At 43.0% G+C, this 989,395-nt stretch overlaps 3 protein-coding genes and 2 long non-coding RNA genes across 18 annotated transcripts; 1 reads left to right on the top strand and 4 right to left on the bottom strand.

Annotated features, from left to right (window-relative positions):
• Positions 1-93,721: 93,721 nt before the first annotated feature.
• MOB3B (MOB kinase activator 3B) lies at positions 93,722-187,620 on the bottom strand. Of its 6 annotated transcripts, XM_009679982.2 has the most exons (5): positions 154,931-155,145; positions 148,983-149,127; positions 148,049-148,657; positions 115,070-115,272; positions 109,726-113,559 (listed from the first exon to the last, which is right to left on the bottom strand). In XM_009679982.2, exons 3-5 carry the CDS (start codon positions 148,464-148,466, stop codon positions 113,545-113,547), a joined length of 636 nt encoding a protein of 211 aa, XP_009678277.1. In that variant the 5' UTR covers positions 148,467-148,657; positions 148,983-149,127; positions 154,931-155,145; the 3' UTR covers positions 109,726-113,544. The 6 variants fall into 6 exon arrangements, with proteins under 6 accessions (XP_068784464.1, XP_068784468.1, XP_068784465.1 ...); XM_068928363.1 differs by lacking the exons at positions 109,726-113,559; positions 148,983-149,127; positions 154,931-155,145 and adding exons at positions 93,722-99,254; positions 187,477-187,620; XM_068928367.1 differs by lacking the exons at positions 109,726-113,559; positions 148,983-149,127; positions 154,931-155,145 and adding exons at positions 93,722-99,250; positions 187,477-187,589.
• A 28,018-nt stretch (positions 187,621-215,638) lies between these two features.
• C9orf72 (C9orf72-SMCR8 complex subunit) lies at positions 215,639-236,679 on the bottom strand. Of its 2 annotated transcripts, none has more exons than XM_009680010.2 (11): positions 236,492-236,679; positions 234,066-234,551; positions 230,982-231,041; positions 229,985-230,080; positions 229,286-229,350; positions 226,821-226,893; positions 220,403-220,519; positions 219,432-219,667; positions 218,879-218,936; positions 218,174-218,283; positions 215,639-218,076 (listed from the first exon to the last, which is right to left on the bottom strand). In XM_009680010.2, exons 2-11 carry the CDS (start codon positions 234,507-234,509, stop codon positions 217,890-217,892), a joined length of 1,446 nt encoding a protein of 481 aa, XP_009678305.1. In that variant the 5' UTR covers positions 234,510-234,551; positions 236,492-236,679; the 3' UTR covers positions 215,639-217,889. The 2 variants fall into 2 exon arrangements, with proteins under 2 accessions (XP_009678305.1, XP_068783567.1); XM_068927466.1 differs by lacking the exon at positions 236,492-236,679 and adding an exon at positions 235,889-236,273.
• Positions 236,680-270,241: 33,562 nt separating this feature from the next.
• On the bottom strand, positions 270,242-270,945 carry LOC104147372 (uncharacterized). Its single transcript, XR_694890.2, has 3 exons — positions 270,833-270,945; positions 270,663-270,746; positions 270,242-270,576 (listed from the first exon to the last, which is right to left on the bottom strand). It is a non-coding gene; the product is annotated as an uncharacterized lncRNA (long non-coding RNA).
• A 28,094-nt stretch (positions 270,946-299,039) lies between these two features.
• On the top strand, positions 299,040-331,232 carry LOC104147379 (uncharacterized). 2 transcript variants are annotated; one of them, XR_694891.1, is made up of 5 exons: positions 299,040-299,106; positions 300,972-301,068; positions 315,511-315,590; positions 326,545-326,676; positions 331,178-331,232. It is a non-coding gene; the product is annotated as an uncharacterized lncRNA (long non-coding RNA). The 2 variants fall into 2 exon arrangements; XR_694892.1 differs by lacking the exons at positions 299,040-299,106; positions 300,972-301,068 and adding an exon at positions 311,540-311,618.
• A 33,991-nt stretch (positions 331,233-365,223) lies between these two features.
• Positions 365,224-854,680, bottom strand: LINGO2 (leucine rich repeat and Ig domain containing 2). Of its 7 annotated transcripts, XM_009680036.2 has the most exons (8): positions 676,600-676,686; positions 676,207-676,298; positions 671,725-671,804; positions 599,194-599,325; positions 596,928-597,042; positions 531,577-531,619; positions 525,545-525,691; positions 371,778-378,573 (listed from the first exon to the last, which is right to left on the bottom strand). In XM_009680036.2, exon 8 carries the CDS (start codon positions 378,535-378,537, stop codon positions 376,717-376,719), a length of 1,821 nt encoding a protein of 606 aa, XP_009678331.1. In that variant the 5' UTR covers positions 378,538-378,573; positions 525,545-525,691; positions 531,577-531,619; positions 596,928-597,042; positions 599,194-599,325; positions 671,725-671,804; positions 676,207-676,298; positions 676,600-676,686; the 3' UTR covers positions 371,778-376,716. The 7 variants fall into 7 exon arrangements, 6 of the variants coding, with proteins under 6 accessions (XP_009678331.1, XP_068784550.1, XP_068784553.1 ...); XR_011137928.1 differs by lacking the exons at positions 371,778-378,573; positions 676,207-676,298; positions 676,600-676,686 and adding exons at positions 365,224-369,390; positions 854,346-854,680; XM_068928449.1 differs by lacking the exons at positions 676,207-676,298; positions 676,600-676,686 and adding an exon at positions 854,346-854,680.
• Between the last annotated feature and the right edge of the window lie 134,715 nt (positions 854,681-989,395).

Genomic DNA, 989,395 nt, shown 5'->3' with positions numbered 1-989,395 from the left:
ACAGAGACGGGGCAAGGACAGTGTCTTGGCGACAGAGCCGTGCTGAGTGCCCTACCCTGTGTCCGTCCAGCTTGCCCCTGAGGGAGCCCGGACCTGGGAGACGGGCAAGGTGTGGCGGGGTAGGTGCCGGGGGCTTGCCTGCATCTTGCCTGAGGCTCCTTACCTGCAGCGAGGAAGAGCTGACGAGGGACTTGCTCAGCCGGGCAATGGCCCTCAACGCCCTCTCGCGCTCTGCTGCTCTCGGGGACTCTGTGAAGGGCAGCAGGACCTGGGAGAAGAAAAGCAGCGCTCTGCCCTGGGACCCGACAGCTGCTCCAGGAGCCGCAGCTCTGCTAAGGCTCTGGCAGCGTTGAGCTAGGATGCCCGCCAAGGCCTCCTGGCAAGGGGCGCACATCTCCTAAGGGCCTTCCTGCCCCTCGAGGCCCCCCCAGCCTCGCTCTCCAATCCCTCAGACGGAGCAGCTGTGGCTGCGGCTGGCTCCAGGCAGGGAGCCAGAGGCCACTGTCACTGCAGAATGCCCCAGGGGCCTTCAGACCCCTCTGCAGGAGCAGCGAGCGGACTTTGGGGCAGAAAGCTCGCTAGGGGCTTGCAGTGGCAAAGCTGTGCTACAGCCCATTGGGAAGGCAGAGGAAGAGAGTTTCAGGGCCGGGCTGCCCTTGCAGGCTGCGCAGGTCCCCGTTAGTGTGTGCCTTGCTGAGCGGTGGGGAGGAAAGCTGGAGCGAGGGGGAGGCCCGGAGAGGACAGTGCCGGGGCTAGGGGCCAGTTGGGGGGGGGGGGGGGCGCTTAGGAAGAAGGGTCAAAGTCCTCGCAGGGCTTTGGGGCAAGGAGAAGGTTTGGGGGCAGGAGAGGATGTTGCCCAGGAAGGGCAGGGGGCCCCTCCTGGGCTTTCCCCTTGTAAAAGGCAGACCTGCAAGATGCTCTGCAGCTCCAGGAGGCCGGAGGGGAGAGGATCAAGCACCAGCCTCTGCAGCAGGTCGTCCAGAGCACTCGGGGTCTGCAAGGAGAAGGGAGGGTTGTGGCAGTGCTGTTGGGGTGGCTCCCAGGCACAGGCCAGCGAGTGGAGTTTGTGCGGCCTGGGGAGGGCAGCCGTTGCAGTGCAGCGGCCGGGGGGAGGCCTGAGAGCTGCAGAGCTGCTGCATGTGGCGCAGGCCAAAGGAAGGGGAAGGGAGGCGGAGGGTGGGAAAGGCACGGGCGGTGATGCCAGGATGGGGTGGGGTGGCCGGAGGGGAGCAGCTCTGCTCGCACAGCAGCCCTGCGGGTGGCACGGGCGAGCACGGCAGGAGGCGAGAGGCGAGAGGCGAGAGGCGAGAGGTGGAGGCACGGAGCAGAGGGCAGTGCTGTCGGTACCTTCAGTGAGTGCGTGGTCTGCAGAGCTTCCTTCTGCTCTGCTGGCCGGTGCAGGTGGCGGCAGGCAGAAGAGCCTGGGTGGAGGAAAGGCAGAGAGGAGGCAGAGCTGTAGGTGGAGGCCGGCGAGAGGAGAGGAGAGGAGGCTGCGCGCGGGCAGAGGCCTGCTGCCAGGGGCGGCGGAGGCAGGCGGCCGGAGAGCCGGGGCCGTGGCAGAGGCGGCGGCGAGAGGCTCGGCGCCGCTCGGCCTGGCCAGCGCAGCCGGGCCGGCTCACTCACCTGGGTGCCGCGATGGGCCGAGCGGGCAGGGCTGTGGCGCAGAGCTGCTCGGCTGGGCAGCGCTGTGCTGCGCCTGCTGCTGCTGGCCGGCCAGCGAGGGGCTGCCCGGGCCGAGAGGCTGCTGCCAGAGCGCCGCGGGGCAGCCGGCGGCTGCGTCGGCCATGCTGCGGGAAGGAGGAGAGGCGCTGGGGGCTGGGCCCGGGGGGAAGGCGCGCTCAGGCCTGGGCCCTGGGCGTGCGCTGCCCGCAGGCCGAGGCTGCGAGGCCGAGGGAGCGGGCCCAGCAGCGCGGGGCAAGGCGGGGGCCTCCTGCCGGGCAGGGTCCCTGGCGGGTGCTGGCGCTGGGGCTGGCGGGCCGCCGGGCAGCGGCGGGGCCGGGCGCCGGCCCCAGCTGTGCCGGGCGGCAGCCCCTGGGCCAGCCCGCTGCGGCCGAGGGCCCGCCAGGGCCCCGCGGAGCTGCCGAGCCCCAGCCGCGTCTCTCTTGCCTGCCTGGCGGACGGGGAGCCTGCGCGCCAAGACGTGGGCCCCGCCGAGGGCCTGGCCGCCTCCGGGGACGCCGGGGCTGCGCTCCGGCTGCTTCTCCAGCAGCTGGGCCCGCTGCCAGCCGGGGCCGTCCCTGTCCTCCTGGAGACTGCGGGGCCGGGGCCCCGGCCGCCGCGGCGCCCCCAGGGCCGCGGCCGTGTCACAGAGGCGGGTGGGGCACCAAGGCCCCGCTGCGGCCCGGCCCGGCACTTTGCCCCGCAGCCCCCCTGCCAACATCTCCTCCCATCTTCGGGGAGCAAAGCAGAAGTCCAAGCCCCCCCCTCAGCCTCCTGGCCCTTTCCTGGCACACCTGTCTTGCAGAAGCAGTAAACCTCTGGGGGTGGGTCCGAGCCGGACAAAGCCACGGCCAAGCCTCCCTCTGCTCCGCACAGCAGTTCTTGAACCTCTGCCCGCACCGGAGGGAATGCAGGCTGCACTTGGCACCTTGGCAACGTGCGTGTGCTGTGTGGGAGCAGCTTGCTGCTGAGGAGATGGCAGCCTTGGAGGCTTGGGCAGCCTGCTGGTCCTTGCGAGGTCCCGGGCTGGTGCAGCTGCTCTTGTCTGCCCAGCACAACCCCTCCAGGACCTGCTGGTGGGCGCAGGTGTGGCTGCCAGTTGCTGCAAAGGCCTCGGACCCATGGCCCACGTGCAAGCGCCCAGAATCACAGAAATCACAGAACATAGAATCACACAAGGGTGGAGGTTGGAAGGGACCTCTGGAGATCATCTAGTCCAACCCCCCCTGCTCAAGCCGGCTCATCTACAGCACATTGCCCACAATCACGTCCAGGCGGGTTTTGAATCTCTCCAGCAAAGGAGACTCCACTACCTCTCTGGGCAACCTGTGCCACTGCTCTCTCACCCTCACGGTCAACACGTTTTCTCTCAGGTTCCGACGGAACTTCCTGTGTTTCAGTTTATGCCCGCTGCCTCTTGTCCTGTTGCTAGACCCAACGGACAAGAGTCTGGCCCCATCCTCTGCACAGCCTCCCTTCAGATACTTGGGCGCATTGATCAGATCACCTCTCAGTCTTCTCTTCTCCAGCATAAACAGGCCCAGCTCGCTCAGCCTTGCTTGGCAAGGTGCCAAGGGGACAGGAGACATGCTCCAGTCCCCTCGTCACCTTCGTAGCTCTCCGCTGGACTCTCTTCAGTAGGGCCACCTCTCTCTTGTCCTGGCGAGCCCACAATGGGGACACACTACTCCAGAGGAGGCCTGCCCAGGGCTGAGCGCAGGGGAGGAGCACCTCCCTCCACCTGCTGGCAACACTCTGCCTAATGCACCCCACGATCCCATGCGCCGCCTTGGCCACAAGGGCCCCTTGCTGCCTCCTGCTTCACTTGTTGTCCACCAGCACACCCAGGTGCTGCTCTGCAGAGCTGCTTTCCAGCAGGGCAACCCCCAGCCTCTCCTGCTCCATGGGCTTCTTCCTCCCTAGGTGCAGGACCCTGCCCTTGCCTTTGGTGAACTTCAGCAGGTTCCTCTCCACCCAACTCACCAGCCTCTCCACGCCCCTCTCAAGGCCAGCACAGCCTTCTGGTGTGTCAGCCACTCCTGCCCCCCCCCGCCCTCCACACACACACACACTTTACTATCAGTAGCAAACTTGCTGAGAGTGCACTCTGTGCCTTCACCCAGCTCATCGAGGACTACGTGGAACAAGACGGGAAAGCCAGCAAACCAGAAACCGAGATGGCAATGGGACTGCCTTGTTTCAGCAGCGAGAGAGACAAAGGGCCACGAGGCATGGCAAAAGGAGGCACCTGAGCTGCAGAGTCTGCCGCTTCCTGTGAGCGCCGTGGTGCTGCTCTACAGGGACAACCCCTGGCACTCTCAGCGTGCCGTTCTGGTTTGTGCACTGAGAGCCCAGGCTGGCCGAGGAGAGAGAGAGAGAGAGAGAGAGACCTGGAGTGGCAATTCAGAGAGTAGCCCCAACGCAGACTGCTTCCCTCGGGGCACGTGGCATCACAGGCCTGAAAACTCCGGGCCAGCTAGAGGTCTCGCTCACCCACCTGCCCCGAGAGGCCAGCAGGGGCCTGCTCCCTCCCTGGGTCAGCACTCCATGCTCCCAGGTGTGCACGTCTTCAGACTTGTGGTGCGTGCAGGGCTGCACTCGCCTTGCGTGGGAAGCTGCACCCAGGTCAGCTTGGTGCAGGGGAAAGGGGCAAAGAGGGGGACATTGCTCCTGCCTTGAAAGCAGCTCAGCACACTCCCCGCAGCAGCGGCAGCCCCGCGGCACAGCTGCAGAGCAGGCCACAGCCACCCAAGCCCCCAGGGGCATGGAGCCTGGAGCCAGCAGCCCAGCCCAGCGGGTGCAGGGCACGGTGGCACAGCTCTTCCCTTTCTCCACAGTGGCTCTTGTCCCCTGGCTCGCGGGCAAAGATGCCCAAGCCCCGCGTGTGCAGAAGGCGGCCACACCAGAACACCAGGACAAAGAGCGATGCCTGATGCGAGCTTAGCAGGCAGTGGGTGCCTTTTCCTGCCCTGGGGTGTCTTGGGAGAGGGCAGGTTTGGCACAAGCCTGGCTTTGGTGCTCCAGCGGGGCACCTGGTGCTTTGGGCCAAAGACACAGTGTGGCCGTACGTTCCAGGCTGCCGCGGGCTGCGGGAAGGAGCGAACGTCAGGCCACCCTCAGGGCCAGTGTGATTCCTTCAGGGCCTCAGCTTTCCCGCTTGGCCTCTGCCTGCCAAAGAAAAAGACATCCACGCGTGCTGCAGAAACACGGCTGCTTCTTTGCGGAAAGCTTCCCAGAGGGCTGCAGGTGTAAAAGAAGAGTGGGGCCAGGCTGTGCCTGAGGGCGGAACTGCAGCAGATGCCTGGAATGAGCCAGCCTGTTCCGCAGCCTCCTTGCTGGTGCCCATGCCAAGGGCAGCGTGGCAGTGGGACCGTCGTGCTCGGTCTGCTCAAGGCGAGCCTCTGCACAGAGGACGGCTCCACCTCTCCCGGGCTCTCCGGAGGCAGCAGCGCAGAGCTTGCAGCTTGAATCTGGAGGGTGCCTCTTTCCTTGGAGTTCTCAGGATGAGGATGGTCTGAGTGGCCAGGGAACGGATTGCGGGCTGCAGGTCGCTCTCCAAGGGCTGAAGGACTGCCACATAAAGCAACAGAGCACACATCAAACCCATCTGTCCGCGCAGACCCCCCAGGCATAGCCTGCAGAGCGCGCCACCCCGGCCCAGCTCTTCCCAGCAGGAGCAAGGAGCAGCTGGGGCAACCATATCAGCTGGACGTTGCTGCTCAGCAATGCCCCTAAATGCCCCTGACCTACTCCTCTGCCCTTGAAATGTTTCCCTGTGCCAGGGCACGGCCCTGGAGCACACTGCCCATGCTCTGGCCCCCTCCCCACCCGCCGCGGCCAGCGCAGCACTGCCCTTACTCACCGTTGCAGATCTCCCGCACCTTCTCCTCCCTTGGGCTCTTCAAGCGTCGCCCGGCCCGCCCTAGGCACACACCAGCCTTCACTGCTGAGCCTCCCCAGCACGGCACAGCTTCCCCTGGCCCTGCCACCTTCCCTATGCACCCTCCTCCCCTTTGGCAGGGCTGACCCCCCAGGAAGCACAGGGCCCGAGGTGGGGCTGCAGTGGGAATGAGCAAGGCTCCCCTCAACCCATCATTGGCTCCTGCAAGCCCACGCCCTGCACCATGCAGTCCAGACCCTGGCAGCCCCGGGGCTTGCTGCCAGGCCTAGGACCCAGCTGCTAAGAGAGGGAGCGCGGGGGGGAAGGGAGGTGTGCCTCACCTATGAACCTCACGGCCACCTCTCGCAAGGATGCCTGAGAGTCCTCCAAGTAGGGCACGCTCTGGCGCAGGTATTCTTCCACTTGCCTCCTGCCTCTCGCCAGCTGGACAGAGCACACGAGCCCGCGGCTTGGCACAGACCTTCCGCAAAGCACTGGGCCAAGCCCTCCTCCCACCACCCTCCTGCCCTTCCTTTCCACACCAGGACACTGGCACCTGCCAGGCAGCAGCCCTGGCCTGGGGCCGAGGTTTGGCGAGAGCTGCAGGCAGAGCGTGCCCTGGGAGTGCTGAGAGCCCTGTGTGCTGCCAAGGCCCAGCTGGGCCAGGCTCTCCTTCCGCAACCTCCTCCTGGCAGGAGGTCCGAGCGGGCAGCGGGGCCTGCAGAAGAGCCCACTGGTGCTTGAGGAAAGGCATCCAGGACACAGGTGTGGGTTGTGGGCCTGGGGCTGGAGCAGGGCAGGAGAGGCACAGCTGCCCACCCCACAGGCAGCTGCGCGAGTTGGGACAGGCCTTGTGGAGCCTGGGCCCCGGCGCTGTGGCGCTCTCCTTACCAAGCACTCGCCCGTCCTCCAGGTCTGCTTGGTCTGCGTGCAGTCGCGCAGCTCGTCCCACTTCAGGCACTCTGCAGCCACGCCGAGGGCTTCCCAAGAGGCCTGCACAGCAGCAGAGACAGGCAGATGACACAACGGCCTGGAGGAGGAGGTCTGCTGTGCCCCTCCGCTTGGCTCCGCTCTGCCCCTTGCCTAGCCCGTGGCGGGAAGATGCAGCAGCGGGGGCAGAGTCTCAGTTGGGCTCCATGCCCAGCACAGAGACATGCAGCAGCCACCAGCTCAGCTAGCTCCCGCTGTCGAGCAGCCCAGGAGACCGTCAGGCACGGAGTGACAGAGGCACCAGGCAGGCCAGTGCCAGAAGCATGGCCTGGGGCAATTGCCCAGCAGCATGCTGGCCTTCCTCTGCTGCTCTGTCACCGCTCCTTTCTGCCCAGGCTCCAGCTGGCCACAGCCTTGAGCCCCGCATGCCACGCCAGTCCCCTGCCCTGACGGCATCTCCCTTTCCACGACTCTTCCCGAGCCAGCCTGGGGGGCCTGGCCAGCAGGCTGCCTCTCTCAACGCCTTGCACGTGCTGCGCCCCTCTGCAGCCACCAAGTTCACTGGCCTAGTGCACGGTGAGCTGGGCGGAAGGACTTGTGCTCCCAGGCTGAGCATGCCCTTAGGCAGCGGGGGCGTGCCCTGGCCCCGACACTGGGGCCTCTCTTGACGGCAGCACTGCTCCACAGGGATTGCGCGTCCAAAGCCTGGCCTCGGACACCTGTGCGGACAGCTGGCGAGCCCCTAGGGAGTCCTGTGTCCAGGCCTCGCTGGCCGCACACTGTGGCTGAGCCCTCCTGGACCAGGTCGTTTCCTCTGGGAAACGTCCGTGCCCAGCTAGCTCTGGGTTACCAGGGACTCACGGACGTTCGTGGTCAGCGTGGAGGCAGGCTGAAAGCCGTGGGGCGGGCCTGCTGCAAGCAAGGACGGGAGCTCTTGCTGGTCCTCCCGGACTCCGACTGCTGGGGCCCCATGTGACACACCTTCAGGCAGCCCACTTGTCAGCAGCCCTTGGCCCTCAGGCGCAGGCCCACCCAGCTCATGCCAGCATGCCCTTCCCCACCTCCCTGCCGACCTTTCACATCTCTACCTTGGCCACACTCTGGTTCTCGTCGTGCACGTGGAAGAAGAGCGGGAGCAGGCACCGACGCACTTCCTTCTTCAGCTGCTTCTTGTCCTCGCCCTCCACAAGCTCCATCAGCTCTTTGAAGCGGCAGATGGAGAGCACGCGCACCTGGCAGCCCTCCTGGCAGGACGCAGGAGGGTGGCACCTCAGCAACACCTACTGCCTGCCCACCCGGAGCAACAGCAGTGCCGCGCCTCGTGTGAAGAGAGCTGCTGGGGACTGCACTTGTGCACCAAGGAGCTGGCGGCCACGTCTGCAGCCAGGGCAAAGTGGCCCTGCCACCCATGAAGGCAATGCCATCGGTTTGCACAAGAGGCTGCGGCCAGGCTCCGCACAGCTCTCGGAGGCCTTTGCGCCTCAACCTGCCTTCCCATCCCAGCCCCACCTCCACCCACCCAGCCGCGGCACGAGCTCCCCCAGGCCACGGCCTGAGCCCAGCCTCCCACACCAGCCTTACTTCCTCAAAGAGCGGCACGAGCTTCTGCGCCAGGTGCACAGCCATGGGGCCCACCGCCGCCCTGTCCGCCTGACGCAGCACCTTCCCGCAGACGACCAGGGCCTTCCTGCTGACGTCTGCGGCGGCCCCCTGCGCCACCTCCAGCACCTCTGGCAGCAGACCCTGCATCTTCCTGGCCTGTAGCAAACACAGCGTTTCCTTGCTGTAGGGGCAAGCAAGGAAAGCCCAGGCGGCCACACCTGCTCGGCTGCTTCAGCCCTGGCCTCCTCTCTTGCTTCCCTGCAGGGCGCACAGGAAGTGCTGCAGCAGCCTCCTGGCAGGCACTAGGAGTTGCTGGTGCACTGAGGAGGGTGGGCGAGAGCAGCGGCGGGCAAGCAGGCCAGGACAGCAAAGGCTCCTCCTCGCTGCCTGCGCTGCCCGCTCTTCTCCCACGGCCACACTGCCCTGAAGGCCGCGGGGGCTGACAAAGGGCTGCGCCAGGCACCTTGCAGCAACCAGCACTGCCCCTGACTCCCAGCAAAGGCCAAGCACTGCATTGCCCACGGCCTGCTGCCCAGCCACAGGCTGCCAGCATGCCTTCTCCTGACCCATGCCCATGCTCACCAGCTCCGCTCTCTCGGCAAGCATCAGGAGGCCTCTGAGCACCAGCGAGCGCATCACCATGCTTGGACGCCTCAGATACCTCTGGAGGAGGTACAGGACGCAACAGTCGCCGCCTTTGAGTTCCACGCAGCTCAGCAGCTGGAAGGCACACAGCAGGGAGAGAGTGGCAGAGCCTGCAGCACTGCGCGGCCCGGGCAGCTCCTGCTTGCCACCGGCAGCTGCTGGCCAGGGCACCAGGCGCAGAGCAAGGCTGTGCTGGAGGCGGCCGTGGTTGCGGAGGGCCCCCAGGGACGCCCTCATGCCCTGTGCCTCACGGCACCCAGCACACATTCCTTGCTTGCTCTTGCTGGCCTGGCCCCCTCGTGTTCCCTTGGGCCCTGCTCTCCTGCCTTGCAGGAGCGAGTGACTAGCCAGAGGTGGCCCCAACGGAGGCACGCATGTTGGCGGGTTGAGGGGGGTGACTAGCCTGGCCGCAGCAGCAAATGGGCCAAGGCCAGGTTGGCCAGGCTCCATTGGCCATTGGCCACCCCGCGGCCATGCCTCCAAGAGACTGCAGCGTTCAGAGGCATCGCAGAGCGCCACTACTTGCCACCACACCTACCTCAACAAAGAACGTCATGGCAGGCAGTTCCTGGAATTTCTCCCCTTGGTTGAGGAGTGTTTCCGCCTGGCAGAAGATCCAGGAACGCTCGTGAACTGCGTTTGTCCTCATCTGCCTGGCAGGGCAAAGAAAGCGCCGGTAAGGAGCTAGGCAGGCCGACCTCTTCTGGGATCGCACGGCCCACTCCAGCCATTATGGCCCAGGCCAGGACTGCGCGGCCGCTTCTGTAGCCTTTGCTCCTGGAGCGCGGGTCTTTTCCCAGCACACCAAGCCATTGGAAAGCCCGTGTGCAGCACCCCCGTGTGCGGGGTGCCGCATCCCCAGCAAAGCCAGGCGGAGGCAGTGCGGGGCAAAAGGGTCTCTCACCTGGCCAGCACACTGATTCCACTGGCAAAAGTCTCTGCTTGGAGAAGCAGGTGCCAGCCGCCCCTCTTCTCGATGCTGACGAGCTGCTCCTGGTAGCCAGCAGAGCGGAGCAGAGCTTTCAGCGCCTGCACTGCAGACCTGCATGCGGAGCAAAGGCCAGTCACGCTCAGAGGCCCGGCCCTGCTTGAGGGCCCTTGGGAAAGACAGGAGAAGGGCGAGGCAGCACCTGAGGGGGCTGGCTGGAGAAGGCTGCTCCCGCGGGCAGCCTTTCCTCCAGCAGGCACTCATGTCCTGGCTGATGGACGCTGCCGCAAAGGAAATCTGCACGAGCAGTGCCATGTAGAGCTGGGGGAAGAGCGCTGTTACCATCTGCTGGCAGGTGGGCTGCTGAAGGATCCCGTAGAGCGCCTTGGTTGCCTGCAGAAGACAGCCGGAGAGAGCTCTCACTGCCAAGGCATTGCTGGGGCAGTGCCAAAGCCCTTGGGACACCTGTGGGGTGAGGCTCAGGCGCTGGCCTGGTGTGCAGGAGACACAGCTGGAGACTGCAGCCTGGCTGCTAGGCCACGGCCACGTCAGCGGCAGCCCTCTGGGCTGCGCTCCCACTTCTAACATGGGCACGACGAGCCCTCCAGGGTCAGCGTGGCATGCCTTATGTGTCCTGCACAGCAGCCTGGGCTCCTGGTCTCAAGCAGCGCTTGGCAGCCCCGCGGGGCCGGCGCAGCGGAAGCCTGCTGCTGGCTCTCAAGGGCTGACTCCACATGCCCCAGGAGAGGTCAGCACTTGGGGGCAGGGGTGGGGAGGTGGGGGAAGAGGGGCCATGCCTTCTTCTCTGTAGAAGGAAGCCCAGGCCTGAGGGCCAGCGAGGTCTCGTGCGTGCAGTGGTAACTCACAGCCACGGGGAGGATGCAGGTGTCCTCTGTGAGAGCTCTGAGCCTGCTGAGCAGCAGTCGGTCCTCCAAGATGCTGAGCAGCTTCCTCAACACCTTGTCCGAAGTGCTGGGCAGGCACACCATCACCTCCCACATGGCGCTGGCGATGCTGCAGGCCCCGAGCGCCCAGTCAGCAGGGCTGCCTCGGCCACAGCTGCGTGGCCCGAGCAAGCCCCAGGGCACGCAGGCTGCAGGCTGCCGGCCTGCCCACTGCCCCCTCGCTTGGAGTGCCCGCTGGGCCCAGCCTGGGCAAGCAGCAGACAGCGGAGCGGAGGTTCCCGCTGGGGCAGCCGGGGGCCCGGCGCCTGGGCTCTGCGGCTGACTTGCTCAGCTCTGGCTGCTGCGCGCCTGGGGCAGATGGCCCCGGGCTGGAAAGGGCATGGGCAGCCCTGCCCTTTGGGGATAGCCTGCAGTTGTCCTTGGGTGCGGCAAGCAGAGTCTTTGGGCAGCCTGCCCACATGCTACCAGCCCTCAAGGCTCTTGGCGCCTGTACCTGTCACATGGCGGGCAGCAGTTCAGCAGGCTGACGACCACCTTGCTGGGGTACACGTGGGCGAGCAGGAGAAGCAGCAAGTCCACGCTGCGCCGGCCTGCCCCCGTGCTGATGCACGTCAGGTTTGCATAGATGCACCTGACGACCTCGGGCACCTGGAGGGCACACGGGTGAGAAGGAGGGCAGCCGTTTCCTGCACCGCCCCGAGAACTGCTCCTTCCCTTCCCATCACCCTTTGCTGGCTTCAAGGGGCGCTGGGTGCCCGCCACAGCTGCTTTGGCAGCAAGGGAGCTGGGAGGAAGGTGCAGGGCAGTCCAGCCGCGGGCTGCTTACGTTCTTCAGCCAGGAGGCAGGCTCCATGAAGAGCACATCCAGCACGCTGGTAGCCGCCTGCAAGTCGTGCGTGCTGCCATCTCTCAGGGCCTCAATGGCTGTGAGGATGATGTCTGTCCTCTCCGAGGGCTCGAGGTATGGCCCAAACACCTGTGGGAGGAAGGAGGGCAGGGAAGACGTGCCACACGGAGCGCCCTGGCAGCGCTGTGGAGCTCAGCAGTGAGAGCGGCTGTGGAGCAGGGCCAGTGCGGGCAGCTGGCTGCAAAGCTGGAAGCAGGGGTTGCAGTGAGTGTCCTGTGGAGGATGGGACGGAAGAGGGCTCTCAGGAGCAGGCAGCAGAGTTGGGAAGAGGGCCCCAGGGCAGTGGCGCTAGACAGAGCCCGAGCTGCCTGGTGTGCAGGCGGGCTGGAGCGGCTGCGCTGACCCTGGAGCGCAGCCTTCAGATCTTGCTGGCTCAGCGCCAGGGGGACAGTGGGAAGCCTCCCACCAGGCAGAGGGAGGCCACTGGAGCCCCGCTGAGTCCAAACCCGTTTGCTCCCCCCGCTCTGCTGCTGATGGCACGGACAAGAGTGGCGGCAAGGCAGGAGCTCCTTACCGTGGTCAGCTGGCTGGGGCTGGTGGTGAAAGCAAGCCAGAAGCCCGTGTGCTCAGCTTCCCTTTGCGTTGGGAGCTGGGCCTGCTCTGGCTTATCCTCTGGCACCTTCCTGCCTAGACAGGAGGGAACACACAGAGCAGTGAGTAGGCCAGAGCACCTTTGGCAGCAGGCTTGCCCAGCGGCTGCAAAAGGCTTGAAGGTGGGAGTGAGCGAGCAGCGAGAGGATGAGGCCCAGGGAGGTGAGGAAGGGCCTGGACAGCCTTGTGTGCCTGGAAGGAGGCAAGGCGCCGCGCTTTCTCTTACTCTTGCGCTGCCGGGCGAACGTGTAGAGGAGGTGGAGAGCGTCCGCAGCCCTCCAGCGGATGCCCTGCTCCTGGACAGCGTAGCACAGCAGGAGACGCCCCACCAGCTTGCCCAGGATGTGGAAGTCCTCCGTTGCCAAGAGGGCAGGGTCGTCACTGACTCCTTGGCAGGGGTCGCAGAGCTGGCGGAGGCAGGAAGTGGTGGCAGCAGGGCTAAGGTGGGGCAGCTGGGGCCAGACCCTGCTCGCAGCCCGCATGCAAAGGCTGTGGCAGGGGCTGTCCCAGGCCAGCCTGCTCTGCCTAGTGCAAGCTCTTCTGCCCCGCCAAGGGGCAACCTGGCCTCTGCCTGAGCAGCCCGTGACCGTGCACAGCAGCCACGGCAAGGGGAGGAGGAGGCTGCCTCCCTGCAAAGTGGGGGCTGCTGGGCTGGGGCCGTGGCAGTGCGTGGGGAGGGGGCAGCAGGCAAGGGGATGGGCCAGAGGGCCCTGCAGGCCCTGAGCCCCGCAGCGGCTGGGCAGCAGCCAAGGCAGCAAGGGCCGCCAGGCGTGGGCTCACATCATGCTGCCAGGGCAGGCCTGGCAGCTGTGGAGAGCAGGGGGCCTGAAGAGAGAAGCCTACAGAGACGGGGCAAGGACAGTGTCTTGGCGACAGAGCCGTGCTGAGTGCCCTACCCTGTGTCCGTCCAGGCTTGCCCCTGAGGGAGCCCGGACCTGGGAGACGGGCAAGGTGTGGCGGGGTAGGTGCCGGGGGCTTGCCTGCATCTTGCCTGAGGCTCCTTACCTGCAGCGAGGAAGAGCTGACGAGGGACTTGCTCAGCCGGGCAATGGCCCTCAACGCCCTCTCGCGCTCTGCTGCTCTCGGGGACTCTGTGAAGGGCAGCAGGACCTGGGAGAAGAAAAGCAGCGCTCTGCCCTGGGACCCGACAGCTGCTCCAGGAGCCGCAGCTCTGCTAAGGCTCTGGCAGCGTTGAGCTAGGATGCCCGCCAAGGCCTCCTGGCAAGGGGCGCACATCTCCTAAGGGCCTTCCTGCCCCTCGAGGCCCCCCCAGCCTCGCTCTCCAATCCCTCAGACGGAGCAGCTGTGGCTGCGGCTGGCTCCAGGCAGGGAGCCAGAGGCCACTGTCACTGCAGAATGCCCCAGGGGCCTTCAGACCCCTCTGCAGGAGCAGCGAGCGGACTTTGGGGCAGAAAGCTCGCTAGGGGCTTGCAGTGGCAAAGCTGTGCTACAGCCCATTGGGAAGGCAGAGGAAGAGAGTTTCAGGGCCGGGCTGCCCTTGCAGGCTGCGCAGGTCCCCGTTAGTGTGTGCCTTGCTGAGCGGTGGGGAGGAAAGCTGGAGCGAGGGGGAGGCCCGGAGAGGACAGTGCCGGGGCTAGGGGCCAGTTGGGGGGTGGGGGGGGCGCTTAGGAAGAAGGGTCAAAGTCCTCGCAGGGCTTTGGGGCAAGGAGAAGGTTTGGGGGCAGGAGAGGATGTTGCCCAGGAAGGGCAGGGGGCCCCTCCTGGGCTTTCCCCTTGTAAAAGGCAGACCTGCAAGATGCTCTGCAGCTCCAGGAGGCCGGAGGGGAGAGGATCAAGCACCAGCCTCTGCAGCAGGTCGTCCAGAGCACTCGGGGTCTGCAAGGAGAAGGGAGGGTTGTGGCAGTGCTGTTGGGGTGGCTCCCAGGCACAGGCCAGCGAGTGGAGTTTGTGCGGCCTGGGGAGGGCAGCCGTTGCAGTGCAGCGGCCGGGGGGAGGCCTGAGAGCTGCAGAGCTGCTGCATGTGGCGCAGGCCAAAGGAAGGGGAAGGGAGGCGGAGGGTGGGAAAGGCACGGGCGGTGATGCCAGGATGGGGTGGGGTGGCCGGAGGGGAGCAGCTCTGCTCGCACAGCAGCCCTGCGGGTGGCACGGGCGAGCACGGCAGGAGGCGAGAGGCGAGAGGCGAGAGGCGAGAGGTGGAGGCACGGAGCAGAGGGCAGTGCTGTCGGTACCTTCAGTGAGTGCGTGGTCTGCAGAGCTTCCTTCTGCTCTGCTGGCCGGTGCAGGTGGCGGCAGGCAGAAGAGCCTGGGTGGAGGAAAGGCAGAGAGGAGGCAGAGCTGTAGGTGGAGGCCGGCGAGAGGAGAGGAGAGGAGGCTGCGCGCGGGCAGAGGCCTGCTGCCAGGGGCGGCGGAGGCAGGCGGCCGGAGAGCCGGGGCCGTGGCAGAGGCGGCGGCGAGAGGCTCGGCGCCGCTCGGCCTGGCCAGCGCAGCCGGGCCGGCTCACTCACCTGGGTGCCGCGATGGGCCGAGCGGGCAGGGCTCTGGCGCAGAGCTGCTCGGCTGGGCAGCGCTGTGCTGCGCCTGCTGCTGCTGGCCGGCCAGCGAGGGGCTGCCCGGGCCGAGAGGCTGCTGCCAGAGCGCCGCGGGGCAGCCGGCGGCTGCGTCGGCCATGCTGCGGGAAGGAGGAGAGGCGCTGGGGGCTGGGCCCGGGGGGAAGGCGCGCTCAGGCCTGGGCCCTGGGCGTGCGCTGCCCGCAGGCCGAGGCTGCGAGGCCGAGGGAGCGGGCCCAGCAGCGCGGGGCAAGGCGGGGGCCTCCTGCCGGGCAGGGTCCCTGGCGGGTGCTGGCGCTGGGGCTGGCGGGCCGCTGGGCAGCGGCGGGGCCGGGCGCCGGCCCCAGCTGTGCCGGGCGGCAGCCCCTGGGCCAGCCCGCTGCGGCCGAGGGCCCGCCAGGGCCCCGCGGAGCTGCCGAGCCCCAGCCGCGTCTCTCTTGCCTGCCTGGCGGACGGGGAGCCTGCGCGCCAAGACGTGGGCCCCGCCGAGGGCCTGGCCGCCTCCGGGGACGCCGGGGCTGCGCTCCGGCTGCTTCTCCAGCAGCTGGGCCCGCTGCCAGCCGGGGCCGTCCCTGTCCTCCTGGAGACTGCGGGGCCGGGGCCCCGGCCGCCGCGGCGCCCCCAGGGCCGCGGCCGTGTCACAGAGGCGGGTGGGGCACCAAGGCCCCGCTGCGGCCCGGCCCGGCACTTTGCCCCGCAGCCCCCCTGCCAACATCTCCTCCCATCTTCGGGGAGCAAAGCAGAAGTCCAAGCCCCCCCCTCAGCCTCCTGGCCCTTTCCTGGCACACCTGTCTTGCAGAAGCAGTAAACCTCTGGGGGTGGGTCCGAGCCGGACAAAGCCACGGCCAAGCCTCCCTCTGCTCCGCACAGCAGTTCTTGAACCTCTGCCCGCACCGGAGGGAATGCAGGCTGCACTTGGCACCTTGGCAACGTGCGTGTGCTGTGTGGGAGCAGCTTGCTGCTGAGGAGATGGCAGCCTTGGAGGCTTGGGCAGCCTGCTGGTCCTTGCGAGGTCCCGGGCTGGTGCAGCTGCTCTTGTCTGCCCAGCACAACCCCTCCAGGACCTGCTGGTGGGCGCAGGTGTGGCTGCCAGTTGCTGCAAAGGCCTCGGACCCATGGCCCACGTGCAAGCGCCCAGAATCACAGAAATCACAGAACATAGAATCACACAAGGGTGGAGGTTGGAAGGGACCTCTGGAGATCATCTAGTCCAACCCCCCCTGCTCAAGCCGGCTCATCTACAGCACATTGCCCACAATCACGTCCAGGCGGGTTTTGAATCTCTCCAGCAAAGGAGACTCCACTACCTCTCTGGGCAACCTGTGCCACTGCTCTCTCACCCTCACGGTCAACACGTTTTCTCTCAGGTTCCGACGGAACTTCCTGTGTTTCAGTTTATGCCCGCTGCCTCTTGTCCTGTTGCTAGACCCAACGGACAAGAGTCTGGCCCCATCCTCTGCACAGCCTCCCTTCAGATACTTGGGCGCATTGATCAGATCACCTCTCAGTCTTCTCTTCTCCAGCATAAACAGGCCCAGCTCGCTCAGCCTTGCTTGGCAAGGTGCCAAGGGGACAGGAGACATGCTCCAGTCCCCTCGTCACCTTCGTAGCTCTCCGCTGGACTCTCTCCAGTAGGGCCACCTCTCTCTTGTCCTGGCGAGCCCACAATGGGGACACACTACTCCAGAGGAGGCCTGCCCAGGGCTGAGCGCAGGGGAGGAGCACCTCCCTCCACCTGCTGGCAACACTCTGCCTAATGCACCCCACGATCCCATGCGCCGCCTTGGCCACAAGGGCCCCTTGCTGCCTCCTGCTTCACTTGTTGTCCACCAGCACACCCAGGTGCTGCTCTGCAGAGCTGCTTTCCAGCAGGGCAACCCCCAGCCTCTCCTGCTCCATGGGCTTCTTCCTCCCTAGGTGCAGGACCCTGCCCTTGCCTTTGGTGAACTTCAGCAGGTTCCTCTCCACCCAACTCACCAGCCTCTCCACGCCCCTCTCAAGGCCAGCACAGCCTTCTGGTGTGTCAGCCACTCCTGCCCCCCCCCGCCCTCCACACACACACACACTTTACTATCAGTAGCAAACTTGCTGAGAGTGCACTCTGTGCCTTCACCCAGCTCATCGAGGACTACGTGGAACAAGACGGGAAAGCCAGCAAACCAGAAACCGAGATGGCAATGGGACTGCCTTGTTTCAGCAGCGAGAGAGACAAAGGGCCACGAGGCATGGCAAAAGGAGGCACCTGAGCTGCAGAGTCTGCCGCTTCCTGTGAGCGCCGTGGTGCTGCTCTACAGGGACAACCCCTGGCACTCTCAGCGTGCCGTTCTGGTTTGTGCACTGAGAGCCCAGGCTGGCCGAGGAGAGAGAGAGAGAGAGAGAGAGACCTGGAGTGGCAATTCAGAGAGTAGCCCCAACGCAGACTGCTTCCCTCGGGGCACGTGGCATCACAGGCCTGAAAACTCCGGGCCAGCTAGAGGTCTCGCTCACCCACCTGCCCCGAGAGGCCAGCAGGGGCCTGCTCCCTCCCTGGGTCAGCACTCCATGCTCCCAGGTGTGCACGTCTTCAGACTTGTGGTGCGTGCAGGGCTGCACTCGCCTTGCGTGGGAAGCTGCACCCAGGTCAGCTTGGTGCAGGGGAAAGGGGCAAAGAGGGGGACATTGCTCCTGCCTTGAAAGCAGCTCAGCACACTCCCCGCAGCAGCGGCAGCCCCGCGGCACAGCTGCAGAGCAGGCCACAGCCACCCAAGCCCCCAGGGGCATGGAGCCTGGAGCCAGCAGCCCAGCCCAGCGGGTGCAGGGCACGGTGGCACAGCTCTTCCCTTTCTCCACAGTGGCTCTTGTCCCCTGGCTCGCGGGCAAAGATGCCCAAGCCCCGCGTGTGCAGAAGGCGGCCACACCAGAACACCAGGACAAAGAGCGATGCCTGATGCGAGCTTAGCAGGCAGTGGGTGCCTTTTCCTGCCCTGGGGTGTCTTGGGAGAGGGCGGGTTTGGCACAAGCCTGGCCTTGGTGCTCCAGCGGGGCACCTGGTGCTTTGGGCCAAAGACACAGTGTGGCCGTACGTTCCAGGCTGCCGCGGGCTGCGGGAAGGAGCGAACGTCAGGCCACCCTCAGGGCCAGTGTGATTCCTTCAGGGCCTCAGCTTTCCCGCTTGGCCTCTGCCTGCCAAAGAAAAAGACATCCACGCGTGCTGCAGAAACACAGCTGCTTCTTTGTGGAAAGCTTCCCAGAGGGCTGCAGGTGTAAAAGAAGAGTGGGGCCAGGCTGTGCCTGAGGGCGGAACTGCAGCAGATGCCTGGAATGAGCCAGCCTGTTCCGCAGCCTCCTTGCTGGTGCCCATGCCAAGGGCAGCGTGGCAGTGGGACCGTCGTGCTCGGTCTGCTCAAGGCGAGCCTCTGCACAGAGGACGGCTCCACCTCTCCCGGGCTCTCCGGAGGCAGCAGCGCAGAGCTTGCAGCTTGAATCTGGAGGGTGCCTCTTTCCTTGGAGTTCTCAGGATGAGGATGGTCTGAGTGGCCAGGGAACGGATTGCGGGCTGCAGGTCGCTCTCCAAGGGCTGAAGGACTGCCACATAAAGCAACAGAGCACACATCAAACCCATCTGTCCGCGCAGACCCCCCAGGCATAGCCTGCAGAGCGCGCCACCCCGGCCCAGCTCTTCCTAGCAGGAGCAAGGAGCAGCTGGGGCAACCATATCAGCTGGACGTTGCTGCTCAGCAATGCCCCTAAATGCCCCTGACCTACTCCTCTGCCCTTGAAATGTTTCCCTGTGCCAGGGCACGGCCCTGGAGCACACTGCCCATGCTCTGGCCCCCTCCCCACCCGCCGCGGCCAGCGCAGCACTGCCCTTACTCACCGTTGCAGATCTCCCGCACCTTCTCCTCCCTTGGGCTCTTCAAGCGTCGCCCGGCCCGCCCTAGGCACACACCAGCCTTCACTGCTGAGCCTCCCCAGCACGGCACAGCTTCCCCTGGCCCTGCCACCTTCCCTATGCACCCTCCTCCCCTTTGGCAGGGCTGACCCCCCAGGAAGCACAGGGCCTGAGGTGGGGCTGCAGTGGGAATGAGCAAGGCTCCCCTCAACCCATCATTGGCTCCTGCAAGCCCACGCCCTGCACCATGCAGTCCAGACCCTGGCAGCCCCGGGGCTTGCTGCCAGGCCTAGGACCCAGCTGCTAAGAGAGGGAGCGCGGGGGGGAAGGGAGGTGTGCCTCACCTATGAACCTCACGGCCACCTCTCGCAAGGATGCCTGAGAGTCCTCCAAGTAGGGCACGCTCTGGCGCAGGTATTCTTCCACTTGCCTCCTGCCTCTCGCCAGCTGGACAGAGCACACGAGCCCGCGGCTTGGCACAGACCTTCCGCAAAGCGCTGGGCCAAGCCCTCCTCCCACCACCCTCCTGCCCTTCCTTTCCACACCAGGACACTGGCACCTGCCAGGCAGCAGCCCTGGCCTGGGGCCGAGGTTTGGCGAGAGCTGCAGGCAGAGCGTGCCCTGGGAGTGCTGAGAGCCCTGTGTGCTGCCAAGGCCCAGCTGGGCCAGGCTCTCCTTCCGCAACCTCCTCCTGGCAGGAGGTCCGAGCGGGCAGCGGGGCCTGCAGAAGAGCCCACTGGTGCTTGAGGAAAGGCATCCAGGACACAGGTGTGGGTTGTGGGCCTGGGGCTGGAGCAGGGCAGGAGAGGCACAGCTGCCCACCCCACAGGCAGCTGCGCGAGTTGGGACAGGCCTTGTGGAGCCTGGGCCCCGGCGCTGTGGCGCTCTCCTTACCAAGCACTCGCCCGTCCTCCAGGTCTGCTTGGTCTGCGTGCAGTCGCGCAGCTCGTCCCACTTCAGGCACTCTGCAGCCACGCCGAGGGCTTCCCAAGAGGCCTGCACAGCAGCAGAGACAGGCAGATGACACAACGGCCTGGAGGAGGAGGTCTGCTGTGCCCCTCCGCTTGGCTCCGCTCTGCCCCTTGCCTAGCCCGTGGCGGGAAGATGCAGCAGCGGGGGCAGAGTCTCAGTTGGGCTCCATGCCCAGCACAGACATGCAGCAGCCACCAGCTCAGCTAGCTCCCGCTGTCGAGCAGCCCAGGAGACCGTCAGGCACGGAGTGACAGAGGCACCAGGCAGGCCAGTGCCAGAAGCATGGCCTGGGGCAATTGCCCAGCAGCATGCTGGCCTTCCTCTGCTGCTCTGTCACCGCTCCTTTCTGCCCAGGCTCCAGCTGGCCACAGCCTTGAGCCCCGCATGCCACACCAGTCCCCTGCCCTGACGGCATCTCCCTTTCCACGACTCTTCCCGAGCCAGCCTGGGGGGCCTGGCCAGCAGGCTGCCTCTCTCAACGCCTTGCACGTGCTGCGCCCCTCTGCAGCCACCAAGTTCACTGGCCTAGTGCACGGTGAGCTGGGCGGAAGGACTTGTGCTCCCAGGCTGAGCATGCCCTTAGGCAGCGGGGGCGTGCCCTGGCCCCGACATCGGGGCCTCTCTTGACGGCAGCACTGCTCCACAGGGATTGCGCGTCCAAAGCCTGGCCTCGGACACCTGTGCGGACAGCTGGCGAGCCCCTAGGGAGTCCTGTGTCCAGGCCTCGCTGGCCGCACACTGTGGCTGAGCCCTCCTGGACCAGGTCGTTTCCTCTGGGAAACGTCCGTGCCCAGCTAGCTCTGGGTTACCAGGGACTCACGGACGTTCGTGGTCAGCGTGGAGGCAGGCTGAAAGCCGTGGGGCGGGCCTGCTGCAAGCAAGGACGGGAGCTCTTGCTGGTCCTCCCGGACTCCGACTGCTGGGGCCCCATGTGACACACCTTCAGGCAGCCCACTTGTCAGCAGCCCTTGGCCCTCAGGCGCAGGCCCACCCAGCTCATGCCAGCATGCCCTTCCCCACCTCCCTGCCGACCTTTCACATCTCTACCTTGGCCACACTCTGGTTCTCGTCGTGCACGTGGAAGAAGAGCGGGAGCAGGCACCGACGCACTTCCTTCTTCAGCTGCTTCTTGTCCTCGCCCTCCACAAGCTCCATCAGCTCTTTGAAGCGGCAGATGGAGAGCACGCGCACCTGGCAGCCCTCCTGGCAGGACGCAGGAGGGTGGCACCTCAGCAACACCTACTGCCTGCCCACCCGGAGCAACAGCAGTGCCGCGCCTCGTGTGAAGAGAGCTGCTGGGGACTGCACTTGTGCACCAAGGAGCTGGCGGCCACGTCTGCAGCCAGGGCAAAGTGGCCCTGCCACCCATGAAGGCAATGCCATCGGTTTGCACAAGAGGCTGCGGCCAGGCTCCGCACAGCTCTCGGAGGCCTTTGCGCCTCAACCTGCCTTCCCATCCCAGCCCCACCTCCACCCACCCAGCCGCGGCACGAGCTCCCCCAGGCCACGGCCTGAGCCCAGCCTCCCACACCAGCCTTACTTCCTCAAAGAGCGGCACGAGCTTCTGCGCCAGGTGCACAGCCATGGGGCCCACCGCCGCCCTGTCCGCCTACGCAGCACCTTCCCGCAGACGACCAGGGCCTTCCTGCTGACGTCTGCGGCGGCCCCCTGCGCCACCTCCAGCACCTCTGGCAGCAGACCCTGCATCTTCCTGGCCTGTAGCAAACACAGCGTTTCCTTGCTGTAGGGGCAAGCAAGGAAAGCCCAGGCGGCCACACCTGCTCGGCTGCTTCAGCCCTGGCCTCCTCTCTTGCTTCCCTGCAGGGCGCACAGGAAGTGCTGCAGCAGCCTCCTGGCAGGCACTAGGAGTTGCTGGTGCACTGAGGAGGGTGGGCGAGAGCAGCGGCGGGCAAGCAGGCCAGGACAGCAAAGGCTCCTCCTCGCTGCCTGCGCTGCCCGCTCTTCTCCCACGGCCACACTGCCCTGAAGGCCGCGGGGGCTGACAAAGGGCTGCGCCAGGCACCTTGCAGCAACCAGCACTGCCCCTGACTCCCAGCAAAGGCCAAGCACTGCATTGCCCACGGCCTGCTGCCCAGCCGCAGGCTGCCAGCATGCCTTCTCCTGACCCATGCCCATGCTCACCAGCTCCGCTCTCTCGGCAAGCATCAGGAGGCCTCTGAGCACCAGCGAGCGCATCACCATGCTTGGACGCCTCAGATACCTCTGGAGGAGGTACAGGACGCAACAGTCGCCGCCTTTGAGTTCCACGCAGCTCAGCAGCTGGAAGGCACACAGCAGGGAGAGAGTGGCAGAGCCTGCAGCACTGCGCGGCCCGGGCAGCTCCTGCTTGCCACCGGCAGCTGCCGGCCAGGGCACCAGGCGCAGAGCAAGGCTGTGCTGGAGGCGGCCGTGGTTGCGGAGGGCCCCCAGGGACGCCCTCATGCCCTGTGCCTCACGGCACCCAGCACACATTCCTTGCTTGCTCTTGCTGGCCTGGCCCCCTCGTGTTCCCTTGGGCCCTGCTCTCCTGCCTTGCAGGAGCGAGTGACTAGCCAGAGGTGGCCCCAACGGAGGCACGCATGTTGGCGGGTTGAGGGGGGTGACTAGCCTGGCCGCAGCAGCAAATGGGCCAAGGCCAGGTTGGCCAGGCTCCATTGGCCATTGGCCACCCCGCGGCCATGCCTCCAAGAGACTGCAGCGTTCAGAGGCATCGCAGAGCGCCACTACTTACCACCACACCTACCTCAACAAAGAACGTCATGGCAGGCAGTTCCTGGAATTTCTCCCCTTGGTTGAGGAGTGTTTCCGCCTGGCAGAAGATCCAGGAACGCTCGTGAACTGCGTTTGTCCTCATCTGCCTGGCAGGGCAAAGAAAGCGCCGGTAAGGAGCTAGGCAGGCCGACCTCTTCTGGGATCGCACGGCCCACTCCAGCCATTATGGCCCAGGCCAGGACTGCGCGGCCGCTTCTGTAGCCTTTGCTCCTGGAGCGCGGGTCTTTTCCCAGCACACCAAGCCATTGGAAAGCCCGTGTGCAGCACCCCCGTGTGCGGGGTGCCGCATCCCCAGCAAAGCCAGGCGGAGGCAGTGCGGGGCAAAAGGGTCTCTCACCTGGCCAGCACACTGATTCCACTGGCAAAAGTCTCTGCTTGGAGAAGCAGGTGCCAGCCGCCCCTCTTCTCGATGCTGACGAGCTGCTCCTGGTAGCCAGCAGAGCGGAGCAGAGCTTTCAGCGCCTGCACTGCAGACCTGCATGCGGAGCAAAGGCCAGTCACGCTCAGAGGCCCGGCCCTGCTTGAGGGCCCTTGGGAAAGACAGGAGAAGGGCGAGGCAGCACCTGAGGGGGCTGGCTGGAGAAGGCTGCTCCCGCGGGCAGCCTTTCCTCCAGCAGGCACTCATGTCCTGGCTGATGGACGCTGCCGCAAAGGAAATCTGCACGAGCAGTGCCATGTAGAGCTGGGGGAAGAGCGCTGTTACCATCTGCTGGCAGGTGGGCTGCTGAAGGATCCCGTAGAGCGCCTTGGTTGCCTGCAGAAGACAGCCGGAGAGAGCTCTCACTGCCAAGGCATTGCTGGGGCAGTGCCAAAGCCCTTGGGACACCTGTGGGGTGAGGCTCAGGCGCTGGCCTGGTGTGCAGGAGACACAGCTGGAGACTGCAGCCTGGCTGCTAGGCCACGGCCACGTCAGCGGCAGCCCTCTGGGCTGCGCTCCCACTTCTAACATGGGCACGACGAGCCCTCCAGGGTCAGCGTGGCATGCCTTATGTGTCCTGCACAGCAGCCTAGGCTCCTGGTCTCAAGCAGCGCTTGGCAGCCCCGCGGGGCCGGCGCAGCGGAAGCCTGCTGCTGGCTCTCAAGGGCTGACTCCACATGCCCCAGGAGAGGTCAGCACTTGGGGGCAGGGGTGGGGAGGCGGGGGAAGAGGGGCCATGCCTTCTTCTCTGTAGAAGGAAGCCCAGGCCTGAGGGCCAGCGAGGTCTCGTGCGTGCAGTGGTAACTCACAGCCACGGGGAGGATGCAGGTGTCCTCTGTGAGAGCTCTGAGCCTGCTGAGCAGCAGTCGGTCCTCCAAGATGCTGAGCAGCTTCCTCAACACCTTGTCCGAAGTGCTGGGCAGGCACACCATCACCTCCCACATGGCGCTGGCGATGCTGCAGGCCCCGAGCGCCCAGTCAGCAGGGCTGCCTCGGCCACAGCTGCGTGGCCCGAGCAAGCCCCAGGGCACGCAGGCTGCAGGCTGCCGGCCTGCCCACTGCCCCCTCGCTTGGAGTGCCCGCTGGGCCCAGCCTGGGCAAGCAGCAGACAGCGGAGCGGAGGTTCCCGCTGGGGCAGCCGGGGGCCCGGCGCCTGGGCTCTGCGGCTGACTTGCTCAGCTCTGGCTGCTGCGCGCCTGGGGCAGATGGCCCCGGGCTGGAAAGGGCATGGGCAGCCCTGCCCTTTGGGGATAGCCTGCAGTTGTCCTTGGGTGCGGCAAGCAGAGTCTTTGGGCAGCCTGCCCACATGCTACCAGCCCTCAAGGCTCTTGGCGCCTGTACCTGTCACATGGCGGGCAGCAGTTCAGCAGGCTGACGACCACCTTGCTGGGGTACACGTGGGCGAGCAGGAGAAGCAGCAAGTCCACGCTGCGCCGGCCTGCCCCCGTGCTGATGCACGTCAGGTTTGCATAGATGCACCTGACGACCTCGGGCACCTGGAGGGCACACGGGTGAGAAGGAGGGCAGCCGTTTCCTGCACCGCCCCGAGAACTGCTCCTTCCCTTCCCATCACCCTTTGCTGGCTTCAAGGGGCGCTGGGTGCCCGCCACAGCTGCTTTGGCAGCAAGGGAGCTGGGAGGAAGGTGCAGGGCAGTCCAGCCGCGGGCTGCTTACGTTCTTCAGCCAGGAGGCAGGCTCCATGAAGAGCACATCCGGCACGCTGGTAGCCGCCTGCAAGTCGTGCGTGCTGCCATCTCTCAGGGCCTCAATGGCTGTGAGGATGATGTCTGTCCTCTCCGAGGGCTCGAGGTATGGCCCAAACACCTGTGGGAGGAAGGAGGGCAGGGAAGACGTGCCACACGGAGCGCCCTGGCAGCGCTGTGGAGCTCAGCAGTGAGAGCGGCTGTGGAGCAGGGCCAGTGCGGGCAGCTGGCTGCAAAGCTGGAAGCAGGGGCTGCAGAGAGTGTCCTGTGGAGGATGGGACGGAAGAGGGCTCTCAGGAGCAGGCAGCAGAGTTGGGAAGAGGGCCCCAGGGCAGTGGCGCTAGACAGAGCCCGAGCTGCCTGGTGTGCAGGCGGGCTGGAGCGGCTGCGCTGACCCTGGAGCGCAGCCTTCAGATCTTGCTGGCTCAGCGCCAGGGGGACAGTGGGAAGCCTCCCACCAGGCAGAGGGAGGCCACTGGAGCCCCGCTGAGTCCAAACCCGTTTGCTCCCCCCGCTCTGCTGCTGATGGCACGGACAAGAGTGGCGGCAAGGCAGGAGCTCCTTACCGTGGTCAGCTGGCTGGGGCTGGTGGTGAAAGCAAGCCAGAAGCCCGTGTGCTCAGCTTCCCTTTGCGTTGGGAGCTGGGCCTGCTCTGGCTTATCCTCTGGCACCTTCCTGCCTAGACAGGAGGGAACACACAGAGCAGTGAGTAGGCCAGAGCACCTTTGGCAGCAGGCTTGCCCAGCGGCTGCAAAAGGCTTGAAGGTGGGAGTGAGCGAGCAGCGAGAGGATGAGGCCCAGGGAGGTGAGGAAGGGCCTGGACAGCCTTGTGTGCCTGGAAGGAGGCAAGGCGCCGCGCTTTCTCTTACTCTTGCGCTGCCGGGAGAACGTGTAGAGGAGGTGGAGAGCGTCCGCAGCCCTCCAGCGGATGCCCTGCTCCTGGACAGCGTAGCACAGCAGGAGACGCCCCACCAGCTTGCCCAGGATGTGGAAGTCCTCCGTTGCCAAGAGGGCAGGGTCGTCACTGACTCCTTGGCAGGGGTCGCAGAGCTGGCGGAGGCAGGAAGTGGTGGCAGCAGGGCTAAGGTGGGGCAGCTGGGGCCAGACCCTGCTCGCAGCCCGCATGCAAAGGCTGTGGCAGGGGCTGTCCCAGGCCAGCCTGCTCTGCCTAGTGCAAGCTCTTCTGCCCCGCCAAGGGGCAACCTGGCCTCTGCCTGAGCAGCCCGTGACCGTGCACAGCAGCCACGGCAAGGGGAGGAGGAGGCTGCCTCCCTGCAAAGTGGGGGCTGCTGGGCTGGGGCCGTGGCAGTGCGTGGGGAGGGGGCAGCAGGCAAGGGGACGGGCCAGAGGGCCCTGCAGGCCCTGAGCTCCACAGCAGCTGGGCAGCAGCCAAGGCAGCAAGGGCCGCCAGGCGCGGGCTCACATCATGCTGCCAGGGCAGGCCTGGCAGCTGTGGAGAGCAGGGGGCCTGAAGAGAGAAGCCTACAGAGACGGGGCAAGGACAGTGTCTTGGCGACAGAGCCGTGCTGAGTGCCCTACCCTGTGTCCGTCCAGGCTTGCCCCTGAGGGAGCCCGGACCTGGGAGACGGGCAAGGTGTGGCGGGGTAGGTGCCGGGGGCTTGCCTGCATCTTGCCTGAGGCTCCTTACCTGCAGCGAGGAAGAGCTGACGAGGGACTTGCTCAGCCGGGCAATGGCCCTCAATGCCCTCTCGCGCTCTGCTGCTCTCGGGGACTCTGTGAAGGGCAGCAGGACCTGGGAGAAGAAAAGCAGCGCTCTGCCCTGGGACCCGACAGCTGCTCCAGGAGCCGCAGCTCTGCTAAGGCTCTGGCAGCGTTGAGCTAGGATGCCCGCCAAGGCCTCCTGGCAAGGGGCGCACATCTCCTAAGGGCCTTCCTGCCCCTCGAGGCCCCCCCAGCCTCGCTCTCCAATCCCTCAGACGGAGCAGCTGTGGCTGCGGCTGGCTCCAGGCAGGGAGCCAGAGGCCACTGTCACTGCAGAATGCCCCAGGGGCCTTCAGACCCCTCTGCAGGAGCAGCGAGCGGACTTTGGGGCAGAAAGCTCGCTAGGGGCTTGCAGTGGCAAAGCTGTGCTACAGCCCATTGGGAAGGCAGAGGAAGAGAGTTTCAGGGCCGGGCTGCCCTTGCAGGCTGCGCAGGTCCCCGTTAGTGTGTGCCTTGCTGAGCGGTGGGGAGGAAAGCTGGAGCGAGGGGGAGGCCCGGAGAGGACAGTGCCGGGGCTAGGGGCCAGTTGGGGGGGGGGGGGCGCTTAGGAAGAAGGGTCAAAGTCCTCGCAGGGCTTTGGGGCAAGGAGAAGGTTTGGGGGCAGGAGAGGATGTTGCCCAGGAAGGGCAGGGGGCCCCTCCTGGGCTTTCCCCTTGTAAAAGGCAGACCTGCAAGATGCTCTGCAGCTCCAGGAGGCCGGAGGGGAGAGGATCAAGCACCAGCCTCTGCAGCAGGTCGTCCAGAGCACTCGGGGTCTGCAAGGAGAAGGGAGGGTTGTGGCAGTGCTGTTGGGGTGGCTCCCAGGCACAGGCCAGCGAGTGGAGTTTGTGCGGCCTGGGGAGGGCAGCCGTTGCAGTGCAGCGGCCGGGGGGAGGCCTGAGAGCTGCAGAGCTGCTGCATGTGGCGCAGGCCAAAGGAAGGGGAAGGGAGGCGGAGGGTGGGAAAGGCACGGGCGGTGATGCCAGGATGGGGTGGGGTGGCCGGAGGGGAGCAGCTCTGCTCGCACAGCAGCCCTGCGGGTGGCACGGGCGAGCACGGCAGGAGGCGAGAGGCGAGAGGCGAGAGGCGAGAGGTGGAGGCACGGAGCAGAGGGCAGTGCTGTCGGTACCTTCAGTGAGTGCGTGGTCTGCAGAGCTTCCTTCTGCTCTGCTGGCCGGTGCAGGTGGCGGCAGGCAGAAGAGCCTGGGTGGAGGAAAGGCAGAGAGGAGGCAGAGCTGTAGGTGGAGGCCGGCGAGAGGAGAGGAGAGGAGGCTGCGCGCGGGCAGAGGCCTGCTGCCAGGGGCGGCGGAGGCAGGCGGCCGGAGAGCCGGGGCCGTGGCAGAGGCGGCGGCGAGAGGCTCGGCGCCGCTCGGCCTGGCCAGCGCAGCCGGGCCGGCTCACTCACCTGGGTGCCGCGATGGGCCGAGCGGGCAGGGCTCTGGCGCAGAGCTGCTCGGCTGGGCAGCGCTGTGCTGCGCCTGCTGCTGCTGGCCGGCCAGCGAGGGGCTGCCCGGGCCGAGAGGCTGCTGCCAGAGCGCCGCGGGGCAGCCGGCGGCTGCGTCGGCCATGCTGCGGGAAGGAGGAGAGGCGCTGGGGGCTGGGCCCGGGGGGAAGGCGCGCTCAGGCCTGGGCCCTGGGCGTGCGCTGCCCGCAGGCCGAGGCTGCGAGGCCGAGGGAGCGGGCCCAGCAGCGCGGGGCAAGGCGGGGGCCTCCTGCCGGGCAGGGTCCCTGGCGGGTGCTGGCGCTGGGGCTGGCGGGCCGCCGGGCAGCGGCGGGGCCGGGCGCCGGCCCCAGCTGTGCCGGGCGGCAGCCCCTGGGCCAGCCCGCCGCGGCCGAGGGCCCGCCAGGGCCCCGCGGAGCTGCCGAGCCCCAGCCGCGTCTCTCTTGCCTGCCTGGCGGACGGGGAGCCTGCGCGCCAAGACGTGGGCCCCGCCGAGGGCCTGGCCGCCTCCGGGGACGCCGGGGCTGCGCTCCGGCTGCTTCTCCAGCAGCTGGGCCCGCTGCCAGCCGGGGCCGTCCCTGTCCTCCTGGAGACTGCGGGGCCGGGGCCCCGGCCGCCGCGGCGCCCCCAGGGCCGCGGCCGTGTCACAGAGGCGGGTGGGGCACCAAGGCCCCGCTGCGGCCCGGCCCGGCACTTTGCCCCGCAGCCCCCCTGCCAACATCTCCTCCCATCTTCGGGGAGCAAAGCAGAAGTCCAAGCCCCCCTCCTCAGCCTCCTGGCCCTTTCCTGGCACACCTGTCTTGCAGAAGCAGTAAACCTCTGGGGGTGGGTCCGAGCCGGACAAAGCCACGGCCAAGCCTCCCTCTGCTCCGCACAGCAGTTCTTGAACCTCTGCCCGCACCGGAGGGAATGCAGGCTGCACTTGGCACCTTGGCAACGTGCGTGTGCTGTGTGGGAGCAGCTTGCTGCTGAGGAGATGGCAGCCTTGGAGGCTTGGGCAGCCTGCTGGTCCTTGCGAGGTCCCGGGCTGGTGCAGCTGCTCTTGTCTGCCCAGCACAACCCCTCCAGGACCTGCTGGTGGGCGCAGGTGTGGCTGCCAGTTGCTGCAAAGGCCTCGGACCCATGGCCCACGTGCAAGCGCCCAGAATCACAGAAATCACAGAACATAGAATCACACAAGGGTGGAGGTTGGAAGGGACCTCTGGAGATCATCTAGTCCAACCCCCCCTGCTCAAGCCGGCTCATCTACAGCACATTGCCCACAATCACGTCCAGGCGGGTTTTGAATCTCTCCAGCAAAGGAGACTCCACTACCTCTCTGGGCAACCTGTGCCACTGCTCTCTCACCCTCACGGTCAACACGTTTTCTCTCAGGTTCCGACGGAACTTCCTGTGTTTCAGTTTATGCCCGCTGCCTCTTGTCCTGTTGCTAGACCCAACGGACAAGAGTCTGGCCCCATCCTCTGCACAGCCTCCCTTCAGATACTTGGGCGCATTGATCAGATCACCTCTCAGTCTTCTCTTCTCCAGCATAAACAGGCCCAGCTCGCTCAGCCTTGCTTGGCAAGGTGCCAAGGGGACAGGAGACATGCTCCAGTCCCCTCGTCACCTTCGTAGCTCTCCGCTGGACTCTCTTCAGTAGGGCCACCTCTCTCTTGTCCTGGCGAGCCCACAATGGGGACACACTACTCCAGAGGAGGCCTGCCCAGGGCTGAGCGCAGGGGAGGAGCACCTCCCTCCACCTGCTGGCAACACTCTGCCTAATGCACCCCACGATCCCATGCGCCGCCTTGGCCACAAGGGCCCCTTGCTGCCTCCTGCTTCACTTGTTGTCCACCAGCACACCCAGGTGCTGCTCTGCAGAGCTGCTTTCCAGCAGGGCAACCCCCAGCCTCTCCTGCTCCATGGGCTTCTTCCTCCCTAGGTGCAGGACCCTGCCCTTGCCTTTGGTGAACTTCAGCAGGTTCCTCTCCACCCAACTCACCAGCCTCTCCACGCCCCTCTCAAGGCCAGCACAGCCTTCTGGTGTGTCAGCCACTCCTGCCCCCCCCCGCCCTCCACACACACACACACTTTACTATCAGTAGCAAACTTGCTGAGAGTGCACTCTGTGCCTTCACCCAGCTCATCGAGGACTACGTGGAACAAGACGGGAAAGCCAGCAAACCAGAAACCGAGATGGCAATGGGACTGCCTTGTTTCAGCAGCGAGAGAGACAAAGGGCCACGAGGCATGGCAAAAGGAGGCACCTGAGCTGCAGAGTCTGCCGCTTCCTGTGAGCGCCGTGGTGCTGCTCTACAGGGACAACCCCTGGCACTCTCAGCGTGCCGTTCTGGTTTGTGCACTGAGAGCCCAGGCTGGCCGAGGAGAGAGAGAGAGAGAGAGAGAGACCTGGAGTGGCAATTCAGAGAGTAGCCCCAACGCAGACTGCTTCCCTCGGGGCACGTGGCATCACAGGCCTGAAAACTCCGGGCCAGCTAGAGGTCTCGCTCACCCACCTGCCCCGAGAGGCCAGCAGGGGCCTGCTCCCTCCCTGGGTCAGCACTCCATGCTCCCAGGTGTGCACGTCTTCAGACTTGTGGTGCGTGCAGGGCTGCACTCGCCTTGCGTGGGAAGCTGCACCCAGGTCAGCTTGGTGCAGGGGAAAGGGGCAAAGAGGGGGACATTGCTCCTGCCTTGAAAGCAGCTCAGCACACTCCCCGCAGCAGCGGCAGCCCCGCGGCACAGCTGCAGAGCAGGCCCCAGGGGCATGGAGCCTGGAGCCAGCAGCCCAGCCCAGCGGGTGCAGGGCACGGTGGCACAGCTCTTCCCTTTCTCCACAGTGGCTCTTGTCCCCTGGCTCGCGGGCAAAGATGCCCAAGCCCCGCGTGTGCAGAAGGCGGCCACACCAGAACACCAGGACAAAGAGCGATGCCTGATGCGAGCTTAGCAGGCAGTGGGTGCCTTTTCCTGCCCTGGGGTGTCTTGGGAGAGGGCGGGTTTGGCACAAGCCTGGCCTTGGTGCTCCAGCGGGGCACCTGGTGCTTTGGGCCAAAGACACAGTGTGGCTGTACGTTCCAGGCTGCCGCGGGCTGCGGGAAGGAGCGAACGTCAGGCCACCCTCAGGGCCAGTGTGATTCCTTCAGGGCCTCAGCTTTCCCGCTTGGCCTCTGCCTGCCAAAGAAAAAGACATCCACGCGTGCTGCAGAAACACGGCTGCTTCTTTGTGGAAAGCTTCCCAGAGGGCTGCAGGTGTAAAAGAAGAGTGGGGCCAGGCTGTGCCTGAGGGCGGAACTGCAGCAGATGCCTGGAATGAGCCAGCCTGTTCCGCAGCCTCCTTGCTGGTGCCCATGCCAAGGGCAGCGTGGCAGTGGGACCGTCGTGCTCGGTCTGCTCAAGGCGAGCCTCTGCACAGAGGACGGCTCCACCTCTCCCGGGCTCTCCGGAGGCAGCAGCGCAGAGCTTGCAGCTTGAATCTGGAGGGTGCCTCTTTCCTTGGAGTTCTCAGGATGAGGATGGTCTGAGTGGCCAGGGAACGGATTGCGGGCTGCAGGTCGCTCTCCAAGGGCTGAAGGACTGCCACATAAAGCAACAGAGCACACATCAAACCCATCTGTCCGCGCAGACCCCCCAGGCATAGCCTGCAGAGCGCGCCACCCCGGCCCAGCTCTTCCCAGCAGGAGCAAGGAGCAGCTGGGGCAACCATATCAGCTGGACGTTGCTGCTCAGCAATGCCCCTAAATGCCCCTGACCTACTCCTCTGCCCTTGAAATGTTTCCCTGTGCCAGGGCACGGCCCTGGAGCACACTGCCCATGCTCTGGCCCCCTCCCCACCCGCCGCGGCCAGCGCAGCACTGCCCTTACTCACCGTTGCAGATCTCCCGCACCTTCTCCTCCCTTGGGCTCTTCAAGCGTCGCCCGGCCCGCCCTAGGCACACACCAGCCTTCACTGCTGAGCCTCCCCAGCACGGCACAGCTTCCCCTGGCCCTGCCACCTTCCCTATGCACCCTCCTCCCCTTTGGCAGGGCTGACCCCCCAGGAAGCACAGGGCCCGAGGTGGGGCTGCAGTGGGAATGAGCAAGGCTCCCCTCAACCCATCATTGGCTCCTGCAAGCCCACGCCCTGCACCATGCAGTCCAGACCCTGGCAGCCCCGGGGCTTGCTGCCAGGCCTAGGACCCAGCTGCTAAGAGAGGGAGCGCGGGGGGGAAGGGAGGTGTGCCTCACCTATGAACCTCACGGCCACCTCTCGCAAGGATGCCTGAGAGTCCTCCAAGTAGGGCACGCTCTGGCGCAGGTATTCTTCCACTTGCCTCCTGCCTCTCGCCAGCTGGACAGAGCACACGAGCCCGCGGCTTGGCACAGACCTTCCGCAAAGCGCTGGGCCAAGCCCTCCTCCCACCACCCTCCTGCCCTTCCTTTCCACACCAGGACACTGGCACCTGCCAGGCAGCAGCCCTGGCCTGGGGCCGAGGTTTGGCGAGAGCTGCAGGCAGAGCGTGCCCTGGGAGTGCTGAGAGCCCTGTGTGCTGCCGAGGCCCAGCTGGGCCAGGCTCTCCTTCCGCAACCTCCTCCTGGCAGGAGGTCCGAGCGGGCAGCGGGGCCTGCAGAAGAGCCCACTGGTGCTTGAGGAAAGGCATCCAGGACACAGGTGTGGGTTGTGGGCCTGGGGCTGGAGCAGGGCAGGAGAGGCACAGCTGCCCACCCCACAGGCAGCTGCGCGAGTTGGGACAGGCCTTGTGGAGCCTGGGCCCCGGCGCTGTGGCGCTCTCCTTACCAAGCACTCGCCCGTCCTCCAGGTCTGCTTGGTCTGCGTGCAGTCGCGCAGCTCGTCCCACTTCAGGCACTCTGCAGCCACGCCGAGGGCTTCCCAAGAGGCCTGCACAGCAGCAGAGACAGGCAGATGACACAATGGCCTGGAGGAGGAGGTCTGCTGTGCCCCTCCGCTTGGCTCCGCTCTGCCCCTTGCCTAGCCCGTGGCGGGAAGATGCAGCAGCGGGGGCAGAGTCTCAGTTGGGCTCCATGCCCAGCACAGACATGCAGCAGCCACCAGCTCAGCTAGCTCCCGCTGTCGAGCAGCCCAGGAGACCGTCAGGCACGGAGTGACAGAGGCACCAGGCAGGCCAGTGCCAGAAGCATGGCCTGGGGCAATTGCCCAGCAGCATGCTGGCCTTCCTCTGCTGCTCTGTCACCGCTCCTTTCTGCCCAGGCTCCAGCTGGCCACAGCCTTGAGCCCCGCATGCCACGCCAGTCCCCTGCCCTGACGGCATCTCCCTTTCCACGACTCTTCCCGAGCCAGCCTGGGGGGCCTGGCCAGCAGGCTGCCTCTCTCAACGCCTTGCACGTGCTGCGCCCCTCTGCAGCCACCAAGTTCACTGGCCTAGTGCACGGTGAGCTGGGCGGAAGGACTTGTGCTCCCAGGCTGAGCATGCCCTTAGGCAGCGGGGGCGTGCCCTGGCCCCGACATCGGGGCCTCTCTTGACGGCAGCACTGCTCCACAGGGATTGCGCGTCCAAAGCCTGGCCTCGGACACCTGTGCGGACAGCTGGCGAGCCCCTAGGGAGTCCTGTGTCCAGGCCTCGCTGGCCGCACACTGTGGCTGAGCCCTCCTGGACCAGGTCGTTTCCTCTGGGAAACGTCCGTGCCCAGCTAGCTCTGGGTTACCAGGGACTCACGGACGTTCGTGGTCAGCGTGGAGGCAGGCTGAAAGCCGTGGGGCGGGCCTGCTGCAAGCAAGGACGGGAGCTCTTGCTGGTCCTCCCGGACTCCGACTGCTGGGGCCCCATGTGACACACCTTCAGGCAGCCCACTTGTCAGCAGCCCTTGGCCCTCAGGCGCAGGCCCACCCAGCTCATGCCAGCATGCCCTTCCCCACCTCCCTGCCGACCTTTCACATCTCTACCTTGGCCACACTCTGGTTCTCGTCGTGCACGTGGAAGAAGAGCGGGAGCAGGCACCGACGCACTTCCTTCTTCAGCTGCTTCTTGTCCTCGCCCTCCACAAGCTCCATCAGCTCTTTGAAGCGGCAGATGGAGAGTACGCGCACCTGGCAGCCCTCCTGGCAGGACGCAGGAGGGTGGCACCTCAGCAACACCTACTGCCTGCCCACCCGGAGCAACAGCAGTGGCGCGCCTCGTGTGAAGAGAGCTGCTGGGGACTGCACTTGTGCACCACGGAGCTGGCGGCCACGTCTGCAGCCAGGGCAAAGTGGCCCTGCCACCCATGAAGGCAATGCCATCGGTTTGCACAAGAGGCTGCGGCCAGGCTCCGCACAGCTCTCGGAGGCCTTTGCGCCTCAACCTGCCTTCCCATCCCAGCCCCACCTCCACCCACCCAGCCGCGGCACGAGCTCCCCCAGGCCACGGCCTGAGCCCAGCCTCCCACACCAGCCTTACTTCCTCAAAGAGCGGCACGAGCTTCTGCGCCAGGTGCACAGCCATGGGGCCCACCGCCGCCCTGTCCGCCTGACGCAGCACCTTCCCGCAGACGACCAGGGCCTTCCTGCTGACGTCTGCGGCGGCCCCCTGTGCCACCTCCAGCACCTCTGGCAGCAGACCCTGCATCTTCCTGGCCTGTAGCAAACACAGCGTTTCCTTGCTGTAGGGGCAAGCAAGGAAAGCCCAGGCGGCCACACCTGCTCGGCTGCTTCAGCCCTGGCCTCCTCTCTTGCTTCCCTGCAGGGCGCACAGGAAGTGCTGCAGCAGCCTCCTGGCAGGCACTAGGAGTTGCTGGTGCACTGAGGAGGGTGGGCGAGAGCAGCGGCGGGCAAGCAGGCCAGGACAGCAAAGGCTCCTCCTCGCTGCCTGCGCTGCCCGCTCTTCTCCCACGGCCACACTGCCCTGAAGGCCGCGGGGGCTGACAAAGGGCTGCGCCAGGCACCTTGCAGCAACCAGCACTGCCCCTGACTCCCAGCAAAGGCCAAGCACTGCATTGCCCACGGCCTGCTGCCCAGCCGCAGGCTGCCAGCATGCCTTCTCCTGACCCATGCCCATGCTCACCAGCTCCGCTCTCTCGGCAAGCATCAGGAGGCCTCTGAGCACCAGCGAGCGCATCACCATGCTTGGACGCCTCAGATACCTCTGGAGGAGGTACAGGACGCAACAGTCGCCGCCTTTGAGTTCCACGCAGCTCAGCAGCTGGAAGGCACACAGCAGGGAGAGAGTGGCAGAGCCTGCAGCACTGCGCGGCCCGGGCAGCTCCTGCTTGCCACCGGCAGCTGCCGGCCAGGGCACCAGGCGCAGAGCAAGGCTGTGCTGGAGGCGGCCGTGGTTGCGGAGGGCCCCCAGGGACGCCCTCATGCCCTGTGCCTCACGGCACCCAGCACACATTCCTTGCTTGCTCTTGCTGGCCTGGCCCCCTCGTGTTCCCTTGGGCCCTGCTCTCCTGCCTTGCAGGAGCGAGTGACTAGCCAGAGGTGGCCCCAACGGAGGCACGCATGTTGGCGGGTTGAGGGGGGTGACTAGCCTGGCCGCAGCAGCAAATGGGCCAAGGCCAGGTTGGCCAGGCTCCATTGGCCATTGGCCACCCCGCGGCCATGCCTCCAAGAGACTGCAGCGTTCAGAGGCATCGCAGAGCGCCACTACTTGCCACCACACCTACCTCAACAAAGAACGTCATGGCAGGCAGTTCCTGGAATTTCTCCCCTTGGTTGAGGAGTGTTTCCGCCTGGCAGAAGATCCAGGAACGCTCGTGAACTGCGTTTGTCCTCATCTGCCTGGCAGGGCAAAGAAAGCGCCGGTAAGGAGCTAGGCAGGCCGACCTCTTCTGGGATCGCACGGCCCACTCCAGCCATTATGGCCCAGGCCAGGACTGCGCGGCCGCTTCTGTAGCCTTTGCTCCTGGAGCGCGGGTCTTTTCCCAGCACACCAAGCCATTGGAAAGCCCGTGTGCAGCACCCCCGTGTGCGGGGTGCCGCATCCCCAGCAAAGCCAGGCGGAGGCAGTGCGGGGCAAAAGGGTCTCTCACCTGGCCAGCACACTGATTCCACTGGCAAAAGTCTCTGCTTGGAGAAGCAGGTGCCAGCCGCCCCTCTTCTCGATGCTGACGAGCTGCTCCTGGTAGCCAGCAGAGCGGAGCAGAGCTTTCAGCGCCTGCACTGCAGACCTGCATGCGGAGCAAAGGCCAGTCACGCTCAGAGGCCCGGCCCTGCTTGAGGGCCCTTGGGAAAGACAGGAGAAGGGCGAGGCAGCACCTGAGGGGGCTGGCTGGAGAAGGCTGCTCCCGCGGGCAGCCTTTCCTCCAGCAGGCACTCATGTCCTGGCTGATGGACGCTGCCGCAAAGGAAATCTGCACGAGCAGTGCCATGTAGAGCTGGGGGAAGAGCGCTGTTACCATCTGCTGGCAGGTGGGCTGCTGAAGGATCCCGTAGAGCGCCTTGGTTGCCTGCAGAAGACAGCCGGAGAGAGCTCTCACTGCCAAGGCATTGCTGGGGCAGTGCCAAAGCCCTTGGGACACCTGTGGGGTGAGGCTCAGGCGCTGGCCTGGTGTGCAGGAGACACAGCTGGAGACTGCAGCCTGGCTGCTAGGCCACGGCCACGTCAGCGGCAGCCCTCTGGGCTGCGCTCCCACTTCTAACATGGGCACGACGAGCCCTCCAGGGTCAGCGTGGCATGCCTTGTGTGTCCTGCACAGCAGCCTGGGCTCCTGGTCTCAAGCAGCGCTTGGCAGCCCCGCGGGGCCGGCGCAGCGGAAGCCTGCTGCTGGCTCTCAAGGGCTGACTCCACATGCCCCAGGAGAGGTCAGCACTTGGGGGCAGGGGTGGGGAGGCGGGGGAAGAGGGGCCATGCCTTCTTCTCTGTAGAAGGAAGCCCAGGCCTGAGGGCCAGCGAGGTCTCGTGCGTGCAGTGGTAACTCACAGCCACGGGGAGGATGCAGGTGTCCTCTGTGAGAGCTCTGAGCCTGCTGAGCAGCAGTCGGTCCTCCAAGATGCTGAGCAGCTTCCTCAACACCTTGTCCGAAGTGCTGGGCAGGCACACCATCACCTCCCACATGGCGCTGGCGATGCTGCAGGCCCCGAGCGCCCAGTCAGCAGGGCTGCCTCGGCCACAGCTGCGTGGCCCGAGCAAGCCCCAGGGCACGCAGGCTGCAGGCTGCCGGCCTGCCCACTGCCCCCTCGCTTGGAGTGCCCGCTGGGCCCAGCCTGGGCAAGCAGCAGACAGCGGAGCGGAGGTTCCCGCTGGGGCAGCCGGGGGCCCGGCGCCTGGGCTCTGCGGCTGACTTGGTCAGCTCTGGCTGCTGCGCGCCTGGGGCAGATGGCCCCGGGCTGGAAAGGGCATGGGCAGCCCTGCCCTTTGGGGATAGCCTGCAGTTGTCCTTGGGTGCGGCAAGCAGAGTCTTTGGGCAGCCTGCCCACATGCTACCAGCCCTCAAGGCTCTTGGCGCCTGTACCTGTCACATGGCGGGCAGCAGTTCAGCAGGCTGACGACCACCTTGCTGGGGTACACGTGGGCGAGCAGGAGAAGCAGCAAGTCCACGCTGCGCCGGCCTGCCCCCGTGCTGATGCACGTCAGGTTTGCATAGATGCACCTGACGACCTCGGGCACCTGGAGGGCACACGGGTGAGAAGGAGGGCAGCCGTTTCCTGCACCGCCCCGAGAACTGCTCCTTCCCTTCCCATCACCCTTTGCTGGCTTCAAGGGGCGCTGGGTGCCCGCCACAGCTGCTTTGGCAGCAAGGGAGCTGGGAGGAAGGTGCAGGGCAGTCCAGCCGCGGGCTGCTTACGTTCTTCAGCCAGGAGGCAGGCTCCATGAAGAGCACATCCAGCACGCTGGTAGCCGCCTGCAAGTCGTGCGTGCTGCCATCTCTCAGGGCCTCAATGGCTGTGAGGATGATGTCTGTCCTCTCCGAGGGCTCGAGGTATGGCCCAAACACCTGTGGGAGGAAGGAGGGCAGGGAAGACGTGCCACACGGAGCGCCCTGGCAGCGCTGTGGAGCTCAGCAGTGAGAGCGGCTGTGGAGCAGGGCCAGTGCGGGCAGCTGGCTGCAAAGCTGGAAGCAGGGGCTGCAGAGAGTGTCCTGTGGAGGATGGGACGGAAGAGGGCTCTCAGGAGCAGGCAGCAGAGTTGGGAAGAGGGCCCCAGGGCAGTGGCGCTAGACAGAGCCCGAGCTGCCTGGTGTGCAGGCGGGCTGGAGCGGCTGCGCTGACCCTGGAGCGCAGCCTTCAGATCTTGCTGGCTCAGCGCCAGGGGGACAGTGGGAAGCCTCCCACCAGGCAGAGGGAGGCCACTGGAGCCCCGCTGAGTCCAAACCCGTTTGCTCCCCCCGCTCTGCTGCTGATGGCACGGACAAGAGTGGCGGCAAGGCAGGAGCTCCTTACCGTGGTCAGCTGGCTGGGGCTGGTGGTGAAAGCAAGCCAGAAGCCCGTGTGCTCAGCTTCCCTTTGCGTTGGGAGCTGGGCCTGCTCTGGCTTATCCTCTGGCACCTTCCAGCCTAGACAGGAGGGAACACACAGAGCAGTGAGTAGGCCAGAGCACCTTTGGCAGCAGGCTTGCCCAGCGGCTGCAAAAGGCTTGAAGGTGGGAGTGAGCGAGCAGCGAGAGGATGAGGCCCAGGGAGGTGAGGAAGGGCCTGGACAGCCTTGTGTGCCTGGAAGGAGGCAAGGCGCCGCGCTTTCTCTTACTCTTGCGCTGCCGGGCGAACGTGTAGAGGAGGTGGAGAGCGTCCGCAGCCCTCCAGCGGATGCCCTGCTCCTGGACAGCGTAGCACAGCAGGAGACGCCCCACCAGCTTGCCCAGGATGTGGAAGTCCTCCGTTGCCAAGAGGGCAGGGTCGTCACTGACTCCTTGGCAGGGGTCGCAGAGCTGGCGGAGGCAGGAAGTGGTGGCAGCAGGGCTAAGGTGGGGCAGCTGGGGCCAGACCCTGCTCGCAGCCCGCATGCAAAGGCTGTGGCAGGGGCTGTCCCAGGCCAGCCTGCTCTGCCTAGTGCAAGCTCTTCTGCCCCGCCAAGGGGCAACCTGGCCTCTGCCTGAGCAGCCCGTGACCGTGCACAGCAGCCACGGCAAGGGGAGGAGGAGGCTGCCTCCCTGCAAAGTGGGGGCTGCTGGGCTGGGGCCGTGGCAGTGCGTGGGGAGGGGGCAGCAGGCAAGGGGATGGGCCAGAGGGCCCTGCAGGCCCTGAGCCCCGCAGCGGCTGGGCAGCAGCCAAGGCAGCAAGGGCCGCCAGGCGCGGGCTCACATCATGCTGCCAGGGCAGGCCTGGCAGCTGTGGAGAGCAGGGGGCCTGAAGAGAGAAGCCTACAGAGACGGGGCAAGGACAGTGTCTTGGCGACAGAGCCGTGCTGAGTGCCCTACCCTGTGTCCGTCCAGGCTTGCCCCTGAGGGAGCCCGGACCTGGGAGACGGGCAAGGTGTGGCGGGGTAGGTGCCGGGGGCTTGCCTGCATCTTGCCTGAGGCTCCTTACCTGCAGCGAGGAAGAGCTGACGAGGGACTTGCTCAGCCGGGCAATGGCCCTCAACGCCCTCTCGCGCTCTGCTGCTCTCGGGGACTCTGTGAAGGGCAGCAGGACCTGGGAGAAGAAAAGCAGCGCTCTGCCCTGGGACCCGACAGCTGCTCCAGGAGCCGCAGCTCTGCTAAGGCTCTGGCAGCGTTGAGCTAGGATGCCCGCCAAGGCCTCCTGGCAAGGGGCGCACATCTCCTAAGGGCCTTCCTGCCCCTCGAGGCCCCCCCAGCCTCGCTCTCCAATCCCTCAGACGGAGCAGCTGTGGCTGCGGCTGGCTCCAGGCAGGGAGCCAGAGGCCACTGTCACTGCAGAATGCCCCAGGGGCCTTCAGACCCCTCTGCAGGAGCAGCGAGCGGACTTTGGGGCAGAAAGCTCGCTAGGGGCTTGCAGTGGCAAAGCTGTGCTACAGCCCATTGGGAAGGCAGAGGAAGAGAGTTTCAGGGCCGGGCTGCCCTTGCAGGCTGCGCAGGTCCCCGTTAGTGTGTGCCTTGCTGAGCGGTGGGGAGGAAAGCTGGAGCGAGGGGGAGGCCCGGAGAGGACAGTGCCGGGGCTAGGGGCCAGTTGGGGGGGGGGGGGCGCTTAGGAAGAAGGGTCAAAGTCCTCGCAGGGCTTTGGGGCAAGGAGAAGGTTTGGGGGCAGGAGAGGATGTTGCCCAGGAAGGGCAGGGGGCCCCTCCTGGGCTTTCCCCTTGTAAAAGGCAGACCTGCAAGATGCTCTGCAGCTCCAGGAGGCCGGAGGGGAGAGGATCAAGCACCAGCCTCTGCAGCAGGTCGTCCAGAGCACTCGGGGTCTGCAAGGAGAAGGGAGGGTTGTGGCAGTGCTGTTGGGGTGGCTCCCAGGCACAGGCCAGCGAGTGGAGTTTGTGCGGCCTGGGGAGGGCAGCCGTTGCAGTGCAGCGGCCGGGGGGAGGCCTGAGAGCTGCAGAGCTGCTGCATGTGGCGCAGGCCAAAGGAAGGGGAAGGGAGGCGGAGGGTGGGAAAGGCACGGGCGGTGATGCCAGGATGGGGTGGGGTGGCCGGAGGGGAGCAGCTCTGCTCGCACAGCAGCCCTGCGGGTGGCACGGGCGAGCACGGCAGGAGGCGAGAGGCGAGAGGCGAGAGGCGAGAGGTGGAGGCACGGAGCAGAGGGCAGTGCTGTCGGTACCTTCAGTGAGTGCGTGGTCTGCAGAGCTTCCTTCTGCTCTGCTGGCCGGTGCAGGTGGCGGCAGGCAGAAGAGCCTGGGTGGAGGAAAGGCAGAGAGGAGGCAGAGCTGTAGGTGGAGGCCGGCGAGAGGAGAGGAGAGGAGGCTGCGCGCGGGCAGAGGCCTGCTGCCAGGGGCGGCGGAGGCAGGCGGCCGGAGAGCCGGGGCCGTGGCAGAGGCGGCGGCGAGAGGCTCGGCGCCGCTCGGCCTGGCCAGCGCAGCCGGGCCGGCTCACTCACCTGGGTGCCGCGATGGGCCGAGCGGGCAGGGCTCTGGCGCAGAGCTGCTCGGCTGGGCAGCGCTGTGCTGCGCCTGCTGCTGCTGGCCGGCCAGCGAGGGGCTGCCCGGGCCGAGAGGCTGCTGCCAGAGCGCCGCGGGGCAGCCGGCGGCTGCGTCGGCCATGCTGCGGGAAGGAGGAGAGGCGCTGGGGGCTGGGCCCGGGGGGAAGGCGCGCTCAGGCCTGGGCCCTGGGCGTGCGCTGCCCGCAGGCCGAGGCTGCGAGGCCGAGGGAGCGGGCCCAGCAGCGCGGGGCAAGGCGGGGGCCTCCTGCCGGGCAGGGTCCCTGGCGGGTGCTGGCGCTGGGGCTGGCGGGCCGCCGGGCAGCGGCGGGGCCGGGCGCCGGCCCCAGCTGTGCCGGGCGGCAGCCCCTGGGCCAGCCCGCCGCGGCCGAGGGCCCGCCAGGGCCCCGCGGAGCTGCCGAGCCCCAGCCGCGTCTCTCTTGCCTGCCTGGCGGACGGGGAGCCTGCGCGCCAAGACGTGGGCCCCGCCGAGGGCCTGGCCGCCTCCGGGGACGCCGGGGCTGCGCTCCGGCTGCTTCTCCAGCAGCTGGGCCCGCTGCCAGCCGGGGCCGTCCCTGTCCTCCTGGAGACTGCGGGGCCGGGGCCCCGGCCGCCGCGGCGCCCCCAGGGCCGCGGCCGTGTCACAGAGGCGGGTGGGGCACCAAGGCCCCGCTGCGGCCCGGCCCGGCACTTTGCCCCGCAGCCCCCCTGCCAACATCTCCTCCCATCTTCGGGGAGCAAAGCAGAAGTCCAAGCCCCCCTCCTCAGCCTCCTGGCCCTTTCCTGGCACACCTGTCTTGCAGAAGCAGTAAACCTCTGGGGGTGGGTCCGAGCCTGACCCCCATCAGCCATGGCCAAGCCTCCCTCTGCTCCGCACAGCAGTTCTTGAACCTCTGCCCGCACCGGAGGGAATGCAGGCTGCACTTGGCACCTTGGCAACGTGCGTGTGCTGTGTGGGAGCAGCTTGCTGCTGAGGAGATGGCAGCCTTGGAGGCTTGGGCAGCCTGCTGGTCCTTGCGAGGTCCCGGGCTGGTGCAGCTGCTCTTGTCTGCCCAGCACAACCCCTCCAGGACCTGCTGGTGGGCGCAGGTGTGGCTGCCAGTTGCTGCAAAGGCCTCGGACCCATGGCCCACGTGCAAGCGCCCAGAATCACAGAAATCACAGAACATAGAATCACACAAGGGTGGAGGTTGGAAGGGACCTCTGGAGATCATCTAGTCCAACCCCCCCTGCTCAAGCCGGCTCATCTACAGCACATTGCCCACAATCACGTCCAGGCGGGTTTTGAATCTCTCCAGCAAAGGAGACTCCACTACCTCTCTGGGCAACCTGTGCCACTGCTCTCTCACCCTCACGGTCAACACGTTTTCTCTCAGGTTCCGACGGAACTTCCTGTGTTTCAGTTTATGCCCGCTGCCTCTTGTCCTGTTGCTAGACCCAACGGACAAGAGTCTGGCCCCATCCTCTGCACAGCCTCCCTTCAGATACTTGGGCGCATTGATCAGATCACCTCTCAGTCTTCTCTTCTCCAGCATAAACAGGCCCAGCTCGCTCAGCCTTGCTTGGCAAGGTGCCAAGGGGACAGGAGACATGCTCCAGTCCCCTCGTCACCTTCGTAGCTCTCCGCTGGACTCTCTTCAGTAGGGCCACCTCTCTCTTGTCCTGGCGAGCCCACAATGGGGACACACTACTCCAGAGGAGGCCTGCCCAGGGCTGAGCGCAGGGGAGGAGCACCTCCCTCCACCTGCTGGCAACACTCTGCCTAATGCACCCCACGATCCCATGCGCCGCCTTGGCCACAAGGGCCCCTTGCTGCCTCCTGCTTCACTTGTTGTCCACCAGCACACCCAGGTGCTGCTCTGCAGAGCTGCTTTCCAGCAGGGCAACCCCCAGCCTCTCCTGCTCCATGGGCTTCTTCCTCCCTAGGTGCAGGACCCTGCCCTTGCCTTTGGTGAACTTCAGCAGGTTCCTCTCCACCCAACTCACCAGCCTCTCCACGCCCCTCTCAAGGCCAGCACAGCCTTCTGGTGTGTCAGCCACTCCTGCCCCCCCCCGCCCTCCACACACACACACACACACACTTTACTATCAGTAGCAAACTTGCTGAGAGTGCACTCTGTGCCTTCACCCAGCTCATCGAGGACTACGTGGAACAAGACGGGAAAGCCAGCAAACCAGAAACCGAGATGGCAATGGGACTGCCTTGTTTCAGCAGCGAGAGAGACAAAGGGCCACGAGGCATGGCAAAAGGAGGCACCTGAGCTGCAGAGTCTGCCGCTTCCTGTGAGCGCCGTGGTGCTGCTCTACAGGGACAACCCCTGGCACTCTCAGCGTGCCGTTCTGGTTTGTGCACTGAGAGCCCAGGCTGGCCGAGGAGAGAGAGAGAGAGAGAGAGAGAGAGACCTGGAGTGGCAATTCAGAGAGTAGCCCCAACGCAGACTGCTTCCCTCGGGGCACGTGGCATCACAGGCCTGAAAACTCCGGGCCAGCTAGAGGTCTCGCTCACCCACCTGCCCCGAGAGGCCAGCAGGGGCCTGCTCCCTCCCTGGGTCAGCACTCCATGCTCCCAGGTGTGCACGTCTTCAGACTTGTGGTGCGTGCAGGGCTGCACTCGCCTTGCGTGGGAAGCTGCACCCAGGTCAGCTTGGTGCAGGGGAAAGGGGCAAAGAGGGGGACATTGCTCCTGCCTTGAAAGCAGCTCAGCACACTCCCCGCAGCAGCGGCAGCCCCGCGGCACAGCTGCAGAGCAGGCCACAGCCACCCAAGCCCCCAGGGGCATGGACCCTGGAGCCAGCAGCCCAGCCCAGCGGGTGCAGGGCACGGTGGCACAGCTCTTCCCTTTCTCCACAGTGGCTCTTGTCCCCTGGCTCGCGGGCAAAGATGCCCAAGCCCCGCGTGTGCAGAAGGCGGCCACACCAGAACACCAGGACAAAGAGCGATGCCTGATGCGAGCTTAGCAGGCAGTGGGTGCCTTTTCCTGCCCTGGGGTGTCTTGGGAGAGGGCGGGTTTGGCACAAGCCTGGCCTTGGTGCTCCAGCGGGGCACCTGGTGCTTTGGGCCAAAGACACAGTGTGGCTGTACGTTCCAGGCTGCCGCGGGCTGCGGGAAGGAGCGAACGTCAGGCCACCCTCAGGGCCAGTGTGATTCCTTCAGGGCCTCAGCTTTCCCACTTGGCCTCTGCCTGCCAAAGAAAAAGACATCCACGCGTGCTGCAGAAACACGGCTGCTTCTTTGTGGAAAGCTTCCCAGAGGGCTGCAGGTGTAAAAGAAGAGTGGGGCCAGGCTGTGCCTGAGGGCGGAACTGCAGCAGATGCCTGGAATGAGCCAGCCTGTTCCGCAGCCTCCTTGCTGGTGCCCATGCCAAGGGCAGCGTGGCAGTGGGACCGTCGTGCTCGGTCTGCTCAAGGCGAGCCTCTGCACAGAGGACGGCTCCACCTCTCCCGGGCTCTCCGGAGGCAGCAGCGCAGAGCTTGCAGCTTGAATCTGGAGGGTGCCTCTTTCCTTGGAGTTCTCAGGATGAGGATGGTCTGAGTGGCCAGGGAACGGATTGCGGGCTGCAGGTCGCTCTCCAAGGGCTGAAGGACTGCCACATAAAGCAACAGAGCACACATCAAACCCATCTGTCCGCGCAGACCCCCCAGGCATAGCCTGCAGAGCGCGCCACCCCGGCCCAGCTCTTCCCAGCAGGAGCAAGGAGCAGCTGGGGCAACCATATCAGCTGGACGTTGCTGCTCAGCAATGCCCCTAAATGCCCCTGACCTACTCCTCTGCCCTTGAAATGTTTCCCTGTGCCAGGGCACGGCCCTGGAGCACACTGCCCATGCTCTGGCCCCCTCCCCACCCGCCGCGGCCAGCGCAGCACTGCCCTTACTCACCGTTGCAGATCTCCCGCACCTTCTCCTCCCTTGGGCTCTTCAAGCGTCGCCCGGCCCGCCCTAGGCACACACCAGCCTTCACTGCTGAGCCTCCCCAGCACGGCACAGCTTCCCCTGGCCCTGCCACCTTCCCTATGCACCCTCCTCCCCTTTGGCAGGGCTGACCCCCCAGGAAGCACAGGGCCCGAGGTGGGGCTGCAGTGGGAATGAGCAAGGCTCCCCTCAACCCATCATTGGCTCCTGCAAGCCCACGCCCTGCACCATGCAGTCCAGACCCTGGCAGCCCCGGGGCTTGCTGCCAGGCCTAGGACCCAGCTGCTAAGAGAGGGAGCGCGGGGGGGAAGGGAGGTGTGCCTCACCTATGAACCTCACGGCCACCTCTCGCAAGGATGCCTGAGAGTCCTCCAAGTAGGGCACGCTCTGGCGCAGGTATTCTTCCACTTGCCTCCTGCCTCTCGCCAGCTGGACAGAGCACACGAGCCCGCGGCTTGGCACAGACCTTCCGCAAAGCACTGGGCCAAGCCCTCCTCCCACCACCCTCCTGCCCTTCCTTTCCACACCAGGACACTGGCACCTGCCAGGCAGCAGCCCTGGCCTGGGGCCGAGGTTTGGCGAGAGCTGCAGGCAGAGCGTGCCCTGGGAGTGCTGAGAGCCCTGTGTGCTGCCGAGGCCCAGCTGGGCCAGGCTCTCCTTCCGCAACCTCCTCCTGGCAGGAGGTCCGAGCGGGCAGCGGGGCCTGCAGAAGAGCCCACTGGTGCTTGAGGAAAGGCATCCAGGACACAGGTGTGGGTTGTGGGCCTGGGGCTGGAGCAGGGCAGGAGAGGCACAGCTGCCCACCCCACAGGCAGCTGCGCGAGTTGGGACAGGCCTTGTGGAGCCTGGGCCCCGGCGCTGTGGCGCTCTCCTTACCAAGCACTCGCCCGTCCTCCAGGTCTGCTTGGTCTGCGTGCAGTCGCGCAGCTCGTCCCACTTCAGGCACTCTGCAGCCACGCCGAGGGCTTCCCAAGAGGCCTGCACAGCAGCAGAGACAGGCAGATGACACAACGGCCTGGAGGAGGAGGTCTGCTGTGCCCCTCCGCTTGGCTCCGCTCTGCCCCTTGCCTAGCCCGTGGCGGGAAGATGCAGCAGCGGGGGCAGAGTCTCAGTTGGGCTCCATGCCCAGCACAGACATGCAGCAGCCACCAGCTCAGCTAGCTCCCGCTGTCGAGCAGCCCAGGAGACCGTCAGGCACGGAGTGACAGAGGCACCAGGCAGGCCAGTGCCAGAAGCATGGCCTGGGGCAATTGCCCAGCAGCATGCTGGCCTTCCTCTGCTGCTCTGTCACCGCTCCTTTCTGCCCAGGCTCCAGCTGGCCACAGCCTTGAGCCCCGCATGCCACGCCAGTCCCCTGCCCTGACGGCATCTCCCTTTCCACGACTCTTCCCGAGCCAGCCTGGGGGGCCTGGCCAGCAGGCTGCCTCTCTCAACGCCTTGCACGTGCTGCGCCCCTCTGCAGCCACCAAGTTCACTGGCCTAGTGCACGGTGAGCTGGGCGGAAGGACTTGTGCTCCCAGGCTGAGCATGCCCTTAGGCAGCGGGGGCGTGCCCTGGCCCCGACATCGGGGCCTCTCTTGACGGCAGCACTGCTCCACAGGGATTGCGCGTCCAAAGCCTGGCCTCGGACACCTGTGCGGACAGCTGGCGAGCCCCTAGGGAGTCCTGTGTCCAGGCCTCGCTGGCCGCACACTGTGGCTGAGCCCTCCTGGACCAGGTCGTTTCCTCTGGGAAACGTCCGTGCCCAGCTAGCTCTGGGTTACCAGGGACTCACGGACGTTCGTGGTCAGCGTGGAGGCAGGCTGAAAGCCGTGGGGCGGGCCTGCTGCAAGCAAGGACGGGAGCTCTTGCTGGTCCTCCCGGACTCCGACTGCTGGGGCCCCATGTGACACACCTTCAGGCAGCCCACTTGTCAGCAGCCCTTGGCCCTCAGGCGCAGGCCCACCCAGCTCATGCCAGCATGCCCTTCCCCACCTCCCTGCCGACCTTTCACATCTCTACCTTGGCCACACTCTGGTTCTCGTCGTGCACGTGGAAGAAGAGCGGGAGCAGGCACCGACGCACTTCCTTCTTCAGCTGCTTCTTGTCCTCGCCCTCCACAAGCTCCATCAGCTCTTTGAAGCGGCAGATGGAGAGTACGCGCACCTGGCAGCCCTCCTGGCAGGACGCAGGAGGGTGGCACCTCAGCAACACCTACTGCCTGCCCACCCGGAGCAACAGCAGTGGCGCGCCTCGTGTGAAGAGAGCTGCTGGGGACTGCACTTGTGCACCACGGAGCTGGCGGCCACGTCTGCAGCCAGGGCAAAGTGGCCCTGCCACCCATGAAGGCAATGCCATCGGTTTGCACAAGAGGCTGCGGCCAGGCTCCGCACAGCTCTCGGAGGCCTTTGCGCCTCAACCTGCCTTCCCATCCCAGCCCCACCTCCACCCACCCAGCCGCGGCACGAGCTCCCCCAGGCCACGGCCTGAGCCCAGCCTCCCACACCAGCCTTACTTCCTCAAAGAGCGGCACGAGCTTCTGCGCCAGGTGCACAGCCATGGGGCCCACCGCCGCCCTGTCCGCCTGACGCAGCACCTTCCCGCAGACGACCAGGGCCTTCCTGCTGACGTCTGCGGCGGCCCCCTGTGCCACCTCCAGCACCTCTGGCAGCAGACCCTGCATCTTCCTGGCCTGTAGCAAACACAGCGTTTCCTTGCTGTAGGGGCAAGCAAGGAAAGCCCAGGCGGCCACACCTGCTCGGCTGCTTCAGCCCTGGCCTCCTCTCTTGCTTCCCTGCAGGGCGCACAGGAAGTGCTGCAGCAGCCTCCTGGCAGGCACTAGGAGTTGCTGGTGCACTGAGGAGGGTGGGCGAGAGCAGCGGCGGGCAAGCAGGCCAGGACAGCAAAGGCTCCTCCTCGCTGCCTGCGCTGCCCGCTCTTCTCCCACGGCCACACTGCCCTGAAGGCCGCGGGGGCTGACAAAGGGCTGCGCCAGGCACCTTGCAGCAACCAGCACTGCCCCTGACTCCCAGCAAAGGCCAAGCACTGCATTGCCCACGGCCTGCTGCCCAGCCGCAGGCTGCCAGCATGCCTTCTCCTGACCCATGCCCATGCTCACCAGCTCCGCTCTCTCGGCAAGCATCAGGAGGCCTCTGAGCACCAGCGAGCGCATCACCATGCTTGGACGCCTCAGATACCTCTGGAGGAGGTACAGGACGCAACAGTCGCCGCCTTTGAGTTCCACGCAGCTCAGCAGCTGGAAGGCACACAGCAGGGAGAGAGTGGCAGAGCCTGCAGCACTGCGCGGCCCGGGCAGCTCCTGCTTGCCACCGGCAGCTGCCGGCCAGGGCACCAGGCGCAGAGCAAGGCTGTGCTGGAGGCGGCCGTGGTTGCGGAGGGCCCCCAGGGACGCCCTCATGCCCTGTGCCTCACGGCACCCAGCACACATTCCTTGCTTGCTCTTGCTGGCCTGGCCCCCTCGTGTTCCCTTGGGCCCTGCTCTCCTGCCTTGCAGGAGCGAGTGACTAGCCAGAGGTGGCCCCAACGGAGGCACGCATGTTGGCGGGTTGAGGGGGGTGACTAGCCTGGCCGCAGCAGCAAATGGGCCAAGGCCAGGTTGGCCAGGCTCCATTGGCCATTGGCCACCCCGCGGCCATGCCTCCAAGAGACTGCAGCGTTCAGAGGCATCGCAGAGCACCACTACTTGCCACCACACCTACCTCAACAAAGAACGTCATGGCAGGCAGTTCCTGGAATTTCTCCCCTTGGTTGAGGAGTGTTTCCGCCTGGCAGAAGATCCAGGAACGCTCGTGAACTGCGTTTGTCCTCATCTGCCTGGCAGGGCAAAGAAAGCGCCGGTAAGGAGCTAGGCAGGCCGACCTCTTCTGGGATCGCACGGCCCACTCCAGCCATTATGGCCCAGGCCAGGACTGCGCGGCCGCTTCTGTAGCCTTTGCTCCTGGAGCGCGGGTCTTTTCCCAGCACACCAAGCCATTGGAAAGCCCGTGTGCAGCACCCCCGTGTGCGGGGTGCCGCATCCCCAGCAAAGCCAGGCGGAGGCAGTGCGGGGCAAAAGGGTCTCTCACCTGGCCAGCACACTGATTCCACTGGCAAAAGTCTCTGCTTGGAGAAGCAGGTGCCAGCCGCCCCTCTTCTCGATGCTGACGAGCTGCTCCTGGTAGCCAGCAGAGCGGAGCAGAGCTTTCAGCGCCTGCACTGCAGACCTGCATGCGGAGCAAAGGCCAGTCACGCTCAGAGGCCCGGCCCTGCTTGAGGGCCCTTGGGAAAGACAGGAGAAGGGCGAGGCAGCACCTGAGGGGGCTGGCTGGAGAAGGCTGCTCCCGCGGGCAGCCTTTCCTCCAGCAGGCACTCATGTCCTGGCTGATGGACGCTGCCGCAAAGGAAATCTGCACGAGCAGTGCCATGTAGAGCTGGGGGAAGAGCGCTGTTACCATCTGCTGGCAGGTGGGCTGCTGAAGGATCCCGTAGAGCGCCTTGGTTGCCTGCAGAAGACAGCCGGAGAGAGCTCTCACTGCCAAGGCATTGCTGGGGCAGTGCCAAAGCCCTTGGGACACCTGTGGGGTGAGGCTCAGGCGCTGGCCTGGTGTGCAGGAGACACAGCTGGAGACTGCAGCCTGGCTGCTAGGCCACGGCCACGTCAGCGGCAGCCCTCTGGGCTGCGCTCCCACTTCTAACATGGGCACGACGAGCCCTCCAGGGTCAGCGTGGCATGCCTTGTGTGTCCTGCACAGCAGCCTGGGCTCCTGGTCTCAAGCAGCGCTTGGCAGCCCCGCGGGGCCGGCGCAGCGGAAGCCTGCTGCTGGCTCTCAAGGGCTGACTCCACATGCCCCAGGAGAGGTCAGCACTTGGGGGCAGGGGTGGGGAGGCGGGGGAAGAGGGGCCATGCCTTCTTCTCTGTAGAAGGAAGCCCAGGCCTGAGGGCCAGCGAGGTCTCGTGCGTGCAGTGGTAACTCACAGCCACGGGGAGGATGCAGGTGTCCTCTGTGAGAGCTCTGAGCCTGCTGAGCAGCAGTCGGTCCTCCAAGATGCTGAGCAGCTTCCTCAACACCTTGTCCGAAGTGCTGGGCAGGCACACCATCACCTCCCACATGGCGCTGGCGATGCTGCAGGCCCCGAGCGCCCAGTCAGCAGGGCTGCCTCGGCCACAGCTGCGTGGCCCGAGCAAGCCCCAGGGCACGCAGGCTGCAGGCTGCCGGCCTGCCCACTGCCCCCTCGCTTGGAGTGCCCGCTGGGCCCAGCCTGGGCAAGCAGCAGACAGCGGAGCGGAGGTTCCCGCTGGGGCAGCCGGGGGCCCGGCGCCTGGGCTCTGCGGCTGACTTGGTCAGCTCTGGCTGCTGCGCGCCTGGGGCAGATGGCCCCGGGCTGGAAAGGGCATGGGCAGCCCTGCCCTTTGGGGATAGCCTGCAGTTGTCCTTGGGTGCGGCAAGCAGAGTCTTTGGGCAGCCTGCCCACATGCTACCAGCCCTCAAGGCTCTTGGCGCCTGTACCTGTCACATGGCGGGCAGCAGTTCAGCAGGCTGACGACCACCTTGCTGGGGTACACGTGGGCGAGCAGGAGAAGCAGCAAGTCCACGCTGCGCCGGCCTGCCCCCGTGCTGATGCACGTCAGGTTTGCATAGATGCACCTGACGACCTCGGGCACCTGGAGGGCACACGGGTGAGAAGGAGGGCAGCCGTTTCCTGCACCGCCCCGAGAACTGCTCCTTCCCTTCCCATCACCCTTTGCTGGCTTCAAGGGGCGCTGGGTGCCCGCCACAGCTGCTTTGGCAGCAAGGGAGCTGGGAGGAAGGTGCAGGGCAGTCCAGCCGCGGGCTGCTTACGTTCTTCAGCCAGGAGGCAGGCTCCATGAAGAGCACATCCAGCACGCTGGTAGCCGCCTGCAAGTCGTGCGTGCTGCCATCTCTCAGGGCCTCAATGGCTGTGAGGATGATGTCTGTCCTCTCCGAGGGCTCGAGGTATGGCCCAAACACCTGTGGGAGGAAGGAGGGCAGGGAAGACGTGCCACACGGAGCGCCCTGGCAGCGCTGTGGAGCTCAGCAGTGAGAGCGGCTGTGGAGCAGGGCCAGTGCGGGCAGCTGGCTGCAAAGCTGGAAGCAGGGGCTGCAGAGAGTGTCCTGTGGAGGATGGGACGGAAGAGGGCTCTCAGGAGCAGGCAGCAGAGTTGGGAAGAGGGCCCCAGGGCAGTGGCGCTAGACAGAGCCCGAGCTGCCTGGTGTGCAGGCGGGCTGGAGCGGCTGCGCTGACCCTGGAGCGCAGCCTTCAGATCTTGCTGGCTCAGCGCCAGGGGGACAGTGGGAAGCCTCCCACCAGGCAGAGGGAGGCCACTGGAGCCCCGCTGAGTCCAAACCCGTTTGCTCCCCCCGCTCTGCTGCTGATGGCACGGACAAGAGTGGCGGCAAGGCAGGAGCTCCTTACCGTGGTCAGCTGGCTGGGGCTGGTGGTGAAAGCAAGCCAGAAGCCCGTGTGCTCAGCTTCCCTTTGCGTTGGGAGCTGGGCCTGCTCTGGCTTATCCTCTGGCACCTTCCAGCCTAGACAGGAGGGAACACACAGAGCAGTGAGTAGGCCAGAGCACCTTTGGCAGCAGGCTTGCCCAGCGGCTGCAAAAGGCTTGAAGGTGGGAGTGAGCGAGCAGCGAGAGGATGAGGCCCAGGGAGGTGAGGAAGGGCCTGGACAGCCTTGTGTGCCTGGAAGGAGGCAAGGCGCCGCGCTTTCTCTTACTCTTGCGCTGCCGGGCGAACGTGTAGAGGAGGTGGAGAGCGTCCGCAGCCCTCCAGCGGATGCCCTGCTCCTGGACAGCGTAGCACAGCAGGAGACGCCCCACCAGCTTGCCCAGGATGTGGAAGTCCTCCGTTGCCAAGAGGGCAGGGTCGTCACTGACTCCTTGGCAGGGGTCGCAGAGCTGGCGGAGGCAGGAAGTGGTGGCAGCAGGGCTAAGGTGGGGCAGCTGGGGCCAGACCCTGCTCGCAGCCCGCATGCAAAGGCTGTGGCAGGGGCTGTCCCAGGCCAGCCTGCTCTGCCTAGTGCAAGCTCTTCTGCCCCGCCAAGGGGCAACCTGGCCTCTGCCTGAGCAGCCCGTGACCGTGCACAGCAGCCACGGCAAGGGGAGGAGGAGGCTGCCTCCCTGCAAAGTGGGGGCTGCTGGGCTGGGGCCGTGGCAGTGCGTGGGGAGGGGGCAGCAGGCAAGGGGATGGGCCAGAGGGCCCTGCAGGCCCTGAGCCCCGCAGCGGCTGGGCAGCAGCCAAGGCAGCAAGGGCCGCCAGGCGCGGGCTCACATCATGCTGCCAGGGCAGGCCTGGCAGCTGTGGAGAGCAGGGGGCCTGAAGAGAGAAGCCTACAGAGACGGGGCAAGGACAGTGTCTTGGCGACAGAGCCGTGCTGAGTGCCCTACCCTGTGTCCGTCCAGGCTTGCCCCTGAGGGAGCCCGGACCTGGGAGACGGGCAAGGTGTGGCGGGGTAGGTGCCGGGGGCTTGCCTGCATCTTGCCTGAGGCTCCTTACCTGCAGCGAGGAAGAGCTGACGAGGGACTTGCTCAGCCGGGCAATGGCCCTCAACGCCCTCTCGCGCTCTGCTGCTCTCGGGGACTCTGTGAAGGGCAGCAGGACCTGGGAGAAGAAAAGCAGCGCTCTGCCCTGGGACCCGACAGCTGCTCCAGGAGCCGCAGCTCTGCTAAGGCTCTGGCAGCGTTGAGCTAGGATGCCCGCCAAGGCCTCCTGGCAAGGGGCGCACATCTCCTAAGGGCCTTCCTGCCCCTCGAGGCCCCCCCAGCCTCGCTCTCCAATCCCTCAGACGGAGCAGCTGTGGCTGCGGCTGGCTCCAGGCAGGGAGCCAGAGGCCACTGTCACTGCAGAATGCCCCAGGGGCCTTCAGACCCCTCTGCAGGAGCAGCGAGCGGACTTTGGGGCAGAAAGCTCGCTAGGGGCTTGCAGTGGCAAAGCTGTGCTACAGCCCATTGGGAAGGCAGAGGAAGAGAGTTTCAGGGCCGGGCTGCCCTTGCAGGCTGCGCAGGTCCCCGTTAGTGTGTGCCTTGCTGAGCGGTGGGGAGGAAAGCTGGAGCGAGGGGGAGGCCCGGAGAGGACAGTGCCGGGGCTAGGGGCCAGTTGGGGGGGGGGGGCGCTTAGGAAGAAGGGTCAAAGTCCTCGCAGGGCTTTGGGGCAAGGAGAAGGTTTGGGGGCAGGAGAGGATGTTGCCCAGGAAGGGCAGGGGGCCCCTCCTGGGCTTTCCCCTTGTAAAAGGCAGACCTGCAAGATGCTCTGCAGCTCCAGGAGGCCGGAGGGGAGAGGATCAAGCACCAGCCTCTGCAGCAGGTCGTCCAGAGCACTCGGGGTCTGCAAGGAGAAGGGAGGGTTGTGGCAGTGCTGTTGGGGTGGCTCCCAGGCACAGGCCAGCGAGTGGAGTTTGTGCGGCCTGGGGAGGGCAGCCGTTGCAGTGCAGCGGCCGGGGGGAGGCCTGAGAGCTGCAGAGCTGCTGCATGTGGCGCAGGCCAAAGGAAGGGGAAGGGAGGCGGAGGGTGGGAAAGGCACGGGCGGTGATGCCAGGATGGGGTGGGGTGGCCGGAGGGGAGCAGCTCTGCTCGCACAGCAGCCCTGCGGGTGGCACGGGCGAGCACGGCAGGAGGCGAGAGGCGAGAGGCGAGAGGCGAGAGGTGGAGGCACGGAGCAGAGGGCAGTGCTGTCGGTACCTTCAGTGAGTGCGTGGTCTGCAGAGCTTCCTTCTGCTCTGCTGGCCGGTGCAGGTGGCGGCAGGCAGAAGAGCCTGGGTGGAGGAAAGGCAGAGAGGAGGCAGAGCTGTAGGTGGAGGCCGGCGAGAGGAGAGGAGAGGAGGCTGCGCGCGGGCAGAGGCCTGCTGCCAGGGGCGGCGGAGGCAGGCGGCCGGAGAGCCGGGGCCGTGGCAGAGGCGGCGGCGAGAGGCTCGGCGCCGCTCGGCCTGGCCAGCGCAGCCGGGCCGGCTCACTCACCTGGGTGCCGCGATGGGCCGAGCGGGCAGGGCTCTGGCGCAGAGCTGCTCGGCTGGGCAGCGCTGTGCTGCGCCTGCTGCTGCTGGCCGGCCAGCGAGGGGCTGCCCGGGCCGAGAGGCTGCTGCCAGAGCGCCGCGGGGCAGCCGGCGGCTGCGTCGGCCATGCTGCGGGAAGGAGGAGAGGCGCTGGGGGCTGGGCCCGGGGGGAAGGCGCGCTCAGGCCTGGGCCCTGGGCGTGCGCTGCCCGCAGGCCGAGGCTGCGAGGCCGAGGGAGCGGGCCCAGCAGCGCGGGGCAAGGCGGGGGCCTCCTGCCGGGCAGGGTCCCTGGCGGGTGCTGGCGCTGGGGCTGGCGGGCCGCCGGGCAGCGGCGGGGCCGGGCGCCGGCCCCAGCTGTGCCGGGCGGCAGCCCCTGGGCCAGCCCGCCGCGGCCGAGGGCCCGCCAGGGCCCCGCGGAGCTGCCGAGCCCCAGCCGCGTCTCTCTTGCCTGCCTGGCGGACGGGGAGCCTGCGCGCCAAGACGTGGGCCCCGCCGAGGGCCTGGCCGCCTCCGGGGACGCCGGGGCTGCGCTCCGGCTGCTTCTCCAGCAGCTGGGCCCGCTGCCAGCCGGGGCCGTCCCTGTCCTCCTGGAGACTGCGGGGCCGGGGCCCCGGCCGCCGCGGCGCCCCCAGGGCCGCGGCCGTGTCACAGAGGCGGGTGGGGCACCAAGGCCCCGCTGCGGCCCGGCCCGGCACTTTGCCCCGCAGCCCCCCTGCCAACATCTCCTCCCATCTTCGGGGAGCAAAGCAGAAGTCCAAGCCCCCCTCCTCAGCCTCCTGGCCCTTTCCTGGCACACCTGTCTTGCAGAAGCAGTAAACCTCTGGGGGTGGGTCCGAGCCTGACCCCCATCAGCCATGGCCAAGCCTCCCTCTGCTCCGCACAGCAGTTCTTGAACCTCTGCCCGCACCGGAGGGAATGCAGGCTGCACTTGGCACCTTGGCAACGTGCGTGTGCTGTGTGGGAGCAGCTTGCTGCTGAGGAGATGGCAGCCTTGGAGGCTTGGGCAGCCTGCTGGTCCTTGCGAGGTCCCGGGCTGGTGCAGCTGCTCTTGTCTGCCCAGCACAACCCCTCCAGGACCTGCTGGTGGGCGCAGCTGTGGCTGCCAGTTGTTGCAAAGGCCTCGGACACATGGCCCACGTGCAAGCGCCCAGAATCACAGAAATCACAGAACATAGAATCAGACAAGGGTGGAGGTTGGAAGGGACCTCTGGAGATCATCTAGTCCAACCCCCCCTGCTCAAGCCGGCTCATCTACAGCACATTGCCCACAATCACGTCCAGGCGGGTTTTGAATCTCTCCAGCAAAGGAGACTCCACTACCTCTCTGGGCAACCTGTGCCACTGCTCTCTCACCCTCACGGTCAACACGTTTTCTCTCAGGTTCCGACGGAACTTCCTGTGTTTCAGTTTATGCCCGCTGCCTCTTGTCCTGTTGCTAGACCCAACGGACAAGAGTCTGGCCCCATCCTCTGCACAGCCTCCCTTCAGATACTTGGGCGCATTGATCAGATCACCTCTCAGTCTTCTCTTCTCCAGCATAAACAGGCCCAGCTCGCTCAGCCTTGCTTGGCAAGGTGCCAAGGGGACAGGAGACATGCTCCAGTCCCCTCGTCACCTTCGTAGCTCTCCGCTGGACTCTCTTCAGTAGGGCCACCTCTCTCTTGTCCTGGCGAGCCCACAATGGGGACACACTACTCCAGAGGAGGCCTGCCCAGGGCTGAGCGCAGGGGAGGAGCACCTCCCTCCACCTGCTGGCAACACTCTGCCTAATGCACCCCACGATCCCATGCGCCGCCTTGGCCACAAGGGCCCCTTGCTGCCTCCTGCTTCACTTGTTGTCCACCAGCACACCCAGGTGCTGCTCTGCAGAGCTGCTTTCCAGCAGGGCAACCCCCAGCCTCTCCTGCTCCATGGGCTTCTTCCTCCCTAGGTGCAGGACCCTGCCCTTGCCTTTGGTGAACTTCAGCAGGTTCCTCTCCACCCAACTCACCAGCCTCTCCACGCCCCTCTCAAGGCCAGCACAGCCTTCTGGTGTGTCAGCCACTCCTGCCCCCCCCCGCCCTCCACACACACACACACACACACTTTACTATCAGTAGCAAACTTGCTGAGAGTGCACTCTGTGCCTTCACCCAGCTCATCGAGGACTACGTGGAACAAGACGGGAAAGCCAGCAAACCAGAAACCGAGATGGCAATGGGACTGCCTTGTTTCAGCAGCGAGAGAGACAAAGGGCCACGAGGCATGGCAAAAGGAGGCACCTGAGCTGCAGAGTCTGCCGCTTCCTGTGAGCGCCGTGGTGCTGCTCTACAGGGACAACCCCTGGCACTCTCAGCGTGCCGTTCTGGTTTGTGCACTGAGAGCCCAGGCTGGCCGAGGAGAGAGAGAGAGAGAGAGAGAGAGAGACCTGGAGTGGCAATTCAGAGAGTAGCCCCAACGCAGACTGCTTCCCTCGGGGCACGTGGCATCACAGGCCTGAAAACTCCGGGCCAGCTAGAGGTCTCGCTCACCCACCTGCCCCGAGAGGCCAGCAGGGGCCTGCTCCCTCCCTGGGTCAGCACTCCATGCTCCCAGGTGTGCACGTCTTCAGACTTGTGGTGCGTGCAGGGCTGCACTCGCCTTGCGTGGGAAGCTGCACCCAGGTCAGCTTGGTGCAGGGGAAAGGGGCAAAGAGGGGGACATTGCTCCTGCCTTGAAAGCAGCTCAGCACACTCCCCGCAGCAGCGGCAGCCCCGCGGCACAGCTGCAGAGCAGGCCACAGCCACCCAAGCCCCCAGGGGCATGGAGCCTGGAGCCAGCAGCCCAGCCCAGCGGGTGCAGGGCACGGTGGCACAGCTCTTCCCTTTCTCCACAGTGGCTCTTGTCCCCTGGCTCGCGGGCAAAGATGCCCAAGCCCCGCGTGTGCAGAAGGCGGCCACACCAGAACACCAGGACAAAGAGCGATGCCTGATGCGAGCTTAGCAGGCAGTGGGTGCCTTTTCCTGCCCTGGGGTGTCTTGGGAGAGGGCGGGTTTGGCACAAGCCTGGCCTTGGTGCTCCAGCGGGGCACCTGGTGCTTTGGGCCAAAGACACAGTGTGGCCGTACGTTCCAGGCTGCCGCGGGCTGCGGGAAGGAGCGAACGTCAGGCCACCCTCAGGGCCAGTGTGATTCCTTCAGGGCCTCAGCTTTCCCGCTTGGCCTCTGCCTGCCAAAGAAAAAGACATCCACGCGTGCTGCAGAAACACGGCTGCTTCTTTGCGGAAAGCTTCCCAGAGGGCTGCAGGTGTAAAAGAAGAGTGGGGCCAGGCTGTGCCTGAGGGCGGAACTGCAGCAGATGCCTGGAATGAGCCAGCCTGTTCCGCAGCCTCCTTGCTGGTGCCCATGCCAAGGGCAGCGTGGCAGTGGGACCGTCGTGCTCGGTCTGCTCAAGGCGAGCCTCTGCACAGAGGACGGCTCCACCTCTCCCGGGCTCTCCGGAGGCAGCAGCGCAGAGCTTGCAGCTTGAATCTGGAGGGTGCCTCTTTCCTTGGAGTTCTCAGGATGAGGATGGTCTGAGTGGCCAGGGAACGGATTGCGGGCTGCAGGTCGCTCTCCAAGGGCTGAAGGACTGCCACATAAAGCAACAGAGCACACATCAAACCCATCTGTCCGCGCAGACCCCCCAGGCATAGCCTGCAGAGCGCGCCACCCCGGCCCAGCTCTTCCCAGCAGGAGCAAGGAGCAGCTGGGGCAACCATATCAGCTGGACGTTGCTGCTCAGCAATGCCCCTAAATGCCCCTGACCTACTCCTCTGCCCTTGAAATGTTTCCCTGTGCCAGGGCACGGCCCTGGAGCACACTGCCCATGCTCTGGCCCCCTCCCCACCCGCCGCGGCCAACGCAGCACTGCCCTTACTCACCGTTGCAGATCTCCCGCACCTTCTCCTCCCTTGGGCTCTTCAAGCGTCGCCCGGCCCGCCCTAGGCACACACCAGCCTTCACTGCTGAGCCTCCCCAGCACGGCACAGCTTCCCCTGGCCCTGCCACCTTCCCTATGCACCCTCCTCCCCTTTGGCAGGGCTGACCCCCCAGGAAGCACAGGGCCCGAGGTGGGGCTGCAGTGGGAATGAGCAAGGCTCCCCTCAACCCATCATTGGCTCCTGCAAGCCCACGCCCTGCACCATGCAGTCCAGACCCTGGCAGCCCCGGGGCTTGCTGCCAGGCCTAGGACCCAGCTGCTAAGAGAGGGAGCGCGGGGGGGAAGGGAGGTGTGCCTCACCTATGAACCTCACGGCCACCTCTCGCAAGGATGCCTGAGAGTCCTCCAAGTAGGGCACGCTCTGGCGCAGGTATTCTTCCACTTGCCTCCTGCCTCTCGCCAGCTGGACAGAGCACACGAGCCCGCGGCTTGGCACAGACCTTCCGCAAAGCACTGGGCCAAGCCCTCCTCCCACCACCCTCCTGCCCTTCCTTTCCACACCAGGACACTGGCACCTGCCAGGCAGCAGCCCTGGCCTGGGGCCGAGGTTTGGCGAGAGCTGCAGGCAGAGCGTGCCCTGGGAGTGCTGAGAGCCCTGTGTGCTGCCAAGGCCCAGCTGGGCCAGGCTCTCCTTCCGCAACCTCCTCCTGGCAGGAGGTCCGAGCGGGCAGCGGGGCCTGCAGAAGAGCCCACTGGTGCTTGAGGAAAGGCATCCAGGACACAGGTGTGGGTTGTGGGCCTGGGGCTGGAGCAGGGCAGGAGAGGCACAGCTGCCCACCCCACAGGCAGCTGCGCGAGTTGGGACAGGCCTTGTGGAGCCTGGGCCCCGGCGCTGTGGCGCTCTCCTTACCAAGCACTCGCCCGTCCTCCAGGTCTGCTTGGTCTGCGTGCAGTCGCGCAGCTCGTCCCACTTCAGGCACTCTGCAGCCACGCCGAGGGCTTCCCAAGAGGCCTGCACAGCAGCAGAGACAGGCAGATGACACAACGGCCTGGAGGAGGAGGTCTGCTGTGCCCCTCCGCTTGGCTCCGCTCTGCCCCTTGCCTAGCCCGTGGCGGGAAGATGCAGCAGCGGGGGCAGAGTCTCAGTTGGGCTCCATGCCCAGCACAGAGACATGCAGCAGCCACCAGCTCAGCTAGCTCCCGCTGTCGAGCAGCCCAGGAGACCGTCAGGCACGGAGTGACAGAGGCACCAGGCAGGCCAGTGCCAGAAGCATGGCCTGGGGCAATTGCCCAGCAGCATGCTGGCCTTCCCCTGCTGCTCTGTCACCGCTCCTTTCTGCCCAGGCTCCAGCTGGCCACAGCCTTGAGCCCCGCATGCCACGCCAGTCCCCTGCCCTGACGGCATCTCCCTTTCCACGACTCTTCCCGAGCCAGCCTGGGGGGCCTGGCCAGCAGGCTGCCTCTCTCAACGCCTTGCACGTGCTGCGCCCCTCTGCAGCCACCAAGTTCACTGGCCTAGTGCACGGTGAGCTGGGCGGAAGGACTTGTGCTCCCAGGCTGAGCATGCCCTTAGGCAGCGGGGGCGTGCCCTGGCCCCGACATCGGGGCCTCTCTTGACGGCAGCACTGCTCCACAGGGATTGCGCGTCCAAAGCCTGGCCTCGGACACCTGTGCGGACAGCTGGCGAGCCCCTAGGGAGTCCTGTGTCCAGGCCTCGCTGGCCGCACACTGTGGCTGAGCCCTCCTGGACCAGGTCGTTTCCTCTGGGAAACGTCCGTGCCCAGCTAGCTCTGGGTTACCAGGGACTCACGGACGTTCGTGGTCAGCGTGGAGGCAGGCTGAAAGCCGTGGGGCGGGCCTGCTGCAAGCAAGGACGGGAGCTCTTGCTGGTCCTCCCGGACTCCGACTGCTGGGGCCCCATGTGACACACCTTCAGGCAGCCCACTTGTCAGCAGCCCTTGGCCCTCAGGCGCAGGCCCACCCAGCTCATGCCAGCATGCCCTTCCCCACCTCCCTGCCGACCTTTCACATCTCTACCTTGGCCACACTCTGGTTCTTGTCGTGCACGTGGAAGAAGAGCGGGAGCAGGCACCGACGCACTTCCTTCTTCAGCTGCTTCTTGTCCTCGCCCTCCACAAGCTCCATCAGCTCTTTGAAGCGGCAGATGGAGAGCACGCGCACCTGGCAGCCCTCCTGGCAGGACGCAGGAGGGTGGCACCTCAGCAACACCTACTGCCTGCCCACCCGGAGCAACAGCAGTGCCGCGCCTCGTGTGAAGAGAGCTGCTGGGGACTGCACTTGTGCACCAAGGAGCTGGCGGCCACGTCTGCAGCCAGGGCAAAGTGGCCCTGCCACCCATGAAGGCAATGCCATCGGTTTGCACAAGAGGCTGCGGCCAGGCTCCGCACAGCTCTCGGAGGCCTTTGCGCCTCAACCTGCCTTCCCATCCCAGCCCCACCTCCACCCACCCAGCCGCGGCACGAGCTCCCCCAGGCCACGGCCTGAGCCCAGCCTCCCACACCAGCCTTACTTCCTCAAAGAGCGGCACGAGCTTCTGCGCCAGGTGCACAGCCATGGGGCCCACCGCCGCCCTGTCCGCCTGACGCAGCACCTTCCCGCAGACGACCAGGGCCTTCCTGCTGACGTCTGCGGCGGCCCCCTGCGCCACCTCCAGCACCTCTGGCAGCAGACCCTGCATCTTCCTGGCCTGTAGCAAACACAGCGTTTCCTTGCTGTAGGGGCAAGCCAGGAAAGCCCAGGCGGCCACACCTGCTCGGCTGCTTCAGCCCTGGCCTCCTCTCTTGCTTCCCTGCAGGGCGCACAGGAAGTGCTGCAGCAGCCTCCTGGCAGGCACTAGGAGTTGCTGGTGCACTGAGGAGGGTGGGCGAGAGCAGCGGCGGGCAAGCAGGCCAGGACAGCAAAGGCTCCTCCTCGCTGCCTGCGCTGCCCGCTCTTCTCCCACGGCCACACTGCCCTGAAGGCCGCGGGGGCTGACAAAGGGCTGCGCCAGGCACCTTGCAGCAACCAGCACTGCCCCTGACTCCCAGCAAAGGCCAAGCACTGCATTGCCCACGGCCTGCTGCCCAGCCGCAGGCTGCCAGCATGCCTTCTCCTGACCCATGCCCATGCTCACCAGCTCCGCTCTCTCGGCAAGCATCAGGAGGCCTCTGAGCACCAGCGAGCGCATCACCATGCTTGGACGCCTCAGATACCTCTGGAGGAGGTACAGGACGCAACAGTCGCCGCCTTTGAGTTCCACGCAGCTCAGCAGCTGGAAGGCACACAGCAGGGAGAGAGTGGCAGAGCCTGCAGCACTGCGCGGCCCGGGCAGCTCCTGCTTGCCACCGGCAGCTGCCGGCCAGGGCACCAGGCGCAGAGCAAGGCTGTGCTGGAGGCGGCCGTGGTTGCGGAGGGCCCCCAGGGACGCCCTCATGCCCTGTGCCTCACGGCACCCAGCACACATTCCTTGCTTGCTCTTGCTGGCCTGGCCCCCTCGTGTTCCCTTGGGCCCTGCTCTCCTGCCTTGCAGGAGCGAGTGACTAGCCAGAGGTGGCCCCAACGGAGGCACGCATGTTGGCGGGTTGAGGGGGGTGACTAGCCTGGCCGCAGCAGCAAATGGGCCAAGGCCAGGTTGGCCAGGCTCCATTGGCCATTGGCCACCCCGCGGCCATGCCTCCAAGAGACTGCAGCGTTCAGAGGCATCGCAGAGCGCCACTACTTGCCACCACACCTACCTCAACAAAGAACGTCATGGCAGGCAGTTCCTGGAATTTCTCCCCTTGGTTGAGGAGTGTTTCCGCCTGGCAGAAGATCCAGGAACGCTCGTGAACTGCGTTTGTCCTCATCTGCCTGGCAGGGCAAAGAAAGCGCCGGTAAGGAGCTAGGCAGGCCGACCTCTTCTGGGATCGCACGGCCCACTCCAGCCATTATGGCCCAGGCCAGGACTGCGCGGCCGCTTCTGTAGCCTTTGCTCCTGGAGCGCGGGTCTTTTCCCAGCACACCAAGCCATTGGAAAGCCCGTGTGCAGCACCCCCGTGTGCGGGGTGCCGCATCCCCAGCAAAGCCAGGCGGAGGCAGTGCGGGCCAAAAGGGTCTCTCACCTGGCCAGCACACTGATTCCACTGGCAAAAGTCTCTGCTTGGAGAAGCAGGTGCCAGCCGCCCCTCTTCTCGATGCTGACGAGCTGCTCCTGGTAGCCAGCAGAGCGGAGCAGAGCTTTCAGCGCCTGCACTGCAGACCTGCATGCGGAGCAAAGGCCAGTCACGCTCAGAGGCCCGGCCCTGCTTGAGGGCCCTTGGGAAAGACAGGAGAAGGGCGAGGCAGCACCTGAGGGGGCTGGCTGGAGAAGGCTGCTCCCGCGGGCAGCCTTTCCTCCAGCAGGCACTCATGTCCTGGCTGATGGACGCTGCCGCAAAGGAAATCTGCACGAGCAGTGCCATGTAGAGCTGGGGGAAGAGCGCTGTTACCATCTGCTGGCAGGTGGGCTGCTGAAGGATCCTGTAGAGCGCCTTGGTTGCCTGCAGAAGACAGCCGGAGAGAGCTCTCACTGCCAAGGCATTGCTGGGGCAGTGCCAAAGCCCTTGGGACACCTGTGGGGTGAGGCTCAGGCGCTGGCCTGGTGTGCAGGAGACACAGCTGGAGACTGCAGCCTGGCTGCTAGGCCACGGCCACGTCAGCGGCAGCCCTCTGGGCTGCGCTCCCACTTCTAACATGGGCACGACGAGCCCTCCAGGGTCAGCGTGGCATGCCTTATGTGTCCTGCACAGCAGCCTGGGCTCCTGGTCTCAAGCAGCGCTTGGCAGCCCCGCGGGGCCGGCGCAGCGGAAGCCTGCTGCTGGCTCTCAAGGGCTGACTCCACATGCCCCAGGAGAGGTCAGCACTTGGGGGCAGGGGTGGGGAGGCGGGGGAAGAGGGGCCATGCCTTCTTCTCTGTAGAAGGAAGCCCAGGCCTGAGGGCCAGCGAGGTCTCGTGCGTGCAGTGGTAACTCACAGCCACGGGGAGGATGCAGGTGTCCTCTGTGAGAGCTCTGAGCCTGCTGAGCAGCAGTCGGTCCTCCAAGATGCTGAGCAGCTTCCTCAACACCTTGTCCGAAGTGCTGGGCAGGCACACCATCACCTCCCACATGGCGCTGGCGATGCTGCAGGCCCCGAGCGCCCAGTCAGCAGGGCTGCCTCGGCCACAGCTGCGTGGCCCGAGCAAGCCCCAGGGCACGCAGGCTGCAGGCTGCCGGCCTGCCCACTGCCCCCTCGCTTGGAGTGCCCGCTGGGCCCAGCCTGGGCAAGCAGCAGACAGCGGAGCGGAGGTTCCCGCTGGGGCAGCCGGGGGCCCGGCGCCTGGGCTCTGCGGCTGACTTGGTCAGCTCTGGCTGCTGCGCGCCTGGGGCAGATGGCCCCGGGCTGGAAAGGGCATGGGCAGCCCTGCCCTTTGGGGATAGCCTGCAGTTGTCCTTGGGTGCGGCAAGCAGAGTCTTTGGGCAGCCTGCCCACATGCTACCAGCCCTCAAGGCTCTTGGCGCCTGTACCTGTCACATGGCGGGCAGCAGTTCAGCAGGCTGACGACCACCTTGCTGGGGTACACGTGGGCGAGCAGGAGAAGCAGCAAGTCCACGCTGCGCCGGCCTGCCCCCGTGCTGATGCACGTCAGGTTTGCATAGATGCACCTGACGACCTCGGGCACCTGGAGGGCACACGGGTGAGAAGGAGGGCAGCCGTTTCCTGCACCGCCCCGAGAACTGCTCCTTCCCTTCCCATCACCCTTTGCTGGCTTCAAGGGGCGCTGGGTGCCCGCCACAGCTGCTTTGGCAGCAAGGGAGCTGGGAGGAAGGTGCAGGGCAGTCCAGCCGCGGGCTGCTTACGTTCTTCAGCCAGGAGGCAGGCTCCATGAAGAGCACATCCAGCACGCTGGTAGCCGCCTGCAAGTCGTGCGTGCTGCCATCTCTCAGGGCCTCAATGGCTGTGAGGATGATGTCTGTCCTCTCCAAGGGCTCGAGGTATGGCCCAAACACCTGTGGGAGGAAGGAGGGCAGGGAAGACGTGCCACACGGAGCGCCCTGGCAGCGCTGTGGAGCTCAGCAGTGAGAGCGGCTGTGGAGCAGGGCCAGTGCGGGCAGCTGGCTGCAAAGCTGGAAGCAGGGGCTGCAGAGAGTGTCCTGTGGAGGATGGGACGGAAGAGGGCTCTCAGGAGCAGGCAGCAGAGTTGGGAAGAGGGCCCCAGGGCAGTGGCGCTAGACAGAGCCCGAGCTGCCTGGTGTGCAGGCGGGCTGGAGCGGCTGCGCTGACCCTGGAGCGCAGCCTTCAGATCTTGCTGGCTCAGCGCCAGGGGGACAGTGGGAAGCCTCCCACCAGGCAGAGGGAGGCCACTGGAGCCCCGCTGAGTCCAAACCCGTTTGCTCCCCCCGCTCTGCTGCTGATGGCACGGACAAGAGTGGCGGCAAGGCAGGAGCTCCTTACCGTGGTCAGCTGGCTGGGGCTGGTGGTGAAAGCAAGCCAGAAGCCCGTGTGCTCAGCTTCCCTTTGCGTTGGGAGCTGGGCCTGCTCTGGCTTATCCTCTGGCACCTTCCTGCCTAGACAGGAGGGAACACACAGAGCAGTGAGTAGGCCAGAGCACCTTTGGCAGCAGGCTTGCCCAGCGGCTGCAAAAGGCTTGAAGGTGGGAGTGAGCGAGCAGCGAGAGGATGAGGCCCAGGGAGGTGAGGAAGGGCCTGGACAGCCTTGTGTGCCTGGAAGGAGGCAAGGCGCCGCGCTTTCTCTTACTCTTGCGCTGCCGGGCGAACGTGTAGAGGAGGTGGAGAGCGTCCGCAGCCCTCCAGCGGATGCCCTGCTCCTGGACAGCGTAGCACAGCAGGAGACGCCCCACCAGCTTGCCCAGGATGTGGAAGTCCTCCGTTGCCAAGAGGGCAGGGTCGTCACTGACTCCTTGGCAGGGGTCGCAGAGCTGGCGGAGGCAGGAAGTGGTGGCAGCAGGGCTAAGGTGGGGCAGCTGGGGCCAGACCCTGCTCGCAGCCCGCATGCAAAGGCTGTGGCAGGGGCTGTCCCAGGCCAGCCTGCTCTGCCTAGTGCAAGCTCTTCTGCCCCGCCAAGGGGCAACCTGGCCTCTGCCTGAGCAGCCCGTGACCGTGCACAGCAGCCACAGCAAGGGGAGGAGGAGGCTGCCTCCCTGCAAAGTGGGGGCTGCTGGGCTGGGGCCGTGGCAGTGCGTGGGGAGGGGGCAGCAGGCAAGGGGACGGGCCAGAGGGCCCTGCAGGCCCTGAGCTCCACAGCAGCTGGGCAGCAGCCAAGGCAGCAAGGGCCGCCAGGCGCGGGCTCACATCATGCTGCCAGGGCAGGCCTGGCAGCTGTGGAGAGCAGGGGGCCTGAAGAGAGAAGCCTACAGAGACGGGGCAAGGACAGTGTCTTGGCGACAGAGCCGTGCTGAGTGCCCTACCCTGTGTCCGTCCAGGCTTGCCCCTGAGGGAGCCCGGACCTGGGAGACGGGCAAGGTGTGGCGGGGTAGGTGCCGGGGGCTTGCCTGCATCTTGCCTGAGGCTCCTTACCTGCAGCGAGGAAGAGCTGACGAGGGACTTGCTCAGCCGGGCAATGGCCCTCAACGCCCTCTCGCGCTCTGCTGCTCTCGGGGACTCTGTGAAGGGCAGCAGGACCTGGGAGAAGAAAAGCAGCGCTCTGCCCTGGGACCCGACAGCTGCTCCAGGAGCCGCAGCTCTGCTAAGGCTCTGGCAGCGTTGAGCTAGGATGCCCGCCAAGGCCTCCTGGCAAGGGGCGCACATCTCCTAAGGGCCTTCCTGCCCCTCGAGGCCCCCCCAGCCTCGCTCTCCAATCCCTCAGACGGAGCAGCTGTGGCTGCGGCTGGCTCCAGGCAGGGAGCCAGAGGCCACTGTCACTGCAGAATGCCCCAGGGGCCTTCAGACCCCTCTGCAGGAGCAGCGAGCGGACTTTGGGGCAGAAAGCTCGCTAGGGGCTTGCAGTGGCAAAGCTGTGCTACAGCCCATGGGGAAGGCAGAGGAAGAGAGTTTCAGGGCCGGGCTGCCCTTGCAGGCTGCGCAGGTCCCCGTTAGTGTGTGCCTTGCTGAGCGGTGGGGAGGAAAGCTGGAGCGAGGGGGAGGCCCGGAGAGGACAGTGCCGGGGCTAGGGGCCAGTTGGGGGGGGGGGGGGGGCGCTTAGGAAGAAGGGTCAAAGTCCTCGCAGGGCTTTGGGGCAAGGAGAAGGTTTGGGGGCAGGAGAGGATGTTGCCCAGGAGGGGCAGGGGGCCCCTCCAGGGCTTTCCCCTTGTAAAAGGCAGACCTGCAAGATGCTCTGCAGCTCCAGGAGGCCGGAGGGGAGAGGATCAAGCACCAGCCTCTGCAGCAGGTCGTCCAGAGCACTCGGGGTCTGCAAGGAGAAGGGAGGGTTGTGGCAGTGCTGTTGGGGTGGCTCCCAGGCACAGGCCAGCGAGTGGAGTTTGTGCGGCCTGGGGAGGGCAGCCGTTGCAGTGCAGCGGCCGGGGGGAGGCCTGAGAGCTGCAGAGCTGCTGCATGTGGCGCAGGCCAAAGGAAGGGGAAGGGAGGCGGAGGGTGGGAAAGGCACGGGCGCTGATGCCAGGATGGGGTGGGGTGGCTGGAGGGGAGCAGCTCTGCTCGCACAGCAGCCCTGCGGGTGGCACGGGCGAGCACGGCAGGAGGCGAGAGGCGAGAGGCGAGAGGCGAGAGGTGGAGGCACGGAGCAGAGGGCAGTGCTGTCGGTACCTTCAGTGAGTGCGTGGTCTGCAGAGCTTCCTTCTGCTCTGCTGGCCGGTGCAGGTGGCGGCAGGCAGAAGAGCCTGGGTGGAGGAAAGGCAGAGAGGAGGCAGAGCTGTAGGTGGAGGCCGGCGAGAGGAGAGGAGAGGAGGCTGCGCGCGGGCAGAGGCCTGCTGCCAGGGGCGGCGGAGGCAGGCGGCCGGAGAGCCGGGGCCGTGGCAGAGGCGGCGGCGAGAGGCTCGGCGCCGCTCGGCCTGGCCAGCGCAGCCGGGCCGGCTCACTCACCTGGGTGCCGCGATGGGCCGAGCGGGCAGGGCTCTGGCGCAGAGCTGCTCGGCTGGGCAGCGCTGTGCTGCGCCTGCTGCTGCTGGCCGGCCAGCGAGGGGCTGCCCGGGCCGAGAGGCTGCTGCCAGAGCGCCGCGGGGCAGCCGGCGGCTGCGTCGGCCATGCTGCGGGAAGGAGGAGAGGCGCTGGGGGCTGGGCCCGGGGGGAAGGCGCGCTCAGGCCTGGGCCCTGGGCGTGCGCTGCCCGCAGGCTGAGGCTGCGAGGCCGAGGGAGCGGGCCCAGCAGCGCGGGGCAAGGCGGGGGCCTCCTGCCGGGCAGGGTCCCTGGCGGGTGCTGGCGCTGGGGCTGGCGGGCCGCCGGGCAGCGGCGGGGCCGGGCGCCGGCCCCAGCTGTGCCGGGCGGCAGCCCCTGGGCCAGCCCGCCGCGGCCGAGGGCCCGCCAGGGCCCCGCGGAGCTGCCGAGCCCCAGCCGCGTCTCTCTTGCCTGCCTGGCGGACGGGGAGCCTGCGCGCCAAGACGTGGGCCCCGCCGAGGGCCTGGCCGCCTCCGGGGACGCCGGGGCTGCGCTCCGGCTGCTTCTCCAGCAGCTGGGCCCGCTGCCAGCCGGGGCCGTCCCTGTCCTCCTGGAGACTGCGGGGCCGGGGCCCCGGCCGCCGCGGCGCCCCCAGGGCCGCGGCCGTGTCACAGAGGCGGGTGGGGCACCAAGGCCCCGCTGCGGCCCGGACGGTGCCCGCGGGCTGCGCAGGTGGGCTGGCGCGGGGCAGCCTGCGCGGGGCCGGGCCCCAGGGCCCCCGCGGGGCCGCCGGCAGCCCCGGGCCGTGCGCGCAGCCTGCCCGCCCAGCCTGCCCCGCAGCGCGGAGGCCGGCTGTCGCCGGACCTGCCGCCCCGCACTGCCCTGCGCCTTCCGGGCAGCAGCAGCCTCCCGGCGAGGGCTGCTCGTCCCACCGCCCAGCAGGAAGAAAGGGCCCCGCTGCGCCGCGGCCTAGAGCCCTCCCGGGCAGGCCCGCAAAGCTTCGCCAGCGAGCCGAGGCGCTTGCTGGCCAAAGCGGGGCCGTTGGGCGCCAGGCGCTCTTCCCCACAGCCCTCCGCACAAGCGTCCCTGCCGCCGCCTTGTCTGCCGGCCCTCTTCGCCTGGCCCTTCCCTGCAACGCCCCTCCCAAAGCCGCGGGCAGCGAGCAGCCCCAGCGCCTTGCCACCGCGCAGGCACGGGCACCTCGGGCTCCCTCGGCCCTGGCCCCAGCGCCCCGCACGGGCCCCCGCACCTCCCTGTGGCCACAACGCCAGCGCCAATCACAGGGCTCTTGGCCGCGCCCCCCCCCACCTTGCTCCCACAGCACAGCCCGCGCTGCCCACGCCTCGGCACCGCTTGGCACCGGGCCTTCCCCATCACAGCAGGCGCCCCACCAGCCCCAACCTTAGCACGCTTCCCCCGGCAAGGCTAAGCTGCTCCTTGACCAGCCCCAGGCCCACCCGTGCCACAAGGGCTGCAGCACCTTCGCCGCTCGGCAGGCAGCCTGGTGCCTGAGCAGCTGCAGCGGGGCACCAGGCAAGGCCACAGGAGCTGCGGGGAGGGCAAGGCCCCCACCTCTGCCCCCGTTTCCCCAGGCAGTGGCGGCAGCAGCTGAGCCATGGCCCTTCCCTCTGCATGCCCTCTGCCTTCCCAGGCAAGGCCGTGCTGCCTCAGCGCCACTGGCAGCTCACAAGCCCCTCCGCGGCTGCAGGCACTGCGTGCTGAGCGGCTGCGGAGAGGCTGGAGGGCCAAGCAGCGCTTTGCCCCGCAGCCCCCCTGCCAACATATCCTCCCATCTTCGGGAAGCAAAGCAGAAGTCCAAGCTCCCCTCCTCAGCCTCCTGACCCTTTTCTGGGAAACGTTTATTTCAGAAGCAGTAAATCTTTGGCAGCATAGAGGTCTGGCTCAGCCTCCTGTTCCAAGAGTCCAGCAGGGGCTTTCTCCCACTCTGTCAGGACTCTGTGTTCCCAGGTCCATGCCTGTTAAAGTGTTAGCATGACAGATTCATGGCCCAGTCTCTCTTTACTCCAGACAGCATTTCCTGAAACGAGACTGTAGCTGGATTGGCTACAAGGCAAGTGTCAGGTCAGGTTTGTTGTGTTGTTTCCTTTAAGATTCCCTTTGACAACCTCGGCCCTAACATACTCGTAATGTGAATTGTGGTGATGTTTTTGGAAGAGGGAATGTATGCTTGGACTATGTTAGCTATGATCGTTTGTGCGGATGTTAGGTTTTCCTTTTGGTGTAACGATGAGTTCTCTGGGTGTGGAATGGGCCAGTGTATGGGTTCTATGAAACTTTCAATTGGTCTCTTCCCCAAGTTCAATAGACTGCTTCTTGGGGTAGCAGCATGGCCCAGGATTGTAGAGGAGAGCTTGTTTTCCTAAGCGTGTTGAGCTCTGCCTTCAGCAATCCGTTCATATGCTCCAGCAGGCTGGTGGCCTGTGGGTTGTATGGGTGATGGAACACCCAGTTTACTTCTTCAGCTCAGGCCTGAACATCACAATTTTTGAAGTGTGACCCTTTATCTGATTCTGCTGTTATTTGTAATGGGAATACTGCAGGCAATGAGGTTAATTCCTGCAGCACCATTGCATTTCAGGAAGGTGGAGGTGGTAGCAGGTGATGAGATCCAGGACAAAGCTGATCACAGCCCCACAGTGGCAGCTGAGCCTGAGAAAGCTCTAGCTTAAACTCACAGCCTTAAACTCACATGGAACAGACACAGTAGCCCACTGGTTACATGTATGTCACGATCACCCTCATGCTAAAGGTTTGGTCAGGGTTACAGCTTGGCTCCATTGTTCCATAGCTGCACTGTATGCCTACAAAACTCATGCACATGTAGAGATCTTACAGGCTATTTGGGGATGGGCATAGGGCTACCTAACAGCGTTGATGCAGATGTCCTAGCTAATAAATGAGACAGAATGACTACCACACTGCGAAACCTTCACACCCCCTTACAGTCCTTATCTAAATTAGGAATGGGACAGTTAACAGTGGTTAAGCACCAACACCCTCCCTTTATAGGGACATCTGAATAATGACAATCACGTTCTATTACTAAATGCCTTAGGGACATCCCAAAGGAATGTCTCCTTAGCTTTGAGCTGCCACCAGGCCCACATATGGGTCCAAGAAGCTGTAGCTGGAATCTTAAGGGAAGCCAACAGCACGGTTCTACCCACTGAAACCCACATAAGAGTCTAGGGGATCATCATCTCAAACAGGATAGGAAAAAGACTGTGGAGTGAGGATAAAATGGTTGGAACTTAGAGGGCAAACTCAGTCAATGATGGCAGAGATACTGATGACCCAGCAATGGGTCAATGTTAGGGCAAGAAAAGTGGCAAGTGGCACTCCCATTCTCGGTGTGAGGCTTGTGCACTCTGCCACAAGCCACACTCTGCCACAAAAATGAATCGGCTTCGGGGTGGGAGCTTTAGGGCCTCTTTCCTGGAATAGCCCCCACCAGGCCCCACACTCACTGTGTTGGACGCTGAGCTCCTGTCTGCCGGTAGGAGTGAGGGGGCCTAAATACTGGTTCTGCTGGATGTTTCATAAGAGTAAGGTTAGAGCCTGCTAGTGGCTGCTCGTGCAGATCCAGGTGGAGCACTTACCCAGTAGGGAATACAAAGGACTGGCTAGTTCTGGCCATGCCAGAAATTTATAGCACTGAGGAGTCTCTGCGGGTCATGTTTGGAGGAGGGAGTAGGTAAATGTTTTACAGGAAGACTGTAAAATATTTTCAGGGATATGGCACGCAGGGAACCCCCTAAGAAGACTACATTCTGGGTGAGGCCCAGGCAATTGTCAGGGGAACAGAAAGATCCCAGTGTTCCTTAAGGATTCAAATCAAGAGAGCATTATCTTGTGTAACAATCTTGTGTGGTGGGCTACCCAATAGGAGGAGATCATCGATGTACTGGTGACCGGAGACAGCAGGAGTGGGAAGAATTTTGTCTAATGCTGCAGCTCAGAGGTTGTGAGTGATGGTAGGATTGTTGCAATAGCCTTGAGGCAACCGAGCAGAGGTTATTGAATGGCATCCTAAGTAAAAACAAAACGAGCTCAGTCCTCTGGGTGGACTAGGAATTGGAAAAACATCTGTTTAACATTGGACACTGCCATCCACAGAGAAGAAGTTGGGTGGATGGCATTGAGTACCTTGGCAGCTATGGGAACAGCCATATGGAGAGGAGGAGAGGTGGAGTTTACACTTGAGTAGTCAACAGTCAGGTGCCAAGGGCCTTTGGGTTTGCATACAGGCCATACAAAGCTATTAAAAGAGGAGTGGCTGTGGATGATTGATTACTCCCTGCTCCTCTGAGAGGAGAGAACTGATTGGTTTTGGGGCATGCAGGTTTACAGGGTGTTGCTGCAGATTAACAGCGTGAGTCAGAGAGGGTGGTGGAGGTGCTTCTCGGAGTACTTGGACTAATGGGAGGTTTAGTTCAGAGGCACTGGTCACCATGTGTTCCCATAAGCATCATGGAAAGCTTGGTCTCTAAGTAAGATCATGCCTAGGATGTCGGAGTCCCCCAAGACTGCAGTTCCTCCAACTGTACGTCCCTGAGGGAAGTCAGACTTGACTATAACTATGGAAAGAGTCAAGGGAGGTCCCATGACTGCCTGGACCAGAGTGGAGCTTGAAGGAAGTGGTCCCTGCCAGTATAACTTATTCATAACAGAAATTGGAGTGCTTGTATCAATGAGGCAATGTAGCTGTACCTAATCATGAAGGGTGACACCTTTTTCAAGATTGGCGGATCCCATGAGCTGCACCCTCCATGCCCTTTCAGAGGGATTGACCCCCCCCTATGCTGTTAATTGTACATCCAAAAGGTCAGGGTAACGCGGGTCAGGAGGATTCCTGGCCTGCAGATTCCCAGCTGGAGGAGCAGGGGGAGGAGCACTTGGGCTCTTACCTCCAGCCTAGGAATGTGTGGCGTGTTGGGGGTTTTGGGCAAGAGGCAATAACACTGATGCTGGTAGCTGGTGAATTGCCTGCCCAGGAATGCCCAAAGCTAAGCAGACTTTCCAAGCTTCAAAGTGTTTTGGGTCAAGGCCTTTGAATGTGAGTTTGGATGGATTTTTGACTAGGCAGGTACGGGGCAGTTTGCCACCACAATAGCATCCTCAGGGAGACAGGAAGATAAAAGAAAGGGCATGGCTGAGATTACCTTTTGCAGCAACTGAGACCCGTGGGACTAGGGGCTGCAGCAGTAAGGCTAGAGGCTATCAACATCAGATGAGCTCTGAGTGGACCAGGACCCTTCTTAACTAATGGACACCACTGGGCTTCAGTGGGAGGGTGTCCCCGTAAGTCTTCATCTGCTCCCAGGGCAGCAGCCAGAGCATAATTAAACACTAGCCTACCCATGCTCAATTCCAAATCTACAGGAGTTGTCCAGTGAAGAGCTAGGAGTCCCCAGTCATCTCAGAACATTTCTCCTCAGGCACATGCTAATGATGCCCAAAAGCTGGACTCTGTGTTTCCCCCTGGAACCTGACACCAGTGGGAAAGTCCCAGCCAAAGTCCTACAAAGCCCTACAAAGCCCTACAAAGTTTTGCTTCTGGGATCCCCTTTTCTGTAGCCTCTAACTGCTAGGCAAGTTTTTCTCAGATGGATACAATTAGCAGAGGGACCGTGCAACTGTGCTCCAATTGCTGCACGTTTGCCTGGAGGCTCTTAACACAAGCAGTGCCAGGACCTTCTCTCACAGCTTGAGTGTCCTACTGGATCTGAGCTAATTCTTGCTGTAGGGAGGCAAACTGGGTTTTGCCTGCATTCAGGCAGTGCTCATAGGATCAAGACAGTGAGCTGAGAAAAATAAACAAGGCAACTTCCCTTCCATGCTTTGGTCTTTCTGGTTTCTCTAATCAAGGTGGCTAAGGGAAGAGAAGAAGCAGTCCCTTCAGCCAAGGAATCTGATGCCCACGGGCGGGGTAGTCCAAGGCAGTGGTCACTGGGTCCGGGCTAGGCATGGTGCTCTATATCATGTCCCACTTCTGACAGAAAAAAAAAAGAAAAAAAAAGAAAAAAAAAGAAAGGACAGAAAGCTTTAGTTGCAAAATTGGTTTGGGTTATGGTGACCGACACCACGACTAGTAGCTTAAGGCTAACTAGTTTTCTGTGAAACCACTGAATAATAATAAAGGCAAGCAAATATGCTTGTGATTCCAGCCAAAAAAAAATCAAAGGCAGCCATCCAAAAACAGTGAGCTAGGGCTAATATGTAGGCGTGTGAGTACTTACAAAACCACAGCTACTAGGCAAGCTTGCAGGAAGCAGAGCATGGTTTCTTCAGGCAAGCAACTTGGCTGAGGCAACCGGCTTGGGAAATTCCACATTCCCCGGTGGGATCAATCCCTTTTTATTTACTGAGTCATCGAAGCGCTACCTGGACTCATCAGCTCCTTGCCACCTTGTTATGTCCTTGGAGGTGTTTTTCCCTCTTGGGGTTCTGAAACTCTTTGTGCGGAGGGTGCTTTTGTCACATTTTGTTACCAGGAGCATGCATGTTTTGGTTATTGGGGGTGGGGGGGGGGGGGGGCGATCCTAGCTGCGTGATGACGGCATGAGGCAGTATTAGCCTAGAGCTGCATTACACAGATCCAGATTGTATGCCCTGGCCCTTGATTCTGAAGCAGTTAATGTTTGCCTGCAAACATTTATTTGTAATGAAAAATTAATTTCACGTCCCTTTCCCTTCAAAATATAAAGCTCATTCTGTCCCTTCAAGAAATTTCAAGTTGCCTGTTTTCAGTGATTCACAGAGACTATTTTTAAAAACATAGCTGCACACATTTTATACCAGCAGCATCTGAGCTGGAGATCTCATCAGTCTTTGCCACTGTCATTGAGTTTATATTTAATTCTGGTCTGCGTTTAAGGCTTTGTATGAAGGAGTACTGCTGTGAGTCGATTCAGCAGAAATGGATGATACATCCTCTATGGAATCTGCGATGGGTAAAGTTTTTGATTTTGAGCTGTCAGATCGTGGGCAAGCTACTCTCTGTTGTTTGGGCGAGCATCTGAATGTATTAGAAGTGTTCCTAAAACACAGAACGAAAGTCATTATGTTATTCTGGCAAGGGGAATCCCACATAATCTTGATGGTTGTCACCGGAGATGAATAATAAATTACTAAATTTTCATTTTTCAAGCTCTGAACTGACAAACAGGACTATCTCATGTTATAAATTGTTCGTGCATAGACTCTTGGAAATAACAGTTTGTATGTTTTAATAATTTCTCTAGGGAAAGCAAGCAAATTAACTATGTGCATATGCAGCCTTTTCCAGCTTTTGTCACGTTTGTGCAAAGTTTTTATGCTATGTGTGGCGTAACAGCCTCACTTTATTACCCCCAAGTCTACAGTCCTCTTAACATTTACGGTCTGTAGGGAGTTCTTTTTACTGTCAGGAAACACACAGCATAGTAACTAATAGACATGTATAGTACGTGAGGCCTTGTGTCTGCCTTCAGCTCATGGAGAGCTCCAAGGTGCACTAGAGGGACCTGAATAGCATGGACATGGCACATGATCAGAAAACTTACCCTTTTTGTGTTCTGTACTTGTAGAAAGCCACGCCACAGCATACCATAAGTGTTAAGGAGAAGACGAGAGTTGTAGATAACATGGCAAGTGTTACATTTGCTTTAAGATCTTCTTGACTCGTTTCCTCTGGAGGGTTCCTTTGGAGCAAATCAGTCTTGCCTGACACTACAACAATAAAACATACCACATCACTTGTATGCAGATAGGTAATGTCTTACGGACATACCCAGAAAAGGATTATACTTATGCAATTTGCCAGTCCGAATTAGCACTCCTAGTAAAAGGACTAGTCCTGCCAAAACAGGAATTCATTTATTTGTCCATAAATTAACCCAAAGTGAGGCCTCTTCCAACCTTTCGGTACATGATTTGTATCTATCCTAAGGGTAATTTTGACAGAAGTTCAGCAGGCTTCGTGGACCGCAGAGGTCTGTTGCCATTTCCAGTTCTGTTAGAATGGATTTTTTTTCTCTCTGAGAGGATGCCGTGGTCTTAAGTATCCTTAGGAAAATCAGTTCTACATATTTGACAGTTTACTGCATGCAAAACCCATCAAGGCAGCTGTACTGTATTCTTACTTGGTGTTCCTCAGAAGAGTACATCACTTGGATGATAACTGGTGTGACGGAAACCAGGAACCTGTTCAAGTGCTCTTGTTGGGCGATAAGAATGTTTTTTATGCTGTTCCAAATGTTCCCCTCGTTCTCCACATGCTGCTTATAGCTCATTCTTTCCCTTGAGCAGAAAGGATTGGGACTAGAATTTGTAAACAGTGGGCTGTACTGGAGGGATTTAAAATAATTTGTCTGCAACTACTATAGCAGCTACACTTGATTGCATCGTTTTGTTGCTTCTAATGCCTGTAAAAAGGAATGAAACTCTGAGCTGTCTTCAGTGAGTGCATTATTTCTGTCTTTGAATTCTGTAGTGGTTTTTACTGCTTTTTACAGCTATCTATGTATCTTAGTTTTGGTGTGATGTGTCTAGATCTAAACCCCCCTCAGATTCTCCTGGTTTGTGTTCGTTTTCTTGAGTGCAGTTTGTCCTAAGAGGTAGTACCAACCAGACCAAGATTTTTTGCTAGCTGTTAGCTAACTCTTGCTTTCAGAAACATTCTGTAATGAACATTCATAAGTTTGGCTCTTGGACCTGGAAAAGGGTAGTAAGAAATAGTGGCATTCCAGTATTACAGAAGGAAGACCCTACCTCTAAGCAGTAACTTGGGTTTTTTCCTTTTATGATCCCATACACAGCTTCATAACAAACAAACAGGCAAACCAACCAACCATTGAGGATAATCTCTTTCCTTAGAGTTTGTTTTGTATAAGTATTTTTTTGTTTGCTGGCAAATTTTCTTGGTTAGAAAATGAAATGAGATTAGTATGTTTTCCTAACTTCTCAGAAAGAGAAGCAAGACAAATTACTTTGCCAGAGGTTCCAAAAGCATATACTGTTGTTCCATTCATGAATCAATACAGATCAAGAACATGCCAAATTCCACCTTATGGCTCATAAATGCCTGTCTCCCACTTAGGTCCGTGGAAACTTAACTTTGTCCATATGGTTGTGAGTGAATGTGACATTTTTCCCTGGGTGCAGTAGTAGTAGAATGTAACTGGAGGTGGAAGGATATCAGCTAAACAGGGTTTGGGGACAGAAGCATGTCTCCAGGCTTAAAAGTACAGGTTTTCCACTACTTTCCCATAGCATGCTATACGACCTGGGGTATGACTCATCCTCTTTGGGCTTCAGATTGTCAACCTGTTAATCAGCATATGCTTCAAAAGCAGGGCTTGCCTATTGATTTTTCCTTGTTCTATGATTCTTAGATGAAAATCTGACAAACTCTCTTGACTTCAAGTTTCCTTTCCATTTTTTGTTTGTGCCCACCAAATACAGAGCAGGTAATGGTCTGCTTATTTTCCAGCTTTAGCTGGAAAAATTAAAGTTATATTTAATCTTCTGCTGATTTCTCCATACCATACCATCCAGAGATTGTTCTTCACTGGGGCTTTCTGTGTGAATGCTAAGGTAATGGGGTCCAAATCTCGATTCTGGAAAAAAAAAGAAAAAAGTGAGAGAGAGAGAGAAGAGCTGCAAAGATTATTTCTCAGATAAAGCAGTGAAAGATAAATTATAAAGTTCAACATCTGAGATCAAAGGGAAGGACAAGAAGCACGCGTAGGAAATGTGCTTCATTGTGGTCCAAAGTCGAAGAGGCAAAACATTAGAAATCAGTGAAGTTTCCCAGAAGGCATGACTGGAAAATGCTATGACCACTTTCTGTAGAACAACCCCTCCCCCCATATTTTATTCTCTTGAATGCTGTCTCGAGCATTTCGACAGTGATTAAAAAACTGAGACCTTGAAAGAGCTATGTTATGAATTAGGAATAGCAAAAGAGTACCTTGTCTTGAGCTCAATGAAACTGGGAGAATCGTGTCAGATTAGCATTTCAAAACATGTTTTTATAGCACGACAATATAATACTAGAAACCCTGAATGAAAAAGTGTGTGTTAGCGCTTACCTACTGCCTGCTGTTCCTGAGACCTCTCCTCTTCAGCTCTCTGGATGGAGAGGAGTTTTGCTGTGAGCAGTGACAGACAAAGCAGTCGAAGTTAGGCAGGGGAATCTCTTCAGGACAGCAAGTAACTACTAGTGCAAATCCCAGCCTCTACAGATGGATTTCAGGCAGAAGTATTTTTGCAGAAATTCACCTTTGAATGTTGGTGGCCGCTTATAGAAGGCGATGTGTCATTTGCCTGCGGTGTACTGGTTGGACTCGTACAGTTTTCACGTGAGGCCACCTTTTATGCTTCTCAGCAGAGAAGCTGATGAGTGTAAGGGCCAGTGCAAATACATCACTTCCTATATGCAGTAGCTCACTACTACATAGCTATTTGAATCCGTTCTCACCATCCTCAGTTGTTAAGTCGAAATTGTAGCAAAGATCTCTAAAGGCGTGAGTGGGGCAGAACTGGAAACAATCTGTAACTGTGTGTAGGCAATGCCTAGCTTGCTGGCGGTTACCTGTATTGGCTTTACTTATTTTCCGCAATGAATCCAGGGGTGGGCTCCCTTTAAACAGGGCTTGTAAGCCATCCTGGTGATCGCAGTGGTCACCAGTGAGCGCTAGGTTCAATCTAGTTGGTGAAACAATGTGGGAGCCGGTGGGATCTGATTTCCCACGCAAGTCAAATGATCTCTATAAATGTATTTTGTTAGAAGGCAGGAGGGCAGCAGGACACTCATTGCCCTCTCTCATCTGTCATTCTGTTATTGTATTTATTAGTTTGGGACTAATTTAGGATTTCTTGGTCTAACCTCTTATCAATGTGTCTGGTTCTTACAACAGTTTTATCAGTAGCAAATGAAGATGACGCAGGCTAGAATCTGAGATGCACAAGACGACCTGATGCTTGTGCCCAGTCGGGCTCTTCCTTCTGGACTTTGCAGCTGCTTAAGCGGCTGCATATGGCTTCTTACTGTTTAGATGGTATATTCTGCTACTTACAATACTCCTGCAAATTCTGTGCGCTCTTCTTTAACAGCTCCTCTGTTTCGTAAAGTTCGGACACAGGTGGGCTTGCAGAAATGTCTGAATGAATACATATGAGGCTAAACTCTTATCTTTGGCATACGAGTCTGGTGTTTTCCAAGGACAGCACAATGCAAATTGTTAAAGAAAACATTCACACCCAAGTGAGAGCGCTGGTTTTCTGGCTACCTAGTTGTGCTGTAACTCATTTGTGGCTCATTGAATGCAGTCATTTTTACAGACAGCAACCATCCTCCTCTTTGAAATTTTGGATTGCACTATTCTCTAACTGCCTAAACTACAATCGAAATGCGTGCTCTGAAGGTCAGAGATAATGCGTTTCTTCCTCTATTTTTTAATTAAGGACTGCTTTGTTTCCGGTCTACAACCCACTTGTAAATGGATAGCACAAATTTTGTATATATTCTGTTCAAGGACTGTTAAGTACAGCACAATCCCTCTCTCTTCCTCCTTCCTCCCGCAGTACATGACAAGGAGAACCATTTAGCAGAAACCTGTTCCTTACAGGGGTATTTTATAATTCCATTCTTTACCTTTGCAATGCTCTCGTATAACAAATGTATGTATTCCCAGTGGTGCCAGAAGCAGAGCCAAGCTGACTCTGTCCTGGAGAGGTGGCCTATTGCCTTCTTGCCTGTGTCTTCTAGCAGGCAGACCTTTCACTCTTGTCCCATCTGTAAGCACTGCACATGTTATACCATGACAAAAGAACAGGGTTGTGTTTCAGGAAGATAACTAATAGGATCCTCTATGCGTTTATAAAGTCTTGTTCTTACAGACTCCTGGATTTATGTTGGTGTGTAAGCCATTCAAGGGCCTTATGTGGGGACAGCAGCTCTGTGAGAGAATATTAGGGGGATGAACTGTGAACATTAAGGAGAATTCCATTTCACAGAGCATTTTGCCTACTTGACTCTGCAATGACAGTATATGTATACTGTGGAACTTAATTTTACCCGTTTCTATAAGTATCTCCTTACCTGAACTTTGTTCAGCATTACTGTTTTCTTCAGCATCATCTTCTTCTTCTTCATCGTCCTCCAAGTGGCTTTCAGGTAAAACTGCTTTGGCATGATGCAGAGAATGGAACAGCTCTTTTGTAAAAAGCACCGGTTTTGAGAACTATATTTGCTGCTGACTGGACAAGCTGCAAAATGTGGTGGCTGCAACAAGCCCCTCTAGAAATAGTGTTATAAAAGTTAAACCTCTGCTGTTTACTTTTCGGAGGTGCTGTTACTCACTCTTTAAAGAAGACCTGCATCGTCACAGGAGATCATGTTTCTAAGTACTGCCTGCTTCCACCACCTGTGTCCATATATTGGCGTTCAGGAACTGTGTCCTGCATCAGGCTGCCACTTCACTCCTACCCTCCGCCTTCAGGGTGTAGCATGCCAGTTACAGTATTTCTCAGTCAGGCCAAGAAATTATACACGCTAAGAAAACCATGCCAGACTCAAGTTTGGGGCTTAATGACATAATGGCTGCAATGGCCAGAAAACCAACTTTCCTTTGTTTACCTTGCGAAACAAAATTCTTGTTGCCTTCCTTTTGTGAAACCGTGAACCTGAGCCAGCCAGCAAAACAATGCAGTGTATGTCAGTATTACTGCTTTGCAGTCCTTGTGGACTGAGCTCTCTCATGTAGCTGCAGGAGTGAAGAAGAATCACCACTAAAAAGGTTGGGGCAAACCTTATGCCAGTCTCAGTTCAACTCATTGCTTGGGTCCCCGAGCTCACGGTAGATGCTACTCTCTCTGGCTTGCTGAGCTCTAACAGTTTTGTTCTGACTGGATGTAGCGTGGTTGCTGGGGAGGCTGGAGAAGCCCTGTGCACTTTCACCTCCTGTTCAGTTTTGCACCTCCACCCAGGCAGAACAAGCAGGGTAGCATGTGTTTTCAAGCCAGCAATGCTACCAGCTGCACAGAAGGGAGAGGTCTTATTAAGCTTTCTGAGGAAAAAATAAGGATCATTTCCTTAGAAAAGTAATACGAGGAAAGAATGCCTTTGAGCTCCTCCTGTAGCTGAACATAAGCTCTGTAATTATTTTTGCCGGAAACAGGTTTTGATTAGGACGTACCTTCAGAAGGTGAAGCATACTGTCTGGGAGTCCCTGCAGAAGTCAACAGAGCTAAAAAGATAAGCCACACGGGATTCATAGCGGCAAGGGTGCTGCTGTTCGTAGTCGCTAGTGCCCCGGATCTACATTGCTGCTTTTGGTATACCAGTCACTAGGGTCACGTTCTGGAGTACTGTGACATCACCATCACCTTTTCACCTGCAGGGAGTGAGTCAGAGAAGAACATAAGCCTTGCTTTCTGCAAAGACACCACAAATAACCCTGGAGATACAGATGACATAGACTTAAGACAACACAGTTACTCTTTGATCTTACAAATGGAGCTGCCGAGGGCCATATGGATGTACAAGAAGGACTGAACATCTCCTTGTTCCTCCAATTTCCTCAGTGTTTCACCATGCTATGGGTTGTTTTGTTGGTGGAGGATTTTGTTGCTTATTCTTTAGTTTTTAATAGATCCTGTTAAAAAAAAAAAAAGAAGTCCTCCCCTGCTGAAAATTCTTCCTGCAGCATCCATCCTGCAGTGTCAAGCTACAGCCATGCGATTCAACACAGCCTCCAGTCCTCACCTATTATTTTTGTTTGACTATAAGCACTAGCACTCTAACCAGTTTGAACACATCTTTCTGACCGCAAGGTTTTTGTCCAAGCTTTCTCAAGATTTCATTACTTCTAAATGCAGCGTCTTGGTACAGAGAATACAGACTGCAGACTTAGAGGAACGTTTGGCGTGGCTATTTTTAAATGAAACCCCTAGCTACCTACTCCCAGACTGTAGCAGTTTGTCAAACTACCTATGTGATTGTCAGTGTGCCATCTCTCTGACCTGAGAGCTTGAACCCTTTCTCACGTAAGAGATGGCATGTTTCTTTTAGCACCAGAGACAAGATGCATTGCTCTCTGGAGACACAGGGAGTTTCAGCCTCAGTCTGGAGTATGTTCTCTTCAAGCGATAAGCAAATCCCTTACTAGAGGTGAGAAGAGTAGCACCGAAGAGGCTTTTATGCTCTCCTTGCCTACTCAGTCACTACAGGTAGTGCAGAAATATGTTTAAAAGCATTTAAACTTAAACAGAATGGGAGTCTTCTAAATAAGCAAGGCATGGTTGCAGTGTTAGGGTTCGCATACAAGGCAGCCTAGAAGAGAGTGACGGACCAGCTAATGAACAGGGGCATAAGGCAATACCAGGAGCTCCTATATGCTGCGAGAGATGAGGAAACGTACACGATTTTGAACTCAGGCGTTGAGGTAACAGACATGGACGTATGATAAGGCGGTGACTCTTGGGGGAAAAAAAAATCATCTAAATCAACATATTGGAAGATGTTAGAAGGAGGACATTAAGGTGAAGAGGTGCCAAGGACCTCAGGATGGTCATCAGTGAACTTTTACCCCAGGGATGAACAGTGCACTCTCATCAAACTGTAGGAGTATTGCTTATCCTCTTTGTATTCTAGCTGGGGAGGCTGAAAACTGAATACAAGATGAAGAAGATAACAGTGAACATGCAGGAGGAACATGCTTGCCATGTATGCGAGAGAGCAGTGGGAATGCATGGAGCTCTGCCTCGGGATGGGTGAGGAGCCAGCTGAGAACTCATAGGTCAGGACTAGAGGGCAGACCAACGTGGGTGACACTGGGGTGGATGTCTACTGCAGAGTAGCAGATCAGGAAGAAGTAGCAGATGAGGCCTTCTTCAGAGTGCTGGCAGAAGCTTTGCATTCATAGATCTTTGTCGTTACGGGGGCCTTGGTCCACGCTGATACACGCTGGAAGGGCAAGAGAGCAGGGCACAAGTACTGCAGGAGGTTTCTAGAGTGCAGTGACAGTGCAGGTGATCAAGGAACTGAGGAGGGGAGGTGCTCTGCCGAATCTCATCCTTACGAGCAAGGAAAACTGGTTAGTGATGGGAAGGTCAGGCGCAGCCTTGGTGCACCTTGGACCATGAGATGGTGGAGTTCAGGATTCTGGGAGGAGGGAACAAGCCAAAGAGCAGGATCACAAGGCTCGTTGTTAGGAGAGCAGACTTTGCCTTGTTCTTGGAGCTGCTGGGAAGAATCCCAAGGGATATGGCCCAGAGAAAAGAGGGTTCTAGGAGAGCCAGTTACTTTTCGAGGCTCACCTGCTCCAAGCTCAGGAACGATTCCTTCCCCTGCACACAAAATCAAGCAAAGGCAGCAGGAAGCTTGCCTGGATGAGCAAGGAGCTCCCGACTAAACTCAAGTTTAGCATACTTGAGGCATACAAGAGGTGGAAGCAGGGTCCGATCATGTAGCAGGAATATAGAAACACTGCCCGAGCATGCAAGGACAGCATTTGGAAAGCCAGACTCCACTTGGTGAGGGAAGTAAAGGGCAACAAGAAGGGCTTCTACAAGTGAAACAGCAGCACGACTGGCCCTCAGGAATCACAGGCCTGAGAGCAGTGGGGAAGTCAGGAGCAATTAAGGCTCACCCTCTGTAGAGAAGGATCAAGAGAGGAAACATTTCAACAAACACAAGTCCATTGGACCTGATGGGATGGATCCACGAGTAATGAGGGAGCTGGCTGATGTCACTGTGAGGCCACTTTGATTATCTTTGACAGGTTGTGGTGATTGGGAAAGGTTCCTGAGGACTGGAAGAAATCAGTCGTCACCTGTCTCTTTGAGAAAGAGGGTCCAGAGAACCTCAGGCTGGCCAGCCTCACCTTGATCCTTAGGAAAGTGGTGGAGCAGTTAATCCTGGATATTGTTTCCAGACATTGCTGAGCCACTAACTTCTCTCTCTCAGAGGCCCGCTGACTTTGGAGAGGCAATGCTGAGTAAGGAACTCAGCAGCTCTGGAAAATGAAGGAGCAAGAAGAAAAGTCAGTGGAAAAAAAAAAATAAATAAAGAGAGAGATCATTTAGTTACCCATGTAACAGCCACTGATTTTTCACAGCAGAAGACTATAGCTCCTCTTCCCCCCCTCTTTTTTTTTCTTTTGAAGTCAATACAGGAACTGAGGCAGGCCTCCTCTGATAGCAGCAAGTCACTGAGGTATATATTGGCTGAGTGCTTCTAGTGAAGACACATGTCCCAGTGCATAAAGGTGTTAATTCATATCACACACCTTTTGTCTGATATCTTGCTATAGCTAAACACATTCTGTGGGGTACCTTATTACTCTTTTGATTCTATGAGCCTGTACACCTCAGAAAATTGGCTTACTTCTAGGCGGTGTCTGGCAGTGACATTCCCATGACCTCGCGTTGGAATCTCTTATCAATTCTGACCTGACGTCATTTATCAGAGAAATATGCAGTAAAGTTACTATGCACCAACAATTCCTTCATGACTGCAGTGATGGGATTGACTTATGCTAGCAATAGAGCGTAATTTGGCTAATTAAGCGGCTGCTGCTGCAACAAACACTTCAGAAGGGCAAGGAGAGAAACTGCTGCACTGAGCAGGCTGCTTTTGACCTAGAAGGGTGTCCGCCAACACAAGAGGGACAATGATGAAATTGGTAACCACCAATATGAAGTCCTGTGGCGTTGTAAGGACAGGCAGAACTTACTTACAGCATATTTCCCCTATCTCACCCACCCCTGTCCTGGCCTGTTAGCAGTATTTTAAAAGACTACAGAGAAAAAACTACCCTTCCTGTATATTTGAATTCATCTAAATTTATGCTTCAGAGATGAGATCGTATCAGAGAAAGTTTATTTACAATTTGATTCTAAAGTATGTTAGAATGCCTTGGTCGTGAAATGATAACAACAGTTTGTAGCAATTCAAATACCACAAAAGATTTTTACTGAAAATATTTTTTATTTTTAACATAAAACATTTTAGCATACTGTGAGGATGACTGACAAAATTGATTTCCAGGTATTCTTTTATTTCCTTGTGGTTTCAAATGCAGCAAACAAATAATTTAGATCTGTGCTAAAAGTAGCACGGTAACAAATTGCCATTACTTAGAAATGTCCAAAATAGAAATCAGATCTTATTTTCAAGTACATTTGTTTATATACGTGGTCTAAACTGTCTTTCGGCTTTAACTATGCCTTATTGGAATTAAATGCAGGTTGGTTATTTAATCTTTATATTTTGCATCCCTAAACAGAAAATGAAGAGAAATATGAATATGAATATTCAGGAAATAATTATACTGCCTGCTATTTTAATGAATATGCATTGCTACAAGATGAAGGCTAATGAGATTGAGAATTTTCTGTCATGGCCTTTACAAATACATTACATTCCACACATAAATACAGGGTCTCTTTAGTATCAACGTGCCCGATCTGAACCCTAGCTGAGTGCCTGCATTCAGAAGGAGACCGCTTCAGCGTTCAACAGGGCTGAGGTCCCTCCTGCCTTTGGGAACTGTTCTTGGGCCAAATGATGTCATACACTATGATCTTCTCACTTGATTTTCCCCAAAAGAATTACTGTAGGACGAACTAACAAAAAAAAACAAGTAAAAAACCCAGAACGGAATATAATGTGAGGAATTCTATAATAACCTATGAAATAATTTATGCTCAGAACACCCCTTAGGTCTATTGCATTCTGCCCATCAAGCAGAGAATTAGGTAGACTTTAACTATTCAAGTATCATACATTGCATTTCACTTTGAAAGAAAATACAACTTTTTTCATATCAAAAGTAGTTTCACACAGCAGCCTCAAACACTGGCAACTCTGATGTATACTGATTTCCTGTCATATGTTTACTCTAATTGGGATTTTGGTAATTTGCCTTTTTAGGACCTTGGATTTGACAGTCAAGAAGGAGTGATGACTATAATAGAAAGAACAAGTTCAGGCACATATTCTTCATATTTTTCATATCACAAAGGGAACAGAACAGGAGGCTAGGGACAGTGCAGCACTGAAACTTAACTAAAACTAAAGTGCTTGATGTCATGACAGTCAAAACAGCTACGGGAGAAACATTCTGATTTAATTTTAGCTAAATGTAAAAGTGGGTAGGTGACACCTCAAAGTTGTTCATTTACACACAAATTAGAAGAAAGAAAAATACTTCAATGTCAGAGTTTGCACTTGAAAACAAAGAAGTGATATCACTGTAACCCTCTTCAGCTGTTTCACTAGGAGAAATTAAATATCATACCAAGCTTTCTTTAAGACTTTATTCTTGTATTAATTCAAACAGAAAGCTTTTTCCTTTACTCAAATTTGCCACTGGCTGCTATGCTCTCTGCTTCTCATTCCTTTTGAGCTAAGTGTAAGGTTCTCCAGCCTTCTGAAGGTGATACATAGCAATGAAGAATGAGCCTCTCTGGACAGCAGACCCTCAAGGAAGGGCCAATCTGTTGGAGCAATTAATTGCTTTGAATGAATGCAACAGATCCCCTTCGAATTCTGAAAGAACATCTCAAAACCGTGAAAATGGCAATGAAACAACTAAGGAAATGGCAATAAGGATTAGTCCCATTCCTTATTCCAGTCTGTTTGTGAGTGAGCTGCTGCAATAATACCTTTTGCTTTACACTTTTTGCTTTATAGAGAGAGGTCAGACTTTCAGACATTAACTTATATACACCTGTGAGTTCTAAGACAAATTATGTATCGTTGTATTCTCATGCAAGTGGTTTAATCACTTTTCAGAGAGCAGTTGCCTCAGAATGCATTTAAAGAATAGTTACACAGGTCATTAAAAAACAATTCCTTCGTTAGGTTAACTATAATAGTGGCTACTAGTCTTCCTCTACCGCAAGGCCCTATGCAGCGTGTCTTTCTGGAGTTACAGAGTCTTCCTGGGGACTGGTGAGCATCTCTGAGGAATGAAAGCCTCTAAGCTAGCCCACTAACAGAATGTCTTTGATCTATCATGTCTCATATAATTATGAACTACACTCTCAAAGCACTGCAATATTAGGGTTTTTTTCAATTGTTGTCATGGTCTGCAACAGGATCACTGCTGAGCTTTTACATGCACACAACTCTTAGACGTCTTTATTGAAATTTTTGCATTCAGGTTGCCAAGGTGATGCTAGATTTCTCTGCTAGAAACCAAGATTGCTTGCTCCACTTCTATCCTCAGGTTTCCCCAGGACTTGTCTGTCTTTAGTTTTCAGCCTTCTCTTACATTGTACAGTGAAAGAAAAGCTGAAATAGCTTTTTCTTGCCCATTCACTGTTTATGACTAACACATCTGAATAGGAACAAAACCTTACTGTTTATAGCAGCATTAACTCTTACCATTGCACAGTTCCAAACTGTGCTTTAGACCACAGACCGTTACGCTAGCACATTCTTTAGCAGAAGGGATGAGCTTTAAGTCCTAATAGAAAGATACTATCTCTTTGCCTAAACCATCCAGGATGCAATAGCCAAATCCATAGAGGGACTCACATACAAGGGTCAGAATATTTGGGCTAGCTGCAAGTCTCCAGCCAAAAACTAAAAGTGAATGCCATGTTTTGGTCTTGATATTGATCACTATTAGGCAGGGTGGTTTTGGCATGCAATCTACAAGAGCAACTACCTACAATATAAAGTCATCACAAATAGATTTATTACAGTTTGCAGTAGATCAGAGGTCTTAACACAGTGAAGCATTCACTGTGGCCTGCAGAGCATGAAACAGTCTGGTAGCACAAAACCTATATCTAAAGCCAAGTCAGTGGTGTGGTCAGGAAGCAAAAGCAGTCAAGATTAAAAAAAAAAAATAAAGACAGAAAAAGAACACAAAAAGAGCTGAACACTGTCTAGACACAGTCCTGGGCAACATGCTCTAGGTGACTCTGAGTCTGGTAAGGTTTGGACTAAATGATCTCCATAAGTCCTTTCCAACCTCAACCATTCTGTGCTTCTGTGGTTCTATGACTCAGGAGTGTGGGGGGAAAAAAAAATGCCATGGATGGACAATCTAGGGCTGACTATTTAGAAACTGATCCTAGAAAGAAGAAAAAGAATTTGGAAACAGAGATAACAAAGGGGAGGTAAATTCAGAGCCTGACACAAATGCAGCCAAGAGATACATGAGTGAACGGTAACACTGCCTCAGAACCCCATATGTTTCAGTTGAGCAGGGCAGGTTTTGCCTAGCTGGTCAAGCTTATCAGGTCTTTGACTGCCAACAGATCTGGTTGTTGCTGGCTTCAGAAACTGATGCTAATCAAGGAGCTGGCTGCTGCCCAGCACTCAATGCTTTGAGTTTAGTGAAGTTGTCCTATATGGGTCTGAGCAGGCCAGTTTGAGGTACATCAAGAACCCAGGGCAGGTGTGACTGCATAAGATGAAGTGCAGAAACACTGAGAAACTCCTAGGAGTAAAATTCTAGCTAGAAGTACTTTTATCATCTCTATTTTCTCCTAAAGTCACTCCAAAATTAATGCCATCTCTGATACCAAACACACTACAGGAACTGAAACTGCTCGGCTCGCTCCTGAGAAACAATACCTGTTGACTGGCTGGGTCATTGCTCATAGCAGCAGACTAAGGCAGTAGCTCTGCATGCTCATATTAAGCAAAGGAATGGTACTCGTTCTGTTGATATGCTATTATTGTGGCTTTGGGCAGCTGTAACCTTTATTTTTCTTCCCATATTTGACCATTTGAAAGAGGAAAGAAAATCTTAAAAACTCTTCCTGGGCAATGAAATGCAGTCTGTGGTACCCACAGCAATGTGGAAAAAAAAAGCTTGTTCTTCACTGTAAAAATGCTACCAAAGCCAATGTGCTTTATCTCTGTGCAGAACTGAAAAGGCTTACCAGTTATCTTTAGCCAACCAAGATTAAAATGGTTTAACACTGCTTCAAAAACTCTTCAAACTGCTTCAAAAACTCACTTATTCCCCATTAATGGTCAAACATCATTACTATTCCTTAATGCAGCCATTTTATCCTTGATTGAGAGTTACAGATAGAGTCTAAGAACCTATCAAGTGTGCCTGATTCTTCCAGTCCTTTTTAAAGGGTGTGCAGCAAGCAATTGTTCCCTAGTTGCTTGCTAACCAAGCGGTGGAAAAGACAGGATCCTTGTACTCAAGGATCAGGAGTCTTCCTTACTGGGTAATACTTATTATATGGAAAGAGTTTGTGGGTGAAGAGGTTTACCAGGAATACTAGTGCTCTCTTCCACTTGCTCTTCTGGGAGAGACAAATGAAATTCCAATACTGTCTCTCTGTAAGCCATTGAGATGCAGGCTTTGTAGATTTGGAAAGAGGCAAAAGCACCTAGTAAGATGCAGGATACCCCAAGAACGCACCAGCTGAAATGCCCAAAGGAGGCTACCTTCAAAATGCAGAAAAAGCCAACACAATCTGGACAGAAATTAAAGTATCTCTTCCCTTTACTTCCATGTGAATTCCCCAAAAAAACTTTTGAGTACATTTGGGATCCCTAAATGGGTATCACATCTCTCCTTCCTTGTGTCAGCCTTAAGCTGCAACATAGGTCATTGAAACAATAGGGCTGACTTTCTAGAAACATCTGAAGAGAAGGATGGGATGTGGCCAATTGCAGCATACATAGCATGCTACACACCTCAATACAGGTGCATGGCTAAGGAGAGTAAGATTGGATGGAACTGTAATCACCACCCACAGCTCTACTAATTTAATAATGAGGCACCAAATATGCATTTTATTTTAATCTAGTTCTAGTATCAGCAAAATATCTCTATGGCTCAGTATGTGAGAGAAGAAAAGAGGCAGATCCCAGAACTTTGGCATTATTTGTAGTTATGAGATGTGGCACCTGGTGTCCATCATTGCACGTTCAGTGAGGGGCTCTGCTTTCATACAGGCATTATGAAGTATCCTTTTACCTAGTCCTTGTCTCATGGCACAAAAACAGCAGCTTTATATCAGCTTAACTTTTGCCAGTTAGCACAACCTTTGATTACTGATTCAGGTATTGAGAAAAAAAGACAACCAGTAAAACACTTGGGGAAGAAACATCCTTCCTCCCCTTTTCTCAAGATCAGCTTCAGTCAAAAACCTCTCCTCCCCCCACCCTAGTCTTAGCTCTCCTTGTTTTTGCTACAGGTTACGCTCAGTCCGTCCCAATTCCTTTAGTGAGGCGATGGGCCATGCATGCGGTTGGGGACTTGTGCGTAGTGGTTTCTTTCTGCCACCGCTTGCTTCTTACACATTTTCCTCTGCTCTGGCATGGGTCATCCGTGGGCCACAGTCCCTCAGGGGTGTCTCTGCCCCAGCATGGAGCACCTCGAGCACATGTCCAGCCACAACTTCGTTTGTGTCTCCTTCTGCACATCCCCTCCTTCTAATAGCTGCCACTTTTATGTATGTTTGAGCAGAGGCATCATGTGCTTCTCTGACTGGTTGAAGTTCTGCTGTGTAGTGGGTTGTCTTCATCCATTTCAGGGCCATCTGCAAGTGGCTATGACTGGCACAGGGCAGCTCACGGCCTCCTCCCACACAGGGTACCCCTGCAGTCCCTTGCAACTGAAACCCTACCATTTATTCCCAGTACTTTGAACTATTTTCTCTTTAATTTGAGTCTTCTGCAGTCTAACCCTGACAGAACTAACCAAGGCAAACACTTGCTAGCTGTGTAACAGGAGGTAGTGCAAGTTTCCATATGATCTTGGCAATGCAATGTAATATCTTATTAAAAGTAAGCACTATTTCTGGTAGCTATTTGACTCAAGCTAGTAATTTGCAACCTGTTTTTTTTTATATATCTTATGTATGTACATTTGTTAAATTTCTCAGAGGAATCTGTGGAGCTACACAATGACATTCTTCTGAAAAGCTCAGCCTTTGTAATTGCTATAGAAGTTAAGGAGTTGCTTAGCTTACTGCTTCCCAAAATTCACTTATCTTAGAGAACAAATTTTGCCTACCCTCAATTGTTTATGGTAGGCAGGAACTCTTGCCCTACAAGCTTGTTGTTGGTGTTTAATGATAGGGAGTTGGGGACAGAGTAATTCACACACATATCAGAAGGTCTCCACTTGTTGGATTTTACTTCTTATAGCTATTCTTTTTTCAACTAAATTTATTGTCCTGCTCTTCCCATATGCACATGCTTGCCTTGACTCACTCAGGATACCTGAGAAGCAAAGCTATACAATTGCTAAAGTGTTTGCAGAAATTGAGCCTGTCCTTTTCCACGCTCTTGACTGAATTAGGCTTTGTTCCATTTGTCATTTACATGACAAAGGGAAATAGCATTTCATGGTAGGAGGAAATGGAGGCATGGGTTGATGCTGTGACTTGCCAAGATCATACAGCAGTGAAACACAAGTGCCACATATAAGCTGAGTCATTTGACTCAACTTTGTCCCCTTCCTTTAGCCTAGCTTTCCTCCCAGTTTTAAAACTGCATGTCATCTGCAAATAACTTAGAAGTAGAAACAGGCTGAACTGGTCTGATTTAGCCACCCTGGGTGATCAGCTTGGATGTATGTTACCAGCAGGTTGGCTGACTGACGGGCCCCAAACACCACCGCTAAGCCAGAACAACACTGTTTGTAGGGTTTGCTTTTTGTATACTGATTTTTTTGCTGCTAGAAAAATCTAATACAGGAACCATTAATGAAAGATGACTTGTCAGTGAAATGTATGAAATGAGGAAACCAGCTCTGCTTCTCAGGTTACATACATCAGCTTAGAAATGTATTGTATTGTCACCTAGTTTGAGAAGGATGAGTGCAATGCAATTGTTGATGAGGATTTAGGGTTTTTATCCTTGAAGAGTTTGTCAACAAATAAATAGTATTTCTCTCCTCACGTCTTATGCCAACTTAAAAATCAAGCAAGTAGGCAGATTAATTTGGCGTAATATTAATACGGTTATTATGGTGGAGGCTGGGCGGAGGAGCATGCCACTTAATTCCTGGGCTCAACTTTGCAGCCTTACTAATGTGTGTTACTGAAACTATTTGTACTCCTAAGAGCTACTAGACTGAATGGTTAGTGTATTTCTCCAATAATTTGCTAAGGGAAAGTCTGAACCCATGCAGAAAGTCAGGTAAAAATGACGTCTTTTTTCTTCCATCAGTAGAGTACAAAGTACGCACACATTCAGTTTACTCAGCACTCATCTGTTGATGTAAGCCAACATCTGCTCACTTTTACAACTTGAGCCCAGGAAGGCCAGAAAGACTAAAGGTCTGTGGATGAAATGCATTTCAGCGCAGCAGGCCAGCACAAAGCTTGTATAATTATTCACAGCTAACTCCAGACTCGTCTTCAGACTCATCTTCAGACATCTTTTCCTGCCTGGCCTGAATTCTGCTACTACCACTACATTGACTGACTTACTTTCTCTCATGAATATGACTGCTACTGGATAGAAAACAGTTTGTTCTATAATGTATCTAAAATAATAGCATCACTGAGCTAGACGCTATTAACCAAAAAAGATTTACTATGCAGCCATGTTCAGAGAGTGCCTAGCCGTTTTGCTGTATTATAGCACTATCCACATGAAGGTGGATTATGTTCAACAACCTACTTCCCCACTCAGCAGCTGGGAGCTATAGCATCTCTTAGTAGGCAGCCTCTTGCTGTGATCAGCAGTTATACCTGTAAGTGGTGCCCGCTGATAGAAACTACCTATTTTAAGGCAAAAAGTAACATAACACATGCTTAACATTGAACTGAAAAAAAGTGTCTTCTTTTGCAGAGCTGACTAGCCTGGCAAGATTTTGCAATGCTCTAGAAGGACTCCATGACATAACGTCTGCTGATACAATATAAATGGCAAATTTTGGAATGGCTCATTTTTTGTTTTTTAGTTCAGCTGCTCAAATGTGACATAATTTCACTTACAGCAGGAGATGGGCTTGATGTGCTCTTTATGCAATGGGATGCATTCCCTCCTTACTACTGCTAATCTTTGTACCATTAGAAATTGCATAGAATATGGCTTTTAGGGATATGAGTAGTGTGGCTTTTACTCTGCTACTAATGGTACTAGAATGGCTCTTCTTACAAAAGCACATGCATCAGGTATGAAATTTACCTTCGCCTTAAGAGTCAATTTACCTGAATTGCCCTAAATAGCTGTGATATCTTAAACACAGTCTAAGGGTTCAAATCACCAGATCCATCTGCTGTATGTTAGATTTTTTTCCCTTTTTTTTTTTTTTGTTAGTTAGGATGATTTAAAAAAATCCTCCTGTTGTGTTTGCCTCACTTTTCTTTTATGCTGGCTTCCACCACTGTGAAGAGCATTATGGAAGGGAAAAGGGAGGCTGAATCCTGCTCTGCCACCATGCTGTGCAGCAGCAGGTGATACCACATCATCCCAGTAACAGTGGAAATGACACAGCTGAGACACTTCCCCAGTGTAACAGGGAAGGGCTGATGTAATAGCCAATCTTACTTCTCCCCTGCTGCTTCACTCCTGAGTTCTGCCAGAAGATGCCTTCCATTAACTGCTCAGGGTTTATTTAAGGAGTCAGGCTGGGGAAAAAAAGGATGAGGCATGTGGCAAAGTTGGAGGGGGAAAGAAAGGAAGAATTTATTTTAGCTCTGACTTCACTGCCTCTCCTTTGCCATCATATATCTCATTTTGCCTAGAAAGGGAAATTGGCAATGGTAGACTAAAGAACTGTGTCACAGTTCTGTGTCACAGTTCACAGTTCTGTAGTCACAGAATCACTGGATCACAAAGGTTGGAAAGGATGTCTGGGACTGTCTAGTCCTACCACCCTACTCAGAGCAGGGTTTTCTAGAGAAGGTTGCTCAGGAACATATCAGTTGGGGTTTGGTTGTCATCAGGAATGAAGACTCCACAACCACTCTGGGGAACATGTCCAGTGTTCAACTCTCACAGTGAAAACAGGTTTTCTTATGTTTAAGTGGAATTTCCTGTGTTTCGGTTTTTGCCTATTGCTTCTTATCCCGTCACCACTGAGAAGAGTCTGGCTCCTTCTTTACTCCCTGCCATCAGGTTATTTATACACATTGATAAGATCCCCTTAAGCCCTCTCATTAATCCTAGCTCACAGCCTCTCCTCATGTGAGAGATGCTCCAGTCCCTTCATCATTTTGTGGCCCTTTGCTGGATTTGTTCCAGTATGTCTGTGTCTTTCTTGTACTGGAGAGTCTAGCACTGGACATAGCACTCCAGATGTGGCCTCATCAGTGGTAGCTAGAGGGGAAGGATCACCTCCATCAACATGCTGGTAATACTCTTTCTCATGCAGCATAAGATATCGTTAGCCTTCATTGCTGCAAGGGCACGTTGCTGGCTCATGTTCAGCTTGCTGCCCACCAGGACCCCAGCTCTTCTTCTGCAAAGCTACTTTCCAGCTGGTGAGCTGCCAGCTTGTACTGCTGCCTATGGTTATTCCTCCTCAGGTGGAATAATTCATGGAATTATTCCCAGGAATTCCTCCCAGGACTCTGCACTTCCCTTTGTTGAACTTCATGAGATTCCTCTGCCGATTTCTGCAGCCCGTTGAGGTCTGTCTGAATAGCAGCAGTCTCTGTGCTCTGACACAACCATCCGGTATGTCAGTATTCACATGGTACCCCTACACCCTTCCTGCTAGGCTTGTCATTGGGATTCCTTCACCCGGGACAAAGTTCTTGGCTTCCCTTAGCAGCAGTTTTCCAATTATTCCTTTGATCCTAGCCTCTCTTATCTTTAGCTACTCCCCACCATCTATTAAGACTGACACCCTAAGTCCAGCATCACACCGTCTCCTCCTGGGTGCTGCTTCTGCCTATCCTGAAGCCAATGTTAAGCCCTATTCCTTCTGCTGCAGACTCCTGCTTCTCTCAAGCTCCATAATTGTCTCATGTCCAGGCTCCTGGTTCCCGCACCTTCTTGCAGTGTCACATGTACCTTAACTCTCACTTCCCTCTCCAACTATGCTCCAGTGCCTTTTATTTAACCAAAAATTCCATCATCGAATCTGCTTCCTGTTTCCCTCTCTGTTCCTGTTGCCCCACTGTTTAGGAACCAGACAAAAGGACACAGGGAACAGTCTAATGAGCTGTAAGTCTATGTACTGAAGATGGTTTCCATCTTCCTATTAGATTTCCATCACCTTTCAGGGCAGATAAATTATAACCAAGGCTTTTTAGTTTTGTTTTTGAGATGAAACTTTGCTTGGAACTAGTTTGGCACTGCTTGTCCCTCATGGCTTGGAGTGTCCCATGAAGAACCAACTGACATATATGATGTAACCCATGAGTTACACAAGCTTGAAGAACAGGCATGCAAGAACCAGCAGGCCAACTTACCTGAAGAAAGGGTACTCGCACAGCTAGTCTGATCCCACTAATGACAATGAGAGGATGGCCAGTGTTCATTAGCACAACTTTTGGTCCATTATTGCTGGTGTCATAACAGCGTCAGGAGACCTGTTAGGCAGTTGGTTTGTTGGCACTGATTGATCTTACTCATTTGTAACTCCTGTGAGCTTGACAGAAAATTTTAACCAGCAGTATGAACACTATTTGCATATGTCTTGCTTAAAAGAGTTAGATTCAAAATGATTTCACGACATTTAACACAGTTACATATCTTTTAATTCAGGATATTTGAATTTAGCTACATCAACTAGGCTTGATTTGAAAAGTAATCTTCCACAGTGTTCTTTTCTTTTAATGACTTTAACAGTTAGTGTCAGTCTCTCTTCACAAACAGCTGAAATACCATTTAATTATACACAGATCTAATAGTCTAAGATACATCTGATATCACTAAAAAAAAAATACTGAACAGTGCTGATGGATGAAGAAAGAAAAGGAATTAACCGCTTAATTGTTAGAAATATATATCTATCTCAAAAATTACAAAAAGAAAAAAATGTGTTCTGTGGGAAAGAGCCAGAGATACACATATACATTCTACTTCCACATCCACCTGCACACCCATATGCACATGCACATGTACACATGAATTAGATCAGACAAGTGAGTATTTTTTTTTCCTCTGGGATAATATTGTGTTATAACTTTTTATTATAATATATCTGTGTTAAAAGAAGAAAACTTACTAAAACAGAAAAGAAACAACTGCTGCTTTAAAATCTTCAACTTCATTTGGCTAGACCATGGAAAATGCTGCCTCTCTTCAGCATGAAATACACAAAGAATCAGCCTTGATCATTTTGGATTTAAATGTATATCACTACTGCGTTCTTATTACTGATTTGATTTGCTTTGCCCTTGGACTTCTTTGCATAACTGCTGAAAATATCTTTAATTTCTTCCAATGTATAGGAAAAAAAGCTTTATTACTGACCACTTGTTTATATTGGGTGCTGTCCCCTTCTCAAAGCACCTGAAACACAGCATGTGATAGAAGCATATTCCTGTTTTATACATAGTACATCCTATTACACAGTGCTTGCAAGTATCTCCTGCCCTCCACTTCTACTCTTCTGAAGAGAGAATGAAAAACCAACTTGTGCTCACAGCTTTTCAGAGAGCCTAGGTGCAATGTTTTCCCTTCTAGAGGCATAAAAGAGGAGGAAAAGCTGCTCTTCTTAACAACATCTTCCTTGGGGGAAGTTAAAAGGCACATGGTGAGCTCTGAGACTTCTCTCCTAGAAAATAAAAGAAACCTGAAGAACAGATAGAAGAAGCAGGAAGTGAAAGGCTCCAGAACGTGTAGTTTATTCAACTTGGAGTACAAGGTGATAAAATATTCCTTTCCATGGTTTTGGAAAGGAAGCAGCTTGAGTCCTTGGATCTTTATCTATCTAGATCGCTCTGCCTGAAAGAAGGCTGGCCTTTGCTGGGAAGAAGATACAAGGAACTCTGACACATAAGAACAAAGACCTGAGAGGCTAATGTTAACAGAGACATAATACTACTGCTATAGGGTACCATTCCCCAAGGAACCTGTGTCCTATACACAGAGCTACAGGCATTTTCTTACACAATCACTATTGACAGTGTTACCCCTTGGGCTATTGCATGTGTTTACTAGTTGTCTGTACGTCCCTTTAGAGTTATGAATTAATTGTTTTCCTCATCTCTCCCTTTCATGATCTTAACGAGTGCATTGGCCAGAAGATTTGAATATCTTGTAGGGTACAATTTTTTGCTGCTTAGAGTTTGCGTTCTCAGAGAAAACTCAAGCCTTTAGAAGTACCCACCTTCTCTGAGAGCTGATGGAAACCACCAATTTCACTGCTGTGTGTTAGCAAATCAAAACTTGGTTTGGTAGTCCCTAGGACTCCCCTCCCAAGAGAAGCTCAGCGAGGTTATATTAATATCTGTTTCAGGTTATATATATCACTGAAGTGTACTGCTAATCCTACGTTCCCACAGAGCGAAAGTTCATTACAAAATCCCATATTACAGAGACAAAGCAATGAAAATTATTAAATCTTTAATTCCTGAAGGCAATTCTGGTATCCCAGCAGTCTTCCACGTTCTGAAGTAAGGCTGGCTATGGTCTCAATCAGCTAAAATGATTCCACCTGTATTACCCTGAACCTTAACACCAACAATATCTCTTAATAATTAAGTTAAGTACCAGACTCAAAAAACTTTTCTAAGACAAGAAAAACAAGACCTGACTGAAGGACTAGGAAGGTAAGAAAACAAAATAAAAAATGAAAAAAAACAGAATCCCAGAACCATATGAAACTGAGGTAAAACACAAGCTGGAGGATAACTAGAAGCATACATAATTGTTAGGATCAAGAAAGATTTCCTCAGCAGGATGAAATTGGGGCTTTTGCATACTATCACATTTAAACTACAGTTCTGATTACATATCCTGAGGAATCACATAAATCAGGACCTGTGATTAACAACCAAAATAAGATTCTGTCTACAGGTGGTCCTGAGGAAATTACTGCTGAAGCTGGGATTCTTCCGAACTAGCTCCAACAGGACACTGCCGCTTCCACCTCTGTGAGAGGAGGTAATATGACACTTCAATGTAGTGTTACCACATTCCAGACATTATTCTTGTTGGGGTATCAAATCTCAAGCATAGGAGAAGAAGAAATGGCCCATAGCATGAGATGGTTAGATGATGGCTGAATACATCTTTACTAAATACAGAAATACTTGTTGGGAGATTTTCTGCCAAAGGCCCAGTCCTGTCATTGGGAGGTACTGTATTTCATCATCACCTAGCACACTTAAGTTTGGCTTTTAGGCTCTATATGGTATTTTAAATAAATAACAAAGCCAGTTCCACAGATGTAAAATGCCCAGATGCCAGGCAGCTCTTAGCCTGGCATGTAGGTAAAAAGAAAAGGGTGCCCATAAAGCCAGTCACGTCTCTCTTACATAGGGTTTGGGCTTCATACCTGCCACCACATCAGCAAAGCTAACAAAAATAGCAAGAAAAAGTGCTCAAAGAGAAAATATAAGCTGGAGTACAACTCCACGTTTTTCTCACCAAAATAAGCAACCAAATGAGTACATTCTGCACTTCTCTGTGACTGGTTCAGCTCCTGGGTTGGAATGAGCTCTTCTGATTATGCTCTGGAATTTTGGCTGGTCAAACACAAATTCTCTAAGGTTCCACTCTGCATTACAGAGTCATATAATGCAGAGTATTATCTCCTTTGCTTCATAAAGTGTGCTGGACTTGAAAATGAAACATAAAACTTTATTAAATTGAAAGATAGTTTTAGAAAAAGGAAAATATCCCTCCACAGATAAGTTTTGCAAACACACTGAGATTCATGTAATTACAAAAAAGCTTATTCAAAAGTAATTCTAAATGACTGGGTACAAATTCTGGTTCATCTTTGGACTGTGCTCTAGTTAAGACTCAAAACAGTATATAGGAAGTAGCTTAACAAAATGGAGAATAAATGATTTTATACTTAAAATACTACTTTTTTTCATTTATCTAGTGCCACTTTGATCTTTCTGCACAAAATTCCATAGACTTCATCTTTACATTAATTTTTAAAATATAGCACTGCAGTGCTGCCCAGCTGTGAGAACGCTAGCTGGGAGTTTACAGCAGTAAAATTCAAGAGCACTGTATTGGCTACAGCTCCATCTCCAACAAAGCCAAGACCCAGGCACTTTAGAGAATGGTACAAGAAACCCTTTAATAAGTAACTGATGTTACTTATTAACTGATTCCAGGCAGTTAGGATCCACATCTATTTGTTTAGCTTTCTTCCAAAGATGTACACATTTCTCTTCTTCTTTAAAATGAGGCTACTAAGCTCAGCAGTATCTGTTGCAATGAATCCCACAAGTTAGTTATATTCTGCTTAAGTGCCAGCCTCCAAAAAAAAAGGCATCTCTGTGCCTTCGAATCCCCAAAGAGTTAACCTGATTGCAAAGAGCATTAAAGGAGGTAGGAACACCTCAATTCATTCCCTGAAAGCAAAGGATAAGGCTACTTGCATAATTCTAAGGATGCAGAAAAGTCTCCACCTTAGTTATATCCAATGTTCACAGATAAAAGCCCTTTGTCTCTGTAATCTCTACTATTTGCACTTCTGCAGCCAAGCCCTGTGTAAGCAAGCAGGCAAGCAAATCAGAATATACCACAACATGAGCTCAGAGAGGTTTGTTGTTACTGTTCAGTGACTGCGGCACTTCTATTTCACATGTTGCAATCACTGGATATTATACTAGATTTGCTTCTGATACAGTCCCAACAGTAAACATAGGTTATTCAGTTGGGTGGGAAGACAGCAGCAGGGTTCAGCACTTCCTAAGGAAAGAATGATCTTTCACACTAACAAAACTGTGCAAAATTCATTAGAAGGCAAAGAATATACAGGTATGTTCCACTTGATTCCCATTTATTCAACTATATCTCTCTTGTGAGCGTCTCGCTGTAAGTATTACGCTAGCACTTTTTTTTTTTTTTTTTTAAAGAAAGCCTCTTATCAGGGCATATTTAACATAGAAGACTGAACTTACTGCAGTCGACCCTTCCAGGCTGCCCACAGATGTGTTAGTTAAGTTGGACTGAGTACAGGAGAAAAAAATATGTATTATTCAGGTGTGAAAAGCAGGCTATACTGCTGAACACTGTTCAGATGCAATGGAGAGGAGCACTCAGGACTTCCAGTCCTAACCCTTAAACTGCTTATCTTCACCATATCTTCCTCCCAATTACCAAATTAAAACCTCTTTTTCCCAGAAAGAAAAAAACTTTAAGGTGAATGAGAGGGATCCCTTTTCTGAGAGTGGCAGGGCATATCAAATTACATGACAGAGCAGTGCACTTATAAGGTATTTCAGGAGAATGTTGACTATAGCTGCTTTTGTTTTTTATTTTTTGCTTTTTTTCTGTAGTGTAGAGATACTGAGTAGATTTTCTGTCAGTCATATAAGTATGAATTCAAAGAAAAGCCATCAGCATTGCAGAGCTAAATTTGGATTCCCACTAATGTAATTGATACCAGAATCTGTCCCATTGTCAACTAATTATGGGTCACAATGAAGTACAAACTGCCTAATCAGCTGGACGACACAACCACAACCGGGTGCCTGTAAATACAAGGCATTTGGGATTGCTGACAAGGCATTGGGTGGCCTGGTGAGAGGTTGGGGACATTAAAGTCTCAAAGTCTTCTGTGATTCCAGAGTGTCTTAATATTCCATTGTACTTGGAAACAATCCACATTACTGAGAAACAAAACAAAAAGAAAATAACACTGCAGCTAATACAGTTTCATTTCAGAATGATAAATCTGGAGGTCAGCTTAGGGACCTGAACTTCAGTGAAGCCTTAGCAGCAGGAACATGGTCTGTCATCATTCATGGCTAAAGAGGTTCTCATCCCTAATGGAGGAGCTAGAGCTAATATGAAGCCGACTCTTTTTTTCGTAGTAATCCGTGTCAGATGACATAGCAGCATATTCAGGGTTAAGAACATTGACAGTGCTGGGAGGCATCTGTGAAAATAACTGTGGTTCTCCACTTTCCTGTTTCTCAACTTCCTTCTCAACTTTTCCCTTCCTATGGCTGAACAAGCAGGTTCAGCTCACAAGGGCTGTCATGTCCTTAAGCTCTGCAGTAAGTAAGAAATTGAGTTTTGCTTCTCTTCAATGCGTAGCTTTTTAGTGACACATCCTGGTTGTCATCTCTTTCTGTAAAACAAGAAGAGGGAATTAAAAAGCAAAAGGCATTCATTATAAAATGTGCAAACATGTATTTACAATTACCATTTCTGCATCTCTGCACACTCATGCAGTTTCATATGCCACCGTGCTTCTGCTCCTCTCTGTCATTTTCAATGACAATGAACACAACTGGGAATCAGCATGCAGCATTTTGTCATTTTTGACAACTTTAATACCTTACTAATTCCCTAGCCATGTCGACAAATGGTGTGGCATCCCACATAAAAGAAATAAATCACCTGCAAAAACTCTGTGAGATTGGAAACCTTTTTACTTAATGTAAGAAAAGGCATTCCAAATGTTGCCATTGAAGTTGCAGCTAAGAGAAAACATGCAGATACATTCTTTACCTAGTTACTTCCACCTACAGTCCAACATCCATGGTAAAACTTCTCTAGGGCTTTATCAGAACTGCAGAGTTTGTCTCTTGGATAGGGTCTTGGACCATTCACAGACCCCACTAGTACCACTAACTAGAGTTTGTAATCCACTGCTGGATTTGATTTGGTTTGATTTGACTTGATTTACAGGTATTTCCATATAAACTGTCTGATATCTGCCTATCCCTTTTATAAAATTCTTCATCCTTGTCAGTGCAATTTCTGGAAAGTTTTATCAGGTGATCTGTTGCTTATCTAACTTTCTGTGAGAATTCAAATGTGAAAATCTGATTTGCTCAAACTAAGATCAGCTCTTCTGTGTAACTGAGCCTTTGGGGCAACAGACTCATATTAAGGTCTTACAGCTCTCATCACTTTCTCTGAACCATTCTACAAGTTATTTCCTATGGATTTCGGCTCAATATCAAGGCAAAACACATGTAAGTAAGCAAAGAAGTCCCAGATTCAGTTTATACTCCAACAACAATCCACATATATGGCACAAAAATGTGCCATTTGGGGTAAAAGTTGAAGGGCTGAAGTACTTGAGGGTGGTCAGAACTATGTAGGATATCTGCTTTCACAAACACACAACGAAGGAAATATAGTCCCTTTAGGCCTATTTCCCTAGTGTCTCCAGACCTCCAGACCTTGCATTTCCCCTGGCTAATATATTTACCAAGTTATTAGGAGTTTATGAAATTCTTTTTAGCTTGCTTGAATAATTTTTTATCATTTATAAGATGATTAATACCTCATGTAAAGGGTTTCCTGATTATCTTACATCTATGTATTACTCTGTATTTAATTGATCATTTCTTCATTTAAGATGTAGAATCGCAGGGATTTTTCCCTTCTGGTGCTTTAATTAGTTTTATTTCTGGTTGTTTCATAAACTTCTATAGCATCAGCTGTTATATGTTCATAATTTTGCTGTTACAAAGCAAAAGAATGGAGTGGTGTCATTTGCAGCCATTATAAAGGCAGTGGTAACTAGTACAGTAATCTGTACTCTCTACAGTGATCCATACAGCAATCTGAAACAGTAGTTGGTTCTTTCTCTGAATTGTTGAATACTCATGGAAAAAAATGTCCCTTTTTCCCTTAATTTTTTTTTTTTTTAAACAGGTGCAATTAGGATTATCCCTTCAGAGCAGCAAACACCAAATGCAGAACTTTGCACAATTCAATATACTGTTGGATGGCTTCTATTGCTTTTATGCACAATCAGATACAAAATGCTTACCCCAACAACTAGGCTAAGAAATACTAAGGAGTAACAAATAATTCACTAGTACATCAACTACCTGATAACTAGCTCCAAAATAGACACTGAGAAGATGTTAAAATCCACCAGCACCCAGTTTGGGCTGAAGCCCTCTGGAAGCTCTTCCCGGAGGGGGGAATCACAGGCCCTGACACCACCCTTTACTAACAAGGCCTAGCACCATTTCAAAAGTTGATTTTCCCAGACAAGGTTCTCCAGTGCAGTCGCTGGCCTTTCCTGACTGGCTTGCACTCTGAACCGTCTCCACAGGGTGGTGCCAGACTTTTTGCTATGGAGCGAGGAAGCACACACATTGCAGAAACTAGGATTGCCACTTGTTCAGCTTCTTCCCCAGAAAAATACACTACAGACAGGAAAAAACTAAAATATGCTCAGGAAGGGAGGACTCCTTGCCAAAATCTATGTTTCCTTCCCAGCTTTTGACTACTTCTTTTATTTCCCCTATTTGTAGTCAGCCACTAGCAGCTTATCTTGTTAGGAAACAGGATAATGCAGACAGTAGCAGAGTCACATTAAACTTGGCCATTCTCCTTCAGGAGCAGTGGGAGACAAACTCTGCCTCCCAGTAAAATAACAAAACATCAAAAATAAAAAATTCCTTATGCAAAATCTGTTTCATTTTTCAGTCAAAGAGAAAAATATAGGAGATTAGACAAAAGCATCCAGGCAAAGCGAAAGAATATGTGCCTAGGTTATCTACGCACAAGATGTAAATTAGAGGGCTTTAACACAATTGCCATCACCGTGTGTGTCTGAAATATTTGAGCATCGATAAAGTGCAGCTGTGAGTGTTTCACTGCCAAAGTGTCATGGAGCCTGAGCCTACAATGCCACCTCAGGTATTTTTTACTGAGACAGAAGGTATCTTTTATATCAGTACAAGTTGTCACCAAGTCTGTCTCTCCCTCCATATCTGCAGTTTTGTTTCATTTTCTTTCGTGTTCATGACCTCTTCCATCCACTGCCTTCCCCCTCACTCCTATGTCACTAAGCTCTACCTCTCTCCATGACAATATTGCTGGAAATGGCTCTGCAGTTTTCTCCCTGCTTCCACTTAAAAGAGCTTTCTGTTGCAATACCTGCTTGTCTTTGGTTTTGGAAATGACATAAGGGTAGAAAATGTTAAAATTTAACAACATCATCATCCTGATACATACAATTTTTCTGTATGTACCTACATTATTATCTGTAAATGAAGGACACAGAAACACACAAACATGGCCACACTGTACTACTACAGGTATGTGCATAAGCTTTTACTGATTTCAGTGACTGAAAATGAACCAGAAACTTTTTTTAAGACCATGATCCGTAGAACAGTGAATTGGTATGTGTTTTGTGAGACTGACCTTCTACTTTTTGTTGTTTCTAAAGGAATTTACAATATAGAAGAAAAATAAATAGTACATGATTTATCATAGAGACTGATATAATTAAGAAGCTGGCAAGGAAAAGGTTAGTTTCAGTCAAAATTCTGCTGAGAATGAGAGGAAACATTACATTTAAAGACTCCATTTGAAAACCTCTGCTGGGCAGCAGGACATTGCATTCTTTATGAAACAGCACCTGTTGTTTGGTATTTTATAGAACAAAGTGCATTTACTTGCCAGTCTCTCCCACTGAGATAATTAAAAATTAATCATCCACTCTACTCAAAGTCTGCTGGCAAGTCTCACACTGCTTCTCATAGGCACTAGGGAATGTTATTAGGCAAGGAGGCTGAACCTGGCCGCCTGATGGCACGAGCCTGCCACTGCTCCATGTCCCCAGGTCTAACCAGCAGCAAGGCAGAGAATGTATTCCTAGCATGCACACATATAAACACATGTATATAACACATATGTACATAGCTGGCCACACAGATCAACACAGACAGACACACGAAGTACTCACAAAAGCACAAACAGCACCAACAGCCTCATCCTGTTCCCCTCTCTGGCTGATCAGGAGGAAGGCCCATTAGTAGAACATAAATACACACATGTGCAATGTGAATCCCTCCAGCAGCTGGGCTTAGACAGCCTCAGTCCACTCCGTTGTTGTCCCTGGATCCTCAGCCTCCCAAGTTGCCAGCACCTGGACACGTGCCTTCCTCCGATGCCACAGTCCCTCTCCAGCTGGTAGTACAGACCCCATCACTCAAGTCTCTCTCTTTCTCTCTCATACACACACCCTGTGGATCTGTCCATCAGCTGGCCTTGACCATGTAGTCCATCAAGCAGCTGATCCTACATCCTTGCTCTTCCAGGTCCCTCACCCCTAGACACACACACACGCACACAAAGAGGTTTCAGTTGATCCTCAGTTCCCATGGCCTCTCCCTGTCAGTTGGCAGGGACCCCCAATCCCTCCAGTAGCCAGTTCCATTGGGGTCTCGCCCTTAGAGACACACACACACCCCAGGCTCCCAGGTCACTTCACCTATTCACTGGCTGATCCAGCCTGATGTTCACTAGCGATTGCACACTGACTTGCCTACCTGCGCTCGCTCCCATTGCTGCCACCACAGACACACAGGCACTCTGAGCCCTCATCTGACTCCAGTTGCTGGCACGCAGACCTCCACATACATGTGCACACAGAACAGAGAGTCCCTCCCCTAGGAAGATAGTTGGAAAGGAATTTTGGTAAGATACAGGGTAAACTGTGATGATTAAGCGCAGGGCACAACCAACAAGTGTACTCATCGGGTGCTGGTTCACGCTCAGCCAGCCCCTTATACCCCTAGTTTTCCATGTTTGTTACTCCCTAAATCACCTAAATACCTCCTTTTCTCTGCCTTTATAGTGTCTGTCCTAAACACCCCATGATAAGCTTTATGGAATCCTTAAACGCTCCCCCACTGCATCCCTCCGTGGTTTCCACCCCCCAGGCAGTGACCGCCTTGGTCCCACAGGTGCTCCTGCCATGGGAGGAGAATCCATCTTGCTGGGTTTCATACCTGGACCCATGGGGCTGGTGCCCTGCTGGGGCAGCCCTGGAAGAGCCAGACAGGGTGTCCATTCTCTAAGTAGGTCATCTGGGTTCCCCCACCTGCTGTTTTGCCTCCACTCTCCTCTGTGCTTGTGTAGATGAGCTTTATCCCCTAACCTAACAAATCTTAACACACAGTCTCACTCCATTTAAGTCAGTGGAGAACTCCCTCTCTAATCTCAAAAGAGATTTAGCTCATTATTTTTACAGTGGTGCACAGCAGTTACATAGGCACTGCCTTCAACAAGCTGAAAACTATGTCTTTCTTAGTCTTTCTTGAGACTTCCTAGTTTGTGCTTGTCTGGGACTTTATTGTTCATTTTAATTGGAGAAAAACACAGAGGTATGTTCTTGACTAATAATTATCTATTAAAAGCAAATGGAGGTATTTCCCAAACAGGAGAAATAGCAAGTAGTTATTAGTTGACTCTTCTGACAAGGCAAGAAGACTAGAATTGCTGATTCTTTGGCTTAAGGCACTACTATACCCAGCCCCAAGGGGGTATTAGAAGATAAAGTAGACAGAGTAGACAGACAAATTAGGAAATGAGACAGAGAGACACAGACAGGCACGTACAAATATATTTTTTAATGTTTAAAACTTTAAAAATCTTTCTGCACTGATGGAATGCCCCAAAACAGTTAACAGAAGCTATCAATACCAGAGCCTGGACTTAACTCCATTTTTCTTTTGGACTTGCACTTCCTCCTGAAAAGCAGTTAAAAAAAATCCACACTACTATTCTCTATTACTGCATTCAGACTTATTGCTACTCTAAAAGCTGGACTGCACGATTAACTCAAAACATAAAGGCACAAACAAGTGCTATTCTTCGAAGACAAAACGCCAAGGAGAAAACAGAATAGATCAAGACCCAGTTTGTGTGCTGAATATGCCCACAGACCACTGTGTCAAGGAGAACTTAACACAGAACTGACTTCTAAGGAACTTGAAGAGAAACCATTTGTTATTCTGTGCAAGCCCGTAAACCACTTTCTCATTTGCTGCAGTTACCTTAGCAGGCACTTAGTAAGCAACACTTTGTAAGCAAAGAAGGTCTGTCTATTTCCAAAGTATTTGTGGATGTCACAGAAGGATGCATTCCTGGATATTTTTAAGGAAGCACCACCATTATTTCCTAGAAGAGGGGAAAAAATGCAACATAATCTTAAACATAATCTTAAACCAGTTACTATTTTTCTGATGAATGTCTACTCCTTTCCACTCCCTGCTGCTTCAACATGCATGTCAGACACATTCAGCCCATAACTCTACAGCTAGCAATTTCAATTTCTGCTTCTCAGTCCCTTCTAAAGCAGGAAAAGAAAGCAAAAATATCAAACAGCTTACAGAGTTTGTGAGTAGCTGAAGAAATCCCTCTCTAACAGGACAAATACATCTCTGCAGAAGTCCTGATCAAGTCTGAACAGACTACCTGAAGAATGCATTCCCCAGTAAAGAACCATGTTATTCTAAGAAAATGGTGTTTCTATCCTTGTGTGAGTCAAATATGGAACAGATAAAACATAAGGCATAAAAAAATGAAGACATAGTCTTAGAACATGTATTTGATGGGATCCACTGTCTCTCAAAAGCTCATGGCAAAGTGGGTGAAGTAAGATTAATAATTATAACAATATGCTGTTAAGGACATTAAAAAAAAATGCAGTAATCACCTTCATAAAAACTAGGGCTACTCTGAAGATTCAAATCCTTACTCAATCCCTGTGCCCCTACTGTATTTCCAATTCCAATTCCAAACGCAGCATAACTGAGTTTTCCATTCTTCCCTCTTAGCTCCTGTTACTGACAGTACACAAACCTTGTGATGGCATGACAAAGATGTGTTTCAGTCCTTGACAACTGTTTTAAACCCTACAAGGGTTTAAGACACGGACAAAATTGCCTCAGCAGAGAAGTGAGTAGGGGAAATGCATTACCTCCTGATGAGCACGGAGACCCTGCCCAGAGGTATCCAGCAACTTGGAAGACACAATCATTTACCAGACAAAAAGGGGATGCCAGCAACAGATGCCATACACATCTGGCTTGTCCTAACTTACTGACTCAGAAAACAGCCTTCAGTGACAGTCTGTCACCCACTCAAAATACCTCCAGCCATTGCAACCCAAGAAACCCAAACTGCTGTGATGCCCTGACTTAATCATATTGCAGGAACTTAGTATCCATATAATAATCTTATGAATAAACACACTATGTTGAACATGAAGGCAACATATAATCACTTCTAATTTGTGGTTCCTAATCACAAGGTTCTTCTGGAGCAGACACAAGCATCTTTGGATCATATTTTTCCTGTGTACTCTCATACAATGAAAGGAAAGCCACAACCAAGGGGAATTCCATATAGACACAGAGATGACAAGACTCCGGAGGCTCTCTGATGTACCTATTAAGCTAATTCACAGTCTTTCAGTTGTTCAAATGAGAACCACAAAATAAGCCAACGTACAAGCATAAGTTGTTAAAGAATATTCACAATCTGTTTGAAAGCACGAATTATGACCTTTTCAGTGTTGTTCTTTCCAAGAAGATTTCAACAAATGACAAATAATCATCACATGAACAAAATTCTTAGTATCTTGGTCACTAAAGAGACTGTTTACTATGGAACAACACAGATAAAGCAGTCCAAGAACCAGTGTTGCAGAACTAATCTATCTATAATGCTGAAGCCACACTGGTAACAGTAAAATATTTGCAGATTTCTTTTCTTTTTGGGGCTTTTTTAATTGAGAGCCATGCCTTGAATCTCATATATGAAATATATGAATTATTTTTTCTTAAGTTATTAATTTTTTTTTTAGTTGTCTCTGTCTCTGTATACTCACAGAAGAAATGACAGACTGTGAATTACTTTCCAATAGGTAAATTGATCATTTGATTATTTCCTTTGTTAGATTTTGGAACGTCTTTTACGGGAATGATGCTTAATTACCTCGATGAAGAGGACTAACTGAATCCCTCCAACAATCTGTTTGGCTTCAGGGTAGTTATTCTGAAGTTAAACATGGCCTGATGTTCAGAGAACTATAATAATCCTAGCTGATTACTCCTGAATTTGTATGGCAACATTTGCAGGATGCAGATAATACTCCTGTCTGCACATGTAATCCCTTATCACTGATGACAAACAGAGTTTATTAACCGGCTCAAGTGGCAGCAGGATCAGGAAATTATGCTGTGAAATGCACATGTCAGCAAGATTAGATTCAGGTAGATACACAGAACATGCTTTTGCCTGACTGATTTGCTTAAATATCATAAGATGTTCTTACTTTGTTCTCCTTCACCTTCTGTGTGTTTTTGTCTGCAACTAACTGAACAGAAGTCCTTCTGCAGTGGGGTTTGGCGCAACTTACCCTATTCAATGGACTTAAAATTTGCTGGTCTTGGCACTGAGGTCATACAGAAAGAAAAAGCAAACAGTAACACTATCTTTGGTATGCAATTTTGCATCTCCTTTTCAGAAGATGTTATGTTTCCTACTATGAACTACAATGTGGTTATATAGAGCAGATATTTTACACAGATCATTTAATATACTACTGGTTCTATTTAAAAGGAACAATAATTACAGTTTTCCCTATTTTTTCCAAGTCTGCAGATTTTGCTAGTTGGTACTAGACTTTTCTTTCGGCAATTAGAAAAATGGGGATTGCTCTTTCTCAGCCTTCTGGCTGGACTGAGATTAGAGAGGATAGCAAGAGCCTAATCCAAAACTCAGCAAGACTAATGGGAAGAGTTAGTCAATAGGTAATAATCTCTTCGAAGTACAAATGGGTTGTTTGTTATTAAAAAATGAAATGTGGACTAATTTGGAGAATTAGTTTCGTTCAACAGCCTGTAATTCACACTCATTAGCTACACTTTACAACAGGATTTATTTAGAGTATTGTCCACCAGTAAGAGAAACCTGTATTTACATACCCACAAAAGAGAGAAAATTGCATCAGAGCACAAGACACATAGCAGCTAATCCGAAACACCAAACAGAACCACCCAAAAACCTCTGACGAATCAAGGACATACAGAAAATTGCCAGCTAGCATATCTTTCAACCTTCCTGTTCTTCACATTTTATGTTTGGATACAGTGCAAGTAAAGCAGCTGATGTGATAAAAATAGTCATTAAAAGCATGCATGCCACAAATGATATATTCACAAAATATGCCACTGCAGTGTACTTGTAACTTGGATTTCTTGGAGCATCAAAGTTAAGAATCTTCTTTTTTGGAATGTCAAGTTTAATATAAGAGCTCTCATTTTTCCTTGATTTCTTGCAGGAAGAGGAGGAAATGAGAAAGATATCATTTCTTCAGATATCACTGCTTTTTTGTTCTATTAGCAATCAGATCTGTTTGTACAGACATTCTGGTCATTTGTACAATGTAAAAAAAATATTGTTGGAGATTATCACCGTATCTTGTTGAAGTCAAAACACTGGAGGGGGGAGGTTGCTTTATTTCTTTATTTCTAGGGGTTTTTTTAAGAAGAAAAATAAATACTGCTAGCTACTGTTGACAAGCCTTGCCTGAACAGAGACTCCTTTACGAAAGCAAACAATTGAAAAAAAAAAAAAAAAAGATAATGACACCTACTTAAAAGCTGGCTTAGCTAATTTTTATCTACTTTTAGATAATTTACAGACAAATAGCCATTTTGCCACTTTGAAATGAGTAGCAGACCAATTTTCAGCTATGGGCAACAACTTCTTAGGAAAACTCTTGTGAATTTGTGTAATAAAAGTAACATACAACTTCCTGAAGTTTGTACATTTTTAGAATAGCTGCACGCCTATGTTACGTGCCCACAGATAGTCACTGAGCACACATGCACTCCCACACACTGGTCAGCAACTTCTACCTCAACTATCTGTACGTACAGGCATATTAGGTATCTGTTGTGTATCTGTCTGGTGCATATAAATGTTGAACACATTTTTTTACAGTGCCCATGGTTAATATTTAGCAAGTTAATTTGGTATGAAGAGAGGTTGATGATAACTTCTACCTGTCAAAGGACAGGGTGTACAATTTTGTGGGAGGGTAGAAAAAAGCACAGCAGAGAAGGATGGGAAAGCTAGATGTCAAATCCTCCAGAAGCAGCTAGTTGGGTTTGGTTTGCATGCTCTTATTTGAGTGATACTGGCTTTACAACTCCTCCTCTGAATGTCCAAATTTCAGTGTGTGAGGAAAGGGAATAGAAGAGTTTTCCATGCGGAGCCTTCACTAGTAGATTTTAGAGTCAGACTCTGTTAATGATAGATTAATTACAGAATGATCAGTTATTATTCTGGAGTACCAGTAACATCGATCACTTTGTACAAAATTAAACCTTAGGCTTTCTTTGCTTAAGGTTTAAGCCAGATAGATAGGCAGCACACTGGGAAGTCTAGAGGGATAAAAGCCAAATATATCTTTACAAGAATGTGTTAATATTATTGGTGACTTGCTTCTTGTAAGCACTGTAAGACAGGAGGGCACTTCAGAGGGAAGACAGGAGGGCACTTCAGAGGGATCTGAAGGGATATACTTCAGTGGTGCTGAGCAGCAGTATAAAAAATAGAGTTGGGTAGCTATAAAGGACAGAGATGATAACAAGAACACAGTGACTTTAGCGAAGTAAGTTATCTTCCACCTTCTAGCTCAAACTGTCCTTTGCTGGACTGGCAAATCATTGATATTAATAAGTTTGATATGGCTTATTTTACAGTGTATCATCAATTTATGACTACCACCACTGCTTTCATGAAAGCTGTAGACGCACATACAGAGAAAATGGACTGAAACAGTTTAAATTCTAATTTTAGCACACACATAAGAAATATCTTGGTAGACAAAACAATAATTTGAAAAAATCAAATGAGTTGAGAAAAGTATATTTTTATTTTAAAAGCTATTGCTGATATTTCCAGTTTGTGTTCCAGATAGGAGTAATGCCAGATGGGCTACATTTATGGTATTTCTACTATGTTTATGGCATTCCTGTCAATAAACTGCCTGATTAATAAATATTCTTTGTGGCATAAACAAATATACAGTAAAACTGGCAATTATTTTGTGAAGATATACTGTTTGTTGTAAATTGGATCTGTAACAGCAGCTACTTGGGCCTCATGCACAGAAATGACAGTGCTGGGGGACTGACATTAATGCCTTACTGTAGTCTTGGCAAAGCAAGGAGCAGAGAAAAGACATTTTTTCCTCTCTTTCTCTCTCAAATGTTCACCTGAGCACCACTTGCCTAGAATATGTCCAATAAGCTTATCCTGAAACAGACAGGGTGCTTGGAGAAACTCAGAAATGGAGATTTCCTGATTTGGTATCCTGACTCCTATGTGACTCTCTCAATACATGACCGGATTCGCACAGGCTCCTGCTGCAAGCCCAAGCTCCCATGTACAGGTTCATTCACTCTTCCAGTGCCTAGGGGAAGGGCTCCTTTAATGCATAGGAAAAAAAAATGTCACTTTAATCCACAGAAATACAGGCCTCCAGGAAAGGGACAGGCTTCTCTCTCTGAGAGGCACCTTCCTGCCAGGGGAAAAAACCCTCTGTGTTTTAATGGCCCTCTGGCATTAATTTTTTTGCTTTTCAGAAGTGATTTATTTTTTTCCTTTCAGGAGACGTTGCTCCAGCTGCACTGATCCTCAGGTTTCATGACAGTATCTGTGCCTACTGCAGCTCAGCTCAGAGTGCAACAGTAAACAGACTTTGTAGTTACCATGTCAAGCTGGGCACCTGAAAGCACTCACCAGCTGCTGCTACAAAGACCCCCAGCATTCAGCGATGGCAAAGAGGAACTATGATTCTTGCAAGAAAGTTCTTTACCTCTGGGGATTTGCTTCTGCATATAGCCAGAGGACGTTTTCAGAAACTGAATTCCTTTAAGGGGGAGACTGCTGTACCTGTAGCAGCACTTTACTCCTGCTCATTAGTCTTTCTTTAATGGGATGAGAGTAATGAAATCAAAAACTTGGAAAGGATTATATTGTCTTGCATGCAGTAGCTTGCATTCCATAAAAATAACAAGGCTGAGGGATGATCCGTCCCAGTAAAATGTATTAAAAACAGGTGTCAAATTGTATCTTAACCACAAACAGGTATAGCTCTCACAACTGGGGATCATGTTAATGAGTACAAATATTGAGACTATTTTAACAGAGAAGAGCTGCCCTATAAAGCAGTTCTGAAGACATCCAATCTACTCTGGGGGAGAAAGGGAGTAAGAGCCAAGCTCTGAAGATTAAGGTTGAGCTGAACAGACTGCTAGTTTAATGTGAACTTTTTGTCTGTTCTATAGAGCTGCCAAGTGTAATGGTGAGATGCTTGTACATTTCCAGGTCTCAGCAGTGGAATTCCTGAAACAATAACAGAACAAGTCAAAAAAGATCTTATTAAACTATGCAGGAAGCTTTAGTCCTCCCATTTCTTTTGTACATACCAGTAACAAGGATCCAGCTTGCTACTGTAGGTCATTCCTAAGCACAAGATGCCAATTTTGCGGTCACCTTACAATCATATAATACTACCACTAGTAAGTCCTACTTTTATTACCACTTTTATTTAGTGGCATCAGAGTACTACACAATATCAAATTCAGCATCGTAATACTTTTGTCAAAGGCTAAGTATTATCACATTCAACACAGGAAAACTCATGAATGGAGCTATTAATTTACACAGTGCTGGGCAGGAAACCCACACGAAAACTGGAAACAGAGTGCAAGGTCTAAACCAATAGATTGCATATAACTTAACTAAAGCTTATAACCCTTACTTTGCAGAAGAAGCTTCATATTGGGCATAAATTGCTTGGGGAAGGAGGTGCTCCATGCTGGGGCAGGGACAGCCCCGAGGGACTGTGGCTGGGGATGAACCACGCTAGGCCAGAGGGACTGCAACCCACGGATGACCCATGCCAGAGCAGAGGAAAATGTGTAAGAAGCAAGCGGTGGCAGAAAGAAACCACTACGCACAAGTCCCCAACCGCATGCATGGCCCATCGCCTCACTAAAGGAATTGGGACGGACTGAGCGTAACCTGTAGCAAAAACAAGGAGAGCTAAGACTAGGGTGGGGGGAGGAGAGGTTTTTGACTGAAGCTGATCTTGAGAAAAGGGGAGGAAGGATGTTTCTTCCCCAAGTGTTTTACTGGTTGTCTTTTTTTCTCAATACCTGAATCAGTAATCAAAGGTTGTGCTAACTGGCATAAATTAAGTAAAATTCCCTAAATCGAGACCATTTCACCCACGACATGCATATGATGTGCTTTTGCATGTTTTCTAGGGCCTACATTTTACGAATGTCTGTTGTTAGAAAAAAGGGATCAAGAGAATAAAGTAGTACAGTATTATTCCCCATAGCTGGGCTGCCATTTGAACAGCTGGGCTGCCATTTGAACAGGATATTACTGTACTTCTGCAACTATATTAAGAAATTAACTAAATATTATGATATTAGATATTAACTAAAACCAAGTTCAGATTTTTAAGTGTTTAAAGTACCATGTATAAGAGGTCATCCACATGGGGTGAAGGTGTGATGGAGGTAACGGACATCATGCAGCTAGACAGTTTTTGCCCTCTAAAAGGTGCTCAGGAGTGAAGTAAGGTGAACTGCTGCTAGTGGAGAATAAAATCAGTTGCACAGGGAGCCAGTATAAAAGAGATGCCATATCTTAAATTCACATCTTTCTTAGTTTATTTCCTAATAGCCTCCCCAAGGAGGCAAGCATTACAGGTCTTCTGAGAGATCTCATGGTGCAGACTGTCTTGGCTGCCTGGTAACTGTTGGGAAGGGCAGGTATGTTTTCACATTTCCTCTTTTTCCCCACATTACCTAACTGGCCATTAATTTTTCTTTCCTTGGGACCATCTGCAGAGTCGGTAAGTGTGCCAACTTTTTTTCCCCACACAAAATAGCTCTGCAAAAACTCATGGTACTGTTAATTTAATGCAGCCTTGGGGATGGGGCAAAGATAAGCAGTGTTTTAAACTATAGCCTCCACTTTAATTGATCAAAGGCAAGTTAAGTAACTCCCTAGGGAGATGGGGGAAAAAAATCCAGTTTGACTCATTTGATTCATTTGATTTTATAACTGCTGCATTGGTTGCAGAAGGCTGATAAAATCTATTCTTAACAAAAAGCCTAAGTCCTGCTAGAGGGATAATAGTACTCATCCAGGGCCTGCTTCCCCAGTTATTCTCCCTTCTTGAAGATACATTGATAAATCAGTTGCCTTCCTGCTTATTAAAGCATATACCAGTCTGTTTATGTAATCAGCTCTTGGCCCATTTTCTAATTAAGGGAGATAACATGGGCTCATTTCCTTCCATGGTGAACCTGGCAGGGCACAAGTTGTCCTCAACTATTGTAGTAACATTCAAGATCATTTGTCATGTCTGCTTTTTTTTGGCAGCTCCGTCTCTCCTCCCTGCCTAGCTGAAGGTAAAAATCCAGCCATATGTTTTTCTGCATCTCTGCACTGCTGACACATGCCCATTTTGAGGACAGGAAGATGGAGGAACCTTGCTGAGCTGGAACTTCCCCAGTGTAGGTAGAAGAGTTTTCTGGAAGCCTCTGAATCCCAGTTCATAATGCCATGTCCTGTGATGATATCATAAAAATAATTATATGAAGGAAGAGAACACTGGAATGCAAGGGGAGTGCCCAAACCAGTTGGAGTGCATTCCTAACTTGCTCTGCGGCTAGACCTCGGCTAACTCCTGTGCTGTTCTGGCCCCAATCCTTAGTCTCTCTGCTTAGTGCAGGAGTGTACTACTAACCGTGGCATTAAGTCATATTTAGACTCTGCCTTCCAAGGCAGGCGAGAATATTTTATCTGCTGTAAATTTCCTCTCTTCCTATCTTTGAGCTATCCTCCCCTGTATCTTGTTTGTGAATATATCCACAGCATTCAATAGCTAGAGCTAAGCTCAAAGCACTGCTATGGTAGGGGAGTTCTCTTTAGTAAGGCCTCATTCTCTCCCTTAGAACACGTTTAGATGGCATATTAAGTTCTCCTATCCAGAAAGAATTGTGGATACACTGAGTTATCAATGCATGCCAAATGCAGGGTCTTTCAGCAGGCCGTACTGTGAACTGCTGCAAATAAGACCATCTATTTTGTCTTACTTTACAGGCATCCTCTGCAATTGCATCCTCTGTAATAGCAACCAATTCCTGTGCAAGTGCAGGCAAACATTACTTTGCCACACTTTCAGAAACATCTCATACCAACTGTGCTATACATCTCCTTGCAATGTGCTTTTATTTGGAATAACTTCAAAAATCTTGATGGTTGTAGCACTTCATCAATATGTTTCAGGACACAGTATTTTCCAGACTATGATCTGTGCAGAAAAATAAATCCCTTCTAAAATTGGCTAAATGGCCACAGTGAGAGTTCATAAACTACTTTTTGAATTGTCACTTACTTCTTCTATACTTTTATTTTATTAGCATTTGCAAGAAATAACAAATGTGTTTCCATTTCTGAAGCCTTATTTTTGGAAACAAGAAATTTAGTTTTGATCTATCCCAGAACAAGGGGAAGAGTCTAGTTTTGTTATGCTGCTAATTGTCTGAACCTTTGTCTTACCTAATCTGTCTCTCTAGAGTGTGCTCTAGATCTAACACACTCAATACTTTGTCACAAATGCCCACTTTAAGACTAAAAAAATAAAATTCCAGTGCACCTTTATACAGATCACTGTCCCTTTCACATGCATTCAAGTCTTACATACATTCAAGTCATTGCTGTGAGTACCACCCTGTTACTAACTGAAAAAAGACTAGTGAAAAATTATGCATGCAGTACAGGAAGCAGCAGAAGAAAAGTGAACTTCTATTTTCAAATGTCAGTATTTCCCACCCTGTACTTTCCATACAAAACACATTGTACTCTTCTCTTTCTGTGGAACCTGCCGAATTTCTCATGGATGCTGCCACAAATGGGACAGGTCTATGGACAGAGGCAAGAATTCCTCCTTTTGATTTGCCTAAATTCAGTCATGGACCATCTTTCCAGTAGAAACCCACTGCAACAAATGTGGGAAAGGCTCAGTGAAGGAAGGAGGAAAATTTCCTAGAGCTTTCCCTCAGACCTCACACTTACCAAAGGCTCTAGTTCTTTGCGGTCTATGAGGTTGAGCTCCGTCACAAAGTAATAAAAGTGCTTGTAACAGGTATTGACATGGGCCTCAGCCCCCATAAGGATGATGCGGTCAAAGTGATGAATGTAGACATGAACAAACACCCGAAAAAGCCGGCAGAGTATCTTCTTGCAGATCTGAAGGAAATTCTTTGGAAAGGGAACACCTGTAAACAGAGAAGGCAGGGTTGTCATAACTATACTGTCACCCTCCTTCCCCCCAAGGCAATGACGATGCAGCAAAGCATCGCTTTGTAATTACAAAGTATGTTATGAGTTCCTTGGCCTCCTTTGCAATCCAGAAGATAACTTAATGCACACTTTTATCTTACTGCTGGCACCATTAAAGGTAATCAAATTTGTAAGCACTTTAGTATATAAAGACCAATAGGTGCCGGTCCTTTCAGTCCTTGAGTAATGTAATGGAGGAACAGCTAGTGTTGCAATGCTCAGAAATGTGATTTTTCACTGCAGTGCACACTATCTCATTAAAATAAATGGCGCTTCATCCTGAGATGGCTGTTCCCCATGCAGTTTCAGACAGAGCCCTTGCTAGAAGTGATGGATTGTCTGCTGCCCATCTTATTCACAGTGGCACTTTCATGATGTCAAATTTAAGAAAGAAGACAGATTCAAAGACATATCCATTTACTTTTATATTCTTACCAATTATGCGTACCTCTGTGATTGCTGTTTTAAAAGAAAAGCTCTCATATAGCCACAGGTACAGATATTCCAGTGTAACTTAGAAGATAAATCACTTTGCATTTGGAGACTCCAAAGCAGCAGCAAAAGGAACACGTGCAAGGAAGCAGCCAGGCATCCACAATGTAGCATCAATAATGCCTTCAAAATCCCAATTTATTAAAGAGTGATCTTGCATGGCATTGTATACATTTTTGCACCACTGAGCTTCCACAAAAAACTGAAGGTTTCATCTCCTTCTGTGATTGTGCCCTAGACATGATGAATTCAAGGCCATCCTTGAAACTCTATTGGTACTTTGCTTTGTTGCTCATCCTCCTGATCTTCTGGTTGTATTTCATATTTTAGGCAGATTCGAGCCTACCATTTTACAGAGATGAGAGCCACTAGTCATAGCTTTACCTGAACTTAACTTGTCCTACCTCCCTGCTAAAGAATCCCATAACATGACACCAGTTGGCTCTGTAGCAAAACTCAATACTAGATGAATGTTCAGAACAGTGACACTTTGTGACATCACAAAAAAACCTGCTCAGCCTCAATGAGAAACTCAAAGGTTCCCTCACAGGTCCTTGTTCCAGCTATAGGTCTGCATCCTTATGAAACATTTTACACATGCTCCAGTATCTGTGAAACACAGTGGCAGGCTCACAGGGCAGCAGCTGTTTCCATTCCACCTGTTCGTAAAAGGGGAGAAATACTGACTACCAGTTGATTTGTGACAGCAGAAATAAATAACGGCATTTGAAAAAGAAAATACACCATTTAAAATATCTGCTGAAGTAAGACAGGCCTCTCTTACAGCAGCTCCAGGAAGAAACTAAAAATACCCTAACTGAGAAAACTATCCCATCTGTCTTCCCATCAAGCATAGTCTTAACTCTTCCCCTCTGTCACAGATGGAGAGGCCCACCAAATCTCCCTAGCTGTGATCCAATGGACATTCACACAAAAGTCAAAAAAACAGAGTCTGGTGTTGCAGAATGCAAGGAAAGTAGCTTTGTGTTACATTTTTAGCATTGCCAACACACTCTAGTTCTTCATCAATTTCAAAATGCTTGGTACTTTCTTAAAGGGCCAGCTCCTTTGTCAGATGTAAACAGGAAGATCTTAACTTGCCTTTAATAAAATTCCTAGCCATAATAATTAATTGCAGGGGAAAAAAGCTTGAAACTGCAACTCAGAGGCTCAGAAAGCTAATAAATCCCCAACTGTAGGTATTGCTTCTATAAAAATGAATTTCACTGTTAACCAGTGCCATGATCCCCAGAAGCCTGGATCACGCTTCCAGCAAGAAAAATATTTATTATTTGCAGGAAGAAAATGGAGATAATAAATTAGCATCCTCACCAGCATTCTAATTTTTAAATTTTAATCTTCTCTTAAGAATTGCTAAATACTCATAAAAGACTGGCAAATAAAAGGGCAAATTTGGGTACAACTGGGTACAATTTCGCTGAGGGGGATCTGAGGTCATATAGTTAAGAATGTCCACACTGAAATTAGAGTTTTGACTACAGAATATCTAAGATATCCACTGTGGCTGTGTCAGTTCAGGTCCCATCAGCAAAAACATCAGCATAAACATGCCCCTGCATTTGGACAAGTAATTACCAAGGTGCAGCCACTGCTGATGTGAATTCCACTATGTCTGCTAACATTGAAGTTACAAACATACAAGCAGGGAAACATAGCATGTGCTCACACGTGTCCTGATGGGACACCGGTCAGATCATTATGAAGTACCTCATTCTATCTGTGCCTACGAGTGCGCCTAACAAAAAACAGGCCCAGTTAAATCCAAATTTTTGTCAGTGATCTGGAAGAATTGAACATTTCCTCAAAGTTAAATGAAACAACTTTTTAAATTACGGATATAATAGCATACACACAGTACAAAACTCATAAACACAGAACGCTTGCAGATTGCAGGCTGCAGTAAACCTAGGATTAAAGGTCTGAGTGCATTAAATGAAGCCACCAAGAAAGTCTGGTGCTCTTTCTCTCACACACCTACCGAGCAGCCATGAAGCCAATGGGCAAAGGCAGTACTATTATATATGCATAGAGCGAATGCTTGAAATTCAGCTAACCACATAGGATGTACAAGGTGTCGAAACTCAGAAGGATGGATAAGAGTGGAGGGCAGAATTCTCTCCTACTGATTAGCTAACTGAAGAGTGCTGCTCATTGTAACCCTGAACCGCATCTACATTTACCATCTCTGAGGTGAGAACAGAGTGGGAAAGTAGCTACACATCTTGTTTTTATTGGTCTGCACTGGCTTCATTGGCAGCAAATTCTTCTGATGCAATATCAAAGCAGCTTTAAAGATGCCTTAAAATTCTGCAGTGCAGCCTTTCTTCCTCCCGATGCACAAATTAGGGATCTAACAAACGACAGTTTCTCCATCTGCTTAAAAATTGTTTGCTTTTGATTGTCAACATCCTTTCTTACAAGTCCATTGATCTCAGCGTAACAGGTGATAATCTAAGGTCACAGAGGAGGAGGTCTAGATGCTGAAGCTTTGAATTGAGGCATCTCTAAGCAAAGGAAGTAATAAGAGGTGCAGCTCTCTTGGCAATCTATGAATCAAAACCCCGTGCAATTAGTCAACCCCCTGGATTACTGCAAATTATTGTTATTTCCAAGGGTGAAATAAATACAATATGTCAAAAAATATAGCAGAAACCCCCTATAGTTGCCTGTTAGCCAGGAGGATCTGGCTGCCTGTTTCAGCCAGCAGTTTGTGACTAAACTCAGGAAAGATTACAGCAGCAGCCTGCTTTACATTTTTGTAAAAGCCATCCAAAACCTTAAGTTTAAAAATACAGTGAATACATTTTTTAAGCCTTAACAGTGGGCAGAGGCAAGGAGAGGAATAATCTGATACAGACTTGTTACTGCATGCTGGTTCACAGAACTAAGAAATAAACTCTCAAGGGCACTATATTTTCTGATCCAGATCAGGCACATCCCAAAATGGAGAATAATGAGTTCCACCTTCTCTGAGTTCACTGACTTGTGATTGTAAACGCACTCTGCAAATAAATGAAGAACTCGTACTCTGGTACGAATAAGCTGCATAAATCATACTGACAAAGAGAGACTAAACCTTTACTTCTTTGGAGCCCATTTTCCCACATAATGGTTATGGGAATTAAAAGTGTAAAGGGTATAGAACGCTGTTCCTGCTGTGTGCAAAGACTTCTGTCCGAAAGCTTTTTAGATGTGTTGTGCACTCAATTGGAGGATATGTAAATGACTCATGGAAAAATAAAAGCCGATGCAAAAGAGACTAGAGCACATAAAGTTACAGTGTCCCCACTGCTCCTTATGTGCGCTTAATTTTCACATGGGCTGTGTAGTTTTGTTTGTCATTGTGGAAATTCCCCAACTTTGCAAAGCTATCTCTATTTCATTTTGTCTGGCTATTAAATGAACAGTGAAACAATATCGCTTTCACAGATTTATCATGTCGGCATCCCAAAATCCACTTCCATATCAAATGACTCCCTAATTACTCTCTCCTTCCTGCAAAATTGTTTACAAACCGACACAGAGTCTTAAATAGCTAAAAATGTGTCTCCTTCTGCCAAAGAAAATAACTGAAAAGTTGTGCAGTGAATTAGTGATCTGAATTAGAATTCTTCAAAGCTAGAGAGTGTGCCAGATAATCTATCAATGGAGTATGGAAATGCTCAAAATCTGGTCAACCTCAATGTACAGATGAAGCATACAGAGCATACACATTACAGCTGCAGCATTAATTTAAACATATACCTCTGCTGCTTTTTGTATCCAAAATTAGACAGGAAGGATGGTAGAAACACTGGTCTCAAGTGCCTTCATTTTTAAAATTCCACTGTCACAGTGGAATGAATCCAAGGTGATGTCATCAGAATTTAAAAAAATTAAGAGTAAATTTGCTTGAGACTTATATTCTGAGATCAGAATTTGGCCTAATGTTTTGTTCCCACTGCAACTACTGTTGTTATGAGTAAATCAAGCAGAGAATGTAATCATTACCAGTGACTCCTGCGAACTGACTAGCTTAGAAGTAGGTCCTTGACCTGTTAAAGAGTCTTTTCTCATTTATTCAGTTCAGCATCTATTATCTTTGCTTTCAACCTTTCAAAATCCTTGTTTGACATGGAGCCCAAATTTGATACTTCCTTTCTTGGAACACAGTAGTTAAAAAACAGGTGGAAGAGGAAAAAAAATTCCAAACATTTATTTACATTTTGGATTCTTTTTTATAATGGAACAAATTTCCAAGAACTGACTGTCTAAATATCAGCAGAGTGACACTATAGCAAAAAGAAACGTAAAAGCATCAACTTAGATTGCTGAGTTATGGTTATTAAAAGGCAAAGAAATACAAAGATGACAGTAAAATTTTTGAGCTAGCTGCCAGTTGTTGAAAAAAATATTTGTAGATGAGTGAACCGGCCCTAATTCATCTGCAGGCTGTCTCTCAGTGCTGCTGTATGACAAGGGAGTGACAGAAGGATCCTTTCTGTTAACCTGGAGCTCAAAAGAGTTCCTGATTATGTCCTAAGCACATCCCAAGTTATGCAAACCACTCTCAAACATTCCAAGCACACAATGCAAGCTCCTCTAGCTCAGGGTTGTATGTGCAACTCAGAAACAATTCAGTGGGGGACAGACGGGCATAGTGGCAGACACAGCAAATGTGGAAGAGAACAGAACAGTTGCACGGCACGTGACTATAACCATGCCACTCTGGGGTATATGCTGTACTTGTCAGTGTTAACAAAAGGCTGAAAGGAGAAGGCTCCCTCCCCTCCGCCTGCAGAAAACCTGCACCTGTGTATGCTGGTAACAGATGCACTATAAAAACATGTAAGAACAATCACTTCGCTTCATATTCTCTTTCACCTCCCCACACTCCTTAGGACTTCTTGCTTCTATTTACTTTTTAGAAAAGGCCACTTCTAGCATGAACAGGGCTCTACAGCTTTCAAAACTAAACTTATCTGATGCATGGGGCAAAAGCTTTATTTTAAGACTTTTTCTTCCATGTTAAGGGAAAGCAGAGGGATTTTCCCCTTCTTTTCAAAAACAGCCTTATTTCCACAGCTCTCTACAGGCTATAGACTTAATGTGCTAACAGCTATTCTCCTCCTGCACCTCAGTGACAAATCTCATCCATCCAAATCTAATTGATTCATCATCAAACAGGCACATAACACAGTGCTAACAAAGTCAGCGGCTCTGTGGATCATTTGGGTTATGTCTTTGAATTCTCCACGTACGTGACAACAGGAGACAAGGCTCTCCTCTCGTCTTTTCATCAAAACTTGAAAGACTGGCAAACCACTCTAGGAAAGCAGTGTTATCATTACTACCTGCTAACAAAGCTGGTTTAAATCATACCCCAGATCACAGTGTAATGGGAAAGTATGCTGATCAGCTTATGTAGTGATTATGAGTAAGCTAATGGTCTACTAGTTTAAACCACAGAGATATTGTAAAGCTATGATGAAAGAGGTCCTGGTTTAAACCCTGTTGAAACAAGAACTGCTCTTTGTAGGATGAGAAAAAATAGTGTGATAAAAGAGAGATTGAGAGATTAAAGATGCTAAAATAGGTGGGATAAAAGGGGATGATGAAAGGTCCGGGATGAGTAAGGCAAGTGAAAGGTGGTCCCATTTAAAGAACAACCATCTTGAGTCTCCTCTCATCAACACATACAACAACCTCCCCCTCAAGGAGCTCAGTTCCACAGCTTTGGGAGGAAAAAAAAGTAAAGTCATGATACTGTTTCCTCTTAGTTGCCTCATTCACCATCTCTAGGCAAAAAAGTCAAAAAGAATATGGTCCCAGAAAGTGGATTATGCTCAATCAAAGAGGAAAGTAAAAAACCTGAATTATTCCCCTGATTCCTCCTAACAGATCCTCATATCTACATACGGTTCTCGACTGGCTTAGATGCCTGCCTGTAACACGCAACGAAAATGAAGCCCCAGTTAAATCTTCTGTGATGTCAGATACATGAACATTTTTCACTTTCTGAGAATGCTTCTGCATTTTTATGGTCCAAAGATTTTCTCTACCCAAGGGAGGCTGGTAAGCCCCTTGGCAGTTGTGCACAGAAATAGCACTGCACACATGAAAAACACTTTAACAGGTCACAGACATCATTCATACTTTTTAAAAGATACCTGTATGGGAAAAGAAGAAAGAAACTCTCTTTTCGCTTGGGACAAAATGACTGAGAATATATCATTGCAATGGAGCTTAAAAGAAACAAACAAACAAAAAACAAATAAAAACTAGGAAACTTTTCAATTTTATCATAAGGAATAAGAAAACAGAAACAGTCGGAAACTGACAGCGTGGAGAATACACCTGAACCAAACCCTTCAGTCCATCTTCCCCTCCTCGCCTTATGTACTCATTCTTCTCCTACCCCTGCCCCAAGTACAAAATATGGAAAAGATGCCCTCAGTTGTAATCTTTGCTGCAAATATACTGTGACGGTGCGCTCCTCCCTGCCATGTGCTCTTCCTCCCCCTCAGCCTGAGCTCTTTGTATCTTACCTCAATACAACATATTACTGCTTCTCTTAAAAGTGAAGTGCATCACTCCTCACTCATCCACAACATATACCTATCCTGCTCCAACCATTATCTCAATGCGCTACTCAGGGAGGTGTCTGTCTGAAATGCCATAAAAACAATCTCAGTTTTGTGGGACTTAATCAGAAGAGGTGGCTTAGACACATGCAAATACTGGGCAACAGCTAAGAATGCTAAGTACCTGACTTGACTCTCCCTGAAATCAAAGGACATAGGACCTAAATCCTTCTAGTTGCATAAGCCAGGTCCCTTGAATTTTAAGGATACTTACAAGGGCTGTCCCTGACTATAGTCTGACCTCCTCCATGTTACTTACTAATTTTGAGTCTGTTGCTGCAGAGGAACAGAAAAGAACAGCACTCTTTTGCTCCCTGTACCTAGTAGCACTAGTTTTGCCCCGTACAATAATCAGGCAGATAAACCCACTAGGACAGAGCTGTGGGCCTTTGAGGCAATAAGGAAACCAGGTGCCATAAAAAGCAGCAGAGTCATGTTTGTCTCATATTGCAATTCATAATACATATCTGTCTGCCCTGGAAGGTTCATCTTCACTATAGCAACAAAATGCAATTTGGTGGTGGTCTGCACTGGGACATCCCTATATGGCACTAATATATACGTAATCTAAAATAGGCTTGGGAATCCATTAAAATAATTCACACCTCTCTCTGTCTTAGTAGAGGCTACATACTCCAGGCAAGCGTAATGCAGTCATTTCTGGGGTAAGTATACAGCAGCCATCTGGCGGTATACCAGGTGACACTTTAGGGAAGGAAAAGAGTTTATTAACCTGCAGAGTAAACATAAGAAAGCAGAATATAACACGGAAGCCTGGCAAAGATATTAAGGGAAAATTTTTTCTCCTCACCTGCCACAGATTCGCTCACAGCTATGTGGCTGCAATGCTTATCATGGCATAACAACCTGTGGGTAATGCTGTGGCTTCAGCCTCTCATTCTGAGTGCATCACCATTTTTTTGTTATTTGCTTTTGACATTTTCAGGAGCGGTTCCCCATTAATTTCACAGGCACACGGGAAAAAAAGGCTGTTCCTAGAGCCTCTCCTGGACTGACCTGAGGCAGATGGGAGAAGCAGCAATATTTCTTGATAAAAATGGACTAACATCAGAAGTGACTTGTTCCAAAAGACATTGCCCCAGTGACCTTAACAGCAGCTGAACGGCTCCTTGTTTTGGGGGAAGCAGAGGAGAGTTCTTATTTCACCTCACATGTACTTGCTATGCCACTTATCTTTTAGTAATTTCAGAATGTTTATAAATGCCCAGCTATTTTGGTAAGATAGCAATCAAAACTGCTTAGCAGGGGAAAAGTTGTACTTTTGTTTTACCTGGATGAAAATTCAAATGACAGCTACCTGCTTTCTGTACAAATGAATAAAATCTTTCTTTTGTTTTTGTATGCCACAAAACCGGCATTAACCTCTTCTCCACTCCTAAGACACGCAAGGCATACATCCTACACTGTTAACCTTCCCTTTTCCTGATACTTGAAATGGAAATAATAGTCAGATCCCCACACTGTTTTTATTATGCAGCGGCAATTTAACTGAAAGTGTCGTTACAGCTCTTTTTTTCTTTTTAATACAACTTGAGACATCTACAGTGAGAATAAGGGCAATTACCATGTTAGTAAGGATGATTACTCTAATTCATCAAGATAGTTAAAAAATCTTCTTTTAAGTTTGTTACTGAACAGAGATTGATTTATCTATATGTTTATAGTTAGCCATAAGTTTACCTGATCTCTGCCACTGTCTCATGGGGTATAACGGCACATTGTTCTCTAGATTTATGGGAATGTATATGGTCACATGGTAACTAACACAGACTAGAAGGAAGGTAAGATCTCAAAGGACAAATGAAACAGTGCAAAACAAGTGAGAGCTGTCAGCTGTATAGGTACTGGGACACTTAGAATATTCCTGCTGTAAAGCAAGATGAAGGGTGAATCTGGTCTTGGCTCAGTATATATCCTTAAACATCCCTCAGGAGGCACGCAGTTGTGCAGGTTTTGGTCACCAACTCTTTTGTGTTTGCAGGCATTAAGTCTGTGTATTTAGGATCTGGGTACCAATGTACTGCGTAAGATGCAAAGCATCTGTATCTCAGGCACTGCTGCATTTCAGAGGAAAGATGAGCTGCTAGACCTGGAGTGACATCACCTGTATATTTTTGGAAAAAAAAGAAAGTCTAAGAACTGGATGATGGGAAGCTTTAAACTAATGAAGATTCTTTTCTCTGATAAACACTTAGCCCCAGAGTTCTGACAAGTCAGGGCACAGGATTTAATTTTGAAGAGTACCTGTAGGTGCTGGGCTCAAGTCTAGCCCTTTCTTCCACAGAATAGAAAGCATGAATAAATCACAAAGAAAACTGAGCTGTTATTTTCCTTCTGCTTACTCATATTAGAGCTGTTTATATTTTTGATTTCCAAAAACTACTTCACAAGTAACGTTAAAACAACTGCACTCGTTCAATCGTAAGGTCCATCTAGTCCAGTACTCTATATATGACACTTCCTCCTAATTCTCTTCTTGCCTCTGACCATTTCCTGTTCAGGCAGGGAAATAAATCCTTAAATCCACGTGAAGTTCTTCCATTTGCAGCTCCTTTTGCCAAGGCATTCTACAGTCTGCCAGCCACTGTGCAAAGGGCCATTTCACACTCTTTCTTTTAAACACGGCTCTCTCTGGCTAGTTCTTGTACTGGAAAAGGCAGTAACTGTCACACCCTGTCAACACCACTCATATCATATGCTCTCCTCATCAACTCACCTCTCCTCTGGGGAGAAATGTCTAAGCCAACTGCTCTGTTCCTAATCTGGAGGCATTTCCATACCTTCCTTCATCCGTGTTGCCACCTGTGAAACTTTTCCAGTTCTAAAATTAATTCTGTGGTATGAGAGGACCTTAACAGCACTGAAGATGTGGGAGAAACAGGGATTTATGCAATGGCACAGTTATGTTTTCCTCCCTATTTATTTCCTAGTAATTCTTAACATTTGTTTGGCATTAAATTATCTTAACCTCAGGGGTCTTGCTCCTGGATGGTAAGTCACTTCAACGCTCATCACTTTACACAGAAAAGTGCTGTGTAAAGCACTTCTTCCTGAATGCTTCACTTCATACTTTGCCACACTGAACTACACGTGCCTTTTATTGCTCAGTTGCTGTTCAACAGGACTGCCTTCTGCAATCCCTCAAAGTCAGTCCTTGTCCTACTACCTTGAATAACTTCATAACATTAGCAAACTTTATCATCTCATTGCTCACCCTTTTTCCAGCTTAATTCTGAATAGGCTAAACAGTCCCAGCACGGACAACTGCAGGAGCTCTACTGCTGAGCTTCTTCTATTGCATATGGCAAGAATTTGACCATTTACTCCTCCCCTTCACTTCCTATTTCTAGCAAATTATTTATGCATTTATCGCCTGCACCCTCAGCATTGCAAAAGTAGCTTTTAGTATATAAACATCACAACTCTGTAATCTATAATCAAAATGGACTGAGAGCAATGACCAGATGGGCAAAATTCTTTGTATATTATGTTCTTCTTCTGTATGGGTTCCTAAAAGAAACAACAAAAAATTCCCTACAAAGCAGAAAGTTAACTAGTTGAGACAGTATAAGTGACATCACCACGCAAGTGAGTCAAAGAAAATCAAGACACTCTGAAATAAGTTTTTCAGAGAAAGAGATACTAACGTACAGAAGAAAATGACTCCATGATGATGGGTCTGCTGAAAATAGGCACAGTTTTTTGAAAACCTTGCTGTTGGCCACCATCATTCCCACGTTATTACGACAAATTATCCTGAGGGCTGCAGTAAAATAGCTCAAGAGGGAGCACATGAAAAAATATAGTGCGAGTTTGCTGAATACAGACACAAAAGGAAATGACACAGATTTCACTAATAAAAATGAGGACTCTGAATTTTCTGAAACAGCAGTGCTTTTAATTAGACAACTAACTGCCTGTGTGGCTGTGCATCTCCACAATGCTGATAGGCAGGTACAGTTCATTAGCTGCTGCTATTTCAGGTAAGATTTTGTGGTGCTGATTGTAAGATAAGGCAAGAGATGAAGTAATTTTCAAAGGCTGCTCTAATTTATTGCAGAACTCCACAGCTGCCTGTGGAGCAGAAAACAGTAAAGTCCAGTTTTGCTGTATCACACATCTTTAACACATTTAACACATCTTTGGCTAAGTAGCAGATACAGACTGCAACTGGAGAAGAGAACTGGGTTTTTTTGTTGTCATTTTGTGCATTTTGGTTTTCACACTCTGAGCTACTCCCAGTGACTGAAATCATTAGCTTCATGCTCCCCAAGTTATGTAATAGAGAATCATTTTGCTTTAGAAAGGCTTTTTAAAAGATTCATATTCTACATTCAGAAATCCCACTGAAAGTCACAGATAGTTGTCAGGGCCGTGATTTTTAACTTCCATATTTATGCATATACATTACAATACTCAGCCTGTTGATAAAAAGCAGCAGAGAAAAATTTTAATCCTCGCAAAGTTAACAAGATCCCAATAAAACAAATACATCTTTTATAAATAATCCCCATATAGAACTCCCAATGTAAAGAAAAGCCTGCTAGGAAAAATTAAGAAAGGTATCATTCTCACCAGTACTAACTCTGATTATGGAAAAAAATATTTAAAGAGGAATTTTTAAGGCACGAAAAGTTCTGTATGTGTTAACAGCTGAGCTCTCATAATAGGATACATGCTAGGAGCAGGTCTGGCAGATGACAAGTAAAATAACAAGCAGTTCCTTCATTCCAGCTGAAGGCTACATTCCACAAGGCAAATTTTCAGCTTAAATATTTTTATCATCGCTCATTTTACTGTAAAACTTCTCAGCTCATGTGCAGGCAGCTAGCGCTTCAAAGGCAAGTCCTCAGTTCCCTGCAACTCAACTGTTTGCACAAGGCATGGCATATGCAAAATGAAAACTTTATTATAATACTGGTGATAAATTTCCATATGGGTGAATAACTCTAATTACTTTGTGTCAATAAGTTTCAGGGTTTTTTTTTCTCTTTTGCTGCTGTTGTTGATTTCTCAGAAAGCAAATTACTGCACCATTCTCTTTAACGTCTTCAGGGTTTCCCGTTGCTGTGACTCAGGCCAGAGACAAATACTCACCATCATGGGCAGTAAAAATGCAAACTGTTATTAACTGTTAGTTAATCAATTTGCTCAAATTACAACACAATCTGAACACTGTAATGGGCACTGATCTTTATTCCAAAGCTTCTGTGTCTGGATGGGACAGCTATTGTGACCCAAAGAGTTTTTAAACTTTTTTGTCTGTCCAAAGAAAATCTATAAAGTATTAAAAGGAACTGCAGATGTGAATGAGAGATGAAACAGACACAACGTTTTAGAACCTTTGCTTTCAGTTCAAAGGGGAAGGATGTGTTTTTAGCTATAACCCAAACCTTACAACAGCTCTTCTCTTCACCAGCATAATTTAATCTCTTGGCAGAAATTCTCTACTGCAAAAAGGCAATACCAGTAGAAAACCTGAAATGAGCAGAACATGGAGTCAGCATGAACATGAAAGGTTGAGACTGCAGTTTGTGAGACCCTCCTTCTGTTCAGAATTCCTGAGATTGTAGGGTGTTTTGAAACCTCTGAGAGATCCTCTGAGATGTGCATTGCTGGAAGCTGGGAAATATTACCTTGCCCTTCTCTCATATTCTTCTCTTACAGACATTCTCTACTGGGCTGGGTAGACCTTTGCTTTCAACAGCCATCGTTATGCGCACCATCTGCTCACAGCCCATGGATCTGGAACCAAACATTCAAAAGGATGCAATATTGTAGGCCTTGAGTAAACAAACAACTAGACAAAAACCCTGTTTGATTTGCAATTTTAATACTTCCAGAAACTCTGTCAAGCTTTCTCCTGTAACTGAACGGCTAAAAATGTATGTGATTGGTTTTTTTTAGTCTTACATTTTTCTTCTCTTTTGCTCCAAATGAATGGTTTGGAAGCGTCTCAGCTACTGAGTATTATAGTTTCAAACTTTAGGGATTTGTCTCTTACTGAGCTGAGTTCTTTGTACTTAAGCTGATTAGAGTTGACACTTTATGAACAATTCCCATTACTCCACCATAATAATGTTGAAAGTACTTACTGGTAAAGTTTCTCAGTTCAGCTGATCATCTGACTCTAAAGAGAAAACGTATTTTTTTCCATTGCCAGATAAGGTTCTGGCTTTTAGACAGTCTGTTCATTGTCCTCCCTTTCCCCATCCAAATACTAACAAACTTTTGATTATTCCCTCCTTGAGCATCTCTGATTCCAGATGTCAAGGTGACCTTCCCTGTCTTTGTCATGAATCAGTGTGCCACTGATTTACACTATGAGAAGAAAATTCAAGTTTCCATTTTATATTTTTAAGCTTATGACAGATGCTTCTCAGACACATGACTCATTGTGAGATGGAAAGGGAAAAAAATGCTGTGTATCAACATTATGGGTAAAGCCTGTCTCACTCTCTACTGTCACTGAAATGCTTTGAACATGTTAGGTCTTTTTTCACCTTTGACGTTGCAGAAAGTGGGTTTTTCCTCTCAGTCATACAAAATAGTCATTCATTAGTAACCACGGCTTGTGCTGACCCATTGTTCAAGGGATTCTAAGCATGGCTCAGAGAATTTGCCAAGTAAAACAAAATCTTTTAAAAGCAAAAAAGGGAAACACACAAAACATTACAGACACCTCTGTTTTAGGAAATTCCTAGAGCCATTTACACACAGAGGCACCCACTCCTGCCGTGCGTCCTCTCTTGGAGAGCATCTTCTGTAAGTCTTTGGGGAAAATGAAAGGATTTAGATCTTGGCTTAACCATTTATTCAACCTGAAAAGAATACTCTGAGGTTAAATGTGTAATCACAAGACTGTGGGTCTCACATCAACACCGTCAAACACTGACAATGAACTGATATTTCCAGAGTCCTGCTGCATGTGTAAGTTTTGTGGTGGCACACAAATCCCACTATAACTAAATAACCTGTACTGTAGGAGTTGTTCTTCTCTGTGACACCGATCTGACAGCCCAGCACAAGAATAACTCTGCAGGCTGCAAAGCCTTTGTCTGGGGAGCCTGCCATTAACGTGAGTTATAGCTTAACAACAGCTGACTGTCATCTCACAATGCACTACTTAGGCACATGGAAGCAGCACTAACCAGCTATGGAGGACGAGGGAATTTTGTTCCTCTAATTAAGACAGCCTAAGTAGCTCTGCTCACAAAGCTGGTGGATGGGAAAAGTGAAGGTATTTGAAATGGAGGGTGAAAAACCTTGTTGCTGCTTAAGAAATGGCAAAAGTATTATTTCATCTTGACGAAGCAACAGATAAGCATTACTTCTAGGACTCATCAGGTCTCTTCTTTGCAAGACAGGAGCTTGTCTTGCCACGGCTACTTTGGTAAGATTGGGCTTCATTTTGTCTCCTGTTTCACTGTAGGAAGTTCTTTGATGGCATTGGCTGATGGATTCCCATCAAAACCATCTAAGTTAGAAAACTATGGTAAGTCTGTGCAATTTCACAGTAGTCAAACAGTAAGCAGATTTTTTTTTTTGTGGGGACAACAGAGCTGCATAGAGGTACCTTGAGGGCAGATGGAGGCACCTGACAGAGCTCTACAGTGCTCTTAAAATCGTGAACATAGGAGGTTGTACAAACCACATGCACAACCACAGGCCAATTGTGTTAAGAACAAGGCTCAAGTTATGTAGAAAGACATGAAAAGTTTGCATGTACCAGTAGACTGAAAAATGCAGCTCACAGTTATCAAGAAAAGAAACCTTATCAGTTACCACTCACAGAATGCATGTACACACATGCCTCATGCACTGGACATAGTCATATATGTAAGTATTTGCATTGCAGATATAGAAGGTCAGCAGATAGTACTTAATTACTTCTGCTCGGATTGCTATAAGACACTAACAAAGGTAGATGAGATCTTAAATTGTTCATGCAATTCAGCAGAAGGTTCTGCCTAGCAATAGCTTAATTATGAAAGTAGGAATGGCATCATGCAGCAAAGGAAGGAAATTGACGGGAGGTGAAACTCCACACACAGCACTAATAATATTCTCCCTTAGAGCTCTGTACTGTTATAGCTGCGTATCACTGCGGTATAAATAATACATTTAAAATAAACAGCAATAGAATTGAGAAAGACCAAGTACGGAGACCAGCTCCCACAATTTATCAAGAGTAAGAGACTGGAACCACTGTTTGGAGAGTCTGATAGTAAGAGGCACCAGGCTGATTTTCCCTTCTGAAATGGGTTTTAAGTCAGTTTAACTTTTATACTTTGTTCCATCATAGTACTACTCTCCTGTTGAGAAGGAAAGGCTTATTTTCTTGATACGTTATCTTTTTCAACAATTATGTTGCATCTCCTAACCATATTTCAAACACAGGTCAGCTGTCACAAGGTCACAACTTTCCTCACAAATGGTAACGGTAGCGATACATTCCCTTACAAAGGTAGACGGGACAATGTGTCCCTGTCTTTGAAGAGCTCTGAAGGGGAGCAGTTAATTTTATTCACAATAGACATGCTATACATCCACATATCTGTGAAAAGCATAGAAGTCTGAACCACCTCATCCTTCCTCAGAGCACCTCTCTAAAAGAAAATCAACTCTTTTCACAACGAAGCAGCGTAAGATTGCTAACCTGAGAAAACAGCTAAATAAAAATGAGTAAGTCTTCTCCGTATCTAGCAAGGCAGCTTGCCTTCTAACTCTATATTTCTATCACTGTGATTAGTATCAAGTTGTAAATCTGAGATACACTAGTCTCCCTGAGCAGTGGGTATGGCAGCTGAGTGCATATAAAGCTACCATGGCAAAAGACAGAAATTCCTGTTACTGATTCTCCTCTCCAGCGTTTGCTCCAGAGAGAGAAGTAGAAGCTGATCTTTTCCTCATCACCATTGCATTTTTTTAACCATAACTACAAATATTTTCAATAAAGAATTGCCTCCCAGAAGAGGTCAAAAAAGTCAAGAATTTTCCACTAAACCATGCAAAACAACAACCATGGAAACCCAGAAAATATGGATATAGCAGAGATTAAAAAAAAGGAACAATTAAAAACCCCAGCAACTTATCAGATGGTCCAGGTCTGTCTGTATTACACTATCAGTCTTGCATATAAGCTATCATAGCATCAGGAAGTACAACAAATTAAACAGAACAGAAAAGCATTGCAAAGAATAGAGGTGCTTCTTTCATATGTAATGGATTTATCTTTGCAAAAATAAACAACACTCAAACACAGTTACCATAATGCAAAGAAAACATTATCATTAGCATTTGATTCCTGAATTTCTACAAATTTCCTATGGTGAGTCATTTCATCTCTCTGAACATCTCTGGCTGTCCACCTATTAAATGCAAATCATTTTTGTTTCTCATACGCTTTATCTATTTTGAAAAGGCCATCAAAATAGTCCATCTGTCCTGGCTCCTTGAAGCAGGGACATTTCCAAGTCCATAGGCTACATCTTCCACTGCACTTAGGCATCTATTAAGCACTAGCATACAATGCTAAGAATAGCTACGCAGTTAACTACACATTTTAAGAAAGTAACAAATAAAACAATTCAAAATCAAAACTGCTGCAGAACTGCCAGACAGTTTTACATTATTATTGTCCACTGACTTCTCAAAAGGATATGAGGCTCTCTTATCAGCACTAATATACCACAGATAAAATAAACACTTGCATTTGCAAAAGTCAGAGATGGAGTAAGACCTACTGGATCAAGTTAAGATAACAAACATCAGAATTATCATCAAGATAGCTTTTACTGTGCTTTTTGGCCCAGTTTAATACAGTACAGGGGCTATGGACTTGTTAGCAGAAGGTCATCCATCTTAGGTTGTCATGCAGACAAACACAGCGTGCAAATCAGAAACATCAAATTCAGGTGGATTTCTATCGATAAATAAAATTTCCCTCAGGCAATCATTGATTTTTGTACTTGTAAACTGAAACTGACTGACCACAAGGCTGGAAAGAGCTGATCTTCTTTACTCATTATATTTATAGGAACTCTGCTGGCAGTTCTGATGGACATAGCTTCAGAAGGGCTGGAAGCATCAGAAAGCTTCTCAGCTATCCAAAGGACTGTTTCCACAGAAGAAAGAAAACTGTGATGGTATAGAAAGTCAGGATGGTTCAGGAGTCAACTCTCTTTGAAATTTTTACTATAACTACTGAAAGAGACCCAAGTTTAACATCTGCCTTTTGTTTCACACAGAATGCTGAGATTTTTAAATTTTATCCTGATAAAACTTAAGAGAAAAAAAAAAATTAGTCCAGTCTTCTAAACAGCTACATAGCTCACTAAAAACACTCAAAATCAAAATATTTCCCTTTCCATAGTATTTTAGAATTCCACTAAGAACATATTTTGAAAATGCAGGTTTCATTTTGTGTAAGAGAACCTTCAACCAATAAATCAGCAGATCTACAGAAAGCAGATAAGTTGTCTAAGAATTCTATGTGGATCTGAAAATCTTTTTTTTTTTTTCTTTCCAAACAATTTAAGGAAACTCTTATTCTCTAAAGCTTCTATGTGACATCACTGAAGCAACATATTTGCATCCATATGTTTCTGATCTGTCTGCTGAATTACTTAGTTACTTTGAAACCTATTATATTAATCCTGCTGGTGAGGTGAGATCATTATGTGAAAATCTCAGCCTTGATTTTTAGAATAAAGTTTGTATATTTCAAGACTGCATCTGAAGGCTTGAGGGAAAAATAAATAAATAAATAAATAAAGCTCTTAAAGCTTTGACAGAGAGTAAACTAAAAGTATATCTATCTCCACAGAAAGCAAGGGTTATAAGAGATGCATAAAGAACTTTTTCAGGCCTAGAACAGAACAGGGACAGAGGCAGAGATCCAGATGGGACTATGATGAAAAAGAAACAGCTAAAATTGACTTGATTTCCAGTAAACCGAGACATAGCTATTCACCATGAGAGATGTCAGGGTTAAGCTTTCATTGGCCAGTTGGTTTGCATATTCTCTAGTGCAATGACTGACACTGAGTATCAAAAAAGTCTCTTATCTGTAAGAGAACCTTGTTAAATCAGTATCTACCAAATATCTCTGTTCCTTACCTCCCTGCTGTACACTCACAAAAGGTGAGGTACCTATGCAAGCAGGTAAACTCATACTTAACATAAAAAATATATATATTTGACAAGTTGAGAGTCCAACCAGTAGCATGATATAAGATTCCTAAGTTATGCTGCAAATTTTTCATTGCTATTGGCTTAGTCAGAAAGCACAGTCAACATTTCCAGAAATCAAGATAATGAAGCCAAGTTCACACCACAAATGTTCAATCAGGGCTACATTATCTTGTTTGCATCAAATGATTTATTTTAATGAATTCCTTGAAGAAAGAACTAAAATATCTCAAAAGTATACAAACTGATATTTGAAGTCAGTGGACCTGTGAGAGAGAAGTCATATGTTTTTAAAATTCCTCTTATTGCCAAAATGGGATTCTTTACCACACTTTCTACAAAGCACACAAGAGCACCATTCAGAGTATACCAATGAACCAGCTGCTTGCTAGGTAAAAAAATAATCTTTATTTTCTATCTTCCTGTCTATTTAGCTTTGCATATTAGGAAGCAATCCAGTGAAGCATAGTCATTGTTCTGCTGCTCACTGAAGAACATGAGGCTAGCAAATGGGCTCAAATTTTATCAGGCTGGCAATCTCACTGACCTATCTGGGAAGTATGGGGAATGAGAAAGCTAGGTCTCACTACCGTGACATGTTAAAACTTAACAGGACAGGAAGTAGAAGACAGTATCTGCGTTGCACAAGTATTAAAATGGGTAGAAGATCCAAATTCCTATTTTGTGGGGTTTTCTTCGGTTTTGTTTGTCTTTTTTTTTGCATGCCAGCAGATGTTTTCTGTTGTTTGAGTTAATCCGGGAACATTCTGCTTTTATTCAGAGACATGGCGCATGCCAGGGGAAAAACAGACATTACATCTATCAAATATCCAGCACCGTGTAATTCTTAATCATTTCTGAGTCACCTTATAAATATTCCACTGATATATTGGAAAAAATAAGCTAAAAATACCTCAGTATAATTGTAGTACTAAAAAGCATTCTTAGAAATCCTAAAATATCACTAAACAGTATCACAGTTTTTCTCACTAAATATAAACTGCAAATTTTCTCTGAGTTTTGGTCACAATTTTTCATCTCAAATACCTACTTGGATATACCTATAGAGGCACATAGAGGTACATTCTACTGAAGGTTTGACCATGCCTCAGATTATTACCATCTGCTGCTCTTCCATGTGGGTACTAATGACACCAAGGGCAAATTGGATACCATCATTCAGAGCTCCGGGAATGGTGGTCAATGGTCTAGGAGCCCAGGTCCTTTTCTCCTCAGTCCTGCCTGTGAGGAGGAAGGATGGGAGGAGGAGGAGATGGATTTTCCAAGTTAACAACTGGCTGCGCTGCTGGGGGTTAGCAACAGGGTTTTGTTGCTGATGGGGAGAGATGGGATCCACCCCACAGAATCACAGAATCATTTAGGTTGGAAGGGACCTCTGGAGATCATCTAGTCCAACCTCCCTGCTCAAGCAGGGTCACCTAGAGCATATTGCCCAGGATCACATCCAGAAGGCTTTTGAATATCTCCAGCGAAGGAGACTCCACCACCTCTCTGGGCAACCTCTTCCAACGCTCTGTCACCCTCACAGTGAAGAAGTTTTTTCTCAGGTTCAGATGGAACTTCCTGTGGTTCAGTTTCTGCCCATTGCCTCTTGTCCTGCCGCTGGGCACCACGGAGAAGAGCCTGGCCTCATCCTCTTGACACTCCCCCTTCAGATACTTGTACACGTTGATGAGATCCCCTCTCAATCTTCTCTTCTCCAGCATAAACAGGCCCAGCTCTTGCAGTCTTTCTTCAGAGGAGAGGTGCTCCAGCCCTCTAATCATCTTTGTAGCCCTCCGCTGGACTCTCTCCAGTAGGGCCACCTCTCTCTTGTCCTGGCGAGCCCAGAATTGGACACAGGACTCCAGGTGAGGCCTCACCAGGGCTGAGGAGAGGGGGAGGAGCACCTCCCTCCACCTGCTGGCAACACTCTGCCTAATGCACCCCACGATCCCATGCGCCGCCTTGGCCACAAGGGCCCCTTGCTGCCTCCTGCTTCACTTGTTGTCCACCAGCACACCCAGGTGCTGCTCTGCAGAGCTGCTTTCCAGCAGGGCAACCCCCAGCCTCTCCTGCTCCATGGGCTTCTTCCTCCCTAGGTGCAGGACCCTGCCCTTGCCTTTGGTGAACTTCAGCAGGTTCCTCTCCACCCAACTCACCAGCCTCTCCACGTCCCTCTGAATGGCAGCACAGTCTTCTGGTGTGTTAGCCTTTCTCCCCAGTTTAGTATCATCAGCAAACTTGCTGAGGGTGCACTCTGTCCCTTCCTCCAGGTCATTGATGAATATATTGAACAAGACGGGAAAGCCAGGACTGACCCCTGGGGGACACCACTAGCCACAGGCCTCCAGCTTGACTCTGCACCATTCACTACAACCCTCTGAGCTCGGCCATCCAGCCAGTTCTCCATCCACCTCACTGTCCACTCGTCTAGCCCACACTTCCTGAGCTTACCTAGGAGGATGTGATGGGAGACAGTGTCCAAAGCCTTGCTGAAGTCCACGTAGACAACATCCCCCGCTCTCCCCTCCTCTACCCAGCCAGTCATTCCGTCCTAGAAGGCTATCAGATTGGTCAAGCATGATTTCCCTTGGGTGAATCCATGCTGACTACTCCTGATCACCTTCTTGTCCTCCACATGCTTAGAGAGGACCTCCAGGAGGAGCTGTTCCCTCACCTTTCCAGGGATGGAGGGGAGGCTGACAGGCCTGCAGTTTCCTGGCTACTCCTTCTGGCCCTTTTGGAAGACTGGCGTGACATTGCCTTTCTTCCAGTCCTCAGGCACCTCTCCTGATCTCCAGGACTTTTCCAAGATGATGGAGAGTGGCCTAGCGATAACAGCCACCAGCTCCCTCAGCACTCGTGGGTGCATCCCATCAGGGCCCAAAGCAGGGCACGCGTGTCTTTGCCAACAGGTTGACCAGTCTGCTAAGGAGGGCTTTAAACTGGGAAAGATGGGGGAAGGGAAGTGTTATAGAGACAGAGTAGTCCGTAAAACACCGCTCAAGTCAGGATGCCTGCAGAAGGTGCATGCAGTCAGCGGAGTGTGTATGGGACACGGCTATGGAGGATCCTCTTGCACCTCTCCTGGGAAGCTTGCGTGCTCGGTTGCCTCTCTGAAATGCCTGTGCACCAAGGCACACAGCATGGGGAATAAACAGGAAGAGTTAGAGATCTGTGTGCGGTCGCAGGGCCACGATCTCATTGCAGTGACAGAGACATGGTGGGATAGCTCGCCTGACTGGAATGCTGTCATGGAAGGCTATGTGCTGTTTAGGAAAGGCAGGCCAGGCAGGTGAGGTGGTGGAGTTGCCCTTTATGTGAGGGAGCAACTAGAATGTGTGGAGCTCTGCCTAGGGGTGGATGAAGAGCAAGTTGAGAGCTTCTGGGTAAGGATTAAAGGGCAGGGTAACATGGGTGACACGGCTGTGGGGGTTTACTACAGGCCACCTGATCAGGAGGAAGTCATCAATGAGGCCTTCTACCGACAGCTGGAAGTAGCCTCACGATCACAGGCCCTGGCTCTCATGGCGGACTTCAACCACCCTGACATCTGTTGGCAAGACAGCACAGCTAGGCACAAACAGTCAAAGAGGTTCCTGCAGAGCACTGATGACAATTTCTTGACCCAGGTGGTGGAGAAGGCAACGAGGAGAGGTGCGCTGCTGGACCTTGTCCTAACAAACAAAGAAGGTGTGGTTGGCAATATGAAGGTTGGGGGCAGCCTTGGATGAGTGACCATAAGATGGTGGAGTTCAGGATCCTACGAGGAGGGAGCAGGGCAATAAGTAGGATTGCAACGCTGGACTTCAGGAGAGCTAACTTTGGCTTCTTCAGGGACCTGCTGGGAGGAATCTCCCAGGGTAGGGCCCTAGAAGGAAGCGGGGTCCAAGAAAGCTGGTTAATATTCAAGCATCACTTCCTCCAGGCTCAAGATCGGTGCATCCCTCTGAGTAAGAAGTCCAGTAAAGTGGGTAGGAGACCTGCATGGATGAGCAAGGAACTCCTGGCAAAACTCCAACAGAAGAAGGAAGTACACAGAATGTGGAAAAGGGGACAGGCCACTTGGGAGGAATACAGGGACGTTGTCAGAGCGTGCAGGGATGCGACAAGGAAGGCTAAGGCCCAGTTGGAATTAAATCTGGCAAAGGATGTCAAAGACAACAAGAGGGGTGCTTCAAATACATCAATAGCAAAAGGAAGACTAGGGAAAACGTGGGCCCGCTGCTGAATGGGGTGGGTGCCCTGGTGACGAAGGATATAGAGAAGGCAGAGTCACTGGATGCCACCTTTGCTTCAGTCTTCACTGCTAAGGCCAGTCCTCAGGAATTCCAGACCCTGGGGACAAGAGAAAGCCTGGAGAAAGGAAGACTCTCCCTTGGTCGAGGAGGATCGGGTTCGAGATCTTTTGTCCAAACTTGACATCCACAAATCCATGGGCCCTGACGGGATGTACCCACGAGTGCTGAGGGAGCTGGTGGCTGTTATCGCTAGGCCACTCTCCATCATCTTGGAAAAGTCCTGGAGATCAGGAGAGGTGCCTGAGGACTGGAAGAAAGGCAATGTCACGCCAGTCTTCCAAAAGGGCCAGAAGGAGTAGCCAGGAAACTGCAGGCCTGTCAGCCTCCCCTCCATCCCTGGAAAGGTGAGGGAACAGCTCCTCCTGGAGGTCCTCTCTAAGCATGTGGAGGACAAGAAGGTGATCAGGAGTAGTCAGCATGGATTCACCCAAGGGAAATCATGCTTGACCAATCTGATAGCCTTCTAGGATGGAATGACTGGCTGGGTAGAGGAGGGGAGAGCGGGGGATGTTGTCTACGTGGACTTCAGCAAGGCTTTGGACACTGTCTCCCATCACATCCTCCTAGGTAAGCTCAGGAAGTGTGGGCTAGACGAGTGGACAGTGAGGTGGATGGAGAACTGGCTGGATGGCCGAGCTCAGAGGGTTGTAGTGAATGGTGCAGAGTCAAGCTGGAGGCCTGTGGCTAGTGGTGTCCCCCAGGGGTCAGTCCTGGCTTTCCCGTCTTGTTCAATATATTCATCAATGACCTGGAGGAAGGGACAGAGTGCACCCTCAGCAAGTTTGCTGATGATACTAAACTGGGGAGAAAGGCTAACACACCAGAAGACTGTGCTGCCATTCAGAGGGACGTGGAGAGGCTGGTGAGTTGGGTGGAGAGGAACCTGCTGAAGTTCACCAAAGGCAAGGGCAGGGTCCTGCACCTAGGGAGGAAGAAGCCCATGGAGCAGGAGAGGCTGGGGGTTGCCCTGCTGCAAAGCAGCTCTGCAGAGCAGCACCTGGGTGTGCTGGTGGACAACAAGTGAAGCAGGAGGCAGCAAGGGGCCCTTGTGGCCAAGGCGGCGCATGGGATCGTGGGGTGCATTAGGCAGAGTGTTGCCAGCAGGTGGAGGGAGGTGCTCCTCCCCTGCGCTCAGCCCGGGGCAGGCCTCCTCTGGAGTAGTGTGTCCCCATTGTGGGCTCGCCAGGACAAGAGAGAGGTGGCCCTACTGGAGAGAGTCCAGCGGAGAGCTACGAAGGTGACGAGGGGACTGGAGCATGTCTCCTGTCCCCTTGGCACCTTGCCAAGCAAGGCTGAGCGAGCTGGGCCTGTTTATGCTGGAGAAGAGAAGACTGAGAGGGGATCTGATCAATGTGCCCAAGTATCTGAAGGGAGGCTGTGCAGAGGATGGGGCCAGACTCTTGTCCGTGGGGTCTAGCAACAGGACAAGAGGCAGCGGGCATAAACTGAAACACAGGAAGTTCCGTCGGAACCTGAGAGAAAACGTGTTGACCGTGAGGGTGAGAGAGCACTGTCACAGGTTGCCCAGAGAGGTAGTGGAGTCTCCTTTGCTGGAGAGATTCAAAACGTGCCTGGACGTGATTGTGGGCAATGTGCTGTAGATGAGCCGGCTTGAGCAGGGAGGTTGGACTAGATGATCTCCAGAGGGCCCTTCCAACCTCAAACCATGCTGTGACTCTGTGAAAAGTTACTCCTACATATATTTGATTTTTCAGCATCTCAGATAAGGTCTGCTTTTGTAAGGTTTTAGATAAGGAGTTATTTATTCCTGTTGCTTGTAACAGAGTGGAATGCACACAATGCTAATGGAATGCAGCCAACTCAGCTGTGGCAAACTCATGGACGCAGAAGCAAATTACGCTAAGGAATTTACATGTCTTTTCTATTTCAGACTAGCATGAGCATAAGACTGAAGAAAAGGTTAGTCTGAGCTGAAAGCAGACCTCAAATGTTCCTGAAATGGCACAAATGACAACAGATCAAGAGGGTACACTAGGGAGGATAAACTTTGGGAGCACAGTTGCCTGTCAGTCAGGCATTAGCACTTTTAAAAGGTTGTTTACAGGTCCATGATCAAATTTACACACTGTTGCAGGCAATATGCTTATTTACGGGTTAATGCAGATTCACGTGGTGAGAGGAATTTTAGAGCTGCTTCACCTTCTAAGTGAGGAATAGATGGTATTTTTCCAGTATGCTTTGAGTGCTGGGTAGCATGAATCTGGTACCATCCCAGAAAACAAATCATGCCTCTCCTCCTTCTGGCCTTGTTCCAAGACAAACTAATCTGCTACTGGCTGTTATTAGCAGCAGATTACTAAACATATGGCCTGCTAGCTCAGCTGGGTTGGTGACACGGAGTGGTGAAACCATATTATTAGTGGTCAGAATTTAAGAGATGGAGTGAAGAGCCTAATTTCAAGATTTCAGGTTGAGCTGGCTGTTCAAAAACACTATCAGAAATGAAGTGTAGGAGATAGCAAAAATCACTGGTAAAGACCACATCTGGAACACTTTGAAATGAATTCTACTAATCACTTAAAATGGCATAACGTTCTGAGTCCCAGCATTTCCTTTCACATGAAACACTTAGTAAACAGTGACAAAAATCAAACTAGCCTGTGCCTTTAATGCTCACCAATTTTAGTTGAACTAAAAAACAGTACAAGACTTCTTGATTAAAACTGCACAGCAGACTGGGGAATCACTGACTGATCCACATGACTCCTTACTATTTACCCTAAGCTCAGTGACTGGGTTTGAGGACTGTCTAGACTCCTTCTAAGCTCCAGTACCTAATTCTTGTATAAGCAGAGACCCTGGAACAACCAAGCCACGTTACATACCAGACAGAAACAGGGAACCAAACTGCTCTGAGGTATAATCAGTCAGCAAGAAAGTTATGCACTGTTAAAAAGGCTAGGTATCTATCTATCCAGTAAATGGCATCATTTGCTATACATATGGAGCTAACACAATGCTTCTCAACCTTCGTTAAGCATAGAGCATATCCAGGTTTTTCTAAAATGTACTAGGTTTGTGGACTGGTTAACCTGCCAGCTTGGTTTACAGAGAAACATCTGCTAGCTCCCAAACAAGAGGAACAGAAGAAAAGGGGAGATGAGGAGGTGGCTATACATTATTTAGTTGCAAAATATCTGCCTAGTATTTCCAGCCTGGGGAAAGAGACACAAAACTTTCTTGAAATGATAGCTCTGAGCCAGTGCTCTAACTTGCCATACCCAACTCTAACATACCCATATGCATGGAATTGACCTAGTTTAATGACTGGAGAGACGCTGCAGCCATACAGTAGTCTTCTATGTCTTGGCGATTGCTCTTCATTTATATAACAGATGAAATGAAAGTTCTCATGAGCATGTGGACGTGTGGAAGACAGGACCAAGCAAAGGCAGCAATAGTGAAAAGAAGAGAAGCTTTATAAAACAAAATTATTCTTTAGCCCAAATCCAGCATAGTTTTAACAGGTGCAAAGATCAAGCAAAAGGATTGTAATGTATATGAGTCTTCAGCAGGCAGTCCACAGCTATAACCATCCATCATCAGATGATCAGTTAACAGTCAGTGGTCTGACCCCCTCTCTTCAGCCCCAGGCAAATGATCCTCTTAAAATAAAAGCAGCAAAACAGCTGCACAGATTTTATGATTTTTATTGCAGGATGTGTGTGTAGGAATAAATGGTGGTTCCTAGATGTTGATGCTATTGCAATGGCTGCAAAAGGAATGGAGATAAAGTATATGGAACCGGCCACTTTGTCCACACCTGGGGCACCTCTCCATTCATTGGGAGAGCAATAGGACAGATGTAGGAGTGATGTAGGACAAAGTTAATGACATCAGACACTCTCCTCATGTTCCTACACGCTGTAAGCCCTTTACCGAGTAAAAATAGGTGAGGAGTCCCCATTTACACCCTCCAGTCAGGGTGCTCCCCTGCTTCTGCAGAAGAATGCCCAAGTGGTAACTAGTCTGGAGGCTTCTGAAACCATCTATTACTGGCTAAAGAAGCAGAAAAATTCTACCAGAAGGTTATTAAGAAACTATTACAGAATCACAGAATCACAGAATCGTTTAGGTTGGAAGGGACCTCTGGAGATCATCTAGTCCAACCTCCCTGCTCAAGCAGGGTCACCTAGAGCATATTGCCCAGGATCACATCCAGAAGGCTTTTGAATATCTCCAGCGAAGGAGACTCCACCACCTCTCTGGGCAACCTCTTCCAATGCTCTGTCACCCTCACAGTGAAGAAGTTTTTTCTCAGGTTCAGATGGAACTTCCTGTGGTTCAGTTTCTGCCCATTGCCTCTTGTCCTGCCGCTGGGCACCACGGAGAAGAGCCTGGCCTCATCCTCTTGACACTCCCCCTGCAGATACTTGTACACATTGATGAGATCCCCTCTCAATCTTCTCTTCTCCAGCATAAACAGGCCCAGCTCTTGCAGTCTTTCTTCAGAGGAGAGGTGCTCCAGCCCTCTAATCATCTTGGTAGCCCTCCGCTGGACTCTCTCCAGTAGGGCCATGTCTCTCTTGTACTGGGGAGCCCAGAACTGGACCCAGTACTCCAGGTGAGGCCTCACCAGGGCTGAATAGAGGGGCAGGATCACCTCCCTCGACCTTCAAAGGATTGAGTTCTTAATTTAGTGATCGTTTTGAGTCTCATCCACAAGGGCCCTGCAGACACTTGGTCTGCTATGTAGATGCATCTTTGGCAATGTACTGGCTTTCTCTTTGGCAGTGACATCACCCATATGCTTTGTGCAAAAAATCTGAAACTGTCAGCTACCAAAATTTAGCAGCCCAGCATGGACAGGGTAGCATATTTCTAAAGATACGTTGTCAGCTGAAGTCCTAACTCTAAATGCATTAAGAGTATGTTGCCATTTGCATCAGCCTTAACTAGGTTATTTGATTACAGAAACTGAATACCCTTGAAATCCTACTCTATGCAAACTTTTACAGCTTGAAAGTGATCTTGTACTTCCATCAAATGCCAAATTGCAACTGGTTAATCAGTTTCTAATCAATTAGCTCTTGTCCCTTAAGCAGCCTGTCAGTGGTGAAATTAGAACTAAGAACCACAGGACAATTCAAGCTCACAGGGACCTTAAAAGGTCTTTAGTCCAATCTCCTGCTTGAAGTAGTCAAGAGAGATCAGACCAGGTTGTCCAGGGATTTATGCAGCCGGGTCTTGACAATCTCCAAGGATGGAGATGGCACAACCTTTCTGAGCCTCAGCTTCACTGCCTGACTGACCTCATGGAGACAGAGTTTTCCTTTATGTCAAGTCAGAAAAGAAGTTCATGTTCTTGTCTATTTCAGGAGAACACTCTGTCTTCTGTACTATTTTCTTGCTTCAAGCTACAGACCTAACTAAAAAATCATGTGGCGAAACACTCTGACCTGTGTTAGGCATGAGGTCAGACTAGAATAGATGAAAGATAATAATCCCCTGTGGCCTTAACTATCTAGATATTTTTTCCAGCGATTCTTAAGAGGGAAGAAAAAAAAAAAAAAACTATTTCCTTCCCTCAAAATCTAAACAAGACAGAATTACTCTCAATTTAAGGCTGTACCAGGGAGGGAAAACAAAATAACAGCAACCTCCCCCTCAAAAAAACCCAAACAACAACACATGAGGGAAGTGAATTTGTCTTGTTTAGGAATCAAGGCCTGAAGAGAGCACAGCAGTAGATTGCCCAGATCCTCCTTTGGCACTGCCCAAGAAGACATAGTTTAAGCTGCCAATTACATTTCACCAAAACCAGCAGCTGTCTCAAGGATCTACCGCTTCCTGCTTCAAGAGATTCCTTCAGGCTTTTTACCAAAGAGTACAGAAATAAAAGAGTAGGAAAAAAAAGTACTGTTGAGCCTGCAGAGTATTTAAATTGTCCATATAAGCCTGGGGAATATACCGCTTCAAAGATGTCTGAATACCTGTTAGGTACCTGGAAGAGCAGTTAGTAGGTACTGAAGAAGAAGAATTTACCACCAAACTAAATAAACTACCAATACACTACCAAAATTCATGCTGGGGACTAATACTGATAGCTTCACTGGTGTGGCTTGAGTCGACATACCAGTAAGCATACTCCTCCATCCTGTTCTTACATTCCCATTCAGTGAGGGCTGAGACACAGGTCAGGATTATATATAGAACTTCAGTCTTGAGAGCTGTCAGCTCGTTACATGCTTTAAAGCCACTTAAAAACGGAGCAAAGAAATTGAGAATAATGGAAAGGAAATCAGGAAATAATCGGTAAAACTCTCTACAGGCTGTGAGGCCATCTTCCAAGAGAGTCCTTAAAGCTCTACTTTATCTAAAGAGAAGTGCTGCTAATACTCAGCACTTGTTTTTGTCAGCTACTCATGACTGTTATCAGCTCTTCAGTTCCCATACCAGCTCCTCTCCCCCCTGTCAGCCCACTTAGTATTAAGGCTGGATGAAAAGGCAATCAGCAAATGAACGGACTAGAATAACTGGAGAAAGAAGAGATGAGATAGCTCCAGACCACGGGAATCACATAGACTGGTAAGTGATCAGAGGTTATAGTGCACATATAAATACTGAGAGGCATTTCTGTTATGAATAATATTGGTAACAATTTATAACTGAACTGCATTCATTTCTTTTTAAAACACAGAAGGAGGGGAAAAAAAAAAAGAAGTCCAAACCACTAAGCCTGGCTCTCTCTATCCTGAAATTATTTTCCTTTAAAGTAGCTCCTCAGTGAAAGCAGTCCTTAATCACAATTCTAGAAAGTCATTTTTTCTAGAAATCTAGTTTGCATGAGGTATGTCAAATGAAAGAGAACAAGTTTAACAGGATTAAGCTGAGAAGAATATGTGCAAGTTTCTGTAGTCAGCTCCTAGAAATCCTGCTCTAGTTTTCTTAACACTCATTTGGTCATAGAAAGGTTAGGCAAAATCCCATACCAAATACACACTTTTTCCAGAGGCGTACACTGACAATCACATGCTACAAAGATCCAAAGCAATTAACGAATCTCTTTAATAGCCAGATACTTGGCTGAGGAGTTCTTTTGCAGAACTTTTTGCAAAAACTCTTTTCACGTTTACAATCATAGGGACAGCATAACATAAGGTGAAGTTACACTGTGCTTTAAAACCACTGTACTAGTAACAAGGGCATATCTAATCCTGTTTAATTTTGACATCCAAGTATATCATCTTCCAAGGTCTATTTCAATAACTTTGAAGAACGAGCAACCAAAACTTTCACCATCATTAATTTCTCAGAACGAGCATAAAGAGAGGTTTGCTTTGACGCTAAAGGTAACAGAGAGCCCATGGTACACTTCCTAATCAAAGGCTGCTGCACAACAGGCAGTAACAAACAGTACCCAGCACAATAACAAAGCTTCTCTCTCTCTGATCAATTGTGAAAAGCAAAACATTTAACAATACACATACTGAACTAGTGTATTTCTTTCAAAAGCTTTACAAGCTGTACTCATGCAGGCTGGTATTACCATCTCCGTTTTTACAAATAGGAGACTGACGTGTAAAGGAACTAGAGTGATTCCCTTGAAGGACAACTGATTTAGCCAGGAACAGAACCTAGAGTGCCTGACAACTGTTCCTAGCTACAGAGGCTACAGAAACATTGCCTCTGTTGGACACATTCTGACCAGACGTCCCTTTGACTAGTTTTGGGTGACTAATTCGGGACTTGATGAGAGAAAAGGTCCTGAGAACTCCAAATTCAGGTCAGTGGGCTTCTATTTTTGAACCACAAGATCTAGGGACACCCAAGCAATTTTACTGAATCAGTTAATCAAAAAGATAATGAGGAAGGTACAGGTGGTCACTAAAGTATCTGCAACAGACACTAAATACAGGCGGAGAGGGGTGGATAGAAGAAAATGCTGCCTGATGCAGTAATGCTTCAAAGGTAATCTATAAAATCTCTTCATGGGACTGTCATTCATCTTGGTCTACTATACAACCATGGCACCCAAACAGGCTCAAGCAGACCTTCCCCTCTCCCTTTGGCTCAGTTTAGAGGGATTTCACAGATACCAAGCATTCATGTTCTGACTTATATCAGTTCAGCTCCATTCTGGAGACCACAGGTTTTTTCTCTTACTCATTTTCTATGGATTTGATACAATATATAACAGTAGGAGCTGCTGGGAGGAGAAAAATGGTAGAGGGTATTTACTGGTTTCATTCCTAGGTTGAATATTGTCCTGAAATGTGCAGAAAGTGATGGATTTTTCTTTTAGCACAGAGAAATGTGCCCCAGACAGGCTGCAACCATTACTTAGTAGGAAGAATCTTTGGACACTTAACAATAAAACAGACATAGATGATAACAAGGAGTCTCGCATTAGACTAACAGTTTACAACAGATATGTGCCTTCTGCATAAAAGTTCCTCCAGACATATCTTCCTAAAAACATCAGTGAGGGGAGCTATTAGAGGTGCAAGCTTGTGTGTCATAGATTATTTGCTTGTTCAGAAAAGCCTATGAGCATGTCAGTGTGTTTGTTTCCTGCTCCTCATGCCTGCAGACAGGTCACAAACATTTTCTGCATGTACAAACTGCAATAGCACAGCAAAATAGTGGAATGCTGCAAGACAGAAACGTGGTATAACCAAAGCCTAAAAAAAACACCAGTGGAAGCACTAACACCAACATACTACCCACACTTCACAGCACTCCCAATCCAACCTAAATTCCTAAATAAAATCATTTATTCACAAGAAATAAAAACCAACAACACATACTTGAAGAAACCAAACCCATTCTTCACTATCCAAAAAATAACGCGCTACTTCTTTGGAAACCCTCCTTATTCCTGCTATGCAACAGACTGACAAAGTTTAGGTTATGGGGTATAGTTAGTGCCTTGTTCTTTTTACCTATCGGTGTTGAAAAGGGACAAGGACTGGGAAACAAACTGTATTTTTATCCAGCCGAATAACTCTCAAGGCCAAGAAGCAGATATTTCAAAGTTCAAGATAGCTTACTGATACATGCAGCCTTTTTACATATCATTTGCTACCATTTAACCTCAGACTCTAAATGAATAAAAACTGCATAATATTCTGCTGAACTCATTTTAATAATTGAACATTCTTCTTATCTGTTACCTGTCCATAGTATTTATACATACTATTCTCACATCTCCTAAACGAAGCTCTGAGCGAAAGCTCATTCACTGCAAGAAGGTAATCAGGATTTGTTAAATAAAACTGTTACAAGTTTACATAAGTACACTGAAGTCTCTAAGGTATAACATCTCATCCTTTTTATTAATAGCAGCCACAACTAAAGATGTAGGCAATGTCTACAAAAGACAATGCACTTTTCTGCTAAAGTCCTCCTTATCCACAGGGAACTATCCCAGCAAAGATATTTCCACCCACTTGCCCACCCTTGAGCAAAACTAATCTTAGTATACAAAGGAAAATTGTGCTGCCTTTATTGTTCTTTGCTCTGGGCTGTCTGCTAACATGGGTATGTTGGTTAAATCACAGCCAAGTGATAAGTTAGTTGTATACAATCTTGGAAAGACAATTTGGAGAATAATTCACTTCCCCATTCATCAGTTTGGGTAGGAAGTCAAGAGAGGGTGGGAGGGCAGAGTTCACTGCATTCCTGACTCTCCAGTTCTTGTATTGTGCACAGCTTTACACACTTCGAAGGGAAGGTGCCATTCTAATTAAGCTTTGCTTTCCATCTGCTCTGTATCTGCACAAAAAGCCAGGTAAAGTGCAAAACTGTTCAAATGTGATTAGCTTCAACAGCTAATAATGCATTGCTGCTAACTTTTAAGGTTTAACCTGAGAATCTTACCAGGAACAAAGGTTTGGGATAAAAAACCCACTATATCTAGCAGGCATGGGTAAGGTTTCATACATTTCACACTATTCCTGTAGGACAATTTCCTCTTCGCCCTCTGTACTTTAAGGGCTTGAGTTCCACAATCCCGAAAACAAGGGTCAAGAAGGAAGCATGCTTCGTATACAGAACGAAAGGCAGTTTACACTTCAGGCCTTCCTTGCGCTTACCTACGCTTGTAGGAAATATATCCTCATTGTTGATTTGCACCTCGATCCAGTCCATGAGAAGGTTCATATACTGAGGTGCTGGCAATGCTGTGGGCTTCTTGTACTTCATGTCATCCTGCCACCGGTACTCATACTTAGGGCCTCCAGACATCACTGGGCAGGTCCTCTCTGTGCAGAACTCACAGACAGTTCCATAAATGAGGTTGATCCTGTTGAAGAAGTCAACAACATGGACGGCCACCCAGTCATTTTGATCTTCTCCACTTGGCAACTGCACCGCTGCTTTCAAGTCCACACCTGAGTTCAGAGAGGCCTGCGCTCGTTTATGAAGCTCAAATCTCTGGGTCCCAGGTTCAAACTTGCGCTTTGGACGGAAGGTCTTATCCTTATTAAAGACTTGCTTGAGTGCTATAGACATGTCTGGTAATTTCTTACCTTGCAGCAACCAGCAGAGAAGCACTGCGGAGATTTAATATAGGTATTTAAAAACAGTTGCTCCCTGCCACAGGTCCTCCAGGCCCTGTTCTTTTTGTCCCAAAAGCGCTTGTTGACTTTAGACCAGTCTACCGGCTATTCCTCTTGAAAGCCTTCCTGAAAGGTTTCATGTTCCTAAGGACATGCAGAAAATAGAAATTAGCAGTAAGCTCAAATCTGGTCCTATCAATTTGTTACCATTTACCAACATCTTCTAGTAACAGTGAACTGAAAAGCAAATTTGAAATATATAACAAACCTTAAAAACTGACTAAACCTTAACCTGATGTACGCTTAAAAAAAAAAGCCTTTTTTTTAAAGTATTAAGGAATTAATCACTCTGCCTTTTTAAAATATCTACCCAAATGATACTTTCAAGTCATCATAAAGATGAAAATTAAATATATCTTGTATAAAATTCCTATCCTTACATAATTTTGAAGCCATCCTTTTCATTTACCTGTGTTTTACAGTGAGTGCTCATCGTACATAATATACATATAATTTTAGCAGAGAGAATACTGCATGACAATTTAGAAGTTCCTACAATGGCAGATGCTGCTGCTAAGCCTTCACCATAGCGTCATTCTGCTTCTTTTCTGTGTCTATGCAAAAAAAAAAAAAAAAAAATCCATGAAAAATCCATGAACAGTAGTGGTTTTAACTTTCTGTCAAACTATGTAGAATAATTAAAAAGCAATGGTGACGCTATCACTTTCTTTAAAGCTCCATTCAGTTTTTCTGTTGGGAATACTTGGCACAGTGGCTGTCAGAACAACACAAAATTCATGCTCTTCTTTTTTTTAATCTAACCTAGTCTGACTGACAGCAAAAAATGGTTTTAACAACCAGTCTGATTAGAAAAAAGAAATCAATTATTGTATTAGGGCCTTTTTTGTTCTTTTATATATATATGCGCAGGAGAGTATTATCATCAGTAAACGTAAGCAATTTTAGCTGATGGAGTAGCTAGTGGTTAATTAAATGAGACTTCTGTTTTAGTAACAAAGGTTTTCAATTAAAGCCCTACAGAGCAACCATTTCATGCTGTGTATTATATAAAATAAATGATAAGTCTTAAATATGCACAGAACAACAAAAATCCTAGGTATTAACGTCTAATGAATTCTCTTTACGGGATTATGCTCCCATGACGCATGCTCCCATGATCCCATTTTCCCATAAAAGAAATCATTCCCATGCAAATTTTGCTGGACTGTGTGTACCAGACACTACATTTTTCGGAAGGCAGTTGCCCAAGGCTTTGCTGAGGGGCAGAAAGGGGAAAAAAAAAAAAAAAAAGTGCTGCTTTCCCTCAAGCACCACAACAAAGCAAAACATACCTAAGCAAACAGAAATCTGATATCCTAGACAAGGTCTCCACACAACAGAACTTAACTGCCATTAAAAAAAAAAAGTTCTTCCAAACAGCTGAAAGGTTAGAACCCAGCCAGTTTTCCAGCAAGCAGTAATTACACAAAACTGCCATGGAAGTTCCTGTTTTTATCATTCCTGATGGCACATCTTCACATTGCCTTGCAGGGATATTCCAATCTGTTTATAAATGTTTATAAACAGCCATTCTTGCAGCGCCAGCAAAGTGTGAGAAGTTCAGGGATGAAAAAAATCCTCCAGCAAGACTATTGTCTTCTCTGACATGCCCCTTGAAGTTATGGTCAAGCACAGTTCAGATAGGCTGACACCTGAGGCAGGTTGGGGAAAGAAGTTTCAAAATATAACTAGCTTCGGAATTCTTTAGTTAAGTGTCACTGGCAGGAAATGAAGGAATTTGAGAGAGACGGCTCTGCCCTACAGTTTGTTATGCTGAACCCCGTAATTTCCATTCCAGCTCTCACATGCTTTGCAGCAGTTGGCTGTTTTTTTAAAAGTCCTCCAAAGAATAAGCAAGTACTGCTGCTTACAGTGAGCTTGTGACTGACACATTTAGAGATGGCATACAGCCAATGTCCCAGTTTGCAAGAGCAGAGAGTCTAGCTCCAGAGTTTTACAGCTCAGGTAACTACATTTTTTCTCCTACTTTAATACATCCAAAAGTCTTATGTGGCTATTTCAATTCCCTCATCTTCAAAAACATATTTTGAAGCACACTATTAACTGCTGCTAAAATTTTTCAAGAACAAAAGATATAGGATTTTTATAAGTTATTTCCTACTTAATATACAAAGACAAATAACCAAGCATACTGAATATGTACTCCTCCCCACTTCTCTCCAGGCACTCAGTAAATCTAAGTTTGTATACTACAAATTAAGAGAGAGACCAAAACATTCAGTAAACAATTAATTATCTCTTTTCACATCGTCAGTGTGACAAGTGTCAGTATTAAAATTGGCCTTGGAAACACACATACATCACCCTCTAGGCTAAATTCTGCACAAAGACTAATCCAGAACATTAGTCTGCTATGCATCCAGAAGAAAATCTCCTTTAACATTCCAAGGGCATATATGAACAAACAAGAAGTTCCTATATATTTCCTACCTGGAGAGTCTTCTGACCAGCATCTTGCAATAAAAACTAAGGCTCTTCCTCTTTCATCTCTCTTCCATTTTACCAGATACAAAATTAGATACTGTTCCTGCAAAGCTGGACTTTACAAGTCAGAATGATTGCTTGGGGACCAGTATGCTTAGTTGCTCATACATTTTCATGCTCAAGAACACATGACAGATAAGTATATGGTCTGAATTTCACAAAAAGACCGCAGTGTTTTGAAATCAAAATCATTTTGCGTATCCTGCTTCCTGAGGGTCTTGTCCATTTCATTAACCCTGTTCTCCACTCAAAGGCTAAAAGAAATGAACAAAGAAATAAACAAGAATTTTGAAAGCAGGCACCTCACTCCCAAAACACAAAGTTTTCCTGCTGGTTATGCCAGTGTCCTCATTCTCACCATAGTAACCAGCTCCGCTAGACTTTTCTAAACACTTAAGACCATCACCATCACTTCCCTGGAAGAAAAAAGCTTTCACTTTACTCACAGAAGAGGAAAGAAGAAGCTGAGCTTCGTCACATGGCTCAGTAGAGCACTTAATTTTCATCTGAGATTCACAGAGACACCTTAGGTTTGGATCCTTCAGAGGTTTAAGCTAATGGGAAAGCTCTGGCCACAGCCTGCAGGCTCTAAAAACAGCTGCTTTACTATTCAGACAATGAAGTCTTGGTAGTTAACGTTAGGATGGCCACTGCTCTGCTTTGAAACTGGAATGAATCACTAAGGCATTGCGGAAACTCAGTCCACCATTAGACTTCAACACATTGCAGACTGACTGTGTTTGAATTAACAAGCGATGGGAGGTTTGTCATTCCATCCTTACTCACATACCGTTAATTAAAACGTTGTAGTATTACTCTCATGAAATTAAGCTAGTCAAAATCCTATAGCATTAGCAAAAGGAAAACTCATCAGTTAACTTCAACAGCAAATGCTGAGCAAAACCTCTTGCTTTTTAAAGTCATACGCTCAGAGAATACATCTGGGCTTGCCTGCCCCTATTCTCAGTTCCATGACAATCCCATCTGAACTTGACCCTTAATTTGTGGCTGTTTTGATATGGGCAGCTCAAATTAATAACTCATTAGCTTCTCTTATTTCTTTTCAGAGCAATCCATCTCTGAAGAGGTGTGACAGTCACCAACTGATTTTCCTGAAGGGCTCTTCCATGACACAAATAATTCAGTTTGGTGAGTTCTCTTGCTGGCAGACCTATCACTGGGGATGGTAACCCCAGATGTGGAGATGATTTCAGGATGAAAAAGTCAACCTGCACAAGCTTCACCCATGGCAACAGCACCACACTAATAAATGCTGTTCTTAGCCTTATGTAGAAACACGTATATATGGAATTTTAGATCAACTTCATAGCAACTTAGTTTAAGTATCAGGTACAAAAAGACAACACATGGAAACAATAAACCAGTCCTACTTAACGCGGATACCACAAAAAAACAAAGCAAAACATCATCACCACCACTTCTGAGTCACTGTTGAGCTAAAAACATAATTTCTTCAGATACTTTTTATTAAATCACAGGCAATAAGAGTGTTACATGACATGCTTGGTTTATAAATACAAACCTTTCATCAGAACACTGTACCGAACATTAAGCAAGGTTTAGAGAGCTACTGGAAAGGTAACTGGTATGATTTCCATTTTATTAATCAAAGAAGCGGGAGCTGGACAGATGACCTATCCAGCATCAGACACACAGTAAGCCCTTCTGTTCAGCAAGATATTTTCTAAAAGTCACCTCCTCATCCACTTCTTTTTTTTTCTTTTTAATGCAAGTCTCCAATGGGAGTACTCACCTGCTCTGTTTCAAAGTCCAGGTGACGCCTGTAGAAAAACACACATTTGATCTAAATCCCATTAAGGTCAACTATTTTATAGACTTCTCATGTTTAGCTCCATACTTCACGACTATACAATGGGCCATGTTACCCCCTACAGCTACTTGAGACAACAGGGCAGCAAGTACATTACATGGAGGCATATATATATATATATATATGCTATGCCCCTTTCTTAATAAGCAAATGTACATTTTGTCCATTTCCAGGTTCCTGTTTGACAACCATTATTTCACTAGGTAATGCACAGGTTCTAAATTTAACAAACACAAGTACAAAAGAATTATTCAATAAGTAAAAGTCTGTCTTGGAATCTGAAAACACCTTTCCCATTTACACAGTGAGGAACAGCCAAGCGAGTAGGAACAGTGATGTTCCATGTGACTTGTGCTTTAAATTTGTGCAGTTCAACTAAGTTTCAACTGAAATCATGGGAAAAAATGTTGCAATCATGCATACCCACAGTAAAAACCTCACGATATAAAAAGAGTTTCTTCATGGGTGAGGGAAAACAAACAAACATACAAACAAAAAACAAAAAATCCCACCCTTACTAGCCTATAATGTAGACAAGGCAATGAAAATTTGCCTTATCGTCACGCCAGAGTTGAAAGGTAAAGGAAAAAGGATCAAAGCAAATATAGGTTACTGGGAAAATGTCTCTAAGAAACAGCATACACAAATGTAGGAACCAGGTTCTGTGAATCAGCATATCCTTTCCTAAATCCCATACTATCCTCAACAATCTTCTAAGGTCCATAAAGACTGAGATACTAGAAAGAGTGATCAAAGGTGTCTCATTATTACTGAGAGACCTGCAAGCACACACAGAAATGTGTGAACAATGGCTATGACTTCCAGGTGCTGGCATGGCTAGTGTCACCATGGCTTCTATGGTGAAAGTTTTGAGGAACAGCCCAAACTATTAAGGAAAAAAATGTATTGCTGCAGCCCTTGTGCATGGCTTCTGTGTTATTTATTTGAAATCTAGAGTATGCCAATTAATACACAAAATAAAAGCAATAGTAAATGGTAACTTCCAGTGAAAGGAGATTTACTGATGCTTCAGCTCAAGAATTTTCTATTGTCTATGGTGGCAGAAGTCCTAGCATCTTTAGAAAAAAATTAGAACTTGACTTGAAGTCCTTCTCATGAAAGCATTCCTGCTCCCCATCCTCCTGCCCCCAAGTTCTTCCCTGTACTCTGAAACTACTAGGATTATCTTGAATTAATCCTTATGTGATAATCACAATAACAGAATGGCAGCATTAAGGTACTCAGGTGGGAAGGGCTGACTGGAAAGAAGTCTTCCCAAAGTCAGAAACCCTTTCTGCATATATCAACATCTATTTGACATGCAGTAACTAGCTTTTATTTGTCTGTGCATGGGGAACAAAAGGACAACGTGATTTCATGGGACTAATGCATGGATCATGTTTAAGAAGTAACAGATCAAAGCCACAATTTTAACCACAGAAAACAGTAAAAAGAGCATTTTCATAATCAAGGTGTCAAGGCATAAGAGAGTAAAACGTAAGTGACTTCTGACTTGATTCTTATCTTATTTAGATCATTAATCACTTTCCCCCTCCATTTCTAAATTAAAAAAAATGGAAAGGGAAAGCAGAAGACAATGGATAACTGGATGCTTTAAAAATGAAAACAATCATGTAACATGACAAACAGTAATTAAATTGGTTCAGCTTCTGCCTGAAAATCTCTCAGATACGTTAGTATTATAGACACATTTGACAAAGCAGATTTCAGACCAAAAAAATGAAAAGTTAGGTAGAAGTATTATATGGTAGAATCTCAATGCCTTGTTTACAACTATTAATTCCACTTCCTTCAACAAACTCTTATTCTATACAAACTATATAGTCCCTCCTCTTTCTTTTCTGCAAATTGTAAGAAAAAATAGAACTTCACTTAAACAGAAGTCATTTCTAATATGAAGTGTTTGGCTTCATTATCCTAAATTGATTACATAAATGAAGCGTGGTTTTCAGCATGGGATAAATGTAGGGAAGACTCACCTCTCAACCAGTACCAACCTAGTGCCTTTTACAAGTATTAAATGTAATTACACCTCATTTGCAGTTCTGGAAAGGTATATTGATCGCCATCAGGAAATCTGGTACTTGCTCAGTCCAATTTACATTGTAACAGCATCCATAGGCATCCACCAAGGAATATGGCCTTACAATAGCACATCCTTTAAGGTGAACCGAATTAGGTTTCTCTCACATGCCTATGGTAAAGAAATCACAGAAAATTCATGGTTTAGATTAGATTGATGTTCAGCCCCTGTTCCTCTGTCATCCAGGAATTTAAGGTTTTGACCCTTTATAGATTCATACTCATCCAAGTGTATGTGAGGCTGTAATTTCTTGATGACTGAAAAGAGCAGTCCTGCCTCACCTTCTCCTGCTTCATGTTCCTGCTTTTTACCATGCCCTCTGTAATGCCTGGCCGAGGTGTTTATACACATTTGCAGCCGTATAAGAACTAAACTGTAAAGATAAAAAAAAACAAAAAAAAACAAAAAAAAACCCGATTTTTCAGTCCCATCAATTTCCTTGATCTCTTGCTTGAGAGCACAGGGAAGAGGATAGCATAAGGAAAAGTCTACATGGAAGGGGGAAAGATGGGAGAGATGGTGCAAGGAACATGTGGGACAACTTTTTCAGTCATGGACCATTCAGTGAATCACCATGTCTGCCATTATCATTTCAGATCTCCCAAACTATTAAAGCATGTGCAGAACTCCCTTTAACTCAGGCAAGTTTGGACACTGTGATTTGACACAGCAACAGACCACGTGATGAGACCTGCAATTCTGGCAGTCCCTTTAAATGCTGTTTTTCGTCTACACACCCAGTAAGGTCCACAAGCCTTTACTGGTCTCAGCTGTGGTTAGCACGCTGGCTAGCACAGTTATTAAACCACACTCTCTCTAAGTACACAGTCTCTTCTTTCAGTTATTAAAGCCTTGTGACCTAGTACCTCCTTCCACCACTAATAAAACACAGCTATTATGAGTGCATGTGCATGATTTTGCCAGCTGTTTTACAATCATTGCTCTTGTAGGTTGTTAATATATTTATAGCGCATCAGATGCCTAGGCTTACTTACTGTGGCACAAGTACCAATAGAACCAACTCACTAACCATGCTTCTGCCAACAAAACTCTTCTGTCTCTACAGATGCAGTCCTCACCACAATACTATACAGTTCTTACACTTTTGCAGTACGCTTATTCCAGAATTTGCTGCAAAAGAGGACTGTTATCTTTCATTCTTTAAAAAATATAGAGAGAGCAGATGAAAGGGGTAAGGCAATTCTAACAGCTTTGACAGGAAAAGATAACTATTAACCACATGATGATTTTCTATGGTAACAAGCATTTATCTCCTCCAGTTTGTTTTTTTTCAGACTCCAGCCTTTTTCTGGAGATGAAATTCTGGCTACGCTGCAGTCAGTGGGAGCTCTGATACTGACTTCAAGAGAGCTAAAATTTTACTTCTACCCTCCGAGTACTCCTGTGACAGGAGAATAAGAACGAGATGTGCTTGAACTATGAGGCACCCCACAAATGTATTTTTTCTCTTCGGCTTAATTTGCTCCTAAAACTATATTCTGGCTTTTAAAAGCACTGACACATTTGACTAGGCAGAGAAATTAAAATGTGATTTCTTACTCACCCCTGCCCTCTCAGAACATCCACACAATTCCCTGGCAAACGCCGAAAGCTGGGCCTTAACCAAAATCCACTGAAGTCCATTGAAAAAATGCTCCATAAACTCAGTCCAGGTCACAGGAGTAGTAGGAAACAGCAAACATGCACACACAAAAATGTGCCAGTGGCCTCAGATCTTTAACCAGCGCCTTGCTCTTCTCCTTTGTATACAGATTAACCTAAGGGCACGTCTTTCTGTGCTACGCAATACAACAATTAATCTGCTGGAAGTCAGCAGTTTGTCCCCTGGAACTTCAAGCACCTGCTTTGCACCCAGCAGCCAAGCTCAGTTGTATATTTGGTCTAAATCTCAGCTTTGGGAAGCCACATATGTGGTCTACTTTAAGGAAAAAAAAAAGTTTAAATCAGTATGTTCCATCTCATAATGTTATTTCAATTAAAATCATTCATTTTCTTTTTCAGGCAAAGGATGTAAAGAAACAGAGGCATAAGGTCATTATGTTTACACTGTGTTGGCAAAGACAAATAAATAACACACACTCCTCTGAGAAAACGGGGCTTCCTGAAAGCACGTATACCAAAAGCCTGATGTAGGAAAGCCTACATAACTTCACGGTACTTCTACTTGTGTCTTTTGAAGAATATAAAAATTTCCACAGATACGAAAAAGATGACGACTTAGTAGGTCAAGGGTCTGTCATACTGGTAAGACTGCAAGCTGGCAAACTATATATGGTCACAACGCACAGCCTTTGTATTGTGTCTTTGGGGTCAGAAAGATCTGGTTGCATGATCTGTACCTTCAAAATTCAAAGAAAAAAAAAATCAGCCACAGTGTTGCTTCATACCTGTCCTAAGTTGTAGTACTAAACAGTCTGATTCAAAGGCTGAAGAGATTTTTCTCTAAAGAAACGCTCTGATCACCACCCTGCAATTTCAGCATGTTCAACCTTATTATTTGGTCAAAATGACCTATTATTACGTACAGGGGGAAGAGCAGAGAATCAGCTAAATATATTCAACCCCATAAACCAGCCTAGAAACAGAATACTTAGTATTAAGGTAGTCATCTACACTCCAATGCTCTAAATCATTCAGTCAATCAATCTAGTCTGTAACTAGCAGGATTCACTGCAGGAAAAAAAAAAAAAAAAACACTCCACTCACTGTGATACCTAAAATATAATGAAAGCAACTGAAAGCAACTAGATGAAGTCAGAGTCACGGTAAATCAAACACTTAGCATGGGCAAGAATACAGAGGATAATGACTATACCCTCTGAGGAGGGCCTACCTCCTCTTCACTGCAATACAATTGTTCTAACAAGGATTGTTCACATGGAGGGAAAAAAGATCAGAAAAAAGTGTGGGTTCAGCGATCTTATAATACAGTATAGCAGACAGTAGGTAGCCAGCACCATAGCCAGCACCATATGGCTGCCCAGTTCTGCATGGACCATCAGCCACAAGCATCAGGCGCCAATGCTGGAGCGGCTGCGTACTAGCAAATATATAGAGAACTGTGGAATTACATTCTTCCCCCTACCTACCCAAGAAGAACTTTACAGTTTATGATTCTACTTTATCTTTCTAGTGAATTAAACTACTTAAGCTTCCAAAGCCTTTTCTCTACCTTTGTGCACTGCTCGATTCCATATTGTGCTCCACAAACCATTTAAAACAGCAACCAAAACTTCTCTTCACAAAATGATCTGGAAGGAGGGTTTAGGTGTTTTTATCTTAGCCCCTGTGGTAAGTAGCTTATATGCAGAAGCAGAACATGTTATTACTCTTTACAGTCTGGTTCTGTGGTTACAGCAACCATCATCTTGCCCAAGCTCTGAGACCAGGTTTTCCCTTTCCCCATAAACCGTTTTGCACTATCCAGAACACTGCTTCTTACTGTGCACATAGATTTACTGTGACTGAAGTACAGGACCAGGTTCTCAACACATATAAAGAGGAAAACCTTGCTCACTTCAGGCTGAGGATATGGTCTTTCAAAAAAAAGTTACCAATAGCTATTGCCAATAAATGCTTCAAACTACAGAAAAAAGGGAACAAAAAACCTTACTTACACAGCCTGGAAAAACAATCAGCAGGGATGGTTAAGATGGCTTCTTTCTTGGCTATTACAATAATCAGTTTACTCTAAAGAAAAATAATTGATTACTTCTTGTGTTCTTTGTGATCACGGCAGTCACTCTGCAGGGAAAGCAAACCTGACTAAATCTCTGGAAGGTGCCATATAGTCAAAGTTAGAACTAAAGTCCTTCCCCACCACCTGCAACAGCTTGCTTTAGCTTTAGCTAAAAACTAATTACATTTATTTTTAATTCAAATCAGCAAAGTTGGTAGTTAGAAAGAGAGAGTTGTCCAGGTGGCTAAGCTTCCTCCTTCAGAACTAGTTCATGCAGTGTATTTTCCACACTGTAATTTCAGTAGCTCCTTGACCAAGAAAAAAGAAAAATTCATAGATTCCTATTTACACTTGCACATGCTCTGACTCAAAAGGCCGGTCTCCATCTGTCTCGGATCGCAACCAGAATATCACCATTACAACCATATATTTACTGGTATAACTCTACAACTACAAGGGTTCATTAAGAAACATCAGCACAGATTGTCCATACCAAAATCTTAAGGTCCCTTTCTAACATACCTCATCCCGTAGCCTCAAATCTCATAGTCTCAAATCTCCACCATCTCCTGTGGTGGACGGGAGAGCCTAGAAAGGACTGATATAAGCTGTTTAATTCCTAGCATGTTACGATCCCCTAGATGCCAGGGTCCTATGTGGCAGGAGAGACTGTCTTATCAAAGAGCAAACAAAGGGTGGTTATGGCAGTGGTGGCTATTAAGCAACTCACAGCATGCCTAATGCATTAATAAATACATGCTTGTATGATATACACCTGTAGAAGTTTTATTTCCACAGAATAAGCTGTAGTAACAACCACACTCATATAACCCATAGGACATCAGAGACAGAGATTAATGCAGAGTAATTATAGCAAAAAACACAGAAGGTCACTCATGAGAAAGAAAAGGATCTGTCAGATCAGAGGCAGGAAAGCTCCCAAAATGTGCGGAGGCGGCGGCAGTGGGTTAAAAAGCCATGTACTACTCGCACAGCTACTCAGACATTGGGTTTTCTAACGTTTAACAGCTCATTCCCAGAATTTGATTCTGAAAATGTAGTACTTCATTATTCACTGATCTTCCACAGCTGGAAAATTGATTTTCCAGTATTCCCTACCAACATCCCAGGAGGGCTGCAATATACAAGTTTTGTACATAATTTTGAGAACCTTACATGAAACATAACTTGTACATTCAAGGTAGTTTTATTTAGAAGAAAAATAACAACAAAAATATCCTCCCAAAACATCATTTCTGGCTTGGTTTTAGGAGGTGATTAGTGCCTGAGTTTTCTCCCCACCTCTACCCCTCATTCTGGCATAGCCTTCCAAAGAGAAAGTATTTGACTCAGTAACGTGCATGAAAAATCCACCGTTTCCCAGGAATGACCTAGTTATCACTGTGTCCTGGTTGACACAGTGTCAATGAGAGAATCTGTTTTATTGTGAATGTTTCCATGCCCAGGTTCTGAATCTCTTCCTCCTCTCCCATTTCCATCTATTTCACACATACATTCTGCAACACCCAGAAGATACTGATGTTGAGTGTTTTTTTACTGTATGTTTGGCACTACTAATACATGGCCTTGATGTGTTTTTTAACATTTTAATTTATTGATTATAATTTTAAAAGTATTTAATAATATTGGGAACACTGCTTATGTTCTCATAAACTTTAGCACCGCAAGTTAATTTCTCAAACGGCATTAAACCAAAACAACCTTACCCCTACTGCCCTGTAGGTTGTTTTTGTCATTCCAAGCACCACATGCATAAATGGTTAGGAGATTGCACTACTACATTCCTATTCTTTATCCCATTTTGATCACATCTTTTGCCATCCATGCATTTCACATATTAACGGATTTGACCTAGTCCCAAATAATTTGAGTAAATGCGGTTGTATCATATACAGCATGTACTACTAGAAGGGAGATGTCATTGTTTGGAAGGCAGCAGTCATTACAGAACCAAAGAGAACTCTCTGTTCCACAGATATATTATTATATTATAAAGCATACCGCATAGGTGACTGAGAAGAGTGAATTTCTATCCTGCCACAGCTGAGACCAAAGTACAAATTTCCTTTGGAAAAACACATGAGAATCTGGGGCGGCAAGTCACACAATTGAAAATTTCTGAATAACTGTACTTTTTTTGAGGGAGTCAGGGTATTGCAGACCACTATTATGGCTCCAGACAGACTTGAAAGTTAGGCTACATATCCTTCTTTAGCAACCACTGGTAATGTCCAATGAGTATTAAGGGCAAATCTCTGCCAGTATATCTGCAGATGGCATGACTGCAGGAGATCAGATGGTGGTTAATCAACAGCTACTCCTATGCCACCTCACACACTGACAACACACATCTCAGCAATGCTATAACAGCAGATGAAGATTTGGAAATGCTTTCCCCTATTTTTTTTTCCCCTCTGTAAGGAGTTTCTTCCCTTTCTAGTCCTCTCTTTGTTCCAAATTCTTCTCTTACTTTTCCTTTTACTTTTTTTTTTTCTTCCCTTCCTGCCCTTCTCCAGTCCTCTGCTTAGTGTTCCTTGCAGTCATGTCCAGGAACTGCAGCAAACTTTGGTTTCCAAATACCAGCTAAACAGCAATTTAGAAAGCAGAGAGGAGGTACCAATGCAAAGGTTGCTGGCTACATCCTGTTTTGTCTCTACTGAGTTTCTAATCCTAGGTTCAACTCAGGAAAACAACCAGGTAAATACACAAAGAAAGTGTAAACCTCCTACATTCATTTCTTTTTTTATCATCATGTGCAGACAGGTCCAATTATTAAATTATTGCAGGTACATGGGAATACACACAATTAGAGAAGTATTCTTCTTGCACACTTCCTGTTTTAAGAAAAGGACAATATATTACAAGTTATATTGCCTGTAAGGCCAGAAACTACCACACAATTCTTCACTTGCTTGCTCTAAAATAAAACAAGATGAGGTAACTCCAGGTAAGGCAGAGCCAAACTTATTCAGCACTCCTGGGAATTCAGGGTAAAATCCAGTACTCTGATTCCTTCTTTAACAGATATGCCTAGGTCAACATGAGAAAACGTGGCATATGTACTATATGAATTTGGAGAACATGATGACTATAAGGGAAAACAGAAAACTTAAAGTACTGACTACATCAGTTACAACAGAATAATCCAGTACTGCCAGGAAAACAGGATTTTTCAAACTCTGGCAAGTATCATAACATCCTGCTTCTTTCAGCTCCAACTTTTTCTTTTAAAATGAAGTAGGAATACCAATACTAGCTTTCCACTACTTACTAAAAGAGAGAAAACCAGTCAAAACAGCAGGCAGAAATGAAAGGTATCAGTGAAATGTCTGTTTTGAAAGTGAAAAAAATAAGCAGCTTACTGCAAAGTGAGCATACATCGATATATATTCAGGTTTAATGTATATTCCAGTCACCGGATTTCACATAGAAGGAGTTAAATCCAGCAGTAAAAAGTTCATTTTGACCTATTTCAGCATAAAAAGATAAACATTTTCAGAGGCACATCCAGATGTCTCTAAACGCTTAATCCAGAATTACTTCAATATAAACATATCGATACGTTTTGAAAGTCTTGAGACTATAATAAATATGTAAGAGATTTCAACTTAAGGTTGCTAAAGAATAAGGGATAAACTTACCTACTTGTTTCTGATCTGTCACATTCCTTTGTCATTAAGGATGTGAGATTAATTGCACGGTGGACTCAATTAGTCCAGTAGTATAGGCTGAGGTTACGAAATGGATTCACCAAAAAAAAAAAAAAAACCAGTATGCCAAGCATTATACTTTTTGTTTGCTTAAGACTTCATATTGTTTTGGCTTCTAAAACATTATCAGAGGAAGGCAATGAGTCTAGAGTGCAGACGATGCTCTGCCATACTACTGTTTACAGCAACAGTCAAAGACAAGACTTTGCTGGAACAGATTCCAAGAGAATGCAGTGCCCAGGACAGCAACCTGAACTGCTGCATTAGTTCAGCTGCACTTCATTTTTTGTGAAGATGTAACAGACTGGACTGAGAAAAGGGGACACTGATGAGGAATACAATGAGCCAATTCCTTGTTTCAGGCCTCCACAGCTCTGAAAACCAAAGCCACTGTTACTGTTAGCCTACCCTTCGAGCTCACAGAAAGATTAGGAGAACAAACTTTCAGTATAAGGACATTTTCTCACTTAAACTATAGCTGTTCTACACAGAGCGTAAGAACTGAGTCATGCTTTTCTTCCACTGCCATCATCTGAAACGGTCTAAATTCTGACCGGGCTTAGAAATGAACAAACGCTGACTGTACAGTTTACAGGGACAACAACATAGCTCCAGTCTGAGAGAAAATTTCATACAGAGTATAGCCTGGGCCCCTAAGCCCCTAGGACCCTAGGGCCTGGGCAGCTCTGATGATTCATCATCTGGGACAAGGGGGCATGTTAACTCTGTTGTTACCAGCCACTCCAGCCCTCAAATTACCCTGTGGTCCCCAGAGCTCAAACCCTGTGAGGCCTTCTGACCTTCTGCACAGGCTGAACCAGCAACATACTCTGCTGGTTAATTAATGTTCCCTCTTAAGGCAGAACACTGGTGACCACAGCATAGAAAAACACACTGGCTTAGTATGGAGCAAATGCAGCCATCCCCTGTGACGACTGACAGCACAGCAAAAGTTTCTGCTTTCGGATATGTCATGTGGGCTACTGCCATAGCAAAGCGCATAAACCCATGAATTCTATTTTCCAGAACGAGGTGTAGGATAGCGGTGAGATACAGAGGGGATGCAGTCAGGATCCTTGGAATGGGATTCAGCTGTTCAAAAGTAGATGCCTCTGGTGTAGACATCTACATATTTGGTACTTGTCTAGACTCTCATTACAGTTAATGGATAGAGGCAGAGATTTCTAGGACTTGACTTATCTCATCCCAGACATTCAAAATACATCAGGTGCATCGAACTTAAAAATGGTCATCTACATCCCCTGACAATGAAGGCAGCCTAAGATAATCAGCTCAGACACAGTAGTCTTACAGTGTAAGCTGGAAGCGTTAGATCTCATCTAAGGGATACCTCTCCTTCACGCCCTTATCCCTAGCACATTGCCAGATTATGGGCATGTTCCTTTGCCACTTTTCCCTCTACTGCCTACCTTTAACTAAAGCATAATAATGCTTATCTATAGGTAATACCGGGTTACATTAATATTTCGATGGGAAATATTTTGTAATCGTTTGATGCAAGATTTTTTTTAGGAATAATTATTATGTAAAGATTGCATTTGGTATTTAGGAAAAAGAATGAATAATACTCCTCTACTGAATTTTAATACATTTCTGCAGAAGTTCCTCTGGAGACAAATGATAAAGCATAAAGCACAGGATAGTCAAAAAGCCTATGCAAAAAGCCCTCAAATCCCTACAACTTTCTGTCAGATACCATCACAAAGGCTTAAAAGCAGCCACAGAGGCATCACACATACTGTACTGAAATGCTGATGTTACTCTTTTCTCTAGATTTATCCCCGCTTAAATATACAGAAATTCAACTGATTCAACGCATCCAGATACAAAACATAACAAAAGTTTAGTAACGTAGACAAATTAACCACAGAGATAGCAGAGAAAGCCATTTTGGCCTTAATTAAAGTAACTTGCCCTGCAAAGGTGTGGAACACCTTCAACTCCATTCAGTGTGTATTTGCTGGTGAGAACTCACAGCTTTTTAAGCAACATTTTTAGAAATCTGTCTTTGGGTATCAAGACTTGAACAGTTTGGCACCGCTGCAAAACACCAGAAACTAACGTACCTTCTTTGTTCCTCCTCGCTAGCTCCCAAGAAGCTGCTTTTGACCTTACCTATCCATGGCCAATGACACTAAATTCAAATAGACTTACATGGTCGCCATCCATGCCACTACACATACAATTTCTTTCCAGTTACCTTATATTATCTTCATTGCACTGAATGAGTTGCCATGAGGAAGCAAGCATGACATTAAGAAGCTATGACGAGTTCAATTCAGAGTCTCAAATCCTGGATCCAATATATCATATGCATTACCTAGTAGTGTGTGAACTCGTCTACTAGGGCATAAATTAATCCCTTTTACCAACTTTACTCCCTCTTATAAGACCTCAAGCTATGACCATCTTTTAACCCTTACAGCTTCCTAGATGAGAACAGCATTATGCCTGACAAAGGAAAAAAGAAGCTCTGTGGGTGATAAGTGGCACAGCTCTCTCTCTAGGCCTTTATTTATGCGGCAAATTGAGTTTTATTGCTAGGTCAATTGACAATATGATGTAGAAGAGAGTCCTGTTATGATGACCTCATTAACAGATACCCCTTTTCCAGATAATCCCCTCCATCATCCCACATCAATTCTGCAGCCTGATTTGATGGAAAGCTTTGGAGATTGGCTGAGAACTCTGGATACTGGATCTACAGCAAACCTATCAGGGTTTGAGCAGGGAAGAGCACTACCAAGGTTGCACTACCAAGGTTACACAAGCTTCTCCTGCTCATACTCCAATTTTTTCTGGTAAGGGCTGTATTATTAACAACATTCTTAGCAATTCTGTCTAAAAAAGTGACCTAGCACTTGTAACTGGGTGATAATAATTTGTAGAGCAGTGCAAACCAGCACTCAAGACTGTCTGAGGCCAAAAACAGAAGCAAAGTTCTGCTTCCTCCTAAACCCTCATAAAAGAGGGAGAAGCTGCCTAGATATCAAGCCAGGAAGAAAAACAGAATTCCCAAAGATTTTGGATGTAAAGCTTTATTTTTGCAAACTCCTCTGCTCTCAGGACACTGAGGGACTTAAATCATGAATCCCTTGAGTGGGGAAAGACATCTATAGAGATTATAGGCAATAGAGATAAACCGCATTTTTTTTTAGCAGCGCCTTCTATTAACTCTTTTCCTCCATCATCAGGCATCAAATGCCTCAGCAGAAGCCTTTTCAGCCTGAGTGCTTTTTATTATGATTCAAGCCAAGGTTCTTTAAAAGTAGCATCAAATCAAGTTGTTAGTCAGTGATTACAGTGGAATGCTAGACTTGTCCTATACGCATTAGATAACAATTTAGGACTCTTGTTAGCCCTTTCTTACCAATGGAAGCACACTGGCCCTGCAACAGTTCCTTTCGGCAACTAAGGAAGCCAGTATATTAGTAGCACAAAGCACAAAAACTAGGAGGGCGGAGGACTACATCTGCAGGCAGTGAACTCTATGACCCAGAGGAATTTTCTTTCTCTGTAATTCTACAAAAGCCGTTAATGTAATTGAGCTTTTTTTGATATAATTTATCATCACACTAAACCAAAAAGGAATTACATTATAACAGCTATATTAAAATGATCACAAAAGACTTGGTTGTCAAATGGCCTCTCATGTTGCACCTGTAGTAACTGCACCTCCAATAATCTCTGCATTCAGATCCTCATGCACATGCAGAGCACTGGTGTTCCAAGGACTGCTACACAGTCACAAATGTATAACATAAACATAGACTTGTGCATACACATCATTTTACAAAGCATCTGACGACATATGCCTGAAAGAATGTCAATTACATTAACAAGTAGTAATCAGTTATTTGTATTAGGTAAGCTCTACTGTAAGATATAACCACAAAATTCTTATCAAAACCAATTTTGCTGTCCTTTGTGTAATACAGTTGTTTCCTCGAGAGTTTTGAAAACAGCAGAAGAATGCAAGAACCACAAGAAAAGGTCACACAGCAGGCCAAAAGTAGGCCAAAGAATAAAACCAAAGTTGTCTTATCCACAGAGTTGCTCTCTGTTCATAAGGCTATTCTTCAAACAAATTTTTGAAACAGACTTTGGCACCTCTGTTTGCATTTGCTCAACCAAGCTAAGGCTCAATTTAACTCCACTGGATCTAATATAGATTCACACTGGGGATGAAATAAATCTGGATTTGCCAAAACAGTGGGTAAAATAAAACTGTCATCTTAACTCATAAAATTTTATCTCTGACCTGCCAATAAATTACACTTATTTTAAAGTCTCAATGCTAGTAAATGAGGATACATATGGTCATAGTTAATAAACCAGCACAGTCAACCTGCTGGCACAGCAGAAACCAGTAGAAGTGGGAGATGCTAGATCAAGTTATTGGAAAGATTATGGACAAGACTGATGCAGATTTGTGTCCTGACACATGAGAGAGTAAAGGATGAATATGATTCACTTTGAGCTTGTTTTTATCTCCTGCATGTACTCCACTGCATCTTACCGCTTGATAGTCACCTCTGCTTTCACTGTCACCTTAGCTCTGGAAACTGCACCATTTTACAAGGAAATACCAAAATTTTAGCCTGAACAGATTTATAAGGCATCCTCTAAGATCACTGTTCAAGCACTCTCCCCTCCTCTACCCAGCCAGTCATTCCGTCATAGAAGGCTATCAGATTGGTTAAGCTTGTGAATCCATGCTGTCTACTCCTGATCACCTTCTTGTCCTCCACATGCTTAGAGAGGACCTCCAGGAGGAGCTGTTCCCTCACCTTTCCAGGGATGGAGGGGAGGCTGACAGGCCTGTAGTTTCCTGGCTCCTCCTCCTGGCCCTTTTGGAAGGCTGGGGTGACATGGGCTTTCTCCCAGTCCTCAGGCCCCTCTCCTGTTCTCCAGGACCTTTCCAAGATGATGGAGAGTGGCCTAGCAATGACATTGGCCACCTCCCTCAGCACTCATGGGTGTATCCCATCATGGTTCGTGGACTTACATATGTTCAGTTTGCTTAAGTGATCCCTAACCTGATCTTCCTCGAGCAAGGGAAAGTCTTCCTTTCTCCAAATTTTCTCCTTGGTCTCCAGGGTCTGGGATTCCTGAGGGCCAGCCTCACCAGGGAAGACTGAGGAGAAGGTGGCATTCAGTACCTCAGCCTTTTCTGTGTCCTTTGTCACTGGGGCTCCTGTCCCATTCAGCAGCAGGGCCACATTTCCCTACATGTTGTCCTTGACATGCCTCGCCAGATCAAACTCCAGATGGGTCTTGGCCTTCCTTGGCTCCATCCCTGCATGCTCAGACAACATCCCTATATTCCTCCCATGTTACCTCTCCCTGCTTCCGCCTTCCTTCTGATGTTTGAGTTTTGCCAGGAGCTCCTTGTTCACCCATGCAGGCCTCCTGCTCCTTTGCTCAACTGCTTGCTCATTGGGATGCACCATTTTTGAGCTTGGAGGAGATGTATCTTGAATATTGACCAGCTTTCTTGGACCCCTTTTCTCTCTAGGGCCAGTATCTCTCTCAGTATCCTTCTACTCCTCCTCACACCCTTCCCTTTCACTGGCAGGATGAAGGAGAAAACCATCTGGGCCCCCATACAGAGCTCTGTAGTCATGTTGGATACTTTCCAAGTTGCCCTTTGCAGTATCACTGGGGCTGCCATGGAAGAGCAGCAGGGAGGGACAAGCTTTGGCTTGTCCACAACATCCCGGATCCGAACCTCCAGCAAACAGCAAACCTCTCTAGACAGAAGGTCAGATCGGCAGGTAGGCGTCTCTGTTCCCCACAGCAGGGGGTCACCCACTACTATTACTTGCCACTTTCTCCAGGTGCTCTGGCATGGCTTACAGTCCAACAGCCCAGATACTTCACTCAAAAGTGCACCGAGCTCCCCCTCAGCTTTGAGGGCAGTGAACCTGTTCAGTAGCTGCCATTCTTCAGGAGCAGGAGCTTTCCTCTGGGTACAAGAAGTCACCAGTTTCCAGTCTTTGCCCTTCTTGGAGTTACCACTTATTGCCCTGCAAGGCGTTGACTCCACCTGTGTCTCCACTGTGGTTGGGGGATAAGACTCTTGAAGAGTCTTGAAGACTCTTAGGTCTCTGAGACTATCTAGGTCTATCTCTCGCTCATCCCCTCTGATGTTACAGAGCCTGCTGACTTCCTCCCATAACTTCTTTATCTGGCGACAAAGCTCTTCAACAACAGCCACCTTCTGCAGAAACGAAGACTGCCAGCCCCAGCGTCACAGATGGGCACCAGGCACTCCCTGCAGCCTGAGACCTGCTGTGCTGCACCCTCTGGCAGAAGGTCTGCCTGGGTCAAAGCCTCTGATATGCAGGGACAGCAACTCCAACAGCTACCAGGGAACATGTCCTGTGGCATGTCACAACCAGACCTGAGGATGCGTATGCTGCTCTGAATAGAGACAAGGACCCTTCTTCGCACCCTTCTGCACAAACTGCTCCCCCTCTTGGCTGTGCTCTAGGCCTGGCTCTTATATAGGCCTCTGCCTAGCACCGTCTAAAAGGGTGCTTGACCACCCTTAATCAAGAGTCAGCTGGAACTAAGACCCCAACTCTCTCTGATCACAGGCAACCAACAGAGTTTATTAGCAGCAGATGGACCTTGCTAGAGCTTCCCAGGAGAAATTAAGGCCTCCTGTAGCTGTCCTTACCTAGCTTTCCTTACCTGTCAGCAGCAAGCATCCTCTAGTCTCTTAGAAGGACCCTAGAAAGCCCCCACAACCTCCAATAAGGTTCTCGGAAGATCTAAGCAGAGCCCAGAAACAGCTAAGCAAACTGCTAAGTCTGTTGGCTGCCCTCTCACTGTTAGCTGCGCTCTCCCCTGTCCACAGTGCAAACCAAAACTCCGCTCTCTGAACAGCAGGGGCAGTACAGTCTAAATGAGATCTTGCTCTGTTCTTGTTATGAAAACATGCCAGTAGGCTTGAAGAGAACTACATACAGTACTAGGCTAAACTGAAGTCTGCCCTGAGCTCAGACAGGTATTCAAAGAATTAAAATTTCCCTTTCATAAAACAAATGTATCCCATTTCACCCCTTCTACTGTTTAAATTACAACAAAATGATGGATGCAATTTTCTACTGTGCAGATGGGATAAGACTCTTATTTCAAACAGAGGCTTTCAAGACACAGAAGCACCTGCTTCAGTTCACAAATGCAGGACAGCTAGAATTGTTATTACATTTGAAGGAACAACGTAACAGATACTCCTGCTTTTCTGTAACAGAAACCCTGTCTGTTCTCTTCTCAGCTCTATCTGGTAGACCAAAGTAATACCCTTCCCTTATCCTTAGATTGCTGCAGCGCTAACACTGATACTACTGCTGTATGAGTTTTTCTTCCAAACTATAAGTGTTCACTTATAGTTTATTATTTTAACATGACATGGCATCAGAGGCAATCAATGCTGACATACACTTGTCCAAAGGGCGTCTCATGGACCACCTTGTGGTTTGGGACCTGCAAGAGGAATTTCAATTGCTTAATCTGTTCAATAGAAAGGCATTGCACAGTGGATAAACCTTGTTGCATAAACACCAGCCCAAGACAATACTCAAAATAAGAAACCTTTTAGCCCCTGCAATATATTATTACTTGGTAGGTGTCTGTTTTAAGTCTGTCAGTAAAAAGTTGTGATCAGTTTGAATTCCCCTCTCCCATCATTAGCACTAAGATTCTGCTGTAAATCTCTACAAGAACAACAGTGGCATTTAACAGTTTGTTAAGAAAGAAGCTTTAGAAAGGAATTTAACTTTCAGGGTCTCCAGGTCAGGTTATTTTTCTGCCAATAGTACAGAAAGGACTCATTCTGTGAGTTCACTGTGATTCAGCCCAGTTCACTGGGGCTAGTCTCCATAAACCTGCTAACCATGGTGTTAGAAATAATCGGACTTTAGGACCAAACGAATCTGTGCTTGCAGCGCTCAGCATGCACTCCAGCATGCAGTGCTGATATACATTCATTCAACACTGAATAATTCTTTGCTAAAGGTAACTGCCAGGTCATTAGCAAAGCACACTTCCCTTCCACGATTATATCCTTCTATGTGTCATAGGGGCATATTTTCAGGTCTCCTAGGAGTGGTATTGTCTTATCTCTTCTTCACTGCCAATAATCTGTGCAGACTATCAGTACTCCAAGCAGTTCTGCAGGCATATTTCCTCAGGAAGGGTTGCAAAAGCCTTCTACTGAACGACTGCAGAAGAATTTCCTAATTTCTATAATGCTTCACACTCATTTTCAAGAGGATCTGTGGAGAGATGTATTAGATTCTAGAGCATGACTTTTTCTGGCCCTGATCCACTCTGAACCTATGTTCAGAAAGACTAGAACGAAAGCAAGGCCTCTGCAGTGAGAGGTATTTTTTTGGTCAGTATCAATCACTGCGCAACTAGGAGAAGCTTATAGCACTGCAGCCTCTTGTGGCAGTTTGCCAATGACACACAGTGGCTCTTTTTGCTTAACACTGCAGGTGTCCAGATACAAACCTGGCAACCTATACTCCCTATTCTATCAAAGGTTTTAAAGTTGGCACTTCTAGAGACTTTGCAATAAGCTTTATGATGAATGGGTTCACATTTTTGGCATATCAACAATTTCTGGTTTTAGTTGCTGTCCAAAACACTGCTGTCGCGCTAACCTGCTCTGCTGCCTGTTGCGCATGCTGAGCAATTTCAAAATAAAGCATTGGCTGCCAAAAGCCCAGATCATTCGCTAACTGTACTGCCTGAAACGGCATGTGCCCCATTCACTGATTCTAGCAGCAGCCTCCTCCCACGTGCTCCAGACAACCTGTTAATGAGGAAAGGCTGATAAAAGGCTTAGGAAACAATCCTAGATGTTTCATAGGTAGACTTCCGCAGATACAAAATCCCAATTAGCAAAACGTGCAGTGTATACATTTCTTTACTCTGGAGTCACAAACTACACAGAAAATGAACCGGATGTCACTGGATTCATAGGGGAACTTCAAGCAAGAAGTCTGAATTATTTCAGACACAAAGTGTGAGAATGGACTGTACCCCCAAACAGTCCTACAGACAGAGTAAGCAGGGGACCCATACAAATATATTTGTACGGAGCTAAATGACTTGCTCCCAGCTTGGAATCTGCTCCTCTGCAGAAACTTATGTGATCCCATATTCCTTTCAAGGCTAATCAGAGCCTTCAAATCACAGTATCTTTCCCATCTGATAATCCACCACCACCAGCCACGTCTCTGTGACCATTTAACATTGAATCCTTTAGCCAAGATCACTAGCAGGACGGCCTGCTAGAAATGCTGGTGATGACCATCTTCATGAGGTGACCATCTTCTCAGAGAAAATGAAGCTAACTTGAAACACTAACATATACCTCAAAAAACAAAACAGAACAAAAAATCAAGCAGAAGCTGGCCTCGTTATTACTTCTGCTGTCAAATCAAGTGAACATCAATACTCTCTATCTTCACCTTATTTCAGAAGGGCCCACACAAAGCTCATTGCAGCTATCCTTGACAACAGCACTTAATCCCAAAAACATACTATATATGTGTGCTATTAACTTTTGAGGTAAAATATGGAATTCTCTCTCTACAACACTTCTCATTTCCTAAAAAGGAGAGGCTAAACAATCCAGCTGTCTGTGTTGCTCCCCACAATAACCTTTCAAACCATCATCCAGTTTCAGTAAGATTTGGCAGAGCAGTACAAATCTCAAAATAATTACTAACCTCCAAAGTTTACAATAATTAGTATGTGGACAGAGATGGGACCCAGCCCACTGATCTCTCTGAGGGAACAGCTGATGACTCAGCACACATGCAGCTGAAAATTAGTTGCAGCATGTCCTCTGTCTTACCTCCTAAAAGTATTGACAAAACATGACGAGGAGGAATTGGGGTAACCAAATGAAAGGAGGTCAGAAACCAGGCTTCATTAGCTCATGAACTAAACTTTTAAAAGTTATAAACATACCTGGCCCATATAGTTAGTTTTCAACCCACCATGCCTGGGCAAAACTACATCATTAAACCGTTAATACTCTTCATGCTGTGTTGTTCAAGATATTTCTCACAGGCAAATTGCCATATTCAAATAAAGAGGATTTGTCAGCAGAACGGAATTTTCACTAGATCAGAAGACCCTGATAGGCAGCTGCCCTCTATCCAGAGGGAAATAAGCAGAAGTACTTTAACTCTATTATTTGCAATTATTGATGATGTCATAGGATAGCCTAAAAGAATTACTATAATATAAACTGGTTGCATATACTGTCAAGTGGAATATGAATGCATACGTGTAGCCTCTAATATTACACAGCCTTACATACAATACAGACCGTTTTGTATCTGGCATCAAGAGAGACTGTGGCACACATTCCATAAGCAGAAATCTCAATTTGCTAAGAATTGTACATTTCAATTTTCTAAGAAGGTTCTTAGCTTTTTATCTGATTGGTTTTAAATGGTTTTGCTGTCCTACGTTCTGCAGCCAGACTTTGCCTCAAGTACTGGAAATAAGGAGCTGAGCTGTTTAGCAATACAGTCAATGCTTGCTCTCCCACAAAATGGCATTTGCGAACATTATGATGAGAGAAAATAATGTGATTATTTCAGCCAGCATTCTGCACAGCACAGGCCCCTAAACTCAAGGGTAACAGGTTTCCAAGCTCTTAATGTCACATTTCCTTTTAAAAACATCTGAAGGCAAAGAGACCTCATCTAAATTGCCAGTCACTCTAAAAGCTAAGAAAATACAGTGTTTTCGTTATGGGCCCTACTATCGGGTATCAACAAGATCTGATCTCTAAGCCCAAATGTATCATTTCAGGTGATCTGAAGGCTGCCTGTGATGAAACGGGAGGTCCTGCTCTCATGCCAGTAGCCGTGCTCTTCTGGCCTTCCCTCTGTGCCACTATCAGTACTACTATGATTAGCCAGGTCAGGAAACAAAAACAGATAGAAAACTGTTCATTTATTTTTCAGAGAGAGAAAGGGGGATTAGCTTTTCAGTCTGATCAGCTTCCTGCGCTGCAAGACCAATGCCTGGGGCCAGAAGAGCAGACAAACAGGACCTCTTCGGGGAGAAGCTAACCATCAGATCAGTTTGGCAGTGCAATAAAACCTCACACTAACCTCTAGATCATCTGTGTCCTATTAGAAGTTTATTCCCACAAACTTCGTTGACAAAGATCTAAAAACACATGCAAGACAAAACATTTCCTCTGCTGTTGGGAGCAGACAAGTTGGCTAGGTGCAGCTTTTCCTGTCATGTTTATCGGATTCTGTGATTCAGACCCAAAGGCTTTTCACATCTGAGAGAAGATACACAGTCAGATGTTTGCCTTCTTCTCAGTGTTAATAAGTGCAAGTGAGAAAGCATCAGGAACTTTTTATCTTCTATCACTATGGAGAAGCTTCAAGAAGTGCCGCCAAGATGACCCATTACAGATGGAAGAACAATAATGTTAGTCTAACTATTTATTACAATTGTTTGGACGTAGATAAGAACAGTAAAGTCACAAAAATCTGACACAAAGAGGTTAATAGAGCAGCCAGATGGAAATTCCCTTGAGAATCCAAAAAAGTCTCTGTAGGATACTCTGTCTCTGTTTTATTCCACCAGGCTATATGGCCTCTTCATTTTCGCCGTGGCAGGCACTCTACTAAAAATTAAATCTTTCCTTTTTATCCCCGCAAGTGTTCCTTCATTTGCACAGATGTCACAGTAATAGGAATCTGCAGAAGGATAAGGACTTCATAGACACTTAGATGAGACTGGATTTCCTACTGTAACTACATGCCACTGGCTGAGAAAAAATGACCACAATTTTGTAGTTTATCACCACTACTTTTTAAGCAAACATATAAGTCAATATTGAACTGAATAAGAGAATCCAGAAATTAATATAGCCTCTCCGTCTCAGAAAATGCTGTCATCTGGATTCAAAACTCATAAGCCCTCAGCCATTTTTTTTTCCTGACAATGGTTTCAGCTCTTTGATAAACATACGCTTCTCACAATACGAGACAACCTTGACACAAAGCCTGGGTAAAGCTTTGTAACATTCCAAGGAATGTGGTAGTTATCGATGTCTACTTTGTAAAGGCGCAGTTAAAACATAGGAAAACTAAATGGCACTTTGTCCATAGGCATCATCCAGGTGAATTCAGGCTTGAGATCAAAATTCAGTTCATCTGACTCCTAGTCCTTTAAATAAGACCTGCTGTTTCAGTTTTATTCTCTGAATTTTGTTTCCAGCTCCCATTTGAGCCATAAAACTTTCACATCTTTGGTTGCTATGCCACAAAACAGTGTGGGCAGTCCACAGGAAATTCTCCTTTGGCCTTCACTGAAGCATGAGTGAGTCTATCTGAGTAATGCCACTAGACATTTCAATGCTTACAATTTTTACAAGAAATATAAAATCTGTACTGGAGTGATTTTTTTTTTTTTTTTGGGAAAACAACACATGCATTCTTTCTTAGTAGTGAAAAGAAAGCTCCTCCAGGGAGTTTGGGCCCTTGACCAAGTCCAGAGAGCTGTTTAAGAGGAAAGAATTTAATGAGAAGCTTAAAAAAAACTGCAGCACTAAAACAAAAGCACAGATTCATAGGTATTGATTTGCTCATTCAAGCTATTCTTCTCATTCCCACAGGGAAAGCATTTACATATTTGCAGTAACAGCCAACAATGGGTTAAGAAAGGGCTGGTATGAGCAGATAGGTCTCAGAGTGGATGCTTTGCAATACAAGCTAGAACTGTTAATAACTTAAGTGGTGCACCTCTTCCCCTCTGTCCTTTCAGGGAAGAAGGGTTTCAATTTAGAAGATGATAATCTTCTTGTGGGTAAAGCAGATGTTGTCAAACCAGGAGAGTTAAAAACAATATTGTATACCGATAACACAATTTCCATAGGAAGCAACCATTTTACCTTGTGTCTAGATAAGCAGCATCTAGTCCAACAGGTCTCTGTTGGCCCTAATCAGGGCCAAAAGGTTCTTCCACAATGAATACATCTCTCTCCTTCAACACCTACTAGTAGGTCACTTAGAAGTGATTGTGAATGGGTTTTTCCTTGTACAAAAATGCTTCAGTTTCTCCAATAATAGCTCCAGGACTCTTAAGTACTGCTAAACCTCCCCTTCAGATTTTAACGTTTTTCACAACTTATGGATCACCTATGAAATCACAGTGGAAGGTGGAGAAGTAAATCAGATCCAACTTTGCAACACGAAACTGTTTCTGTATTGCTTTTGTAAGTAAAAGGTCAGATCCTCATCTAATTGAAATTGATGTTGTTCCATGTGATGCAACAGAGCCATGGACATTTACATGAAATTGAAATTTTGTCCCGAGATTTCTACAGCAAAGAGTAAGCCAAATGGAAAGTGAGATGAATTAGTATGCAACTCTCAACTGAACTATCAAACTTAACACTTAAACTGTGTTCCTGCAGTGTTTTGATGGTGAAGCTTTTGGATCAGACTCTGATCTCTCTAGCACTATAGCGTATCGATCCTTAATGTGGTTGCTCTAGTCATAATCTAGACCCGGCTCCGATGCGTTTTATTCTAAGAATATGCCTTGAATGAACCCCTTTCAGCTACACATTCTTAACTGATATCTCTCATCATACACTTCCAGCCATGCATTAAGACCTCATTCAGCTGTTACTTATTTTTGCTCTGGTCAGTCATGTCAACTGAAGCCAGAATTTTCTGACAATGTAATCTCCTCAGTTAAACAAGAAACGCTATGTTGTTTTTTTAACACTCACTTTGTGTCAACAAAAAAAGTCAGAGAAGAATACTCATGCTGCTGATTTAGACCGTATTGAATGGCTTGTACATGCATTCTGGATCCTGGGATCTTTTGTGATGGGTTTAATTTTAGGAAAATTCACAGTGGTCCCTGTAGTTCAACATTCAGTAACCTTTCATTACACTAAATCACAAGTAGATGCTCCGATCTTCTCAACACTACATGCTAACACTGCATGCTAATTACAGATTAGCTTAAATCATTTTGATATGTGCACAGACTTCAAGAAAATTGAAAGAGGTATATAAAAAGTCAATGTCTCTAAGTTTAAAATCCCTTACACACTAGAAGTTGTACCTGTCTTATCTGTGTCCAGCAATACAAACAGATACACCAAACAAAGAGCAGGAGAAATATATTAATCCTTTCTTAAAACAACAAAGAACTGAAGGAGAAAGTATGAGCCAGCAGTGTGCCCTTGTGGCCAAGAAGGCCAATGGGATCCTGGGGTGCATGAGGCAGAGTGTTGCCAGCAGGTGGAGGGAGGTGATCCTGCCCCTCTCCTCAGCCCTGGTGAGACCTCACCTGGAGTACTGTGTCCAGTTCTGGGCTCCCCAGGACAAGAGAGACATGGCACTCCTGGAGAGAGTCCAGCGGAGGGCTACCAAGATGATTAGAGGGCTGGAGCACCTCTCCTATGAAGAAAGACTGCGAGAGCTGGGCCTGTTCAGCCTGGAGAAGAGAAGATTGAGAGGGGATCTCATCAACGTGTACAAGTATCTGCAGGGGGAGTGTCAAGAGGATGAGGCCAGGCTCTTCTCCTTGGTGCCCAGCGGCAGGACAAGAGGCAATGGGCAGAAACTGAACCACAGGAAGTTCCATCTGAACCTGAGAAAAAACTTCTTCACTGTGAGGGTGACAGAGCATTGGAAGAGGTTGCCCAGAGAGGTGGTGGAGTCTCCTTCGCTGGAGATATTCAAAAGCCTTCTGGATGTGATCCTGGGCAATCTGCTCTAGGTGACCCTGCTTGAGCAGGGCGGTTGGACTAGATGATCTCCAGAGGTCCCTTCCAACCTAAACGATTCTGTGATTCTGTGAAAGTAATTCGGTGTCTCAACAAAGGGAATCCGTGGCAAATCCATGCAAGTAAGACTACTATAACCCTCTTCATTTCCCTCCAGGCTTTCAAACACAAAACCCACAATTCATCCCACAATTTCATTCACAAATTAGCCTCTCTGAAGATCTCTAGGTGTAAATAACTTATGGTAATGGTACCATATCACTACAGCACTACCATCAGCAGTAGTAAAACAAGAGGAATCACTACAAGAATTTTACCATATTAGCAGGGTCCCACTGTATATATGTCATCCTGTGGCTTGCTAAATAAATTGTTTATCCACAGCAATCTTTCAATCTGTGAGATTACAAAAGGTCCTCCCAAGTGCCAACACGATCTTTTTAATAATGTTATTTTTTAAATCTCAAGAGCATCCAGAAATTCCTCTGCTGCTTGTATCAAACCTTCCTGGACTTCAACATTTTTCAAATTCTCTTTGAAATATCCCTGCAGTTATGCCAGCTGAATTACACATGGGCATGTCCCCCAGCTTTCTAAACTCTGTACAATTCAGTGACAATTCATTTTAGCTCACACATACATTTAGCAGTCCTTAAAGATTACCAGCAAATCTGCCTGCCAAATGCCTTGTAACTTCTATTCATCTCAATAGTAAAGTCTTCTTACTGAATCAAAAGCTAGTTATCATATTACAATTACAGAAACCAGTTAAAAGGGCTGGTATTGGACTAGAGAACGCCAGCAGTACCCAAATGCATGGGACTTTGCTAGTGGAAATTCAGGAACTACCATACCAAACACTAATTTCAGCCCACAATACTTTCGTAGCACTTATGTATCTCAGAACTGGTTAAGTATCTGTGAGATACTTATGTATCTCAGAACTGCCATCACAGCAGGTTGACACTATTTTGCAAACTTTAACATGCTAGTGGCTACCTGTAGCCCTACCACAAGCTGGCCCAAAAACTTAACATTCACAGAAGTACGAGAAGCAAGAGACTGGGAGATACATTCCAGTGTTACAGTGGCTGGGGTGGTTCTGGAGAGGACATTTTATTACCAAAACAAGTAACTTTGGTCTCTTTGAGAGCTCGTCTTCACAAAAGGGTGCTTCAGAACAAAAGCTCTCTCACTCTCAAATTGGAAGGAAGGTTTCTTCCTTTCCTTATGTAAGAGCATGCTTTCCTTTACAGCTCTCAAAATCTTGGCAGATTCATCCAGTGACCAAGTAAAAGAAAGCGTCTCTGAGCAGAAAACTACCAAGAGACCACGGGAAAAAAGACGTCTGTCTTAAAAGCTGTATGTATATATAGATATAGATAGAGACGTGGTTTTTGGTTTGTTTATTTTGTTTTTGTTTTTTTTTTTTGCCAACATAGCAATAGCTACAAATTACCTAGTAGAGTCAATGCCTGTGTCAGCAACGGGTTCTTTTGCAGCAAAGGGTTCTTCTGCTAATAAAAGTTCAGTAAGTTCCCAAAAAACGATCTGTCTAAGAAAAAAAACATTTGTTTTTAAATTGGTAAAACAACATCTTGCTTAGGGTACACAACTGCACATCTGTTAGCTAGGGATGTGATCCTTTTTTTCACACTCTTTTCCAACTTCAGTATAACAGGAAAAGTTCTCAGCGTAAAGCAAGACTGCCTGTTCTAGTGAGCAAGTGAGAAGATGAAATGTACTTATGATTAGATTCTAATCTGCTAATCTGTCAGTGTCCAGACCAGATTGTCTCATTTACTCTTTTTTAAATTAAACACAGCCATGGTAAAAATGAGCAAACCTTTCCAATTCTTAGAAAATGAAAGCAACATGAAAGCTTTGGCAGTATCACAGTTGATAAAAACACAGTTTCTACAAAATAAATAATAGTCAAGTGTCTCATAGAGGGGAAATAAATTCAGAGTCATGAAAGAGCAGCACATGAAACACAGAAAAGACACTCAAGAAACTACAAGCTTACAGATCTACCCAAAGACAAGGCAAATAGGACTGACTGTGTCATCAGCATGCCCATCCTGGTTCAGAGACATTTACTGCAAGTTTGCATTACACTGGCACTGTATACCAAAATCTCACATCCAGTTTGCCTTTTCCAAGGAAGCAAAGTGAACTATCAGAACATGAACTTTCTCTGCAAAATGGGTGCAAGTTTTCCTCAGCAATGTCTCAGAGAGAGAACTGATTTCAAATTCCCCATGGAGATTACCAAAGTCAGACAGAGGAACGCCATAGTAATGATCCATGAGCTCCTCCGACAGATTTTCCATCTATTTAGCAAAAATCTTCCTGAAAGTGTTTGGAATGCAAGCTGTATTGAGAAATTCCAAAATGGAATTCATCAGCAAATTGAAGAACTAGAGACATGTTTGGTAGAAGAGCTATCTAAAGCAAGAAACAGCTCACAAACAGGGGTCCTAAACAGCACTACTCTCAGAGTGAAAAAGTACTTCAGAAGAATCACCAGCTTCCTAGAAAATAAACAATATAGCCACTGTTCCTGGGAAGCAGTCCGAATGGAAGTGAGAACATGCTTTATATTCATTGACTGCCTCATGAGAAAACATATGGCGTGAAGAGGTGATATCTTTTACATTTGGTGTCTTTGCAAGGCTCTGGCAACTCTTCCTCTTCTTGGTAAGTCTCAAATTTTCAAACTTTCACCATTTGCAAATTCACAACTGGGGCTTGTTTTCAAAAAAACACTCAGTGCTCTAAGTGAAATATGTGGAATACTTAATTGGTATCCTTAAGATCTCACCATTTTCAGTAGAAGAGAAGATCTTTAAAAAGGGGGTGGAGACTGTTCCTATGTATTCTCGCCTTGCACTGCAAAATATTCGGTAGTCTTTCCACAGAATATGCCAATAGTTTAAGAACTTGAAACTGTTGTATTTGGATACTTCATTGATTTTACTTTTGCATTACTTCGCTAAATGCAGAAGTCAGTTCAAGATGCAGACATACACGAGGAAGGCAGACCTTTCTCGAGTCTGTGCGCCACAAAGATCTTAATTTACAAAGCACAGCAGAATTTTACATGACATGAACCTCTTTAAACTGCCTGATAACATATACAAACATGTAACACACAACTCAAAAATACTGGTGGGTAGTGCTTCTAAGTTTAAAAAGTCACTTTCTAGCATTATTTTGCAAATAGACTCCTCCCTATGAGATACAAACCCCACCTTTCTATATGGCATATTCAATAACTATAGTAAGGATTTTTCAGATAAGCTGGTTCACATCAATATATAAAATAGTTTTACCTACTTTGAGTTCATAAACAGACAAGAATAATCTGAAAATATTTATCATATGGACACAGCTGCAACCAAATTTCTTCTATTCCTCCCCTGCCTTCTTTTCTCTCATACAGGCAGAGCCAAGCAGTGCTTCAAGTCATCATTTTTCTGCATCAGTTTTATCTGCTACTCAAGGGAACTCTGGGCCTACTACAAATCCCAAAGACTGCATGCATTTTGACATGGATTTTTCCCTACCTCAGATCTCTACGTATCTCTGATTCCTAGAGCGTATTTATCACAAACGGAACTTGTTCGATTTGAATGTAAGATCTCAGGAAGGAATTAAAATACTTCTGTGACTATACTAATTGTAGGGAGTGGACAGGGAAAAGAAGAAATATGTTGAGGACAAAAAGTTCAACATGGGGTGACTACTACTTGCCCGAGTAGAAAACCTCGATATTTTGCCTGAGGTATGGACACCACAATAGTCACATGTCTTTCTCTTAATTAAATGGAAGACATGTATCCCTCCCCACGCCAAAAAAAATGAAGGACCGCTTCTGGATGGAGCAGTCTTAATGGAAGAGTGTTACTACTCCTGATCCCAGGAATGCAACAACACAGTATTTACAACTGCTTAATTTTAGACATCCAAATTAGACCCATCCCATTCACTCTCACACAATCCTACTTTACAGAAACAAAGGAGGGGTAAGAAAGAATAAGTTTCCATGTACGACTGCTCTCAATCACCCACATAAGAGCTCATTTCTTTCACTGATTCTGCAGAGAGGATAAAAAGATCAACCCTCCAAATTTGGCATGTAGTTAATGTCAAATTTGCAACAATCTCATTAATGAAGCTCTACGTTGCCAATTTAAACACTTTGCTACTAAGTCAAGATCACAGATATGCTTGAGGGCAGCACAGTTTAGCAGACATGTTCAAGTCTCATACAGCATTTTAGTTGGAAAGGTATTCTCATCTGCAACATATTTCATTCTGAAATTTTCTCATAACGTTGCTGCTTTTAATATGTGATCACCGTAGGTATTTCACATTGCCTCAGTTTTGGATACCCAGCTTAAGTACTTTGATGAATAGCAGCCCATGAACTTGAGATTTCCCTACACATAAGGAATTACATAGGATGATGTCAGATTTAATCTATGTACCTACATCTATGCTAGACATATTTCTCTTTACAACATGCAAATGTGCAGTTGGATTCCTGTCTCAGAGAACTCAAGAGTCACCACAGAGTTTAGCAGACATGACAGGACACAACCTTGCACATCCTAGACTGCACTAATTCTTCCTGGGATCAAAGCGTATTTTGGTTAGGCAATGACTGCACCACGTGGAACAGACCACATCCCTGGGCAGCGTCGGGAACATCATCTTCCTTCATCTGCCTCTTTGGGGAGGTGCCTCCATGAACATAAAGCTGATATGCCTATCTGCTTATGCATGCTTTATTATCAACTGAGACTTATATTTCAAATGTAGTTTTATTTTGAAAGGAGGAAAAAGGGGAAAACGGGGAAAAAAGCTATAAACTCATTGAGTGATAATTTGGGGCTCCCAGGTGAGCTACTGACTGGTGGCAGCCAAACATTTACAGGGAAAAGGTGTTTAAGAAAATTCTTCCCTAGTTTTTTGCAAACATATTTGATTTTTGAAGTTCAAATAATAGAAGACAGAGTCTCAGGCCACGAAATTCTTTCTACAAGAATGGAAAGTTTCCTGCGCGTCCCTCACCGAGGGCAAGCTCTGAATTCCAGACAGGAAATATGAACGTAGTGTTGTCTAAAATGGCTTGTTTTTCTCTTTCATAAGATAGAATTAATTTTAACTTCAAGTAGCATGACTCTAAATCTTAAACTTCTCATTTAAAGGAGCATTTTCAAATGAAACATTGCATTTTTCTAGGAAAAAAATAACTAAGGACACAAAGAAACAAAAATACGTCTATTTGTTCAAGTTTTTTACGTTGCTGCTTTTGATATCACTGTGGATGTAGACCATTTCAAGGTCTTCCCATCAAGCACTCTCTACTACTATGCAAGTAGGTATTTTGACTCAAGAATAGGAGAAAAGGCACTAAAATGACAAAGGGAAAATGGTATTGTAAAGATCTGGGAAATAGTACAGATATTCAGATGTACTTAAACATTCCTTTTAAATAAAACACTTGGCTACATGTCAACACTTTTTAATTGGATAATTTCTCAACTATTTTCCTGAGTGAAAGAAGAAAAAAGAGGAAGCCCATATTTTTCAGGGAAGCTGAACCCTTGAAATGCTCACTGCTGGCATTTGTACCATGCTGCACTTGTCAAGGAATGGTTGGATCACTTTGAAACATACAGTTGTTAGAGATGAAACAGACAAACTGCAGTTCTCCCAAGATTTAGAGATGGAATAAGGAATATAAGACCAATAGATGAGAAGTAAAAAGCAACTTCATTTCATATAGCCCTCAGCCACTTTTCTTTGGTTTCAGCACGCTGAGAGTGCTATTCAGGCAAGTGCTGGTGTGAATCCTGTTTAAGTTTCTTTAAATATCTATTCAACACTCCCATCCATTCTCCAGTTTAGAGACTGCACTATTCTATCGGCTTCCATTTGCTCTAATACTTCAAAGCCGCATAATTATGATAGACAGATTTTCATTTACTGTATTCCCAAATGGTTCTAAAGGTAAAATTACAAAACAAAACAAAACAAAAAAACCCACCCCTCACTACAGTGAGGAAAGACTCAACTGTTTTTTAAAACTGGAGAGGTCCTTTATCACCAAGTAGGTGGATACTGCATATTACCTAGCCATAGAATTTGTTTCAGCCTTTCTGCATTAAACCCCCTGTCTTTTGGTAGCAGCAGTATATGTTCAATCCTTACACAAAGACAGAAAATCCACTATTTTTCTGGTTATATTGGTGTAGTAAGGAAGTGCCCTCAACAGCGGAGATACACGTATTTTAATTAAATCTGAACACCGATGTCCAAGATCAGACAAATCTTTAATGTTTAGATTGAAGAGCTTCCTGCTTTTAAAAAGTGTGTTCCCATGAATATAACTGACCAACCCAATTCCCACTTTACCTTTTTTTTTTTTTTGGTAAACAAGATGAAAGTTATGGTTCATAAGATATGATGACCCAGTTCAACATCACCCCTTCTTCCCTCCCCCAGCTCGATCATCCCACACTCTTGCACTGCTCTAGCACTCATCCAAGCCTTCCCTGAGCCAATACAACTCAACAGACCAGCAGGAAGCTATCTGAACAAAACAAACAAAATCTATAGTTTTGTTCCAGGGTAATGATTAAAAGTAAAGGTGGGAAGAACACCCAAGGCACAGTAGACCCAGCACAAAAGGGAAAGGGGAGGGCAGCAGCAAGACTGTGTCAACAACCACTGGGAACAGTGAGCAAAACCTCCCCGCCTCCTACTTCTGCTCCAAATTCCTTTAAAAGGCAGCCTCTCAGTCACTGTCTGTAAGACTGATCCTTTGACCTCCAGTCATTCCTGCAGTTTCTTTGTGAGTCTTTTTCCTCTTACCTATTAATATGCTAATTATCCATGATCAAAGATGTTTACTGCAGTAGTATGCTATTAATTCCATTGGAAACAACGCTAATTGTACATTAGCATTAACATTATAGTTATTTCTTATTCATTCCAGCTTCCTGTCCCCACCTTACTAGCACAGGTCTAAGTCTCAGGCTCAGAAGAGGCTGGTAACACTCCAGTTCATGAAAGGTATCACTCAAACATCTAATCTTGAGATAATATTCCAAAATAGAAGAATGGAAATAACACTTTCTCTATGAACGATTCCATCTGAGATCTCAGTTTACCTGCCTCGTGATAAAGATACTGGAATATTGAACAAGCAACGGTACTAAACGTTTTAAAATAATTATATTCCAAAATACTCTGTGATCCATGTTTCCAGGGCATTCAGTAGTCTGTGATTCTCTCTTAATTTCCACCCCAGAACACAATTACATTCCTCTGACATCCTGCATGATGCTGAGTACTTTGCTAGTACTCGATAAGAAAACATCTTTTGCTAGAGAAATATTGGCAAAGGAGCTGAAGTAGTCTGGTACAGTCCCAAGCTATCACCTCCTACTGTGTTCTAAGCAGTACTGACTACTGCACCGTTATTCTGGTTAACAGCCATTAAATCATGATTCCAATGCATCTGATGCCCAGCAACATCATATTGTTCTGCACCTATCCCCATTTACTCTTCAGCACTTTCTGGGACTCAGTATGACTCGACCGTACCCTGTATACCTTGTGCTCTTTTCTCTATCCTATCCCCTCCTTTGGGAGGTAGCACAGAGATGTGTCCAGAGATGGACAGTTCTGTACCCTAAAAGAAGAGCTTCCTCCCCTGTTGTGCTAAGAACGCTCTTTTTTCTCCTCTACAGAGTGGAGGTGCAAAACTGTCACAAATGTTGGTCAACTCAAAAGGGTCTGCAGATCTTAAAATAAGGTGCTTTGTTGTGGTGGGAGAAGAGGAACCAGCTCCCCATCACAGCAGAGCATCTGCACGATAAAACTCACTGATCTGAGAAGAATCCTGCCCAGAAAGTTTCCTCCCATTCCTCCCTCTACAAGGAGTTACAGTATCCTTCATTAAACATAAATTCTACCTGTGTGTAAAGGCCCAAAGAAGTGGTCTGGGAAAATATAAACAATCCTGCAACGAGCAATCATTGCAATTTGAGCAGGGGCAGGAAGAATCCTCATCCACCCTTTATCACCCTGATAATCATGGGATAAGGGACCTGTTCTTGCTGTGACTGTGCTCAGGACACACCTCAGCATCATTCAAAACATTCTGTTCAGGAGAGCTGCCCAGACCTGAGAAACAGACTGATATGACCACCATATGTTGGAGCAAGAAGGCATTTACATCTTCAAATGCCAGCTGGGAGTCCTGCCAGAAAAAAAAAAAAGAGAAATGGCCTGCAGGGTCAGGAGCCCTGCCAGCTAGGACTCTTCCACATTCGCATTGCAGCTATCCTCTTTTAAAAAAGTCAGCAGTGGACACCTGTAGGGTCTGCTGGTCCTTGCACCAGCAAGCCTTTCCCTTGCACTAGCTCTGGCATGAGCACCACCTTGATACTATTAAAAACAGGAAAACGCATGGATATTAAAACATAAACAATTATCAGGAATAACAGCATCACTGTTAAAGGGGGAGTGATGAAAATAATTTTAACTTTTAACTTTAGATTAATCTGCTGGTTAGGACTGGGAAAGAAATAATCAAGTGAATTGATGCCTATACAGCTTGCTTAGCTTAAAAGCTCTGGTCTGGAAGAGAGTGCTGAACCCTACTCTTATGCAAATATCTGATTAGGGAAGTTCTTCCTCTCTAGTCCAGCAACTGCCTCTTTTCAAGTAAAACTGAGGAGTGAACTGTTCTAGTATCAGGCCCTAAAACACAGGGTCAAGACTCAGCAACTACTCATTTCTCTGTAACCAATCCTGGGTCAGCCTCTGAGACTTCAGCTGCCAGGTTGTTGCAGCATGAGGATGCAAAGACTTGGAAATATTTCAAATTCTGTGTTCCATTAGTGAGCAGAAAAGTTTAATATAAATTATGTCTCAGGAAACAGGCTTCTTTGCAAACTAAAAGCAAAATCTAGCACACTGAAGCCTGTCTCTCCCCATGACTAAAAGAACTGGCAGGTCAGCTGCACGGCAGATTGTCTGAGGCACTAACTTCAGCCCTAACCTTATAAGCACTTCCGTGCAATAGCCATCTTTTAATGAGCTGTGCCTCAGGGTTGCCTGGCCAGATGACAAACAGGTCACAAACTCCCAGGCTGCGGTGCTGAGGCTTCCTTCCCTTTGGTCACTGCGGGTGGAAAAGGACCAGCAACAGGGCTCTGGATCACACCTCACTCTTTCAGAGCAAGGTGCAGAAAGGCAGCAGAACAGGCCTGCTTGGGAGGGGGACGCCAAACCGGGGGCAAACGGAAGGGGGAGGTGGGGAAGGGGGGAGGAAGAAAAAGACAACTTAGTCCCGGATCTGACTATTATCTGCCTTCTCCTGTCTCCCTTTAACCTGCTGGTGCCCTTCCCCACCTGCTGCCCCACAGCGAGAGCCCCCTGCACCCTGCACAGGGCTGACAGGGCGGCATCCAAGGCTCGACCCCGCCGGCTTCCAGGCATCCACCGTGCAGCAGCAGGTCCGCAGAGCCAGCAGCTCCCTTAATAAGGCCAAGCAACTCCCCCTTCCCCCCGAGGAAACTCTGGAGGAAAACACGGAGTGACCTAAGTTGTGCAGTAGAGGGTGAGGGTGGAGGGGGTGGGGGGGAATTAAAAAAGAAAAAAAAGACAAAAAAAAAAAAAGATAAAAAAGAAAAGGCCCCTAGGAAAACGCACCTTTCCACAGGCTGTCTGTCCCAGGTGGCTGCGGCAGGCGCGCAGCGCCAGCGAGCGGGCGGGCAGCCGGCCGCAGACAGCCCCCCCGGCGCTGCCGGCCGCGGCCGGGCCGGCCCCGCCGCCTGCCGAGGACCGGGCCGGCGGCCTCCCCGCACGGCCGGCGGCAACCAAGCTCGCCCGCGGCGGGCAGCGGCCCGGCGGCGGGGAGCGGGGGCGGCGCCTCCACAGGTGCCCCACGCCGCCCCGCCCCGCGCAGGCGGTGGCATATCCGTTTGGGCCGAGCAGGAGCGGAGCGGGGCCCGGGAGAGCGCCGCTGTCCCGGCGGCAAGTTTTGTGCTGCGCCAGGTGGCGAAGGGGAGAGGCGGCGCGACGGCGGCGACGCGCCCACCTCCCCTCCCCTCCACGGGCCGACCGGCCCCCGCCCCGCCGCCGCCGCCCCGCCGCCTTACCTGCCGCCCGCCTCGCCGGGCAGCCAGAACAAGCCACAGCGAAACGCGGTCGCCGCCCGGCGCAAGGAACTCGCGGCGGCGGCGCGGAGCAGCTGCCAAGCCCCGCGCCCGGCCCGGCCCGGCTCTGCCTCGCCCGCCGCCGCCGCCCCACGGCCTCGGCGCCACCCGCGGAGCCGCCGCGGCCGAGCCCGCCCCCTGGCGGGCGCCGGGCAGCGGCCGAAATGGCGGCGGGCGGGGAGCGGGCGGGAGCGCGGCGCCGGGCGGCTCAGGGCCTCGGCCGCAGGCCTTCGGGCTGCGGCCGCCCCGCGCCCCGAGGCGCCCGGGGACAAGAGGTCGGGCATAAACCCCACGCGGCTGGTTGGTCCCACAGCGGGTGACCAAGGCGCCTGGGCGGGGGGAGGTCGCGCCGGCACACGGTACCCGGCAGCCAGGAGGCAACGCGGCGGGTGCGCGTGTAGGTGTGAGGGCCGGTGGCGCGAGGCTGTACGCTTGGGACGCTTGTGTCTGGCGGGGTTGGGTTGGGAGCCCGTGCGGCACCGTGTGGCCCAAGCGGGCCGCGCGTGCCGATTTTCCCTCAGCTTTGGGCATGCAGCAGCCTGCTGGGTTAGAGCAGTTCACTCCGAATGTCTTTTGTTCGTTCTCAGCAGAAGAAAACTCTCTTGGACAACACCTTTTCTTGAAGGCTTTAAAACAAAGTACGTTAAACTTTTCTTCCTTCTCGTCCAGAGGACACGTAGGCATGACAAAGTGAAACAAAATTTTTGTTTCTGAATTTCACAAATTCTGCCGGTCACACACCCTCATCTCCAAAACATCAAGCAGTGCTGTTGGGCTGTCAGGACTGAAGAGGGAGAGTCTAACGTTTGCAGTCCTTAGCAAAGCTGAGTGAAAAACCTATCTCAGTTTAGACAATGAATATAGAACTTTGGTCAGTTATCAGACTTACAAAAATCTCGGACCCCAGAACCTTCTTACAGGGCTCTTTATAAACAACATTTTTTGGATTAGTTTGCACTCCAGAGTAGTTATCATTTTACCCACGCCAGTATAGACTGAAGGCCAGTCTCCTTCCTCAAGGTACTAGGTTACAATAAACAATTGTGTTCACATTGTTTTTTTATATGAGATAAAGGGATTTGGGGTTTATTTTTTCCCTAGGCTGTCTGACATACAGCATTCATATAGCTAAATCCACTTTTGCAGTTACATGGATTTCATTGTCTTGGTAGGAAAAAAAAAAAAAAAAACAACCAACACATTCTCCCAGCTGAATATGTACAGCTTTGCTTCTCCTGCCGACAAAGACTTCAGGGTTTTATTCCTTACATCTGCCCATTTTTTTTCAATGGAAAATACTAGATGGGATTGGCAAAAAGAAGGGGGAAAACAGAGGCACGTACAGCAGAGATCTGTTTCGGTGCCACGTAACTTAATTTAAAACGGTTGCATGTCAAACTTAAAATGGGAAAATGTTAAACCCTACAGAAATGTTTGCTGAGTTTTAGAAATCCTGACAAGAAATTCACCAAGATTGGATGAACAAACCCCAAATCCCCCTATTTTCAAGCAGCGGAAACTCACTAGGGACTGTACAGTTTTTATGAAGAGGCCAGAAAAAAGAATCTGCAAAACTGGAAGTTTTGTTTATCCATGAGAACAGAAACATGTGCTTGTGCAACAGGGCAGGCCATGCTCCAGAAGAATCATTGCTAAGAAGGGGTGGGAAGAGAGCAACCCACCCCACAGATTTGCATGAGATGGTAACAAATCAACAACATTTGTTAAGACTAGTGTTGCATCCTTCCCAGCCTTGAATGACAAAGGAAAACAGCTTCTCTCTTCTTCTTCTCCTTGTACCTTTTCCTCTTCCTTTTCCTCCTCATCTGTAGCTTGGCAAAAGGGCCCAAGTCCTGCTTCTGGCCCTCCATTGGTGGGTGATGCTCCCTTACGGCAGAGGCAAAGCAGAATCTGAATTCAACAGACCTAAGGGAAAGGCTGAATCTGTGGCCTCTTAAGTTAGAGCTGGGCTTAGGAACTAGATGCTACCAAACCAGAAGAAAACATTTGAATGGGGAACCGGGAAGCTACCAGCAGTTTATGACTGAGGGGAGGTACCACGTTGCTGCGGATTATCTGTTCTTTCCAAGGTCATGCTAATAAAGATATTGGAAGCAACCCTTATGCCTTCACAAACACAGCAAGAATAGCCTGAGTGAGAAGTGACCCTTTTTCAAGTTATCCAAGTTTTAGCATAGCAGCCATCAGGTGTTGCTCATAGACCTATCTGAACAAGTAATAATAGGAATACCTTCATAAGATGCGTAAGCAGGTTTCAATCACTAGTAGAACCACTTTTTAGTCCCTGATCAGTTCCCTGCATTCAGCCAGAGATTCAGTCTTTCTTCTTCCCAAGCTTCAGCCTGGTTTGATGTCGGCATTACTTTCTCTATCAATCATCCCATGTCCCTGTGTGGGAATTTGAACACAGTAGAATAAGTTTACAGCAAGTAAAGACCCCTAAAAAGGACCAGGAAAAGAAAGAGGAACTGCTGCACTCAAAAATTATTTTTCTAAAGAGAGATAATTATTTCCTAAGGTATTGGGAAAGACCCATATTAAACATAATATTGGGACAATCCCAGGTCAGAACTCAGCAACTTTGACTCATCTAAAAGACACAGTAAAATAATCTTCAGGCACGTTTTCTGTTAAAAAAAACAGAACTACTTACACAAACTGTAGCCTTCCCCTTGTGCTGATATCCCAAACAGTTTAAAATTTGCATCCTTCTAAACCCTGTGCTGAGTGATATGCTAGAAATGGAGGTTAGGTTGGCAAGATCAGTTTTACTATATACATTCAAGCAGGATAAACAGTGTCTTCGAGCACAGCATCCTCTCTTCTGTGCTCCAGAATTCTGAAAGCATATCCTGTGAGCCTTATCTACAAACTGCCAGCTTTACCTAAAAAGAATTTGGTTTTGGTGACAAACTAGAGCCCAGAAAGGATATAATTCAGTTACAGTTCTTCTCCTGAACTTCAACCTATAACCACTTTGTTCTTTGCTAATCATCACAAATTACTAGAGCTGTTAGCGTACTCCAGCAAGGATGAAAGGTGAAAGGGACAAAAAAAGCGCTCCAAGGGAGAGCTGACCTTCCAAATGGGAAGTGTGTGTGCACTTTCCTTCTATTCAGCTATAGGGTATACTGGAACACGGCCTGACGGCCAGATTTACTACTGCTCTCCAAGGAAATTGTCCCTTTCACCCCTGGGAGAGAAGCCAGAGACCAGGTTTGTGAACCCAATTAATCCATTTACTTCAGCAGAATTTAACCGGGAATTGATTTAGTCGTGTATGCCATATTATTGTTGGCACATACAGCAAAGATGCTGGAGTCAAGGGTCTTTCCTCTCTCTACTACATACCCAAGTAATAAATGAACAGGACTTAAAATTAATTTTTGTCACTACAAGCAAAGTGGAATGCAGTTTAATTCAACCTCAAATTGCTGACGTCTGCTGTTTAGCTTCCAGTGCTGAGAATCCAGAACGAAGAAAGACACAGATGGGGCAGATCACAGTAGTGCTGTGATAATTCTTTTCCAGGTTAACTTCTGACTTCTTTTTTCCTCATTTTCTACCTAAGGGACATATCTGTTGAAGAAGGAGTGCTTAATCTGTAAAGAAAGAACTCCCTGAGAAGGACTGATGTTCTTCCAGATTCTACTCCTGTCAAAAACAGAAGACTTCTGTCTCTCACATAGCAGTGAAGTTGCCCCACAACAAAAGGTCAGTTGTACCTAACAGTTAGGATGGATAACAGTGGACTTACAAGCACTTTTTTTCTTCCTGCCTCACTATGATAGGAGATGATCATGGATATTTGACAAGATTCAGTCAGATTAGATATGACTGGTATCTCTTGACCAAACGATGAATTCTCTTCTACGTGCAAACACAAAAACTGTCCTACGACATTGTGAAATGTGAGAAGGGTGAGATCTCTGACAGATCTCCATGGTGGGCCTTTCAACAGATGATCACATTGTAAGGCCCAAAGTCAGCAGAAGTGTTCCCATAACTCCAGTAGGCTTTGGAACAGCTCCAGCCATGGCTTTCTTCATTGGTGTACTTTGCAGTAAAAGAAAGAAACAGAGCAGTTTCTATGGATATATAAAAATATTGAGAGAGTGAAACTCATGTGTGGGTAAAGCCTAGTCAGAGATTAGCAAAAATGAAACTTGTTTACATCTAATAATAGAGCTTAGTTCAACTCACACTGTGTGAGGTGAAAGGGCATTTTTGTTACAATTTCAACCTGGGTATTGTGTACAGTATTTTCAAGTTTATTTACGTTCCATTAATCGTGATTACTGTCAGCAGCCGGCCAATAAGTACGTGCAGTCAGTGCAACATCCTAAGCCAACCTACAGACCTGTTGGTAATCGGAAGAAAGAACGAAGCATTGCAGTTCCCAGTTTGATTTCACACGTACGAAACTGGAAAGCCACATTAACACCACCCAGATAGCTATTTAAAAATCATGCACAAGCATGCCTAGGGCCTAGCTGTGTTAAAGTAGCTAGTGTAGGCAAAGGAGAAAAGGGCAGTGCTCTTTTGCTCTCCTCGGCAAGCAAATCTGCCTTAGTTGCGAATAGTTTAAACAAGTCAGAGTAACCTGTCATATTGTTGTTCTGTTTGGTGTTAGATGTGCTTGGATGCTCTTAAAAACAAAATCTGCAAGTGGAAGAGCAAACAAGAGTTGATTTCCTGTGGTTCCTTCCCATCTGGATTTTTTGTGTCTAATATGACTAAATTCACACTCCCTCAGTGGATCACTAAGTTTTTGTACATTGTTTAGTCTGCCCTGCCATCTATTTGCACATAATGTGTTGGAACTTAGTACCTTTGAGACTTCTACCCCTTAATCAACCTTACGAAACTAGCCAACAAAATTAGAAGTGACTTGGGGATGCGGAGAAGAGTATAAAGAAGGTTGTAGCCCAGATGCTGTCATAAACCCCGTTTTCTTGGGAAACCAGGATAAAATTAGAGCCTGCCTCTTGCCCCTTCCTTTTTTTTAAGTGGCCAGCTACAGTTCTGAGTTAAATCTAAAAGAAATTGTGGTGCCTTTGTGACACTCAGTTTCAACTGGGAGATGATTTTTATTCCATTCTAAATTTAACCTATTGATTTAGTTTTAAGTTTTCCAGAATGTTGTTTACACAAAGGCAGCTGAGGCCATTGGTAGATCCTTACCGACAGGACCAGTCCAGCTTAAGAAGTTACTGTCTTGAGCTCCCATTTATTGTCTCCCATTTGGTGAACATTAATATCCCCCCAAAAGCTTTGTTTGCTTTCCTGAAAAATAAACTGTCACTTTAGCTCAATCACCTTCTGTGGCAGTTCAGACCGGCTGACTTACTCTGAAGTGCAAAGCACAGGGCATAGCAGGCTCTCACATAACATTTCAGGGGCACTAGACATGTGAAGCTTCAAAAGAGCAAGTTTAGAAGACCTTTGGAATTGTGTCTTAAATAACTCCAGCAGTTTTTGAAGTGAACATGCCTTTGTGTTTACCAGCACGCAATTCTGAATATATTAGGACTCGCCTTAGTACCAACTATAAATAACAGCGTTTTACTGAAACCACAGAACTATGCCATCCTACACCCACTGAGCATATGGCCTCACACAAGTGACAACAAGTGACAATTACAAATGTATTGTATTTGAAAGTAAAACCTTTGTTTTCAAATAGTAGAGCTAATCGTACCATGGTACAAAAAGTGCCTTTACATGTGTGAATATAAATGCCTACCTTTTTAGTGTTTTTCAGCTCACTAATTTGGATGCCTTTATGGATCGGAGTTTCTTAGAAAAAGGAAGGGAACACTTTTATCCTTCACATCTACAAAGGATTTCTTTTGAAATGGTTACCTTTAAAAGAGTGTTCCTCCTTTTAAACACTAGAATGACTTTTGCTCCCCAACCCTAAATCTATAAAAATGACATGGCAAAAAAATTGAAAAGAAGAAAACAAAAAAACAACAAATAGAGAGTCAATGTGACAGAATCAATGAAATTCTGAGTAGGTTAAAGCCACTGAATAGGTTAAAGCCACAATTCAGATGAAATTGAACAGACTTTCTGATAGAATTATATTTCCCTGCACTCCTTTACTTGAACATCAGATAGTAGCCCATAGGATTCTTCACATTAATATCCATCACAGCTGGGTCATTACTTTAACAGGTTTTCGCTATTCACAAGCGTCACTGTACTCCATACAATAACTAAGCATGAATTTCAGACTTCACCCCAAATTACTGCACAATAAAGGCAGGATGCTGTAAAGATGAAGTCAGCATAGTAATCTTTCACTCCAAACTATCCGCCTGAATTCTTATACATAGCACAGTCCTAGTGTTACTTCTTAAGCAGTTATGGCAACATAGAGAGCATTCAATAAGCTAGGCATGGTCAAAACAGGCAGTAGCCTGGGCCTGTGGTGTCTCTGACTGCAAACAGCCAAAAGGCTTCACTGCAGATTGGTCTGTATCTGTGTTCAAGGCAAGCTCTGCTGGCGTTGCTGAAGGAGAGGCTGAGGTGCAGTGCGGCAGATCTGTTGCTGCACAGATAGCCTCTCTCTCAGCAGCGTGTACCACCATGCTATGTCTTGTACCTGCAGCTATAAACAAATGCCTCTCTTCCAGGCATTCATTCCGAGCTTCTACTTCCTTGCTGCCCACTTTCCATGGCAAGAATAACTCAGCTACTGGAAATGTGGTCACAGAATTTAATTTTGTCTATACCCCTGGGAGCTTTGACCTGGCTCTACTGCTAGGCACGCTCTCTGCATGTTCTGACAGGTAGTCCTCAGGGTGAAGTTGCCATCTGTGTGAAAAAAGAGAGGGCCCACAGAGAAGTGTGAAGAGAAAGAGAGAGACAAAGAGACAAATATCAGAGAAATTAACTCAGTTTTCTTTGTTTCAGCTAGGTTTTGAACCCTGCTGTCTGGTATACTATTAAGTGGCTTCAACAAACATCTTCCCATCTCCTACGTAGGACAGACAATTAATTAACCCCCCCCAGCACACACCCATGCACCCGTGATTACAAATAGAATGTTTCTTTCCCACAAGAATCGGACGTAAAATTTCTATTTTCTTGATGTGGAAATGCATTGAATATGCTTCTGGATGCTGTAAATATTATTAATAGAAAGCATAAATACCTTACACCAAAGTCCCAGGGTTCACTGTTTTGTTTTGGTTTTTTTTTTTTTTTTTTATATAGTGAACATATATAGAAACTGTTAGCATTAAACAGAAATATTACAGTAATAAATCCTGTGTTATATTCAGGAATTCTGTCACCAGCCCTGATTGGTCACTTATGCCAGAGCGTCACAACCTGGAAATCTCTCACTGATATGCCTGGGAAAAGAACATGGTTAGGCAGGGCTGATTTCAAACAGGCCTCTATTGTTAACAATCACTGGATACAGAATCGGTCTGTTCATATATAGGCTTATTTTCAATATATATTTTTTTTAATTTAAGAAGGCATTCTAATATTTGGAGACATTCCAGCAGCATATGCAGTCTGGTGTCAGCCAGCAGCAGTGAATATGGTCAAGTAAAAGCAGTCTGTAAGACTAGCTTTGCCATTCTTATTGGTGGCTGATATCTGTGGAGCTGTGGTGGAGCTGAAAAGGGGTGGAGCATCTACCACTGTGTCATGACTACCACTTCCAGTCAGAGCTCAATGTCCCCAAATTTAGTGAGAGGCAGGACAGATGAAAGGAAGATAAAAGAATTACAAATAAAGCAATTGCACTGCCCTACTACAGCTTCACTAGGGTTGTAATCCTTTTTTGTTGTCATTGGCCAGACATTATGATGATCCCCTCAGAAGCTTATTTTCTGGTTCAGCGATTCAAAAAATACAGCTATTCCCTCTGCTCATTCTCCTAATTATTTTAATTGCCTATAGAACAATTCGTTTCCACCAGCTGAATGGCATCAGCAAGAACATTTGGTGGCCTGGAAGCCATGCATGCGGCCTGAGTACACCTCAGTGCGTACGTGTTTTTTGTTGCCTGCCTTTACTCCAGGACTGTCCTAACTGCCTCCAGAAGATGGCTTCCAGGCTGTAAATTTGATGAGAGGGGAAAAGAAAATAACCCATGTTTAACTGAGTTCTTATTCTAGTGGTAACCTGCAGATAGGCTACTCAGATACAACTATTGTTGTCAAAACCTGCACGCTGTTTCACAGAAGGAATACTGGTTTATTTGGAAAGCAGCTGAACACCAGCATGCTACCTTTGCTAGTTGTTTTTAGGCATAAAAGAGCAGCACTGTTAAAGTCAAGGGACCTGCATGGATCTTCTTGCTTATCTCCGCTGCCTGGCTGGTTCTACTCACCTGCAGGATATTCTCACAGTTTTGTTGCTGCTAGCAGTTGGTGGGCAGAGGCAGGAATTTCTGCTGTAGCACAAGCTCTTTGCCGTTCTCTAAGCAGTATGAGTGACAATAACATCTCACATTTGGTAAAGTTAAGAAAGAAACACAGTCCCTGAAGGGAAAAGGTAGCATGTAACCAAATTATTAGTTTCCTAAACTTGCTTCTGCATTAAGAAAAGCTTTCTAGAACTTCCCACTGCAAAATACAATCAGTGTACTGGCATTAAGTAATGCCTTCAGAGAATGCTTCCAGGTCCTATCCTGAGGTACACGGAAACAAATTTTGCCCAGTCTTAGCGGTGTAAACCAATAAAATATTCCAGTCCTAGAAAAGGAGACATTCTAGGTTCATTTGAAGATGACCAAGAGCAGAACTTAGTGCCCTTTGTCTCTTTAAGATTAGAGTATTGTTTGCCATTCCTAGTCAGCAAGAAACAAACAGCAAAGTCCAGTGATCATTTCCTCTAAGTCAAACTGTACTCAAGGGTTCTCTCAGGATAGTGGTTGCATTCAAGCTGCTCTCTGAACTTATTTCTCCTCTTGTGATCGCTAAGTCAAGAGTTATTTTCCAACAACATGCAGGCCAAAAAGTGCCATAATCTTGCTGCATTTGAACAAAACAAAAGTCCTCTCCTTTTATTTTTCTGGAATCTTTGTTTCTTCTCGCCTTCCTCTCCAAGCAAGCAGATTTCACTTGAGCTCAGGATTAAAACAGCAAGCGCTCTTTGTAACAAAAGCTCGTGAAAGACAAAATTTAGCCTTCAAATGCCAAGGTTTTTCAACCACGTGACCACTTAAATGGGTAAGATTGCTTGAGGATAAACAGCAGGAACAGTTCAGTGCTTTCCTGGAAGAAGTGGCAAAATTAACCCTCCTGCTGGGATTGTTATAACATTAATGTAACAAGAAGGAGCTTTGGCAGGTCTACAAAGTATACATTGGTTCAATTTGCTGCTCCATTAAGAGCTACTCGTTTGAAGATTTTGCTTTCAACCACTCAAGGCACGTTATAGACAATGATGTAGCCAAATCCAGCCTTAATGCTGTGATCCCATATAGGTAAGTACAGAATCGTCATCTCTCCAACAGGTGACAACTATTACAGCATTTTGAGCATGAAACAAGGCTGGCTGAATGCTAGTTTACCTGAGGATATCAGCTGAACTAACAACCCAAGTCCAGGGAAGTTGAGTCCTCCCTTTTAGCTTTTGTTTGCTGTATTTTGTGCAAGAACACCTCGCACAACCACCCTTTCAGGGAAGGAGGCAAGGAGATATCCAGATAAACATCAACCATTAGGCATAAGCTGGTATTCTCGCCTAGACCCTGCTACACACCAGCATCTACTGTAGTGGGAAATGTCCTGCTTAGCATAGGGCACATGGTGAAGAATCACTCACACTCAGAATCCACCCTAACTCCTTCCTGGTGTATGACAACTGTATAAAATACTCTCTGTAAGTGCAGCTGTCACTGTGTAAGTAAGGGATCTGTCTCAGGGTATTCTTCTGACCTCTTTGCCTCTGCTCTCAGAGGTTCCCCCAAGAAATTCTCAGATCCTACTCAAGGCTACCGTGATCCCTACTCCCACTCAGCTTAGAGCAGATCATCAGACCTTGTGCAAAGTCTGAAAAACTGCCATCTTTGCCCTCCTTTTAATTGCAGCTGGTCTTTACTTAATGGAGAAGTTATGCCCCTTTCTGGATACACTCTGAAAGGTATTTCATCCAAAATCCAGCAACTCCTAGCTGTATTATCCTGGCATCCTATTCTGGAAAAACAACTTTAGAAAAGAAAAAAAAGAGGGGAGTTATACAAATCTTCGCTACTCTTTAAATATTTAAACCACACTTTGAAGGGAGACCCACAATGAACCAATGTGAACCATGCTTTCTAACCAGACAATGGACAACGGTTTGCGCATATATGAGGTATAAAAAAGCACAATATTTCTTGGATGTGTAATTGACACATCAGAACAGTGGTATGAACATACATTTGAAAGACCCATATACACACAGCAATAAATATTTTTGCTTACTTAATCTGACTTGTTAAGTATGCATACAACACTATTCAGAAATGTGTAGAAGTAACCCCAAAAGATGTGAATTCATGTTGTTTTAGATTCAGGCCTACCTGCTCCCTTTCTGACCCTAATCCCTCCTTCTATTTAATGACACCTTTCAGAAGCCAAAGCTGATTTCAGATCTGGCAGCCCACTTATTAAGTAGGACTTTATGACGGGAGAACATTACGCTGCTGTTCGGACAGCTGCACTGGTTGCCTGGAAGTCTCTGGGGAAAATTCAAAGCGTTTAGTGCTCTAATTGTTTTAGACCTGGGTTATTTTATCAGCAAAAGAGGCACTCAACTTTGAGAAGCCTTGATATAAAAGAGAAATGTGTGGTAAGGGTACTGGGATATTCAGGTCTCTTTCTTGCCATACCCCTTGATGTGTTATTAAAGCCATGTCCCCGTGTGACAGCTGGGAGAGGGGTGGCTAGGAGAAGCTCTTTGCCTCATATGATTAGTCTGTATGCTGAGTGCAGCAGCATCAGCTGATAGCTTATTTAGTTGATGAAATTCTGTTATTCTGAACATTATTATAAATCAGAAAGAATATTAAAACCTTGGAAAGACACTTCTACTCTTTGTATCTTCTGAAACATGCCTAAATAAAAGGCACTCTTGGAAATCTTTCTCTGGGGGCTCAACAAATCCAGAACACTAAATAGTTTAAATTTTAATTCATACCATTATGATAAGGTAGAACACAGAGCTCATAGTCTTTCAGAAAAAGAGGACTGTTTTTCCTGTTAAAAACATTAAGTTAATGTACCCTTAATTCACTCTCTGATCTAAAGATAGCACTACCATCTTCCATGCAAGGAAGGTTGCCTTACAGTCCAAAGCACGGGCAAAGAGAGAGGGTGAGGTACTTGCTTGAACAACAGACACCAGGAAGAGAGGGCCGGTACTCTAAAGGAAGATTCAGAACCCTGAACACTAATTGCTCCCACTTACTTAAGCAGGAGCAGAAGACACTCAAATTCATTTTGGATGTGCTGCCTGATTCTCAGTTTCAGACATTACACCGCTGAACAGAGCCTGAAGGCTGCAGCCATAATGTACTGCAGCTTTCAACAAGACCATGTTGACCATCTGTGAGCTGGCTAGCAGGGTAGGCGTGCTTCTTCTGTCTGCACTCTCCATTTCACTGAGTGCATCTATAGGAACATCTAGAAGAACACAGTTATTCTTTATTGCATACCAAGTAATATCACCTGGGTCTTAGAAGTTGTGCAAAGTTATTTCTACTACAGAAGTTGAAGGCAGGGCCTCAGTACTACCTTCAGAAGTTCACGGATTACTCCCACTGACACTACAGGAGTCAAGTAAATACAGCTCCATAATACAATTAGGCCACAAGGCTTACTTTTGCAAGGTGACTCCTTCAGACAACATCAGGGACTCACTTGATAAGAGATGAAGTAGTCTTAGTCTAAAATTTCATCTTAAAGCAGGGGACTTCCTTTTTTAATTATGTTACCAGCTTAATAATATCTTGTCTCTCAGAGCACCAGTTTCATGAGTACAGATAAAATACAATGCAGTTACTCATTAAAGAGCCGGTAGCAGTACACCCCTTCAGCTTTGTGAAATGTGGGAAACGTGGGCTGCTCCATCACAAGATAAACCTCTGCATTCCAGCTGGTGAAAAGAGCAAATGCAAGGGATTAGGGACTGCATGTCAATATACATAGACATAAGGATGTCTAGACATGCTTATGGGTCATCAGTTTACCTAGGAAATATAATTTGTTAAGGAAAAATAGAAGAATTTTAATTGATAAATATAAAAAAGGCATAAGTGAGCCCTGTCTACACGCAGAAGTCTTTCTGGTGTAACTCCAGCAGGATTCTACAGACCTGAGTCTGGAGCCCAGTTCAAACATTAGAATTTGGTTTCAGAGTGACTAAATTATCAATGTTTAAGTAAATCTATTCCTAGTCTACATAAATGAATCACTGGTTATCCTTATCCATATGGCCAAACAGCCTTTTACATCAGTCTAACGGGAAGGACTTTGAATCACACTGAACATGAAAGGAAAGTGAAAAACAAAATTCGTGTTGCAGCTCCTAGTGGCTCTTCGCACCTTATCTATAAAAGGTGCATCCTTTCCTCATCTACATCCACACTACTCCATCATTGTTGACTGTGCAGTATATACGCAGTAGGATAGGGAATGTGATAATGCTTTAAGCACCTCCAGCCATGTGCACATGACACAAAAAAGGCAGTCCTATCTGGTACTGGAAACTCCTGCTGGCATCTGATTAAGAGAACTTATTTTCTGGAAGAAAGAGGTAAAACTGAAGAGAAAGTAACATTAGTATCAGCCCCAAAGTGTCCTTACGTATAAATTCCATATGCGTTTTTAAGTCCAAACATACATACTTGTATCATCATTTTTGATATTCCCGTATTATATTGCATACCTACAGACTGATGCTGCATATTTGTATGTATGTAATCACAGACTGCGATTTCACAGCTTTAAACTCTAGGATTACATTTTATGGGACACAGGTTTTGGCCCACCAAGTTCCATTTTGATTTCCTGATTCACATATGGCCCCTTAAACCTCCCTGAATCTGCTGGGTACCAGAGAGATGTGTCTCTTAAATCTGTTCAAACTATAAATCCAGCAGTGTCTCCACTGTCTCATGAAGACTTTGAGGTGAGTCAGCCCATGACAAAACATTCTTTACTGACACCTCCAAAGGAAGGCGACAGAATGCAGTATCTAAAGCACCTTAGAAGTTATTTCAATCACTTCTGGAGTCTGTGGAGGTCTGAGATGATGTGAGGCAAAACAGAAACCAGCCTGAGAAATCCCAGCTCTACCTCCCAAGCAGAAAGCAAAGGAAGGCCTGAACCATGTCTGAAAATACTGCTATTCACTTTTCTTTTACGCCAGAGACGATGTTTTCTTGATATATTTTTCCAGGTATTTGTCATTTCGGGGTGTTTCTGCTTTTATATGTATTAAATAACTGTCATGAGTTACATGAAGTGGAAATGTTTTCAGTACAACTGCTGTGGTTCAACTAGTTCTGCAATCATTCTATCTTAATGGAGTCCAAAAGTACAGCAAACTGCAGGCAGAAACGTGCAAGCATTCAGAATACCTGAGATTAAAGAAGAGAGAAATTTCTGCTGGCCATTTTGGTTCTCCAGCAAGTCATCTTGCCACTTCCGAAGACGATAACACTTCTTGTCTAAAAGCAGATAAAACAAAGAGACAGAAATGTCATTGCAAACTTTGAGATCAAAGAGAAACAAATCTCAAGAGAAGATACTTCCATTCCAACTTTTATGATTCAGCACTTCCTGTATAAAAAATATAGGACAAATACATTAATTTCAATTAAAATGACCTTTGCAAAGATTTGTTTACCTATTTTTGTTTGATGTTATTTCCATGCAGCCAAAATACTCTAAAAATCTAAATTCCGCTGTATGTGTTTTCTTGTTTTTCACACACTGCTCTTTTGACTTGTAATTGTTGTACAAATACTGTTACATTGATTCACATTCTCATTTCATTGCTAAGTGCCTACATGAAAACTAGTGATAAATATTCCCCTTCCCTTCCCCTGCAAATCATTATGGCCACAAAAGGGAATAGAGAAGCTGGATATTTGAAATTGATTTGGTTTTGATAGACTTAAATAGATTTTAAAGTGACCTTACAGCAGAAGGATTTGAATGGGACTGTGTGAGTTCTTTTGCTACGCAGTCAGCAAAGCTCTGCGCTTATCAGAAGGAAATGCTGCAGTCCTGGGGAGAGGGCCCGGGAAAGACTCAGCTTTGTCTTCTGCCCCCTACTAACTGAATAAGGATCGGTGTTATGAAACCGTTGAAGGTTTGCATGGTTGGTGTTGGGGATCCAAACCTCAAATACTATCATTAACTGGTCATTAATTAGTGACATGTTTGCATCATCTAGGCTATGAAATACTGTGCTGTAAATACACCTTCCAGAGCAGAACCTGGGTTCATACTGACAAGTCATGGCTTGGCCTAAACTGGCTTTCGGACGTTTCTGTGCTTGGGACAAAAAGGCAGTATTTTACTAAATAAAATACTTTTACTTTCAAGAGTTTTTTCTGCCACCCTTTAACCCAGAACACTATTAGGAACAGTTACCACTTACACACTCCCAGGAAAATTACAGAAAGCAAAATATCTCCTTCAGAGAAATCACTTATTAAAGCAAACCAGTATTAAAACATGGCAGATTTTGAATAATGCCTGTTCTTTATCTGGCTTCAAGCAACTGGACACAAGCACTTAACACTGATTACTGAGGGTGACCTTTTATCTCTGGACCTGCCTGCCTGTAGAATCATTTGTACCCAGTAAAGCAATCTTTTAACAGGAAAGGAAAAGCTAACAATCCGGAACATCAAAAAGCTGTCTAAAACCCACACTATCCGGAAGACCCTGAAGTCCCAAGAATTGTTTTTCTAGGATATGCTGAGTACACCAAGCCAGAGAAGCTGCCATGATCTGGAAGGACACCAAGTCCTTCCAGCTTGTGGTGGATGGCGTTTAGCTCACTCCTGACTCAGAAATCTTGAAAACACATAGGTCTTTCTCTTTTTTTCTCTTTCTTCCCTTCACCTATGCCCCACCCCATCCTAAAGCCAAACAGATTTCAAACATGAAACACTAAAAATATCATGATGCTGAAGTCTGTGTCCCTATGTCAGCAAATAAAAATATATAATCTACCTTCTGCTTTGCTCAACTTTACAAAAATGGTCTCAGTATAGAAACCAGATGGGTCTTGCTGAAGAAAAAAAAAAGCTATTTTTAATAACGGCTTTATTTGTCTCCATAGGAGAGAGTTAAAATGCAGAATAGTCAGCATTCAACAGTTTCTGCCCACAAGCAAGTGTGAGAAGATTGCAAGACATCTTGCTTCATTTATACTGTAATAGTTTTCTAATAAGAAGCCAAACTTCTGAAAACTCGAGACACTGCAGCACGCAAAGCCCTTAAAGAAGAGCCTTGTAAAACCACATGGAAGTAGAAACAGAATTAAAAAAGGCTGCACTGGAAAGTGTCAGAAACCTACAGTGATGAACAGAGTAGTGAGTCCTTCTCTGTAAACTCTTTCGAATAAATTATGAAAAAACATTTGGCTCTCATAGGTAATCCCTTATGAGATACATTTCATTTTTTCTTCCAGGATTTCATCCTGCATTTACTGATATCAAAGATGTTTTCAGTCCTTTTCAATAGGCTCTGACCAAGCCATATGTCTTTATAAACATTTGGACACATTAGAATAGTCTTAAAAATCTTTCCTGATAAAGCATGTACAGAAATACTTGCTGAGGCATGTCTCTGCCTGCCTTTTTGATGCACACTGCAGCAGTTTTCTGCTAGGTATGAAAAAGCTGCTTAAATTCTATAATTAGCTGGGAAAGAGAAGAAGGGAAAAGGAATCAGATAGATAGATGCTTTTCAACAATCTTCTACCACTAGAGAGGAAAGTATGCTAATCCTAAACAGATGTAGAGGAAAAAACCATGTCGCACATAAAATACAATTACTCTGATAATCATTTGGTTCCTGGCATTCAGATTTTCTTTTTTTTTTTTTTTAATGCTGAGAAGTCAAGCACATTCGCAATAAAAACAGACCATTTTTCTATCCAGAAGCACAGATCTCTAAACGCTTTTATTTCCACCCCACTTCATGCTATCTTTTAATGTAAATTTCTTCTCTTCTTTGGGAACTTCTAGAGGATTCATTCTTTCCTTTATCCCTTCTTCTTTCCCCATTTTTTTCCTTTCTGTTATCTTCCTCCCTTTTTATTTGTGTTTCCACTCATGCCCATTACTTACTGTCAGCTGTCTGGTCAGAAGGTAGTTCACAAACACAAACATTTTCTGTAAAACAAATATTAAATTATCTGAACATCTGAAACACATCTGCAGTAGTGTGCCAGTTCAGATCAGGAGTGCTGACCTATAATCTTTGTCCTGGTCTTTGCTGCTTCCTGTGTTTTAGTTCATCTCATGGAGCAGTCTTAGACTGAGAAAAGTGGATTGCTTCCCAAAAAACTGAACAGGAAGATGCACTCCTATTGCTAGTGAGCAGTCACTGTATGGAACGAGACTAGAGCTTACCTGAAGTAAAACTTCTAAAACACATGCAGTGTGGATGTTAGGTCCTCACCACAAATTGTTTTGCTTTATAAATGCAATCCTACAGCGTTTCACTAAGTGCTAACATGACAACAACAACAACAACAAGGCATGCATTTGACTATTCACACATCTGCTAAGACGGTTCTGTGTCCTGTGAATGCATCCTCTGGTTTGCGTCTTGGTGCTATGTTTGTCATACAGAGTTTTCACTTTCTTAGCACCCCTTCGGACCACCCATTTATTGGGCTTCTCAGCACACCGCTGACAGTGTCTCTCTCCCTCCTCCTCCTCTGCCTTCTCCAGCATCCTGCCATTGTCAGTCCTCCCTTTTCCAGAAAGCTTTGGCTTTGTTTCCCTGAACTCCATAATTAGGACTTTTTTATCTTCTTCCTTGGGAAGAATTTCATGTCTAACCACTCAAAGTCCTCCTTCTTTCACCCAAATCCTTTGTCTGCACTAAAGTGAACCCTGGCCTTTCAGCACAGCCGTAACCACAAAATTTGTTTTTGCTGTGTCATTGTGCTGTTCTTTCCAGCTGCTTCTTCAAAATATTCTATGAATTCTCTGTGCAAACAAAGAATATTTGAAATCCCACAAGCTATTCCTCGATTGGTTCCATCACAGACTCCACCAACTCCAGCAAGGCTGTTCCCAGTAGCTGTCTACAGAGAGACAGGAGGTCTCTGTGAACCACGCAAAGAAGCCCACAGAATTGCACTGTAACCTCTGGCATGTCAGGCTATCTAAAAGCCTCCTTTCCACAGTCCAAAGGACTGCTCTTTCATTGTACAGTAGAACAACACTGGCATGTGGTTCACGAAAGAAATAGTCCTGACTGGGTTTAAAAACAGAAGTATTTTTAGTTTCTGCACAATCAGGCTGCCTGTGTTTCAGGAAAATGGCCTCAAGTGAGAAACATTCAATTCTTGCCCATTTAAACTGTTAAATAAGTGTGCAGGGTGATTTTTCCCTCTCCGTATGAAACTTTGTCAGCCCTTCACAAAGCTGTGGAGGCTAAAGGCAGAATCCAAACAAAAAGGTCTGGGGGGATGTATCTGCGTTCCAGTCCCACTCCGCTATGTTAGGTAAGCCAACTTTAAGTTCAGACTTGGGGCCCAAAACTATTGCTTCTTAAATTCTTTCTTCAGCCTTCTGAAAAATGACTTATTTTCTCTCCTTCTGTGCTAGACTCCACTGCCTTTTTTTAAGTGCTTTTCACCGTCTTGCACAGAACCAAAAGCCGGTGACAGAAGTTCAGTGAACAGCTGAGGCTGTGGGGAGCACCTTCCCCCTTGCACAGGCAGGATCATGCCTGCAGCTTTCAGAAATGGGGATTAAGTTCTGTTTCAAAACTGCATTATCAGACTCCTCACTGATTCAAGCCTGTGCAGTATTATGCTAATGTGGCTTCAACTTTGGTAGTTCTTGGCAGTTCAAGCCTAGCCTCAAAATTGCTGTAACTTTTTTCTTTTATAAACACGTTACTAAGCTGGCATTTCTCTGGAACTAGTACAAAAGATGTTATCACATCTAGAAGACCAGTCAGACAACCAAACATTTATTTTCACGTGTGACAGGTTGTCATGTTTTGCACAAGGATGGCAGACCCACCAGTTAAAAGGCATTTTTGATTTAATTGAGTTAGTGAAATTGAACACAGGTGCGCTGGTGCTCCTGGATTCGCTGGATCTGGATGCAGCTGTCCTGAGCTGGCGGGAATCAGGGGTGAAGCTTTCGTATTCTCCATACAATTTATTAAGGTTTGGACATGGTGGACAGGCACCTGATGCAATGTTTCTTTTGGTAGCCCACAGGCTACCACAGGCATGTCTCCAGATTCTGTCCCTACTCAGATTAAAAACTGGCATTCCCCCACTCCCGGGTTCTGATGGTTTTGTTTTAATGAAACCTCCCAAGGCCTGACTAACTGCATAGCTCCCTCATTTGTGGTTTGTCATACCTGCTTGTTATTGTAGGAGAGCTTGCACTGAGTGTTTGTTTCCAACCATCCCATTTCTCTACCATGTATTACTATATTATGCAGGAGAGCTGCCCAGGTTGGTATGGGCAGAGGTGGATTCATGGGATTTTGAAGGTTATGATTCAGATCAAAAATAGTTGGGGTACGAATGTTGTCAGCAAATATCTTAACTCCATCTGGCAGTCCCTTAATTAAAGGTTTCAAAGGAATAGGGTTAATTGGTGCCATGATGGGGATATTATGAATTCCCTTGTCATACATAGATGGGATACATGCCATCTTTTGAATGGCCTCAGAAAGATTCAATAAATGTTTTACCCTTACCATGCTGGGCTCGCCTCTTTCCTTTGAATCAACGCCACTAGCCCAGAGGGCGACTCCGGCTGTGAGGGATTTGTTACCAGGTGGCCCCTGGGTAAGGATGACCTCTGGCCCCCCCCTCCTCATCATTTAACACGATGCGGTCACCCCACTAAGGAAAACCTGCCACAAATACTCTGTTTCAGTCTCGCCAGGCCGGCACATGAATTTTTGTTGCAAACCGCTCAACTCATTTCCAATATACGGAGTGGTGCTTACTGTAACCCTGTCGCGACTTTGGGGCCCCTGCGAGGTTTCAATTAGAGTTACTGAATTAATGGCGATTGAGGTTTCAGGAGTCGCATCAGAAGAATGGGCTGGACTTGGTTGGTCGCGGTCTTGCTTGTCATCAACAGATTCAGACTCACCCCAGAAGTTTCCAGCCCAATCGTCTAGCTCATCAGTGGTAATTCTGTAGTTGTACTGTTGATGGGGGGTGTGGCGCTTACACTAGGATTGTTTCTACTCGCTGCTCCAAAGTGCACACTTGCAGCTGCTCAGACTGTAGCTGCTTTTGTAGGTGTTGAATATCATAGGCTCTTAATTGGTGTTCCCCTAATAGCTCCCGTCTTTTTGCTCATTCCATTTCTAATTCTTGTTGCAAGGAGGTATATACCGCTTGGCCTTTTATTAAACCGGTTCCCAATATGGCACATAATACTCCTTTACCCTTAGCAAGTCTATACCCTTTATGGCACTCCATAATTTGGTTTACTACCGATTCTTGATCCATCCAATTATATAGCACCCATTCTTCCTCAGCCAAGGAAGGGCTACACTCATTCATATTAAGTCAGTCCTTTAATGTAACTCTGCTCGCTGCGCCAGAAATGTTATGGCTTGCACGAGGATGGCAGATACACCAGCTAAAAAGCATCTTTGATTCAATCGGTTTATTCAAATGGAACGCATGATCTATGATTTCAGTTTTTTTGGGTCACGGTAAAGGTTCTCCACTTATACGAGTGGGTTTACAGTAACACCCTTAACGCTGCCAACTAATTGACAATAATTAATAATGCACATAGTATAACACCAGAACTTATTTACAGATATTCACAAGAAGCTTCTGTGGGTGTATGGATGAAACAGGCGACGTAACCTGACGTCGGTATAGCTGTCGTGGAATAATGAATGATGTCAACGCGTCGCACACAGACGAAGGGGCAGGGGTTGGAATACCCTTACTGGATACCTGGATGGACGTATCCCCCGGCCTCACCACGTTACGCCAATGGGCGTACTGGTGCTGCACACCAGAGGGGTGTGCCGGCTTAGTTACACACGGACACGTGTGTAACTCACGTGTCCGTGAGCTAAACGCCATGGGGAATGACGACTGACAGGATCCCAGCTGCGCCAGGACTCAGTGTCCTGAGCCTAGGGGTGAGGCAGGTCTTCAGCAGGTGCCGCTCCTCCGCTTCAGCGCTGGCCAGCGGCTTCGGTGTCAGATGATCTGGCAGGGTCTTCGACCCGAGGCAGAGCCGCGATCAAGGCTGCTGAACTTCCAGCCTTGAGAAAGGCTGCTCAGCTTCTCTGCTTCCTGGCACATCGATTTTTCCTCTGTCTTCATGATTTCAGCTCTTCTTCTAGCGCCGAACTGCTAAAGCGCTAAACTCGGCCACTTTTATGCCCAAGACCCCTTGTGTACGCAGGCTTAAACCATGTCTCCGATTGGTTCGGATTTGAATCCTGGCTCCAGTTGGTCCAATCTCAATCCTTCGTTTAAATATTCTGGAACCTGTTCGTACTTGACAGTGGCTACTGCCACCCGAACGTGGTGGTTTTCGACCAGTGGTTTTGAATCAGTGTGGCGGGAAGCTTGGCTAGCTGAACTGGGGTTACGTAAAGGTGCCCCGTATGTTTCCATACAGCATTCAAAAACCTTAACATCCCAAACCATAACACAGGGTGGTAGGTTTGTTCACATATGGACAAAGAAATCTAATGAAATATGAGAAGAGAATATAAAATCTTTTTTTTATTTGTAGTTCCCTAAGGTGGGGGATGATTAGTTTGTAAAGAAACATTCTGAAAGCGAGTGAAGCTTTTATTAGCTACAAAATTATTTAGAAGGCCATTTTTTTTCCTTAAATGCCTTATCACAAAGGTGACTGGAGGGCTTTATTATATTCTTTTCATATCCTCAAAGTTCTCTTTCCTCATCCTGCAGGTCCTGGTCCCGAGAGGTGCCTCACAGCTTCACTGAGTCAGCATTTGGCATGTTCGGGAGCTCACAACCCTCTCGGTGTGTCTGTTGGGCACAAGAGATCCCACCAGAGCATGTGGTCCGAGGACAGCCAAGGCCCTGCAGGGAACGATGGAACCCCACAGCAGAAATGTGAAAAAACAAGTTACTCTGCTGTCTGGGTAATGTAAACTATCAGCACATCTGATAAGAACCTACTCGGGCTTAATATGAGCTAGTAAGAGGAACTGAGGCTAAAGTAAAATAATTATATCTAGGAATTGAATAAGGTAAAATCAGTCCAACTAGTCTGAACTGAACGATGACAGAGGGGCTTTCGGGCGCAAAGCCACTCATACTGAAGAACTCCTGTCAATATGGCCACATAATGGTACATACAGGTAATGGTATCAGAAATATCAACATCAGGCAAAGACAAAGCTAAACTGGAAACAAGATGGAAAAAAGAAGTGGGTTGCTGGGAGGAGCTTAGAGGAGAAAGGAGAATGCAAGGAAGGCAAAAGAGTGAGCTCAAATTAAGAAAAATAGGGGCTAAGCTATAAAATCAGATACAGGAAAAAAGAGGATGGATCCTCCAATAGCAGGAATACAAACAGCTACTGACAGCGGTGATGCAGACCTGCATGCTCCAGCCCACTGGGATGCCAGAGGGACCACCTTAGACAACCTGCATTTAGGTCTGTGTCCGTAGCACTTGGTGTGAGGGGAAGTAGATTTGAACCTCCATACTTATACAATAGTGATCATTTATGTAATTAATTGAACTTAATACCTATAACTAACAGTCAAGACTAATCATAGAAATCACAGAATCATAGACTGGTTTAGGTTGGAAGGGACCTCTGGTGGGGGTCATCTAGTCCAACCCTGCTGTGCTCTAACAGGGTCCTCTAGAGCATATTGCCCAGGATCACATCCAGACGGGTTTTGAATATCTCCAGGGAAGGAGACTCCACTACCTCTCTGGGCAACCTGTTCCAATGCTCTGTCACCCTCACAGTAAAGAAGTTTTTCCTCAGCTTTAGGTGGAACTTCCTGTGGTTCAGTTTCTGCCCATTACCTCTTCTCCTGTTGCTGCGCACCACTGAGAAGAGGCTGGCCCCAGGCTCTTGACACCCTCCCTTCAAATATCTAAATATATGGATAAGATCTGCCCCCAGTTTTCTCTTCTCCAGGCTGAACAGGCCCAGCTCTCTCAGCCTTTCCTCATATAAGAGATGCTCCAGTCCCCTCGTCATCTTTGTAGCCCTCTGCTGGACTCTCTCCAGTAGGGCCATGTCCCTCTTGTACTGGGTAGCCCAGAACTGGACACAGCGCTGCCGATGCAGCCTCCCCAGCGCTGAGAACAGAGAGGGAGGATCACCTCCCTCCACCTGCTGGCAACACTCTGCCTAATGCACCCCACGATCCCATGCGCCCCCATTGCTGCCTCCTGCTTAACTTGTTGTCCATCAGCACACCCAGGTGCTGCTCTGCAGAGCTGCTTTCCAGCAGGGCAACCCCCAGCCTCTCCTGCTCCATGGGCTTCTTCCTCCCTAGGTGCAGGACCCTGCCCTTGCCTTTGGTGAACTTCAGCAGGTTTCTCTCCACCCAACTCACCAGCCTCTCCACGCCCCTCTCAAGGCCAGCACAGCCTTCTGGTGTGTCAGCCTTTCCCCCCAGTTTAGTAGCATCAGCAAACTTGCTGAGGGTGCACTCTGTCCCTTCCTCCAGGTCATTGATGAATATATTGAACAAGACGGGAAAGCCAGGACTGACCCCTGGGGGACACCACTAGCCACAGGCCTCTAACTGGACTCTGCGCCACTGACCACAGCCCTCTGAGCTCTGCCATCCAGCCAGTTCTCCATCCACCTCACTGTCCACTCATGTAGCCCACACTTCCCGAGCTCACCTAGGAGGATGTGATGGGAGACAGTGTCCAAAGCCTTGCTGAAGTCCACGTAGACAACATCCCCTGCTCTCCCCTCCTCTACCCAGCCAGTCATTCCATCCTAGAAGGCTATCAGATTGGTCAAGCACGATTTCCCTTGGGTGAAGCCATGCTGACTACTCCTGATCACCTTCTTGTCCTCCACGTGCTTAGTGATGACCTCCAGGAGGAGCTGTTCCATCACCTTATTATATAAAAGCAAATCTGCCTAGTTCACTGCTAATTTTGCTGTTCTACCAATACCTTTGTAGTATGTTCATTCGTCAACAAACTTCTTAACTAGTTTGCATCAGTTATATCTCAAGTCTCCAGTCTAAAGGGGGATCTAAAAATGCTCTGTCTTATCATAATGGGACAATTTTATAAATGGAAGGGAAACTGGCATTGAATATAAAATTTCATAAATGAGCTTTTGGCTGTTGCACATTCTTGGATATTTTGACTAATTATCAGATACATATTAGGGATGAAGTTTCAGACATTTGAGATATCACAGCTTCAGAGCATTAAGCTTTTTCTTTGACAAATGTAGTCAAAAATCTCTTTAGTAATTTTATCTAGTTAGTTACCCTTGCTTCTCACATATATATTTACATTCATTTATTAAAAATCTTTACTTCTTTGCTACAGAAAGCTGTTTCAAACAAAGTCCTGATTAGCCCTCATGTTTTAATTAAAGGATATACTTCGATTAATCATTACACGTATACTGACACCTGTAAATACCATATTTCTGTTACCTACCTTTTTTCCTAGGATTCATATATTAGACCACCACATTTTCAGTGGTGAATCCAACACCACCTATAAGCTTCTGCATATCTCTGCTCTTACAATAGAAGTCCTACAGCTCCTTCTTTTATTTACACCCTTGGAGATACTGAAAACTAATTGGACGATGCCATGAACAGCTTGGATTGAAGTTGGCCCTGATTTGAGCAGGGGGGTTTGAATCTGTTTGCCTCCGGAGATCCCATCCCAGCTAAACTATTCTGTGATTCTAAGCAACAGTGACTGTAGCTAGTCTGTAGGATCATAGCACCATAGGATAATTCTGGCCTGCAGGGGCCTTGGAAGGTCTCTATTTCAACCCTGCCCAAAGCAGGATCAGCCAGAGGGTTGCATGAGGCTGCACTAGGATTCATCCCTTTGGAGCTTTAAAGCCTCCAAGGACAGAGATAGCAGCAGAACATCACTGGGCCCTAGCTCCCATTTGACTTGTCCTTGTAGGAAAAAAGTTTTTCTTTATCTCCAGCCTGAACCTCTCTATTTTCAGCTTATGCCTGCCATCTCTTGCCCTCCTGCCAGGCACTGCTGTGAGGATCCTGGCCCTGTCTGCTCAATTCCCCCTCCCCTATAAGGTCCTTGAGAGCTGCTGCAAGGTGCCCTGAAGCCATCTGTGTTCCAGGCTGGCCCAGCCCGACCCCGCAGCCTCTCCTCACAGGGCAAGGGCTCCAGCTCCAATGTCTCCGAGACCTCCCCTGAACCCACTCCAATTTGTGGACATCTTTCCTGCATTGGGCGCCCCAACTGGAGGCAGTGTCCAGCTGGAGTGTGATGAGCGCTGAGCAGAGGGGCCCTCGCTCTTGTGCTGTGCCCCTACTCACACCACCTGGGATGCTGCTGTCCTCAGGGCGGCCCGGTGCATGGCTGGCCCCTGCTCAGCTCACTGCTGCCAGGCCTGGGGCTTCTCCATAGAGCTGCTTCTGGTCCAAGGCAGTATCACTATCAGCCCTTTCTTCCTATCTGCCCAGACCTTCCGCATGGCAGCCCTGCCTTCATGCATACCAACTCATTTCCACCCTTACCTCACCACCATTTGGTATCCTCTGCAAATGTGACAAGAGTGCACTTCATCACCTTCTCCAGGCTGCTGATAGACGTGTTAAGCAGCCTGGTTAACAGCCTGGTTAGGACAGGTGCCCCAACAGACCCTGTGAGACCGCAGCTGGCACCAGCTTCTAGGCAGATATGATCCATTAACAACCACCTTCTGAGCATGACCACCAATCCAGGATTACCCATCAGGTTGTCCAACCATCAAGACTGTAATATCTCAGCTTGGACATCCCAGCAAGGACATTGTGGGAGATGGTCTCAGAAGCTTCCTAAAGTCAAAGTAAATGGCATTTAGTGTTCTCCTCTCTTCTACAAATCTAGTCATTTTACCACAGAAGGCACCCAGCTGGGAAACACACAATTCACCCTTCGTCAAACCAGGTGACTGTTACCCTCCACCTTCTTCATGTGCTCAGAGATGTACTCCAAGAGGACTTGCTCCATGAACTTCCCAGGCATCAAAGTGAGACTGACCTGTAATTCCTCAGATTATCCTTTCGGCTCTTTTTGAAGATGTGTGAGATACTTGCCTTTCTTCAGTTGTCAGGGCCCTCCCGCAGTCTTCATGGTCTTTCAAAGGTGATAGTGACATTGGCTGGCTTTCTCAGCATCCGCAGGTGCAGTCCATTGGATCCTATGGGCATGTATGTGGGTCAAGTTCATGCAAGCAATACCTGACTTGACCTTTATCCACTGAAGGTTCTTCTCTCTTCCTTGAGCCCTGTCCCTAAGCACAGAGAACTGAAAGACCTTGTTGGTGAGAACTGAGACAGGCATAGGACATTTCAGCTTTACTTGCATCTACTGCCACTAAATCACCTATCCCATTCAGCAGTGGTCCCATGTTTTCACTGTTTAGACTTCTACTACTAATATAGTAATAGAAGTTCCTTTTGTTGCCTGTGACTTCTCTCACCAGTTTCAGCTCCATTTGAAGTTTGGCTTTCCTGACACCATCCCTGCATGCCTGGGGAATGTTCCTAAATTCCTCTCTTATATCCTGCCCCTGCTTCCACCTCCTGCTGCCTTTTGGCACTGGAGCTGTGTCATGAGTTCCCTGCTTAGCCATGCTAGTCTCCTGAGAAATCTGCTTGCCTACTTGAGCATTGGGATGGTCTACTCTTGTGCTTGGAGGATGCTTGTCCTAAAGCCCTGCCAGCTCCCCTAAGTAGCTTGGCCCTTCAGAGCAACCTCTCACAGCATCCCACCTATCTGCTCCCTGAAGTCCCAGGTAGGTGCTCTGTTCTTTGCCTTCCTCAATCCCTGGAGGATCTTGAGTTCTCTATTTCATGGTCACTACAGCCCAGGCTGCCAGTGATTATTATCTCCCCAGCCAGTTCCTCCTTGTTGGCGAAAAGCAGATCCAGCTTTTCAGCTGTGCATCACCCCTGGTTGGCCCATCCAGTACTCATACCAGCAACCACCTGGACTGCTTGCATCCTGCCATGGTACCCTGCTCAGGGATGTGAAGGAAGGTGAAGTCCCCTGGTAAGAATCAGGGTTGGTGGTCCAGTGACTTCCTCAAGTTTTTAAAGAGAGCTTCTTTCATTTCACCCTGATTAGGTGGTCTCTACCATCAGTGTTTTCTAACTACTAAAGACTGACTACTCTTTACACATGTGCCTCACATGGAATATCAAAATCTTCTGAGTCTAGTAAATTAGTACCATCTTCCAATACACTGCCATTTTCCATTCATTCCATCGTTATTCCCAGTTACTGTACACCATTTGTCCATTGAAGTGTGTGAAACATTTAAGTAGTTGGCAGTGCAGCATAGCTTTGATTTTAGTTAATTCAATTTATTAACCTGCAGGAGTGAGGTGGTTAAAAAACAAGGCTAAAAAAATGGGAATGGGTAATTATCAGTTGTCATTCCATCCTGTTTTTCGTTTCAAAGGAAACTGAACAGAAATTTCTCTTCCTACAGATCTTTTGCTTAGAGAAGTAGCCCTGCATGCTAATCAAATGCTGAAAGTGCCTTGCATAGTTACTGTTTTTTTAGTTAGAACTGAAGTGAGACTTGTTCACTGGTCATTGTCAGGACTGTGTCCTATTTTTGACATTCATTTCTAAACTTTACTTAATTCTAGTTTTGGAGGCACAACACAGTTTTAGCATACCTATATGCCAAGGCAAAGGTAATAAACTACCCAACACTGTTCTGTTCATGTACAGAAAAGTTCTCTACATACCACTGCATAATTGTTTGCATCTTTATTGCTGAAGAGAGGACAAAGTAATCCTGATGAACAGGCTCTGATTAGGCATCAGAGGTAGTAACATGCCTATGAAATACAGTCTTCAAATATTAGAGATGTTTCCTTTGTATTTGCAAATCCGAGAAGAAGAGTAATTAAAACACCTTTTCCTAGTAGAGAATGGTGTGTAGAATTCCTGGCAAACTATGTTGGCATATCATACTGGTGGCTCAGGGATAATGAAATTACCAAAATACCCCTTTTGCTCTGAAAGAAAATTGACATTGCTACATAGTGTATATACAGGATTGGGAGAACCACTCTTACGTCTTAACAAAAAAGTCATTCTAGATAAGCAGTATCAAAACAGTGGATGCTTTTCTGTGCTACCTTTATAGGTATACAAAGATTAGGAAAAATGTGCTGCTAAAAATGCTCTAAACCACTACTCTCAGATCCACATGGAAGGAATAAATTTGTCCTGTTCTTTAAACTACAAGGAACCCTGGAACCCTGAAGAAAGGTATGCACTGACTGCTGGATGTAAGTGCACTCCTTAAAATGTTTCTATATTGTCACATACGGGATTAAGACTTTTCAAAAGTAGGGCCAAATTCCTTTTTTAAGCATTCAAGAGGACTGATTTTTCAATGAATAAGTCACTTTGGTCTTAGCTGAAAATGAACCCATTACTAACAGACCCAGAGAAACGAAACTTGGAGACTTTTCAAAAATTGCCATTTTTAAACAGCACACGCAGTATCAGTGTTGGTAATATATGACTGTCCATGAGTACAGTCTAAGATTTACTATCTCAGAATAAACTTTTTTTTTTTTTATTTTAATGAGAAGTTTCTTCTTTGCTTCAATGGTTAAAGGCTTACATGATTCAAATATTGAACAATAGTTCTTTGAAAATTTTCAGCAGAAATTCAAGGCCAAAATTCTGTATGAATTTTATTAAATCCTTTCCTGAGCAAGATTTACAACACAACATGCAGATGCATTTAGTAACTTACTTCACAATACATTCCGCACTGACAGCAGTGTAACAAAAGTAGTAATTGAAGTTTCCAGCATTTAGTCAAAAAGTGACAGCACGTTCAATAAACAATTAGAGCTTTATTAGTAGTGTCAGTGTTAAGTTTCCAATGTTTATCAAGCTAAAGTGATTGATTCCAGCACCACATTTAAAGCTATTTATAATTCAACCACTTCTCTGTAAGTTTCAGAAGTGTTTATTACTTTCCCCCTGACCCAGTCTTAGACATGAGAGTAAAAACTTACCAATCACCCTCTTTTCTAATGGATATATTAAGTAAAGTGCAGAAGGAAAGAAAACTGGTAGCAAGACAAAACAGGATCTCAGCACAGGTGACTTACATCAGCATAATTCTGACAAGTTCTCCTGATGAAAAGCTGTGCTCATCTTGCCAGTTTTGTACCATAAGTGTATTAAAGACAGGGAGAGACAGACAGACAGACAGACAGGGAGAGAGAAGACTGAGCAAGATGTAACTACTTGTAACTACTTACTGAATCAGGTAAGGCTGATTTTTCATTCATAAAAACGGTATGCAGCTCCCCTTCTTTAGAAGCTGTCACTTTTTAATGGTAAATCTTTCCTTTTCATGAAGTGTAAAAGAATTCTGGATGTGTTAAAAACTACAGTATTCTATTTAAGATCAGAATATTTGAAATTTCAGAAAACATTATGAGTCTGAATTGTTAATTTTATGTCTCATTTCATAGAAGAGACACTAAAATCTATCTTGAAATCAGGAATCTTTCCTCCAAGGACTGCTATAAACAATTTCAGCAATAAAGCAATAGCAGCTTTTCAAATCACAAGAGCTGTTCTTTTATGATTAATAACTAGTTATGCGGTTACAGTAAAACATGACATATATTCCTGCCTTTGTCCGAAAGCAATAGAAATATACCATCAAGCGATACAGATGCACATCACCAGTTTCAGTACAGCACACAATAAACAAGTGCCAAAGTGTCAAAAAAACTGAGTCTACGTAACCTGACACACTATACTACTTTTCATGTTACTGAAGAAGAAAGCTTAAGGCATACAAATAGAAGACTTTCTGGACTTCCTTTTATTTATTTTCAAGCAAAGCAAAGTTGGAAACGATGGAGTTTCACTAAAACTCACTTGGTAAAATGCTACTCTCTTAAGGTCATAGTTGTACTGACTCCTGAATTAAGGATGACTATTATTAAAGGCAAAAAACCACACTGTTTTATCTTCTTGTTTGGCTATCACCTTGGTGCTCTGTGGGACGGTCTAATGTTTTAATCTCACCCTTGTATAAACTTAACAACGGAGAAAACAGCAGCACTTACCAGCCAAAGACTGACAACAGCAGCTGAATGACACAAACAAATTTTGTTTCATGTTTTGAAAGAGCTCAGTTATGCTGGATTATTGAACACTTAACTGCCCAGCAACCTGTGGCAGAATATCCTGATTGGTACTTAAACCAACAAAAGAGTTTAAATAAAGACCCAGTTCCCATGTGCAGAGTGCTGCTATTTATGCTAACAGTCAACAGTTTGTCCACAAGGACAGCACCGTGCTGTACTTTAGAAAAAATAAATCCCTTTAAATGCTCTAAGTGAAGGAGCCACTAGTGTTAGAAAGGGAGACCAAGGAAAGCATATTTCAGATTTGCGCCACCTATATATAAGAACACTTTTAAAAACTTCTTGATACTTTTGGAAAGACCCCATCCTCCAGCCCCTATGATTAGAGAGGACAGATACATTGCTTTTTGTGGAAACACTAGAAATAAGGACAGCAGAACAGGGGAAAACCAGCAGGCACCTGAAGGAATTCAATGGGGAAGGAAAATAAAAACACCACCCTCAAAGCAAAACATGTTCTAATTTTTCTATTGAGCCCATATCACAAAAGAACTTATAGTAGTATTTATTTTTACTGTTAAAAAAGCAGACAGAAGAAATGAGTTCATTAAAATCATGCTTTTCTAGTTAAGTCGATATTTCCTCTGATAACGTTTCCTCCTGCTTCTGACATCCTGTAGTGTTACTTTGTAACTATTGCTCCGTTATAAATCAGATCAGTGATTGTCAGAAATGTGGCATTCACACTGATTTCTTTTACTGGCATGCAAGACTCCAATATTACACATCAACAGCGGAGAACTTTAAAACGTCATCAGCATATCACGTTCTTGTACACTAGTGTAGAATGGTCTCCCAAAGATGAAGGAATGCAGACCTGGCTTAATCTTCTCAGCTAAGGCCATTATTATGTTAAGATCGCCCTCTGCTGTTAGGTCAAGGTCTATCTTTAAGCTACGAAGAGACTTAAAAGGTTTTTTTCCTTTTTGCCTGCAAGAAAGAAAAAAATGATTTTTGAAGCCTGGATAAGGTAAAAGAGAAAAAAGGAAGTTTATAAGAGTCTGTTTTCTATTATCTGTTGACTTACGTGTCATCCTCTATGTATTTTATTAAAGTCAAGGCTTTTCTGTGAAGGACTAGCAGAAATTGTGCAAGGAAAGTACTCCTTAGAGATAAGCCAGGTTTCAGGTGAAAGATCTGTTAAAAATTATCCCAGAAAATTAGCTGGACATAGAAATTCAAGAATCATTTTAAGCATGTGGAATATAAAGAAACACTGCATACACATGTAACAAACAGGTCCCTAATATAGCAAAACAAACATATTAACAGCAGATTCATAGACACACTCGAGATACAGTCTTAGTTGTCTAGGTGCTCAGATGCAGTAAATTAAGCTATTTCACAGTTCTATTAGGACTGAGTTATATTTTCCTTTTTTACATTATTTGAAAAGAATCTCAGACAGCTTCTCCAATGTTGTAATTCCAGACATTGTTGCACAGTAATAGAAAATTTGCATTAGTTTTTATCCATAATAAGTAGGACTTTCATTATTATCCTAATATACAAATTAAGTTTAAATGTTTTCAGAGATCATCTGTGTTACCAGCTAGATATTTTAAATGGTCACTGTCAGACGCCTTCTCCTGGCTAGGCAGAGAAGAATCACAGCACCAACATGAAAAGGAGCTACCTGACAACAACACACCTATTTGCGTTAAATTACTTGTTCCTAGAGCCCAAAGTACTGATTTTTAACTCTTGTTCTTTCTGAAAAAACAACCATTACCTGATCCAGGAAGGCTTTTACCAATGTATCTCGATGCAGGATATCTTGAAAGACATTTCTATAGAAATGAAAACAAACAAACCTGAGGTAACGCCATGAAGAGATGCTACATGAAGAGACGTACTTCTTTACAGGAACAGTATTACTGCTTACAGTCTGGCAGAAATTAGGTGAACTCAAAATTTTATTGAATTATAATCCTGCTATTTTTAAAGGTAATACAGAATTCCTATGCCAAACTTTTTCATGTGAAACGAACCAAAACCAGGAAAGCGGTTGGGCCCTGTCAAATAGACTTAGCTGTCATGTATTCCCATTTAAAACCAGGCAACATAACGAACAAAACACTGTCAGAAGTGTCACTGAAAATGAATTTCAGTAACATTTAACCACTGACAGAACCAGTAAATTCCAAAAGAGGAACAGCAACTACCACAGTTGAAGTAGCTTCTTACAAGCAAAAAGCCCCCATCCTGTACTTTATTGGAAAGCTTTACACCACTATTCGCTCAACCCAAATATCTCTGATGAGTTGTGAAAGAAGAGTACATACAAATCAGGTGTGAAACTCTCATCTGTGTGGATAATAGGATCCTGAGACATCTCTTCATCTGAATTAGCTCTCCAAAAGGCTGTCAGCTCAGACCTCATATATCGTCGTTGGTTATAGATGTGTTCATGACAAGGAGGCATCTGCTTCACTGTATTGACATCTACATCTATATGTGTAGTAGGATACGGAGCATACATTACTTGACGGAAGGGCAACACAAAGCTTCCTGTTGCATCCTGTTACAGTGAAAAAAAATTAGTTTCCTAGGTATTTTTTGGAGAAGCAAAGCTATACTGGAAACAAACAATATTAAAACATCATGCCTACAGTTTAAATCCCATTTGTTTAGATATACTTTGTTGGAGAAAAATGGTGGCAGTAAGCCCAGGAGAATGTCCTAAAATAATGGATGATTCCCTTAAGGTAACAGTGAGAAAAGGAGTATTGAGTTAACCTGCCTATTACATTACATCATTACACAATCTGCTTCTTGATCCCATTAAGAATTCCACATATTTATCTGACAAATGATCATTAGAGCAAGGAGCATTATTTTTCTATATATTCTCACTATATATTGCTACAGTCCTTTTAAAACACATGGAAACCCTATGACTGATGGATTGTTCTTTCTTGGTTATGCTATAACGCAAAAATGCAATGCTTTTTGGGATCCATCCTAGCCCCAAGTAAGCAAAAGAGTATTGTTGTACTCTGGATTGTAGGAACAACTGGGAAAAATACTGTACAGAAGAAATAGATGCCTCAGAAAAAAAGAACAGCTTGGAATTTTAACAAGAACCGAGTTATGGGCATACCTATAGCGCTAGGAAGGAATGAAAGAAAGACAACATATTTCCTTAAGCATGAATGTTTGTATGTGTATGCCTATCACATATACACACACATACACATACACTGAAGAATGCTCTTAAGCTACTGGAGAATAAAAATTGCCTTAACTGACTTACTTTGAGTAATCCTTGAACAAAAAGTCCCGACTCATACTTGAAAGAAGACTCATTTCTACAGAGTCTGGAACACTTCCGTTCTGATGGCGTAAGAAACAGACACAATGTTCTCACAATCTGCATTATAAAAACAGTTTTGTAAAGACAGGAAAACTTAAAGACTAAGTTGATCCTGAAAAACAATTTTCGACACAAATGCACTAAGTATTTCAAATGCTAAATGAAAAAGTTCATCACACTTATTAGAAGACCCAGAAATAGGGTAACGTGAGAGAACAGCGACATACTTAAATTACAAAGACATAAACTGTATTATTCCAACTTCCTGTTAAATGAGTAAAATCCCACACCTTTTGCCAGAGCTCACTTCTTAGCCAACTACATAGGACAAATCACTTTTGCCTTCTGTTAGCTCTTCTTATTACTTAAAAATGAGTTACAGGAAAGTAAAATCATTACTTTCCTCGCCCAGTAGGCCTGTTATTTTATTTGCTGCATATAAAACACTGGCTATTGTTCAAAAAAGGCAAAGTTAAATTTTTTTTAAAATAAGCATCCTGCTTATTATGTTTCTTCAATATTATTTCCTCAAGCTCTCCATTAAAAGCAAAAAAGGTATCTCATTATCCTGTTTCATACTCCTATGCTGCAACAGTTACAAATAACGTTCTTCAAATACTAACGTATATTCCACTGTACTAATCTGACAGTCTTAACTTCTAGTTTCTTAACTCTCTGTAAGGTGTTTGGGAAGGATCCATCCTTGCTCAATATCTTTATACACCGCCTAACACAATGGTATCCCAGTTTCTGACTTTTGCACTTTGCCACTTCAGCATGAGGCAGCAGGGTTTTTTTTATTATAAAGAAAGCTCAAGTATGCCATGAAGAAAGTACTTTCTTTAGAACAGTTACACCATGACACAAGGAGCACAGTACTGATAAGGACTTGTGTAGTATTTATGAAATTTTGCACTGGCTATATCTGGAGACTCACATTCTTCTAGACTCTTTTTTTCCCCCCCAAACATCTAGCTTATCAATACGTTTTTTTAAACACTCATAACTACTTAAGCCTTTAGCACTGCTTAAGGCTTTGGTTAGCTCTGTAAGTGGTATTTAGAGGGTCTGTCTGCTGGTCTTTCTGTCCATCAAACCAAAGATGTAGATATTGCTGAACCTACAAACATGTAGGTATTGCGAAAATCCAAAAGTTATACTGGAGGACTTAATTCTTCTTGCAGAATCACGGTAATGGCTAGAGTTGAAAAGTCTGGTTAAACTGTCATGATAACTCTACAAAGTGTACATCTTACATCCCTGAAACAATACTTGTTAAGTCCAGTTAGCAGATTTCAGCTAAGAGTCGAGAATTTTCTTTTCTCCAGTTCCTACTGCTCATGATTAGATTATCAACTGTTTTTTTCATTTAATCAGAGGTGCTTTACCCTCACTCTCAATACATACAGAACGATTCCTTTCTTTCTCATCTTTTAAAAACATCATGAAGTGCTTACTTCAAAACACGAAGAAGCCTTGCTTTTTTCTGAACCTTTTAAAAAAAGAATATATTGAATATATTGAATATATTGTGGTGTAGCTAATATACAAATATATAGTTGCATAATAATCTATAATATATTCAACAGGCCTAGTATTCTTAATTGTTATTTTATTTTGAAGCAATATACACAGAGATAAGACACACTTATACATACATCAAAAAAGGGGATCAGTTCCAAGGATTAAAATGAGAGGTCTTTCCAAAAGGAAGGTTTCAATCTTACAAAATAAATTACAACTCAATTATCAGTACATCATAACTAAAAACATGATCAGACAGAAAATCCCAGTGTAGAAAAAGATTTCCCATCAGTAAATGAAGTTATCTGACTATGCTGCTTATCCCCATGTATACTCAGGAGCCTTGTCACGGTCTCAGAACATGAAACTACTGTTACTACACTGTCCAGAGCAACACTCAGAGCACTACCAGTGTACTTATTAAATGCAGTGGCCTCTTAAATGCAACACTCGAAGGCTCTAGGACCATATGTTTTTATGAAGCCCTTCTTTCCATTCCCAGTTGCAGTGATATTCTGAATCAAAGAGGCTCACTGGAGGACTAAACTGTGAGTGAAGAGAGGCAATTTATCTAGTGAATTCCATTTGCTCTTGAAAAAATATTTTCTCCACGATTTGTCTCTACATATTTTGACTGAAGACTAACTTTAGTGTTTTTATCAGAAGGGACAGAATAACAGTCTAATTAAATGCAAGCCAAAGGGAAATCTTTCCGAATGAAAGACTGATATATCGCAGTATGCCATAAATAAATAGGCTTTAAGAAATAATTTAGGGAACACTAAACACAGGTATATCTCTTCCAGGAATTGCTTTCAATTTATTTGAAACTTATTTGAATTTATTTGAATTTGATTATTTTATAATCCAAAAACTGTGTATAAAAATGTATTTGGAAACTTCTGAATAAGAAAAATATCCTCCCTTCAATTATTCCTTCAAACACTGTGTAAGCTTAAAATAAGCATCACAGAATTCTCTGTATTTGCACAAAAATATTACAGGGAAAACAGAGCAGATAATATCATATTGCTTCAAATTAAGTATTTCATAACAGATTTAGAAAAAAGTTTAAAAACTATGAACAACATGGGGAAAAGGAAGTCTACCTCAAAAATGTAATAATTGGATTAGAGCCTCAAAATATGACTTTCAGACCATAATGATGTATGCAAATTTTACTTTTCTCTGTTAAGAGGTGCAGCTAATGCTGCCTATTGTTTCTAGACCTGGAAGCTCCTTAGCATTACGCCTACTGATAAGTGAGTTTTACACATGCTCCAGTCATTATGCTGAAATATTTTGTTACTACAGGGCTCAGTTTTAGGGGTTTATATCTGTGCTTTGCATCCGTCTGGCTCTTCAGAAAAGCTGAGTCAAACTTAATTTAAGGATCTATCAAGTCTATCAATTAAACTGTATAGTCACTTACAAATTCGGTTTAAACAGGCTGAAGACAAAGAGTCAACACAAACACAGCTATGCAGACAAAATTCTTGTAACTGATGGTAATATTATAATATCCTAGTAAGTATAATATCCCAGCAAGCTTGAACATTTTGAGGTGTGACTACAGATGCATAATCTGAAATGCCTGTATACCAATGCACACAGCATGGGGAATAAACAGGAAGAGTTAGAGATCTGTGTGCGGTCGCAGGGCCACGATCTCGTTGCAGTTACAGAGACATGGTGGGATAGTTCACATGACTGGGATGCTGTCATGGCTGGCTATGAGCTTTTTAGGAAAGGCAGGCCAGGAAGGTGAGGTGGTGGAGTTGCCCTTTATGTGAGGGAGCAACTAGAATGTGTGGAGCTCTGCCTAGAGGGGTGGATGAAGAGCAAGTTGAGAGCTTCTGGGTAAGGATTAAAGGGCAGGGTAACATGGGTGACACGGCTGTGGGGGTTTACTACAGGCCACCTGATCAGGAGGAAGTCATCAATGAGGCCTTCTACCGACAGCTGGAAGTAGCCTCACGATCACAGGCCCTGGCTCTCATGGCGGACTTCAACCACCCTGACATCTGTTGGCAAGACAGCACAGCTAGGCACAAACAGTCAAAGAGGTTCCTGCAGAGCACTGATGACAATTTCTTGACCCAGGTGGTGGAGAAGGCAACGAGGAGAGGTGCGCTGCTGGACCTTGTCCTAACAAACAAAGAAGGTGTGGTTGGCAATATGAAGGTTGGGGGCAGCCTTGGATGAGTGACCATAAGATGGTGGAGTTCAGGATCCTACGAGGAGGGAGCAGGGCAATAAGTAGGATTGCAACGCTGGACTTCAGGAGAGCTGACTTTGGCTTCTTCAGGGACCTGCTGGGAGGAATCTCCCGGGGTAGGGCCCTAGAAGGAAGCGGGGTCCAAGAAAGCTGGTTAATATTCAAGCATCACTTCCTCCAGGCTCAAGATCGGTGCATCCCTCTGAGTAAGAAGTCCAGCAAAGCGGGCAGGAGACCTGCCTGGATGAGCAAGGAACTCCTGGCAAAACTCCAACAGAAGAAGGAAGTACACAGAATGTGGAAAAGGGGACAGGCCACTTGGGAGGAATACAGGGACGTTGTCAGAGCGTGCAGGGATGCGACAAGGAAGGCTAAGGCCCAGTTGGAATTAAATCTGGCAAGGGATGTCAAAGACAACAAGAGGGGTGCTTCAAATACATCAATAGCAAAAGGAAGACTAGGCAGAGTCACTGGATGCCACCTTTGCTTCAGTCTTCACTGCTAAGGCCAGTCCTCAGGAATTCCAGACCCTGGGGACAAGAGAAAGCCTGGAGAAAGGAAGACTCTCCCTTGGTCGAGGAGGATCGGGTTCGAGATCTTTTGTCCAAACTTGACATCCACAAATCCATGGGCCCTGACGGGATGCACCCACGAGTGCTGAGGGAGCTGGTGGCTGTTATTGCTAGGCCACTCTCCATCACCTTTGAAAGGTCCTGGAGATCAGGAGAGGTGCCTGAGGACTGGAAGAAAGCCCATGTCACCCCCGCCTTCCAAAAGGGCCAGAAGGAGGAGCCAGGAAACTGCAGGCCTGTCAGCCTGGCCTCCATCCCTGGAAAGGTGAGGGAACAGCTCCTCCTGGAGGTCCTCTCTAAGCATGTGGAGGACAAGAAGGTGATCAGGAGTAGTCAGCATGGATTCACCCAAGGGAAATCATGCTTGACCAATCTGATAGCCTTCTAGGATGGAATGACTGGCTGGGTAGAGGAGGGGAGAGCAGGGGATGTTGTCTACGTGGACTTCAGCAAGGCTTTGGACACTGTCTCCCATCACATCCTCCTAGGTAAGCTCAGGAAGTGTGGGCTAGACGAGTGGACAGTGAGGTGGATGGAGAACTGGCTGGATGGCAGAGCTCAGAGGGTTGTAGTGAATGGTGCAGAGTCAAGCTGGAGGCCTGTGGCTAGTGGTGTCCCCCAGGGGTCAGTCCTGGCTTTCCCGTCTTGTTCAATATATTCATCAATGACCTGGAGGAAGGCACAGAGTGCACCCTCAGCAAATTTGCTGATGATACTAAACTGGGGGGAGAGGCTGACACACCAGAGGACTGTGCTGCCATTCAGAGGGACGTGGAGAGGCTGGAGAAGTGGGTGGAGAGGAACCTGCTGAAGTTCACCAAAGGCAAGGGCAGGGTCCTGCACCTAGGGAGGAAGAAGCCCCTGCACCAGTACAGGCTGGGGGTTGCCCTGCTGGAAAGCAGCTCTGCAGAGCAGCACCTGGGTGTGCTGGTGGACAACAAGTGAAGCAGGAGGCAGCAAGGGGCCCTTGTGGCCAAGGCGGCGCATGGGATCGTGGGGTGCATTAGGCAGAGTGTTGCCAGCAGGTGGAGGGAGGTGCTCCTCCCCTGCACTCAGCCCTGGGCAGGCCTCCTCTGGAGTAGTGTGTCCCCATTGTGGGCTCGCCAGGACAAGAGAGAGGTGGCCCTACTGGAGAGAGTCCAGCGGAGGGCTACAAAGATGACGAGGGGGCTGGAGCATCTCTCCTATAAAGAAAGACTGCGAGAGCTGGGCTTGTTTATGCTGGAGAAGAGAAGACTGAGAGGTGATCTGATTGTGCACAAGTATCTGAAAGGGGGGGTGTCAAGAGGATGAGGCCAGCCTCTTCTCCGTGGTGCCCAGCGACAGGACAAGAGGCAATGGGCACAAACTGGAACACGGGAAGTTCCGTCTGAACCTGAGGGAAAACTTGTTGACCGTGAGGGTGACAGAGCACTGGCACAGGTTGCCCAGAGAGGTTGTGGCATCTCCTTCGCTGGAGATGTTCACAACTCTCCTGGACGTGATCCTGGGCAATGTGCTCTAGATGAGCCTGCTTGAGCAGGGAGGTTGGACTAGATGATCTCCAGAGGTCCCTTCCAACCTCAACCATTCTGTGATTCTGTGATTCTGTAATAGCTTTGAGGTTTCATGATACATAAGCCATTCATGATGCAGATGTATATTTATTCCTCAGCACAGCAAAATTATGCAGATACTCATTTCTTAAAGTATGCACACAACACCTATTAACATAGCTGAACTGCGCAAGTCACTTCAGAACCGTTCAGTTTATATTTAGAGCTAACAAATATGATTTTAAAATCTCCAAATCATTTACTATTCATTTATATACAGTATGAAAAAAATTAAATATATTGGTTTGCTTACAGTTGCCAGAATAAAACTGATAAGCAACTTTTCAAGCAGAATTATGAATTGCTAGAGCAATCAAGTAAGATTATCAGACAATGATATTCCCTCTTTCTTCAACCTCAGGTATGTTTATAGGCAACCCTTGCTGCAAGTGACACACTAACACTCTTAATAATCAGCATTCAGTTTGGTTTACTACCAAGTGTCTTACCTTATTAACTTTTTCTGCGCTGCTTCCTACAACTACAGAACAACCACAGGTCTGCAGATGTGAACTAATTGCACTGCAAATAAAAAGAAGAATAGGTTAATACATTTAACCAGACTTTTCAACTCTAGCCATTACCGTGATTCTGCAAGAAGAATTAAGTCCTCCAGTATAACTTTTGGATTTTCGCAATACCTACATGTTTGTAGGTTCAGCAATATCTACATCTTTGGTTTGATGGACAGAAAGACCAGCAGACAGACCCTCTAAATACCACTTACAGAGCTAACCAAAACTGTCTATGTCTATTGATGTATTATAGCATCAGCATAAAATAATTCATCTAAAATAAGAGAAAATGTATTAATAATGAAGGGTTTGAAAACATCTTGAAAGATGACCTATTCCATGGTTGTCCTCATTTTCTAAAACCATGGATGAGACACCAGTTTTGGGACACCTGGTAGGTGAACTGCCCTACTTTTGCTAACTACATGGCAAGAGCACTTCACGGGCTTGAGCCCCTTGATATACAATGGCACATGGGAATTGAACGGTCTTGTCTTGTGAGCTATCAGCAGCAACGAGTTACTCCTGAGTTTGGAGGCTTCAACAGCTACACCTGGACTAACCTTGACAACTCTTAGCCTGCTCTTAAGAAAATTCCGTTGAGGTTTCATCATCACTCCTTCCCAACTTTCTCAAACCAACACCTGCCCAACAGCTTCAAAAGTATACCCATTTTTGTAATCAGAAAGCTTTTTTCCAACATCTGTGAATACACAGAAGTAAAGATAGGCTATCCGAACTGAAGGACTGATTGTATTGTGTTTAATCAGCTCTAACAAACACCTCTAACTGGTTAGGACCATAATAGCTATACTGAGATGCTCAAGTCCTACAGGTGGAGTTTACAGTGGACCTATTACTATTTATCTTACCAAATACTTTAAAAATAGTTAGATTCAAGGCTATCTGTGTACAGACGAATTCCTCACTTGGGGCAATCCAATTTTTACTCAATGAAGTATAGAAATCCATACCAACACGATATTAGACTTGAGCTCTGAACTCAGAGGAGTTGATAAGCTCTGCTATCCTCTAAAAAGCAGTTTTAAATAGAGCAGCACGGGAAGCTTAACTGAACCTTTGTCCTTGAAGAGAGAGTCATCTAATCTGATGCATCAGATAGTTACATCACTTCTGTTCAAGAATCCTGCCATTGCTTGTCCAATAGCTGTATAATAGCTTGCTACTATGAGCTTGTCCAATGTTTGTCCAATAGCTTGCTACTATGAGCAGTAATTTTAAGAAAGCTACAAAAGGAGGAAAGGTGGGTATGTAGAATGGAAAATCACCTAACAAGGAAGTAGTGCAAAACACCACCCCAGATAACTGCAGAGATAAACAACTAAAACATATGCAATGAGCCTGGATTTGTTGGGATTACTGTGCAGCACTGCCCATCTGCAGTGCTGTTCATTTGGATGTTACCAGCAGCACATCAGAACAACAGGTATGTTCCAACTAGGGTCCCTGATACTTGGACCCTTCATACAAACAGCCAAGTTATTCTTCTCTTGCCTGAACAAAATTTTCAGGGGGAAGTAGCACAAGAAGAGAGAACTGACACCCTCTCTTACTCCTACAGTCCATTACCTGCCCGATAAATCTACTTTTGATAAAAGACTAGCTTATCATCATAGGATCAATGGCTCTAACTGCTTACAGTAATCCATCCAACAATATTCACTGCATTATTTCTAAAAGATTGCTAGCCTTACAGGACTACAGGACTACAAACACAGAGAACCCAAGTTCTCTACAAAACTAAACACTACGTAATTGTGAAGAACTAGTAAATTTAACACATGAATTGGTGCAGTACTGAAAGAATATGTGATACTGTATAAACAGACTACAGAATTCTTTGGAGCTAAGCACTACAGAAATTAATGCAGTTATAGGGAAGATATTCTAAAAGGTAACAGATGATCAGTTAAAATCCGTGAAATATGCTTCCCACAGGAGATTAAGTTGCTATGAGGTACAACTATTTCTAGTTATAGTTTAGAAATATGGGAATAAAACAAAAATACATAGTATAATAATAAACGTCCTATTGGCCATACTTTCAGTGACTTTTATTCATGACAACACAACTCAATATATGGTATTTCATGAAGATGCAAGACTTTGATTTGTATCAAAGAAAAATGGTATTTGGTATCTAAGGAAATAACTGTGACAATAAACAGCTGCAGCCATTAGCTCAGGGCCATTCTTTTAAAAGAAAGAATTTTTACAGCATTTTACATACAAAACTCTCAAAAAGCCAAACACGTCATTTTTCCCCTCCTATAAAAAAAACTAATCTAACACATACTCACGTGCACACATATTTATAGATACACAGACGCAAGTTTAAGTAATTTTACTACACCATAAATTAAAACTGAATTTCATACTTGAGGAGAAAGCCTTCATGGCAACTATCCCCAATGTCATCATCATTTAGCACCGTATCACTTATCTGAAATGCAAGTAAACATAAACAAAGGTTAGACAAGGATGTGCAACACCTTTTAAATAACTCATTTTTGCTTTTAATCATAGGTGTTGACTGTTTAGAATCTGCTTAAAATAAATTATGACACTGTCAGAAAACCAAAATCTTAAAAAGGTCTGACTTCAGCCAAAGGATAGTGAGAGAATGAAAAGAGTCACTGGATCATTAAACTTGTTTATGCATCATGACAGTCAGATTGAGTTCAATATAATTAAATACTTAAAAACTAGTTCAAGTCAGATCACTTCCACTTCTTTCAGAAGAACACTAAACCACACTGAAGCAGGTATCAACATTAAACCTAGTTATCTCTTCATTTATTTTGTTTTGTATGAAACATCCTTCCCCTTCTCTTTTTAAAACGATATCATTGGAAGTGCCTGAGCAAAAATCCACTGCTAGTAGTGTTATATTTACCAAACTAAAACTGTTATGTTAAACCACACCATACACTATTAAGTAGAGCTGGATGTCAAACACCTAAACTGTACAAGAATTTATGACAGCTGTGTCTTTGGGTTTTTTTTCTGTCAAAGAGCACCAAATGAGAACGGCACAGTCATTTTCTTATTAGAATGCAATAAACACAAGGACTTACATCTATTTCTTCTGAAACACTGTGTGATTTCATAGAGGAAAGGAGTTCCATTACGGGAATAACTTCTCCTGTTAGCATTGGAATGATGCTCTGGCCCTGAGGAATAAATAACATGCTTGAAGTAAAAGCACCTCATTCAGTACAGGAAGTTACCAGGGACAAACTTGCAATATTACAGGCAAAATGTTTTTGTTTGGAAGTGTGCTATGGGAGTTAATTGATACGTAGACTCCTTCGACTTTGCTCATCAGCAATCGGAATGGAAACATGCAGTTCACTTTTTAATAAAGACACCTAAAATGTATTTCCAGGGCCCGATGCTAATTCGCCAGATTAGTTTGATTGGCCTAGACAGGACATATTTGCAATGATACAATTTGCGCATACCATATTACATGCAATTACCACTAATTGTTACGGATCCAAACTATGATGTTTTAACAGTGACAGGAAAACAGTATCAGGCTTATTAGTTATCAACATAGGAAATTATTTCTCTTGTTCTATCTTTCACACAAAACTATAGTCACACTTTCACATGTACAGTTTCACAGACCAAACTTTCTTCACGGTCTCTTCCATCAAGTCTACAACCACATTTCAACACGACAGACTCTGTACATCTCTGTAACTTGAAGAGGTAACGACCTAGTGAAAAACTACCCTTGACAGGAGGCGAGCATAAATCTGTGGAAGCTACTACCTCTAGGGAACGTGAAGTTCAAATAAAAAACTTTCCTCTTCTGAAAGGTAATATTCTTCATAGATTTCCCTTTTACACATAAAGTGATGGAATATATTTTCCTTCAATTTGTTCACAGCTTCCATCATCCTATCTTCGGTAAGTTTGCCTCATGTGCACGGCAGGTCATCAGCCCGTCCAAAGTATCTTCCTGGATCCCAGAAATAAGAAGGAGCACCAACTTCTACAGTCACTAGATCCAGTCAAACAGTTTTGTGATGGTGTGCAATATATGCATCAACCAGATCGTCTTACCTGATCCTCCATTCTCTCCGTGCCTTCCAGGACAATCTTCTGGAAATGTTCTTGCCTCTCCTGAGCAAGAGAAGCAGTTAAATATAAAAGCTCTGGTATTTGTCTATACACGTATGCACACAACAGTCAAATGGCAAAATCTCTTCCCTGTAGAGTCATGCTTCTTAGATTCAAATTTTGATGTTCAAGTCTTTTTCTTTTAGAGAGTTGACATTAGTTAGAAGTGATGTCACTTTAAACAGATCAACGCTCCCTGCTCTGCTCCCCACCAATCCTCTTACATGCTTGAGCAGGAGTAGCAAGAAAGGGAGAGTGGGATGACAGTGACAACGGATTAATAGTCCCTTTGTTACAGACCAAGAAAATGAGAGATGATCAGGAGATTAAGGTGCAGAATTCCCCTTTATGGACTTTTATTTTCAGATGGATACAGACTGATGGTTCCTGATCAAACAAGAGAAAATGATCTCAGCAGGATAAGGAAAACTACTGGTTTGGGGAGGGGAGGAAAGACAGGATTATTTCCACATCTTGAAACACTGGCAAGTCATCAAAACACGCTGTTTTAAAACCAAGTACAGGGGACACGAAACCTCAAAGTACATAAAACACGCACAGTGTAAGAGGTTGGATTAGCCTCTCAAAACAGACTCAGCGGCAGCTCAGTAGCAAACAGCATTTGAAACAGCATTCGAAATATAACTTACAACAGAATCTAGTTATTATTCACAATGAAAGCCGTATTCACTTATCAGTCAATACAAGGTGCAAAAATAAAAGATGCTGCAACAACGAATGATATCTTTTGCTAGATGCTGAGAAGGTACTGCATTTTTAGTGGTTAGTCTCCTCTGACCGAATTACTCAAAGTTCATCAAACTCAACTGGGTAAAGAGTTTACCTAACCTATTTAGAGAAGATGAATAAGATGCAAGCTGCAGTAAATTGCCCTCAAACGCTGTGTAGACTTGTCTAACAATCTGAAAGAAGTGGGTATGAAAAGTAACAGAGATATGATGCAAATTCTTTCAGGGCACCTTCATCGTGACTTTCGTATCAGTGTCATAAGGCTTCCTTGACAATGAAGATCCTTTGCTTTAAAAGAAGTCCAGCTTTCATGAAGACGAGGCTGAATACCATAAGCCATTTCTTTTTAGAAATACAGCCGCTACGAATTATTAGACAAACAACTGGAACGTGAAATGTTAGTGAATAAAAGGGATTTCTAGTCCCCTGTAGAAGACTTGTTTGGAGTTGCTTGTCTTTGCCAGTCTGAACATTGCTGCACGTTTCTCCTAGTCCTGAGTTCAGAAGGTTTCTTCTCGTCTAAAATCTGTTGGGAACTGTTGACCATCCCTAAATAGAACTCCCCAGAACTCATAACCACAACCACCATTACAAATGCCAGAGCAGATACACAGATCCTTTGAGATAGGCCTTCAACATCATTTGTTCTGGTGTAGCCATGCTTGCTGAACTGTCAGAAACTGGAAACTGTAATATTTGGGCCTACCTTAATACCCTACTCATACCTAAATTTTAATCTAAATTTTTAATATAATTTTTTCTCTTCTGGGTACAGCTGAGGATCTGCAGATGAAGGTAGAAACACTTCTGACCTTCCTCAAAAACCCAGTAATAAATAACTTTCTTACAGAATGTCACTCTCTTGACTGACCAAGCTGGACTACCTACTTCAAAAATTGCTGGAAAAAAATGAAGAACTCCACGATTAATTTCAGAGAATACCACCAGAAAACATTTTCCATCATTGTCAGCGCATCTCAAAGGCTATTTCTACTGCAGAAACAGATGGATACGGATCAAGATTCAAAAAGAGAAAAGACAAGCTGTAGTTAACAATGATGTGCAATGCTTTATGTGACCATTCGACATTAAAAGTCTGTATAGCGAGCCCTAAATGACAGAAAAGCTATGTAATAAAGAGCATGAGCGTTCCTTTAAGTCCAAAGCACTAATGTCTAGGGAACAATCGACTTTTAGAAGACTAGCTTAGGAATAAAACATTTATATTTGCACTCTACTGAAAATGAATGTTTAAGTCCTATCTTTCCTTTGAAAAACAAACCCCAGAATTATCAAGAGTGGATTTGAAAGAAGATACAGCCATCACTAAGCACACAGCAAAAAACATCAATGTTAGTGTAACAAAAAAGAAATCACAACATAAAACTTAACATAAATTATTATTTTTGGAATCTTATTCAGATCAGAATACTTAAAAATGAAGTTTAAATTATGCTGACTAAAGGTCTCAAAACAGAAGAGGAACAAAAACTTCATCAGGCAATCACGCATCACCACCGACATTACATCTGACACGCAGTGTACTTGTTTTAGACGATCTGAACTACAGTGATTTTTTAATTTTATTATTAGAATGTTATTTATTTTTAACAAGATACGTAATAATTTTCATTTAATCATGAAAAATCCAAAATGAACCCAAAGATGTAATTCTTCAAAAAATAATTTAATACAGTTTCCATTTCCAGATTTCAAAAGCTATAACATTCGGACTAAAGGACATATTTTTTCTTGATTCTCTTGATAGCTTTACACAACTTAACACTCTGGCAAGTTGTCTTGCTAAACTGTCAATATCTTTTTTTGAGAACTAATACTGTGACTACTGTATACAGAACAGCAACTTGAAAGCATTCCAACAGTCTCCTTTTTTGGACATCAACAATGAAAATAATGATCTGAAAAACAGTAATTTTACAATCTCACCTAATATAAATACTTTATTTAGCACAGTTTAGCAATAATTTTCATCAAACTTAGGGAGAAGAAAAAACACCACACAGGACACCTGTGTTAACTATATGAAACTGGCATATGCTCATATAATCGTATATATAACAATAAATCACATGGCTAAAAATCCAGCTTTGAATATGGACAACGCTTTACCTTCAAAATCCAATACTTGTAGATAGACCAGTTTCCTCTAGCTTTTTGTGTTTGGGTTGCTACATAATTGGTGTCACAAATTTTAATCTTTTACTATTGCTCCAGACAACTCAAACCACTGTTTTTAGTAATGAACAACAAACCTACCTTATGCATCCATATTCTTCCTTTCCTTATAATATGTGTTAACCTATCCACACACACTCTGTGAAGAGGCAGGTAGAAGCCAAGTTCACTTTGTGGAAGTATAATTGACAGTCCGTACGTGCTTCTGTCTCCATTCCAGTTTCCATCGAAGATTAATGACACAATGATTACTCTTTTCTCTGCCAAGACGAAAAACTTCACATCTATTGCACCGCTTTCTGCATTCCGAAGTATCTCCCCATTCAGGGTGTGGTTAGCAAGAAACGTTATTTCACCATCGCTGAGAAGTACCTGCTCGGTCTTTGGGGCCCAGATGTGTCGCACTCTGGGGCCAAGAATATTGTCCCAGTAAGCAAAAGTGGCAGCTAATAAAGGTGACTCGCCATTCAAAGAGATCTCTGTTTTTGCAACTGCAGGAGATGGTGGTGGACAAAGAGCTGACATACCTGTTTCCTCTTTATCATATCACTAAAATGCTTATGTTGCCTAAAAGATAAAGTTTTAGAAGAAAAAATAGAATTAGAGCAGCATTCATTATTATCGCATTTTCTTTTGTTTCCATATGAGACTTCAAGACATCCACAGCTCTGACTTCTACTCTTAGGATTTCATTCTAGCCCTCATGCAAGAAGGAAGTTTGTATGCATGCGTTCCACATAGCAAAATGGTATGCTTTAGAAATGCCGGTCAATCAAACCTCAAATATCCTTTACTCACTCTACCAATATGATTATGATGAGCCTGCACAACACTCAACTAGTGTAAGAAAACTGACACATGATAAGCATCTCCTTTACTTTCAAGTGGCATACATGCCCTGGCCATTTCCAACAACCCTCCACCTCCACCTTCCCAGTTCTGAGGGGGCTGCAGAACACAACAAGAAGTTACACCTTCCCCAAAAGGCATGTTACAGTCACAGCAACTGTTACAGAACCCAGATACATTAAATCAAAGTTGTATAAAAAAATATCAACCCAGAACAGAAAAAGAGAAACACTAAAACGCATTTATCTTGGCTTAATTTCGAAAGTCCAAACCTAACATTCATGTATCGTTATGTGTGCCCCCAGACTGCTCTTACACTGGCAGTAGAGAGGGAAAAGGGGCAAAATCAAAGGAGCAGTAATACTCCTCCTATTGACATAGATGTTTCTGGTCAGACCTCTGGTGTAGTTTTTTCTGTTTCATATATCTATGTGCTTTAAGTTCCTCAGTAAAACAGTCCTACTGCTTTTCCTTAGAGCAGAGCAGCAAAGCATCTCCCTCTCTCTGTTTACTCTCCAGGCCCGATTTAACAATATTAGGCCACTTTCCTATAGCATGTGACAGCCTGGGCTGGCAGAAGGGAAGCCACGCACGAGGCTTAAAATGCAACTTCACGGTTTTAGGAGAAGAGGAAACAGAAACATCCCCGGGTCTTTACGGACGCGGGCAGACGAGCAATCTTCTCTCACCGCAGCCCTTCCAGAAAAACAAGCTGCTCAGAGCTAAGGCTGCTGCGGCACAAGTCGCCTGCCTGGCGGTTAAACAACCCCTGCCCAAGTCTGGAACAGGCTTTTTATTTAGGCAGGGTCCAGATCTGATTTTCACCTCAGAAATTTTCACCGTCTCTCGGCAAGCGGGTGGGAGGCGAGCTATAGCACCTGGCCCCTTCGCTTGCTGTCCCTCAGCAAGCCAAGTGGGACCCCGACACCTCCCGGGACCGCAAACGAAACCCCTCCACCCCCGCCCCTCACACAGCTGGGGGAGCCGCTCGCTCTCTCTCTCCCTCTCCCCCCGCCCCCGCCCGGCCCGCGCGCCTCCCGCGCCCCGCGCCTCACCTGCGCAACGGCGCCAACGGCCTCCCTTGCCCCTGGCCGCTGGCGCTACGCCGCGGCGCGCCGCGCATGCAGCCGCCCCTCCCCCGCTTGCCCACACAACGGTTGGCCTCAGCTCCGCTCCTGCGCATGCGTTTCCCCCTGCCCCGCCGCCGCCGCCCTGGGCCGGAACCACCCAGCGCCACAGGACGGTTGGGGGGGGGGGGGGGGGATGTTTGGTTGCTGTTGCCCCAGCGGGCAGCGCGTCCGGCAGGGACCTCGGCAGGGCAATTGAGCTGTACAGGGTGGCTACCAGCAAGCCGGGCGGGAGGGCTGCTGGGGCTGATCCAGCCTCCAGGGCGGCAGAGGGAAGGCAGCCTTTTCCTGCCTGCTTTCTGGCGACGGAGGAAAATGGCGGCTGGAGCTGCGGCCGGGGCGGGTGCTGCCCGGCCCCCCCGCGTCCGCCGGGCCCAGAGCGTGATTGCGGCAGGGGTGAAGGGCGGCAGGCAGACTGCTTAAAAGGGAGGCCTTGCCTCCTTTCCCTACGCTGAAGGACTCTACCCAAGCCATAGTGAAGAAAGAATCCTGCCCACCCCTATTCTTCCTTGCTTTTTAATGTAGCCTTACCTGCTGCCATGCTCTGCGAAAAGTAATATATAATAAGCAAGTTCACTCTGTGGGAACGTACTGCTTGAATTTGTCTTGTCCCGCTGTGATTCAGCACTATTGCCTGTTCTGGAAAAAAATCCGTGGCTGACGTGGTAATCGAGGAAGAAAGTGGGCTTGAGAAGGAAGCCAGAGGAAGCCCTAGCTGTATGTCGCAGGGGGAGCAGTAGCTCTCTGTGAGTTGCATCACTTTTCTAGGACTTTTTGGTTATTTTCACCAAAAAAGAAGGTTTCTAATATTAGAACTACTTCAGTGTCCAAACAAACTGTATCCAAAACAGGATCCACTTTACAAACTGCTTTCTGGTTTTATAGGTATATGGTAAATGCCTTTCCATCTTGTCACTTCAGTGGCCCAGTCTGGAAAAACCTACCATAATCACTTAAAGGCCTTTGTTTTATTTGCAGTCTAAACAGGATAAAGAAGCTTATGATATGAAGGCATACCGTATTCCTTCAAACTCTCCCACCTCTGCTATACTCTCAGGAGTCCTGTCTTGACAAGGCTCATGCAGAAGTCTAGCAGAGCATGATAGACCTGAATTGTGATTCTTGAGTTTTACCCTATCAGTTCAACCACAAAAATCACCCCTCTCAAAAAGTGTTTAATGCCAGGCAATTAAGCAGAGTTGCAACGTGTTGGGGTGAACAGTCTCTTCCTATGTCATGCAAAGGAGAAAATCAAAACATGTATTTTTTGGCTGCATAAGATTTGGCTTTCATATTACTTTTATTAATGCTGTTTGAAACATGCAAGGGACTTTTGGTAAACCTCTTGTATCTGTGTATTGAATTATACTTTTAGCCTCTAAGAAGCTCCGATAAAAACAAATGACCATACAAAATTTATGCAAGAATTATACAAGAACTTGAAGAAACAGCAGAGTTAACCTCTAGTTTTAAAAGTTGCTGCCATTTGGCTTGCTGAAGTCAAAATAAAGATTAGATGTCAAGCTCGGGGAAATTTCACTTCTTATGTCTAAATGTAGACCTTTGAAGATTTTACAGTTCTTTATGCTTCCTGCTAAAAACAGACTTATTAAAATGAAAAAAATGAATTTCATTTAGTTTACACTTAAATAGTGAAGATAAGTGAGAGTAAACCTCTACCTTTCATGTAGCAGTAGATGCTAAGCCCTGTGTTATGAAAGGTGTGTTGACATTTGATAAATAATGGTGCAGCAAAAGTGGGCTTCAGGGACTGGGAAGCGTTGTTTCTCTTCACTCTGTCATTGAACTGTCTTGCGTGCCTGTAAGTCTTGCATTAGATGTTTGATGTTCCCTCATCTCAGTTTTCCCATTAGAAACTGCTTTGAGAACTCTGGATGTAAAAGCAAATCAACATACTATATGCAAAGAAATATTAGCATAAATTACAAACTACTTTTAGGTGGATTGCTCTAATTATTAGAGTGACACTATCATCATAGTGAATTTTTTGCCTGTTCTAGCAACATTTACCTTTGTCTTTTGTATTTTTTCTCTTCACCTTCTGATACTTTCTTCAGACAAGGGAGAGAATAAAAATCTCATTTCCTATGATCTGAAGAGACTGATAATATTCCTGCAGGTGCATTTTGCAGAGACATCAGAGCACTGGTTACAGGCTGCAGTGTAAGGGATTTTCTTCGTAGACAGGAAATACATCTGGTTACAAAGCTTGATGCTGCATATCTACACAGAAATTAATTAGAAAGAGTATGGAACGCAGAAGAGAAAAATGAGCTCACAGCCTGAGCTCAAGGAAAGATACATTTCAATGTTATTTATTTACGTTTGCAGTTTCTCCTCTCCTGATTGATGACATGTTTTAAAATAAAAGGGTAGGTAAGCAAAACGGAAAGGAATGAAACAACACGTAGTGGAATTTACTTTCTCAGACTAGTGGAGAAAGACCACAGAAACACAGGGACAGAAGGAACCCAAGGTGTTACCTAGCTTCCCTGCTGCACTGGAACCATGTGTGTGTTTTTAGAGTGCTCTTAGGCCAACACAAATTTGCACCACTGCAGAAACTTGGAAAGACTAATTTCACAGTGATAAAATCAGTGTTTTCTGGCCAGATCAGAGTGCCAAAAAACTACTACACAAGGTAAAAAAGAGGGAATGGGAATGTTTGTTTGGGGGTAAGGAGCAGGAACTCCCCTTTCCATGGTAGAGCAGACTTTTCAAATCACTTGTGAAATGACACTTGTTTTATGCACACACAAGCTAAATAAAGCCAGACTTAGCTCTAAAGAAAACTCATCTTGCCTTCCTCTATCATCAGCTTTTTATTTGTACAACAGGATGAAGCTGAGACTTACCAGGGTAGCTCTGGTTTATGCAGCACAAGGCTACAGTTTCACATCAATGGTAAGAGCAGTGAAGTATGCTTTGAACTCTTGCTGTCGTGTTTATGAAATCTCCTTTGTTACTAGTATTAGCTTGTTCTTAGAAAAACTGCCCTAGCTACCTAGATAGGTGCTAGGGCCCATGCAAATCTGAGCTTCACCTGCTCAATTAATAAATTAATTTCACACAGAACTCCTAATATTGCTTCTGGCTGCATCCTACCAGTTACTTGTGTTTGAGTAGGGCTATCCCAGTCTGCTGTCGTTATTGTGTTAATGCTTTTTAGATTGCTAAATGCATAGATATGACCATGTTAGGACCCATTAATTACTGTGACAGCAGCCTGCTATTTTAGAATCTCTCAGTGCAAGTTAATAACAATATGCATATGGAAATGAAAGGTCCAGAACTTTGAAGAGCTGCTATATTTTATTCCTAGAGGGCTCCCATGAATTTTCCATCTTTTTTCCCCTCCTTTTAGACACGGAAAGGTTGATTTGATCCTTTAAACAAAAAGAAAAGTTCCTATCCGTTCAAGTCTCAGTGACAATGACAACTTCACCTGCAGAAGACAGCGCAAATGGATGCTGGGAGGCAGAATGTACATAGCTAAACAGCTTCCAGGCCACAGCTGATTTGGAGCTTGGGCAGCATTGGTCCTCTTGTGCTTTACACAACAGCAATTAAACTTCCTGCAGGTTCTGTGCCCAGACTGTGGACTTACGCAGTAAGGACAATTAACTCTTGCTTGGCTGCTCAAATGACATTATCAGTTTCTGTTAAGCTGCTACAAATTTTGAAAGGAAAACAAATCTGAGTGTCTTTAAAATGCTTGGCATTGATCCAAAATATTTATAATAAAAGATTCTAAGGGTGATTCTATATTATTTATGACATATTTATATTCTTTATCACTGGTTGTGAGTGTGTTTTCAAAAAATGTTTTCCAAACATAGCAAGACAATATCTGCCATGGTAAGCGCCAGAGTTGTTTTAACATTGGACTTGGCAAACTGAAATAGCAGGAATGTGAAATTCCTGTGCTACTGCTGGAGTTAGAAATATAAAAGTTACAAAACTGAAGAAATAGGGAACCTACCACTGGGATATACCCAGCTCTGTTGTTCTATTCAACAGCCACTTAAGGGCCTACTCTCTCAATAAGATGTTAAATGATGTTAAAGCAAGCATACAATAATGAATCCATGTGGAGTTTAGCCAGAGGGTGGAGATAAGGTATGTCACTTTGAATAAATAGAAATAGATAGTACCCTGTAATTTGTACATCTCTCAGATGTGCTTTGTAAAACCAGGATTCTCACATCAGTAAGAGCTTGGTTTGAGCAGGCTGTGACTCACTGGATGTGGAGATCAGTTTACTCTCTTTTTCAGTGCGGTCATCTGTTACATCTGGCGTGGAGAATATTAGGAGAAGAGCACTGGCTCTTGACTGAACACGAAATAAGAAAGTAAGTGCAGGCTTGAATTTATTGCTTTAGCCCCCAAATATTGCTAAAAGTAGCATAGGATCCTTCAGATTTATATTTCTCTTGAAAGGTAGTTCCCCGGACAACTGTGATCTCACCTTACATCACTGATAATGCCTAGAGAACATGGTGGATACAGCTGCATATACGCAACATACAACAGGTGCCACAGATGCATGTCCAACCTTAACATGATAGTATCTAGTTTCCATGATTCATGTTACTGTGCTAGATACAGTTACCTGACTTCTTTCTTAGGCTCAAAGGCATTGCCTGGGGTGCAGTTATACAACTGACCGGAGACAAATCTAAAGTGGTGTGGCTGCTGAGAACAGCTGTGCTGTTTTGGTATCTCTTCTTTCCCCAACCCATATTTGAATATTCCCACCTTCCCCTTTTGTTAACATTTGTGTGATAATGCAGCCTATCCCTATATGAGATAAAAAAGCTGAAAACCATTCTTTTTTTGCACAGACAGATTCCAGGCAAAAATGTTCTCTAACTTGACTCACCCCACAGCTGCGGGGTCAGGCATGCTAGCATAAAGGAATGGGCAGGAACATGTGGCTAAGAGTAAACCATTCATTGTGGTTGCTGTGTAGACATGGATTAGCCTAAGCCAATCGCAAAACTTAACTTTTGCAGTGATGATGTACAGAAGCAAGCATATCTCGTTTTATCACATTAATCTTTAATAAATAAAGCTAAACAAAAATAGTCATAATCCAAACAGAATTTTGGAACAAGTGATATATACAGTGGGACATTTTCAGGTCTAAAGGATGTTGAAAATACAACTTCAGCAGAAAGTTAAACTTCACTACGTATTACAAATGAAAAAAAAAAAAAGGCAGGAAAATCTCTAAAAGCGTTTCTTGTTAGTAGCTTTATATAAGCCGCTTCTTCCTTAGAGTCACTTCTTTTGAGCTTTACTTCTCTTTAATTGGGGAAGACTCTTCACTGAGCTGCCCAGCAGCAGGAGAAGAGGCAATGGGCAGAAACTGAACCACAGGCAGTTCCATCTAAACCTGAGGAAAAACTTCTTCACTGTGAGGGTGACAGAGCATTGGAACAGATTGCCCGGAGAGGTCGTGGAGTCTGCTTCGCTGGAGAGATTCAAAACCCATCTGGATGTGATCCTGGGCAATATGCTCTAGAGGACCCTGCTTGAGCAGGGAGGTTGGACTAGATGATCTCCAGAGGTCCCTTCCAACCTAGAGCATTCTGTGATTTTGTGACTGAAAGACATATTGGTGAAAATCTACAGCAACATTCTGGTTTTATAAGCTGTATATAATTCAGGCAGTTTTGCCAAGACAGTGCTTGCTACTGATAATCAAGACAGCTTAAAAGTAGTTCTAAATTGAGAAAATGTGTCCTTTCCTGCAAGGCTTATGACAATGGTACAGTACCACTCTCTTAGGGCAGACTGTTAGGGATATTACGGGAAATCTTTTCAAAGCTTCTGTATGAGTGCATTAGCTTTTATCTACTAAAGGGCAGAAAAGTGTAAAGCTGTCTCGTGGACCTTATAGCTGCCATATAAGGCTCACTTGAACTTTGGAGAACAAAGCAGATGAAGTGCTGGCCATCACTGAGCAGATCTCTGTGCTGAGGACTTGCATTCACTTCACAATAAGGTGAGGTTAAACAGGATTAGTCACAGGAAAACTGCTCATTTCATGTAGTTTAAATCAATCAGGTTTTATATTTTGTGATTTATTAATGACATGAAATTCACTGGCGATCAGTAACTATGCGTTCAAGATCAATATCAACAGTAGCAGATAAAGCACAATACTAAGCACTTATAAAGCATTAATGCACACTTGCAAATTTTTATACTTTCCTGTAACCAATCCCAAATGTTAAAATCACACGCACACACACACACACACACACACACACACACACACACACACACACACACACACGGATATGGATGTGTGGGTGTGTGTATTATGAGAACAGACTCCTCTCCTGAATCCCCCTGATTGCTCACCATGCTGTGGGCAATGGGGGGGCTCAGGTATGCATACCCCCCACTGCCACTGCAGCCTGCTACCCCCATGTTGGTGAGGAAGGTCCCACGAGATCCCATGGGCACTCCCTGGGAGTTCCTCCCCTCCCCCCCCCAGTGAAAAATACTTACATGCATACTTAGAGTATCATTCTTCCTTTTAAGGTGCATGACATGATGTTTTATATTAACAATGCAACTAGTAAACTGGGGTAGCTTCACTGTTGCCTGTGCTGCATGGCCAGGACAGGTTCTGTATCTCTCACTGGTTTAAATGCTTATAATTCTAGAGAAAGACAAACTCTAATCACAGCTTCCTGCTCAAGAGGGCAGGAGGGCAATTCCCACAATCTAGATAGATAATGTTTTTTTGGTGCTCTGATAGTATTTTCAGCGTGTAATTCATCAGTTAGGATACTTGACACTAGTGCATTGAGTGCCTGAAATAGTACTGGCTGAAGAGTGATCGCAAGATTTTGGAGCTGTGAATGCTGAGCTAGTGAACTAAGCTGTTTAGTTGGCTGCCTTGTCTCACTCCCATTTTAAGATCTATGGGAGAATTCTTTTGCTTTTATTAAGACATTTACAGATGTTGAAGAATCTGATTTATTTCCTATGACGAAAGTTTTGTGATACTCCAAACTCGTATGTTGTCAGAGCAGCATGGTCATATCTCTGTTGCTTACATCCCTGTGTGACAGAAGACGTCTCAGCTGGATTTTATGGAGAGCTTTTTTATGAATTTGTAGGAATCCTTGCAGGACTCTTAGGTGCATAAACTTCTTTTGTTCCTCCCCTGAAGTCAAACAAAGTTACTACAGCCAAAACGGCTCTAACTCTAAATATATTTCACTGCGCTTAGCCATGTACCCAGATCTTCCCAGAGCCTCAGGACATAAGCACCTACCTCCAAGTGCTAAGGAGAGTGGAGGCCCTGGGAGTAATTTGCAAGCAGAAAATAATAGTAGTTCTTCATAGAAGGATAGGGTATTCAGCTCAGTATTGAACTAGGCACCAAGGAAGTGAAAGATTGGCACCTTTGGCATTCGCTGCTGGCATGCTTAATCTTATAGTATGAGAGCTGATTAACTACTGACCTCGTACTGCCTTGTTGTTGCCATTGGGTGTAGCTCCAGCTACTGCACTTAGAAGTTCAAGGCTTCTAGGAGCCCTGTGTGACTCAAGAGCTACTCCCGCAAACAATTACACTGGGCAGCCAAGAAAAGTGATGATTTACCAGGGTCACAAGAGTTACCAAGTTTTGTCATATCCTTTCCATTTGAGAAAGCACTTGAAATCTGGATACAGCTCTGTGCTATTGTCATCAGCAGGAAGGAGCCCCATGCGAGTGTGTGCCTTTCAGTATGGTTGAGTGCGTGCCGAGTATGTAACCACATGATGAAGTGTCTGCTGGCTGCATAGGTCTTAGACCTATGGAAAATTACAAGGTCTTTTCAGATAGCCATACAGCTGGCTAGCAACCACGTCAAACACACTCAGCAAGCCCTCTGAGCTACATGTCAAGTATTCTGATCAGTATATGTCAGTTTAAAAATACAGCCAGGACGTCATTGTCTTTAAAATTTGTACAAATACTCATAAGATATCTCTTACAGTTAAGCCAAATACTTCCATGTTACGCAAGCAAATCTTGTACTATCTCTACTAAGATTCCTGTACCAGTAAGGACTACAGGAATGAATCTGTGTTGAAGATGTTCTTGTCGTTTTACTGGACATTTTTGCTGTGTTGATATTTTGCTCTACTTCCACTAGAATCAGTGACAAAAGGTCCCTTACAGGAGAGGAGGACTAAGCCTTGAGCCACAGCCTTACACTAAGCCTTTCACTGTGGCAGTGAAAAACAACTTCATCTTAGATCAATAGTTCAACACCATCTCATTACACGTGTGATTATTTCTACTGGAGAAAAAATTTGGTGGCAATCTGTGCCTGCTTCCTTTGATCTTACTCTGAAGTGTTGCATAGAAAGCTTGGTATCAAAGAATCGTCCTTCACATCTGTGGTATTTTGTCATGACTTCCGTATTTATTTCCTCTGTCTGTATTTTTCCAGGACTGATTATATTGTTTGGTATGTTCAAATATTAGAGAGGATCTTTGTTAGAGATATTCAAAAAAAGGGTAGTAATTCGTCAAGTGTTGGATTTAGTGGTAATTTGACCAGCTAAACTTGCAGATGGATTATAAATGGTAGGTTTATGTCTGACGGAAGCTTCTGTCGACATAACCTATTAATGCATTTTTATTAGATGTTTTGTTTCTACCTTATTTTCACATCTTACTTTCATGAGCGAGACAGTAAACATAGCGTATCCACATATTGGGGTTTATTTAAGAACTGGTGATGTTGGCCCTGTTACCCTACTTCATTTGCTTCACTTGCTCTTTCACTCACTTCCCAAAGTCATGTGCACTCAGTCTCACTTTCCATCCCACCGGGGAGATTGCTGTTGGCCTAGAACAGTTGGGCGGAAAGTTGTTTTGGTTTTGTGCTTTCTATCTGCTTGTAGTCTTGTGCATCACAGCCAGGTCCCCAAGTGCCCCCAAGCTTTTATAGATGCGTTTCTAAGAGTTTTCCCTAATTTCCAGGAACTCTTCAGATTTTACAGACCTGTTTTTCTTCACCTAAAAAGTCTATGTGTGGAAACACAATGTGTGGTCAGCCTCCTGATTGCCACTTCTGCCTCATGTATGGCATGTGTCTTTATTCATTGGAGGATTTAGTACTTATCACTTCTGTTTTATCCAAATGTTACTACATTTTACAGCTGAGCCAGACAGGTTATAGCTAGCAAGTAGCAGGCTTGTGCTTGAGAGTTCAGAAGGTTAGTTTTTGAACAGTCACCCCTTCCTCCGCAGCAATCTGCTTCCTGCTGGTGTTAGTCTAAGTTATTTCTTGTCTACCACACTTAATTATACCAACCTTAAAAGATCTGAAGAATGCCAAATATTCTATAACCTGCTTTTGGAATTTCTTGTTTTATCACTGAAGAATCTTATCCTTAGTCAATATTTCTTGTCCAATGCTAATCCTTTCCCACTGAAGTCTTTAATTGCTATCAGGCATTTTAAAACTAAAAGTTACTCCTCTGTATGGCTTGTTGCCAGTCTGATAGCATAATATTGCCTCAAATCTCACTGCAAAGAACAGTCACATTTTTAGATAATGCAGAGAATATTCAGTCTCAGGTGAAGTTCTAAATTTCTAAAGGCTGGTTATTGCAAGTAAGTACCATATTTTTAGTGAAAAAGACACATCCAGTGTAAGTAATGCATATATATGGGAGAGAAGGCTTTAAAGTAGCTACAGAGGCTCAAGAAAATATTCAGCTATTCAGAGATATGGAAGAGAATATAATATTCTGTTTCCTGTTCGCAAGCGAGATGAATTAACACTGAAAAGCAGAGTCTCCCTTTATTTTTTTTTAGCTTTGACCAAGCTGTGGAACTTCAAGAGGGAATTTTAACTGAATAAGTAGCATGAATTAATACCCAAAAGTAGCAGTGCAGTCAGGGAACAATAAAAGTGGTGAATTAGAAACAGGGATATAAGAGCAGTCTTTTTCCCCCTTTGTGACAGGAATTGATCACTTCCCTTCCTACACTTAATGTCAGGGAAAGCTGTCCAATATGTATCTGAAAATTTCAAGCAAATTATAATCTCTGTGCACCCTCATTGGTGGGGTTAATAATTGTGTTCTTTTCCAAGATGCAAGGCAATGTAGCTACTGAGAATTAGAAACAGGTGATATTATGGCACAAAAAGTTATAGTTCAGACACTCATAAAGAAACTCATTCCAGAGAAGTAATGAGCGCACCTGGAGCCATAGTTATTGTCATAATGATGCCTAGAAATGCTAAAAGAAGCTTTGAGCTTCAGCTCAAGTGATAAGGAAAAGACAACACTTTTTTTCCTACCATTGTATCATTTTTGTTAGGATCGGTTAATACATGGTATAGACAGCAGACTCGCGTTGGAAGCAGGAATTAAAAAGACAGCATTTCCATCTGTTATTCTAAATTCAGACATTATGCAAGGTGAGAAATTTTGGGGTTTTTTTTTGTTTTGATTTTTACAGAACTTGAAAGCTGTTTACCTATTCAAAGACAGTCGATATGTATAATCCATCAGTCATCATGGCTACTGAAGCAAGATGAGAAGGGAATTGTCCTTTGTGTCTTGCCCTGTTCAACAATGCACTTTTCAGGAAACTTACTCAGCACAAGGCTAAATCTGCAGTTCTTACTCTAGTCAAACTCTTGAGAAAGTCACCTTTTCATATATTTGCAATGATGCATAGGCAGATGGCAAGGAATAAGCTTATCTATATTAAAATAAATATTTGGGATCACAATCGGTAACAGGAGTTAACAAACTTTGCAAGTAACATGTCTTGCACTAAAGAGTTTGAAAAAGTTCTGTTGCTAAGCAGTATTTAATAGAGATGGGTAAGTGCCTGCTTGTTTCAGGGCCTGGGTAATTTCAGTGCATTTTCTGTTATGCTGCAGTGCAGCTAGAGAAGCAAGGAATAATTTGTTTTAACCTATTGGTTGCAGCATACTTTTCACATAGGGGAAAAAAAGGAAAAAAAGTGATGGGTTCTTTTTGCTAGCAAGCACCAGAGCATTTCCGAGAACTCACATCTTTCTGAGCTGCTCAAAGACCCTTAGAATAAATACACTTTTAAATTCTAGTGTGCTTTTTGAATACACAGAAATCAAGGCACTTACCTAGTCAAAGGCTATATTCAGTTACGTGGCAACTCTCAGTTGTTTAAATCTGTGTTTGTAAGTACAACGCAGATGTCTTGTGAGTTTCTATGCAGCAGAACAGAATGCAGCAAAGAAGTAGCATCTCTGCCGCAGCAGTTCACATACGAGCCAAATCCTTGGCACACACTGATGTCATTATGTTATGTGCACTTGGATTTTAGCAGGTCTTAAATGCTTGGAATCTGTGTAGCAGGAAGATTGTTTTAGAAGAAATGTAGCAGTTTCATTTAATGCACTCTTTAGGGTGTGGGAGACAGGTGCCAGGCGCTCTAGACAAGGGGCGCTGTAATGTTATGTGAAGAAAAGATTTCCAGTCTGTGGTGGAGTAGGTAGGGTCCTACTGACACTTTGATTTAAAAAATCTTCAAGCCTATCAGCAAAAAGGCAGAGGTGTTCCTTTTTCTATCGCCAGCTCCTTTGGAGTTGTGTTTAAGGTGATTTTGGAGGGCTACCGTCCTTTCCAAGGGCTAGATGTCAAACGCCAGCAGCCACTCCCTCTGGAATATTGTCCACAGCCTAAAGATGCGTGCTAGTGATCAAGTTACATGCTTTCACAGAGATGAAAATTCATTCAGTGCTGAGACATGCTTATTGCTGAACCTCTTCTGAAGATAAAAGTCCAGTTTCCAGAGCTATCAATCTACCACCTTTCAGAATTTATGTTCAAAATAAAGACCAAAACCAACCTCATTATATTAGTGGATTTCAGCATATTTGACAGGAAAGACACAAACAGAATTTATATTAGTTCATCAAAAATCCAATAATTTCTGCAGCACAGGAAAGTCTGGGAAGCCAGGCAGGTCCCTTTTGGCCTATTTTCCAGGCAGGCCAGGACAAGCTAGTAATATTATTGGTCCAGACACCTTTACCTATCACTTAAAAGACTTTAGTTTTATCTTTGGTGCTTCTATTATGCTGTTCAGAAAAAGCCAACTGTTACAGCGACTTTAGGAGATGGGTGCTTATTGTCAGACCTCACGAGTTCTTTGATACAGCTGCTTACCAACTTCAGCTGTAATTGCATTTTGGGTCTTATTGTGAAGACTACTGTATTTGACCTCTCATAGTGGGGGATAGTATATCCTGCAATTAGTATTGACCTTGACCATTTGGAATCTGAAGACCCTCTTTCCATAAATACTATAGACATAGTGTGAGTATGCTGACCAAATATTTTAATATAAAGCATGAATGCAATCTTAATATGTTTATCTGTAAAAATTATGTATGCCAACAAAGTTATTTTATTAATAGAAGAAACACTAAGAAATCAGAAAGGATACCAAAGGTTCAAAACACAAATGAATAGGAGAAGAAAGTGCACCATATTTTTTCTATACTTTTAAAGTGTTATGCTCTCTCAGAGATTGTGGAGGAGGTCAGTCACACTAAGCTTACTATCATTCTGCAGTGATTAGTTTCAGTCATGACTGATCGGAGTCAAGAGGTGGTAATAAGCCACTTCTATTTTCCCATTCAAATATTTCTGGTGAGTACTTTGTCAGTGTGCAAATGATACTAAATATTGTCCTCAACAGATGAAGACCCTTCACTGTACAAAAGCAGCGACCTTCCCCCGTGTGAAAGGAGGAAGTTTTATGTTCCGTGAAAGAGTCAAGAAATTGAATAAACAGAGTGGAGAACTTGTGGTCCAATCACAGAACATTTCCATGTCCAGAGGAATTTACAGGTTTAGCTGTAAACAGTGAACTGTTTGTCAGCAAGTTTTCCCTAATGAATGCAGCCTGAAACATAAGGAATCTGTTTGATTTGATGAAAACACATTCAGTATTCACTCTATAGTCCCCTTGCAACTCCATTTGCTTGCTCTATTAAAAACATTGGTAATGGTGCAGTGTTAGAAAATAAGATGTTACTTTGTCTTTTACTTCAAGCTTGCTTGTTTTAAGGGTGATTTTAAATTCGCTACAAAACAAGCGTGGCATTTCTTATGTAGTGGAGGGGTGTGGTAATCTGTGGATCGAAGAAGTGTGATACCTTAGCAATGTCTTATTTGCCCCAGAATATGTAGCAGGTAACAGGACTGACTGGTTTGAGACCTACTATGCCTAGGACTGGGGAAAGAAGCAGCACCTCTCAGGGACTGGGAATAGCATTTTGGGTGCTTTGCTGTGCAATGAGATGTGCAAGATCCCCAGGGATCCAAATGAGCTATAGTTACTGCCTAGGTTGTAAATCATGTGCGTTATGTTATACAGGGTTGTAGGAAAGAACAAAGGAAATTTTAACAAGTCAGTAGGGAGGAATCCTGGTCAGCCTCTAACTCCCACTGGTTCTTAGTACCACACAAAATGTGATGTGTCTCACAAGATCATAAGCTTTAGTTTCACAAGCACCCACCAACTCTCAGAGAAATGAAGATTAATAAATGCCCAGAGAAGCTAAGAGTATTCATAATGGCGTTACATCTACTAATATGTATTTTAGGAATAGAGAAGTATCTGCAGTATCAAAGGAGTCTGAACTGGGGACAACTGACGTAACTTTAGTCAGAGTGAAGCAGCAGTGTAATCAGCTTATAAATTAAAGTGAACTCTCTTTTACCTAGTTTTGCATAACTGGTTCTAAGCTCTGCTCCACATAAACCTCACCTGGGGATCTTTTGTAACACTGTTCTATTACAGTCTGCAAAATCATAGGGGTACTTTTCATTGAATTTTTAGCACATTATTGAATAGCTTCAGATATTACCAGACTCCTAATACTGAGAGAAGTATCTTTTGTTTTGATGAAAAGCACCAACAAAATCAATCATGTACAGAATTATAGGTATTCTTAAACACTGTTTCAGGTAAACACATTTATCAAAGGTGTAAGCACAGCGTTCAGACAGAGAAGACTTTCAGTTACAGCATCAGCTGCAGAAATATTATACAATGGCAACTGATACGGAGTAGCAAGGTTATATCCTCCTAACATCAAATTATGATGTGGCATCAGACTGAAGAATATGCAGATCAAATACTGCAGGCAGATGAACAGCGCTGCTGATTAAATACAAGGCTGCTGCAATTTAGTCACTACTGTTTCCATTGGATATTTATGAGCAGAAGTTAAAAGGAAAAAAAAAGTCTTCAGAGAAGTCCTCCAGTGAAATGGGAAGAGGAAGTGAAATTCTAGTTATAGTTGTATCTATGTCCATGAAGTGAAGGACAACAAGATGCACTCATCTCCTGTGGAACTACAGAACTCCTAAAGAATAACCTAATGTAAAATTATATAGATGATTAAAAAGGAGCATGTTCTGATATCAGCAGGAGATTCCATATTAGTTACATAAGCAGTGACATCTTAAAAATGAGACAGATGGACAGACAGGAGCTTAGTTGTTGAACTTTTTGGCAAGTCAGTAAGTCTTGTCAGCAAGTATTTGAGAGGTGATCACATTGCAAAACAATAGCATTCATAGGTGGGAATGATATCTCAGCTGTTTCAGGTAAACTGGTGTGGAGACTGTCGAACTTAAATCAAATAAAGACATACCCTGCAGACGACATTTCAGCAGTCAGATTATACTGGAAAGTTGCATGCTCGTTTATCTGCAGTAGCCACAGCACAAGCTTCAGCCAGCTTGACGCTCTCCAGTTAGTAAGATGCTTCCACTGCTATTTGAGTAGCCTCTATTTAGCTATTTTCACTGAGAAAGAGGCACACATCCTGATGACCGTTCGGCTATGGGATTCAGATGCAGTTACCTCAGAGCAAGGAGGAGTTACAAGATTATTATTCACTATTTTACTTTGTGGTCATTAAACTAAAAAGAAGGTAATGCTGCAGCTAAATGTATGTTTATATATATTAGGGAATCAGAGATCAGTGTGATGATAGTTTTTAGCAGATTGATAAAACAGGCCAATTTTCATCTCAAAAAAAATCTTTATTTGACTTACTCATGAACAACTCACTTGATGCTACTGGGTTGTTCATACAATGTATTAATCATCATCACTACATATAGAAAACTATTTGTCCTTAACACTTAGATCCTAGAATAGCTGCGAGAATGCAGTACCACAGAGCTATTGCTGCATAGTCAGGGCTGGTGGCTGGGGTCCTTGGTGGTCTCTGTCATGGATGTCAAAGCAGTTGAGACAAGGGAAGTCTGAACAGAATCATGTTTTTCTGCTTTCTTCCCTGCCTTCTTTCAGCTTCCTGTCTGATGTTTTTATGCTCTTGGCCCCTCCGCCAGAAGGGGGCTCTGCTCTGCTCCTCTTAATGCTTACTGAAGTTTTGGTTTTGCCAGTTGTTGTTCTTTTGTATGTGGCAGGATGTCCTGCCTATTTACAGTCCCTTGTGTTCATCTTGTCCTTTATCTGGCAACTTTTTGTTCATTGGATGCTTCCAGGATACAACTATCCACATCTTTGCCCCTGTGGTGGTCACATTGCTCAGACACATATATAAAATACTTACACATTGTGTCTGGCTATGGTACTACAGTGGTGCAAAATACTTCTATGCTCCCATTGGTTACACTGCTTTAGTGCACTTAGATCCAGGTTCAAGTCAAGCTAATGTGAGTTATACCCTGACTGTGTTTGATTTTGATTGTGACACTCCTGATTTCTAGGTATCACAAGCCTCTAATCTTCCTATAAGTTAGCCCAACAAGTACATCTATATTGGCATAAGGAAAACTAATTTGGAAAAAAGGAAATACGGGTAACATTCTGTATTTTTAAAAAGTTCATGGGATTTAGTGCAATTCACTCATCCTTAGATATTGTTTGAAAATCCTATTTTAGCTGGACAAATGGCCAGCTGAGATCACCTAATTATTATATGATTGCATCGGCTATGTGCTTAATTTAGGCAGGAAGTACATGCATGGCTTATTTATTTATTGATTTATATTTTGACTAAGAGCATGGCAATGAATAATGGTAGCATTTAGTGCCGTTACTCTACTGGATGTATATTTCTAATACTAACATATACAACTATGAAAAAGAAATCACTTCTTTTCTGAAAAGAAAGGAATCTAAAGAGAACTCAGTAGCTGTACATCTGGCAACTTCCTGTCATGGAATCTGTGATTCACTGTTAAAATGGCTTACAATGACTTAAGTTTTAATTTTAGGTAGTTGTAAAACATTAACTTTACTTGTCTAAAGCCAGTGGAAAGAACTTAAAACGCGGAGCTCTCCTGAGCATTTAATTAGGCAAAAACACTCTGTAACATATGAAACTAAACATCACCTTGATTGACATATATAACTAATCTTTTTGCATCTTAGTATGACAGGGAACAAATGCATGGATGCTTTCCAGAGTGATGTGACTCAAGGCAGTATTACAGTGTGATGCAGAGAAATAAACAGCCACTCAGGATGGCAGTAAGAAAAGTATATTTTGTTTCTCCAAAGACTGAACAAAGGTATTAATAGACCTGACTACAAATATAAAAAGAATACAGAAGCTGCTAGTATTATGCCATCTCTCAAGTATTATATATGTTCTGTATGAAACTCCCTAGAGACAATGGTAATAAAGAAAAACAAAATCTTCACTGGTATATCAGCAGCCAAAACTGAAACAGATGCCAAAACATATCTTTAAGAGCCACCATTATTGAAGTGCAGTGATGCAGTGCCCAAGCTGCACTGAAAGTCTCCCTTCTAAAGGCCTTCATAGCTCATGTAATAACTGTCTTCCTCCTCTCAATCAAAGGAGAGAAAAATGTCTGTGAGACAAATCCTGTAGTAACTGCATTGCTAAACAGACAGTAAGAAGGCAAAACACAGCTAAATCAAAACTTTTTAAAAATGGAGATTTTATGTCATAAAATTCATGAAAAAAAAAGTCACGTAATCCGTTGAAGGACAAGCTGCAGGGACACTAACTTGTCAAAATGTCATGGCATTGTCTGACCTGCCAAATACTCATCATCAGCATAAGTGATCAAGTTTCTTCTTTTACTCCCATCTTGCAGCAGTTCAGGTGAATTCAAAGCTTTCTTTGTTGAGCAGAATTACTGTTCTTCAGTATGTTATAATCTTTATTTCTTAGCTGCTTGCCCATAGAGGCTGTGAGTTAGAAACTCCTTCTACTATTTATTTGCTAACCTATTTGACCTTTTTTTCTTAAATTTGATAAGTTTGTGCCTAGCTCTAAACTGCAACAACCCATTCATGGGATGCAAAGGAAAAAACAACAACTCAAGATTTATTTCTATATTTTTCATCCTACCGGGCACACAGTAGCCGTACTACTTCCCCCAAAAGTCCACCTACAGTTTTTTCTGCAAGCCATTTAAACAGCAAATTTCCTTCTGGTTAAGACCATTATTTATTGGTTATATAAGACAACCTATATGCCAAATGGTTAATTACAGTAGAACCCCGAATAGACTGTCAGGTTCCCATCAAAGCACTGCACCTAGTACTCTACTGATATCAGGATGAAGCAGTGATATGAGTGCACTAGGGAGGCACCGAGATACATGCATACATACATATGCACACTGAAACACATTTTTCAGACATACACACTTTCCTCCAATGAAAGTTTTTCCTTTAAGGCATGGGATGAGTGTGGCTATGGTCTTATCATTTAGGAATAAAACTGATGCTTGCAGTGAAAAATATAGACCCTGGAATGGTGGCCTCACTAAAAGGAGGAGTTTTGCCAGAACAAAAATTGTAGTAGGATCAAACTAATATTCACGACTGCACTGCGGTTATCGAGTTAGAAAAAAGAAATACACTAACTGTCAAGTGAATGTCTAAGGTAATCATAAATTCTTGAAAACAGAGTTACCTCAGGAAAGCAAAGATTTTGAAAGAATGATGAAGAAGCATATTGCAACTTCAACATTTGTTAGTTTCTTTAAGAAAAAAGTCTAAATCAAGATAACTGTCTCCATATTTGGGCATTTTTCTTTTGGTTTCTTTTACTCTCATACTGTCCTCCTGTACCCACAACGTCCAGCCAATTGTGCAAGAAAATGAAAGAATAAAAGAGGATATAATGAAACAGTGCAATCACTGAAAAGAGAAGTTTAGAAAAAATTAAAGCTGGTGACATTTCTTCCCAAATTTAAGAGATCTGAGAATTGAGAAAAATTACTGCAACAAAAAATGACTGTTTCAACAAAGAATCTATCCCTACGTCCCTAACAGCGAATTATTGATGAACAGTTTAAAAAAAATAAATTATATATGTCAAAATGAAAACAGGTTTGAGGCGGTACAGTTATATTCATTTTCAAAAAGGCTATTCTGTGGGAGGATTTTAGTGAAACTACTAATTTGGCCTTGTACTTAACCTTTTTATGTAAGTTAGAGTTTCAGTGCTGTGTTGAAGGGGTAGGATGCAATTCTGTATTACACCTTCCAATTACAGAGAAAAAGAGAAAGGGTATGGGGTATAACTGATCCCAACCTTTTGCATAACCCATCTCTTGTGTTAGATTCTTACCCCTTTTATTCCTTAGCATGTTTATGATCTATAACAACAAATAGCAGCAATCTTTTTTTAGGAAAGCCATGTAATACCTTTCCATTACTCTGCGCTGTGGTGACTCTGATGCCTTAGTAGCTAACATCATGCTGTACTTGGGAAGGCTAGGAAGGCTGTAGAGGAAGAGGACTTTTGTTCTGTCAGCCAGGAAACAGGAGGTTATTGCTGGTTCAGAAGTGGGAAGAAAGTGCTCATGAGAGCTGTTCTGTGTATGTATATCTTCAGAGTGGAGAAGAGATAAGGTTATGCTGCCATTATTTCTGCCTCCTGGAAAGGTGATCCTACTTCAAGCACTCTATTAATACCAACTGAGCTCTATGTGCTGCCACTCGGGGAGCTTGGAGAGCCTTCTACAGTGTCATTTCATGATGGTGATGTGCCTTTTCATTAATACGTGTTCTGTCTCTAACGTAGCCCGCTGATTTCAAACTACTCAGTTGTAGATGGACTGCTCCCAATGAGAGTTAGTGCAAGGGCTGCAAGCTTTCAGACTTAGCTGATGACTTGGGACTTAAGGATGCCCTAAACCTACTTTTACTTATTAGACATACTACCTATCATTTACCTCCCTTAAAAGGCATTCTTGTCAAGGAACACGACAGAGTAGCTTTAAAGCTACTTTTCCCTGAAGTCTTAGATACAATCTCTTTTTAATGCAACACTGAACACTTTTAGTTTGGCAATACTTCTTTCTGATCACCCAATGTACTACGCTTGATCTAACTGGGAAAGAGGTAGCATTTCATTAAAAAAAAAAGGAAACGCTGGATGAAGCATTAAACTATAGGTGCTCAACCAGGTAGTATGATCAGACAGGCTAAAGTCTGTGTTTTTTGTTTTTGTTTGTGTGAAGGTTATGTGTATCTTTCTTTCACTTCAAAGTTATTGCAGACGTGCGGTTACAGAAGAGTGAAAACGGCAGCAAGTCCCCTGACATTCAACTTGCGCCTCTGTACTAAAATAGAACAAAACCTAGGGCCTTAATGTAACAACATACCAGTCAATAAGCCATATTATCTCAAGGCCTTGCATGTGCCAAGAGGCTACGGAGTCTATTCCTTGTTCCTAGAGGTTTGGCTGCCTGGGCTCAAGGCCAGCTGTGACACAACACAGCTGTGGGACCTGCGATCAAATGGCCAGGAAAGAGCTGTATGAGAAAAGGCATTGATAGGGGCGTCTCCATTTGCTCAGGAGCTAAATTTAAGCTCAGGCCCTCATTCCAGGCCTTACGTGAACTATGGTGCAGGGATGCTTGTGACCTGCGTGGGCCCCATGGGACCCCATGGATCCGCATCCTGCCTCTTTCCTGTAGACTGATGTCCAGACTTGTCCTTGGACTTGCCTTGTAACTATGGACTCATCTGGCGACTGCTGGATGCTGGGATGGCCCTGGCCACTGTCACCCTGCTTCTGTGCTCGAGGACAGCAGGCTGGCCCTAGTCAGGAGGTAGTTGCTGCTGCATGCCTTGTGGTGACTCTGGGCCTCAGGTCTGCTTGCTGACAGAGCAGCCACCTGGCAGCTCCCTGACAGTCTTTTAAATATCTGAAATATATTTACAAAGATTAAATTAATGCTCCACTATTCAGAAAGGGATCCCCTTTTAAGAAAGGACAGAAAAAGGATCAGTGAAGACATATTTCAGCTGACTATGAAATTGGAATAATACTTAGAGAGTAAAGAAAATTAGTAAGTTTAAGGACGCTGTAAGGACACCTGTTTCAGTCTCAGCAATTGGTCCCTTTATTGTTACACTGAGAATAAGCAGTCCAAGAAGATAAAATATATGTAATATTTTGTAATAATGAAGCTTAATAAATGGTAGATGGTTCTGAAGACCTCAGTAAATTACAATAGAAAAGTTTAATAATTCCCTATGTGGAATAAGGAAAAAGAGGAATTTTTTCATTTACATAACTGCATGCTATTTTTTGTGTTTTTCTCTAGTTCTTGTTCACTATTTGGAGAGGCATTGCTAAAGACATTGTGATCGTTGGGTGTTCACCTCCATACGTCTGGAAAAAAAAGTATTTCTCATCATTACCAAGTTACACTGGGTTTCAGTCTTACCCATGCCTCAAGTGAAATCCACAGTCAGCTTCAAGGAATGCTTATTGTTCCATCAGTACATACTGCAACCCATACCAAGTTGCAGAAGGCTATGGAAGCAGAGCTGGCAAGGTTCAGAGATTCAGTATCAGGGTACGGACACCATGCTGAATGGACTGATATCTTTGTGTACCTTGGAGCGCTAATATTGGACAGGTAGAGAGAGATTTTTTGGATGGAGAACATTAGAGGAGACTGCCTGCATAAGGGCTATAAGTAACAGATAATTGATGGACACAGCACTCCAGGTGAGGCCTCACCAGGGCTGAGTACAGGGGGAGCATCACCTCCTGCAACCTCTTGGCAATGCTCCAGCTAATGCAGCCCAAGATACCATTCGCTTTCTTTGCTGCAAGGGCACATTGCTACAGCAGTAACAACTATGGCATTAAGGGAGGGTTAAAAAAAGGGTGAAAATAGGCAGACGTATTGCGTGCCATGTTCTTCTCAGTCTTTCCCGGTAAGACTGGCCTTTAGAAGATCAAGGCCCCTGAGGGGAAGTATGGAGCACTGAAGATTTACCCTCTGCGTGGGAGGATCAGGTTAGGGAACTCTTAAACAAACTGGACATACATGAGTCCATGGGCCCTGGTGGGAGACACCTACAAGTCCTAAGGGAGCTGACCAATGTCATTGCAGAGCCATTATCAATCATCTTTGAAAGGTCATGACAGTGAGGAGAGATTCCTGAGGACTGGAAGAAAGCAAATGTCACCCCTGCTTTTAAAAAGGGTAAGAAAGAGGAGCTAGGGAACTACAGGCTGGTCAGCCTCACCTCAGTCTCAGGGATGGTGATGGAGCCTCTACTCTTGGATGCTGTTCCAGACATCTGAAGGATTGGTCTGTGATCAGGAGAAGTCATTATGGATTTATGAAGGAGAAATGATGCTTAATCAGTATGAAATCTTCCACTGGCTTGGTGGATCAGGGAAGAGCACTGGCTATTGTGTACCTTGAGTTTAGATAGGCTTTTGACAATATCTCTTGTAACATGCTCCTAGACAAGCTGATAAAGTACGGCCTAGAGAAGAGTTGGTCAACGAGTTGGACTGAAAACTGCCTGAACTGCCACGCTCAGAGGATTGTAAACGGTGGCATGAAAACTGGCTGAAGGCAAGTCATGAGTGGTATCCTCCAGGTGTCAGTACTGTTTAACATCTTCGTTAATGACCTGGATGATGGGACTGAATGCAACTTCAGCAGGCTCACAGATGATACAAAATGGGGAGGAGTGTCTGATACATCAGATGATTATGCTTCTACTCCGAGGGACCTCAACATCCAGGAGGAATAGGCAGAGAGGAACCTCATGAATTTCAACAAAGGGAAATGCCAAGTGCTAAACCTGAGGAAGAACAACCCCACATACCCATGCATACTAGGGACCAAACAGCTTTGCAGAGAAAGATCTGGGGGGTCCTGGCAGACAAGTTGAACATGAGCCAGCAATGCACCCTTGCGGCAAAGAAGGCGAGTGGTATCCTGGGCCGCATTAGGCGGAGCATTAGCAAGAGGCTGCAGGAGGTGATGCTCCCCCTGTACTCAGCCCTGGTGAGGCCTCACCTGGAGTGTTGCATCCCGTGCTGGGCTCCTAGTACAAGAGAGACACGGACCTGCTGAAGCAAGCCCAGCAAAGGGCCACAATCGTTCAGCTTGGAGAAGAGAAGGCTCAGGGAGGATCTTATCCATGTGCGGCCGCAGCTGATGGGAGGATCATCAGGAGGACAGGGTCAGACTCTTGGTGGTGGTGTGCAGCTGAGAGGGCTAGAGGCAACGGGCACAAGCTGAAATGCAGGAAATTCCCCTTGAACATAAGAAAGCACTTCTTTCCTGAGAGAGCGGGAACATAAGAAAGCACTTCTTTCCTGAGAGAGCGGTTGAAGAGTGGAACAGATTGTCCAGAGAGGTTGTGGAGTCTCCCTCCTTGGGGATATTCCAGACCTGAGAGGACATGGTCCTTGGCAACCTGCTCGAACTGACCATGCCTGGGCCAGGTGATCTGGAGGTCCCTACCAACCCCAGCTATTCTGTGATTCTGTAAAGAAAGAAGAAAATCTACCAGAGGTGTTTGATTTTAAAACAAGCCTTTAAACTTCTATGAATGATATATATGTTCATGGAACATGGCAGCTTGCAGATCAAGGTCTAATGCACCAAATCAGCACTAAATCAGCAGATGACCCTTTTTCAGGATATTAATTAAGAAAATGATAAACTTTGAGCAGACTTCCATGCTGCCCAGGCTTAAGCTGATGCACTGTTCATACTGTGTCAGGATGCATATTTAGATCCTAACTTAGTCACTGAAGTGACTTACATCATGTACCCTATATTCCCTTCTTAACCTGAGTTACTCAGCTCCTACAAAGCAAAGTAATAGCATTAGAAGCTGTCGCAAGTCTGTCTCCTGTTGCTGCAAAGCTCCTTAAATATTGTCATTTTTAAAAACTTGATTAAATGGATTCGTTTGTAGAATTGCTGGCTGCCAGTGACCAATTAGTTAGCTAGAAGGATTTTTGGCAAGCTCACTGTGTTCTACCACAGACTGATAGAGGAAAAAAAATCTAAAGTAAGAAGTATAATACATCTGCTAACAATCAGAGCAAAAACTCAAAAAAGGGTGGAAGGATCGTAACTTGTAGTACTTTAAAGCTAAGTCTCCTTTGGGGAGGTTCTTTCAAGTGGAAACTCCTGTAGAGCTGTTTACTGCAGAACAAGTTCAATGCTCATTTTGCACAGAGAAAAATGAGAGTGCTGGTAAAATGTAATTACATTTCTTCTGTATTTCACCTCTCATTTGTCTGGCTGAGTATTCATGGAGCTGAGCATGTGCAGTATTGGTGTTAACACTTATAAGAAGCATTTTTTCATACTTGCAGTTCACCTTAAATTGCAGTTCTCTAAAGGGATGCTCACAGGATAATACCTAGAGAACAATCATCACTTATTTATCATGATTTTGTGGCTACAGTGTATGTTGCAGTAGGATCAAGACATTGAAATGCAGCATTGAAAAAAAATCTATACAGTATTTAGGCTTTTTTTTTTTCTTTAGATAGTGTTTTTTGTTTGTTTACTTTTGATAGAAAACTGTTCACTGTCAGGTTCAAAGAGCCTTAAGGCAGAGATTTTTGAAAACTAACTCTGGATTCAAATTCCCATGATGAGGCTTCACCCTTTTTGCCTTTTACTCAAGCAAATATACCAGTACAAAATTCTGTGGCAGTAGTTATTCTCCAGAGATTTTTCCTTAAAAGTTTTTATGCTCCAAAATCTAATGCCATGACTTTGAGATGGAAACAGAAGAAGGATATCTTAATACGGTTAGCAATAAAATCCAGAAAAATATTACGATATCCAGTTTGTGAGTTTTGACTGTTTCAAACTCATTCTAACTTTTATAAGAATTTTCTATTTGTCACACCCTATCTGACTTCTGGTTGTTTTTCTTCTTCTTCTTCTTCTTCTTCTTCTTTTTTTTTTTTTTTTTTTACTAAAACATTCTACTACTCTTTTAAAGGAAAGCAGAGAAAAACCCAAGATCCTAAACCTTGAAGCCTTCAAGAACAAACAAGTGCACTTTAAAATAGAATCATAAGGCCGTTCAGTAACACTCTGAGGACAATGCATGCCCTTTTCAAAACTTAGCATACTTTTACCTTTTGGGAAAGATTTAGCACATGGACAATGTATACTAAAATATGTATCAGCAGGATTTTCCAGTATTTGAAACAATCCCACATGCCTTTCATCATGAAATAAGCTTCAACAGCTGGCAAACAGTCCATGATGTTTACCATCATGGCATCATGGATATGAGTTATGCAGTAACCTTTGGCAGCAGTAGGATGTTCTTAAAAGAATCTTCAGGAGATCCTGTTCTTTGTATTTTCCAGCAGAGGAAACAAGTTCTGAAAGAGGATAAGGAGAAGCCAACTCTGCAGTAACTGATAAATGAGGAACAAGTCATTTCCATATTCTTAATCTGTATATTGTAATGCATGCAATGTATGAGCACCCATCTCTATACCAGGAAAAGCCCAAGAAAACAGGAAAGTGCGTTTCCCACTAGCTTCAGACAGGTTGCTCTTAATGAGGTTCTGAATAGGCAGGTTACATAGCCTACCTATCTATTTGGCTTACTACTATCAGGATTTCTTTGCTTCCTATCCCATCCTGTCCACCCCATCCTATCTTCTTTCATCCCTCATCTTGATGAGAGCATCATTTAGGTCTATTCTGGCCAGTCATTGGTGTCCCATATTTCCTCTTCCATCCCTGCTAGCAGCTTCTGTCGAGGCTGTTATACAATGTTACTCATTAATCTCTTCCCCCCCAGCCCCAGTTAAAAGATCCACCCATCAGGGATGTGCTCACTACTTCCCTAATACAGTGGCTTCCCACAAAGGTATGATGCCTTTCTGATCCTGCTGAACACATTTGACTGTGATTGTGGCCTTTGGTTGTAGCTGTCACAGAAGAATGTCTGTCTGGACCCAGGAGACAGGGTAACCACAAGAGGAAGAGAGGAAAGAGAGTAAGCAGGAAAACCTTCAGTATCTTCCTGGCTTGCTACAACTACTCAGGAGGGGAAAAGACAAAAGCAGTAAAGGAACTGAGTTCAGGGACATTAACAAACATTAATCCTTTGTGCAGGACAATTATCATTGCTCTTTCTGTATTTACCAACCTACCTACTTGCAAGAAGGCAATGAACTCTCACCTTCCAACCGAAAGGGTGCTTGTTATGTTTGTGAGGCACTCTGTGGACTGGCTTCCTCATCTCCCAACTGTGTGGTTATACTAACCACTATATGAAGTTTGGAGTACTGTGGCAGCTTGTATAGCAGGCAAGTGAGCACAGTTGAGTCTGAGACTCAGTGGTGACTACGTGAAGACTATAGTAACCTTGAGGTCAGTGTACTGATGTCACTAAAATGTACATATTATCATGGAAAGATCTGTTCTCTGCATCCAGGAAGAACAAATCAACAAGGTGATAGCATTAAAGAGCAGTAACTGAAAACCTGCTTAGACAAAAGGAAATAATTTCCAACATTACTGAAGCACTGGAATGGACTGCCTAGGGAGGCTGGGAATCTGCCACTGGAGGTCTGCAAGAACAGGTTAGATAAACACCTGTCAGAAATGACTCTAGTGTTATTGCTTCAGCTTTGGAGCAAGGGAGTAAGTTCCAGGTCCCGTTAAGCTTTGTGAGTTTACAAGCGGGTTCCAGTGAGTAAAAGAAAAAGAGGCTCCACAATAGTATAAGCTATAAAGTGTTCCCATTGGAACTACATCTAATTAGATCCGCTCCCCTTCCCCCCACCCCCGAACAAAAATTGAGACCAAATGCTGGAAAAGGCCTAGGGAAGCAAAGCTGTCCTAGTGGAGAAATTTTGTCTCTTTCCAAAGGCATGTGAGAGAATGTCTCATACAAATCCAGAAGAACACAACAAAATTTTCATCTAATAAGGCAGAAATTTTAAACACTTATTAGGTGAAATGATATGGCAGCATACCTAGAAGACAACTTAACAATCTGCAGAAAAATGAAGGCTACAGCAATGATGAATCTACCCAGGATTTTAATTTCTGACTATGTTGTTTATTATGCTCATTTGAAAACTCCATTGCAATAGTGGAAATAGAAGCCATCTGCTTTAAAATATGGTTCTTGCCTGTTAAATTAATGGAGAATATCTCAGGGCAGGAGTAGAGAATGAAATCTCTGCAACACAGATATCACAATCAAAGGCACTTGAAAGGAACCCAGAAAGTTTTTAATGACATTAAAGTTCATAATTCAGAAAGAAAGAAAGAGGTGGGGATGGGAGGAGTGAATCTACAAGAAAAGAAATTTTAGTATTTTGTCTTAAGAAAGAAAAGTATGAATTGCTTGGCAAGTATTATTGCCAAAGACTGCTACATATAATCTCTTCTAAATTTGGCATAGATATGAGCATTGATTCGTATTCTTTGAGTAATGCACCTCTGCTAAAAAAGAATTGATCTTTGTTAAGCAACATTTGGTTTTTAAAAGGCTCAGGAGTTCTCAGAGATGCCTTAATAAAGCAAATCGAAGGAAGGTCATGAAGGAAGCTGAGCCTTCATGGCAGACTCCTTTCTCCACTCACAGCCCTCAGATCATGACTGAAAAGTAATAATTTTTAGAAGCAAAGTATTTAATATTAGAAATTGCAGCTTCAGTACCGTCTGTTCGGTATGGAGAGATACCTATGTTTACCAGAAGGGGTCACTGTTGAAAGCGAAATCATCTTCGCAAAAACTGCATCTAGCAAGCACAAGTATCTGAGCTTATACCTACACGATAATAAAAATACAAGTCACTGCTTTTCTCCGTCTTGCTAATGTATAACATCAAGTCCTGAAATAATTCTAACATGCCAAATCTTAAGTAAAACCTATGCTACTGATCTTAACAGGCATAGGTATCTGTTAAAAGAAAGATTCGATGAGGAAGAAATAAACCCTGCTCAAATATGGAATGATTGTTTAGTGATTAGATAGTGCTTGTACAGTGCTTATAAACCATAAAGCTATAGAAATGCTAAGTGGTAAGACATCCAACACACACAGACAACAATCATCCAGCTTTTCGTATACACATATAATAAAAAATGCTACGCTGCAAAATAATTGGATGGCTTTAGGAGATTGTTCTCGTATGCCTTATGAACAGAGGCACACATACAGAACTTTCACTCTGCTGTAGAAAAGCCTTTTGAATCTGTGCCGCAAGTATTTCTGAAAGAGTTTATAAGGTAGTGAAGATGAAGATTTTTCAAGTGATGTACCATATTAAGAGCAGGTTTTTTTGGAAAGATTGGTTTGCACATTTAAGTTTCCTTCAAGTGACCATAGGTATTTGTTGTCATTGACTTTGACAGTAACCCAGCTCTGGACAACCAGCTCTTCAAAAATCAATGGTCAAACAAAACTCCATTAAAAAATTCAAGAATTTCTTCAGAACGTGTGTTCAGACCCCTGAATTATCTTTTGACTAAGCAGAGCATACCTTCAGGGAAAAGCCCGTTGGCTTCATTTAAGACTTAAATCATTTAAGGCTTGATGACTGAAGAGAGGTAGGTTATCCATCTATAGGTACTTAACAAAACGTGGCTGATTTTATCACATTTCAGTCTAACAGAATGAGCCCCAAGTCAGCATTAGGCTGACAAAGGCCCGTGGCACTTCAATGCCTTTGCTGTGGGCTCTTCCCACCTAAGGGGGAAGAATTTATGAAACATAGCAAGGAAAGTCTGTGATGGGCCAGAGCTGGAGGAGGAGTGCATTCAGTAGAGATACTTCTTGGTTAGAGGTGGGAAAATGGGATATTTGGACTGAAAGAGTCCCCGTTTGAGAAAACAGAGTGGCAGAAGTAGGAAAAAAGAGACTTTGGAAAGACAAATGATTTTGAAGGAAAAGAGGAACATAAGCATGAGCTCTTGGAGGGAGAACGGGTGGTAATGAAGTTTTCCTCATTGTATTTGTCTTTTTGACCAGATAAGTTCAAGTTTAGGATACAAGCTGTCTGTTCTTCCAAATTAAAAAATACAGCTATATTTGTTGCTGTTTATCACTCTTAGAAATTGCTGGTGGAACAGGGGCATTATTATTCACGTCATCTGACATGAATACATCTCTAAAATATAGAACAAGAAAGTTTGCCAAGCATATCTGTTTTTACTGTTATTATTATTAATAATTTTGCCAATTCTACCTGCAAATGCAACAAAATCTGTGACAAGAATTGCTTTGTTCTGAATGTGATACAATGTTATAGTGATCCTTTTATACAGACCCTACATTTTAGATTTACTTCTGCCTTCAGTGTTCATTATTACTGAGGTAATCTGTGTCCATAAAGTAGCAAATGTTAGCAAGTGTTGATAGTAAACCAAAACCAGAGGTTATTATTATTATTAAATAAAAAAGATTCATATTTAGGTTTCCAGCAGGTATTTTCTGGTAATCTTTGATGTGACTAGTTTTGTGCTTGTGCATTGGTACTGATCCCTTCATCCTGGCACATTTCAGGTTTCTACAGCACCGTGTGCTGCTTGTGTCATTACACAGGAGTGGTCTATGACAAACACCTGTGTTTATATACACAAACATATCTAGGACCGTGGAACTGCCAGCAAATAAATCATCTTGTGGACAGTCTGTTTCTCCAGTTCTCATGTGCTAGCTTGATCAGTCCAGTTGTTTCAGATACAAACAACTGGACAAGGAAAAAGTCATTCTGGTACAGCATATTTTAGTTGCTGGCTTCTTCTGATCTTAGGAAATTTTTGCCACTGGGTTTCCAAGAATTGAAATAATCCAATGCAAATAGATTTCTGGTTGTTTGCCTCAGTCTTCTTCCTGGGAGTGGTTGAGAGCACAAGAAACAGCCTTCCGTGTATCTCCATATGTGTTAAATTGATCTGACCATACATCAGCTTGGCAAGAGGTGTATTTATTCTTTCCTTCTCATTTCTGCTATGCCACTGCAGGATATGGTGCCAAGCAGGCACCCCCAAGAACCGATGAGTTCTCATATTCTGGCATACATAAATAGCGGGCTGTGACTGTGGCCTGTTATGTGCCTGGCTGACATCACAAAGAGATTATAATAAAAGACAAAGCTCCTGTCATGGAGATACAGCAAATCCTAGGATTCCTTGCCTTTGAAGGACTGCTCTGAATCAAACGGATCTGTAAAGGAATACAGCTCCCACTCTGCAAAGCCATTAAAATGATTATGGTGTAAGAAAATAAGAAAAGTTTCTTTCTTTCCGTGAATTCTATGTCAATATCACATGTTTCAACAGAGCTACAGCCCAGCACGTCTTCCTACTCCAACCCAAATAAAACTGCAACATTCCCCTGGTACAGATGGAAGGCACTGAATTTGTCTGCCTTCTTGGGCAGGCGTCTAGTGGGAAAAGCTTTTAGCAGGTCTCTGCTGGAAAGTACTCCTGCCATTTCTCCAAGTGAAACCAACTGCACTCACAAAAGTGGATTTAATAGTTTAACGGCTTATACTTAGGAACTTTTCAAGTACAAAAAAAAAAAAAGCTGAAAAAGGTTTTGTCTCTAGCCAACATAAATTAAGACATTTTATCCATCTAAGTTTATAATATAGATTTTAACATGTCTGTTAAAACATGGCCACTCTAAAGCTCTAAAGCATAAGTTTGCACCATGCTATTCCGTTGGCCGTCAGATTTGATCAAATTTGTGCTAACTGCTATCAGGCTACAAATACATCAGCATTACATGTAGAAATGTGTGGGAAAAATTTAATTGTTGTGATCTGGCACACCTTCCTGACAGCTTAAAGGAAAATAGGATTGTTTTTTTCATTAGACTATTTAGGATTTTTTTTCAAAATGAACTTTTTGCCTAGTTTTTGTTGTCTTAGGGATTCTATCAGTAAATTTTTTGAGGATCTCTAAACTGTTAGTGCATTTATATCTACTTTACCAGGAATGTTATAGGTGAAATGTCACCTTATTCCACAAATGGGAGTAAAGAGATAGAGATATTAAGTGGGTTACTGGAGATCACCCAGTAAAACTGTAGGAAAACAAGGTGTGGAGATAAGAGGTCTTCAGACCCACTCCAGTTCCTGGACTTTCCATCCTTTTTTCTAATGATGCAAATAGACACTTCGGCACCTGTGCAAAAGTAACGTCGTATGTCCACGTGAGTACATAGTTCATTAATAAACCCTGAATCTTTTCTCAGGAGATAGAATTTCATGTATATTTAAAATGAAGCTTTGCTACTTTCTTTGCTGCAGAAAAAATTCACTCCATCAGAAAATAATCAGCATCACTGAAAGAGATATGCACAAATACTGTAACTATTCTTGCCTGTGGGTAGAAAGAGGTTTACTTTTCACTTTCTCTGAAGATTTTATGTCAGTGAAGACATGGCAATACATTTTTTCTTCACCACCAAAGATTTGCTCTGTGAAATTACTCTGCTGTTATTTTAATGCTTTCTATCCATTCTCTGAAGTGAGTCACTGTTTTAACAAGTTTAATTAATTTCCTGTGTATATTACTGAATAAGAGTGTATCAGGAGTCACCATTTGAAAGGCAATCCTTCACTGCATCCTTCACTGCAAATGCAGCACTGGCTTTGAGCTTTCTGGAGACGGCTGCGGAGAGGGACTCTCTCAAAATGACAAAAAGTGGAATATTAAGAATGTCTTTTAACACAGTTAGGTAAGCGGTGTGCTTCTAGTTGGATTTTCAAGTTTATTACAAAGGTAGCAACATGAGAAATTCCCAATAGCAAAAAAATTTTTTTTGCTCATAGTCCTGTCATACCTGTAGCTTGTACGTTCAAAGAGGACCAAATACATTTCAGTGGTTATTAAAGAGCTGAGCGTCAGCCAGGTGTATACTTAAACTATCAAGATCTCCTTGTCACAGAACAGCCAAACATCTGCTCACCTAAGGTACACAGAGAACTCTTTTCTGTTCTAGGTAATAACTAGCTGAGGAATTCTATGATAAAGAATTAGTGCTTGTTCTTCCAGAATACCCTATAATTGCCTATGTAAGCCATCAGATGTGCATGGGCAATTTTAGGCAGTGCTTAATGTCTGTGGTTGTTATAGTTAGGTCAAGACTGTAATTTTTGCTTTTTTGCTTCACAGTGCTCTACTATTTCAACAAAGAAGCACTTCAATAAAGCACGGAAGACTTTCATGAATGAGTCTTGATCATGCAAAATTCTTCTTAATGCATCCCATACAAAATTCAAGATGAAAAATTCTACACAAGATTATGAGGTGCTTAAGTGACCATCCACACTCATGACTTTGACTCATGCATATATAAGACGTATATATATATATAAGCATATATAAGCTTACTTTGGACTAGGGAGCTCACCATGCTAACAGACACCATAAACTAGTTTACTCTTCTCAGGAAGCTCACCTGTTTGTAAAGAGAGCGTCCTGAGAAAGAAGAGGGAGGTATAAATATCCCTGATTTTCTTTGTTCTGTATGACTGTGAAAGGGAGCACAGGCCATAAAACCTGTGATGTGCTATGTTCAGTTACAATTTAGTCCTTTTGAGTCACACTCATGTAGTGCATACTGGTGTTGTAAGAGCAGGGAGGAAGAACAGAGGAAAAAAGTGTAAGCATGTGAAAATGAAAATAAATTTGCTGCTTTGTTCTTTCACCAAAGGTAAGGCAAAATAGGTTGGGGCAGATGAATGAAGGTACCAACCTCATATTTCATAACAGTGGCTTTACCTGCCTCATCTGCCAGTTTGATAAAAGGCAGGGAAGTAGAGATGTTAAGCCATACCACGTGAAATCGAGGGTATCCACCTCCACATCCATCTAAAAAGGATAACAGAACATGATTTATTTGTGAGCAGAAGAGTTAAGGACAAATCATAACTGATCATAGACCTGACAAGACAAGGATGGAAAAACGAGACATCAGAAATTGGCTGGGGAAAGGGTAGTAGGACATTTAGTACAGAGTTACATGGTGTAGGTTCAGTGCTTATGTTCAATTCTAAAAGGTATTTGGGGAGTTATCATGCACTGAATGAAGTGAAGATCCCAATGCTTTAGAGGAAGCAGAACTCAGATAACACAACAGTAGTACAGAAAGAGCTAGAAAGGGCTGCATGGCAGAAAAGGAGCAAACCTTCTATTTTTAAGTGAAGATCTGACAAATATCCATCATGGGATAGAGTCCAAACAGTCATCATATCAACATGAAGTATTTATGGCTTTAATCTGGTTGTGTGCCAAGCCATTTTCCACTAACAGTCCCATCTCGCTTTGTGGTACGGAAATTGTATCTTACTGTCAAAAGGGCAGGTCTAGCTCTCTGCATGTTTGCCTATCATCTCCGTTGTGTTGAGTCTAGAGAATACATAGCCATATGTTCAACTTCAGCAGACCTGACCTGATGGAAGGCAAACCCACCAAAAACAGCTAGCTTATATAATTACAAAGTGAAATGTTTTCCAGTCAGCTCACTGAGCCAGCTCACTTTGCAATTGCAAGATTAGAAGGAACAATGAAAGGAAGGGAGAAAAAACATGTGGCTGGAGGAGCTGGGCTGCATCTGGTTTCAGCAGCCGCTTACAGTTATCCTGGATTGCATATAAAATCAAACTGAACATACACCGGTGACGGATTGCCGCAGCAGGTTAAAGACAGTGGACCATCAGCCTTTACCAGAAACTTTATTCCTACACAAACTCTAGTTCTGCACTGGGTTTTCCTGAACTATTCTGACTACCTAAGAAAGAGGTGTTTCACGGTTTCATATTCTTCATGGCATCATTGTTATCAGATAAGGTTTTTATTTTATTAGCCAGTATCAAGGTTTCTGCTGTTGCTACTAAATAAAACATATGTTCACATGCACATTTGGACATTATTTTCTTGCCTACCTCATTAGTTAACAGTGGTAAGAGCAAATTAGAGTTCCCAGCGTTGTTATTTCATCCATCTCAGAGTCACAGCACTGTTTCGAAACTGGGAAAAGCAGGATAGTTATTTTTTCATTTGCTAAAAGAGCTATGCTTGTTATGTTGTAAATAGCTCAACACAACTGCATATCTTAACTGCAGCTTTTCCCAAGGAGCTGTGAAAGGAATAAATAAGTACATTATTTCAGTTGCCCAAAGCAGGTTTTATGCTTCATACCCATGTTCTGTTCAGACAGTAACGGCCTTTTCCTCTGACTGTGCACACTGTAATAATGCAGAGAAATTAAGGTTGGAAGGGAGCCCTGGAAGTCTCTAGTCCAACCTATCAGTCAAAGCAAGACTAGCTTCAAAATTAGATTAGGTTGCTCACAAATATTGCTGGAACATTTCAGGATAGCAAGCATCCTAAATGACAGAGATAGCAAGTTAGGTCTGAAGAAGTGTGGCGCCCTGCTACGGGGATTTGATGGGCATATCCGGCAGCTGGTCTGTGCGTCCAGCTACTGGATAGCATAGGGAGTGCTCAGACACAATTTTCTGACTTACGGAAAAAGATGAAACTGTGGATATAATTAAAAAAAATACTGGAAGGACATAAATATATAAATGACAAAAAGAAAAGAGAAATTAATATGAGATATGACAATATAAAATGAGGAGAATTTTTAAGAACGAAATAGACAAAAGATTATCCAGAAGCAATAGCTACTAAGGCTAATGAAATTGTAAGGTTGTACTCTAGGGCGCTCTCATGACAAGGGCAATTGCAAAAACAAATTTGTCTATAGAGACAGACCAACTGTCACTATCACTGTTATTGCTGTTGTTGCCATGCAGATGTCAGCAGCATCACCATGAAGGACAAAGAAAAACAGTAGCGTGCTGAAGTGTCAAAGCTTTTCTTGTGGTTATACTGGGAAAGCGTCACACAGGGTGAGATAATTCTGTATGTTCAGAAGGATGAACCAGGTGAGCTCAAGTCCCTTTGTTATCTTCCATGATTTCATCATAGTGACACGAAAAGGAAGAAAATGAAGAACAAAAAGGGAAAGAATATGTAAAACACAAAAACAAACAATTTCTGGCAGGGTGAGATTTTTGCATGCCTGTGGCAATGCCAGATTGCTTCTTTTGTGTCATATAGCAGAACTACACTTCAAGGACAGGTTTCAGTTTTCATCTTGATACTGGACTGCAGCAAGTTATGAAATTGCATCTACTTCAGGTGTTCTGAGATCAGCTGGCATGTAGAAGGAGCTGAAAGGAGGAAATGGGGTAGAAGTATCTCATAAAATGTCCTTCTTGGTTTATAGTCTACTCAAACCTGAAAAATAATAAAAGTTTTGCAGTATTAGTATGGACTTTTATTTAGCTGCTAAAATGAAACAATTACATGAAACTGTTATTTACCTGAAGTGTTGCACCAAAAGATTCTACTGGAAGTGTTTTTGTGCTTGTTCAAAGATGAACAGATCTCAGCTGATCACCTTTAGGCTATGTTAGAAATGTAATAACGTCAATACATGTCATATAGGAGAGTCACCAAATGAGACAGACATTTAGGCAAGCTGGCAACTTACTGCAGCAGGTGTTGGAAGCCAATTGAAGGTGTTGAAGGTATTGAAGCTAACGTTAGAAGATATTGAAGACGGTGCTAACTGATAACAGGTGCAAGATTTGTGGAATCACAGTACACCTTGAAGAAAAAAAGTTAAGAAGAAAAATAGCTACAGAGACAAAAAAAAAAAAAGCTAAAAAAATAGCTACAAGACAAAAAACAGGTTCTTACATTGTTTAACTTCAAGCTGGTGTCCTTCTAGATCCCTCCTGCAAGTCTAACATACTGGTCAAGCATAACAAAAACTGCAAAAATATTTAAATGAATGGACTGTAGTTTTGGAACACGCTTTGAATTAGGAATCTGTTCACCTATCTTTTACTCACCTTGTCATTCCCTTAAGCGCCTATTTGAAGAAAGTTATGCCAGACCTGAGAGACAGTATGAAACAGACTTGAAAGTAGCGCTGCCACTTAAGTATCTGATTCCTGAGCAATAAGTTCAGGAAGTGGTTGCAAACAAGGTTCTCATAGGCCTGACTGATACAGGCTATTGCAAAAGTAATTCAGTGACAGTTCACTGAAATAATAAAGCACACTACATTGTTCAAAGTTTGTCCCTAATCAAACTTCATTGGTTTCAGCAGCATCAAAAGGTATTATATGTTCTCAGAAAATAAAACCCATGCTGCGTATTACCCAAGTAAATGGAAACAAATGTTACATGTTTAGGCAAATGAAGAAAAAGATTTTGCATATGGCAGAGTAATTGTAATAAAATGGGTCAGGTTTGTCTTTGAGATGGAAAAGGAAAAAGTCGCCCAGGTTTACCGAGTGTAAAAATATCATAAGCTCGTTAGGAGGCTATAGTTTCAGAAGAGCAGTTTTAATTTTTCTTGTACAATTCATCTTAGTTTTGTATAACATACATTTCCACAGCCCAGCCAAAAAGCCTTCTCAAAGTAGCACTTCCCAGTAAGTCTCAATCACACAGCATCCAGCCAGGAATCCGCAGCTGTCCATTTATACTCATGCTAGCCACCGGAAACAGTATGCTGAAGGGTTATCAAAGCTCACTCTCCTTTAAGCTTCTCAGTTCAGGAGTGAAATTCCTGTTGTGAAAACATGTGAGAGGATTTTAGGTCAGGAAGATTCGGAGACATAGACCCTGGTGCTAGAAAGACAGGAGCAGCTGTGCATCCCGCTCACATGCTGCCGCGACGTTGCTGGGCAGGCAGCGGCCGGCGTTGCAGTCTGTGTGCGCACCTAACACCCGCTCTAGGGCCATGACCGGAGGCGGCGCGCTGCCCTGGACCAGGGGTGAAACACTCTCCATGCGCCTGGGAGAGCTGCCCAGACGGACTGCTGACATAACGGCGTATGCAGTGTGACCCTTCCCCAACACAAGGCAGGCGGGGCAGTTAGGGGATAGCTTTGAATTTCTCCTGCCTATTCACTTTGTGGCCTAATAAAATGTAATCCTGACCCTGCCTACCTCCAGAAGAAAAAGCAGCAGCAAGGCAGGAGCTGTTCGGCAAAAAGCCTCTTTCCGTAGCACACTGCTCAGTCTATCGCAGCTCCTGGATTAGTGTGGTTACCCTAGCGTACCTTGCGAATAACTGCAAACCCAGTTTACCATTGCTTACTCCTGCTGCTTTCCTGGCAGCTTGTATTCACCTGGAATCCATGGACATGAAACATAATCACTGCAAAGAGAAAAGATCTGTTTAGTCTCCTGGCTTTTTCTCATTTGTCATTCTGCTAAAATGTCAGTTTAAAACTTTACACTGACAGATAAATGACCCACTTCAGCCAGGCTTGCTATACACTTTTTAGTTTTCTTTTTTGAACATCTAATTTTTAAAACTCTATAGGACTTCAGAGGCCTAAATATAGGATAAAGAAGGCAATATATGAGGAAACTGCTCATGTGTAGAGCATGACTGTGTTCATAAGCACAATGTAGTTGTGTGTAGTATCTGTCTATGCTACACTTGGTGGCTGCAAAGGACAGTTCTACTGACTACACAAGAGTGTCCCATTGCGTGAGGGATGCTTGACTGCCATCCTGTATCTAAAAGCACTCCTCTGCTTTGTTCTCTAAAAGTACTTTCACGCTTACCATTTAGTACTTGCCCAGAGCTTAAACATTACAGGACAATACTTCTGATGGGTTTTTCGATAAAGGCATACTTAGCAGAAGAGCTCTTTGATTTGAATAATCATCTCAAAGACTCTTTTCCTGATTAAAATGTGGAGTCTTGTTTTATACCAGCCTTTTCAGTTTAGGCTTTTTTTTAGTTACTTTCACAAATTCACCTTCTTGTTGTACAACACCTTCAGGTCCCATCCATTTTATTCTATACTGCTGGGCTCCTTATTTCAGCATCCCTCTTCAGAAATGTAATTGTCTTTAAGGACTACTTTAAGTACTTCAGGTCACTGAGTTGTGGCAAATCGAGCTCTTCTGAAGGTGACAGCTCTGCAAATTCAAAGAGCTCTGATAAGTCCACGTAAATTGCTTTTAAATGCAACTTCCACAGACATTACAAAATCTTCTGTTAAAACTTTTCCATCATTTTGTTTCCGAACATAGATTTCCTTCCTTTGTGTTCCAGTGACAATATCCAACTTTCAAATTCTTTTCCACGCTGCCTCTTCTTGCAAGCGGCTCCACTGTATTTCTGATCGTTATAAGCAGACTTCTGTTTCTTCCTCCCTGGTTCAACCCTGCTAAATGGTATGGCCTTTTATAATTCCTCTTCAAAAGCTACTGCCACTATGTGGAAACATGCAACGTACTATTCTCTCCAGATCCTTTGCTCTAAATCCACTTTGCTAACTCAGACCAGCACTGACTGGAATGAAATATCATCACTCCTGTCATCCAGCAGAACTTTACGTGAGGGAAAGCTAAGTATGTCGCATCCAAAATTATGACAAAAATCAGCTGACAGAGAACTTGAGGAACACAACCCAGCATGGCACAACGCCTGAGCAGTGTAAAGCAGCAACTGAGAGGCAATCCAGCACGGAGACTGCTGGGGCACACGGACACCTTCAGTCTTGCCCTCTGGCCATTGAGGTAGTGAGATGTCACTGTTCGTGAAGAAGGGTAGCACTGCTGCCAACCACAGCTCTCAGCTGCAACATGTTAGGTGCTTTGCTGTGCCTCATGCCTGGCTGGCTGGTTCCACCTGTTCAGGCAGAGCAGAGGCAAAGAGGCAAGGCCACACTGGTCCTGAAGACCGTGCAGCAACCTTCTGCTGAAAGGGGATCATCATAGTCACGTGATCTCCCCCTCTTTTCTTCTCTTGCTTCAAAGAGAAGGGTCCTACAGGCCAGCAGATGATTCAGGAATGACAGGTAAACAGCAAAATAGCTGCTATTTCAAATACGGAGGGGGAGAACTAAAAAAATGATTTTTTTTTTTAAATTTGGAAAAATAGTATTAAGTTTTCCTTCTTCCTTTTTTGTTCCTCCCTTAGTGCAGTTTGTGGGCTGCAGTTTGTGGGCTGCAGATTTCCTTCTCCCTCAAGCTCCTTTTTTCTAAATTCAGAAGAAGTAATGTAGAAAACAAGTGCAAGTCCAGAGCTGTGGCAAAAGCTGGATGCCAGAAGAGCAGCAACTAACATCACGACAGGCTTGGGTATATGAGGTAAAGTAGCAACAGCAATAACAGGGTAGCAAGATAAACAATTTCTGTTCGCCTACAATATTTCTCCCATCCCTTTCTATACTATTTCAAATCTAGATATTTAAATTTACTCTGAGATTTTTATTCTTTCCAATATTTAGTTGCACACTTATAGGCATGATTCTTTTTTTTTTTCCTGGTGCTTGCAGTTGGATGGGTAATAGCAAGAGAGATGTACTTATGTAAATGTCATAATCAGCAAGCAGGCTGCATGAAAACAAACATATTCTTATCCTTGTGCATGAAAGATCTCATTCATACATCAGGAGGCCCTTGGGGAATTGTCACCAAGGGACTATGCATTCAAAAGCTTTGCAGAGAAAGACCTGGGGATCCTGGTGGACAACAAGTTGAATATGAGCCAGCAATGCACCCTTGCGGCAAAGAAAGCGAGTGGTATCCTGGGCTGCATTAGGCGGAGCATTAGCAAGAGGCTGCAGGAGGTGATGCTCCCCCTGTACTCAGCCCTGGTGAGGCCTCACCTGGAGTGTTGCATCCGGTGCTGGGCTCCTAGTACAAGAGAGACACGGACCTGCTGAAGCAAGCCCAGCAAAGGGCCACAATCGTTCAGCTTGGAGAAGAGAAGGCTCAGGGAGGATCTTATCCATGTGCGGCCGCAGCTGATGGGAGGATCATCAGGAGGACAGGGTCAGACTCTTGGTGGTGGTGTGCAGCTGAGAGGGCTAGAGGCAACGGGCACAAGCTGAAATGCAGGAAATTCCCCTTGAACATAAGAAAGCACTTCTTTCCTGAGAGAGCGGGAACATAAGAAAGCACTTCTTTCCTGAGAGAGCGGTTGAAGAGTGGAACAGATTGTCCAGAGAGGTTGTGGAGTCTCCCTCCTTGGGGATATTCCAGACCTGAGAGGACATGGTCCTTGGCAACCTGCTCGAACTGACCATGCCTGGGCCAGGTGATCTGGAGGTCCCTACCAACCCCAGCTATTCTGTGATTCTGTGGAAATGCTGCTGCCATAGGAGAAATGCAATTACATTAGAACACTTTCCAGTAAAGTTTTGGAGCCCAAATTGCAATCGCTTTCTTAAAAGAAAGTTATCTTTGTTTTTCCTTTTCCAAATCACACTGAAGACTGTTTTCCACCCCACCTCACTGTTTTCCACCCCACCTCAGCCTTCCCTCTTGTATAACTTTGACCCTTCAACTCTTAGAGTTTGAAACCTAAGTCTGAATCTCCTCTTTTAGTCCACCAGAAATAATATACATTTTGCTTTATACCAGCAAATAAGGGCTGCAAATTTCTCTTGCAACTGAGAACATATAATGGGATTGTTAACTGTTAATGATAACCCCTAAAAGGGTTACTAGAGCTAATGTGTTTCAAAAGCCCTGGCAAAATAATAAATAAATTAAAGCACAGTACCATTGAGCAATTAGCAAATGTGCTAAGTCAACTTGCTAAATAATCTTCAGTATCAGATACAACTGATACGGGAAGAAGTGGAAAGGAATGCTAATTAGTGGTTAAGTAGGGCTGCTGGGATAAAAGGCTTGAGGGGGCATCTGCAGCAGAGTAGGAGACAACTAATCTTTTCATTACAGAACCTGGTGTTTACTCAGGCAACTCAATCCAAGCGATAGAGGAACAAAATAAAAGAACTGAGGAACAGTGAAGGCTGCTCTCTGCTACATTCTGTGTATTTTTAAATTTTGAGGTGAATAATACACGATAACATTCTATAAAAATACTCACAAAGCAGCAGAGTGTACCAGGACACTAACCAGGTAAGTAACTGTAGCTCCAGCTTCTTCGGCTGATTATCAGAGGTGCTGAGCACAGCCAGCTCTTGTTGATGCCTCATGCATTTGCATGTGTTGGCAGAAGTTGAAGAGGGGAAAAAAGTAGAATAATTTATATTGTCTTATTTAATCACAGCGTGTGAAGTGATGATCTCTACAAAACACGTAATTTTACAAAACAAAATAAAATAAAAGTCAAACTAACAGAATACAGTAATCTTTGTTCCCCTTTTGTTAGAAACTATGTGCGAGAGTACTCAAGAGGTTTGGCAGGCATGCAAGTGGGACTGTGCAAAGACAAAGCAGAATTTCAGTGGGGGAAATTGGACAGGATTGTCCCTGTTTGTTCATTTCCACTTGCATGCGTCATATTTAAAAATATGGTATACATATATGTGTTGAATTCAGCGGAAAATGGGGGCCGTAGCTTTTCTAAATTGCAATCCAACAACAGTAGAGATAATCCCACGAACGCGGTCTCCAGCTCCTTCAGAATATTGTGAGCATAAGTTCATTCATTTCAGTGGAAATAAGCCTGATGTAGTTTATGGTAGCCAAATACGGGGAGCAACCAGGCCATTTCATAATGATATCTAGCATATGAACCAACAGGCTTCTCTCCTTTGTCATATTTTGCACAGTACATCTAACCTGACATGTGAACTATGCTATTGTTTAAAACAACATCTAAAGGAAAACTGCCTAAGTAATAGTTACCACAAAAACACCTACTCTCTGAAATGTGTGTACTTGTGAAATGAAAGATGTTTTGTAGAAGGGGTTACTGTAAAGCAATATTATTTGTGTTTTGTAGTCGAACCTGATGCTCTAACGCTAGACAACAGCTCCATCCACAAGGGAATAAGAGCTTGTGCGCGTATGAATGGAAAGTGCTGTACAATTACAGAAACACCTGTGCTAAAAGTCCTTATGCTGTTCCCCTAGGAAAATCTGCATGCTCAAGAGCTCTGAAACTTCTCATGTGTGTATTAAGCGGCAGTATAAAAGCATATTGTAATAATGTAGGCTTAAAAAAAATTTAATCAATGGCATAAATATAAAAGCTTGGCTTTTACTTCAGTTTTGTGATTTTTTTTTTAACACAGCCTGCAGTGTTAAGACGTGTTTTATTTCTCAGAACATAAAGAGACCTCCCTCCACATAAAGAGACATTTTCTTTCATCGTAACAATCACAGCATCATGCCATGGTGAAGGGAAGGTGATTCTTAACACTGGCAAGGGCCTGATGTTCTCTTGACGTAAGCTAGTATATCTGGATTAGTGAGCTGAAACTAGACGATTTTCAGCAGCTGAGGGTCTAGCTTTCTTGTAGGGGGTATTTGTGATTTAATGCCAGTTCAAAGCATGTTAGAACAATGGGGATCCTGACCTTGCTTCTTTGGATAAAAGGGGTAATTGTGAGCTTCTGGAAAACCACCTGCCAGAATGAGTAGTACTGAAGAGCAGTTACCAGCAGCTCCCCAAGGCAAAAGACTTTTGATTAGGGGGTCTGACATTTTCCAGGCACTCACGCATCATCATAGAAACACAGACATTTTGGTCTCAAGCGATGCTTAGCGCTAGCAATTAGTTCAGCACATGCTAGCTGACAAGCAAAGACTAGACTGCAGATTCCTCCTTAACTGTACAGACACAGCCTGGCTGGATGCAAAATCAGTGCAATGCAGAATGTCCTTTATGGATCACTGTCTGGCCTAGACTATATTATAAATCTCCCACTGGCTACAAGTGTGGTTCCATTTAGCATGGGAGATTGCTACAGGTATAGTCATTTTTAAGGGTAGGGCTTCAGTTCCTAAAAACTGCTGACATGTGTCTGTCCTGTTTCTATCAAAGAAGGACCCTCCCTGAAATGTACAGAAAGTGCAGAAACAGATTTGCTGTCATAACCGTACTACAAATCAGTTTAACAGACCACAGGCATCTGCATTCCCTCCTGCTTTCTTCTCCCTTCTCCTCCAAGATGGTACACCTTGAATGTTTTTCTTGCATTTAATATACAGTAGAGAGTCCAAGAAGACCTTATTTTTTGATTTAATGAAAGCACACAATATGAGAGAGCATTAACTCTATAGTCCTAACCACAAGGTCAAACTAGAGAGCAAAAAGATCAGATCATTAAGGCTGTCCCACAGGCAGAGCAGAGAATTATCTCTTATGATGGATATAGGGGTCTCCGAATGGGTATTGTGTAGGATTTTATGAAGGGAAAAGGCAGGAAAGTACAGTTTTCCGGCTGATCCATACACGTCTGCATGGTGTGGATATCCACTCTGGAGTGAGCGGTGGTGCAGTTCTGGATCAGGTGGGGGCTCAGTCGATACTAATGACAACTCCCGTACCTAGTCAAGAGGGAGAGTCTCTTGTTTGCTCTGGAGATTGAGAGAAAGACAAAGGTTATGAAGCTGCCCTTACTAAGCTGTCCTGTGGTCGTGAAGTTTTCCCTGTTTATGAGTTGAGGCAGGTTACTTGCTCTTTATGTATGTACCTCAATTTCTCAAGTCTTAGTGTCACTGCCATACCCCCTAGGAGATACTACGAAGATATAAGTCAAATATCAAAAGCTGCACAGATGTTCTATAGTCATACTGCGGATCGTGGACATCGCCAGTTCTACCATGCTAACTCTGAAAATTTTTCACTGGACTCTCACGGTGACCACTGGAGCAATACTTCCATTCATTTTAGAAAAGGTATTATGACACAAACAGTCCGAGTTCACCGCATCCTCCCTTCAGTAGCCCATGCTAACCACTGCTATTTTTCAGGGCTATGGACAAAAAGGCAGTAAAAGGATGAACAGACTTTAAATAGCCATCTAGATCAATAATACATGCTGTTAGAATGTATTCTGAAAATAATTAGCATCCCTGAAACAAACAAGTAAAAAAGCCGATAATGGGTCGTCACATTAAACAATTTGACCAGCAAGCCAAATCTTTATTTCACGTGAACTTTACAAATTTTCATGCCATCCAAAGCCAATTCTTCCAGAAAGATATCACCTTCCTGGGGGATTCAGCACAGAGCTGCAATTTAGATTTTCACTGTGCAACTGGGAGAGACCAAGGAAACACTTGATTGGCTCATCTGCTATCACAACAGTCTGGCCTGCCCTTACAGAAAATATATCCTATAAAAGCACCTCTTTTTCTTCCTTGTCTCCCAAAGTGTAAGTTAAATACACAGCTAGAGATACAACACAAGAGACAGAGAGGCAACATATTGCTGAAATAACAGAAAAACTATAATGGCTTTCCACTTAGAGTAAATTATGGTGAGGACAACACAGTTTATTTGACAGTTTTTCCACCTTCACATCTATTAGAAGAAAACTGTGGGAGGTGGAATGTGAACTGTAGGCACAAATAACCAATCCATATTCTGTTCAGGAAGTAAAGGCAGACAAGCTTTTTTTGTGGAAGATTTAAAAGAGAAGAAACTGCATCTCATATTGTTCTATGACTTCTTTACTTTGGTGCATTGGACAGCAGACTCAGAAGAGTGCTTGCAGAAAAGGCAGAGACGAGAAAACCTGTCATCGCATCGTTTGTGCAATTTTTGACCTTGTTTTAACTTCCAAGTCAGAGTCAGTGCCATAAGTTTATTTTACACATGCCTGGGCTCACATGTATATTTACACTCTAGGTTTCTAAGGCTCCAAAAAACTTACCTTCCCCAACTTTTCCATGCCCTGTGCCCAGGTGGATTCTGTTATCACTTTATTTTCTGTATTTGCTGTATGGAGTAGTTACCTTCTGCTTAGATGCACATCACTGATGAGAATTAAAAAATACACAGTCCTATTTCCCTCTTTCCTACTTTCTGAATTTTAAGTGTAATTTTTTTGGAATTTGTTTATAAGGATGTGGCCACATAACATTTAAATCCTGGCCTGTAATATAGGTGTGTTTCTGAGGAATTTATTGCCATCCACCCATTAAGGAAGGCTTTTCTAAATGCAATTTCCAAGTTTTGAAGAAAAGCCTCCTAATAAATTCTACAAGCAAAATCTAACATCTCACTTATTGTTAGAAGGGAGTTCCTAGCCAGAGCAACAACTTCGCAGCCTCCCCTGGAACAGCTCTCCTCTCTGTACTAGTGACTCACACGACAGCTCTTTTAAAGATATACTCTATAGGACAGACCTACATAAGTCTATACATTGCTTACTGACGAATCCACTTGTATTTGGCTCAGATATTATTCCTTTTCTCTCACTTCTCAAAGGCAGAGGGATGACACTGAGAAATTCTCATATCTTTACTTGATGAATGCAGTGGCCTTACAGTAAAATTAGGAATGACTGAGAAGTCATTCTGGGTCTGAAAGATCAGTGTTTTTTCCAACTATGTCTGTCAGAAAGCAACAGATATTATCTCTCAGGCAAATCTTACCTTTTGCAAACATATGCAGCTCTGGCACATGGCAATATATGATGGAGACTAAATTTATTATACGTTCTTTAATTCTAACTAAAACGTTAAGTTATTTTGCATACGTACATCCAAAAACCAGTATCTTTTCAGAACACCAGGAAGAAATACATGTGATAGGGTTGTTGAGAAAAAAGAGGAAAAAACGTATTGGAAAGATAAATTTTTTCATTTTTTTAATGGCCGTTGTCAGGGATGATCATGTTGCTGATGTGTTTGATAGGAAAAAAAAATTATTTCTGTTCACTTCCAAGATTCTGTAGATGTAGTAATAAACACCTTTAACCTTGTAAGGAATTTTGGGTTTTGAAAAGAAAGAGATAACTGAAATTTTCCAAAGAAAATATCTAAATTTTATTGAGAGAGAATGAAAACTAGTTATAGAATTATTTTCCAAAATAGCCTTACTTATTGAAAATTAATTTTTGTAAACCAAAGCAGTGAAGTAAAACTATGAAACTAAGGCTGTGAGGAGTCCAGGAAGCATAATGTTTCTAGCTTCCATGGTGCAGGCTGGATCATGTTTTGACCTGGGGTGAAAAAGGGTTGGGTTTGCACTTGAGACATCCATTTTCAAAACTTTCAGCAACCTCGTTTAATCACCAGATAATAAAATGTTCCAGATGCTAGTTTCTGAACTTTCACTGAGGTTATCTATTATCTGCTTTTTAAGTGTGTGGCATTTTTTGAAAGAGCTGAAAGGATCTCATTACTTTGTCAAATTAAAGTCCTTCTTATTCTGTGAGCCACGAAGAGTGTATGATAGGTATGTATACAGAACTGCTCCCGCCCCTACACATCCCAAGAAATGACCTAACATGGTAGGTTTCTCTCGAGTCCCTGTTACACTTACAGCGTGGGACATCAGCTCCAGAGCAGCTTTCCAGCATTGCTATCATGCAGCCCTTAGAGGTAACGGAGGAAACAGTCCCTTATTCCCTGAGTAGCTGTCGCACTACGGTGTGTTATCTCACATAGAACTTCAGAAGGTATAAGAAAATAAAACTTGGCAGCTTCTGAAGACAGGATATAACCTCACTGAAGCTTTTCTTTTTTGCAGGGGAAGGAGCTGAAAAAATACTCCTTTACTGAGGCTGTGTGGTCAAGCTTACAGAAAACTGTGTTTACAGAGAAATGCTGATTCATTTCCATTATCTGCCAGGGTTGTTGTTTCCAAGGAGTGCTTTATGACACAGCAGGCACCAATGCTCACAACCATATACAACACATCAGTACAATGGCTCTATCATTTTGACTGGCCTTTCTTCGAATTATAGTAATGTCTGCTGGCATTGTCTTGTTACAGGTGGCTTGTGTCAGCAGTTCTACTTCTGCATAAACCCACTTGGTTAGGTGATTATAATAACTCAGCCATAAACATTTTCTAGGGTTGAGTTATTGTTATTAGCAGAAGTAATAATAAAAAGACCTTGCATTTATATTGTGCCCTTCAGCCACAAGAATCCCCAGGTACCTTAGTGAATGCACAGAGAATATAGTAACTTTATCAATTTCCCAACATAAGTACTCCTCAAGGAAAAACAAAACTGTCACTCTGAACTAGCAATGAAGAGATTTTTTTTCAAAAGAAATAGAGATATGTTTAACACTTTCTTATGAGCAAGCAGCCAAGCACATTTATCTGTCTGCGCTCCCCTCCATGATTATGCATAAATATACGACGAGACCCAGACTGCATACAATAAATTCCTGATCATGAAAACTTCTTAATTTCAACCTTTCATGTTACTATTTAAATATTGCAGTTTGTGATTCATAAAGGTGTATATGTTTAGGAAGACCTGTAGTCCTGACAGTTACCATGCTACACGAGTGAAAACAAATTGCTTTGAGATTAAACAGGAAATATTAATCTGCCTGCCCGGATGGATATTCAGCAGAGAAACCTGCAAAAGCGGGTTTAACCTAGTCTGTCTGAGGAAGCAGAAGAACTTCAGGACCAACCAACTTTTACTCTTCTGCTGTAGACTCTCTTAAAGAAGTCAGGAGTAGAGTTTTGCCCCAGTGCGGCTGCTATGCACATTATTGGACTTCTGCCATTAATATAAATTCAGCTACTTTTGCACAAGCCCAAAGGACTGAAAGGCTCAAACGAAAAGCTGACTGTCTGGGAAAGCTGTCATCCTTTGAAGATAAGGGAAAATGTTTGGGAATCATAAGCACTTCACCACCAATAAGCATGACATGAGAAGACAAGACTGGCAGAGGAGAAGGTTTTGTCAGGGCGGGTTTGCCTAGCAGTAAAGGATCTGACTGTGTAGTGATCTGCAGGGACCTACTATAATTCCACTTTTGGAAATGGCAACCTATTAAACCGCGCAAGAGTTTCAGGAAACGTTCATTTCAATGTATTCGAGAATAAAATCTGAGCACTTAAGGACACACTTTTCTAACACACAAATGTGCAATAGAGATTTGAATTTTAAGTGCCTAAAGAAAGCAGATTGACTTTGAAAACATGCTGTCGTTGCAGCTGCAGCACATTGAATTCCTACCTGAGATGAAGATACAGCTTTGCACACCAAACTTTTGACACAGATTTGGTCCTAATTAGACCTCAGAATGATCCAAGGTTTCCCCTTGAGAACTTAGGAGCTGTATCCCCTTTCTGCTGGAGTGGCAGACTCAGCCAAATCTGACAGAGAAAGTGCTTCATCCTAAGGTCCTCCTTTGAGAGCCAAGACAGGCATCCCATCTATAAAGAATCCTTATGGCAGATATCCTGGCGAGGAACACACTCACAATGAGGAAAATATAGACCCAAATTTAAAATGTTCATACTCATCTCAAATAATAGATCTTCTGGAGAAGGAAACCAAATAATAGAATTATTTTAAGTTTAGCCCTAAGAGAAGGTCACAGGCCTAATGTTCTCGTTTTCATTATTAAAAAGTAATGAGAGAAGAATTAGGAGATAGAACTAATAGCCCAGCTACAGTTTCACCTGACTTTTTGAGGCTAAAAACCTCTCAGCAAAATTTTGTGATGGACAACAGACAAGAGATTAAACAAGATAACCGTAATGAACCCTTCTATTTTTCAGCCGTATTATCTTATTTTGAAAATATATACAATACCGTTGTCTTCAGCAGCCAGTGCACAAATATGATGCGCATGCAAAAATTCTTTGCTGCATTATAGTCTACATTCAAACACACTGTTAGAGACAGGTTCAGTCACTTCCTACTCCAAAATCCGACGTGGTTCCTAATTCAAACTAAAATCTTTCGTAGCAGAATAATCAGATGAAAGGTGAAGCAAAGACATTTAACAGTGCAGCTGTCACATACCCATATGATAGTCATTGATATTGGCTTGCTAGACCTTTCTGAACACATGGCAATTAGAAAAAAAAAAAGCAACATCTTCATAAACCCTCAGGAGAAGTGCCAAAGTTATGATATTTTACAGGAAGAACAGAAACATGTTGCTAAAGGAGAAATACTGTTCTGCAGCTGTTTGGTTATAGGCAGCATCTCTGCCTGTACTGACATTTCTTGTCCCTGGATTTTTTTTCAAGTGACAGTCGGAGTAACTTCAGCTTACAAACACGGTGTGTGTTATAATAATGAATACTGCGGTCATGCTGAGGATGACATTTTATTGCAGCCGATATTCTGTTGCTGTTAGGAACAGCCTGCAGTTCTTACATCTTGTCTAACTCTCCAGACTTGTAGAAATCCCCAAGCAGCTAACTCACACAGCTTAATACAATCTCTGTAAGGAATGATTGTCTTCCCCATTCTTTATTACCCCAGTTATCCCCTGTTTCTCTGTTACCCACCTGTCCATTTTCAGATATAACTTTTAAACCCATTCACACTTCCGCAAATGAGGGCAGGAAGCAGTGGAAATCTCATAAAGGACACTGCTGCCCTCAGCATATCAGATCACACATATTATTGACAACCCCCACCCTGTCAGGAGCCAATATTCTCCTTTACAGTATAACATTTTTGAAACAGTACACCATACAAATGCACAACTTTATTTCATATTCTTATATCAATTATTATTAAAGTCCAGAGGTTCTCAAAATAAGATAAAATGAGGAAGTCTAGTCCTTAGGAAGGCATACTCTTTCAGAGCAAATCTCTTTCTGACCTCATTATTGTAAGATTAGAGTTTAAAGAGCAGACTGCTAGGACACGTGATTTAAAGGTACTTAGGCAAACGAGCAGTGCAGAAGGACACCTAATTTCTACTGAAAGTCCATGGGCCTAGTTTTATTACTCATTGAATATGCAGGAATACTTAAATTCCTTTATGTTTTGCCAAAGAGAACAAGAAGAAGATAGAGCAAACATTGGCAACAGAGCTGTGTTCTGTTTATTTATTTATTTATTTATTTATTAAGACTCCTAAGAAAGATATGTAATTTTTGGCCATTTCTTTTGCGTTAGTGTATTTTCCCAGGTTCACAGCAACAGCCCCTAACTTCTAAGGAAAGCTATTTTCTTTAGGATCCAAAATACATTAGGTCTCTTTAGAGTGGAAACATTTCTGAAATCTGTTACAGAATTTTGACAAATACGAACTGAATTTTGGGTGTATTTTCTAAACAGATTTTATCTAACATTCTAAAATTATACCATTGGCCTGAGTTCCACATTGGGCTCACTTAGCACATCTATTTCAGTGAAATTATTAGCTGCCTATTTGAAAGTAATGCCCAGAGACTCTTACCAATAGAAAGCAAGAAAGCTTATTATATACTCTCTTCCAGCCTAAGACATAGCTGTTTCTTCAAGGCATATGTCGGTATCCAAAGGCCACTCGCAACTTTCACTTGGTTCATTGGTTCAGTCATTCAGACTAATGAACTTGTCTTGCTGAGTATTATGATGCTTCTGCCATCCTATCACCAGCATATGGTTGGTGGCAAATAGTCTAGTTAGTTATTATTTGCACATCTGCTGACTAATACTATGTTAAAACATTACATGCATGATTATGTTCAATTATATTAAATGAATCTATTTCACGTAATGCTGATCCTCCAGGGCTTGTGCATCTTTAGTTACAGAAAGTTTAGTGCAGGGTAGCAGATGTTACTGTTTTTCTTTTTTTTTAATCAAATCATAAATTTAAAATGGCAGGCACACAACATTGATTTTGTAACAGACATTCATTCAGGGAAATAAATAAAAGCCAGAAAAAATAAAAGTCAAATTTTTTGCTTTATAAAGGCATCATTTGAGCTGTATCGAACTTAGCATGCCAGCATGCTAATCTTTGGATACATGTATGCTAGCAGGTCATTTTTTCGGACTGTGGAAAAGGAAGAAAGGTTTCTAGTTTTGTTTATGAGTCATTCCCAAGGTTATTCACAACAGGCCATGTACTTCCTTCCTTCCTCCTCCCTCTCCAATGTTATCTTACATGTTTCTCCTCCTTCCTTTGCGTGGAGCTTTCTCATATCACAGTTTGCACACAGGCATCTTCTTTTGCCCCAGATCTAACTACTCATTTACACCGTCTATGGGACTGGGTCAACAGAGCACCTTCCTTGTAAGGTGACAAGTACTTTCTTCTCCATCTCCCTCACAGCCCTTACCCCCAACATGTATATATAATCCTGGCTATTAACACTGTGTTGACAGCAAGCCAACACAATATACAGCATTAAGGCCAGAAGAGTTTCCATCCAGGAGGGAAGAGGCTTGGCTGTGATGCATGAAAAATAGTGTGCTAGTGCTTACAGCCTAATTGAATGGATCTGTTATTCCTTTGGGACTTAATCCTACAAGATATTTACACATCTGCCTCAGCAGAGGCACTATAGACCCACAGCAACATATTTCATATGATTAAACTTTGTTATAGAATCTAAAAGAAACCGTTATCACTACCCAGTTCGATGTACTTATAATCCTTGTTACAGCGGTGGGGTATTTACTCCTTGGTGTTCCCTACAAATCACAGATAGGAAGACGTGGTAATACTGAAGCTTGAATACAAGTCCAGAAAAAGGAAAGCTTGGAATTGGCCTGTTTATATCCGTACATGCACCTGATGCTGCAAAAACGTATTTGTGAATAGTATGCCTGTATGGAAGTAGGAATTTTTTTTCTGGAAAATATTGGCTCTTCTGAGTAAGTGTACGTTATACCCACTACACAGCGTGGTTAAGATCTGTAGCCTTCCCCTGCCTACATAACTCTATATAAGCTCAATTTGAAGGAGACAGTGTTTTTAATGCTTTTAATGTCTACTCCTGCCTCTGGAGACTTGTGATCCAGCTGCTTGTGATCTGAGCTCTCTTTTGTATTGATGCTATAAGTATAGTGACGCTAATGATGTATATTATTTTGCCTGTGGTGCGGTTTCTCAAAAAAATCATGACCCTCATCTGCTAGCTGATGGCTAAAAATTTCAGCATTAAGTAATGGACTATATATGACTGACCAATAAACTACTACAAGAGAAGAAGCATCAAAGGAGATGGGCAAGGTCCGTGTGCCCATGAAGCTCAGGGAATGATATAGGTTGTGACTGACCACTGCTGTTGCAAAGAAAGCTGAATTTATCTCAACACAAAGGGGACCAGAGGGTAAACTTTGTTTTAGATAAACAGATATGTCAATCGAGTGGATCAGCTGGTGACGTAAATGTTTCTGCCTGTGTTCATCGAAAGAGTGTGAACATCTCTCTAAGTTAGCCAGACCACCACAGTGGAGGAGTATATATGTGGCTCAAGCCAATCAAGAGCATAAAAACTGAAGAACCCTCAAAAGGGTTTTGAGGAGAGCAAGGGGCTTGAGCTAGCTTGGACGCACCTGTTTCTTCCTGGAAACTGGGGACACCCAGTGTCGTGACTGTGAGCATATTCCTGAGACCGCTGATGGGGATCCTATTTGTATTGTGATTGAACTTTATACTGCAATTGCTATGTTTTCCTGAGTGTAACTTACCCTTGTATTGTGATTTCGGTATATTGTTGTATCACTCTGCTAAATCAAAAATTGTAATGTAAAATATCTTCAAATAATTAAATTTTGATATTACACATTGCGCTTGCCATCTGTAGAATATCTAAAAGAACCTGATCAGAAAATATTGGACTCTGACAGCGTATGAGGCTAAGATGCTGCTCAAAAGAAGCCACTCCTCTGTTCCAACAGCAAAGTCTTTTCTTTCCACCACTAATTCTGTCTCAAGTAGCTTTCTGCTTCCTGAGAGAAGTGTCTTCCTGCGATAACATAGCAACACTCTGCTGTTTCATCTTTGGATCATTCGTGTCTTTGCAGGGCAGAAGTCTGCATTAAGATAAAATTTCCCATTATGCTCCACTTGGCCAAGGGTGCTAGCACCTCTGGGGCTCAAGGACACCCAGGCAGAAACCCGGTATTCTCCATAAGACTGGGGCATCATTGGAACAGAAAAGAGAGCCAAGTAAGATTCCTTTTAGTCCATGAAGGGTCAAAAGCAGATGAGGAAATAAAAAATACAGACCTCCCTCCCTCTCCCCATTAAAAGTTAAGTATCAACCTAGTGTTTAATAAAGGCCTAAGTCACAGGAGGTGAAAAATGGACTGCTCTTACTGTTCTGAAGGAAATTATCCATTTCACAATTCAAATACTGCAAACAGAGAAGATGGCAATAGTAGATTTGGAATTCAGCAGTTACCAAGGGTAGATTGATCTTTTTTCCATAAACGGCAGAGAAAAAAAGGCTTTTATGACAGCACTGGTGTTTGCTAGGGAATTATAAACTATGATATGCCCTTACCAGATACTTTTGGTCACATACCTCTTCCCCATACCTCACTAAAAAAAGTGAGGTGATAAAGTATTAGGAAATTTAATGCGTGAGCATCCTGGCCACTGAGACTAAACTTATGGGGAATAGCTAGAACTCCCAGGACTTTTTTCCCCCCATTTTCTAACAGCTTTATTTCAGTTTGCCCCAACCGTATCATATAACCGGGAAATGTTTTTCAGAGAAAAGAGATCAGTTTGTGTTTACCTTAATTAACAGCATACAAGAGGGTGAACTGGCTAAAATAATATCAAAATTAGCCTTAGGAGAAGGGCAAATGAGGATGTTGGGACTGAAGACTGATTGGGGAAATCTCTTCATAATAGGAAAAGGTCCTATATCCTCATTCTGCTCAGCCATCCCAGGTCCGGAGTCCACCAGTCAACAGCAACTTCAGAGCTCTTTTGTGTTCCTGTATGGTAAATAATAGTAACCAGTCCCAGGTCTGGGACATGCCATGATAAAACATACTGCCTTTATTTTCCCTCATAATTTATACTTAATACATGTCAATTGGTTCAGAGGGGCTAGACAATGAATTATAAAAGGCAGGAGAAAGAACACGCATCCTTCTCATAAATCTCAGTGGTATGGAGTGTCTGTATTTCTTTCTGAGGATCTGGTGTCCAGGGGGGATGAACCAGTGCAACAGCTCGCTCCAGTGCCCAGCTTTGTACTGTGGATCTGTTTGAGACACATCTCCTTACCTGTAAGTCCATGAACCACTTCTTTGGTGAAGAGATTTCCAGCGGCAAAGCAAATAGGTACTCTCCCCTGTAAAGCTCTTTGTCCTTTTAATCATGCTAGGTCCTGCTGTCCACAAACCCATCTTCCTCCCTAACTGCCTGCAACCCCTTAGAAAATAGACATTCCTCCCTTTCTATACTTAACACAAACTAAGCGGTCTTTTACAGAACTCTTTCCACACCCCTGAATATCAAGATAAAAAGCCAATAGCTTACAGCAGGAGGCCAAGCCTCTCACCTCCTGTACTGTAAATTAATACATTTATCTTTCTCATTCAGGAAAGAAGCAAACAGAAATACACATTTGAAAAAGACTAGCTTGCTTTGTGCCTTAGGAACATTAGCTAGGGACAAGGAAGACAGCTACTGGAGGAGACCACTAACCTAGGTTAGTTATAATGATAAATGGGCAGTATCTTCTTTTCCTCCCAAAACTTTACAAGCACCAACCTGAGCTCAAAGCTCACTTGCTAGGCTATTAAAAATAGCAAAGGCCAGTAACCTTAGGACCTCCATTGATGCACGGTTAAGGAATTTTGATGAGAAGGGATTGTGCTCCTAAGCAATAGCATTCTTGAACTATGAGTAGCCACCTAAGTTATCAGAAGCAAGATTTTTATGTAAGATTTTCATGAGGGTAAACAAATATTTGGAGCATTGGACTGCTCTTGTTAAATTAATAATTAGCCCCAGGATTCATTTAAGAGAGGAAAAGAAAGATAATTAAGTTGTCACCAGCCCTATTTTTACAGTGTAGGAGGACACTGTACTCCTGATGTAGTTCTTTTATCTGAAAAGGCAGTTTTCAGTAATTTAGCTGCTCACTGGCGTACCTGCATTTATCTCAGAGACCTCTCCAGCAGCCACAGAGAAAAATCAGGTGAGCAATCAGGAGCAGTGGGGGAACTGAGCTGGACCTCCTGAGGCAGCAAAGTAGAGCAAGGGGGTACCTTGGTGGGGGGTGAGGAAGGAACATAGATCCTAAGAGAAGATACATCATTTCAGGTGGTGATTTGAGGGCAGACATTTCATGTCGTAGAGTTGTTATAAATCCGATATGGAGGTTAGGAACGCAGTTTGCCTAGGCTGGAATTCATGCAAATGCTGTAGGTACAGAATTTCAAGGTGAATGCAGAACTTTCTTTTTCTCTTTTAATTTCCTTAAACTTAGTATAACTGAAGAGAAGCATGAAAGACACAGAGAGAGCGAATTAATTTACAATCTGGGTAGAGTTCTGCCAGTTTGCATCAGATTGTAACAGTTCATGCTGGGTGGAACAAATTCTTTTTGTATACGAGCCAGCATAGATTTCCTTATCCAAAGGAACAATTCTTTTTTAAAATGAATCATTGCTGAAAAGAAAAATCAAGAAAACTGTACTCAAACAACTCAATACACAGCAACAACCATCCCTCACTTGAAACCATTACGGACACAATTTACCTCATGAAAATACACAAAAGCCTTGAGAATCATCCTGCTCATACGAGAAATTGTACCAGGTTTACTGACCTCAATACAGCCTTTGGCATTGTCATAATAAAGGAGGACCTGAATAGATTTATGCTTTGTGGAACAACTCAGAAAATAGCAAAAATAAAAACACATACCCTGAACTTCTCTGCTGAAGCACAATGCCAATATTGCTTTAACTAAATTCTACCTACTGCACATGCGCATTTAGCAAGGACAACCTCTATGAAGTTTAATTATTTTCCTCTGAGATCACTCATTAATAAGTACTCATTGGTAGGCCAGTTGAAGCCCAAATATTTCTTTCAGCTTTGTGACCTCTTTACAGATGTGCAGGTGTCCACGATATTCTTTTCCTCTGGTGCTTTTCCGAAACGAATCACTCTTCTGCAAGCAGGAAAATTATCCACATGTTGGAAGAATTTTGTGTGCAACACAGTGCAAACAGAAGCCAGCCATATGTCTCTCTGCCCATGGATGATTCCCTGGTGTGCAAATAAGGCCGTTTTTGCTGAGAAATCACACATTAGGATTAACCATGAAGATGCACTAGGCCTGTGAAAATACTTAGACTTCACAAAGTGCAGTCGTGCTTCCATACCTCTGCGTTCCTTAGGCAAGGTTCCAGGCAACTAATGCTTCCAAATTCAACTTTTCCTTCCTGTCTCTAGCTGTGGACTTGTGCAGTGCAATGCATAACCCACTTAATCAGTGTGAAGTTCAGAGGAATCTCAATACAGAAAGCAGGAGTGAATTGCAGATCTGGCCCCCCACTTTGTGTTTGAAGCTTTCAAGAAAAGTAAAAGAGAAAAAATGAGTGTGATGGGACACAGCTACAAGGGAAAGTATGAAAGAAATGAGTGCCTAAAAAGGAAAACAGAACAAAACAGAAAACCCTAACAGTGCAAAGGGGAAGGACAGGAAAAAGAAAAGCCTGCAGTGAGAAGAAACAGCAAGAGAAAGAGACCCCGCTGTTCTGAAGAGATGCTGATGGCAGACAAACACTAATAGGGGAAGGGAAATAAGGCTTCATGCATTTTCCTGAAATCCTACTAACCCTGCTGTGCAGGCAACTAATACATGCCTTCCCCTAAGTGCTTTAGCTTTTCCTTCAGGCTTGTGAACCTCAGGCTGCTGCGTAGTGGCCGCATTGCTCACGACTAAGGGTGGGCAGTGTATGCCCTGAAATTGAGGGTGGAGGTGAAAGCTATGCGGCAAATCCTGTTTCCTGGCTGAGAGAACTACTGCCCTGGGCTGAGGTGCTGCAGCTGTGGGATGTTCTGCCCTGGCACGGATGGTGGTGCCACTCTGCCATCCTGTGATAGCCACCACCTACCTGTTTGTGCAGCACAGAGGTGAGACAGTTACATTTCAAATGCACAGTGAGAAGACTTGTGGATGGCTGAGTGAAGATCTGCAAGAGAGAAGAGCAAGGTACCGTGCAGTCAGAAACCCATGCTACATAGCAAGACCTTAGCTTAGGTGACCTTGGGATCCAAGAAATACATGACAAGAACAAAAATTAGAAGGGAGAGGATGGAAGAATCACATCTATGAGTGCATATGTAGTGATATAACTTTATAAAATGCAGGAGTAGAAGGTGCAGAATAAGGAATAGTACAGACACATACCTTAGACTACGAAAGCAATCGGTTTAATATGCTCTAAAGATTCCACGAAATCACTCCTAACATTAATTCATTTTATGATCCTCTTTTTGTACCCATGAGAGAAAACATTCACCCTTCCACACACACTGACTCACTCCCCCTTCTCCAAGTGATTTAAAATTTCACAGGGCAGCACAGGGTAGTGTACCGAGCAATTAACTAGCAAAGGAAATGATAGCAGCACATCCCTACCGTTAGAATTAATATGGTGTCGGCATTTCTATTATAAACTCCTATTTTCAAAAAGTTTATAGGGTTGATAGAGCCATACAAATTCGCCGTAACTTGACCTACACAGCTTTGCCCTGAGAGTAAGAGGTCCCTGTTTTTCATTGTCTCTCTTCCCAGTCACTACTGAGAGCCTTTTTGGGCCATTAAAAAAAACCAGACAAACATAGAAAGAAATATAATTCATGTGTCCCCATTTTGCCAAAAAAAATGACTGAAATACTAGTGATTTAAAAGGTTCATGCACTGAGCACAAATTCAGTATCTCTTTCAAAATTAAAAGGTCATAAAGCTTTGGAGTTAAACAACTATTGAATTAATAGATTATAATAATAGCTTGTAATGAATCCTGAGTGTCTATTTCACACTAAAAGGAAGCTCCATGGTAGAAGATACTGTCTATAAAGACTTATTAAGTTCCCTTTAGCAGACCTACTTCCTGTTGGCCGAGGGACAGAGAAACAGTTTACCTCACTTCTATATCTCTCTTCATCTACATACGCAAAAAAGTGGAATGAACAACAACATGAGACTATAGTGGGAGGAAGGACAACTTTTTGCAGGGTGTCTGAAAGACATGAGGACCATATACTGCACACTACAGACTCCTCCTGATCCTGGGACCCCCAGCAGCCAGATTAGAGGGTAAAGGAAATTTTATCCTAGGAATCTGGAGATAGAGAGAAATCAGGATGTATGATGCCACTGCCTCATACAGTGAGTTATGTGAAGTATGGCAACTGACAGATCAAATCCCAAGAAAATCCTCAGACAAAGGCTGTTAGCTGGATCCTCAGCTGTTGTCTGCTGGTGCAGTTTTGCTGATTTGTACGCCCACGAAAGCCCAGTGAGGGAGTTTTTACTGAAGTGCTTGTCCACCTTGTTGAGGTGGACAACCCTTGATAGAAGGGTTCTGTATGCCTGTGTGATATTTTAAAAACAAACCTGCACTAAGCTGCCTCTGCTTACGCTGAAGGCAGCCAGCAGCATGTTTTTCCCATTGACATTTCTACTAATTCCAGGTCACTTCTGGGACAATTTTTTTGCTCTAATGAAACTAACATACAGCCCCAAAGTAGAGCTTCTTTAGCAGGTGCCCAAGAAGCTCCAGGGACTGATCTTGATCCCTTGCCCCAAGTTCTGCCGTGGGAATCTGTCTTCTCCTGAATCACGTTTACAGCTTCCTTCACAAGGAATGTCTGGCCAGCTCCCAGGTGGGGCAGATAGTTTCATACAGTTGCCCAGCACCAAACAACTGGGCCATAAAGAAACAGTCTACCAGAGGCAGATAATTCTTTCCAGTCCAAGGGGAACAAGGCTCCAAGCAATATCTCTCTATTTCTTGTTTTAATTTTAAGCAAACATGCATACGCCTGAGCACCCCACTGACTTCTGCTTAAAATTAGGGATATACATATCTAATGTATAGCCTATTTTGGCTGTAAACCATCCAGCACAGGAGACTAGTGAGACATCATTCACTTAAATTGCTTCACAAGTACCATATGACCACCCTTCTATCTAAGGATACACATTTTCAAGATTTGTTAGCATAATTAAGTGAATTTTCCTGTGACTAGGCACTGACAAACAGTTTGCTGGGTAAACACCAAATACAGAGTCTAAATCCTAGTACAGAAAGTAAGCTTACACAGTATGCTATATGGTCAACTGATCTTATACATCAAAATTGACTGACAATGTGTTGTCTTGAAATTGAGACATTTAGAAAAGACAGGAAAGGAAACATTATTTCCCGGTACAGATATCTTTTAAAAGTACTGAGTTCTTGTTCTTACTGTGTGAAATGGTTCCTGCTGAAGTCCAAGATGACATGAAGAACGAGAAATCCAAGTCTGGAAGCTGGGGTCCTAAAGCTGTGCTCTAGCCTCTTTCTCTCAGTTCAGCTAGGTATCTAAAAATATTGCTTAAGACATCACCTCCAAAAAACTTCTGAAATTATCTAATACAGCTAACCAGTGTAATTTTCCAATGGAAAACTGTACACAGGTAAGAAGGCTACGGTGGTGCAGAAGGAAAGGCCATTGGCAAATATTGCTGACTTTCAGTTGTCCCCATATTTTTATTGCACCAAATGATAAAAGGCTGTTAGTGCCTTACATGAAAGAAAAGAGAGGGAGAAATGCTATCCCCAGTAAAAATCTCTATTTATTTCAAAAGAGTTAAAATATATTGTGTTACCCAGAAAGACTCCAGAGTACATCTCAGTTCTCCTCACAGATCTGTCGCTGGGTTGGCTCTGCAGATTTCTGGGAACCAAAGGAAAATCAGTGCGGTCCACTGAGTCCTCTCTTAATTAACTGCTCTGCTGCATGCTTCTGTTCATCAGAACAAGATCCTCCTGCTATATACTGCATGCACTTATATATACGAGCAAGGAGCATTACTTGCTGAAGGGTTGTTATCATACCAATTTATGAAGCTTATTCTACCTCTGATATTTAAGTTAACAAGCTAAAACCATCTATCCAAGTGGAACTCTGTACAGATTACCTTTTTGCTGTTAAAACAAATCCCATTTATTTAAGTTCTTACATCTTTTATGACCTCATTAAATGTAGCATTTCTGTCATTTAAGAACAGTTGACCATCAGCCAGAAGGTTAATCTCTTCTCGCCATATCAAGCATACTGATTACTAGAACTTCACACTCTGTAAATACTTTCAGTCCTAAAAAATGTCAGTGCCAGCAGGGCATTTACAGTACATCTCACTGCAGTACAGTTGCATAGCAACACGTAAGAGCTTTCCACATGCCCAAGGAACTGTGTGGTAACCTTGGATACACTGAGTTTCCAGGCATCCACCGAGCATGCACTCAGGCAATTACCACAGCTGCTAAATTGCCAAGAAATAAAGACCTCTCGAAATAAAGACCTGGGCTTCATTCAGTCTGTGCTGTTTTTCTTCGTGTTTGACAAGGACTGAAAGCAAAGAGATGATCAGTTACCTCAGTTCAACTAAAGCTTGATAGTTCGAACAGAGCTGTAAGAGGTTGTGTGCCTGTGTCATTAGACTAAACGCCCATAAACAAGCTGGATCTTGGAGACATGATGGCATAGCCATGTGGGCATATTAGAGCTAGCAATAAGCTGGTCAAAAAAGTGACACTAGTAGCAATGGCAGGGCAGGAAGCACTTCAGCATGAGCTGCTGACAAAAAAGCCCTTGAGCCACCCCGCACAGTTAGGCAGCTATCCTGTGTCACTGTGCCTTCACTCCTGCTGTCACTTGCTCTCATTTTCAGCAAAAAAGTGTTCCTATCAGAGTTGTGAATCAAAGAGACACATTGCACTTTCAATAACTTTAATACGTCCAGTCTTATTTAACAGGCCCATGCTTAGGCACGCTGAAAGTCTAGGATGTTTCCACCCTCATGGGGTGTCCAATATGATAGAGACTCCTGCCTCTAACAAAGCTGTGAAACAGAGGTTGAGGTGATTGGGCTTTTTTACTTTAAGGATTTCATATAAAGATTCTATTTATGTTTAATATCACAGTTATTGTGGATTTAAATTAACACTGTTTGTATTGCTTAAACAGAACATTGCCTTCCTCCACTATGCTAGGTTCACAGTTTCATTTCTTATTACACATGCATAGCCTTTGTTATTTAAAAGATAATACACGATTGTGCCTCAGTATTTTTTGGAAAGAAGAAAATGCAACTACAGTTGCTACGCTCCTCATTAACTTTTTTGTACAGCAGAATATGTCACCTCTTAGCTGTGACTCCATAATAGTTTTCCCCATGAACTGAAGAGAGAGATAAATCCTTGGGAGAGGCAGAGAGAGAGAAAGGGAGAGAGAAACTTGCACACAGCTCCAATTTCAGTCTGAGCTTCAGGAAGGGATTAGCCTTTAATCCCTGAAGACAAAGATACAGTATCAGACCTGCTGTTAGTTTCCCAGTTCCCTGGCCTTCGGACATTTGCTTTCTGGTGTGCCTGGAAACCTCCAAGCTGTGATAGTTTCAGAAGCCTTTTCTCCTCTCCCCTCAGCTCACAGCGGGAGGGAGCAGTGCTTTAACAGAGGTTAGCTAAAGCTCCCGCTTTACGTGAATTTTGCTGCTTCAGATATGTCTTATATTGCGGTGTTGATCAGTCACTCCTGCGAATGCTTTAATCCACCTACCTCACCAGCGGGGACACGTAGCACAGCAAAGCTGCAAAATCTGCCTGGCAAGAAACGCAAATTACGACCCCCCCTGAGCCTTTGACTCCAGGATTTTTGGGGCAGCAGGACAATAGAGGATTTCCCTTTCTTCTGCTAAAGATGACTGTGACAAGCAAATACAGCTGTTTTTTCACTACTTTTTGATTGTCTTTCCACTGCTAATGCAGATAAGATCGTGAGAGTAGAGTGGAGCAGTTTTACTGGCAACTGCATGAACTTTCCCAGCTACGAAACAATCTCAATGACAAAAGAAGCAGAATAGTTTGCAATGTTAATGGCTTTCCTGGTTTTGCAGTGAATATTCAAGTATCTGCTGTGAGTCTCAGCTAGACAGAGGCAGAAGAATATTCAGCATGGAATTTTCTGTACTTTATATCAAGTCCTTAGGTCCTTAACACGTGGACTGTGCCAAAGATGGGCAGCTTGGAGTACTCTTATGACTCTGAGACAACGAGGATATCAAACAAGTAAATAAGCACTTTCACTCCTAGGGACCTTAGGAAATGAATAACTCATCCCTAAACCATTGTTTTTCTAGGAGCAATGCACAGGCCAAACATGCTTACATCCTACGGATGCAGAAACCTATCCAGGAAGACTTTTGAAGATGCTAAGTGGCTTGAATGCAGGAGGTTAGGTATCGTAAATGAGGTTTTACCTGGAATCTGTTTAAAAAGAAAAATTCCCTTTCTGAGTTGTGACTTTGTAACTTAAGTAGCAGCTCAAGTAGTTTAAGTTAATATATACTGTATATACTAATGGGGAAAAGTTTAGCTTGAAGAAGCTTTTAAGTCAGTGCCAAAAGTTTTCTTTGACATGTAACTCTGTGTTAGACTTGCCTACATTTTACATAACATGGCTCAAGCTCACATGTGAATTCCGGATGTTCAAAGTGAACAGGAAAGGAGCACTCTAGCTCCAAATCTGGTAATTATAATGGAAAACAGAGAGAATCAGTCAGGTGGAACATTTACTCAGATCCACAAAGTTAAGGAGTTATGTTCACTTGTGTTTATCTGTGAAAAACTTAAGAAGACTTAAGAAGGTGTTCCACTAACTTTAACAAGCACTTTAAAAGCCAAAGAAGAACAATAACAGTTGTCTTAAGCCTGAAAATTCATTTTGCTTGGCTGAATCTAGCCTTATATGTACCTTCAATAACCTATTTTCAAGTACTTAAATTTAGGATAGCCTCACTGAAGTTAGGGGGAATAGGCCAATTAGCTTAAGTGAAAAAGTCTGAGCTAACAACAGCAGTAAGTGACCTTCAAAGCTGTAAGGTGAGGGTGAAAAATGAAACTTTTTTGTGTGAAGGAGATTAAATGTGGATTTAGCAGCTTAACTTTAAGTAGCTGGGTTTTAGAGTTTTGGCCTTAGGCTACAACAGCATAAGATGAGCACTTTCTCCTTGGAAACCTGAAAGTACATGGTTATTGCAAAGCCAATGGGTCTGCGTTAGCTTTTTTTCTTTTCTCTGTTGCTTCAGAGTCTCAAAAACACTCCTTATTGTTATGGTAACAGATACGCAAATTCACTTATGGCAGTCACACCGCGGTATGAATTCTTCAAGAAATCTATTTTATCAAAGAAAACAATCTAAGCAATCCAAAAAGGCAGTAACCAGAAGGCTTTCCTACAGAATTACCAACTACCTTAGGCATATTTTTGAAAGATTTATAATCCTCTTACTGAAAGGCCAAAATAGGCAATAGCCTGAATGGCTGGTAGCAAATATTTTTAAGGAAAGCCAACTATTGCTGCATTATCTTCTTAATTCAAGGTTCTTTGGGGCAGTGTTTTAATCGTACTAGCCTATGCTTGTTAGCTAGTTTAAATGTGTATGTTGTTTTGTGAACTGGATAACTTTTGCATGTCCCGTGGTCCTTTTATGTCTAAGTTTTGTGAAAGATTTCAGCATGTGAACTTGCAAACTACCTCTGATGAACCAATTGCTGTTACAAGTTAAAATATTTAATTATTACCAGTCAAAATATTTAATTATGCTGAAAGGAAATCCCTTCTGTTATAAAGAGTATAATATGGAGAGCATCTTCTCTTGGCTTCGGGTTTTCGTTGAGTAACCAAAGAAGGATGACCTATTGATGGCAGTATGGCATCATAGTGAGACAGAGGGCAGTAGTGTTTACTATCTGTGAAGGTACTCTTTATCCACAATCTCACATTTGCAGCCCCTGTGTTTCTGTGGCTTGTGCAAGCTGTAGCCTGTGAAGAAACTTACGTCAATTTGGCTTCTTGCCCTCCATCTGGAGTACTATTGCTGAAAAGGTAAAAGAGAGAAATTCAGTCTGTTTGTTTCTACTGTCTTGTCCTTGAGCCTTTATGTATAGCAGTTACACATATCTGCAAAGCTGATCTTGACTAGAACAATAATTTCAGGCAGGAACCTATGTGTGGTCAGAGACGAGTCCTGTCTCTCCTTATCTCAAGGTTGCTGTGTATAAGTTTTTTCTCTTGTTCCACTTAAACTATTCTTTCTAAGAGCTGATTTATTGAGTATCTAATTTGTGCCTCCATTGTAGGAGAAGCTGAGGTGCCGGTCTCAATATTGAGGATATTTAAGGGTTAAAGTCATTGCTAAGTTCCTCTGAGAAACTTGTTCTGTAGTGTTTATGTTCCAAATGAGACAAATCTGAAAAACAGAGGATGAATAAGGAAGCCTTGTGAGGAGTGCTGCTAGAAAATGCTTTGCCTTTCCTGATATAAACTACATAGTCCTTTCTATTTTATTAATGCTATTTTATTTTCCTGAATATGTAACAGAAAAAGGAGATGGACTGCTTTCAGGATACGCTGAACTATTATTGACAGTTTTAGTTAGTGCTGAATTGTGTATAGCTTATTTTCCATCTGCAACCTATGGACATGTATCTTCTTATTAAAGACACAAAACTCTTTGCATTACACCGAGAAGACGTTATCTGTTCTGGTGATAGAGGAAATGCAGACTTTTTATTTAAAATTATTAATATTGAAATGCTGAAGAATCCCCAGATTCCTTATAGTTAGTCTTAATAAAAGAGGTATTTTATTTCTGTATGGCTTTTACATTAATAATTAAGATAAATGCAGTTCTAAATCCTCCTGGAAGGAACACTTGCCAAATAGTTTAATATGATCTATTCTGAAGCTTTCTGTTCAATCCAATTAATGTTGCTATGTGAGAGTGGAGGAGCTTCAGCTGACACTTTTGAAATCCATCAAAAAGTATAATAAATACCTGTATCCATTTTATGTTTAAAGCAAGTCCATCTTTCTGAAATTAAGGAGGATAGGAAGTTTGCCAGTCATAGAAAGCAAGTTCTTATACTTAGGTTGGCAATCCTGGCTATCATTCATTGCACGTAATTGGTTTCTTAATTGGATCTCCACAAAAATCTGATCAATACAAAGTTCAGCCACCTCTTGCTAGTGACACCAGTACAGTACAATCTCCATTTCAATGTGTTTGTCTTTTCCAGGTGCTATCACAATTCCAATAATGAACTCCTTGAGACACTTCCATCAAATGATAACAAAGAAAAGAACGGGATGGCTCATTTTGTGCAGCACTTTTTATGCTTAAAGCACACCAGTTCCACTTTATTTTCATTGCAGTGAAATTTTATTAATTTAGCTTAGAGGTTTTCAAAGTTTTTTTCAGTTTGTCAGTGGAGATTGTACTTCCCCCGTTAGCAAATACAGGCTGACAGGCAGCAGGCTGGATTTCCTTAGTTACTGTTTGAGAGTCCCTCAGTGTGCTGTCCTGTTTATGTAAGAGGTATGCAGGTTGAAATCCATTAATCTGGCACATAGATGAGGAAGGTCATCTGATTAGAAATGCTGGAAGGAAGGAGGATGGTCTAAAGGCTAATGCATTTCCTTCAGATTCATTTTCTGCTGTACGACCATACCTGAGTGAGTAAGACCCAAATTTTTGAAAATATGTGCATTTATTGCTACAAAGCAATTAGGAAGCCTTGATGCCTTGAAAAACTCTCCATCTATGTAGTTGCATTTTCTGCATGGAATAACTTATCCCTTTTCAAAGAAAGAAGGAAAAAGATCAACCTAATATGAATATAAATATATAAAAGTTCGTGGAAGTTACAATGATAGGTTTCAGTTAATGTCTGTGGTTTAAACTCACTTAGGTACCTTGCTTGCCATCAAGTGAGATCTGCCAGTGGAAAGGACTGACTCTTGTGTCTGGCCATTATTCATTCACACAGTCACTTGAGTGACATCTTGGTAAGCTTTTCTACTTCCCTCATAAGTCGGTTATCTTAGTTAATATTAAAATACACGTAAACTCCATGGAATTGTGTAAAATAACACTAAAATATATTGTGTTTAAAATAGCACATTAGACTTCATATGTTTTCAGTTTTCTGTATGTTTGTTAAACAAATGACAATTCCAATTCAAGTAATTATGGAACCTATTTGGATATTTTGTGACTACACAGTGCTTTTATGCTTCAGAAAGCAGCCCTGAGTGGCAATTGTTGTTATACCGTGAACATATAGATGCTTCTAAATGTGTAGATGTGCTTGTAGATTGCCATAATTTTGAAACGTTATCATGATGGACCCTCAGTGCATCATCTGGCCGCTCAGTTGTCTGGACACAAACAAAGGTACTGAAAGATGACAATAAAATTGATGTTATTCTGGAGGATGGATGGGGATAGAGGGAAAAGAATATCTGAGGAAGATCAGTGCAGAATAAAAAGTTTTATATGGCATCCTGGCTGCAAGGTAAACAAAATAGCCTCGATAAATGAGCATCATTTTCCTCATCGGAATGAGCCTTCATTATGGGTAGTATTTGTGTATATTCATTGTTATGATTTCTCTTTCCTCCTGCACTCCGATGTCAGCAGGAAATTGCTCATGTGCTGACCTCTTATTTTATCTCCATCCTTTAGCAGAGGGAAAAGGTGGCATCATGCAGAATCAGTGAGTGAAGGTTTTGAGGAAAGTCTCTCAGATAAGCTAAGAAATAGGCACTAAAATGGACTTGCAACCCAATTTGGGGTATGACAATATCTTGGAAAATGTGCTCTTAGATCACAGAAGGAGCACTAGGTGAAAGCCGAAATTTGAAAAGCTGCATAAATGACCTCTCTGTCAAATGAGCAGTGTAGTGAAATCTTGCTGACACTGAAATGGGAACACTTTGCCAAACTCAGGGCAAAGCTGAAATGCACCTCTCCCAGCTCTGAGGCATGGGCGCATCTCTGAAAGCCAGAAGTGCTGCTGAAAGTACCCACAGTATTTGTACAAATGAGATCTGGGAAACCACAGCCCATCAGTCTCTGGAATCTGACAAGATCACTGGATATCTTACCTTTTTCTTCTTCTCTGGAGGGATAAAAAGAAGTGTTCTCAGCCCTGTTTTCCTCGCCTCCCCCCAAAATCCCAGCTAGACCTCAACTTTTGCTATTCATCTTCCTGTGTTGGAGTAATAGGAGCTCCCTCTGCCAGGTACACAATCCATACACTTTTGACAGAACCTCAAAATGCATTATAAAAATATTCAAACATATCCATCTATTTTAATCTTATTTCAATAAAGAATTACGATTCTATAAACTGTGCCTAGGTATGTCTTTTACCACTCTTTTTATGCTTCTGTTGACTAACAGTGAGATTGAGTGTATATATTTGAACAGATTATGTTTCTGAAAAAATCATTCCACCCCTCTTTCTGTCACTCCTTCCCCTAGTAAGCATGAAATATCTCTTTGGATCGCTCCAAAGAAGGATTGTGATGGCTGAATGCAGAATTACACTGTTGAATTTAATGGTTTGATTTTCTCGCACCATGATTTCATGGTTTTCTGTAAGCACCACTCTGCAAAACGATGTCAGCAAAAGTATAGTACAAGTTGTGCAAGTGTAGAAACTACTTACTTTTTTGCGGTCTATTCACAGAAAGCAAAAGTAAGCAGATCTACAATATTTAAAAAAAATACTGAAAGCGAATGAAAGGTATTTGTGAAAGTAATAGAACTTGGACCAGAACAGGTCCAAGCTCTTGTAGAAGCTCTTGTGTATGAGGAGGCTGTTTGAGAGGTTTGAGATTCTTTATTGTACTTCAGGGAACAGCAAGACATATCAGTATTAAGCAAAGTAGTAACTTAAGAACAAGTTTTCCACTAGATCCTGAGGTTAAAAAAGAATTTTGTGCTTGGGCAGGAAACTAAGCTTATGCTGGTCATACATGGATGTTCTTAGCCAAAGTTACTGTGTAGATAATTACTTATGTATTCTCACTATATTTGCACGTTGTCAATATCCTTCCTCCTCTGTCCCAAAAGGTTTTAATCTACTGGCCAATTTCAGTCAGTCTTGACGAGCATGGAGAACAGAACTAGTTGGAAGAATGCAACAAGAATGTGGCTTCATTGTTTCACTCACTTACAGAATTATCTGTTAATTACTGACAATCACAGAATCACAGAATCGTTTAGGTTGGAAGGGACCTCTGGAGATCATCTAGTCCAACCTCCCTGCTCAAGCAGGGTCACCTAGAGCATATTGCCCAGGATCACGTCCAGACGGCTTTTGAATCTCTCCAGCGAAGGAGACTCCACCACCTCTCTGGGCAACCTCTTCCAATGCTCTGTCACCCTCACAGTGAAGAAGTTTTTTCTCAGGTTCAGATGGAACTTCCTGTGGTTCAGTTTCTGCCCGTTGCCTCTTGTCCTGTTGCTGGGCACCACGGAGAAGAGGCTGGCCTCATCCTCTTGACACTCCCCCTTCAGATACTTGTACACGTTGATGAGATCCCCTCTCAATCTTCTCTTCTCCAGGCTGAACAGGCCCAGCTCTTGCAGTCTTTCTTCATAGGAGAGATGCTCCAGCCCTCTAATCATCTTGGTAGCCCTCCGCTGGACTCTCTCCAGTAGTGCCATGTCTCTCTTGTACTGGGGAGCCCAGATTTGGACACAGTACTCCAGGGGAGGCCTCACCAGGGCTGAATAGAGGGGCAGGATCACCTCCCTCGACCTGCTGGCAACACTCTGCCTAATGCACCCCAGGAGACCATTGGCCTTCTTGGCCACAAGGGCACACTGCTGGCTCATGTTTAACTTGTTGTCCACCAGCACACCCAGGTGCTGCTCTGCAGAGCTGCTTTCCAGCAGGTCAACCCCCAGCCTCTCCTGCTCCATGGGCTTCTTCCTCCCTAGGTGCAGGACCCTGCCCTTGCCTTTGGTGAACTTCAGCAAGTTCCTCTCCACCCAACTCACCAGCCTCTCCACGTCCCTCTGAATGGCAGCACAGTCTTCTGGTGTGTTAGCCTTTCTCCCCAGTTTAGTATCATCAGCAAACTTGCTGAGGGTGCACTCTGTCCCTTCCTCCAGGTCATTGATGAATATATTGAACAAGACGGGAAAGCCAGGACTGACCCCTGGGGGACACCACTAGCCACAGGCCTCCAGCTTGACTCTGCACCATTCACTACAACCCTCTGAGCTCTGCCATCCAGCCAGTTCTCCATCCACCTCACTGTCCACTCGTCTAGCCCACACTTCCTGAGCTTACCTAGGAGGATGTGATGGGAGACAGTGTCAAAAGCCTTGCTGAAGTCCAGAAAGACAACATCCACTGCTCTGCCCTCATCTACCCAGCCAGTCATTCCGTCATAGAAGGCTATCAGATTGGTCAAGCATGATTTCCCTTGGGTGAAGCCATGCTGACTACTCCTGATCACCTTCTTGTCCTCCAGATGCTTAGTGATGACCTTCAAGAGGAGCTGTTCCCTCACCTTTCCAGGGATGGAGGCCAGGCTGACAGGCCTGTAGTTTCCTGGCTCCTCCTTCTTGCCCTTTTTGAAGACTGGGGTGACATTGGCTTTCTTCCAGTCCTCAGGCACCTCTCCTGATCTCCAGGACCTTTCAAAGATGATGGAGAGTGGCCTAGCGATAACATCTGCCAGCTCCCTCAGCACTCGTGGATGCATCCCATCGGGGCCCATGGATTTGTGGATGTCAAGTTTGGACAAAAGATCTCTAACCTGATCCTCCTCCACCAAGGGAGAGTCTTCCTTTCTCCAGCCTTCCTCTCTTGTCTCCAAGGTCTGGAATTCCTCAGGACTGGCCTTAGCAGTGAAGACGGAAGCAAAGAAGGCATTCAATAACTCTGCCTTCTCTGTATCCTTTGTCACCAGGGCACCCGCCCCATTCAGCAGCGGACCCACGTTTTCCCTAGTCTTCCTTTTGCTATTGATGTATTTGAAGAAGGCCTTCTTGTTGTCCTTGACATCCCTTGCCAGATTTAATTCCAACTGGGCCTTAGCCTTCCTTGTCGCATCCCTGCACACTCTGACAACATCCCTGTATTCCTCCCAAGTGGCCTGTCCCCTTTTCCACATTCTGTACACTTCCTTCTTCTGCTGGAGTTTTGCCAGCAGTTCCTTGCTCATCCATGCAGGTCTCCTGCCCGCTTTGCTGGACTTCTTCCTCAGAGGGATGCACTGATCCTGAGCCTGGAGGAAGTGACGCTTGAATATTAACCAGCTCTCTTGGACCCCTCTTCCTTCTAGGGCCCTACCCCAGGAGATTCCCCTAAGTAGGTCCCTGAAGAGGCCAAAGTCAGCTCTCCTGAAGTCCAGCGTTGCAACCCTACTCATTGCCCTGCTCCCTCCTCGCAGGATCCTGAACTCCACCATCTCATGGTCACTGCAGCCAAGGCTGCCCCCAACCTTCACATCTCCAACTAGACCTTCTTTGTTTGTTAGTACAAGGTCTAGCATTGCACCTCTCCTCGTTGGCGTCTCCACCACCTGAGTCAAGAAATTATCATCAATCCTCTGCAGGAACCTCTTTGACTGTTTGTGCCTAGCTGTGCTGTCTTGCCAACAGATGTCAGGGTGGTTGAAGTCTCCCATGAGAACCAGGGCCTGTGAGCGTGAGGCTTCTTCCAGCTGTCTGTAGAAGGCCTCATCGATGACTTCCTCCTGATCAGGTGGCCTGTAGTAGACCCCCACAACAGTGTCACCCATGTTAGCCTGCCCTTTAATCCTTACCCATAGGCTCTCAACTTGCTCTTCATCCACCCCGAGGCAGAGCTCCATACATTCTAGTTGCTCCCTCACATAAAGGGCAACTCCACCACCTCGCCTTCCTGGCCTGTCTTTCCTAAAAAGCACATAGCCATCCATGACAGCATCCCAGACAAGCAAATTAGCAATCTCCTTTTCACTCCAACCAAGCTGACCAGAGCTTCCTCTCACTTGCTCTATCTGACGTCAGCCTTTGTTACTAATACAACATAGTAAGTTCCACTTTTACTGAGTTTAGTATCTTTAGCTGCTTAGACATCCAAAGTGATATCCTATCAAATAGTTTCTTTACACCTTTTTTGTACAGGTGTGAATGACTATCCAGGATGCAAAAGAGCAGAAGGCAAAATGATAACATATCAAAGATGCACAGCATAGCATAAAAATATCACTCACGCAACAGGCAGCCATTTAAATTTGTAATGTGCAAATGCATGCAAGATATTTCCATTTCACTGGAGTGTGGCAAAAATTCAGGCTTTGAAGAAGAAATAAGGTGCAGTTTTCAATGCTTTCTGCATCGTTTTTCTTTTGCTTCTCTGAAACCACAGTAAAGATTTCTGTCAAGTTCAATTACTTTAGCAGAGGACATTGAAATGTTGACCACTCCATACAGAATCTATCAGTATAGGAAGGACTGCTAAGATGTGTACCACAACGGTTCTGTATGCTCTGAGAGATTTCAGTTGGCAATGAATCATGTCCTGTCAGTTCTCTGGAGAAGAACAGAATTGCACATCGTTCCAAAACTAAAATTTTCAAGCGAGAAGTTTAACAATTAATTTTATTAAAATAATACTAATTAACTTAATTTTGAAAATGTTCACATCTGTGTAAATCAACTGTATAAAAATAGAATACTGTAGCATTTAAAATCAAGAGTCAATGGCTGAAGTTTTGAAAAAAGGACCTGAAATTCTTCTGAAACATCAACTAGGAATCTTCATCTTTAACATTAGGGTACTTGGTCTACAGGATAGAATTGCTTGTTTTTCCAAGTTTTACTTCCGAGCTAGAAGAACTAAAAAATTGAAAATAATAAAAATAGAGCTTCTCCTTCAATTCTCAAACCAACAAATGAGTCAAAAAGTAAGCAAACAAACAAATGAACAGACCTGCAAAATGCTGAACGTTGTGAGTCTTGTGGAAATCATTTTAGCTGGTAATATTGAAGAAGTCCTTTGGTGACCTTGTTAGTGTTTACTAAGCAAATGGTTTTGTTTTGTTCTGTTTTTTTGAAGAAAAATAGATCTGTAACAGGCCATTTCTGATAAGCCTCTCAAACAGCTCTGTGCACGTGCAGCCTCAGGGAGCAGTGTGCTGCAGCTGCTATTTTTTCATAATGGAGGACTGGTGGTGAGGCAGATCTTTTAGTCTTGGAAAGCTTCATGAAGACAGCAAGAAAAGTTTCATTGAGTCATTTGGAACTTGGTAGATTCTTCTTCTTCTTTTTTTTTTTTAATAAAAACTTGTATAAATATAGTATGGAAGAATTTAGGAACTCCATAGGCAGCACTGTTCCAAAGGCAGGAATGTCAGATCACATACAGATGCCTTGCAAGGCTCAGGGTTAATATGTTGACCTCTGTGTTACCTTCTCATCTAAATTGCCTGGATGCGTCTCTTTGCTCCAGCTGAGGAGGCTGGACCCTGCCTAAATCTTGCTGAGAGGAGTCAGACATCTGCTATGAGCCTTGTGCTTGAGGAGGAAGAAGGGAAAAGAGGAGACCCGTACGGAGGATGGTTAAATATGAAAGCAGTCAGGATAATCAGGTTCTATCCTTTTAAGTATAAAATACGGGTTAGTCTGATAGAAGCCATCACCTCCACTGCTCCTTTGAAATCCCAAGCTCAAGATCGGTCTTTGATGGGTAAACTATGCAAAATTGTTTCCAGGTACAGCACCACATCTTCACTCATGCTGGTGAACACCCCTCTTTCCTCACAGCCTGATGTTCACAGTGTGCCCTGGGGAGCTTTGGCCACTGTGGCATAGAGGGAACAACCTAGTACCAGATGTTCCTCCCCTCTTGTTTCTGATTGCTTTTTTTGTAGATGAAAAAGCTCCATTTCCCTACTCCAGCGGGAAGAGTTAGCCACTACTGCACCTTGGAAATAAGCTTTTACAGTCTAACATATAGCATTGAGACACATCTTAACATGCTAGGATTCATTGGAACACCTTGAAGAATATTGGTCCTGGATTTTGAGGGATAACTTATCTACTCGCAGCGGTTTTGATTTTACATGAATTCTGGCTTCAGATAGGGTATCAACTCTCAGGAACAGATGAGTTTCCGAGACAAAAATGTAGTTCTTTTCATGGAAACACTTTCAGAGGTGAAGCAATAAAAGTGCTAACACTGATATCTGGTTGCTTTGTGAGTATTCTTGGGAGAGAAACCGGCAGCTTAAAACACAGCTTAGAGACAGAACTTTTCATTAGTAAGAGATCAATGAATCAGTATTTAGAAAGTACTTTAGGAGTTTCATTCTTATTTTAAACAGCAAAGAATCTCTGGTATTCTCCTTCCTTTGGCCATATCTAATTTCCTGACTGCTTGTTCATGTAGTTTTGGTTCAATTGATTTCCATGACCACTTCTCATTGCCACTGTATGTTGATCTTTCACCAACTGACGGCTACCTAAATACAGAAGGATTTTCTCATGCATGCAATGGAGTAGTCATTCACTTATACTAATTTTTCACGATCTATCTTTTCAATATCAAAAGTTTAGTAAAAAAAAAAAAAAGGGAAAAAAAAGCTTAGTGCAGCCTCCTGCCAGCAAAACTGCACCTGTTTTTGCTTTGCTTTCTTGCGCTTTGATGAAGAAGGAAAGAACAGAATTATTATGCTCTCCTCCTCTGGTTAAACAGATGATGAAGGCTTAAAATAGTCTGCCAGTCAGAGAAGTGGCCTCCAGACCAAAGCTGTAGGAACAGATTATGGATGTGGTTCAGCTGGAGGAATAACCATGACATCAAAATTGTTTCTTATCGGTTGTTAGGATCGAGACTTCCTCAAGGGTTGAGTGATTCTGCACGTTAGGTCACCAGTGCCTGAACCTCAGGAACTAAATTTCATCACATCTCTAAGAAACTCAGGTCCTTCAACTTGTATCTCAAGTCAGTTACTCTAAACCTTGTCTCTGTAACTGTGGTTTAAATACTACTTTAATTTGCTTTCAAAAATAATTTAAGATTTTTGTATGCATACTTTGGTACTTCAATTTTCACTGGAAGATTCATGTGAAAGTAATTACCTAAGATCACCTTCCACGTTTTTTCTTAAATATTGTAACACGTAATTAGACTTGCATAAAGAATAAGTTAAGTCTGTCAAATCAAAAAAAATCAAAAGATACCTCTTGAGAGAAATTATATAACCGATCAACCTTACTTCCGTGGTGATTGGTGACTGTTTTTTTAGGAAGCATCATGCAAACTGAGAAATTATTTTGTGAACGTCTTCATGACGACTAAATTTAACCGCACAAATGTTCCTGCAAAAAATAGTATAAATTAATTATAATTAATTCATAAGTGTTCAGGAGTTCCACTATATAAATCTTACAGTATACGCAGTGTAATCCTTGCAATCCTTATGGTTCTTAGTTTTTCTTAAGCTCTGGCTACTAAGACAGACTGTACTTTTTGACCTCACCAACGTACATGGTAAAAGCCTAGGATATCAACAGCAGAGACAGGTCACCCTTCAGCACAGATCGGTACCTAGGTACAGATTTTATGTAAGTCAGAAAGACATACAATAGCATACCCGAGGACTATGTTAACAGCAAGTCACAGAAATCTGTCTGAAGTGTGCCTGTGGCAAATTCGCGCTTCATTAGGTTTATTAGGCAACTGTTGAAGAGATCATCCCGGGTCAAAGTTTGTCCATTTGTTACTAAAAAAGATCAGAGGAATCTTCAGAAAGAGTTTTTAACGGAATCATAGTTACAAGCTGCGCTTTCTGGCTCAAGTAACTCGTTAATGGTGTGAAAAGGAAGAGTGAGCCAGCTCTTCTTTGAGGAAATTATGTGGTAATGACAAGCTGCCTAATCCTTCCGTCCATTTTGCAGAGCAGATAATTTCCAGGCAGTTGAAAGAACAGCATGAAAGCGCCTTGAAAATTGGCAGCTGACTGCCGTGTAGAGAGAGGGTTTTGTTCCTGTTTTTCCCAACTAGTCTTGGCTATCAGCCTAATAACTCTCTTAGTGCCTTATAAGAGCTCTACATAGACTGATTCAGAGCTCTTGATCATACCAGAAAGAGGATAAAGAGTCCTCCATGCTCATGCAAGGAGAAGAGAAACCAAAGTATCTACTTGTATAAAAGCAAATCTATACAGCTTCTAACACGCTTTGCAGAAACATCAGTGATGACATCAATGCTGATGACATCAAAATGCAAGTTTGAGTAATGCTTCTCATCTTAATGCTTTTTTTCACTAGTCAGCAATGGAATAGCTTCATGTCAACTGCAGCCATTTCAAAGGGAGGAGGAGACAGAGCTGTCAAAATGCTGAAATACAGGATGGGCCAAAAAGCTCAGAAAAATGTGGCATTTGCTTAAAGCTTTAGGGGAAACTAGGATTGTTGGAATCCAGCCACACAACTAGACTTATGGTTCTGTTGTGAAAGGAGCAAATATTAAAGTAATGATAATGAGGATCATTCAAAACTGGGATTTTCCTTCCAGGAAAGGCAGAGCTGAGTAGTAAAAGAGAAGAAGTACCTATGTGAATGGTGGAGAGGAAAAAGGAAGCTGTAACATAACTGTCCGTGACTTCATACAGGAATACGCCCAACCAACTTGTAGCAGCCAAGCTTGTGCACTAGGAGCACGGCTTAAGGTCTTCAAGACTATAGGGCATCTGGATTAGCCCCCTCCATATAAGGACTTGGAACCAAATAAGTTAGGAAATCCTGGACAAACCTATGAGTGCAGACCAGTACTACAAGAAAGAAAGGGTATTGACTCCTAAGTTGTATATCTTTCTGCAATCTCACATTATTTGATCAACTTGGTAAAGGTAAATATGATTTAAAGCTATTGTAAGTGCTGCAGACGTATGCCAGATCACGGGTTTCTGATGTGTGTCATAAGCAGCAGATTATGGACTACTGTATGTTCATGAGTCTCTGGAAAGCATATTTAATGACCAAATTTCCCATTTGAGTGTGCAGATATCTGCTAACAGCAGTAGATGTGGCTGCCACAGAGGATAAGGTTTACTTCCCTACCTGTTTAACTATGAGAGACTGTGTGTCTCACAATATGCACACAATAGCGTCTGAAGTTCTTTCCTAGGCTCTCATGCGATTTACCTAGGAAGAAAATATGATATATGCAACCATGACTGAACCCATGTCAAGCAGAGCTCTGAGGTGGAGCAACTTTCTCTGATCTTCTTGCGGACTTGTGCAGTTGCACTCAGGGAAAGCACAGTCTTCTACCCCTCCACAAAGCTTTCACCTGCCCAGAGCACTCTGTCAGGCAAGAAACACGTAGCTTTCCTCCCTGGCCCAGTCACACTTTCAGGACAGGAAAGATCCCCTTCTATTTCCAGTAAGGGAGGTTTGGACAGCTATTTTCCAGACACTTTGTATCTTTTTAACTTACCTGATTTACTTGTTTATTCCCCAGTTTCTCATCATGTCTGAGATGCTGTAAGGAAATACTGATGTTCACAGGCATCACAGTGAGCAGAAGTGTGCAAAAGTGGTGAGTATGCTTAATTTCTTGTTACAGCCAGTAACTTTTTCTGTACCACGGTTTTATTATCCTTGTGGCAAAAAAAGACTGTGCTGAAGCCATGCAAAGACTACAAACCACTCTTCCTTTCCATTTCCAGGAGCTTATTCCATAAGCTGAATGGTTATCAGGCCATTTTACAGCATGACACCACAAATAGTCCATGAGCTGAGTTCTAAGTGATGATGTATATACATTCATATAGACAAATGAGTGATGTGTACATCGGTATATCAGCATTTGCACCAACAATTCCATTGTACAAGGTGAGCAAATAGAGAGAGACAAAAGAACTATTGTTTATCTGACCCAACTGACGACTCCAGTTGTGGCAAATACACTAATGCAGGTATGAGCATTGCTGTAGGAGGACATACGCTTGCTGATAAGACTTTGAAATTAATTGTAAAAGAATTTGTAATACACAATAGTTGCATTTCAGGGCACAGACAATAGCTTCTTCTTCACTGCCCAGGTCGGACTACTGGGAATAATGTATTTGCAAGAACTCCAGAGAGCAGAAACCTGATTTTGTGCTAAAAAACTTCATACTAGATAATGCAATAGACTACACAATCTCACAAAGGGTGAGAGTGAGGAAAGCTTAGTATGTGCTTTCCTGCCTCCAATCTAAGAATCAATATCATAAAACAATGGGAAAACAGCTGATGTTGTTTGCCGCTGAGTGAATGGTTTCATGGTGGGTTTTGCTCTTGCTGTGAAGATTGTTCTGTTTTCTTTTCTTACAATCAATACAGCATTTTGTGAACAAACTTCCAAAAATAAGACGTGGATCACACCTTAGCAATTTCTATTACATCCTTATCTATCATGTGCCCTACTTCTTGAGTGGTGAAACCAATATAGTTTCCTGTAAATGCTGTGTAAGAGGTGTAACTCTATGTACAGCATCTCAGGGGTCCGTGAGAGACTACTCATATCGCCTCAGTACAGGGATAGAGTCCTGAGTGAGGGTGGTTTGGGAAAAGGTTTAAAAAGTCTCTGTGGTGAAGGAAAGTCCTTGTGCATGAAGAACTGGAGAAGGGGAGCCAGAGAAGTCCCCTGGTGCCCACTGCTTTTATCTGGAAGTTGTTTCTGTCAGTACAGCACCTCCAGCAAAGCCAGTGTTTTCACTGGCTACGGGGAATGAGGTCATTATGTTGTTTTTGAAGAAAATGGATGTTGTGCACTACGTCTCTTCCCAATGCAGGAGTGTGATGCCTGTGATGCCGTTTGGTCACAAAAGGACTTCTAGCCATGACACTTAGCCCATAAGACCCTAGTCAAGACACCCCTTTAGGCTTTGGCCTCAGTGCATTTTCTAATGAACTAACAAGTATTGCCTTTTTTTTTTTTTTAATCCCTCTTCACTGTGAAGAGCTCTTGCATCTTTACTGTTTCTAAAAAGCAAAAATGATGTGGACTGTTGTTTAGGTTAGGAGGCCTATCATACAAGTCCCAAAGCCAGTCTTCTGAATTTGGAGAGCATCCGTAACGGAATTAAACAGCAAAAGGATATTTAAGCAGCAACAAAAATGCAAGAGAGAAAATATCCTTGATGAATATTTTCCAAATGCTTCCCTAGGAGTTTCATACTGGTGTCGCAAATTCTCTATGAATTTACCATTTGCTAAACAACCAATTTTTTCCATGACACAGAAAATTAACAGCATTGCTGCAGAATGTAACTAAATCGTTCTGATGCATAGGCTCCATCTGCATACATGATGTGCATAGTAGCAGGGTTTAAATGTAATGTACTACATTATAATCCAGTACTTACAAACCTCAATGTATTTTACTGCATATAAGTTGCTCTCCATGGTTTACATTTGACAGGATGCTAATTATAATTTTATCTCATATTATACCTGTTTTTACTCATAATTGAGAAGAAAAATAGTTTAATGTGACCACAGTCAAAGGACACTATTGTGGCATCAAAGAGAGAGATCGTGAAAACAACATTAATTTGGCTGGATTATCTGCAAGGTGTAATGCAGTATAAGAGTAAACTCCGTTAGAGCTAAAGCGTGACCCTAAGGCACATTTAACAGAATGCTGATCGGTTTTGTAGCAGCACATCATGACAGTTATATTCTGAGAAAGATGGAACAGCTTTGCACTTAAAAGAACAGGCGTTTTGGTAGGTTTTTTAAAGTGGCTATGTGTTCTCAATAGCTCTTCTGCTTCTACACAGCATAGGTCTTTTGGAAGAGCTGGTTGCTAAACACTATTCTTAAAATGTTTTACTGAATAAGGATGATTTTGTCTGACCAGAAGTACTTAGACCAACCAGAACAGCAATACAGGACTCACTTCCCAAGTGCTGGGGTGAGTCCTGTTTCAGCCCCCTTGGAGAAAAAATTTATCAGTCTCCAAACCTGTTTCAAGAAGCAAACAAAAAAAGCAGCAATTGGATCAAGGAACTGTGACAGAGACAAAACAAGTGGGGAAAAAGTGTGCCTTTTTGTACAAAGAGAAAAAGTAACAACCTATTGAAATGATGAAGGTGAATTGCAAGGAAAGAATGAGTAAGAGACTTTAAGTAAACATATGATTAAGAGTAGCTTTTATTCAAGATCAAGGTAATAAATTGAAATTTTCTCTCTGTCACCTCTGAAAAGTCAAATCTAAGGAAAAAACTAGTTGACTGACCAGAATTTTTGGACTAATACCATAGAGGAGGTGAAAAACTGCTAGTAGGAATTTTAGCCCAAGGAATAATTCTAAATGGAATAAAAATCAAGAAGATGCCAATGCACTCATCATATAACTTCTCTGCAAGAAGTAATGCAAGTTAAAATGACAGCTATAAGTGATCCAGATCTAAGAATGAGGATCAAGTTTGAGGAATAACTTTTCAGTATCCATATGCTAATGAAACTTAAGAATTATCTGTTAGACTATTCCAGAAAAAAAAAAAAAAGCCTAGTCTAAGGGGGAAATGTCTGCAAGTTCACTGTAGCACCAGTAAGCAATAAAACTGCGTCCAGGAGACTAAATGAAAGACCTGTTATATGTAATACCTTTTGGTTCCAAAGTACCCTGTAAATCTGCAATGGTTAATTTGGCAATCAACAATACTTTTCTTTAATTAGTACAGCAGCATGGAATAATTGCCAGCTATTACTTCTGAAGAAACATTCAAATCTATCAGCAACAATTAAAGGAGAAGTGAAACAAGCAAACAATGCAAAAAATCTGCCATTTATTATGTACGTGGGCGTTCAGGGAACACCCACTATTAGTAATTGCATGTTTTGTCTTTCCAATTACTTTCTGAAATATGTTTTGTATTAGGGGAAGTCAGAGACAGAATTGAAAATGAAATAAATCTGCTAAAGAATGTTACTGAACTAGAAATGAAGGTTTTTTAGGAAGAATTTCTTCTATAAAATCCAAAGCCTTAGCTGGAGACATAAATAGAAAAGGAGACAAAACTCAAGAGTAGAGTGGCCACGCTGTAAAATTATAGACCCAGTGCTCCAATACCTTTAATATGAAACCACTGAGCAAATATTGAAGGCCTACAATATTAAATATGTGAGAGTTTGTGTGAATTTTTAATGTGGAATGTTAAAAATACTCAATAGCTCATGTAATGCATCCCAGTGAAAAACACCAATTTCTCCATTTTGCAATGAGATCAGCAATGGGTTGTATATGAAGGCTTCCACAGAGAGCACTGGAAAAAAAAAAAAGAGTGAATATGAGGCAATGCATGCAGAGCAAAGAGATTCAGCAAAATTTGGTTAGTGAACGGTTGAATTTGTGCCTAGGGGATTGTTTCAGTTTGCAGAGCTATTTGTTTGTTACATTATTTTGCTTTCTGTGCACATTTTTTACCCTTGATTTTCAGAACTCTTAACGGCATTCAGCCGACACAAGCAACTTCTGCCTTCATGAGGACCCACAGAAATCCTCCTCCTCTGAGTCCTGGTAAGTTCTGAGACTTCCACAAAGCTCAAGAAAGTCAGTGGTGCAAGAAGGAAACAGACTTGAAAATATCATCTCATTTCATTCCAGGCCCACTTACCACTCTGTCCTAGTTCCAAAGTTTCATGAAACATTTTCTTTCTTGGCAATTTGAAAACAAATTAAAGCAGACTCCTGCTGTGTGGTAGGGCATTAGTATTGTTAGGGCAATTTCTCTTGCTGGAACTGTACACAAGTACAAAACAAAAACCGCAGGCACCACTCATAGCAATTGCCATAGTGAGGTGGATCCGGTGGACTCCTACAGGAGCTTTCATCAGAGAACCAGGCAGAAAGCCCTGGCATGGACATATGTAGGAGAATTGGCTTTTGATGAAGACATATACTTGGAAAAACATCCCCAAGGAAGGCCATATAAAGAAAAAAGAATGCAGAGATTTTTTGCTGTGCCTAGTGTGAGTGTTTGACTGTGTCATGTCCCCGATTCCTAAACTTGAAGCCGAAAGTTTATCTGAAGTATACTTCAGACAGAGAAATTTGGATTTTCTCTTGTAATCAACAGATCTTTAGGAGCTTAAGTGCTAATTGCACAGTCATTTTATTACCTTTACAACGATCATTTTGATTAGTAAAGGTAATGACGCTGATATCGAAAAAGACACATTTTTTACGAATACCTCACACTATTAATAAATTTTAGGAAGATAAGCATACCAGGTTGAATGGGGTATTCCCTTTTCCACATAGAGGATTAGCAAGAGAGAGAAGGAACACGGTTTAATTTTTAAATTAAATTACCAAGATTTGTGGGTGAAAAAATATGCATCACAGAGGAAAATGCAGTCTTGTGTCCCAGCTTTATTTTGCAAATTTATCTATGGGAGCAGTGTTACCAAAAGTAAGCCTTAAGGAAATATGAGCTAAGCTGCAGGAGCTGTGTTCTTTGAAGGCAATCTTACGTCAGTCCTGAAAGGTGGTTGCTGCTCATTGTGTGACTATTTTAATACCTGTACACTGATCCTACATAGCCACAGGACCAAACTAGCAAACTCCATCAAGGTTATGACTGGGGCCTAATATGGACTCTTCTCTCTCACAAACGTTCATCTGTTTCTTATTCCCATATTGTTTCTTTGTTTGATTTGGACAAATCTAGCAGCCTCAAAACTCCAGTGCTATCTCATTACCTAAACAGAGCTGCGAGAAGTAGGCTCATGTCAGCTCATCCTACGAGGGCCACTTGCAGCCGTAACACCTTCCCCTGTTGGCATTAGGATCTTAGTACCAATTCCTAAAGCATGGAACCTACCTCATAGGAGGAGAAATGAGGAGAGTTTTTGCTCTAGGAAAAGAGTGAAAGGAGGGTACAGGAGGAGAACAAAGTATAGCAAATAATGAATAGGGAAAGATGGTTTAGTTAAGAGCTGATGCTCCCCCTTCCTTCTCACACAAGGAAAGGGAACACTTGGCTGTGGCAAATTGCAAAATGATCTGAAAAGAGTTATGTTTCATTTACTATGACATTTTCATTTACTGTGGCTGTGGAACTCACTTCCCAAATAGTTATTAAGCATTAGAGCGTAGGTTAAAAAAAAAGTTAAAAAATCCTAAAACCTTAAGGCTTGATCTGTTGTGGCAAAGCTAATGTAATACACACTAAATAATGCACCTCTCTGCTCAACCTTTCATTTGGGTAGCCCTAAAAGGGCTGGAAACAGGGCCTTCTTATGAGCACTTGGTAGCAGATTTTGTTTTGTCTCCTGAGACCTCTATGAACTTTTTATCTCTGGGGAAGAATTATTTCCTTGCTGCAGGCTGAAGCTAGCTTTTCCTTGTCCCTGAAGCATCCTGGAAAATTTGAAAAATCTTGTAGGTTTCCTGTGGGTCTTCATATATTTGATGCTTTCCATTCCACAGCATTTGTTGCAGACGGATATGCATTTTTAACTAACGGTCCATTTTGAACTCACTGGCAAACATTTCCTTTCTCTGTCATGGACTTAAAATAAAGCTTGCTTGGCTAAAGGATTAAATAGCATTTTAATCTCATAATGCAAGCCAGCTGTGTTTGCTCTGAGTACATGCAGAGAAGCAGTAATGTAGTAATAGAATCTGAAATTCAGTTCAGAATTTCACTACATTCCTTTTGAGAGTCTTTAAATAAACGTTTTGGATAGAGAATAACAGACACAGGGGAGGATTTGCTGGCAGAATTGTGTGAAGCTGGAGAAAAAATGAAATCTCAAGGGAAAATTGTAATTGAAGGGTAATTTCTCCACCAAATATTTGGAAACTATAAATCTGAAAGACTAGTAGTGATATAATCTTCTTCCTCAAACCTTCAACAAAGGGAGAAGATGTCTTTAGGGCGGAAGAAGAAATGAGTCCTCTTTTCCCATGAATTTGCATTTACTATCACTACGCATCTTCCATTTCCCTAGATCCCCATCCTGTATTCCCTGAGATCTAGGCAGATCTTCCAGTACTTTCTAGTCCCACTCCTGATCTGCTCCTTTCCACTGCTTAATAATATCCCGAGCTCTGTTTCATCTCATGTCCCTTAAACTGCCAGCTGTGAAGGCGAAGAATGCCTCAGTGCTAGTTTGGAGCTATGTGCGTGCCAGAAGATCACTGTAGTAAGCAGAAACTGCAGCTTGTGTTGTAGACAAGGCACTTTTATTTTCTTTCTCCACATAGCTACCCATTTTCTCAATATCTGTGGGGACTCTCTCTCTGAGACGCTTTCACCCCTTAGCTAATTACGATCCACATGATAGTGGTTCGTAAATTTGCAAGGAACTGACAGAATAATTGGCTTTGTTTCTATAGGAAAGTTGGCTGAATTATGGAAAATGGCAGTTGAAGGATCAGAGATTACCAGGAGTAAAATGGCCAAAAACGAAATTTTGAGGGACCCAAGGCTATACCTTTACGCTTTTTGTTATGTAATGGTTTTCTTAACTCCACCTATTTTCACCTTCAGATCTCTGATTATCTTAATCATTATCTTCTGCAACTCTTCTGATTTGAATAGGTCTTTTCTGAATGCAAGTAATCTGAATTTGATGCAGTATACCAGGTGCGATTTGGTAGAACGCCTTGAATATTGCACTCCATCTACCGGAATTACCTTATCTCCTTTCATTACTTGTTAAAAGCATATTCACCACTGACTGTGATCTAGATTACAAGAGATTAAACAATATGAATGCTTAACAGTGGAATGATCCCTTATCTTGATGACAGAGCCATCACTGATATAGTCTTGGGTACATTAAGGCCAACATTAAGCTGTACATATTCAGAAATCCAGCATTTGCTTAAATTAGGCAAAGACAAGGGACAAGGGTAATCTCACACAATATATCAAATCCACCAAAATCATAAATCTAAATGCAGCCCAAGAGCATTTGGGAGCTTACTATTTCCTCCTACAATGTACATGCTGTACGCAAGGTGAGGAAAAATTTCTATCTCGTTTTTAGGTAAAAGAAAGACGTGCAGAGACATAAAAAGGCTGACCTAACCTTAGTCATCAAGTTCAAGTGCGTAGGAGGGAGCTGTTCTGTTCCAGTCTTCTGCATAATCATATGGGTCTCCCTTTCCATTTTAATGTTTACACAAATTCAAAATAGAGACTACACTTGAAAAATTTTGACCACTGATGACGCTGAACAGTACACTATTTGTAATGTTCTCCTCTTTATGGAAAAATTGCATTTGCAGTTAGCTATTTCCTCAACAAAAACTACAGGTTAAGGATGAATGCTATGGGAAACCAATATTTATTAAATCGATCTGTTTCTCAGTCAGTACATTTTAATTAATATTTTCATGAGTTCTTTTGAAAAAGCAGCTTCTTCTTTTGCATCTCATTCAGTTCAAGTCAAAGTTAAGTTTTACCATGCGAGACTGGCTGACCCTTTTGCAATTTTATTCAGAGCGGACAAACAGTGATTTATAACAGCCTTTTTGTGTAAATGAGCAAATTCCATTTGTAAAAGGAAAAAAAAAAGGTAAGATAGCCAAACAAGATAGATGACTAGACATTTGTTGCACGAAATATTAATGATATAAATTTAATTTGTCAACTGCTTGAAAAGCCACTGGATCAGATCCATGCTATAGTAAATGATCAGTGACTAGAGTTTTGGATATGAGTAGGGCAGATCAGCCCTCACTGTTAGCTAGAACAGAGTCTGAACTTCCTTGAGAAGCACTGATGACTTGCCTGGTAAATTTTGACTTTACTGTTTATCATAGTGCTCAAGACTGAAAAAAATAGTGGGAGAGATCAGTCAAGGCCAGAACTGCTGAACATTAGCTTGCAAGCTTGTGTTTCACTCTTCAGAAATACTGCTCATGTAGCTGTCATTATTTTTGTTTAGACACGGTGAGGGATGAAACAAGGACTACGTAGCAGAGCTGCAACAAACCAGCTGTTAACAATCCAGAGGCAGCCCACAATCTGCACTACTTCTGCATGTGGTGAAAATCACAGTATAACCTTTAAATTTTTGCCAGCACTTTCCCCCCGCCCCCCCACACCTATCAGCCTCCCTCAGTCTTTACTCTATGTGAGAATAATCTGCAGAGGAAAAAAACAGATCTTTTTTTTCTTCCCTTGGTTGTTTTGGATTTTAATCAATGGTCAGTCACGAAAGTGTGAACAGGAAGTTCCCTTTATACTTCTGTATGTGAACGTCTCAAAGGATTCAGTGATCAGCTAAGCCTTACAACATCCATCTGTTTGCTTTGAAGAGAACACTCTCGAGTCCCCATGAGTTAAAGTTACCTGCATTGGGGCACTAACATTCAGAAGAGAAGAGAAGAAGGAAAAAAAAGACACTTTTGTGGGTAGGAAAGTATATATACTAGAGTTTTTCTTAGGATAAGAGGCTTGTTGGGGAAGCGAAAGAAATATCATACCCATAATGAGTAGCACTGCTGAAGCAGTCAATGAAGTGTAGCATAGGTAACGCTTCAGCTAAGTCAGCTCAAGAGTGCAAAAATAGACTTCACTATTCTGATGCTCTTTCTAGATGCTTTTAAAAGTTAACTCAGGGAAGAAATAATCCTCTCTTTGAACTGTTGGTAAAGGACATACTCTGATTTCTTTCTTTCTTAGAAATTTCCTGAGGACTCTCTACTTCATTTAATGTTTGAGACACTCAGTTTCATTACATCAGTGAAAGCCTAGGGTTTAATACTCTCTCTGTCCAGACTTGGGCAGCCCGGCTGAGTATATACCACTTTTCTCACTGCTGGGCAGCTTCACTGTTCATCTTCTGGAGGAGTGCAAAAAAAAGTTTTTAACTGCACACCTCCCAAAACCCCCAAAACAATGACATTCCTGGTATTTGAGGTCCTGGGACTATCTTTCAGTAATCTTAAAAGAAATAGGACTCTGTTTATCAGTTTAGCGTTGTAAACTCTCTTTATCTCGTTTACCACTATAAAATATTTCAAAGTTATAGGGCAATATCAGTCACGACAGCTGGCTTAGGGACACAGTTTATGTTTCATGATTTTCACTTAAATTCAACTGGTGATCTTCCCATTTTCATCTTATTGTCAGTGGAGCTTCTGACTGCCCCCCACAATCTTTCTCTTGTGTCTAGAGGGAAAGGCTGTTTCTTCCTAGTTAACAAGGCCAAAGTTCAAGCAGTGCAGCCTGTTGAAGCACACTTTTTTTTCTGGGATGCATCAACACCACGCTTCTACTACCCACCCAAAGGCACTTTTGCTGACTTCTATATCCTCTGCACAACACTACTCATCGTTTCATCCTCAGAAACTGTATTAACCTGTCCAAGCACAGATTCTCCTTGTAAATAATACTTACACTCCACCATTGCATTGTTTTATAGTTCATTATCCTCATTGTCAAGTTTCTAAAAAGCAGAAACTTGAGACATCAGTCTCTGTTCAAGCTTCCTGGTAAAGATATTCTACAAACCCCAAAGGGCAAATCCAGAAACTGAGTTTGTTTTGTGGCTAACAGGTTTTCCTACTTCAACATGTTAGAGCAGAAAGTCACTAGGAGAGAGATATTCATGGATCCAGAACTACAGTTGGGTATATGTTAGATTTTGGATTAAAGCTCATCTCCACAAGCACAGAGGAGAGTGGAGGCAAAACAGCAGGTGGGGGAACCCAAATGACCTACTTAGAGAATGGACACCCTGTCTGGCTCTTCCAGGGCTGCCCCAGCAGGGCACCAGCCCCATGGGTCCAGGTATGAAACCCAGCAAGATGGATTCTCCTCCCATGGCAGGAGCACCTGTGGGACCAAGGCGGTCACTGCCTGGGGGGTGGGAACCACGGAGGGATGCAGTGGGGGAGCGTTTAAGGATTCCATAAGGCTTATCATGGGGTGTTTAGGACAGACACTATAAAGGCAGAGAAAAGGAGGTATTTAGGTGATTCAGGGAGTAACAAACATGGAAAACTAGGGGTATAAGGGGCTGGCTGAGCGTGAACCAGCACCCGATGAGTACACTTGTTGGTTGTGCCCTGCGCTTAATCATCACAGTTTACCCTGTATCTTACCAAAATTCCTTTCCAACTATCTTCCTAGGGGAGGGACTCTCTGTTCTGTGTGCACATGTATGTGGAGGTCTGCGTGCCAGCAACTGGAGTCAGATGAGGGCTCAGAGTGCCTGTGTGTCTGTGGTGGCAGCAATGGGAGCGAGCGCAGGTAGGCAAGTCAGTGTGCAATCGCTAGTGAACATCAGGCTGGATCAGCCAGTGAATAGGTGAAGTGACCTGGGAGCCTGGGGTGTGTGTGTGTCTCTAAGGCCGAGACCCCACAAAGGAACTGGCTACTGGAGGGACCAGGGAGTTCCTCTTTATTATTATTGTTGTTGGTATTGTTCCCAGGCAACTGCATGCTCAGCATTGCTACTGACTGGACTCGGTGGCAACGGACTTGGAGCTGTGGCAGCCTTGCTATAATGGGTGACTGGGTTCAACCTCCTTACCTAACAACATTCATTTTAGAGGATAATGGTAGATATACTACAGAAAAAAAGGGAAGGAGGTAATCAAATTGCAAATGGTATAAATAGGAGAGATAATGTTAGCTACACTTGACCTCAGATAATCTACGCCCAGGCAGCCTCAAAATATTATTAGTCAATCCAGCTGTGCAAAAGGAAGACCTTCATCTCTGTCAGATAGTTGTCCCTGGACAGTTTGCAAATGCCTTGCAGTTACCAGGCAATCACTCACAATCTAGCCCTGATCATTACCTCAAATACTTGATAAATTAAAGAGTGATTAAAACGGTGAAAAAATCCTATCACTCATTGTATTGGCTCCCATACGGCTAATTCTTGTACCCGCCTCTGACCTTTAAGCCTCTCTATTAAATATCACTTGCTCTGGTTAGCATTTATCATATTGAGTTTTCTCACGGCTTTCTTTTTTCACGATTTTTCTTAGGCTACTAACATATTTTCCAAAATCACAAGAAAAAAGTTCTTCTGTGTAGGTAGCCACCATTCATTCTGCTGTTGTCTAATATACCTGAGGTTTTTTGGATGACCAGTACTTCAGTCTATTTTCTAGTAGTTAAGTGGGTGATGCTATATTCCCAATCATAAAAACTTTTTCATCTGGGAAAGGAAGAACAAGATACATGCTGCTAAGCATCTCAGTTTAACCTAGAATTAAAAATCAGTTAATAGAAATGCCCATTCACACAGTTGCTCTGCTTCCAGGGGCAGAATAAAACTGCCACTTCATGCCATTCTACCATTGGACTGTCTGCTGTATTTTGCATTTTTTCTGCAATTTGTCACACTTACGTAAAAAAGGGATATTCTCCTGAACACAGCTGCAATTTCTTCACAGGGTGCTTGCGTTTGCATTTGTGCAGACAGTTCCTTTCTAGCCCCAAAGAAACAGGAGTTGCACCTTAGGTTGCTGCCCTTTCAGTTCTTCTCTAGGGCCATTGTTGTATCAGTTAATAAATCTGGGATTAGATACCTAATATTGGAGCAAAAATGCTGTGGCACAGGACTTGAAATGTTGAACCTGAACAAATATATATTGTGAGTTCAGACATCTTGCAAAAATGTGCTTTTGGGGAGAGGGAAAAGGTAAGTTTGTCCTTGCAGGCTTTATGTGAGATCTGGTATTCTCAGTCTGAAATACTCTATAATTGAAACTAGCCTAAGTACTGCATGCTGATTTGACCGCAATGATCTCATTGGCTTGATGTTACCCATCAAATGCTTGTACCACCAGCCAAGTCAACACCACACCAGCTCCAGCCTTAAGATTATCTAACTCGTACTCCTCCTTAGAGCAGATTGGCAGCACAAGGCTGTTTTATACACACTTATACCAAAAAAGCAAATCAATACAGATCAAGAACAACACATCCGGCAGCATAATAATCATCTTTTTCCAGTATAGAACCAAACCATCATCTGCAGGGGATTACGGCCATTCTTTCTTGTTCAGGATAGCAGCTTAGTGGGAAACAGGCAAGCTGCAATGTGAGACAAATCCTCGAATCTAGAGGTCAGCAGAGTCCTTACTCTTACCATCTCTACCAAAATGAGCTTACTAGCTAGGATCTGGAAGCAAACACCCCAGACTATTAATAATGACATGGTGGGGGCAATAAAAAGAACAAATGAGTGGAACAGATTAACAGGAATTCAGTTTATCCCTTTGTTACTGAGCTGCTTATTCACTCACAAAGAGTTCTGTACTAGAAAGGGGAGCAGGATACCGCACTTGGGTTTCTCCAGCTACTCTGATTAGGTGAGTCATCTGTTCTGCAGCATCTGCTCTGTTGGAAGTGGAATAAAATACCGAGTACTGATATAATCAATGAAACTTACTGTTTTATTAACGTAATTCCTTAATATATATGATGTATTTAACGATGCTAACATTTATGCTTTTACACAATTATATTGTGGTTGATTTTGTTATTATATCTCTGGAACAGCAGTTATATATACATATACATATCTAAAATTAATAGCTATGGACACTAGTGATTCATATAATAAATATTTTAATGTATTGTGCAACACAGACCTGTTCGAAGCTTGATCTTTACCCTTGTTGTTTTTGTAGACTGAGCTTACATTACAGTAATCAATTACTGGGTCCTTTACAGATTACAGTATGAAATTCTTCTGAACGTGCAGTGAATATGTGTTCTAGCACTGATGTCACCTAACTTGCAAAACACTTATCTTTAAAGATGAAGATCTAAACTACATTTTTGCACTTAAAGGGGCTGAAATTACGTACTCAAATAACAGTAGGTGAAAAATAAGACATTAAAGAGTCTTTTAAAAATACAATGTTTACCACAATATACTCAAATAACAGTAGGTGAAAAATAAGGCATTAAAGAGTCTTTTAAAAATACAATGTTTACCACAAAAACTATAGGAGAAGTTGTAATGGAAAAAAAAATTACCACAACAAAAGAGACAGATTTTATATAGTAATTATTTCAGAGTATGAAAAGTCTTATAATTAGTTTGTAACTTTTAGCACTGAAAAATTTTGTAAAGACAAGTGAAATACGATTATCGGAAAAACAGCAGCTGAGATCTGAACATGGAAAGTAGCAAAATTTCAGCTGAAAATCTAATTTATTTGGAGTAAAAGCTGCTTACAAAATTATTAATGTTTCGCAATGGAGTATTTTCAAATTTCATTGTGTATGTTTTCATATTAGTCTGTACAGACGTACAGCACCAATTTAAACTGCACAGAAAGACCAGTCACATGAAGTAATTTGTCAGACTGGGGTGTGCACACTCCAAAGTCATCAATCTGCATTACTCTTGGAACCGTGCCTGAGCGCTGTAGGACAAATCTCATTTGGTTCCCACTCAGCACTGGGCACGAATAGCTCTATCCACGAATAGAGCTTGTGATTGCAGAATAGGAATGGAAGTGGTTATGTGAAGAACCATGTCCCAATCCCTTCCAATTTAAAACACCAGAATTGCTGGGGTTTGCTAGATGATATAATGCAAATGAGTTATAATCTCAATAATCTTATTTTGGGGTCTGAGAAATCTCAATTAGGTTGCCTCAGAAAATGACAGGTTCATGCTTCATAACTCTTTTAAGTAATTTACATATCAATATCAGCTGGAGACAGCATTCCACAATTAAATGAATGTTCTTTCAGAACAGAACAGTTAGAATTGAATGTTCATTGTTTCTACCAGACTAATGCATACATAGAAGCTTAGTGGACATGTGTTGGAAAGCTTGGCTTTTTTCCAGTGGTATCAGTTGTTCTAACAAAACATTTTGTCTTCCATGGAAAACATCCTCACAGAGAATCACAGATTATTCACATACTAATGTAAACTGAACCATAGCAGTGTGCTTTAAAGAAATAATTCAGAATACCCCAAATTAACCTGCTGTTTTGTGGGTGTCTTTCAAGAACAGGTCGCGCCATTTTTAAAGTAAATATTCATGTATTTTACCAAAATTTGAATGGAATTCTTGAACAAAAAGAACAAAGCACCAAATATTACGTAGGTTATTTTTGTTTTCAAACCTTGTTCCATACATGTTTGCTAGTATCAAAGATTACACTAGGAGATTTTTTTCCCTGAAGAAAAGCAGATGCTGTTTACTCTGGAAGTTTAGGACCACATCTTCAGCAATGTAAATCAGATAGTTCTACTGGAGATAATTGAACTGGGCTTGGAATACATTCTAAAATCTCTGTTATGCATTACTGCAACTTTAAAGTTTTCTTTTCTTTGTTGTGCTAAAGCATTACATTTTTAATGATTCCTTTATTTGTAACAGCAATCAATAAAGTAGTATGTCCAAGAAAAATGCCTTACAAACACCCTTTGGGTTAGAGTAATTTGAGTTTTTTGTGTGCCCTTACTTCATACCTGCTGTGCGCTTTGTAAACTGTTGCCACTACTTCTCTCTCTGAGGTAAGGTGGACCATGAGTTCCTGATTAGCCATTTTCTATACCTGCATGGAACAACACAATGCCAGCAGCGAGATGGAACGTGTATCGTCCTCTGAATGTATAACCGTTGGTGATGAAGCTCTCATCAACAGCAGTAGGTAAGAATTCATGGTGCATTTCACTCTTGGATTTCTGCCCCTGTAGTAATGATTAAGCTTGGAAGAATGGGTTAATCAAATAATTTGCAAGAGCAATAAATGAAAAAAATATGTGTATAAATGAGGTTTCAGTTGATATTCAATCAACGATGTACTTCAATTTAGGAAGTGCCTCACTTACTAAAATAAAAAAAAAAAAGGGGTTCTCAGTATAAATTCCTGTTCTTGCCATGTTATGGCTACTTTCTATTGTAAGGCATTACTTGGACTCTGAATTTTAGGGAAACAATAGGACAGAAACCCTGCCATATGATGAAATCTCAGTAATTAATTTTATTTTCCTTTTAGTTAAAACTGAATTAGTGCTTTTCTACCCTGCAATAAGGAAGTGGCATGCTTAAAGAGCTTTAGAGACCCAGGCCTTAAAATTTTAAAACAAACTGAAAGCTTTAGAAAGACGTTACAGGATTATAACCACTTGCATGTATATTGTAAGTTATATGTATTGCTTCCTAGCACTGATTTGATCACCCCATGGCTGAAATAGTCAGAGCGTGCCTTCAAAGCTTGGGATAGACATAAATTGTAACAGCATGCTATTCAAGCTTAAGAACTTATGTAGTCCTTTTTGGGTACTTAAGTACTTCCATAGACAGGTTAACCAGACTAGTAAATAATTTCTAAGTGAAATGAAAGGGTGGATTAGTTGTTTTAGCAGGGCTTATACTTTCCTATATATAGCTAGAAGAGAGTATTATGCCATTTCTAAAAGCGCCTCCTTCAAATTATGCCCACTGACTGTACTTGTTCTGTGAACTTCTGGAAAATATATGATATATATCTTTCTCAAGGATTTGGCTAAGGTATCTGCCAAAGACAAATTTGCTAATTTACAAATGAGATAATACATTTAATACTTCGACAGTTGCACCTCTGAGGTGGTATGCAGGGATTTTTTTGCAAAACCAGTCCTCATCACTATGAAAAAGCTGTACTTTGTATGCCACTCTGCAGCAAATACAAGTGATTTGGCAACTCACTCACTTCCTGACTCCTCTGTAAGCCTTACCTTGACCTTAAGATTTCCCAGTTCTTCTCTGAAACTGAATATATTTAATCCTTAGAAGCCCAGTGTTCTTAGTTCTCTGCAGTGAGACAATTCGGTGCCTCTGGGGCCAGAGGAGTTATAGTCAAAAAACCCAATCTTTCGGTGAGGAACAGAGAGCTAAGAAGATGACAATTTGGCCAGGACGTCTTAGATTATAATTTTTCTTGGTATATCCCTGAAAGAGATTACTGCAAGAAAAGTACACGTTTGACTGATAAAAAGAAAATGAATGGATGCTTCTGAATTAAAAGACAAAAAAAGAAGGAAAGGACAAATGTACACCTGTATCCCAACAGCATCTTTTCAAAATGCTTAGAACTCCTCTCTATTTTTATCTCAGACAGCTACCAGTATTCTCCATCCAGACTGAGTTTTGCTTTCTGGTGTAACTCACTGGTGCTCAGAACTAAACTAGAAGCCTGAATAAATGTCTCTAGCTTCCTCCCTCATAGAAATTGTACCAGCTTGAAGATACATGCCCAAGCCTACATTATTTTCACAATGACTCATCTCCAATAGTAGCATATTACTTGAGAATGAAGTTTACTGAGATGCTTAAGCATTATTTTTTATGTACAATTTAAATTTCCTCCAGAAGTATATTCAAAAGCTGTAATTTTGCAAAGCATTAAACACTACTCATCAAGATACCTTTGAGAGGGTCTAATTAATATTTCATATGATTTCCTGCACCTTGCAAATCCCTCTTCAAAACTGAATACTTTCACGGGTTGCTAAACCATCATTTTGCCTTTGCCTATAGTAGACCAAAAATGATGGGGCTAATGCTCATACTGGTGCAAATCAACAGTAATCATGCAGGTGTGACTGCTACAGTAGGCATACCTGTCACAACTATTTTTTCCCTCTGCGTACAGGTAAGATTTTCTTCCTGGGAAGATGTACTGGCTTGGACCTATAACAAACCTGCAGCATGTACAGAAGCAGTGCTGGGAAAGAGGAAAGGAAATATGGAAAAGAAAATTAGTTTGCTTGCTTTGGATTCTGTTTATAAAAATAAATCTCGAGTCATCAGAGGATCTTGAACGATGACACTGCTTTGCCATATGCATCATTTCAAGACTAAGCAGCCAGTACTCATATACCCAGATACTGGGTATGTACTCACATACTGGCTAAGCAGTACTCATATATCCAGAATCCATCTTGCAGTTTCCTCAGCCACATTCACGTCAGAAAGAGAGGCAATATTTTAGAAAAGAAGATCACAGCAATAAATTTGACTTTCCTATTAGAGTAGCATAAGTTCATGGGCTTCTCTGTAAGTCAGAGCTCACTGGAAGAAAAGCATGTCACAAGAAGTTCTTTTCATATTTTAATTTTTTACATCTTGAATAAATACATCTGAGTTGTACATACCTAAGGAAAATGTCTCTGTAAAGATAAGTATTTATTAATATTCAATTTTGATGTCTCTCTAACATATTGCTGTGTTACTGAAATGTGATTTGTTTACAGCATAGAGTAACACAGCATTAAAATGTCATATTTAGTTTGGACGATGATAACAGTTTAGATAGCAGCCCCAAAAAAGTAGTTTGGGCATGGGCATATTTCTGGATATATAAGCAGCGACCTTAACAAGGACTTGCACACTTGTCAAAGTATAGAAAATAATTATTTTTCATAGAAGTTAATGCCTTGTGCTGTGCAGTTAGTCACTGTATTAACATCACCTCTCAAGCAAGTAGAATCCTGTTGAGTCTTCTTTAATTGAGTTGGTTAGAAACTGAGCCACCTCCTTGCCATATAAGGAAGAGATTAATTTTTTTATTGGATTGTAAGAGCCTGCTGAAAATGTTATGGTCTGTATTACTCAGAAGGTCAGAGAAATTGCTCAGAGAAGCTTTCTCTGGCCTTTAAATGCATATATTACCTCATCAGCTACCATGTAAAGAAATCATGGTGTTAATTTACACCAGATGATCATCTGACCCTACTGGTATAGGGGCTAGGAGGATAACACATATATTTAATATGTGAGTAAGTCATTAAGGAAGATCTAAAAGGAAGGAATTGTTGGCTATATTATCTAGAGGAAAATTGGATGGCATGATTAGGGCATATCATTCGACTTTTTACGTGGCCTTTTCTCAAGAGAAAAACATTCATGTCACTCAGAGGATTGAAATGACTATTCTTAATGAGAAGTTAAATGTTTATGGTGAAGCTCAGCATTCCAGAAATGCCTGCAAGGTCAATTGTCATTGCACTTGCAGAAGTTAAATCAGGCTAGAAAGTCTTTTCCCGGAAAGCTGTGCTGAATTGGTGTAGATTTTTAAAAATTTTGTGTTATTTTCAACTCAATGATTCTTCTAATTTTTGAGAAACATATTATTAACAAGCTTAGTCCTGCACGGGAGGCTTGAATGGTGCTTTTGAGGTGAGGAGGGTTTGTAATTCTATTCAGAAAATCAATTTTCAGAGTCATTTCACAAAGAATGGCTAAGGGTGTAAAGGAAACATTTAACACCTTCTAAGTTCCCCTAACAAGATTTTGACAGAAATGTTTTAAAAGAAACTTTTAACCTTTCCATATGGAGCTGCTCACCATTTTACAGGTCTGATTCTCAGGGAGACCTGACCACCACACTGTATGACAGCATGCACGCAGAATTCTGCATGTTTGTCAAGCTCAGCAGGGTTCACAGAGAGACCACGGCAAAGCAAGAGGTTGAATTATTTTTTCCAGCTCTCCTTTGAGAGTTCAGAACCATCTACCCTAACATCTTTAGTTGTTGCTACTGTCACTGATTTTAGAGGTGTTATAGAGAATGTGTTTATCCCCATTTACAAAGCATAGGGTAGAAGGACTATATTTGCATACTTATGCTAACTTATGCTAACTTTTGGTGACTACTGGAGAGGAGATTTTCCCCATACAGGAATTTCCTCACACAGACATTTTGTCTTGGATCCTCTTAGGAACATAGGACTTGCACAAAAATCCACCAATAGTAATTCTTTATCTACCCAGCTTACCCAATTTTGGCAATGAGTTCCACGTGACATAGTTTGTATCTTTATAGTGTAGCACGAAACTACACCAGGAAAGCACAAGCAGCTTTCGGAACAACTTCTTTTTCTTTTTCATTCGTAAAGGTTCCTTGTTCAATATAGAAAGCAGAAGTTCTTTTCAGAAAGAAAAAGAAAAGATAAAAGACCTGAAAGCTGTGGGGCAGTGTGTCATGCACAATAATTGCTTGGAAAAGTCCCATGGATTTACACTGTGGTTTCACTGAATCATCACTATGCCTTTCCCTACCCAAAAACTGATGAATGACTTTTTTTCTTTTTATGGAAAAGAATGATCCAAGAAAGATTGAAACATAGTCCTAAAGTCTTAATAACCTTAATAACCTTCCTCCTCAGAGCAGGAAGAAAAAATGCAGGCTCTCTAGGAGACAAGAAATTAAGAAACGGTTACCAAGGATCCTCACAATAGTAGTAAGTATACAAATACATCTCACAATTAACAGCCTAAGGCCACTTCTGCAGGACAGTTGGACCCTTTGACCACTGACAAATTTAATAATATACTTTCTTTTTGTTTAGTACATCTAGGCCAGGGTTTCCAAGGACATTCACATGCCATGGCTTCACTGTTGTCTTCCCTAATGACAACAATGTGGCTAGGCTTAATCTTTCCCCTGGCAAAGTGCTTTCTCCGGTCATCATTAAGAGTGCTATATCCCAGAGTCTCCACAAATGAGGGTTAGTGAGGGTGCTACAAAATCTTTTTCTGCCCAGAATCCAAAGGTCTTGCCAACAAAAGTATTTTATTCAGCCTTGGGGATGCTCTGGTCAAATCCCTATCTTTTGGGATAGCAGGGGAAGAAGGTGCAAGTTACCCTAATCTGAGCAAGAAGGAAGTTTTCCCCACACAGGACGTGGTAGATGAGAAAAAAGGGAGGGTGGTTCAATAATCCCAAATGTGAGAAACTATTAAACTCTTGGTGCCTTCTAAATTACTATGTTTATAGAAAGACCACTTTGCTTACCAGAAAAGAAAAGGAAAACAGGGATGGAGTGAACTTCTCTGTGGAGGATCCCACCAGCCACCCACCATGCTCAATCAGACCACACTATGGCTGATAAATATGTATAAAAAATGGTTGTAAGACCTGGCTCAGCTCCCCTGAGACAGGTAGTCACCATGGTGTTGGACTCTAACCTTCTGACTCCAGGTCAGCATCCACTTGGGCTGCCCAGACTCTTCTTCCTGCAGTCATGGCCTGGTTTTTACAAGATAGACTCCCTTATACTGACACTTCCACTTACATTCAACCCTTCTCCATCTTTTTGTCACTGTGGATCAAGTCTCTGAGGTGTTTGTGCCTAAACTTTCTCCTGTAAGGAGCTGCCCCATGGAAACCAAAGGGCTTTTAATGAAAATAATCAGATATTTTTAGAATATAAGCTAGAATTCTCAGCTTGTTAAACTGAGAAAAGTCTAGGTGACTAGGTCAACAGATTAGAACTAAAAAGGGTGCACATGCACTTTTCTTTGTGCTGACTGTGTCCCCTTAGAAAGAAATTCTTGCATTTAGTGAGGCAACTCAGTGGCTTTCTGAGTGGCAGAAAACTGTGGCCAGCACCTTCTAAAGCCTAGAAAGCTGCTGTTCCTTCAGCTCTGAGACTTGCCTACCTCCTCCAGTGCTCAGTAGTTTCTCAGGATGCACCACAAATCCCCAACAACCTGCTGCAGCCCTTCTCTCTGTGTATTACCCTTCATTGACCTTTCCCCCAGGCAGTTTATTTCGTCTCCAGTGGACACCCCAACGCTTCCCTGGTGTCTGAAAGAAATGTAGCAGAACTGAAAACAAACCAAAAATCCAACAGAAGAATCATGTCTGTCATACCCTTATTCATCCTGGGTACTCAGCTATGAGTTTCTGGATTTAGATGTTTCTTTTCTAAAACCAGACTTTGTTCTACTGTTTCTGCAGCCCTCTATCTGCTTATGGGAAAAAAACAACCCAAATGTCTTTGCTCCATTAAGCCCCTGTCCAACAATATTTCTGCAGGTGGCCCATAAGTTTTAACAATTCACCTTTTTGATTTGCAGGGAAAGGAGATTTTCATCCAGCTTCATTTAAAGAGTAAGATAAATACTTTCATGCAAGCATTCAGAAATACCATATTCTCATAAAACCCCCTCATGTTAAACAGAATTCACAGTCAGTAAATAGCGTCCCTGCCTTGTCATGTTGCTGACATTTTAGCTGACCTTTACATCTGCCATGCTGTGTACTCCTCTGTCTCACTGTAATGCTTATGTCAATGTTAAATTGAATGATCAGCTAATTAGATGTATACTACTTTTTTAGAGATTCATTATTTCTCCATAGAGGCAGGAGGCAGTCACAGTTCTGAGTCTCTACACCACTACAGTTGTATGAGATACCCACAAAGCACCCGTTGTTTGGCTCAAGAATATTTTTTCCTTGATGAAGGACTCTGGCTCTTTGCTCAGCCAAAATACTTATAAATTGCTAAGAGCAAATTGTTTTTCCTTGCCTCTAACGAGGACAGCCTGTAGCCTTGAACTAATGTGTTCAATACAATACTCAACAACGCAAAGAAATTCAGATTGAAATTTGGGAGTCTGCATTTTGACAAGGAATGACTCTGCCCATTTTCAAAATAAATGAGAATAACCGAGTAAGTTTAGTGATAAGAAGACCGTGAAGAGCCAGGAGTTTTCCTTTCCCTGGGAAATCGAGATGTCTGCCAGGGGCCATAGAGCAACGTGAACAGACAACAGCTTCTACTGACTATACCTGGGAAGGGCTGATCAAAATTGCTGGAATCAAGCACTGCAAGGCTTATGCCGAAAATAATATGTTCACTGACAGAAAAATAAAAAAATATTACAAGTATAATGAGTAGTTTAGGCACACAAGACCCCAGTGTTTGTAAAACAAACAAAACCCAAGAACATCTGGCTTGTTTTCTAGCCCTCAGGCTGCCGTCAATTTCTCTGTAAACTCTATACATTTCTGAATATCCTTAAAAAAAAAAAAAAAGGAAGAAGTTAGGGCTGAGGAAAAGTGCTCTGGAGACAGAGGCCTTATTGATCCTGTCACGGGCAAGGAGAACACAGATGGCTGCAGGGCTTGTAGCTATCAACATATCCTATATAATGAGATGTCCAGTCTCAGACTGACAGAGTCCAATTGGGCCAGGCCTGTCATTGCTATTTCACATCAGTTTACAGGCCCCTGAGCACTATACCTGTATTTTAAAGTTTTACTTTTCCTAAAGATGGGAAAGCAATACAACTGGGGACAGAATATCTAACTAGTTTTATTCTGGGAAGGCAGCTTTGATACATGACGATCTAGGTATATAGTTTTAGTACTTCTATGGCGTATTGAATCCCAATGGCTATGGTTTATGGTTTACAGCAAAAAGAAAAAAAAATCATTTACAGTTCTAGAAGTGGGTCAAGCAAACACTAATTACAGGGAAAATGAAAAGCAACATTTTCTGTGCTCTGCAGGGCATGTCAATACTGTTTGCTGTTGCTTTCTCTGAGGAAGAGCAAGCTCAGATTACAGAGCTGTCACCAGCCACCCCCTTTCACAGCTATGATTTTAGTGTGTTTAAATATTACTTTGAAATGGTACCTTCTTTACTTAATCATGAAATGAATAGTAGATTAAATCCAACATAACCATTGGTTGGTTGGTTTGGTCTGTGCTGTTGTCCCTCCACAGTTTGTAAACGTAGCCTTTGGAGATTTTACTTAGATTTGTCATAATACCTGCTCACTTGTCAGGATATAAGAATTATTTGTGACAGATGCTATACAAACCCATGAGAAAGAGTGAGCTCAAAGATAGTACTTTAGCTAAATGAATGAGAGTGCAGAAACTCCTTATTTACCTTTCAAGGGTCAGGTGCATCCCAATATATAAGCACATTGGTTGTTTTTGGTCAGGTTTCGAACTGAAGCCTAAGCAACATACTTTTGAGAGCTTTGGTGAGCAGGTATGAATTTAATTTGTTTTTGAAGCTAGGCATGCTTACAAGCACTTTGCTATATAGCAGTGAGCTATGTCTCTTGTAGTTTTTCTACTGTCCTGCAAGTCTTTTCAGCTAGCGTCATGCCTTATGGTGCCAGATAAAATGCAGACTTGGCTGCCGGGTTGCAGACAGAGTACAGCTACCTGTGCTTCTGCAACCCTCTTACTGCAGTCTAGACAGTTACAAGTCTTCTCAGAATGTGCATCCCGCGCATTAGCTATTGCAAAGTTTTCAGGGATATATTTCTTGCCTGATACTATCCTTTTAGAGTGGAGATGTGTCATTTCTGATGTGAAAAATCTCTAAAGTTATTACAAGTTCTGTTCCTCCTCCATAATGATCAAGGGAAGCTCCTCACCACTGGAAGGCTTTCAGCATGAAAGCCTGATTAAATACTGAGTGCTTTGCTTTCTCTTTTTCATTTGGTCTCTTCCATCTGTGCTCACCTTAAATACCAAGAAATGTCAAAGCAATCTCCTGTTCCGGATAAATTTTGAAATTTTATGCAAAGAGTGATGATCTCTTCAACTCTGTGCAGAAAACAAACTACTTCTCCAAATATGTAGAAAAGCACATTTTAGGTGTTTAAACACCAAAATCTCATGCTTCATCTAGAGGCCTTCACTCTAGCAGCCTGCTCCTTTTTTTTGAATGAAAAATTTCCATGAACTTTCTCCTTAGAATGCTTTGTAAAGTCCTGTTTTCATATTCTACCCCTTTTCTGGTGTGATTTTTGAACACCAGTTCTCCTACCTGTTTCTTCACGGGTGACCTCGCTGCTATCTGATACATGGTTTTGGTGGCAAGGTGTTTGAGCAGGTTTTTACAATTAACTTTTCTGAATAAACAGACATTGTCCGAATAAATAGACCTTGCTGTTTGAAGGAATTTCTCCTACTCTTCCTGCTCCATGTTCCACGCTATTCTGAACCACTGACGTGATAAAAAGCTGACTAACCCAGGCTGAAATGGGCCAAAGCTGAAATGTTGGCTCCAGGCATTCTTGGATGCTGACAGCTGGTTTCCATTGACAAGTCTGTCTGTAAAGCCTGAAGAAAAGGGTTAGTTTCTGTCCTCCTCCAGAGCTGTGACTGCGCACTGGGTGAGAGCGACTTTTCTGACCCTTGGAAAGATAGAATTGGAGACATCATGGCTTAGGATAGCGCAATCTATGGGTTAATTTCTCCACTTGGGTTTACAATATGTTATATGCGAGAGAACAGAGAAAGATGAGGCTCAATAAAGTGTTTTTAAAAGAAGGTTTGGACCACTGTTTGAACTGCTTCTGCCCAGCTGGCCAGTAGATGTTTGTGCTTGCAATTCATTCTCTCTGAGACTCAGAAATTCTGAAGACGTTGCATACGCAGACTCAGAGCAGGATGTAACTATGTAGAAGAATACACTGAACATATAAATGAGTGATAGAAAAGCTGCAGCACTCATTCATTTCCCCAGATTATGTCTTTTTGTCTAACTGATGCCATTATTTCCATCTCTAGGAAAAATTAGTTTTGCTGAATTGCTGCCAATTACAGGTAAAAACCAGATAATATTCTAATCACTGCAACACTATTCATGCTACCCAGAGCATCTCACTCAATATTTGCCCAGACTATTATGGTGACTTAGTACCCAACAAACACTTTTAATTTATGAAAGGCTTTTCTTCTCCCTCACCCAGACTGTAATTCTTCTTTTCTCTTATTTATGTTGGCTATTAAAATGTATTTTCAATTGAAAAACCTTTTTTATTGTGCTTTTTGGTTTTGCAACCAAATACACAATCATGCTATCACTTATAAATATCTTGAAACAAAACTTTCACTAGACTACATTGCAGCAATTATGCAAATAAGTGAACTGAACAATTTTAGCATTACAAAATTAGCATACTGTTTTAAAGAATAAATAAAAAGTTATAATGGTTTTTAAATATTTACAATAAGTTTTTTATCACAGAAAATCAACACAGCACCAATTTGTTGTGTTATTTCCTCTACTAATTTTTTCTTGGTATACAGCATGCTGTTATGACAAAGAGAGTTGAGACATGATCCTCAGCTCGTTTAAATTACAAGAACCCTACTGATTTTGATGAAGTTCTGTGGTTTTACATCAGCTGCAAATCTGCACCTCTTCTACAGAGACTTACCACTTGCTGTGAGAAGGCCTGCTAGCGATCTGGAATTCAGGGAATAGGTTGTGCATTTTCCCGAAATCCATATTTTGACTTACATTTTGTCAGGATTAGCATTCCACATTTTTTTGCACTCTGAAGCTATATAAATAACACTTCTCAGGCACTCAGTGAAGTCTGAGCCCCATTCTGAGCGGGCTTGCTTTAACATGTTCCCTGGCTCTTCCTCAGGCCTCCTCCGTCACACCTAGAGAAGATTCGCCTTCTTACTTCCAACATGCCAGCTTACTTCAGCTGCTGCATAAAGAAATCACACACCTGGGATTTTATAAAAATACTAACTTTCAATGATTAGCCTCCATTTTCTGACTTTTGGACTGGGCCCTCCAAATGTCACTCAAACAGGTTCATCTGGAAGATAGGCAGAAATTCAACACTTACCTGGAAAATATTTTCAGATTCTAAATCCTAGAGGTCATCATATGATCTTTGCTGGCCACTCCAGCCACTGTGTAGAAGAAACAAATAAGGTTAGTAATTGCTGTAAGTCACTGCTATAACATGGGCTAGGCATGAGAACATAATCTGTTCCATCCAGCATGTGGAAACTCATGTGTTCTCTGATCAGCTTTAAAAGTTAACAACTGGCTAGAGGAGAACAATAGGGACACTGCATATTACTGGCTAAGTTTGCATTTTCCACCCTGAGTGATGTGGTCAGAGAGGAAAGTAAGTGATATATTCATAACTAGAAATGATATCAAAGCTGGGTGTCTTGCAGACTTAGCTATTGAGACAGTATAGACCATTTCTCCCATACAGAAGCAGGTACGATTTTTTTCCTCCCTGCATTTGTCAATCTTTCTGCATTTCAGGACAATTCCACAGGAGCTCCTTTGCGCTCCTTTTCTCTGATGTCTTTGCTTGGAGTGGCTATTCTGTTTCCCCTCAACAGATTTTTCTGTTCAATAGTATTTCTGCATGCCCCATTAGTGCTTAAATACTCTATGAAGTCAGAGCATGATGGATGCATAGAGGCAAGACTTTATTCTTCATGCTCCAGTTATGCAATAGGGAACATGGTATCACTCATTTTCGTAAATCACTTTAAGAACTGCTGATCGAACATGGTAGATAAGAACAAGGTATTATTGCTGTTACAACCATGAATGTCATGCATTTCCACTGGATCATGCCTTTCTGATTGTTCTGATTCAAGAGGTACAGGGAATTGTTTTCCATAAGTTTCCCATAAAGCTTTGTGTCAGGTCTTTTCTCTTTTTTAGGCAGCCTTCCGGAAAATATCATGTGATAATTATTATCCTTCTCTCCTTCACCAGTGTTTATGTCGGATATTTTAACTCTTTGGCTTTGAATCTTGTTTCTAGCCAATTAGCTGATTTTACAGTTTTCACTTCAGAGTATTTTTTACCAATGACCCTGCTTGCTGCTTCTTTGGAGTCCAGATAACTTAATTTTGAGCAAGAGCTGAGCAAGAGCTTGGCTGTGTGAGAGTTTGGTTTGGATCCCAAAGAAGAGCGGTGAGGCCCCAGACTGCTGCTCAAATGGGGAGCAAGCCACAGCACCGAGCCCTGTGAGGGGAGCTCTTTCGGTCCTGTGAAGAGAGCAAAGGAGGCAACAGGACACAAAGAGATTGTTCAACAAATTCATCTCCTTGGATCAGCAATAGCAATGTCTTATGACATGAAGCACCTTTCCTTTTTGCTGAGGAAGTTGCTGGAGCTCCGGAGTACTATCTGTGTTGGTCCTGACTGGACCAACAGTGAGAGGGAGCTGGTGGGTTGAATAATCATTGAGAGAGCAATTGAGTTACAAAGGGATGGAGAAAGCTGTTCATATAATTCCCCATTACTGCATATTTTGATAATCATGGAGCTAATTTATAATAAACAGTTCTGAACACTAGACTGACGGATCCACCTCTAGGCAGATTAAGAGATTTGGTATTTATTACATATCTGTTTATTTTAAGAGCGACTCCTGGAGGTGGGGCCTTAAAGGAAATAATTAATATTTCTATTATATTTTTATATCTATAAAATTATAGATTTTAACATTTTGTAGGGGTATGCAAAGCTGTATTTAATTTTTTACTCTTTCGTGATGGTGCAATTAGTTTAGCAGTGGCCAGAAGCATGCCTTACACATAAACCTATAGGCCTGGACTTTGATCCCAAGCAGATAGATTTCTGTTTGAAAGCACTGGGTATTTGTTTCCTGTCACCTCCAGGAGCTTAACATGAGCTTCTCGGCTAATAATGCTTTCATTATTTGTTTATAGCCGAAAATATTATTTAATGAAAGACACATAAGTCATAATTGGATTGCTGAAAAGGAAAAAGGGCTACATCATTTAAAATAAGGAATATATCCTAGCAATTTTCGGATGATTTGCTGTCAATACATGCTGATTGTGCCTTTCTTTGTACACTTACAGCTTGTAGATACTACAGTAGAGCTAAAGTTTCAATTACCAGTTCAACCCCCCTTTTCAGTTACTCATGACAACCTCAGATAAAATTTTCAACTTAGACACTCGCCTCACCTAAAGAGAAATTCTTTTTTTCTTCTTTCTTTTCTTTTTTGAAGTTTGAGCAAAAATGATACCTGACCTGCCATCTGGAGAGGTTTGCTGCTTGGTGGGGGCTCAATTTGTGATGCTGTGGAGAGACTACCCAGGCTTGTCCGTCCCTCTATTACCCTCTGTTGCTCTTCCATGGCACCCGCAGTGATACTGCAGAGGGCAACTTGGAAAGTATCCAACATGACTGCAGAGCTCTGAGGGTGATGGTCAGCATTATGGGGACCAGATGGTTTTCTCCTTCATCCTGCCAGTGAAGGGGAAGGGTGTGAGGAGGAGTAGAAGGTTACTGAGAGTCAATAGCTGACTGGGAAGCTGGTGTAGGTTTCGGTTTCTATGACCATGGGAGCCTCTTTGAAGATCGACACCTGCTTGGTAGAGATGGGATCCACCTCATTAGCTGGAGAACAAGTGTCTTTGCCAACAGGCTGGCCAGCCTGGTAAGGAGGGCTTTAAACTAGGAAAGATGGAAGAAAAGGGAGAGTTACATGGACCTTGCAAACAACAAATCAGCAAGGAAATACCTACAAGACAACACTATGGGGAAGGGAAATCTCTTGCATGCCTTCTGGGAAATTAGCACACTCAGGTGCTTCTCTGAAGTGCCTGTACACAAATGCATGCAGCATGGGGAATAAATAGGAGGATTTTGAGGTCTGTGTGCAGTTGGAGACCTACAATCTCATTGTGATTACAGAGATGTGGTGGGATAGCTTGCATAACTGGAATGCTGCAATGGATGGATACAGGCTCTGCAGGAAGGACAGGCTAGGAAGGTGAGGAAGGAGAGTGAGAGAACAGTTGGAATGCATGGACCTCTGCCTAGGTATTGGTGATGGACTGACTGAGAGCTTATGGGCAAAGATTAAGGGGCACACTCACACGGATGACGCTGTTGTGGGTGTTTGCTACAGGCCAGCTGATGAGGAAAAAGTAGGCTTTCTCCAGGCAGCTGGAAGTAGCCTCACCTTCACAGGCCCACAAGTCCTCATGGGGGTCTTTAACCATCCCAATATCTGCTGAAGGAACAACGAAGCAGGGCATGAACGGTGCAGGATGTTGCTGGAGAGCATTGATGGCTGCTTCCTGGTACAGGAGAGCGAGGGGCCAACAAGGAGAGGTGCTCTACCTGGCCTTGTACTTACAAACGAGGAAGGGCTGGTTGGGGATGTGAACATCGGGCTGTCTTGGCTGCAGTGAGCAAGAGTTGGTAAAGTTCAGGACACTGAGAGGAGGGAGCAAGGCGAAAAGCAAGATCACAACCCTGGACTGCGTAAAGGCAGACTTGGGCCTCTTCAGGGATCTGTTTGGCAGAATCCCATGAGACAGGGCCCTAGAGAGAAAAGGAGTCCAAGAAAGCTGGTCAATATTCAAGATACATCTCCTCCGAGCTCAAAAGTGGTGCATCCCAATGAACAAGAAATTGAGCAAAGGAGCAGGAGACCTGCATGGATGAACAAGGAGCTCCTGGCAAAACTCAGACATCAGAAGGGAGTATACAGAAGGTGGAAGCAGGGAGAGGTAACACGGGAGGAATATAGGGATGTTGTCTGAGTGTGCAGGGATGGAGCCAAGGAAGGCCAAGACCCATTTGGAGTTTAATCTGGTGAGGCATGTCACGGATAAATAGGGCTTTTGTAAATACGCCGGTAGTACAAGGGAGGTCAGGGGTGATGTGGCCCTGTTGCTGAATGAGACAGGTCTCTGGTGACAAAGGACATAGAAAAGGCTGAGGTACTTGAATACCACCTTCTCAGTCTTCCCTGGTGAGGCTGGCCCTCAGGAATCCAAGGCTCTGGAGACCAGGGAGAAAGGTTGGAGAAAGGAAGACTTTCCCTTGGTCAAGAAGGAGGATTGGATTAGGGATCACTTAAGCAAACCGAACATATGTAAGTCCAAGGACCCTGATGGGATACACCCACGAGTGCTAAGGGAGCTGGCTGATATCATTGCAGAGCCACTCTCAATCCTCTTTGAAAGGTTATGGCAATGAAGAGAGGTGCCTGAGGACTAGAAGAAAGCAAATATCACTCCAGCCTTCAAAAAGGGCAAGAAGGAGAACCCAGAGAACTACAAGCCAGTCAGCCTCACCTCAGTCCTTGGAAAGGTGATGGAGCAGCTCATCCCGGATGCCATCTCTAAGCATATGATGGATAAAAAGATGATCAAGAGTAGCTAGAATGGATTCACAAGAGAAATCATGCTTAGCCCACCTGATAGCCTTCTATAACTTTTGATGCTGTCTCCAACACCATCATAGACAAGCAGAGAAAGTATGGCCTAGATGAGCAGACAGTGAGGTGGATTGACAGCTGGCTGAATGGCAGAGGATTGTGAGTAGTGGCACAAAGTCTAGTTGGAGGCCTGCAGCTAGCAGCATCCTCCAGGGCTCAACACTGGGTCCAATTCTGTTCAACTTACTCGTCCATGACCTGGACGATGGGACAGAGTGCAGCCTCATAAAGTCTGCTGATGGTACAAAGTGGGAGGAAAGGCTGACATGCCTTATATTGCCATTCAGAAGGACCTTGACAGTCTGGAGAGGTGGGTAGAGAGGAATTTCATGAAGTTCAGTGAAGCAAAGTGCGGAGTCCTGCATCTAGAGTGGAAAAACCCCATATACCAGTACAGGATGGGAGCTGGCCTTCTGGAAAGAAGCTGTGCAGAGAAGAAACCGAGAGTCCTGGTGGACAAGTTAAGCATGAGCCAGCAATGTGCCTTTGTGGCCCTGAAGGCCAATGGCACTCTCGGTTGCATGAGGAAGAGTGTTACCAGCAGGTCGAGGGAGGTGATCTCCTCCACTCAGCCCTGGTGAGGACGCATCTGGAGTTCTGGGCTCCCCAATAAAAGAGAGATGTGGAGCTACTGGAGCAAGCCCAGTGGAGGGCTATGAAGATGGTTAAGGAGCTAGAGCATCTCTCCTCTGAAGAAAGGCTGAGAGAGCTGGGCCTGTGCAGCCTGGAGAAGAGAAGACTGAGGGGGGAATCTTATTAATGTGTATAAGTATCTGAAGGGAGGGTGTCAAGAGGATGGGGCCAGACTCTTCTCCGTGGTGCCCAGCGACAGGACAAGAGGCAATGGCCACAAACTGAAACACAGGAAGTTGCATCTGAACATGAGGACAAAATTCTTCCCTGTGAGCATGACAGAACACTGGCACAGGTTGCCCAGAGAGGTAGTGGAGTCTCCATCCTTGGAGATATTCAGGAGTGGTCTGGACTGGGTCCTGAGCAATGTGCTCTAGGTGACCCTGCTTGAGCAGGGCGGTTGGACTAGATGATCTCCAGAGGTCCCTTCCAACCTCAACAGTTCTGAGATTCTGTGGTTCGGCCATTTTTGGACTATGGAAGTAGGAAAAAATTGTACTTTTCTCACAGGTCCTATTTAAAAATCTAAAGCTTGCTTAACTGAGAAGTGGCTGAAACTAGAAACTTGGCTTGTGAGGAAGAAGGTCATGGTTCTGGTTGTAGAAAACGAATGCAAATTTCCATAGAATCAGGGTGTCTGGAATCCAGATGTTCTAACACGCATTCTAGGAAACGTTTTATTTCAGTGGAAAAACTGTTGGGCCCACTGCAAAGAACGTATCTTCGAGCTAGCTATTTTACCTCAGCTTTGGACCATGTACTGACTACTTAGGCTTGGAAAGGATGTGAGACTAAATCTCATGTGAAATGTATTGATGTGACTGTGCATTACGAAATGCTAAGATAGCAACTTAAGCCCTACTTAGAGAAATAATAAGCCTCACAGTACTGTTATACAGACTACTCAAAACATGGAGAAAATTCCTCCGCTCAGAGTAGACTGGTAGATGGGGTTCTGAGGAAGCAGCCTAAGATTATTTACTTCAGTTTTATATAACTATAACTTCAAATAAAAGTCAATGGAATCCTCTCACTTCTACTGACGTATCATTCTTTCTAATGTATTGTCCAACATAAAACCTGTGTATTAATATAAAGTCCTGTGCAAAAAATTATCACACAGGGATGTAATTAGATGTTCCATTAGATGATCCATTCACACGAGACAGCAGCAACAGGAATATACAGCAAAATTTATTTTGGCACATTTGAATTGTACTGTTTTTCAACCTAACCATCCCAACAGCACTGGTGAAAATGGCCATCAGCCTAAAAATGTAACATGCAGAAAGTGCTCCTTATGATTTGCACTCAGTGTAAAATCTGTAACCACCATGCTAACCCCATTCTGCACTCTGAGTTTGTTGAAAGGAAACCGTAAGCATCGGAGAGATGTAATTAAGAGCTGGTATGTCTCTAAAATTCTAGCCCAGCATGCTGTGGGCAGGGACATCCTACTACCCTTCTACCTTCCACTACTGCTGTGTATTCAACTACCTCTCAAATTTCCACACAATGAGTTACAGTAACCATAGCTTAATTCAGCCAAGTTTCTACAGCAAATCCCTGTCTTTATGGCCTTTTTGGGTCTATGCAGCTATGATGAGGTAGAAGAACACATACCAAGGAGAGGATTAGGATACTCTTGTTAAAATCTCAAGGTTTGGCCATGTACCCCAATATCTTATTGCACACCAGAGAGGCTTCAGGGTCACCAAAAGTCATGGCAGCCACCACTGCAGCTCCTCATGGTGTTTTTTTTTTTTGCCATGCAGCTCAACTCTTTTATCTGCTGATGAATGCTGAAGGATGTGCTGAGAAACTGATGCACTTGCTAAGCTATTCCAGGGTTATAGTCTTGGGTGAGGAAGTTGGGCAGATATCCTCTAATCTTAGATCACATTTGGGTTATGGTAAAATTACACATTCAAGTATTGACTCATGATATCCAAAACCCAGCACAGTTACAGATACTTACAAGATACATACGGTAAGAAATGAAAGGAAAATGGCTTGATCTACCTACAGGAAAGCTACACCAGAAAAGGTTTCTCTTTTCTTCTAATTGTTTTTCTCTCATAACAAGCTGGTAGTCCAGATTTCAGCCCTCTCTCTGATAAGAATACTTCAAATTTTTAACTCAGAGCCCTTTGACATGATCTAGAGCAATTTAGTCTTCTACCACAGAATTCACCAGATTCTCTCCTGAGGTAGGAAGTTGTGCACCATTTTGGTGAGAATACAAGGTACTTTTCTTCAAGGGTATGCAAAGTATCTTTGTTAAGCCAGGAGTTACATGCTGCACTCTTTCTATAAACAACTCTCATTCACAGAGAAGAAACTGTCCCCCTTCGTTTGGTACAGGTATTCTTCAATGAGAATAACTTATTTCGCTGGTACATTTTGTATCCCTCCTGAAAATTATACTTGATAGAAAAATCTATGCAGGCTAATTGCTTGTAGTTTATTGCCAGTTCCTGACAGATCAAACACGGCAGTAGCTAACTGATTTGGTCTGGTCGGTTAGTCTTTGGACCGCAGGTGACTCATCCCCAGCCTTTTACTCTAAGATTTGCCTTTACAGGGCAAGAGCAGCAGAGCACTGGAAGACTGCAGGACCGTGGCTCAAGTCTTCACCCATCAGCTACCAAACGCTAGATCTGGGAATGAATAACATTCATTCATTCGCCCCATCAGAGACAGGGCAAGTGCTCACAGTACTAATATTAGCTGAGTATGAAAATGAGATGAACCAGCTTAGCTGGGAAAGAACACAGTAACTATCAGATAATCATAATAATGTAGTTATGTATTATGGTAATAAAAATCATCTATAGTGAAAGAAATTGCCTTCATACTTGTTTAAGCACTTGGGACTCTTTTCTATAGATATTGCAATTAAGAACCTGCCCGACCAGGTAGATATTATATAGCTAAAGATGAATAGATATAAGATTAGATTTAAGCTGCTGAACTAAAATCAAAAGTCTGTTCAAATCCTTTTTCCTGTCTTGTAGCTAACACAGCTGCAGCTGTCATAAACAGATAACATGCTGCCCTACAGTGTGATCTACTAGGGATATAGGACTCCAGGAGAGGATTTTGTTGCTTTTTTTTTCCTTTCTGGAACTCATTTTAGTTCTTAGTCAGCTCTGGTAAAATCTGATCGTGTATTCCACAAGCTACCATACTTATGTAGTTGATATCTGTAATATTTTCTCTGTCCCTGTCTTCTGTCCACACGTTTTTGGGAAAATAGAGGGCATAAAGAAAAAAAAAAAAAAAACAGCAGGAGGTCTCAAAGCCCTTGCACATAGAAAACCAAAACCAGAGCTCAAGTAGTAATTTCTATACCAGAAAAGTTGTACCAAAATAACATGATATAGACTCTCAAATGCATATTAGTAAAGCCTCGCACTAACTGCATCTGACACTGGAGAAAAGAGGGCATGAAAATCAAGGCTGATGTTTTCATATTTTCAGTGGCATAGCTTGAGGGGTAAATTCTTTGGCAACCTGCATTGCCTCCCCCTTTACTAACCTCCACTACAAATTTATGCTAAAGGAGGTGCTGTCCATGATCTTAACTTCTTAATTTCTCTTGTCATCAAAGCAACCTTTGCTAGTCATCCAGGAAAACCAAATAAACCACCCCATCAGTCCTCTAAATACAATGTAGGATTATATTACTATTAGTCTGATCCATATTACATTATGACATTCATGATCTTAGTGCCCATGAGGCCATGTCATAGACTTCAGGCAAAGCACTGATACCACTAAGTACTTTGAGGAATGCCTCTGTCTTAGTCACACAAGCAGGGGCTTCAGGAACTGGTGGATAGTACAGATGTGCAGAGAGATGAAGGTTACAGCTGTTCTGGAGGCTTGCAACCTCTAGGTGCTGGCTTGGATGTGTTGATTGTTTCAAAATCCAGAGGAACAGAAACTGCTCTGAAGCTTTGGCTTAACAAGTCAAACATTGAAGGCAAAATAAGTGCCAATCTGCCTGCAGTGCAGTGTCTGTATTTTTATTGATTTCAAGGGAACAATGGAACAGCAGTAGATCTTTCAGCAATGGAAGTAAAATAAATATTTTTTTGTTTGTTTAAAAATATCCTAATTTAAAAGCAGGTTCAAGTGTACCTATTCGATCAGGCAATGCTGTTCTAACTACACAAGATAGATAATGAGAAAGAGGTGAGAGGCTGGTGGAGAAAAGTGAGAAAGTGGGGTGCATTTCAGCCACACAACTGGAAACACTGAACTTTAAGACACACATTCACGACATTAAAGACCAAGGTATTATCCTAAACAGATAAAGATGCAAAGTGCCACTTATGGCTCCAGTTCTGTGGACTGAAATTGAATAGTGCTGGACAATGGTGAGAGGACAAATCAGTAACAAGTAAATCTCATAGGGTATCTTCAGGTAAATAAAGAATATCTGTCATTGTGCCTAAAAATTTCAATCACTGCACTGTGAAAACAGCCCTTTCTGGATTTTTTTTTTTTTTTTTGATGTTGCTATCTGGCTAAACATGGCAATATAACAGGATAATTTGAGGATTTTTTTAAACTCCATATATATCCTTTCTAAAATCTATGTGAAATCCATTCCAAATAATTATAGTGTACAGCAACCCAATCATTCTGGTACTAGGAATGAGTCCAGACTATAACTTCTAGACCAGCTGCTGCATATAGTCAAACTTTATCAAGTATTAGAATTGAAATTTCCATCCAGCCAATTTGATGAGAGGGACCACGAATGCAAGTGTAGCTTCCAGATTCAATTTATAGCACCCATAGTATTTAAAAGTATTTGAATTTCATCTCAGAATTTAATATTGCCTGTTAACACTTAAATTGCCATGCACAAACATTAGTTTGAGGTAATCACTAAATCTTACAGCTTATAGTCAAGCCTTGCATGCTATATAGGGTCCTTACTTGTGTTTGACATTCACAGAATTGAGTTTCTTGCTGACTGGAGACCTAATCTATACCAGAGAGCTTTTTCTTATAGTCGGTGGTATCATAAAGTCCCAAAGACAGACTTGCAGAATTACTGATCTGCATTCCCTACGCTAATTATGCATTCATGGCACAACTTGTAGAGGCTTCAAAGGAATACGTGAAGAATATGTAACAAGAATTTTATTAGATTTACTAATGCTTGCCATGACCAGCCCTTATTAATGCAAGTGAGTGAGTGGGAGTTCTGCATGCAGTATGGTCATTATTAAATAAAAGACATTGTACACTACACAGGGTACGAGTATTAATTTCTAAATATAAAGGTTACATACTTTTGAAACACAACATACAGTCACAGTAATGCCAATGTTAAAAATGCAAACAACTGCAGAGAAGGATCAGCATGACATGAAGTGAAAACTAGTGATTCAAAAGGTGATTTGGTTTGGGTGAGGAGAGTATACTACAGTACCAGCAGAAAACAGAAAGTGAGAGTTTGACAGCGAGAAATGATTATTGTAGGAAGAAGAGTTTGAGATGGAAAAAGGATAGCAGTGGAAGCTGTGACAATGACATAGGTCAACATTACAAACGAAACTCATCTAAAGCAGAGGACTGGTCCATGGCTGCTTCACTCCTAAAATTCTACAACAAGGGTCAGTGAGATGCAGTCATTGTACTTGTATATGGTACAGAAATTAATTTCCTTGCCGTTCAATATAACATGCTGAGAAGGAATAAAACAATTCTTTTTTTTTTGCATCAGCTAAGCAAGTACATTCTGGGTGTAATAGTACACTGTGTAATAATACTAGGCAATGCTCCATCAAAAAACAAGAGAAAGACTAGTGTTCTTTCTAAAGGAAACCCAGTTTCCTCATCCCACACTCAGATATACCACAGGTATTTCCTTTAATGCAAAGAAGTGTAAAAATTAAAAGACTTATATAAAAGCAATAGTGATATGTTTGGGTGGTTTTGGTAGGCAGAGGAAGAGGAAGAGCGAGAATCCCATTGCCTGTCACGAGGAAAGTCATCCATGTATCTAGCAGAGAAGAAAATTCTGGAAAAGACTAAAAAGGGATCATGGAGATAAACACTGTTAGTACGTTCATTTGATATGGATTTACATTTATACCTGCAAATGAGCAAACAACAGGAGGATTTACTCATAATTTTTATGTCAGTTCACTCAGGAGGGAGATGAGAGCAATGAAACTTGCAAAACATACGAAAAGATGTCAAGTATAAAACAAAACACTAACAGACAAGAACCTCTTCAAGAACTATGCTTCAGTTCTGAATAAGAGTCTTGACTGAGTTTTAAGATGTCCCCATAAGGACGCAAGCTGTCACTAAAAGTGGCAGAAAAGAGAGAATTTTTGCAGTATTGCAGGAGCACTCAGGACTCCCTCTGGCATATACATGTTATCCCAAAGTCCTTGCTTTCTTAAAGAACAAATTTTCTTCTCTTTTCTGGAAGGCTTTCTGAGCAAGCAGGACAAGTCACCAAAGGCAGAACTGTGTGGGAAACTTCTATTTCATTTCCCCCAAAAGTTTTGATTTTGCCTTTAGATATTATGTGAATTTCAAGTATGAAATGCTTCAGGCCAGTCTGAACAATATGTTTCAACAACCTTTTGTTCTCTCAGCTTGACATTTTTACATCAGCAAAATTAGACCAAGGTGTCAAGATAAGTGAAAATTCACTTTGAAATGAAGTTTAAAGCTTTCAACAATGACAAAACTTAGAATTCCTTTCCTCCTCAGTTTTGCTTTCAAAGCAGTCTATTCTAATGAATATTTTGCTGTCTGTAAATCACAGCAGTTCAGTCTAACAGTTAAGACCCAGGCTTAGAACAGCACCAGTTGGGAATAACCCATAACCCCTCAGCACACACCAAGAGGCAGAGGCAGGAGCTGAAATCAGGCAAGCGGCTGGGAATCACAGGTTCTGCATGCGTTTATGGGCTGTGAAATTGCTGCAGGTGTCTCTGGAAGCTGAGCAAACATACCTGAACTAGTTGTATCTAACAGCTCCCACCTGAAAGCAATTTGAATCTAAAGCCAACTGCTGTGACAAAGCCAGCTGTTTGTTAGACATCCTCTCTTCTGAACTGTGCTTAGCTTTGTGTTTTGCATTTTGGCTGGTGCACCTTTGCTATTATTTCCCCAGCTATCATGGAATGAGAATCTGCTATTACTTTAGATATTCTAATAGTTTAAAGCTTCACCTTCCCGGTCGGTATTAACCAGACATTCTGATGGCTTTGCTGTCTTCATATCAGCCTCATTTCCATGAGGGTACAACTGATTTGCTTTTGAAAGAGCTAAGTATTAATTCCACAATAGTAAGATTTGGACAGAGAAGAAGTAAAAAACATGGTAATTGAAATCTCAAAAAGTACAGCTACTTCTTTGCCTTTGCTTCACCATGGACTAGAGTTACAAAAGAAAATGGTGGAAAGGGTCTAATGACAGTTATCTGTAAAGTTAACAGCATCTTCAGGAAAAAAACCATTAAGTATTTCTGTTAATCATTACACTTCCCATTTAAATTAGTTTGTGCAGTCCATGAGTACGACCTGTGCTTCTCGTATATCTCATCATTAAGCTGCACTGAACAAGATACATCCTGAACTTAGTAATATACATCATTTCCATGTATGTCATTATACTACTGATATTTTGCTGAATGAGGCAGGGAGGCCTCATCTGTCTAACTGGAGTTCTGGTTAACTTGTATGCCTAACTGTCAGGTTGTACAGATGCACAGTAACAAGTGCTTGGGTTTGCTCACTGTCCTAACAGCTCTTTCCCATGTCCTCTAGTTCCACTTCAAAGCTACAGAAAGAAAAAGGACAAAATGAATGATATTGTCCCTCAGGTCACCTAGATCCTCCTGCTCTGAATAGAATAGTCAAGAAATAAAACTTTGACTTAGAAATATCTCCCTGGTTGAGCTCGTTTCAGAAATAATTCTACAAAGTATTGTAACCAAGACTGACAGAGGGCTTTTTTGAGCAGACATCTGATATCCCCAAAAGTATATTAACTGGTGGAAAGTCCTAACATGAAAGAAAACTTGGTTTAATCTAATTTTGATTAAGTGTGCACTGTGAAATTTCTGTCCGCAACTAAACAGTAAGGATTATCTCTGTTGTACTAAAACCTTCAAGAATTGTCTATCAATAAATAAGGGACACCTATTGGCCTTGAATAGAAATCAAAATAAAAACAAAACTAGTGCAACCAAATGATGAGAACCAATCGTATAGCACAGCTGCTTCACTAAGAATGAGCCTGTCCTGTTCTAAGGGCTTAATGAACATTTTTCAAATTTAATTCCTGTTTTCAACCCTAACTCCTATTCCCTTATAGTGACAAAAAAATCTGTATAATTTTGGCACTAATCCTAAAATTGAAATCTCTCCCTTTCCATTGATTAGTTTGGTCCATTCTGTTCTTATTTCTATGGAAAAGAAATCTCATCAAATAGTTACAAATGCAAACTATACAAGTCAAAGTTCTGGGTAAAATTGTCAAAATACTGATGATTCTTGACTCAAGCAATTAATCTCTATATACTGAGTATTTGATCATGTTTACCACACAATTAGTCAGTGCTGGCACTGCCATGGTTTGTATCTGTGACAAGTAATATTCTCCTGAATGATATCAGACCTCTCAAGATTGACAACAAGCTAAGGAACAGTCCTAGCAGGACAGTTTAGCTGGCGTTGCCCTTGTGGGGACATAAAAGGGTTTAGCTACATAGGTGTTAGCCATGTCATACCAGCTGGCCTCAGGTACACAGCATGATCCTTGCCCATTTAATTTACCGGTACAAAAGTAGCTCTAAATTTAAGGGGAGTCAAGGTGCAACATAAATCCAACAGATGTTTAGATTGTTTTGCCCATTTTTGCACATCTAAGGCCAACTGGATTGCAAAGAGGGCAGAAGTGGCCCTGGAAAATCTTAGCATTTGATATTGATGCTGACACATCTACTTTGCAAACTATATTTCTGTGCTCTGACTTGTCTATGTCCCTTGCCTGAGGAATCTCATGGCCTGGAATATAGAAAGGAGTAAAGTTTCTAGTCAGTGGGAACTAATACCTTTGAGGATTGACGTCCACTACTTCTTTCTTTTCCCTTCATCTTATTGTAAACTCTTCTAACAAACGTAATTCTCTCCTTCTACTTGGACCTCTTGTTACTGTGCAAGCAAGCTTTATCCAGCATCTCCTCTTTTTCTTCTGAAGACTCAGAAATAACTTTCAGAGTTCGTTATCAACCCCATGTTCTTTTCTTGTCTCTTCTTTTCCTCTTACTCTTCCCAAGTTCACTCCTCCCTGGGCCTTTTGTCCTTTCATTTTATCCTTTATTGGCATCTCTTTCAGACAGCCAGTTTCTTACTACTCTTATCAGACTTTCAGGTGGGAACACTCGGGTTTGCACAACAGGTGTTACACAATAGCTATGCTCAGTCTTTCCTCTAAAGAGAGTACAGTCTTACATTGATGACTGCAACAGTGCTGTACAGGCAAATGTTATCAATTAGAGCTGCAGAACTAATTAAAAGGCATGTATCATATACCTTCTAAACACATTCTTCACTCCTGAATAATCTTGTCTTTACAAATCATATCACAGATGATTAGAACAGGAAAACTTGAAATAGAAGCACACATGCTGAGGGATGTGTGAAGTGACAAGGAGGAACATACCCCTTGAGACCAGGTTTCATTGTACTGTCTTTCCTGCAAGTGAGTTCACCTGCACTCTTGGCAAAATGAACTAGCAGTTAAGACACTTAAACCATCCTCTGAAAAGCGACAGGACAGCACAGTATCTCGAGGTTCAGGTATGAAGTAACAACAGTTCAGACACGTGAAATTAAGGGTCAGGAGAGTAAGGGTCCCAGGGAACTCAAGGACTGGAGAAACATAAAAGTGACTGAAAGCTTTCTCTGCTTTCATTCAAATATACAAGAAGCCCAGACTTACTATCATTCTGAATGTGATTCACTGCAGGATATTTTTTTAATGGTCAGATAAGCATTTTTGCTCATCCTTGTCTGCTTTAGCTATTGTGTGATATCATCAGATGTCAAATAACCAGAATAGGTCAGCATGTATTGGGGTATTATATTTCCTCCCCCCAACCATATGTGCCAGCTCTCACTTGGAAGTTCCTGTCCTCCCCATAGATGCAACATAACTGCTCTCTGATTCACAGTAGGTGACAGCCTGGTTTACAAAAGCAGCTCAAAATCTCTGGGAAAAATGTAGGAACTGTTGCAGTGCTCAGCCACATGGGTAAAGCAAAGAAATGGTGTAAAGATAGAAGTGGATCATTGGAAATTAGGATATTATAGGCATAAAATGTAGTCATGAAGAAAAATAGGAAAAAAAAAGACTTAAAACTGCAGAGAGTAGACCCCGTGAGCTTTTCTGTGATATACCATCTTCTTCTTTAAATGCCTTACTATCACGTATGATAGCTAAGAAGCCAAAGCAGTATCTTAGATTTAATTCTCAGCCTTCTTTCTATTATTCTTAAATGAGCAGACTTCCTGTTATTCGCTGGAGACTGTTCTACATACATTTTCCTTGCTAAGTAGGATTATTGTCACAATAGACAATGCCTCGCTGATGGTTGAATTTTCCACATTTGTACTGAAAATAATTCACTCCTTGTAATTCAAGAGTGGTATTTGGACTGTATAAGGTTTTTAAAACTGTCCACAGGACACTCCCCCTTCTCTTGGGTCTCTGTAGTACATGCTTTATGTCTCTGGCATATGAAGACTTTTGTACGTGTTTTGTGAGGTTAGGGTTGCCCTAGGTTTGAAACTGGCTTTTCCAGTATTAGAAAGAATCTTTTGACTCTTATATGAATTGCAGTTAAGTTTCTGCAGAGTCCTTCATTCTGCCCTTCCTGTTAGCAGGAGAATTTGCACACAATATTGTTCTTGTACTAAGGAAAACAATTAATTTCAATGTTTATAGGCTGGAGTTACTGACACTGGGTTATAATTGTCCTAATTTGGAAGAAAGAGACTATACCAAACAATACCACTTCAATTTGCCATCTCTGTTACTCACTCCAGTGAGCATTTATTCAAGTGAACAGGCTCATAAATGAATATACAAGTGAATATACACTCCAATTATTCAAGAATTCCACAGTACAGACTCACATTTTTCTGTATTACACATTATAACATTGTCATCACAGAACCAAACACCTCCTTAAAAAAGAAAAAGAAAATTGGGTATCCTGCTTGGAGCCAAGCACCTTTGATTTCCTTGCGAGGATACAATTTTTCAGAAATCCATTTCCCCTAGAAAAATATTTAAAATTTCATAGCAGGTTTCTCACTATGGAGTCCCCAAACTTCCTATGTAGAATGAGTAAGCTGTTAAAAGGACAGCTCTCATCAGTAATACATGCTGTACTGGAAAGCTTACAAAAGCACAGAGGGAATGCCATCCATTTCACTATTCACTATGCAGATCACAGAATCACAGAATCGTTTAGGTTGGAAGGGACCTCTGGAGATCATCTAGTCCAACCGCCCTGCTCAAGCAGGGTCCTCTAGAGCATATTGCCCAGGATCACATCCAGACGGCTTTTGAATCTCTCCAGCGAAGGAGACTCCACCACCTCTCTGGGCAACCTCTTCCAATGCTCTGTCACCCTCACAGTGAAGAAGTTTTTTCTCAGGTTCAGACGGAACTTCCTGTGGTTCAGTTTCTGCCCGTTGCCTCTCGTCCTGTTGCTGGGCACCACGGAGAAGAGGCTGGCCTCATCCTCTTGACACTCCCCCTTCAGATACTTGTACACGTTTATGAGATCGCCTCCCAATCTTCTCTTCTCCAGGCTGAACAGGCCCAGCTCTTGCAGTCTTTCTTCATAGGAGAGATGCTCCAGTCCCCTCATCATCTTTGTAGCCCTCTGCTGGACTCTCTCCAGTAGTGCCACGTCTTTCTTGTACTGGGGAGCCCAGATTTGGACACAGTACTCCAGGGGAGGTCTCCCCAGGGCTGAGTAGAGGGGGAGGAGCACCTCCCTCCACCTGCTGGCAACACTCTGCCTAATGCACCCCAGGATCCCATGCACCACCTTGGCCACAAGGGCCCGTTGCTGCCTCCTGCTTAACTTGTTGTCCACCAGCACACCCAGGTGCTGCTCTGCAGAGCCGCTTTCCAGCAGGGCAACCCCCAGCCTGTACTGGTGCAGGGGCTTCTTCCTCCCTAGGTGCAGGACCCTGCCCTCGCCTATGTTGAACTTCAGGAGGTTCCTCTCCGCCCACCTCTCCAGCCTGTCCAGGTCCCTCTGAATGGCAGCACAGCCTTCTGGTGTGTTAGCCTCTCCCCCCAGTTTAGTATCATCAGCAAACTTGCTGAGGGTGCACTCTGTGCCTTCCTCCAGGTCACTGATGAATACATTGAACAAGACTGGAGCCAGGACTGACCCCTGGGGGACACCACTAGCCACAGGCCTCCAACTTGACTCTGCGCCACTGACCACAGCCCTCTGAGCTCTGCCATCCAGCCAGTTCTCCATCCACCTCACTGTCCACTCGTCTAGCCCACACTTCCCGAGCTTACCTATGAGGATGTGATGGGAGACAGTGTCCAAAGCCTTGCTGAAGTCCACGTAGACAACATCCACTGCTCTGCCCTCATCTACCCAGCCAGTCATTCCATCCTAGAAGGCTATCAGATTGGTCAAGCACGATTTCCCTTGGGTGAATCCATGCTGACTACTCCTGATCACCTTCTTGTCCTCCAGATGCTTAGTGATGACCTCCAGGAGGAGCTGTTCCATCACCTTTCCAGGGATGGAGGCCAGGCTGACAGGCCTGCAGTTTCCTGGCTCCTCCTTCTGGCCCTTTTGGAAGACGGGGGTGACACTGGTTTTCTCCCAGTCCTCAGGCACCTCTCCTGATCTCTGGGACCTTTCCAAGATGATGGAGAGTGGCCTAGCGATAACATCCGCCAGCTCCCTCTGCACTCGTGGGTGCATCCTATCAGGACCCAGGGATTTGTGGGTGTCACGTTTGCCCAAAAGATTTCGAACCTGATCCTCCTCCACCAAGGGAGAGTCTTCCTTTCTCCAGCCTTCCTCTCTTGTCTCCAGGGTCTGGAATTCCTAAGGGCTGGCCTTAGCAGAAAAGATTGAAGCAAAGAAGGCATTCAGCAACTCTGCCTTCTCTGGATCCTTTGTCACCAGGGCACTCGCCCCGTTCAGCAGCGGGCCCACGTTTTCCCTAGTCTTCTTTTTGCTACTGATGTATTTGAAGAAGGCCTTCTTGTTGTCCTTGACATCCCTTGCCAGATTTAATTCCAACTGGGCCTTAGCCTTCCTTGTCGCATCCCTGCACGCTCTGACAATGTCCCTGTAGTCCTCCCAAGTGGCCTGTGCCCTTTCCCACATTCTGTAGACGTCCTTCTTCTGCTGGAGTTTTGCCAGGAGTTCCTTGCTCATCCATGCAGGTCTCCTGCCTGCTCTGCTGGACTTCTTACTCAGAGGGATGCACCCGTCTTGAGCCTGGAGGAAGTGATGCTTGAATATTAACCAGCTTTCTTGGACCCCTCTTCCTTCTAGGGCCCTACCCCAGGAGATTCCTCCCAGCAGGTCCCTGACGAGGCCAAAGTTTGCTCTTCTGAAGTCCAGCGTTGCAATCCTATTCATTGCAATTGGAATTCTAAATAACATATAAAGTTCTCAGTGTTGGGCAGCCCCCCAGACCCTCCCTGAGGATGGGGAAGGGCTGGACTGGACTGAGAAGCTGGCATGAGGGTCAGGAGTCAGCAAGGCCCTTGGCTGGGCAGGTGCAGGGCTGTGGATCACCACTGCGGCGGCATTGCAGGGCAGGGACTGACAGCCCTGGGCTGTGCTGAAACAGGGTCCTGGCCCATGGGCTCTGGGGAGCTGGACAGGGTCAGTAAGGCCTATTAGTGCCTTCAGAGACCTGACATTATGCTTCTATTACATAAGCCACTTTGGAAAGATATCTAATAGAAAAAAATTATTACTATGAGGTCATATGGACATGAAGAAGGTGAGAGAAGATGATCCATTTTTACTCTGGTGGCTGCAGCTGCAATCATCTCGTGCTATGCTCGTAGAGAAGTTGCCCCTTCATCCTTTCATGCTGTTGTTTGCTTTACAGCAGGAACTATAAAAACAGTCGTATTCTCCTTGCTATAATATAAAATACAGTAAAGTTTTCATGAAATTATTTGTTATTTGCATATTACCAGTGGAAGAATTGTCTCAGTATCTTGTTATTGCAGGCAGCCTACAGAAATATAACAATGCTCTTCCATTATATGGGGGAGTAAATACAGAGAGGAGAACATTTGCTAATGGAGAATGATTACTTCTAAAGTGTGGTTGGTTAGGAAGGTAATAACTACTCATAGCAAGCTGCAAAACATTGTCAGATCACTTTGAATTTACAGGTTTGCAACAAAAATTACATGAGGACAAATTTTCTGTTTGTGGACTATCTGGGAAAAATCCAACAGCAAGTTGTGTGCCTCTTATTTCTTAAATGATGAGAAGAGAACTTCCCCACCCCAAATCCATCTTTCTCTCTCAAATACACTTCAGCGTTTTGTTCCAGAATATGGGCATAGCTGTAATATTTTCTGAACCAATCAACTCACCTCCAATTGGTCATTCACCTTCAGCTTGGTATCAGGGCTCATTTGAAAAAAAGAAGAAGATTCACAAACAATACAACACAGCCATCACTGTACTTTCTCTCACAATAACTGCTGCTAGGACTTAGCTTTTAGGCTCTCTCTGAAAAAGCCATAGTACTTTTGATCTTACGATAACTGTGTGATCTTAGGAGAACATGAGTGCATAGGATATATCCAGAAAGGTAACATTTGAGCAAATGTGTCTTTTCAACATCTACACCTTTCCAAGCTTGTGCTCCCTATCTCTTTTCCTCCAGTTATTCTTCTAATTTCTTCTCTCACTTCATTTTTGTCCTGCAGTAGTCCTAGTAGTAGTAGTTTGTCCATGCTGTACAAACTATACGCAATACCTGTGATCCAGGCACCACGATGAAAATAAAATGTTTTGCTTCCCTATTCAATATCCTTGTATGTCTTTTGTAAGACTTATTAATCAGTTTAGCCAAGATTAGAAGCCAGGAGCTTTCCAAATTTGAGTCTCAGCTCCAGTAAGGAGGGGTTTTTTCCTATTTAGAATGACTCCGACTTTCTACATCAGTTTTTTGTTGAACAAATGACAGGTGAAATGCCAGCCTGTCTTATATGAAGGTTAGAAGACTTGTCAATAAAGGATTTTGCTGTAGAAAATACTCTGTAATTGGTAGATATTCTCATCCCAACTTTTCTAGAAAAATAAATATAAACTCTCCTCTATTCATATTTTTCTGCCACATTTATCATCTTGCATCCCCTCTCTGTGACAATTTCAAAATCAGTTGTTCTAACTTCTCTGTGATTTCATTTTCTCATACTCCATTTTCTCCTCAAGTCCTATTTCACACCCATTATATTTGTGATTCTCTCATCTCAGGAAAGCCTTTTTTTCCTGCATACCCTCCAAATCATCAGGCAATTCTCATCAGAAACCCACCTCTGTCTCCTACCAAATCCTCTGTCATCATTAGATATAATTTGTTCACTCCTTGTATTTTACCTTGGCCACTTCCCTGCAATCTCTTAGCCCTTCTGTGTGGATGTTGTCCTTTTCACCCACTTAACAAGCTTTTTCTGGGGCATTCCTGACCCCCTCCATTCCTGAAAGGTGGATGGACATGTATGAAGAGTTAGAAAGTTATAGCAAAGGTATAGCTGCTCTGGCTATGTTGGATGCTAACATTGCTTTGCACAGATTCTCCTCTGCAGCTTATTTTTGCCTACACAAAGCTTATTGTTTCTTATCTCTTCCTCTCAAGGAAGACAGAGGAGTAGGGGGTATGAAGGAACAGGGAAAATATAATCATATATTTTATTTATTTTTGTTTTGTATCAGATTTCATTTTCACAAGGGTCATGTCAGCCCTAAGGCTTTTTAGGTGGTAAGAACTGCAGTTGGAATTTTTGTTAAAGACTTTACGTGTGCATGCATGTTTGAGTATAATGCAATGGAAGTTGAAGTGAACAATGTCATTCAAAACAACATCAGTGGAGGTTAATCATTATCTGGGCAACACTAATAAGATGAGAATTTCTATGTGGGAAAATAGAAGCAATAGTCATTACATTGTAAAGGCCTGTGTGCCTGTGGTGCCAGCAATTGGAGAGACTGGATTGTATGCGTATTGTGTCCATGTATACGTCAGTGTGTAATCACTAATGAACATCAAGCTGGACTAACTGGCAGGTAGGTATTATAGCAGCTATATTCCTGGACGACGTACTGAAGAGTTCAGTGGGGTCTGAGATTTGGCTACTGGTGGGACAAGTGGGTCCAAGCTAACTATTGGAGGAACTGTAGATTCTGAGAGTTGGCTATTGATAAGGTTGTAGAACTGAAGCATCTATTGGAGAGGCTTGTTCTCTGTGTTTGTATGTACATGTGTGTGTGTGCGCGTGTATGTGTATGTACGTGGCAACCTGGGAGACCAGGGAATCCAGTGGCCAGCTACTGGGCAGTCTGAGTATCTAAGGCTACCCTTTGGAGGGACATATATGGTATATATGTATATAATTGTACATATTTTCCATTAAAGAGCTTTCATCCTGATTAGCCTGGGAAGGAAACAGTGAGACTATTGTTACTGGCTGTATTCGCATAAGTGCTGTGTTTTCTATCTGTGTAAAAAAATGTATAAACAAACATGTGTGTATGTGTGTATGTGTGATTGTGACCCTATTAGGAACACATGCTCAGCCTCGCCACCAGCTGGACCTGGAAATATTGAGCTGCATCACCATCACCTCTGTTGGGCTACCAGCTTCAGCAACTCCTAGTGAATTATAGCCCTCAAAAGTGGGGGTATATTCCACCAGCGGAAATGCAGAGGAACAGATCATAATTTGTATGACGGGAACAATTTCCGACAAACTAAATATTTCTTGGACATATACAAGATCAGCTTACATGCTGGGACACAACAGTTCTTATCACTGATGTTCCTATCCCAGTTACCAGAGTGGGGATTTAGCTTATTGTCTGATAATTTTCTTCTGAATTCTGCCATTCTCAGAGCAAGTGACTTTGCCTGCTGTGACCCCACCAGTGGCTGATGAAGACACATGGCAATGACAGAGAAGCAGTGGTGAGGAAGGAGTGGGGATGAGATACCTGACTGCAGAAAGCACTTGCCCAGTAGCAGCTGCTAGCCTTGGGCTACACGTGTATGCTGTTTTTAATGTTAGACCCAAACAGAGGAACAAACATGCTTCTACATCAGAGTTGCCTTGGTAGTTTTCTTCAGTGGTAGTAATTCTGGACTTGGCTTTACCTACTATTGTAGTAATTACAGTTTTATGCAATTTATGAACTCTGTTAGATGGGGGCACTCAGTAGACCAGGTAATGGCTACACACTGTAACAAAGAAATGTAGGCTGCTGTCAGACTAACACTGGTCACGATGAACAAAGATCAGACTGAAAAGAGTGAACGCCACCAAGATCCTGTGCTCACTCCTGATCAGCAGCTGCGAGTCGTAGAAGTATTTACAAAATCTTTGAGGGATTCATGAGTGGCAGCCCACAAATTGCAGACTATTACTGAGGCGGAATTATAGACCTGTAACCGAGCAATACTGTACTTTTATTGCTGGCAGCAGGGCAGAGGGTTTGTATGGAGCTTGCAAGGCTTCAGAGCTGAGGCTGACCAGGCTGGCCCTGCCCAGGCTTGATTTGGCCTGGCAGGAGTGCTTTTGTTTCATTTATATACAACAGTAATTCTCCGCTGACCAGGCAGCCGTGGTTCATTTTAATCTTGCTTCTCTTGGTATTCAAAAACCAAACTTTTATACACATACTAGCAACAAGTCATTATTATGTGCAGGAGATATTTAGGAGGGCACCATGATGACATTTTATAGAACAATGAAGGCAATATAGAGCAATGTTTTTTTGCTGCTTCTGTCCTCACTAGACGTGGGCTACTACTGACCCGTGGCTCAGAGGGCAATTGTACTCACACTGAGGAGCCACACTCATGAACAGCTTAGCAGCTGACAATCACAACAGGAAGCGATGGGTAGCAGTTAGTTCAGAGCCCAAAGAAGAGTTGGAGCGTGCCCCTTGCGTGCCGGGCTCTGGGCACTGTCAGCTCCAGGCGAGCGATGTTCTACGGATAAGGACAACCTGAAATTTGCTTCCACGTGGAATGGTGTCCAATATGCATTCAAGCCTTTGCCTCAAGGTTATCAACATTCGCCAGACATTGCCCACAACACGCTAGCCAAATCGTTAACCGCCGTGAAAGGGCCCTCAAACGGATCTGTCTGCCAGTAGATAGATGCTGTTCTAGTAGGTGGAGAAAGCAGCGAAGACGTGCGGGAAGCAGCTCAGGCTATTTGGACTCTACTAACAAGGAAAGGTCTAGAAATACCACCATCCAAGCGGTATTACTCGGTATACCACCGCGCAGGAGGCAAAGTTTTGAGGGGCACAGGGCAGAGCAGGGGCAATGTCCACAGCAGATGATACATTGGCGGAAATCGAGAGGGGAGACATACCGCAAAGGAGAAGAGAGTTACAACAGATAATGAGTACAGTAGGATACTGGAGGAAACACATTCCCGGATTTTCTGTACTAGCTAGGCCGCTACATAGCCTTTGGAGGAAAAACAAAGTGTGGGAGTGGACACTGACGCATGCGGAGGCGTTAAAAGCTCTGAAGGACGCATTAGTCCTTAGGCAGCAAGGAGGCCCACTACAGCCCCCGGGCCCACTTCAGGCCAAAGGGCAGTTCTCAGAACATGCATCATCCTGTGGCATCTTCCCAAAAGGCTCCACTGCTCCCGGTAGCCCAGCATTGTTTTCATCGGCCTCACTCCAAGAGGCCCAGCCAAAATCTTCAGCCTGGGATAAAGGTCTTCTCTCCGGAACCAGGGCGGTAAAAGAGGCACAAAAGGCACGAAGCACCCAGCACGTGGTGGTACGCGGGCCTTGCCTGTCATTAAAGTCTGCCCTTAATGGGACAGCGCCCCCCCGAAGGGAGAGCGCAGACAAGCACTGTCTGAAAGTGGGATGCCTACTTGGAAGGGGTCAGCCACAGTCTATCCTTGACTGAAGGAGCAATCAAGGTATCTATGTTGCAACAACCCCTAAACAGCAATCAGTAACTCCACAGCTTCCTTATAAACCACCCCCAATATTGGTAGCACCGGCATTTACTGCGAGCTCTGCAAAGGGACAGGTTGGGTTTACCAATGCCTCTGCCGGCAAAGCGGGCCCGGGGTGCAAGTGTGAAGCGGTAGCTTTAGAAAGAGATGCCGGGCAAACCATAAGAGAAGCAGGAGACGGCAGTGCCCAGGTGGGAGAATGACGAGCCGTGTTCCTAAACCTGTGTACTGAGGTGTCTCCAGAGGGTATCGCTGTTCCACTGTTATTTTGTTTCCTAGGAGGAAATTGTGACTGAGGTCACGGGGTGGAGAGGGTGGTGGTTTCCCCCCGCTGCCCAGAGGCAATAAGGGTTAGACCTGATAGCCCTTAGGTTAACTTCTGGTTGACCTTGTGAGGGTGGACCTGGTGGCTTAAGGGGTTCTGGCTAGCAAGCGGGAAGTGCTTGGAGGAGGCCGCTAAGCACCAGCCACCACGTGGGCAACGTCCGTCCCATTTGTCCATTGTGGAGCCTTTGGGAACCTGCCGGAAGCATCTCGGTTCTGTTGGAGCAGGCAGGTGGTGAGGTATGAGCCTAGGCACACTTTGAGCAGAGGTCTACAAACAGAGCCGAAAGTGCTTGTGTCTTGGCGCAGACGGCCCCTTTGGAAACAGCTGCTTCTGTGGAGCAGAGGAACTCCCTTGGCACCGGGACGCCGCCCACCGATGGATAGGCCTGAAGCAGTGTGGAGGCGGCTCGCTGGGCCTGGGCAAGGGAGTGGCAGCAGCCAGGGCAGAGGGGCTCGTTACAGGCCACATGCGCGTGGTCCGGTTTCTCTCCGGTGCGGGATTCAACGCAGGCTAGCTGGGCGCTCCTTTTCCCTCGGTTAGCCGCTGATAGGCACAATGGGGGATGATAACCTGAGCTGCTATGAAGGTGAATGAAAAAGACTGCCAAGGCTGGGCCATGCCTCGGACTATTACCCTCTGCTGCTCTTCTGTGTGGGCACTAACAACACCAGGGGCAAACTGGATACCATCAAATAGGATTTCAGAGCTCTGGGGATGGTGGTCAAGCATCTGGGAGGCCAGGTCCTTTTCTCCTCAGTTCTGCCTGTGAGGGGGAAGGATGGGAGGAGGAGGAGATGGATTTTCCAAGTTAACAACTGGCTGTGCCACTGGGGTTGGCAACAGGGTTTTCGTTTCTGTGACCATGGGAACCTGTTAAGCAGGAGGCAGCAACGGGCCCTTGTGGCCAAGGTGGCCAATGGGATTCTAGGGTGCATGAGGATTAGTGTTGCCAGCAGGTGGAGGAAGGTGCTCCTCCCACTCTCCTCAGCCCTGGGGAGGCCACATCTGGAATAGTGTGTCCAATTGTGGGCTCGCCAGGACAAGAGAGACGTGGCCCTACTGGAGAGAGTCCAGCGGAGAGCTACAAAGATGACGAGGGGACTGGAGCATCTCTCCTGTGAAGCAAGGCTGAGCCTGTTTATGCTGGAGAAGAGAAGATTGAGAGGTGATCTGATCAGTGTGTCCAAGTATCTGAAGGGAGGGTGTCAGGATCATGGGGCCAGACTCTTGTCTGTGATGCCCAGCTACAGGACCAAATTATGAAGCAGACTTACTGGCTGCTTTCTTATATGATTGAACTAAGATACCTTTCTTTGCACCATTTCATACTCCAGTTACACTTAGAATAACATTCCATGAACTAGACAGCTTTCTCAGACAAAACACCAAAACTTGAACTACTACTTATCCGTGTGTCAGAGGGCAATTCTACTAACACTAAGGAGCAAAACACATTAACAGCTTAGCAGTTATGCTAACAGTAAATGACAAATGTCAGTTAGTTAACAGCTGAAGGAAGAGTTGGAGTACGCCCTTCCCACACTGGGCTCTAAGCACTGTTAGTTCCAGGCACACGATGCCTGCGCCTGCTTCCGTGCCGGCAGCTCTTGCCAGGGCCATGGCTGCAGCCTCACCTGAGACCTTAAAGGCGTGGAGTGCCTCCTGACCTCCTTTGGGGCTGTGGGGCTGGTTTGTGCCCCAGCGATGACTGGCTTTTCCCTGCTTTGGCCAGCTCCTCAGGCATCCTCTGAGCGCTGTGATCATGTCAGCAAACGATTACAAACATGGCCAGGATGCCTGAAAGCAGCAGCGGCAGTGCAGACTAATGAATAGACTACCCATGGCCGTAGACAGGCTTATATGCACAGCTGAAGCTGTGTACGCTGAGGTGGAAGAGGCACTCTTGACCATGTGACAGGGTTGGGGGGCTTGTCTTTTTTTTTGGCTTGTTGGTGCTGATGGTACAGGAGCAGCTCTTTGGGGAAGCTCTAGGCCCTTGGGTATCATGTTTAGCAATGGCCAGCTCTGCCGTTTGCTGCCCGTGGGCTGCAGCGTCCTTGACGTTGAGAATGGGACACAGCGCCATGAATGAGGGCAGTGCAGTTATGGTCAACTCTGCTCAGCACTCATCGCACTCCAACTGAACACTGTCTCTGATTTGGGCCCCCGGTGCTGGAAAGATGCTCACAAACTGGAGTAGTTTTAGTATAGGTCATCAAGACGTTGTGGCTGGAGTCCTTGGCCTGTGGGGAGAGGCTGTGAGCCCCGGCTGAGTCTGCCTGGAGCAGAGACTGCTTCAGGGCATCTCACAGCAGTCCCCAGGATGTACAGAGAGGGTATCTAGGAGATGAGGCCAGGCTCTTCTCGGCAGTGCTTGGGAGTAGGGCAAGAGACAGAGGGCGTAAGTTGAAACTGGAGAGGTTCAGGCTGGAGATAAGGAAAAGAGAACTCTTCCCCAAGAGAGCAAAATTGTCACACAGGGAAGCCAAGGCCCAGCAAGGTTGTGCCATCTTTCTCTGTGGAAGTTTTTAAGTCTCGATGGGATAAAGCTCTGAGGAAGCTGGTCAGACCCTCTGACTGAGCTTGCCTTGTGCAGGGGTTGGACTAGAGACCATTTGAGGACCCTGTCTGCCTGAACTGTGTTATCTTATCAGGCTATATCTTAGGCAGTCTAGTGGAAATTTGACTAAAAGGAACTTTCCTGCTTCCTTCTGATTTCTCCCTCTGTTGAAGGAAAGTCTGACAGATGCAAGTCTCATCCACTACGAGGAAATTATCCAGCTGAATAGTCAGCCTGTGCCTTCTTCCAAATCAGACGCTCCATATGCAGACTTATCAATCAAATATTGGACGGAAACTGTGTGGAAAGGGCAGGACAGGAAATGACAGCACAAATGCTATTCCAGTTAGGGGTCACTAGATTTATATATGCAGGAAACATGGCTTCATTATAATATTAAAGAAAAACTTTTTTTTCCTCTCTAACTAGTATTCTCACTGGAATATTAACTATGTGTCCAAAATCATAATAGAGCACTAAATTGACAGCCTCACACTGTTAATCCCAAAAGAAAAAAACCACAAGTGAAATAGAGGAGAATGGATTTGTATCTTTCTTTTTTCTTTTTTTTTTTAAGGAAAGTATTTTATTTTTGTTTTGCGACAGATGAAATTCATAACTTTGTTTCTGATAGGACAACTGAACACAGAAATCAATTACAACAATGTGCTTTCCAGCTTTTATTTCTTCAATTAAGTAACAGACAATTCTGAAATACATAGGCGCTAGCTTAACAATGTTACAATTAAAATTGGTTTCTAGAAAAAAAAAATGCAATAGTTGTGGAATTCCAAGCAAGGGCTGATCTTTTGATAGGAACAGACTACAATTGAAGAAATTATATGTAATGAAATGAAGTGGTTTGTAGCTTTTTTTATTGAACAAGAGAGAGAAGAATTCTTGTAATGAAATATAGTTTGTGACTTTTCTTATTGAACAAGGAGAGAGAAGAATTATTGTATTAAGATAGGATCTAGAGGGAGCATTTTATCGAAATTAAAAAAATAATTTTCTCATCACTAAATACATCTCTCATCCATTGTTCTGACTTTTCATTCTCACACCATAAAACAACTAGAGCAAGTGCTTGTTTTGTTTTTTTTGTTTTTTTGTGTACCCTCCTTTTGTTTGTGCATGTTTGAGTTTTCTGCTCAAGTTAAGACTTTTTTTATTTTTGACTTAATGAACCAAAGGTCAAATTAATCTTGGATATGTGTCTTTTTGTTTACAGTTTCTAAGATGGCATGCACATTCAATAAATACATCAATTCTCATTAACTTGAACACCCACCTTCCAATGCCTTGACTTCACGGCACTCTTGCATGGCAAAATGAGTCTATGCTGGTTGATCTAATTCCCAAGGACAAGTTGATATTTTTACTCATGTCAGACAGCCCCATGCTGCAAAAATGACTGTTAACGTGTGAAGTAGAACTCACAAGACAGATAATGTTGAAGTGTGAAGTCATTCTAGCTGACCACTATCGGATGTGCTTCACTGACGTTCACAACAATTTTTTCTGGCTTTAATTTAAAAGCAGAAGCTGGGAATAGGGTAGTTCCAAGTGTTTGGCTCATATATCAAAACAATCTTCCCTAACAGATGAAGTATGGGTTGGCCTCATTTTAGTGTTGTGGCAAGCAGAGCAGATAGATAGACTATCGGATCATATTCCCTAAGATCAACATTGGTAGTGTAAATTTGAAAAGCGGATTCCTGTTCTTTATCTGTTACAGCTTTGGAGAAATAGTGGAAATGTTAAATAGATTTCTTTCAATAAAATGTAATGAGAGAGTAGAAAATCTATGGGTCTTATGTTTGACAGTCTCATAGAAGGACATGTGCCAAACAGAAATGTTTTTTTCCTAGCAGTATTCTGAGCGCTCAGCATTTGGTGTGAGGCCTGACAACCTGACAACGGATGTGTTGTTTTCATTCATTCTGGCATCTCTTATCCATAATCAAAGACACAGAGAGAGATCTTCATAGACTGTTTAGAAGATGAAACATATTTATCAAGCCTTGCAAAAACACTAATTAAATGAGACATTAAGAGGCCTTTTCATGCATTAAAACACTGAACTGCAGAAAAAGACAGTATGTGGTTGATGTGCACCTTTCATGACAATCTCCTTTCATATACTACCATTTTTCTGGATAAATCATCTATTCTACAACTGTTGGAAGTGCTGATTACAGGGCAGACTACTGCTGTCACTACATCATCATCATCATCTGGAACACGTTGTGCAAAAAGTGTCAAATTTCTTTAAAAAAGTCTTTCTTTAAAAACAAGGTCTATTTTTTTATACCAAACTACATACAAAATTATCATTCCTAGTGCAGGGATGGCTGAACCATAACTGCATGGTTTTATAATCCTTAAGGAAAATGGCAGAATATTCCTTATAAAAGGCAAATATTTTTATTGTATTTTCCAGAGAGTTTGAGGCCCAGGGAGGAGGATTTTGATTATACCTCCAAAATATCGAGTTCCAGCCTTCTGCTAGCATTAAAAGCTGAAAACTGCACCTTCTCCAAGTAAAGCATTGCTCATCATATATCCTTTAGCCAAATGTGACAGCCTACCAAATTCACTAAAGCCAAGACAATGAGATTTCATAATACCCATTAAAATGCAAGCTTGTATATACGTCAAAGGGCAGTATTGTCTCAGTAACCTCTTTGTATGGCATGCCTGTGTCTGAACAAGAAAAGTATTTTCTGCAGTGTGTTAGAACTGGTGCATTGCACAGATATCATCACAGGTTGGTAGCTTTTTAAGAGGAAGTGTTTAATTTCAGTGATAGCAATACTTTACATAATGGATGTAATCTGTTGGTCTTTGTACATACAGTAAATAGCTCATAGCGAAAGTAATAATTCAAATTTATTATTACTGTCTCCCTATAATAAAATAAGTGTGCTCCCCATCACTTGTGCTTTTGAGTTGTATAAATAGCAAAGTTACAGGAAAATAGCTCAGAAAAATGTAACTTCCACTTTAGGAAGTGATGAGGTGAATAAGATCTTCCAGTTGGTGATTATATCTTTAACTAGCTAAATGAATGGCCTGGATATTAATAAATCAGATCATGCAAATCCAAATAATACCACGGGTAGTCCACAGGTAGTTAGATAAGGTGTAACGTACCAGGGTCACATCATCTTTTGCACAAATTTTAATTTGTTTGCCTCCTTCCATCAAAATTTATACTTCACTGACTTATTACTGTATTAAGTTTCTCCTTAATTACTGAAGTTCAAATTTATCCCTCAAACTATGGAAGCAAAATAAGACTTTCCATAAGAAATTTGCTCAATTTAGGGAACAAGGCAGTTAGATCAAATCTTCCAGCCTACTGCCGTGTCTGTGGGCAGCAGGATCATGTCTTTGTGGTAACTCTTGTGTTTCTTAATCCTGTAGTTTCAGATTTATTCATGCTTTCCCAGAATAAAAAAGCAGCATTTCCCCCAGTCCAGAGAGTACAGGAGACATATTCCTTTACATCTGCATATGGGAAGCTACATGACGTAGAAAATTACCTGAGAGCCCTTCCTTGCCTATGCGAGAATAACTTAATCTTGGTGAGTGGAGATTGTTAACCGGTAAACAATGTAGCAGTGTAACACTTTCCTTTCCTCCTCCCCTTTTCAAGCATGAAATTTGTAAGAGTTAGGCCTTTCTTAAAATAAACTTTGGATGTTAAAACTTACTTAGTTAAAGGTTATCTTAGCATCCAGTAGAGGGTTACTAAATGTGGGACAAGTCTTTTATTCTGTATTAGAGAGTTTTGTTTTGTTTTGTTTTGTTTTGTTTTTTCAAAAGTAGATCTGTAAAAGTATAAATATTCTCAAAAATTATAAAAATGACTGTGCTTTTGAACATTTTGGATGCTTTTGAAAATCTCTTACTGAAGTGATGTTGATCTAATATGACTTATCTACAGGTGTTGTAATTTTTTTTTTTCTGAAAAGAGCAGTTCTGGAGATGACCAATTTTTCTGTTCAGACCCTGGCTTTAACATGGATGGTTTTAATGAATTTGTCGGTAATTGCCTACTGCAATGTTGTTTTTCTCTGGTTACCATGGAGAAAACTAATAATTTTCTTTTACTGTGAGACCTGGGAACAGTACATCAGAGCCCGTGGTAAAAGAACTAGTTCTACCTCTTGAGAATATATTAGATAGTCTAAAAAAGTAACTTCAATTGCAAGAAAGAAGCCTAAAGCTTAAACCAGAAGAACCTTTCCAGGAAGCATTCTCTGTCCATTACGAACTCAGTGTTCTCAATGCAGTGGTAGGTGCAATGGCTCTTTTTTCAGTAGCACTGAGGAAAACATTGCAGACTGTCAATCATATTATCAGTTTAAAGGAAAATAAAATAAATAAATAAATAAAAGAAATGAAAGAACATGAAAATAGCAGATTCTTATTATCACTTATAGCTAAGTTTCTTCCACAGATTCACTGCATTAGACAGTCTGCGGCAGAGGTGGATACAGTGGTGCAAGCTAGACAAAACCTTTTGGTTATTTCAAATGCTAGTGCAGAAGGATAAATTAAATTTCAGAAGTCTCAGAATACCTCAGATTCAGCGTTCCCTCACTTCCCTTGTCTCTGCTCCCAGCAATCCAGCAGGACTTCAACCTGCTCCTTCCTTGTTTGAGGTAGCAATAACACTCTTGTTTCCTGCTCCCAGTTCAGGAAAAGGGCCCTGGTTCAGTGGATAATAGGTTCATAGCTGAGAAATCTTATTTCAGATGATCCTGCAAAGCATAGGTAAAATACTCAGTTGGTTAAAGCACCTAGTCCTGGGAGAATGAGAGCAGCAATAGCTTAGGTTATGGTCTGTATCCTTATCCAAATCTGACCATAAGCTGGAGAGCTTGGGCAGAGGTCACACTGCTGTAGATTTGGGGGTCGTGATGGGATAGGAACAGTTTTCAAACTCTGCAGAATCTGCCTTATACCACTTAATTTTTTCTAGTGCAGTTTCAGGCAAGTTTGTTTACTAGTGTTCTTCTTACAAGCCCTGTTTCAGGAGCAGATGATCAGTATTAGCTGCCTCATTGAAACAGTGATAAACAGCCAGTAAAATCTATTACCTTCTGACTGCACTCTCCATGTTGGTACGTGGTAGGCTTTTTTTCCTCTGAAGTTAGCCTGATCATTACTTCTCTTACGCATATATTCTCTGATCAGGGGAAGTAGTGGGAACAAACTGAACTGACAACTTGCAAAAAGCATCTGGATTTGACTGGTGTTTTCCCTTGAGGCTGAGGGTTACATGCTATGAGGGAAGAGTAAAAGGGACAAAATGAAAAATATCTAGTAGAGTCTTCTATTTCAGACTGTGATGGCTTGTATTGTCAGTTCAAGGGGTGGTGGATCTGAGCTGATAACCTGTTGTTGAGACTTGGCACTAAGGACCTCAGGACTAGTGCTAAGAAAGCCATATTTTTCTTAGGTTAGTTTCCTTCATTACCCCTGGCAAAAATGTGAACAACTACAATGGGGGAGCAGTGTAAATTTACTTCACTTTTTCCCAGTAAATCTTACCACTCCATGGAATTATTTATTTGGGTTTCATTTTGGTTAAGTATGATGCACATCATGACATAAGCACTAAAGTAAATTTTAAATTAACATTCAGGACAACTATCTTGACAAACAAGACTTTTTTTTCATTAATATTAACATGTTTTGCCCAAATGTAAAGCAAACTCATGGACGTTTTTCATATGCTTTATGGATCATAAGAGTAGGGTTATTTCAATTCCCATCCATAATCATTATCATATATATTAAAATAAATTACAACACTTTTTTCTTGTTAACCTTGTCATCTTTTAAAACAATACACATTTAATACTTGAAAAAAATTAAAAGAAATGTAACTCTTTCTTTTTTTGCACACACAAACATATACATATAAAGGACATCTGCTTGCAAATAGGTTTCAGTGTGATGATATTTTAATATTTATGCACTACGGCAGTCCTTCCCCAAGCAATGAGAGACATGTCATCATATGTACTTGCCTATAGTTCAGCTGCGTCCCATAAGCTTCTTAGTCACCAGATCAGGAATTGTCATTTACTAACTATTCATATAATGCCCGGTATAATGAGACTAAAGCATTATGTGTTTTTAGGGATTAGAATAGCATAAATGAATTATTTAAGAAATATTTCCTTTTCTGAAAAAACAAAATTATTAACATGGTTATAACTTGTCCATCATCCTAACAGCTGCCTTGAAATTTCTACTCATTATTCTTGGTTAATATGTGAGTACATAATGTTGTTGACTTGCAAATACGACACATGAAATATGCAGACTTCTTTGAAGTTACAGGATTTTTTGTCTTCTACCTTTTTTCTTTTTCTCCTAGAAACTACATTGTCATATTCTTCAGCTAACTAAGCAATGGCAAATATTAAAATAATCTAGAACAGAATGTATGCCAAAAAGTGAGAAGGAACATAAATTCCTCTTGTGTTCCCCTATAGCCCTCTTAGTATAAAAAAAAAAAAACAAAACTGAATTTCTTTATCAACTTTCTGGTATAACTGAGGAATAACAGCACTGGTGTCAAGGGTATGTCTACTGATTTATATCTGCCTCACCAGAGCAGAAAAACTGTTTTCCGTCTCTTGCTCTGACACCTTTGTTTGATGCAAATTTTGATTCAAGTTTGACTAAATACAATATGAGATGAAAGTTTTCTCTTTTGTACTCTTCTATGAACTATTTAAATACAAAGGATAAAGTATCCTTAAATTTAAATTGAAAATGTGAAATGTTATTTTGCCTGTGCTAGCTATTTTCTCATTTTCTTATTGAGGCTATAAATAGATATTTCTGTTTCTGCTTGGCCTAACCACCTATCGCTAGTAAAATAGGGGAAAAAAACAAAACAAAATAAAAACAAATAAAAAAACTAAGAATCATTCAACCTGCAGATTGCTGTTGGCATCTAATTATCTGAGTAGCAAAAAATACAAAGAAGTTGATTGGTTTGTTTTGCAGGAGGTTTATTCAAGCTTCTTCTTCCCCCTTTTTAATTATTTTTTTGGCTTGAAGAGGGTTTGGCTTGAATGTCCTGCTTTGAGATACAGATTCCAAAAAACACACAAACATGCAATGAAACTAAACCAAATCAAAAGATCTTTATTTGAGATCAAAGTCTTGTGAAACAGACAAGGGAAGAGGGTAGAGCTAGAAGACAGATAAATGGAGCATGCACCACCAAACAAACTGCCGATATTCTTCTAAGCTGCCAAGAGAAATTAGGTTTGTAATTGTCATTACAGACTATAGGAACAGGGCACCCAAATTGCTTAGCTAACTTCAAAAAAAAAAAAAAAAGAATACATTATTTCAGTGATTCTCCAGGATCTAGGTCAATGACTGGTTGCTCTGGTCGATTTTTTGCCTTTTCCAGAGATATTCTTTTAACTCATATAGGAACAGTTACCATTTAAATTACAGGATGAAATAGGGTTTTTTTGTTTAGTTCTTCTTTCTTTAGCTCTATTTTTTTTTCTATTTTGCACAAACAGCAGTCACCTGGGACCTTGGAACCAGGTCTGACAGAGAGTTTCCAGTGCTTGTCCACTGTGGTATTATGGCAAAACTGCAGGAGACTGCAACTTGTAAGATACTTTTGTTACCCTAATTCTTGTATTTGAGAAGACTGGAGGTAAAGTTTAGGGAGGAGAGACAGCTTGACTATGTGTTCCTTTCCGTAAAATTTCATGTTAAACCGCATTTTGAGCCAAGAGGATGGCAACAGACAGAGCAGTCACCATGCTAGCTGACAGATAGACTAGGATCATTCAGAAAAAAAAAAAAAAAAAGAATTATGTAATCTGGACAGAATAGGCTTAACCTTCCTCACTTCTTGGCATGTACATGGGGATGAGGCTGGAGGTAGAACAGACTGTGGCTTATTTACACAAACACTGCTCTCTGAAAGAAATACAAGAAGCATTGTCCAGTTGCTTACTGACTAACGGTCCCTTTCTTCACAGGATGTGCTGGCAGATTTTGTTAATAGGGGAAATGTGATGATGACATCAATTTCGAGTTCTCAATTTAAAAAATTTATTTATTTTTAAAAATGCCTAGGAACATCAGATTGTACTAACAGTTCCCTAGAGGCTCAGAATCTCTTGGTTGATTTCAGTTGTTTCTAGACCTGTTGCTTGTGTTGCCACTGAGAACATCTGTGAATGGTGAAGAAGGGGAAAACAAAAAGTCTAGTTGATCTGATAGTTTGGAGGAGGCCTATCAGAAGAGAAAGCTGCCAAATTGATGAGAAAGGAAGAATAAAGAAGAAAATGTTGAGAACAAGGTGAAAATCTGAAAATATGCTAGTTACTCTTAATCTGTCCTTAGATCATTGCAAACTCTTTACTTAAGACGTTTCTGCAATGTTCTCTTTAATACATTTTTGGGTAGTCTCAACACTTATGCATTCATTTGTTGTGAAAGAGCAAGAGAATGGAGTCTTAATCTGTGGAAGCAGACTTTATATACGTGGGAGGTTCAGCACTGCTATTACAGAAATTATTGTCAGAATAATGGGGTTCCTGCCTTCTCAAATTGCTGTGCTGGTTTCAGCGTTATCTATTTTTTCCTTCTCTGCAGAATTGTTGTTGCACCTTGCAGTCCTGTTGCGCCTTGACTGCCAGGATGGGCCTTGTGCCATTGTTCTGCCTGTACAGCCTTTGGTTGTGCATGATTGGGCAGCCAATATGCAAGTAAAAGGTGAACGTTTTCATTGTTCATTCATTCTCTTTTGGTAGCAGGCATGCACAGTCAGCCTGAATCTGAATAAATCAGCAGTGGACTCATGTGATGAAAGTCTCATCTCAGCTAGATTCCTTTCTTCTGACATGATGTTCCCTTGCAGTAAGAGAAATTGCAGCATTCCTTGATTTTTAGGACAGGCAGAGAAGTGACAAGGAATATGTAAGAGGCAGAGGAAATATTCATTTGTTCTTAAAAAAAAAAAAGCTGCCAAAAATAAAGTGCTTATCTAGAACTGACCCTGACACTGCATTCCTTATTCACCCCAAAAAACCCCACAGTGACAGCCTGTCCCAAGAAGACAAATAAAGAAAACTATGTGGAGCAAGATAAAGGTTTTTGAGCCTTGCTATCCTGACTTCAGTTAAGAGAAACCATATGCCTTGCCAAGTCTACAAAGAAATACGTAGACTGCAAAAGTAGAGCGTAGCTAGAGACAGAGAGCAAATACTGATTCTTAAAACTGAATACTGATTGACATCAGTGCAATACAGGCAATGCTGATAGTCTGCAAGGTGGTGCTCTGCATGAGCAGGTGTTGGTTGCATCACCAGAACATAGTCCACTTAGTTAGGTAAGGACACTACTGCTTAAAAAACATTGCAGCACACTAACAGTGCAATCACTTTTTAGTGTTATTCTGAGAGAAGAGGGAAATCAGTAGTTCATAACTAATCCTAAAAGCAAATTTTTTCCAGGTTAGTTTTGCCAGGTTAGTTTTTGAAAACTATTATTTTGTACTGTGTTATATAGTATAAGCAGAAACAATCCACTGCATCTCTCAAGATTTTAGGAGAATTTTTGCTTCTAACATTGATAACATTTAACATGAAATCACTGGCGGGGAAGTAAATTACTAACTGAAAAATGACAATTAAAAGGGAAAGGCACATGCAAATTTCCTCAGCAGTATCCATACACCTTTCCTTCTCGTCATGGGTTTCTTAACTCTCCACATTAAGGCAAAGTAATTAGGGCTTCAGTAGGATAGTTATTACTACAACAAAAATAAATTCTATGGTGTTAGTCAAGGGTATTCTATTTCATTCTATAAACTCTTAAAGAATAAAAATGATTAGTATCAAGCCTCTCCATGACTCTCTAAAATATCTAGTTCAGACCGTCAAAAAAAGAAAATAAGAAAAAGTAACAGACCTTACATCTTTGTCTGTCTGATGGCCTAAAATGGAGCAATAAGACAAAGATTAGTCACTAAGAGCAATAGAGCGAGATTCTCAAAACTGCCTAGACCTTGGGTCCTACAGCTATATTAGGTATATACTTGAGGAGCATATATGGATCCTACAGCTTTTGGCATATTCCTCTTGGTAGTAGTGGGACATTTTTAGTTTTAGCTTAGAAGATCTCTGGCAAAAGTATGGATAATATTTTTAGAATCACCTAAGTCCCACTACAAGTCAGTCTGACTTCAGGTTCAAAGTTCTGAAATTTAATTTTAAGCTTGACACAGGCTCTTACATCACATAAATCTGAACCTTTGATCTTGCAACATTCTCATATTATTTCTGGCTAATCGCACATATGGTCATTATTATTCTTTCTCCAGGCTATTCCAATTATTTGTAAACTGCATTTGCTACCAAACACCCACCATACATCTACGGCTCATAATTACTAGGAAATTGAAAGATGGATAAACAACTTCTTATCTTCCCATTGCTAAGAGTTTCAAAATACAAATATTCTAAAATATCCCTTAATGCCAAAAGTACAGTGGGTGAAAAGCAAAGTTTCAGCTGAGTCTTTCATGGGTTTGTTTAGAAGCATAACACAAAAACCAATTATTCATACTGAACTAATGTTACACTTCTGTATTTTTTCCATTATAAAAACAAAAAAAACAAAAACAAAAACAAACAAACATAAAAACATCCATCCTCCTAAAACCTGGAAAGAATTATCCCTCTTCCTCTCAGATGCTGCCCCTGAAAAAAAACATAACCATATAGTTATTAAAATGGCACCAGAAATAGCTGAAGTGATTTCTCTTGGAAATTTGCTTTGTGTTTGTATGTTATTTATAAAAATATAGGATGAGAATGACAGTGACTAGAAGTTCACTACAGCAGGCAGTATGTCAGCCTTTTTTAGGATCTCATATTTTAAAAATTACTTTGATATCATAATCCTCATATTATGCATGGAAAACCCTAGTTTATTAGCATTGGAGAAGAGTTCATTTCTATTAGCAGAGCTTCTGTATGTTTTAATCCACTCCTATAATTAGTAATGTGACCATGTTTCCTAAGGAGTATGCAGAATGCATTACCTTGTTTCTTTTTGCCCTGTACGCATTACATTTTTAACAATGACTTTGCAGTTAAAATTGGGCATTAAAAACAGATCTCCCTCAAGGTAGAACTTGACCCCTCTATGCCAGCAACGTCTAGCAGATTGACTTCCCTTGGTGACGCTCAGGGCTTTGTTACAGTAAACTGGTCCAGTGTGATATCACAGATATAAAAACTATTCCATTCTGTATCAAAACTAGGCACATGCCTTATATTTATATGAAGAGAAGATCAACATAACTGAGCATTTTTGCTCTCAACTATTCATCTCTGGACTTTTACATGAGGATAAAAATATGTTATTTCTAATTGGTAACTATAGGCGTGTAATTTGAGTTAGATGGTGTTTAAAAGGAGGATGACATCACACTTGGGTCAGTATTGGTGGAATATCTAAAAGCACAACCTGTCATTTGTATTGCTTTAAATGTACACAGTATAGATGTATATTAAAAAAACATAAAACAAAAAATTATCTTTTTTTCTGGTGTTGAACCAACTAGAAGGTGTGATGCAAGGCTTCACCAAATGAGATCTATAGATACAAATTTCACTGTAGAGTATGCTGTAGACAAATGTGTCTTTTTCTTTAAATATGTAAATCCTACACTGTAGGCTTTTTTTCTTTGTCTTTTTGTAGTGGTAGAAAATGTTGAACAGTTGTCCATGAGCATGAGCCAACAGCTCATTACTAATATCCCCAGATCATTACTAATATCCCCAGAATGCAAATATTTGCAATGCAAACAATTAGTACAATTTATCAGTTCTGTGAAAGGCCCTGACATATCTGCCTCAAGGTTTGGAGGCTCTGCTTTACAGCCACAAGTAGTCTTTCAATTTTCACATAATCATTTGAAACAGTGACAGCTGCATTAAGCTGCCTCTGCCCAGCAATTCTGCATGCCAGGCTGGTTTAATTGGTTATAATGCCACAGAAAAAGCACTGCTAGCAGAAGACCATCAGATCATTTTCATATTGAACCTTCGTGGTCCAGCAACCTCCCCTTCAACTACAGCACCATTGTTTTTGCGGGGAACATATTCAAGGTCAATGCTGGTTTTGTGCTTGCCTTTCCCTCGGCTCCACACAAAAAGAAGTAGGAAACAAAATAAAACCACTCCAAGGAACGTGAAACAGCCCATAGCTGTGGACACCAATATTGTCTTAAGGTCCAGAGAGAAGGTGTTCACATTAGTTCCATTGGAACTGGTGTCATTGGAGTCTGTCATATACATAGGGGTCCTGTTGGCATAAAGGAAACGGTCTGATGCAAACCCTTTCACCGTAAGGGAGGCTGAATAGGTGTCATTCCCAGCTGCATTACTTGCAATACAAACATAGATCCCTGTGTCTTGGTCTTGAGCAAATCTGATTTCCAGTGTTCCATCTCCCAGCACTGTGGCTCTTCCATTTGATTTAGTTGTGATCAGCCTCCGACGTGGGGTAACCCAGGATATGGTAGGCTGAGGATCCCCATCAGCATTGCAAATCAACTGCACTGTCTGTCCTTCTTCTACTACCAGGTATTGCAACTTCTTGTCTTGTATCTTGGGCTTCTTGCAGGTGAAGTAAAAGGAAAGAGCTGTGCTGTGAAAGTCTTTGAATGATCTCTCTTTGACACTGTCTGGGCCAGCACACATTGGTGGCTGGCCTCCAAACTGCAAAGTAGGCTGCCTTTGTAAAATCCAAAGGAGGCGGCAATCACAAGCCAAAGGGTTGTTGTTAATGCAGAGGATCTCAAGGGTCTTGGGGGAATGGAATACATTCTCTTCTATGGTTTCTAGCAGGTTTTGGGAAACATTAAGCACACGGAGGAATTGGAGCCCTTGGAAAGCATGTGGTTCAATGGTACGTAACTGGGCCCCCACCATGTGGAGTTCCTGCAGACGCACTAAATCTGAAAACATGCCTGTCTCGATGGTGCTAATAGGGTTGTAGGAGAGGTTTAGGTGTGTCAGGTAAACCAAATGTTTAAAAGCAGAGTAAGGTACTGCAGATAGATTGGTGTTGGTGATGGAGAGAGAAGTAAGATTGAGACCATACAGGCTGTTGGCAGGCAGCATGTCCAGGAGGGGCCAGGAGTCTATCTCCAGGTCTTTCAGGCGAAACAATCTTTTAAAGGCATATGCAGGCAAAGCATTAATGTTGAGCTGTCTCAGATGCAGACTGATGAGGCCGTGAAGGTGAGAAAGAGCTTCTGTTGGTACAGCCGTGAGGTTGCATCTCTCCAGGGTGAGCTGCTCCAGGCTAAGCAGTCCGCTAAAGGCTCTGTGGGATATATAAACCAAATCATTGTCCCCAACCTCCAGAGATTTTAGGTTATGCAGATCTTGGAACATGTAGTCCAGCAAAATGACAATCTTGTTTTCACTTATATCAAGCTTTGTTAAGTTTGACAACCCCGTGAACACCCCTAGGGGGACCAGCTTTAGTCGGTTTCCTTTCAGTTTCAGGGACCGCAAGTTGAAGAGATTGTTAAAGGCTCCGGGCTCTACATTGGCGACTATATTGTCACTGAGGTCGATCTCCTCCAGCAAAGGGTATGATGTGAATTCCTCAGGGTTGACACCCTTCAGTCGGTTCTTGCTGAGGTCCAGGATTTTGGTCTCAATGGGAATGCCCTCTGGGATAGACATGAGGCGCCTTCGGTGACAGCTGACGGACTTGTTCTGTGCTGAGCATTCACAGCGGGCCGGACAGCCTATGGTCGGGCCCATAAAAACTAGTAGCACAGCCAGACCCAGGAATGGCTGCCAGCATGATGTAGCCATGTGAAGCATGACTCCACTGATGTGGTCTAACTGTCGGTCACGTGCCTGTAAGGGTGAAGACGGGAAAGGGGAGAAGTTAAATCTGCAGCAGAAGAAAGTCTCTGTCAAATTTTAAGTACCATTTCAAAGTAGGTGCTTGTTTTTTCATTTGAAACAAAACAACACAACCTGTTTCAAATGGCAACAACAACAAAAAAGTGGATTTTCTTTTTGTGTCATTGGGCATGTCAAAGGATCTGTTTTTCCAGCATTTCCCCTCCAGATGTCTCATTTCATACTCCAAACAGTAATGGAGGTTAGTATTTTTTACTCACGCTTTATGGGTCTCTACATGACAGTCCAACAGCTAAAGTGGAGATAAACACTCTGCAATCTGCAAATGGGGCTAATCATGCTTATATTTTTACGGCATTGGGCCTCTGTGAGATGACATGAACCTAAACTTGTCTTTGCTGTTCACTTCAGTATTTTAAGATAAACCTTAACAACTGATACCTTCAGGAAAAAAGAGCTCCTTGACAATGAAAAGATTATTTTTAACATTTATTGCAGACATTAAAGCTATAAATAGGTGATGCTTGTTCACATATGCACACACACAATGGTTTAGATGAGGAAAGAGGAACCGGTGAACATCTAATTAGAATTTGTACTAAGCACAAGCTGATTCTTTGCTTTTAATATACAGAAGAGATTTTATGTGATTTGGGAATGAGTGACCTGACAAGGGTTTATAGAATAGATCTTTCTACTTTCAAGGCATATAAGTTGGCTCTGATGACCAAAAAAAAAAAAAATCACCAGATGAGTTGATTTTGTTTAAGGAGCACACAGTCCAAAGGAGTACACAGATCGTTTGGAAGTCATTGTTAATACAAGATTTCTTTATTCCTACCTTTGTTTTTAAACTGAGGATAGTATAAAACAGGATAGCCTCTACTGAACTCAATTACCATGAACCCAGACAATACTTTACAAGTTTAGTCACCAAAGGTGAGATGCTTTTGTAAGGGTGCCTACTAAACAGAGATGCTCAATAACTCACCAAAAGAAAAAAAAAATTGTAGATGCTCATCAAAGTGCTAGTCTTAGGATTCAGGATTCATGATATAAGTAATATATATAAGATACCTCAGGCCTTCTGAGGCCTTTTCTAGATTTGGCTAATCTGTGCTTGGCGAATTTGGGCTTGATTTTAGCTGTATCTGCAAAATTGTTTACATAACTTCTGCCTGCAACTTCCTCTAAGGTCAGATCATTATTACGCAGCTGGTCCTACTCATAATGACAAAAATACCAAATCAGCTGACCAGCCAGTTTTACCTATTTTCACTAAATCATCTGACTACTGCTTAAGATTTTAACCTAGATTTCAGTCAAGTTTGTTTTTTTTTTTTTTTGTAAGCATGGGGATTATATCCTGAAAGAAAGCCTCCTATACACAGAAAACAATTCATAGATTTAAGCAATTCTTGTATAACAAAATTTATAAGCAATGAGAAAGCAGTGTCAGTAAATAAATGATTTGAAATACGTATAGAAAAAATATCCTGAATGAATCCCAGACTTAGAAGAAGATATTCCCACCACTGACTGTGTTGTAACAACACTGTACTCCAGCAAATAGCTTGGAATTTGACAACTTACCTCCCTGCCTAAGGGAGGATGGTTCTACATCTCAGACTGTGGATGATGAGAACTGTGAGAACTGAACAACACGAAGAAGAGAAGATATTTGCATCTACTGATTTTATTGTAACGTTAATGATCCTTAATAGAAACTGGGTGATTTAGATTGCAAGTGTTAGCATTTTTGTAACTGAACAAAACAATAAATAGGTCTTGTGTTTTGATTATACTATTATAAACTTAACTTAGCTAACAATGAATTCCCCCAGAGCTGCATAGAAGATGTGTTGTTGAATGAATAAATGGTGCACCTAACACTCCTTTCATAACTCTAAGAAAGAGTCTCACTCTAGACCTATGTGGCCTTTTCATTCCATTCGGATGCTTTTACGAAGAAACTGATAATACGAGTTAAATTGCATGCTGGTTTTGTGATGTAGCTTGGAGACTTGGATATAGGCTATTCTTTATTATGCTGCCTGTAAGAGCACATTTGTTCTAGAAGGGAAAACTGCTGAGATTCATTTAGTTGCTCCCTTAAATTGAAGTCTTGCAAGTAGTAACGTTCAAGTTTTGCTAGTTATGCCCAGCTGTGACAAAGATTTTCAGGGATAAACCTCACTTTACCAGGCACTAAGTTAAAACTAGAAATCTATAGGGGCCTATGATTAGATGTTTGCACTAAATTTTGATCAAAGGGGCTTTCAGGTGCTCTGACCATGATTTTTAGAACTCAGTCTGTGAGGTTAGCATTTTCCTACTGATACTTCTGGCATGCAGGGAATTCATTCCCCATCTTATTCACTTAATGTGCAAAACATAAAGTAGACACGTTCAGTGGAAGACAAGCACAGCTGGAATGTTCATTTTAGATGGCAAAAGTATGAAACGCTTTTTTGCAGCTATCCAAGCCACTTGGTAAGTAAAACTAAAAGTAGACGGTGTACACCCTCTTTATTATACCTTATATTATTTAAATAATATAAAATAATTTTTTTCATTGTGGCTGGAATAAAGAAAGATTGGGCTAATAAAATATTCTCATGGGCAGCTTAAAGATACTGACTGTTTGGAGGACAAGGTGAATGTTGGGAGAAGCCTATAGTGAACTTTGACCAGCTACTGCTTAGGCTCCTACTTGAATCTAATGACTTTTAAGCTGTACTTTCAGAACAGGCTTGTAACATCACTAACGGGGACTTCCATGGGCCCTCAGTGGTAGAACATTTTAAAGGCATGCATCTTTGTCCTTGAGGTAGATTGTGTGCCAGTGTGAACACCATTGAATACTATTATTTATCTACTAAACATCAATACTACTATTTAAAAATAGTTTGAAATTTTGCCATTAAATGATAGCTTTCCCTGAAAGAGTTTTTTTCTTTTATTTTCTTTTTTTTTTAAGCTGCCTATACATTTAAAAGTAGTTCACAGTTGTTTAGATTTCTAGGATCCTTATTTATTGGCAACTTTCAACACAGTTAATAACTAGCAACAAACAGTTGTTACAGTTGAACTGTCAGTGTGGCTGTCCGAAACAGCATCTTTCATCCCAGTTTAAACAACTAGTACTTACATACTTTACCCTTTGCCAGTCTAGCAATTTCCTTTAAATGTCTGCAGGATTATCTTATTATCTTTCTTTATATCCATCTCTAAATTTTTTCTTCATTGTAATACGTACAACAAAGTAATCAGCTTTGATACACTTCAAGTAATGAAATATGTCAATGAATTCTTCATTAAATAAGCAAAATTAATTAATTTTCTCCTTTTTCTTGTGTTTCTCTGGCTCTTTTCATAAGTCCATTGTCAAAAGTCAAGTTACTGCTGGTGGCTATCCTCTTGCAACACAAGACCTCACTCAGAGTTCAGCCATCCCATTAAGAATTAAGAAAGATTATTAAGCTCATTATTAGTTAACAGTTCTGTGTAATCTCACTCAAAACAGTCATCCTTACTGCTTTGAAATGTAAATCATTTTGCAAAAAATTCTGCAGCTTTGTATCTATTCTCTATTTGCAAGTGCTTTACAAGAACATGCACATATACTCCATAGTTTTTAAAATGAAAAAAAATTAAATTAAAAAAAAAAGTACCACAGTGCTCACTCAAAATACTGTGCAGTTCTGATATCATACAGAGGAATGTGTCAAGCCATACATATAAGCTATATATTGTATAATTTTTCCTTCTCTCTTAGTCTAATTTTGAAGCCTTTATACTGAAGAGCTCAAGTGTGTCTAACCGGGCTCCCCTCTTTGTCTGATACAGTACTGTGGAGTAGCAGGCTTTAGCCAGAAAAGTTGAAAGCCAGAAGACTTGTTCTACTTTTAACCACATATATTTGATGCTCTGAATTAGTAGCTTTGACACACACACACATACACACACACACTCCTTCCCTTCCCTTCCTAACAGCCTTTTGGACAGTAGAAAATCTACCTGATAATGTTAGAAATGATAATTCTGCCTAAAGTTAAGGTCATCTATGCTTCCTCTTTTAATGCTCCCTTTTCAGAAACTTGTAACTCTATTGAATACAACTTCTGGGAGTATGCAAGTAAATTATGGTCTATTAATTCGCCTGCCTCTTCCATTGAATCGGTTTTGTTTCTGCAGAGATTTTGTTCTCCCTTCTTTCATTGATGTCCTAAATACCTCAGTTTTTGAATAAATAAGCTGCAAAACATTAAGTAGCTCTCTGTATCTATTCCAATAATTAATACATTGGAAGAAACCTCACAGCAACAACAACAACAAATAAAAACAGTTTTTTGATTCACTCATATTTGAAACACAATATTAATTCAATCATTCTGAAGTCCTGGGATCATTCTCCACCACTAACTTGTCAGGAAAAACTTTATAGGCTAACATAAACTCACAGGCCATAGTCATCTTACATTTGTTGTCATAGGAATTATTAACTTGTTACTAGTAGTACTCTGGTAATGCGCCTAAGACATATCCCAGTATCCCATTATAGCAGACATTATATAGAGTGGAAAAAAACCAAAACTTAACATTCAGAGGAACATTTTGAACTACTTATCCATTAGTATTATTGTAAGACTGCTTAATATTAAGATCTCTTTGTACTGGGCACTATAAAACTAGACAAGTGAGTAAAGTATAGAGAGTGAGAGTGGTGTATATATACGTAGATTATTGTTTGACTCAAAGTGAAAGAAGGAAGTGTGCCAAAAACTAGAAGGTAAGAAAACAGCAATGATAAATTCACATGATTATACAAATTGCCTGTACAAGACTTAGAGTTCTAAATCATCTGAAATTAAGTAAAGAAATAAAGTCATTGGAATATCTTCTGTTTTAAACTCAAAGTTTCTAAAATTGGTTCACTAATTTCTGGTAGCTGTCACAGAGAAAGTGAATCTTGAGAACAGATTTGAAGGAAAAAATAATAAACCTTACAGAGAATCTTATAGGAGACATTTCATACCTAAAGAATAAGAAAAATTAGTGGAGATATTTTTGCAAGGATAGTAGGAAAAATGACATTCCATCTGATACTGTTGGTGAGTTGAAGAGGACAAGGTTTACGAAAAATAGTACATGAAGAATACTGTGAAGATTTGTAAAGGAGCCTTGAAGATGAAGTAAAATTCAGAATTTTTAAGTCAACCAAAGTAACATAACCATCAAACACACATATTTAACTAGCTCATAAAAACTGCCAATATTTGCACAGAAACAGTTCTGACAAAGAATTACTTGTTGAAGAAATTCGTGAACTGCTGTGAACAACATATCTGTTTTGCAAGCTATTCCTACCCAATTCACAAGTAATTTTTTGAAAGGTGAAATTCTTCAAAATTAGTTTTGCCAAGTTATCCAATCATACCTAGTAAGCAATTTTCCTATTTTACTGGTGGAAAGTGATGTTACTCAGGCATCCTGGGCTGCATGAGGAAGACTTGCCAGCAGGTGGAGGGAGGTGCTCCTCCCACTCTCCTCAGCCCTGGGGAGGCCACATCTGGAATAGTGTGTCCCCATTGTGGGCTCGCCAGGACAAGAGAGACGTGGCCCTACTGGAGAGAGTCCAGCGGAGAGCTACAAAGATGACGAGGGGACTGGAGCATCTCTCCTCTGAAGAAAGGCTGAGGGAGCTGGGCCTGTTTATGCTGGAGAAGAGAAGACTCAGAGGCGGTCTGATCAATGCATATAGATATCTCAAGGGAGGCTGTCAAGTGGATGGGGCCAGACTTCTTTCAGCAGTGCCCAGCGACAGGACAAGAGGCAACAGACACAAAGTGGAACACGGGAAGTTCCGTCTGAACCTGAGGGAAAACTTGTTGACCGTGAGGGTGACAGAGCAGTGGCACAGGTTGCCCAGAGAGGTTGTGGCATCTCCTTCGCTGGAGATGTTCACAACTCTCCTGGACGTGATCCTGGGCAATGTGCTCTAGGTGAGCCTGCTTGAGCAGGGAGGTTGGACTAGATGATCTCCAGAGGTCCCTTCCAACCTTGGCCATTCATGATTCTGTGATTCTGTATTAGAAAGTGCTGCTGCAATGAATAGGACGCTGAGCAAGATGATGTGAAAGTGTTAAATGTTATACGTACTTTTCATATCTGGACTAATTAATGATATCTGAATAAATTAATTTAAAATTGAATCAATAGGAAGGCTGAATGCGTTGATTAAAGAGAAGGAAGGGAGGCTTTTGTCAACAGCAGTTCTACATTAAAAGATTCATTTTCTTTACCTTGAAAGAAATGATATTTCTTCAAAACTGTATCAGTGTACGGCCATTGCAATAAAGCTCATACCCCTGTTGCCTAGACTATATCTCTTCTGTTGAAAAAAGACAATAGAATTCTCTTAGAAATGTTAATTCTGATATCCAGTGGCTTCTCAGCTAGAGTGAGTGAAGCCTTTGTGATGGAAAGCTACTGGAAAACTGAAAAGGAAGGTGCTTTAAATCTGGACCAGCTGCAGACTTTCCAAGGCTAGTACTTTCAAGTGTAATTTGAACTTCACTTCAGTAACCTAGACATCCATGAACACCTGCAATGGGATCTACAACATAAAAAGAAAGGGTCTTGATAGATGTTTCCTTCAAATACCTGCACGTCAAAGCTCAGAGATCTTTACAGAAGTTCAAAGCAATGGATTGTTCTTGTAATATGTTGACATGCACCTTTTGCAATCAGTGACAATTCAGTGGTAACTTTATCAGCATGTTTTTCAAGCTTCTGCCCAGTAGCATAATTCCATTTAACAGATCTTCTTTGTTTTAGTTATGGTAGTATCCACATACAGTAAGATAGATGAGTGACAGTGATCTTACTGGCAATTAGGAGAGGCAAGGAGATTAAAGTGCTATCTGTATAATGTTGGTAGCTAAGAACATTTTCCCTATATGTAAATACTCAACAGAACAAAAGGGAGACCAAAACTGCGTGGTCCTGCACAGGGTATGCGTCTGGTAGAGTCAGTTTTAAATGTCAGCCACATTCCTGTCACTGCAACCACCAAGGAAGGATTCAGAAAAATTTCATTCTACTATCAAGGTTTCCTGCAGTTTTCTTCTGGCAGCAGAACAGAGCCTGGTGACAAATCATGACATGTAAAGAGGTTAAAGCATGTGCAAAGAGAGCGTTTTCCTTGAATCACGAAAGCTAAGAGATCACTCAATGAATGTTGTGAGTGCTGTTGTTATTTCATAACACAACTCAAAGTCTGTTCAGCCAAATTGTTCTGAACAGTTGAAATCTGGTATTTTTAAAACCTTTCCAGTCAAGTGCACCTGAAAAAAAAAAAAAGTGTATTATGAGGGTAACATTAATCTAATTAGTGAAGTTTGGGCTGCAGGTAGACAGAATTTTAAGTTTAGAGCTCTAGATTTTTGAAACTAACCAAAAACTGAATTAAACAAAAAATCTGAGGAAACTGAAACCAGTAAGTTTTCTTCTATGCTATGGCAAGAATCTTGAAAGTATGTAGGTATTGCACACTTAGTGGAGGTGGGCAAGTGTAACACATGTAATTACAGTGGAATTTATCTGAATCATAAAAGAAAAAATGAAACCCATCATCTGTGTGCTTTTTTCCACCTGGAAAAAAATGTGCACCTTCCCTTGAACCCATAATCACAGAATCATAGAATAGCTGGGGTTGAAAAGGGCCTCTGGACATCATCTGGTCCAACAACTCTGCTCAAGCAGGATCAGCTAGATCAGGTTGCCCAGGAATGTGTCCACAAGGGTCTGGAATATCTCCAAAATTAGAGACTCCACAGCCTCTCTGGGCAACCTGTTCCTGTGCTCAGTCACCCTGAGTGTTTTCTTATGCTCTAAGATAATTTCCTGCATTACAGTTTGTGCCCATTTCACTTTTTCCTGTCACTGGGCACCACTAAGAAGAGTCTAACCCTGCTCTCTTAACACCCTTTCATCAGTTACTTACATGCATTGATAAGATTCCTCCCAAGTCTTCTCTTCTCCAGGATGAACAGTCCCAGCTTTCTTAGCCTCTCCTCGTATGAGAGAGGTTCCAGTTCCTTAACTATCTTTGTGACCCTTTAGTAGACTCACTGCAGCAGCTCTACGTTTCTCTTGTACTGGGGAGCCCAGCACTGGGCACAGTACTCCAGATACGGCCTCACTAGGGCAGAGCAGAGAGGAAGGATCAGCTCCCTTGACCTGCTGGCAATGCTCCGCCTAACGCAGCCCAGGATACTGCTGACTTCGTTTGTCACAAGAGCACATTGCTGGCTTATGGTCAACTTTTTGTCCGACAGGACCCCCTAAGTCCTTCTCTGCAAAGCTGCTCTCCATCAGGTCAGCCCATAGTACGTACTAGTGTACAGGGTTATTCCTCCCCAGGTGCAGGACTTTGCATTTCATTTGGTAGACTTCTCGATGTTCCTCTCTGCCCACTTCTCCAGCGTTGTCAAATTCCCATTATGATCTCATCCAGTGAATTATTGTCTCTTGGTACACCAAGAACAGTCCTTCATAGCACTGTTACGTTACAAGTCTATAAGTTCAACTACTAAGCTAAACTACAGCTACACTAGACTTGCAGGAATAGTTCTCTTCCTAGTGTAGATCTATTGACTTCAAATGGGAGATGAAGATTTCGTTACAGTAGTTTCTATCTCACTCTTACATGTGAGTACAATACATGTCTCCAAAAATTAAAACTATCGTCTCTTGAGAAATGTTTTAACTTTTGTTGAAAAACTAATTTCCAATAAAATTTTTTTTCTTAAAACAATTGCTGCAACAGTTTTATTTCATTAAAAAGGAATTATTCAATCAAGAAAAGGTTTCAATGGATAATTTTCAATCAGTCCTATGTTCATGCATACAAGCACGCACAAAAGTACACACATGCTAAAAAGTGGAGGACTGCTTATTCTATCTGTAATAATATTTTTCTAGCACAACACACTTGTCCTCATCTTAAATGAAATTAATGATAAAATATCTTTCAGCTGCCAGAGTGCTTTCATAGGGCCTATCTAAAAAAAGGGGGGGGGGGGGGGGAGAAAAAAGAGTCTACCTGGATACATCTATTCACAATGATGTTTCAGTTTTATTCCTAATTAAAAACTGATTAATATCAAAGACTACTATGAGAAGCCTAAATGATGCCATATCATTAGCCTCTTAAAAGTGAAAGCAGCACCCCTGCTAACAATTGCAAATCACTTATTCAACAGCTCAGTGTAGGCACTGTATAAATTGCTCTTTTGTTTAATTTCAGACTCCGAAATGTCACTTTGGTCAAACAGTAGCCAAAGAAATTGAAGAAAAGATAAGAACTGAAAGACAACAACAGTCCATTTTCAGATTTTCAATATTACTGGATGTGAACAAAGGGTGTAAGAACAAGAAGGAAATCAAAATCAAAATGGTGCCCTGGGGATCTTCCTGCATTTCTGGCAGTGGAAGATAACTTGCACATTTGAGTCATTTTTGAGGAGATGCTATCTATTGTAAATGCAAAATCTGTATAATGATTGAGGGAAAATAAGAGCCTATGATGGACCATTTCATTCATTTTACTTGTATCCTGACAAGAAGTCTATGCTGTCTGACTTTGGAAATTAAAGACATCCATGAAATTATGGATACCGACTATCCATTTACCTGAATTCTGAAATATGTGACACAACATTCTCCAAGCACATTGTTAATAAATTATAATTCATTTCATTTGGAAAATTCACTCCATCCTTAAGCTTTATTACCCATCTCAATGACAAATATTGCTAGGATGATCTAGAATGCTAAAATGAACATAGGAGCAAATGTTTATTTATGTATGCATAAGCATTATGATATCAGGTATTATTATGATTATCCTTCTAGTTATTCAAGGTCACTAAGACGTGGTTCAGTAAATCTGGCATAGAGATTTGAAATTAATTGGCTTCATTTTGAGAAAAAAAAGAGTGGATATACTGGAAAAATCTAAACAGCCCAGTTGTTCCTTTTGCATATCATTGTTTAGAGAAACAATTAACTGGGAGAAGGCTAAAGGCCAGAGTGACACAAATAAGAAGTACCTGTCTTGTGCCCATTTATGGTACTATTGAGAGGTTTAAGTAGCTAAAATACTGTTAGATATCTAAAAGTATCTTTGGGTTACTTTAGATATTCGTATCACCTGTGTGAATTTTGTCTTATCTGATCAATATCAATCTCAAAAACATTGTAAAAGCCACTTACATAACATTTTATTCTTGAAACATGAACTGTAAGAAGCAAAATTCCACTAACTAAACATAGTGAATTATACTGATCACTAGTCTAGAGAAACTTTGTGACGCATTGGTGTAAATCTCACTAGAATTACCATAAGTTAACTTTCCATATGGTATGAAATTGTCAAATATGCAACTATTCATGGCTCATGAGTTGGTAAATGGGATGAAAAACCAATAGCGACAATAAAACCCTAAAGAATAACAAATCCAGTCATACTGATCTACTGCAAAATGAGCATCTATGCCACTTTTAAAATATTTTTACCCCCCTACATAATGAAGTCAGTCAGTGTAGTGTATGAAAACAAGTGATTCTTTGCACATGGTATGTTACCATTAATCCCCTCTAACTATCCTCATGTACTATGTAAGGAGAAATGTTAAATCTCAGAAGAATATTTTGAAAGTGCCCAAATCCAGAGTTCTCAAAAAGCTCTCTAGATTGATCTATTACTTGGCTTTGGTACTTAGGTGCTTGCATAACATAATCATTAGAAATATCACACTCAATCTGTTTCACACAGTTGCAACTCAGCCAAGTTTAGCTTTTATGTTTAAGAATGTAGAAGAACGATATTCAAAAGGAACAACTGGGCTGTTTAGATTTCTCCCATATATCCACTTTTTGCTGGGTGGCCAGAGTTTAAACCGACACTTTCTAGCCCAGCAAATCCTCTGTAAAACAACAATCTTTGTTATTGTGTATGACTGAAATTCAGAACCAGGTTCCACTCTTCCCAGTGAAGATTTTTTTCAAAATCTTCTATGTTTTTTCCTTCTGATTTCCTGATTCCACTTCCAACTATACCAAACAATTGCAGTAAAGTGGCTCAGATATTTCACTAGCATTTTAACTGAAAGCAGGGGAGAAAAAATGTAGCAATGACCTCCTCTGCTTGTTACTGAAGCAGCCAGTGTGGGAATAAGAAGAGTCAGAAATAAACAGCTGACAGACTCTCAGGACACCATCTCTCTCTAATTATTCTACTCTGGGAAGGAGAAAGACCAGGTGCTGTGCAAAATTCAGCAGATTCATACTTTCATTTTTTTAAGAGAAGGAACAATAAGTATTTCTTGCCTTCTTGCATGTAATTATATGTGCACAACACTGAATTATAAAATAAAATGAAATCTTTCCTAAATCAAAATAGCACTGTTTTTACCTTTCCAATTCAATACCTCACCCCTTCAAGTGATATAAAACCGTGAAAGGTACTCAGTGTTTCCACAATGTGGTCTTTACTGGCTACATAAAAATTAAAGTGTCTTGCTGTTTTCTGCCTTTCCTCGGCTATCATAATTCCTTATTATAAGAAGTTTTATGCAAAACTGAATAAAGCAATGTCCAAAATCTCCATTATCTGGAAATAAATACAGAACAGAAATAGTAGACTGGCTGCAGTTAGTATGATAACACTTTGTCACTAAAATATCAAAAAGTTCAACCAGTTCAGTCCTGTCACAATAAAGTCTGTATATTCTTATTTCATGTATATCTGCCTGACCCTTGCAAAATATTTTATGAAAAGCAACTGATGTAAAAAATATAGGAACGTTCATGGCTTCCTCATTTTCCTGTATATTTAGTCTGTCAGGATATAAATGAGCACTATGTCAACATACCCAGGTCTCTCTCAAAGTGGTGACATTAGACTCTATGTTCAAACACTTATTTTCTGTGGCTTTATGCTTAATTCATCCCATGACAGAGGAACTGGATACATAGCTGAAAACTGGGCACACAGAGGATTTTCTGAAGGAACATCCCCAGCTTCCTATGGACAAACTTACTCAAAGCGCTAATTCATGGAAAGCACCTCTGTTCCTCCTAAGGATTTTTAGTTTCTGACAGTTTTAAGCCCTATGCCCCAATGCAAAGGCTTGGAATTGAATTTTTGGGAGCGTGTGTGTATGTGTAATTAGATTGTACTATGATTGCCTCGAGTGCTGAATGCAGATTCCCAGCACATTCAAATTAAGCTTCCATGGATAATACGAGTAAATATCCATTTACCAAACCATGCTCTGTAAAGATGTGATGCTTACCTCTCTAAAAAGAGCTGGAAAGAAGCCTCACGCTTCTAAAGACCTTGTTTTGGCAGAACTGCAGGAACTCTTTTCTTTCTCAGTGCAAACACATGTACTCTCTGTGCCTTTGCCTTTTCCGAAGGGCTCAAAATGCAAGATTTTGGGCTGAAACACTAGAAAGCTAAAATAACATTTCAGTTTTTGAAGATGCCTGACTCTGAAACCCCCAGGAGTATTTGGTCTTACAGAGCAGCTTCCCCGCCAGCCAAATCTCTTGTCACCGGTTTTACTGAAAGCAGAAATAAATTCCAATTCATTTCCTCAAGTAAGTAATATTAAAAATAGCTGCATGCTTGTGTAACCAGAGTACGGCCAGGTAGATGCTAAATAATGTTAAAATTTTACTCATTGCTAGGCTTTCCCTAGGCTTGCATGCTTTTCTGCAGCTTTACTGCATCTGGTATAGCCTCCTAGAGATGGATGGGATTTCTTCAGATGATTAAGGGAGATACAGAAATATCCTTTTTTTTTTTCCTTTACCATCAACGAGTATCTCAGAGCAGAATATCTTATTCTTTTTTTATTACATAAACTTAGTTCAAATAAAAAGCCCTTTCATTCCCACACTGGTTCCAGTGCCCTCAAAGACAGCAACATAAGAGCGTACTTAAAAGCCAGATAAAATCTGAAGTTGACAAGATGACTCACAAGATAAGGAAATAGCCATAGTAGATTAAAGGGGCCCTTGGGATAGACAGAGTGAGTGCGGCCCGGGCATACAACCCATGTGCCCAGCAGGTTCCCATCAGCGCCCCTCCATGCGATTTCCAGGGCTGCCTGCACAGTTTGGAGCGTAAGTCCTTTACTAACTCTAATCTGCTCGACTCCTCACATGCCTTGAGTGTCTCTCTGTGCTGTATCGACCCCTCTCTTTCCTGACTTGCAGTCAGAAATGTTTACAGACATCATTTCAAAACCTCAAGTTTGAGAAAGTGTGAGTTCTAAAATATAATAGTCAAGACATACCACAAGAGGAAAAAAAGTTAAAAAAAAAGAGACAGAGAGAGTGTAACCTTATATTTGTAAAATTTTAGAATGGTTTCATGCTAAATTTCTTATTTAGGGGAGAGCTGGATTACTGATATCTGAAAGGCTGCTGCTGTTTATGCTGTGGCACTGTGGGACTAGTTGGTAACAGATAATGGTGTATGTGGCAGAGAGTAAACAGCAGAGAATTATTGCGCTTTCTGTGCTTGTATAAAATGAAAGTGCCTTTTGCAGACAAATGATAGATGAGAATGACATAGACTAAATCATCTGCTGTGAATCAGAACTCTCTCTCACCCAAGCTTCATCTTCTGTGTTTGAGAGCTCTGACAATCACTTAGGTAAGGAAAACATCTTCCAGTGTTTGACAGAGAAGAACATACAATTAATATGAGTGTTATAGCTGGGTTTTTTTTCTTTCTTTTCTTCCTTTTTAAATCAGGGATTCAGAATGCCTTATTCTGCATCCTACTTTCAGATTTTACTGAACTGAGTGTTCCCAAAAAGGACCTAGGCAAACTATTCTTAATAAGATAAAAACAAGGGTTGGTAACAGAAGACTGAGTAAGCCACATTGTTGGATGTTTAATTAAAAGTAAAATTAAATAAAAAACATATAGTTATTGGGGAAGGTTAATCTAAGTCCAATGTGCAGGTTATACAGAATATGCAGAACTAAAAATCACAGAAAAGTATATATTTTTACCACGAAGTCTCTAGATGTGTTGTGTTGGTTAGAGTCTGCTGTTGTGCTCCAGGCATGAATAGTTCCAGGTTTCTGGAAAATTCATAGATGAATTAAGATATGTTCTGTAATGGATTCAGAGTCAAAGCCCTGAACTGGGATGTTGACTAGTGATGATCTAGCTCTTTTTCAGTTCCTGTGTGACTTAAATTCCAGGAATTCTGCATTTATTTCATTAACATCAGCATATTTAAGGAAAACGGGGTCTGAGCTATTATTGGAGGAGTGGATTTTCACCTAATATTTTTCAGCTAGGTCCTGGGCTGAGTGCTTTCACTGTGAAGACAAATGCTCAGTTTTTGGGACAGCTTAGCTGTTAAAACAGTGAGAAAATTCAAAACTAAGCATTTGTTTTGACCTTTTTTGATATTTTGAAAACACTACAGCATCATGAACAATTCTTGACATAAGAGGGTCTTCAATATGGCAGTTGCTGCTTTCCATGTTTCCTCTAGCTCCTAGACTACACACTCGGATCTGTAACATCCCATTGATAGTATCTAGACAGACCCTCGCACAGTGATGTAGGATATGCGCTAAGACCAACTGTAGGACTATATCCCTGGTGACTCTTCCTTAGTATTGACCTGCACAAAGAAGCAGGGAAAGGAACACTACATTAAATAACTGATAGCTTTAAATATCCACCTCCTCAGCTGGGTAGAATGTATTTTTCCCCTTTGGGATCCTTAAAGTTAGTATTCCTTAGTAAGCCTTCACAAGGCCTAAGCCTTTCTAAAGGAGGATGAATCCTGGATTGCTTTAATGGTCAAGGGAGGTGATCCTGCCCCTCTCCTCAACCCTGGTGAGGCCTCCCCTGGAGTACTGTGTCCAAATCTAGGCTCCCCAGTACAAGAAAGACGTGGCACTACTGGAGAGAGTCCAGCGGAGGGCTACAAAGATGATGAGGGGACTGGAGCATCTCTCCTATGAAGAAAGACTGCGAGAGCTGGGCCTGTTCAGCCTGGAGAAGAGAAGATTGAGAGGGGATCTCATAAACGTGTACAAGTATCTGAAGGGGGAGTGTCAAGAGGATGAGGCCAGCCTCTTCTCCGTGGTGCCCAGCGGCAGGACAAGAGGCAACGGGCACAAACTGAACCACAGGAAGTTCCGTCTGAACCTGAGAAAAAACTTCTTCACTGTGAGGGTGACAGAGCATTGGAACAGGTTGCCCAGAGAGGTGGTGGAGTCTCCTTCGCTGGAGATATTCAAAACCCGTCTGGATGTGATCCTGGGCAATCTGCTCTAGGTGACCCTGCTTGAGCAGGGCGGTTGGACTAGATGATCTCCAGAGGTCCCTTCCAACCTAAACGATTCTGTGATTCTGTAATGCATACATGTTTGTATCTTTGAAGTAACCTATGAAAAAATTGGAAACTAAAAGAATTCATTCGTTAAACATACCCTCAGTTTACATCTAAGCAAGGTAATTATATATATACCTAAGAATTAATTAATTATTATTAGAGAGTGTGACACTTGCCTGGCTTTAAAGCCTAGTTTTTCATGCAAAAGTAACATAGACATTTAAGAATCTAGACGTGACGGTGTATTATCAAAGGAAACTGACCTATGCAACAGACTGTTTGTATGTTTCCACACTGCATCATTTCTGAAATGTAACACATCAACTTAAGCAGCCTTCAAGATTTCTAGGCCGTTATAGTTTCAAAATGCCCTATACAAAATCAGCCAGAAGGGGAACATATCTTTAATCTTTCATGAAATGGGGATTTTCAGATAACTCTGGGCCACAGGAGATGGAACGATAAGAATATCATAAAGACATGAGAACTGGGAATAGTATGGTTGCTTCTACTATGAAGTTTTGTCTCAAAGTCTTGAGGGTTAAATCAGATCATTGAAGAGAAGAATATTGTATATTTATCTACCCCCCCTTGAGCAGAGTTTGCTCTTTCATACAAGTATTTCTGTTTTATTTTTTAACATAAATATATACATTTTAAACAAGAGTCACTTGTCTCTTTGTTCCCTCCATAATGAAGAATTTAATGCCTGAAAAGATGAACCACAAGTCAATTAAGACATCTGGCTGATATCTGCATTGGTATTTAGTGAAAGGAAGTTACGGTGGTAGATTTTCTTTGATTCGATTGAATACTACTCCACCGAACTTTAATTAAACTGATTTCTTATTGTTCCATAACATAACAAAGTGTGCTCCTTCCAAGAAGTGCTCAGATTTATCTCATTTCCTGGATGGTAACAGTATCCAAATAAGGATGTGTAGTCACTGACTCTAAAGACCTCATGAAAAAAAGAATTTGTGAACTCAAGCAGTTGTTCAGAAAGTTCAACTTGCTATTTGATCAACATTTTACTGAATTTGCTGTATCAACAGCACGAAAGAAGATTTAGGGTAGTGGCAAAGAGTGCTGCTATATCTGCTTAACTCTCCAATAAGTAACACCACCGAGAGTGAGTGACCAGCCCTTGTCGCTGGCAGGGAAGAGAGATAGTCCAAACCTTCTGTGCTATGTACAAATATAAAGGAGGAAATAAGTTGCAGTTCTGTTTATTCCCATCTATCTCCTGTGGGACTAAAACAATATATTCTGGTTGAGCATTTCTCCATCTTTCCTAATGTATCCTGCCATATGGAGGAAGTCAAACAAATAAAAAATAAATAAATGAATAAATAAACTGAATCACTTACTTCTCAAGTGGTAGGATAAGGAAGGAAAAAACACAGATGAGACAGGAACGGCAATCTGAATTCTGACCTGAAATCCCCCCAAACTGTTCTGAACAATAATTTGACTAACTACTGTATTTGGGAACTGTTACTGCTGCACATCCTTAAAAAAGCACATGGAGAGGTGGGTGGGGAGCACATTAAACAAATCCATCTCTGACCCGCTTTCCACTGCCTGGCTATCATGGGTGTTCTCTGCATCCCTGCATACGATCTGGCGGTGCGGCTGGGAGGACCTTCTGGTTGAGAAATTCTGCCATGCGCAGCAGCTTTCCTGAATCTCTCCTCTTCACTGAGTCACCATTTCCATCTAAATCTCAGTACTTTTCCTCCCTTTTAATGACTCTGTATTATTAACTTTTTAATAGTGTAAATGTTTTGTTCAGCTATGGACAGCAACCACAATACCATCTGATTAAAATAATCTACGTAGCAACCTTGCCTTGTTCAGATGCTTTTCAGATATGCTCAAGCTCTAGTTGATTGAACGCCTTTTAGCACTCACAATACTGTGAAAAGACCTGTTGATGCCTTTTAAAGGAACAAACCCAGCATGGCATGACAGCACGTACACAACAGGATCTGATATGGCTTACTTACATAGCCTCTATCACCCTCAAAAAGATAACCGAAAAAGTCCCCTGAAGCCTTCCTAAAGGCCTTGAGGAAGACAAATTCTTCTCCTCTCACTTATTCTACCTAAGAAAGCCCTTCACAAACTAAAAATATTACGACTAACTTAAACATGAAATGCCTTGTTTCTGAATAATAGCAAGCCTTATATAAATCCTATAACATAAATAAACTAAGATTATACAGTGACTCTAAAAACTGGAAACCAATGACATCTCTTATGGCATTTCCAGTTCAAACACAGAGATTCTCAAAACTGGGCATGTGGGCTCTGACTGAGATTATTATTGCAATAACGCACAGACTTAAGCACCAAAGGGCAAACAGGTGCAAACTGCAGTTTGAAAAAGCCTGCTACTGCTGAGGAGCACCTTGCACTTTAGGTGCTAATCTGAATTTACCCTAGGAGTTTTTAGGTATATCCTTCTTTTCAGAAAAGCAAATCTATGCAATTTTAGTTCACACAAGTTTAAGATGGTGTCCTGCTATGCCATCTGAGGCCAGTTAGTTCCTTAGGTAGAGCATTTGTCGTGTTCTTGGGAAGGGTTTTTAGGCAGATATCAGTATGCAAACTTCAGTAGTCTGAAGTTTGATCAACGCCATTGAACAAGAGTCTATAACAAAGAACCACAAAGCCAAGTTGCCACTTCAATACACTGAGGTGATATATTGGTTTTTGTGCTTGTGTGTGATCTATATCTTTACCTGTAAAAGTGATGACTGTTCCCACTTCTCTAGAATTTTAAGTTAAACTTGTACAATATGAAGTGCAAAGTGTTTACGGCAGTCTGTTCCTGGAAGCCCAAGGATTTTAATTAAGAAAATTTTGATTAAGATAGCATTAGAGGTCAGCATTTCAAACTTTCTTTTCATAAGCATTTTCAGCATTCCGCTTCCCTGGGCATAATATTGGCACATAATTCATAAACTTTTCTCTCTAGTATATACCATCAGGAATACCTGCTCCCTGACATGAAAGTGAAGATGATAAATTCCAAAAGCAATGCAAGAAAATCTCAAATATATTTGGGTAACTCAGTTATATAACAAATTCTCTAGGAATACAGAATATATCTGCATGCAATTACACATGACATTTGAGGAAATACTGAATATATCATTCTCAGCTCTATTTAGACCCTATTTCTCAAAACAGCTGCAAATAGTACTTGAAATATCTTTATCATTAACTTATCAAAACACTGACAAACAAGTTTTTGCATACATATATTCATCATGGTTCTCATGTGAATTCAAAACCCCTTTACATCACTGGTGAGACTGAAAGGATTTTAAAGCAAGTGAAAATGAATGAGTGTAAAGCAATCAAGTAAATGAGTCCTTCAGGCTGAGCAGAATAATGAAATCTGAAACAATCATGGTATTGGACTTCTGTTTTCACTAGTTCTAGTTTACTAAATGAAATTTTTAATTCAAAAATCCCATTCATTATTTGGCTTTCATATCAAGAACCACTTATGATTTTCATACAGCACAGTAGAATGAGAATCAAGACACGTAAGCAATGATAATTGCCTCAAAAGTTAACATGTGACGCTTTGTATGAACAAGGTATATTGCTGAGCTTCTTTTAAAACTTGACAACTGCAATTTTTTATTGTCTTAATAAATATATAATCTCCTAAAACAAAATTCAGACACAAAAATCTAGAATTTTATGAATCAGACATTATTGTATAGTAGTTATGCATTAGCCTACTAAACCTTCTCAATCATAATAATAATAATCCAAGTAAGAACAAAATACTACTAACCGAATGGTATGCAATGAAATAAGTATATTCTTTGCAATTTGAAAAATATAGCATTTAAAACTGTCCTGTATGGAGGCGCAGCAACAAATGAGACAACAAAACGTGTAGTAGATAATCCCTTTCCCAGGTACCTACTCTGGGATCACGTTTTCAAAGAACTTCAAGAGAGGGGGGAAAAAAAGCCTTTGCCATTGTTCAGGAGATAGGATAGTGTCTTTATATAATTTTACAATGCTTGTGTTTTGTGCTATTACTGCGGAGTAGCATTTCTTACACTCTAGGCATTGATTCACTGATGATCCATGGAGCCATTCATCATCCTACACACAGTAAAACTGAGCTGAGAACCAAGAAAGGCAGGAAAAGCTGAAGTTTAATCAAAAGATCATTAATGTCAGTGGCAAATTTTCAACTGACTTGGGTAAGCTTTAGATCAAAGCTGGGAGAAAAATCTCTCTCCTTCACGTGGAAGAGTGTACAGATTTTTAACGAGCTGTATAACAAGACTCTGTGACCCTGAAAGGGTATAAAAGGAAATGATATGCTTGTGACAACCAGTAAAAGTTAACAGGTTTCAAATAGGTTTTGAAAGCTTTCCAGATAGGTGCATTCAGAGTTCAACTGCTTGACAGCAGCGGACATTTATAATGCATACAATCTAGTATTAACATAAATATACAGAAAGAAGGGGATACAGCAAGTCCGTATTACGTTATTTAGACAATTCAGAGGGGAAACAACAATTAATCAATCTCTCCTCATTTATGAAGATGTAACAAGACTTGCCATCAAATGTGGTCTATGTGATCTCCAGCTTTCTTAGTCAATGAAATTTCCTGAGGAAAACTTCTGTAGACTTTTGTTCTGTTTTGAGAAAAAGTGCTTTGTGTGGGAAAGGATTGCTCTTAGACTTCTCTAATAATGTGTGAATCACTGTATATCGTTACTGAATGACACATAGGAACAAACACTCCCCACCTCCCCACCTCCCCCCCCCCCCAGAATATCAGAATAGAGCACTATCTTCTGAGAAAGAGACTATTTCTTTGAAAGTCGTTTTTCCACAGAAGATCTGACAAGACTGATGACTCGTACAGGTCTTAGTTAAGTCCTACTCCAACCATATGTGATTAGCTGCTATTTCTACTTTTGGCATTAAAAGATCATGAACTGCATTTTTCTTTACTATGTAACATCATTCACTGTAATGCTCTTGCCTGCAAGTGCCAACTGTCCTGCAATTGTATCCAGAATCTATCACTGAATTTGTGCCATCTATCTGTTTTTTTCTCTACCATTTTGACACCTTCCTGGCAACTCTCAAGGAGCTTTTGCTGACATGGACAGATAATGCTGCATTGTGCTAACAGTCTCTACAGCTTTTGGTATGTGTCCAGTGCCAGTGCCACCTTGGCAGTGAAGGTGGTAAGCACTAGATGTAGCTCTAGTCTACACTGGCTCTTTCCAGCCTCTGTCATAGCAAGCCAGATTTTCATGCTTGCTGAACTGTACTAACCTTCTGACACTTTCACTTTTTCCAGTTTATTGAGAAGGAAGCCAGGACCCGGACAAACTCCAGCTCACTGATGTTTATCACTGGGACACATCTAGTCACTGCCACCAAAGGAGATATAATACTGGGCTGGATGGATCCCTGTCTAAACTGGTACTACTTGCTCTTTCTTCCATTACACAAGATGATCTTGGCTTGTGCTGGTATAAATTGCACCTAGAAGCTCAATTACTGTTTTATAGGACAAGGTTTTTATATGTAAAAGTCTCTCAGGAGTCACTTAAGTGTCTCACTTTTACGAGCATTATTGTTTATTCCAGGAGTCACTTAAGTGTCTCACTTTTACGAGCATTATTGTTTATTCCAGGAAAACAGCAAGAATTTGGTCATGCATAATACCCATATGACAAAAGGGAACAACTATTTGCATTATATTTTAAAAGGTGAACTTTAAACAATCACAACTCCATGCAGAAATAAACAACATTCCTCTGCTCCAATAGTGATAAAATAATAAAGTTGACACGTGAAGTTAGTGATCTCAAATGACCTCTCGCCTGACTGTTTCTGCAAATCCCAGTTATAGCAGCCACAGAAGCAGCCAACAAACCTTCTTTCTCGTGCTGAAAGTCAATCACATTTGTAGCATATGTTTTTTTTTTTTCCTGCTTCATAGAAAAGAGAAGAATGTGCAGAGAAGGATTGTGCTGGAAAAATGTTTGCAACACGACATGGAACCACAGGCACTGAGAGCCTTTCCCTAAAAAGCTAGCAAGTTTATCAGCAAGCAGCGTAAGTGATCCCAGTTTAATTTGCAAAAGCCACTAGGTGTCTCTGTTAACCTATGACACTGACAGTGCTTGAAGGGCTTGTGTGAAGGATGCAAATACACTTCATAAAACTATCCATAGAAAATAAGAAAATATAGCGCTACCAGATCAGACAACTGTACTTCACACCATCATCTGCCCACATTCGTGTAACTTTATCTTACCGCGCATTACTTTTTCCTCACAGCCTTTCAAGGAAATGGTACCTGCAGCCAAGTCAGTACGACTCATCTATGCCATCTCCTGTTCATTAAATAAACCACTAATGTCCTTAGTGAAAACTTTTTTGAGACCACAGGCTTTCTGAGACTAGACAGTTCTCAATAAATAACTAGGAAGTTTTCTGTAGTGTCCATTGCCCTGGATGCCTAAAACTGAATTAATGCAGTATTTACTGCAAAGGGCACACTCATGTCACTTTTCAGTACTACAGGAGTAAGAAGGTTATACATCTTTCATGCATGTGTTTTTGTCGTTATTTTTTTTTCTTCCATTCTCCTGTTGAATCAACTATGATTTGATATAAAAGCTCAGTTTTGGGATAGGAATGACATTTGGAACATTTCAGATGACAACTGAAGGAAGTTTTAAGCAACTGCAAATATATTGCAGAATGAAACTTTAAAAGAGCTCATTTTCACAAATAAAAAGTAGGATTTTTATTGTCAGCGTTACTGGGAGCAGAACTTATCCGATGTTGCTTTCTTTCTCCATTCTAGGGACCTTTCTGTGCAACTCCCACTGTTGAGGCTTTTACTATTTATCTGATAATGAAAGAAAAAAATAATGAACATTATTTTCTGAATGTGGTGACTGCCATTCTCATACAACAGCAGATACCTCTATCGTACTTCGTAGAAACGGCAGCTTCACAAAAAATAGCATTTCATTCACCAAGACATTTTTTCCCTAAGAAAGAAATATTTTTATCTAGCAAAATTGCAAAAAAAAAAAAAAAACAAACCTTCAAAACAAAGTCCGTAAACCCACAGCATTTTGATTGATGTCCAAAATGTTCTGACACAGTTTGGCTATATACTACATCTGTGAGTTGAAATCTCTGGAAGCTGGACTGCTTCCCTCTGTAATGATCGTTATCTCTATCCTGGTGAGAAGAAAGGGTATATTTTACATGAATACTAAAATTATGTTATATTATACCAGAAATAGTCTTGCCAGAAAGATGAAGCCACCGAAGAGCATAGCAATATAACGCAACAGAACTGTAACTCTCCCACAAAGAGAAGAAAGATAGCAACATTTTGAATTTTTGCTGGAAAGTTTCTTCTTATAAGATATTTGAAAATGTAGGTGACAAAAGCTTGCTAGTTACAAAACGAACTATGCTTTAAGATTTTTTTTTCAAAAATATTTCAACAGAAGGGTTTTTACTTCTTTCCAGCCTTATATGGTCATTTAGTTTTACAGTTTCAATACAGGTTTTTCATACCAGGCATGAAAAGATGCCTCAGTTCATTTTCAGTAAAAGACCATTTTCTCATTAGTGATGATTCTCACTTATACGCCACACCATCCACTGGGAAAAACCTCCTATTTTCACTAGTGAACTGTCATTTTTCACACTGAGTTTTCTGTGGAAGTTCTGAAGAAATTGTTTAAATTTTCTGAGATTCTGTGATCAGTCCTTTCTGAAATATTATAATCCTTTAATTAGGGATTAATGCTTTAATTTAAGCATAGTTTAATGCCATGGCTGTAAAGATGAAAACCTAACTAGATTTTTACCCACTGTGCTTGGCTGCCCCCTTGCTGCTCTTTAATACATGCACAGCAGTGAAATAGATTGGAGATAAGTACTTAATGAATGTTATTTGCTTTTTAATGCTGATTTTATGCCACAGACTGCTTCCAGGGAAAACAAGAATACTGAACTATTTAAGAAATCACCATTCTTTTAGAAAATTTCCCATAACTGTCAGAGAAAAGAAAGGAACAAAGGAGAACACATTCTTTCAGGCTCATTATGACCATGAATTCTTTAAGTTGCCAGAACAAAGGCACAGAGAGAATGCAATACCCATACACACTGATCACCTTCTTTCTGTGACAGTAGAAAGAAAAGTGCTGTCAATCAATCTTGATCAAGGTAAACTTTTGGTTGTTATTACAAATTAAAAAAATAAACAAACAAACAAGCAAAAAACCAACTTAACTAATATCCAAAAATTATTATCATTCTTTTAACAATAAATTTTGAAAGTCAAAATGCCACAGATTCTACTTTATAATATAACGTGTTGTGATGGAGTTGTCCTTTCTTTAAACCACTGTGTCTAACATATGATACAGGAAAAGGATGTGAGACAGCCACCCCTACTCTGGCCGCAGCTGTCCTTTCAGTTAGTTGTAGAAATTCACCCATTGCTAATATTGCGACTTTTAGAAAGAATATCTTAACTATAACTCTACTTAATGCAAGTAAAATTCAAGTAATGAAGTTCAATAAAAATATTAGATAATAAAGAATAAGATGAAATATCAACACATAGGTTAGCCCAGGGCCTCACGTACTATTAATGTACCATCTAGGCTGAAATCAACACACTAACAAGGAGATTTTCCAGGAGCCAGCTCTAATTTTGGAAAGAAAATTGTTAGATCTGCTGCAGAGGAATGGGTTTACAAACATCAATTTCAGAAGCATAGGGTTTTTTTGTTGTTTGTTTGTTTGTTTGTTTTTTTACTTTACATTGCTGCTGCAGTCAACATGCACACAGTAAGGTGTGATTGACAATATCTGAGTGGTGCTGTGTTTCAAGGATTTAACTCTCCCTTGAATGCAGCAGAGCAGTGGGGAGGAACTGAGATATAGAGAAGGACAAGTCACTACCAACAGGAGTCAATCTAAGAACGAAGTTGTATGCTAAGACGCAACAAAATGTAACAGGAGAACAAAATCAGAAAGGGAAGAAAAAGGCAGGGAAAGGCGAGGATGAAATGGATGAAATGAAAGCAAAATTATTGTAACACAGGAAAGAGTATGACCAAAAAATAGAACTAGAAAAAAATCTAATCTAATCTTAAAAGTCTCTTTCTAAAATGAGAAAAAGTCAGAAGAGAAGGAAAGAGATGAGAGATACAAGATACTGCATTTTTACAGGCTCATCACTGAAGATATTACTTTGTTGGACAAATTATTCCTGTCATATGTAGCTCAATAGGAACCCATGCATTAAATAGGACTTACTGCCTCTACTAAGTTTAAAAAAAAAAAAGGTAGCTTAATGGTAGAGTGTTTATGGCAAAATCTATAATTCAGACAAGAGGAAATATATGTTAACCTTCTTCATTAAACTAGCAAAAGCTTGCTAGTTGGAAAAAAGATGGAGACTCATAGTAAGGCCATTAGCAGGTGCAGAAAGGGTTTAAGGCTCAAACTGGGACCCAGGAAATACGGGTGTATATCTGGCCCCTTTCATTGATTTTCCACTTGGTTTTCAGTCAGATCTATTCTCAGTTCTCCAACTGCAAAAGTGCTTCTCTCATGGTTTTCTTGCTTTTTGTAATTGACTTGCAAACATTCTGGGAAGGGATTGCCTTTTGCCATGGGAGCATGAACCGCTAAGAGCCACAGGTCTTTTGATGTCAGCTGCCAACTCTCTGCAAACCCATAACTCACATAACTAGTCTTGACATTTTTCCTACCACATGTTGTGTCATACAACTAGCAATGGACTGTACACTGATACCATGGTTATGAGATACCTACTGGCACCGGTGTCACTAAGTGCACATATCAGCATGTCGTATTCCCTGTTTATATCCTATGTGCTGACCTCCTCCATCCAGGGTCTTCTCCCCAGCATGACACTAGCAGAGCTGACTCTCCTTCAGAAGGGCTATACTCCCCCTTCCTCATGACCCAGTGGGACCCAGAGCTTCTGCAGGTCATCCAGGACCTCCTGAGACAGGGCAGAGACTCCACTGCACAAAGAGATGTAGGACAAGGAGGGTGATGTAGCTCCCTTTGGTACTGCAAGCTTCTGCATGGCTTGAGACACCCTGTGACAGTTGTAGGCTACTGGTTCGGGCTGGCTGGCATGGTAGTGGGCAGTTAGTTAAGAACAGGAAAAGAAAAAATTCTTCCCATCCACAGCCACTCTAATTTCCAGTAACCTTTCCGTTTTCCTTGCTTACGCAACAGCAATTTCTTCAACAGTAGTATAGTGAAATATAAAGTGTTGCTGCCATTTACAAACATAACTTAAATCTCATGATTATCTCTGAACTGGAAGACTATTGTTTTGTTCCATCAGTCAGTTAAAAATCCTGTACAGCTCTTGTTGGTTTACATACTGCTTTAAGGGCTTTTTTAGTTACGTGAACTGCATGCACTTGGATGTTTCTTATCTTTGTGCCTTTGATCTTGTGAAGGCTGAAAGCCATACTGTAGCTAGAAGCATTCTTACAGGAAAAAAAAAAAAGAATGCAATACACATATATTTTTTTGTTTTCATCGAAAACATTTCTCATTGTTTCTCCTTATGTTGTCATAATGGCACCAAAGTTAGAATTCAAAGGGGCTCGGAGGAGTGAGAAACAAATCCATGGAAGATGCTCCTCAGACACCATAGTCAACCATATACAATATTTATCACCATTCTTATTAAAAACATTAAGATTGATTCACCGACACCAGCTCCTTGTATGTCATTGCTGGGGACCACAAACCTTAGTGGCTTCAGAGTCACACAGAAAAATCTGCTTGTGCTGAAAAGCAGTTATCAGTGGTAAAAGGAGAAGAGATAAAGCCTCAGCCCATCAGACAGCAAAGACAGTACCACTAACTTCCAGTATTATCAGTATTTCACAGTAGTTACTTCTGAGGAGTAAACACATGAGAAATTAAATTGCTTGAACATATTTATCTAACAGAAAAAAGAGTTTGAATGAAAAGTAAAGTACATTCACAAAGAAAGGAATCCTTTATTACATTTTCATGAGCTTCAATAACAAAATTCCTCTGAATTTTTCTGAAAGCAGAGTCAAGCTCTGGATTTTAGGATGGAGCTATAGCTAAAACCCTCCAAACACATGGAAGAGAAGGTTTATAATAGTAAGGGATAGAGGAAAAGATGAGAAAAAAATCCACGTGCATGAAGAAAAGTGCTCATATGAAATATTTGCATTGAAGTATTTTTCACTTGCTGCCATTATTCAGGCAACAACAGAATTCTAGGAAGTTTAGAAAATTACATTCATAGATTTGGATTGCATCAAAGCCGTATTGAATAGTATAAAGGCTCAACTTGGAAAACTCAGCAAGACTGTCATGAGGAAATTTAAATCTGGTAAATCTGTGTTTAACAGAGAAGAGGCTAATGTGCCAGTAATGGTGGACTTTCATTCTCTTCCTGTTTAAACTACTTCCCTTTCCTGTGTATATCTCAGTAATTCCTCCTCTGAGAAGTCACAGTCGTTCTACTGGCTATATATGACTATATTGTATCTCTCGTCTCTGCTTTCTCCAGAATGCAAATGACAAAGCCTAATTAGAAACACTAATCTCTGCCACTAAAAAATAAATGGGGAAAAAAAAGAGAGAGAGAGAACAAAATGTTTTACTACAGGCAGTTTAAGAGATGTAGAAGTGCTGGAAAGTTGTTCTACTATATGCCACACCCCCTCTCCTGACTGCAGTTTAGGCACCAACAGGCAGCTCTAGCTATCCCCTGTGATAGATAAACCCAGTGTTCTGCTAAAAGGACTGGTCAAGATATACAGTGCCAGTATCTGCCAGTTTACCTTTACAGCTCCGGTACAGAAGAGTAGGACTGAGCAAATGCTCTCACTTTAGTCATCTTCTTCCTTGAGAGAGCCCTTCTAGTAAGAATATTATGCTTAGTTTAGAGAATTCATCATACCTTTGATTGCAGTTAATGATTTGGTATAATCTATCTATCTAAATACTTCTCTTCAAGATGTACTGTCAGAAAAGCTGCATCTCAAACAGTAGTTTCTTCTAAGCAAGGTCAGCAGAACCCAACTACAGATGTGTGAAATGATTCAGGAGTCTGCTAAGCAGGTAAACCATCACCTAACTTCACCATGGCGGCCATATATGATGGGCTTATATTTACCGATGTGCCTTCTCATACAATCTGTTTCTGTGTTACGTTCATTATTTTGGTTTATTTAGTTTGGTCAGTGTCACGAATCATAAAAATAAGCCCACAGAAGGTGCTATATCTATTTTATAGAGAAATACCTTATTCATAAGCTGGAAGCTTTCATCTGTTTCAATATGTCTACAAATGCCTATTTTGAGCTTTGCAAAATTTAGTATTGTCAGTCTGTTTAAGTATCCTGAGTCCCATTTTAGATGACCACAAGACCAGCTTTCTTTTGTTCTAGCAGAAGCAGTAATCTCTACCATGCCACATTAGATGAGAGAAAACCACCCAGCTGTAATTACCTAGGAAGTAATTACGACATTATGAAAATATCTTTTCTCTGAATCTCTACTTGCTTAATGAACTCAAGTCCCAAATGAAAAAAAAAAAAAAAAAAAAGGAATGCATTTCTCTGCAATGATTGAAATCCCAGATGCATCCAATCAACCTGGGAAAAAAGCTACCTCAATTTAGCCATGCTAACATCACACACAGCAAAGACGAGAGCGCCAGACTGAAAATGGGTCTTTCCAGAAGATGGAAAAAAGATGTAGCAGTCGTGGTTCTCCGCAAACACCTGATATACAGTTGTCTCTTAGCAGATTCAATGCACAATCCTGCCTACTCAAAGTTTCAGTTATAATTTCTCCTACCATGTATTATTTTTACTAGGTCTGGCAAGAACTTACTAGAATAAGAATTTAATACCTCCCTCCCATCTCTTCACATCTGCTATCAGATGCCCTTTATGCCAGCTTGCAAAGAAGAGAAACTGCTGCTATTCGGTTCAGAGCCCAAGGCTCAGATGTTACACTGGACCTCATCTCCATATACCGATTGTGGACACAAGGGACCATACGCTCAGCTCATGTGACCTGATGGAACCCTCTTGAACCTCACAGAGCTGTGCTGTTTGCATCATTTGGGAAATCTGCTCCTCTGACATATAAAATAACAAAACAAAATACACTAAACCAGTATGTTCCAGTTCTATTTTCTAAAAGAAATAATTTTACCTTGCAGGGCTTCCTAAGTCCAGAGAAAATAGCATCCTATTACCATGTTTTGTCTTCACACAGTGAAATCTCATTCTACTTACAACTCGTATCTCGGGGTCTGTAACCAATATATTCATGTCAGCAATTAGATCTATGAATACTTTTGTGTTTAATAGGCATAATTTCCATGAATCACTAATAGAATCAGTAGGAGGACATAATATGAACACAAAAAAATGAGGTGGTGCCCTTCAGAATTCTGGAGGGATTGCATCAGCACAAAACAGCATGTTTCTTTACTCAACAAAGCCAGGAGCTTTCTACCAATTAAAAATTTTATGGTAATCTGTAGTGCAGCTCTAAAGGCCACACTGGATTTTTATTTCATGTTTCATGCTTTGTGAGCATTATTGAAAGAAAGTAAAAGACTGTTTTAGCAAAGTTGGAATTTAGATGTGTGAAAATAAACGTATTTCTTAGCCCAAGGAGCGTTAGTCAGCTTGGTCATCTGCTAACAAAGCCAATTTTCCCCCAGCTTAGGGCTAGATAACTGCATGAGAATGCTCAGTATATTTCTTGATGTTCTCTACACGTGCTAGAGGACTAAATTTGAGAGAGAGCTGCTTTATTAATGTTCTCAAAATTTAACAGTACCTAATGATAAAGAGAAGGGAATAAGAATAACTGAGTCACCACATACCTTTGGTTAGGTGAACTATGGGCAATTAGCTATTAGAAAGCATAATTTTAGTCATGAACTGTAAATAAGATTTAATACTTGGGTTTTACTCAAAGTCCATATTAACTTTTAATTGGCTTTGGATCAGGTACTACAACAGGCTTCTTCACATCCAAGTTTGTAGTCCAAATTCTGGCTGTGAGGAATAACCATATGCACCTAAAAGGACAGTGATCTGTTGCACCTGAAGACCCACTTTAGTGACAACTGAAGGCAGTGGGCAACCTTTTCTCTTCTACTAATACTCTCAAGGCAAGAACCAGGAGTAAACTGTTCCCTCTAAGCTTGCATGTATTTCTATTCTGTTTCCTGTCACCCATAAAAACTTCCTCCCTCTAACATGTGGCACTTCCAAAGAGCAGTTGAAGAAAATCCTGCTATGTATGATATTTCCAAATCTTCAGCAGTTTATTTGAGAAAGTCTTTATGGATACGTATTTATCTTGGTTAGTAGCACCTCTGCTAAGAGAAGGACTTTGATCAATCTGTAAAAGTTCCCTGTGATGCTTGGAACAGATGGAAAAGGGCAAGATATTAGCATTGTATTCACAATGAACATGCAAAACTGTACAAAATTCACCAAGAAACTGCAATATGGCAAATACAGTGGATCAGCACACCCAACACAAATAGCTTTCATATCAGCTATGTCTAGACACATGGCCAGTAAGTGTCTTGCCATCAGCAGGCTTACAAGAGAAACTCATTGCTTGCTTTTCAATCTGTGCATTTTACAGACAATTGCAAGATAATAAGATGTAAAAGCAAACAAGAGAGTTTTTCCCATAACATGAAGCAGAAGAACCTGCTCGTCAGAAATTTCATGTCTTTCACTTTGTGCTTATTTGTGTTAAGCATGCAGCTGTTAGTCAAAATGTTTGGTGTTACTTGTCAAACCTACACCCTTTTCAGTGAAACAGGGGATGGGTAGTAATTGTTGTTCAGGTAGGTAGGTTCAGTATTCTAGGAAGCCAGCCTGTTCACTATAGTTGAAAAATGGCTGTTTACTAGCCACTTGCAAACACATTTGTATCTGTGCGCTGGTAACACTTAAATTATTTCACTGATATCCCAGTTAGTCTTGCATGGTTTGTTCTTTCCATGATACCAGAAGAGAAGAAAAACAAGATGTTCAAAGTAATTACAACTGCGTTATCATGTTAGAGCTCATTCCACCACAGCTTTTTCAATGTGCTCTCCCATTTTCTAAGATAGACTTAAGCTACAAGTCTGAACAGGAATTTTTAACGCTCTCCAGGCCCGTCCCTCTGTGAAATCTGTAGAGTTATGCCAAAAATCACCCCTTAATCCGGTCACACATGTAAGATTTATTAAATTTATTAAATAATATGTTTAAAAACACCACTTTCAAAAGATCTTCATATTGATAGGTTACCTGAAAGGTTCATGCAAATATGTGTTCCTACATTGCAGCTATCTTAAAGATGAGTCACTAAATTAGCAATTCAGTTCAAGCAGAGATGTCAGGAAACATTTAACGAATGAGACGGGAATAAGAGGGGAGAAAATGGGGCATCAGGAAGACTTTAATTCTGAACAAATAGAATTTCAAATCATGACAGATAGTAGAGAAGGGGATACATCATGTGATTTACCCAAGAGAACTTATATGTGTCTTTGTTACAAGGAAAATTAACTTACATAACATAAATACAATTTTCATTTTCTTGTGTACCATATGAACACAACAAAAGAGCACAGCTGAAAGCCTCTACTAATGGCTGTCCACAGCCGAAAAGCTCATGAGTCTTCTGCTCCAACCCTTGCAGACTAGTTTTCCAAGAAAAGCTGAAATATCATTAAAAAAAAAGAAAAGACTATGATAAGGAATTCCCGGGTCATTGAATTATTGTCAAATGTGGCAACTAGCAGACAAAAAGAGATAAGTCTTCAGCTGCTCAGTCTTTTAGTAATTTTATTTTGCTGATTTTAGAAGAAACATTGCTGACTTCTAACAGCTGGTTTTTTTCTTCCAAATACGATTTTTTTCAAATCATATATGCAAGCTAGAACAGTCCAATGGATGCAGAAAAATGCATGAAAGAACATAAAAAGAAAGAAAAGAGGATGAATAGCTAAGTGAAGAATATATGACTGGTATAGGATTAGGCCAGGTTAACAACAATTTGGACCTAATTAGAATAACCTGCAATTTTCATTCAAATATATTTAGACCTGAACCTTTGAAAATAAAATAGTTCTAGCAGTAGTTTATAATTATATTATACTTTTAATTGTAAAGATTTATAAAATATCTTGCAAGGTTTTTCTGCCAAGCTGGTGTCACAGAAGGGTGTCACATGTAAAATGGATGGCTGAAGGTAACTAGTCCACTGAGTACCGCAAAGAAGAAAGAGACAAGGGCAGAGATTCTGGATGTAACTATGTTACAGGAAGAAAACCTTTGCTCTCACTGAGAAGAAATATATAACAAAGTGTCACTGGATCAATCTGGGCCAGATCCTGAGATGCAGAACATGATATGCATAAGGAGTAGAGCTAAGAGGGATTTCCTTCATTTAACAAGCAGACCTTAGAAACCCAATCAGAAAACACTTGCTAAAGCTTACACAAGAAAGCAGAAAATACTAATACATGAAGCTAGAACTATCATTGTAAAGGTCTTGCAACTTTTTTTTTTTCTTTTCCACACTTAGTCCTCAGATAGCTGCTTTACTGCATAAGGTTTAAGCAGGTGCATATGCATTTGGAGGAGAAACTTCATTATAAGCAATATAAAGTATAAACTTTATTTATTTTTTTTTTAGTATGAAAGAGTTTATTTAGCAAAACATGACTTTTTACTGCTTCTCCTGAGAGAAGCAGTTCTTTTAGAGAGGTATATGGGTGACCACACAGACTCAGACTCTTTAATTTTTCTTTTTCATTTTTGCTATTGTGCTCTTCTGTGATAGCTGCAGCAGGAGGTGAGAAGAAATAAAAAATCAAGTGAATCCTCACTGATCCTTTTAAGATACTTTCTATCAAGACTTATTGTCCCAGCCATTGTTAAAATAATTACTGAGCAATTGCAGTCTAATTAGGAAGTGTAGTGAGATCTGCTCAAAATGAGGGAATGAGAGAAAGTAGTATTCCTTGGGACTGACCGTCACTCATATGCACCTCAGTATCCTACAAAGCTAACAGAGAATCTAATATATCTGGCATCTAAAAACAATAGCCAGTGCCAAATATTTTCCAGGCAATGCGAGACAGATATTCCCTGCCTCAAAGGTCTTTTAGTCTTAAAAAAGTAAAAAAACATTGATGCAGAGACTCTGCCATACAGCTAAGAAATGTTATTTTCTTTTCCATCTTCCTAGTGCATACAATTTAAATCCACAAAGTAGGCAGAGTAATATGACTTTCAAAGGTATCTCAAAAACTTTATGATTTCAGGACTTTTATTTAAAAAGATGGGTTTGGCACTTAGGAACTGAGTATTTCCCTTTGATTAGCAAGGGAAAAGTTAAACAAGAAGTGTTGTCTGACTTTCAGGAAGTCTTTGGCTCCTGAACGCTGAACATTCTTTTGAAAATGGGATTAAGATTCATAAGCCGCTTGGTATACGTGCATGCTGCCAGTTACTATGTAGTACTGAGACACTTGATGTGGCTCTGGTAGTAGTAGCAGCATAGTAAAGACTAAGTATAGACTCACTATTACATTGCAGCTTCTTGTGCAAATTTACCTTTTGTCAGGTAATAATTTTTGCTGATTTTCAGTGCTCATTTTTCAGTGTATTTCCAGTGGAAGATCTGGCCCATCACAGATTCAAGCCGACGTCTTGTGATTAAACAAATAAGTCATTGTCACCCACCGACTTTGAGTTAAGGAAGATTCTGATGGAATATACAGCAAAACTTGCTTCTGGAGGGATTCTCTAAGATATTTTATAGTTATTTCATTCTCTGGTTAGCGTTTAGTTACACTTCTAAACATACCAATCACATGATTAGACCTATGAATTCCTATGTGAAGCCCAGACTGTACGAACGGTAAAGAAATAAACCTCCTGAGGTTTTGGTAATGCTGCTGTGGAGTGCTGCACGTCTGAAACTTAGTCTTCCATCCTATTCACTCCCTCCTGCTCTAGTGATGTTTTTACAGTTATACTTCAGCTCATCATTATCAACCCCTTGGACACAAATTGCCATCACGTTCTTTCCCGCTTGCATTCTCTGGAATGCATCCACTTCCTGGATGTCCAGCAGAGTGGGAACAAAGCACCAAGCACAAGGATCTATGGCTATAGATTTCTACACCACTTAGTGTCAAAGGTGACTGTGGTGTGTTCTCAGCATACCTTTTTATTCTTTTTAAAAATGGGCCATGCAGACACCTCAATAATTACATCATTTAGTTACTGAGGGTTACAGCAAATGGTAGTAATCTTTACAAGATCAGCAGGCTGCACTCATTTGTTCTGCATCTCAGCATCACAACTGTGAAAACATCACTATTTATTACAGCTCAAAGGCAGCAATCATTTTAGGTGAGAATTTTTTTTTCACTCAGTTGCTTTCATGCTTTAGGCTGATGAGAATAATCATCACGCAACAATTACTTGCACCTCTATAGATGATGCTCAACAATTCAGGTCACTGCTTTTTACATGCATATAAATTTCTGTGGGGGTACAGGTTGTCTTTTTATACCTCTTAGGAGACTGGAATAAAAAAACTAGACCATGTTCTTTTCCCTTATGCAGAGAAACTTCATCGAAAACTGAAGGCTAAAAACGTCCTAAAGCATGTTCAAAAATTCATAAAGTTTTCTGATATCATGCAAAAGAATTCAGAGGCTAAAGGTGTGGATGAAAGATTAGATAAATAGCTATGACCTGCCAACATGGACACATACGAAATAGCTAAATTCCCTGGGCACAGACTCATTTTGAAGATTTACTTCTGAATAATTCAAGCACTATCCATTTTAAGTATTGGCAGCTGAAAATAGTCCAATAACTTTTCAGGAAATAGACACAAAGAATCCTATATTCTTCAATGCACACACCTTTTGATCTGTTAATAGTAGCTAAACACAAATGCAGACCTCTAATCTCAAAGATTTGCACTTAATTTCCAATTCAGCATTAAAAATAACGTCAAGTGAGCTTGCAATTGACGTCATGAGCAATTTTTTCTTAACCAAAGTAGGCAAAGCATGTCTAAGGTTAAAAATTATTTAAGTGAAACCATGATAGTTTAAGAGAGCGGAATCACATGCAGAACTTCAGCACCAATTTCTTCCTAAAGAAACAAACTTACACAGAAAGACTTTCATACTGGAGAAGAAGACTTCGGACTGGGTTCTCTGCTACACAACTGGGTCAGCTCAGAATAAGAATTCAAAATGGTAAAATAGGTGAGAAGAATGGAGATGTCTAGGAGAAGGCAGCAAAGGATGTCACTTAGTACTCAAAAGCACTTCAGAATTTGAAAGTATATTTTATTGATTTTGTTCCTTTTCCTCCTTTTCTTCTCGTAGTTGTCATGAAAGAAGAGGGTGTTGTTATCTGTAGAAATTTCATTAAGGCATATAAGATTGCGAGGCCAAATTGCTAGCCCATGGCACATCACAGAAGAAGGCACAGAGAGAAATAACATTGAAAAGATGAGAAGTCAAGACCGAGTTTATTACTAAACAGGATTAGGTGAAAAGAACACAAAATGTAGCCAAGCCATAAGCATACATGGTCTTGAAAGTATGATCAAGAGCTACACAAAACGAAAAAGTGAAGAAGCATAATGCAGGAGACTCTATTCTGCAGTGCTAATTCTAAATTAATTCTTAATTAATTGCTAAATTCTGCAGTAGTAGTATTCAGTACTTACTGGAGACAAATGTCAGAGACACTCAGCAGAGGACTACAGTAATGAAGAGTAGTGGTTACTTTTTGAATAGAGAAAAGCACTTTAGACAGGAGAACAGAAGATGGACATGATGGTACTTGACGGGGAAGGCGGCAGGGGAAAGGACTGGGCAGAGCCCAGACTTACCTGGATGTAGAAAAAGCTGATGACAGAGATTACAGAGTAAGCTACAAAATATGCTGGTCAAAGCTGGGGCGGCATATGGGAGCAAGTTGCCCAGTGATGAGTAGATCTTTTTTAAAGGTATGATATCAAGATATTGATGCCTTAGACAACTCACTCACAGAGGAATTCACAGTGACAAGAAATTCTAAAGAAATTGCAATGAAGCTGCAACAGTGCAATACGAATTATTTGATCAGACTCTAACAAGGCACTGGTATACCGTAAAACTGCTTATTTAAGGCTGGATGTATGGGCAAGAACAAATGACTTAACAGTCACATTATTCTCCACATGTTGCTGTGTGAGAAAAGGGGTATTCTGTACGCAAAAGCTTCTGCATGTGCTCAAATAGTGACTGACTTCCTTGTTGCTGCTCAAGACGGTCTGTGTTTCTGTGATACTTCCTGCTGTCTTCTGCTGCCACAGCTGTCATGGCTAGGTCCTGTGCAGTTTCCCATACCCCAGTTAATTAAAAAAGGGGGATATTACAGAAGGTTGAAAACCCAATTTGCAACTGCTTCTTCATGTCTGGGTCCAGTTTTTCCTAAATCTCAAAGCTGAATACATCCAGGCAAATCCTTCTAGTTTAATTTTCTCTCTAGGGAAAAGAAACACTCTACTTCATTTTGTTCAGAGAACAGCACTTGCAACTTCAAATACGTTGCTGAGTAGGCAGTATCTGTCAGAGAAAAGTGTGATCATGACAAAAAAGGAATACTCCATGATCAGTGAAATGGTGTAAAGGGAAAATCTGCCAATTCTATTCAAATTGAAGAGCAGAGGGCTTATGAGGCATAAACTTAATACTTCTCTCAGTGAAGCTGAATCTAATATTGACAACTTTCATGACTGATGATTGATTGATTGATGACATCATACTTGTTCATACTTCAGGTAGCTCTGCTATTCTGCGCAGGCAGCTAGCTTTTCCTCCCTTTTCTACCATAACTCATTAGGCTTGTTGAATGAGAAAAATAATCCAGTCTTCTGCATCACTAGGCTATTGTCAGCATCATAGGAAAGATAATCATCCATCACAAAAAATCCAAAGAAAGATAATACTAGGGGTTCCATTCTTAAGCCATTAAGGAAATCCATACCTTTTTTTGTAATGCACCTGCCCCCAGAGGGCTACTTAACCAGGGTTTTCGCTAAAGAACAGCGGCAGAAGTGTTCATGTGTTCAGCGTTTTACACAGATATAACCCATGATAAAAAAATAAACTCTCCTGAAAATACTATACTGTAAGGTGTGTCTGACTGAGGCTGCTTTGACAGTACAGTAATTCCAGTCCGCGCTTCACTAAATGAGGCACAGCGATGCCTCATTTAGTGCTCTTTTCTCTACAGCTCTTCAGTGTACAGATAGCTAAAAATTAAATGCCAGAACGCAAAGAAGGCCGAGGAGTAATGAAAGGTATTGGTAAACTGGATTTTGTTCGTAATTTAACTAGTAATAGTGCAAAGTCATATGTCGAACGTAACTATGCTGCCAAGGAAATGATAGCACAGGTTTCTATTTTAAAATTGTGTCATGTAATTTTGCAGAATTTAACTTTTTCATTACCAAAAAAAAAAAGTCTTTAGTTCTTCTAATAGCAAAAACTTGATTTTACAAGGAATTAGTGTCTTTTACTAAGTGAAAAAAAAATAAAAGAACACTCCCAAAAAAGGGCAATTCATCTCATTCATCTCAGTGAAATTTAAAACTATAACTATTTGAGTATAAATACCTTAGATAATATGCCACAGATGACTTAAAAAACCAAAGAAAAACCCCTCAAAAGTCAAGCTTCTCAGTAGGAAACTTAATTTTACCATACAAAGTCAATGCATTGGAACAACAATAAGGACAATTTCTACCTTTATTAATCAGTGTACAGTAAATGCTTTCTCATTTTAAACTTTTGATCTTTTATACAGATCTTTTATAACTAATCAAAGCCTCTTCAGCAATTTTTTTTTAACCCAATTGCAAAAGCCGTATTAACTCAATTTTGGTATATCCAATGGAGTTTAAATTTTAAGGATGGTAGGAACCATTATGATCTTATTTAATGAGACACATGTTCTATCTATTCTAGCCAAAACAAATTTTTTAACAGGATTCATGTCCCAGCAGTGGAACGGAGGCTTTGCCTTTGCCTTTCCTGAACTAGTCTGACCGACATAGCCTAAGGTACAGTTATCATAGACCTGGATAGGGAGTTAGCAGTAGAACATTTACTGAATTTTCAGGGTCAGTTTCTCTCAGATAACTATAAAATCTTGTTAACCCTTGAATTTTAGTACAGGCCATTTAAAAACTCTGCCAAGATTTAGTTTTATTACGTACTAAATGCTACACTAAAACTGGTATTCTACTTATAGTTTAATATGTAATGAGCAGGTGTTGCATAGATTTTGAGACCTTGTGCCCAGTGCTGTGAGGGTCTCAGTATAGTTATTTCCAATTGAAATCATCTTTTCACTTATCTTTTCTGCTCCTCAGACTACACACTGTCCTTTCTCAAGCCAAAACAAATGATGAGTAGAATACAGTTCTTTTATCTTAATTTTACAGGTCTTAGAATTGACATGAAAATCAGGTTCCTTCACGATCCTGGAGGACACCTGCCTTAGAGCCAACAAATACGTGTTTTTGAAGTTTCAGCACAGTTCAGCACAGTTTGTCTACCACAGAGGAGTTCTTTCTTCATTAGTCAGATGCTTTTCTGCTCTTACAAGTAATACTTCTTAGATTTTCTAGAGAAAAGACATGTTAAAGAGTATGAATCATTAAAAAATGACGTCATTCATAAACCTACAACTCTTCTTTAGCATTACCCTAATTTAAAAAAAAACAAAGCACATGGTCATTGAAATGTGATCACTGAACCTGTCCTGAGTGACTTGACTTTCCTCTCCTGGTTTGCTGTTCAGAGAAATTTGTGTACCTGGACTGAAGGACCTTTACATGAGCTGGCAAGACTTCTTTATAATACAGACCTTGAAATGGTGAATTTTATTGCAAAAATCAATGTGCTTCTTAAAAATTGATCCTAGAAATACTCCAAAAGGTTATAAACTCAATTAGTTGTTATGCAAGTGGCTTTTTAGCTCATAAGTAAGCCAAGTGGGAAAACAAAAAGTGCTTATTTATTTATTTATTTATTTATATTCCAGCAACTTGCAAACCTTTTAGGACTCTTCAGTTTAAGTCTTGAAGCATACAGCATTTATTCATAAAAGGATTGCAATGGAGGAGGCAATAAGACTTTTGACCACTGATGAACACAATCTAAATATTCACTTCATATTGATTGGCTACTACAGTCAGGTCACTTCCTGCTGAACAGCTTAGACTAGGGCAATGTTTTCTAGTTAGATGTTCTGAATATATACCATGGCATGCTTGTCCGTTGAAAATGAATAGCTTTAAAAAAACACACAACTTTTTCAGTGACTTTTGGTTACATCTGTTCACCAGGGCTTTTTATTATCATGAAGAATCATTCACATTACTTGGAAATCTGGTGAAAATGTATTCAAGTTTCTTCTCCAACAGGCCTTTGTATGCTCTGAACGGCAAAACTGGGACTTGGTTCAAATGCCGCATAGTTATACGTCTCTGAACCACAACTGCAAAAGACATTTTAAAATGTCCTATGATTATGATATTTGCTTTTTGTAATATACTCTGTAAATCTTCCAAGCACAGACAAGCAGCAACAAAAATATATCTTAAACAGAGCAGAGGAGCCTGCACTAAGTTTCCTTCCGGCAGTGCAAAAAAATCATGGTCAGAGGGGGTTCAGACCTGACCTGATTTTGATCTGTCATTCTACTGATCAAAGTAATTCATTCACCTTTTTCCAGTTGTAACAGACCCAAAACAGCATCGAGCTATAAACAAGGACAACCTATTCACAGGGGAACTGAGAGCTATTCAGACACTAACTGCTCTTACCGTTTGTCAAGTCAAATTTTTGCAGAGTTTCATTGTCTACCTTCTGTTAAAATGTTCTGTTAAATGTCAGAACCCATTACTTCTAGTAATAAATTCTTAATGAATACTTACCTATGCTAACAAGGTGCTGCCAGGGAAATCAGAAGGCGCACTTAGTACTCTTCTTTGAAGTCTTTAATAATGAGTAAGTGAATGAAAGAAAGGATAACTTAATGTTCAGCATGAAACTTAAATCATAGTCTTACCAAGTAACTCGTGGGAAATATTTTTAGAATTCCAGATTACCTATAAACAGCATAGTACTCCGTATTTAGTTTTAAACATCTCTTAAGCCTATTTTTCTCTTACTAAAACTTCCAGGCTTGCTGTACTCAGCTGCTATTTATAAAAAGAACAGGGGAAAACTATACCTCTAGTAATAAAATATTACTTTTAAGAATAGAGTTTGCGTTAAAAAGGTTGACTTTTTTGTGTTATCAAGTACATGATAGTATGCACCATTATAATTGTATCTTAAGAAGTTTTAAGATTCATTTTTTGCCCTTCATTTCAATCATTTTAAGAAACAGTAACCTTCTTGGAACCTTACTATACTGATTTCTCATTTACTGCATTTCATTATTAAGGTAGATTGATTCATTAAAAGTTAGTAGAATTCCTTGAATTCTCTAGCTGAATTGTTTATACCTTTAATTACTAAAATTAATAATGTGTACAGAAGATTGAAGGTATTGATTTATAACAGTGAGTCTGAAATGGCAAAGACAAAAAAGTCTTCCTAGGGAAACACCTCCTTCTTATTGCTTTAAGAATTTTTAGTAGCTTAGTCTTGTGACAAGATTAATAACGTAGTCAGTAGCAGATTCATCTTTTTTCCGGGCAATATTTGATGCACTTAATAAAACAACACAATGATTCTCTCTGGCAAGAAAAAAAAAGGAAAAGTATCATATGATGGACATTTTGTAATTGTTATAGGAAGATTTTAGGCAACCGCTTCAGTAAAATTCACTTCTTTCTCACAGTGAAGTCAATGAGTACATACAAGCTATGCTCTAGAATTAACAAGTTTGAGAAAAGTGAGGTTTTTGTGGTCTTGTGGACATATGCTTCCTTATGTCCTTCTCATCTTATCAACTCCTGAGAAAAATAAAGTCAAACAGCATTTTATAATGGAACAAATATCTACATTTCTATCCAAATTGTGCTTATTTTCAGAGGACAATACTTCATTAAATACTAGAGCTTGATTTTAACACAGTCCAAACATGAATTCAACCGTAACCCAAACCGTAACTTTAAAAAGCTCAAAAAGTTTCTCCAGATTTTTCTTTGAAAAATGTTTAATATCTGCTTTTTGACTCCATTTGAAAGATTGAAGTGATTATCTGGAAATTCCTTAGCGGCTATGACAAAGCACAGTATACCCCCAGGAGAAGACGTGTGCTTTCATACAATGGCACGGACAAAATTTCAGAAGGTCATGGCAGCGAATAAAGAGTGGTTGTGATTTGTAACTCATATAGCATTTTTTAAGTACCTTTCTGTACAGTACAAGGCACTTCTTTCCTTTACTCTTATGATGTATTCCAACTTAAATCCTGATTTAACAAACTCTTTTGTTTTTATGGGGTTTGTGTACAAGTTTCACTTAATAGTTTATGTTAGCAGTTATGTTAGCAAAATAAATTATGTTAGCAGTTTTATATTCACTCTTGCACTCTTCTTTCACAAGAGGAGCATAATATTTCTGATGATCTGCTATGGGGAAAAAAACAGCATATGTTTAAAATCTACAAATGTGATACGTAAGGTATTAAAATTGTATTCTTTATTTTTTTCAGTTACTTCTTTAAAACGTAACTTTAAGCTTTCATGTAAAACAAAACTATCTGGACCTGAGAACTGCTTAAGCAAGAGGTTAAAAAGACCTGGGAGTGCTGATGGACAAGAAGTTGAGCATGAGCCAGCAATGTGCTCTTGTGGCCAAGAAGGCTGATAGTATCCTGATTTGCTTAGGATAAGCATTGCCAGCAGGTCGAGGGAGGCAATCCTACCCCTCTCCTCAGCCCTGGGGAGGCCTCAGCTTCTCCCCAGTAGGAGAGAGACATGGCACTACTGGAGAAAGTCCAGTGAAGGGCTATGAGGATGACGAGGGGACTGGAGCATCTCTCCTCTGAAGAAAGGCTGAGGGAGCTGGGCCTGTTTATGCTGGAGAAGAGAAGACTCAGAGGCGGTCTGATCAATGCATATAGATATCTCAAGGGAGGCTGTCAAGTGGATGGGGCCAGACTTCTTTCAGCAGTGCCCAGCGACAGGACAAGAGGCAACAGACACAAAGTGGAACACGGGAAGTTCCGTCTGAACCTGAGGGAAAACTTGTTGACCGTGAGGGTGAGAGAGCAGTGGCACAGGTTGCCCAGAGAGGTTGTGGCATCTCCTTCGCTGGAGATGTTCACAACTCTCCTGGACGTGATCCTGGGCAATGTGCTCTAGGTGAGCCTGCTTGAGCAGGGGAGTTGGACTAGATGATCTCCAGAGGTCCCTTCCAACCTCCATCCTTCTCTGATTCTGTGTGATTCTGTAAAAGTTATTGAGAGTGTGTGAGGGTAAATTTCACTGTTATATTCAGGATGAGTGGATATGAGTAAGATAATTACAAATAGAATGTGGAAAAAGTGCTGGGTTTTCCAAACTCTGTGAATCACAGAATATCCTTTATTACTATTTTTTTTACTTTTCCTTCATCCCTTATTTTCACTGGCCATTATTCAGCATCTAATCAAATTGAATAATGAAGAGTAAAGCATCTTAGAAAGAATTGTGGAAAGCCAAAAAGCAAAGGCTATATAGATGTCTTGTCTGACCAGTCAGAGATATGATTTCTTACTGCTTTCAAATTCATCAGATTTCTGATTATGCCTGATACAAGAGTAATTCACTTTGTCAGAAGAGTACTGGTTTGCAGGTATATGCTCAAAAAGCATCAGAGTGAATATATGTGCTTTCTTGCAGAAGTGAAATAAAACTTAGCACAAAGTTATGCTTTCTTTTTTGTTCTACTTCTTTCCTGTAACATGCATGATCTGCCTTTCCACCTCCAGGAAAAATCAGCCATAGTGTTTTGTAAACTGAAGAGATGAGTTAGTTATAGAGTGGTTCACTCTGAGGTGATCTCTGATTCCATGGAGAGTGAATTACACAAATACATTTACTAGTGAATTCTGTTAGTCTGTCTAGCTGATAGGAAAGGCACAGATGAAAGCTAAGGCCTCCAGAAGAAATACACATTTCATTACTTTTTACTCTCTTGCTCTTTCTTCTGGTATCACACTCACCTTCAGTATGTGTATTCCTCATAAATTATTATTACATTTATATGGATCTCCTCCAACGCTCTACCTCCAACACCTATCACAATCTCTATTGCTGTAGTTTAGGACTGTTATACCACAAGATGCTATCTGCATTTACCTTCTCTGCAGGAAACAACAGCTCACCCTTTCCTTCTTCCTTCTAACAAGTATCAGTAATTACATGTTGAACTATTTTGAATAAAACCATGAAGATGAGTTGAATTACAGAAACACCATCTGTCTTTTTAATATAGCTATGTCATGAGTCAGTGGCACACAGCAAAAAAGAAAGTGTGTGTTTGTGTATTTGTGTGTGTATGGGCGTGAGCATGTGCATGTGTGTGCGTCTGCATGTGTCTTCCTGGCCTGGAAATTTCTGCAAAAACATGTGCTTTTTCTCTCTCCTCAATGAGGTTTCAGAGTACATATGGGCAACTCTGCGACTACTATACCAATGCGCAGGCTTTAGTATGCTACCTCTTTGCAGACTCCCATGATTTTTCATAGAGTGAGTAGGTTGTCCCAGACTATTCTGTTTTATCCATTAAATGTATAGCTTACATGCATGGTATGGAAGGCTTGTATTTGGATATTTAGTATTGGTCATATGGAGTATAAATTCTTGAATTCTGAATGTCTTGTAAGGGTAATGAGTGAAATTAGATATAAACTGCAGGGGTACATGCATGCATAACAGCTTTTGCATTTAGTAAAAATATTTATTGAACTTGACAAGATAGCTTGATAGAAAAATGCACGGTTTCTCAGTATCTGGCATAATCTAAGAGGAAGGAGCTTGCAAAACAGATCAGAGAACACAAAAGGGGAGGATAAATTCAGATTTTTGCTCAATAGTGTCAGCTGGAAAAAAAAAGTTGTGTTAGAAAAATTCTCTGTGGAATCAGTGCTGGTTACTATTTCATTTCCTTCTGAAATCCTCTTCTTGAGCTAAGCTTCAGAAATCTGCACTACTAGTAAAAAACACCTTCCAAAATCTCATTTTTATATGTGAAAATAAACATATTTTAACTTCTAGCAAGACACAGCTTTTGGGCTTGCAGTTTTCAGAACTTATTTTTCTTGGATTTCTCTACCAAGATGAAGAGGGAGGCAATAGATTTTTTTATTTGTTTTCATTTTTTGGCACCTTCTGATTATTTATTTTTAATTTACTTATGAAATATGAAAGAAAAGGAGTATCAAGGAGATAAACTCTGTTTAAGTGATGCTAAAGGAGTTCAGGAACAATCTACTGGTCAGCGATTTCTGTAAAAGACAAGTGACAACACTGGAAATCCAAAGGGCAGGCATGGAATACTAGTATTGAACTATGAGCTAAGCAGTTAACTTTACCAAATTAATAAAACTCCAGCAGATGGGATCTCATCTCACCAAAAACAATCTACCTTCCCGTTTTGCAGTCTGCAAAATCCCCTTGAGGAGCCATATGCTGCTGCCTCTTTTCCCAAAGATTACTTCTAGTGGCTGTAAGCAGCTCTAGGTCCAAATCTTAATCTCCACGTACCAGTCTCCATTCTTCATGTAGTCGCTCCCACTACAAAATGGAGTTTATAATCTGGCCTCTCTTTATGACTATTATTTGATCATAGAGTAAAGGCAAAACTGCTTTCCCATTAGAACTATTATTATTACCAAATAATAACAGGGTCAATGCTTATGGACCCTATTAGGCCAATTTTTTTATTTGCCAGTGCTCCATTTTTCTGGGAATTCATTCTGAGATGAAAATACTGCTACAATAGAGTGAAACCCACTATGTATCAACTGTGATGGATAGCTGGAGCCAGTTAGGTCTTAGGTGCCTACAAGCAGGACTAACTTTTGATAAATATGTTTCTCGAATGAAGTGAAATGTGAAGAAATATCCCTACAGATGAGGCTGGATAGTTCATAGGACAGCAATGCTAACAGGTAATACTGGTTATGTGGTAACCCGAGGGCAATTCAGAACATATCCAACTCTTCCCAGTCATGCTCTGCAGCAGCTCACAAAACACCCTCACATGTCATAAGCATGGAAATGAGTGTTGGCAGCCAAATAAAAGGTGATTTTGCTCTCACTTACTTGTCGGAACAGAACCTCATTTTGTATGATTGAATTAAATGTAATTGAAAGGAGCAGAGACTAGTGTGAGTTACACTGGGAGAAGAGCCCTCAGGAAGGTGCTGTATATTCCATAATTATACAACAACTGCAGCTCTGCCTGGTAGGTGGAGACGATTAGCAGGCAGCCAAACTTCTTGCTTGTTTTGTTTGTTTGCTTTGGCTCCCTCGTTGTTTTCCTTCCATTAAAGTCTACTTTCACATAGCCTTCTCCTCAATCATGGGGTCAGGTATTGCAGTTTTCCTTTAACAGGTTTAAATTTTTACATCCATCACAACTGTTAAGCTGTAGTCCTAGTCTGACTTCTGAGTGTTTGTACTGAGCAGTCTGACTTCTCTTCTTTTGTAAGACAGGAGCAGTATAGCATTTTCAAATTCTCTGATCCTTGGCCATCTCATTACTGGATATGCAGACATCCTTCTGTCTGAAGGAGAAATTCTTCCATTTATAAATATATCAATGTGATAAGATATGAGGAGTTTTTCATTCAGAAAACTGATTTTCTGAATTTAAATATCATAGACATTGTAGGAAAACAGAAAACACAGTTAGCAACCAACCCGCATGCATATTTTTCAGTAGTTCCTTATATCTAAACAAGAACATACCGAGTTAAAACCTTGCCTCACACCGTTCCTACTGCAATATGATAGTAATAGATCATCTCCTAATTAACTCTGAAAGTACCTCTTCTGCATAATAGAAGAACCAAACCATTTCTAGAAACCTCTATAGCTGTTCAATCTTTTAGGCAATTTAGACACACTGCTGCTCCTTTATTTCTCTTATAAAAATCAGCCACGTTCTTAAGCTGCAATTCCTCCTGTCATCTTTCTCTCCAAGGCATTGTGACTTATATACCAGAAACAGTGAAATGCATTTTACCTACTTGAAAATTTCAAGAATCTGATCATTAAAATCAAGCATCTCTGAGCACTAATGTTTTGGTTAATTGAACCTCCCTGACATGTAGTCCCTCAGATCTCAGGTGCTGAAAATTCAGAAAAATTCACTATGCAGTGAATAAATTATTCCTTAAAAATTCCAGGACAAAAGCAAAAACACTCTTGTTCTGAGCCTGCTGTCACGTTTCATCTAGTAACACTTTTCCCATTTGTCCTTTTGTGATGCCATGCTTCTTTGTTTGTTTCAAACTCTAAGATGTTTGTGAGGGACATTTCTTGGTAGGGTAAATGAATTTCTTTATAATTCTTTAAAGTTCATTTGAATTGAAGCTACTAAAAAATCATAAACACACACATATACATATACAAACTTACTTCCCACTCAGTTTTGCATAAAAAGGAAACCTAGCATACAGCATTTTGGAGGAGAAATATTTACAGTCATTTTTACACTCAAAACCCTATTTCAGTTATAGAAATTAAGATTGAAAAAATAAACATTAAAAAGTTAGGAAGCATCAGATTTATGATTGCCAGTGTACGTCCTCCCCTTTTTGTGTATGTGTTCTGACAGCTTTTAAATACGTTAATACTTTTTCCACAAAGAAATCTGACCATTCAGTAAGCAAGTCAGAAAATGCTTCCTTTACGTGTTCAACGTTTTGCTTTGATTTTGACTCTTTACCGAATGTCCCTGTAGACTCTGCCTGCCAACCAAGCTTTACTTACAACGCAGGTACGTTTTTTCCACATAGACTTTTTCATGGGTCTCATTAATACAGGTTCAATAGGTTTAATGCATATTTAATTCATGAACTCTTGCTCCTGTTCCGCCAGTCTGTGTGTCCATCTCTCATGCATCCCTGATTAGATTTAACACTTGAGTTCTAGTTACACCTCTAGACCAGTTTTTGTTGCCAGCTTCCACCCATTCCTTTATTCTTGCATACAGTCAGTCCCAGACTCTCTGAGCCTCATACTTCTCCGTACTTCTACCATCCTGTCCTATGTTACGCTCTTGGTTCGGCATTCCTTTTCCTTGTCTCAGAAGGGTCTTTTCCAGGAAAGAAAACGAATATCTGCAGAGAGAGGCCACTGGGATAGTGTTGGGACACATTGCACGACAAATGAAGCCAAACTTCCCTGTGTTAGTTAAGACAGGGAGCCAATTCACAGTATCAGTGGTCCAGTGAGCCAGTTTGCTTGCCTGAGCATATTTTATCTAATAATATAGACAGAGAACGTCACATAGGCCTAAAAATATGCAGTTGCCAGCTCTGCCCATCAGAGAGTATTATTTCCATTAAATCCCCGCAAATGTTGGAACTTACTTCTGATATGAATTCTACCTTTTACTTTTTCACTCTTCTCTCTCAACTTCTCTGAAAACGTAGGACACTTATTTTATCATTAGCACATTCTTGTAGATTTCCTTCTGTTATAGACTGACTATGGAAGGAGATAGCATGAATAATTAGAACTCCTGCTTCCCAGTGCTATGCCACGTATGAGACCTCAAAGGTAGGAGCTTTGAATGGCAAACCAATACCCAGGCCTCACCGCAATACTTATTTGAGGACTTTGGGAGGACAACTGAGGATTATTTCCAAGAATTTTAACATGGCAGATCTTCTCTCTTTATCATCACATTTCTTTAAACTAGCAAAAAGTCAGGACTGTACCAGTAATTCTTCTACCCATTTCTATGAATAAATTGAAGTCAATTGCTATTCGTTCTTCTCAAAGAGAGCTCAGAAAAAAGGAGGAAGCAAGTGCTTCCAGGTCTTAGGGGCACTTGATTATTGGACTTGGACTTTTACTGTGGACTGTAGTTTTCTACAGTGCTTTGTTTTCTTTTTCTTCATGGATCCCATACAGCCTTGAATAGCAATAACTGCAAGAGTCAAGACAGTCTTTTTTTGTTTTCTCTCACTCTCTAAGGCTACTGAAACAGCACTAACATAAAGGTTTGGAATTAAAATTTCACATCACACTTAAGCAATTATTCTAGGGAGAAAGGAGGTTACATTAGAATAACCAAGAACAGGAAGTGGTCCACATTCCCCTGGAGATAGGCAGGTACCAAGGACAGTAAATGGCAGAAATTTTTTTAGGGCGATAGGAGGGCATCCATCTGGGACTGAGCAATGATCATAAAAATAAGTAGACTGTGTCTAGTTCTTTTGCAGTGTTATACACTGTCCAGAGCAGGTTAATGAAAATCAGTGCAGGAAATGCATCAGTTTTCTAAACTAGATCAAGAGGCACAAGAAGCAATTAGAAAATGGGTGATCCTCTCTCCCAAAGCCTGCTTCTCTACCTACTTCTCAGGCGGGCAGAGAAGTCCAGAACAACACCATGTGAAAATGGCAACCAGCTAACACACTTTCAACTCCTTAAGCTCAGCTGGCTGGCTGCTTTACCTGTTTTCTATAGCATGCAGGACACATTTCCTAAATTGGATCAAAACCCCAGTAAATGAAGAGAGACTCTGGAACATGCTTTGAAATTAGAAATTTCCGAGGTCCACGTACCTTTCAGGCAAGTTGTAACAGGCAAATAAAATTTTGAAAAAAGGGAAAAGGTGATAAATTTAATCATTAATTTTTAAAAAGTGTAAAAGAACAGAGCATTTTGAATGATAAGTGCACTTTGCAATTGCAGGCAAGAATTACATGAATAGTGCTTTTCCCTTTGAGTTTATGAACAGGACCAATAAAGGGCTGGCTCATTTGTCAGGAAACAGCAGCAGATCGATTGCATGAGATCACTCAAACAGCTGCTCCTCTGTTATGCATAGGGCCTATAAAAAGGAGCAGAAAGCCTACAGTCCATGGCTAAATGCCACTTGCTAAAACAATTTATAAGGCTCTTTTCCCACTGCCTAGGAAGCCCCATCCCCTATCTTAACCTAGAATGTAGCTTCTCCGCTTCCTGCCTCATAAGATTCTTCTCACTAGACAGGCTGAACTCAGTTTATGCTATGAGAGAAGGAAAAGGCTATGCAAATTGTGGGTTTTCACAAAAGGCTACATAGGTGACCTTGACTGGCAGATCCCTTATGCCCACTCTCAAAGGGAGCAAATGACCATTACAATTCACAGTTAGCTTTTGCAAGAAGGCAGTCAGTACAATGTGATAATAAAATAGAACCCACCGAGATGACTGTAAACAGAAGTGGCTGTTATGCTCTGAAGAATCTGCGTCCTTGAGATAACACAATGGGATATCCTTTGAGATAACACAACGGGACGGTGAGAAATCGTGCTAATCCAGCTTTGAAATAAAACAAGTGCATTCATTGCCAGGTCTAAATCTATTCTGCTGAGCCTGAGAATGCCGCATAGACAATAATGTCATGCTTGAGTCATCGATTCAAGTAGCATCCATTCACAAATTTGGGGAAAAAAAAGAAAACAAAACAAAACAAAAAACCCCACAGAAACTAAGCTTGTCAGGCAGGAGATTTCTTTCAAACAAAATCCTCTGTCTGTGTGTGTGAGTGTGCTTGCCTGCAACACTTCAACAGCTCATTTACTACCCACTTTCCATTCCCATTCAGACTGATATAGTTCAACAGCTTTGTGGTAAGCAACTGAGCAAAACAAAATCCGATATTTCTACAATATAGAAATAGGGTATATGGAAATGGCTTATACGGTACGGCAAATATTGAGGTCACATAGCTTGTGGCTCAAGAGATGAACAGCGATTAAAGTATCACTGCATTTTTTAACTGAGCATTTTCTGCTAGATCTGTAAGGATGTCTCTGCCCTCTCTCTATCCTTCAATATGCCAGCAGTTTTCATCTACCACCCTTTATTTACCCTACATATTCAGAGTGCAAGTTCTTTGAAAAGATTACCTGTTGTTATGAGTATGACACACTGTGCGATAAAGGGAACACTAAATTTTCATCGGGACTAACCCTGACGCTAGATTACAACTCATAATAATTTCATCAATAAATCATTGTAAATCATTGAAAGACTAACACTATATCCTATGTGGGAAATTGTACCCTGGGATATCCAGACTCTTGTACTGATGATCTTTTTATTATAGGGGGAAATATTTCATGGCTTTCTAGTTTTCACAAATGAATACTAGGGGTTTCCAAGCACATTTTTTCCCCCTGTAATTCAAACACGGGGTATTATTCCAAAGGTGTGGTCTTTATGAACAGGCTATTTTTTTCCAGATGAAAGAGAATTACTTACCACGCATAAAATCAATGCCTAAAATGGTAGAGCTGATCAACGTTTACAGTGCTATTTATAAAATATTTTGCAAGTGTCTATTACTATGGCTTTGCACATCCTTCTTCTTTCTCCATTTAACATTTTCTAGGCTTTCAGAATTAGTTCAAGCTTAGGAAATTTAGGGTATCACATGAAACTTGTCTTCCATAAATATAGCATTGTAACACTTGTCCAGGAGTATTACTCCTAAGCATTCTATTATAAATAAGTAATTATTTTTACAAGCACTATATTAAGCACTAAACTGAAAGGATTTTAGAATATCCCACAAGTGTCCCCTGAAACATGACTAAACCAATAGCATGATATCCCAACTCAGAGTGAATCTAGGTGATAGTGAACTTACAGGTAGTTTCAATCCTGTAACCAGTGCAGTCTTATAAGCACAGAGCTCCATATAAGTAACCTTCCTTGGGTTTGGCTATACTGCACTGCAAGACATAGTGGGGATGTAATCTTGGGTTTTCCTTGGCATTTTTGGGGTTGATACAAAAATCATACAGAAAGACAAATAGGGATGCGAGTAAGAACATGAATTTCATAAACTCACAAACTGATCTTAGTGCTGCAGGCCTTGACTCAGCAAATCTAGCTGTGCTTAGCATCGATCAGTTGTCACACTAGACTTGTTATCCAACTTAAGTATGAGTGAAGACTTCATTTAGTGCTTTGCTGAAGAGGGGTGGTCATATAAAAAATAATAATATGCCTAAATGTTAGGTTAGACTAGGACTTCACACACACTTCTTCATGCACCTGCAGCAAAAAAAAAGATCCAATGCCCCTCAAAAGCAAATATATTTCTAATCTAGACTACTTTAAAAGCAGGCAGAGGTCTCAGAGAAAGACATTTCTATGCATACTGCAAATAGAAATTTATCAGTTAAACGTTGTAACAATTTCAAATACAGATTGCAAGTACATATCTTCTCAGGGAGAATCCACACAGTGCAAATATTCATCAGCCTCTTCTCATAAATACATTAAAAGCTACAGAGCAACCCTTAACTTGTTCCTTTCTCATCCTTATTTTCCTGAGACTTCTGTGAGTTTCTCCAAGCAAAGTTTCAAACAGCCCTCTTTCCCCATCCCTCCCTTTCTCCTCTGCATTTGCAGCACTTACATGACAAAACTTGCTCTGATGATCCTGTTGCAGAAACACTCAGCATTAAAAGAAGAAGAAGAAAAAAAATTGATAATATAAGGCCAGATCACTGAGGTGACAGCAGCTGCAGCAGTAAGGAAAAGAAACCATAAAAGATGCAGTCACCTTACCATTCATTTTGGCTTCCTGCTGCACTTGGTGCATTGTGAAACGGACAGCAATTAAGTGACAGCTTTCCTATCTTTTAAGTGCCTTTAGCTGCAGGAACAGGAATTTTCACAAGTGCTTGTGAAAATTCATTTAGCCTTGTTCATAAAACGATGTTTGTAGAAAATAAGCCTAACTGAAAGGTGGTTGATGTTTCCAGAACCTTATGAGATCCCCTGTGGGTAAGCGCAAGGCCGAGTCTTTATGAGGAACAAAGAAGCATCACTCTGGATTGTCTTCCTACACTAACCTAATAACTGAGAGGTAGGAGATCCCACTGCTTTTGAACAATACACATGCTCAAAGTAATACTTCTGGCAGAGACAGTGAAAAATTCAAGTGGTCTTCCTTGCTAGCAATATTTGGGCACTACCTCATCAGTTTAATTAACCACTGGGGAATATGATACAATGCTGCTCTGATTATAAAGTAATGGGTCCATCAGGCACAATTAGTGTCCACTTGAAACACTGTAGTTTGCCTGAAAAGTATTGAGGTAAACAACTGTGAATCCTGAACGGGGGTCCTTTCCTAATTAATCCATAGAGAATTGAACTATTAGCTTTTTCTCAACAAGGCATTTCCTAATAGGTGGTACTGTTTTGTTTATACTTCAGTGCTTGTTGATAATTAAGAACAGATTTTCACTGAGGTATCCATTCCTTGACCGTAGCTGTGGGCAGTTGCTTAGAAATATTCTTCCTTGTAGCATGCCAAACTGCCATTGCAACATTTCTAATCGTACCATATGTGACAGGATGTAATAGCACCAGGGAAAAAGGAGTTCTCAGAGTGACATAATGTTCCAGAAAGCTTGTCTTGGGTGATAAAAAGAAGAGAAGAGAGAAGCATCTAAGAAGAGAGGAGTATCAATGCATTTGGAAATTGAGCATCACTAAAAGATACATAAATATCTTTAACATAATATGAACAATTAGACTTCTAATTTCGTCCTTTGAATATTAAAAAAGAAATACTAAGTGTGCTAATGGTATTTGACTCAAGAGAGGGAGACAAGCGAATCAGAATATGGACAGAATATTTGTTGGAACAACTGCATGCAACACACAACAGATGAACCTCACCAGAATTAGCTTTTGATGCTTTTATGAGAATATGCAAACGATGTTCTTTTTATCTTTCTTCAGTTTTGCACGACAACCCCAACATTTACTGAAAAGGTGGGCAAATTTTAACTCCTGTTTTTCACACAAGCAAATTGACGCTACAGGGCCTTGTTGAAGCAAAAGCCAGAGCAAGTTAGGTCAGAAAGAAGATCTAAAATAACTTGATTAATTGTACCTCCTTTGGTTGGAAACTAGAAAGAAATGCTGTGGCTATCTTGATGTACTTGTAGACATAACGCATATTTCTGTAATGATATGTTCATGCATTAGAGTAAAACTTCTGAGACAATTCAGAAGAGTTTGAGGCCTAACATGAGCTGTGAAACCTCAATACATGGAGGGGATAATAAGCAAAGTTTTTGCCTCGGATCAAGGTCCATTTCAAAGCATCACATTCTTGAAATGAAGAGCTCGTTGACTCAAATTAGTTGTCATAGTTTAGAGAATAACTCAAAGATTTCTTAAGGTTTCTACTCAAAGAAGGCACTGTTTGTAGGAAGCATCTCATCATATAACCAAACCACAGCTCTGACAGCTGTATGACTTGTCCTCATAGCCTGACTCCATCATCTGCTAGCTGAATAGGACTCAGGATAGAGTGTTGAAAAGGAAAAAAAAAAGAAGCTAATTCATTGGGATCTTGGTATAATGTAACACTTGCATGGGGAATGAAATGTACTTAAAAAGATGGCCACTCACTGTCTGGTGGTGAGAGAATTCTCCTTTGCAGGGATCCTTGAAGTGTCTTCCCCTGGATCAGGAGATACTCCCCAAATCACTTGAAACCCAGCCATGATCCTACATGACTACTCCAGCACGAGCATGTTACATTGCCATTGGTATCTATCACTATGGGTTATCTTAACTACATACCAAAGACTGTCTTATAGAACCACTTCTGCAAAAAGAGTTTCTGTTGACTCTGACTCTGTTGACATAGATAAGCAAATGGCTTATCTACGTACAATCTCAGAACTTCTTCAGCAGGAACAGCCTAAGGAAATCTTTAATTCACTCCACTCAGGTTGTTAATTAACACATTTAACCATACAGATAGGTTTGACAAAGAAGGAACTGTCTTGCGGGAAATATCTAGAACTATCCGAAATTCCCACCCGCAAGGCTCCTGCAATAATCGGTTAAAGACTCCATTGTGAAGTTTCAGTCAATCACCACGTTCCATGTTGGTCCATTGTCTCAGCACTGTGCATTGTCTCCTCCTGCAGATACATGACTGAGGAGATCTCAGGCTACCCAGGGAGCTAACAACTCAAGAGCACTGGATGTGCACAAAGGCACAGCCATGCTGCTGAGCTACACCACAGCTACAATTAAAGGGCAGACTTGTTTTTCATACCTGTAACTTACTTATAACTTACATTCCATAGCTCTTGCTAAGCTAAATCAAAACATGTCATTGTTCTGTTCGATCTAGTGCTATACCTGTTTCTAAGTATTGTTAGTTCTAATTTTTTGTTTGTTTGTTTGTTGCTGTTTTTTTTTCCAGGGGGGTTGCTTTTCATTGATTTGTATTAAACCTTTCCCAACATTGAGAGTGATCCGAGGCTAGCCTGGGAAACACTGGCTATTTCATTGCCAAGGAATAAAGAACAAGAGGTGGTACTAGAGGAGGGTTTCTTTCAAGTTGACACCCTGACAGGCCAAGAGGTCTTCCAGCCATTGCAGAATCTTCTTTCACTCAGTTATAAAAACATTATTCTAGACTGGTAAAGGTGACAAATTTTCAGACATCTTCCTCTTCTTTGGCAACAAACCCTTTGCGAAAAAACATCAAAACAGTGAAATGGGGACTTGAAAATTAATGTTAACTTATAGACTGTTACCTCAATGACAGGAATAATAAAATCTTCAATTCTGTCTTGTCATGACAAGACCCCACGTGCAGGATGCCCCATCTTCTCACACAGTCCTATTTTTTAAGGATACTGTGGCTCTGCTTTCTGAAGCTGCAGCAGTACTGTGCCTTTCTTCAGAAATCGTAGTTCAAACTATAGAAGCAATTATTTTTTCAACAAAATAGAGCTACTAACTCTAATACATTATTTTCCCTATGATATTGCACTAACACTCAGTTGAATAGGCTTTTTATAATTCTGGAAATTCTCAAATTGCAGTCAGATTAATAACTACACTCAATCTCTCATTTCTGCCTATGAAAATCAAAGTTATGAACTTACAGCCTCCTGTAATGGCTCCCTTAAATCATTTGACTCTGTCAATGTAGTAGAGTATAATCTCTGGCCACTTTTCTTCATTGGTACCTTAGTTTGACATGTGCAGTGTAGGTTTCGACAATGATCAAATGGAACCTGATCTGAATTTGCTACAGTTGTGTTAGACTTGATCATAATCAATGGCAAATTGTAGCACACAGCATGCTAAGCCATTGAGGTACATATTTAGTTCATTAATTTTGCAAGTTCCTCTTTAATCAAATAAAAAGTTATGGATGATGGGCTGAACTTAACAAGATGGCATTAATATAGCTATTTTATAAACTGCATGATTTAAGCTCATGCTCTGAGTCCAGCTACCCACAATTGCTGAATCCTGCAATTTCAAAAAACACCCAAACAAACAAAAAAAACAAAACTTTAACTCGACAAATAGGGCTAAGCTCTGCTGACCCAAAGGCCTTTCATTCAAGAAAAGAAGCAGACTGCTTGTTCTCTTTAAGATGACTTTTGCAGTAAGGGCTGTTAATTCCACACACTGCACCAAATGCAGACAAAAACAATCCTTTTCATGCACTCTTATCTTTCTCATTAAAGAACGTATTTATTCACTGTTTTGTGTCTGGAATTCTATGCAATGGCATTGGTTATATTGTACCGTGATATCTTGTCAATAAGGACATCCAGGGAACATTTTTCAATAGCATTTCACCCTTGCTCCCCTGAAGCTCTCTCATGCACTATATTCTGCTGAGTTGTAAGCCAGAGATTATCTTGAAAGAGCAATAAACCTGAGATATAATCAACTGTGATATCAACCTGAGATATAATCATAAGTGTCCCAATATTGAGTCTTCCGTGTGTAAAAATAAAAATCACATCTCTTGCTTAACCCTCCTCCCTTTCCTTCATCCAGTTTTTATGTGGAACCTAATGACACCTGAGAGACAAAAACTTTTCCCTTTTTATTGGTAAGATTTCTTCTTACCCTCTGAAGCTCAATCATCTTCCCTAGAGCCCTGAGAATTGGTCTTGAAAAACTCACATCTCTAGATCTGCTTTTGTAGACTCACTCACAGTCCCTCATATTCTTGAGATGCATGTCCTGCGTGCCAGTCAGCATGCTATTGATACATCCTGAGCATTTACGTGTTACTCACATTTGTCTGAGTTCATCAGTGTCTCAGCTTGTCATTTTCACTGTTCCCCAGAATAATAGAGTTTAGTGAGGCAATTTATCCTCAGCTTCTGCAGCGTGTGAGTAACATATTCTGTTCAAAAATATTACTGAAAAAAATAGCAGCTACATCTAATCACTTTCTTTCCTCCAGAGACTTCAAGCACAAAGCCGTTCTCTCTAACTGTACCCACTTAACTATTTTTTAAATAATACTTTTTAGTGCAGAATTGCTCAGATGCTCCCTTCAATGGAGCTCTTTCCTCTCCTTACTTTGGCTTTAGCTCCTGATGATGACTCAACTGTGATCATGTCATACCAGTGTAAATAGGGAATAATGCCTCTAATGCCAGCACAGTCACAATGGAGTCAGAAAGAGGAAAGTCAAGTCCTTAGTAGCAAGCAATATACAAAGTCACTTTTAGCTACACCTTGCCTACATTATAGCGACACCTGCTAGTATGCTGGCATGGTTTTGCACTGGATTCGCTTTTCACAGAGAAAGGGGATACTTTCTGTGCCAACATAATCTTCAATACAAATTTAATCATATCTTGAGAGTTAGATCCAAAATAATAAAAGATTATAATGAAATACTTCCTAGGGCAGACTGCCACGGAACAACCCAAACCAAACTCTCCTATTTTGTCAGTCTTTGGTGAATAGGAGGAAAAGAATTTTCTCCTGCTATATTGTCTATTGAGCACAGTGTATAGACCTGTGTTCGTCCTCTCACATATGCAAGAAATCAAGTATCATGAGGCATGAGCAGAATAACAAATCAGATATTGTAAACTCTTCACTCTCCGTCTTTTGCTAGGTAGCATTTCAAGTATCAACATATATACATGGAAATATATTATTTAGACATATTTTAGACTTAAACTTGATGTAGCAGGAAATGAGCAAGTGCTTAAGACCGTATGATCCACCCACATCTGCCTGCATTGTCATGTTACGTAAACCTTGTAGACTCTTCTAGGTAGAGACTGGAATACATGGAATTGAGAGGAAACATCTAATCAAATTAGCATTTATATTCAAAGAATTTAAGAAAGTATCTGATTACCTAAAGGACTAAAAGCACACTATACTTAGGTTTTATCACCTAGGAAATGCAATCTTCTCTCTGTTTATATTGCTTTAATATGAAGAATAGAACGGATTTACGCGTTAACTTCCCTCAAATTTTCAAAACCTGTACACACTATAGCAGCAGAGAGGAACTGCATACAGTATGCAAGCTTTGCCTCTCAGACTTTGTAGCTACTGTTGCTTGACAAAATACATAGTCCAAGTGATGCTTTATAGTATGGTATTTTTCTTGAGCAGTAATGTAAGGTTTGATTTTTATGGTCTAAGGTAACAATTGAGCATCTTTCTATGTCTGGCCCGATATAACTCAAGGGACTACAAGGTCTAATAAGTATGTTTGTTACAGAGGCATATGACTGATACTCTTTCTTGCACGCTCATATTTTATAGTCCTATAAGTTGCTTGGGATTTCTGTGAGATCAACTCCACACAGAAACCCTGTAGTATATTCCAGACCCTGAAAAGACTAATATACTTTGCATCAATAGGCCTTTTTGTACTTTAAACGGCTTTTCAGGTCAAATCTACTAATTCCTCTGTACCTCACCTGTTTTAATCAAAATTTCAATAAAATGACCATCACTGTGCATTCTTCACATTTCTAATCTTAGCTAGCCTTTAAAATATATACATGAGAAATGAATTTACTACTAGAGAGGAGAAGCATCAATGTTTGAAAGTTAACCGGAAGAGGAAAATCAGTTTTGAGTTCTTGCAGTCTAGCTATGAGAAATGTTTACACTGAGATTTTTGAGGACCTGATTATCCCTGACCTGCTGGCTAGTTTCACGTTGGTGGGGCAGAAGAAGCATGCTCAGAATGAAGACCTCACAACTCCTCTCTGACATCTGATTTGCTGATGGAATCTTATGGAAAAAGAGCAGTAGAGAGCCAAGCCTGCAGGTTTTCTTACACTTAGAGGTTCCTTTCCTTTCTCCACTGTACCCTCTTATTTTCAGGGGCTGACAACTTAGCTTTACATGGACGTCCAGGATGAAACATTGTAAACAAGATGTAAGGACAGATTTAAATCACCAGTAGCAGCGAATTTCCAAAGAAGATTCTTTAGATCCATCATTTCTCATTTGCAGACTCAAGAAGGTTTTTCCGTTTGAAACCTGTTGCCTAAAAAGATGTCTGTGACTCTTTCAAAGGCTTTAAGAATGAGAATAAAATTAATACGGTGCTGTTGCTGTTGCTGTGATGGGACAGAGGCCATACTCCAGAAGTAAGTTTGCGAAAGCAAATCACCAATAGTTCAATAGAAAAGGTGAATCCCTAGAAAAGGTGAACTTGTGTGATTTAATAAATGGACAGAGATGTAAATACAGACTTTCATGCAAAATATAGAATATGAATATAAATGAAATATGAATTCATATATAAAATTCAGTTTGTAGCTTCCATAATTTACGCAGCATCTTTGAAGAATTTGAACTAGGCCCATCCACAGCATGCTTTTTACTACTTTACATTGTATTATTATGTCAACATAAACAGGATTTTGTGGAAATGAAACAATTTTCTTGTGCACTGAGTAAAAACCAGCAGAGATGCCAACTCACAGAAGGATAACCCTTTATCAAGAGACTTTAAAAATAAGTAAAACTTTGCATTGAAGCAATTTTCTCTTTTCTTGCTAAACCACAGAGAACCACACGATATTGAAAAGAATAAAAGAAGTTATTTGAACAAAAAAGTGAGATCTTTTTTGTTGTGTCAGTATACTTTCTATTGCCCTCAACTTTATATTTTAATTGTCAATAACATAATTTCTTCTTTTATCTAATTTTACTTCAGTTGATGACACGAAAGGCAAATTGGAAACCATTAACCAGGACTTCAGAGCTCTGGGAATGGTGGTCAAGGGTCTGGGAGCCCAGGTTGTTTTCTCCTCAATCTTGCCTGTGAGGGGAAAGGACAGGAGGAGGAGTAGACGAATTTTCCAAGTTAACAGCTGGCTGCGCCACTGGTGTTGGCAACAGGGCTTTGGTTTCTATGACCATGGGACCCTGTTTGAAGATCAACAGCTGATGGGGAGCGATGGGATCCACCTTAGCAAGTGGGGCATGCACGTCTTTGCCAACAGATTGGCCAGCCTGGTAAGGAGGGCTTTAAACTAGGCAAGATGGGGGAAGGGGAGTGGTATAGTGGCAGGAGAGTCAGTAAAACACCGCTCAAGTCAGGATGCCTCCAGCGGGTGCATACAGCCAGGGGAGACAGCATGGGACATGGCTATGGAGGATCCTCTTGCACCTCTCCTGGGAAGCTTGCATGCTTGACTGGCTCTCTGGAATGCCTGTATAGCAATGCGCGCAGCATGGGGAATAAACAGGAAGAGTTAGAGGTCTGTGTGCGGTTGCAGGGCCATGATCTCATTGCAGTTACAGAGACACGGTGGGATAGTTCACATGACTGGAATGCTGTCATGGATGGCTATGTGCTTTTTAGGAAAGACAGGCCAGGAAGGCGAGGTGGTGGAGTTGCTCTTTATGTGAGGGAGCAGCTAGAATGTCTGGAGCTCTGCCTAGAGGGGTGGATGAAGAGCAAGTTGAGAGCCTATGGGTAAGGATTAAAGGGCAGGGCAACATGGGTGACACTGTTGTGGGGGTTTACTAGAGGCCACCTGACCAGGAAGAGGAACTCAATGAGGCCTTCTACCGACAGCTGGAAGTAGCCTCACGATCACATGCTCTGGCTCTCATCGCGGACTTCAACCACCCCGACATCTGCTGGGGAGAGAGCACAGCAAGGCACAAACAGTCGAGGAGGTTCCTGCAGAGCACTGAGGATGACTTTTGGACACAGGTGGTGGAGAAGCCAACGAGGAGAGGTGTGCTGCTGGACCTTGTCCTAACAAACAAGGAAGGTGTGGTTGGCAATATGAAGGTTGGGGGCAGCCTTGGCTGCAGTGACCATGAGAGGGTAGAGTTCAGGATCCTACGAGGAGGGAGCAGGGCAATGAGTAGGATTGCAACGCTGGACTTCAGGAGAGCAAACTTTGGCCTCTTCAGGGACCTGCTGGGAAGAATCTCATGGGCCAGGGCTCTAGAAGGAAGAGGGGTCCAGGAGAGCTGGTTAATATTCAAGCATCACCTCCTCCAGGCTCAAGACGGGTGCATCCCTCTGAGTAAGAAGTCCAGCAGAGCAGGCAGGAGACCTGCATGGATGAGCAAGGAACTCCTGACAAAACTCCAGCAGAAGAAGGACGTCTACAGAATGTGGGAAAGGGGACAGGCCACTTGGGAGGAATACAGGGACGTTGTCAGAGCGTGCAGGGATGCAGCAAGGAAGGCTAAGGCCCAGTTGGAATTAAATCTGGCAAGGGATGTCAAGGACAACAAGAACGGCTTCTTCAAATACATCAATAGCAAAAGGAAGACTAGGGAAAACGTGGGCCCGCTGCTGAACGGGGCGGGTGCCCTGGTGACAAAGGATACAGAGAAGGCAGAGTTGCTGAATGCCTTCTTTGCTTCAATCTCTTCTGCTAAGGCCAGCCCTTAGGAATTCCAGACCCTGGAGACAAGAGAGGAAGGCTGGAGAAAGGAAGACTCTCCCTTGGTGGAGGAGGATCAGGTTCGAGATCTTTTGGGCAAACGTGACACCCACAAATCCCTGGGTCCTGATAGGATGCAGCCCCGAGTGCAGAGGGAGCTGGCAGATGTTATCGCTAGGCCACTCTCCATCATCTTGGAAAGGTCCCAGAGATCAGGAGAGGTGCCAGAGGACTGGAAGAAAGCCAGCCAGTCTGTCACCCCCGTCTTCCAAAAGGGCCAGAAGGAGGAGCCAGGAAACTGCAGGCCTGTCAGCCTCCCCTCCATCCCGGGAAAGGTGAGGGAACAGCTCCTCCTGGAGGTCATCACTAAGCATCTGGAGGACAAGAAGGTGATCAGGAGTAGTCAGCATGGATTCACCCAAGGGAAATCATGCTTGACCAATCTGATAGCCTTCTATGACGGAATGACTGGCTGGGTAGATGAGGGCAGAGCAGTGGATGTTGTCTTTCTGGACTTCAGCAAGGCTTTGGACACTGTCTCCCATCACATCCTCCTAGGTAAGCTCAGGAAGTGTGGGCTAGATGAGTGGACAGTGAGGTGGCTTGAGAACTGGCTGGATGGCAGAGCTCAGAGGGCTGTGGTCAGTGGCGCAGAGTCCAGTTGGAGGCCTGTGGCTAGTGGTGTCCCCCAGGGGTCAGTCCTGGGTCCAGTCTTGTTCAATATATTCATCAATGACCTGGAGGAAGGCACAGAGTGCACCCTCAGCAAGTTTGCTGATGATACTAAACTGGGAGGAGAGGCTAACACACCAGAAGGCTGTGCTGCCATTCAGAGGGACCTGGACAGGCTGGAGAGGTGGGCGGAGAGGAACCTCCTGAAGTTCAACAAAGGCAAGTGCAAGGTCCTGCACCTAGGCAGGAAAAACCCCATGCACCAGTATAGGTTCGGGGTTGACCTGCTGGAAAGTAGCTCTGCAGAGAAGGACCTGGGAGTGCTGGTGGACATCAAGTTAAGCATGAGCCAGCAGTATGCCCTTGTGGCCAAGAAGGCCAATGGTCTCCTGGGGTGCATGAGGCAGAGTGTTGCCAGCAGGTGGAGGGAGGTGATCCTCCCCCTCTCCTCAGCCCTGGTGAGGCCTCCCCTGGAGTACTGTGTCCAGTTCTGGGCTCCCCAGAACAGGAGAGACATGGCACTCCTGGAGAGAGTCCAGTGGAGGGCTACAAAGATGATTAGAGGGCTGGAGCATCTCTCCTATGAAGAAAGACTGCAAGAGCTGGGCCTAGTTCAGCCTGGAGAAGAGAAGATTGAGAGGGGATCTCATCAACGTGTACAAGTATCTGAAGGGGGAGTGTCAAGAGGATGAGGCCAGCCTCTTCTCCGTGGTGCCCAGCAACAGGACAAGAGGCAACGGGCACAAACTGAACCACAGGAAATTCCATCTGAACCTGAGAAAAAACTTCTTCACTGTGAGGGTGACAGAGCATTGGAAGAGGTTGCCCAGAGAGGTGGTGGAGTCTCCTTCGCTGGAGATATTCAAAACCCGTCTGGATGTGATCCTGGGCAATCTGCTCTAGGTGACCCTGCTTGAGCAGGGCGGTTGGACTAGATGATCTCCAGAGGTCCCATCCAACCTAAACGATTCTGTGATTCTGTGATTCAGTTACTTTTGTCTATCACTTCCTCATGAAGATAAATAAAAATTTACAAAACATGCGTCCAGATGCTAACCAGTCACTGAAAAAGGAAAGAGAGATTTAAAAACAAAACAAAAAATAGAGAGTAATGGGCAGTACTGTTTCACTTGTAATTTGCACTGAAATAAAACTGTACATTCCAGGTGGTGCAGAATTTAAGTGCAGTTCCCATACTGAAAAACTGAAATCCGACTAGTGAATGACCTCTGTTAGAGTTGGAGTTGATAAGTAAGCTGAACTCTGTCTTTTTGAGCAAACTGGTCAGCCAGATCTCTATGAAATATAGATGCATTAGGTGCAGATGAACCAGCTTGTGCCTCTAAATGCGAGCATCACTGTTATCTCTCATCTTACAACCACTGCTAGAGGCTCCTTTGCTTGGTTTTCTGTTACACGTGTCCCATCGGTTTCTGTCTGAAGGTTTTTGGTAATTAGCTTGCTAAGTTGGGAAGCACAGTTTCCCAAAACTAGACCACAGTAATGTTCTTATCTGGAAAGATAAGATGATACCTGTGAATTTTAACATTAGTTTGGAAGAGAGAAAAAAAGAATCCAAGGCATAGGGTTATTTCCATTATAATGCTCCCTAATGGGTTACAGTTTTCACAGCACAATGTAAGATTTGAAGACGATATACTATGCTTTTCCTTGTTCATGCTTAATAAAAAAGATTTTCTCTTTGTTTTTATTCTGGGGAAAAAGGGGGCGGGGGGGGAATATTGTTTTATGCCAGTCATTGTGCTTGTCAGTATGAAATTTATTATATAAAAGAAAATAAAGATTGTACTGCTATAATCGTAGATGTCTAAAAATTTCAGTCAGAAGGTAATTATAATAATAAAAGTTCTTTTAGATTCAGTAAGTTACAAGTGGTAGAGTAATCTTTGTTTCTGGAAAAATAAACCCCCCCATGCCCCTGCAGATGAGTAATATAGTTCATAGAGGTTATACTCTATATCTTTAGTCAGGTTACAGGATGAGAACGAATTGCATTTAACATAATTGACAGGCATCCTAATGAAAGTAAAAAGAGTAATGAGATATGTATGTTCTTGGATAACCTGAGCCGCTTAAATTTACTAGGATTGTGAATAAGTTTGATCTGTGGTCTCTTTTTATGCAACAAGTTATTTCCAGTACTCTTACCCTAGCTTGTAGCTCAGTTCTGCTGTGGTAAAGAATAGAACTTTGTTTTGGCTAAAATTTCATGAAAAATCAAAATTTTTATTATTTTTCAACTTTTAGTAAAATATGAAAAGAGCACTGTGAAATTTTGATAGTATCCAAACTCAGTGTGTAATATTCTACAAGCTATTTAAATGAGATTAATTTCTCTCTGTAAAAAGAGTCCAACAGATGCTAAAATAGTGCCACGTATCTGGAGTGCCATCTCCAGAAAAGATATCTGGAGCAAAACTTTATTGGACAGGGCCAAGAACAGGCACAAAGAAGAGATAATTGGGCTCTGTAATAATCTTAGGAGTTTCCATATTAACATATTAAAAAAAGAAAAAAGCTTTCCATTACCCAACATCGCACTCTTTCTGCTACAGCAATATCAGATTGGACAAATGTCTTTCTTTCTCTATGCTTTGTCACACCTATGCAGTGTAATAGGAAACATCTGTAAAATCAAATTATATACCTCAAGCACTTTTCATTTTTAGTTCTTCTCTCATACATCTCACAGCAGATACTGAAATATCTCCTAAATGTTATTATTCTTAGTTTTTTAGCACATATGCATGCAGTGATGAATCTGGATCGTGTTGTGTTATGCACTGTTCAAACACAGAACAAGCAACTCCTGGAGCAGCAGAATTAATGAAGTCTTGTGTCTCATAGCACTTTGTTTCATGTTTGAGTTCCCACATGCGCTCTTGGATGACTAGGAAAAAAAAAAACTTAGACTGCAGACTCTCGTTTATGGAGGGCTTTATTAGGATCCTTCTCTTCTACTTACATGCTTGTTTGCACAGAATTGATAGTAAATTATTCACTTTTGAGGTTTCACCCTCTCTGACAAAACTGCCTGAAATTGAGAAGCTTACTCAGACTTTCCTGGACGGACATCAACACAGAGAGCGGGAGGATAACCACCACACTCTCCTTCTTTGAGGAAGCCAGGCTATCAGACCTTCCTGTTTCAGGGAGTGTCTGGAATGTCTCTCCAGGGAGAGTCTGAAAAAAGGACAGAAGAGAGCAAATGCTTTCGGCACAGGAGGGTACAAAAAGGACTGTCCAGACGATGAGGAAATTGCTACAAGCACTTCAACCATGTCTGCACTGTCATTAGAACTGCAGAGGAATTCGAAGGACAATAAGGAGATAATTTTGTTGGTGTTCACAGAAAGCTTCTAGTTTGTATTGAGGCACAAAAGTAATTAAGCAGATAATATTGATGACTTAATATGACTTGTCATACAAAAGATAAGTCAGCTTTAGATTTCAACCGACAGATGCTAAATCTGGGCTATTTTGGATGAATTTTTCCATTCATATTGTCTGAGAAATAGGTACCGCTGCTACAAACGCTGTATTTGCTACATACATGCTACAAATGCTGCATGTATGGTACCGCATGCTACAAACACTGTCTCCCATAACATCCTCATAGGCAAGCTCAGGAAGTGCGGACTGGATGAGCAGACAGTGAGGTGGATTGAGAAATGACTGAAATATAGAGCTCAGAGGGCCATGATCAGGGGCGCAAAGTCTAGTTGAAGGCTTGCAGCTAGCAGTGACCACCAGGAGTTAATACCAATCTTGTTCAACTTACTCATCAATGACCTGGATGATGGGGTAAGTTTGCTGATGATACGAAATGGGGAGGAGTGGCTTATACACTGGAGGGCTGTGCTGCCATCCAGAGGGACCATGACAGGCTGGAGAGATGGGCAGAGAGGAACCTCCTGAAGTTCAACAAAGGCAAGTGCAAGAGTCCTGCACTTGAGAAGGAGTACCCCCATGCACCAGGACAGGCTGGGGGCTGACGTGCTGGAGAGCAGCTCTGCAGAGAAGAACCTGGTGGATATCAAATTGACCACGAGGCTGTAACATGTCCTTGAGGCCAAGAAGGTCATTGGTATCCCCCGGGCTGCGTAAGGAAAACCATGGCCAGCAGGTTGAGGGAGATGATCTTCTCTCTCTACTCCACCCTGGTGAGGCCACATCTGGAGTTCAGTGACTAAGCAATAACCTCTACAATGGGAGAAGGCTCAGAAGGTGAGGTGCCCCATGAAGTTCAGAGATAGTGTAGAATGCCATTCATTAACCACAGCTTGTGCACAGCAAGACAAAGGGGACCAGAGGGTGACCTTTGTTTTAGATAAGCAGCCACATCCATTAATTGGACCAGGCATAAATGTTTCTCCCTGAAGACAGCCACACCAGAGTGGGGGAGGTGTATATGTGGCTCAGCCCAGCATAGAGTATAAAACTTGAACAACTGCCAAAGGAATTTCAAAGAGAGCAAGGAGCTACAGCTGGATTCAACCCACATCTTCCTTCCCAGTGACTGGGGATGCTCAGAGTCATGACAGTGAGCATATTATAGAGACTGGTGATGGGAATCACATTGATATTTGATTGAACTGCATATTGCAATTGCTATATTTTGCTAAGTGTGTACACTTGTATAGTGATTTCAGTATACTGCTGTATCACCTCACCAAATCAAAATCCTATGTAACATCAAACTCCCTCAAAGTAGACTTTTATATTAAACATTACACTCTCTGTGTGTGGAATATCTCGAAGAACCTAGTCAGCAAGTACTGGTCTCTGACAAGTGCTGTATCTTGCAGTGGGCTCCCTAGTACAAGAGAGACATGGACCTGCTAAAGCAAGTCCAGTGGAGGGCTACTAAAGATGATGAAAGGACTGGAGCGCCTCTCATACAAGGAGAGACTAAGAGAGCTGTTCAGCCTGGAGAAGAGAAGGCTCGGTGGTGGTCTTATCGGTGTGTAGTAATGCTTGATAGGAGGATGCCGGGGGGACAGGATCAGACTCTTCTTGGTGGTGTGCAGTGACACGGTGAGAGTCAATGGGCACAAACTGGAACAAAGAAAATTCCACTTGAACCAAAGAAAACACTTCTTTACTGTAAGAGTGACTGATCACTGGAAGAGGTTGCCCTAACAGGTTGTGCAGTGTCAATTCTTGGAAATATTCAAAACCGTGGTGTAGATGGCTAGATGATCTTTAAAGGCGCCTTCCAACCTCAGCCTTCTGTGATTCTGTGAAATTAACTTGCTACAATCTTTAATTCAATTGCGGCTACTGTTTTTAGATTAATCAATTAGACTTTCTAAAAGGCCTTACTAGAAAGGAAACATTTGAAAAATTCCAATGTGATATACATAAAAAATACAAAAGTTTTATAAACAAATACTTTGCATTCAACCTTTATGCATCTGCAACAGATAAGTAAAGATCCTTTTACTTTTTATCTGGCAAAATGCTCCAACACTAGTACAAATATCTTAAAGCACTGGCAGCACTTTCTGCATTGTATAGCCTTTACCCTTAATTTATAAGATGCTTTCACGACCTGATTCTGCAGTATTTATGGTCTCTAGCACAATCCAAAGACTGCAGTGGATGCTCAGAGTCTCATAGCGGAGCAGAGAGATGGGAAGAAAAAGAATGTAGAAAGAAAAAGAATAAGAAAAAAATAAGAATAAAAATAACAAGAAGAATAATAACAAGAATAAGAAAAAGAACTATAATAAATAGGAACAAGAACTATAATAAATATGGAGAAAACATTTTTTTTTTCAGTTTCTTTGGCTTTTGTAGCTGAATGAATGAATCAGAGGACATATTTAGGTTTAAGATATGAGGAAAGTGTTTGGTTAGGGCAGGGAAATTAAAGGAATGAGGACCTGTGGATAAATTAGAAATATTATTTTATCTAGCTCAGTAGAAGACTATTGCCAGAGAAAGGCAAAACTAAACTCTTATGTAAAGTAATGGGTGTTTAAATATAGCATATAGCAATAGATAATTTAGTTCTAATCACAATACTTTTTCTTTATTCCTTCCTAATTTTACCTTGATGTTTTCAAATCTTCCAATACCCACTAGCAGATTAAACGGATTCCATACACATTGGATAGATGAAACTATACACTGCTATGCTATTCCTTTCACAGGCCACAGTAGTCTGAGCATTCATTGTAATTGGAAAAGGACCAGTTCCTTTATGCTAGAACCACTTTACTTTTAAGAATACCTTTAAAATAAAATAACAAAAAACCTGCGTCAAATCATACACATCGCTAGACTTTGCTTACTGCTAACCAGCGGGATGAGGGAGAAATCATTTCAGTTGTTTGCTAAAATGCATAAACTCAGAAAAAGACAGCCCTGAAAACTCACTTATATTTTCCAATGAATAAAATATTTTGACCTTCTTGTGGTTCAAATGAGAGCTGCTGAGGGCTATTCACAGGCAGTTCAAACCCTAGTGGAAAAGTCGCTGTAGGCTGGCATGAATTCGTACGAGTATCTTCCCCAGTCAACTGCCCTATCAGGCCAACCTCAAGTTCACTCTGTGGGCATGGAGCTCAGAAGAGTGGCATGGCACAGTCATACACTCAGCTTGCCTTCGTATGCCCTGCTCATGGCTCTGGCCAGCTCTGTCTATTCAAGAGGAATAGGAACCTGGGTGCAAAGGGCACTTACAACCTGGGTTGGTTCAAGACTTCTGTAATCTCTATGCTGTGCTCTACCGAGCACTGCTGAGGTGTCCAGAGTAGCTGGCTCCTTCATCTTGTTGTGAGAACCTTGAGATCAACCTTTTCTACTGCTTCCACATTTATGTTAGGCAGAAAGATGGGAAAAAGGTGGTGGGGGGCAATGTACAGAGGTACTATAGAGGCAATAAAATAAGAAAGATTTAGAGAGGTTTTGTAAAAAATCAGGAGGGAAGAGAAATGGCAGAGCTTGCAGAAAATGGGGCATAAAAGAAAAAACATTTAGAAGAAAGAGTGGAACTAGCAAAGGATAGTGGACAAGATGAAAAATACTGTGTTGCTCTGGTGCTGAGGCATGGTACTGAGAAAGAAAAGATGGGAAAGAAAAATGAAGAGTGTAGGAAAAATACAGAGAGAAGAGAAACAGACAAATGGAAAATGAGGTAGGCAGATTTGTCAGAGTAAGAAAAGAAGGGAAAATGGAACAGAATGTTGGATGAAAGGATACCAGGCCCAGAAAAGAGGCAGAATGGGGCAAAAAAAATCAGGAGAAAGGGGAGAGAATGAAATGGGAGACAGGGAAAGGATGAAAAGGAAGGGAGGAGCAAACAACTTTGGTAGTCTATATGTCTATTTTATTTACTTGGACTGCAGATTTGATGTATTATTTGGCATTATTTATAAAAAGTCCCTGGCTAAATGTTACATTACAGACATGTAACAAGATAGATTTCATCTGTCTTGTTAAGGGATAGAAGAAACACAGCACAGGAAAAGGGATGTTGAAACAAACAAAATCAGTTCTGAGAGGTCAGAGATTTTTCTAAGATGGTAATATATTATTGTTACTTCATGGGAAGTAAATTAAAGGGTTAACAGGTGAATTAATAGCAGTAGTACGCTGTTTTTAGAAAATAGGACTTTTCAGAAGGATTTTAGACAGAAGAGGAATGGTTGTTTGATAGAATGGCGAGGGAAGCTGTTCTTGAAGGAGGAAGAAAAGTATGAAGGTAAAAACACCACCTGATGGAGTAGTATAATACATCAAATCTGTGGAAGGTGCATTTCAGTGAAGAAAAATACAAAAAAGGCTTTTCTGTGCAGAGACTTGAAAGGTGAGGCAGCCGCCAAATGAAAGGGTGAAATTGGTAATTTGCTGAATGGACTGGAATGAGGTGATGTAGGATAGCTAATGCCATATATTTCATAACCCATGGGAGGTCATTTGACACCTCCTCTTCCCACATACACATCTCATTCGTTGACAAGTGCCTCATCCTTAAAATGAACTCAAGCTCATTTATTTCCATTTAAACTACGTAATGTTTCATCTGAGCTTTGGAAAACCCTTTAGCCAGTCCAGACAAAATGAAACCCTAGTAGGACTCTGCAGCAAAGAGTATTTGAATTACAGCAGAAATGAATTTGGGCTCATGAATGTTACTGGTATTATTTCTGGAAAAAGTGTTGAATAGGAATCTACAGCCAAGATAAAGATAAAAATTCGCATATATTTGTATTTTTTCATCGCATCAGGATCAGCGACAATAAAGTAGCAATTGCCTGGGTAGGAAAAAGACACAGACATAGTCAATGTTAAGAGAGAAGCATTCCTCTTGTTTTAAAAGAGAAAATAACAGGAGAGAAAGAAAAAGCTCTGTCATTTTGATTAAAATATTTGCAAATAGGAATCAGAAATGAAATCCTTAAGCTTAAAAGGCAAATGTATAAGAACATTTCTTTGAATTGTTTTTTTTCAAAGCATGTTCACTTGGATGCAACGTCAGAGCAAGAGTCTCTTAAAACAACATCAAGGCAGATAAAAAACATATTTCAAGAGAACAAGATATTTCAGCCTGAAAAGGTTAATGATGGCTAATCCACCAAAATCTAACACAAAACCGATGTCTTAACTAACGTCTTAACACAAAACTGTCCTCTTAACTGATGACTCGCTAAAGACTTAGCTAAGTAAGGATTTTTACAGAAGTTAAAGAATAAAACAAAAAAAATTATCTATGGCTCACAGATTCAGTTACTCTTTCAGTACTGAAGGGAAAACAAAACAGTTTAAAGGGAGGTAACTTAAACCTCCACAGCTGTTTCAGAATTGAACATGTGTCCCTTGAGATTAAAGTGGTTTAGAAACCGAAGCCCCAACTTCCAGCATGACAGATGCTTACCTACCTTAGAACTCTAGATTTTCTACTTAAATTCTTAAACGCTGATTGAAAAACTGACATTATAGACTGCACACACAGAAGAAATCCTGAAACTAGCCCTGTGTAAGAAGCAGGACGGATTGGTAAAGGTAATCAGCTCTTTTCAGTTTCTGGGCCATCCCTATTGTAGCTATGTCAGTCTGCTGTAGGCAAGTCAACTTTTTGAAATAGATCATTATACTATTTTTTTAAAAAGCCCATTCTTTATTGTTAGTGACGTACATTTTAAAAGTCAGAGGAGGAACAACAAGTGTCTACACTACAAGTTAAAATTCTCCCTCTTTTGTCACTGTGCTGACACAAGGTAAAGATCGCTTAGTTATGTTTAAAGGTGGAAAAGCCCCTATCTCTACAAATTAAGCATATGATTACATTAATCTTTAATAAATAAGGTCGGACTCAATATAATATGTATAGATACAAACAGATAGACAGATATAATTGGTGTCCCAAAATTGGTGCCACACTTTTATATGTGAAATGAAGGTCAGAATCAGAGAGACAGTTTTATTGCTAAGGAGAGAGCAGACTCATTGTTGATATACTGCCCAGGATATTGCTGTGATAATTCCATAGCTAAGGCTGCTGGAAGAGTTGACTAAAAATGTAAAAGATTGCCTTTCTTGCTTGGGGAGACTAACACACTATACATACTTTTAAGATCACCTTTAAACAACACAGAAAAGGTACTGCCTACTGAGTCAATCTATACTCTACGTACACAGAGCCAGTTCCTCCTTTTTGGGACAGACATATTAGTGTTAAGATATACATGGCTAAAAAAAAGGTAAAATGAAGAAAAAACAGTAAAGGGGAATAGATTTCCTTTTCCTTTCAGTCTTCAGTATAGTTTCTTTAAAAAATAAGTTGTTTGCCTGTAGAGGGATGGATGAAGACAAAGGCCCCAGAGTCAAATATTACCTACGTCCATGAGCAATGACTGGAATGCTGTCATGGAAGGCTATGTGCTTTTTAGGAAAGGCAGGCCAGGAAGGCGAGGTGGTGGAGTTGCTGTTTATGTGAGGGAGCAACCAGAATGCAGGGAGCTCTGCCTCGGGGTGGCTGAAGAGCAAGCTGAGAGCTTCTGGGTAAGGATTAGAGGGTAGGCTAACATGGGTGACATGGCTGTGGGGGTTTACTACAGGCCACCTGACCAGGAAGAGGAACTCAATGAGGCCTTCTACCGACAGCTGGAAGTAGCCTCACGATCACATGCTCTGGCTCTCATCGCGGACTTCAACCACCCCGACATCTGCTGGGGAGAGAGCACAGCAAGGCACAAACAGTCGAGGAGGTTCCTGCAGAGCACTGAGGATGACTTTTGGACACAGGTGGTGGAGAAGCCAACGAGGAGAGGTGTGCTGCTGGACCTTGTCCTAACAAACAAGGAAGGTGTGGTTGGCAATATGAAGGTTGGGGGCAGCCTTGGCTGCAGTGACCATGAGAGGGTAGAGTTCAGGATCCTACGAGGAGGGAGCAGGGCAATGAGTAGGATTGCAACGCTGGACTTCAGGAGAGCAAACTTTGGCCTCTTCAGGGACCTGCTGGGAAGAATCTCATGGGCCAGGGCTCTAGAAGGAAGAGGGGTCCAGGAGAGCTGGTTAATATTCAAGCATCACCTCCTCCAGGCTCAAGACGGGTGCATCCCTCTGAGTAAGAAGTCCAGCAGAGCAGGCAGGAGACCTGCATGGATGAGCAAGGAACTCCTGACAAAACTCCAGCAGAAGAAGGACGTCTACAGAATGTGGGAAAGGGGACAGGCCACTTGGGAGGAATACAGGGACGTTGTCAGAGCGTGCAGGGATGCAGCAAGGAAGGCTAAGGCCCAGTTGGAATTAAATCTGGCAAGGGATGTCAAGGACAACAAGAACGGCTTCTTCAAATACATCAATAGCAAAAGGAAGACTAGGGAAAACGTGGGCCCGCTGCTGAACGGGGCGGGTGCCCTGGTGACAAAGGATACAGAGAAGGCAGAGTTGCTGAATGCCTTCTTTGCTTCAATCTCTTCTGCTAAGGCCAGCCCTTAGGAATTCCAGACCCTGGAGACAAGAGAGGAAGGCTGGAGAAAGGAAGACTCTCCCTTGGTGGAGGAGGATCAGGTTCGAGATCTTTTGGGCAAACGTGACACCCACAAATCCCTGGGTCCTGATAGGATGCAGCCCCGAGTGCAGAGGGAGCTGGCAGATGTTATCGCTAGGCCACTCTCCATCATCTTGGAAAGGTCCCAGAGATCAGGAGAGGTGCCAGAGGACTGGAAGAAAGCCAGCCAGTCTGTCACCCCCCGTCTTCCAAAAGGGCCAGAAGGAGGAGCCAGGAAACTGCAGGCCTGTCAGCCTCCCCTCCATCCCTGGAAAGGTGAGGGAACAGCTCCTCCTGGAGGTCAACTCTAAGCATCTGGAGGACAAGAAGGTGATCAGGAGTAGTCAGCATGGATTCACCCAAGGGAAATCATGCTTTACCATAATCTTCTATGACGGAATGACTGGCTGGGTAGATGAGGGCAGAGCAGTGGATGTTGTCTCGCTGGACTTCAGCAAGGCTTTGGACACAACATCCTCCTAGGCAAGCTCAGGAAGTGCAGGCTAGAGGAGCAGAGAGCACGGTGGATTGAGAACTGGCTGGATGGCAGAGCTCAGAGGGTTGTGGTCAGTGGCACAGAGTCCAGTTGGAGGTCCGTAGCTAGTGGTGTCCCCCAGGGGTCAGTCCTGGCTCCAGTTTGTTCAGCATATTCATCCACGACCTGGATGAAGGCACAGAGTGCACCCTCAGCTGATGATACTAAACTGGGAGGAGTGACTGACACACCAGAAAGCTGTGCTTCCCTTGAAAGGGACGTGGAGAGGCTGGAGAGGTGGGCAGAGAGGAACCTCCTGAAGTTCAACAAAGGCAAGGGCAGGGTCCTGCACTTGGGGAGGAAAAACCCCATGCACCAGTATAGGTTCGGGGCTGACCTGCTGGAAAGTGGCTCTGCAGAGAAGGACCTGGGAGTGCTGGTGGACAACAAGTTAAGCAAGAGGCAGCAGTGTGCCCTGGTGGACAAGAAGGCCAATGATATCCTGGGCTGCATGAGGAAGACTGTTGCCAGCAGGTGGAAGGAGGTGCTCCTCCTCCTCTCCTCAGCCCTGAGGAGGTCTCATCTGCAGTAGTGTGTCCAATTCTGGGCTCCCCAGTACAAGAGAGATGTGGCCCTGCTGCAGAGAGTCCAGCTACAAAGATGATGAGGGGACTGTAGCATCTCTTCTCTGAAGAAAGGCTGCGAGAGCTGGGCCTGTTCAGCCTGGAGAAGAAAAGACTGAGCGGTGATCTGATCAATGTGTTCAAGAATCTGAAGGGAGGGGTCAAGAGGATGGCCAGACTCTTGTCTGTGGTGCCCAGCAACAGGACAAGAGGCAATGGGCACAAACTGAACCACAGGAAGTTCCGTCTGAACATGAGGAAAAAGGTGTTGACTGTGAGGGTGACAGAGCACTGGCACAGGTTGCCCAGAGAGGATATTCACAACGCGCTTGGACACAATCCTGCGCAATGTGCTCTAGATGACCGTAATTGAGCAGTGATTGCACTAGCTGATCTCCAGAGGTCCCTTCCAACCTCAGCAGTTCTGAGATTCTGTAATGCTTTATAAATACCTCCACTGAACTGAGCTAAAACTAGCCTTTTGTTTTCAGGTATTGCTTTGAGCGGGAGTTTCAATGTATACTGCCACTAACAAAAGCTATAATTAGCCACACCTTTCCCTAATTCACTGAGTTTAGTCGCAAAGGTGCTGTGGCCTTGTTTACACTGTGGACTTCCAAGAAGAACTAGGCATCTCTGCTAGTGTGATTGACAAAACTGTAAAAATATTACAAAGGTTTTGAAGAGATAAGTTGTAAGACATTTCATTCAAAAGTTTTACAATTTTCATATGGATTCCATCATTCTAAATGATGTTCAAAGAACTGAAGTGATTTTTATGAACTGTTCTTCCATTGGTGATATTATCAGTGTAAAGGAAAGAAGAAATAATCTTCTTAATAAAGGATAGCAAGACCCTAACAAGATCCAAAAAGAAGTTTTTTGGGAGTTATAGTGATGATTCAGCAGAGAATGATATTGAAATCACCCCTTTCCCCTCTCTCAATAAAATTCATAAAAATTAAACTTTTCAATGAAAATATGCTTTATTTTGTATTAGTTTGAAATGTATACTTCAGAGAAGTTTGGCATAACCAAGCAGAACATTTACAATCACTGCAAGACATTAACAATCCTTTTATCTACTTAAAGTCTAATATTTTTGCTTTTTTTTTTTTTTTTTTTAGAAAAAATCTATAAACACCAGTAAGCTCTGCTTTGGCTTTCTTATACCTATAAGAGCTTCATGAATTGCTGAAGTGTGTTGCGGCCACCCAGAAAATCCTCTGATCTAAATACTTTTGAAAGTATTCCATACTTTGGAGAAGATTTCTGCAGTTCCAAAATGAAGTACTGCATCACAGTGTATATTGAAAACTTTCTGTGAGAATGAATCCATTTATACTTTCTGTTCAAGCACAACATCAGGGTAGAGAAAGCAATATAATACTTCCAAATCAAAAGGGTACAATATGATTACTTTCTAGTAGAATAAATCAACTCACTAGTCATCTATTCTGTTAAATTTTTGACCTCATCTCATCTCATCTCATCTCCCTATTTCAATTTCCTTCATGACATTTTAGCCTTCTGTTCTTCGGGTTTTCCCCTTTGTTTGTGTGTTTCATTTTGAAATAGAGAATTTCCTGTTGGCCCCTTTACAACAAACTGAAATGAAGCTACTCAAGACAATACCTTTGAGGAGAAGTGTACCAGAATTAAAACATTTGCTGTCATCAAAATCTAGGGCAATTTACAAATTCAACTTCAGCAACTCAGAAGAATGATGCAATTCTGTAATAGCATTATTTAGTTTTCATAGCAAGAACTTCTTTTACCAAGAGGTACCATAATGATGACAAGGCCAAACTACTTTGAATATAAATTTCTACGGCAGATATATATGGGGTACTTATATATGTGTGCATATTTGTATATACATATATATGTACATATGGGTGCAGTAGACACTGCCTTTCAAGTACAGCAGATGCATTCAAGTACCACTGACTTTTAGAAGAATCACAGAATCACAGAATGACCAAGCTTGGAAGGGACCTCTGGAGATCATCTAGTTCAACCCCCCTGCTCAAGTAGGGTCACCTTGAGCACAGTGCATCCAGTCGGGTTGTGAATATCTTCAGCAAAGGGGACTCCACTACCTCTCTGGGCAACCTGTGACAGTGCTCTCTCATCCTCACAGTCAACAAGTTTTTCCTCAGGTTCAGATGGAACTTCCTGTGTTTCAGTTTATGCCCGTTGCCTCTCGTCCTGTCGCTGGGCACCATGGACAAGAGTCTGGCCCCATCCGCTTGAAAACCTTCCTTCAGATACTTATATGCATTGATCAGGCCCCCGCTCAGTCTTTTCTTCTCCAGACTGCACAGGCTCAGCTCCTTCAGCCTTTCTTCTTAGCAGAGACTAAGTCTCCAGTCCCCTAATCATCTTCACAGAAGAAGGACAACTGGTTTTCCCTGATGTCCACTTTTTTACAACAAATTGTTTTTGTCTCAACAAATGACATCTTGTTTTTGCATTCTTCTTATGTAAGAGGAAACAAACGACTGTGGATAGCCTATTTCTATTTCAGACACCAAAGTCTGAACTAAGAATCTGTATCTGAAGTACCTTCCTTAAGTTTCACTACAGCGCACACTGATGTGAGAGTAATGGCAAAAAGATTTCATTGTCATTGGTGTACAGAGACAACTGAAGAGCAAGGGCCATATTCAGAATCTGTCTGAGCTGAGCCTAAATAATTCACACCTGAGTCTTACATAGTCTGTATAATCTTTGTCTATATAGTTCATCCAATGGATTAAGCTATTCTTCTACTTCTTCCCTTGCTTTAGGAAAGAACATTGAAGAGAGCTAATTTTCAAACTGGCTGCTTGAGTTGGCAGGTTTGGTACCAAACCCCTCTGTCTCCAAGTGAAAGGAGCACATCTAATGTAGGGTAAGGAGTGTGTGAGAGAGAATTTTCACCTCTACTGTCACGCATCTCTGTTCAAAATCATTCTCAGTGTTGCCTTTTGATAATCTGCCCTTCTCCATGCTGTGAAAAAGGTAAAGATCTTTCTATACTCTTGATTCTGTCTTCTCAAAGCTTTACTTTAATGAATGTGAACCTGGAACAATCGTCATGCTGCTATGGACCCTCAGTGCAGTCCTTGGGATAATAAAGTATAATATAATTCCTTAGCTTCAGAGCCCTTGCAGAGCCCCCATCAAGCCCCTGGATGTTTTATTACTAGTGGAATCAAGTCCATTCTCTACAGATTCTAAGTTTATCTTTTCGGGGTGACAGAAGCTATCCAACAGCATGAAATAGATTCTCATATTTACAATTCTGAATATTCTGACTTCTTCTGTTTGCTTAGGGGGTTCATTATGGTGGAAGTGCAGAAACATTTGACTTCTAAGAGGCATGAAGAGAAGGAAGGAACAAACAGGCATCCAACAAGGATAGAACTAAATTTTCATTCCTGATAGGGTATCAGATACAATTTTGCAATTGTCTGTAAGACAAAGCCAGAATATACTGTCATTCCCATACTTTGTTGAAAGAAGTGGCAATCTAGCAGTTTTTATGCAGTCAAAATGAAACCAAAGCAGTGACAGGCTGGTGAAAAGCACAGGAGTCCAGCTAGCTGAAAGTGTTTCATATTACCAAGTAATGTGTTCTGCTGTACAAGCCTGCATGTCCTAGAGTTGTATTAGCACCTGCTACAATGATTGCATAACCAGCTTTTATTTAGCAGTTTAGAAAGAACAGAAGGTAACCTCTTCAGAAGAAAAAAGAACATCTGAAAGCTTTCGTATGTTTATCGTTGCCAAGGAAACTAATACTTAGTTTCCACATCATGGCCCAGTACCACAGAAATCAGGGATAAAGAAACAGAAAGAAATCAGTAACACTGAACACAGATTACTGTGATGAAAACCCACCTGCTCCATAACATATTAATTTGTAAGAGTGTCTTTACCGCAGAAGAGCAGTGTGCAGCGTAGAAGATGAAAGTAAGTAAGTCATTTACAGTGAAAAAGGACTTGACCTGAAAAGATGCTGAGCATCCATAATTCCATTGATATCAGTGTAAATAAAATATCAGATGTGAGACATTCAAAGTTGATTCAAAGTTCAGCATTTCTTATTAAACTGGCTTAAGGGGGTAAAAAAACAACCTATGGTAGAAAAATTCAGGCCATTAGTATTAATACCGATTGCACACTAGTCTAGTTGCAATCTATTAAATTCTCTAGTCAAGGGAATCCTGCTGCTCAGCAATGCGCTTACAAGCTAGAATTGGGGAACACTGCCAAAAGCCATCTGTCCCAACTCAAGGGAGCTGAAATTCTACTCACAAAAAAATGTACTTTGACTTCAGCATTGATCATGTTTTCTCTCTGTGCCAAGACTGCCTTCAAGTATCAGTGTGGAAACTACCATGACTTCTTTCCTAAGCCTGATAGTTTTACCTCAGTATTTTGTCTTGTCCATACTAAGCACAAAAGTCTGATAATCTTTAAATACCCTTTGCGGATAAATAACACTCTATGGCAATTGCTTAAAGGCAGACAACTTTTTCTTTATATTTTTATTCTATACAGACTTGGAAGCAGAACATTTCAGGCATTGAGGACCTTTACAGAAAAATAAACAAACCTATGTGCAGCTAAAAGGCTCACAGCTTCCTGGAGCTTGAACAGCACACCTTTTAATCCCAGTTATAGTTTGTTGAATTAGCTCAGAAATATTTGTGGAACTGGAAATCAAAATGCTACTTTCACTCCTGTGAGAATTTGTTGAATTTGGGGAAAACTATCAACGTCCTTGGACTCAAATAGCTAGATGTCATCTGCTAAACCATTTGTATTAGGAGGAAATGGCTGGCCTTACAGTGTCAGCAAAGGAAGCAGAAACATTGACTAGCAGGGCCTCTTAAAAGACTTCAGCAGATCCTTCTTTCTCACAGAAAAATGCTACAGAATATAACCAAGGAAAAACACTTGATGCTTTAGAAGAGACTCTCAAATGCAAAATCATTAGAAAATTGCACGTGTTAATTGCTTTTAAAAATATATTAAAATTATATTGTGCATGCAGAAATGATAAAACTGTCAAGTTAAAAACCAGAGTGGCCAAAGTACATAGCGTGGAGGGCTTATTATCTTAACTACTGTAATTAATTATAAATATAATTTAAAACATATTTTATATATGATATAGTTATAGTACATAATACAATATATTAATTAATTATATACTATACAAAGAATTCTATAGATATTTATTACACATTATTAATTACTATAGCCATATAGTCTTTCCTCTTCAACTAACAGCACTAATTTCTCCTCTACAAGAACCAGTGAAAGTATATAGTTCCTATCCAAAAGAGCAGACAACTACTTTGTCCCTCACTATGCATTTCCACAAACATACACATAGAAGGTATATCACTCAAATGGGAAGCAAATGTACACCTAGTATCCTAGACGTTTATTGGAGAAACTTAGCTAACATACACTGAGAGGCAGTGTGGCCACGTGTGCAGGTCACATATTTGAAGCTTGATAAACCTACTTTTTATTCTCCTTTCCACTGATTAATTATGCACTGTGTTACTCTGAATCTTAGTTTCCATTCTAAAGACAAGAATAATGATACTGACCACTCTTAACAAAGTGATTTTAAGTCTATAATTAAAAAAAGCTACCTAGGTGATAGTATTATTGTTGTTGTTCTCCTTTTTAAACAGCCAGTAGGGAAACATAGATTTACATTCATTTACATCTGTAAATGAAGAGCCCAGCATGAGTTAAATGAGGCCTTGCCTTGAGAGAGAGTGTGTTGTCTGAAGCAGTAGCCATATGGATACCTCTAACATTTTATGTTCCTCTGAATTCTGGCTGTAAGTGTTAAGGATTCTCAGGTTTCACTATTTAAAGAAAAGAGCTCACCACATCAAAAGGAAGAGTTACTTCTGTTTTATATCTGTGCAGTACAGTTCTAAATCAAAAATGTACTAATTTTTTCTGGAAGAAGTATAAACAACTTCCTAAAAGATGGAAACATGTCACTGCTCTGTTGAAATGAAAAGCAACTTCTTTTTGAGGAACTGAGGCCAGAGTAGATATTTTGCAGAACAGATTTTTCAACACACTTCATGTGGTCACCTCCTAAAGCTATTATTATATATGGGAATTATCAGAGACACACCAGAGACGTGCTAAATATATCCTATCCCAGTTTGCACAGCTGTTGACACTCTGCAGCATTTGGTAAAAACCCTTGAGAAATAATTTCACTTGCTCTGAGTGCTAGTAGAAGGTAATTCTTCAGTCCTGTGTTCCTTAGCATCCACAACAGCCAAAATGTAGTTTACATAAGTGAAGAAGCCTATACAGAAATCTCAGCTGAATGGCCTTTTGACTTATTTTCATTATATTTTGTTCATCTAGCAATTAGCACGTTAAAATACTGGCAATGCCATGATTTATTTATAGATGAAGCCATATTTCTTTGAATAATTTCCCCCTCATTAATATATATATTTTTTTAAACTGTGAGTCTGGCAGATTAAAATCATGCTCTATAATTATTTTCTTCCTCAATATCTATTACTCAAGTGGAACATTCTACAATAATTTGGTAATGAATTGAATTTGATGGAATGAAATTCTGTTCTATATTGTAACTAGCCTTCAGACAGCACCCTGGGGCAGAACTGAGAACAAAGATAATCCTGTCCTCCTACCCCCTGCTGGAGTCCTGTGGACCCCAGTATGAGCTTTTTTAATATAAAATCTTCCACAGAAGATGACACGAGAACAGCTACTGCTAACGATATATGTTTAGCCATGCTATGTAAGCATAACATCACCCATTCCCTAAGCATATTTATGTATATATGCAGATACACTTTCATGGCCATAGTGACTAATATATCTTTTTTAATACAGAAAAAAGTAACACATCCAGACTAATCATTGATTTGGCTCCTATCTAAGACATTTTCACAAAGCCCCTTCCCCTACAGTACATTTCCTCAGAACTGGGGAAGGCCATGGAATTGTTGATCCCAAAAAATCCAGCAAAGATTTAGTGTGCCACAATCCTTATGTTGTATACAGATATCTAGTATAAGTAAAATACCTACAAATGGTGTTGCATGGCACAGCAGAGGTGTACACTGGCAAATTCGTCTAATCAAGAATGAATGAATTTGTGCTGAGTGTTATTCCAGTATTTCTATCTGGTGGTTCATCAAAATAGTTTAAAGCCAACTCAGTAGCCTGGTATTCTTTGTAGTATTTATAGCCTCTGATAATGTACAGACAGGCAGCAATGACAGTCTCTACACAGAGGAAATATTTCTCTCTCATTTCTTGAAAAAATGAAATGGCCACGTCAAAACTAATGTGAGTATTCGTATGATATATTGTGTGGTTAGGAAAATCTAGTTTCCAACTTTTTTTTTCCTGAGACAAACTCCATACAACTCAGTAAATAATATAGATCACAAATGGAAAGCAAGAGGAAAGTTCTAGTCTGAAAAACATAATATGTGTCTGAACAATTCTTTACTTGATCATAATCATTTCTTGATTCAATACTACAGAAAAAATAAGATATTTTATTCTATAGTTTTTCCTAACAAATTGATGAAGATATTGCTTTGTTTCAGTATTTCTGTTTCCTCACTCTCATGGGAAGGGCATATTATGTCATATTCGAACTAAGATGTTAAATTCTTTATAATATCTTTTTTGGTGGGGGGTGGGGGGAAGAGGCAAGTCCTAAATTCCAAATAAAAGGGAAAAAAAAGCAGTAAAAGCAAATGCAGCAGAAGTTGGTGTGATGCATTCTACTGAACAACAAAATTAAAGAACAGATGAAATTCCTTGAGGATTTAAAGCGCTCTAACAAAATGGGCTAATGGTATGAACGAAGGTTAATGGCATTTCCTCAAGTTTATGTTTTTTGTAGATAATATGCACTGCCAAAAAGAAGCACAAGAACCATTTATTGTTTCATTTGCTGAAAATACAGTTAAGTCCTGATGTGATTCAATGTAAACCCAATAAACTGCATAACTTGCAACACTGCAGCACATGCATACACTGTGCAACTATCACAATTCAAGGACTGCTTAGAACTATGCATTTACTCCCTTCTGCCTGATGCCTGCTGGACTCCTGGAAGCCCTTCCCACAGCTCAGCTCTTGACCCTCATATCTTAGCAAAAAGCTTTGGATGCTATATCCCTTAAATTCACATTGGGCTGCAGATTCCTTTCGGAAGAGCACTCTACTCTCATCTAAAGGGATGCTATTTTTGCCTTTAGTCCTTGAAGGTGAATCATCTGATCTACTATCCTTTAATACTGAATTCAAAATAGCTAAATCAGTTTCCATTTTTGATCTTACGTCATTTTTAATTTATCAGTTAGACAGCATATATCTTGAGTGCCCAAGTGAAAATTCGTGAGTGAAGCCTGAGGATTTCCAAGCCCAAGGGATGACACATTGCTGTTCTGCTAAATCACCAAGGCAAGCCAGCTGAAACTGCAGACCTCATTACCTGAGTTTACTTAAAGATTTGTATTGTTTCCTTGAGCTAATTCACTAAAATTATTTGGAAATCATCTAAATAAAATGTCAACCATGAAAGTAAGAGCAAAAAGAAATTGCTTCATGCATAGGCAGTTGTGTGTGCTCTGCCTTCTAATATACCCTTAATCTATCCGTCTACAATTTGCAACCTTTATACAAGTGCATATTTAACCATCTGCTCATTTACTAAAGCAAGGAGCAAAAAAGAAGGTCTGACAAGCTTGTGTGCGTGTGTTTATAAATGAAATAATAAACCATTCAGCTGATAATAAGAGCATTTATATGCATTTGAAAGAGATAGATATATGCACCAATAAAATCATGAATGGTTATGTGGTAAATATATGTTAGGGATATCTGTCTGTACAGCCATGTTAAGGGGCTAAGGGGTTCAGAAGGAGAAATAGTATCCCACAGGATGACAGGACTAATGAAGGTGATAGTTTTTTTTTTTTTTTTTTTACAAAATAAGTAGCAATGACAAATAGCAAAACAAATAACACATATAAGCAGGGCTTTTTCAGAATATGCTCATTGATACAGAAAACGTTTCAGTTCATGGTGTTTAATGCACATTTTGATTGCTGAGCCTTGAACTCCAGGGAAATAAGTAACTGAGGATGGAAGAATTTGAATGGGCTTCTCTCTGGTGAAGTGGCAGAGCCCATGATCTATGGCATTAATGAAAAGCTGAACCATGCAGAAGCCTTATCAGTCACACAAAATAGAACAGTCACATCTAAATCCAATTCCATGGGCTGGTCTTTTACATTCCCCTGAAGTCCCTAATTGCCAGCATACTTATTCCTTCATTTACAGTAAATGCTCCCCAGTGAAAATCCCTCTGCTTATCAACTGGCCCCTGGATGTGCTCTCAGACTAGCAGAATAGTGATGAATTGAGGTCTTCATAAATTGTAGCTGCTCTAGCTAATATCAGAACTCTTATTTGATACCTTTTGTCTACCAAATCTTACAAATGGTCTTAGAAATGCTATTTAAGTTTGGACCTGGTGAGGAATAAAAGGAATACTTGACTATCATCCTTTGGCAGATGAAGATGGCTGGAGATTGCAAAAACAGTGGTGGGAAAAGATGGAATTATTTCTTAAGAGTAGCTGCCTTAGAACACAAGGAGGAACTAAATTATTCCATGCTAAATTCAAGGAGGACAAAAGAGATAACTTGTTACATCCCCTTAGGTTTCTAAGAGATTAAGGTTGAAGTAAGCGCACCAGCAATTTGACATTATTCATTCAATGCCTTTATCTGATCCTGTGACAGAACAGCAGTCAGCTGCCAAACAATTTACTGTAGAGACATCATTACAGCTCTGATTCTTAAACAGGGAATCCTGACAGTAACAGAAATTCAAACAGAGGCATGAGATTCATAGCTGGATGGATGACTGCAAGCTTTCAAGTGGGACATCTGGAATGAAATTTAGGTTGGCTTCTCTTACTTGGGAGTGCAATCTCAAGATTCACCACTGCAGAGGAACACAGCGTAACTGCCTCAGAAAGCAGGGTAAAGTGAGTGGTAGTGGAAGGTTTTCATTAATATCTGTTCTAACGCGAAGCTAATTTTGATTTGAATGTGTTTGCAGTGCCTTTGTGTTTGCTTTCTGCAGACTTTAGAGCTCTCATACCATTTTAGCATGAATGAAGCATAAGTGAACGGTAAGCTTCAGCGCTCAAATATTTGAAATATGTATTTGATTTTAAGAGCTATTTTTCAATTCTTGCTGAGTATTGCTAAAGTAATTTGAACCACAGGAAGTTCCATCTGAACCTGAGAAAAAACTTCTTCACTGTGAGGGTGACAGAGCATTGGAAGAGGTTGCCCAGAGAGGTGGTGGAGTCTCCTTCTCTGGAGATATTCAAAACCCGTCTGGATGTGATCCTGGGCAATATGCTCTAGGTGACCCTGCTTGAACAGGGAGGTTGGACGAGATGATCTCCAGAGGTCCCATCCAACCTAAACGATTCTGTGATTCTGTGATTCTGTAATTTAATCAGGGGTGGGTGGGTGGGAAGGGGACAGTATCACGTGACTTCTGTTTCTAAGAATTAGCTATGCCAAAACAATACTAAAAAGAATTTGTACAAGAAAAATCATTCACTAGAAACATAATCAAAAATTTGAGGAAAAATGAGAAAGCCATAATTTATTTGTGGGCAATTAAGAAACTAACAGAAAGCTAGGATTGTTAAACAAAGATTTAATTTAGCTCCTTTAAAATTATTGTGAAGGAAAACAAGAATCACTTCAATTTGGCAAAGGAAAAGAGAGAGGAGATATTAGTGAGTTCTATGTCTTTTGATGCACGTCACTTTCTTGCCCCTTTCCTAAGTTTTGTTTAGCAGCATCATTTAGATTTTAAGAAGATACAGGGCTCGGATTTCAAATACTGGCTTCAGAGCTGTGACTGGCATCAGAGCTTTTTCTTCTGGTATCTGCTACATCAAACTACAAAAACCAATGCCCTTCTTTGCGAGGAAGATGGCCAGGTGTAAGTAGTCCTAGACTCCTAGGCTTTCAAAACATCCATATTCAGAAATATTACAAATCTTAGATTTCTGTTGAAATCTTTGTTTATTTGCATAAATGCAAAAGCAATGGCATTAAAAAGAATCATAAAATTCAGTAGAACTTTCTATAACTTTACAAGAGTTGGCAATGCTGTGTTGGCAAACCCTGTGCACACTACTGTAAAATAGGGTATAAACAACAGTGAAACATTGAAGAGAAGCATTTTATTTACAAAGTTTACAAGCACACAATTAATAACAAATAAAGAACTAATATGACTAATGTGATCTGAATATTAGTTTACTGTCTTGAACTATACATTCTACACGCATTTGCCATCCCATAGAGCACAAGTGTTCGCTCAGCTCACTGTTACCGATAAATATTATTGGAAGTGCATAACCCCGCTCAGCTTTATTATCAGGAGTATACTTGTATTCAGAACAAGATTAGCTGCTGCTGCCATGTAAAAAAACAGTCCCATTCCTTCTACAAACTCCAAAACCAAACCGCATACATACACAGTGTATCCGAACCTGCGAAAAGAACTTTTTTCAGAGAAGACTGAAGATATATTTCACGAAAGCTGGTTTCAGAAGCCACCAACAGGAGAAACATTGGAAAAAAAAGCCTATAAAAAAAGTAATTTAAACTTACTCTTCACAATTTACTAATCACTGGGTTCTACATCATGATATCATTATAGTGCAATTTTCATATTCGATCTTTTTTTTAATATAATCATGAAGCAATTGTTTTTAGCTTTCAACTCTGTCATGCCATGGCATGTTGAATGTGTAAGAGGAAAATGTTCTACAAGTAGACATGATTGCTAAGCACCCTTTTACACTATCATACAAAAAAAAGGAAGATCTACAATAGCATGCACTCTGCTTTAGCAGGGCTCTGAGAAAAATCAGAAATAGGAGCCTTTTCTGCCTTTTCTAGTTTTTGTCAGAGCCAAGCGAAGCGACAACCCCAGAAAGCCAATCTAATTTAAAAAGGCTAGACTTTCACACCCCCGATTAACAATGTGGCCATTTGGAGCAGACTTGACAGATACATGACTGGAGATATCCTTTCAGAGAAACAAATAGCTCATTTGCAAATTACACTTAATTAGTTGGGAGAGGAGTAATCCAGCTGCAGATGGCAAAATGTAATTAATGCTGCATAATTTTGGTAGAAGTACCAGTAAAACTTATTTTTCCCTAAAATTACATGTTTAGAGATGAATGCTTCCCTCCACCCATCACACTGCAAGGAGGAAGTAGCTTATTACCGTCTAGAGTTTGAAGACAAGTTTAATGGGACGGGGAGGCAAAGCAAAGATGTTTCAGTAACAAATTTCTTCAGCTGCATTATTCTTATCTTCATCTCTAGGCCTATGTACATGAGTGAACATTATGGCTAATGTTAATGTCTTCTAGCATCAGAGTAAAGCTATCTAGATCCATCACTAAAAATTTAGGGGTGCAGAGATACTCTTACATAAAGAGCCAGGTATTTTTTACCAAAAAATTTCTTGTCAGGAAACATCGGCTCATGAAATAAGAAGCTCTTGATAGGACAGTTCAGAAAACAGCTTTTAAGAAATGATTTCTCATGGGCTCATTAAGCAGGCAAGAAGTCTAATGGATAAGGAATAAGTTATTAGTGTGTTTCAAGAGCTTTACTTTAACAATTCCTATCTAGCAACTGTTCAATTATTAATACAAAGCTCAATAAAGGACAAATACTTTCCTACAAAACAGAAGTACTTATCTGGTTTGTGAAAGAATGACAAATAGGGCTTTGAAATTAAGCCTTTAGATTAATAATAACAAAAAAAAAAAAGATAACAAAGGTAGGCTATTCTAGATTATTTCCTTTACATTTTTCATGAAAGGCTCTGAAAGGCTGTCTTGAAAGACTGGTTTCATCTCAACATCAAGATGGATTTTTTTTTCTCCTACAGCCTGCTATTCTTCTAAATGGAAGCCTTAGTCAAAAACTTTCCTTTGTACCTGTGTGTCTATCTTTTATCTTCACAATTACAAAGACCTAATTTTCTCTTGAAGATTTCTCTAACTAATTAGCCTTTCTATATTTCCTGTACAAAATCAATTCCATCTCAGTTTTCATATTAACCTTCCTGGGTCCGTTCGCTTTAGGAAAAGCTAAAACATGCAGAAATTGGGGTCTTAGGACACTGATGATATACGACACCCTAGCAGTTGGTGACATAGCAAATTATAAATATTGATTTCCATCTCTGAAAATATAATAATGCAAAGTAATAATAATACCTCAGCAACATAAGAATAATTTTCTTCTCTTTTTCTATCTTCTGTAAAGATGTAGCTCTGGACCTTTTATCAAAGTTATTGATGGGTTTCTTGTCTTTAGTCAAATCATTTGAAACTTTTCATTTGTTGATTTGTTGCAAACCTTCCATGTGAAGCAGATGAAAAAGAAGCAAAAGGCACTGTGCAGTAAGTACAGAGAGGCCTGACTATAATCACTATGCAAGTTCATTTTCATTCTTGTTGACATTTCTGTCGGTCTAGTGGTAACCTCAAGAGTTTCTGAAGTGAACTAATACTGCCATGTGCATGTTTGCTGCACATATCCCATTCATTTTTAAAAGCATTGCCAGGGAAAAAGAGAAAAGTAGGCAGACGCTTAGCGTTTAGAAGGACAAAACAGTAATCTCCACTAGAGAGGGCTGATTCATTATGCCAATTTCTCAGGGGTCAATACAATACATTTGACAGGGCAGTGACTTTCTGATACTACTGAGGTTGTTTAATGAGTGATTTGTGTTGTCAGGTTTCTACAGGTCAATTCTAGAAAACTAAATTATTTCTGTTCAGCAAAAAATGGCAAAATTAGGTCTGTCAGAAAACAGAGCAGACAGGAAGATCATGAGGGGAACTAGTGAACAAGCGATAGACAGTTCTAATTTATGGTCCAGCGATGCTTCCCTTACAAAAGCTGAGCAATATCTTTTCAAGAAGCTTGACTCAGCTATGCTTATTCTTAGTTACTACACACACTAATAAACGTGAAAGAATTGGTTTCTAAATGAAGAATAAATAAGATTATGTCAGGACTAATGACTTTGTTTTGTCTCAAGACCAGCACACAGGATTACAGGAGCCCGGAGTACAGCATTCAATTAGAATTAGTCTGGTATACACTAAAAATTAGTATATTGAAATGTTTGTAGGCTAGAAGAAAAAGTCTAACCTAATCTGTATATGATGGAATAACTGTGAGCACAATTTGATTCAGAGGGTAATCTTTAATTTATCTATAGTCTACTCAGCATCTATGGAACTGTGTGCGCCAAATTCATTAACAATGTAAATACTGGTAGTTGAATTCTCAGTCAGCTCGGCAGCTCCTTTCCAAGGGAGAAATTATTCCTTACCGTAGATGAATCCCTGACTGGAGTATCCTGAAGCTGAGTATAAGCGGCTCACATTTTCAGCTGTTATAAATTAAGCAGCCCAAAGATTATTGTAAATGTGCAGCAATGTACACCAATGCCTCAACCACTTAAAACTAAAAATAAAAACCACAATCTAGTTAAACAATACAATGGTAAAGAAGAACCTGGATTGGTTTGGCTATATGGCTGAAAAACTGAACGAAAGCGTATGTAAAAATGTAACATGATCTCCTTCTATGTCTAGCATGTAGAAAATGGGGACAATTTACATGCCAAAGGAAGGAAAGGCAGGCAGAGCAATTCAGCAGGAAAGGTACTCATGGGAACTAGTGGGAGGATGTATAATAAAATAACAGATCTCATATATACTTAACTATTCCACTTATTAGAATCTCCTTCTGTTCCCCCTCAAAAATCAGTTCAGTGCTTTGCTCTGTTTCATCCCACATTCTGAGTAATTTAGACTTAATATACAGATCATTTAGCTGTTTATGCTATTACTAAATTCGCCACATAACGAGAAAACTGTTATCTAAAGCTCGCTCAGACATCCCTAAGTACTTGGGTTCAAATGTCTACAGTTTAGGTGAATTTACAACCAGCAATTGAGCAATTAGGAGACATCTAGTTTCAAGAAAGAAATAATAGACATTATACTTACGTTTAACAGAATTACTACACATTTTCAGTGTATGCTATTGACAGTGTAGGTATAGTTAAAAATGTGAACCAAATAAAGTCAAAGAAAATCTGGAAGGTTCTGGCAGTAGGTAAAGAAGATAGTGCAAAGGTACTGTGATCTACAATAAAAAGTAATGTGTTATTAGAGTTACAAATGCTTTCCATTTAAGGATTTTCAAAGAAAGCCTAAATGCACAAAATAAGAAAATATGGCTCATGTCAGCTCAACTAAAGCAGCATAGTGTGACTACCTTGTCCAAAATGGTAACTCATGCATGAGGAAAGTACCCTTGAATGAAATTCTGGAAATACTAAAGTAAAATAACCTCAGAAAAGGCACAGCCTTATCTACCTCATAATTCAGCTCAGGATCTTGAATACAGGAACCTCTAACATCCACAGCACTGTTTAGCACTTAAACAGCTACTGTATATTATATAGATAAAATAATAAATTCCACATATTTAATTCTCTCTTACACACTGTTTAGTTTGTATAACTGTGTGCTGGGCAAGTGAACTTTACTCAGAATGGTGCACCTGCTAAGTGGCATAAGTTTTGATGGTATATTTTATCACAGTTGATTTTCATTTTCAAATGATATTTCTATACTTTTGAAAGACACATATAAAAAGACATATATGTCTGAGAAACTGTCACTTACTTCTAGATTACATCCCCTGGAAAAGAAGGTCCAAAACGAAGGTTCAAAGGTCCATACACCCACGCAGAGTTCTATCCAAAATAATCTATTGACTGAGTGGCACAGCCACTAAAACTGGCAAAGGATCACAGGTGAAAATGGGAAGCATTAGCTCTGATTCACCTATTGATCTGTTGTGGCAAAGGATTACCTGTCAGTAGCAGATGTGGACCCGTACCCTTCACTCAGGAAGGTAATCTTTTCCCACTCTGTGTGGGAGGGAATGGACTTTTTCTAATAGCAGTGAATGATCACATTCATTTTACTCCTAGAAGTACTGAAATGCTTGAAGTGATAAAATCTTCCTGCCTCATATATTACAAAACATTCAGGGATTGCATTTGCTTCCAAGAATCATATTTCATAGCTGAAATACAGTAGAGGTGATATTTTCCCTGTAGAGTAGTCCTTCATACTTCATAGAGGACTTGACTTTCAGAGGTTTTGCTGATGTTATCAGCAATATTGTGATGAGTACTGGCATCCCATGGTAGTAGATTAGTCCTTTATAAAAACTGAAACTGAAGCTAAATGGAAGTTAAAAAATTTAAAGCGTGAAGCTTGCATATGCTGTATTTAAAAAGGAATCATAATAAAAATAAATGTTATTTTGCAACTTCACAGGTTTTTTCTGCCTGAAGCAGTTCAATATAAATCAAAATGAAAGTCTGATTCACAGACAGTGTAGTCCTCTGAAAGCAGGAGGAATCCACTAACTTAGATTAATCTCTTAGTATCTATCCCTTTTTACGCTGAAGGCAGATCTTCAAGTACAATGCACTATATGCTTCTGTAAGTTGATTTTTGGGTAATAGGAAGCAAGCCGCTGGGCCACAGAATAAAGAAACTTGTGTCAGAGGAAAAAGTTGTATTTCTTTTCAAATACTATGTTTGCAGAACAATTCAAATAACAACATATCAAGGCATCATTTTACTCTCTTACTCCAAAATCCTTTTGTGTAATGCACTGATGATGGTGGATTAGAACTAGCTAAGAATGCGAACGGCTGCAATAACACAAGCTGGTTCACATTCCCTTCTAAACTTGCCATTCTATGGCATGATATGGGCACTCTGGTCCAACATGGTGACTTGAGTTCAGCACTGCATTTTGTGCATGTTTAGCACAGGAAAGAGATCAGCATTTCTTAGATATGGCAGTCAAAACTCTACAATACACTCTCTGTCATAAGGAATTAGAAAAATATCCTGTTTGATTTAGCTGGGATTGGCTGTCATGTTCTCTCTCAATTTTCTGCCTTCTTACAACAATTTTCTGCCTTCAACAAATCTTTTATAGCATAAAAAATTCCTGACATGTAATAAATGGCAAAAAAGAAGGGCAGCTGCTTTCTGTTCCTGCTGAAAGTACTAGACAATAGAAAGTTGTTAATAATTACAGCACTCTAAAGTTTTTATTCATTATACACTCAGTACATAACTGAAGAAGAAAATTCATACGTCTAGGTCATAGGATTAGTAGTAAAAGGAAATCGATCCATCTTCTAGCTTTGATAGAGACTGTGTGATCAGGAGTAAGTTATCTGAGCTATTTGTGTTTCCATCTGATCTCTTTGGAAAGCTTCATCTATGCCATTTGGATAATATGTAGGGGTTTTTTTTTTTCACATTTGTCAAGTCTAGAGAAATTTCTTAAATGGAAAGTTTAAGGAAATGCACCATCATGAATTGTTTCTCAGCCATGTTGAGAGCCAATAGTATAGCCCTTCCAGCAAATACATTGGCTACACAAGAGAGAGAGATTTTTGTGGAACAACTGCCTGCAGAGCTCACTCGCCTAGATGTAGAATGGGTTGATTAAAGGAATTTATGCTATTTCTTCACATGACAGAAACAAAGACAACAGATGGTCTTTTCTGGATGCATGCTATACATACACTGGGATTCTCAGCATAATTATGGCAACCAACACATATCAGTTCTCCACACCCCAAGCCAGCACAGCTTGGTTGGCTGAGCTTTGTGATGTAGGCACCCTGCACTTCTGCTCAGGGTGATGAAGTGCCATGGAGAGAACCATAGGACCATAACACCATGGCACAACTCAGGCTGGCAGAGACCTCAGGAAGTCTCTAGTCCAAACCCCTCTCCTCAAGTAGGCTCAGCCAGGGGATCCAACCATATTGCCCAGGGCTTGAAAACTTCCACAGAGAGAGATGGCACAACCTCTCTGGACCCTGGCTCCTTGGATTGTCTTGTCATCATGGGTGAAAAAGCTTTTCCTTATCTCCAGCCTGAACTTCTCCACTTTCAGTTTATGCCCACTATCTCCAACCTTCCTGCCAAGCACTGTTGTAAGGAGCCAGCCCTATCTCCTCGATCACCTCCCTACAGGCCCAGGGAGGCTGCTGTGAGGTGTCCTGAAGCTATCCTCAGCCAGCCCAGCCCTGCGGCCTTTCCCACAGGGCAAGGTCTCCAGCCCCAGCACCTCAGTGGCTTACCCTGAACCTGTTCCAATTTGTCGACACCTTTCCTGCATTGAGGTAAATGGAAGCAGTATCCAGCTGCAGTGATTAAGGCTGACCAGAGGGGATCATCCTTGCCTGGTCCTTGCTCTTGGGGCATGCCCGTGCTTACAGCACCCAGGATGCTGCTGCCCTCAGTATTGCCTGGTATACGACTGGCCCCTGCTCCACCTGCTGCCCCCAGGGCCTGGAGCTTCTCTGCAGAGCTGCTCCCAGTCCTGCTGGCCCTGGCTGGTACCACTATTGGGGCTCTGCCTTCCCGGGGCAGGGTGGGGGTTTGTCTGCGCTGAATGTCAGGAGGGGGGTCCTGTCGACCCTATCCTCCCATCTGGCAGGGCCCTCAGGACCGCTGCCGTCCCCTCACACATATCTGCTGGTCCTCCCCATTTGGTGTCATCTGCAAACTTGACAAAAGTGTGCTTCATCACTTCATCCAGGTCGCTGATTGAGATGTTAAACAGGATAGGTCCCAGGTGAGACCCTGCAGGCACTACCCTCCAGGCAGTTGTGCCCCATTAACCACCACCCTCTGATCCTCAGCACCCAACCAGGTATTTACTCACCTTGTTGTCCACCTACCGAGATCGTAACACCCCAGTTGGGATACAAGAATATCGTGGAAGACAATTTTGAAGTATTGCTAAAAACAGTTAAATGACACCTATTGCTCTCCCCTCCTCAATAAATTCAGTCATTCCACCACAGAAGACAACCAGCAGGTTCAGGCAAGAACTCCTTGGTCAGTCCATGTTTACTGTTCTCTATCACTTTCTTCCTCTTGTGCACAGAATTTTCCCAAGGACCAAAGTAAGGCTGAAGCCTGTAGTTCTCTGTATTGTTCCCTAATCTTTGGCATCCACAGTAGCCCTGAAAGGGCTAGCACGTTTAAATGACACAACTAATATAATTAGAAAAAATAGATAAGTCTGTTCATTAGAACTGACAAAGCAACAGCAAGCTTCAGGCTAAGAAAAGCTGAAAAACAATGGGCCTAAGTTGAATTTAATTATGTTCGTTAGTTGAACAAACAGAAAAAAAACGTAATTAGCACCACTCTGCTAGTAACATGTCTGACATAGGATAATTAACCTTTTGGAGAATTATCATGGAACACTGCAATGATACAACCATGCATGTTTTGGGACTAATTTGAACAGTTCTGCACAATGGAGTCTACAGTGTAGACATAATTGTAATGATTTCTTGGAGAATGTGTAGGCGGGATGCAATGAGTGATTTTAGTGAAAGCAGAAAGATAAATTTGTTTTCAATGATGCTTCTAACAAAGATGCTTATACAGCATAACAGAGACTAAGGGCCAAACACTGCTTTTGAACATATTTGGAATCTGACTATCTAACCTGTTTTAGCACACTGGCATTTTGTTGATTTGTTGCAGCAAATAAGAAACTTTTTTTTTTCCAGAAGAAAACATCACAGTGCTTTTGAACACATCATTAATGCATTATGTGACTTCTATAAAATTAAGATAGCATTAATACTGTCAAATTCCTCTCAGGTCAACTTTCAATTAAAAAAAGCCTTAAAAAAATCGAGTGCAGGTCAGGCAACGGAGAAGGGAAATGGCAGCCTGTAAATACTGCATTACTGTTTCTCAGTTGTTTGGAGCATTGTCTGGCATTGGGGCTTATTTTAGCATAAAGCTTGAAACAGAATACATATTAGTTCACTGCTATGGAGGAATGTTGCTCTGCTTATAATTTATTACGCCCTTGAGTGTCATAATGATTTTGTATCTGTATTAAATCCTTGTTTCTTTTTTTTTTTTTTTTGGTAAGGAAACGCATGTTCTTGCAGCATAATAAGCACTCACAAATAATTTATAATCAAACATTATGAATCTGCAATAGTTGCCTTCTCTATTGCCACATATTATCACTTCCAATAGACAACCCAGGTTTATTTCTGGTGGATCAGTCACTCTCACCTACTGGCCAAATCTTCCGCTAAAAAATTTTAATAAACCCCTTTCCACTTGGAAACAGAGATGGATCGAAATCAGCCCTTTCAGCTGTGGAAGTCCTAGGGGCTCCCTTTCAGTGTGATATTCACTTACGTTAGGGATCAGGGATTGTGCTTGAAAGGAACAGGTAATCTGTTTTGGCAGTTCCTTTGGTGACATGCTACTGCTAATGCACAAGTTAGTGTGGTTCTTCTTTGAGCAGTCCCACTGAAATAAATATCACTTCTTGGTTGGAATAAACACAGCAGAAGCTAGGCCTTTAGTTGCAGTCAGATATTGCTTGGTATCATGAAAAAAAGAGGAGGAGGTACCCGACAGCTGAAGTACATGTGACTAGTTGGCTCATCTTCCCTAGAGGCCAGGAGAAAGGTGGGCGTTTGTTTTTAAATAAGATCCTTATATTTTAATATAGTAGAATTAAAAAAAAAACTAAAAAAATGAGGCTGAATGTTGTCACGAGATAAAGAAGAGAAGGAAAGGAATAATGATTTCATGATGATCCCAGTGCCCTCTGCAACAATTACCGGCTCTAAGAGATTTTGTCTATAAAAATATTTTTCTGGCATATAGGTATTCTTTCATTACTTGGCATCTACAGCAAGTGAGAGCTTCTCACTGATTTCACAGAATCACAGAATTACAGAATACTTAAGGCTGAAAGGGATTGTTAAAGATCTTCTAGTCCAAACTCCCTGCTCATACAGGGAGACCTAGAGCACATTGAGCAAGATTGTGTCCAGATGACTTCTGATTTTCTCCAGGGAAGGAGACTCTACAACCTCTATGGGCAACCCGTTTCAGTGCTCTGTCACCCTCACAGTCAACAAGTTTTTCTTCATGTTCAGACGGAACTTCCCATGTTTCCGTTTGTGTCCGTTGCCTCCCGTCCTATTGCTGGACACTACCGAGAAGACTTTGGCTCCTTCCTCTTGACACCCTTCCTTCAGATACTTATACACATTGATCAGATCCCTCTCCAGCCTTCTCTTCTCTTCTTTGGAAGAGGCCCACCTCTCTCAGCCTCTCCTCAGGCTCCAGTCCCTCAGTCAGTTCAGCAGCCCTTTGCTGGACTTGCTCCAGGAGCTCCATGTCTCTCCTCTACTGGGGAGCCCAGAAGTGCACTCGGTACTCCAGGTGTGGCCTCCCCAGGGCTGAGCAGAGGGGGCAGGATCACCTCCCTCCACCTGCTGCCGACACTCTTCCTCATGCAGCCCAAGGTACCATTGGCTGCCTTGGCCACAAGGGCACCTTGCTGGCTCATGGTCAACTTGACCAGGACTCCCAGGACTGCCAGGTTCTTCCCTGCAGAGCTGCTTTCCAGCAGGTCAGGCCCGAACCTGTACTGGTGCATGGGGTTTTTCCTCCCCAGGTGCAGGACCCTGCACTTGCCTTTGCTGAACTTCAGGAAGTTCCTCTCCGCCCAGCTCTCCGGCCTATCCAGGTCCCTCTCAATGGCAGCACAGCCCTTTAGGGTATCCAACACCCCTCCCAGTCTAGTATCATCAGCAGACTTGCTGAGGCTGCACTCTGCCCCATCATCCAAGTCACTGATGAATAAATTGAACAAGATTGGTACTGGCCCCTGGGCGACGCCACTAGCTACGGGCCTCCAACTAGACTCTGTGCCACTGACCACAACCCTCTGAGCTCTGCCATCCAGCCAGTTCTCAATCCACCGTGCTCTCTGCTCCTCTAGCCTGCGCTTCCTGAGCTCGCCTATGAGGATGTTGTGAGAGACAGTGTCCAAAGCCTTGCTGAAGTCCAGCGAGACAACATCCACTGCTCTGCCCTCATCCATCCATCCCAGAAGACTATCAGGTTGGTCAAGCATGATTCCCCTTGGGTGAATCCATGCTGACTACCGCTGATCACCTTCTTGCCCTTTGTGTCCAGGCTGGGCTGCTCCATCACCATTCCAGCGCTGGAGGGGAGGCTGACAGGCCTGGAGTTTCCTGGCTCCTCCTTCTTGCCTTTTTTGAAGACTAGAGTGACACTGGCTTTCTTCCAGTCCTCCAGCACCTCTCCTGATCACCATGACCTTTCCAAGATGGTTGAGAGTGACCTAGCAATGATATCAGCCAGCTCCCTCAGCACTCGTGGGTGCATCCCATCTGGGCCCATGAACTTATTTCAACATAACCATGATTGTTCTAACACATCATCGGCACATCCACACTGGGCAAATTGTTTATATCTATAGTTTCTCTGTCTGTCACAATATAAATGCTTTCTAGTGGAACTTTAAATGGAACAGCTGCTTAACTAAACTGACTTAGGTTACAAAACTTGGCTATCAAGGATAATCTAATATCTCTTTACTGAAGATCACTATTCCTTGCCATATGGACTCATACTACACATTGTGCTTACACAAAACTTTGGTTTCTTAATGGGTTTAAGATCTCTAATAACTTTTTTAGATGAAAGCTTCACCATTCAAAATCTTTGCCGATGCTGATGGATCTCACTATATATTTTTCCAGAATATCAGACATTCCCTTGAAAGTGTTTTATTCTAAGCTATACTGCTTTATATCATATATTAAAATATCTTATTACCTCCACTGATAGAAAGCAAAAATTCCTGAATACTTAAAATGTTCTTATCTGTGAATTAATTTAGCTGGAAATATTTTATGTCCACTTCATTATAATAATGAAAATACAGTTAACAAATTTATGCTCTTATAGACTACAAGTGTTAGAGAAGGTTGACCAATTTCTTATCTTATTTTAAATATGGGCCAATGATATGAGATTGTGCAGTATAAGTGGACTCATCTTATATCTTTATTAGTGTCTGTCTTGCTGTCTCCTTTTTTCCGGTTTAGTTAGCAATATATATTAGTAATATATACCAAATATGCATTTTAAAATATAATCAGTGGATATAAATACTTCTAACAGCCACAGGGACATATTTCTTCTCACAAGTGAATTCAAAATGACACAGCTAATGAGTATATCTTTGAAAGGCTTAGGATGGATTTATGCATATTTAATATACTTACAACAGATTCATTAAGAAAAGTCTGAGATGTCCATATTACCTGAAGTCTATTTACAGAGAATATCTGTTTTGCTAAGTGGAGAGGCTACCTGAACTGAGAATGAGCAAGAGATCTTCTCTTTGTACATGCAAAGAATAGAAGGAGGAAGGACTTCAGTAAAAAACAGTGAAGTGCTAACATCTGCTACATAGTCTCTTGTAAGTAAATAACCAGAGACAAATGCATTTTTTCTGAGTCGCCTAGACCAAACCATGTATTCACATGAAACTTATTTAAAGCACCCAAATAAATATGCACTTCCTCTTATTAGATAATTTTCTTCCCTGTCCAGCAATTCTGAATACATACTGTAAACAGGCAACAGCGTTTTGATGATGGCAAGTTCACCTCATTACTCGTTGCTAAATTCAATTACAGACCACAAAATCTACTCATTTTGAACACTACTTAAAGTTTAGCTTCATTAAAGTTTGGAGTTTAAAATGAAAAAAGCATTATATACAGAAATGTTGTGATGGTGAACAGCATCTGTGAATGTGAGCTGTGATATACTCCAGTTGATTCGGTATTTTGTTTCTCCTCTTTGTTCCAAACTCTGTCTTTAACTCTCAAAATTCTACTATGGAAAACAATAAGAAATGAGATATAGTTTGCATTCTCCTTAATTATAGGTTGTGGAAAAAAAATGAATCTTGTAATTTTAGATTTAGGCAGTCACGTGTTGTGCGATCCTATGTGAGTTTTCTTACTGAAGAATTGAGACACATCTGCTCTATTTTTTTAAAGCCGAGGGAAGTTTCCCTTCAACTAGTTGGCTGCAATGATTGAAATTGGCTTCCTCCTCCAACCTTCTACTTATTTAATTTTGGAGCTTCTTTTTATATATGACAAGAAAATTGGTTAGAGAATTTCAGACCAATGTCATTTAGTTTCTTCTTACAGTCAAAACACATACTTCCTCCTGTTATTAGCATTATTGCAATGATAAAAAAAAAAATGAAAATTCTCATTAAATAAGAAACTTCTATTTCATGGACTGGAAGTCATCACAGACTTCTGGTTAAAGACACTCTGTGAAAGGCACAGAAATGCCTTTCACATTTCTCTCAGGCACCTGGAAGTGGCTGCCTCAGGCTTTTTCTAAGCAGTCAATAAAGAATCCCTCATTTAGGAAACTAGGAAACTCTCTCTATATTCTCAGCTCAAATTCTCATCAATCTGCAGTCACCCTCTCAAAAGCCCATTTTTGCATTTTTGCCTGCTCCCTGCTTCATACTCTTCTGAAGTCATTTTGTGACTGGCACCTTAAGCCTCCAATATCAATCCTACATCAAAGAGCCCTTAAACTTATCCTAGCCAATTGCCATGCTCTTACCCTGTTTTTCTGGAAAAAGCAGAGTTCGTTCCCTGCCCCCCATCTTCCCTCTAGGAACTGCTTTTCTCTCTTTGCCTGCATTAGTAGTGCACAAAGGAGTTTTTAATAAGATGTAAGTTAATGAAAACAAGTGCACATAAAACTTGGCAAGAGAGGAAAAAGCAACTCCTTGCTTTCTGTGAACCTTAAGGCAAATATTACAGTATTAATTCTGCAATTTCTGAAATGTTTTCCTTTTCCAGAAACAGTAGAGCGGAGGAGGGTGAAATGGAAATTACGTGGAATACAATTTTTTCAGAGGCTTTGCATGGGAGGAAACTGTGGTTGCAGAGAGAAGAGTCATTTGGCTCTTCTGCCAAATACTGTAGGAGAGCACAGGTTTGCATGAAAGTCCACTTTGAACTTCTAAAATAAGGCAGAGAAAAGGAAGATTTGTCTTAAATTTCCTTATAAAGCAACAGGCAAAATATAATTCTTTATTACATCTCATTTGGAGTCTGAGAAAACTATAAAAACAATTTTGTAAAATTTCATACAATATTTTTAAAATTGAAGGAAATCTTTTACAAGATTCTTCATGACGTGAACCATATCTTCATATATTCAATATGGGAACCAAAATTTATTTGCTTTGGAAATTTAGAAGAAGGAACTTTAGAAATGTGTTCACTATTATTTGGCCTGTGCATTCTTGCAGTTAGACTATTTTTAGCCTCATTTCCATTCAATTCATTCCTGATAAACATTGTCAACACTGCTTAAAATTTTCTATACAGACAAAACTCAGTAGTGCTACATAAACATAGACTTTTCTACTGTGATAAATAAGCTCACTGCTGCCTATTCTAAATGTTATATATTTTCTGTACAAAACATAAATCTAAACAGAATAAAAGTATTTAGAGTGATGAAAAAGAAATTTTCAGTAAATCTTAGCTGAATTTTTATATTTTTATATTGATAAGGCAAAATAAGTTAACTGAAATTTGGAGAACTGCACAGGAAAACATCTCTATATAGTTATTAAAAGCACTAAATCTGAATAGTGCTTACTTAGCAGAAAACGATGCAGCTTGAGACTAGAATTTTGACAAACAAGCAGAAACAGTGTATTGACAAACAGCTATATACTGTGCATGTCATGAAGAGTTTTTAATTAATTAGACTACAAAATTTATAGAACCAATGATAATTTTACTGGACTTCATTTTTGAACCAATGGAGACTTTAATATATTTCTGAAGGAAACTTATCACGGCATTTCACAAACTCATGATTTCAAAAAGAATTTTCTCTCTCTCTCTCTCTCTCTCTCTCTCTATTTTTTTTTTCTTTAATTGACCATTGAAAGGCTAGAAAACAATCTGTTCTTGGAAAAAAATGGCATTTTGTCAAGGACTCATTCTACCAAAAGTTGTCTGACTGGGTCGCCATTGCATGTCAGAAACACCTGAACATTACTTCAACTTTGATGAAGCATATTACTGTGCGCTATGTTCCAACAAATTTTAAATATTTTCTAACTTTTCTAACTCTCTGACAACCTTACACTAGATCTTGTAAATTACTGTATTATTTAGTTCTGTTAACTTGCTAAATCTTCTAAATAAATCCTTTTCACAGTACGGTGCTACTTCACATTAATTTGGGACAGTGTGACTGGAAACACAACACTTACTTTGCTCTGTACTTTTTTTTAAAAAAAGAGAGTGATACATTTTTTGTACCATCAGACTGTGAAAGCCAAAGATAAGTAGTAAGGAGATGAGCCTTAAATCTCAGGCAAGAACGAGAACAGCACAGAGATGGTGTCTGGAAATTTACTATTTTATGGACTGCTTAAATTAGTCACCGTACTATGTGTGCTCCCCCCATTAATGGGAGGTCATTCTTCTTGCCACTTACTCATCTTCTGAAATATTTTTAATCATTCTGAATGATCAGTTAAAATATAGCTTGCCAATGTCTCATTCAAGCACTGACTGTGGCATGCATTTCCTATATTTTTGTCTGACTTAATGTCATTACATGCTGTAATCAAGCCAGTTGCTCTTGGCCCTCATCTCACTTTTGAAAGAAAGAATAGATGGAAAATGTTGGAATGGTTTTCAAAGACCATATGGATAATGGCAGAGATTTTCAGAAGCCGTTCATGACTTGGGTATCTGAAATGTTTTAATGCCTAAAATGAGGGAACCATATAAAGGTGTAATCTTCTAAAAGCTCATCTACCAAAAATACTGGCCTACCTTTATGCTGTATAGTTCCCCATAACTAGGAAACAACATATAAAATTTGCAAATAGCAGGGGAAAAGTAAATGGAAGGAAATGGCTATTTCCAGAATGCGTCTAAGCTATGAAAAGCCTTCCCACTAGATCTGTTGGTAATAAACATTTATTGTGTTTCAAAGCAAGACTGAAGGTAACAAATTCATTGAAGTTTAGTAAACATGTAAGGACCTCTAACTCAGGACCTCTCCAAACTTCAGCTGGTTGGAGGCTGGGCAAATACTCAGGGGTAGTATTTTATACAGTTGTTCTAGTTTTATATTCTTCTTTAGACACTGACTTTTGGCCACTGATGATGGGATACTGGGATAGGAAGATATTGAACCTAACCTGCTATATATGATCTTATGTCCTTATGTGTGTTCTTATGAAATTTTATTCTTTTAGAAGTGTGAGCTCAGGTTGGTGGTCTGTCTCATAATATGCCACTGCCATTGTCCTTTATTTAATATGAAGTACAGACGACTCATAAAAGGCTATTCACATAACTTAGAGACAGTCCTGTGCTAGATGACACATAATGCAGAATATGGCTCTTACCTTGTTCCATGTAAGAGATCTCATTGTTGTCTGAAAATGAAGAGGGTATCCATGCTTTTACAGTGTAATACAACAATAGCTGCTATTTCAGCCTATGAGCTCAACTAGAAATCAGGCACACATTTTGTAGATTACAAAAATGCACTGTGTACGCTATTTTATTTCTTGAGCTATTAGGCTGCACAGAGTGAAATGTCCTCTTATCCAATAGCCCATGATAGATCCATACACAAGTGTGAAATATTGCACTCACTGTGCCGCACAGAGTTCTCTGTACTCTTCAGACATATGTATTTGTGAATCAGAAATTTAATCTTCTAACCCAAGTATGTACACTTACAATGCTCCACTCATGCATTTTGATTTGCAGAGTAATTCTTCAAATTATAGATGTGTTCTGTTGAAAGATAATTAATAATAATTTAAATTGACTCATGGGGTATGCAGAGAGCAACAAAGACTTTTTTTGATAATAAGGATAAAGTTTTTTTTATTATTGATTTTGAGAAAAATAACCCAAAGGGAAAGAAAAAGAATGTTTTCATTTGCTCCCACAATAGCAATTCTTAAAAACATGGCTACAGATATGACTAATAAAATGCATAATTGCAGTTTCAAATTTTTTAGAGAAAATTTTTCCTCCATCTTCCTCTGGTGAACAGATAAAATTCTAAATTTTGGCTTAAAGCAGGGTTTGTTCTGGTGTCTTTATTCCAATGTAATATAAGAAAATCAAATTGATCTTGACCTGGTAGGAAAAATAGAAGTTACTACACATGAAAGCTAGTCATAAGAGAGATAGAATAAGAAATAATTGTCCCTTGAAATTTTTCAAATAGGGGAACTGTTTATAGATAAAAGAAATAATTACTTGAAGGATAGCTACTCAGAAAGCATTTTAACAGTGAAAGGATGTGTCATTAATTCCTAACTACTGTTAGAATAGATGTTCTTTTGAAAAATGGATATATTTAAAGGGAATACATGTTTTTGATATTTCCAGCCGTAGACATCAAGTGAGAGGAAAATAAAGGGTAGATTCTGAAGACTGAGGAGCCTGAGGAGAAGCCAAAAAATTATTTCAAGATCTAGGTAGCTTAGGTTATTGTAAGACTCCACTAAATCAAAACACTGGATAATTTCTTCGGAACTGATGCCGTACTTAGTCTCCAGTCAAGAAAGACAATTGTTAGGATTGACCTAGCTGATCTGTGGCTTACTGCGTAGTGAAAAGAGGTAGCGTGTTTCCCCTAGCCTAAACAGCATTTTCCATCAGGAATTCTTTCTACCTAGATACATGTGGGTGGAATGCTACAGTAGATTCAGCCTATATTCCTACATCCCTTTGGCCCATTTATCCTCCTCTTTTCTCTAAACAGAGTATTTACCATCTTAGAAACAGGCAACTCCAGTTTGACTTCACTAACTACACAAATGCAGCACAGCTATGAACAGCACGACACCTGACAGAGGGAGTGAGACCAGCAGAGCTATTTCGGTAGAGAGGGTGGCTTAGGAATGGTTTGTAGTGCCTGAGGTCAGCACTAGGCTCACTCAGGTAGCACAATAATGCTCTCAGAAACAGGGAAAATGTTCAGGTAGCCTAAGAGATAAGGTAGTTGTAGGTTTGTTTTATGTAAATAGGAGCCGGACATCAAGAGTGGCATTAGGAGTCATCCCTTTATCTTAGAAAGGGTAAGGTCTTTTTCACTGCTGTACAGCGCAGCCTGTGCCTGTCAGTTTATTCAACAAGAGGTAATAAGACTACTTTCATTAGCTTACCACGTGATTCACTAATCACTTTCTTTAGAAATATTTTAAAACTTTCAAATCCTGTCTGAAAGAACATTGCCTGAACAATTGTATAAAATGTTAAAAGACTGCATCCTTTCAGGATCTACTGTAGGATCCTCTCTGGGTGTACAAAGCAAATGCAGATGATGAGCAATCTTGGAAAACCAGTTATATATAAATATATCTTACGTTTCTGAGAATGTCCAATGGCTTAGAGTAAATGTACAGCTTATAGAAAATATCTACACGTAAAATTGTTTCTGTTTCCCCTACAGTGCACTCTGCATAGGTCCAGCTTGCAATCACCAGGGTTATTCTCATGAGGTAATTCAAAAAACAGTTAATGCTAGCTTGCCATTAGTGGAGTCTTATAGTGGCAAAAAGGAAATGTTAAATGGTTCTCTCTTCCCATAGGAGTCAGACTTCCCTGCGCCTCAGTATAAACAATGTATTCAGTTAGATGACATACTAGAGCTAGTATTTATTTTGATAATGTAAACACAACAATAGGGCGCTTTAAAAAGTGCATAAACCTCAAGTTACGTGGAAAGTGACAATAGCCTTAGACAACATACCCAGAGCTGAACTATTTGCTACGCTATAACTTTTAAGTGGTTTAACGTTTTCAGATTAAATATTGTTTTTTAAAAGTTTGACCAATCATTTTGAGGCCACATAGTTAGTTCTCACAAGACAGACTGCAAGCAAAGATGCTGGACTAAAAACAAAATATCGACAAGAATTTTCTGCACTTTGAGGACTGGTTGAATGAAGGGAGACTTCAATGAATAGAGATAAAACTCAACCAATAAAAGGCAGCTAAAGCAGTTCATCCCTTTCTTCCTTGCAAGCAATTTTGCCACATCCTTTTAAGAAACTTGAGAGCTGTGAATTTTCATCTTTACTGCTTTCACATGTTTAAAAATGCAAATTACAAAATAAAAAAGAAAATTCAGTGGATAGAGATAAAAGAGAGGAAAAGCTTAGACAATGAAACATGGTTTCCAATTACCTTATGCCTTAAACCTATTTCTTTCCTATATTAACTTCAGCCCTCTCTTATAATTTCATTCATGCTTCTATAGTACTTCCAGAATTTGTCCCTTTCCAATCCCCTATTTCCAGTGTTTCCTCTGATAGCTCCAAAGACTACAGATTGAATAACGCTCATGTTGTATAGCTCACCAAACCTGCACTGTGCAGATATCCACAAAAGCTCACATTTCTTCCTTTCGCACCATGGGATGTTAGCTAGGGAAACATCCCTCTATCTGACTTCTACCTTACCTGTTAAAATTTGGCACCTTTAAGGTCTCTAGCCTCTTGAATTTGACACAAACTGTTGACTCCAAATTACTAGAGGAAAGAGTGACAGGAAAAGAGACAATTCTATAAGGACTGTTGCCTTAAATGCACATAGCATTAGGAACACTGACAAATAGTATAAACATCACAGTGAAACATGAAACAGCACCTCATGATCTCTTTTAACCTGCTCTGACATTTGCTAAATATCTATTGCTATGTAACACAGAGACCCAACTGTGTAGATACTGAATGTGCTGACTGCATTTTTTGCTGAAAATAAAGTGATATTATATGACATTTTTATGACAAACCGTAGATCACTGCAAATAAAAATCTGTGCATGTGCTGCTCAACCTGTCTAACATTGGTCATCAGCGTTTCCCCTCATTTCATTTTATTTTGGGCCCATATATTAAAGAATATACTAAAATTTGACTTTTCCCTTCCCCAGATCTAGATTTATATATATACTTCTTGGTTTGAGGTTAAGCCTAAACACAAGAAAGTCCCTGCTTTGTAGATCCAACATGGATCTGTTGTTTTCTTTTGAGAACAGCAGATTTGGTGACATATGATCACTTAAGTCATCTATTAAACATATTTTAGGAAGACGGTTACTGCTGATGCAATGCTAACTTGGCAAGAGATTCCTCGATAAGAGAAACAGATTGGTCTATTACAATCAAATCTCATTTTCTCCATCTCTCATACCAGCACAGGACAAGAATAATTGTGACAAATGCTAATTTTTCCTAACTTCTGCAGTAGAGTACAATTTTGATATCATGCCTGTAAAACATTTTTCTGTTCTCAGGGCTATGTTTAAAGTCTATGTGCTCTAGAGCACACAAGGAAGAGAACACAAAGTCATATAATATTTTTAACTAAGAGAGTGAATTTGCATTTTCATTTTATAAGATCAGGAAAATACTAAAAACCGCTGAAGATCACAGAAGACTCTTACATAGACACCACCTGCAAGAGTGATGGAAGAAAAGCTCTATAGTCCCCTGCAGTAGAATCATTGCCTATTTGCATCTTTGCTAACAATCTCAGGGCCTACCAAAAGATCAAGATACCTTGGACCCTTTTTGAGTGTCTGTATTTGACTTACATTTTGATGAAACAATTTTTACTTACATATTCGTTTGCTTAGCTATCTGTCAAACTTATCTGTAAAGATGACATACACAACATATTCAGTTTCCTTTGGGGGCAGTGAACCACAGTGCACTATAGTTCATACAGTGATCTATATTAGATAGATGATTTACTTTTAAGATGACTATCAATCCAACATGAAAATAGGAGTTCCCTAGAGTTTAAGCAAACAGCTCAAATTCCCCTGGCAAATAATGTCAGTGAAGTGAAATAGGTTATGATGCTTAGAAGGACTCTCCTCTTGACACAGCAGTGAGGAGTTTCACTGGTACTAGGAGCAGTACAGTGATCTTCCAAGCACAGCTCATCAAGCTCAGTTTGACTTCCAACAGGTGTCTTGCTCAGAGGAACACCCTGCTTTGCTTTCCAAAATTGATTTGAAATACTATGAGATTAGCATAGAAAATTTCAGTTAACTGAAATTACTAAACAAAATTCAGAACCTGCTCCAGTTTGTTCTCAGATTGCTACTCTTATTAGCAGAGATCAGAGATAATATTAAAACTGTTTGAAGGACACTGTCAGTATTGAAGGCTACTGTCACTTTCCAAGCAACTTGAGGTTTGTGTACTTTTTAAAGCATCTAGTTGTCATGTTTACCATATCAGTACAGCGCCATCATGCTCACAGTTCATCCCAGTCATCACGCGCACACAATCTGCTACATAATAATCCTTGGGCTACTTCAATACTCATTTTCTTCATTGTTTAAAATATCCTGTAGAGTTTATTCCTCCAGGGAAAGTACAATGTGGGAAAGAGAAGGAAGGAAATATTTTAGAATCTATACATATTTTGCTGGCTGAAATTAACGAGATGTGAGATGTGAAACATAGTGTGCAAATATATATCCACAGGAGCAGTTTCTACAATGAAATGAAATTGAATTGAGAAGCCATAATAGTCAAACAATTGCTAGACAGACATGATAATAATGTATCTCAGCATCTTTCAGACCTCCTGATTCCTTAAATACAATTTAAGGTACCAAATAGGGTCTCTAAAGTCTCCAATAAGAGCTGGAAAACCATTACAACAATATCCATTTCATTTTTCATTTTTCAGATTTCCCACCCTTACATTGAAATTGGCCTCCTGGGCACACAAAATAAGGGGATTTTGGCATAAAAAGTTGTAAGCATGCAAATATTTCAGAATAAAAATTGTAATTCCCTTAATTCTGAAGTGGATTTGCATATCATTGCTGTGTTTCATAGTTCAGATATATGGATATTTCTGTAATATAATGTCATCTTCCAGCATGTTTCTTTGATTCTTTGTAAGGATGACAGAATCATTTTCCAAATAATTGAAAAGTATTCCTTCCTCCTTCCAGCCCTTCCTCCCTGACCCAACAGTAGAACTATTTACCTTGATGGACTGTTCTTGCTCAGTTTTAAGACATTTCCATTATATCTAAACATATCTGATCTATGCACAGAATAAGAAAATTAAAATTTGGTTATCTTAGGATCCGAAGATCAAACCTTTCAGTTTTGAGAGAATATGTCCTCTCTTTTCGCTAGCCTGGGCTATTGCATACTTTTTCCAGAGAAATAGTGTCTGAGGTGGCAGCAGCCTTACAATAGGAATTCTGAGAAAAATATTTGCAGATCCTTTTCAGGCTTTTCCTGCAACTCTGAAGTACCGAAAGACCTGGCACTTTTAAAAAATAAGAACTACTATATGTCCTCTAGTGGCTTGGACTTTTATTTTATTTTATTTTATTTTTTTTTAGGGGAGATTATCACCCATTCAGTCCATAACAAGCTGACTCCCTTAAGATTTATATGTATCCAAAATTAAATTTTCTTAATCTATAGATGAAATTTTTTCTTTCTTTTCAGCCTTAGACAGAAGCAGAATAAATACGCTCCTAATAGGCTGTCAGAAGTTGGAATTAAAATAAATGGGATCTCACAGCTTCCAAAAACCTGAGGCAGAAGATCAGACTCTTCTGGAATAGCAGCAATGGCTACCAGTATCTCTGGCAGAAGAATTGAAATGCTATTCTACTCCTTTTGATGAAAACGAACACTGGACATAGAATAGAAACATATAGTATCCATTAATTTCTCGAAACACAGGGTTCATTCTTTTCTTTTCTACAGCATATATGCTTGGGGAAAGCCTGCTATTGACTACTAATTAGAGGCAGGAGTGTTATGTTCAAGGAAATCAGTTCAAAAGATTGTAGCAGAAGGCTAAATATCCCAAAATAAACATTTTCAGTTTACTTACTGATTAGGTTAATGCAATTGTTGTTTTTTTTTTATATGTTTTTTTTTTTGTTAAACTGTAACTTTGGTAAATACCCTTCTCTTAACCTTTCCAATAATTTCCCTCCACTAGAAGCACAGTTCTGCAGTCCTTGCTTTTAGTAGTAGAACTGCTTATGAATCAACACTGTGGGTAGGGCCCCTACTTCTGGCTTGACATTTTCCTCTTGTCTCAGATGTTCAAAACAGTAAAGTAAGTCTGCTTCTAATCTATCTCTAGTTTTACACAAAGTGACACCAAAAGTAGTGTTTTCCATTGATGTAATTGATGGAAAACAAGAATCAAGCCCCCAGCATTGCATTTAGATACCAAATTGAATTTGCCATCATGATAGCTAGAAAGGTTTTGGTTTTGGATGTGCAGTGAGCAGATTCAGTATAGAAATCACTGAAAGAGAATCATACCTCAAGGAGAGATTATTCTTAACTTTTAAAATGACAGCCTAGTTTTAACACTAAGAAGATGCAGTGCAGACAGGAAAGGTGAGAAGCAGATCTACCAACATTTTTCTATAGCTGATAAACTGCAGACCTCATGCACTGTGTCTCTATACATATTTGGGTGACTGAAACCAATGGAAAGTGAATTGAAGAAAAAAGGAAAAGCTGATGGACTGCGACATTTCTTCTGTTTGTGTGGCTACTTCACTGACAGTTGACAGTTATTAAAGTTGTCCTTGTGTTTGAGGGAGTCATTTCCAATTGCTTGTACATGTAAAAGCTTTCAAAATAAATACAGTGTATCACTCCAAGAGTTCCAATTTAAAGTTTTTCTTACTTAAACCTCTACTTTACACAAATTTGCCAGGCAGAGAGAGAGAACAAGAGCTGAGTTGTTCTGACACTTTCTCTCTTATGCCCCAGATACTACATCTTTACATAATGACAGTGAAAAACTAGCATACCATGGATTTTACATTTCAAATTAGATGATATATTTAGTTTTTTCTTCTAAAACTTGTGCCTTATTTCAGGACATCTGTTGTCAATGCGAAGAGAAAGGCACTTATGCAAAGTTACTTGAGACAACATAGAAATAAAGGATAAGGACAGACCTCAACTAACAAATTACTAATATAATTCCAGAAAATTCAGAGAAACAGCACTCAAAAGTCAGATGACACTTCAGGCAAATCAGAAAAATTGCCTTGCGTTAAAGAAAGATCATTCTAGAAACACGCTAGGCAGCTGCCTTCAAGAACAGAAAGCAGCCTGCCTTCTCCTCCCAACCCATGCTCTCACATATAAGGTATTACAATTAGGGTCCAAATTAAAGACATGACATTTAGATGCCACGGTGAACTTGCTAGAGCATGGAGAATCTGCTGATACTTCCAACAAGTTGGGTCTCTCCGACAGGTTCCTAGACAGATCATGCTGACTCATGAAATGTAGCTGCAGTTTCTGTTTTTCAAACTTGCATCAACTTAGTCTAAAAATTAACGTGTTGCTGGCTGCTTATGTCTCTTGAAAATGAATGTTAATAGACTCTGTATAAAATTACTCTTCTTTTCTACCAAACAATGAAATAGAGTGATTTTAACACATAACAGCAGCAACAACAACAACAACAAAACCAAAACAAATTAACAAACCCAAACGCAAATGCTCAAACCTCCCTCTTTTCAGGCAACAGTGACTTGACTTTTCTCAGGGAGCCACTCTGTGCTCATTTCTTTTGGAACAGCCTTACCTGTCAGACACATTTTTAAATTTGCTACCTAAGCCTCATTCTCATGAGTAGGATCAAGTGTTCTTTAGCTCTTCAGGGCTATAAATCTGTTTGTTACTTTTTAATTTAGCTAGACCTCTGTGTAGAGAACAGCACGCTGAAACAAACTCTGAAGAGCACACTGGCAGATCTGTTAATTAAATGTCAATCCTAAAACCTTCTCAGCTAGATTATCAGGCCAGACAGATCTTCTAGTGTTGAAAACTAGTTATTGTAGTGAATAACTATTTATAGACAGTATATCAAGGGACAATAAAGAAGTAAACAATGAAATTTCCACAGTATTTTTCAGAAAGAATCTCTTTTTTGGAAGGAATTTATCTTTCCATTTTACTCAGCATAGGTGATACTGAGATCAGTGGATGATTTTTCTGAACAAGTCTAAGGAGGAAGCAAAGCACTATTCTCAGCAAATTCTTTCATCTTCCTCCTTATCAGTATTTTGATATGCAGTATCTGATGACAAAAAGCCAGGAAGAATGTCTGTGTAGAAGATACAGGGCTTAATGTGAGGCAGAGAACAGTGATTCAGGAATGATTAACCCATAAAACAAAAAGGCAGTAAAAAAGAGAGTTGCTCAGATTTACATATCCATAGGAAATCTGTCCATGATAGCGCATACTTTGAATGTTAGCAGGAGCTATTAGAGAACAAATCTATGATGTAATGTCTTCAAACACATACGGACTGCTGATGAGATGTAATTAGGAAATAAATCTGAAGATGTCATCAGCTTTCTGGGATGAAATCATCCTGTGAGACTTGGAAGAAAACAAATTGAGGAAATCTAAAACAAGATTTCCAGACTCTTCTCGGTGTTGCCCAGTGATAGGATGAGAGCAATGGGCACAAAATGAAACTCGAGAAATTCCACTTGAACACAGAAAAACAATTCTGCAGCCTGAGGGTAGATTAACACTGGAACAGGTTGCCTAGCAAGTATGTGGCGTCTTCACCCTTGGAGACAGCTGGGCATGGTCCTGGACTTAGCCTCACACTTTAGCCTCACTGAGCAGAGGGGTGAACCAGATGATCTCCACAAGTCCCTTCCAAGACCAACTGTCCTGTGATTCTGTGATTCTGTGATGTCAGTAAGTTTAGCAGTAAGAAGGAGAGAACAAAGTAGATGCTTGTATATAAAGAAAGGCAAAATACTAGAGAAAAAAACAAATATCAGTGTGGTTCCAAGCTCTTTGAATTCTAAAGATAATAAGGCTGAGACACGAACTTCAGAGTTCACATCACACGGGAATGTGAAAGACATTCCAATTTCCAAATTTTGATCTGGATATAAACTTTGCCTCAGGCTTATCCCTCTAACACCTAGAGAGTAAGAAAGGTCCTATTTCCTTTCACAAACAGCATTTATGCAATTAATGCAAAGTGTTAAGTTGTCAGTAGAAGGTAAAGGAAAAAAAAGCTTATACTAATCATTAGATTCATCATTACACATGACAAGCACAAAACGGCATTGGACCACACTTCACTGTGGTGTAAAGCAAAGAGTTTTGCTGGAGCTTGAAAAGGAAAAGAGATGTGTACACTGTCCTGGAAATAGCATTCTAAGTTTGCATAAATCTGTCATCTATGATCTTCCTTACCACACTTCTACTTTGATGTCAGAGCTTATATTAGCAGGGAAGCATTAGGACAAAGGCAGGATGCGGTAAGGGTGACATGTTACATATTCAAATAATCTGTGGATTAATTGAGCAGTAAAATCTAGCTTTAAAACAAGAGCACTACCAGACAGGAGCAATCATTCAGTTAAGCATGTTTCAGGACAAATCTTAAGCCTTCATTATCAGTATCTAGATCAGAGAATAACGTGCAATATCAGTATTCAGGGAATCCAGATGCTTAAAGGAAACTGCCTTTAAATATAAACAATCCAAATCAAAGAGTGAAAAAACAATTCATATCATCTTATACTTATGGTTCTTTTCATAACAACTACCTTTTAAAATTCAAATTAATAACTTAGTTCTATGCAGCTCTTCAATGTAGATCCAAAAGGAGCTCCAACAAAGCTACAGTCAGATGACTGTACACCATCACAGCCACAAATTTAGCAAAAAAGAGAGAACCTGGCTTTCATAAAGTGATCATCACTTAATTCTCTACCATTCCTTGGCAGTCGATATCTAGAATTCCTGTTTCTACTGGGAAAGAAAATGTAGACTGTACCTAAATGACTTGATTCAGCTCCCCGTCTGAAATGTGGCAAGTCAAACAACCTTGAATCACTTTTTAAATCGAAAAAGCTTCCTGATATCTTTTCAGTGGTTTCCACTAACCAAATTCTTTGCCAGATTTTCACACAAATGATGCAACCCCCTGCTAGACTTCTTCCTAAAAGTTATACAAGTGTATTTAGTTGTCTGTACATCTCATTCAAGGCCTAGGACAAGCTCATCCTGTGTCTTTCTGAAACAATAAAAAATCTCATAACGATTGGTTTGAATTTTCTATCAACTTACAGAGAGATATACACATTATTACTGTCATATATATCTGTTTGGTATAGCTTTGACACGATTTGCATGCAGTGATATTTTAATCAAGGACATGGTCTTCTTGGTATAGATGCAGCTGCTAATACAGTCAGTTACTTTCAGTTACAGCCTGCTGTAGCATTTTATAAAACGGCTAACTCCATTTGCTGTTCCTTCTAAATACCACATAAAAAATCAAAAAATCATTTTGGATGAATATATATGTATATATATTTTTTACCTTGTGAATCCAAGAAGCATGGTAACTGACCAATAATATGTACCAAACTCATACATTAAGGAGGCCTGCAATGTTTTGTAACCTGAAAACAGCCAAATTCAAACATAAAATTATTACAATAATATCATAGCAATTAAACGGGTGGTAATAGTAAGTATCTAGAAGGAGGAAGTGCGTGTATATGTATATGTCTTTCCCATTGTTATGTAACTAACATTTTCAGGGACATTGAAGAATACAGGAATCCTAAACTATGTGTGACAAGAATGTGTTCTGGCTCTATTGAACCACATCTGGGAAAAAATATTAAGATGCCATGTCTAAAAAGAATGTTTGTCAGTATCTGAGGAAAATATGGCTATACTAATAAAAAAATACACCTGAGTAGCATCAGTTATCGTGATGGGTGATCCATGAATAAACACAGTATCAAGATAAAGAAAATATAAAATTAATGGGAAAACAAATTGATCACACTAGTAGCAAGAAGGCTTCTCTAGATTGTATATATAAGACAGTAACAAAAACTACTGAGCTCTGTTCCTCCTCATCAGAAGTAATCACTAATACTATATATTGTTCTGCTACAAATGCAAATATGCCTTTATCATCATTAAAGGAAAATGTATTTTGTTTTTTATGTTGCCTCATGTTCTGCTGTTTGTGTTTGATTTTTCTGGTTAACTGTTCTTGAGGAATATTTGTAAAGTCTGGGTGCAACAGAAGAGCTAAAAATACTGCATAACAAAGTTTCTAGTTTTTCCTTAATATGGTGTTCAATACAAACTACCAGAGGGAAGTTCTGTACATAGAAAAGCAAAACCACAACTTAGAAGACATTATATAGAGCAGGATGTTAAATTGTTATGTAGGCTGAATACCTAAATGCCAACATTATTTCAGAATGATTTATTACCTCCTAAATTACCTCAAGGAGGTGATTACCTCCTTGCTAGTTAAAATAAATAACTAGTGTTTTATGGACTAAAACTTGTGGATTACTTTTCTAACTTATAGAACGAATCTTAACCTTGAATCTTATTACATATTTTTTATGTTTTGAGGTACCTCAAAAATGATTAAGTAGCTTAGAAATAAAGCGATATTCTTCTGTTTAAGATAAGAAAGTTTACATTGGAAAATGAGGAAAAAAACAAACAAGCAAACAAATGACTAACCCCCAAAACTCTATTCATTGATAAGTGCCTTAGTCTAAATACCCAGTAGTTACCAGTAGACATAAGCCTATCCCAGTATTAAGTGAACTTTTTTCTCTTCCTTGCAACTTTATAACCAAGAGAACAGCAGAGATGGACACTGGATAAGTAAATCCAGTGCATATATGTAGACTCACATTCTGTAATTTACATTTCCAAGATCAACTGGTTTCCTGTATTGTCTAAATCTAAGCTGAAATCCTAGCTTGTACAGCTCGTACCTTAAAATGGCCAAAAAAAAAGGGGGATAAGCCAAAGAAGCTGCTGACCTGAAATCAGTGCAAGCCCAGAGTGATCCCAGACACTTTAATGAATGTAATTATGTTTAATATAACTCTCTTCTGAAATCACTGGGGATTGACATGAATGAAGTCTACATCAAGCTGAGGAATTCGTTGCAGACATTTGTTTTCTCCAGCTGTACAGAGAGTCTTTCAAAAATTTAGTTTAAAAGTACTACTTAGAATTTGGCTAAAAAACATACCTAACAGAGTATAACTAATATGCTAGATTTAGATATTATCTAGCATCTCAGATAAGAGGGAACTTACACAGCTTCAGAATTCATCAAGGCAATTGTTCCTACTGCTGTCCAGCTTAATTTTAAACTATAAATGCAATGCTAGACATAGGAAAAACTAGAAGTTATTAACATTAAAGCACTATACAGTCAACTTCTAGCAACTATTATTTGTTTAAAGCCAATTGATTCAATCTTTTCATAGCCTTTTCAAATCAAGGTGTTTCATAAACAGTACTTTATAAACTCAGAATATATTTCTGTACCTATTTTTTGAGCTACACAATGCATTTAAAATTCTTTCACCTTTCCTTCTCCTTTTGAAGTTACCTTATTCCTTCTGAAAAAAATGTTAGTATGGCCACTTTGGAGACTGGAATACTGCTAAACACTTTTTCTTACGTGTTGTAAAAGAGAGAGGGATCAAAGTGTCTCAGCTTTGATTAGATTTTAAAAGCATTTCTGTTTTGATGGAGACTGTTACAGGCTCTCTGATCATTGGAAGAGTCTTGGGCCAAGTGAACCAAGCGATAATAAAAGCTGCTCAGTAGAAGAAGAGCTACAGAAAGCAAGTGAACTTCTGTGGCAGCCATTGGGTGGGAGTGAAGGTCTGTGGACCTTCCTTCACCTCTGTCAGTTAACTGTACATTATCCAGGGTAAGAATCCATGAAAACTGAAGAGAAACTTTAAGCTAGTAGAGTCAGACCTACGTAAATAAGCCTAAAAATTGTAAAGATCTAATGGCAGCTGTGACGGGCGCGAAAAATAGAAGGAATATGTGTAAAGCACACTGACCAGAGCTGTTCTGCCTATTTGAAAACTCATGGTGAGAGGGAAAAAAAAAAAAAAAAAGAAAAAAGAAAAGGGAATAAGTTGGTGAAACCTTAAATACTTGAAGACATAAATAATACATATACGCTCACACATATACACACACGCACACGTTCACTCACACACACAAGAATACATATATTTTGTATTCAGCCTTTCTTTTCCTTCATTAGGAATTATTTTGGCATTCAATGATTTATTTTAGTGGGTATTTATGAGGCATTTATGATTCTTATCCTGTACTACACTCAGTCATACTTCTGCATCTGGGTTGTTTGTTACAGCCAAACAATTGTAGTGCCCTCCCTCTCTCATCTTGTCTTAGCCTTCTCCTTTTCCTCAAGCTCCATTATGGATGGGCCATCAAAGAGGAATGCTCTTAAATCAAGTGCATGAGTAGCAGGGCTCCATTTGCTGGCACTATAAGGACTGAAGGAGGTCAGGTGGAGCCTGCTACAATGTTTCATGCAAACAACTTTGTTCCAGCTGAAGTGCTAGGGTTGTCTGGAAAGTTAGAAATACAGCTAAAGTGAAAATAAACAAGTGATAAAATAGTATTTTAGCCCTGGTGTATAAATCTGCTGTGGACTGTGATAAGATGCCCTGTCTTTATGGCCTTGTCCTGCATGCAGCCAGAAAGTACTGAGTGTGTATGCTTGGACCTTGAACACGAGAAGTGCTCTGCCATGGAGCTGAGACAGAGCTATAGCATCTGGTGCTTGTTCTCCATAATTAGACTTCAAGAGCAAAAATCAGATGAAAATACAGTGCATAGTTTGCAGCATCAGCTAATAAAAACAAGGAAAATAAAGAGAACTCTCTCTTGAATTTATTTTGTCTTGAATTGACATTTATTTTCCTATTGTAAAATACTTCACGGCCTCTTATGGCTCTCACTGATACCCACTGCACTCAGTGGGGGAAAAAATTGATTTCAGTGGGCTTTTAATTATGTCTTGCAAAAAAAAAGCCTATTCTATTTACTATTATGTCTCCTCACCCTAAAGTTTCTCAAAATATAGTGCTTTGTTTAGTAAGATGCTGCAGCGTACAGCTTACAAGCATATGGGTAAAAGTACAACATAATGGCAAAACTACAATATTTTTATGGACTCTGAGCTTTTATATCCTCAGAGTTGCTCATTTAAAATAGTTACATTGAGATGTGTTTCAAATGTTATCATTATTTAACCGGAGAAAAAAGAAAGAAAGGCTAACAGCAAGAGCTGCTAGTATCTGGAACTGCTGATTATTTTATAGATGTTAAATGTGTTACTTTGTTTAATATCCCTATCAAGAAGAGGGAGTCCGGAAAACGCTTTAACTTTTCTTCAAATACTACAGATAGACAGTACCATTAAAAATTCCAGTAAGATTAAATCTAAAATGAAATGCCATGCCTAGCCCTCCTATTTTTAGCTCCTTTGAAGGTTAATGGTCCAGTTTATGTCTTATGTACTGGATCATTACCCTATGTGGATGGTAATGTTATAGGCTTCTCAGTGGAAAAAGTAAATTACATTCTAAGAGAGCACTTCATTTTTTTCTAGTAGATATCTGGCACCTATTTACATAGCCTTCATAATATTACCCAAGAGCAGCAGAAAGTTATTTAGGATTAGAACAGAAAACAGCTGTAACTGATAGAGAACTGCTAAACTATGATGTATATGCATAAAATATGACGCATAGGCAACCGAGCTTGGGCCCAGCAAGGTTGTATTGTCTCTGTTCCTGGAGGTTTTCAAGCCTCAATGGGAAAAAGCCCAACGCAGCCTGGTTTAACCCCCTGGCTAAGCCTGCTTCAGGTGGCAGTTGGAATAGGCACCTCCTGAGACCTCTGCAGGCCTGAATTACCCTACGGTGCTACAGTTTTAAGCCACAATGCTATGCCTCCATTTCAGGTAAGAGAATATGCTTAAATTAACATGTCTACTGCTTTGACTGAGGCATCTTTGAGCTTTGAGTCGCAGTCTGTCAAGACACTTACCACTATAAAATTTTACACAGAATCAGATAATTTACTATGCCTGTGTTTAATTATTATAATTTCAGATGACCTCTTCGAAGGCTTAAAAAGAAATATAGTCAAAGTTAAAATATCTACCTTTAAATATGTACACTTAAGCAGAACTCACTGAATATTTTTAGTGAAAACTTTTTCATTAAGCAATATAAATCCCACCAAACTAGAAACAACCACGTAATACAGTTTATTTCACACTCTATGTAAATATATTTTTGTAATGCAATCTTTTGGAGGTTTTATTTACCGAAATTTGAATCAAGAATTCTTGACCTCAAATGTCTTAGCTGGTGAATTTTTAAAGAATATTCTATTTTTAATGAATATCTATTGCAGCAGCCACTGTAATTTTTGAAACAGGTGAGGTTACAAGAATTTCTTAATCAAATAAATGTTGAGTTTTTTAATTGCTAATATGTCAGGATACTTTCTAAGTAAATGAATCCATTTTCATTCCATTCGTTTATTTTTAAACGATCAAAGTCGAGTGTTTCAACTTTTACAGAGGAATCACTCTGAGGTAGTTCCAGTTGGCAGGTATTTAAAGCTTTCAGTTTTTCAGCCTCGGATATCAGTAAAAAGTCTTTAACCATACTGAGGAAGTGCAACTTTAGTGCTGATGTTGTCTATGTACCTGAAGCTTCTTTTTATCTTATATTTAAATTTAATTTTTGGAAAAAATTGTTTGTATAATATTTCAGACAGAAAACTGAACCAGAATGGCCAATCTGGTAATGCTTTTGCACTTAGTTCTAAGAATAAGCACAAGCAAAATATGAAGACAGCATAACTTTGAAAATGTTAGATCCTCACTTTCATGACTTTATAGCGTACATGTTGGATTTCATTTTTTTCCTCAGAGTGCACTGATGCAAGTGAAAATATATGTTCAATAAATAAATTAAAGCATAATAATGAAGTAGACTTAGCAGTATAAATATGGGTTGCATGGTTCAAGAACAAGAAGAAAAGAATATTATAGAAATACTTTATATGAAGTTACTGTGAAATGTTGCTAGATAATATTAGTGCATATCTTTTAAAATGTAAATACTAAACACCAATATTAATTAATTATTGTATTTTTGGATTCTTACCTCAGTGCCATGCTGAAATTGCTGTTGCACTGGCACTTAAACATTACTGCATACTAGAAACAGACACTATATAGCAATGATAAAAGTGAAAACTTGAACTAGAGTTTATTTGTGTGTGATACTTTCCATCCTGAATTTAAAAATACTATAGTTTGGAATCTAGGCAGCCTATTCTCTCTAAGCAACAAATTTACACATTTACATTTGTATGTGTGCACAGGGGAAGTGCACTTGCACATGTGTTTTCTCAATAAAAGAAAAAAAAATCACATCAAATTATGGAAAAATAGTTTTGTCTATTTTAAAAGATAAACACTTTGATAATTCAAAAATATTAACATCACTACTTTCTGTCTAAAATAAATTGTATATATATATATTTTCTATATCAATATTTCTGAAAATCAAGGTTTATGTCAAGGATCAAGAATTTATCAAATCAAATATCTTAAATAAATTGATGAATGTTTATTTGATGTGATTGTTGTTAGGAATTATGTAATACATTTCTGAAAGTGAGGTCTCCAAAGCTGAAGTCTGAAGGCCAGAGAGCCAACTCATACCAGAAAACAAACTGAGAAGCTTAATTTTTTAGGAGAAGAAATGCAAAGTCACTTGGCAGAAGAGAAGACAAACAAACAAACATATAAACAAATGAGGCAACTCTGCTGGAAACAGCAGAGCTGAATTAGGCTATGGTTATTTTCAGAAATGCTCAATGAGATCAGCAGTGCTTTTATTCTCTGACTATTATTTGAGATGGACTACACACAATGCACAGTGGATGCTGATTTAACATCAGAAACTATGAAGTGTGGGGAATCCCGTCTGCACAGAGCTATGCCATAAGGCCCTGTATGAGATGTGAAAGGCACACAAGGATTTGCTTTTTTCCTATTTGAGCAGGGAATTCACCCAGTATTCTCTTCATATGTAATGACAGAAAATATACTTTTTAAATTTGAGTACCACATAGAGAGGTATTTAAAAAAATTCAATAAAATAAATAAAATCACAGCACATTTTATCGAGTGCATTGTTTTAACATGAATTCTACAAAAAACATTTCATATTTAATAAGAACAGGCTAATATAAGTCCTTCCTTTTTCTGCTGAACTCTCTAGACTGTTTGAAGTAACGTTTCTCAGAATCACAGAATCACGGCATAGGTGATATATCACTTTTTGTGACATATTTTTGGTAGTTAGTAATTGGGACCCCAGCGATACATGATCGGGTCACCAGAGGTGCCAAGTACCTTTCCAGTTTTGCCCTGAAGTTTGTAAAGCTGCTGATAGCCAGCTTGCAGTCCTTCTGGTTACACCAGCTTCGCTTTCGAGCAATACTGACAATGTATTTGCTAGGGCTTCAATATCAAATGAATTCAATATTCCTGTGGCTGTACCATTCCACCTAACACAGCAGGAATCCTCATTCTTTCAGTTCTATGTCCTATTGGTCTATGATTTCCACAGAATCACAGAATGACCAAGGTCGGAAGGGACTTCTGGAGATCAGCTAGTCCAACCCCCCTGCTCAAGGAGGGTCATCTAGAACACATTGCCCAGGATTGCGTCCAGGCGGGCTGTGAATCTCTCCAGCGAAGGGGACTCCACAACCTCTCTGCGCAACCTCTTCCAATGCTCTTTCACCCTCACAGGAAAGTCGTTTTTCCGCACGTTCAGACGGAACTTCCTGCGTTTCAGTCTGTGCCCGCTGCCTCTCGTCCTACTGCTGGGAACCACTGAGAAGAGTCTGGCCCCAGTGTTTGTTTCACTAAGCATCAAATTTATATAGTTCATTTTCCTTACTATTGATTATTTTTTTCTTTTCCTCTTGCATCAGATGATCTTTCTGCTGTCACCCTAAGTTGCCTTGTAAATATAAATGCATGAAGATTCAGCTTTCCTGGAGGAGGTTAAACACTTACATGTTACTTCTTCAGGGTGTAGCATTTTCAGGAAAAAGAAAAGCAATTTTCACAAGTGTTTCTGTCACATAAAGAAAATCTTTTCATTGCGAGAAGACTCTCCAAGGGAAATCTCCATTCCACACATTTCTAATAAGCCTATCATTGGTTATTAAGGTATCTCTACCTCAATTCTCATTTGAAAATGGAGCAAGAAGGACATGTAAGAATATAAAGGCCATTACACTATCTAACAACAAATGATAAGCTTTTTATAAAAGCTAAGGTGCTTTTCCAAGTTCATATAGGAAGGTCATATGAGACAGTAGAGCATTTTAAGAGAAAGACATACATTCTTATCAGATCAGATTCATTGTTCATCTTCCTCTGATTTCTTAGATAAAAATTGTCTAGTTCTGAGAATTTGTTGCTCTTATCTACATTGTTCGATTAGACAACTCCCGAGTTCCATCAGCCAAGTTATTTAACTTCTCTACCATGTCTTCACCCCTTCTTTGTTACGGCTGTTGCTCCCTGCTGGCTCAGCAGGCTTCGCTAATATTTTACATGTGATATGAGACAATAATTTCTTGTTATTTTTTCTCTTCCAGTGTTCAGTGATCTAGACCACATATAATGCCAAGGAATGCAGCAAATATTGGAATCTTAATCTTTTTCTTTTATTTTAATTCAATTTCTACTATAATTCAGTTCCTTTATATACAAAAATTAATTATGTCATACTGTATCTCCTAGCTATCACTGAAGTAAATACAGCAAAGAATTCTATTTTAATAAGCATAGCTATAGCCATTATAACACAAAACAAATTTAATCCAAGTAATTTACCAAACAAAACTGCTCTAAAACAGCAAGCACTGCCTGTATTTTTGCTCTCTGTTCCTTTCTTGGGTTTTAGGCTGCTTTTTTATTATTATTTTATTTTCATAGACAGAAAAGCGCCATACTTTTTCCTAAAGGATTAAAAAAAACCACTATGCTCGTATGACACTTAGATGGACTCTTTGCTATCTGTAGCTGTGATATAGTTACTAGCATTCCTTTCTGATATGCATAACTGCAGAAAAAGTTGTATAATTAACTTCAGCAATAGCTAATAAACAACTGATGCCATTCTAATGTTAAATCTGTCTTTGATTCCTGGATTGGGTAACAGAATGACCACCACTATTCTCTACTTAATTATTATGTTATCTGATGCTAATTACTGTTAACTAGCACTAATGTTAAAAGTAGCTTCCATTCTAAATGTGTTTAACTTCCCTTTTCACTATTTTTGCTGTTAAGAGCCATCTATTACAAATCACTCTACCAGATATGTTCATGTCGGCAAATGTAAGTTCAGTTCTTATGAAACATTTGGAGGCTAAAAATAAGATAAACTCTTACCTCTACCACTTATTCATGTAGCCTTTTTCCAAATTTTTAGCAACCTTTCTGAACCATGAACAACAATAATGCTATCTATAGACAGAATATTAGCTCTCTGTTCCTACTTGATGTTTTATGGATTATATACACAATTTATCAATTTCACTCTTCACAATAGTTTCAGCAGTAATAGCATTTTGATCCCATGCATTCCTGTTAGGCAGCCTACCATTTTTAGGCTTATGATGAATATTTAGGCCCCATTTTCACAATCCTTATACATACTGGGATGTACATACACTCTCCAAAACTCATAGTAAAATCTCATTAATCAGACTTTGAAAGTTGTGTTGTTTTGGTGAAACCAGTCACATACTTTCTCACCAAAGCCGGTGGCAAAATTCCCACTGACTTCAGTGAATCAAGAATTTCACCTGTAAAACACACGTGGTAGCACACTGATAGAACATTCAGACAAAGAAGTAATAATTAACAAATGCAAATGAGGATCTTAGGTTTTCCAAGCCACACAATTGAAGAAGCAGTCTCAGCCTCTTAGGATTTTTGCTGAAACAAGAAATTTGACATTGAAACATTGTATAATTGATACATCTAGTTTTATGTATGTAGTCCATTGAAATGTTGTTTCAGAACAACAATTTCTTTGTGGTTTTCCCCAGTGTATCCCCCAATCCAACTAATAACTGCTAGTTTACTGCATATAAAAATACGTAATGTTCACTACAGTATAGGATAGAATGGGTTCTCTCATTCTATCATAGTCTAGGTGTTTGCATTTTATATGAATGGATATGTATCAAAAACACGTTTAGAAGTTAGACCAAATTTTTGAAAATACTAAACATTAGCACTTCCCACTGAAAACAGGAACAGTAACTCCAAAGAAAAAGGTTGCTGAATCAAGATCCTGCACAAAAAAAAAGGAAAATACAAGACCTAGGTTAATTTATGTACCAAGGCACAAATTGATGCTTTCCTGGAATGATACCCTATTAGAAAAGTCAACCTTACAAGTATAGAAATGTATCATCAATTTATTTTCATGCACTCTTAGCATGTTCTCTTTTGTCTGATGCCTGGTAGAGAAAGGTATTGATCGTTAAAATGTGCTCTAGCTATTTACCAGTAACAAAGAAGCAGTTTGGGACATTTTTAGCTTACAAGACATAAACGACCTAGAAAAAGTTTAGAATCTTAACATTGCAAGTGGGAATGGTTAAATAAAGCACCATCATTTCTGAAGCATGTCTACTCTTTTTACTGCCCACTGAAATCAGAAATGAAGACAGATACTGACTTCTGAGATTCTCACAGTGCAAAGACAATTCTTAGACTTTCCCCAAAAATTGACATCAAAAGGTTGTTAGTTTTTCAAGTTATTCACATTTATTAATCTGCCTAAAAAGCAACAACAGGTACAACATTGCTAACTTGTAGATGAATCCCTCATGTTGTTCCAGGGAGTGTATGATTTTTAAATAAGCATTGTTCCCATGAAGTATGCACTACATATGGCTTAATTTTAAAAGACTGAAGATACCTATACTCTTCTCATGTACTGCTTCACAGACAGATCAAAGCACTCCAATCATTGCTGTTACAAGAGTATTTCTTGCTGTTACAAGAGTATTTCACCTTGCTCTGCACACAGCTACCAGGTCTTGTAGAAATAAGAAAAAATCCTCTTGCCAGGTATCTAAGCCAACCGAAAACCAACAACCTAGTTCACACAAGGGAGATATGATTACTGAATAGGAAACAGGCTGTTGAGCTGCATTTAAAATCCTCAGAGCATTAGCTGAATCCAACCTGAGCATGCAAATAAAAAATAGATTCTTTGTTCATTATTAACAGAAGTGATCACAGAAGGAATGGTCACTTGCAGTCCTATCACATCACTTTGTTAAAGTCCTACCTTTGATTCATACAATCATATTCCTTGATGCACTTTTGAAAGAATGTCCACAGCTATTCACCTCTGAGGTTTCATAAAATCTATTCTCTTTTTTCTGGAGTTTTGCAAAGAAGCTGAAATGAAAGCAGTTTCAGTCTGACTCTACTCTCTAATATTCTAATAGTGGCTCCAAATCATGCTTGGAGGAATACCTTTAAACAGTAACTTCCTTGTCAGCATGATACTGATAGAGTAACAGGCAGTACTGTAACTTCAATATAAAAAGCTGTAAAATGTGGAGCAGGTAAGATCCGGTAATTTTCTAATGATAAAAGATCATAATCTTTTGAAGAACCATGAGGGGGGTAGATTACTGCTACTTAGAGCCAAATAAATTCACTAGGATCCCTTGGAAGAAGCATTATACCAGCTTTTGCTCTGATATGAAGCCCCAACATTTCATGACACCTTCAGAACTAAGCAGCAGCAGCAGCAGCAGCAGCACCATCCTGCTGCTACCTTCGGAAAATTTTGAATGAGAAGAAATATAAGAACCCCGCAGAAGCAGAGGAGAGAGGACATCCAGGAGGCTGGTGAATGCTCAGCAAAATACACACTATTTTGATCTGGATCGGAGCCTACCATCTGAATAGCTCTGGGTATGAATTTTTCCATTGTATGCTCATGCTAGGCAAGGTTAAGAGCTACGTTAAGAGCTACCCAATTGCCTACAAAATTGTCGTGACTGAAACGCACAAAGAATGACTAAGATTGGTGCCGATGCCAATAAACTATGATGCTTTTTAAAAAATATATTTGATACAGGATACTAAGAAGGTTAGACTTCTATCCAGTAAAACCCAATGAAGATTAAATAAAAACTCCCGGCTGCTGCTTTAGACATAGTCTTAATGAGAAATTCTTGTCATTCTTATAAGCGATTTGATAACATTGTGGCTAAGACATGTTGCCTAAACAAAATAGAGACACCTTCAGACTTGCTGCTTTTGTCAATCTTGATTCACTGACCAGAAAACACTTCAGCTGTGACCATAAGAAGTCATCAACATGAAGGACGTGCAAGCCAATCAGTAATTTATTTTGTTTAAACCCATTAGCTCTCAGGAAAACCCAGTATGATAACAACAGCACAAAGATCAAAATGTCTTGGCAGCAGTGAGTCTGTGGTTTATTTCATTCTATACAGACAGTTTTCTCATGGTAGACAGTAAACAACACTTTGACCTATATATCCACATGAATGGACAGGAAGATATTTGCTAAATAATCAGTATTTCACTTAATAATAGATAAAATCCCTGTGCTGTAGTTTACTTCATTTTTTTAGTCTTATACCAACAAAAAAGGGAAGTGAGGAGGATTAAAAAAATCAAAATAGCTTTTCTTTTTTCAACTAAAATCATTCTTATGTGTTCATTGGTATAGCATGGTATTTCTTTACAGAGCTTCAGGAAGGTTAGTAAGATCCATTTTGATAAAGATCAGCTCCAAATCTAGTGATGAAATCTGAAACTCTTTCAATGCTATGACAGAAGTAGAAATTTGATTCAGGTCAGCACTGATTGAAATCTCTATCTCCTGAACATCAAAGCTTGAAGAGAAAACCATGATAGCCTCTGTTGTAGTTGCGGTGCTGCCATCATGCTATCAAGTCCTCTAGGAAGATATTTATGGTAGGAAAGCAAACTCTGATTCAGAATGTAAAAGGATGAACTGATGGAGGTTATTTAAAAAACAGTGGTCATGATCAATCAAGGCACTGAAGCAAACGTCAAACTTCAAAACAACAGAATTTCTCTCATTTTTAAACATACGTCAAAATTAAGTGAGGTTGTATCAGCGACAGGATTGGTGAAACACATGAAAAGACCAAGTCAGGCTCTGTAAGAAGCTTGCAGAGTTCAAGTTGGCTGCATGAGGCTCAAGACTCCTATAAGAAAGTGCATTTAACTCTTTCAAAAATTATAACTTTTTATTTCATTCAGGTTCCTGTTTAGATTAAGGTTAGAAATGAAGCAAAAATGTTAAGAAAGCAAATATCACAAGCATCTTTGATAAGAGCAAGAGAAGGATCTGTGACTACAGGCTGTTCAGCCTCATTTCAGTCCCTGGCAAGGTGGTGGAGAAAATTTCCATGGAAGCTTCCAAACACATGATGGGCAAGAAGGTGACTGGGAGCAGCCACCATGGGTTTACCAAGGGTAAACCCTGCATCCTGTCTGCCTTCTACAGTGAGCTGATTGGCACTTTGGTTGAGGGGACAGCACTGGGTGTTGTGTATCCAGACCTTAACAAGGCCTCTGACATGATATCACACAGTTTCCTTGTCCCTAAATTGGTGAGATCTGATTTGGACAGGGGAATGAATAAAAAGTGGGTGGAAAGCTGGTTGAACTCTTGGGCTTGAGGGATGGTGATCAATAGTGCACAATGGTGAGATGATACCAGAATGAGGGGAACACTCAGTGAGCCAGAGGGCAGTGCTGCTATTCAGAGACTCCTGGAGAGACTGGAGAAATGGGCTGATGGGACCCTCTTAGGGTTCACAAAAGGCAGATACAAAGCCCAGCCCTTGGGATGCCCCCATCCCCTGCAGCAGGACAGGCTGGGGCCAACTAGACAGGCAGCAGTGGTGAAGAAGGCCCTGCAAAGCCTGGACTGCATTAGCACAGGGTTAGCCAGCCGGCCTGGGGAAGAGACAGTGCCCTGCTGCTTGGCTCTGCTGAGATCACACCTGGAATGCAGAGTGCAGGTTTGGTCTCCCCAGCATGGGACAGGCACAGACGTACTGGAGAACCCTTGGATGCATCCTGTTTAGTCCCATGGACTTGCGTGTGTCTCAATGGCTGAAGGCACCCTAACTCAATTCCTCTTTCCTATAGGTACTGCCTTACTCCCATAGACTCTGCTAGGAGGCTCACAGACCTGGGTGGCCTAAGGTAGACCTTACTATTGAAAATAGAGGCAAGAAGGTATTGCAAAAATGATACTGGAAACTATTTCGCTTGCCCCATGGAGCAATGGGTCCATGTTTTCCTTTTTATCAAGAAGCCCCTGCTCTTGCCCTCACTCGTTTCAATATCAGCTGAGCTTTTTCTTTCCTAACTCCATCCCAATATGCATGAGCCATGCTTGAGCAAAAGCTTTCCTTTCGGATAGCCTGTCCCCAATTCTACCTACTTTATACTGCCTTTTCCATATTTGACCTCAGGCAGGAGCTCCACATTTTTCCCCTCTAGCCTTCTGCCACTCTTGTTTGACTTTCTGCACATTGAGACAGACCATTCGTTTGTTTTAAGGAGGCTGCCCTTGGACATTAAAAACTTCTGCTCTTTAGGCCAGTTTCCCATGCGATACTGCCAAGCAGGTCCTTGAATAAGCCAAAATCCATGAAACTAAATTTGGGCATGTTCTTAATCACAGAATCCAGAACTAAATGCTAATTCAGCTAATGTGAGACACTCAATGCTGTGTACTTTAAAGTGTCAACCATTAACACACGGGCTTTGTCTTATAAGATAGTTAATTTAGCAGTCTAGCACTGCAAAAAATCATAGCTGAACTCTTTCCAGGATTAGTATCTTATTTTTCACTTGTTTATGAGTCACATGAGAGCTTGTATATTCTTCAACATTTGATTCTAGACCACTGAAAGCATTCAGGGAGTCTTTAGTGCAAGCAGAACTAAATTCTTTCGAAAGAGCTCTGGAATGTATATTATGCAAGTAGAGCCTGACCACAAGGTTCATTTACCACAGTTCCTCACCCCATTTCTATCCCAGCTATTAGGGAACCAGTAAAAGCTACTAGTAACCTCCATTTGTTTCTTTGTTTTGGCAGAAGGGTTTAGCTTTATCTCAAGAAATGCTAGGGTTTGGCATGCTAGGGTTGCCTCTCAAATCTCCTGTTGTAGTCCTAAGGAGGTAATTTAGAAATCTCTGGTACCCTTTGTGTTGTCAGCTTCCCTAGGAATAAATTTACAGCATTCAGTGACCATAAATGCCATCTATAAATGCATATTTCAAGTTTTGCTGGTAATATACAACAATAGCTTATTGAGGTAAGCCTATGATTCATGATTCTTCATATTCTCTTTGAAATAGATCTATAAGATTATTTAGGCACTGAAGTCTCATTTATTTTGACAGGAATTAGCTATCTAAAGGACCTTTGAAGAACCAAGTCTTAAGCAATTAGGATAGTGGCTGAACCATGTATCTCAGCTAGGCAACACGACACTGAGCACAGCTAACAGAGGCAGTGAACAGATGCAGCAGTTTGTGCAGAAGGGTGCAAGAAGGCCCCTTCATCTCCAGTCTTAGTAGCATATGCTCCATCAGATATGGTTTTGACACGCCACAGAGCTCATTCCCCAGTAGCTGTTGGAGTTGCTGCATCAGCTGTGTCAGAGGCTTCCACCCAGACGGTTCTTCTTCTGACAGTGGATGTAGCTCTGCAAGTCTCAGGTTGCAGGGAGTGCCTGGGACCCCTCCATGAAGCTGAGGATGTCAGTCATTTCTTCTGCAGAAAGGTGTGCTGCTGTTGATGAGCTGTGTTGCCAGGTCAAGGAGTTACAGGAGGAAGTAAGCAGTCTGAATAGCATCCCTGAAGATGAGCAAGAGATGGATAGGATATTCTCAAAGACCCTACAGCTTCAGAAGTCTCAACCTCCATTGCAGTGGAGATGTAGGTGGGCTCTGTGCCATGTGAAACAGTAAGTCATAAGTCTGTAGAAGATGAAGGTTGGAAACTGATCACTTCTCATAGAAGGAGAAAGGCTCTTGCACCTCCTGAAGACCTGCAGTTGAACAGGTTTAGTGCCCTTCAAGCTGAGGAGGAGCTGGGCATGGCTTCAAATGAAGCAACTGAGCTGATGGACCCTGTGTCATGCAGGATCACCTGAAAGAAGCAGCAAGTGATTGTTGTGGGTGACTCCCTGCTGCAGGGGACAGAGGCACCCATATGCCAACCTGACCACTTATCTAGAGATGTTTGTTGCCTGCCAGGGGCTCGAATCAGAGATGTCATGGAAAGACTGCCAAGGCTTGTCCACACGTCAGACTATTACCTGCTGCTACTCTTTCACATGGGCACCAATGATACTGAGGGGAACTTGGAAACTATCAAAGGGGATTTCAGAGCTCTGGGGATGGTAGTCAAGGGTCCAGGAGCCCAGGTCCTTTTCTCCTCAGTTCTGCCTGTGAGGGGGAAGGATGGGAGGAGGAGGAGACGAATTCTCCAAGTTGTTTATTGAGCCACTGGTGTTGGCACAGGGTTTTGGTTTCTATGATCATGGGGGCCTATTTGAAGACTGGAAACTGGCTAGGAGAGATGAGATCCACCTCAATAAGCAGGGCACATGCATCTTTTGCCAACAGACTGGCCAGCCTGGTAAGGAGAGCTTTAAGCTAGGAAAGATGGGGGAAAGGGAGAGTTATAGAGACCGTGCAGTCAGTGCAGTCAGTGCAGTCAGCAAAACAGGGCTCAAGTGGCTATACCTTCAACAAGTTCATGCAGCCAAGGAAGGGCCTACAAGACAGGACTATGGGGTATCCTCTTGCACCTCTCCTGGGAAGCTTGCATGCTCAAATACTTCTCTGAAGAGCCTGTGCACCAATGCATGCAGCATGGGGAATAAACAGGAAAAATTAGAGATATTTGTGCAGTCACAGGGCTTTGATCTTGTTGCAATCACAGAGATAACGATAGCATGGCTCGCATGACTGGAATGCTGTCATGAATGGTTACATGCTTTTTAGGAAAGACAGGCCAGGAAGGTGAGGTGGTGGAGTGGCCCTTTATATGAGGGAGCACCTGAAATGCAGGGAGCTCTGCCTAGGGGTGAATGATGAGCTGGTTCAGAGCTTATGGGTAAGGATTAGACTAACAAGGGTGACGCGGCTGTGGGGGTTTACTACAGGCCACCTGATCAGGAAGATGAAGTCGATGAGGCCTTCTACAGACAGCTGGAAATAGCCTCACGATCACAGGCCCTGGCTCTCATCACGGACTTCAACCACCCCAGCATCTGCTGGAGGAACAACAAAGCTAGGTGCAAACAGTCGAGGAGGTTCCTGCAGAGCACTTTTGGACCCAGGTGGTGGAGAAGCCAACGAGGAGAGGTGTGCTGCTGGACCTTGTCCTAACAAACAAAGAAGGTGTGGTTGGCGATGTGAAGGTTGGGGGCAGCCTTGGCTGCAGTGACCATGAGAGGGTGCAGTTCAGGATCCTGTGAGGAAGAAATAGGGCAATAAGTAAGATCACAACCCTGGCCCTCAGGAGAGCCCCTGGAGGGCTTTCCAGGGGTCCCCTTGGAAGAATCCCATGGGCTAGGGTCCTAGAGAAAACAGAAGTCCAAGAAGGCTGGTCAATATTCAAGGATCACCTCCTCCACGCTCTAGAATGGTGCAGCCCAACAAGCAAAAAGTGCAGCAGAGTGGGCAGAAGACCTGCATGGATGAGCATGGAACTCTTGACAAAACTCAAACGTAAGCAGAAAGTATACAGGGGGTGGAAGAAGGGACAGGCCACTTGGGAGGGATGTTGTCAGAAGTATGCAGAAATTTGATGAGGAAGGCTAAGGCCCACTTTGAATTAAATCTGGCAAGGGATGCCACGGAGAACAAGAAGGGCTTCTTCAAATACATCAATAACTAAAGGAAAACTAGGTAAAATGTGGACCTGCTGTTGAATGCAGCAGAGACCCTGGCAACAGAGGACACAGAAGGCAGAGACATTGAATTCCTTCTTTAATTCAGTTTTCACAGCTAAGACCAGCCCTCAGGAATCTCTGACCCAGGAGACCTGAGAGAAAGTCTAGAGAAAGGCAGACTCTCCCTTGTCAGGGACAGAATGCCTCCTGGACAAGTTTGCTGATGATGCTAGTATAAGTATAAGTATCTGAAGGAAGGGTGTCAAGAGGAAGGAGCCAAACTCTTCTCGGTAGTGTCCAGCAATAGGACGGGAGGCAACGGGCACAAACGGAAACATGGGAAGTTCCGTCTGAACATGAAGAAAAACTTGTTGACTGTGAGGGTGACAGAGCACTGGAACAGGTTGCCCATAGAGGTTGTAGAGTCTCCTTCCCTGGAGAAAATCTTCGCTGGAGAAAATCATCCAGATACAATCCTGAGCAACATGCTCCAGGTCACCCTGTTTGAGCAGGAGGGCTGGACTAGATGATCTCTAGAGGTCCCTTCCAACCTCATCTATTCTGAGCTTATATAAAGTAAAGCTCATGTTTATAAAGGAAGGCTCATACTTCCTGATCATTAAAGGTTTGCAACTAGGTAGGTCAGACCTTTCCTAATATTCCTATAGACCCTTTCCATGCTCTCGGTTAAGCACACTGCAGAGAATCCAGTTTCCCAGGTAGCTCTTCTAGAGCATAGAATTACTAAACTATTCTTCAGCTAGTTTTAATAAGGTATCTGAAGACACAGAAAGGAAAGAACAACTAATTTTCCCTTGACCAGCTTAACATTCGTTCAAGGAGAAACCCCAGTTTGTACTGACTCCTCTGTCATGCTTCTTTTAGGATTCTCCCTGCCCCGGCATGTGAAGTTTCCCGTAAGAGTGATACAAGCCAGAGAAGAAAGTGCAGCTGGAAGGAACTAACAATCCTTTGTTGCTGCTGGGTTTTTTTTATTGGAACACTTTTCTTCTTTAAACCATCATGACACAAACCAAAAAGCATCACTAAATTACTGGACCATAAGAGACTTCCTGAATTGAAGTAGGTTGATTGAATAATCAAATTCTAAAGCCTAGTGGAAATAAACCTGATTCTTCAGTCCACCCTTGCAAAAAGAAAAAAAAAATCTACTTAGAATTTTTATTGGAGAGACTTTTACATCAAATGCCTAATGAGATGGCAAGGATGCATAAATTATTTTTACTTACTCTTCCTCACAAAGAAAGGATAAACTATAATCCTTTCAGTCAGAAATAAAAATTCTTCTCTGATTATTAATGTTAAATTGACTTTTTTGTTTTATTCAAAAACAGATGCACATTTAAATTGAGCTTCAAATAGGCAGAATAAGTGTCTTTAATAAAAATAATGTTTTTCCCTCTCTGCTCATTACAATCTTTTTAATTACTTTTAAAGAGTTTTATGGATATAATAGATAAATTCTCACTTTAGCCTATGACACCTAAGAACAAAAAAAGCTCTCAAAAACATAACTTATTTTTTTTCCATCATCAACAGAAATACAGTTTTAATTTTTCTGTGATAACAGTGCTATTACCAGCAAACCCAAAATTTAACGCTGAAGTTTTAGAAGTCTCAGTAAAGTTCTTGATGCTTTTCCAGGTGAAAAAACTGCACTGATGTTGTATAAGCTGGTAGCTAAATTTCAGTATGGAGTAAATATTAGTGGAAATGTATATGAATTTTAACATTAAGTGACACAGATATCTTATTGTGTTGACTCTGATGGCTTTAAAGTTGCACCATAGAAATGGTGCTCTTTTTTCTATCACATCTATCCTTTAACTCCTGTGGAAGGGGCTCAAGAAATTTCACCATGTGTGGTGATAATTTTTTGGCCTAAGAAACTGGATTTCCAGAAGACTATATCTCAGACACAACTGCAAAGCATATGAAGCAGTAAGAAAGAAAGAGGAAAATGAAGAAGAAGAAAACATATACATTTCCTAAAATGTAGTGTTTTACTGAGGAAAAAAAATATATATATATCATCTTCTTTTCCTCTTTATATAAAATTAACATATCTTTTTAGAGGGAGAGAGAGATGAAGAGGTGGAGATGGAGATGGAGATGGAGAGAGAGAGCGTGTGAGCCTACATGCTTCTTCCCCTCTTTGTTAAAACAGGTAGAAAATATAGTGATGATATTTTCAGCTACCTAAATAGTTCTTTCTCCTTTCTCTTCCTTGTCCTGCCCTTGCCCTGCCTGCCTTCTTTCCTTTCTTCCTGTAACCCAAAAGCATACCCAGATGCTTTCTCTTGTATTTTTTCTTTTAAGCAAATAGCTGAGCTTTCTCATCACTTCCTGTCACTACAATTATTTTTTTAGAATGAGAGATCTGCCCCTTTGGCTGAAAATTCTCCCATGAACATTTCTCCCAATTTTTGTTTATGCAGACGAAAAATGACTCATGTTGATGCCCCTTCCTTAAAATTCCAGAAGCAAGAATATTTGTCTTAAGCAAAATAGCTTGCAGAGCCTCTTGGATGTTCTGCAGCTGACAGAGCTTTCCATGAAAAAGGTCAGCTGAGATGAACCTCCCCCATAACCTTTGATACTCTATAAAACTTTGAAAGCTTAACAAATTATTATGCCAAGGCCCTCTATGGTTAACCCTTGCCAAAGAACATCTGAGTTTGGATTGCCTGTTGCATCACAATGGCAGTACATTAAAGTTGTCTCAATGCAATGTAATTGTCATCTCCACACTCACAGATTTTAACCTGCATAAAAGATATACATCTGGGGGACAACATGAAAGACACCCCCCCTAAAAAAATATAGACCACCAGAAAGCATATTCATTAACCATATGATTTACAGTAACCAGGCCTACATCAGCTTATGTCATATGTCACTGAAGTGAGTGACTGATGCAAGAACCATGTGGTTTTATATCACCAGACTGTGATGCAATGCTGATCTTAAGGAGACCATATCACCTTTATCATTTGAAATTGAATTCTTTTTAACTAGGACCAAAGGCATAGATTTGAACAATGAAAAGGTTAAACTCAGAAAGCAAATAGATTGATAAAGAAGTCTGAAGGATGATAAATAGTAAATAATGCAAAAAAAACAAAAAAACAAATTAGGTGTAATATTCCAGCAGTCGGGGCATAAGATGTTGCTCAAAGGAGAAGATTAAAGGCACTATCATAAGTGCCACACAAAGTCATTTGGATTTTTTTCACTAGCTTTGATGAGTTTTTCCTGCAGAAAGTTGGTAGAGCACGATATGAGAGAGAATCAACAAAGCTAAAATTTACAAAATCTTGAACCTCATCTGTAGAAGTGACTGGCTTTACAAATTTAACAGTCCTTATTTTCACAGCACGGAAGGTTAACTGAGCAGCAGGGAAAAAGTATTACTAAAGAAATTATGAAAGATCTGGAGTTCTTGCAAGACTATGTTTTAGTTTGTATATAAGTGGGTAACTAGGACTGAGCAACAGGTAAAGGTACCACTGCTTCAGTCACTGGGTCATTCTGAGACCAACAACAACAACAACAACAAAAATGAAGGCAGGAAGAGAGCCAGGAGGAAAATTTTGGAATTATGAATTATTATAATCTATAAGAATATTTCTACAAACACTCTTTATTTTTGATTGCTTTTTTCTCTTTAACATCTGCAGTCAAATAGTCTTAAGAAGCTGGCTGCCTTTTTTTAATATGAGGCAGAGATAAGGATATGATGCTCTATAGAGCTTATTAAAAATATCTTCTGGCAATATGTTTTTTTCCTTTTCCCCAGGGGAAGAACAGTCTGTAGAGATTAACATCTATCTCACCAGAGATTGTTGTTAGTGAAGTATGAAAATAAATCAGATTTCTGAAGCATGATAAGAGCTGTGAACTACAACACAGAACATGTCTTTCAAACCATTTTTCCTCCTCATTTTTATTCTCACTGACTTACTAATCACACTGAAGCTTATACAATGAATATAAATCATATTCAGGATGAATTTCTCTCTCTTCTAAAGGCTGTAAGCAGACATATACATGTTGTTTTATTCTTCAAGCAAAAGGATGAATATTTTATGAGCTATGAAGCTCAGCTCAGCTCTCATGAAAGAGAAAGAGAAGGAAGGCTGAGATTCTGCCCTCTGCTTACCTCTTTGCTAGTTTGTCTCCCACTCTTCAAGGTTAGCGTTTGCACACGTCAGCAGTAGAGCTGACCGTGGTCAGTCAAACTCCCAAGAAATATGTGAGCTGTCTGGCAACAACTTGCACAACGTGTCTCCTGCATTTATGTTGTGTTATATGATAGAGCATAGGGAGAAGCTTTTCAGTAGCACGCACAAGTGGTCCTAACCTGTTTGGTTCACAGAGTGCCTAAGGGAGGTGATGGCTGATGTTGACCCAGTATAGAAGGTATTGAAGTAGGGAGATTCAGCAAACTGAGAATGTATGAGGGTGAAATTTCAGATCACCACTGACAAAGCTCGTGTGATATTTTTACACAAAAGCGTGTTACAAATTTTAACAAATAAGTGTTCAATTCCAAGTATTTTTCTCCAATGTACAGATATAACATTTTTTTCCTCCTAGTTCAGCTTTGATTCACAGAAACCTCCTGTAGTTCATAAAACATAGATATATTTCAGAACTGATTCTTTGCTTCTAAGCAACTCGTGAATAATTTATATCAGTACAAAGCTGATGTAAAAGACAAGACTGAGCTGACTGCATTTTACACCTACTTTTATCTGGGTATAAAGGACGGTATAAATGCCACAGCGCGAAGCATTACGCCCATTTTCTTAAATGAGTAGCAGAAGAACATCATCTTCTGATGCTCAGCCCGAAACTCTGCTGTTCAAACTCTGTCACAATTGCACTGCAAAGACAGAAGTCCTTGTTTCACCCAAGTTTGCTTGAAATTTTATGTTTGTGGCAGGTAAAACAAAGATAAGGGAGGCAATGACTACCTTCCATTTCAGTCCTGGCAAGGAAACTAGTACCTTCCCAATAAAAAATATGGTGCCTGGTTCAGACGTCCTTCCACATACTGATATTGTTTTGCTACAGAGCCTTGGTAAATTAATGCTGAATTTATGGGTAAGAGTCTTTCAGCTTGGGAGTGATAGAGGTTGGCTGTATGCATGAAAATCAGGGATGTTGATTAAGGCTCTCAGGCTCAAAGTCTGGGACACTTCCACCCCCAGAGTATCTTTAGTAATAAATGATGCAGTACACAGGGTAGCAGGGCAGAAAAGAGACAGGAGAGAAAATTTCAATGAGCAAGACTGAGGCCAGCACTGCAAATCACACTCCATTTTCTGTTTTGGTAATTAGCAAAACTACATTCGCAGCTAGGTGACATAGTAAAGATAGTGCCTCTAGATATCCCCACTCGCTTCTTTTAGTCTTTCTTTTTTTATAATCATAAATAAAGATACTCTCCATTCAATCCTTTTCAGCTTTTGCTTGCTAAACCAGCACGAGTTTTCTAAGCCAGCATTCAGTTCCACTCCAGAAATGTGTTTGAAAAGTACTATTCAGGTCACAAGCAAAGAAAAAAAAAAAACTTTCACAAAAAAAGCTTTAGGAGGAAAATGAACATTTCTTATGTTTGTGTTGTGCTGTTATATTGCAGACTTCTGAATCTCTTGCTGAGAAAATCCATTGGAGTTCTTTTCATTTTCTTTAAAAGGATAGAGAACCTAAATTCACAGATTCCTCTACTCCTTACTCTTCAGTGACTCAAAATACAGTGTTACTTCAAGTTGCTTACATTTCTTAAAAAATCTTCTTAAAAAAAAAAAAAAAAAAAAAACACACCCAGCCTTGAAATTCCATACATCTGACAGAGATCAAAGCAGAGGGGAAGTAAGAGGAGGAAAAGCAAGAGTCAAAGGAGAATGGCTTGGGTCATAAAAAATACTATTTCTTCTGACTTGTGACTACTCATTCATTTCTGCCAATCAGATGTCATTCAGTACTTTAGAAGATTAAGCAGAAATTTGTTGGAGTTGCTGTTTTTCCATTTAAAGTTATTAAAAATCCATTCTGGGATGAGATAAAGAAGGCAAAAAAAAAGACAAAGAAACTCTGAAATGAAAGACAATAAATAACATAAGGACCCAGCATTCTCCATGGAGCGGAGAAAAGGTAAAGTAATGTACAGAAGTAAAATATTTTGCCTTAATAAAACAAATGAAAATAAGTCCAGTAAATCTGTACTACAATTTTAGAAGCTAATGATGAGAAGTCTTCAAAAGATAGTTTCCTGTACTCCAAAAATACCCAACTGGGTCACAAGCCACAATCACTGGACTGGTACTACCTTGTCCAGTCCCTTAATTACCTGTTTGTGTACCTGTTGTTTATGAATTTGTTTAATATTTTTTCTTCTTGAAACTGCTTATACTGTCTGCCTCCTCAATCCCTGCTAGTAATGAGATGCAGACATTTACTGCATATTGAGTAAAAGGACACATTATTTATCTGTTTTAAGTCTATTTCCTCATGCTTTCATCAAGTGCCCTATGGTTCTTTTATTGCGGGATTTGGCAGTCAACAGTTCTACATGTCTACCAGTTTAATCATTTTCATGACCTCAGTCATATCCCCTCTCAGCTTTCTTCTCTACAAATAAGAAAATTTTCTCTTCTCTGTCCATTTTCTAATTCCACAATGCCCAAAAGGGGAAAGGAAAAAGAGGGAGAGAGAGAGAGAGAAAAAAAGTATTTCTAATCTTATTTGAACATATAGGAAAACCCATAAATTACAGTCGCCTTGAGGCCAAGTTAAAGAAGGATAAACAGTAAAACTGACTCCTTTCTAACAGTGTAGATTCTGGCTATTTTCTAAATATTACGAAACTCAAATTCTATAGGGGCCTATGTTCTATATAATGAGCTGTTGCTTCAGTTTGCTTTTCAGGATGATATATTGTGTCTACCTCTTCAGGAATTGATTCAGACTATTGATAGGTGCTGAATAAGTCAACCACAAAAAGTGCTTATTTTGAAAACTCAAAAACCTTAAAAGAGGAATAAATTTATTTTAAAATTTCTATCACTAAATATCACAGAACTGAATTTATAGACACACAGCTTTAAAACTTACTACACCAGAAAAATATTTCACTGTTGCATACAAGAACATACTAAAGAATCAGATACATGTTGAGTTACTATCATACACAGTCAAGCAAAAAAGGGAAAATTCACTAATAAAATTATGGAAAAGAACCATTTTTATCAGATCTGTTTTTTATAGTAACCTAAAACTTAAAAGAAGCAATTACATCCACGAGATATAGAATTCCTGAGTGATTCTGGATAAAGTACTTTACCAGTGTGCGCTTCATTTTTCTACCAGTAAAGAGGAGAAAGTATAATTTTTCCTGACTTTTCCTGAAGTTCCAGATTTATAATGTTATTTTCAAATACGACTGTCTACATGATCAGATACAAATAAATACACAAGAGCCTGCGTGCTGAATCCCATTTTGCACTTAGCATTACTGACACCTAGTGAGAGTGCATTCCAATTACTGAAACACTGAAACAAAGGTAGGTTAGCTCTTTCAAAGAATATTTCAGTATGTTTGGTGTGACAAACCAGAGACTTTGACCTAAGACTATTTTCTTGGGTCTTCTTTTGTTCTCACATTGATGGAAATTATTTTTTCTGTCCTCTTTTTGGTACATCATGTAAAAAAAAAAAGTAGGTAGAAGAACAACATGATGCTATGTTTAATACTCTAGAGTATTATAATAATTTCCTTCGACTTGTTAAATTTACATATATAGTTTTCATAGGAGGTCCTGTACTCTATTTTACTGTTATCTTTATTACTCATAAGAGGGACAAAAATCTTCATATCTAAAATAATGATAGATTTTCCATTATAGTGCTTCCTGGTAAAACCTCAATACTAAGAGTGCAATGTTGATGATGGACAATGATTCACTGGTCCTAAAAAAGTTCTGATATTCATAATTATAATTTACACAGCGTTATTAGAAAAATCATGCAACAGAATAGTTCCTTGAGAGTAGAAATGTCAATAATTGCTGGTAACGTCCAAAAAACTTCAGAAACTATATACTTTGGCTTTCAAATACATAGATAACTTACAGAACATATTGATATATTACAGACTGCTACAGTTAGTTTCATAGGCTATTATATAATTCTTATATAAAGGCCCTAACTCAAAACAGTTTATGACTGTGATTCAGATGTTGCATTCAGCTGAATACCTCAGTCAAAACCATGAAACTCCTGCGTGACAGTTCATGGGACCTGATTAGCAGTTTTATGCCCAAAATAAGGTTCAAAAATTTGCTTCCATAATGTATTCTACAGATAAATTATGTTCCTAAAGGTAAATAATTATATGATGTTTAGTTACAAAGATGCTGGGATACTAATGACAATGGGGAATAGATTTGGTCCTGGACAGGAATTCCTAAATTTTAATTAGCAGTGTTTCTATTGCTATACAGAAAAATAGTAATGAACAAAAGGCATAGAACAGAGGGAGTAAGATCTTAGTTTCTTGCTTTCTTTACTAATCAGACATAAAGCAAGCTGCTAGAATCCTCATGTAAAGAACCATTGATATAAAAATTCTCCTGCTATCTCATTTAAAGAGCATACATAATTAATAGTATAAATAAAATCTCAGATAGCTGTCTGCAGCATTTTTAAAAAAGATAATACCATAAAGAGTGAACTTCAGCTAAAAATTGGTTTTGTTTTTCCCCAGCAGGGTCTTAAGTAGACATTAGCATACCTAGATTTAAAAAGAAGAAATGCTGTTTGTTTAGACTAGTTACAAATTGCTTGCATACATTTAGGGCTTCAGTACCAGCTAACTTCAAATTAAGACCCTTACTAAATTTGGGCCTTACTGATCATACCTTGCTGTTTAAATCGCTGCCTTAAGCACATGAGAAACTGTAGGAATATCAAAGCTCCTTTTAGAAGTGAGAATTCAAAGGCATAGACAGCTTTACTGCCAGGTGATGACATATGGAGCTTTTTACCACTAGATAACTGTAGGAAATTGTGTGAGGTCAGCAATGACCGAAAATTGTGACAATTATTAGATGGCTGTTTTGAGGCTTACTGGAAATGAATTGGTGGCCTTATTCCAGTCCTCTGTCATAAAACAATTACATCTAATGCTCATTGACACCTTTGATTGCAGTCATGGCTCAAAGGTCAAGGCTGAATGAGCCTTAAAAATGAACTGCCCTTCAACCCACAATAGTCAGCCCTCCTAGTAAGAGGTGAGGCACATGTTAGATTGTGAGAAAAATGCCTCTCTCTTTGCTCCTTCAATGGATAGAATGCAATCTGTCTCTCCTACTAACTTTTGATTCCTTCCCTGCCTCCACTTAAAATGAAATAGAAAACGTAAGCCCTGTTGGAGGGTTTAGGTAAGATCTAATGCATATTACTCTTTATTGCTTGCATTTCAGAAGCATGCAAGATTTCCAAAAGTCTTGCTGTGCTAACTGCAGCACACGCCTGGAGAGCCAGCCAGCCCCATCTCTGAATTGCTTGCTATTAAAACATATAGGATAGATGTGGGAGACAAGAATCATTATTACGAGCATTTGACAGGAGGAGAGGTTCAGTGAAAGAGTGTAAGAAGTTTGAGATCACATATGCAATGTGTGGCAGAGCAAGGAGCTGAAACATCAGAGGAGTAGGTCAGGCCTGTAAGTGTGAACTAAAGCTCACCAAAGTAGGACAATTCTAGGTCACAGAGGCATTTCATTATAAAATTTCCTAACTTTCTATAGTGTGAAAAAAAAAAAAAAAAAAGAAACTGTGGCCCCACAGAAGTGAAATAGTGTAAGCATGTCCATGTATTTGATGTGGTTCTAGTATCAGTGATACACAATGGAAATAAGAAAGCTCTTGAGATTAAACTCCGATGTGACAAACAAAACTTCTGCTTGTCACCTATGGTACTTGTGAGTGGCTAAATCCTACCAAAGACCTACCTAAATTAGAAGAGGTACCTTAAGCAGCTGATCTTGAGCCAGATAAAAAATTTCACACGAGGAAGAAACCAGAAGTCTCCCATTCCCTGTTGTTTATGTCATAGCAGATAGGACAGTTTACATTGGTAATATAAAATATGAGTAGCAGTAAATATGTACTTTGATTATCATTTGAAAATGTCATGCTAATAAAACAATAGGACCAAAAAGCAGAATTACAGATATCCTACATGATCCATGGTTAAACTGTGCTTATTTTGAGGCAGTGGTAATTCAGAAAGAACAGAGAGCTAGTGTGTGTAGAGGACATGACTCTGTGCCGGCAGACAGGCTTGACAGGAAATCCAAGGTTTCAGCTTTCCCATACTTTCGTGACGCTAGTTACAGTATGCAGGTAATGGTACTACTCATCTTAATCCCTGCAATGCAGCCTCAACTCCGAAAAAAAAGGTATGCAGCTGCAATATTTCACGACACAGTTTCTCCAGACAATGGACTTTACTGAAGTATTTCAAATATAAGTCTTGAGGTAAATGAAAACTGTCATTGTCTTTTGGCTAAAAAGATGAGCGATGCCTGGAGGAAAGCATGCTGATGCTTAGATGAAGCACAAGCAACATCAGCCTAGACCCTATGTAATCCATCTGCCTTTTCTTCACAGGACAAGTATCTTCTTTGGCCTTACATTTTGGAATTTCCTGAGGTACAGTCATATAATTATGGACAATTTATTTAGCTCAACTTCAGATGTTACTACTCATCAGCTATGATGTAATAACTCAGCATGGGAATGTTCTTAGCCCATTTCAGTTGCCCATTTTCAGTAAAATAGCTTAGCTTAAAATACCTTCATATTCATACAATCTATAGCCTTAGAAAAGCTCTTATTATGTAACTAAATTTAAAAAAAAAAAATGGAGAGGACCCTAGAAATCTTGCCAGGCTATGAGGATTATAAATAACCAGTGCTAACTCTTTCTGACGTTGTTGAGGTGAAAGAGTTAACATTCCTGTCCTTTTCTTGCTATGACTCTTGCTGGCATTCCACATACTATTTTACCAGAGGATCAAGTTCAGGATCTCTTTTCTATGATTCTTTCTGGAGTGTATGCACTAACTGGAGGGACCTTCAGTTCCTTTGATTCTTAGTCACTGACAAAACAGAGAAATATGAAATCCAGCTGGTTAGTACACAAATCCAAACAGAATGAAAGTATGTAATGCATCATATGCACATCACAAAGCAGAGAATGAACATTTAAGTTATCATTTTAAAGTGTTATTCTAATAAAATAACAAGACCAAAAAAAAAAATAATTAGACATTATCATATATGATAGTTTGGTTAAAAGATAACATAGAAGAGGGTTTGACAGGAGAGAATATGACTGTCTTTAGATGATAACTCACATATCTCAATAGGCATAAAAATATACTCACACGGACGTAGGACAAGACAACTAACCACTGAAGACATATGTTTGAGTACAAAGGATTTTGAATGCAGATGGTAAATGTTCCTTAGTCTTTTGAAAATTTATAACTAAGCAATCTAGACTTCAGCATTTCTCTTCTCTCTAACTGATTATGCCCTTCTGGAGCGGATATTTCTACAATTTATTTCCATTTTAGGAGTTAGCAGCTTCATTACATTGTATTATTAAGATACCTGAAAGCTTCTAAACCTATTATTCACAGCTTAAACTAAGCTATCTTACCATTTCAAAATGTAGGTCAACTGGCATTTTGCATAAAATTAGATGAATTATAAGGAATGAAGATTCTTTCATTTTCCTGTTAAGATCTCATCTGGCCCTAGATTACATGAATCTTTTAAATTGGCAAGCTCTGAGGGTTATTCAAAAAAAAAAAAAACTGTATAAAAAATCCACATGCAAAGCAAATCCTTTTTCCTGTTAATTATAGGAAATTGAAGGAAACAGTGAGAGACTTTGTAGATGAAAAAAATGTATCAGAACACTGAGAAATCCCTTCCTTCAGTCAAATCTTAATCAAAGGTCATAAAAAGAAATAATTTTAAACAGATGTAGCTTATATACATTAAAAGGGAGGGAAAAAAGTACAGGTAGAGGAGTTACAATATGGTCACTGACTTTCAAGATATACCTTGTAATAGATTATAAATGTCATCTTCCTTCTCCACGAAAAACTTACTGGGAAATCATTCCAACGCTAATATTGTGGCAGTTTATACCATTGTGTGACTTAAAAGGTGCAAAAGTTGCATATCAATGAACACCAAATCAAATTAAAAAATTGCTGAAAGAATTAATAGGGCCATTTCTCTGCATGACTTTGAAGATACTGAACTATTAACGGAGCTTAATATAAATAAGTACTGTAAAATACTTACACTGTGATTAGTTCTCTGCAAGTCACAGAGTAATTAATACAACTACCTTCTGTTTAATTACGGAAAATGACTTGAAACAACAAATGGAGTTCTGAAATGCAGACCTGTTACAGAATGTCTCCTATTGATTGGAATGAGTTATGGATTTATATCTTGAATGTGAAAGCTTCATACTTCAAAAGCCTGCATCAGTAAACTATGTGGAGATTGCAGCACAAACCATAACTCATTGCCAGCCTCGGCATCTTTTTGTGGTTTTAGGACAAAGCTTTTTATCTTATTGAAAAGTCTCACTCATTGAAAGAAAGAATTTCGAACAATCTGCCTTTGTGTTACAGACACACTTGATAAACTGCAGAAATAAAATAACATTCTGATAAGACATCAGAAGTCATGATAGACCAGGCTTCCTTTCTGTGTGAATTTCCATCTACATAAGGATTTGCAAAACTTTGTTATACAGGTTTAAAAAACTTGACACAGCCTTAGGCAGAAACAGATCATGAGATCCTGTTTATTGGGTAAGCCATATCCAACAAACAAAGCATAGGTATATCAAGCACGTTTGTTACTATGAGAAAAATGACATACCCAATAACAACGGATGACATGTTATGGCTCTGTTTACTGATTTAGATGAATATCAGTCATAACTTTACTGAATTTCTTCAGTTCTGATATCAAAAATTGTCTTCCGACTAGTTGTTTTGGGATTTCACAGAATGCAAGTTTCAGAAATTGGATTTCAGAAAACTTTTGTGACTTACAAATATTGGACTGGTTCTCTTACTAATACATTAGGTTTTGACAGGGTTTAAGATTGAAGAAGTCTTACGATCTTCTGTTTTGAACAAACAATACATGAACTAAGAAGTTTAGCCATGAGCTTGTAGATACCTAAACAAAACTTATAATGAGAACTCAAATGAGATATCATTAGAGAAGCAACAGGTAAATTCTTACCAAATGAAATCATTGTTGTTCACACATGCTAATCGGATGAACTGTGGGGAAAATAGCTTCTCTCCTTATTTTTCAGAGCCATACACTATTAGGTGTATTCAATTAGCTTAAACGTTCACACGTGGCCAATTTTCTGTGCAAATTTACTACTGAAGGATGCATGCATAAGATATTTGTGTGAGTAAATAATCAGATAGTTTTCTACTAGGTTGCATGCATAAATAAATACCTGATTTGTATATGCACAAGGGTTTTTTGTGGGCACATTAAATGCACGCAAATGTAGGAGTCCAATTCTCCTGAAGTTAGTTCAACTCTAACTTTGAAATTAATGCTCAAATTGGCAATAATTTTAATCATATTTTTCACCAACATGAACAGTTTTAGCAGCGTAATCTACATAGGAATCCAGCTTCTTGTACCCTACCTTCAGAATTATGGTCCTCCTTACTTTCCAACCCTCATAACTCTTAAAAAAAAAAAAAAAAAAGTCATCTATACTGTTTTCTTCTTTGCTCTTACAGTTTCTAATACTCAAGGACAGCTAGGATCTGTCTTACTTTACAACTTTGCAAATACTTTAGGCTGAATTTAACTACTGTTTCCCATCTTTAAATGTAGTAAAAAATTATTACGTTGTATTATCTGAGAGAGGAGCACACGCCACTTCCAGAACAACTGCACAGGTGTATAGCTCCACTTTGTGAAGCAGCAGTGGAACAAACAGAGTCACAATGGCAGAAAAATTTCCAAAATACAAAGAGAAATACAACATATCCAACTCCTTCGCTAGCAGACAACTACAATAGAAAAATAATAGTAGGATCAATGTTCTAATTTTATAGAATTAGTAAGAATGAGTCACTATTTTTTCTTCCAACTGCAAATGTGATTTTTTACAGTGGTAGAGTTGCAATACAAAACAGATGACAGAGAAAGTCCACAGTTCACATTATGGTTCCTCTAAAAGCATAACAAAATGTGTCTTCACAATGTCTGCAGCCAGCATTTCTAAACTGACATGTATATATTTAAGAGAATGTTTTGTGGATATTGGAATTTTGCACAAAGATGCCCTTTTATGTATAGAGTTTATATATAAACCATATAAACTATACTTACAGTTCCAGTTATGGAACTGCATTCTGGAATTTGCTCTGCAGTGAGGGAGAAGTGAAGCATTCTCAAAATACTTCTTTGACCTTGTATTCCTTGAACAGATATTATTGAAGAAAGGACCCTAAAATACTGTACTGTATTTATACTAAAAATATGCTATTCTTCAAGATGCATGGCTGTTTGACATGAGCACTAACACTATCATATGTTATAAGCAGCCTTGCTGATTTCACTGCAACTGTCCCTGAAAAAGTAATCAAGGTCACCAAGAGTGGCCTGAGACATCTGTAAAACATCATAGCAATCTCATCTGAATGACTGATATAAAGACAGTTAAATAAAATAATGTTATCCAATGTGCATCATACATAATGTCTTAGAGCCTCAATCTCTGTATTCATAATTAAGAAGGATGCTTAATAATGTCCATAGCATATATGACAAACATGAAGTCAAAGTAAAATCAAAGTAAAGAAACAGTCCCTTAAATTATCAAAACTTTAAAATGTGAAAATTCTATTTGAAATCCCGTATCCAAGGTTCTTCAGGATTCTGTACATATTGATTACCTGTAACTACGCTCTAAACAATCTTTTTTTGTATGTGTGTAAAGCATGCTGGCACTGGGAAGAGAAATATGATTCTGACATTACAATATACCATCAGGTTAATAATGGATTTAACTCACAAAGTTCACCCAAACCCTTTAGATATAGGGCAGCATGAAGTCATGAGAAGCTTAACATCTTAAGCTTAGCTCACTCATTTTGCACCTTCTACATTCAAAGTGAGACTCTGTGAGTGCTTATCTCTTGCTTGTGTTTCAGGTCAGGTCGGGGCATTCATCATTCATACTCACAGAGGTTGCTCACCACAAGGAGGACACAAGGCCCGCTGTTGTTTACTCCCTTCAATGGTCTTCAGAGACTTCTGTGCACATTTTCGGTGAAAACAGTTTTATTTCCTATGAACAGTTCCCATTAACTATTAAGACCAAAATTTGGCCAGTAGCTTTAAAAGCAATTTTAATCAGTTGGGAAATGGTAGCCAGTGACATAGGCTTCAAAGTTCCCCAATTGCAATTCACAGAAAGGCTACATTGAGCACTATATGCATGCTTCTGAATTCTTTTTGTTCAAGCCAAGAATGTGCATTGCAAGGAAATTTTTATTAGCACTGTTTCTGCTTTTTGTTGAGACAGAAAGTTAATTTCAACCATAAAACCTCCAGAAGACAGAGGCTGGTACGAGATATATGATATTTCACTTATCATACTACAGAGGTTCCAAAGGCTACTTTAAAGGAGATTTTATCGTAAAACCATATATTAGAACTCTTTTTTCTTTCTCCCTCCTTTCTAGAGGAAAAAAGGACAGATAATATTTGAATGACAGGGACAGCTCAGCTGAAGTTGCTGAAGTATATAATTTCAAATGTTTACTTAGAGACTTCTTAAAACACATATTCTTTGTCTGACAGACCATGAGAAGTTGTGCTCATCTAGATTAGGAGCTTTATATGAAGCTGATGTTTAGCCTGATGTACCCCGACTGCCAAACATACTTTCATTTCCAAGTTGTAAAGATCTATCCCTAGCTAGAGTAGCTTCATCAGACTATATCAGCTAAGAATAATAGCCTGTTAGTCGTTAACTTAGATCTCATCACAGGAGGAAGGGAGGGATCAAGACGACAGGGCACAGTGTCACCTGAACATTGGCTTACTGTTTCCAGACATAAACTGTATTTTTGTACCATTGAGATAATGCTGACATTAGCTTGGAATTTGTGTACTTGTGTCTACAGACACATCCCAAAAAAGTTTTAAGCATAATTCCATTTAAAAAAAAAACCACTCTTTACCATGCCAAAAAGCAAAATTTGAATGTGGTTACCCTTAATTAGAGTCATAAGTATGAGGGCTACATACCAGGGGAATGACAGAATTTATTAAGCAGTTTAATTCTTTGCTAAGCTGGCATATTACTCCACAGTTTCTAAGATCTTGAAACAAAAAGGTAAAAGCTAGAGGAGCAGATAGAAAACAGAAAAGCAAAACAAAATAAAATCATTCACCCTCTCCTCCACTTCTTTTGAAACATCTGCTGAAATCAGACAAGATGGAATTAATTTTGGTGATGTCTGAAAGTGTCCATACCTCATCACTTTATATTAGACTGATTGATTTCTACAGCTTGTTCTAAGCAATGAAATAAATTATTTAGACAGCAAAACAACAGTCTTAGCTAAAGATAAAAAGGAATTCTCAGGATCTAATAACAAAATAAAATATTACACAAAAATAACTTTGAATTAAACATGCACCCAGGCTAATACTCCATACAGGTCATAGTCAGTCTGTTAATATAAGAACAAACATTGTGAGTATTAAATTTATCTGTCCTTCAACTGTTTTCATACTGGTGTAAAGTCATCAAGTGTAGTAGAAATCCTTCTTGTTAATACAGTGTAAGGAAAAGCAGTGTTAGTCTTCTTAGTTTTGTCAAAAAGATGTTTTTGTAAAGAAAGCAGCTTATTTCACAATGTAAAGGGCTATTCAGAGTGGAAATTGCAATGGTTCTTTGCATTTATGCTTGTGGAATACAGATTTTGGGACAGTTAGATATGACTGTGCAAAATCTCTAGACTAGTAATAACTCTAATAAGGTGAAAAAAATACATGCGTTAACACAGTTCTCTGTATTGATCTTTGTGTCTCCCTTCTGCTTGGAGGTACATGATCAAGTTTTTACTTTAACCTGTTCTTTGTTGCAATACACTTAGGTGACAACGAATTTCTGTTTCAAGTCACAGCCACTACTCTGAGATGATAATTAAGAGGAAATCCTGTTAGTAAGAAACAGATATATGACTCTGTAAACAGCGACAGTTGAACTAAATCTGGAAGCTGTCAATGAACAAATTGAGTTCAATAGACTTACCTGTTACACTGCTTTTAAAAGTCCAGCCCTTCCTCTTTAGCACGTAAAGGTCTTAGCCACTGGGTGAAATCAAAATAGGGTATTTGATCATGATAATCCCAACCTGTCATGGACAACAGCATCTGTCTCAAAATGCTTCAAATGAACCTGCAAGACACAGATATTCTTTCATTTAAATTGCAAAATAGTCAACCATGTCCTAGGACAAGGAGGCATAGGCACTTAATCAATGAACGTGTTATAAGAGAGTGTACAAACCTATAAATATCTCATGCTAAACCTCAAGATCAGAGACTGTAAAGCTCATGCTCTGGAGAAACTGTTTTTGCTGAGTACATGCAGCTCTGTAATGTACTTATTGATCCATTAAATCTGTCAGGATTAATAAACAGTATTTAATCTAAAAAAATGCACAGCTTTTCACTCATGAACCTTTTTCATATCAATTCCAAAAGGAAGACCATACTTTGAACCAAAGAGAATCTTATCAGAGAAAAGTTACAGAAAATATCTCAGAGAAATCATATTTAGTTGCTCCATGGGTGTTTTGCCGGGTGTCATTTCTTAGAGTATCTTTAATAGAAAATACAACTCACCTGCAAGCAGACCCAATGCAAACACAAACCAGTCATGAGCTCTTCTTCTGACTAAGAAAATGCATGCAGAGAAGTAAAGTATTCATTTGGCATATATCAATCCAGCCTTGTTGAGTCATGACTCCACTGCAGCCAATGAAATTTACAGTTTCATCTAGCATTCTGACTCTGTTTAGTTTTAAGTTTCCATGAGAAATCTTCCTGCAGCTTAGAAGTACTCTTTGTAATTCCAGTAACTAAATACTTACCGCTGTTAAAATCTCTATACATACTATTTCAGACTTTTAACAATAGTATATCTATAGACTTCACTAAAAAGATGATGCATTTAGGTCAGCTGAATCTATGTACTGAAGATATTTTTTCTCATCTTCGTTTTCTATCACTGAAAGCTCCAGGCCAATGTACAGATTTCATGGGGAATTCCAGATGGCATCCAGACCATGGAGGATTCATAAGAAGATGCACTAATCTGGGCTTTTCTCAAGAGTTCCAACTTAGTATTTCAGACTCTGCTGAAATTTAAAGAGTGATCGAGCACTATTTAGTGAAAATCTACAAAATTCTGGATAAAATGCATTTCCTGCCCTTTCCATTGAAAAGAACGTCCCCCTCAACTTCTGCTTATTTTTCTGAAACAAAGATCAAGAAAAGGTGTGTCGAGGTGAAAGTGGGTACATACACGTATGTAAGAGGAAAATAAAATATTCTTCATTAATTCAGAAATATCCTCGATCAAAGTTCAGTGGATTTCTCCTCTAATTTTGCAAAGTATTTCACTGCTAGATTGACAGGGAATATGAGTATTCAGCAAACCAAATTTGTTAGACTGTAACAATGGAGCAATAATCACAGGTTTTAGGTCAAAAGAGAAACTGCTACTCAAGCTTCACCAGTTGTTGGTGGGTATTTCTAAAAGGTAAGAAAACAGAAGGTATTTCTAAACAGAACAAGACTGCACTTATCTTTATCTTTTAAAAAGATAATTTAGTGCATCTGAAAAATATGAAAAAGAATGCTTCCAAGTGTACAAAAATAATCAGATTTTCCATGATTCCAAACGAGAATGCAAGCACAATGAAAAGTTTTAGCAACGTACCCAACTAAATGATCAGAAATCACAGTTCTGATCTGCCACATACCAGATCAGATGAATACAGGAAACGTGAAGGCTTAATAATACTTTGAGAACTGGCTGAATGTCTTGCATCAATATATTAATAGAACTTTGCCATCCAATTCAGTGTACACCGATACACTGATTGATGTATCGTTCTTCATGGCCAGATGCAGAGAGGAAGGGACACACTGATAGGTCTCAGAATAAACCTACTATCAAACTACAAAAGTGCAAGAGGGAAGGACGATTTTTTTGTTTGTTTGTATTTTTTAGCGGTCATCTCCAAAGTGACATCTGTGATGAGGTAGCAAGAAAGCTTCCCTAAAAATGTAACCTTATAGACATGTAAAGGAGACTGAACAAAAAAGCAGCACTCTTAGGAATATCTTGCAGGAAGACAATAGGAAATCGTTTCACTCTATTGTTGCTTTAAAGTTCTCAGAGTATGACAGAGTCTGCATGTGCAAAGTAAAACATTCCAAATATTCCTCCAAATTTACATGATATTTTTGCATTTTACAATGTTAACACTTGTGACTTTAAAAACCTGATGGTTGTGTTGCCATTCAAACGGGCCTCAACAGTCTGGAGAGACAGGCAAAGAAGAATCACATGAAGTTCAACAAAGGGAATTACGACGTCCTGTACCTAGGGAGGAATAACACTATGCATCAGCATACACTGGGGACCAACTGGATAGAAATCCGCTTTGCAGAAAAGGATCTGGGGTCCTGGTGGACAACAAGTTGACCACGAGTCAGTAACGTGCTTTGGGACAAAGAAGGTCAATGGCATCCTGCGCTGCATTAGGAAGAGCACTGCCAGTTCGTTGAGGGACGTGATCCTTTCCCTCTCCTCAGCCCCGTTGAGGTCACATCTGGAATGCTGTGACAAGTGCTGGGCTCCTCACTAGAAAAACAGACACAGACTTGCTGGAGCAAGTCCAGTAAAGTAACACAAAGATGACTAAAGGAGTGGAGCACTTCTCCTACAAGGAGAGGCTGAGAGAGCTGGAACTGTTCAGCCTGGAGAAGAGAAGGCTCAGGGGGATTCTTAGCAATGTGCATAAACACCTGATGGGCGCAGTAAATTAGATGGAGCCAGACCTTCCTCAGTGTGTACAGTGACAGGATGAGAAACAATAGGCATAAAATGAAATATACGAACAGAAAATATTTAAACAAAAAACAAACAAACAAAAACTCTGTGAAGGTAGTGATGAAGTACTGGAACAGGCTACCCAGAAAGCTGTGGAGTCTCTGTTCTTGGAGGTATTCAAAAGCCAACTGATTCTGAAAAACTTTTTGTAATTCATACTGCTTTGAGCATGAGGGTTAGATCTTTTGAGGCACCTTCAAACTTCAACTATTCTGTGATTCTGTGAAATCTTACAAAAATCATCTAGTGAATGGAAAACCTCAGAATCTTTTGCTTACTTCATATCAGCTTGAAATAAATCAATGCAATCTGTTTTGTAATAGCATGTTGTTTAACAGCAATAAAGACAAGTTTGTTTCATCTCTGTACTCTACCAACACAATGTTTTCAGTGCAATTATATTAACTGTAACTTCTGAAGTCATGGACATTCAGCAAAACTGGCATGTTAAAAACCAATCTGCACAAGAATAATATGTCACTATATATAACCCTCCCCCTGACAAACACTAGTTTAGTAGGTAGGTACAATATTATCATCAATTTAATTGTCTGCTTTTCATTTTTACCATTACCACAGTCCAATTTTTTAAAGCAGACTGAAGTAATAACACTAGTGGGACAGTAAAGCTAGAGACTGGAGGATATTTTCCAAAGCACAGTCCCACAGAACAAATGCCAACTCTGCCTAATGGGAGTCAGTAAACTCAGACAAGCAAGGCACACACAACAGGCCTGCACCTTCAGTAGTGTTTCTACTACTGTGAAAGCAAAACCAAAAAAACCAGTAGGTGATGTTTTTGCACTCACTTCGTCCAGATGTACACGGCCAAAATGGATAGGTACAGAAACCAATTCCACTATATTCAGAGGCTTTGTGACATTGCCAGTTACAGCAGTCCATCCTGGCTCTGATCCTCTGGAGTTTGAGGAGTATGCTGCTAATTGCAGTGTTGGCATTTTGCCAGTCTTATTTTGCAAAGCCATGAATATGCCTAGGTCTCAACAAAGAAACAAGAGAGGGATATTCTTTGTTCGGTTCCGATATAAACCCATTAGCAATACTGACTATCTGTAACTCAGAAGCAAACAACACAGCCTCTTTTTCACTTGCTTACAGATCATCCAAGGAGAGACATTAATTGCTTCGTTATTTTTCATATTATTTCAGTAATGCTAGCAGAGGAGAAGGACCGCTTAAGAAGAGTTGCTTCCCATGCCACACAACGTAATCATGCGAGACAGTAACTGACCCTCAGGTTTACAATTTAAATCAAGAGGGCAGGCAAAGGATGGAAAAACGTATAGTGGAATAGAAAAGAACACAGACTCAGCAAATGTAATACCAAATATAATTGTTCTGATTTTTTTAATTAAATGTTGGTGCTGGATTTTCAGTCCTTTCAGTAGGTTTGTGATAGAGGTATTGCTGAAAAAAGCAAAGGAAAAAATGAAGAGGTGCTGGAACAAAGAGGGGGAAGTTTCAGAACGGAAAGAGTCTGCAACACCATACAAACTTATAACCATAGATTTAGGTGACTTTTTGAAGCTACAGCATAGGGTCAAACAAAATCTAACCCTGTTCTGATACAGATTTAGCGCTGCTTATGGTATATGTAGAGTCAGCTTCTAAAATCAGTTGCAAAGGCTACAGGCTGCAAGTACCAAGTGTTTTAGGTTACTGTGTTGGAAGTCCCATACCAGCAAATTTCCCTATGGAAGATTATGCACCCATAGGAGTCACATGATCATGCTTTCTTCAGGAACTGTCTGACTTAGATCCTCCTTGACCTGCCAATAAAAATTACTGTTCAAATCCAAAATTAGTGGTATGATCTCTGCAACAACCACCTACTGAGAACTGGCCTGAAATCATCAAAATCACACATCAAACAGTAATTAGACGCTAACCTCCAGGTAAGAGCACCTTACCAAGTACTTGGAATTACTCAGACAGCAACACTGGAGAACTTTTTTTTTCTGTTTAGCACTGGTATATGGACAGTGTTACTAGTAAATGGCTTGGCTAGTTTTCCTGCTGGTTGATTCATTGCCTGATGATGAAATGGAGCCTTCCAGTTTTACAGTGGCTGACATGGGGTACATCACAGGGGCTGTCAATTGCTTTGAAGATGAGCAGGAATTCCAGTGGGCCTTGAATGAAGCATTTTACCTGCATTTGCACAGATCCCAGCTCATATGCAATAGCTCTGATCTGTCTCGGTCCCATCACAGCTAGTGCATGAACAGTAATTCTGAACATAGAAACATCATCATAAGAAATAATGAATGGCTATCAGAAGCCATCTGGCAACATATATATCAGAAAGGGTGGGAGACCTTTGCCAGTTGTGGGTCAGGGAGTACAGGAACTTCTTAAAAGTCTTTGAAGACCTTGAAGAGTGAAAGTATGTAAGCAATGATGCATGCAGAACAACAGGTAAAACATAATAACACCAAATAATTTCACTGAATATTTCTCCAGCTATATTCATGCTGCTTTTTAACCTCTAACCTCTCACTAATGTGCACGTAAAGCACAAGCAACCTCAAAATCAAGCCCATTTTAAAATGAAGAGGATCATTTTGATTTTAAAAATTGCTGTATTTTTTTTTTCTATCTACTATTTGGGAGTTTAGAGTTCCTTTCTTCCTTTTCTCCACCACAGTTTTGAGACTAAAGCCCCATTTTATGTTAAAAAAAAAAACAAAAAAGAAGACTGAAATTCTAAAACAATGATCCTGTTCCAGGAACTGGAACTTTAATGCACATTCCATTAAAACTTAAAGTTCAATACATAAAGGCTAAATGAAATCATGAAGAGATTGCATTGCATTGCATCTTTCTTCTTTTTTTTCTGTCTTCTTGATTGACAAGTTGCAAGTTACAAAACAGAACAAAACGTATACGCAATAAATCAGTTAAACCTGTTCCATCCAATTAGAGTGGTGAGATATATGACCTGTGATCAGCGTTCCATGGTTAACCAAAGAACATGACATATATTCTAGCGCTTCCATTCTGAAAGAGTTTTTAAATTTATAAGCCTAAGACTAAAAACATTCAAATTTTTAAATTTTCTTGCAATATAACTATGAACAGTAGACAAGATATATTCAGACCAAGTTATATCATTACTGAAAATATAAATAACATACCTTAACACTTAATGGATGAAAGTCTTGGAGATGATCAGTGCACCTTTGGAAATAAAATACACCTATTAAAATTTTTACAACTAATTTAATTTAGGAGAAAGAGTTCCATAATCTGAAACTCTTTATATAACATAGACTACACTATCACAAGCTTCTTTATTACCCAGCAGCCCAATCCTTTCTGACTTAGAGCTACCTTCAACAGGTGAGTGCAATTTGTAGGCTCTCAGCTCCTCTGTTGAGGTTTTCAAGAAGGAGATCTGTAACATTCAGTCCTGTCCATTACAGCCTCCTGACCTAGACTTCAGATCATTTTGTATTACAAAGGCTAGCAAGAACTCTTTTTAAAGCAACTATTTATGAAGCAAGCATCAACAATATTCTGTACTCTCTCTGCAGCATTGTTTACTGAGGCAGCAGTTAACCAATACTATTCACAAATAATTACAGATACCATAGGTGACAGAAAACAACATGAAAATAACAACTGAATTTATCCTAGTTTACCAAGCTGGTGTAAGAACATTGGACAAAGCATTATCAAGAAAAGCACTAGGAACAGCTTGTTCAGGGAAGGAATGACACGATAAGTCTTTTCCCATTCTGACATCCAATTATTACATCCAGTTTTCTGGAAGTATAAAATTACCTATCGCCCCTGAAATAAGAGAGAGCTATAGTCCAACTGCTATGCTGCCATTCTATTATGGAGTTTGCTTAATTACAATATAAATAGTACAATAATGTTATTCATCTTATTTTACAGGTTTAACTGCTTTACAACTAATTACATTGTTTACAGTGATCATCCAAGATATTTCTTCTATATTCATTTCATTAAATGATCTCTGTAGGAACCATCACAATGATATAAGAAATAGTTAAAGTAATCTTGCCACAATAGCTGATGCTTTATTGGCTGTGACAAAGAAAAGAGCATTTGCTCACCTTCAACAACCTGGCTTCAAACTACCTTTCTGGGAACAAGAGACAATCCAAAATTCCTGTATTCTGAACTTGGACACATACAGGATGTTTGCTGATTTGCCCCATAAATGATTCAAAATTAACCTTCCCTGAAATTCCATATCATACTAAGCCCCATTCTCAAATCTCCTGAAATGATAACTCCTGTAATTTACAGAGCTGATCTCAAAGAGAGTGCTTTTCATAGGTAGCTGATTCAACAATAAATTTCAGTCATGTATTTATGTCTTAGCAAAATACTTATTAGAGATGAATTTGATTTTTCAATATAGAAAAATGACATTTTTTTCCTGATATATGCACTTGTGCATACACATCCACACACCAATATTTATTTAATTTTAGAGACATTGGAACTTCCGACACATAATTTGAACTGTATTAAACTCCATTTAAGAAAGCAAATTGTATAATGATTTCTCCAGAAGCTACTTTCGAATCTCAGAAAGGTGATAGTTAGCAGAAATCAAACTACAATTTGCTAATTCCAATTAATCAGATTAAAGTACACCTGAAACAACTGCAGGAATGTGAGCAAAGTGTACCTTCTGGGACAATCAGATCCAGAGGAATGATTGGGAAAACATACAGGGCATTCTTGCTCAATAATAAGAAAAATGCCTTCCTTAAAGTAAAGGCAGCTCTGAAAGGCAGAAAGTGTTTGTGGGATATCATTTTTACTAGGTGCTATTCATAAATAATAGAACATCTATGTTTCTAAGCACTCCCTCTGTAAACAGAGATCTTAGTATTTCATACTAGCTTTCTTCCAGTACTGCCGTGTGTTACAGACTTCTATTCTAATTCTGTATGCTGAAGTAGAACTTTGTTATCTCTTTTGTCAGAGAGCTTTAACAGTCCCAACTCTTAGTTCATGATATTATGGAAAAATTTTCTTTAAGCATTCAGGACTGGCACTGTAAGGATGGTTTAGACTTTTCAACTAAGCTAGTGCCTGATACTGAAAAGATGCTACCTCTCTCTGCATCCAGTTAAGCTAGTGGTATAATGATTACTAGTGGTCTCGCAGCTGGTGGCCCTGAAACTCATATTGTCTTATTTTTGACAATAATGGATGCCTGTTTGATACACCATCACTGATGTTTGTGTCATCATCTCCAATAATCACTGATGTAAAAGTAGCCAATGATCTTCAGTGCTGACTGCGCTACATTTTCACCAGGACACATCACTGATTAAAATTCATGTTTTTTCCAAGTTATCCATTTGGTTCCAAAAAAGACTTCTATATACTTGAAATAAAATATTCTAACAACAGACCAACATATTTCATGTACCTAGTCAACTTCTTTCGTCTCAAGAATTAATTGTAATTTTTCATATTTGCTTTCTGACACAGTTTATTAAAAGGCAAAAATAAAAATCCTGATTTGTAAAACCAACAGAAAGATAGGCATGTCAACATGTGTACATCTCAGATGGTGGAATTAAGTCACCCTGAGGAGCTCTGTTCCTAATCACTAGATTTTCCTCTGGCTGTTAACACTGACCAAATACCTCCTCAAAGCACAGCAGTGGCTATGATGGAGCTGAGATAGTCTTGTCTTAGTGACAGAACAAGAGGCATAAAAGTTGCTTTGCTAATCAAAAAATCTTCCAAGTTTTAGTGTCCAGTTGTTTAAAGGTTTTCCATATCTCATCTATCTGAATTGAGGTGTAATATGGCAGAGGTATGTCTGGTTCTGGCTCATGGTTTTTGAAAGTTTTAGTTCAAATGATTCAATGACTTCAGATAATCAGGATGTGGAAAACCAAAATTAAAATCAAAAATCATGTTATCTGAGCTTTGTTAGAAAGCTCTGTCAAGTTTTTTCTTATAGTTCTAGTGTGCCCATCCTTTGGAGAAGTCACTTCATATTTGATGAAAGAGTAGCTTTTTTGCCACAGATTTGCCATTTTTCTGATCCTCTGAAAACCGAGAAAATGTTGTCAAGTCAGGAGTGTTTACTATTTCAGCGTGAACACGCCCAGTAGAGACCCAGAATATACAAATTCTGTCTTCAAAAGTTTACTGCCCTAATATTTTTCAGAGGTGACTGGATAGCACACATCATTCCCATGGAGGGATATATTTTTCCCACCCACAGTTACAACATAAAACTAATTTTTCTCTGATGTTGCAGCTCTTGGCAGTTCCAGGCAAGCTGCGGGTTTCTTCTGGGCTATTCTATGAATAGTTATAAAACACTTTGCATTGAAATTCCTCATAGAAGAATCAAGTATTAATGTGTACCCAGGTATAGTAGAAGAGATCTGTTTTATGTATCATAAGGATAACATGAATTTCATTTTTTTTATCCTAATTTATATGCCTTATTTCCTACCCTGAAAATGACAGGGAATCAGCCAGTCAGAAATAGTCAGCTGAATGGTCAACAAATAAAAGTTTCCTTAAGTTAACACAATGAGCAATGTAATAATGAAGGCACAGTCCTTAAAATAACTAAAAGATAATTACTTAGCTTCTTTTGTGACTGATGAAGAAAGATTTTGAATGGAAATTTAACAACTGATTTCTTATCATGTCGTTTGATGCCAAATGGGATCACATAATTACCACTGAACGAATTAATATATTCAGATGACATATAATCATGCCTAGTGTACTGATTACAAAAGCAAGAAAACAGGATCTCAGGTGCTTATTTCAAGAAATAATGATAGGAATACATTTTTAGCATGAAAGTGTAAGTACAGTGTTGCAACTGTAGGAAGATGAAAATCATTCTGGCCCAGTGAATTTATCTCTTTCCCTTGAAAACTTTGCAGGAAGAGAAAGCATGCATTTCCAGGACTCTAACAGCACTCTACTTCAACACAGCCACAGCATGCAAACTGGAATGCATCACTAGTAGGACGTGCTATACCATGGTGCAGAACGAGCAGATACAAATCTTGGCCATGTCTTATCCCTTTCCGTATTGTCTAGATTTAAATAGCATTAGTTCCTTACTTTTCTCTGCCCATACAACAACCTTCATTGCTTCCTGATTCTTAGTGGCCTACACTCATTCTTGACTGACTGCCACTTTATATGTCTTTTGTGATCTTTGAAGCAATATTGCTGTTATCTGCATACATCCAGTTGAGATTGAGAAGGCTATTAACATGCCACTGTTAAAACAGAGCAAGAAAAATACCGTGGTGGTTTATCTCCACTCCACCCAGAACATGGATTCATACTGAGTTATTAACAGCATTAATACTGAAAAGCAAAGACTTGCCTTAACACATATATCTTGCTGTTTAAATCAACCAAAAGTAAGTGCATCTTATGTAACACTGAACAAAGATCAGTAATATTAGCAAACAAAACAGTTTAAGAAAATGGAGTCCATGATCTCCTAGAGAAATAAAATATACATTTTGAAATTCAGTCCCCCAAACAAAACATGATATGTTCTTATGAACAATTGTGGGAAAAAAATGTTTTTTTAGAAAACTGAGACTGACGAATCAGAGGTTCCAAGTGAAAGTACCTGTTTGTTTGTTCCTTTGTTTGCTTTTTTCCCTCAATCAGAGCCATGGAAGACTAACGTACCAAAAAAGGAACACCCTAATTTCTCTTGTGCTGCCCAGATTCTACACCTGACAGTGTGCAACTGTCCTGTTTTAGCAAAGCCACCCACCCTGCTCACCAGTGCTCACTTAACAGTGTGTTTCAGGAAGGGGTGGAACTTGATAACAACAGGTTTAGGGAAAGAAAGGGCCACATGGCCTGGGTAAAGGTGCCCTTTTTAAGCTAGAATCGTATATCTTCATAAAAACATACCCAGGAGATTGTTCTCAGGAGCTCAGGCAAAGCCTGAGAGAGGAAGATGTGTGTGTATGTACAGGAGTTGCCTTAGGCACCAAGTGATTTTCTGCAGTTCTGTACTCAGTGTCACAGATGTATTTGCTAGAATCAGCTTTGTAGTACACCCTGCAAGAGAAACATCTTTTTCTGATGACACCTGCTTTCTTCTTACTTTTTGTCTTTTAAATAAAACAAAATCCAAACCAAGTTATAGAACATTTTCCTCACATGGTACTGCAGAAAACACTAGATGGTTATGAATGACATCAGTTGCAAAGTTTTCTTTTCATATTGCTTCTCAGTTAACTGAGTTTTGAGAATGCTTTTAGCAGGGTAATGTAACTGTAGTTGAAACAACCTCCTTGAACCAGAAATTTGAAACTGGGCAGCAAAATACATGTCCATAATCTATAGCATCCTACTCATCCTAAGCAGGTAGAAGTCAAGATGAGAAATCTGAAAACACGTTTGTAGACAGAGATGCAATTAATGGAAGGCTATTAGAAGCTACAAGCTGTAACAGTTCCCTACTGAACTTTAGCACACCTTCCACTAATATCTCACAGTAGCCCAGTTTAAACTGTTCAAAAGAAACATGTTGTATCTCTCTTACTTCTCATAATACGTCCCCAGAATTCACTCCATCTGGATTACATGCATTGGCTAGGCAGTCATGAGCTTGTGTGTGACTGGGAGGAAGAGTAAGAGCTGCCACTTGTGTTGCATTCAAAAAGAATGCCATAGCCATCCTAATGGAGATATTCCTGTTATTTCATTCTTTGCATATTCATCCTAGTGAATTTCATCCTTTAAAGGTTAAATTTGTCATCAAACTCCTCAAAGCAATAGATAACTCTGTGATTTTGTCTCTAGAAATACTGTCAGAAACACATCCTGCTCACTTATACCGAGATGCAAAGCCTGACAGGCAATGAAACATATTTTGAAATTGTAGCAACCACTGAATTTACCTGTTATCACTCTATCTGATAGATAGGGTGCACCTGGATTGAAAGTTATTAAAACAGGAGAAAGAAAATGCCCTTCAGCAGTGAGTTATGAGAATAACTGTTTCAGCAGTGTATATCTGTACAAGGCAGGACCAGTATTCTAGTTCTCCTTCCCAAAGTACACACAAAGCAGCTATGCTAACAATAACCCTGCCCCTCTCATGCTTTCTGGATACCTTACAAAGCAGCTCTTACCTTAGGAAGAGCTACATTTCAAATTCTTTTCACTGCAAACAGCTTTACTAGCAAATGAATGGTGTACCAGCGTTATACCTATGCTGTTCATTCAGTGCTGGTTCATATGAGTACTACTGGCAAAGTCATTAGCAAAGACTACTAGGGAATAACAACTCTGTTCTACAATAATTTTTAAGTTTCCATAGTTTGCTTTTCATTCTACATTAGAATGAAAACTAAAGCTGTTTGAATTTTTTTTTCTTTTTTTGGAAAGTATAGATGAAGTCTGAATCCTGCACAAGCTGGGATTTTGCTCAGCTGGAGTGGCATTTGTGCGTCACTCAACAGACTGATAGCTGGAATGACAGTCTAAGTGCAAGTAGTTTAAGGCAGCCTGACCCTAAATAGTTTTGCTGCCTGGAGAGATCAGTCTCTCCACCTCTTATCTTTCTAAATCTAGCAGAAAAGGAATATGAATACGGATTACTCACATCTCAGCAATTTTATTCTACTTTTCTTGGACCGGCTCAGTACACTTGGTTTCATTCTAACCACACAGGTAATGAAAGAACAGGAATAACAGTCCTAATAGCATTGTGCCTCAGAGGATACCAAGGACTGTACCTTGACTGAAATCAATTTAGATTAACTGAAAATGTGCAGAAGAAAAAGGAATAAATATTTGCTGCTCCAAAACATATCCAGTTTCATGCAAAATAATAAACGCATACCTATGCCCTTGTTTTTCATGTTTCATACTTGCAAATACTCTATTAATTCATGAAAAATATACACATATGTTTTGTCCTCGGAGGAGAAAGTTAATATGAAGTTTCATGACTTTAGGAAAGACTGCTGCAGGCTAACTGAGCTAAAATCAGGCATCAAGTTAGGAAACAGAGTTACTTTTAATTTTACTTACTGCCCACATTCAATGCTAGTGTTACAGTATCCTTGCAAGAAACAAGCTATTTTACGTCAATGTGTTATATTGAGCATGGAGCAAAGAACTGGGAATGGCTGCTTATGAATCTCAATTCTATTTCTTACATAACTTTGACCAAACCACATTTTCCCTTTCTGTGAAATTATATTAACAACATAGCCTGCCTTACAGAGCTCTTGAGAGTCTGTCTGTCTGTGACAGAGCATCAGCTCATAACCTGGTACCCATGGTGGGAAGAAAGCTTGCTTAATTCCTAGGTCTTTTTCTACTTGGTAAGACGTGAGGGAGAGGCACTTAAAAATGAATAAGGTTGGTAGAGTTCTTTGAAAATAGATACATTTTAGGTATGGTTGTTCAGAAAAAGAAGCTGGTAAGATAATCATCTCAATTGGTTGTTTCTTTGAACAGATGATAAGCGCCTAAGATGCACCTGTAAGAGAGACTGGTCTAGTGTTTTGTCCTGCATGAAGGCTTATCAACAGCCCTGCCATTACTGTGAATCGAAAGGAACTTAAATCTAGTCATACCTCTCCGACCTACCTATTCCAAATCAAGTAAAACATATCCAGATGCCAGAACTCAGTTCTATATTTTTACAGTGCATTAAATTCATACTATGCTATGCAAATGAAAAGTGTTTTCTGCAAAAAAAAAAAAAAAAACCTTCTATTTTTAATAATAACGAATCTGTACTTTCAGAAGAATTCACAAAAATAAACAGCCTTTCATCCTTATATTCACAGAAGGAACCACAGCAACAAATAAATATATATATAAAATAAAATAAAAAACTTATACATACGAGCTAGTAATAGTAACATATGGACAATAAACCTATCTAATCAGATGAAAGTTATCTAGCATCTGTCATTACGTAGCTTCAGATGAAGAACAGAGTTTATCATGAACACTTTATGCTAAACTTCAGTTTGCAGTTAGGACAACTGCAAAACACATAAAACCGTGTTTAAACATGCCCACACAGAGCCATATTGACTTTATGAGATTCAAAACAAAAAGCTGAATATGCAAGAGCATTCAGTACTCCTGAAGTAGCTTTATTTGGACCTGCAAAATGAATTGCTTGCTAATTAGAAATGAATTTTCAATGCTAATCAACATAAGTGCGAGATTGGCTGGAAATGGCATCAGAACTACAGGAACATTTGTAAGCAGCCCCACTAAGTATCTGCCACTTTAACAAAACAAGCAAATAATGGACAGAAGTACAAGAACATAAAGAAGGAAGACAAACAAAAAAGGCAAATAAAATTAAAGCGGTCTGGAAACAGAAACAATCACATTGTGAAAAACTCAAGAATTCAATTTCGAACAAATGAGCTGTCAGAGAGCAAGGTGGGTGATAATACATACAAAGCAATAACCGATCACACTTCACTGCTATTTGCATCTGAAAAATCTAACTTCTCGAACATCCACTAGAAAAACTACGAGCGATCATATTGTCATAGCAGAACCCTTAATAGATTGAAAGTTGTGTTTTGGATCTGTTAAAAAGGTTTTATTTGTGGTCTGTCTGTCCTGTCAGTCACGCTGTCCTTTGTGTGACCCTTAGTGAGCCGGGCCTTGTGTCCCACCCCGACCTTACTGAATCACTGGCCGGGAGGGGCATGGGGGGGGGCTGTCAGTCACGGGGAACCTTCTGGAAGGGGAGCAGGCCCAGGTGCTGGTCGGTGGGCGGGGCCACATGCCGCTGACGGGTCCAAAACACACCAATCAGAACGCAGATCCAGACAGAGTGCGACCAATGGCAGCATTGGAACGCCTGCAGGCACAACGTGGTCTAGCTATAAAAAGCCATGAGCCGCGATGGGCTGTTATGGTGGAGGGAGGGCTGACTGGCTGGCTGTTTTCCTTGTTTGTGACTGGGGAAAGATGAAACCAAGGGTGTGTTTCCTGCGGGGCAGCCAGCGAAGGAGGTCTGAGAATGTCAAAGAAGATGACTGTGAGCTACATTAAACAGTGACCAGGCAACTCAGAGAGACTTTTCCAGCAAAGGAAGAGTCAGCATGAAAACACCACCGGCAGAGGCCCCTGGGCATCCCGAGCACTGCCAGGGCAGATGAAGCAGCCTCACCATGGGCTGCGTGCACGCTGTTGTCGCTTTCAGCATGGGGGGCAATGAGGGGCCCCAGGGTGCACCCCTGAGACCTCTCTGGGCCTTCCTTATATAGCTTGAAATGGTTCAAAATCTGGCATAAGAGAATACATACTATATTGACACAATGCCTCCATCATAGCATGGAAGGCAGGGTTCCTTACCACACGCACTCTTACAGTGTGTTTTCAGAGACAGTCACATCACCCTTTTGAAATTAAGCTTAACGATCCTTTCTTATTTTATGTGGTTGAAGGTCAGGTATGCAATCCATCAATGCTCAGATTTTACACTGATGAAAGCCTTTAAAGGAATATAGCTAAATAGGAGGTATCTCCCAATTGTTTTTAGATCCTTTATTCTATGTTTACAGATGATGTCTGTATATAGCCAGGAAAATATACACAAATATATACATATCAATAAATAAAATGAACTAACAATGCAGATAGTTATTAATAGAACAGTAATTAATTTATTCAATTAAATAAAATGCTCTGGAGTGTTACAGAGAGAGGCTTCTGTTTTTTTTTTATTTTTGGAAAGATTTGCAATTCTCTTAAAAGATCTTTCAAAACAATAATTCAAATCAGCAACTCTACTTAGTAGGAAAGAATCCTTCAGTGCTGTTCTCCATTAACTGTGTCTATGACACTTTTTTAATGGGTCGATACTGGCTTGAAAGTGTAAGCCTATGATCTGTCAGCTACCTATGTTATTTTTATTTCTTTAGGAACTATAAAGTAAGGAATGACTACAATCTGATAAGCAACAACAAGCAATGAAATTTGCAAAAAAATGACTTGGGAGTCCAGTCTGAGAAAAGATTGTATCATAAGCGTGACATAAGTAAAAGTACAGGAGAAGGGTTGATATCTCATTTATACAGCACACAGCTCTCGGGAAAAATTATGAAGGTGCTGAGATCTTAGATATCTACTTTTAAAGTGGAAAACAAAAGAAAAATTTTGGAATATAATGCCTGGGGAAGAATGTTTCATGAAAATCAATGGAAAATGGAAAAAAGTGCACATTATATCAATCTCCTTTCTGCAGATGTTACAAAAGAGGTTGACATTTATTAATAAAGCATAGGGGCTATGATTTTCTGAGTGGCATTTTTTAATGCTGAAAAATTTTGATCTGTACTGGAGATGAAGTATGTCAGAGACATACTTTCACCTTGACATACTAGCTGCCATTCTTTGTAAAAAGAAAATAGTTCTTGTTTCCTGACACCAAAACAAGTTTATGAAATTCTTTTGTAACAGATAAAGGAGGAAAATGTCAATGAATTATTTTGTTTGCTAATCAGTGAGATTACTTCCCTTTTGTAATTTCAAACACAAAACGTATAAAATATTACAAGTCCTGTGTAAACATAGGACATACTCTCAAGCAGATGTTACTCTGAAATCTACCAGCACTCAGAGCCTACCTCCTTTGCAAGAAGCATTGAAGAGCCCACTTACAGTCTGTGATTATTGAGGATTTCTCAACATACAACCAAAAAAAAAAAAATTCAGCCCCCACAGAAGGTAGTGCCATCTGTGGTACAGAAAGGCTTGTTTGATTGTGATTAATATAGGTTAGCCCAAATAGAATTAGTCCAAATAAATTATACCAGCATCAGTACTAGTGTAAATTGGTAAGTAAGTCCACACTAGGCATTGAATGGGCTTAACTAGATTAATTTGTAATCCAACAGCTTTGAAGGCACAATTTACTATATAGGCAGAAAACTGAATGATCATATTACCAATTGATTCTTGGTTTACTGGCCATCATGGACCACACTGAAGGAAGGGAATTAAGGTCATAGTCATTATTTCCAATTTAAAGGAAAGGAAATGTATAGTCGGGGGCAATATTTAATATGTACTGAGTTATTTACTGAAATGTTCAACACAAAAATGATATGGGAGAGAGGTTACCCTAAGGGCCATCATTGTTGCTCTTTATTAATAACTTAAACAGCACATGAAAGCAATTCTTATGGTGACTTCTATACACTGGGAATGTCTCAAGTACAGTATTTCTGCAAGGGTTGAGAAAGAGAAAGCTACTAACAGCTAATCTTCTGAATGACAGCCATTATATCTGGATATCTGTATTTGATCTGTAGGGAAACAGGAAAAAAAGTATCCATAACTGTATTTATTGAAGAAGATAGATGGAAGACAAGGAACGTAACCTGAAATTTTTTCACTTTTACTCTGCATATACAAAATCCCTCCTTTGGTAATCACCCTTGCCTTTTCACTCCTACTATCTCTAGCTTTTCTCTTCAATTCCTGATGTTTGCCCGTAGCCCCTATATCTATCTCCTACATTATTAAACTTGTTAGAACTTGAGAAACACTAGCTTCAATGGGTAGACATTGGTGTCTACCCAACGGCAAGCTTAGATATATCACAGAAGAAATGAAACAGAAATAAAGAATGTTATATGTTAATATGGCTCCTGAGACATGAGGTGAGGATAGAAATATTTTTAAAAAGAACTATGAAAGCACAAAGAGAACATTTTTTGTCTCTTCAAATACTCTGTCTCAAATATAAGCTCTTCTGGCATTTGTCATCAAATGCTCCATTTGAAATACCTAGGCTATTGAATCTTTATTTCTCAAAGCTGAGGCACTTACACTGGATGCAGAGACACTGATAATCACACAGGCTAAAACTGAGCTGTTGTAATCCTTTTCTTCAGCTCAGAGAAGAGGATATCAATTGTAAGGATAATTGAAAGTCTCATTTCAGAGTAAGCACTCAAGCATTTGCTTAGCTCCAGCTGACTTTGATTGCTATTAAGTGTGCTCATACATGTGCTTAAATAGGAGTGATTCACTAAAGTGGGTTTCCAGAAGCAGCACAGTATTGACAGTAATAATGTATATAAAAACAAAATAAGTTTTCTTGATCATTTCTGGAAAACCATTTGTAGGTCACTAGCAGAGCAGTTTCTACATCTTGGGCCGTGAGATACGGTCTCTTAACTACTTTGTTCCCCTATGCAGCTATTACATGAGTGATAGTCAGGCAGCTAATATATCATGAAGAACATGGGTTCTGAAGCTTCAATCCCTGTTCCAACATAAACGGCCTTTCTGGTTGTATGGAAGTAAGTTAGTGGGTTTTTTTTCCCCTTGGTTAAAATAACAGAGGTAATAATAACATGACATGACTGCAGTTAGGAGGATAAATACATTAAAGATGAGGAGGAACTTGGATACTATGGCAACAGAGGCCTGATAACTATCCAGAATAAGAAAACAGTAAAGAAATATTGTCTGGAAGAAATAAGAACAGCAACATCATACAATCCAGTATGATTCTGAAAGAATATAAAGATCATCCAGTGCCAAACAGGTACTTGAAGTGTGCTACGTAGATAATGGGGTTAGTATTACATTTTGCATCAACATAAATCACCAAATCGGCTCTTATTTATCATTATTATTCATTGTTTGGGCCAAAGGCACACAAATATTAAGACACTGCTATTCCAAGCATTGGATAAACAAAGCATTACTTTTGAAAGAGATGTGACAGCAGAACAGCAAGAAAGAACCAAGGCGTAGAAATGCAAGCACATTTAATCTATGGTCAGTGAGACAGCTGGGGGGAAAAAAGGAGGTGGGTTTTCCATTAGAAACACTGATTTTACTAATTTTACTAATTTAACAACTCTCTTTGCCTTTTCACTTGCTTTTCCTGTAAGCTCTTGAGGACAGAGGTTAATTCATTCAGGTTTACAAGCAAAATATTAGTCTTATTCTGGAAGTACCATACCCTACTTTCTTCCAGAAAGCATTAGAGAAAAGCACAGGAGTTGTGAAGAATCACTACTTCATTATGCATATTTCATTATGCATATTTGGCTGCTCCCTAGGAATGAACAGTATTTAATTATAATTCACATTATTTTTTTCCAGTATGTGTCCTTGAATATTGGAAAATCTCCTTAACTCCTCTCCTGTCCTTGAAACAGATCATAACACTTTTCTTAAGACTGGTAGGGAAGAAGGATCTTTTTGTACAATCTGATTTGGCTGGGAAACTCTATGTCGTGCAAATAAAGAAGCTGAGATGAATCATGCCTAAGGCTCTTTTGAAGCAGGGACTCAAACTCTGCTTGCCAACATTAAGGTACAGGGTTATTTTCCACCCTGTGCTGCACAGCTGCATGAGGAGTAGGCTGAAATGAGTTCACAGAGAACTCGTGTATAATCCTGTTACAGTTATTCATGTTGGATGTCTTCATGCTTTGTTCCTCTGGGCATTAGCTGACATCAAAACTGAAACAGGAAGGATAGCCTTAAGCATCCTTACAGTGTTGCAGACATGGATGACAAAATGACAGAAATTTTAAGGAAAAGGAAGTTAATAATTCTCAATAATATAAAAGGCAGAGTTCATTGCTGCAGTTCATGGAAAATCAGCTCTATGATTTTCTATTCAAGAGTAGAAATGATATTTTCTAGGTCAATCAATGCTCTGGGGCACTCTAGCAATTTAAACTTTTTTATTTATTTTTGGAAAGAACACCATTTTCTTCTGTATAGCAGAGTTAATAATCAAAAAATTATTGGTTCATTTTGGTTACATTTCAGAACCTGATAGCTAAGGTAATAATGGACAGATATTTCAGTCTGGAATATAAAGACAGCTTACTTGGGCTCCATTCTTGATATGCTACCTAGTAGCTCCAGGAAAGTCAAATCATTTAATTATGACAATAACACATTTTAAATAATAGATGTTTTCATCTAAATTATTTCACCTTGACACTCTTAACAGCAACTGATATCAACAGAAACTGATACATGGAGGAGATGTGGAGATGCAGCTTAAGTACAGTTTAAGGGGAAAAAAAAAAATCAGTTCTTACTTTCAGGGAGTTAAAGAAGAAATGAATTTTAGCACAGATGATTAATGCCACAGCACAAGAGATGGTTAGAAGCATTTGCTAATTATCATCCAAAGAGATAAAGAGGATAGGAAAAGTCATAAAAAGAGCTCTATAATTATTTGTTATGATTTACAATGGTAAATAACTCACTATTGGAAACACTTAACTCTCCACTAGAGTGGAGCTGCCAGGAATAAAGAAATTGTTTTCCCGTTAACTATACTTCCGAAGCACAAAAACATCAAATATGAAAACTGACAATGGGCAAACTGTTGAAGGATGAAATATTTACTTTGAACCAGTACCAAAGGCTGGTGTATTTTAAGTTCACTTATCTTCATCCAAATTTACTGTAGCTGCAAAACCAGGAATGAAATTTCATACGACATTTCTTTTGATTCTTAAACAGTTCCTCGTTCTGATCAAGTCATATTACAAGAAGCATGCACCTGGTTGCTCCTGGACATAACAGCTTTCAAAGTCAGGCAGGAATCGCTGAAGACTGGTAACTTCATGGAAAAAAAATGCAGCAAGGCCCATGATATGATATTGCACATAGTGTAATACCGTAAATCAGCTTGATTCAAACGTAATTCAAATGAACAAAAAAAAAAAAGGGGGGGGGCATTATATGTTTTCTCAGAATAGATTGAATAGATGTTTGTGGATTAAATTTTATTTTCCATGTTTGTATTTAGTTTTCATCTCCTTCCTGACTGAAGGAAACATCCCATTTATGTTCAGGAAAGATGCTGAAATCCAAATTTAGGTATAAATCAGAAAGTTCCCCAAACAGAAATTTAACTCTGAGTGGAGCACACACATAAATAAGCAAGGATTTGCAGGCCTGGGCTCATTAACAAGGCAAAAAGAAGCCAAAATTTTCAGTCAAGGCTGAGTCCAAATGCTAGATTAGATCCTCTATTGTATGCCACACAATATAGGAAGAAGGAAACAAAACAAAGCAAAACAAACAAAAAAACCCCAACATCTTATCTTGAACTAATTGTAAAAAGCAGGCCCAGGAATATTAAATTGGGAAGGCCCTCTACAAAAATCCAGGCAGGAAATAAGAGGTAACACAGCGTATGCTGCAGGAATGGACTTAAGCCAGGCGATGGCAAGACATAAGCTGAACTTGTGTTAAGTTTTCCTCCAGAGGAACTGTCACTTTCCGATTGACATCACTGTGCTGGCCAGCTCATTGAACTGCGTTTACTGACATCCTTGAAGTACAGGAAATCTTTTTCATTTCTTCATAAAAGCAAGCTGCACTGAAAGCACTAGAAATCAAATATGCAGCTTGCCAGGACAGACTGAGAGGACTCTCATAGAGTGCTCTCATAGAATCCCAGAATCACAGAACACTTGAGGTTGGAAGGGACCTTCAGAGATCATCAGCCTGACCTTACTTGCAGGTTTTAAGGCAGGGGGTTGGAGTAAATACATCCAGAGGTCTTCACCTAAGCGTCTCTCTAAAAATATTGCTGCCTTTTCTCTTCCTCTCCTTATCCCCGCAAGAGGTCTACTACACACTGCTAACTTCTGCCATATTTAAAAATAGGTTAGCTAACATAATTTTATTTTGATATACAGAAGATGTTATTGATTGGATATCAGGCAGTATGATTCTGAAGCTAATGGAGTATAATTAGAAGAAGAGGCAGAAATTCAGAAACACTCTCTAGGTTTACATAAAGGCCGAAACTCACACGGAATCAAAATCCCAGATTAGAACAGATCAGAGTCTTTCAGCTGAAATAGTGAACCCACATTGATTTAAGATTTGGGCCAGACAAATAAAGTGAAAGAAAAAAAAAAAAGGTGCTCGTGTCTCTTGATCTGCTACCATGACAGCAACAATGTAATAGGAGAAAAATAGTGTTACCTACTCCATTGATGTATTCCACGTATGGGAAAAGAGTACAGCTCCATAGAATAACAGAACTGCTGAGACTGGCAAGTACCTCAGGAAGCCCCTAGTCAAAGCTGGGTCAATCACAGCAGGTTGCCCATGAGCATGTCCAGCCGGGTTTTGAATATCTCCAAAGACAGAGACTCCACAGCCTCTTTGGGCAGCCTTACAGTTAAAAAAAAAAAAAAAAAAAAAAGCTTTTTTTCTTCACAGAAACTCAGAATCACAGAATGGTTGAGGTTGGAAGGGACTTTCAGAGCTCATCCAGTCCAGTCCCCCTGCTCAGGCAGGGTCACCTGCAGCACATTGCCCAGGACCATGTCCAGATGGCTGCTGGATATCTCCAAGGATGGAGATTCCCCAGCTTCTCTGGGCAACCTGTTTCCATGCTCAGTAACCCTCACAGTAAAAAAGTTTTTCCTCAGACTCAGATGGAACTGCCTGGGTTTCAGTTGTTGCCCCACTGCTTCTCGTCCTATCGCTAGGCACCACTGAAAAGAGTTTGGTCCCACCCACTTTACACCCTCCCCTCAGATATTTATGCCCAGACTGATAAGATCCCCCCTCAGCCTTCTCTTCTCCAGGCTGAACAGGCCCAGCTCGCTCAGCCTCTCCTCAGAGCAGAGATGCTCCAGTCCCTCAGTCAGCTCAGTAGCCCTTTGCTGGACTCGCTCCAGGAGCTCCATATCTCTCTTGTACTGGGGAGCCCAGAAGTGCACTCGGTACTCCAGGTGTGGCCTCAGCCAGGCTGAGCAGAGGGGGAGGATCACCTCCCTCGACTTGCTGGCAACACTCTTCCTCACGCAGCTCAGGGGACGCCACAAGGGCACATTGCTGGCTCACAGTCAACCTCTCCAGCGGTCAGCCCCAAGCCTGCACTGGTGCATGGAGTTTTTCCTCCCCAGGTGCAGGACCCTGCACTTGCCTTTGCTGAACTTCAGGAAGTTCCTCTCCGCCCAGCTCTCCGGCCTATCCAGGTCCCTCTCAATGGCAGCACAGCCCTTTAGGGTATCCAACACCCCTCCCAGTCTAGTATCATCAGCAGACTTGCTGAGGCTGCACTCTGCCCCATCATCCAAGTCACTGATGAATAAATTGAACAAGATTGGTACTGGCCCCTGGGCGACGCCACTAGCTACGGGCCTCCAACTAGACTCTGTGCCACTGACCACAACCCTCTGAGCTCTGCCATCCAGCCAGTTCTCAATCCACCGTGCTCTCTGCTCCTCTAGCCTGCGCTTCCTGAGCTCGCCTATGAGGATGTTGTGAGAGACAGTGTCCAAAGCCTTGCTGAAGTCCAGCGAGACAACATCCACTGCTCTGCCCTCATCCATCCATCCCAGAAGACTATCAGGTTGGTCAAGCATGATTCCCCTTGGGTGAATCCGTGCTGACTACCGCTGATCACCTTCTTGCCCTTTGTGTCCAGGCTGGGCTGCTCCATCACCATTCCAGCGCTGGAGGGGAGGCTGACAGGCCTGGAGTTTCCTGGCTCCTCCTTCTTGCCTTTTTTGAAGACTAGAGTGACACTGGCTTTCTTCCAGTCCTCCAGCACCTCTCCTGATCACCATGACCTTTCCAAGATGGTTGAGAGTGACCTAGCAATGATATCAGCCAGCTCCCTCAGCACTCGTGGGTGCATCCCATCCGGGCCCATGGACCTGTGTATATCCAATTTGCTTAAGTGATCCCTCACCCAATCCTCCTCCAACAAGGAAAAGTCTTCCTTTCCCCAGACTTCCTCCCTGGTCTCCAGGGCCTGGGATTCCTGAGGGCCGGTCTCACCAGTAAAGGTGGAGGAGAAGAAGCCACTCAGTATCTCTGCTTTTCCTGAATCCTTTCACAGAATCACAGAATCGTTTAGGTTGGAAGGGACCTCTGGAGTTCATCTAGTCCAACCTCCCTGCTCAAGCAGGGTCACCTAGAGCAGATTGCCCAGGATCACGTCCAGACGGGTTTTGAATATCTCCAGCGAAGGAGACTCCACCACCTCTCTGGGCAACCTCTTCCAATGCTCTGTCACCCTCACAGGGAAGAAGTTTTTTCTCAGGTTCAGGTGGAACTGCCTGTGGTTCAGTTTGTGCCCATTGCCTCTTGTCCTGTTGCTGGGCACCACGGAGAAGAGGCTGGCCTCATCCTCTTGACACTCCCCCTTCAGATACTTGTACACGTTTATGAGATCGCCTCCCAATCTTCTCTTCTCCAGGCTGAACAGGCCCAGCTCTCACAGTCTTTCTTCATAGGAGAGGTGCTCCAGCCCTCTTTGTAGCCCTCCGCTGGACTCTCTCCAGGAGTGCCATGTCTCTCTTGTACTGGGGAGCCCAGAACTGCACAGAGTACTCCAGGGCTGAGGAGAGGGGGAGGATCACCTCCCTCGACCTGCTGGCAACACTCTGCCTCATGCACCCCAGGAGACCATTGGCCTTCTTGGCCACAAGGGCACACTGCTGGCTCATGCTTAACTTGTTGTCCACCAGCACTCCCAGGTCCTTCTCTGCAGAGCTACTTTCCAGCAGGTCAACCCCCAGCCTGTACTGGTGCATGGGATTATTCCTGCCTAGGTGCAGGACCTTGCACTTGCCTTTGGTGAACTTCATGAGGTTAGAATCCTTTGTCACCAGGACGCCTACCATTCAGCAGCAGGCCCACATTTCCCCATGTCTTTCTTTTGTTGCCAGCGTATTTAAAGAAGCCCTTCCTGTTGTCCTTGACACGCCTTGCCAGATTCAGCTCAACATGGGCCTTGGCCTTCCTCATCCCATTTCTGCATACTCTGACAATGTCCCTGTATTCCTCCCATGGCCTGTCTCTGCTTCCGCCTTCTGTAGGCTTCCTTTTTCTCTCTGAGTTTTGCCAGCAGCTCCTTGTTCATCCATGCAGATCTCCTGCTCCCTTTGCTGGACTTCTTGCTTGTTGGGATGCACCGATCGTGGGCTTGGAGGAGATGATCCTTGAATATCCACCAGATGATCCTTGAATATCTTTATGTCATGAGAGCATTAAAAATGTTAATGTAAATCTTTTCAAAAGACTAAGAGACTGAGGTAGGAAAAGTAGGAGAGTGATATGGTAGGAAAGAGATGGGGGAGTAAGGTTAAGCGTATTTGTGAAATGGTGAGATGTTAGTGGTTTGCTTTTGCTCAATAAATATAATAATCTATCATTTGACTTGTATGGAGTATGGAGCAGAAGAACAAAGGCATTTCAGTGTATGTATTTATGCTAATCAATAAGAAAATATACTTTCTTGCTCTGCACAGATCCATGAAACCAAAAGAAGCATAATTACGTAAACTATGTAAACTATGTAGGCCCACCATCTCTTCTTTTCCCTGACAGGCCTAGAGTGACATTAATAAAGGTCACAAATAGTTAATAGCATTAACAGTAATAATCTCCCAAATAATGTCTACTGCACCAGGGCCTGCAGGTATATGCAGCTGGAATAAGTCAAAGTCCTTGTATCACCTTTGTAAGCATTTAGTAGCAGCTTGTGTCAAGCTGCTACTTTTGGGCATGAGTAGCAGTTTGTTTTTTTTCCTTTGAGAAAACACTCAGTATTAAATGCCTATTAAATTAATTTTATATCATGCCACTAAATTGCTGGGGTGCACTCCGTCCCATCATGCAGGTTGTTAATGATGGCATTAAACTGTATTGGATGCAGTATCAGCCCATGAAAGACGTGACTAGCCAGCCACCAGTTGAACTTGCACCAATGATCTCTGCCCTTGCAACAGAGCTGTCAAGAGAGTTTTCCACCCATCTTATCACCTGTATACCTGGACAAGACTACCCCGTAGCTACAGTAAATCTACAGGAGATTGGCAAGCACATTACTAAAGTGAAAGTATACCCACTTCTATCTGCTCACTGATCTGGCCAGTCATCTCATCACAGAAGGCAATCAAGTTGGTCAGGCATGATTTACCCTTTGTAGATTTCCAGGAACATGAGGGCATTCTGGCTAGTGTGTCTTATCTTCTAGAATGAAGGTCTGCTTGCAGTATGTGTGAGTAAAACAGTGCCAGCTTAATGTGCATAAAAGAGATAGCTAGCTATTTCAGAATCTGTAGCATATGCTCAGATCATTGACCAATTTTGTGCTTAAGCAGGTTACCTGTTTTTTCTGTTTTCTTTTACTTTGTGTAAGTAAAAATTTATTTTTATAAGCTTATACATACATTTCTCTAGGTACTGAAGTAGGAAATAAGTTAAACTAGAACAAATTCTGAACTCTCAACTTAAGCTCCTGAAAATAAGAGTCTGTAGTAGAAAAGTTCGTTTCCTCACAAGGTGCTGTTAGGTCAGTTGAGACTGACAGGTCCTTGATTGCTTTGTCCCAAAGCCTATTAAGTTGTCTTCTCTTTGTGTTGGTTTTAGAAAGAATGGCAGTTTTGAGTCAGCTTGAGCATGGGATTTTCGTTCCTTTCTGTAAATAGGAGGTAAATGATGTAAAAGAAAGGTATGCATTGTGTACTGAGTTTGTCCCCTGAGTACATCTTTCTTTTTTATTACTTTGTTTACCCATTAAAGGACAATCCAGTTCCCCTCACTTTGGATTGTATTATTAGGATTTTATACTTCTATGTTCATGAACAAATCAAAGCACAGAGGTTCAGCAGGATAAGATTCAGAAACCATGATCTTTATCTGTGGATTTTGTTTTTCAGCTAAGTGTATAGATAATAGAAGGATAAGAAAGATATACAAAATACATGATAATATCTTGGTAAGAGGTGATTAGTAGGTGTCAGAAAAAATAGGTAAACAATGCCCCTACTTTGCTCAGTCCTTGTTCTGGTATGGCCTAACACATTTAGTTGGAAGCAAAGGTGCTGCAGCCTCTCTAAGGGTGTTTGTGCTGCTCTCAAAGGCAATTAACTACTGCTGTCAGACTGGTGTTCCCAGAAGAACCCAGCACAGTGGTATTTTATTAATGATTCTCTGCAGTGAAATGTGTAATAAACTGTGCTGTTTCATTAAACATAAAACCTTCTTGCTTGCTAAAGGAGTATATTTATTAAGTAAGCTGATACTGACAGTAACTGCTGCCACTGGAAGTTCTTTTAGCTTTTGTGTATCAGATGTGAATATATAAAAATGTGTGTGTGTATGTATTTACACACACATACACACACACACACACACTCCTTGTTTTTCTAAATTGCCTATAAATATTGTATTAGTAAAAATAAATTCTGTTGTTTATATTCCATGTGGCATTGTCAGGAAGTCTATAGCACTCTACTTTACTTTGCGCAAATATGTATGCATTAAGTTTCATTAGTAAATTGATTCTTTTTTGCTTGTTTCTTTCCTGAAGGGATGTGCATGTTCCTGGACCCCTTTCATCTTGCTTCTTATTATACCATATCCAGCACTTCCTATGTGGAATTTTCTCACTTTTCTGGAAACAAGTGGTAGCTTACCTTTTACTTCTCTGCACTATTTGGATACAATAGAAAATATCAAATGAACAAGATAGAGTGGTTAATATTCTACTGGCAAAGACTCTGAAGGCTAAGGTAGTTACCAAGTTATTATTTTTCATTTAGTACCAGGTAATATTTATTCAGATAAGAGATTTAAATATAGAAAAAATACCAAGGAATTGCCCTGTAAATTTGGAGCAAACACTGGGTGTGATATCTATACCTTTGGGCGTGATATCTATACCTTGATGTGTTTCATTATAAGAACATACAATTCTGGATTAAAATGCTTCAAATGATCTAGACAGTGAATAAACTCCTATGCCTTCCACGGGGTAACTGTGGGTCCCAGGTGCTCTGACTCCATTGAAAAGCCACTGCCAGTATGGGAGAAGACGAGATTTGAGAAAACTGAGGCTTAAACTTCTGACCATATTGAACTGCCCAGTTGCATGAGATGTCCCTCCATGTGCAGAGTGTGCAGATGGAAGTTAGGAGAAGCCAAGAATGAAGCAGAGAGTTGAGGCACATGTAGAATACCTGCACAGGCAGACAAACGACGCAGGTTCATCCAACAGGTCCCTTCACCTCTAATACTTAGTAGGAAAATTTGAGTGAAGTTCAGGGTGTACAGACTACCTAGAAAAATCACATTGGAATACCATACGAAGAACATCACCTAATAGTATGAGAGTTATAGAAGAGGGATGAGAAAGTTTTTTGTCACAAAATTCATTCTTTTACCTCTTTTGTGGAGAGTGATGGCTTATAATGATTTTCCCTTAAGAACTGGAGAGAGTTCAACATATTCATGCTATCTCTATAAAGTCACTAGGTGATAATCATATGCATACAGTTTAAGCTGCAGTCAGCAATGCTGTATTTGTCTGGCAGCGAAGACACTGCTACTTTTTATTACTTTTTCTTCTGAGAAAGCAGTTAAGTAATCTCATTGTCTTTATAAACATTTTTTGTTTACTTACCATTTTTGTTGGATCAGAATCAAAAAGTTTCATACTTTGTAGGATCAAGTTTGTTGTTTCTGAGATATGCCTTTTGTGAACAAACTATACACAGAAAATGTTCTGCAACGGAGAATGGGCATAGTCCACAGTCACTGAGGATGAATTCAACAGCCTTTCAATACTATTTAGTCATCAGTGGTGTTATTTAGTTTGTATTTCCAAATTTTATTATAAAATTCAAATAATTTAATATGTTTTCTATCCACATATCACCATTAAATCGGAATGGCTGAATATGGTAAAACATAGACAAACCGCAGCTCTAATGTTATGACTGTGTTTCAGAGTTGCTTATGCTAATATTTTCTGTTGACAGAGTTTCAAATATTTTGCCTTGAGTCCGTAGGAATTAGTATAATTCGTAAATGTAATGCTGAAACCTCTTTCTCATTGTTAAAAGCTCAATCTGGTTTTTCTTCATTATTAATCAAGCCAAAAGGCTACCTATCTGTCTGTTACAATAGCAGACAATCTTCTGAATTTCTTAGAGACAATAGCTTTTACTATATAGGTTAAGAGGGACTGGAGTGTCAAGGGATGGTGGAATGCACTATATTAAAGACATCAGGAGGAAAAGACAATAATAATATGAGAAATGCACTGATATGCCAGCACATTTAGGAACAGTTTAATTATCAAACTGAAGAGGTTGCAGTGCTAACTGTATACTCAGCATGTTCTCCTTGCTTCAGAGATATTACATCAGCAGTGTAATCAGAGAATTAAATTCTCCTGTGTACTGGCTAGGTGACCTGCAAATTTCAGGTTGAGTCTGCTTTTTTTTTTTTTTTTGGTAAGCATGCTGAATTGCGAGTTTCATGATCTTTCAAATGAATACATGAGAATAAAAGCTAACTATATTTGTTTATAAAAGCTAGCGGTAACAGGATAGAGTCATCAAAATCAATAGCCAGCATATTAGAACTGCTTATCATATGAATTGGGACAGCTTCTCTGTAAAACCACAGAACTATCCTAATGTTTTTTTTTCTATTAATTGTTATAATTTTCTTTAATCTCTTAAAACCTTTTCTTTTTACTTTAAATACTGACAGAAGGTAGGATGTGATTACGTATCAATAATGTTATTATATGTAAATATAATACGACAAATTTGTCCTTGTCAGTTGCAATCCATTGTTTGTGACAAATTATTCTGGGGATGAATTTGGCTCAACACATCATGTTTATACAGAACCCACTTAGCACTGTACACAAAAACACTATGATAACAAGGCCTTCCACAAGAAAAATGAGTCACCATCATAATAGCAGCTTTTCTAATGGAGTCGTGATTTTAAGGGTAGTTTGTAGTAAGTATTTTATTGAGGGTCAGGACCCATCTACATTGTATTATTGGGACCTAGATGCTATACAGACTGTAAATTCCTTAGAAAGAGCAAAACTCTACAAATTATGTCACCTAGGAAACTAATTACTTTATTTGCTTTAATTTGGTAGTTCTTTAATCACTAAGTCATCCTGCTTCTCTTTATTAAAGGCTGTTAGTGTTCAGTGGCATTAAGATTCTGGTGCTTCCAGAGGCTCTCTGCATAGTCAATGATCAAATTCTTGAGGATTGTCTGTAGAGCAAAACTTGATGGTTAACCTGATGGTTAAAGCAATCTGAATTCCCTTTTGCAACTATGGTGATTGCTGCTATTGAGATGAGAATTCTTTACTCCAAATCGCCATCTGCTATTGAGTACTAAAAAACTTTCATAGCTGTTCTTCAAAATTTTCAGATTTTGTCCCATTCCTGCAAGTGTGGTGATTTGGCTGTGGGAAGGTTGTCTCCCATTGTACCAGTGCCCATTGTTAGAACAAATTTTTGTTAATTTTCACATATAATTTCTTAAAAACAGTTCTACTATGTTGTCTATGCATTTCTGCATTTCTTCAGCTTGCAGATGGAGATATTCCTTCAAAAATATGTAATAGTATAAGTATTACTACTATTTACTTCAAAAAAAAATTAGAAAATTTTACAATTTTGGAGGAAGGCAAGTTAAAGATACTAGCAGTGTCAATGAAATACATTATTTGAAATGCAAATAAATATAGTCCCATAATCAGGAAACCTTATCCTTAAGAAGTTTGCTGAGCAAAGGATATGCTAGTCTGGTTTCTCTGTATTTGTCAGTATTTGTAATTTCCTTTTGCTCAGAGTAAAATTTAACCATGTACACCTGTAGAACTTCTGCTTGCATCTGTAAAGTAAATGGAGTGGCTATAAAAGTCCTGGGATAAATTGATTTTCTAGTGCAATTTTTGTATAGCAGCTACAGATTTTAGCAGCAGAACAGAAGTTTGCTTCTAAATGGATCCTGACCTCTGAAACAGATTGAAAGTAAGATTGAAAGATCTGAGCAAAGATGCTTTCCTTCTGGTACTGGAAATGTTGTCAGAGATAAGCCAGAGTCCTGATCCCCACCAAGCTCTGTAGTAATGGTTCTCTGCTGGTAATAGTCTTCTATTTGAAAAGGATATTAATATATTGCTCTTTTTCCTTTCACTGGAGAAATTGGTAGGAAGTTGTTCTTCCAAGAAATATGTAGGAAGAGCATTCTATTCACATCACTGTGCAAAAGCAGTCAATAGTAAAGTAACTTGAGAATTATACACTGTTCAGCTGCATCCAAAACTTCCAAGTGTGAAAAGAGTAAGGATGAGAGCAGTGGCAGTAGTACATGGTCAGGAATACACTATTGTGTTCTGTTCAGGCTTGTTTTAAATTACTGGAGAGAGAAGTGACATTTGAGACTAATAGTTGAGAGTTCGTTGAAGCAAGGTATAATAGACATTCCACCAGTATTCATCTAACACTAATCTTTGTAAATAAAAATACATTCACAGTGATAAGGCTAGATGAGACACAGACAGTTTTTATTTTTAGGTGAAAATTCAACTGGATAGTAACAGTCCGAGTAGCTGAAAGCAATGTGGTTAATTTTAAAATCATGCGAATTATGAAAATAAAGGTCACTTGATAATTTGAATTGCTTGAATGATTGTTCCTGTTGGAACTAGTTCTAAAAATAAGAAGTAGCAATTTTAATAGATAGGTAAATATCAAAGAAAGGAGGTCACAAAAGCAGTGAAAGGTTTTTTTTTTTTTTAACTCATGACAGTTCATGTGAGTAGCTCCTATGTGCAATATTTATTTAAAGAGAAATGAAAATTAAAATAAAGATAAAAGTACTGCAAATTCTAAATCACAAAGGGACCAGCCTATTAACAGTTCCTTTAGAGCACATCTGTGTCACAACGGTCTTGAGATCAGTCTATGGTAATTCTATACTGAGCTCTTAAACTATGAATTTTGAGAATGTACTATAACTTGAAAAATTGAATATATTAACTTCCATTAATATATACAAATTATTTGAGATATAAAAATATTTATATTTAAATATATGAAGGTTAAAGGTGAACTTTTAATTAATAACAATTTTTAAATAGAAATTTTCAGAGAAAATATGGAACAATATTTCCTCTAGAAAGACATGAATTATATCTCTGCTTACTTTAATACCACTTGATGCTGCTAGTCTGGTGGTAAAAGTGACTTCAAGTTAAATACAAATTAATTAAAATTCTTCAAAATTTTTGAACAATAAGTGTCCCCCTGTATCTATACCATCCTTTATATAATACTTTAGCAGCAGCATAGTTGCTATAAAGCCCACTTTTTGTTTCCTGTTCATCTTTCAGTAGAATATAAGTTTGTGATATATGACGAATGTTTCTTCAAAGGTACATTCCCATGACTTATCAGCATATGTCAGCTTTTCGGCTGTGTCAGAGCTAATACTCACTGGCCAGCCAGGCTTAATCCTGTCATTGCACCTTCTCTTGCAACTGGCTACCTGAGATTTCCTGGGTAGTGTTTTTTATCTAAAGCTTTCTTAGCCTTGTTGGAACAAGCAGTTAGTAGCAACACCCCTGTGAGGTAGGTATTATTGTACCATTTTGCAGATCAATGAACTGAGCCACAGAAAAGTGACATAATATGCTAAAGGTCACAGTCAATGTCAGTGACAGAGCTGAAAACAGAATCCTGGGTTCTAGTGCTAAAAACTAAGATACTTTAAGAAATATTTTCTCCAATAGGGACAGAAGGGCATGCTGAATGAATACATTATCTATGAAGAATGTAGAAAACAAGCTTGGCTGTCTTAAATAATTCATTCTTCAGATCTACTCTGTGAAGCAAAGCTGAACTCATTTCTGCCATTTTTTAAAATTGAATTAAATATATATATAATTTCCCCCATGAGGCAACAGTATTTATTATCCTTCTTTTCATCACGGATATATGGTTTGGAAATGTGTAAGACTAGAAGAAGTGACTGATAACTGCTGTATCATAAATACTCCACAGAGATGCAGTTATTTTCCAGAATGCCGCAGTCTCATGGTAATCAGAGGAAAGAACTGACTTACAATAGCTCAGTGGGTTTTTTTTTTGGTTGGTTTATTTGTTTTTTTACTTTGATGAATAACAACTGCAAATAAAATTGACAGAAATAGCTAAAACCTGGGTGTTTCTTTTTAGTAATTAACAAATTCACTGTGAATTGGAAATAAAAATAGTCTATGAAAGTACTTAGCACATCTTGGAATCACCATCTGTGCTGTCTAAAGTTTTATGCTTGTCTCTTATTTTCTCTTTTTTTTTTGAGCCATTTGTTAGCAGTGCGTTGTACTGAAAGAGTTTTTCTCAATGGAAGATATTCTGGGATTCAAAGCTAAATCATGATTGTTACAGTGAATTGTTACTAACTTTTATGAAATGCTGAAAGGTCTCTGTGTACATTGGGTCATAGTCCTCCTGTACGTTTCCTCACAGATCCTGTGTCTGCAGAAACTTACAGTGCAAAGAGAGTTTGTGATTTGATTTCACATGTAAGCAGCCACATCTTCTGCCTTTTAATCTTTTGTTCTGTACTAGCTTTGTTCAAGCCCTTTTTTTTAATTTTTCTTTAACTGAGACTTTTCTCTGAATTTCTCCCTTCCTTACCATTTGAATAGAGAAGGTATGTTAATTGCTGTACCTGAATGGCAGTGTTTTTTATGACAGAAGTTTTAGCAGAAGTGGAACGTATCTAAGAAAGTATCCAGTCTAGATATACCAGGTCACAAAAGCAGGGCAAAAATGGTAGTGAGGTCAATATTTATTTTTGCACTGATGGCGTTATAAGATGTAGAAAGAGTGGCAGGCACAGTGATCTGAAGAGCGTTATAGGCAGGTTTTGCCTTAGAAATAGATTATCTGCCCTCACTTTAAAGTCCTAATATTTATGGATGCAATACTCTTGTTTTATTTAATTCATTTCATGTACTTAAGCAAGTAGGTGAGGGTATTAATTTTTCACATTGTCCTTGTATTTTATTGGTGCTTATTTTAATGCACTTCTAGAAAGTAATACACTATAAATTCTCACAGTGGTTAAAAAGTCCACAAACGAGATATATGTTAGCTTTTTTTTCCTTCAATTATCAGAGGAACAGTAGTTTGATAACTGCCTGAAACTACTTTAGCGCTATCCTCAGAACATTGTAGAGCAAATCTTTGTGGGCTAATATACTTCCTGTTGTTACATTTTCCAAAGCACATACAGATAGGTATTTAATATCTACTTATGTGTGCTTGTACAGGCTGTGCGGCTAGCTGGACAGCCGTTTTGAGTTATTTTGCAGATTTTAAACTTATCTGTAGCAGAAGTTGCCATACTCTTTTGCCATGTGAGTCTTAAGAGAGATTTTTCACACTGCAATCTTCCTGATTACGGCCCTATTCATCTTCCCATGGGAATTGTCACAGTTGGGCATGGGAAAAATACTACATTAGATTTTACCAGGATTAGAATTTACTTTGAATTAAACTACTGAAATTGGTTTTTACCTTCTGGGAGAGAAAATAATGGTCAGGATGTTCATTCTGTCATTTTCTGCTGTCAGTTGTTCTGTTCCTCTGTTCTCAGCATGCCTCCTTATATTTCAATATTTCTGTGTCTCAGTCTCCACCAAGCCCCAGATACATATATGGTCCACTCACTTTAGGCCTCTTGACACTCTTTTTACCAAAGATATTGCTCATCCATTCAAGGAGAGATGTTCTCTCCTTGCTTTCTTCCCATCATATATGAGTTTCTCCTTCATTTGTGGCTCCTGTCCTCCTACCCTCTATTCCTCTTTATTAATTGTACTTTGTGGCTCCAATTCCATGTGCAACCTCTTTTTTCCTGCAGTGTGTGGTTGACAGACAACCATGATTAGGCTCTGCTTCCTCCAGTTACTTGTTTCTGTCTTCCTAATTCGTTACTAATTAGCTCTCCCAGATAGGAGAGCTCAGAAGGCTCTCTTCACCCTTTGTATACACTCAGCTTTACATGTTCTCAGCTTTTCCAAGGCTGCTGTGAAGTTATTGGCTAAAAAGAAAAGAGTCACTACCACATAACTGGGCCAAATTTCTATGCACAGTTCACTATTTAAAAATTCCTTTCATATGTGTAAGATTTATCTCAAGTATCTTAATTATTAAATGATTAAGCAGCTCCTATTTGGAAATAACTAACAGCACTCTGTTTTATGAAGTCTGTTTCATTAAAGGTTTTTGCCATTCACTTTTCTCAGACACTCAGGGCTATACACCCTTCTCAGAGCTGTACTAGTAAAATAGTTTGCCAGGGTATAGTACTGGACTGAAAGTCTCATTTAATAACGAGGTAATATTTTTGATATTCATTACGCTAGCGCTATTCCTCAGGTTATTTTTGGGAAAGTCTTTCTGATTTCAGTAATGTCTTATTAAAAACTACAAGTTTGAATATATCTTTTGTCTGTATGTCCGCTGTCCTTATAGACAGACAAGAACGATTATTCTGTTCATTCCGAGAATTTTCTGCAACATTTCAGTACGGCTATCTAGCTTACAACTTGAATTCAGTTTTAAACAAAAGAGAGAGAAAGAACTCCATAGTTTAACAGTAAATAAATATATTTCCAATACATTACATTATATACTAACTATAAATAAATGGATTGATGGTGATCTATACTAGGCAAGATTCTGGCTTATATAAGATGGACTAAAAGCCAGCTCCTTTGGCAGAATCTGTTGCTCTGTCAGTGTTCATTTTTCCAGATAGTTCTCACTTTTCAGAGTCAGTTCTGATTCCTTGAAGTCCCTGAAGTCAAGCTAATATACATCCTGAGTAGATTTGGAAAGGACGACATTAGCTGATAAGAATTTTAGAGAGCAGCTGGGCTGCTGGATTTTGGGTAGATCTTGCTATGGTTATCAGCAGTTTGCTAGTCCATTGCAGAATCAGTATCTCTTCAAAAGCACTGAAAATGACTTAATGCCTAATGAAAGGCTGTAAGTGGCTCTATAATTTCCTTGGATCTTGCTCAGTATTCACACAGTAACTGCCAAGTTACTTTTTATCACTTTCTGCCAAACCTTATTTTCTAAGACTACAGAGAGTCATTGTTACTAGTATATCCTATATACAAGTCCTTGTGCACACTGTAATGAAAAAAATTACTCTTCCTGAATGCCATGCTCAGTTTACGTGAATAAAGTCTCTACAAGTGCAAGTATCTTTTGCATGGTATTGTCTTCAAGCAACATATTTCCAAATCTGGTGTTTTTTGCTATTCTTCTATCTGTAGCTACATGAAAAGAAAAAAAAAAAGGTCACATTTTCTTTTATGTTTCATGAAGATAAATTGTCACTTTGTGGTACTCTTCTTTGTAACTTCACCGCTATAACTTGGGAAAAATAACAGAAGAATTTGGCCAGTTAATCTATGCCTAAACATCTTTTTTCAAGAACTCATCTGCAAAAGGCCTTTCTCACATCACCGAGGAGTTAATTGTGCAAGTTTGCTGCTGAAATATCTTTGGCTAACTGCTCAGTGATGTGACTAAAGGACCAATGATCTAGCCCAAGCAAAATCATTTAGACCAACATCTGCTTGGCAGAGATGGAATCTACCTCACTAACTAAATAGGACTGATACAGGCTGACAGTGTTGTGGGTATTGGCTAAAGGCCACCTGATCAAGAAGAAGGAGATGAAGCCTCCTACAACATCTGGAAAGCAGCCTCATGTTTGCAGGCCCTGTTCCTCACGGGAGACTTTAACCACCTCGATATCTGCTGGAGGACAAAACAGCGAGGCACAAGCAATCCTGGAGGTTACTCAAGAGCTTCAATAACAGCTTTTTGGTGCAGGTAATAAAGGAGCCAATGAGGAGATCTCTTTACTTACAAACAAGGAAGAACTGTTTTGGGGATGCGAAGGTTGGAGGCAGCCTTGGCTGCAGTGACCATGAGATCAGGATCATGACAGGAGGAAGTAGGATCAAAACCCTAGATTTCAGGAGAGCAGACTTTGGCCTCCTCAGGGACCTGCTTGGAAGAATTCCGTGGGATAGGGTCCTAGAAAGAAGAGGGGTCCAAGAAAGCTGGTGGAGGCACATCTTGAATATGCCTTCTAAGAATCATCATAGAACTGTCAGTAAAGGCTCAAAAATGTAGATTCTGTTTTGAAGAGAGGAAGCATTTTTTAATTCTTTCTGTGAATATGAGCGTACTGTGAATATGACTGACTATGTGTTTTATGAAATTCAGGGAAAAAGCAAACAGAACAAATGTTTAACACATAGCTTACACATTATGTAGCTCAGCATTGTAGGGGGGGCAAATACAATTGGTTGCTTCTCAGGGATAAAAGTTGCTTAGAAGACTGAGCAAAAATGGTAAACTACAGAAAGCTGCTGACTTATCAGCTCTTCTTTTTTTACCGCTGTTCAAGTCTAACTCAAGTTAAGATCATCAGTCACAGGAGTGTCACCCAAGCATATTCTACAGTGAACAGGGAATAATAGAAGGAGAAGCAAGTCAGCAGGTAATGTATTTAAGCAACAGAACAGATGACTGGAAAAGGAGAAAAAAGGAGAAAAAAACCTGTGCCATATGTCTGTCATTGTCAGACAATGATATAAAGAGACAGACAATGATATAAGAGACAGATATGGATATAAATAACTAGCATGTGAGAGATTTCACCTCTTTTTCCCTGAAAAAACAAGCAAAACAAACAAACAAACAAAACCACTAAAATGTGAAGAATTAAGACTGAATTTTCAAAAAAAATCTGAAAAAACTGGAGTCTTAGCCCACCTATTTTAATCCTCTTGAATTCAGAAGAGTCTTGGTAATATTTTACAGGAGCAAATTCTGCTCCCTCATATGACTTAGAAATACAGTTCAGCTTTTTCCATGGAAAGGATGAGAGCTGCAACTTTTGGTACACTGATCTGAGTCCAGTCTCTAAATTTTACTCTACATTTGCTTTGTATTATTCAAAAAATGACAATGCTCACTGAAGCCAGAAACTGGATGTAACTGATATACAAAAGACATAAAACAGTACAAAATGTCTCTGCTTCTTAAAATGTTGTATACATGTTTTTCAACAGTAGAACAGGAGCAGAGTCTGACTTCCAAGCTAGTTTACCAATCCCAGGTTTCTTTTTCAACTCTGTTTCAGAGCTGGCTAAAAGGAATCTAGGATCAGGGAAACTACGTTTCTCTGTTCATAGGTGCATAGGTACTGATCTTACCTATCCAGACACTGTATTCTAAGAAGTAAATGCCACAGCTGTCCTACTGAGCTAAAGAAAGGTAACAAATACAAAATTTTGCACTTTAACTATTGTCATGACTTTTCTCCCTTTTTATCTTGCTCTGAAAACCTAAAATAACTCAAAGCATCACAGTTTAATCATTTACTTTTGTCATGGTACTTCACAACCAGCAGGCTGTCAAATTCAGTCCACAAAGAGGAAGGTGGAATGTCAAAACTACATCGGTTACAGAATATTTTAGCAACTCATCAATTTTAAAATGACTTAAAAGGGTTTTCATGGGTTATGCATGTGCAGCACCTGAAGTATACTGAAATAACAACTACTACTAATTGCAACTTTTCAGACATAAATAATATCTATTGGACTCTGATGTATGAAAATGTTCACCATTTATTTAAGTCTATGACCAGTGCAGTCGATGTTATTGGGAATATTTACATACTTAAACCTGACCTCATGCTGAATTATCTGATTAAATCAGTGTTTAGTGCCGAAATTCCATGAAGATTCACAGGCTGTAAGCAATGTACAGCTTATTGCATATAATCAGGCTAGGTAAGGTATGGTTTCTAGACGCTTCTTTAAAAAAATGATCAGAAGAATTCCTAGCTCAAGTATTTACTGGCAGTTCTTGTAACACTTCAAGAAACATCAGCACTCAAGGTGACTGAAAGATGTCAACATAAGGTCAGCTGGTGTGTGGGAAACATCTGCTCTCCTCTGAGGATCTGTCAGCATCTTGGAACAAACTGCCTACCCCACATCTGGAAGAAAATTTGAGTAATGAATGTATTTGCTATTACAGATTCATCTGCAGAACATACTTTATGTATGTGCCCTGGAAAGAATTCTGGAAGTCCGAATAGGTAGTGAAAATACATCACTCAAAATTTATTTTCCTCTGTAATTTAGGCAAAGGGACTGCATGAAAGCCTCTGCCCATCCCAGGCAGTACCCTTCGGGATTCAAACATGCAAAGGAAATTCTGCAGTTCAGATCAGCTATTGTGAGCTCCCTTTAGAGAATCAGACTGGGCTTACTGCTTGAAGCTTTAGCCCAGCTGAATTATGAAGTTAGGAAGACAGAGGATGTTACAGCAGTGAAATCTTTAAAATCTTATTTTTTTTCAATTTAAGTGAAGGTGACCATTTAACAGTCAATATTAAATCACTGATTTTAAGGAGGAAGAGTAGGAAAATGTATAGGCAGTGTACGTGTGCTATTTTTAGTTTGTCTAGCTCTTTTGCAAACATTCACATTATTCCCAATATAGAGGTATTTTTTCCTTTTTCTCCAGTTAGTGAGAAATCAGTGAGATCATGTTGCTCCTACCAACTCTTTCCTCAATCCTTCACTTTTTCTTTTATCATGACTATGATGAAAACATTTTCTGTGATAATGGTTTCTCATTCTGTCCTCTTCTGCTCCCTTCATTCTCCTCTTTTGCCATAAAATTGAGCTCCTCCAACACATCAGGTTTAGTGTTATATATTTCCTTCAATACCCAAAGAGAGTGAGAAGCCAAAATCAGAAAAAAAAAAAAGTTCTCATGAGACTTGTTCCTCTAGGACTATTAATAACTAGCCAAGTCCTTATATTAGGTTTATTTCACAGGACATAATTATTTCTGGGAATTGTGAGGGCAGGGAGCTGCCAGATTTCCAGTGCTCTTCCAGCAGAGCTTTCTCCTGTGACGAGGGGAAGAAAACTCTGCACACTACAGCTCCACAGCTTTTCTGCCACTATGGGTGCCAGAAAACACTGACAGTGCTGTTGAGACGCTGACTACAGTTACAACCGGTTTCTTTAGGTTGCAACATTTATGGATGGCTTACCAAATGTTCTGTCAATGCTGGTGACTTTCATTTACACCTCTGTGAGATATAATTTGAACTTCTAAATTGGATTTGGTTCTATAGCTCATTACTCATCCCTATAAGTCAATTGGTTGCCCTCTTAATTACACACATGGCCAAGCAAATCTGCCTTACAAAGCCAAACAGAACTCAGGTTTCTCTCTGTGAATCAGACATGATGAAAATCAAAGCTACCAGCATTAATTCCAGCTCCTGGGAATCTGAGAAGAAAAATATCACTGCCTACAAACCTCAGCTCTCTGTTAATGCAAAATGTATTAACTGCAATATATTTTCAAGCTTAAAAAAAGACATCTCTTTTGACTGAAACAATAAATTGCTTGCTTTCTCCTGTCCCATCAGGAATGAATATTGCATGGGAGGTAAGCCTTAGTGTTGCTTTATGACAAAACACACATATTACGTTAGGAATCCTTTCTTTGACTGTTGCATATGTTCACAACATTGTCTGCTGAAACATTTTCAGCAGGCTTCTCAAAGGAATTTGTTTTCTGCTAATATGAGTGGGAGATTGCCATCACCTACCAGTTTACTAGCAACTGCCTATTTTGCATCCTGTAGCACAGAGTGTGAAAGTCATGAAATGAAATTGTTGTTAGTGTAGGAGGGAGACAAGGGGTAGGAAAACATTTCTATTTTAGGAAGATTGTAATTTCAAGGTTAAAAACAAATCACTAATTTTCACTAATCACTCTGTATATCAAAGTGTACTTTTACTATTAGTCTGTAATTGTCTTTCTGTGCATTAAAAGCTTTAAGTTTAAATTTAAATAGGAAGAGTTTTCTCAAAATTTTCATAAACATGCTCTCAGTAGCATTCAAGAGTTCAGCCTTTACCAAGTTCACCTTTCTGTATATCATGCATAAGGTCTAGTCACACCTTTAGTCCTGAACACAAGACATTCATCCCAACATAAATTTTTTGCTTAAGCCTAATATAACAACAGATTTCCAGATAAACAATTCACTTTTTTCTATAAAAAAGTGATAGACCAGGAAACAAAATCAGCTTGTGAAAGACACTTTTCTATTTCACAATAGATTAAAAATGAACCTTTTTCAAAGATGCACACTATTGAATCAAGGCTGAAAAATGCCAGTAATGTTTGCCCTTAAATATTTCATCAGTATCATCTGAGTCAAACACAAATGTAAAAGATGATAATGTTAAATATTTGTGTGGTAAGGCTATGTTATAATTTTTTTAAAAAGTCTAAAAGCTTCTCAGAAACCTTTGTGATCTAGCTTCAGCCTCAATATGCAATTCAATTTTTATGAACAAAGTACCAGTAAGCCGAAAAACTTTTATTTGTATTCTAGTAAAGTTAAGATTTTATAATTTTTTTCAAATAGAACCTTCTCTGTTTTCATGAGATTCTGTTAGACGGATACAGACATTCTATTAATAATATAAACATAGAACAAAATGAATTTTTTTTATTTAACAGATTCTCGATCCTACAAATTATTCTACAGCTGTGTAAATCTCTTTAGGGAGATCTCAACCGGCAACATAAAGAAAATTACTGACCAACTAAGATTAAATATTAAGATACTATTGATGAACTACTAAATAAAAACACAAGAAAACTACCAGAAGTGGGTAAAGACTGTGCTTAAAATCCTGGTCTCTTTTAAGCTTCCAGTGGGGAAATAGATACTCTTCACTGTTGTGGATGATACTTGAAATAAGGTATTACAGTCTATGGGAAGAATACCTATACTGAAAGGTAGAAGCTGAAAGGGAAGTAGGGAAGTTTCCATACTTAAAGGGAATTACTTCAATTTTTATTTCAGTTAAAGGTTTGAAGTGTCTTTTTTGCTAAGAACTTCTTATGTCGTGCATATTTCAATCTTTTTTCTCTTAATTTCACATGAGATTTTTTGCAGTTCTAGAAATAATAGGTATTTTTCTCACATACATTTCTAGCAGTTTTTAAAATACTAGGAATTTTTCCCCAGTTCAGAATCAGAAGTATATAATGCTCTTCATTCTAACTGATCAAGTGACTTTTACTTTCCCAAAAAATACTGTTGCAGATTTTTCAGAACTTCAGAAATTAGTCTTATCTATTTAAAAAAACAGGAAATGCTCTGAGAAAAAATAACACAAGAGAAACATCTAGTACTAAATTCAATTTTTTATTTTATATAGGATTTTCACAATCATATTTTCAGTGTTAACTATTGTCATGTGTTCAGTATGTGAAATATTAGAGGATGTGAAGTAAAAAACAAAATAAAATAAATAAAAACACACTTCAAGTTTTCAGTTAAGTTCCATCTATTTGCAAAAACATCTTTCCACCTATCAAGGCATTCACTACTTTGGGACAATTAAAGTAAGCGTTGTCAAATGTACAAGTTTCCAAATAACTAACAAACTCAAAGCTTCTATTCAATAATGTATAAAACAGCAGACCAGAAGTAAAATTACTCAGTGAAGTCGGACTTACCTAATATAAATATGCAGTATTATTGCCCTAACAAACAGACCTTTATTTCTCTTTGAAAAGAAGTACATGAAAATGCAATTATATCATCATTTTTAACGTAATAAGCTTTAATTATCATTCCTATTGTTGTTTGGTAGCAGAGAGCAAGAAGGACTGGATCCATACTGGGACAAATACAGCCTATTTACATATAATCACAAATCTGAATCATTCTCTATCTAAGTTATTGGTTGGAGTAAGAATATCACTTGCTTGTAGTTGCAATCAACCTGTAGGGTTTGGAAGTTGTTGCTGTCCAATAGCTCTGAATAGGTTATCTGAAACAGCTTATTGTCTGTATGGTTATCTATCTTGCAAAACAAGAAAAGAAAATCAGCATCATTATTTATAAGGCATTCTCAGAGGGCATAACAAAGTATTTTTTTGTTATGATATAGACAAACATTAATTTATACCCTAGATAGATATATTCCTTCAGATCTTGGATATCTAACCACCACTTTACACATAACCACCACTTTACACCTCCTCCACAGAAAAGTAGACTTGAATTTTCAGGGCTACTAGACAGTATTTTTCAGAAACATTAAACAGAAAACAATCCTGACTCACCACACTATATGGTTTCAATAAACCATTAGGTATTGTCATCAGTGCTACCAGCACCAGTCACCTTCTCATTATCTTTAAATTAACCAGATATCTTTTTAGTGCAAGGTGTCCTAAGCAATGAACAAAATCACACATTCTTCTCTGTTTTTTTTTTTTTTGGTTTAAGACATTTTATGATTCAGAGAAGAAAATATGGCAGAGGTGTTGAATATTTCTCACTGGTAGTTCTGAAATCTGTAATTGCAACAGGAACACTCAAATGCAAGAGATCTACAAGTCCACATTCAAAAACAGACAACAGCCTTTAGAACTACCAGACCAGTCAATCTGCAAATCATTGATTTAGGGAGAAAAGTTGCAGAGATCTTGCTCAAGTTTTGCAAATAGCTACTGTTATTTTTCTGAACTCCTTAAAGATTTACCCCCTTCCTCAGTTTGGCATGTATCTTATTTACCTTTGCAAGATCTGAAACAACTTATTTCAGAAATTATGGCCTGTTTCCAAGGAGCACAAATTCCTTGAATAAGAATAGTACTTGAACATCTAACATTATAGTATTTGAAAGAAGAGCCAAAGATTAATATAAAGGTCAGTGAAATTAAAGAAAAGTTTCATTTCATAAAGCAATAGGCAGAGCAAAAGCAAGAGCAATTCTAGCATATAAATTAATGTGTTTGTCTATATCATAACAAAGAAATACTTTGTTATGCCCTCTGAGAATGCCTTATAAATAATGATGCTGATTTTCTGGAATTAAAAAAGAACTTGACTGCAAATCTTTTGATCATAAGTTTTGCTCTATTGATGGTAATTAAAAAATAGGAAAATACTTTCACTTTTATATTGTCACTGTTCGTTACAATGATACTGTCTGAAGCTTTAGGATGCTTGAGGATCATGGGTGATCATCAAAATGAAGACCCTATACAGAATCCATGTTGTGAATGTTTTAGTTAAGTTTGCCAAACAAGCTTTCGTACAGCGGTCCATTAAAAGTGAGAACTAAAACATCTATGCTCCATAATATAACCCTATTGGTTAAATGCATGATGTTACACAAAAGGAAGAAACTATTTAGAAATGCAGGACAAATTAAGCAGTCCCATTAAGCTGTAGTGCAGAGTAAATCATATGCAGAAATTAAACTAAGACTGCATAAAGTAATGGAATAAATAGAGAAAAGAGAGAGATTTTAAATCCTCCTGCTTTCAACCTCAGGAATTTGGTGACACAAAATAAGGAATCACTTTAGATATTTATACATTGAATGGTAAATATTTCCTGATCCTTGTAGTTCAGCTTTCTTCATACAATGGCACAAGCAAAAGGAACAATTATTCTTCAGTTTCTTTAATTTTCTAAATTCAGCCAGGTTCATCACAGCTTTAGAACAGCCTAGAATAGATGCTTTAAATGAAATATTTTATAAATACTATCCCTTATGGAAATTTTTATTTTCCCTAAGGACAGTAAATCTCAGAATATGGCTCTGTGATTCCATTGTATCAAAACAGGCTCAATCAGCTGAGCAACAGGAACAAAGCCTGTGTGGAAAAAAAATTTGTGGGAATCTGGAGCCAGAACAAGCTTAGACGACAGAAATGTGCAGCGAGTATAGCAGTGGACTGTTTTCTATAAAGCTTTTAATGTCTTAGGCATCGTATTACTTATGACTAAGGTATATATAAAAATTTAAATTAGATATAAAAGTTCCTAGATACCAAGAAATGATAATCACAAAATAAACATATGCATATATGTTAGAATTTCAGTTGATGTAAATCACTGTAGTTGAAGCTTAGGTAGAGTTGCACTATTGTCTATATCCATGTGAAAGAGCACAGAAGGAAATGGAGGAACTAGATGATACATGAAGACAAAGACAATGACTTCCCTCTCAGTCTACATTCTGCAAATTTAACGGACAAAAATGAACCCAATTGGACAATACATTGAATTTTTCATCATACACTAACATATGCATTATATTAACAGTTTCCTGCATGAATGTGGTGAGATTTCCAGGAATGTTCTCAATTACAGTTCTGCCAACTTAGACAAACTTCTCTAAATTCACTAGAAAGATAATGAACAAAAACGAGCCTCTGTGGTGCAGGAGGTAGGCTGCTTCCAGTGTTAAATTTTGAACTGACCTATAGCAGGTTAGGAACCCTTGAAAATTTTATCCAAAATTTTGCTGTTTATATTTTTCAATTTTCTATCAAAACCATGCTAGTATGACCCACTGCTGAAGGTAAGTGAAGTCTCCCTTTTGGTCTGATCTGCAGAAAACATGAACCTGCTGCAATTTCAGGAACATACCTGGACTTACAGAACATAACCCAGCTAACACTGAAGTCAGCACCAGTTTTTTAAAGATGGTAACAGTAGTGAATGAGATCTTCCAGAGCAAGGAGGATCAGATTGTATTTGTAAATCCACCATTCCAGCCACAGTGGAATGGAAACGCCCTGAATGGAAAGAACTGAGTTAAAACCTTGTCTTTCCTCTGCGTCTGCATTTTGCTCATTCAAAAGAGGCAAGAGATTTTTCTCAGTTCAGTGGTGGCCAAGGGCAGGAATGGACAGAGGTGCAGCCAGGACAGCAAAGCCTGGCTCTTGCATGGCCCAGGTACTTGCCTGGGCTCCATTTCCAGAATCACTCATGAAATATGGGGCTGTTGTACGGCCACCAAAGCAGGAAGTTTTTTTTTAATGCCTGTTTATTCACTTTGGGGAAAAAGACAAAGTTTCCTTAGATGGGTGGGAATCTGTGAATCGGCTCTTGCTAGTTTCCTAGGCTGCTTGAGGAGTATGTGTAAAGGCCAGAGTTTCAAGCATTAACTCCTTGTTTACCAGTCTGTGATTTCCCCTTGTACATGATTCAATGGTATATAAATAAGAAAGAGGTTAAAACAAGAAGAAACAGATCAAAAAGTAAAAAGCTAGATTTAAATCCACAGTTGTTCACGTACTACAAAGGGAAACTTTTTCTGAACCCTTATCTCTACATGTGTCTCATTGCACTTCATATCAGAAAATCAAGAAGTGGACTTTCTGCACTAATTACATTTATGCAGTCCATCATTTAAATTACCAGGAAAAAAAAAAGACATCAGGTCTAATCAACAAAGGCTCAAAAGTAAGATGAATCTATTTTTTAATTTTACCTCTTCTATGCCAGCTTCACTGGGAACTTATGTTCTCAGCCATGAAATGGTGCACCTATCACTCCATCTACTTTTAGATGCATTTTTCAATTACTAAAAGGGCAGGTTCTGTAACTTGTTTCTGCATTTACTTTGAGGACACTCCAACTCCCATACAACACCATAGTTAAAAGATGTTCATCTAGATGCTCTGTTTACTCATCCAGACTTGGTCTTCTTGGTCTGTCTCAACTCCCTCACTTCACTAACAAAGTTAGACATAGTTTTTTAATTTGTTAATTAATTCTGTAATTTTAGTGTCTTCTAAAAGGCTAACAATATGGACTGTTTACAAGGCAGTGCACTAAACTTGGCTGACTACCTGTTGTCATATTGCTACAGAATCACAGAATCACAGAATCGTTTAGGTTGGAAGGGACCTCTGGAGATCATCTAGTCCAACCTCCCTGCTCAAGCAGGGTCACCTAGAGCAGATTGCCCAGGATCACATCCAGACTGGTTTTGAATATCTCCAGCGAAGGAGACTCCACCACCTCTCTGGGCAACCTCTTCCAATGCTCTGTCACCCTCACAGTGAAGAAGTTTTTTCTCAGGTTCAGGTGGAACTGCCTGTGGTTCAGTTTGTGCCCATTGCCTCTTGTCCTGTTGCTGGGCACCACGGAGAAGAGGCTGGCCTCATCCTCTTGACACTCCCCCTTCAGATACTTGTACACGTTTATGAGATCCCCTCTCAATCTTCTCTTCTCCAGGCTGAACTAGACCCAGCTCTTGCAGTCTTTCTTCATAGGAGAGATGCTCCAGCCCTCTAATCATCTTGGTAGCCCTCCGCTGGACTCTCTCCAGGAGTGCCATGTCTCTCTTGGACTGGGGAGCCCAGAACTGGACCCAGGACTCCAGGTGCGGCCTCCCCAGGGCTGAGGAGAGGGGGAGGATCACCTCCCTCCACCTGCTGGCAACACTCTGCCTAATGCACCCCAGGAGACCATTGGCCTTCTTGGCCACAAGGGCACACTGCTGGCTCATGCTTAACTTGTTGTCCACCAGCACTCCCAGGTCCTTCTCTGCAGAGCTACTTTCCAGCAGGTCAACCCCCAACCTGTACTGCTGCATGGGATTATTCCTGCCTAGGTGCAGGACCTTGCACTTGCCTTTGTTGAAGTTCAGGAGGTTCCTCTCCGCTCAGCTCTCCAGCCTGTCCAGGTCCCTCTCCATGGCAGCACAGCCTTCTGCTGTGTCAGCCTCTCCCCCCAGTTTAGTATCATCAGCAAACTTGATGAGGGTGCACTCTGTCCCTTCCTCCAGGTCATGGATGAATATATTGAACAAGACTGGAGCCAGTGCTGACCCCTGCGGGACACCACTAGCCACAGGCCTCCAACTAGACTTTGCGCCACTGACCACAACCCTCTGAGCTCTGCCATCCAGCCAGTTCTCAATCCACCTTGCTCTCTGCTCCTCTAGCCTGCACTTCCTATGAGGTAGGAAGTGAGAGACAGTGTCCAAAGCCTTGCTGAAATCCAGCGAGACAACATCCACTGCCCTGCCCTCATCTACCCAGCCAGTCATTCCGTCATAGAAGATTATGGTAAAGCATGATTTCCCTTGGGTGAATCCATGCTGACTACTCCTGATCACCACCTTGTCCTCCAAATGCTTAGAGAGGACCTCCAGGAGGAGCTGTTCCCTCACCTTTCCAGGGATGGAGGCCAGGCTGACAGGCCTGCAGTTTCCTGGCTCCTCCTTCTGGCCCTTTTGGAAGACGGGGGTGACACTGGCTTTCTTCCAGTCCTCTGGCACCTCTCCTGATCTCTGGGACCTTTCCAAGATGATGGAGAGTGGCCTAGCAATAACATCCGCCAGCTCCCTCTGCACTTGTGGGTGCATCCTATCAGGGCCCAGGGATTTGTGCATGTCAAGTTTGCCCAAATAACCTCCAACCCAACCCTCCTCCACCAAGGGAGAGTCTTCTTTTCTCCAGACTGTCTTGTCTCCAGGGTCTGGAATTCCCGAGGGCTGGCCTTAGCAGAAACGACTGAAGCAGAGGAGCAGGCATTCAATAACTCTGCCTTCTCTGTATCCTTTGTCACCAGGGCACCCGCCCCGTTCAGCAGCGGGCTCACGTTTTCCCTAGTCTTCCTTTTGCTACTGATGTATTTGAAGAACCCCTTCTTGTTGTCCTTGGCATCCCTTGCCAGATTGAATTCCAACTGGGCCTTAGCCTTCTTCATTGCATCCCTGCACGCTCTGACAACGTCCCTGTATTCCTCCTAAGTGGCCTGTCCCCTTTTCCACAATCGTACACTTCCTTCTTCTGTTGGAGTTTTGCCAGTTGTTCCTTGCTCATCCAGGCAGGTCTCCTGCCCGCTTTGCTGGACTTCTTCCTCAGAGGGATGCACCCGTCTTGAGCCTGGAGGAAGTGATGCTTGAATATTAACCAGCTTTCTTGGACCCCTCTTCCTTCTAGGGCCCTACCCCAGGAGATTCCCCTAAGTAGGTCCCTGAAGAGGCCAAAGTCAGCTCTCCTGAAGTCCAGGGTTGCAATCCTACTCATTGCCCTGCTCCCTCCTCATAGGATCCTGAACTCCACCATCTCATGGTCACTGCAGCCAAGGCTGCCTCCAACCTTCACATCTCCAACTAGACCTTCTTTGTTCGTTAGTACAAGGTCTAGCATTGCACCTCTCCTCGTTGGCGTCTCCACCACCTGAGTCAAGAAATTATCATCAATGCTTTGCAGGAACCTCTTTGACTGTTTGTGCCTAGCTGTGCTGTCTTGCCAACAGATGTCAGGGTGGTTGAAGTCTCCCATGAGAACCAGGGCCTGTGATCGTGAGGCTACTTCCAGCTGTCTGTAGAAGGCCTCATCGATGACTTCCTCCTGGTCAGGTGGCCTCTAGTAAACCCCCACAACAGTGTCACCCATGTTAGCCTGCCCTTTAATCCTTACCCATAGGCTCTCCACTTGCTCTTCATCCACCCCTCTAGGCAGAGCTCCATACATTCTAGTTGCTCCCTCACATAAAGAGCAACTCCACCACCTCGCCTTCCTGGCCTGTCTTGCCTAAAAAGCACATAGCCATCCATGACAGCATCCCAGTCATGTGAACTATCCCACCATGTCTCTGTCACTGCAATGAGATCATGGCCCTGCGACCTCACACAGATCTCTAACTCTTCCTGCTTATTCCCCATGCTGCGTGCATTGGTATACAGGCATTTCAGAGAGCCAGTCAAGCATGCAAGCTTCCCAGAAGAGGTGCAAGAGGATCCTCCATAGCCATGTCCCATGCTGTCTCCCCTGGTTGTATGCACTCGCTGGAGGCATCCTGACTTGAGCGGTGTTTTACTGACTCTCCTGCCACTATACCACTCCCCTTCCCCCATCTTGCCTAGTTTAAAGCCCTCCTTACCAGGCTGGCCAATCTGTTGGCAAAGACGTGCATGCCCCACTTGCTAAGGTGGATCCCATCGCTCTCCATCAGCTGTTGATCTTCAAACAGGGTCCCATGGTCAAGTAGTACTGTACCAGTACTACAAACTGGTATTCTCTGACACCAGAAGGGGAGGCAGGTTTCCAGGACAGTTCTAACTGTTTTAGTCTGACTCATAATAGTCAGAAGGCAATAAGCAAGCTATAGGAAACACAGGCTAAAAACAGCCTAATAGAAGCACAGTCAGAACAGAGCCAGCAAGATAATTATCATCTTCCTGTTTAGTAACAAGATCTTTTGCATTTGCCTCTTTGTTGTCATTTCAGTTGACAATTCTTGTCATGTTCAGTGCTTGCTCACTGTCTTAGGACTGTGTCAGTCTTACTACTTCATCCAAATCTAGCTATCTACAGGTGGGAAAATGCTGATCTCTTAAATTATTTCCTTTCTGAATTAATTAGGGTTAATTTTTGCCATGTAGATTTTAAGGTTGCTCTTTTTTTACAAGTGTCTCTCTGTAGCATTGTCGCATTTCTTTGTTCTCAGTGATATTTGAAGTTTTATCTCAGACAGGTAACATCACATAAAGGTCATGAAATTAAATTAAACTTTTGCTTGATGGTTCCTAAGGCCATTCATCCATTTCCTCCATTAATTAAATAGAACCATTTAAGGCAAAAATTATACATAAGAGAGGAAAAGTGTAAAGGAAGGTGTTATGAGAGGATAGAAGATCCCTTTATTTTGCTTGCACATAAGTTACAACCACTAGGTCTAATACAAACGTGCAACTTTAAGGAAGATCACACTTCCATAAAACCCAATTTTCTGTAGTCTTCTCAGTCTCTGTAACAGATATAGTTCATGCAGTTACCTGGCACTAACACAGAGTAATGATGCAGACTCAAGGTTAAGTTCATGTATTTTTGGAATTTGAAAAAAAATGCTTGCACAATTCATCCAACGAGAAAAACTGCCCAATTCTGTAAAGTGCTAGACTTACTTACACTGTTCAGGATAACTTGAATTTGTTCTATCCATAAAATTATATTCACCTTGTATCCACTTCAGAAATCAGCAAAAAATTCATAGGTTTAATGGTACCTATACCAGCAACCCAGCATGCAAGCCCCACAGGGAAATGTAGTGTATTATTATGCAGACTTTCACAGAGTAGAGAGGTAGTGGGTGATGACACAGCTTAATATGCTAAAATATATTCTTTGAGAAATTCATTCAGCTGCAAAAGTCTGACTGTGGCCTAATCTGCACATCATTCTTTTTTATTTGACTTTGAAAAAATAAATATTCTGTATTAAAGTTTGTTTGATGGCCCTCTGACACAGTCCAAGGGGACTTACAAATCCCAAGCAAGCTAGTGTAGCAGAAAAAGCTGAACAGTTCTACCTATTCACCATGAAGTCCAATACAGAAATATGCCAATACTCAGTAAAATGCAATTCTAAATACGAACCAAATGTCATGGAAGTTTGGAAAGACAGGTAAACCAAAGATGAGCTATGCAGTTACTTACTGGCATTTTTAGTACAACAAATAATTCTTCTAAAATTTATGAAATACTACTGAAAGATTGTTTTTTTGTGAATAATAATTGGAAATTTTAGTTGTATATAGCAACAGTCAGCAGAAAAAAAAGCAAAACAAAACAAAAAAGAATTCATTGCAAGTTTCAAAACCACATTTTCTTCATTTTCTTGGTAATTTTTCTTCTGAAAGAATAAACAGTGTTGTCATATATAGTATTTTAAATAACAGTAGAAATTACTGTGTTTTTATTTGTTACAGAACCGGAGACTTTCACTAGCATGCATTTGGACCTCTGTAAAAGAGTTCCTATAATTATATAGCTATCAATTTATTAAACAGGAAAGAGAGACTCCCAGGCATTTACTGATGAAACCGATACTTCAAGGCAGTCATACTTGGATCCTAGTCCAGAAACCCATTAAAAACACTCCCTCCAACTTCAGCAATTTCCTGTGTATATGGATTTTAATGGCTTGAAATTAGGACTTGATGTCTACCTGAATATTACAAAAGTATTGATCTCAAACCTTTGGTGAAGATGCACAAGCAAAAGCCCTTCTTATTTCAAACGACAGAACATGACCTAAAGAAGATATATTCAAAAAATTAATTTTATTCTGAGGAGAACTGCAGTCACCCAAGAGAAATGGAGTATGAGAGATACTGTGAGGGGAATACAAGCAGAGTCAGTGCAAAGGAGAGCTAGGGAACCTTATGTAAACAGACTGTGGCACCCTATCTTGCCACATACTAGTCCTGCGCAGAACATAGTGGGAAAAAACAGAAGCTAGGCCCAAGTAAACACATGTAATCCAGGCGTGGAAAGAAGAAAGCTCCTACAAGCCCTCAGTCTAGGTCTGGAGAGAGCATATCTGCAATTAGAAAAATCGTATCCTTGCTTTTGGGTTACGTCTCTAGACACACACAGGAACAGATGAGGTCGACCTTCAAATGTAAGAATATCTGAAGTCCGTAGGGGATTTGCAACTTCTCTTGTTAAGCTTGACCTTATGAGGGGGAGAAAGAAAAAAAAAAAAGAAACCAAAACCACCATATCTCTTCATCTCAGTCATTTTTCTGAAAGACAATTGTATACCTAGTGGAGCTAGCATACATAAATTCCTAAAGCCAAATTTCTTCAACAGTTAGTTCTGCATTTTGGTAAATCTGTCACACCCAGGTATGAAGTGTAACAAACACAGTATTGCAATTCATTTTGCAATGGGTTTTTGAAAAGAGTTTGAAACCAAAGCTGTTGCATGTAAGTAAATTACATTTTATTAAGTATTGCAGAAAACTCAGCTTTTATGTTAATTTCATATGTGCAATGAATTAAGGACAACATTTTTCATGGCAAACCTCACAAAGAACTCTCCAAATTCAGGACTTTAAAACTGACTTCTGCAGCTTTGGAATGAGACCAAAGAAGACATAGAGCTATTCCTCCTGAAAATAAAGCCCAGTCAACCACATTCTCAACATGAGTGTTGTGTTAACTCTTGATGAGATAGGTTAAAAAATTATTATTTATTGGAGTATATATAGTCCTAGAATATCCTCTGAAAACTAAGAGGCTGAAATATTTACCAGTAATTTGAATTATTTTTTGTCAGCTCTGACAAGTAGCCTGACTATTCTAGGAAGGAGATCTTGTAAATTCAGAAACCTATATAGTGCACCTTACACTGCGCAGCATTGCTCAACAGTGGGACCTACAGTCTTTTCCCGTTCAGGTTAACTATGATTGATATTGTGACAGTCCAAAAGCATACACAATAAATGAACTCACAAACCATAACGTGATTGCAGCTTTAGAACTAATGAAAAAGAGTTCAAATGCTTTCAGCAGTTGAGTCTATCTTTATTTTTATCACTTTTAGAGTCACATAAATCCTGGGACATAATAGAAAAATGCCATTATGTGATACTTTTTAAGTATATTAATTGCACTTTCAAGACACAGGATTCTGATGCTTGAATTTAATTCAGATTAATTCTATTTCCATAATAGAACACTCCAGATAAAAGGGATTAACTTTAGCTTGACTATGTCTACTGTTTATAAGCTGAGTATATGTGAGATCCATCACATGTTCACAGATGAAAACTTGAAGTTCTAGTTTATATTTTCTTCTCTGTTTTAAAAAACTGCATTTCTGACTGAGTTTAGTGCAGTAGAAACACAGGTTTAACTTAATCAAACTAATTAATTCAGGGTTAGAAAGGCCACTCAAAAAACCACAGCTAACTATACATCCTTACATTCAATAGATTGTTTTATTTTGTATTTTTATTTTTATATTTTTTAAGAAGAGATCTTAAAAAAATTAAAGACATTTCCAACTAAGAGCTCATAGACCACTTAGATATGCATACAAAAAAAGTCATAGTCATGAAAAAACTTGCAAAGAGACTTTTTACTAGTCATGTAACTCAAATAGTCATTTCCTACAGAAATGTTAGTGTAGCAGATGGCAAAAGTATTAACTAAGCACCAAAAAGCTCTATAAAAATAACTGAAAGAATTTGTAAGAAAAATAGCTTCATCAACAAACGCTATATACATCCTAAAGGAACCACAACCATAAAGATATAATGCGGGAGCATGCAGGGCACTGACAGAAGGTTTTGCTTCTCACATAGCATTTTAAACTCCACTGCCCAGCTGTCTCTGGCAGTTACAGAATTTGCACCTGCAATCTGTCATAATAAAGGAGGAATGCATGGGTATAGCCTTGATAAGGCAAGAAGATTCATCCAGAACACACTTTTCACAGGAGAGAAGAGAAAGTATAACTGAGAAGAAAGCTTAAGACCCTGAGATTTATTAATAGCATTAGCAGCAGCAAGGGAAATCCAGGCATTAAAGTTTGGAGGAAGATTTTTTAACTTAGAGGTCCAATTTTAGAGTCTGGGACTCTTAAGTGGCCCTGTTTGCACAGTTAATTGTAATTTGTCGACACTTCATGAAGTCTGGAAAAAAAAAAAAAAAGAAAAAAAAAACAGCCAGAATGCCAATTCGGAGCTCTGATTAGTAGAAACATCAAACCCTGTAGTCTAACACTTCAAATAACATATGGAAATGACAAAATGTTTCTATACTGTAGCATGAAAATCTGAGAAAATTCTTGATTCCTGTGAAGCACTTTGAGAATGTGGAATTAGCACTTGTGGTCAGTAAACTGTTTTGACAAAACATTTTCCGCAAGTTTTGTCAAAAGTTGTCATGAATGCCGGAATCATTCTGCCTGGTTTTCATTTTCCATTTTGTTTCATTTGGAATGTGAGACTTACAGGTCAAAATACTTCCTGCAGTCACAGAAGAGGACTCAGATTCAATAGTTTATGGATGTTATCTTGACAGAAGGAAAAGACAAGAATGTATAACTTCTGTCTCCTCACTTCAGCTGATATTTCTCCTGTTCCTCACTGGGGATGCAGGAGAGAAAATCTTCTCCCTTATCTGACTAGAACTAGAAGTGACTAAAGTATCAATCTCTAAATATAACAATTTTTAACCAGTGCCAGGAATAAAACCAGACATCACAATGCTCCATCTTAGATACTCAAAGAAGTCTCTTGATTTCCTTAAGAAAAAATATGATGACATTATTTTAAAATAAATTATTTTTAAAAATTCATAATGCCAATTATTTAGGAACCTAGGGAGCGGTTTATTTTCTACACGTAAGCTATCCTATCTGTAGACACTAGTGACTCAAAAAATTCTGCGCTTGAATTTCATCCAGACAGGTAGCTCACATTTGTGAACCATGGCTATGTCAGACATGATGTGAACTTTCCACTCCAATAAGTTAAAAGACTTGATAATCACTGTTAACATTATGACTCAGATAGCTGTAGTTTCCAGGGAAATTATAACGTAGTACCAAAGCCTGCAGCAAAAAATAATGGTGAGATAACTCAGAACTATTTAAAATCTCAGGGTTCTCAGGTCATACCAGCTCCTGAAGATACTGAAGTTTTGCAGTTCCATGTTAAAACTTTAGCTTACCAAGATCCAGAGTAGAACCTAATTTTGAGAGTGCAGCAAATATTTAACATGTGCCAATCCTTCACTGTTTTATGGCCACACAAATACATCTATTTAAATAGAAATAAAACACGCTCAGTAGAGCTGCAGAGATGAGAGGCATAACTAAGTTTGCATCTTCTCAGAGGTTAAGAATATTTTCATTGAAATTTTAGATATAACTCTTATTGCCTAACTGAAAGGGCAATGGAAACCATTATAAAGGAGAAGGTAGAAAAAATACAAAAAAAAATTTATAGTATTTAATTTAAAGGAGAAAGAAAAACAAGCTAAAAGGAACAACCCTCCCTCGGGTTGCCTGCTTTTTCTCAATAATGATGCAGTGATGTGATGGATTCTAATGAAATTATGTGTTGGTGAGAAATTCTCAAAGGATTTCACCCATTTACTTCAGATAAGATTCTGACTTTTGATTTGAAATTCATAATAATGAAAAATTAGAAGCAAAATCCCCCTCTTTTTTTTTTTTTACATTTTCCTGCTATCAGTGGGCAGAGAAGTAAATGGACTCTGATTAGCTTCCCAAGGACACACCATCACAGCAGAGAGCAGCTGGGACTTCACAAAAGCAAATATGTAATCATGAATGTAGGTACATATATATGTGCTTTACATACCTGTAGACAAATAACAGAGTAGTAAATTATTTACAATGAATATTCTAATTTTATTAATTTTATTTGTTTCCTCTCTGTTAAATTTACTGCTGGAAAATTCTGTTGTATCTTTGTAGGCTGCAGATAAATTTTTAATCTGACAACAGCTGCATAGTGCTAAAAGGATAAATTTACACACTGGAGCAAACTAGAAGAGATACAACGAATATTAAATGGCTTTCATGTACTGAATGTATCTGCTGTACATCTTACCATTTATATTTGTTGCCTTTTATGTCACATTAGCCATAATTATTACACATTATCTGCCTAGTTCTGCATTAGCTGGATGAATTTCTTTGCTTTTAGATGAAAAAGATTTGTAGTTTTATTACAGTATGGTCTAACAAAAAGGAAGGAATGTTGGCAAGACAGTGAACAAAGACTAGATTAAAAACGTTATGCAAAAAGAAAAAAATAACAAAGTTTATATGGAGCATCCCTACAGATGAAGCCTGAATAAGCAAGCAAAGAAGCAGTGTCCTCATTCTGAAGGTCCTCTACGTGTATAACATTTTGGGGCACACAAATAGCCCCAAAATAGCAATCTTCCAAAGAGCTCAATCAGCAGGGTATCTGCCTGACAAGTAGAAGGCTGCCTGTTAGAAATGCAGTTCTAAGAAATTCATCAAGCATTTCAGGGTCACAGTTCAATGTTTTGAGCCAAGATTCACAGAGACAGAGTAAGAAAATCAAGGTAGAGTATGAAGTGAGAACAGAAGCAAGGGAAGAGCTCATGAGTTTGAATACCACTTTGGGAACTGTGCCAAAAATTACTTAGCTAGCCTGCCAAAAGCCTATCTACTACCTATCAGAGGCACAGTGATGGACAGCAGAGAAAAAGGACTTCAGGAATCCAGCATTTAGTGAGAACAGTCCTCACATCCACAGTCCACAAATATACAGGTTCTGATTTATCCAGAACTATGCTGTGGTCTAAGCCCTGACCCCAAACAGGTAAGGTGAACTTCCGGGAATGTATTCTCCTTTCCTTCTTCTGGGATGCTGAACGCACAGCTGTCTGGACTCTCCCGCTTCCTGAGATGGCTCCCTCTCCTTTTTATTCTCTTCTACAGCAACATAGCTGTAGTAATCAACATTGAAGCAACATAGCTTCAATGGATTTCACTCTGTTCATTCACATGGAACACCAGTTCATGTTACTTTTTCTTGCTCCGATGTTAGCTCTCCCTTAACCCTTACAGTCAAATGTCTTACAGACAATTCAATATAAATGAAGCACTCATGGGGTTTTTTTTTTGTTTGTTTCTTTGTTTGTTTGTTTTTTGAAGGGAAGAACAAGAATCAGAAGACTATATATCTATTTGTGCTGTTTAAAAGCATTTTGGAGGCTGTTACAGTATTTTTTATCATTAAAAAAAACCCTGCTACTTCTTGGAGCCTATAAAAGCCAAAGAGAACCTTGCAGAAATTCCTCTTGAAATAGGAAGAATATCAATACCTAAGTTACCTTTCAGTGCACTCCATCCAAGCCACCTCTACTTTGTGCCCTAGAGCAGATATTGCCAGATTTCTTTATTTTCTTGATTACATTTAGCAGCCGCTAAATAACATTTTATGATGCCAGAGTTACTACTTTTTCCATACAATATCATCTGAAAATATGGACGTATGAAAGTCATCCTTCAGCCAGTAACAGCAAAATAGACTTGTTTATCATCAATACAGAAAAACATTCCTTTTCTCTCTGCAAATATATTATGAAGTAAGAAGTGCTTCATCCCTTTTCCACAAAGAGCAAATCAGCACTAGCACAAATTCATGAGGCAGCAAACTAAAGTTACTTTAATTAAAATGTGTATTAAAATATAGGAATATTGAATAATAATCTCAACCTATTGATAAACTAAACATGTTAAATTATGAAGTGCAAACTTAAATCTTCAGTATTGTCAGCAATCGCCTCCAATATTGCCATTTTGTTATCTAGAGAGCCAGTTTATGCATTAGTACTGGCAATAAAGCTTTTCTCTTTTTTTTCTTGACAGGTAGAATGAAGAGAATTCAGCACTGTGTACAATTCTCATATTACAGCTTCATTTTATTTTGTATCCGTTTTACATTTGATTTTATTTTCTTGTAGGGATGGTTGCTGGAGGCATAGATTTTGATTAATAGCATAACTCAGCCAACTCTTTAAAAGAATTAGGTATTTTGGCAGGCTATGACAAAGCACATTTCAACAAGAACCTTTTGCAAATTACACAGAGGAGTATAATTACTGATTTTGAGCTATATTTTCAGAATTTCCTCTAGGTAGGGAAAGCTCTTTTGGAAAAGTTATTCTGGCATAAATTTATGAATCTATAAGCCTCCTCCTTTGAAAGAACACGGAATCACCCTTAATTTCAGCTCATAACCCATGCAGCATACGTTTGAGGTCTCAACGGAAAAAATACTTTACAATAAAAAGGGATCCCAGAACTTTGTTTTTCTTCCTACCTTCAACTGATTAATACTACTCTGAGCAAGGCACTGTCTCAGAATTACATAACATCCATACCGTATTTTCTTTTGTATTAGTATTTCAGAAGTCATTGAAGATTAATGCAACAATGACTCTGTGTTCAGTAGCAGAAACTGTAAAATAAAACTCAGGCTACAATAAACAACAGGTTACAGAAGAGGAACATTTATACATTCAGGAAGTCCAGACACAATATAGTCTTGTGTAACTTATTACTGCATAGGTCAAGATATGCTTCTTTTCCATGTTTTGAACAGCCGGCATGGTGAATCTTATTTACTGTGCTGCTGTTATCATTATAAACTTACTGTTAGAGATAAAGATATCAGAATAGATAGCAAAAAGATTTTGCAATTCCACAAAATAGGAAGTTTTGAATTCAGAAAAACAGCATTAGGAAACATAAAGAGTACAGCCAAACCTGGGATGTTCTGTTCCCTTAATGGGACATTCTGCTCTTTCTGCATCACAGGGAAAAGCTCATCCCAATTTAACTAATGGATTACAACTTGTTCCCCAAGACAATAGAATACTGAGGGCAGTTCAATGAAATGTTGCAGCACAGGAACAATGTAGTAAGAAGGTTTAAACCCTGCAGAATGTGGAGAAATTCTTAAAAGTAAAACAGGCATTTTCCTGAGTCAGATCTGATTCTACAGAGATTAGAAACTTAGAGATTAGAGATTTAGAGATTAAAAGAGTTTAATGAAGCCTTATTTGGAGGAAAGGAAGAGCCCAACAAGAAGGGTTCGGTAAATTTACTGACTTCTACTACCTAGATATGGAACTGGAAGAATGGTAATAGAGACTAAGAACAACACTGACTGAACTGGAAAGCTCAGTGACTTTCAACATAAAGACTGTGACCTCTATGTTTCTTGACCATTACTTACTTGAAATTACCTGCTCTGAATGACTATCTTGTGTTCTGATGAAAGTCCCAGGAGATGAAGATCATTGTGCTATGATTTGCCCATCACAAAATCCCCTTGTGAAAGGGGTGTCAGTTGAACACAGAGGACAGGAGTTGACATGGATTATACTTTAAAACAACACATCTACATGATGTCCTCAAATTACAGGAGATTGTTTACAGTGGGAAGAGAATCATCCATTTCTTATGAGGACGGGGGAAGCCAAAGCTAATGTACTTTTTGGTAAAATATGGCTTCAGCACAAATTGGGCAGTGGACAATCTGGTTTGGAATTTCTTTGAGCAGAGGAGAAGAGAGAAATGCTGCTAAATAGTTTAAGCATAATTTTTAGTTTGCTTCCTTCCAAAGTTTTAACACTTAAGATGTTATGATGTGGCTGATACATAGCTATATATCTGGTTATATGCAGGAGTAACCAGATCCTCAAGGTATCTAAATGTAAATGATACACTGTCTAATTTTTGACTTCCCTCTTTCTCCATCCTTTGTCACTACCTTTGCATCATTTCTTTACCGATCTTGTCTTTATTTCCTCTCACCCACATTCTTTTTTTTTACTTCCTCCTCTACAACCGTTACGATTCTTTCTGAGCTCCTGTATCTTTCCTGCCTCCTCTACCCACCCATATCTACTATATGCAAAGCATCTTGAAAGTATCTTTTCATCCCTGTGCTAAATAGCAGATCAAAGAGCAATCTGTCCTCCACTGATTTTGTAATTCATTCTCTGCCAAAGAGCTGACTCAAAGACAGCTAGAGACAGCTGAAATGAGGAAAGAGGCCTGAAATAATGAAGAATCTGAGAAATCATGGAATTCCTCGATTTTAATTTTAAAAATAAATATGAGGAAGTCCTAGAAATGTCCTACATTAAAACACAGGGTCAGGGAACAGCTAGCATATACTGGCTTAGCTTCTCTGAAGACAATAAAACTAATAACTTATACCTGCTGGGAAACCAAACACTTGTAGATGTATCACCTTAATTTAAAATTTAAGAGAAACTCAGCATGCGCTATGGGAAAAGTGTCTTGTAAGATGCCTCCTTGATAAAAAAAAACATTGCCATGAGCAGGACACACATCTTTACTCCAGAGTAAGATCAACATCAGTTCAGTTTATTGCTCTGCGAACTAAGAGGACTTGAACATGAAGGGCATTATCAGCATGGAATAAACGTGAAACTGATTTTGAAGACATACCTTCATATAGCTAGTACAGTAAGAATAAAGTGGACCTATCTGCTCTTTTGCGCTATGGAAGGTAGACACAATGACATGTGTAACCTTTACTCTTATTAAATACTATTTACTCCTTGCCAAAACTGAATGCATGAGTACAATTCTATATTACTTAAAAGAATCTCTGTACCATTTGGTCCTAGGAAAAGCCTTTACACTAACAGAGCCTTTTCACAGTCAGGAAAACACAAGACAGTCTAAGTACAAATAAAAACCTGTCTCCACCTAGGGCATTTGCTAAGGCAGGATCCTTCCCTATGCAAAAGCTGTTCTATGCCTCTAACTGTGGGAATACAGCTAGCTTCACTACTTCCATTTGCAGAGTACAGAAGTGTGGAAGTAACAGATAAGAAGAATCTTGATGACATTACCAGCCAGAATAATGTCAGATAACTTTGTATTAAAAAAAAAAAAGAAATTCAAATGTACATAGAGTTACATTTTAAGACAAAACATTGCATTTTCTTCCAGGAATGTTTAATATTACAATATAACTGAAATGTTGGCCAGCAAACTGGTAGTATAAATTTATATCATGAAAATAAATAATACCCTATAGTTAATTATAGTATTTGTTGATTTACTCTCCTCAGCTCACATTTCCTTTCTTATTCCAATTAGCATGCTTAAATACACAATGACAGCAAAAAAGCTGAAGATTATAAATCATTTTTACAGTTGCAAATGAATTCCTTATTACGTGATAGCTATTTCCTGAATACCAACAGGAGTCCAAGGTCAGGACAAAATTTAAGACTTATTCGTATAGACAAGAACAGAAAAGATAAGTGATGGAAACTAGAGAGTATACTGAAGGAGCTAAAAATAAGGGCTTAAGTGGTCATTAGTAAGACTTTTTACCTATTGCCAGCAGTGCCTTTACGATGAGTACTTTTTTCAGTGATTAATCATTTCTGGGGCAAGAGATAATTATTTAATTGAATTATACCACTGAACAGTAACGGACCAAATTTATCTCTAATGCAGCTTCTTTGACTTCTGGTAAGTTATACCAGAGATGAGTTATTGCTTTGGTCCTTCTACCTATGATACTAAGACAGCACACTGCTGTTCTGCTCTTGCAAATAAAGAAATTATATCCACTGGAGCATTCATGGTTTTCTTTAAGTAAAACAATAACAAGAACAGCAGTAAACTAAAATAATTATACTGGCAATTTTAAAGTTATACATCTGTTATAAACTGTCTTTAGGAAGGATGATACTAAGAAGCACACTAAAAACAGAAACTAGAGTAAGTCTCAACAGATGAGAGTTCAATTTTCATCTCAGCTTCAGGCTTCCCAAAGAATTATGGCCAGTGCAGAGAAGTAGATATTCAAATATCAATATCCTAACAACTGTTTACAGTTGTAAGTTTCAGCAGTTGATTAGCTGCTCTCAAATTGACAGCTACCACATGTAAAATCTTAGCACCTAGGAGCAAATGGTCTCTCAAAAGTTGAATAACTTTTCTCAGCAACAGTTTAAATCCTTTGACAATGTCCCAAGACTAAATGGGTTAGTTATTTTTTTGCTCTTTTCCAAACAATAAGTCTTCAGTTATGTTATATTTCTTCCACTTAGCCCTTTCTTTCTACCATTTTCTACCTTTTTATTATTATTTTGGTTTTAAATGCAAAATTTTTATAGAAAAAGAGCTAAATTTTTCCTTTTACCTTTTTCCTGTGTGTGCTGTTAGCAACCATAGTCTGTTCTAGAAGATACTTCAAAGATATGCAAATAACTTCCTTTCCCTGTAAAGGAAATCTCAGCTTTCTATGAGGGTTTCTGTCTCAATAAAATAAACATATTGAACAGACAGGTTTCTTGATTTTCAAGTCCCTACTTTGACATTTTTCCCTAATATTTTTTGACTTATGCCCACATGGTGGGCTCTATTTGGAAACGAACACTTCAAACCTTCTGCTTTAAAAGGATAAACCTAACTTTTAGATCATTTAGCATCATCTGGACTTCAGGAGAGCTAACCTGGCCTCTTCAGGGACCTGCTTGGAGGGATCTCATGCGCTAGGGGCCTAGAAGGAAGCGGGATCCAGGAGAATTGGTTAATATTCAAGCATCACCTCCTCCAGGCTCAAGATGGGTGCATCCCTCTGAGTAAGAAGTCCAGCAGAGCAGGCAGGAGACCTGCATGGATGAGCAAGGAACTCCTGACAAAACTCCAGCAGAAGAAGGAAGTACGCAGAATGTGGGAAAGGGCACAGGACACTTGAGAGGAATAGAGGGACGTTGTCCGAGTAGGCAGGGATGCAGCAAGGAAGGCTAAGCCCCATTTGGAATTAAATCTGGCAAGGGATGTCAAGGACAACAAGAAGGCCTTCTTCAAGTACATCCAGAGCCAAAGGCAGACAAGGGAAAATGTGGGCTTGCTACTGAACGGGGCGGGTGTCCTGGTGATGAACAATACAGAGAAGGCAGAGGTGCTGAATGCCTTCTCTGCTTCAGTCTTCATTGCTAAGGCCAGTCCTCAGGAATTCCAGACCTTGGAGGCAAGAGAGAAAGCCTGAAGAAAGGAAGACTCTCCCTTGGTGGAGGAGGATTAGGTTGGAGATCTTTTGTCCAAACTTGACATCCATAAATCCATGGGCCCTGATGGGATGCAGCCCCGAGTGCTAAGAGAGCTGGCAGCTGTTATTGCTAGGCCACTCTCCATCATCTTGGAAAGGTCCCAGAGATCAGGAGAGGTGCCAGAGGACTGGGAGAAAGGCAATGTTATTCTAGTCTTCCAAAAGGGCCAGAAGGAGGAGCCAGGAAACTGCAGGCCTGTCAGCCTGGCCTCCATCCCTGGAAAGGTGAGGGAACAGCTCCTCCTGGAGGTCCTCTCTAAGCATGTGGAGGACAAGGTGGTGATCAGGAGTAGTCAGCATGGATTCACCCAAGGGAAATCATGCTTGACCAATTTGATAGCCTTCTATGACGGAATGACTGGCTGGGTAGATGAGGGGAGAGCATTGGATGTTGTCTCCCTGGACTTCAGCAAGGCTTTGGACACTGTCTCTCACAACATCCTCATAGGTAAGCTCAGGAAGTGTGGGCTAGATGAGTGGACAGTCACACTGGATTGAGAACTGGCTGGATGGCCGAGCTCAGAGGGCTGTGGTCAGTGGCGCAGAGTCAAGCTGGAGGCCTGTAGCTAGTGGTGTTCCCCAGGGGTCAGTCCTGGCTTTCCCATCTTGTTCAATGTATTCATCCATGACCTGGAGGAAGGGACAGAGTGCACCCTCAGCAAGTTTGCTGATGATACTAAACTGGGGGGAGTGGCTGATACACCAGAGGACTGTGCTGCCATGGAGAGGGACCTGGACAGGCTGGAGAGTTGGGTGGAGAGGAACCTCATGAACTTCAACAAAGGCAAGTGCAGGGTCCTGCACTTGGAGAGGAAAAACTCCAGGCAGCAGGACAGGCTGGGGGCTGACCACTGGAGAGCAGCTCTGCAGAGAAGGACCTGGGGGGAGTGCTGGTGGACATCAAGTTAAGCATGAGGCTGCAATGTGCCCTTGTGGCCAGGAGGGCCAATGGTATCCTCAGTGTTGCCAGCAGGTGGAGGGAGGTGATCCTGCCCCTCTCCTCAGCCCTGGGGAGGCCTCACCTGGAGTCCTGTGTCCAGTTCTGGGCTGCCCAGTACAAGAGAGACGTGGCCCTGCTGCAGAGAGTCCAGCAGAGGGCTACAAAGATGATGAGGGGACTGGAGCACCTCTCCTCTGAAGAAAGGCTGCGAGAGCTGGGCCTGTTCAGCCTGGAGAAGAGAAGACTGAGAGGTGATTTGATCAATGTGTTCAAGTACCTGAAGGGAGGGTGTCCAGAGGATGGGGCCAGACTCTTGTCTGTGGTGCCCAGCAACAGGACAAGAGGCAATGGGCACAACCTGAAACGCAGTAAGTTCTGTCTGAACCTGAGGAAAAACTTCTTTCCTGTGAGGGTGACAGAGCAGTGGCACAGGTTGCCCAGAGAGGTAGTGGAGTCTCCTTCTCTGGAAATATTTAAAACCTGCCTGGATGTGATCCTGGGCAATGTGCTCTAGGTGACCCTGCTTGAGCAGGGGAGTTAGACTAGATGATCTCCAGAGGTCCCTTCCCGCCTCCACCATTCTGTGATTTTGCGAACAAAATAAAACCAACAAAGTTTTGGACATGGTGACAAAATTCGAACAGCCATCAGTGCCATATTATTATTCCTGGATTCTTGCAGCAAATTACAACAGCTTCAGGCTCTATTCTGCCAGCAAGGGCAAATAGAGACTAGAAACATTAATTGTACATTACAAAAGGAATAAAGAAAGATGTCTACTTTTATTCTAAATTGGCTCAAATCCTGTTTGCAATGTGTTAAAAGCCACTAGCCTCTCCAGCTGTTTCCATATGAGAGTAATCTCCTGCTCTTCACTTTTTTTTTCAATTGAAGAGAGCCACATATTAATTCTGAATTTACATATAAGATCATGGCATGCCTCTTTATTGTCTGCTCTTCTCAAAGAGGCACTGAACAACATCCATCTGTGGAGATTTCTCTTATCCTAGTATTTGAAAAACCTAGCACCAAAAGGATTTACGCAGATTAGTTGGGATCACACACAAATTCCTAATATTCGCCTACTGATTTCAGGTGCCTCTACAAGAATTCCTTTCCTAATACCTGTCATACCTAATATCTGTCATAATCACCTTCATGTACCTTAAACATTAGCCTATCTTAAGAAGAACACAAGTTTCAACCTAATGAGTTAAAAATTCCCTTTCTTATTAACAAAATTGGAAACAGTTCTGAAAGAAACAAGCCCACTAATAAGGATGATCTAGATTTGTGTTTTAGCAAAAGCTTTTTTTTTTTTTCTTAGCTGCTCCATGACTTCACAGAGTTTGTGTTATAACTTATGTTTCCTACCCCTTGGTAGTTGCAATTCACTATCTCCCCATCACATTTTAATAAAATGAAACATTTTAAGTCATTTAGGTTTGTCACTACTAAAGTGCAAATAAAGCTTTACTGCTTACATTGTTGCATGAGATCACTTCACATCTATTTTAAGAAAATCTGCAATAACTAGTTCTCCAAAAGGAGACCATACATAACAATGTTAATAAACACAGATGACAGACATAGCTTTAATCCTTTTGTTATAGATGTTGCTGCCATCACAGAAAACCCGATGCGAGCACATTCAACAGCACTGCTGACTGAGAAAGAGGACACTTAAACAGACTGACAAAGGATTTAAGTATGTATTGCCTCACCTGTTTCACATCATGGTTAAACTGCAGGCATCGTCACCCTCAATGACAAAGAACAATAACCCAGTAAGTATGCTTAGTAATGTAAGTATGCTTAGTTTACACTACAGTATGTGGACTGAAATAATTCAGTACTTTTTCACTCAGACAGATTGAGGGAGGAAAGTATAATATATTTCACAAGATGAAATGAAGAGGTTATAATGTCATAGTGAAGGCAATAACTTCCTGAAGCATCCTGGAGGTTTGCAAAACTATGTAGTATTCTTACACACTCCCACATGCAGCTCCCCAAAACTGTGGTAAATATTATAATGACCAGGATACTCTGAATACTTTTTCCCATGTCCTGTAAAAAAATGAAGATTTCTAGGTATGGTTTACATTCAGATCCCCAAAAGTACTGTAGCATGACTTACTTCTACATTCAAAAGTCTCTAGCTCACTGACCTCTAGCCACCTGACCTCTGGGAATACTAGATCTATTATGCTAGGTAGAAGAAAAGAATAATTAGGACTCAGGTCATGTTATGTTCACAAGAAAATCAAACCCCCAAACCAGCTTCACGTTGATAACCTCTTTACTAATAGAGTTCTCCACCTTTGTAAGTGATATCAAATGCCATCTCCGCTCCAAACATTTTACAAGTCTCTGCTAATTCTTTTCTGCCTTATTTTCTGCTCCCAGCTTTACACCTGTCAATGCAATATCCTCATCCTACTCTCCAAATTGAAACTTAAAAAAAAGTTGTACATTTTCATAATCTTTTTTCCTCAATTATGTCCAACTAGCCCCTAATGGTAAACAGGAAATTCTTTTCATTAATGAGGGCTTTTTAAAGAAACTAGTTGCCTTTAGAATTTCTAAAATGTCTACTGGAAACACATTTGTATATACAGTATCTGCACCTTGTCAAGCATCTCCAAGAACTCAATATTCTTATGTGCGTAACAAGAAACAGGAAGAAAAGAAACATTATTTATATAAGTTTAGTCAAAATTTTCATGACTAGTTGCTTGAAGTGGCCAATATAATTATGAAGTATAATAGCTGAGAAGACTTTCCTCCTGCTTTTTGGGAGCAATACTAACTACAGGATCACAAACCCACAGAATAGTGTAGATGGGAAAGGACCTCTAGAGGTCATTTAGTCCAACTCGTTTCTTAAAGCGGGTCTAATCAGATTAAGCTGCTCAGGACCAGGTCCAGTTGAGTCTTTAACAGCTCTAAGGATGCAGTTCTCTCAGTTTATCTGGGAAATCTGCTCCAGTATCTGACCATCCTCTGTTTTTTCCTTATAGTTAAATGGCAATTTCTTATGATCCAGTTTGTGCCACATCCTACTGTTATACATCTCTGAGAAGAGTCTGGGGCTGTCTTCTCTGAAAATACCTTCCCTGTATTTTCAGATATTTACAGACAACAAGGTTCCCTTCACCCTCTCTTCCTCAGCTTCTCCTTGTATTCCCTGCACCCTGGCTCTACCATGTCAGTGACACCACACTGGGGCCACAGTACATCCATGACTGCCCTATATCAAGAAGCCCAATCCTGGGCACTGCATTTCAGGTGTGACATCATCAGTGCCAAATAGCAGGGAAGCACTGAACTCACTACCGTGGCATTGCCTTAGATACAAAAATAAAAATAATAAGAATTAAAATATCCCTGTTCTGAAGATGGTGTTCATACCTGATATTCTGTTGTATGTGGATAAAAGACTAGTAAGCTCAGTAGCAGTGAAAAATCAAGAACTGTGTGATATGACTGTAAGCAATGGTGGGAAAGGGCTAAATCGCCTCCTGCAGGCTGAGCCAAGAGCATATAATCTAATGGAAGAGGAGGACTGAAATTGCCCATCCTCATGTGTGAATTGTATCCATTTGCACGTAGACTCAACTCAGAAATAATGCTGTTAGTTTCACAAGTCTTTGACAAAATAAACACAGTAAAAAGAAAATAATACCTAAGTGGCAAAATTCCAGTAAACAGAGAGGATAGCTGACAATATATGCATATATGCCCTCAATGGGAAAAGAAGTCATCAATTATGTAAGAATCACTGACTGTTTTTCAAGCAAGTTTAAAACAAAACAAAACTTTTTTTTTCTGAAATTCTAGTGAAGAACTTCCAGCGATACATCTTTTCCACTTTGCTGCTGGGTCCATTAAAAAAATAAAGTAGGCTTACTGATAGTAGAAGAAAGAATACTTATCTGAAAAACTCATGACTTACCTTTTTGCCAGAACCAGAACACTGACACAAATGCAACATATAGCTATGGTGTAAAGTGGCTTAAAAATAAAGGGTTGTTACTTCAAATATGTAAGTTTTTGACGGAATAATTGGCCTACAATATACTCAAATTGTTTTCCTTAATATTGACCAGGTTGGAAGAATGGAGGATTAAAAGATATATGGAGTGAAGCTGTAACTGTGTCATCTAACAAAAGATGCATCTCAAACAGCTTTGAAAAACTATTCCTAAGTCAATCTAAAGCTTACCCACAGGCAGAGTTGTACCTTGCTAAATTGATTGATAAGACAGTGAGAAAACTCTTACCTTGATCAAAGCTGGGAGCTGTTTAAACTAATCAGCCACCAGCTTTAAAAAAAAAAAGATTTAGGAAATATAATTTAAAAGCTGAAATAAGTATTTCCCCATGGGAGTTTTTACAAGTTACATTAAACCAGTACTAATTTCTGCACAGGGAGAGAAAAAAAAAGCAGTTGCTGTCATGCAATAACATAATAACATAAAGGGAAAAATAAGTTTGGTATCTTAGTTCCATCTCGTTCTTGTGTAGCCACAGGCACCATACCATGAACTGTGTGGCCCTACGTATAGGGTGAACTCCAAAAAAAAACGAGAGGAAGGGAATTAAAATGAAAACATGAAATGGAAGGAACATATTCACCTTTACCGAAAGGAATATAGATTTTAACATCAAAATATAAATGACCACTGATAATTCAGAATTAGTCTGATTTAAGAAGGCAGGTAGAGGTTGTGGTAGCATTCAAGTCACACAGTATGTGTACCTCCATCAGTTTTTTTCTAAAGAAAGAAACTTTCTAAACACAGCAACACAATCACTTGCTTTAAAGACAAGATATGATGGTGTAAAGCCATTTTGTGCCATTATAAGGACACACTGCACATCCGTTGTTAAAGAGACCTTAAGAGCATTTTGGAATCAAAAGAGCCACTTGCAGAAAGCCAATGAAGCAGAAACTGCTGTAATACTATCAACTTCTTATTCCCCAGACCAAATTGCATTGCAATGTTATTTTTATTCTCTATCACTTCTAAGATGAATTATAGTATGAAAGAGATTGTTTATTTGTTCTTTTTTATCTTGTTTTCTAAAGAAGACACCTATTCAGAGTTTTCACGTCTAGCATTCAGCTCCACGAAACAAGACTGACAGAATTCTCCTAGTTCTTTAACTTCCTACTGTGAAAGCAAAAGTAGCTACTGGGCCAGTTTTGCCAAGCATAAATGCTGCCCATCGAATGCTGCACTCATTTGCTCTAACTGCACATGATCCAAAGTTTTCAGAAGGCTAACACAATTGAAGATGAAAATATTTAAAACTGTCTTCCAAATAATGCTGAAAGATACCTTCCTGAGGCTTCTGGAAGTACCCTGCATTGACGTAGGCACATAAATAAGAATCATGCTGAATGGTTTCTTCTGAGTAACAGGTTTACTAGTATTTCCTCCTTCTCTAAGGATAACATCTGAGCTGTATTTTCATTTCTGGACAGTAAGACGCTTGAGGGAGGACTGGACAGGTAACAATAGCGAAGACAGTTCAAACACAGTGAAGAGGAAACACCCTGCTTTCACCATGTCTGAAATATGACTGAGAAGTGGTGATGTTAGGCAAGAGCTTGCATTAAATCGCAGGGCAAGTCTAGGCTCTGGAGCAAAAAGCAGTCTTTTTGCATTTCTAAACCTCCAAAAACATAGCAAGGGAAATGCATCCAAGCAAGTAAAGATTTTGTAGTAGCCCATGGTACTTTCCCAAAACATGTTAAAGGACTGAATATGTGCTAATTATTAGAATGAATTATAAGGAAATAAAATGTACATACCTGTTAGCAGTGCAGGGGGGATTTTGGGGACCCAGATGAAAAATATTCAAGCTGCTTTGAAAATGTAGTGACAGTGACTGGCTTTATGAGGACAGGAGGTAAGTCTGAGTGAGAACAACTGATATAATCTCTAACCTGGCAACTCAGTGGACTTACCAAATGAGCTTGGAGAGCTCAAATAGTCCAAGTAAGTTCATATTAGACGAAAAGAAATCTCCTCCTGGAGAGATAAAGCCATATTTTTTGTGTTTCTCTACTGTTAACATAATATTTTTGATCACTCTGTTCCAGTAAGCAGTGATCACAGAGCAGAGATGACTAATTTTACCACTTTTTGAGGGTTTTTTTTCTCTCTTCATCATTATTATCTGATATACTTTTAAAGTCAATGCAATGGTGAAGCACTACAGAGGGGACACCAGAATAGTCAAACCCAGAAAACTATCTCATTTCCTTTAAATGCAGGACACAGATCATCCATTTATCAGCAGAAGTTAAGTATACATATGTACATATGTATATGCACACATGCATACAAAACAGAAGATCAAGTCTTGAAGGAAATCTACAGCACTTTACTATGTATTTCTTTGCTGATATATTCCCTTCTTAGGCCATAAGGAATCCTTTACATTGTGCCAGGCTTCTGATATCGATTTTGTCAAATCTGTATAAATTTGAAACTGTTACTTCAGTAAATTCTGAGGCTATCTGAATTCTTCTTGAACTTCCAGTACGATCTTACAGCTTCCTAGTGCTGCACTTTACCAGCTGAAGTTTGTGTGTGTCTCTGATATGCTAGCATGTAAACAGTAGTAGCAGAGCTAGTTCCACTTCCTGCTGGGGCTTAAGAGACTATCATCCATCGCTGCTTCTAACTAGTTTTCCTCCAAAGAGAGATAGCACTGCTTCAAATGCACCATCCTTTTTTTTAGAGGGGCGGAAAAAAAAAAAAAAAACCACAGCTAGGTCTTTCACAAAATAAAAGCTCACCTGAAGCAAACATTTTTCAGAATGAGGCTGGGTTAAGTAAATGCTTCTACACTTTAAAAATACATATTTTGAACATTTAGAATAGTATTTTTAAAATTCAAAACATGTTTTTTAGAGTTAAAAAAAATCATTGCAATAAAACAGCAAATTATATTTTTTTTCTGCAGAACCTTCAGCTAATAAAATTTCCGACATTTCAACTTCCAGCCCTGACAAGAATGGCGAGCATTTGAGTGTACTATGAATATATTTGAAGGAGTAGAAAAACATTTCATACGATAACTGCATTGACTGGGAACTAAAAATACTTTGATTCATGACAAAACTGCGTCTCAAACATCTCATGTGACAAAAGCTCAGAAAGAACATTTGCCTTTTGTTAACATAGAAGGCAGTTTTTTAGGAAGATTAACACAAAAATACAACATCAAAAATAGAAAACAACAGCAGCTGAGATGTTATTGTAAATTTAAATGAGACCAGAAATGGAAAAACTGTTATCAGTTAAAATATTAATTGAAACTTACCAGGCTGAAACTGCTCATAGCTCGCATTGCAATGTAGTGGTAGGTGGCAGTGGTAGTAGTCCACCTCTAGACAAGGAGGTAGTCTTCCTCTACTTCACTGCTCCAGACTGTGCATCTGATTTAAAAAAAAAAAGTAAATAAATAAAAAGTGACATTCAAATCTTTAAATAAAATAGCTTAAGTAACTGGGTTAGGAATATTTTAGTAGATTAAAATGACAGCTCATGTTATCTTTTCATTATTTTTACTTTTGTGAGATGGAGTGCATTGCACATTATAGACTGTCCTTAGGCACCCATTTAAAAAAAAAAAAAAAAGGAGTAATCTATTAAAATTACATAATATGTCTCCTTAGTTTCCCTCTGTCTCTACATTTTAGTAAATAATAACGATGACTTTAGAACTGTTGTAGTCATGGGCAGCAAGAGGTAAGCTCTGACATGTACAGACGGGGATTGTAAGAACAGATAGTTTTGATTTTATCAGTTACCTTCCAAAGTCTATTTGCTATTATTGCAGATTTGCATTACCTAGGGAAAAAGCACTGTTACACACCTGCAGTAATAAAAACATACATATATTTAAAATGTGAGTTTTCTTTACTTAAGACTAAACAGACAACACTGGAGAGCTAAATTCCATCAGCTAGTGAATATTCACCAAAAATACCCTTCCTTCTCATTATATAATCACCTGTAGTATCATTCTTAAAGGTAGTAAAAAGAAGATTGAAAAAGAGCTTAACTAAAGTTTTAGATATTTAGTTTAGGAAATTAAATTAAGCTTTCACATTTTTTCACCTGGGCTAGGATTTGTCCTGAAAATAATGACTTATTATCAAGATTTTTTTTTTTTTTTTTTTTGGGGGGGGGGGGGGGGGGGATTCCAGACCTGAAATGGATTTGGATTGATTAATGGTTTGATTTTGAAAAAGTATTAGGATAAGAAAATCACCTTTAGAATAGGTCACCAAAAACTAGCATGTCCAGCTTACAGCTAGCGTGTCCAGACTTAGGATCTCAGCCAATGTTTCTTTCCTGAAACAATCTGAGATGCTACTCATCACATTAAATGGACAGGCTTACATTAATCATGCTTAATTTAAGTTAGAGATGTTAGAAAAATCTGTGAAAAAGGTTTCCTTGTTTTTTAGAAGTCTTCTTGCATAATTCTTGAGAAATCCTACCACCTGAAACTGGCACATGGGGTAAAGTGTACAAACATAGGATAAGTAACACTAAATTTTGATCCAGTTCTACCTCTGACTTATGCACCCCTAAGCTGCAGACTAGCTACAAGGTATAGTTTCAGAGAGTTGACTTAGGTGTCACAAAACTCAGCCACACAGTTCTGAAGTTTCCTTCTACAATTAATCCTAAATCTAGCTCTCAACTTTCTGTGCTTAGGTCCTCAGTCAAGGACAACTGATTATATCAGAGGATGCTCTCTTCTTTACACTCCACTGCACTGCAGCTCTTTAAAGCCATAGCATTGTGATGGACCTTGAGAACCGGGCCAACGATACAGAGTTTTATGAAATTTTTGCCTGTAGAACAATACAAATTCACAGAATAACTCTAGTTGGGAAGGGTTTCAGCACGTTTGTATCACTTAGTTTTGAATTTCTCCTCAGTGAAATTATTATTTTTTTTCTTTTGCCTTACTGCTATCTCTTACGTAATGAAAATTCAAATATGAAGGAGAAAACATGCAGCAATCTCAATCTTGCAATTCAATAGATGAAATGTTTTGGATATCTGTCCATTTTTAGATATTGCTGCTTCTATATCTGAATAGAATGACTCAGTTGAAATTTGCCCTAGTCCAAATTTTTCTGAAGTGAGGAAAAGTTTTTCCTACCCAACTATTTTTAAAGCTAGGAAAAAAGCTATTTCATTCTTATTATAATGATTGATATTTATTAGGTCAAAGAATAATTTATAAGAGTTTCTATTTTTAATAAAAAACTACTTAGGAGGTATCAAGGCTGAGAAAATGATTTCCACGCTATTTCATGACTGTTTCTGGAGAATACTGCATCAATGGCATAAAGAAGGGATACTAGACAATTTCCACACTGTTCACAAGCTGTTTTGGTTTAGAATTTCTAAGTGTACTGTTCTAAGTAATGTTACAGGGTATATATTATAATGGATTATGCTGTATGATGTGAATTGCTTTGTAGTAGTCTAATATTAACTTTTATTACGTTCACGCAGCATATTCCACACTGAGGAGGTTTATAAAAAACATTTGCTCCACTAACCATAGATGTGTCTTGTAAAACTTCATAGAATTCTTGACAAAAGCAAAGGAGTGGTGTCTAAATTCAGCTATTAAGGAAGATGAAGAGACAGTCAAGGTGACTCCAAGAGGTAATTATTAACTATTTATATACCTGAAAAAAAGAAAACATACATTCACCTAAATTTTTCTATATCTCAACATATCTCAGCAACAAATTAGTGAATATGCCCCAAAAACATTATATCTGATGAGCTCACCTTGACTACAGTAACAAATACTCCCTTAAAAGGCATCTCTTTTAACTAAGATCCCTCAATGGAGAGAGAACCACTGGGACAGGATGAAAAAGGTTCAGTCGGAATGGACACAATAATGCCTCCAGTCTGAATTGTTACTGAGGAGATGGTAATGAACTTGCTCCTTCAATTTAAAGGAATGTAACTCACCTATTAGAGAGGAGCTAAAAGAAAAAGATGGAGCAAGAAAGACATCCATCTATGCTATATCACTTTTTTATTACTTATTTAGAACCATCTGGGACTTTGATGGCATGCACTTTGCTGGTTTTTTAGATATTTCAGATTTGCTTTGTAAATATGAGAATAAATCAAAAAAGTGTCCAAGTTCCTCAGGGAAAACACTAAACATTTCAGTCCTTCTTTGTGAAATATGCAACCTATTTTCTGAGCCATTCTAGTTTTTCAGCCTAAATGTCTGTAGTGAAATCACATTTTCTGACTGGGCTGAAACTGACTGCTCTTAAACATCTGGCTACTTGCATTTCATTTGCAAGGTGTCACTTTTCCAGTAAGATGGGTGGGACATTTCTGTGGATAAATTGCTTTCCTAGATCTCCCCTTGCCCAAAAGTTTATTTTTCAATATACTGAAGCTATTTTCTTCTCTTTTGTAAATAAATGCTTTTCTCAATTGTCTTTGTGGATTTGAGTTCAGATTAAATGAAAGCCTTGGAGGCTTGGGGCAGTTCTTGTCAGATCATGACAATGTCTGTTCATGTTTCCTCTTCTTGTGCCTGGCCCAGTTACTTCTGCATAAATCCTCCCTGTCAGCCTCTTCTTGCTAACAGATAAGCGCTCAAAATAGCTCTAGTCATAAAAGTGCCAAAACTGCACTCAGCTGTCTGACTTCAGACCTGCATGTTTCTGCTTTCAGGATGCATGAGTTTATACACAAAAGTGCCAGTCCTTCTATATACTCATTTTGATTATCCAGCTCCACACTTCTTTTTTTTTTTTTAATAAATATTTTATTTTCAGCCATTATAGTGAAATTTTCACATTTTAGAAAGAGTTCTATTTAATTTTTAACCATAATATTTTATTATTTTGCTCATCAGGATGTGATAGTTTTACACAGTAGGTACACAAAATCAGTCATTTATTAGTTGATTGGGTGCATCTGGCCCAAACTAAGAGTATTGCTTTTCTTCTCCTAAGTCAGCTGGGTATTCTGGTAGGCACTTCATTTTAATGAAGAAACACTAACCTCTGCCTGGCTTTTATCTCATGAATACAATTTTAATACAGGAATATGACATAGAAAGTGAAAAAACTCATGTGAATCATTCTAGGGAAGACCCATGGCAACTGTTACTATCAGTTTTCAGTCTGTCTAATAAATAAATAAGCAAATATTTAGCACAATTTCTTTGTCCTTTTTCTGCTGAACAAATTTGTGTTACTCAGCTTGAAAAGAATCTTCCTGTGTTTCCACCCACAGTGTCATATTTTTAACAGGAGACTCTGTGCTTCCATTATTTAAAACAACTCATTGCACTGACCAAAAAAATGTAATTTCTATGAAATAATTAAATAATCCCAAGCTTCAGTTTCCTTCAGCATGTCAACAATGATGGCCTTATGTACAAACTAATGACATTAGCTAGTTTTAGTTCTGAAACTCATCAGGAATTTTCATCTAAGAAAAATATCTTGTTTATTTATGAATGAAGATAATTATATTTTAAAGTTTTGGAGGAAGGGGAAAAAGATGAATTTAGCTACCCTAGAGTAAGAATACAAACGAACACAGACTGGATGGATTCTAATTCTTGTATTTATTTTTAAGGAATGGGGAGGGAGGCAGATAAGATTTCTGATATTTCTTCCTAAAATATTTATGTACCTCAAAGATTCATCACTTGAACTTCTGGACTATTCATCCGGGCCTACTCACAAAATAAACTTTTCAACTTGATCTGATGAGCGTATCATTCAGCACCTCTGTCTTATCGTTCCCTCTTGTCTGAAATCTACCTTCAAATTTACATTTCCTGATAGCTGAGGTACTCTTCTCAGCCTGCCAGTTGAAAACACATAACCTAATTCTGCCAGCCCTACTTAACTTTGTTTTGCAAGAAGTCCCAATGATTTCCGAGGAACAGGCTGGTATATATTCTTATACAATAAAATCAGGGAAACAGGCAGTAAAAGTATATATAGGATACACTCAAATTAAGACTGAACAGTACTCCTCAAATGTCTACTTAACATCCATCTTTCTCCCATACCAAAAAATCAGGAATGAATCCAGAACTCTACTAATTTCTTCATTCCATAGTTCTTCTCATTGAAGTAGGTAGGATCAATCGCATATTATTATCTGATTGGGCAAGGGAGACAAGAGAAAATGGAGACCCTGAGTTACAGTTCTTTACTGAGGATAATCAGACATTAGGATAACTTCTTCTATGTCCCTTGGCCTTGGGCCAGTATCTAACCCAAAAGTCTATTCAAAAACTAAAGCACATTTCAAAAAAAAATAGAGGAAATATGTGGTGGAAATGTAGTACAGCAAGAATGCATAAGAGTCAGTAGTTCAGTTTGTTCAATCTGTATTTCATGTTTTGAGTGCATAATCTCCACTAAAATGAAAAGAGAAACTCCCTCCTCACCTGATCCCAAAGATTTTCACAAAAGTAATTTTTTACTAAAGATAGATATTTCATACTATTGACTAAGTATTTCACTATTAAAAATGTAATGTACAGTCAAGCCTCAGAAGTGAGGCAGTCCAACTGTGGTAAAAACAATGGAAAAAAATTAGAAGGAAACTAGTAAAGTAAACACATTGACTGCTAGCAATCAGAGCTAACATGAGAGAACTTTGCTTTGAGTAATGTCTAGCTTAGAAACCATAACTCTGCTAATGCGTAAGATGAGTCATCTCTCCAAATAAATTTTGCTTATCTTTACTTTAAATATGTGTATAGTTTTGACTATGTGAGTTCTAGATTGGATATTCCAGTGCTAAGGAGGACTTATTTGGTATACCTGAGCTAGTTTACTGCTGTGGTAGGTAGCTCAGCAACTTCATATTTATATAACTTTATAAATCTTGGTGACTGTCCTTTGTTCTATATTATTTGTTATTACCTACTTTTCTAGAATCTCTTTCACAGACACTTGAATTTGGTACATTTGCTCAAAATCAGTTCTCCATAAAGAAAAGTTTCAGTGTAGAAGCCTCTCAGCATTTTCACAGTAATGTTTGCCATCATATCTTCCTAACACTTAGTGTACTAACACTTTGGAGCAGACATAATACTGCAATCTTCTGCAGTCACCATGTTAGAGCAGCCATGTGACCCAGTCGTCTGTCTAAATATTAGGTGTCTCCAAATCAAAACTGGACTCAGAGCCGAGAAGGGTGACAGTAGTAATGATGGCAATTACTTAAAAAAGCATTCTAGAAAATATGTAGCAATATGGCAGGTTTTACTCATGACACTGAATAGAGCTTTTAGTATCTCTAATTGAAAGAGTATGAACTGGAACTGCAAGACCAGAAGAACTTTTCAAGTTCCCTTCCCTTCTTTCCTCCATTTTTTTCCTTTTTTCTTTTCTTTTGAACAAAACATACCAGCAGAGATCCATACTAGGGAATGATATTTCACATTTTTCTACAAAGACATAAAGGCATCACTGGTTAAGAACTAGGACAACTTCTTATGAACAAGGACAAAGTACAGACACCTTATTTTTTCACTTTGAAAAAACTATTAAACACTTAGTCTATTAAATATATTGCTAACTTTCAGCTGAAGTTTTTAAACAGATACTCCTGGAAGCCTGGAGGTTTTATCAAAAGGAGATTCACTTCCTGCTTCCTATCTTTCCCTTAGTAATGCTGGAAATAGATTGCTGCTGAGATGAATATCTGGTGTGAGCAAATAAATAAATTCTCATGGTGAAAATCTCATTTTTATACTGTGGCTAAGTGATTTAGGCACCTTCCAAGCTGAGACATTAGCAATATTTTATCATTTAGAAACATGTGAAAACTACAGAGGACATAACAAGCATTTGAACTAGAAGAAAAAAAATTTGAAATTTTGATTATTTCATTGTTTAAGATGTGATATATATAATATGCAATCACAATCAGAAATGTTTAAAGTAAATCTGTTATCTTATTCATCAGACAGAATCTATTCATTTCAAAGGGATTATACACAAATGTACTTTCTCAGTGTAATTAAATAATTTTATGGCTTGATTTTAATTGTTTACAACAGAAAAAAGGAGATGGTGCCTGCAGAAAGAGCAGCTATCACCAGTAAATCTGCTATTAAGCTATTAACTGGTGAACAGATCTGCATGTATCTGCTGCCTGACATCCCCAGGAGTCTTTCCATTTACCAACAGCTGAAAATAAATAAGTTTTCATTGATTTGTCAAAAAATATGCATTAAATGGAGCAAGCTTCTACCTAACACACAAAAAAATCACTTAGATTACATTAAATATGGATGATATGGTTTTTAACAGGACAGTATGTACATGTATATGTGTCAGCTGAAAGAATAAGAGGCTGTCTCAAGCTGTAACTGAAACGCAGAACAAATTTACAACTTGAACAAGACACAATAGAGAACTTAAGGGTAGAGGGCTTGAAAAATGACTATTTTCTTAAATTGGCCATGTTTTGGCACGCACACAATTTCTAATAGAAGAATCAGCTGGCTGGTAAGCACTAGGTACCGTAAACTGCAATTTGCTTGAGTGTAGGTGAAGGATCCAACCTCCAGTTTGCAAGCAGGATTCTTTATAAGGAGGAAACGAAGTTTTTGCTCATTATCAGCAACTGTATGTTTATTATTTCTCGATCCAGAAATATTGTGACTTTTTACATCTGATTTCTTACTCTAAGAAATCAGTTGCTATTTGATATGGTAATGAGGTTGTTAGAAACAAGAAAGTTTAAAGAAAATTGTTTACAGAATTGTGATTCCATGAACAGAGAAATATGATAAGTTAATCACACTTAATTAAAAAAGCTAAACATAGTCTCAAATAGAGTTGTAGTCTTGTTCTCCTCTTCCAGTTATCATAATTCTAGCATTGAAACTATTACTTTCATCTTCCATATAAGGTACTACAGTAACTATAAATTGCCTCTCAAGCATGGAATATCATAATTTAGCCATCCTGTGTTACTACCCTGAACTGTGCTCAAGTCTGTCCTAAACTCCAGCAGTGCATTTGTTCTTCACCATTTGTTTCTTTCTTGATTCTAACACCTTGTCCTCTCCTATCATCTGAGTCAAAGCTCAAAACTCAGCTTGCTCTCACTTTGGAGTGCACAGCATTATGCTTCTTATCCTCCTGTATCACCCTTATCTTCTTCCATGTCCGATTTCATCCTCAGGGCTCTATCAAAGATGCCAGCCTCAACACTAACACTTTCTCTCCTTCACAGAAAACACCTTCACTCTTCTCCCAGTGTTGGCTCTCTCTCATTATGTCAAACAGCAGCATAACTGGAAGGAAAAGCAAAACCGTCTCCGGCTGCTAAATATCAGGATCCTGTTATACTGAAGTTACATGGTAACTAATGGGTAGGGAACCTAAAATTTTGAGATTTTTGCCTCTCTCCTATCAGAACATAAGCAGAAGTATAATTTTTAAGTAAGCAGTTATCTTAATAACCTTTGAGATTAATGTTTCTAGTTAACCACAAGATAACTTTAATGGAAAACTTCACCCTTTTATATACATGCCTTCACATTCATGCCTTGACTATGGCATATCAATGTAGCTATTCAATTACAAATGAAAAATCATATCAATCCCTTGAACAAACGACATTTCAGGTCCCTCAGTGTTAGTGCTTCTGGTCTCCGACTGTAGCCAAATCCCAGAACCTGTGGCACAGATAAATTAAAATTGCTCTGCTCAGAATGTAATTAATACTAGCTTGTTCACTGGCATAAACTAGTATTCTAGTATACACTAAAATACTGTAACACAAAAAAAGTTTAAGTATTTTGTAACACTGTGATGGTATAGTCAGCTACAACGTACAAGCAGTTTATATAAGTGCGTGAGCCGGAGGACCATTAAAGGGGCAAAAAAGATATGTGCTGTCACACATAGTCACACATAGGAGGCAGTTAAGGTAACAAAACATTGTAAATAGACAGGACATCCTTCTGAATACACAAGATGACTGGCAAAATCAAAACCACTCTAAGCAGTAAGAACAGCAGATCAGAGCCCTCTTTCAGGAGGGAGGAAAGGAGCATTAAAACATCAGGCAGGAAAAGGAAAGAAGGCAGAGAAGAAAACAAAAAGCCTGACTGTGTTCAGAGTTCCCTTGTTGAAGACCTCTTGAACCTGACTGCCCGGACCTCCGTGACTGAGACCACCAAGGGCTCCAGCCACCAGCCTTAACTACACGGCATCAGCTCTGTGGCACTGCATTCTCACAACTAATTTAGGATATAACTGTTAAGGATTAAGAGTTTTTTTATACGTAGTGGTAATGTTTAATAATGTGTAGAATGAATCATTGCCACAGCTAATAAATGAATTCCATAAAGTGTTTCTCCTAAAGGTAAGCACTGGTCTGATTTATCAGTCTTCTAAATCCCTATGTCACAGTGATCTCTAATTTCATAAAATATATATAAATATGCACACACATACACACTCATATTCAGTTGTAACACAGACCAGTTCAACATTAACGTTCAGATGACCCAGAGGTACCACACAGAGATGTAGTACGATTTGCCTAGTCTATGGAATCTCATCATGCTCACCATGAACTGAAGAATAAAACCATATATATTACTAAATCTAAGCCTTGACACCTCCTCATCACAAACAGTTCAACAGATTGACTGCGTAAAACCTACAGGTTTTTCTTTCTTTTCCTCCCCTACAAGTTTTTTAATTGCAAAGTGGTACTGTAACTAGGCTCTTCCTTGTTCTCACATTTTAGGTTGTTGAAAGTCAGTGTTTCCATTTTAAACTATTATTTTTAAGATGAAGCCTAATCATCTCACTCCATCGTTTTAAACTTTCTTTTTACTAGAATTTTTTGAAGGAATTTACTGATATTAATAAAACTTTTAACCTTTGATATTTGTCTTATTAAAGACGAAATTTTTAGCCAGTCACCTTAACAGCAAGTAGCCTAGTTGTTATTCACTTGTTTGTTATGTAGGGGCCCTTACTGTCAAGAGTGCAACCAATTGGTAAATACCAGCGTACAGGCTACTCCACTCTTTTACAGCTGTAACGTGCTTCAACTTGTTGCCTATTAAATATTCATTCACCCAGACTTTGTTTTTACCATAGGTTTCTCTTGCATTAAACCTTTTTGCACAGTTTGATTTCCAGCTTAGTTTCATTCTGTTCCTCATTTGCCTTAATCTCCTATAATATGCAAAGCTACAACTGTAGTAAAATAGCTTTCCCCATCAAGAGCTGGTATTAATTAAGAGATGCTAAACGTTCAAGGAAAATACAGACAAACTAGGGAGAATTCAAGAGAGAAACAAGAATGATTTCTGTTTGACAAAATATGATCTACAGATAAGGGCTGAGGAAAGTAAGTTTGTTGTATGAAAGACAAGACTAGTAGGACATAACATTCTCCAAATACCTAAAAGCTTGACCTGAAGAGGATAATGATTGTTTTCAAGTTACACTGAAACCAGACAAGAAATGTTGATGTAACTCACACCGAAAAAGAAAAAAACTGTTTGGGCAATGAACAGATTGAATTGGAATGTGCAGGACTTCTATCTTGAGCAAATTTTAAGAGCAACTTGGACACAAATCTGTCAGGAAATACCTGGATATGATGACATATGTCTCAGGATGAATTTAAAGATTAGGTGGATCTCTCTTGGACCCTTTCATCCACTTATTTCATATTTCTTAGTGATAAAAATCTATCACAGAAATAAAACAGAACTTTAGCAACAATGGAACATGGGCACACAGCCGAAGATTCTAGATTGCATTAAGCCTGAATATACCTAAAGCTGACTCTTTGAAAAAGCAGAGTTTTAAAGCTTTTTTTGTCGCAACAAGCACTTTGAATTTATTCTCCAAAAATTTGGCTGTCATGCATACATGTGTATACATTAGACAGACCTTGGAAAACCCAGCATTGGGGATCTAGAATGTAAAGGGAAGCATTACTCAAAAAGTCTACAGCATTGCAAGCGAAATAGGAAACGATTAGAAAGAAAATCTAGGAAAACAAATGGGTGCCAAGAAGAACATTGCTTTAGTTCAGGAAGTTTGAACTGTACAAAAAAAATATCGATGCTACTATTGCTTTAGTGGTTCGTGTACTGTTCTTTTTACCCCCACCACGCTTGAGACCTACTCAGTTTAAGGACTTGGATAACTACTTAACTTGAATTTCTGACAGCCTGATTTATGCTCAGAGTTCAACATCCTAAAATCTGCATGCCTAAGGAACTAGCTTTATCCGGGCCAGATCACACTGCTCCAGATAAAGCTCAAAAGTATTGAAAATGTGCTACTCACCCTCTCAGGAAGGTGCACAGGTAGGGCTTTTATAATTTTCACAAGAGGTAAGTGCCAGAAAAGCCTAAGGCTCAGGTTCAGGTATAAGGCTTGGCTGAGCTGCCTAGAGATTCTCGAATTTCAAGAAAGTAGTGCCTAATTCATATGTCACTAATGCAGGAGGAGCTTTTCAGTTCCACTAAATTGTGTCTGGAAACTTTAACAGTCACTAGAAAGGCATAGAAAGGGAAAATGTTCCACAGTTTTACAGTACTGATGGACAGTCTTAAGTGTGACAAGTTGTTGCTGACAACTTACTTTTCTGGAGTCAAGAATGTAGTTTGCATTAGTTAATTAATTAAACAAATAACTCCAGCACTACAAAGTTACTTTATTCTATACAATACAAGGCAATAAACACCACAATAAAAAGTCCATAATGCAAAACTATAGCTTTTTAGTGCCATAAAAATGTACTTTCAAGAGTAGCACATTATAGTTAAAGTGAAGCTCTTCATTAGATAGTATGAGAAAATGAGGCATGAAAGGAAGAGAGAGAATTCTTCTTTATAGTTCCTGTGCAGATAACGTAGGCCAAAGAGAATCAATAACCATGCCTCATTTATTTTATGTTTTTGAGCACTTAAAAGGCAAATATTAGTATTTGCTGTACTGATTGCCATCTCATATATGCATCAGCAAAGACAAAACAGATTTGCATATTATGATGTAACTGACTTAAATGCATATTCAAAAGGCAGGTTGTTATTGCTAGCTAATATTAAAGGTAACATCTACTCCATTAATCTAGATTCACTAAAAATCACATTGGCTTACTAATTTGCTAAGTCACCAAAATGACCCAAACAGTCAATCCAAAGATTCATAAACATATTATAAAATCACATAAAATATATGCAAATAAAGTCATAGAAAACATCCCAATAAATCAGACTAACCTTTTATAGTCTGTGCAGCTACACAGACAAATCTTTGTTAAGCTAACAAAGAAAAGCTGCTACCTCTCAGGAAGACAAATCGTACTTACGGAATATAACAGGTGCAACAAGTACACCACACATAGAACTGAATAAAGAGACCATCTCTAACAAACACCACTAAGTGTATATTCAGGGAAACATAAACAACATGGCGAGTGGGTTATAAGGACTTTGGACAAACAAAATTCCAGGGCAGGTACAGTTTTATTCACAAAATTTAAAAGCAGAAGTTTTTACTATTTACCTTGCAGAACACAGATACAAATCCCAGAGAAAATACCTACATTTCAGAACTACTTTCTCATACTACTTTCTACCCAAGTGTAAACGTGCTAACTTTTAGAATTACTCCTGATGTACTTCCGCATCCAGAAGGCAGGTGAATCAGGCTGTTCCGCTTCAGTACACCAGACACAAAATGTTGAAGTCCTTTTTGAACCTGCTTTTAATGAATCCAGTTGTAGCAAAACTCTAGTGGTATGGATAAGATGTGGGTGGAGTTGTTTCCACAGATGTTTTAATTTAAGGTTCAGGGAGGCACAAAATTTTATTTGAGAAGTTAAAAATACCTTTTCAGTGACACTTTGTTAAAAACCTTGCAATCCCATCAGTGGAATACCCTATAGCACTTACCATTAAAAAAGTGCTGTGGCTCACAGGTTTACAAAAGAACAGTGATTTTTTTTTTTTTTTTTAAATACAGCACCTGAGAATTGCAGCTTTTGCTACAGCTAAATAGAATTTTTGTTTACACCTAACTTGGCAATCCTTGATTCTCAGGGCCCCAAGAGAGAGAAATGGATGCTACAGAGCGCACTTTTTTTATTTCATATAAGCTGCTTAAGAACTTGCATGCTTAAACTGAAAGAACGTTCACAACTCAAGATAATGATTGTGTGGGTTGAAGCAAGGCTTGGGAAACGCATGCAGTGGTTACTACAGTCTAATGCTGAAATGGAAGAATGGCAGCACCTTACAAGCTTCCAGACACACAAGTGAATCTGGCATAGCTTCCTTAAAAAAATCTGCTAGACATACTCAAAGTCCAAAGAAAAATCCTTTACACACTGTTGCCTGTCCATTCCTAAATTATGGCTATGAAAGTAATGGAATGAACGTTAATATACCTCCTGTGACAGGACACAAATATCAGAAAGACAGAAAGAAAGAGATTGAAAGCAAGAGAGATGGAGAGAGTGAGAATACAGTAGTAGTACCTGACAGTTGCACGCTGCTGGTAAAAACCAAGGGACATTACTGATTTCCCTGAAAACACTTTTGTAATGCCAGATAATATTTAGCAGTACAATCACTCAGTAGGGTGAGTGAAAGTAAAATAGGCGCAACAAAAGATACTAACCATCAACTTTAAATCCAGCATTCTCTTTCTTATGCAATTGCAATGAATTTATAGCCCCTATAACTAATTTACTTTAATCATAAAATTCTCAGAAACTTATTCGTTAGAAGCAAAAGAGCACCACAGAAGTTTAAACTGCTGAGTCCTTTCTCATTTAGTTCTGTAGAATCAAGATTTGCATGAGACAAAAAAAAGGGGAGTGGTTCAGTTTTACAACCATCACAGTGACGACAGGAGGTAAAAAAAGCAGAAGCAAATGATATCACGCAGATTTTAAAAACAGTAATGTAACAGTGATGATCACAGCATTAGTTTTGATTCTTAAGCCCCTCACAATTTTACAAATAACAGTTGCCTTAACATTTGTAACGAAATAACACTTTATAAACTTCATGTTTATAAGCAAATTTCAGAGAAATTAGAAGAGATGTCAATTGCAATGCTAATATCTGCATGGCATTTGAGATCATATCTACATCTCTGGGATATTTACACGGACTCCATCTCACCCTTTTTCACTGTTTTTGCACTAAGTGGTGAAATGGGATCTCTGCTATTCTCCAAACATATTGCTCCTTTCATTATGCAGACTAATTCCCTGTCACACACTGGTCTGTGAGTGCAGAATACATTCAGATCACATAGCAGGCTTGTAATATACGCCTCTGTGACAGAAGGCGGAAGAACAGAGAACAGTCTATTTTTTTTTAGAAATTGCCAATTGAATGTCTGATATTCCTTTTTCAATTTTCTTTAAATTTTCAGCTTTGAGTTTTCATGTTGGTAAATGCCAGCATGCATAATCATTACAGCCTGAAACTTAGAAATGAGGGAATGACAAAATAATTATTTTACTGGCCAATATATGAATTCCTAATAAGACTTTTTTTAACCCATTTGATCTCCCGGGAATGATGCTTAATGGAGCAGGAAAGAGGTATAATCTATTGTGAATATAGGAAATAAGAGGATGAGAAAATAGATGAGAATGAAACTTGCTTAACCAGGTTATTTTTATGCCTGTTCACCCAGATCAATAACAAAGTTAAGATGTATACCAGTTCCACATGGTGTTTTAAGACCTATTTGACAGAGAGATTCCTTATGTATGTTATTGCCATTCATTTCCACTACCATACCCAAGTATAAAGAACAAGAATTAAACGAATTGAATATATTTTTGTCCTTGGATAAGAATCCTGATGTTACATGGTACTATTCTACTAAGAGGGGTGAGAGAGAAAGGGATGACAGATATTCATGTTCATTCAATGACAGAATGATCATCAGTTTCTGCAGCACCATTAACATAGAATAATTCTTTGCCACAAGCCATTATCTCTAGTGAAAACAATGTCTTGAGGTAACATCGGCCATCAAAGAGAATATCAAAAAATCATGCAAGGGCATGTCATTAACCTCACCATCTGTCTGTCTGTCTCAGAATCTTTAACAACTTAATTTTCTGTCTATTATCTAAAATCTATCTTTCAAACATATTTTGCAATCTTTCACAGCAAGTGCTTATCAGAGCCTGAAATTTGATGGAACACTTTAATGCACTGCCTGGATTTTAACAGTCAATGGGAAGCTCAGGTAAGAAGTTTAAAGCATTTACCATTAGTTTCACTGTTCACACAGAAAAGAATGAAAGTTCCTCTGTTGAAATTAATGGAAATTGAATGAAACAAATTTTTAAGTTTTTTAAAACAATCATACTCTAAATGTAAAGTGTGATAAATAGACTTTAGTTCAGAGGTATTCGTCTATGAAGTGATAGAGATATTAACAGGGGAGACATCGCCAACACTGTATTTCTGTGACTTTTAAGAGAGTTAACTCACTGCAGTGTGAACAGTGCTAGAACTTCAGATCAGTAATCCTGAGATCAGGACCCTCACCAACAGAAAATATCAAGAGGGCACATTCTTTTCGCAGACGAGATAGTTAAGACTGCTATGTGAGGACAGTGCTTCTTAAAGAAGCACTTCTATCCCTTTCTTCAAGAAATTCCTGATCAGGAGATCCTGACCAACACTATAATCACTAACTTATTTTATGTAGAAAAAAGTAGTTTAAAAATTATGGTGAGACACCGCATAAAACCTGAGGTACTAGAAATTCTCTTATGCTTAGTCCTTGGTTCGGCATTTGTTGGCTCCTTTGGAAAAGGAGCAAATGCCTGCACCAATTCTCTTTAGCTCTTTCAGTTACCTTTGATTTTACTTGCAACAAAACAGGAATCAACAGGAGACAGCTATAACTACACATAAATACATTATTTTCACTTTCTGGTGGCACAGTTTGTGGTACTGCCCAATTGCTCACCCGTGACAAGTCCTTTTTTTATGCCAGATACTATAGCATTCTGGCTAAACTATACCTTTTATTTTTTCACACATTTTATTAAATCTCTGCCTTCACAGTTTCTAGGTTTGTCTTTCTCTTTTTGTCTTCTAACGCCCTTTTGTTCTCTCTCAGGTGATACCCTGTATTTGATGACTGTGCATCACTCCCACAGAATGCAGGACGTCAAAGCGTAAGCTCACCCTCTTCATCTGCGCAGCCAGGAACTGAACATCTTTTCCTCCGCAGGACTGCCCTACGCACGGAGTTACTGACAATATTAAAGGTAACTTCTCCCGATCTTCCATAAGAGCAAACACAAACGAAAACATCATTTCTATATCTTCTAGTTTAGTAGGAGAGATGCATTTCTGTGGTTATAGAGGATGGCAGTATTACAGGACTGGACGCTCCTCTACTGAAATTTCAGCGTATCAAACTATTCAGCTACCTGAGATCATACCAGTAACTCAGAAACTAACAGCCAATGTTTGTCAGCACAGCTGGAACTGTCACGAAGTATGTAGTTTGGAGTGGTTGACTCAGGTAGGCGTCTTGGGAAAATACACACCATCTGCTTTGCTTATATGTGCTGTATAAATACATTCTTTCTTCACATCCATAATTCTAACCAATTATATTATTGATTAGTATCTTATATTATACTATTTCCTAAAAAAAAGTTCCCTTTGTCTATACTAAATAATCTACTGTCTTATGTTAGACTGGTCACTTTTGTTTCATTTCTGTCATTAGCATTTTCTTTTAATATCCTTAATAATGTCATACTGTAGCCAATAACATTTTACTCTAAATAAGATGTTTTAATTCTCTGCTCTCAAGCACTTTTAACAAATGCTTTACCATCCCCAAGTCATAAAGCCTATTTACCACTGTCATTTAAAACAATATTTTAATTCCTTTAGCTCAACTCCAGCTTCATTCAAGAGTTAGCATCTAAAAAAATGGCTAAAATCATCATTTGATTATGCAGACTTCTCCCTATTCCCCCACATAACTGACTGGAAAAATCTTCATGATTAAAATATTTCAATCTTCTTTTATGCTAACCTTATCTTCTCTAGTTTAGTATAATATGAGTAGTTTAAAGAAATAAATGAAATCCTTCACTTTGACCCTACTCAGTACTTAAAAAAAATTATCAATAACCAGATCTTCAGTGAAAAAAAAAAACAGCAGAGCTAAAGGGAGGAATCTAAAGAATTCACTGATATTAAAAATAGTCAGCTAAAAAAGGAACTAAAACTGCCTTTAACTGTCAATGCTTGCTTGCTACTTTGCACTGCTACTTAAATTGTTCGGCCTAAGACTGGGAAAAAAGCTGAAGTGCGTTGTGGTTTTGCTGCATTAACTGTCATCTGAAAACATGCACATGTGTTCTGATACACAAGAGGAGAACTGTTGTAGTCATTCTAAAGTGTGATGCATAAGTTCTCAATTTGTTATTAAAAAACTTGAAGAAAAAAATCAAATAAGAGCCTAGCATCATTGAACATTCTTAAAGTGCTTTAGAAGGACAGATGCTTCACTTTTCTAGTGCCATTCGGTAACACTCAAGAAAATTGCAATAAAAACATTAAGATCCAAGCACAGAAAATAATTTTGTCAAAAAGCACAATCCATATTTCTGAAGAACAAAAAGTTTCAAGTAGTACTATTGCTCCAAAAGTTAGTTGAAGGTGGCTTCACAATCAGGTGGAGAGCTTATATTATTACTTGCTTAGTTTAAATACTAAGAATGAGCTGGAAAGCAAAAAAGAGCAAGTGCTTATTCAGAAAAATCAAAGGTTTTTTTTGTGGTTTGGCTAGTATGATATGTCCTAATTACAAAGTCTCATTTTAACAAGGGTTGAGATGCTGTCAGTGGAACAGCTTCCACCTGCAGTTATAAGAAGCAGAACATTCAGAAAGGAGCTAAAGAGAAATGTCAAATGCAGTTACAATGAATTGCACCAAAATGGAGTAAAGTTTCAGTCAGTGAACAGATTTCATAATTTCATAATCTGTTCATAATGAACAGATTTGAATATTTTGTTCTATTTTTACATTAATTAATGTAAAATTAATTAAATCTCTGTTAAATCCCAGTTAAATCTATGTCTTTGTCAGCAATTTAGCATTACTTAAGATTATTCTATGTTTACCTTAACTAATTTAAAATGTAAGTTATATACCGAATATCTAAACTGATAAAAAATATATGCTATTATTAAAGTATAGTAGATGGCAGCTCTAACCTGATCTACAAATAGTTTTTTCGGTTTCGCATTTAACTTTAAGAAAATGTAAGCTTTTTACTACAGATAATGGGTTCTCTCTTACAGTTGGAGGGAAAATATTCTTTTGAAGGGAGTTGTATGTCTAAATCTCTACACTTTTACCTCATCTAGCATCCAAGATGCAAGCAAGCAACTTCAGCAGAAGCTGACATCAGTTTTTTACAGAATAAGACACTACTAAAAAGAAGTAAGGATGCTGGGAGTTGCTAACTGCACAGATTTTGCATTGTGTTTACATGAGATTGGCAAGTTTTTGCTTCTCTGCCACTTTGTTTTTTTGTCCTAAGGTTACAAACATATCCAAGAAAACAATGAAAATATGAATCAGACCCTTCAAACAGAATATACTACTTCAGCCAAAGTAGCGTACTATATAAGTAATGGAATCAAGAATGTGACCTTGGAAATTCCGGACCAAACTCACTGTACTGAAATACAGCTCATACAATGCCATTACTGCCTCTGCTACCAATATTTTAACATATAGAATTGTATTGCTGTATACCTTTCTGAATATTTTCCCTAAATGCAATATCTTCCTAGGCACACAAAATACTGGTGATGCGATTTAGCCTGCCCAAGGAGGTCTCAGTATGTAACTTGAGTTGTGAGAGAATTACATGGGCTTCCTGTCCAACACTGAATTGATTTTAAAATTGCTATATGATGACTTACAGTATAAAGCATTGCATAGTTTGGAATCTCTGTTTTTATCTGTCTTGTTATGCAGCTGTTGAGACCGTGAAGTTGGCCACTTCAAAACAGTGTAAATACTTTTAGCCATTACTCTTCTCAATTTGAAATCCATTTCCAACTGGGGTCTAGAACACAGCTTCAGATTCATTTAAACGATAACTTTTATGTTTTTAGCCTGATATCTTCACAAAGGACATACTTGTGCTTTATATTTCATGTAGCCAGAAGCAGAAAGATAAACAGAGAGAACAAACTTAGAAAATTACTTATCTGAAAATTTCTTAGCAGAACAATGTTTTTGTACAAAAAGAGATCCACAAATTTGTCTTTGTGCTAGAAATAAACCTGTAGCTGTTGCTGAACACTTGAGATTACTTTCTAATAAATCTCAGCATTTGGATTATATACAGTAAAATGTGTCCATTGGTTGCTCTTTCACTACATTATTCTGATAGATTCAGATTTGCAGTATTAATTCATATTAAGAACAGAGAAAATCATTAATTACCTTTGCCTCAGCAAACACAGGAATAGTTCAATGTGATCAGAGCAAGGATTCACCTGACTAGGGCCAAAGGCAGGCAGTTAGGCAAGAATTTAAAGAAAGACGTGCAAGCATATTAGTGTGATTATACTGTGCCATAATGTCTCCCAGTTTCCAGCAATTCACAGTTCAGGGATATCCTACGCAGAGGTAGTACCTTCAACTTTAATAGTCCTGAATGCCTTTTTCTTTCATGGATTTGGCTCTGTGTTTTTTGAGCATATCTAGGTCTGGCAGTCATGCCGTTCTACAGCAACATTTGCAAAGTTTAACTACGTATTTTGTGAAATAAACATATTTCAATGATCATAAAGTGACTTTAGAAAAATATTGTAAAATATTATCTTACTCGGCTATAAGCACGGTTATTTTGCTCCCCAGTAAAAGGGACAGAATGCCATCATGCTCAAAATGTAATATCAAAGATAAAACTTCACTGGATATTTTTCCACATATGCCAGGTGTATCTAGATCTCCATATTCTCCAGTAACAGTGCCCTTTCAGGCATTACTAATTAACTATTCTCCTTACCCTTAGGATGAAAACTTTGAGAGTTCGAGTAAAGTTTTCAAAAGCAACTAAGAATTAGACAGAAATTCCAATGATGTCAATAAATTTTTAGAAAATAAAAACTTTCCCAACTAACCTCTAGTTATTAATCGAATTTATTTAAGCTTTGTACAAACTTCCTGAAGGGAAAAATATTGCTCATGATTCTGAAGATCTTTCCTGAACAGGAGTATCCCATTACATCAAGATTCACCTAGCTTGTGCTACCTTAAGGTGGCAGCAGCAAACACACCTTTCTTTTGGTGAAATCCTATGTAATAGGTGTCTATTTTCTGCGTGCTTTAACTCACATGCTCACAATTAATACAAATTAATTGCTCTTTTAGAAAGAGCACTAGCAACATATTTAAAATTACAGTTTTTTTTTCATTCTGTCACTTTTTTTTGTGAATACCCTCACTGAAAGATAAATATTCCCCAAGAGTACAAGGTCAGTAAACCTCACGTACTGTAGTTGATATAATCTTTCTATGTAACTAAGGTTTTGGGTGACAAACTTAAAAGCTAATATTTTTGAAGTAAGCTTGAAAATAACCCATTGTTTATAGCTGGGCTTTAATAGTTGATTGTCTCTAACTGTGACAGAATATTAATACAAGTACTCCTTTGCTTCCTTTCCAAACAATATCTGCTATATAAAATTGCCATCAAAGCTCTGTAATTTGAATATAAAGAATAACAGATTGATTCATTATGGTGTTAGTTTTGTGTGTTTCCATCTCTTATGTTCAATGACCAGTGGGTTAAAAAAACTCCCAAACCCAAAAATCAAATACTGGATTCTGTAAATTTGTACTAAGATTGTAAGATCAAAGATAACGTAGGAAGCTTATACAACACTGCTAGAATTTATATTACCTAGAAAATTGTTTGCAGACTCATCTTTGATTTAGACAGCGGGAAAAAATCTGCATAGCATATGCAGGAAAAATATACATCTATTACAGGCAAGGAGAAGATTAGAAATGTTGATTGGGACTTAGAAAAAATCTGTTCCTGAGGTAGTCCTTGCAGTGGGGAAGAAGTGAAGGAATGCAAGGAGAAGAAAATTCTTCAACATAACAGTGGTTCAGAACTGGGTTAGGTTATGCAGAAAGGCTGTGGAAAAAGGCCATGAGAAATGTGGTCTACTGCTTTGAGAAAGAGGCTGGACTACAGAGATCCCTCATAACACAATCTGAAATCAATATGAGGAACAATAAGGAGGATTTTGATAATTTATACCAAAAATCTGATCAGCTCTCAGATTGGTTTGAATTTGATTACTAATAATTATCAAAGGACAAAAAAGGGCCTGCTTATCATATTTTTGAGATGATATCAGGATTGGCTTTTTTAAACTGTACACTAGGACAAGTAGGAAGATGACAGTATTAGCTCTACATAGCCTTTTCACAATGTTCCCACCACCACTATTTCTGGAGCTAGTCTACTTTACAGAAGGGAACAGTTCCTTCAATCCTGTGCTATGCAGCTCCCGTTAAGTCTCTTTTAGACTATGTAGAAGCCCCTGCTCACTAGCTCAGTGCTTTCAAGCGTACCCATCCAAGAGCATTAACATACAGCCTTAGATTGAAGAATCCATCAAAACAAACAAAACATGCATTAAATACAAAACCCGTCAATGATTTACTTCCAGTATATTCACTTTAGTAGCAGTGTCTAGCTTTTCACATTTCTTTGTGAAGGTTTCCCCCTTCCAAACTGCAAGCTTTTCAAGCATAGCCAAACCCGTCTTACAAGGAGCAATCAAGTTCACAGATCAGCTTCTGAGGGAAAAATATAGTTGACAGGCCCATTTATGCAAACCAGGCCACTTCAAAGCAGTCCTTGCTGATACCTCAGCTACTACGCACTGGCATGAGGCTGGACAGGTGGGGCCTATTAACCACATATTTAAAATGCAGAGCAGCATGTAATGCTGCTTGGGGGAAGCAGGGTCCAGCTTAGGTTGTCTAAGCTGGTTGGTGCTTATTGAAATAAAATTCATCTTAATCACCAGAGTAACTGGACAGCAATCTGAAGAGTTTCAGCAGAGCAGAACACACTAAGTTAGGTTTCTAGAATTAACTTTCAGATTGGAAATAAAATGGCTGTGGAAATCGCGCAAGCCTCTCCTCATCTTAGCCTTGAGGCATATATCCACCTAAAGCAAATTTTCACTGTTCAGTAAAGAATCTTTGAAAATTAGTGTTTGTAATTTGAATATTAGAACAGCTATCACAATGGCATAACTCTGTGTAGGGGATATTAAGGCAAAATCTGGTGCAAAAATACATGCAGGATCTCAAAAAGAAAGGAAGGGTAAGAACAACATACCTTGATAGGACTGCTGGAAATTTTTCTTTAATTTCTCTCCTTTCAACATTTTTAATATCCCAAACCAAACACATCATGGTACCACCATACTCAGCCCCAGGAGACTGCTCCTGGGAACAGTAGCTTTCATAGAGCTTCCTGGTCCCACAGAGATGCTGCTTCTAGGACCAAAGCTAACTGCAGCATTTGTATCTGAAAGTGGCTAAAAAAGAGAACAGGAACAGGGGTACATCACCCTTCAGAAGCAGATCAGCCAGCAGAAGGGAAAACTGTGATATGGTGGTCTGAAGCTTGACTTTTTAAATCATGCTATTCCTAAATTCCCTCCTCTTTGTTCCAAAGTGGGCTTTTGTTTGGTTGTTTTGTTGGGTCTTTTTAACAACAAGAACTAAAGTAAATATAAGTTTTGTAAAATATACTTTCTCCTCTGGATACTGCAATTCCTGTGGTCTGCTTAGCAACTGTAAGGTTGTGCCTCTGTTTTTCTGTTGAGAATCTGCCCTCTTCCCAAAAGTACATAGCATGTTCTTCTGGTTGCAGGTCTCTTCTCTTTGAATCATTAGTCATCGTCATGTACCTCAATAACTGTCCTTATTTCAAGTGCTGAGTCTCTGGCAACTCCCTTTAAAGTAAGTAAAAGGTGCCAGTAGCTCAGCATTTCAGATACCAGAGCATTTAAATTAGTGTCTCTCTATGAATTTACAAATTGGATTTGATTTTTTTCATTGTTCTATTATATATTATTTTTAATTTTGCTCTGTAAGCCAGCTTCAAGGGAAAGACAATGAAAACAGAATGGGCCACAAGAAAGAAAGGTACCACCTTTAGAATCCCTTTTCTTATAATTTGGGGTTAGTTAAAAGAGACAGCCTCAGATACATCACATACTATTTTCTATTCAGTTATAACTACAAATAACATTTCAGATTATGGAGGTCAGAATGGTTTCTTGTTTTTTCCAGCCTGTTAAGTTTCCGGTTTTACAGGACTGCTTGTAAGTCTAATATTTGCTCAGACTTAGCCAGGTTTACGTGAAATATTTCTGAACAATACCAACAGTCTGAATGATATCAAGCCTGCCAGGTCTAATATGAGCATGAAACTGCTTTGTTAATAGGCTGCAAACCAAACAGAGACCCCTTCTTACAGTTGCAATATTGCAGAAGACTATTACAGAGCACAGATACTAGTGAAGCAAGGTTCGTCTCATGAAACATGTACTTCAAAGCGATTGATATAGCTGGGAAACAAGCAAAATAAGAATTAGCCTTCTTATTTACAAATTGACATTGTCTTTTCTTCTGATTATTAATGTCCTGTAATTCAGATCTCTACTCTGGAAATAAGAACTGTTCTGGACTGTTTTTGGCTTTGGCCTGTGGCACTTGGATCTGAACAAATAGGTTGATGCTGAATCAGATGCGCTTTTTGGGCTACAGTTTAGGGGGAGTCTACCAGTTATTACAGGCAATGTCCAAGCCAGTCCCTTTTTTTGAAAAGAGACAAATGTGCATCTCTAAAGGTACAATAATTTTTTTTTCATTAAAATATTTCCAGCAGTGTCATACTTTTTACCCCAGCATTTCAACAAGGTCATTTTCCACTCAGTTGAAGACAAAGGGTTTGTGTGCAGTATGAGCTGACGAAGTAGCTACTGAATCCCCAAGAGGTCATAATAAATAAAACAAGATGAGATTACTTTTATCAGAATAATACATAATAAATATCTACGCAAGTAGAATGTAAACCAGACACAACTCATTTGGATGCTTATCTAGACTACAGTGATAAAAGCAAAGAGACAAAAAAAAAAGAAAAGAAAAAGAAATGTCAGGAAGGGTTATAAAAAGTCAGAAAAGATGGAAAAGTCAGATTTATCTTCTACACTCTGAAGGCTTGATTAAGCAGGTTACTTGAAAGGAAGATGCATAGCAGCAATGATAACAGGTGCAGGGTAGTTGAGGATTATAAGCTCTGTGCTATGTAGCATGTTAATTAACTCATCTTGAAAATATTCCTGAAGTACTCAGCTGCTGAGAAATGGGGGATTTGTGCTAGCCTCAGCATCATACATCTAATCTCCTCCCGGAATCTGCTGTCCTACATTTATGAAGGATGATGTTTCCTTCCGATGAAGGATCGGTACAATGTAAATTAATCAACTAGAGATATGAGTTTAGAAATATTCATTGGGCTTCTAATTTACCAACTCATTTTTCACATTTTGCAAATAGATGAGTGAAATTTCAGGTAATGAGATAATTGCCCTGTCTTCCTGTATTAGAAGCACAAAGTAGGCCCTGAAGATAAAAGGGCTTGTTTTTCAGTAGGAAAACATACAGAAGATTTCACAATTCCCTTCTAGGACAATCACCAAAGAGATAAAATTACAAGACCCTAAAAGTCATGATCATTCTTCCACCATGTTTATGAAGATAAATACTATTGTAAAAGTACTGTCTTGCAGCTACATTATTCACTGCAGGCAGACATTTTCCCCTCTTTTCACTTCCATGACCCTTTTTTTGCTTTTGGTGTTTTTATTGCAAACTTAAATGCATTTTTATAACTAAGAAAAAAGTCATTAGAGGATTACGGATTTGCGACACGTTACTGACGTATAGGAATCTGCTTTCTCTTTACCATCATATGTGGAAATTCAGTTGATTTCATTGAGAATTGTACTTGACAACTTGATAAGCTCTGTGCTAAGCAGCATGCTAATTAACTCATTTTGAAAATATTCCTGAAGTACATGGCTGCTAGTAAATCCATTTTGAAACATTCCTGCCCCTCTATTTACGAAAAGAGCCCCAGTGGCCATTCTAGAGAAGAAGTAATGTATATTTCATACTATATGGATCTGTTAAATCACAGTTCAGTTTTCTCTAGCAATCACAGTTACATCCTTAAAAGACACGATGAACACCAAGAGGTGTGATACTGACTGTGGCGTGTGTTCTTCAAAATGCTATGCAGACTTGGATGAAAATATTTATACCTAAACAAAAAATACCGGTATGGTTAGTTTTATTTCATCAGTTCTTTCACCAGACAGATGTTTCTTCTAGTTCACTGAACAGGTTTAACAGAGTTTATAGTTGGATGGAAAAAACACGTAGCTTAATAAAAAATTTTCTTGGCAATATGCTCCCCACGGCGAACATGAAATGAGCCCAGATACGTGAAAATCCCTGACAACAATCATAGAAACACTATACAAATATCGTTTATATCAGTCCTGACTTTCATATAATCTAATAACCCAATCATAATTACCTTGTACAGAATTAGCAACTGGCATTGCACAATAAAGGTCCAAAATAAGAGAAGGATTGTGGTAGAACCGAAGCTAAAACCAAGACAGAAGTGCTGCAAAACACATCTGATATACTCAAGTTTTCTCTAGTTCCCAAAATTCTTCCCTGACCACCCTCAGAATATCTGTTTTCTCCCAAGAATACCTCTTTAGTTATCTTGTGTTCAGGCTTATTTGCAATCCACAGCTAAGTATCTTCACACTTAAATCATCAGGCAACCTAGGTGCACGTTTAATTAGCAAGGATCCTGCACAATACACAAGCTTGGCTACTTTGATTCAAAAAATGCAAGTCATGGTAGGCATCTTTTTAATTGCTTTTCTATAGGTTCTAGGAGGACTTTCTCAGTAGTACCTTCATCCTGATGGGATGTATCTCCATTTTTCTGTTCTCTTGACAAAAATATTCTAATAATCAGATAGGCTATGACTTAGAGAGCTGGGATGGATCGATGGACGATTTAGATAGCTGGGTATCTAACTGTTTCTGTTTAACTGCTTCACTGTATAATGCTTCCCTGTATAGCTTTAAAAAAATGCGTAACTGTAGTAGAAAAAAAAAAAAGAATGAACATGACTCTATTCCAATCAGAAACTGATCTTCAAATGATCTTGCAACTGATGCAAGACCATCCAAGACTTTGTATGATTCAATCTTGCTCTCTGCATCATTCCCTGTTCTATATTGAACAGGAATGAGAAAAACAGTATGGAATGACTGGGACAGTGGCTTCTTTAAAATAGATTTACTAGCTTGCAAAAAGGCTTACATCATTTTGCAGGGAAAAATAATATCTTCATCTTCTGCAGAGCACTTATCTGATGGACTCAGGAAATACATGGAAATAAACTGTATAATTTGCAAATAATTGAGTCTGGCATTGTGAAAATTGCACCTTTAGTGGACAAGCAGAACCACCTGTCAGAATTACACAGTTTTTTCGCTCAGCTATGGGAAATGTGACTCATATCAACAAAACTGTTGTGCAGTATTATGTCTATACTCTCAACTTCACTTATTTAATAATGACTTGGGGTGAATGAATGCATCATTTCTCTTGTTTAGCTTAGTCTTTAATGCTGGAGGGACAAGGTGATCTTCAAATGTTATTTTCAGCTTGACCACGTTACTGTTTTATTCACATTTGTAAATAGCATCTGGTGAGCGTGCACCAGAACTGGGAATTCATCCCTTAGCTCTAAAATTAGTCCAGGTTCAGGAATGAGTAGGACAGCAGTGGCTAAAACAGTGCATTTGACTCGTTTGATCAGCTGAATATACCTTGCAGCAATTCCTGGCTCAGAACTATTTGTGTTGCTTGCTACTACTAATTTTGGGGCTAAATCTGAAATATTGAAGTCTAAAGTGAAGAAACTTTCACCTTCTTAAGAAATAACAGGCAAGGTAAATATGAAGCTAAAATGACAATTCAGTTTTAAATTCAAATCAAATTCAGACTTCAGAAAGTCCAGATAAAACAGGGAGCAAACTATTTTTGTTAATTATTGAAACTCTTCACTCACCAAACCCAAGGGAAAGCCCCAGAAAAACCCAGACTTGCCTAAATCAGATTGTTCGCCCCCTGTATCTCCTTCCGCTAACAGCTAGCAGTGAGTGAATGGAAAGAGTTCATTAACCAGGAAAAGACTAAAGCTGATGTCTTCGCTTCCTTATCTTCCCAGCTTCTGGTAATCAGAAGCAGCTACAGACTGAATCTATTCCACTGTGTTTAAGAATTACCTGTAGACCTAGTCTGCAGGATTTTCTCTTTCTTTTATGGAGGTGCCTATTGCACTTCTGGAATTGTGTTCTACAGTTTAGCAACGTCCTGCATCATGAAAAGAAAGCATATATTTTCCTCTATTTTAGATCTGTTGTAGGTGCAGCAGTTATCAAATGATGGGAGCTTGGTAGCATCATAAATGTATGCCACACAATACATTTTGAGGTGTTGCTGACTCCCATTACTGAAATGGTCAGCCCATGCTTGTTTAGGCCAGCAGCAGACACATTCAAATAGGCCAGGACAGTACTGGAGAGAAAGAGAAAAAGTACTGTACCAAAACAATTTATGAGTGGGGAAAGGGTAAACGAAAGCACCGGACATAGGAACCAAAGTTCCTGGTACAAAAATACCATCAGTAAAACTTGCTTTCAGTTTTGCTTTTTCTAACTGGTCTGAGACTATAGAGACTTGTTTGATCGAGTGTTACATAAGACTTGGATACCATTTGGCTTAACCTTTAAAAAGTTGTTTTTATAGTCTATAGAGCTTATAGCCTGTAAATGACATTGTTCTTTCATTCTCTATTGCTTAAAACACTGAAAAAGCTCACATTATTGTTTTTATACAGAACCAAAAATGTTTCAAGCGCTTGCAACTTGTCACAGTTTAAATACAATTTTTAATAGGATCATGTTAGAGCTATCAGGAATAGATTATATAATACATTAGCAGTATCCCTGACAACTGAAAACAATTAAGCATTTCAGTAAAACAAGAAAAAGGCAAATAAAAAGGAAGCCTTCAAGGCCAAAGTTATCATGGATTCAATTGTGAAAGATAGTTACATATCTAGGTGAAAATAGGTATATAACTGGAAGTATCATCACTTTGGAATAAAATATATTTGGACATTACTGTTCATTTCCTACAAGCTACACCTAGGTAAAGTCTGTTTCTGTGATTATCTACCAGGAAAGCAGCAATGGGGAAAAGAATCAACTTTCAGTACATACTGATTTTCATACAATTCCTGTATGGCAAAGTAAGATCAAGAAGGGTGGCAAAACTGCTTAGCGCCCAAGGGGAGACCCGGGTATAGTTTTCCTAGTAGGTCCTAAGGACAGAATACTTAAGGACACTTTTTACCCCCCCAGAAAACTTGGAAAATCCAGCTGTGATAATTTGGGGTACTTAATGTCTAAATATCTCATCTGAGCTCCTTTGAACATAACAGTTTTAATCAGCTCAATTATCTCTGTTTTTACAAGTAGTGTTGGGTAAAACCACTCTAAAGATATAAGAAAAATTAATTACAAGGAATGATAAACCTTTTACTGCAAAATTGACTTTTGACATATTTCACAAATCAAAGGTAATGAAATAGTCACTCCTGAGTACCTTAAGACCAGAGAGAAAATGTAAGAGAATATAATCCAGGAAAAAAGTATGCCAATAAAGTTACTTTGATTAGCATAATTCCTACTCCTAAGCAAAGATGACACATCCACCACCCATCAGTCCTTCCACTGGTTTTAGTGAATTACTTAGCAGTAATATTTCAGTACCCAAAAGGGAAGGTGTAAGGAAAGCGCTGCATTAAAAAGCAGTTTACACCAAATTAAATACTACTATTTCACTTTTATGTCTAGCTTTACCTAGATTTTTTTATAGCAATAAAGCACCTAAAAAGGTGCTTTATTGATATATTACCATGGGAATAATTCAGGGAATGAACCATATCTGAGAGAGACATTTCACTCCAAGTCTCTCAAGGTGAAAAACTGAAAAAACACTCCTGTGACTTCTTTTTTTTCTTCCCATTGTATCCTCTCATCTGGTTCAGTGGGGCTGAATGACTCAAGGCATCACTGTTGCTTCTCTCTGCTCATTCACACAAGAGAGAAATCAAGTTCCCTCACTCTGGTTACCCTTTTCCACCTGCAATCCATTCTCAGTGAAGTCACCATCTCTCTCATATTGGACAGAACTATATGGAGTAGATATATACATTTTTACAGAGTTCATTTTGTGACAATAGTCCTTAATGGTATTTCAAAAATTATATATTTCTAAGGCAACTTTATGATAGTAAAAAAATTACTTTTTGAGGAGCTCAAGAAAATATTCTGAAACACATAATTTCTTTAAAATGATTTGTTTGCAAAATTCAAATTGTATAAAGAGAATGAATCCTTCCTTGAGGCATTAAGATATCTCTCACTAAATATATACTCACTTGTTGGTGTATACAGGACAAGCTAAATAAATACAATATTTAATCTTTTACTGTATCAGATTCAGATACTTTTTTCCTGTTAAGATTTTCCATTATTAATATTTTCTCTCCTACCTATCAAAGTGACTTGGAGTGTGCAAATCCTAAGACTTCCTGCCTCTGCTATCAAAGGACAATGGGAAGCACATTAAAACTTTGCTGCTATCAGAGCCCTGAGAGCATCCCCCACCAGAGGTTTGGCTGCCGGGGCTCAAAGCATCTCAGAGCCACCATAGCCAAGGGCTGCTCCATCCTTTGGTGGCCAGAGGAGAGGCTCCCACATTCTGCAGGGAGGCCACAGCTCGCGGTCTGGTCTGCTCTGCTCCCTCACTGGTGCACTGGGTTAGGCTCTGGCTGGTGAGGTCCTACCCCACGGCTACTGGCCCAAAGGGAGCTCCCAGCCCCCACGACTCCCTGACAAGTTTTTTGGAAAATTCCATCTAGAAGAGCCTGTCTGGGGCAGAGTCTGAACTAGCATGGTGCCCTGAAAGAGTGATTTATAGGTTAGAGAGTGCATTTTATTTTCAACCTCTTTAAAAACCAGTAACACACACAGTGGAATGGTATCTTCTATATGAAGTACTACTCCCTATTTCCTAAGTCTGGATCTTGAATCCTACATGTACACTCACATAGGCAGAAGCATCTCTGGCAAAGGCTGCTGCCGCTGCAGCCAGTTGCAGTGGAGGGATCTCCAGCAGGAGGAACAGCACTGCACAGACCGTTCTCTGGCAAGAAAGGCTTTCTGTGCTGAGGGTACTCTGATGAACAAAAGACCCCTCAAATAACCGGGAATCTTCTAGAAGAACATGTCCTATTCAGTGGTCTAATCTGGAAATGTCTTTGGTTACACATTACTAACCCCAAACTCGGGTAATGATTCACTGTTTCTGCAGTGTTATGCTTGGGAGAAGATAGGGATTTCAGTGGATATATTTCTATCACTTTTCTTTAAAGTATTTTAAATATAGCATTACCTGAGGACATTTAAGTCTAAATAAATAGAGAATTAAAATAGATGATATTTTTTAAGAGATATATAGCAAGCACAGCCTTCAGAAGGAGCCCCCTTGAAACAGAGCTGAGCATCCTAGCAGCTCTCCCCAAATTCCATTACAAAAAGCACCTTTATTAGGAATTGACTAACTTACTGGAGTCTTTAGCAATGCTTGCTCAAGAAAAGTTATTTTTTGTTTTAGCTGGAAGTCTGGAAAGACTTTTTATTTCCACAAAGTAACTCATAAATCTGAAGGCTGGAGTCCTATATTAGGCATATTGCCCTTCCTAACCTTAAACCTGAACATTAGTTTAGAGGATCTAAAGGGACTGCAGCATGTTCCTTCTTAGAGAGAAATTCATTTCATACACTCAATGACTAGAAAGCAAGTAAGCATTGACACTTATAATTATGCTCTATTTCCATGAAGGGCTTAAAACAGGAATACAGAAATGCCCATATCTCACTTAACCCTAAATTTGTTTAAAAAAAAATGAAGCCAGTAGCATTTGAGAAAAACTTCTACAATGGAATTAAAATGAAGATATTCATACAGAAGATGTTTGTACAACATTCTGTCAAATTGGCTGTTGATACACATCAAAGTGTATTTTGCCAGAGAGGAATAGTCCCTTGCTTGCTAACACTGAACAGAGAATAGCACTCAGAGAGAGAAGAAGGGAAATAAGCGTTTCAAGTGCTGTTGCTGTACTTCAGTGGCATCTTTTCCCCTATATGAGAAGAGCTGAGGAGGACAGCAATGCATGTGCCTGTTCTTTAAGTCTCTTTACGTATACCGGGAACTTATGCAGAGAGACAGCGAGGTTTTCCCTGAAGTAGGGGCTCACTCTTTCCTTCCCGCTCCTTTACTGAGGAGTTCAGGTCAGCTACCAGAAATTTTATGGTAAAAGCAACAAATCATGCTATTGACCAGCTGATTGACTCTTTAGTTTGATGGGATACTAACTGCAATCCCTGGAAGTCCTAAACTAGTCTTGAATTTTAGGTACCCACAGTGTTCGTCTGTAGTGGTCCCTTGTTTAGATTCATTGCTTCCATCAAACATAAGGAGGGGAATGGCTGAAAGGGCACGTTTTCCCAGCTTTCTCAATGGTAATGGAAAGGTATGTCAAGTCTGGGATGTTGTAAATCACTTCCTAAGCTATCATATGTAGAGTCTTGTGTCCTACAGCTTTCTGAAAATCTCTGCGGACACTGGCAGATATTTAACACAAAATGCATAGGATAAGGACCTTCTAAAACACAGGTCAAGAGAGTCATTAGTTGCTTCCATTTCCTTATTCCATGTGCAGTGTTTTTGGAGTCTCTTTTACGGGAAAAATATTTGGACCACTCAGTTCGTGCTGGAAAGCACTGACAGTAAAAAGTTCTATTTAGTTCAGAACGTCTCTAGAACTTCATCATGCTGAGCAGCCGACTGATTTTCTTGTGGACCATGCCAGCATGTGCTAGCAGAATGCCAGGTTGAATTTCCCAATTCTCTGCTCCCCACCTTCCAGGCCAGCAGCCAGGTTGTGGGCATATACAGCAGCCACAGCTCTACTTACGGAACGGGTAAGAGGCGGAAAAGGGCAATCAAGGCACCCAAAGCATGAACAAATTCTGTGTCTGTCTGCATCAAAGCTACCTAGCAATGTTCTCTGGTGATTGTAATTGAGTTCTTCCATCCTTATCAAAGTTCCCAATACAAGCTTCTGAAAAGAAGTTCCTTTTAGCGGCCAAGTTGTTGCTAATATAAGATGTGATTTCCACCTCCTTGCACTAGCTGTATAACAATGGATTAACGTTGAACAGTTCTGAAAAAAATCTCAGAGAAAATCAGCAGACTGCCAGAATGATTTAAAATTGCATTTTACATTCATAGCACAAAGAAAACTGCTTATGTGTCTTTTTCACAAAGATCTCTCCAGTTAATAAACTGGATGTATGGAAAAGAAGCTTTCTTTGAAGACTCACTGTTCCTTTTCTGTTTTGCAACAGTTTGCATCAATCTTTCCACAGGAAAATAATAATAGTAATAATAACAACAATGATGTACACATCCCGTGATTCAAATACATGCCTTCACATCTCCAGATTAAACTATTAATAAAGGTTATCTATTTAGAGTTTCAGGTAGACAAAGTCATTTCTAGCTTTTTTGCTGGTTTGCATTGATCTTTAGAAGTTTCTAATGACAGTAATGTGCAAATACAATAAACACCAACATCTTTACAAACCTTAAAGATGAGTTTATAAACCTAGAATATATTTTCCTTTGTCCTATGCAAAGCTCCACAGACCTTAATAGACCCCATATCAGACAAGAACATAGCATCAGGACCAGATAAGGATTCCATATAATTAAAATCTTTGATTTAGGGACATTCAGAGTTGCCCTCATTTACACCAGAAAGGAGTGAGCATGAACTGTATAGTATATGAATAATGTACATGTAGGAGTTGTACATAGGGTGAACATGCAGAATATATTGGATTTACTGTTCATGCATCAGTTGGCTATAGATGGATGTGCCATAAAATCAGAGCTTCTGAAATACCAAAGGTAATATAAAACTGATATATGCCAGTATATACTGGCACAGTGAGTTAGATTAATGTTTCTTGAAAATTTCAGAAACATTGCACAAACACATTAACTACACTACTTTCAAAAAAGAGTGAGAGGCACTGAGTGTAGCTTTTGTACATGTTCAGTAGACCTCACCAGAACAATTTCTGAAAATTATTTTTTTAAAAAATTATATTTTAATTGGAAAAAAAAATAAAAAAAGATGTTTTCAGTAGCAAAGACTTCAGTAGTCCCGTAGAAGACAACATGTAATGACTTTTGTAATGAAGTACTTTTCACAACACTCAACTGTACTGTCCACTGGCTTAGACTGAACCGTAAGGTAAAAAATAATTTTCCATTAATAATTAATATTATTAGAAAAGTCATTTAAAAGCTGTGATATGATCTAGAAGTGTCCACAACTCTTACTCCCACTCAGACATTAAAAGATACAACTAAGCAGCATTTTCACAATTTGTCTCACTCACAAGAAGCATTAAAAAACCCATATAATTCTCTTCAGGTAACATAAATGTACATTTCAGTTTGCATTCCAAATATAAAGAGGGAAATTAAAAAGGAGTAGCTTAAACGAATATGCATTTCACACAATGCTATGCTAATGAGTTCTTCATGCTGTCCTGCCTTCAGATTTTTATAGAAATAGAACCCTTTGAAGTCTAAAATGAAAATGCTATACAGTTGATGATCTATTTGTTCTCATTCTTTCTTTACTCTCTCTGCACTAGGTTTGTTCCAAAATGTGTATTTGGCTACCTTTTTAGCTGAGAAGTTTTAAAATTTCTGTGTTATGCTAGGATCATATTTGAAGTTGTTTATATCACTATATAAGCACACTGGGACAAATGAAACATTCATAAATTCTTCAGGCAATGGCTGCTCATAAGTACTGTGAATTGTAAAATAAGAGTAGTATCCATTCACGCTGTAAAACCATTAAAAATTGCCTTTTTGAAAACTTACACCTTTCTGAATCTTGGTGGAGGGGAGAAATTAATTATTTCCAAAATATACTCTTAAAAACTTTAACTGAATCAAAACTAAGCAATTATTCTGGTCTTTTTAGTCCACTTGTGCTGACTGTTAAAGATATCTCAAGGAGATTTACTGGGAGTAGCAATTAGACATGAAGACTGCTCGGTGATAAACTGTGCAGTGAAACTGTTTCTTGCTAAACTATCATCTGGACTGTCTTTCTCCCACAATGTCAAAACACACAGGGAAAATGTGTTGCTCCATGAGGACATACCTGTCCTGATGTGAGCAGAATTTATTCGTTTTTGTTGTCAATACATTTGAACTTCAAGCTGACCTATCCATTGGCTTTGGCCTATTTCTTATTTGCAGAGATTAAAACTGACTTTTTTTTTATGATTGCTCTGATCAGTCATTTTAAAATGAAAATACATGGCTCACGTCTGTGTCTCTGTTTCAAAGGAGTTAAAAAGTCTTGACTGGGATTTATTCCACCAGCTATTTTAGATTTTTTTGTGCTTTCATGTATATGTGTGTACATCAACACAATCATTTGTGTGACTTGCCAGCAAACAATACCATAGTGTATTTATGTCAGAGAAGCATGTTCAGTTGCAGATAATTTCTCATTTCTTACACATACATAGACACACACAGAAATATGCTTTAATGTTAATATGAGCATTACTGAATTTCCAGTAGCTGGGTTTATCAAACATCTTTCTGTAATATCCCTAGTTCCAATCTAGATATTGGCATGAACCAGTCATAAAAATGAAATGCAGTCTCTCAAAACTACAGTATTTAGAATTTGCAGGGAATGCTTTTCTTAGTTTTGTGATAAAACTTTTCCTTATGCTTGGTTGTTCTGCTAATCAGATATCAAATCATTACTTACGATGCCTAAAATTTTATCCTGATGGTAATCTTTCAAGAGAAAGACACATATCATAGTATATAAAAGTATTTTCTATTTACAATTAAAAAAACCTCAAAGCTAATTGCTGAAAGATATAAGAAACCACATATAAGTCATATGAATAATAAAACTTTCTTTTACTTGTTGCTTCGTTGACTCCAGAAATAAATATGAGTAACCTTCCAAGGCTTTTAACAAGCTTAAGCTATAAGACTTAAACAAACAAATAAAAAACTCTGAGAACAGAAGCCATAAATCTTCTTCCGTCCCTCCATCTCTCCCTCTCCTCCTTCTCCCTATATTGAAGGCACAGCACCGTTCAGTGTCATGGCAATTGTTCCTGATCCAGTATACCAGAAAAGGAGTCAGATACCTAGCTTATCGTGAGCTCTGCAGCTTTTACTATCCAGTTCAGAGAAGTGCCAAAAACATCTGAAAACAATCTCCAAATCCTACCAGCCTTGGCCAGCCAATTCTTCTAATTGTGGCAGAAAACTTGGAAAAAAGAATGATAAGCATGAGACATCCTACACCTATGTCTAGGATACCTGCGTTCCGGCCAAATAAATGTTGTATCTGTATCGCATATTTCAGATACACACACTTTATACATATATGCACATTTATATACATATTTACTATACATGTACTTAGATGTAGGTCAGACTTTCAAGGAGATATTGGGTATATCTTCATCACCCTGAAAGCAATATGCATAGTTCCTTGAGACACCTGTGAACAGAATACGCTGTTCACCACTGCCTGCTGTATGCACCCCGTAGATACAGTAACCAGTTCCTCAGGGCAGGCAGTGTCCAGCATAACACACTTTTTCTGATACCTCTGTTAACTGTTTTAGATTTCAAAATTAGCTCAACTGTACCTAGTTAAGAGATGTCTGCATCCGCTTCATTTCAAGGTATAAATGTACCAACCAATTGAATTATGATAGAAATCCCAACACATTACCATTTGAATAAAGCTAAATAAGTCTTTTTCCATAGTCTTTGTCAGGCCTTCTAAAGAGTTTCTAATTTTATACTGAATTTTACCACCTTTCCCATCACTACATCAATAATAATAAGCAGCAAACAAACAAACAAAGCAGATACACAAGGTATTTAGTCATAAAAGTGTATGGTGTGTATTCACATAAGAAACAATACCAAGTACAATCTATTTGCTTTTCTTAAGAATGAAGCAATGATTAAGAATTTAGAAGGAAATTCAACCTTTGTTTCAGAATCTGTCTCATTTATCTCATATGTTTAATATAGAATTTTAGGCTGTTAACTATCCTTTAAGACGATAGCTTCCAAAACAAAAGCCTTGCCCATACTCTTAAATGACCATGTCTTTATTCTTTAATTTCTTTCACTGTTGTGGGTTTAAATGCTCTATTGTGGATAGAGTACTAAAATGTCAAACAATTTAAATGCTCTTTCTCTACAAAAGTAGTTAAATGATGTCATGGTGGACATTCAGATTCACATATGAAAGTGAGAACATTCGATCTGCATAGTTTTTTTTTTTTTTTGCTTCTTTTTATGTTAAATGACAAAAAAAAGCTTTGACACTAATTTTGGCAGTTTTTTTCCACACAGTGTTTCACACACATTTTACTGGCATGTTTAATATTTTACATATGTAAAGTGGACGTCAATGCTTAGCAGCTGAACTATTTCTGAAGGGCACAGACCTGGCATAAAACAGAAGATAAATACAGTCATAGAAAAGCTGTACTTAGAACTCAGTACTCACTTCTTCTGCTCTTTCTTTTTCTAGTCACAGTCTAATTGCAAGAGCTAGGAAGGCATTCCTTCAACGATGTTTTTAAACAATTAGTCTGTACTGCTCTTTCACTTTCTTGCAAAACAGCATACTTGACTTGGGTCTATGTTTCTTAAGGAACCTTAAGCAGAAAGTTATTGTGAGAAGGCACCTCAGCAGGAAGTTATGGGGAAGGTATCCTGGTTGCAGCCAAGATTCCCATGCTTGCCTATTGAATCATGCTGCCTAGTGTCTATACCTTTCCTTTTCTCCCACTGCTTTCTGTATTTCAAATTTTGCCTGTAAGATCCTCCTTTCTGATGGATGACAATTTAACAAAGAGGCTCATGGATCAAAAATTAGGAGAGGTAAAATCTTCCAGAATGAAGATCACATGCCATACGATGCATATAGCCAGAAGAGAAAAAAAAAATTAGGATAGTTATTCCACTCTCACTGACATGATCAAGATAAATAATACAAAAGAAAAAATGAGGAAGGTAACATTTTTCAGAGATTAAGCCATACAGGATAGCCAGGCCCATAGGAGCTCTTACGGAAAATCTATGGGAGGAGGAGATACTTGGGCAGCAATTCTTGCCTGTCCATCCACTACTTGGACATTTTACTCTCTTTTTTATCCTCATTAGGGCACAAATGTTAGTACTATGCAGAATGCAATTTCTAGAACTGTAGCTTCTTCAAAGATCCTTTTTTTTTTTTAAAGTAATTGATGAATCAAGAAAGTCTTCAATTCATAGCACTAAAATTTTATTTTGCATTGTATTACCTTCTAGGATTCCCTTTCCAAAAATTAAACTTCACCAAAAGCATGTCACATACTGCTTATAAAAGCAAATGAGCAGAAAACATCATATTACTGCCTGAACACCTGTAGCGTGAACAGATAAAATGGTCATTTTCCTGTCAATTAAAGTTCCTCGTAATTTGTTGTAAAATCCTACCTCTCCACACTTCTCATCAAAGAAAAATTGGCATTCATACAAACATAGCAGTATTAGCAGTAAGACTCTAATGAGACGTTATTTTTAAATACTTAAATTGAAAATTGTCCATGACTTCTGATTAATGACTCTAATGCTCACAAACATCCCTACACTTACAAAATCAAGGTGCCCACTTATATATATTTGATTTTTGGTATCTCCTCTACTGAAGATGAACAGTACTCAGTTTCCCGAGTATGTGCTATATCTAGTTTCTATTGATTCTTCTTCCCTTGCCTTGAGGTCATTCTGCAGCAAGCATAATATACATACTGGTTATTATTATCAAAACCAACTAGAGTTCAATGGCATTCAGTGGTCATTTACAAGTAGCATGTAGATTTTTTTCAGTATTTTCTAGTATATACACATTCTAGAGATTATTATGTTCTACCATTTTACTTTAGTATAGCCATTATGAAGAATATCATGTACATGACTTTATGAATCATATTTATATTTTCCTTAGATAAAACTGTTGAAAGGGTACAAGATTGGTATGTTTTGAAATTGCAGCTGTCACAGGACAAATGACTACCTTACAGTCCCAGACTGTCCAGGTTTTGTGTGGCACAACAAAGGGGAGGAGGGGGAGAAGGAGATTTACTGCATGACTTCACAACTTATTTTAAAGATGAAAATTTACTGCCTAAGTTACAATGGTACAAAGCAACAATTCTTATTAACAGAAACTTAGCTCAACTGGGATACTTATTTTCTAGTTACACTGAAAGCTACACTAACAGTAACTATTCAGTGAACAGACAAAGCTAGCTAGTTTATATTAAATGTAATTACCCAAACAGATGAACTAGGCAAACTAATTCTCGTTGATTTTACCCATTGTTACCTCAGTGGCCAACCTTAATCCTAGGGAGATAACTTGGGAGGGTCTCCCCATCCCGAGGGTTTCCACAAGTTGGAAGACCTGCTGCCACCTGCAAAGAGCCAAAGATGACCTCTGGGGCCAACCTATTTATTCTTTTTAGGGGAAGGTGGTGGTGGAGCTGCGAATGATTGCTTTACTCTTGCAGTGGTGAAGAAGGAGTTAATCCCAGCCCGCAATGATTAGCAGTGCCCCAGCAATGAAAGCAAGTGTTGTCTCTCAAGATCCTGACAAGCAAGAGATAATTCTGGACCATAATAATTAGCACTGCCCCAGCAGTGAGCAGAGGCTTTTTTTCTCAAGGTCCTGGTGCCCGAGCAGGCCTTATCTCAAAGTCTTGACATCCTCCCCTTTGGAGTATGAGGCACAGTAGGCAGACTGCTTGTAAGTGGTGCCAGATGGGGGAGGGGGGAGAAAGCTAGGAGCATCCCCCCACAACAATAAATGAGAAAACTGTTACTATTTCATGGGATAGGGTCCTAGAGAGAAGAGGGATCCAAGAAAGTTGGTCAGTATTCACGGATTGCCTCCTCCAAGCTCAAAAAAAGAGTATCCCAATGAGCAAGAAGTCGGGCAAAGTGCGCAGACCTGCACGGATGAACGAGGAGCTCCTGGCAAAACTCAAAGAGAGGAAGGAAGCATATAGAACAACAATTGACCATTAGCCAGAAATGTGTCCTTGTGGCCAAGAAGGTCAATGGTACCCTGGGCTGCATGAGTGTTGCCATTAGGTCAAAGTGCAGGTGATCCTTGCCCTCTCCTCAGCCCTGCTGAGGCCACACCTGGAGTACTGTGTCCAGTTCTGGGCTCCCCAATACAAGGGAGACATGGAGCTCCTGGAGTTCAACAAAGGCAAGTGCAGGGTCCTGCCCTTGGGGAGAAATAACCTCAGGCTGGGGGCTGACCTACTGGAGAGCAGCTCTGCAGAAAAGGACCGGGGTGTCCTAGTAGACATCAAGTTGACCATGAGGCAGCAATGTGCCCTTGCGGCCCTGAAGGCCACCGGTACCCTGGTCTGCATGAGGAAGAGTGTTGCCAGCAGGTTAAGGGAGGTGATCCTTCCCTTCTAAGTGGATATACAGTTTCTGGGTTCTTTTGGTAGGAACAACAACAACAACAGCTTAAAAGTCTATTCACTGGCACTTTTCAGGCAGGGAGGATTTGAGGGGAGTGCTAGCAACACTGCACAAAAAGGAGCCATACTGAGTCACACACATCACCGGACCGCTGACTTCAGCAGTGTGAATTGTGCGAGAAATAATGACCCTTTACTGAGGATTATCTGCCCCCAGAAAACTGTGGCAGTTGTTTTTAAAGTAAATGGCATATCCAATTGAAGTCCTTCTGAGGGAACAGTAAGAAGGAAATAGATTAGGATCTTTTTTCCTAATCTAATTCTTTTGGGGAAATGCCTTGTTTTCCTAATAATAATAACCACTCCACTGCTCAGCTTTATGACATACAATTTTGGATCACCTTTAGTGGCATTAGGGAAAAAAAAAGTTGCCTCTGGTACGTCTGCAGATTCATCACAACGTATACATGAAACCTGGCCCCACGCAAGGTTAGAAAAAACTCAGCTGGAGACAGTTTCAGTAGGATAGCTTGATAACCTTTATAATTTATTTGAGTTATGTTTGTGAGAACAACTGTGCGTGAAGCTATATGCAGGAGTCAGACCTTGAATACCTTCCTACACCACAACCTAATGACATGACTGAATATGTTTACTGGCCGACAGTAAATATAAAATAAGTTTCACTGGCGCATAAATGGCATTTTCAGATAGCACAATAGTGATCAACAATAAAAAGTCAAAAACTATAACATTACTAGAATAGTATCTGAGATTTCAATTTTCCCCAACATATTCAAATTGGGAAGTAAACATAGTGACTGTGCATGTCAATCCCACCCCCCATCTTCCAAAACTAGTGTTTTATGCAAATAAAATATGTTTTTTGCATTTTTAATTAAAGAGCAGTGTTTTGTTTACAGCACTGACAGCAGCTATCCCATTTGCTGGAACTCAGGACAACCAGGGCACTACCTGGAGCATGCTATGTGAATGGCAGATTTGCCACACTCCTAACTGAGAGACATGCCATTTGTTTGGCATTCATGCATCTGGCAGCTCTTGGTCGGCTGAGTGAAGGATACGGACTGAGTTACTAAGCTCTGGTGTCAGCTGTTGTTTTCCCAGGGTGGAGAAGGTAACGTAGAAATTCCAAGCCAGAAGCATAGGGGTACTTTGACTGGAATACTCATCTCTAGCTTGGACGTGTATTTCTGTCGGCTCTTGTCAACATCATAGGGAAGTTGGAGGGGAGGAAGAGTAAGAGGAGACAGCATAGAGTGTCTGATTGCTTCTGCTCATTTATTTATATTTGCCAACACAAGGTAGTCAGAACACTGCCCAAACATTACCGTAAATGTCCCTCTGAATAATTACACAGAGTTCCTTTTCCTAGGAAACCTGTGGTATCCCTTCACATCCTGTGATTGACCCCTGTGAATGTCCTATTTGGGAGGGTCAAGCTATAGTGATATGCCTTAGTGCTCTCATAGAAAATCAAAGGCCTGCTTTTCAAGACACTGTCCTGAATGCGGAATTTTCAATATTAAATTATTTACTTTTACTGTTATGTGTACAATTACCACGACACACTGTAAAGGCTCTCAATCTTTTTCTAAATGGTAATGAAATGGAGATTTGAAATCAAAACATGGTCACAAAGCAGAATTGTTTTCTGGACAGTTGTAATGATCGTCCAGTTTAGTTGTTACTTTATGTTCAATCTCAATGATCCCTCCTAAGCATTCAAATCATAACCATGCCCTGAGTGCACCGGTAAAGAAGTCAGATAAAAATTTTGTCTACCTAAAGTGTATATGTTTTTTTGAATGTTCAGATCTGAGCAGGCTGATATTTGTCCTTGTTTAGCCAACCACTCCAAGCTTTACAACTCTAAAACACACAAAGGAGGTCAGAAACTCTCTTTTATACTGGCTCTTCTAGGCAAGAAAGAGAGAAATATTATGGTAATACCTTTCAAAGCTGAATTGCAACACTACCTCAGTCACACATATAAAAGAACCTCAGAAGTTATACCAGCTGCAAAAGGAATATGGATGCATGAATAAGCAAAGTCTCCTGCAGACTTCTAAAAATTTCTGCTGCTTGTGAAAAGCCATGTGGATTTAATAGCTGGACATGCTGTTAAGCTTGATTATGCTGTGTTCAAGAAGGTAAGTATTAAATAGAGTGATAAAAAATTTACACTATGACACAACTTATGTAGAAAAATAATCACCCTTCAGCTGTGAAAATCACCTTTGTTTTTCATCAAGGAAAGTAAGAAGACTGACCAAAAAAAAAAAAAAAAGTCTTTAATTTTTTCTCAAAGGCATAAAAATAGATTTTTTTAAAGTAATTCCTTATTTTTCTAAATATGAATGAATCTGGAACTGAGAGCTTTATCTGAAATAAGATTCTTAATGCTTTACAAGAAGCACCTTACTTAATGGGCTGTATCTTCATCTTACAGATGCCTAGGATCATAGACTCAAAGGATCTGGCTGCCTGCAGTGCAGCTGCTTCTCAGTTTCCTTCAAGTCCTCCCTTTGACCCTGCATGCACAAGAGCAGGTAGAGTCTCAACATTTTTTGGCTCAGAGAGGTCCAAACATCGTGTCACACTAGCCACCTGAAAACTTTCAAGACAGAACCCCCCCCCCCCGACCTGTAGTCCTGGCTAAAAGAAAAAAGCAGCTCTTTTTCTCCAGCAGTAGTAGATATGATGTGGAAATTGCTGATGCAAAGGCTACCTCTTCGGCGCTGCAAGCTTGGGCTCAGCATCCCATAAACTCAGTGCAGTGGAGAGCTGCTCCCCAGGTGCCGCTTGTAATCTGTGGCCTCTGCCAGAAGGAGTCACTACTGCGTGCTCTCAAATGCCCCTGCAAAATCTCTCACTCTTCTCTGCTCCAGGTGAAGGAGTGGGGGACAATGTCCTTGAAATGGCATTTGCATTTTTTTCAAAACCAGAAAACACCTTTCCAATCTGTTCCCACTTAACAATGGAGGATCAGTGACACTGTCCTTTCTGTCCGGGCTAAAACAGTATCCCTGACCTTTTTTTATTAAAAGACTGTACACTTTAAGGTAAAGAGATTGGGACAATTGCAACAAACAGATAGATATAAATGAAATTTCCTTCATCTGTTACATCCAGTTGTATATAAAAAGACTAATAACGATATTGCCCTCCACTGTGGAGAGCAATATTCACTTGGAATGACTAGGAAACATCATTCTTGTCATCTCTGTTTTCTTTTGAGGGTGTTCTCATGAATGAAGCTTGAACTTACAAACTGTAAATTTATATCAAATGAGATCAATTATGAAGCATAGATGCGCCACGGTTATCACATATCAACTGTGTGATCAAGACAATCTGCTCCATACCACTTCTGAGTTTGATAGAACGGTATTTTTTTTAATAACACTAATATCTTCTTGGTCTGACATTCTGCACATTTGTATTAACCCAAAAGAGAGCAGAATTTCATTCTCTCTCTATTTTCAATCCAATATCATTTCAATACAAACCAAACCTTGTTTAACTACCATCAAGGTGATTTTGAGTAGTCCAAGGGATGAAGTACTACTGAATATATGCTTTTACCAGGAAATGCATATTAAAAAAAATACATTACACATTTTGGCTCAAATTAGGATATTTTAAGTGAGTTTTCTTGGAAGGAAGTCAAGGAAAGGAGAAAGTATAAACTGTCAGCTTTGTGATACTGATACTATTTCTCTGAAGAATACCGTTCTGGACATCACATGTAGCCTGAAAACTACCTTCTTGCCAAGAGAAGTGATAGATGTAGAGAAGAATTCTCTACATCAGTAAACAGTTCTTACTCTCTATTCATTGCTATGTATCTACTAACAAAGAGATGAAAACAAACTACAAGATGCTAACATTCATATGTGTTTGCCCATTTTTCCTCAGTGCCCATTTCCTCTTTTAAGGAACTCAGTGCTGAACCCTAAATTGGGTTTATTACAGCCTATTACAGCCACGTGATTTGAGGACAGACACATTTTATTTAAGAACAAACATTCCCACTGGAAAATCTAAAACACAAAGCAGTACAGATTATAGACTTCAGTGCTTATTTAGGTAGTGACACTCCTAGTCTGCACCACAGGTATTCTCCTCACATTATATCGAAGTTATTATGAAATATATTAACTATTAATTGAAATGCCAAAAAAAGCTTATATGTGGTCCAGAGTTTTCTTGTAAGCTTTAGAAACAGCCAAAAAACTCCTAAAATCCAAAATTAGCTTAAGAAATTCACACCACTGGCAAATATTTAAGCTAAGAACAGCTCCCCTTTTTTAAGCTCAAAGAACTAGCTGCATTTTGAAAACTAAATGACAGTGTCACTAGACACTGTCTGACACCAGAGTCACTCAGATGTAATATAGGGTCCAACCCTCATTTTGGAGACTCTATTAAGAAGAGCTGGGAGCTTAGTATGCCTGCAGTCAAGTGGAAGGTAACACATGTAACCAGTCGCAGACTGAGACATTTTAAATAACAACCTGTAACTTATGGTTACTCTCAAGAAGAATGGTTACTCTCTCTCTCTCTTTATTGTTTTAAAGAGCATAGAAAAAAAGGTAAGCCTTTCCTGAAACAGTTTTAATTTTGAAATATTTAACAAGAGAGCTTTTATACGAAAAGCAAGTGCATAACTATGCAGATAGCTTGTAAGCTCATTAATCTGGCAAAATACTTAGAAAATGTGTTTTCTACACCTACATTGCTCGTGCTAAACTTCCTTCTGCTTTGCTTGCCTGATCGGTATTTTAAGAACTATGCTATATGAGGCCACGGAAATTGAAACAGATGAACTAGGGTAAATGGCAAAATAAGAAAAGGAGAAAAACATTAACCATGGATCATGGAGAACCAAAGCTCTGCTGCTTACCACAGCAATTTTAGTCCAAGACCCCAGAGTCCTGTGACACTTCCAATCTGTGCCAGAGTCCTTTGCTATTTAAAAGATACTCTAAAGGCTACACACATTTGCCAATAATGTAAGGGTACATTATTATCACTCTTCAGGATATCATGAATTAAATCCTTTTCTCTTTTTTTTCCTTTTCTATCCTCTTTTGCACTGCTGTCAACAAAAAATGCGTTGGGTGGGATTGGGTATTATTTTGTTTTTTGTTCTTTTTTTCAGCTTTGCAGTAGACAGTCAGTGTTCTGACATGGCTTGGACACAGTTAGGACTCTTGCTTACTTTAGTCTTTCTGCTACCTGCCTCCTCTTCCCCAAACAATTCAAAGGAGATTTACAAAAAATAACTGATGGAGAATCAGGAGAGATCACTCTTCATGTTATTTAGCCCTTTCATGTATGATGTCCCAGATGTCAGTTTCTGTGTTTTCAGCACAGCATCACAGCACACCACTGCTGATTTAAAGGATGCTCCCATTCCCAGGGAATAAGAGACATTTCTTCCTCACAAATATGTCTAAGCGAAAGTCTCACAGAGTAATATCTATGTTTCTGATCTTCCTTCTCTTTCATTGACTTAAAATATAGATGGAAGCAGCAGCAGAGAGCGACACCAGTCACTACTCTCATGGTAACATCAGTTTTTATTCATAATGGAGAACCAAAATTATGAAAGGATCAATTCAGTTTGAGAATCAGCCTCAAAACCATGGATAATTATACCTAATAGTTTTTTTATGAGGAGTTAATATAAACCCTGAAGACACTTTGTGCATCTTTCCAGGCTGACACTAATACTCTGTCATACAGCAGAAACTTTCATTGACATTTAACTTGTCATCTCTGCAGCATTTATAAAAGTTTATAGCTTTACAATAAGTAAAATTAATGGTATTGCAGAAGCGTGTATATCTTGGGACGAACAAATTTTAAGTGTTACAGTAAACTGAAATTAATGGGATAGAAGCTGGGTACACTAAATAGGTATAGTTATATTAGATGACTACCTATTCAAATATCAGGCCAAATAACCCTCTTACTGGAGTTTTACTTCTTCCCTGGCATGATAATATACCAGGTCTGTATAAATATATAAAATCTTTCCTTCTCTGAAAATGAATGGCTTACCTGAGCTAGGTGAGTTGAATTCACTAGGTTTAAAATTTTCAGGTTGGAATGTGAAGAAAGATAAAAGACTTACCTTTCATAACTGCAGAGGGGATTAAGGTTTTTATCTCTATATGGTTTTCTGAGAAAGGATCTCCTAATTCCTTTATGTCCTCAGAGACAGAAAAATATTCCTTTTTTCCATTCTCCTTTTCTATTTGATCAAATTCTGTTTTATAATCTACTTGAGTTTAAATCCCCTTACAAAAGTGAGTAGCCAGACTTGTCTGAGACCATGCAAACCTTGCTTTCTTTCTTTACTGCAATCAATGAATGGTCAGTGTACTCTGTTATACTCCTTCTCCTCCTCTACAAGGGGGACATATTCTACTAACCTCCAATGAAGTGAACTTTTGTTGAGAAAAGGTGCTGCTAGTTAGCGGTCAAATGCAGAACTGAGAACACTGAGGTTAAGATGAAATAAAAGGGGAGACTATATAAATAGGGACTTGTTTTTCATAGTAAAAGCCTTGTCCTTAACAATATGGCCTGAGGGACTGACTCCAAAGAATTTGAACATTCAAATAACTCCCTCACTGAACATGACTTCCAGAGAGATTGACACAGTGAAGAGCCTGTGGCATTATCTTTACACTTAGCTGAAAAAAAACGTTCTATACAGTATAAAGGTTTTTTTTCTTATCCACCTCGTTTGAAAAATGTCATTGAACTTATGAGACCAGAGTTAAACATGGGGTTTCAGTAAGTAGGAGGAAAACAAACACTGAAAAATAACACAAAGCAGTAAATCCATTAGCCTGAAGCCATATGAACTGTGATATATACTTACCCTACAGGAAAACAGAATGTCAGAGATCTTCCTCCTCCTCAAGGACCTTTCCTGGAATCTTGTAACTTTACAAAGCAAGAAGAAAAGCAAATATCTCAAGAAAATAACAAATGATCCATCCAAAAGATGGATGAACTTTGAGACTCGAAACTGCTCTCTAGACCCCCTTCTCTATTTTTTGCTTATTCTGTGTATGTAATGACCCCCTCGTCGTGGTTTTGGTTCCTATTGCCAGGATCCTGAGAACCTAAGAATTCCCCAAAGTTCGCACGTAAGAGAAGAATCCAGGGGACAGGAGGTGCATCAACACCTTGTCAGCTCTCACAAACTCACTTAGGCCTGATCAGATAATGTGTAGAACACTTTCCAGACATCATGGTAAAAGGCAGTGATTAATCCACACCAATATAGAGATGTGAGGGCGGGTGGCCATGAAAATCTTCCAGAGGTGCTGACCAAATAAATGGTTCATTTATTTATCCTTTATCACTATTACTCTACTATTACTTTATTACTCATATTCTTCTCTGATCCACATATACTTAAAGAACATAAGTGGAGAAAATGCCGTAATTTGGATATCATATATCTCTCTCAGTTGAAATAGGTCACAAGTTGTGTCCTAAAAGCATCTTCTTTCCTGCAGATTACTTCTGCAGAGGTATCCCTTATGTTTTCATTATGAAAAGAGTATTACTAGAGGAATTTGCACTAGGAAAGGTTAAATAAAGAAAGCAGAGCTGAGAAAGCATCTTCCCTCCAAATTTTTGACTTTTCTCATTGATTCCTTATTCTTAAAAATACTTTCCTTTCATATGTTTGGATTCTAAATTGATCTCACTCAACACTGCCACTGCTTTCCCTTTTTCTCCATAGCTCAGTCTCTTGATTAAAAAAATGCTGTTACTTTTCCTATGAGCTGCAGCATCTCTTGACACTTTACAGGCAATGGTACCTTTTTAATAAAATGTTCAAAGTAGCCTATCTTTAAAAAGCAGGGGACTCCATCTGGAAGAAAAACTGAGATCTTTCATTTGAAATTCTGCTGGCTAAGAAGTTCTAGTGGCCTTGCTTAAAAGAAGTAACATGTTTGTCACGGTCTCCTATGTACCTAATTTGTAGAAGCACAGAATTCCTCCACTGTTAGTTTTGTGAGAGTCTGGGTAGTGCCGCTCTATATAATAATCACAACGAACACAAAAACACTATTAATCACTGCAAAAAAGATGGAAAAATATAATTGCCATAATTGGGCTTCTAATTTTTAGACTATAACATAGAGCTGCTCAAAAATTGCTAACAAAGGAGGTTAACTGGAATTCAGTGCAAAAATTCTCATTTCATTCTGCACATTTAGTTTCTCAATTTTATATTAACCAAACATTTCATTGAAGGTATTTGGACATTTTCAGTTTTACTCACATAACACATAAGTTTTGTATTAGAAACTTACTCAAAAATTATACTTTGAAATGTTCGAACTGCTAGGAGTACAGAAGGTCCATTTGTTAACTATCATTCACTAATCATTCAGATTTCCACTCCTTTTTGGCAAAGGGAAGGAAAGATCTCTCTCTTTGGTTGCAGACATAAAGGAGACAACACCACAACTGCTACGTACACTATACCTCTCCTTTTGACCATCTGATAGATTCTTAAGAGGAGGACAAGAAGAAAAGCACTGAAATGGAAATGCTTGAATAATGGATATTTCATTTTGTGCTCTAAACTTAAAAAAAAAAAAAAAACTAAAAACAAGATATGGAATCAATGCCATGCTAGGTTAGTGTTTGTGAAGAAAAATGAAAAAAATACAAAAATGCATTTTAGAACCAATGACCTCTTCGTAGGACTGCATAACCTTTTCATTGTAGGTCTATTTTGAAAAAGATCATTTTGAAACAAAAAATCAAAATGTTTTCTGACTTACAGAATTTTCTCCATCTTATTTGGACAAAAGTTATCAGACAGTTTCAAAGAGCAGTAAAATGGAATATGATAATTCAAAAGAACTTTATGCTGATCTGCAAATAATATTAAATACAAATATTAGATTTTCATATTAAATAGAAACATGAAAGATAAGATTGAATGTAAAAAAAAAGGAACCAAATCTGAGCAAACTCCAAGGCAAGAGAGCAAATGAACTATTAAAAACTTACTAAAAATTGTGTGAAGTGTTATACCCTATAATGTCTATAACAGAATGGTTACAAAATTCCATGTTCCCAATTAGATTTCACTACAAAAACTATTTTAGCAACAAGCAAAAAATCCTAGCCCACACAATAATCTGACCAGGTTTGGGTCAGATTTTACCTTATTTACCTAGGTAAAATACAAATAAATAATAAACCATAATTACAGTAATTTACAGTTAGGGACATGGTGTAACATTTCAAAATCTCTGTGAGCCTGGAAAAACAAGGCTTCTAATAAATTAGATACCTTCATGAATATTATTAAATCTCCTTTTTTTCCAGTCGCTATTCAATTGCAAAACCTCTGTAAGCTTCAGTGAGAATAGGATCTGACCGTGAAAAATGAAACTGAGGGTGTCTGCATCTTGTAACATACATGCAGTGTGAAACAAGCTCCATCACTCATTTGTGATTCTACCTGGCCAATCTGGATTTCTGAAAGAAGAGAATAAATGTGGGAAGTGTAAACCTTCCCTGATGACTTGACTAATCAGACAGTATTAGACAGTATATGATGAAAAACAAAAACAAAAGCAAAAGCAAAAACAAAAACAGTGAATGCTATACACTGCTGTACTGCAGGAACTAAGACTGAAGTCTCCTGCAGTGAGAAGTATACTTGCAGGGGCCAAGTTGAAAATTATCTCCCCAAAATGATATCTAGATATGATTGCCAATTCCACAGAGGATGCTGTTAATGAAGCAGAAATCAGAACCCAAAGGGGACTCAAGGGGAAACGTAGAATAAATTAAGAGCTTTACACAAGTGTAAAATAAGCAAAAGATGAACAGCTTGCAGACAATGAACAACTGGCTGACAGAGCTCTTATCAAGATAGTTTTGAGGGAAATTATTTACCAAGCATTTGTTGTAAGTAGTAACATATAATTTTGTTGTCCGAGAAACAGAATGAACATTTCATTTACAACATTTCAGACTAAAATAGATTTGGAAGGGGGAATTCAGAGCAGTTGGCCCATTAAAAACCTGATGAAAACATGCGAGCTGTGCTTCTGTGATGAAGGTGGACTGGAACTTCACTGGTCTCCAAAAAATTTAGCTATCATATTATTTATTTTGCTAACATAAAGCAAAATTTAGATATATTTGCTTCTGTATGAATATCATCACATAGACTGAACTTTCTAGCACTGAATACAAGAAAAGAGGTTGTTTGTATCAGGGAAAATTAGGAATTTTCGTACAGGTAAGTAACTGATTGACAGGTACTATGACAGCTGACAGTTTGTCCTGTTTCATTCTTTCCAAGTGGGAGCTACACTGGAAGTACCATTTTTCTCTTCACCACTAGGCTGTCAAAGACAAACACATGAACATAAATGTCTGTAATCAATTTTTCACTTATGCTTATCCAATGAGCAACGACAAGTAAAGTCTCATAAAATTAGAGAATAATCTTATTCACTCTAATTTTTATTGCTATACCATCTCTTACGGTAATACAGTATAATATCTTCAGATTCTACAAAATAACAGAGGTTTCTAGGAGCAAAATAAACTAACATCACTCCCAGAATTTATATCTCTGCCCAGTATCTATCTTTATCTTCACTTTGTAGTTCTCCAAATTTTCAGCATAATCATTTCAAATAATGTTTGCAATTATGTAAAAAATAATTTCAATAGTGGTATGCTAACCCACAGTATTTACCACTGCTATACCCAATTACATATAAAAATGTTAAAGAAAGGTGATGAAATTCTGATTTTTGTTCTGAAGACAAAGCTATCATTTTATTAATATATGTTCTCGATATTTCTTCAAGTAATAGACATATAATTAAGACTAGAGGAATAATAGAAACATTATGCTAGAGTAATAGAAAATCCATGTTCTATTTATGTGTACACAATTTTCTGACTACAAAACAGATAAATAAATTATTTTTAAAATTCAATCACTAGATTCCCAAACAATCCAATAAAGAAGACTTTATATCTCAGCTTGTTCCTATTATAAAAATACATTTATTATTCTGGTAACAGAGCAGAATACATTCTTACGTTACATTATTATTTTGCTTACAGAGATCATCTGCAAGCAGGTTTTTTTTTTTTTTTTGAGGCTTTATACCTTGTTACTCTCTTATTTACATTTAGATACATGTCCTGATATCTTTTTCATGCATTCCTCTTCATATTTTTCCTCTCTTATGTTTCAGTTATGTTTAAGGAAAGCAGGTCAAATTATGAACATGCTACTCTTACAATTTAATTTTGTTATTCTATTTCTACTTCAAAATAACTATAACCACATGAATGTTGTCTGCATGTTGCCTCTTATTACATATATTTTGGAGCATACAATAAGTCTAGGCAATTTCTGTTCTATTTCTAACACACATTTAGATGTGCAATAACGTTTGATTATAATACAGTTTTGTACATACTCAGTAAAAGCTGTTGTGCTTGTGAAAATGTATGCAGCGTCAAAAACAGGTCTGATGAGGTCAGTCAGAGAAAGTATTTGTAAAATTTCTATTGACTACAGAAAAGCCAGTTACAGAATCTTCCCATGCCCAATAGCAAGAATGCCAGGGCAGGGATGATCAAGGTCCTGCATGTACCCATGGACCTGAACTGCCCTCACAGTCTCCCACGTCTTGCCCGAGCTACACCTTTAGCACACCTATGGCTGTTTCCAGGCCTATTTCTTGCTTTTTCTGGCTGAGCTTCCTTAGCACCCAGCTTTGCAGAGCTGCCCCACTTTCAGTGTTCACTGACACGAATGGAGGTGTTCAGCCAGTCCCAGGAGCAAGAAGAAAGTGGTTTGGTCTGCCTGTGGGCATCTCACATGAGTCAATGGGAAGTGGTTTCTATTGCATGCAAAAGTGATATTAAACAATGCTGAATAACTAGAATACATTTATTGTAATTAAGCAGACTACCTTCAACTCTCTTGGGCCTGAGATGTTTCTGAACAAAATTCGTCACATTTCCTTTTACATATAAGATTAGTTATTTTGAGTAGTCCCTGCAGAGACTCAGGCATACAGTGCAATGGAGGATACTCACAAACACTTTTAATTGAAGTTATATATTTCTTTAAAACCTCAAATCTATTACTGGGACTAGATTCACTTTCAGGTAATCTTTTTCACCTTGTGGACAAAATTAGAGAATTTAGTTGTCCAAATACAATTTGGGTAATATGATATAACTGACCTTTTATTCTGATGATTTACTCAAAAATAAAACAAATGGAAATGTTCAGTGTAGATACTCTGGGATGTTCACACTCATGCTTCCTCTTCTGCTCTGGGCAAACAGAGCTAGGGAAAATTTCACCACCCTCCTTTCCATCTCCTCTGTTGCAAGTTAAAATGCCAGCATGGTTACAATGGAATTCACGTTTGGAGGATAACACGTATGATTCTAACCACGTGTATCATCATCCTATCACACCTCGTATCCCATGTACTAAGTAGTAACGGAGGCCTTCACTCAGATCTGGTTGGCTCAACAAGTGCCAGGCTCTTCTGAGAGACGCCACTAGTAACATTCTACCGGCCTGCGTAATTTATTTCTTGATGCCACCTCCAAATTTCCACCAGTCCGATAAATCCTTTCTTTCATCATTTCATGTTGCTATTCTGCCATTTTTGAATGGTACTTTCACACTCACCTCAGGGAGATAAACTTTACCCTATTCTTGCTGCAGCCTGTTAGGCCTCACAGTACTCTAAAGCATGGTCTATGAAAGATTTACATTTCTTTTTTGCGTCACTACTGTTGATAAAAAATTTGAATTTGTTTTGTTTATGTTATGTTCTTTGAACTGTACTGGATTGGTCCTCTATACTGCCCAGGTATCTTGTTTCTTTCTAGCTCTTCTAAGAGAGGCCAACAGGTGATCAAAATTTTCAAAGCTGCTGAAGCTGTCTGGCTACACAGGCAATGTGGTAATATACTTCCTTCTCTAAATTAGTTTTACTAATCCAGATGGCTACAGAATGTATTCTACTGTTCAGCACAGTTTAAAATGGTATTTTTTGCTACAGCATTGCATGGTTTTCAGATAGCAAGCTGAAACTTACCTATTATCATGACTTCAAAGCTTCTGCTCCTCTATTGTAAACAACTTGCCACACTGACTTGTCATTCTTAAATTTCCTATTTTTTCATTCTAGCTATCATGTATCTCCCTGTAGATAATCCCAACAGAAAACAGATTCTAAGTTTTCTGGTCTATTCTCTTTTCTAAGCTCCTATCAATTCATTAGGACTACTGAAACACTTTGTGACACATAGGGTATCCCTTCCAGCTACATTGTTTTCATCTGTCATCCCATAGCTTTTTGGGTTATATGGCGTTTCTCGTGAGAACACTGCATATACTGTACCTTGGTGAAAGTTTAACTCTTGCTAGGGAGAGTCATCCATGTTTTAAACTAGTAAATAATCTTGGTCAGCGTATATTATGACTCTCCTGGTGATTTCTGGGGCAATGCTCCATCCTTATCGGTTTGGAAAGTGAATCACATGCATCATACTCACCTGGTTGCTTTCAACGGTGCTTTTTTCATAATGTTTTCTGAAGTTTATGGTCAAACTTAACCCGAGGTGCAGAGTATATTTAAAAGATGGGATGATTTCATTCCATAGAGCACAGCTAGTAGCTGCTTTTATAGAGAATATGCGCACATTCCTTTTCTGTATTTTCAAGGATTTTCTACCAAAAGTCACAGATTCAATGCAAGTTATTAGAGCAGCCAGAAGTCGGATTCAGAAAAAGCTCTAAAACTTAAGCATTTCTTCATCCAACACTAAAGACACAGCAAAGTTGATTGTTTCTGGTTTTTTTTTTTTAGTGAATAAGTAAGGAAATATGGCAGCCCAAGAATAACCAACATGCCAACATGCCAAAAATTAGGATATTAGTATAAGATTGAGAAGAATTTTCTAGCAAACGCATCATAGAATGAATCTTTCAAATTTTCCTGTTAGGACACTTCCTTTTCAACAATGGAATATCCACTTTATCAGGAAAATGCTCAGTTTATAGCCATATAGGTAGAGCACTAACAGGAGTGCTGAAGATTCTTTTTTTTCTTTTTATTTTTTTAGTAAAAGAAGAAATTCGTCTAATAGGTACCTTTCTGTTAAGAAGATGTGACTCTTCAACAAGACAGTTTCTGTAATTGTTTTCTTGCTATAAACTGCTATTTTCAATAATTGTAATGGATTTTCTTTGCATTCTTATTAGTGATTTCTTCAGTAGCTGCAGTAGGGCTGACATGAATGCATTTCAGCAGTCTCAAATTGCATATAGGAGTCTATTTCTAATCTCAGATTGCTCTCTAGATGTCCAATTCACCAACCCAAGTCTTCGTATCGCATCGCTATTAGCTGGCTAAAGTCCATAATAACTATTCTTACCCTTACTGACGATATTCTAGCATTTTACTGCACTATTTTAAAATGTTTTGTTATCTGGTAATTCTACATAAGTACACCTATATGCTAGCTTCAACAAATTCCAAGGCATTTTTCTCAAGTTCATCTTTGTTCATAAGCCCTGCCAGTACTGCATTATGATAATTCCTAATTCCACAGGATTTAATTGTTGTTGATTTCACAACACAATGGCAAATGTGGCTACTGAATAGCTGACAGCCTTCTTTTCTTTACAAGGCCTTAGCCCTCAGTCATGCTCCTATTACGTTTTTCTTCTTGGAGGAACTGGCTAATCGGAATATAAAATAAGTTATGTTTCCTGGCCTCCACTGACCATAAGTTTGTCACTCGTCTTTGTGCTTTTCCTGTTCCTCAAGTGTGAAGGCGAAAAGATTATATGGTGAGAAAAAAGGCACAGGATAGTTATCTCAGGTATATCAGATTTCTCACATATTTAGAGAATGTGCAATCACCTTCAACAACTCTATTAACATAGCCTACAAGATTGGCATCCTAGTATCAAATAAACTTATTTCAGAAGACTTATTTTCTCCTATCCTGCATAGAAGCATCTATAAGATTTTCTTCATACATAGTCCTGGGATCAATATGCTTTGTAGTCTGTAATATCAAACGTTTCCCTGATGCTTCTATTTAGGGCACATTGTCCTGCAGTGGTCTGCAGCAGAAGGAATGCTAGAAATAAAAAAAAACTATAAATGTTGTTAGGCTACTGTTATCTCTATTGAGTCCAGACTTCAGCGTCTACAAGTTGCTTAGGAAATAAAAATAATGACAGACAGCGATGCTATAATGTTTCTTTTAGAGAAAGTAAGGAACCCTTCTCTTTGTGCATTGCAGAAGTAATAATAAAAAAGTGGTTCTGCATTTTTATTCACAGCTCCATACCCTCTTCAGCCAGCATTTGATTGAAAACTTACTCTATCTACACTTTTGTGTATGTTCAAAACCTCAGGGCATATTTAGGCCCTGCTTGGTGCTTTTCTCTTTTATTCCTAGGGTCTAAAAAAAAAATCACATCACCTATAGCTTCTTGCGCCTTTGCTTTGAACTGAGTCATTCTTACAGGAATCTATTTTTCTGACTCAGATAGAGTAAGAATATTGGGTTAGGTAGACCTGTGGTCACAGTGGAGCCACTGTGCTCATCAGCTGTCTGCAAGAACAGGACTGTCATGGCTTCTCTTAGCAGTTAAAAAGGAAGGATGAATTGATTTTGACGATATTATATCCTGAACACATCTTCTGAGAATACAACACTTTTACAAGTCCTTTATTTTTAGATAGAGAAATTCTTGTTTCTCATCTCCAGAGTATGACTTTGACTCAATAGAAAAGGCATAAGTAGGAAAATTAAACTATCACAAGTGCAAAGAAAAAGGAGCGTTTTCAAAAGTAGTGTAAGGGATTCAGTACTGTCAGGCTGAGTAACATCAACCTGTCTCAGATAACAGGTGATAGCATTTCAATAGACCCTTCCTTTGAATAATCTAAGCAATTTTTACACATTTTACTACATCATCATCCAATATATTATCATCTGCTTTCTACAGATTGTGCACCCAGATGCAGCGTATTCCTCCAAGTGATATACTAAGCAGTCTGCTGAGGACAATGTTTACTTCCTGGACTGGTTGCCCATAACAGTGTTTGCCTTTGGGATCTTCCATTCAAAAGCTCAAGTCTACTGCCACAGGATTTAAGTCTAAGGCTGCCATAGTCTCTGCTGTACTCCCTGTAGCTCAGCTACATTCCTGGAGGTAAGAGAAGGAAAGGGATTAGCACAGTGAGGCACTAATCCTTCAGGTCCCTTTCAAACTGAGCTAAATTTTAGGGTATTCATCAGAAAACATATCCTGCACAGCCTCCCCAAAGTCACACCGATTTTTTTTTCAAAAAAAAAGGAATACAACAAATCAAGTTTGAGGGGTTTCTTCTCCCCCACCCTGGCTTTCTTAAACTGGTTTTGGCAAACCAGATTTTCTTTTTTTGTTGTGGCTTTTCTTTTTCAGTATAATTTTTAATTTTCAGAGGGATAAACTTGGTCCTGACCTTGCAGAGCCAGATTGTTGCTAGACAATGAAATGTTTCTTTTATATCCCGTCTTCCATTTAAGATGGAAAAAAATATATGGTGACACATTATACATATAAATGTAGTGACAGAAGGTCAGCTTTTAGTATGAATTGTGATTCTGCCTATAGCTTCCTACTGTGAGCTTCCTACTGTCTCACTTCCTAAAGTCAGACATTCCCTGTTGAGCTGGTATTTCCTTCCTCCTTCCTCAATAAGTTTCCTGTGATACTTTTCTACTAGGAGAATTCAGTGGAATCATGGTGGTTAGAAAGCTCCTCTGCAGGTTTCTAGTCCAACTCCCCAATCAAAGCAGGGTTATCTGGACTGTCATATCAGCTATTCCTTTCACTGTAACATTATGCAAATGGATAGCTGGTTGACAGAGATCCTCAGAGCTCTTTTCTCTGCGCTCCTCACACACCATTATGCTGCAACATGAGCAAGCTCTTCCATATCAGCAGGAAACTGAGTCAAGGCTACACCCCCTCCACTTGTCTTCCTGGTATAGGAGCAGGGGACAGGAGGAGTTTGGAAGAGGGATCACTGTAAATGGTGAAGGTTACACAAAAAGTAAAGATTTTAGTGACTGAAAACTGAAAGAAGACAAAAAAAGTAAACAAGAAGAAAAATATATCTGCTATCTATCTCTACATCACTTCAATATGTGCATCTGGACATGTGCATTTCATATATGATGCAGATTTTCAATGCCAACCAACCTGAAACTGAAGTTGGACACTTAACTTTACACATTCTTTTGGAATAAAGATAGCAAGAACCAAGCAAAGAGGATAGATCTCCAGTCATACCCCTGGTTTAAGCTGACAGAATACACCTCTGATCTCAAATGTATTTCTTGTAAACTGAAAGAGCCACAAGTGCCTTTTTTAGCCTATGCTGTCATCAGTCTGAATGATCAAGAAAGTCATAGGGAGAAATACCAGAGATTCTGGGCTTAAAAAAATGATTTTTTTTTCTAATTATGTTGTATTTTGTGATAACTAAATTATTTGCAATAAGCTAAAGTAAAAATAGACAAATAAAAAATAATCCCACTCCCCAGAAAAACCCTTTGGATAAAATATTTCAAAATTAAATTTTATTCTCATGTTTATTGATTGATGTAGCATCTATGTTTATTGCAACTTTTAACTAAAGCAATTTTCCACGAGCTACTTAAAAATTCATTAGGTAAACAAGGAAAACCACCAACAAGATGCTTTTTTATTGTAAACATCCAATATATTCGTTGGAGATAAAAGATAAACCAATGCTGCTTTCTTTTTTATTTCTTTCAGAGGTACTACAGCTCCATATTTATAGCTACTTAGTTTATAATTGATCTCAAGAGGTAATAGTGCATTGCATCTCTGGATGGAATGGTGACAGCCTAAAAGCTACACAAATAAAAGCCTGTCCCCTAAAGAATATGGGACTGTATAATAAAGCTACTGAATAATTCAATATGCTTAACAGGCTTTACATTAAAAAGTTCTGAAATCTGAAAACTCCCCATTAGCTATTTCTTCCTTTTCCATTTCAAACCAAAGATAGCTCAGTCATTGAGCTGAGTATGTTTCTAGAGGGAGCTTGGAAAATTGTATTAGCAAGAATGGGAAACAGTGATCACACTGCACCAGCCAGAATGCTGAACAGGGAGGGGGTTTACTGATGCCAGGATGGCAGAAAAAAATACTTCCCTTTGTTTAGCAGTAACTTTGATAATTCTGTTCTCTTCGCAGTTTCCATTTGTGTACAACCAACAGTAGTCACCAATCCTGAAACACGACCTTGGGTTCAGTAACCTTGGACGAGACTGAGTCAACTTGGAGATGAACCCTAGCCAAACCTTAAGAAACTCATGCAGACACTGATGGCTCCAGATCAAAGTCATGAGGAAACAGAGTTGTTTCTGGGTTTATTTAAATCTAAAACTTAAGAGGATGAAACTTATGTGAAATGAAATAGACCAAATATTTTAATTAACCCCTTTGGGAATTGCAGCAGAACTTCATACAGCTCTGCAAGTAGAGACACAGAATATCAATTAGGGATGGCTCTAAATTCCATAGTTCAGAAAACTATGTTAATTGCCCATTACTTTCAAGGATATTCAGGTTAGATAGTTCAAATTATTTATATTATGCATGAGAAGCTGCAGATACTTGCATATACATACATGATTGTGATGCTGTTCTTTGCACACCCTGTAAGTACCCTTACTGAACATAACTGATGTGACTGAGTTTAGAATAACCCAGTTGTCTACGTGGTAGGTACAGTTGCATAAAACAGAGAACATTACAAATTTTGCTTTGCTTTGCTTTGTTTTACTTTTAACTAAGGCAATTCAGGTTCATAAAACTATATTAAGTGATAAGAGATCTTGGATATTTGCTGTAACAATTTACATCAAGCTCCTAAATGAAGATTTTACTATTTGATGGATATCAAGAAGTGTTGATCGCATCAAGTTGATCAGCGATTCCAGATCACATTGGCAGGGAGTTTGGCTAATAGCATGATATGACCTTCCTTAACTTAATCAGCCACGTACTCTTTCTCAGTTCGTATGTAAATAGTACCTTTTATTCATGCAATGATTGCTGATGATGAATTATGAGATCATTGTATCTGCTCCCTTTTAGAATACTGTAGAAAGGCAACAAATTTCACTTTGCTTTAAATGAGAATTTATTCCTGGTGTGCAAAATCTAATTAAAGATATTTATGTAGCAGGAGTACTAACAAAAGTAAAGAAGAGAAAGGAAGCCAATTTCTCATCAGTTTTATCTAAATGTCAATGAATTTTACTGTCTTGTTCATTTCTCCTGCTTAAAGACTCAGTAGAAGATAGGCACGTACGATTTTCATTGGCAATGGAGTTATAAGGGAAAGATAAACTTTTAGCTACTGTTTAGGCTTAGTCTTTCCTACTGCACAGGTAGTTCTTGATGTACAGACCAGTCATGTGTTCCCCCCTGGTGTTAACAGGTGCAGTCATTGCAGATTTGCACTTTCACTTGAAGTAGAATATTGGATGCAACAGCCTCTCATCAACCATAACCAATGTGCTTGACTTAACACAAATTTATTTCCTAGGGAAATTTACACAGCTTTCTCTTTTTATTAATATTATTTTTTTCTGTAGGAATTTGGTGGTGCATTAAAGGAAAGTAGTCCGTAAAATTTTTCTCTAGGCTGAAGGCGTGTTCGACTCTTCTTCACCAGGCTTGATCACAAAAGAATAACTTACAAAGTGATACTGAGTGAGAAAATGAAAAATCTCTGAAAATGTTCCAGGTTACATAGAACCTATCTGTTTTTTATAATTTGCACCCTGCTTCTACAAAAACAGTGTTTTGTACACCTTTGCTAGCAACAGTGTAGAGCATTTAAATCTGAGTGGATCATTTGCACCAAGTTTCGAGTATACCATTTATTACTAGTAATTTTTAATAGTAAGGTCTGTAAGTGGAATTAAGAGAGAAAAAAGTCAAATTAAAAGATTTAAATTAAAGCCTGGAGTTTTAGTGTGTGGGGGCAGTTTGATAAGTAATGCAGTTTGTCATTTTGATATACTCTTTTTGTATCGATATTTTAAAATCTTTTAAGTTTAAAGCTGATGTGTTCTTACTGGGTTATTAAAGGTTTTGAATTTGATTTACGTATCATTACTTTGATCAAGGAATTCAAAAAAATCTTAAAGGAGTAAGTAAATTACTTCTTTACTGAGTCAAAATTTGACTGGATATGATAGTGTTTTGGAGTGGAAAGAGGGATTTTCTTGTGCTAGTCTAGGTAATTTTTTACCCCTACCAGAGTTTAGGCAAAAATGCTCAGTGATCTCACTTAGATGAGAAATTGTCTTATTTCACACAGGCATTCAGTGCTTCATTTAATGAAACAGCTCCCACTACACTACATATGGTTTTATATCCAGATCACAATTCCATACTCTTAAGAGCAGAGAAAATATAGCATCCTTACCATTTATCACTCCAGAGGCATATACACACGGTAATACACAGGTCCCTTAGCCTCTCTCAAGGTTAGTTGCATCAGATCACAGAAAATAAGGTACAAGCTCATCCTGAAGTTATTTCAGGATCATTTCAGATGTGCTATAGCATTTCCTACTCCGTGGTTACGCAAATCATATTTACATTTCTAAAACACCCAGACTGACTGCCTAAAGTTCTGAATAAATAAAGAATGAAAAATACCCTATAAAAGAGAGTAAAATAAGTTAAATTAAAATCCATTTTGACAATTCAGCTTCCCACACAGAAGGTATCTTTCCAGATGAGTCTGTTGTTCAGCTATCCAAACAGAGCACTGGACTGGGATATTGGAGTTGTGAGCGTCTGCCTCAGCAGCTTGCTAGGTAATTTTAGACAACTTGTTTCTTTTCCTTTTCTTTCACCCCACTTTAACAGCAGTGTATCCTGACTATTATAGTGAAAAAATTTTCTTATTAAAAACCAAAAATCAATGGAATGGAAAAGTGAATTTTACCTAACTCACCAAATTACTTATTTATTTTTAGTAACAACCATAATTATTTCATGGCTCAACACCACTAAATACAAATAAACATGTCACAAACCTGAATACATTAATAAAACCAGGGATGGTTATGCCCAAATTCTGTCTGCCTTGAGCTACATCTGACCGATTTCATTTTTAGCAAGACAGTCTGAAGTGATGCCTTTCAAGATTACAAGAGATGGCTAAGATCGCCAGTTCTCTAAGACCCTGAAGCAATCAGCCACCAAGCTGCCATAAAGTGTTACCGGAATTGCACAGCAGCACTGCAACACAGTCACTTGCACTTCCATACACAGACATAAATTCCCCAGGCCACAACACCCCTCTACGCATCCATATACTGGTGGCTAAAGCAATGATGAGTAAGTTATTTAAAAACACAATGACATTCACTTCCATCTGTTAATTTCCAATCCGGACATTTCCAGTTTTGGAGAGAAAAATCTTTTCTGCTATGCTGTCTGTGGCTACCTCTCATCATGCATTTTAGAACAAAGTGTCAAAATTTACACTTTCAACAACATAAATAATAAAAATATGTGCCAATCTGGTGCCAATCTGGTGCTAACCCTATATGTGTAATATCCCACAGTATCCAAACTCTGTAGCTGTGGGAAACAGAACTCAGATTTGGGAAGCCATCCGGAATCAGCCCCTACTCCGTAGTCTGAACATACCCTTCCTAGGCGTGCTGCAGAAAAAGAAGCAAAGAAATAATGAGAAAGGTAGTACTGAGGGACCGCACTCTCTGGTTTCTCTTTCATAGCTTCTTTGCAGAGGGTGCCACTGCCAGCGGAAGGCAAGAGAATGACTTGGGCTTTTTCAGTAGCTTCTTCTGTCTCCTTAAAGTGAAAGGCAGTCAACAGTCATCAGTCAGACCACGCTGCATAGCTTCAACTTGAAATTTGGCTCAGTTAATGTGAACACGTAGTAAACCCCAATTTATGTAGGAAATCATGCTGGAATAGATCTTCAGTACAGCTATGTGAAATCTAGGAACATTTTAAGCCATGTATTCTCTGTCAGTGACTCCTATTTGGAGCCCAGAGCAAGCCAAAATATATACATTCATTGACCATCTTGTCACTTTATCTTTCATGCAGCTTTACATGACCATGATTACAGAATCCACTTCTGCATTCTATTCTTGACTTGAATTTGTTTACCACTTCATGCCTGAAAAGTCTATCAGTGCTATTTGAGCTGCAAGATGAATTTATGAAGTAAATCATTTTAAAAATTCTGTAACATTTATAAACAAAAGTGAGTAAGAGCACAATCTGGCAAAGGAGGAATCTGATCCATGGGAGTAGAAACCAGTTCTAGACTAAGGTGATTAGTTGTCTAAAAGTGTGGATTTTTGGACACTTCGGAAATTATGTCCCTAGGGGAAATATAAGCCATTGTTAAAGTCACACTTCCAAGTATTATTTGCGTTAACTCACTTATATCAGACAAAAGGTGGATGAAAGAAATCTATCTAAAATTACTGTAATTCCTTATTCTCATTCACCTTCTATTTTCAGCACTATCCTGAAATGACAAGTTATTAATATCCTCTTCATTTAAAAATTTTACTGCATCTGTAAGTACAAACTTTCCTACTTTTTCAAAGAGTCAGGGAAACAATTGCTCATATGAGAAAAACACGTATTTTATATTTAAATAGTAATTTAAACCTGAAAAAAAATTGTTTTTCTAACCTATATATTTTACCTACATTTCCACAGCACTTTTTCCATGAACATGATTCTTGAGAGGAGCCTTCCATTTATTCCATTTATGTAATATGGTTGGAACTTTATTTTACAGAAGATATTGCTAATGGTATACCTGAAAATCAAGCAAACAAAGAAAATACAATATTTCCTACTGTTAAAATAGTATCACTGTCTGGTAAAACCAAGTGACCATTGAGATGTTCAGTCTCTGTCAGTGACCAGTAGCAAAAGCCCATGAGTATAGGGAAAAAACTATGTTCCCCTACAAACACTTTCAGCAATCAGAAATTAATGGGTTTTCCTGGTCAGATGTTATGCCATTCTGATAGACATTAAGGAATTTCCACTCCTTTCTATTGTCTTGATCCTTTCTTCAACCTATTTATAAATTGTCACTCACAACTTCCAGAAGAAATCAGTTCCATAAATTTTCCGTTATATGAAAAAAAATCATTTTGGACTTTTAAACTTGCTACTGAATATTTCTTTGGTTGTCCGTGTACTTCTAAGCAAAAGTGATTATATATTCCTATTGGCACTCTGTATATAACATACTGACTTCTCCCACATTTCCATCAAATATCTGTTTTCAAGTGAAAGAAATATAAAGAAGCCTAGTATTTCCTTCTTAGCATGTGGTAACCAGAACTTCATGTAATACATACATTCTGAAAGCATCATAATGATTTTTTTGCCTTTTTTCATAAACATTCATAAAAGTAATGAAAAATTAAGAAACATAACTCACAGAAACTTTCCTATTGCAAAATTCTGAGTGGATGCAAGACACATTTTTACCTTAAGCCAACTAATATATTCCAGTTACCCCAAATAAAAACACATACACACACAAAAGCTGATTTATTTTGTCCATGAGGAAAACTTGGCCAAGTTCAGTCACAAAAATGAAGGAAATTTAGTTTTTTGGTTACATTTTTTAAATTAAAACCCTTTTTCAATTATACTGATGTTTTATGAATTCATTTTTGCTTTGTCAAATCCATTTATCAGATAGAATGATGAAGTACAGGCTAGATGAGTGGCAAGTGAGGTGGTTTGAAAATGCCTGGATGGCAGAGCTCAGAGGGCTGTGGAGAGTGGTGCAGTCTAGTTGGAGGCCTGTAGCTAGGGGTCTCCGCCAGGGGTCAGTCCTGGCTTTCCCGTCTTGTTCAATGTATTCATCAGTGACCTGGAGGAAGGCACAGAGTGCACCCTCAGCTAGTTCACATATGATACTAAACTGGGGGGAGAGGCTGACACAGCAGAAGGCTGTGCTGCCATTCAGAGGGACCTGGACAGGCTGGAGAGCTGGGCGGAGAGGAACCTCCTGAAGTTCAACAAAGGCAAGTGCAGGGTCCTGCCCCTAGGGAGGAATAACCCCAGGTAGCAGGACAGGCTGGGGGCTGACCTGCTGGAGAGCAGTGCTGCAGAGATGGAGCTGGGAGTCCTGGTGGGCATCAAGTTAAGCATGAGCCAGCACTGTGTCCTTGCAGCTAAGAAGGCCAGTAACAATCTGGCAGTGTAAGGGAGAGTATCGGCAGAAGGTTAAGGGAGGTGATCATTGCCATGGTGGATTCAGCCATGGTGAAGCCACACCTGGAGTGTTATGTCCAGTTCTGGGATCCACAGCACAGGATGATTAAGGAATTGGAGTATCTCTTATAAAAGGAAAGGCTGAGAGGGCTGGGACTTTTTATCCTGGAGATGATAGACTGAGGAGGGATCTTATCAATATGTAAAAATATCTAACATGAGGCTGTAAAGAGGATGGCGCCAGACTCTTTTCAATGGTGCCCAATGTCAGGATGAGAGGCAATGGGCACAAACTGAAGCATGGGAAGTTCTGCCTGCACATAAGGAAAAACTGTTTTATTGTGAGGGTGACTGAACACTGGAAGAGGTTGCTCACAGAGGTTTTGGACTCTACATCCTCGGAGATGTTCAAAAGCTGTCTGGAGAAGATCTTGTGCAACATGCTCTATGTGATTCTGCTTGAGCAGGGGGGTTGGACTACATGATCCACAGAGGTTCCTTCCAACCTCAGCTGTTCTGTAACTCTGTAATTGTGTGATAAAGAAAATAGTTGGCAAGAACTGCAATTTGAGAGGTATTTTGACTTTATATTTTCATTTGTGCTTGGAGTCTCTCACAGGTTTACTTTTAGAAGAAAAAGTGCTGAGTCTTGAAATGAAGGATTTTGCCTAGGGTTCACATTTTAACTATGATATATTTGCTTTGGCTATTGGAACACTTTTTTTCTGGTAAAGTTAGAAATTATAAACATCAATTATTTGGACAGTTCTGTTTCTGACTTTGTTCACTGTTATGCCATCATTAAAAAAAAAAAAAAGTCCCCCCCTCCACTATGCTTTTACATTAGGATAATTAATGCATAATTAACTTATTAAATACTAGTCACAAAACAGAAATGCTTGTCAGAGAAGACAGAGAGATGTATGACCAGCTTCAAAGTCTTCTTTTCTTCTTCAGAGAGAATAATTTTAAGGTGGTCATCCATCTCTCCTGCTCTATCTGTCCACAGAGCAGTTATTAAAAAAAAAAAAAAGGAAAAGAAAAAAAAACATATAACAAGGTCCAAAGATTAAACATATAATCAATGTCCTACCAGCAGATCATCATATCGTGAATGTTCCTTAAGCATAAGAAAGGACATCTAGGAAAGACCCACTGTTTTATCTACAAAAGCTTCACGTTCTTTATGGCTGCAACATGATCCAATCTACAGTTATATGGCAGTTTCATTACGGAACTTCTGAGGTAGAAAAAGAAACAAAAAAAAATCCCAAATAATCAAAAAATTCTTAAAAATTTTATGAAGTCATGAATCAGATTTCCTGATTATGATCTCAGGGTCATGACTTCATATTTGAACAATGGCCTGAGCTTTGATTATCTGTATCTGACTTTTAAAACATATGCAACAGTTCCCTAATTTGCAAACGATTCTTAAAATGACCCTTCGAGGTACAATACCTCATTACAGAAAGGCTTGATTTATTCTGCTGCTGTCAAAGAATGTTAATGGTTATCTTTTACTTATTAATGAAAATACAAAAAAAAACCCCTGAAAACGTGCCCTTTCCCTATGCCCTTACATTACAACAGAGTGAAATGAGGTTGAAAATTGAAACAACGAATAAAGTTGCAGCAACTAAGTTTAAAGTTGTCTGTTTAATATAACTCTGCCCCTGCAGGTGTCCTAGCTATGGCCTGAAAGAGAACAGAGCACAGTACAAAGTCATCTGTGATCACATAATAAAATGGGCCATAAAATGTTTACTATCTAGCAGTATTGTTAATGTTTGCCCTAAAAAATTGAAGAAAACATGTAACTGTGTATGGAAGAAAGACATATTTCCCAATTATTTTAAGGTGAAGGTCAGTGTAATTGTGGCAACTCTGTCACTGGTGGAGTTTGAACAGTGTGCACAGCAGCACTGACCTTCTCTGCTGCTGAGAAGAGCAAGGAAATTTCGATGCTAAACATGATGGCTGGTTTTCCAGAAGATGATAAAAATCACAAAGCTTTGCCAATTTGGCCACAACAAAGATCTTTCTGACCTTCTGTCATTCTCTGGGGGAAAAAGGGAACCAAAGCACTACAAATAGAGAAGATCTCCTTTTGCACCTCTTCCAGAACTGTTCATCTTCTGCAGTGCAACACAGGCACCCTTGTTGGCCAGAAATAGTCAGTTTTTGATAAAAATTTGAAAGGACTCTTTTAAATGCTTTTACTTACTATTTAGAAAAAGAAATGTAGGAAGGTGCCATTGCAGTAAAATGCCTTTAAAAAATGGGGCAGGGATGGGGAAAGTGGAGGGAAAATGCAATGGAGACACAACTTCATGGAACCCAACAATAAAAGCCCTCTACCTGCATAGTCTGTCCTTTAAAGAAGAGCTACGGTTGATGCTGGAAAGCCTTTATGATCACTAATCTCAATTTCAGCTGGAAATAAAGCCAGATGAACTTTTCTAATGAAAAACCATTAATTTTTTTTGTGTTTGTGTTTTCAACAACTATTGCTGCATAGACTTAAGATCTGAGGACCTGGGAGTGCTGGTGGACAACAAGTTAAACATGAGCCAGCAGTGTGCCCTTGTGGCCAAGAAGGCCAATGGTCTCCTGGGGTGCATTAGGCAGAGTGTTGCCAGCAGGTGGAGGGAGGTGATCCTGCCCCTCTCCTCAGCCCTGGGGAGGCCTCACCTGGAGTCCTGTGTCCAGTTCTGGGCTCCCCAGGACAAGAGAGACATGGCACTCCTGGAGAGAGTCCAGCGGAGGGCTACCAAGATGATGAGGGGACTGGAGCAGCTCTCCTATGAAGAAAGACTGCAAGAGCTGGGCCTAGTTCAGCCTGGAGAAGAGAAGATTGAGAGGCGATCTCATCATGTGTACAAGTATCTGAAGGGGGAGTGTCAAGAGGATGAGGCCAGCCTCTTCTCCGTGGTGCCCAGCAACAGGACAAGAGGCAACGGGCACAAACTGAACCACAGAAAGTTCCGTCTGAACCTGAGAAAAAACTTCTTCACTGTGAGGGTGACAGAGCATTGGAAGAGGTTGCCCAGAGAGGTAGTGGAGTCTCCTTCGCTGGAGAGATTCAAAAGCCGTCTGGATGTGATCCTGGGCAATATGCTCTAGGTGACCCTGCTTGAGCAGGGAGGTTGGACTAGATGATCTCCAGAGGTCCCTTCCAACCTAGACCATTCTGTGATTCTGTGAAAGAATTATTTCAAAAGCAGGATAAACTAAATGTAAAATAAAATGCACTCAGAAGTACAATGTGCTTATTTTAAAAAGTGCTCAGTAAAAACATTATCTTCTAAGTACTATTTTTCTGTCATGAATTCAATCAAACCTCAGTGCTGTGCTAAATCCTTTAATTCAAGAAGTCATAGAAATTTCCTTCTGATTCCAATTTCTTTTTTTCTCATCAGAGTAAAAGTTCCATTTTGAAAATACAATTCTAATTAGAGAGTGATGATAAAATTCCCAGCATTTTAATCTGAAATACACTATTAGAAGATTGCATAAGGTAACCATGCCGCTCTATATGAATTAGGACACCACAGAGTGTTCTGAACTGAGAATGTACAGTAACTTAAATGTAACTGAACGTATATGGGCTTTCCTTTGAAGTATCCAGTCGATTACTGCAGCAACCTGCAGAGAAAGACAGCATTTGAAAATGAAAACCTCATCTGACTGAAAGGGAAGAATCTTTACTCTGATTGGCGAGTTAGCATTTTAACTAGTTTGATTTCCTTTTCAACCCTTACAACAAGTCTTTACAACAAGGCTAAAAGCAATCCATAGGTATAGAATTATTTTTGGAATTGGCATTTACATTGACATGCTAATTATTTGCTTACAGGTACAGTACTAATCTTCCATTTCTGACTCTGAGGTTAATCTAAAATGAACACAAGTGAAAAGGTAATGTTATTCTCTCCGTCAAATTGCAGATGACAGAAGAGGACAGATCTCCCAGCATCCCTCTGCCTCTCCTTACCCCTCAACACACACACACAGGCTACTGTCCAAGACTGTTTGCTCACTGAAGGAAACTAACTCAAGATAAAAGCTGGAATTCAGACAGTGGGTGAACTCTTGCAGTGTTGAACATCCTAGGGTTTAGTCAGTTCATAACAGAAGAAAAAAGCTTTCCTGATTACTGAAAACTGTGGTTAGAGGAAAGAACTCCGTTGTTTTTTATTTTTTTGAACTAGTATCTCCAATCTATTGTCACTGAAGTCTTCTAACATGCAATTACTACTGTACTTGAACTGAGAGAGCTAAGTATTTCCTGACCTAGAAAATGTGTCATTCTCTGTAGGATGTATTTCTGCTAACCATTATCCATTTACCTGCTGCTACTCAGGTTGACTACAGCAAGAATAACTATTTTACTCTTTATTTCTGCACATGGAATTCCTGTAATTAAGACGCTCAGCAGAGCTGAGGGGCTCTGTAATGTGGTTGAATGAAGCTGGAATATTATCAATTACATAATTTACAGCTCACAGAAAGTAAGCACCTTATATCCAGAATCACAGCCACAAAGTCTGAAAAAATTGAAGAAACACTTTTAGAACGTGGGTCCTTACCTTCCTTCAATGCATCCAGTTTTAAGAACATAAGGGTTCTTTCATGGGGATGAAGACGTTTAGCACACTTTCCTTATGGTTGATGGGTTTTGTTTGTTTGTTTGTTTTCTGGAGGCTTTTTGTGATTTAAGAAGCTGTTATTTTATTTTTGTGTAATTGTTTCTAAGTCATTTTGCCAGTTGGAAGGACATATTCTGGAATGATTCCCAAAAGATTCCAAATCTATGCTCAGAGTTAAACAAGCAAAAACAGTCATGTGTAAGGAAGAGGTGAATTTTGCACAGATTTACTCTACATACAGACTTCATTAAGAGACTTCAAATAATGGCCTTCAAAGCTGTACTAGCATTCTTCAGAGAAAGAACAGCAGGCTCAGCACGGGAGCTTTCTTGCAAAAAAGTAAAGAGTTCCAGAGTAATCTCAGTGACACTCGGGCAAATTTAGAAGACTATTCCTTTTTCAGCTTGCTATTTAGGAGCCTGCTGCTTCTATATCCCCAAATTTACAACTAAAATATTTATAGTCTACTGAGGGCAGATATTTTTAATTGTTGTGTATGCAATCCTAATCCTTTATGCTTGTGCCATTAAGAATGTGATGACAATAGAATTTCTTCTCGTGTTATTGACTTAAACTGTTAATAAAATTTGCACTGACAACAGCTCCTTCTGAAGAACTACTTGCAGAAAAATATCTCTTTCTACCTTTGGGCTACCAATAGCTCCTTTTCAGAATTTCAGGACAGTACGCACACTGTACTGCATGCCTCTTTACTTTAGTGCTTTCTTCAACCATATCAAATTTTATTACTTCAAGGTTCTATTGACCTAGAGTTGTTTTATTCCTTGCTTTGCAGCTGGTGAACTTTCAAAGTATATCTGAGGACTACCAAGAAACCTTTTTTAATAGTCAATGCCAAGTGCATCAATCTTCTTCTTAGTCACATTCATCAAATCCCAAGTACAACACAGTAGAGATAACAGCACTGCTTTTCAACACACTTGCAGGCAGCCTAGGGCTTCAAAAATAGCTACTAGAGCAATGCAGAGATTAACTTTTAAACATAAAGAGAGTATTTCAAAACAGCACAGAGAAATCTGTATTCCCAAGACAGGTGAGCATGCCTCCACCAGCACTCCTATAGCACTGTGACGTGAGACTGTTTCCCTCCCATTACCAAGCAGAGACTGGTTCTGGTTTTCTCATTCACATGTCTGTGTGACCTGTTCTTGTTTGGTCACTCAAGGGCTTTTTTATGGATTTGAGATAGGGCTCTTGCAGGGAACCGGCGAGACTCTTCATCATTATCACTTGAATGGTATGCTTTTAAACATCCAGTACTTCCAAGCCTGGAATCTAACTTGCATTGACAGTCCCTGGCTAGCAGAAAATTATTCTGTCCATAAGAGTAACATGTGGCAGAAAGCAGACTCCTGCATGATCAAGATTATATCTATACCAAGTAGGCAAAGATCTTCTAATCTAACTGATTTAATTCATAGTGAGGCAGTAAAAATGCTTGGAATAGAGCTCAGAAATTTGTTATTAAAGAACGAGATGTGAAGTCTGTGTCAAAAACATCTATATGATTTCTACTGATATGGACATATTTTACTAGGAATAATAGCTGTATAAAAAAACAGATTATTTACAAAAATTCAAAGTGTTAAACTGCTAAGGCCTAGAAAAAAATTTATATATTTATTAAAAATTTTTGTATCAGCAGGCAGCTATTATGTAATGGATTTCTAATGTTCTGGTTTGTGCCAGACAGGAACTGAAATCCCTTTAGTCATGTAAATTCTTGCAACATCACAATAAACAAACCCACTCTATTCACTTTTGGACAGTACAATCATTATCTTGATAAAGTCTCCTTTTACCTTTTATTACTACTGTAGTTCAAGTGTTGCCCTTGTACCGACAGTAATTGTATACAAAGTTATTCCTTTTTTCTGCTCATATATTTTCTGATTAATGAAATGCAGCACAGCATGTTACCATAATGAATTCTCATTGTAAAATTCTGTTCCAAAGACAGGACTGCAATGCTGAAAATGCACAAATAAAAGATTTCATAATGCATAGTATCCTGTATATTAGGGTTGTGAGCAAGGCTTGAAGAAAAGTCAAGCAAGGACTGATTCCATTATTTTAAGGAAGATGTACAATCTGGAACATTGCATTGTTTGTGACAGGAAATGGACACATCTTGGCATTGATACCAAAAGGAGACAACAGATCTTGTAGGTTTATGTCAGGTGCATTTATCTTCTGTAAAATGCATGAAGTGGTTTCAGAGTAGCTGTAAAAAAAGTCTTTTTATTATTTCCACACAAAATGAAAACCTTCCTTAATTTGTGAACCACAGCTTCACTTTTTTTTACCAAATTATTTGTCTAAAAGTATTCTTCAGCTCTCACAAGCAATATAGTTTTCAAAATCAAGGATATTAAGGTAAATTTTAGCACTTCCAAAAAATAAGCCTAGTATTTTTAAATGTAAACACTACTTTATACTGGAGGGAGGCCATGGAGTAAAGTGGAGTTGCTTCACCGAATGAACTAAACATCTCTCCAAATGAAATTTTTGCTCTGAATCAGTTTTAAACATTCTTGCATTATACTGAAGTGTGGATCTACTGTTACTGCTCTGAACTACATTTCTGAACATTATCTAGAAAATAAAGCTTGATATTCACAAAGTTAAAGAGAACTCTTACATGTTAAGTAATGCTTACTTAAAGTCCAGTTGTAATTCAAAATATGTAGACCTTTTCCATTACAAAAGAGCTCAAGATAACCCCCCAAAAGACTGGAATGGATTATTTTTCTTTCTTCTGGAAGCTTTAAATATCAGCAGCCCTTGAAGCTCTGGTATGACTAAAGATTTCTGTAAGTGAATTAGACAACTGCTATTGCATCAAATTCAATGAAATTACTCAAGAAATATAGAGATATAAACAAAAATGGAATTAGGCTCAATATAGAAAAAAGAGAAAGAAAGAGTAGTTAGTTCTAGATATGCACTGCACAGCTATGAGGTTTTGAAACAAAAGCAGAGTGCAATCCCAGTATTGTTCTATTCAGGATGCCTATTCATTGAAGAAAAAGGGGAGAACAGTTCATTAATCAGAGACTCAAGACACAGAAAGAGAGGAAGCAGGCTTTCATTTTCTGGTCCAAGTAACATTTGCTTAACAGTAAAGAAACTATATGAAATACAGAGAAAGAAAATTCCCTCCCATCACTTGCCAGGACTGAAGGAGAAAAATAATTTTAAATCAAGCCTCTGGCATGTAATAACACCTGAACTATTAGACTAGAGGACGTTGCTATCAACATATATTTCTAATTCAGATCTGCTTATTATTATTTTCTTGATTCTTATTTTGAATGTTCCAAGCATAAATATTTAATTTCAGCTCATGCGGAACATTTCACCTTACATAGCAGTGGGATCATTTCTCTTTAGAAAAGAAACAGATTTATGTACATAAATGGTGACACTCTGAAATAATATCTTATTTTTTATTTTTATTTCTGAAGTTACAATTTTCTTTCTTTTTTTTTTTTTTATCCTGAAACAAAAATAGACATTGCACTCTCAGCCTCTTACAGTATCTTACGTTAGCACTTAATACTTGCTCAATTAGTAAGGACAGACATATTCCTGAGACTCTTACAAACTATCGGGGTTTTTGTTGCTGTTGTTAGTACTCTAATACCACATCAAAATTATAGAGAAAATTTTCTCAATATCAGTTTATGCAAATCAACACATTATGTAGTCCACATTCACAACAAGAACATTAGGAAAACAAGTTGAATGGGTGGTTCACCCATAAATCTTTTCAAAAGCAGAAAGACAAAAAGATAGAATGAAAGGCAATTTCGTTCACTGTAACGCCCCAAAACCGTTTAAATATTGATCAAATCACAACTCTAAAGTGTGCCTTTCAGCTAATTGATTGAAAATATCTCATTACCCCCAGATCATCATAAGACATATTAGTCTATTCTCATTGACAGAGATAGATGTTCTCCTATTGAAATGTCATTGACAAAAAATACACATAACTTACTAGAATCAATGGTAACTTCAGATTTAACTATACCTGCAACCAAAGGAAGCTCAGTGAGTTTAAAATGGTTATTTTGGCTAAAAGGTCATTACATTAGCTTTTATATTAGCTATTTATGCTAACACTTTTGTTAATTCTGTTTTAAAATATCACAGTATTTTCGAAGTAGTTATCCTGCATAAGAAACTAACCTAGCATACATAATGGTGAAAGAGCAGCATTTGCCTTCTGCAGATGCATCACGTAGATGCTTTCGAAGTTTTACTCATTGTCATTCCTGTCACTCCTTTAGCTATCACTAAGTCAAATATATCCTAATTCCACAAATGTTTAAGTATATATTTACATCTTCATTAAACACAGTGAAATTAATCATGAAAAATACGTTTAAGCTTTTGCAAAATCATGGCTTTAGCTACCAGACTGTTGATTTCTAGTACTTTCCTAGTTTCTCCTGGTTTGCCATTCTTATTCTTAAGACAGAGGAGGCCTGTGTAACACAACACGAAGTTCTGAGGAGCAGCACCAGCATCTCCTTGAAACACAACATTACCCACACGTTTCTAAGAATCCCTATTGTTCGATGCCTAACAATATATATGCAAAACCACTGAGTCCGGACTTTTCCTCACAATAGAAATTTTTCTACTGTTTCTGGAAGGTGGAAGAGAGTTGGTAAAAATGAAAGCCTTTTTTAGTATTTACAAATGGCTTCCATTGTTAGAAGGTGCCTGAAACAAAATGCTGCTACTTTTCTTTTTACAGTCCCCACCCACATCTTGTAGCAGGGTTTCACTCACAGCACAGCTGCTGCACCTTTTTCCTCTCCCTGCTAAAGAAATACAATACATTAAAATGCACAGCCATGGGGTTCGGCTTGTTAAATAAATGCTGAAGAGCAGAATATTCACTCTGCCGTCTTAGGTGCTGGAAGGCTGCTGATTTTCTTTTTCAAAAGGGCCAATTTTCCACCTTGAACTTGTGGAGGCCCTTCTGTCAAGAGGGGGTAATTCTTCAGCTCAGCACTACATTTAAAAGCATGAATTTGGAGAAGCTTTTGTATAGCTTCTGGTTCAATTCTTTTTAATATACAACAACAAAAAAAAGCTTTTGAAAATCTTTTTTCACCATGTGTAAAAGGGCTAGTTTCAGTAGCAGAAAAATTCAGAGAGGAATGTTCTCTCCTATAACTAGAACAACTTCAAAGATGAAATTCAGGAGTGGAACAATGTCTATAAGGAAAGCGAGTAACATTAAGTCTAGACGCTTGTACAAAGCTGAGGAAGATATTAAGGGAGATATTTTTCTTCGCAGAACCAGCATTGTCTTCCACGGGAACAAAAATAATCATTAAAGCAAGCTAGTTTCCCCTAGACATTCTGAAACTCTAGATAACTAAATTTTCCAAATATTTAACATGATTACCTTTCGAACATTACTATTAAGAAACAAGCTTAAGAACAGGCATCAAAATCTTTCATTTTAAAAGCTGTGCACCAATAAGGATTGCCAAGCACAGCCAGACACATCTGAAGGAGTACTTTTAGCCCCCCTACTAATAAAATCTCCAATAAACACATAAAACATATACACAGAGAAGAGATCCTTAAATAATAAATGCATTCACATTCAAATTTAAATATTAAGGTTCACCTTAACTCTTCTTCCACTCAGACTGATGGAAATATAAGAAGGATAGCTCAGAAACTCACCGATATTCTAGATCTTGGCAACATTTTCCTTTCTTTCTGAGAGTGAGTATGCTTGTTAATGCATCCAAAGCAACATATAACACTTATTTTAAAGTACAGGAATATTTAATAGAATGCAATGCTGAACCACTAAGGTGAACCACTAAGTAAGGGTATTTCTTCAACAAGGGGTATTAAAAGGTCATTTTAGGCATTGAAAATTATATAACAATATAAAATTACAGTTAATTAAAATAGAACATTTACCTTGTAAGATCCAGGTTCCATGGATACAAGCAGGAAAGATAGAGTTCACTGCCAAGTTTTCCAGCTCTATTGCTTGCTTACTAGGAAACAAGAAGAGGAAAACCCATTTAGAATACTCAGTTGTATTAAGGTCTTTGAAATGGTGATGGTTTTAGTGAAATTCCTTAGTATGGCTTAGGATCATATTTAGCTCTCTCCTACAGAAAGAAAAAGAGCAAAAAGGTTTGTCAGAGCTATAAACATCCCTACTGATGTAAAGAGGCAAGTGAAAATTCCAAATACCAAATAATAATGTGTACTCGCTGGTACTCTTGAGGAGGCAGAGAACTATGTTGCCTACAGCAGCTTAGAAAACAGTTTACTAAGGCTCGAAAGCTGAAACTGACAAAGTATTAAACATAAGACAGAGACAAAAAGAAAAAAAAAAGTCATTTCAACAGGAGGTTTAGCTTGTTCTCTCCACTTGCAATGGCATTCGGCATTTCCACAGCCAAGTGTGTTCTATCCCTGTCTCCTACTCCACAGCAAGCAATGAGCATTTCAGAACTGTCACCCCCGTCTTGCCATATGGAATTAAAATCAGAACTTTCCACTTATTTTACTGAAACACAGGACAAAAATGTGCTGAAGAGGTATGGCAGAGAGAGAAAGGAAATTTCTGACTAGTAGGTTTCTCTGGACCAGAGTAACCCCTGCTAGAGCAAAAGATTACACAATAATCAAGAATTACACTGATACCAAATTCAAGTTAATTTCCTTGTGTTATTTCAAAATTAATCTAAAAAATATGGCACAGACTCTTTCGATCAACATATCTCCCATAGTCTTTCAGAAAGATAATCCCAGATAATAAAATTCTTTCTTTGGCTGTTATACAGAAATAACTTTTCCAAGAACTTTCAGACTGCCTGGAAAAGAAGAGTCTACACCTCCCCATAAAACAGGCTATGGTCTGACAGAAACTGTTTTGAAAATTCACAGCAGCATATGAAAAAGAAAGAAACAAATATTGCTTCAAATATATTTGTAGTAAAAATTTAAACAAAATATTTTTTAGGGTATTATATAAAAATAGTATTGCAATTTTGTGAAAGACCAGACAAATTTCATGGTCAAATGGTTTTATGCAACTCTCATTCAGCTAACCTGCTATGCATTTACCAAAACACTGTTATAAATATATAAGTTAATTCAAACATTTTGTATCATATGCTTGATCATAGATAAGACAAACTGAGCAACAGCTGAACTGTAGTTCTGAGCTGTTCTGCAGAATGCACATAGTGGGATGAATGTTCCTCTTGTAAGAAGGGTGATCATAAAGATGATGTTTAGACATAAAGTACTGATATTTAATAATCGAAAGTAGTTAGAAGAGTATTCCGGTTTTCAATACCTTTCCTGAATCTGGTCTATTTGACAACTTCAATTTTGATAATTATCTATCATTAAAAAAAAAAAAAAAAGAATTTCCAAGTAATACTGTTCTTACTGTTGGAAGGGGTTTTAATGCTAAACTTCAGATAAGCAATTGTCACAAATTATATGTGACTGTTTATCAAGTACCACATAATCTTTCTCACTTAAAATACAGACATATCATTGCATTCTTGGCAAATATATATTGTCCTGAAACATTGTCCTAAACTGTTTTCATACTGTCACCTAGAGAAAACACCATCAGAAAACACCCTGGAGCATCTGTGAAGGGAATGAAGCTGGTTTACCGTTTCAGTATTCACTTCCAGATATTTTAGTCTTTGCTGTTTCACGTAGGTGCAGTAATATAGGTAAAACAGATCATGACAAAAAGTTTTATGCATGCCTCTGTACAACTGTACTTTCACATATTCGTCCATCTCAGAAACTAACATAGAAGTCATTACTAAATCACATTTAGTTATAGACAGATAACTAGTTATTGTGTTTTTCAACAGTAGATCTCCATTTTGCAACGATGACAATTATCATCATCCCAATTACACAGAAGTCAATCTGAAGCATCAGGAAATGATGCAAGCTGCAAAAGGGCACTTGGAAGCCAGTAAACAGCTGCAAGCACCCAGGGCAGCACTCTCTTCACCAGATAATGCTGTTGCTACCTTGAGAGAAGAATTCAGCTCATTTAGGAAACAGATGAGATTCGAATCAACAAATGCTGACTTCTTGTTTACAGTCAGCTTGCTACACAAACACATTTGTCAAATTATGTGAAAATAAACCTTAGTACAGAATTACCTTTTTTTTGTTGTTTTTTAAATGCACTACCACAATGGAACCTAGCTGAAAATATTCTCCTCTAGTTCCCTAGAAACAATTATTTTGAAGGAGTGGAATGATTCAGCACATAGACTAGTCCATCTCTTGGGCATCTGAGGCCCCTTTATGCAATTTGCTTGGTACTTTGTAGTTCTGAATGATACACTTCCCCTCTCCTGCTCCCTCTCCTCCATCCCCTCAAAAAACAAAAGAACTCAGTAGCTCATGTGAGGAATTCTGAATCCTGTGAATTTAAAAGGTGTGGGTAGAAAGTTTGCCACTGAATTTTTTTAACAATTGTTATGGAATAAAAGCTTAACTTTTCCAACATTTTGTTGAAACTTGAACATATTCTCTTCCAACACTCAGAAAATTAAACTCCTGTTCTTGCCTAAATCTGGTTGTACTGCTGCTACCTTTGTATCATCTACCAGAGAGAGCCACTGAGTAAAATAATTTCAAAGTCAAATCCTTTTATTAACAAAGAGGTCAAATTATTATCTGAAGAAATGGAAATATCCAGAGATACAAGAAAGCAGGAAAAGAAACACGAGAAAATAGTATTGTCTTGTGCGAATGAGAAAGCAGAATAAAAAAGATGCTCTATTAACAGATAGAGCTTATTTCTACACAGTTTATTTAAATTTTAGCTTATGTTCTTTATTCCTTCTCTCTAAGTAGACAAAAAATATCTTTTCTAGCTCAAATCATAAGAAGTATTAAAACATACAGACACTATAAAATACATTTTTTCTATGTTTTCTCTCTCTCTTAATAATTTTATTTATATTAGCACAGTGCAGATAATTTTATCTCCAAGAATTTCAGAGTAGAAGCAATAAGAAGGACTATGTTTCTCTACATGCTCCTGCCAACTCTTGTTAAGAAAGCCAGACAGAGGTGTCTACTTCTGCATGCTGCCATGGGGTTTACACCATTATTATAAGTCAAAAGAGCAACAGTTTATTGGCAGCGTTTCGTAGCAAAGAGAATGTCAGGATGCATTTGCTTTTATACTGAGCAGGACATCCTTGCTAGAGGATGGGCAATTTCTTTGCTGCAGTTTCTTACCTCACTGTTCTTTATTTGTTTCAATGAAAAGGTATTTCCCTCCAAAAGAAACAGTGCTACTGCAAAAATGTTAATCTCTCCACAATACTTTCCCACAGGGATCAGAAGTTCTTTCCCATGCTGGAAGAGTGTCTTGGGAAAGATTTCTGCACTATACTGAATTCCTAAATGTATTATGTAGCATTAAGCTAAATGAAGAACACTCTGCTTTAGCTGCCGTGTAGTTCAAGGTTACAGGTTTAAAGCTAACTTATTTGGCGATTTCTACTGAGAAGGGAGGAGCTTTATTTGGAACTGACTTATGGTAATAAAGGCTTCGTCAGGTTTCCATTTCTTGGGAACTGCAACTGTTTTTGAATTCTGGATTCTTTTCAGATTGAATGCTGCACAAAATCAGAAATAAAAAAAAATACAGATAAGCAAACCCACCATGCCTCTAAAAGTTTGTTTCATTTCTTTCTTGCTGAAAAAATAAGGAAGAGTTTTAAACATTTTAGCCAGTCTCCTTCACCTTTGTCTGCACACATAGCAGATTTAAAATACAGATGGGACTGAGCAAGGGAGAATTTGACTCTGAACTCTGCTTTAGATTCCCTCCCACCTTCAAAGGATATTTGAACAATCACACTTTCCCCCTCCCAAAATATAGTAGTACAATGGAATATCAACTTCAAAGTCATCTCCACGGCAGAGACTCAAAAAATAAACTCCCTATTGGTGATAACGTCTCTAATTCATTACTTCATTATTTCTGAGGGCAAAACCAAGGTGGTAGAAGGGGGGTTGTTACGAGAAATTCCAAAGGGTGTTCCACAAAGTCCATTGCAAAAGGCCAAAAGTTTTCCGGGACACGAGAAGAGGTTCGTGTATAGATAAGTGGCTGCCTCAAAGGTAAGAAGCAGAGGAATTAATCAACTTTGCCAGTAGCAGGGTGTCACTATTGGCAGTCTCACAACAATCTGCCCCTGGCCCTGAGCTGCTTAGCACACTGAGTTGCTCTTTAGCTGGCATGGAGCTGACACTGAAGAACTGCAGAAACTTAGTTGTTGCAATAGCAGATGAAATCCAGCGTTGCTAGATGTAAAGTTATGCATATGTAGAAAAAAGTCTAGCATTATATTAAAAAATGGTGGATTCTGATCTGATTATTACCTCTCAGAAGTAAGATCTGGGAGTCCTGGGAAGCAGTTCTGTGACGATATCAGCTTTGTAGTAAAGAAAGCAGACCTGAACGTTAAAAATTGCTGTGAATGGAAAAGAGAAAAAAATGGAAAACACTAAGACATATGAGAGGGGAGGGAAAAACAATGTTCTGTAAAATCATGAGTGGCGTAAGTAGGGGCCAATATAAGAATAAGAATAATAATATAAGAATTAGTGGGATTTACAAGAGACTCAGCAGAAGAAAAGTCCAAAACAAACAAAAAGATGTTTCATTCACAGATAATGTGGAGAAACCATAGAACTTTTTGCCCCAAATTCATCAAAATTTATGGAGGAAAATCGTAGGGCGGAAACACCCTTTGGTAACCCAGAATACTTTACCTAAACTCGTTTATTCCAACTGGATAAGTGTAAACTCAATCATGCTGTAGCTTTAAGGAAGAGGAACAGCTGCGAGTGTCATAGCATTGAAACAGTCTCCAAACACACAACACAGGAACAGCCTGTGGAGCCTTGGGAGATGTCAGTCAGATTTTTTGACCTGCATGCCAGACATATGTGAAATGATTGAAGAGAGTTTTGTCATAAAGCACACAAGAAACACGAGTGGCATGAAAGTAAGTTATGTGGCCAATATATCCTAAAATATAGCAAACATTTAAGGTCACAGAGCTAAAACTGAGATGCAGTAACAGCGAAAAAGCTGACTACTTGTCAGCTTAATAGTCAGACCATATATATCTCAGATTTTAAAGAAAATTTCAAAATTCTATTAATAATGATGAGTCTCATCCAGACCTATACCTGAACACCATAATTCACCATAATAATTATACCTGATGTATAATTTATGGAATGATTTAAGCTTAAAAATCATGCAATTTTTTGACCATACAATTTTGTAAGTGGTAACTGGTCTTTTCCCCCTCAGATTAAATCATTACTTTTTTTAAAGATGTTGCAAGATGCATTGAGGAGAGTGGTAGTTTGTTTCATAAGTCTGACATAGTTCAAACCACAAAATGTTTCTTGTCAAACTTTAAAGAATTGAACAAATAAAACTTTTTCATGTAAGCCTAATGCTTTTTTTAGCAGATTAGTTAGAATGCTTGCAATATATAAGCTCAAAGCCTGTTTTCTAAAAATCTAATTCTGATATAAAGCTAATACAGAGCTAATATAAAAGTAGATCTTGCAGGACAGAGATAGCACATTTTCCCTGGAAGCGTATCTTACATGCTTGGTATTTAGGATCTTGGTATTCAAAATTCTGAGTTGAACAACATTCTGTAAGCATTGACTTTCAGAGTCAGCTTCAGGACTATATGGTAACGCTTCCAAAACTCTTCCACTCCTGGTAGAGTTGCTACACTGTGGACCACTGTAACTGACATGCATCTTGTCCTCACTTCATTCCACTATCCCCAGCTAAGGAGAATTTTACAGTGAGACAGTGAAACTGTAGCTTCACAAGAGGAGGCATAGCACTAAAATGTCCAATGAATTCTCTTATGAAGACATGTTGCATTCAGTATATGTATAGCATTTCAGATCCTGCATAAGAAAAGAGTGAAATTAAAAAAACAGACATTAAAAGTAGGTGCAGCTGAAAGTACTCAGTTTAAATTGCAGAAAAAATAGATTAAACTTTATCGGGGGAAAAAAATGCCTAATCTAAGGATAGTCTAGCACTGAAATGAACTACCTATGGCAGTAGTAGAAGCGCCAATATTTCCGTTACCAAGAAAATTCAGAGAAACTTTTTTTTTTTATAAATGACATATATACAGATAGATTCAACACTGTTTAGGGGAATGGACCATGACCTCTTGAGGACCTGTTAGATCCATCTTCTAAGATCCTATAAATCATTTCTAATATTTTAACAACAGAACTGAATATAGGCTTGGATTTATATTTTATCATTTCCTCTATAATGTATATCTCTCATTAGCTTATTCCAGTTACCATAAATAATCAAAACTGAACTGAAGTAATATTATCATATTTGAAAAGCTGAAACAATCTGCTCAGATTTCCCTTTTTGAATGTCTTCAGAGTTATATGTTCTTCAGTAACTGCAATTTCTGTTTTAAACAGGAAGTCATTCTGTATGAATTTTTTTAAATTAATGAAGTTCAGATTTCAAAAGCCAGCCCTTCCACGCAACCCTCTTATATCTCACACGCTTTGCACAATGTGCGTGCACATTCATTGATGCCTTTGGTGCAGGTAAAAAGAACAGATATCAAGTCATTTTACAATAACAGAATTAAATTGCCTCTGCCATTTCATCATTTTTCATCATCATGTAACCTTCAGATAGAATGCATACTTACTGTGTTTAATATTTCACTCACAGAACTACTGTGGACAAAAGTCATGTTAAGAAGCTTATGGCCTTCACCAAATAACTCCAAAAGTCCTTTCTACACGTTTATTTGGTATGACTCTTGAGAATTCACTCATTTTTCAATAAAAGTCATTCTCTGTGATAGTATAAATATGCAAAGAATTTGCAAAATTAAAATTACCAAGAAATGAAAGCAAACAGCCATAAAGAGACAAAACCTAATGGAATTGAAGATAAATGGAAAAGTATCAGCTGGTCCCATCGTAACTACCTGTCTTTCTCTTTTCTGTATTTTTGTCATCAACAGGATTCTTCTATAAAGGCTATATAACTATCACTTCCACTTCTCTAAATACTGCTGAAATGCTACCCAGAGTCAGAACCAAAATTAATGAGTTTTAACATCTTGACTATAACCATGTATCTCCCATAGGCATTGATTTAAATCTGTGCTACTCCAAACACAAAGGTAACTAATATTCATGTATGTCTCAACCTCAAAGGTCTCAGTCACCCAACCCGTCTTCTCATATGGTACGTGACGTTATTTGGTGTTTCCACATCAGCAGAGCTAAAGCTATAAGAAATTGCTTAATAACAGACAAACATCTGAACATTTCTTGCAAGGAACCACTTGATCAACTCACTTTCAGTAATCTGTGATGGCAACATATGGCTCAGATAGATACTCTTAGAGCTGTGAAATACCTCACAGGGGAAACATTTTCTGGGAACCACTCCGTATTTAACTTTAAATTTTAGAGACATTCAGGGATGAGTGGTTAATATAGATCAAAAACTGTTATATGAACTCTCCCTTTTTACAGTTTCTCATGCTGTCATGGGCATCAGGAAGACATGCAGTCTCTTATGAACCGAAGACCTGACAAAACTGCATTTCACCTCCCCCACTTATTCTTCCCATTCAGTGTAAAAAGAGTTAGGGACATGGATTAAATTTATCACACTGATCTGCAAAACCTCTATATGAATATCTAGACTTTCCATTAGTTGCTTATACCACTTGACATTTACTCATTACTATTAATTATAGTTTTCATTAATACGGAGTCTGACAGCCAGCTTTATTTTGCTGCATGATAATTAGTTCAAAAAGAAATTATATACTATAATATCAAAGGTTTGTAACAGTGCATTTTATAATCTTTTCTCACTAGCTTAGCAAATAAGATTTGTCGTAAGAAAAACTGAAGGTATAAGACTTTTAATCAGGAAGGTTTCCCATCTTAGTGAGATGCGTGCTGAGGCAAGAGATGTTACCAGAATGGGGATTAAGAAGACATGCATCTGCTTGAGCCCAGTAGTACTCTTGTGTTTTCTGTACTTGGTTATAATCATTGTGTTTCAGGTGGCTTCCACCCGTGTGGTCTGCAGGCCTCTATTATCTATACTATCGTGACAAAAATGAATGGTATGTATAATTTCAGGAACATCTAAAGGTAGACCTGGTATCTAACTTTAACAGTGCAATGTAAGCCTGAGCAAATCCAATAGCAAAGCTGCTATTTCTTAGCTTGTGTATGTAAGCATGTTTAATCTTTTATTTGTTACTCAGATAGGGCCTGATCTCTTCTAGGTCAGAGAAGTAAAAATGTCTGTCATGCTTTCATGGATGCTATTAATTCTAACCATCGATACATAGACACAGATTTCAGTGTCAAGGGTATGGCTTAATGACACCACAAAGTGTTGTTTAAATCCATGGGAATTACCAATCAAGCAATTACCATGCTTACTGCTTGTATGATATACTCTGAAAAAAACAAAATTTGAGCTGCATCTGAAGTTTCCTTTTTCTTTTCTGCCCTCAGGATTTCTCCTTATTCATAGTCAGACACACAAACCAGTGGCTGAATTAAAAAAGACGTGTAAACACCTGTAAAATAAGACAACTCTTCAGCACGCATATATAAGATATAACTGATCTTACAGCTGCAATCTACTTGTAACATAATTGATTCCTTTTAGCAATATAACAGAGAATGAAGGATTGTCACTAATAACTTGATCAACTTTATACAAATATTGGTATACTAAAGCAAAATATTATTTGACCTTGCACTTGTGATAGACAATAGATGATTTAAGCACAGACCTGATTCATTATACAGGGCTGTGTTTATAAAACACATGGCATTTGTCTTCAGATGGGGAAATAGAGCTCTTGCCCCAAGGATTTGTAGTAATCTTAGTAAAACTGTAGCCTGGAAGTCAGTATCAACACATTTATGCTTTCCTTACCTTTCGGCAACATAACTTTCAGGGCAAGAGCTCTAGCAGCAAATATTTTCAGTTACGTAATCTGAACTTGGTGCAGCTAGTGAAGCAAATCAAAATACTCTAAACTCCAGATGCTTCATTTCATGAATTCACCCCAAAGCAAATAGATTACCATCTGGGCATATGAAACAGAAAGATAAAAGACACACTTAAACTAGTCTGTGTTTGTGTTTGTGAGTACACTGAGTATAGTTTGTGAGAACAGCCTATCAGTATACGAATTATACTATTTTAAGAGCTAACATACTGTGAATTAGCAATGTTTTCTGCCTGAATGGTATTGGAGATACTGCTGAGACTTTGAGCTGACATTTTGGTCGAACCCGCAATATACTTTCCTTCAGTTGTAAATGCTCCAAGAACATCAAAATGTTTGACCCAACACCATCAATAACTTCTGGACTAGCGATTTATTTTTCCAATTACTGTTCTTCAATTCAGATACTCAGAAAACACACTGAGGCTATTTAAAGCGTATTATTTCAGAGAATGAACTATAAATGCCCAAAGACGTTGAACTCATTTCCCTGGGTGGCTTTTGCAACCTGTTTTCTTACCTTCATACACAAATTAAAAGCTCGCACCATAAATACATGCCAAGCCAAGACAATAAACTCTTTTTCCATGACTTCTACACATAAATACTTCAACCTTTTAAAAACCTGATGTATTTTCACATGGTTTTGAATGCCTGCTATGACATTTTGGACACACTAAAGCTCATAGAGAGCAACTCCCACTGATTCTAACCGGTATTATGGTTCACCTTTTAATTTCTTTTGCCACATAAAGGTATTTTATTGCAGTTAGTACAATGAAATATGTGCAATCATGTAGGTTGAAACCGTTCATGACATTTATCACCATGGATATATTTATTGTCTGCAGCATGGCATTAGGCAAATAGAGCAGCAAATTACTGTCCGAGGGGTCAGCTCAGGAAAAAGATCTCTTTTTCCTCTTTCTCTTTTTTTTTCAGGAAAAGTCTCTTTCTTTCTGGAGTCAGTAGTGTCTAGCAAAGCCAATCTGGATGCAGGGGTTTCTGCACTGTCTTGCCAGATAACGAAGACCTGGGAAGCACGATTGGTGGAAATGGTTTCAGCTAGAGCTACCATGGCATTGACTGACTTAGCTCTGGGTCAGCTGGGCTAATCTCTACCACTTACCACAGTGTTATATAAAGAGAAGTACTTTGCATCTGGAGCGTGTACAGAGCCAGCTCATACCCCTACTTCATTTAAACTAAAAAGGTTCATGCAAAACTAATAAGGTTCAGGCAAATCCACTGATGATTATAGTGTGAGCACCTCTCATATTTCTACAAGACACTGTCACAGCTTTAGGTGATTTCAGCTCAGCTCTGCAGCGCATTCTACTCACACTGAGCTTACATGCATTTATTATAAGTAAATATATATTAACGTGGGCCAGGATATGTGGAATTATCCTGGATAAACTATCTTTGCTTACTTAAGAGCCCAACAACTATACTGAGAACTAACTTTAAACATCCATCTTCGAAAATTAGGGACAAGATATTTTATCTAGTATCTAGTCCTGTAGACACATAAAACTGAAATACTATTAGAAAGTTGCATTTCTTTTATTGAATAAATTGTCACAGATCGACCAATGGAGTTTTTTTCAACAGTGTTTGAAGAATTTAGGGGAAAACAGGCTGAATGCAACATGAAGTAAAGACAAAAGCAATTAACTAAGAAGACTGCAGACTAAACAAATGGATACGGATGACAAAAGAGAGAGGGAGAAAAAAAGACAAAATTCAAGCACTTTCAGTAATAGCAAAATTACTATGGCAACTTGAAATTATCAGAGCAGGCTTCTGCATTAGCAGATTTTTGTTTTTCATATCATCTTTAGAATCAGGAATATTTGAGTCCAGGAATAAACATCAATAGCAATTTGAATAGAGACACCTCAACTACATAGTTTATTCAAATGTTTAAAAAAAGAAAAAAGGAAAAAAAAAATCCTGACATCTAATTGAGGTTGTGAAGAAACAGTTATATTTTTCTCATATTTGATTTAGGTACACACCCTAGCTCTGATGTCAGAAGATGCTTAAATATATGCACACAACTAATTCTACTGGGCTCAGGTACTAAAATTGGTGCTGACGTTTCTTTACCTACTAATCTGAAACCTCTCCATCCAATCTTTTTTAATACTAACAGCACTTTTATTAGGGATTACCTACTTGAGAATTTTTTCTTCTCTACTTTTCAGCAAGTTCTTAGCAACAATAGCTTATTTCCCTTTGAACTTATAAATGGAATTGACTCACCGAACAGATTTGGAAAATGCTATGGTTTTCAAGCTCAGAGGAAAGAGAATTACTACGCCAAATCCAGAATTATCCTCTTTGACCTTAGAAATTAGAATATATTGGAAGTTAATGAAATTGAGCTCACAATCTGTTTAAATAATACGAACTGGTAAAGCAAAAGCCTTGCATTTTACAGATTTTGTGATATTTATTGTGAAGATGACATCCTCATATTCCCCCAACTTTTGTTTTTGAGCTAACTGTTATAATACAAAAGTTGATAGGCTGCAATTGTATAGCTAATCTATCTGTTCCCTTCCAACCATAAGAAAGATAGCAAAGCAGAAAAGGTTTTGGAGGCAGCTATTGAAAAAGGGTTTGGAGGCAGATGAGAGTTTTATCCAAATCTTTCAACTGTATAGTGGCTTGGAGCCACTATATGGAGCTGAGCAAAACTCTGATTTTCTCATACAGCAGCTTTTTTTTTTTTCTTCCTCTCTGAATTGCAGTGTTTGAAAACTTTCTTGAGAACAGATATGCCAAAAAGTTTATCAGGAAGTGTGATGAATCTTTGCTGTTTCAACATTTCTATACAAAATAAAAAGAATAGAACTTTTATTACACCAAAGTGTTTCATTGATATCACCCGAATGAACTCAATTAAAAAAATAACTCGTTTCTGTAAATGCTGCACTGTGTTCTTAGTGATGATAGATGTCCCTCTTCTAAAATCTTTACAAATACAACTTTGTAAACATCACAGTTTTGCTTACTGCATTTAATGCTGTGATTTTCAAAGCAAACACTCTCTATGAGAATGTGAGGAGGCTGGGCCTCTACTCTAAATAACATCACAATTGGGAAAAAAAAAAGTCTCCATAGATTTCATTGAAAAAAAGTAGAATCTATAAAAATTTCTTGTATATATTTGCAAGCAAGAAGATATCAGTTGGAATAGTGGATTTATTTTTCTTTCTACTAGTAGCTTGTATTTTACAAAGCATCTCTATCTCCTGGAAAATTTTATTGAGTGAAAAGGAGAGAAAATCCTCAGTGAAATAAACAAAGATGACTTGTCAATAAATGCACCGAGGCAACTTTTGATCTCTCTCCTTTTTTATGTAAAAGGAGACAATATTCTCCAGATTTTTGCAAAGTTTGACATTTTTAAAATTAGTAGTATCATCTAAGAGATATAATAAAAACAACACTTTCTTAAGAGGGAGAAAAAGTGTAAAGATCCATATTTATTGAGATGCAAAAGTTAATACGGTCCTGAGAGAATAAAAGTCAATAACTGTGAACCTCAGATTTGACAACCAGAATACATAACCTCTGAAATATGTCTTCAATCCACCTATACTTTATAGCTTCAAACTATTTTCCTTCTATTTAACATAGAAGCTTCAAAAGAAAGTTTTAGATGTACTAAAAGAGACAAGAGAAAAAACCCAGAAATAGACATGACATTAATGCAGTTGCTGTAAGAAGAGTAGTAGCTACTAGGATTAATATTTTTGATGTAAAACAGCTATACACCACACCCACTTTTGTCTAAGTTTATTTGCAAAGGCATGTTCAGTAGAGCATGTCAACCACTTTGTTATGCAACTCTATTTGTTCAGTGACAGTTTTCAAAAGCTCAAGTTAGGCCTGCAGATTTATTATAGTATAATTTTAAGGGCAATATATGTGAAAAGAGTTGAAAGAGAACTATTCCAATTCACCAAATAAATGTTAATTAGGAACAGAAAAATATATTAATCATTTGATGTCATTACATAATTACACGAAAGTCCAAAATTGCCAACAGCCGCAGTCTGAATTTAGTGCTTCATAACATCCTAAGGGAATAGTTACAGACTACTGCATAACCACAAATTAAGAACTCTTTCCCCTCAGGTGATATTATTTGCTTGATTTGTCGATATGAGTTTCTTCATGCCACTTAGCTTTGCTATGGTTACTTCTAGAAAAAATGTTTTTATACTCAGAAGTGTATAACAATTTGTTTCCATTGTCTTGAATATATGTCTCAATATTCTTTTTCTCATTTTTTTTTCCTTTTTTTCGGGAATGAAGTCAGCAGTTTAAAGAGTTTGCACAATTAAGCTCAAAAGAAGGCACTTTAATGTAAGATATAGCAGATGGTATTCCAAATTACATTCACTTTGAATTTAGCCATTTGACTTCTTTCTTGTAAAAGCAAGTAACTAAAATAGGTGATAGTTAAGATGGAACATGCCTCAGAACAGCAACCGCTGGAGATAGATAGAAATAACTGTATAAACAAGCTTGTCATGTTGAGTTAGAAACTATTGAAGCAGCATATTTGGACATGACAATTATATAAGAACTGGCTGAAAAAGATAAAAAGGGGCATTGTCTAAAAAAAGGCTTGGTGGTACATCAAGGTACAGGAAAGTAGCAATTTCCAAGTGCATGCTAAAAATAGTTACGCTTATTAGTTGCATTGTTGTAACAAAACTATAATGTGCAGCTGTAATGCTGGAAGAGGTGATCTATTAAAGCTATTTTCTTATCCCAGAAACGTTGTAAAACTACCATACCTTCTGCCTCTTCTGCTTGCAGAGAGCCAATGGCTCTTCTTCAATACTTAAACTGTTTTGGGAAGAAGAGGGCCATTACTGCCCACATTTTTCATATCTGAAACTTTAGAGACAAAATTTGAACTCATGCAAGATCACACAAAAGGCTGGCCACTTCTAATGATCATCTTGATTTACAAGCAAAATTAAAAGTATAAGTAAAGAAGTATGAATTGATATTCTTTTATTCAGCAAATTATGTAGTTTTTAGTAATTTGCTATGAAAACAGTATTTGTGCTTGATTCTGTCCTAAAAAAAAAGATATAGGATACTTTTTAAAATGCAGCTACATCTATGAAACTAAAGACCAACGCATAACTCAGAAGAGTATTTTACTAAGAACAGCATCTACTAGTGTCTCCTTTTTGTGTAAGGTCTGAAAGATGAACAGGGTATGAGAATGCAGTGAGGAACACCTAAGCACTGTACATGATCATTCTTCACTACTCCACTATAGCAAAAACAGTGAGCACAGGTTTGTGGCAGAGAAGAAGCTAAGCTGTCTGCTTAGCATTTATATATGCAACGATAAGTGGTTACATGTTGCTGCTCTTTTAGCTATCACTATGTATGACAAGCTAATGCTATTATCAGTGTACTTCAGACGTCTTAGTGGGTTTTAAAAAGAACCTAAGCATTACTTTTCCAAACTATCATTAACACCTTTTCTCTCCCATGACAAATAAATGTGACTTTATCAATTTCTCATTTAAATAAACCACAGGCATCCTCCTTGTGGCATATTTTTATTGTGCAACACAGGCTATAAATTGAGATTGGCTTTATCACATGATCTGACAAAATCAGAAATGAACTGAAGTTCAGCGGTGGATGCAATTCGCAGTTAAGAGCATCTTTCCACTGTTAAGAGAGAAAAACAAGCAATTCTATTGCTATTCTATTTCTTACTTGTATCAATGGTGATATGAAGCAGAACACTTAGGTAAAGCATGATTAACTTTTCAGTTAGGATTGTATTTCTTAGATTTACAGTCTAACTAGATATTTCAGCAGCTTAGCTAGCAATACATGAATGATTCATTTCTAGGCACATGAAAAAAACAATACTTCTGCCTTCCCCTCCCCCTCCCCTGTTTAGTAATATTCACTTAATATAGAAAAGGTTAAAAATATTATAGAACAGATACTCATTGACTTATGCCAAGTCTTAATTATGACATTCCACTATTTTCCATAATTAATTTACAGTTGAATAGTGTCTCTAACAGGACATGCAAATCAGAACTATGATGCTGTGCAGAAGTCCAGTCATGCTTGAAAGCCTACAATATGCCAAAATAAAGAAACTCTGCTGCAAATATTTTAATGTGAAGTAAAAAATATTTTAAAAATACAATCCAAATTCTATATGCTTATAAAAGAACTCAATTTCCATTTCTTTTCTTTAATTTTTAAAACAAGCTATTTCTACATCACACTTTAAACAATGGAACAACTAAAATATTATTCCCCACAAAATATGTTCGTCTACATAAAATGACTCCTATTTGCAGAACTGTTTTTAGATCAGAGCTGTAATATTTATTGCAGTGACTGAAAGAAATGTATTCAACACATGCTGAAGTTTAGAGAGTGCTGTGCTTGTCCTTGGGTATGTTAAAATGCATCAAAAATATTAAGTGTTTCTTTGTATATATGGCATGGTGAGATTCAGAGTGACCAAGTTTTTGTTCAAAATTCCTTTTCAGGAATTAGTGCCAGTGGCACCCTGCAGGTGCCTGTTTTTCTACTGTAGATTTAAGAATAAAATGCTGAAAAAAAACTGAAACAAGCTTTATACCAGTTATAGAGGCCAAAAGAGAAAGCAACACTCAGTTTCCTTCCCAGTCATCAATGTGACCAAGTATCTGAAGGGAGGGTGTCAGGACGATGGGGCCAGACTCTTCTCCGTGGTGCCCAGCTACAGGACAAGAGGCAACGGGCACAAACTGAACCACAGGAAGGTCCGTCTGGACATGAGGAAGAACTTCTTTCCTGTGAGGGTGACAGAGCACTAGAAGAGGTTGCCCAAGGAGGTAGTGGAGTCTCCTTCGCTGGAGAAATTCAAAACCCATCTGGACAGGGCCCTTGGCAACATGCTGTAAGTTACCCTGCTGGAGCAGGCGGGTTGGACTAGATGACCTCCAGAGGTCCCTTCCAGCCTCCATCGTTCTGTGAGTCTACGGTTCTGTGAAACACTGGTACTAGATCCTGTCACAACACAAACTAAAATAATGATTTTTATTTTGCAGTGTAAATTCTGGCTTGCTTTTTAATGACCTTTTAGCTAGAACAGCCAGTGTGCTGATATGAAAGGTTATCTGCATGGATGTATCAGCTGATCACAGCGCCACAAGTTGCAAAACTGATCAGAGGCTGGCAAGCAGCTCGCAACTACTTACAAGAGGAAGGTTCTGCTTCCTCCCCTTTCTTCTTCTCTCCTGCTTTCCACACTCCTGCCTGAGTGCTCCCGCAACTGACCTTGCTCCAGCTGCAGAGCTGGTTAAACTCCTTGGTAAACGAATCAGAAATCCAGCTGGATTATTTTTCAGCTCAGCTAGCAAATTGTATCAGCTTATGGAGGTGTCTGATGAATACTAGAGTCAGACAAAAGTATGCAATAAGATGCACAAGGTAAGGATTCACAGCATGTAGCTATGTTAGAGTAAGACTGGGAAAGGGGATTGCCGCTTTCTGCAGCTTCGTGTTATTAAACTGGTTTACGCCACTTCGTGGAACTGCACCGTTATGCTGTAACATACCATCATGTTATATACTTGGCATATAAGGATTCTGGAGCGCCTGGATATTCCTAGGGCAAAATAATAAAAGGGGACAGAGAAAGGAAGACTGTGTCACTACTTACAACAGCTTATTCAAATTAAGAGCTAATTTTTTTCCCAAGAATTCGGCTAACCCAGCTAGCACAATAATGATAAATATTACCATTAGTAGTTACAGCACTAGCAGATATCAGATAAATCAATCCTCTGTTCTTCTGAGCTTAAAAAAAAAATCCTTCATACTGCAGAGAATCACAGAGAGCCACGACTGAAAATTATTCGATTATTATTATTCAGTTCTTTTAAAACAAGGGCCCTGTTTTTCCCACTGATTTGTACTCTCTTTCTGCAGATGTTCTACCAGCACACAGGGACAACTATTAACAGGAATGATTGCCCTTTTCACCAAATACTGCAGAGAAGGTACGTTTTCAATTCATAATTCACATGGGGAGTATGATTCAGGGAGCTGCCGTATTCAGCCAGCCAAGGAACAGAAATATATCATATAGTCTCTGAGGTCATAAAAGCACTTTAGAGTACTGCATACCTGGAGGAACACTTATAGGAAAGAGCGTGGGAGCAATTTTATTGCCTCATAGCAATTTTTATTATTTTAGGTAAATATAAATATGTTTACCTACTGCATTCAAGAATCAATTGACAGCAAAAAACACAGTATTATAAATGGATAGAGATTTTCTTTTCCGGTTGTTAAGAACTGCTTTGCAGATCTTTTTGACCTCAAAAGACAGAAAAAAATCCACAACACTGCAAGAAACTTCAATATGCTTTCATCTATTCAAAGTCTTTACAGGTCGGTCATTTATCCTCTTCCTATAGGCAAGTAATATCATTTTCTTATTTCTATATTGTTAATCTTTTTCAGGTCATGAATGGTTCATAAGCAAATATTATCTATGACTGCGAATATGCATGAACATAGGTGAAAGTTCCTGCTAGTCAGCAAGACTCTGTGTGGAAGCAGAACCCAAATGCATGAATTCACAATAGTTCACTCTCTCCTGAAAAACTATGACACCGTATAAGCAATTTCAGCTTTTCCGGTTGAAGTCAGTGAAGATGATTTCAGAACCTGAGTAGAAGCTACAATTTCAAGGATCAAACACTAATGAACTTTCCTCAATTCACTAAAGAAATTGCAGGTAAAATAAGAAAGGGAGGCTAAAAGTGTTTCTTCCCACTCGTTTAGCGCAACAGTAATTTTAAACACCAAATTCTCAACAAAAATGATAAATTTGGGCTGTTTGTTAAACAACCGGAGCTTTCAGATAAACTAACAGATATTTCATACTCCATTAGTGCCAAAACAAGTGAGATGATTGCCAAGAGTTTGATATAGTCATTTTGATAGAACTGTTACCTAGCTAGCTAGAATATCGATCTCACGAAAACGTTCAAGATTTTCTGAAATGACCAATCTAAAACAAAAGAATACAAAATCTGTCAATTGCATGGGGAATTACAATTTTTTTTAGTGATATTCTCTGACTAAAGCAGGGGATTTAGCTAATAAATTGCCTAACATTCCAGGAAATAAGAAATTTTTGGAGACAAACTGGTACTTCTGTAAATGTCACTGGAAAATTAAATCCCTAAAATTCACACTTGTCAAAGGCTCCAGGATTAAAGATTAAGTCATAAAACTTTAGTCCCCAGCTTAGTTTTAAATTGAGAATTAACTCTATATAGGGAAGCTCCGCAGGTAGCCTTGTATGTGGAAAAAATCAACAGTGCTATGGCAATGACAAGAAGTTAAACTATATAACCCTGCAGATAATATATACGAGCTTAAATTCATTCATATTATTTCCTAGTAAGAACATAAAAACATTCAATTCCGATAAAAAACAGTTTAAACTATGAAAACCAGCTTCCAGACAGGAAATCATACATATAACCAATTACAGAACCTGTTACAAATTCTGATACAGGAATTGAGTTATACAGGTTGAGAGTTTCAAGATTATTATTACACAACTTCAACAGAATCCAAGGTTTATAAAGATCTAATTGTCAGGCTTTATCAGCTGTAAACAGCTATTCAGCATCCTTCATTCTCTATTAAAGTTTAGGACTTCTCTAAATAGCAACTAATCCATGCCGCTGTACACAGTCTCCTTCTCAAAGTGATGGCAGTGCTGTGACTTAAGAAGCCACAAGGAACAACACTGTAGATGGAGATAACAGCTCCAGGACACTACATAAAAGCCAAAGCTTAGTTTTACTACTGTGGAAACTATAATCTTTGTGGAAAGATAAGTAAAACTGAGAAAAGCTTTAAACTGGAAAGGATAAGGAAGGCACATGACAACCAGTGGAAGGAAGTGGTGGATAGGGTAGAAATCAAAAGATATAGGAGTGAAAGAGACCTCAGAAATGATATCACAGGGTGGAAAGGCTCCCACTCCTAGTGTATGCGCACAAGTGCACTTGCATGGGGCAATATGCAGGAGGGACTAGAGCTCCACGTGCAGCACGGCATTGCTGCAATGACTGAGACATGGTGGGAGAGCCTGTATGACTGGGGTGAGCAATGAGTGGGTACAAGCCCTTCAGAGGAGGCAGGCAGTGAAGACAAGGAGGAGGTAGCCTCCGTGTGAAAGAAGAAGCTCAGATGTGTGGGGTTCCTCTACCGGATGGGCAACTTGTGGGGTGAGAGCAGGGGAGTGAGGGCCAGAGGAGACGCCCTGACACAGGCGAAACCACAGGAGGAGTGTGTTACCCACCTCTCCAGTCAGGGTGAGGAAGTGTACAAAGCTGCCTTTCAATTTCTTCAGAAAGGCCCTGGGTCACTCACCCTTGCTTTCATGGGGGCAACACAGGGGGATGCAAGGTGTCAAGGAGATTTCCTGGTATACAGGTACTAAATGAGCCAGGGCTGTTAGCTGTGAATCACGTCTGCACCAGCTAGATGCGTTATGTGATAAAACCGGATTTGTGGACAAGGAGAAAACATTAGGTGCTATTTATCTTGACTTTAGCAAGGCTTTCAACACCCTTTCCCACAAAGACTTTTTCCCGTCTGGTTGGGTAGTCAGGCTCCAAGGGTGGTGATTAATGGGGTACATATACTTAGTGGCCAACTGGGGTCCTGCAGGGTCTGTCTTGGGACCTGTCCTGTTTAACAGGAAGTGATGAAGCGCACTCTTGTTTGCAGATGACACCAAATGGGGAGGACCAGTTGATACGTGTGAGCGGAGGGCAGCTGTTCTGAGGGCCGTGCCAGGTGAGAGGATGAGGCCGACAGGACCCCCATGACATTCAGCGCAGACAAACCCCCACCCTGCCCTGGGAAGGCAGAGCCCTGATAGTGGTACCAGCCAGGGCCAGCAGGACTGGGAGCAGCTTGCAGAGGAGCCCCAGGCCCTGGGGGCAGCAGGTGGAGCAGAGGCCAGTTGTGCACCAGGCAGCACTGAGGGTGAGAGACAGCAGGCATAAACTGAAACCAGAGATGTTCAAGCTAGAGATAAGGAAAAGGTTTCTTCCCACGAGGACAAGTCAAGCAAAGGAGCCAGCACTCTGTGAGGTTGTGTCATCTCTCTCTGTGGACATTTGCAAGCCTCAATGGGATAATGCCCTGAGCAACCTGGTTTGACCCCCTGGTTGAACCCGCTTTGGGTGAGGGGTGGACTAGAGACCTTCCGAGGCCCCTGCCAGCCTGAACTGTCCTGTCGTGCTATAATCTGTAAAGTATAGTAGCACTTTTGAATGCGTACTATCCATGCCTGCTAACTTACTCTGCATCAGTGCTGAGCTGCAAAACAAATATTTCCTTTAACTTTAAAAGTTTAAAAAAAAAAAAAAAAGCTATCTCTCTGGGGTATAAAGGATGAAGGGTAGCATAGCAACTGCATAAAAGAACCAGAAAGCAAGTTTTCAAAAAAGAGACACTGAAATCAGTTCAAAGTAAAAGAGAAACACTGAAGGGTCAAAGGTAGCAGTTCAAGACAGTACTGCAAGTGGAGGGCAGTAAAAGTTGCCAGTTCTAATTTGGCCCTAAACTAACTTAGGTTGGTGGAACCTAAGTCAGAAGGTGAGTTGCTGCTTGAGGATTTTTGTTACCTTTGACTATTCCAGACAAAATGCATTTTGAGGATCTACAAGAAAGACAGTTAAGTGTTACAAGCATTTTCTCACCTGACATTTCCTTTCTAAATTTTTATAATTCAGCAACTTAAAGTTTTGCTTCACAAGAATAAATTAATATTCTTTGTACCTTTCACCTTGTCTAGTATTAAAACAGAAGATGAAGCTGACAGTCTTGGGACATCTATGTCTTCAAAAGTAATGAGCTAGGTGAGGCGGAGGGAGCAGGTTAACTGCAGCTCAAGAGGTGTTCGGGAGCTCATGCACAGAAGTGTGCCTGTGCTTCAGTGTTCACATGATCTCACAGCAGGATCACCCCACTGAAGGAGCAGACTATAATCTTTCTGGCATGAAGAATGAACACCAGAAATAGAGCTGATAACTCCAGGCAGAATCCCCAACTGTCACAGCACCATACACACTAATTCCTGACTCAAATATCTTTCCCTGAAGCGAAACCCGAAACACATTTAACAATGTAAAAATAAAATGAAAAAAGTATTAATGGCTTCCTTTCTCAGTGTGTTCTGCTGTATTTTGTTAGTACAATGCTTAATGTACATCAAGCACTTGCTTATCAACCCCAAGTCAGGAATTATTGCAGTATACAATATATATCCCCACATATACAGTAGTTTGTTTTGAACTCTAAGATAAAACTTCTTCTCCGAAGGAAGTGAAATCTTCAAGTCTTAAAATATACAAGACTTGTCTGTTTCGTTTGAATTTACACGTTATAATTTCTAGCAGGAAGTTAGAAAACAATTTTCTTTTTTCAGGGGTGATTTGAAATGGGTTCTTTTACGTTCAGCCTTATAACTGATCAGGAACTGATTAATGTGTACTCTACATGCTATAAACGGAATCTCAGTTAACTATTCCAAAAACTTGTAATATTGGCAATCCAACTATTATTATTCAAAGTGTTAGCCATTATAAAAAAAATATTTTCAATATAAAAGCATCATTAAAATGCTGTCTGAAGGTTTTGTTTTCATAGCAGCCCCACAAATTTGAATATTTACTTCTAATACTTGCTCTAATACAATATTTAATGGCAGCTTAGAAAACAAAGAGACTGAGTGTGACGATAGGGTTTTCCCCACGGCAGTGGCCTCTGGAAATTGTTGGGCTTTTTAAAGAGAGAATTTTAAACTATGACTATTTCTTGTAAATGAGTAAAGTTGTGAGTTACTTAGCCAAATGGGAGTCCAAAGGAAACAGATGAACTTGAAAACACTCAGGGAACTGTTCTCCAGAACTGATGTTACAGACTGAAATATTTACAGTAATCTAGCTTGGGATTCCATGCTTCTATTAAGATACATGATATAGCCCAAGCTACATGATTAGGCCCATGCAATTATCAAAACACAAAGGATGATCTATTCAGCTGTAAAGAAAATTTATCAAGGAGAAGGAGGAGGAAGACCGATAAACAAACACAATTCCACAATAAAAAAGAGCACTGTCCTAAAAATTGTAAAGGTCTTTTTGTAAGATGGACACATGTCTTTTATCTGAAATGTTTAGTTTCAGTTTAGAAATACAAGATGACATTGATTCAGACTCAAAGAAAAATACAATTCTAAGTGTGCCTTACATAAGATTTACCATTTAAAATCCTCAGAACAGTCTGATCAGCCTCTTAAATGGAAGATACTTATAACTTAGCAGTTAGAATAAGATTGGAGGGGGGGAAAACCCCAAACCACCAGCTGAAGAACAAGTAGCATTCAATAAGTTAACAGGGTGTACCTACCTGCCAATTATAGCATACAAGTTCCATTTCCCATAAAAATATAATCTAAGACATTACTTATCTGGCTTATTTTTACCATTTTAAGGTTATATCTTTCATCCTTTTGAGTAAATGAAGTTGCAATTAGTTGTTAACTACAAAGAACAATGACAATTTCAGTTCTGGACATCATTATATGTGAAACAATTAGAACTCTTTGGAAAGTAACCAAAATTTGGAAGATCCTAGTCTTCCAAATACAGTAAATTTATTAAGCATGTGCTTAGCTGTAAGCATGTTAGAAGTCCATAAGCATGTGCTTTATTGGACCAAAGTATTAGCTTTACAGGAAAACAACGTGAGAATTAAAAGAAGCAACCTGTGGTAAAAGAGAAAAGAACCCAAAAGGAAGAATGAATAAAAGAACTTGGCAATGTCATAACATCTCAATCCCAATATGGAAAAGGTATTAATGAATGTGATTGAGCTAACCCTGCCATTTAGGGCATCAGCAGACTAAGTCATGGTGACAATCAGAAGGCGGCACTTTGTAGTTCTGTAGGAGAGAAACAGAAAGAATGAGCCCAGGGAGAAAAGGATAGGCACGTTGTTCATACACAGCATGGTAGAGAATCAAAGGAGAGATGGACCAAGGGAGGTGAGAGGGTGTGTCTGAAGATTAGGAAAGACTGCAATGGTTAAGAGATGAGTGTTAAAACCTACATCAAAGCTAGTAATAACCAAGAACAGTTTTTTTGGCAGAAAGTGCTCATTACTAAACAAATTGAGAGAGAGAGATTTAAAAAAGGGAAGAATAAATGTAGGCTCAGGAAATCAGGACACTTGAATAGCCTTAAACAGAAAAGAAATCTAGAAGCAGAGGAAGTCCATGATAAAGAAAATCCTAAGCTGAAACCCAAATGCAGACGTCTAAATAATGATCTTTCAGAAATATTCTAACACTGGATTTACGACACTTCTCAGCAACAACACAGCAGCAGTTTGTCATTTTGTTCTCTCCAGTCTTCTCTAGTTCAATGCTTAATTTTTTCTTCTTCTTTCAGCTGGCTTTACTCTAATGAAATATCCTTAATATAATAAATGAGGTCTATAGATTCTTTGAAATGCTATGGAAATTCACGAACACATTGAGCAACTAAAATTCTGTAAAGAACTTTGTTCAAGGTGCTTAACTGTATAACTAAGAAGTAGAAAAACACCTTTGCCTTCATCTATTTGTCCATTAAGTGACAAAAAAAAAACCCAGTTCTCTGACAATCTATAGGCAGTCAATGCAAGAGAGTTTGGGCTGACAGATTGAACACAGGATGGTCATCTGAAATATTCTTCAGACATTTCCAGAAGGAAGTGAAAGACTGACAGAAGGGCAGCCAATTTTCAAGATTACAGTGCTCCATTCAGTGGACTGTCTGGTAAGACCATACTGCTAGAAGACAAAATATCACTAGATAATAACAAAGAACCTCTGGACATTTTCCAGCTTAAAATGGAAAAAGCTTTTCTATAACACTGAAAATATCTTTCCCCAAACATTGAAAATACGATAGAACACTATAATATCTAGTAGAAACTGAGTCAAAACTTTTAATTTTTTCCTGGCCAAGTACCTGATTCACTGGAGAAAAAACAATAAATCATTAAACTATACATGCGTCTTCATGTTTTCCACTCTAAGCTGGTAAAATAAGATAATAACGCTGTATTTGTCTAACTCACAGAGGTATGTGAAGATTGATCGATGTCTGAAAATTACATGGAATCTCCAAACAAAAGCACTAAGAAAGCAAAACTGAGTCTAATTCTTGGTGACACTCAGCTTGCACTGAGTTCTGCCAAAGTTCTGCTTTACAAATATTTTCATCTATCACTGCACTTTGTCACTTATTTACACTGTGATCCAAAGTGAGAGTGAAATATTCAAATCACTGTGGATATAAAGCTAGGAATAAAGTAAGGATTTAGAACATATATATATGTATATGTATGTGTGCATGTATGCATATATATTCACGGAGCATCAGTAATATATACTGCAACAGTAACAATGCAGGCCTTTTATGTAAACAGGCCACATGCTTGTCTGTGCTTCCTTTTGACTTCCCTCTCCTGCAAAACTATTGCAAATAAGGAGCTTTAGCTTTCATCAGTGTTTGTGATGCTTTTAGGACTTCTAAGCTAGAACAGTAGCTAGCTACATTATGAAACCAATGCTGAAAAAGAACCAACCAATAAGCAAAGAAGGCTAATCAACACTAAAACGATACCAGAGTTGAAAGTAAAGTACACCCACAGCAAATATTGTACTGCCAGCTGAAATATGGGCAGTGCATGTTTGAAATCCAAAAAACTCTCCTAGACTAAAAGCTGGGAGTTTCTTCTGACTTTCTGGTGCATATGAGTGAAAATGTGAAACCAGACTTGACCAAAAAAGATAAAAGATTCAGATAGAAGTAAATTTTTGAGAAAGGTCATCATCAAGTTATAAACCTTAAAGTGCTGAAATTAATGAGTTTAGTGTAGCACCAAGGAAAGCTGAAATGCTGATGAAAACAGTGGAACATCTATACTTAAATATTTTGCAATGAATTTATAAAAGTAAAACAATACTTGCTAAAATGCAAAGTAATTGCTGCAGATACCTGCTGAAGAAAAAAGACAGTGTTCAATAGGCGAAGAAGTAGAATTCAACATAATGTGGTGGTAAACATGCCTTACGCTATAGACTGATGTGCATATGCTTATTGGCAAATACCAAGTATTCATGTTCAAAAAACAAACAAACTAACTAACAAACAAAAACTTTAGCATTGTGAAACAAACATAAATGCAGTGGAAGCAAAGAGCTTTCAAATGATTACTGCTAACACAGTTTAATCATGTATAAAATTAATGTGATCAAAGAAAATTCATCTCTTTAAAATGCAACAGTAATTCAATATTAAGTCATAGTTTGTGGAGAGCATTCCATTAATGCACTTACAATCACAAACAGGGACATGAAAAGCTGCTTCTTGACAATAAAACTGAAAGTATGCATTAATTTTCAGTGAAGGCAATGAAAAAAATAGTTTAGAATTCCAACGCAAATGTCATCTTTTGAAAAATTAATTCCATACCAATGGAAAGTTTTAGAATTAAAAATAATTCCAGTATGGTTTTCATTTAAAAATGGTATATCTGCTTCTATCCCTTTTTTTTTTTTGACATTTACATTAAATGTAAACATCACAGACATATAATTTCAAGAAAAACAATCTGTGCAAATCTTGTGGAAAAAAAAAGAGATACAAAAGATGGTGTTTGCCATGATTATCATCACACAAAGACATATGTAAATCAGTGTAAATTTAAATGTCAAACGTATCACTGCACTCTTACTATTTGATTCTTCTGCCATGTTATCATTTTTATAGCTTATATAAACTATGTGTAAACCTGTATAAAGCTTATGCAAACTATGCTTGAATTAAAAAGGGACAGATGCAAATTAGACAGATTCAGGTTTGAGGAAGGTGTTAAATTCAGCTGCAAATTGTATGCTATTTTAAGATTCTGGCAGCACATGAGCCACAAAATAGATTTATATGGACCATTATGATCATCTATGCTAATCCAACGTAATCTAATCCAATTCTTCCCTAACAGAAGTTTCACCTAGTAATTCCTACGGTAAACCCAATAGCTCTGGTTGAAGTTCTCAGGAAAGATTTTCAGCCACCCCTTTCTTGTCATTTCTAATCATGTAGAGCTGAAACAGTTCTGCAGCAGTTGTAAAATTATGAATGAAACTGCAGGGACTCTGTTCGCCAGCGTTCTTGGTATTTCATAGTAGTTTTGTTCATTAACAGCAAGTTTTTTCAAGGAAACGTAATTCATGGCAAGAAGGGAAGCAGAAATAGGTTACAAATTCATCTGTACTGTGGTGTCCATACAGTAGCTACCTTTCAATAGGATCATCAAGTGCTTCACAAACAGGATAGTTATTATACAAATTACTGCCCTTTTTTTTTGGTAGCTATCAACTTGAGTTTGCATAGGATAGTTAAAGCGCCAGTTTCATCATACTAATGCAGGTAGTGCTAAGGAGACTTGCAATTTACACAGGAACGTCACCAACACCTTTGCTGTGAGTAAACACTCAGCACAAAAAAAGGGCATGAAGATTAAAATATCTGACCTTTGGGAAAAATGATGGGGCTTAAAATGACTTCAGAACACTGTTTTTGGCCACCTGCCCTGAATGTGCTAAGACAGATTATTTTTTAAACACAAAGCTTATGCCTATGCTACCAAGCAACGTACTGCAATATGAACAAATTTGTGGGGCAAAATAGTTGGTTCTAAAGGCCTCTGGCTTCATTTTGGTGTAGCTCTAGTTAGCTTACAAGGATGGAGTGCCAACCAAGCGTGTGCCAAAACACATAGTTTAGTTCCATTTCATTTCAAATGAATCCATTTTCTGTGTTCTAAGATTTCTACATAATTGCAAATCAAAGCTCACTCCTTATAAGGAAATTGACTTCAAAGAGGACTCCCTAAAATGCTAACAAAAGAGCTGGTAACTGGTGGCATGTAGATCCTATAATACACAGTATTCATATATTTATACATTTACTGCAGAAATGGGTATATACCTAGAACCCAAAGGGAACTCATAAAAACAAACAAGAAATTTGCATATTTCCTTTAAATATTTATTTCCCTAGTACCTAATTTTGAGTAGTTTTTGCAGATAAGATAGTTAGTCCTTAAAAATGTACGTAAATTCAAGGGTCTGACTCCTTTCCCCTCTCCAATTTCCCTTTTACTTGACAGCATGTCCCCAGATTGCTGCTGGCATCTTGATAATGTTAAACCTATTATGAATGTCAAGTCCTGATAGGTACCATGAGGGCCCTTCTCTTAGTCTACAGTCAAGGCTGGCAGGTCTGACATGATTGACTCTGGCACAGAAGCACCCTCTGTGTGAAGTTTAATTGCTTCAGTTCCTGCATATTGCAAGGTGTTTGAATGTGACTGTTCATTTGACCTCTAACATATAATAAGTACAAAGCACCATGGCTATCTGATGTTCTTTCTCTTTTGGATTTTCCTTCTAACACATCCAAATAAAATTCTTACATCTGTTCAAAGGGAACATGAAGAAGAAGCCAGGAAGAAAAATGATATGACTACACATGTCTAAAAACCATTACAACAAGCAAATAAATGTATAGTAAAAGGAAAGCAGGTATTTAAGGCGTGTTAGCAAAAGCACTTTAAATAAAATTCCTATTAAAATTTACTACTTTCGGTTTACAAGAAATATGAGAGAACTAAAGAGAATCCATAGCATTGTACAAATCCTGGTTTTCTTTATTTAAAAAAAAAAAAAAAGGCCTACTTGCAGCATGACTCCTGGGGCTCTGAAATGACCATTTATTAGGTCAGGTGCAGTAATAATTCCAGCTATGCTCATGGCTTCTTTTAGAGTAATAACGCCCTGCAAATTGGGATGCTTCGGAACAAGTGAATAGATAACGACTTGAAAATAAAGAAACTTGGGTCAAAGAAAGCCATATTTAACATGTACAGCTGAATCTGAATGACTTCATGCACAGCCACTTGGCATTGACTTCCCATTTCTGAAGGGAACACAATGAACACACATAAAGCACAGAATCAGAGGCAATTTATTATCTTCAGATCTTTCTAATTGAAAATGGCTCAAATGGCTGGAAACAGTACAGTTACACTCATAAAAAGATAAGCCTCTCAGTGATGCAATGACAGTCACCTATCTCCTGCACCAGTTCACTGACTAGAGCAGATATCATCCTCTATCAAATTCTAAGACACTTCCACACAACTTAAGCGGTTTCACTTTCGCTAAGAAGTCTGCAAATTGTAAGCAATCGGAATTTAAAGAAAATCTTCTGCTGATTAAAAACAACAGCACAACTCTGGAACTCCAGCTTCTGTATCTCCAGGTATGTTGCTTCTCTCATTTCCTACTTATAAAAAGAGGAAAACAGTTCTATCATGCCCCAGCAGAGCATTAGGAGGTTTATCAGTAAAAAAACTGCTCTGCAGGTGAGAGAGAGAAGGTTGCATGCTATCTTCTCTTGACTTGAACTGTTGCATACAGCATGCAAATAACAACTATTAAGAAAATTCAATCTGTATTGAATTTTGCAAGAAATAACAGTAACAATCTGAAATCTCCAAACCTGCATAAATATTATTTTAACATATTGTTTATGTTCTGCTCTACAGACAATATGCTCTAGTGCATTGCACAAGAAAAGGATTAGTGTTAAATAAATAGTGTGAGTGACTAGCTCTCTTGTTATTATTACCAATCTTGTTTTTCAGAGGATAATTATTTTATATTTATTTCTGTTATGCCTTCTCTCCTCGTTTTTGAACTTAATAATAATACTACAGGGGTTTTCAGAAATGGATGCTTAATTTGCATAGGAACTCCAAGCAATAGAAAAAACTGAGACAATCCAAAGACTGCTGACTAGGTTTGAAAGGTTTACCCATTAATTTACTTGTGATGTTTTTGTACATACAAGCACTTACTTTGATTACACTTAATACCTAAGGACTACTGTAACTCTCACATTCATCTTATGAGAGAAGTACAGCAAATCAGTTTTTCTAATTAAAAGATATTTTTCTTCCATTTCCTGGGTTGTTCCAGAATTTCCATCAAAGATTGAGAATCTCCTCTTGGCAGGGATAAAAATGTTTTCTCTTGGAACTACTTAGAGAAAAATACAGCTCAAAGGAACCTCCAATAGTCGTTCAGTTAATCCCACTAGCTTTATGCAAATCAAGTGCTTCCCTGTTCCCAGCTAGAATTTCTTTTGTTAATAACTTGTTATAATACTCTTATTGTAATTTAAGTTCATTACTTATTTTCTCATTGGCCATGACTATAGAAAATAAACTACTCTCTTACTCCTTGCAACAGGTTTTTCATGCTCTCAAAGCATGCTGCGTAGATTTGAAACAGACAGTTATAATATTGTGAGTTAAAAATAAATAAATACTACTTTTTTCCTATTTTAACTTGGTCACTGGAAAGCAAAATTAGGGCTGCCAATGCCGTATTAAGGCTTATCCTTGTTTCATAGGTGCAGAGGATGCTTTGTCGCATTTTTGGACATTTGATTCCTTTCACTGGTACAGTGCCCAGATAACTCTGGTGAATGAATAGTCTTGCAAGAAAGGGATCAGCACCACTCAAACTAAAAGGTAGAAACTGTACATGAATCAAAAGCTTGATCAAGGTGAGTGGGAAACTGATCAGTCTTTATCAACAAAGTACGCTAATTTTGGATAGCCTTTTTGGATAGCCTCTACTAGACAAAATCAAAAGATAGGACTCCTGTTTTGCTGTTTTTTTCTTTCATCTTTCAGTATATAGTTTTTCGTCCTGGGAATCTTTTGAAGAAAAGTACACTGCTGAATTTTGAAGACTTGAAGAAATGTTCTTTCTTCTTTTTCTTGAAATGCAGCATTTGGATTAGAGTTTTTGATCCTCATCATAACTATGCAGTCCTTCTCTCTATCTCTGTGCTGTATTTTTTTTTCTTGTCTTTAGTTTATATTCAGCAATAGCATTTTGGAAATATTGAGCTTTATTTCCATTATTATATTTCTGTATATTAAAATTTCCAGTCTTCAAATTCATTTCAGAAACTTCTAGAATTCTGCTCAAATGGAACTCCTCTTCCTGATAACTTACTTGGCTTACTACCCTTTAAAAGAGTATTGAATTTAAAATGAGTTATATTTCTCTTCTGTACGGGAATAAGTTGACTCAGACTGTGGCTAGGGGTCAGAAGACGCTTTGTCACATTTTTGGACATTTAATTCCTTTTGCTGGACATGATGTGCTGTTTTGGCTGGGGAAATTTGGCAAGCAGTTTTTAAGCAATTATTAAACTGTGTCTCAAACACTGGAAGTCTGTTTATGGCTCGATGAAGAATTTTAGTAAGGTCACTGGAGGCAGTCTATTAACTAGCTAATCACATTCTGCAGTTCTTCCAGTACCATTACAATTACCAGAAAGCAGTAACTATGAAATAGCCTTTTTTTACAGAGGATTCTTTTGTTTCTGTGCCTACCTCTGACTTTAATCGCATTTCTTTCTAAATCACTTTTTCACTATATGACCTCCTTCCTGAAATGAACTGCAGCAGGATTCAATAACATAAAGGTGTGTGGCATAGCATTTAAAAAAATAAACTATGGTTGTCAACCACAAGGTTTAGACTTTCATACATCAATGTTTTGTTTAGGTTTTCTCACACAGCTTATGAACAGAGAGTCAATCTAAGAATAATGTGTTGAATGAAGCAAACAACTAACACTGTGGTAAAGAAATAATATGGTTACCGTGCAAACACCGTTGAAAGCAAATGCTCTGTGTGCATCTGCGGCAAAAAAATAAGATACTGGGTTGCATTACCACAAAAATTGAATATAAAAGATAGAAGTGATAATGTTACTCCATAAGACATTTTCCTATCGTAAGAAAGGTACTATTTATGAAAAGGATTTTGAATAAAGAAACAGGGGTTTATGCCAGGCCTAAAGAATATAAATTAGAGGAAAGGTGAAGACGATTGAGAGGTTTTTTTATTGAAGAGAAATCTTGGGTGGCCTATAAAAAGTATAAGAGGACATGTTATTTTTAATGCAATAGAGAGTAAAACAACTAAGTAGTGAATCTAAAAATGCGAAAATCCTTCTGTCCATGTAAGCCCCACAACTCTTCAGAATAACTTATTTTGTTTTCCAGAGTACATAAGGAAACAGAAAAGCCCCAAACCCTCAGAATTTTATGTGAAATATTACCAACAGTAGACATAAACTTGTGTAGCTCTATGAAAAAGTCACTTTATTTTTCATCTCAGTTTGTTTCTTCTTTTATAAACAATGAAAATGCAGATGTAAAAATTTCTGCATCAAACTGGGTCTCTAGGTCTCTCCCTATATTTAAAAAAACTCATCAGTAGCGTACTTCATGAAATAATGATAATATGTCTATGCCAGTATTTTTTCTTTCCATTGAATCTACTTACCTAGTGCTATCAATGCATCTGTGAAGTAAGTTTTAAAAAAAAGCCTAAATCAAACGGAACTTTTCCTCTTTTCAACTTAATGCAAAATTTTGCTTTCAACTATGTGTTCAATTAGTGTTAGTAATTGTCATTGGCTTGATCACGGAATCATGCAAAAGATTAATGAAAGCAAAAAAATTAAGTGAAATGAGTTGGAAAGCTGGGAGGACAAACCAAGCATTCTCAGTAAATATGAACTGCCAGAATTAACAGTCTGTAATGCATTCCTCATTAATCTATGACAGTAAGCATTTAACAAACGAAGAGAAGAATAAGTCAGCAGTAAGATGATCTCTCCTTCATAAATTCTAGGAGTCCAACTAGTCTATTGTAATTGACTGCTAATAACAATGGAGAGCAATACTATTCACAGTAGTTATACTCTAGCTAACGCTGTAAAATGAAGACATCCTTCAAATGTTTAGATAAACAGACAATACATGAATGAACAGATGGACAACCAATAAATCTCAGTGAAAGTTTACAAACTGCTCCAAATATTAATCCTTCAGTTTCCTCACAAAAGAAGCAATAAATCTGATCCACACTGAAGACTATGAAGACAGTAAAATTCATTTCCGATCTCCTTAGCAGGTAAAGAATTATCTCACTTGAAAAGATCAGCCTTAATGTTGCAGCATGCATTGTTGAAATATAATATTCTATATCTTAGAACCTTAGGCCATATCAATGCTACCAATTACCACTTGCAAAGGTTTACTATAAAGGGGTATTCGGGAATCATTAAAGCTGCTACAGTGAATTCTTAACTAGACTCACAGATGTTGTTATGGATAAGCAATTGCTTTTAATATGGGATGAAAACATCCTAAATGGCAATTAGGAGGAACCAGACCTTGAGTGCAGAATCTGATTCATCACTGTGGTACTCATGTTATATTGTTGTCAATCTAGTAGTTATGCTAATTTTATGGCACTATATATCCACAGATTCCATTTGCAACACTGACCGTAACAAAACTGGAACATATACCCTGCCTAAACATGGAAGATGATATAAAATAAAAAAGTTCTACGTTAATGAGAATATACAAGGCAAATATTTTTCCCATTTTACTTGTTTCTTTCCCTCTGTCCTTGTAACATCTTACTGTCCGTCTGTCTGTCTGTCTGTCTTTCTATCTATCTATCTATCTATCACATTACCACACCACATAAGTGATAATCAACATGATTACCACATGATTACATGATTAAAACATGATTGGAACATGAGAATATGATTCAGTCTTCCCCGTGTTGAAATCGCTTTTTGCAACTTAGCTGTTAGAAGACAAGGTAGAAAAAGGGAGTCAGATAATAGGTCAGGACTGGAGTCCATTACTGAACATAATTCCATTCTTTCACAATAACTGATAGGCACCAGATACATTACTCTACAGCTCTTCTGGCACTCAGGTTGTTGATCATAACAGCGAAAAACGAAATCAGCAAAGAAATCTTAGCTACTGTATCACACAGGAATGAGGCAAAGATTTTCCTTTACTAGACAAACACTTTCATTATGATTACCCAGAAAAGAAATGTATTTCTTCGGGTGCAGTCTGATGTAATACCTAAGCCAGTGCAACCATGGGCTAAGAGGTATCTCATCTCCCATCTTGTAACAACCTCTTATGTGTTGTTATAACAAGTTTATATCTCTCTCTCTATATATATTCTTTACACTAATGCTTAAACACATTATAAAGTTCTTACTTTAATTCTTAAAGTTCATGTGCTTGCACTGTATCTCTCAGTGGAGATTTCACTAGGTATTCCCAAGCTCCCAGATAACGAGTATGAGAAAAAAAAGGAAGTGCAAAAAGGAAAGATGTAAGATTATGGCCATTTTTTCTATTTCCCAACATGTAAGAATGAAACATTTTATTTCCTTTTTGCTTTCTTGACAAATATATATGTAATAACATATACTATATTAGTTTACTGCATTAAGTCACTCTGCAGATGCACACATCAGATGCTCTGCACAGGCATTCTGCAGTTGTTGGACCCAATGCAGAGGTGAGGAAGGGATGAGTACCTTGAGCTTTTACTCTGTTCATTGTCAAGCTGCAGTTGCTCTATGCCAGGTGAATGTCAAACTGCATCTTCCAAGACCCTTCTTGAGGAGCCTAGCTCACAGTGTTAAAAATCCTCAAATCCAGGTATCTTGCTGCATGTGCTTAAAAACTCCTTCCATTCAAGGAATCAATAAACAGGAATCTGTATCTCTGCTAAGTATTTAGCCACCAGTCCTATCACTGTAGCTCCACTGAAGCATAGTATTTATTATTTAGCATCCAGAGTTCTGGTGACGTTTCAGCTGTAAAAAATTACTATATAGTTTAAACAAAGAAAGCAAAGAAAAAGAAAGAATCTCTGTCCAAACACCTTAAAGTGGTGCAGCAAGCCTAAAATTCTGTAATGCATTTCAATCCCCTGTCAAAAACTAGCAAATCTAGTAGGAAGAGGAGGAGAGGGGAGAAAAGACTGATGTTATTGCTGCACTTGTTATGTATACTGCTACATCCTGGTAGCAGTAAAATGTGATGGTCCTTCTAGAGCCAAAAATTAAAAAAAAAAAAAGACTTAAAATTCATCTTGTTGATAATTTAATAATTTTCAATCTAATGTTCTGTTTCTTTGAATATAATTCATTCCTAGCTAAAATAGAAATAAAGGCAATCATGTTATCACGACCAGTAAAACTGTATGCCCATAAAAGTTACTGGAAATTTTACCAAACTATTCCTAAATATACTGTTGAGTTTGTCATGTGAAGAAAAATTAATCTTTTTCCACTTTACTGAAAATGAGCTACATGGAAAATATTTTCTTAACATTTAATTTTCTTCACAGCAGTAAAGGAGCGTGACAGATATTATAATGTGTTGATTCATTATCATATTAAAGTATCTTCAGTTCTTTCCATGGGATACAGTTGAGGCAAAGAGCAAAAATTTAGAAAGGATTATAATAGAAGAATCCAGCAGATTGAAAATACAATATTAATTTACCTGCAGCTGCAAGTTAAAGATGACTGGGAACTGATTGGCAGAAGAAATACAGCAGCCCATGCTTTGTGATGCTTCCTTCAAGGACAAGAATATCAGCTCTATCAGCTGCAAAGTGGACTACTCATGCATCTTGGCCATCTTAACTTCATCTCTGAGCCTGTGGGCCAGGATGTGAACAGGGGCTGATGCATTCTGTCTGTTCCCCTGTACTCCCTTCGTCTTTCTTTTTCTTAATATATAATCTATACTACTGTATTCTTTATACACGACCTGCAATTAGGGAAGCTGTGAGATGTACCAACTCATTTACTTTGTCCTCATGATCACTATGAGATGTGGATATGTTTGTGTGTGACCCAACTCAATTCAATCATAACAACATGGGTGTAATTAGATTTATATCAACGTCTCCATCTGGATGGGCAGAACTCACTCTTATAGACATAAATGTAGAAAAACAAAAACTTTACAAAAACAGTAACAGTTAAAAAAAAAACCTACAGCCACATAATATTATACCAGTATACAAGCATTTCTTATTTGACAGTGTTCTAAGGTACAGGGTCTACCTAATATCTATTGCAAATATTATGAAAATTTAAGCAATAAATTGCATTGTTATCTTGGTCTAATGATTCACAAAAATAAATACAATTATTTTGCAAAACGCTGGATTCTTCCTAGTGGCTATCGCTTTTGTCCCTAACATATTTCATTCTATTTCAGTGTCCCTTTGTCCCTTGGACACTGAGAGACAAAAGATTTTTTATTTTCTTTTCAAAATCTTCAATATTAGAAGTAGAAATCTGAGTAAGTAAATGCTAGCAGGTGAGAATATCTTTCTTCTGACAGTTGCTAGTGAAGAAAGATACAGCAGTTTTCTTGCTTTTCTGCTAAAAATCATATTATTTAGGTAGCTGTCAGAGCAGGGCAACTGCTTTTCAGTTCAGCTGCAATGCTGGAATGAACTATTTACAGACTTGTAAGACTGCTGCAAGAGAAAAGGCGTATCAACATGTCTCCAAAATGTACAGCACAAAATTAGAGTAATCTAATGCGAGGAAAAACCTGCTCTGATCAGCAGAGGTATTATGTCCAGTATTAGTTTAGTGAGAACTTGATTTGATTCTCAAGTTTGGGGCAAACACCTAAGGACTCATTAAAAGCAGCAGGTGGATTTGAATATTCCTTCTCTGTAGAACTAACAACATGTCAACTTTGGTAGGCAACGGCTGAGTTGTTTATGAATTTTTGATATTTAAATTTCTTCTCACTCCTTTCCAGCACAATGCGTTATAAAACATTCAGCTCTTAGGAAGTTCCAAACCTGCAGTCTTCTTTTCAAATGAAAAATTAAGCACCGTATTATAGTAAATAATGTCTCAAATTTCTGCTTTGCTAGTACAGGTAATAGAACTCTTAGCACTCTATTTTGGGAAACCTGCTGTTTAGCTACCATTTGGGCTTTTGGTTTTTTTTTTTTTTTTTCTCTCTCCCTCCCACTGTCCCTCCCTCTTTCCTTCTTTTTGTCTTCTGAACACCCATAGACCCAGAGAGTCAGCTGCTATTTATACAACTAGAACAATCTTAGCACACACAGAACTGAATAATAGGAAAAAGATGTCAAAACAGAAAGTCCTTGCACTGGAAATCTGTCAATACAACAGCACAGGAGAGTGTAGACCCATAGTAAATAACTACTGACTAGAAAATGATCATTGTAGACAAATTGCTTTATTCTGGGAATAAAGCTACCACATACAAAATCTTAATACACAATTAATACATCAGTATGATTAAGTGGACCTGCCACTGCCTTACAATATATTATATAAGCATGTGAGAGAAAATCTTCATTTTTCTTCTTCTACATATCTAGAAGCTAACATTTATTCTTTCTTACTTGATGTTAGTCTTACTGTACAGACTATTTTTCCGTTTTACTGATTCAATTAGGAGTCTTTCCAAGCATTTAATACGTGTTGCTATTTTTGTAGTACTTTTCTATCTATTTTGCTAAACAGAAATCAACCAACAGGTAGTTAGGAATACAGTATGTGATTTACTGGACAGAAAATTTTGTCTTTTAGGAAAACTTTATCTTTTCTGCAAAAAGCTAAAATTGTGAGGTGCTTCTATGAGAATAGAAGAAACCCAGGAAAAATAGGCAAGTTAAGCTTTCCTGAGATAACTGCACTGTTCTATCAGCTCAGTGACAGTGAAAGGGGCATTCAGAAACCTCCTATTTCCACATGCACCAGCACTGGCACTGCTCTAACTTCTTGGGTGAGCCAAATCAACTCACTAACAGAAGGCGATCTGCCTCTTTTGTCAGATTAGCTTCCTGCTAGTTTAGCAGGAATCCACTGAGCAGTTAAATGAACACAAAATTGCTGCAAGGGAAAGTAAAACTACTGTCCAACTTGGCGCCAGAAGGCAGTTGATGGGAGAAATAAAAGAGAACTGAGAAGCCTTTTGACAGCAATGGTTTGTTAGATCTCCTCTGCCATCTTGTGAAGCCTCACCATTAATTAAACACATACATGCACACACACAAAAAAGCATTAAATATAGAGGCCTGCCCTTTCATCTTTCCATAGGTCTTCTCATAATTGTAGGGTCTGTAACTAGCCCTGACAGAGACAACATTACATTCCTGGAGGATAAATGTCTCCCACTGTGTCCCGTTCTCCTCTTTAAAGAAAATTAAAAGTTGTTTCCACAGGTATTCTCCAGGTTAACACACTGATAAAACCTGAAACATATATGGGTGGGGGAAAGAAATTTTGTTGGGTGGGGGGGAAGAATAGCATCCCTCCCTGCCTCTGTTTGTTTCCACTGTCTCCTATTGATATATGAAAGTGTGGTAGCTGATATGTGTGATACATTGTGATAGACAGATAGATACACACATACATATATGCATAAAACCTTTCATAAATTCACTATGTCACCTTGCTGTCCAAAACAGAAGACATGAGGAGCTGAGCATTTCTGACAATTGCAATTTTTTCCCTGCTTGTATTCTTTGTTTGAAAAGAGAAAGCAAACCATTTACTGATAAGATTCTTAAAGAGAATGCTAATTGTTTTATTAAATTAGGATACAATTTTTATCTCTGTGTTCCATTTGCAAATATAGACACAAGCTACTTGCTAGCTGGAAAAGTCTGAGAACACTTGCTTTTCATTCTTTTCATTTTTTTGGCCTCATAGATTTGGTCTATTAACAGTAACATACTTGCTAATATACTGTGCCCTCTAAATATCACACTCAACACACTTTATAAAATATACCAGGACTAAATTCAAGACATAAAATTGCTGCCTTATTCAGGACTAACATTTTGCGTCAAAAGGCCTGATTCCAAATCAAGCTGAATTTTGCTTAAAACTCCCAGTTTCTCTTGCATGTCAGTAAGGCATGGTGACTTGCTGACAAAGTCCTTGCACAACTGCAGCTTCCTTCATTCCTTTCCTTTGACTTTCTTCTGCCACTTTCTCATTATGTTTTTTGTGAGGGGAAATTTTCCTCTTCCTTTCTAGCTTTTCTGTCGCCCTCCCCCCCCCCCCAAAAAAAAAGTCAAGGAAATATAAACATTTAGTTCCTCTTTTTTTAAATTAACAATAAAAATTAATATTTTCATGATACTCAAAGCTATGCTGCTAGCATTAAGGTCCTCCGGCATTCTGTCAGAGACGCCATGTATTTAATTTCTTAACCTTCTGGAAGGTTAACTGGAAGCTTTTTATCCCATGTTACCCATTTAGTATACACATATTACTATCTTGCAAGTTGCATCCCAAGTTCAGAATCTTCCCTGGAACATGAATTTTCTTGTACAGACTTATTATTTTCTGAAAATCCCAAAAGCTCCTCACAAACCTCCTTTAATTCACATGGTATTACGCAACTCCTTTTCATCTAGTCTAGATCTGCAATCAGCTACTGCTTCTTCTCCAAGCAGTTCAACCAGTCTCAACCACATGCCCCAGAAAAACCCAAACCTGGTGGCCGTTGTTAATCTCTACTTGCTGCTGTGGCTCTCTAAGGCTCCTGCTGCAGAGCCTTTTATCACAGCTGCCTGTGGAGAGTTTAGCCTGATGCCTCCTACCTCTGGTCTTTTTACACTGAAGGTGTACATTCACCTGCTGTCCTGATAAAAGTATCTTCCACACCTCCATAATTTCCGGAGCGGTGCATTGCAGCAGAACGTAGGCTTTCTCTACATTGCTTTTGACATATTATCTCTCCCTACATAGTTACACAGCTGCAAAGCTTTTTCTTTCAGGTAATTCTAAACAGAAAAAAAAAAAAAAAGACATAAGTAGGAAAACATTTCCTTTAACTATGAAGAACATTAGGTGATAGAATAAAAAAAAACCACACCAAATCAGAAAAAAAGAGAAAACAAAAAGAAGAAAGAAGATTTGTACCTCTTGTACTTATACCACTAGTGATACATAATACATACAAAAAGTTTTGTACACTTAGAAAAGTTGTCATTGCAATCCAAAAATAATCATAAGGATAGCAGTCACCTTTTTAAGAGAATCTGTAATAAAGGCAGAAATGAGATGCTTAAGATAAGTGTTTGTCCAGAGGTCACTTGTGAAAGAAATACTAATGCATGTGGTACAGAATATCTTTCAAAGCAGAACAGTTTCAAATCTATACAACCTTGACAATGCCTCTCTTTATTGGAAATTAAATTAAGTATATCTTCATGCTCTTTCTCAAAAAAAACGGTGAGCAGTGGAATGATTGATACTATTTTATCTATTTAACAGCAAAAGCTCTGCCACTGCAAGTGAATACAAACAACAACAACAAATTGACCTTATCACATGGGCTAAGCTATCTATTTCAACATCAAAGCCAACTGTATTACTCCTAATTCAGATATGTTTTAAGGTACACAGGAAAAACAGCTGCAGAAATCAAATGCACAGCAAACTCATAAAATAAAAGTGTTCACACTATGGAAATAGAAAGAGGTAAATGATACTGCTGGGAGAAGTAAAGATATTAATTATGCCTTTCAGATTTGTATGTATTTTAAAGGAATTAGAAGTTGAATTTGTTGTAGAGCTATACTTAGAAATTGATAGAAAACACTTCTGCCAAGGTCATGAGTACCTGATCCATGCAGCTAACATATGCCCTTTTCTGTAGCTAGCAGCAGGCACATAGAGGTGTATCTAGCATCCAGATAAACCCCTCTTGCATCTACCACTAGTAGATGCAGGTGCATGTGTATCTCTGTGGATAAGAGTTTCATAGGATGGTTTCAAAGGGATCAACCACCGCTGAAAATGGGAAAGTCCACTCACTCTCTCAACTCTGTTCTTCCCCCTTCCTCTGAAAGGCAGTTTTGGAGTATTATTATCCAACACAAAGTCAATTCCACTCACTGTAACAGCAGAATATTAGCCTAATAACAAAGAATAACAGGAAACTTTTTATCAGAAACTTGTTTACTATACAATCAGACAAGCACAAGGGCTGGGACCATGAGTACCGCATGGCGAGGAGCAGGGAAGGTGGGAAGAATACTAGCCCCTTCCTTACAAGCAGCATGGAGCTTAGCCAAGCTCTGAGGATCTTCAGGTGAAGTAAGAAACCAATCACTAGCAGCTCTGTTGAAGCCTCCATAGACAAGAACAGAGTTAATCTTGACTTAAAAATCACAGCACATAGTACTAGGCTTTAACCAATTTGTCCTTAGCTATTTCCAGACCATCTATTAGAGACTAAATTCCTATCTTCTGTTATCAGAGGAAAACATGTAGCAAAATTCAATTTTCTGTAAAACTGGAAAGGTTACTTCTTCATTTCACAAGCATTCTTTTCAGCATGAAAGGAGCTAACCTTATTTTTGCTGGGCCTTACGGCTCCCTTTATAATGCTCCCACATTCTTCCTTTTCTAGTTCTTCTCTTGTTTCCTTCTCAGTGACAAACACCCCTCAAAATTAACTTTCCTTTCCCATTCCTCCTCGCCTGCACTTACCATTAGGGACCCAGATTTCTCATCCCTTCCGCCTATATTCTACAAGTTGGGGCATCTTCTTTTCTCCAGTTCGCTTCTATGTGGGATGTCTAGTCCAAACCAGTCTCATACTTACTTTGCCTTGGAGTCTTCATTTGTCACCAAAACTTAGTAGCACAGCAAGCCCAAATGCATCTTTCTATGTATAGCCAAATTTCACACCTACCTCATTTACTTTATGGCCCAGTTCCATGGTTCTTTCTCAAAAAAACTGGATGGGCTGACTTTCCATGTTATTACCAGAGTTCAACACAAAGTTCCTCAAGGCCATCAGGACTTCCTGTATTTCTGGATAAATCATAGGAACTGATATTCAGGTAGAATTTTAGGTAGGACTATTTGCTTGGACTGGCTGGGTGTGTAATTGTTTCAATGGGCTACTGACTGAAGGCCCACATTTTAGAATATTTATAGTAACCTGTATCATTACCATGAACTAAGAGTTCATATATGGTATATGAATACAGATCCCCTTTGTGAACTTGAATGGACTTCTGGTGCACAGTAAACTGGCACAGTCAGTTTCAAGCCTGTGTAAGTATATTTAAACAGTTAACTAATAAATCATATTTTAAAATTGATTTAAATTAAATTGGTGAGGTTGGTCACCTGGAGTCAGTGACTTTTTTTAGTACAAAAAAAAAAATCTAGCAATTATTTAGCTTTTGAAAATTATTTTTCTTCTATTAACATACCAAAATTCTCCTAGCGTTTTCCTAATATTTTTTATTCTCTTAAGTATATATTCTCAAAATCAAAGGGTTTTTTTTGTAAATGGGAATTTTTTTTGTGAATATCTGATAAATATAAAGCTCTCAAAATGGTGGCTGTCCCTCTTACTTATTTACTACATTTTTATCTCTTTACATACTTGAAAGAACCTATTAAAAACAAATTTTGTTGGCTTAATAAGGAGGCACTATGCTTCTAAACCTATAAATATACAATAATTTAGCTTCATTTCCTGTAATTGTATTACAAGTGTTTTTCCCCATGGTAGGCACTACAAGCAAGGAGTTAATCACATTTCTATAAGCAATCATCATATTTCTTGAAAAGTTAATTTTTATTTAATTGAATGCGGTTTTCTAGATTTAATAATGTAATCCATCCTGTTTACCTAGTGTCCACATCTTTTTGCCTCATGCCACAATTTTACATAAGTTATGCTTAATTCACAAATTTGCCATGCTGTAAGCAACAATGATCAAAATTTATTATTTCAGAATGTACCTCATTAGTCAGGCCTAAAAGCAAGAAAACAAGACATAGCTAACATGCTTCTAACAGAACAGCTTCCTCCCACCCTTCATGCCCCTGCTCCTTGTTTTGGTACAGTATATGATTCATTTAAACCCAAGATATCATTTGCAGTTAGATGATATGTCTAAGAAGTATTAAGCATTTGTTCGTGTGTTCTTTGATAACAGAATCTAATTGCATATAAGAAAGCTAGTTTATACTATGAAACTTCTCAGGAAAAAGCAATCCAAATTTAAAAGTCAGCCAGTAAAAAAAAAGTATGTTAGCCTGTCTGAAATCATGGACTGAAACAGGTTGTGATGAAGGCTTAACGACTGGTTAATGATTTTCTGTATTTGTAGCCATTCATCTTCCAGCCATTCAAACCGGTTGTGCCCTGGGGTTGGATTGAATGCATTTACTTCACAAGAACATCCAGCAAAATGAATGGGAAGCTGGAATTTGACAGCACCTGCTGTTTTCTAGAAGTCACTGTCCCTCAAAACCCAGAAGTGTGCTATAAGCTGTAGGTGAACGCCTCAGAGCGGTGGCTATCCCTCTTGCCTATTTACTGCTTCTTGGCTTTATCTCATATCTAATAGCATGCTTACTTACTGTGAACTATTCACACTGCAATATGTGAATAAAAATCTCTTCTGAGATTTTTTAACTGAACAAAAAATCTCTTTAGATTAATGGGAATATATACATATGGAATGGCCATTTCACCGCTCCTCCTCCCAGGAATATGCTAAACTTCACTTCCTTGGAGGAATTTTTTTTCTTCTTAAAAATATTCAGTTTTCTAACAGATTCTTATTGAATATAGTAAGAACTGACCTATTAAGATCTTAGTTTGCTTGAACTGAGTGAATCATCACGGCAAAAACACTAAATATTTACTGAAGCCTCCATCTCTATCCCCTTAAGTTATTGAATCAACATAAAAAAGAGGCTATATTAAAAAAATATATAGCTACAGTTAATGCTACAGTTACTTGGCTTTACAATGTATTTCTGAAATCAACAATGGCTAGAAATCACAGTGTTTACCAACCAGCTATTCCAAACGGATCTTGATACATGCATGAATGCTTCAGAAGGACACATTGAGATTCTTCTTTATATATCTCTTATATACCTCTTTATACACTACCTTCTGCGTGCTCTTTTCTACAATCATTTTTCCACTAAGTTTTCAGGATCTACCAACAACAAAGCATGTTCCAAGCTAGGCATGGACGGGAATTTTTATTTGGAGCTACGGATTAAAGCAGCAACATTTTCTGTTCTTCATGTGAGCAATGCAGTGCTGATTGCTTGTATTCTGTTAAAATAACAAAATAATAAAATAATAAAATTATGTTTAAGAATGGCAAAAAAATTCTGTTGAGTGCCTGTATAATTCTATACTGAATTTGAAATTAATGAGAATCAGGAGGAGTTTTATACTAAAGTGGACAAAACCTGTCTGTTCTTCCATACCCTGTTACAGCAATGCAACTGTATTTTTGCACACTTATTTGTCTGTGGCGCATCCGGACATGAAGTCCACATGACAGCAGCATAGGCGAAATACTTCGCAATACCTGTATGAGTACTAGAAAGGCAGTGTCACAAGATCGCAGCTCAGGTCCAGTGACATGAATTCTGCTCATATGCACACTTTATTAAAAAGCACTTTAAAACTCCAGTTTTAGCTGCACAACTGAAACATGGAAGCTTGTAGCAGGAGTGGACTACTGCCCATCAGCAGAGAGACGACAGACAGTAATGTGGGTAAGATCAATCAATTATATGCACATATGCCTGTCAGAAAGTCCATTAGTTTGCCTCCTTTTTTTTGCTTTCTTTCTATTTATTAAATCTAATAAATCATTATTTCATCCATCATATTATTTCTTTTTCAGGAAGTAACTGTACTGGCATCTTTCTATACACCAATTTGCTGAAAATGTATTTCTAAGTTTCTGTAAGAAATACCTAGCAGCTTTGTAAAAAAGAAAGGATGATACAGTATAACACCACACAATCCCAAAGCATGTATGTACCAGGCATCTATTTTCCTCTAGAAATGAGTAAGATGATCCAAAAGCATGTCTTGACATATAGAGGAGACAAATAGTTTTGTTACTTGTTTAGCTGACAAAGGAGGAAAAAAAAGGGTATGGGAACTGCTGGCTTAGTAAGGATAACCAATGAAGTGTTGAAACAAATTCTGGGTTTTCTCAGGGTGATTTGTAAAGCTATTAACCACTCACTGTGGTCATGAATTCATTATATTCACAGGCAACATTCTCCAGTAATTAATCTTTTGATGTATTTAGGAAAAATAAGGAAATCTCAAATTATCTAGTGCATTATAGGTAGGTAACAGAGAGTAAACAAGCAGTTGAAAAGGTTCAGAATAACTCTAGTCTGGATAATTTCAAAACATTGGATTTATGAAAACTTTTTGCTTTAAAATAAGTTTCAGTGAATTCAAACCACGTTACAGTTGAAGAACCACTAAAAAAAGTTTAAAAGCATCTTCTCTAGCAGTTACCACACAGACTAAAATGAAAGAAAAATTGCTGCTCAACATTCCAAATTACAGATCATTCTGGTAGTGCTACACTCTGATAGCACTACAAACTTAGAAGAATGTTACTGTAACCCTCTCTCCGTATACAGGCTTGTATCAATTCCAAGTGTGGAAGCCCATGTAACTGAGTGGTAAGGACCTGATTCTGGTTATAAATATATGACTCATTTTTCCATAGCTTCTTCTCCCACTCACACAATAACTTAAATCTCTAAATTTAAGTTATGAATCTAAATTCATAATTTTGTAATTTATATAACATGATCACAGAATCACAGAATCACAGAATGGTCGAGTTGGAAGGGACCTCTGGAGATCAGCTAGTCCAGCCTCCCTGCTCAAGCAGGGTCACCTAGAGCAGATTGCCCAGGATCACATCCAGACGGGTTTTGAATCTCTCCAGCGAAGGAGACTCCACCACCTCTCTGGGCAACCTCTTCCAATGCTCTGTCACCCTCACAGTGAAGAAGTTTTTTCTCAGGTTCAGATGGAACTGCCTGTGGTTCAGTTTGTGCCCGTTGCCTCTTGTCCTGTTGCTGGGCACCACGGAGAAGAGGCTGGCCTCATCCTCTTGACATTCCTCCTTCAGATACTTGTACACATTGATGAGATCCCCTCTCAATCTTCTCTTCTCCAGGCTGAACAGGCCCAGCTCTTGCAGCCTTTCTTCATAGGAGAGATGCTCCAGCCCTCTAATCATCTTGGTAGCCCTCCACTGGACTCTCTCCAGGAGTGCCATGTCTCTCTTGTCCTGGGCAGCCCAGAATTGGACACAGGACTCCAGGTGAGGCCTCCCCAGGGCTGAGGAGAGGGGCAGGATCACCTCCCTCCACCTGCTGGCAACACTCTGCCTAATGCACCCCAGCACACCCTTGGCCTTCTTGGCCACAAGGGCACACTGCTGGCTCATGTTTAACTTTTTGTGTTCACCAGCACTCCCAGGCAGAGGCACTCCTTCTCGGTAGAGCTACTTTCCAGCAGGTCAACCCCCAGCCTGTACTGGTGCATGGGATTATTCCTGCCTAGGTGCAGGACCTTGCACTTGCCTTTGTTGAACTTCAGGAGGTTCCTCTCCGCCCAACTCTCCAGCCTGTCCAGGTCCCTCTCCATGGCAGCACAGTCCTCTGGTGTGTTAGCCTCTCCCCCCAGTTTAGTATCATCAGCAAACTTGCTGAGGGTGCACTCTGTGCCTTCCTCCAGGTCATTGATGAATATCTTGAACGAGACTGGACCCAGGCCTGAGCCCTGGGGGACACCACTAGCCACAGGCCTCCAACTTGACTCTGCGCCATTCACCACAACCCTCTGAGCTCGGCCATCCAGCCAGTTCTCAATCCACCTCACTGTCCACTCATCTAGCCCACACTTCCTGAGCTTACCTCGGAGGATGTGATGGGAGACAGTGTCAAAAGCCTTGCTGAAGTCCACGTAGACAACATCCACTGCTCTGCCCTCATCTACCCAGCCAGTCATTCCGTCATAGAAGGCTATCAGATTGGTCAAGCATGATTTCCCTTGGGTGAATCCATGCTGACTACTCCTGATCACCTTCTTGTCCTCCGCATGCTTAGAGAGGACCTCCAGGAGGAGCTGTTCCCTCACCTTTCCAGGGATGGAGGTGAGGCTGACAGGCCTGCAGTTTCCTGGCTCCTCCTCCTTACCCTTTTTGGAGACTGGCGTGACATTGGCTTTCTTCCAGTCCTCAGGCACCTCTCCTGATCTCCAGGACCTTTCAAAGATGATGGAGAGTGGCCTAGTGATAACATCCGCCAGCTCCCTCAGCACTCGTGGGTGCATCCCGTCAGGGCCCATGGATTTGTGGATGTCAAGTTTGGACAAAAGATCTCGAACCTGATCCTCCTCCACCAAGGGAGAGTCTTCCTTTCTCCAGCCTTCCTCTCTTTTCTCCAGGGTCTGGAATTCCTAAGGGCTGGCCTTAGCAGAAGAGATTGAAGCAAAGAAGGCATTCAGCAACTCTGCCTTCTCTGGATCCTTTGTCACCAGGGCACCCGCCCCATTCAGCAGCGGGCCCACGTTTTCCCTAGTCTTCCTTTTGCTATTGATATATTTGAAGAAGCCCTTCTTGTTGTCCTTGACATCCCTTGCCAGATTTAATTCCAACTGGGCCTTAGCCTTCCTTGTCGCATCCCTGCACGCTCGGACAACTTCCCTGTAGTCCTCCCAAGTGGCTTGTCCCCTTTCCCACATTCTGTACACTTCCTTCTTCTGCTGGAGTTTTGCCAGGAGTTCCTTGCTCATCCAGGCAGGTCTCCTGCCTGCTTTGCTCGACTTCTTACTCAGAGGGATGCACCCGTCTTGAGCCTGGAGGAGGTGCTGCTTGAATATTAACGAGCTCTCCTGGACCCCTCTTCCTTTTAGGGCCCTACCCCAGGAGATTCCCCTAAGTAGGCCAAAGTTAGCTCTTCTGAAGTCCAGGCTTGGACTTATGATGTTGACTTATGATGTTGACAAGTTTTGGCTGATAGACTTATAGAGTCCCCAGACTGTGGCACAATCACTAGAAGTGGTTAGAAAAATCATTTTGATGCGTTATATGGTTGCTGGGTGCAGGTGGCAGAGATGGGGTTAACAACACACAAGCAGGCTGGTGCAAGGGAAAAGACATGTGGCAAGCTCAGGTCACACACCCACAGAGCTGATCACAGTGGTGGATCTGTCAGCAGTGGCTATAAAGGAGGGGGGTCTCTACGACTGAGGAGAGGAGCACATAGGAGCATCCACTGAACAGCAGCAACTGCTAGTGGTGAGATGAAGATCTACGCCAGAAGGTTGGTGTTGGAGTCAATGAGTCCCAGGTACAAATGCAAAAGTAGAGCTACTCCTATAGCTGCGCTGTGATACTTTTCTCCTTACAGTTTCTCCTTACACAACCTCCACTGCCAACAGTGGCACCTGAACAAGCTGAATTTGGCTGAATATTATGGGAAATTTAGGAGTCTAGACGCAATTAGATGCAATTAACAGAAGCTTCTTCCTTAGAAAGGAATGGATTTACTATAGAGATTTGCACCCTTAAAGCTGGTCACTTCTGGTTAGTCAGAAGTCAAAATACTTGGATTGCTATCCCATTGTACAGAGGTTAGAATACTACAAGTGAACTTGTTGAAAACGTTCAAGCAAATCATACTTTTATTTGCGTCAGTAATTTATAGTAACACCTTCTAAAAATAATTTCAAGAGAGAGAAAAAAAGCAAACAAAGAAACAAACAAAAACTGATTTTAATTTACTAATGATGGCACAGACCTAGCCTACATCTAACCGACATGAAATATCTGCAGAAAATATTGGAAATGACTAAGTGAATGACAAGTATTCATAAGTAAATAATCTGAAGTAACTGTTTTCCTCCAGATACCAGTGACAACTTTTAAATAACTAGGGACTACATTATTAAGATTGCTTATGACCATTAAATAATTTAGTATTGCACTGATTTTATAATGTTTAAAAGTAAAAGAACAATTTTTACCTAAACTGTTAACCAATTAGATTGCTGTCAATAATATACATTCAAACCTGTGGCATATATACTATAGGATATATATGCTACCTAAAGGAGTTTATCTAATTATTTTATTGTTGTTGTTGATAATGACAAGGTGAAATTACCTTCATGTTCGCTAAGGATTCCATCTTGTAAATCAGCAAAAAATAAGGTACGTGCTGAAATGTATAAAACCGATGCCATGTGCTCTAATGGCGAACTTCATATAAACAGAAGAAATCCACTTCTGTGAATCCGTACCACTGTTGGAAACTTCTTATGATGCCTTTACACTTATATTTATGATTTTTACAATCTTTGCATGTCATGTAATCCAGGTACCAGCACCTGTTATACAAGCACATAACACCAATCATCTTCTTAACTGGTGGCACAATTTGCCAGGGAACTTTCCAGTGAAATTTTTGGAAAACAAAGATCAAGTAAACCCAAAATTGTTCACAGGAGTATACCATGTTCAACATTTAATAAGAACGGCTTCTCAGTTAGCATTTTTCTAACCTCAAGGGAGAATTTGCCAATCCAGAGTGCCTATTAGTTTGGGGCACTGTAGACTTAGGTCATGCATATGACCCGAGGGCAAATACCAGTCTCGAATAATTGAAACTAGTGATTTTACCTTCTAATTCCCAAATTCCTGGTGAGTAGTTTCACCAAAGAGAGATTAGCTATTCTGGAGGAAAAAAAAAAAACAAAAAAACTACAGAAATAAAAGCTTTCACCCAGAACTTCAACAATATTAGCTACTGGCATGTCTCTGTTGAGGGTCCTGGTAGTCTACTACAGTGTAAAATGAGAACATTTCTGAATCTCAGAAGTGTCTGTAGGAAAGAAATATCATTTATAATCACCGGCAGTTCTTCTCTTCTCTGCTGCTTCAATGAGATATCAATGACAACGGGATGTACTCCACAGCAGTTTGCGGAGAATGACTAAAAAACAGAGGAGGAATTTTGCCATTGTGGAATGACTGTTAAATCCCTGTTTACAGTAGAACAGAAAGGAAAATAAGCCTGTATTTCTGATGTATCAGTGCAACTGACAATAAACTATGCTAGCAAACTCACTGTGAGACAGCACCACTGATTTTATTAAAAAGAATCCATTGAATCCAGTAACATAAACAAATTTTAACAGCCTGAAACTTTCATAATAATATCAAATTATAAAAACATTTGAATACTTTAAATATTTAAAAAAGGTCACAAGACAGGCAGAAAGTATTCTTATTTACAGGGACATTGAATTTCACATGTATCATTTTAACAAGATCAGAAAAAGATATTTTTACAACAATTTACTATTATGCCTTTTTTTAAATCTTTCATACTTTTTGCTGTTATTAGCTATTATTTTGTATTGTACTTCCAACAGGGAACAAAATACAAATAAAAATTCTATTATTGCTGATATCAGGGCTTCCACCGTATTGTGAAAACAGATTCTTCTTTGTAGGATTTTAAGAACACTGTCAGAAGATTTAAGCTAGTATTCTTATTCTTATTCTTATTCTTCTACTCTTCTTAAGCTAGTAAAATGTCATACAGGCTGCTTATACTCTTACTGACACAGTTACATCCGTATTTTTGCCTCTCTCTCTTTCCCGCTTTTATAGTTCTTCAGGAAAATATTGCAAAATAATAGAGGTGGTTCCAGAAAGAGAAAATGAAGTTCTTGGTCCAATGATGAAAGAACAAATTACAACAATAGCAACGGCAACAAAAGAATATATTAAAAATGAAGAAAATAAATAGTATTTCAGGTGTGAAGCTTTTTTTTTATTATACTCGACTTTTTAATACCTATGAGACAATACACAAGGTGGTGAGGAATCCAGAACAAAGACACGGATACAACATTAAAATTCCCTTACATTATAAAATTTTGAATGAGAACATTATTCATTGTTATGAACTCCCAAAATATGAACACATGTACGATATTCCTTAAAAAGAGAAAGATGAATAATTAGAATATGTAAAGCTAATAGCCCTCTTGAACTGAGCAAACAGGACTACCTCAGGGCATTGAGAAATGAGGATTAAGTTACTAGCAAGAATCCTGTACCTCCCTAACAACCCCCAGAAGGTCTGAATAGCCATAAGCTGTGTCCCTGCAGCTTTAATTATAATCATTGCTTAAAAGTGCAAGCAGCTCTTCTGCTTTTTCCCCACAGTGGTATCATCATTACTCTGTTACCATATAGATAATTGAAGCTATATTTTCTCATAATTCAATCTTTTTCCTTTCTATTTCTCCACTTGTTAAATCTTTGAGACGTCTTTTTTTTTTTTTTTTGTCATCAGCTGTTACTGTTGCAAAGCTAAACTTATCCTTTGTTGCCTTTATTACTTGTCCGGATTTATCTTCCATTGCCACAAGCAAAATAATCTGGCTACAGAATATAGTTTGCCAGCAGATAACCTCCCCTTGCAGTCAAACATACATGGAAACTTTTGATGACCAAGAAATAGTTGATATGTCACTTAATTTTATTATCATGCTACAGGTATCTCATTAGGAAGAGAAAATCCAAGTTATGAGTGATGTAACTTGGGCCAGGAATGATTCCACAGTTGTATTTACTCAATATACTTCTTTTAAATTTAGTGATTTTTAACAGGTGCTGATACTGGTCTCTGGAATCCAACATACATAGAAAACCTAAAAATAGTTTCATGATCTTGATCAGTCATGATTATCATCAGTAATGAAATCAGATTCCTCATCCAGATAAATCTCATAGGGCTGTTATTTTCTGTTAATAACTGTTAATTACTAAATATTTTAATTTCATCATGCTTCTTTGGATAAATCTACCATCATTAATGGTAATTACAAACCAAACTCTCAGTATCATCAGATAGTTAATCTTTTGTTTAAGTCCTTTAGATTAATCCTTTTTTCTTTCAATTCTGGAAAACAGATTTCTTCTCTCAGAGAAAAAAAAAATTAGTTTGTGTCATTTTTATATTTCCTTCTGGAATGATAGACATATATTGGTGTAGGATGATGGGTATATTGGTGCTACTGTGATTCTTATTTTGAAGTAAGTAGATTAAGATGACTTAATACTGCAGTGCCATGTTTGGTGAACATGTGCGGATATAAAAAAGGCCATATAACAAGCATATGCTGAGTTACTACTTTTTCAACATCAGGACAGATCAAGAATTACTTAAGCATACACAGAACTGGTAAACTGATAAAGATTCCAAAATGTAAATCAATAATTACAGCACTTGTGTTAGTATCTTTAATTCTAAAGGCAACTATTAACACAGTTTAGATTAGTGTACTGTTTTGTATTGTACAATGCACTGTAGAATTTAAAATGCTTGATGGAAAATAGTTTATTTTCAACTCAAATGTGAACTTCTAGCAGAAAAATGTAAATAATGAAGGGGGGGTAGGAGAAGAACTTTATCTTCTTTTAAAATAGGAAATGAAACAAAGGAGGTGTATTTTTTCCTTCTGAAGCACTTGTTACTGGCTCTCCACTAAGGCAGCTAAAAGCATAGGAGAGATTAATAACCTGTTCTCATACGATATATTCATTCCTCTTATTCCTAGGGCTGCCACTTGCCTTCTCAGAGACCAAAGACTATAAAAATTATCTCCAAAAAGCGTGGCTAATCGGCACAGTATTAAACTTCACAAATTATGAGATACCAGCCACAGGAGTATTTGCAATTAGCTTCCATTGCCTGAACCATCAAGGCATGATCATCAAAGTTTTAGAGAATATTAAGCGAAGATATTTGTATGACCAGGAAGCTAGACAGTTAACCTGGTAAAAATGTTTCAGCTAGATTCCTGTTACTAAAAGGAAACAGTTTAGCAGCACAGAGAAGCAACAGTTTAATGCTCAACCTTTCCCCCTCCCCCCAAATAAATAGTTTTGAAATAAAAATCCCTTTGCTTAAAATCGTAATTTTGTTATTTTGGATTTTGAACACACTACCTAGGATCAAGATGTAATTTTATAACAAAAAATTAGGTTTGTATACCTTCACCTCCTCCAAAGGATTAACATTTCTCACAGTCTCATACCGCATTTCAATGGAAATAGATTGGATTTTTCTCTCAGTCTGCTAATTCTCAACTGAGTTTCCTTCTCTCATAAAAGTGCTATCCTCCTGCATAAATTAGCTGCTTGGGATGATGGCATCATAACTGTCCAGTACAGTTAGCTAGCTATACTGAAAAATGTTGAAAATATTTGGTTTAGGAGAAGGAATATTAGAGTTGCAACTGCAGCTTGTAAGGGTTTAGTTTATAACTTTTTCCACAAACACAACTTTATAACTGCATTTATTGAGCTGGAAGGTCTGATAAATAAGCACTGCCTCAGCAGCCAACAAAAATAGTCATTAAAGGAAAAGAGCTGATTATTCTGCAGCTCTCATCTTAGGAGATTTAAGTATGGAATTTGTTCAACAATCACAGTTTAGAGAGCACTTTTTTGAGGTAGCTTTTCATTTATTCCTTGAGCATAAAGGGCTAAACTCTTTTAAAAGCAGAATTAACATGCTGAAGAATAATTAGTTCAAAGAGTGCACAAAAAACTATCCTAATATGTGTTCAGACAAACTTAGTAGCCATATGTACTGAGTTACAGTTTATCACGTATAGTTTCTGAGATAAAAATCCACGAAAATATTTTGGTTTTTTGGAAATAGAAGGGCAAAAAAAAGAGAATAAAGGTTTAAGATCTTAAGTACATCTTAAAATGAATGAGCCATGAATTTCAATAGTGCCCTTTTCATTTAGGGTTAAAGTAGGTCTATACTAAACAAAAACGTTTATTGCATTTAGTCATATGTCTCCAGAAATTAGTTATCAGATGAACTGACATCCTGTATAACAGTCATTCACCTCCTTCTGTTTTATACAGTGCAACCTCTGCAATAAAAAGAAAACATATAGTCAATAGTTTTAACTCAAGGGGAATAAATAAAGGCAATGTGGGGAAGTGAAAGCAAGATGATGACATTTTCTAGTTAACTGGAGCATTTAAAGATCCATTGTCCTATTCTTTGAGCCTAATTAAACTGATTAAAAACAGTTCTGAAGCCAATATATTTAAGATACAAAAAGTGATTAAGATTGTGTAGCTTTTAAATATAAATATTTTTAGATTTCTTCATTTTCAAAAAGTAACTTATACTTTCAACCAGGGCAGAGGAGGCAGGATTTTGCATGCATTTTAGAAGCCAGAATTGTCAACATCTCTTCACTGCAGTCAGAAGTCTACTTACGGCAGAAGACAAAACTTCAAAGCTACAAAAAGCAACTTACATCCTTTTTGAGGACTTATAAGCAGTAAAAGCCTTGACAGTGACTATAGCACCTCCTGGACCAGGCTTTCAGTTGGTGATTATTATCCTCCTTTTCTGTTGTCTCATTTCGCCTAAAAAGAATCCCATACTCCATCCATCTATGATTGCATATAAACGAATATCCTGATTTGTTAGAAAAGCCAAAACTATTGACTTAGAAGCCCTGCTCCTGAAACAAAGAAATACTAGGTTTATTAAATATGACTCTAAATCTCACCTTTGTGATAACTATTACCTAAAAATGGGACATCTAATCAATTTTTCCCAGAAGCAGCCATCTGAGACACTAGATTCTTTAACGTGGAGGCATCTATTATGTATATATTTTAAACTGAAATATATAAATGGTTCATCCAGTTTAAAGTTTTTTCATTAGGAATACATATAATCAGAATCTTCAAAGGAGGTATAAAGACCTTCTAAAGAAGTGCTTTTCTTTTCAAATACATTGACATTTTAGAACTCGTGTTTAACCAAAAACAACTTTGTGAATAAAAACAGCTGATCAGATGACAGTTATATGAAGTTGGTATTTATTGCTACATTAATTTCATAGCTGATGTGTGCCAGATACTCTTTTCTCTTCACTAAATAGCTTAACCTATAAATTGTCAAAATGTTGATGGTTTCAGTGTAGTATTAGCTAAACATTTTGAATGTGTTTTCAGATAGGAGTATTGCGGTGGAATTTCTGATTGCTACCATATACACTACACCAATTGCTTAATCAGGAAGGGCCAGAACTAGACTGCTCTTGAAAGCACTATTTTGCTTTATTCCAACAGAAACTGCAGAGTTATATGTGCAGAAAAGGTCACATATCATGAGTTCTCCCGGAGCTTTAGTAACCAGCCTGGTAGCTGTCTAACCATTTGGCAAGGACAGGCAGGGATATTTCCTGTATTGATTTGACATGTAGTCCAGTACACTGCCAAAAAGTAAACTTACATATGAAACTGGCTTCATACATACGTGTGTTTCTGTGTGCATATTCATGCCTATAAATATACATTAAAAAGATAGAATGGTTATTCAATAAATATTAACCTAGCATGTTTGATAAGTCCTTGAAGTAGACTTTTTGGGAGATGACATTTACATTGTTACACGTGTGAACTTTTTCATTTTCAGGCTAAAATTACATCTAAATTGTGGTTTATTTTGCATAACTGATTTTATGCCACTGATCATACACCCAGAAAATGACATTTTATACCACATCTATTTGTTTTACTGTATGAAATCACTTTCAGAATTTATAACTAGAGTTTGAAACTAATTTCAACAAAGGTCAATTTAATATTCTTAAAATTACAGAATAGCAACACTTATAATAAAATAATTCATGGTTGGTTACTGTATAATTATAGCTCAGAAGTACAAGCAGCATTAAAAGCAGTTCTACCTAACTCAACATTTACATAATTAATATTTACTTTAAAATCTTGCTTCTTAACTGCTACAGTCTTCCATCCACTATTGCCCCATTTGTATGATTCATAAGCGCAACTTTATTTCAATAGCACTGGCCACTGATTACTTCTTTCACTTTGGAAATCAACAGGAACACAGAGGTAAAAGAGAAGATCCACAGTTCAAAATTTTTTTTTATAGTAAGCCTTAAAATTTATGAAGAGAGAAACTATGTCTTAGACAATTTGCAGAATAAGAAGTAAAGAAACATTTGTGCATCATGGAATGAAATTCTGCGTAGTTTATCCAGCTACACACCAGATTAACTTTTGCAGGAGGCAACAGAACCAGTCTTTCTCTTCCTCTTCTTCTTTTTTTTAAGGTTAATAAATAAAGGTGAAATTAATGTCAGTGAGTGAGAGTACCTCCACAGTTAGCCAGTGGTGCAATAAAATATTTTGAATAGGGAATCCAGACTCATATTCAAAGAGACATGACATAAATGTTAGCCCCTAATGATAAATAATAGCGGCTTTGCACTGATTCTGTAGATGCTGACAATTTTTACATCACAAGTCTAGAGAGAAAGGATTGAAATACCAAGTTTTCTCTCCCCAGGCAGAAATACAGAACTCCGTGTTGCAAAACATAAATAAACAAATGATATAATAACATGTTTTCCCTAATATCTAGATTTGGTTGTCTGAGTCTAGATTTGAATCTGAATTGCTTTTCTAGTTCTACAAAATGTATCAGATTTTATTTTCACTGTTATCTAAAAGCAACTGTCCAGAGTGTTTCATAAAACATAAATTGTCTGCATGATGATTAAAGAAAAATAATATACCTGTGGCCAATGCTGTCTGTACTCAACTTCAGGCAAAAAATATTATTAGACTAACTCAATACATAGAAAAAAAGAATAAAAGCCAATAAATGTATTTTAAAAGGCATCAAATTTATGCTTTAGAATTTGCCCATCTAATCATAATATTTGTATATCCAGTCAAAACCTGTGCCTCTATGCTTTAGGGATAAATTGCAGGAATTTGTTTTCACACATTTCCCTCAGAGTTTAATCAATCGGAGTCCTTATATCCATAGCACTCTACTTTCAAGAAATCTGTTCATATATGCAGTGTCTTCCAAGTGTTCAGTGCCCATAAATTGAAATCATTTTAAGTGAACTGCAAAGTATAGCTGAGATTACTAAAACAGCTTATTTTCAGGAAAAAAACCCTTAATACGTGATGTTCTTTACTACTGAACAACATCTTTTTAAGCTTGTCAACTCTCAAATATTCCATATTTTACATAAGCCAAATGATTACTTTCTTAAACTCGTATACGTGAAGTCATCCGGTCTTTCTACTCCAAGTGACTGTTGGAGCCTGTCATTTTTACCACTGTGAAATAGTTACCCAGAAAGGGTCAGCCTATGCTTTTAAAATAAGATAATATCTTTTGCACTGCATATACAAAAACGGCAAGCCTCTAAAAGCTACTTTTCAGCTCAACAGCAAGTATCTTGAAAGAAAATTGTGAAAGATCATGAAGATATAACATTTGGTACTTTCTCAATAGTCATCTGCCCCCATCTTGAACTTTACTTCACGACTTCCCAGTCTTGTTCAATGTATTCCTCAATGACCTGGAGGAAGGCACAGAGTGCACCCTCAGCAAGTTTGCTGATGATACTAAACTGGGGGGGAGAGGCTAACACACCAGAAGACTGTGATGCCGTTCAGAGGGATCTGGACAGGCTGGAGAGGTGGGCGGAGAGGAACCTCCTGAAGTTCAACAAAGGCAAGTGCAAGGTCCTGCACCTAGGCAGGAATAATCCCATGCAGCAGTACAGGCTGGGGGTTGCCCTGCTGGAAAGTAGCTCTGTAGAGAAGGACCTGGGAGTGCTGGTGGACAACAAGTTAAGCAAGAGGCAGCAGTGTGCCCTGGTGGTCAAGAAGGCCAATGGGATCCCATTAGGCAGAGTGCCTAATGCACTAGGGGTGCATGAGGCAGAGTGTTACCAGCAGGTCGAGGGAGGTGATCCTGCCCCTCTCCTCAGCCCTGGGGAGGCCTCACCTGGAGTCCTGTGTCCAGTTCTGGGCTGCCCAGGACAAGAGAGACATGGCACTCCTGGAGAGAGTCCAGCGGAGGGCTACCAAGATGATTAGAGGGCTGGAGCACCTCTCCTATGAAGAAAGACTGCAAGAGCTGGGCCTGTTCAGCCTGGAGAAGAGAAGACTGAGAGGGGATCTCATCAATGTGTACAAGTATCTGAAGGGGGAGTGTCAAGAGGATGAGGCCAGCCTCTTCTCCGTGGTGCCCAGCAACAGGACAAGAGGCAATGGGCACAAACTGAACCACAGGCAGTTCCACCTGAACCTGAGAAAAAACTTCTTCACTGTGAGGGTGACAGAGCATTGGAAGAGGTTGCCCAGAGAGGTCGTGGAGTCTCCTTCGCTGGAGAGATTCAAAACCCGTCTGGATGTGATCCTGGGCAATCTGCTCTAGGTGACCCTGCTTGAGCAGGGAGGCTGGACTAGATGATCTCCAGAGGTCCCTTCCAACTCGACCATTCTGTGATTCTGTGATTCTGTGACTTTTCCAAGAGGTTTTTACCTGCTAATCAGGTATATTTACCAGCATCTTAGAAACAACTGAACAAAAGTTAAACCATTCACGTTGAATTGTATTGAATGAATAAACCCATTGTTCCTTTTGTGCACTTTTTGTCCTTTTAAAGCTTCAGAAACACAGGCAAAATCTATTCTGGGTCTTAAAAGCCCAGCTGAACATAGGCAAGAAAAGACCTGATTTCCAGTTCTCTAGGGGTTATGCCCATTTTCAGGCTCACAGTCTCCAGGTCAGTTAGAGAAGAGCATAATATCTGGAGCTGAGCAGGTACACTGTGGCATGAATGAAATGGAAGAGTTCCTAACTGCCATGATACATATTCAGGTTTTTTTAAAGCAGACTTGGTTTGACTGAAATTATACTCAGTTATTTGTCTACAACATTTGTCGTACGAGGCTTTTGTCTAAACCTAAATTTAATTTTTTCAATGAATTGTGTTTTGTATCATAGATGAATAAAGTCTAAACTTAATCATGTGCCTGGAAAACGCAAATTTGAATTTTATAATGAAGATGCAGAATAAGTCTTTTCCCTAGAGGACTGTCTTTTATCCGCACGATCTTTGCCAGGTGTCAAATCACATCTGTTTTTATAAGATTCTACTATGGACAAAGAATGCATACAATATACATTGCAAAGTTGAGACAGGAAAAACAAGAGAGAAAAATTTCTTCTGAAATTCAAGGCTGATGCATTAAATCTTAGAATTGAATACTAAATTCCTTACACCCTATAAAATCTCATGGGCTAGAAATGAAGCATCAAGAAATTTAGTTTGATTTCATACAGCATTGTTGGGTGCTAGCATTTGCAGACTGCCTAGCACGTTCTGTAACAAAGTACAATAACAAAAAAACAGCTGAGTTAGTAGTTAAAAAGAAAAAGAAGAAATTTAATAATTTTGATGTAATCTTATCATCATTAAATTATAGGAAGGGAGTTAAGGTTATTTCCAGCTGAACAATCAGCAAAATGTTGCTGACTGTTAGGTTTAGAATGCATAACCAGTAATGGTTTCTGACAACATTACATATGTAAATCTTGTCAATCGGTAAAGTCCTGAGCATGCAGGAGATTCTGTTATCTTGTACTTCTTTTACCACTCATAGACATGCACTTCAGTGAGCAGTCTGTCTTACCACTACATATATTCCAAGTGATTTGAACTGCTTCTTGATTGTCATGAGAACAGCCCATTTGAAAAACTGCAGAGAGCAGAAAATTGCAAGCCCCGTAGAGGAGAAAAGGAGGGTGCAAGTTACTTCCTACCTAAACTCAAATCACTTAAAATGCACTGCAAATCCATTTGTGAAACCCAACTAAATTTTAAAACATAAAATTCAGAAAAGGTACTAGCAAAAATACTCAGGGCAGCCTCATCTTTGCCATGTGCTGTCAAGTCAGCACAGAGAAATGCGTTAGAAGAGATTGAACACAATCATTCAGTTTCTGTAAGTTCATACCGCTAAAACACTGTATTCAAGTAATTAGATTTAATAAATGCTTTATGCAAAAGCAACTTTCAAAGTGTTGAGGGTGAGCAGGAAGCATGCAACAGCTTTTAATAAAATTTTGTTTTAATAAAAATAAATTATTCCACATTTTACTAGTTAGCTACCTCCTTTCACACGTCTCAAGAAATAAAGCAAAGATCCAAAATGCTCCAGAGTTTTACCCTAGGCCCATCTCTAGCTGTTTCCCATCTGTGTGCACATTTTATCTTCATTAACAATACATCTGGGTGGTTTTCATGACCCTGAAATAGAAAAATTCAATATGTTCTAGGGAGGTTTATTAAATATGGAGTATTCCAGCATCTCTTGGAGACATTGATTTTTGTTTATGAATATTTTACATGACCACAGAATGAAATAACTAATCCTCTGCTTCCCCTACTCAATTCCCTCCCTCTCCAATGTACGTTTCATATATATTCCCTGCACTAAATGAAAATTGTCTGCCTTTGCTAGCCTGAGGTTCTGAATCCAAACCCTCCTTCTAATCAAAGCAACACAATGTATGTTTTCCAGCTTACACCCTTTTCAATATCCAGAGAGAACTTGACTCTCTTGCAGACTGCTTTTCTTTTAGAGGAAATCCTAATATGAATCTCTGTACTCAGATTCAGACTATTAGGAATTTCATAGCTCCCTATAACAATGAATTTGTTAGCTGACAGACGAAGGAAGGTGAAATAACTTCCTAAATTAATGGCAGAAGAGCAAGCATAAGTGACTCACAGGGAAGAAATAAACTCACTCTGTTTCTGAACATTTCCTTAGGAAATGAGGCTCAAAATAAGCCACCAACTTTGGTCTGTCACTTGATTTTACTCAAATGCAGTGTTTTCCTGAAGCACCATCACAAAAGAGTTAGTATGTAACTCAGTCTACCCAGTAAACCTGAAAAGATGTTTAGGAATTGCTAAGTGAAACAGTACTTGTCCTAATCAGAAAAGATTCAAAGAAAGAACAGAAAGGAAGAAAATAGTATGATACAGTAAGAGTGGAAAAGACATGGAGAAAACCCACGAATTTAAATTGAGGGAATAAGCAACTGCTCTTTAAGAAGATAATAAACAGAAAACAGGGGACATGATGTACATACCAAAATAGGTAAAGAAGACCACAGGGCATAGTGGAATCCAAATGCATAAAGAGATCTAACAAGGGATTGGTGAAGGTCATGGAACTTGTTTTTAGTTAAATGCAGTGGACGCATCTTGCAGCCAGGATGTTCTTAAATCAGTAACTGCCAGAAGCTGTATGTTCTCTTTTTCTCTTCCTTACGTGATCATTTATCCAGCTACCTCACTAAGATTCTTCTGAACTCATCTTTTTGAAATTGTGAATTTATTTGCTAAACTTTTCTGAAATAAATATTTATATCCCCTCATTGCTACCCGACAAAGAGATCATTCAGAAAATAATGAATTTTATTTGTACGGTCCAATACAGCAAATGCATGTCAGATTAAATTTTTCATATAGCTATGTCCTTAATTTTATAGGAAATATACAGATAAAGCTGTCAGGCAGTAGAGATTTTAGACATCGACAGACTTTTTCATATTCAAACATATTCACTGTATTCCAATAGGGAGGGGAAAAAAATATACTTTCTTGAAATAATTTAAAGAAAACTGAGAAAATTTGGATTCACTTTTGCTAATTAGCCTGCTTTGTTTTCCTCCATTATCTAAATACCCTAAATATGACTGAGCACAGATGTTTTCTTTTGTTAACAGAAAGGCATATTTTCACAAGAAACTCATTCCTCTAAAATAAGAGATAATTTTCCAAAGATCTGACAAATCAAATATGATATACAGTATTTCCTACTTTTGGAGACTATGATGTTATTTTCAGTTAGATATATTAGATGAAGTTATATCGTGGTCTCTGACAAATTTTTGCAAATGATGGTAGCAACACTCAGTTCAAAAACACGTAAAGCAAGAATATCTGAGCATTTCAGTCTGGAACTCTTAAATTCCATCTTAAAGAAAAACAGTACAGGAACTCTCTTCTAACAGCTGAACTCACTCCTTCCAGGACTGGAAATAGACCACAATATTGATTTTAAAAGTAGTAAACCCTTTTCCAGCAGTCCTGAGATGACCATGAGGCAAGCATGAATTTAAATAAGAGGAGTACATTCAGAACTCATTGAAATCTCTTGATTTAGATTAAAGATATATTTAGTCTTGACTTAATGCTTAAGAAATGTATAAAGCATTTTGACATCAAAAACCTGAAGCTTTTTTAATATTAAACCAGTTTGCATCAAGAACCACATATCAAGCTATTTACTAAGGACTAGACTAGATTAAAACTTCAGAATGTCCACGAAGTTAATTTCTTCTTTCAAACCTCATTTGAGAATCTGTCGTATTCCCTGAACACTTAACATATTCAAAAGCTAAAAAAGCATCTGCAATACTCAGAAAAAGATCACTTAAATCTCTCTCCCTTTGTTTTTTTCATAAACTGCAGGGCTTGAACAATTTTTAAGACTTAGTCTTGATGCTATTGAAATATAGATTGAATTCTTAAATTTTAAAGGGCTTCTTCCCTGGTATGTACTGTTGAATAAGCTGGTGATAGTAACTAATAGTTCATCAGTTTATAATTTTCTGACATACATGCATTTTTACAGACTTTTTAAGGCCAACTAATTCATGGAACACAAAATAAAACAGAAGTGAAAGCTGTTTGTATTCTTCAATTTCATAGGAGAAAAGAAGGCCAAGGGAAACCAGAAGTCAATTTATAAACAATGATTTATCTCAAAAAAGTGTTTTAAAATACGCTACTAATTTATTTACATTTCTGTCCTGAAGCCAATTAATGCAGTAGCAAAACTCATACTAACTTGTATTGTGAAGCAAATATCAAATGCTGCTTTTCAATCTTCTTCCATTTAGTACCTAAACACAGTAAACATTTTACTAAATCAATTCCAGACAATGAATATCTAATAAAAAGCATATTTGTCTAACACACTTACAGAATGCCTAAAAGGGAATAAATGAATTTATGTAGAGTCGCACTGCTTTTCATTTTTGCTTGTGAGCAGCCTGATACATGCGTGCTCATTTGTTCTCTTATCCAAACAGTCTAGCAACTCCTATGCAAGTATTTGCAATTTTTCAAAACTGTATTAGATCCAAATATTGAAATCACTATTGCAGTAGACCAGAAGAAGCTGAGTAGCAATCAAGATCCACATACATCAGATGTTGTTGACACCATAAAAAGAAGAAGATTCCTGTCCTGGATGGAATACCTCCTGAACTAAAAGAAGTATAATCTTAATTTCTCCAATAAGTAAATTAAACTTTATGAAGTTAAACAATTTTTCCAGGATTATAGGTTGACATATGGCGGAGAATCATGGTCTAGAATACATCATGGTTTACTCTTTAAGCCACTTTAAGCCACTCTACTTTTAGTCACTTGCTACCCTCATTATTTTGTTAATTCAGGACATCCACTTGCTTATGCTGAAAGCTGTATTTAAAACATCACACATCACAGCCTTCCAGGCTTTATACATAGCCTCCCTGAGGTCTAGATAAAGACATCTGGCTTTCCAGTTGAGGAATTCTAGGTCTTTTACTGAGGTTTTTTACAGGGCAGCAAACTGTTTGAAGTAAGCCAGAAAGAAAACTGGCAGAGCTGATACCCACAAGGAGGTTACAGGTCTAGGCCTTTCTTTTTTTTATAGCTATTACTACTTTATTGTAAAATCATACACCTTATTCTTTCACTCCACTTCAAAAACCAAAATCTGTTAAGAAATCAAAGTTTCAAAGACTTTCAGTCAACACAAAGAACGAGGAAAAGAAGACCATGTGCAATAACAGAAATTGGAAAAAATTGTGGTTCATTTGAAAGAGGTTACGCCGCATCAATATCAGTTTGACACTATTAACAGTCATGGCGTCTGTCCCCAGAAGGAAATATCTGTAACTCACATTGACTTTAGAACTTGTAGATTTCTCATGTTTACACCCTTAGCTTGCCTTGCAAATATAAACTTGGGATAACCAAGTGAAAGAAAATATAGTTAAAAAAATCATTTGCTTTCTATTTCTCAGCATCAAAAAACTTGAGACAGGCTAAGGAACCTGAATAGTCTTTTTATGTATTCAATCCCACTTTCTCAAAAGCATTAAACTTAAGAATCGAAAAGCTACCAATGCCTCTATAAAATCTAAATATTTAAATTTTCCAAAAATTCCCTGTTTTTTTCCTGAGAAAGCTGTTTTTGCATAGAAAAAATAGACTTTCAGAGAAGACGACTTCCATTCAAAGTGTCTGCTTTCTAAAACTGGCTCTGAAATACAGGATTTTGTAAAATATTTTCCCTAATGTTTAACTGTATACTGTTTTTCCAAAGAGAAGTCTGAAATTTTCTCTTAAAAATTCAGAATGGGGAAATGGGAAATGTTCTAGAGACGGATTAGGAACATTTCCACTAATACATCATAATACAGAAATGACAGATGCAGTCCATATAATCTAAATATGTTTTCACAAAGTATAAATGACAGATAAAACTACACTATGCATATTTTATTCTTCTCAGTAACGTAGTCATGATAGATCCATTCAGCTGTATTAGCCAGTCTTTCTGGCTTCGTAAAGTTCAATTAAAATGCATTTATCCTTAACTGTATTTCCTACACATTTTTCCTAAAGGTATTATGGACGAGTAGAAGTGTCTTTATGCCACATTCAGAAGTGTAAGATTTTTCTCATCTATGGTTGCCACTTAATTTAATTTCTCTTTCTGACACATAATTCCACATAGCTTTCCATCATGTTAGGATCTGCCTACACTAGAAAAGAATAAAAAACATATCTCACCCAATTACTTAAACTTCAACGATTTTAGTGCCCACAGTTCTCTACTGTAATGGCAGTTTCCCAGTCTTCAGTCATCAGTGCGCTCTGCACGTTACAGTAAACAGAGAACGTGAGATTCTGCTTCATGTAATTGAAAAGTTGGAACATATTCTAACCTGATCTCAAATGTCTTCATATAACTGAAATAAATGCTTACAAGAATGATTTCTATCGACTTGCATGAGAGATAAAATATGAAGAAGTTGCACTATAAAAATATGTCAATGTTTTATGCAAATATGAATACTTCAATAAAGAAAAGGTAATAAGGTAGAATAAATCAGATAGATAGAGTACTTCTGATATTTGAAGTTTTCTTATTAAACTAAGCATAACTGGAATACAAGTGGAATATTGATTTTCCAGATTTGAAAGTTGGTGCCCTGAGAAAACTTCAGTTTGCTCTGAAAATAAAAAGCTTCCTATTCCTTAATTTTTGTGGGTACTGCAGGGCATAAGACTAACTCTACAGTCTTTTTCATTTTAGGGTCAAATGGTTTCTACAAAAATGTGTTGTACAGGTAGCACTGCTTTCTGGTGAGTAGGAAGATTTTTATCATTGCACATGGGAGTGTAATCAGACCCTTGGAAAATTAAGGCTGAAACCTTAAAATTGGCCTCTGGAAAACAAAGAACTGACCACTGCAATTTCATGAGAGTAAAGAAAAATTAAAAAATAACATAAAACAAAACAACATCTAAGATGAAATATCCAGTCTTCTTGTAAGCACAGTGGGATTTACAAGAATGCTGTAGGTGCAATATTTAACACAGTTATGAAGGGTTCAGGAAGCGGAGATGAAAAAAATTATAATTTTTTCTTTTCATCTAACATACTACCACTCAGACACCCACCATGTTTTGATCAATGACCATTTTATTGATAAAGACTAATGTCAATGCTCAGTTCATGAATTAAGTACCCTGTGTACTTCTACTTTCCAAGCAGCAGAATTCTTCAATACTATCAGCTCTATATCATGTTATGGTATTTTGAGTTTAGAAAAAAAGGTGCCTCAAAAACCTTCACAGTTTACATTAAGGCCAGGCAACAACATTGCCTAAAATATATATCTAATCATTTATGAAGGCTTCCCCTCATCACAGCCAGATTAGTCTTATTACCATGTTTGATATTATGTCCAGAAGAAATTTATAAGTTAAAAAATACATAGTAGCGCAGAGAGATGAAGACTGATGCTATTACTACTTAACTACTTTAAATAGCTATACTGTAATATCTTCAGAGGATAAGATGCAAATGGAAGGCTTATTTTAATAATGACAGAATTAATATAGCTGTCAGCATACAGCCAGATAAGCAGTTCATTGGCTTGTATACATATTAGAACTTAGCCTTACATTAAAGAGATTGATTTGCTTATGAGTATTACTACCATAATATTATGGGAAGACTCGATTTTCAATATTCAGTTGTGCTTTTGTCTCCCCTGAGTTCTGCGTAACACATTGTTAACAAGGCATTTTCTTGTAAGAAAGAAATTTGTAAGATGCAGTGACTCTACTGTTGCTGAATGTTAAGTATGTGAAATGTCTGGAGTCTACATTTTCAATGATATCAAACGAATGCATAAACCAAGATATTACCGAGCTTCTTGATTACAAAACTGCTAACCTAAGAGTTATAGTCAACATCTCGACCTTTGTTATCTCTTCTCTGAAGGTTACTGGCATCTTTTGGACTTGTTTTGATGCAAATGAAGTGTTTGACACTTTTTGCAAGCTTAAGTCTTTTCTCTTTCAGTAACTTCATTTCTGAAGAAATGACAGGCAAAAGAAACATAGTAAAAGTTGCTTTTTTACTGATGCCAACCCAAAAGCTATTCCTCATGAAGACAGTGACACAGAGAGCTTATTAGAAAAGTGAATCGGTCTCTTTAGTAAGTAGATGTATAAGGAAGAGGAAGTTTCAAAAACAAAATAATTATTTTATATATGTATACTTAAACTGAGATACAAAAAGTAGGTATATGGTCAGTGATGAAAACTGACAAAAAAAATTAATATATTTTTTAAAGGCACATTATTAAAAAAATGAGAAAGAAAAAACCATAAAGTTCAATGAAAAGATCAAACGAGAAAAGTTTGGTCCTATCTATAGCAAGGGAGAAAAGTAAAGGTATTTCTCATAAACCATAAGGTAAGAAGAGATGTGGAACCCCAGGGTAGATTCTGGTATATATTTTTTCTGGTAAATTCAAATACATTGTACCAATAAATGCTGTAAATTTATCTGAGAATATAGATTCTCAGACAGCTATTTGGCAGAGGTACAACATTTAATTAGGTTTCTAACTCTTAGGAAGAGAGACTGTTTGCCTTTGATTTTCATGTTGGTTCTATTTCCATACACCTTACCAAAGGTGCCCAGCTGCTGGCATTTTTTTTCATCATAGACAAATGCAGTTGACCCTCTGTCCTGTCATGCTACCTATGAATAAACTATTACATAAATGTCTATTCTTCTTCCTTTTTTCTGTGTCAAATATATTTTTTCATTTATATTTTATGTTGTACTTTCATTATATTAGTTAGCTATCCAAACAGCTTTATCTTTATATGACCTCTTTTCTGAAAAAAAAAAAAAAATTAACATCACCATTCTTCTTTTTAGCTCTTATACATTTTTAAATAATGTAAATGAATCCATTAGGTCACTGAACAAGTTCAAGTCATGGACATATGAAAACACTGTTATCTAGGAAGGCATACCAAAACAGATAAGGCATTTGCTCAGTTTTAAAACACAAAGAAGGGATGGAAAGATCAAATAGCCTTACAGAAGTTATGGAAAAAAATTAATTTGGAAATTTAATTATTTCCAATGAATCCTAGGCACATACTTTAACTAGAAGACAATGCAGCCAGCTCTCTTTTCTAAGCACAAAATAGAGAAGAAAAAGAAGCACCCTAATACTGTCCGAAAGCAAATACTGATTTGCATCACCATATGTTGTTCCTGGCTTTACCTCCTACTGACTCCAATAACTAGTGGAAACTAAGATATCTAGCAAAAGGTCTCCAAAAATGATTTTTCCTTAATAAACTATACTCAATTCTATGAAAAATTCACAGTTCTAAAAATGTGTTTTTCTTTCAGCAGTTATAAATCAGTCTCAGTGAGGTCTAATGGCAATTGTAAGCTTTAAACAGAGAACTGAAGAGAAATGATACAGTATTACACTTAAAAGTTCTCATATTTTTGTTTCTTTTAATAGATTGTGTCGCAGACATATCATCATGGTCTTCATTGTTGTTGGAATGATTGCTTGCATAAAGATTCCAAATACAAAGTTTGAGGAGCAAAATTATTTAGTTAAGAATACCTTTGGCACACAGCATATTGTAATTTCAGTGCCCTTTTTATAAGGACAGAAGATAACACTGTTTTCCCCATTATAATGAGCATCACTGGTTATGCCTGTATGCATTTTCACAGATTTTTTGAAAGATTTCAGTCTATTGTAGCGACTTCAATTAACAGAGATTAGATAGATTTGAAAAGTTCCCAGAAAGCATATAAATATACTTCCTGAAAGAAAATGGCCATTTTTGCTTTGTAGCACTTTACTTTTAAACAACATTTATCCTGTCCATCAAGTCTGCAGTGAAAATCTGAGAAACACATTAATGTATTGTAAAATAATTTACTTACGTCATCCAGTGTTCCTGTAAATATTTTTGTAAGCTGCTCCTTCCTGACTGTATTTGATTTCGATTTATGTGGATAAACTTATATACAAGGTCACAACAATCACTTTTGAATTCTACTGTTAATGCAAAAATAATACCTCTTTGCACCTACTTACAGAAACAACAAAAAAATTAGTGTAGGTCACGAACCATACATTTTCCTACAGAAGGAGATACATGAATTACAGCTTCACACAGCAACAAAAAGCAATTTTTGACTCTCTGTTGAGAGTATATAGGATTCTGCCATAGAAGTTCACTTTTTTGATCTGTTTCTTATGCAAACGGAAGACTGCAGGGATCAGATTTTATATTAACTGAAGACGTTAAGTAAGAGGAGCAACAGGGTACGTGAAGGATTGCTACCTAGAGATCATGAACATGCAACTGTAATGATGGCAGGTTTTAACAAGAGGTGGTCTCTAAGGAACTCTACAGTATCTCTTTTTCAGATACTTCATTCAGCTGACAGATCACTATCTTTTAACCTGGTTAACACTAAGAAGGCTGAAACGCGAAGACTTAATTGGCAGAAGAGTCATTGCGGCAACAATTTATTTTTATGAGTCTTAGAAAGGAAATTTTGCATGCTCAATGTCAAATATAGAAGCATCTAAGAGTAACCATATTTCAGAGGTTTGTGACTGAAATCAAGTAGCTGTACCAGAGCTGTTGAATCAATTGGACTTTTTTTTCTAGTGTCAGGCAGCATTTGTTTTATAGAGACACCTGAATAACATAGTAATATCTGCAGGATTATAAAACACAGCAGACAGTCTACCTTATATAACACACCCTGTGTGATTCTGCAAGCCAGGCTAGGTCTTGGCTCTAGTGTATTGGATTCAGCTCCAACAGATCAGCTGTTAAAAATTTTGCAGGAAAATCTCAATATCTTGTAGCTCTACAGAATAAGAAATTAATGTCCTGTTCATCAGACATGAGGCTCTGTCACTAAAGCACAAAATGATGCAATGATCAATGTACGGTCCTATCAACAGTCCCTGGTTTCAGCCAGAAATTTGATCACACCATCAGAGGCCTGGCCAAAAGATCAGCCTCTTCCTCCTCATGACCTTTCAAAATGTGCTAATACATTTAATGTACAAATAAGAAATTACCAGTAACTACATAAAACATGAATCTATATATGTTTTAATCCCACTCAGAAATTACAATTTCTTTTTCCTTTTAATTTGAAATATGGTAAGGTTTCAATTAGTTCACATGAGAATTTCATTATTATGCCCACAGTACGCATACTATAGGTCAATGTCACTTTCAGAGAAAAGGACTATTAGTCCATCTACAATGAAAAGCAGCATTTATGTCAATTAGAAGAAACTTGACCTGTCAGGCAGCACGGTCCTTCAAAAAGTCCTGTTGGACAGCTCAGTATCTTATGTTCACTTACTTGCTTGCCTGATAATTTTTGCACTCCGACACAGAAGGCTGCATTCTCTTCTCGAGCTCTTCAGTCACTAGCCACAGTAGCATTTTTTCTCAAGGGACAGGTGATATAAGATGCATACCCTTTGTTAATTTGTCTAGCTATTCTACTTTATTAATAATAAGAAATAATATTTTCAGAAAATAAACTTTATTTTCCCTTCCCAAAAGTTAGGAAAGAAAGTCTGCAGAAAGAAAAAGATTTCTCAATATTCCACATCCCAGATATTTTCATCTTGGCTAAAAAGTGATGGTTACATACACTCTGACCTCACAGAAGTATAAATCATGCAATATTGAAAGACAGAAAGTAACCGATAATAGTAAAAAAAAAATGTACAATTTACTTAAGATTGACATTTAGCAGTATACTTTTTGTATCTCTAATCTAAAATTGTTCCAATTTCAGGAGTACTTAGATTCAACTTAAATTCAAGTATTATTAACAATACATCTATGGTATAGTAAAGAGACTGATCTTAACAGTATGCCTTCATTTAAAAAAAGAAGAATGTTGGTAATATTCTGGGTGATTCAGAGATTATATTGGATTTGCTCTTGAAGCTGCATCATTTTGTTATTCTAATCTTCACCTTTAATCAGCAGAATAAAAATGTTTACACTGATTCTGTAAAGATGCTTCAGAAAATCCTTTAAAAATTTACATCTTTCAAACCACAATCCAGTAAAAATGTTTTTAGAAAAAAATTGCTGTGGTAAAGTGTATACTGTACAGTACAGGCAACAAGACCAAGCAGATCCAATTTCTGTTTCTGTCTCTATGACTAAACTGTTCGGGAAAAGCTATGAAAAAAATGATTCTTAATGTCTCTTTTCCTACTGCCAATTTACTGCCAATTTTGTCTATTTGGATAGCTTGCCTTTTATGTATTTGCATAAAATAAAAGTCCAAAATGGTGCCCGGGGACCTCCCATCATAAAGCAGTTTAGTAAACCTCATCAGTCTGTGTGCATTCTATAGCAATAATTTTAGCAACAACTGTCATCTTACTTCCATTCCTCTTCCAAATGAGCGGTAATAGTTAACACCCCCTGATAAAAATGACACTGTCAGTTAATCACAACATATATAGTAACGGGTATGGTGCCTCCTCTTATAACTGCTATACAAATTGCTGGGCTAAGACATCCATATCAAATGACCACCACATAATAATTGTTTTGAAGAATGCACATAGTCGGTTGCCTGTTTTGAAAATTTAGTTCAAATTTTTTTTTAATTACTGTAACTATATTTAAGTCATGTATGTTGACCAAAAAGACAAGTTTATATCTAAATAATGTCTTCAGTGGTCTCCTTTTTCTTTTTCTTTGCTTTTTAATAAAACTCTCATATATTTCTGTTCTAAAAGTAGGCTCCTTCCTAAGCAACATTTCGTGCATGGGAGTAAGTTTGCATTGTCGTATTCTTCTAATTTCTCCTTCTTTTAATGTTCTGATTAGAAGGAAGTGGGGGGAACTTCACATACAATAGAGCAGAATTTGCACTATGATTGCTGAAGCCAATCTAAAAGTAAGTGCAAAATTTGTTGCATTAGTATTAGAGAAGGAAAAAGTTGAGTAAGGAAGTAGCAAAATCAGGGCTTTTGTAAGATTTTTTTCATAGAGACTAGAGCTCCTACAAAAAAACATTCAAGTGACAAGTGACAGTCTGGAGGGCTCAGCACCGATCCAAATTTACTGAATCCAAACTGAAGATTCAAATTTATATTTTGAATAAGTGCTGAGAAATAAGAGAAGCAACGATAATGTGAATTTTCAGTAATCTGAAGCCAAACATAAAGCAGAAAGCAGTTCTTTTATGTAATAAATGATGTGAGTTTGTAGAGATTTCTCTGAAGATTACTTCTGGACTCTGAAAGTTCTGGCATAACTTCGACACACTATCCTTAGACTGATTCTTCTTCTTAAAAATACACCAATCCATATCAGCTTTAGCATCTATAAGGATAGCAAAGCATAATTAGAGGAAATTAATAGTGCACAAAACTATGTCAGATCAGACTTCCTAATACTAAGGCCATTTGGAGCCTCATGGTCTAGGTAAGAATCTCTTTTAAGAGCACAGAATTTCCATTAAGTCTGCAGCTGAACACCATTGGTATCAATCATCTCCTGTTGACTAGCCATATTTGTCCAGCTCTCTGGAAAAGCTTTAATGATGAGGCTCAGGTTAAATTAAATACTGCAGTCAGCTATTTGTGCTAGCCAGCTGTAGGAACAGGTAAATATCATGCTGTAACCTCATGGAGTGTCTTCAGGTACTATTCTGGAAAAGTACCTTTACAAAGCCTCCTCCCAAATTTTCTTTAACTGAGTTCTTTTACACATCAAGAGGAGGTGGCAATTTGAACTTAAAGGGCGAATATTTTTAGAACGATCAACATCTAGACATCAAGACGAGTCAGCTTCCCCCTTTTAAAAAAGTAAATTTGAATCAATTAATTCACAAGAGACTCACTTCCATCTTTAGAAATAACTTGTACCTAAATTATTATTCAGAGATGACCGTTCAGTCATCTGAATAATAATCAGCATTGCAAAATAGATCTCTACCTTTTGAATGTAAGCAAAACTTTACTCTAGAATATATCTGTCAGCCTAATACTCCCAACTGTGCAGATCTATCAACATTTATTTGTTTAAGGTCATTTTAGGTAGTACCTTCTTAGTGTTCAGAGGATTGTTTCCATCCTTTTTTCCCACTATTTAGTTAAGAGGCACTAGCAGACAAAACATACCTAACAGAGGTAAAAGATAAAATGACAGAGTAACACGGAAATGGCCAGCAGCTTCCATAAGTTTGTTGAATTGTTAACAGGCAATTCATTAGCAACAGACTGTCCCTATTTAATTGGCAGCAGTAGCAAATCCTGCTGGTTATAGCACTTTATCTGAATACATAATGCCACCACAGGCTGACCTCTTCAGAACTTTGACAAGTACCTGGAGCATTTTGCAATTACTGTTATTATGAACTTTTTGCCAGAAATGCCCCTGAATTCTGAAGTGTTCCCTACTGTATCTGGGAAGGATAAAAACACTACGGGTAAAAGAAAAGAAATAAGCTGATTTGATAACTGGGGCCATCTTTAAAATATTAAACTGTGGAGTAGTAAAATTTCTTTGAATGCACTTGCACGGATCCTTAGCAGTATTTAAACTACAACAGTTTTAGAGATTTGTGACCAGTGCTGGAAAACCAAATAGCCTTAAAAGATTCCTCTTAAGTCTGTGAGATTATTGTGTGTTCTGAGCAAGGAATTTAATTATGCTGAGTATTTTGCAGTCAGTAATTTGCTACTATTGGGTCAAATTCTCACACAGTATTACAAGTTACATTAACAAGTTACATGTTAATCTCTCTTCATCTGATTATAACAGATGACTAAATCCAGCTTAAAGTGGACATACACTCTCCTGGCCTTCCTCTCTCCTTACTCCTGGGTGCAGCTATGAAGAAGGACTTCATGATTATTTGATGCAAAGAGCTGAACACATTATTAAGGGTCTTTCTAAGGTCATATTTTTAAATAGCATTCTAATTCAAAATTAAAAAAGAAAAAAAAAAAAAAAGCAATACAAGTTTCTGACAGACTATCCTATCCTAAGACATGCTTTAAAACTTCCTTATTTGTGTTGGAGACAAGCCTAAAAGTTAGTTAGTTAGTCCCCTGTATTTATGAATTGAATTAAAATAAATAAATTTAATTATTTGAAACTGACAAAAAAAATTAGGACTTTGTGAATATTCATGAGTATTCAACTGTTTCCCACTAATGGCTAAAAATAGTGAGAACAGAGGTAGAACCAGAGGGTTTCACAGGAAAGCAGGAATTATTGCATTGCATCAGAACAATGCTTCATGTCCTTACTCCGAGAATGGACAACACCAGCTGCTTTAATGAAAAGTACAATAAATTCAACAGTAGGTTGTTATTGCCTTTCTTGAATGAGGAGAACCATGGAGCCAAGTAATTATTTCTTTTTCTTTGTAACAAACACTTTCCAGAACCATAATAATTATTATAAGTGGTTGTGCATTGGAGCAAGAAAATTTAATTATTCTTCAATAATATTTCACATTAGATTTAGAAATACTCTAATCATCATTAAGTTACAGAAGAAAATGCTAACGAACAACCTATCCACAGTGCCAATATTTTTCACAGAGTGCCACAAATCTCTTGGCTATGCTGTTCAGTTTTTTTGAAGGATTTTCCCTTTACATATTTTTAATGTACTTGTGGGTCACAAAATTAAAAAGAGAGAGAAGGGAGGGGACACCTTTTCTCCTTTTTCTGAAGGCAAGACTGTCATAATCACAACTTAGGAACTGCCAGGTTGGGCAGAAATACAGAAAATTAGGTATCGGAGTAAAGCATCTAAATTAAGAGCTTGATCTTCCAACGTCCTGAACTAGGGAACTCAGCATTTTCGGTAGGAAAAATGAGCATTACACTTTTCTGGAACTGAAGCTTTAAAATAAGTTCCACACAGACAAGAAAGATAAAAAACTGCTACCCCCTTTAACAAGAAAAAATGATCCTTTGCTTCCTTAGATCATGCAATCTCTACATGGTCCCATTTCAGAAGACCTATAAACAGCAATATTCACTGTTTATCACTACAAAGCATAAAGTGGTGAACATGCAAGACAGAGAGAGTAATAAAGGTTGCTGCTAGTGAACTGGAGTTTCTACTACTCCTCATAGCTTCCTTTTTTCCAGAATTTCCTACAGAATTCCTACAGATCTATCCTGCAGAACTATCGCCATCTTCCTTCTACCTATTGCTTATCCAAACTTAGACAGGTCTAACAAAAAGAATCCAATTTGCTAACTTCTTCCAGGTAACTTTTACATTACTACATTCTGGTTTTAGCAAAGTATCTCTATGGTGTTCATATTTTTTACTAAAAGACACACAGCAATGACAACAGGATATTCACACACTCTGCAATCCAGATACCATGACTACTGGGGCTGCGCGTGTCTCTGTGTGTGTGTGTGTGTGTGTGTGTGTGTGTGTGCGCACGCGCGCACACATGTTTGTCTGCCTATAGCTTGGTTCAAGAAGACAGTGTTAGTCTGAACTGAAAATAAACCAGAAGCTCTGTTTCCTCACCCTCAAACATTTATTGTGCTAATAAAACTTACAGAAAGACTGTTGTAACATCGCTGCGCTGCCATTCAGTAGTAGTATAACCTATATGATAAGAAGTGCCTTGTTTGCACAAGGTGAAGTTTTGAGATAATTTTTAACCAATAGCTGTTTTTAACAATGACTTAGCTGATAGTTTTGCCTAGCTACAATTAAACTATATGCTGAAGCAAATTTAGCAAGTTACATATTCTATAGCTATATTACATATATGTGTGGGCGCACACACACACACACACAAAAACATCAAAAACTACCGTAAAAGTTACAGTAAGAAAATCTCCTTCCCTGGCCCCTGAACACAGGGACTTCTCATTCAAGCACTGGAGGCATGCACTATATGCAGTACAAAGATCCTCTACACAGCTGTTGTAGAAAACAGGAAATCTTGTTAGTAAATTTTGCCTCTTTCCCATATTCATGTGCTCCACTTTCACAAAGACAAGACTGTCATCATTCAGATGAATATCAATGGGAATCCCACCTCTAGAGTGAAAAGATGGTTATAGCCACAGAAAGCATACATTCGTCATTTCAGAACCCTCCTGGTAGAAGGACACAGAATTTCTCAGAACTTGTGTGAGGAGATTTAATCATTTTTACAGGTTTTCATCATTTAGATAGATGCAAATTATTCTGTGTATAAACAAATGGCTGCAGGCAAAACAGGTTAAAGGATATTAAGCTGTTTTAAACATAAATCTTGTACAATAGCAAGTATTTCTACGTATTTGGCATTTACCATTGAGGTGAGTAATTTAGGAGTCAAAATCTTTCTAACCTTACCATATGGCAAAGTGAATTTTGTTTTCATTATGCTGCTTCAATTAGATGTGCATATACAGTCCAATGAACAGGCTTTTATATCTTGAAACCATCTCCAAAACATATTTTCTAATAGGGATTATTTTTTAATTTTTACTTATTTATGTATTCATTTTTGAGAACTAAAGCTAGGTCCTCCAGTATTTCTCCAGTCTCTAATTTCTTACACACCGTTTCTACCATTCATTGTATGCATCCATTGACAGTCCCAGATGATTCACTAGCCTTTGCAATTCCAATTATATTAGCTTTTGTAGATTTATATTCGATACATAAGTCAACATGCAGAGTACATAATAAGAGGCATAACTACTGAATTGAAATTACATAAATATTTCCAGTGAAATATCTGGTTATCAGCTGCTTACACCTTTCACTTAACAGGCTACCATAATAACACTTGGTCTATGTCTCAAGTGCAGCAAAATGAATTTCCTCATCACATGTACGAATGCGTGCACTCAGACTCCTCTGTCTCTGTGCATTTCTGACAATCCTGTGTAAGGCTTCTGACTGCATAGACCTTCTTCCCTGGCAGGTTTTTCCCAAAAGAGAGCTATAAGTGGGAAGAATAGGAAAGACTTTTAAGTGGCAGAATGGATTTTTGGTGCTTTCTAGAGATTTTTGGTGCTGTGCAGAGGAAAAGTTACATTTTGTAGTATGTAACTACTTCTGTAGCCTCTTATTAACTAATCAGTTAATAGTAAAAAAAGTTTAAAAGATTCAAAATTGAATATAAATATTTTGACTGACCTAGTCCAACTGTAATTCTTATCCTACTGATCAATTTGCAACAGAATTTTCCTTTTTTTGCGTGTCTAATCTTTTCTCATATCAGAGGATGTTGAAACTTTTCAGAAAATATACTGTTTCTGGCAATCATGGTGGTATAAATTACCACCCATTTGCAAATATCTGACTCAGCAGCTATACAAGAATAATTATTTTCCCTTCTTGCTTCCCCATTTACTAACCTCATTACAAACTTCACTCCCTTCTGATAAGGTAACACAGGTGTTCTTGCATTGTGAAGCATTTTTTCCCCCTACAAGTACCTGACATGTTTCATGCAAAAGAAAAGAACCTGAAGTAAAAGTGGGTAGAACTTAAATGGTTTACTTCGCTGGAGGCAAGGTGAGTGGAAAGAGAAATTATACATTTGAAAGACTTACAAAGAACCTTGTTTAGTTACTTCTTCTACTTGAACATTTTTATTCTGAGGATTCCTGTCATAAAAAAAGAAAAAACACAAAAAACACACTTATTCTCCACACCTACATACTATAAAACTAGCTATTGTTGCACCAGTTATGCTTGCATAGAACCTAGCTTCACAGTCACTTTTGTGTGCTTTTCTTTGCCCACTCAGACTATTGGTGGGGGGAGGATGCTGCCAATGCATTGGCTGAGAAGTGCTAATATCCCCACTTCACAAGCTACCCTCTCATTCGAACAGCTGTCTGTCACCAAAGCAGCCCAAAATTCCCCAAAATTCCCCGCACTTACGCTCTAATGAAGGATGAGAGATTGAGGACAGAAATGTCAATGGCAGCACAAGAATGCTGCTGTTAACTGCCTTCACAGTGAGAGCAAAGTACTCATTAAAAGTTTTGCTGTTTGCTCTTTTTTTTTCTCCAAAAATATAATGAAAAAAGAAAATTTGAGCAAATAATTACTTCTGAAAATAGATCATCCACTTCTCCTGAAGTTATGGGTCATCCAGTCACAGATACTCAAGACAGCAGTGACTACAAATCTTCAGGAAATGAAATAATTATTTCATAGGAAATTATTGAAAAAATACCAAAGAAATAAACAGCACATGGTACTATTCAGCAACTGCAAAGGCTATTATACAGTCAAATTCACCCTCACCAGCCTCATATTCCAGTTCCTATTGGCTGAATTAAATGTTTTGAATCATACATGAAACAGGAAAGACATCCATGATGATGCAGCGTATCTAAGAACCGCTGCTGTCTCTAACCACTATAAATTATATGCAGCCACTTTTAGACTTACAACAAAGCATATGTTGATGAATATAGCAGGATTTTACTCCTCCTCAATTTGCCAGTAATAAATGCAGTATCTGAATTAATCATGTTCTTGTCAGGCAGTGAACAAGCCAGTAACTGTCACTTAGTAAGGCCCTTGGAGTGCCAGGAATCACGTGCTATCTAAGAGTGCTCAAGAACCGAGAGCTGTCTTGTGGCAGCTTGTTTATGAAAAATACAGAAAGAGCTGCCTGAGGTTTTGATGTTTCAAAAGTCTTTCCTCCACCCCCCAAAAATCTTTCTAGGATTCCTTGCTTGTACTGTGCCTGAATAAGAGGAAGGGGACATGAGGGAGAAACAGTCCACATAGGAATCCAAGCAGGATTTCTTTAATTCTGTCCTACTTTGCCAGGCAGGAAAAATCGTTATCTATCTATCTGTAAAGGATAAGTTCCTGAATGAAAACAAAAATGATAAAAATGAAGTGACATAATGTAACATAATGTAACATTACTTCTTACATACTCCTATTTCTGCCTCTAGTTGTGCCCTGTGATGCCACAAGTTATTAGAAAATAAGCATGAAATGACAATATTGATTTTCTAACTCTTTTCCAAATCATGATCTCAGAACAGGATTCGTTGCAAAATACTAAGGTAGTCAAGATAAAAGAGAAACAAATGCCACAGAAGAATGCTTTAATTTCACTAATGAAATCTAAGCATGCACTTTTATCAGATATATATCATGATTAAAATACTGAGGCTAGATACATCTCAGGTTGGTTTTGGTAATTTTATTTTCTTATCTCCTTATTACCCAGCAATGTAAATAAAAGTCAGGTGCCATGGCACTTCTTTAAAAGAAATCAGATTACATTTAATATTTGTTTATGGTAATCATAATACACTTTACTTTTCCAAGAAGCCAAAAAAATCATTGGCAAAGGTAGAATGCCTTTAATCCAATGTCTTTAGTTCAATAAAGTATGCGAAACCTGAAATCAAATGTCAAAGCTGAATTTTTCTCCATGGTATGCATATTCAAATGATGGTTACTCAAAGCAGTTATTAATGTTTAATCCTCTCAAGCAAAAGTGCCCCCTGATTTATTCTTGAATATACAGAGTCATGGGCCTGTTGATATTTATATAAGATAGTACACTGAAAACTTCAGAGCGGTCTTCAAAACAGTATCACTCAGCTAAAAAACTGTGCCTGCTCAATGCCTGGGACATACCAGTTAATCTAGACTGTAAGATGTTCCTACAAAATCATTTAGTCCTACTGCCATTTAAACAAAACAGATGACCCCTAATTAAGAATATCAAGAGCTCAAGAATACACTGTATGAGATCACTGCTAATCACTTACAATCTTAAGAAGTTATCTTGCAAACTCATACTACTGGGAATACTGCTGACTGCTGTGATGAAACAAATTCCAGTTTTCTTGCACTGCTCTAAGGATTAATCATTGCATCTGGGTTGTGTCTGTAAAAACAGAGGAAGCACTATGGAAGCATTCCGTTTCAAAAGAAACAAGGAAGTTCATGATGATTTGTTTCTAGAAAGTACAGCAAATTGGATGAGAGCTCTACCGAAGCCCAAAATATGAATTCATAGGCTTGTACAAATGACTTCTTTATTTTAAAATAGCATAATAGAGCCTTATGAAAATAATAAATGTGAAGTAACTCACAATTACTATGAGCTTAGGGTCAGCTCAGGCATCAGGAGGGTTTATCGTTTCTGATAAATGCAAATAGAACGATATACTCTTCAACAGGCACTTGACTACCCTTTAGAAAATCCATTAAACAGTATTGCTACTGATTAGTGCACTTCAAGAAGCAGATGTTTAATTTTTGTGGTAGCATTTGCCACGGGATGGCTATACCATTCTTCTTTTCCAATTCTTAAACCAAAATAATTGTCTGTGACAAAGCAACTAAACTAAGCACTTCTCCTTTTCCAGAGTTTGAGACTTCAGTAAATTCTTTTGCTAGAGCACACAGTCACTATAAACTCTGAAGTATGCAAGATGCAAGGATGGAAAGTAGTAAATGTCTTTTATGGAAAAAGTTACTCAAAATGAGCTCTATGCTCTGCCCTTCAGATTAGGTACCAAGATTCACTTCCATTTTTCCCCTTCTCACTCAGTGAGATATGCTCACCCCAAAAAGAACATTAGACACCAACTGTTAGGTAATATTGCCCACAAAGAGAAAATTTAGCAGGATCACATCCTGCAACACAGTCCAATATTGAAGGCAATTTCCCCTCTTTTGGGGCTGTGAATTTCCTATCCACAGAGTCTTGCTTCTCTCTTGCTTGCCAGTAACTTAGAAAAACTTGAATGATCTCCTGATGGGGAGAAAGGACATACTTTTTCTGGTCTGTTTTTACAGAAAGCATCTGTAAAACTAACTCTATAATGTGAAGGGAAGGGAAGGAAAAAGGAGGGGAGGGAAAAAAGGAAAGGGAGATGTCTCCAAATAACTTTATTTTTCAATAACAGAAATGAAAAAAAAAAAAAAAAGCTCAAGCCTGTCATTGGATATTTAAGTGCTTTTTCCAGTGCATGCAAGGAAGATACAAACAAGCTCATAGCATATAGTGGCAAGAACTTGGTGTTGCTAAGCGCAAAGCTGAAGTAATAACTAGTAATTTGTTTCTCTCATGGACAGTTCATCAGTGCTTCTTTAGTAAAATTCTTTTTTGGCAGGCCTTTCTGCCTGAAGGCTTTGTACAATGTTCTTCATTTTAGGTAATGAAATTATTCCATAAACAGGTTTGTAAGTTGCTGATGAAATCATTTTCTGATAGTTGAATATTAGCTGTCCTATTTGCAGATTATAAAATTTATTCCAATGAAACTATGCTCCCTCAATGATGATAACAGATGCTGGAAACGAATTCACTTCAGACTTAATTTTTGTCTGCCTGAGCTTCAAGCAGTTTTGGTTCAGGTTGGTAATGCTTCTGTTTCTTGTATGGTTAAAACTCCTTAGAATCCTACTTCTATAACCTGAACTGCTGCAATTCAGCTGTAGAGAACAGCTTGGGTTCTTAAGGTGTGTAAATCCTAAATAATAAAACCAGGAATCTTCACCCAAAGAGGAAAACAGAGGCATTAGCATGTTCATAACAGACGAACACAATTAAGTTTCAAACCAAATCAACTGAAAATTCTGAGCTGATTATTTTTAAATTTTCTATCTCATGAAAATTATTGTTATTTTGCACTTTCCTGTGTGGCTTAAAAACAAAAATACTGAATTCTGATATTTTGCCCAGCTTTAGTGTTAATGTAATAAATAAAAAACCTTATCATTTTACACTAAAATGCTCCAAATACAATGTAAAAATTCAGTTATTGCAACATAATGTGATTATAATGATTGTTATTATACACAATCAGCTTGAAAATCAAGCAAGTCACCTCTTTAAAATCCTACTCCTCAGGCTCTGCCAAAAAAGAATTTTTCCTTTGAGTAGTGAGTAGAAGAATTACATTTATAAATTGAAATAACATGTTTTGAAGCCAGGATGATGAAGTTATATAAAGCCGGGTAATAAAGTGAGTTGCTTAACTAGTTAATACATATAGGTCGCTATGTTTATCAGAGAGGCTGCAAACCCATATACTAACAGATCTAGAATGAGTTCAAGACAGCTAGAATCAGATCATGAACTTTGCCCTCAGTGACAAAAGCCAGTGTGAGAACTGGTGACACTAGCGCTCTACTTGTAGAGATACTGTTTTTCTAGTATGACCAAGTTGTAACTATAGTTTTGGCGAGCATACAGACAAGCGTATTGACGGCTTATAAGGTGCTGATCAACACTTAAAAAATCAAATAACAATTTTTCTGTTGTATATCTGATATACAGTTGTATTTGTGGTCTAAGAATGTCTGTGAGAGTGACTGTATAAATTTTACTTATTGAAAATGAAATATTTTAAGCAAAAGTATTCTGCTTACCGTCCTACACAGAAATATTTCTAAAATTAGTACTCAGAAGTACATGACTAAAAACTCACTCAAGTTCTACAGAATACTCAATCTCCTTCCACCTCGTCTTCTACCAAGACTATAAGCTAAAGACAGTGGGAACTGAGAGCTAATAAAGAAGCATAAAACCATTGCAGTAAGACCATGAGACTCATCAGGTAGTTCTACTTGGAAGAAAATTAAGGCTGGTACTAAATTATAGAGAGAGAAGTTTGATCTTTCTGATTCACAGACATTAGAGTAGATGATTAGCATTCCCTCTTTCCTTAATGAGCAAATTTTGTTATTAAAGAGAGCAAAATGCAAAGACCCTTACACTTAAAAGATCTATTCAATAAGGTCCTACACATCTCTGCCTTTTCAGAAATACATCAATCTGGGTCACTTTTTCCTATCCAAATGTCAGTTTTCACAAAATCTTTAAGAATATAATTACCTTTAAGAAGCAAGAAACGGTAGAACTAATTTGACTGACGGCAGATTGACAGACAGGATAAGTTTCATTTCCTTAGATAAATATATAAAAAAAAACAACCAAAGAAACAACTTGTGGTTCAAAACTGAAGTTTAGCTTTGCTGCGTTAGCTCACAGGACAAAAGATAAGTAAACTGTGGCTAGCGAACCCTTTCAATATGTGTGGTACAGCACCACTCAAAACAGGAAGAGTATCAAGTCACTGCAAGAGTTAACTCATGGATGGCCAAATGGTGGAACAGGAGGACACTAGATAAAACTGTGCTTTTAAGAGAGGAGATGCTTTCAAAAACACTACAGAAAATAGAAGCACAAATCTATCTAAAAAATGAACCATGTTTTCTAAACAGAATTATGGAACTGCATTTCTCAAGATGCATTGTTCTGTACATCATCTTTCTTTGAGTTATTGACTAGAGAATAGAGAATCAGAAGCAAATAAATAGCATAAATTAGGATGCCTTAGCTCAAGTAACCTATTTTCTGTGCCACTGCCTGCTAGAATAGAAACTCTGCAGCTGGAGGGAAGCTCAGCTGGTTCTTCATGGCTGTTGGTCTACATGCAACTCCAAGAGGATAGATCTATAAAGACAGATACATGAAGGAGAGCAACCTTGGTAATTATTATTCCATCAGACTAGGTTTCAGTATGCATAAGTCTCAAGGGGTGAAGAACATTGTAAAAGAAAAAGAGAACCTTATTTCACTGTCTGAAGCAGATGTGGAAAACAATGACACTAAATGCATCCTGACAGAATGCTCTTTTACATTTCCTTTCAGCTTTCCTCTCACAGAGAGAAGTAAACCCACCTTCTTCATCCATCTATATTTCCCATTTTTCAAGACTCTCCTGAGTAAGAAAGTTGATGATTGGACAAACTTGTCCTTAATACACTGGGAAACTACTATGCAAGCCAGACATCACTTCAGCTATATATAGGTCAACATGTATTTTATCCTTTTTTATCTGAAAACTATAGGAGATGGGTGTAACTCGGGGCTGACCTTAGTAAACAGCTTAAACACTTAATTAGAAACATATGGCAGAAGATAATTGCTATTTTATTAAAGATAACGCACTGAGAACAACTAAGGTGTCAACAGGCAAATTTTTCCTATTGAACGGGAACTACAGCTCACTTGCTCACTATTGTCTATTTTGGAAAAACAAATACTGTCTTCTACAGGCTGACTGTAATCCTTGCGAAGATGTTTATATTTGATTTTTTTTGTGCAAAACAGGCAAAATGGCAATGTGTAAAGACCCAGGCCACACTCTCTTATCCTGTAAATTGATGCATCCTTAGGCCATCCTTATGAGACAACCTGGCATATTGCACATGATACTGAAGACCTTCCTGATCCTGAGCGTGCTGCTTAGGTGGATTTAGAACACAGATAACTATCTGCTTATGTAACACACTAAACGCAGTAATTCTATCTATAAATGACCATTCAAAAACAATAAGACTAGCAATAATAACAGTAATACTAAGTTATAGATATGAAAAATATTGCAGCATTAACTCTTACTGTGCTCTCTGGCAGTCATGTCAGTATAAACTGTCACAGACAAGATTGCACCTTTCCCTTTACTCATACAACTTCTTGGATCATCTGTCACTCAGGATGAAACTTTTTTCTACTTAACGCTGAATAGTGGTCAGTTTTGGCAATCACCCTTCAGAGAAAGGATCTATCTAATCCTTCTAATACATTCAGTGCATTTCTACAGCGATTAAATTTTGAAACTAAATATTCATGCCGATTGCTAGATTTACCACAGCAAAACCTAGACGTCTCCCTTTTTGCTCTTGATCACACATAAGCAGAGGAAATGGACTGACTGAGCAGGAACAGTATCCCCTAAGGGAAAATTATGGCTAAAGGAGTATTGTACTGTAGTACTGTACACTGAAGAAGCTGCTTAAACACTAAGCTGTACCTCACCACCTCTCCCAAACATCAGTGTGACTATCGCTTCCCCAAAGAGCATCTGAGGAAGTAGCATTTGTACTCTCAAACAATATTTTTTGTATCTCTATTTAAGGAACATTTTTTAAAAGTATATTTTTCCAGGCGAAATAAAATGTATGGAGGCCTTTTTTCCCTTGCTAAACTTGACTTGACTTTGCATCAGCCAGCCATAAATATCAGACCGAATACTCCCTGAAACCCATGGAAATGTCCCTCTGACTGCAACTTCATCAAAGCCTGAAGAACTACTCCGGTGCTCTGCTTTGAAGCAAACAAAAACCCTACAATTTTGTTTTAATTGGACAATTTTTTGATGGTCTTAGGAACTTCTAGAAACTTTTGGAATCTAACTATGCAGAAAATCCAGACAACAAAATAATCCCACCTCTTCAAGCCTTTTATACATAAAACCATTGTATACAAACTTCTCTTTTTAAAAAGCAATATGTGTAATTCTTTCAAAGATGTATTTGCTTCAGTTTCTTAATTGCTTGCCATGACACATCACTGAAAAACTGTTAAGAATAGAGCAGAAATCACAATGTACATCTATTCAAAATTGAAGCTTTTATCAAAAACAATTTTCCATCAAAACTAATCATCACTGAAACAATATTCTGAGAAAAAATGTGATCAGTTGTGGTTCTGAACAATGGAGAACTATACCAAACTGAAAGGCAGTAAATTCTACTTTAAATTCAGAGGTGTATATCTGATAGACTCAGCAGGCTTGTGTAAGTAAGCTAGTAAATGCACATCTTTCAAACATGGTTAACACAAAAATGGCTTAAACCATTAATCTAAATCTAAATCCTTAAAACACTGCTTTAAGCTTCTTATGTGAAGTTCTGCACTGCAGAGGCCGCAGGGCCAGCTAGAACTAAAAACAAAACAAAATAAATACTACCGGGCATGAGTGAGGACAGACATGGCCTGGGCTACTGAAGAATTTCTTAGACAATTTGCTTACAGAAGCATGAAGAAGTATTTTAGTGTGGAACCAGTCTGGGCTGGTATCATCTCTTTGAACTGCTGGATAAGTCTGGTCTTCAGCATGCAGTTTTCCTTTTTCAGCAACAGCCTGGGATGATGCAGATTTTGCAGTGGGCAAAAAATGTTACTCCTCTCAGCAGCACAACAGACCCAAAGACAGCCTTCATTATACTTAGCAAGCTCAGCGAAAGCCACAACTGTTATAGTAACTGCAACCAGAATAACAAGTTACTGAAAAGAGTTTCCATGCCAGTGAGTATGGAAGGAGGTTCTTTGGCACTCTGGCTCCACAAAGGCTTTTTAAAATTTTGTTGTGGGGATGTTTTGTTTTTAAATTGTTGTCTCCTATTTTTGTGTCCTGCACTGCTGTCACTGCCCACAGCAGCTCTAGTGCATTCTGCTATCAAATACTACTTGAAAGATGTAATTCTTGATTCTTGTAGTCACAAGAATAGTGGGATCACGGTAAGGATCTGTCATTTGTATTCCTTATTTTGCTAGTACGTCTTTTAAGTGCAAATATTAGTTATCTGTACACTTAGCACTGCATTTCCCCTCTTAAAATCTGTGTATGTGAGCACATGGACGTGCCACATTATTTTTAGACATGAGCTAATTCATTGGTTTAGTTCGCTGTTACAGGGCTAGGAAGAATTTGCTTTATAAATGAAACACAAGCTATTCAAAGCATGAAGTGAAATCACAGAACCATGTCCACTAAGTAATGTTTGCCATGCCATTCAATATTAAACAATAAAAGTAGATGTTGTTTAATATATGGGCCAAGGAAAACATTAAAGGTGGGAAAATACAGATAAACATGTTTGGCTACAACAAAGGAATACAATTCTTCTCCCCTTCCATCTTTCTCCGTTAGATCTAGCTTATTGTGTTAAAAGCACATTGGTTCTGTTTTTTGTTACACCTTGAATAAAATTTCCAAATCAATATTAAGATTGGAACACATAAGACCTTTTTTTGTTTTCCTGAAGATGATGGAGATTAGCATACTGTAACTCATCGTCATATCCTCTTCTGAAAGCTAGGAATTACGGGAGATGTTCAAAGAAAAAAAAACAAATACTTTTAAATTTCCCTATATACTGACATTCTGTAATGTTCAAAGTAGTAGTTTCAACCCAGTGACTCACAAGAGAGCAGAGAAAGGATGCTACAAAAGGAAAGTTCTTTCTCACATCAGCACAAGTTGCGAAGTTTTGTTTACAAGCACAGCAGAGCCAATATTCACAAAAAGACCCTGACTGTGAAAGGCACGTATTTCCTGTGATTTCTGAACTCCAGGTGGGTGCTTGGAGTCCGCTACTTTTCTTGTAAATAAAACCTCTGGATGGTGGCTCCCACCTCTTAATGGGAGAAGGTCCTGAATTCCCAGGAAACTACGCACAAGGGAAGAGATGCAGGAGCTCCTGGCTTTTGAGAAACGACACCACTGAGAAGCCTATTGCCAAGATTTTGCTCCAGTTTTCTGATCAAACCTTTTCCCTTTGAAGTGCTTACAGGAACTTAGTGGGAAGAACGGCCATTACAAAGCGTGGGTGCCTTTTCTTTAGGGGTCGGAATGCCTTTACATGGAACAACCTAAGGGATTCAAAACATTTTAAGTATGCAAGGTGCTACAAAATCCTAAGCAATAAATATTCTCCTCATCATGTGGCAAATTAGGAGAGCAAAAAATGTTCACAATTTCAAACCTGGGCTTCTCAAGTTATGTCTATATTTCCATCATGCATTATCTTGGATTGAATAGGTAGGACCTTTTGCCATCAGCTACTGAGCTCAGAATTGCATAGTGAAGCTACAAGTTAATAGAGCTGTACACAATTAAATACTTAAAAGCTGAAATATTATGCTATATCTGAAAAGAAAGTAAAATAAATAGTATGTTATCGTTAAACTGATCAGTATTTTAAAAACACTTGAACATATACAGAAGAATCAATTAACATAGTCTTAGCTCTTTTGCCGAAAGAAAATAATTTTTTAAATGTATATTGTGTGAGGAAGGAAGATTTTAGACATTTCAAATCACTCAGTGGACAGGCTGTAGGTGACCATATGATCTTAACACACAAACATAAGCTAGAAAAGAAAAAAAGGCATTATTACATTCTCCTAGGAAACAAACTTGCAACCTGATGAGCATAAAGGAGACTTGTCAGTTAATTAAACAGGATAGTTAATAAATATATAAGTTAATTTGTGAGAATGTACAAATCTCACTTTGAAGATTAATTTGTTTCATAAGCAATCATTTGTAGAGAGAAAATAAGGCAATAATTTGGTGGATGTTATATAAACAGACAATATAGTCTAACTCTGACCATCCACTAATCAGTTATGCAGTTTAGCAATATAAATACCTCCTCACCAGTAAAGTTCTTTTTCGTATGTTTCAATAAAAGGATCTAGGAAAGAATGAAAATTTACAAGCACAACCTTTATCATAAAAAAGACTAGCTAAAACCAGTTTGGTATTCCCAGGAATAATTTTGCCAGAATGGTAAATCACTGAGCTGTATCACTGTGGGCTGTTCCCATTCTGAAAATATATCTTTGGAACACAATTAAGTCATTATCCTTTTTTTTTTTCAGGTAGAACTAATGCATATAGCACATAACATCACACCAGGTGAGCAAATAAAAGCCAAGAATTAATTTCTCTGTCATTTCTAGAAAACAATAGTATCATTAAGAACAAAAATCTTGCTTGCGAGTTTGAGCAATCAGGCTGCACAAGACTTTTTAAGATCTGTTAAAGCAGAAATGCAAGCCTATTTCTTGATTTGATAACAACTATCTTCTTACACAAATGTCTTCCATGACATACTCATGATTACTGGGCACTTTTCCCAACATTTTTCATTTGTCATTATATTTCTGAATTTAATTTTTGTTTGTTTGTTTTGAAAAGAAGCAATTTATGAACACATCTAATGAAATCACGGCCTAATCTAAGTGACACTTCTGATTTTCAATGCCGTTGGAAATTCCTGAAGAGTCTAAAGGAATCAGCTTGCATATACTGCTTAGTGTCTCAGTTCTAACCCACTACCGCCAAGGCTAGAAGATAATCATTAGTTGCTGAGTTAAAAGGAACTCTAGTAGACTCCTATCTTTGATATATTGGAAAAATAATATAGAAAACTTAGCAGCAGAGAACAATCCTGTGTGTTTGCTTAGATAATAACTCACACATTTACAAAATTCTTGTGTGTTCAGTCAGAACCTGAGCCTAACTCAGCAGACTTACAGATACAAATACTTGCTTTCTAGTTCTTGGCAGAAGAACAATCTCTCTTTTTCCTGCTGAAGATGTTTCATGTTGCAGAAAAAGAAAACACTGAATGCGCTGTAGTGAACCAAAGGAAATTAATAAATGCAGTTCATGATCAGAAATTAGGAAGGGGGCATAATTTCCACCTTGTGCTCTAAAGATTGAATTAGTCCTCCCTGTAAAAATTACAAACAGTGCTTACAGCAGTGAAATTTCCCATATCCCTTTAGACCTCTGTGAACCTTTGAGTCTTTCACTTCCATCACCAGAAACAGCAAGGAATAAGGAACTTGTCTGGGAAACAGGAATATACAAAATAGAGATACAGATCCTAGTATATGTAATGAATAAAAGGAGAGGAGGGAATGGCTGCAGTCACAATCACTTCAGAAAATTAGTAGATACTGTTTCATATTTTGTGTAGATTCTGAGGTGGAAGGCAAGCCTAACACACTCATGGTCATCCAAAAAGGCTGAGGGCCCTAAAGAAACTTCATCCTGAAAAACTGAGGTGCTAAGGCAATGACTCTGGCACAGCCTGCACAAAAGACTCCATGTACTTTCCATGAACTTTTTATTGAAAACACATTCCATAAGGCTCTTGCTCCTCCTCAAGACTTACCCTTGAAGAACAAGTTTAGCGCCCTCCAAGCCGAGGAGGAGCTGGGCATGGCTCCCAGGGAGGCAACTGGCCTGGCAGACCCTGTGCCGTGCAGGAAGCCCCGGAAGAAGCGGCGAGTGATTGTTGTGGGTGACTGCCTGCTGCAGGGGACAGAGGCACCTATCTGCCGACCTGATCTCTTGTCCAGAGAGGTTTGCTGCCTGCCAGGGGCTCGAATAAGAGATGTCCTGGAAAGACTGCCAAGGCTTGTCCACGCGTCGGACTACTACCCTCTGCTGATCTTCCATGTGGGTGCTAATGACACGAAAGGCAAACTGGAAACCATCAAACAGGACTTCAGAGCTCTGGGAATGGTGGTCAAGGGTCTGGGAGCCCAGGTTGTTTTCTCCTCAATCTTGCCTGTGAGGGGAAAGGATGGGAGGAGGAGTAGACGAATTTTCCAAGTTAACAGCTGGCTGCGCCGCTGGTGTTGGCAACAGGGCTTTGGTTTCTATGACCATGGGACCCTGTTTGAAGATCAACAGCTGATGGGGAGTGATGGGATCCACCTTACCAAGCGGGGCACGCGTGTCTTTGCCAACAGATTGGCCAGCCTGGTACGGAGGGCTTTAAACTAGGCAAGATGGGGGAAGGGGAGTGGTATAGTGGCAGGAGAGTCAGTAAAACACCGCTCAAGTCAGGATGCCTCCAGCGGGTGCATACAGCCAGGGGAGACAGCATGGGACATGGCTATGGAGGATCCTCTTGCACCTCTTCTGGGAAGCCTGCGTGCTTGACTGGCTCTCTGAAATGCCTGTATACCAATGCACGCAGCATGGGGAATAAGCAGGAAGAGTTAGAGATCTGTGTGAGGTCGCAGGGCCATGATCTCATTGCGGTTCCAGAGACATGGTGGGATAGCTCACATGACTGGGATGCGGTCATGGATGGCTATGTGCTTTTTAGGAAAGACAGGCCAGGAAGGCGAGGTGGTGGAGTTGCTCTTTATGTGAGGGAGCAACTAGAATGTCTGGAGCTCTGCCTCGGGGTGGATGAAGAGCAAGTTGAGAGCCTATGGGTAAGGATTAAAGGGCAGGGTAACATGGGTGACACTGTTGTGGGGGTCTACTACAGGCCACCTGACCAGGAGGAAGTCATCGATGAGGCCTTCTACAGACAGCTGGAAGAAGCCTCACGATCACAGGCCCTGGTTCTCATGGGAGACTTCAACCACCCTGACATCTGTTGGCAAGACAGCACAGCTAGGCACAAACAGTCAAAGAGGTTCCTGCAAAGCATTGATGATAATTTCTTGACTCAGGTGGTGGAGACGCCAACAAGGAGAGGTGCAATGCTAGACCTTGTACTAACGAACAAAGAAGGTCTAGTTGGAGAGGTGAAGGTTGGGGGCAGCCTTGGCTGCAGTGACCATGAGATGGTGGAGTTCAGGATCCTACAAGGAGGGAGCAGGGCAATGAGTAGGATTGCAACGCTGGACTTCAGGAGAGCTAACTTTGGCCTCTTCAGGGACCTACTTAGGGGAATCTCCTGGGGTAGGGCCCTAGAAGGAAGAGGGGTCCAAGAAAGCTGGTTAATATTCAAGCGTCACTTCCTCCAGGCTCAGGATCAGTGCATCCCTCTGAGTAAGAAGTCCAGCAAAGCGGGCAGGAGACCTGCATGGAGGAGCAAGGAACTCCTGGCAAAACTCCAGCAGAAGAAGGAAGTGTACAGAATGTGGAAAAGGGGACAGGCCACTTGGGAGGAATACAGGGAAGTTGTCAGAGCGTGCAGGGATGCGACAAGGAAGGCTAAGGCCCAGTTGGAATTAAATCTGGCAAGGGATGTCAAGGACAACAAGAAGGCCTTCTTCAAATACATCAATAGCAAAAGGAAGACTAGGGAAAACGTGGGCCCGCTGCTGAATGGGGCATGTGCCCTGGTGACAAAAGATACAGAGAAGGCAGAGTTATTGAATGCTGCCTTTGTTTCAGTCTTCACTGCTAAGGCCAGTCCTCAGGAATTCCAGACCTTGGAGGCAAGAGAGGAAGGCTGGAGAAAGGAAGACTCTCCCTTGGTGGAGGAGGATCAGGTTAGAGATCTTTTGTCTAAACTTGACAGCCATAAATCCATGGGCCCCGATGGGATGCACCCACGAGTGCTGAGGGAGCTGGCGGATGTTAATGCTAGGCCACTCTCCGTCATCTTGGAAAGGTCCTGGAGATCAGGAGAGGTGCCAGAGGACTGGGAGAAAGGCAATGTTATTCTAGTCTTCCAAAAGGGCCAGAAGGAGGAGCCAGGAAACTGCAGGCCTGTCAGCCTCACCTCCATCCCTGGAAAGGTGAGGGAACAGCTCCTCCTGGAGGTCATCACTAAGCATCTGGAGGACAAGAAGGTGATCAGGAGTAGTCAGCCTGGATTCACCCAAGGGAAATCATGCTTGGCCAATCTGATAGCCTTCTAGGATGGAATGACTGGCTGGGTAGATGAGGGCAGAGCAGTGGATGTTGTCCACGTGGACTTCAGCAAGGCTTTTGACACTGTCTCCCATCACATCCTCCTAGGTAAGCTCAGGAAGTGTGGGCTAGATGAGTGGACAGTGAGGTGGCTTGAGAACTGGCTGGATGGCCGAGCTCAGAGGGTTGTGGTGAATGGCGCAGAGTCAAGTTGGAGGTGTGTAGCTAGTGGTGTCCCCCAGGGGTCAGTCCTGGCTTTCCCGTCTTGTTCAATATGTTCATCAATGACCTGGAGGAAGGGACAGAGTGCACCCTCAGCAAGTTTGCTGATGATACTAAACTGGGGGGAGAGGCTAACACACCAGAGGACTGTGCTGCCATGGAGAGGGACCTGGACAGGCTGGAGAGTTGGGCGGAGAGGAACCTCCTGAAGTTCAACAAAGGCAAGTGCAAGGTCCTGCACCTAGGCAGGAATAATCCCATGCACCAGTACAGGCTGGGGGTTGACCTGCTGGAAAGTAGCTCTACCGAGAAGGAGTGCCTCTGCCTGGGAGTGCTGGTGAACACAAAAAGTTAAACATGAGCCAGCAGTGTGCCCTTGTGGCCAAGAAGGCCAAGGGTGTGCTGGGGTGCATTAGGCAGAGTGTTGCCAGCAGGTCGAGGGAGGTGATCCTGCCCCTCTCCTCAGCCCTGGGGAGGCCTCACCTGGAGTCCTGTGTCCAGTTCTGGGCTGCCCAGGACAAGAGAGACATGGCACTACTGGAGAGAGTCCAGCGGAGGGCTACCAAGATGATTAGAGGGCTGGAGCATCTCTCCTATGAAGAAAGACTGCAAGAGCTGGGCCTGTTCAGCCTGGAGAAGAGAAGACGGAGAGGCGATCTCATCAACGTGTACAAGTATCTGAAGGGGGGGTGTCAAGAGGATGAGGCCAGCCTCTTCTCCGTGGTGCCCAGCAACAGGACAAGAGGCAACGGGCAGAAACTGAACCACAGGCAGTTCCACCTGAACCTGAGAAAAAACTTCTTTCCTGTGAGGGTGACTGAGCATTGGAAGAGGTTGCCCAGAGAGGTCGTGGAGTCTCCTTCGCTGGAGAGATTCAAAACCCGTCTGGATGTGATCCTGGGCAATCTGCTCTAGGTGACCCTGCTTGAGCAGGGAGGCTGGACTAGATGATCTCCAGAGGTCCCTTCCAACCTAAACCATTCTGTGATTCTGTGATTCTGTGAAGAAGGGAATGACTCGAACTATTAAATACTATAGGCCTAAGTTGGCCCAAGTGAAAGGAACAAAAGCACAGGAAATAACCAGAATAAAGATGTTATCTTAGCATGGACATCCTAGTTTGGGCAGATGAAAAAGATTAATTTGAATCTGTAGTAGACCTGATGGCAAAAGGCAAAGTGTTCACAGAAATGTATAAGCTTCGAAAAATTGAGTACCAAGAGATAGCATATTCACGGGTAGCTCCTAGCTCCGGCTCTATACAGCGTAATTTGGCCCCCAATACACTACATCCTATATGCTTTTATAGCATGATGCATAGACTAGAAAGTTATATATGCAAGCTACTGCAGAGCTGTGACACAGCCTGCACCAAGTCATGCCAGTTAAATAGGTGCACCATCGTGTAGGTATGGCTATGCTGTTCCTGATTCATATGTAGACATTGCAACCTGCACCTCGCCTTATTGCTCGGCTGTAACTGATTTGCAGTTAGGATAAAATGACTCACGTATCAGCCAAAAAAATTACAGCTTGCTTCATTCTTACATGCAACAGGGAAAAAGGCCTTTTGGAAAACAGAGTTTTGAAACATAATTTTCTATATACCAATGTGATCACAGTCATTGCTGTGGCAATGCCATAGGCCCTTGCCAGCTTCAATGAAGAATTACAGCACTTAAAAGTGCTTTATTCCCTACATTAGGTGAAGATCTGTATGGAAGACAGTACTTGCAGTGTACAGTAAATCCTCATACCTTTAGAAGTCTACAAACTGTGCTACATATTCTTGAGGACCACCTATATCTTCTAGTTACTTCCATATATCTCAGTGCCAGCTTTTATGCAAGTGAATACTTCAATAGGTGTCAGATATCTAATATCACTTCATTATTATACCACAATAAAAGTCTCAGAGGGAATGAAATTCTTCCCTCTACAAGTAATTAACTCATGGTTGTTTTGACTTACCTATCCTCACGAATTCTGGCTATGATTTCACAGCTTACACCAACCCATGCTGCGCTACTTGAATGCCCCTGCTAAGTAGGAGCCTCTTTATTTCTCTGAGACACCATATGCCTGCAAGGCTACTGGATACATTTTCCAGTGGGATTCTTTATGCAAAGGATTCCTAATGTATCCCAATGTTCTTATGAGACTGCTGTCGGAATTAGCATGCTTCCTCATAGTACTAACATTCAGGAGCATACCATCACCAGACATTAAGCGGCACAAGTTACATTATTGTACTGTGACATGAGAACCAGAACTTAAATACTGTGCCTGAAACTCTTTGAGATGCCTGTGGGTGCAAAAAAGGAAGACAGTAACAAAAAGAACTAGAACCATCAGAACTGAAAGTCTCCAGCATCAATAGCATGAAAGACAGACACTTTATCTAATTGCTCGATGTTTTCCACAATGCCCACAAATTGATTTTCCTTCCCTTTCTCTGGCTCAATCTACACTTTTCCCTTCCCCCATCAAAGTGTTACTGACTGTGAAAACAACACATTAAATTTCTAATTACTCCTGGCACTTTGCAGTTCAGACCTGAAGAACAGTTACCTTTTCTCAATCTCCGCTTCAACAATGTTGAGAGCAATACCTTCCTGTTTCTTACGCAGACATTTGTACATATTTATCTAAAATTAATATGGAAATTTACATTTATGCACAGGTTTAGCGGAACTGGCTACAGTGGAAATTAAAAGAGAAACAAAAAAGGAAAATAACTGCTTGATCCTCCCCTGCCTTTCTCTTCCTACTGCTATTGATATAGTGTGGTCAGTTCCTAACAATTAAAATTCATGGTTCATCTGCCTCTCTCTTAAGATGAATTTACAACCCAGTAAAGCTTCTTTGATTTACAGCTATTAAATTTTAAGAAGTTATTCAGATCACTTTCTAAATTCACTTCTGTATATTTAAACATACATATATATATATATATATGTATGTACGTATGTATGTATGTACGTATGTATGTAGGTAGGTATGTATATTTTAAAGGACACTAGAGCCTTATGGCTAATCACATGAATCCAGACGCTCGGATGAAACAAAAACATCAAATATCTCTATAAAATAATGACAGCCAGGAACAAGACTTACAGTTGTGAAAAGGAGATAAAACACTTACCTAATAGTATTTTCTTATTTTGGACAATTACAAACTAACAGCCAACGTACAGGACTACTGGGTGGTATGACTGCCGCCTTGAAAGCTAACAAGCCTTTACTAAAGCTGAGAAAGCTGCCGTCTGCTCTTGAGCTACCTCTTGGCCCAAAGAGGTTCTTCCTTTGTGCTTGAGACCCACTTTGTAACTATCCTGTGCTTTTAAGGCAGAAAAGACCCATTACAAAATATTATTGTAGTCTTTTAGCTACAACGGCACTAACGCAGAGTCCATTTCTAACCAGACTGCTAAGTGCAATAAGAATTGGTATTTACAGAATGTCAGGCTTTGATTTGCATAACAGAAGAGAGTATCTGCAAGAATGATTCTTTTATTTCCTGTTGCTTTCAACAACAGTACTTTTTCTCCGTAATTTTATACTGGAACTTGTTTCTAACACATCTCGAATCCAACAGACATGTCTTTTCCGAGTCATTTGCCTTTCTGCCTCACACAACTCATGGCATTAGGACACTTCCATCTTTTGGAAGCCTGAATTCCATTGCTAGAACAAAATACTAACCTCAGATCTCTCCCGCTGGATTCCACAAGTGACACAGTACAAGCAAATATGCAAAGTGAAATTATTGTTCTGGAAAAGATTAATGTAAAAACACAAAAGAAACGCATTTCACAGAGCTGTTCTGACCAAGGAACAACAATGCAGGCAAAGTATACAGGTGCTAAAGGAAAGAAAAAATGTCTTGCTAATGGCCACATGGAGTACAGGTCAGACCATGAAAAACTATCCTCATATAAATAGGTTTGTTAGCTTGAGTAAGTCTAAAATCTAAAGAAAAACAGTCAAAAGAAATACAGGCTAAAGAAAGTCTAAAAAAATGCAGAATGCAGTTCAGAAAAATGAAGTAACGAGGTTAAAAAATCTTCTAAGGCCTCTTCTTTCTATTCTGTTTCAAGAAGCCTTGTGTAAGCACAAATTTGTATTTCTGACTAATGCCATCTATTTAATCAACCGACAGATATAATATTTCTTATTCTTTTCTAGGTTTGGGATTTTCATTCTTTTGTAATTTCACTTCTGTGAAGGAAAGGTATTACTTCACCAGTAATATGGAATAGATGATACAAACATGGAATTCCTCCTAATGTTTTAAACACTATTGCTTTATTAACAGATACACTACCATTCTTCCAGAAAATAATTGTCCCCCAACACACTCCTAAAAGCTGATAGTTACTCAGCTGCACATTCTGCAAGCAACACATCATTCACTTCTAAATTCACGTAAAACCTTGTCATCAAATTGATTCAGTCAAAGAAGTTCAGATGGCAATCCCCTTGACTTCGAATGACACATGTATGCGTTATTCAAGTGATTTTCTGATTACAAAGATGTCATAAACAGGACATTAATTTTTGTCTTTCTAGAGAACAGAAAAGTCTAGTGCTAGATGGTCAAAATGTCTCAGTTAAGAAAGTTCTACTGATGTACTATTGATATTTTATGCAATTGATAACTTTCGCAAAAGAAACAAATTTCAGACAGCATGTAAAGAGTACATACGCAATCTCAGCTCCTATGGTTGGCCAGCTTCTCATCTGCAAAAATGCACTTTAACAGTTGTAAAATATTTTTGTATTTAATTATGAAGATCATTGAACAGCATGTTAGAAAAGATGTTTAAAGCTTGCCATAAGTAAGCATAGCATTTTATCTTCCTGATAATTTCACTGATTCTAAATTTGGAATTCTTTTATTGCTATATTTATTTAACACTAAATAGTGCTTACCTGTGAAATTAATATAATTATTTCAACAAGAACTTTATTATGCAGGGCTAATATTTACCTTGCCTTTTGCTTTCTCTTCAAAATCATTGTTTGTATCGTTGTAGGTACTGGCAAAGAGAACAAGAAAAAATACCACTAAAATATCAAATAAGCCTTTTTTCATGTGAGTAAACAGTAATGTATAAAGTTCTAGATATTATGCAAAGGTTACTTTTCAGTAACTCCTTATAATAAAAAAGAATCGACATGAAAAAAATTGTTTTGGTGTACTTCAGTCAGATCAGCTGCCCACTTTTCTCCTTTCTCTCATGTGGATCTGCACAGATCTATGTGCCAGGAGTAAGTCCGCTCTGATGAAAAGGCTGCTCCTTCCAGCAGTGGGTGATCTAAACACCACTGTAAATCTCATTTCTACCACACTGCTGTTGCCTTTACTTGTATTAAACCTGTCTACTGACAGTAGAAAATCTGCCTATCTCCTTTCATATTGAAAACACAAAATGACACACCTCTCTTATCAAGAGAGAAACTTGTAACAAAGAATACCATGCCCTGATGGCACATTTATGTTTTTACTACTGAGAGGCGTGAACATTTTTTTATACTGAATGAAATTGTTCTTTAAATATCAGTGACCACATGCACACTCCCAAACACTAGGGGTTTTTTTGTTTTTCCAGAGGACCTAAAGTAGAAGATTGAATTCATCCGAGCATTTCAACAAAACAGTTTAAGATTCATATCTGTAATCCTCCTGCCTACTTAACAAACATATGCATTAAATAAAATATTAAGTGCAATCTTAAAATCTCTGCTTATGGTGATTCCTGTGTTTCACATCATCTGTCCCAACAATTTCTGATACAGTTAGTTACTGAAGATAATTGTGCACATACAGGAGTCCAGCTTGTCCTTTCTTGCCATTGAGAAAAGCAGAAAATAAAACAAAATGTTCAAACTTTCTATCTGAAAAGCTGGAAATCAAAGCATATGTTTTATGTGGTATGGAAAAAATGGCAAAAATCTGTGTTTTATGACTAAAAAAATGTTTATCTGAAAAAGAAAATATTCTAATTGTCTTATTTTTGCTGTGCTTCTTTTCAAAAGTAGTTTCTTTATGCTCACTTCTTTTTGTTGCTATTTTGAAACCTCAAAGTCAATAAGATCCTTTTACTTTAGCTTTATATAAAAAGACATTTAAGCACATAATTTAAATTTTAAGACTATTTTGAATGCAACAATGAGGTGAAATGCCCTGAAGGACTGCGGAAATCATGGTCAGTGCAGTTGCAATGACTCCACAGAACCTAACCTTTCTTATTTTTAGCTTAACAGACATTTTGACATATACGCAAATGAAGGAAAAAGAGGTTATCAAAATATATAGGCTCATTAAGAAGGAAAGAGTATGCTTGCATTTCTATATTTAAATATGTCTAAAGTGTCCATCCCTGTCTTTAGTCCATTACTTAAGCTTGTAGACACTATGTAAATACAGTAAAAATATTTATCAACACTCTTGGCAACATATTTTAAATATTTTTCTGTTTTAAAAAGACCTCATCCCTATATAGGATAAAAAAAGATTTTGTCTTAAAACATAATTACTACATATTTGTTTTATATTTCATCAGATAACTAAATAGGTCAATTAAACTCAGTAGAATAAATCAAATGAAGTCTACAGCTTTTGGTCACTGAGACAAAATTAAGTAAAGTTTTCATGGAAAAATAGATTCACATTTTTATTGAGCACTCCCAATTTTCTCAAAATTTCTATTTTTAAATTTGGCTAGTGAGCCAAATTTAATTTAAAAATTATACATAGCAAAGAGGATGGCAACAAACATAAAATACATTGAAGACATTTATCTTTGCAATTTTTACAGATCTAGGGTAATATATGTAGATTATAAAGTTGCCAGCTCTTGCCAAATGCCTCTGAGTGGTGGCTTCCTGAGGCGAGATTCATAATTTCAGACACATTAATTTTAGGTGGGCAATTTTATTGAACTGGATTCTAAAACTAATGCCTATCATTTTCCTACTATCAAGGCCATTTAAAAAAAAGAAAAGATGAGAGAGGAGATGATTGCTGAAACTTTGTGTACAAGCCACTTTGTAGGTTTTCTGCCGCAGTTTAAAATGGCATTGCAAGGCAAGAGGAAAGTGTGTATGGAGGAAACTGATGGGACTTAGATAGATACTGTACTAGCAGTCTGCCCTAGGTACACCAACTGGAGAAACTGCAGGAGTTTGAAAACCAACGGAGCAGCCTGAATAAAGAATATTCATAGCTTTTCTTGCAACTTTATTTAAGGATCAATAGCAACCGCAAAATGCTATACAGATTAAGAGGCTGTCTTCAATTAAGGTTTAAGCAATCCTGGACATTGCACACATTTAGCTATGTTAAAGTTAGCTATGATTGGGGTGTCCTGAGAAATCTGCAGTGAAGAGGAAAAGGAGACATAGGCAACAGTGGATTAGAAAATAATAAAAGAGAAAAAGAGCAGAAAGTGGAATTATATTTCTACTTCATGTTAATGTCTTGTAAGTTTTAATGAATTATTCTTTTAATGACCATCAGGTCATTAAATAATATGTAGTAAGGAAATATTAAAATTTGAGGTGCACACACAATACAACACAATATTCCTCAATGTTTGCTTCCTTGAAAATACTAAATTTCCATTTCAAGATCAAAAAAGAAGTTTAATACGTAAGTAAATAATACAAATCTTACAGAACAACTAGACTGACTTTTCTAATGATCTCCCATACACAGTAAGAAAAAGAAGAGACGAGGTGAAGCACTACATCACTACACAGGAGATCATTCAACGTTGTTTGCCATGCAGTCAAACCATGAATGTCTCTTCACTTGTTTCAACCAAGGGAGGATACAGATTCATCAACAGCTCTGTAAGTTCAGTTATGCAGGCATTTGCAAACATCATCAAGAAAAGCTCCAAGACTCCTTGTGTTTCAAATTAGACATGCAGGTTACAGTCGTCATCATGCAGCGCCAGCCCGTTCCCATTGCAAACTCAGTGCCTTCCTCCATCGCAGCTTCCAGGCCCAGGATGTTTTCTTTCAGATACGATAGAAATTCTCTCGGTTACAGGATAGCCAGTCCTGCAGGACTGCTTTCATCAGGCTGTGACAGGGTGCTCTGTGCTACCTACTTCAATGTGGTCAGGACTGTGACATGATGGAGGGCTGTTTCAATCCACACAAGGACAGCAAGAATGACAGACTAGGCTAACTCAGGCAAGCAGAACAGGTAGGCCTAGATGACCATCTAGGCTGTGGTGTAAGATGGTTGCTTAGTGGATTTTATTCAAAAAAAGAAAGAAAGAAAGAAAGAAAGAAAGAAAATATCCTTTGGCAAATCGCATCATATGATCAATCAATCCATTACCTTTTCTGCTAAGGATACACCCAGTTCTTCAGTCCTGATTTGTTTATTTGCACACATCAGATTTATTTTGCTTTTCTGTAGGATACATGAAAGACGTTTCTATCAGCAGTCCCTCCCCTTTCAAAGAGTTGTCTTCATTACTATGGAAATTATTATTAAGAGTTATAAGCCAGGTTGTGGCTTAAGACAAGATTTTGAAACAAATGCATACAACTAAAATAAATGTCCAGAAAGTCAAATACCACAGTCTGACCACATGGCAGAAGCCCTAAGAATATCATGTTATTGGGCCACATTCTGGGGCTGTCATCTAATCCTTACTTACATGATTCTATATTTGGATTAGTTTCTATCAGTACACTATCGCAAAAACTAAACTGTTCACAAGTGTCCATGCTGAATCATAATGAAGTAAAGACATGATCCAACCATATTACAAAATATTCTGGAGCATATTGCAGTGTATTTAATATAAAATGTTAAATGACTACCTGAACTTTAAAGACAGAACAATGAAAATCTAGATTCTAAGCACATAGTCTCTTAACAGATATATGAGTGTTAAATGAAAAGAATTTGGAAGCAGAAATTGCAATCCAATTTAATGCTGGTTCATCTGTGTCCAGAACGTTCACACGTGAAGACGTTTTGACTTACGCACCAAAATTGACTCAGTTTCTATTCCTAGGCATGTTGTAGACTTGCCATTTAACACTGACAAAAATAGTTTAACCTCTCTGCTGATATTTTTATTCAGTTATCTACTTTAGAGAGTGTTCTATGATTTAATAAGTGTTGGTTAAGTGTTTTGAGACTTTCAAGTGAAAGCCAGGCATCCCAGTCTCTGTACAGCATAATGTAGTGTCATGAAGAAAATCGTACTGACTACTTAGAGATCTAATATCTAAGAAGAAATGTGGGTCTACGATTAAGGCAATGGACTTGGACTTACGAAGTGCAAGTTGAATTCCCTGTTCTCTTGTAAATCTCTCTTGTAATCCTGTGGAAGCCACCTATGACTTATTTAATTTCTGGGTCTCACTCCCCAATCTCTTAAATAAAACACATTTTTTTAATCTCCACTCTTTGCCCATGTTGTACATTGGACTAAATATGCTGTTTGATTATACAGTCCCATAGACTGAGCCACTTAGCATGACCTCAGAATAAATAATTCTGGAAAAATTTTCAGGAAGGCAAAGAAATAGCGTCAATTTCAAGGAACTAGATTGAACAGAATCAAAATTAATGAGAAAATACTAAATGGTAGCTAACAGCTATACACATACATGAAAATCAGAGACTAACAGCTTGCAGCTTTGGCATACTACAAGATGCTGGGATTTTCAGTTCAGAGAAGGCAAATTTAAATAGAGCAGGATAGCTTTTATATATGTATGTACATAAATGCACAAAAAGAACAGGATGATAAGCTTTGTTGTTCTAGAAATAACTTTCTAAGGATGAATTATATACCTGTATGTATATATATATGTCTGTATATATGTTTGTGTGTGTGTGTGTGTGTGTGTGTGTGTGTACGTGCGCACATGCGCGGAGGAGGTTCATATATATGTATATATATATGTGCATATTTTAGTACTTGTTGTGCCCACTATAGATTTAAATCTATACTATCGCTGGCTCTCTGTGCTAAATCAGAGGGATATCCCTTCCTGCCACAATTTACAAGAATTTTTTTCCAGGCACAAGTGGTCAAGAAAGTACAGGGGTTATTCTCTGCATGCGTCCCAGAGAATTCACTCTGTTCTCAAAGAAAAGATGGTAACTTCACCATAAACGAGGCAATTCTAAGTTGCACCACATTCCATAATGTGAAGGATCAAGATCAGTGCACCACACTGTTCCTTCCAAAAATTCACCACGGATCAGTAAAGCTTTAGCCAATATTGAATGAACTTGATCAGGTCTATGTAACATGAAATAGCTCTACCTACTCACACCCTACCTATTTCACACTGTATGTGTCTTACATACCCAATTTATCACTTAAATAACAAGATGCCTCTTTCAGGGAATTAAATAAATTGTTTCCATTCAAACCTCATTCACTTTTTCCTCTGTCTTCCATTGCTTACTTCCATTATCTTAACCAAGTGCTAATTCTTCTTCATTTATATTATATGATTTCCTAGTTCATTTATCCAAACCATTCTTCTCTTTTCATTATAGCCTCTCTTCTTTTCTCGAAGACATTTAGACTTTTCATTGCTGAAAAGATATGCAATAGAAAGCAATGATTTGACTGCTTGACTTCTATATGGTAGAATGGGAAAGAAAAAATGCATTCTCAGCTTGTATTTACATATACATGCTAAACAGTAGCATTCACCATATTGCAGAACTGGTTGACATAGAAGCTACCTGCTTGCCAAAAAACACTGTTTGTGTTTTCCATGGAAAATTTTCAAGGCTTACATCTTAATTCTAAAAAATAATTATGGTCTTTATGCCTTTCCAACCTAGAACATTGATACACATACAGATACGTAGAGTATTTCATAAAATTATGAAATAATAAGTTTGCTATGTTAATGCACTTAGTTTGAATCTATCATACAATAAGCAAGATGGCAAGGAAAATTCTGCTTTCAATCAATCCATGTTTTCAAAATAACAACCTAAAAATGAAATAAACAAAAAAAAACCCCAGACCCAGCAGCTTGGATAATAACTCTCAGCAATGTAAATTATACCTTTCTTAGAGTAGGAACTGTATCATTTTGCTGATTTCTATTTGTTATTCTTAAAAACTTGCTGGCTGACCTAGGTAATACCTCAGATTACACTAGGCTATTGCCAGGCACAATTTATTATTTGTGCTGCTTTAGCACCACTGCAGCTAAGATTGCTTGACTTTCTTTCCAAAAGGTACTGTTCAAGCTGTAATACAAAAAAATTGTTCAAGGCTATTGCTACAAGGTAAAAGTACCACTCAAGATAGGTGAGACCTCGACCAAATCTGCCTTTCTCTAAATGTTTTAGGTATGCACTGGAAAACAAAGAAACATAGATGAACTTTGTTATGTAACTGTCATTAACTTTACATTCTTATAGCACATTTGGGACAAGAAGCTAGATAGGAACCCAAATAATAAACACTAATTGGCTTCAGATATGGGGAAAACCACAAAGACTGTTGCTACATGACTAGCAAGGCATTTAATCTAACCTTAAAAAAAAAAAAAAAGGTAAAAATGGTAGCTTCTTAGGACATTTCCGTATACAGATGTCCAAAAGCATGCAGAAGGCTAAGCTGGAGGTGGACACTCCTGCTGTTCTCTTCCCTGGGGTGGTGGTGACAGTCTTGCGCTTGACCGGAGGGACTAGGGCTCTGCTTTTCATGTGCATCATGTGCACGTCAGAGAATGGCAATCTCAGTAATCTTCGCATATGTACTTCTATCTGTTCACAACACTCCTGCTTGTAAATAAATTGAAGATTTTAAGTTACTGAGTGGTGTGGTTCTGCTCTTGTAGCTGCCTCACCCGAAATTCCTGTGTGACAACTGTTTATATCACAAACTGTAATACAGGAGAGTCAAGATTTGCCAAACCTGCAATATTGTAGTGTTTATAATTCCTTGAAAATGATAGCTATACTATAATTCATGAAAATAAGATAATTCTTTTCCTGATGAGGTTATAAAGTAGACAGAAGACAAATTAATTTTCATCAAGTCTGAGAATAAGTTGACTTGGAGCTGACAGAAAATATGCTTGGTCGTTAAATTGAACAAATATGACAACTTTGAAAAAAATGATTTTGCATGTAGGGTCAAAAAGGGGCATTTGTCATTTGTTTCAGTGAAATGGTTTTATTTCTAGAAGAAGTCAGTAAAATTTGAGTAAAATTTATGACAGGACAGAATACTATTGCTTCTGTTTTTCTTTTTTCTTTTTTTATCTCTGCATCTTAGACTTCCTGCCTGTCTCTTCAAAAACAGAGAAAAGTGACTTAAACGGAAACTAAACAAGGCAAAATCTCTATCAGAACATTGAGTTCTCTCTTCGTTTTCCACACCAAAACTTATCAGCGAATTCAAATCATTTACTGGGTTGTACAATTAAAAATTAAATGTGATTGGGAATGCAAACAGATACAAAAACATATGTGTAGGGTCTGATTTAGGTATGTTAGCCTTATAATGGACAAGTAATACTAGACTACCATGGGCTGTAGAGCATCAAATCAACATATACTGCTTTTAAGGGATCTGGAATTTCACTGTGCATGTGAAATTTTTAATAGGATATGCACGTCTAGTAGAAAAAATACTGAGGATACTGATATTGGGCAAAAACTGAAAACTAATGACATACAAAACAAAAAGCTCTTCGTACACCTTATATAACACCTTTTAGTTCACTTGCTATAAATTGGGATTCAGATCTATTCTAGGGATGGAGTTATTTGGTTGCCTTCTAGAGCTTCATGACTGCATGACTCTTCTGTACTCCCTTGAACTGGGCACAAGTCAAAAAAATCTGAAGTTACTGCAAGACTGCCTAATGGCCATATCCAGTATGAGACACAGCCTATCAACATATCATTTCTGCCAGAACATATTATCCTCCCACTTACATACCATCAGTGTCCTGAAACATCTCTTCATCATAAGAGCAAGATAATAGGAGTGCTCTATATTTGCTGTTGGCATCCTCAGATGGGACATTTCCCTGTACACCAGAATATTTGCTTACTAGGTTTTCACTGATTAAAATGTGAGCTGAGATGAGTGCCTGCCTCAATGTGGCTAAGCCAAGTCTATAAAGTAAACTTGTTTTTTCCCTGCTCTGTCAAAGGAGAAGGAGACATAACTTTGGTTTTGTGCATGGAGCTACTTCAGAGAAGAAATTACTTTTTCAAACCTGAAAAATGAAAAATCTCTCTTCTTTTAGTTAGGTATCCCTTTTGCTTCTCTTCTTCTCTTTCTGCTTCCATTTCAACACCCTTAGAAAACTTAGCTTTTATCTTTCATGAAGTTCCTCACAGAGTTGTATTTTGATGACTGTGTAAAATCCATGGCAAAAGAAACAGGTTCAAAGAATCTCCAGATAAAGAAACTTGGAAAGAAGTGTTCCTGAAACGAGGGAAAGAGATGTTACTGACTCAACCGGTAATACTATTTCCTTTATATGAGATGGCTGTCCAGCCTTGCATGAAAAGATTGTGAGTTCCTGGAAGTGTTCCCTCTTGTGCCCAATAAAAATAAAAAATTAAAAGTGAATTCCTGAATAATTGTTTCTTTCTTTCTCCTTCCCCATACAAGAAGATTTATCTTGACATTGTGACCAATTTAAATTAGCTTTTTATGTTCCCCTTTTCTAAATTGTTACAATTACTTCCATGAAATATATGGGATTCTTCTTCACAAGTGACAATGCTATACATTATTAGTACATACTACTAAGGGATTTTCTGCCTAGGGAAGATGGGAAACAACTGTGGACCATCCATACAGCAGCTTGAGTCAGGGGCAGGGTGTCCTTTAAAAACATAGCTCAACCAGTAGTTACAGACTTAATACCAAACAAAACTATAACTAGTTGTGCTGTGCAAGAGGCCAACCTACGTAGTAAAAACAATTTCTCAGCTGTTACTGTTCAGTGCCTTGTGACTGGAAGTGGAAAGTGCTAAATAAATTTACAACCCATATATTTACTCCAAATAACAGGATAAAATTATACAAAATTACACAAGGAGACTGAAGGTCTATTCTAAAATTACTTCTAAACTCAATGGAAGAAAAAAGTATGTCTACAAACATTGTGAAAATCAGTATTACAAAGTTCAATTGCTACATTTTCTGCCACAAAGAGTTAAGTTAAATTAAACTACCATTTATGGAGCTTCTCCTATCTATCCAAGATACTTCACAGATACTACAGAAGTAATGAACTTTTCATGGATTTATCAAATCAATGTACTAATCAGTATAACTGCATAAACAAACACTGTTTAAAAACTCATGGCATAAATGAAAAATGCCACATATTCTCTAACTATGCTATGTTTTTCATAGTTATCCACTCTTAATCTCTATAAATTAGTTCATCATATATATGGCAGCTCTTGAAAAGGAAAACCTACAGCACTGATTCTTCCACCTTTTTCTTTTCCAGTCCTCAAAATTTTATTACAAGTCCCATTTCTCTTCAAGTGTCAGCTCCAGGAAACAAGAAGCACCATTTGACAGTCTCTAGTAAATATCAGGTTTCAGGCTCTATTAATTGCAAAGACAGCTTAAAAGCCTCTTCCTTTCTCACTGCAGTGTCAAATACTACAAAACAAATAAAAAGAAGCCTAAAACACTGACCATTTAAATTTTAAGTTCTATTTTTGTTTTCTTTTTAAATTTGCAAATGGATTTCTGTAGTTCAAACCTCAAATAATGTTGAGAATAGTCATACTCAGTATACACAATTACTTTGATTGCATGAACAGCATGAGATGCAGGTCACTGTGCCTTGGTATGTTGATGCAATGACAGGCACAATCTGTCTCCCTACAGGAAATCTCACAGCAAAAACATCCAGCTTAATAATGTTTTAATATATGTATCAAATATATGTATTAAAACAGTCATCTGCCAGTCGCACCACAAAAATAGTGTTCTTGCATCTCCCAGAAGATTATTTTATAATAGCCTCTATTGTCCGCAGAAATGTGATAGGAACTATATTGCTCAACTGATACCAGACTGGTCTGGAATGACCTCTGAATTTTATCTTTCCATAATTTTAGACTACAACAAGAGCAGTCCATTAATCTTTGTGCCTCACATGCTAGAACTCAGCCTTTCAGTTTGTTCATTCTACCCCACTGCCAGTGTGGGATTTTGCTACCTTTTTAACTTTCTCAGCCTTGACTGACTTTTTTTGTAACAGTTTCCCATCAAAAGAGTAAGTTTGGGTTCTGTTGCTTTAGTTGTTATTATTTTGATTGTTTTTTTTCCTGTGTGCATCTTCCCTATTTTAGAAAGATTAATTACAAGGGCTGCAGATATCAGGAAGGTGATGCTGTCATTAATGAGGAAATCATCTGGTGCCAAAATCAAAGAGTCTGTAAGACACAGCATCTTGCAGGTTTCCTGCACAGTATTGCTATAGCTCCACAGTATAAAGCAAACTGAACTTAACAGCAAAAGCAAACTGAACTTAACAGCAGACAACTCACTTATCATATACTGCTCTGCATGCACACAATACAAATTGTTCTGCTCTCCCCAACTTTACATGAAGAAACACCAGGAAGTCATAAAATTGGAATAATGAAATTTGGAGAGGAAAAGCAAATTAAACACTGAACCTGCTGTGGTCATGCTTTAATATCATGATCAAAATAAAATTAGTTAAAAATAATTGCATCTGTAAACATTTTCAAACATTAAAACATAAAAATGGCTAAATTATTCTCCTGCTGAATGCATCAAGTAACCCCACCTGTCTTTTTAAATCAGACATTGTTAAGCCAGACTTTAAACCAATAAGATAGTGATGAAGGGAGAAAAAGTGGTTAGCTAATCCCTGTGTAATTATACTTACAAAAAAAGGACTTATTTTCTCTAGTCGACTGATTGAAACAGACTGACCTTTTCCATAGTGCTTTTGTGCAAGCAATGATTTTACTCTGATGAACACAGGCAGCAGTTTGCATACTGGGAATGATATCATGTGTGATGGACTGGATCCTTCTTAGAGACACTGCACACATGGACCTCAGAGAATCTGACAGGGACTAGATTACATAGTCTACATCGCTGAAAATGTAAATGTACACAATGGGACAGGATGACTTATGAATTTTAACCCTTTAAATAGATATTAGCTGGCCTGTAAAATGAAAATTTAAGTACCAAATACTCAGCTTGTCTTGAAGTTGTAACAGCTGTCAGCCTTTTGCTTTTAGATGCATTGGAAACCCTTACACTCATCTTTGGAGCGTGGCAGGTGGTTTGAATAACACCTATGCAGTGCCGGAAATGGGTTTAAAATGACACAATCCTAATTCTGTGCTGTCATCTTCCTCCAGGCTGCCATTTCTCTTCAGAGATTCAGAGGCACAACAGTTTCCTTTGTCTCTTAATTATTACGGGACTGATGTCTCACCCTTTAATTTCACTAGTATCCATCCCCTGGCTATGCAGATGTTGTGTTTGGCCCCAGCAGGTGGGATAAGAGCTTCCTAAAGCCATTGTGTCCCACGGCAACAAGACAGATGAAGGACCATGAAGGGTCATGTTTTGCTCTCTATCTCTCTCTATAAGGCTGCTAACAGCAGCAGCCACAGTTTTAATTTCTTATTTTTCCATATCTGAAAACAACATCAAAGACACATAACATAATAATAACATTCTGTTATTCATAATAACGGGTGACGGGTAACAAGAGTCTGACTTTTAAAGAACTGACACAATATCATGTGATTTCTATGATCAGTCAGAAGTAATCAACACAGCTCAGTTCTGAATATTACGTATCAGGTACTTGCCATGGTATATTTGCAGTGAATACACTGTTAAAAATCTTTACAAAGCAATCTATATTATAATTCTGCAAACCAAGGAAAGCTTAGAAAAATCATGAAAGAAAAAAAATTCCCCCTGAAAAATAAATAATTCCATTCTATAAAAAGTATATCTCCATTTCCTCACAATTCCAAAGAACTGGAACAACAGACATTAGAAGACTCATTAGATTTACATCGGAAGTCATTAGATGTACATTGGAAGCATGCTGCAAAATCTGAGTCACAGACACCAGCGAAAAAAATTTAAATTAAAAAGAGCATCTTTGACACAGCAGTTTTATGTTGTCCTTGAAATAGCAAGTTTTCTGGTAATATTCAGTGGACAAGCCTGAACGTAGTTAAGGATACACACTGTGATCCCACAAATCCTGAAAAACATTCTAATATGAACAGAAACACATATTCCAAAAAATGCTGTTAATATGTGCAAATGAAAGCCCTGTTTAAAGGTTTGCAGAAGTAGAGCTTGGTATTGTTTTCTCCACCCCATCCCCCACAACAGAACCACAAATTGACAGTACGCTTTCAGAATAAAGGAAAGCAGTAGTTCTGTGGGCAAAGGCAACCTTTAATACCAGCCATAGCATAAAACAGATCCTATATGCAAAGTATCATTTATACATAATTGTTTAACTGTCCTAGAAGGGAAATGCAATGCTACTCTATGCTCCAAGGAATATAGAAAAGATATGGTTAGATCTTCCACCCACATTTACCTAGGTTCACCTATGTATGCCTACCCAGTATTATAATGTATCTACTAATAAAGTACTCTCAATTAAACTCTCAAATACTTCTACAGTTTCTACACTGACACACCTTTCCACAGATGGAAGAACCAGGATGAAGACAGGCTCTTCCCTAGTCAACAGGAAGCAAAAACGATGCTTAGAAGGAGAAATATCATCTGCTCATTAAATGACATATTTTTCAGCATGGCCAACTGACCAATGTGTACTCGCACACACATACACCACCACCTACATTCTTCTCTTTGAGTAGGTATTCTGGCCATGCCCAAGTATCATGTTTCGAGGAAGCCCTCCCCTTTCCATCTTCCATCCTGAGACCAAAAAACATTTCCTACCCACCTCTCATTGCCAGAAGAAGGAACTAATTTTACATTAGAAAACAGAAGCATGGAGCAGAACATCGGATTTACTGATCTAAATGACTGGAGGATAGCAGTGGAATGTAACATTCTTGCAATCTATACCAAATCAGAAACATTAGGAAAAAGGACAGGAGGAGGTGCTAAGAATCACCTCTGTACCTTTTCTCTTAAATTTCCTGTTGAAAAAAAAAAAAAGGAGGAATTTAAATTAAATATGTAGCTTCCACAGTTACAGGGAGAAAAAAAAAATCAAGCCTCAACAGAGAGGACTAGAGAAGACTTTTACTGAAATATCATGATAATTACACATTTGTGCATCATAGTGGGTGTAACTGAACTGCAGAGATTCAGAGAAGAAGGAGTAAGGCAGAATGGAATTTCAGCAATATGGTTCTCAAGAAGCACTATGACAATAGCTCAAAACTGAGTATGTCCAATTTCCCTAAAGGAAAGAAAATAAAGATAATTCTAGGAAAGACTTTTCTTAATGAAAAATGCCTAACTAAAAACTCCAGTTTGTGACATGCAAAGAATTCATGGAAAATGTTCAGTTAGCCTGACAATGACCACACAACAACTGCAAGCACCTGACTGAGAACTGGCACACGTTGCCCAGAGATGTTGTGGAGTCTCCTTTGCTGGAGATATTCAAAACTCTCCTGGATGCAATCCTGGGAAATATGCTCTAGATGACTGTGCTTGAGCAGAGGGGTTGGACTAGATGATCTCCAGAGATCCCTTCCAACCTCAACCATTCTGTGATTCTGTAGTGTTGGGATATGTTCCTATATTTGGCAATCAACAGATCCTAACTAGACGCTGGAATTACAGCACAGAAAACTCAAGACAATTGTTTACGATTATACAAAATGCATAATTAGCCAGAAAAAGAAAAAAGAGAGAGAGAGAGGAGAGTCTTAGTTGTTGGATTGTATGACATTACAGATGGAAAAAAAACATACCGTAACACTTATTCCTCTTGTTATAAAGGTAAAATGCATTTCTCAAGACAGTATACCCTAGGGTTGGCATGCCAAGTTCCACTGCTACCTCTGCTCTTTCTCCTTCCTCCATAGATAATTTTGAATTTCTCTGGCAGATCTTTATAAAATAATAATAATAATAATAACAATTTGTATATTAAATCTGAATGGATGAAGGTTTTAAAATTTTGTACTAGTGCAAGCTTCCAAATCACATCATGCTCCAGAGGGTTTAGATAATATGCAAAACCCAGTTTTCTATGGACTTCTATTGCTTTCCTCTTTTTCACACCAAATCATTCATTTCAGGGGGAGAAATGGAAATAACTGAGAAAAGCAAAGATGCTACAAAATAAGCTACAAGATGAAGTTATTTTAAACCTTAAGTTTATTTGGGCTATCATCTGAGAGACAATGAGCTGCAAATTAGTGTAATAAGCTCTTCAAACAGCAACTGCTGTTTAGGAATACGCATTCCCAAACAGTACACCAGGGAACGGGCAGTCAGATGAGAAAAGGAAATAAAAAATTCCACTTCTTATGAGCAGAGACTCTACGTGTGCGTACGTGCGTGTGCATGTGCCTGCATATCTAGGAGTATTTTGGGAGAACACTCTCTGGGAGGAAGGAACTATTAAGACCCATGTATTAAGAAAGCTTTTATTAGTGACATAAAAGAACAAAAAGGCTGTCATCACTCGATCAAACAGCCCCTTTTGTTCAAAGGCACAAGGTAGTCAGAAGACCTTCAAAGAAAGTGTATCAGTAATAGAACAAACAGAGAGCTATCCATCTTTTAGCAGATACTTCCAAGAGAAGGGCTATCAAGCTAGACAATGCTTAGTAGACTCATTCATTTATCTGACCTCTCTTGGAATACATACATGTTTTCGGTCTCTAAAACATCCCATGGCACCAGTTTGACAATTTGATTTCAGACTGTAATTTAAACAAGTACTGCTTTATGTCCTCTTTAAACTTAATGCTAATTATTTCATCTGATGTACGCTCATATAATTTATGTAACAACATTTCACTATTTACCTTATGTAACAACATTTCACTATTTACCTTTTAAAAAATATATACATTCCCCTCATCTTTGCCTTCAGATACTCATTTTCTGAACTGAAAAGTCCTAATCATTAATTTTCCTTTAGAAACTGTTCTAGCCCTTATCATCTTTGCTGTCCTTCATTGTACTTTTTCTAGTTCTATAAAATCTTCTTTTGAGATGTATAACCAAGTGAAGAAGCAGCAGAGATTTTAATCATAGAACTACATAAGCGTGTAGGTTGGAAGGGACCTCTAGATTCCATTTGGTCCAACCCTACACAAAGGAGGTCCAGTCTCAGCAGGCTGCTCTGTGACTTCTCTAGTCAGGTCTTGAACCTGCAGGCATGGCAATCCTTTAACCTCTTTGGGCCTGTGTTTCAATTGTTGACCAAGCTCACGGTGAAAGTTTTTATTTATTAAGTCATAATTTCCCACGTTCCAAATCATGCTTGTTGCCTCTTGTCCTTCCACTGTGCACCACTGAAAAAAAGGTCTGGGTCCTTCTTGTCTATGCTCTCCCATTTTACACAGCAATATGAACTCTGCTTCCCCGTCTCTTCTCCAGGCTGGAAAATAACAGTTCTCTCTGCACCTGCTTGTATGCCCAGCCATCTCATTAACCCTACAATGGGCTCTCCTCACTACATCCACATCTGTGCTGTGATGGAGAGCCCAACATGGATGCTGAGCACCTCACACAAACCTGGTACTCCAGGTGCAGCGACTGCAGTGCGGGCAGCAGGGTACGGTCGCTTCCCTGCACCGGTGGGCTGCCCCTGTGCTTAATGCAGCCCAGCCTACAGGGGGCTTTCTTCAACTCTTGGGCATACTGCTGACTTGTGGCCACATTGTTGCCCCCCAGGATCCCCAGGACCTTTCCTGCAGACCTGCTGCCTGCCTGTCCTGCTGTCGGGGGTTAATCATCCCAGGGCACAGGATTTGTGTTGGCCTTTGTGTTGGCCTCCAAGAGGCTCCCATTAGCTCATTTCTCCAAACTCTCTGGGTCTCTTTGAATAGCTACCCTGCCCTACAGCATATCTGCCACTTCTCCCAATTTGTTCATTTCACTGTCAAGCCCCTCTTCATCCGTCCTGACGGTGCACAGGCTGCTCAACTTTCCTGGCAGCTCTTTCACCTGATCATTCAGCAACACAACCAGAGCACACCTGCAGGAGAGGCCACTGCTGCCCCAGGTGCAGGAAAAGCCCAGGCCCTCTCTGCCCCCTCAGGCCTGCACAGTTACATTCTTCCCCTGGAGCTCTGCCTCGGTCAAGGCCTCTGCTGCCCTAAGTGACACATCATCACCATCGCTGTACAGTCTTCAGCAGGGATCCTGGGTCCTTTAATATCTCTCTTCCACCCACTGCTGCCGTTAACTGCTGCACTCTCAAAATTCACCAATTAAAAAAAATTAGCCAAACCAAATCAAAATTCATAGTAGGCAAAAACAAAACAGAACAGAAAACATCCTGCAAACCCCATCTTTCCCCAAAAGATAGTATGAAAATTTGTCTTTCTTTGGCCCGTTATCAGCTACGGCCACAGCAGATTATCAATATTGCTTTAGAGCTCCCAGTAGAAAAATAATGAAATTAAGACTATATCTTCCCATAGGTTACCATGGACAATTTAATATCAATAAATAGGCAAAAACTTTCACAGAGCTTCCTTAGTGTAGGCTGTGTTTTGTATAGTAGAACTGTACAAAAGCTGCTTTGGCTGCTGTGAAAAGGGAAATAGCAAGTCCACAGAGGTGAAATGGTCTCTAAGGTGATTCACCTTAGAGAAAATTTATCAGATATTACTAGACTGCATTAAAAGGTTTCCTAGCTGTGTGGATATTGAAAACTTTGCTGAATTTTCTACAAGATAATAAAAAATTCAAAAGGTTAAAAACAAAGGAAGGGAAAATAATGAGAGGCAATGAAAGAGCGGAGGAAAGCAGTTATGAAAAGAAGGGGTACTATTACTTTCATAAAGGCACAGCTGTTCCTAAATATTTATTTTAAAGCATGGGAGGAAAGATGTCTTGCATATACCAGAGCTGTTCCAAGGACATATCACAGTTATCTGCCAAGATCATCCCCAACATCAGATGCTCGACCAAATCACGTTCAACCTCAAAAGGTGAAAGCTGAACCTTACACTCATTTTCATGTAGGTTAGCCATAACTCCAGGTCTTTTGATAGAGAAAACCTCTAGAGTCCTCACTGTCACTGCCACTGCCTTTCTTATCCAAAACTTCAGGGACACCAATCTATTTACTGTGAACTTCTGCAGGTTGTTTAATCCAAGCCCTATCTACCAACTCAAGAAGAAACAGTCATCTTTCTGAACAGAATGCTAGTGTGCAAGCTACATGACTGTACCATCTGAAAAAAACAAATAAGAGGTGTCACAGAGATAAGAAGAGAGAAATAACTCAGCACATGTAAGGTTTGATAGGAGCAATCCAGTGACAATCTATTGCAGTATTAGGAATGATCAGAATATATTCAAGGCAATGAATCAGGGATTGAATTTATCAGTGGCTGTTCTAGAAAAATAAATAAAAACTGGTATTTTATATTCCAGAATCTAAAACCAACTTTAAAAAATTGCATTCATAAATGCAACCTTTCCTCTGAAATAATTGGATATGTTGATTATCCTACTTTGGCTTATTGTGTCAAAAAACTTTGCAAAAAGTAATGCTGCAATATTACAGCATTTTACGTACTTACTGTGGAGTCAAGCACCACCGGGAAGCATTTTTGGCAAGTATTCTACCCCTACAGGGTGCTTATATCCACAATTCCAGAAGGTTTGATGGTTTAGAGGTATTTTCTGTTGATTTTTGTTTAAATTTTACACTGCCACTCATGCACTTATTGCCCTGATATCAGCAATTCTATTAGTAAAAGAATTAGCACGCATTTGTGCTGATAAACTAGTTAAAAATAAAAATAAACATAAAAATGGACAAAAGAGTACCACCCATCTCTGGAGTTTTTAAATTACGTCTCACAAAGCAGTTCTAAAAACATAGTAACCTGAACATCATTCTCAAGAAGGAATTTCTCTTTCCTGGTCCAATATGCAATGCAAGAACAACGGTATTGTTTTTTTCTGGATGATTTTCTGTACCTACATCTTTTTAAGGAAACCTTAAAACACCTTTACACTGATCTTGATGTGTAAAAAAAGATCTCTCCACACTGAGCATGAATCATCAGTTCAGTTCTGACTTTTCTGTCTCCTCTCTGCCGTTACCTCCCTGACTGTGTATTTCACAGCAGTAGGATTTACAGTAAACACAGTGTATTCTCATGATGTTACAGTAGATAAAAAATTTTATAAGTAGAGGAGAATCACACACTGAGTCTGTCACTACTATGGTACAAAGCTCACAGGAATAATTTGATTAGAATGATTTTGGCATTTTATCACAATGAAAATCAGAATTTAGCCTAATTTGTCAGGGATGAACACTCACCATTAAATCATTCTGCATGACTGTACTGCTATTCACTTTAATTTGCTCCTTAAAACACTGTCTACTTGACGTGATTCATACCTTTCTCACAAACATACACCTGAGTATAACGCAACATGGATTCCCCAGCCAGTGTCAAACATAGCACTAACTACTAATCTTTCAAAAAACAATTCCTTTCGTTCAAGAACGTACAGAATTCAGTTATGCACTGCAGGCCCTGACAGTGCCTAATACAGCTCAGTTCTTTCTTTAGACAGCAAGGATTCGCCTTCCCTTCATCAGTTTAACACATCAATTGCCTTTCTGCGAGATTACTCTTACCAAATTAATATGACTGTACAAAATTAGTGTATACACTGGCAAGAGCTCTGCACAAAACAGAGCATTTGATCCTACTAAATTTTTACACATAGAAATATGCATCATAATTTTGATTATTCCTAGTATAAATACTAACCTAAGATGAAATCTGAGAGAGAATGGTATATGACATGTAATCCATAAAATAAGGTTGTTAAGTTAACCAAATTTAGAAGATTAGTAAATCTTGGACGCTTTGAAGACTTCTTGCATCTTTAAATGTAATTTGAAACACTTAATATTACAGGTTTAACATATCCCATCAAATCAACTGTGCAACAACTGAGTTTGGGTGGCCTGCATCACAGATATCAGTAGATTCACTAATTCCTTTCCATTACTTAAAGTTTTTGGGTGGTGAGAATTCATAAAACTTATGCTTTGGTCATTTAGGACAACATTCCATTTGCTCTCTGCACTGCACCTTTTTCCAGTATTTCAGAATAAGCAGACTCATCTATGTTTTAGCTGCACTGCAAGGAATATTGAATTATATTTTATATATTATTTATATATTATTTTATATATTATTATATTTTTGTTCAACTGAATTCAAGGAGTTTTCTTACTAATTTTCAATTTTGTGGTGAATTCAAAGTCACTGGTCTATCTCAGGTATTTGATTTATGTTTCTGACCCTTTCTCTCTACTCCCTTTTTCTCCAAAAACCTTCTTGATAGATCTTATCTGGAAAATGTAACATAAGTTGTAACACTGAATTCTTGTAGAAAGCTGTTCATAAGGAATTGAATACGTTGGTTTTGCTACCTGACCAATAATACCTCATGCTCTTAGCTGGTATTGGCAACAAAAACCCTCCTCCGTGAAAGCTGACAATGGTCAAGCTAAAAAAAGTCTGCATGAGCTCACTTTCTAGTTACAGTCATTTTGAGACTTTGAGATTTATTAATGGTGCAAAAAATACCCAGAACTAACCAGTGACAGATTTATTATTTAAAACAAACCAAAACCAAAAACCAAAAAACTGAATAGAAACTGTAATATGTCAATAATTTGAAAGCTAATATTTCACATAATTTTCAATACTCAGATAATACTGTCAGAAATTATTAAACATTTTTAGTATTATTCTACAATGCAAAACAGGAAGTACATTTTTCCTATCCTCAGTGCCTACTACCGTCTTGTGCGCAGGTAAAAAAAGTGTAGCATCATACTAGATTTAGCTCTCCTTGTCTCCAAATATTAAGATAGCACAAGAGATAACTTCATCAAAACTGACCTGCAAGATGTAGAATGCACTTACCAAGAAACGGGAAAAAACTCTTCCAATATTCCTCCCAAGATACTGCTCCATCTATACCTAATATTAGTTCTAAAGATCCACTTTTATTACTTGAAGGGAGGACAGAGCATCACTTGAAACCAAAAATCACTAGAACCAAATTTGATTCTCCTGCATTATCATCTGCAGGTAGCACAATCTTGTTAGCACATAATTTATTACACTAAGTTATGAGTTACTTTGGGGATTTTGGGGGAGCTTACAATGTAAAGGTGTGAATTATTTATTCCAACATTTTGTTTCTAGTAACTGAAAAAAAAAGAGTATAATACAGCATATCTTGTACAACCTGGGAAACTCTCATAGGAGGAGAGGAGGAGATATTTCACTAGATGCGTGGGAAGGTACCAGCAGAAGAAAATGAAAAACACTTTTGCAAAGATTTATTTATAACCAAATTGCTTTTCACTTGAAGAAGTACAGAAGTATAATACTTATACACTCCCATAAAAAAGAATTGTTTCTTGACAGAATGTGTGCTAGTGACAGCTCATTTTATTGCTAGAAGGCTATAATAGAGCAAGAATGCATTATATTATAAGAGAAGTGAAAGGCTGACAAATGATTTGAGGCATCTAATTAGCATTATACTAATTTTCTATATGGACCTTGCAAAAAATTATCGAATTAAAAAAAAATGAAAATCCCTGAAAACAAAATCTATTTTGTATGATACATACTGTGACTTTTTCTCTACCATCTAGAAACTAAACTATACCACAATTTATTTGAAAGACAATTCTAGGGAATACTGACTAGGGTTGACTAGTAGCTTCCAATTCAATCCATTCCAAGTTTCAGTTATGCCCCAGGATTCCTTTTTAGTGTTGCCTAATAATGTTTATTTGCTTTGACTTATGCTGGAGTTCTTTTTCCTCTTAATATATTGGAACTCTCTTTGCTCTACAACCTTGGCACTGCCATGCTGCTAATAGCATCTGATACAGTTTTCCATAAGAACCAATGAAATAAACTGCACTGAGGAGTTAGTTTTCTTGCTCTCTGCTTGAAAGACTGTAGCAGAAACACTATTCTGCCATTACACTTTGCACTGCAGTTGAGCAGACCTTCTCTCCATTGCGGAGGAGCCAAAGAAAAACAGCATTCAAGGCTGCAAGAACGGCTAGGAGCAGGCTGCATATATGCCAGCCTCTAGGGTGAGCAAATCAGCCAATGGCACAGTTAAATGAGCAGAATCAAGATCTGCCAGAAAACCAGATGAAAACCAAGATGTCACTGCCAGAAAGAAAAAAAAAAAAAATCAGAGCTTTGTCTCCAAACAATAGAGTTGCCAATTTATCACTTTTGCTGTCTTAGGAATTAGCTTGAAATGCCAGATCATTCATAATAGATCGATAAAGTTTAGTTCTCTGAAAAACAGTGCTAAAACATGGCTAAGGACTGCAAGTTAAACTGAAGAAAAGAGACTAAAGCTTTACATTAAACAAGTTAGATTTCTGTGATTCTATGTCTATAGAACATAGACATAGAATATATATGAATATATATATAATATATATATTTGCATATATATTATATATATTATTTATATATATTATATATATGAATATATATGAATACCAGGCTAGAACAAATACAAACTGTAAGCACTTCTGCATTTTTTTCTTTTTTTCTTTAAATCAATGTTTTACTCCTAGTATATTTCTCAAACACAAACAACTGGGTTATTTTGTATTTACTTGATATTGTGGAGGTTTCAGATTCTATTCAGAGACAATACTATTTCGCCCAGTTTGAGCAGTACTGATGGGATATTCTTGGAAATCTCTCCACCTCTGAATACACTGATTATATCTAAACATTCACATTTCATAAGGTACGAAGAAATGTCCACCTTAAATTTGTCACATTAGTGTTAGAGTATCAAAAAAACTTCAAAGTTAGGAACTGTCCAAAGGAACACAGCTCTCAGAAAAATGTTACCATTTTCCACACCAAAACTAGTACTTTATGTCAAACCAGCATCTGCTTGTATTCAGTTTCCTAAATATTTTACTTTGCTTTATAATCAGAGCTACCATTTACTTTTGCTCTAATATCAGAAATATCAGCAAAACTAAATGGAGAGAGCTTTCTTTTATGCTATATTACCAAGTACTTACCAAATTATTCAGTCAATGACAGAGCTGCTTTGATGACAGCTGGATAATAAATACATTTTCCCCTTAATTTCTTTCCTTCATAATATGTGTACGTTCAAATAAAATTCCCATATATGCTGCTGCAAGGCAAATATTTTCTGCTGTCTCTTTAATATATTGAAAATATAACCTTTACTCTTCTTAATTGATTTCTGCAAAATCAAAATTGGATAGCTACCCAAGCTTCGAACTAAAGAAACAGCGAAGAAGGTGCCTGTTATATATAGGTCACTACTAGGACTACTAATAGGACTACTATAAGGGTTCTGTATTTAAGATAAGTGGGTAATTTTTAGCAGAGGGTCAACAAAACTTTTGAGTCATTAATATCAAATAACTGTAAAATGGCTCCTTCTGTTCTGGAGTTACACAGCATGACACCTACTACCAGAGATGCCCAGTTTTAGCATGAAATCAGAGGTAAGTCTCCGAAAGACTTTTCAAGGGATTGGAAAAAATTAAAAAAAAAAAAACCTAGGACTAGTTTAACTACATCCCTCAGCATATTTCAAAAAAATTTTACACTAGAATTACTCTTTGCTGAGGAACATCCTTTTAAATTAAAAGGTGAAGCATTAGACTGTTTTGGTTTGCAGGGCTGACCTGCATTTTGATGCATAGTCCTAAAGGTTAGTTAAATTAATCAGAAGAATAGAAGTTCATACCTACAGATTAACTTCTAAAAGTTTGTGTTGATTACAGCACTGTTACTTTCATTATAGTGAACAAAATATATGCTAAACATAGATATTCATAAACATGTACACAAGCAGGTAAGAGTATATCTCCATACGAAAAATATAGAAAACTGGTCATTTTCCAGATGGTAGACAGATTCAAAAATTTTATTCCATAACAAATTAATCAACAATAAAATAATCTAATAATAAGCATGAACTTGGTCAAATATTTTTCTTAACTTTAGGGTACAGTTTCTTCTTTCTGATGTAAATGTTCCTCTTCCTTACTGAAGTCAGCTCTACTAAATCAGATTTTACCAGCATAGGGTTATGTTAGATTTTGTCAGCGCTGTTTTCATTACAAATTTTAGCTATATTTTTTCTTTTAATGCAAAGTTTTTCATTTCCAGAGTTTTCGTCAGTTAGACGTCTGCATTAACCTGCTTTCTCAGTATTCATGTTTTTTTTTTTCTCTAAAAGGGAGAAAAAAAATCCAGAGAGAAATGTTTGAACTTAATAATGCCTTCAAATGTCTTTACATTTAAACTGTCCCAATTAAGCTTCAAAGTTCACAGCTGGAGAGCTAAGTGGCTTATGGGACAAGTACTTTCCCAGCAGGTAGGCTTCACATACATTTAGGCCAAGATTTTACTAAGTCAGCAGATTCATGTGCAGCATATAATACATATGATCTACTCAAGGATAGAAATATACACATGTAGAGAGAAAACAAAAAAAACTTTTCCTACACATGTCAAATATTTATGACTCATCGAAAACATACTTAATCCAAACCTCCTATTGATTTAAAGCAAGCTGTGTATTAAGCCCTTTAAGAGTTAACAATTACTTATGGAATTACTTTTTGCTCTGAAGGTAATAACATGTTTTCTCTTGACTAATCAGAGGTTAAGAGTAACTGCTAAAGGGTAACAGATTAAGACTAATTCTTTCGCTAGTATAGCTACAACAGGAAAAAGAAAAAAAAAACTTCAGAAAAATAAAAAGACGACAAACTCTGTAACATATAGTTATCACACTTCCTCCTCCCCCGCAAAAAACAGTAAAGTTATTTTGTTACGATAAAATTATCCAAAGTGTGAACAAGATGTTAAAATATTTATGATGTTAGCACAAACCATTTAAACTTTTCAAAACTGCCCCTCACTTTTTCAAGCACAAAACAAATCAAGTCTGTGAAGATTTTTGAGAAATTTAGGAACTGCACTGTTAGGAAAATAAACTCAATCTGAAAAACACTGTCTGCTTTCAACTGAAATCTACATCTACAGTAGGTATTTTGTTCTTTAGAGAATTTTATATCCTTTGAGCCCATAAAATGGACAGATACATGGTTTTAGATCTAAACCGGTGCTACTCAAATTCTGGTCCACAGGCAACAAGCGATATGTATATCTTTAAAATACTTACAGTAAAGAAAAAAAAAAGAAGAAACAAAACAAATATTCTCAGATACACAGGCAAGCAAATTAATGGGAGAATTGAATGAATGCAATGGAAGTACGGGTAAAGAGCAACATCTACAGTTTACTGCATTTTGCTATGTTAGTCACTCCAAAAATGACACAAGGCAGGCACTCAGTTTGATTTAATTTGATATCTTCAGTTTCCTTGGTTAAAGATGTTTATGAGATGATTCATCTCTCCTTGGTTAACCATTCAAATCTAAGAGAGTGATCATTTGTGTACATGCACAGTTTGATCTTCATTAATCCTTCCTTACTTAGAATAGTGTGAAGAGGACTTTTTCCAAACACTTTAAATACTTTTTGTTCATGTAGCTGCACATGAAAACTGTTGTGCTATAAACACAATGAACTGAAATATGAATTTGAGTTCTGTGGCCCAGATCTATCAATCCTATAGGATTTTACAGTAATTGCTCCTCCTGATACTGAGTACTCTTGACATGATGACCTTCTACAAGGAAGAGCTGGTTAGGGATGTGCAGGTCAGGGGGCAGCGCTGGCTGCAGTGACCATGAGATGCTGGAGCTCGGGATTCTGAGAGGAGGGAGCAGGCAGGGCAAAATGCAGGATCACAACCCCAAGGGCAGACTTTGACCTCCTCAGGGACCTACTTCGAAGAATCCCATGGGATAGGGCTCTAGAGGGAACAACGGTCCAAGAAAGCTGGTTAACTGTCAAGGATTGCCTCCTCCACGCTCAGGAACAGTCCATCACAACGGGAGCTGAGCAAAGGGGCAGGAGACCTGCATGGCCAAACAAAGAGGTCCCGGCAAAAACTCAGACATCAGAAGGAAGTATACAGGAGGCGGAAGCAGGGACAGGTAACCTGGGAGGATTAGAGGGAAACTGTCCAAGTATGCAGGGATGGAGCTCAGAAGGCCAGGGCCCATTTGCAGTTGAATCTGGCGAGGCATGTCAAGGATAACAAGAAGGGTTTCTATTAATGCCTCAATAACCAAAGGAAGACTAGGGGAAACAGGGGCCCGCTGCTGGATGGGGCAGGGGTCCTGGTGACAAGGCACACCAACAAGGCTGAGGTACTGAACGCCGCCTTCTCAGTCTTTACTGCTAAGACTGGCCTTCAGCAATCCCAGGCCCTGGAGACCAGCAGGAGCGTCTCGAGAAAGGAAGACTGTCCCTTGGATGAGGAGGATCAGGTTAGGGTTCACTTAAGCCAACTGAGACATACACAAGTCCATGGACGCTGATGGGGCTACAGTCACGAGTGCTGAGGGAGCTGGCGGCTGTTATTGCTAGGCCACTATGACAACATATGAAGATATGACAATGAGTTCCTATTTCTTTAAATAAAACTTGGAAATGTAGTGTTTTCACTGAGGCAGAACGTCTGCTGATTTACAGTGGAAGAAAGAACAGGAATAATCCTAATGGATTACAAAAATGAGAGTTCTGTGTTCTTAAGAATACATAATAGGATTATTTGCATCTCATTTCAGTTAATATGGGTGCTTCTATACAAGTACTAACTAACAGAAAAAGAATAAAATCATGTAACATTAATTTACTTTTAAGATACGAAAAATAAAAATGATATTAATGAAAGTAGAAATCCCGGAACAAATTAGTCAGTAGAAGTTGCAAGACAACAACTGCTTCCTAGTATATATATATGTATATGTCTTTCAGCAAATAGCTTGCCAAGACAGATTCATCATTTCACTATCTGGATATATGATCATGAGGATTGGCTCTTCGGAATAAAAGAATGTTACCGGAGGTGCTCTGGTATGCAGCAAAGGCTTGAATTAAGGTTTATGTGCCTTTCTCAGTTTATTCTGCAATACCAAAACACAGGGAAAAAATAAGCTTTCTGTCCAGATGGTTTTGGAGAAAACCCAAATTAGCCAACAAATTGTGTTGTGATCAGAACCTTGAATTGTTTCACTGTTGAGCCTGAGATACACTAGATGCTTTTTTTTTTTTTTTTTTTACAACAAACTATGCCTTGTAATATCATAGAAACAATTTTTACCTTTTAGAAATATTAACACAATGAATATTCCACAAATATAAACACAAAATGCATATTAAAAGCTATTTCTATTTTATGAGGGAAAGAATGCAATGAAATATACTTTTTCAATTTACACCTTTCAGCTGTATCATAAACCGTGTCAACTACCAATAATTCCTATCTACTTTAATGAAAATTCATTTCAGTAGGAGTAGCAGGTATACCGAACACCCTGTGATCAGTTCACAGAATCCTTATTTTGGTCAAAACAGAAAATGAATATGAGTTTGATTCATCATTAAATAAATATGGGATCCCATCTGTTCCCTACACAAAGAACAGTACCCCTGTGTATGTTACATGGGAGTCACTGCTTTTGACTACGTTTACACTCTTTTAACACTCAAATTGATCCTAGAGAAATGTACAGAGATATTCTGGCCTTCACATGGGAAACAAGACCATGAAAATAAACTGATTTTCCTCATATTCATAAATGCCTAATTCAGTTCTCCCAGTGCTCTACTGAAGTGATTAAAATTTCACCATCAACCAATTTGCTCTCAGGCTACCTTTCCCTAACAGTTCTTTGAACTCATACCCTAAGTTTTTCAAATATTATTTCTTCAGAAAAAAAAAAGAGCAAAGCACCACTTCTCCTCTTACATAACATAAATCCAATATAATGATCAGTCAGGACTGGGCCCTTGGAGATGTGCCATGTAATCAGATTCTGCCCAAGCTGTAGATGTGTGCACAAAATGCACAATCACGGCTCAGTTCAGTATGGGGAAGAAAAGACACTTACAAAATACTTATCTTTTATAATGATAAGAAAGAAAAAAACTTGAATCACAGACACTGCACATGCATCAATGGCTTGAGTTTTTTATATTTAGCTATTTATATTTTAGCTACAAATCTTAGCTCTTTATATGTGCTGCTTAATTTTCAACAGTTTCTTGGATCATACTGAAAAAAGACGAGGCTTTATGGATAAGGCTGTGCAATGATCTGTGACTTCAATTTGAGAAAGCTATGTTCCCACACAGCATCTATGTCTGTACCTTTATGTACTTCAACATGTGTCCCATTACATAGAATTCAAGGAAATTTTAAATATATTAATTAAGGACTATGCTATGCTCACTTTTAAAACAATTTTTCTGTGCTGTTTGAAACTTATATGTATCTTTCCTTCAGCATATACTTAAGGGCTTTAAGTTTCAAGCTGGATATTGCATAGTAATCTCTGAATATAGGCATTATTGAAATTCCACAATGTAAAAGTGATAATTTGCATCAGTTCTCCTCCTTGAAGCATGTCAGCTTGTGGAATGAAAGATCTGAACATTATTTAGTTGTTTTTTTTCCGTTCACCCTCCCACTGTTTCATAGTAATTAAAGTTGTTTATCTTTGTGGTAGTTTTAATTTAAAAACAGACACCTGCAATATCCATCGATCTGCAAGTTAAAATTCTAGGTAGGGAAGGAGAGCTGAAAATTAGTACTTGAAAGCAGGTAAGTAGTGGACAGGATCTCAACCAAAACATATACCAATGAATCACTTTTGAGAGAACCACCAATGTACAAAGTTGGCATTACATGAGGTTCCAGGTTTTATTCCATTTTCCTAAGATATGATTCCTCTTCTGTCTGAAGCACTAGCCAGATTACACAAAAGCAGGAAAACTTCACTTCCCCTAATGTCTCAGACTGCTCTTGTCTTCGATTTAACAACCTCAGTCTTGAATACCTTTAACTCACATTTTCTAGTCATTATTTATTAGCTTGTCATAACAAGGTGACAGCAAGACAAACTCTACTGGTCTGGGACCCTTCTCCCCAACACACCCTAAGAGCAACTTAAATTGCATGGCTCCCCTACAACATAAATTTCTCGACTGGCCTAAAACCTCTGAACTCAAAAGTGCCACTGAGTCACAGATAGTTCAGCACTGATCTTGGGACACTACCTATCTAGGCTGCTGAATCACTCTAATTTTCCGACTGAGATACTGCTCAGCAAATTTCCAGCTTTGGGACTCAAAAAGTCTATTGCTCAAATCTCCATGAATATAATATTCTATGCAAAACAATCTATTTCCCTATCTGTTTCCAAATCATTCTTCTGCAGCCTAATTTTATATTACTAAAAGCTCAACATTTGTCTTAATTCAAGTTAATCTTCAAGTTCATCTTAGCCATAAGTTTCTTTAATCCTTGTCAATACCCTTTCCAGAACTGACACTAGCAGATGTGACTACAGGAGAACAGCGGGCTGTAAGGAAGTGCTACACTGTCACTTCCAGTCATGTCTTGATCCTTAGGTCTCCAAAGAGATAAGACATATGCAGTGTTACTCAGTCTGAAAATGCTCACTGGACTAATTTTATAGCAGTTAGATTTTCATAGTAGGTGAACAAGTGAGTGGAAGCAAGCTGAGAAAACGTATGTGGAACTACTTCTGATGGTGCATCATGCACCTTCTGAATCCTTACTGAATCTGGACGTGTAATTAGCTTAGGTTCTTGGAATTAAGTCCCGAGAGTTTGTGGTATAATGTCATTACAGGTTCATACTACAAGCACAAGGATGAAAAAACTACTCTGATGCTAGCTCAGAGTAGGCAAATAAACTGTAAAACTATTTGAGTGCTGGAGAAAAACAAAGCAGAAGTCATCTCTAGAGCGATACGTAATCATAAAAGGACACAAAGTATGGGTACTTCAAGACTTAGACTGAGAGTCTACAGCAAAATTGAAATAATATATTACCCATATTGAGATGTAAAAGTCAATAAAAAAACTTCTACGCTTTCATTTAAATACTATTTTTCCATCATTTCTACTTGGCAATCAAATGCAACCTTTCCCCTTTGTAAATATGAACAAACAAGATCCAACAATGAAATCAACTTGGTATTACAATCTCCGAAAAAAATGGCAGCACAGAATCAGAGACCTCTAATTGAGGTTAGAAGGGACCTCTGGAGCTCATCTAGTCAAACCCCTCCTATTCAAGCAGGGTCATCTACAACATCTTGCCTAGGATCCCATCCAGATGGCTTTTGAATATCTCTACGGATGGAGACTCCACAACCTCTCTGTGCAACATGTTCCAGTGCTCTGTTGAACTTATCATGGGTATATAGAAATGCAATGATTGTAGTTTGTATTAGTACAACAGGATAATTTAAATTCTAAAAACTCAATGAAATGGAATTTTAATACACTGTTAACAGTATCTGCTTTCTATATTTTTGCATTTTTGAAAAGCAAAGCAGACTTAAGCATAGCAGATTTACTCAGGAAATGCTCCTTTAAAGGGAAATAGGGCTTTAACTATGGGGCTAGTACAGGGATACAATTTTTGCACTCCATAAATATGTAGTAATTACATTCAAACAGGTACACATCTCTTAAACTGTTGAATTCTATGTGACAAGATAAATTATCCTACAGTGATATGAAAGACCAATCACCAGCATTTAACGGAATGTAAAATGTTTTAACCCTCTTTGAAGTAAGTGTCAGAGTAGATTTGACTGGACACAGGGTATCAAAGTTAATCTTGCTCCTCTAAAAAACTGGAAAAAAAAAAAAAAAACTCAAGCTCTTCTCTTCTCGCTGTCACAACAGAATCCGTATTGCACAATTCCTAAGCCTTTTTTTTCAGTTGTGATGCTACAGATGAACTGTTTCCCTGCATATGGTAGTCTTATTAAATTCTCTGTCAACTCCTAGAAATAGCAATATCCCAAAAATAGTTATATTTCGTCAGTGAAATCAACATATAAAGAAAGAAATAGTGTATTATTTCAAAATAATCCTAGGAGTGACAAAAAATGCCCAAGTGATCATCAGCATGAAGTCCATCTGGAGGCCAGTCACTAGAGGTGTCTCCCAGAGGTCAACAGTGGGTTCAGTACTGTTTAAGATCTTCATTAATGACCTGGATGACGGGACAGCGTGTACTCTCAGCAAGTTTGCTGATGATACTAAACTAGGAAGAGTAGGTGATATACCAGAGCGCTGTGCTGCTATCCAGAGGGACCTGGACAGGCTGGAGAGCTGGGCGGAGAGGAACCTCCTGAAGTTCAACATAGGCAAGTGCAGGGTCCTGCACCTGGGGAGGAATAACCCCAGGCAGCAGTACAGGCTGGGGGCTGACCTGCTGGAAAGCAGCTTTCAGGAAAAGGACTTGGCAGTTCCTGGTGGACAACAAGTTGGACATGAACCAGTAATTGCCAGTAGGCTGAGGGAGGTGACCTTTCCCCTCTACTCAGCCCTGGTGAAGTCACAGCTGGAGTGCTGTGTCCAGTGCTGCCCTCCACAGTACAAAATAGACATGGATCTGCTACAGTGAGTCCACAAAGGGCCACAAAGAAATTTAGGGAATGGACGGGATAGGCTGAGAGAGCTGGGACTGCGCAGCCTAGAGAACATAAGGCTTGGCAGATCCATATTAATGTATAGAAATCTCTGAATTCAGGGTGTCAAAAAGACAGAGCCAGACTCTTCTCAGTGGTGCCCAGGATGAAAGACAACAGGCACAAACTGAAACATAAAAAATTAAACATACACACATACCCCCCCACACACACCCCCCACACCCACATACACATACAAACAAAACAAAAAAAGAAAACAAAACAAAAACAAAAATAAAACAAAACAAATCTTTTTTACTGTAAGATTCGTTGAACACCGGCACCGGTTGCTCAAAGAGATTTTGGCGTCTCCATCCTTGCAGACATTCAAAACCTATCTGGACAAGGTCCTAAGTAACCTGCTTTAGGTCGTCCCGTTTTGGAGCAGAGGAGCTGCACTAGGTGGTCACTAGATCTCAGAAATTCTGTGATATTGCTGTGTGAGGTTTGACACAGTTCCTATATTTGGCTGCAACAAATTACAAAGCGGGATGGACGTACACACACACTTACTCAACGTGTATGTGCTGTGTCTTAAAACAAATAGTAATCTATTCGAATAAACATGAATTTCCATGATCAACTTCTCGCAGAGATCCCCCTATGAAATTAAAGTAATTTAACTGTTAAACACTAATATATTCAAAAAACCAAAATCAAAACCAAATCCAAGCTGCTATCATATCCTCCCCTTTAAAAGGTCCTATAAGTTCTACGTGAAATATTTTTGGAAAATATTAGTGGAGAACAGTAGTCTTAATTAGCTGATTAGCAAACATCTATGTGAAAATGTCTCCTGTAAAATACTACGGATTGACCAAAGGCTTTTTAACAAATACTCACAATGTCTTGCACCAAACACAATGTTAAAAATGATATCCTTATGTCAATGCTTTCCTTGTGCTCCAAACCGGGAGCAAGTAGGTCCAAGACCTTCATTTGCCAAGGAAATTGTTATTATGGCCAGGATGTACACAACACATGCGCTTCTGAGCAGCCTCTTTCATACCAATAAATGAGTGATCATAACCTTAAACAGCACTCCTTGACCTGCTGAGTAATAGAAGATTGTAAAAATGAAGTTAATGAGTTTGTTCAGATATCATAATTTGGGAACAATATACTTGAAGATATATTAGAAGAGTACCCTTTTTCTGTTGTGGTTTTGGTTTTTTGTTATTGAGCTCATGCTGCTTCCCAAGAGAATGGAGAAACTCAAGGGAGGGTTAAAAGATTGCTTTTAACTTCCACAGGCAGGCAGCCTACACCAAAAACCATCAGTCACTATAGGCAGATCTGGCTGGTACTATCATAGTTTGCAAAAAACATTTCCCATTATCTTCTCTAAAAATATGTGGTGGATACCGAATCTACACAATTTGCAGAGAACAATGATGAAAGAACACCAGAGTTCTAGAAATCCCGGTGTAGAAACTTTCCAAAGAAGAAAATAAACACTATCTTTTGCCCATAGCTTATTTTCATCAAATAAATATCTCTGAAGCTTTCTTCCAAATATTATAACAAATCAGCTTTAGAAGATACCTTATAAACATGACAGCGGATCAATTCATTTTTGAAACAGAAATTGAGCTTAATGGAGTAAGAGGAGACCTTCATCCACTAAAGAGTTCCTTCTGTGCATAGCCACAAGCAGATTTCAAATTCAAGGTGGTCTGAGGTGTACCACGAGTGTGAATTGCACTACTTAGATAAGTATTAACCAGAACATTCTGCAACAATGAAAAGCTGATTTCTAATAGCAAACTAGAACTTTAAATACTGAAAAATGAATACATTTTCCTTTCCCCCCTTTATCTGAGCCTTGTTGTTGAGAACATTTCTTGTTCGAGGTTCATTAGAAGGACGGCTCATTTAGCAGAGAAAAATCTAATAATCCTGAACAAGAAAATAGGAAAAATTTTATCTAATAATATATATTGCAATTACACAAAGAATGAAAAGGGCTGCTCTGTAACAGTATGACAATATGTATCTCAAGTAGGGTTTACGCAGTATTCACCAAGGGTTAGCACTCAAAAATTCTTACCCTTTGCCCTTCTTATGCATCTGCTTCAAATTCAGTGAAGCATTTTTGAGACAGTCTTCTCACAACTGTGAGAATATAAAGGAAGTGATTTACAAATTGATGCTTTCTCTGATATGAATTTAGTATAACATTTCTTTGCTTCAGTTACAGAAGTAGACCCACTGAAAAACAGAAAAACTTACTCATAAGTCCAGACTTCAGTGTATGTTTTACTAATTTAGGGCCAGAAAACTTAGCACATGACACAGTCAAGGTCCACGGCAGGAAGAAAAGAGATTTTGTATAACTGTTCGATTTGCTCTCATCTTCTCCTTTATTATTAAATATGCTATAAGAAAAGCAGTTGTATGTGCTAAGCAGTATGACTATTCCAAACTGCCTAACACGTAACATTGCATGTTTCTTGGACCTTGTATTATGCTGCATTCCACCCCATGCAGTTCCGCTTACCAAAGAGGAGACTCTAATCTACATTTGTACTGAAAATAAACTTATCTTTTCGTACACTGTGACCTTGCATGACTGAGAACAAATTATTCATTACGTAGGAAAAAAAAAAACTTGATCTTTTAGAGTCAATGAATTTTCTCTGAATGATCATCTGAGTTGCTGAATCTTAAGAGATGTTCAAACCACAGTAATGGATATTGACGTGAAAAGGAAACGAAGATCTTTTGAATTCTGTTCTGGTTATATACAAAAAGACAACACAACCAATTTAATGGGTAGTAATATACTGAATATATTTGCCATGATTTGCCCCTGGGTGCTAGTAACTTCACTGTAATTGAAGATGACAGTGTTCATGTGCTAGGTGAACTAAAATGCCAGCTGCAAAGTGTGCAGAAAAGAAAGCTGTGACATTACAGTGCTCTGTCCTCTTCTGTGCTTTTAGCTGTAGGAAAGCATCACCTGATGCTCTTTGGACTGTCCTTAGAGACTCCCTTAAATACATAGCTCCACTTTTTTCCTTAGTTAGAGCTTTGATTTTTAGCAACACCTTAACCAGAACTTCTCAGCCTAGGAATCCACTACGTAATTTGAATTCATACCAAGCTTCTCATTTCTGTTACTAGATCTAATTGGAAAATGTAGAACATTTTTATTTTAATTACATGATTTTAATAAAAACAAATTCAAAAAGCCCAAATCCAGCTTCTGTTTGCTTCTGCTTGGAAAGGAGAGAGAAGTGTTGGCTTAACCAATAAAACGACATAACAGAAATGCCACAGTTGTGGTTTCATGCTACCAAGAATTCAAGTACTTCACACTCCTTTTTTTTCTTTTTATCCCCTCCAATTTCTTTGTTTGTTGGGAAGTTGAAGTACTTCATGAAGGCAATAGAACCACAGAAGCTTAGAAAGGACTTCTGGAGGTCGTCTTATCCTCTCCTCTACCTCAAGGCAAGATTAGCTATACGCGTTATACAACTTCAGACAGGTATTTGTTCACCCTGCACGAAGATAAAGCTACCACACCCCTGGAGGCAATGTTCAGTCATCCTCAGCAGGTGAATGCTTTTTCTAATATCTGGCATAAATTTTGCAGCTGTAGCTGAAGGACTTTACTTCAGTGCTGGTGGGAACTGCAAACTACATAACACTTTCTCCCTCGAATGGAGAAAAAAAAAATCCCAGATCTTAAAACGATACTCCTTCTTTCTTTACACTAGACAATCCCATTTCTTTGATTATTTTTCTCAACAGCATATTTGCTACACCTCTATTACCCTTCTTTAGACTCTCTCCAATTTATTTTACAAGACCTCGTTCATTTAAGGAAACAAACACAAGAGACATCTGAATTGCAATGATCAGGGAAGTATCTAATGGCATATCTAAATATAAATTTTCACTTTTTATTTAGGTATTTGCTTACTAGGCCCTAAGAGTTAAAATTTTCAATTTCTAGGTGTTCCATTTTTACCCTAATTCAAACTTTTCTATGGATATGATGTTTTGGAAATGATCTAATGTAAAGGAAAACTCAAGACTTCCATCAAAAACAAATAAAAAATTAAATGGAAAACTTTGGAGCATCTCCAGTTACTACTAATGTAGTGTCATATATCAACTGCTATAAAAGTCCGTGTAATGGGTAAACAATAGAAGATTGGTGAGGAGTTAGGAGCATGCTGACCAATCAATTATTGCAGCTGCTAAAACACTTGATGTGCAGAATCCATAACGAATGGCAGGTTGTGACCCTTAGACTTGCGCCACACAGACGCTAGTCTGGACGTATATACCCTAAAGAATTATGGCTTCCCTTGTTATCTGTGGTGCATGCATTGTACCTTACATTGTGGCTTATTAATTCTCCTAAAATCCACGTCTCCCTGAACCTCACCATGAGCTGATGTTCTGCAGTGCCTGGGACAGCCCGGTCACTTCCCAGCAAGATTCCTGGGGTTCCCCTTATGGTTCAGGGATTTCAGGGTAATAAACACCTTACTCCAAAGTACTGTCTTCTGCCCCTGCGTATTCCAAGTGTCAGTTACAGTTAGTGCTGTTAACAGCCCACCTGTCCATCTGATATATTTGAAGACAAGTCTACCATTTTAAAAGAAAAAATATATGCTTTAATACAGCCTGCAGAATTTTTCCCCTGGAAAGATCAGGCTTTAGCAGCTGTCAGAGGCAGGAATGATATTCACAGCAAAAAAACATATTGAAACTTATAACCCTCACCATAAGCTAAAACTTCCTCAGCAATATCTAAAAAACCCCAAAATCTATATGATTAAGGAAATTCTGGCAGGTAACATCCTATTAGAACTAAACTTATGATCATTACAGAAAATTTTGCATGCACTGAGAGCAGTTTGTATATTATAACATCAGTACTGTTTGCCAGGAACAATAACTGATTCCTTTCCCAGATTAGTGCAACCTATCTGCCTTTTTGAAGGAAAAAAAGAATATATAAATAAATAAAAAAAATACACACACACACACACACACAGATATATATATATATATATAAAGAAGTATCAGGCAAAGCAGACCAAAACGTAAATCTGAGCTGGGGAGAGAAAATTGAAAATTACCTTTTCCCTTCTGTTTCCTCTAAATCCTTTTCTCTCAACTGTGCAAGTGTCAGGGACAATTAAGTAAAAAGGTCGGAGCAGCATATATCATTGGCTTTTTAAGCTGAAGAAAGACTACGAAGTTTCAGTATAAAACATGTGATCATGCTTCAATATGTTCCTTGAGAAGGATTAACAGGGATGTTCCGGGTTGGTAAAACAGAGAACTAAAGAGCACTAACTTGCCACAGTATGAATGCAGCACTGAAAAATCACAGTAGCAGAGAGGCAGAGAATTCCCTCTCTAAATCCTCAGAAAATACCATTTTTTATTTTCACTCCAGCTAATATATAACTTACATATAAGCATATAAGTTACTCCAGCTAATTCCATAGCATCACCTTGTTTGTAAAAGAGTCAACAGAAGAGCAGAAATAGACTGTACAAGCCATCTGCTCAGCTGATAAATATGTGAATTTGCCACACCTGAAAATCTGACTCAGTATTTCAAGCTTAACATTTACTCATTAATGTTTTCCAAAAGCAAATAATTCCAGCTTTTTCTTATCTAAGCAGCACTAAAAAATACCAGCAACATGTTTTAAAATATAGCTTTCTGTTATGTTTTGGCAAAAGACTGGCAAAAGAATTTTTAGGTGTTTACATCCATTTCCTGCAATGTTATTTTGAGAAAGACTAACTGTTCATTAATCATACACTTAGTTTCAATGCCTAAATATTACTGGTACCCTCAACAGTTTATAAAAAGATTCTAGGCTATTCTTCCACCTCTGTATAGTCCTCTCACCACTGTCCTTCCCCCCCTTACCCCTTCAAGCACGCCCTCCCCAAACATTCTTGACCTATTCAAATTTAAAAAAAAAAGTTCCTAAAAACTAAAATGTTTTTGAGTCTGGAAAATGGATTGAAGAAAATGTAACTACCTTGCACAGGAAAGAGTTGTCTGTCAGTAACTCCTAAGGCCAATAGTGCAGTAAGAGTGCCAAGAACAATTAAGCTGAGTCCTCAGTTATTTCAAAGAAATTTGAAATGAAGACAGAGAGAAAACAGTCTTGCCAATTCCTCACTATCCAACTTACCATTACTAAATTCCAAGCTCTAATTTAACTTTGAACTAATCTCTGAAGCACTAGCCTTCCCAGTGCCCATAATCATAGGAATGCCAGATGAATTTAACATTGTCCTACTGTACTGGGGATTATCACCTGAGTCCTGAACAAACCAGTCAGTCAGATGGTATTGTGTGTATATACGCATATTTTTTTTCCTTGCAGCTTTATGTTTTCAATAGCAATATTTAATGATAGACTTTAAAATACTATTTTATTTAGCTCTGATTTTGCTGGTTCAGTTTTGCATGCTATGTGGTTAACAGGCTTAACCTTTAAACTGTATCAAAGGCGATGGCAAGTCACTTTGCTCATCATCTCCAGCTCTGCTGACTTTCCAACATTCTGCAATATTATTCTTTGTGAGCTAGAATCAGAATTTTCTCATCTAAAATTATTTCAATATATCAAATCAGTTTTGCAGGATACAGCTATCTTTTTCCCTTACAGTGCAAATATCATCATTACTTTCTGGGAAGGCATATATTTAGATTTTCCCTAATCATAAAATTAGAAGAAAATTGTAATTTAGGTTAGAAGGGACCTCCAGAAGTCATCTGGTCCAACACCCATCACAGAGGAGGTCCTATTAGATCAGGTTGCTCACGGATTTGTCCAACTGAGTCTGGAACATCTTCAAGGACAGAGATTTCACAACCTTTCTGAGCAATCTATTCTAGTACTTAACCACCCTCATGGTGAATTTTTTCTTAATAATCTAATCAGAATTTCCCATTTTCAAACTTGTCCTATGACCATGTACTTACGAGAAGAGTCTAGCTAATCATCTTCTCTGTATTCTCTAATCTATTAGTTCTAAACAGAAATAAGGTCTCCCCTGAGCCCTTCCCTCTACAGGCTGAACAGATCCTGTTGCCTCACTTTCCCTTTGTACATCCTGTGCTCCAGCCTCCTAGCCAGCTCTGCAGCCCTCCTCTGGACCCTCTCCAATTTGTCAATATCCGTCTTCTACTAGAGAACCCAAAACTGGACATGGTCCTTCTAACCTCACAACTAACGGTTAGAAGGGAAAGATCAGCTGGCTATGGACCAGCTGGCTATATTCTTACCAATACAGGCCAGGATGGCCTCCTTTGCTGTAAGGGTGTATTTCCGGCTCATGCTCAACCTAGGACCCCCGACTTCTTTCTGCAGAGCTGCTTCCCAGACAATTGGCCCCCAGCATATTCTATTGCATGGAGTTATTCCACCCCAAATGCAATACCTTGCATTTGCCCCTTGAGCTTCCTGAGGTCCTGTTAGCCCATTTCTCCAGCCCATCCAGGTCCCTCTGCAAAGAAGCCCTGTCCTCCAGTGCACTGACTGCTCCTCTCAGTCTGATGTTGTCTGCAAACTTGCTGAGAGTGCACTTCATCGCACCATTCAAGTCACCAATGAAGACCCCACTAGTGACAAGTTTTCCACCTACCCTGTCATCCACTTATCCCGCCTATATCTCACCAATTTGTTGATAAGAAGACAACAGAAGACTGTGTTATAGGCCTTGTCAAAGTTAAGGTACACAATGTACACTGCCCCCTTCCTGTCCACAGCAACACTCACTCATCACAGAAACCAACAAGGTTGGGCAGATTTGCCTTTGTTAAACCCATGCTGGCTGCCCCTAATCATCCCCTTGTCCTTCATGGGTTTAGAAATAGCTTCTAAGAGGACTTGTTCCCTTCCCAGGGACTGAGGTGAGGCTGACCAGCCTGTAGTTATCTGGATCCTCCTTCTTGCCCCTCTTGAAAGTGGGTATAGCACCTGCCTTTCTCCACTCATCAGGAAGCCAAGATCTTTCAAAGATGATAAACAGCAGCCTTGCAATGACATTGGTGAGCTCCCTCAGCATCCTTAAAAGGCTTCTCATCTGGCTCCGTGAACCTGTATATGTCCAAGTGGGTTAAGTGATCTTAACTGCTTCACTTAACTGGATACTGCTTCACTCCCTGGACTCTGCTAGAAGGCTCAGGGACCTGGGGGGCCTGACAACAAGCCTTGTTAGCATTTTAACCATAAGTTATCAGAAAAAACAAAGATGTAAATGCAATATATATGTAAAGGGAACAAATAGGCCACGACTGTTGTGTTCTCCACTAGTTGTACTTTCCTAGGGCCTTCACCTGTTTTTAAGGCTTCTGTGAATTTCTGGCTTAATACAAGGATGCACATCACAAAGCTATGATACTGTGTAAACTAGAATGAATAATATTCTTATCAAACTACCACAAAAGGAGAAATATTTTATAAAATCTGTAACCTTTTTCTTGTTCATATATCCTTAACCAATGAAAGATGCATATTTAGATTCACGTTAATGAAAATATTCTATGCTTGGATTTTAAAAGTATAATTACAGTATTATAGCTTCTCACTGCAAGGACCATTTCTATTTAATTCAGACACACAGTCAGTGCTAAACACAAATAAAATACAAACCTAAGAAAAGAAACACTTTCAGCAGATATTATTGCCATTGCAATAGGTGACCTCCACAAACAGGTCTGAGTAATTCTTAATGATGCTTCTATTGCGGTGGCAAAATCTGTCAGGAAAGCTCACAGAAAGAGATCCTCTTCCACAGTTTCTGGAACCTGTTTTCCCAGACTTTATACCTATTCTGCCTTTTTAATGGTTGAACCATTAAATGGATGAACCTAAGCTTGGTTCATCAATGACTATTTTTTTCTTTCATCCGCCTTACATTTCACAAAGTAAACCAAAGCAGCAGTATCCACGGGTTAATGGTTCTTAAAAAAGGATACAAATATAGTTAATGTCTATGCCAGCATCCAATCAGAGGAAAGATTCCTGGAAAACATTTAAAATAACCTAGGTATATACAAAAAAATTTATCTTTTAAGTTGATATTTATCCTCAAACTTATCTGCAAGCTGAGGGTATTACTTTTGGCCTTCACAGAGGAAGCAATCTACATATCTTAAATGAATGGATTTGCATGGCAAAAGTTTAAGTGAACTATATGAAAGGGGAAATAGATGACAAAAACATATTATTTAGCACTATTGCTAATGAAAGTTTATATAACAGGAAACCATATGAAGTTAGCCACTTTTCTACTTCCTTAAGTACAAATAGTAACACATATTGGCATAGTTAGAATTCAAACATTCATAAAACTGACTGAAATATCACAGATCTTACAGTCTATCCCTCAACAATCAAAAATTGTAGCTTTAACGCAGTACAATTGCTTTGCTAACGCTCTTTTTGATACTAGGCTGTGCTAATGGTAGAACAAAGGGGCATGATTATTGGAAAGTACATGTCTATAAAGATCCCACCTGAGTGTTAGACTGGTCAGGTTACTTAAATTCACTTCAGTTCTTGGGAGAGGGAGGGTGGATGAGGAGTGGAGAGGTGAGGAGAGAATATATGCAAAATTTTAAATTTGAATTACAAATGGAAGGATTTCTTTATCTAGGCCCCAATCTGAGGGAAAAAAAATAAGCATAATATTTATTATTAAGCCTATACTCATTTCATAACATTAACACAAAATAGAAATGATTCAGTATGTTCACCTTCACAGCTCCAGATTAAAAACAAAAATGAAATATTTTCACATAGTTTTATTAAGAATTGGTGTCATCTTTTTAATTGAGGGAGATAAGGACTCCTGAAAGACACTACTGAATTTCCGCAAGTGATTATGCCCAGGTGCATATATAAAATTAATTTTTCTAATTAGAAATCAAGCCACGTCTTACAAAGCATTTCATACAGACAGCAATCAGATTGCAAGAAATCTCCATGTAAGGAATGAAGCTGCAAAATGAGGCACTAGCCAATAAATGAAAACTTCATTATAAGATCGTAGTTTCATTTCTTATACGCAGACTTTAAAAAAACTTAACAAAAGGGGCTCTCCTCTAAGTGAGCAAAATAAAAATATACTTTTAATGATTCTGAAATATTGGTCTAATTGTTAAGTCATAATATTGATTTATATTTAATCATTTTAATTAGGATGAATTAGGCAACAAATGATATTCACATGTTGGCACTGTTTTCCTATTTCATCCTTCTCTGGGAATGTTTTCAAACATCTCAAAGTATTTTATTAGTCTTTTTATCCTTGAAGCAGTATTGCTTGGCATATTCAAGTAACAGGACCCAGCAAGCAGGATCAGACAGGACAGATTGTATGACCTTTGTGAAGCTTTTAGTTTCACACTGTTGGCATAATAGAGTCTATTCTTGAAAGGCACAGAAACACTGTCATCTTGAATATTATTTTAATAGTACTATTCTTACGAGAAAAAAATCTTATCATCATTACAGTGTGCCTATGTTCTTACTCTGTGCATGCATGCACACAAACATGTTTGTATGTCTGTGTGTATGTATATAATTTAGGGAGCAATTATTGCTTGATTATCTTTTAAAGGTTGCAACACAGATTTTGCTATTCACAAAATAACAATAAAAAACCTACAACTTCATACTCCAGTTGTTACCAACAGACTTTTGTGATTATGTCTAATATAGGTGCCCATGAATTCTTACCGCCAGTAAGTGGTTACAGAGACTTGCTGGACAGAAGAGTAGAGATATCAAAGACACTAAGTTCCTAAAGGTTCTGTGAAAATAAAGAGCCAGTAGGTGGCTTGGACTTTTCTGTGGCCTCAGTAGCCTCAGTAGGAGAGAACAAACTCGCTCTTTTCAAAACACCAGAGATTTCATAAGAGGAAAAAAAGACCCTGGAAAGAAACTTGATTAGCCTCAGTCTGACAAGCTAATTTAGTTTAAAATACAAAAAAGTAGACAAGTTCTGAGATAGTTTTGTCTACATGTATCAAGTCATTTGACTATCAGAACTTCTGAAGGAACAAAGTATGTTGAGTTAGGCATCACTGTCGTGTGTCGTGTGAGTGTGTGTGTGTGTGTGTGTGTGTGTGTGTGTGTGTGTGTGTGCGCGCGCGCACGTGCGTGCCTGTGTGTGCATGCATGTATGTACACAGCACACATAAATATGTATACACACACACACACATACACATACACATGCATATATATAAACCATAAAGCTCATACTACCTTCAAGTTTTCTCTTGTTTCCTAGGATCTTATAAGTAACATTCCCTGTCATCCTGTTTCCTATTTAGAAATGTGATTCAGCAGTCCCTGGCTCCCTGACATGTCAGCATGTAAAATAGAATAGCGAAATTTGAAGATACTAAGAATTCATGACTCTCTTCCTATTCAAATGCTTCATCAGCTGTCAAAATATGAATATGAGAGTTCAGAGGAGGCACTACCTTTGTTATCCATGGTCTAAAATATTAGAAAGAATTAAAATCTCTTTAAATACATGTCCTTTTTCCCTTTTAGGACCAATACAGAAGCTAATGTCAGGGCCCTGAGAGCATCCCCCACCAAAGGTTTGGCTGCCAGGGCTTGGGGCTTCTCAGAGCCAGTGTGGCCAAGGGCTACCCCATCCTTTGGTGGCCAGGGGAGACATTCTCACATGCTGCAGGGATGCCATGGCTGGGGGGGTCCAGCCTGCCTTGCTCCCTTGATGGGGTGGTGGGATGGCCCCTGGCTGGTGAGGGCCTGCTGTGCCAGCCTGGGGAGCCCCCATGGCTACCAGCTCCCAGGAAGTCACTGGCCCCTGCAGCACCCTGACACATAATATTCATGAAAAAGTAAGTGATAATGTGTGGCCTTAACACAGGCTATGAGGAAAGTTATGTTGAGCTGACTGATTCTGATGACAAGATCAACTTTAAATATTGTGGTACAATCAGCAGAACTTAATTTTGTTTCTTCTTCAGGTACAGCAAACCCCTCTGACAGCAGAAGAGACCACTCCTCTGCCAGGTGAAAGGGTAGCACAATTTGGAACAGGCTACAAAGACTTTTCACAGTACCCTGTCAGTCATGAATCCCAGCTCCCATGTGTATTAAACAGTGGCTCTGAGCTGGAAGGAGGACCCTTATGATTTTTCAAAGAGAGAAGTTCACCTTCTTGAAATATTACTTTAAGCTTGAAGAAACAAAAGAAAAAGTGCAGAGATTGGGAAGGCCAGCTTTTTAATGACATATAACCAACAGTGCTCATTTAACGTTGTCTTTGCCTCAGCATCTCTCCAACCCTTTTTCTTTTTTTAAATCTGAGCATCAATAATCTATTAGAGGCATAATTTGCCTGTTTGACTTATTGATTACTGAGGGAAACAATACACCACTGCAAGCAGAAGTATGAGACCTGTGGATAACGTTCCTCCTACTCAATGCATTGAAGCAAGAAGTTTTGAAATGAAGATGTTAAACTTAGTTTGCCACAAGTTTAAATCACTGCTTACAAAATCCAGGACAGGAATCTTTTCAACCTTGGAGTCTAGGATGTATGATACAGCTACAAAAACTTCAGCAGTTTTATGCTCATAATGCCACTGATTATCATTCTAGGGAGGAAGTAAGCTACTACAGCAACATTGTGCTTTGCTGCAGAAGATATCTAACTCCTTCACTCATTTCACCATTCCTTCATTAACAGAAAATTAAGGATAGCACACATCCTGGGGAAGAAGCTGCCTGTACAGTACAAGAATAATAACAAAGTTTTGCAAACTTGGAAATTCTTTTCAAATATTCACCAATAATTTTCAATTTTATGGTTAACCAGACTGAAATAATGTCAGCATGTACAATATACAAATGTAGGTACATAGCAGGTTAAAAAAAAAAACTCCTTAAAAAAAACCTTCCTCAAAAACAACCTTCCTCATTGCCATATCTAAAAACACAATGTGTACAAGTTTCAACTTAAGAACAGGTAATGCACTATAGGTGCTTCTTTCATATAGATTTATGTGCAACTTGTTAATACAAAGTATGAGGGGTGGTTTAAAAGATACATGTCACTGAAATAAGCATGTTAAGTGCTTGCTTTAAGTAACACAGAAATAAATGTAAGGCATACTTGCTACTAGACAGATCTTTCTGATTTTCCTCTTTCTCTCCTTCATGTCCCAGCAGCAGACTGCCTCACCCCTTGTGCTAACACTACTGACATGGGAAGTAGTTTTGAGAAGCTAATCCACCAGAACACTGCTCACTTTTGACAGGGAGGCAGCAGGATCAATCTTCTCTTAATTAGATACCCTGAACCAGCTCACTGTAAAGTGAGAAAAAAGAAAAAAAAAAAATCCAAAGCTTCTAGAAGGTTTCGAAGAGAAGACTGGAGATAAAAATAGAACATATCCAGTGAGAATGGGTCCTCTGACATGCTAGGGCATATGAGTGTAGAAAAATAAAACTCCTGAACAGCAAAAACTATAAGACGATAGACAGATAGAGGAAGAGAAGAGACTTTTACAGTTCAAACTCAGTGTTAAATAGAGTAAATGTGGCTTTCCTTTCAGTTCTTCAATTAAACTTTTCAGGAATATTTGCAGCTATACTGTCTATTTTTAAAGGTATTGATAAGCCTTGAAAATTCAATTGCATTGACTGAAATTAAGTACAATTCCAGGGCAATAAGACAGTAAAAAAATCCCAATTATGTGGGATATTTAACAAGTGCTCTAACTCCCAGGGTTTTATCCACAGCATAACAGATCACACCCTGGCACTGCCCAGGTCCATGGGGACCATACCTTCCAGCGTTAAGGAGAGTAAGGCTTTCTGGCTTAACCTTATATACGCAGGATGTGGGAACAACTGAACTCAGAGGATCCCCAGGACATCCATCACAGACAGATACTCAGTACACAGGTCTTCTATCAGAAAAAAATATATATATAAGAATAATAAAAGAGCAGAGCTACTAGAGGGTCTAGCAATCTTGTCCTCCAACGAGACACTACCTTTTGACACACATTAGTCAAGCATTCCCTTTAGGATACAGAATGCTTAAGGTCATAGTTACAGTTTCTACAGTAAACTCTCAATTATGAAAAGCAAGAGAAGTCAGAACAGATTTTTATGGCACTATTCTATACACTTACCAATTTACCAAAGCCCTTAAATAAAAATACTGCATATGAAGTGTGCCCTAGCTGCTTTCTTGACTGCAATGTTATTATCTTAGCATAAAAAGTATTCTTAATCTCAGGGATTTCAGAAGATGAATAACCTTCCCATTTGCTAGTATTATCATAGCTTTTTCCAGTGATTCAAGCTAACCACTGGTAGCTAATATTAATTCATTATTACACTCTGACATAGATTGTAGAAGCAATTTGTTGACTGCTTCTTAGAGCAGATGATTTGGGCAGCTAGAGGTAAAAAACAAAAACAAAACAAAATACACACACACACACACACACACACACATGCAACTAGCTGACTGCTAAGTGAAGAAAACACACCAACCAATAATCATCACTGTCTGACCGGATTATCTGTATCCATACTAAAGGATAGGTCCCTACCTAGTGAAAAAGTTGAGGAAATCTTAACAGAATCCAATATATATCAAAAAAAATGGAAAAAAAGAAAGCACTGACAGCAATAAATGTTAAAGATTGAATTTAATTAAAATATGGGCATGTAGACATTAATTCAGGAGATTAAGTAAGCATGGCAGGCATAAAGAGGTCTTCAAAGTTTGTATATTTCTAAGAAATAAAGTCAAAGTGACATGAGAATTAAATATGCATATATATCAGGGTTTAAAAAAAACAAAACAAACCAAAACTCTCAACCACTCAGAAAGAAAAGCAGGCGTATTACTATTCTGTATTCCACACAAAATAGAAGGAAAAAAGTAGACAACGAATGACTTACCACAGCTGATGACTCAGCTTTGGAGTTTAGCTGCAATACTGTTCCTAAATCCCACTGAAAGTACCCTCAAAGCAATAGGCTGCTTTTTCTGTAAATAGGTGAAGGACTTCCAAATCCAGACAACCCTTTTCACTACAAGTAAATTTCCTTCTCCCAGTAGGTGGCAGAAATTCAGTCATGCAAAAAGCAAATTTTACTCTCTAAACACTGTTAGAGACTGATTGAGGATCTGTAACTCTTTCTCAACAAACTATCCAACTTTTCTTGATGATTACATGTTATAGCTCATGTTACCACTACTGCAGGAGGGCAAGTAATCATAAGAGACAAAAAGGGAACTATTCTTTGATGTTGTTTTTCATTAGGATAATGTTCAGAATTTGCTCCTGAATAAAATGATGGGGACAGCTTGAACTCAAGATTTACATTTAACACTACTCGTATGGAAGCTGCACTCATTGAAGTACACAGGGGAACTGCATAATGGCTTCCAAGGCCTTTACTTGGAGTATTGTGCTTATCAAACAATTGCCAACATTGTTCAATAATATTAACTTGAATTTTGGTATAACGTTCTACTTGGACATCTCTTTTTTGTGTTCCACTAATACACAAAATGAAAACATTTTCCCCATTATGTTTAGCAATCAATAATCTCTGAAAACACCTTACTAGGCAATTTCCTTTCAGAGCTCTTGCCAATGTTATCAAGTGACCGTGATGTACAGATCTTGACAAGTACTCATCCACATTTCTTACAGAGGCAAATAAAGTTTATGAAATCTAAAACTTTCAAAGTCCTTATAAAAGATTTGGTGTAACTTCTGCCTGCTTTCTCTGCTACATGAAATAATTGAGAATTTTACAATTAGATGGGCATCTACACTGTTCAGATGCTGTTTCACATTTACAGTATTCCATGGATGCAATCAGAATTTTCAAGTGAGAGAGAGTATAGCTGCATCTTCTCCTTTTCTCTAACTTTCACTTCCAAAATCCAGTCCTTCATTTCCAAAGCTCAGATGAGCCCAATTCAAGTAGTACTTCTAATCTTAATATTGTCATTCTTCTTTTGAATATATCTCTTAGACCCCTCAAAAATATTCCAGATTTAAAAGAAATACTAAAAAATATAAACAGGGATAATCAACGCAGTAAGTGCAGATGGAAAGCAAACTCCGTACATAGCATGGACCAGAGTTCATGGGCTAGTCGTAACATGAACAAGATTCGGCAACATCATGCCTTTACCCAAAAGGGAAAACTCATGCTGTAGCACATGAACTGGAACACGGTTCATAAAAAACATACTTAGCTCTAGCATAGTAAAATCTCCCTCAGGACAGGATATTTTTTGGAGAAATATATAGACCAGGAAGGATAGACTAATGAAACTGATCAATCATCACAGGAAATTAGCAGAGGTTTAGTCAAAAGTGGATTATATTCAGCGCTGTTACATGATAATAATCCACACAGAAGTAAAACATAGCTGCAAAAGAAAAGGAAGAACATGTTTTTTTTCTTCCTACTGCAAGCAAGACAGGAAGGAAGTAATGCTTACTTTACAGCAAGATAGGTATATGTTCAATATATCAAAAAAAAAAAAAAATTCCCATGGTACAGACAGGTACCGAAGCAGATTCTTTGTAGAAACTCTACTGTCCTCTGTCTAGCGGAGATTAAATACATCCCAGGAATGACTGAGATAGAACTAGCAGTGGACAATATAACTTGTTTGGATTCCCTTTGTGCTATTTTTTTTTATCATTCTATAAAGATCTCAGCCTATGGTTTTAATTGATATATTTCTGGATGTTAGTATGTTTTACAGTAATTGGTTTCTCCAGATCTCTTTGTCAGCTAATGGAAGGCTCATGTATCCATAGGATTTTTGGCTGTTGCTCTACAGACTGATACCAGCTTCTATTAGATGCATGTTAGTTCACTCAGCTTATGCCAAAAAATATATAGCTTTGGAGACCTTTCCAGTAAGTTTTATCATGACCAAGATCTAATTGTGTAGAATCTTAGCACATATAATAGAAAAGCAATGCCAATTTACATAGTTGAATCAAAAGTATTATTTGTACCACTTAATAGCAACGACAAATGTATTTAGATCTTTTACAAAACTGATTACAGAGTAGGACCCTTTTGCTCATTATTAAATTCCTTTCCCGTCATTGTACAACGCATTAACTAGTTACAGAGGTGCAAGATGACGCACACCTGAGATTTTCAAAGTGACAGTCTAGAATTTGAGAGCATCTTTCATACAGGATTCCAAAACTCATTATACCTATGAAGTTATCCTGTTGGTGAATAAATGTCTTCTGTATGATAAAAAGCTTCTGTGACCGACCAGTAAACCCCTGCAATGGAAGAAGACTCAGAGGAGATCGGCAAGAGGAGGTGCTCGTGAAACTAAGGAATAATGCAGGATATGACTCATTAACCACAGCCGTTTCACACAAAGCTAACTGTCTTTCAACACAAAGGAGAGTGAAGGTTGACCTTTCCTTTGGCAGCTATATCCCAGTTGAGTGGATCAACTGGTATAAATGTTTCTCCCTGAGTTCATCAAAAAGAGTGTGAATGTCTCCCTGAGTCAGCCAGATCACCATGGCTGGGTGAGTGTGTACGTGGCTCAGCCCAAAATAGAGCATAAAACCTGAACAACTAACAAAAGAATTCTGAAGGAGCAATGGGCTTGAGCCGGCTTCAACCCATATATTCCTTTCTGGAAACTGGGGACATTCAGAGTCGTGATGCTGAGCATACTGTAGAGACTGGTGATGGGGATCACATTAGCATTGTCATTGAACTCTATATTGCAATTGCTATATTTTTCTAAGTGTAACTTATATTTGTATTGTGATTTCAGTATATTGCTGTATCACTCTGCTAAATCACAAATCCCATGTAACATTAAATATCATCAAAGAAGTAAATTTTGGTATTAAACATTACATCTGCCATGCACGGACTATCTAAAAGAACTTAGTCAGACAGTACTGGACTCTGACAGTCTCATTCATTTCTCAGAAGAAACAGTCTTTTTTTTTTTTTTCTTCTTAACTAAGAGGCAACATACAATCTGTTTTTAGGCAAATCTGATTAAAATTAAAAGACAGCTTTTTTAGCTTGGTTAAAAAAACGTAATACAACAATGAGGCATTTTTTATGTCTAATGAAAGTCAATGTAATTCCCAAGAGAAACTCGACTTCACAAACCACTTAGCGTGTAGCACTTTTCTGCTGGCCAAAATTTGGTACATGACAGTTACATCCTATCCATTGATTTCATTTGTAATTGTTTTCTGCCTGAATGGAACAGGCTTAAACAATGAAAATGAATCAGTAACTTATTTAAAAATAAAAAATTTCTTAAAATAAATGAAAATAAAGAGCCTTCTAAGTGCAACAGTACTGTATAGAATGCCTCTAGGCAATTATTTCACTCATTACAGTTTCCAGAGGCAAGAGGGAAAGAGGCAGCAATGGAAGAGAAGGTATTCCCAAGATAAAATAAATACTACATATAAAAAAAATCAAAAAATGTATGCTCAATTAAATATCAATCTATGAGGTAGAGCAGAGAGAGTCCTTGTGTAATTAAAGCAGAAGAGATTCAAGGGTGATCCATATTACCAGTCAGAGCTGACAGTGAAATATGAATCCAAACACATCCATAAAGATTTTGAAAAAGTCTATTCTTTCCCTTAATTTATACATACAGGTAAGAGGTACATCTCTAGGAAACATATAAACGGATTATAATATTTACTGCTCTGAATCATGACCTAGTCGTGGAGAAATGTCATGCTACAGTCCTTACCAAAAGAGAGACCTTAAAGAACACATAAAAAAAAAAGACAATTGTCAAAGATGGATATAGATAAAGGCAATGGAACAATACTGGTAGCCATGATAACCTCAGCTGCTGGCAGATTATCTTTTCCCACAGTTTTGCAGCATAGTAAAGGAGAGTATTAAGCAGGAATTTGAAAAAGCAAAACAGTATATGTTTTGGGGTATTTGCAGAAAATTATTTCCAAGTGAAAAAGGTTACATGACAAAAATCGTGGAGGTATTTGCACCAAAAGAGAACAGGTGGGCACAGACCCTGGTGGTAATGCAACTGTTGTCCTACATGTAAAACTGTCAGCAATGAAAATTAATTTTTACTCAAATACTTTTTATGTCTTAACCCTGAGAAAGATGCCAGATTACCACTAACTTTACCATATAAAGATATAAATTCTTCATATAAGTATGTACACACTTTTAAAAATATCATGGTTAGGGAATAGCTGCACCTGTTATATCTACTTAGTGTCCTGATTTTGAGGGAGACCATAAGCCTGTATTTTAGATCACGAGAATTTTTCCCTTACTCTATTCTTTCATTCTTAGAGAAAGCCCCCATAATATTAGAATCACTCTGAAGAGCAAACTGGATTCTGGGTACTCATATTCCTCTTCTCCGAGAGCCAACAGCCTTCGGTACTGATCAATCCTTCTCAAAAAAAACAAACCAAAATAAGCAAACAAACAAAAAACCCCTTTGCCATAAAAAAAGAAAAACTTTGAACAAATCATTAGAGTAAAAGATTTTAAAACAGCTGGTATATTTATTCTCTGCTTATCTTACAATCTAGTTTCACTTAGGAAATAGGTTTGTTTTTTTTTTTTTCCCCAGGGAGTATGATTATATCTATCTCCCTAGCACAAAGCAGATCCTCTAGCATCTGCAAGTCTCCCCATCTCATTCTTCCTACCTCTGTTACATTGTCCTAGATGTCAGGATAACCCCTATGAAAGTTAGGCCATTAATACCATCTTTAAGTAAAAGATTGTTTAATATTACAGAGTGCTACTTTCATCTTTTTGTCTGAACATCTGCAACATTATGTGCAGGACTTGCAAAACAGTCTCAGAGTTATGCACTCACCAAATCATCACCTCCACTGGGAATGGAGTCTTCAGACTCAAAAAACATCCTTAGCACAAACATAATGCTATGAAAAAGAAGGGCTTCTTTTGTAACCTTACAAAAAGAGAGAGAAGAGAAAACAAAAATGTGGAAGAGGTTCTACTCTGGTAGAACTGGTCCTAAATTTAGAGAGAATATCTTTTGCAACCTACAGGTCATTCCTAAAAGCCTTTTTCCTTAACGGAGATACGATTCACAACTTCATTTTCTGCATTAAGCAACACGTAGCTTGTTCTTTTCTGTGATTACATCTTATTTCTGCGTATAGATTAGGAAAACCTAAATAAAATAGTAAACCGCTGTACTGTTGCTCTCCATTGAATCTTTGCATGGTAACACTGAAGTCTGAAAGTCTTCTTACGTGAAGTCATTTGTGTCCTTAATAAGTAAGATTTCCACAGCAATTTGGCAGCTAATTAAGAACTCCTTTCATTCCTCAGTTTGTTGGTCATTTATTAATAGCAGTTTTTTAAAGAGCAAGAACTACCACAATTGTTGGATTATGCAAGCACATAAACGAAACAGCTGGTTTACCAGCACCACTTTCCATTTCAATAGTCTGTAGTTACATAATCCAAGGCAACAGCCCTGGGGTGAGTACATATCCTCAGCAGATTTTTGCACATCCTCCTTTATTTTACTTGCACAATTAGCCAAGTGAGTTTAGCCACATGAAAGGAGTTTAAAATGTATGATTTGTTTCAGGAGCCAAACACACAGTATAATTCCTGGAACATATTATTGAATTCATGGATTTTGTTATACCTGCCATTATGAACACACCGGTGTTCACTCCACAGGCTTATTATTGTCGATAGCTATTTCTCATCAAAAAGTGTGCTGAACCATTTAGTCTTAAATAGTTTTTTTCATATATTTATGAGTTTCTGTGTAGGGTGATTTTTGCTGTTGCCAGATGAATCATGGCTCTCAGGTGAAACTGAGCAAAGCACAGCTGTCTAACCTAAAGAAAGCAAAATAGCCTCTATGAGAGGAACTCTTATTTCATCCATGCAATGTTCTTACTTACTAGAAACACTTTTAACTCTTTAAATCTTTTAACTCAGATATATATATATATATATGAGTGTGAGGTTTACAGAGATCACAAAAAAATCCCTAATCTTAAAAATTAGTTATTTGGTTAAAATTTAGTTATTAGGTTCTTTTGGGGCAGAAGTACAGAACTGCAATAAAGAATTATGCTAGATATGCACAGGTAGCCAAAACAATGGTATTCAGCAGATCTGATCTTGGTAAGTGGCCATAGAGCTGTCATCTGATCAATGTTGAAAATTCGTCTTCAGAAAGAAACAGTGCTGTAAAAATGAATCTCCTGAGATCACTTAAGTGATCAAAATTAAGTCCTCTGACTTCATCATCATCCAATTTGAGTTGTACACATTGGCTATATCCACTTTAGTGAGAACTGCAGTGAATCTGTAGAGTAAAACAGTTCACTTCTTGCAATTTCAGGGATCTATGCTTCAGTTTAGGTCACACCTGGCCCTAGAGTCTGACTGCCCCAAAGTGGACATCACCCCACTTTTTGTCTAGGTCATCCACCCAGAGGCTACTGCGCACAGCTGTGCTGAAGGAAAACACATCAACTAGCGAGAGCCAGATTTGCTTCAAAAAATCACACTCCTAGTCTGAACAGTAACGTTAGTGTAGACACATTCCATGTGACAGAAGGTAAAACTAGTGATATTAGTCCAAAGGAAAACTCCAGCATAAATCAAGTATATTTAAATGACTTCAGTGTCAAACATTTTGCTATAAAGAAGACATACTATCTACAGAAAGCAATATCTCAAATACATATTTATGAACTGTCTGATGATTCAAAGGTCAACAATAAACACACTGTTGAAAAATACAGCACTCTGCTCAAGTCTCCACATTTCAAGAAAAGCTATTACATAATCCAAATTCATCCAGAGTTTATGAAAAATGGAAGCATGATATTAACCACCTATTACGGCTTCTCCCAAATGGAGAACTAGTTTATGGCTCATATACTTTGAGAAGTGGAAAAAACCTGCCAAAAACCTAATTTAAAAAAAAAAGTCAGAATGATTAACCTAAGACGGGTTTAAGCAATGCATAGTTAATTATCAAGGTCTGTTCAATTTTTCTTAATCATATTTCTATCTTCTGCTATTTTATAATATTTATAATATCTTCTGCTGTTTTACATTTTGTACCACACTGAGAACTCAGAATAACAAGGAGGCACTAGCTTTCTTGAAGCCAGTGGCGAACCTGCATTACTTATGGATCCACATGGACCTGACTGGCAGAAAACAGTAATTTCTATTTTGATGGAATACATGCATATGTGCCTCGGCAGCACCTGGCACAGCTGATACGGATTCCGCTGAGAGGTCAAATGATCACTGGTAACAGAAAGTTATATAGCAAACAGTTTTATTCTAAATGCTTACCTTATTTATAATTTTAATATAACAGAAACAGAGAAAAGTACAGAAGCTGGTAAAATCAGAACACAGCATAATGTCATACCAAGTCAAACTAAGTAAGTATTATATCATCAATGGGGAAATACCTCTATTTTGCTGATGAAGAAACCAAGGGGGAAAAAAAAAAACGGTCCAGTTTTCTAAGACACTAAACACTTGAAATTAATAGCAGCAGTACATGATCACCAGCTCTGAAAATTGGCACAGAAGGGGCTTGACTAAGGCTAAAAGAGTGACCAGAACCAAACCTCAACTCTCAGATTTCAAGCTCTCCTTGTAAAAAGACTATATTAGTCTCCCTTCCGTGCTAGAAACACTATTTTCACCTTGTATAAACTATGCAATAAAATGATTGTTTTCTCATTGCAGGAAAAGGAAAGAAGATTGATTCATCATAGTAAGACTGTCAGAAACCATAGATGTTACTCTGTTCTCTTATCTAGCTCTCATTTCAAATTCAGCTCAAAACTCAAAGATAGTGACTAATGATCTGAAACGCAGCCGGTGATCGCACAAATCAAAAAAATTAGCTTCAGGTCAAGAGTACCAAGATCATATTTTAATACTAAGTGATACTTGCATCATCTGAAAAGAACATCCTTCTAAAGCATAAAGTCAAAAGATAGATAAAAATCTTACGAATGATTTTAAATCTCACTGTTGATCATTGACATCTACTTTTTTCTTCATTAGGTTAAGTATGCCTACCTTTTGACATACATAAAGATGATCATTTCATTTATCTGAATGTAGTTTAGATGAATACAAGTACACTAAATCTTTTGTTAATAGAACTCTTGACAGGAAGAGTTATTTCAATAACAGGGTGAAAATTTGCCACCTTTGTATTTTCAGTCTAAATTTACCAGTCTTAAATGGAATATTTCTAACTATATCAAGGAAAAATTGCTTAGCAGTGTTTGCTTTTGCTTACATAATATCCATTGAAGTTCTCCAATTTCAATGAAAATATTCTTCAAATACTATAAAATACTAAAAATACCATTTATTTCTGCAGAGAATAACATTAGGAAACTGCAGAAATCACATTAGTCAGGAAATGTTTTACTTTTCCTCTAGGAGAGAAAAATACTGAAGAAAATTAATATCTGCCTACACAATGTTAACCACAGTTTTGAAAGTCTAAATGCACTTTCATTCTTACTTAGAAAAAAAAAAAATTAAATGCAAATTACACACAAATAAAAATATTCTAGCTCAGTGATTTTCTCTTCTTGAAGAGTGGAAGTCCACATTTAGGGGAAAAGAAAGAAAGAAAAAAAAAAAAGAATAAGGTCTGAGTATGAGTTGAGACCCTACTTTGGTTCATCATACTGATTTACTGTGGTAAATTTCAGCTTGTGAGACAAGAAAATAATCATCTCTTATTGATCACATGTTGAAAGGCTGCATTGCCATGTAGAAGAAAGCTCATAATCACGCTAAGCAGAATGCATCATTTTTGCACTGAGCTGAATATTCTAAGGAATGGTTAAACCTCATGACATAATCAACATACCCAGATGTTTACCAGCTGTTTCTGCAACATTCAAGTTTTAATGAAAGGATATAAAAATATTGGCAGTTCTTCCTTTTAAACTAATTTCATAGCATAGTAGCCTTTTTATTATTCAATGCTTTTAAATTTTTGTGTAATACTAGAAGCAAAGAACTCCTATGCTGATTTCAGGTATTCTCTCATCATAAAACATGTAAGATGACTATGAGGCATGGAATTATTAAGCAGTAGGTTTATAATAAGACTATAAGACCATAGACTGTTGTGTCACCTCACAAGCTGCAAGGACTGGGTCAGTCCTACATATCCAATGCCACATCATTTGGATAGGGACTAACCCATTTGGCATAGCTTCTCTTCAAAAACTAACAGATTAATATTTAGATTTTTCTCCCTGTTGTGTGTAAGGCATAGGGAAAAACAGACTTCACAACACCACACATATACTTTATTTATTTGATGTCCTGGTGGTGGTGAAGGTTTATCATTAAGAATGTATGCTTCAAAGAGTGATCTGAAAACATTAGTGTATTTCATTTTTTGCCATTACTCCTGGTTAAGCAACACTTGCAAGGCATTCCAGACTAGTAAGTTCTGCCTATGCATACATTTGCTTTTCTTTTTTACAATTTGTATAGCTTGATATGAAGTCTGCACACTCAGAATCTGATTGAGCATCTACGTGCTTTATGGGAACAGTTCTGGACCTAGGATGCATGCAAAGAAGTTAGACAAAGTGCTGCAGTTTTAGCTTTTTCTATGTCCCTATGAACCTCACCTTTCAAAAGGCAAAAAATAGCAATTCCTGAGACACAAATTTGTTCTTACTAGGAAACAAAAGCTGCTAACTGTCCTATTTAATTTTGCCCTATTTAAAATCAGAGTCCTCTTACTCTTTTTGTTAGGCGTAACTCCAAGCTTCCATAAGGTATGTAGGGGAGGTGTTTTCCTGAGAAACAGATTCGTGGGGATGAAGTGGTATGCCTGGAGTTATACTGTCTTTCCTAGCAGAAAAGGAAACAACCTCTTACAAGTCTCAAGAAATTTTGTCATTTTTTCTTCAAATTTAATACTGTGAAATACCATCACAGTAAGTTCTCTATAGACCTTCAGTCTATAGACCTTTTCTATAGACCTCTTCAAATTATAAAAGAAAGGCTGAACTATTCCTACTAAAGTAAGTAGCGCCAGACAGTGCAATCTTTCTTTCAGTTTGCTACAGTAGACCTACTGAAATCAACATCAACAATCCTTATCTTCACTGAATTTAGGCTGATAAAAATTAGTTCACTTTCATTTAAAGCAATTTTTTATTCATCTAATTTTAACTATAATCTTGAGTGCAGTATTTTTAGTCTATTAGTAAGCATCTCATAATATTTTCGTTTTCAAATAAAAACTCTCTACCACCTACAGAAGCAAAAAATGATTTAAAAGTTTGCATAAAGTAAGACAAAATAATAAGGAATACAGAACGAGGCTGAAAGGAAAGCATGGTCTTACATTAATACTTTTTAAAAACATTATTGGCCAATGACTCTATTTCCAAATTCAAAGTTAGAACCTACTGTATACAATTTCAAGTTCCTCATTAAAGCTTAAGCCTATAGATTTCTAAACCGTCTTTAACAAAATCAATTTCTAAAAGCAATTCAGGATCAAAATAAGGTTTTCACAGGCACAGTTCAGAATATCAGAAGTTCATAGCTAGCACAGTATCAGAAGCCTATTTTTCTTATATCCTTTACATGATTTTAAATTGAGTTTAAAACAATATGTGATTTTTAACAGCAAATTGACATAGTGATTTTGATCATAAATGGATATATCCTGCAACATATCTTAAAAACACCCAAAAGGCAGTGCAGTGAAAATCATTTGGTGATACAGAGAATGAGAAAGAACCTAAACTCAGTATCACATTCATCTGATGATCATTGACTCTGTAAATATGTAACAGAGCTTGTCAGAATTGTCTAAGCAAAGCATGTATTTTGACAGTTTGTGCTTTTATTCCTCTGGATGCTTTTGAAAGTTCTGCCCAAAGAATTTGTAAGCTTTCCTTTAAAAATGATCTGAGGATGCTGAGGAACAGCAATTTGCTTCCCTAGGTCTCCAGATCTACAACCACTCTACAGCTGCACATCAGGGTATTGTTGAATTAAAGTCACCTTTAGCTTAACTAATGCTGCAAAGAAAATAGCAAACAATCATAATTTGTGATACAGATAAACCTGGGACATACTTATCCTATTTTTCAAGAGAGGGAGAAACCACTTTTTATTTTGCAATGAAACAGAGCCATAGCCTACACAGGTTCAAAAATTAGAACTGTATTTTCATAAATTAGAAATGTCGTGTGTGAGTAGAGTGGAACCTATTTCAAAATTTGTTTTCCCCAATAAGAATGCATTTGTGAAATCAGTAGGTCCTTGCTAAGCTCATCAGCTGTATAAACTACTCATTTTGCTGACAAAATGAGAGCTTTACTACTTTCTTTGGTAAAAAAAAGAAAGGATTGAAATAAGGACAGAATCATGCAGGCTAATCCATGTTAAGTAGGTATTCCTCCATTATATCAAACAGCGTAAGTGACAACATAGCTGCTGAAATCTATTCCTGGGTGTCTGGAATATAACACTTGGAAATGAAGAGTTCCAGCAGAGAATGTAACGTATGGAGGGAGCCACGGGTTTTTTTCTCATCTTTTTAAATTAGTGCAAAACTTCTAAACACCATAATTCCAATATCCTTACTTATTATTTTGCCTCTTTTTCACTAAACTATCTGTGTTTAATACGGGCCTTTTTAAAGTGAATCCATAACTGATTTCATCTACTGTTATTCTAGATTATAGAAAAAAATTCACCACATTTTTCATCAAATTAAGGTGCTCTTTCAGTTAGAAAGGGCAGATTGCCATTGGTTTTTTTTTTTTTCCCCTAGATCTAAAGGAGAAAGAAGAGAGCAACTGAAGACTGAATATCTTTCTGACAAATGCTCACAAATGAAATACCACTACGCAGTGTGATGAACTGGTAAACTACTGACTTCCACATTTATGCTCAGATGCGTTGAAAGTTATGAAGTTCTCTTGCCTTCAAGTAAACCATTCATTTCAATAAATATGGCTAATTATGGTTCCCTAAATCTCTGAGGTTACGCACTTTGGAAATCACAGGTTATCTATGATCCTGTCCCATTGAGGGGTTCTTAATGTTTAACTTTGAACTTTTTAATTATTGCTTTTTTGTCTTGGTCTCTTTCTGCCAGAAGTACCAAATATATACGCTTGTATGTGCCAATGATTCTTTCCCATTTTTAACTAAACGCTTTGAAATGGAGAGAGTTACCAGACTGAGCGCTTGATAAAAGTCTTGGCAGGTATTTAACTAAGAGGCAACCCATTACTGGGCCCTCATGTAACAGGAAAACTCTTAAGTGCCCCATTTTCTCAGGGATAGCTGTTCTACTGTGCACTATGCAGCGCAGTAATTCTAAGACTGCTACTAGGTATCATTTTGGTCATGTTAATACATGCTGACCCTTCTACTTTTTTATTGATAGTATTGTTTTCAGGAAAACATGGTGTTTGCTGTTGCAACCGCAAAGGCAGAGAACTAACACCTTTGTGGTCTTTTCATGCCCTGCCATTTTTTAACTTCTCCACTTCTTCCTATGCCTTCCACACAATGGCAATAGGACAGAAATGAGACAGGAAGCAGTTGCAGCAGGAAAAGCAGGACAAAAGGTTGAAACTGGCTATTGACCTGAGAAAATAAAAAAAGTGATTTAAGAAGCAACTAACTAGACATAAAAATCACTGCCTGCGTCTTATTGATCACTTACAACATCACCTCAGCACAATGCAGAATACATTTTCTTCCTAGTAACTTATTTTTCTGCAAAGACATTGAGTATAAAGAGGAGACTAGATGAATGTAAAGGAGAATTGATACTGAGAGGGATTACTTCCACAGAAACATAGGATTACGTATTATGAAGCATTCAGAATACATAGAAATTATTCCAAGAGGATAACACGCTTAGATATTGTAAACCGTCAGCTTCCAATAACTAAATTCTCTACTACTTAACACCTCTTCCAATGATATAGATAGACTAAATCTCCATCTCCTAAAAGATGAAAAGATAATAAAACAATTAGCAAGTTTTATTTTTGCTTCAGGACATCACCTTTACAGAACTTTTGGCTCGTCTTTTCCCTTCTGTATTCATTTCTTTTGATACCTTTCTGGGCATTTCAAAGCAATTTTCAGTAGACCCGCAATTGCTTTACTTAATGTTGTAAGACATAGAATTGCCACTTTCCTCCAACAGCATTAATAGTCATTATTATTCATAAATGTGGGAATAAGAATGTGGTTCTGCTCTTACCATACCTCCTGCAGTTTTTTCAAGTTACAGTAGAAATTGAATCTGTGCCTGTAAGAAGACTAAATATATATAGCTGGATTTTCCAGTGCATGATCCAGAAAATCTTTCCGCATGTATTGATCCATTCTTTAACACTAGTTAAAAGTTTTTACAGTCTAGGTTCTACTTATGCAGTGAGATCTCTTGTTTTTATTAAATAGTTCAAATACTCTCATGTTCAGGAAGAGTAGCATACAGATGATGAATTCCGTATTTTGTTTTGTTTTGTTTTCTTGCGTAATATTGTGGATCTTGGGAATAAGAACTATTTATTTTTCCACCAAAAAGGTAAATTTTAGTCCTGTGATTTAATTACTTTAATTAATTAATTTTAGTCACCTTTTCCTTTGGAGGAGGTGGGGAATCAAATGGCTTGTTCACCTCATTCATTTTAGCAATAAATTCCTGTGTCCTTTAGAAAGATTTGGCTGTAGTACTTGAGGCAGACCAGTTCAGTGAACCAGAGTTAATGCTGACAGAGAGGCAATTAATCAGTTCACAGAAAAAGGCCAAAGTTCAGAGAAAGCAGTGAGTCTCAACAACTAAAGACAGTCTCCTCATGAAGAAAAGATACTAGAGACTAACCACTGTCCTGAGGGGAAATTTTAGAAGTAGTAATTCTGTTAAGAACAATTAAATAACAAAACAGGGAATGATTAGTTAGATATCAGTCAAGATAGGGAAGATGGTATTTATAATGGATCAAATTTTGGAAACCTATGATAAAAAGATTAATTAAAGGGAACTATCACAAGAGAATTGGAGAATCAATCTTTTCACTATCAAAAGTATTTCATCATCAGCAAAAGTGATTTTGTCCTCAAATAAACAGGTACAGAGCAGAAAGGGATGATGGCTAATCTCATGATTCTTTAGAAAGAATTGTAAAAAAACAAGTAGTCCTGATGGAACATCAAAATATATAAAGTGGGGTGAGACTACTGAAAGAGAACATGAAAAATCAACCCCTTAGAGTATTCTGCAGTCTACTACCCCCTAAAGAACAGTGAAAGTATAGTAAGGATGTCAGATAAGACTGCAGCATACTGGGGAACTTCATCAGAAGATTTCAAATAACTGTCACTCTTTTTAACAACTTCAAGAAACAAAGATTGAGCAAGCAGGAGGCTGGACAGCGAGGGGTCCCTCCCAGCATAAATTATTACATGCTTTGCGACAGAACCAACCATCCGCATCTCTAGCACCACACAGTAACACGTTAAAGAAAAGATGTTGAGAACAAACTGATGGATGCAGTAATCTTTGAAAAGGAAATGCTTTTGGATCATAATTTTATGGCTGAGAGGCAGCTTGGGCTATATCCCTGAATAGAATATAAAGGCTACTAACCCGTGTCCAGAATTGACCTTCTTAGGTAGACTTAAAAATGAAGTGCAAAAGAAATCAATGTCAATATATAAAACAAGACAAGAAGTGAAACTATTCTAGAACTGTTTAAAAGCAGTCAATGCAGCAGAACTTCTCTTCGTTAAGGTGCTATGATACAGAAAGGGAAATGAAACTAAAGGTGGAGAAAATGATTCATCAATTAAGCTAAATATGATGGGAAAATTTTTGGAACTGCATACACTAACGTTAGCAGCAATGCCTACAGCTGCACTTCAAATAATGAACGTGCAACATTTCAGAATGTCACCTTCCCTACTGCTATCACACAGATAATAGAGTCAGATAGAGGAATAAGTGCCTCAGTACATTTTTGAAAAGGCTTTGTCTGGATATGGGTGGAAAATCTCTGCAGTGGGTCAAGGCAAAGAGGAATTGACAGTCTCCTACCAGAGTCCTAGATTTGCAGAAATGCCAGGAAGAAGATCAACCCACTTTAAGAAGCCTCTGTTCTTACTTTCTTTAATACAATTACCTCTAATTGAAAGAGAATGTTTGAAAAGAAATGTTCATTTTAATATGTCCTTTCTCAGCTGCTACAGTTGCATATTATCAATGTGTATCATGAATTGTGTTTGTCTAGAGAAACACCAAGAACAATAAAAAACGACATCTTCCTGAAGATCTGTACATCTGCCATTCAAGATTTATACCTCAAAATCAGTCTATGTGCAGTCATGCAGCATACCTGAGTTATCTACTTTTCAGAGTCTCAGATAATCCACATGAGATTCAAAAATCAAGGAACAGATAAACCCTTAAGACTTTGTGATCACAATGTACAGCACAGACCTCATCCTCTTCCTTCAAAGAGGCATCCAAGGAGCTTCCTAAGCTTACTATCACAAATAAGTAACACCTTGGTGTTTATTCTTAGAAATTTCTGTCTCTTCTTTATCAAAAAGGAAAAGACACTAATTTTTACTGTGAATTACTTCTGGAAAGTTGCCTAGGTGCTAAGTAAACTTTGTGCACCATTGCTAAGGCTTGTCAGCACATACCCTGTCATTCAAGTGAGACATATGGCATATATTAAATCAAACATCAGCATCAGCAGACGGTTTCTGGGCTCTCATTCCTCTTTAAAAAGGAAAGGAAAAAGCTAGAAAAGGAACCGATAGTGATAAATACTTAAACCAAATTCTGAAGTTGTTGAAATCTTCAAACCTCCACAGAATTCACAGAAGCTATTCTGACTTCCACCAGCTGAGGTCCAAACCTGCTTATATAAACAATTCATGACAAAATCTAGCAATTGTTTGAAAGTAAAATTTTTATTCCCCCCCCAAACCAAAAAATACTGTGTTCTCACAATTCAAAAATCTTCAACACAAGGGCAGCAAATTAGCATTCTTCTAGGAAGAACATATGCACACAGATACACATTGGCAGCAAAGTGAATTAAAATAAATACTACATCAACGAAACACTTTCTAAGCAGAAGCCTTCCTGAGTGATCTAACTTCCATTGTATGTTTTTAAGGCAGTCCAAAATTTATTAGCACAAATCACAGTACATGTTAAACTGAACACTGAGCTTTCAGATGAACTGATCACCAAAGCCTCTTTTGTGCAGTAGGCAATAATGTACATGATTAGATTTTCACTATATAGTGAAATTTTTCTCTCTATCATCTCCATTTAGCACTAGATCATTTTTAAATACCCCTCCCACTGCCTCCTAATGATTCTGTTTTTCCTATCTTGTTTTTAATGGGTCTAAGTTCAGGATATTTTTACATAACCCATGCATGCATTTTTAAAGCAGCTAACGTCAAATGCGATAGACCTAGAGCAGCCAATACAGCAAACTAGTGAGAGACACTGTGCTAGAACTATATTCTATCAGACGGTAACTAATTTAACAGTCTGCAAAATCTAGTTGTTTTAGTTGGAGGTTCATTTTAGAGACAAAAAGGGGAAATAGGTTCTAACAATGTCAGAAATACTCTGCTTCCAAGTGACTTCTTTCAAATTCTATTTACATTATACTAGGATGGCACATAGGAAAATATAAAGATGAAGTAGAAACCAAACTTCAACTGATAACAACATATTTTGGAGCAACTTCTATTAGTTTGTGTTTAGTTTTCTTCTTGGAGAATGAAAAGTTGAGGAAATTTAGTTTTATCTGGAAAAAAAAGCAAATCTCTACATAGGTCATAAAACAAAAATACTGTTTTACAGCACCTTGCATAGTACAGCTGAATCTAAAACCAAAGCAGTGGACGCTGTCTTCTGGAGCACACCCCTTCATTCAGTTCAAAGAAACTCATGTTCATCCAGAAAAGGTAACATAAGTCCCTTTTTAAATCTCTTCACAAACAAGGACTTAAAGCTTTTTGAATTTGTTTTGATCTCTGTTTCTTTAGGAAAGAAGCCACAAAGCATTTTTGTTGCAAGTCTTCAAAATACAAACCAAAAAACAAGTCTCTCTTTTCCACACAGCCATCTTACACAAAGATCAAATTTCAGAATCTGGCCTTCAATTTCATATCCTCAAGATAAGCTACAAAATTATTTACTGGACTTTCAAATGCTATTTCACCATAGATTGCAGAAAAAAATTCCGAAGTATTCAAACTCTTGCTGATTCCAAACTATTGCTGATTCTCTACGTTTAGCATCTCTCTAAATGCACCTACACTTCTCAAAGCTCTAAATGGTGACAAACACTTCAAAGCTACTATATTTTTTGGTTTTGATTTTGTTTTTTTCCTTCTCAACTGAAGCAAAACCACACGGAAAAGAAAAGAAGTAGTAAAATATCTGCTCCGCACTCACATTTAAAAGCTACAAAAATATACCCATATTAGAATAATCAATTTGACCTACTCTTCACTATAGTCTAAGAACACCTGCTTATTAAGAAAACGCTGCTGAGCAAGTGAGCTTATAAAGGTTTAGTAATGACTTTTCCCAAAGCACAGACATGTATTACACCTGACAGACTCTACTCCAGCAGAATTAGCTGGTATTACCAAAAACATGAGAGCAGTCCCTGTCACAGGACACACAATGAGTCAGTGAAGACGTGTTTCTGTGCTGAAAATACAGTGCTACCTTCATACTTACCAGCTCTGCTCGAAAAAGCCTTAAGACTTAAGATATAGGTTGTTGCATATATTGCATACGGCAGCACAGAAACAGAGTTACAGTCACTTCCTGCCTCAGAAGACTTGAATTCTGGATAGTAAAGACAGATAAAGCAGAGAAAGCACCACCCAAGCTTTACAAAGGGAAAAGCAGCTAGTTCAAAGCACATAGGATGCAACTAGCAGATCTCAGTTCTGAATCCCACTGCACCAAGATCAATCTAAAGTTCTTGTTCTGAAACTGATTTAAGTCAATCTAACTTTGTGATGCTGCTCAAATGATGCACCTCATTGTGCACCAGCAAAAATGCTGACATGGCCACAGAATCAACAAGACCAAATGCCTGGTCTGCCTGCAAACTAACTTGATTAAAAAGATATGTATCCCTTTCATTTGCATCAGAACCCTGTTGCAGCTGCCCACGTACTAAAGCTTGGTAGAAGAATGAAAATGAAGTTGTCACCAAGGAGAAGATGAGACCTTATTTCTCATAATTTTGGTCAGTTTGGGTTGATGAGAAAACTGCCCTCAGGACCTTTGCAGTGGGAGTAAATGCGAATATTGTTTACCTGGGACAATTCACCTGAAGTGAATGCGATCAGAATGGATTTGTCTTACATGTACTTTGAGGTAGCAAATATGAGAAAAGTGTTCTTTGTTTCAGGCATATTTTAATATTCTTCTACTTTCTCCTCTCTTTTTTAACTTTCTCCTTTATTTTTTCTATTTTGAAGCATAACAAATTTCTCTCTTAGTTATAGAAGACAGCATGGTATCCTAAGGAAATGAATGCTTACTACATGTGTGAACGCTCAAAATGTGTGTCATATTTGCCAGCAGCCCTTGAAATGTTGTGGGACTGGCACTAATTCTCTCACTCTACAGGTAGAAACCTCCTCCAAGAGGCCTATTAAAATCCTGGTATTTGTTGTTTTTCCAGTCTCTAGAATAGGGAATTTGACTTCTGCAACTGCACATTTCACAAATGAAGGAAGAAGGACAGGGGCATGGGTAGTGTGGTCAAAGACAGGTAGGATGTTTCAAGAATAAATGCTATATAAAGAACACCACTTAAAAAGATTCATCCTAGAAAGAGATAAACATTTTAGGCTCTTCTTTTCAATAAGAGGCAAATTATTGATTAAAAATCTAAGGTACTTACTATAATGACATTCTGTCAAGATAACATTCATTCTATTATTAGTCTCAACACCCAACACTAAAAGTCATGGCATTAATCTCTGCTCTGAGGACGGGGTTATCTAGTTCTTTCTTCGGATGTTTTATGGTAGTCTTTAACATCTCCCATGGAATGCAGACCCTTGGTTTGTGATTAGAAACCTCTGCACTCAAGAGAGAGTCTGTGCTTGGTTCCTTCCCTATGTCGGAATCAGAGGTAAAGGGAATAGAGAAGATTTTGGGAGAGCAGGCCTTACAAGATGTCACTGACAGATGACAGGCAGAGAAAGACTGCTGAAGTAAGCTTTCTTACGTGGAACAACATATAGTTTATGCATGTGAAAATACAGAAATTTACTTTTGCACCTACATGAATGTGGATGATGCAGTTAATATCTCTGTCATGCTGAATAAGATCTTAGGAACAAAAAGATTAATGCACAGCTTGAGCAATAATCTTGGATTTGCAACTTGAACAGCCTCACTTGTGAAATGCCCGGCATTTCACCCATTCAGCCACCCCTTCTATTGATTTAATCTGCACTCATCTCATATCCACACCTCTTCCTCTCTACCCAGAATCTACTGACAATACTGTCACTGAGCATCCCTCAAACATTTAACTAATCTATTAGCTTCATAAAGATGCACATCTGGCAACTATACTTGATTAAATTAACATGTAGATATTAGATGTTTTTTAAAACTGTGGTTAAAAGCACCATGCACGTTGTTACTGCAGCTTTTTGATCAAGCGTCACCATTCCGAGTCCCCGCATTCTCCCCTTGGGCATTTGCTAGCATGGCCCAGCTCAACCACAGCGCACCCTTCTCCTGGGGCAGAGACAGCAGTGTGCACACGCTGTTACCATTAACCTCATTACCTCCTCTCCAAGATATTCATTACGTAGGGCACCTGCAATGGCCAGCATCAAATCAGATGCTGCCTCAATGGAAAAGACAGAAATAAATATGCGAGGCAGACCTGGGGACATGGGATCCACCTGTCTATGCAAAGCAAAAGCATCTTTGCCAATAGGCTGGCCAACCTGCTAAGGAGGGCTCTGAACTAGGAGCAGCAGGTGAAGGAGAAAGTTAACAGCTGCCACATGAAGGAGTGACGGACAAGAATGGACAAGCAAAGGCCCCAGGATGAGGTGAATAAGAGAATCAAAAAAATAAAGTTTAATCGAGGGCACCTCAAGCGTTTGCATTTAAGCAAAGAACTGCCTACAAGACAATGTTAGGGGAAACCTCTTGCATCCCTTCTGGGAAATCAGCACATCTGCTGAGTGCCTCTCTGAAGTAACCGTAGACTAATGCACGCAGCATGGGGAAGAAACAGGAGGAATTAGAGATCTGGGTGCAGTTGCATGGCTACGCTCCCATTGCAATGACAGAGATGTGGCAGAACAGCTCGCATGACTGGAATGCTGCAATAGATGGCTATAGGCTATAGGCTCTTCAGGAAGGACAGGCCAGAAAGACAAGGCAGGGAGTTGTCCTTCATGTAAGAGAGCGGCTGGAATGCACAGAGTTCATGCCTACAGGTGGACAATGGGCTGACTGGGAGCTTATGGGTAAGGATTAAGGGGCAGACTACCATGGGTGACACTGTTGTGGGTGTTTGCTACAAGCCACCTGGTCAGGAAGAAGAAGTAGACGAGGCCTTCTACAGACAGCTGGGAGTAGCCCCACAACACCACCCCGATATCTGCTGGGGGGGACAACACAGCAGGGCACAAGCAAGGCAGTTTGTTCCTGGAAAGCATCCATGACAACCTCCTGCTACAGCTGATAGAGGAGCCAATGAGCAGAGGTGCTCTGCTGGACCTCATACTTACAAGCAAGGAAGGGCTGCCTGGGCACGTGCAGGTCAGGGGGCAGCGCTGGCTGCAGTGACCATGAGATGCTGGAGCTCGGGATTCTGAGAGGAGGGAGCAGGCAGGGCAAAATGCAGGATCACAACCCCAAGGGCAGACTTTGACCTCCTCAGGGACCTACTTCGAAGAATCCCATGGGATAGGGCTCTAGAGGGAACAACGGTCCAAGAAAGCTGGTTAACCGTCAAGGATTGCCTCCTCCACGCTCAGGAACAGTCCATCACAACGGGAGCTGAGCAAAGGGGCAGGAGACCTGCATGGCCAAACAAAGAGGTCCCGGCAAAAACTCAGACATCAGAAGGAAGTATACAGGAGGCGGAAGCAGGGACAGGTAACCTGGGAGGATTAGAGGGAAACTGTCCAAGTATGCAGGGATGGAGCTCAGAAGGCCAGGGCCCATTTGCAGTTGAATCTGGCGAGGCATGTCAAGGATAACAAGAAGGGTTTCTATTAATGCCTCAATAACCAAAGGAAGACTAGGGGAAACAGGGGCCCGCTGCTGGATGGGGCAGGGGTCCTGGTGACAAGGCACACCAACAAGGCTGAGGTACTGAACGCCGCCTTCTCAGTCTTTACTGCTAAGACTGGCCTTCAGCAATCCCAGGCCCTGGAGACCAGCAGGAGCGTCTCGAGAAAGGAAGACTGTCCCTTGGATGAGGAGGATCAGGTTAGGGTTCACTTAAGCCAACTGAGACATACACAAGTCCATGGACTCACAAGTGTTGAGGAAGCTGTTGGATGTCATTGCAATACCCCAGAGGGCTGTGCTGCCATTCAGAGGGACTTCTATAGACTGAAGATATGGGCAGAAAGGAACCTCCTGAAGTTCAACAAAGGCAAGGGCAGGGTTCTGTACCTGGGAAGGAATAACCTCATGCACCAGGACAAGCTGGGGGTGGACCTGCTGGAAAGCAGCTCTGCAGAGAAGGACCTGGGAGTGGTGGTGGACAACAAGTTAACGATGAAGCAGCAATGCGCTCTTGTGGCCAAGAAGGCCAGTGGTATCCTAGGGTGCTTTAGGAAGAGTGCTGCCAGCAGGTAGGGGGAGTTGATCTTTTCCCTGTACTCAGTCCTGATGAAGCCACACCTGGAGTGCTGTATCCAGTTCTGGGATCCACTGTACAAAAATGAAATCGACAGACTGGAAAAAGTCCAGTGAAGGGCTGCAAAGATGACTAGGGTACTGGAGCATCTCTCCTTTGAAGAGAGAGCTGGGTCTGTTCAGCCTGGAGAAGAGAAGAGGCGATCTTATCAATGCAAAGAAACATGTGAAGGGAGTGTGTCAAGACAGAGCCAGACTCTTCTCAGCTATCCCTAGTGACACGACACGAGGCAACATGCACAAACTGAAACACAGGCAGTTCCGTTTGAATATGAGGAAAAACTTCTTCGCTATAAGGGTGACTGAGCTCTGGAACAGGCTGGCCAGAGAGGTTGTGGAGTCTCCTTCCTTGGAGATATTCAAAAGCCCTCTGGATAGAGTCCTCTGCAAGGAGCTATAGGTGACTCTGCTTGAGTAGGGGAGCTGGACTGGATAATCTCCAGAGGTCTCTTCCAACTTCAACCACTGTATGATTCTGTGATTTAAAATTGTTTTCTGTTTTGTTTGTACTTCAAAAGAAAAACAGACACAAACATGACCTGAAAACATCCTTTGAAAAGAAAAACTCAGTGTTTTATTTAAATAGTATTGAAACAGAATGCTGTGGCCATTTCTCAGGCAAAGTCAGAACTATTAGTTGAACTCAGCCTAAACTGTGTTTGGGGCAGAGATGTTATTTTCCTGAAAAGTTTAATTCAAACAGAAAATTAACGACACCGTCCTGCAACTATCAAGAAAATCCTTTCTGTATGCTCTCTCCAGAGATTCCCTAGATGCAACACTGGAAAGTGATTTAAAATCTACTCTTAGCCATAAAATATCAAATGATTATGCCCTTATTAGTTGTATTAGTTGTATTAGTTGTAAAGCCACCCTGCCAGAGCCAGTGAAAATTGATTAAATGTTCACAATACCACACCAAGTTTAGCTCAAGAGCTAAATTCTTACCTAGTAGAAATCACAATAGCATCACCGATAGCAAAGGATTTAGACAGAGCTGAACTACCTCTCATCAAATGAGGATCCAGTCTTACTTTATTATTCTTTTTAACCTACAACACGTTTTGTTCCCTTGGGCAGAAAAAACAGCAAATCAGTCACTTTCACCAGATGGCATGTTTCACACCAAAACTGCACTGAACAAAGAATATAACTCAACTAGTATGACAGTTTTTAACCCAATCTCCCTTGCAGTGATCTATGGAATAGAGACACAAGTCTTTCAAAATCAGCATTCTGTGTTAACAGCAGGATTTGACCTTTCTGTTCTGTAATTATATTGAAAAATATAAAATGAAAGCATTGGAAACAATTTCTGCTAAATAAACTGTTAAATAGATATACTTCTACCATGTTTACTGGCAATAAGCTTTACTTACTAAGTTTTATTTTGCATTAATGATGTTTCTTGTAAAAAACCTACATTTGTCTTGAAAATAATAGCATAGCAATATCAAAATACACTCAAGAAAAGCCTGTAACCATCACCTAATGTGGGTAACATTAGAACGAAAAAGAATATCTTGAGGCCAAAAAAGTATAACACAGTGAGACTTAAATGGAAACAAAAGTCTGTGATTTATAGTTTAGGAAAAGCTGCAAAGAATGTAAAACTCAATTTTTCAATGATTATGCATTTTCTAAAGTTAAATACTTCGGCTGTGTCCCAGTAATGACATGACCCAATTCCCACGTTAAACAAAACCAAGAATCCTATTTAAACAGTGGAGTTAATTTTAAGTTGGTGTAAATCATCCTTCTTATGAAAATTTGCACATCTTGAGTGTCTGATCCAGTCCAACTGAATTATAGTAGCAATTCAACATAGTAGTTAGGCCCTTACTTATTTGAAGCCAAAAGATAATACGGTGGCATTACTCAGAAAGCCCTTCTTAGATCTTTTTTTTTTTTACAATTTAGAAAAATATGAGGAAAGAATTGAACAATTACTTGGAATCTGCACTGTTTATTTAAATCTCTGTTTAAGTATGTATCTACCGATCTGAAATATTAGTTTCCCTCTTTCCAGGGATTTCCTTTGGCAGTTGTTAGACAACGTGAACCTCTCAGGTAGGAGTGGCTTGTGGAATTGCTTTCATTGTGCCTTTTTAGGAAACCTGCACAAATATTTTTCATTCTGATGTGCTTGGGAAGGTAAATGTTGTAAAGCAAGCAAACAAAAATATATCCATTGTTATAGCCATTCCTCAATAAAACTTTATATTCCTATTATAAGGAAAATCTGTCTTCCCTTTATGGTGACAGAAGCCATAAAGAACTTGTTATGACAGCAGTAAGATCAAAAATCCTACTCCATGTTCCTAAAATAAAGATCAAACTTCTCCAAGAAATGCTGAATTTCTCAGCAAAAATAAGAAAATGTTCTGTATGAATACGCATAGATTTGTTTATTAAAAAGTGTAGCTTCACCTGTGCCATATTTTTTAAAAGTGGCATTTAAAGGAAGGCATAAATTATTCACTCTTAATTAAGACATATCAGTCTTATTTTCATTTCAAAAGGAAAAATACCCATCTTGGAGCCCTCTTTAACTGTATTCCTTGTAGCACAATCAAAATACACTCAAGAAAAGCCTGTAACCATCACCTAATGTGGGTAACATTAGAACGAAAAAGAATATCTTGAGGCCAAAAAAGTATAACACAGTACAATCTACACACCTGCTAGTCTGTGGTTAGCTTGCACAGGCCGATTCAGAGAAAAAGGCCCCCGCACTGATGACCACTGATGACCTGTGGAAACCTAACTGTTCCTTTGGGAGAGAGGAAAATCTTTTCCTTTAAATCTCTGCAAAGGGAGTATCTTGGATCTGGTTTATACATGACATCTTTGAGATGCCTTTTGTTAGGGCCTGGCAAGGAATTACATACATATTCACCTTACCCTTTCAATAAAAAATATTCACACTATAAATATTTCTAAATATAAACTAATGCTATATACTAAATATAAAACTATATGCTCATTCACTATAATTATTTAAAATAAGAGAAAATTCAGTTAAGCTTTTTAGGCATATAAGAAATATATCTGCAATAGACGGACTAACGTGTCATATAATAAGCACAAATCCATTAGGTGTGAAATTCTAGGTTACTGTGCAATATCTACTAAGGATAGCGTGCTGGAGAGGTCATCGGACGTCTCTAAGATCCAGAAGGCTTCTTGTAGTGGTGTATCAAGATACTTTCTTTTTTAATGTGGTTCACCATTAAAAATATTTTTGTTTAGCTTAGTTAAAGCTGTAGGATTTTCTACACTTCAGGTAACATCTCCTATAATATAGCAATAGCCATGGAAAGGTTAATGATTTGCAAATAACATTTGTAACGATATGTAGCCATAACCACTGTACATACAATAATGTGAAATATATTTAGTTTATGTACCTGAAGAACATTTGTTCTATACGCATGACATTCACAAAAGAAATCATTTATATATGTATAAATATCCCACTTTTATTCAAAGAATGGCTCCAAATTACTGCTGCAACTATAATGCTACTAATACTACAAGGAAACTGTTTTCAAACCCAAGCCCATGCTCCGAACTGTACTCAGCCACTTCCTTATTTTTCATTTTTAAATTCCAATGTTGATTTTGAAACAAAAGTGACCAGTCTTCAGTCATTTTGCAATACAAATCAGGATATATCTGAAAATCCCCACAATCTTCTAAGATTTAGTAAATAAAACATGATCAAACGTATTCATCAAAGTAATCAGATTACATCTTCAACAAAACAACAAACCAAGCAGTCTTCTACAAAATAATTCTTATATTCTAGTGCTTTTAGGGCTTTTTTTTTTTTTTTTTTTTACTAAAAATGGGGTACTCTGCTTTAAAAAGTTTTCAATAAGGAACTGAAATCAGAAATGTGACAGCCTTATTCTCCTGCCACAGCAGAGTATAAAATGTATGCATGTTATTTTACAGCTATAACTGAAAGCAAGGCAATAAGCAAAGTCAGGGAAGGACTCCTGAGTCAAGTAAAGACATAACAGCCTTAGGCACAACAATGTTTTCCTGTGTTAGTAAAATTACTTGCCTATCACTAAAAGAAAATGACTCATTTTAAGGGTTTTTGTTGTTATACTGCAGCTTGTATGATAGCTTCTTGGATAATTTGGTCGCAGTTCATTCACTCTCTTTTAAGACATGCACTAATTCAGTGAACAATATCCAGAAATGAACACAGAATGAGGTTCAGATTCCAAGCACCAGTGAGATATACTTGTAACAGGGCTGCTCACTCAGGAGCTGGTGAGCAAATAGTTTCCCTGCTATAATTCTATAATTTATAATATTCCCTACAAATGCAAATTTTGAAACAAAACAGCTCTAACTCTTCAAAATTAGACACAAGCCCACTGTCATCTATCTACCACATGATAAAAGGCAGGAAGACTCTCTGTCCTCATGTGCCTGCTTCAAACACTTGATTGCCAGAAGAAGACATAAGCACCAGTCTCATTATACAGGGTGAGTATTTCTCCAGTCTAGATTCTTCCAACTTGAAGCTAGCATCATTACTGCATTCTTGCACTCTGCTTTAATCCAAACCTGCTAACTGGAAGGCTATGTGAAGTGACACGATCTTGAACTCGTCATCACCATGCCAACACCACACTCAGGTTTCCAGAAGCTTTATACGGAAAATGAAGAATTATGATATAAAACTACATTTTACTTATTCCTTTGACTATCCTTCAGGAATTACAATTATCAAAATTATTTATGAGTATTTTCTGCAAAATTAATTTTCTTTCAGCTCTCTCTGATGAAAGAAAGTCATGATCACAAAAAAGAAAACAGATTTGCAGGTTGTTTCAAATGATAATTTCACAACAGTAATAAGAGCGAGTAATTGCAAAATGAAACATACACTTGTTGAAAAATGTCTTAACAGAACTTCCAGTCAGAAGAATTAAAGAAACTCCTGCGATAGCTTCTTCTGGAGAACAAAAGCAGTTCCAGTTATATGCAGCCATTAGACAAGTGTATTCTTTTGCAGTGTTCTCAAAATAAACCAGGAACCCAACGGGCCTGGATCCCCGATGTGCCAGGCTGATATAATAACAAAGAAAACAAAGTGGTGAAATAGACCAGCACATAAGGGTTTTTTAAGACACTAGCTTTTACAGAAGTCCTACAGAACTTGTCATATAGTATATTTTACCCTGCCTTAGTCTTTGAAAAGATGCAACATGCAAAACAGAAGCAGTTCCTGCTTCTTCATTTTTATAGATTACTGCCGCTGATGGCTTTAGGTCTGCTTGGCTCTTGTATTTTGTCGTTACTGTTTAGTAACAGCGCTGTTGCTTTGGTGATAGCTGAAGCAGACTTTCTGAACTGGGGGTGGAGATGTTATACCACGCTGTCTACTTATAGGAGAGTATTTATTGAACACTATCAGCCATACACCTTGCCACTGCTCAGGTGACAGAAGGGATTAAGTCTTTTTACATCTTCCTGTTCATTATGCACTTGGCTGAAGGCTGAATTGACTGCATTGACAATTGAGCAATTCAAGATTAGAACAGCTAGAACTGCCAGCTAGCAAATGTAGGATTACATGGTCACCTTCCTGCCAAGAAGTAAACATAACACAAGACTTACAGGCTGATTTACAATTGGAGAAGATACCAGTGACATAGAAATTGGAATACATTCTTATTGCAGCTTTTCTGTCTGACACCTTTTATTTACCAGTGCTGCAAGTGTGTTCAAACAGCGTGTTTCTCCTCTTACTGAACACTCAGCCAAAACTTAACTATGTGATTCTTGGGGATTTATCCTGCCTCAGGAATTACTTTAGTCAAATTATCTTCCCATCTGCCACAAATCCCAGAGAAATCAGACCCCAAAACCAGCAGCAATTCACTATGTCATCTAACAGTGAACAGAACGATTATTTGAAGGAAAGGTAACAACGTACGAAGTCCATAGAGCAGTGCCCCCTAGCGATTGCCACCATAAAAGCACCAGTACATGCCACAGATAGAAAGAGTAGTATCAATCGAATTTAAGTTTCATTCCTATCCTTCTTTCTGAAGCAAAGTATTTGTATAATAAGCTGTAAGGGGAGTAACTAGTTATGCCAGTGCTCATGCATATATCACTTAAAGAGAGCTCAGCATTTGTATTTCAAAGGGAAATTCTACAGATAGCGGATTTATAGGAAGAATCTACTCATCTTCTCTAACTACAGTGTGCTGGGAGCAGTGTTAATTTTTTCAGTACTCGGAAGAATAACACAGAAGAAGGAATACCAGTCAGCAATATCTCTGTTGTTCCCTAGAGAGGACGTACAGACAATCATAAACTGGAATGAAACTACAGGAGAAAGAAGAAGTAACATAGTTTACACACAGGTCTAAATTATTTTCTAGTCAGGAACTTTGTCTGTAATAATAAACATTCTTATGCAAGCAAAAGAGAGAATGCAGAAAGAAAATATATTGCTATTTAGTTATTTATCAAATATTTAATGTTCTGTACTTGTTAGCATAATTTTCAAATACTCTCTTTTAGGATTTCTGTGGAACAAATACAAATCACTCAAATGTCATGGTTCCAGGATTTAAAAAATGTGCAAAAATGCATGCAAAATTGTATGTAAATCCTACAAACTGAACATCAAAATGAATCTTGAGATTAATAATGCGTTATTTCTGTGTGTATAAATACAAATTCAGAGAACAGAAGTTTAAAAAGAGCTTAAAGTCATGTGTCAGTCTCTTCACTGTGAATTTTAATTAGCCTTAGTAATCTAAATCCCTCTAGTGGCTTCAAAATTCTGACTAATTATTCTAATTTAAATTAACAGAAAATACCATACTATTATGTAAACATTCTCCCTTTTTTTTCTTGCAATTTTTAATCTGCTTCAGAAAGACTGAAAAACTAGTAAACTATAGTGCTTTTTCCACTGTAAAGTCTACCCATAACAGAACATACTGGTAATCTGACATGGACCTAAAGACATTGCCAATTTCCTTTAGGTGTCAACAATCAATTTCAAATAAGAGATAAGCATATATCATTATATTGCATTTAATATATTGCATTGGACAAGTTACAGCAATTCAAGATATATTTTGACAGCTGCCCCAAACTGACTTCGTTTGTTTGACATTCTCTTTGAAGATAGTTTAGGAATTCACACATGTATTCACTTAAGTTCCCAGATACTCTCCTCTTCAACTTGAACGCAAATCCAAGTACATATCTCAGATGCCTGTGCTTGGAAACAATTATAATAGAACATGTCCTTGAACATGTTTTAAGGACAAATGGAAAGCTTCAAATATACACTAGTTATCTGCATATCCTTCTCTCTTTAATGTACTGGAACACGAAGTGTTCTCACATTTCAAGATCTATGAAACGTTACTGCCCTTATCAAGATGTGCCACCAATGAACAAGAAAAAGCAAAACAAAGCCACACAAGGTCCTTACAAAACACATGCTATTCATCACTGCCTAACCTTAAGTTTTTCTTACCTCTCATCACCAATATCTTCTTTTAATATGTTAGGTGAAGATAGTCCAGTACCAATAGAGGTACCATTCAATAAAGCACGTTCTTGATATTGATATATTCCAGGCCATGTTTAGTATCCTTGCATATACTGTTTTAACATGTGAATAAAATATTTGTAATCTAGATTACATATTTAAGTGTAAATTCCAGTAGATATCAGTATGATAGAGATTTGCAACTCCCCTACAAAGATTAAGAAGATTCTCCTATATGTAATCTCTCCTTACTTCCAGCAAATCTCATATTTTCTGGCTAAACAAAAGAGCAGTGTCTCAAATGCTAGCCATAGCAATAGCTCCATTTAGTCTATAAGATGCATCAGTTCTGAAAAAAAAGATATCATCTTCAGATCCACCAAATATTCAGTACTGTTCCCATGAACTGGATGAACAATGAACAGTTGGTGGCTGGTAGCTGTCAAATCTAGCGGAAAAAGTTATAACAACCTGTTTTAAAGTAAAAATCAAGCAACACTAAGTGGAATTCAAAATTTCAAACCTTTACTTTTAGGTTAAACTAGATTTTTTTTCATCTAGTATCAGCATAATGTATTGATGTAGCATCCTACATGATTATAACAGGACACCACTGTAAGTATTCAGAGGCTATTGTCTATCAACACTGCAAAGTAACATTTCAACTGGTTTTAAGCAAGATTACAAGGAGTAGCCTGTGACAGTCAAACAAGCATGTAAGTCAAGTTGGTCAGCAGTGCAATAATCTGGACAGCACGTCTAAATTGACGGTTCATACAGCCTGGTATCTTTTCTTTTCACTAATGTGAATTTTTTCAAAGAAAGAACTGAAGCCCTCACAACACATCTAAGCAAACATTTAATACAATGTAACGCAAGAAGATTTTTTTATGGTACAGAGAGGACAAATTCTAGTCTTTATTGTTTTGCTTTTCCATTACATTAAGAGCAGGTCATCCTGGTTATATCTCCTCTAAACTTTTGGAAGATAGAAACTCTTTTGAAATTCTTGCTTCAATAATGTTTTGTCAATGTATTACTAATTTTAAAATATTTTGCAACTCAAATTTCTTTCTTTCCCTTCAGATGACCTTTTGTGTTTGTGTCATTAGAAAAAATAAAACCACAGAAACTAGCATATGTAATATTAAATGCCCTCATCATTTTCCTAATGTTTCAATTTCAAAGCTTTAGCGTGTTAATGCCAATGTATGTACAAGTTTTTAATTATCTACTCATTGCAATGACTTGTTGTCCTCCTCCTCTCTTGTTTTCAAAACTATACAAGCTAGTCAAATAGTGAAAAACTGAAATAATTACTAAAACAGATCTAATAAAGTTTTTGCACCCTCTTTAAACAGACCTTTTTTTTTTTTTTTTTTTTTTTGAAATACAGCATTTTAACTTTTCATATTATCTATAATTTCCTGACAGGAGATATTTGATGACTTGTTTTGCAAATTTGAATATATAATGCTGCCAAGTACTTTACTCCTTCAAAATCAAAGTGGAAATTATGCCTTTTTCTTCACAGGAATGAGTTTTCCAAAATCCCAAATCATTTCTGTTCAAGAATCTACCTGTCCTTAAAAGAAGAGGAAAGAGCTAACCACTCAACATGACTTCCATCTACAGAATGCAGTATTAGAAAAAGAAAAAAGCTCACAATACAAGTGTTATTTTGTTGTAAATAACTACAATCTAAATTTAAAGACAAAATCCCTAATGTCAAATAATTTAAATTATTAAAACAAAAAATGTACCTCTGACCCTTTGGAAATATTTTAATTGAACTGTTCATAAAAATATTTAGAAAAGTTGAAAGAATAAATTTTCAGTAAGAGATATGTTTGACATTAAGACTGCAATTGTATACTCGCTTTAAGCCACACTGGCAGAGAGAAGGAGGCTGCACAGGACCATTTCTACCAGTAGGACTCCACACTTGTCTGTTTAAAGTGACCACACCTGTCTTTGTCTGTTCCTTACGCTCATCTAGATGTTTTAGGATGTTGATTTAATTTATTTTTTCTCAACTGTTTGTCTGGGGTTGAACATTAATTTGTGACATCACTCTTCCTCCTAACTGGCTATCCTCCAGGGCAGAGGCAGTATTCATAAATGAGTTACAGATTGGTAAATCATCCAGGTGCTTGGCTCTGTATTTCCTATAGAATTCCTGGAAGTAAGCCATTCCACCCTTAAGATTTACTGCACTTTAATTTTTCCAATTAATCCATTGCTATTTGTTTTGATACCTTTACGTCCTCACTACATTTTTTTAGAGTAACTCCAGCGTAATAACTTCCTCATCATCCTCTCTGGAGAAAACTGAAATGGAAATTTCTTATTTTTTAACCTTTCCTCTATCTACTTATCTCCTTCAGAAACTAAGCTAGCAAACCCAGCCCACTTTCAATTGGCATTGGCTCTTACTTGTGCTAGAGCCTCTTTACACTGCTCTAGGAACCGGGAGAAGCTTTTATGCAAAATTAAACTGAGTCCATTCACTCTCTGAAGGCTTCTACTATTTGAACCGCACTGAAAGAATATTTTCTTTGTCTCTGCATGTTTGCGTATAGGCTGAAATTGCTTCTTTTGCAAGTGTGGCAGTTCATGTGGGGAAACAATCAAAAGGTGGCACAAGATGGGTTTTTCCTCACAACATTTGGTTGGTCACAATTACCATTCCACAAGAAAGGTGACAATCAAAAGGACTATAAAGCCATACGCTATTAATAACTGAATGTAGAATTTTCCTTTTTCTTCCAGATTCTTCAGTATACCAGTCTGAACAATTCATTTCTCATCAGTTCCTCCTCACATATATCATCAATTTTTGACTTGAAATCCACTCAAAATTTATTGTAGTTACTATTGGTAAACGCTGTTGCTCCTATTCGATAGAATTATAAATGCCATCTTCTCTTCTATATAATTGCCTTAGTCTGGATAGCTATACATGCCTCTGCAAGCATTTAGAGGAACTGCTGAGGCAGGTCTTGTAATTAAACGTAGCCTTTTTGTTTTCTAAATCTCCTCACGTTTTCTAACATCCTTGATAAGAATAGAGAAAAAAATTAAGGAAAGAAGGATTTACTATCTCATAAGACTAGGTCAACCACTGCTTTAACACAGATAAATGTTCCTAAGGCCATCACAATTATCCATATTCCTAATATCATCCCTACCACAGCAGCTTACAAAAATCCTACTACTTTCCCCTTCTGTCAAATTTGTTTGTTTGCTACCAGACAAAAACAGATCTTTCTATTCATGACTCCCTTTACTCATGACTGTGGGCAGTTATGTACTAACTACACCTACTCTATTAGGCATCTTATTTTCTACCTTTTTTATCTCATTTATCCAGACACTATTAATAAAAAGCAAAGGTTTTAAGAAACTCAAACTTATTCTGAGCATCACAAAAACACGTAGCCCTGCCTTTGAAATTAAGTGCAAGTTTTCTGTACTTCACACTATGACAAGCAAAGTATAAGATACATCCACTTCGGCTTCACTGATGCCATTCTTCTATTTCAACTACTCATCTCCCGAATTATCAGAAACATAAGACAAAAAAATTATTGCTCCTTCTCTGCCTAGATTTCTTCATCTGGTCCGCTCTTCCTCACTGCCTACACAGAGACTGATGTGATTTGGTTTAAACAGAGATACAAAAGTAGAAAGAAACTTTAAAAAAATCTTAGTCAATGAAGAATGAACTTCTCCTATAAGGTACAAGTGCTGGTATCACTCCTCCAGTCTATCTAATTGTTTATATTTTCTTTGGCAGTGGCCATACTCTTCAGAAGGAGGAGCAAGAAACCTAAAGCATATACTGAATATATGCCTCATGTAGGTACCTAACAGCTAGGAAGTGCTCTACACCCTGAAGCATCTAGATCTGCAGCCTACAGTTACTTCAGTTCTTAGATAAATTGACATAAATCACTGTTGAGAACCATGGTGTTTGCATGTTCATGAGAACAGGATTTTACTCACAATCTAGAAATTCTTGAAATTTGCATACTAGCTGTGTAAGTCAGCATATGACTTACCCTAGGGTTGCAGGTGTTTCTTTTTCCATAGCCCTTTGAGTAGAGAGTTTCAGTAAGGATAATTATCATTAGGACTAGAAAACGGCAGCACAATTTTAAGGTAAGTGTGGTTGGTTACTTTCAAAAACGGCCCGCCATGGAGATGCTGGGAGGCCACAAGCTTGGCTGGTTCTCTCGTTCACAGATGCACTGACTGGCAAAGACCACCATCGTTCCTGCTTCAGCCTTCCCTATACTTTTCCCTTCCAAAAGGGCAGTGTTTATCACAAGCATTCACAAAGCCTCACTCCTCTTTGATGGGCTATCAGTTATTGCACATCCCTGCTAGGGTCTGCAGATGCCTGAGTGGCACAGTCTTACAATCTTGAAACATCCCTCTCCTTTTCTCTAGCGGCAAAGGAGGAGTAGAATCTCCAGTCTCTTCTTCCCATGGACCTTATTTCTCTCCTTGTGTCTCTCTTCATGTTATCTGCAGCAGTCTTTATAAACCAGTCCACCAGGATAACCAGAACTGAGTTGATACTTCCCAGGCTGGCCACAAATCCTTTTGACAACCTCCTACCTGATGATCCTGAGAATTTACTCTACCTCAGAAATGGCAGAAAAATGGCTACAGGCCTCAGTAATGTATATAAATATTTATACAGTTTGTAAGTTAATTCAGTTTAAGAGTAGACTGGACATTACCTGAAGATATGGGTAATCCTGAGTGCTTCTTTTTTTATAATACTTAAAAAATCTGAATGTTCTTATTTCTTTCAAAGATCTAAACTGCACCCATATAATTTTTCTTCATAGCTGTACTACACGACTTCACTGCAAAAAACTCAGGCTATAAATTAGTTCCTGACATAATTATGGGTTTGCAGACATTCATATTTCCCTGGGTCTATAAACAGTGTGAATTACTGTTCAAATAAACTGAAACTAGAGGCACTAGAATTAACTGACATTCATTGGTGTTTCCCTCCAGACAGCCATAACATCAAATATCCACGAAGATTAAGCATCACTTCCTGAAGTGATTTAAACATATAGCCCAATAACAACACTCAAAACATAACAGGCTTTATTATCCACTACTATAACAAATTAATGTAGTCCCACTGACTACAAAGCTTCAATAACAGATGCAGCTAAGGAACCTTTTGTTTTTACTACATTCCGGGAGACCCATTAACACAATCCATCACCCAGCTCTAAAGTTAAATAGAAAAGGGGAGCTTGTAGGACCCAAAACAGGTTGAGGACACAGAGCTCAGCAAAGAGGAATGCCATGCAAATTGTATTCAAAATAAGATGTAAAGTGTTTTGCTTCATAAACACATGTGAAGTTGTGTGCTATCGCAATGTACCTTTGGCTGGACATTCCAGGAGAACTTAAACTCCCAAAATATCCTACAGGGCATTGGACGGTTCATTCAATGTAACATGTTCTTGGCAACCTGCTAACAAGAACTGTTACGCAGAATCACAGTAACTGTGTTAGTGCTAATACATAGCTGGGGCTCGGCTGACCATGAGAAAATCTCACTGCTGAAACCCACGTGCTCTGTGGATGGGAGCCTACTTGGCAGCTTCTCACACAGCAACATAAAACCTTTCTGCTTTGCAGGAGGGAAAAATGTTTAGAAAGCTGAAACAGCCAAACTGAGCTTTTCCTCAAAAGATTCTCTCTTGTTGCAGCTGACTCCTAGCCAATGTGTATTGCTGTTCCATAAGGACTTCATCAATTTATGAGTTCAAATGTACCTTATGAAGGACAACAATCAAGTGATAAATTACCATTTGCTAAGAAATTATCCTGTTTTCCCGAAAAAGGAGAATGGGAAGGATATAACATGGGGAAAGACTAATGAGAAGGTGGAAAGAGGACAGAGGATGACTGTCTAAATATATCAAGCTCTAAGCACAATGTATTTGATTTCTCCAGCAGTGTGATCCTTTATCACACTCCCATTTACAAAAAGAAAATTTTAAGAGAACAGAACACCTAGAGAAAGGATTAAAGTGAAACCTCTTTTATCCTCAGAGACAGGGCTTAGGGGACTAGCTTTGTATCTGCAGAACTCAGAGAAGGCCTTTGCATTAGTTCAATGAGTGTTACCCTCTGACTGTAACAAGTTGTCAAGACTGGAAAGAGGTATCCTTGAGATTTATTTATCTTTGCTATTAACTTCCTATAATCTGAGCTGGTAGCTAGCAGGTGCTCGTAAGTGAGCTTGTAATTATCAAATGTAACTAGCAGTCATTTTACTAAAATAAAATTTTAGAATTTAAAGTTTAATTTCAAATATAAAATGTACGTTATCATTGCATGTAAGCTAAGAGTAAGATACCTTGTTTTATAGGAAAGGTAATTCTGTTACAAACACTTTAAAAGAAATTGTCTTCTGCTGAAGAATGGCTTGACTAAGATATAATTTTTTATTCAAAAAATGTAAAAAAATACATTTATTAGTAGCAATAACATTAATCACAGTTTGCTGTTGTATACATTCTAGATACACAAAGAGCAACAGAACTGCATCATAAATATTCTTCTTCATTCTGGTGAAAGGACAGAAATTTTGCAGCTATTCAAACAACTCTATAATAAAGTAAGATTTTATGCAGACAAATCTTTCTGCTCATTTTAATTTAATTTTAACTCTGTTCATTCCATTCAAACACACTGAAGTTTTATTACAGATGATAAGATTATGTCAATCTTTTATATTTCATTTGTCTTGCACCATAACTTTAGTTTTGATTTTCAGAGCTAATGAGTTATGTTGTATTAATCGTATACTGAAAAGCAATTTTCCTTCTTTTTGGGAAATAGGTAATTGGCGTATCAAATGAAAATGCTGATGTCTATTTCCTTCAGTCATGATTGATCTGAAAAAAAAAAAATCACTCTACTTCAAAATGTCACTAAAATCTGGGGAGTATAGTAATATTTGGCTTTTTCTCGTAACCTAAAAAAAAGGGGGAGGAGAACTTTCTGGTCTATTATGAAGGGATTAAGAAAAAGGAAAAGATTCACTAAAGTGTTACTCAACAGCAAAAACTAGTTTAAAAAAGCTATATTTAAAATAACGTTTGTTTCAATGCACATGTATATCTATTTATATGCAATCAGGAGTATTTGGGAAGATAAGTTAAATTACTCAGTAATTCCATTTCGTGGTAAAGATGTTCACCAAGTATCCATGCTGACCTCATAATAAGCATCAAGATGAAAACACAAACAGTATATCAATCTATAACAAAACATGCCCACAATCTACTGATGCAGATGTCTGCTTCAAGTTTCAAAGAGAATTAGAGCTTACCCTTTAATCAAATAACAACTCTGATAATATGACTATTTATATTCTGTGAACTCTTCATTCACATGATAGTTGCTAAAAGGAAGAAGAAAAAAAAACCCACAAGTTTTGCATTCTATCAACAGAAAATGGGTCATTGAAATGTCATTATACAACATTGATGACAGTTTATCTTCTATGTTTCCTCCAGCTACAGATTTTCATCATTAAGAAACAGAATTGTCTTTGGGAATCAAAATGCTTATGAGAAGGCAAGCAAATTCAAGCCCTACAGAGCATATCTTGTGGCAATAATATTGATATTTCTGTACAGAAATCATTGATACCTATCAATGATACCTATCTGTTGTATAAACATAAACCTTGAAGAGCAATACCTACAAATTTCAAACGCTTCCACTTTATTTTCATGGAATTTATCTTATGTATTTTTTTTTAAGAAAATAAAAAATTACTCTTTCCAGAAACAATGAAAAAGTTCATCTCTCTGGCTTTCAAATTAGGAGGGAAAGTCCCCCAGTTGAAAAAGTCCCTTAGGTTGAAATAGTTCCTTAGTTTGAAAAAGATGCGACCTGAAAACATTTTGAAAAATAAATAGTTAAAATAGTAACTGTACTAATTAGAAATGAGCAATAATTTGCAAAGATTCATAATTGGGCACAGCTTAGCTAAATCAGCCTTCTAATAGAAATATCAATCAGTGAATCATTAGAAGTTTTTAGCAGATAGGATTTTCTTTAAGGTCCTGAATATCTGTAGAGAATTAGACTCTAATGCAGTGTGTTAAAGCTGAAAAAACTCTTTTATAAAAGGATGATGCAGCAATACACATACTTAGTATTCGTACGAGTTTAATGAAATCGATCCACTTAATTATCTCTCATCTGGATTTTAAGCTCAGGAACAGCTAGAAGAAATTCTACCTTCTCACATAGAATGAACGAATGAACCAACAGATGACCGGATACAAAGCCTTCTGAACTTCACAAGAGTTTTTTCACTTTTTTCATTGTGTTTTAGATTGTCAACAGACAACCTAAAGACTGAAAACCGGCAACAATCATCCCAGCATGAATTATAAAAACAACTGCAGGAACTCTCTTCAAATCCTCATTGATAGCCTTAGTGATAACCACACCCACTTTGCATTTATGTTATTCTAATAGTCTTAATATATATGTAATGATGTGCAAAAACACTAATATAGAGACTTGTATTTTCAAACTCAGCACAGAGCCACTAATATTCCAAACTCCACTCCCCCTTACCTTTCAGCCTTAAAGAAAATGATCTGGCTTCCAAACTATGAAGGGCACATGACTTTGAGGATTTTTTTTGTCTTAATTGTAGGATACAAAAATGCACAATATTCATTCGCACTAGCATGCCAACCCACTACTAACAATGAAGCTTGCAGACAGCTTGTAGGCAGCTGTCTAAACTGACAAGCTTCTCTAATAATTTGTATTCCTTCACCTCTTATTGCTGCTACACAGGAAAACATTTCCACCTAGAGCCTTTTTGCAGAATGTCTAGATTCTAGAACAACAAAAAAATCCCCCATACCTGTTACAGCATCACACTGCACTGCTCATATTTAGCCGATCCCACCTTATTTTTGTTCAGTCTATCTAGATATTATTCCTAGTTTCTCAAGAGGGAATTTAGAGCAGAAAAAAACAATTTTCAGGGATTTTCTCTTTACCTAAAAGAAGTAATATTGCTTTTCAGGGGCACAGATTAATTAATGTCAACATGAACGCTCAGATAAGAAAGGTAAGAAGGTGGCACGGTAGATGAGAAGTCAATAGGTTTAAAGGAAAATCCAAAATCTTATTTTGATTTCATCCACCAAAGCAGCAGGAACATACCCCACACTAGTGCACCCTTCCGTGTGCGTGATCTGTTATGCAGCAAACTAGAACATGCAGCACTTTCGTATCTATAGGGATGCACTTCCTGGAAAGGGTGTAGCCCCTCATGGTGGGTTGATTGCATAAAGTAGAGAGATTGAACATGTCTTAATAGCGTGGTTTTCATTAGCAAGTAGAAGCTTAGGAAAATATATCCTTTTATCCCAGCTCCTATTAGATTTTTTTTCATACGACTGTTTCCATTGTTGTTCCCGAATGAGGAATAAAACACCATATAATTCTCTCAGGATACATACAGCAGTTTCAGGTGAAATCTTCTTAGACACACTTTACATTGTAGATCCCTCAATCCCAGATGCGTCACTGCAGAAAGCAGGACAAGGCTGGAGAACTACTGTGTGTATGTTTTACAGGTCATGGCTTACCTCCCTTAACATTACATAAACTAATTTTCACTTCAATTCTGTGCTGTTTTGACTGCAATAAAGAATGCATGGCTTATTTTCATGACAAAGGCACCAACAAACAGTGTGCTCCTCTCTCCATCCCCTTCTCCGCTTGGCAAGTCATCCAAGTTCAAATATGATTAATCTTCAGGTTTCCTTTTTAAATGGAAAGGACTTACTTCTGAAAGAGCCGCATTTTGAAATAGCAGCATACAGCAGCACTGCAGTTCTCTACTTGGCAGAAAGCTATACAGAAAAACGCTTACAGATATTTCATGTTTCCCCCAGCAACTATGGGACAAGACTTGCAAAACACTGTAATTTACACTCAGAGACTGGAGAGATGGTATAACGGCAAGTGATTTTGCTGCCTTTGTACTTCCTGGTTTTCTCCCAGGTATGTTCAGGAGCACCTGTACTATGAGGCGCTCCTTAAAACAGGATGTATCGAAAATTTGCTCCGGAGAATGTAAAACAACCTCCCCCTCCCCCCCCCCCGCCCAAGTCCAGCTCCCACTCTCGACTGACGCACCTATTCCAGCAAGCACATCCACCATGGCAGCGGGCACAGGTGTGTGCAAGCCCCTCTGCCCTGGCGACGAGGGGGACTGCTGCGGGTGTAACAACACCGCTTGAGCGCCCAGGGAGGACTGCGGGCTGTCGACGCAGCGCTGCCGAGCCCGGGTGCGGCTCGGGAGGACAGCCCTTCCCCAGGGGGGCTGCCATGTCGGGCACGGCGCCCCGCTGTCCCCGCCGGCGCCCACCACCACGCGGCTCCCCGCCTGGGCTGGGCAGGCGGCAGCGCGCCGCTCACCCGCAAACCCCCGGGGCCCCTCGGATGCGGCCGGAGCCCAGCAGCGCCGCGGGGGGGGGGGGGGGGGGGGGGCGCCGCTGCGCCCGGCGCCGCTGCCTCTCGCCCCCTCCCCCAGCGAGGGGGGGGAAATGGCGACTGGCGGGGTGCGGGGGGGGGGGGGGCGAGGCACAGCCCCCCGCACCGAGGTCGCCTCTCCCACCCACGGGGAGTTACTCTGCCCTCACCGACGGGCTCCCCACCGCCGCCCCCCTCGCCCCCCGACGGCAGCGGGGTGGGCTTCCCCGTCACTTACCTCGCTGCTGCCTGCGCGCTCCCTCATGGCGAGCGGCGGCCAGGTGCGCCGCAGCCGGGGCTGCCGTCTGCCCGCCACATCCACTGTCCCCTCCCGAGGCGAGAGACGCGCGGGGCGGCGGCGGAGAGCGCCGGGAAGCCGTGACATTTAAGCGGGCATGAGGAGGGTCGCGCCAGCCCCGCGGCACCGGCGGGGGTGCCTCCGCTCGCTGACAGGCTGGGCTGCAGGTCACCGCCTTCCCCGCCCGGGAAGCGCAGAGATGAGCGGAGAAACCCAGTCCATCCCCGCAGACCCGGCCACGGCGCGGTCCACCAGTCCGCCGGCGGCTCCTCTCCTTCCCGCCTCGCGGCCGCCGCAGCCCCCCTTTCTCCACCCCTCGGGCGGCGGCGGGCTACCGACGGGGCAGCCGGGGCGAGGGCTCGCCGCACGCCCCTCGGCGGGGCCTTGGCGGCGGCGGTGGCGGGGCGGCCCAGCAGCGCGGGGCCCCTGGGGCGCGGAGGCGCTGGGAGCGGCGGGCGAGGCGGCAGCGCCGGCAGCGCGGGGAGGCGGCGGCAGCTCGAGGTGAGGGCGGGGGGGGGGGGGGGAGGGCGGCGGCTCCGTCAGGGGCGGGGAGCGGCTCCTTCAGGGCTGCGGCTCGCACACCAGCCGGTCCCGCTGAAGCAGCAGCATCACCGCCGCCACCGCCGCCACCACCTCGGGGAGGGAACGAGCGTGGGGGAGGGCGCAGCTGTCACCCCCCCTCCCCCCCGCCAAATCGGCGGCTCCTTAGGAGTTTGCGGGCTGCAGGCAGGCGGCCTCAGCCCTTCCCCGAGCCTCGGCGGCCTCTCCCCCGCCCGCCGCCGCCGCCGCCGCGCCCGGCAAAGGCCGCCCGCCGCTCCGTGGGCAGGTCGGCGGCGAGCCCTCCCCCCCGCTCCGCCCCGCCACCGGCAGCAGGAGGCCGCGGCCGGCGCCCCTGCTGAAGGAGACCGAAGAAGCGCCGCCGCCCGCTCCGGCGGCGCGGGGCCAGCTGCGGAGGCCCGCGGCCCCCCCTCCGTGGCCTGCTTGGGTTCGGCGGGCGCCTCCCCGGAGTTTGGGGGGAGGGGGAGGGGGAGGTGGGCGCGAGGGAGACCCGCGCGGGTGGGCGGCCATTTCCAGGCCAAGGCGAACGGACGCGGCCTCGTCCCGGCGCGGGGGGGGGGGGCGCTGCTGCCGCCGGCGGCGGGGGAGCGGCAGCTGCGGGGGCCCCAGCGAGAGCGGCCCCGAGGCGGGCGGCGGGATGCTGGGGGGCCTCTGGCGTGCTGGGGGCGGGCGTGGGAGGGTGCCGTGAGGCGGTGAACGTCGCGCTCAGCCTTGTGTCCCGCAGGCGGCCGTGCCTGAGGGCCCTGAGACGGGGCGGTTCGGCGGGCTATCCTGGCCCTCTTCTTCCTGCTTGAGTGTTGCTTGCCGCAGTAGATATTGCTGCTCTGGTTCCTAGTTGGATTTGAAAAAGGCTCTCCGGCTTGGTTTTCAGAGCGGGGTGCCCGACTTTCTGCTGGTTTTTTTTTTCTTCTTCTTTTTTTTTTTTTTTGCACGTTTTGAAATAAACATATTTAACACATTTTTAAATGGAGTAGCAGATTCAAAACGCATAATTCAGAAGCAGCACTACTCATGCCCTCCTGACTTCTGAGATTTTTTTTTTTTAATCATCAGCAGTGACATCCGTGTCCATGCAAACCTGCCTAGAGGCTGCAAACTTCAGAAAACTGCAGATTAGAAAATTGATGAAGAATAGTCACATTTAGGGAATTTCTCTTACTCACCAGTATGAGCACTCACAGGAAGGTGAGAAATGATTGAAGGATAAATGTGAGTTGGTCTTTTTTTCTGGCGCTCCCCCTTCTTGTTTGCACACATACAAATATGCGGCACGTATAGACACTTTGTAAGGACTTAATTGTGTAGGGTTATGTGAAAACATGCATAGGTATATTTTTTAAAAGCCAGGCATGAGTTTTCTTCAAGAAAATGCTTAACAGAATAAAAGAAGCTATCACTAATGAAACATTGTTCTTTTAGTACAAACATTTTGTGCAAGATACTTTGTTCAAGAAGAATCCCAAGTAGTAAGCATCGTAGCCATACCTCAGAGGAAAAAAAAAACCTCTTCTCTGATGGATGTTGCTACCTTCATCTTGCATAGCCAGCTTCTGTGTTTTCGATAATGGTGTCATCAACACTTTATGTTTTCTTTTGTCTCTATCGCTGGCATAAGCCATCCAAATAACAATGCTCATACCAAACAATGGTAGTAAGTTACCTTTAGCCACTAATAATTAAGAACCTAAAAGCAGTATCTTGACCTTGGCTCGTCTGGCTGTGCTGTAGTACACACATTACTGAAAAGAAGCACTACTCATCTACAGTCACATGCCACGCAACTTATTCATAGAAGAGATCTGTGACTTACAGTATATTACCTGCAATGAGAAACAAGGCAAGTGGAATAATAAACATTTATAATAAAATGAATGAGGATTCATATAAAGTCCAGAGAAGAAGCAGCAATTAATCGTACCTGATAAAACTATATTCATAAAATAAACTTTCTCTTGAGAGCTGGTAGTTTCAAAAGCGATTTTGATATGCAATTGATTATTTGACTTGTGGACAAATTTTCGGAAAGAACTGCAGCCCCACACAATGCAAGATTCCTCTGTAATTAGTAAAATTGGTATCTAAGAAAACATTGCTGAAGTTTTTATTCAGTGGTGGTAATACAAAGAGATAACTCTTCTGAGGAAATTACACTGATGTTTTCATACTCTGTGGAAATCGTATACTGTATATAAATTGTATATAAAATTATCAGCTATTTGCCGGTTAAGTGTAATTTTTCTGAAGGCTTATCAACAACAAGATAAAGTACTCCATCTACTCCAGGAAGTGTACTGACAGCATGATAAATGGGAGTCTCTCATGGATACCACCACCTCGTGAGTGTTCCTCTAAGTGGGAGATAAAGCAGGATAGCTATCTAGAGACTGAATTGCTATGAACTAAAAATAGAAACAGTAAAATATCTAAGGCTATGGCTCAACCCATGTGGGGTTGTTTTTATCATAAAGAAGTGATCTCTCTTAAATGTTGCATTAACCTAAAGACTGGAACTCAAGAAGAATGTGTCACCAGAGGGAACTTTATCTTTTAAAACAGTAGAAAACTTTTAAAAATTTCTACATTTCATTAGCCAAATCCCACATATGGTGACCAGTTCAATGTATTATACATACTCCATGAATCACAAAAGAAGTTTCTGCAGTAGGATACCAAACCTTACTGCAGCTTGAAAAGTTTGCCATTTACTTTCAGTTGTAGGCACTTGGCTTTCAGTAGAGATGGAACAATACCCAAGAAGCCAAAGATTTCACTGCTGTTGACTGTTTGGTCAGATCTCTATACAAAAATCGTTGAAGTCAGTGACACTCTCCTTTTGCTCTGGGAGATTATGTACTTTGGTACACTACAACCATTTTTAAGTGTCTGTTGGCTCTATATATAATTTCAAAGGGCCTTTGAGTATGCATAATGAAGGCTGCACTATACTTCTTTTTTGCTGTAAGTTCTGGAAAAGGAAGTAAGTACAATGCAAAGAAGATTGCAACTATACTTTTTTTCAAATTGGACTTTGAAAACAAAGTTCTTTTAGAAGCAAGAATGATTATGCATTTACCTTCAATTGTATTGTAAATAAAATTACAGTACCTCTTCAAAGTAAATGAAATTGCAAAATAATCCTGAAATCACTATTTATTTAACAAGAAATATTAGATTAAATGCATCCAAAATATATCTGCATTTGCTGTATTTCTTTAATTGTCTTGTGAACATTAACTCCAGCCAATATTCTAACACCCTGAGATTTCTGTAGCAAGAATTTGTTCTTGTAAGTTGTCTCCCCTTTGGTATTGGTATCTACCTTAAGTACTTTCAGATTTATAAAAAACATTTAGCCTTATAAATCCCTGAAAAGCTGGGCAAACTATGTCTCTTCCTTGTTTTCTTTGTCCCAGTTGTTAGCAAATTATTTGGCATCTAGGTAGAATGAAATCACAGGCTGAATTTGGACCTCATCATTAAATTTACTTTTGTCTAGAAACAAAAAGAAAAACAGGACAACTAGTTTAGCATGTGCATATACGTATGAGCGCATGATATAGAGTTGATGAGAAGTACTTTTTACACCAAAATATCTCCAAACTTTTAGAGTTATTTAAAATATTTTTTTGAAATAAAATATCTAAAGAAACAACTTAAAATATCTTTTACAATTTCTTGTGAAAAATATATCAGTACTTTGAAAAATTAAGATTATATTTTTCATATAAAATTATTCCTAACCTTGAAAGAGAATTCAAAAAGATGTGTTGTAAAACAAGGATCATTCTCCAAATCAGATTTTTTAGATTACCACCACTTTTAACCAACATCATCTGCTTTGCCCAGCTACTTTTATGTACACACCATCTCAATTTAATGAACTGGGAAACACTTAAAATTGAATTAATTGTTCTAGTGAATTAAAAGCTAGTTAGCTGCTCACTGGACCAAATGAGACCCTGAAGCCTAAATAGCTCGTTTCTCCATGTTTAGAATGAAATCTGTGCAGAGTGTGTAAATCCTCTACATCCAAGGGCAGGGCATAATGATGCTCCTTAGCCCTCCTAGTTACTAGCACAGTGTCTTGACTAATAAAGCTGGTAGGGATGGGAACATTGCAGTCCTTGCCAGAGATGGTAGTCTTAATCTGCTGAACTAGAAAAGGATCTGTGTAATAGGTACAATTGCATTCTTTTCATAAGGTTCAATTTAAATTGTAGTGATATAAGAAATACTGTTTGAGAATCGTCACAGGCATATATTGATGAGTTCAAATCATGATATTTACCAAAAAACTACTGTTCTGTAAGTCTACATAGGTTATGAAAATATATATATTATAAAGATTCCCAATAGGTATATCAGAATTCTTTCTAGCTATACCACACTTTTCAGTGTAATAGGCAATCCTCTTCCTCCAATTATTATTTAGCGGGGAAGTAGATTAAAAAAAAAAGTTACTATCATTTCATCCTAGTGAAATGAAGGGCCTGCTTTCTTTATCACACAGGTGAATGTTTCACCAAATTATACTTTTAATCACCTTTGAAGCATCCCAATTTTACTAAATAATATTCAGTAACCATAAATCATGTCTTTAGAAACTACTAATCAGAAATTTTATTTTAATTTTTTTAGAGGAGGCCAAATAATTCTGGAGGAGAAGCAATATGATTTCATCTTAAATGTCAGAAGAAAAACTAGTGAAATAAAAGTACTGCTCATTTACTAAACATGTATTTCCAAAAGGCTGGAAGAATCACAGAATCACAGAATGGTCTAGGTTGGAAGGGACCTCTGGAGATCATCTAGTCCAGCCTCCCTGCTCAAGCAGGGTCACCTAGAGCATATTGCCCAGGATCACATCCAGACGGGTTTTGAATCTCTCCAGCGAAGGAGACTCCACCACCTCTCTGGGCAACCTCTTCCAATGCTCTGTCACCCTCACAGTGAAGAAGTTTTTTCTCAGGTTCAGATGGAACTGCCTGTGGTTCAGTTTGTGCCCATTGCCTCTTGTCCTGTTGCTGGGCTCCACGGAGAAGAGGCTGGCCTCATCCTCTTGACACCCCCCCTTCAGATACTTGTACACGTTGATGAGATCGCCTCTCAGTCTTCTCTTCTCCAGGCTGAACAGGCCCAGCTCTTGCAGTCTTTCTTCATAGGAGAGATGCTCCAGCCCTCTAATCATCTTGGTAGCCCTAACTGTTACTTTGTAGCCCTTGGTAGCCCTTTGTAGAATGTTCTTTGAAGCATTTTCCCCCCTTTTTCAAGGTCAGAAAGGCCTGGATTCCGTGCACGTCTATCCACATGGAAGTGTTAACATTCTATTGCATACGTCTTCCATGCTGAATTATCCACCTTCTTTTTTATCTGCATGACAGCAGGGCAACAGCAAACATTATTGACCTTCAAATTCAAAAAGAACAGATGTGATGTATCCCCACCGAACTGCTAATAATGAATTCATCATTTGTTCTTATATTACCATTACCAGGCTGACTGGGGAAAAAAAAAGGAAGAGTGAAAGAAAAAAAAAAGCCGGAGCATGTATGAAGAAAATGCACGTATAATTTCACATAAGATATATGGTAGACATAGAGGGTTGACTGTGAGGTACCAGATGGTGATAAAGAGAAAATAGGCTTGGTTGCAGTTCCGTAACTGAAAGCCAGATGGTGTTACTAAGGCTGATAAAGGGGAAAAAATAATATGTCCCTTCCCTGCTCCGCTTCAGATTTCCAGCAATTGCTACGGAGTTGCAAATCCATCTGTTCAGACATTACTCACAGTATATCATGCAGCTTTGTTGGAATAGCAACAGGTGTAAGTACTTCCAAAGTTTTAGAAGTTTGAAAGTGCATTAAATTAATATTTAAATTCCAATTTTGAATTAATTTCTGTTAGAAAATAATATTCTGATCTTTCTGCAACTAATTATTATCTTTTGTACATGGACACAAATCTTCAGCATTAACTTGTTAAAATGGAACTAATCAAACAGACTAGTCACGTAGGAGGAATGTGGTTTCCCAGGTAATGCAATGAAATCTGAACTTTTATCTATAGACAGGTCTAGAAAAGTGGCTAGTCTGCTACTTCAGATTTGTCAAATCTTTATTAGAAAAAAAATGGCTGAGTTTACTGAGTCAGAGGGTTTCTTCTTTTCTGTGAGAAAGTTTTCATCATCAGTGGCTACATCATCAAAGTCATGCAATGGTTTTAGACATAAAATGAAAGGGGAAGCTGCAAGGGAATTAGAGAGACCAAAGAAATAAAAGCAACATGGTGTTCCCTAAGCAGAAAAATTTTTGCTTAATATTTAGGATGACATCAATTTCCATAAATAAATTTGTAACTCGAGGACATAAATAATTAGCTGTCTACTTTCATGAACAGAATAGTGCTATTCTTATCCATGAAAAGGATGTCACCATTGCATATATTTACCTACAGGTCTAACTATTAACAAATTATTATGAATGCCCTAAAAACTACACCCTGTGATTTTTCTTTTTCGTTTTTCATTTTATTTGGTGCTGTAAGAAGAGAAGGACTGGAGTTTGAGCTGCAATACTGTATGTTCTATGATACAAACCTTACATTCGTGTTAGCAATGAAATTTACCCTAGTTTAATGTTTTAGGCACAAACCATGTGTGAGCTAACTGCTGGAGTGCGTTGTGTCTTTATTGCACATGGGGTATGCTAGACAGTGTACCGGTGCGTGACTTCAACCCTGGTTCCACCAGCAGTGAAGCTGCTTTGATTAATGCCAGTGGGGCACCTAAGTGTATTCTGCAGGACTTGAAGCATAGATACCAAGTACAGTTGTACCTGAAAAGAGATCCGGTAACCTAACTTGCCAATTCAGCAATTGTACCCAGCAAGTAAGATTTTCTCCATGTATAAAAGATAGACCCAACCATAGCAATGTACCCAGCTTGCAAAGAGTTCATAACTACAAAACATTAGAATACTTCAAAAATAAAAAAGAATTAGAAGAGCAGAAAGTTTCACACGACAAAAAAAGAAAAATTGTTAAAATGAAAGTGTGAGTTGAATAGAAACCGCATAGTATGTTATTGATCAGATTTTCAAGACAGTGAAGGGTTCCTATCATTTTCTCAGGAGCCTGGGCCCAAACAAATTCTACGATAAAATGCAAGTATTGTATGAACAGATGGGCTTTCAAACTTTGTTAGCTTCAGAAATTTCTGTTACATGTCCAAAATGCTGCACAAACTTACATTCCAATCCTTCATATATTAGAGAATTTACTTAAATCTAAGCATATAAACAGTCCCACTGTAACTGATGAGTTCACTCTAAAAAGTTTTTCTTTTCACTGAATATGTGAAGAGTCTCTTCTCAGATCTTAAATACATGTATATAACTTTACCCAAAAGGACAATGCTATTTTACTTTTTCTGTTTAGTGGAAAAATCAAGATTTGGACCTAGGGGGTTTCCTGATTCATGACATTTGTAGCAAATATCCCATAGGGCTTTCTTACTCCACTGTTCATAAAACACATTCGTAAAACATGAATCAGTAGAGATATACAGGTAGTCATGCTGACTCTGACAACCATATGGCTAGGTCAAAGTTTATCTCCTTTTCCCTAAATGAGTTACCTTCATGCTCATTAAATTAAACTCATCAATATTGCCAGTGGCATCATTTGCAAGTTACCAGTGAACCATAGGTAGACAATCGAAGCTCACTCACTTTTAACTTGGATAATAGACTATTAATCTATTTTTCATACAGACAAATCTCAAAATCTGTCTCTGAATGCTTTTGCATGCAGATCCTTAAAAACTGTATCAGGAGAAATTAAACTGGACTGACAGAAGTGCTCCTGTGCACACAGCCCTCCTCCTTTCAAGTTGGTAACAAAGAGATAACTTAGAGAAGTCAAGAGATTTTTTTTTTCTGAAACATCTCCTGAACAGAGAAAGATGAAACATATTTTTCTCTACAATAAAAAGTACATCTTAACCTTGATTCTATTTCTAGTGTTGTGAAGTCCAGTGAAAATAATGAAGCTTTACAACTCTGTCATCAAGTATTCAGAGAGCCAAAACATGAAAGTTCAGCCAGAGATGAACTTTCTATTGGCAAAATTGGACAGAATACATTTCCTTATATATCTCATGAGAAAAAAGCACTAACAAAAAAAGAATCAGGAAGGAATTATTTTAGAAAAGATCTAAATATAAAGAAAAGCAAAAAACTTGGACTACTCAGGTCTGCTAACATTGCTGAAGAAGTAATAAAATGAAGAGAAATAAGTGATGTTTTCCAGGCATTTAGTATAGCTTTTGAATGTGTGAGATTTGAATACTTATATTTTAGCCTGATTGGACCAAACTGTAAAAATGGAACCGCAAATTAGAAATAGAATCAAAACTGGCACTGGATTTAAAGTAAAGGGTAGTGCTAGGAAATCATCAAACACAACTTTGTTGCTATTTATTCAAATAATTTATTTAATAATACTATTTACTAACAAATATTATTTAAGATGAATAGTAAGAGTTGTCTTAATAAGATAACTGCTTGATAGTGATAAAGGAAAAGAGTTCTGTTGCTGTATTTTTACATACAGTTTCACCTGAGGTAAGGAGTACAATATTTCGATATTTGGATAACGGATTTCGTAGCCCTATTTTAAAAAGAAAAAAATGTTTAATCATATTGCTTCTCCTCTAGAATTATTTAATTCATAAATAATTTATTTAAATAATTTAATTATTTAATGTTTAATTCATGGATGAGGTGCATGGAATTGTACTTAGGATAAGTAAGTGCTCAGAATTTCAAGATGTATCAAAATATCCTTGATGTGGATGCACAAATAACAGATGACACAGACACTGAAGAGGAGCTGAGAGTGCTAGCTTACAAACTGACATTCCACCCCCCACACCTCATCCCAAAACACTTGCATGTGTGCACACACACGCACGCACACAGAAACGATGCAGATAAACGGACTTCAGCTGGACAAAATTGAATCCAACGGAAGGGCTTAGAGATCCACTCCAGTCCTTTGAAAAGGGATATCAAAAATATTTCTGTTAAGCTAGGAATTGTAGAAAAAAAGACAAGAGACCTAGTCTGCATGAATCCCCCTTCTCTCCTCCTCAGCTTGCCTCCTGATACTTTAGAACTGGATAGCTCTGGTGCAAAACTTTAGTTTCTAACCTGTTAGTCGACCTTTACCCATGAAGACTAATTAATTTGGTTTCTTCCAGATGCACTTTGGCTTTTTAATATACATCTGTGGCAGCAAATTCATGGAGCTGCTTTCAAATGTCTGTTTCTTTCTATTAATAATTTGAGTAAGACAAAACTCCTTTTTTCCTGAAAAGTCTAAATACAGATGTATTCAAATGCATTCAAAAAACAAATGTATCATAAAATTATCTTCATTACCTTGGCATTTATTACAGTTAGTTCTTAACTGTTAAGAGACATCTCTCCTTCTGTACACTGTGGAAATGAACCTGAAAAAGATTTATGATGTATTTTATTTAGTGTACAACTATTTAAGCAGAACTGGAGGTTTTTGCAGTAAATTTTGGCATTTGCCTATGAAGAAAAGGTTTCAGTCATTTAAAATTTTGTCAAAAGGGACCTAAAAATAGCATATACAATCCAGTTAGCTGAAGATTCTCTGAGACATATTGTTCTTATTCACAGGAAAAAACTTTGAGTTTTTTTTTCTTTTTAAGCTATAGCAGAACCAGTGTGGGCAGCCTTACACTCTTTCCTTCATCCATTACAGCTGTGACACAGTAAGATGTGCACTCTTCTTCCCATCCGTCCAACAAAACATTTCTTTACAGGCTAAAATCTGAGCAGCAGGCTTCCTTTCCCAGATGATTTTTTGAGCCTCTTGTACTTCAGGTTCCTTTAAAAAAACTACCCTACCCCTTTTTTGTAATTTATCCTTCCCTCCCTCACCTTTCCCTTCTATCCTTGAGGTCTCTAAGCTGACATAACTTAGGTTGTGCTTATCTGAAGGGGACATACCACTTGGTCCAGTGTGCCCTTCCCTGGGACAAGGGGAGCCTACCTCCAGGGAAGGACAGTCTGCCATGACCAAGACCAAAGCCTGTTCAAAGTGTACCCTCCACTTCTCAACTGGAAATTCTGGGGCAGTCTGAAGCTGATCTCCAGTGACGTAACTGAGGAAAGTGGGGTTTTTGCTGCCAATTTGTTCCTTATATTCAGAGCCCTCCAAACCCCAGGGGTTTTCTAGAGAATTTTCTGTGAGCTTTGCTGCAGTTGCAGTAGGTCCAAAGCTGACTGTGGTAGAAGAATAATTAAAAAATAAAAATAAACAGGTCTAATCCTTCCTCCAGAAAGAGAAAAGTGTCATTTGGGAATCCAGAAATATTTTCCATTTACTGCTCTAACAAAGATTTTATTTTCTTCTGAGTATCCATAATCCAATATGTTCCTACCTGCCTGTTTTTAGCTTCCTGCTGGAGTTGTAGAGAAATAAAAGGTTTTACACACCATTGTCCTCTGAGTTCCCATCTTTACGCAAAGGCACACAGAGAGGCACACACACATTTAATATTCGAGGCAGGCCCTTTTTCAAAGCTCGGTCATCCACCGGAGTCAAATTTTCCCTTGTCTCAGAGGGTAGTCCTCAATACAAGTTAAAACACAAAGAAAAGCACCTGAGATGGTGCTAATCACTGCTGTCACTGCACTCCTTTCGAGCCAGCAGCCCTCCTTCTCTTCTAAATTATCATTCTATGATGTTAACACAGTTGTTCTGTTTTGAAACCTCACACTTCGGCTTCCTCACTCCCTTGTGCTGGTGCCTTCTTCTTGTGCCTATCCTTGTTCTGACCATCTATCAGGTGACCAGGTACAGCTTTTTCTGCACTTTCCAAACGAGAAGTTGAAATATTTCAAGATTGCCCCATGCAATCTTGTATGTTTTAAGGCTTTTAGAGGTCTTTTAAAATTACTGATTAGTACATAACAGATACCTTTCAGAGCACCAGCAGAACGTTCTCAGATCTAAGCCATATTCTGCTTTTACTAACTGTGGTTTGTTTTGCCTAAGTCAGTTCATCTGATCAGCCTGGACTACGCCTCTAAGAAACTGCTGTCTTGTCACAGGATTTTCTTCTATCCTCCTTTCACTGAACTCAATAGCTGCAGCAGACAGTTTGCAGAGGAACTCAGCCTCACGCTCTTTGTCATGAGGCAAGAAAGAGCTGGAGCATACCCAGAAAGAGAGCACACCACACCCTATTACTACAGTGCTTTTCTAAATATACTGACTACAAGTCTAACATTTAGAGCTAGAGCTAAGAGCATTCTTAGATAACCCTTCACCAGAGAAGTTCTGACTCTCCAGTTCATTTTGAAGAGGGATGGGTACAGTATAACTTCAAGCAGCACTAAATATAGCAGAACAAACTGCTCTTTTGTCTGGATTCAGTCTTCAGAATAACCAGAAGCAGTACAAGAGGCAGAGGAGAAACTACCTTTTGGGGATCCAGAACTGTTTGGCCTCGACACAGAGAGTATTTGAGACTTGAAAGATAAGTATTATTCCTTGGAAGCTGTGTCAGAAGATAGCGAAGGAGATAGTTTAGCCATTTACCTGTATAAAGCAAAGAATCCCATCACTTCAAACACTAGCAAGAGAGGCTTAAAAAAGAAAAATCAGAGCAGCACATGAAATACAAAATGCACAAAGAGAAATTTTCCAGCTGTTGTATCTGACTGGAGTCAAATTCTGTGTTAAATACAAAGTATTCTTCTGATACAGAAAGTCAAAAGCAAAACTATGTCTATTTTATATTCAAGGACAACCCATAGCAGAGGAAAGTTTGTTTTGCATTCAAAATCTTAGGAACAAAGGATCTAGATAGACAGCTGGTATGTTTGGGTATTTAAAGGACTTTGCATTTTGAGCAGTGCATTTTTATTCCACTTTACTGACAGACATCTAACCTATGAATTCCTCATCCACAGAAGAAACAACCTTTTAGGGTATCCTACAAAATATTACTAGTTCATTTTACATATAAAGTGATTTTTACAAGCCTTCCAAAGCTTTACATAAAAAAAAGAGTTCAAATGCTTGCTTATTTCAACATTAACAGGCCAGTTATGATTTTACAGCTGTGCAACAAGGACAAGAACTAAGAACACTGTCTCATTGAAAATCTCTCCTCAGTAATGCGTTCCAAATGGCAGACCAAGTAGGAAGATGGATCTGATGGAACAAACCTTGGAGATTTACATCGTGCTTACACACCTGAAAAAAACTTAGTAATGAAGGGCCAGATGCTAATAGTAATACAGAAGATCAGAAGCAACACCTTAATAAGTATGGTTACAGAGATACAATTTTAAGATAAACAAATCACTTTTTCTCTACATTTCTGACTGTGACATTTCTGTTTTTTGATTCAGATCAGATCATTATCTAATGCATTAGTCAACAAAGGTTCCTTCTGTTTTCAGTGACTTTTAAAATGTACTGTTAGTAGCAATTCTAATTCACCGCTATTTGTCCTCTAAATGCACTATGTAGCATTCTCTTCTTGTACCATATGTGAGATACATTTTAATAAAAAGAACAAAGAGGAAGATAATGGAGCATTTCTGCTGTTTAGTGAATGGAAATTTTCAGGATCACTGGAGAGCATTGCATTAGTAGTAGGAAATCAGGTTTTGCTACAGGGCCTGAAATATTCTGACTGACAACTCTGGCCTAAGGATCATGCAGGAAGGAAGCACATTGAATGTTAGAAGACAGTCCCTGTTATTACTGCTTTTTTGGAAGGATACAATTCCCATTGGTTGTACCAGTATTTCATGAACACGAGGTTAGATTTAGCCTGCTTCTCTTTTAGGAAAATAGAAAAGGGAGAAGAAAGGCAAACCAGCAGAACAACAATCTTCTTCTCAACTAGCCAAAAATAAATTGTTAGTAAACAGGAAAAGTTAATGAGGTCATGTTGGTGGAAAGAGTCTTTGTTTTCTTCTTAAATAGATGCTCACTGTTGACAAACAGGCATAAAAATAAAATAATACAGAACTGAGGTGTCATAGTTTGTCAGCACACAACTCCTTTGAGAGACATGTAAAACTGTGTGTAAAACATATACAGTGTCCATATTTCTTGACAGAAACTAGTTTGTTTGTTTGTTTGTTTTTTAAGTTGGAATTGTTTTGAGTCATGGCATGCAACCCTGGGAACTGAAGAAAAAAAAAAAGGATGTTTCACAGATTCAATTCATATTCCTACACAGCCAATAATTTATTTTTACAAAACTAGAACCTTTAGAAGAAACTGGTGAGAGTCTTCAGGTTAAACATACACTAAGACCAAATAAGAGCAGCTCATGCTTCTCAAGACTACACATTTGTATAGTGGTTTAAAACTGATTGTAGAACTGTTCCCCGGTTGAACAGCCGCTTCTGTTCTCCATCTCCTTTCCCCTCAAGAGATATTGCTTTTAAAACCTCACAGTCTCTTGAATTTAAGTGAACTGGGCAAGAAATAGAATTAAAGCAGGAGCAATGCAGCAGCCATATCTTAGGAAGTTGGATATCCCTGAGTATCCGTGGCTGGGTCTCACAGCCCAAGTTCCCCAGAGTCTTCCAACAGGCAAGGCCATCTTCATCTTCTCTGTTGGCCTCACTGTACGTTACCAAGCTGCATCGCTGTATGGTTTGGACTGCTGATTCTGTTCTTGAAGCCTGACCTCTGTGAAATTTTGTATTGAAGACTCATGCTGCCAGGCTCCTTCACAGCACAAGGTCCCTGAGGCACCAGTTCACATCTGAAAGGTTTTCTGTGTAACTGTAAGAGATGAAAAATGAGTCTCACTCTTAAACTGCTGCAGACTATGCGCTTTACATCAATACAGGGCAGGTCTGGAAGGATTTTTATGAGATTTTATCTGCAGTAGTGAAAAAAGCTTGGAAAGAACTGCTTATGTCTTTTAAAAAAACGAACTATTAATTCTACAGAACACTGATGCAGCCATTGGATAACCATGTGCTTAGACAACAACTGCTTGGTAACCCATAGATACCGTGTAACTATGGTAAACAGGACTGTCAGGGAAGAAAACTCATTTTGCTAATTCCTTACCTCAATGACAGCTCTAAATGAGAGAAGCACTGAAAAACTGCTACGTAAATCAAATCCCAGCAGAAAGAGTCTATAATCCCTAGTGTTTATGTTTTATGTAATATTCAAATGTAGAAATATTCAGCCCAAAATTTAGGTGGTGAATGGGTCAGACGGGGAATAGAATGAGGTATATTTCAGAAAAAGGTATAATTAATCTTTACTTTTTTCAATCAAATGAGTCGCTTTGGTTAGCTGGTTAGGCACCAAACAAATTCATATTCAGTAAATGCCCACACTTCTTGTGTCGTGAAAGATTCCTTACAAACAGCAGATTCTGGTACAGATTGTCAGCTTTTCTCCCTTTCTACTCCTCAAAATGCTATTTTAATGGCTAGTTTTTCTCTTCCCCTTACATAGCTTTTAGCCAGCCATTATGACTTAAACAGCAACTGAAACATGAAAAACAAAATAACTGTAGTGTGAAGGTTAGATCAAATGACAAACCATTGGCATTCAACTGCTGAATTTCTCCTTTTATCACAAACTGCAGTTTTCCTGTTACTGCACTTTCCATACATTACTTTCAGTGAAAAGGAAGGTTACTAATGTGTAACTGGAAGTATATGTTCTTTGCAACAGTCCTAGCATCTCGCATTTATCATACAGTGTGAGCACAGGTAACATCTAGAAAATTGCCCTATATATATTTAACATAAGCTTATAAAGTAAGTTGGAAATCAAAATGTCCTTTACTTATTTTTTGGTGATTCTTAAAGTATTCAGAATTTAGGACGAAAGGAGAAAATTGAATATGTGTTTTCACAGAAAGATATTTAGTCATTTACATGACTTTCATTTCATTTCATTCATTACATCACTTTCATTTACATGAAATTGCCTATTTTCCATTGATTCTTCATGTCTTTGCAAGATCCCTCTTGTAGGAACGAGCTATCAGTGCTTTAAATCCTTTGAGGAGGCCTCAGGATCTTATTTTCTTTGCTAGAACCTTTGCCATATTTTAACTATTTAGGTTAAAATTTTCTGGATTTTAACAACTACTTTTGTTAGTTCCACACCTCGCTAGTTCAGATAATAAACCATTCAGAGAAGGAAGAGCTCACTTTCAGATACCCAGCATGGGAGGACTGTCCTTTCCAGCATCTTATTTCCAGTCATGGCAGGATCCAGATCTGCTTTATTTCTGACTTAAAGGTCACTGATGGCACAGTTGCCTGCAAAAGACTATCCACATTTCCAAAGCTCAACAAAGTCAATAGGACCAGACATCCTGAAAAAATCAGGGAGTTTCTTGCAGTCCTTTCTGTCTGTATGATTGGCACCCTACAACCCTCCAAAACCAGGACACAGCTCAATTAATTCCATCTTTGATCAGGAATCCCAGAGAGACAAAAGTAATAGTGATAGTCACAGTAATAGTCTATTGACATAATTTCAGCCTGAGGGAGAAAGGAACACAGAAGCCTCTGTTACATTTTTCTTGCAGTGGCAATAATGGATCCCTAGATGCTAGAAAGCCCCCATACCGCTGTTCAGAAATGTCATTCCTTCAGTCTCCTGAAAAAATTGTGGGAATTCTGCACTCTCCAATAGTCAAAAAAATAAAAATAAAAATCATAGGCTACAGTTGCAGTTTTATTTATTGGCATTTAAGCACAAAAGGATCGATTTTTAAGAGATGGAGCTCACTTGAAACTCCATTTGAAGCCAACTAATCTACTTATGCACTTTGTCTATGAAAGATCAGGATATGAGATCTAGGATACATCACGAAGGGTATAACTTAGGTATTGAGGTCACAAACTACAGCAAAGTTGACAAATTTACGTCTTTAGCATACAGTAGTTTTATTGCCAACTGTAGTCTACATTTCATCTGACAGATTTCTACACATAAGGAATGATGTGCTTATGCTGGAACTGACTTTTAACCATGTCCTCTTTACAAAGTAATTATAACCTTACACAAGTAATAGCTTTTGCAAAACAATTACTTCAGTTTTTGATGCTAGATGGCTTTTCTGTGTTCCAGAAAAATAATCAAAGTTTCAACATATCTCACTTTCTTCCTCTTTTTTGAAATGGAAACTTTACAGAGAAATGTATAAGGGTTATTCGTCACTGAAGTACTATATAAAACTCTTAACTGGTTCTCTCTGCAGGGGTAAATTTCATCCCAAATACACTTAAAACAGTATTGTAGATAAACACTAGATCTTTGTAAGTTATAGTCTATACATATCTGAGTTCTCCTTAAATATGGGTTGAAAAAATAAGAACTGAATAAAATTAAAAAGGAAAACCATCAAAGAACATAAAGAACTAACGTTACAGAACTAAAAGGGATTGCTTTATGTAAGGCATTCTTAATAAAATATGAAAATTTGCTTTCAAGGAAGAAAAATCATGAATGCAAATCCAGTAAATTGGAATACAGAATGTACTGTGCATGTACTGTACAAGCAGAGGATGCACGAGCTCCCCCAGCCCCCATCCAAACAAACAGAGTCTATCCTCAGACAACCCCATCGGGCCAAATAGATCAAAACTACTAAATGTTACTATGTGGAGAATCTGTTTCTTTTGGGTATCGTGTTTCTTTTGGGTTCTTTTGGGTATCGTGTTCAGTAAGGTTTATCTGCAGCTGAATTGGCTTAAAATTCTCAAATGTCTTGTATAAGGAAAACTTACAAACTAATGCAGTAATGTAAATTTAACAGATGGAGACAAATAAGGTAAATGCCTAATTTTCAAGTATCAGTATAATGTGTGAGTTCACACCCTTTTCCCCATGAAGACTTCTACTGCTTTGTGGACCACTGCTTTGTGTCCTTGTATTAGGCACCACTCAAATGCCCTTTTGGTTCATGTTGAGAAGAAGAGGACACAGATGGCAGAGCAACCAGTTCATTTCACTGTACTGTAAATGGGATTTGGTCCATGTGGGCCATACATAGAAAAAAATTATTATTTTTTTCTTCATACAGTAAAGTATCTGTACTGTTAAAGATTGTAATTTACAATAATTCATGTAAGCACAAGCAATTCATGTAAGCTGTATTCAAGTGGAAAGTGCAACATTCTAGGTAGATATTGATAGGAGGTATACAGTGCATTCCCTCAACAAATTAGAGCTGCAAATATTCAGCTAAACCTTTTATAGGCAAAACATTTGTATTTCTTTTTGCACAGTAGTAAGCCTTTAGATAGTTCATTTCCTTATGTTGATTTTAACATACTTTTTTCTTTGACATTTTTCATTGACTCAGATTATGCACAGTTTTTTCTCTAATAGCCTAAAATATTTTTACTTTTTAAATACTTATGTATATACATATGAATATACAAATAATTTTTTTAGTGTGTTCAAATGTTCAGCACAAATACTATATAATAATCTCATACTTCCCAGCTTATGCAAGAAAACTGCCGTGGAGCTAAACTGAGTTATATTAAATGAGAATCTACCCTATAAAATTCATCTTAAGACTTAAGACTGCTGTATTCACTTCTTCAGACAGACAGTGAATTGGCATTAGCTTTATATTAACTTTAATGTAATTTCAAATAGGTGGATCCAGATGTTGAGGTATAGCTGAACTGCAAATGCATTTTCTCAGTTCTGGAACAGGCTAATGACACGATTACACTTACAGCCAAGTGACAGAGTCTCAGAACTACTCTACATTAGTTCATTGAGCATTATCTCAACTGTCTAGATGTAATCTAATCTCAACTGTCTAGATGTAATCCAGCACTTTGACCACTGCAGTAGGAGACACTGTCAGCAGGAAACTGCTTGTTCATCAGCTATGCCACTAGTTTTGGGAGTCCTGCATCACACAGTGCTCCCATGCAACTGGCTTTTGTTTGCTTTCCACTGCTATCAGGGCACAAAAAATGGAGAGCAGGCTCTAGTTTTCTACCTGTGCAGTACTGCACGTCCTTTTCTGGATTTAGATATCTATTCTATTTGATAAGCCTGAGCAAATGCCAGTGTTATGTTTACACTGGAACTTCTGAAATTTCCAGTATAAAAGTGTTTTTGTAAGCATACAGCACAGAATCATGGAATTAAATACCATGTTCCCAGTATAGATTGTGCAGGGTTGCATAGTCCCCTAACACGTTGTTGAAAAGTTGCCCCATATAGTATCTCTTGCCATGATATTCTTATATATACTAACAGTGTAGCCAGTTGTTGCTCCATACCGATCTTGGGGTTTATTAGGGCACCTTTGATGAACATCTTTTCATACTCAGAAGGTGCATCCTAGTTGGAAGTGTGGGTTATGGGGTATTTTAAATGCAGTGAATATCACAAGTCACAGAAAGCTGGGGGCATCACTTTTTAAGCTCTGCTATGTAGTAACACGGAGAAAGCTATTGTTACACTCAGGGCCTCAGGTATTTATAAACTGTGACATTAAGCATGTGTTTTCCCTTGGCATCAAGAGATGCAGACTCATTTAGCTCATCCACAGAAAACTGCAGGTGTGTTACGCTTGTTCAGACACCCAGAATAAAAATCGGGCATTCCTGAATTCTCTGCTAGCTATTGATCTTAAGTCACCATATGGTCCTGTGCATAGTCCTCACATCTAAAGTTTAAGAGTTTCAATTAATTATCAGGACTTCAGATTTTGCATTGAATTACCTGTGGCCTGACTGATAGAGATGCTGAGCATTCACAAGCTGAGTTAAGTCAAAAAAGTTTCAGGACCAAAACTTTAAAAATAGGCTGTTGATCTCTGTGGGTCAGATTACCACCACCTGAATCACCAGAGGTCTATAGCCACTTTTGAAAGGTGTTATGCATGAAAAGGTAAAAACAGTGCAGGGTCTCTCACACCAGAATGGGAAATAACCAATAAATGCCAATGCCATGCATTCTCTACAGGTAATGACTATTCAAAGCTATTGCTCTGCCTCAAGGTGTCTGTTTAAATAGAATTCTGATGAAACAGGTGTGTTTTCTGTCAGTTTACTTCTCAAAACTAACTTTGAGATAAAGGACCCCAGTTATTTTGGCAAGGATCCCAGTCATTTTGGCAGGAAATCAATATTTGCCTTCCCCAGATCGATGAGTCCATTTTTTTTTTGATGTATGTATTTGTGCAAGGGAAGAAGAAAAACTAAGGAATGAGACATTTTAGTGATGAAGTATTCATTTGTGAGGGGGAAAAAAACTTTCCCATATCTGCTCTTTCCTGTAATGTCTCTGCTTTGGTTGGAAGAAACACTTCTCTGTTCTTCTCCTCAAGTTCTGCTATGTAGCCAAGCTTGCATGTATTCTCTGTCTCTTATGACTACTTTCCAGCTTGCAACTGTATAAAAAATTAAAGAACTTATCCATCTGTATACATCCTACCCACTACTTTCAAATGGTTAGTCCAGTTAATTGATCCAGCAAACGTATACTGTCATACCTGCCACAGTCCAGGCTTTAACAGAGGCCTCTTTTACCTCAGTTTTTTCCCTGCTGGCCTTGAGTTAATTTATATATTTATCATAGGAAATGTTAAAATATCATTTTCTTTCTCATAATTATTTTAATACAGAGAACTGCTAAGAAACAGTTATCCTGCTGGAATTTAAAGAGCTCCTCAATCTACAGGAACGTGCTGAAAAAAAAAAAAAGAGAAAGAGAGAGAGATCCATTCTGTGAATATTTTGTTTAGGCATATTTTATCTTTTTTTGAGCTGGGAGAGCTCAGGTTATTCCCAGAGGGTCAGAATATGAAAAGAATTCAGTAGTTACAGTGGCAGCCAGACTTTCAAAGCAGTTCAACTCTTATATTAGACATCAAAACAAGCACCCTCATCCATAAAATTGTATCGCATGCTGGAGTCTAGGTTTTTTGAAGTGTAACTATTTGTGTTTTATCTAAATGATAAATAGAATACAAACTTTTTAAAGGGAAAAAATGATTAAGAAAAAAAAAATTGAACTCATGAAAAATTTCTCGAGATTCTGAAAGACCTTGTCTTCAGTGGGAACCCTATGCTTTTCTAACAGTAGTGCATACATCCTCATTCTCAGGATAGTCTAGTTTCTTACAAATCCAAACTCACCTTTCATGTTAAATCATTTCTGTGTTGTAGCCATGAACAGGCCTATTAAATTAACCCTTTGGAGATGAGCGTCTCCCAGAAATGTCAAGAAAGGTTAACAAAATGTAGACAACTGAATTCAGAGACTGAGGTAAATAATCTTCCAGATAAAAATAGCTTTGTTGTATTCTGCTTGTAGAGGTAATAATGACAGAAAAACGATAATGATAGAAATAGGTAATAATGATAGAAAAAAATACTATCACAAGCAGCTGTGGTTTCCTTCTCTTTTGAAACCATGCACTGCACATTTTTTAAGAGAGTATACAGTAGCTAAACAGCGGATGTGCAGGTACTGACTAGACACTTAAACAGTGATACTCTCATCACAGTGGCCTTGGAAAATCTGCCCTTTTGTCACTTCAAAACTAGATATTGTTATTGAGTGATGACGGCATCACAAGAAATCCAAAATCTGCAGCCGGTAGATCAGTCACAGAGCTCGTATGCAGAAGAGTTGGTATTAGGACTGTCAGCAGAACACTATATTCTGGTACAATTTTCTCAAAACTTCAGTAGAATATCTGCCAGATTACTACTCACTGACTTTGTGGACTTAGGGATTTGAAAATCCCCTGTATGAGACATAGCATTCTTCTGTCATACACACTAATACTCAGCATCTGCCAGAAAATGTTTACCCTCTTCTAGTGAAAGATTGTCTTCAGTCTTCTTTTGGTAATGATGTCATGGAATACCTCCAAAAATTAAAACTACTATCCACAGAAACTCCATCAGAATAGAACTTCAGCTTGGGGTGGGGGGGAGGAAGAGATTTACTTCCGGTTGCAACTTTTTGTTTTCTATGAGAACACATTTCCAAACAATTTCTCTATAAGGTGATGAGAAGAATGGGCATTGCTATTGTTAGCTTAATACAAAAGTTTATTTGGAGGAGAAACAGTGACATTACCTAATTGCTGGAATACTCTTGTTACTTAAAAGTTATCAACACAAATGCATCCTTGAGAGGTATAGAGTCCAGAGGATAATGTGCTGGGACCCTGTGAGACTGTGCCCCTCAGGGCAGGCACCACTGGTTCTAGGTCTCTTAAGGGGCAGCTGACCTTTGCTGCTTCTTGACCTGCCCTGTATTATTGAGTTGCTCACTTCAGAATTAATGCAGACTTTCACTCAACGCTTTCAGTTCAAAATTGATTGTATTTGCAATGAAGCATTCACATTTTTTGAAATATAAACAAAGCAAAATAAATAAGTAACACAACAGTTACTGTAGAAGAAATGTGAAATTAAGATATAGAAATTGAAAAGTTATTTTAGTAGAACACTAGCATGTCAAATTATCACATTAACACTATAAGTTGATAAATAGCTTGATGCACCACAGTTCGGGATTCCTGAATATCCTATGCATGTATATATATGCACATACATGGACATGCATGTCATTATCTTTAATAAGGAACCAAAAGCATACAGTATTTCAGTTCACTTACAATGTTAACCTAAAGATGAACTGTGTATTACAGTTTACATAATATAGCTTAAGCTGATCTAATGGATTGCTACCAATGACCAGGAGAGTTTAAATTCCTTCACCCTCTTGTTCCCAACTTCATAGGTCCATTCTCTCCCTTATGCCAGAGTAACACTCTGTGGACCTGAAGCTGAGTTCTTCCCATTTATTATTCACTTGGAAGAAAAGTGACCTGGCAAAAATAAGTGAATATTTTGCTGCCAGATTAGCTAGTTGAAAGAGTTCAAAGAAGAGTCTGACAATGACAAGAGCTGGCAGGAGAGAACTGCCTGATTACAGAAGGTGCAGGACCCCTTGGCCTTATGATGTTAGAAAGCTACTAGATCGCTCAGTTGTTGTGGGCTACTTGACCCTAGGAAAGACTATACTGGGACAGGTGAAAGAGCCATCTAATCCAGTATGTTCTCAGAGGGTGACCAAGAAAGGCTTCTAGCACTAGCGAATAAGGAAGGTCTCATTGTAAGCCATTATTGCAACTTTCCCCTTTCCTGACATTTCCTTTCATTCATACTGAACTAAATAAAAGTACCCAGTGAGTCCTCAAATATCCAAACTACAAAAAAAATTTTAGTTTTATATTTTCGAGGTGATTACAGAACCTAAGTGCTCTTGCTACAAGACTCAGTCATGATAACATTACTGTATCTCTGTGTGTTCTCTTTGAGTATAGCACCCTCTATTCTTCAAAACTTTTATGCTTTGTGTAGTATCTTGACTTCTTAATATCAAGGACCTTCAGAATGTGAGTTAGATGTATAGCCCTGCAAAGTAAAAATTAAAATCAAATTAAGGCATCATAAAGATTTGAAGTGAATAGGAGGTAGAACTCCAACTGAGGACGTATAAGCAACAGCATAGGAAGAAGCGAAACTAGCATTTTCTTGTGTTCACTGTTTTTATGTGGCTAGAACTTTGTGGGTTCAAATACAATACTGCAGAAGTGATACAAATCTTCACAAATCTGGTGAAAGCTAAAATTAGTTAGATAATTTATCTTTGCTTGTGTGAAAATCCTAGAACAAATATGCCACTAAAAAATATTTATCACTGCCAAAACTCCATAACAATAGTAATAATTCTTAAGAGATTGCCTAGGTTCCCAGGCTCCCATTGGATAGCTACAAACATTAAACTGAAGAGCAATAGAACTTGGAAAGCTTGAAATACAAAGCTTTTGCATATCTCCCCTCCCAGTGCTACAACATCCTCCAAAATATAAAGTATAATTTTGTCCGTATGTCACAACCAGAATCTCTGAAGATAGCAGTATTTTATTCTTATTTCTTTTGTGTATTATGTTTTCCTTTTTTTTCTAGATACTGCCTTAATGTCCAAAAGAACTTTCCCTACCATTCTACTCAACAAAAAGAAGATAATATGTAAAGTGTTATCTATAGTATTTGCTCTTGCCAGTCTACAAAACTGCAGAAAAATACACTGATCTGTAGATTTTGGAGGTGGCCAGAAGTGGTATTTGACTACGTTCTGATGTATGTGTTACCTTCATTATAGGGGAGTATTACGCTATAAATATGCTCATTTTAATTTTAGTTTATTTAAATTGTATCCTCTTGGGTTCAATCAACAGAAAATGTAGACAATAACTTAAGATATGCTTCAGCAAATGCCTATGTGCTACTTGTTGCAAAATATGAGACGATGCAAATAATCTTCTCCTACTGATTTCTGTTCAACTGCTCATTGAATGAGACTGTATTTAGAACTTCATCTCCTCAAGAAAGTGTTATACAGATAATATTAAGAATTCTATTACATTTCTAAAGTTCTAACACTGAAATTAAATTTTTTGCGGTTGAAAATGGTACATAGGATGGCTAATCCTTTGTATAAAAAGTGATTGGATTACACCATGATTTATATCTATTGCCACTTCAGGAAGGTACAAAAATGTGTAGGGGCAACCATAGATTAAATTAGCCATTACATTGTTAAAGTAATGGCAATTGCAATGATAATAATAATAATAATATCCATAAATTTGTATATGTATAAACACTATATACTATGATAATAAAATTAAATTATTATATACAATACAATATTATACTACCTTTCTTTAGTAATTTCAGCTTTAAAGTTAGTCAACATTTTTTGACTAAAATTTTACAGTTGGTGTTGTCCCAAGGAAAGGAACAGGTACAGGTTATATACTATATAAGAAACATATGCCAGAATTAGCTTTAAAATTTTGAAAAATACAAAGAAAGGAAACACAGCTTCTATATGTGTTGACAGATAAGGAAAGGACTATTCCAAATGGTTGTTTAGAAAGGAAATGCTACTATAAACAGCATACTTATACGGCAGCTTGTTACATTCTGGAGAATGACTGTAAGTTACTATAACATGCAGAAGTTGAAGCAGAGCAATATAAATTTACATACTTCTGCCATTCTAAGAAATTCAAGTGTTAATGATAGATTTTGCTGGATTTAGAATAGAAAGTTATTCACGATATTTGGCAAACAAATAAAAATGCAGATATCCCACTTCCATAAGGATACTTGCTTGCGTTGTTCACTTATAGACATACATTCACATTCAGCAACTGTAATGAATGGAGCTGTCAAATGAACAGGAGCTCACCAGGTTGTTATCGGCTGAGCTGAGATGTTGCTGGGTGGAGGTTTTTTTCACAACTCTGCCCCTGCCTGCCCTGTCCTTTCATACAGATCTGTTCTTGCAGGCTTGACTTAGAATTACTCTGCTTACCAAAGAACAGCAAACTCTGCACCTTTGGTCTACAGGAAGGTTTTTCCACCACTTGCAAAGGCCTGGCTAGTCCCTGCCTAATCTTTCTCTATCCTTCTTGGAAACATAGGTTTCAAGAATTGCATACCATCCTACGTGAATTTCAACTCACTGCTTCTGAGAAAAATAAATAGGCAAACTTCCATACAAAGTCTGAAGTTCTAGGCAAAAATTAAATCCACTTTTTCTTTAGTCAGGATGATTAAATGCCTGATAGTACTACAGTAGTTGGATGTTTAAATGTCATAAGATCGTGAAGAAGGTTTGGGGTGTACTAATAGCATAATCCTTCAGAAATGCAGAGTACATCATATCTTGCTGTTTAGTTTATTGATTCCTATATGACTTCAGGACTTTTTTTTTTTTTGAATTTTTGAATCTATACATCTGCCTGTGAATAACTCCTGAAAAGAAAGGTGTTTGTTCATGTATTTGCCTTTGAGTCACTACTACCCACATAAGTATTATTACACCCCAAAACACTGTCTGTCATGATTTATGCTAACTTCATGCAGAAGACTAACAAAATCCTACTCTTCTAAAATCAACTACTTTTCATTTTCCAGTTATATTTCACTGAGACAAAGAGAGGACTATAAACAACAATAACCAAATGATCTGTTAGGCCTTTTTAGATTTTCCCAGTCTTGTCAAAAGCAATCCTGCAGTTAATGGGAAGAAGTCAGTTTTCTTTCTTGGTAGGAGTTACAGGCAGAAAAATATGAACAGTAGTATCTTTCTTTGCAATAGTATCTTTCTTTCCAGTTTCGTTATCCAAAATCTGATTTCTAAAGGGGTCTGAGAATATAGATGTGACTTGAATTAGATAATGATCTGGTAACAATCCATACGGAAGATATTTCTGTGAAAAGAATTCCCTTTACTTAAGAAAGTAAAGGAAGATAGAAATTATTTAGTAGCTAGAAACAAAAGTGAGAAAAATTAAGAACAAATGTAATATGGATATTTGTGATTGTGCATGTAATTAGCCACTGAACACTTTTATCTACCACTGTAAGCTATGCAGAAGTTAGGGTCTCTGTTCCCAGACCTGATTGTGTGACTTTCTATGTCTTATTGAGGATATCAGACTCTTAATTGAAGAAGACTTTTCAAGACATAAAAAAAGCAAGTAATCATAGTATTTGTTTTAAGTCTGCTGCTGAAAGGTCTGTGGCCCTCAGAAAGTCAATTGCTGTCTTATTTTCTAAAGAACCATGAAAACCATGTCCACTAAATTGTTTACTAATTTTCCATTTCTTCTTTCCTAACTTTAATTTTCAGGGGGAGGGAAATAAAAAAAAAAAGATATTTTTCCTTCAGGTAAGGGCATTCTAGAAGAAAATAATATGTGTTATTATCTACAATGTTAACTCTTATTTTGCTGTTACTTATGTGACTCCTCTATAGACATTTCCTGAATGTCTTAAGTATGTGGGGTAGAACAGCTGCTAGATGCAATAAGAGACCGAAGATTCCACAGATTCAATAGTGTAAACACAGGGGAAGTTCCTGGGTGTGCTGCGTAAGTGTGTGCATATTAGCTCGTAAATCTGTAGAAAAGTACTACGGCCCTTGGCAATGAGCTACTCACAAACATTTGACAGGTTTGCGGGCAGTCCCATGTAGAAAGACATTAAGAGCTCAGCACTGCCTTCCTTGCACTGAGTAACATGAGTGCATAAGGAGATATGTCAAAAGAGATGGCACTGGAGAGAGAGAGACTGTCACACAAACAGATTCTATCTTGTCTCTACTGAATTTAATAGTTAAACCAGGATGACAGTCCCTTCTGCCAAGATTGCACTTTTCTAAAGAACTTGAAAACAAATAAAAGGGTACAGTTGCACTTTACGTCAGTTCCCTACTGTCATGCCAAGGTGAAGGCTAATGGGAAAAAGCCATGGGATTCCCCAGTATTTCCTTACTGCATTTTAGCTATCCTGTTCTGTGGCAGACACTCAAAAGATGCCTATGCCATGTTACACAGCACCATGCTGAAACACCAGAGCAAGCTTGTAATGAGCCAATAAATTTCTGTGGCAGAGAACAGTACCATTGATCTCAGAAGCCGTACAGTTGTGTTAGCCCAGGCACAGTATTAATTCATCAGCTTAGCAGGGCTAATTAACTTGTGGAGAATACTGCCTCAATGCTAATACTGCTCTTGGTTCGTTTAGAAACACCTTAAGCATCTTGCAAAATGCTTAAGTAAGCGTTATATACAGACTTGAATTTTAGAACTGACTGAAAAGGAAGCCAAGATAAAATAGGGACTGGGTGCAGAACTATCCACATTCTCAAAAAATGGGAGAATAATTTTTATTAGCACTTTTTCAGCAAAATGATGACTTTTGGTAGAGGAGAAAAAAAAAAGGATGATATTAGCAAGCCACCAGCATTTGGAAGGAGAAGCAAACAGAATGGAAACTATATGCAGTCCCAGCTTTGGCAGCTGCCATTTGATGCAGGAGCTCTGCTAAACAGTTACTGGGCAATAAGCTTAAGCACGAATTTATCGTGTTCAATGAGCTCTTCATTGCTGTACTCCAAAAGACTGTTTTAGTCTAGCTTCCCACTGCATCAGGCTCCTTCTTCTTAGTTATATCCTTCATGCAAATTAAGGCTGACTTCAGTGCAGGGCAAGTACAGTAAATTCACACTGTGAACTACCACACACACACTTCTTTGTGTTGGAAAGCCCTTAGATTTCCTGAGAAAAAATTGGTACACCTTAGGCTAATCACACCACATATTTTAAACTTCTTTAAATGGAGTTTGAGCGTTTATTAAAAAATTCAGAATGACTGAAAGACAGAGAGCAGAATCTTGTTTTAACTTTTACAAGATGTGGCACAATTTCAAGTTTTATAGAATGGCCTTTAAAAAATATTTTAGTTGTATTTTTCATAAGTTGAAAGCAAACAAGTTTACTGCTGTCTTGTAAATCTATTTGACCATTACAGAAATATCTGTACCTGAACGGCATTTGTTATTAAATTCCTGTTTTTGCCCATCGCTGAATTCAGCAACAATTTCGTATCTTCTGTCTTTTTGCATTGGAGGTCTGCATGCTAGGACCTTTACTAGATTCTCTCAATAAGCAAAAATAGAACAAGAATCTGGAACAAGGCCACTCTGCTTGCTGCGAACCTTTTGGTATGATATTTATGTTAAAAACTCCCATTCCCTTTGATACAATGCTAATAAGATTTCGCAGTACATGCCAAGTTTTGGGAGAATAAGGTCCCAAGAGACCAAGGTGCCAAACGACTAATATTTTGTAACCATGATTTTGAATTAAGGTCTTACTTTATGGTTTGCTTTCTCTTCTGAAAAATTAGGCAGCAAAATTGGGTCAGGTGCCATATTTCAATACTTTATTAATGCGTCTTCTTTACTGAGTAGTTCAGAGAACAAATGATTTGTTTCTTCTTAGTTTTTTAATGGACAGCAAGTGTTAGTTCAGAATATCGTCTGTTCTTCAACACCACATATACCTGAAGCGCTGGGAACAGTACAGCTGAACCCATTTGCATTAACAAGTGTCCCCAGTGGATGTATGCAGTCCTCTACCTCCAAAGAGATACTCTGACAGTGATGCAAGAGTGGTTTTGCTATGGGAGCATGGTTGTCTTTCAACTTGCATATTTCTTAAACACAAAAACATTGATTTCAACATTTTCATCACAGCAATGCAGAAGTAACAGAGCTGAAAATGTGGGGACTAGATAATTCACTGTCTTGTGAATTTTAAGCTCCTATGTGGAAGGGAGAGTTTAGATGTTGCAGAAGTTGCTTCTATGCAGAGAATATATATGTAAAATTACAGAGTTTGTGTAGTAATAGGAAATTACAACATTGAATATTTCAGAAAAATATTTCACTTAAAAAGCAGCAATACTTTTAACTTAGGAATTTAAAATGGACTTAGGTGATGTGGAGCTTATTGCAATGATTTTAAAAAGGCAAAACTAAAATTAAATGTCTGGTACAATGCTCCTAAGTTTCCACTTGGCAATTTGGAAAATCAATGTACTATAAGGTGTTACTATATTTTGTTTGGAAGGAAGCAACATTTTTAGTAAATGTTAATAGATGTTCCTGCCTCCCCCACCCCCCCAACAGTAAAAATTCTCTGTTCTACTAGTATACGAATTCTGAAATTCTTTTGGGCTAAGTTTTTAATCAAGTGACACCTTTCACACTGGAAAATTCACACTTTAAAGTTTTAGTATTAGAAAAAACTAAAGTTTTAGTATTAGAACAAAATTTTTCTGTCTGATAATTTTTGTTTTGGCAAAGTTTAAATAATGTTATTTATTTTCACTAATAATGGCTTTGAATGGCACTAAGTCTAATTCCAGCTATTTTAGACAACACTCTGACTGTTCCTGTTTTCTTTGTTTCTTCACACTTGATCAAAGTGAAACATCTTCAGATTGAAGGATTTTTTCAGTGTAATTGCTATCATTCTGCTCAGCCAAATTGATCAAGGGACAACTAAGCAACTGAAATTGCTATATACTCAGCTTGTGTGCATATTATCTTCATAGAATTGGCTCATCTTCTTACTCAGTTGCCAAGAGACTAATAATTTGTAACCGTGATTTTGAGTTACTGTCTTACCTCATGGTTTCTTCTGAACAATCAGGCAGCAAAATTATTTTAACACAAAGACACACGCGCGCACACGCACACACACACACACGCACATGCACACACGCACACACATAGTTACAATATGGGCACAGCACAGCCTAGTCTTGTGGTGTGGATGGGTGCTCAGCAAGCAGGTTTGCAACTGACCATCTTCTAATTGCTGCTAGGCACTTGACTGGGTAAAGGTTTTCTTTCAGCAGAAAAGAACAAGGAAATTTCATGAAGTAAACTATTTCATAAATACCACTGAAATCCTAATCAAGGAAGAGAGCAACAGTACTTGACAAAACAATCTCTATTCAAAGCTTTTGATGGAAGTATTTATCCTTTGCTCCTGACAGGCTGACTAAGGAAAGTAATATCAGCTTGCATTGTTTGAAAGAAGGCGATGCAATATGCAGATGAAAGGCTTGCGGGGCCAAATCTTCCATCTGAAAATATTTTGAAAAATGAGAAGTTACTACAATGCCATTTGTGCAACACTGCTGCCACCCTACACTCATCCCCCTCCCCCACAGACACATACAAACACATGCAAAACATAAGCTCCTACTTATCACAGAACCCTTTTGAAGAGCACTGGAGAAACCATGTCTAGCAGGAGTGATCTAACACTATCCAAAAAGGGATATATCACTGCAAAAGTCCAGAAGTAACTCGAACGCTTCTACCAGCTCAGTACTAGGACTTTGCAAAAAATGTTTGTAGGGTATTCCTCTAGTATAATCATTTATTTTGACTCTAAAAGTCCTGTGGTTGTGTAGCTCTGATCTTACACCATTAACAGCATATAATACAAAAATAATTTTAAAGGAACAATAAGTAAAAATACAGTTTGAGGATACCAAGGGCAACAATTACTTGCGTTTTCAAATCAGAACATGCTTGAAATACTCTTTCAGGATGGCTATTTCCCATATGAGAGAGCAAAAACAATGTCAACGTAAGTAGAAGTTATTAATAATCAAAGTAATGGAAGCCATGCTGTGTTTTAGGTCAGAACTGCAGAACAAAGAAACATGTTATAAAATAAGTTATCACAGAAGGGACAAATCTTGAAGCAGATGATAAAGTTTTTTCCGTGGCCTTCAGTTTGAATCTGTTACATGCAACTTTTCACACAGGCGCCCTGAATGCTTAAGATACAAGGCAGTACTTTGCATTTAGTCATGCCTATTTCCCCGACATAAGGAAATTTGGAAGTTATAAGGAAGAAATAAGGAAGTTCCATCTGAACCTGAGAAAAAACTTCTTCACTGTGAGGGTGACAGAGCATTGGAACAGGTTGCCCAGAGAGGTGGTGGAGTCTCCTTCCCTGGAGATATTCAAAAGCCGTCTGGATGTGATCCTGGGCAATATGCTCTAGGTGACCCTGCTTGAACAGGGAGGTTGGACTAGATGATCTCCAGAGGTCCCTTCCAACCTAAATGATTCTGTGTGATTCTGTGTGTGAAATTCAGACTGCTCCTTTGAAAGCTTTTTAGCCATGACTAGGGAGACGTATTGGACCCTGTTGTAGCTTTATATCATCATCAATATTGCTACTTACATTACAGCCACAAAAAATCCTTGCTATGGATGGTGATGTTTGAACCAGAAACAATCCATTTGACTTTGCAATGCTAGTAGCTAAAGAAATCATTATTTTATCTCTCATCTGAAAATTTCTGGGCTGGCAGCTGCATTTCAAGGCATAATAGATGTGAACCAGTATGTCAGTCTTTAGAATCAGCATGTCAATCTCTAGAGGCTATGTTTCAACAATCTGAAATATAAAAGATTACTTCATTCTTTATTGAACAAAACAGAACACAATAGAAAGCTTTCAAAAACTCACATGAAACAGTTTGTGACATGTTACCTTTGAAAGTGTCAGTGAAACCACAAGATTAAAATATTAGTTGCTATTTGTCTAGATCCAGGGTCAGTCAAGTTAACACTGAACAGAGTGGGGGTCAGGTACAAGGGCAGAAAGCCTAGCTTCCTTTCTACTACCCTTGCACAGTTACTATAGCCACAATAAAAGAGTGAAAACAAGGCAGAAAGGCTAATATATACTCTCTGTTTTCACAAGCGTAAAATAATTGCTAGGCATGGCAAAAGCTGAGCTTTGTAACTTCTAAATGATGTGCCTTTTCTAGGAAACAGAAGGAATTTTCACCTTAGAACCACTACTATGCTTTCTGTTTAGCAGCATTGATACTGCTAAAGTCAAGCAGCTTCTTATCTTTAAGTATGGTAATTCAAATAAACATTTTTAAGACACAGAGATATAAAAATACTAAGAAAAATTTGTTAGTGGAAGTACTATCTGCAGAATACTGACTACTGCATGCTTACAGTATACGTAAGGAAATACAGTCAGACCAGAGAGACTAGCTGCTAAGAGAAACTGGGCCGAAAACTCCTATTTAAAAGTCTTCTCTTTACCTCCAAGGAGAAGACTCATAATAGCCAAATTGATTTAACATATTGCTAGATCTTTTTCTCAAGTAACTTTGTTAAAAAAAACAAACACTCAGTATATTGCATCTTCAGGATGTCTAGGAGGAAAAAAAGTCCAGACCAGAATTTTTCTTGTGATCTTCTGCATAGAAATTTATTCTTAAGCATACATTTATTCTAAGTTTTATGAATTTATAGGTTCTGGAGCAACATTTTGACTCATCCAAGGCTATCTTACATGCCTATTCACAGAAATAAGATGCACTGAGCTAGAGTGAAGTCATCATTAATCTCCCTAAAAAGTCCGAAAATGTATACCAAAGTTTACCACTCAGCTCAATAAGACTGCTTGTGGCAGGCTGTTTACTAGTAAGAAGCCCCTCCCCTTACGCTCCATGTGCAGTAAATATGTTAACCTTTCAATTTGGAAGAGAATTGCTTAGCCTGGAAAGCTGTAGACTAACCCATTGTTTCGTAAGAAGATGCAGTGGGCCAGTATGGAGAAATCACAGGGTTTCATTACTTATTTTGATTCTGCCCAAGTGTTTCTCATTATGAATGAGAACCAACATGCTTGCTCCAGTACTATGCTGAGTTCTAGGCTGAGTCTGCCAACATCAAAGGGAAGACTGAGAACATGGCTACATCCTGATCTGCAAAACTAACTGTTCCAGAGAGGGAGAGCATTTTTCATCCTTCCTTGAGGCAGTTCCAAAAGACACTGTGGTATACAGATGACTAAAAAGAAGGAAGTCTAGTTGAGTCAGCCCAAATTTCAGCTACCATATCCAAGCATTATATGACACTCCAGCTTTTCAGTCCATCAGAAGCAAAGTCATCCCTATTCTTGCTCATCATTTTTAGAAATATGGTAATTTGCTGTGTAATAAATAAGGGGCAGGAGTACCTATCTTTTATATCTACTTATGCTGGTATGGTATACTACATCAGTGTTTTCAAATAGGAGATATCTCAAATCTTAAAAATTTGACCGTGAAAAGCTTGGCTTTGTACTTCATTGTCCTAAACATTAGACTTTTACTTAGTGCATAAAATATGCTATGAGATAAGAATTGAATTAAAGCGTGGGGCTATAAAGTTAAATTCTGATTCTTCACGATGGTATTTTGAATAGAATCTCAAGAATTTTTCCATCTTTATACTTTCAGTTTGATACAAACAGACAAAGGTGCAGAGGATATTTCCTGACCCACTTTAAGCACAGAACTTTAAGCAGATAATACATGATTTTCACAGAGTCACAGAATGGCCAAGATTAGAAGGGACCTATGGAGATCAGCTAGTCCAACCCCCCTGCTCAAGCATGGTCCTCTAGAGCATATTCCCCAGGATCACATCCAGAAAGGCTTTGAATATCTCCAGCAAAGGAGACTGCACCACCTCTCCGGGCAACCTGTTCCAGTGCTCAGTCACCCTCACAGGAAAGAAGTTTTTCCTCATGTCCAGATGGAACTTCCTGTGGTTCAGTTTATGCCCGTTGTCTCTCGTCCTGCTGCTGGGCACCACGGAGAAGTGTCTGGCCCCATCCTCCTGACACCCCCCCTTCAGATACTTGGACACATTGATGAGATCGCCTCTCCGTCTTCTCTTCTCCAGGCTCAACAGGCCCAGCTCTCGCAGCCTTTCTTCAAAGAAGAAATGCTCCAGTCCCCTCATCATCTTCGTAGCCCTCCACTGGACTCTCTCCAGTAGCGCCATGTCTCTCCTGTTCTGGGGAGCCCAGAATTGGACACAGGACTCCAGGTGAGGCCTCCCCAGGGCTGAGGAGAGGGGCAGGATCACCTCCCTCCACCTGCTGGTAACACTCTGCCTAATGCACCCCTAGTGCATTAGGCACTCTGCCTAATGGGATCCCATTGGCCTTCTTGACCACCAGGGCACACTGCTGCCTCATGCTTAACTTGTTGTCCACCAGCACTCCCAGGTCCTTCTCTAAGGAGCTACTTTCCAGCAGGTCAACCCCCAGCCTGTCCTGCTGCATGGGATTATTCCTCCCCAGGTGCAGGACCCTGCACTTGCCTTTGTTGAACTTCAGGAGGTTCCTCTCTGCCCAGCTCGCCAGCCTGTCCAGGTCCCTCTGAACGGCAGCACAGTCTTCTGCTGTGTTAGCCTCTCCCCCCAGTTCAGTATCATCAGCAAACTTGCTGAGGGTGCACTCTGTGCCTTCCTCCAGGTCACTGATGAATACATTGAACAAGACTGGAGCCAGGACTGACCCCTGGGGGACACCCCTAGCTACAAGCCTTCACCCTGTGCCACTGACCACAACCCTCTGAGCTCGGCCATCCAGCCCGTTCTCAATCCAGTGTGACTGTCCACTCATCCAACCCACACTTCCTGAGTTTACCTACGAGGATGTGATGGGAGAGCCTTGCTGAAGTCCAGGGAGACAACATCCACTGCTCTCCCCTCATCTACCCAGCCAGTCATTCCATCCTAGAAGGCTATCAGATTGGTCAAGCATGATTTCCCTTGGGTGAATCCAGGCTGACTACTCCTGATCACCTTCTTGTCCTCCAGATGCTTAGTGATGACCTCCAGGAGGAGCTGTTCCCTCACCTTTCCAGGGATGGAGGGGAGGCTGACAGGCCTGCAGTTTCCTGGCTCCTCCTTCTGGCCCTTTTGGAAGACTAGAATAACATTGCCTTTCTCCCAGTCCTCTGGCACCTCTCCCGTTCTCCAGCACCTTTCCAAGATGACGGAGAGTGGCCTAGCAATAACATCCGCCAGCTCCCTCAGCACTCGGGGCTGCATCCTATCAGGGCCCAGGGATTTGTGCATGTCAGGTTTGCCCTTGACTAATTGGCATCCCTTGCCAGATTTAATTCCAAATGGACCTTAGCCTTCCTTGTCGCATCCCTGCACACTCGGACAACGTCCCTGTAGTCCTCCCAAGTGGCCTGTCCCCTTTTCCACAATCGTACACTTCCTTCTTCTGTTGGAGTTTTGCCAGGAGTTCCTTGCTCATCCAGGCAGGTCTCCCGCCCGCTTTGCTGCACTTCTTACTCAGAGGGATGCACCCGTCTTGAGCCTGCAGGAAGTGATGCTTGAATATTAACCAGCTCTCCTCGACTCCACTTAACGAGCTCTCCTGGACCCCTCTTCCTTCGAGGGCCCTACCCCAGGAGATTCCCCTAAGTAGGTCCCTGAAGAGGCCAAAGTTAGCTCTCCTGAAGTCCAGGGTTGCAATCCTACTCATTGCCCTGCTCCCTCCTCGTAGGATCCTGAACTCCACCATCTCATGGTCACTGCAGCCAAGGCTGACCCCAGCCTTCACACATCTCTGACCACACCTTCTTTGTTTGTTAGGACAAGGTCTAGCAGCGCATTTCTCCTTGTTGTCATCTCCACCACCTGGGTCAAGAAATTATCATCAATCCTCTGCAGGAACCTCCTTGACTCTTTGTGCCTAGCTGTGCTGTCTTCCCAACAGATGTCCCTCTCTGGACAGGAAGTCAGGTCGGCAGATAGGTGCCTCTGTCCCCTGCAGCAGGGAGTCACCCACAACAATCACTTGCCGTTTCTTCCGGGGGTTTCCTGCACGGCACAGGGTCTGTCAGGCCAGTTGCCTCCCTGGGAGCCATGCCCAACTCCCCCTCAGCTTGGAGGGCGCTAAACTTGTTCTTCAAGGGTAAGTCTTGAGGAGGAGCAAGAGCCTTTCTCCTTCTACAAGAGGTCACCAGCTTCCAGCCCTCTTCAACAGTGTTATGATGCACCTTTACACACGGTACTGAACCCTCCGGCAGCTCCGCTGCAGTGGGGGGTGGGGACTCCCGGAGCTGCGCAGTCTCCGGGAATACCCTGTCAATCTCCTGCTCATCTTCTCGGATGCTACGCAGCCTACTAACTTCCTCCCATAGCTCCTTGACCTGGCAATACAACTCATCAACCACAGCACACCTCACACAGGAGAGCTGTCAGCCCAGGCCCCACGGAGAGGCCCCAGGCACTCCCTGCAGCCTGACACCTGCAGAGCTGCATCTGCTGTCGGAGGGTCTGTCTGGGTTGAAGCCTCAGACACAGCTGATGCAGCACCTTCAACAGCCACTGGAGCAATGTACTGTGCACCGTTTCATGACCATGCCTGGGGAAGGACACACCATTGTGCAAAATGGAGAGGCGCCTTCTTTGCCTTCTGGCACCCTTCTGCACAAACTGCTGCGTCTGTTTGCTGCACTCTGGGCCTGGCTCTTATATAGGCCTCTGCCTAGCAGTGACTCACAAGGGTGCTTGACCCACTCAATCAGGAGCCACCTGAAACAAAAGCCCCAACTACCTCTGACCAGGGCAGCCCAGAGAGCTTGTTAGCAGCAGCCCCACCTGGCTAGAACTTCCCAGGAGAAGTTAAGTCAAGGTCCCCTGCAGCAGTCCTTGCCTAGCTCTCCCTTCCTGCTAGCAGCAAGCACCATCTAGTTCCTCTGGGGTCCCCAGAAAGCCTCCATGACTTCCAACAAGGCCCACAAAAGGCCTAGGCAGAGCCCAGACACTGCTGCGCAAACTGCTGTGTCTGTTCACTGCCTCTGTTGGCTGCTGGAAGGTTGAGCAGGGGACACTGTCTGACACTGCTACTTTCCCTAAAATGCCCTACCATATCATGTGATTTCAGCATATTCATCAGATACATCCATCTACTTCCAAATCTGAAAGCAGATGTCAGCCACCACCTGTTTCTTTCACAAATCTGGAGCCAAAGAGCTGTAAAGTCCTGCAGTGACCCAAGATGCAACTACGTGCACAGCTGGCAAGCTGTTAGCAGGCCAGGAGAACTGAATGTTGATGCAATGCCAGATTAGCCACTCAAGCTGCCCCATGGAAAATTGACAAATAACGAGCGTTCTCTACAGCAAGTTAGTAAAAGAGAGGCACATCCAAATTCTCTGGCTGCCCTCTTACCAGGCAACTATTTACATTTAAATAATATTTTTAAAAGAGAGAAAGTTAACACCTAGTGTATTAGGAGAGGAAAAAACCAAAACCCCTAATTTCCCCTGTTCATCAAATCTAGTAAGAATGCTTTGGAAAAAGATGTAAAATAATGAAAAAATAAGCACACAGGCATTTTCTCTAAATACAACTATGTTTTATTGCTTTGAAATTGCAGTGTGTAGAAAACAGAGTGAATGTCTCTATGTGGGCTTTTACCAAAAAGCAACACGCAGTTTGCTGAAAAGGTTGAAACTTATCGGAAAAAATGAGAAGAAAGTCTGCAAACAGATTAGATCTTCATGAGGGATTTACTTATTTGTAGAGTTTTTGGTAAAGTCTTTTGGAATATTTATTTTCTGATTTTCACATGACGTACAGGACAGCAGTGATTACAAAACAGTCTACATTATCTCTTTGCATTGCATGGGCACTTGTGTGGGCAGGAGTGCTTTATTTTGTACTTATCCCAAGCTTATCCAGGGAACTCATATTATTCGATAGTTTTTATTATTGAATATACATTTGTATTATATTGAATATATATTTGTGAAATAAAGATTTCTGGTATTCCTCAAATTGCGGTAGTGTTTAAACTTCTCACTTTATGTACTTATTTACTGCCTTTTCTCCTCCAGTAGTATTTTGTCTCATATTAATTGCACCCAGGTTCTGCCACTCATTCTCACTAGCAATGAACACTAGCATCAACAGAAGAGGTATTCCACATGGAAAGTACATGGTAAGTGATAATGGCAGATTCTAGCACTAAGTACATAATTATCCTTAAGCTACATTTTTCTAAGCATACTGCAATATGATCAGCTGTTCAGAAACAATGGTAAACTAACCTCTATATTTTTAGTGATATATCTGTTCTACCACTTACTTGGAAGGTACTAGTTTTGTAGCAAAACTTTCCAGGAAAAATTGCTTTCTAGCTTTTCACGTGTTTTTCATAGCTCATGAAATTAACAAAAAAAAAAAAAAAAGCAGACTTCCAGAGTGTGCAGACAGCCTGAAGGCTTGGGTCAGTTCAGCTACTTTATCCACTCAAATGATTTATTAACTCTGAAACTTTATGATAGTGATTTCTAATATTTATACTCACTTTTTTTTCTGTAATAGCAAGGCAATGGGTTTTTCCTTACAATACTATCCAATGCCATGAGTCACAAGGAAACTAAATCTTACCCATGCAGATAGCTTTCCCACTTTTCCAGCTTTGACAAAGCAGTGATATATCGTGAAAATCAAAAACCATTTCAAAACAGACAAATTGTAAATAATTTTTTACTAATTCCATAAATACTTCAGTTAAAATGGCATCATCTCAGTTTTATGCATTTTTTTTGTCATTTGTCTCAGGTTCCATTTAATTCATGTGCTACAAGAATTGCATTCTTGGCTGCAGAATTAAGGTACAGTCATTTACTGATTACGCAGAACTTTTCGCTGGCATACCCTGATCACCATGCTGAATCAGCAGTATATATCCAACGCCTTTCCTGGAGAACCCATACACAACAGGTTTTCATGCAATTCATATTTTTCCAGGGCAGAGGCTTCATTAGAATGAATGAATAATTTAGCATTTTCTTTCCTATTCAGACCTCTACTTTTGTAATTTAATTGTTGAGACCTGAAATTGCAGTGTATTGCTACTGACTTGAGTAGATTTACTCTTGATTAATAAGGGTGTAAAAGTAGAATTAGGCTACATGCTAATAACCATATGAAATCCAAGTCATTCAGTAGTATTTATCTAACAGAAAGCACTGAATGAGCATGCCAGTGCAACAATACTTACTAACCTTTTTCATTTGTATTACAAATTGCTATCATAGCTTATATATACACTGTATTTAATCTCCTGCCCCAAGCAGTTTCTCCTGTAAGAATATCCATAGATAATTCATTTCCTTGCAGTTTGGTTGCTTCTCCAGCAGACCCAGTTTAGCCTCAATTTATCACTGAAATTCCATCTGAGGAGTTTATTTCTAGTACTGTCCTCAAATTTCAAAGTTCATTTTATTTATTCTGTGAAAAGCTAAACTCCATAATTCTGTGCTCAACTGAACACACAATCAGCTCTGATATGAAGCTTTTTGGAAATAGGCTTCTACGAAGTTTTCGTATGCACATTTGCATGATATAGCTCTCCCCAGTAAGACCTTCAATGTTTGAAGGTAACTGGACTTATAAGTGACAAACTTCGGTCAATTTTTGGGCTGATCCTTTTCGTATGTTCCAAGATGGTGTTTCTCAGATTCTAATTCACTAAAATGACTGTTAAATTGCTTATGACCAAAATGTTCAAATTTTCTGATGCGAATTCTCTGATTTCTGAAGAACATGACTTCCTCATAAAGATGATCTAAATTATATTTTATTCTTAAGCTTATTATAAGAACACACATCAAAATAATCATACATAGTTTGATTCTATTAATTCCCATATTTGTTAAATTCTGCAGAAAAGCTTTTGCTTTGCGTTATTTAATTAAGGATTTTTCAAGGAAGAGGACAAGAATAGAAAATATAATTTGCTTAGATCCAGTTCAACTGAAATTTTCAAATACTAGCAATATAATCAGAAAAATCTGCAAATATTTCATAAAACAAGCAGAAGTCACAACATTCCTGTAGCATAGGTATTTACAATATGTTAAGGAAAAGAAACTTACTAAATGAAATCTTCACTGAAATAAGATCAGTAGAGTAAATGTCGTAATTTCAACAGATTCCATATTTTAGTCCTTCCCATAATACAGAGATTTTTCAAAGTTACAATAATAACAGCAAAATCGATTGGAATATGCATCTGTTTTATAGCTTTGACTATTAGCTTTTAGGGAAAAACATTCTACCATACATTTCAATATTATGTTATAACAATATTACACAAGCATGATGTGTACAATATCATGTAGATCTTGCAAAACGTAGCTAGCTGTTTTTTTACTATGTAGGCATTCCTTACCTGTTGTAGCTCTTACTGAATAAATAAGGTCACTAGGATCTGCTGGCATACTCTTAAAACTCGAAGCTCTTTTTCAGAAAGTCTGGTCTGAATTGTTCACCTTTTCATACACCTTTTCAATTGTTCACCTTTTCATTCCATTCACCTTTCAGAGGTATAGTTTTTAAAGGTGCGCAGACCTCAGTCAGCAGAACAGCTAGTAAAATGCTTAATATTTCTGCAATTTAAGTATTTTTATGGATTAAAAAAGCGTTTAGATACTGGTAATACAGTCTTGACATTTCTGTCCCTAAAATGTAAAGTTTGAGTTATATCCAAATTTTCTATTTGGATAGAACTTTGATTTTAAAAATGTATTAAAATGATTCTTCCTGGACCTCAATCACATTTTGGAATACAATACTGTTAGCATTTCCTAGCTCAATCGTTCTTAAAGTATCCAAACAACATTGCAAAAGTCTTCACAGGGCAGAAAAACATCCTAGTGCTATGTATTACTAGGCAAGAAAACCAAAAGCAAATCTACTTTATTAGGTCAGAAATGAAATAGTTTTATTTTCTATTTTATGAGAAAGATCATGCATAAAATACATTACTTCACAGAGTTTTTAATGCCTTTTTAAAACTATTCTGTACTGGTTTTATAACAGACTGTGTCTTGTTTTCAGTAACTATGCTAACATCAAGTTACCAAAAAAACAGAGCTAGCTAAAGCGGTAATTAAATAGGAGTCATGCAGGTGGCATACTCTGTTTCTTCCTAAATATCATGGAGTTTTAATTATCTGATCACTTTTAATAGTCTATGAATATTATCGATAGCAGCAGCGAGGGAAATAATCACGACCTGTTTCTTGTAATAGTTTTAAGGAGTGGTTTCAATTTTATACAATAGCTTCCACATGTAGGAAACAAATTGTGTGCAGGGATCAGTTTGACTCACTGAAAAACAATAATTTAACAGATGGGACGGGGGTGGAAATAAACTTTACACAATTTCTCCTAAACTAGAGAGGCATTACGTTACTGTTTAGAAAGCTAACACCAATATCCAGATAAAATATTGCATTATGTGCTAAAAATTAATGTTTACCTAAAAGCTACTTTACTTCTAGCACCTACTTTGACATATGGAGCCTTATTCTCTTTACAGTAATGCAAAGACATCTACAATCCTATAATAAACTAAGGAAGTCTAACACGATTGTAAGTTTTCCCCATTACTACAGCTAGCTTCTATTTTCACAAGAAAAATTCTAGGAACAATTCCTTTCATCATAATATTTCTCCCTTAGCAAAATCACGAGGAAATTTCAGCTTTTGCTCAAGCAAGGTAACCTTACAGAACTTGTCTTGCTTATGATATTTAAAAGTGATCTTAAGCCACTGAGAAAAAGACTGAAGTGCTGACCATGGCACCACATTCTTACATGTGCATCCTGTTGGAACTAACACTTAACAGGGCCTCATTAGTCCAAGCTGACCTACATGAAATATGATGTCCACAGAACAAATCAGGCTGCATTGCATCAGGTACTTGGTTAAAAATAGATCAAATGGAAATATGAACATCACCCCTGAGACCTCTCTACTTCAGCTGATATCATTTGTGTATATTAACCTGAAACATACTCATCATCTGTTTGTAGGAGACAGAAATGCATCTAACACTTCAGAAAGTGCTTCAGCTAAGAAATCATGCTGGTTTTGAAGCACTTTTCTCTTTTACCCTACCAGTAGCCTGCACATACGTCTAAGTATATGTTTAGATACACATGCTCTAAGCAATGCTGAGAATTTACTGTTTAGATGGCAATGCATGGAAAGTGTTTGAGGCTTAAAAATGGTACCAGACCACATGAGGATGACTTACCTCATATGGCCTGTTGCAAGGGGCTCTCAACAAACGACCACTCTCTTCCTCCAGTTTTGTGTTAACCCAGAATGTGAACTCCAGAAGCAGCTGACTATGCTATACTAATATTACAGAGTTCAGTCCCTTCCAGTGCTCCAAAAAGCAAAGTAGTACTGCTGTCGCTCAGAGGGCTCACTGCAAGTTGTTTATCATTTAATTCGCAATGTGTTCTGAGTATGTACTGGAGAATATCTTTTTTTGGTATTAGAAAGCAAAGATATTTGCTGTGCAAGGAGCACTTAGGTTTTAAAGCTTACTGGTCAAATATTTTTTTGCGTTCAATAACTGCATCCAGTTGCAGACAGAAAACTGGAAACAGTAACCTGACACAACAATATATAAAACTATTTATATGCAGGTTCCAGAGTGCAGTGTTTTTCTCTGCTATAAGCATAAAAATCACTTGGCAACAGTTATCACAGATATATTGTTTTCATCCATCTCAGAGAAGAGTAGGTACATATCTACCGCTAACAGCCCCTGACTTCAAGCTATCAGTTTCATTTTGACATGATCGCATAACTTTATATGTAAACTATACATATACATCCAGATGTAAACTATATATCTAAATATACATAATATAAATACAAATTGCACGTATATATATGCATACACAAGCTGTATATGTGTGTAGCAAACACTAAAGTATCAGGTAAAAGAGGACATCTTCATTAGATGTAATTATTTGTGACTTTGAAAGTGCTACGGAAGAGAGACAAATTCAAGTGGATTAAGAATGAGCCATAATGGGAAAGAGATGAACAAGAACAGTTTAACTTCCCTTAAGGAAGGATATACACTTTACATTAGTATGACAAAAACAAAAGCACAAAACTTGAATTGTTGAAATGGTGGGAATGTCTACTGAGCAAATCTAAACCAGGATCCCATTGTGCTAGACAGTGCAGACATATGGTAAACATAAGCTTTTGTCCGAAATAATTTTAAATGTAAGTAAGAGAAACAATACAGTAGAAAGACAGAGAATGAATTTTTCCAGTTAGAAATAACATGAGGAGGGCCTAGGGCACTACATGGCATATGCAGATCGATTACAGATTCTCCATCAGAATTAGGAGCTAAAACTCAATTCTCAGTCCTCCATTGTCGTTACAGCAAGAGGTCTTCACACATTTTGTTCTACCACTTTTCATGATAATTCTTAAATTCCCTAGGTACTCCTTTGAAGGACTATTATTTCATCAAGTATGGTAAGCCTCTCAATTTTTTTTATTAGTTCACTAACAAAAGAAAACATCAGGTGTCTGTGCAGTGAGTGGGTACCAATAAAGAGCTTACAAAAAAGGAGTTCTAATTAGCCATCTCAGCATCTTCAGGACACCAACACATACACACTTGTATGTACTTACATAAGTTCACATGTACTTGCTGGAGTTCTTTTTAAAAAAAGCCCATAGAGAAGCTAGTGATAGACTTCAGCATTACTGTTTTATAGCCTAATCACTGCGTTCCCATCTCTTCTCAGCATAACCAATCTGTTTCTCTGCGTCAAATGCAACCTCATAGCAACAACAACTAACAGCTAGCTTTGTCACGGAAAAGCCCGAGCAGGTCAACTCCGTTGTCCAAACTCCCTAAACCTCCTCAAAAGATCCTTAATTGTCAATATAACCCCACTTGTCATTTAATGTCAAAAGAGAGAGAGAGGGGCATCTCCCGAACTTCTCTAGCAAAAAGCACTGCAGGCGCCAGACTCGGAAGGCTACCCCTCATAACAGGTCATTGCAGGCAGGCTGGCAGTGCTACCTACTCTCCTGGGCAGAGCCAGTAGTGGGGCAGGCTATACTTAGGCAAATACTTCATTTGCTGACAGCAAGAAGTGGGTAGATATGTTTTTCTCCCAAGAAGAGGTTTTTCGCTTGAAGTCTAACAGAGTATAAAGAGTTTCATTTTTTATCCAAGAAGCTGTCCTGCTTAGGATTCAGTAATGAGAGTCTGGCCTGAGCATTAGAGGTGTCTGTGAAAGGTAGCACTGAGATTGCTCCCACAGAATAAAGTATTTACAGCTGGAGGTAGGACAAAAAAGGTAATAGTAAGGAGAGTGCAAGTGGCTTTCCAAGCATAAGTGAGTGATCAGTAAGGGAATTTTGTCATCTATTAGATCATACACCACCAGATAGGTGTACCATACTGGTTTCCTAGGTCATCTTTCAAGGAGAAAGACAGAAGTAAAAGACACCCTGGTAATCTAGCATTTAAGGAAGGTTATATTTATATATTTATATATATTTATATTTATATATTTATATATATTTATATATTTATATATATTTATATATTTATATATATTTATATATATTTATATATATTTATATATATTTAAGGAAGGCTAAAAGACTCACAGGATTTCTCCTCATAATTTCTACTGAGCAAGAATTTTGGTCGTGCTGGAAATAAAAACAGGATTTGAAGAAAATGTCTCTTTTGCACTCTGAGAAACTTCACCATAAAATCATGCAGTGTGAGAGAGAAGTAACGTTTGCATTGATACATGCATTAATTACATATGATGACAAACTGAAAGATCAGCTTGAGTATTGAGTCTTGTGGTGGACAGATTCAATATATCTACAATTACCTATGCTAACTACTATTAAAGTGAGACTATGGATGGTACTGTGACTTACATATTTTTAGAGTATTTCAAAAGCAAATATAGGTAGGAGATAATTGAAAAATATCACATTAGAAACAGTGATGTGACACCAGAGCAGTTTATACTGGAAAAATAATACAATTTTTCTGAGCTTTTCTTCTTCTTCTTCTTCTTCTTCTTCTTCTTCTTCTTCTTCTTCTTCTTCTTCTTCTTCTTCTTCTTCTTCTTTCTCTTCATTCCAATTTGTTTTTCATTCAGCTCAGTTTGCTTCTGGTTCACTTAGTTTTGACATATGACTAAACAGAATTGCCAAAGGCACATAGATGATTGATGATACAATGATGGCAGATTTATTTTCATACCAATTATAAATTCTTGTAAGTAGGATATTTTTCTTTCTAAGTTCAACATACTGCATGCATGCATGTATGAAAGCAGAGACATTCACTTGATGTAACTGAAGAAAAAAAAGGAATAAAAATCTAGACTGCAGTGTTGCAGTCATATTAACTTTTTTTGGATGCGTCATCTCTAGGAATCTTCATCTTTGCAGCAATGTAGAAAGATACTGGTAAGTGTTTTTATCTTCCAATGTGTTGCATGACAATCTGAACAAGCTCCTTTCTCTGTCCTGGTCAGAAAGTAAAGAAAATCACACCAGAAACATCAGAGGTTTGAGCCTGCAGCTACAATGGAGACCAGAGTGTTGGATAAAAGCTGCAGCAGGAGAACAGAGGGAGCAGTTCAGCAGGGCCAGCAGTTACTAGTGAATGTTAGGGAAATACTGAAGAAATGTAGCTCTGTTATTAATATCACATTAGTGAGACTAATCCTTTGGGTTTGATGAAGAAGTGCCTTTAGCACTGTGATCCTATGACTGCAAAGAAAGGGAGGAATATTTCCTTGAGTGTGCAAAAAAAGCTCTGGATAGATTATAAAAAAATCTCTTATAAATGAAACACTGAAGAGCAGATCTCAAATTTTTTGTAGTGATCCATAAAGTATAGGAGCATCTTCCTGAAACTCTGCACAAATTTACTTTTTTAAAAGTAAGGCCTGACTATAACACAAAGCTAGAAATATTCACCCTAGCATCTGATTTTCACATTACTATTTAAGAGTTGTGCTTGAAATCATGTGAAATCCTGTGAAAGATGAAGCCAACTCCCCAGTCAACCCTCAGCAAAGAGCAGAAATATGAAACAACCTTAGGTCTTGAATTTTTATTGAGGATTCTGTAACTAGTAGGAGAGATCTTAAAACACAATTGTCTACTGCTTGAGCTATAGTTAACCATAACTATGACAAGCACATTAACCTTCACAAGTTATCCAGCTGTAACAAATGATACAAAAAATAAATAAACAAAGAAACAAACTACTCCCTGCTCAAACACATTTGCAAGATCCTGTAGCTCAGTGATTCCCAGATTTCCTAAAGCTTTGCTGGTGTCTGTTTCAATTACTAGGCCACAGCATTACTGAATGGTTGACGCTGGAAGGGATCTCTGGAGATGACCTAGTCCAACCCCCCTGCTCAAGCCAGGTCACCTACAGCACCTTGCCCAGGACCCAGCCCAGATAGCTTTTGAATATCTCCAAATAAGGAGATTCCAAGACCTCTCTGGGCAACCTATTCAGTACTCAGTCACCTTCAAAGTGAAGAAGCTTTTCCTCAGATTCAGATAGAACTTCCTGTGTTTCAGTTTGTGCCTGTTGCCTCTTGTCCTGCCTCTGGGCACCACTGAGAAGAGTCTGCCTATTTCTTTGACTTTACACCCTCCCTTCAGAGATTTCTACACACTGATAAAATTCCCCTGAACCTTCTCTTCTCTAGACTGAACAGACCCAGCTCTCTCAGTCTTTCCTCATGTGACAAAGGTGTCAGTCCCTTCATTATCTTAGTATTCCTCCACTGGATTCGCTACAGTAGCTCCATATCTCCCTCATAGTGTGAATACCAGAGCTGCACACAGCACTTTAGATGCGGCCTCTTCAACTCTGAGTAGAGGGGAAGGATCACCTCCCCGGACCTGCTGGCAGTGCTCTTTCCCATGCAGCTCAGGATCCTGTTTGCCTTCTTGGCCACAAGGGCACGTTGCTGGTTCACATCCAATTTGTTGTCCACCAGGAACTCCCAGGTCCTTCTCTGCTCTTGATCACCTTCTTGTCCTTCATAAGCTTGGAGACTGTGTCTAGAATGAGCTCTCCCATCAGCTTTCCAGGGATGGAGATGACATTGACTGGCCTGTAGTTCCCTGGCTCCTCCTTCTTGCCCTTTCTGAAGACTGGAGTGACATTGGCTTTCTTCCAATCTTCAGACAACTCTCCTTTTCTCCATGTCTTTTCAAAGATGGCTGAGTGTGGCGGAGCAGTGACATCCAACAGCTTCCTCAACACTTGTGAGTCCATGGACTTGTGTATGTCTCAGTTGGCTTAAGTGAACCCTAACCTGATCCTCCTCATCCAAGGGACAGTCTTCCTTTCTCGAGACGCTCCTGCTGGTCTCCAGGGCCTGGGATTGCTGAAGGCCAGTCTTAGCAGTAAAGACTGAGAAGGCGGCGTTCAGTACCTCAGCCTTGTTGGTGTGCCTTGTCACCAGGACCCCTGCCCCATCCAGCAGCGGGCCCCTGTTTCCCCTAGTCTTCCTTTGGTTATTGAGGCATTAATAGAAACCCTTCTTGTTATCCTTGACATGCCTCGCCAGATTCAACTGCAAATGGGCCCTGGCCTTCTGAGCTCCATCCCTGCATACTTGGACAGTTTCCCTCTAATCCTCCCAGGTTACCTGTCCCTGCTTCCGCCTCCTGTATACTTCCTTCTGATGTCTGAGTTTTTGCCGGGACCTCTTTGTTTGGCCATGCAGGTCTCCTGCCCCTTTGCTCAGCTCCCGTTGTGATGGACTGTTCCTGAGCGTGGAGGAGGCAATCCTTGACGGTTAACCAGCTTTCTTGGACCGTTGTTCCCTCTAGAGCCCTATCCCATGGGATTCTTCGAAGTAGGTCCCTGAGGAGGTCAAAGTCTGCCGTTGGGGTTGTGATCCTGCATTTTGCCCTGCCTGCTCCCTCCTCTCAGAATCCCGAGCTCCAGCATCTCATGGTCACTGCAGCCAGCGCTGCCCCCTGACCTGCACGTGCCCAGGCAGCCCTTCCTTGCTTGTAAGTATGAGGTCCAGCAGAGCACCTCTGCTCATTGGCTCCTCTATCAGCTGTAGCAGGAGGTTGTCATGGATGCTTTCCAGGAACAAACTGCCTTGCTTGTGCCCTGCTGTGTTGTCCCCCCAGCAGATATCGGGGTGGTGTTGTGGGGCTACTCCCAGCTGTCTGTAGAAGGCCTCGTCTACTTCTTCTTCCTGACCAGGTGGCTTGTAGCAAACACCCACAACAGTGTCACCCATGGTAGTCTGCCCCTTAATCCTTACCCATAAGCTCCCAGTCAGCCCATTGTCCACCTGTAGGCATGAACTCTGTGCATTCCAGCCGCTCTCTTACATGAAGGACAACTCCCTGCCTTGTCTTTCTGGCCTGTCCTTCCTGAAGAGCCTATAGCCTATAGCCATCTATTGAAGCATTCCAGTCATGCGAGCTGTCCTGCCACATCTCTGTCATTGCAATGGGAGCGTAGCCATGCAACTGCACCCAGATCTCTAATTCCTCCTGTTTCTTCCCCATGCTGCGTGCATTAGTCTACGGTTACTTCAGAGAGGCACTCAGCAGATGTGCTGATTTCCCAGAAGGGATGCAAGAGGTTTCCCCTAACATTGTCTTGTAGGCAGTTCTTTGCTTAAATGCAAACGCTTGAGGTGCCCTCAATTAAGCCCTATTTTTTGTTAAGCCTGTTGATTGTGTACTCCCTGTAACTGTCCCCTTTTCCCATCTTTCCTAGTTCAAAGCCCTCCTTACCAGGCTGGCTAGCCTGCTGACAAAGGCGCTCGTGCACTGCTTAGTGAGGTGGATCTCATTTCTAGCAAGCAGATGTCAGTCTTTAAACTGGGTCCCATGGTCACAGAAACCAAAAACAACTGTGTAGCTAATTGTTGACTCATAGTAGCTGTCCACTCATCCTCACATCTTTCCTCATTGGCAGAATTGAGGAGAAAACCACCTGGGCCTCCATATCCCTTACCTTCACCCCCAGAACTCTGTAGTCACTCTTGTTACTTTCCAAGATCCCCTTGGCAGTATCACTGGTGTCTACATGAAAGAGCAGCACAGGGTAATAATCAATGGGAAGCATTAGCCTTGGCAATATCCCCATAGTGCCCCAGATCCAAGCCCCTGGCAAGTGGCAAACTTCTCTGGATGACAGGTCAGGTCAGCCAATGGGTGACCTCTGACCCCTACAGCAGGGAGTTACCCCTTAACATCACTCATCACTTTCTCTGGTTGCTCCTACATGGCTCAGGGTCTGTCAGCCCAGATGCTTCACTCCAAAGCACACCCAGCTCTTCCTCAGCTTTGAGGGAAGTGACCCTTTCCTGTTGCTGTCATCCTTTAGGAGGAATAGGAGCCTTCCTCCTGGCATGAGAAATCACCAGCTTCTAGCCTTTGTCATCCTTGGAGTTACCCCTTACTCCCACAAGGCACAGGCTCCAGCTATCTCCACCGCTGTTGGGGGCTGGAATTCCTGAAGCTGTTGGGGTCGCTGACAATACCCTGTTTATCTCTCTCAACCTCTCTTTGCTGCACAGCCTGCTGATTTCCTCCTGTAGGTCTTTCGCTTGGCGACACAGCTCTTAACAGCTATCTTCTGCAGGAAAGATGACTGTTAGTTACAGCCTCATGGAGGGGCCTCATGCACTCCCTACAGCCTGAGACCTGCACAGCTGCATCCTCTGTTGGAAGGTCTGTCCAGGTGGAAGCATCCAATAGCTGCTGAGGAACAGGACCTGTGGCATATTACAACCATAACTGAATGCATACGCTGCTCTGAACTGAGACAAGGACTCCTTTGTGCCCTTATGTGTGAATTTCTGTGTTATTATGTTCTACTGAACTACCGCTTTGTTATGTTTCTATTTGCCCCCTTTTCCTCTATAGCTTCTTTCCCATCTTCTGAAGCCTCATTCTTTAGCCCTCTGCAGCTATTTTTTTTCTTCCTTTCTTACTATCTATGTTGCCTTCTTGTTCTCTTCATCCCCACTGCTGGCAGCACCAGTATGAACAAGGCTGGTAACATTATTAGCTTGGGCCCTTCACTGCACCCCATCTCCAGCTTTGGCATTAATCACTGACAATGCGCTTGCTGATTAGGAACTGGTGCAAGACATATCACTGTTTCCACAAAACTGGAACTTTGCATTTTGCTGACATTAGGTCATTTTAACCTTTAACAGAGATGTTACCAGCAAGGAAGTAGATAGTACTATAGGGAAAAATCTAGTTGGTATGCCTCCAATGTCTGCAATGCTTGGACAAGATAAATCCATGAATCAAAGTGATCATGAACCTAGAGAAAGAAATTGCAGGAATATTTGATTTTTAGCTAACAGAGGGCATAAAGTACTTAAAAATTTTAACTTAACTTTACTTTACCTTAACTTAACTTAACTTTAAAGTATTTTTACAACATTTCCAATTCTTCAATTTCCCCAGTAGCTGGTAAATCAGATAGTACAATGCTGCTGCAAATTTCAGACATATGCAGGCTGAAAAGTACATTTGTTAAGTAGGATTAAAAAGCTCTTTTAAGAGGGACTGGCACTTCCACAGTGTCTTTTCACTCAGTCCTCATTGCTTCACAGCAGCAGTTCCATTCTTCTGGACTTCAAATGGAAAACTTCAGCCTTTGGGAAGTCTTTCATACATTGTTCCTAAAGTTGCCCAAGTGATCAGTTTCTGCGGCGCTACGCAGCATTGTCCCGATTAACCCCTTTCAGGTATTTCAAGATAACAGTGTAAAAGTAGCCACACAATCCAGTCTGATCACAATAAATCAATTCTAGATAACAGAAGCTAAAGTTAAAATTAGAATTAGTTAAAATTAGAGTTCAGAACAAGGTTACAGATATTCAAGCTAGCTCAAAACTTGTGCTAAGCACCATGAAGAGACTATTTTGCATCCAAGAATAAGTATAAATTTGTTATATTGTACAGTGCAAATGAGCCTTGAATTCCACAGAAGAAATACTGCTCTCTGTAAACATTTTCCTGCACATCTTGCATAATATGACTTCTTCCTCCTTTCTCTTGAATATCATTGATTTCTTACATGAAAGGAGATCATTCTCCCCAATCTGACAGGAGCCCTACACTGGATCTTTCCCCACAGTCTCCTAAAGCCCATTTCTTTCCTGAGCAGAATGGAAAGGTATTTTTCAAAGCTGATATTTCCTCCAGCCTAATATTTCTCTGTCCCTTAGGTTATGTTAATAGGAAGGTTTGATGTATTGCAAGGACCAATAAAAATCATTTTAGTAATTCCTTTTCACAGAATCACAGAATGGCCAAGATTAGAAGGGATCTATGGAGATCAGCTAGTCCAACCCCCCTGCTCAAGCATGGTCCTCTAGAGCATATTCCCCAGGATCACATCCAGAAAGGCTTTGAATATCTCCAGCAAAGGAGACTGCACCACCTCTCCGGGCAACCTGTTCCAGTGCTCAGTCACCCTCACAGTGAAAAAGTTTTTCCTCATGTCCAGATGGAACTTCCTGTGGTTCAGTTTCTGCCCATTGCCTCTCGTCCTGTCACTGGGCACCAAGGAGAAGAGCCTGGCCCCATCCTCTTGACCCCCCCCCCTTCAGATACTTGGACACATTGATGAGATCACCTCTCTGTCTTCTCTTCTCCAGGCTCAACAGGCCCAGCTCTCGCAGCCTTTCTTCAGAGGAGAGATGTTCCAGTCCCCTCATCATCTTTGTAGCCCTCTGCTGGACTTTCTCCAGTAGGGCCATGTCTCTCTTGTCCTGGGGAGCCCAGAATTGGACACAGGACTCCAGGTGAGGCCTCCCCAGGGCTGAGGAGAGGGGCAGGATCACCTCCCTCCACCTGCTGGTAACACTCTGCCTAATGCACCCCTAGTGCATTAGGCACTCTGCCTAATGGGATCCCATTGGCCTTCTTGACCACCAGGGCACACTGCTGCCTCATGCTTAACTTGTTGTCCACCAGCACTCCCAGGTCCTTCTCTAAGGAGCTACTTTCCAGCAGGTCAACCCCCAGCCTGTCCTGCTGCATGGGATTATTCCTCCCCAGGTGCAGGACCCTGCACTTGCCTTTGTTGAACTTCAGGAGGTTCCTCTCTGCCCAGCTCGCCAGCCTGTCCAGGTCCCTCTGAACGGCAGCACAGTCTTCTGCTGTGTCAGCCACTCCCCCCCAGTTCAGTATCATCAGCAAACTTGCTGAGGGTGCACTCTGTGCCTTCCTCCAGGTCACTGATGAATACATTGAACAAGACTGGAGCCAGGACTGACCCCTGGGGGACACCCCTAGCTACAAGCCTTCACCCTGTGCCACTGACCACAACCCTCTGAGCTCGGCCATCCAGCCCGTTCTCAATCCAGTGTGACTGTCCACTCATCCAACCCACACTTCCTGAGTTTACCTACGAGGATGTGATGGGAGAGCCTTGCTGAAGTCCAGGGAGACAACATCCACTGCTCTCCCCTCATCTACCCAGCCAGTCATTCCATCCTAGAAGGCTATCAGATTGGTCAAGCATGATTTCCCTTGGGTGAATCCAGGCTGACTACTCCTGATCACCTTCTTGTCCTCCAGATGCTTAGTGATGACCTCCAGGAGGAGCTGTTCCCTCACCTTTCCAGGGATGGAGGGGAGGCTGACAGGCCTGCAGTTTCCTGGCTCCTCCTTCTGGCCCTTTTGGAAGACTAGAATAACATTGCCTTTCTCCCAGTCCTCTGGCACCTCTCCCGTTCTCCAGCACCTTTCCAAGATGACGGAGAGTGGCCTAGCAATAACATCCGCCAGCTCCCTCAGCACTCGGGGCTGCATCCTATCAGGGCCCAGGGATTTGTGCATGTCAGGTTTGCCCTTGACTAATTGGCATCCCTTGCCAGATTTAATTCCAAATGGACCTTAGCCTTCCTTGTCGCATCCCTGCACACTCGGACAACGTCCCTGTAGTCCTCCCAAGTGGCCTGTCCCCTTTTCCACAATCGTACACTTCCTTCTTCTGTTGGAGTTTTGCCAGGAGTTCCTTGCTCATCCAGGCAGGTCTCCCGCCCGCTTTGCTGCACTTCTTACTCAGAGGGATGCACCCGTCTTGAGCCTGCAGGAAGTGATGCTTGAATATTAACCAGCTCTCCTCGACTCCACTTAACGAGCTCTCCTGGACCCCTCTTCCTTCGAGGGCCCTACCCCAGGAGATTCCCCTAAGTAGGTCCCTGAAGAGGCCAAAGTTAGCTCTCCTGAAGTCCAGGGTTGCAATCCTACTCATTGCCCTGCTCCCTCCTCGTAGGATCCTGAACTCCACCATCTCATGGTCACTGCAGCCAAGGCTGACCCCAGCCTTCACACATCTCTGACCACACCTTCTTTGTTTGTTAGGACAAGGTCTAGCAGCGCATTTCTCCTTGTTGTCATCTCCACCACCTGGGTCAAGAAATTATCATCAATCCTCTGCAGGAACCTCCTTGACTCTTTGTGCCTAGCTGTGCTGTCTTCCCAACAGATGTCAGGACTAATTGGCTAACTAACTTGGAAAACTCATCTCCTCTTCCTCCTGTCCTTCCCCCTCACAGGCAGAACTGAGGAGAAAACAACCTGGGCTCCCACACCCTTAACCACCATTCCCAGAGCTCTGAAATCCTGTTAGATGGTATCCAGTTTGCCCTTGGTGTCGTTAGTGCCCACACGGAAGAGCAGCAGAGGGTAATAATCTGATGCATGGACAAGCCTTGGCAGTCTTTCCATGACCTCTCTTATTCAAGCCCCTGGCAGCCAGCAAACCTGTCTAGACAAGAGGTCGGGTCAGCAGATAGGTGCCTCTGTCCCCTGCAGCAGGCAATCACCCACAACAATTACTCGTCACTTCTTCCGGCTGTTCGTGCACGGCACGCGGTCTGTCAGACCAGTTGTTTCCCTTGAAGGCATGCCTAGCTCCTCCTCAGCGTGCAGGGCGCTAAACCTGTTCCTCAAAGGCAAGTCTTCAGAAGGAGCAAGAGCCTTTCTCCTTCTATGAGAAATGAGCAGTTTCCAGCCTTCTTCAACAGTGTTTTGATGTACCGTTGCACACAGCCCAGAGCCCTCCGGCTTCCTCCCATAGCTCCTTGACCTGGCAATACAACTCATCAACCACAGCACACCTCGCGCAGGACAGCTGACTGTGAGCCCAGGCCTCACAGAGAGGCCCTAGGCACTCCCTGCAGCCTGACACGTGTAGAGCTGCATCTGCTGCCGGAGGGTGTGCCTGGGTTGGCGCTTCAGACCCAGCTGATGCAGCAACTCCAACAGCCACTGGGGAATGTGCTCTGTGGCATGACATGGGCATACTTGCAGAAGCATACACTACTATGAGAAATTGAGGTACTTTCTTGCCTTCTGGCACCCTTCTGCACAAACTGCCTCACAAAGTGCTGCCTCTGGTCACCGCACTCTAGGTCTGGCTCTTCTATAGGCGTCTGCCTTGCCTTGCCTCACAGGGTGCTTCACACACCCTAACCAAGGGCCACATGCATGCAAGGCCCCAACTCCCTCTCAGCAGGGGCAACCAAGAGAGCTTGTTAGCAGCAGCTCCACCTAGCTAGAGCTTCCCAGGAGAAGATAAGGCCTCCTGCATTTGTCTGTGCTTAGCCCTCCTTTCCTGTTAGCACCAAGAAGCCTCTGCTTACTTGGCAGTCCCCAGAAAGCTTCCACAACTTGCAGTAAAAACACCAGGAAGCACTGCCACTCCGCCTGAGGCTCCTGCACAGCCCTTGGCCCTGTGCCCGCCCAGCAGCCTGAGAGCACCTGCATGGCTGTGGGCTTTGCAGCTGGGGAACGCGCCCCGGGAGGGCATGCCTTGCGCCAGGCTGTCTTTGTTTGGGGCTCGTGGTGCCTCTTTTGCAACCCTGCAGGAGGGAGCGATGAGCAATGTGTGTGGGGGTGGGGGGCAGATAGTGGGGTGGGCTGAAGGGAGTCGCGTGGGCCAGCGGTGGGGGCAGGTCCGGAGCGGGTTGGGCTGCTGCTGCCCTGCACCACGTGCCATGCCTGTGCTGTCACTCAGGAGACTCTGCGTGCTCTTCCTGTGCCTGGAGCTGGTGGTGGGCTTTGTGCTGGGCACCGTGGTGCTGTACGCCTCGCAGTGCGACGAGGAGCTGCTGTACCGGCTGCTGCTGTGGCTGCTGCCGGAGCAGAGCTACGCCCGGCTGGCGTACTTGCTGGGAGAGAGCCTGAGTCTGTGGAGCGAGGGGCTGCTGCCGTCGTGACAGCGGTCGCCCAGCCCCACGTCTCCGTAGGCCTCGGCCTGGTGGAGCGTGCCGGCTGCCCGTTGAATAAGACGTCCTCGGTGGCCACCTGGGTGTGGTGGTGTGTGCTTTGTGCGTGCGCAGAGAGAGGGCCGTGGAGCACTCGGGGCGGTGGGTGGCGAGTGGTGGGTGGTGGGCAGGGGGTGTGAGGGCATTGCTGGGCAGGGGCAAGATGCATGTGAGCAAGCGGGGCCAGAGCGTGCCAGCTGGTGGGCTGCCGCCAGGGTGGGGAGCAGGGCTGGGCCTGGAGAGCTGGGGGCCGCACTGCCCGCTGTCATTGGGGAGCGAGAGGAGGCAAGGGCTGGCAAGGCCGTGGGGCTGGGTCAGGGAGCAAGAGAGCCCTTGGAGGACTGCCCGGGCAAGGGGCTTGGAGCCCAAGGCTGCACGCAAATGCATGCCTGCCAGCGGGGGAAGAGGTGGGAAACACCGTGCACGGCCCCAAGGCCTGCCAGAGAGCCGGTGAAGTGCTGCCACACGGGGATGGAGAGAAGCTCTTGGGGAAAGGCAAGGCAAGGCAGGGGCGGCGTTTCCGTGTAGGAGCAGGTCGCCCAGGTGGGGCTGTGCTGGCAAAGGGGCAGGAGGCCAGGTGCAAGGCTGTGGGTCGGGGCCCAGAGCAGAGCGTGGGAGGCGAGGGCCAGGGGGACATGGCACTGCGGGTCCTGCAAGCCTGTGGGGCATGGGGATGGAGGCGGAAGAGCTGCTGAGGCCTGGGTCCAGAGGAGAGCAGAGGTGGCAAGCTCTTGGCTTTGATTCCGTGGAGAAGGTGTGCAGCACCTGGGAGCACAGCAGGGGGCTCCAGAGGACCCTTTGGTTTCCAAAGAGGTGCTTTGCCTTGGGGCCACCACCCTTGCCCAGCCCTCCCCATGGGAGGGGGCCCTGTAGGAAGGGCTTTGAGGAGAGAGACGGCCAAGTCTGTCCAGCCCTGCAGCGGAGGCCCTTTTCCGTGCATTAAGGGAGAGCCTCGCCAGTCAGGACCACAGCGCGGACACAGCTTTCCAAATGCACGTCAGCGTGTAGAAAGGGCAATGCCCGGAAGCTGTCGTCTCATGGGTCGAAGAGCTCTCCGCAGAGTCTTGTCCCCTGGTGGGTATTTTGGGGTGGGGATGATGTGAGGGAGTCCTTGTGTTTTTGTTTCCCTGTTTCCTGGAGTTTGGCAGGGTCTGGCTTTGGTGGGGTCTGGCTGTGTTTTGCATTGGCCAAAGCAGTCCCTGCAGACAGCCGTGACACGATTGGGGGCTTGCTGTGACCTGACCGAGGCCAAGGTGCAGAGTTCCCCAAAGCAACTGCGCTTGCCTTCTGCCACCGCTGGACTGGTCGGTGGGGTTTAGCTTGAACTCGCGCTGCCCCCGCCCACAGCCAGGCCAAACGGGGCAAGAGAAAGAACAAAATGGGCCCCCGTAACGGAGTCAGGGGTTTGCGTCTTGCACAGGATTGCCCTGCAAGTGAATGTGGGTCACGGGATGAGCGCATTTGGTCTTTGCCACCTGGGCACCGAAACAGAAAGGCTTGTGGAGGACTGCCTAGGCGCGCATCCTCTTCCTCAGTAAGAGGGGCGGCAAGTGCATTTCTGCAGCTTGGAGCTTGCCATGGAAACCGCTGCCCAGGTTGTCTGCTGAAGGGACGCAAAGGCTCAGGAATTGTCTCCCAGAGCTCCTGCCTTGTGCTTCCAGCACAAGTACCTCTACGGCATTCCATGTCAGTCTCAAGAAGAGTGTGGCAGCACTATTCGCAGTATGATCACAGGATGTCACTTTAGTCGCAGCACAGTGGTGGCTTTTGGCGACCAGCCTGCAAAGAGGTCCTATCAATGATGTTCTGTAAGACGAGTTTCTGCGCTGAAAGGATGAACTAAGCGAATTAGTTCATTATTATCCGATGTCACTCTGCTATGCCTGAGAGCACCAGCCTTGGGGCCCAGGGCGGGCAGGGAAAGGGGAGCATAACAGCAGCGGAAGGGGCAGAAAGCAGCACTGCTGGGCACGGCAGCGTCCGCTGTGGTGTTGCTGAGACGGAGCCTGGTTCTCTCAGGAGCGCGCCCGCTGATTGTCTTTTTGCTGCTTCTGTCCTCACTAGACGTGGGCTACTACTGACCCGTGGCTCAGAGGGCAATTGTACTCACACTGAGGAGCCACACTCATGAACAGCTTAGCAGCTGACAATCACAACAGGAAGCGATGGGTAGCAGTTAGTTCAGAGCCCAAAGAAGAGTTGGAGCGCGCCCCTTGCGTGCCGGGCTCTGGGCACTGTCAGCTCCAGGCGAGCGATGTTATACGGATAAGGACAACCTGAAATTTGCTTCCACGTGGAATGGTGTCCAATATGCATTCAAGCCTTTGCCTCAAGGTTATCAACATTCGCCAGACATTGCCCACAACACGCTAGCCAAATCGTTAACCGCCGTGAAAGGGCCCTCAAACGGATCTGTCTGCCAGTAGATAGATGCTGTTCTAGTAGGTGGAGAAAGCAGCGAAGACGTGCGGGAAGCAGCTCAGGCTATTTGGACTCTACTAACAAGGAAAGGTCTAGAAATACCACCATCCAAGCGGTATTACTCGGTATACCACCGCGCAGGAGGCAAAGTTTTGAGGGGCACAGGGCAGAGCAGGGGCAATGTCCACAGCAGATGATACATTGGCAGAAATCGAGAGGGGAGACATACCGCAAAGGAGAAGAGAGTTACAACAGATAATGAGTACAGTAGGATACTGGAGGAAACACATTCCCGGATTTTCTGTACTAGCTAGGCCGCTACATAGCCTTTGGAGGAAAAACAAAGTGTGGGAGTGGACACTGACGCATGCGGAGGCGTTAAAAGCTCTGAAGGACGCATTAGTCCTTAGGCAGCAAGGAGGCCCACTACAGCCCCCGGGCCCACTTCAGGCCAAAGGGCAGTTCTCAGAACATGCATCATCCTGTGGCATCTTCCCAAAAGGCTCCACTGCTCCCGGTAGCCCAGCATTGTTTTCATCGGCCTCACTCCAAGAGGCCCAGCCAAAATCTTCAGCCTGGGATAAAGGTCTTCTCTCCGGAACCAGGGCGGTAAAAGAGGCAGAAAAGGCACGAAGCACCCAGCACGTGGTGGTACGCGGGCCTTGCCTGTCATTAAAGTCTGCCCTTAATGGGACAGCGCCCCCCCGAAGGGAGAGCGCAGACAAGCACTGTCTGAAAGTGGGATGCCTACTTGGAAGGGGTCAGCCACAGTCTATCCTTGACTGAAGGAGCAATCAAGGTATCTATGTTGCAACAACCCCTAAACAGCAATCAGTAACTCCACAGCTTCCTTATAAACCACCCCCAATATTGGTAGCACCAGCATTTACTGCGAGCTCTGCAAAGGGACAGGTTGGGTTTACCAATGCCTCTGCCGGCAAAGCGGGCCCGGGGTGCAAGTGTGAAGCGGTAGCTTTAGAAAGAGATGCCGGGCAAACCATAAGAGAAGCAGGAGACGGCAGTGCCCAGGTGGGAGAATGACGAGCCGTGTTCCTAAACCTGTGTACTGAGGTGTCTCCAGAGGGTATCGCTGTTCCACTGTTATTTTGTTTCCTAGGAGGAAATTGTGACTGAGGTCACGGGGTGGAGAGGGTGGTGGTTTCCCCCCGCTGCCCAGAGGCAATAAGGGTTAGACCTGATAGCCCTTAGGTTAACTTCTGGTTGACCTTGTGAGGGTGGACCTGGTGGCTTAAGGGGTTCTGGCTAGCAAGCGGGAAGTGCTTGGAGGAGGCCGCTAAGCACCAGCCACCACGTGGGCAACGTCCGTCCCATTTGTCCATTGTGGAGCCTTTGGGAACCTGCCGGAAGCATCTCGGTTCTGTTGGAGCAGGCAGGTGGTGAGGTATGAGCCTAGGCACACTTTGAGCAGAGGTCTACAAACAGAGCCGAAAGTGCTTGTGTCTTGGCGCAGACGGCCCCTTTGGAAACAGCTGCTTCTGTGGAGCAGAGGAACTCCCTTGGCACCGGGACGCCGCCCACCGATGGATAGGCCTGAAGCAGTGTGGAGGCGGCTCGCTGGGCCTGGGCGAGGGAGTGGCAGCAGCCAGGGCAGAGGGGCTCGTTACAGGCCACATGCGCGTGGTCCGGTTTCTCTCCGGTGCGGGATTCAACGCAGGCTAGCTGGGCGCTCCTTTTCCCTCGGTTAGCCGCTGATAGGCACAATGGGGGATGATAACCTGAGCTGCTATGAAGGTGAATGAACAGCAGTCTCTGTGTAAACTGGTGGACTTGTGCGCTTGTCGGTCAACAAGTTGCCTTGTTGGCTCATTGTTTCTCCTGTCACCTAGTGTTTTCCTGTACTGCCTGGTTTTGTCTGTTAATTCCCCCTGGCGAATAGGCAAAAGGCCTGTAGCGCCACCTGAGCCTGTTGTAGCGCAGCGGTGTAAGAAAAGGTTTGGTGAAAGGTGAAGCGGATCTCATGTCGGTGCACGGGCACACGATGCCTGTGCGTGGTGGGGCGCGGGCGGCTCTTGGCGGGGCGGCGGCTGCAGCCTCGGCCGAGGCCTCAAAGGCGTGGAGCGCCTGGTGGCCACCTTTGGGGCTGGCTTGTGCCGCAGCCCTATTGGGCAAGGCCAGGTGGCATGTTGCAGCAGAGGGTGGGAGGAGGAAGGGCCTGGCCAGGGCTTTGTGCTGGTGTGTGCAGCGCTGGGCTTTAGGCCTGCGGGCCTGGGGAGGTGGCTGGGGGGGCACAAGGAGGCGGGGCCGGCCGGGGGGCACAGGGGGCCCCGGGGCCAGCGCTGCCGGGGCGGGGCAGGGCAGGGCGGGGGGGGCCCTTTGTGACGGCCCTTTGTGACAGCCCCGAGCGCTTGTGAGGGCGCGGCGCGGCTGCGTTTCCCCGGGCGGCTGCAGAGTGCGGGGCAGCTGCCTGGCGGCCAGACTCGTGCCGAGCGGGTGGGCGAGGCGCGGCGGGTCGAGCCAGGTTTTGGGGCTGGTGGCGGGCTCGTGCTCGGGGGCGGGCAGCAGCTGCGGGTGCCGCTCGCCAGAGCCGCCGCTGCCGGCGCCTCCTCGTGCCCTGCCTGGCAGAGGCGGCCGGGCTCCCGCGGGGCGCACTTGCCGAGCGGAGGTGAGCTGCGGGGGGGACGTGCGGGCCGGGCCAGGCCGGGTGGTGCGGTGCAGTGCGGTGCGGGGCCGGGCCGGGTCGGGCCGGGCGGTGCGGTGGGGGTGGTGCGGCTCGGGGAGGTGCCAGCGGCAGAGCTGGAGCGCGCCTACCCGTGGGCCAGGGCTGCAGCGGTGCGCGCGCCCACGTGCCTGGCCCCGGGGCGGGGAGCAGGGGGCTGCTCCTAGGTGTGCGCGAGGGCACCGTTTGGAGCGCAGGCCGGGGCGGGGGTGCGAGTGTGTGGCGGGGCGGGCAGGGAGCACGGGAGCGTCCCTGCGGGGGCGAGCCCCCGGGCTGTACCGCTGTCTCCGTGCTGGCTCCAGCGCGCAGCCCGCGCCATGGAGGTGGCGGACGTGAAGCTGGCCCTGCAGCGGGCGCAGGCGCAGAAGCAGGAGCTGCTGAACCTGCTGGAGGCGCTGGAGAAGGAGCAGGAGGCGCTGCAGGGCACGCATGCCCGCCTGGTGGAGCAGGCGGCCAGGTGGGGCGACGGCGGGGTGGCGGGGCGCGGGAAGGCAGCAGGCTGGGAGGTGTGCGGAGGGTGCCGGAGGAAGGGCCGGCAGGCGGGAGGGCCTGTGCCGGGCGCGTGTGACGGCACCGCGTTGCTGCAGGCGGCAGAGGCGCAGGAGAGCGGCGGAGGAGCCGGAAGGGCTGCTGGCCGAGCGCAGCCGGCTGCGGGAGCGGCTGGCGCAGAGCCAGGAGGAGAGGGCCCACTGCAGGGAGCTGCTGCGGTGCCTGGTAGGCGGGGAGTGGTGCTGGGGCGCGGGGCGGCGGGGCGGCCGCCCAAGGGCTGCTCTGTGCCGGGCGTGGCCGGCTCTGAAGGGCTGCTGTGCGCCTTGCCCCCGCAGCAGGAGGAGAAGCAGGAGCTGCAGGGCGCTGCCCAGGAGCTGGCGCGGGAGAACTGTGCCCTGCGGCAGCGGTGCTGCAGCAGCCGCCAGGAGCTGCAGGCCGTGGAGGAGCTGCTGCCCCAGCTGGAGGTGAGCTGGGCCGGGGCCTCTGGCTGCCCGCGGGTGCCGGCAGAGCCGGCTGGCAGAGGGGAGGCGCGGGCCAGGGCCAGGCGGCAGGGCCCAGGGCCTGGCACCTGCTGCCGGGAGCAGCGGTGCCGGCAGAGAGCCCGTGCCCTGCTGAGCGCCCCTCTTGCTGTCGTCTGCCGCAGGAGCGCTTGCGGGCGGCCACGGAGGAGAGGCAGGCGAGGCTGCAGGAGCTGGGCGAGGTAGAGGGCCGAGGCCGAGGCCGAGGGGCGGTGGGAGCTGGGCGGGCGGCGGGGTGGCAGCGCGGGCGTGCCTGCAGCCCTGGCTATGGGGCAGCGGTGGGCCTGGGGAGGGCGCTGGCGCTGTGGGCCGAGGGCGGGGGCTGCCCTTTGGCTGGCCTTGTCCGTGGGCAGCCCTCGCTGTGCCCTGGAGCTGCACTGGGGAGGAGGGAGGAGGCCGAGCGCGGGGGCAGGATGGGGAGGGGGCTGCAGCACTGCCAGCTGCGCTGGCGGCATTGCAGCGTGTGCCCCGTGATGTGCAGGAGCAGCAGCGCTCGGCCCAGCTGAAGGAGGAGCTGCGTGCGCAGGAGGAGCGGGCCAAGGTAGTGGGGAGGGGGCGAGGGCGGGGGGTGGGGGTGGCCCAGGGCGGGGGGCTTTGGGGGAGGCTGCAGCAGGCGCCTGGAGCGTGCCCCTTGCGTCTGGCAGGTGCTGCGCGCCGAAATGCGGCAGCTCCGCGAAGAAGTGGAGGAGCTGGAGCTGGAAAAGGCCTAGTGAGTGGGGACGGGGGCCGCCTGTGCGCGCAGGGCTGTGCAGGGGCTCTGGGCCACCCCTGGAGCACCAGCGGAGGGCAGGGGCATCCCCGGGGAGGGGCTGGGGGTCTGTGCAGCCGGTGGCGGGGCAGGAGACCCCGATGCGTGCCGCCACCGGCTGCGGGGTGTTGGGACGGGCAGTGGCCACGGCCGTGGCGGTGAGCAGTGGTGCGAGGAAGGCCTGTTGCCTGCAGCAAGCAGCAGACGGAGCAGGAGGCCGAGGTGGAGGGAGCTGTGCTGCCGGAGCTGCTGGAAGCGCAGCTGGTAAGGGGGAGAGGCAGGGGCAAGGGGTGCCGCGGCCGGGGGGCTCTTGCTGGGGAGAGGGGCACTGTGGAGCCCCGTGCAGGCCCCGCAAGTGTCCCCGCGCTGTGTTGACCTGCAGGAGAGGCAGGAGCGGGCCAAGAGACGCGGCATGGCCACGTGGCTGCAGTGAGTTGTCCCTGGGCTCCGTGGGGCCCTGGCGCCCATGGGGGGGCTGCTGGGCGGCGAGCGGGCCGCCGCCGGGGGGTCCTGCTCCCTGGCTGTGGGCTTTGCAGCTGGGGAACGCGCCCCGGGAGGGCATGCCTTGCGCCAGGCTGTCTTTGTTTGGGGCTCGTGGTGCCTCTTTTGCAACCCTGCAGGAGGGAGCGATGAGCAATGTGTGTGGGGGTGGGGGGCAGATAGTGGGGTGGGCTGAAGGGAGTCGCGTGGGCCAGCGGTGGGGGCAGGTCCGGAGCGGGTTGGGCTGCTGCTGCCCTGCACCACGTGCCATGCCTGTGCTGTCACTCAGGAGACTCTGCGTGCTCTTCCTGTGCCTGGAGCTGGTGGTGGGCTTTGTGCTGGGCACCTTGGTGCTGTACGCCTCGCAGTGCGACGAGGAGCTGCTGTACCGGCTGCTGCTGTGGCTGCTGCCGGAGCAGAGCTACGCCCGGCTGGCGTACTTGCTGGGAGAGAGCCTGAGTCTGTGGAGTGAGGGGCTGCTGCCGTCGTGACAGCGGTCGCCCAGCCCCACGTCTCCGTAGGCCTCGGCCTGGTGGAGCGTGCCGGCTGCCCGCTGAATAAGACGTCCTTGGTGGCCACCTGTGTGTGGTGGTGTGTGCTTTGTGCGTGCGCAGAGAGAGGGCCGTGGAGCACTCGGGGCGGTGGGTGGCGAGTGGTGGGTGGTGGGCAGGTGGTGTGAGGGCATTGCTGGGCAGGGGCAAGATGCATGTGAGCAAGCGGGGCCAGAGCGTGCCAGCTGGTGGGCTGCCGCCAGGGTGGGGAGCAGGGCTGGGCCTGGAGAGCTGGGGGCCGCACTGCCCGCTGTCATTGGGGAGCGAGAGGAGGCAAGGGCTGGCAAGGCCGTGGGGCTGGGTCAGGGAGCAAGAGAGCCCTTGGAGGACTGCCCGGGCAAGGGGCTTGGAGCCCAAGGCTGCACGCAAATGCATGCCTGCCAGCGGGGGAAGAGGTGGGAAACACCGTGCACGGCCCCAAGGCCTGCCGGAGAGCCGGTGAAGTGCTGCCACACGGGGATGGAGAGAAGCTCTTGGGGAAAGGCAAGGCAAGGCAGGGGCGGCGTTTCCGTGTAGGAGCAGGTCGCCCAGGTGGGGCTGTGCTGGCAAAGGGGCAGGAGGCCAGGTGCAAGGCTGTGGGTCGGGGCCCAGAGCAGAGCGTGGGAGGCGAGGGCCAGGGGGACATGGCACTGCGGGTCCTGCAAGCCTGTGGGGCATGGGGATGGAGGCGGAAGAGCTGCTGAGGCCTGGGTCCAGAGGAGAGCAGAGGTGGCAAGCTCTTGGCTTTGATTCCGTGGAGAAGGTGTGCAGCACCTGGGAGCACAGCAGGGGGCTCCAGAGGACCCTTTGGTTTCCAAAGAGGTGCTTTGCCTTGGGGCCACCACCCTTGCCCAGCCCTCCCCATGGGAGGGGGCCCTGTAGGAAGGGCTTTGAGGAGAGAGACGGCCAAGTCTGTCCAGCCCTGGAGCGGAGGCCCTTTTCCGTGCATTAAGGGAGAGCCTCGCCAGTCAGGACCTCAGCGCGGACACAGCTTTCCAAATGCACGTCAGCGTGTAGAAAGGGCAATGCCCGGAAGCTGTCGTCTCATGGGTCGAAGAGCTCTCCGCAGAGTCTTGTCCCCTGGTGGGTATTTTGGGGTGGGGATGATGTGAGGGAGTCCTTGTGTTTTTGTTTCCCTGTTTCCTGGAGTTTGGCAGGGTCTGGCTTTGGTGGGGTCTGGCTGTGTTTTGCATTGGCCAAAGCAGTCCCTGCAGACAGCCGTGACACGATCGGGGGCTTGCTGTGACCTGACCGAGGCCAAGGTGCAGAGTTCCCCAAAGCAACTGCGCTTGCCTTCTGCCACCGCTGGACTGGTCGGTGGGGTTTAGCTTGAACTCGCGCTGCCCCCGCCCACAGCCAGGCCAAACGGGGCAAGAGAAAGAACAAAATGGGCCCCCGTAACGGAGTCAGGGGTTTGCGTCTTGCACAGGATTGCCCTGCAAGTGAATGTGGGTCACGGGATGAGCGCATTTGGTCTTTGCCACCTGGGCACCGAAACAGAAAGGCTTGTGGAGGACTGCCTAGGCGCGCATCCTCTTCCTCAGTAAGAGGGGCGGCAAGTGCATTTCTGCAGCTTGGAGCTTGCCATGGAAACCGCTGCCCAGGTTGTCTGCTGAAGGGACGCAAAGGCTCAGGAATTGTCTCCCAGAGCTCCTGCCTTGTGCTTCCAGCACAAGTACCTCTACGGCATTCCATGTCAGTCTCAAGAAGAGTGTGGCAGCACTATTCGCAGTATGATCACAGGATGTCACTTTAGTCGCAGCACAGTGGTGGCTTTTGGCGACCAGCCTGCAAAGAGGTCCTATCAATGATGTTCTGTAAGACGAGTTTCTGCGCTGGAAGGATGAACTAAGCGAATTAGTTCATTATTATCCGATGTCACTCTGCTATGCCTGAGAGCACCAGCCTTGGGGCCCGGGGCGGGCAGGGAAAGGGGAGCATAACAGCAGCGGAAGGGGCAGAAAGCAGCACTGCTGGGCACGGCAGCGTCCGCTGTGGTGTTGCTGAGACGGAGCCTGGTTCTCTCAGGAGCGCGCCCGGTGATTGTCTTTTTGCTGCTTCTGTCCTCACTAGACGTGGGCTACTACTGACCCGTGGCTCAGAGGGCAATTGTACTCACACTGAGGAGCCACACTCATGAACAGCTTAGCAGCTGACAATCACAGCAGGAAGCGATGGGTAGCAGTTAGTTCAGAGCCCAAAGAAGAGTTGGAGCGCGCCCCTTGCGTGCCGGGCTCTGGGCACTGTCAGCTCCAGGCGAGCGATGTTATACGGATAAGGACAACCTGAAATTTGCTTCCACGTGGAATGGTGTCCAATATGCATTCAAGCCTTTGCCTCAAGGTTATCAACATTCGCCAGACATTGCCCACAACACGCTAGCCAAATCGTTAACCGCCGTGAAAGGGCCCTCAAACGGATCTGTCTGCCAGTAGATAGATGCTGTTCTAGTAGGTGGAGAAAGCAGCGAAGATGTGCGGGAAGCAGCTCAGGCTATTTGGACTCTACTAACAAGGAAAGGTCTAGAAATACCACCATCCAAGCGGTATTACTCGGTATACCACCGCGCAGGAGGCAAAGTTTTGAGGGGCACAGGGCAGAGCAGGGGCAATGTCCACAGCAGATGATACATTGGCGGAAATCGAGAGGGGAGACATACCGCAAAGGAGAAGAGAGTTACAACAGATAATGAGTACAGTAGGATACTGGAGGAAACACATTCCCGGATTTTCTGTACTAGCTAGGCCGCTACATAGCCTTTGGAGGAAAAACAAAGTGTGGGAGTGGACACTGACGCATGCGGAGGCGTTAAAAGCTCTGAAGGACGCATTAGTCCTTAGGCAGCAAGGAGGCCCACTACAGCCCCCGGGCCCACTTCAGGCCAAAGGGCAGTTCTCAGAACATGCATCATCCTGTGGCATCTTCCCAAAAGGCTCCACTGCTCCCGGTAGCCCAGCATTGTTTTCATCGGCCTCACTCCAAGAGGCCCAGCCAAAATCTTCAGCCTGGGATAAAGGTCTTCTCTCCGGAACCAGGGCGGTAAAAGAGGCAGAAAAGGCACGAAGCACCCAGCACGTGGTGGTACGCGGGTCTTGCCTGTCATTAAAGTCTGCCCTTAATGGGACAGCGCCCCCCCGAAGGGAGAGCGCAGACAAGCACTGTCTGAAAGTGGGATGCCTACTTGGAAGGGGTCAGCCACAGTCTATCCTTGACTGAAGGAGCAATCAAGGTATCTATGTTGCAACAACCCCTAAACAGCAATCAGTAACTCCACAGCTTCCTTATAAACCACCCCCAATATTGGTAGCACCAGCATTTACTGCGAGCTCTGCAAAGGGACAGGTTGGGTTTACCAATGCCTCTGCCGGCAAAGCGGGCCCGGGGTGCAAGTGTGAAGCGGTAGCTTTAGAAAGAGATGCCGGGCAAACCATAAGAGAAGCAGGAGACGGCAGTGCCCAGGTGGGAGAATGACGAGCCGTGTTCCTAAACCTGTGTACTGAGGTGTCTCCAGAGGGTATCGCTGTTCCACTGTTATTTTGTTTCCTAGGAGGAAATTGTGACTGAGGTCACGGGGTGGAGAGGGTGGTGGTTTCCCCCCGCTGCCCAGAGGCAATAAGGGTTAGACCTGATAGCCCTTAGGTTAACTTCTGGTTGACCTTGTGAGGGTGGACCTGGTGGCTTAAGGGGTTCTGGCTAGCAAGCGGGAAGTGCTTGGAGGAGGCCGCTAAGCACCAGCCACCACGTGGGCAACGTCCGTCCCATTTGTCCATTGTGGAGCCTTTGGGAACCTGCCGGAAGCATCTCGGTTCTGTTGGAGCAGGCAGGTGGTGAGGTATGAGCCTAGGCACACTTTGAGCAGAGGTCTACAAACAGAGCCGAAAGTGCTTGTGTCTTGGCGCAGACGGCCCCTTTGGAAACAGCTGCTTCTGTGGAGCAGAGGAACTCCCTTGGCACCGGGACGCCGCCCACCGATGGATAGGCCTGAAGCAGTGTGGAGGCGGCTCGCTGGGCCTGGGCGAGGGAGTGGCAGCAGCCAGGGCAGAGGGGCTCGTTACAGGCCACATGCGCGTGGTCCGGTTTCTCTCCGGTGCGGGATTCAACGCAGGCTAGCTGGGCGCTCCTTTTCCCTCGGTTAGCCGCTGATAGGCACAATGGGGGATGATAACCTGAGCTGCTATGAAGGTGAATGAACAGCAGTCTCTGTGTAAACTGGTGGACTTGTGCGCTTGTCGGTCAACAAGTTGCCTTGTTGGCTCATTGTTTCTCCTGTCACCTAGTGTTTTCCTGTACTGCCTGGTTTTGTCTGTTAATTCCCCCTGGCGAATAGGCAAAAGGCCTGTAGCGCCACCTGAGCCTGTTGTAGCGCAGCGGTGTAAGAAAAGGTTTGGTGAAAGGTGAAGCGGATCTCATGTCGGTGCATGGGCACACGATGCCTGTGCGTGGTGGGGCGCGGGCGGCTCTTGGCGGGGCGGCGGCTGCAGCCTCGGCCAAGGCCTCAAAGGCGTGGAGCGCCTGGTGGCCACCTTTGGGGCTGGCTTGTGCCGCAGCCCTATTGGGCAAGGCCAAGTGGCATGTTGCAGCAGAGGGTGGGAGGAGGAAGGGCCTGGCCAGGGCTTTGTGCTGGTGTGTGCAGCGCTGGGCTTTAGGCCTGCGGGCCTGGGGAGGTGGCTGGGGGGGCACAAGGAGGCGGGGCCGGCCGGGGGGCACGGGGGGCCCCGGGGCCAGCGCTGCCGGGGCGGGGCAGGGCGGGGCGGGGGGGGCCCTTTGTGGCGGCCCTTTGTGACAGCCCCGAGCGCTTGTGAGGGCGCGGCGCGGCTGCGTTTCCCCGGGCGGCTGCAGAGTGCGGGGCAGCTGCCTGGCGGCCAGACTCGTGCCGAGCGGGTGGGCGAGGCGCGGCGGGTCGAGCCAGGTTTTGGGGCTGGTGGCGGGCTCGTGCTCGGGGGCGGGCAGCAGCTGCGGGTGCCGCTCGCCAGAGCCGCCGCTGCCGGCGCCTCCTCGTGCCCTGCCTGGCAGAGGCGGCCGGGCTCCTGCGGGGCGCGCTTGCCGAGCGGAGGTGAGCTGCGGGGGGGACGTGCGGGGCGGGCCGGGCGGTGCGGTGCAGTGCGGTGCGGGGCCGGGCCGGGCCGGGCCGGGCGGGCGGTGGGGGCGGTGGGGCTCGGGGAGGTGCCAGCGGCAGAGCCGGAGCGCGCCTGCCCGTGGGCCAGGGCTGCAGCGGTGCGCGCGCCCACGTGCCTGGCCCCGGGGCGGGGAGCAGGGGGCTGCTCCTAGGTGTGCGCGAGGGCACCGTTTGGAGCGCAGGCCGGGGCGGGGGTGCGAGTGTGTGGCGGGGCGGGCAGGGAGCACGGGAGCGTCCCTGCGGGGGCGAGCCCCCGGGCTGTACCGCTGACACCGTGCTGGCTGCAGCGCGCAGCCCACGCCATGGAGGTGGCGGACGTGAAGCTGGCCCTGCAGCGGGCGCAGGCGCAGAAGCAGGAGCTGCTGAACCTGCTGGAGGCGCTGGAGAAGGAGCAGGAGGCGCTGCAGGGCACGCACGCCCGCCTGGTGGAGCAGGCGGCCAGGTGGGGCGACGGCGGGGTGGCGGGGCGCGGGAAGGCAGCAGGCTGGGAGGTGTGCGGAGGGTGCCGGAGGAAGGGCCGGCAGGCGGGAGGGCCTGTGCCGGGCGCGTGTGACGGCGCCGCGTTGCTGCAGGCGGCAGAGGCGCAGGAGAGCGGCGGAGGAGCCGGAAGGGCTGCTGGCCGAGCGCAGCCGGCTGCGGGAGCGGCTGGCGCAGAGCCAGGAGGAGAGGGCCCACTGCAGGGAGCTGCTGCGGTGCCTGGTAGGCGGGGAGTGGTGCTGGGGCGCGGGGCGGCGGGGCGGCCGCCCAAGGGCTGCTCTGTGCCGGGCGTGGCCGGCTCTGAAGGGCTGCTGTGCGCCTTGCCCCCGCAGCAGGAGGAGAAGCAGGAGCTGCAGGGCGCTGCCCAGGAGCTGGCGCGGGAGAACTGTGCCCTGCGGCAGCGGTGCTGCAGCAGCCGCCAGGAGCTGCAGGCCGTGGAGGAGCTGCTGCCCCAGCTGGAGGTGAGCTGGGCCGGGGCCTCTGGCTGCCCGCGGGTGCCGGCAGAGCCGGCTGGCAGAGGGGAGGCGCGGGCCAGGGCCAGGCGGCAGGGCCCAGGGCCTGGCACCTGCTGCCGGGAGCAGCGGTGCCGGCAGAGAGCCCGTGCCCTGCTGAGCGCCCCTCTTGCTGTCGTCTGCCGCAGGAGCGCTTGCGGGCGGCCACGGAGGAGAGGCAGGCGAGGCTGCAGGAGCTGGGCGAGGTAGAGGGCCGAGGGGCGGTGGGAGCTGGGCGGGCGGCGGGGTGGCAGCGCGGGCGTGCCTGCAGCCCTGGCTATGGGGCAGCGGTGGGCCTGGGGAGGGCGCTGGCGCTGTGGGCCGAGGGCGGGGGCTGCCCTTTGGCTGGCCTTGTCCGTGGGCAGCCCTCGCTGTGCCCTGGAGCTGCACTGGGGAGGAGGGAGGAGGCCGAGCGCGGGGGCAGGATGGGGAGGGGGCTGCAGCACTGCCAGCTGCGCTGGCGGCATTGCAGCATGTGCCCCGTGATGTGCAGGAGCAGCAGCGCTCGGCCCAGCTGAAGGAGGAGCTGCGTGCGCAGGAGGAGCGGGCCAAGGTAGTGGGGAGGGGGCGAGGGCGGGGGGTGGGGGTGGCCCAGGGCGGGGGGCTTTGGGGGAGGCTGCAGCAGGCGCCTGGAGCGTGCCCCTTGCGTCTGGCAGGTGCTGCGCGCCGAAATGCGGCAGCTCCGCGAAGAAGTGGAGGAGCTGGAGCTGGAAAAGGCCTAGTGAGTGGGGACGGGGGCCGCCTGTGCGCGCAGGGCTGTGCAGGGCCTCTGGGCCACCCCTGGAGCACCAGCGGAGGGCAGGGGCATCCCCGGGGAGGGGCTGGGGGTCTGTGCAGCCGGTGGCGGGGCAGGAGACCCCGATGCGTGCCGCCACCGGCTGCGGGGTGTTGGGACGGGCAGTGGCCACGGCCGTGGCGGTGAGCAGTGGTGCGAGGAAGGCCTGTTGCCTGCAGCAAGCAGCAGACGGAGCAGGAGGCCGAGGTGGAGGGAGCTGTGCTGCCGGAGCTGCTGGAAGCGCAGCTGGTAAGGGGGAGAGGCAGGGGCAAGGGGTGCCGCGGCCGGGGGGCTCTTGCTGGGGAGAGGGGCACTGTGGAGCCCCGTGCAGGCCCCGCAAGTGTCCCCGCGCTGTGTTGACCTGCAGGAGAGGCAGGAGCGGGCCAAGAGACGCGGCATGGCCACGTGGCTGCAGTGAGTTGTCCCTGGGCTCCGTGGGGCCCTGGCGCCCATGGGGGGGCTGCTGGGCGGCGAGCGGGCCGCCGCCGGGGGGTCCTGCTCCCTGGCTGTGGGCTTTGCAGCTGGGGAACGCGCCCCGGGAGGGCATGCCTTGCGCCAGGCTGTCTTTGTTTGGGGCTCGTGGTGCCTCTTTTGCAACCCTGCAGGAGGGAGCGATGAGCAATGTGTGTGGGGGTGGGGGGCAGATAGTGGGGTGGGCTGAAGGGAGTCGCGTGGGCCAGCGGTGGGGGCAGGTCCGGAGCGGGTTGGGCTGCTGCTGCCCTGCACCACGTGCCATGCCTGTGCTGTCACTCAGGAGACTCTGCGTGCTCTTCCTGTGCCTGGAGCTGGTGGTGGGCTTTGTGCTGGGCACCGTGGTGCTGTACGCCTCGCAGTGCGACGAGGAGCTGCTGTACCGGCTGCTGCTGTGGCTGCTGCCGGAGCAGAGCTACGCCCGGCTGGCGTACTTGCTGGGAGAGAGCCTGAGTCTGTGGAGTGAGGGGCTGCTGCCGTCGTGACAGCGGTCGCCCAGCCCCACGTCTCCGTAGGCCTCGGCCTGGTGGAGCGTGCCGGCTGCCCGCTGAATAAGACGTCCTCGGTGGCCACCTGGGTGTGGTGGTGTGTGCTTTGTGCGTGCGCAGAGAGAGGGCCGTGGAGCACTCGGGGCGGTGGGTGGCGAGTGGTGGGTGGTGGGCAGGGGGTGTGAGGGCATTGCTGGGCAGGGGCAAGATGCATGTGAGCAAGCGGGGCCAGAGCGTGCCAGCTGGTGGGCTGCTGCCAGGGTGGGGAGCAGGGCTGGGCCTGGAGAGCTGGGGGCCGCACTGCCCGCTGTCATTGGGGAGCGAGAGGAGGCAAGGGCTGGCAAGGCCGTGGGGCTGGGTCAGGGAGCAAGAGAGCCCTTGGAGGACTGCCCGGGCAAGGGGCTTGGAGCCCAAGGCTGCACGCAAATGCATGCCTGCCAGCGGGGGAAGAGGTGGGAAACACCGTGCACGGCCCCAAGGCCTGCCGGAGAGCCGGTGAAGTGCTGCCACACGGGGATGGAGAGAAGCTCTTGGGGAAAGGCAAGGCAAGGCAGGGGCGGCGTTTCCGTGTAGGAGCAGGTCGCCCAGGTGGGGCTGTGCTGGCAAAGGGGCAGGAGGCCAGGTGCAAGGCTGTGGGTCGGGGCCCAGAGCAGAGCGTGGGAGGCGAGGGCCAGGGGGACATGGCACTGCGGGTCCTGCAAGCCTGTGGGGCATGGGGATGGAGGCGGAAGAGCTGCTGAGGCCTGGGTCCAGAGGAGAGCAGAGGTGGCAAGCTCTTGGCTTTGATTCCGTGGAGAAGGTGTGCAGCACCTGGGAGCACAGCAGGGGGCTCCAGAGGACCCTTTGGTTTCCAAAGAGGTGCTTTGCCTTGGGGCCACCACCCTTGCCCAGCCCTCCCCATGGGAGGGGGCCCTGTAGGAAGGGCTTTGAGGAGAGAGACGGCCAAGTCTGTCCAGCCCTGGAGCGGAGGCCCTTTTCCGTGCATTAAGGGAGAGCCTCGCCAGTCAGGACCTCAGCGCGGACACAGCTTTCCAAATGCACGTCAGCGTGTAGAAAGGGCAATGCCCGGAAGCTGTCGTCTCATGGGTCGAAGAGCTCTCCGCAGAGTCTTGTCCCCTGGTGGGTATTTTGGGGTGGGGATGATGTGAGGGAGTCCTTGTGTTTTTGTTTCCCTGTTTCCTGGAGTTTGGCAGGGTCTGGCTTTGGTGGGGTCTGGCTGTGTTTTGCATTGGCCAAAGCAGTCCCTGCAGACAGCCGTGACACGATCGGGGGCTTGCTGTGACCTGACCGAGGCCAAGGTGCAGAGTTCCCCAAAGCAACTGCGCTTGCCTTCTGCCACCGCTGGACTGGTCGGTGGGGTTTAGCTTGAACTCGCGCTGCCCCCGCCCACAGCCAGGCCAAACGGGGCAAGAGAAAGAACAAAATGGGCCCCCGTAACGGAGTCAGGGGTTTGCGTCTTGCACAGGATTGCCCTGCAAGTGAATGTGGGTCACGGGATGAGCGCATTTGGTCTTTGCCACCTGGGCACCGAAACAGAAAGGCTTGTGGAGGACTGCCTAGGCGCGCATCCTCTTCCTCAGTAAGAGGGGCGGCAAGTGCATTTCTGCAGCTTGGAGCTTGCCATGGAAACCGCTGTCCAGGTTGTCTGCTGAAGGGACGCAAAGGCTCAGGAATTGTCTCCCAGAGCTCCTGCCTTGTGCTTCCAGCACAAGTACCTCTACGGCATTCCATGTCAGTCTCAAGAAGAGTGTGGCAGCACTATTCGCAGTATGATCACAGGATGTCACTTTAGTCGCAGCACAGTGGTGGCTTTTGGCGACCAGCCTGCAAAGAGGTCCTATCAATGATGTTCTGTAAGACGAGTTTCTGCGCTGGAAGGATGAACTAAGCGAATTAGTTCATTATTATCCGATGTCACTCTGCTATGCCTGAGAGCACCAGCCTTGGGGCCCGGGGCGGGCAGGGAAAGGGGAGCATAACAGCAGCGGAAGGGGCAGAAAGCAGCACTGCTGGGCACGGCAGCGTCCGCTGTGGTGTTGCTGAGACGGAGCCTGGTTCTCTCAGGAGCGCGCCCGGTGATTGTCTTTTTGCTGCTTCTGTCCTCACTAGACGTGGGCTACTACTGACCCGTGGCTCAGAGGGCAATTGTACTCACACTGAGGAGCCACACTCATGAACAGCTTAGCAGCTGACAATCACAGCAGGAAGCGATGGGTAGCAGTTAGTTCAGAGCCCAAAGAAGAGTTGGAGCGCGCCCCTTGCGTGCCGGGCTCTGGGCACTGTCAGCTCCAGGCGAGCGATGTTATACGGATAAGGACAACCTGAAATTTGCTTCCACGTGGAATGGTGTCCAATATGCATTCAAGCCTTTGCCTCAAGGTTATCAACATTCGCCAGACATTGCCCACAACACGCTAGCCAAATCGTTAACCGCCGTGAAAGGGCCCTCAAACGGATCTGTCTGCCAGTAGATAGATGCTGTTCTAGTAGGTGGAGAAAGCAGCGAAGATGTGCGGGAAGCAGCTCAGGCTATTTGGACTCTACTAACAAGGAAAGGTCTAGAAATACCACCATCCAAGCGGTATTACTCGGTATACCACCGCGCAGGAGGCAAAGTTTTGAGGGGCACAGGGCAGAGCAGGGGCAATGTCCACAGCAGATGATACATTGGCGGAAATCGAGAGGGGAGACATACCGCAAAGGAGAAGAGAGTTACAACAGATAATGAGTACAGTAGGATACTGGAGGAAACACATTCCCGGATTTTCTGTACTAGCTAGGCCGCTACATAGCCTTTGGAGGAAAAACAAAGTGTGGGAGTGGACACTGACGCATGCGGAGGCGTTAAAAGCTCTGAAGGACGCATTAGTCCTTAGGCAGCAAGGAGGCCCACTACAGCCCCCGGGCCCACTTCAGGCCAAAGGGCAGTTCTCAGAACATGCATCATCCTGTGGCATCTTCCCAAAAGGCTCCACTGCTCCCGGTAGCCCAGCATTGTTTTCATCGGCCTCACTCCAAGAGGCCCAGCCAAAATCTTCAGCCTGGGATAAAGGTCTTCTCTCCGGAACCAGGGCGGTAAAAGAGGCAGAAAAGGCACGAAGCACCCAGCACGTGGTGGTACGCGGGCCTTGCCTGTCATTAAAGTCTGCCCTTAATGGGACAGCGCCCCCCCGAAGGGAGAGCGCAGACAAGCACTGTCTGAAAGTGGGATGCCTACTTGGAAGGGGTCAGCCACAGTCTATCCTTGACTGAAGGAGCAATCAAGGTATCTATGTTGCAACAACCCCTAAACAGCAATCAGTAACTCCACAGCTTCCTTATAAACCACCCCCAATATTGGTAGCACCAGCATTTACTGCGAGCTCTGCAAAGGGACAGGTTGGGTTTACCAATGCCTCTGCCGGCAAAGCGGGCCCGGGGTGCAAGTGTGAAGCGGTAGCTTTAGAAAGAGATGCCGGGCAAACCATAAGAGAAGCAGGAGACGGCAGTGCCCAGGTGGGAGAATGACGAGCCGTGTTCCTAAACCTGTGTACTGAGGTGTCTCCAGAGGGTATCGCTGTTCCACTGTTATTTTGTTTCCTAGGAGGAAATTGTGACTGAGGTCACGGGGTGGAGAGGGTGGTGGTTTCCCCCCGCTGCCCAGAGGCAATAAGGGTTAGACCTGATAGCCCTTAGGTTAACTTCTGGTTGACCTTGTGAGGGTGGACCTGGTGGCTTAAGGGGTTCTGGCTAGCAAGCGGGAAGTGCTTGGAGGAGGCCGCTAAGCACCAGCCACCACGTGGGCAACGTCCGTCCCATTTGTCCATTGTGGAGCCTTTGGGAACCTGCCGGAAGCATCTCGGTTCTGTTGGAGCAGGCAGGTGGTGAGGTATGAGCCTAGGCACACTTTGAGCAGAGGTCTACAAACAGAGCCGAAAGTGCTTGTGTCTTGGCGCAGACGGCCCCTTTGGAAACAGCTGCTTCTGTGGAGCAGAGGAACTCCCTTGGCACCGGGACGCCGCCCACCGATGGATAGGCCTGAAGCAGTGTGGAGGCGGCTCGCTGGGCCTGGGCGAGGGAGTGGCAGCAGCCAGGGCAGAGGGGCTCGTTACAGGCCACATGCGCGTGGTCCGGTTTCTCTCCGGTGCGGGATTCAACGCAGGCTAGCTGGGCGCTCCTTTTCCCTCGGTTAGCCGCTGATAGGCACAATGGGGGATGATAACCTGAGCTGCTATGAAGGTGAATGAACAGCAGTCTCTGTGTAAACTGGTGGACTTGTGCGCTTGTCGGTCAACAAGTTGCCTTGTTGGCTCATTGTTTCTCCTGTCACCTAGTGTTTTCCTGTACTGCCTGGTTTTGTCTGTTAATTCCCCCTGGCGAATAGGCAAAAGGCCTGTAGCGCCACCTGAGCCTGTTGTAGCGCAGCGGTGTAAGAAAAGGTTTGGTGAAAGGTGAAGCGGATCTCATGTCGGTGCATGGGCACACGATGCCTGTGCGTGGTGGGGCGCGGGCGGCTCTTGGCGGGGCGGCGGCTGCAGCCTCGGCCAAGGCCTCAAAGGCGTGGAGCGCCTGGTGGCCACCTTTGGGGCTGGCTTGTGCCGCAGCCCTATTGGGCAAGGCCAAGTGGCATGTTGCAGCAGAGGGTGGGAGGAGGAAGGGCCTGGCCAGGGCTTTGTGCTGGTGTGTGCAGCGCTGGGCTTTAGGCCTGCGGGCCTGGGGAGGTGGCTGGGGGGGCACAAGGAGGCGGGGCCGGCCGGGGGGCACGGGGGGCCCCGGGGCCAGCGCTGCCGGGGCGGGGCAGGGCGGGGCGGGGGGGGCCCTTTGTGGCGGCCCTTTGTGACAGCCCCGAGCGCTTGTGAGGGCGCGGCGCGGCTGCGTTTCCCCGGGCGGCTGCAGAGTGCGGGGCAGCTGCCTGGCGGCCAGACTCGTGCTGAGCGGGTGGGCGAGGCGCGGCGGGTCGAGCCAGGTTTTGGGGCTGGTGGCGGGCTCGTGCTCGGGGGCGGGCAGCAGCTGCGGGTGCCGCTCGCCAGAGCCGCCGCTGCCGGCACCTCCTCGTGCCCTGCCTGGCAGAGGCGGCCGGGCTCCCGCGGGGCGCACTTGCCGAGCGGAGGTGAGCTGCGGGGGGGACGTGCGGGCCGGGCCAGGCCGGGCGGTGCGGTGCAGTGCGGTGCGGGGCCGGGCCGGGTCGGGCCGGGCAGTGCGGTGGCGGTGGTGGGGCTCGGGGAGGTGCCAGCGGCAGAGCCGGAGCGCGCCTGCCCGTGGGCCAGGGCTGCAGCGGTGCGCGCGCCCACGTGCCTGGCCCCGGGGCGGGGAGCAGGGGGCTGCTCCTAGGTGTGCGCGAGGGCACCGTTTGGAGCGCAGGCCGGGGCGGGGGTGCGAGTGTGTGGCGGGGCGGGCAGGGAGCACGGGAGCGTCCCTGCGGGGGCGAGCCCCCGGGCTGTACCGCTGACACCGTGCTGGCTGCAGCGCGCAGCCCACGCCATGGAGGTGGCGGACGTGAAGCTGGCCCTGCAGCGGGCGCAGGCGCAGAAGCAGGAGCTGCTGAACCTGCTGGAGGCGCTGGAGAAGGAGCAGGAGGCGCTGCAGGGCACGCACGCCCGCCTGGTGGAGCAGGCGGCCAGGTGGGGCGACGGCGGGGTGGCGGGGCGCGGGAAGGCAGCAGGCTGGGAGGTGTGCGGAGGGTGCCGGAGGAAGGGCCGGCAGGCGGGAGGGCCTGTGCCGGGCGCGTGTGACGGCGCCGCGTTGCTGCAGGCGGCAGAGGCGCAGGAGAGCGGCGGAGGAGCCGGAAGGGCTGCTGGCCGAGCGCAGCCGGCTGCGGGAGCGGCTGGCGCAGAGCCAGGAGGAGAGGGCCCACTGCAGGGAGCTGCTGCGGTGCCTGGTAGGCGGGGAGTGGTGCTGGGGCGCGGGGCGGCGGGGCGGCCGCCCAAGGGCTGCTCTGTGCCGGGCGTGGCCGGCTCTGAAGGGCTGCTGTGCGCCTTGCCCCCGCAGCAGGAGGAGAAGCAGGAGCTGCAGGGCGCTGCCCAGGAGCTGGCGCGGGAGAACTGTGCCCTGCGGCAGCGGTGCTGCAGCAGCCGCCAGGAGCTGCAGGCTGTGGAGGAGCTGCTGCCCCAGCTGGAGGTGAGCTGGGCCGGGGCCTCTGGCTGCCCGCGGGTGCCGGCAGAGCCGGCTGGCAGAGGGGAGGCGCGGGCCAGGGCCAGGCGGCAGGGCCCAGGGCCTGGCACCTGCTGCCGGGAGCAGCGGTGCCGGCAGAGAGCCCGTGCCCTGCTGAGCGCCCCTCTTGCTGTCGTCTGCCGCAGGAGCGCTTGCGGGCGGCCACGGAGGAGAGGCAGGCGAGGCTGCAGGAGCTGGGCGAGGTAGAGGGCCGAGGGGCGGTGGGAGCTGGGCGGGCGGCGGGGTGGCAGCGCGGGCGTGCCTGCAGCCCTGGCTATGGGGCAGCGGTGGGCCTGGGGAGGGCGCTGGCGCTGTGGGCCGAGGGCGGGGGCTGCCCTTTGGCTGGCCTTGTCCGTGGGCAGCCCTCGCTGTGCCCTGGAGCTGCACTGGGGAGGAGGGAGGAGGCCGAGCGCGGGGGCAGGATGGGGAGGGGGCTGCAGCACTGCCAGCTGCGCTGGCGGCATTGCAGCATGTGCCCCGTGATGTGCAGGAGCAGCAGCGCTCGGCCCAGCTGAAGGAGGAGCTGCGTGCGCAGGAGGAGCGGGCCAAGGTAGTGGGGAGGGGGCGAGGGCGGGGGGTGGGGGTGGCCCAGGGCGGGGGGCTTTGGGGGAGGCTGCAGCAGGCGCCTGGAGCGTGCCCCTTGCGTCTGGCAGGTGCTGCGCGCCGAAATGCGGCAGCTCCGCGAAGAAGTGGAGGAGCTGGAGCTGGAAAAGGCCTAGTGAGTGGGGACGGGGGCCGCCTGTGCGCGCAGGGCTGTGCAGGGCCTCTGGGCCACCCCTGGAGCACCAGCGGAGGGCAGGGGCATCCCCGGGGAGGGGCTGGGGGTCTGTGCAGCCGGTGGCGGGGCAGGAGACCCCGATGCGTGCCGCCACCGGCTGCGGGGTGTTGGGACGGGCAGTGGCCACGGCCGTGGCGGTGAGCAGTGGTGCGAGGAAGGCCTGTTGCCTGCAGCAAGCAGCAGACGGAGCAGGAGGCCGAGGTGGAGGGAGCTGTGCTGCCGGAGCTGCTGGAAGCGCAGCTGGTAAGGGGGAGAGGCAGGGGCAAGGGGTGCCGCGGCCGGGGGGCTCTTGCTGGGGAGAGGGGCACTGTGGAGCCCCGTGCAGGCCCCGCAAGTGTCCCCGCGCTGTGTTGACCTGCAGGAGAGGCAGGAGCGGGCCAAGAGACGCGGCATGGCCACGTGGCTGCAGTGAGTTGTCCCTGGGCTCCGTGGGGCCCTGGCGCCCATGGGGGGGCTGCTGGGCGGCGAGCGGGCCGCCGCCGGGGGGTCCTGCTCCCTGGCTGTGGGCTTTGCAGCTGGGGAACGCGCCCCGGGAGGGCATGCCTTGCGCCAGGCTGTCTTTGTTTGGGGCTCGTGGTGCCTCTTTTGCAACCCTGCAGGAGGGAGCGATGAGCAATGTGTGTGGGGGTGGGGGGCAGATAGTGGGGTGGGCTGAAGGGAGTCGCGTGGGCCAGCGGTGGGGGCAGGTCCGGAGCGGGTTGGGCTGCTGCTGCCCTGCACCACGTGCCATGCCTGTGCTGTCACTCAGGAGACTCTGCGTGCTCTTCCTGTGCCTGGAGCTGGTGGTGGGCTTTGTGCTGGGCACCGTGGTGCTGTACGCCTCGCAGTGCGACGAGGAGCTGCTGTACCGGCTGCTGCTGTGGCTGCTGCCGGAGCAGAGCTACGCCCGGCTGGCGTACTTGCTGGGAGAGAGCCTGAGTCTGTGGAGTGAGGGGCTGCTGCCGTCGTGACAGCGGTCGCCCAGCCCCACGTCTCCGTAGGCCTCGGCCTGGTGGAGCGTGCCGGCTGCCCGCTGAATAAGACGTCCTCGGTGGCCACCTGGGTGTGGTGGTGTGTGCTTTGTGCGTGCGCAGAGAGAGGGCCGTGGAGCACTCGGGGCGGTGGGTGGCGAGTGGTGGGTGGTGGGCAGGGGGTGTGAGGGCATTGCTGGGCAGGGGCAAGATGCATGTGAGCAAGCGGGGCCAGAGCGTGCCAGCTGGTGGGCTGCTGCCAGGGTGGGGAGCAGGGCTGGGCCTGGAGAGCTGGGGGCCGCACTGCCCGCTGTCATTGGGGAGCGAGAGGAGGCAAGGGCTGGCAAGGCCGTGGGGCTGGGTCAGGGAGCAAGAGAGCCCTTGGAGGACTGCCCGGGCAAGGGGCTTGGAGCCCAAGGCTGCACGCAAATGCATGCCTGCCAGCGGGGGAAGAGGTGGGAAACACCGTGCACGGCCCCAAGGCCTGCCGGAGAGCCGGTGAAGTGCTGCCACACGGGGATGGAGAGAAGCTCTTGGGGAAAGGCAAGGCAAGGCAGGGGCGGCGTTTCCGTGTAGGAGCAGGTCGCCCAGGTGGGGCTGTGCTGGCAAAGGGGCAGGAGGCCAGGTGCAAGGCTGTGGGTCGGGGCCCAGAGCAGAGCGTGGGAGGCGAGGGCCAGGGGGACATGGCACTGCGGGTCCTGCAAGCCTGTGGGGCATGGGGATGGAGGCGGAAGAGCTGCTGAGGCCTGGGTCCAGAGGAGAGCAGAGGTGGCAAGCTCTTGGCTTTGATTCCGTGGAGAAGGTGTGCAGCACCTGGGAGCACAGCAGGGGGCTCCAGAGGACCCTTTGGTTTCCAAAGAGGTGCTTTGCCTTGGGGCCACCACCCTTGCCCAGCCCTCCCCATGGGAGGGGGCCCTGTAGGAAGGGCTTTGAGGAGAGAGACGGCCAAGTCTGTCCAGCCCTGGAGCGGAGGCCCTTTTCCGTGCATTAAGGGAGAGCCTCGCCAGTCAGGACCTCAGCGCGGACACAGCTTTCCAAATGCACGTCAGCGTGTAGAAAGGGCAATGCCCGGAAGCTGTCGTCTCATGGGTCGAAGAGCTCTCCGCAGAGTCTTGTCCCCTGGTGGGTATTTTGGGGTGGGGATGATGTGAGGGAGTCCTTGTGTTTTTGTTTCCCTGTTTCCTGGAGTTTGGCAGGGTCTGGCTTTGGTGGGGTCTGGCTGTGTTTTGCATTGGCCAAAGCAGTCCCTGCAGACAGCCGTGACACGATCGGGGGCTTGCTGTGACCTGACCGAGGCCAAGGTGCAGAGTTCCCCAAAGCAACTGCGCTTGCCTTCTGCCACCGCTGGACTGGTCGGTGGGGTTTAGCTTGAACTCGCGCTGCCCCCGCCCACAGCCAGGCCAAACGGGGCAAGAGAAAGAACAAAATGGGCCCCCGTAACGGAGTCAGGGGTTTGCGTCTTGCACAGGATTGCCCTGCAAGTGAATGTGGGTCACGGGATGAGCGCATTTGGTCTTTGCCACCTGGGCACCGAAACAGAAAGGCTTGTGGAGGACTGCCTAGGCGCGCATCCTCTTCCTCAGTAAGAGGGGCGGCAAGTGCATTTCTGCAGCTTGGAGCTTGCCATGGAAACCGCTGTCCAGGTTGTCTGCTGAAGGGACGCAAAGGCTCAGGAATTGTCTCCCAGAGCTCCTGCCTTGTGCTTCCAGCACAAGTACCTCTACGGCATTCCATGTCAGTCTCAAGAAGAGTGTGGCAGCACTATTCGCAGTATGATCACAGGATGTCACTTTAGTCGCAGCACAGTGGTGGCTTTTGGCGACCAGCCTGCAAAGAGGTCCTATCAATGATGTTCTGTAAGACGAGTTTCTGCGCTGGAAGGATGAACTAAGCGAATTAGTTCATTATTATCCGATGTCACTCTGCTATGCCTGAGAGCACCAGCCTTGGGGCCCGGGGCGGGCAGGGAAAGGGGAGCATAACAGCAGCGGAAGGGGCAGAAAGCAGCACTGCTGGGCACGGCAGCGTCCGCTGTGGTGTTGCTGAGACGGAGCCTGGTTCTCTCAGGAGCGCGCCCGGTGATTGTCTTTTTGCTGCTTCTGTCCTCACTAGACGTGGGCTACTACTGACCCGTGGCTCAGAGGGCAATTGTACTCACACTGAGGAGCCACACTCATGAACAGCTTAGCAGCTGACAATCACAGCAGGAAGCGATGGGTAGCAGTTAGTTCAGAGCCCAAAGAAGAGTTGGAGCGCGCCCCTTGCGTGCCGGGCTCTGGGCACTGTCAGCTCCAGGCGAGCGATGTTATACGGATAAGGACAACCTGAAATTTGCTTCCACGTGGAATGGTGTCCAATATGCATTCAAGCCTTTGCCTCAAGGTTATCAACATTCGCCAGACATTGCCCACAACACGCTAGCCAAATCGTTAACCGCCGTGAAAGGGCCCTCAAACGGATCTGTCTGCCAGTAGATAGATGCTGTTCTAGTAGGTGGAGAAAGCAGCGAAGATGTGCGGGAAGCAGCTCAGGCTATTTGGACTCTACTAACAAGGAAAGGTCTAGAAATACCACCATCCAAGCGGTATTACTCGGTATACCACCGCGCAGGAGGCAAAGTTTTGAGGGGCACAGGGCAGAGCAGGGGCAATGTCCACAGCAGATGATACATTGGCGGAAATCGAGAGGGGAGACATACCGCAAAGGAGAAGAGAGTTACAACAGATAATGAGTACAGTAGGATACTGGAGGAAACACATTCCCGGATTTTCTGTACTAGCTAGGCCGCTACATAGCCTTTGGAGGAAAAACAAAGTGTGGGAGTGGACACTGACGCATGCGGAGGCGTTAAAAGCTCTGAAGGACGCATTAGTCCTTAGGCAGCAAGGAGGCCCACTACAGCCCCCGGGCCCACTTCAGGCCAAAGGGCAGTTCTCAGAACATGCATCATCCTGTGGCATCTTCCCAAAAGGCTCCACTGCTCCCGGTAGCCCAGCATTGTTTTCATCGGCCTCACTCCAAGAGGCCCAGCCAAAATCTTCAGCCTGGGATAAAGGTCTTCTCTCCGGAACCAGGGCGGTAAAAGAGGCAGAAAAGGCACGAAGCACCCAGCACGTGGTGGTACGCGGGCCTTGCCTGTCATTAAAGTCTGCCCTTAATGGGACAGCCCCCCCCCGAAGGGAGAGCGCAGACAAGCACTGTCTGAAAGTGGGATGCCTACTTGGAAGGGGTCAGCCACAGTCTATCCTTGACTGAAGGAGCAATCAAGGTATCTATGTTGCAACAACCCCTAAACAGCAATCAGTAACTCCACAGCTTCCTTATAAACCACCCCCAATATTGGTAGCACCAGCATTTACTGCGAGCTCTGCAAAGGGACAGGTTGGGTTTACCAATGCCTCTGCCGGCAAAGCGGGCCCGGGGTGCAAGTGTGAAGCGGTAGCTTTAGAAAGAGATGCCGGGCAAACCATAAGAGAAGCAGGAGACGGCAGTGCCCAGGTGGGAGAATGACGAGCCGTGTTCCTAAACCTGTGTACTGAGGTGTCTCCAGAGGGTATCGCTGTTCCACTGTTATTTTGTTTCCTAGGAGGAAATTGTGACTGAGGTCACGGGGTGGAGAGGGTGGTGGTTTCCCCCCGCTGCCCAGAGGCAATAAGGGTTAGACCTGATAGCCCTTAGGTTAACTTCTGGTTGACCTTGTGAGGGTGGACCTGGTGGCTTAAGGGGTTCTGGCTAGCAAGCGGGAAGTGCTTGGAGGAGGCCGCTAAGCACCAGCCACCACGTGGGCAACGTCCGTCCCATTTGTCCATTGTGGAGCCTTTGGGAACCTGCCGGAAGCATCTCGGTTCTGTTGGAGCAGGCAGGTGGTGAGGTATGAGCCTAGGCACACTTTGAGCAGAGGTCTACAAACAGAGCCGAAAGTGCTTGTGTCTTGGCGCAGACGGCCCCTTTGGAAACAGCTGCTTCTGTGGAGCAGAGGAACTCCCTTGGCACCGGGACGCCGCCCACCGATGGATAGGCCTGAAGCAGTGTGGAGGCGGCTCGCTGGGCCTGGGCGAGGGAGTGGCAGCAGCCAGGGCAGAGGGGCTCGTTACAGGCCACATGCGCGTGGTCCGGTTTCTCTCCGGTGCGGGATTCAACGCAGGCTAGCTGGGCGCTCCTTTTCCCTCGGTTAGCCGCTGATAGGCACAATGGGGGATGATAACCTGAGCTGCTATGAAGGTGAATGAACAGCAGTCTCTGTGTAAACTGGTGGACTTGTGCGCTTGTCGGTCAACAAGTTGCCTTGTTGGCTCATTGTTTCTCCTGTCACCTAGTGTTTTCCTGTACTGCCTGGTTTTGTCTGTTAATTCCCCCTGGCGAATAGGCAAAAGGCCTGTAGCGCCACCTGAGCCTGTTGTAGCGCAGCGGTGTAAGAAAAGGTTTGGTGAAAGGTGAAGCGGATCTCATGTCGGTGCATGGGCACACGATGCCTGTGCGTGGTGGGGCGCGGGCGGCTCTTGGCGGGGCGGCGGCTGCAGCCTCGGCCAAGGCCTCAAAGGCGTGGAGCGCCTGGTGGCCACCTTTGGGGCTGGCTTGTGCCGCAGCCCTATTGGGCAAGGCCAAGTGGCATGTTGCAGCAGAGGGTGGGAGGAGGAAGGGCCTGGCCAGGGCTTTGTGCTGGTGTGTGCAGCGCTGGGCTTTAGGCCTGCGGGCCTGGGGAGGTGGCTGGGGGGGCACAAGGAGGCGGGGCCGGCCGGGGGGCACGGGGGGCCCCGGGGCCAGCGCTGCCGGGGCGGGGCAGGGCGGGGCGGGGGGGGCCCTTTGTGGCGGCCCTTTGTGACAGCCCCGAGCGCTTGTGAGGGCGCGGCGCGGCTGCGTTTCCCCGGGCGGCTGCAGAGTGCGGGGCAGCTGCCTGGCGGCCAGACTCGTGCTGAGCGGGTGGGCGAGGCGCGGCGGGTCGAGCCAGGTTTTGGGGCTGGTGGCGGGCTCGTGCTCGGGGGCGGGCAGCAGCTGCGGGTGCCGCTCGCCAGAGCCGCCGCTGCCGGCACCTCCTCGTGCCCTGCCTGGCAGAGGCGGCCGGGCTCCCGCGGGGCGCACTTGCCGAGCGGAGGTGAGCTGCGGGGGGGACGTGCGGGCCGGGCCAGGCCGGGCGGTGCGGTGCAGTGCGGTGCGGGGCCGGGCCGGGTCGGGCCGGGCAGTGCGGTGGCGGTGGTGGGGCTCGGGGAGGTGCCAGCGGCAGAGCCGGAGCGCGCCTGCCCGTGGGCCAGGGCTGCAGCGGTGCGCGCGCCCACGTGCCTGGCCCCGGGGCGGGGAGCAGGGGGCTGCTCCTAGGTGTGCGCGAGGGCACCGTTTGGAGCGCAGGCCGGGGCGGGGGTGCGAGTGTGTGGCGGGGCGGGCAGGGAGCACGGGAGCGTCCCTGCGGGGGCGAGCCCCCGGGCTGTACCGCTGACACCGTGCTGGCTGCAGCGCGCAGCCCACGCCATGGAGGTGGCGGACGTGAAGCTGGCCCTGCAGCGGGCGCAGGCGCAGAAGCAGGAGCTGCTGAACCTGCTGGAGGCGCTGGAGAAGGAGCAGGAGGCGCTGCAGGGCACGCACGCCCGCCTGGTGGAGCAGGCGGCCAGGTGGGGCGACGGCGGGGTGGCGGGGCGCGGGAAGGCAGCAGGCTGGGAGGTGTGCGGAGGGTGCCGGAGGAAGGGCCGGCAGGCGGGAGGGCCTGTGCCGGGCGCGTGTGACGGCGCCGCGTTGCTGCAGGCGGCAGAGGCGCAGGAGAGCGGCGGAGGAGCCGGAAGGGCTGCTGGCCGAGCGCAGCCGGCTGCGGGAGCGGCTGGCGCAGAGCCAGGAGGAGAGGGCCCACTGCAGGGAGCTGCTGCGGTGCCTGGTAGGCGGGGAGTGGTGCTGGGGCGCGGGGCGGCGGGGCGGCCGCCCAAGGGCTGCTCTGTGCCGGGCGTGGCCGGCTCTGAAGGGCTGCTGTGCGCCTTGCCCCCGCAGCAGGAGGAGAAGCAGGAGCTGCAGGGCGCTGCCCAGGAGCTGGCGCGGGAGAACTGTGCCCTGCGGCAGCGGTGCTGCAGCAGCCGCCAGGAGCTGCAGGCTGTGGAGGAGCTGCTGCCCCAGCTGGAGGTGAGCTGGGCCGGGGCCTCTGGCTGCCCGCGGGTGCCGGCAGAGCCGGCTGGCAGAGGGGAGGCGCGGGCCAGGGCCAGGCGGCAGGGCCCAGGGCCTGGCACCTGCTGCCGGGAGCAGCGGTGCCGGCAGAGAGCCCGTGCCCTGCTGAGCGCCCCTCTTGCTGTCGTCTGCCGCAGGAGCGCTTGCGGGCGGCCACGGAGGAGAGGCAGGCGAGGCTGCAGGAGCTGGGCGAGGTAGAGGGCCGAGGGGCGGTGGGAGCTGGGCGGGCGGCGGGGTGGCAGCGCGGGCGTGCCTGCAGCCCTGGCTATGGGGCAGCGGTGGGCCTGGGGAGGGCGCTGGCGCTGTGGGCCGAGGGCGGGGGCTGCCCTTTGGCTGGCCTTGTCCGTGGGCAGCCCTCGCTGTGCCCTGGAGCTGCACTGGGGAGGAGGGAGGAGGCCGAGCGCGGGGGCAGGATGGGGAGGGGGCTGCAGCACTGCCAGCTGCGCTGGCGGCATTGCAGCATGTGCCCCGTGATGTGCAGGAGCAGCAGCGCTCGGCCCAGCTGAAGGAGGAGCTGCGTGCGCAGGAGGAGCGGGCCAAGGTAGTGGGGAGGGGGCGAGGGCGGGGGGTGGGGGTGGCCCAGGGCGGGGGGCTTTGGGGGAGGCTGCAGCAGGCGCCTGGAGCGTGCCCCTTGCGTCTGGCAGGTGCTGCGCGCCGAAATGCGGCAGCTCCGCGAAGAAGTGGAGGAGCTGGAGCTGGAAAAGGCCTAGTGAGTGGGGACGGGGGCCGCCTGTGCGCGCAGGGCTGTGCAGGGCCTCTGGGCCACCCCTGGAGCACCAGCGGAGGGCAGGGGCATCCCCGGGGAGGGGCTGGGGGTCTGTGCAGCCGGTGGCGGGGCAGGAGACCCCGATGCGTGCCGCCACCGGCTGCGGGGTGTTGGGACGGGCAGTGGCCACGGCCGTGGCGGTGAGCAGTGGTGCGAGGAAGGCCTGTTGCCTGCAGCAAGCAGCAGACGGAGCAGGAGGCCGAGGTGGAGGGAGCTGTGCTGCCGGAGCTGCTGGAAGCGCAGCTGGTAAGGGGGAGAGGCAGGGGCAAGGGGTGCCGCGGCCGGGGGGCTCTTGCTGGGGAGAGGGGCACTGTGGAGCCCCGTGCAGGCCCCGCAAGTGTCCCCGCGCTGTGTTGACCTGCAGGAGAGGCAGGAGCGGGCCAAGAGACGCGGCATGGCCACGTGGCTGCAGTGAGTTGTCCCTGGGCTCCGTGGGGCCCTGGCGCCCATGGGGGGGCTGCTGGGCGGCGAGCGGGCCGCCGCCGGGGGGTCCTGCTCCCTGGCTGTGGGCTTTGCAGCTGGGGAACGCGCCCCGGGAGGGCATGCCTTGCGCCAGGCTGTCTTTGTTTGGGGCTCGTGGTGCCTCTTTTGCAACCCTGCAGGAGGGAGCGATGAGCAATGTGTGTGGGGGTGGGGGGCAGATAGTGGGGTGGGCTGAAGGGAGTCGCGTGGGCCAGCGGTGGGGGCAGGTCCGGAGCGGGTTGGGCTGCTGCTGCCCTGCACCACGTGCCATGCCTGTGCTGTCACTCAGGAGACTCTGCGTGCTCTTCCTGTGCCTGGAGCTGGTGGTGGGCTTTGTGCTGGGCACCGTGGTGCTGTACGCCTCGCAGTGCGACGAGGAGCTGCTGTACCGGCTGCTGCTGTGGCTGCTGCCGGAGCAGAGCTACGCCCGGCTGGCGTACTTGCTGGGAGAGAGCCTGAGTCTGTGGAGTGAGGGGCTGCTGCCGTCGTGACAGCGGTCGCCCAGCCCCACGTCTCCGTAGGCCTCGGCCTGGTGGAGCGTGCCGGCTGCCCGCTGAATAAGACGTCCTCGGTGGCCACCTGGGTGTGGTGGTGTGTGCTTTGTGCGTGCGCAGAGAGAGGGCCGTGGAGCACTCGGGGCGGTGGGTGGCGAGTGGTGGGTGGTGGGCAGGGGGTGTGAGGGCATTGCTGGGCAGGGGCAAGATGCATGTGAGCAAGCGGGGCCAGAGCGTGCCAGCTGGTGGGCTGCTGCCAGGGTGGGGAGCAGGGCTGGGCCTGGAGAGCTGGGGGCCGCACTGCCCGCTGTCATTGGGGAGCGAGAGGAGGCAAGGGCTGGCAAGGCCGTGGGGCTGGGTCAGGGAGCAAGAGAGCCCTTGGAGGACTGCCCGGGCAAGGGGCTTGGAGCCCAAGGCTGCACGCAAATGCATGCCTGCCAGCGGGGGAAGAGGTGGGAAACACCGTGCACGGCCCCAAGGCCTGCCGGAGAGCCGGTGAAGTGCTGCCACACGGGGATGGAGAGAAGCTCTTGGGGAAAGGCAAGGCAAGGCAGGGGCGGCGTTTCCGTGTAGGAGCAGGTCGCCCAGGTGGGGCTGTGCTGGCAAAGGGGCAGGAGGCCAGGTGCAAGGCTGTGGGTCGGGGCCCAGAGCAGAGCGTGGGAGGCGAGGGCCAGGGGGACATGGCACTGCGGGTCCTGCAAGCCTGTGGGGCATGGGGATGGAGGCGGAAGAGCTGCTGAGGCCTGGGTCCAGAGGAGAGCAGAGGTGGCAAGCTCTTGGCTTTGATTCCGTGGAGAAGGTGTGCAGCACCTGGGAGCACAGCAGGGGGCTCCAGAGGACCCTTTGGTTTCCAAAGAGGTGCTTTGCCTTGGGGCCACCACCCTTGCCCAGCCCTCCCCATGGGAGGGGGCCCTGTAGGAAGGGCTTTGAGGAGAGAGACGGCCAAGTCTGTCCAGCCCTGGAGCGGAGGCCCTTTTCCGTGCATTAAGGGAGAGCCTCGCCAGTCAGGACCTCAGCGCGGACACAGCTTTCCAAATGCACGTCAGCGTGTAGAAAGGGCAATGCCCGGAAGCTGTCGTCTCATGGGTCGAAGAGCTCTCCGCAGAGTCTTGTCCCCTGGTGGGTATTTTGGGGTGGGGATGATGTGAGGGAGTCCTTGTGTTTTTGTTTCCCTGTTTCCTGGAGTTTGGCAGGGTCTGGCTTTGGTGGGGTCTGGCTGTGTTTTGCATTGGCCAAAGCAGTCCCTGCAGACAGCCGTGACACGATCGGGGGCTTGCTGTGACCTGACCGAGGCCAAGGTGCAGAGTTCCCCAAAGCAACTGCGCTTGCCTTCTGCCACCGCTGGACTGGTCGGTGGGGTTTAGCTTGAACTCGCGCTGCCCCCGCCCACAGCCAGGCCAAACGGGGCAAGAGAAAGAACAAAATGGGCCCCCGTAACGGAGTCAGGGGTTTGCGTCTTGCACACGATTGCCCTGCAAGTGAATGTGGGTCACGGGATGAGCGCATTTGGTCTTTGCCACCTGGGCACCGAAACAGAAAGGCTTGTGGAGGACTGCCTAGGCGCGCATCCTCTTCCTCAGTAAGAGGGGCGGCAAGTGCATTTCTGCAGCTTGGAGCTTGCCATGGAAACCGCTGTCCAGGTTGTCTGCTGAAGGGACGCAAAGGCTCAGGAATTGTCTCCCAGAGCTCCTGCCTTGTGCTTCCAGCACAAGTACCTCTACGGCATTCCATGTCAGTCTCAAGAAGAGTGTGGCAGCACTATTCGCAGTATGATCACAGGATGTCACTTTAGTCGCAGCACAGTGGTGGCTTTTGGCGACCAGCCTGCAAAGAGGTCCTATCAATGATGTTCTGTAAGACGAGTTTCTGCGCTGAAAGGATGAACTAAGCGAATTAGTTCATTATTATCCGATGTCACTCTGCTATGCCTGAGAGCACCAGCCTTGGGGCCCGGGGCGGGCAGGGAAAGGGGAGCATAACAGCAGCGGAAGGGGCAGAAAGCAGCACTGCTGGGCACGGCAGCGTCCGCTGTGGTGTTGCTGAGACGGAGCCTGGTTCTCTCAGGAGCGCGCCCGGTGATTGTCTTTTTGCTGCTTCTGTCCTCACTAGACGTGGGCTACTACTGACCCGTGGCTCAGAGGGCAATTGTACTCACACTGAGGAGCCACACTCATGAACAGCTTAGCAGCTGACAATCACAACAGGAAGCGATGGGTAGCAGTTAGTTCAGAGCCCAAAGAAGAGTTGGAGCGCGCCCCTTGCGTGCCGGGCTCTGGGCACTGTCAGCTCCAGGCGAGCGATGTTATACGGATAAGGACAACCTGAAATTTGCTTCCACGTGGAATGGTGTCCAATATGCATTCAAGCCTTTGCCTCAAGGTTATCAACATTCGCCAGACATTGCCCACAACACGCTAGCCAAATCGTTAACCGCCGTGAAAGGGCCCTCAAACGGATCTGTCTGCCAGTAGATAGATGCTGTTCTAGTAGGTGGAGAAAGCAGCGAAGACGTGCGGGAAGCAGCTCAGGCTATTTGGACTCTACTAACAAGGAAAGGTCTAGAAATACCACCATCCAAGCGGTATTACTCGGTATACCACCGCGCAGGAGGCAAAGTTTTGAGGGGCACAGGGCAGAGCAGGGGCAATGTCCACAGCAGATGATACATTGGCAGAAATCGAGAGGGGAGACATACCGCAAAGGAGAAGAGAGTTACAACAGATAATGAGTACAGTAGGATACTGGAGGAAACACATTCCCGGATTTTCTGTACTAGCTAGGCCGCTACATAGCCTTTGGAGGAAAAACAAAGTGTGGGAGTGGACACTGACGCATGCGGAGGCGTTAAAAGCTCTGAAGGACGCATTAGTCCTTAGGCAGCAAGGAGGCCCACTACAGCCCCCGGGCCCACTTCAGGCCAAAGGGCAGTTCTCAGAACATGCATCATCCTGTGGCATCTTCCCAAAAGGCTCCACTGCTCCCGGTAGCCCAGCATTGTTTTCATCGGCCTCACTCCAAGAGGCCCAGCCAAAATCTTCAGCCTGGGATAAAGGTCTTCTCTCCGGAACCAGGGCGGTAAAAGAGGCAGAAAAGGCACGAAGCACCCAACACGTGGTGGTACGCGGGCCTTGCCTGTCATTAAAGTCTGCCCTTAATGGGACAGCGCCCCCCCGAAGGGAGAGCGCAGACAAGCACTGTCTGAAAGTGGGATGCCTACTTGGAAGGGGTCAGCCACAGTCTATCCTTGACTGAAGGAGCAATCAAGGTATCTATGTTGCAACAACCCCTAAACAGCAATCAGTAACTCCACAGCTTCCTTATAAACCACCCCCAATATTGGTAGCACCGGCATTTACTGCGAGCTCTGCAAAGGGACAGGTTGGGTTTACCAATGCCTCTGCCGGCAAAGCGGGCCCGGGGTGCAAGTGTGAAGCGGTAGCTTTAGAAAGAGATGCCGGGCAAACCATAAGAGAAGCAGGAGACGGCAGTGCCCAGGTGGGAGAATGACGAGCCGTGTTCCTAAACCTGTGTACTGAGGTGTCTCCAGAGGGTATCGCTGTTCCACTGTTATTTTGTTTCCTAGGAGGAAATTGTGACTGAGGTCACGGGGTGGAGAGGGTGGTGGTTTCCCCCCGCTGCCCAGAGGCAATAAGGGTTAGACCTGATAGCCCTTAGGTTAACTTCTGGTTGACCTTGTGAGGGTGGACCTGGTGGCTTAAGGGGTTCTGGCTAGCAAGCGGGAAGTGCTTGGAGGAGGCCGCTAAGCACCAGCCACCACGTGGGCAACGTCCGTCCCATTTGTCCATTGTGGAGCCTTTGGGAACCTGCCGGAAGCATCTCGGTTCTGTTGGAGCAGGCAGGTGGTGAGGTATGAGCCTAGGCACACTTTGAGCAGAGGTCTACAAACAGAGCCGAAAGTGCTTGTGTCTTGGCGCAGACGGCCCCTTTGGAAACAGCTGCTTCTGTGGAGCAGAGGAACTCCCTTGGCACCGGGACGCCGCCCACCGATGGATAGGCCTGAAGCAGTGTGGAGGCGGCTCGCTGGGCCTGGGCGAGGGAGTGGCAGCAGCCAGGGCAGAGGGGCTCGTTACAGGCCACATGCGCGTGGTCCGGTTTCTCTCCGGTGCGGGATTCAACGCAGGCTAGCTGGGCGCTCCTTTTCCCTCGGTTAGCCGCTGATAGGCACAATGGGGGATGATAACCTGAGCTGCTATGAAGGTGAATGAACAGCAGTCTCTGTGTAAACTGGTGGACTTGTGCGCTTGTCGGTCAACAAGTTGCCTTGTTGGCTCATTGTTTCTCCTGTCACCTAGTGTTTTCCTGTACTGCCTGGTTTTGTCTGTTAATTCCCCCTGGCGAATAGGCAAAAGGCCTGTAGCGCCACCTGAGCCTGTTGTAGCGCAGCGGTGTAAGAAAAGGTTTGGTGAAAGGTGAAGCGGATCTCATGTCGGTGCACGGGCACACGATGCCTGTGCGTGGTGGGGCGCGGGCGGCTCTTGGCGGGGCGGCGGCTGCAGCCTCGGCCAAGGCCTCAAAGGCGTGGAGCGCCTGGTGGCCACCTTTGGGGCTGGCTTGTGCCGCAGCCCTATTGGGCAAGGCCAAGTGGCATGTTGCAGCAGAGGGTGGGAGGAGGAAGGGCCTGGCCAGGGCTTTGTGCTGGTGTGTGCAGCGCTGGGCTTTAGGCCTGCGGGCCTGGGGAGGTGGCTGGGGGGGCACAAGGAGGCGGGGCCGGCCGGGGGGCACGGGGGGCCCCGGGGCCAGCGCTGCCGGGGCGGGGCAGGGCGGGGCGGGGGGGGCCCTTTGTGGCGGCCCTTTGTGACAGCCCCGAGCGCTTGTGAGGGCGCGGCGCGGCTGCGTTTCCCCGGGCGGCTGCAGAGTGCGGGGCAGCTGCCTGGCGGCCAGACTCGTGCCGAGCGGGTGGGCGAGGCGCGGCGGGTCGAGCCAGGTTTTGGGGCTGGTAGCGGGCTCGTGCTCGGGGGCGGGCAGCAGCTGCGGGTGCCGCTCGCCAGAGCCGCCGCTGCCGGCACCTCCTCGTGCCCTGCCTGGCAGAGGCGGCCGGGCTCCCGCGGGGCGCACTTGCCGAGCGGAGGTGAGCTGCGGGGGGGACGTGCGGGCCGGGCCAGGCCGGGCGGTGCGGTGCAGTGCGGTGCGGGGCCGGGCCGGGTCGGGCCGGGCGGTGCGGTGGGGGTGGTGGGGCTCGGGGAGGTGCCAGCGGCAGAGCCGGAGCGCGCCTGCCCGTGGGCCAGGGCTGCAGCGGTGCGCGCGCCCACGTGCCTGGCCCCGGGGCGGGGAGCAGGGGGCTGCTCCTAGGTGTGCGCGAGGGCACCGTTTGGAGCGCAGGCCGGGGCGGGGGTGCGAGTGTGTGGCGGGGCGGGCAGGGAGCACGGGAGCGTCCCTGCGGGGGCGAGCCCCCGGGCTGTACCGCTGTCTCCGTGCTGGCTCCAGCGCGCAGCCCGCGCCATGGAGGTGGCGGACGTGAAGCTGGCCCTGCAGCGGGCGCAGGCGCAGAAGCAGGAGCTGCTGAACCTGCTGGAGGCGCTGGAGAAGGAGCAGGAGGCGCTGCAGGGCACGCACGCCCGCCTGGTGGAGCAGGCGGCCAGGTGGGGCGACGGCGGGGTGGCGGGGCGCGGGAAGGCAGCAGGCTGGGAGGTGTGCGGAGGGTGCCGGAGGAAGGGCCGGCAGGCGGGAGGGCCTGTGCCGGGCGCGTGTGACGGCGCCGCGTTGCTGCAGGCGGCAGAGGCGCAGGAGAGCGGCGGAGGAGCCGGAAGGGCTGCTGGCCGAGCGCAGCCGGCTGCGGGAGCGGCTGGCGCAGAGCCAGGAGGAGAGGGCCCACTGCAGGGAGCTGCTGCGGTGCCTGGTAGGCGGGGAGTGGTGCTGGGGCGCGGGGCGGCGGGGCGGCCGCCCAAGGGCTGCTCTGTGCCGGGCGTGGCTGGCTCTGAAGGGCTGCTGTGCGCCTTGCCCCCGCAGCAGGAGGAGCTGCAGGGCGCTGCCCAGGAGCTGGCGCGGGAGAACTGTGCCCTGCGGCAGCGGTGCTGCAGCAGCCGCCAGGAGCTGCAGGCTGTGGAGGAGCTGCTGCCCCAGCTGGAGGTGAGCTGGGCCGGGGCCTCTGGCTGCCCGCGGGTGCCGGCAGAGCCGGCTGGCAGAGGGGAGGCGCGGGCCAGGGCCAGGCGGCAGGGCCCAGGGCCTGGCACCTGCTGCCGGGAGCAGCGGTGCCGGCAGAGAGCCCGTGCCCTGCTGAGCGCCCCTCTTGCTGTCGTCTGCCGCAGGAGCGCTTGCGGGCGGCCACGGAGGAGAGGCAGGCGAGGCTGCAGGAGCTGGGCGAGGTAGAGGGCCGAGGGGCGGTGGGAGCTGGGCGGGCGGCGGGGTGGCAGCGCGGGCGTGCCTGCAGCCCTGGCTATGGGGCAGCGGTGGGCCTGGGGAGGGCGCTGGCGCTGTGGGCCGCGGGCGGGGGCTGCCCTTTGGCTGGCCTTGTCCGTGGGCAGCCCTCGCTGTGCCCTGGAGCTGCGCTGGGGAGGAGGGAGGGGGCCGAGCGCGGGGGCGTGACGGTGAGGGGGCTGCAGCACTGCCAGCTGCGCTGGCGGCATTGCAGCATGTGCCCCGTGATGTGCAGGAGCAGCAGCGCTCGGCCCAGCTGAAGGAGGAGCTGCGTGCGCAGGAGGAGCGGGCCAAGGTAGTGGGGAGGGGGCGAGGGCGGGGGGTGGGGGTGGCCCAGGGCGGGGAGCTTTGGGGGAGGCTGCAGCAGGCGCCTGGAGCATGCCCCTTGCGTCTGGCAGGTGCTGCGCGCCGAAATGCGGCAGCTCCGCGAAGAAGTGGAGGAGCTGGAGCTGGAAAAGGCCTAGTGAGTGGGGACGGGGGCCGCCTGTGCGCGCAGGGCTGTGCAGGGCCTCTGGGCCACCCCTGGAGCACCAGCGGAGGGCAGGGGCATCCCCGGGGAGGGGCTGGGGGTCTGTGCAGCCGGTGGCGGGGCAGGAGACCCCGATGCGTGCCGCCACCGGCTGCGGGGTGTTGGGACGGGCAGTGGCCACGGCCGTGGCGGTGAGCAGTGGTGCGAGGAAGGCCTGTTGCCTGCAGCAAGCAGCAGACGGAGCAGGAGGCCGAGGTGGAGGGAGCTGTGCTGCCGGAGCTGCTGGAAGCGCAGCTGGTAAGGGGGAGAGGCAGGGGCAAGGGGTGCCGCGGCCGGGGGGCTCTTGCTGGGGAGAGGGGCACTGTGGAGCCCCGTGCAGGCCCCGCAAGTGTCCCCGCGCTGTGTTGACCTGCAGGAGAGGCAGGAGTGGGCCAAGAGACGCGGCATGGCCACGTGGCTGCAGTGAGTTGTCCCTGGGCTCCGTGGGGCCCTGGCGCCCATGGGGGGGCTGCTGGGCGGCGAGCGGGCCGCCGCCGGGGGGTCCTGCTCCCTGGCTGTGGGCTTTGCAGCTGGGGAACGCGCCCCGGGAGGGCATGCCTTGCGCCAGGCTGTCTTTGTTTGGGGCTCGTGGTGCCTCTTTTGCAACCCTGCAGGAGGGAGCGATGAGCAATGTGTGTGGGGGTGGGGGGCAGATAGTGGGGTGGGCTGAAGGGAGTCGCGTGGGCCAGCGGTGGGGGCAGGTCCGGAGCGGGTTGGGCTGCTGCTGCCCTGCACCACGTGCCATGCCTGTGCTGTCACTCAGGAGACTCTGCGTGCTCTTCCTGTGCCTGGAGCTGGTGGTGGGCTTTGTGCTGGGCACTGTGGTGCTGTACGCCTCGCAGTGCGACGAGGAGCTGCTGTACCGGCTGCTGCTGTGGCTGCTGCCGGAGCAGAGCTACGCCCGGCTGGCGTACTTGCTGGGAGAGAGCCTGAGTCTGTGGAGCGAGGGGCTGCTGCCGTCGTGACAGCGGTCGCCCAGCCCCACGTCTCCGTAGGCCTCGGCCTGGTGGAGCGTGCCGGCTGCCCGCTGAATAAGACGTCCTCGGTGGCCACCTGGGTGTGGTGGTGTGTGCTTTGTGCGTGCGCAGAGAGAGGGCCGTGGAGCACTCGGGGCGGTGGGTGGCGAGTGGTGGGTGGTGGGCAGGGGGTGTGAGGGCATTGCTGGGCAGGGGCAAGATGCATGTGAGCAAGCGGGGCCAGAGCGTGCCAGCTGGTGGGCTGCCGCCAGGGTGGGGAGCAGGGCTGGGCCTGGAGAGCTGGGGGCCGCACTGCCCGCTGTCATTGGGGAGCGAGAGGAGGCAAGGGCTGGCAAGGCCGTGGGGCTGGGTCAGGGAGCAAGAGAGCCCTTGGAGGACTGCCCGGGCAAGGGGCTTGGAGCCCAAGGCTGCACGCAAATGCATGCCTGCCAGCGGGGGAAGAGGTGGGAAACACCGTGCACAGCCCCAAGGCCTGCCAGAGAGCTGGTGAAGTGCTGCCACACGGGGATGGAGAGAAGCTCTTGGGGAAAGGCAAGGCAAGGCAGGGGCGGTGTTTCCGTGTAGGAGCAGGTCGCCCAGGTGGGGCTGTGCTGGCAAAGGGGCAGGAGGCCAGGTGCAAGGCTGTGGGTCGGGGCCCAGAGCAGAGCGTGGGAGGCGAGGGCCAGGGGGACATGGCACTGCGGGTCCTGCAAGCCTGTGGGGCATGGGGATGGAGGCGGAAGAGCTGCTGAGGCCTGGGTCCAGAGGAGAGCAGAGGTGGCAAGCTCTTGGCTTTGATTCCGTGGAGAAGGTGTGCAGCACCTGGGAGCACAGCAGGGGGCTCCAGAGGACCCTTTGGTTTCCAAAGAGGTGCTTTGCCTTGGGGCCACCACCCTTGCCCAGCCCTCCCCATGGGAGGGGGCCCTGTAGGAAGGGCTTTGAGGAGAGAGACGGCCAAGTCTGTCCAGCCCTGGAGCGGAGGCCCTTTTCCGTGCATTAAGGGAGAGCCTCGCCAGTCAGGACCTCAGCGCGGACACAGCTTTCCAAATGCACGTCAGCGTGTAGAAAGGGCAATGCCCGGAAGCTGTCGTCTCATGGGTCGAAGAGCTCTCCGCAGAGTCTTGTCCCCGGTGGGTATTTTGGGGTGGGGATGATGTGAGGGAGTCCTTGTGTTTTTGTTTCCCTGTTTCCTGGAGTTTGGCAGGGTCTGGCTTTGGTGGGGTCTGGCTGTGTTTTGCATTGGCCAAAGCAGTCCCTGCAGACAGCCGTGACACGATCGGGGGCTTGCTGTGACCTGACCGAGGCCAAGGTGCAGAGTTCCCCAAAGCAACTGCGCTTGCCTTCTGCCACCGCTGGACTGGTCGGTGGGGTTTAGCTTGAACTCGCGCTGCCCCCGCCCACAGCCAGGCCAAACGGGGCAAGAGAAAGAACAAAATGGGCCCCCGTAACGGAGTCAGGGGTTTGCGTCTTGCACAGGATTGCCCTGCAAGTGAATGTGGGTCACGGGATGAGCGCATTTGGTCTTTGCCACCTGGGCACCGAAACAGAAAGGCTTGTGGAGGACTGCCTAGGCGCGCATCCTCTTCCTCAGTAAGAGGGGCGGCAAGTGCATTTCTGCAGCTTGGAGCTTGCCATGGAAACCGCTGTCCAGGTTGTCTGCTGAAGGGACGCAAAGGCTCAGGAATTGTCTCCCAGAGCTCCTGCCTTGTGCTTCCAGCACAAGTACCTCTACGGCATTCCATGTCAGTCTCAAGAAGAGTGTGGCAGCACTATTCGCAGTATGATCACAGGATGTCACTTTAGTCGCAGCACAGTGGTGGCTTTTGGCGACCAGCCTGCAAAGAGGTCCTATCAATGATGTTCTGTAAGACGAGTTTCTGCGCTGGAAGGATGAACTAAGCGAATTAGTTCATTATTATCCGATGTCACTCTGCTATGCCTGAGAGCACCAGCCTTGGGGCCCGGGGCGGGCAGGGAAAGGGGAGCATAACAGCAGCGGAAGGGGCAGAAAGCAGCACTGCTGGGCACGGCAGCGTCCGCTGTGGTGTTGCTGAGACGGAGCCTGGTTCTCTCAGGAGCGCGCCCGGTGATTGTCTTTTTGCTGCTTCTGTCCTCACTAGACGTGGGCTACTACTGACCCGTGGCTCAGAGGGCAATTGTACTCACACTGAGGAGCCACACTCATGAACAGCTTAGCAGCTGACAATCACAGCAGGAAGCGATGGGTAGCAGTTAGTTCAGAGCCCAAAGAAGAGTTGGAGCGCGCCCCTTGCGTGCCGGGCTCTGGGCACTGTCAGCTCCAGGCGAGCGATGTTATACGGATAAGGACAACCTGAAATTTGCTTCCACGTGGAATGGTGTCCAATATGCATTCAAGCCTTTGCCTCAAGGTTATCAACATTCGCCAGACATTGCCCACAACACGCTAGCCAAATCGTTAACCGCCGTGAAAGGGCCCTCAAACGGATCTGTCTGCCAGTAGATAGATGCTGTTCTAGTAGGTGGAGAAAGCAGCGAAGATGTGCGGGAAGCAGCTCAGGCTATTTGGACTCTACTAACAAGGAAAGGTCTAGAAATACCACCATCCAAGCGGTATTACTCGGTATACCACCGCGCAGGAGGCAAAGTTTTGAGGGGCACAGGGCAGAGCAGGGGCAATGTCCACAGCAGATGATACATTGGCGGAAATCGAGAGGGGAGACATACCGCAAAGGAGAAGAGAGTTACAACAGATAATGAGTACAGTAGGATACTGGAGGAAACACATTCCCGGATTTTCTGTACTAGCTAGGCCGCTACATAGCCTTTGGAGGAAAAACAAAGTGTGGGAGTGGACACTGACGCATGCGGAGGCGTTAAAAGCTCTGAAGGACGCATTAGTCCTTAGGCAGCAAGGAGGCCCACTACAGCCCCCGGGCCCACTTCAGGCCAAAGGGCAGTTCTCAGAACATGCATCATCCTGTGGCATCTTCCCAAAAGGCTCCACTGCTCCCGGTAGCCCAGCATTGTTTTCATCGGCCTCACTCCAAGAGGCCCAGCCAAAATCTTCAGCCTGGGATAAAGGTCTTCTCTCCGGAACCAGGGCGGTAAAAGAGGCAGAAAAGGCACGAAGCACCCAGCACGTGGTGGTACGCAGGCCTTGCCTGTCATTAAAGTCTGCCCTTAATGGGACAGCGCCCCCCCGAAGGGAGAGCGCAGACAAGCACTGTCTGAAAGTGGGATGCCTACTTGGAAGGGGTCAGCCACAGTCTATCCTTGACTGAAGGAGCAATCAAGGTATCTATGTTGCAACAACCCCTAAACAGCAATCAGTAACTCCACAGCTTCCTTATAAACCACCCCCAATATTGGTAGCACCGGCATTTACTGCGAGCTCTGCAAAGGGACAGGTTGGGTTTACCAATGCCTCTGCCGGCAAAGCGGGCCCGGGGTGCAAGTGTGAAGCGGTAGCTTTAGAAAGAGATGCCGGGCAAACCATAAGAGAAGCAGGAGACGGCAGTGCCCAGGTGGGAGAATGACGAGCCGTGTTCCTAAACCTGTGTACTGAGGTGTCTCCAGAGGGTATCGCTGTTCCACTGTTATTTTGTTTCCTAGGAGGAAATTGTGACTGAGGTCACGGGGTGGAGAGGGTGGTGGTTTCCCCCCGCTGCCCAGAGGCAATAAGGGTTAGACCTGATAGCCCTTAGGTTAACTTCTGGTTGACCTTGTGAGGGTGGACCTGGTGGCTTAAGGGGTTCTGGCTAGCAAGCGGGAAGTGCTTGGAGGAGGCCGCTAAGCACCAGCCACCACGTGGGCAACGTCCGTCCCATTTGTCCATTGTGGAGCCTTTGGGAACCTGCCGGAAGCATCTCGGTTCTGTTGGAGCAGGCAGGTGGTGAGGTATGAGCCTAGGCACACTTTGAGCAGAGGTCTACAAACAGAGCCGAAAGTGCTTGTGTCTTGGCGCAGACGGCCCCTTTGGAAACAGCTGCTTCTGTGGAGCAGAGGAACTCCCTTGGCACCGGGACGCCGCCCACCGATGGATAGGCCTGAAGCAGTGTGGAGGCGGCTCGCTGGGCCTGGGCGAGGGAGTGGCAGCAGCCAGGGCAGAGGGGCTCGTTACAGGCCACATGCGCGTGGTCCGGTTTCTCTCCGGTGCGGGATTCAACGCAGGCTAGCTGGGCGCTCCTTTTCCCTCGGTTAGCCGCTGATAGGCACAATGGGGGATGATAACCTGAGCTGCTATGAAGGTGAATGAACAGCAGTCTCTGTGTAAACTGGTGGACTTGTGCGCTTGTCGGTCAACAAGTTGCCTTGTTGGCTCATTGTTTCTCCTGTCACCTAGTGTTTTCCTGTACTGCCTGGTTTTGTCTGTTAATTCCCCCTGGCGAATAGGCAAAAGGCCTGTAGCGCCACCTGAGCCTGTTGTAGCGCAGCGGTGTAAGAAAAGGTTTGGTGAAAGGTGAAGCGGATCTCATGTCGGTGCACGGGCACACGATGCCTGTGCGTGGTGGGGCGCGGGCGGCTCTTGGCGGGGCGGCAGCTGCAGCCTCGGCCAAGGCCTCAAAGGCGTGGAGCGCCTGGTGGCCACCTTTGGGGCTGGCTTGTGCCGCAGCCCTATTGGGCAAGGCCAAGTGGCATGTTGCAGCAGAGGGTGGGAGGAGGAAGGGCCTGGCCAGGGCTTTGTGCTGGTGTGTGCAGCGCTGGGCTTTAGGCCTGCGGGCCTGGGGAGGTGGCTGGGGGGGCACAAGGAGGCGGGGCCGGCCGGGGGGCACAGGGGGCTCCGGGGCCAGCGCTGCCGGGGCGGGGCAGGGCGGGGCGGGGGGGGCCCTTTGTGGCGGCCCTTTGTGACAGCCCCAAGCGCTTGTGAGGGCGCGGCGCGGCTGCGTTTCCCCGGGCGGCTGCAGAGTGCGGGGCAGCTGCCTGGCGGCCAGACTCGTGCCGAGCGGGTGGGCGAGGCGCGGCGGGTCGAGCCAGGTTTTGGGGCTGGTGGCGGGCTCGTGCTCGGGGGCGGGCAGCAGCTGCGGGTGCCGCTCGCCAGAGCCGCCGCTGCCGGCGCCTCCTCGTGCCCTGCCTGGCAGAGGCGGCCGGGCTCCCGCGGGGCGCACTTGCCGAGCGGAGGTGAGCTGCGGGGGGGACGTGCGGGCCGGGCCAGGCCGGGCGGTGCGGTGCAGTGCGGTGCGGGGCCGGGCCGGGTCGGGCCGGGCGGTGCGGTGGGGGTGGTGGGGCTCGGGGAGGTGCCAGCGGCAGAGCCGGAGCGCGCCTGCCCGTGGGCCAGGGCTGCAGCGGTGCGCGCGCCCACGTGCCTGGCCCCGGGGCGGGGAGCAGGGGGCTGCTCCTAGGTGTGCGCGAGGGCACCGTTTGGAGCGCAGGCCGGGGCGGGGGTGCGAGTGTGTGGCGGGGCGGGCAGGGAGCACGGGAGCGTCCCTGCGGGGGCGAGCCCCCGGGCTGTACCGCTGTCTCCGTGCTGGCTCCAGCGCGCAGCCCGCGCCATGGAGGTGGCGGACGTGAAGCTGGCCCTGCAGCGGGCGCAGGCGCAGAAGCAGGAGCTGCTGAACCTGCTGGAGGCGCTGGAGAAGGAGCAGGAGGCGCTGCAGGGCACGCACGCCCGCCTGGTGGAGCAGGCGGCCAGGTGGGGCGACGGCGGGGTGGCGGGGCGCGGGAAGGCAGCAGGCTGGGAGGTGTGCGGAGGGTGCCGGAGGAAGGGCCGGCAGGCGGGAGGGCCTGTGCCGGGCGCGTGTGACGGCGCCGCGTTGCTGCAGGCGGCAGAGGCGCAGGAGAGCGGCGGAGGAGCCGGAAGGGCTGCTGGCCGAGCGCAGCCGGCTGCGGGAGTGGCTGGCGCAGAGCCAGGAGGAGAGGGCCCACTGCAGGGAGCTGCTGCGGTGCCTGGTAGGCGGGGAGTGGTGCTGGGGCGCGGGGCGGCGGGGCGGCCGCCCAAGGGCTGCTCTGTGCCGGGCGTGGCTGGCTCTGAAGGGCTGCTGTGCGCCTTGCCCCCGCAGCAGGAGGAGAAGCAGGAGCTGCAGGGCGCTGCCCAGGAGCTGGCGCGGGAGAACTGTGCCCTGCGGCAGCGGTGCTGCAGCAGCCGCCAGGAGCTGCAGGCTGTGGAGGAGCTGCTGCCCCAGCTGGAGGTGAGCTGGGCCGGGGCCTCTGGCTGCCCGCGGGTGCCGGCAGAGCCGGCTGGCAGAGGGGAGGCGCGGGCCAGGGCCAGGCGGCAGGGCCCAGGGCCTGGCACCTGCTGCCGGGAGCAGCGGTGCCGGCAGAGAGCCCGTGCCCTGCTGAGCGCCCCTCTTGCTGTCGTCTGCCGCAGGAGCGCTTGCGGGCGGCCACGGAGGAGAGGCAGGCGAGGCTGCAGGAGCTGGGCGAGGTAGAGGGCCGAGGGGCGGTGGGAGCTGGGCGGGCGGCGGGGTGGCAGCGCGGGCGTGCCTGCAGCCCTGGCTATGGGGCAGCGGTGGGCCTGGGGAGGGCGCTGGCGCTGTGGGCCACGGGCGGGGGCTGCCCTTTGGCTGGCCTTGTCCGTGGGCAGCCCTCGCTGTGCCCTGGAGCTGCACTGGGGAGGAGGGAGGAGGCCGAGCGCGGGGGCAGGATGGGGAGGGGGCTGCAGCACTGCCAGCTGCGCTGGCGGCATTGCAGCGTGTGCCCCGTGATGTGCAGGAGCAGCAGCGCTCGGCCCAGCTGAAGGAGGAGCTGCGTGCGCAGGAGGAGCGGGCCAAGGTAGTGGGGAGGGGGCGAGGGCGGGGGGTGGGGGTGGCCCAGGGCGGGGGGCTTTGGGGGAGGCTGCAGCAGGCGCCTGGAGCGTGCCCCTTGCGTCTGGCAGGTGCTGCGCGCCGAAATGCGGCAGCTCCGCGAAGAAGTGGAGGAGCTGGAGCTGGAAAAGGCCTAGTGAGTGGGGACGGGGGCCGCCTGTGCGCGCAGGGCTGTGCAGGGCCTCTGGGCCACCCCTGGAGCACCAGCGGAGGGCAGGGGCATCCCCGGGGAGGGGCTGGGGGTCTGTGCAGCCGGTGGCGGGGCAGGAGACCCCGATGCGTGCCGCCACTGGCTGCGGGGTGTTGGGACGGGCAGTGGCCACAGCCGTGGCGGTGAGCAGTGGTGCGAGGAAGGCCTGTTGCCTGCAGCAAGCAGCAGACGGAGCAGGAGGCCGAGGTGGAGGGAGCTGTGCTGCCGGAGCTGCTGGAAGCGCAGCTGGTAAGGGGGAGAGGCAGGGGCAAGGGGTGCCGCGGCCGGGGGGCTCTTGCTGGGGAGAGGGGCACTGTGGAGCCCCGTGCAGGCCCCGCAAGTGTCCCCGCGCTGTGTTGACCTGCAGGAGAGGCAGGAGCGGGCCAAGAGACGCGGCATGGCCACGTGGCTGCAGTGAGTTGTCCCTGGGCTCCGTGGGGCCCTGGCGCCCATGGGGGGGCTGCTGGGCGGCGAGCGGGCCGCCGCCGGGGGGTCCTGCTCCCTGGCTGTGGGCTTTGCAGCTGGGGAACGCGCCCCGGGAGGGCATGCCTTGCGCCAGGCTGTCTTTGTTTGGGGCTCGTGGTGCCTCTTTTGCAACCCTGCAGGAGGGAGCGATGAGCAATGTGTGTGGGGGTGGGGGGCAGATAGTGGGGTGGGCTGAAGGGAGTCGCGTGGGCCAGCGGTGGGGGCAGGTCCGGAGTGGGTTGGGCTGCTGCTGCCCTGCACCACGTGCCATGCCTGTGCTGTCACTCAGGAGACTCTGCGTGCTCTTCCTGTGCCTGGAGCTGGTGGTGGGCTTTGTGCTGGGCACCGTGGTGCTGTACGCCTCGCAGTGCGACGAGGAGCTGCTGTACCGGCTGCTGCTGTGGCTGCTGCCGGAGCAGAGCTACGCCCGGCTGGCGTACTTGCTGGGAGAGAGCCTGAGTCTGTGGAGCGAGGGGCTGCTGCCGTCGTGACAGCGGTCGCCCAGCCCCACGTCTCCGTAGGCCTCGGCCTGGTGGAGCGTGCCGGCTGCCCGCTGAATAAGACGTCCTCGGTGGCCACCTGGGTGTGGTGGTGTGTGCTTTGTGCGTGCGCAGAGAGAGGGCCGTGGAGCACTCGGGGCGGTGGGTGGCGAGTGGTGGGTGGTGGGCAGGGGGTGTGAGGGCATTGCTGGGCAGGGGCAAGATGCATGTGAGCAAGCGGGGCCAGAGCGTGCCAGCTGGTGGGCTGCCGCCAGGGTGGGGAGCAGGGCTGGGCCTGGAGAGCTGGGGGCCGCACTGCCCGCTGTCATTGGGGAGCGAGAGGAGGCAAGGGCTGGCAAGGCCGTGGGGCTGGGTCAGGGAGCAAGAGAGCCCTTGGAGGACTGCCCGGGCAAGGGGCTTGGAGCCCAAGGCTGCACGCAAATGCATGCCTGCCAGCGGGGGAAGAGGTGGGAAACACCGTGCACGGCCCCAAGGCCTGCCAGAGAGCCGGTGAAGTGCTGCCACACGGGGATGGAGAGAAGCTCTTGGGGAAAGGCAAGGCAAGGCAGGGGCGGCGTTTCCGTGTAGGAGCAGGTCGCCCAGGTGGGGCTGTGCTGGCAAAGGGGCAGGAGGCCAGGTGCAAGGCTGTGGGTCGGGGCCCAGAGCAGAGCGTGGGAGGCGAGGGCCAGGGGGACACGGCACTGCGGGTCCTGCAAGCCTGTGGGGCATGGGGATGGAGGCGGAAGAGCTGCTGAGGCCTGGGTCCAGAGGAGAGCAGAGGTGGCAAGCTCTTGGCTTTGATTCCGTGGAGAAGGTGTGCAGCACCTGGGAGCACAGCAGGGGGCTCCAGAGGACCCTTTGGTTTCCAAAGAGGTGCTTTGCCTTGGGGCCACCACCCTTGCCCAGCCCTCCCCATGGGAGGGGGCCCTGTAGGAAGGGCTTTGAGGAGAGAGACGGCCAAGTCTGTCCAGCCCTGGAGCGGAGGCCCTTTTCCGTGCATTAAGGGAGAGCCTTGCCAGTCAGGACCTCAGCGCGGACACAGCTTTCCAAATGCACGTCAGCGTGTAGAAAGGGCAATGCCCGGAAGCTGTCGTCTCATGGGTCGAAGAGCTCTCCGCAGAGTCTTGTCCCCTGGTGGGTATTTTGGGGTGGGGATGATGTGAGGGAGTCCTTGTGTTTTTGTTTCCCTGTTTCCTGGAGTTTGGCAGGGTCTGGCTTTGGTGGGGTCTGGCTGTGTTTTGCATTGGCCAAAGCAGTCCCTGCAGACAGCCGTGACACGATCGGGGGCTTGCTGTGACCTGACCGAGGCCAAGGTGCAGAGTTCCCCAAAGCAACTGCGCTTGCCTTCTGCCACCGCTGGACTGGTCGGTGGGGTTTAGCTTGAACTCGCGCTGCCCCCGCCCACAGCCAGGCCAAACGGGGCAAGAGAAAGAACAAAATGGGCCCCCGTAACGGAGTCAGGGGTTTGCGTCTTGCACAGGATTGCCCTGCAAGTGAATGTGGGTCACGGGATGAGCGCATTTGGTCTTTGCCACCTGGGCACCGAAACAGAAAGGCTTGTGGAGGACTGCCTAGGCGCGCATCCTCTTCCTCAGTAAGAGGGGCGGCAAGTGCATTTCTGCAGCTTGGAGCTTGCCATGGAAACCGCTGCCCAGGTTGTCTGCTGAAGGGACGCAAAGGCTCAGGAATTGTCTCCCAGAGCTCCTGCCTTGTGCTTCCAGCACAAGTACCTCTACGGCATTCCATGTCAGTCTCAAGAAGAGTGTGGCAGCACTATTCGCAGTATGATCACAGGATGTCACTTTAGTCGCAGCACAGTGGTGGCTTTTGGCGACCAGCCTGCAAAGAGGTCCTATCAATGATGTTCTGTAAGACGAGTTTCTGCGCTGGAAGGATGAACTAAGCGAATTAGTTCATTATTATCCGATGTCACTCTGCTATGCCTGAGAGCACCAGCCTTGGGGCCCGGGGCGGGCAGGGAAAGGGGAGCATAACAGCAGCGGAAGGGGCAGAAAGCAGCACTGCTGGGCACGGCAGCGTCCGCTGTGGTGTTGCTGAGACGGAGCCTGGTTCTCTCAGGAGCGCGCCCGGTGATTGCCTTTTTGCTGCTTCTGTCCTCACTAGACGTGGGCTACTACTGACCCGTGGCTCAGAGGGCAATTGTACTCACACTGAGGAGCCACACTCATGAACAGCTTAGCAGCTGACAATCACAGCAGGAAGCGATGGGTAGCAGTTAGTTCAGAGCCCAAAGAAGAGTTGGAGCGTGCCCCTTGCGTGCCGGGCTCTGGGCACTGTCAGCTCCAGGCGAGCGATGTTATACGGATAAGGACAACCTGAAATTTGCTTCCACGTGGAATGGTGTCCAATATGCATTCAAGCCTTTGCCTCAAGGTTATCAACATTCGCCAGACATTGCCCACAACACGCTAGCCAAATCGTTAACCGCCGTGAAAGGGCCCTCAAACGGATCTGTCTGCCAGTAGATAGATGCTGTTCTAGTAGGTGGAGAAAGCAGCGAAGACGTGCGGGAAGCAGCTCAGGCTATTTGGACTCTACTAACAAGGAAAGGTCTAGAAATACCACCATCCAAGCGGTATTACTCGGTATACCACCGCGCAGGAGGCAAAGTTTTGAGGGGCACAGGGCAGAGCAGGGGCAATGTCCACAGCAGATGATACATTGGCAGAAATCGAGAGGGGAGACATACCGCAAAGGAGAAGAGAGTTACAACAGATAATGAGTACAGTAGGATACTGGAGGAAACACATTCCCGGATTTTCTGTACTAGCTAGGCCGCTACATAGCCTTTGGAGGAAAAACAAAGTGTGGGAGTGGACACTGACGCATGCGGAGGCGTTAAAAGCTCTGAAGGACGCATTAGTCCTTAGGCAGCAAGGAGGCCCACTACAGCCCCCGGGCCCACTTCAGGCCAAAGGGCAGTTCTCAGAACATGCATCATCCTGTGGCATCTTCCCAAAAGGCTCCACTGCTCCCGGTAGCCCAGCATTGTTTTCATCGGCCTCACTCCAAGAGGCCCAGCCAAAATCTTCAGCCTGGGATAAAGGTCTTCTCTCCGGAACCAGGGCGGTAAAAGAGGCAGAAAAGGCACGAAGCACCCAACACGTGGTGGTACGCAGGCCTTGCCTGTCATTAAAGTCTGCCCTTAATGGGACAGCGCCCCCCCGAAGGGAGAGCACAGACAAGCACTGTCTGAAAGTGGGATGCCTACTTGGAAGGGGTCAGCCACAGTCTATCCTTGACTGAAGGAGCAATCAAGGTATCTATGTTGCAACAACCCCTAAACAGCAATCAGTAACTCCACAGCTTCCTTATAAACCACCCCCAATATTGGTAGCACCGGCATTTACTGCGAGCTCTGCAAAGGGACAGGTTGGGTTTACCAATGCCTCTGCCGGCAAAGCGGGCCCGGGGTGCAAGTGTGAAGCGGTAGCTTTAGAAAGAGATGCCGGGCAAACCATAAGAGAAGCAGGAGACGGCAGTGCCCAGGTGGGAGAATGACGAGCCGTGTTCCTAAACCTGTGTACTGAGGTGTCTCCAGAGGGTATCGCTGTTCCACTGTTATTTTGTTTCCTAGGAGGAAATTGTGACTGAGGTCACGGGGTGGAGAGGGTGGTGGTTTCCCCCCGCTGCCCAGAGGCAATAAGGGTTAGACCTGATAGCCCTTAGGTTAACTTCTGGTTGACCTTGTGAGGGTGGACCTGGTGGCTTAAGGGGTTCTGGCTAGCAAGCGGGAAGTGCTTGGAGGAGGCCGCTAAGCACCAGCCACCACGTGGGCAACGTCCGTCCCATTTGTCCATTGTGGAGCCTTTGGGAACCTGCCGGAAGCATCTCGGTTCTGTTGGAGCAGGCAGGTGGTGAGGTATGAGCCTAGGCACACTTTGAGCAGAGGTCTACAAACAGAGCCGAAAGTGCTTGTGTCTTGGCGCAGACGGCCCCTTTGGAAACAGCTGCTTCTGTGGAGCAGAGGAACTCCCTTGGCACCGGGACGCCGCCCACCGATGGATAGGCCTGAAGCAGTGTGGAGGCGGCTCGCTGGGCCTGGGCGAGGGAGTGGCAGCAGCCAGGGCAGAGGGGCTCGTTACAGGCCACATGCGCGTGGTCCGGTTTCTCTCCGGTGCGGGATTCAACGCAGGCTAGCTGGGCGCTCCTTTTCCCTCGGTTAGCCGCTGATAGGCACAATGGGGGATGATAACCTGAGCTGCTATGAAGTGAATGAACAGCAGTCTCTGTGTAAACTGGTGGACTTGTGCGCTTGTCGGTCAACAAGTTGCCTTGTTGGCTCATTGTTTCTCCTGTCACCTAGTGTTTTCCTGTACTGCCTGGTTTTGTCTGTTAATTCCCCCTGGCGAATAGGCAAAAGGCCTGTAGCGCCACCTGAGCCTGTTGTAGCGCAGCGGTGTAAGAAAAGGTTTGGTGAAAGGTGAAGCGGATCTCATGTCGGTGCACGGGCACACGATGCCTGTGCATGGTGGGGCGCGGGCGGCTCTTGGCGGGGCGGCGGCTGCAGCCTCGGCCGAGGCCTCAAAGGCGTGGAGCGCCTGGTGGCCACCTTTGGGGCTGGCTTGTGCCGCAGCCCTATTGGGCAAGGCCAGGTGGCATGTTGCAGCAGAGGGTGGGAGGAGGAAGGGCCTGGCCAGGGCTTTGTGCTGGTGTGTGCAGCGCTGGGCTTTAGGCCTGCGGGCCTGGGGAGGTGGCTGGGGGGGCACAAGGAGGCGGGGCCGGCCGGGGGGCACGGGGGGCCCCGGGGCCAGCGCTGCCGGGGCGGGGCAGGGCGGGGCGGGGGGGCCCTTTGTGGCGGCCCTTTGTGACAGCCCCGAGCGCTTGTGAGGGCGCGGCGCGGCTGCGTTTCCCCGGGCGGCTGCAGAGTGCGGGGCAGCTGCCTGGCGGCCAGACTCGTGCCGAGCGGGTGGGCGAGGCGCGGCGGGTCGAGCCAGGTTTTGGGGCTGGTGGCGGGCTCGTGCTCGGGGGCGGGCAGCAGCTGCGGGTGCCGCTCGCCAGAGCCGCCGCTGCCGGCGCCTCCTCGTGCCCTGCCTGGCAGAGGCGGCCGGGCTCCCGCGGGGCGCGCTTGCCGAGCGGAGGTGAGCTGCGGGGGGGACGTGCGGGGCGGGCCGGGCGGTGCGGTGCAGTGCGGTGCGGGGCCGGGCCGGGCCGGGCCGGGCGGGCGGTGGGGGCGGTGGGGCTCGGGGAGGTGCCAGCGGCAGAGCCGGAGCGCGCCTGCCCGTGGGCCAGGGCTGCAGCGGTGCGCGCGCCCACGTGCCTGGCCCCGGGGCGGGGAGCAGGGGGCTGCTCCTAGGTGTGCGCGAGGGCACCGTTTGGAGCGCAGGCCGGGGCGGGGGTGCGAGTGTGTGGCGGGGCGGGCAGGGAGCACGGGAGCGTCCCTGCGGGGGCGAGCCCCCGGGCTGTACCGCTGTCTCCGTGCTGGCTGCAGCGCGCAGCCCACGCCATGGAGGTGGCGGACGTGAAGCTGGCCCTGCAGCGGGCACAGGCGCAGAAGCAGGAGCTGCTGAACCTGCTGGAGGCGCTGGAGAAGGAGCAGGAGGCGCTGCAGGGCACGCACGCCCGCCTGGTGGAGCAGGCGGCCAGGTGGGGCGACGGCGGGGTGGCGGGGCGCGGGAAGGCAGCAGGCTGGGAGGTGTGCGGAGGGTGCCGGAGGAAGGGCCGGCAGGCGGGAGGGCCTGTGCCGGGCGCGTGTGACGGCACCGCGTTGCTGCAGGCGGCAGAGGCGCAGGAGAGCGGCGGAGGAGCCGGAAGGGCTGCTGGCCGAGCGCAGCCGGCTGCGGGAGCGGCTGGCGCAGAGCCAGGAGGAGAGGGCCCACTGCAGGGAGCTGCTGCGGTGCCTGGTAGGCGGAGAGTGGTGCTGGGGCGCGGGGCGGCGGGGCGGCCGCCCAAGGGCTGCTCTGTGCCGGGCGTGGCCGGCTCTGAAGGGCTGCTGTGCGCCTTGCCCCCGCAGCAGGAGGAGAAGCAGGAGCTGCAGGGCGCTGCCCAGGAGCTGGCGCGGGAGAACTGTGCCCTGCGGCAGCGGTGCTGCAGCAGCCGCCAGGAGCTGCAGGCCGTGGAGGAGCTGCTGCCCCAGCTGGAGGTGAGCTGGGCCGGGGCCTCTGGCTGCCCGCGGGTGCCGGCAGAGCCGGCTGGCAGAGGGGAGGCGCGGGCCAGGGCCAGGCGGCAGGGCCCAGGGCCTGGCACCTGCTGCCGGGAGCAGCGGTGCCGGCAGAGAGCCCGTGCCCTGCTGAGCGCCCCTCTTGCTGTCGTCTGCCGCAGGAGCGCTTGCGGGCGGCCACGGAGGAGAGGCAGGCGAGGCTGCAGGAGCTGGGCGAGGTAGAGGGCCGAGGGGCGGTGGGAGCTGGGCGGGCGGCGGGGTGGCAGCGCGGGCGTGCCTGCAGCCCTGGCCGTGGGGCAGCGGTGGGCCTGGGGAGGGCGCTGGCGCTGTGGGCCGCGGGCGGGGGCTGCCCTTTGGCTGGCCTTGTCCGTGGGCAGCCCTCGCTGTGCCCTGGAGCTGCGCTGGGGAGGAGGGAGGGGGCCGAGCGTGGGGGCGGGACGGGGAGGGGGCTGCAGCGCTGCCAGCTGCGCTGGCGGCATTGCAGCATGTGCCCCGTGATGTGCAGGAGCAGCAGCGCTCGGCCCAGCTGAAGGAGGAGCTGCGTGTGCAGGAGGAGCGGGCCAAGGTAGTGGGGAGGGGGCGAGGGCGGGGGGTGGGGGTGGCCCAGGGCGGGGGGCTTTGGGGGAGGCTGCAGCAGGCGCCTGGAGCGTGCCCCTTGCGTCTGGCAGGTGCTGCGCGCCGAAATGCGGCAGCTCCGCGAAGAAGTGGAGGAGCTGGAGCTGGAAAAGGCCTAGTGAGTGGGGACGGGGGCCGCCTGTGCGCGCAGGGCTGTGCAGGGCCTCTGGGCCACCCCTGGAGCACCAGCGGAGGGCAGGGGCATCCCCGGGGAGGGGCTGGGGGGTCTGTGCAGCCGGTGGCGGGGCAGGAGACCCCGATGCGTGCCGCCACCGGCTGCGGGGTGTTGGGACGGGCAGTGGCCACGGCCGTGGCGGTGAGCAGTGGTGCGAGGAAGGCCTGTTGCCTGCAGCAAGCAGCAGACGGAGCAGGAGGCCGAGGTGGAGGGAGCTGTGCTGCCGGAGCTGCTGGAAGCGCAGCTGGTAAGGGGGAGAGGCAGGGGCAAGGGGTGCCGCGGCCGGGGGGCTCTTGCTGGGGAGAGGGGCACTGTGGAGCCCCGTGCAGGCCCCGCAAGTGTCCCCGCGCTGTGTTGACCTGCAGGAGAGGCAGGAGCGGGCCAAGAGACGCGGCATGGCCACGTGGCTGCAGTGAGTTGTCCCTGGGCTCCGTGGGGCCCTGGCGCCCATGGGGGGGCTGCTGGGCGGCGAGCGGGCCGCCGCCGGGGGGTCCTGCTCCCTGGCTGTGGGCTTTGCAGCTGGGGAACGCGCCCCGGGAGGGCATGCCTTGCGCCAGGCTGTCTTTGTTTGGGGCTCGTGGTGCCTCTTTTGCAACCCTGCAGGAGGGAGCGATGAGCAATGTGTGTGGGGGTGGGGGGCAGATAGTGGGGTGGGCTGAAGGGAGTCGCGTGGGCCAGCGGTGGGGGCAGGTCCGGAGCGGGTTGGGCTGCTGCTGCCCTGCACCACGTGCCATGCCTGTGCTGTCACTCAGGAGACTCTGCGTGCTCTTCCTGTGCCTGGAGCTGGTGGTGGGCTTTGTGCTGGGCACCGTGGTGCTGTACGCCTCGCAGTGCGACGAGGAGCTGCTGTACCGGCTGCTGCTGTGGCTGCTGCCGGAGCAGAGCTACGCCCGGCTGGCGTACTTGCTGGGAGAGAGCCTGAGTCTGTGGAGTGAGGGGCTGCTGCCGTCGTGACAGCGGTCGCCCAGCCCCACGTCTCCGTAGGCCTCGGCCTGGTGGAGCGTGCCGGCTGCCCGCTGAATAAGACGTCCTCGGTGGCCACCTGGGTGTGGTGGTGTGTGCTTTGTGCGTGCGCAGAGAGAGGGCCGTGGAGCACTCGGGGCGGTGGGTGGCGAGTGGTGGGTGGTGGGCAGGTGGTGTGAGGGCATTGCTGGGCAGGGGCAAGATGCATGTGAGCAAGCGGGGCCAGAGCGTGCCAGCTGGTGGGCTGCCGCCAGGGTGGGGAGCAGGGCTGGGCCTGGAGAGCTGGGGGCCGCACTGCCCGCTGTCATTGGGGAGCGAGAGGAGGCAAGGGCTGGCAAGGCCGTGGGGCTGGGTCAGGGAGCAAGAGAGCCCTTGGAGGACTGCCCGGGCAAGGGGCTTGGAGCCCAAGGCTGCACGCAAATGCATGCCTGCCAGCGGGGGAAGAGGTGGGAAACACCGTGCACGGCCCCAAGGCCTGCCGGAGAGCCGGTGAAGTGCTGCCACACGGGGATGGAGAGAAGCTCTTGGGGAAAGGCAAGGCAAGGCAGGGGCGGCGTTTCCGTGTAGGAGCAGGTCGCCCAGGTGGGGCTGTGCTGGCAAAGGGGCAGGAGGCCAGGTGCAAGGCTGTGGGTCGGGGCCCAGAGCAGAGCGTGGGAGGCGAGGGCCAGGGGGACACGGCACTGCGGGTCCTGCAAGCCTGTGGGGCATGGGGATGGAGGCGGAAGAGCTGCTGAGGCCTGGGTCCAGAGGAGAGCAGAGGTGGCAAGCTCTTGGCTTTGATTCCGTGGAGAAGGTGTGCAGCACCTGGGAGCACAGCAGGGGGCTCCAGAGGACCCTTTGGTTTCCAAAGAGGTGCTTTGCCTTGGGGCCACCACCCTTGCCCAGCCCTCCCCATGGGAGGGGGCCCTGTAGGAAGGGCTTTGAGGAGAGAGACGGCCAAGTCTGTCCAGCCCTGGAGCGGAGGCCCTTTTCCGTGCATTAAGGGAGAGCCTCGCCAGTCAGGACCACAGCGCGGACACAGCTTTCCAAATGCACGTCAGCGTGTAGAAAGGGCAATGCCCGGAAGCTGTCGTCTCATGGGTCGAAGAGCTCTCCGCAGAGTCTTGTCCCCTGGTGGGTATTTTGGGGTGGGGATGATGTGAGGGAGTCCTTGTGTTTTTGTTTCCCTGTTTCCTGGAGTTTGGCAGGGTCTGGCTTTGGTGGGGTCTGGCTGTGTTTTGCATTGGCCAAAGCAGTCCCTGCAGACAGCCGTGACACGATCGGGGGCTTGCTGTGACCTGACCGAGGCCAAGGTGCAGAGTTCCCCAAAGCAACTGCGCTTGCCTTCTGCCACCGCTGGACTGGTCGGTGGGGTTTAGCTTGAACTCGCGCTGCCCCCGCCCACAGCCAGGCCAAACGGGGCAAGAGAAAGAACAAAATGGGCCCCCGTAACGGAGTCAGGGGTTTGCGTCTTGCACAGGATTGCCCTGCAAGTGAATGTGGGTCACGGGATGAGCGCATTTGGTCTTTGCCACCTGGGCACCGAAACAGAAAGGCTTGTGGAGGACTGCCTAGGCGCGCATCCTCTTCCTCAGTAAGAGGGGCGGCAAGTGCATTTCTGCAGCTTGGAGCTTGCCATGGAAACCGCTGCCCAGGTTGTCTGCTGAAGGGACGCAAAGGCTCAGGAATTGTCTCCCAGAGCTCCTGCCTTGTGCTTCCAGCACAAGTACCTCTACGGCATTCCATGTCAGTCTCAAGAAGAGTGTGGCAGCACTATTCGCAGTATGATCACAGGATGTCACTTTAGTCGCAGCACAGTGGTGGCTTTTGGCGACCAGCCTGCAAAGAGGTCCTATCAATGATGTTCTGTAAGACGAGTTTCTGCGCTGGAAGGATGAACTAAGCGAATTAGTTCATTATTATCCGATGTCACTCTGCTATGCCTGAGAGCACCAGCCTTGGGGCCCGGGGCGGGCGGGGAAAGGGGAGCATAACAGCAGCGGAAGGGGCAGAAAGCAGCACTGCTGGGCACGGCAGCGTCCGCTGTGGTGTTGCTGAGACGGAGCCTGGTTCTCTCAGGAGCGCGCCCGGTGATTGTCTTTTTGCTGCTTCTGTCCTCACTAGACGTGGGCTACTACTGACCCGTGGCTCAGAGGGCAATTGTACTCACACTGAGGAGCCACACTCATGAACAGCTTAGCAGCTGACAATCACAACAGGAAGCGATGGGTAGCAGTTAGTTCAGAGCCCAAAGAAGAGTTGGAGCGCGCCCCTTGCGTGCCGGGCTCTGGGCACTGTCAGCTCCAGGCGAGCGATGTTATACGGATAAGGACAACCTGAAATTTGCTTCCACGTGGAATGGTGTCCAATATGCATTCAAGCCTTTGCCTCAAGGTTATCAACATTCGCCAGACATTGCCCACAACACGCTAGCCAAATCGTTAACCGCCGTGAAAGGGCCCTCAAACGGATCTGTCTGCCAGTAGATAGATGCTGTTCTAGTAGGTGGAGAAAGCAGCGAAGACGTGCGGGAAGCAGCTCAGGCTATTTGGACTCTACTAACAAGGAAAGGTCTAGAAATACCACCATCCAAGCGGTATTACTCGGTATACCACCGCGCAGGAGGCAAAGTTTTGAGGGGCACAGGGCAGAGCAGGGGCAATGTCCACAGCAGATGATACATTGGCAGAAATCGAGAGGGGAGACATACCGCAAAGGAGAAGAGAGTTACAACAGATAATGAGTACAGTAGGATACTGGAGGAAACACATTCCCGGATTTTCTGTACTAGCTAGGCCGCTACATAGCCTTTGGAGGAAAAACAAAGTGTGGGAGTGGACACTGACGCATGCGGAGGCGTTAAAAGCTCTGAAGGACGCATTAGTCCTTAGGCAGCAAGGAGGCCCACTACAGCCCCCGGGCCCACTTCAGGCCAAAGGGCAGTTCTCAGAACATGCATCATCCTGTGGCATCTTCCCAAAAGGCTCCACTGCTCCCGGTAGCCCAGCATTGTTTTCATCGGCCTCACTCCAAGAGGCCCAGCCAAAATCTTCAGCCTGGGATAAAGGTCTTCTCTCCGGAACCAGGGCGGTAAAAGAGGCAGAAAAGGCACGAAGCACCCAACACGTGGTGGTACGCGGGCCTTGCCTGTCATTAAAGTCTGCCCTTAATGGGACAGCGCCCCCCCGAAGGGAGAGCGCAGACAAGCACTGTCTGAAAGTGGGATGCCTACTTGGAAGGGGTCAGCCACAGTCTATCCTTGACTGAAGGAGCAATCAAGGTATCTATGTTGCAACAACCCCTAAACAGCAATCAGTAACTCCACAGCTTCCTTATAAACCACCCCCAATATTGGTAGCACCGGCATTTACTGCGAGCTCTGCAAAGGGACAGGTTGGGTTTACCAATGCCTCTGCCGGCAAAGCGGGCCCGGGGTGCAAGTGTGAAGCGGTAGCTTTAGAAAGAGATGCCGGGCAAACCATAAGAGAAGCAGGAGACGGCAGTGCCCAGGTGGGAGAATGACGAGCCGTGTTCCTAAACCTGTGTACTGAGGTGTCTCCAGAGGGTATCGCTGTTCCACTGTTATTTTGTTTCCTAGGAGGAAATTGTGACTGAGGTCACGGGGTGGAGAGGGTGGTGGTTTCCCCCCGCTGCCCAGAGGCAATAAGGGTTAGACCTGATAGCCCTTAGGTTAACTTCTGGTTGACCTTGTGAGGGTGGACCTGGTGGCTTAAGGGGTTCTGGCTAGCAAGCGGGAAGTGCTTGGAGGAGGCCGCTAAGCACCAGCCACCACGTGGGCAACGTCCGTCCCATTTGTCCATTGTGGAGCCTTTGGGAACCTGCCGGAAGCATCTCGGTTCTGTTGGAGCAGGCAGGTGGTGAGGTATGAGCCTAGGCACACTTTGAGCAGAGGTCTACAAACAGAGCCGAAAGTGCTTGTGTCTTGGCGCAGACGGCCCCTTTGGAAACAGCTGCTTCTGTGGAGCAGAGGAACTCCCTTGGCACCGGGACGCCGCCCACCGATGGATAGGCCTGAAGCAGTGTGGAGGCGGCTCGCTGGGCCTGGGCGAGGGAGTGGCAGCAGCCAGGGCAGAGGGGCTCGTTACAGGCCACATGCGCGTGGTCCGGTTTCTCTCCGGTGCGGGATTCAACGCAGGCTAGCTGGGCGCTCCTTTTCCCTCGGTTAGCCGCTGATAGGCACAATGGGGGATGATAACCTGAGCTGCTATGAAGTGAATGAACAGCAGTCTCTGTGTAAACTGGTGGACTTGTGCGCTTGTCGGTCAACAAGTTGCCTTGTTGGCTCATTGTTTCTCCTGTCACCTAGTGTTTTCCTGTACTGCCTGGTTTTGTCTGTTAATTCCCCCTGGCGAATAGGCAAAAGGCCTGTAGCGCCACCTGAGCCTGTTGTAGCGCAGCGGTGTAAGAAAAGGTTTGGTGAAAGGTGAAGCGGATCTCATGTCGGTGCACGGGCACACGATGCCTGTGCATGGTGGGGCGCGGGCGGCTCTTGGCGGGGCGGCGGCTGCAGCCTCGGCCGAGGCCTCAAAGGCGTGGAGCGCCTGGTGGCCACCTTTGGGGCTGGCTTGTGCCGCAGCCCTATTGGGCAAGGCCAGGTGGCATGTTGCAGCAGAGGGTGGGAGGAGGAAGGGCCTGGCCAGGGCTTTGTGCTGGTGTGTGCAGCGCTGGGCTTTAGGCCTGCGGGCCTGGGGAGGTGGCTGGGGGGGCACAAGGAGGCGGGGCCGGCCGGGGGGCACGGGGGGCCCCGGGGCCAGCGCTGCCGGGGCGGGGCAGGGCGGGGCGGGGGGGCCCTTTGTGGCGGCCCTTTGTGACAGCCCCGAGCGCTTGTGAGGGCGCGGCGCGGCTGCGTTTCCCCGGGCGGCTGCAGAGTGCGGGGCAGCTGCCTGGCGGCCAGACTCGTGCCGAGCGGGTGGGCGAGGCGCGGCGGGTCGAGCCAGGTTTTGGGGCTGGTGGCGGGCTCGTGCTCGGGGGCGGGCAGCAGCTGCGGGTGCCGCTCGCCAGAGCTGCCGCTGCCGGCGCCTCCTCGTGCCCTGCCTGGCAGAGGCGGCCGGGCTCCTGCGGGGCGCGCTTGCCGAGCGGAGGTGAGCTGCGGGGGGGACGTGCGGGGCGGGCCGGGCGGTGCGGTGCAGTGCGGTGCGGGGCCGGGCCGGGCCGGGCCGGGCGGGCGGTGGGGGCGGTGGGGCTCGGGGAGGTGCCAGCGGCAGAGCCGGAGCGCGCCTGCCCGTGGGCCAGGGCTGCAGCGGTGCGCGCGCCCACGTGCCTGGCCCCGGGGCGGGGAGCAGGGGGCTGCTCCTAGGTGTGCGCGAGGGCACCGTTTGGAGCGCAGGCCGGGGCGGGGGTGCGAGTGTGTGGCGGGGCGGGCAGGGAGCACGGGAGCGTCCCTGCGGGGGCGAGCCCCCGGGCTGTACCGCTGTCTCCGTGCTGGCTGCAGCGCGCAGCCCACGCCATGGAGGTGGCGGACGTGAAGCTGGCCCTGCAGCGGGCACAGGCGCAGAAGCAGGAGCTGCTGAACCTGCTGGAGGCGCTGGAGAAGGAGCAGGAGGCGCTGCAGGGCACGCACGCCCGCCTGGTGGAGCAGGCGGCCAGGTGGGGCGACGGCGGGGTGGCGGGGCGCGGGAAGGCAGCAGGCTGGGAGGTGTGCGGAGGGTGCCGGAGGAAGGGCCGGCAGGCGGGAGGGCCTGTGCCGGGCGCGTGTGACGGCACCGCGTTGCTGCAGGCGGCAGAGGCGCAGGAGAGCGGCGGAGGAGCCGGAAGGGCTGCTGGCCGAGCGCAGCCGGCTGCGGGAGCGGCTGGCGCAGAGCCAGGAGGAGAGGGCCCACTGCAGGGAGCTGCTGCGGTGCCTGGTAGGCGGAGAGTGGTGCTGGGGCGCGGGGCGGCGGGGCGGCCGCCCAAGGGCTGCTCTGTGCCGGGCGTGGCCGGCTCTGAAGGGCTGCTGTGCGCCTTGCCCCCGCAGCAGGAGGAGAAGCAGGAGCTGCAGGGCGCTGCCCAGGAGCTGGCGCGGGAGAACTGTGCCCTGCGGCAGCGGTGCTGCAGCAGCCGCCAGGAGCTGCAGGCCGTGGAGGAGCTGCTGCCCCAGCTGGAGGTGAGCTGGGCCGGGGCCTCTGGCTGCCCGCGGGTGCCGGCAGAGCCGGCTGGCAGAGGGGAGGCGCGGGCCAGGGCCAGGCGGCAGGGCCCAGGGCCTGGCACCTGCTGCCGGGAGCAGCGGTGCCGGCAGAGAGCCCGTGCCCTGCTGAGCGCCCCTCTTGCTGTCGTCTGCCGCAGGAGCGCTTGCGGGCGGCCACGGAGGAGAGGCAGGCGAGGCTGCAGGAGCTGGGCGAGGTAGAGGGCCGAGGGGCGGTGGGAGCTGGGCGGGCGGCGGGGTGGCAGCGCGGGCGTGCCTGCAGCCCTGGCCGTGGGGCAGCGGTGGGCCTGGGGAGGGCGCTGGCGCTGTGGGCCGCGGGCGGGGGCTGCCCTTTGGCTGGCCTTGTCCGTGGGCAGCCCTCGCTGTGCCCTGGAGCTGCGCTGGGGAGGAGGGAGGGGGCCGAGCGTGGGGGCGGGACGGGGAGGGGGCTGCAGCGCTGCCAGCTGCGCTGGCGGCATTGCAGCATGTGCCCCGTGATGTGCAGGAGCAGCAGCGCTCGGCCCAGCTGAAGGAGGAGCTGCGTGTGCAGGAGGAGCGGGCCAAGGTAGTGGGGAGGGGGCGAGGGCGGGGGGTGGGGGTGGCCCAGGGCGGGGGGCTTTGGGGGAGGCTGCAGCAGGCGCCTGGAGCGTGCCCCTTGCGTCTGGCAGGTGCTGCGCGCCGAAATGCGGCAGCTCCGCGAAGAAGTGGAGGAGCTGGAGCTGGAAAAGGCCTAGTGAGTGGGGACGGGGGCCGCCTGTGCGCGCAGGGCTGTGCAGGGCCTCTGGGCCACCCCTGGAGCACCAGCGGAGGGCAGGGGCATCCCCGGGGAGGGGCTGGGGGGTCTGTGCAGCCGGTGGCGGGGCAGGAGACCCCGATGCGTGCCGCCACCGGCTGCGGGGTGTTGGGACGGGCAGTGGCCACGGCCGTGGCGGTGAGCAGTGGTGCGAGGAAGGCCTGTTGCCTGCAGCAAGCAGCAGACGGAGCAGGAGGCCGAGGTGGAGGGAGCTGTGCTGCCGGAGCTGCTGGAAGCGCAGCTGGTAAGGGGGAGAGGCAGGGGCAAGGGGTGCCGCGGCCGGGGGGCTCTTGCTGGGGAGAGGGGCACTGTGGAGCCCCGTGCAGGCCCCGCAAGTGTCCCCGCGCTGTGTTGACCTGCAGGAGAGGCAGGAGCGGGCCAAGAGACGCGGCATGGCCACGTGGCTGCAGTGAGTTGTCCCTGGGCTCCGTGGGGCCCTGGCGCCCATGGGGGGGCTGCTGGGCGGCGAGCGGGCCGCCGCCGGGGGGTCCTGCTCCCTGGCTGTGGGCTTTGCAGCTGGGGAACGCGCCCCGGGAGGGCATGCCTTGCGCCAGGCTGTCTTTGTTTGGGGCTCGTGGTGCCTCTTTTGCAACCCTGCAGGAGGGAGCGATGAGCAATGTGTGTGGGGGTGGGGGGCAGATAGTGGGGTGGGCTGAAGGGAGTCGCGTGGGCCAGCGGTGGGGGCAGGTCCGGAGCGGGTTGGGCTGCTGCTGCCCTGCACCACGTGCCATGCCTGTGCTGTCACTCAGGAGACTCTGCGTGCTCTTCCTGTGCCTGGAGCTGGTGGTGGGCTTTGTGCTGGGCACCGTGGTGCTGTACGCCTCGCAGTGCGACGAGGAGCTGCTGTACCGGCTGCTGCTGTGGCTGCTGCCGGAGCAGAGCTACGCCCGGCTGGCGTACTTGCTGGGAGAGAGCCTGAGTCTGTGGAGCGAGGGGCTGCTGCCGTCGTGACAGCGGTCGCCCAGCCCCACGTCTCCGTAGGCCTCGGCCTGGTGGAGCGTGCCGGCTGCCCGCTGAATAAGACGTCCTCGGTGGCCACCTGGGTGTGGTGGTGTGTGCTTTGTGCGTGCGCAGAGAGAGGGCCGTGGAGCACTCGGGGCGGTGGGTGGCGAGTGGTGGGTGGTGGGCAGGGGGTGTGAGGGCATTGCTGGGCAGGGGCAAGATGCATGTGAGCAAGCGGGGCCAGAGCGTGCCAGCTGGTGGGCTGCCGCCAGGGTGGGGAGCAGGGCTGGGCCTGGAGAGCTGGGGGCCGCACTGCCCGCTGTCATTGGGGAGCGAGAGGAGGCAAGGGCTGGCAAGGCCGTGGGGCTGGGTCAGGGAGCAAGAGAGCCCTTGGAGGACTGCCCGGGCAAGGGGCTTGGAGCCCAAGGCTGCACGCAAATGCATGCCTGCCAGCGGGGGAAGAGGTGGGAAACACCGTGCACGGCCCCAAGGCCTGCCGGAGAGCCGGTGAAGTGCTGCCACACGGGGATGGAGAGAAGCTCTTGGGGAAAGGCAAGGCAAGGCAGGGGCGGCGTTTCCGTGTAGGAGCAGGTCGCCCAGGTGGGGCTGTGCTGGCAAAGGGGCAGGAGGCCAGGTGCAAGGCTGTGGGTCGGGGCCCAGAGCAGAGCGTGGGAGGCGAGGGCCAGGGGGACACGGCACTGCGGGTCCTGCAAGCCTGTGGGGCATGGGGATGGAGGCGGAAGAGCTGCTGAGGCCTGGGTCCAGAGGAGAGCAGAGGTGGCAAGCTCTTGGCTTTGATTCCGTGGAGAAGGTGTGCAGCACCTGGGAGCACAGCAGGGGGCTCCAGAGGACCCTTTGGTTTCCAAAGAGGTGCTTTGCCTTGGGGCCACCACCCTTGCCCAGCCCTCCCCATGGGAGGGGGCCCTGTAGGAAGGGCTTTGAGGAGAGAGACGGCCAAGTCTGTCCAGCCCTGGAGCGGAGGCCCTTTTCCGTGCATTAAGGGAGAGCCTCGCCAGTCAGGACCTCAGCGCGGACACAGCTTTCCAAATGCACGTCAGCGTGTAGAAAGGGCAATGCCCGGAAGCTGTCGTCTCATGGGTCGAAGAGCTCTCCGCAGAGTCTTGTCCCCTGGTGGGTATTTTGGGGTGGGGATGATGTGAGGGAGTCCTTGTGTTTTTGTTTCCCTGTTTCCTGGAGTTTGGCAGGGTCTGGCTTTGGTGGGGTCTGGCTGTGTTTTGCATTGGCCAAAGCAGTCCCTGCAGACAGCCGTGACACGATCGGGGGCTTGCTGTGACCTGACCGAGGCCAAGGTGCAGAGTTCCCCAAAGCAACTGCGCTTGCCTTCTGCCACCGCTGGACTGGTCGGTGGGGTTTAGCTTGAACTCGCGCTGCCCCCGCCCACAGCCAGGCCAAACGGGGCAAGAGAAAGAACAAAATGGGCCCCCGTAACGGAGTCAGGGGTTTGCGTCTTGCACAGGATTGCCCTGCAAGTGAATGTGGGTCATGGGATGAGCGCATTTGGTCTTTGCCACCTGGGCACCGAAACAGAAAGGCTTGTGGAGGACTGCCTAGGCGCGCATCCTCTTCCTCAGTAAGAGGGGCGGCAAGTGCATTTCTGCAGCTTGGAGCTTGCCATGGAAACCGCTGCCCAGGTTGTCTGCTGAAGGGACGCAAAGGCTCAGGAATTGTCTCCCAGAGCTCCTGCCTTGTGCTTCCAGCACAAGTACCTCTACGGCATTCCATGTCAGTCTCAAGAAGAGTGTGGCAGCACTATTCGCAGTATGATCACAGGATGTCACTTTAGTCGCAGCACAGTGGTGGCTTTTGGCGACCAGCCTGCAAAGAGGTCCTATCAATGATGTTCTGTAAGACGAGTTTCTGCGCTGGAAGGATGAACTAAGTGAATTAGTTCATTATTATCCGATGTCACTCTGCTATGCCTGAGAGCACCAGCCTTGGGGCCCGGGGCGGGCAGGGAAAGGGGAGCATAACAGCAGCGGAAGGGGCAGAAAGCAGCACTGCTGGGCATGGCAGCGTCCGCTGTGGTGTTGCTGAGACGGAGCCTGGTTCTCTCAGGAGCGCGCCCGGTGATTGCCTTTTTGCTGCTTCTGTCCTCACTAGACGTGGGCTACTACTGACCCGTGGCTCAGAGGGCAATTGTACTCACACCGAGGAGCCACACTCATGAACAGCTTAGCAGCTGACAATCACAACAGGAAGCGATGGGTAGCAGTTAGTTCAGAGCCCAAAGAAGAGTTGGAGCGCGCCCCTTGCGTGCCGGGCTCTGGGCACTGTCAGCTCCAGGCGAGCGATGTTATACGGATAAGGACAACCTGAAATTTGCTTCCACGTGGAATGGTGTCCAATATGCATTCAAGCCTTTGCCTCAAGGTTATCAACATTCGCCAGACATTGCCCACAACACGCTAGCCAAATCGTTAACCGCCGTGAAAGGGCCCTCAAACGGATCTGTCTGCCAGTAGATAGATGCTGTTCTAGTAGGTGGAGAAAGCAGCGAAGACGTGCGGGAAGCAGCTCAGGCTATTTGGACTCTACTAACAAGGAAAGGTCTAGAAATACCACCATCCAAGCGGTATTACTCGGTATACCACCGCGCAGGAGGCAAAGTTTTGAGGGGCACAGGGCAGAGCAGGGGCAATGTCCACAGCAGAAGATACATTGGCGGAAATCGAGAGGGGAGACATACCGCAAAGGAGAAGAGAGTTACAACAGATAATGAGTACAGTAGGATACTGGAGGAAACACATTCCCGGATTTTCTGTACTAGCTAGGCCGCTACATAGCCTTTGGAGGAAAAACAAAGTGTGGGAGTGGACACTGACGCATGCGGAGGCGTTAAAAGCTCTGAAGGACGCATTAGTCCTTAGGCAGCAAGGAGGCCCACTACAGCCCCCGGGCCCACTTCAGGCCAAAGGGCAGTTCTCAGAACATGCATCATCCTGTGGCATCTTCCCAAAAGGCTCCACTGCTCCCGGTAGCCCAGCATTGTTTTCATCGGCCTCACTCCAAGAGGCCCAGCCAAAATCTTCAGCCTGGGATAAAGGTCTTCTCTCCGGAACCAGGGCGGTAAAAGAGGCAGAAAAGGCACGAAGCACCCAGCACGTGGTGGTACGCGGGTCTTGCCTGTCATTAAAGTCTGCCCTTAATGGGACAGCGCCCCCCCGAAGGGAGAGCGCAGACAAGCACTGTCTGAAAGTGGGATGCCTACTTGGAAGGGGTCAGCCACAGTCTATCCTTGACTGAAGGAGCAATCAAGGTATCTATGTTGCAACAACCCCTAAACAGCAATCAGTAACTCCACAGCTTCCTTATAAACCACCCCCAATATTGGTAGCACCGGCATTTACTGCGAGCTCTGCAAAGGGACAGGTTGGGTTTACCAATGCCTCTGCCGGCAAAGCGGGCCCGGGGTGCAAGTGTGAAGCGGTAGCTTTAGAAAGAGATGCCGGGCAAACCATAAGAGAAGCAGGAGACGGCAGTGCCCAGGTGGGAGAATGACGAGCCGTGTTCCTAAACCTGTGTACTGAGGTGTCTCCAGAGGGTATCGCTGTTCCACTGTTATTTTGTTTCCTAGGAGGAAATTGTGACTGAGGTCACGGGGTGGAGAGGGTGGTGGTTTCCCCCCGCTGCCCAGAGGCAATAAGGGTTAGACCTGATAGCCCTTAGGTTAACTTCTGGTTGACCTTGTGAGGGTGGACCTGGTGGCTTAAGGGGTTCTGGCTAGCAAGCGGGAAGTGCTTGGAGGAGGCCGCTAAGCACCAGCCACCACGTGGGCAACGTCCGTCCCATTTGTCCATTGTGGAGCCTTTGGGAACCTGCCGGAAGCATCTCGGTTCTGTTGGAGCAGGCAGGTGGTGAGGTATGAGCCTAGGCACACTTTGAGCAGAGGTCTACAAACAGAGCCGAAAGTGCTTGTGTCTTGGCGCAGACGGCCCCTTTGGAAACAGCTGCTTCTGTGGAGCAGAGGAACTCCCTTGGCACCGGGACGCCGCCCACCGATGGATAGGCCTGAAGCAGTGTGGAGGCGGCTCGCTGGGCCTGGGCGAGGGAGTGGCAGCAGCCAGGGCAGAGGGGCTCGTTACAGGCCACATGCGCGTGGTCCGGTTTCTCTCCGGTGCGGGATTCAACGCAGGCTAGCTGGGCGCTCCTTTTCCCTCGGTTAGCCGCTGATAGGCACAATGGGGGATGATAACCTGAGCTGCTATGAAGGTGAATGAACAGCAGTCTCTGTGTAAACTGGTGGACTTGTGCGCTTGTCGGTCAACAAGTTGCCTTGTTGGCTCATTGTTTCTCCTGTCACCTAGTGTTTTCCTGTACTGCCTGGTTTTGTCTGTTAATTCCCCCTGGCGAATAGGCAAAAGGCCTGTAGTGCCACCTGAGCCTGTTGTAGCGCAGCGGTGTAAGAAAAGGTTTGGTGAAAGGTGAAGCGGATCTCATGTCGGTGCACGGGCACACGATGCCTGTGCGTGGTGGGGCGCGGGCGGCTCTTGGCGGGGCGGCAGCTGCAGCCTCGGCCGAGGCTTCAAAGGCGTGGAGCGCCTGGTGGCCACCTTTGGGGCTGGCTTGTGCCGCAGCCCTATTGGGCAAGGCCAAGTGGCATGTTGCAGCAGAGGGTGGGAGGAGGAAGGGCCTGGCCAGGGCTTTGTGCTGGTGTGTGCAGCGCTGGGCTTTAGGCCTGCGGGCCTGGGGAGGTGGCTGGGGGGGCACAAGGAGGCGGGGCCGGCCGGGGGGCACAGGGGGCCCCGGGGCCAGCGCTGCCGGGGCGGGGCAGAGCAGGGCGGGGGGGGGCGCCCTTTGTGACGGCCCTTTGTGACAGCCCCGAGCGCTTGTGAGGGCGCGGCGCGGCTGCGTTTCCCCGGGCGGCTGCAGAGTGCGGGGCAGCTGCCTGGCGGCCAGACTCGTGCCGAGCGGGTGGGCGAGGCGCGGCGGGTCGAGCCAGGTTTTGGGGCTGGTGGCGGGCTCGTGCTCGGGGGCGGGCAGCAGCTGCGGGTGCCGCTCGCCAGAGCCGCCGCTGCCGGCGCCTCCTCGTGCCCTGCCTGGCAGAGGCGGCCGGGCTCCCGCGGGGCGCACTTGCCGAGCGGAGGTGAGCTGCGGGGGGGACGTGCGGGGCGGGCCAGGCGGTGCGGTGCAGTGCGGTGCGGGGCCGGGCCGGGCCGGGCCGGGCGGGCAGTGGGGGCGGTGGGGCTCGGGGAGGTGCCAGTGGCAGAGCCGGAGCGCGCCTGCCCGTGGGCCAGGGCTGCAGCGGTGCGCGCGCCCACGTGCCTGGCCCCGGGGCGGGGAGCAGGGGGCTGCTCCTAGGTGTGCGCGAGGGCACCGTTTGGAGCGCAGGCCGGGGCGGGGGTGCGAGTGTGTGGCGGGGCGGGCAGGGAGCACGGGAGCGTCCCTGCGGGGGCGAGCCCCCGGGCTGTACCGCTGACTCCGTGCTGGCTCCAGCGCGCAGCCCACGCCATGGAGGTGGCGGACGTGAAGCTGGCCCTGCAGCGGGCGCAGGCGCAGAAGCAGGAGCTGCTGAACCTGCTGGAGGCGCTGGAGAAGGAGCAGGAGGCGCTGCAGGGCACGCACGCCCGCCTGGTGGAGCAGGCGGCCAGGTGGGGCGACGGCGGGGTGGCGGGGCGCGGGAAGGCAGCAGGCTGGGAGGTGTGCGGAGGGTGCCGGAGGAAGGGCCGGCAGGCGGGAGGGCCTGTGCCGGGCGCGTGTGACGGCGCCGCGTTGCTGCAGGCGGCAGAGGCGCAGGAGAGCGGCGGAGGAGCCGGAAGGGCTGCTGGCCGAGCGCAGCCGGCTGCGGGAGCGGCTGGCGCAGAGCCAGGAGGAGAGGGCCCACTGCAGGGAGCTGCTGCGGTGCCTGGTAGGCGGGGAGTGGTGCTGGGGCGCGGGGCGGCGGGGCGGCCGCCCAAGGGCTGCTCTGTGCCGGGCGTGGCCGGCTCTGAAGGGCTGCTGTGCGCCTTGCCCCCGCAGCAGGAGGAGAAGCAGGAGCTGCAGGGCGCTGCCCAGGAGCTGGCGCAGGAGAACTGTGCCCTGCGGCAGCGGTGCTGCAGCAGCCGCCAGGAGCTGCAGGCCGTGGAGGAGCTGCTGCCCCAGCTGGAGGTGAGCTGGGCCGGGGCCTCTGGCTGCCCGCGGGTGCCGGCAGAGCCGGCTGGCAGAGGGGAGGCGCGGGCCAGGGCCAGGCGGCAGGGCCCAGGGCCTGGCACCTGCTGCCGGGAGCAGCGGTGCCGGCAGAGAGCCCGTGCCCTGCTGAGCGCCCCTCTTGCTGTCGTCTGCCGCAGGAGCGCTTGCGGGCGGCCACGGAGGAGAGGCAGGCGAGGCTGCAGGAGCTGGGCGAGGTAGAGGGCCGAGGGGCGGTGGGAGCTGGGCGGGCGGCGGGGTGGCAGCGCGGGCGTGCCTGCAGCCCTGGCTATGGGGCAGCGGTGGGCCTGGGGAGGGCGCTGGCGCTGTGGGCCGCGGGCGGGGGCTGCCCTTTGGCTGGCCTTGTCCGTGGGCAGCCCTCGCTGTGCCCTGGAGCTGCGCTGGGGAGGAGGGAGGGGGCCGAGCGCGGGGGCGGGACGGGGAGGGGGCTGCAGCGCTGCCAGCTGCGCTGGCGGCATTGCAGCGTGTGCCCCGTGATGTGCAGGAGCAGCAGCGCTCGGCCCAGCTGAAGGAGGAGCTGCGTGCGCAGGAGGAGCGGGCCAAGGTAGTGGGGAGGGGGCGAGGGCGGGGGGTGGGGGTGGCCCAGGGCGGGGGGCTTTGGGGGAGGCTGCAGCAGGCGCCTGGAGCGTGCCCCTTGCGTCTGGCAGGTGCTGCGCGCCGAAATGCGGCAGCTCCGCGAAGAAGTGGAGGAGCTGGAGCTGGAAAAGGCCTAGTGAGTGGGGACGGGGGCCGCCTGTGCGCGCAGGGCTGTGCAGGGGCTCTGGGCCACCCCTGGAGCACCAGCGGAGGGCAGGGGCATCCCCGGGGAGGGGCTGGGGGGTCTGTGCAGCCGGTGGCGGGGCAGGAGACCCCGATGCGTGCCGCCACCGGCTGCGGGGTGTTGGGACGGGCAGTGGCCACGGCCGTGGCGGTGAGCAGTGGTGCGAGGAAGGCCTGTTGCCTGCAGCAAGCAGCAGACGGAGCAGGAGGCCGAGGTGGAGGGAGCTGTGCTGCCGGAGCTGCTGGAAGCGCAGCTGGTAAGGGGGAGAGGCAGGGGCAAGGGGTGCCGCGGCCGGGGGGCTCTTGCTGGGGAGAGGGGCACTGTGGAGCCCCGTGCAGGCCCCGCAAGTGTCCCCGCGCTGTGTTGACCTGCAGGAGAGGCAGGAGCGGGCCAAGAGACGCGGCATGGCCACGTGGCTGCAGTGAGTTGTCCCTGGGCTCCGTGGGGCCCTGGCGCCCATGGGGGGGCTGCTGGGCGGCGAGCGGGCCGCCGCCGGGGGGTCCTGCTCCCTGGCTGTGGGCTTTGCAGCTGGGGAACGCGCCCCGGGAGGGCATGCCTTGCGCCAGGCTGTCTTTGTTTGGGGCTCGTGGTGCCTCTTTTGCAACCCTGCAGGAGGGAGCGATGAGCAATGTGTGTGGGGGTGGGGGGCAGATAGTGGGGTGGGCTGAAGGGAGTCGCGTGGGCCAGCGGTGGGGGCAGGTCCGGAGCGGGTTGGGCTGCTGCTGCCCTGCACCACGTGCCATGCCTGTGCTGTCACTCAGGAGACTCTGCGTGCTCTTCCTGTGCCTGGAGCTGGTGGTGGGCTTTGTGCTGGGCACCGTGGTGCTGTACGCCTCGCAGTGCGACGAGGAGCTGCTGTACCGGCTGCTGCTGTGGCTGCTGCCGGAGCAGAGCTACGCCCGGCTGGCGTACTTGCTGGGAGAGAGCCTGAGTCTGTGGAGCGAGGGGCTGCTGCCGTCGTGACAGCGGTCGCCCAGCCCCACGTCTCCGTAGGCCTCGGCCTGGTGGAGCGTGCCGGCTGCCCGCTGAATAAGACGTCCTCGGTGGCCACCTGGGTGTGGTGGTGTGTGCTTTGTGCGTGCGCAGAGAGAGGGCCGTGGAGCACTCGGGGCGGTGGGTGGCGAGTGGTGGGTGGTGGGCAGGGGGTGTGAGGGCATTGCTGGGCAGGGGCAAGATGCATGTGAGCAAGCGGGGCCAGAGCGTGCCAGCTGGTGGGCTGCCGCCAGGGTGGGGAGCAGGGCTGGGCCTGGAGAGCTGGGGGCCGCACTGCCCGCTGTCATTGGGGAGCGAGAGGAGGCAAGGGCTGGCAAGGCCGTGGGGCTGGGTCAGGGAGCAAGAGAGCCCTTGGAGGACTGCCCGGGCAAGGGGCTTGGAGCCCAAGGCTGCACGCAAATGCATGCCTGCCAGCGGGGGAAGAGGTGGGAAACACCGTGCACGGCCCCAAGGCCTGCCGGAGAGCCGGTGAAGTGCTGCCACACGGGGATGGAGAGAAGCTCTTGGGGAAAGGCAAGGCAAGGCAGGGGCGGCGTTTCCGTGTAGGAGCAGGTCGCCCAGGTGGGGCTGTGCTGGCAAAGGGGCAGGAGGCCAGGTGCAAGGCTGTGGGTCGGGGCCCAGAGCAGAGCGTGGGAGGCGAGGGCCAGGGGGACACGGCACTGCGGGTCCTGCAAGCCTGTGGGGCATGGGGATGGAGGCGGAAGAGCTGCTGAGGCCTGGGTCCAGAGGAGAGCAGAGGTGGCAAGCTCTTGGCTTTGATTCCGTGGAGAAGGTGTGCAGCACCTGGGAGCACAGCAGGGGGCTCCAGAGGACCCTTTGGTTTCCAAAGAGGTGCTTTGCCTTGGGGCCACCACCCTTGCCCAGCCCTCCCCATGGGAGGGGGCCCTGTAGGAAGGGCTTTGAGGAGAGAGACGGCCAAGTCTGTCCAGCCCTGGAGCGGAGGCCCTTTTCCGTGCATTAAGGGAGAGCCTCGCCAGTCAGGACCTCAGCGCGGACACAGCTTTCCAAATGCACGTCAGCGTGTAGAAAGGGCAATGCCCGGAAGCTGTCGTCTCATGGGTCGAAGAGCTCTCCGCAGAGTCTTGTCCCCTGGTGGGTATTTTGGGGTGGGGATGATGTGAGGGAGTCCTTGTGTTTTTGTTTCCCTGTTTCCTGGAGTTTGGCAGGGTCTGGCTTTGGTGGGGTCTGGCTGTGTTTTGCATTGGCCAAAGCAGTCCCTGCAGACAGCCGTGACACGATCGGGGGCTTGCTGTGACCTGACCGAGGCCAAGGTGCAGAGTTCCCCAAAGCAACTGCGCTTGCCTTCTGCCACCGCTGGACTGGTCGGTGGGGTTTAGCTTGAACTCGCGCTGCCCCCGCCCACAGCCAGGCCAAACGGGGCAAGAGAAAGAACAAAATGGGCCCCCGTAACGGAGTCAGGGGTTTGCGTCTTGCACAGGATTGCCCTGCAAGTGAATGTGGGTCATGGGATGAGCGCATTTGGTCTTTGCCACCTGGGCACCGAAACAGAAAGGCTTGTGGAGGACTGCCTAGGCGCGCATCCTCTTCCTCAGTAAGAGGGGCGGCAAGTGCATTTCTGCAGCTTGGAGCTTGCCATGGAAACCGCTGCCCAGGTTGTCTGCTGAAGGGACGCAAAGGCTCAGGAATTGTCTCCCAGAGCTCCTGCCTTGTGCTTCCAGCACAAGTACCTCTACGGCATTCCATGTCAGTCTCAAGAAGAGTGTGGCAGCACTATTCGCAGTATGATCACAGGATGTCACTTTAGTCGCAGCACAGTGGTGGCTTTTGGCGACCAGCCTGCAAAGAGGTCCTATCAATGATGTTCTGTAAGACGAGTTTCTGCGCTGGAAGGATGAACTAAGTGAATTAGTTCATTATTATCCGATGTCACTCTGCTATGCCTGAGAGCACCAGCCTTGGGGCCCGGGGCGGGCAGGGAAAGGGGAGCATAACAGCAGCGGAAGGGGCAGAAAGCAGCACTGCTGGGCATGGCAGCGTCCGCTGTGGTGTTGCTGAGACGGAGCCTGGTTCTCTCAGGAGCGCGCCCGGTGATTGCCTTTTTGCTGCTTCTGTCCTCACTAGACGTGGGCTACTACTGACCCGTGGCTCAGAGGGCAATTGTACTCACACCGAGGAGCCACACTCATGAACAGCTTAGCAGCTGACAATCACAACAGGAAGCGATGGGTAGCAGTTAGTTCAGAGCCCAAAGAAGAGTTGGAGCGCGCCCCTTGCGTGCCGGGCTCTGGGCACTGTCAGCTCCAGGCGAGCGATGTTATACGGATAAGGACAACCTGAAATTTGCTTCCACGTGGAATGGTGTCCAATATGCATTCAAGCCTTTGCCTCAAGGTTATCAACATTCGCCAGACATTGCCCACAACACGCTAGCCAAATCGTTAACCGCCGTGAAAGGGCCCTCAAACGGATCTGTCTGCCAGTAGATAGATGCTGTTCTAGTAGGTGGAGAAAGCAGCGAAGACGTGCGGGAAGCAGCTCAGGCTATTTGGACTCTACTAACAAGGAAAGGTCTAGAAATACCACCATCCAAGCGGTATTACTCGGTATACCACCGCGCAGGAGGCAAAGTTTTGAGGGGCACAGGGCAGAGCAGGGGCAATGTCCACAGCAGAAGATACATTGGCGGAAATCGAGAGGGGAGACATACCGCAAAGGAGAAGAGAGTTACAACAGATAATGAGTACAGTAGGATACTGGAGGAAACACATTCCCGGATTTTCTGTACTAGCTAGGCCGCTACATAGCCTTTGGAGGAAAAACAAAGTGTGGGAGTGGACACTGACGCATGCGGAGGCGTTAAAAGCTCTGAAGGACGCATTAGTCCTTAGGCAGCAAGGAGGCCCACTACAGCCCCCGGGCCCACTTCAGGCCAAAGGGCAGTTCTCAGAACATGCATCATCCTGTGGCATCTTCCCAAAAGGCTCCACTGCTCCCGGTAGCCCAGCATTGTTTTCATCGGCCTCACTCCAAGAGGCCCAGCCAAAATCTTCAGCCTGGGATAAAGGTCTTCTCTCCGGAACCAGGGCGGTAAAAGAGGCAGAAAAGGCACGAAGCACCCAGCACGTGGTGGTACGCGGGTCTTGCCTGTCATTAAAGTCTGCCCTTAATGGGACAGCGCCCCCCCGAAGGGAGAGCGCAGACAAGCACTGTCTGAAAGTGGGATGCCTACTTGGAAGGGGTCAGCCACAGTCTATCCTTGACTGAAGGAGCAATCAAGGTATCTATGTTGCAACAACCCCTAAACAGCAATCAGTAACTCCACAGCTTCCTTATAAACCACCCCCAATATTGGTAGCACCGGCATTTACTGCGAGCTCTGCAAAGGGACAGGTTGGGTTTACCAATGCCTCTGCCGGCAAAGCGGGCCCGGGGTGCAAGTGTGAAGCGGTAGCTTTAGAAAGAGATGCCGGGCAAACCATAAGAGAAGCAGGAGACGGCAGTGCCCAGGTGGGAGAATGACGAGCCGTGTTCCTAAACCTGTGTACTGAGGTGTCTCCAGAGGGTATCGCTGTTCCACTGTTATTTTGTTTCCTAGGAGGAAATTGTGACTGAGGTCACGGGGTGGAGAGGGTGGTGGTTTCCCCCCGCTGCCCAGAGGCAATAAGGGTTAGACCTGATAGCCCTTAGGTTAACTTCTGGTTGACCTTGTGAGGGTGGACCTGGTGGCTTAAGGGGTTCTGGCTAGCAAGCGGGAAGTGCTTGGAGGAGGCCGCTAAGCACCAGCCACCACGTGGGCAACGTCCGTCCCATTTGTCCATTGTGGAGCCTTTGGGAACCTGCCGGAAGCATCTCGGTTCTGTTGGAGCAGGCAGGTGGTGAGGTATGAGCCTAGGCACACTTTGAGCAGAGGTCTACAAACAGAGCCGAAAGTGCTTGTGTCTTGGCGCAGACGGCCCCTTTGGAAACAGCTGCTTCTGTGGAGCAGAGGAACTCCCTTGGCACCGGGACGCCGCCCACCGATGGATAGGCCTGAAGCAGTGTGGAGGCGGCTCGCTGGGCCTGGGCGAGGGAGTGGCAGCAGCCAGGGCAGAGGGGCTCGTTACAGGCCACATGCGCGTGGTCCGGTTTCTCTCCGGTGCGGGATTCAACGCAGGCTAGCTGGGCGCTCCTTTTCCCTCGGTTAGCCGCTGATAGGCACAATGGGGGATGATAACCTGAGCTGCTATGAAGGTGAATGAACAGCAGTCTCTGTGTAAACTGGTGGACTTGTGCGCTTGTCGGTCAACAAGTTGCCTTGTTGGCTCATTGTTTCTCCTGTCACCTAGTGTTTTCCTGTACTGCCTGGTTTTGTCTGTTAATTCCCCCTGGCGAATAGGCAAAAGGCCTGTAGTGCCACCTGAGCCTGTTGTAGCGCAGCGGTGTAAGAAAAGGTTTGGTGAAAGGTGAAGCGGATCTCATGTCGGTGCACGGGCACACGATGCCTGTGCGTGGTGGGGCGCGGGCGGCTCTTGGCGGGGCGGCAGCTGCAGCCTCGGCCGAGGCTTCAAAGGCGTGGAGCGCCTGGTGGCCACCTTTGGGGCTGGCTTGTGCCGCAGCCCTATTGGGCAAGGCCAAGTGGCATGTTGCAGCAGAGGGTGGGAGGAGGAAGGGCCTGGCCAGGGCTTTGTGCTGGTGTGTGCAGCGCTGGGCTTTAGGCCTGCGGGCCTGGGGAGGTGGCTGGGGGGGCACAAGGAGGCGGGGCCGGCCGGGGGGCACAGGGGGCCCCGGGGCCAGCGCTGCCGGGGCGGGGCAGAGCAGGGCGGGGGGGGGCGCCCTTTGTGACGGCCCTTTGTGACAGCCCCGAGCGCTTGTGAGGGCGCGGCGCGGCTGCGTTTCCCCGGGCGGCTGCAGAGTGCGGGGCAGCTGCCTGGCGGCCAGACTCGTGCCGAGCGGGTGGGCGAGGCGCGGCGGGTCGAGCCAGGTTTTGGGGCTGGTGGCGGGCTCGTGCTCGGGGGCGGGCAGCAGCTGCGGGTGCCGCTCGCCAGAGCCGCCGCTGCCGGCGCCTCCTCGTGCCCTGCCTGGCAGAGGCGGCCGGGCTCCCGCGGGGCGCACTTGCCGAGCGGAGGTGAGCTGCGGGGGGGACGTGCGGGGCGGGCCAGGCGGTGCGGTGCAGTGCGGTGCGGGGCCGGGCCGGGCCGGGCCGGGCGGGCAGTGGGGGCGGTGGGGCTCGGGGAGGTGCCAGTGGCAGAGCCGGAGCGCGCCTGCCCGTGGGCCAGGGCTGCAGCGGTGCGCGCGCCCACGTGCCTGGCCCCGGGGCGGGGAGCAGGGGGCTGCTCCTAGGTGTGCGCGAGGGCACCGTTTGGAGCGCAGGCCGGGGCGGGGGTGCGAGTGTGTGGCGGGGCGGGCAGGGAGCACGGGAGCGTCCCTGCGGGGGCGAGCCCCCGGGCTGTACCGCTGACTCCGTGCTGGCTGCAGCGCGCAGCCCACGCCATGGAGGTGGCGGACGTGAAGCTGGCCCTGCAGCGGGCGCAGGCGCAGAAGCAGGAGCTGCTGAACCTGCTGGAGGCGCTGGAGAAGGAGCAGGAGGCGCTGCAGGGCACGCACGCCCGCCTGGTGGAGCAGGCGGCCAGGTGGGGCGACGGCGGGGTGGCGGGGCGCGGGAAGGCAGCAGGCTGGGAGGTGTGCGGAGGGTGCCGGAGGAAGGGCCGGCAGGCGGGAGGGCCTGTGCCGGGCGCGTGTGACGGCGCCGCGTTGCTGCAGGCGGCAGAGGCGCAGGAGAGCGGCGGAGGAGCCGGAAGGGCTGCTGGCCGAGCGCAGCCGGCTGCGGGAGCGGCTGGCGCAGAGCCAGGAGGAGAGGGCCCACTGCAGGGAGCTGCTGCGGTGCCTGGTAGGCGGGGAGTGGTGCTGGGGCGCGGGGCAGCGGGGCGGCCGCCCAAGGGCTGCTCTGTGCCGGGCGTGGCCGGCTCTGAAGGGCTGCTGTGCGCCTTGCCCCCGCAGCAGGAGGAGAAGCAGGAGCTGCAGGGCGCTGCCCAGGAGCTGGCGCGGGAGAACTGTGCCCTGCGGCAGCGGTGCTGCAGCAGCCGCCAGGAGCTGCAGGCCGTGGAGGAGCTGCTGCCCCAGCTGGAGGTGAGCTGGGCCGGGGCCTCTGGCTGCCCGTGGGTGCCGGCAGAGCCGGCTGGCAGAGGGGATGCGCGGGCCAGGGCCAGGCGGCAGGGCCCAGGGCCTGGCACCTGCTGCCGGGAGCAGCGGTGCCGGCAGAGAGCCCGTGCCCTGCTGAGCGCCCCTCTTGCTGTCGTCTGCCGCAGGAGCGCTTGCGGGCGGCCACGGAGGAGAGGCAGGCGAGGCTGCAGGAGCTGGGCGAGGTAGAGGGCCGAGGGGCGGTGGGAGCTGGGCGGGCGGCGGGGTGGCAGCGCGGGCGTGCCTGCAGCCCTGGCTATGGGGCAGCGGTGGGCCTGGGGAGGGCGCTGGCGCTGTGGGCCACGGGCGGGGGCTGCCCTTTGGCTGGCCTTGTCCGTGGGCAGCCCTCGCTGTGCCCTGGAGCTGCGCTGGGGAGGAGGGAGGGGGCCGAGCGCGGGGGCGGGACGGGGAGGGGGCTGCAGCGCTGCCAGCGCAGCTGGCGGCATTGCAGCATGTGCCCCGTGATGTGCAGGAGCAGCAGCGCTCGGCCCAGCTGAAGGAGGAGCTGCGTGCGCAGGAGGAGCGGGCCAAGGTAGTGGGGAGGGGGCGAGGGCGGGGGGTGGGGGTGGCCCAGGGCGGGGGGCTTTGGGGGAGGCTGCAGCAGGCGCCTGGAGCGTGCCCCTTGCGTCTGGCAGGTGCTGCGCGCCGAAATGCGGCAGCTCCGCGAAGAAGTGGAGGAGCTGGAGCTGGAAAAGGCCTAGTGAGTGGGGACGGGGGCCGCCTGTGCGCGCAGGGCTGTGCAGGGGCTCTGGGCCACCCCTGGAGCACCAGCGGAGGGCAGGGGCATCCCCGGGGAGGGGCTGGGGGGTCTGTGCAGCCGGTGGCGGGGCAGGAGACCCCGATGCGTGCCGCCACCGGCTGCGGGGTGTTGGGACGGGCAGTGGCCACGGCCGTGGCGGTGAGCAGTGGTGCGAGGAAGGCCTGTTGCCTGCAGCAAGCAGCAGATGGAGCAGGAGGCTGAGGTGGAGGGAGCTGTGCTGCCGGAGCTGCTGGAAGCGCAGCTGGTAAGGGGGAGAGGCAGGGGCAAGGGGTGCCGCGGCCGGGGGGCTCTTGCTGGGGAGAGGGGCACTGTGGAGCCCCGTGCAGGCCCCGCAAGTGTCCCCGCGCTGTGTTGACCTGCAGGAGAGGCAGGAGCGGGCCAAGAGACGCGGCATGGCCACGTGGCTGCAGTGAGTTGTCCCTGGGCTCCGTGGGGCCCTGGCGCCCATGGGGGGGCTGCTGGGCGGCGAGCGGGCCGCCGCCGGGGGGTCCTGCTCCCTGGCTGTGGGCTTTGCAGCTGGGGAACGCGCCCCGGGAGGGCATGCCTTGCGCCAGGCTGTCTTTGTTTGGGGCTCGTGGTGCCTCTTTTGCAACCCTGCAGGAGGGAGCGATGAGCAATGTGTGTGGGGGTGGGGGGCAGATAGTGGGGTGGGCTGAAGGGAGTCGCGTGGGCCAGCGGTGGGGGCAGGTCCGGAGCGGGTTGGGCTGCTGCTGCCCTGCACCACGTGCCATGCCTGTGCTGTCACTCAGGAGACTCTGCGTGCTCTTCCTGTGCCTGGAGCTGGTGGTGGGCTTTGTGCTGGGCACCGTGGTGCTGTACGCCTCGCAGTGCGACGAGGAGCTGCTGTACCGGCTGCTGCTGTGGCTGCTGCCGGAGCAGAGCTACGCCCGGCTGGCGTACTTGCTGGGAGAGAGCCTGAGTCTGTGGAGCGAGGGGCTGCTGCCGTCGTGACAGCGGTCGCCCAGCCCCACGTCTCCGTAGGCCTCGGCCTGGTGGAGCGTGCCGGCTGCCCGCTGAATAAGACGTCCTCGGTGGCCACCTGGGTGTGGTGGTGTGTGCTTTGTGCGTGCGCAGAGAGAGGGCCGTGGAGCACTCGGGGTGGTGGGTGGCGAGTGGTGGGTGGTGGGCAGGTGGTGTGAGGGCATTGCTGGGCAGGGGCAAGATGCATGTGAGCAAGCGGGGCCAGAGCGTGCCAGCTGGTGGGCTGCCGCCAGGGTGGGGAGCAGGGCTGGGCCTGGAGAGCTGGGGGCCGCACTGCCCGCTGTCATTGGGGAGCGAGAGGAGGCAAGGGCTGGCAAGGCCGTGGGGCTGGGTCAGGGAGCAAGAGAGCCCTTGGAGGACTGCCCGGGCAAGGGGCTTGGAGCCCAAGGCTGCACGCAAATGCATGCCTGCCAGCGGGGGAAGAGGTGGGAAACACCGTGCACGGCCCCAAGGCCTGCCGGAGAGCCGGTGAAGTGCTGCCACACGGGGATGGAGAGAAGCTCTTGGGGAAAGGCAAGGCAAGGCAGGGGCGGCGTTTCCGTGTAGGAGCAGGTCGCCCAGGTGGGGCTGTGCTGGCAAAGGGGCAGGAGGCCAGGTGCAAGGCTGTGGGTCGGGGCCCAGAGCAGAGCGTGGGAGGCGAGGGCCAGGGGGACACGGCACTGCGGGTCCTGCAAGCCTGTGGGGCATGGGGATGGAGGCGGAAGAGCTGCTGAGGCCTGGGTCCAGAGGAGAGCAGAGGTGGCAAGCTCTTGGCTTTGATTCCGTGGAGAAGGTGTGCAGCACCTGGGAGCACAGCAGGGGGCTCCAGAGGACCCTTTGGTTTCCAAAGAGGTGCTTTGCCTTGGGGCCACCACCCTTGCCCAGCCCTCCCCATGGGAGGGGGCCCTGTAGGAAGGGCTTTGAGGAGAGAGACGGCCAAGTCTGTCCAGCCCTGGAGCGGAGGCCCTTTTCCGTGCATTAAGGGAGAGCCTCGCCAGTCAGGACCACAGCGCGGACACAGCTTTCCAAATGCACGTCAGCGTGTAGAAAGGGCAATGCCCGGAAGCTGTCGTCTCATGGGTCGAAGAGCTCTCCGCAGAGTCTTGTCCCCTGGTGGGTATTTTGGGGTGGGGATGATGTGAGGGAGTCCTTGTGTTTTTGTTTCCCTGTTTCCTGGAGTTTGGCAGGATCTGGCTTTGGTGGGGTCTGGCTGTGTTTTGCATTGGCCAAAGCAGTCCCTGCAGACAGCCGTGACACGATCGGGGGCTTGCTGTGACCTGACCGAGGCCAAGGTGCAGAGTTCCCCAAAGCAACTGCGCTTGCCTTCTGCCACCGCTGGACTGGTTGGTGGGGTTTAGCTTGAACTCGCGCTGCCCCCGCC

This window comes from Struthio camelus, chromosome Z (genome assembly GCF_040807025.1).
Source record: "Struthio camelus isolate bStrCam1 chromosome Z, bStrCam1.hap1, whole genome shotgun sequence".
In the NCBI taxonomy this organism is placed as follows: domain Eukaryota; kingdom Metazoa; phylum Chordata; class Aves; order Struthioniformes; family Struthionidae; genus Struthio; species Struthio camelus.
Note: the sequence above shows the minus strand (reverse complement) of the source record. Positions and strands in the feature narration are given on the sequence as shown.

What these genes read in the sequence shown, in the direction of transcription:
- LINGO2 (XM_068928449.1), bottom strand. Translation starts at nt 378,537, where the DNA reads ATGCTTCACATGGCTACATCATGCTGGCAGCCATTCCTGGGTCTGGCT.
- C9orf72 (XM_009680010.2), bottom strand. Translation starts at nt 234,509, where the DNA reads ATGTCAGCTCTTTGTCCACCACCATCTCCTGCAGTTGCAAAAACAGAG. An exon ending in CGGAGAGAATGGAGGATCAG is followed by an intron (nt 230,081 to 230,981) that starts GTAAGACGATCT and finishes TTTATTCCTCAG; the next exon opens with GGCCAGAGCATCATTCCAAT. An exon ending in GAGAGTTTCACACCTGATTT is followed by an intron (nt 218,937 to 219,431) that starts GTATGTACTCTT and finishes TCATTTCTATAG; the next exon opens with AAATGTCTTTCAAGATATCC.
- MOB3B (XM_068928363.1), bottom strand. Translation starts at nt 148,466, where the DNA reads ATGTCTATAGCACTCAAGCAAGTCTTTAATAAGGATAAGACCTTCCGT. An exon ending in TATATTTCCTACAAGCGTAG is followed by an intron (nt 115,273 to 148,048) that starts GTAAGCGCAAGG and finishes CTCTGTTTACAG; the next exon opens with GTGTTCCCTTTCCAAAGAAT. An exon ending in GCAAAGAACTAGAGCCTTTG is followed by an intron (nt 99,255 to 115,069) that starts GTAAGTGTGAGG and finishes CTTGTTTTACAG; the next exon opens with AAAGAGATGACAACCAGGAT.